Here is a 952,500-nt window from a genome sequence, read left to right on the forward strand (position 1 = left end):
TGAAGGATAGAGGTGGGAATTGAACCTTCAACCCTCTGTACTGGTCTCATCAAAATATCACATTATTTAATAAATCATAAACAGTATTACTCTGCAATCCTGACTAGAGTAAGTGACTAGACGATGGATGATGTTTGAACAGTATCATTATTATGACACATTAGACTAAGATGTAAATGAAGCTCAGTTTGCCCATCAAAACATGACGTCAATTTCAGTTGATCTTACTGCTGGATTTTTCACCCAGGGAGATTCAGGTAAGGTACCGGAGTGTGACTCCTAACAGCAGAAATTCACTAGGGTTCTGTGGAGGCCTCAAACCCCCACCCCAGCACTGCATACACACTGCTGATTTAGGAGGCAGGAAAGGCAGTGTGGGTTTGCCCAGATCCAAAGAGTGTGCAGCTTTTGACACACTGGGACTGGTCCAAACATTGCAGCTGCCACGCATGACAACACTGGTACTCTGACTCAGCGAATTCAAGGCCTGGTAGGGGACTCGCCAAGCACAGGTGGGGGGACAGTCACCCTGTGGTGTTTGTAAATGAGCAGGGATTATCCCTGTGCAAAAAGATGGAGAAAAGTGCACTGCATACTGTGTGAGTTTGTTATATAAGGTAATATTTAAACACTCTGTTTGTCTGTTAATATTTAATAAATTCACACATAAAATCCAGTTTTATTAGACATCTGAATTTTGGCTTCCTCCCCTGCTTATTTAATCCTGCACACTGAGAAGCATATTGATCCACCTAGAAGGATCTTCCTATCTGAATATTTTACAGTGGACAACCTTGTAAGCCTCTTGAATTCAGTATACTTCCACAAATCTTTCCTGCCAAAAAGACCCTTACCAATGATGTCCAGTTTTTACCTGTTCTGACCTGTTTTGACTAATTCTGAGCAGTGTTGACCATGACAACCAGATCTTACTGGTTGCTACTAGCTCTGAGCAGTTCTGACCAACATGGACAAGTTCTGACTAGTTTGGACCGGTTTCTGCTAGTACCGAACAGTGTTGGCCAGCAGTGAACAGTTGTCATAGGCTGAACAAGCCTGTTCCTCAGGTGTCAGGATGAATCCTGTACCCTGAGGAACAATATTTCTTGCGTAGATACTTTACAAGACCAAAGAGAAACAAGGTTGGCATCAGGAGGGTGGGCCAAGAGCTCCCTAATCGCAATTTTGTAAGGACAAGAGATTTAATACTTGTAATCCATAACTGATGTGGAACCAAGGGTGATATGTTAACACCATAGTAAAAAACAGGAGAATGGTTTATCTGCCAGAAAGGGTCATATTATTATCATTAGCCAATGATGTGAGTGACGATATATGGGAGCCAATCAGCTTTCAGCTACCCCTGTTGCCCCACCCCTGCATATACCCTTGCTAAAGACACCCTGTCAAATAACTGCCCCAGGCTGCCTGTGGCATAACCTTCTTGCTCTGCCGACACGTTGCAGAACTTCAATTAATGTCTGCCGCACTAATTGTATCCCTGATAAAAAAAGGCAGACTGATTGGAAAAATAAAGGCAAAAATTTTATTTATGTGTGCATATGAAGGTGGGGGGGGGCACTTGCAGTCACAGTCAGACATGGGAGCCCATCTGTGACAATCTCTTCCAGTGTCCTACAGCCTCAACAGTGCCCCCTATTATCCCTTTACTCCATTTTAGCTTAAAAAATCTACCATCAGTAAAGTAATCTTATGCTGGTTCTGAAACCAATGCCAACAGAGTTTTAATTCCTCCTCTGAAAAGTGTTATTCCAGGCAGCCAAAAAACAGCAGCTCTTTCCCTTCCTCTGAGTCTGCTTTCTGCGGATTTATTTCTGCCCAAACCAGGCCCAGAAACCTCCTCCTCCCGAGGGAGCGGCGGGAATAGAGAGCACTACATTCGGTGGAGGGAGACAAGAGAGAAGGAAGGATTTGAAGATCTCTGCATTGTCTGACTCTGACTGCTTCTGACATCACTCATGATAAGTGATCTTGGGGAGGTTCACATAAGGCTTAGCTGGATCTAAATAATACTTCTCTGCAGAGTACCGGGCAAATCCTGTTATCTTCTCTCCAATTATCCGAGAAAATACCAATGACAACAGGCCTTCGGACCCACAGCTTCCCTATATCCTAACCCTGCAATCTGAATTATTCCACACGTCACTCACCAATATTAGATTTCTTAATCTATTTTGAAATTTTCTCACAGAATCTAATTATTTGTACAGCCGAAACTAGGGACACACAGTCAATCAATTTAGACATCTGGGCTACTTTCCTGGTTTTTAAGTGACTTGCCCAGTGTTTCTCTTTATAAATATTACCTACAGCTTTGAACAACAAAACATTTTAAGAGGCCAAAGAGGGACAGCAACACATTGTATGAGCAGACCATTATTCAATATATTTCACAATGCCACACCATATTAAATAAATGACTTGAAAATAGATGATGCCATATTTCTGTAAATCTGATTTACAGTCTTCAAATTGTATTACCCAGCTGAGATGAAAATTGTGCTTTACTCCAAGGACGAGCAACGGGCGACTGGCTAGCTAGGTAGTTAGGGTCTTTTCACACAGCAGACACCTCTAGAGCAATGTTTATCAACTGAGTCCCGGGCGACTCCCCAGATGCTCCACATTTTTGCTTCCATTCAGTTCCAAGCAACCCTGTACCAGGTAATCAGTGTTGTTGAGCTGGGAGAGAGCAAAAATGTGGACCGCCTGGGGGTTCCCAAGGACCGGGTTGAGAAACATTGCTGAAGAGAACTACTGATGACAATAAACTCTGCTTGGGCAGATCTTTGGCTCCACAGCCTGTAAGATGTACAGCTTGTAGTGCATTAATCAGAGGCACTGATTCTCCTCAAGAGTGGGTGGGGAGAACCCAGGATACTCAGAGAAAATTAGGGGGGGTTATGAGGGGTTGGGGTAGGGAAAGCTTTACACCTGGGTTCAAATCCATAACCTATAGGCAATTAAGTGTCGCCCCCCCCCTGTTCACTGTGCTTCAAAGCAACCATAGACACACTTAGCAACCAAGACACACTTTGTTGAAACATGACAATCAGTCTGGATAAACGTAACAGGGTGCTAAAAACGGCGCTGGTTAAAAGCCAATGTCAGCGCTTCCTAAAGCTATTCCGCCCTAGCAGAGATTATTTAATTAAGTTAAATAACTGAGCGTACACTCAATCGATAGTTAGACTGTGGCTCCCTCACCTTTTGTGCGTATGGGGACTGCGGTCTACAGTGTTGATATTTATAGTTATTTGCTTATTGTCTGCTGCTATTTATTGCTGTTCTTATCGACTTGTGGCATTAGCTTGAATGGTAAAGTAATAAAGTAAGAATTTTATTGTATTATGTACCCATGACAATGAATCTTCCTTTGAATAGATCCGACCCCAGAAAACTGACTGCACTTTTTGAGGAGTTCAGTTCAACCCAGAATCCCACGCATCTCCCTGCCACCTTGTGTTTCTATATCCCGGTCACATAAGGGTTAAGTGGATGTCTGGGGGGGGGGGTGATACTGACATACTGACCTGCTCTGTAATGGAGTCCCATCATAGACTTTTCCTGTTGTAAGCTATAGGAAAGCAGGGGCCACTGTGGATGGATGGATGACGGATGTATGGACAGAGGAATGCATGGGACATTGCTCCAAGGAGCCAGATGTTGCCGAAATGCTCCACACAGTTTTGCAGATAGGCATCACGGACAGGAGCGGGAAGGCTGGACCTCTGAGGAAGGCTGGGGGCCCTCAGGCTTTGCAGATGCTGTAACCACAATGAGCACAGATGGGGGGGAGGACAGCACCACACTGAGCATCTACCTGCAGGAGGATCCCTGTGCCTCTTGCCCGTCCAGTAAAATATAAGGCACCTTTTGCGTTTCATATTCTGTTCAGTTTATTTTTATATAGCGCCTTTCACAGCACAGTCGCCGTAAGGCATCTGAGATAAGAGTGTGTGACGAGCCATCACTACATCACTTGTACTAAATGGTTATGAAAGAGGGACAAAGGGAAGGAAAGGATGCCAGAAGACAGCGGAGGAGTGGAACCAGACTCCCAAGTGAGGATAAAAAAACCTCTGGGGGTTCAAGGTCAACTGGCTACCCCCCCCCCCCCCCACCAAGACATGCTAACATTATAGAAATCAGAGTGAACAGAATAGACCTGCATTAATAACAGCAAGGTGTAAACTGTGGTTATAGGCAGAGCCCGTGAGTGAGCCAGTACAGCAGGCAGGTCCGTTTGGGCCGGCAGATCGTAGGCTGTGCACATAATGTCACAGTCCGTAAGCCACGCCCACAATGTCACGCTTTCATATATAAGACGACTCCCGACAAGGTCAGTTCGGCTCGCTTGTGTCCCCGAATCTGGGAGTCTTTATTTATGCTGGCGTTAGAAGCCTGATCAATCTGCCTCCTTGTCCATCTCTCCATCTCTGACACAGCCTGAGCTGAGAAGCAGTACCAGGAAATCATGTCTGTTACACTCTGGACGCGCAAACCCCAGTGGCTGTGCACAGTCCCCAGTCCCGGCTCATCCCAGTGCTAAAAACTCGCCCGCTGCAGGCTCCTCGTACCCAAAACAGTGATTAGCATGGCCGTGTGTTGTTTACAATGCCATCAGACTTTCCTCAGTTTACTAGTATTTTCTATAATTGCTCATTCTCTTAGGATCCATTAATACCATATAATTATCCTCGGAAGGTGCCCTTTAGCGACAGCAGATCTTTACTTAAACATTAGCGAGAGCATTGTATATCCCGAGGGCATTCAACAACAAAGGGCCCGGCGCTTCCCTCGCCTCCTCTGTGCTGGAAGTGGCAATTACAGTTCAGACGGAAGATTGTGCCTCCTCAGCCGAACAGTGGAAAGGTAGGATAAGGCTGCACAGGGAGTGGAATGTGCCAGAAGAGCACTGTATATCACTGCACAGATCAACAAGAGCACTGAATATCACAGCACATATTAACAAGAGCACTGTATATCACTGCACAGATCAATAACAGCACTGAATATTACAGCACAGGTCAATTAGAGCACTGAATATCACAGCACAGATTAACAAGAGCACTGTACATTACTGCACAGATGAACAACAGCACTGAATATTACAGCACAGATTAACAAGAGCACTGTATATCATGGCACAGATCAATAAGAGAACTGAATATCCCAGCAGAAATTAACAAGAGCACTGTATATTACTGTAGAGATCAACAACAGCACTGTATATCACTCTACAGTTCAAGAAGGGCACTGTATATCACTGAACAGGTCAATACAAGCACTGCATATGACAGCACTTTATACAATAGCACAGATCAATAAGAGCACTATATATCACAGCACAGAGCAATAAGAGCACTGTATATCACTGCACAGATCAATAAGAGCACTGTATATCACTGCACAAATCAATAAGAACACTGTATATCGCTGCACAGATCAACAAGAGTATAGCGTGTCATTGTGCAGACCTACAAGAACATAGTATTTCACTGAACAGTGGTCAACTTACGAACTACCTGTCTGCAGCAGTAGTTTTTAGCACTGTGGTATCAAAACTAACAAAGAAATGCGGGAAAATGGAGGTTGTCTAAGTCCCGGTTAGTGATAGGTCACAGCCCATGCCAGAGTCTGCCAGCGATTGGCACTGTGCTCAGCATTGCCATCAGCATCTCTGTCAGGTGGGCGGGCATTGAAGGGAAACCCGCTGACAGCCACAAAATAAAGCAAGGTTCAATGTAAGGTTCTTCCAGAATGACATACCACAAAACAATCTCACAGCTGACCTGTAAACTATTCATCAATTTTTTCATCATTTTCCAGCCAAGTGTTTTAAATAGACCTTTATGAAGTGTATATTTATATCAACTTGTCTCTTATGATGTTTCAGCAAAGTCTGTGAGCTTCGGGCCATGTTTACCGCTGAGAAATTTGAGAACAGAGAATAGAGAACAGAGGTTGTAATTCTCCCTGATGGCCACAGGGGGTGAATTTCCCCCTAATCAGCACATGGATGCATAATGCCTGACCACCAAATAGGGCAAAGTTCCTTCTAACCACCACAAGTGTCGTAATTCCCTCTGACCACCACAAGGGGTGTAATTCCATTTAAAGAGTATACTTTAACTCCATCATGTAATATTTAGTCAAAAACCAACCACAATAACAATACCCTCCGTGTCTCCCCCCCCCCCCCCCCCAAAAAAAAAAAAAACATGCAATCATGTACTGCCAGGAGAACTTCCTGTTGACCCCTACAGGAATACTTCCTACTTATCGCCAAATTCAGGGAGAAACAGCCGAAGGAGAGACGACTGGAAACACAATAGAATAATCAATCTGAATATGTCAACCGCAAAGCCAGCTTCAATGTGACAGTTTCTGCTGCCTTCATGTCCCCTTGGGGTGTTTCCCAACTTTCAACCCTGTAAAACAGGAAACGACTTCATTTCACCTGAAAAAAAATTAGGCTCGCTTTTCCATCATCGCTGTGGTTATGATTCAGGAAGCAACGGGCACCGACCTAAACTTCCACTGGATGTGACGTAACAGTGGAGATCTGTTTGCGTCTAAGGATTAGCTTGCAGCCCAAATCTGACACAGAACTGAGTAATGCATCAAACAGTAAATACTGGTTTAGAAATTAATTAATATAACATAATGAACAGATAAAGATATCGAGTGTGAAACAACCTTAAATAAAAACAAAAAGGAAAATCTGTGGCGAAAAGCTGTAAAAATCTGGATGCGGGAGTGTAATGAGCATGTATACTTGTCAAGTTGAATTTTTCGTATTAGCTTTGTCCCCAGTAAAGTTGGGAACTGAGGAGCACTTGGGATTAGGGAACTTGGTCACTGTCGCTGGATCACTTGAGCTTAAGGGCCAAAAGTGGCATGAATACTCATATGGCCATTGGACTCAAACCCACAGCCTCCTGGCTGCTGGCACAGATCCCTAACCTACTGTGCTATGTACATGCAGCTTTTCTTTCTCACACCATACAAACAGTACCAAACCTGCTGCTAGATCCCACCCAGAGCTTCTCCTGAACCAATAAGATCAGATAATGAATCTTAGAGAACACAGCTGATTGGACAAAGGTCACATGGGAACTGGATGAGCAGCTGAGTGTTGTGGAGACTCACAGTCTGTGGGAAGCCCCTTTGCACCCGGACCAGGACAATGAATTGCATAAACTGCTGGCATTCACAAGTCACTTTCACTGTTCTGTGAGGATCAGTAACATTTATTAACTGCAGGGCTATCCTACGAGAACAGGAGCGGCAGCGACTATTTCTCCAGTCAGTTGAACAACTCTGTGTTCATAAAAACACTCAAATAAACTTCACGTCCCCTCCTCACGGGATTACGGTAAATTAAATCAAAGCGTAAATCCTGGAGTGAGTTAATCACGGCTGAACACGCATTCGAATCCCGCAGGAGCGTCGGGAACTGTGTCGCTCGAGGCGTTCAGCTGACGGGAGCTGCGCACCTGCGGAGAAACGGCTGCATCTGTGTGGGGGCGGGAGGGGAGGAGGTCAAAACCCAATCTCATGCAGCACTTTGAATAAAGGAACGATGAAAAGCATCGCAAACCCGGATAATAACGGAATAACGGCGTCTCTTTGTTTACGGATGTAAACCCTGCTTTAAAAAGTGCTAGGAATGTTAAATACTCCGTCCACCACTATTATTTATTAATCACTGCCACTTTAAATCTCAGCACCTTGTCCTCCTGCTTGTATGTACCTTGTATATCACATTCATACTGTAGCGCCATAATAAATGTATACTGTATATAGCCTACTGTATTGCACGTAAGCCTGTGCTATTGTTCTTAGCCCACTATTCTGTTATTATCTATTGATTGTTCTTCATTGTTATATAGGCCTATTGTTTAAGTCTGCTGGGAGATACGCAAACAAGCATTTCATTGTATTTTTACTTGGACAATAAAGCTTTTGAATCCTTCTAGGTGTATAAGCGCAGGGTGGCCAACTCACGTATCTGGCGTGACGCTTTCAGACTTTCACACTCACGACAAATCTTACGACAATCTATATCATTCCATTATAAACGTAAAATTAGCTACATCAGCAGCGTTGGGGTCGTTAGCAAACCCAACAGACTATTTAGAAGGTAATAAAACTGCTTTATACATGTAAATACATATGCAATTGTGTGCAGACTTGTCTCGCCAGCCAGCTGTCAAAGTTGGCAACCCCAATAAGGGAAGGTTTTTGTGTGGCGTAAATATACAGGCAATCAGACGGCCGTAGTAATCGGGATCGTGAGACTCACGAGGAAGCTAGTGGCGCAGAAATCCTGTTCTATCGGTGTCACTCGAAAACCTGTCTGAGTGTGAGATCGTAAGGTGTGAGACTCTCAAAGCCTGTCAAGCCTCTAACTGGATGACGGAAGACGCACACAGCGCCCCCTCCTGGGCAGGACATTGTAACGTGGCTTGTGCTTGCTGCTGGTGTTTGAATGCGCTTACGCTGTCAGTGCAGAACATTAACTTAGAAGATACCAGGCGCATGAGGACATGATGTGCGTGTTTGTTCACAGCATCAACACGCAAAAAAAATCACCAGGGGATTGAACGAGCACAGGACAAACCAAGTACAGAGAATATAAATGGCAGGGGGGATTTTAGGATTTGTTATGGTGGAGAGCATGAAGTAACCTTATTATTAGCCAATGACATGTTTTGAATCAGTGAATGACAGGAGACTGGAGAGGGGGCACTTTGGGAGCCAATCAGCTTTCAGCCCTGGCCCTGTATAGCCTCTGACACAAGGGGAAATTACACACACACACACACACACACACACACACACACACACACACACACACACACACACACACACACACACACACACACACACACACACAGATGTATACCTAACCGAAAGGGAAATAGAAAGGCACAGGAGAATTTCTAGCTATTGACAAAAAATTAAAGGCTAAGTCAAATTTAAACGGAGGTTAACTTTTTTTTATTGCCATCAGGGGTAAAACAGGATTAAAATACTCTGGTCATACAAACACAGATGATATAACAGAAAAAAAAGATATTAAATAAACTTAAAACATACAATGTCACTGCTACTGCACACCGTGAACCATAAAGATGAGTTAAAGGCTTAGTTTCATGGCAGAATTCTGAAATATTTTGTTGAAACCTCACATTTTTGGGATATTAGAAGCGGTAATGACCCAAGACCTACATATAAATGAAGTGACTGAATTTCATAGCTATTTCTTACATGCTTACTAGGCTTAGGGTTTATTATTACGAGACTCAGGTCAATGACCAGATTCACAGAGAGGTAAGGAGCATATACTGATTACAGTGCATTACTGCACTGCCTACATGACAAACCACCTCAGGGATGAGAACCTAAGTGCAGCTATGGGGCAGGTGACACGTCAGCACCACACCAGTCCAAATAGACCAGTGGGAGGTTTTTTTCCCGGTGGCCAGAGTGACAGTCCTGCCACCAACCCCCCAGTTTTTCCCTGTAAGTTGGAGGACCTCCTTGTAGGACTGGATGTAGATTAACATCATATCCAGGATGAAACGATTGCAGGTTAAGGGCCTTGCTCAAGGACCCAATGGAGTAAAATCACTCTGGGCATTCACGGGATTTGAACCCGCAACCGTCCAGTTCCTGGCATAAAGCCCTAGCCTCAGAGTCACCCCTCCACCCCACTATGATTCACACAACTGACATTTTATTTATTTTGGCAAACACTTTGACGTAAAGGTGACGTAGATTTTGGAAAAATCAGGGTCAGCCAGTCCCTGGAACAGCTGGGCTTAAGAGTGTCGCTCAAGGGCACAATGATGACATCACACTGTTAACAATGGGATCTGAACCAACGACCTTTGCGATCACAGGAACAGCATCCTAACCTACTGTTTACTCAAGCTGGAGCTCCTGATCACACAGCTGCCCGTTTCGCATGTTACATCAGCATAATTAGTCACATGACCAAACTTTCACGTATGCACAGGTCCGCCAGCTGTCAGCAAACGCTCAGGCGTGATGCGACTAGCCTGGCGAAAGCGCTTCGATTCCCATGATGGCAAACAGCTGTTTGTATCCAGTAAAGCTCCTGAATCCACGCGTGGCATATTTCTTTGCTTTCTTGGTCTTGCTGCATGACTAATTGCCATCTGGCTCAGTAATTAATCTCTGGTTACCTCCTATACAGTTTCTTCTAGGGGCAGGAACAAAGGCAGTGACTGTGATTTTTTTGTGCTGTGAGCCCAGATGAGGCTCCTCGGGCTTCACGCGAGTGTGTTACTGCCATGATGCGACAGTCGCCTTTATTTCCATCTCCTTCCAAGGTGACACCTGGGAAATTTCCGTGGACGGCTGTCTGTCTTCTTTTTCCGGGTGTTTCTGAGAATGCTGGCACACAAATGGCCCTGACTGGGTAAGTTAGGGAGGTGTGTGGCTCAGTGGGTTAGCACACTGTGGCTGAGAATAGAAGGTTGTTGGGTCAAATCCCATGAAGAACGTGACCACCTGATAATACCAGTGTCTGTGGTGACCAAGGGAGGGCTGGTACTGTAAATCAGCAGATCTGCTGGAAACTGTCACAGAAGGTTCTGAAGAAACATTCTGAAGCATGCCCAACCAACAAATTACGTGAGTTTTACTAAATATCTCCATCTAATAGAATAATGTTAATAATTATGCCATAACCTTTAGTTCAAGATTCTGGAAGGATCTACAGCAGCACTAATTATTATTTTTGAAAGCAGGTCTTTCCTCTGATGGAGAACCCAGGGCTGGCCTAACCCTTTGTGGGGACCTAATCAAAATTTGATTTGGGCCACGTACCCCAACTTACACACACCAGACAGCCAGACAGCCAATCAGATGGGGCCCCCTGGTGGCTGCTGGTGGCTTCGGGACCAGCAGCCACTTAGTTTGCCTTTGCCTTGGGCCAACCCTGGGTGGACTGATTGAGTCAAAGGGTGGGTTCAAAATGCTGGACCGATTAATAGAAATGTAAATGAGAAGAAGTCACTGTTCCCTAAACCAGACAATCACACATGAACACATGAAGGAAAAGCCCTATTTGATGGAGAGGTCCTTCTAGTTATGTGCCGCTCTAAGACGTGAGACATTCTCCAGGATTGATTGGGTAGGCTAATCACATGACCACATAATGTGAACCAATCATCGAAGCCAACATAAGCATGGGCAACCTGGAAGAGAATCCACATGACAGATGTAAACCAGGTAACAGAATAATCAGATAAAAAGGGTTTGAGGGATAAATTTGCTTCTTCTTAATGAAGTAATTCTTGCTGTGAAATGTCTGAAACGCAGGATGTGTCCTGGCATCATGTCAGCAACCGAACCAGCCAGTGGCCTTTTATAAGTGACTCCCGGTGGGCTGAGGAGAGAGCTGTCAGTCAGCTCTTGTGTAAAGGGCAAACAGAGACGTCATATGTGCTGTTTTCTTCGTGTTTTTAATCTACACGGTTTATATTTACATGACAACTTATCTCTGAAATCTCTGCAACAATCTAAAGAAGAAATACCTTGGAAAGACTGATACATTTTCTAAAGACAAATATCATTCTTAAAAAAATGTTCCTGTCAATAAAATAAGATCACCTGAACAATGTCCCCGACACATTTTCAAAGATTACAAAAAAGCAATGAAAAACCTCTTTGGGTTTTACTCTTTGGGTGATTTTGATTTAACAAGCCAAACATCCTGTAATAAACCAAACCAAAAAAAATATCTTGCAACCATAAGACAGTCATACTAAAAAGTTTAGTGAGACATTTTACAGAGAACTTAATGCTAGAAAATGCCTCACAGGTGATGCTCAATGTGATACGATGGGGGTCACTATAGCCTCACACACTCAGGGTTGTGGGTTCAAGGCCCCAGCTCTGGGTGTGGGGATTGCATGTTGTGTGGCCAAAGACGGTTTATGTAAATCAGAGTCTGTCAATGTCTCTTATTGCATGTCTGTCCTGTGATAGACTGACCTGCTGTTTTTATATTTGTGCTACCTGTGGCTTGTTGGGTTTGTAAATATATATTATTACTTTTTGTTTTTTAATTTAAATAAAATACAAATTAATTATAAATAATAATAATAATAATAATAATAATTATTATTATTATTATTATTATTATTATTATTATTATTATACAGTTGGAGGAGCACATTAAGTTCCACTTCCTGGCTCGGTCCCATTGTCTCCTGCTCCTTCATTACATCCCCGTTGACTCCTTCATTACATCCCCGTTACAGCGAAACCGGAAAAACCCGGAGCTCAGCCTCCGGAGGCCGATCTGAAATTCTTCCGTCACTTAGGCCGTTCAGGCAAATGACCTGCAATGCAAACGTATGGGACCTGGGGAGACCGAATTCGCCGAAGCGGCAATATACTTCGCCTATGCGAGCGGCAGTCAAAGGTATTTATAGCACGTGTGTTACTAGCAAAAGCCGTACAATACGGCTACGTTAAGAAAATCACTTACACGCCTAAACTGTTACCACATATAATTAAAGGTTATATGTATTTTTGAACGTGTTTCCTTATTTTACATTAACCTGAAAATGTACTTTGATGGATGAAAGATGTAAAACACAGACAGAGTTTAAGTAAATGCATAGTTGCAAGTGCGCCCCCTACCGCCATTATGTTAATACCCGCACAAAGGTGTCAAAATGTGTGAAGGCCTGAACTTTGTGTACCATGAATTTGAATGATTTATTAATTTATTATTATTATTATTATTATTATCAGAAGAAGCCTAGCTCTTTTCATTAAGATTATTAACCTGTCCAGTGAATGTTGTGTTGGTTATATAGCGAGTCCTCTGGTATGAATATTAGCGCCCTATCGAGTTACTGTAAAATTAACCACGTTATTTTGAATTTGAACAGAACCTTAATGTCATCAGAATTAAAATCAGCAAATGCCTTATTGTAAGTTGTATTTGTAATGTAAATTTTATTCTATATTTAGTTGCATTTTGAGCTCATCCTTATAATTGACATAAACCACAACAAAACAACCATTATAACTCGTTTAAGATGCAAAATGCTCAATATGACTGAAATTATAAGATCAGGAGGTTTGGGGGAAAATGAACTTGCAACGTTTTAGTAATTCCGACACACATCTGCCCAAAAAGCCCTGTGAATACGCTTCCAATCGATCTAACTATAAATAAAATTAAATACAGTTTATACAACCTGATCGTATAAAACCACGTCCAGCCTTTAACATACCAGGTAACCCTTAAAATTTAGTGATCACGCTTAAAAATCCGCATGTGTGTCAGATCATTAAATCTATTAAATATGAATCGATTTCAAATTGCATTTTTAAAAGCAAAAGACAACTTTCCCATCTGCATAATAATAATAATAATAATGTCATGAAACATTGTCATGCAACAATGTATTCAGGTATTCGAGTTTTATTCCTAAATCCCATTTTTTTTTTCTTTCACACACCAGTGGATTTGAGATTTACTCATATTTCTGCCGTCTGAAGGACTTTTCAGATGTCATTCGAAATAAAAAAAAAAGTGAGACCAGAAAGTTGCCGCGCGACGGACGAACGCGAGTAAAAATAGCGGGACTGAGCCACAGGACGCTACACGCCACATAAATAAAGACAGTCAATAATAAATAAATGTAAATAAAACAAATCGGGCTTTTCCAGGGCAGAGCATACTATTGTTGCAACAAATAGGTCACCTAATTAAACACTTTGTCCCGGTTTTTTTTCCTGCTATTTTTTTTTTTTGCTTTTTTCACCCCAGAGTCTCCCAGCCAGAAAGTCCCACATAATAAAGAAATTACCTCCAGATCTGACCCAGCTGCAGGATGTGGATGATGGACTGAAGAAGCCAAATGCAGAAGGAGCAGGACCTCTTCTTGCTGGCCGCATGGTCGCTGATGCTCGCGGTGGTGCTGGACGCCTGAGGTGCGGATGGGTGGGAGTCCATGTCTCCGTGCGAGGCGGAGGCGCTCAGCACCTTACCGTCCGTGTGAGGGCGGTCGGCGGCGGCACCGGCGCTGCGGTCCGAGCCGAAGTCGTGCACGAACCATCGGAAACTGAAGAGCTGGACCGAGAAGGAACCGAGCACCGCGAAGAAGAGCGTGAGCCCGAACCACCAGTAATCACGACGGAGGTAATAGTCCACCGACAGCCACACGTCGGTGCCCACGTCGGCCAGATACACCGCGGCGGCGGCAAGGATCCATAGGCAGTCCCACACCGAGTAGTCCCGCTGCTGCCTCCCCAAGCGCAGGCACGCCGAGGACGATCCACAGCAGCGCGGCTCCCCGCTCACCAAGTCGCCCTCTGGTGCTCCGGAGCCCGGTTGCGAGCCCTGGACCATCCCCTGCGACTGATCGCAATCCTGGAGGGGCGTGAACGCCACATCGCCCCTTCTCATCTTCAGCACCCCGTCCGACTTCGCGGCCATTACAGCAGCCCTCCCGTTATCTAAGCCGCACCGTCTCCTTCCTCCTCCTCCTCTTCCTCCTCCTCCCCCCTTTCTCTCCGCCTCCTTTCTCTCTCTGTCCCCGGGAACCGGCGATCGGAGCCTGGGCTGGGCGACCTCCTCTTCCTCCAGCTCATAACAAAGCGGCGCTTCCTCCCGGCAGCAGGTACTCACCGGAGGCTCTCCCATGGCACACATTTAGGCTATGACATCATCTCTTTCTGCAACTGCTCTCCAGTCACTCATCACACTTCTCCCCTCCAGGCTGCTGCAGTGTGGCCAGGACACATGGGGGGAGGGGGATGTGGCTTTAATCAAACTTAGAATAAAATCACATAGTGCGTTTTATCAGCCTTATCGCTGATTACCCTAAAGCCTAAAGTGAACCTGTTTCACAGACATTCGGGGATATGCCTGCACAGATACGAGGCGAAGCCTCATTTACATTTAAATGTAATTCACGGTTTAACCTACACATGCATTTAGCACGATGGGGGTAAAGTGGGCGCTGGATTTAAATTACAATCGGAATTTAAATAACACAGTGTTGTCCTTTTAAAATGCACGTCTGTATATAAAGGCTGAATTATTTCCTTAAATGGGACGGGATTTTACGGGCGTGCTCCTGTATATCGCGGGCTGGGCACCTTTCAGCACCATGGAAAGCTCCCGTATGGGAATCGTCTGCCTCGGCCACGCGGTCCTTAGACAGAAGGTGCGCCCTGGGTGACACTTTGAACATCATTCATCTCCAGGGAGACGCAACCCATGTGCCATCAGACTTCGGGTTTCAATGTTTGCTTAGATCATTCGGACCCGGAGTCCACATTCACGGGAATTTGTACTGACGGCATGTGTACATCTCAGACTCTAATGCCAAACAGAAAATTTCTAAGACAGCAGTACACAAGAAAAGGGTGAAGCAGGAGTCACTGACCAAAAACCAGTCAGGTAGAGGGCAGAAGCAACTTTATAATGCCAGATATGACTGCTGACTTATACGGCAGAGCCTGAAAAATCGGTGGATGACCTCAAATGACCTTCAAAAACAATGAAAAATGTAAGAGATTTAGCCTGTTTCATGTAAACATAAAAAAAATCCTTATTGCAAAACCAGGAATCCTTTCAGTGTGATTAAGAGTTAAACCACATATATGTTTCTGAAATGATCCTTCATTTGCCTTTTGTACAAGAATAAGAACAGTTACGTTGGAACATGCTAGTTTTCATGTATCACATTCAGCTCTCCTTCTTTTGGAGAAAAAACACCACATATAAAAGTGAGAGTGAAGCCTGGAGTCTGAGTGCAGAGTCAGCCGTCCATCCTGCCCCCCTGGGGCATTTACATGGGGTTAAGGGCTCAAGACCCCAAAAAGATGTGGCCACACTCCTGACCACAGGGATCAAACTGACAGCTTTCCAGTTACGAAGACGGAGGCCTGAGCTGCTGGGCCACACACTGACATCAGACACATCCTGTCATTTACTGATATCCCATAAAACACAGATCTGAAAATCAGGAAATCGGCAAAGTCAAACTCTAGGTCTGGTCGCACTGAAACATGAACACACTTGCATAACCTGAATACAAGCACTCACAATCTCCAGACCCCCCATTCAAGTTCTGTAGCAGAAATAACCACCTTTTCACAGGTATAATTCAGCTGCACTGTTCTTCAGCTGTTCGTGTTACAAACTGCAAGCTGCAGTCACCTCTCAAGCACAGGAAGGTTAGAGTCTGATCTCAGCTCAGGCTCACAGACGTAAAGCACTGAAACTTGCATAGTATAATTGCTTACAATGGAAGCTTGTATCTTTCAGTGTGATCTGTCTTTTAGCGTTACTGGTCTTCCCTTCTCCTTCGGTTGAGTGTAGAGTTATTAAGAGATCTCTGGTCGGGGCCCAAACTTATGATAATTAAATCTGCATGAAAGCAGGCCCTTTCATAAACCTCCCCGTTCGGATGGCTCTGTTTTAATTAAGGCTCGTTCATTTCAGGAGACTCCTTATTTCGCTACATTCTTCTGGGAGCTTGTCAACAGCTAAGCCACGGTAAATGGCTCTTGACTGCCATCTGCTGGCCGCTTTTCTCATGGCGTCTTCGGTCACATCCCGCCTTAAAGATGAGCAAATGACCGTTTCAGGGGCTATTTGATCAAATAAACAGTTGACTGTTTCTACATGAAGCATGTATCATAGTTATTTACATGCCAAGCTGACACTATTATCCGGAGCGACTTAGATAACACAGTAACACGGAAACTCTATCCACTTACATGCAGGGAATAATGTCTTGCTTATAGACAGCCCGGCGCCAAAATGATTTTGCCAGGTGAATTAAACCATTTAGGCCAAAATTGCACATTTCACTTGCACATACGTATACGTTAAGCACATGCACATACATGCATACTGTCATGCATATACTTGAACACTTTACTTGCACATACATATATACTGGTTCTAAGCACTTGCATACACATACATACACACACATGCACGTTCAAAGATACACGCATTCACATACATACGTATAAAGTTTGTATGCATGTGTGAGCAAAAGTATGCATGTATGTGTGAAAAAAAGTATGTATGTATGTGAGAGTGCACTAAAGTACGCATGCTGGAAGGCAGGTACACTTCGGGTGGCTCACTAACCACTAACAAACACAAAAGAAGCAGGAGCTGAGGTACAGGAGTGGAGGGATGCAATTTAGGTCACACCGTACCGCCTACAGGATGCAAAGACCGTCATCTGCCATGTTGGTGCATTTCTCATCTGGTCGAGTCTGTGTGTGTAGTCTCCGCTCATTTTTCGCTGTTTTTTGGCTGCAGCAACAAGAGTGTCCATGAGTGTTCATAAACCCCGCATTTAGGTGGCGGTACTCTGTGAGGTACGCAGGCCGGGAAGTGGCCAGATCTCTGTAGGTGGGTATAGCTACTTCGTTCAGTGTTTGAAGGGCGCCCACGAGGTGACACTCCTGTGGTCATGGGTGACCTCAGTGTGACCACTAGCACTGACAGGGCTGGCTATGAGGATTGTATTGGTCCCCATGGCTCTGGAGACTGGGGTGAAAGTGGCTCCATGTTCCTTGACTCTGCGAAAGGTCAGGGGCTGCGGGTCACTGGATCCTGGTTCCTGCGCCCTGAGTCGCATCATTGGACTTGGTACTGCAATACAGTTGCTAGAGGAGTTCCGATTGAGGCTTGTTACCTGCATTGTTCAGACGTTTATTAAGCAATGTAGAAGGGCAGGTTGAAACAGTGACATGACCACACAGATCACCAAAGCCAACCTCAATTCCTCCCACACACACACACACACACGAAAAATAAAAGTCAATTAGGCCATTAAAATGAACATAAACACCAAGGAGCAGCACTGGGCTTCACGGCGGCTAGCAGGAGAGAAGGCACTAAACACCACACTCCACTCGTGAACACACCTCTAGTGGACACAATTGCAACGCCAAGCAAACCCCCCCCCCCACAGCTCTGCCTGCTGCCAACTTCAACCCCGCTGGTCTTGTACAATAAAACAAGAATAAACAAAAAACTAAAGAAACTGCCCCACCGCCGACACCAGACCCCGACAGAAGGGGCGACATAAATGCGATCGCGATCCTCCCAATTACACCTTTGGAAGGGCCGCCAAGTGAAGAAGCTAAACTTCAATGTAGGCAAAGCAGCAGCATCGCCAGGGATTGCAAAATGTAAACTAATGCAGCACCAATCACTCCTGCGGCCACATGCAGCCAAACATACCACAACGAAAGAACAACATTACACACCAGAGTCTGCAATAAATGGCAGAATACACTCGCACATACCCACCAACACGCTGAAACCACTGCCCTGAAAGCAGAGGGAAGGGACACTGCAAGCTCCACAGGTTTGCTTACTAGGAGGAAAACTGCAGACCAGAGACCAGGATTAAATTAGGACTTTAACCCAGCCAGGGCTTGCGGGATGCAATAAGCGACCTGCCTCAGAAAACACCGTTACCACAGAATGGAGGCACACAGCGACCAATATACTCCCAGTGTGGCACAATCTGGAGGTGCTAAATGACGGACAAGTTGCCTTTACCCACGATACCTGAAGCAGCTGCAGAACCCTGCCACCAGTATAGAAGCTGAACTTCCCGGTACGATTTACACGTCAGCGAAACGTGTCGTTGAACTAATCCTCCCACGCTCTTATATGGCATCACCTGGCTCCGCCTCCCCCAATCTGAACGCCGTCTGACCAATAAACCCTAATTGAAATACTTAGGTTTGCACCTTCACTTGAAAAGCAAGACCCACTACTTTGACCTGTCACACCTGTTTGAATCCCTTGCAGTTCTTTTTGTTTTCTGTTAGTGTCTCTTCAGTAAAACCCCTTTTGTTTCAGTCCTCGCCTGCTCCCTCTTCCTCTGTTCCCTCAGATACAGCAGCACGTCTATAAGATGAGCCTGTTACTAAGAAAAACAAAGAAATCCTTCAAAAACTATATATTACAGTATGACAGCTTGCAGGAATAGCTTATAAATACATATAATTTTATCTGAAATATTTCTTTGTCCAGAGATTCTTTGTCTTAAAATATGACTGGTTCAAATCCCATGAATGCCTGAAGTGATTCTCCTCCATTGGGCCTTTGAGCAGGGCCCTTAACCTGCAATTGCTTCATCCTGAGTATGTATACATCCACATTTATAACCTTTAAGGAGGTCCTCTAATTTACAGGGGAAAAACTTTGGGGCTGGTGGCAGGACTGGCACTCCAGCCACCAGAAAAAACCTCACACTGGTCCACTTGGACTAGTGTGGTGCTGAGGTGTCACCTGCCACATGTCTGCACTCAGGTTCCCATCCCTGAAGTGATTTGTCGTGTGGTGGGTATGGCAATGCACTGTAATCAGTGCACGCTCCTTAACTGTCTGTACTGTACTGTTATACTACTGGCAGTGTAGGTGCTTTGTTTACTCCAGGTACTCATGGTGCATTGTGGGTATTATAAGTTAGACAGACTATGCACTGTACCATTACATGGCTGGCAGTGTAGGTGCTTTGTTTACTCCAGGTACTCATGGTGCATTGTGGGTATTATAAGTTAGATAGACTATGCACTGTACCATTACATGGCTGGCAGTGTAGGTGCTTTGTTTACACCAGCAACAGCTACTTGTGGTACATTGTGGTTATGATGAGTTAGATAGACTATGTACTGTATGTATTTTAAGCTTATGGGACCCAGCGCATACAGCACATATGCAGTCAGACGTTGTGCGGCAGGACGTTAACTGATGTATAAATGTATATAGTTATTAATACTATTATAAACTGGGTATTACAGTGTTATATGTAATTCCTAAACCAGTTGCAATAATACACCCAAAAAAATTACATTAAAATTAAGTATGTTTTTTTCCCTTTGCATCGCTAATCTGCTAAATTTTGTCTATATTTGACGTTTTTTTTTTCTTCATTTGAAAAAAATAAATAATAATAAAAAAATATTTGCACGAAACAAAATTTTGTAAAAACCCACCATCTGTGTATTCGGATTGGGCTCCACCCTGTCAGGGTCGGTTCCCTCACATCCCTGTCCTATGCGTTCGGTCCCCATATTGCCAGCAGGTGTCGCTGTCCATCCTGTTCCCTCTGTCACTGTTCTAGCCCCTAGTGTGTCGTCCTTATTCCCCAGCTTAGTGGGTTGAGTGTGCAGTACTAAGGTTGTAACCCTGTAGTCATGGATTTGAGGCCAGCTTCACTTTTTTGTTTATTGGTTTTGTTTTTTCTAGTGTTTTAGTTCTTTATCCTATTTGTATCCGGTTTTATTCTGTTCTGCTTGTGTTGTGGTCCTCGTCTCTCTTACTGTTCGCCCTCAGTTGTGTGTTAGTATTCAGTGTTTATTTCCTGGTATGTAGTTAATGTTTCCTAGTTTTTTGTAGCAAGTTCCATAGTTTGTCCTTCTTAACTGATGGTCAAGTTTCTCCACCTGTGGCCTGTTTCCCTGCACTGTGCTCATTGGTTAATTGTCTTGATGAGTCACACCTGCCTTTTGTTAGTCTTTGGTCATGTCATTCTTTGTGTATCTATATGTCTGCCTTTGTCCCGCCCCTCAGTCTGTCATTATGAATGTTACTGTGTGTTTGGTCCTCTGGTTTACTGCCGTGTTCCTTAGATGTATTTTATTTTATAGTTTTGATTAATTCAGTAATTTTCCTTGTTTTCTGACCTCTTGTTGTGCTTTTGTTTTGTAGTTTTACTCTATTTGCTCTGTTTATTTAATAAACCATTTTTGACTGGGAGCCATTAGTGGATCGTCACCTTTTTCCCCGCCTGCGTCATGCCGCACTGTAACACCCCTAGTGCGCATGTGTATGAGTGCGTGTATATCTGTGTGTCAGTGCGTGTGTGACTGCGGTTCTGTGGTTTGGTTTTCCAGATATTTTTACCGCGAATTTTAATTCACGTTTGAATGCTCACATGCGCACTTCCTATTCACACACAGTCACTGGTGCCCTGAGTGTCCATTCATGGTACAAAGTTTAAGGTGCTTTTGGAGGAGCTGTCCGCGGAATATGGAGACCTGTTGCTACATACAGAGATCCGATGGCTCAGCAGAGGGTGGATTTTAAAACATTTTTTGGCACTTTTGGGTGAAATAAAGGAATTCATGCAGAGCAGAGAAGAGGAGACCTCCCTATTGGACGACCTTGAGTGGTTGCTTGATCTTGCCTTTTTAACGGACATCACAGAAAAACTAAACAATTTGAACTGTGAGCTGCAAGGCACAGGTACGACACAACATAAGTGCTGTGTTAGGATGATTTGAGGGGGATATAGGGCTCTCTAAGGAACGAACAGGCACACTTAGGTTCGCTTCTAAGCAATACAAAATAACCTTGCATTAAAATCAATACCAAGACGTTGGATCAAAGGCAATGCAAAATAGTCCCGTATCACAAGTGATATCTGATAATTATAGTTATATACATATATCATTAAGAAGAGTAAAACTGCCAATACAAGAGATTATAGGTATATATATAAAAAGTGTTACTATAAAAAAACATGCATACATAGAAAGTGCAAATTGATAGTATGGTTATTGTGATATCCTCACTCTTAGACTGGGGAGCCCCTTTCAGTCCTGGCAAGAGACCAACACGTATGTCACAAGAAAGTGCCGGGCGATGCGCGCTCCATCCCACGGCTGAGCTCCAACTAACACTGAGATCTCCCCCTTCTTTTATACTAAATTTTGGCCATTACATGTGGGCAGGGGATGAGCTGATCAGAGAGGGAAAAAACATGCTTATGCAGTTTAACCTTAATACAAGAATATTGTAGGTGAATCATGGACGATGTATCTGAATCTCAGGATAATCAGTCCATACACGATCAGAATCAATCCACACCTCAATCACCTCATATGTATGAAAGTAACAGGAGGACAATGATTAATTCTAGGCAACGTAGTCGTCCACAAATTCATCCTAATACAAGTGCTGTAAAAGCTTTAAAAGCTAAAATGAATATTGTCGTGCACTTTTCCTCTGTGCAAAAAGTTCTAAGTGAAAATGCTTCTGCATCTGTGGCTTTTGATGAAGCTGTAGAAAAATACTGCCAAGTGATTAACAGACTGATGCAAGAGTTTGAGAATAGATTTTGTGATTTTGATCAAATTGAGCCATGTGTGTCATTCATTTCAAATCCTTTTATGTAAGTGGACATTATAGGCACAACTGAGAACCTAAGTACAACCTTCACCTTGGATGCAGGGCAGGTAGAAATGGAAATAATAACTTTGCAAAATGATCTGCACCTCAAAGCACACCTGAGCAGCCCAAACTTTTGGAACCTAGTGGACACAGAAAAGTATAAAGCTGTCTGCACAACAGCTATGAAGGTTTCTTGTCTTCTCGGATCCACCCATCTCTGTGAATCAGCCTTTTCGAATATGAACTTCATAAAAAATAAACACAGAACACGACTAACTGATACACATCTGCAGGAGTCACTGAGAGTGGCAGCGTCAAACTATACAGCAGAATACAGCAAACTAGTGGACAACATGGAATGCCAGGTTTCTCACTAAATGGCAGACAAAACAGCATGTACCTGGTCAATTGATCATTGTTCTTTGATTAAGTCAGATTAAAAGTTGGAGGTGACGCAATCTCATGTATTGGGGAAAAACACAGTTGACCTCTGTTTTTTGTTGAATGAAATTGTGAGATTTGCACAAAATAAATGTCACTTTGACAAAGAAACATAAATATTCTCATTTACAAATAATTGTCAAAAAATTATGAATGCAGTTCGTTGTAAAAAATGTGAGTAATATTGTACACTTTTTGGATTAAAAAAAAGCATATATATCCATCCATTTTCCAAACCGCTTATCCTACTGGGTCGCAGGGCATCTAGAGCCTATCCCGGAAGCAATGGGCACGAGGCAGGGAACAACCCAGGATGGGGGGGCCAGCCCATCACAGGGCACACACACACACACACCATTCACTCACAAATGCACTCCTATGGGCAATTTAGCAACTCCATTTAGCCTCAGCATGTCTTTGGACTGTGTGGGGAAACCGGAGTACCCCCACGACGACATGGGGAGAACATGCAAACTCCACACACATGTGACCCAGGCGGAGACTCGAACCCTGGTCCCAGAGGTGTGAGGTAACAGTGCTAACCACTGCACCACCATGCCGACCCTACATACAAAGATATAGTGTGTGTGTGTGTGTGTGTGTGTGTGTGTGTGTGTGTGTGTGTGTGTGTGTGTGTGTGTGTGTGTGTGTGTGTGTGTGTGTGTGTGTGTGTGTGTGTGTGTGTGTGTGTGTGTGTGTGTGTGTGTGTGTGTGTGTGTGTGTGTGTGTGTGTGTGTGTGTGTGTGTGTCAGGGAGCAAGTTGGTGACCCCTGGTCCACTGTTCTAATCACACTTTGAAGAACATGTCGGTCTCGAAAGATAGAGGGATCTGTCTAAAGCAGCGGTAGCGCAGCGACAAATGTGAAAAGTGGACCGTGAGTAAGATTGTGTGATAATGATTTATGTGTGTTATTGATTTAAGTATCACTGCAGAACCGCGTTTTATATGTATAAGTACAACGCAAAATGTGCGTCATGACAGAATTAGGTGGCGACGGGAGCTTGTCCCCTTTCTCTTATTGTTACTTGTTACTAAGTGACATGGATAATATCTCCAAAAATCCTACGCCGGGCCACTGAGTCCGTGTCCATTTCTGCTTTGACCGCTTCCGCGTTTGATATGCAGCATTTCCTGTTTGTAAATTAAAGTGAAAGTATTTTAATGCTGGACTCTCCATTTTGTTAAGAAACGCGGATAAGATTCTGTATTGCGAGGTAAGAGTTTAGTCAACAGATACAACTTAAAATAAAATAAGGTATATTTGGGAGTATGCATGTATGTATGTATATCCCATATATAGCTTATTTTATAACAGAAACAGCTGTTTCTCAAATCAGTCCTGGGAGACCCCAGACATACATATATCTGTGTGTGTGTGTGTGTATACATGTAAAAACACACCTATATATAGCGGCCGCACCCGTTGCATGAAGTAGCTACTAGATACAGTCGAACCTCGTTACCCCGGATACAACGTTTTCACCTTTTCAACGTACAGATTTCTAATTCCCGTTTTTAGCCTATGTATTATTCCATAATTCCTTAAGCATCGTTACAACGTACAGCGCTGTCCCAGCCCTTGTGTCGCTACATCTACCTGTATCTACCTGATCTTCGCCCGACAATGCACATTTGTCTATTGCGTTGCTTGGCGTTAAATGAGTTGCCTTGACCGATCGTTACTGGACTGCGTTGTAATGGCTTGTTAAGTGTTGTGTGCGTATTCTTTGTTTATGAAATATTTATGAAATATTTCACTTTGTTTGTGAAATACCGGTCATGCCGGTAATTGTGAATTCAGAATAATAATGGAAGAAAGGGTTTTATGATTTAATTTGACCACTGTTTCATTAATATTTTCAGGCCAAATGCCGATTTGGATGCGAATGTTTATTTTAAAAATCTATTTTGACCAGCCGTTGTGTATTTTCGTTGCCGTTTTTCGCCGGCCGGCACTAAGTAATCGTGAGTAATTTAAGGAAACTTTCAAGGATCCAAATGAGCTTTGTCGAATTATTTAACAAGTAATAATGTGTTCGTTTGTTTTGTAGTCAATTTAAGGGTCTGTTCTATTAAAGTTTTATCATTTACATAGATATTTCGTGAGTTCTTTCATCCATCTTGCACTAAGTGGTTACAACGTTCTATGCTTATAACGTACATGTTTTTGATATCCCGTCTTGTACGTAGTAACGAGGTTCGACTGTATTATGCATGTACGTCACTATTTACGCTTCGTGTTCATAGAGGCCCCAGCAGGAGTCATCTGGTCTAGATTGGCACAAAAATGGGGGGAGCTGCTTCTGAAATGACCCCCCCTGCGGACTGTAAAACAAAGAGAACTGAGAGGTAAGACAGAACCCGTGTGTTTGTACTGCTTTACACACGGTCATAAAAAATAAACATTCCAGCATTTTCGAAAGAGAGAGTAATCTGTCTTAACTTAATTCACTTCCTCGAGACTTAACTGATCCTGGTCCGTGGGGTAGATGATTTATGTTTATCATTTACTAAGTTTATGAAATTTAATTTCCTTCAAAAATTTGCATTTAATTGTACTCCCCGTTTGCGGTCCTCTGCTGCCACCTAGCGCTGATTCTTCAATTTCTCACACCTTTATTGCGCGAGGTGATTTCCTGAATATGCGCTAAAATAAAGTTTATATTTTCGGTCTCCGCACAGCCCCCTCCCCCCATTCAGAACATGTTATCGGTATTCAGTTCAGTAGCCGGTCAGCAACTTTTTTATTGATAACCTGGCGAAATTTATTGTGAGAAATCCCATTTAAGGCTAAATTTATATAATATCAAGCAAGAACAGGCAAGCCTAGTAACGGAGGCTGTAACAATGATACTAAACCTTTCTATTGGGATTTTCATTTTAGGTGGTACTTTATTTCACATTAAAGCTAAATGTAAACAAGCATGTTTGCGTCAAGAGCTTCACAGCATAACAAAGTACATGAAGACAGAGCAGGAGGTTAAACAGCTGAAGGTTTAATGTGACCCTGTCCACAGTATATGAATTATATTTATATAATGAGGATCTTTCCTCTCACTGTCCACAGTGTCCTGATGGAGAGAGCAGACTCACCTGTACCCAGCTCTGTTTCCATGAAGAGTGACAGGTCAATGAGACAACCAATCAGCTTCAGTGAGGGACCTTTTCCTACAAATCAAAGGTAAATATGCATTTAAACATTGTTTAAAACACTCAGACAATCAGTCAATACACATAGAGGCAAACACAAGCTACAAGAAAAAATTACTTCAACTTTCAATTTTTTTAAACTTTTGTACAGAGCGACATGGGAGGAAAAAAATCCCATTGTCTTTGAAAATTTAAACAGAAGTTTTGTCTGTCTTCTGTATAAATCACGTCTGAGGTTAAAGTCTGAGGATCACTGTAAAGACTGACTTCTTGTGAGCAGGAATTAGAAGGTAGATTGAAAAGTGCATTTTAAATGTCAATCCTCAGCATGCAGCTGGAAAAGAGCTACTGCTCTATATTGATTAAGCATGACTGGACAATAGATTGTCTTCTTCTGGGACGGATGTTTCTGCTTTGATAATAAATAGATTCTCATGGGCTCTTTAGCTCTGATCAGACTGAGGCTTCAGTTTGAACATGTTTAATGGAACAGAACCTGTTACTAATTAGCTAGTTATCATGGGATCGGGGGATGGTGCAGGTGAGGAAAGGATGACGATCCACAGTGCGGCTCCAACATGACAGGGGTTTATTTATAACAACACAGAGCAGAAAATAAAGGAACCACGAGGGGTCAAAAGGCCATGACAACAAAACACAGGGAACACTAGTAAAGAGCAGGGGGGTGTTTTCTGTACATGGATTACTCGTTTAGCGGGATGTAATTGTTGAAGGTTTGGTATGATCCTGGATCTGTCAGTTTTTCGAAACCCTTGCTGGATGTGTTGTCATAGCAGCACATCCAAATCCTCAAACCTACTCGGAGCAGTGGCCTGTACTAGGAAGCAGGGTTACTAACTTGTCGGATTTAAGGTACCACTGTTTAAATGGACTTCATATTCGTTCACTTACATTTTGCCCAGACTACCTTAAACCTGACAAGTTACCCTGATAAGCCAGTAACCCCGCTTCAGAGTACAGGCCCCAGATTTGTTCTACGTAAACAAGTATTAGCTCACACACTTAATCAGTGCCCGTGCATAGAAATACGTTCCTTCATGGCCTCGCCATTCATGGATGAGCGACCAACTGCAATCGGTGCACAAATAATAAGAAGGGAATTTTAGATTGAGAGGCTTTTGCAAGATCGGCAAAATGCTTTATTGTTGCCGGATGATATTCTTTTCGAAAGATACAGCTTCAGCCGAGATGGAATATTATATCTTACAGTTTTATTAGCTCCGTATAATAGAAGTCCAAATAGGTGAAATCAGGCTCTCACAGCCACACAGACAGTGTGCTTTGCCTTGAGATATTTTTTGTACACTGTAGGCGATACGGAAAATATAAAGAGTACAGTTTGCCAGGCAATTCGCAAAATCAGTTTGGGCCTGAAATATTTCCTTCGGATTTTCATTGTTTTTCCTGGACACCTGAGAGTGCAGGCAGTTAAAGAGGCGTTTTATGCCATTACAGGTGATGTATACACAATAAAATTACAGTTCTATAAAGAATTTAAAAATCACACTAATATTCTCATTACCCAGAATTTCCAAAGGTTTTATCTGCCTTCTTCTAATTAGCTTCAAAAGGGATGTTTTATAAATATTCAAGATTTCCAACATTTCATAAAATTAACACACACACACACACACACACACACACTGGTTTGGGTCGCTTTCCTTTAGTACATATTAAATCTCTGAATTCATCATACCTCTGTAATAAAAGGTCCTGCTCAGATTGCATGAAAAATTGCGCCCCACTTTCTGACATTTTGAGGAAACCAATGAGCGACTTGTCGATCAAGGTTTCTAGTCTTAATGTATATGGGCTTTTTAGGCAGCCTGGGTGCATGTGATCATCTCGGGTGAATGGATCCAGCTAGACTAATCTACTCCACAGCTGCGTTTGAAAAACCAACTTATCCCGGATGAGTTTCACCAGCATTAACTCATCCAAGATGAGGCATCTGATGTCGGATGATTTAAGCGATGTACGGGAAAAAAACCCTCAGGGTAACCAAGGGAGCTGAAATAAGGGAAGAATAACTACAGTGGAATTTAATACACACAAAAACAAAGCACAGGATCATCAGCATGTGACTCAATGACCAACTGAGGGAACTGACCACAGGCAGGAACTAAAATACACAGATCATGGGGACTAACAAAAGGCAGGTGTGAGGACTCAAAACAATCAGCCAATCAGAGCAGACACTGGAAACAGCACACAGGTGGAATTAACTAACAATTAACAAACAGAACTAAGTAGCTGAACTTGGGACCATGTACAACATTGTGAGAGAGAAACTGACTAGAGGATTAACTCTTAATTATCTTAACCCTGGAAACAAAGGACAGAATACAACCCTTTGGGGTTAAGTGAGCTGCTTTGGAGCCAAAAGAGAAACAATAGTGCTGTTGGGGGGACATCATGTGAAATTTGTATATTGCTGTACTGTTATACATTTTATTGTAATCAAAATTATTATATAAATGGTTTGGTGTGAATATTTGATCTATGTATTTTTTTTTAAAAGCTGGGGGGCCCTAAATTGCAGAAGCCAGGGTTGTCCCCCCAAAAAAAATTTCACTCCCGGATAGTTATGGTAATTAAGTTGAAATCTGTTTGAAATCATATTAAACAGTTTACAAGAAGTAACCAGTGACTGTCATTGAGTGACTGGGAGCTACATGCCAAACCGTCTCTCCAGGCTGCTACCTGCTGTCTCTCTGTGCTGCCACTAGGTGTCACTGCTTCTCTTATGCTGTCATAAGCAGGCTGATGTCAGGAAGCCGCCCTAATGAAATAAGCTCTGAATGTAGATGGCAGTTACATCTGTTTCAATAAAAATATAATGGTTGGATATTTGTGTTTTATTCACAGGGACCGAGTGAATAGATGTAATTCACATCCACATAAAGGAGACTTATCCATCTTCAAGGTGCATTTATTACTGAAGTATATTTTCTTAAATTTTATCTAAATTTACATATATCTTCTACAGATGTACAATAAGTACTTCATCCTATCAAACAGATGATATTTACAACTAATGCTGCGTTCCATTTACCTCAGATGTCAGAAGTCGTAGCTGGGAATGACATCACACCCAAGTTAACCTCTTTCCAGTACAGCAGGTCGGAAAGTCATTTAGCAAAACCAGGGACCTGTTTCAAAAAACAAAGGTTTCTTGCTTAGCCAGGTAACTTGCTGTATTTAATGTGCCCCAGTTTAAATGGCCTTCATCTACATTCACTTGTTTTTAGCCCAGATTACTTTAAATCTGACAAGTTATCCGGCTAAGCAAGAAATCCTGATTTTTGAAACAGGCCCCAGTTCTAGCTGGTTAATTGTTAGTCATTGTTAGCAATACTAGTTAAAACACATTACGTGATGTGTTGCACAAAAAAACACCATAGCAACACGTCCACAGAAAGCGGTGTGTACAATCAATTTAATGAGTAACAAATATTACATAACTGCTACTAAACAGTGTAAAACTACAGCATTAACTGCAGTTGATAAAAGGTGCAACCATTTTGAATTCTAAGGTCGAAGTTGTGTAGATTCCTCCGAACTTCATGAGTTGGAATTCCAACTTCAGGGTTCCAGCTGAAATTTCCTACTAGAAACTCTGAATTTCCAAGTTACAAGTTGAAATGGAATGCAGCATAATTCACAAATGAAGTTATAAACAGATACGGTGCCAGGAGTGATAATAATTAAACTGTAACTTTTCATTTCAGTTACTGGAGAAAAAAGCTCAAACATTTCTGAAGGATGAGCTGATGAAATTCAAAAGGTACCTGGATCAGAATGACCCAGAATGCTCTGAACCTCAGCTGGAGGAGGACAATGACATGGACAGTGATGGTCAGATGCGGAAGATCTCTGGTAGAGAGGGAGCTCTGATGATCACACTGTACATCCTGAGGACCATGGAGCAAAATGATCTCGCTGATAAACTGGAGAAGAGTAAGAGCTGTACCTCATTCAGTGTGTGTTTTATTTGCCACACAGTTTGTGAAAAAAATGTGCATTACATTTCAGTTCATCATTTATTTTAATTTCATTCAAGAAGATTATAGGAATAAAAATTGCATGTTTACTGAATTGTTGTGCATTTTTCCTTCATTTAATTTCAGGGAATCTTCTGTCACAATGTCAGCGCGGAATCAAATGTAAACTGAAGCAGAAATTTGAGTGTGTATTTGAAGGGAAAGCTAAGGAAGGACAGCCAACACTTCTCAAAGAGATTTACACAGAACTCTACATAACTGAAGGGGGAGCTGGAGGAGTCAATGATGAACATGAAGTGAGACAGATTGAAACAACATCTAAGAAAAGGGTAACAGAAGATACTACAGTCAAGTGCAATGATATATTTAAACCCTTACATGGACGTGCGACATCTATCAGAACTGTACTTACAAAAGGGGTCGCAGGTATCGGGAAAACAGTCTCTGTGCAGAAAGTTATTCTTGACTGGGCAGAAGGAAAAGCAAACCAGGACATTCACTTCATATTTGCTCTTTCTTTCCGGGACCTGAATTTGATTAAGGATGAATACAGTCTGATTGATCTGCTTCACCACTTTGTCCCAGAACTGAAATTGCTTGAATCCACTGAGCTGTGTAGGTACAAAGTTTTGTTGATCTTTGATGGTCTGGATGAGTGTCGCCTTCCTCTAGATTTTCAGAACAATGAGAGCTGGTTTGATGTAACAAAGAAAACATCACTGGATGTGCTGTTGACTAACCTCATTAAGGGAAATCTGCTTCCATCCGCTCTCCTCTGGATAACCTCCCGGCCAGCAGCAGCCAATCAGATACCTCCTGAGTGTGTCCACCAGATGACAGAGATACGAGGTTTCAATGATGCCCAGAAGGAGGAGTATTTCAGGAAGAGATTTAGTGATTAGAGCCTGGCCAGCAGGATTATCACACATGTGAAATCATCAAGGAGCCTCTTCATCATGTGCCACATACCTGTGTTCTGCTGGATTTCAGCCAAAGTTCTTGAAAGGCTTGTTAGTGAGATGGACAGTGGAGAAATTCCAAGGACTCTGACTGAAATGTACACACACTTCCTGATCTTTCAGGCAAGTTTAAAAAATGAGAAGTATATGGAAAAACATAAAATCAAGCTTAAGGAATACACTCAATTTGGGAAGAAATTCCTTTTGAAACTTGGTAAACTGGCTTTTGACAACCTTGAGAAAGGCAATCTCATATTTTATAAGCAAGACCTTACAGAGAATGGCATTGATGTCACAGAGGCTTCAGTTTACTCTGGAGTGTGTACAGAAGTCTTTAAAGAGGAGTATGGGTTGTACCAGGAGAAGGTGTACTGCTTTGTGCATCTGAGCATCCAGGAGTATCTTGCTGCTTTATATGTGTTTCTGTCAGACTCATCAGCTGACCTGCTGAAGACTGCAGTGGATCAGGCATTAAAGAGCAAGAATGGACACTTGGACCTCTACCTCCGCTTCCTCCTTGGCCTCTCAACAGACTCCAGTAAGAGTCTGTTACAAAGGCTACTGGGAGAGACAAGAACCAGTTTACATAACAGTAAGAAAACAACAGCTCAATATATCAAGGAGAAAATACAGGAGAATTTATCTGCAGAAAGGACCATCAACCTGTTCCACTGTCTGAATGAACTGGGTGACAGTTCTCTAACAGAGGAAGTTCAAAGATACCTGGGTTCAGGAAGCCTTTCAGCAGCAGACCTCTCACCTGCACAGTGGTCAGCTCTGGCCTTTGTGTTACTGATGTCAGATAAGGAGCTGGATGTGTTTGATCTGAAGAAATACATCAGATCAGATGAAGGTCTTCAGAGGCTGCTGCCTGTGATCAAGAAATCTAGGACAGCTCTGTAAGTGATCTTACATACGTCTGTTGCTAAAGAAATACAGATGTTATTCATGATACTTCTTTTATATCTCATCAGAACAATTAGAGTGTATTTATACGGACACCCAGAAATTCTTTTAAATTCTGGATACTGCAGGATAAATATATATATATATATATTTTTTTTTTATAACATTCTTGGTGTGGTTCAGTGAGTTTGGACTCTGTGCCTGTGGTCGGAAGGTCACCAGTTTAAATACCTGGCCGGCTGAGTGAATTTAACAGCTTCTCAGGTACGGCAAAACAGAAAATAAGGATTTCAGTCATGGTGTCAGCAATTCAAAAGTCATATAAAAAATTGAATTAAGAAAACTTAAGCTCTTCTTGACATTCTAATCCCCCATAAACTCGCACACGCACACATATCCCAGGCAGGAACTGAACCCAAAACCCTAGAACCCCTGGGTCGGCTGTAGTGCTGATCACTGAGCCCCAGCGCTGCTCAGATCTTTATAAAAATACTTATGCGTATATTACAGAGTCTCAGGGTAACTCACCCTGTAAGGTCATTAAACAGCAGGTTCGTCTCGGCTGGGGAGTGTCAAGTAAAAACTATTTGTGTTCCTGACTAGGACAAGGAAACAACAAACTAACTGATATTTCAGCTATATGCTGCATGTCTTATTGTACTAAAAATGTTTATTTTGATGTTTTATTTTATATACCTGTTTGTGTGATGTATGCAATTTTATCTTAACACGTTTCCTTTTCCAGGCTGGACAGCTGTAGACTCACAGAGACATGCTGTGAAGTGTTGGCTTCAGCTCTCAGATCAAACTCCTCTCAGCTGAGAGAGCTGGACCTGAGTGACAATGACCTGCAGGATTCAGGGGTGAAGCTGCTCTCTGCTGGACTGGGTGATTCACACTGTAACCTGAAGATACTGAGGTCGGTATTACTGGGTATTCCACAGTATCAACTGTAATTATTGAAATCTTTATTGAAGTCGTCACATTTACTTTAAACTACTACTCTTAGTGCTGAGGTGTTTTTATTTATTGGAGAGTTTTTGTCTGTCTCTCTGCAGGCTGCCATTCTGTCGAGTCACAGAAGAAGGCTGTTCTTCCCTGGCTTCAGCTCTGAGGTCAAACCCCTCACACCTGAGAGAGCTGGACCTGAGCTACAATCACCCAGGAGACTCAGGAGTGAAGCTGTTCTCTGCTCTACTGGAGGATTCCAGCTGTAAACTGGAGAAACTGAAGTGAGTACAGAATGTGTGTCTGTCCTGCTATAGACTCGTGTATGTGGAGAAAATGCAACAATTAAATAAATGGATACAGCAGTACTATGTCATTCTGCTTCTGCTATAGTGTGGACCACAGTGGAGAGTGCAGGACCAGACCAGGGATCCAGAAATGTAAGTTTGTTTGCATGTGTTTATTTTTAATATCATTAATACTACTTTATGATAACATTCACATAATTATTGTAATGTGTGTGTGATTTTTTTCCCCTTTTTTTAATAAAAAAAAAGACTGGTTTAGGTCTTTGGAACTTCTGTAGAAATACATTATATCTTCTTTGTGTTTGTGTGAGAGTGTAACAGGGTATAATACATTCTGGTACAGCTGTGCATCCCCCAAACTGGCTGTGACACTGAACGTCTCCTCAGTCTGCACTAGTGATGGGAATTTCGGCTCTTTTTAGTGAGTCGGATCATTTGGCTCAGCTCACCAAGAAGAGTCGGCTCTTCCGGCTCCCAAATGACTCTTCATTTTATTACTTCTGCCTCAGTCAGATTCAGCTCTGTTTTGACCCATGATTGATATGTGTACTAAACGTTATGATTTCCTCAATGCCATAATTTTACATTATGTTTGGTACAAAAAGATTAAATATAAAAACCTCAAACATGCGTACTGAACATCATATATGTGGAAAATCTATTTTTGTCTTTGATCTATTAACAACAGTCAAATAACATAAATAAGAAATCATAATAATAAAAAAATGAATTACAACGTGCAAAACACCAGTATCCAACAGTTTTAGGTTCTATCCACTATAACAACTATGTATCACCTTTCTAACAGTGTAACATTTTGACAGTGCCTCAACTTAGATGGGCTGATCCGGCTTCTGAACTGTTGGATGCGCAGTTCTTAAGTGTCTGTGAATGTTGTTTGTGGATCCTCCTCGAAATGACAGATTCATCTTGCAAATTTTGCATTCTGCCTTTGAGTTATCATAGCTATTAAATGCATCAAAGTGCCACTTCGTTTCCAACTGTCACTCATCTTGCCTACTATTCGCGCACCACACTCCCTCTTTCTCTCCTCCTCTCCCTCCCTCGTGTTCTGTACCTGTACACCGTCAGCACGCGTTGTCTGGCAGAAAATATGTAACGCAATTGATAACAGTTTTATATTGGACACGTGAGGAAGGATTACGGAAAACACGCAGAATGCAAATACGACGTAATCACGTAATCAATATGCAAATATACGCATGACGTCATCTAGCGACATTTGGCGACTTTTCGAGCAGACTTTAGCTACTTTCCATTGAAAATAGTTGGCAACACTGCCAGTAACACAAACTTCAGTGACAGTCAGAGCAGCATGGAGCGCTGAGGCGTTTTGCTTTATAAAAATGTCTCTCAGTCCGGATCCGGATCTTTTGAGCGGCTCGTTCGCGACCGGTGTTGTTTGAAGGATGTTCTTATTTTGAAATAAAGATAAATTAACTTCTAGTGCTACTCTTTGGTGTACAATTTATGGTTAACGTGTTTGATGAATGCTATTTGTAATTGTATTTGCCTGTATTATTTTAACACGCGCAGCATTTCGGCGCGTCTTCCCGCCTGCGTCGCGCGGCGTCCGACATTTCCTGAGGTATTTCACATACTTGAATTCCTGCTTCGTTTTTATATTTTATGTATCGTACAGAATAATAGCTTTCAGGCTAAAGTGCAGTTGGGTCCCCAGCGAGTCTCTCAGCGCGGCGTGTCTCACAGCGCAGGGGGCAGCCGGAGCGCCGCAGACTCGGGCGGCTACATGAGTATATTGGGAATAAAATGTGTGTATTGGAGCGAGTTCTGTGTTAGTGAGTGTGTGAGGTGTGACAGTGATAATGATGGAGATGCTGGGCTTCGTCATGTATACTGTGTTACAATCACCGCGTTCAGCGGGAGCGATTTTCTCCATGTAGCCTGCTGACGAGGTTGGGTCTTGCCTATGAGTGTCTTCGAGAAAGCGCGCTTTCTATTAGTTGTTTGAGGTGGATTTCCCAAGGAATCCCCGCTATGGCATAGAGGAAATGCCCATCTACAACATCGTTGTTTAGTTTTTCACATCTGTCAGCAATTTCCATTGATTCGCACATACTGAAAATTTGTCTCGCATTCGGCCGGTTCTAACTCTGGAACGGTGTTTATGACACTATCCTAAGGTAAGTTGACATTTTTAACTATGTTTAAAATATACACTGACAACGTTTCATGAAAAATCCATGTCCAGAAGGTACTTTTTTAGGAACCGAAAGGACTGGTGGTCCGATCAGAATCCATCATGGTGGACGAAAAACCTGGAAACAGGCCAACCATCCCGGCATTAATAAAGCACCCAAGGACATTTAATATTAGTTTAATCACAACATTATTTACCTCACCCAGAATCATAGTTTAGATCTCAATCAAATGTCTAAAATGTGATTTCTTTCCACTCATTAACAAGGTTAATGAGTACTTTTCAAGCTTTAATTATTCTCTTTTCCAGCTTAGAAATGAGATATAACTCTTACATTAACAAAGAAGCATGAAATTTCATGGATATAGAGTAGTATCCTTGTGTGGTAACCATTCGCTCAATGCCTCATCAACCTTGAATATTCTCTCAAATCATACTTTCATTAGAAAGGAAGGGGTTAATTTGGGTTAATACATTGTGAAAATACTCTATTTATCTTGTCCTGTTCATAAGCTGCCCAATGGTACCTCAGTTGTGCAATTTGGATAAGAATTAAGCAAGTTAGAGCATTTTGAAGTGAAGCGTCCAAGAATCAGATCACAAAGTCAAGTATTAGTTCCTATTGTTTTTCAATGACCGAATCAATGGCTATTTTTCACTAATTAAAACTTCATAAAATTATTAATATTTGGCCTAGAAAAATATTTTTTACTGTTGGAAAGCTCTAAGACTGTTCCACTGAAGGTAGTACCATAAAAATCTATAAAAGTTGATTTTTTTTTTTTTTGTAACATAGCTACGTCATGGGATTAATCGCTCTTCCTCTTGCCTACAGATTCCTGCCAGCTGACGCTGGACCCCAACACAACATACAGATACCTGTGTCTGTCAGAGGGGAACAGGAAGGTGACACGGGGGGCAGAGCAGCCATATCCTGATCATCCAGAGAGATTTGACTACTTGCCCCAAGTTCTGTGCAGAGAGAGTCTAACTGGTCGCTGTTACTGGGAGGCTGACTGGAGTGGAGATGGAGCCTGGATAGGAGTGACTTATAAAGGAATCGGGAGGAAAGGATGGAGTGATGACTGTCGGCTTGGATTCAATGACAAGTCATGGATACTGCTCTGCTTTCCTCACAGTTACTCTGTCTGGCACAATAAGAAAGAGACTGACATCCTCATAGAGCCCTCAGACTCCCGCAGAGTAGGAGTGTATCTGGACCGGGCGGCTGGTACTCTGTCCTTCTACAGAGTCTCCTCTGATGGACTGACCCTCCTGTACAGCTTCACCTCCTCATTCACTGAACCCCTCTATCCAGGGTTTTGTGTTTATTATAAATCCTCTGTGTCGCTGTGCATGCTGGGATAGCTCACTGTGTGCTGGAGGAATCATTTTTACCTTATCAGAGTGTCACATGTCGCTGCTTCTCCGGCAAAAAGGTAAAATCTCTGCTTTTTAACCTGTATAACCCTTTTTACTCTGTCTGACGTGTGACGTATGTTAGGCAAGAATAAGTGACTGGGTTCAGCAAACAGAACAAACATGCAAAATGACTGTTTTTCTATCTGATTAAAATGTAATGAAATGTAATTCTGATGTGTGATGGGGTGGGGTTCCCCTCACGTTGTATGTACATTTTCTATATTTCTGTCTATGTATTGTATTTGCTACCTTTACACTGACAATAAAGGCTTCCTATTCTATCCTTTTAATGTCCTGGTTCCGCTCTGCTCAAAGCGTAAGTGAGGTAACTGAGGAACGTGAAATATAATATAATTAAACAAATACACTTTACTGTAATTTCACTGACACGATTAGATTAAATCAGAATATATAATAACCATGTAAAAGGAGACATGAGACATAACTGCGAAAGCAAAAAATGTCCGTAGAGTTACCTCTAGATAAAATAGATAAATCACATTAGTAAGACACGTTTGATTAAATGATCAAAATACAACAAGCATGAATAAAAATTTCGTAACTAAACCTGTGAACTGCTATACCTGACAATCGACAAGCTAATTAGCAAACGGCGTCTCTCTGACCCCCATTAAAACACGGGAAAAGAATCATTAAAAGCCGAACTAAGTCCTTACTACCTAAGTAAATAATTACACAAGTAATTAAAAATAAAGCGTAACAAATTTTTATTTTACAAAAAAAAAAAAACGGTTTAATTAACTTCAGACGGCTGAACCTCACGCCCGCCCCCTACTGCCGTCCTGAGGTAACTGCGGGTTTCCCATCGGTCGCAGCACGTGAGACGCTGCGGTCCCTCAGTTACAGTAACATCCCCATCACAACACGCAATATTTGGTTAACGGGTACACTCATTATTTAACGTACAATAAAACATAAACTAAATGCCTGATCATCTATAATGTACTGTATGTGATTCCAAATGACCAAAAAAGCATACAATCTCTTTTTTAGGAATCCTAATTTACTTTACACAACACAAACAAAAACAATGCATGGCTAATGGTTTGCATTTTGTTTGATAGTGCAACGAGCGTTGAACTTTCAAGCCAAATGTTAACTAGTCTAAGTTTCTTATTTTTAAGCCGCACAATTTTGGAATAAGATTATCAGATGCAATGTGTCCCACAAAACACTCACAGTGGCACTGCAGTAATACAGATATACCCCTGAACACAGAGGAAAGGTGGATTCTTACTCTGACGTCCTTCTTCTTCCTCTGGTGATGACCTATTGGCCTCTTGCAAAATGATATCAGTTACATCACTGCTACACTTAGCATCTAAATAATTAATTTTGTTTCCAAACTTTTTACTCACCCTACAAAGATATTTCAAGTCATTCTCAAACAAATGCATATGTACATCTGTAAATAAATAATAAGTAAACATTTAAATAGCATCCAATAATTTATTTTAAAGTATTTGATCATATAGGCTTGATTAATTTTGATATTAATATTGAATTGTGAATATGTTTATTCTGGTCTTTAAGTTTAGGGAGTGGCTGTGTCTAGACTGAGAGTGGGGAGGGCAGATTTCACTCTGGGGAGGGGGGGTTAAATCTCAGAAGGGGTGAGTGTGGTCAGGCAATTTTTAGGCTACTTTATTTCATTTTGCATGAGTATTTTAGCAATGTTTTAATTTATTTCAAGGTCAATTGAATTTGCATAGTTGATTCATTCATTAACTTTGCTTGGAATAATAAAACACAGTAGTTTAATACGAATCTCATTTGGCGGAAGTGTGTTCAAAATGTTGCTATAGTATCCATCTGGCAAGACTACAAGGCACGCCCACGATATGTCTACGTCACGCTAAGATGCACGCCCGCTTGACGCCAACGTCAGTACAAGTAACGCCTACTATATGGCACGCCCACTTAATAGGTCGACTGAAGGCTTCTTCCAGAAGTGACGGCGGCAGCATTTATACGTCTACAGGCGTTGTAGTCCATCCTTACGTGTTGAAGACGAAGGACGCTCACGAGCGTAGGAAAAACAACACGTGACTAATGGTTTGCATTTAGTTTGATATTACAACGAGCGTTGAACTTTCAAGCCAAATGTTAACGATTTCATAATAATTAAAAATGCAGCAGTAAGACTGAACATGATGCAATCGAACTAAATATATATTAACAATCTAATACAATGTTGGTTGTACTATCACGTTAACGTAAATGACTTCTTAAGAACGTCGGATGCAGTGGTGTAAATATGGAGTTAATTTTGTGCCAAAAGTATCAACCAAAATTTTGAAAACCGCAAGCAAATCTTTAATTTGTTTTGCTTATAGAATGTTTTTCTTTGCTTTTGGATTTTTTTTTTTTTTTTTTGCATTTGAAATGCTATTTTTGCTTCCGATTTTTGGCACTGTTTTATAGGGTGGGCGGGCCTTAGCAGCTTACATGTCTATTGGTCAGCTGGAATTTGGAGTGAACACACCTTTAACCATCTGAGCGCGGCCGCTCCATGACGCTTCAGAACATCACAACATGGCAGGCAGCTCTGGAGCCAGTTTACAGCATGGAATTGCATCTTTGCAGTTCTATAATAGTGAACTTTTATTAGGAATCGGTGTATGCAACACATATTTCGTGTCCATAAAATGACACTAACCCATCCAGTTCAGTAACTTTCGCTATTCCACCAACGCGCTGACCGGGGAAGTTTCTAGCTGTTGAAAGGATGAGGGGCTAAGTCAAGTTTACCTGGGGCACCGCGGTTAAGTTAGCCTCATATTCGATATTCAGTTTTCTGGCTTTAATAACATTTCAATTTTCTCCTCGTATTTCAGACCCTGTAAACATGTGGTCAGCCGATTGGGATCTCTAAGCTGCCCTTAGTGTGTGATTATGTGTGTGAGTGTGTGCTCTGCTATAAACTAGTATCCTACCCATTGTGTCCCCCGCCCTGTGCCACTTGGGACAGGCTCCAGGCTCCCCACCCCTCTGTACAGGATAAGCAGTAATGGAGGACGGCTCCACACTGTTCCAAAGAAAGGGCGCTCCAGCTCCCTTCAGGACTTCAGACCAGCTGCTCTCACTTCACGCCTCCAGGCTTGTGGGTGTGGTTCCCACTCCTGGTTCTGCATGTACAGCTTGCATGTTCTCCCTGTGTTCCTGTGGGTTTCCTCAGGTTTCCTTCTACTGTCCAAGATCGTGCAGTTTGTTAATTAGTGTCTCTTGATTGTCCTCAGCATGTGAGTGAGTGTTTGCCCTGTGATGGACTGGCATCCCATCCAGGGTGTCTCTGCCTTGTGCCCTGTGCTTCCTGGGATGTGTGTGTCCCATAACCCTGTACAGTATAAGCGGTTATTGGAGTTTCTTAGATACTCCTGATATTTCATCTTTCTGTTCCCGCAGATGGCTGAAGCTGGTCCATTAACTTTTGGCTTAAATGTGAGACTTTAACTTAATAATGTTCAATGAATTTCTAGGATAAATTTACATTATTAGATTATGGAAAAAATTTGGGTGGGAAAAAGTATCACTATGAACCTGGTCACCTGACTCTCCTTCCTGACACAAATACACTCCCAGCACAAACACACAGAAAGAAAATGAAGAAACGACATTTATGTGCTACACCTGTTATTTTCATGAGTATTATATATAGAATAATGTAAAAAAACAAATCTGTGGATTGACAGCACTTGTCAAAGCTTGTTCTGTCTAATCCTGACACAGTCTGTCTATAATTGCACATCCCTGCATGTTTCACCTGAAACCACATGATCCCAAACATGTTTCTAAACAGACACAGAAATTCATTCTCAGTAGATCTGCGCTCTCATACCTTTATACCTAATTTCTATCTACTGTACAAAATCAAACAGTTTTAGGACAGGATTACAGGTTTGTTTACAGAAAAACAATGTCAGTAACTGTTATTCTCATAAAAGATACATAAATGTTCACTTTGGGTACAGTTTGTATAATGTACTATTTTGTTCATAAACTGCAGATCCAGTATTTGCCTAGTCTGCTCTTCTCAGTCTGGTCTCTGTCCAAAACCACACCTACTGCAGCCTGAGAAGCAAGAAGTTCCTCCCACTGTCACACACAGACGACTATCAGAGAAAACAAAACTGAATCCTATCAGTGTTCGTGGTAAAATGGCAGAAGCCAGTGTTGCAGTGGATCTGAACCAGTTCCACTGTCCAGTCTGTCTGGATCTACTGAAGGATCCAGTGACTATTCCCCGTGGACACAGTTACTGTATGAGCTGCATTAAGAGCTGCTGGGATCAGGAGGATCGTCTTGGAGTTTACAGCTGCCCTCAGTGCAGACAGACCTTCAGACCCAGACCTGTTCTGGGCAGAAACACCATACTGGTTGAAGTGGTGGAGAACCTGTAGAAGACTGGACTACAAGCAGCTACTCCTGCTGACCATTACGCTGGACCTGGAGATGTGGAGTGTGACGTCTGTACTGGGAGAAAACACAAAGCTGTCAATCCTGCCTGGTGTGTCTGGCCTCTTACTGTGAAACTCACCTTCAGCCTCACTATGAGTCTCCAGCTTTTAAGAAGCACAAGCTGACTGATGCCACTGGACATCTGCAGGACAAGGTCTGTTTCCACCATGACAAACCCCTGGAGGTCTACTGCCGTACCGACCAGCAGTGTATCTGTTATCTCTGTATGCTGGATGAACACAGAGGCCATGATACAGTCTCAGCTGCTGCTGGAAGGACGGAGATACAGGTCAGGAGACTTTATATAAATTATTCACTTTTATATAATGAATGCTTACAAATATAATGTTTTTTGTATTTTGTTTGAGAGTATATCTGCTTTTAAGTCAGAGAGATGAAAACTGTTTAAGTAAAGTGAAAGGAAAATGCACATATAATTTCCAATAACTTATTGAGAAATTTTAGCACATTCACTTTCATCAGTAACTGTTCTCAAGGGGGCAGAACCATGTCAAGTTACTTTAAAGTGAAAAAAAAAATCGAATTTCTATTAAAAGCTCCTTGAAATTGCAAACCATGTGGCCGCAGCTGAATACAAACGGCAAGCAAACAGGGTCAAGAGGTTCACTTACTGTTTAGATGAGCATCTGAATGGCTGAGATGTATGAACTAAGAGGGTTTATATATCGTCTGATTGCTGGTGTGTAGAGTGTGTAGAATCAAAGGAAATTGAAATTTATTTTATCCTGCCTACAGTCATAAATCATTTGATAATATCCATCCATCCATCTATCCATCGATCCATCTCCAAACTGCTTATCTGGGTCAGGGTCATGGGGAGAACCTGGATCCTTTCCCAGGCAGCACAGGGCCCAAGGCTGGGATCCACCCTGGACAGGATGATTAATGAATATGATCTCAGCTAATGAAACAAACTTGTGTTTATGTCTTGTTTCCTATCTGTAAAAGAAATGGGTGAAACGCAGAGGGAATTTCAGCAGAGTATTCAGATGAGAGAGAAGGAGCTGCAGGAGCTGAGAGAGGCTGTGGCCTCATTCACAGTGAGTATGAACCTGAGGAGAAGATAACAGCTGGCTTGTGATCATATTAAATCTTCTCTCAGATTCAACAGATTGCAGATTTACAGACTTGTGGGGATTAATCAAATTACTGTGGCTGTGGGTTACTCTGGGTCAGAGGTTTGATGGGATAAAGATGCCAGATAGCAGGGTTTAACTTACCTGGCATTGCAGCAGTAATACAGTAACTTACGTATTGAGAAAAACACACATCAGAGATCAGGAGAAGGCTATAGTGAGTCAGGCTGAAGGAGACATGAAGAGACTGAAGCAGGATATTGATGAACTGAAGAGGAGACACTCTGAGCTGGAGCAGCTTTTACACACAGAGGATCACATCCATTTCCTCCAGGTAACAGAACAGCTACTTTGACAATATGAAAGCCAGAGTTAGGTTTGGTTTAGTCAGGTTGGGTTAAAATATGTATTTGTTTTGATGAAGCTTGTATTAGGATGAATTCACGGACGATTACGTCACCCACGTATATGGAATTAATCCTTTTACTGTAATATTGTGGGAGATCGTAATTGTGGATTAATTCTGATCGTGTGGAGACTGATCGTCCTGAAGATCAATCGTCCTGGATTCACCCGGAATGTCATTGAACATGTTATTCTTTGCCGATCCCCCGTAAACCCTGTCCTGTCATAAAAAACTTGGGCTCATAAAAGAAGCCAGGATGTTTATCTGAGCCATTAGATCGGCATGCAGAATGCTTATCTTGGTTTCGGGAGACAGGGGGGGTCATTATCTAGCACCCTATGTTGTCTGTAGGGGGGACAGGGAGGCGTTGCGCAGACACCCGGCACCAGGACGCCTATTGTGTTTTATTATCTCAAGCAGCATCACTCGGACAAAAGGGGGAATTGGATAACACCTTGCCCTGGGGGGAAGGGATGAGTCTGGCCAGCTCGCCCCCTGCCCACAGGTAGCGCCCAATTTAGTATAAAGGACGGGGAAAACTCAGTACTGACCGGAGCTCAGCCGTGGGATAGAGCGCGCATCGCCCGGCATTTCTCGGGACTCACGTGTTGGTCTCCTGCCAGGACTGAAAAGGGCTCCCCAGTCCGTGTGTGAAGGTGGGTGATGAGGGCACGTCCGAGTGTAAATAGTTTAGCAGCTGCTTTTGCGTTCGATTGATTAAGGGGAGGGGCAGCATGGTGGTGCAATGGTTAGCACTGTTGCCTCACACCTCTGGGACCCAGGTTCGAGTCTCCGCCTGGGTCACATGTGTGTGGAGTTTGTATGTTCTCCTCATGTCGTCGTGGGGTTTCCCCCCACAGTCCAAAAACATGCTGAGGCTAATTGGAGTTGCTAAATTGCCCGTAGGTGTGCGTGTGAGAGTGAATGGTGTGTGAGTGTGCCTTGCAATGGGCTGGCCCCCCATCCAGGGTTGTTCCCTGCCTCGTGCCCATTGCTTCCGAGATAGGCTCCAGACCCCCCGCGACCGATTTGGATAGGCGGTTTGGAAGATGGATGGATGGATGGATGATTAAGGGGATTAATTATCACCGCTTGTGATAATAGTTCGCCTTACCTATATTTTTATTGTTGCTTCCTATATATATTCGTATGATTTATACTATTCTATATCTCTGGTGGTATAAGGTTATCTTGCATTGTTTTTAATTGATTTTATTTGATTGATTTTAATGCGAGGTTGTCTTGTATCACTTGTATTAAAGTGTTTTCATTTTGATTGAACCTAAGCGTGCCTGTTTGTTCCTTCGAGAGCCCTATATCCCTCTCTCATCCATTTTAAGACAAAGCTGTTTAATCAGACTATGTGTCTGTAGAGGTACCAGGGTCTTCCTGTCACCCCTGAAGATGGATTTGGACCCAGAATCTCTGTCAGTCCACACTGCTATTTTGAGAACATGAGGAAGGTGGTTTCTGAGCTGAAGAATCAATTGGAGAATGTTTGTGAGGTGACAACAGCAGAGATCCATCACACAGGTTAATACATAAATACGTTTTCCAGTCTGTTGATGATACTATAGACCATACAGTGAAGGTATGCTGTACAGTCAGCCTGTTCCTGTCTCCAGTCTGTTACAGTCCTGTCAACAAGCCTATGTCCAATCCAGTCTCGTACTACATTCCCAGTGTGCCGGCCCAGTCTCCAGACCAGTCCTGCCAGTGCCCTGTTTCTGTCTCCTACCAGTGATCAGTATGTTTAACTTTCATCCATAAATAAAGAGAAAAATTATTCAGATTTTTAAAAAATTGTTTTAAAAAATATTTTTTAAGTAATTTTTATTTTAAAAGATTATTCAAAATTGTGCTTAAATTGAAATCCATTTCATTTTTGGCTAAATTCAGTATTATTTAAAAGTTATTTAACTGTCAGGCATGTGGCCACCATGCAGCAAAGGAATAGACAGGGGTCACGGCTGACAGTAATTAATGTCTGTTTTAGTTCATGTTATGTTTGGTATATAAACTCCATTATTTAAAAACACCAAAACTCGTATTTTAAAAGCAGCACAGAAGAACCTGGGAATGATATTCATACTGGTGGTGAAATGAATGCAGAAGCTTCGCAACAGTGAATTAAAGATGAGAGCATGTCCACTGCTGATGAAATAAAAATTAACTAACAATTAACTTAATTAATTTCTCATTTTTTAGCGCCTTTTCAGTGCAGGACACACACAGCACATTTTCCAGGACCCAGTTGTACCACTTCTGAGACTTTGCCTGGAAAGAAGAATTCGGGTTCCTAGGCTTCCAAGTGCAACACAGAATGCAGTGAAGGTCTGAGGTGCAGTGAAGGAGAAACCAACTATAAGAGCTGGACCAACCACAAAGCGCAGAAGATGCGGCATGTGCCCGTCCTCACTGGACTGCTGTAATGTGTCAGGAGCCATGGTGCAGAGACCAGTGTCACTGTGGTTTGTGATTATTGTGTTGAGTGACACATTAGCAGACTTAAATTTGCTACTGTTACGATATAGATGCACAGATATAACGTGTAGATACAGATGTTGGCAGTCTTTTGTCCATCGTCTTACCCTGTTTCCGAGCCCTGCCTGTTTGCCTCGTGTTCTCTCCTTATCTCTCTCCCGTTCCAGACCCGTTCCCGTACCTGACCCGACTGCCCTGCCTGTCCCGGCTCGTCTTGTTCCCGCTACCCTGTGTGTTCCTGTCTCGTCCCTCCTCGTAGGATTGACTCCCCGGCTAATGAACCCCTTGCCTGTTTTTCGACCTTGTCTCTTGCCTATCTCTTCTGGTGCCTCTGTTTGGTTTTTCAGAATAAAGCGCTTAGCGGCTTGCATATTGGGATCCCGGTCTTTCTGCCCCGTTTACCGTGACACATAGCAGTTGAAACTTAAGACTATTCATCTCTCATCAGATCAGCTATTGAAATTCTGAACAGTCACCGTGTTACTTTTAGATAAACAGGCTGCTCCTCTTTTAAATTCAGCCAGCGACTGAGACAGACCCATCTGTTAACATTATCAGAGGTCAGAGCAGCTCACTTTTTTGCATAATGTGTCCAGAGAGAGAACAACTTTTCACAGGACACTGTGGTTGCAGGTATTGAGAGATACTTGCATGCAATCATTTCCTGGCCTGCAGGTGGCGCTTTTCTTTTGGACCATCACTGCAGTGGACACTCAACTATGTCAATCTTGGAGTCTGATTTATATCGATCCAAACCTTTGTTTATGGATTCTACTTCTGTACCTGAATCAGAGGATGAAACCAAAATTATGGACATCTCTTTTTGGCAATCTTGAGCCATGCAAGGTTAACATTTTCCTTCCTCTGAGCTACATCTTCAGTGAATGTCTTTTTGAAGCTCACAATGTAAACTGGATCATCTGATGGCTCCATGACTCTTGACAAGTGACATAATGCAGGCAACACTAGTGAACATGAGATATATTTCTCGCCTCCCAGGAGTTCAGTAACATGTCTGTAATGAAATATTGCTTTAATGATCATAAATTTTTTATGTTTTACCCAATATTTATGGGGTAGGAAATTTTACCCAAAATGGCAGCAGCTTGAATTCAAAGATGGGCAATCATTCTCTCTGCTTATGATTATCCCATTGAATACTGTGCCTCAGAAAAACACAGCAATGCAGATGGACTTTCGAGAGTTCCCTTGCCTGACGTGAGTGATGCAGGAACCACAGCTGTATCAGAGAGCGTTCATACGCTATTAACTGAACACCTTGGGCAAGTTCCTGTGAAGGCTGAACAAGTTGCATGTGCTACGCACACAGATAGAGTGCTATACAAAGTTTTGAAGTACATTATGGATGGGTGGCCTGACAGAGTGGACGAAAGTCTGAAAGCCTTTCACACTCGCAGATGTGAACTGTCAGTGGAGTGTGGATGTGTCCTTTGGAGCACTAGGGTAGTGTTGCCCGAGAAATTGGGAAATTCAGTGTTAACTGAGGTACATTCCTGTCATCTGGGTGTTGTTAAAATGAAAGCTCTTGCCCGCAAGTATGTTTGGTGGCCTAAGATTGATGCAGACGTGGAGCGGGTCTGCAAAATTTGTGAACATTGCCAGATGGAACAACGAATGCCCCAGCAGGTACCCTTGCATCCTTGGGAATTTCCAGGCCAGAATTGGAAAAGGCTACACATAGATTTTGCCGGTCCGTTTTTAGGACACGCCTTTATGATAGTTGTGGACACATACTCAAAGTGGCTAGAGGTGTTCAGGATGCCTAACAGCACCTCCCGAGCCACCATAACAAGATTAAGGAGACTGTTTGCGGCATATGGTCTTCCAGAGCATGTTGTTACAGACAATGGAACACAGTTCACCTCTGATCAATTCAAAAATGGGGTTCTTCATTCAACGAGTTCCCCGGACCATCCGGCCACCAACGGTCTTGCCAAAAGGTATGTGCAGACATTCAAGAATAGACTAAAAACGCTTGCATGATCCACACTGGATATAGAAGACAAGATTTCCCTGTTCCTAATGCAGTACCGTTGTGCTCCAAATTGTACTACTATTCCTGCAGACATGTTTTTGAACAGACACATGCATACTCGCCTGGACCTGATCCATCCTGACGCAACTGCCTCTGTTCGCAAGAAACACTACATGCAAAAGTTTTATCATGACCAGCGAGCAGTAGACAGGTCTTTTTCGCAGGATGACTCCATGAATGTACAGAATACTGGGGGGGGGAGAAATGAATTCCAGGAGTGATAGTGGAGCAGACAAGACCTGTGTCCTACAGAGTTCAAGAGACAGGCACAGACATCACATATAGGAGACGTGGTGACCAGTTGAGACCTCGTGTCATAACAGAGGGACTGAATCTGAATACCAATGGTGCAACTGCAGGCACATCAACCCAACCCAGTGAGATTGAAGACAACATGTCAGCCAATGCTGACACTGTGGACAGGACCAAAACGGTGCCAGAAGCATATCTTAGAGTCTGCGCCGCTTAGCCAGAAATAGGAAGCCGCCTGAGCGTCATGACCCTTAAAACATTTAGATTAGTGTTTTCATTGTACAGAACTTTCAGTAAGCAGGCGAAAAACGTTCACAAAAATATTGTTTTTTGTTTGATACTGTTCTTTGGTTTACCCGTCAACCATTGTAAAAAAAACACTTATTGGAATCTGAAGTTAGAGTAACAGAAGAGTAGTTTCATTTAAAAAGAGTGGTAATGTGATACATTGATCATTTGAGTTTTGTTATTGGAACCTTGGTCTTGCCGTAGTTGTTGGAGTTTGACTAGGGAATGCTGGGATATTGGTAGGCTGCCTTATTTTTGCAGAGTTAATAAAAGAGCAGCGTGCGATAATGGTGGCTGTCTTGTGCGTGTCCTTGTGAAATACACCACACTTGGACAACAGGGAGGGCAAGATGGCCAGGAACATCTGCTTGCCAAACAGGGAGGAGACATGAGAGGCTGCTGCAGACGGGTGACACTGCCTTCAATTCAATTCCATTTTATTTGTATAACATATTTTCCTGACATTTCTGTTATGGCGGGCATGACAAAGGGAAGGATGATCCTCGTAGCGTCTCTCAAACAAATGTTTATTTAATGAAACAGAACTTAAAGGGAGAACCAGAAAATATGGGGACCATGAGAGGTGAAAATATAACAGGTAAAACAAGAACTAACTAAAAGTAACCACAAGGTAAAACAACTGAAAACATTGAAAGCACTAAACACTAAAAATACTTAAAAGGTAATGTGGGGACTGAACAAGGAAGAGAACACTAACAACACAGGAACTAACACACAAGAAACAACCACAATGACCACCTGAACAAACAAGGCAAGGACAGGTACATATATACAGTCCCCAAGATAAGAACCAGTTCCATTCTGAGAGTGGGTTCGCAAGTCCAACAAAATTGGACCCTGGCAGCCTAGGGGTCCGGCTGATGACACTCCAACCCCAAACTCCAATGGAAAACATGTACACATAAACATGTTTCATTATCTAATCATGATTCTTGTGCGACAGCTTAAAAAAGGTTTGCTGGACCCATGAAGGAAGTGCGCTTTCATCCTCACAGGGCCTATTGTTTCTACAGACCTGAATGGAGGGTAGGAAGTGTCTACAAATAATACAAATGTAGGGGAGTCTAGAGGCAGGACTAATGGTTAGATGAATGCAATATGAGGTTCACCATGACAAAGCATCCACTTTAAGTATGTGGTTTTCGTAGTACTGTCTGTCAATGCTGTAGGAAGTACACACCAATTATTGCTTCCAGCTTTATTTTATCTAGGGGCTCTCAACGTTCTGCTATTGGGTCAATCTTATTGTCACCTCCAGTGAGTTTAGACCGTAACCATAGTAATTTTGTATTTGTAAAAATTCACATATCAGACTGGTCAGAATGAGCTTCTCTGGACCTATTTATATGGTGAAGTTTTTTTTATTATTCACGTTTGACAATAAAAAGGCAAAGTATAATTGTCAGAGTCACGGGTTAGCGACGGGCAGGCTGGCAGAAAGGATCAGGCAGGCAGACAGAAAACGGGGGAAACGGGGGATTTATTAGGGAAAGAAGGCTACGGGCAGGATAGATCAACGATACAGACATCAATGACGAACAAGGCAGGGAAAGACGTGGACTCAAAGACTGGGCGAAAATAATCAAATACAACTGGGCAAGATTGGGGAAGCACACATGGATAATCAGGGGGCATGGCACACACGAGGATCGGACGAGCCGGGCATGACAGAACCCCCCCAAAGGCGTGATCTCGGGGCGCGCCTCAGGGGAGGCGACGGACGAGACGAGGGATACGGGACCTGGAAAACAAGAACAAAACCATTAGCGGGGCACAGGAAACAGAACGGAAAGACAAAACAGGCATAGTGGCAAAAGCCTGACAAAGGATAGGGAACACGGACAGACAGATGAGGAAAGGGGACACTGAGGGAACAGGTGGAACGAAAGGGCCGAGAGTGAACAAGGGAGCCACAGAGGGATGAGGAACAGAGACGGGAGGAATAGAGACGGGAGAAACAAAGATGGGAGGCCAGAGGGGAAAGGTCGGGGGACAGAGGGGAGCCCGAGGGAGCCACAGCAGGCGACGGGCAACAGCTGGAGGGGCCGCAGGGGCAAGAGAAGGGAAGACACAAGGAAGGTTCCCGAGGGGTCCCACTGAAACTTCTCTACCTCCAAGGAGGGAGGAGCGGTGGTGGGGTTGTCTAGGACCTCCTCGGGGACTGGAGCTGGAGGGACTGGAGAAGGGTCAGGGACTGGGACAGGAGTCACAGGGGTTGAAGTTGCAGATGCGGACGGAGCCGCGGGCGGAGGCAGAGGGGCCTCGGGCATAGCTGCAGCAGGTGGCGGAGGCAAAGGGGCCTCGGGCGTAGCTGCAGCAGGCGGCAGGACAGACAGAGGGGCCTTGAGTGGAGGCGGAGGTAGCGCCTCGGGCGGAGGCAGAGGGAGTGCCTTGGGCGTAGTGGCTGCAGCAGGCAGAGGCAGAGGATCCTCGGGTGAAGCGGCTGCAGCAGGCGGAGGAAGCGCCTCGGGTGTAGCGGCTGCAGCAGGCAGAGGCGGCTGCTCGGGCGGTGCTACAGGCAGAGGTGGAGCTTTCCTTAACTGGAGCAGCCTCCTCAGATCCTCCGCTAACCTCTCCAAGTCACCCCGAGGAGAGGCAGGAGTGAATGCGGCGAAGCCACGCCACAGCTGTGCGGCGAGCTGGTCCACCTCCAGGGAGCCCTGTGTGGCTGGTTTTTCCATCACCCTCCAGTAAAGTCCCTGGCGGGTGAAGAACTGATCGGCGACGGCAGCAAGCATAGCATCCTGGGAACGTGCCTGGCTGCCACAGAGCTACCGCCACCCCTCGAGCGGTATTTCTACCGGCCAGCGCAGGTGGCTAACAAGGGGGCCAGCGCGATTAGAGATTCCATCCCACGTGTTCCCTGGACTTTTAAAGGGGCCACGTCTGCACCTGCGCAGATTCTGCCAGTCCCACCGCCTGCTGCAGCCACTCTGCCCGAGGCGCTGCCTCCTCTGCCTCTGCCTGCTGCAGCCGCTCTGCCGGAGGCGCTGCCTCCTCCGCCCGAGGCGCTGCTTCCTCCACTTCCGCCTGAGGCGCTTCTGCCTGCACCAGTGACTATGACCCCTATGACTCCTGTCCCGGTCCCTGACCCCACTCCAGCTCCTGTCCCTCCAGCTCCAGTCCCTCCATCTCCAGTCCCCAATGAGGTCCCGGACAATCCGACCACTGCTCCTCCCTCCTTGGAGGTGGAGGAGCTTGAATGGGACCCCTCGGGGACCTTCCTAGTGACTCCTCTTCCCTCGCCCTGGCGAAGTCGACCCAAGCCTGACCCCTACATGTGAGTGTCCTGTAAGGGGAGAGAACACAGACACAGGGCTGGGGTCCCACCCGCCCTGCCCCCTGGTTCGCCCTCGCTCGCCTTGGCTGCAGCTTCGCCTCCTTCCTTAATTTCGCCGGTGTCCCCTTCAGCTCCCTCTTCGCCTTCCCTGGTGCCCCCTCCGACTTCCTCCTCGTCCCCTTCACCTGTCCTTCGCCCTGCCTCCTCAGCCCCTCCGAGGTCCCCTCCTGCTCCGACCTCCCGGTCACCTGTGGCCCCACTGGCTGCTCCCCGTCACCCACTGGGGCTCCCTCTGTCTCCCCTTTCTTCCCCGGCCTTTCCTTTCTCTGTTCCTATGTTTCCTGCTCATCCTTCAGCTCCTCCTGTCTCTGCTCCTCATCCCCTTATGTTCCATCTGTTCACTCCTGACCCTTTTGTTCCACCAGTTTTCCCCGTATTCCACCTCCCTGCTTCGTCCTTCCCTGCATCCTTCCTGCCTGCCTGCTCGTCTGCAACCCGCGACCCTGACAACTACTGCATTCTTAATTATTATTAAATCATTAACATTTGGCTTTAAAGTTCAATGCTCTTTGTACTATCAAACTAAATGCAAACCATTAGCCATGTTTTGTTTTTCCTATGCTTGTGAGCGTTCTTCGTCTCCAACATGTAATTGTGTGGATTAAAAAGAAGAAACTTAGACCAAAATATAAAATAAATCAGGATTCATACAAAAGAGATTGTATGCTTTTTGGGTCTTTTGGAATCACATACAGTGCATAATAGACGATCAGCCATGAAGTGAAATCAGAATGCTGTCCACATTGGTCTTAAGGAAAAATAGAAAGGCTGCAGTCAGAATAACAAATTAATTTAACTCTCCATCCTCGTTGTTGCTAAATATGCATGTTTTTTTAGACTTCACAAAATATTAAGACTTTTATTTTAGAATATTTTTATCAGGTTTATGTTTTATTGTACGTTAAATAATTACTGTACCCGTTAACCATATCTGACGTGTTGTGATGGGAACGTTAACTGAGAGACCGCATCGTCTCATATGCTGCGACCAACGGGAAACCCGCAGTTACCTCAGGGCGGCAGTAGGGGGCGGACGTGAGGGTCAGCCGTCTGAAGTTAAACCGTATTTTTTGTGTTAAGTAAAAAATTTGTTACGCTTTATTTTTAATTTCTTGTGTAATTATTTACTTAGGTAGTAAGGACTTAGTTCGGCTTTTGATTATTCTTTTCCCATTGTTAATAGAGGTCAGAGAGACGCCGTTTGCTAATTAGCTTGTCGATTGTCAGGTATAGCAGTTCACAAGTTTAGTTACAAAATTTTTATTCGTGCTTGTTGTATTTTGATCATTTAATCAAACGTGTGTTACTAATGATATATATGACTTTTGTTTTTAACTCTACGGACATTTTTTGCTTTCGCTGTTATGTCTCCCGACTCCTTTTATATGGTTGTTATATATGCTGATTTAATCTAATCGTGTTTGTGAAATTACAGTAAAGTGTATTTGTTTAATTATATGTTTTACGTTACTCAGTCACCTCACTTACGCTTTGAGCAGAGTGGAACCAGGACAATAATATGATAGAATATGAAGCCTTTATTGTCAGTGTACAGGCAGCAAATACAATATATGGACATATACATATAAGGTGAGGGTGAAAAGCCCCCCCCCCCCCCAATCATCAGGCTTACATTTCATTACACTTTAAATCAGACAGAAAAAGTCATTTTGCATGTTTGTTCTGTTTGCTGAACCCAGTCACTTATTCTTGTCTAACATACGTCACAATTCAGAGTAAAAAGGGTTATACTAGTTAAAAAGTAGAGATTTTACCTTTTTGCAACGGAGAAGCAGCGACATGCGACACTCCGATAAGGTAAAAATGATTCCTCCAGCACACAGTGAGCTATCCCAGCATACACAGCGACACGGAGGTGTTTGGATAATAAGCATAAAGCCCTGGATAGAGGGGTTCAGTGAATGAGGAGGTGAGGCTGTACAGGAGGATCAGTCCATCAGAGGAGACTCTGTAGAAGGACAGAGTACCAGCCGCCCAGTCCAGATACACTCCTACTCTGCGGGAGCCTAAGGGCTTTATGAGTATGACAGTCGGTTTATTATTGTGCCAGACAGAGTAACTGTCAGGAGAGCAGAGCAGCATCCATGACTTATCATTGAATCCAAGCAGACAGTCAACATTGTCTCCTTTCCTCCTGATTCCTTTATAAGTCACTCCTATCCAGGTTCCATCTCCACTCCACTCAGCCTCCCAGTAACAACGACGAGTCAGACTCTCTCTGCACAGAACCTGTGGCCAGCAGTCAAATCTCTCTGGATGATCAGGATATGGTTGCTTTGTCCCCCATGTCACCTTCCTGTTCCCCTCTGACATAGACAGGTATCTGTTTGCTGTGTTGGGGTCCAGCGTCAGCTGGCAGGAGTCTGTAGGCAAGAGGAAGAGCGATTAATCCCATGACGAAGCCCAGCATCTCCATCATTATCACTGTCACACCTCACACACTCACTAACACAGAACTCGCTCCAATACACACATTTTATTCCCAATATACTCATGTAGCCGCCCGAGTCTGCGGCGCTCCGGCTGCCCCCTGCGCTGTGAGACACGCCGCGCTGAGAGACTCGCTGGGGACCCAACTGCACTTTAGCCTGCGCTCTATTATTCTGTACGATACATAAAATATAAAAAGTAAAATATGTGAAATAATTTACAAAATGTTGGACGCCCGCGAGACGCCGGCGGAAAGACGCGCCGAAATTATACGCGTGTTAAAATTCATCCATTCTCCAAAATGCTTATCCTACTGGGTCGCGGGGGGTCCAGAGCCTATCCCGGAAGCAATGGGCACGAGGCTGGGAACAACCCAGGATGGGGGGCCAGCCCATCGCAGGGCACACTCACACACCATTGCGTGTTAAAATAATACTTAATTACAGGTAAAAAAAAAAAAAATACAAACAGCATTAATCAAACATGTTAACCATAAAATTGTACACCAACGAGTACCACTAGAAGTTAATTTATCTTTATTTCAAAATAAAACCTTCCTTCAAAATTACGGTAAAAATAACTTCATAAAATGAAGGGGTAAAATTATCGTACGTTATGGGATTTTTGGAATCATTGATCGTACAGAGGGTAAAATTATCGATAATCATCGTACGTCTGGCAACACTGGTGCGAGCCGCGCGACCGATCACGTGACGAGTCAGACAAGGTTCATACCATCAGGTTAAACGGAGGGAGGTGCGGGGCTGCGCGTGCTGACGGTGAACCGGTACACCAGGAGCGAGGGAGAGGAGGAGGAAAGAAAGAGAGGGGTGGTGGTGCGTGAATAGTAGGCAAGGTAAGTGACAGTTGGAAACGAAGTGGCACTTTGATGAATTTTAATAGCTATGATAACTCAGTCACAGAATGCAAAATTTGCAAGAAGAATCTGTCATTTCGAGCAGGATCCACAAACAACTTTCACAGACACTTAAGAACTGCGCATCCAAAAGTTCAGAAGCCGGATCAGCCCATCTAAGCTGAGGCACTGTCAAAATGTTATACTGTTAGAAAGGTGATACATAGTTGTTATAATTGATAGAACCTAAAACTGTTGGATACTGGTGTTTTGCACGTTGTAATTCATTTTTTGTTTTTTTATTATGATTTGTTATTTATGTTATTTGACTGTTAATAGATTAAAGACAAAAACAGATTTTCCACATATACGATGTTCAATACACGTGTAGTAGTGTTTAAGGTTTTTACATTTAATCTTTTTATACCAAACATAATGTAAAATTATGTTATTGAGGAAATTATAAGGTTTAGTACACATATCAGTCATGGGTCAAAACAGGGCTGAATCTGACTGAGGCAGAAGTAATAAAATGAAGAGTCATTTGGGAGCCGGAAGAGCCGACTCTTCTTGGTGAGCTGAGCCAAATGATCCGACTCACTAAAAAGAGCCGAAATTCCCATCACTAGTGCAGACTGAGGAGACGTTCGGTGTCACAGCCAGTTTGGGGAGATTACGGGTGCTGACTTAGGACAATACTAACAAATCTCAAAACACTCATCGTATGTGCAAAAGGAACACATTTGAAGGATTTCTTTAAAGATGTATAACTGTACTAGAATGTATTAAACCGTGTTAAACTCTCACACAAACACAAAGAAGATATAATGTATTTGTTCAGAAGTTACAAAAACCTAAACCATCCATTTTCCAAACCACTTATCCTATTGGGTCCGGAGCCTATCTCGGAAGCAATGGGCACGAGGCAGGGAACAACCCAGGATGGGGGGCCAGCCCATCGCAGGGCACACTCACACACCATTCACTCACACATGCACACCTATGGGAAATTTAGCAACTCCAATTAGCCTCAGCATGTCTTTGGACTGTGGGGGAAAACCGGAGTACCCGGAGGAAACCCCACAACGACATATGGAGAACATGCAAACTCCACACACATATGACCCAGGAGGAGACTCAAACCCAGGTCCCAGAGGTGTGAGGCAACAGTGCTAACCACTGCACCACCATGCCGCCCCTAACCTAAACCAGTCTTTTTTAGAAATAAAAAAGGAAAAAAAAATCACACACACACATTACAATAATTGTGTGAATGCTATCATAAAGTAGTATTAATAATATTAAAAATAAACACATGCAAACAAACTTACATTTCTGGACCCCTGGTCTGGTCCTGCACTCTCCACTGTGGTCCACACTATAGCAGAAGCAGAATGACATAGTACTGCTGTATCCGTTTATTTAATTGTTGCATTTTCTCCACATACACGAGTCTATAGCAGGACAGACACACATTCTGTACTCACTTCAGTTTCTTCAATTTACAGCTGGGATCCTCCAGTAGACCAAAGAGCAGCTTCACTCCTGAGTCTCCTGGGTGATTGTAGCTCAGGTCCAGCTCTCTCAGGTGTGAGGGGTTTGACCTCAGAGCTGAAGCCAGGGAAGAACAGCCTTCTTCTGTGACTCTACAGCCTGACAGCCTGCAGAGAGACAGACAATATCTCTCAAATAAATAAAAACACCTCACCAGTATGAGTATTACTTTAAAGTAAATGTAATGACTCCAATAAAGATTTCAATATTTACAGATTACTATGTGAAATACCCAGTAATACTGACCTCAGTATCTCCAGTTTACAGTGTGAATCCCTCAGTCCAGCAGAGAGCAGCTTCACCCCTGAATCCTGCAGGTCATTGTCACTCAGGTCCAGCTGTCTTAGCTGAGAGGAGTTTGATCTGAGAGCTGAAGCCAAAACTTCACAGCATGTCTCTGTGAGTCTACAGCTGTCCAGCCTGGAAAAGGAAACGTGTTAAGATAAAATTGCATACATCACACAAGCAGGTATATAAAATAAAACATCAAAATAAACATTTTTGAGGGCGGCATGGTGGTGCAGTGGTTAGCACTGTCGCCTCACACATCTGGGACCCGGGTTCGAGTCTCCGCCTGGGTCACATGTGTGCGGAGTTTGCATGTTCTCCCCATGTCGTCGTGGGGTTTCCTCCGGGTACTCCGGTTTCCCCCCACAGTCCAAAAACATGCTGAGGCTAATTGGAGTTGCTGAATTGCCCATAGATGTGCATGTGTGAGTGAATGGTGTGTGAGTGTGCCCTGCGATGGGCTGGCCCCCCATCCTGGGTTGTTCCCTGCCTCGTGCCCATTGATTCCGGGATAGGCTCCGGACCCCCCGCGACCCAATAGGATAAGCGGTTTGGAAAATGGATGGATGGATGGATGGATAAACATTTTTAGTACAATAAGACATGCAGCATATAGCTGAGATATCAGTTATTTTGTTGTTTCCCTGTTCTAGTGAGAAACAGAAATAGTTTTTACTTGATACTCCCCAGCCGAGACAAACCTGCTGTTTAATGACCTTACAGGGTGAGTTACCCTGAGACTCTGTAATATATGCATAAGTAATTTTATAAAGCTCTGAGCAGCGCTGGGGCTCAGTGATCAGCACTACAGCCGACCCAGGGGTTCTAGGGTTTTGGGTTCAGTTCCTGCCTCTGATATGTGTGTGTGTGAGAGTTTATGTGGGATTTCTATGTCAAGAACAGCTTAAGTATTTTTTATTATTTTTTTTATACGACTTTTGGATTTCTGAAACCATGACTGAAATACTTATTTTCTATTTTGAAGTAACTGAGAAGCTGTTAAATTTCCAAAACACTAATCAGACAATTATCAATCCAGTCAGACACTGTGATGCTTTATTCATCCCCCTGTTAAAATAGTGTTGTCGCACTTCTGAACTTGTTCTCTCTGACACACACATACAGGTCAGAGTGCAGAGGTAAGGGCCTTACTCAAGGGCCCAAAACCAGCATCACTCTGCTGGTGAGAGATAAAAACCGGTGACCTTCCTACCATAGGCACAGTCCAAACCCACTGAACCACACCAAGAATGTTAAAAAAAATATACATATCCAGCAGTATCCAGAATTAAATAGAATTTCTGGGTGTCTATTCTCTAATTGTTCTGATGAGATATAAAAGCAGTATCATGAATAACATCTGTACTTCTTTAGCAACAGACGTACGTAAGATCACTTACAGAGCTGTCCTAGATTTCTTGATCACAGGCAGCAGCCTCTGAAGACCTTCATCTGATCTGATGTATTTCTTCAGATCAAACACATCCAGCTCCTTATCTGACATCAGTAACACAAAGGCCAGAGCTGACCACTGTGCAGGTGAGAGGTCTGCTGCTGAAAGGCTTCCTGAACTCAGGTATCTTTGTACTTCCACTATTAGAGAATTGTCACCCAGTTCATTCAGACAGTGGAACAGGTTTATGGTCTTTTCTGCAGATAAATTCTCCTGAATTTTCTCCTTGATGTGCTGGGTTATTTCCTTAATGTTATGTGAGTTGGGTCTTGTCTCTCCCAGTAGTTTTTGTAGCAGAGTTTTACTAGAATCTGTTGAGAGGCCAAGGAGGAAGCGGAGGTAGAGGTCCAAGTGTCCATTCTTGCTCTTTAATGCTTCATCCACTGCAGTCTTCAGCAAGTCAGCTGATGAGTTTGATAGAAACATGTATAAAGCAGCGAGATACTCCTGGATGCTCAGATGCACAAAGCAGTACACCTTCTCCTGGTACAACCCATACTCCTCTTTAAAGACTTCTGTGCACAGTCCAGAGTAAACTGAAGCCTCTGTGACATCAATGCCATTCTCTGTCAGATCTTGCTTATAAAATATGAGATTGCCTTTCTCAAGGTTATGAAAAGCCAGTTTACCAAGTTTTAAAAGGAAATCCTTGCCAGATTTAGAGCATTTATTAAGCTTGGTTTCATCATTTTCCATATACTTGTCATTTTTTAAACTTGCCTGAAAGATCAGGAAGTGTGTGTACATTTCAGTCAGGGTCCTTGGAATTTCTTCACTGTCAGACTCACTAAAAAGACTCTCAAGAACAGTGGCTGAAATCCAGCAGAACACAGGTATGTGGCACATGATGAAGAGGCTCCTTGATGATTTCACATGTGTGATAATCCTGCTGGTCAGGCTCTGATCACTAAATCTCTTTCGGAAATACTCATCCTTCTGGGCATCACTGAACCCTCGTATCTCTGTCACCTGGTGGACACACTCAGGAGGTATCTGATTGGCTGCTGCTGGTCGGGAGGTTATCCAGAGGAGAGCGGATGGAAGCAGATTCCCTTTAATGAGGTTAGTTAAAAGCACATCCAGTGATGTTTTCTTTGTTACATCAAACCAGCTCTCATTGTTCTGAAAACCTAGAGGAAGGTGACACTCATCCAGACCATCAAAGATCAACAAAACCTTGTACCTATACAGCTCAGTTGATTCAAGTGATTTCAGTTCTGGGACAAAGTGGTGAAGCAGATCAATCAGACTGTATTCATCCTTAATCAAATTTAGGTCCCGGAAAGGAAGAGCAAATATGAAGTGAATGTCCTGGTTTGCTTTTCCTTCTGCCCAGTCAAGAATAACTTTCTGCACAGAGACTGTTTTCCCGATACCTGCGACCCCTTTTGTAAGTACAGTTCTGATAGGTGTCACATGCCCATGTAAGGGTTTAAATATATCATTGCACTTGACTGTAGTATCTTCTGTTACCCTTTTCTTGGATGCTGTTTCAATCTGTCTCACTTCATGTTCATCATTGACTCCTCCAGCTCCCCCTTCAGTTATGTAGAGTTCTGTGTAAATCTCTTTGAGAAGTGTTGGCTGTCCTTCCTTAGCTTTCCCTTCAAATACACACTCAAATTTCTGCTTCAGGTTACATTTGATTCTACGCTGACATTGCCACAGAAGATGCCCTGAAATGAGAGAAAAATGCTTTTTAAAACTCATACATGTCAAATTAAATCATATTACATTAAATGATAAACTGAAATGCAATACACATTTCTTTCATAAACTCTTTTTCTGCTGTAAATCAAACACACACTGAATGAGGTACAGCTCTTACTCTTCTCCAGCATGTCAGCAAGATCATTTTGCTCCATGTTCCTCAGGATGTACACTGTGATCTTCAGAGCTCCCTCTCTACCACAGATCTTCTGCATCTGATCATCACTGTCCATTTCATTGTCCTCCTCCAGCTGAGGCTCAGAGCATTCTGGGTCATTCTGATCCAGGTACCTTTTGAATTTCATCAGCTCATCTTTTAGATACATTTGAGGTTTTTCCTCCAGTAACTGAAATGAACAGATACAAGTTAATTATTATCACTCCTGGTAGGATTTCATTTCATAATTTCACTAGTGAATTAGTTATAAATATCATTCCTTTGACAGAACAACTTATTGTACATCTACAGAAGATGTATGTCAATTTAGATTAAATTTTAGATAATATACTTTAGTAATAAATGCACCTTGAAGATGGATGATAAGTCTCCTTTATGTGGATGTGAATTACATCTTATCACTCGGTCCCTGTAAATAAAACACAAATACCCATCCATTAATCCATCCATCCTCCGGCCATTTATCCCATTTTGGGGGTGGGACAGGGTGGGGGGGTCTATTTCAGATAGCAGAAGGCCTAGGATACGGGTTCACCCTGGGGGGGATTCTAGTCCATCACAGGGCACAGACACACAGAGGCTGTCATGTGTCATGGGGAATTTAGAAAGTAGCTCCCACCACAGATGAATGGGTTGAGAAACATCCTCTGTGTGAAACATGGTTTAATATTGTAGGGGGCACAAGTGATTTTGTCAGTTTGACAAGCTTAATGTAGGTTATGCTGAGTATCAATTACTTAAAGGAGGGACAGCTGGTAAAATAATATAGTCTGGTGGCTTTAGGCAAGATTTTATATATATCACAAATTTTTATTTCTATTCATTTTTTTATTTCAGTTAATTATAGATTTTGTTCTTTTAATTCCAGTTTAGGTTTTTTGTCTCACATTTTGATTTTGGATCCACAGTTTCCCTTGCCCGGATGCGGGTCACTGGGCCCCCCCCCCCCCCTGGAGCCAGGCACAGCCCGAACAAGGCATATGGGTCCCCTCACCAATGGGCTCACCACCTATAGAAAGGGCCATAGGGGTCGGGTGCGATGTGAATTGGGCAGTGGCCAAAGGCGGGGACCTTGGCGGTCCGATCCTCAGCTGCAGAAGCTAGCTCTAGGGACATGAAATGTCACCTCTCTGATGTGGAAGGAGCCTGAGCTGGTGCGCGAGGTTGTGAAGTTCCGGCTAGATATAGTCGGGCTCACCTCGACGCATGGCTTGGGCTTTAGAGCCAATCTCCTTGAGGGGGGTTGGACCCTTTTCCACTCTGGAGTTGTCCACGAGGAGAGGCGCCGAGCGGGGGTCCGCTGGGAACATCTGGCGGAATCCCCTGTCAGGAGGAGTTTCAACTCCTACCTCCGACAGTACTTCTCCCATATCGCGGGACAGGCAGGGGACATTGAGTCTGAATGGGCCATGTTCCGCGCCTCCATTGGGGAGGCAGCTGACCAGAGCTGCAGCTGTAAGGTCCCTGTTGCAGCGGCAATCCCTGAACCCGCTGGTGGGATGCCGTCAAGCTGAAGAAGGAGTTCTATTGGGCATTTCTGGCCTGTGGGACTCCAGAGGCATCTGACAGCTACCGGCAGGCCAAGCAGGATGTGGCTTCGGCGGTTGCTGAGGCAAAAACTCAGCAAGGAGGAGTTTGGCGAAGCCATGGAAAACGACTTTCGGACGACTTTGAGGAGATTCTGGTCCACCATCCGGCAGCTCAGGATGGGAAAGCGGTGCAACATCAACACTGTTTATGGTGGGGATGGTGCGCTGCTGACCTCAACTCGGGACGTTGTGGGTCAGTGGAAGGAATACTTCAAAGTAGTCGAACCTCGGATTCAGGAGGAGCAGTGTGGTTTTCGCCCTGGCCGTGGAACAGTGGACCAGCTCTATACTCTCCGCAGGATTTTGGAGGGTTCATGGTAGTTTGCCCGACCGGTCAACATGTGTTTTGTGGACTTGGAGAAGGCATTCGACCGTGTCCCTCGGGGACTCCTGTGGGGAGGCCAAGGTGGCCTATCTGATCCGTTGCCTACGCAGCCGCTCCCTCTGCCTGCTGCTGTTCCCGAGCAGGCGCTCCCTCTGCCGCCTGCAGCTCCCGCGCCCTCGCCCTTCTATCCCTATGACTCCTTTGCCCTCGCCCCGGCGAGCTCGACCCTGGACAAGGGCCATAATGTCTGTGTCCTGTAAGGGGAGGGGACACAGACGCAGGGCTGGGGTCCCACCCGCCCTGCCCCCTGGCTCGCCCTCCCTCGCCTGCGCTACAGCTTGGTCGGTGCCTGCGGGTCCTGGCCCTCCAGGTCGCCTGCCAGTCCCCCTCCACAGCCTCGTCGCCCTGCCTCACTCCCTCCTCCGGCATCTCGTCGGTCGCCTGCGGGCTCCCCGACAACGGCTCCTCAGTCGCCTGCTGGTCCCCCAACTCCAGCGCGTCGGAGGACTTCGCCGCCTATTGCAGCACCCCCCCTCTCCTTGCCCTCGCCTAGGTCCCCTCTAGCTCCCTTGTCCCCTTCCCTGGGTCTCCCTCCACCTCCCTCCTCGACCCCTCCGGTGGTCCGAGATCCCCTCCTGCTCCGGCCTCCCAGCCGCCTGCAGCCCCTCCGGCTGCCACCCGTCGCCCGCTTGGGGCACCCTCGGACTCCCCTTAGTTCCCCCTCCTTATCTCCCTACGCTCCAGTCTTTGTCCCGCAGTCATTTGCTCCTCGTCCTTCTGTTCTGCCCTTCTCTGCTCCATGTTCCCCGATATTCCCTCCGTTGACTCCTCCTTTTGTCCCGCATGTTCCCTCTGTTTCTCCCTTTCTTGTCTGTCTCTCTGCATTCCCAGGCCTTTGTCAGCTCCTGTCCTACGTTCTGTCTCTTGCTATGTTTTGTACCTCGGTCCTGTTCCCTGTGCCTCGTTAACTGTTTTGTTCCTCTTTTCCAGGTCGCGTTTCCCTCGTCCCGTCCGACTCCTCCTCCTAGGCGCGCCCAGAGAAGCGCGCCTTTGAGGGGGGTTCTGTCATGCCCGGCTCGTCCGCTCCTCGTGTGTGCCACGCCCCCTGATTACCCACGCGTGCTTCCCTGATCGTCTCCAGCTTTGTCCACTTACTTTGATTAGTCCCATCCTATTTAAGACCTGGTCTTACCTGTTCCCCTCGCCCGTTATTGTGATTTGGTGATGGTACTCATGGTTTTGATGTTCCCCGTTCCTGCTACCTACAATAAACCCTGAGTTTTGCCCTGATTTTGGTTTGCCAGCCTGTTCCTTACCTGCCTACCCGCACGATCGCCTTTCCGTTCACCGGTGATCGTGACAATAGGGTGCCGAGCTTCCTTTTAAGGGCGGTTTTTTTCCCTCTATGACCAGTGCCAGAGCCTGGTCCGCATAGGCAGCAATAAGTTGGACTCATTTCCGGTGAGGGTTGGTCACAGTGATGTATCTTGTGTTTGTTTACATGTATATTTACCTTTGATCTGTAGGAAAAGGTTCCTCTCTGAAGTTGATCATGGGGTCCATTGACTTGTCACTCTTCATGGAAACACAGCTGGGTACAGGTGAGCCTGCTCTCTCCATCAGGACACTGTGGACAGCCAGAGGAAAGATCCTCATTATATAAATATAATGAATAATAATATATTATTATTCCCTAATAAATCCCTCGTTTCCTGATCCTGCGGCTCCTCATCCTTATTCCCTGATCTATGTTTCCCCCCCGAATTGTTGCAGGTTTAGTATTATTGTTACAATCTCAGTTGCTAGACTTGGTTTTTGTTGATTTTTATTCCTGTTTGTTTATTTATTTATTTATGTATATATTTATTATTTTTGTATCTATTGCTTTGTTTACACTCTACTTCATTATTTGTGACCATTTCTGATGGGATGGAAGATCTATTTGTTCCCTCTAATGTAAAAGAACTGGCTGACTCCTATAATCACTGCTATTCATAATTAATTAGACTGAAATACTCAATGCCACATTTTTGAGAATATGTATTTTTGAGAAATACTGTCATTTCAGCTGGGAAATGCAAACGTAGATGCTGTAAGACTACAGTGTATCCGTAAGTGGGAACACCATAAAATTAACCTCAAATAGGATTCCCCACAATAAATTTCACAGGGTTCCCCATGATAAGTTTTTCTGACCGATTACCAGACTCCTACTGGAAACCTTTGTATAAAAATATAAACTCCTATTTTAGATTATCCAGAAGATGCCACCAAAGAATGTCTTGAAAAATTGAAGCAGCAGCTGTAGGTGGCAGTAGAGCACAATGTCCAGGGAATACAATTAAATGCAGATTTTTAAAGGAAACTAAATTTAATGAATGATAATCATGAATCATCTACTCTACAGACCTGAATCATGACTCTCAAGGAAATTTATTAAGTTAAAACTGATTACTCCCTCTTTCAAAAATGCTGGAAATATGTTTTAATTTATGCCTGTAAAGCAGTTCAAACACACAGGTTCTGTCTTACCTCTCAGTTCTCTTTGTTTTACACTCCACAGGGGGGGTCATTTCAGAAGCAGCTCCCTCCATTTCTGTGCCGATCCAGACCAGATGACTCCTGCTGGGGCTTCTGTGGAAATGAAATTGCTGCCCTGAAATTGCACCAAACTGTGAACCCAAAACTGAGGTTTGTACCGAACCATAAGTTCTGTGTACCGTTACACGGCTGTTAAATACACAGTGGAAATACACTTAATGTAAATCCTGTCTTAGACATATGATCACATAGCTTAGGCTAATGTAACCTGCATGGCACATTACTGCTTTGCACTGGCTAGTCAAGAAAGATCTCACTGTAGATTGTCAGCGATTGGTTAGTTATTATTTTGCATTATAATTGGTTCATGGGTCAATTACAGTTTGGCCCACTGGGTCTGGGCACAGGGGCCCCAGGGCCTTTGGGGGGCCCCGAGTGAAGTCCCCCGCCTTATACTGTACAGGCAGTCCATGGCCATTTTTAGATGAAGATGTCCAGCAAAGAGACAGTTTTCCATCGTAAAGTATGTGAGCTGTATCTGACCTAAACCCCTGCTGAAATGGCCCTGCTTACTAGCACAGTCAAAAAACTGACCAAACCTATCTGGTTACGTCATCAGTATCTGATTGGTGGAAATGTACAGAGACAAGAAAGAACCAGTGATCTACAGTGACATGCATGGCTTATCTGAAGGAATAAATGGTATATTCTATATATCCATCCATCCATCCATCCATCATCTCCCGCTTAATCCGGGGTCGGGTCGCGGGGGCAGCAGCCTCAGCAGGGAGCCCCGGACTTCCCTCTCCCCAGCCACTTCGTCCAGCTCCTCTGGGAGGATCCTGAGGCGTTCCCAGGCCAGCCGAGAGACATAGTCTCTCCAGCGTGTCCTGGGTCATCCCCGGGGCCTCCTCCCAGTGGGACATGCCCGGAATACCTCCCCAGGGAGGCGTCCCGGAGGCATCCTGATCAGATGCCCGAGCCACCTCATCTGGCTCCTCTCGATGCGGAGGAGCAGCGGCTCTACTCTAAGTTCCTCCCGAATGACTGAACTCCTCACCCTATCTCTAAGGGAGAGCCCAGCCACCCTGCGGAGGAAACTCATTTCAGCCGCTTGTACCCGCGATCTCGTTCTTACGTTCACTACCCAAAGTTCATGACCATAGGTGAGGGTAGGAACGTAGATCGACTGGTAAATCGAGAGCTTCGCCTTTTGGCTCAGCTCTCTCTTCACCATGACAGACCGATGCAGCGCCCGCATGACTGCTGACGCCACACCGATCCGCCTGTCGATCTCCCGCTCCATCATTCCCCCACTCGTGAACAAGATCCCGAGATACTTAAACTCCTCCACTTAGGGGAGGACCCCATCCCCAACCCGGAGAGAGCATTCTACCCTTTTCCGGCTGAGAACCATGGTCTCGGATTTGGAGGTGCTGATTCTCATCCCAGCCGCTTCGCACTCGGCTGCGAACTGCTCCAGTGAGAGCTGAAGGTCACGGCTTGATGAGGCCAACAGAACCACATCATCTGCAAAAAGCAGAGACCTAATCCTGAGGTCACCGAACCGGACGCCCTCAATGCCCTGGCTGCGCCTAGAAATTCTGTCCATAAAAACTATGAACAGAATCGGTGACAAAGGGCAGCCCTGACAGAGTCCAACCCTCACCGGAAACGAGTCCGACTTATTGCCGCCCATGCGGACCAAACTCTGGCACCGGTCATACAGGGACCGAACCGCCCTTAAAAGGGAGCCCGGTACCCCATACTCCCGGAGCACTCCCCACAGGACCCCCCGAGGGACACGGTCGAATGCCTTCTCCAAGTCCACAAAACACATGTAGACTGGTCGGGCAAACTCCCATGAACCCTCCAGAACCCTGCTGAGAGTATAGAGCTGGTCCAGTGTTCCACGGCCAGGGCGAAAACCACACTGCTCCTCCTGAATCCGAGGTTCGACAATCCGGCGGACCCTCCTTTCCAGGACCCCCGAATAGACCTTGCCAGGGAGGCTGAGGAGTGTGATCCCCCTGTAGTTGGAGCACACTCTCCGGTCCCCCTTCTTAAAGAGGGGGACCACCACCCCGGTCTGCCAATCCAGAGGCACTGCCCCTGATGTCCACGCGATGCTCCAGATGCGTGTCAGCCAGGACAGCCCCGCAGCATCCAGAGCCTTGAGGAACTCTGGGCGAATCTCGTCCACCCCCGGGGCCCGGCCACCGAGGAGCTTTTTGACCACCTCAGCGACCTCCACCCCCGAGATAGGCGAGTCCACCCCCAAGTCCCCACACTCTACTTCCATATCGGAAGGCGTGTCGGTGGGATTGAGGAGGTCTTCGAAGTACTCCCTCCACCGACCCAAAACGTCCCGAGCTGAGGTCAGCAGCGCACCATCCCCACCATAAATAGTGTCGATGCTGCACCGCTTTCCCGCCCGGAGCCGCCGGATGGTGGACCAGAATCTCCTCGAAGCCGTCCGGAAGTCGTTCTCCATGGCCTCACCAAACTCCTCCCACACCCGAGTTTTTGCCTCAGCGACCACCAAAGCCGCATCTCGCTTGGCCTGCCTGTAGCCGTCAGCTGCGTCTGGAGTCCCACAGGCCAGAAAGGCCCGATAAGACTCCTTCTTCAGCTTGACGGCATCCCTTACCACCGGTGTCCACCAGCGGGTTCGGGGATTGCCGCCGCGACAGGCACCGACCACCTTACGGCCGCAGCTCCGGTCAGCCGCCTCCACAATGGAGGCACGGAACATGGCCCATTCGGACTCAATGTCCCCCGCCTCCCCCGGGATATGGGAGAAGTTCTACTGGAGGTAGGAGTTGAAACTCTCCCTGACAGGGAATTCCACCAGACGTTCCCAGCAGACCATCACTATACGCTTGGCCGGCTTCCTCCCCCACCAGCGGAGCCAACCCACCACCAGGTAGTGATCGGTTGACAGCTCTGCCCCTCTCTTCACCCGAGTGTCCAAAACATGCGGCCGCAAGTCCGACGACACGACTACGATCATCGAACTGCGGCCTAGGGTGTCCTGGTGCCAAGTGCACATATGGACACCCTTATGCTTGAACATGGTGTTCATTATGGACAGTCCGTGACGAGCACAGAAGTCCAATAACAAAACACCGCTCGGGTTCAGATCGGGGGGGCCGTTCCTCCCAATCAAGCCCCTCCAGGTCTCACTGTCGCTGCCCACGTGAGCATTGAAGTCCCCCAGCAGAACAAGGGAGTCCCCAGGAGGAGCGCTCTCCAACACCCCTTCCAAGGACTCCAAAAAGGATGGGTATTCTGAACTGTTGTTTGGCGCATAAGCGCAAACAACAGTCAGGACCCGTCCCCCCACCCGAAGGCGGAGGGAGGCTACCCTCTCGTCCACTGCGGTAAACCCCAATGTACAGGCGCCCAGCCTGGGGGCAATAAGTATGCCCACGCCTGCTCGGCGCCTCTCCCCGCGGGCAACTCCAGAGTGGAAAAGGGTCCAACCCCCCTCAAGGAGACTGGTTCCAGAGCCCAAGCCGTGCGTCGAGGTGAGTCCGACTATATCTAGCCGGAACTTCACAACCTCGCGCACCAGCTCAGGCTCTTTTCCCATCAGAGAGGTGACATTCCATGTCCCTAGAGCTAGCTTCTGCAGCCGAGGATCGGACCGCCAAGGTCCCCGCCTTTGGCCGCCGCCCAGATCACCTCGCACCCGACCCCTATGGCCCCTCCTATGGGTGGTGAGCCCATTGGAGGGGGGACCCACGTGCCTTGTTCGGGCTGCACCCGACCAGGCCCCATGGGTGTAGGCCTGGCCACCAGGCGCTCGCCATCGAGCCCCACCCCCAGGCCTGGCTCCAGGGGGGGGCCCCAGTGACCCGCGTCCGGGCAAGGGAAAACGTGGTTCCAAAATTTTCTTCATCATAAGGGGTCGTTTATATTCTATATATATTTCATTATTAGAAGTATCGCACATCGCGATGTATATATGCATTCCTGAAAATTCGGAATTTCCAACCTCTTATTTAAAAAAGTAATATAGAAGAACTGAATGCAATGGATTCATAATGGAAATCTATGCAAGCTAATGCTAATTCTTCTAGCATTTGCTGCTAACATAACACAGTAATTCTCACAGGGCGCTTTCACACCACAGGAATGGTTATTTTTTTTAGGAACCAGGACTTTTTTCTGGAACCAGAAACTTTACTCATGTTCACAACACAGAAACTCCACCAGACTGTAATTCCTTGGAGTCGGTTCTGGAACCTATTTTAAGTTTCATTCTGAAGTTCCGCTACCCTGAACAGGAAAAACGGTTACAGATTGATGGATGGATGGATTAATGGATGGTCGGATGGATGGGTATTCTAGAGTAGGTACTTTTCATTGGAACACTGGGTTGGGCTCATAGCAAAAACTTGCTGATTGTTTGACCACAAGCTCTGGAACTGAATTGGAAGTTATGCGGAAGTGCTGGGAAAAGAGATAAAAGCACTGGAGCAAAAACTGAGCCGAGGAATTATTTTTGTACCTTAAATTACATTTAATCCATCAATGAAAACCTTTTTGCTTGTGCATATTTTTGCATTGGAAAGTAGATCAATAATGAACATACTTTTGTGAAATATCTTTGGTGCCATTTTTAATTCTGTGGATAACGAAAGATCAATCTGCCGGCCAGATTTAGTCAAATAACGCGGCCATATAAATAAAAGAATGTGTCCCATTTTGATTGTGATCAATCCCCCAGTAACTAACAAATAACAAGATGTTCATTCTCCCTTGTTTTGGGGAGGTGTTGTAGTTTTGTATAAAATTATGAAGTTTAACCTACAACGTTTCTGTGTCTCCCATGTTTATTTAGCATAAAGGTGCCAGTTCCTGTTGTGTGGTGTGAAAGTGGCCACGAGCTCCAAAAGTCCCTGGTAGAGACAACCTGGGAACTTGTAACCAGGAACCATGTTGCAGAACTCTGGTGTGAAAGTTCCCACAGACAGAGGAGGGTAAGTTAGCACAAAGTAAATCATGATGGACACTGTGTGAACAGCAGACAAGTGTCACTTTGCTCTCCAAACCTGGCAATGCCTTTACCGAGCCAGTGGAAAATTAAAGCGAGCTGGAACCGCATAGTATTAATGTTCTCTATGTAGAATGAGTCGGTATGGTGTGGTTCCTGTATGGAATTGTAAATGCACCTTTAGATCCTACACAGTTTTGGCCAGCTGTGGTTTTGGGGCCGTAAGGCCCCTTCAGTTACCTAGGGGGGCCTCGACCCTCTCCCCCATGGCGACCATCAACATCCAGTTTTGAATGAAATCCTCCAGTAACTATGCAGTGCTTTTTGTTTGCGTCTTAGCACACTGGTTAATGGAAACTGTGGGTTTTGGGGTCCAGTTAATTAACATGAGACTCCAAAGCTCTGTTCCCTGTTTGTAAAGGCAGTCAGCAATCATTTTCAGATAAAATCTTCTGGTTCTCTGGACAGTCCAGGCGGAACAAGTGGCAGAACGTATATGACGGAGGGACGGGAGGGAGTTTGAAAGGTTTGTGCCAATCTGCCAATGTACTGGTTAAAGTTAGTAGCACCACAGCTAAAGAAACAACTACTACCAACCTATGACATGTTTATAATTCAGCAGTAAATCTGGCCTGTAGGTCGACATTTCATGTTCCACACAATAATAAATGATGTAACATCATTTCAATAATCTGCACCGACAAGTTAAGCAAGTTTGTCAGGAAGCTAACATGCTGGGTTTGCTGGAAGGAACATTCACCATGACATGAAAAATGACAACAAGGAAGAGCTACAAGAATTTCATACAACAGAGAGTCAGAGATTCAACTACAAGTACATGGGGGATGGGGGGGTGTCCTGCCATTTAGCCTGAATGACTGAATTTAAAGTGCCTCCCTTCTGAGGTCCTGACTGCTCCTTTCCAATCACCCAATTAAAAATCACCCACACATTGAATTTTGTTGATTGCATGAAGTGAAGTTTAACATCAAAGCCATTATTTCATTTCAGATCCAGTCTGAGTGTATTTTTAATGCTGCTTCTATTAATTTATATACAGGTATAAAAATAAAGGTGTGAGACCTGGAATTTCTACTGTATTGTCTGTCTTGATCATTTACTCTCACACATAAGCCCACATGTTATCAAAACCTGCCTTACAATAAATTTTATTTTCAGATTAGACAAAGACCTCTGCTGAACAAATCTGTTGTTTTAACTGTCTTGCTGAGAGAAAAAAACACAAAATAATATTTTGAATCGTATCTGATTTGATCTGAATCGTACTTTTTTGTCCAAAATACACAGTGATCTGCGTGAGCTACAAGTTAGAATTTATTTATATAATTATCCTACATAGCTGATAGGTACATTCTATAGTCAGCCACGTAGCTATAATACAGGCTTGAACACCCGTACCTGCCGAGGAATTTGTTTGAGAAATTTGCCGATCAGACACCAGTGTTGTCAAATCTCACAAGACAAAAAAGTAACTTCACCCCTGAAAATAAGCCCAAAATAAGCCAACTGTCAAAGTAAGACGGAAAAATCAAGCCCAAAACACATGACCACATGGATCACAGTCAGTCCTGTTTGCCATATTATGCGTACATATAACATACAGACAACAGTAACTCCAGTAACCGCAATACTGCAGACCTGCTTCTAAACTCTTAATTTATCATTGTCTTTAGTTAGTGTGACAGTAAATGACTCCTTATGGCCATGAACATAATATGGCTCTTTGTAGCACATTTTGCATATTATTGGACACTGAACTCATTAATATCCCAACACAAAGAATATATCTGAGAGATGCAAAATCCGTCGAAAGTGGCTGAGTGCAGTGCTTTTCAAACCAGTCATGGGGACAGACCGCGTTTCTGCTCCCTCTCAGATCCCGATCACACCTGTACCAGGTAATAATCCAGCTTCCCCATAGTACCTGTAACATTACATCACCGGCGCCGCCACTGTATATAAGTGTGTCATACATGCTTATTTTATTATTAATTGTATCTGTTAAAAATAATCTTACCTTGCAATACAAACTTTATATTATTCCAGAATCTTATCCGTGTTTCTTGACAAAACGGAGACTCCAGTTTTAAAATGCTTTCACTTATATTTACACGCAGCAGGAAATAATCACCTTCATACCAAACGTGCCAGCGGTCTGAACAGAAATGGACACGTACTCAACCGACCAGTCTGATTTGTGAATTTTTGAATGTTCTGCCAAAAACAGCATGGAAATTGTGATCTATGTGGGTATTGTAAGAGAGGATCACTTTTCCCCCAATGATGCAGGTTTGTGACTGACCCAAGGGTAGGCCCACCAATCCCTCCAGTCATTGGTCACTTCTGGCCTCTCGACCTCCGTTTCCCCCGCTATGGTGGTTGGATCCGGCTCTTCAAACCTACAGGGACTCAGATTTCGGTGCAACACCCGTTCTTCTCCATTACCAGAAGATCTCACCACATACACTGGCAATTCCACATTAGGCTGTGACACAGTAACATAGGCTTTATCCTCCCACCTATTCCTCAATTTCCCTGGTCCCCGAGCCCACCTGTTCAAAACCAGTACTCTCTGTCCCGGTACCAAAGGTTCTGCTTTTACCTTTCGGTCAAAACCCCTTTTCTGCATTGCACTTGATTTTTTAATCTGATGTTGAGCATGTGTATAAGCAGCCACTAACCTCTTATGGTGCTGATACACCCAGCTGTTCACCGTCCCTGAAAAACCGTCTCCACCACCTACCAACATGTCAGAAGGTAATTTAGCATGACGTCCAAACATTAAGAAATAGGGGCTGTAGCCTGTAGAGGAATGAGGTGTGTTATTATAAGCCTGCACCATCTCCGGCACATACTCATCCCATTCCTCTTTTTGGCCTTCTGCAAGTGTCCCCAACATGTCCAATAATGTCCGATTAAACCGCTCACATTGTCCATTCCCTGAAGGGTGATATGGGGTCGTGTGCGTCTTCTTAATTCCATATAACTGTAGGATCACACATGCACATATCACAAAGCTTAAATTCCAGGTGAACTGAGACAAGGCCTACCCTGGTACGAGAAGGCACACATCGACCTAGGCCCCAAAGGGGGGTTTGTGACCCCACACACACAGATAACAAGGGAGGCCAGCACTCCAACTTTTATTGCTCAAAGTTTTAACGACCTACAGACAGCAGAGTGGACCCCAAGGACAGGGGTCCCTCGACTTGGCCCACAACCCCATCCCCCGACATCCTGCCTTACATACCACTCACCCAGCACCCCACAGAAAGTTTCTTTTAAGTTTGGCTTTTGTATATCTGTATATGTATTTACTCTTGACTACTAGTCTTAATATACAGATATGTGCAGGTTATGTTCGAATGTGTCTTAACTTTTGGAGATTCTTTTTCTTTGTTTGACAAACCTTCTCCCCCCCCTTTTCTTTGCCACATTCCTCGGCAACCCTTATCTGATCTTTGTATTCTACCATGCCTATCTAAGGGTAAGATGTGCTTATGACATGAGAATATGTCATATAATGTCTGTATAAAGGGTAATATCTGTTGAGGTACAACCTAAACCACCTGTACCATATACTGGTGTGAGTAAGGGAACATAACATAATAGCATAATATAAGTAATCATTAATTAATCATCACAGATGGTATTTGGTGTAAACCGCTAGGCTGGTGCGGCATGTTTGGTATCAAACCGAAGGAAAATCACTCCAGTTTCCAAATCTGGTCAGTGGTTACCACAAAAGTGGACATATCAAAAGTTACACCAGCCTAATGAAAATCACCATTACCAGAGAAGTCAGTCTGGTCATAAATCCCAAAAAGACTGATACTGATCCCCTTCCGAAGCCCGCCAAATGGATGGTCAGCCATTGGTCCAGGACTCAAATTCCTGGTCACTCCTAATCACGAACCTTATGCTATAAAACCTGGCACCTCAGAACAAAAGGGGGAGAAAAGCAGGTGAAAAAGGGAAGAAAACGGAGAAACAAGCAGCGTTCTTAAAGCTCGTCGGTGAAGACCCAAAGAACTGCAACTCAGCCCAAGCTTCACCAGAAGAAAGAACCGGAGGGACTCCACTCCAACAACCGCTGCAAACACCGCGCCTCCCTGAGAGCCATCACCCATCAGCTCATCAGCCACTGCAACCAACTGCAAAGACCTCCCTCTTTCCTGCATCCAAGTAAACCAACTTCCTTTCCTTTCTAACAACCTAAACTGTCCTATTCACCTGCTATATTCCTTTAGGTTTATATTCCTACAAACTGCTTGCTTTGCAGAACAGTTTTTCCCTTTTCAGGTTAATCATTTTAAATCTGGTCACTGCATTTTCATGATTACATCGTTTGTGTCTTTTCCGTTATTTCATGTTTATTGTTTGTTAGGTATAATGTCTGTCTTATGTTAGTTGTAGGAATAAATGCATGTCTTTTTACACAACTTCAGCCTCCGTCATTGAGTGCTCACAATAGTCCCTGCCTCTGTGCGATCTGGCTACTACGCTCTGAAACCTCTAAACTCGCCTGAAATATCGCGAGACTCTCTCTCATCGGCCGTGAGGGGAGCTTCGCTACCGGTCGTTTACATTACCTGGTGACGCAGCTCGCTGGACGAGCCTACTAACCCAGGTTATTAAGCGATACTGGTTATTAATGAATCCCATTTAAGTCTCACATTAACAGATATCGGGGATTCGCAATTGAGTTTGGAGGAGCCGACCATTCGGCATAACAATTGGTTAATAATCAGCATTAAATAATAATTAATTAAAAGTTAATTAATTTCAAAACATATTGGTGGAGATATTAAAATTTACCTGAGCTAATAATTCCTACACAACTCACAGAGTTCTCGAATAACCCCTGCTTCAAAGGACCCTGGTCGGAGTGCAATTGATAAAACCCCCCAAATGGCTGAATAAAATGGGTCCATAAAGCCTGTGCCGTTGTCACCGCTGTCTGGTCCAGAGTGGCCACTGTGACCGCATACCGTGTAAAATGGTCCACTATGACCAGCACATTACACATTCCACTTCTTGATGCCTCCAGGCTCAGAAAGTCCACCGACACCATCTGAAGGGGATACATTGATTTAATTGGGACCAACGGGGCACATACTTTAGTGGTTGGCGTCTTCCTTAAGCCACACCGTTCGCACTTTTGGCAATACTCCTTCAATTGCTTGTACATCTCCGGCCAAAAAAATAACCTCCATGTGACTCCACCAACCTTCTCCACAGCCAAATGGCCTGCTCGATCATGCACCCACTCCATCACTCGCTTCCGCAAAGAGGAGGGCACAAAAAGTACTCCCTAAAATTTTCAACAATAGCCAATTTTAATGCCAGCAACTCCAACTTGAATGAACTGTAATTCCTATCGCTCCTCTCCGCTGGTCGCAGACTCCGGCTGGCATAGGCGATCACACGCTCCTTCCCTTCTTGCACTTGAGCCAACACTGCACCCAATGCAGCCACACTGGCATCTGTATAAACCCTAAAGGGGACTGAGAATCAGCATAAGCCAACACTGCACCCAATGCAGCCAAACTGGCATCTGTATAAACCCTAAAGGGGACTGAGAATCAGCATAAGCCAACACTGCACCCAGTCCAGCCAAACTGGCATCTGTATAAACCCTAAAGGGGACTGAGAATCAGCATAAGCCAACACTGCACCCAATGCAGCCAAACTGGCATCTGTATAAACCCTAAAGGGGACTGAGAATCAGCATAAGCCAACACTGCACCCAGTCCAGCCAAACTGGCATCTGTATAAACCCTAAAGGGGACTGAGAATCAGCATAAGCCAACACTGCACCCAGTCCAGCCAAACTGGCATCTGTATAAACCCTAAAGGGGACTGAGAATCAGCATAAGCCAACACTGGTGCTTGCAGCAGGCACTTCAGCCTCTGAGAAGCCATTTCCTGTGCTTCCCCCCACGTCCACGACTGTAGATCACCTGATGTCTGACGAGAATATTTCTTCGATGTTCCCCTCAAAAGTTCATTCAAGGGAGCAGCAATCTTTGCAGAGTCCTTAATAAACCGTCGATAGTACCCAGTAAAGCCCAAAAATGCTCGAAGCTGGAGGCTATTGTCACGGGAACGCTCGCGATTGCTGGGTGAGCAGGCAAGCAGGAATGCAGTATACGGGGCAAAACGGGAGTTTAATTGGGAAGACGGGGACCGGGAAACAACTCACGTGTACAAACATCAGGTAACATCAATGACGGACAAGGGAAACCGGGGAGACCAGGACTTAAATACACAGGACTAATCAAAGTAACTAGACAAAGCTGGAGACGATCAGGGAAATACACGTGGGTAATCAGGGGGCGTGGCACACACGAGGAGCGGACGAGCCGGGCATGACAGCTATTGATTGGGGCTCGCCATGCTTCCACCGCCAGCAACTTCTCTGGGTCTGGAGAGACTCCTCCTTCAGAAACCACATGTCCTAGATATCTAACTCGATCCTGAAATAAAGAACACTTTGATGGTTTCACTTTAAGTCCATAACCCGCCAAGCAAGTAAATACCAAATCCAGATGAGCAAGATGTGCATCAAATGTTGGAGAAAACACTATGATGTCGTCCAAATACAACAGCAGCATTTCAAAATTTTGATCCCCCAAACAACTCTCCACTAACCTCTGTAACGTCCCGGGTGAGTTACACAGCCCCATCGGCATCCGATTAAATTGGAATTAACCCATAGGGCTAATAAAAGCAGTTCTCTTTATCAGCTGGGTGAACACCAACCTGCCAATACCCATGCGCAAGATCTAATGTTGAACTTTTTTTTTTTTTTTTCAATGAGGCCGGAAGTGGATATGCATCCTTATGAGTAACCATATTAAGCTTTCTGTAATCCACACAAAATCAAAGTGTACCATCCTTTTTCTTTACCAACATGATTGGCGCTGCCCAGGGACTACAGCTTTCACTTATTACTCCCCCCTCCAATAATTTTTTCAAAAGACTTTTCACTTCCTGGTAGAGCTTAGGAGGAATCCACCTATATGGCTCCCTAATAGGAGCTGTTGTACCTGTTGGGATCACATGCAATACTTTATCTGTATACCCATAATCCTCCTCATGCTGTGAAAACACCCCATAATGTTTAACCAACAGGTCCTTAATCTTTCCCTGCTGGTCTACTGAGAACTGACCTGGATCAAGGGGCACTCCCCCAGGCACGCAGTCCCTTCTCTCTCTTCCCTTTCCACTGTACATTGTCTAACACCCACCTCTACAGTCGCCTCATCCACTGGCCGCACTTCCAACTCTCCTTGTCCCCTTTTTTTACAGACTTCCACCTCATGAATCACTCCCAATGTAACTCGCCCAACCAATTTAACCGACTGTAGAGCCAAATTTACGACTAACCTTTACACGTCCCTTTACCACCGTACTTAAGGAACGGGCCAATAATAACTGTCCCGGCAACCCCATTCCTGCAGCTGGTTCAACTAACCCCACAGAATCCTTCCCATCAGGCCGTGGAGAAGTACAAGCCTCCAAAACCACTTCCGACATGGCCGGCACGTTAATGCACCCGCCCTTTGGCCAATAAACTGCTCCTAAAATCCCAGTTTCCCTTGAAAGTTCTCAGATTATCACACATAACAAAGGTTTGTTGCCACACTCTTGCTTCTGGGGCCTCACTAACTCCCTCTACATACTTCGACCCAAATGTGGTAACAAATCATGACTCTGTTCTATAACATTCATACCAATTAGCCCTGGACAGGACTGAAACCCTGTATCTTTCACAATCAAATCTCCTTTATTATGTATGACTTGGCCACAGATAGAAAGATTTACCTCAATATATCCTATATAGGGGATCCTTAATCCATTAGCTGCAATTAAATTAAGCTTTTGAATGGGCTGCTGCACCTGTGGACCTTCCTACCTCAATGTTCTTTAAAATAACTTTCTGTCAATGTAGTAACTTGTGACCCCGTATCAAACGCTGCGTTTTAATACCATTTATTAACACTTCAGCCACTGGACATTTACCCACTATATTATTGAATGAATGAATGATACTTTATTGATCCCACAGTGGGGAAACTGAGTGTTAACGCAGCTCCAGCTGAGCTGGGAGCTAAGGTAACTGGCTGCCTACCGTGGCGCCATTCGGAAAAACCGACCATACATATACACAAACATCACAGTAGGGGGTAGACCGGTCGGGAGACAGGGGAAGAGAGAAGAAGAGAAACAGGATAACATGAGGAGAGAGGAGGAGAATAAAAAAAAAAACAGCCCCCAGATTGTACTCCAGTGGGGAGTACATTGTGAGAACCTTTGCTATGAATCTCCTGGCCACTAACCCCATTCCTCACTGTTTGGGCCTTAACAGAGGGCGGTTCTAGTTTAAAGGCTCCTCCATGGATCCTACTGCCCGGCATCTTCTCTCAATATGTCCCACCCTTTTACACCGGCGACAGATTGGTCTCCCCGAGTCATCAAACACATTTACCCTTTGTCTACCACTCTCTCTTACTCTTGTGCCGCTTGTGGAACCTTCACGCTGTCTTCCCTCTACTTGCAAACCCTCTCTAATTTCCTGTATTAGTCAGGATACCATATCTTTCATTTCCCCTCTCACCTGAATAAGTACATCCTGTTTAATCTCTTCCTGTAATTTAGCAAAATCCCACATAGAGTTTACATTACTTACTTGGACTGCTGCTACTCCGGCCTGTGCAGAACCTTCCCTCCCTTCGGCCCATATAACCACTTCCTGCTTTATTTCTGAAGAGATATTTGGTTCCAATCTTACCCTTCCTCTAAGATCCCTACCTGAATCCAGAAACCCTCCAGTGAAATGATCTCGCGACACATGTCCCGTATTAGTGGAATCTTCTCTCCTTGACAGGCGATTGCCCAGCTCCCGTAGTGCCAAAGCAAACTGCCTCACACTTCCTCCTGGTTTCTGCTTACGAGAGAAAAACTCAGAGCGCATTACAGCAACAGGCACACTGTCCCCATAAACACCTTCCAAAAAGGTTAAAATCTGCCCTGCAGTTCCCCACTTTCTAAAGCCAATACCTCACGTTTTGCCTCCACTTCTAAGTTACTTATAATAACAGCCACTTTCTGATTTTCTGATAGGGGTTGCATATCCAACATTTTTTGATTTCTCACCCACTCCTGAAAGCCTATCCCCTGGTTTGCAGGTTCTCCTGCAAATTTTGGGCTCCATGGTGCCCCCAGCATGAAAGGAAACATAACCACGTTAGGATTTGACATTTGTCTGTCCTCTGAACTAGAGATTAAAGGCTGTTCTTGAGACATTTCCTAAACCCGTGCCCAGAAGCCAAGACTGCCGCTCACATCAACACAAGGGTCATGAACACCAGAATAACATGTGGTTCCTCCTAAATAACACATAAATCCAAAATAACTCATATCAAACAATATTATTTAAATTAACTAGTCGGAGGAAGACAACACAATCCCATGAAAACAAAACCCACAACACAAATAATGATCCAGCTCCTAGAAGGAACCACAAACCTTTCCTGTGGCGCCTGGAATCCACGCCGCTGCCACCGATCACGGAACTGCGTCGTTAGCTTCCCAACTCTGCGCACCCCAATAACTCGCCGTATGTCCCACAACGCAATAATTTTCCCCCAGAGTACGCGCTGTCGCATATGGCAGCTGCAGCATGGATTCCAAGCACCACCAAGCACAGGCCCCCCCCTCCTTACTCCTTCGCTGACAATTTATGTTGTTCAGACTTCCACCTCACAGGTGTTTCCTATTAACCCTTATCACCCTAAAAATCCCCGCGTACAGTATGTTCATTATTAGTAAGCTTCATGTGTAAAAACAGTGCTCTTTCCCACCAGCTGCCTAATACATACACTGACCTATGACTGACTGACCACATTTGATTTGTGAAGAAATTCACAAATCAGACTGATCAATTTGAGTCTAGTTCGGTCCTTCTGGGCCACTTTGGATGTTTTGGCCACTAGGATGTGATGTAGCACATATATTCCTATGGCATGTGGCATTTGTTTTTAATCCCTTCTGTCTCAGCGCTTATCAGTCACTGGCAGACGAACTGGGGACTGTGAAAAAAATTCACAAATCAGACTGGTCAGAATGAGCCTGACTGGAGCTGTTTATATGGTGAAGTTTTTTTATTTTTCGCGTTTGAGAATAAAAAGGCAAAGTATAATATCGGCAGATTTCGGGGTGGGGAATGACGTCATCCGAATTCACAAATCACGAATAACAAAATGCCACTGTGTTTACTAGTGTACCTCACTGCACTGGTGAGATAAACTCAAAGGAATCCCGAATCGCAAACTGCAAATTATCTTTACCGCGGTCACCATGGCCAGAGCGAAGAGTATTAAAAGGGAAAACCACGCAAAAAAGCTGCACATGCAAGCCTTAGTTTATGTATTTGAAGATTTTTTAATTTATTTTGATTTGGTATTTAGGTATTTTACTCAGTTTCAATTGAGTAAACTCTGCAACACCTCTTGTGGTTCCTGCAGCACTGCCACGCTGCGGGGTCCCAGTCCCGGCGGCTGAAGTGCGCCTCCTGCTCCGCCTGAGGTTCCCGCTCCACCTGATCGCAGTCCTTGTCCCCGAGGAGGTCCCAGACTGCTTTTTTTTTTTTATTGTCGCCCACCACCACCCCCCTTCAGAGGACAACTTTATTTTACATTAAATTAAACAACACTCGCCCACTCTCACCCTGGCTGGAGCTCGGAGGGGGGGTGCCTACGGGTCTGTTGGCTCTGGCTCGGCAGTCACCTGCGGGTCCCCCAGCGAGGGCTTGTTGACCACCTTCGGTCCTGCCTCCGCCGCCTTTTTGGTCGCCTCCCGGTCCCCCACCTCGGGTCGTCGGCCGCCTGCAGCTCTGCCCAGTAAGGCTCATCGGTCGGCTACGTCTGTTCCGGCCATCCTCGATGTCTCTGCCTCCTTCCTTCGTCCCTCGGTGTCTCCTCTGTACACTCCTGGTCCTTTTGTTCCTCTGTTCCCTGTTTCCTGTTTCCCCTATGTCTCCTTTCCTGGTCTGCCAGTCGGCGTTTCCTGTTCTGTGTCAGATTTTGTCTTGGTTTTTGCCCATGTGCCTGTTTTTATGTATCCGTCCTGTTCCCGGTCCCTCGTTAATGGTCCTATGAGGTTCCCGGTTTCGTCTCTTCCTTCGCCTCCCCTGACTGCGCGCCTAGAGTGTGCGCCTTTGGGAGGGGAGGGGGGGTTCTGTTATGACCTACTCTTACAATCCTCCTGTTTGCCACGCCCCCCTCGTTAACCTCCTGTGAAACCCTGATTATCATCAGCTGTTCCGCGTTTCCTGCCTTCAGTCCTGTGTATTTAGTCTGTTTCCCCAGTAATGTCATTGAAGTCTCTCATGTAGAAGTACCAGTTTGTTGTTTATGACTCTCTGTTTAGCTATTAAAATCTTTCCCCGTTCCTACGGCTCTGTAGCCCACTTCCCTGGTCTGTATCCTATTCGACGTCACACAAACAAAGCTATTTCAACATTGCTTCCATTTTCTGTAACATTTTCACAGAGCCTATCCCGGAAGCAATGGGCACGAGGCAGGGAACAACCCAGGATGGGGGGCCAGCCCATCGCAGGGCACACTCACACACCATTCACTCACACATGCACACCTATGGGCAATTTAGCAACTCCAATTAGCTTCAGCATGTTTTTGGACTGTGGGAGGAAACCGGAGTACCCGGAGGAAACCCCACGACGACATGGGGAGAACATGCAAACTCCACACACAAGTGACCCAGGCGGAGACTCGAACCCGGGTCCCAGAAGTGTAAGGCAACAGTGCTAACCACTGCACCACCATGCCGCCCCACCTGACTCATACTTTATGAAAACTAAAAAGAGAGAGAGACTGAGAGCTGTTGAGGAAGAGCTTTGTGTGTCTGTCTTCAATTCCTGCTAGGAAATCAGCTTTGTGTTCATCCAAACAGGCTCAGGTTACACACTGAGTGAGTATTAATAAATTGAGACGGTTTTGCCATTACTAGTAAAAATGTTTGTAACATATTTGGTTGGTGGTGGCCGTGGGATTTTTTCAGCGTAAAAAATGTGCCTTGGCTCAAAAAAAGGTTGAAATACACTGACCTGTACACACCATAATCAGCAAAATGTATCAAAAATATCTGTTTCAACATGTCAGCATACGGTAATAGAACCAAATACTTACAGATGTTGCTTTAACAAACAGAAATTACCAAGGATAAAGCTAAGTGCAACTAACATCACCTGTCCGCAACTGATTCTTATGCAGTGATCAATTTCCTGTCTAATAGTTTATATGTTATAATAATTTTAGGAATGAGTGTGACGCTGTTTGTTCCGGACTGACCCATGATCCAATGATTATTCAGGAGGAAAGAGTGATCACTATACTGCAAAAGGTTAATCCTCACACAGCCCCGGGTCCAGATGGGCTCAAAGGGAGGGTCCAGCTGGCACCATCTATCCCGGAAATGTTTCAGCTGTTTCTGGACTCTAACTTTTATCCTCGGGCCTGGAAGACAGCGATCATTATACCTGTACCAAAAACTCAGTACGCAAAAACAAAAGATGACTTTAGACCCATCGCTCTCACACCCCTCCTCAGCCCATCCTTGGCGAGTGCTCGGCATGACGCATGCGCTCTTTGCACTCCACTCGCTCTCATTCCATTTTTACACATACAATCACTTTTAAACATGTGTCGATTTACATTCGCTTCGAAACAACTACTTAACACATACATAAACACATTCGTTCTTATACATATACATTAACAATCAATCATCCCACAATTTACTTCTCTCAATACGCACACTGATAATGTTTGGGCGGGCTCGTACGACTGTATGGACTAAGTAGCTACAGGTTTTCCCTTACTGATATTCATTTATATTTCTGTAGTACTCATCCGTAACTGCTCTGATGTCTGGGATTACTTTGATTTAATATCCATGGATGAGGTGAAGTGTAGAGAGTGCAGTATAGTGTTAAAATACTACAACACCACCACTTCTACGTTTAGATACCTGCGGTCTAAACATTCTGTGGATCCGAGTACACAGAGAGGTGAAGACCCAACTGCATACTGGGAGCAGAACTCCAGGGTCTTCCCCCACCCATCCAAGCTGGCACGGGTGGTCCTGGCTATTCCAGCAACATCTGCACCATGTGAAAGAGTGTTTTCAGAAGCTGGCCAGGTAATGAAATTATTAGTTTTTCCATTATTTGCAAAGTGTTTTTTAAACAGGATATGGAGAAAATTCTTTGAATGAAAACCTTTAAAACTGTTGTCTGAAACTGTGTTTTTGCACTGTTCTATTCTATACAAATTAATTACAACTAAACCATTCCCATAACCTACTCAACATACACAAACCTAGATGGGATTAGTACCTCGGTAGCTAATTAATTACTATACACACTCAATACTCGGATGGTATGTAAATACAGAAATTATGTTTTAACAATACACAACCATGGGAACTAATAATCTCCATAAATGATACAAGACCCAGTTTAGGTTTTGAATGACTGTATTGACTGGAGGAAATTCTGGTGCATACAAACATGCAGATAATGCAGATAATGGCAAACAGACAAGGTACAAAGACTGTACACATGGTGCGAGCAAAGTTAACATACTGCAGCGGATTTAAAAAGCACATAGTACACAAATGGATATAAAATCTCGAGGAGCAGAATGTGAGACCAAATGTGAATATTTAAAGGTGAGAATAATAATCATCTGCAAATAAATTGTGTGCAGTTAGAACACAAGGCACCGGATTGTATTATAACAAGAGAGGATACTTTCTGATGTATTACGGCTATGGATGGGGAGAGTAAGGTCTGGAGAAAGTGTGATGTCATTCACCAGTTGTCCAAGGGGCGGAGCCAAAGGGGTGGCAGGGGTGGCAAGTGCCACCCCCAAAAGAGCCCTTGCCACTCCCAGTGCCACCCCACTGGAAATGGTAAACATTAAAATAAAGAGGAGATCATTATTATTATTATTATTATCCCTCTATGCCCTTCTGCCCGTGATGCCTTCCCTGTTTCTCCTTCTGCCAGTGATGTCTTCCCTGTACGCCCTTCTGCCAGTGATACCTTCCCTCTATGCCCTTCTGCCCGTGATGCCTTCCCTGTATGCCCTTTTGCCAGTGATACCTTACCCGTATGCCCTTCTGCCAGTGATGCCTTCCCTGTATGCCCTTCTGCCTGTGATGCCTTCCCTCTATGCCCTGCTGCTGTACCTCTCTTCTCTTTGCCATCTGAAGCAGCTCCAGCACTTGCCTGTCATCACCTCCCTGCCCCCTGCTTTGTGTCTCAAATGTTAAGACTGGGACAATATGAATTGGGACTTTGACTTTCCCTGCCAGCCGCAGGCGGTTGGGCTCCCCCTTTGAGTCTGGTTCCTCCCAAGGTTTCTTCCTTCTTGGGAGTTTTTCCTTGCCACTGTCGCCTCTGGTTTGTTCACTGGGGGCTTTAGGTGTGGATGCTGTGAAGCGTTTTGAGACGATGTAATGTTGTGAGAATCTGCTATACAAATAAATTGAATTGAAATGAAAATAGAAACAACAGAATCCAACACTAGGAAAATAACAAAGGCAGGTGAAATACAACCAAGGGCACAAAGCAAACAAACAAAACAGAATGTAAATGACAAAGCACAGGAATTAGAAAAACTGATACAAATGAAACACTAGGGAACAAAATCTACAAAATACCAAAACAGAGGTGGGGGGATTTGAACACACAACTAAAGGGGTGAACAGTCACACACTCAGCTCAATGAGCCATGAAGTAGTCTGGCAAATAGATGTAACACACTAAATACTTGGACAACAGGGAGGGCAAGATGGCTAACAACATCTGCTTGCCAAACGGGGAGGAGACATGAGAGGCTGCGACAGACGGGACCGAACAAGAAAGAGAAGACTAACAACACAGGAACTAACACGCAAGTAACAAGCACAGTGACCGACTGAACAAACAAGGCAAGGACAGGTACATATATACGGTAAGTCCCCAAGATGAGAACCTGTTTCATTCCGAGAGTGGGATGTGATTGCTATGGTATGTGGCCCTTCTGTCTCAGCACTTATCAGTCACTGGCAGACGAACTGAGGAATGTGAAAAAAATCACATATCAGACTAGTCAGAATGAGCCTGACTGGAGCTGTTTATATGGTGAAGTGGTTTTATTTTTCGCGTTTGACAATAAAAAGGCAAAGTAGAATATCGGCAGATTTCTGGATGGGGAATGACGTCATTTGAATTCACAAATCACGAATAACAAAATGCCATTGTGTTTACTAGTGTACCTCACGGCTGACACGTTTGGTATGAAGGAGATTATTTCCTGCTGTGTGTTAATAAAAGTGAAAGTATTTTAAAACTGGAGTCTTCAATTTGTCAAGAAACGGATAAGATCCTGGAATAATATAAAGACATTTTGTATTGCAAGGTAAGATTATATTTAACAGATACAATTAATAATAAAATAAGCATGTATGACACACTTATATATAGTGGCGGTGCCGGTGATTTAATGTTACAGGTACTATGGGGAAGCTAGATTATTACCTGGTACAGGTGTGATCGGGAGCTGAGAGGGAGCAGAAACGCGGTCTGTCCCCATGACTGGTTTGAAAAGCACTGCACTCAGCCACTGCACTCAGCCACTTTCGACGGATTTTGCATCTCTCTGATATTTTCTTTGTGTTGGGATATTAATGAATTCAGTGTCCAATAATTTACAAAATGTGCTACAAAGAGCCATATTATGTTCATGGCCATAAGGAGTCATTTACTGTCACACTAACTAAAGACAATGATAAATTAAGACTTTAGAAGCAGGTCTGCAGTATTGTAGTTACTGGAGTTACTGTTGTATGTATGTTATATGTACACATAATATGGCAAACAGGGCTGACTGTGATCCATGTGGTCGTGTGTATTGGGCTTGATTTCTCCATCTTACTTTGACAGTGAGCTTATTTTGGGCTTGTTTTCAGGGGTGAAGTTCCTTGTTTGTTTCGTGAGATTTGACAACACTGGTGTTTGATCGGCAAATTTCTCAAACAAATTTCTCAGCAGGTACGGGTGTTCAAGCCTGTATTTTGACTGCTTAGCTACGTGCCTGACTATAAAATGTATAACTATCAGCTATGTAGGATAATTAGATAAATAAATTCTAACTTGTAGCTCACGCAGATCCCAGTGTATTTTGGACAAAAAAGTACGATTCACTTAGGCCAATAAAAACAGCGAACCTCAACCCCAAAGCCCAAAATATTATTTTGTGTTTTTCTCTCTCAGCAAGACAGTTCAAATAACATAGATTTGTTCAGCAGATGTCTTTGTCTAATCTAAAAATAAAATTTATTGTAAGGCAGGTTTTGATAATGTGTGTGCTTATGTGTGAGTAAAAGATCAAGGCAGACAATACAGTTGAAATTCCAGGTGTCACGCTTCGCTCACGATCGCGGGTGAGCGTGCAGGCAGGCGAGCGGGCAAGGAGCAGCCAATGTAGGCAAGGTACGGGGTAAACGGGGATTTATTGGAAGGGTAGGGCAGGAAGAAACACTGGCGTTGACAAACATCAATGACAGACGAAGGATTCAGGCAAGACATGGACTTAAAAAGACAGGACTGGTTGAAAATAATCAGACACAGCTGGATACGATCATGGAAGCACACGTGGATAATCAGGGGGGCGTGGCACACACGAGGATTGTACGAGCTGGACGTGACACCAGGTCTCATAACTTTATTTTTATAGCTGTATATAAATTAAGAGAAGCAGAATTAAAAATACACTCACAATGGATCTGAAATGAAATAATGGCTTTGATGTTATGGTATAAAATGTTAACTTTACTTATTCAATGCAATCAACAAAATTCAATGGGTGGATGATTTTAATTGGGTGATTGGAAAGGAGCAGTCAGGACCTCAAATGGGAGGCACTTTAAATTCAGTCATTCAGGCTAAATGGCAGGACACCCCCCATCCCCCATATACCTATTGACTACCTACTTGTAGTTGAATCTCTGACTCTCTGTTGTATGAAACTCCTGCAGCACTTCCTTACTGTCAGTTGTGATGTCATGGTGAATGTTCCTTCCAGCAAACCCAGGGCGTCGGCTGCCTGACAAACTTGCTTAACTTGTCGGTGCAGATTATTGGAATGATGTTACATCATTTATTATTGTGTGGAACATGAAAGGTCGACCTACAGGCCAGATTTACTACTGAATTAATAATAATCAATACAATAATCAATACTTTATTGATCCCCGTGGGGAAATAGTCCTTACGCCTCCCTCAACTTGCTCTTTTGTAGAGTCCGGTCAGGGCAGCCACCCATAGTAGCGCCCAGGGAGCTGGGGTTTAAGGGCCTTACTCAAAGACCTGCAGATGTGCTGAGGCTGGGTTTGAACCGGTGACCTTATGATTACAGGCACACAGGCTTAGCCCACTTGTTTGGTGCCTCTTCTAATTGGTGAATGGGCTGACAAAGTCCTTAGTTTTTCACTATGTAAAATTGCTGATCATCCAATCCAATCATCTCCATTATTTTAGTAGTTGTTTCTTTAGCTCTGGTGTTGCTAACTTTGAATACTGATAAAGCTTTAATATCAACCAGCAGTATTGGTAACCAGCACATTGGTGGATTAAGAAATCACAGGCCTCTGGGCACAAACCTTCCGACCCCCCCCCCCCCCCCCCACCATATATGTTATGCCCTGAGTACCAGAGGATTTTATCTGAAAATGATTGCTGACTGCCTTCTCAAACAGAGAACAGAGCTTCGGAACCTCATGGTAATGAACTGGGCCCTTAGGCCCCAAAAGCAACTGTAAGGGACCAAGCAGTAAGGAAACAAACATAGGAGCTTAATTAAAGAAATAGGGCTTTATTGACCCCCAAAACGCAGACAATAACAAACTCAAACCTTAATAACTGGGCCCATAAAAGAGGTCAACAAAAACAAACAAACAAAGCAAAGTAGTAACTGAAACAAACTGACCTTCTTCTACAGTATAAGGAAACGAGGGAACATATACGTGGTTTGGCCAAACCAATTAACACACAAAAGGGGTAAACCAAATAAGTGCTACATATAACTAAACAAAGCAAAACACAGCCAAACCCCAACTCCCCCCTCTTGCCATGGCAGCACATGGCTCAATCCTGCTCCAGGGGTTGTCCTTTGAGACACCTCCGTCCTCAGCCACACCTTTATGCTGGATAGAAAAGACCATCCCCCACAACCAAAGTAACTACAAACGAAAAGATTAATTTAAACAATCACTGCACACAACCCTATAATATCAAAATATGTACACTACACCTAACACAAAAGGCAAAACATCAACTAAGACAATTAAATTATTACTGTAAATAAAGCAGTTTAATTAGAAAAAGCATACAAATAATGAACTAAGAATGTGAGAATTTAAGGTCTTACCGTGTGGCTGTAGCCATCACACCACACTAACCAGTGAGCTAAGATGCTAACAACAAGCACTGCATAGTTACTGGAGGATTTAATCCAAAAATAGGTGCTCATGGTCGCCATGGGGGACAGAGCTCCAGCCCCCCCAAGGTAATCGAAGGGCCCAAAAACCACAGCTGGCCAAAACTGTAGGATCTAAAGGTGTATTTCCACTTCCATACAGGAACCACGCCATACCCAACACATTCTACATAAAGAAAATGAATACTGTGTGGTTCCAGCTCGCTTTAATTTTCCACTGCACAAGGGTCGGCTCGGTAAAGGTGTTGCCGGGTTTGCAGAGCAAAGTGACTGTTCTTTGCTGTTCACACAGTGTCCATCATGATTTACTTTGCGCTAATTTCCCCTCCTCTGACTGTGGGCACTTCCACACCAAAGTTCTGCAACATGGTTCCTGGTTCAGGTTGCTGGCCCGTCTCTACCAGGGACATTTGTAGCTCATGGCCACTTTCATGTGTCACTTTCACATCGCACAGCAGGAACTGGAACCTTTATGCTCAATAAACATGGGAGACACAAAAAACGCTGTAGGCTAAACTACATAATTTCATACAAAACTACACCCCCTCCCCAAAACAATGGAGAATGAACATTTTGTTATTTGTTAGTTATTGGGGGATTGATCGCAATCAAAATGGGACACATTCTTTTATTTATATGTCCCGCGTTATTTGACTAAATCTGGCCAGCAGATTGATCTTCTGTTATCCACAGAATGAAAAATGGCACCGGAGATATTTGACAAAAGTATGTTCATTATTGATCCACTTTTCCAATGTAGAAATATGCAGACACAAGCAAAAAGGTTGTTGCATTAAATGTAATTGAGGTACAAACAGGGATGGATTATGGGTTGTGTGGGCCCCTGGGCAAAACGTTCGCCCCGACCAGCCGACCAGCCCCCCTATATAATGGAATTGGTCAGAGTGGATCAGAGAGAATCCAGTTCACCTAATTGTTTATTTCGGAAGGGAGCAGATATTCCATATCTAATTTAATTGCATATTCTGGGATATGACAATTAAACCATATTGATAGTGTGGAATTAAAATTGGACATTGGTAGGCCCGGGAGGTTGGCATATTGGGACTGTGTGTGTCTTTAGGCCTTAGGCAAGAAGAGATTGTTTTGAATACTGTGTGACCTCGCTTCGAGATAGCTGCCTGCAGTAAGTTCCGCAGACCCTGAGGAAAGCTCGGGCCTTGGAGAGGCAGACAGCGGAACAAAGGGGGGGGAGAAACCACTTGCAGGGAGAGATTCGAAGCTGCCCCAACTGGTGCACAGCGAGTTATAGCTTTATAGAATAGTTGTGGCAAACAATATATAGCAAGCTATGCGGTAGTGCAAATGTATAAGTAATCATGTTAATCATATTAATCATATGTTAACCATGTATTGGCAGTGATTGAATGATAATACGTCAATACGTTAATCATTAATCAAAGGACAACCAAGTATTTACAGTGATTCAATGTCATGTAATCAATATCTATATTCATATCTCCAGTAGGAGCCTAGCAGTCGAGACATGTTCTGGTAGACTGAGTAGAATGGGTGGACTTTACCTTGCCACCAAGGTGAACCAATAGAATTCGAGAATTGTGTTTGTTATACGTTTAAGCTTGGTTCATTGGTGTGTTGTGACCAATCAGGATTTAGACACCCTTGCTGTGAAGTGGGAGTTATGGTATATCAACTGGTTGCTCGGAGAGCTAAAAAAGAGATTTGGTACCGAATGCCAGAGTGTGATGAGAGCGCTTTGCTGAGTTGAAGAAATAAAAGAGATTTTCCTTTACCTCATCAAACTGAGAGGTCCGACTTTTATTCTAAGTGTTATATTCAAAATTTTTCTACCACAATAGATCTTCGGGGGTGGCATGGTGGTGCAGTGGTTAGCACTGTTACCTCACACCTCTGGGACCCAGGTTTGAGTCTCCGCCTGGGTTACATGTGTGTGGAGTTTGCATGTTCCCCATGTTCTCCCCATGTCGTCGTGGGGTTTCCTCCAGGTACTCCGGTTTCCCCGCACAGTCCAAAAACATGATGAGGCTAATTGGAGTTGCTAAATTGCCCGTAGGTGTTCATGTGTGAGTGAATGGTGTGTGAGTGTGCCCTGTGATGGGCTATCCCCCATCCTGGGTTGTTCCCTGCCTCGTGCACATTGATTCCGGGTTAGGCTCTGGACCCCCCACGACCCAGTAGGATAAGCGGTTTGGAAAATGGATGGATAATAATCGATACTTTATTGATCCCCGTAGGGAAATTGTCTTTACGCCTCCCACAACTTGTTCTTTTTTCATAGAGGAAGTTGTCTGCGAAGGGCTACCACCCGTAGTGGCGCCCAGGGAGCTGGGGGTTAAGGGCCTCGCTCAAGGACCCACAGGCTGAGGCTGGGAATCCCATTTGAGGTTAATTTTATGGTGTTCCTACTTACGGAATACACTGTTGTCTTACAGCATCTAGGTTTGCATTTCCCAGCTGAAATGACAAAAAATACATATTCTAAAAAATGTGGCATTGAGCATTTAAGTCTAATCAATTATAAACAGCAGTGATCATAGGAGTAACAGCCGAACAAGACAGGAACACTGTCAGGGTCGAGTTGTGAAGAACATTGTGATTTATGGTAAAATGACTGTTACAGCCCACTAGCATGCATGTCTCTTTGGGTCTATAGTCAGGCCATAATATAAAAGCAGAAAGGGCTCCTAGCCAGGGCTGGATCAGTGTGGAACATGTTAATACGTGTAGATTAATAAAAAGATCTCGACATCTTCTCCTCCTTTTTCTGCCACAGTCAGCCAGTTCTTTTACACTAGAGACAACAAGTAGATCATCCATCCTATCAAAAATGGTCACAAATAGTGAAGTAGAGTGGAAACAAATAAAATAATATACAAACAAATACATCAATAAACAAGAAAAGTGTAACAGGTAAGTCTAGCAACAGAAGTTGCAACACTGGCACTAAACATTTCTAATTGTAATCTTAATTTTAGATGAGAATATTTCACATTAAAGCTAACAGTAAACAAACATGTTTCTATCAAGAGCTTCACAGTGTGGCGTTACTGAGGGAGGAAGTAGCGAGGGAATACGGAAATGGACAACCCGACTACGCCACTCTGGGAATTGCACCCAGAGAATTAGAATACCGGAGTTCAAAACTCACTCCAATATAAAAGGACACAGATTCGTGATCACCATAGGGGAGACGCGAAGACCATAAACACTCCCTTTATTAGGCTGCTGGTAATTCACACTCCAAATAAAAACACAAAGAAACCAAACAGCAAATTACTAAACCAAAATCACAGCACAAATAATACAAATCAAATCATGTTTAAAACACTCCAATCACACGACAAAAGAGGAAACCCAAACCAGGCAGCTGTTATCGGGAGGGGAATGGGAGGCGTACAGTCAGACAACACTCTAAGGGGTCCCACAGTACAGGACGCACGTACATCCACCCAAGGGGTGGGCTAAAAGAAAGCAACGCGACCACGCAGCGCGGTATCGCCCGACACGGATCCTCACCGCCCAGCACCAAGCCTTCCCAACGACACCCCCCCAATTTACATCCAATCAATGAAACACATTAATACTTAAAACCAATTAAAACATGAAACATAAAACATCCGGGCAAAACAGCAGCAATTGTAGTGACTTAGTATCCCGTCGATGGTCTGGCTCACGTCGGTCCGGGACACTCCAAGTCGCGATCCACTACAAATACAAACACAGTATTAGGTATGCCCCTACTACCCAAACGTTGGTAAAAGGAGACGAGACATACCTGGCAGATTACACGCGGTAAAAGTTGGAAAACCTTAAAAGCGGAAGCAACCGCAAGCTGCTAGATTTACCAAGCCCTTGCAACTGTAAGGAAGATACCAAAGCACATTACAACCACCCATACAGCAAGCAAACGACCCCGTCCACTGATGCCCTACCTGCAGTGTTGGATATAGCCACAACTTCCGGAAAAGGAGATACTGGCGCACGGAGAGTCACATCACCGCTTACAAATCAGTCACACACGCAACCACAACCGGGTCCTATATACACGCGCTGGCTGCAACAATTAAGCAATCAGGTTAATGAAATTACCGTGCCCCAACCAGATCGCACCCTCCAGCTCCACCTTATTACAACAGCATAACAAAGTACATGAAGACAGAGCAGGAGGCTAAACAACTGAAGATTTAATGTGATGCTGGTCCTCATATGAATTATATTTATATAATGAGGATCTTTCCTCTCACTGTCCACAGTGTCCTGATGGAGAGAGCAGGCTCACCTGTACCCAGCTGGGTTTCCATGAAGAGTGACAGGTCAATGGACCGACCAATCGGCTTCAGAGAGGGACCTTTTCCTACAGATCAAAGGTAAAGATACATTTAATAAAGATACCTCTGCATCTACTTTCTTCTTTTTCTGCTACAATCAGACAGTTCTTTGATAATAGATGCAAACAGTAGATCATCTCTCCTATCAAAAATGGATTCTAATAGTGAAGGAGTGTAAGTTGCTCTGGCTAAGGGCGTCTGCCAAAAATACTGTAAATGTAAATGTAATGTAAATGAGTGCAAATTAATGAATCAATATATAAACAAATTAATCATTAAACAAGAAAAAGAAACAGCAGCCTAGTCTAGTGAAAGGGGCTTTAACAATGACACTAAACCTTCAATATTGGAATCTTAACTTTGAGTGAGACAATTTATTTCACACTAACACTAAAAGTAAACAAGTCTGTTCGCATCAAGAGCTTCATGGGATATAAAAGTACATGAAGACAGAGCAGAAGGTTAAACAGCTGAAGGTTTAATGTGACCCTGTCCACAGTATATGAATTATATTTATATAATGAGGATCTTTCCTCTCACTGTCCACAGTGTCCTGATGGAGAGAGCAGGCTCACCTGTACCCAGCTCTGTTTCCATGAAGAGTGACAGGTCAATGGACCGACCAATCGGCTTCAGAGAGGGACCTTTTCTTACAGATCAAAGGTAAAGATACATGTGTGATTGCATATTTTATGTATTTAAAAGTAGACATAAATCACAAAGCCTCTTTGACCGGTTATTCTATTTCACTGTAAATTGTACCTTGTTTCCAGTTGAGTGATGATGGATGGATGGAAGGTCAAGCAGGGAAGGCAGGTGGATGAGTGGACAAGCAACAGATACAAACTCATATAATTCAGAAAGAAATCACAATAAAGTTAAATAACCATAAAGAACTATATGCCTATTATGTCTTCCAAACTCCATTGTTCTCTACTCCTGGGGTGAAAGGTGGATGGCGGCCATTTTAACTTCAAGGCCCTCTCATACCCTATCAGACAGAGAGTCCTACACAAAATGAAAGTAACAACTAAAGAATATTGGTGCTTCTGTCTCACATTTAATTCACTTTTATTAAGTAGTGGTAGATACCGTGGCTTAATAGCTAGGGAAGCACACTTGTAGTTGAAATATTGCAGGTTCGAATCTCTGACCAGCGCCACTGAGGTACTCTGAGCAAGGTACCACCCCCAAACACTGCTCCCCGGGGGCTGAATTAGCTGCCCCCTGTTATGTCACATTGGCATATATGGATTAATTGAAGAGGACACATTTCGTTGTGTGTCAACAAGGACAATTAATCACTAAGTTCTAAATTATTTAAACTTTAAAAATGGCTCCTACATATGTAAACAAACACAAGACACCCCCCTGCAGACACCCTTCTGTCACACATCACTCCTATCACTCTTCTCCACCCACTCCACCCTGCCTGTACTGTCAATTTCCTGCTGCAGAGAAATAAGATCCTGCAATAATAAAAAGATATTTTATATTAAAAGGTGAAATTTTACGGTAACACTTCACTTGAGGGGATACTCACCTCAGTTGCTACTGAAGTATAAATCATTAACAGATATAGTGACTGCTTAAGAAATGTGTCATGATTCATTAATTATCGACAAAAATGACGTCAATATTTCACTTTTGTTATCCATTACATGTTCCTTCAGTAGGTCCTTGAGTAGTTCACTAAGATTTACAGAATTAACATAGATATTACCAGGTACAATATAACTGCTTAAATGATGCGTCACAATTCACTAACGATGAACGGACATGAGATCAGTATTTCACATCTGTTATTCATTATTTTTTCCTGCAGTACTTCCTTTAGTGGTTTCTTCAGTATTTCATAAAGGTTTATAGAATTAGCAGATACAGTTACAAATGCTGTACTTTATTGAGAGAAAATATATATGACAATTCATTTTGGATTAACAAACATATCAGTTTAATAATCTAATACTACAGTATTTGTGTCCCCTCACGTAAAGTGTTACCAATTTTAGTTAATGAATAGAACCAATAATAAAACCAGCATGTATGACACACTTACATGCAGTGGCGGTGCCAGTGATTTAATGTTGCAGTTGTTATATGGGAGCTGGATTATGTATTGTGGATGTTATACACTGTTACTCAAACCAGTGCAGGGGGAGGGGGGGGGGGGGGGGGATCCCTAAGCAGCGGCCAAATATTATAAATAAATAAGATATACATAGACATATACCCTTCGTGTTCACAGAGGCTCCAGCAGGAGTCATCTGGTCTTGGTCGGTACAAGAATGGAGGGATATGCTTCTGAAATGACCCCCCCTGCAGAGTGTAAAACAAAGGGAATTGTAAGGTAAGACAGAAGCTGTGTGTTTATACTGCTTCACGAACAGATATTAAAACACCTTTGCAGTATTTTAAAAGACAGACTAATCAGTTTTAACTTAATATGCTTCCTGGCGGCTTTGTAGACTATGGGGAACTCAGTGAAATATACTGTATTGTGGAGTTCCCCATGTAAGGCTAAATTTATGGATCCCCACCAAGGGAATAAACTGTCATTGTTGCGATGACATCTATGTTTGTATTGACTGAGGTGACAGTATTTTCCGAAAATAGGTATTCTCAAAAATGTGGCATTGAGTGTTTTTGATTCTAATTAGTATCAGTTATGCAAAATGACAGTGATCACAGGAGTAAAATGAACAGGAATAAGACAGGAACACTGTCAGGGTCGTGTTGTGAAGAACATTGTGATTTATGGTAAAACGACTGTTACAGCCCACTAGCATGCATGTCTCTTTGGGTCTATAGTCAGGCCATAATATAAAAGCAGAAAGGGCTCCTAACCAGAGCTGGCTTAGTATGGAACATGTTAATACGTGTAGATTAATAAAAAGACCTCGACATCTTCTATTCCTTTTTCTTCCACAGTCAGCCAGTTCTTTTACACTAGAGACAACAAATAGATCATCCATCTTATCAAAAATGGTCACAAATAGTGAAGTAGAGTGCAAACAAACAAATTTATATATTAAGGCTAAACAGCTGAAGATTTAATGTGATGCTGGTCCTCATATGAATTATGTAAGGAATAATTGACGACGGGCCGTTCAATTATTAGAAAATAATGCACACCCGAGGTGGTAATGCGGCCATGACGCGAAGCGGGTGTGCATTATTTTCTAATAATTCAACGGTCCGGAGTCAATTATTCCGCTTATACTATGGTTGCCACACCTCAAGACATCGATCAGATGATATATTTCAAGGGATTCGTCCGGTTTTTCTACTTAAATCGCTATTGTGAGTAGGATTATTTCTTCCGCATCTCATCCAACGACTCTTTTGCTAGTTCCAAAACATCATTTTAAAGCTGGCAATGGAGGCTTCAGCCGTTGATAGCAGACTAATGCAGTTAATAATGAAGTTATTAGAAAGAGAGCGAGAGAGACAGACACAGAGAAAGAGAAACAGAGAGAGAGAGAGAGAGAGCTTGTATGCATTAGGCTACCTCTGTGTGTCCCTCAACAGTGTTCTGAAGCACCGTGTAAGTCTGCTTTAAGATGCAGCGCTGTTATTACCTCGCTAGTGAGAAATGTCATGTGTAGCCTTTAAGTTGGTACACTAGGCTAACTAATACTGCTGCAGCCCAGTTGTTGAAAGTTTCATATTCACCGTAAATATTAAAATTTACTTTCGGAAAATCGTCTGTCATGTTGTTGTTTTTGTTAGTCCTGTGTGCTGTATAGGTACTGTATGCTAATTTCCGTTATTACAGTTAACTATGCGAAGTGATATGGAACTGTAATGCGGTCAAGAGAGCTACCTGGAACTACGTTCGCCGTGCGTTTATCTGAAAATAATTGCACACCTCAGAACGTTCGTCAGCTAATCAGATTCAAGCATTCAACGGTCCCGTAGTATAAATTTATATAATGAGAATCTTTCCTCTCACTGTCCACAGAGTCCTGTTGGAGAGAGCAGGCTCACGTGTACCCAGCTGTGTTTCCATGAAGAGTGACAGGTCAATGTCGGAACCAATCAGCTTCAGTGAGGGACCTTTTCCATCAAATCACAGGTAAATGTGCATTTAAACAATCACTGTTTATAACAGTAAGATTCTCAGGCAAAAGGCACACAGAAGCTATGAAGAAAAAAAACTTATTGAATGCATAATGAATACATCATTTTTTTTTTCAAATCCCATTGAATTTAAACAGAAGTTCTGAGTGTATATCAGGGACTAGCTAAATACTCCTTACTATAGGTAGGTACTAAAATCCCAAACCACAGAACATTAAATTGCAGCTTATTTATTGAATCCCAAAGGAATAAAAAACTAGGAGACATATAAGATAAGATTGCCTTTATTAGTCCCACGGGTGGGAAATTTGTGTTTTACAGCAGCAAAGTGGACAGTGCAGCAGAAATAAGCAGAATGTAGAAAAAAAAAAATCAAGTATCAAACAATAGAAATAAGAAATATAAATAAAATACAATACAATATATACAATACAATACAATACAAGATGGTATGTGCCTTAGTGTTTGTTGTGAAGTCTGATGGCAGATGGAAGAAAAGACCTGCGGTATCTTTCTGTCGCACACTTTGGATGCACCAGTCTGTCGCTGATGGAGCTGCTCAGTACTGATAGTGTGTCCTGTAAGGGGTGGGAGATGTCCTCCAACAGGGAATGTAGCTTAGCCAACGTTCTCCTGTCGCTCACCACCTCCACTGAGTCAACGGGACCTCCTAAGACAGAACTGGCTTTTTTAATCAGCCTGTTCAGTTTTCTCCTCTCCCCAGTAGAGATGCTGCTGCCCCAGCAGACCACAGCATAGAAGATGACTGACGCCACCACAGAATCATAAAAGGTCTTCAGGAGTGGCCCTTGCACTCCAAAGGACCTCAGTCTGCATAGCAGATACAATCTGCTCTGACCTTTACTGTAAATAGCATTAGTATTGTGGGTCCAGTCCAGTTTGTTGTTCAGATGAACACCCAGATACTTGTAGGAGTCAACAATCTGAATGTCCATCCCCTGGATGTTGATTGGTGTGGATGGAAGACGTTTGTGCCTACGAAAATCCACTACCAGTTCTTTGGTCTTTCCAGCATTGATATGGAGGTTGTTCAGTTGGCACCATTCCACAAAGTCTTGGGTCATTTCTCTGTACTCCTTGTCATCCTCATTAGCAATGAGGCCAACAATTGCGGAGTCATCAGAGAATTTTTGCAGAAAACAGTTGGTCGAGTTGTGTGAGAAGTCCGCAGTGTATATAGTGAAGAGAAATGGGGCCAGGACTGTTCCCTGTGGGGCCCCTGTACTGCACACGACTGTGTCAGACACACAGTCCTGTATCTTCACATATTGCGGTCGATTCGTTAGATAGTCCAGAATCCAGGAGGTGAGGTGGGGGCCCACTCCTTTGTACAGTAACTTGTCCCTCAGTCTTGTGGGTATGATGGTGTTGAAAGCACTGGAGAAATCAAAAAACATGATTCTCACAGTGCTCCCAGGCTTTTCCAGGTGAGAGAGGGATCTGTGTAGGAGATGAATAATCGCATCATCTACCCCAATGCCAGGCTAGTAGGCAAACTGAAGTGGGTCCAGTGAAGTGCTCACTAGGGGTCGAAGGTGGACCAGGACCAACCGCTCCAGGGTCTTCATCAGCTGAGATGTGAGCGCCACCGGCCTATAGCTGTTGAGGTCTTTAGGCTGTGGTGTCTTAGGTACTGGTATCACACAAGATGTTTTCCATAGCTGTGGTACCTTCCCTAGCTTCAAGCTCAGGTTGAATATATACGCAACTATCCCACACAATTGGTCTGCACAGGATTTGAGAACTCCTGAGCTAATACCACCTGGACCCATCGCCTTCCTTACTTTGATCCTTCTGAGTTCACACCTTACCTTGTCTTTACTGAGATACAAGTCGGGGCAAAGTTGCTGAGTATTGGGGGTAGTAGCTTGAGGTGAGAGACAGTATGCAGGGAATGTGGTAAAGGTGTGAAGTGGTGATAAGGCGGGGGAGGGGGGGCAGTAGCTAGAAGGCTCGGATGAAGGTGACTGAGGAACAAAGGGCAGGACATGGTGAGGGGCAGATGATGAATCAAACCTGTTAAAGAAGTGATTCAGTTCATTCGCCCACTTACTGTCCCTTACTGGCTGGGACCTGCGCTCTTTGTGGCCTGAGATTGTTTTCAGGCTCCTCCAGATTCCACGTACATTATTTAGCTGCAGCTGATCCTCCATCTTCCTTTTGTAGATGACTTTCCCTCCTCTGATCGCCCTCCTCAGCTCTCTCTGAACACTCTTCAGCTCATCCTTGTCTCCTGACCTAAAGGCTCTCTTTTTCTTTTTAAGGAGAGTCTTAATGTTTGGAGTGATCCATGGTTTGTTGTTAGAGAAACACCTAACAGTCCTGGAGGGAACAGCAATATCTACACAAAAGTTGATATAGTCCGTTATACGGTGCACCAGACTGTCAATGTCCTCCTCCTCGTCCTCACAGAGCACATCCCACATAGTAGAGCCAAAACAGTCTCTTAGAGCCTCCTCAGCCTCAACAGACCATCTTTTCACTATGCAGGGGGCTGTTGGTTCCCTGCGCACTAAAGGTTTGTACACTGGGAAAACATGCACTAAGTTGTGATCCGATCTTCCCAGGGGAGGGAGAGGTGATGAGTTATATGCCCCCTCTGTGTTGGCATATAGTTGGTCCAGTGTTTTATTGCCTCTTGTGAAGCATGTAACATATTGAGTGAATAAGGGTAAAGTGCAATCTAGAGAGACATGATTAAAGTCACCGGAGATGAGAAGGAGAGCATTAGGGTGCTGTGTCTGCAGTTTGCTGATCGTAGAATGAATGACCTCACAAGCAGCATCCGCGTTAGCAGAGGGGGGAATGTACGCAGCTATAAGGATAACATGCAAGAATTCCCTCGGAAGGTAGTACGGTCTCATGCTAATAGCTAGCAGCTCGATATCTCTGCTGCAGAGTTTCTCCTTACTAGTGATATGTCCAGTATTACACCATTTCTCGTTAACGAAAACTGCTAGTCCCCCACCTTTCCTCTTGCCGCTCTCACTTGTCCTGTCCGCCCGTAATAAGTGAAATCCATGTAGTGCAGCGTTGGTGTCTGGTGTTAGTGCAGTTAGCCATGTCTCCGTTAGCACCATGATGCTACTCTCCCGGTATTCCCTCTGATGCCGGGTTAGCACCGCCAGCTCATCCATCTTGTTGGGAAGAGATCTTACATTTCCCATAATAATGGAGGGGAGAACAGGAGTATATTGTCTCTTTCTGGCATGACGCTCCCTCCCAGCATGGCATCCACGTCTCTTCCTTCTCAGTTCGCGGGGAGTCACAGGTCTCTCTCGGTGCAGCGTAGCTGTGCTACGCAGTGCCAGTAGCTGATCACGCGTGTAAACAATGGAGTTGCGGCTGCTCTCTGAGTCTCCAAACACATAATAAATAATTAAATAGAAAAGCGGCTAGTGCAAACACCAAAGTATTGTAAATATCCATGATCAAAATGGAGTTAAATTAAAAAGTTAAGAATTAAGTAAAGGAAAGAAAAGAAAAACGCTCAACAATGAGTTGGAGCTACTGTAAAAGGCAGCCACTCGTGCGGCGCCGGAAGTCGGATATATATTCAAAATCTCGCAAACCCACAGCAACCAAATGAGTAGGCAAACTAACACAATCCAACCACACTGCTGTCCGTAAGAAAACAAATCAAAACGGAAAAGAGAAAAGTTATTTGCATGGGTCCATGATAAAACATATAAAGTGTGTCGTATAATGTCCACAGTTCACCGACTGCCACTGCGATGCCTCCAGTCTTCTTCCAGGCGGATCAATCGGACGACTCCTCGATGTGAGCCGCTCGTCAGGCACTTAAAAAAATAACCAGTAAAGAAAGTAGGACAGGGCAATAAATAGCCAGACCAGCTGCCACTTATACCCAGCAGCACACAACAGAGAACACAAACATTCTATTAAAGTGTCACAACTACGTCACGTGGGCCAACGCCTCACTTAAGGCAACAGGGGCAATTAGCACTGTTCTAACCCAATGGTTAACCTAACCATAAAGCCCCCCAATAAACCTTATAAGCCCCGACTACGCCACCTGATGTTACCATAGGGCACCAGGACCCTCCAATTTGGTTCAGACTGGTTGTGCTGGTATGAGTTGCTCCACAGACACCCAAACACCCGATGGTTTGTATTTTACCAATTTATTTTACAAAGAATAAAAACACACTTTAAAATGCCAAGGCTAGCCGATGGCATACAAAAACGTCATAAAATTTAGTCCGTTCAGGGCCCACTATCAGATCAGCGGGGTCAGGCGATGTCCGTGCAAAAGATGATCCCCACAAGCCCGGTTCCGTCCGCCCCAGCCTATAAGGGCGACACAAAAACAAGGCGAGCAAACAGATTCTACCGAAGCACGACCCGCAATCGCCGTATAGGGATACCGAGAGTATCGCGGCAAAGGCACACTACCGCACACTTATCACCCCCACAGGGCACCGCAATAATCACACACACACACACACACACACACACACTACAAACGACACCATATCCCGGTATCCACTACAGGGAGGATTGATATCCCGATTTCGAACACCCGCCACTACATCAGCCTAAAACAGGATCCCAGATCAGACGCCGACCCGATATTTGGCTCTGTCCAAGTGAACAGAGTTTTCACTTAACTCGCTGCGGGGGGGAATGCCCAGTTACTCTCCCCCGCTCTGGCGTCCCAGCGACTCCTTCCCCGACAGAGCGTCTCGAGACGCGATCGCCACTCGGGGTGTTCCGCTCTCCAGTGTCGGCTCCCCTGTCCACTCCCTGGTGCGCCTTTTTCCGGTGTCTCCTCCGGTTCCCCCGTTTCCTTTCTTCCAGGGTGCCTTTTCTCAAATGCGATCCTCCCCCTTCACTTTCCCAACCAATCCCAACCATTGTTCCAACGCCGCAATTGTCAAGGCAATTAATTAGTCCCGCGATCCCGGCTGACATACCAAAGGCACCAGGATATAAACAAAACCCAGCATGCCCATAATACCCACGTGACAAAAGCACCGTGAAATTAATCCACATCGAGTGCCGATAAGGATCGTCTGTCCTGGATCCCAAATCACTCCGTCCGTCTCCCAGTCGTCTTTCATACGCTTCCCAATATACTTTAACCAATAAATCAATTAATTAATCACAGGTGCCATTAATCAGCAATTTCAAAAAAGCCACAAAATAACCCAAGACACAGCACACAAAATACAATAAAAATATAAATAAAACACAAACTAATCAAAGAAGAAAAAAACAAACACATTAAATACCCCCTTCCCTCCCATTGCCTGACTGTACTCTATATAAATTACACCTGAGGTAAAAGGATGAGGATCACTGTAAAGACTGACTTCCTGCAAGCTGGAATTGGAAGTTAATCAATTAAAAAGTACATTTTAAATTTCGATCTTCAGCATAAAGCTGGAGAAAAGCAGACTCACTTGCACACTGCTGTATATCGAATAAGGAGGACTGGACAATAGATTGTCCTCTTCTGGGACGGACATTCCTGCTTTGATAATAAATAAATGCATTATCATGGACTCATTGTATCTGCTCAGATTGACGCTTCAGTTTCAACACGTTTGATGGACCAGGCTTCTTCTTCTCCTTCTTCTTCTGGCTGCTCCCGTTAGGCGTCACCACAGTGGATCATCTGTCTCCATCTCACTCTGTCCTCTGCATCTTCTTCTGTCTCTCCAACCACCAGCATACCCTCCCTCCCCACATCCATTTGTTTTCGCTATGATCTTCCTCTTCTCACCATGCCTGGTGTCTCAAAACTTTTCTCCCGTTAAGCCCCGCCTCCCTCCTCTGCACATGCCCAAACCACCATAATCTCACCTCTCTTACTTTGTCTCCAAACTGTCCTGTCTGTGCTGACCCTTTAATATACTAATTTCTAATCCTGTACATCCTCATCACTCCCAATGAAAATCGCAGCATCTTCAGCTCTCCACCTCTAGCTCCGCCACCTGTCATCGTGTCATCACCACCGCCTCCAAACCACACAACATAGCTGGTCTTTCAACCGTGCTGTGAACTTTCCTTTTCACTCCTGCAGACACCCTTCTGTCATACATCCTGCTGCTCTTCTCTACCTACTCCACCCTGCCTGTACCCACTTCTTCACTTCTGTACTGCATTCTCCATTACTGTGGATGGTTGGTCCCAAGTAACTAATCTCATTCACCTTCACTCCATTCCACCACCCTCCCTCTCATTTATGCACATGTACTCCGTATTGCTCCTAGTGCATCCCTCCACCTCTCCAGGCTCGTCTCAGTCTGCTCCCTCCTCTCACTACAGATCACAATGTCATCTGTGAACATCATAGTCCTTGGGGAGTCTTGTCTGATCGCAATCCTCAGCCTGTCCATCACCATTACAAAAAAAAGGGCTAAGAGCCAATGTCACGTCCAGAGCAGGGAAGCAGGCGAAGGGATTTATTACGAATAAATGGGATTTATTACGAGCTGACACACTCAAAACACGCAGTAACATTAATGACCGGACTGGGGAAAACATACCTAACACAGAATTACAGTAAATACATTGGACTAATGATAGCAACATGAAACAGCTGGTAAACATGGGGATTCCACACGAGGTAGATGAGGGGACAAGCCACACGAAAGATGCGGACGATCAGACATGACAGCCGATCCTTGTTGCAATCCCACCTCCACCTTGGACCAGTCCATCATTCCTACCTCACACCTCACTGCTGTCACCCTGTCTGCATTCAAATCCTGCACCACCCTCACATTAACGCTGCCTGTAAATCATTATATTATATTTACTATATCTTAAGTCATTTGACAAAAAAACAAGCAATTTCTTTTATTACCAAAGGTGATATTTAAATTGCTGCTGATCCAGATCAGAATAAATGTGATATTTATGTGAAGCACACTGAAACTAAAATAACAACAAAAGCATTTCGTTAATCACTATTAAAATAAAACCGAAAACGTGAGACACAAAACCTAAATTAAATTTAAAAAACAAAAATTGGTGATTAACTGAGATAAAATGTGACCCATCACCACGAAATGAGTCTTATGGGTGAAATTTACAAAAGGAGCGCAAAAATGCACTCCCGTGGACAATTTAGCAACTCCAATTAGCCTCAGCATGTTTTTGGACTGTGGGGAGAAATTGGGGTACCCGGAGGAAACCCCACGACAACATGGGGAGAACATGCAAACTCCACACACATGTGACCCAGATGGAGACTCGAACCCGGGTCCCAGAGGAGTGAGGCAACAGTGCTAACCACTGCACCACCATGCCGCCCCCATATCATGATAATACTTTCGTAAATATAAATAATTTATTTATGGGTTAATATTATTATTTCTCATTTAGGTATTTCTTTCGGTCCGTCGCACTCTTCTGTGATGTCTTAATTGCTTAATTTACATCTTCCTCAAAGTCATTCTGTATGAGAGTATATCTCAGGTCAAATGGCCTGCATTTCAGAGTTTTCTTCAGTGTCCGAGATTGGATGTAGGCTTATTAAGTTTATTGGGATTTATAATTCTTTCATAAACTTTTCGTATTAAATCGTCACCACGCTTTCCCAGGTCTTCGTTAAATTATTGTATTTTCTCCGATTGACATACTGTATTATATTATAGCCAACAACAACAACATATAGTTCAACAACAACAACAATTTTATTTTTATATAGCACATTACCACAACATTACATTGTCTCAAAGCGCTTTACAGCATCCTCACCCAAAGCCCCCAGTGAGTAAGCCATAGGCGACAGTGGCAAGGAAAAACTCCCAAGAAGGAAGAAACTTTGGGAGGGACCAGACTCAAAGGGGGAGCCCATCCTCCAGGGGCCGGCAGGGATAGTCAAATAGAGAGATGGTTAAGTGCCAGAGATGGGGAAGCGCCAAGTCACATTGTCCCAATCATAAGATTTGGGAAATAACTGGAGAGCAAGGAAGATGACAAGCCAATGCCGATGCCGAGTCTTCTTCCAATCGCCAGGCAACCAGAGGTAAGGCAGCGGGTCATACATGGAAGATCAGAACGGCGAGCTGGATGCAGGGACGTCACTGGTGGTGGCGACGTCACATGTAGCCGGGTGTGCTGGATATCTTGATAGATTGAGGTCTCCAGGCATCACCCCCCAGGAGGAGTAGGGGAAATAAAATGTACAATTAGGCAAATTAGAGGAGGCTATTGGCAGTGCTAAAAGCTAGGTGAGTGCAATATGAAGTGCAGTGTACAAGCTCCGGCAGATATGGCTATGGCAGCATCAGTAGGAGGGAGAGGCAAGTGGGAACGCAGGCATGGGGAGTCCCTGACATGTCAGCCCTCCAATTCCACAAGGGATTGTGAAGCCAGAGTGACAGCACTGACAGTCCAGTTTAACCAAAGCCAATGGCACCGATCCCCACCCAGCTCTACACCTCACACTATAGGTCTGACTGGGAGTGAGGAGTTAGCTGGAGCTAGAACTAGTGTCCCTATACGCTAAACTAAACAGGTGGGTTTTTAGTCTAGACTTGAATATTGAGAGTGAACCTGAAACCCGCACATCCAGTGGAAGACCATTCCGCAGCTGAGGAGCTCTGTAGGAGAAAGCTCTGCAGCCTGCCGTAGCTCTTTCTACCCTAGGCACTAACAGATATCCCATGGCTTGAGAGCGAAGCAAGCGTGGAGGGTTGTATGTGGTCAGCAGATCACTAAGGTATTCTGGTGCAAGGCCATTTAGTGCTTTATAAGTTAATAGCAGTATTTTATAGTCAATTCGAGACTTAACTGGCAGCCAATGAAGAGAGGATAAGACCGGTGTAATATGATCAAATTTTTTTGTGTTTGTTAGAACTCTGGCTGCAGAATTCTGTACCAACTGAAGTTTATGCAAGGATCCAGACGGGCAACCCGATAGGAGGGCATTACAGTAATCCAGTCTGGAACTTACGAAGGCATGTATTAGTTTTTCTGCATCATTAAGTGAGAGCATCTTACGAAGCTTGGCTATGTTCCGCAGATAATAAAATGCAGTTCTAGTAATACTTCTTATGTGAGCATCAAAGCATAGATCTGAATCGACAAGAACGCCAAGATTTCTAACCACCATGTTAGGTTGTGTAGGAAGGCTACCAACGTTGAGGTGGTGAAACTTATTTCTTGCAGCCTTGGGACCAATTACCAAAACTTCTGTTTCTTCTGCGTTTAACATAAGGAAATTTTTTGCCATCCAGCACCGGATATCTAATAGACAGTCTTCTAACCAAGATAGCAGTGATGTATCATCAGGCTTAACAGATATGTACAACTGTGTATCATCTGCATAACAATGAAACCCAATACCATGATTACTAATAATGTTACCAAGAGGTAGCATGTATAGGGTAAACAGTAGCGGGCCCAGGACTGATCCCTGTGGGACACCATATTCAACTTTTGTGGCCTTGGATGATTCATTGTTCACATGGCCATACTGATAGCGATCGGATAAATATGAGCGGAACCAAGAAAGTGCTGTCCCTGTAAGGCCAACTACACCTTCTAACCGGTCCAAGAGGATATTATGGTCCACAGTATCAAACGCTGCAGTTAAATCTAGCAATACCAACAGAGATACACAGCCATGGTCAGAAGCCACAACTAAATCATTCATTACTTAGACTAGAGCAGTTTCTTTGCTATGGTTTGGTCTAAAGCCAGACTGATATAATTCATTGGCATTATTTTTTTGTAGGAAAGAGGACAACTACAACCTTTTCCATGATCTTTGAAATGAAAGGAAGATTTGAGATAGGTCTATAGTTTCCTAAAACACTGGGTTCAAGATTTGGTTTCTTTAGGACGGGTCTGATAACAGCCATTTTAAAAGGTTTTGGAACATATCCAAGCCTAAGAGAAGAGTTTAACACATTTAACACGGTAGTGCCAATCTGTGGTGCAATTTCCTTGAAGAATTTTGTAGGAATTGGGTCTACAAGGCTAGTAGAAAATTAAGCTCAAAAGTTCTGAGTGTGTAATAGGAATGAATAATTCAAAGGTCTCATTATTGGTAGGCATAAGACTAGCAGGAGGCAGGCAGCCGTAAATAGGTAAAGGTGTGCACTGGATAGTCTGTCTAATTGTAGTTATCTTACCATTAAAAAATGTAAGAAAGTCATCACTCTTAAGAGCTTGCGGGATTTGCAAGTTTAATGAGGAATTCTGTGTTATCCTAGCCACGGATTCAAATAGGAATTTAGGATTGGTTTTGTTCATGTCTATTAATCTGGAGAGATAGACAGACCGAGCAGTTACTAGTGCTTGTCTGTATTTAGAGAGGCTCTCTTTCCAGGCAGATTTGAAAACTTCCAGTTTAGTTGAGCGCCATTTTCGCTCTAGCTTGCGTGATGCCTGTTTGAGTTCACGTGTACCAGGGGGCAGGTTTGTTATTGCTATGCTTTATCCTCTTAAGTGGAGCCACAAGATCTAGAGTGCTGTGAAGGGATTTTTCCATGTTTGAAGTTGCCCGTTCAAGTTCATTTACAACAACAAACAACAACAAATTTATTTTTATATAGCGCATTATCACAACATTACATTGTCTCAAAGCGCTTTACAGTATCCTCACCCAAAGCCCCCAGTGAGTAAGCCATAGGCGACAGTGGCAAGGAAAAACTCCCTAGAAGGAAGAAACCTTGAGAGGGACCAGACTCAAAGGGGAAGCCCATCCTCCAGGGGCCGGCAGGGATAGTCAAATAGAGAGAGGAGAGCAAGGAAGATAAGCCAATGCCGAAGCCGAGTCTTCTTCCAATTGCCAGGCAACCAGAGGTAAGGCAGCGGGTCATACATGGAAGATCAGAACGGCGAGCTGGATGCAGGGACGTCACTGGTGGTGGTCGGGTGTGCTGGATATCTTGATAGATTGAGGTCTCCAGGCATCACCCCCAGGAGGAGTAGGGGAAATAAAATGTACAATTAGGCATAGTAGAGGAGGCTATTGGCAGTGCTAAAAGCTAGGTGAGTACAATATGAAGTGCAATCTGCAAGCTCCGGCAGATATGGCTATGGCAGCATCAGTAGGAGGGAGAGGCAAGTGGGAATGCCGGCATGGGGAGTCCCTGAAATGTCAGCACTCCAGTTCCACAAGAGATTGGAAAGCTAGAGTGACAGCACTGACAATCCAGTTCATCCAAAGCCAATGGCACCGATCCCCACCCAGCTCTACACCTCACACTACAGGTCTGACTGGGAGTGAAGAGTTAGCTAGGGCTAGAACTAGTGTCCCTATACGCTAAACTAAACAGGTGTGTTTTTAGTCTGGACTTGAATATTGAGAGTGAACCTGAAACCCGCACATCCGGTGGAAGACCATTCCACAGCAGTGGAGCTTTGTAGGAGAAAGCTCTGCAGCCTGCCGTAGCTCTTTCTACCCTAGGCACTAACAGATATCCCATGGCTTGAGAGCGAAGCAAGCGTGGAGGGTTGTATGTGGTCAGCAGTTCACTAAGGTATTCTGGTGCAAGGCCATTTAGTGCTTTATAAGTTAATAGCAGTATTTTATAGTCAATTCGAGACTTAACTGGCAGCCAATGAAGAGAGGATAAGACCGGTGTAATATGATCAAATTTTTTAGTGTTTGTTAGAACTCTGGCTGCAGCATTCTGTACCATCTGAAGTTTATGCAAGGATCCAGACGGGCAACCCGATAGGAGGGCATTACAGTAATCCAGTCTGGAACTTACGAAGGCATGTATTAGTTTTTCTGCATCATTAAGTGAGAGCATCTTACGAAGCTTGGCTATGTTCCGTAGATGATAAAATGCAGTTCTAGTAATACTTCTTATGTGGGCATCAAAGCATAGATCTGAATCGACAAGAACGCCAAGATTTCTAACTACCATGTTAGGTTGTGTAGGAAGGTTACCAACGTTGAGGTGGTGGAACTTATTTCTAGCAGCCTTGGGACCAATTACCAGAACTTCTGTTTTTTCTGTGTTTAACATAAGGAAATTTTTTGCCATCCAGCACTGGATATCTAATAGACAGTCTTCTAACCGAGATAGCAGTGATATATCATCAGGGTTAACAGATATGTACAACTGTGTATCATCTGCATAACAATGAAACCCAATACCATGATTTCTAATAATGTTACCAAGAGGTAGCATGTATAGGGTAAACAGTAGCGGGCCCAGGACTGATCCCTGTGGGACACCATATTCAACTTTAGTGGCCTTGGATGATTCATTGTTTACATGGGCATACTGATAGCGATCAGACAAATATGAGCGGAACCAAGAGAGCGCTGTCCCTGTAATGCCAACTACACCTTCTAACCGGTCCAAGAGGATATTATGGTCCACAGTATCGAACGCTGCAGTTAAATCTAGCAATACCAACAGAGATACACAGCCACGGTCAGAAGCCACAAGTAGATCATTCATTACTTTGACTAGAGCAGTTTCTGTGCTATGGTTTGGTCTAAAGCCAGACTGATATAATTCATTGGCATTAGTTTTTTGTAGGAAAGAGGACAACTGACGAACTACAACCTTTTCCATGATCTTTGAAATGAAAGGAAGATTTGAGATAGGTCTATAGTTTCCTAAAACACTGGGTTCAAGATTTGGTTTCTTTAGGACGGGTCTGATAACAGCCATTTTAAAAGGTTTTGGAACATATCCAAGCCTAAGAGAAGAGTTTAACACATTTAACACGGTAGTGCCAATCTGTGGTGCAATTTCCTTGAAGAATTTTGTAGGAATTGGGTCTACAAGGCTAGTAGAGGATTTACAGGAGAAAATTAAGCTCAAAAGTTCTGAGTGTGTAATAGGAATGAATGATTCAAAGGTCTCATTATTGGTAGGCATAAGACTAGCAGGAGGCAGGCAGCCGTAAGTAGGTAAAGGTGTGCACTGTATAGTCTGTCTAATTGTAGTTATCTTACCATTAAAAAATGTAAGAAAGTCATCACTCTTAAGAGCTTGTGGGATTTGCAAGTTTAATGAGGAATTCTGTGTTATCCTAGCCACGGATTCAAATAGGAATTTAGGATTGGTTTTGTTCATGTCTATTAATCTGGAGAGATACACAGACCGAGCAGTTACTAGTGCTTGTCTGTATTTAGAGAGGCTCTCTTTCCAGGCAGATTTGAAAACTTCCAGTTTAGTTGAGCGCCATTTTCGCTCTAGCTTGCGTGATGCCTGTTTGAGTTCACGTGTATTATCAGAGTACCAGGGGGCAGGTTTGTTATTGCTATGCTTTATACTCCTAAGTGGAGCCACAAGATCTAGAGTGCTGCGAAGGGATTTTTCCATGTTTGAAGTTGCCTGTTCAAGTTCATTTACACACGATGCTTCAGATGTAAGGCTAAAGGACTGTGGAAGTTGTTTCATAAATGTTGTTGTAGTTAGTGCCTTAATAGAACGTCTGATTCTATACTTTGGAGTGGTGGTCAACAGGAGGCTATACTGGATTTCAAATGTTAACAAGTAATGATCTGAGAGCAGAGGACTCTGTGGCATAATAGACACATGTTCTACCAGGATGCCATGACTAATGATCAAATCAAGGGTATGGTTACAGACATGAGTAGGCCCGACTACATTCTGACATACACCTACAGAGTCAAGAATAGCTGCAAACGCTGTTTTTAAAGGATCATTATCCTTCTCCATATGAATGTTAAAATCACCCACAATAACGGCTTTGTCAGTACTGACCACCAGGTTTGTTAAAAAATCAGCAAATTCCTTAAGAAAATCACTGTACGGCCCAGGCGGTCTATACACAATAACCATGGTGATTTGGGGTGATGAACTAGAAAGAGATGAGCCAGCAAGGCTAAGAACAAGAGTTTCAAATGTGCTGAAACTCACACCACATTTCTCAGACACTCCTAAGTTGGACTGAAAAATTGCAGCAACACCACCACCTTTGCGATTTGGTCGCGGGTTATGCTTATAACTGTATTCCGCTGGAGTAGATTCATTTAGTGCCATGAATTCATCTGGTTTAAGCCAGGTCTCAGTAAGGCACAGGGCACCAAGACTAAAATCAGTAATTATTTCATTTATTAATAGTGCTTTAGGGGCCAGTGATCTTATATTCAGAAGTCCAAGTTTAAGTTTAAATATTGCATCACAACTGTTTTCTAGTAACGGATTCATTGTGATTTTAATTAAGTTATTATGGCACACTCCACGGTGGAATAGTCCTCCATGATTAAAGACGCGGGGAGCAGACACAGTCTCAATGAAATGAACCCTAGGCGACGACTCTAAGCGACTAGCAGGCGGTCGGTTATGCCGGTTTGCCTGCCGCCTGGACTTGGCTCTAGTTAGTCAGCGATTTGCCTGTAGACTACGAGCTATGCTTTTAGACAGGAGGTCGGCACCAGCCCGCGAGGGGTGAATACCGTCCCTCTTCAAAAGCCCAGGCCTACCCCAGAACATCCTCCAGTTGTCTATATAACCTACACCATTTATCGGGCACCATTCCGACAGCCAGCGATGTAGCGACGATAATCTGCTGTACATTTCATCGCCACGTCTAGCAGGGATGGGGCCAGAGCACGTTACTGACACACACATCTTCTTCGCAATGTTGCACACCTCTTTAAAATTTGCCTTTGTGATCTCCGATTGCCTCAATCGGACATCATTAGTGCCGACATGGATAACTATCTGAGAGTATTTACGTTTACTTTTAGCCAGCACTTTTAAATTTGCCGAGATGTCGGTCGCTCTGGCACCCGGGAGACAATTTACAATGGTCGCTGGAGTCGCTACTCTCACGTTTCTTAGAATAGAATCACCAATTATTAGAGCACTTTCAACAGGCGTCTCAGTGGGAGTTTCACTGAGTGGGGAGAACCTGTTGGAAACGCGGATAGGCGAATGGTGCCGGTGTAAGTTTGGTTTGGATTTGCGACTATGCCGCCGGGTCGTCACCCACTCGCCTTGCTGCGAAGGCTCTGCTGCCGGAGCAGGGGGAGACTTACTGGCTATCGCGGACATATCCGGAGCCGCTAATACTGAGTCAATAAAACTCTCATTCTCCTGAATGTTATGTAACGTCCGGATACGTCCCTCTAACACTACAATCTTCTCCGTCAGTCTAGCGACTAACTGACACTTCTCACATGTATAAATACCGCTAATGACTGGAGAAGAATAGCTAAACATATTACACTCAGAACACGGAACAGTAGACATGGCGTTGTACTTACGTAAACTGAGGCTGTAAGGCTGGAAGCACCTTCTTAATTGAACGAAGATCGTGGGTCGGTACTTGCGTAGGTGATTAATCCGTCGGGGTCTGGGAAATTTTATTTATTTATTTTGGAGGATTATTAATCTTGCGAAGCTTTTTCCCAATGACTTAACTCGAATTATTATTTAGGTGATATCTATGGTTTCAAAGTTCGCGCGCTAGCAGTCAGTATCACTCTCGCAGGAAACCAATCATTTACACATGATTCTGAGTTCAGAGTGGTAAGGATAATTTGCACTGCTCGGACAGCAGTTACAAGTAGTGTTGCTGTCTCTTTGCTTTAAAAAGGTTGCCGACTTCTGTTCTATACTTACTAATATGACTAAGTAATATGTAATATTTAGCAGGCCAACATACCAATCTGTTGTCGGTCTTGAGTTTTTCTAGAGTGATGAAGGGATTCTGATGACCGTTGGACAATCTTTGTTGTTTATTTTTGGCAATTGATTTTCAATAATAAATGCATGCATTTGCATAAAGCAATCATGCCTTGCCAATTCATCATTCATGATTTAATTTGTGATTAATTTCTGATTAACTATGGACAGTTGTGCGATTAATCACAATTAAATATTTTAATCTATTGACGGCCCTAATTTTTATAGATCATACTGTTTTATCCAAAACTGTTATGTAGATGGTTTGGAGTGGATGTTTGACCTCTCTGCTTTGTTACTAAAAAACAAAAAAGAAAGTGGGGATCAGCTGGGGGGCCCTAGATTACAGTGCTCAGGGTTGTCAACCCCCCCACCAAAAAAAACAAAAAATCTGACTCTGGATTGTTATGCTAATTAAGTTGAAATCTGTTTCAAATCATGCTAATCACTTTACAAGCAGAACCCCCTGACTATTACTAAGTAACTGGGAGCTACATGCCAAACCGTCTCTCCTGGCTGCTACCTGCTGTCTCTCTGTGCTGCCACTAGATGTCACTGCTTCTCTTATACTGTCATAAGCAAGCCGATGTCAGGTAGCCGCCCTAATGAAATAAGCTCAGAATGTGGATGGCAGTTACATCTATTTAAATACAAATGTAGGTTATTATTCCCCCAAGCAGCAGCAGTGGTGGTCATAATATTTTTCGTTGACACGCCGCTGTCTTTCACAGCTAAGGTCGTTGTTGTTGCTATCAGTTCCTTCAGTGGAGTTGGTGCTGACAGAAATAATGACATCATCCTGCCGACCAGCTGGAGGAGGCCTAGATGAACCTCCAGCACTTAGCCACGTTCTTATATCCATTAATTTTCAGTCACAAATAACCATAACCGTTGAATAAATCGCTCTCTTGAATTACACACACTTATGAAAAAAGGCTGTTCAGTTGAACGACTCGCTACCCTAATATGACCGCTGGTGGTAGAAAATTCTATTTTATCATATTTTCCACGCAAGAGTCAAATACCGCACCAAAGCAACAACCAATCAGCACCAACTAGCCTACATTCTTTCAAGTGAATTTATAATGTGACAAAAAAATTTGAAAACGCTCTTTATTAATTTTGTGAATGTTTACATGTTTAAAATCTGAAAAATAATTATATATAAAAATGAATATATTGGATCCTGTGGTGGTGGGTGCTGGAGCGTATGTAGCGGGGGTGTGACGCCTCGCTAGGGGGGCGCAATGCCTTCGAATGCCCCACCTTGACGCTGGCACTGACCCTGCCCCACCCCCAAAACCAGGATCAGTGGCTGGAGGATGGAAGGATTAATGGATGGATATTTGTGTTTTATTCACAGGGACCAAGTGATAAGATGTAATTCACACCCACATAAAGGAGACTTATCATCCATCTTCAAGGTGCATTTATTATATAAGTATATTATCTAAAATTTAATCTAAATTGACATACATCTTCTGCAGATGAACAATAAGTAGGACAACCTGTCAAAGGGATGATATTTATAACTAATTTACAAGTGAAATTATGAAATGATATCATGCCAGGAGTGATAATAATTAAACAGTAACTGTTCATTTCAGTTACTGGAGGAAAAAGCTCAAATGTTTCTGAAGGATGAGCTGATGAAATTCAAAAGGTACCTGGATCAGAATGACCCAGAATGCTCTGAGCCTCAGCTGGAGGAGGACAATGACCTGGACAGTGGTGGTCAGATGCAGAAGACCTGTGGTAGAGAGGGAGCTCTGAAGATCACACTGTACATCCTGAGGACCATGGAGCAAAATGATCTCGCTGACATGCTGGAGAAGAGTAAGAGCTGTACCTCATTCAGTGTGTGTTTGATTTGCCACAGAGAAACAGTTTATGTAAAAATGTGTATTAAGTTTCAGTTTCTCATTTAATGTAATATGATTTAATTTGACATGTATGAGTTTAAAAAAGCATTTTTGTCTCATTGCATTTCAGGGAATCTTCTGTTGCAATGTCAGCATAGAATCAAATGTAACCTGAAGAAGAAATTTGAGTGTGTATTTGAAGGGAAAGCTAAGGAAGGACAGCCAACACTTCTCAAAGAGATTTACACAGAACTCTACATAACTGAAGGGGGAGCTGGAGGAGTCAGTGATGAACATGAAGTGAGACAGATTGAAACAGCATCCAAGAAAAGGGTAACAGAAGATACTACAGTCAAATGCAATGATATATTTAAACCCTTAAATGGGCGTGTGACACCTATCAGAACTGTACTCACTAAAGGGGTCGCAGGTATCGGGAAAACAGTCTCTGTGCAGAAATTTATTATTGACTGGGCAGAAGAAGAAGCAAACCAGGACATTCACTTCATATTTGCTCTTCCTTTCCGAGACCTGAATTTGATTAAGGATGAATACAGTCTGACTGATCTGCTTCACCACTTTGTCCCAGAATTGAAATCGGTTGTAGCCACTGAGCTGTTAAGGTACAAAGTTTTGTTGATCTTTGATGGTCTGGATGAGTGTCGCCTTCCTCTAGATTTTCAGAACAATGAGAGCTGGTTTGATGTAACAAAGAAAACATCACTGGATGTGCTGTTGACTAACCTCATCAAGGGGAATCTGCTTCCATGCGCTCTCCTCTGGATAACCTCCCGGCCAGCAGCAGCCAATCAGATACCTCCTGAATGTGTCCACCAGGTGACAGAGATACGAGGGTTCAGTGATGCCCAGAAGGAAGAGTATTTCAGGAAGAGATTTAGTGATCAGAGCCTGGCCAGCAGGATTATCACACATGTGAAATCATCAAGGAGCCTCTTCATCATGTGCCACATACCTGTGTTCTGCTGGATTTCAGCCACTGTTCTTGAGAGTCTGTTTAGTGAGTCTGACAGTGGAGAAATTCCAAGGACTCTGACTGAAATGTACACACACTTCCTGATCTTTCAGGCAAGTGTAAAAAATAACAAGTATATGGAAAAACATAAAATCAAGGTTAGTAAACAGTCTAAATCTTGCAAGGAATTCCTTTTAAAACTTGGGAAACTGGCTTTTCACAACCTTGAGAAAGGCAGCCTCATATTTTATAAGCAAGATCTGACAAAGAATGGCATTGATGTCACAGAGGCTTCAGTTTACTCTGGACTGTGCACAGAAGTCTTTAAAGAGGAGCATGGGTTGTACCAGGAGAAGATGTACTGCTTTGTACATCTGAGCATCCAGGAGTATCTCGCTGCTTTATACAAGTTTCTGTCAAACTCATCAGCTGACCTGCTGAAGACTGCAGTGGATGAAGCATTAAAGAGCAAGAATGGACACTTGGACCTCTACCTCCGCTTCCTTCTTGGCCTCTCAACAGACTCCAGTAAGAGTCTGTTAAAAAGGCTACTGGGCCAGACAAGAACCAGCTCATATAACAGTAAGAAAACAGCTCAATATATCAAGGAGAAAATCCAGGAGAATTTATCTGCAGAAAGGACCATCAACCTGTTCCACTGTCTAAATGAACTGGGTGACAATTCTCTAATAGAGGAAGTACAAAGATCCCTGAGTTCAGGAAGCCTTTCAGCAGCAGACCTCTCACCTGCACAGTGGTCAGCTCTGGCCTTTGTGTTACTGATGTCAGATGAGGAGCTGGATGTGTTTGATCTGAAGAAATACATCAGATCAGATGAAGGTCTTCAGAGGCTGCTGCCTGTGATCAAGAAATCTAGGACAGCTCTGTAAGTGATCTTACATACGTCTGTTACTAAAGAAGTACAGATGTTATTCATGATACTGCTTTTATATCTCATCAGAACAATTAGAGTGTATTTATATGGACACCCAGAAATTCTTTTTAATTCTGCAGGATATGTATATATTTGTAACATTCTTGCTGTGGTTCAGCGGGTTTGGACTCTGTGCCTGTGGTTAGAAGGTCACCAGTTTAAGTACCTGGCTGGCAGAGTGATGCTGGTTTTGGGCCCTTGAGCAAGGCCCTTACCCCCCAGCTTCTGGGGGCTGGATGCTGGCCAACCCTGCACTCTGACCTGTATGTGTGTGTCAGAGAGAGCAAGATCAGAGAGGCAACAGCACTATTTTATCAGGGGGATGAATAAAGCATCACTATTTCATCCCTATATGACAGGATTGATAATTGTCTGATTAGTGTTTTGGAAATTTAACAGGTTCTCAGGTAGAGCAACACAGAAAATAAGGATTTCAGTCATGGTGTCAGCAATTCAAGAGACACGTACAAAAAAACTATTAAACTCAAACTACTTGAGCCATTCTTGACATTCAAACCCACATAAACTCGCACACCCACACATATCCCAGGCAAGAACTAAACCCAAAACCATAGAACCCCTGGGTCGGCTGTAGCTGATCACTGAGCCCCAGCGCTGCTCAGAGCTTTATAAAAATACTTATGCATATATTACAGAGTCTCAGGGTAACTCACTCTGTAAGGTCATTAAACAGCAGGTTCGTCTTGGCTGGGGAGTGTCAAGTAAAAACTATTTGTCTTTCTGACTAGGACAAGGAAACAACAAAATCACTGATATATTTAAATATCCCAGTTAATGAATGGATTTTAAAGCATGTTCACTCTCATGCCCTTATTCAAACTGTCTCTCTAAGGAAATACAGAACAGGATTTGGGAATGTATGACTTCTGAAAATGTACAGCAGATAGTGAAAATATACAGTAAACTCACCAGAGAAACTGTATTATACCAATATCTGCTCATCTGTTCATGGTATTTTTGTTTTGAATTGAAAGTATTCACTGTATTCTTCATGACAGGGAACATGAGGAATATCAGAGGATTGTCTAGTTCCTTTTGAAGTATATGCTGCCTCACTTATTGTATTTAAAAACAATAATGTTTATTTTGATATTTTATTTGATATACCTGTGTGTGGTGTATGTATTTATATCTTAACACGTTTCCTTTTCCAGGCTGGACAGCTGTAGACTCACAGAGACATGCTGTGAAGTGTTGGCTTCAGCTCTCAGATCAAACTCCTCACACCTGAGAGAGCTGGACCTGAGTGACAATAACTTGTGGGATTCAGGGGTGAAGCTGCTCTCTGCTGGACTGGGGGATTCACACTGTACACTGGAGATACTGAGGTCAGTATTACTGGGTATTCCACAGTATCAACTGTAATTATTGAAATCTTTATTGGAGTCATTACATTTACTTTAAAGTAATACTCTTAGTTTTGAGGTGTTTTTATTTATTGGAGAGATATTGTCTGTCTCTCTGCAGGCTATCATTCTGTAGAGTCACAGAAGAAGGCTGTTCTTCCCTGGCTTCAGCTCTGAGGTCAAACCCCTCACACCTGAGAGAGCTGGACCTGAGCTACAATCACCCAGGACACTCAGGAGTGAAGCTGCTCTCTGCTCTACTGGAGGATCCCAGCTGTAAATTGGAGAAACTGAAGTGAGTACAGAATGTCTGTCTGTCCTGCTATAGACTCGTGTATGTGGAGAAAATGCAATAATTAAATAAATGGATACAGCAGCACTATGTCATTCTGCTTCTGCTATAGTGTGGACCACAGTGGAGAGTGCAGGACCAGACCAGGGGTCCAGAAATGTAAGTTTGTTTGCATGTGTTTATTTTTAATATCTTTAATACTACTTTATGATAACATTCACACAGTTATTGTAATGTGTGTGTGTGTGTGTGTGTGTGATTTTTCCCCCTTTTTATAAAAAAAAAAGACTGGTTTAGGTTTTTGTAACTTCTGTAGAAATACATTATATCTTTGTGTTTGTGTGAGAGTGTAACAGGGTATAATACATTCTGGTACAGCTGTGCATCCCCCAAACAGGCTGTGACACTGAACGTCTCCTCAGTCTACGCTAGTGATGGGAATTCCGGCTCTTTTTAGTGAGTCGGATCATTTGGCTCAGCTCACCAAGAAGAGTCGGCTCTTCCGGCTCCCAAATGACTCTTCATTTTATTACTTCTGCCTCAGTCAGATCCAGCGCTGTTTTGACCCATGACTGATATGTGTACTAAACGTTATTATTTCCTCAATACCATAATTTGACATTATGTTTGGTATAAAAAGATTAAATGTAAAAACCTTAAACAATACACTACACGTGTATTGAACATCGTATATGTGGAAAATCTGTTTTTGTTTTTGATCTATTAACACTCAAATAACATAAATAACAAATTATGATAAAAAATAAAAAATTAATTACAACGTGCAAAACACCAGTATCCAACAGTTTTAGGTTCTATCCACTATAACAACTATGTATTAATTATGTATTATGTAATTAAGTGTCTGTGAAGGTTGTTTGTGGATCCTGCTCGAAATCACAGCTTCATCTAGCAAATTTTGCATTCCGCCTTTGAGTTATCATAGCTATTAAAATGCATCAAAGTGCCACTTCGTTTCCAACTGTCACTCATCTTGCCTACTATTCACGCACCACACTCCCTCTTTCTCTCCTCCTCTCCCTCCCTCGTGTTCTGTACCTCTACACCGTCAGCACGCGCAGCCCCGCCCCTCCCTCCGTTTAACCTGATGGTATGAACCATGTCTGACTCGTCACGTGATCAGTCGCGCAGTTCGCACGCCATTAACACTAGTGATGGGATTTCCGGCTCTGTTAAGAGAGCCGGCTCTTATGGCTCCGAAGTGGCTCTTCAGATTAATGAACATTATTAGTGAAATGAATTACTATGGTTGGAAATCACGTGCAATCATTTTAGCCAGTTCTGTTCTGTTTGCGCAAACTGTCTCATAGAGCTCTAGGTTGTAGGTCTAGGTGGTTGTGGTGCTGTACTGGATGACGGTGTAGACATTGACAAACTGGCACTTTAAACAGTTGCAGTAGACAAACTGACAGATTCATTAGTAGCAGGTTCACTTGCTTGCCTTTTTTCTTCCCGCTGCGCTGATGGATGTACAGTTCTCATGTGCCGATGCAGGTTGTTTGTAGGGCCTGTTCGATATGAGATTTTAACCTTGCACGCTCTACACTCTGCCTTTGTATTATCAATACAATTGAAATGTATCCAAATTTTACTCCGTTTCCTGCAGTCACTCATTTTGTCGTGCGCGTCTCCTTCCCTCCTGTTTCTCTGTCTGTTCCTGCGATTGCTGTATTTGTCTATGGGTGCGTTCAACTTCACGCAGCCATTTCCAGCGCTGGCTTAAAGCAGTGCATTCTGGTCCCAACGCAATGCATCATGGTTAGATTTTTTTTGTCCGACTTCAGCCGGCGCTGCAAAACGTCACCACCATCCGTGACCATGTCACATGGTACAAAAACCTCACGAGAGCAAGACGAGTTATGACTTAAAGCCTAAGTCGAACACACCCAGTAGACCGCCCCTTCCCCTCCTGCTCAGTGCAGACATGCATCGTGTAATTGACCAATCCGTGCGGATGGAAAAAAAAGCGGCTCTGTCTCCGGCTCACAGGCAGGAGCCGGCTCCGATCGTTCTCTTCAAAGAGCTCCGAGAGCCGTTTCGTTCGCGACCTACACATCACTAATTAACACAAACTTCAGTCGCAGTCAGAGCAGCATGGAGCGCTGAGCCGTTTTGCTTTATAAAAATGTCTCTTGGTCCGGATCCGGATCTTTTGAGCGGCTCGTTCGCGACCGACACATCACTAGTCGGCGCTGCACGCTGCTGGATGGGGGTATGTGTCCGAAGCGGTTTGAAGGAAGTTCTTATTTTGAAGTAAAGACAAATTAACTCATAGTGGTACTCTATGGGGTACAATTTCATGTTTAATGAAACTGCCCATTCTCCTCTGACCTCTCTCATTAACATGTTTGATTAATGCTGTTTGTAATTTTATTCACCTGTAATTAAGGCTATAAATTGAGCGCGCGCATCATTTCGGCGCGTCTTCTCGCTGGCGTCGCGCGGCGTCCGACATTTCCTGAGGTATTTCACATACTTGAATTCCTGCTTCGTTTTTATATTTTATGTATCGTACAGAATAATAGAGCACAGGCTAAAGTGCAGTTGGGTCCCCAGCGAGTCTCTCAGCGCGGCGTGTCTCACAGCGCAGGGGGCAGCCGGAGCGCCGCAGACTCGGGCGGCTACATGAGTATATTGGGAATAAAATGTGTGTATTGGAGTGAGTTCTGTGTTAGTGAGTGTGTGAGGTGTGACAGTGATAATGATGGAGATGCTGGGCTTCGTCATGGGATTAATCGCTCTTCCTCTTGCCTACAGACTCCTGCCAGCTGACGCTGGACCCCAACACAGCATACAGCCTCCTGTCTCTGTCAGAGGAGAACAGGAAGGTGACACCGGGGGCAGAGCAGCCATATCCTGATCATCCAGAGAGATTTGACTGCTGGCCCCAGGTTCTGTGCAGAGAGAGTCTGACTGGTCGCTGTTACTGGGAGGTTGAGTGCATTGGAGATGGAGCCTGGATAGGAGTGACTTATAAAGGAATAAGGAGGAAAGGACGCAGTGTTGACTGTCTGCTTGGATTCAATGACAAGTCATGGAGTCTGTTCAGCTCTCCTTACAGTTACTCTGTCCATCACAATAATAAACAGACTTTCCTACCCATAAAGCCCTCAGGCTCCCGCAGAGTAGGAGTGTATCTAGACTGGGCGGCTGGTACTCTGTCCTTTTACAGAGTCTCCTCTGATGGACTGACCCTCCTGTACAGCTTCACCTCCTCATTCATTGAACCCCTCTATCCAGGGTTTTGGGTTTATACAAACTCCTCCGTGTCGCTGTGCATGCTGGGATAGCTCACTGTGTGCTGGAGGAATCATTTTTGCCGTATCAGAGTGTCACATGTCGCTGCTTCGCCGTGGCAAAAAGGTAAAATCTCTGCTTTTTAACCAGTATAACCCTTTTTACTCTGTCTGACGTGTGACGTATGTCTGACAAAATAAGTGACTGGGTTCAGCAAACAGAATAAACATGCAAAATGACTTTTTCTGTCTGATTTAAGTGTAATGAAATGTAAGCCTGACGACTGAGGAGGGGGGAGGCTTTCACCTCACCTTATACATATATTTTATATATTTCTGTCTGTATATTGTATTTGCTGTCTGTACAAAAAACCTGTATCTCATATACATATACATATACACTTTTTCCTTCGGGATTCCCCATGCACGAAACATGTCGCTAAATGCACCAACAAGAGCGTCCGCGGTATGTGACCCTGAAAACTCTTGAGAATGAAGAACCACTTTTTGTAATTCGAAGTTTTGATTAATGAACTGCGCAGTGAGGCTCAACATGGACATGGGACATACCTGTACACTCGCACTCCAAATGTCACTTGTAAAACTAACTGATGTTATGTTGTCCTTCATAAGGCGGTCGAAATTTGTAAACACTGTTTAGTATAACTGCGGCAGGTGTACATCTGTGAAATATTTTCGCCCTGGCATAGTGTAACGTGAATCCATGTAGGACATGAGTCGCTGGAACCCTTCGTCTTCCACAATAGACTGATGATCTAGGCATATGAATTCTATTATTTTATCTGATATTTCTTTATGCTTCTTACTGTCCTTGCAGTAGGGTTGCTATCTTTGAAACGTCTCTGTTACCGACGGCTGAGTGAGTGGCGCTCGAGGTGCTGAACTCTCCCGCTCTCTCTTAGCGCTAGCCAACTTTTGAAAACTGCTCATGTTCCTTTATGTGACTAACCTTCAAATGTCTGATGAGGTTCGTGGTGTTAAAATGCTTTGGGTGCTTCCCGCCTCGTGGAATTGGCTTTTTACACAGGTTGCAGATTGCTAATGTCTTTTTCACACAACACGTAGAATTGCCAGACCGGTGAAGCCATTTTAGCAGCGCGCAAAAAAATTGTCTCGCGAATTTTGCGTCATCTGATCGGTTTTTCTATATCAGCCATTATAGAGACCTCCAATCAAATTTCCCAAAGCAATTATCGGCCGATTGTGATCGGCAACCGATCAATCGGAGCACCCCTAATAGTAACCATGTAAAAGGAGACGGGAAACATAACTGCGGAAGGAAAAAATATCCGTAGTGTTAAAAAAAAAGTCATCAATCACATTAGTAACACACGTTTGATTAAATGATCAAAATACAACAAGCACGAATAAAACTTTCCTAACTAAACCTGTGAACTGCTATACCTGACAATCGACAAGTCAATTAGCAAACGGCGTCTCTCTGACCCTCATTAAAACATGGGAAAAGAATCATTTAAAGCCGAACTAAGTCCTTACTACCTAAGTAAATAATTACACAAATAATTAAAAATAAAGCGTAATAAATTTTCATTTTACAAAAAATACGGTTTAACTTAAAACTTTAACCTCACGTCCGCTCCCTATTGCCGCCCTGAGGTAACTGCGGGTTTCTCGTCGGTCGCAGCACGTGAGACGCTGCGGTCCCTCAGTTAACGTCTCCATCACAACACGTTAGATATGGTTAATGGGTAAAGTCATTATTTAACGTACAATAAGACATAAACATGTTCGTGGTTAAGTTAATTTGTTATTCTGACTGCAGCCTTTCTATTTTTTCTTAAGACCAATGTGGACAGCATTCTGATTTCACTACATACCTGATCATCTTTGATGCACTGTATATGATTCCAAATGACCAAAGGAGCATAAAATCTCCTTTTTATTAATCCTGATTTACTTTGTATTTTAGTCTAAGTTTCTTATTTTTAATCCACACAATTTAGGAATAAGATTATCAGATGCAATGTGACCCACAAAACACTCACAGTGGCATTGCAGTAATACAGATATACCCCTGAACACAGTGGAAAGGTGGATTCTTACTCTGACCTCCCTCTCCTTCCTCTGGTGACCAGCTATTGGCCTCTTGCAAAATTACATCAGTTACATCACTGCTACACTGAGTATTTAAATTAAAATATGTTTTGTTTCCAAACTCACCCTACAAAGATATTTCTAGTCATTCTGAAACTAATGCATATGTACATATGTAAATAAATAATTTTGATATTAATATTGAATTGTGAATGTGTTTATTCTAGTCTTTAAGTTTAGGGAGGGGCTGTGTCTAGACTGAGAGTGGGGGGGGGGGCAGATTTCACTTTGGGGAGGGGGGGAGTAAATCTCGGAAGGGGTGAGTGTGGTCTGGCAATTTTTAGGCCACTTTATTTCACTCTGCGAGACTGTTTTTGTAATATTTTAATTTATTTCAAGGTCAACTGAATTTGCATAGTTGATTCATTCATTAACTTTGCTTGGAATAATAAAACACAGTAGTTTAATACGAATCTCGTTTGGTGGAAGTGTGTTCAAAATGATGCTATAGTGTCCATCTGGCAAGACTACAAGGCACGCCACGTTCTGTCGACGACACGCTAAGATGCACGCCAGCTTGACGCCAGCGTCAGTACAAGTAATGCCTACTATAAGGCATGCCCACTTAATAGGTCGACTGAAGGCTTCTTCTAGAATGATGGACCACAACGCCTGTAGGCGTATAAATGCTGCCACCGTCACTTCTAGACGAAGCCTTCAGTCGACCTATTAAGTGGGCGTGCCTAACCAGCTGGCTCAGTAGGCACCCCAGCCCCCCACCGCCGAGCAGGAAGGAGTGGACCCGGGGCCTCCAGCGACCACACCCCAGGGCAGCGCCAAAAGCCACCCGGAAGGGCAGTCCGCACTCAGACAGTCACTCACTGGATGACAAAAATGTGGCAGACTTGCCCAGGCCCGAGACACGCCACCTCCAACACTGTGCAGACCGGACGCCCTAACATGGACCAACCCCCCCGGCAGCACCCCGGGGGGAGCACAAGCCACCCCGGCGCAGGGAGGCACCCACCAAGAAGATGGCTAGGCCCCGGGCGCCAGAGCCCCGGACCCAGGCCCGCACCAAAGAGGCCAACCGCCCATCCCAGGACCGGCCCCCGCCACCACCAGCACTCCAGACTCCACGCCACTCCAGTTCTCTGCCAGAACTTCTGCACCGGTGTGCAGGACCACATGGCATGCATGTAGTTCTCCACAAAGTTACCTGAGCAGCGGGAACATAAGTTTGAGTATTTAAGGCCCATTTGGAACATCCTTTGTCCTGTGTAGTGTATTCTATGGAGAGTTTTGTATTGTATAAGTTGCAAGTTGGGACTTTTAGTCATTTTGAAAGTGTTTAAACATACTTGATTCCAAAGGTTTTGCTCTGGATCAATGGATAGATCTTGCTCCCATTTTGAGGTTGGGAGGGAAATTGAGTCATCTATTTTTGACAATGACTTATACAATTTTGATAATAATTTGGGGCAAGAGAGATTTAAAAATTCAAGTACCCATGGAGGTATTTCTAAATGAAGCTGATTAGGGTTGAACCTCGCCTGAATAATGGACTTCACTTGCTGATGCTCAAAAAATTCCATATTTTGAAACAAGTTCTTTGAATGGGATAACTTTCCTGTTTTGAATAACATGTTCTAGATTTATAATCCCTTTATCGCACCATACAGGGAAGTTCAATGCTTTCTTTTTCTGGCAAATATCTGGATTGTTCCAAATGAGTGTTAGACTGCAGGGGGTAAGTGCAGACCTGCTTATATTTAAAAATTCCCACCAGGCTGTCAATGAGGTGTTAATACTAAGGCTTTTAAAACAGTTATAACCCCCAGCCCCCTGACAGAAGAATGTTACAGCAGACACCCCTATCAGACATTCACATCACCGTATTATTAACAAATCAGAGAAGCACTGACATATTCCGCTAATTACACACAGGGTCAGTGTGAGGCTGTTATTCGCTTAATTCTCCCAATAAGACAGCAGGGAGACAGTGACCAAGGCAGAGGAGGAGCAGAAGACAGAACATCATCCTGCAGTTAGAGAAGATCGAGATGACAGAGGTCAGGATTCACACGTATGAAGGATGGGAATAAATATACAAACTAAGAAAAGAAAAACCCCTCTGGTTAGTCGATTACATCCGTTAACTAACCCAGCCAGCCAGTGGCAGTGCCAGAGATTTTATTTCGTTGGTGCAATGGGGTTGCTTGACTTTTCAGCGAGGCTGCGCTGAAATTTAGGGTTTCCCTGAATGTGCCGGCCACCAAAATTTAACACCTACTGCACCCTTAAAATAACAGTGAAATACTGCTCCGTTGATTTTAGACCAGGTTCTTTTGGGAAGACAGCATGTGGCTCAGGGGGCTAATCCTCCAGATCTGCGACTAGAAGGTTACTGGTTCATGCCTGGTGTCAGCAGAACCATTACTATGGGTCCTTGAGCAAAGCCCAAAACTCCCAGTAGGATGGGAAACTGCATCAGGCTCATTCTGGCAAAGACACAGCCTGGTATCACTTTAAACCAGACACCAAATAGCGCTGTTTATCTCATGGGGCATTGTTTTCGGTAAACTTGGGTTTACTTTACTCATAAAAAAAGAAAGATTCACCAAAAACTGAGTACAGTTGCCTTAATCAATTTGTGTAAATCCTATGGGTAATACTGTAAGTAGACTTAAGTAGCTTAATTTCATATATTTTATTGCCTAAAATTGGGTATACTTTACTTAAAAAAAAAACATCAGTTGAAATTTACTCAAAAAAAGTGAGTGCAAATTGTTACCTCAGTTAATTTGAGTGAATTCTATAGGTTACTATTGTTAGTCTGCAATACTCCCAACACACATACAAACATGCACACACATACGCAGTACCTGCTTCATGACAGTTACAACGGCATTAAGTGTAGGGTGAAAGTGCATGTGTCTACATCAATATTTTAAAATCAATATATAGTTTTTGAAAAATTATTTTAATGAAATTACCATTTTTATAATTTCATTATATCACTATGTGATTATGGGAGGAGTTCAAATTATCACAAACCAAAAAGGTGGTTTTACAACTGTGCAAAGTTTCGGCCCCAGTGCTACGCAGGAGCACCTGAAGAGGAAACACACAGGCGCTATTCTGGATGATGGACCACCAGAAAAGGCAAAACCACCTTAAATGTTGTTTAGTCATGTTTATTAAATTACCATTAGTATGGTGCGCTTTTTAAGATCCTTTAGCTGCGAAATACACTCATTATTAAAGCCATGACGTTGTCTGCCTGCTACCTTAGAATCTCCACTGAATAAGTGTTTGTGAAATTAAATAAAAATAAAAACTATTTTTCAAAAAACACATCGGACGTTAAACTGCAAAAAGTATCGCTACACTACCCATGTCTTTTTATCTTATCCAAAATATATCCTCTTTTAAAAGACGTGGTTAGTGAGCTGTCCCTTTCTTCACTGCCACTTCCGTGCTTATCGCTTCCATGATTTACCAAAACAGTAGCATGTGCCGTGCGTCACTAACCGAATTCAATAAACATAAGGTTACACCAAATTTACAGTATACAGATGACTACATTTTGGGCGTTACTGTGTGCATCTCATTAATATAACTACTAATATGCTTATCGTATCGTGGGGGTAAAATATCCATATAGCACCAAAAAACCAGCGTCCGTTATGTAAAGCGCATTGTTCATTTTCACACGCACGCACCTTGTCAAAATACCAAATGATTTTGCACCTGGTTCGTGCTCATAGGAGATAGCTGCTCATACTGCAGGTGTTTTTTTAACTAAGGACTGACCGGAAGCATTGTCAGTGTGTTGACACAAGTATGCACACAGGCATGAATGAGCTCATTATAAGAATTAAGCACATAATGTTAATTGAAAGGAGATCTATATTGTTGAAAATGCATTTCAGATATTTTAATAAATCAGGTGGAACATTACAATACAGCACTCAGAAGCAGCATTCCTGGTGGCATGATGATGGCAACATTGGAATGTACGGCAGCAGTGCGAACAAGGAGGGATCGATTCCTTCCCACATGTCCGGATGGGTAAAGCTGGAGTCCTGGTTCAGTCCCACGGAAGGGTGACATAGTGGATCTGACCTATGAACCGTAACATCATGGGTGCAGACTTCACTCTTCAATCTGAATCCTCTTCATTTATACTGTATGTGCTAATTCAGCGTCCGGGTACCTCAGTGGTCTCTCAGTGATTCGAACCTGTAATTTCTCAATTACAGTGCGCTTCCCTAACCATTAAGCCACTTCTGCCACATGCAAAGTGAACAGTACAGTACTGTTTGTTTAGAACTTGGTCATAAATTAACTTTTATGTTATCGCTCAGGCTAGCAGACTGTTTTGGGTTGAAGTTGGGGGGGGGGGGGAGGGGTATTATTCGCGAATTTTCACACTCGTGGGGAATACGCTCGCAAATGTGAAACTGAAAGAAACGGCCCTTTCAAATATTCGACAAAACCTCTCTGTATTATCGAAATAAAAAGGGAAAGCAATAAAAAAAATATGTCTGAAATACTATATATTACATCGTATAAGAGCTTTAAAGACCAAAAAGCCCAAACCGCAGCACGGAGTGGAGTCACTCACGCATGTCAGGTAAGGGCGGATCCTCGGGTTCAGCAGCTTCGCCGGTCAGTGGCTTCCAGGCAGATCTGATTACATTCGGACTACTTATTCTGTAGCTTTTAATTCCACATAATAATGACAAAGGAACTGGTTAAATGCCAAATAAGTGATTTTCAGAGTGGACAGCTCCAAGCAGTTAGATGGCTATGCCCCGCCTTCTTCTTCCTCGCTGGATTTATTGATTGGCCTGTTCTGTCGGATTGTGCCATCTACTGGATTGAGGTTGGATCAGCTGGCAGGAGTATTTGTGTCCATAGACCGAACACACTAACGCACTGAAAGACGCACTGTACACCAGCGGTGTCAATCTCCAGTGCTGGGGGGCCGGAGTCCTGTGTAGCTTAGTTCTTTTGCTGTTCCATCACAAATGATTCAGCTCAAGAGCTGTGTGGTAAATAGCACAAGGATTTGAATCAGGTGCCTTAAAAGTGGACAAACTGCATTACCCAAAGCACACAACAGCAATCTACAGTATACTAAGAGGTAAAATTATTTTTGCAAAACATCACTTGGTATCATTTGTAAACAGTGTTGGGGAAGATACTCACAAAAGTAATCCATTACTGACAGACGTGGAAAGCTCAGGTCTAGAAAGTACAAATCCAGACCAAGGTTTTGTTTCAACCAACCATGGAGTACTCTGTCACTGTGACTCTATACACTCAAATGAAAAAAGGATTCAACTGGCTTCTTGGTTTTATTTAAATTAATTATACAGTACTGACACAATGTAAATGTGTTAGTTTTCATGTGTAATGTTTAGAATTAACTAGAATTAACTGCATCATGGACAGTGTTTTCACTGAACTAGAATGAGTATTCTGAAAATTAAACATTTTTTTTAAGTTGATGCATTGACTTTGTGTTCTGAGAACAGAACATAGTTGAGTGAATCTCCCTCATTTTCTCATGTCTAATTAAACATCTGAATCACCTAAATTCACTTTAGATTAGGTATATAATCTAACAGATGCTATGGTTTATTTCACCCATTGTCATGCAGAAGACTCTGCCAAACACTGACTGTACAGGATGATCTATATTTATACTAAAAAATGACCAGCTGTGGTTGTTCATGAAACACCCCACTGGGGTATATTTCAGATCAAATCAAATCACTTCTTTAATGTCACACAGTTTGTCACCAGAACACAGGTACTACTGTATACGCTCATACATGTGAGTGTGAAATACTTGTGTGCAAAGCCTCTTGAAGCAGCCGTAGTAAGACACACATTAACAAAAAATATATAAGTATAAATATATAAAACATGTGACAAATTTATATAAGCACATTTTTTTGTGATTATATTTGTATTGTCATTCCGTCAATTTGTCAGAAAGCACATACAGGACAGAGATACCACAAGAATAAATGACAATAAAGAGAAAAAAAGCAGTAAAAGAAATGAGGAAAATAGAAAAGGAAACACAGAACAACTTTTCACACTTGACATGTTGGCAGCAAACTCATATAAACTAGACTATTCAAAGAAGCTCTTTAAGAGCAGCAGCCATATTCCTCCAGGTATTTACAGTGATTGCTTTGCCTTGTTAATCTTTGCAGTTGTATACTCTAAACAGACAATGTAATGGAATGAGACAATCCAGCATTGCTTCAGGTTTGTGTCTGGGTGTATCCATCACTGTAATGTGGTTTTCTTAGCAGCTGTAAAGCCTGCCATTAACAGTTTTTTATCACGTAATGAGAACTGGTACATCAAGTCATCGTTAAGCAATAGTAAGCAAGGCTCCATGTCAAAGTATAGTCCAGTAAGATCACATTACATACGAGTGACAAGCTTCCATAAATTTTGGGTCACTGGACAGTCCCAGAACATGTAGAAATGTACCGGTAGTGTCAGTGTTGCAAATGCTGCAGTATGGATGGGGAGCAGGTTTGATGAGATACCGTTTGTAGGGTTACAATAGAAAGGATGGATAGTTTTAAAGTGAATACGTACATGACTAAGGTTTTTGGAAGTAAGGCAAAGATTCGACCGCACTGTTTCCCAAACCGGGTGGAATCCTAACCTAGAAAGTTCTAAATCCCATTTTGACAGAATCTTCAAAGGCTTATGAACGTTAAGGAGTAAATTGTTGTAAATGTTTGTGACTGTGCCTTTAGATGCCTCGACAGGATCGATTCAGCTAAACACTGGGTGATCATCTAAGACAGAATTCCATGGCACAGCATAGGCCATCATTGTGGATCGTAGCCTGAGGTTGAAGAAAAATGAGAAGACAGGCAGACTGTATTCTTTTTGAATGTCCTGGAATATGCGCACACCATTCGCATCAAACGTATTGGAAAATGTGAAAACTCCCCTGTAGGCCAGCGGTGCTGGTTGTATATTTGTATAGCATTATATAGTCCCGCATTTTATGTGCAGGAGTGTAAAAGCCCCAGATACAGGAAAGTTCAATGTTGATTGTAACCATAGAAATAGACCTTACTGAGGTCTTATGTGTCAGACAGTGGTTGGGTGCCCTATGCATGTATGTACTCCTGCTGCCACTAAGGGAGCTCTCACCTTCTTTCAGCCCTGATAAATAATATTATGCAGCCTAGCAACAAGAAAATCTTCTGGGAAAGATTTACGAGATTAACCCAACTATGTTCCATTTTCAGAACAGAAACTGAATGCATCAGCTTAAAAAGAATGTTTCACTTTCAAAATACTAGTTGTGTGGAACCACTGTACAGGATTCCATTGAGCTCATTCAAAGTTACCTTTTTTCAGTGTAGTTGGTTGAAACAAAACCTTTGTACTTTCTGAATCTGAACTTTCCACCTCTGTCTGTAATGGATTACTTTTGTGAGTAACTTCCCCAACACTGCCCATATGAGCATTTTGCGTAAACTGCGTACCACAATCTATTATCAACATTACTCAGACCCGATGAAAAACTTTATTTTGAGTACCAATGGAATTCAGTACCTATGCTAAAAATAACATTTAACTAAAGCATAGCTCATAATAGCATGAACAAGACATTTTAGCATACATTTTTGCTAACTGGTACAGTTTGGCATAGCAAAAACAAGAAAAAAAAACACCAATCCAAATACAGCCAACTCTGATACGAAATCAAGATTTATGAGAAAAGGGTGTGAAATACTCCAAGTTTCAAAAACAACATTCAACTTTCATTGATGTAACTTAAAATTCAGGGACCATAATAGTGGCTGAAATATCAATTGCATTCGTATTAGAAATTAGATACAGAGCCCTCTAGTTCAAGAGTGATTAGCATTGTGACAACAAAGTCATGTGACAATCGTACCCAGCCTCCTGCATCTGAAGTAGCTCAGGCTCCCAAGGTCAGTTAGTAAAGATCCTGCTTCCCTCTTCTTAGGCTTTAGAGTCACAAGAGCATACAGATAAACTTTTATTGGCTTTTATGGACAAATTCCGTGACCGAACACCTCAACCTGAGCTGCCCATCCAAAAACCCAAAAACCTAGAACCCCTGAGTCGGCTGTAGTGCTGAAAATACTTATGCATATACACTGCCGGCACTTGAATTAAAATCAGCAAGCAATGATTGGATCATTATTACAGCTCAGTAATATTATGCAGCAATAAAGCGAAGTTAGCTGAGCACCTGAATCTCCTGAATGGCCACGTTATCCCATCAATGGATTTTTTAATTTCCTAACAGCATGGCCATATTCCGGGACGATAATGTCAAGATTCAAAGGGCTCAAATTGTCAAAGAGTAGTTCAGGGAGCAGGAGGAATTGGCCACCACAGAGTCTTGACCTTAACCCACTGAAAATCTTGGAGATGTCCTGAAGAAGACTTTATGGAGTGGTTCAACTCACCTATTATTGATACAAGATCTCACCAAGAAATTAATTCAAATCTCGATGAAAAAAAATGTTGAGATGTTGCATAAGCATGTGGAAACGAAGCATTGACGAATGTGCACCATAATCATAAATGCGGTCCAACGAAATATTAAAGTGTGTAACTTTTTTTTGACCAGCCAGTGTATTACAGAATCTCAGGATAACTCACCCTGTAAGGTCATTAAACAGCAGTTTGGTCTCAGCGCAGAGTCTCAAATAAAATTACTCGTGTTTCTGACTAGGACAAGGAAACAACAAAATTACTGATATATTTAAATATCCCAGTTAATGAATGTATTTTAGAGCATGTTCACTCTCATACCCTTATTCAAACTGGTTCTGTAAGACAATACAGAAAAGGATTTGAGAATGTATGAGGATAAATGTATAGAATTTGCAGGATAAATTTATAGAAGTCACGGATAAGCTTAGAAACAGAACATCCACTGTGGTATTCTCTGGAATACTTTCCGTGCCACGTGCAAGCCAGGCTAAGTTAGCTGAGATAAGAGGATTAAATGCGTGGCTAAAATGGTGGTGTAAGAAAGAGGGGTTTAGGTTTATGGGCATTGGAAGACCTTCTGGAAGAGGTGGGACCTATTCAAGCCAGACGGGTTGCATCTGAACCAGAGGAGAACCAGTGTGTTGGGAGGCATATGTGTAGAGTAGTTGAGGAATGTTTAAACTAGGGACTGGGGGGGCAGGGAGGTTAGTTAAGAATATAGGTTTGGAGAGGCAGAAAGCCCCAATTAATATTAAAAGTGGGCACTGTGAAAGGCCTACCCTTTGTGGTCTGTACTTAAACGCTCAAAATTCATGATTTAGAGGCTTTAATTTCATCAGACTCTTACTAAATTATAGGAATAACTGAAACATGGATGAGTGACAATGATGGAGAGAAATATAATATGGATGGTTATACGTTGTTCCATAGAGACCGGATAGGCATGAATGGAGGTGGTGTTGCAGTATATGTAAAAGAAAACTTACAGGTAAGGGAGCTCACTGATAAAAATAAAAGTACAGAAGCTGTATGGAAAAAATAAATGCTAAAAACTCAAATGGCCTAATTGTCGGTGTTTGTTATAGACACCTAATGTAGCTGTAAAGGAAAGCAGAATGTTTTATGACAATATCAGGATTATGAGTAACAAAAAATGATATGATGGTTATGGCTGATTTTAATTTACCTGGGATACAGTGGGACACAGTCTCTGGCTCTTCTATAAATGAACTTGAGATGGTGGAATTAGTACAGGATTGTTCTTTTTCTCAGTTTGTTAATACCCCTACCAGGGGAGAAGCCCTTCTTGATCTTGTTTTCTCTAATAACTAGGATAGGATTGGAAAATTAGAAGCTTTAGAACCATTGGACAGTAGTGATCATAAAAGGGTTAAATTCGAGGTTAATTTTAGTGTCCGAAGACCAAAGTCCAAAACAAAAGTATACAATGTTAGGAAGGCTAACTTTAATGGTATGAGACTGAAAGTAGAAACTGTAAACTGGATGGAATTAAATAGCAAAACTGTTGAAGAGGCATGAGAATTTTTTAAAAGCACATTGTTGCAAGTGCAAGAGGACTTCATACCTGTTTCCAGCAAAACTAAATCTAGGAAACTGCAGCCAAGGTGGTTTACTACAGAAATTAAGCATAAAATTGGGAGGAAAAGTGCTCTGTTCCACAAATGGAAATTAACTAATGATTTCAAAACTAAACAGGAGTCTACAGGTCGAGTTAAAAATATTCGACTCTCTAAGAAGAAGGTAGACAGGAAGATTGCACTGGAGGCTAAGGATGACAATAAAAGTTTCTTCCAATACTTTAACTCCAAAAGAGCTCTAAGAGCTGAAATCAATAATCTGCAGGATGGTAAGGGAAATGAAATTGATATAGTAAATGAGTTTAATGATTATTTTACACGGGTGTTCACAGTACAGAACATGAGTAATTTGCCACCTTTTAGTACGAATACAGGATCGGACAAGCGGGGCATGACACCTTTAACTTTAATATTCCAGAAATCGTTATCTGCCGGTGTAGTACCTTCTGATTGGAAGCAAAAACTGAAGGCTGGATCCATGGTGTTCCTTCCTTTCCTAAAACCACTTTGGTATTTAGCCAGATATCCTTTAGCTTCCATATAACATGTTAACCTGTTATTCACCATTCTCTCCATTACTTTCCAAACGTTAGATGTTAACACAATAGGTTTGTACTGTAAGTACCTGGGTTAGTACAGTCTTTTCCCGGGTTGCATATCAGGACTGTTATGGCTTCTTTCCAGCATAGTGGCAGTTCCGCTTTTCTCCCACACTTTGTTGTACAGCTCAAGCAGTATGTTTTTAGACGTATCACTAAGATGATGTATCATTGCATAGCAGATCTGCTCCTTTCCTGGTGCTGACTCCTTAGGTCTATTTAGTGCCCGATTCAATTCCGTCCTTGTAAATGCAATGTTTAGTAAGTCTGGAACATCTTCATGTTGCAATAACAATTGCTCATTTTCCACTAATGTAACTCCCCTCCTTCTTTGCCCCTCTTCGCTAATGTTCTCTGAGCTGTGAAGTTTACTAAAGGTCATCGCTGAACCTCTTGGTCCTGTTTGCTGGCTGTATGCATTCAGCTGCAGCCACATAATATGCTGTTTAAGTCAGTTTTCAGTAGGAATTCGATCAGAACTTTTTTACATTTTATAATAACATCTTGACACAGGTTTGTCCCATTGACAACACAGTTCCTGATAAATAATAATAATAATCAATACTTTATTGATCCCCGTAGGGAAATTGTAAGTAAGTTGTTTTTGTGAAGGGCTGCCACCTGTAGCAGCGCCCAGGGAACTGGGGGTTAAGGGTCTTACTGAAGGAGGCTTATCGGTTATAGGACACTCATTTTCTGTGCATTTTCCTTTCATAAACTAATCAGGCTTAATCTCTTAAAAACAAATTTATTCACATGCGACAAAATTTTTTACTTTATATAATATTCATAAGTTATATAAGAATTGTCAGGGGAACGAGCTGAACGGGAGGATCGCACCGATAGCACGAGCAAACAGGAACAGGCAGGCAGGCGAAAGTTAGGGCAAACGAAGGTTTAATTGGGATATGAAGCACAAACATCCACTAACATCAATGACAGACAATGGACTCAGGTAAGACACGGACTGAAATACACAGGACTGAGCAAATTAACTAGACACAGCTGGGTACAATCGGGAGAAAACACGTGGGTAATCAGGGGGCGTGGCACACAGGAGGAGCGGACGAGCCGGGCATGACCAGAATTGTCCCCACGTGTGCTTCCCTGATCGTCTCCTGCTTTGTCTGCTTACTTTGATTAGTCTCTGTGTATTTAAGTCCTGGTCTGACCTGTTCCCCTTGTCCGTCATTGATGTTGGTCGATGTTCGTGCTCCGTATCCTAATAAACCTCTTGTTAGCCCTGAATTCGGCTTGTCTGCCCGTTCCTGCCTGCCGACCCGCACGATCGCCGCTTCGCCCGACCGCGATCGTGACAAGAATATTTCTGACCTCCATCTCTGCCCTTCCTGTAGCAGCTGAGACTGTATCATGGCCTCTGTGTTCATCCATCGTACAGAGATAACAGATACACTGCTGGTCGGTACGGCAGTAGATCTCCAGGGGTTTGTCATGGTGGGAACAGACCTTGTCCTGCAGATGTCCAGTGGCATCAGTCAGCTTGTGCTTCTTAAAAGCTGATTGTTCAGCATAATCCATGTTATAATGAAGGATCTGGCACATACTGTAAATGTAAGATTACGTCATTTGTTTCTATGTCTTTGCTGGGAGTGTATCTGTGTCAGGAAGGAGAGTCAGGTGACCAGGTTCACAGTGATTATTAATTTGGCACCAGAAAGTTAAAATATCGAATCTTGGCTGAAAGCAAAGGGGCAGCTTCAGCCAAACCCAGGAAGAGAAGCATAAAACACTGGAAAGGTGCCCAGCTGGCTGCTCTGGAAGTGCTGCTGGGGAACAGAGGAGGTGGCTGTGAGCCGCCCTGCCAGCCTGTGCTGTATGAGGTCCAGGATGACGGGTGTCTCTGTGGGAGGCGAGGGGGGCCTCCAGAGTCTCCCCCAGGGGGTCCCGCTGCCTCTCCATACGGTCAGGGACGCTTTCCACACACAGCAGCTAAAGGGATCAGCCATCAATCTTCTTTCCTTTACAATTTTTCATGTATTTCTGCGTCCAGTAAGTTTCTCCCTCAAACACACACACAGAAAACAAAAACACAAAATATAAAAAATGACGTAAAATTATATCTAAGGCTCTAAGTGTCCTACAGTAGCCTCAATAATTTAGAAATGGAAGAAGCACGACACGATCCGGAGCCTTCTGGTCAAATTGAGCATCAGGGCGGCAAGGAGAAGGGAAAGGGTCAACCACTCAGTATGACCTATGAGGGAGAACATCCATCCATCCATCCATTTTCCAAACCGCTTATCCTATTGGGTCGCGGGGGGTCCGGAGCCTATCCCGGAAGCAATGGGCACGAGGCAGGGAACAACCCAGGATGGGGTTCAATACTATAGAAAACTTAATAGCATTAAAGTTTTATAATAGTATGTCTGTAATGTGACTTAATGTTGGTGGTGGGGCTGCCCTTTTATTTAGCCTGTATTTTGGCTAAATAGTGTCTGCTCTTTTAGTGAGAGCTTTTTTTCCGTATGCAGATGGGACATGCGCTGTGTGCGTTATAGCCAGTTAGCGACTTATGCGCAGTCGGGTAATGTGGGGTGGGGGGTCATCAGGTCCGCGGGCACAAGCAAGACATACGGCGCCCTGCACATTACTGCCCCTTCAGTGATACACACTGATGTCACTGGTCCTGCATATAACAGGAGAGGGTGAGGCAGCCCTGGATTACTGCATTTGGCAGAATGTACTAAGCGTGAGAGATATTCAGTTTTTCGTCGATGTTGCTTTAGGATATTAAGCCACTTTACGCTTCCGGCGAGTTTTAGATTATTATTTTATTATTATTAGATTATTGAAATCATTCTGCACTGAATTTAAAACCACCCGTAATCCTGCACAAACAAAAAAAGTAATGGACATAGAAAGAGGGATCAGCGTAAAGCAGCCGTTGGACGGCTACGAATGTGGATATTGCATCGTGATTAAGATCGTGTGTTAATGATTTAAATATGCTAATGATTTAAATGTCACTGCAGTACAGCGTTTTATATGTAGAAATACAAAGTATAATATGCGTATGACTGAATAAGGTGGTGGCGGGAGCTTGTCCCCTATCCCTTATTGTTACTTAATATTTATTCACAAAAATAATATCCCCCAAAATCCCACGTCGGGCCACTGAGTTCGTTTCTGCTTAGACCGCTCCCGGCTGTGGTATGAAGGTGATTATTTCCTGCTGTGTGTAAATAAAAGTGAAAGTATTTTAAAGCTGGAGTCTCCGTTTTGTCAAGAAACACGGATAAGACTCTGGAATAATATAAATGCATTTTGTATTGCAAGGTAAGATTATATTTAAAAGACACAATTAATAATAAAATAAGCATGTATGACACACTTATATTCAGTGGCGGCGCCGGTGATTTAATGTTACAGGTACTATGGGGAAGCTAGATTATTACCTGGTACAGGTGTGATCGGGAGCTGAGAGGGAGCAGAAACGCGGTCTGTGCCCATGACTGGTTTGAAAAGCACTGCACTCAGCCACTTTCGACGGATTTTGCGTCTTTCTCAGATATTTTGTTTGTGTTGGGATATTAATGAGTTCAGTGTCCAATAATTTGCAAAATGTGCTACAAAAAGCCATATTATGTTCATGGCCATAAGGAATCATTTACTGTCACACTAACTAAAGACAATGATAAATTAAGACTTTAGAAGCAGGTCTGCAGTATTGTAGTTACTGGAGTTACTGTTGTATGTATGTTATATGTACACATAATATGGCAAACAGGACTGACTGTGATCCATGTGGTCTTGTGTATTGGGCTTGTTTTTGGGCTTGATTTCCCTATCTTTGACAGTTGGCTTATTTTAGGCTTATTTTCAGGGGTAAAGTTGCTTGTTTGTCTCGTGAGATTTGACAACACTGGTGTCTGATCGGGAAAATTTTCAAACAAATTTCTCAGCAGGTACAGGTGTTCAAGCCTGTATTATAGCTACGTGCCTGACTATAGAATGTACCTAGCAGCTATGTAGGATAATTATATAAATAAATTATAACTTGTAGCTCACGCAGATCCCTGTGAATTTTGGACAAAGTACGATTCAGATAGGCCAATAAAAACTGCGAACCTCAACCCCAAAGCCTAAAATATCATTTTGTGTTTTTTTTTTCTCTCAGCAAGACGGTTAAAACAACATAGATTCGTTCAGCAGAGGTCTTTGTCTAATCTAAAAATAAAACTTATTGTAAGGCAGGTTTTGATAACATGTGGGCTTATGTGTGAGAGTAAATGATAAAGACAGACAATACAGTAGAAATTCCAGGTCTCACACCTTTATTTTTTATACCTGTATATAAATTAATAGAAGCAGCATTAAAAATACACTCACAGTCGATCTGAAGTGAGATAATGGCTTTGATGTTAAAGTATCAAATGTTAACTTTACTTCAGGCAATCAACAAAATTCAATATGTGGGTGATTTTTAATTGGGTGATTGGAAAGGAGCAGTCAGGACCTCAGAAGGGAAGCACTTTAAATTCAGTCATTCAGGCTAAATGGCAGGACACCCCCCATCCCCCATGTACCTGTAGTTGAATCTCTGACTCTCGGTTGAATGAAATTCCTGTAGCTCTTCCTTACTGTCAGTTTTGATGTCATGTTGAATGTTCATTACAGCAAACCCAGGGTGTCGGCTGTCTGAGAGACTTGCTGAGCTTGTCTGTGCAGATTATTGGGATGATGTTACATAATTTATTATTATGTGGGACATGAAAGGTCGACCTACAGGCCAGATTTACTGCTGAATAATATATGCATAATAACATGTCATGGGTTGGTACCTCTTCCTCCACTATGGAAAACTGATGATCATCCAATCCAATCTTCTCCATTATTTTAATAGTTGTTTCTTTAGCTCTGGTGCTGTTAACTTTGAATACTGATAAAGCTTAAATATCGGCCAGCAGTATTGGTAATTTAACCAGTACATTAGCGGATTAAGAAATCACAGGCCCCTGGGCACAAGCCTTTACAACCCCCCCACCCTTTACGTTATGCCACTTGTTTCCTCTGGGCTGTCCTGAGGATTTTATCTGAAAATGATTGCTGACTGCCTTTACAAACAGGGAACAGAGCTTCGGAGTCTCATGGTAATTAACAGGGCCCTTAGACCCCAAAACCCACAGTTTCCATTAACCAGTGTGCTAAGATGCTAACAACAAGCACTGCATAGTTACTGGAGGATTTCATTCAAAACTGGATGCTGATGGTCGCCATGGGGGACAGGATCGAGGCCCCCCTAGGTAACTGAAGGGGCCTTATGGCCCCAAAACCACAGCTGGCCAAGACTGTGTAGGATCTAAAGGTGCATTTCCACTTCCATACAGGAACCACGCCATACCAACTCATTCTACATAGAGAAAATTAATACTGTGCGGTTCCAGCTCGCTTTAATTTTCCACTGGCTCGGTAAAGGCATTGCCAGGTTTGGAGAGCAAAGTGACACTTGTCTGCTGTTCCCACAGTGTCCATCATGATTTACTTTGTGCTAATTTACCCTCCTCTGTCTGTGGGAACTTTCACACCAGAGTTCTGCAACATGGTTCCTGGTTACAAGTTCCCAGGTTGTCTCTACCAGGGACTTTTGTAGCTCGTGGCCACTTTCACACCACACAACAGGAACTGGCACCTTTATGCTAAATGAACATGGGAGACACAGAAACGTTGTAGGTTAAACTTCATAATTTTATACAAAACTACACCACCTCCCCAAAACAAGGGAGAATGAGCATCTTGTTATTTGTTAATTACTGGGGGATTGATCACAATCAAAATGGGACACATTCTTTTATTTATATGTCCCGCGTTATTTGACTAAATCTGGCCAGCAGATTGAGCTTTTGTCATTTGACAAATAACAAAGTTATTTGACAAAAGTATGTTCATTATTGATCTACTTTCCAATGCAGAAATACGCACAAGCAAAATGGTTTTCATTGATGGATTAAATGTAATTTAAGGTACAAAAATATTCCATCTGCTCAGTTTTTGCTCCAGTGCTTTTATCTCTTTTCCCAGCACTTCAGCATAACTTCCAATTCAGTTCCAGAGCTTGTGGTCAAACAATCAGCAAATTATTGCTATGAGCCCAACCCCAGTGTTCCAATGAAAAGTACCTACTGCAGAATATCCATCCAACCATCCATCCATCCATCCATCCATCCATTCATCCATCCATCTGTAACCGCTTTTCCTGTTCAGGGTCACGGAACTTCAGAATGAGACTTAAAAGAGGTTCCAGAACCGACTCCAAGGAATTACAGTCTGATGGAGTTTCTGTGTTGTGAACATGAGTAAAGTTTGCTTCGGTACAACCCTCAGTTTTGGGTTCACAGTTTGGTGCAATTTCATTTCCACAGAAGCCCCAGCAGGAGTCATCTGGTCTGGATCGGTACAAAAATGGAGGGAGCTGCTTCTGAAATGACCCCCCCGGTGGAGTGTAAAACAAAGAGACCTGAGAGGTAAGACAGAACCTGTGTGTTTGAACTGCTTTACAGACATAAATTAAAACATATTTGCAGCATTTCTGAAAGAATCAGTTTCAACTTAATAAATTTCCTTGAGAGTCGTGATTCAGGTCTGTAGAGTAGAAGATTCATGATTATCATTCATTAAATTTAGTTTCCTTTAAAAATCCGCATTTAATTGTATTGCCTGGACATTGTGCTCTACTGCCACCTAGAGCTGCTGCATCAATTTTTCAAGACATCTTTGGTGGCATCTTCTGGATAATCTAAAATAGGAGTTTATATTTTTACACGAAGGTTTCCAGTAGGAGTGTGGTAATCGGTCAGAAAAACTTATCATGGGCAGCCCTGTGAAATTTATCGTGGGGAATCCCATTTGAGGTTAATTTTATGGTGTTCCCACTTACGGATACACTGTTGTCTTACAGCATCTAGGTTTGCATTTCCCAGCTGAAATGACAGTATATTTCAATAATACTTATTCTCAAAAATGTGGTATTGAGTATTTAAGTCTAATCAATTATAAATAGCAGTGATCATAGGAGTAACAGCCGAATAAGACAGGAACACTGTCAGGGTCATGTTGTGAAGAACATTGTGATTTATGGTAAAACGATTGTTACAGCCCACTAGCATGCATGTCTCTTTGGGTCTATAGTCAGGCCATAATATAATAGCAGAAAGGGATCCTAACCAGGGCTGGCTCAGTGTGGAACATGTTAATACGTGTAGATTAATAAAAAGACCTCGACATCTTCTCCTCCTTTTTCTTCCACAGTCAGCCAGTTCTTTTACACTAGAGACAACAAATAGATCATCCATCCTATCAGAAATGGTCACAAATAATGAAGTAGAGCATAAACAAACCAATAAATATATAAACAAATAAATCGATAAACAGGAATAAAAAGCAACATAAACCAAGTCTAGCAACTGAGATTGTAACAATAATACTAAACCTGCAACACTTCTGGGGGGGAAACACGGATCAGGGAATAAGGATGAGGAGCCGCAGGATCAGGAAATGAGGGATTTATTAGGGAATAATAAAAACTGGATTAACATATTCTGCGATGGGCTGGCCCCCCATCCTGGGTTGTTCCCTGCCTCGTGCCCATTGCTTCCGGGATAGGCTCCGGACCCCTCGCGACCCAATAGGATAAGCGGTTTGGAAAATGGATGGATGGATGGATGGATTATATTTATATAATGAGGATTTTTCCTCTCACTGTCCACAGTGTCCTGATGGAGAGAACAGGCTCACCTGTACCCAGCTGTGTTTCCATGAAAAGTGACAAGTCAATGGACCCACCACTCCGCTTCAGAGAGAAACCTTTTCCTACAGATCAAAAGTAAATATACATGTAAACAAATACAAGACACCCCCCTGCAGATTCTGTCACACATCACTCCTGTCACTCTTCCCCACCCACTCCTCCCTGCCTGTATCCTCTTCTTCACATTTTTTTCCCACTCTCCGTTACTTTGGACAGTTGACCCCAAGTATCTAATCTCATCCACCTTCAATGTGACCCTGTCCATATTATATGGATTATATTTATATAATGAGGATATTTCCTCTCACTGTCCACAGTGTCCTGATGGAGAGAGCAGGCTCACCTGTACCCAGCTGTGTTTCCATGAAGAGTGACAGGTCAAAGGACGCCATGATCAACTTCAGAGAGAAACCTTTTCCTACAGATCAAAGGTAAATATACATGCAAACAAACACAAGACACCCCCCTGCAAACACTTTTCTGTCACACATCACTCCTATCACTCTTCCCCACCCACTCCTCCCTACCTGTATCCTCCTCTTCACTTTTTTATTACACTCTCCATTACTTTGGACAGTTCACCCCAAGTAACTAATCTCATCCACCTTCACTGCTTCTATTTCTTGCCACCGCTCCATTCCTCCACCCTCCCTCTCATTTACGCACATGTGCTCCATCTTGCTCCTACTGACTTTCATTCCCCTTCCCTCATGTGCATCCCTCCACCTCTCCAGGCTCGTCTCAATCTGCTCCCATCTCTCACTACAGATCACACTGTCATCTGTGAACATCATAGTCCATGGGGTCTCCTGTCTGATCGCAATCCTCAGCCTGTCCATCACCATTGCACACCACCCTCACATTAACAGTTCCTCTAAATAACTAATTACTATCCTGTTAAGTCATCCGACCAAAAAAAAAAAAAAAACAAGCAATTGCTTTCTTTACCACAGGTGACATTTAAATTGTTGCTGATCCAGATCAGAATAAATGTGATATTTATGTGGTACAAACTGAAACAAAAACGACAATAAAAGCATTTTGTTAATCACAAATGAACCCAAAAGCGTCAAAGACACAAAACCTAAACTTAAATTAAACTGAACGAACTGAAATAAAATAAAAATGAGTAGAAGCGAACATTTGTGGCTTATCCTATATGCAGGATATTGCATATCCTATATATCAGATATCCTATATATCAGCTTATATTGTTTTACCAGATGTCCCTCCTCTAAATAACCGATGGTCAGCGTTACATTAAGCATGTCAAACTGACAAAATCACTTGTGCCCCCTACAATATTAAACCATGTTTCACACAGAGGATGTTTCTCAACCCATTCATCTGTGGTGGGAGCAAAATTTGTGGATTGTCAGGGGTCCCCAGGACTGGGCTGAGAAACACTGGTTTAGGTGAAATATGGACGTGCAGTGAGCTGGATGCAAACACTCACTGGCAGCTGGGACAGACTTTTTGCTGCTGTTCACTGCCTTGAATGGTGGAGTTTCATGGCCGACACTCTGGATGTTTGGTCACTGTGCCTGGTAGCAACTGGAAAAGGGGAAAGTGACATTCATGTGATTCAACTGATCTTAGTGAAAACAAACATTTTAATTGAGAAGATAAATGACCAGTTTATATATAAAGTAACAAAATACCTTTAACCTGCAGTCTGATAAGACAATGAGAGCTTGGCTGCTTATTGTTAATGGTTCAGATTTTTTTGTCCCAGCTAATGGCGTTAAAGAGGAGCTGGTCGTGCCAACTTTTTTTAACATGTCAGGTATGGAGTTAATTTTGTGCCAGAAGAATTAATCAAAATTTTGAAAACTGCATGTAATTTATTAAGTATCAGAATGTAAATATCCATCCATCCTTCTTGTGAAACCACTTAATCCCAACTGGGGTCATGGGGGGGACCGGAGCCTATCCCAGGAACAAGGCAGGCAGGAGCCCCCCCTGGGCAGTTGCCAACACAGCACAGGGTGCATTTAGACTCACCAATCAACCTGCCCTGCACGCTTTTGTACTGTGGGAGGAAACCGGATCCCCGGCGAAAACCCATGTGAACACAGGGAGAGCATGAGAACTCCACACAGAAAGGACCCGGGACCGAATCCAGGACCTTCCTACTGCAAGGCAGCAGCGCTAACCACTGCACCACTATGCCACCCAGAATGTAAATATACATTACAAATATCTCCTTCGCTTTTTTGCTTTGCTTCTGGATTTTTTAAGGGGTGGGTGGGTCTTAGAAGGGGGTGTACATCTTACACATCTATTGGTCAACTGTAATTTGGAGTGAGAACTCCTATAACCATCTGAGCACGCCCTCTCCATGACGTGGCGGAAAGGGCTGGAGCCAGTTTTCAGCTGGTAATGCTGTCATGGAATTGCAGCTTAAAGAGAACAAACTGTCAGTGGATGAGACGAGGCCTTCAGCAGTGCTGAGGCGACATGCAGTGGTGTTCAAGGATGAACCAAGAAGCATGAAGGGGAAGAAGGTCAAGCTGCAGGTGAAGCCTGGCACCACACCGTGCTTCATGAAGGCCAGCAAGGTCCCCTAGGCACTGAAACATAAAGTCAATGCAGAGAAACAGAGACTGGTTGAGATTGGGGTTATTGTACTGGTACCACATGGCCAGTGAACAACATCATTGGTGCTGGATTATATACATAGATGGTCACCTATATACACAGATGGTCACCTATATACATAGATGGTCATTATATACATAGATGGCCTTTCATGTGACTTTCAACCCTGCGCTAACTGAGGAATAGTACCTACTTCCTGTTATTGAGGAGCTGTTCTCTGGATTGGATGGTGGAAAGAAGTTACTGGTGGCTCTTACATTGTTCCAGAAAGACATGGATAAAATCTTGAGTGTGATTTCTACGGGTCTGCAAAGGTTCTGGTCCCCAAGAATATGAGCCAGCTGAGGTCTATTCTCACTCTTCTAAACTACTGTGGGAAATTCATTCCACAGCTGGATAGATGGCTGAACCCTGAGATGGCTTGGCTCTCCATCCTGAGTTGTTCCCCGCCTTGCGCCCATGGTCTCCAGGACAGGACCACCCTGCGACCCTGAATAGGATAAGCTGTTTTAGAAAATGGATGGATGGATGAACTGATGGATGGATAGACCGTTAAAGCCTCTGCAGGAGCAACTGAAGGAGAGAAAATGGTGGTCATGGTCAGATGAGTGTGAGGCTGTGACCAAACGGACAAATATGGTGCTAATGAGCTAAAGGGTGTTGGCACATTATGACCCATCTTTGCCACTCCGACTCGCCTGCATTGACGCCCCATATGAATTAGCAGCCATGGTGTCCTGCACCATCAGGAGAAGAGAAACCAAGAGCTTTTGCTTCAAGAATGCTGAGAATAACAGAGATGAAATATCCGTAAATTGAGAAAGAGGCTCTGGCCAGTATTGGAATTAAAAAGTTCCACACTTACCCTTCCGGATGAAGGTTCACCTGATGGACCGTCAACCCCTGAGAAAGTAGCACTAGACGCTACTCCTGGGTGCCCACTGTAGGTTCCCCACAGCCTGAATAAAGGCGGCCCCACCTTTATCAATACCCCTCCCCTACTGTCTGACTGACCTGTACTGGCCAGCTGGAATAGCACCCGGACCCGCAATATAAAGTTCAGGGTGGAGACTCTGAATTCTTATCACTGATCATGAGAATAGACTGGCAGATAACAGGAAGACAACCACGTAATTCCTGTTGCAGTTCTCTGAGAAGAGCCTGTAAGTCTGGCCTCATGCACCCCTGGGATTGGCCAGCATGTCCCTGGCAAAGCATCCGTTTGGATCTCGCAGGACCAGTCGAAGGGGCCAAACTACTGGTGGCTGTGGAGACACATTCAACGTGGCCAGAGGTTGCTGTTATGTCCACTGTCACCTCTGAAGAGATTATACAGATGTTAAGGGGGATGTTTTGATGCTTAATATAAATATAAAAACAAATTTAAAATAATGCAACTAAAATGAGCTTTATTCTCAAAATGTGTAGAAAAATCTGAGAAATACAAATACTCAGCTTCTTATAACAAACCATTAAGAATGCACAGGCTATTTAATCAGTTTTTATTTAATTTATTTATTTTTAACTGAACAGGGGATGGCAAATAAATTGTGCTGAATTACAAGGTAGCTGCTGCAGAGCGGATTAACTTCTCTGGGGGCCCGAGGCTGACATGGGTAGGGGGCCCGAATGTGGGTGATTCCAGCTCTTTTTGGAGGTGAAACTGAACAAGAGGGAATTTAAAACAATGGAACATCAATAATATGCTAATCAAAGTGCAGGATGCCAGCAATAGGGGGGGAAACAATGCATCATGACAAGATGTTTTGTGATTGATAAGTATGATGATACACATTGAAGGTGTGTAACAGTGCACTGTGGCACACAGCCATTTATTAATGTTAACACAAGAGGGCGCAATAGGCATAAGACTGTAATTTGCTTTTAGATTTTATTTTTGCATTTTGCGTTGGAGTCTGCAGAATAAAAAAAGCACTGCAAGAAAAATAGAAATGTTTGAAATGTAAATGCCTAACAAGGAAAAAACACAGTGAGATATTAGTCTGTTTGCAGAATTAATTTGCCAGCAATTTGTCCCTCCCCCCCCCCCCCCCCAAAAAAAAAAAAAGAAAAACTTGAAATGTTTGTAAGCATGATAATCACTTTATAAGAAGTGTCCTGTTAATGTTATTGAGTCACTGGGGAGCTACATGCCAAACCGTCTCACCTGTCTACTACCTGCTGTCTCTCTGTGCTGCCACTAGATGTCACTGCTTCTCTTATACTTTGAATAGCAAGCTGATGTCAGGAAGCCGCCCTAATGAAATAAGCTCAGAATATGGATGGCAGTTACATCTATTTAAATACAAATGTAGGTTATTATTCCCCCAAGCAGCAGCAGTGGTGGTCAGTCTCAGTGCAGGACCTTTGACTTTCCATAAAATGCCTATTTTAGCGGCGGCACAGAGGGCAGCGCTGTGGCTTCACCCCCCCAGTGCTGGAGGCTGAGCCCCCTGTCTGTCTGCAGCTGCTCGCTCTCCCTCTATCACATGGGTTTCCTCCTGCCGTCCAAAAACACGTGTTTAGGCTACTTTCTAAGTTCCCCATGACATATGACAGCATACATCTGTGCCCCCCCCCCAGGGTGAACCTGTATCCTAGGCCTTCTGCTATCTGAAATAGACCCCCCCACCCTGTCCCACCCCAAAAATGGGATAAATGGCCAGAGGATGGATGGATTAATGGATGGATATTTGTGTTTTATTCACAGGGACCAAGTGAAAAGATGTAATTCACACCCACATAAAGGAGACTTATCGTTCATCTTCAAGGTGCATTTATTACTGAAGTATATTTTCTTACATTTTTATCTAAATTGTGATACATCTTCTACAGAAGTACAATAAGTACTTCATCCTGTCAAAAGGATGATACTTAAAACTAATTCACAAGTGAAATTATTACAAGACAGGGTGCCAGGAGTGATAATAATTAAACTGTAACTGTTCATTTCAGTTACTGGAGGAAAAAGCTCAAATGTTTCTGAAGGATGAGCTGATGATATTCAAAAGGTACCTTGATCAGAATGACCCAGAATGCTCTGAGCCTCAGCTGGAGGAGGACAATGACCTGGACAGTGATGGTCAGATGCAGAAGACCTGTGGTAGAGAGGGAGCTCTGAAGATCACACTGTACATCCTGAGGACCATGGAGCAAAATGATCTCGCTGACATACTGGAGAAGAGTAAGAGCTGTACCTCATTCAGTGTGTGTTTGATTTGCCTCAGAAACATAGTTTATGAAAAAATGTGCATTACATTTCAGTTTATCACTTATTTTAATTTCATTCAAGAAGATTATAGGAATAAAAATTACATTTTACTGAAAGCTTGTGCATTTTTCCTTCATTTCATTTCAGGAAATCTTCTGTCACAATGTCAGCACAGAATCAAATGTAACCTGAAGCAGAAATTTGAGTGTGTATTTGAAGGGAAAGCTAAGGAAGGACAGCCAACACTTCTCAAAGAGATTTACACAGAACTCTACATAACTGAAGGGGGAGCTGGAGGAGTCAATGATGAACATGAAGTGAGACAGATTGAAACGGCATCCAAGAAAAGGGTAATAGAAGATACTACAGTCAAGTGCAATGATATATTTAAACCCTTATATGGGCATGTGACACCTATCAGAACTGTACTCACTAAAGGGGTCGCAGGTATCGGGAAAACAGTCTCTGTGCAGAAAGTTATTCTTGACTGGGCAGAAGGAAAAGCAAACCAGGACATTCACTTCATATTTGCTCTTCCTTTCCGGGACCTGAATTTGATTAAGGATGAATACAGTCTGATTGATCTGCTTCACCACTTTGTTCCAGAACTGAAATTGCTTGAATCCACTGAGCTGTATAGGTACAAAGTTTTGTTGATCTTTGATGGTCTGGATGAGTGTCGCCTTCCTCTAGATTTTGAGAACAATGAGAGCTGGTTTGATGTAACAAAGAAAACATCACTGGATGTGCTGATGACTAACATCATTAAGGGGAATCTGCTTCCATCCGCTCTCCTCTGGATAACCTCCCGGCCAGCAGCAGCCAATCAGATACCTCCTGAATGTGTCCTCCAGGTGACAGAGATACGAGGGTTCAGTGATGTCCAGAAGGAGGAGTATTTCAGGAAGAGGTTTAGTGATCAGAGCCTGGCTAACAGGATTATCACACATGTGAAATCATCAAGGAGCCTCTTCATCATGTGCCACATACCTGTGTTCTGCTGGATTTCAGCCACTGTCCTTGAAAGGCTTTTTAGTGAGACTGAGAAGGGAGAAATTCCAAGGACCCTGACTGAAATGTACACACACTTCCTGATCTTCCAGGCGAGTTTAAAAAATGAAAAGTACATGGAAAAATATAAAATCAAACTTAATAAATGCACTAAATCTGGGAAGAAATTCCTTTTGAAACTTGGTAAACTGGCTTTTCATAACCTTGAGAAAGGCAATCTCATATTTTATAAGCAAGATCTGACAGAGAATGGCATTGATGTCACAGAGGCTTCAGTTTACTCTGGAGTGTGTACAGAAGTCTTTAAAGAGGAGTATGGGTTGTACCAGGAGAAGGTGTACTGCTTTGTGCATCTGAGCATTCAGGAGTATCTCGCTGCTTTATACATGTTTCTGTCAAACTCATCAGCTGACCTGCTGAAGACTGCAGTGGATGAAGCATTAAAGAGCAAGAATGGACACTTGGACCTCTACCTCCGCTTCCTCCTTGGCCTCTCAACAGACTCCAGTAAGAGTCTGTTAAAAAGGCTTCTGGGCCAGACAAGAACCAGGTCCCATAACATTAAGGAAACAGTCCAGAACATCAAGAAGAAAATACAGGAGAATTTATCTGCAGAAAGGACCATCAACCTGTTCCACTGTCTGAATGAACTGGGTGACAATTCTCTAATAGAGGAAGTACAAAGATACCTGAGTTCAGGAAGCCTTTCAGCAACAGACCTCTCACCTGCACAGTGGTCAGCTCTGGCCTTTGTGTTACTGATGTCAGATAAGGAGCTGGATGTGTTTGATCTGAAGAAATACATCAGATCAGATGAAGGTCTTCAGAGGCTGCTGCCTGTGATCAAGAAATCTAGGACAGCTCTGTAAGTGATCTTACATACGTCTGTCGCTAAAGAAGTACAGATGTTATTCATTATACTGCTTTTATATCTCATCAGAACAATTAGAGTGTATTTATATGGACACCCAGAAATTCTTTTTAATTCTGCAGGATATGCATATTTTTCTATCATTCTTGCTGTGGTTCAATGGGTTTGGACTCTGTGGGCTTGTGGTCAGAAGTTCACCAGTTTAAATACCTGACTGGCAGAGTGATGCTTGTTTTGGGCCCTTGAGCAAGGCCCTTACCCCCCAGCTTCAGGGGGCTGGATGCTGGCCAACCCTGCACTCTGACCTGTATGTGTGTGTCAGAGAGAGCAAGATCAGAGAGGCGACAGCACTATTTTATCAGGGGGATGAATAAAGCATCACTATTTCATCCCTGTCTGACAGGATTGATAATTGTCTGATTAGTGTTTAGGAAATTTAACAGCTTCTCAGGTACAGCAACACAGAAAATAAGGATTTCAGTCATGGTGTCAGCAATTCAAAAGTCATATAAAATATATTATTTAAAAAAACTTAAGCTCTACTTCACATTCAAATCCCCATCAACATGCACAGAGATTTATAAAAATACTTATGCGTATATTACAGAGTCTCAGGGTAACTCACCCTGTAAGGTCATTAAACAGCAGTTTGGTATCAAGTACAAACTATTTGTGTTTCTGACTATGACAGGGAAACAACAAAATCGCTGAAATATTTAAATATCCCAGTTAATGAATGTATTTTAGAGCATATTAACTTTCATACCCTTATTCAACCTGGCTCTGTAAGACAATACAGAAAAGTATTTTGGGAATGTATAACTTATGAAAATGCACAGAAAATTGTGAAAATACACAGCAAACTCACAGAACCTGTATTGTACCAAAATCTGCTCATCTGTGCACATTGATCCAATCCAGACACATTGCACTTTTCATGGTATTTGTGTTTTGAATTGAAAGTATTCACTGTATTCTTCATACCGAGAAACATGAGGAACATCAGAGGATTGTCTAGTTCCTTTTGAAGTATATGCTGCCTCACTTACTGTATTGAAAAATTAAAATGTTTATTTTGATATTTTATTTTATATACCTGTTTGTGTGATATATGTATTTATATCTTAACATGTTTCCTTTTCCAGCCTGAACAGCTGTAGACTCACAGAGACATGCTGTGAAGTGTTGGCTTCAGCTCTCAGGTCAAACTCCTCTCAGCTGAGAGAGCTGGACCTGAGTAACAATGATCTGCAGGATTCAGGGGTGAAGCTGCTCTCTACTGGACTGGGGGATTCACACTGTAAACTGGAGATACTGAGGTCAATATTACTGCATATTCCACACTGTAATCAGTAATTACTGAAATATTTATTGGAGTCTCACATTTACTTAAAAGTAATATTCATAGTGATGAGGTGTTTTTAATTATTGGAGAGTTTTTGTCTGTCTCTCTGCAGGCTGTCAGGCTGTAGAGTCACAGAAGAAGGCTGTTCTTCCCTGGCTTCAGCTCTGAGGTCAAACCCCTCACACCTGAGAGAGCTGGACCTGAGCTACAATCACCCAGGAGACTCAGGAGTGAAGCTGCTCTCTGCTCTACTGGAGGATCCCAGCTGTAAACTGGAGAAACTGAAGTGAGTACAAAATGTGTGTCTGTCCTGCTATAGACTCGTGTATGTGGAGAAAATGCAACAATTAAATAAATGGATACAGCAGTACTATGTCATTTTGCTTCTGCTATAGCGTGGAACACAGTGGGGAGTGCAGGACCAGACCAGGGATCCATAAATGTAAGTTTGTTTGCATGTTTTTATTCTTAATACATTATTACTACATTATGATAGCATTCGCATAATTATTGTGATTGTGTGTGTGTGTGTGTGTGTGTGTGTGTGTGTGTGTTTCAAAAGAGGCTGGTTTGGGTTTAAAGATGACTACTTCCTTAAATAAAAATGAAAGTCTGGGAACTTCTGTGGAAATACATTAAATTTTCTTTGTGTTTGTTTGAGATTGTAAGAGGGTTTAATACATTCTGGTACAGTTGTGCATCTTTAAAGAAATCCTTCAAATGTGTTCTTTTTGCACATACGATGAGTGTTTTGAGATTTGTTAGTATTGTCCTAAGTCATCACCCGTAATCTCCCCAAACTGGCTGTGACACTGAACGTCTCCTCAGTCTGCACTAGTGATGGGAATTTCGGCTCTTTTTAGTGAGTCGGATCATTTGGCTCAGCTCACCAAGAAGAGTCGGCTCTTCTGGCTCCCAAATGACTCTTCATTTTATTACTTCTGCCTCAGTCAGATTCAGCTCTGTTTTGACCCATGACTGATATGTGTACTAAACCTTATAATTTCCTTAATACTGTATAAATACCATGATTTTACATTATGTTTGGTATAAAAAGATTAAATGTAAAAACATCAAACACTATTACACGTGAATTGAACATTTTATATGTGGAAAATCTGTTTTTGTCTTTGATCTATGAATAACAATCAAATAACATAAATAACAAATAATGAAAAATATAAATTGAAAAATTACTATGTGCAAAACAGCAGCATCCAACAGTTTTTGTTGTATCTATCCACTATAACAACTATCTATCACCTTTCTAACAGTGTAGCATTTTAAAATTTCCTTTGGGGCAGAAAGGCTAAGTGCCTCAGCTAAGACAGGCTGATCCGTCTTCTGGCAGTAGCAGGCACGCTAGCCTGTCTTTTTCCTTCCATCTGAACTGTTGGATGTGCAGTTTCCCGGTTAAGTGTCTGTGAAGGTTGCTTGTCGATCCTGCTGGAAATAACAGCTTCATTGTGCAAATTTTGCATTCTATTTTTAAGTTATCATAGCTATTAAAATGTATCCAAATGCCTTTTGCGACTATTACTCATCTTGCCTAGTATTCGCGCACCACACTCCCTCTCTTTCTCTCCTCCTCTCCCTCCCTCATGCTGTACCTGTACACCGTCAGCACGCGCACCCCCGTCCCTCACTCCGTTTAACCTGATGGTATGAACCTTGTCTGACTCGTCACGTGATCGGCTGCGCGACTCGTGCGCCATTAACACAAACTTCAGTCGCAGTCAGAGCAGCATGGAGCGTGAGTAGTGATGGGAAGTTTGACTTAATTAAGTTATTCGATTCTTTCCAACTGTCCGTTGTAATGAATCGATTCTAAAATCGATTATATGATTCGCTTCGATGTCTCAAGGTTATGTTATTTGACTGAAAGATGGCGCTGGTGTCCAACAAAAATTGTTCAGGTTGACTATTAACAATAAAAAAAACAATATATAAAAAGCAGAAAGGGTGTCGATACTGAATAAACACGCGTGTATATATAGTTCTTATTTTCTTTACTTAGGCCAAATTCATGTGCATGACTATCAAGGACTACATCACAGTTAACAACAACTGCAATATTACCAATACAAGCACACATACACATACGTTTATGAGCATGAGTAAACTTGCATACGTTGTTATGTAAACGTCAAAATTAATAAATATTTTTGTTTTTTTATGAAAGACATATAGTTTTATTATACAGAAATTAAATCATTTGCTGTTTTTATATTTTATGTATCGTACAGAATAATAGAGCGCAGGCTAAAGTGCAGTTCGGCCCCAGCGAGTCTCTCAGCGCGGCGTGTCTCACAGCGCAGGGGGCAGCCGGAGCGCCGCAGACTCGGGCGGCTACATGAGTATATTGGGAATAAAATGTGTGTATTGGAGCGAGTTCTGTGTTAGTGAGTGTGTGAGGTGTGACAGTGATAATGATGGAGATGCTGGGCTTCGGCATGGGATTAATCGCTCTTCCTCTTGCCTACAGACTCCTGCCAACTGACGCTGGACCCCAACACAGCTTACAGCCGCCTGTCTCTGTCAGAGGGAAACAGGAAGGTGACATGGGGGGCAAAGCAGCCATATCCTGATCATCCAGAGAGATTTGACTGGTGGGACCAAGTTCTGTGCAGAGAGAGTCTGACTGGTCGCTGTTACTGGGAGGCTGAGTGGAGTGGAAATGGAGCCCGGATAGGGGTGACTTATAAAGGAATCAGGAGGAAAGGAGCGACTGCTGACTGTGGACTTGGAGTCAATGACAAGTCATGGATTCTGCGCTGCTCTCCTTGCCGTTACTCTGTCCAGTACAATAATAAATCGACTGTCATACCCATAGAGCCCTCAGGCTCCCGCAGAGTAGGAGTGTATCTGGACCAGGCGGCTGGTACTCTGTCCTTCTACAGAGTCTCCTCTGATGGACTGACCCTCCTGTACAGCTTCACCTACTCATTCACTGAAGCCCTCTGCCCAGGATTTATGGTTTTTCTAGAGTCCTCTGTGTCCCTGTGCATGCTGGGATAGCTCACCGTGTGCTGGAGGAATCATTTTTACCTTATCAAAGTGTCACATGTCGCTGCTTCTCCACGGCAAAAGGTAAAATCTCTGCTTTTTAACCAGTATAACCAGGGAGATACATAACTGGTACACAAGTATTCACCTTTTAAAGCGATATGTGCGGCAATCGATTAATGTAACAGAGCAAATATGTACATATTTAATGTTCATAAATTTGTGCTGATATGAGGAAACTACAATGCATTTTAACCTCTACACCGCAAATGAAATATGAATTAGCATATAAAGATTAAATGCACGAGAATTTCTTGTCATATCGGCGCAAATGCACATAAAATAGGTACATAATCACGTTGTTATAACAACCGATTGCCGCACGTATCAATTTTAAAAGTGAAAACGTGCTTCCAATTATGTCAATGCCTTAGTATAATCCTTTCTCTCTGTCGGAAGTGTGACTATTGTGATGTCGGGTGGACTGAGGCATCGCAGGAGCAGAGAAAGAGACATGGAGACTCGCTCATCTAAAACGCTTTTTACTGGTAGTCCTGAAAAGGATTATATCAGGCACCCAACGAACTCCGAACCACAGATGCACTGGGAAAGACAAGGTTGTCAGACATTGAACTGTAAGATGCACACATGGTGGGAGATTTCCGTAAGCTAAACGCACACGTGGATCGGACAGGGTACACACAAGACACGGGCAAACATACGCGCGACAATAAGGAAATGTGACCATTAACATGAACAACAACACAACAAGGGCTAATTGCAACTGCACATGGGGCATGCTGGGACATGCGCCCCGCCAGTGTTACAATATGTTAGGCAAAAATAAATGACTGGGTTTGGCCAGCTGAACAAACATGTAAAATAACTGTCATTTTTTCTGATTAAAATGTAATGAAATGTAATCTTGATGATTAGGGGGGCTATTCCCTCCCCTTATATGTACATTTTGTATATTTCTGTCTATATTTTGTATTTGCTACATGTATACTGGCAATTAAAGCTTCCTGTTCTGCCCAGTTAATGTCCTGGTGCAGTGCTGCTCAAAGCATAAATCTATCCATCCATCCATTTTCCAAACCGCTCATCCTACTGGGTCGCCAGGGGTCCGGACCCTATCCCGGAAGCAACTGGCACGAGGCAGGGAACAACCCAGGATGGGGGGGGCCAGCCCATCGCAGGGCACACTCATACACCATTCATGCACACATTCACACCTACAGGCAATTTAGCAACTCCAATTAACCTCAGCATGTTTTTGGACTGTGGGGAGAAACCGGAGTACCCGGAGGAAACCCCACGATGACATGGAGAGAACAAGCAAACTCCGCACACATGTCACCCAGGCGGAGACTCAAACCCGGGTCCCAGAGGCGTAAGGCAACAGTGCTAACCACTGCACCACCATGCCACCCTAAAGCCTAAGTCATATAATGCAAATAAATGAATACAGTTTAGCGAACAGCCTCTCAAGAGGCAACATGGTGATGCAGTGGTTAGCGCTGCTGCCTCACAGCAAGAAGGTCCTGGATTCGGTCCCGGGTCCTTTCTGTGTGGAGTTCTCATGCTCTCCCTGTGTTCACATGGGTTTCTACCGGGGCTCCGGTTTCCTCCCACAGTACAAAAGCGAGCAGGATAGGCTGATTGTCTAGTCTAACTTGGCCATGTGGCTGTGTGTGTGTGCACCCTGCAGTGTGTTGGTGACTGCCTAGAGTTGGTTCTCACCTGTGCCCGTTGTTCCTGGGATAGGCTCCGCAACCCCAGTTGGGATTAAGCTGTTAAGGTGATGGATGGATGGATTTAGGAACAGCAAGAATGGACACTGAAGTTGATTTGTTATTCTGACCAATGTGTTCTTAAGACCAATGTGGACAGCATTCTGATTTCACTACATGCCTGATCATCAATGATGCAGTACATGTGATTCCAAAACACCAAAAAAGCATAAAATCTCTTTTTAGGAATCCCGATTTACTTTATATTTTAGTTTAAATTTCTTCCTTTTAATCCACACAAAATTTAGGAATGAGACTGTCAGCTGAAATGTGACCCACAAAACACTCACAGTGGCACTGCAGTAATACAGATATACCCCTGAACACAGAGGAAAGGTGGATTCTTACTCTGCCCTCCCTCTCCTTCCATTGGTGACGAGCTCCACATTCTGTGCTGCTGCCTCTGCTGGTGGCTTGTTTGGTACAAACAGTGACACACATGCAAAGTATCACAAGCACAGAAATGTTCCCGCTTCCTCTGTTCCTTCACATATCACAAAATGTTACTAAGAAGAACAAAGAAATCCTTCAAAAACTATTTATGATGACAACTTGCAGGAATGGCTTTTAAATATATGTTATTTTATCTTAAATATGGGGCCTACAGGTGTTTTGTACAGTGCATGATAACGTCGCAGACGTGAACCTGGCATTGGAGCTGTGCAAGCAGTCCCCAGAAGACATAGGGTGTACTGGGCACATTCTACAGCTGGCAATAAAGACAGGTTTAATCCTACCAGAAATCACCAAGGCCATCGATGCAGCAAGAAGCGTGGTTGGTCATTTTCGCCACTCGTCTGTGGCGACTTGCGTTCTGAAGGAAAAGCAGTTCCAGTTGCGCATAAACCCAAGAAACTACAAAATGACTGTGCAGTCCAGTGGAATTCCACTTTCGATATGCTGGAGTGGCTACATGAGCAGAGGATCCCCATGCAGTCTGTCCTGGCGGATGAAACACTCACGAAGCTCAGTATAAAAACGTCACTTGAGATACGCGCGTCACACTGGGAGCTGATAGAACAGCTGATTGCTGTGTTATCTTCCCCGGCAAAAGCTATAAAAGTGATGTGTAGCGAGTTGCATGTGGATCTGTCTTTCATGTACCCAGTGATTTGCAACGTGATCAACACCGCCCTCTGTATCCAAGAATCAGACGTGGGTGTGATCCGCTCCTTCAAGAAGGTGGTGCGACAACAGCTGGTCACATGCTTCAATCTAGAGTCTGATGGCCTCCAGAGTCAATCCCCGTAGTCACTTGTCTGTTAGATCCCCGCTTCAGACATCTCTAGATCCTTAAAGAAAGCATAAGAGATCATGACCATGACCACCTGCATCAGCTGCTGCAGGATGAGACCAGATCCCGACCCCAGAAGCCTGCTACAGCTACTGCTATAGGTAATGTTAGGTCAAGGCCAGACCAGACGATTAATTCATTTGTCATTCATTTGAAAATATTGTTGTTTTGTCATGAGAGCTTACAGTATTTCGTTAGGTTACAGCTTGAGTTGATATTGAAATCATATTTGAAAGAACTTGGCTGTAATTTGGCTGTGTGAAACTAAGCGTTATTAATTTTCCATGCAGTTGAAAATGTTGAGGATGATGTCCAAGCTGCTGACGATGAAGTGGAGGCGGTGATGAAGAAATTCAGACTGGAAAGTGACTCTGAGCAGCTTTTTGGACCCCAGTTTGAGAGCGGGTGCAAAGAGGCTCACTCCACTTCAGCTGCCGAACTCCGTGCGTATTGCAGAACACCTCAAATTCCCACGATGGAGAATTCACTGCAGTGGTGGGCTCGCAACCAGAACGATGTTCCTCGTTTAGCTAAACTGGCTTATCGCTACCTGGCTGTTCCAGCCACCAGCACCCTCAGCGAAAGGGTGTTCTCTCTGGCCGGGAATACCGCCACCCGACAGCACTCAAGTCTTCACCCAGCACATGGGGATACGCTCATCTTTCTACATGAAAACCTGGAACGCAAGACCAAGACTGTGAAAGCGGAATACGAGGGCGACTCGGAATAAAATTACTTCGCCGTGAAATATGAAGATTACAGCAAGGAAGATCACCTGATTAATTTACCTGCTGGGGAGTTTCGAATTTTATTTAATTTTTATTGCAAGCTGAAGTTGTTTTTTTAGCGTGTTTTGTGAAGGCTTGAATTTTCGGTTATTTTGGTCTAAACTAAACGAGATACATAACGATGATTGATATTTCTTTAATGAACATTCAGAAATCGTTTGCTAACCCTGCACACTGGAAGCTCCCAGCCCAGACCTGCACACATCTACGTGTCTAAAGTTCACGGGGAGAGAAGCCTGGACGGCTGTTCATACTGACTTGCTCTATGGCAGACAGCAGAGGGCGCTGTGCTGCCATTTATTCCTGTTTGTTAAATAACATGATGGCTTGTTATAAGTTTTCCAAAGACACTGAGTTGATTCATTTTCGTTTTGGTCACAGTTCTCTTTCGTGAAAGTGGGAGGACCTTGCTGCTTCTCAGGCTGCAGTAGGTGTGGTTTTGGACTGAGGCCAGACTGAGAAGAGCAGACTGAGCAAACAGTGGAGTTAGAGTTTATAACTAAAATAGTACATTATACAAACTATACACACAACAGACATTTATTTAGCGTTAATGAGTATAAAAGTTACTGAAAATGTTTAATACTAATGGTTAGTACAAGAATTAAGGATGCTTTGTAGTGCATTATGAAGCTATTTTTAGCGCATTATAGATGAGATCTTCATAGAGCATTCATGATGCATAATAAACCTGGCTACAATTTGTTATGCCTTTTTATAAATAGTGATGGCTGTGCTTATAGTACTTTATGAATGCATTATAATGCATTATGAAGGTATCTATAATGCAGTATAATGACTACTTTAAGTAAAGTCTTCCACTGCGTCAGGAACTTCCTGCTGAAGAACAACTACACTGACACCTCAGTGCATAAGGGGGGGGGGGGGGGGGGGCTCCAGGGATGCCAGGCTGCCTCAAACACACAGGTATAGTCACCCGGTTTATCAGGGAGGCACACAAGGGGAAAGGAGATTTACTTGTGCTGTGGTTGGACCTGGCTAATGCATACGAGTCTGTAGCACACAAGTTGGTAGAGTCTGCACTAAACTGGCACCATGTTACCAGTAAGATCTTGGATTATTATAACAGTTTCAGATTGACAGTCACTTCTGGCTTAGTGACATCAAGTTGGCACCGACTGGAGAACAGGCATTATCATGGGGTGCCCTGTATCAGTCATCCTCTTTGCCCTGGACATGAACATGGTAGCAATAGCTGCAGAGGTGGAGTGCAGAGGCCCATCAACCAAATCCTCTGCAGGGATTAACCGGTTTGACCATTAACCACGGTGTGAAACATTGCGGTTAATCCACCGTTAAGACTTCCCCAACACCGGCAAAAAAATAATAATAAATCCACCATAACCAAAGACATATAATAACGTGACCCACATGGACGAAAACAATACAAAGCGAAGCAAATACAAAACACCCCAAGTGGATCATGGCAGAAGGAGAACGAGAGACAACCAACAGCGGGACTCCTCTATATCCAGCTAGGAAGCGCTGGAAGTCTCCTGTGTGGGAAAACTTTGGATACCCAATGATGCTAAAGGAGAAATCTAGGACGATGGATCCCCCATTTGCAGAACTTGCAGGAAAAAAGCTGCGGCCAAAGGATCCAACACCTCCAACTTGTTGCAGCATCTCCGAGATCATCATGCGGACATATACGCGCAATTGAAGGTAGGCTAATACAAAACATCCGAGTCAAATTACATTAGTGACTGAAGTTATTTCAAAGTAATATTAGAACCATCCGGTGAACGAGGGTTCATTTAGCCGTGTAGCGTTGTAGGCTACTGATTGAGGTTTGTTTCCTATTTGTCTATAACAAGCGTTATGTTTTCTTCTCTGTCAGTCTCATAAAAAGGAATTTCAAACGTAGCCTGTTTGCATACGTCCTTGTCCTCGGTAGTTAATAGCGCAGTGGTTATGAAAGAAAAAAAGTTAAACGTAGCTCCCATAAAACGTTTGTTTGCAGATACCATTTTACACTGTGGAAAAGCCTGGATTTCTCCATCTGAAAGAAGGCAGTGCCACAATACAAAGTGCCAAGCAGAACCTACTTTTCCACAAACAAAATCTCAACAATGTATCACCATACAGGAGGAAATTTGGAGGAACAGCTGGCAGAAGGTGTGTGGTTTGGTGCTACGGCAGACCTATGGACAAGCAATAATGGTGGTGGAGAACCCTTCATGAGCTTCACAGTCTAATTCACACGCTCTCTCTGCTGATTGGAAGCTTAAGTGTCACTGTCTAGAAACAATGTTTTTTCCCAGAGGACCATACAGCGGAGCACATTTTGTTTTTCTAACTATGCAGTATCTTAAAAAAAGCAGCATTTTTAACTTCATTTTTAAGTTAAACAGTGCAATTTATGTTCAAGTCATCAGGTAGGTCTGATGACATGCAAACTGAAATATAAAAAATGTGTAGCTCATCAAAGGAGATGGATGTGTTTACAGAGTGTCACGACTGACGCGGTGCGGAGCGGTGCGAGGCGGGGCACCAGGCATGGGGAACAGGACTGGGGTAAAACGAAGGGTTTTAATAGGAAACGGCGCAAGACAGACATATAGACTTCCATTACTGGACTGGGGAAAATATACCTAACGCGGACTAAATACATTGCACTAATGACAGTAATAGGAAACAGCTGGTGAACACGGGGAATCCACACGGTGTTAACGAGGGGGCGTGGCACACAGCAGGATCGGATGATCGGGGCATGACACAGAGTTCACTTGAATTTAAATACAAATTCTCTGTTCCATGAGTGTGTTAAATACAGCTCTGTTTGCCCAGAGATTACTTGATTTTTTTTTTACTTTAACTTTTTTGACTGGTGTATTCAAAAGGTAGCAAAGCATTTTTTCAGCCTTACAGATGGTTACAGAGATTACTTTTACAAATTAATTTTTCTAACTATGCAGTATCTTTGAAAAGCAGCAATAAATAGCTTCTGAATTTCAAAACCTTTATAGAATGTGTTTGTGTGATTTATATATGTTAATACAGTTGTGAAATCAATTCACGTAAAATAACCGTGATAATCGTGCAACTGTGATTATTTCTCAGACTATAATCGTACCACCGAAATTTCTAATCGTTGCAACCCTAACCCTGATAGAACTGATTGTGTCCTGGGAAGATCTTTCTGAGAGGAAGCTGACCAAGCACCAGGGGATTCTGAACAGGGCTGGACTGGGACAAAAAAAGGGCCCTGGCATTTTCGCTTATAGACCGGCCCACCACAATCGGTCGGACACAACCAACAAGTACACAATCGTTGCGGTCCCTGTAGATATGCATATCTACTGTTCCATTCCCAAAAATTGACTATACATAAGGACAGAGAAATGATTGAATAATTAAAATAATCAAATAGCATCATCTAAGTTTTTATAGAGAAGGGCTGTCGACGGCCGTTATGTGTTTTAAAGGGTTACCATTAGAATAGTCAGCAGAAGTTGCAATTGAATAAGTTAACTCTGCTAACCTAGCTACAAAAACAATGCAAAATAGCTTATGCTGTGTAATTTGACATTAGCTGACTGAGTCGCTAGTGCAGTAACAGACTGATAATATGACAGACTTTATAATAGTGACAACGATTAGTTTGTTTTATTATAATTAGGGGTGGGCATGGATTATTTTTTTTTACCTAGATTAATTTAGAAATTAATCATTTGAATTCTGCCAAAGACATTCAGAATATCTGTGCTACCTAAATAATGATTAAAAGTAACTAGTGTTTCAGGGGGTCGTTAGAGAATGTTTTGTTTCACAGACGTACTTGGTGATTTTAATCCCTTCCGAATCTGCTATGTCTGTGTTTTTCTCTCACAACCTCTGTGATAATTTCCGAATGCGATGTCTTTGATATACTTTTTCATTCTTTCATCATAGCTTGCATAGTATAAGACCCAGCTCCCAACTTTGTGAATAGATTAACGGCAATATTTTTTTTATCGCGGAATAAGAGTCTCAGCACATTAACGCCGATAACGGCCCACCATTAATTATAATATTCATTAATTTAGGTAAATCATCATCTTCCTCGTGGCCCAGCCAGGTCCACACACGCTATCCTGCTGCATCCGCCCTGTTTAACACTCCCTCCCTGTTAAATCATGTAGCTACCATGCTTACCGTTTCAACTACACTCTCCTCCTGCTCACTCTGTCTCTGTCCCTCCTTGAATTCACTGTCAGACACCTGCTCCTCTCCCTGGGTGCCGCCATGACTAGTCACCTCTCCTCCATGTGCTATGTTCACCTGTTTAGTGTCGTCAGGTAACGTTACTGTTGGCTTGGAAACCGAAGCTACAGCACTAAACATGTCGGTTATTTTTGCACATGTTGAGGCAACAACCTCTAGATTTTATTTTTTTTTTGGCCCGCAACTTCTCTGCACCCCCCTTGCGCTTTTGCTTCTCCATCCTAAATCCACTGATTTCTGGCTCTGGCCACTGACTGCATCTGACACAAGAAGCAGAGGGGGAGGGGTGGAGCCTGTTAAGAGATGATTAGATCAGCCCAGTGTCAGTATAGAAAATGAACCAATGGGCCGATGTCCCTGCTTTATGGGCCGGTCGTTGGACAATTAAAAAAAAAATTCATATTAAATCGACCAGCCCCCAAGTGCGTCGGCCCACCGGGCATTTGCCCGGTATGCCAGATTACCAGTCCAGCCCTGATTCTGAAGAATTGCCGGAGACAGGGGCGGTGAGCACACTGCCCTCTAGTGGAAGTCGGCTGCAGAGGCTTCACCGGCCGCCTCTCTACAGAATCTACACCCTGCTGGGCATGAGCGGGCTGCTCAGAAGGGCAGGCATCAGGACTGCAGTGGAGGCACAAGCCGCACAGCCCCCCTCCCCCTGCGCCTGCTCTCTCTCTGTCGGCTTCAGGAGTCCTTTTTGATATGTAGACTCTCCAGACTCTTTTAAAGGAGAACGACACCTAAGTGTTTAAGCACCAATTTTGCGATGCAGTTTTTGAAAGGTTATGACGTGCAATTTTCAAATCTCAGCTGCCATCCATCACAATCTCACAGGGCTGTCCAGCAAACAGCTGCTCCATCACATTCTGGAAAACTTTACTGACTATACAAATGTCACATGGCATTCCGAGGAACCTGTAGCGGCCATAGGGAGAAATTCATCCATCCATCACAGTAACCGCTTAATCCCAACTGGGGTCACAGGGGGGACTGGAATCTATCTTGGGAACAACAGGCACAGGCAGGAACCAACCCTAGGCAGGTACCAACACACCACAGGGCACACACCCTCACCTAATTACAGGGCCAATTGAGACTTGCCAATCAATCTGCCCTGCACGGTCTAGGACCGTGGGAGGAAACCGGAGCCTCGGCAGAAACCCATGTGAACACAGGGAGAGCGTGCGAACTCCACACAGAAAGGACCCGGGACCCTCTTGCTGTGAGGCAGCAGCGCTAACCACTGCACCACCATGCCGCCCTCAAAGGGAGAAATGAAAGTGGTTATCTTGGATGAAGCTTCCGACATCCTTGCCTTACATACCACTCACCGAACAGACCAACACCCCAAAGAAAGTTTCTTTTAAGTTTGGTTTTTGTATACCCAGTATAGTACGTTGCTTATGATCGCCAGTCTCAATATACAGGTCATGTTTGTGTGTGTGTCCTTAGACAGTCTCAGTTTTGTGTGCCACCCTTATAACCATGTTCACAGAGTATCAATTATTTTACCCCTCACACCTAAACACTTGTATAAATTTTTAATAAATAAATAGGTATAGCTGCCACTGCATGTATGTTATACCAGAATAATCTTGGAAATTGAACAGTCTTAGCAGGGATCTTAGTGTGCCCTAACTTTCAAAGATTCTTATTCTCTGTCTGACAAACTGTCAACAATTGATTAATAATTAGCATTAAATAATAATTAAAGTTAATTAATTCCAAAACATATTGGTGGAGATATTAAATTCCTACAACAGTATCCTAGCAGATGTCAGATGTCATATTTTTACCAGACTTGTTAGTGTCTTTGCTTTGTTTGTAGTGTGTTTGCCTCTTGAAAAAAAAATATCGCTATGAATGTACTAAAATATATAGCCAATTTGAAGAGCAGAGCAGCTCGAGAAACCTCCAGCATCACTTAAATCTCATGTGTGGGAGCACTTTGGCTTCCCCGTTAAATATACTGATGGGAAAAGTGTGGTGGAAAAAAACACCACAGTCTGCCGACAGTGTGGCACGAGGAAGCCGTATGAGACTGGCGGCCGCTCATCTGAAATGACATCACCCTGTTGTGACAGGAGCTAAGACGAAGGCTGCGCAACAACACTAGTCCTGCCATTTTACCACGAGCGCTGATAGGATTCAGTTCCGTTTTTTTCCTGAGCTGCAGTAGTTGTGGTTTTGGGCTGAGGCCAGACTGAGAAGATTAGATGCAGATTCAGCAGCTGACAGACTAGTCCAGCAATCTGTCTCTAAAGGTGGATAAAAATAATGAGAGAGTTGTTGACTTCAGACAGACCCATGCTGTCCACCCCCTGCTGCACATTGTGGGCTCTGCAGTGGAGTCGCTCAGGAGAACAGGATTGCTTGGGCTGCACCTGCCAGCTGACCTCACCTGGTCCCTCAGCACCTCCTCCTCTGCCAAGAAGGCAGAACAGCATCTTCACTTCCTACTGTAGCTAAGGAGGGCAAGTCTACCTCCCCCCATCCTCACCATGTTCTAAAGGGGCACCATCCAGAGTGTCCTTACCAGCTGTATCACTGTCTGGTTTGGGACCCCTCTGCCCTCTGCTGATGACATCTTCATGACCTGTTGTACCCATAAGGCCTCCAGCATCATGGAGGATGTCTGCCACCCTTCTCAGAGACTTTTTGCCCCCCTTTTGTCTGGCAGAAGGTTCAGGAGCATGCAAGCCAGTTCTGCCAGACTCGGTAACGGCTTCTTCCCCACGGTCATCTATGCCAGAAGGTCACTAGTTCAAATCCTGTGAATGCCAGCAGTGATCTTACTCCGTTGGGCCGTTGAGCAAGGCCCTTAACCTGCAATTGCTTCATCCTGGGTATGACGTTAATCTACATCCAGCCCTATAAGGAGGTCCATTTTGGGGACACAGCATCACCTGCTGACCAAAGAGGGAGCAGACATTATGAAAGGGCAGGACAGGGACCGACCCAGACAGTACCCACCCCACAGAACTACACATGGAAACCAACAAAACCCAGGAACAGGACAGACTGGACCAGGATCATACAAAAAAGGGGAACCGTTTTTGGGGGAAGAAAGAAACTTATGGTCACTCTAAAGCATCTGCAGAAGGCAGCCAGCTGGGGGTTTGCTAGATGGCACTTAAAGGACCCTGACAAAAAATGGAAGAAGATTCTCTTGTTCGATGAGACAAAAATTGAACAGCAAACAGTTTGTCTAACAAAACAACAGGCACTGCACATCACCTGACTGTAACCATCCCTACAGTGAAACATGGGGTGGCAGCATCAGTCTATAGGCGGCTTCTCAGCAGCAGGGACAGGAAAACTGCTAAAAACTGAGGGACACATTAATGCAGCCAAATACAGTTAATAGACACTCACCATCCATTCTGATGGCGCTGGACAGGATCTGCTGAGAAGCTTGGGATCCACTGGCACAGTCCAGATGTGCAAAGCTTTGCAGGTGTCATTGCTGACAAAAGGGTTTCTGTGAAGAATTAAAGAGTCTGAATACTTTCGTAAATAAGAGATGTCAGCTTTTCATTTTTAATATATTTTCAAAAATATCTACAAAAATTTTGACTTTTTGCCATGTGTTACTGAGTATAGAGTGAGGGGTAAAATGACAATTATATCCATTCAAAATTCTATCCACAGCACAGTAAAGTGCGTAAAAAGCAAAGGGGTCTGAATGCTTTCTGAATCCACTGTATGTCATATTTGTATCCACTGAATGTCGGAACAGTTATGAACTTGGGGGGAAAACTCCGTTCCATATGCCTGCGTATCCTCCATTAATTCTCTATAACGGGACACCTTCGAGGGCGTTATCTCTTGCTTCTCAGCGTAAGACACACAAGATGTGGCGAGTGAGCGTGTGAACTGGTTGAAATGCCAATGCGTGACTCTTGAGAGCCCTGTTTACGTATGATAATGATTTAAGTGTCACTGCGGTTTAATACGCACAAATGCAATGCAGAATGTGCGTTATGACAGAATTAGGTGGCGGTGGAGCTTGTCCCCTTTCTGTTATTGTTATTTGTAATTAATTCACATAATATCTCAGAAAATTGTGACCATTTCTGCTCAGACTACTTCCGCGTTTGATGTGAAACTGATCGTTCTTGGCAAAAAGAGGAAGTATATTAAAGCTGGAGTCTCCATTTCATAAGAAACACGAACAAGATCCTGGAGAAACATAAAGAGATTTTTCTTCGAAAGGTAAGAATATACAGTAGTGAACAGATATAACTTATAATAAAACACGCGTGTGTAACACACTTACACTGAGTGGTGGCAGCAGTGATTTAATGTTACTGTGGGGGAGCTACATTACTTAGCGGGGGTGCCGTTTTCTTGAGATAATATAATTATGAAACTGCTAAATAATCTCATTATCTTAAGAAAATTAGATTTGTTATCTCGAGACAAGTCAGCTATGTGCTGTCTGGACCGAGAGAGAGACATGCACACTTTGCAGTCAATAGTTAAAAAAGGTGCAAAACAAGATTTATGTTTTGTTTTACTTGAAGATAATTACTCTTGTTAAATGTGCACATGTGTATGTAATCCTGGCCACTCATAAATGTGTATTTACTAACGTTCCTGAGAGGAAAATTGAGTAATCACTATATGTTGCTGTCCTATATTTTTAGTTTTTGATTAATGTAATATTTTGTGATTTTCGTTTGTATCCATAGACTAAATCCTGCAAAGCAGTTTGTCATTATTTTTCTTAAGTGCTAATTTTGTTTTCCTCGCTTCCCCTTTGCGGAAAAGTGGGATATGTATTTCCCTCCATGATAATAATAATAATAATAATAATAATAATAATAATAATAATAATAATAATAATAATAATAATAATACATTTTATTTATAAGCGCCTTTCAAAACACTCAAGGTCGCTGTACAATGCAAAAAATACATAGATTCAATAAAACAAGAAAAAACCTAATGATTAAAAGAAACATGTGTGATTAAGAAAGATAAGACAATCTAAACAGGTAGGTTTTGAGTCTGGATTTAAAAAGCGGAAGAGAATCTAAATTACGGCGATCAGGAGGAAGAGAATTCCAAAGCTGGTGGGCAGAGTAACTGAATGCCCTGTTCCCCATTGTCTTTAAATGACCAGAGGGTACAGTGAGAAGGAAAGAGGAAGAGGAGCGAAGAGTGCGGGCAGGAGCAGCAGAGTGGATGAGGTCAGATATGTATGGAGGAGCGAGGTTATGTAGTGCTTTAAAAGTGGTAATCAATATTTTTAAATTAATTCTATGTTTTATGGGAAGCCAGTGGAGTTGTTGTAAGACAGGAGTGATGTGGTGAAAAATAGGAGTCCGTGTTATGACCCGGGCTGCAGAGTTCTGAAGGAGCTGCAATTTCTGGAGGGATTTATTAGGGAGACCAAAGAGAAGAGAATTACAGTAATCGATACGGGAGGTTACAAGGCTGTGAACTAAAATAGCCGTGGTGTGGGGAGTGAGAGAGGGGCGAAGACGAGAAATATTACGTAAGTGGAAGTATGCGGACCGAGTAACATTATTGATGTGTGAGTGAAAGGAAAGTGTACTGTCGAGGACGACACCCAAACTCTTAACCTGAGGGGATGGATGGACAATTGAATTGTTGATATTAATTGAGAAGCTGCTAGATTTGGAGATTGCGGATGGGGTGCCTACTAAGAGGACTTCTGTTTTGGAACTGTTAAGCATGAGAAAGTTGGTGGAAAATCATACATTGAGTTCCTGTAGACAGAGAGTAAGTGAGGATGGAGGAAGTGATGATGAGGGGCTAGAGGAAAGGTAGAGCTGGGTGTCATCCGCGTAACAATGAAAATGAATGTTGTGCTTACGAAAGATAAAACCAAGAGGGAGGATGTAGATAATGAAAAGGAGGGGCCCCAGGACAGAGCCCTGGGGAACCCCAGAGGACAGAGGGAAGGTGTTAGATGTGTGTGATTTTAAGTGTATGTACTGTGTACGGTTGGTGAGGTATGAGGTGAACCAAGTAAGTGGAATGTCCGTGATACCGATAGAAGATAGTCTATGGAGGAGAAGGCTGTGGGAAATAGTGTCAAAGGCAGCGGTTAGATCGAGAAAGATGAGAATGGAAAGCAAACCGGTATCAGCAGCTATAAGAAGATCATTAGTGATTTTTATAAGTGCTGTTTCTGTACTGTGGAGGGGATGGAAGCCGGATTGAAACTGATCATAAAGATTATTATTATTAAGGTGGGCATGTAATTGAGAAGCAACGATTTTTTCAAGAATTTTAGAGATGAATGGCAAATTAGAAATGGGACTAAAGAAATTTAGAAATGATCTAAACCAGGTTTTTTAAGAATCGGAGTCACAGTAGCAGTTTTGAGTAGTAAGGGAACCGTTCCAGAAGTGAGAGATGAGTGAATAATGTTGGTGATGAGGGGAGCTAGTACTGGAAGGCAAGTTTTTACAAGGACAGTAGGTAGAGGGTCAAGGGGACATGTGGAGGGTTTAGATTTTTTAACCAGTTCAATAATGTCCGTAATAGAGGGGAGTGTAAAGCTGGAAAAAGTGGTACCTGGGTACGAAGGAGACGCACAGATATCCACTCCAAGGACTGCAGCGCCGGAAGATGGGAGGTGCTGGTGAATGTTGCTGATCGTGAAAAATGACATCAGTGAATTAGCGAAGTCGGTGGATTGGAGGTGGTCAAAGAGTGAACCAGGGGGTTTGGTGATGCTGTTAAGAAGAGAAAAGAGAGTCCTAGAGTTATGTTGGTTTGACAAGATTAAACCAGAGTAATAATTAGATTTAGCAAGGCAAAGAGTGTCCTTGTACAATTTAATGTGATTATTGTACATTTCTTTATGAATAGTGAGTCCAGTTTTATTGTATAATTGTTCTAACTGCCGTCCTGTTGCTTTAAGTTGTCTGTGTGTGGAAGTGAACCAGGGTGCAGAGCGGGAAAAGGAAACAGATCTGGATTTCAGGGGAGCATGGGTGTTCAGGAGGGTATGAAGATTATTATTGTAGTGGGAGACTAAGTCTTCTGCAGATGTAATAGTGGTTGTACTGGGGAAATTGTTAATGTCAAATGAAAAAGTGTCAATATTAATGTCCTTGATGTTGCGGAATGTAATGTTGCGGGGAAAAGTGAGTTTGGAAAGTGAAAGATTAATGTTGAAGGTGATTAACATATGGTCAGTGAATGGCATTGCATATGAAGTACAGTCCAAAGGGGTGACACCAGAGCAACAAACCAAGTCCAAAATATGTCCTTTACTGTGGGTTGGAAAATTAATATATTGCTGTAAACCCAAGCTTTCAAGGCAGGATGAAAAGTCTTTGGTAAGTGCATTGTTGCTATTGTCCATATGAATATTGAAGTCGCCAATGATGATTAAATTTGAAGACAGAGAGGAAAGATGGATGAGGAGCTGAGAAAAGTCATTCAAAAAGTCCTTATTATATTTCGGAGGGCGATAAACAGTGGCGATAATGGTGGGTATATGTCCAGGCAACAGAGATACAGAGCTTTCGAAAGAGAAGAATTCTGGTATAGGCACCTGTTGGACTTTCCAAGTCTCACGGTGAAGCATCGTGAGACCTCCACCTGGGCCGGCTGTTCTGGATTTATAGTTGTAAATAAACCCCGGCGGCGTTGAGTCATTTAGGGGACCACAGTCGTGGAGCCGTTGCCATGTCTCCGTGAGGCAGAGAAAGTCGAGTTGTTGGTCGGTGATGAGGTCCTGAATCAGCGGGCCCTTGGTGTTGAGCGAGCGTGTGTTCAGGAGACCGACACGAACAGAGGCGGAACTGTGTTTAACCGAAGAGCTGGCCAGCCTAGGCAGGCTAGCCAGCACATTACGGTCAACTTTCCGACCGGTGGTACGCGGAGGACGTCACGTTGTGGTCCAGGATTTCATAAAATGTGAATCGTTAAATTGCAACTTACGGCGAGATCCGCGGTGGACATACCTCCTGCGGGGCAGGTAGACTATGTCCGTAGGCAGGCTTGGTCCAGGCGGTGGCCATAGTGCGGATACGTGGTGCCGGAGTTTTAAAAGTTCGTCCATAGAGTAGCGGAGGATTGTCTCTCGCATGAAAGCTCAGCAAGGACACCAGGAACCAGCCGACAGCAATCCAGCGGACTATTTTGTTATTCCACATAGTTTCCAGGTGAGTGAGTCGGAAGGACAGGAGCCAGATAATGTAGAGAGGCGAGACTCAAATAAAAAAGTTAAATTTCCCCGGCAAGCAGCGGCAGCACAACCGCGCCAGCGTTCACTCAACCAGAAGTTAATCTGGTTGTAAACCGTGGCCTGAAACGGACGGAAGATTGATCGTTTTATGTCATGAAAGAATTGAAAAGAAACTAAGGGGCTTCTTACACTCGGGGTATTGAAAAAGAACTGCTACATTTATCCTTGTAATTATTCAGAGAAAATGATCTCATCATCTAGAGAAAACAAGATAATTATTGGCATTTTTAACGGCATTAAAAAAATAACTGAAAGAATGGCCACTCTCGGCTTTCTTAGGGGGACCTCCAGAGAGTCAAAATATTTCTCCCTCTGTGGTCCTAGTCAGTCACAAACACCAAATACCTGGTACAGGTATGATTGGGAGCTGGCAGGGAGAAAAACGGTGGACGGGTCTCCCCCTTAGATCATTTTGCTGATTAGGGAGGGGAATTGCATAACTGGCATAGAGTGTCTGATTTCCTCAAACAAATTTCTCGGCAGGTAGGGGCATTTAGACCCATATTTTAACAATGTGATTGCAAGCCTGACTGCAAGATGTATAAAAGCAAAAGCAATGACAAGATATGTAGGATTGTCACAGAGTGCTGTGCTTCATGGACTCGGAAATGGGGTTTATGTGGCAATTGGAAATGTGCATCTGCTGGTCAGTTTGCAACTCCTGGACATAGGCCACCCTCAGGGGCAGCAGACGTCCCTCCGCCCAGAGAAGGAGCTGCCGTGTCGGGGCCAGGAACTGCCTGGACCTCATGCTCCCTTGGCGACTCCACAGAGGTGTTGCAGCACATCCCTCCCCATCAGGACAGACTCGAAGTGCTGAAGTGTGAGCAAAACAGGCATCAGTCCCAGCCGATGTATGTGCTGTCCTGCATACATCAGTGGTTCCAGACCCCTCCCCCCCCCATCCTGAAAGTGACGCATCCATTGTCACCACTTCCATTCACGCTGGCGGGGGTCCCAAGGGCACTTCCAGCCGCCGGAGACCTTGGTGATGCCATGGCAGCAGCGTCCTGATGCAGCTGTGAAAAATCCGGACAGGGGTGTTCCTGTATGGAACTGGAGACAACCGCATGCGCCTCATCCATCATTGGCAGAGACTCAGATAGAAGAAGCTGGGCAAGTAATGTTGCGGCAGCCAGCTACCCCACCAGGCGGAGTCAGGCAGATAAGGCAAGTGGCAGCCCCTGTGGAATCAAGCCAGGGTTGTCCTGAGCACAAGCTACCTAGCTGGAGTAAGAGAGCCCAGCATCCGCTTGGAGTCCAGGCCCATGCCAATAAACTCTACCATATGGGAGGGATAAAGGGAGCTCTTCTCCCAGTTGACGATATAAAGTAGAGCTGTCACATACGTGAGAGGATTTAAATTAATTATGTTTCCAATATAGATTTAGTATCTTGTGTGCATGTGAAAGCAAGTCATGTGTACGCGAAAAACGTGCACACCCAACAGTGCCGGCGTCAAGGTGGGGCATTCGAAGGCATTGCCCCCCCTAGCTAGTCGCCGCGTCTCCCCCCACCCCCCCCCCCACACACACACACACACACACACACATATGTTCCAGCACCCACCACCACAGGCTCCACAATATTCATTTTTATATCTGATTATTTATCAGATATTAAACGTGTAAACATTCACGAAATTAATAAAGAGCGGTTTCAAATATTTTTTGTCATATTATAAATTCACAGGCTAGTTGGTGCTGATTGGTTGTTGCTTTGATGCGGCATTTGACTTTCGTGCGGAAAATATGATAAAATAGAATTTTCAACGGCCAGCGGTCACGTGACATTAGGGTAGCGATTCATTCAACTGAGCCGCGTCTTTTCATAAGGGTGTGTAATTCAAGAGAGCGATTCATTCAACGGTATAGGTTATTTGTGACTGAAAATTAATGGACATAAGCATAGATTTGTTTGTTGAAAATCTATTATTTATATGTTGAAAATATATTATTACATTATACATTTGTAAACGCATTATGCAGGTCATTTTCACTTTCACCAGAAAGCGTGGTGGCGCTACTGTACTAAACCAAACTCCACTCTTCGTTTGCAAATTTTACTCGGATCAGAAGAAATTGAGAACAGGCCTATGTCTCGCAGTCTGATAACACGTGGTGAAATCCTCAGCAACTGATATATAGTCTCATAAAGTCTAATGCAGATGGGAAATTGGTGAATAAGTTGCAGTCTTGGGAATTATAAAAAAATAAATATCAAAGTTGAGACCCTGATGGAGTTTGAGCTGTGTCACTCATGGGAAGCCTAATCGACAGTAAGCTGTTCCTGCCTTCAGTCTGAACGAATCATTGCGTTGCGTTTGCGCTTCATGCATCACAAGGGATGCATATGAAAGGCGCTCGTTTACCTTTCATTAGTCCTGTGATCTTAGGGTTTGCATGACAGTGACGGGGGCAGTTATGATGACTGACCGCCTGTCTGGGTCTTTTTTTGTTATTGATGGCAGCTAACGTTAACATCACTGGGAATCCCGTGACCCACAGGAGTCACGAAAAATTGTCAACCTCTAGTGTCGCTCATATGAATATAGTTCACGATTGATAGTGCCCCCCCATAGTCAGTTAGATGCCAGCCCGGTAGATCCACTCTGACGCCGGCCCTGGTACCCAAAAGTATCTCCTGGACAGGGGAAAACATCAATTTATTTTTTTGCACAGGTCCCTTCAGGGGCCCCATAATAATGACAGGTCTGAGTACTGAATATTATGCATGTATGTGCATGTATGGGGCAGCGTGTGGCTCTGTGGGCTAAGCCTGTGTGCCTGTAATCCGGAGGTCGCAGGTTCAAACCCAGCCTCAGCCTGCGGGTCCTTGAGCAAGCCCCTTAACCCCCAGCTTAACCCAACGTCCTCTATGAAAAAGGAGCAAGTTGTGGGAGGCGTAAAGACAATTTCCCTACGGGGATCAATAAAGTATCGATTATTATATCTACCTTTACCTTCATGCTCACAGAGGCCCCAGAACGAGTCATCTGGTCTGAATCGGCACAAAAATGGGGGAAGCTCCTTCTAAAATGAACCCCTCTGTGGAGTGTATAATGAAGAGAACTGAAAGGTAAGTCTGATCCTGTGTATGTTTGTGTGTATCCCTGTCCCGCCTTCTTCTGTATGTCATTTCCCTCTTTGGCCAGCAGGTGCCGCTGGCCATCACGTTTGTTCTTGTTTTGTACTGTGTTCTCTTGTTCCCTGGGCTGCCATGTGGCTTAATGGGCAAATCGGACAACTGTGTCACGTTTTTTTTGTTGGAATGTCACCTGTCTTTTGTTGTGTTTAACATTTATGATTTCTTGTAAAACCTGTGTTAGTATTTGATGTGTTTCTGTACAGTCCCTTGTTTTGTTCCCTGTATGTAGTAATGTTCAGTTACCCTGTTGTTCTAGTTTCACTTTGTGTTTTATCCTTTGTGTATCTGTCAAAAGCCCTCAGCTATGCTTCAATAGTCATAGTCCTTAGTGATTAACTGCCCATACCTGTCTTTCGTTACTCCTTGTCATGTGTCTATTTTAAATTCCTCCTCTTATATTGTATTGTTTTATTGTATTTTTATAACTTGTAATATGCTGGTGTACTGCTGCTGGAAACTAGAATTTCCCAGAGGAACCTTCCCGAGGGATTAATAAAGTTCTATCTATCTATCTATCTATCTATCTATCTATCTATCTATCTATCTATCTATCTATCTATCTATCTATCTATCTATCTATCTATCTATCTATCTATCTATCTCTATTTAAGTATCTGTCCGTGCTGTAGTCTTCAGTCAGTCATTGCATTTGAGCTGGTATGGGTTCTGTTAGTTGTTGTTTTGCTACTGCTCCTGGTTCCCAAGTGTATTGTTACCTTTGTTTCATGGCTGGGGGGGTATTCCATGAATTAAGGGAAAGTCTGATTTATTTCGACAAGTCTGGCTCATTTAAGTGGGAGTGTCTTAAATGAATCCCCGCTGAGTTACCATGGTAACTTACGCGAGTGAACAAGTCTGCTCTGGACCGGGTTCACTGTCTCGCTTAGCTAAGCCGTGTCTCAAAGAACGTCCAACGTGTGGGAACAGATTCCCAAACGATTGTTCCGCCAGACGAAATTCCGCAATTTCACTACTCATGTCATGTAATAAACATAAATGAAATTTATTGTATATATTTTTTGGTCTCCACATCTTCCTGCTCAGAAAATCCTATTGGTAGTGGTCAGGGCGAACTTTTAGGGAATAAAATTGTCATTTTTCCGAAAGCATCTAGGTTTATTTTACTTATATGATGTTACATTTTGTTCCATTTTTTTCCAAGGACCCACTTTTAATATTCAGTTTTAAAGCCCTACATGGGTTAGTTCCTCCTTATATCACCGATTTTTTATGTCCATATACTGCATCAACGTCACTGAGGTCCTCTGACCGGCTTCTTTTGTCCACTCCAAACAAAGGGTGACCATACATTCGCAGTAGTAGCACCAAAATTTGGGAATAGCTTACCACTGCATATTAGCTATTCTTCAGTCTTAGTCTTTAAAACTCATTTATTTTCATTAGCATTTGATGAGACTTAAATGCACTACAAAGCAGATAGTGTATCTGTGTTTTATGTTGGTCTTATACCTTGATATCATGTTGTGATTTTATGACCTTTGTTAAACACCTGGTTCAGCAAGAACTGTTCTTAAAGTGCTATATAAATAAAGTTGACTTGACTTTGTCCAGGAAAACATGTTTGGGTCCCCCTGCACAGACTATATTGTTTCTGAGGTGTGCATTGTGCAATGAGGACAATTGCTAATAGTTATTAATAAAAATGTTTTAATGTGGTTACACTGCAAATGAAACAAGGTTTCATTCCATTATGTCCACCAACTTTCTTTTTTCTATTTATGATATTGCTCCTAAAAGAGGTGAATGTTTATGAACAAAAAAACAAAGTCTAAACCCTATATAGCAAATGGCACCAGAAGCCTGAGAACCATTAGACACATGCTTAACCTTAAAAAAAAATAAAACAAATATTGCAAATTACAAAGTTTTTAACAATGTTTGATGTTTTAAGAAGAAACAAGTAACAATGTTTCCTTACCTTTCCCCTCCATCAGCTTTCATGTAAAACACTAAGTGAATGGATTGATTTTTACTGCAAATTCAGAGATCCTGTGGAATGTCACGAACAAAGCTCTCGCCCTCTTTACGACCAGAATGGAATCCTATTGGTTTCTATTTAAAAACCTTTAATGAATCCCCAATTATAACGTATAATACATGTATTTCAATAGAAACGGCATTGTCATAATTTTTTCTCAGACCTCACTGAGGCCCTTAGTGGGCCACCCCCCCCTACATTGTGAACCAGATTATAAAGAGCTCGGCATCTTCATTCTTCTCCTTTTTCTTCCATAACCAGTCAGTTCTTTTACACTGCAGGCAACAAACAGATCATCTGGCCTATCAAAAATGGTCACATGTGATGAAGTAGACCACAAACAAACAAATATATAGACAATTAAATCAATAAACAGGAAATAAAAGCAACAACAGCCATATCTAGTGACAGAGGCTGTAACAATAATACTAAGAAAAAGCAAGAAACCCTGTATTCACTTTGTCTTCTCTAAATTCTGCTCAGTACCAGGTATAAAGTAAATTTGTTTGACAGAACTTGAGTAAGATGAAATTTCTTTATTAAGAAGGCGTCCTGGAGTTGACGGCAGGAAAACAGAGTATCCCCATTCCAAAGAAGTGAACCGCTGAAAAAAGAAAATGCTCAAGTTTTATACATTTCTGTAATTCCCCATAAAGGCACTTTTTTGCCCCATTGATTAAGACAGGATCTCTGGTCCACATACAGAGTGTGTGATGACCTGAGAGATGATGGCATTGTGCACCTCTGCATTCCTTTAGGCCCACTGACCAGTCAACCAGTCACCACCAGTTGCACCCCACCCTCGCTAGCCCCTTACACATCCCCATGTTAATCAATACCATGCAATCAAGCAAATGAAACCACGTCTTATATATTTCGTCCATGGGGATTCATTCAATTCATGACAACATTCACTAGAGCTCATTCAACCATATGATTCTTGAAATAGATAAATACAGCACGCATGAACCTGTTGCTGCACTAAGATATTTATTACTGCTTTCTTGTTAACTTCCTCTGCAATATGAGCTGCCAGTGCAGTACGTCTCATTCTTTCAGAAGAGATTACCTTCTGATTATCTTGGCAAACAGGTAGTTTCAGCTCAAGTCCAGCACAAGACACACACACATACACATTCTTCTTGCCTTCTAGCCTAAGACACAGGCAACATTCCCACTATGCATCTCTCCCCAGCCCTACTGGAACTTTTCTTCCACACTGTAAAACAAGCCTGTTTGCATCAAGAGCTTCACAGCATGTCAAAGTACATGAAGGCAGAGCAGAAGGCTAAACAGCTGAAGGTTTACTGTGACACTGTTCTCATATGAATTATATTTACATAATGAGGCTCTTTCTTGCGTAGCATGGTGGCGCAGTGGTTAGCGCTGCTGCCTCACAGCAAGAAGGTCCTGGGTTTAATTCTGGGGTTGGGCGTAGGTCCTTTCTGTGTGGAGTTCACATGCTCCTCCTGTGTTCGCATGGGTTTCCACTGGGGAAACCCGTTTCCTCTCACAGTCCAAAACCATGTAGAGCAGGTTGAGTCGCGAGTCTGAATTGTGTGTGCGCACTGTGGTGTGTTGGTGACTGCCCAGGGTTGGTTCCTGCCTGTGCCCCTTGTTCCAGAAATAGGCTCTGCCCCCCCAACCCCGTGACCTCAGTTGGGATTAAGCAGTTACAGTGATGGATTTTTCCTCTGGCTGTCCACAGTGTCCTGATGGAGAGAGCAGGCTCACCTGTACCCAGCTGTGTTTCCATGAGTGTCGAGTCAATGGAGGAACCAATCAACTTCAGAGAGAAACCTTTTCCTACAGATCAAAGGTAAATATACATGTAAACAAACACAAGACACCCCTCTGCAGACACCCTTCTGTCACACATCACTCCTATCACTCTTCCCCACCCACTCCTCCCTGCCTGTATCCTCTTCTTCACATTTTTTTCCCACTCTCCATTACTTTGGACAGTTGACCCCAAGTATCTAATCTCATCCACCTTCAAGGTGACCCTGTCCATATTATATGAATTATATTTATATAATGAGGATCTTTCCTCTCACTGTCCACAGTGTCCTGATGGAGAGAGCAGGCTCACCTGTACCCAGCTGTGTTTCCATGAAGAGTGACAGGTCAAAGGACCGCATAATCTACTTCAAAGAGGAACCTTATCCATCAGATCAAAGGTAAATGTGCATTTAAACGAATGACACTCAGACTCTCAGTCAAAATACAGGCAGACACAAGCTATGAGGAAGCACTTCATAATGAACGCATAATTTTTTACCTTTGGCAAATCCCATTGTCTTTGAGAATTTAAACAGAAATTTTGTCTGTATTCTATTTAAATCATGTCTGAGGTAAAAGAATGAGGATTGCTGTAAAGACTAACCTCCTGCAAGCTGAAATTGGAAGTTAGTTAACTGAAAACTGCATTTTAAATTTCAATGCTTAGCATAAAGCTGGAGAAAAGCAGGCTCACTTGCACACTGCTGCATATCGATTAAGAAAGACTGGACAATAGATTGTCCTCTTCTGGGATGGATGTCTCTGTTTTGATAATAAATAAATGCATTATCAAAGGCACTCATTGTATCTGCTCAGATTGACACTTCAGTTTGAACATTTTTAATGAAACTGTGCCTATTTATAATGTATGTCCTGGTAAGTCATCTGACAAGAAATCTAAGAATTGAATTCTTGCCCAAAGATGATATTTAAATTGTTGCTGAACCAGATCATAGTAAATGTAATATTTATGCGATGAAAACTGAAAGTTAAATGATGAGAAACAGATTTTATTGACAAAACTAAAAGCATAAATGAGAAACAAAATCTACACAGAAGCTAAGTTGGGGAAGGACCCCCTCCCCGACCTGGAGAGAGCGCTCCACCCTTTTCCGAATGAGGACCATGGTCTCAGATTTGGAGGTGCTGATTGTCATCCCAGCTGCTTCACACTCGGCTGCGAACTGTCCCAGTGAGAGCTGAAGGTCATGGTCTGATGAGGCCAACAGAACCACATCATCTGCAAAAGATCTAATCCTGAGGTCACCAAACCGGACACCCTCAACGGATAGAAATTCCGCCCATAAAAGTTATGAACAGAATCAGTGACAAAGGGCAGCACTGGTGGAGTTCAACCCTCACTGGAAACAAGTCCGACTTACTGCCGACAGTGCAGACCAAGCTCTGACACCGGTTGTACAGGGACCGAACAGCCCATTAAAAGGAAGCCTGGCACCCCATACTCCCAGAGCACTTCCCACAGGACTCCCCAAGGGACGCGGTCGAATGCCTTCTCCAGATCCACAAAGTACATGTAGGCTTGGTTATGCAAACTCCCACAGACCCTCCAGGACCCTGCTGAGAGTACAGAGCTGGTCCACTGTTCCACGGCCAGGGCGAAAGTCACACTGCTCCGCCTGAATCCGAGGTTCGACGATCCGATAGACCCTCTTCTCCAGCACCCCCGAATAGACCTTACCAGGGAAGCTGAGGAGTGTGATCCCCCTATAGTTGGAGCACACCCTCCAGTCCAGAGGCACCGCCCCCGATGTCCACGTGATGCTGCAGATTCGTGTCAACCAGAGACTTAAGGAACTCCAGGTGGAACTCATCCACCCCCGGGGTCCGGCCACCGAGGAGCTTTTTAACCACCTCAGCAACCTCCACCCCAGAAATAGGTGAGTCCACCCCCAAGTCCCCAAACTCTGCTTTCTCATTGGAAGGTGTGTTGGTGGGATTGAGGAGGTCTTTGAAGTATTCCTTCCACCAACCCAAAACGTCCCGAGTTGAGGTCAGCAGTGCCACATCCCTACTATAAACAGTACTGATGTTGCGCCGCTTTCCCGCCCTGAGCCGCCGGATGGTGGACCAAAATCTCCTCAAAGCCGTCCGGAAGTCATTCTCCATGGCCTCGCCAAACTCCTCCCACACCCGAGTTTTTGCATCCCGCATGGCCTGCCGGTAGCCGTCAGCTGCCTCTGGAGTCCCACAGGCCAAAAAGGCCCGATAGGTCTCCTTCTTCAGCTGTACGGCATCCCTCACCACTGGTGTCCACCAGCGGGTTCGGGGATTGCCAACATGACAGGTGTCGACCACCTTACGGCCACAGCTCCAGTCAGCCGCCTCCACAATGGAGGTGCAGAACACAGCCCTTTTGGACTCAATGTCCCCCACCTCCCCCAGGACATGGGCGAAGTTCTGCCAGAGGTAGGAGTTGAAGCTCCTTCTGACAGGGGATTCTGCCAGACATTCCCAGCAGACCCACACTATACACTTGGGTGTGCCAGGTCTGACCAGCTTCCTCCCCCACCAGCAGAGCCAACCCACCACCAGATGGTGATCGGTTGACAGCTCCGTCCCTCTCCTCACCCGAATGTCCAATACAGGCGGCCGCAAGTCCGATGACACGACCACAATAAGTATACCCACCCCTGCTCAGCACCTCTCCCCGCGAGCAACTCCTGAGTGGAAGAGGGTCCGAGGTGAGCCCGACTATATCTAGTCGGAACCTCAAAAACTTGTGCACCAGCTCAGGCTCCTGGCCCCAGGCAACTTAGCTCCTGGGATCATTGGAACATTCAAACCCCTCCACCATGATAAGGTGTTGGCTCCTGGTGAGGTAAAACAAAATACATAATTTATAATAAAGCCTGCCTGTCAACTATCAGACTATATTGTTTTACCAGATGTCCCTCCTCTAGATAATTGATGGTCAGAATAACTTACACTAAGCGTGTCAAATTGACACAATCACTTAAGCCCCGAAGATATTAAACCATGTTTTACACAAAGGGTTTCTCAACCCATTCATCTGGGACCCCCAGACAGTCCACATTTGCTCCCCTTTCTAGCACACAGCCAATCAAGAACACTGAGTACCTGGTACAGGTGTGTTGGGAGCTGGGTGGGAGCAGGACTGGGTTGAGAAACACTGTTTTAGGTGAAATATGCATATGCAGTGAGCAGGATGTGTTGCTGCCCTTGAAATCGATAATAAAGTAAGAGTCTCCAAACGGGTACAATGAATTTATTGCCGCTCTGCAAGCACCATGAAACTAAAGAATATATAAATACATATATATTTAGGTCAGGAATATAAATAAACAGTGAGTTTGCACGTTGTTAAAAAAAATGTTAACCTCAATAATAATTTGTACATACAAAGTCAATACAACAAAATATTCGGGAGTTACACAAACCTAAGTAATTTAAATAAAGAATAATGTTGGGGAAAGCGCCCGGCGTTTCCACCCCAACTCCACATTTATGAGACACACACAGGTTACAGTTTTACTTGCAAGGGTACCCACACTCTCTGCAATGCAAACTACAGCAGAATGTGTTACAAAGGGTGGTTCCCCTTGACTCCTTTATTTATAGTCAGTGGGAGGCGCAAGAGTCATGCAGAATAGGGAGGTGAGAGAAAGTTCTGGTTTTGCTACGGTGGGAATGCTATTATTAATATAATCTAAAGTATGAGGCTAGGGGAAAACAAAATAATGTATATACATATTTACATTCATTGCTGATCATACAGGAGTGATAACAAAATGATTAATAACAGTTTCTTCAACCTAACAAATAACATTACAAAACAATGAAGAATATTACTTTACAGTGCCTACTTAAAAATATCATAACTCGCTCCACTTCCTGAGGGCACAAACTTTAACTTCTCAGCAATCAATCAAGCTTCTTAAGCGATTCACGTTACATGCTGCTCCTGCAAAGATGCATGAGAAGTGCAGTGGAGGTCTGTGCGTGAGCCTAATGGCGTGAGCCATTTTTCCCATAAACACTCAGCATTGTGCGATACTCTCGTGCCACCTCATGAATTTCAAAATAAAGCTCCCTGATGATTATGTGACCACTTACATAATCACTTACAAACACTCACTGATGACGAGGACAGGGTTTTTCTGCTGTTCACTCCTGCAAACGTTCGAGTTTGACATTGGAAGTTGTGGATGTTTTGTCGCTGCTCCTGGTACCATTTGGAAGAGGGCAGAGTATGTGCTAATTGAGAAGATAATGATCAGTTTATAACAAAAGAAACAAAAAAACATTTGACTGGAGCGTTCCAGCAGTCTGATGAAACAATGGAGAGCTGGGTCACTTATTGTGAACGGTTCAATTTACAACTAATGGCAATAAACTATAAAGGGGAGCTGGTTGTGCCAAATTTTGAGCATGATAGAGGCTAAAACTTCTGGATTACTGAGAGATCTGCTTCAGCCAAATTAACCAGATGGTTATACACTGAAATTGTAGAAACTTTACAGGATATTTATGTCCTAAGCAGCCAGTAATAGCAAAGTGGTTTAGGTTTCACAAAAAGAAACAGGAAGCAGGAGATTTCATTATTCAGTATGTGGCTGAATGACCTGCTATGTGATAGATTAGTGAGAGCGATACAGAGTGAGGCAATCCAACAGCACCTGCTTACAGAAGACCCCACTCACCTTTCAAAAAGCCATAGAAAATGCTGTATCCATGGAGCTGTTAGAGAGGGAAGCACAGCAGCTCACTGTAGCATCTAGGTGCAGGCAGCAGCAGCCGCCTCTGACAGTGCAAAGAGGTGGCAGCAAGGAATGTCACCCCTGTGGAAGCAGAGTCACCACCCAGCATAGTGCTGGACTGAAGAGCTCACAGGCCACGGCTGTGGTAAGGAAGGGCTCACTGAGCGGGTTTGTAAGGCAAAGGGGGAGAAATGGAAGGAATTATACAGGGACAAGGAAAAGACACGGAAAGAGAAAACAGACAAGTGACATTCAAATAAGAAACTGCAGGCTGTAAAGCAGGACCAGACCGACAGCAGTGATTGACTCAGAAGAGGAGCTACTGGTCAAAGTGCTGAGAGTAAAAGGCGGCACAGCAGCCTATGGTGTCACACCACTGGCGGAGGGACATCCAATCAAGATGGAGACTGACACTGGTGTCACGGTGTCATTCATGGCAGAGAAAATATTCATGGAAAAGCTGAGTTACATTCTGCTACACGTACAAGGCTCATGATGAAGACCTACACCGGCGAGACTGTCCCCATGACCAGAAAGGCAGAGGTCCTGGGGGAACTGAACAGACAGAGGGCCAGACTTCCCAATTATGTGGCTAAAAGGGATTACCCAGCATTGATGGGTCGGCCATGGTTAGAGACCATTTGCCTGCACTGGATTAAAGTGAACAAAGTGTCAGTGGATGAGACGAGGCCTTCAGCAGTGCTGAGGCGACATGCAGTGGTGTTCAAGGATGAACCAAGAAGCATGAAGGGGAAGAAGGTCAAGCTGCAAGTGAAGCCTGGCACCACACCATGCTTCATGAAGGCCAGCAAGGTCCCCTAGGCACTGAAACATAAAGTCAACACAGAGTGGTTGAGAATGAGGTTATTGTACCGGTACCACACAGCTGATGGACAACACCAGTGGTGCTGGATGATATAAAGGAAGACTATCTAGACATTGAGGCAGATGTTTTGCAGCTTTGACCTGCCTGAGCAAATTGTCACTGACGATGGGCCATGATGTAAGACAAGGAGCAGCCCAAGTTGGGGCACTAACCCATCACAGAACAGTCACACACCACTGACATCTACAGGCAACTTGGTAACTCCATTGACCCTCAACATGGTTTTCGATTGGAAACTAGAGTACCCACAGGAAACCCCATGACAACATGGAGAGAACATGCAAACTCCATACACATGGTGCCATGCTGGAGACTTCAACTTTGGCCCCAGAAAGGTGAGGCAACAGGTCTAACCACTGTACTAGCATACCATCCTACACACCTTTCAACGAAGTTTAAAATGTGCTACTGTCTTGTTATATTACATAGATCCTTTCCTTCTGAAGCATAATAACAGTCCACATGAAACTACAGGCACATCCCCAGCGTATATCTTGATACAAAGAGGAGTCTGGACACGTGTTTACCTGCTGAGGCTTACATTTATAACAGGAACTGTGCCAAATGAGCCAAAAGCAGGCAATTCTCCACCAGAGACCCAGTTCTGGCATGAAACTACACTACAAAAGAAACATGGACCACTGCTACGATTCTAAGATGGAGCCTATTTCGTACCATGTGCAGACCAGAGACAATCTAATATGGCACAGGCATGTAGACTAATAGCTACCTCTGAAGGCTGCATCTGCCATGCCGACCGCCAACATACCAGACCTGACACCCAGGAGCGAGTGACTTACTTACGAGGGAATGTCAGCACCCACACCCACACTGCCATGGGAGCCAGTGGCTGAGCCAGATCCTACGGAGCTGCCAGAGGTCACACCAGAACCAGGACCTGCTGGGAACCTGAGGTGCAGCCCAGCGAGAGACAGGAAGCCCCTGAGTATTACAGGCAGTCTAGTGTTAACCCTGGAAACAAGGGACAGAATAAATCCCTTTGGGGTTACGCGAGATATTTTTTGGAGGCAAAATAGAAACAGGAGTGCTGCCAATCGGGGGGAGGGGAGATTGGTCAAATTTGTATGTTTGTATATTGTAATACATTTCATTTTAACCAAAATTGTTATAAATCGTTTGGCATAAACATGTTTTCATGCCCAGCTCATCAGTTCCTCGTATGTGCCACGCCCCCTGATTATCCACGTGTGCTTCCCCAATCATACCCGGCTGTGCCTTGTTATTTTGCCCTGTCTTTGTCTATATCAGTCCATGTCTTGCCCTGTTCGATGTCCGTCATTGATGTTTAGTACTGTTGTGATGTCCTGGTTTTCCCGTAGCTGTCTCGCCCCTAATAAATCCCCAGTTTTCCCCGCCTTTTGCTGCCTGCTTCGTCCTTCCTGCCTCCTTCCTGCCAACCCGCTAAACCTCACAAATTTCATCTTGATTATTTTCTTAAAAAAAAATAAAAAATCAGCTGGGGGCCCATAGATTGCGGGGCCCAGGGTTGGTCTCTTCCCTCCCCATTCCGCCCCTGGATAGTTATGGTAATTAAGTTGATATCTGTCTCTCTGTGCTGCCACTAGATGTCACTGCTTCTCTTTTACTATCATAAGCAAGCTGATGTCAGGTAGATGAAATAAGCTCAGAATGTGGATGGCAGTTACATCTGTTTAAATAACAATATAATGGTTGGATATTTGTGTTTTATTCACAGGGACCGAGTGAATAAATGTAATTCACATCCACATAATGGAGACTTATCATCCTTCTTCAAGGTGTGTATTTAATTTAATCTAAATTGACATACATCTTGCACAGATGTACAATAAGTAGTTCATCCTATCAAACAGATGATATTTACAACTAATGCTGTGTTCCATTTACCTCGGAGGTCAGAAGTTGGTGCTGGGAATGACACCCAAGTTAACCTCATTCCAGTACAGCAAGTCAGAAAGCCATTTAGCAAAACCAAGGACATGTTTCAAAAAGCAAGATTTCCTGGTTAGCCAGATAACTTAAGGTATACTTAAGTTATACTTAAGGTACTCCAGTTTAAATTAACTTTATCTTTGTTCACTCATATTTAACCCAGACTACCTTAAATCTGACACTTTTTCCAGCTAAACATGAAAATCTGCTCTCTGAAACAGGCTCTAGGTCTACCCAGGTTAATTGTGAGCTATTGTTAGCAATACCAGTTAATAAAAACACATTATTTTGTATTTTGCATATAAAAACACTGTATCACCATGATAGCGGTTGGACAGTACTGTGTGTATGACCGATTTAATGAGCCACAAATAAGACTTAACTGCTAATAAACACTATAAAACTACAGCTTTAACTTCCGTTGATAAATTCTGAATTCTGAGGTCAGGCTTGTGTAGATTCCTCCGACTTCACGAGTTGGAATTCCGACTTCAGGGAGCATTCCAGTTGAAGTTTACGACTAGGAATTTCCAAGTTACGGATTCAAATGGAGCATAGCATAATTCACAAATGAAGTTATAAAAGGATATGGTGCCTGGAGTGATAATAATTAAACTGTAACTGTTCATTTCAGTTACTGGAGGAAAAAGCTCAAATATTTCTGAAGGATGAGCTGGTGAAATTGAAAAGGTACCTGGATCAGAATGACCCAGAATGCTGTGAGCCTCAGCTGGAGGAGGACAATGACCTGGACAGTCATGGTCAGATGCAGAAGACCTGTGGTAGAGAGGGAGCTCTGAAGATCACACTGTACATCCTGAGGACCATGGAGCAAAATGATCTCGCTGACATACTGGAGAAGAGTAAGAGCTGTACCTCATTCAGTGTGTGTTTGATTTACTGCAGAAAAAGAGTTTATGAAAGAAATGTGTATTGCATTTCAGTTTATCATTTAATGTAATATGATTTAATTTGACATGTATGAGTTTAAAAAAGCATTTTTCTCTCATTTCAGGGCATCTTCTGTGGCAATGTCAGCGTAGAATCAAATGTAACCTGAAGCAGAAATTTGAGTGTGTATTTGAAGGGAAAGCTAAGGAAGGACAGCCAACACTTCTCAAAGAGATTTACACAGAACTCTACATAACTGAAGGGGGAGCTGGAGGAGTCAATGATGAACATGAAGTGAGACAGATTGAAACAGCATCCAGGAAAATGGTAACAGAAGATACTACAGTAAAGTGCAATGATATATTTAAACCCTTAAATGGGCGTGTGACACCTATCAGAACTGTACTCACAAAAGGGGTCGCAGGTATCGGGAAAACAGTCTCTGTGCAGAAAGTTATTATTGACTGGGCAGAAGGAAAAGCAAACCAGGACATTCACTTCATATTTGCTCTTCCTTTCCGTGATCTGAATTTGATTAAGGATCAATACAGTTTGATTGATCTGCTTCACCACTTTGTCCCAGAACTGAAATCGCTTGAATCCACTGAGCTGTATAGGTACAAACTTCTGTTGATCTTTGATGGTCTGGATGAATGTCACCTTCCTCTAGATTTTCAGAAGAATGAGAGCTGGTTTGATGTAACAAAGAAAACATCACTGGATGTGCTGTTGACTAACCTCATCAAGGGGAATCTGCTTCCATCCGCTCTCCTCTGGATAACCTCCCGGCCAGCAGCAGCCAGTCAGATACCTCCTGAGTATGTCCACCAGGTGACAGAGATACGAGGGTTTAGTGATGCCCAGAAGGAGGAGTATTTCAGGAAGAGATTTAGTGATCAGAGCCTGGCTAGCAGGATTATCACACATGTCAAATCATCAAGGAGCCTCTTCATCATGTGCCACATACCTGTGTTCTGCTGGATTTCAGCCACTGTTCTTGAGAATCTTTTTAGTGAGGCTGACAGTGGAGAAATTCCAAGGACTCTGACTGAAATGTACACACACTTCCTGATCTTTCAGGCAAGTTTAAAAAATGACAAGTATATGGAAGAACATAAAATCAAGCTTAAGGAATGTACTAAATCTGGGAAGACATTCCTTTTAAAACTTGGTAAACTGGCTTTTCATAACCTTCAGAAAGGCAATCTCATATTTTATAAGGAAGATCTGACAGAGAATGGCATTGATGTCACTGAAGCTTTAGTTTACTCTGGAATGTGCACAGAAGTCTTTAAAGAGGAGTATGGGTTGTACCAGGAGAAGGTGTACTGCTTTGTGCATCTGAGCATCCAGGAGTATCTCGCTGCTTTATATGTGTTTCTGTCAAACTCATCAACTGACCTGCTGAAGACTGCAGTGGATGAAGCATTAAAAAGCAAGAATGGACACTTGGACCTCTACCTCCGCTTCCTCCTTGGCCTCTCAACAGATTCCAGTAAGAGTCTGTTAAAAAGGCTACTTGGCCAGACAAAAACCAGCTCACATAACAGTAAGAAAACAGCTCAATATATCAAGAAGAAAATTCAGGAGAATTTATCTGCAGAAAGAACCATCAACCTGTTCCACTGTCTGAACGAACTGGGTGACAATTCTCTAATACAGGAAGTACAAAGATACCTGAGTTCAGGAAGCCTTTCAGCAGCAGACCTCTCACCTGCACAGTGGTCAGCTCTGGCCTTTGTGTTACTGATGTCAGATAAGGAGCTGGATGTGTTTGATCTGAAGAAATACATCAGATCAGATGAAGGTCTTCAGAGGCTGCTGCCTGTGATCAAGAAATCTAGGACAGCTCTGTAAGTGATCTTACATACGTCTGTTGCCAAAGAAGTACAGATGTTATTCATGAAACTGCTTTGATATCTTATGAAAACAATTAGACTGTATTTACATTGACACCCAGAAATTCTTTTTAATTCTGGTTACTGCAGGATATGTATATATTTGTAACATTCTTGGTGTGGTGTGTGGTTCACTGGGTTTGGACTCTGTGTCTGTGGTCAGAAGGTCATTGGTTTATATGTCCGGCTGGCAGAGTGATGCTGGTTTTGGGCCCTTGAGCAAGGCCCTTACCCCCCAGCTTCAGGGGCCTGGTTGCTGGCCAACCCTGCGCTCTGACTGTATGTGTGTGTCAGAGAGAGCAAGATCAGAGAGGCGACAGCACTATTTTACCAGGGGGATGAATAAAGCATCACTATTTCATCCCTATCTGACAGGATTGATAATTGTCTGATTAGTGTTTTGGAAATACAGGTTCTCAGGTACAGCAACACAGAAAATAAGGATTTCAGTCATGGTGTCAGGAATTCAAAAGTCATATAAAAAATGTAAGAAAAAAAACTTAAGCTCTTCTTGACATCGTTCAAATCCCACATAAACTCTCACACACACATATCCCAGGCAGGGACTGAACCCAAAACCCTAGAACCCCTGGGTCAGCTGTAGTGCTGATCACTGAGCCCCAGCCCTGCTCAGAGCTTTATAAAAATATTTATGCAGATATTACAGAGTCTCAGGGTAACTCACCCTGTAAGGTCATTAAACAGCAGTTTCCTCTCAGCTGGGGAGTGTCAAGTAAAAACTATTTGTGTTTCTGACTAGGACAAGGAAACAACTAAATTGCTGAAATATTTAAAATTCCCAGTTAATTAATGTATTTTAGAGCATGTTCACTCTCATGCCCTTATTCAAACTGGTTGCTTAAGACAATACAGAAAAGTATTTTAGGAATATATGACATGGAAATGTACAGCAAATAGTGAAAATGCACAGTAAATTCACAGGAGAAGCTCTATTGTACCAAAATCTGCTCATCTGTGCACATTGATCCAGTCCTGAGCCACTAACGTTTTCTTGGTATTTGTGCTTTGAATCGAAAGTATTCACTGTATTCTTCATACCAGGAAACATGAGGAACATCAGAGGTTTGTCTAGTTCCTTTTGAAGTATATGCTGCCTCACGTATTGTATTTAAAAATAATAATGTTTATTTTGATATTTTATTTGATATACCTGTTCGAGTGATGTATGCATTTTTATCTTAACACATTTCCTTTTCCAGGCTGGACAGCTGTAGACTCACAGAGACATGCTGTGAAGTGTTGGCTTCAGCTCTCAGATCAAACTCCTCTCAGCTGAGAGAGCTGGACCTGAGTGACAATGACCTGCAGGATTCAGGGGTGAAGCTGCTCTCTGCTGGACTGGGGGATTCACACTGTACGCTGGAGATACTGAGGTCAGTATTACTGTGTATTCCACAGCGTAATGTGTAATTACTGAAAGCTTTATTGAAGTTGTCACATTTACATAAAAGTAATACTCATAGTGGTGAGGTGTTTTTATTTATTTGAGAGATATTGTCTGTCTCTCTGCAGGCTGTCAGGCTGTAGAGTCACAGAAGGAGGCTGTTCTTCCCTGGCTTCAGCTCTGAGGTCAAACCCCTCACACCTGAGAGAGCTGGACCTGAGCTACAATCACCCAGGAGACTCGGGAGTGAAGCTGCTCTCTGCTCTACTGGAGGATCCCAGCTGTAAACTGGAGAAACTGAAGTGAGTACAGAATGTGTGTCTGTCCTGCTATAGACTCGTGTGAATGGAGAAAATACAACAATTAAATAAATGATAGATACAGCAGTACTATGTCATTCTGCTTCTGCTATAGTGTGGACCACAGTGGAGAGTGCAGGACCAGACCAGGGGTCCAGAAATGTAAGTTTGCTTGCATGTTTTTTTAAATTTATTATTTCATTAATACTACTTTATGATAATATTCACACAATTATTTTGATCTGTGTGTGTGTTTTTTTTTCTTTTTTTAAAAAAAGGCTAGTTTAGGCTTAAAGATTACTTAATTTCTAAATAATAATGGTAGTCTGACAACTTCTGTAGAAATACATTATATCTTCGTGTGCGAGTGTAAGAGGGTTTAATACATTCTGTTATAGATGTGCATCTTTAAAAAACTCCTTCAAATGTGAAAATGCCCTAGCCCGTGTAAAATGTTAGAAATTAAGCCTGAACTTGACCGAACCCGTCAGGTCCCATCGGGTTCGGACAAAGATCTTCAGCTCTACTCCTCAGTCTGCACTAGTGATGGGAATTTTGGCTCTTTTTAGTGAGTCGGCTCTTCCGGCTCCCAAATGACTCTTCATTTTATTACTTCTGTCAGATTCAGCTCTGTTTTGACCCACAATTGATATGTGTACTAAACCTTATTATTTCGCTAATGCCTTATAAATTCCTTAATTTTACATTATATTTGTTATAGAAAGATTAAAAATTTTAAAACATCAAACACTACTACACCTGTATTGAACATTTTATAGGTGGAAAATGAGTTTTTGTCTTTGATCTACCAATAACAATCAAATAACATATATAACAAATAATAGAAAATAAAAATACAAAAACGTGCAAAACAGCAGCATCCAAAAGTTTTTTGTTGTATCTATCCTCTATATCAACTATTAGCTTTCTAACAGTGTAACATTTTATCATTTCCTTTGAGGCAATGGCTCACCTTAGACGAGCTGATCCGAGGCCACAGTGGCCTGTACTACGAAGGGGGTTTAACCAAATGAGATTTAACCTGGAGTTAATTTGCAAACGTTGGGTTGACAAAATCTGGTTGTCTCAGTCGGTGCTAATCTGTACTACGACGCCAGTTAAGAAGTTGATTTGTTAAATCGGTGTTAACTGCATTGGAGTTTGTGCACGTTCACATAACTGGAGCACGTTCGACAGCGCAAGTCACCGTTTGGGTCATGGTGCGATCTCCATATTTCACGGATGAAGACTGCATGCTAATTATGCAGGGATATGAGGAGTTTAAATCAACGCTGCAAAGAAGGTCCAACACCACTGTAGCCAACAAAAGCAGGCAGGCTTGTTGGCAAGGTATTGCCGACCGAGTAAATGCATACGTACATTTTCATGGTCATAAAACGTGGTCTAAAATATCTCACAACCAAGTATTAAACTATAAAGTATTGTCTGAAAAGAATGCAAATACTGTTCAATACAGAGCGTCACACATGCGACACAATTCAGAACTTACCTATTATTATTTGCTGTTAAGTAATGCAATGCTCCTTAAAGTTCCATTACTGTGATGTTACTCATAATGTAAACCTAATATTAACAATAACTTAACTGATACGATTTCAAATGCAATAGCAGTGGAAAGCATACATGGCAGCAAGTCAAGATGAGATTTATATTTCTACTCATTACGAAAGATTTGTTATGTCTAGCCTCCACTTAATAGCATGTTCCTATGTTTTACAGCTAATAAGAAAAAGGTGTCTGTTAATATTACACTTAATGGAAGGTGAGCCATTGTTTAACAAACAAATGATTTACAACAGGACAAAACAGAAGCATATGTGTAGTGAGAAAACGGCTAGGAGTCTGTCACCACGGATAAGTTAGCCTCATATACCATATTCAGTTTTCTGGCTTTAATAACATTTAACGGAAGTAAGGTGGGGCGTTTTTACTTACAGAATTGTGATGTCCAGTACACAGACAACGATATACACCGATTATTTTTGCGCTTCAAACCATTTCGTGATTTGTGCAAAATCGTATTTATAGATAATATAATAGGTCCTGTCAGCTGTAATGACATGGTGGTTTAGCATTTTGGGCTCATGGCGACTGTTGCACACCCCTTTGTTTCCCAGATTGCTTTACGTATGAATTTTAATTAATTCGTTTATGTTCGATGGTATCCATATAATGTGCAATGGGACAATACATGAATGGGTTAATAACTTTAAAACTTGACAAGACAGGCACATATAGTGAAGTGTGCTTTAATCCGTGGACTACAGGGAACAATGCACACCCCTTGGGTTTCAGAATAACTTTCTCTCTAACAGTTATTAATTAATACATTGTATGCATATTATATGCCATTGCTCCATTTCATACATATTGACAGAGAGTTCCTCACGATTCGTGCGCTAATGTAGTGGGAGGGGCGGTGCTCATAAAGGGCTGACTTACGCAGAAACATCCACTTAACCAAGAACAAAAACTGCTCGGAGCACGTTTGAGACGCAGCGTAAATTGCCTTAGTAGCATGCCTCGAGTAAAACCTTTAACTTTCGTTGTACGGGTTAATCGCGAAGTTACACCACACGTCAAGTTACTCACAAAGTTACCCCGATAAGCCAGTATCCCCGCTTCGTAGTACAGGCCACCGGCTTCTTGCAGTAGCAAGCATGCGATGTAACTGCCATCAGGGTCAGATGTGCTGCTTTAAGTTTATTTAATTTAAAAATAAGAATAATTTAAACATAACTGAAATCCCAGCATTATTTGATTTAAACAAAGAACTTATTAATTAACATAATTATAATTTAAGGAATATGTTTCTAAGAACCTTTGTCGTATTTCTATAGCGGAACTAATCTTGTGTTTGAAATCAGAGAAATTCATTTGTGTGGTTTACAATAATTTTTCAAAAAACATATTGAATTGCTGTAAACTCGTGGTTGAATATTTGACAGAAATTCCACATGTAGTAAGTCAGACATCACCTCTGGCAACTACTACTACCTTTGAAATCAGAGAAATTCATTTGTGTGGTTTACAGTATTTTTTCAAAAAACGTATTGAATTAATGTACAGTTATTTGATATTTCTGTAAAATTCCACTTGTAGTAAGTCAGTCATCACATCTGGCAACTACTACAACCTTTGAAGTGGGAGAAATTCATTTATGTGGTTTACAGTAATTTTAAAAAATGTCATAAATTGCTTTACTATGTATGTGAAATTATCTCTTTTAGGATTTAATTATTTATACTTTAAAAGGCAACTGAAGTAGTTTGTTCTTCTTCCAAGTGTCTTTCTGAAAGATCTTAACAAATTTTTGTTAGAAAATGTTAGAGGAAATGATCCAATCGCAATTCTTGGTTACCCTGAATGCACTTTGCACTTTGTAGACGGTCCCTAACAAAAAAAGGCTACGCTTCCAACGCTGCTTATTTGTTTGAAAATGTCTGGTCACTACGATAATTAATGAACATGACAGTCACTATACAATGTTGCAGGACAATCTGTATTTTCTCCTGAAGCAGAAAGTGTGACTTTTGTGAATTTTGGTGGTGTCGTTTCAAGGGTACAGGGGAGACAAATCCGAATATCAAGCAAATATCCAGTATAAAACCAACTTTACCACGCGATTACAGCATATTGGGAATAAAATGTGTGTATTGGAGCGAGTTCTGTGTTAGTGAGTGTGTGAGGTGTGACAGTGATAATGATGGAGATGCTGGGCTTCGTCATGGGATTAATCGCTCTTCCTCTTGCCTACAGACTCCTGCCAGCTGATGCTGGACCCCAACACAGCACACAGATTCCTGTCTCTGTCAGAGGGGAACAGGAAGGTGACACGGGGGGCAGAGCAGCCATATCCTGATCATCCAGAGAGATTTGATGACTGGTCCCAAGTTCTGTGCAGAGAGAGTCTGACTGGTCGTTGTTACTGGGAGGCTGAGTGGAGTGGAGATGGAGCCTGGATAGCAGTGACTTATAAAGGAATCGGGAGGAAAGGATGCAGTGATGACTGTCTGCTTGGAGCCAATGACAAGTCATGGATGCTGCTCTGCTCTCCTGACAGTTACTCTGTCTGGCACAATAATAAACAGACTGTCATACCCATAAAGCCCTCAGGCTCCTGCAGAGTAGGAGTGTATCTGGACTGGGCGGCTGGTACTCTGTCCTTCTACAGAGTCTCCTCCGATGGACTGACCCTCCTGTATAGCTTCACCTCCTCATTCACTGAACCCCTCTATCCAGGGTTTTATGTTTATCTAAACTCTTACATGTCCCTGTGCATGCTGGGATAGCTCACTGTGTGCTGGAGGAATCATTTTTACCGTATCAGAGTGTCACATGTCGCTGCTTCTCCGTGGTAAAAAGGTAAAATCTCTGCTTTATAACCAGTATAACCCTTTTTACTCTGTATGAAGTGTGACGTATGTTAGCTTAATATAAATGACTGGGTTCGGCAAGCTGAACAAACATGCAAAATAACTGATTAAAATGTAATGAAATGCAATCCTGATGATGGGGGGGGGGGGGGGGGGGGGCAGAGGGATTTCCCCTCCCCCTATATGTACATTAGTAACATGTCAGATCAATTGATCAAAATACAATAAGCAATTATAAAAGTTTCCTAACTAAAATGGCAAACTGCTAAACCTGACAATCGACAAGCTAATTAGGAAACAGCGTCTCTCACCCCAATTAAAAACACGGGAAAAGAATCATTAAACTAAGTCCTTACTATGTAAATTATTAATTACACAATTCAAGATAAAGTTTTATACATTTTCACACAAAAAAAATGGCTTAATATGAGAGCAGAACCTACCCCTACTGCCATCCTGAGGAAACTGCAGGTTTCCCCAACAGTTGCAGCATGAGACCCTACATTCCCTCAATTAATGTCCCCACCACAACATGCCAGATATGGTTAACAGGTGCAGTCATTATTTAATGTACAATAGAACATTAAGCTGATGCAAAAAATATTCTAAGACGGAAGTCCTAACATTCGGTGAAGGTAAAGAAAATGAGCATACAGTATTTTGGAAGAACGAGGATGGACAGTTAAGTTGATTTGTTATTCTGACTGCAGCCTTTCTGTTAAGACCAATGTGAACAGCATTCTGATTTCACTACATGCCTGATCATCAATGATGTACTGTATGTGATTCCAAATGACCAAAACAAAGAGCATAAATTCTCTTTTTAGGAATCCCGATTTACTTTAAATTTTAAAGTTTTTTCTTTTTAATCTACACAATTTACGAATGAGACTGTCAGCTGCAATGTGACCCACAAAACACTCACAGTGGCACTGCAGTAATACAGACATACCCCTGAACACAGAGGAAAGGTGGATTCTTACTCTGACCTCCCTCTCCTTCCTCTGGTGACGAGCTCCACATTCTGTGCTGCTGCCTCTGCTGGCGGCTTGTTTGGTACAAACAGTGACAGAAATTTTTACCTCTTAGGAAACACAAGGACAAACGTTTTCTTTTTTCAAAAGCCCACAATTACCTCAGTTCTGTCCTGTCACTGTGACACACACATTTCATTTCACTAAGGAAGACAAATACAAAGACATTTCTGTTCCTTCACATACACTTGTCATGGATCCGAACGGGTTTTGTGCAAAGACGAGGCATCATGCAGGCGGAACAGAAAATGTGGACGACCCACTTGGGGCTCAAAGGACAAACCGGGTTTATTAACTGAACTAAAAAACACAGAAAACCCACTAACAAAACAAAGGACCACGAGGGGTCAAAAGTAAACAGGGATAAACAGGACTAATTACAAACAGGCAGGTAAGCAGAACATGCATCTAACACCCACAATCGGAATCATAACAATCGGAATCATAACAATCGGAATCATAACAATCGGAATCATAACAATCGGAATCATAACAATCGGAATCATAACAATCAACAAAATAAGAAGAATCATAGCAATCAATGAACCACTGAGGAACTGGCCAGAAGCAGGGGCTGAAATACTAAAGGGTAACGAGACTAACAAGGGACAGGTGAGGCTAATTAACAGGCTGGGAAACAGGGCACAGATGAAACTAATTAACTCAAAGGAACTAAAACAGGGAAACTAAAAACTAAGGAACAGGGAAACAGAATCTAACACTGAGGAATTAGACAGGTAACAACACAAGCAGAATCACAAGGAATGAAACCAAATACAAAATCACCAGACAGAAGAACTAGAAAAACTCATACAAATGAAACACTAGGGAGTAAAATATAAAAACAGAGGAAGTGGGATCCAAACACAGGACAGAAGGGTTTACAGACAACCACATGCTTAACAAGTCGCTATGCAGTCAACTGGGAGCAGAGAAAACACAAAGACTGACAACACGAGGGACGGGATGACCAGCAACGCCTGCTGGCCAAACGGGGAAGGGATAGAGTGGGACAGGGGCTGACCCTGACATATACATATATACTCCTGTTTCTTCAGTAATATACAGATATTACTAGTAATTCATGCACACACACACTCACATGCAACTTCCATCTGCATGCAAAGTGATATTAATCCTATTGTCCTTTGACAGTCACAGGACTGTCACTGTTTAACAGTGGTGTTCACACATACCTCACTCACACACCTATCGGTCTCTTGCAAAATGATATCAGTTACATCACTGGCAAACTTTTCACTCACCCTGTAGAAATATTTCTAGTCATTCCCAAACAGATACATAAATAAATAAATAATAAGTAAACATGTAAATGGCATCCAGTAGTTTATTTGATAATATAGGCTTGATTCATTTTAATATGAATGTTGAATTATGAATATGTTTATTCTGGTCTTTAAGCTTATGAAAGGGCTGTGTCTAGACTGAGAGGGAGGGGGCAGATTTCAGTTTGGGGGGGTAAATATCGGAAGGGGCGAGTGTGGTCAGACAATTTTTAGGCCATTTTATTTTACTTTTTGTGACTGTTATTGGAGTGTTTTCATTTATTTCAAGGTCAATTTAATTTGCATAGTTGTTTCATTCACTAACTTTGCTTGGAATAATAAAACACAGTAGTTTAGTATGAATCTTGTGTTCAAAATGGCCACAGTCTTATTCGCATAAGACAAGGGCGTAGATTTGCTCTGGACATTGGTGGGGACCTATGACTCCACCCCCCCCCCCCCCATCCCATCCCCTGCCCCACCCACCAACCCCGCCACCCCAACTCTGTCCACGGAACGCATGTTTTTTTTTTATATACTGCAAAATGCTTCGATTGATATTAATCCACTCGAAATGCAATTCATTAAGTTAAATTAAGGAATAGTGTAATGTCAAAGGAATGTTTAATAACTGACAAAAAGATAGTCTTTATTAAACTATTCTTTATTGAGCCATAGTGCAAATGAAACATCTCAAACATCTGTATATATAAAAGTAGATTACATCTAAACATGAACTACTGTTAGGTACCACACAACAGCTCAATGCCTATTGCTCCTATATGAAGGAGCCAAAAACATGCCTTCGCCGCTCGTTAACAGAAATAAACTGCTGGCATATTTGTTTGACATCAATATTGTCCAGACTGTTCTGGTGGACATGGCATACAGCAGCATTGTTCAGTCTCATTTGTGTCATTGTTGATCTGAGCCAGGTTTTTAGTCTCCTGAGAGAACTGAAACTCCTTTCAGCTTCAGCTGATGATACCGGGGTAACTAAAAGCCGTCTGACAAGGGTTTCAATGTGATCAAATAGCCCCCTCACCTCCACTGGCATTCCTCTCATGATAGTAGCCACTTCTGTACTAGATTTGAAATTGTATTTGGACTTGAACATGGCTAGCTGAACTTTTAGAGTCTCCCTGTTAAGTTCTGGATACTGATCAACAATATCATCCACCTCTCCTGTGAGAAGAATGTCTTCCAGCCTGTTCAAGACACCTAGATCTGGTTGGTTAAACCTCTCCTGAAACTGGACATCAACACAATCCAACAATTTGTAAAACTCTGCTCTGTAATACTCTTCAGGTGACTTGTGAGTGTGCTGGCTAGCCCCACCGGTATATCTCCTTGATGCTTGTCTTTGGTGAGGCATCTGAATGGGTTCAATGCCAAGAGAGTCCACCATTTTCACTGCATTCTTAAAAATCTCCTGAAATCTTTCTTCATTCCTTTTGAACTGGAGAGTTGATTTAACACACTCTATTGTATTGTATTCCTGCAATAGTTGCAATCCATTTCTGCAGAGACTTGTTCAGACATTCTAGCTCCTCAATAACTTCTAATGCCAAAAGAAGCCCCAGCACAGTTTTACCTTTTTCAAACCTTTCACGCAGTCCATTCGCCCTGGCACCTGTGCTAGATCCAGTTGCTGCCATCTCCTCTAAGCTTGTCAAGACACTTTCATAGTGAGACAGCACTGCTTTGATAGCAGTTCCCCTTACTGTCCACCTGGTTGGACAGAGAGGTCTGAGTGATGCTGATGGTACATCTGAATCTGCTGCCACAGCTGCAAACATAGCTTTGAATTTTCCAGACTGTTTGCTAAAGAACCCTAGATCATGTACCCACTCTAAAGCATCTCGAATTAAAGGACTAGCTTGGCATGCAGCCTGTGTGATTAGGTTAAGGCAGTGAGTTCCACAGTGTACATATAAAGCCAATGGCTGATATTTCTGCAGTACTGCCTGAGCACCTGAATATGCTCCAGACATGTTGGCAGCACCATCATATGTCTGACCTCTTAAACATGTCATCGGAATATTCAACCTCAAAAGCACATCCACAGCCATCTTGGCAATCTCCACTCCTGTAGTTCCTGAGACCTCATATAAGCCAATAAAAACCTCATGTGGAACCAGGTCCTCATCCACATATCTTAAACATATAGACTCTTGCTCTGCACCTGAGATATCTTGAGTACCATCTATAATGATTGAGAACTGCAGGACAGATAGAGACTGGATAGTCTGTGCAATATTTCTGACAATGCTGTTTCCTACATTTTTTTTTTTTTTTTACATTTTGAAGAATGCTGAAAACCTGTAACCATTGATTTACATAGTATTTGTTTTTCCTGCTACGGAAGTCAATGTTTAACGGTTTTCCGCTTTTTTTCCACAATATCTTATTTTGTATTCAACAAAATAAAGAAAATCATAAAAGTTTGGAACCACTTAAGGAGTAAATAGTGAGTAAAGTTTTTTTGGGGGCTGGACAATGCCTTTAACAGGCCTCACCTTTGAGCCTAACTCTTCCCCTCTGACTGCACTAGTACCTGACAGGATTGCCACCTGATGAAATAGCGTGACAAAAAAAGTGAAACATGTCAGTTCAAAACTTTTGCCAAAAACACTAATGAATCACTTACATCCTCAGCCTATCACTCCTCATAATGTTAAATATTAGTATAATCAACATGTATAATACACACACACATATTATATGTTATACATAATCAACATTCAGATTCACCTCCTGTAACCTTGCCTCTTCACCTGAACTACAACATGGCTGATCTGCTTCTGTTCCCTAATAAAAAAAACATTGAGGGATTCCTTATGAGCATTGACAGAGAATGCCTCAGCCTATTATTGGTAACAATGTTAAATCTCAGGACAACTAGGTATAATGATATCAAGTCATCGTTCAACATCACCTGTGACCCCTTCTCTCCATCACTGTCTGATACACAGCACAGTTGTTTAGGTTTCTGTCACTTGACAAAACAGGATAAACACATGCCATTTAAACAGCAATCATTTTATTTCACTTTTTCTGAGTCTTAGTGTGCAAATCTCGAATCAAATCATTAATGTTTGCCAAGTCAGTGAATGCATTTTAAAAACTATTTGTGCGAAGTGGATTGTCTATTGGTGAACTGTCAATAAAATTCTAGCCATGGCAATATTAGTATGTAGCATATCAATTTCTTTCACAAGACTTCTTTCTGACAAATAGTCGTCATTAGATTAGGAGAACTGACAGGGATCATATTTATACTTTTACATTTAGCTGTTTAATCTGCTGTTAGTTTTAAGTCCGTATTCACAGACTATAGCCTGCCCTGCTATAATGAATGTGCGTCAAAGCGGTAAAAAAACACACCCCACTAGCATTAACGTTAACTGTTGTCGTTACTTTGATGGACTTTGATGGATTCACTAGCGAACTTGAAGTGACTTACACTTTTCTTTGAAAAAAAGCTCCTTATGTCCAGCTTCTTAATTTTGCTGCCGCCATCCTCACATGTGTCACCACAACCAACACACCTTCTTGCACGGGGAAAAAAATCCACTGCATTTGGCGCTGCTTATATCAGAATGCAGCCACAGCCTCTCACATGATAGCAGGGAAATGCACAGCCAATCAAACTGTTCATATATGTTTTGGGGGCGGGAGGACTCAAGGAGAGAACGTGATTTATCCCTTTCTGCGTGTCTAGGTTAATGTTGACAGCACGATTGTTTTTATTGTTTTTTTTTAAGTGGATTAAATTATTGGTGGGGACATTTCAATGGTCGGAGGATATTGGTGGGGACACATCCCCTCCGTCCACCCTAAATCTACGCCCCTGGCATAAGAGTCCAATACGCATGGAGCACTTTGAGCAGAGGGAGGACGCCGCCATTTAGGAGATATCAAAGAACAAACTCCCCTGGCTCAGAAAAAGGAGGGAAAACAGGGGAAGCTGATGATTCTCCCTCAGCATCGCAAGGTGGAGAAACGAGGATGCAGGAGAGGATTCCCATCCTGGGCAGCAGGTTGCAGGGTGGGGTGATGACTCCCCAGCTCCTCATGCGGCGGCAGACTGGGGGGCCCCACAGAGGGACAGGAGAATCTAAACGGGGCCGTTTAGACTTTATCCACAGGCCATGAAGAGCACAGCGATGGAGGGATGCAGGAAGAGGGGGCTGGAGCTCCTCATGGCGAAGTGCTTCAACCGTGCCGAGCCTCCTGGCATCAGCCTCGAGGGGAAAGTGAATCAGGGACACAGCAAAAAACAGGACTGACAGGGGGGGCAGAAAGAGTCCCTAAGTTATACGTACAGAGGAGAGAGGGTTAGATAATGAATGTGTCTTCACATGCTGGGGGGTCACACCAAGGGAGGGGGGGGGGGGGGGGTAAGAATGAGGGAATCAATAGCTGTTTTCACACATAAACTCCATACTTTGCAGTAGTATCAGGATCAGACATTTTGCGGAGTTGTCCTTTCACACATGTAACACACAACTGCATGTTGTCCATGTCAGACGTGTTCACATCTATTATAGACGAGGGGTGGTGCTTGGATAGAGCATGCAGGAGGCAGGACATGATGCAAAAAGTACGCTGCGGAAATCACAGTATTTTGTCTACAGCACATCGAAGATGGCAATAGAAGTTACTGACAGAAATTCCCAAATGTCATCGTCTCTCTCGTTTGCTGTATTCGTTGGGGTCTTCTTTGCCATTGAATGTTTGTACTGTTCCGGTTTTCTGTCTGTGGCATAATAGAAACGTCATTAACACAAACATTATGGACAATTTCCTGCTCCAATCACACATGGGGGTCAATCAGAAATTACCCCGACTTTGTACTAAGGACCTAGCAGGGTGAATTCCGTTTAATGTCCAGTATGACTGATTCAGATATTTGCGTTCACATATACGGTCATCACAGGGAACGTCGAGAGAACTTTTGGGTGACAGTGCATGTCTGAAAGGGGCTAAAGTGACAGAAACACAAAGTCATAGATAAATCAGTCTAAACTAAACGAGCTTCACAAGGATGATTGATATTTCTTTAGTGAACATTCAGAAATCGTTTGCTAACCCTGCACACTGGAAGATCCCAGCCCAGACCTGCACACATCTACGTGACTTGCTCTATGGCAGACAGCAGAGGGCGATGTGCTGCTATTTATTCCAGTCCATTGAATAATCCAAGTGGCGGCATGGTGGTGCAGTGGTTAGCACTGTTGCCTCACACCTCTGGGACCCAGGTTTGAGTCTCCACCTGGGTCACATGTGTGTGGAGTTTGCATGTTCTCCCCATGTCGTCGTGGGGTTTCCTCCGGGTACTCCAGTTTTCCCCCACTGTCCAAAACATGCTGAGGCTAATTGGAATTGCTAAATTGCCCATAGGAGTGCATGTGTGTGTGTGTGTGAGTGGTGTGTGAGTATGCCCTGCGATGGGCTGGACCCCCATCCTGGGTTGTTCCCTGCCTCGTGCCCATTGCTTCCGGGATAGGCTCCGGACCCCCCCGCGACCCAATAGGATAAGCGGTTTGGAAAAGGGATGGATGGATGAATAATACGATGGCTTGTCATCTCTCTGTCTGACACAGTTCTGCCAATCAAAGGCAGGCTTTCCTAGAGACTGACCGAGAGAACGACTCCAGCAGTGAAGGCTGAGCTGACCCTGTTATCTGGCCTGATTGACAACCTGAGAAAGACTGATGAGGTTTGACTGTAAGAGAGATTTACCAGCATATGATATTAAGGTGAGAACAGATCCAATAAGTGAGCAGAGTTAAATCTCTTTTACTAACATTAAACCTCATGAGCCTGTGTGGAAGGTGCAGGAGCTGTTGGGCCATTTTAAACACAAGGTCAGCATGTTGGGGGAATGACATGCAGGCGTCCATAACTGTGCCCAGGTATTTAAATGCCTCAGCCTGCTCTTCCTACTGGCCGCCCAGACTAAAGGCTGATTTATACTTCTGTGTACAACCTACACCATCGGTACCTTTTCCAAAAAAACACAGAGTTGATTAATTTCCGTTTTGTTGACAGTACTTTTTTCCTGCTTCTCGGACTGCAGTAGGTGTGGTTTTGGACTGAGGCCAGACTGAGAAGAGCAGACTGAGCAAACAGTGGATTTGCAGTTTATGAAGAAAATAGTACATTGCAGACTGCTTACGAACTTACTTACGCTGCTCTACTTACGAACTTTCAATTTACGAACTTTCAGACATACAAATGAAGAGGACTGTAAGTCCAAATTGTGTTCACTGGGCTCCTGTCTGTAACATCAGTCTTTTCTTTCTGCACACCAGTTCCGCCTAGCATGACTTCTGGCTGCTGCTCCCCCCGTGCAGCAGTGTAGCCTGTGTGCTCCCAGCATCCTAGCTCTTTGTACTTGCATATACCCTTAAAATGATGTTGAATAACGACTTATGAACATTTCAAGTTACAATGGGCTGTTCTTATAATTTTGTGTTGTATGTTTTATAATGATCAGTACGAATATTTAGGACGCTTTGTACTGCATTATGAAGCTATTATAGTGCATTATAGATGAAAACTTCATAGAGCATTCATGTGTTATGCCGCTTTATAAATAGTGATAGTGATAGCTATGCTTATAGTACTTTATGAATGCATTATAATGCATTATGAAGGTATCTATAATGCAGTATAATGACAGCTTTAAGTAAAGTCTTACCAAGTCTTCTTTACATCCTCTACATATCTAACTCCAAAGCCTTCATCACCTTTGAGAAGCTCACAACAAATACAGTGTCTGACATTAATATATGACATTTACAATGTGGTGTCCAATCACTCTCCATTATATTTACTGTCTGCAATGGCAGAATAATGCTGATTCTATTGCATCTAAACAATGACATTATTTTGATATTATTTTGCAGTTAAAGGTTCAGTCAGTAACTTTTATAAAAGTAACTTTGTCACATTTGCTGAATCTGTCACAGTGTCCTGACAGAAGGACAGGAAAAGGTTCCTCTGGATCCTCTTAAGGCTCCTGATGCTATTTGCCAGAATCCACTGTGACAGGATGAAAACAACCAATCAGAGCCAGGATGGGGCTCTGATGCAGTGTCAAGCACAACTGTACATAAACTGCGCAGCCCCCCTCCCCTGTGCATGTTCTCATTCTGTCGGCTTAAGGAATCCCTTCTGATATATGAAAATGTAAACCCTCCAAACTATTGTAAGAGAGAAAATCATTTAAGTGTTCAAGCATCAATGTTGTGACGCACGTCTAATTTTGAAGTTACCAGATCATATGGTATATTAATCACCCTATTCTCTGCAATATGGGAAAATGAGGAATAATTTATGCACGATTAATCTTATTTGCCTGTGAAAATCTGTCTTCACAGCTATATGCATTAAATTTCTGTGCAACTAAATTTGAAATTTCTAGATGCTGGTACTGTTATGGTGGGGCATGCTGGAAAGCCAGATGATCCCCAATGCGGCTTTCCAGAAGAGGAGTTTTATTTGTAAGACTGAAACAAACAAGAACAATAAAAGACCATAAGAGGTCTAAACCCCTCATGAAGAATACAATTTTGGATTCACGGTTTCCCTTGCCCGGACGTGGGTCACCGGGGCCCCCCCCTGGAGCCAGGCCTGGGGGTGGGGCTCGATGGCGAGTGCCTGGTGGCCAGGCCTACACCCATGGGGCCTGGTCGGGCATAGCCCAAACATGGCACATGGATCCCCCCTCCAATGGGCTCACCACCCATGGGAGGGGCCATAGGGGTCGGGTGCAATGTGATCTGGGCGGCGGCTAAAGGCAGGGACTTTGGCGGTCCGATCCTCGGTTACAGAAGCTAGCTCTAGGGACATCGAATGTCACCTCTCTGATGGGGAAGGAGCCTGAGCAGGTGCGCGAGGTTGTGAAGTTCCGGCTAGATATAGTCGGACTCACCTCGACGCACGGCTTGGGCTCTGGAACCAGTCTCCTTGAAGGGGGTTGGACCCTTTTCCACTCTGGAGTTGCCCACGGGGAGAGGTGCCAAGCGGGCGTGGGCATACTTATTGCCGTGTCGTCGGACTTGCGGCTGTCAACCGATCACTACCTGGTGGTGGGTTGGCTCCACTGGTGGGGGAGGAAGCCGGCCAGGCCTGGCAGGCCCAAGCGTATAGTCTGGCGGAATCCCCTGTCAGGGAGAGTTTCAACTCCTACCTCCGGCAGAACTTCTCCCATATCCCGGGGGAGGCGGGGGACATTGAGTCCGAATGGGCCATGTTCCGTGCCTCCATTGTGGAGGCAGCTGACCGGAGCTGCGGCCGTAAGGTGGTCGGTGCCTGTCGCGGCGGCAATCCCCGAACCCACTGGTGGACACTGGTGGTAAGGGATGTCGTCAAGCTGAAGAAGGAGGCCTATCGAGCCTTTTTGGCCTCTGGGGCTCCAGATGCAGCTGACAGCTACCGGCAGGCCAACCGGCTTTGGCGGTTGCTGAGGCAAAAACTCGGGTGTGGGAGGAGTTTGGTGAGGCCATGGAGAACGACTTCCGGACGGCTTCGAGGAGATTCTGGTCCACCATCCGGCGGCTCAGGGCGGGAAAGCGGTGCAGCATCAACACTATTTATGGTGGGGATGGTGCACTGCTGACCTCAACTCGGGACGTTTTGGGTCGGTGGAAGGAATACTTTGAAGACCTCCTCAATCCCACCGACCCACCTTCCGATAAGGAAGCAGAGTGTGGGGACTTGGGGGTGGACTCGCCTATCTCTGGGGTGGAAGTCGCTGAGGTGGTCAAAAAGTTCCTCGGTGGCCGGGCCCCAGGGGTGGATGAGATTCGCCCGGAGTTCCTCAAGGCTCTGGATGTTGCGGGGCTGTCCTGGTTGACACGCATCTGCAGCATCACGTGGACATCGGGGGCAGTGCCTTTGGACTGGCAGACCGGGGTGGTGGTCCCCCTCTTTAAGAAGGGGGACCGGAGGGTGTGCTCCAACTACAGGGGGATCACACTCCTCAGCCTCCCTTGTAAGGTCTATTCGGGGGTCCTGGAGAGGAGGGTCCGCCGGATTGTCGAACCTCGGATTCAGGAGGAGCAGTGTGGTTTTCGCCCTGGCCGTGGAACAGTGGACCAGCTCTATACTCTCGGCAGGGTTTTGGAGGGTTCATGGGAGTTTGCCCGACCAGTCTACATGTGTTTTGTGGACTTGGAGAAGGCATTCGACCGTGTCCCTCGGGGAGTCCTGTGGGGAGTGTAATGAGTGATGAGTACTACAATTCCCAGGATGCTTTGTAAGGGTCTGGGGGTTTGGCAGAAATAAAATGGTTACCTGCATGTTGGCAGTATAGGGTCTCTGGTCTCATCTATGCCTAACATTACATGGTGTCAGAAGTGGGATTTTTTTTTTTTTGCTGAAATACAGTGCAAGCGTTAATGTAACTCGCGCTTCATTTCTATAGGAAAAACAAAACGCATAGTAGCGGCGCGAGTTACAAAAAGTTTCCGTTTCTCCATTTTTCTCCCCCACCGGTTGGAAAAAAAAAAAAAAAAAAAAAAAAAAAAAAATGGCTTTAGCAGCAGTGCAAATGGCTCTTCCGGAGCCTTTCGATTTTTCCAAACCGGCTGAATGGCCACGTTGGATTCGACGATTTGAACGATTTCGTCTGGCTTCGGGTCTGAGTGTGAAAGAAGAAGACTATCAAGTGAATTCTCTCCTCTATACTATGGGCGATGACGCAGACGATGTACTGGGAGTGCTGCCGCTGCAGGACGCCGAGAAGCGCAAGTATGACAAAGTAGTGGAAGCATTCAGTAACTATTGTGTGGGGAGGCACAACATCATATTCGAGAGAGCCCAGTTTAATAGGAGATGCCAGGAAGAAGGGGAAACTGCAGAGGCATTTATCACTGCCGTACATAAACTAGCTGAGCACTGTAACTTCGGGGAATTAAAAGAAGAACTGATCAGAGACCGTATAGTGGTAGGAATTAAGGATAAGAGACTGTCGGAGCGCCTGCAATTAGATCCGGATTTAACGCTGGCCACGGCAATCCATAAAATACGACAAAACGAGACAGTTAAAAAACAGCAGGTAGTACTACACGGACCGGACACAAGATGGGGGGCTAACACAAATGTAGATGCAATTAAAGGAAAACTAGTACAGAAGAAATCCTCCCAGTCTTATAATTACAACAGAAATGACAAGAAAATGACTAATAGACACAAGCCAACGATTCAAAAGGATTGTGGCAGATGTGGCACAGGGCGGAAACATGCTTGGAAGGACTGTCCAGCAAGAGAGGCCGAATGCCGGAAGTGTCATAAAATAGGTCATTTTGCTGTGGTATGTCGCACATTTAAGGTGGACACAGTAACACAGGAACAGTGTGATTTCCCGTCTGAAGACTATGTATTTTTAGGGGAAATGTCTTCAGTCACAGTTCAGGAATGGATAGAATCTGTGGGGGTGAATGGTGATGTTATCCATTTTAAATTGGACACTGGAGCAGCGGTAACAGCCATTCCAGAGTACAGTTTTCATGAAAAAAGACATGGAACCCTTGGTACAGCACATAAGATATTGTATGGGCCTGGACAAAATGTACTGGAAGTAAAAGGGTGTTTTCAGGCTGAACTGACAGCAAAGGGATGCAGCTCCACCCAAGAAATATATGTGGTGTCAGGACTTTCTAAGCCACTGCTTGGGTTACCAGCCATTACAGCCCTGAACCTGGTGCAGAGGATTGAGTCCATCACACAGCCAATAAGTGACTTCATAGCTGCCTATCCTTCAGTGTTTACTGGACTGGGGCTGTTACGAGAGCCGTACCGTATTGAGCTGGTGAGTGGTGCTACACCATATGCGCTGTCCACGCCCCGACGGGTACCTCTCCCTCTCCGAACAAAAGTGAAAGAAGAGCTTAACAGGATGGAGAGAATGGGCGTCATTTCTAAGGTGAACAGGCCTACCGAATGGTGTGCAGGGATGGTAGTGGTCCCAAAACCAAGTGGTGCAATACGTATTTGTGTTGACCTCACAAATTTAAACAAGTGGGTTAAGAGGGAACGACACATTCTTCCAGCTATAGACCAGTCATTGGCTCTGCTTTCAGATGCACATGTCTTCTCTAAATTGGATGCAAAGGCAGGCTTTTGGCAGATCCCTCTCACAGAAGACTCGAAGCCTCTCACCACCTTCATCACTCCATTTGGGAGATACTTTTTCAACCGTCTCCCATTTGGAATAGCGTCCGCACCAGAACACTTCCAAAGGCGCATGACCCAATTACTGGAAGGTCTGGAAGGGGTGATTTGCCATGCGGACGACATTCTAGTCTTTGGACAGGACAAGGAGGAACACGATTTGCGTGTACACGGAGTTCTACAGAAGCTCCAGTCTGAGGGGTTAACTCTCAATGAAAAGTGTGAGTTTGGTAAGTCAGCATTGCACTTCGTGGGTCACAAAATCACCCACAGTGGCATAGAAGCCGATCCATCCAAAGTCAAGGCCATTCTTCAGATGCCAGATCCAACATGTATTGCGGACGTACGCAGACTGCTGGGCATGGCTAACTTCTTGGCCAAATTCCTCCCAGAGTTATCCACTGTCACTGCACCTTTAAAACAGTTACTTAAACAGGAAAATGAGTGGTGTTGGGACGTGCCACAACAGCAGTCCTTTCACAGACTTAAGGAACACTTGAGTTCTCCCAAGATTCTGGCCCGATACTCACCTGAAAAAGACACTAGAGTTGAAGCTGATGCTTCTTCATATGGCTTAGGTGCAGTGCTTACACAGAAACAGCAGGATTGTACATGGAAGCCTGTTACGTACATATCAAGAAGTCTGAGCGATGCAGAAAAGCGCTATGCTCAAATTGAGAAGGAGGCTTTGGCGGTCACGTGGGCCTGCGAAAGACTGTCAACATACATAATGGGCCTACACTTTACTATACTCACGGATCACAAGCCTCTCATTCCTCTTCTCAGTTCCAGAGGCCTTGATGACTTACCACCGAGAATCCTTAGATTCCGCCTTCGTCTCCTGAGATTCAGCTATGATATACAGCATGTTCCAGGAAAAAACCTCATCACAGCTGATACGCTCTCCCGAGCCCCCACCAGAGAGGGGCTGACGCATGCTGAAGAACAGCTGGAAAAAGAGGCTCAGGTCTTTGTGGACACAATGGTGTCTTCCCTGCCAGCAACAGAGACTCGTCTGACACAAATAGCCAAGTCTCAGGAAGCAGATGAAATCTGCAGGTCACTGAAGATATTCTGTTTATCGGGCTGGCCTGACAAACATGCAGTGAGGAAGGATCTCCTGCCCTTCTGGCATGTCCGAGGAGAATTGACAGTGGCTAATGACCTCCTCTTAAAAGGAGACAGGATTTTGATTCCAGGAGCATTGCAAAATGAGATGCTCAAAAAGATTCACGAGGGCCACCAGGGCATTTCTAAATGCCGCACCCGAGCCCAGCATTCCATATGGTGGCCGGGCCTCTCATCACAGATCCGCCAGATGGTTGATCAGTGCACAACTTGTCAGGAACACAGGGTGCCCCACTATGAACCACTGCTGCCCACCGTAGTCCCCAAAAGACCATGGGAAAAGGTTGGAATAGATCTTTTTGAGTGGGAAAAGAAAAATTACTTGCTCATTATCGATTATTTCTCCAGATTTATTGAGGTGGCACACCTTAGAACAACTTCATCAGAGGTCACAATCAGCGCCCTCAAAGACGTTTTTGCACGTCATGGTATTCCTAAGGAAGTTGTCTCGGACAATGGTCCTCAATTCCTGTCAGAGGTCTTTCGTCAGTTTGCCAGGGCTTTGGACTTCAGACACACTACAGCAAGCCCGCATTATCCTCAGGCAAATGGGGAGGCTGAGAGGGGGGTGCGTACAGTCAAAGAACTGTGGGCTAAAGAGAAAGACCATAGCAAAGCACTGCTTGTCTACAGGTCCACACCACTACAGCACGGCTTCTCTCCCTCACAATTGCTTATGGGCAGACGATTACGCACAACCCTTCCCCAGACGTCTGGTAACTTGGACCCTCTGTGGCCAGACATTCAGGAGTTCCGGCAAAAAGATCGTCAGGTACGGCAGAAACAAGCACAGCACTACAACTCTCGCCATGGATGTCGTCCACTTTCCAAGCTCCACTCTGGGCAGACGGTCTGGCTGGCGGCAGAGAAACTGCATGGATCTGTTGTGGGTCCAGCTCACACTCCAAGGTCCTACTTGGTGGAAACTGAAAGTGGGGGATTGTTTAGAAGGAACCGTAGGCATTTACGGCCATCGGGTTTTGTTACTAGATCAGGGCGGCATAGTAAGGCTCCTGAAAGACTGAACTTGTGAAAAAAAAAAAAAAAAAAAAAAAAAAAGAAACAGAAATAGGAGAAGTGTGTTAAATGATTATTTCACTGGATGTTATTGATGACTATTCCTGAGGGGGTAGGATGTTTTATTGGTTCTTTTCCAGTTACTTAGTTACAGGTTCTTCTCAAGTAATTCACATTTTTAGATACAAAGGAGAATGTGGGATATATATTCTTTGGGAAGAATCACTTGGCTAAAAGGGGGAGGTGTAATGAGTGATGAGTACTACAATTCCCAGGATGCTTTGTAAGGGTCTGGGGGTTTGGCAGAAATAAAATGGTTACCTGCATGTTGGCAGTATAGGGTCTCTGGTCTCATCTATGCCTAACATTACAGGGAGTGCTCCAGGAGTATGGGGTACCGGGCTTCCTTTTAAGGACGGTTCAGTCCCTGTATAACTGGTGCCAGAGTTTGGTCCGCATGGGCGGCAATAAGTCAGACTCGTTTCCGGTGAGGGTTGGACTCCGTCAGGGCTGCCCTTTGTTACCGATTCTGTTCATAGCTTTTATGGACAGAATTTCTAGGCGCAGCCAGGGCGTTGAGGGTGTCCGGTTCGGTGACCTCAGGATTAGGTCTCTGCTTTTTGCAGATGATGTGGTTCTGTTGGCCTCATCGGGCCATGACCTTCAGCTCTCACTGGAGCAGTTCGCAACCGAGTGTGAAGCGGCTGGGATAAGAATCAGCACCTCCAAATCCGAGACCATGGTTCTCAGCCGGAAAAGGGTAGAATGCTCTCTCCGGGTTGGGGATGGGGTCCTCCCCCAGGTGGAGGAGTTTAAGTATCTCGGGATCTTGTTCACGAGTGGGGGAACGATGGAACGGGAGATCGACAGGTCGGAGCTGGATGAAGTGGCCTGGGAGAGGGAAGTCTAGGCCTCCCTGCTGAGACTGCTGCCCCCGCGACCCGACCCCAGATTAATCAGAAGATGATGGAGGGATGGATGGAAGAGGTCTAAACACGGACAGGTAGACAACAAGAACTAAAACAGGAAGCAGGACAGGAACTAAAACTAGTGTATACATCTAAACAGGAGCAAACACACTAATGACACCGGATGGGCAGCGACATCTTTTGGCCAGACAGGGAACTGATATAGGACCAGGACTGCTCCTGACAGGTATGGAGGATGGGCACAATCCAGAGAGACTTTTGAGGTGGTGCCACGTGATTTTTTTATGGAATTGACCAATCAACATATTTTAAGACATCTTGTTCATCCAATGAGATCACACAGCAGCTTCTAGGTGACAAGATGGAAAAGAATTATTTTGTTAGTGGTGTTCTACCTGGAGCTCTAACATACATATTAAAATTTACAGATACATAATTCGGAAGGCAAGTGCTCTTTCCTCTCACTTTTAATTCATAAATAAATATTTTTTATTTTTATTAATTTACTTTATACATGCAATACACAAACTTAATCATTTCTGCATTTAGACAAAGTAAGCTAAAATGTTTAATATTTTGAAGAACCTTTACATGCAGTGTTGGAAAATAATGGTGATTCTGGCATCAGAAATTAAGTAGCTGTCCAGACCATGGAAAGCTAGTTCTGCACCACTATCCAGTGTGGGTCTTCCTCAGCTATGCAGCAGTGTAGGCGGCTGTTAAACCTGGAGGGTCTTAGGATTTTTCCACATAGATACCAGCTTCCCCAGACTTCAAAATAGTGGTAGATCTTCATAAACAGATTCTATTTTATTAAACTTGCGTAAACATCCTTAATCTACATCACTTAACTCCATCCTGTGTTCCCCTATATTCTGTCCACATACAATCAACATCAAACATATTATAAAATAGAAGCTCCCCATCGTAACACTTTTATTTGATCTGCAAGAATAAACAACCCATGTGTGAAGAAACCGCAGTACCCAGTACACACAAAGACAGGAAGGACATGTGAACTACCTGCACAAGAGACAAACTGAAACTACAACATCACAGATATTTTCTTTGAAAGAGGTGCTGCTTGGTCCCATGGTGCAATCGGTAGCCCTCTGGACTTTAACTCCGGTGATTTGATTTGAAATCTCAGCCGCACCTTTAGAGGTTGTGAGACTGAAAGATTCCTTTCTCTGATCCCATGATGAACAGAGGGATCCTAACACAGTTGGACCCTCATATTGTGGGTGTTGTGCATCTCAATAGGTTAGGATGCTTATCTTTAGACCATTGGTTCGAATCCTTGGGTCAGCAGTGTTACTGGAACCATGACCCGTAACTCCCAATTTTTCAAGTGACTGGCTGATCTCTCTCAAAAACATGCTGTGCTGGCAGAGAATGCTCTCACCAGCAGGGGGTGCTGTTGTGCTTCGTAAATTCAGTTTTGTGCGTAATAGACAGAAATTAGGTACTACATGCCACATGTTTAGCTTTAACCATCAGAGATAGAAGTCAGATCTCTCTAGACTTAATTTACATCCATCCTACTTTGTTCTTCCTCGGAAAGCATTGCCTGTGAGTACTTTGATTATTAATATGTTCTAAAAGTATTACGGGTGACAATTTGTGCGAAGTAAGTGTTTTAGTGAATTGTATTTAATAATGGTTTGTGTTGGTGATATATCTGCATGGTGACTTTGTATATATATTATTTTGGATGTATGTTCTTTACTATTCCTGTTACGTATCTTACGGTATTCATGGGAAAGCATGAAGCTGTATTTGTGTAAATTATATTATTTGTAAAACATCATTTCAGTGTTTATTTCTACTGTCAGTTAAACAACTCTGTGTTCATAAAAACACTCAAATAAACTTCATTCTTCATCGTTATATAGCCCCATTGTTTAAGTCTGCTGCATTTCAAGCATTTCATTGTATTTTTACTTGTACAATAAAGCTTTCGAATCCTTCTGTTGGCAACCCCAATAAGGGAAGCTTTTTGTGTGGCGTAAATATACAGACAGACGGCCGTAGTAACCGGGATCATGAGACTCACGAGGAAGCTAGTGGCGCAGAAATCCTGTTCTATCGGTGTCACTCGAAAACCTGTCTGAGTGTGAGATCGTCAGGTGTGAGATCCTCAAAGCCTGTCAAGCCTCTAACTGGATGACGGTAGACGCACACAGCGCCCCCTCCTGGGCAGGGCATTATAACATGGCTTGTGATTGCTGCTGATGATTGAATGCGCTTACGCTGTCCGTGCAGAACATTAACTTAGAAGATACCAGGCGCATGAGGACATGATGTGCGTGTTTGTTCACAGCGTCAACATGCAAAAAAAAAATCACCAGGGGATTGAACAAGCACAGGACAAACCAAGTACAGAGAATATAAATGGCAGGGGGGATTTTAGGATTTGTTAAGGTGGAGGGCATAAAGTAACCTTATTATTAGCCAATGACATGTTTTGAATCAGTGAATGACAGGAGACTGGAGAGGGGGCACTTTGGGAGCAAATCAGCTTTCAGCCCTGGCCCTGTATAGCCTCTGACACAAGGGGAAATTACACACACACACACACACACACACACACACACACACACACGTATACCTAACCGAAAGGGAAATAGAAAGGCACAGGAGAGTTTCTAGCTATTGACAAAAAATTAAAGGCCAAGTCAAATTTAAACGGAGGTTGACTTTTTTTATTGTCATCAGGGGTAAAACAGACTTAAAATACTCTGGTCATACAAACACACATGATATAACAGAAAAAAAAGATATTAAATAAACTTAAAACATACAATGTCACTGCTACTGCACACCGTGAACCATAAAGATGAGTTAAAGGCTTAGTTTCATGGCAGAATTCTGTAATATTTTGTTGAAACCTCACTATTTCGGGATATTAGAAGCGGTAATGACCCAAGACCTACATATAAATGAAGTGATTGAATTTCATAGCTATTTACTTACTTGCTTACTAGACTTAGAGTTTATCATTACGAGACTCAGGACAATGACCAGATTCACAGAGAGGTAAGGAGCATATACTGATTACAGTGCATTTCTGCACCCCCTACATGACAAACCACCTCAGGGATGAGAACCTAAGTGCAGCCATGGGGCAGGTGACACCTCAGCACCACACTAGTGCAAATGGACCAGTGTGAGTTTTTTTCCCGGTGGCTGGAGTGCCAGTCCTGCCACCAACCCCCCAGTTTTTCCCTGTAAGTTGGAGGACCTCCTTATAGGGCTGGATGTAGATTAACATCATATCCAGGATGAAGCAATTGCAGGTTAATAGAGGGGAGTCAGGTGGTTGGTGAAACTCAATTTGGTAATTGCAGTCCTTTGTTGTATGTGAGCTTTGGTTCTTTGCATCTAATAATTTGGTAATCATCTTACAGAGAATAAACTGCCTATGTGTTCAATTTACCCTATCCTGGTGTACAGTGGTTACCCTGCTTCTATTATTTAGGCTCTCTCCGGAGTAGGGGCGTCTCACCTGCTACTGCTGGGTACTTCGGGGGTACAGTGTGGGTACTTAAATATCACGCTATCCACAACAGTACTACACTCCAGGTTGGCACCGTGACGCTGATAGGGAAGTCCTGGAGCCTTAGCCGATCTGCTCACGTAGTGCATGTAGCAGACTAGGGAGGCGATTGGTGAGGGTACAGGGACCTAGATCCTGCTGTACCTTCTCCGTCTGGAGGATTGGGCAGCCTAGACCCCTACTATGCAGGCTGTGGCCCAGTCTGTTACACTTGCATAACCTGAATACAAGCACTCACAGTCTCCAGACCCCCCATTCAAGTCCTGTAGCAGAAATAACCATCTTTTCACAGGTATAATTCAGCTGCACTGTTCTTCAGCTGTTCGTGTTACAAACTGCAAGCTGCAGTCACCTCTCAAGCACAGGAAGGTTAGACCCCTGAATCTGATCTCAGCTCAGGCTCACAGACATAAAGCATTGAAACATGCATAGTATAATTGCTTACAATGGAAGCTTGTATCTTTCAGTGTGATCTGTCTTTTAACGTTACTGGTCTTCCCTTCTCCTTCAGTTGAGTGTAGAGTTATTAAGAGATCTCTGGTCGGGGCCCAAACTTATGATAATTAAATCTGCATGAAAGCAGGACCTTTCATAAACCTCTCCGTTCGGATGGCTCTGTTTTAATTAAGGCTCGTTCATTTCAGGAGACTCCTTATTTCGCTACATTCTTCTGGGAGCTTGTCAACAGCTAAGCCACGGTAAATGGCTCTTGACTGCTGACCGCTTTTCTCATGGCGTCTTCGGTCACATCCCGGCTTAAAGATGAGCAAATGACCGTTTAAGGGGCTATTTGATCAAATAAAGTTGATTGTTTCTACATGAAGTATGTATCATAGTTATTTACATGCCAAGCTGACACTATTATCCGGAGCGACTTAGATAACACAGTAACACGGAAACTTTATCCACTTACATGCAGGGAATAATGTCTTGCTTATGGACAGTCCGGCGCCAAAATGATTTTGCCAGGTGGACTAAACCATTTAGGCCAAAATTGCATATTTCACTTGCACATACGTATACGTCAAGCACGTGCACATACATACCATGGGTGACTTCAGTGTGACCACTAGCACTGACAGGGCTGGCTATGAGGATTGTATTGGTCCCCATGGCTCTGGAGACCTGGGTGAAAGTGGCTCCATGTTCCTTGACTCTGCGAAAGATCAGGGGCTGCCGGTTACTGGATCCTGGTTCCTACACCCTGAGTCGCATCATTGGACTTGGTACTGCAGTACAGTTTCTAGAGGAGTTCCGATTGAGGCTTGTTACCTGCATTGTTCCCCAGGTACCTTTCATAAAGGAAACCTTGGAAGACCATGCAAATTCGTTACACTAGAGACATGATTTCCCCTCATAAAAATGCAGTCGTTTATTAAGCAATGTAGAAGGGCAGGTTGAAACAGTGACATGACCACACTGATCAGCAAAGCCAACCTCAATTCCTCCCACACACACACATGAAAAATAAAAGTCAATTAGGCCATTAAAATGAACATAAACACCAAGGAGCAGCACTGGGCTTCACGGCGGCTGGCTGGACAGAAGGCACCAAACACCACACGCCACTCATGAACACACCTCTAGCGGAAACCAGTGCAACGCCAAGCCCCCCCCCCTCCTACAGCTCTGCCTGCTGCCCACTTCAACCCCGCCGCTCTTGTACAATAAAACAAGAATAAACAAAAAAGGAAAGAAACTGCCCCACCGCCGACACCAGACCCAGATGGAAGGGGCGATATAAATGAGATCGCGATCCTCCCAATTACGCCGTCAGAAGGGCCGCCAAGTGAAGAAGCTAAACTTCAATGTAGGCAAAGCAGCAGCATCGCTAGGGATTGCAAGATGTAAACTAATGCAGCACCAATCACTCCCGCGGTCATATGTAGCCAAACAAACCAAAACGAAAAGAACGACATTACACACCAGAGTCTGCAATAAATGGCAGAATACACTTGCACATACCTACCAACACACTGATATAATAAGCGACCTACCTCAGTAAACACTGTTACCACAGAATGGAGGCACACAGCGACAGATATACTCCCAGTGTGGCACAATCTGGAAGTGCTAAATGACGGACAAGTTGCCTTTGCCCAAGCTACCTGAAGCAGCTGCACAACCCTGCCACCAGTATAGAAGCTGAACTTCCCGGTACCATGTACACGTCAGCGAAACGTGTCGATTGAACTAATCCTCCCACGCTCTTATATGGCATCACCTGGCTCCGCCTCCCCCAATCTGAAAGCCATCCGACCAATAAACCCTAATTGAAGTACTTAGGTTTGCACCTTCACATGAAAAGCAAGACCCACTACTTTGACCTGTCATACCTGTTTGAATCCCTTGCAGTTCTTTTTGTTTTCTGTTAGTGTCTCTTCAGTAAAACCCCTTTTGTTTCAGTCCTCGCCTGCTCCCTCTTCCTCTGTTCCCTCAGATACAGCAGCACGTCTATAAGATGAGCCTGTTAATAAGAAAAACAAAGAAATCCTTCAAAAACTATATATTACAGTATGACAGCTTGCAGGAATAGCTTATAAATACATATAATTTTTATCAAATTTTATCAAATTTTATCAAATATTTAAGACAGAGATTCTTTGTCTTAAAACATGACTGGTTCAAATCCCATGAATGCCTGAAGTGATTCTCCTCCATTGGGCCTTTGAGCAAGGCCCTTAACCTGCAATTGCTTCATCCTGAGTATGTATACATCCACATTTATAACCTTTAAGGAGGTCCTCTGATTTACAGGGGAAAAATTGGGGGCTGGTGGCAGGATTGGCACTCCAGCCACCGGAAAAAACCTCACACTGGTCCATTTGGACTAGTGTGGTGCTGAGGTGTCACCTGCCACATGGCTGCACTCAGGTTCCCATCCCTGAAGTGATTTGTCGTGTGGTGGGTGTGGCAATGCACTGTAATCAGTGCACGCTCCTTAACTCTCTGTACCGTACTATTACAGGGCTGGCAGTGCAGGTGCTTTGTTTACTCTAGGTACTCATGGTGCATTGTGGGTATTATATGTTAGATAGACTATGCACTGTACCATTACATGGCTGGCAGTGCAGATGCTTTGTTTACTCCAGGTACTCATGGTGCATTGTGGGTATTATACGTTAGACTATGCACTGTACCATTACAGGGCTGGCAGTGTAGGTGCTTTGCTTATTCCAGGTACTCATGGTGCATTGTGGGTATTATCAGTTAGATAGACTATGCACTGTACATGGCTGGCAGTGTAGGTGGACTGGACTGCGTAGTAATGGCTTAAGTGTTGTGTGCGTATTCTTTGTTTATTAAACCTTGTGAAATACCAGTCATGCCGGTAATTGTGAATTCAGAATAATAATGGAAGTAAAGGATTTTATAATTTAATTTGACCAATATTTCATTAATATTTTCAGGCCAAATGTCAATTTGGATGCGAATGTTTATTTTAAAAATCCATTTTGACCAGCGGTTGTGTATTTTCGTTGCCGTTTATCGCCGGCTGGCACTAAGTAATCGTGAGTAATTTAAGGAAAATTTCAAGGATCCTGTCGTGGTTTTTTCTCCTTCCCCGCCAAATCAGAAGTCAGAGGGCCGCTTGTGCAGTATCCAGAATTCAGTCTTTATTGCAACAATGAAGTTACAACCAAGGCTGGACACGTAAAAGTGTGCCCTGTACTGTTTTACACCAATTTTTATATAAGTTCTTATCATTTAACAATATCTCATCACTTACTTATCATCACCTACCCTCACTCTTAGACTGGGGAGCCCCTTTGAGCCCTGGCAGGAGACCAACATGTAAGTCCCGAGAAAGTGCCGGTTGATGCGGTGCTCCATCCCACAGCTGAGCTTCAACCAACACTGAGATCTCCCCTTTACTTTATACTAAATTTTGGGCATTACATGTGGGCAGGGGACAAGCTAGCCAGGCTCACCCCCCCTTACCCCCCCCCCCCCCCCCCCAGGCAATGTGTTCTCAATTTTTCATTTTTTTCCGAGCAATGCCGCCTGCAGTTTCAATTATATAAAGTTATATAAGTGATCAGAGAGGGAAAAAACATGCTCATGCAGTTCAAGAATATTATAGGTGAATCATGGACGATGAATCTGAATCTCAGGATGATCAGTCCATATACGATCAGAATCAATCCACACCTCAATTACCTCAATTACAATTACCTGTCACAGGAGGACAATGATTAATTCTAGGCAACGTAGTTTTATGTGTGTTATTGATTTAAGTGTCACTGCAGAACCGCGTTTTACATGTACAAGTATAACGCAAAATGTGCGTCATGACAGAATTAGGTGGCGGCGGGAGCTTGTCCCCTTTCTCTTATTGTTACTTGTTATTAAGTCATATGGATAATATCCCCAAAATTCCTACGCTGTGTCACTGAGTCCGTATTCATTTCTGCTTAAACCGCTCCCGCGTTTGATATGCAGCATTTCCAGTTTGTAAATGAAAGTGAAAGTATTTTAATGCTGGACTTTCCATTTAGTCAGATTCTGTATTGCAAGGTAAGATTTTAGTCAACTGATACAACTTAAAATAAAATAAGGTATATTTGGGAGTATGTATGTATGTGTATATATAAGCACTTATATATAAGTACATGCCGGTGGTTCAGCATCCAGCGCGACGAGTCTGTGGACGGCAGCAGTACTGCTCAACTAATCGTGTTTATTCGGATGGTATTTGAAGATTTTTCTACTAAAGAAGAGGTCCTCACGCTGATACCACTGAGGACATCTACAACGCGGTAAAAACTTTCTTTGTGGATAAAAAAGTGCCGCTGGTGAAGCTTGTGTCGGTAACTACCGATCGCGCACCGGCAATGGTGGAATGCCGTGCGGGCTTCATTGCGCATTGAAAGAATGATGCAGACTTCCCACCTTTCTTACACTACCACTGTATCATTCACCAGCAGGCGATATGCGCGAAAGTGACCCGGTATGACCATGTAATGGCGCCCGTTGTAAAAATCATCAGCATTCGCGCCAAAGCCAAGCAACATCTCAAATATAACTTTTTTATAGTGGAAACAGCTGTTTCTCAAACCAGTCCTGGGAGACCCCAGACATACATATTTGTGTGTGTGCATGTATGTATGATGTATGTATGTATACATGTAAAAACACATCTATATATTGCGGCCGCACCCGTTGCATGAAGTAGCTACTAGATATTATCCATGTATGTCACTATTTACCCTTCGTGTTCATAGAGGCCCCAGGATCAGTCATCTGCTCTAGATCGGCACAAAAATGGGGGGAGCTGCTTCTGAAATGACCCACCCTGTGGAGTGTAAAACAAAGAGACCTGAGAGGTAAGACGGAACCTGTGTGTTTGTACTGTTTTACACACGGTCATAAAAAATAAACGTTCTAGCATTCTCGAAAGAGAGAGTAACCTGTCTTAACTTAATTCACTTCCTCGAGACTTAACTGATTCAGGTCCGTGGGATAGATGCTTTATGATTATCATTTATTAAGTTTATGAAATTTAATTTCCTTCAAAAATTTGCATTTAATTGTACTCCCCTTTTGCGGTCCTCTGCTGCCACCTAGCGCTGATTCTTCAATTTCTCACATCTTTATTGCGCGAGGTGATTTCCTGAATATGCGCTAAAATAAAGTTTATATTTTCGGTCTCCGCACAGCCCCCTCCCCCCATTCACAACATGTTATCGGTATTCAGTTCAGTAGCCGGTCAGCAACTTTTTTTTATTGATAGCTTGGTGAAATTTATTGTGAGAAATCCCATTTAAGGCTAAATTCATATAATATCAAGCAAGAACAGGCAAGCCTAGTAATGGAGGCTGTAACAATAATACTAAACCTTTCATATTGGGATATTCATTATAGGTGAGACTTTATTTCACATTAAAGCTAAATGTAAACAAGCATGTTTGCATCGAACTTCACAGCATATCAAAGTACACGAAGACAGAACAGAAAGTTAAACAGCTGAAGATTTAATGTGACCCTGTCCACAGTATATGAATTATATTTATATAATGAGGATCTTTCCTCTCACTGTCCACAGTGTCCTGATGGAGAGAGCAGGCTCACCTGCACCCAGCTGTGTTTCCATGAAGAGTGACCAGTCAATGGACCCACCACTCCGCTTCAGAGAGGGACCTTTTCCTACAGATCAAAGGTAAATATACATTTAAACATTGTTTAAAACACTTATAAGCAAACACAAGCTACAAGAAAAAATAACTTCAACTTCTAATTTTATTAACTTTTGTACAGAGCCTGGGAGGGACATGGGAGGAAAAAAACATTTAAACATTTGCCAGATCTAACAAAACATTAGTAACTGTGCTGTGTCCGTTTGAAATACAAGAGATGGAATTTTGGCCTATTTCTTGAATAATAGGTATAAACGTAAATGATACAAATTCTCCGGCTCCAGACTCTCCGGCTGCTAGCTCTCCGGCTCTCCGGCTGCTAGCTCTCCGGCTCTCCGGCTGCTAGCTCTCCGGCTGCTAGCTCTCCGGCTCTCCGGCTGCTAGCTCTCCGGCTCTCCGGCTGCTAACTCTCCGGTTCTCCGGCTGCTAGCTCTCCGGCTCTCCGGCTGCTTGCTCTCCGGCTCTCCGGCTGCTAGCTCTCTGGCTCTCCGGCTGCTAGCTCTCTGGCTCTCCGGCTGCTAGCTCTCTGGCTCTCCGGCTGCTAGCTCTCTAGCTCTCCGGCTCTCCGGCTCTGTACCTTTCGCAAATCCCATTGTCTTTGAAAATGTAAACAGAAGTTTTGTCTGTCTTCTGTATAAATCATGTCTAAGGTTAAAGTCTGAGGATCACTGTAAAAACTGACTTCTTACGAGCTGGAATTAGAAGGTAGATTGAAAAGTGCATTTTAAATGTCAATCCTCAGCATGCAGCTGGAAAACAGCTACTGCTCTATATTGATTAATCATGACTGGACAGTAGATTGTCTTCTTCTGGGACGGATGTTTCTGCTTTGATAATAAATAAATTCTCATGGGCTCTTTAGCTCTGATCAGACTGAGGCTTCAGTTTGAACATGTTTAATGGAACAGATCCTGTTACTAATTAGCTAGTTATCATGGGATGGGGGGATGGTGCAGGTGAGGAAAGGATGACGATCCACAGTGCGGCTCCAACATGACAGGGGTTTATAACAACACAGCAGAAAATAAGGGAACCACGAGGGGTCAAAAGGCCATCCATCCATCCATCATCTTCCGCTTAATCCGAGGTCGGGTCACGGGGGCAACAGTCTCAGCAGGGAGGCCCAGACTTCCCTCTCCCCGGCAACTTCATCCAGCTTCTCTGGGGGGATCCCGAGGCGTTCCCAGGCCAGCCGAGAGACATAGTCGCTCCAGCTTGTCCTGGGTCTTCCCCGGGGCCTCCTCCCAGTGGGAAATGCCCAGAACACCCCACCAGGGAGGCGTCCAGGAGGCATCCTAATTAGATGCCCGAGCCACCTCATCTGGCTCCTCTCAATGCGGAGGAGCAGCGGGTCTACTCTGAGTCCCTCCCGAATGACTGAGCTCCTCACCCTATCTCTAAGGGAGAAACCACCCTGCGGAGGAAACTCATTTCGGCTGCTTGCAATCGCTACCTTGTTCTTTCGGCCACTACCCATAGCTCGTGTGATCATAGGTGAGGGTAGGAACGTAGATCGACTGGTAAATCGAGAGCTTTGCCTTTTGGCTCAGCTCTCTCTTCACCATGACAGACCGATGCAGCGCCCGCATGACTGCTGACACCGCACCGATTCGCCTGTCGTTCCCTTACTTGTGAACAAGTCCTCCACTTGGGAGAGGACCCCATCCCCAACCCGGAGAGAGCATTCTACCCTTTTCTGGTTGAGGACCATGGTCTCGGATTTGGAGGTGCTGATTCTCATCCCAGCCGCTTCACACTCGGCTGCGAACTGTCCCAGGGAGAGCCGAAGGTCATGGTCCGATGAAGCCAACAGAACCACATCATCTGCGAAAAGCAGAGACCTAATCCTGAGGTCACCAAACCGGACACCCTCAATGCCCTGGCTGCGCCTAGAAATTCTGTCCATAAAAACTATGAACAGAATCGGTGACAAAGGGCAGCCCTGACGGAGTCCAACCCTCACCGGAAACGAGTCCGACTTATTGCCGCCCATGCGGACCAGGCTCTGGCACTGGTCATACTGGGACCGAACTGCCCTTAAAAGGAAGCCCGGCACCCCATACTCCTGGAACACCCCCCACAGGACTCCCCGAGGGACACGGTCGAATGCCTTCTCCAAGTCCACAAAACACATGTAGACTTGTTGGGCAAACTCCCATGAACCCTCAAAGACCCTGCTGAGAGTATAGAGCTGGTCCACTGTTCCACGGCCAGGGCGAAAACCACACTGCTCCTCCTGAATCCGAGGTTCGACAATCCGGCGGACCCTCCTCTCCAGGACCCCCGAATAGACCTTACCAGGGAGGCTGAGGAGTGTGATCCCCCTATAGTTGGAGCACACCCTCCGGTCCCCTTTCTTAAAGAGGGGGACCACCACCCCAGTCTGCCAGTCCAGCGATCTCTGCCCCAAAGATAGGTGAGTCCGCCCCCAAGGCCTCAGACTCTGCTTCCTCATTGGAAGGCGTGTCGGTGGGATTGAGGAGGTCTTTTTGAAGTATTCACTCCACCGACCCAGAACGTCCTGAGTTGAGGTCAGCAGCGCACCATTCCCACCATAAACAGTGTTGATGTTGCACCGCTTTCCTGCCCTGAGCTGCCGGATGGTGGACCAGAATCACCTCGAAGCCGTCCGGAAGCCGTTTTCCATGGCCTCGCCAAACTCCTCCCATGGTCAAAAGGCCATGACAACAAAACACAGGGGAACACTAGTAAAGAGCAGGGGGGTATTTTCTGTACATGGATTACTCGTTTAGCCAGATGTAATTAAAGATTTGATATGATCCTGGATCTGTCGGTTTTTCGAAACCCTTGCTGGATGTGTTGTCATAACAGCATATCCGAATCCTCAAACCTGCTAGGAGAAGTGGGCTGTACTCCGAAGCGGGGTTACTGACTTATCGGATTTAAGGTGCCACAGTAAACAAGGATTAGCTCACACACGTAATCAGTGTTCGTGCGACCGTTCAGTCATGGCCTCGCCATTCATGGATGAGCGACCAACTGCAGTCGGTGCTCAAATAATAAGGGAATTTCAGACTGAGAGGGTTTTGCATGATCGGCAAGATACTTTGTTGCCGGATGATATTCTTTTCGAAAGATACCACTTCAGCCGAGATGGAATATTATATTTTACAGATTTAATAGCTCCGTATAGTAGACGTCCAACTAGGTGAAATCGGGCTCTCACAGCCACACTGACAGTGTACATTGCCATGAGATATTTTTTGTATACTGTAGGCGATGCGGAAAATATCAGAGTACAGTTTGCCAGGCAATTCGCAAAGTCTGTTTGGGTCTGAAATATTTCCTTCGGGTTTTCATTGTTTTTCATGAACACCTGCGATTGCAAGCAATTAAAGAGGCGTTTTATGCCGTTACAGGTGATGTATACACAATAAAATTACAGTTCTATAAAGAATTTAAAAATCACACTAATATTCTCATTATACAGAATTTCCAATGGTTTTATCTGCCTCCTTCTAATTAGCTTCAAAGGGGACGTTTTATAAATATTAAAGATTTACAACATTTCATATACATAAAATTAACACACACACACATACATATATATATATATATATATGTTTTTTGATGTGTCTCCTTTAGTACATGTTAAATCTCTGAATTCATCATACCCCTGTAATAAAAGGTCCTGCTCGGTTTGCGTGAAAAATTGTGCCCCGTTTTCTGACATTTTGTGGAAGCCAATGAAAGACTTACCGATCCAGGGTTCTTGTCTTAACATATATGGGCTTTTCAGGCAGCACAGGTGCGTGTGATCATCTTGGATAAATGGATCCAGCTAGACTAATCTACTCCACAGCTGTGTTTGAAAAACATCCAGCTGTGGATGAGTTTCACCAGCATTAACTCATCCAAGATGAGGCCTCTGATCTCAGATGGTTTAAGCGACGTACGGAATGTACCCCCCAGGGCAACCCAGGGAGTAGAACTAAGGGGAAAATAACTACACAGGAATCCAGAGTAATATGTAATACATACGTGTGTGTGAGAGAGAGAGAGAGAGAGAGAGAGAGAGAGAGAGAGAGAGAGAGAGAGAGAGGAGAGAGAGAGAGAGAGAGAGAGAGAGAGAGAGAGAGAGGGAGGGAGGGAGGGAGGGAGGGAGGGAGGGAGGGAGAGGGCAGGAGAGGGAGAGGGAGGGAGATGCAACTCAATGACCAACTGAGGGAACTGAGCACAGGCAAGAACTAAAATACACAGATCATGGGGACTAACAAAAGGCAGGTGTGAGGACTCAGAACAATCAACCAATCAGAGCAGACACTGGAAACAGGACACAGGTGGAATTAACTAACAATTAACAAACAGAACTAAGGAGCTATGAACCTGGGACCAGGGTCAACACTTGTGAGAGAGAAACTGACTAGAGGGTTAACCCTGGAAACAAGGGACAGAATAAATCCGTTTGGGGTTAAGCGAGCTACTTTGGAGCCAAAAGAGAAACAGGAGTTCTGTTGGGGGGGGGGATATCACCCAAAATGTGTATATTGGTGTATTGTTATACATTTTATTTTAATCAAAATTATTATATAAATGTGTGTGCCACGCCCCCTGATTACCCACGTGTGCTTCCCTGATCGTACCCAGCTGTGTCCACTTATTTTCGCCCAGTCTTGTCTACTTCAGTCCATGTCTTGCCTTAGTTGCTGGTCCGTCATTGATGTTAATAATGTTTGTTAATGTCAGTGCCTGTGATCCGTCCCGTTTACCCGAATCCCAGCTTTTCCCCGTACTTCGCCCACCTTGCCTGCTTTCTGCCCGCATCGCCAGCATGTACGCTTTACCTGCGTAACCACGGATCCTGACAGGTTTGGTGTGAATATTTGATTTATGTATTTTTTTTTAAAGCTGGGGGGGCCCTAAATTGCAGGAGCCAGGGTTGCCCCCTCAAAAAAAAAATCCACTCCCGGATTGTTATGGTAATTAAGTTTAAATCTGTTTGAAATCATATTAAACAGTTTACAAGAAGTAACCAGTGAATGTCATTGAGTGACTGGGAGCTACATGCCAAACATACATGCCGCTACCTGCTGTCTCTCTCTGTTGCCCCTGATTCTCTTATACTGTCATAAGCAAGCTGATGTCAGGAAGCCAGTCTAATGAAATAAGCTCAGAATGTGGATGGCAGTTACATCTGTTTAAATAAGAATATAATGGTGGGATATTTGTGTTTTATTGACAGGGACCGAGTGAATAGATGTAATTCACATCCATATAAAAGAGACTTATCATACATCTTCAAGGTGAGCATTTATTACTGAAGTATATTTTCTTAAATTTAATCTAAATTGACACATATCTTCTACAGATGTACGTTAAGTAGTTCATCCTGTCAAAGAGATGATATTTACAAGTAATGCTGCGTTCCATTTACCTCAGATGTCAGAAGTCAGAGCTGTGCATGACATCACACCCAAGTTAACCTCATTCCAGTACAACAAGTCGGAAAGCCATTTAGCAAAACCAGGGACCTGTTTCAAAAAACTAAGGTTTCTTGCTTAGCCAGATAACTTCTTGTATTTAATGTGCCCCAGTTTAAATGGCCTTCATCTACATTCACTTATGTTTAGCCCAGATTACTTTAAATCTGACAAGTTGTCCGGCTAAGCAAGAAATCCTGATTTTTGAAACAGGCCCCAGTTCTAGCTGGTTAATTGTTAGTCATTGTTAGCAATACCAGTTGATAACAACACATTACGTGATGTTTTGCACATAAAAAGACCATAGCAACACGTCCACAGAAAGCGGTGTGTTCAACCAATTAAATGAGTAACAAATATTACATAACTACTAATAAACACTGTAAAACTACAGCAGTAACTTCTGTTGATAAAGGGCACAGTCATTTTGAATTCTAAGGTCGAAGTTGTGTAGATTCCTCCGACTTCATGAGTTGGAATTCCAACTTCAGGATTCCAGTTGAAATTTCCTACTAAAAACTCCAAGTTACAAGTTGAAATGGAATGCAGCATGATTCACAAATGAAGTTATAAAAAGATACGGTGCCAGGAGTGATAATGATTAAACTCTGTTCACCGAGTGAATAGATGTAATTCACATCCACATAAAGGAGAATTATAATCCATCTTCAAGGTGCATTTATTACTGAAGTACATTTTCTAAAATTGTATCTAAATCGACATACATCTTCAGATGTACAATAAGTAGTTCATCTTGTCCAAGGAATGACATTTACAACTAATTCACCAGTGAAATTATGAAATATTATGCCAGGAGTGATAATAATTAAACTGTAATTGTTCATTTCAGTCACTGGAGAAAAAAGCTCAAACGTTTCTGAAGGATGAGCTGATGAAATTCAAAAGGTACCTGGATCAGAATGACCCAGAATGCTCTGAGCCTCAGCTGGAGGAGGACAATGACCTGGACAGTGATGGTCAGATGCAGAAGACCTGTGGTAGAGAGGGAGCTCTGAAGATCACACTGTACATCCTGAGGACCATGGAGCAAAATGATCTCGCTGACATGCTGGAGAAGAGTAAGAGCTGTACCTTATTCAGTGTGTGTTTGATTTACTACAGAAAAAGAGTTTAGGAAAAAAATGTGTTTACATTTCAGTTTATCATTTATTAAAGTTGATTTAATTTGGCTTAAATGAGTAAAAAATGTTTTTGAAAGACTCTCATTTAATTTCAGGGCATCTTCTGTCGCAGTGTCAGCGCACAATCAAATGTAACCTAAAGCAGAAATTTGAGTGTGTATTTGAAGGGAAAGCTAAGGAAGGACAGCCAACACTTCTCAAAGAGATTTACACAGAACTCTACATAACTGAAGGGGGAACTGGAGGAGTCAATGATGAACATGAAGTGAGACAGATTGAAACAGCATTCAAGAAAAGGGTAACAGAAGATACTACAGTCAAGTGCAATGATATATTTAAACCCTTATATGGGCGTGTGACACCTATCAGAACTGTACTCACAAAAGGGGTTGCAGGTATCGGGAAAACAGTCTCTGTGCAGAAAGTTATTCTTGACTGGACAGAAGGAAAAGCAAACCAGGACATTCACTTCATATTTGCTCTTCCTTTCCGGGACCTGAATTTGATTAAGGATGAATACAGTCTGATTGATCTGCTTCACCACTTTGTCCCAGAACTGAAATCGCTTGAATCCACGGAGCTGTGGAGGTACAAAGTTTTGTTGATCTTTGATGGTCTGGATGAGTGTCGCCTTCCTCTAGATTTTCAGAACAATGAGAGCTGGTTTGATGTAACAAAGAAAATGTCACTGGATGTGCTGTTGACTAACCTCATTAAGGGGAACCTGCTTCCATCCGCTCTCCTCTGGATAACCTCCCGGCCAGCAGCAGCCAATCAGATACCTCCTGAATGTGTCCACCAGGTGACAGAGATACGAGGGTTCAGTGATGCTCAGAAGGAGGAGTATTTCAGGAAGAGATTTAGTGATCAGAGCCTGGCTAACAGGATTATCACACATGTGAAATCATCAAGGAGCCTCTTCATCATGTGCCACATACCTGTGTTCTGCTGGATTTCAGCTACTGTTCTTGAGAGTCTTTTTAGTGAGTCTGACAGTGGAGAAATTCCAAGAACTCTGACTGAAATGTACACACACTTCCTGATCTTTCAGGTGAGTTTAAAAAATGACAAGTATATGGAAGAACATAAAATCAAGCTTGATAAATGCACAAAATCTGAGAAGAAATTCCTTTTAAAACTTGGTAAACTGGCTTTTCATAACCTCGAGAAAGGCAATCTCATATTTTATAAGCAAGATCTGACAAAGAATGGCATTGATGTCACAGAGGCTTCAGTTTACTCTGGAGTGTGTACAGAAGTCTTTAAAGAGGAGTATGGGTTGTACCAGGAGAAGGTGTACTGCTTTGTGCATCTGAGCATCCAGGAGTATCTCGCTGCTTTATACGTGTTTCTGTCAAACTCATCAACTGACCTGCTGAAGACTGCAGTGGATAAAGCATTAAAGAGCAAGAATGGACACTTGGACCTCTACCTCCGCTTCCTCCTTGGCCTCTCAACAGACTCCAGTAAGAGTCTGTTAAAAAGGCTACTGGGCCAGACAAGAACCACCTCATATAACAGTAAGAAAACAGCTCAATATATCAAGGAGAAAATACAGGAGAATGTGTCTGCAGAAAGGACCATCAACCTGTTCCACTGTCTGAATGAACTGGGTGACAATTCTCTAATAGAGGAAGTACAAAGATACCTGAGTTCAGGAAGCCTTTCAGCAGCAGACCTCTCACCTGCACAGTGGTCAGCTCTGGCCTTTGTGTTACTGATGTCAGATAAGGAGCTGGATGTGTTTGATCTGAAGAAATACATCAGATCAGATGAAGGTCTTCAGAGGCTGCTGCCTGTGATCAAGAAATCTAGGACAGCTCTGTAAGTGATCTTACAAACGTCTGTTGCTAAAGAAGTACAGATGTTTTCATAATACTGCTTTTATATCTCATCAAAACAATTACAGTGTATTTATATGGACACCCAGAAATTCTTTTTCATTCTGGATACTGCAGGATATGTATATATTTTTTAACATTCTTGCTGTGGTTCAGTGGGTTTGGACTCGGTGCCTGTGGTAGGAAGGTCAAGGTTTAAATACCTGGCCGGCAGAGTGATGCTGGTTTTGGGCCCTTGAGCAAGGCCCTTACCCCCCAGCTTCAGGGGGCTGGATGCTGGCCAACCCTGCGCTCTGACCTGTATGTGTGTGTCAGAGAGAGCAAGATCAGAGAGGCGACAGCACTATTTTACCAGGGGGATGAATAAAGCATCACTATTTCATCCCTGTCTGACTGGATTGATAATTGTCTGATTAGTATTTTGGAAATTTAACAGGTTCTCAGGTACAGCAAACAGAAAATAAGGATTTCAGTCATAGTGTCAGCAATTCAAAAGTCGTATAAAAAAATTTAATAAAAAAAACTTAAGCTATTCTTGACATCATTCAAATCCCATATAAACTCGCACACACACACATATCCCAGGCAGGAACTGAACCCAAAACCCTAGAACCCCTGGGTCGGCTGTAGTGCTGATCACTGAGCCCCAGCGCTGCTCAGAGCTTTATAAAATTACTTATGCATATATTACAGAGTCTCAGGGTAACTCACCTTGTAAGGTCATTAAACAGCAGGTTCGTCTTGGCTGGGGAGTGTCAAGTAAACACTATTTGCGTTTCTGACTAGGACAAGGAAACAACAAAATCACTGATATATTTAAATATCCCAGTTAATGAATGTATTTCAAAGCATGTTCACTCTCATGCCCTTATTCAAACTGTCTCTCTAAGGAAATACAGAACAGGATTTGGGAATGTATGACTTCTGAAAATGTACAGCAGATAGTGTAAATAGACAGTAAACTCACCAGAGAAGCTGTATTGTATCAATATTTGCTCATCTGTTCATGGTATTTTTGTTTTGAATTGAAAGTATTCACTGTATTCTTCATGACGGGGAACATGAGGAACATCAGAGGATTGTCTAGTTCCTTTTGAAGTACATGCTGCCTCACTTATTGTATTTAAAAATAATAATGTTTATTTTGATATATTATTCGATATACCTGTGTGCGGTGTATGTATTTATATCTTATTCCTATTCCAGGCTGGACAGCTGTAGACTCACAGACACATGCTGTGAAGTGTTGGCTTCAGCTCTCAGGTCAAACTCCTCTCAGCTGAGAGAGCTGGACCTGAGTGACAATGACCTGCAGGATTCAGGGGTGAAGCTGCTCTCTGCTGGACTGGTGGATTCACACTGTGAACTGGAGATACTGAGGTCAGTATTACTGGGTATTTCACATAGTAATCTGTAAATATTGAAATCTTTATTGGAGTCATTACATTTACTTTAAAGTAATACTCTTAGTAGTGAGGTGTTTTTATTTATTTGAGAGATATTATCTGTCTCTCTGCAGGCTGTCAGGTTGTAGAATCACAGAAGAAGGCTGTTCTTCTCTGGATTCAGCTCTGAGGTCAAACCCCTCACACCTGAGAGAGCTGGACCTGAGCTACAATCACCCAGGAGACTCAGGAGTGAAGCTGCTCTCTGCTCTACTGGAGGATCCCAGCTATAAACTGGAGAAACTGAAGTGAGTACAGAATGTGTGTCTGTCCTGCTATAGACTCGTGTATGTGGAGAAAATGCAACAATTAAATAAATGGATACAGCAGCACTATGTCATTCTGCTTCTGCTATAGTGTGGACCACAGTGGAGAGTGCAGGACCAGACCAGGGATCCAGAAATGTAAGTTTGTTTGCATGTGTTTATTTTTAATATCATTAATACTACTTTATGATACCATTCACACAATTATTGTAATGTGTGTGTGTGTTTTTTTTTCTTTCCTTTTTTTAATAAAAAAAAAAGACTGGTTTAGGTTTTTGGAACTTCTGTATAAATACATTATATCTTCTTTGTGTTTGTGTGAGAGTGTAACAGGGTATAATACATTCTGGTACAGCCAGGGACGGATTATGGGTTGTGTGGGCCCCTGGGCAAAACGTTCGCGAGGGCCCCCCCCCCCCACCACCACCACCACCACCACAATGACAACCACCACTATTCAAGGGCCCTTGGCAGCCAAACGCCCTCCCTATAGGGTCAAGGGCCCTTGTAGGCAGAGGATCAAAGAATGTAGGCCCTCTAAAATATCCATCCATCCATCCATCCATTTTCCTCCGCTTATCCGGGGTCGGGTCGCGGGGGCAGCAGTCTCAGCAGGGAAGCCCAGACTTCCCTCTCCCCGGCCACTTCTTCTAGCTCCTCTGGGGGGACCCCGAGGCGTTCCCAGGCCAGCCGAGAGACATAGTCTCTCCAGCGTGTCCTGGGTCTTCCCCGGGGCCTCCTCCCAGTGGGACATGCCCGGAACACCTCCCCAGGGAGGCGTCCCGGAGGCATCCGGATCAGATGCCCGAGCCACCTCATCTGGCTCCTCTCGATGCGGAGGAGCAGCGGCTCTACTCTGAGTCCCTCCCGAATGACTGAACTCCTCACCCTATCTCTAAGGGAGAGTCCAGCCACCCTGCGGAGGAAACTCATTTCGGCCGCTTGCACCCGCGATCTCGTTCTTTCGGTCACTACCCATAGCTCATGACCATAGGTGAGGGTAGGAACGTAGATCGACTGGTAAATTGAGAGCTTCGCCTTTTGGCTCAGCTCTCTCTTCACCATGACAGACCGATGCAGCGCCCGCATGACTGCTGACGCCGCACCGATCCGCCTGTCGACCTCCCGCTCCATCGTTCCCCCACTCGTGAACAAGATCCCGAGATACTTAAACTCCTCCACTTGGGAGAGGACCCCATCTCCAACCCGGAGAGAGCATTCTACCCTTTTCCGGCTGAGAACCATGGTCTCGGATTTAGAGGTGCTGATTCTCATCCCAACCGTTTCACACTCGGCTGCGAACTGCCCCAGTGAGAGCTGAAGGTCATGGTCCGATGAGGCCAACAGAACCACATCATCCGCAAAAAGCAGAGACCTAATCCTGAGGTCACCGAACCGGACACCCTCAACGCCCTGGCTGCGCCTAGAAATTCTGTCCATTAAAACTATGAACAGAATCGGTGACAAAGGGCAGCCCTGACGGAGTCCAACCCTCACCGGAAACAAGTCCGACTTATTGCCGCCCATGCGGACCAGGCTCTGGCACCGGTCATACAGGGACCGAACCGCCCTTAAAAGGGAGCCCGGAACCCCATACTCCCGGAGCACTCCCCACAGGACTCCCCAAGGGACACGGTCGAATGCCCTCTCCAAGTCCACAAAACACATGTAGACTGGTTGGGCAAACTCCCATGAACCCTCCAAAACCCTGCTGAGAGTATAGAGCTGGTCCACTGTTCCACGGCTAGGGCGAAAACCACACTGCTCCTCCTGAATCCGAGGCTCGACAATCCGGCGGACCCTCCTCTCCAGCACCCCCGAATAGACCTTACCAGGGAGGGTGAGGAGTGTGATCCCCCTATAGTTGGAGCACACCCTCCGGTCCCCCTTCTTAAAGAGGGGGACCACCACCCCGGTCTGCCAGTCCTGAGGCACTGCCCCCGATGTCCACGCGATGCCGCAGATGCGTGTCAGCCAGGACAGCCCCACAGCATCCAGAGCCTTAAGGAACTCCGGGCGAATCTCATCCACCCCCGGGGCTCGGCCACCGAGGAGCTGTTTGACCACCTCAGTGACCTCCGCCCCAGAAATAGGCGAGTCCACCCCCAAGTCCCCACACTTCCATATCGGAAGGCGTGTCGGTGGGATTGAGGAGGTCTTCGAAGTATTCCTTCCACCGACCCAAGACTTCCCGAGTTGAGGTCAGCAGCGCACCATCCCCACCATAAATTGTGTTGATGCTGCACCGCTTTCCCGCCCGGAGCCGCCGGATGGTGGACCAGAATCTCCTCGAAGCCGTCCGGAAGTCGTTCTCCATGGCCTCGCCAAACTCCTCCCACGCCCGAGTTTTTGCCTCAGCAACCGCCAAAGCCGCATCCCGCTTGGCCTGCCGGTAGCCGTCAGCTGCCTCTGGACTCCCACAGGCCAAAAAGGCCCGATAGCTTGACGGCATCCCTTACCACCGCTGTCGACCAGCGGGTTCGGGGATTGCCGCTGCGGCAGGCACCGACCACCTTACGGCCGCAGCTCCGGTCAGCCGCCTCCACAATGGAGGCACGGAACATGGCCCATTCGGACTCAATGTCCCCCGCCTCCCCCGGGATATGGGAGAAGTTCTGCCTCTAAAACAGACAAACGAAAATACATTGTTGATAAGCATTGCAAATTGTTTTGGGCTAGGGGTCCCACGGGCCCCCTGCACCCCAAGGGCCCCTGGGCAGCGGCCCCGCTGGCCCGGTCCGTAATCCGTCCCTGGGTACAGCTGTGCATCCCCCAAACTGGCTGTGACACCGAACGTCTCCTCAGTCTGCGCTAGTGATGGGAATTTCGGCTCTTTTTAGTGAGTCGGATCATTTGGCTCAACTCACCAAGAAGAGTCGGCTCTTCTGGCTCCCAAATGACTCTTCATTTTATTACTTCTGCCTCCGTCAGATTCAGCGCTGTTTTGACCCATGATTGATATGTGTACTAAACGTTATTATTTCCTCAATACCTTAATTTTACATTATGTTTGGTATAAAAAGATTAAATGTAAAAACCTTGAACACTACTACACGTGTATTGAACATCGTATATGTGGAAAATCTGTTTTTATCTTTGATCTATTAACACTCAAATAACATAAATAACAAATCATAATAAAAAATAAAAAATGAATTACAACGTAAAAAAAAACCAGTATCCAACAGTTTTAGGTTTTATCCACTATAACAACTATCTATCACCGTATTAAGTGTCTGTGAAGGTTGTTTGTGGATCCTGCTCGAAATGACAGCCTCATCTTGCAAATTTTGCATTTCGCCTTTTGCCTTTGAGTTATCATTAGTGATGTGTCGGTCGCGAACGAAACGGCTCTCGGAGCCGGCTCTTTGAAGTGAACGATCAGAGCCGGCTGCCTCCTGTGAGCCGGAGTCAGAGCCGCTTTTTTTCTTTCTCTATTTTTTTTTTTCCACCCGCACGGATTGGTCAACCACACTATGCATGTCTGCTCTGAGCAGTAGTGATGGGAATTCCGGCTCTTTTAAGAGAGCCGGTTCTTATGGCTCGGCTCACTTAAAAGAGCCGGCTCTTTCGGCTCCCAAGTGGCTCTTCAGATTTTTTTTGGTGCTTAAATGAATTTATTACCAGAAATAATGTAAAATTATTAGTGAAATGAATTACTATGGTTGGAAATCACTTTAGCTAATTCCTCATCAATTGTTTTCTGTTTTACTGGAGTCATAGCTTTTTGCACAATCTGTCTCATAGAGCTCTAGGTTGTAGGTCTATGTGGTTGTGGTGCTGTACTGGATGACGGTGTAGACATTGACAAACTGCAGTCGACAAACTGTCTCTTTCATTAGTAGCAGGTTCATTTGCTTGTCTTTTTTCTTCCCACTGCACTGATGGATGTACAGTTCTCATGTGCTAATGCAGGGTATTTGTAGAGCCTGTTCGATATGAGATTTTAACCTTGCAAGCTCGACACTCTGCCTTTGTATTATCTATGCAATTGAAACGTTTCCAAATTTTACTCCGTTTCCTGCAGTCACTCATTTTGTCGCGTGCCTCCTTCCCTCCTGTTTCTCTGTCTGTGCCCGCGATTGCTGTATTTGTCTATGGGTGCGTTCGACTTCACGCTGCCGCTTGCAGCGCTGGCTTAAAGCAGTGCATTCTGGTCCCAACGCAATGCATCATGGTTAGATTTTTTGTCAGACTTAAGCCGGCGCTGCAAAAACGTCACCTTCCGTGACCATGTCATATGGTACAAAAACATCAGAAGAACAAGACGACTTAAAGCCCAAATCGAACGCACCCTGTGGCAGCGCCCCTCCCTCTCCTGCTCAGAGCAGACATGCATAGTGTGGTTGACCAATCCGTGCGGGTGGAACAAAAAGAGAAAGAAAAAAAGCGGCTCTGACTCCGGCTCACAGGCGGGAGCCGGCTCTGATCGTTCACTTCAAAGAGCCGGCTCCGAGAGCCGTTTCGTTCGCGACTGACACATCACTAACAGTCAGAGCAGCATGGAGCGCTGAGTCGCAGAGGCGTTTTGCTTTATAGAAATGTCGGTCCAGATCCAGATCTTTTGAGCGGCTCTTTCGCGACCGACACATCACTAGTCGGTGCTGCACGCTGCTGGAGGGGGGTATGTGTCCGAAGCGGTTTAAAGGAAGTTCTTATTTTGAAGTAAAGACAAATTAACTCATAGTGGTACTCTATGGGGTACAATTTCATGTTTAACATGTTTGATTTAATGCTGTTTGTAATTTTATTTACCTGTAATTAAGGCTATTAATTGAGCGCGCGCAGCATTTTGCTCAGTCTTCCCGCCGGCGGCGTCCGACATTTCCTGAGGTATTTCACATACTTGAATTCCTGCTTCGTTTTCATATTTTATGCATCGTACAGAATAATAGAGCGCAGGCTAAAGTGCAGTTCGGTCCCCAGCGAGTCTCTCAGCGCGGCATGTCTCACAGCGCAGGGGGCAGCCGGAGCGCCGCAGACTACATGAGTATATTGGGAATAAAATGTGTGTATTGGAGCGAGTTCTGTGTTAGTGAGTGTGTGAGGTGTGACAGTGATAATGATGGAGATGCTGGGCTTCGTCATGGGATTAATCGCTCTTCCTCTTGCCTACAGACTCCTGCCAGCTGACGCTGGACCCCAACACAGCAAAGAGAAACCTGTCTCTGTCAGGGGGGAACAGGAAGGTGACATGGGGGGCAGAGCAGCCATATCCTGATCATCCAGAGAGATTTGATTTCTGTCCCCAAGTTCTGTGCAGAGAGAGTCTGACTGGTCGCTGTTACTGGGAGGCTGAGTGGAGTGGAAATGGAGCCTGGATAGGAGTGACTTATAAAGGAATCAGGAGGAAAGGAGACAATGTTGACTGTCGTCTTGGATTCAATGACAAGTCATGGATGCTGTTCTGCTCTCCTGACAGTTACTCTCTCCGGCACAATAATAAACAGATTGACATACCCATAAAGCCCTCAGGCTCCCGCAGAGTAGGAGTGTATCTGGACCGGGCGGCTGGTACTCTGTCCTTCTACAGAGTCTCCTCTGATGGACTGACCCTCCTGTGCTGCTTCACCTCCTCATTCACTGAACCCCTCTATCCAGGGTTTTGTGTTCATTACAACTCCTCTGTGTCGCTGTGCATGCTGGGATAGCTCACTGTGTGAATGTTTGTTCAGTTTCCCAAACTCATGCAAAATTACTGTTTTTCTCTGACTTTTGTTCTATGTTGTCTGTTAATGCACCAAAACTGCCAAAACAAATTCATAGTAAATGCAGTCGTACCAATAGAGTGAATTTAAAATGTAATGAAATGTAAGCCTGATGAGTGGGGGGGCTTTTCCCCTCCCTTGTATATGTACATTTTATATATTTCTGTCTGTATATTGTATTTGCTACCTTTACATTGACAATAAAGGCTTTCTATTCCATCCTATTAATGTCCTGGTTCCGCTCTGCTCAAATCGTGAGGTAACTGAGTAACATAAAACATATAATATAATTAAATAAATTCACTTTACTGTAATTGAACACAAGTATCACGATAGATTAAATCAGCATATATAATAACCATGGGGGCGGCATGGTGGTGCAGTGGTTAGCACTGTCGCCTCACACCTCTGGGACCCGGGTTCGAGTCTCCGCCTGGGTCACATGTGTGCGGAGTTTGCATGTTCTCCCCGTGTCATCGTGGGGTTTCCTCCGGGTACTCCGGTTTCCCCCCACAGTCCAAAAACATGCTGAGGCTAATTGGAGTTGCTGAATTGCCCGTAGGTGTGCATGTGTGAGTGAATGGTGTGTGAGTGTGCCCTGCAATGGGCTGGCCCCCCATCCTGGGTTGTTCCCTGCCTCGTGCCCATTGATTCCGGGATAGGCTCCGGACCCCCCGCGACCCAATAGGATAAGCGGTTTGGAAAATGGATGGATGGATGGATAATAACCATGTAAAAGGAGACGGGAGGTATAATAGCGAAAGCAAAAAATATCTGAGTTAAAAACAAAAGGCATAAATCACATTCACGTTAGATTAAAATATCAAAATACAAAAAGCAAGAATAAAAACTTAACTAATGTGAACTGTTAAACCTGACAATCGACAAGCTAATTAGCAAACGGCGTCTCTCTGACTCCCATTAAACACGGGAAAAGAATCATTAAAAGCCGAACTAAGTCCTTACTACCTTAGAGAATAATTGCACAAATGATTAATAATAAAGCATTTTTATTCACATTTTTATTTCTCCCAAAATATACGGTTTAACTTCAGACGGCTGAACCTCACGTCCGCCCCCTACTGCCGTCCTGAGGTAACTGCGGGTTTCCCGTCGGTCGCAGCACGTGAGACGCTGCGATCCCTCAGTTAACGTCTCCATCACAACACGTTAGATATGGTTAACGGGTACAGTCATTATTTAACATTATCGAGATAAATATTCTAAAATAAAATTCTTAATATTTTATGAAGTCTAAAAAAACATGCATATTTAGGAACAACGAGAATGGACAGTTAAGCTGATTTGTTATTCAAACTGCAGCTTTTCAATTTTTTTATTTAAACCAATGTGGATAGCATTCTGATTTCACTACATACCTGATCATCTATGATACATGTATGTGATTCCAAATGACCATTGTGGCAGTATGACTATTTTAAGTACCTGTGCCTTTAAATGTGCGGGCCGATTTGTATTGTAATTCGTGGTAGCGCCCTATAAAAATGGCAGTGGTTGGCTGGGGGTCGAACGCTGGCAAGGTTCTTCCGGTTACCTGACTTCGTGGTAAAGATCTGCATACGACGGATTTATTGGAGGCGGCTGTTTGGTAGGTGGCAGCGGGTACGTTTTATTCCATTCTGTTTCGGCTCACTTGTACTCAACCGGTGGGTGCACGTTGCTGCGGGTAAATGGTGGGGCTGGCGACTTGTAATGGGCTTGTGTAAAATCGCCCGTAAGTTCGATCTAGGTTCGTGATTGTGGGTTTTAATTAACTTGTTTTGCCTGGCGCCATCCTTTGCAGGCAACGTGGATGGAGTTTATCCGGCTGGTTGGAGATCACTACGCCATTAAGCATTGCTGCTCTGCCTGCTTTTACAGCTGCGGTCTGGATTGCCTGTCCTGCAGTTGCTGCTGCTTTGCCTCTTTGCCTCTGCTCTTGTTTTCTCTCCTTTTTTGTATTCTGAATGTGGGGATTGGTAGTCTTTTTTATTCCTTGCTTAACTGCGAGGATTAATTGTTTAAAGTGAGGGATTTTATTTTGTGTGTTTTAAGATTCTTTGGGGTTGGGATGCCATAAGGGAGGAAGGGAACTTTGTGGTGGCATGTTGTATTGCGTGTATGCATGGGAATTGTAGTGTTTTGTTTCAGGATGCCATCTGTTGTTTAACTGTTTAACCTCCTACCCTGTGTGGACCAGCCCCGAGGTTTTATCTTATCGTGTGGATGGTGTTTTATTAATTTCTGTGTAATAAAAGATTGTAAGTGGAGTCACGTCTCCTGCTGCCGTGTATAACGGACCTGAGTACCTTTCTCTTGGAGTTTCATTTAGCTTAGGAACTATTTCCCTGGGTGCAATTCCCAGGGTGGCGTAGTCGGTGTCTTAAGGGGTGGTTCCCCTGAACTCTGAGCCCAGCGCTGCGACACCATAAAAAGAACAAAATCTCTTTTTAGGAATCCTGATTTACTTTATATTTTATATCGGGGACAGCGTGTGGTGCAGTGCGCTAAGCCTGTGTGCCTGTAAGCAGGCGGTCACAGGTTCAAACCCAGCCACAGCATGTCTGTGGGTCCTTGAGCAAGGCCCTTAACCCCCAGCTCCCTGGGCGCCATTGCGGGTGGCAGCCCTTCGCAGACAGCTTACTCTACATGGAGCAAGCTGAGGGAGGCGTAAAGACAATTTCCCCACAGAGGGATCAATAAAGTATCAATAAAGTACCAATTTTAGTCTAAGTATCTTTTTAATCCAGTCAATTTAGGAATAAGATTATCAGATGCAATGTGACCCACAAAACGCTCACAGTGGCATTGCAGTAATACAGATATACCCCTGAACACAGAGGAAAGGTGGATTCTTACTCTGACGTCCTTCTCCTTCCTCTGGTGACGAGCTCCACATTCTGTGCAGCTGCCTCTGCTGGCGGCGTGTTTGTTTCTCTCCCCCCTGTCTAATTTAGACGTGGTGCACTTGTTCCCCTGGGGGTGGGTGTATAAGGTGGGTCCCCGGCTAAGGGGGGAGGAATCGATCCTGTGGCAGCCACCACGCCGGCTTCGGCTCTGCATCAGTGTTTCATTCTCCTTTTCTGTTCTGTTCTCTCCTGTTTGTGCTCTTTGTTAATAAATCACCCCTGATAATCCAGCATCCCGGCTCCCGGAGTCCGTTCATGCTGCACCTGACAGCAGCCGCAAAGTGACACTTACACTTACTGAGCTGCCCCTAAAATGCATGAGCATGAGGGTTTACAGCCTATATGCAGAAGCATTTCTCACATCTGTGATACACTTACAGACAGTGACACACATGCAAACAGGGATATTTATCCCTCTGGTGACACAAACACAGACATTTGTGTCTTCAAAACCATACAACTTATCATTTGAATGAATGAACTAACTAATGAATGAATGGATGAATGAATGAACAGATGAATAGATGTGCTGTACAAAATAGTGCAAATTACAACTAGGACTGTGCAATGGGTTTGACCGCAAACAACTTACAATGGAACAACAGCAGTAGTGAGAGTCCTGTACAGTAGAACAGTGTGTGTGTGTGTGTGTGTGTGTGTACGGGAGTGCATGTATGTTTGTCTCTGCTGCTTTCAAAAAATTTTCCCCCCGAGATCAATACATTTAATCTAATTCTTAATCAATGCAATTCATAAGCAAAACATCGACTGAATATTTTCATGAAAAAGAAGCGTATTGATCAATTACAAAAATTTCTGATTCAGATATAAAGTCAAAGTAATTAAAAATCTGGGGCCGAGTGCCTGAAAGACTACAAGTCCTGCTACAGGTTATTGTGTTTGTGTCACAGTCAAGTCTCCAGTAAATCCAAGTAACTCTGGTTTAATGCCATAAACCACAGGCATCACCCTAACGGTAAGAAGTGTGATCCGCTTACGACTGACAGGCAGTAGAAACAGGATCCCATCCAACACGGGACCCACTATAGGCTCACACAGAAATAAAGGAGAAAAACACCAGCTGCCTTTTCCAAGCTGTTTACATTCCTGCGCTTCCTCATGGTGACAGTAACAGCCCGTGTCACATGACCACTGTCATGTCCTACCCATCACACCTGCCTGACCCTCCTGTCTCCTCACTAGCGTGACCCTGATGATTCATGCCTGTTGCTTGTTGCCCCTCGTTAGTCTTTGCATTTAAGTATCTATTTGTCTCGTCAGCCCCAGTCTGGTCATTGATGTTAAACCTTCCTGTTGCCTGTGACCTTCCCGGTTGCCAGTCCTCCCATTTGTGATCCCTCACGATCCTCTTCGCTTCCAATCTCAGCCCATCTAGTTCAGCAAACCCCCTTTTTGTTTCACTACCAAGGATGCAGAGATTAGAGTCTTTTACCAAGCATACAGTGTCCAGAGCGGATTAGCATGACCACAGTGAGAAGAGGATCTGATGGATGGAGGACCTAAGTACCGTAATCTTAGTGACGCAGGAGCAGAATTGGACCATAAGAGGAACTGGCCGGCTCCATCTCACACATGGTACTTGGGTGTAGAAGTTACTCAAAACCATATGGCTGAAATCCTCCACATGTGCATTTTGAATGTATTGGGCATCATGTCCTGTTTTAACCATGAGAATCCAGTGAGGGGCGGCTCAGTGGGTAACAGGGCTGCCTTGCAGCTGCAGTGTTGAATGTTTCCATCCTTCTCCTACGCTGTCTGTGTGGCGTTTGTTTGCTCTCTTTATCCCACATGGGATTCTTCCTGTAGCTACTGTGACAGGCATCTGTAAATTGTCCAGAGTCTATGACTGTGAGTCTGTCTTGTGATTAAATGGCATTCTATCCATGGTGGACCCCAGCTTTTTACCCTGTGATTCCTGTATCCTGGGATACCCTTGTGATAAGTGTTTGGAAGATGGATGCATCACATCTTAGTACTTGTGACGATCTGTCCCGTCTCCTCCCGATTGGGCCAGCAGAGGTCACTGCTCATGCATATACTGGTTTTAGCACAGCTTCATTGTAAAGCATATCAGATGGCCTCAGAATCCTGCTCCCTGCTTAATACAAAGGGAATAGGGAGTAGGAACTAGGGGACCAAGGAGTAGTGGACTATGGGGTTAGGGGCCACAGGACTAGGAGACTATGGGACTAAGGGAATAGGGGACCAGGGGAAACGGGGCTACAGTGTTGGGGACTATGGGACTAAGAAACAAGGAGACTAGGGACTTGTGGATCATGGAAGTGGGGCAAAGGGGAAATTGGGCACTAGAGACTATGAGACTAAGGTATAGAGGCACCACAAGACTACAGCACTTAAGACTAGAGCACTGTGGGACTGCGGTGCATCATCTCTGGAAGCCTGTTTACTCCTGCTGGGCAGCTTTCATGTGGCACCCCCTGCTGGACAGTGGAGACATTACAGAGGCTGTGCGTTGTGTTCAGTCACCTTTCATTGTAAATCACACATGGGTTCGTGATCATTTGTGTCTTCTCTGAATCCCCATGAGCCGAGGTGAAAACTCCATACACTTTAGCTAATTCAGGGGCCTCTTGCCAAGTTATGTGAGCTTCGTGTTTGATTCTATGGGCTTCAGTACTGGATGCAGTCCAGGGTAATTCTGGGAAAGTATGGAGCTTAAACAAAACCAAACTACATCGTAACATGCTGCCAAGGGGGGATTTTTAGATTTGGGAATATTGTGTAGACATACTTCTATTCTTTTTGGAAAGAAGAACATTTATTTATGTATGTAATTATGTAGTTTTTTTTAATACACGTATAGCGCACTATTGTATACGAAGTGACATTCTAGGCTTGCAGTTTTGCAGTGTTCATGTGCTGCCACCTTCTGGGTAAACGATGAACTGACCTACAGATTATGATCCAGAAAACTACACATTTACATTTAACCCCACGTGACACTAGGCTTTTCTCCCAGGGGCGTAAGGTTAGAGAGACCTACCAGAGAAAGAACTATCAGGATTTGTTTTTCATAGTTACTGCTGTGTATACATTTAAATCAGACGTTTTATCAAAACGACATACAAATGAAGAAGCAAATTGATACGGTGCTGGGCGTCGCCCCGGTACCCGAAGTGCTTGGAAAGATTAAAGACGGCAAAACATTGAATCAAAGATCGAGTCCAAGCGCAACAATTATTAAATATAATACTTAAGAATATCAGTAACAGAGCTCAGCAGCAGCATTTTTGGGCCCTCATGACCTGTGATGACGAACAGAAAAACACCCACGCAAATCCCCAAACTGCACAATATTGTGATTTGAGTCAAACCACAATGAGTCTTTAGTTTCATGACACTGTAATAATATCCAGGAACTCTGGCGCTACATGCAATTCCCAAAGCGCACCACTAGATGGCAGCTTCCTGCCGTGAGCTGAACCAGTCACCGGAGGGTTGATGTGCGGCAAGTTTCCCCAGCCGCCAAGCAGCATGTATCAGGGCTGCGTCTCGGTCAGGCTTTTGCCTGCTGCTTTCCTCCAGCTTATTTTCTTGTGTAACTTGGCGCTGTGCTCCTCGCCGTATAAACAAACTCATCCTCGCAGACATTAAAAAACCTGGATGCTATGAAAGGATTGTCTCCCATACTCCAATATTCCATTCTGCTTTCATCCGATTGTCTTTGGTTTGTGCTGCTGGGAGCCATTATCACTGTCCTTTTATTTTACTGCAAACGTAATTGCATGATTACATTATATCGCGACAGGGACGGATTATGGGTTGTGTGGGCCCCTGGGCAAAACGTTCGTGAGGCCCCCCCCACCACCACCACAATTCATGGGCCCTTGGCAGCCAAACGCCCTCCCTATAGGGTCAGGGACCCTTGTAGGCAGAGGATCAAAGAATGTAGGCGCTCTAAAATAGACAAACGAAAATATATTGTTGATAAGCGTTGCAAATTGTTTTGGGCTAGGGGCCCCATGGGCCCCCTGCACCCCAAGGGCCCCTGGGCAGTGGCCCCGCTGGCCCGGTCCGTAATCCGTACCTGTATCGCGACGGGACATTGATGGCCATACCATATGAGGTACTCCAACTTCCTGAAGTCGAGCTGTGACAATTCTGCCACGATGTGGCGGGGCATTATCATCCATGAACAGAAAGTTGGGGGTGTGCTGGCGGAATTGGGGGATGATGATGGGTTCAATGATGTCTCTGAGGTAAGAACGTGCAGTGACCGAGCCATGGACAATAACAAAATCTGTTTTGCGCTGACCGGTGATGCCTGCCCAGACTGTTGCACCTCCTCCACCAAAGCAAACCCTGGGGACCATGTTGACATCAGCGTATCGCTCACCTCGTCGTCTCCAGCAACGCTGACGGCCATTATTTCTGTGCAAGGTGACCCGACACTCATCAGTGAACAGGACGGTAGACCACTGCTGCATTGTCCAGGTCACATGGTCTTGTGCCCACTGCAAACGTTCACGACGGTGTCTTGGTGTCAGTCGAGTCACCTGCAACGATCGTCTGGCATTCAAGCCAAAGTGGTGGAGTCGGTTGCGAATGGTTTGTCTGGAAACCGTAGTACCCCGCGCATCTCGTAAACGGGCCTGCAGCTGTGTGGCAGTTACATAACGATGTCTGAGTGCAGTGGTCCTTAGGTACTGGTCATCGTTGCGGTCTGTCACTCGTGGGGCTCCACTCCTGGGTGTGTCCTGAACTCTGCCAGTAGTTCTGTGTCTTGATCCAAGTCTGCTGATGACACTTTGAGACACACCAAGCTCACGAGCAACATCTGACTGCCTGCCACCGACCTGAAGGCGTGCCATGGCCAGGTGGCGCTGGTCGTCCGTTAAGTGACGTTGTGTGTTCATGGCTGTTTGACTGATGAACTTGGAATGACTTGCTGACAATACCAGCTTTTTATCCCCACAGACTGTTGAAATTGATGCCACATTGAAAAAGGTTGTGTTGTGGCATTTACTCCAATAAGGCACACCAGTACACAATGAGACCATTACATGGAAAACACAAAATGAGGTGTGTCTATCACCCCAATACAATTGCCTCCCTATCCCAAAAATGTCTGAAGTGTAACAAACACCATATGTATGACATCCACTGAGTCTCTCACAATATCCCTAACTTATTGTGAGTAGTGTACAGTATGTGTTGATCATTTTTTTCTCCTGCAAAAAAGAAGCATTTACTTTTATTTTCGAGATTTTTTTTGGAAAGCGATTTACAATTGAGAAAGGATCGAGTTGAGCAACAAACTTAGGGCAGTGTAACTAAGCAGGTATGGACTCACAAAGCTCAAATCCCACGATCAGCAGAATGATGTCACCATTGGGCCCTGGGGCAAGACCCTTAACCCCCCAATTTCTCCAGAGACTGTCTGACCTGCTTTTTCAATCTTATGTCACTTTGGATAAAAGCATCTGTTAAAAATAACTTAATCACAATAAGTGTGATTGCTAAAGTTTATCAGTATTAAAGAAGTGGTTGCTCATCACATTCCAGGTTCAGGTATGACCCAGATCGAGGCCACGCCTCCCCTGGCTAAACAGAACCATGAAATATGATGGCAGCCCTGATCCCAGAGGGAGGGGCTCAGAATGTATGTCAGTTCCTCGCCATTCCGACAAGATGTGGGTTTTTAGGGCGACTGCGGTAATTTCCAGCCTCCTCCCCGGTCAGTTTCTGGAACACCGTCATGGGAATCGCACGTCTATGTCCTGTTCACCTTTCTGCCACACCCCCCTCGTTACCTCGTGTGAAACCCCGATTGTTATCAGCTGTTTCATGTTATTCCTGATTAGTCCTGTGTATTTCAGTCCGCGTTCTAGTCCGTTTCCCTCGGTCTGTCATTGAAGTCTCTCGTGCTGGTTTGCCGGCCTTCTTTTGTTTTATGTGTCCCGGACAATAAAGCCCGCGTTTCCCCGACTACCTGGACTTCTCCTCTTCTGTTCCTGCTCCGTCCCGCATGGCGTGGCACTGTGTGAGTGCAGAAGGGTAACAGTGGGGACCACACTCCCGGATGCTTTTGACAACTGTATTGTTTAATGAAAATGAAACATGTATTACTTTAAACTGTAGCAAAGTCCCTTTTGAAACAAATTTAGGTCAAATATCACTGAAAATAATAACAAATAATTCCCCTTTTGACACATTTGGCAGGTTGACTATCAGTATAAACATAAAAAGCATTTAACACTGTAAAAAGCAAAAAAAACAGCAAAAAAATCCCCCCCTTTGACATATTTGGAATGACAATTAACACCGTAAATAGTAAACAGAACCTGCCTTTTTCAAACCTGTATTACTGTAAATAGGTTAAAAAAAACTGGACGGACAGTTATCTTTAACGCTGTTAACAGTAAAAAAAAATAATCTCCCCTTTTGTGATATTTATCTATGTAAATGGAGAAAAAAATCCTGGGAGGTCAACTATTATTGTAAATATATGTCATCTTTGAGCACGTTGGATAAGGTGCACACATGCTTTCTGAGTTTAGTTGATGACAAGGTCTTGGGGTATTTTGCTCTGCAGTCACTGGTAAATGTTCGAATGGCATCTGACCCTCTGAAGTGCTTGTCGGCTCCAGGCCTTACAAACATGAACTGATCTTCATCAGGTTCTCCACATGTTCTGTGCTGTTTCACCTGCAGCTCCATGGATGCAAGCATATCTGGGGTGAGAAGAACCGATACCTTCCTATCTTCCTATTTCCTCTGATTTCTATGAGCTGGAAATGCCGGCATGATTTCTGCTCCACTTCAGATAAGGCATCTGCAACCTCAGTATGCAAATCTGATGTGTCTCTTAGAATGCAGGACCTTAGTCTCATTTTGGACACTTCCCCCAATCTCCAAAGATTAAAAAGTATTACCTCACATAGAGTAACTCGAGCAAGTTTTGATCAGCACTTTGAGTTTTTCTCCATGTTGAGTTTGCTTTGGTACTCTATTCATCTTGATTCAAGGTGTAAATGTAAACTTCTTCAGCAAATGGGAGAAGTTGTGGATTGTTCCATTTTGATTCAGGAAGAGTCTTTAAAGCACTAACCGTCACACACATTTTGTTGGTTAAAGGTGCTCAAACCTTTTTGCATTCTGTACAACTTCATCTTGACCTGCAATCATTGCTTCACATTCCACAATGTCGGCTGTTTTTTTATGGTTGTGGCCCAACTTCAGGGCCAAGGAAGGAATCCTGAAACAATCATTATCATCCTCGAATCCACAGGTATTTTTCACAGCCTCGATCGCATGATTGCTTCATTCCTGCAAACTTCAATCTTCTATCTTTTGGAGCTTGCCTAATTTTCAAGCGTGAAACGCTGGGCTTGATTCCATCCATGCTGTTAGTGTCTGACACATGTTCAGATGACAGAGTACTGGAGTGGGTGGCAGTTTTCCTTTTTTTGGATGGAATGATCTTGTCGTTCTCCTCTGAACTCTTGGGTGATTCAGGTATATATTCATCTTTGCTGCTTTCGACGCTGCTAATCAAGTCATCTGAAGTGCAGCCCAGTGATTTTTTTGGTCAACTAGACGAGGAGACACATTTGTGTCAGCATTAGTTTATAACTCGCATATAAAAGAGTAGCCAGCTAGTTTGTAGCTACAGCTGAATGGTGATGGCATGACAATACTTTCATTATGAGAATTTGGTCATTTCCTGCTGAAGAACATCAGAATGTAGGGAATTCAAATGAGAAAAATTGTATGTAACAGACATATGTAAAGATGTACAAATATGCCCTCAGTTCTCTTTAGTTCTGGAACCGAGTGATCAGAACTTGTGGGAGAGTTCAAGATAACTCTGTCAGGATCACTCTCAGGACACCCTGCATCATGGTAAATTAAAAATAATTCACTAAGTACCAGGTAATTAGTACAGTGATTTAATAGCATATTATATAGAGCATTATAATATGAAGATCATAGTCAGTCATAATTTTGTAGTATTATAATGTAACTTTTAAATAAATCCTAACAGTATGTGTGATTGTGGGGGGGGGGGGGGTGTGGGGTCTCGGGGTGTAACCTCTGTCTCTGGGCTTGTTTCCTGTCCTTCCTGCTGTATGTGTGAAGTTTGCATGTTCTTCCAATGTGGGCTTTCTCCTCCTATTTTGGAGAACATGAAACTGCGATCAGCCGATTGGGATCTCTAAGCTGCCCTTAGTGTGAGTCTGTATGTGTGGGTTTGTGCTCTGCTATAAACTAGTATCCCATCCATTGTGTCCCCCGCCCTGTGCCACCTGGGACAGGCTAGAGGCTCCCCACCCCCCTGTACAGGATAAGCAGTAATGGAGGACGGCTCCACACTGTTCCAAAGAAAGGGCGCTCCAGCTCCCTTCAGGACTTCAGACCAGCTGCTCTCACTTCACGCCTCCAGGCTTGTGGGTGTGGTTCCCACTCCTGGTTCTGCATGTACAGCTTGCATGTTCTCCCCGTGTTCCTGTGGGTTTCCTCAGGTTTCCTCCTGCTGTCTAAGATCATGCAGTTTGGTGAATTAGTGGTTCAGAGCTTGTCAAAGCTTGTTCTGTCTAATCCTGACACAGTCTGTCTGTAATTGCACATCAGTGCATGTTTCACCTGAAACCACATGATCCCAAAAATGTTTCTAAACAGACACAGAAATTCATTCTCGGTAGATCTGCTCTCTTCTACCTTTACACCTAATTTCTATCTACTGTGCAAAATCAAAGAGTAGGATTATAGTTTGTTTACAGAAAAACAATGTCAGTAACTGTTATTCTCATAAAAGAAAAATAAATGTTCGCTTTGGGTACCGTTTGTATAATGTACTATTTTGTTTAGAAACTCCAACTCCAGTGTTTGCTCAGTCTGCTCTTCTCAGTCTGGCCTCAGTCCAAAGCCACACCTACTGCAGCCTGAGAAGCAGGAAGTTCCTCCCACTCTCACACACAGACGACTGTGAGAAAAAGAAAGTGAATCCTATCAGTGTTCGTGGTAAAATGGCAGAAGCCAGTTTCAGCTGCCCAATTTGTCTGGATCTACTGAAGGATCCAGTGACTATTCCCTGTGGACACAGTTACTGTATGAGCTGCATTAAGAGCTGCTGGGATCAGGAGGATCGTCTTGGAGTTTACAGCTGCCCCCAGTGCAGACAGACCTTCATACCCAGACCAGTTCTGGGCAGAAACACCATACTGGCTGAAATGGTGGAGAACCTGAAGAAGACTGGACTGCAAGCACCTACTCCCACTGAACATTATGCTGGACCTGGAGATATGCAGTGTGATTTCTTTTTTTCCCCCTTGTCCTGTACAGCAGCTTTAGCAGAATCATGGTCTGAATGCACTGCTGTGCCAAACATGTTTGCTTTACCATGAGGGGCTCTATAAACTTTATGTTGATTGATTTCTTTTTTTTTACATTTCATTTTATATATTTATTTCATTTTAAAATAAATAAATTTATTCATTTAGGAGGGACAGATTAGGAGGGGAAAAAGATAAAAGGAGTAAGTGAGAAACATGTGTTAACGAGTGGATAAATTCAGAAATGTGAATTTATCCAGAAATGGATACATTCAGGAACAAACAAAATTAAAGAGTGAAGAAAGTAACACAACTATACAAGCATATAAAATCTTAGTGTGTGCTTGGAGGGGTGCGTGTAAGTATACGTATGTGTGCTCAATTGTGTAGGTGAGATGCAGGCTAGTGTGCTTGTGTTGTGTGCGTGTGTTGTGTGCGTGCATTTTCAACATGGAATGTACTAAATAGCAAGGGTGGGAGGCCGCAACCACACCCCACAAGAGCCACAGGTCGGCAGAGACAGGCTCGGGAGGACCAGGACGTCCGCAGCCCACAAAGAGCACGGAAGAGCTGGGGCCCCACATCCCAATTACGGCTGCACCCCTGATCCAGCTGGGGGAGGAGGGAGGTCCCAGACGCAGCCCCCACAGCCAAAAGGGCATGAGCCCCAAAGAACCAGAGGCAACACGCCACTGACCCCACGAGGGCGCGGCTGCTCCTGCACGAGCCAAGGCCAGGGCCCTTAGGACCCAATTCATAAGGGGGCCAATTCATAAGGTCAGGGGGTAGATTATTCACCCCCTGGCAAAAGAGAGCCAGCTAACCAGCTGGTTCAGTAGCCTCCCCAGCCCCCCACAACCGAGCGGGAAGGAGTGGACACTGGGCCCCCGGCGACCACACCCCAGGGCACCGTTAGCACCAAAAGCCACCCAGCAGGGCAGTCCGTACTCAGACAGTCACTCACTGGATGACAAAAATGTGGCAGACTTGCCCAGACCCGAGACACGCCACCTCCAACACTGCGCAGACCGGACGCCCTAACATGGACCGACGCCCGGCGCAGGGAGGCACCCACCAAGAAGATGGCCAGGCCCCGGGTGTCAGAGCCCCGGACCCCGTACCCAGGCCCGCACCAAAGAGGCCAACCGCTCATCCCAGGACCGGCCCCCGCCACCACCAGCACTCCAGACCCCACGCCCCATGACCACCAGGCAGCACCCGCCCAAACTCCCCCCCACCACCCCCAGCCAGGGCAAACACCCAGACATCACAAGATGGCAGCCACAGCCCCCCAGCCCCAAGAAGCCCATAGCTTGAGGGCCCAACCCCACCACCCGCCAGGATCCCAAGGAGATGAGACCACAGCCGACCAGCCCCCCTATATAATGGAATTGGTCAGAGTGGATCAGAGAGAATCCAGTTCACCTAATTGTTTATTTCGGAAGGGAGCAGATATTCCATATCTAATTCAATTGCATATCCTGGGATATGACAATTAAACCATATTGATAGATCTTCGGGGGCGGCATGGTGGTGCAGTGGTTAGCACTGTTACCTCACACCTCTGGGACCCAGGTTTGAGTCTCCGCCTGGGTTACATGTGTGTGGTGTTTGCATGTTCTCCCCATGTCGTCGTGGGGTTTCCTCCGGGTACTCCGGTTTCCCCCCACAGTCCAAAAACATGCTAAGGCTAATTGGAGTTACTAAATTGCCCGTAGGAGTGCATGTGTGAGTGCATGGTGTGTGAATGTGCCCTGCGATGGGCTGGCCCCCCATCCTGGGTTGTTCCCTGCCTTGTGCCCATTGCTTCCAGGATAGGCTCCGGACCCCCTGCAACCCAGTAGGATAAGCGGTTTGGAAAATGGATGGATGGATGGATGGATGGATGGATGATAGATCTTCACATAACCTCTGCCAGAACTTCTGCACCGGTGTACAAGACCATATTGCATGCATGTAGTTCTCCACAAAGTTACCTGAGCAGCGGGAACATAAGTTTGAGTGTTTAAGGCCCATTTGGAACATCCTTTGTCCTGTGTAGTGTATTCTATGGAGAGTTTTGTATTGTATAAGTTGCAAGTTGGGACTTTTAGTCATTTTGAAAGTGTTTAAACATATTTGATTCCAAACGTTTTGCTCTGGATCAATGGATAGATCTTGCTCCCATTTTGAGGTTGGGAGAGAGATTGAATCATCTATTTTTGACAATAACTTATACAATTTTGATAATAATTTGGAGCAAGAGAGATGTAAAGATTCAAGTACCCATGGAGGTATTTCTAAATGAAGCTGATTAGGGTTGAACCTCGCCTGAATAATGGACTTCACTTGCTGATGCTCAAGAAATTTACTGTTGCTAATTCCATATTTTGAGACAAGTTCCTTGAATGCGACAACTTTCCTGTTTTGAATAACATGTTCTAGATTTATAATCCCTTTATCGCGCCATACAGGAAAGTTCAATGCTTTCTTTTTTTGGCAAAAATCTGGATTGTTCCAAATGGGTGTTAGATTGCAGGGGATAAGTGCAGACCTGCTTATTTTTAAAAATTCCCACCAGGCTGTCAATGAGGTGTTAATACTAAGGCTTTTAAAACAGTTATAACCCCTACCCCCCCGACAGAAGAATGTTACAGCAGACACCCCCATCAGACATTCACATCACCGTATTTTTAACAAATCAGAGAAGCACTGACATATTCCGCTAATTACACACAGGGTCAGTCTGAGGCTGTTATTCACTTAATTCTCCCAATAAGAGAGCAGGGAGACAGTGACCAAGGCAGAGGAGCAGCAGAAGTCAGAACATCATCCTGCAGTTAGAGAAGATCGAGATGACAGAGGTCAGGATTCACACGTATGAAGGATGGGAATAAAAATACAAACTCAACCCGTCTGTCTGCAGTCTGCATCCTTAGGGTCAGACGCGCTAATATTTAAACTTTAAAATAACATCGTGACCATCTGTAATATCAGTCATACAGGTTAAGAAAAACCCCTCTGGTTAGTCGATCACCTCAGAGATTTTATTTCGTTGGTGCAATGGGGTTGCTTGACTTTCCAGCGAGGCTGCGCTGAAATTTAGGGTTTCCCTGAATGTGCCAGTCACCAAAATTTAACACCTACTGCACCCTTAAAATAACAGTGAAATACTGCACCGTTGACTTTAGACCAGGTTCTTTTGGGAAGACAGCATGTGGCTCAGGGGGCTAATCCTCTAGGTCTGCGACTAGAAGGTTACTGGTTCATGCCTGGTGTCAGCAGAACCATTACTATGGGTTCTTGAGCAAAGCCCATAACTCCCAGTAGGATGGAAAATTGCATCAGGCTCATTCTGGCAAAGACACAGCCTGGTATCACTTTAAACCAGAGACCAAATAGCGCTGTTTATCTCATGGGGCATTGTTTTCGGTAAACTAGGGTTTACTTTACTCATAAAAAAAAAGAAAGATTCACCAAAAACTGAGTACAAATATGTTGCCTGTCACGATCGCCTTGATCGCTGGGTGAGGGAGCGGGCGATCGTCGGGCAGGCGAGCGAACAGGAAACAGGCAGGCAGGCAGGGGACGGGAAAACGGGAATTTATTTGACGTACGAGGACTGGGGAACATCTCACGCTGACTGACATCAATGACGGACAAAGGACTCAGGTAAGACACGGACTGAAATACACAGGACTGATTGAAAATAAGCAAACACAGCTGGGTACAATCCGGGAAACACACGTGGGTAAGCAGGGGGCGTGGCACACAGGAGGAGCCGACGAGCAGGTCATGACATTGCCTTAATCAATTTCTGTAAATCCTATGGGTAACACTGTAAGTAGACTTAAGTAGCTTAATTTCATATAATATATTTTATTGCCTAAAATTGGGTATACTTTACTTAAAAAAAAACATCAGTTGAAATTTACTTAAAAAAATGAGTGCAAAGTGTTACCTCAGTTAATTTGAGTAAATTCTATAGGTTACTATTGTCAGTGTGCAATACTCCCAACACACATATACAAACATGCACACACATACGCAGTACCTGCTTCATGACAGTTACAACGGCATTCAGTGTAGGGCGATAGTGCATGTGTCCACATCAATATTTTAAAATCGATATATAGTTTTTGAAAAATTATTTTAATGAAATTACCATTTTGATTTCTAAAATGCTTTCATCATATCACTATGTGATTATGGGAGGAGTTCAAATTATCACAAACCAAAAAGGTGGTTTTACACTGTGCAAAGTTTCGGCCCTAGTGCTACGCATGAGCACCTGAAGAGGAAACACACTGGCGCTATTCTGGTTGATGGACCACCAGAAAAGGCAAAACCACCTTAAATGTTATTTAGTCATGTTTATTAAATTACCATTAGTATGGTGCGCTTTTTAAGATCCTTTAGCTGCGAAATACACTCATCATTAAAGCCATGACATTGTCTGCCTGCTACCTTAGAATCTCCACTGAATAAGTGTTTGTGAAATTAAATAAAAATGAAAACTATTCATCAAAAAACACATCGGACGTCAAACTGCAAAAAGTATCGCTACACTACCCATGTCTTTTTATCTTATCCAAAATATATCCTCTTTTAAAAGACGTGGTTAGTGAGCTGTCCCTTTCTTCACTGCCACTTCAGTGTTTATCGCTTCCATGATTCACCAAAATAGTAGCATGTGCCGTGCGCATTAGAGGACTTCAGAAGGCATGACGCTGAACTTCATGTGTTGATGCCAACAAAGGAATGTACACCGGCAGCAGTGCGAACAAGGAGGGATCGATTCCTTCCCACATGTCCGGATGGGTAAAGCTGGAGTCCTGGTTCAGTCCCACAGAAGGGTGACATAGTGGATCTGATCTATGAACCGTAACATCATGGGTGCAGACTTCAATCTTCAAACTTATGAATTTTGAACTTGATTACAGTTTAGACTGTGCTCTTACCAAGTAAACCCACTCTTGTTCCTATAATGTTAGCATGTCCAGGGGGGGTTGAGCAGCCAGTTGACCTTCGACCCCCAGAGGTTTTTTTTCTCCCTACTTGGGAGTTTTTGGTTTCTCTCCTCTGTTGTAATATGTCTTTCTTTCTTTCTTTCTTTCTTTGTCTTTCCTTTTCCCTGTTTTTGTTCTTTTTTTATTCTGTCTTGAGGATGTTGTAATTCATCACAACACACCCCCGTAAATCACCTTGGGGTGACTGTTGTGAAAGGCGCTATATAAAAATGAATAGAATTGAATGTAATAATCTGTGAAGGAACAAATATAAGAAATGAAGTGCAGATGATGTCTAGCCCATATCCTGGCTGTTTACACTGAATAAAACACGTAAAGTTGAACAATATCCAACCCAATATCAACATGAAGGAAAAAAAAGAGAAAATATCAAGTGAACATTGAATCAGGGAAGCACTTTCATGTATTTCAACACATGCATTCTGATGAAGTTATTACAATCCATCACAGCTGGGCTCATTGCGGTGTAATACTTGTTTTACTGGCTCTGATATTTGAAAAAATTTAAATATTGTTCATCAAATACAAATTTTATGGTGATTTCAAATTTAATTACAAACTTGAAAATTAAAAACTTTGTATTTATGTACATGATCTCTCACGGCCCACAAATGGGAAACGCTGTTGTAGAGAGTTTAGAATTAGAATTCAGCGATCAGTGTTGACCACAGCAAACAACAACAAAATGTACTGTATCCTCTCCATTTAACCCATATGTGCTAATTCCGCGTCGGGGTACCTCAGTGGTGTCTTGCTGGTGGGGGATTCGAACCTGCAATATCTCGCTTCCCTAACCATTAAGCCACTTCTGCCACATGCAATGTGAACAGTACAGTACTGTTTGTTTAGAACTAGGTCATAAATTTAGGTCATAAATTAACTTTTATGTTATCGCTCAGGCTAGCAGACTGTTTTGGGTTGAAGTGGGGGGGGGGGGGGGTATTATTCGCAAATTTTCACATTCATGGGAAATACGCTAGTAAATGTGAAACTGAAAGAAACGGCGCTTTCAAATACTCGGCAAAACCTCTCTGTTTTATCGAAATAAAATAGGAGGACAATAAAAAAATGTCTGAAATACTGTATATTACATCGTATAGCTATAAGAGCTTTAAAAACCAAAAGACCAAAAAGCCTGAACAGCAGCATGGAGTGGAGTCATTCACGCTTGTCGGTAAGGGCGGATCCTCGGGTTCAGTAACTTCGCCGGTCAGTGGCGCCCAGGCAGATCTGATTACATTCGAACTGCTTATGCTGTAGGTTTTAATTCCACATAATAAACTGGTTAAATACTAAATAAGTGATTTTCAGAGTGGACAGCTCCAAGCAGTTAGATGGCTACGCCCCGCCTTCTTCTTCCTCGCTGGATTTATTGATTGGCTTGATCTGTCGGATTGTGCCATCTACTGGACTGATGTTGGATCAGCTGGCAGGAGTATATGTGTCTATTGACTGAACACACTAACGCACTGAAAGACGCACTGTACACCAGCGGTGTCAATCTCCAGTCCTGGGGGGGCCGAAGTCCTGTGTAGCTTAGTTCTTTAGAGCTGTGTGGTAATTAGCACAAGGATTTGAATCAGGTGCATTAAAAGTGGACAAACTGCAGTACCCAAAGCTCACAACAGCAATCTTTATACTAAGAGGTAAAATTAGTTTTACAAAACATTGCTTGCCGGTATCATTTGTAAACAGTGTTGGGGAAGATACTCACAAAAGTAATCCATTACTGACAGACCTATAAAGTTCAAGTCCAGAAAGTACAAATCCAGACCAAGGTTTTGTTTCAACTGACCATGGAGTACTCTGTCACTGTGACTATAGGAGAATCAGTGGATACCTCTGCAGGTGTGTCGGCTTACCATATAGTCTGAGTAGTACAGCTCTGTACGGGAAAAATAACATTCTACAGCTTCCTTTCAACTGTGTCACGAAAGATTTTAAGATCTCCCATACTAGAGAAACATTGCAGTACAGAGACTCCAAGGATCCCAAAGTCTCAGTAGCAGGCATTGAGATCCGGACCAGCAGGAAGTAGAGTGCAGTTAGGGAGCTGGAGATGGCAGAAGAGAGGCTGAGGCACAAGGCTGAAGTGGGAACAGTGGCAATGGGAAGATCAGGATTGGGCAGCTCTCCAATGCCTCAGTACAACAAGGTCCAGGGCAAGGAGAGGCGGCTGCTTCTGCAGGAAGTGGTGAGGGCAGTAATGGACGAGGAAAGAACCAGCAGGATTGCAGGCATGAGGCAGCAGGAAGCTTGGATGAGATGGGAGAAGGCAATGGAATGAAGGCTCACTTGGACAGACCGAGCAGAACACCAACGCACAAAATTCCTAATCCAGGCTGTGAGACTACAGCTCAGCATTCAGTACCATAGTCCACCTCAAACTATTCACCAAGCTGAGGGATCTAGGACTGAGTGACCAGCTGAGAAGATGGATTCTGGATTTTCTTACAGGAAGATCTCAGGTGGTGAGAGTAGGCAACTGTGTATCCAGCGTAATCATCCTCAACATGGGAGCTCCGCAAGGCTGTGTCCCACTGCTGTACACCCTCTACAGCTATGACTGTGTAGCCACACTCAGCTCAAATTCCTATGGGAGAGGCCATTCGGCCCATCAAGCTCGTTTGGGGAGAACTTAACTAATACCTCAGAGTTGTTAAAATCTTATCTAGCTCTGATTTAAAGGAACCCAGGGTTTTAACTTGTGCTACACTAGCAGGAAGACTATTCCATACTCTATTGAAATAGCCATTTGTCTGAACAGCATCCAGACCTGTTAGAATCTTATATACCTGGATCATGTCCTCCCTTAGTCTCCTTTGCTCGAGGCTAAACAGATTCAGCTCAGCTAACCTCTCATCATAAGACATTCCTCTAAGACCAGAAATCATTCTCGTAGCCCTACATTGCACCTTTTCCGAGGCAGCAATGTCCTTCTTAAGGTATGGTGACCAAACCTGTACACAATATTCTAAGTGGGGTCTTACCAAGGCATTATATAATCGTAGCATCACTTCCCTTGTCTTAAACTCCACACACCTAGAGATGTAACCCAACATCCTATTGGCCTTTTTTTTATTGCTTTCCCACACTGGTGAGAGTGGGACATCGAAGCATCAACATACAAACCGAGATCTTTCTGAGTACTCATGCTCTCTACTGTGAACACCATCCATCCATTTTCCAAACCACTTATCCTGCTGGGTCCGGAGCCTATCCCGGAAGCAAAGGGCTCAAGGCAGGGAACAACCCAGGATGGGGGGCCAGCCCATCGCAGGGCACACTCACACACCATTCACTCACACATGCAGACCTATGGGCAATTTAGCAACTCCAATTAGCCTCAGTGGGGGGTGGGGGGAGGAATTGGAGTACCCGGAGGAAACCCCACGACGACATGGGGAGAACATGCAAATTCCACACACATGTAACCCAGGCAGAGACTCGAACCCGGGTCCCAGAGGTGTGAGGCAACAGTGCTAACCACTGCACCACCATGCCGCCCCTGTAAAATAATCATTAAACTTATTAACTATATCAATTTCATTTTCAATTTTAAGGCCCTTACTATCCTGCAGATTAGTGATTTCAGCTTTTAGAGCTATTTTGGAGTTAAAATATTGGAAGAAACTTTTATTGTCATCCTTAGCCTCCAATGCAATTTTTCTTTCCTCTTTCTATCTTTTCCTCTTACAGAGTCTAATGCTGTTTTTTAACTCAACCTGTAATAAATATAAAATTAAACAATTAAACAAAATAATATTAAACATCAGCAGCCACAATGCAAACAGATTCAGAGGCTCTTGACAAAAACAGCTCATGTAAATGTGAAAGACCAGGAGGCAGCAGGAGAGAGAAAGAGAAGCTCCACTAGCAGAGAAAAATGAAACACAATAAAACACAATAAAACACAATAAAACACACTCCACCTCATACAGGGAGAGAGAAGCGTGTGTGTGAACAGACTAACAGTGTAAGAATTCTGATCTGGTCGTGGGCACTAATACTAGGTAACTAGGTAAATACTAGGTAATTGGTAACTAGAAGGAGACAGAGAGAAACAGGGATGTGAGTAAAAGGAATTTACTTGTGGGAGATGGACGTCACTCACTGTGGAGACACCAGCAGTACAGTATTATCATTATGAGGGACAATAACAGGCATTTTAACACTCCATTAATCATTCTGAGTAAAGCTATACTGTACAAAGTTCAAGGTTTCTGGATTGTATAATTTCTAAGAAGCATCATTCCTGTGATCTGAGTTTTTCCGCCTGTAGAATGTGAAGCTCTTTCAAAGGTGTTCAAAAAGAATTGTTTTTATTGGAAACAGAAAGTGACTTGGTCACACCAATATGAAGCTGACTGTACTGCATGGTGTATATTAACATGAACAGACTGGATGGAGGTTCAGCAAGTGACAGACTGGTGTCCAACAATTAATCTCTAAATGTGGATAAAAAGAATGAGATGGTTGTTGACTTCAGACAGACCCATGTTGTCCACCCCCTGCTGCACATCGTGGACTCTGCAGTGGAGTCGCTCAGGAGCACCGGATTCCTTGGGCTGCACCTGCCAGCTGACCTCACCTGGTCACTCAGCACCTCCTCCTCTGCCAAGAAGGCAGAGCAGCGTTTTCATTTCCTACTGTAGCTAAGGAGGGCAAGTCTGCCTCCCCCCATCCTCACCATGTTCTATAGGGGCACCATCCAGAGTGTCCTGACCAGCTGTATCGCTGTCTGGTTTTGGAACTGCAACATCTTCGACCACAAGACCTTACAATGGACTGTACATGCAGCTGAGAAGATCACTGGGACCCCTCTGCCCTCTGCTGATCAGATCTTTATGACACGTTGCACTTGTAAGGCCTCCAGCATCATGCAGGATGTCTCCCACACTTCCTATGGTCTTTTCACCCCCTTTTTGTCTGGCAGAAGGTTCTGGAGCATCCAAGCCGCTTCTGCCAAACTCTGTAACAGCTTCTTTCCCAAGGCCATCCGGACTCTGAACTCTTTGCTGCTCCCCTCCGCACAGATTTGGACTTTACACCAACTCTGCCATCCAGCAACACTTTTTGTTACTTTATTGCCATTTGCAGCATTATTGCACTGTTTCCTGTATTTATCTTCAGTGTTTTTTGTTATTTATTTACTCTTACTTACCACCCTGCTGCTCCATCATTGCCCATTTCAAACATTCCATCTGTGTTTACATCAACATTGTGTCAATGTTGTTAATGTGTCCCTCACCCCTGCACTTGTCCTGTCTATGCACTTTATGTATATATGCACCTCGCACTGCAATCCAGGAAATTGTATTTCACATCACTGTATGCAGTGTGCTGTATATGGTTGGTGTGACAATAAAGTCCCACTTGAAGGAAAAGATTAACTTAATTTTCATGAGTATAACAGATACTGACATTGTTTTCCCCCAAATCAGTTATAATCCTACAATTTTATGATGTAGACAGAAACTGGGTAGAAAGCAGAAAGGTAGGAGAGAGCAGTTACACTGAGAATTAATCTTTTTGTCCATTTAGACTTTTGTTAGTCTTTTGTTTGCTTTTTCTCCAGATGTAACATATTTACAGCAAAAATCTGATGGGATTTGCAGCTATCAGGTAGTATCAGATATAACATGCAGGTATGTGCAGTTACAGAAAGACTGTCAGGTTTAGACAGAACATGCTTTCAGATTTGATTTCTATATTGTTCCACATAATCCACATGATAATGAAGGATCTGGCACATAAATGTAAAATTACTTCATTTGTTTCTGCGTGTTTGCTGGGAGTGTATCTGTGTCAGGAAGGACCATCGGGTGACCAGGTTCACAGTGATTATTAATTTGGCACCAGAAAGTTAAAATATCGAATCTTGGCTGAAAGCAAAGGGGCAGCTTCAGCCAAACCCAGGAACAGAAGCATAAAACACTGGAAAGGTGCCCAGCTGGCTGCTCTGCTCTGGAAGTGCTGCTGGGGGACAGAGGAGGAGGTGGCTGTGAGCCGCCCTGCCAGTCTGTGCTGTATGAGGCCCGGGATGGCGGGTGTCTGTGTGGGTAAATAAAAGTGAAAGTATTTTAAAGCTGGAGTCTCCACTTGGTCAAGAAACACGGATAAGATCCTGGAATAATATAAAGACATTCTGTATTGCAAGGTAAGATTATATTTAAAAGATACAATAAATAATAAAGTATATGACACACTTATATACAGTGGGGGCGCCGGTGATGTAATGTTACAGGTACTGTGGGGAAGCTGGATTATTACCTGGTACAGGTGTGATCGGGAGCTGAGAGGGAGCAGAAACGCGGTCTGTCCCCATGACTGGTTTGAAAAGCACTGCACTCAGCCACTGCACTCAGCCACTTTCGACGGATTCTGCATCTCTCAGATATTTTCTATGTGTTGGTGTCAGTGTCCAATAATTTGCAAAATGTGGTACAAAGAGCCATATTATGTTCATGGCCATAAGGAGTCATTTACTGTCACACTAACTAAAGACAATGATAAATTAAGACTTTAGAAGCAGGTCTGCAGTATTGCAGTTACTGGAGTTACTGTTGTATGTATGGTATATGTACACATAATATGGCAAACAGGGCTGACTGTGATCCATGTGGTCGTGTGTATTGGGCTTGATTTTAGGCTTGATTTCTTACTTTGACAGTCGGCTTATTTTGGGCTTATTTTCAGGGGTGAAGTTCCTTGTTTGTTTCGTGAGATTTGACAACACTGGTGTCTGATCGCCAAATTTCTCAAACAAATTTCTCAGCAGGTACAGGTGTTCAAGCTCATATTTTGACTACATAGCTACGTGCCTGACTATAAAATGTACCTATAAGCTTTGTAGGATAATTACATAAATTATAACTTGTAGCTCATGCAGCCCCCTGTGTATTTTGGACATAAAAAGTACGATTCAGGTAGGCCAATAAAAACAGCGACCCTCAACCCCCAAAGACAAAAATATTATTTTGTATTTTTTCTCCCGGCCAGACAGTTAAAACAACATAGATTTGTTCAGCTGAGCATCGGTGACCTAAAGCCAAAGTGACACTTTTGCTGTTCACACAGTGTACAACATGATTTAGTCTATGCTAATTTCCCCTTTCTGGGTTGTGGGGGGTCTGGAGCCTATCCTGGAAACTATGGACACAACCCAGGATGGGGGGCCAGCCCGTCACAGGGCACACTCACACACCATTCACTCTCACATGCACAGCTATGGGCAATTCAGCAACTTCAATTAGCCTCAGCATGTCTTTGGACTGTGGGGGGAAAGTCCTGGTCTTTTAGGAGTACCCGGAGGAAACCCCACAACGACATGGAGAGAACATGCGAACTCCACACATATGTAACCCAGGCAGAGACTCGAACCCAGGTTTGGTGTGAGGCAACAGTGCTAACCACTGCACCACCATGCCACCCCTAGAATGGGGGCCCCAGCTGAGGCCAACATAAACCAAGTATTACAAACCATAGTGCTGCTACTGCTTGGTCATTGTGACGTAGATGTAACTATAATGAAGAATAATAACTAACCAGCCGCTGACATTCTACAGTGTGACCTTTCTAGTCCAGCCAGTGCAAAGCAGTAATGTGCCATGCAGGTTACATTAGCCTAAGTTATGTGATCATATGTCTAAGACAGGATTTACATTAAGTGTATTTCTAGTGTATATTTAACAGCCGCGTAACGGTACACAGAACTTATGGTTCGGTACAAACCTCAGTTTCAGGTTCACAGTTTGGTGCAATTTCAAGGCAGCAATTTCATTTCCACAGAAGCCCCAGCAGGAGTCATCTGGTCTGGATCAGCACAAAAATGGAGGGAGCTGCTTCTGAAATGACCCCCCCTGTGGAGTGTAAAACAAAGAGACCTGAGAGGTAAGACAGAACCTGTGTGTTTGTACTGCTTTTAAAACTGACATAAAAAAAATCTTCCCAGCAGTTTTGAAAGAGAGAGTAATCAGTTGTAACTTAATAAATTTCCTTGAGAGTCCTGATTCAGGTCTGTAGAGTAGATGATTCATGATTATCATTCATTAAATTTAGTTTCCTTTAAAAATCTGCATTATTTGTATTCCCTGGACATTGTGCTCTGCTGCCATCTAGAGCTGCTGCATCAATTTTTCAAGACATCTTTGGTGGCATCTTCTGGATAATCTAAAATAGGAGTTTATATTTTTATACAAAGGTTTCCAGTAGGAGACTGGTAATCGGTCAGAAAAACTTATCATGGGGAACCCTGTGAAATTTATTGTGGGGAATCCCATTTGAGGTAAATTTTATGGTGTTCCCACTTATGGATACACTGTTGTCTTACAGCATCTAGGTTTGCATTTCCCAGCTGAAATGACAGTATTTTTCAAAAATACATTGTCTCTATTTTTTTAAATCTAATCAATTATAAATAGCAGTGATCATAGGAGTAACAGCCGAATAAGACAGGAACACTGTCAGGGTCGTGTTGTGAAGAACATTGTGATTTATGGTAAAACGATTGTTACAGCCCACTAGCATGCATGTCTCTTTGGGTCTATAGTCATGCCATAATATAAAAGCAGAAAGATATCCTAGCCAGGGCTGGCTCAGTGTGGAACATGTTAATACGTGTAGATTAATAAAAAGACCTCGACATCTTCTCCTCCTTTTTCTTCCACAGTCAGCCAGTTCTTTTATACTAGAGACAAAAAATAGATCATCCATCCCATCAAAAATGGTCACAAATAGTGAAGTAGAGCATAATCAATCAAATAAACATATAAACAAATAAATCAATAAACAGGAATAAAAAGCAACAACAGTCAAGTCTAGCAACTGAGATTGAAAAAAATAATACTAAACTTTTCATGCTGGAATCTTATTTTTAGGTCCGACTATTTCATATTAAAGCTCGCTGTAAGCAAGTCTGTTTGCATCAAGAGCTTCATGGGGTATAAAAGTACATGAAGGTAGAGTAGAAAACTAAACAGCTGAAGGTTTAATGTGACCCTGTCCACAGTATATGAATTATATTTATATAATGGGGATCTTTCCTGTCACTGTCCACAGTGTCCTGATGGAGAGAGCAGGCTCACCTGTACACAGCTGTGTTTCCATGAAGAGCGAGAAGTCAATGGACCGACCAATCGGCTTCAGAGAGGGACGTTTTCTTACTGATCAAAGGTAAATGGACATTTAATAAAAATACCTCGGCATCTACTTTCTTCTTTTTCTGCTACAATCAGACAGTTCTTTGATAATAGATGCAAACAGTAGATCATCTATCCTATCAAAAATGGATTCTAATAGTGAAGGTGTCACGCCCAGGTCGTCCGATCCTCGTGTGTGCCACGCCCCCCTGATTATCCACGTGTGCTTCCCCGATTGTACCCAGCTTTGTCTTGTTATTTTGCTCTGTCTTGTGTATTTCAGTCCGTGTCTTGCCCTGGTTCCTGGTCTGTCATTGAAGTTAGTCGATGTTCGTGCTCCTGTTCTGTCCTGCCCGTCCCACTCCTTTAAATAAACCACAGTATTCTCCCAATATTTCATTTGCTCGTCTGCTTTCTGCCCGCTTGCCTGCCCGTATGCCTTACCCGTATCCACGGATCGTGACAGAAGGAATGCAAATTAATGAATTAATATATAAACAAATTAATCGATAAGGAAGAAAAAGCAACAGCAGCCTAGTCTAGTGAAAGGGGCTGTAACAATGATACTAAACCTTCAATATTGGAATCTTAATTTTGAGTGAGACAATTTATTTCACACTAACACTAAAAGTAAAAAAGTCTGTTTGCATCAAGAGCTTCGTGGGGTATAAAAGTACATGAAGGTAGAGCAGAAGGCTAAACAACTGAAGGTTTAATGTGACCCTGTCCACAGTATCCATCCATCCATCCATTATCTACCGCTGAATTCGGGGTCGGGTCGCGGGGGCAGCAGTCTCAGCAGGGAGACCCAGACTTCCCTCTCCCCGGCCACTTCATCCAGCTCCTCTGGGGGGACCCCGAGGCGTTCCCAGGCCAGCCGAGAGACATAGTCTCTCCAGCGTGTCCTGGGTCTTCCCCGGGGCCTCCTCCCAGTGGGACATGCCCGGAATACCTCCCCAGGGAGGCGTCCCGTAGGCATCCTAATTAGATGCCCGAGCCACCTCATCTGGCTCCTCTCGATGCGGAGGAGCAGCGGCTCTACTCTGAGTCCCTCCCGAATGACTGAGCTCCTCACCCTATCTCTAAGGGAGAGCCCAGCCACCCTGCGAAGGAAACTCATTTCGGCCGCTTGTACCCGCGATCTCGTTCTTTCGGTCACTACCCATAGCTCATGACCATAGGTGAGGGTAGGAACGTAGATCGACTGGTAAATTGAGAGCTTCGCCTTTTGGCTCAGCTCTCTCTTCACCATGACAGACCGATGCAGCGCCCGCATCACTGCTGACGCCGCACCGATCCGCCTCTCGATCTCCCGCTCCATTGTTCCCCCACTCGTGAACAAGACCCCGAGATACTTAAACTCCTCCACTTGGGGGAGGACCCCATCCCCAACCCGGAGAGAGCATTCTACCCTTTTCCGGCTGAGAACCATGGTCTCGGATTTGGAGGTGCTGATCCTCATCCCAGCCGCTTCACACTCGGCTGCGAACCGTCCCAATCGGAGTCGAAGGTCACGGTCCGATGAGGCCAACAGAACCACATCATCTGCAAAAAGCAGAGACCCAATCCTGAGGTCACCGAACCGGACACCCTCAAAGCCCTGGCTGCGCCTAGAAATTCTGTCCATAAAAACTATGAACAGAATTGGTGACAAAGGGCAGCCCTGACGGAGTCCAACCCTCACTGGAAACGAGTCCGACTTATTGCCGCCCATGCGGACCAGGCTCTGGCACCGGTCATACAGGGACCGAACCGCCCTTAAAAGGAAGCCCGGTACCCCATACTCCCGGAGCACTCCCCACAGGACTCCCCGAGGGACATGGTCGAATGCCTTCTCCAAGTCCACAAAACACATGTAGACTGGTCGAGCAAACCCCATGAGCCCTCCAAAACCCTGCTAAGAGTATAGAGCTGGTCCACTGTTCCACGGCCAGGGCGAAAACCACACTGCTCCTCCTGAATCCGAGGTTCAACAATCCGGCGGACCCTCCTCTCCAGGACCCCCGAATAGATCTTACCTGGGAGGCTGAGGAGTGTGATCCCCCTATAGTTGGAGCACACCCTCCGGTCCCCCTTCTTAAAGAGGGGGACCACCACCCCGGTCTGCCAGTCCTTAGGCACTGCCCCCGATGTCCACGCGATGCTGCAAATGCGTGTCAGCCAGGACAGCCCCACAACATCCAGAGCCTTGAGGAACTCCGGGCGGATCTCATCCACCCCCGGGGCCTGGCCACCGAGGAGCTTTTTAGCCACCTCAGCAACCTCCGCCCCAGAGATAGGCGAGTCCACCCGCAAGTCCCCACACCCTGCTTCCATATCGGAAGGCGTGTTGGTGGGATTGAGAAGGTCTTCGAAGTATTCCCTCCACGACCCAGAACGTCCCGAGTTGAGGTCAGCAGCGCACCATCCCCACCATAAACAGTGTTGATGTTGCACTGCTTCCCCGCCCTGAGCCGCCGGATGGTGGACCAGAACCTCCTCGAAGCCGTCCGGAAGTCGTTTTCCATGGCCTCGCCAAACTCCTCCCACACACGAGTTTTTGCTTCAGCAACCGCCAAAGCCGCATCCCGCTTGGCCTGCTGGTAGCCGTCAGTTGCGTCTGGAGTCCCACAGGCCAAAAAGGCCCGATAGGACTCCTTCTTCAGCTTGACGGCATCCCTCACCACTGGTGTCCACCAGCGGGTTCGAGGATTGCCGCCGCGACAGGCACCGACCACCTTACGGCCGCAGCTCCAGTCAGCCGCCTCCACAATAGAGGCGCGGAACATGGCCCATTCGGACTCAATGTCCCCCGCCTCCCCCGGGATATGGGAGAAGTTCTGCCGGAGGTAGGAGTTAAAACTCCTCCTGACAGGGGGTTCCGCCAGACGTTCCCAGCAGACCCTCACTATACGCTTGGGCCTGCCAGTCCTGGCCGGCTTCCACCGCCACCAGCGGAGCCAACCCACCACCAGGTAGTGATCGGTTGACAGCTCCGCCCCTCTCTTCACCCGAGTGTCCAAAACATGCGGCCGCAAGTCCGACGACACGACTACAAAGTCGATCATTGAACTGCGGCCTAGGGTGTCCTGGTGCCATATGCACATGTGGACACCCTTATGTTTGAACATGGTGTTCATTATGGACAATCCATGACGAGCACAGAAGTCCAATAAAAAAGCACCGCTCGGGTTCAGGTCGGGGGGGGGCGTTCCTCCCAATCACGCCCCTCCAGGTCTCACTGTCATTGCCCACGTGAGCATTGAAGTCCCCCAGCAGAACAAGAGAGTCCCCAGGAGGAGCGTTCTCCAACACCCCTTCCAAGGACTCCAAAAAGGGTGGGTATTCTGAACTGCCGTTTGGCGCATAAGCGCAAACAACAGTCAGGACCTGTCACCCCACCCAAAGGCGAAGGGAGGCTACCCTCTCGTCCACTGCGGTAAACCCCAACGTACAGGCACCCAGCTAGGGGGCAATAAGTATGCCCACCCCCGCTCGGCGCCTGTCCACAGTATATGGATTATATTTATATAACGAGGATCTTTCCTCTCACTGTCCACAGTGTCCTGATGGAGAGAGCAGACTCACCTGTACCCAGCTGTGTTTCCATGAAGAGCGAGAAGTCAATGGACCGACCAATCGGCTTCAGAGAGGGACGTTTTCTTACAGATCAAAGGTAAATGGACATTTAATAAAAATACCTCGGCATCTACTTTCTTCTTTTTCTGCTACAATCAGACAGTTCTTTGATAATAGATGGGCATCTTCTTTCTTCTCCCTTTTCTACCACAATCAGCCAGTCCTGTCGTACTAGAGGCAACCAGCAGATTATCCCTCCTATAAAAAATGGTCACATTGTTGTTGAATTAAATGTCCTGCAGATACGCTTCTGTCACACATCACTCCTATCACTCTTCCCCACCCACTCCTCCCTGCCTGTACCCACTCTCCATTACTTTGGACAGTTGACCCCCAAGTAACCAAACTCATCCACCTTCACTGGTCCTACTCCTGGCCACTGCTCCATTCCTCCACCCTCCCTCTCATTTATGCACATGAGCTCCATCTTGCTCCTACTGACTTTCATTCCCCTTCCCTCCAGTGCATCCCTCCACCTCTCCAGGCTCGTCTCAATCTGCTCCCTCCTCTCACTACAGATCACAATGTTATTTGTGAACATCATAGTCCATGGGGTCTCCTGTCTGATCGCAATCCTCAGCCTGTCCATCAGCATGACAAACAAGACAGGGCTAAGAGCAGATCCTTGTTGTAATCCCACCTCCACCTTGAACCAGTCCATCATTCCTACCGTACACCTCTCTTCTGTCACACTGTCCTCATACAAACCCTGCACCACCCTCACATTAACGCTGCCTGTAAATAATTACTATCCTGTTAAGACATCAAACAAAGTCGAATAAAAAAAACAAGCAATTCATTTCTTTAGCAAAGGTGATATGAATAGAAATGAGTACAAACAAAAATTTGTGGCTTATGTATAAAATCTTGCCTAAAGCCTATCAACCTATATTGTTTTACCAGATGTACCTCCTATAAATAACCGATGGTCAGCGTGATATTAAGCTTGTAAAACTGACGCAATCACTTGTGCCCCCTACAATATTAAACCATGTTTCACACAGAGGATGTTTCTCAACCCATTCATCTGTGGTGGGAGCAAAATATCTGGATTGTCAGGGGGTCCCCAGGACTGGGCTGAGAAACACTGGTTTAGGTGAAATATGGACATGCAGTGAGCTGGATGCAAACACTCACTGGCAGCTGGGACAGATTATTTGCTGCTGTTCACTGCCTTGAATGGTGGAGTTTCATGGCCGACACTGTGGATGTTTTGCCACTGTGCCTGGTAGCATTTGGAAAAGGGGAAAGTGACATTCAACTGATCTTAGTGAAAACAAACATATATATATATATATATTAACCAGTTTATATATAAAGTAACAAAATGCCTTTAACCTGCAGTCTGATAAAACAATGAGAGCTGGGCTGCTTATTGTGAACGGTTCGGATTTTTTTGTCCCAGCTGATGGCGTTAAAGAGGAGCTGGTCGTGCCAACTTTTTTTAACATGACAGGTATGGAGTTAATTTTGTGCCAGAAGAATTCGTCTAAATTTGAAAACCACATGAAAATGATTAGGTATCACAATGAAAAATTACAAATTCATTACAAATATCAATTAAAAATTAAAATAAAATCTTCTTTGTTCTCCTTCTTCACATTTTTGTTTTGCTTCTGGATTTTTTAAGGGGTGGGCGGGTCTTAGAAGGGGGTGTACATCTTACACATCTATTGGTCAACTGTAATTTGGAGTGAGACCTCCTATAACCATCTGAGCACGCCCTCTCCATGACGTGGCGGAAAGGGCCGGAGCCAGTTTTCAGCTGGTAATGCTGTCATGGAATTGCAGTTTAAAGAGAACAAAGTGTCAGTGGATGAGACGAGGCCTTCAGCAGTGCTGAGGCGACATGCAGTGGTGTTTAAGGATGAACCAAGAAGCATGAAGGGGAAGAAGGTCAAGTTGCAGGTGAAGCCTGGCACCACACCGTGCTTCATGAAGGCCAGCAAGGTCCCCTAGGCACTGAAGCATAAAGTCAATGCAGGGAAACAGAGACTGGTTGAGATTGGGGTTGTTGTACCGGTATCACACAGCCAATGGGCAATATCATTAGTTAAAAATAGATGGGCCAGCTTGCTTGTGAGGGGCCTTTAATGTGACTTTAAACCCTGTACTAAATGTGGAATAGTACCTACTTCTTGTTACTGAGTAGCTGGTTTCTCGATTTTACGGTGGAAAGAAGTTTAGCAAAACTGATCTCAAACAGGCCTTCCTACAGATGCATGTAGAGGAAGAGTCACAAGGATTTCTCACCATCAGCACACACAGAGGGCTTTACACACATTGATACCTTCCATTTGGTGTTCCTTGTTGCCCTTGCATTGTTCCAGAAAAACATGGATCAAATCTTGAGTGGTCTCTCTGTGGTGAATCTGTCACAGGCCAAAAACAATGGAGGCAGGGCTAAAAGTAGAGAGCACAGGAGCACACACATTGGGGTGACATTAATGACCAGAATGAGGAACACAGGACTAGAAGGCACACAACTAACGAAGGAGCAGACGAGAGGCAGTTGGAGTGACCCATATGAGGGCTGAAACGAAAGGCAGGACAAATGAGCAACATGTGTGGCTCTGATGAGAGAGAACGTGAGGGGCAGGGATATAGAGCGTGACAGTATGCTCCCCCCAATGATTGCATTCCGGGCACGCATGGGAGACCAAGGAGGGGACCTACAGGAAGACAAGAAACAAAAGGGACACTGGACAGGACAAAGGCCGTCAGGACACTGGATGACCAGACACAACAGGACGAAACATCAAACGAGTACCCCAACAAGGGGACCAAATGAGCAGGGACTAACAAGAGAGACAAAAGATGAAACTGGGAACCAGGAAACACAGAAACTATGTTACACAACATGGACCAGAATAGGGTGGACAAATGAAGGGTCACCAGGGTGAAGACCAGGTAACCAGGCTGGAAGCACACACCACAGAGCAGGAAAGGAGGGACAGGTCATTGGGGCAAAAAATGATATGGGGATGGAGAGAACAAGGTTGAGCTAGGGGGTCCTCTGGACACTGGGAAGCGGGGTGTTGACCCCAGAACACGAGCGCCCCCCGGGCTTCGGAAGGCCAGCAGGACCAGATAGAGCCAAGGAGTCTGACAAGGAAGAACAGTGACTGAGGCCAGAACTAAGATGCACACAGGACCGATCCCCTCTGGTGGCATGCCCCCGCTTCCTTTTCTGGGTGGCATATACCCAGCTCAGTTTCTTCTTACTCCTCCCTCTATATCAGGAGTGTCTCCGGATCCTAGGGTCTTAGAAGGGGGTTTACATCTTACACATCTATTGGTCAAATGCAGTTTGGAATGAAGATTCACCCAAACTGATGGACCGTCAGCCTCTGACATCCATTTTCAGTCCATATTCAGGGACAGCAGCCCTGGCTGCAAACTGCATGCAGTGCTGGACACTGCTCCTGGGTGCCCAGTGTAGGTTCCCCACAGCCTGAATAAAGGCGGCCCCACCTTTATCAATACCCCTCCCCTACTGTCTGACTGACCTGTACTGACCTGTACTGGCCAGCTGGAAAACATGTAGCATCTGGACCCACAATATAAAATTCAGGGTGAAGACTCCGAATTCTTATCACTGATAATGAGAATAGACCACAGATAACAGGACGACAGTCACACAATTCACACTGTAGTTCTTTGAGAAGAGCCTGTAAGTCTGGCCTCATGCACCCCTGGAATTGGCCAGCATGTCCCCAGCAAAGCATCCATTTAGATCTCGCAGGACCAGTCGAAGGTTGTCACTTGCCAATTGTTTACACTTCAAACGCAGTCGTTGTAAAATAGTGAAATTAAAATCACATTAATGGTTATACATGCCCCAACTGAAGACATATTTTCTATATTTTACAACTTTTATAACGTGTACCTCATTCTCAAAATGCATATAAAATTCTGTGAAATGCTAATACTCAGCTTCTTATAACAGACCATTAAGAATACACAGGCTACTTAATCATTGTTTATTTTATTTTATTTTTTTTACTAAACAGGGGATGGCAAATAAATTGTGCTGAATTACAAGGTAGCTGCTGCAGAGTGGATTAACTTCTCTGGGGCACGAGGCTGACATGGGTAGGGAGCCCGAATGTGGGAGATTCCAGCTATTTTTTGTAGCTGAAAGCAGAATGAGATGGAATTAAAAACAATGGAACATCAATAATATGCTAATCAAAGTGCAGGATGTCAGTGGTATCGTATTTTCAATCATAAGTTGTTGAATACATTGGAAGCATATTGAGCCGTGAGCCCTGAGTCTTACATCGAACCAAATTATGTAATAGACTGTATCATTACTCCCATAGCCAGCAATAAAACTTACCGATTAGGGTGCCGGCAGGAGCGCACTGGTACAATTTTGAAGGGGGTGTCACGCCTGGGGATCGATAGGCCAAATTTAAGATATATCATTACAGAATATACTGTTTTATCCAAAACTGTTATGTAGGTAGTTTGGAGTGGATGTTTGATCTATATGCTTCACCCCCCCCCCCCCAGTGTTGGAGGCTGAGCCCCCTGTCTGTCTGTAGCTGCTCGCTCTCCCTCTATCACATGGGTTTCCTCCTGCCATCCAAAAACACGTGTTTAGGCGACTTTCTAAATTCCCCATGACCTCTGTGTGTCTGTGCCCTGTGATGGATTAGAATCCCCCCCCCCCCAGGGTGAACCTGTATCCTAGGCCTTCTGCTGTCTGACACAGATCCCCCCCACCCCCCATCCTGCCCCACCCCCAAAATGGGATAAATGGCTAGAGGATGGATGGATTAATGGATGGATATTTGTGTTTTATTCACAGGGACCGAGTGAAAAGATGTAATTCACATCCACATAAAGGAGACGTATCATCCATCTTCAAGGTGCATTTATTACTGAAGTATATTTTCTAAAATTTCATCTAAATTGACATACATCTTCTACAATAAGTATTTCATTCTATCAAAGGGTTGATATTTACAGGTGAAATTCTAAAATGATATTGTACCAGCTGTAGGTTTTTATCTTCCTATTGAAGCTTAGCTTGACCCTTTGAAGATCCTCTCGTCCAAATCCACTTGATAAATATTCCAGGAAACAGCTTCTGACATTTTTAACTGTTTACTTACAAACATAATACAGTTTATCCACAAAACATATAGAGAATTCGAGAGCTTTCTTACCAGGAGGTCAAAAAACTATTTTGCTCCAATCTAATCTCTCTCTCTCTCCTACTACCTATCCTCTCACCAATTATCATAATAAAAGCACCCCAATAGTGTCCATCAGAACTACATTAAAAGTCCCGGTTTTAAAGATTAAAAGGTAGATCAAATAAATCTTAACATTTTAAATCTTGTTTGTCAAACGAATGAACTTAATTCAATATTATTTTACTATTAATTTCTCAAACTCATATGAACTGCATTTAGGCTCCTACACCAGGAGTGATAATAATTAAACTGTAACTGTTCATTTCAGTTATTGGAGGAAAAAGCTCAAATATTTCTGACGGATGAGCTGATGAAATTCAAAAGGTACCTGGATCAGAATGACCCAGAATGCTCTGAGCCTCAGCTGGAGGAGGACAATGACCTGGACAGTGATGGTCAGATGCAGAAGACCTGTGGTAGAGAGGGAGCTCTGAAGATCACACTGTACATCCTGAGGACCATGGAGCAAAATGATCTCGCTGACATGCTGGAGAAGAGTAAGAGCTGTACCTCATTCAGTGTATGTTTCATTTGCCATATGCAGAGACATGCTTTATAAAAAATGTGTATTGCATCTCAATTTATCATTCATTTAATTTGATTTAGTTTGACATATATGAGTTTTAAAAAAAACATTTTTCTCTCATTTCATTTCAGGGCATATTCTCTCGCAATGTCAGCGTAGAATCAAATGTAACCTGAAGCAGAAATTTGAGTGTGTATTTGAAGGGAAAGCTAAGGAAGGACAGCCAACACTTCTCAAAGAGATTTACACAGAACTTTACATAACTGAAGGGGGAGCTGGAGGAGTCAATGATGAACATGAAGTGAGACAGATTGAAACAGCATCCAAGAAAAGGGGAACAGAAGATACTACAGTCAAGTGCAATGATATATTTAAACCCTTACATGGGCGTGTGACACCTATCAGAACTGTACTCACAAAAGGGGTCGCAGGTATCGGGAAAACAGTCTCTGTGCAGAAAGTTATTCTTGACTGGGCAGAAGGAGAAGCAAACCAGGACATTCACTTCATATTTGCTCTTAATTTCCGGGACCTGAATTTGATTAAGGATGAATACAGTTTGATTGATCTGCTTCACCACTTTGTCCCAGAACTGAAATTGCTTGAATCCACTGAGCTGTGTAGGTACAAAGTTTTGTTGATCTTTGATGGTCTGGATGAGTGTCGCTTTTCTCTAGATTTTCAGAGCAATGAGAGCTGGTTTGATGTAACAAAGAAAACATCACTGGATGTGCTGTTGACTAACGTCATTAAGGGGAATCTGCTTCCATCTGCTCTCCTCTGGATAACCTCCCGGCCAGCAGCAGCCAATCAGATACCTCCTGAGTGTGTCCACCAGGTGACAGAGATACGAGGGTTCAGTGATGCCCAGAAGGAGGAGTATTTCAGGAAGAGATTTAATGATCAGAGCCTGGCTAACAGGATTATCACACATGTGAAATCATCAAGGAGCCTCTTCATCATGTGTCACATACCTGTGTTCTGCTGGATTTCAGCCACTGTTCTTGAGAGTCTTTTTAGTGAGTCTGACAGTGGAGAAATTCCAAGGACTCTGACAGAAATGTACACACACTTCCTGATCTTTCAGGCTAGTTTAAAAAATGACAAGTATATGGAAAAACATAAAATCATGCTTAAGGAATGCACTGGGAAGAAATTCCTTTTGAAACTTGGTAAACTGGCTTTTCATAACCTCGAGAAAGGCAATCTCATATTTTATAAGCAAGATCTGACAGAGAATGGCATTGATGTCACAGAGGCTTCAGTTTACTCCGGAGTGTGTACAGAAGTCTTTAAAGAGGAGTATGGGTTGTACCAGGAGAAGATGTACTGCTTTGTGCATCTGAGCATCCAGGAGTATCTCGCTGCTTTATACCTGTTTCTGTCAAACTCATCAGCTGACCTGTTGAAGACTGCAGTGGATGAAGCATTAAAGAGCAAGAATGGACACTTGGACCTCTACCTCCGCTTCCTCCTTGGCCTCTCAAAAGACTCCAGTAAGAGTCTGTTACAAAGGCTACTGGGCCAGACAAGAACCAGCTCATATAACAGTGAGAAAACAGCTCAATATATCAAGGAGAAAATACAGGAGAATGTATCTCCAGAAAGGGCCATCAACCTGTTCCACTGTCTGAATGAACTAGGTGACAATTCTCTAATAAAGGAAGTACAAAGATACCTGAGTTCAGGAAGCCTTTCAGCAGCAGACCTCTCACCTGCACAGTGGTCAGCTCTGGCCTTTGTGTTACTGATGTCAGATAAGGAGCTGGATGTGTTTGATCTGAAGAAATACATCAGATCAGATGACGGTCTTCAGAGGCTGCTGCCTGTGATCAAGAAATCTAGGACAGCTCTGTAAGTGATCTTACGTACGTCTGTTGCTAAAGGAATACAGATGTTATTCATGATACTGCTTTTATATCTCATCAGAACAATTAGAGTGTATTTATATGGACACCCAGAAATTCTTTTTAATTCTGGTTACTGCAGGATATGTATATTTTTTAACATTCTCGGTGTGGTGTGTGGTTCCATGGGTTTGGACTCTGTGCCAAGGTCACCGGTTTAAATACCTGGCCGGCAGAGTGATGCTGGTTTTGGGCCCTTGAGCAAGGCCCTTACCCCCCAGCTTCAGGGGGCTGGATGCTGGCCAACCCTGCACTCTGACTGTATGTGTGTGTCAGAGAGAGCAAGATCAGCACTATTTTACCAGGGGGATGAATAAAGCATCACTATTTCATCCCTGTCTGACTGGATTGATAATTGTCTGATTGTTTTTTTTTTGTATAACTTTTGAAAATGTACAGCAAATAGTGAAAATACTCAGTAAACTCACAAGAGAAGCTGTATTGTACCAAAATCTGCTCATCTGAGTACATTGATCCAGTCCTGAGCCACTAAAGTTTTCTTTGTATTTGTGCTTTAAATTGAAAGTATTCACTGTATTCTTCATGACGGGGAGCATGAGGAACATCAGAGGATTGTCTATTTCCTTTTGAAGTATATGCTGCCTCACTTATTGTATTTAAAAATAAAAATGTTTATTTTTGTCTTTTATTTGATATGCCTGCCTGTGGTGTATGTATTTTTATCTTAACATGTTTCTTTTTCCAGGCTGGACAGCTGTAGACTCACAGAGACATGCTGTGAAGTGTTGGCTTCAGCTCTCAGATCAAACTCCTCTCAGCTGAGAGAGCTGGACCTGAGTGACAATGACCTGCAGGATTCAGGGGTGAAACTGCTCTCTGCTGGACTGGGGGATTCACACTGTACACTGGAGATACTGAGGTTAATATTATTGGGTATTCCACAGTGAAATGTGTAGTTACTGAAATCTTTTTTGAAGACGTCACAATTACTTAAAAGTAATATTCATCGTGGAAGGCATGTTTTTATTTATTGGAGCGATTTTGTCTGTCTCTCTGCAGGCTGTCAGGCTGTAGAGTCACAGAAGAAGGCTGTTCTTCCCTGGCTTCAGCTCTGAGTTCAAACCCCTCACACCTGAGAGAGCTGGACCTGAGCTACAATCACCCAGGAGACTCAGGAGTGAAGCTGCTCTCTGCTCTATTGGAGGATCCCAGCTGTAAACTGGAGAAACTGAAGTGAGTACAGAATGTGTGTCTGTCCTGCTATAGACTCGTGTATGTGGAGAAAATGCAACAATTAAATAAATGGATACAGCAGTACTATGTCATTCTGCTTCTGCTATAGTGTGGACCATAGTGGAGAGTGCAGGACCAGACCAGGGATCCAGAAATGTAAGTTTATTTGCATGTGTTTATTTTTAGTATTATTAATACTACTTTATGATAACATTCACACAATTATTGTAATATTCAAGTCGCCGCCTGGGTCGCATGTGTGTGGAGTTTGCATGTTTTCCCCCTGTCGTAGTGGGGTTTCTTCCGGGTACTCTGGTTTCCCCCCATGGTCTAAATTGGAGTTGCTAAATTAATCATAGGTGTGAATGGTGTGTGAGTGTGCCTTGCGATGGGCTGGCCCCCCATCCTGGGTTGTTCCTGCCTTGTGCCCATTGCTTCTGGGATAGGCTCCGGACCCCCGCGACCCAGTAAGATGGATGGAATTACAACGTGTAAAACACCAGTATCCAACAATTTTAGGTTCTATGAACTATCTATCACCTTTCTAACAGTGTAACATTTTGACAGTGCTTCAGCTTAGATGGGCTGATCCGGCTTCTGAACTGTTGGATGCGCAGTTCTTAAGTGTCTGTTAAGGTTGTTTGTGGATCCTGCTCGAAATGACAGATTCATCTTGCAAATTTTGCATTCCGCCTTTGAATTATAATAGCTATAAAAATGCATCAAAGTGCCACTTCGTTTCCAACTGTTACTCATCTTGCCTAGAATTCGCACACCACATTCCCTCTCTTTCTCTCCTCTTCCTCCTCTCTCTCCCACTGTGCCTGTACACCGTCAGCACGCGCACCCCCGCCCCTCCCTCCGTGTAACCTGATGGTATGAACCTTGTCTGATTCGTCACGTGATCGGTCGCACGGCTCGCACGCCATTAACACAAACTTCAGTCACAAGCAGAGCTGCATGGAACGCTGAGCCGCGGAGGCGTTTTGCTTTATAAAAATGTCTCTCAGTCCGGATCCGGATTTTTTGAGCGGCTCGTTCATAACTGACACATCATGTTGGAGTTAGACTCCACCGAGTCCGTTGATGAGGAAAAGATGCATTCGTGAGGCAAAGGATGGTTGTAAGTCAGCTCTCTTTATTTGTTCTACAGATCGATCCGGGAGCCACTCTCAGATGCACAAAAGTACACACCAAGGGAAGCTCAGCTCCCTGTTGTCTGTGTCTAGCTTTTATACCCCGTTTAGGGCGTCTACTGTTCTTGTTGGTATCTTTCCAGTTGACGTAACATACAACTATTGTTTTGACATTGCTGGCGTTAGTCCCCACACCCGTTCCCTTTTACCTTATCTTGTTATGTTGCAATTAAGCAGTGTCAGCGACCCCCTCCCTTGTTATGTCCCCGCAGGTCAAGCGTAAGCTTAATGTCACCACGACCCTGTCCATGTACCTTTTGCTTTTTTACTTGCACTACGAGGAGGGCTGGAGCCCCCCTTCTCTTCCTGCCTGCGTTCCAGTTTGTTCCCCTTTCTCAGTGTGACAAAGTTCCACGAGTGTCTGGCTGCAGCCTAGCCCCCCTTCAATCAATAGTCGGCGCTGAACGCTGCTGGAGGGGGGTATGTGTCCGAAACGGTTTGAAGGAAGGTCTTATTTTGAAATAAAGAGATATTATTTTCTAGTGGTGCTCTTTGGTATACAATTTTACGGTTAACATGTCTGATGAATGCTGTTTGTATTTTTTTTTTACCTGTAATTAAGACTTAATTTAGCACGCGCAGCTTTTCGGCGCTTCTTCCCGCCGGCGTCGCGCGGCGTCCGACATTTTCTGAGGTATTTCACATACTTGAATTCCTGCTTCGTTTTTATATTTTATGTATCGTACAGAATAATAGAGCGCAGGCTAAAATGCAGTTGGGTCCCCAGCGAGTCTCTCAGCTCGGCGTGTCTCACAACGCAGGGGGCAGCCGGAGCGCCGCAGACTCGGGCGGCTACATGAGTATATTGGGAATAAAATGTGTGTATTGGAGCGAGTTCTGTGTTACTGAGTGTGTGAGGTGTGACAGTGATAATGATGGACATGCTGGGCTTCGTCATGGGATTAATCGCTCTTCCTCTTGCCTACAGACTCCTGCCAGCTGACGCTGGACCCCAACACAGCAAACAGATACCTGTCTCTGTCAGAGGGGAACAGGAAGGTGACATGGGGGACAAAGCAGCCATATCTTGATCATCCAGAGAGATTTGACTGCTGGCCCCAAGTTCTGTGCAGAGAGAGTCTGACTGGTCGCTGTTACTGGGAGGCTGAGTGGAGTGGAGATGGAGCTTGGATAGCAGTGACTTATAAAGGAATCGGGAGGAAAGGATGGAGTGATGACTGTGCCCTTGGATTCAATGACAAGTCATGGATGCTGTTCTGCTGTCATTACGGTTACTCTGTCTGTCACAATAATAAACAAACTGTCATACCCATAAAGCCCTCAGACTCCCGCAGAGTAGGAGTGTATCTGGACCGGGCGGCTGGTACTCTGTCCTTCTACAGAGTCTCCTCTGATGGACTGACCCTCCTGTACAGCTTCACCTCCTCATTCACTGAACCCCTCTATCCAGGGTTTGGGGTTAATTATACAAACTCCCCCGTGTCGCTGTGCATGCTGGGATAGCTCACTGTGTGCTGGAGGAATCATTTTTACCGTATCAGAGTGTCACATGTCGCTGCTTCTCCGTGGCAAAAAGGTAAAATCTCTGCTTTTTAACCAGTATAACCATTTTTACTCTGAATTGTGACGTATGTTAGACAGAAATAAGTGACTGGGTTCAGCAAACAGAGCAAACATGCAAAATGACTGTTTTTCTGTCTGATTAAAGTGTCATGAAATGTAAGGCTGACGGTTGCGGGGGGCTTTTCCCCTCACCTTAAATGAACATTTTATATATTTCTGTCTATATATTGTATTTCCTACTATTACACTGACAATAGACGCTTCCTATTCTATCCTATTAATGTCCTGGTTCCGCTCGGCTGAATGCGTAAGTGAGGTAACTGAGTAACATAAATCGTATAATTAAACTAATACACTTTACTGTATTTTCACAAGCACGATTAGATTAAATCAGCATATATAATAACCATGTAAAACGAGGCGGGAAACATAACTGCGAAAGCAAAAAATACCCGTAGAGTTAAACACAAAAGTCATAAAACACATTAGTAACACACGGTTGATTAAATGATCAAAATACAACAAGCACCAATAAAAATTCCCAAACTAAACCTGTGAACAGCTATATCTGACCATCGACAAGCTAATTAGCAAACGGCGTTTCTCTGACCCCCATTAAAATACGGGAAAAGAATCATTAAAAGCCGGACTAAGTCCTGACTACCTAAGTAAATAATTACACAAGTAATTAAAAATAAGGCGTAGCAAATTTTTATTTTACAGAAAAAATACGGTTTAACTTCAGACGGCTGAACCTCACGTCCGCCACCTACTGCCGTCCTGAGGTAACTGCGGGTTTCCCGTCGGTCGCAGCACGTGAGACGCTGCAGTCCCTTAACATTTAACGGAAGTAAGGTGAGGCGTTTCTAATGACACTTGTGATGTTCGGTACGCAGACGACGATGCACACCGATTATTTTTGCGCCATTGGGGGGACTAATAAAGGATTAACCCATAAATAAGTTGTAAAGTGTGATTTAGGCAGTGCACCGTGGGTACACCGTGGCAAGTGTACCGCAGCTGAATTGTTTGAGTACGTGTTTCGTCACATTTAAGCATTAAGCTTTAGTGTGTTGCCCTAATGGCATGTAACATGCATAAAAATATATTAATTAATAACTGTTAGAAAGTTATTCTGAAAATTAAAAGGGTGTATATTGTCCTCCAAAGTCCACTGATGAAGTCACACTCCATAGGACATGGCTGTCTCATGTCTTTAGTTTCAGAGCTGTTAACATTATATGACATATTCTCATTCCAACAGCACACCTTACCCTTAGATAGGCATGGCCGTTAGTCTGTGGTAATACCAATTTACATTGTAAATCTGGGAACAACATATTTGGCTTGATGTGGCTTATCCCAGTTGATCTTCTGACAAGAATGGATAATATATTCTTTAATTCAAATCTCTTAATGTAGCATGGTAGAACACAAAGAGCTTACTAACAGCTACAAAGATCGGATAAGGGCTGCCGAGGAATGTGGAAAAGAAAAGGGGGGGGGAAGGTTTGTCAGACAAAGAAAAAGAATCTTTGAAAGTTAGGGCACACTAAGATCCCTGGTTAGACTATTCAATTTCCAAGATTATTCTGGTATAACATATATGCAGGGGTAGCTATACCTATTTATTTATTCAAATTTATACAAGTGTTTAAGTGTGAGGGGTAAAATAATTGACACTCTGTGAACATGGTTATAAGGGTGGCACACAAAACTAAGACTGTCTAAGGACACACACACAAACATGACCTGTATATTGAGACTGGCGATCATAAGCAACGTACTATACAGGGTATAGATAAACCAAACTTAAAAGAAACTTTCTGCACAATTCAAGGGCCCTTGGCAGCCAAACGCCCTCCCTATTGGGTCTGGGGCTCTTGTAGGCAGAGGATCAAAGAATGTAGGCCCTCTAAAATAGACAAACGAAAATACATTGTTGATAAGCGTTGCAAATTATTTTGGGCTAGGGGCCCCATGGGCCGCCTGCACCCCAAGGGCCCCTGGGCAGCGGCCCCGCTGGCCTGGTCCGTAATCCGTCCCTTCTGTATGTCCTTGTGCCAGTGATGCCTTCCCTGTATGCCCTTCTGCCTGTGATGCCTTCCCTGTATGTCCTTCTGCCTGTGATGCCTTCCCTGTATGTCCTTCTGCCTGTGATGCCTTCCCTGTATGTCCTTCTGCCTGTGATGCCTTCCCTGTATGCCCTTCTGCCTGTGATACCTTCCCTGTATGTCCTTCTGCCTGTGATACCTTCCCTGTATCTCCTTCTGCCTGTGATGCCTTCCCTGTATGCCCTTCTGCCTGTGATACTTTCCCTGTATGTCCTTCTGCCTGTGATGCCTTCCCTGTATGTCCTTCTGCCAGTGATCCCTTCCCTGTATGCCCTTCTGCATGTGATACCTTCCCTGTATCTCCTTCTGCCTGTGATACCTTCCCTGTATGTCCTTCTGCCCGTTATCCCTTCCCTGTATGCCCTTCTGCATGTGATACCTTCCCTGTATCTCCTTCTGCCTGTGATACCTTCCCTGTATGTCCTTCTGCCCGTTATGCCTTCCCTGTATGCCTTTCAGCCTGTGACGCCTTCCCTGTATGTCCTTCTGCCTGTGATGCCTTCCCTGTATGTCCTTCTGCCTGTGATACCTTCCCTGTATGCCCTTCTGCCTGTGATACCTTCCCTGTATGCCTTTCAGCCTGTGACGCCTTCCCTGTATGTCCTTCTGCCTGTGATGCCTTCCCTGTATGTCCTTCTGCCTGTGATACCTTCCCTGTATGCCCTTCTGCCTGTGATGCCTTCCCTGTATGCCCTTCTGCCTGTGATGCCTTCCCTCTATGCCCTTCTGCCTGTGATACCTTCCCTCTATGCCCTCCTGTTGTACCACTGTTCTCCTTGCCATCTGAAGCAGCTCCAGCACTTGCCTGTCATCACCTCCCTGCCCCCTGCTTTGTGTCTCAAATGTTAAGACTGGGACAATGTGAACTGGGACTTTGACTTTCCCTGCCAGCCCCAGGCAGTTGGGCTTCCTCCTAAGGTTCCTTCCTTCTAGGGAGTTTTTCCTTTGCTACTGTCACCATTGGCTTACTCACTGGGGGCTTTGGGTGTGGATGCTGTAAAGCACTTTCAGACAATGTAATGTTGTGAGAATGTGCTATACAAATAAATTGAATTGAAATGAAAATAGAAACAACAGAATCCAACCCTAGGAAAATAACAAAGGCAGGTAAAACAATACCAAGGGCACAAAGCAAACAAACAAAACAGAATGTAAATGACAAAACACAGGAACTAGAAAGACTGATACAAATGAAACACTACGAAACAATATCTACAAAATACCTAACCAGAGGTGGGGGCATTTGAACACACAACCACAGGGGTGAACAGCCACACACTCAGCACATTGAGCCATGCATCAGTCCAGAGAGCAATGGAAACACACTAAAGACAACAGGGAGGGCAAGATGGCCAACAATATCTGCTTGCCAAACGGGGAGGAGACATGAGAGGCTGCGACAGATGGGTGCAGAACCTGACTCTGCCTCCCATTCAATTCCATTTTATTTGTATAACATATTTTTCTGACATTTCTGTCATGGCGGGCATGACAAAGGGAAGGATGATCCACGTAGCGTCTCAAACAAATGTGTTTATTTAATGAAACAGAACATAAAGGGAGAATCAGAAAATAAAGGGACCATGAGGGGTCAAAATATAACAAGTAAAACAAGAACTAACTAAAACTAACCACAAAGTAAAACAACTGAAAACACTGAAAGCACTAAACACTAAAAATACAACAGAAAGGTAATGTGGGGACCGAACAAGGAAGAGAAGACTAACAACACAGGAACTAACATGCAAGTAACAATCACAGTGACCGACTGAACAAACAAGGCAAGGACAGGTACATATATACGGTTAGTCCCCAAGATGAGAACCTGTTCCATTCCGAGAGTGGGATGTGATTGCTATGGTATGTGGCCCTTCTGTCTCGGCACTTATCAGTCACTGGCAGGCGAACTGAGGACTGAAAAAAATCACATATCAGACTGGTCAGAATGAGCCTGACTGGAGCTGTTTATATGGTGAAGTTTTTTATTTTTCGTGTTTGACAATAAAAAGGCAAAGTATAATATCGGCAGATTTCGGGGTGAGGAATGACGTCATTTGAATTCACAAATCACGAATAACAAAATGCCACTGTGTTTACTAGTGTACCTCACCACACTGTTGAGATAAACTCAAAGGAATCCCGAATCATTACCGCCATTGAGTCCATGTCCATTTCTGTTTTGACCGCTGGCATGTTTGGTATGAAGGTGATTATTTCCTGCTGTGTGTAAATAAAAGTGAAAGTATTTTAAAACTGGAGTCTCCGTTTTGTCAAGAAACACGGATAAGATTCTGGAATAATATAAAGGCATTTTGTATTGCAAGGTAAGATTATATTTAAAAGATATAATTAATAACAAAATAAGCATGTATGACACACTTATATACAGTGGCTGCGCCGATGATGTAATGTTACAGGTACTATGGGGAAGCTGGATTATTACCTGGTACAGGTGTGATCGGGAGCTGAGAGGGAGCAGAAACGCGGTCTGTCCCCATGACTGGTTTGAAAAGCACTGCACTCAGCCACTGCACTCAGCCACTTTCAACGGATTTTGCATCTCTCTCAGATATATTCTTTGTGTTGGGATATTAATGAGTTCAGTGTCCAATAATTTGCAAAATGTGCTACAAAGAGCCATATTATGTTCATGGCCATAAGGAGTCATGTACTGTCACACTAACTAAAGACGATGATAAATTAAGACTTTAGAAGCAGGTCTGCAGTATTGCAGTTACTGGAGTTACTGTTGTATGTATGTTATATGTACACATAATATGGCAAACAGGACTGACTGTGATCCATGTGATTGTGTGTATTGGGCTTGATTTCTCCATCTGACTTTGACAGTTGGCTTATTTTGGGCTTATTTTCAGGGGTGAGGTTCCTTGTTTGTCTCGTGAGATTTGACAGAACTGGTGTCTGATCGGCAAATTTCTCAAACAAATTCCTGGGCAGGTACGGGTGTTCAAGCCTGTATTATAGCTACGTGCCCGACTATAAAATGTATAACTATCAGCTATGTAGGATAATTATATAAATAAATTCTAACTTGTAGCTCACGCAGATCCCTGTGAATTTTGGACAAAAAAAGTACGATTCAGGTAGGCCAATAAAAACAACGAACCTCAACCCCAAAGCCCAAAATATTATTTTGTGTTTTTTTCTCTCAGCAATTCAGTTAAAACAACATAGATTTGTTCAGCAGAGGTCTTTGTCTAATCTAAAAATAAAATTTATTGTAAGGCAGATTTTGATAACGTGTGGGCTTATGTGTGAGAGTGAAAGATCAAGACAGACAATACAGTAGAAATGGCAGGTCTCACACCTTTATTTTATACCTCTATTTAAATTAATAGAAGCAGCATTAAAAATACACTCACAGTGGATCTGAAGTGAAATAATGGCTTTGATGTTAAAGTATCAAATGTTAACTTTACTTCATGCAATCAACAAAATTCAGTGGGTGGGTGATTTTTAATTAGGTGATTGGAAAGGAGCAGTCAGGACCTCAGAAGGGAGGCACTTTAAATTCAGTCATTCAGGCTAAATGGCAGGACACCCCCCCCCCCCATCCCCCATGTACTTGTTGGCTACCTACTTGTAGTTGAATCTCTGACTCTCTGTTGTATGAAACTCCTGTAGCTCTTCCTTATTGTCATTTTTCGTGTCATGTTGAATGTTCATTACAGCAAGTCCAGTGCGTCGGCTGCCTGACAAACTTGCTTAACTTGTCGGTGCAGATTACTGGAATGATGTTACATCATTTATTATCGTGTGGGACATGAAATGTCGACCTACAGGCCAGATTTACTACTGAATTATAAACATGTCATGTGTTGGTGCCTCAGTGCAATTATCTCCATTATTTTAGTACTTGTTTCTTTGTCTGTGGTGCTGCTAACTTTAGCCAGTACATTGGCAGATTAAGAAATTATGGGCCCCTGGGCACAAACCTTTCGGGCCCCCCTACCCCTCACCATATACGTTATGCCACTTGTTCCCTTTGGGCTGTGCAGAGAACCAGAGGATTTTATCTGAAAATGATTGCTGACTGCCTTCACAAGCAGGGAACAGAGCTTCGGAGTCTCATGGTAATGAGCTGGGCCTTTAGACCCCAAAACCCACAGTTTCCATTAACCTGTGTGCTAGAACACTAACTACAAGCACTGCATATTTATTGGAGGATTTCATTCAAAACTGGATGCTGATGGTCGCCATGGGGGACAGGGTCGAGGCCCCCTTAGGTAATTGAAGGGGCCTTATGGCCCCAAAATCTAAAGGTGCATTTCCACTTCCATACAGGAACCACGCCATACCAACTCATTCTACATAGAGAAAATTAATACTGTGTGGTTCTTGCCCACTTTAATTTTCCACTGGCTCAGTAAAGGCATTGCCAGGTTTGGAGAGCAAAGTGACACTTGTCTGCTGTTCACACAGTGTCCATCATGATTTACTTTGTGCTAATTTACCCTCCTCTGTCTGTGGGAACTTTCACACCAGAGTTCTGCACCATGGTTCCTGGTTACAAGTTCCCAGGTTGTCTCTTCCAGGGACTTTTGGAGCTCTTGTCCTCTTTCACACCTCACAACAGGAACTAGAACCTTTATGCTAAATAAACATGGGAGACACAGAAATGTTGTAGGTTAAACTTCATAATTTTATACAAAACTACACCACCTCCCCAAAACAATGGAGAATAAACGTCTTGTTATTTGTTAGTTATTGGGGGATTGATCGCAATCAAAATGGGACACATTCTTTTATATGGCCACGTTATTTGACTAAATCTGGCTGACAGATTGATCTTCTGTTATCCAAAGAATGAAAAATGGCACCGGAGATATCTGACAAAAGTATGTTTATTAATGATCTACTTTCCAATGCAGAAATATGCACAAGCAAATAGGTTTTCTTTGATGGATTAAATGTAATTTAAGGTGCAAAAATAATTCCATCTGCTCAGTTTTTGCTCCAGTGCTTTTATCTCTTTTCCCCGCAATTCCACATAACTTCCAATTCAGTTCCAGAGCTTGTGGTCAAACAATCAGCAAGTTATTGCTATGAGCCCAACCCCAGTGTTCCAATGAAAAGTACCTACTGCAGAATATCCATCCATCCATCATCCATCCATCCATCCATCCATCCATCCATCTGTAACCGCTTTTCCTGTTCAGGGTCACGGATCTCCAGAACGAGACTTAAAAGGTTCCAGAACCGACTCCAAGGAATTACAGTCTGGTGGAGTTTCTGTGTTGTGAACATGACTAAAGTTTCTGGTTCCGGAAAAAAAGTCCTGGTTCCTAAAAAATAAACCATTCCTGTGGTGTGAAAGCGCCCTGTGAGAATTACTGTGTTATGTTAGCATCAAATGCTAGCAGAATTAACATCAGCTTGCATGGATTTCCATTATGAATCCATTGCATTCAGTTCTTCTATATTACTTTTCTAAGTAAGAGGTTGGAAATTAAGTTCCGAATTTTCAGGAATGCATATATACATTGCGATGTGCGATACTTCTAATAATGAAATATATATAGAATATACCCTTTATTCCTTCATATAATCCATGCATGTCACTGCAGATCACTGGTTCTTTCTTGTCTCTGTGCATTTCCACCAATCAGATACTGATGACGTAACCAGATAGGTTTGGTCAGTTTTTTGGCTGTGCTAGTAAGCAGGGCCAAGTCAGCAGGGATATAGGTCAGATACAGCTCACATACTTTACAATGGAAAACCGTCTCTTTGCTGGACATCTTCATCTAAAAATGGCCATGGACTGCCTTCATAAGACGGAGGACTTCACTCGGGGCCCCCCAAAGGCCCTGGGGCCCCTGTGCCCAGACCCAGTGGGCCAAACTGTAATTGACCCATGAACCAATTATAATGCAAAAAAATAACTAACCGATCGCTGACAATCTACAGTGTGACCTTTCTAGACTAACCAGTGCAAAGCAGTAATGTGGCCATGCAGGTTATATTAGCCTAAGTTATGTGATCATATGTCTAAGACAGGATTTACATTAAGTGTATTTCCACTGTATATTTAACAGCCGCGTAACGGTACACAGAACTTATGGTTCGGTACAAACCTCAGTTTTGGGTTCACAGTTTGGTGCAATTTCAGGGCAGCAATTTCATTTTCACAGAAGCCCCAGCAGGAGTCATCTGGTGTGGATCAGCACAAAAATGGAGGGAGCTGCTTCTGAAATGACCCCCCCTGTGGAGTGTAAAACAAAGACAACAGAGAGGTAAGACAGAACCTGTGTGTTTGAACTGCTTTACAGAGATAAATTAAAACATATTTCCAACATTTTTGAAAGAGGGAGTAATAGTTTTAACTTAATAAATTTCCTTGAGAGTCGTGATTCAGGTCTGTAGAGTAGATGATTCATGATTATCATTCATAAAATTTAGTTTCCTTTAAAAATATGCATTAATTTGTATTCCCTGGACATTGTCCTCTGCTGTTTATATTTTTACATAAAGGTTTCCAGTACAAGTCTGGTAGTCGCTCAGCAAAACTTATCATGGGGAACCCTGTGAAATTTATTGTGTGGAATCCCATTTGAGCTTAATTTTATGGTGTTCCCACTTACGGATACACTGTTGTCTTACAGAATCTAGGGCTGCATTTCCCAGCTGAAATGACAGTATTTTTCAAAAATACTTATTCTCAAAAATGTGGCATTGAGTATTTTAGTCTAATCAATTATAAATATCAGTGATCATAGGAGTAACAGCCGAATAAGACAGGAACACTGTCAGGGTCGTGTTGTGAAGAGCATTGTGATTTATGGTAAAACGACTGTTACAGCCCACTAGCATGCATGTCTCTTTGGGTCTATAGTCAGGCCATAATATAAAAGCAGAAAGGGATCCTAGCCAGGGCTGGATCAGTGTGGAACATGTTAATACGTGTAGATTAATAAAAAGACCTCGACATCTTCTCCTCCTTTTTCTTCCACAGTCAGCCAGTTCTTTTACATTAGAGACAACAAACAGATCATCCATCCTATCAGAAATGGTCACAAATAGTGAAGTAGAGCATAAACAAACCAACAAATATATAAACAAATAAATCAATAAATAGGAATGAAAAGCAACAAAAACCAAGTCTAGCAACTGAGATTGTAACAATAATACTAAACCTGCCACACTGCGGGGGGGAAAACATGGATCAGGGATTAAGGATGAGGAGCCGCAGGATCAGGAAACGAGGGATTTCCATCCATCCATCCATTTTCCAAACCGCTTATCCTACTGGGTCGCGGGGGGTCCGGAGCCTATCCCGGAATCAATGGGCATGAGGCAGGGAATAACCCAGGATGGGGGGCCAGCCCATCGCAGGGCACACTCACACATGCACACCTATGGGCAATTTAGCAAGTCCAATTAGCCGCAGCATGTTTTTGGACTGTGGGGGGAAACCGGAGTACCCGGAGGAAACCCCATGACGACATGGGGAGAACATGCAAACTCCACACACATGTGACCCAGGCAGAGATTCGAACCCGGGTCCCAGAGGTGTGAGGCAACAGTGCTAACCACTGCACCACCATGCCGCCCCCAACGAGGGATTTATTAGGGAATAATAAAAACTGCATTAACATATTATATGGATTATATTTATATAATGAGGATCTTTCCTCTCACTGTCCACAGTGTCCTGATGGAGAGAGCAGGCTCACCTGCACCCAGCTGTGTTTCCATGAAGAGTGACAGGTCAATGGTCCCACCAATCCTCTTCAGAGAGAAACCTTTTCCTACAGATCAAAGGTAAATATACATGTAAACAAACACAAGACACCCCCTGCAGACACCTTTCTGTCACACATCACTCCTATCACTCTTCCCCACCCACTCCTCCCTACCTGTATCCTCCTCTTCACTTTTTTATTGCACTCTCCATTACTTTGGGCAGTTCACCCCAAGTAACTAATCTCATCCACCTTCACTGCTCCTATTTCTGGCCACCGCTCCATTCCTCCACCCTCCCTCTCATTTACGCACATGTGCTCCATCTTGCTCCTACTGACTTTCATTCCCCTTCCCTCCAGTGCATCCCTCCACCTCTCCAGGCTCGTCTCAATCTGCTCCCTCCTCTCACTACAGATCACACTGTCATCTGTGAACATCATAGTCCATGGGGTCTCCTGTCTGATCGCAATCCTCAGCCTGTCCATCACTATTGCACACCATGCTCACATTAACAGTTCCTCTACATAACTAATTACTATCCTGTTAAGTCATCCGACCAAAAGGTGATATTTACATTGTTCTTATCCAGATCAGAATAAATGTGATATTTATGTGGTGCAAACTGAAACAGAAACGATGATAAAAGCATTTTGTTAATCACAAATGAACCCAAAAGCATGAGACACAAAACCTAAACTTCAATTAAACTGAATGAACTGAAATAAAATAAAAATGAGTAGAAACGAACATTTGTGGCTAGTCTTATACGCTGGATTTTATATATATATCAGCGTATATTGTTTTACCAGATGTCCCTCCTCTAAATAATTGATGGTCAGCGTTACATTAAGCTTGTCAAACTGACAAAATCACTTGTGCGCCCTACAATATTAAACCATGTTTCACACAGAGGATGTTTCTCAACCCATTCATCTGTGTTGGGAGCAAAATTTGTGGATTGTCAGGGGTCCCCAGGACTGGGCTGAGAAACACTGGTTTAGGTGAAATATGGACGTGCAGTGAGCTGGATGCAAACACTCACTGGCAACTGGGACAGACTTTTTGCTGCTGTTCACTGCCTTGAATGGTGGAGTTTCATGGCCGACACTGTGGATGTTTGGTCACTGTGCCTGGTAGCAACTGGAAAAGGGGAAAGTGACATTTGTGTGATTCAACTTATCTTAGTGAAAACAAACATTTTAACTGAGAAGATAAATGACCATCTTATATATAAAGTAACAAAATGCCTTTAACCTGCAGTCTGATAAAACAATGAGAGCTGGGCTGCTTATTGTGAACGGTTCAGATTTTTTTTTCCAAGCTAATGGCGTTAAAGAGGAGCTGATCATGCCAACTTTTTTCAATGTGACAGGTATGGAGTTAATTTTGTGCCAGAAGAATTCATCAAAATTTTTAAAACTACATGCAATTTTTTAAGTATCAGAATTTAAATATCCATCCTTCCTTTTTCTGAAACCACTTAATCCAAACTGGGGTCGTGGGGGTGGACCGGAGCCTATCCTAGGAACAATGGGTGCAGGCAGGAGCCCCCCCTGGGCAGTCGCCAACACAGCACAGGGTGCATTTAGACTCACTAATGAACCTGCCCTGCATGCTTTTGTACTGAGGGAGGAAACCGGAGCCCCCGCAAAAACCCATGCGAACACAGGGAGAGCATGAGACCTCCACACAGAAAGGACCCGGGACCGAATCCAGGACTGTCATGACCTGTTCGTCGGCTCCTCATGTGTGCCACGCCCCCTGCTTACCCACGTGTGTTTCCCGGATCGTACCCAGCTGTGTCCATTTACTTTCAATCAGTCCTGTGTATTTAAGTCCTGGTCTCCCCAGTTTTCCTTGTCTGTCATTGATGTTTGTACGCGTGAGCTGTTTCCCGGTCCCCGTCTTCCTTATTAAACTCTCGTTTGATCCCGTATTCTGCCTGCCTGCCTGCTTCCTGCTTGCCCGCACGATCGCCCGTGTACTTCGCAGAGATCGTGACAGAATGACAGACCAACGTAACAAAGCATCTTCCGTCGCTGAGGAGGACTTCATCAGCTACGTTGAACAGCTGCTCTTTTGGGTAGCCCGATCCGGCATCCGCGATGATGTCCCTGCCTGGAGCCTCATTAGTCGATGCAGGGACATCCTGGATGAGCTATCCCTTGAGGAGGACGCGCACACGACAACCTCCGCCTTGTGACCGAGCTCCGGAATGAGCGCTATGTCGCTCCTCGAGAGCCGGGACCCATACTATCACCGTCCGTGTTTGCGGACATAGCGCCGCCTCCCGCCACCGCCATGTGCCGGAGGAAGGAAAAGAGGAGACCCACGGTCGCCCCGACGATCGCCCAGGGGGTGTGCACCCTCGTCCCTGAGTGTCCTCTTCCACAGGAGGATCGGGAGGACTTCCCAATCATCCTGATGGTCCCCAGTGGTGCTCAGCTGCCTCCCTTTGCAGCTTCCCCCTTCCGGAGATCACACCGGTCCACTGAGCAGCTTAAGCAGCCGCCTCCGCTGCTAGCTGTGACCACCGGGCCTGAGGAGCTCCCTCCGATCCTGCCGTCCGCGGACCCCGCTCCCGTGCAGCCGCCGCCACCTTCGCTGCCCGCAGCCCCGGAGCCCGAGCCAACGCCTTAGGTGCCCGCGGCCCCGGAGCCCGAGCCGCCGCCTTCGCTGCCCGCGGCCCCGGAGCCCGAGCCGCCGCCTTCGCTGTCCGCGACCCTGGAGCCCGAGCCGCCTCCTGCAGCTCCCGCGCCCATGCTTGGGGCGCACTTCCCGTCTGCAGCTCCCGCGCCCATGCTTGGGGCGCACTTCCCACCTGCAGCAGCTCCCGAGGCGCCCCCTCCGCCTGCAGCAGCTCCCGAGGCGCCCCCTCCGCCTGCAGCAGCTCCCGAGGCGCCCCCTCCGCCTGCAGCAGCTCCCGAGGCGCCCCCTCCGCCTGCAGCAGCTCCCGAGGCGCCCCCTCCGCCTGCAGCAGCTCCCGAGGCGCCCCCTCCGCCTGCAGCAGCTCCTGAGGCGCCCCCTCCGCTTGCAACAGCTCCCGAGGCGCCCCCTCCTCCTGCAGCAGCTCCCGAGGCGCCCCCTCCGCCTGCAGCTCCAGTCCCTTCTGCCCTAGTCCCTGAGGAGGTCCCAGAAGACTCCATCTTAGCTCCTCCCTCTCCGGAGGTGGAGGAGCTTGAATGGGACCTCTCGGGGACCTTACTTGTGACTTCTTCATCCTCACCCCGGCGACATCGACCCCGACCAGGGGTCGGTATGTCTGTGTCCCGCAAGGGGAGGGGGCACAGACGCAGGTGGGAAGTGCCTGCCTGCTTCCTGCTTGCCCGCTTGCCCGCACGATCGCCCGCGTACTTCGCAGCGATCGTGACAAGGACCTTCCTGCTTCAAGGCAGCAGCGCTAAGCACTGCACCACTATGACACCCAGAATGTAAATATATATTTAAAATATCTCCTTCACTTTTTTGTTTAGCTTCTGGATTTTTTAAGGGGTGGGCAGTTCTTAGATGGCGGTGTACATCTTACACATCTATTGGTCAACTGTAATTTGGAGTGAGACCTCCTATAACCATCTGAGCACGCCCTCTCCATGACGTGGCGGAAAGGGCTGGAGCCAGTTTTCAGCTGGTAATGCTGTCATGGAATTGCAGCTTAAAGAGAACAAAGTGTCAGTGGATGAGACGAGGCCTTCAGCAGTGCTGAGGTGACATGCAGTGGTGTTCAAGGATGAACCAAGAAGCATGAAGGGGAAGAAGGTCAAGCTGCAGGTGAAGCCTGGCACCACACCATGCTTCATGAAGGCCAGCAAGGTCCCCTAGGCACTGAAACATAAAGTCAATGCAGAGAAACAGAGACTGGTTGGGATTGGGGTTATTGTACCGGTACCACATGGCCAGTGGACAACATCATTGGTGCTGGATTATATACAGTAAATAGATGGTCACCTTGCTTGTGAGGGGCCTTTAATGTGACTTTAAACCCTGCGCTAACTGAGGAATAGTACCTACTTCCTGTTATTGAGGAGCTGCTTTCTGGATTGGATGGTGGAAAGAAGTTACTGGTGGCTCTTACATTGTTCCAGAAAGACATGGATAAAATCTTGAGTGTGATTTCTACGGGTCTGCAAAGGTCCCAAGAATATGAGCCAGCTGAGGTCTATTCTTACTCTTCTAAACTACTGCGGGAAATTCATTCCACAGCTGGATAGACTGCTAAAGCCTGAGATGGGTTGGTGCCCCATCCTGGGTTGTTCCTCGCCTTGCATCCATGGTCTCTGGGATAGGAACACCCTGCGACACTGAATAGGATAAGCTTTTTCAGAAAATAGATGGATGGATGGATGAATAGACCGTTAAGGCCTCTGCATGAGCAACTGAAGGAGAGAAAATGGTGGTCGTGGTCAGATAAGTGTGAGGCTGCTACAAAACAGGCAAAAATGGTGCTAATGAGCTAAAGGGTGTTGGCACATTATGACCCATCTTTACCACTCCGACTCGCCTGCATTGACTCCCCTTATGAATTAGCAGCCATGCTGTCCTGCATCATCATGAGAAGAGGAACCAAGAGCTTTTGCTTCAAGAATGCTGAGAAATGCAGAAATGAAATATCCTCAAATTCAGAAAGAGACTCTGGCCAGTATTGGAATAAAAAAGTTCCACACTCACCCTTCTGGATGAAGGTTCACCTGATGGATCTGATGGACTGTCAACCCCTGAGAAAGTAGCGCTAGACGCTACTCCTGGGTGCCCAGTGTAGGTTCCCCACAGCCTGAATAAAGGCGGCCCCACCTTTATCAATACCCCTCCCCTACTGTCTGACTGACCTGCACTGGCCAGCTGGAAAACACGTAGCACGCAATATAAAGTTCAGGGTGGAGACTCTCAACGATCAGACTCTTATGAATATTATCCAATGGATAATGGATCCAATGGAATATTATCCAATGGACTGTCATGCCCGGCTCGTCCGCTCCTCGTGTGTGCCACGCCCCCTGCCTTCCCACGTGTATTTCCCTGATTGTACCCCGCTGTATCTGATTACTTTGATTAGTCTTGTCTGGTTTTAAGTCCTGGTCTTACCTGTTAGCGGTGTCCGTCATTGATGTCCGTCAGCGTGTGATGTATCCCGAGTCCTTGTGGTCCTAATAAATCCCCGTTTGCCCTAAGTCTGCCTGCTCGCTTGCCTCTCCGCTCATCACCTTACCCGTGCACCTCTACCGCCAACGTATCGCGTCTCAAGGACGACAACTACACAATTCACACTGCAGTTCTCTGAGAAGAGCCTGTAAGTCTGGCCTCATGCACCCCTGGGATTGGCCAGCATGTCCCTGGCAAAGCATCCGTTTGGATCTCGCAGGACCAGTCGAAGGGGCCAAACTACTGGTGGCTGTAGAGACACATTCAACGTGGCCAGAGGTTGCTGTTATATCCACAGTCACCTCTGAAGAGATTATACAGATGTTGAGGGGGATGTTTGATGCTTAATATAAATATAAAAACAAATTTTATATAATGCAACTAAAATCAGCTTAATTCTCAAAATGTGTAGAAAAATCGGAGAAATACAAATACTCAGCTTCTTATAACAAACCATTAAAAATGCACAGGCTATTTAATCGGTTTTTATTTCATTTATTTATCTTTAACTGAACAGGGGAAGGCAAATAAATTGTGCTGAATTACAAGGTAGCTGCTGCAGAGCGGATTAACTTCTCTGGGGGCCCGAGGCTGACATGGGTAGGGGGCCCGAATGTGGGTGATTCCAGCAATTTTTTGGAGGTGAAACTGAACAAGAGGGAATTTAAAACAATGGGTCGTCAATAATATGCTAATTAAAGTGTGGGATGCCAGCAGTAGGGGGGGGGGGGGGGAACAATGCACCGTGTCAAGATATTTTGCGATTGATAAATATGATGATGCACATTGAAGGTGTGTAACAGTGCACCGGGGCACACAGCCATTTATTAATGTTAACACAAGAGGGCGCAATAGGCATAGTTCTGTAGTTTGCTTTTAGATTTTATTGTTGCATTTTGCGTTGGAGTCTGCAGAATAAAAAAAGCACTGCAAGAAAAACAGAAATGTTTTGAAAACAACTTTTTTTGAAAATGTAAATGTCTAACAAGGAAAAACACTGTGAGATCTTAGTCTGTTTGCAGTATTAATTTGCCAGCAATTAATAGCCAGCAATTAATCTTACCGATTAAGGTGGGGGCAGGAGTACATTGGTAAGATTTAGGAGGGGGTGTCACGCCAAATTGAAGATACATTTTTTATAGATCTTACTATTTTATCCAAAACTGTTATGTAGATGGTTTGGAGTGGACAATTGATCTATGTGCTTTGTTGCTAAAAAAGTAAAATGAAAGTGGAGATCAGCTGGGGGACCCGTACATTGCGGGGCACAGGGTTGTCCCCGCCACAAAAACAAAACTTGAAATGTTTGAAATCATGATAATCACTTGATAAGAAGTGTCCTGTTAATGTTATTGAGTAACTGGGTACTGAGAGCTACACGCCAAACCGTCTCTCCTGGCTGCTACCTGCTGTCTCTCTGTGCTGCCACTAGATGTCACTGCTTCTCTTATACTGTCATAATCAAGCTGATGTCAGGAAGCCGCCCTAATGAAATAAGCTCAGAATATGGATGGCAGTTACATCTATTTAAATACAAATGTAGGTTATTATTCCCCCAAGCAGCAGCAGTGGTGGTCAGTGTCAGTGCAGGACCTTTGTCTTTCCATAAAATGCCTATTTTAGCGGCGGCACAGAGGGCAGCGCTGTGGCTTCACCCCCCCAGTGCAGGACGCTGAGCCCCCTGTCTGTCTGCAGCTGCATGCTCTCCCTCTATCACATGGGTTTCCTCCAGCCGTCCAAAAACACGTATTTAGGCTACTTTCTAAATTCCCCATGACATATGACAGTCTCTGTGTGCCTGTGCCCTGTGATGGACTAGAATCCCCCCCAGGGTGAACCCGTATCCTAGGCCTTCTGCTGTCTGAAATAGACCCCCCCACCCTGTCCAGCCCCAAAATGGGATAAATGGCTGGAGGATGGATGGATTAATGGATGTATATTTGTGTTTTATTCACAGGGACCAAATGAAAAGATGTAATTCACATCCACAAAAAGGAGACTTATCATCTATCTTCAAGGTGCATTTATTAGTGAAGTTTCTAAATCGACATACATATTCTACAGAAGTACAATAAGTAGTTCATCTTGTCAAAGGAAGGATATTTACAACTAATTCACCAGTGAAATTATAAAATGATATGCCAGGAGTGATAATAATTATACTGTAACTGTTCATTTCAGTTACTGGAGAGAAAAGCTCAAATGTTTCTGAAAGATGAGCTGATGAAATTCAAAAGGTACCTGGATCAGAATGACCCAGAATGCTCTGAGCCTCAGCTGGAGGAGGACAATGACCTGGACAGTGATGGTCAGATGCAGAAGACCTGTGGGAGAGAGGGAGCTCTGAAGATCACACTGTACATCCTGAAGACCATGGAGCAAAATGATCTCGCGGACATGCTGGAGAAGAGTAAGAGCTGTACCTCATTCAGTGTGTGTTTGATTTGCCTCAGAAACATAGTTTATGGAAAAATGTGTATTACATTTCAGTTTATAATGTAATGTAATATGATTTAATTTGTCATCTATGAGTTTAAAAAAGCATTTATCTCTCATTTAATTTCAGGGCATCTTCTGTGGCAATGTCAGCGTAGAATAAAATGTAACCTGAAGCAGAAATGTGAGTGTGTATTTGAAGGGAAAGCTAAGGAAGGACAGCCAACACTTCTCAAAGAGATTTACACAGAACTCTACATAACTGAAGGGGGAGCTGGAGGAGTCAATGATGAACATGAAGTGAGACAGATTGAAACAGCATCTAAGAAAAGGCTGACAGAAGATACTACAGTCAAGTGCAATGATATATTTAAACCCTTATATGGACGTGTGACACCTATCAGAACTGTACTCACTAAAGGGGTCGCAGGTATTGGGAAAAGTTGGTCTCTGTGCAGAAAGTTATTCTTGACTGGGCAGAAGGAGAAGCAAACCAGGACATCCACTTCATATTTGCTCTTCCTTTCCGGGACCTGAATTTGATTAAGGATGAATACAGTCTGATTGATCTGCTTCACCACTTTGTCCCAGAACTGAAATCGCTTAAATCCACTGAGCTGTGTAGGTACAAAGTTTTATTGATTTTTGATGGTCTGGATGAGTGTCGCCTTCCTCTAGATTTTCATAACAATGAGAGCTGGTTTGATGTTACAAAGAAAACGTCACTGGATGTGCTGTTGACTAACCTCATTAAGGGGAACCTGCTTCCATCCGCTCTCCTCTGGATAACCTCCCGGCTGGCAGCAGCCAATCAGATACCTCCTGAATGTTTCCACCAGGTGACAGAGATACGAGGGTTCAGTGATGCCCAGAAGGAGGAGTATTTCAGGAAGAGATTTAGTGATCAGAGCTTGGCCAGCAGGATTATCACACATGTGAAATCATCAAGGAGCCTCTTCATCATGTGTCACATACCTGTGTTCTGCTGGATTTCAGCCACTGTTCTTGAGAATATTTTTAGTGAGTCTGACAGTGGAGAAATTCCAAGGACTCTGACTGAAATGTACACACACTTCCTGATCTTTCAGGCGAGTTTAAAAAATGACAAATATATGAGAAACTATGAAACAAAGCTTAAGGAATACAGCAAGGAATTTCTTTTGAAACTTGGTAAACTGGCTTTTGACAACCTCGAGAAAGGCAATCTCATATTTTATAAGCAAGATCTGACAGAGAATGGCATTGATGTCACAGAGGCTTCAGTTTACTCTGGAATGTGCACAGAAGTCTTTAAAGAGGAGTATGGGTTGTACCAGGAGAAGGTGTACTGCTTTGTGCATCTGAGCATCCAGGAGTATCTCGCTGCTTTATATGTGTTTCTGTCAAGCTCATCAGCTGACCTACTGAAGACTGCAGTGGATGAAGCATTAAAGAGCAAGAATGGACACTTGGACCTCTACCTCCGCTTCCTCCTTGGCCTCTCAAAAGACTCCAGTAAGAGTCTGTTACAAAGGCTACTGGGCCAGACAAGAACCAGCTCATATAACAGTGAGAAAACAGCTCAATATATCAAGGAGAAAATACAGGAGAATGTATCTCCAGAAAGGGCCATCAACCTGTTCCACTGTCTGAATGAACTAAGTGACAATTCTCTAATAAAGGAAGTACAAAGATACCTGAGTTCAGGAAGCCTTTCAGCAGCAGACCTCTCACCTGCACAGTGGTCAGCTTTGGCCTTTGTGTTACTGATGTCAGATAAGGAGCTGGATGTGTTTGATCTGAAGAAATACATCAGATCACATGAAGGTCTTCAGAGACTGCTGCCTGTGATCAAGAAATCTAGGACAGCTCTGTAAGTGATCTTACATACGTCTGTTGCTGAAGAAGTACAGATGTTATTCATGAAACTGCTTTTATATCTTTTATATCAAAATAATTAGGGTATTTTGATATATATCACCCAGAATTTTTTTTATTTTGGTTACTACAGGATATGTATATTTTTTTTTACATTCTCGGTGTGGTTCAGTGGGTTTGGACTCTATGTCTGTGGTACTGTAGGAAGGTCACCGGTTTAAATACCTGGCCGGCAGAGTGATGCTTGTTTTGGGCCCTTGAACAAGGCCCTTACCCCCCAGCTTCAGGGGGCTGGATGCTGGCCAACCCTGCAGTCTGACCTGTATGTGTGTGTCAGAGAGAGCAAGATCAGAGAGGCGACAGCACTATTTTACCAGGGGGATGAATAAAGCATCACTATTTCATCCCTATATGACAGGATTGATAATTGTCTGATTAGTGTTTTGGAAATTTAACAGCTTCTCAGGTACAGCAACACAGAAAATAAGGATTTCAGTCATGGTGTCAGCAATTCAAAGTAGTTGGGGAAAGTGCCCGACGTTTCCACCCCAACTCCACACTACACTTTGAATTATGAGACAACACACTTTAAAGTGTTACTTGCCCAAGGGTACCCACACTCTCAGCAGAGTGTGCTACAAAGGGTGGTTCCACTTGGCTCCATTATTTATAGTCAGTGGGAGGCGCAAGAGAGGGAAGTGAGAATCTTATCTAAGTAGGCAGCTGTTAACCACATACTTAGGGTACAATAGCTAAAAGTATGTGGCTAGAAAATAACGAAATAACGTATATATGTATTTACACTCATTGCTGATCATACAGAAATGATGACAAGATGATGAATAACTGTTTCTTCAACCTAACAAAAGTCATATAAAAAATATAATTAAAATAACTTAAGCTCTTCTTGACATTGAACTCCCACATAAACATGTACACTTACACATATCCCGGGCAGGAACTGAACCCAAAACCCTAGAACCCCTGGGTCGGCTGTAGTGCTGATCACTGAGCCCCAGCGCTGCTCAGAGCTTTATAAAAATACTTATGCATATATTACAGAGTCTCAGGGTAACTCACCTTGTAAGGTCATTAAACAGCAGGTTCGTCTCGGCTGGGGCGTGTCAAGTAAAAACTTTGTGTTTCTGACTATAGGACAAGGAAACAGCAAAATCACTGATATGTCAGCTATATGCTGCATGCCTTATTGTACTAAAATGTCTATTTTGATATTTTATTTGATATACCTCTTTGTGTGATGTATGCATTTTAATCTTAACACGTTTCCTTTTCCAGGCTGGACAGCTGTAGACTCACAGAGACATGCTGTGAAGTGTTGGCTTTAGCTCTCAGATCAAACTTCTCTCAGCTGAGAAAGCTGGACCTGAGTGACAATGACCTGCAGGATTCAGGGGTGAAGCTGCTCTCTGCTGGACTGGGGGATTCACACTGTACACTGGAGATACTGAAGTCAGTATTGTTGTACAGTGTAATGTGTAATTACTGAAATCTTTATTGAATTCGTCACATTTACTTAAAAGTAATACTGTTTATTTATTGGAGAGATATTGTCTGTCTCTCTGCAGGCTGTCAGGCTGTAGAGTCACAGAAGAAGGCTGTTCTTCCTTGGCTTCAGCTCTGAGGTCAAACCCCTCACACCTGAGAGAGCTGGACCTGAGCTACAATCACCCAGGACACTCAGGAGTGAAGCTGCTCTCTGCTCTACTGGAGGATCCCAGCTGTAAACTGGAGAAACTGAAGTGAGTACAAAATGTGTGTCTGTCCTGCTATAGACTCGTGTATGTGGAGAAAATACAACAATTAAATAAATGGATACAGCAGTACTATGTCATTCTGCTTCTGCTATAGTGTGGACCACAGTGGAGAGTGCAGGACCAGACCAGGGGTCCAGAAATGTAAGTCTGTTTGCATTTGTTTATTTTCAATATCATTAATACTACTTTATGATAACATTCACACAATTATTGTAATGTGTGTGTGTGTTTTTCCTTTTTTATTTAAAAAAAGACTGGTTTAGGTTTTTGTAACTTCTGTATAAATACATTATATCTTCTTTGTGTTTGTGTGAGAGTGTAACAGGGTATAATATATTCTGGTACAGTTATGCATCCCCCAAACTGGCTGTGACACCGAACGTCTCCTCAGTCTGCACTAGTGATGGGAATTCCGGCTCTTTTTAGTGAGTCGGATCATTTGGCTCAGCTCACCAAGAAGAGTCGGCTCTTCCGGCTCCCAAATGCCTCAGTCAGATTCAGCGCTGTTTTGACCCATGACTGATATGTGTACTAAACCTTATGATTTCCTCAATACCATAATTTTACATTATGTTTGTATAAAAAGATTAAATGTAAAAACCTCAAACACTACTACACGTGTATTGAACATTGTATATGTGGAAAATCAGTTTTTGTCTTTGATCTATTAACAGTCAAATAACATAAATGACAAATCATACTAAAAAAAATTAATTACAACGTGCAAAACACCAGTATCCAACAGTTTTAGGTTCTATCCACTATAACAACTATCTATCACCTTTCTAACAGTGTAACATTTTGACAGTGCCTCAGCTTAGATGGGCTGATCCGGCTTCTGAACTGTTGGATGCGCAGTGTCTGTGAAGGTTGTTTGTGGATCCTGCTCGAAATGACAGCTTCATCTTGCAAACTGTGCATCTGCCTTTGAGTTATCATAGCCATTAAAATGCATCAAAGTGCCACTTCGTTTTCGACTGTCACTCATCTTGCCTACTATTCGCGCACCACACTCCCTCTCTTTCTCTCCTCCTCTCCCTCCTTCCTGCTGTACCTGTACACCGTCAGCAAGTGCACCCTATTTATATATTCCTGTACAGAATAATAGAGCGCAGGCTAAAGTGCAGTTGGGTCCCCAGCAAGTCTCTCAGCGCGGCGTGTCTCACAGCGCAGGGGGCAGCCGGAGAGCCACAGACTCGGGCGGCTACATGAGTATATTGGGAATAAAATGTGTGTATTGGAGCGAGTTTTGTGTTAGTGAGTGTGTGAGGTGTGACAGTGATAATGATGGAGATGCTGGGCTTCGTCATGGGTTTAATCGCTCTTCCTCTTGCCTACAGACTCCTGCCAGCTGACGCTGGACCCAAACACAGCAAACAGATACTTGTGTCTGTCAGGGGGGAACAGGAAGGTGACACGGGGGGCAGAGCAGCAATATCCTGATCATCCAGATAAATTTGACTTCTGGCCCCAAGTTCTGTGCAGAGAGAGTCTGACTGGTCGCTGTTACTGGGAGGCTGAGTGGAGTGGAGATGTAGCCTGGATAGGAGTGACTTATAAAGGAATCGGGAGGAAAGGAGGGAGTGATGACTGTCTGCTTGGATTCAATGACAAGTCATGGATGCTGTGCTGCTCTCTTGACAGTTTCTCTGTCTATCTCAATAATAAACAGACTGTCATACCCATAAAGCCCTCAGGCTCCCGCAGAGTAGGAGTGTATCTGGACCAGGCGGCTGGTACTCTGTCCTTCTACAGAGTCTCCTCTGATGGACTGACCCTCCTGTACAGCTTCACCTCCTCATTCACTGAACCCCTCTATCCAGGGTTTAGGGTTTATTCAGGGTTATTTTTTAATCCAAACTCCTCTGTGTCCCTGTGCATGCTGGGATAGCTCACTGTGTGCTGGAGGAATCATTTTTACCATATCAGAGTGTCACATGTCGCTGCTTCTCCGTGGCAAAAAGGTAAAATCTCTTTTTAACCAGTATAACCCTTTTTACTCTGAAGTGTGACGTATGTCAGACAGAAATAAGTGACTGGGTTCAGCAAACATAACAAACATGCAGAATGTTTTTCTGTCTGATTAAAGTGTAATGAAATGTAAGCCTGTTGATTGGGGGGCTTTTCCCCTCCCCTTATATGTATATTTTATATATTTCTGTCTATATATTGTATTTGCTAGCTTTACACTGACAATAAAGGCTTCCTATTCTATCCTATTAATGTCCTGGTTCAGCGCTGCTCAGAGCGTAAGTGAGGTAACTGAGTAACGTAAAACACTTAAATAAAACACAATTAAATAAATTCTCTTTACTGTAATTGAACATCGCTAACACGATTAGATTAAATCAGCATTTATAATAACCATGTAAAAGGAGGCTGGAGACATAACTGCGAAAGCAAAAAAATGTCCGTAGAGTAAAAAACAAAACACATAAATCACATCAGTGACACATTCATTAAATGATCAAAATACAACAAGCACGAATAAAAATTTCGTAACTAAACATGTGAACTGCTATAACTAACAATCGACAAGCTAATTAGCAAACGGCGTCTCTCTGACCCCCATTAAAACACGGGAAAAGAATCATTAAATGCCGAACTAAGTCCTTACTAACTAAGTAAATAATTACACAAGTAATTAAAAATAAAGCGTAACAAATTTTTATTTTACACAAAAATACCATTTAACATCAGACGGCTGAACCTCACGTCCGCCCCCTACTGCCGTCTTGAGGTAACTGCGGGTTTCCCGTCGGTCGCAGCACGTGAGACGCTGCGGTTCCACAGTTAACGTCTCCATCACAACACGTCAGATATGGTTAACGGGTACAGTCAGTATTTAACGTACAATAAAACATAAACCTGATAAAAAATATTCTGTGAAGTCTAAAGTCTAAAGTCTAAGTCTAAAGTCACAAATTATTTTGTGAAGTCTAAAAATGTGCATATTTAGAAACAATGAGAAAGAAAAGTGGGACGGTGGTTAGCACTGTTGTTGTTGTGTCTTCACATGCTGGGGGGTCACACCAAGGGAGGGGGTGGGGGGGGGGGGTAAGAGTGAGGGAATCAATAGCTGTTTTCACACATAAACTCCATACTTTGCAGTAGTACCAGAATCAGACATTTTGCGGAGTTGTCCTTTCACACATGTAACACACAACTGCATGTTGTCCATGTCAGACGTGTTCACATCTATTATAGACGAGGGGTGGTGCTTGGGTAGAGCATGCAGGAGGCAGGACATGATGCAAAAAGTACGCTGCGGAAATCACAGTATTTTGTTTACAGCACATCGAAGATGGCAATAGAAGTTACTGACAGAAATTCCCAAATCTCATCGTCTCTCCAGTTAGCTGTATTCCTTGGGGTCTTCTTTGCCGTTGAATGTTTGTACTGATCCGTTTTTGTGCCCGTGGCATAATAGAAACGTCATTAACACAAATATTATGGACAATTTCCTGCTCCAATCACACATGGGGGTCAATCAGAAATTACCCCAAATTTATACTAAGTAGCTAGCAGGATAAACTCCTTTTACCATCCGGTACGTCTGATTCAGACATTTGTGTTCACATGTACAGCCCCTCTGGGGAATGTGAAGAACAGTCTGGGTGACAGTGCATGTCTGAACGGGGCGAAAGTGACAGAAACACAAAGTCATAGATAAATCAGTCTAAACTAAATGAGCTTCACAAGGATGACTGATATTTCTTTAGTGAACATTCAGAAATCGTTTGCTAACCCTGCACACTGGGAGCTCCCAGCCCAGACCTGCACACATCTACTTGTCTAATGTTCACAGGGAGAGAAGCCTGGACGGCTGTTCATACTGACTTGCTCTATGGCAGACTGCAGAGGGCGCTGTGCTGCCATTTATTCCAGTTCATTGAATAATATGCCCATTGCTTCCGGGATAGGCTCCGGACCCCCCGCGACCCAGTAGGAAAAGCGGTTTGGAAAATGGATGGAAGGATGGATGGATGAATAATACGGTGGCTTGTCATCTCTCTGTCTGACACAGGTTTTTTTCCTTAACCTTATGTTTCTGGAAGTTATGTTTTGTGTACTTTGAACTTTTTAAATTTGTCTGCATTGCGATTGCTTGTCTGCACCATGTGTCTTTGCACGTTTGCACTTCACTGTCTTTTGCGGTCTATGTTTGCTTATGGGCAATTTATTTAGAATCTCGCCCTGGGGTTGATTGAGTTTTATCTTATCTTATGAGCAGCAGTTGCCCATCAGCGTGAAATCACACAGCCCTCCACACAGAGCCAGCTAAGCAAAACTTTTTAAGTTTGGTTTTTATATAATTGTGCGTGTGCTGAGCCATGGCTGGTGAGTCAGATTGTGGCGAACGCGTGACGTCCGTACGTCCAGTAGGCGTTTGTCCGGCCCGGGAACCTGTGTTCTGCCATTTTTTGCTGCCTTGCCAGAATTTCCTACCGCAGCAGATATTTTCAGTTACATCTGTCAGTTTTTGCCATGTTGCCAAAATTTCCTACCTATACTCCTGAATGGACATCTGTATAAGGATTTATGCTATCAAAATAACTTTCCTGTGCTTTAGAGGGGGTAGCAGTTTTTACACATAGTTTTATGCTGCCAGAAACTGCTGCCTATAGTTTCTAGAGGGGTAGCAGTTTTTATAAGGAAAATTAATGCCATAAGAATGTAATGTCATAAAATAATCACCGTTGATGAAGTAGTTATTAGCTTCTTATGCCCCATGCAGTTCTGCTGGTTTTAACCACATTGTGGGCATCTTATGTGATAAAAAAAAAGCTTTCCTCAGTTTTATAACAATCTGTGAATGTTTTAAATAAAAAACAAGCAAGCAGGTTTAAGGAAAAACTGAACAAAGTTTATTTTTCTGAACATTTGTCACAAACATAAGTGGACGAGTGTTTCTTGTGTTTGGCACGTTTGAAGTGTGCCAACCTACTGCAGAGTCACACTACACCTAAAAGACAGTGAAATGAATACGTCATCTGAAACAATGAAACAAACCTTTATGACAGATCTTTGGAAAAACGCAATATACTCAATCTATATTAAAATATGTGAGGTTAGGAGAAGCATTTTATGACTTCATAATTGTGTCTTAACCTTTTGCGCCATTAAAATATCTTCATTACAAGGATCAGGTATATTTCTAGGAGTTCTCCTTTTGTGAATTCAGTCAATGCTGTACTGGTTGGAAATGTTTCTTTGACGAGTTGAGATGTTAAAGTAGAAACTGAATAATTTGTATGGGAGTATGACTTCTTACCATTTCAATCATACTTTCATCAGCATTTCCTTCCAACATAGAGCAAACCACACAGTAGTCCTCTACATTTCCTAGGAGCATACAATTTGAAATAATCTATTCAAAATGAACTGAAAAATCCAACTACAATTCAGCAAATTATAGTCCACAACATTTAAAGTTGGGTTAAAAGAACATGATTTGGAATAACCCTGAATTACTACACTGTTACTGCACAATATACTGTAGTTATTACTGTAATTCTATTGCATTGTTGACCATGTAACACAGTATACAACTGACCACAGACTAGGCTACAAATGACACGCTTTGTAATGTAAATGATTACCAATACAGATCATATTACCAAATAATTCACAAAACATACATTTAAGATTATTTCACAATAGTTGATACTAGAACAGGATTTGCACATCCAGTGTAGTTACCATGTGAATATTTTGTGCCTGTGTACTGTCACCATCCCACAAGACCTCTCTCTGAGGGTGCTTCATCTGCTACATCCAGATTCTTAATCTTCTTTTCATCTGTAATTGCCAAAATATTACCAATAGTCCTAAACATACCTCGACATTTCAGCAGTGCACATGCAATTTCCATTCGAGATGCGCTCACTGCACTTCGGCTCGTCTTCACATCATTGATGTGACCCCTTGAAAGGTGATGTTCTGCAAACTGCAAAATTCAGTTGTATTAATATTAATTCAAAGTAATAACTGCCCAGTATAACTCAGCAAACAGGTACCTTCAGAATAAGAACTGCTGCAATCTTGCTGTAGCTCGGGTTTGCACTTGCCACACTGCATTGTGCTCGGCACAGTCTCTCATCTTCAGAAAATTTCTAGATATTGTAAAAGACATTAAAAAAAGGGTATTCAAATCTGGGAACATAAAGAATCATGCTAAGAATTAAAGCCTGTGTTTTCTCTCCAATGGTCATTACTGAAATGCATGTAATAACTCTTAACATGTTTTCAATTAAATTACATCGGAGTGACTTGTTTAATAAGAAATATTCCCACATGACATCATATGCAGTTACCTCCAATTTCATATGCATCTTCCTTTCCCAATGGGTCTACAATTGTAATGGTCTTCTTGGACATGCAGACAATCTTTTAAAAGGCAAATAATGTATAATGATTTCATAAGGACACAAATTACATCTAAAACATAGCGTAAGCAAACTGGATGAGAAACATTCCAAAGCTCTGCTCATAACTTGTGACCAATAGGTTAGTACAGCAGGTGGGTAACAAACTTGCCAATCCACCTTTATGTAAAGAACGAATTGGCGGAGTAGGCCGAGGTTGTTACAAGTAACCAGCAGGTCAGAAGTAGAAATCTGAGCATGCAACCTTGTTCTCCACAGCTTCTCTTTTGACTGGATGGCATTTCCGGTGCAGGTTCTACAGCTTCTGCGGCTGCTGTTACCTCTTTTGAGTCTTCTGTATGTTCTTCATATTTTGTGGTATATGCAATAACAGATGGTCTTCTTGGGGTTGTACTGTCATGAGGCTGTTGATCATTCTCTTCAGCCAAAGGTTGGTGACTCACAGTGTACTGGGCATGAGGCGTGCTGAAACTTTCATTACTTTTAGCTGGCAGATGTGTTGAACTTTCTGATCTGTCATTATCCGTGCTTCTTCTGTATGGCTCAAGGTGACTTGTGTTGTATTTTATTTTTAGCGTAGACCCTTCTTGGTTTTTTTAATGTAACCAAGTTGCCACACACCGTTTCAATTACATATGGACTGGAGAAATCTGGCTCAATTCTCCCTCCTTTTCGTCCACACTTCCTCATATTCAACAGGAGAACCTCATCACCGACACCATACACGATATGTTGGTACTTCTTCTGAACCCTTTTGGCATTTGCTGCTTTCTGTTTATCCTCTGACTTTTTAATATTTTGTTCTGTTGTCTGTTTAAAAGCCTTAATTGTCTTGTCTTTGGTTTGTACAAAGTCTGTATACACAGACTCTCCAGGGAGAATGATAGTGGAAAGCTAGAATTTCAATTAATTAGCAAAGGAATGCCATCAAAATGTAAATGCACAGTAAGATATTTTTGACATATTACAGTGAAATGTCAAAGTTAGGATTTAAAAGTGTCTTCTAAAATAGCAAGTGATATGGATGGACTCACCGGCATGTCAGCAGGAACCTCTGCAGGGAACACTGCCTCTCTGCCATACATTAAAAGAAAGGGAGAGTGTTTTGTGGTTGTGTGCATCTCCGGTCTCAAGGAGAACAGTGTGTCATCCAGATAGGTATCCCAGTCATTCTGCTGATTGTTGACGAGTTTCTTGAGGGCTCTAAAATAAAAATACTATCATTATAATCACATTTTTATGAAATATAAAAATCTAGGCAAAATAACATTAAGCATTACCGTTTTATGTTATCATTGGTCTTTTCATCGAGGCCATTAGTTTGGGGGTGGTAGGCTGCTCCTTTTAATGCACAGCAGTTCACAAAGGGAATGGTTGATCTTGAAGAATGAAGAAACAAAATTTTAGAGACTGCAGAATAATCACAAAACTTTAAATTACTGGTTGTTATTTATTTAATGGTACCTACTTCATTAACAAATTCTCTTCCCTGGTTGGAAAGAATTCTTTTGGGACAGCCATGCCTGTATATAATTTAACACGACTGTTTTGCAACTTCTGATGCTGTTTTTGTTTTTAAGGGGAAGGCCTCAACCCACTTTGAGAAGTAGTCAGTGGCTGTCAAAATGTACTGAAGGCCATCAGTGGTTTTTGGGAAAGGCCCTGTTAGATCAATTCCGATAAGCTCCCAGACATCACTGACCTACTAAGTGAAAGATCCTTTTTAATATGTGCAATACTAAATGCTACATACATAATATGTACAGTGGTCACTGCTACGATGGTCAAAGCGGCCCGAGGTGACATGTGGTTTGTGTTTTACTGTAGAATGGCCAGAAAAAGCACAGGGCAGCTGTGGCACCTACACAAGGCACAAATAAGGAGCCACTACTCACCAGACTGACTTCAAGTTACTACCACTTAACAGCCATAATTAAATCACATAAATTTGCATAATGACTGCAGGACAGACTTGGGAGGATTCAGCTGCAGGAAGCTGTATTTACTGGCAACTTTAGGCATGAAATGAAAAGACATGACGTTTACCTGAATACATTCTAGTGTCTGAACAGCAACCAAAGGCTTACCAACCTTTTGGCACTTGTCACATTCCAAGATCTGTAAGATATTTACAGTTAATATCAGCACAGATTACACCATTATTTGAAGAACTTCGTCATCTACAATTAAACATACCCAGTTTTCAATGTCAACTGACAGGCCAAAGCAGTAAAACCTTGAAGATATAGCATGTCTTGTTTTTCTTATGCCCGAGTGCCCTCCAGTTGGAGATGAATGAAATGCTATGAAGAGAGTCTTTGCTTCCTCTCTGGTTTTCACCACTCTTCTCTTCCCAAACCAGAGTTCTCCATCTATATTGCAATTAAAAAAATGTTTAATACATACATTCATAATATACCAGAATCTTTTTTTCCCTTAAGAATTACTAACCTTTCAGTATGAACTTGGAGGCAAATCTCCTCATATTTTGCTTCTGTGCCTTACTATACCCTGCAGGGTATGCTTGTGAAGAGACAAAATGATAAACATCATCCCACTTCTTTTCCATAGCTCTACAAATAGACAGATTTTAAAAAGCAATATTAGTAGCAGTAGTGTTTTCTCTGACGAGAGTTTATTGCATCTATGTTTTAATGGTGTAACAGTCAATCGATTCTGAACTATGTGTTGATTGTTAAAGCCGACATGCGATTTAATCGACTCTAACAAATATCAATGCATATGACTATATGACGATACAACAAAACGCTGCAGAAAAAAATCTGCGAAAAAATCTCAGGGCAATCTAGAGACTCACCTTAGTACAGACCAATACCTTACAATACACTTTATGTAGTTCAGTATACCTGTTCCTACATTTTCAGAGTAAGCTATACATATCCAGAAACTGTTTTTGTTGTTAAAGTACAAATACAAGACAGTGTTTCCTGTGCTGACATGTGGTTTTGACACTTTTTTAAAGAAAATTGTAAAGCACTTTTTTGCAGCTTCCCCCCAAAACATTCAGTTTTTAAATGAACAATTAAACATTTAATTAGTCCTTTTAAATTTAAATAAATTCCACTCAAATTAGCTTATGTTCCACTGAATTGAAAATATTGATAAAGCAGGCTGATGCTGAATAGAAATGTATTGCATTGCAGTAACAGTTCAAACATCGCTAGACATCGAATCGCTGCCTTGCAAAATCGAAATCAATCCAATCCAATCGTACTGTAGTAGTACAAGTGCGGAATAATGACTTTCTTTCACCAACAAAAACAACTCTGCCTTTCTTGACTCATAAACGACGTGGGCACGAAAACCTCGCTCTCACAAAATATTATAATGCTTTTGTATCGAATAAATGTAGTTCTAGATTAAACAACAACTAATAAGACTTACTTTTCTATGTATATGTAATATTTCCACTCTAACTAAAGCAAAACCCACAGATTATAGTAGTTCCAAGGAGCAAATGAAATACACGTGTACAGCCGAGTTTAATGGTAGAATTTGATCCCATACGTACAGAATTCGGGGGAGTAGGAATGTAAACAGTATAATAACAATCACCTCGATGTGGCTAAGGCACGAAATAAACACAAATATTAATAATGTTTAAGATAAGACACGTTAAAACTAACATACAAACCTCCGCTTATGGCAAACAAACAAGAGAGGCAAAAACTTTCTGCGTTTGGAGATTTACGGCGTAATGATGACGTACGCATGCGCTGTAGCGCTTAGAAGCAGTTTTTGGCAGGTAGCAGAAAAGGGCAGAACAATTGCATGTGGCATTTGTTTTTAATCCCTTCTGTCTCAGCGCTAATCAATCACTGGCAGACGAACTGAGGACTGTGGGAAAAAAATCACAAATCAGACTGGTCAGAATGAGCCTGACTGGAGCTGTTTATATGGTGAAGTTTTTTTATTTTTCGCGTTTGAGAATAAAAAGGCAAAGTATAATATCGGCAGATTTCGGGGTGGGGAATGACGTCATCCGAATTCACAAATCACGAATAACAAAATGCCATTGTGTTTACTAGTGTGACGCTCTTTTCTTGACTGGGGTTCGTTAGGCTTCGAGGTTTATTTAGGAATGAGGCCGGAGACTGTATATGGATGTATATATATATATATTTACTCCCCTGATCTAAAATAACAAGAACATATATAGCTCCGCTCAGCGCTACGCATTTCCCGCTGCTTTTCTTCTCCCCTCTCCCGCGCCAACTCTCTCCTTTTATTTCCTCCGTCACCTCATCTCACCCCCGCGCTCCATCCGCGAGCCCCAACAAAGCAGACCCTCTTCCCCCTCAACACCAAATTACTCTTACACTAGTATACCTCACCGGTGACACGTTTGGTATGAAGGAGATTATTTCCTGCTGTGTGTAAATAAAAGTGAAACTAATTTAAAACTGGAGTCTCCATTTTGTCAAGAAACACGGATAAGATTCTGGAATAATATAAAGGCATTTTGTATTGAAAGGTAAGATTATATTTAAAAGATATAATAAATAATAAAATAAGCATGTATGACACACTTATATACAGTGGCGGCGCCGGTGATTTAATGTTACAGGTACTATGCGGAAGATAGATTATTACCTGGTACAGGTGTGATCGGGAGCTGAGAGGGAGCAGAAACGCGGTCTGTCCCCATGACTGGTTTGAAAAGCACCCTTACGGCAGATTTTGCATCTTTCTATTTTCTTTGTGTTGGGATATTAATGAATTCAGTGTCCAATAATTTGCAAAATATGCTACAAAGAGCCATATTATGTTCATGACCATAAGGAGTCATTTACTGTCACACTAACTAAAGACGATGATAAATTAAGACTTTAGAAGCAGGTCTGCAGTATTGCGGTTACTGGAGTTACTGTTGTATGTATGTTATATGTACACATAATATGGCAAACAGGACTGACTGTGATCCATGTGGTCGTGTGTATTGAGCTTATTTTGGGCTTGATTTCTCCATCTCACTTTGACAGTTGGCTTATTTTGGGCTTATTTTCAAGGGTGAATTTGCTTGATTGTCTCATGAGATGATAAAACTGGTGTCTGATCGGCAAATTTCTCAAACAAATTCCTCGGCAAGTGCGGGTGTTCAAGCCTGTATTATAGCTACGTGCCTGACTATAGAATGTACCTAGCAGCTATGTAGGATAATTATATAAATGTATTCTAACTTGTAGCTCACGCAGATCACTGTGTATTTTGGTCAAAAATGTGCGATTCAGATAGGCCAATAAAAACAGCGAACCTCAAGCCCAAAATATTATTTTGTGTTTTTTCTTCCAGCAAGACAGTTAAAACAACATAGATTTGAGTAAAAGATCAAGACAGACAATACAGTAGAAATTCCAGGTCTCATACCTTTATTTTTATACCTGCATATAAATTAATAGAAGCAGCATTAAAAATACACTCACAATGGATCTGAAGTGAAATAATGGCTTTGATGTGAAAGTATCAAATGTTAACTTTTGGGTGATTGGAAAGGAGCAGTCAGGACCTCAAAAGGGAGGCACTTTAAATTCAGTCATTCAGGCTAAATGGCAGGACACCCCCCCCCATCCCCCATGTACCTGTTGGCAACTACCTTGTAGTTGAACCTCTGACTCTCGGTTGTATGAAACTCTTGTAGCTCTTCCTTGTTGTCGGTTTTGACGTCATGTTCAATGTTCATTACAGCAAGTCCAGCGTGTCGGCTGCCTGACAAACTTGCTTAACTTGTCGGTGCAGATTATTGGAATGATGTTACATCATTTATTATTGTGCGGAACATGAAAGGTCGACCTACAGGCCAGATTTACTACTGAATTATAAACATGTCATGAGCTGGTACTTTGTGATCTTTTCTAACTGGTGAATGGCCTGACAAAGTCCTTCATCCTCCACTACTACTATTACGTTGCTGACTGCGAAACTTGTCAGCGCTTATTAGTAGAATAGAGAAACTGTAACATTATTTTTTTTTCTGGGGAAATCGAAGGATTGATCTGCTGTCCAGATTTAATAATGAATTGTAAACATGTCAAAGGTCATAAAAATAAAATATAATAAGAATAGAAGTCTGTGTCCAGTAACAAACTCACATTTTTCGAGCTGTGTGATTAATTCCCCCCAAAAACTAACAAATAATGAACAAGATTAATAGTTCATCGAGCTTTGATTTGGGCGGGCAGAACACGTAATATTTTGTACTGATTGTTATGAGAAGTTAAATCAATGATATTTTTACATCTCCCACACCAACATGAACCAAGTATTATAAACCATAGTGCTGCTACAGCTTGGTCATTGTGACGTAGATGTAACTATAATGAAGAATAATAACTAACCAGCCGCTGACAATCTACAATGTGACCTTTCTAAACCAGCCAGTGCAAAGCAGTAATGTGGCCATGCAGGTTACATTAGCCTAAGCTATGTGATCATATGTCTAAGAGAGGATTTACATTAAGTGTATTTCCACTGTATATTTAACAGCCGTGTAACGGTACACAGAACTTATGGTTCGGTACAAACCTCAGTTTTGGGTTCACAGTTTGGTGCAATTTCAGGGCAGCAATTTCATTTCCACAGAAGCCCCAGCAGGAGTCATCTGGTCTGGATCAGCACAGAAATGGAGGGAGCTGCTTCTGAAATGACCCCCCCTGTGGAGTGTAAAACAAAGAGAACTGAGAGGTAAGACAGAAGCTGTGTCTGTTTGTACTGCTTTTGAAACCAACATAAAAAAATCTTCCCAGCATTTTTGAAAGAGAGAGTAATCAAGGGTTCAGTAATTCGGGTCTGTGGGGTAGATGATTTATGTTTATCCATGTATAAAATTTAATTTCCTTCAAAACTTCCTTTAATTGTATTCCAGCGACACCATCCTAGCACTGCTGCATCAATTTTTCAATAGATCTTTGGGGCACAAGACATTCCTAGAAGTAACAGCCAAATAAGACAGGAACACTGTCAGGGTCGTGTTGTGAAGAACATTGTGATTTATGGTAAAACGACTGTTACAGCCCACTAGCATGCATGTCTCTTTGGGTCTATAGTCAGGCCGTAATATAAAAGCAGAAAGGGATCCTAGCCAGGGCTGGATCAGTGTGGAACATGTTAATACGTGTAGATTAATAAAAAGACCTCGGCATCTTCTCCTCCTTTTTCTTCCACAGTCAGCCTGTTCTTTTACACGAGAGACAACAAATAGATCATCCATCCTATCAGAAATGCTTACAAATAATGAAGTAGAGTGTAAACAAACAAATACATATATAAACAAATAAGCCAATTAGGAAAAAAAGCAACAACAACCAAATTTAGTGACGGAGGATGTAACAATGATACTAAAACTTTCATACAGAAATCTAATTTTTAGGTGAGACAATTTATTTGATATTAAAGCGAACTGTAAGCAAGCCTGTTTGCATCAAGAGCTTCACAGGAAACAACTGAAAATTTAATGTGACCCTGTGTACATTATATGGATTATATTTATATAATGAGGATCTTTCCTCTCACTGTCCACAGTGACCTGATGGAGAGAGCAGGCTCACCTGCACCCAGCTGTGTTTCCATGAAGAGTGACAAGTCAAAGGACCTCATAATCAACATCAGAGAGGGGCCTTTTCCTACAGATCAAAAGTAAATGTGCATTTAATAATAATAAAAAAAACTTGTCCTTTTTCTTCCACAATCAACCTGTTTTTATAACAGAGGCAAATAACAGATAATCCCTCCAATTAAAAATGAATTTTTCCTCTCGCTGTCCACAGTGTCCTGATGGAGAGAGCAGGCTCACCTGCACCCAGCTGTGTTTCCATGAAAAGTGACAGGTCAATGGTGGAATCAACTGGACTCTGCGAGGGACCTTTTCTTATTGATCAAAGGTAAATGTGCAGATACCCTTTTTCCCTGCAGATACGCTTCTGTCACACATCACTCCTGCCACTTTCCTCCACCCACTCCTTCCTGCCTGTATCCTCTTCTTCGCTTCTCTACTGCATTCTCCAATACTTTGGACAGTTGGCCCCAAGTATCTAATCTCATCCACCTTCACTGCTCCTATTTCTGGCCACCGCTCCATTCCTCCACCCTCCCTCTCATTTACACACATGAGCTCCATCTTGCTCCTACTGACTTTCATTCCCCTTCCCTCCAGTGCATCCCTCCACCTCTCCAGGCTCGTCTCAATCTGCTCCCTCCTCTCACTACAGATCACACTGTCATCTGTGAACATCATAGTCTATGGGGTCTCCTGTCTGATGCATTCTTCACCATTGCAAACAGGAAAGGCCTAAGAGCCGATCCTTGGTACAATCCCACCTCCACCTTAAACTAGTCCATCATTCCTACTGCACACCTCTCTGCTGTCATACTGTCCTCCTTCAAACCCTGCACCACCCTCACATTAACGCTGCCTGTAAATAATTCATTACTATCCTGTTAAGTCAAAGGAAACAAAAAACAAGCTATTTCTTTCTTTACCAAAGGTGATATTTAAATTGTTGCTGATCCGGATGAGAATAAATGTTATATTTATGTGATGTACAATGAAACTAAAAGAATAACAAAAGCATTTTGTTAATCAAAATTAAAATGAAAACAAAAGTGTCAGACATGAACTCTAAACTGAAATTAAAACATCAAAATTCATAATTAACTGAAATGAAATAAAACCGAGTAGAAACAAAAATTAGGGGTTTCTACATAAAATCCTGCCTATTGAGCCTATCAGACTATATTGTTTTATGAGATGTTCCTCCTCTAAATAACTGCCGTCTTGATATTAAACCATGTTTCACACAGAGCGTTTAGATCCATGTTTCTCAACCCATTGCTCTGCGACCCCCAGACAATCCACATTTTTGCATCCTCCCAGCACACGGTCAATCAAGAACACCGAGTACCTGGTACAGGTGGATTGAGAGCTGGGTGGGTGCAAAAAATGTGAACTGTCTGGAGGTCTCCAGGACTGGGTTGAGAAATACTGGTTTAGGTGAAATATGGACATGCAGTGAACTGGATGCAAACACTCACTGGCATGGGATGCCAGCAGAAGGGGGGGAAACAATGCATCATGGCAAGATGTTTTGTGATTGATAAGTATGATGATACACATTGAAGATGTGTAACAGTGTACCATGGCACACAGCCATTTATTAATGTTAACACAAGAGGGCGCAATAGGCATAAGACTGTAATTTGCTTTTAGATTTTATTTTTGCATTTTGCGTTGGAGTCTGCAGAATAAAAAAAGCACTGCAAGAAAAACAGAAATGTTTGAAATGTAAATGCCTAACAAGGAAAAAAAGATATTAGTCTGTTTGCAGTATTAATTTGCCAGCAATTTGTCCCTCCCCCCCCCCCCCCCCTCCAAAAAAAAATAAAAATTTGAAATGTTTGAAAGAATGATAATCACTTTATAAGAAGTGTCCTGTTAATGTTATTGAGTCACAGGGGAGCTACATGCCAAACCGTCTCACCTGTCTACTACCTGCTGTCTCTCTGTGCTGCCACTAGATGTCACTGCTTCTCTTATACTGTGAATAGCAAGTTGATGTCAGGAAGCCGCCCTAATGAAATAAGCTCAGAATGTGGATGCCAGTTACATCTATTTAAATACAAATGTAGGTTATTACTCCCCCAAGCAGCAGCAGTGGTGGTCAGTGTCAGTGCAGGACCTTGGTCTTTTCATAAAATGCCTATTTTAGCGGCGGCACAGAGGGCAGCGCTGTGGCTTCACCCCCCCAGTGTTGGAGGCTGAGCCCCCTGTTTGTCTACAGCTGCTCGCTCTCCCTTTATCACATGGGTTTCCTCCTGCCGTCCAAAAACATGTGTTTAGGCTACTTTCTAAATTGCCCATGATATATGGTAACCTCTGTGTTTCTGTGCCCTGTGATGGAATAGAATCCCCCCCCCAGAGTAAACCTGTATCCTAAGCCTTCTGCTGTCTGAAATAGACCCCCCCTACCCTGCCCCACCTCCAAACTAGAATAAGTGGCTGAAGGATGGATGGATTAATGGATGAATATTTGTCTTTTATTCACAGGAACCGAGTAAAAAGATGTAATTCACACCCACATAAAGGAGACTTATCATCCATCTTCAAGGTGCATTTACTACTGAAGTATATTTTCTAAAATTGTATCTAAATTGACATACATCTTCTATAGATGTACAATAAGTAGTTCATCCCATCAAAGGGATGTTAAATAAAACTAATTCACAAGTGAAATTATTACAAGACAGGGTGCCAGGAGTGATAATAATTAAACTGTAACTGTTCATTTCAGTTATTGGAGGAAAAAGCTCAAATGTTTCTGAAGGATGAGCTGATGAAATTCAAAAGGTACCTGGATCAGAATGACCCAGAATGCTCTGAGCCTCAGCTGGAGGAGGACAATGACCTGGACAGTGATGGTCAGATGCAGAAGACCTGTAGTAGAGAGGGAGCTCTGAAGATCACACTGTACATCCTGAGGACCATGGAGCAAAATGATCTCGCTGACATGCTGGAGAAGAGTAAGAGCTGTACCTCATTCAGTGTGTGTTTGATTTACTGCAGAAACATAGTTTATGGAAAAATGTGCATTATTGTCACGGGAACGCTCGCGATCGCGGGCAGAGCGGCGATCGTGCGAGGCGAACGGGCAGAAAGCAGGCGGAAGTCGGGGTAAACTGGGGTTTATTAAACAGACTGGGAGCCGGAGACATGTAACGCCAACTAACATCAATGACAGACAAGGCAAACAGGTAAGACCAGGACTTAAATACACAAGACTGATTGAAAGCAAACGGACACAGCTGGGTACAATCCGGGAAACACACGTGGGTAATCAGGGGGCGTGGCACACACGAGGAGCGGACGAGCCGGGCATGACACATTATATTTCAGTTTATCATTTATTTTAATTTCATTGAAGAAGATTGTAGGAATAAAAATTGCATGTTTACTGAAAGCTTGTGCATTTTTCCTTCATTTCATTTCAGGGAATCTTCTGTCGCAATGTCAGCGCAGAATCAAATGTAACCTGAAGCAGAAATTTGAGTGTGTATTTGAAGGGAAAGCTAAGGAAGGACAGCCAACACTTCTCAAAGAGATTTACACAGAACTCTACGTAACTGAAGGGGGAGCTGGAGGAGTCAATGATGAACATGAAGTGAGACAGATTGAAACAGCATCCAAGAAAAGGGGAACAGAAGATACTACAGTCAAGTGCAATGATATATTTAAACCCTTATATGGGCGTGAGACACCTATCAGAACTGTACTCACTAAAGGGGTCGCAGGTATCGGGAAAACAGTCTCTGTGCAGAAAGTTATTCTTGACTGGGCAGAAGGAAAAGCAAACCAGGACATTCACTTCATATTTGCTCTTCCTTTCCGGGAACTGAATATGATTAAGGCTGAATACAGTCTGATTGATCTGCTTCACCACTTTGTCCCAGAACTGAAATTGCTTGAATCCACTGAGCTGTGTAGGTACAAAGTTTTGTTGATCTTTGATGGTCTGGATGAGTGTCACCTTCCTCTAGATTTTCAGAACAATGAGAGCTGGTTTGATGTAACAAAGAAAACATCACTAGATGTGCTGATGACTAACCTCATTAAGGGGAATCTGCTTCCATCCGCTCTCCTCTGGATAACCTCCCGGCCAGCAGCAGCCAATCAGATACCTCCTGAGTGTGTCCACCAGGTGACAGAGATACGAGGGTTCAGTGATGCCCAGAAGGAGGAGTATTTCAGGAAGAGGTTTAGTGATCAGAGCCTGGCCAGCAGGATTATCACACATGTGAAATCATCAAGGAGCCTCTTCATCATGTGCCACATACCTGTGTTCTGCTGGATTTCAGCCACTGTCCTTGAAAGGCTTTTTAGTGAGACTGACAATGGAGAAATTCCAAGGACTCTGACTGAAATGTACACACACTTCCTGATCTTTCAATTGAGTTTAAAAAATGAAAAGTATATGGAAAAATATAAAATCAAACTTAATAAATGCACTAAATCTGGGAAGAAATTCCTTTTGAAACTTGGTAAACTGGCTTTTCATAACCTTGAGAAAGGCAATCTCATATTTTATAAGCAAGATCTGACAGAGAATGGGATTGATGTCACAGAGGCTTCAGTTTACTCTGGAGTGTGTACAGAAGTCTTTAAAGAGGAGTATGGGTTGTACCAGGAGAAGGTGTACTGCTTTGTGCATCTGAGCATCCAGGAGTATCTCGCTGCTTTATATGTGTTTCTGTCAAACTCATCAGCTGACCTGCTGAAGACTGCAGTGGATGAAGCATTAAAGAGCAAGAATGGACACTTGGACCTCTACCTCCGCTTCCTCCTTGGCCTCTCAACAGACTCTAGTAAGAGTCTGTTACAAAGGCTACTGGGCCAGAAAAGAAACAGGTCCCATAACATTAAGGAAACAGTCCAGAACATCAAGAAGAAAATACAAGAGAATTTATCTGCAGAAAGGACCATCAACCTGTTCCACTGTCTGAATGAACTGGGTGACAATTCTCTAATAGAGGAAGTACAAAGATACCTGAGTTCAGGAAGCCTTTCAGCAGCAGACCTCTCACCTGCACAGTGGTCAGCTCTGGCCTTTGTGTTACTGATGTCAGATAAGGAGCTGGATGTGTTTGATCTGAAGAAATACATCAGATCAGATGAAGGTCTTCAGAGGCTGCTGCCTGTGATCAAGAAATCTAGGACAGCTCTGTAAGTGATCTTACATACGTCTGTTGCTAAAGAATTACAGATGTTATTCATTATAATGCTTTTATATCTTATCAGAACAATTAGAGTGTATTTATATGGACACCCAGAAATTCTTCTTCATTCAGGATACTATAGGATATGTATATTTTTTTACATTCTCGGTGAGGTGTGTGGGTCAGTGGGTTTGTGCCTGTGGTCAGAAGGTCACTGGTTTAAATACCTGGCCGGCAGAGTGATGCTGGTTTTGGGCCCTTGAGCAAGGCCCTTACCCCCCAGCTTCAGGGGGCTGGATGCTGGACAACCCTGCACTCTGAGCTGTATGTGTGTGTCAGAGAGAGCAAGATCAGAGAGGCGACAGCACTATTTTAGCAGGGGGATGAATAAAGTATCACTATTTCATCCCTATCTGACAGGATTGATAATTGTCTGATTAGTGTTTTGGAAATTTAACAGGTTCTCAGGTACAGCAACACAGAAAATAAGGATTTCAGTCATGGTGTCAGTAATTCAAAGCCCTATAAAAAAATAATAATTAAAAAAACTTAGGCTCTTCTTGACATTCAAATCCCACATAAACTCGCACACACACACATATCCCAGGCAGGAACTGAACCCAAAACCCTAGAACCTCTCAGTCGGCTGCATGTCTTGTACTTAAAAATGTTTATTTTTATATTTTATTTGATATACCTGTCTGTGGTGTATGTATTTATATCTTACCATGTTTCCTTTTCCAGGCTGGACAGCTGTAGACTCACAGAGACATGCTGTGAAGTTTTGGCTTCAGCTCTCAGATCAAACTCCTCTCAGCTGAGAGAGCTGGACCTGAGTGACAATGACCTGCAGGATTCAGGGGTGAAGCTGCTCTCTGCTGGACTGGGAGATTCACACTGTACACTGGAGATACTGAGGTCAATATTACTGGGTATTCCACACTGTAATCTGCAGTTACTGAAATCTTTATTGGAGTCATTACATTTACATAAAAGTAATACTCATAGTGGTGAGGTGTTTTATTTATTGGAGAGATATTGTCTGTCTCTCTGCAGGCTGTCAGGCTGTAGAGTCACAGAAGAAGGCTGTTCTTCCCTGGCTTCAGCTCTGAGGTCAAACCCCTCACACCTGAGAGAGCTGGACCTGAGCTACAATCACCCAGGAAATTCAGGAGTGAAGCTGCTCTCTGCTCTACTGGAGGATCCCAGCTGTAAACTGGAGAAACTGAAGTGAGTACAGAATGTGTGTCTGTCCTGCTATAGACTCGTGTATGTGGAGAAAATGCAACAATTAAATAAATGGATACAGCAGCACTATGTCATTCTGCTTCTGCTATAGTGTGGACCACAGAGGAGAGTGCAGGACCAGACCAGGGGTCCAGAAATGTAAGTTTGTTTGCATGTTTTTATTCTTAATACCATTAATACTAGTTTATGATTCCATTTGCATAATTATTGTGATGTGTGTGTGTGTGTGTGTGTGTGGGTGTTTTAAAGAAGGGGCTGGTTTGGGTTTAAAGATGACGACTTTCTTAAATAACAATGGGAGTCTGGGAACTTCTGTAGTAGTACTGTTTTTGTTTACTGTTATTTTTGATTTGTTAGTATTGTTCTAAGTCAGCACCCGTAATCTTCCCCAAACTGGCTGTGACACTGAACGTCTCCTCAGTCTGCACTAGTGATGGGAATTTCGGCTCTTTTTAGTGAGTCGGATCATTTGGCTCAGCTCACCAAGAAGAGTCGGCTCTTCCGGCTCCCAAATGACTCTTCATTTTATTACTTCTGCCTCAGTCAGATTCAGCGCTGTTTTGACCCATGACTGATATGTGTACTAAACCATATAATTTCCTTAATACCGTAATTTATATTATGTTTGATGCAAAGACTAAATGTAAAAACATAAAACACTACTACACGTGTATTGAACATATTACAAGTGGAAAATTTGTTTTTGTGGTTGATCTAACAAAAACAGTCAAATAACATAAATAACTAATAAAAATAAAAATACATAAATTACAACGTGCATAACAGCAGTTTTAGTTGTATCTATCCATTATAACAACTATCACCTTTCTAATAGTGTAACATTTTAAAATTTCCTTTGGGGCAGAAAAGCTAAGTGCCTCAGCTTAGACGGGCTGATCCGGCTTCTGGCAGTAGCAGGCACGCTAGTCTGTCTTTTTCCTTCCATCTGAACTGCTGGATGTGCAGTTCCTAAGCGTCTGTGAAGGTTGTTTGTGGATCCTCCTCGAAATGACAGCTTCATCTAGCAAATTTTGCATTCCGCCTTTGAGTTATCATAGTTATTAAAATGCATCCAAATGCTGTTTCGTTTCCTGATCTTTCCTACTATTCACGCACCACACTCCCTCTCTTTCTCTCCTCCTCTCCCTCCCTCGTGTTCTGTACCTCTACACCGTCAGCACGTGCACCCCCGCCCCTCCCACGGTTTAACCTGATGGTATGAACCTTGTCTGACTCGTCACGCGATCGGTCACGCGCAGGGACGGATTACGGACCGGGCCAGCAGGGCCGCTGCCCAGGGGCCCTTGGGGTGCAGGGGGCCCGTGGGGCCCCTAGCCCAAAACAATTTGCAACGCTTATCAACAATGTATTTTCGTTTGTCTATTTTAGAGGGCTTACATTCATTGATCCTCTGCCTACAAGGGCCCCTGACCCTATAGGGAGGGCGTTTGGCTTCCAAGGGCCCTTGAATTGTGGTGGTTGTGGTGGTGGTGTTGGTGGTGCTGGTGCTGGTGGGGGGCCTCGCGAACGTTTTGCTCAGGGGCCCACACAACCCATAATCCGTCCCTGGTCGCGCAGCTCGCACACCATTAACACAAACTTCAGTCATGGAGCTCTAAGCCACGGAGGCATTTTGCTTTATAAAAATGTCTCTTGGTCAGGAGCCGCATCTTTTGAACTGTTTGTTAGCGACCGACACATCACTAGTTTGTGTGATTGATGAAACCCTTTATTGCTGTTGCAATACACCATGTCACTAGTCACAAGTACCAGTGAAAAAACTGGCTTTGAACCCGACCATACATATACACAAACATCACAGTAGGGGTTAGACAGGTCAGGAAGACAGGGGCAAACAGAGAGAAGAAAAAGAAACAGAATAACGTGAGGAGAGAGGAGGAGAATAATAAAACAGCCCCCAGACTGTACTCCATGTGGGAGGACATTGTAGGAACCGAAAAAAACACCTCAGCAACATAAGCACATGGTCACTACACCTTACAACATAAAATGACACGACTTGCAATGGGTGAGGGAAATGGGGAGGTGGAGGTAGTCCAGCACAGACAAACAGCCATCCGGTCCTGCAGCCACGAGGGCGCTGGTCACAGACCCGCCTGTTCACGCTGAGGGTATGAAGCGGCGAAGGCGTGGGATGGGGGGAGGGTGCGGTGAGTCCTTGGGATTGGGGGAGAAGAATGCAAGAGAGTCTCACTGCCTTGTTCTTCAGGGGGAGTTGTTAGTTCAGCAGCGGCCTTGGCCGAGGCCAGTGCTGATTAGGGCGGAGCCAAAACCAGATAGGATGGGGTTGTTTGGGTTTCCGGGCAAGAAGCTGTAATTTCACAGCTCTTCTAATGTCCACGCTGGTCTCCGCCATCCAATAACCTTTGCAGAGCCGTGAGCTTCTCCGTGATGTTATCCAGTTTGCGATCAATAGTCACAGTCTGAGTGCTAACAGCTCTGCCCACTCCATCAATCATTCCGGCCAGCCTAGTGGGGCTTTGAGCGGCTGTCACCGTTTTCTTCAATCTTCGATAAACCAGGGCAATGCCTAATCCAATCAGCATAATACCTGTAATCATGGTTCCGAATAGGTAGATGTCTTCAATGTCCTCCATGGAAAGAGCTGCCAGGCACACGACCCTCCACTTCCCCCATCCGTCCATCATGTAGCCAGCTGCGTAGGTTCCTGCAGGACAGTCAGGTTCCCCCGAACCTAGGCTTCTCGGCGAGAAGATGGTGTCAATTGCGTTGAGAGACCAGTTGATCAAATCCATGATTTTACTTAGTTTGGAGAGCAGGGCTGAGAGAGTCTCTCAAAGTATAATACAGTAGACGAGATGAGACGAGAGGAGCAAAGCAGGGAAGATAAGGGGAGGGAGAGGGAGAGAAGTGCGTCCGCCTCCGCTGAGAGCCAAGAAGTACTAGTCGGCGGTGAATGCTGCTGGAGGGGGAAATGTGTCCGACATGCTTTGAAGGAAGTTCTTATTTTGAACTAAAGACAAATTAACATCTAGTGATACTCTTCGGGTACAATTTCATGTTTAACAAGTTCGAATGCTGTTTATAATTTTATTTATCTGTCATTAAACCTGTTGATTTAGCATGCGCAGCATTTCTGCGCATCTTCCCGCCGGCGTCTATGGCAAGTCGTTTTAATATTTAATCCCTAGTCTGTATATGTATTGCAGATATCTCTAATTCAATTCTTCCTAGACAAAAATAGCATTTCAAATATCCAAATAGTCATTCTTCCTAGGAGAAATTACGTCACTTTTGCTATTCATGTCTATTGGGCTTTTAATTTCAGATATCCGCAATTATATGTCATTCAATTATATAGAATTCTTACTAGGAAAAACTCCCATTTCAGATATCTACAATCCAGTTGTTATTAGTCACAATTTTAATTTCAGATATCCGAAAGGGTGCCACCATTTTGGTTAGCACTGTTGCCTCACACCTCTGGAACCCAGGTTTGAGTCTCCTCCTGGGTCACATGTGTATGGAGTTCGCATGTTCTCCCCAATTTGGAGTTGCCAAATTGCCCATAGGAGTGCATGTGTGAGTGAATGGTGTGTGAGTGTGCCCTGCCATGGGCTGGCCCCCCATCCTGGGTTGTTCCCTGCCTCGTGCCCATAGCTTCCGGGATAGGATCCGGACCCCCCACGACCCGGAGGGATAAGTGGTTTGGAAAATGTATGGATGAGATACCACCATTTTAGATATCCATAATGTAATTTTGAATATCCGAAATACATTGTGACTAGCAAAAATGTCTTTACAGATAACCACAATTCATATTATGACTTGTAAAAATGCAATTGCAGATATTTACAAATGTATTGTGGATATCTGTTGAAGAGTAGATAAGGTGCCATTTTAACATAAAAATGATCCATTGACTATCCAAAATTGCATTTCAGATATATATATCTTTTTCCCTAGTCAAAATTATATTCTTACTAGTCAGAATGGCAGTTACAGATATCCACAATTGCATTCTTACTAGTAGAAAATGTATTTCAAGATATATAAAGCTTTATTTCTCTGTAGTAGATGGTGGAGTGTTATATCAAGAATCAGCCCAGACTGTAGGGGGCGATATTAATATATTGATAGAAAGGTAAACACGGTGGAGTTAATCTATGGCTGTTAAAAAAGTGTATTCATGTTCAGTGACAACGTGGTCTTGATATAAAGTTGGATTATACCTCCATACTCTGGGGTCCGTATTATCCTTAAATGAAAGAATATTACATCTCCTAGTCACAATTCTATTTAAGATATCTTTAAATCTTTACAAAGTATAAGTGGCCATTTTGACATTTAATAGCTAGTCTGGATATGTATTGCAGATGAACATTCTGAATATCTGCAATTAAATTCTTACTAGGAAAAACTCCCATTTCAGATATCTGCAATCTAATTGTCAGGTGATCTATATTGCCGTTTTTTATTATCTTTTTTGATATCCAGAATTACATTCTTACAAGTAAAAATGACATGTCTTCCGCCAGTATGTTTCCCTATCGTCATCATTTCAGGTATCTACAATGGCGGTGCGATGTACAGTGAGGGAAATAAGTATTTGACCCCCTGCTGAATTCTTAAGTTGACCCATTAATAAAGAACAGAGAAGTCTGTAATTTCACTGGTATTTTTATTTAAACAGCAAAAGATAGATTATTAGCAAAACAAGCAAGTAAAAATCATTATGTAACAGTTGCAAACCAATTTCTCATTTATCTAGGGAAATAAGTATTTGATCCCCTACAAACCAGCAAGAAATTAGGTGAAGTACATGTGCACTAACACAACACAAGTAGTTCTTAATTAAGTATTAACAGATAACAAGCCATCATTGTCATTTAATGGCACTAATTTGTTAAATAGTACTCTTGGGTCACTAACCTGTCTATGTCTTCAACCTTATCACTCTGGGAAATAACAAAGAGACGTCTAAGGACACCAGAGAAAAGATTGTTGACCTTCACAAAGGTGGAATTGGCTGCATTACCATCAGCAAACAACCTGGTGAGAAGGTAACAACTGTTGGTGGAATTATTGGCAAATCAAAGAAAGACAAAATAACTGTAAATCTCCCTCAGTCTGGGGCCCCAAGGAAGATTTTATCTTATGCAGCATCACTGATCTTAAGAATGGTGAGGGCTAACCCCAGATATACATGGGAGGAGCTCGCCAATGATACCAAAGCAGCAGGGACCACAGTCACCAAGAAAACCATCGGTAACACATCCTGCCGGTACGGTTTGAAATCCTGCAGTGTTAGCAAAGTACCCCTGCTCAAGAGGGCCCATGTTCAGGCCCGTCTGAAATATGCCAGTGGACACCTGAATAATTCCAATGAGGCATGGAACAATGTTATGTGGTCAGATGAGACCAAAATTGGCATCAACTCTACTCGCTGTCTTTGGAGGAAAAAGAATACTGACTAGGAACACCATGCCTACTGTCAAACACGGAGGTGGAAGCATTATTCTTTGGGGGTGTTTTTCTGCCAAGGGCACAGGACGGCTGCACCACATCGAAGGAAAGATGGACGGGGCCATGTATCGTAAAATCTTGGATGAGAACCTCCTCCCTTCAGCCACCCCTTCAGCGGGTGGGTCTTCCAGTAAGACAACCACCCTAGGCATACGGATAAGGCAGCAAAGAAGTGATTCAAGAAGAAGCACATTATGGTCATGGGGGGCCCTAGCCAGTCTCCGGACTTTAATCCCATAGAAACCTATGGAGGGAACTCAAGCTTCGTCTATCCAAGTGACAGCCTAAAAACCTTAGATATTTGAAGGAGGTCTGCAAAGAGGAGTGGATGAAAATTCCTGATGATCTGCACACAATCCTGGTGACCAACTATAAGAAACATCAGACAGCTGTGCTTGCAAATAATGGATTTACCAGTTTTGCTCCAGTTTCATTTTTGATTTGGTCACTCGGAGGCCTCTGCTGACAGACAGACAGGTAGCGCAAGTGGCGTGTTGAGGGGCTGTCAGCTGTTTGCAGTAAGTGCATGGGACGGTCATTCATTCACAAAATGCATAATTTTCACCAGGGCATGTAAGTGGAGCTCATCGCTCACGGAGCTGTACGCTGCTCCAGCTCCCCCCACTCCCTGCCGCTTCGCTCATTATCGCCCCCCCGGGTCAATTTTAATCCCGCTCCAAGGAAATCGCTCACCACTGTCTCCAGCAACGAAAACAATCTGCATATTTTAATTTTAGCTTAAACATCAGCCTGGCATCAAAATAAATGAGCAGTCAAATCTACATTCAAGTAGAAATGGTTTATTTCTGGGTCAGTCATGCTTCAGACACTGGGTGTGAGCTGGTCTGATACAGCAGATGGAGCAAGTGATGAGGTAACGCTAATTGTGGATAGTCAGTGGACACATTTTATATTAAAACGGCCTCCTATCTACTGGTCAACAGATACCCACAATACAACTGTAGATATCTGCAATTGCATTGTTTCTAGTCATAATTCTAGCTGTTGATATCTGCAATTGCATTTTTACTAGTCATAATATGAATTGTGTATCTCTCTAATGACATTTTTACTATTAACAGTGTATTTTTGGATATTCAAAATTACATTATATATATCTGGAATGTTTTTTTTTCCTTTCGCATGTCTGAAATTAAAATTATGACTAGTAACAATTGGATTGCAGATATCTGAAATGGGAGTTTTGCTTAGTAAGAATTCAATTGCAGATATCCAGAATGAACATTCTAGATATCTGAAATATAATTGTGAATATGTGAAATTAAAAGCCCAATAGACAGGAATGACAAAAGTGATGTAATTTCTCTTAGGAAGAATGTCATTGTGGATATTTGAAATACTCTTTTTGAATAAGAGGAATTGAATTAGAGATATCTGCAGTACATGTACACACTAGGGATTAAATGTTAAATGTTTAAATGTAAAGATTTAAAGATATCTTAAATAGAATTGTGACTAGGAGAAATAAAGCTTTATATATCTTGAAATACATTTTCTACTAGTAAAAATGTAATTGTGGATATCTGTAACTGCCATTCTGACTAGTAAGAATATAATTTTAATTAGGAGAAATGATATTATGTATATCTGAAATGTAATTACGGATAGGAGTGTGACTTGATTAAATATTAAAATGGATTGCCATAGGCGTCTGACATTTCCTGATGTATTTCACATACTTGAATTCCTGCTTCGTTAGGGGACTCTGTGCTTTTTTAATATTTTATGTATCGTACAGAATAATAGAAGGCAGGCTAAAGTGCAGTTCGGCCCCAGCGAGTCTCTCAGCGCGGCGTGTCTCACAGCGCAGGGGGCAGCCAGAGAGCCGCAGACTCGGGCGGCTACATGAGTATATTGGGAATAAAATGTGTGTATTGGAGCGAGTTCTGTGTTAGTGAGTGTGTGAGGTGTGACAGTGATAATGATGGAGATGCTGGGCTTCGTAATGGGATTAATCGCTCTTCCTCTTGCCTACAGACTCCTGCCAGCTGACGCTGGACCCCAACACAGCAAACAGAGAACTGTCTCTGTCAGATGGGAACAGGAAGGTGACACGGGGGGCAGAGCAGCTATATCCTGATCATCCAGAGAGATTTGACTGCTGGTACCAGGTTCTGTGCAGAGAGAGTCTGACTGGTCGCTGTTACTGGGAGGCTGACTGGAGTGGAGGTGGAGCCTGGATAGGAGTGACTTATAAAGGAATCGGGAGGAAAGGAGTGAGTGCTGACTGTCAGCTTGGACGCAATGACAAATCATGGATGCTGCTCTGCTCTTCTGACAGTTACTCTGTCCGACACAATAATAAAGAGACTGTCATGCCCATAAAGCCCTCAGGCTCCCGCAGAGTAGGAGTGTATCTGGACTGGGCGGCTGGTACTCTGTCCTTCTACAGAGTCTCCTCTGATGGACTGACCCTCCTGTGCAGCTTCACCTCCTCATTCACTGAACGACTCTGTCCAGGGTTTCTGGTGAATATAAACTCCTCTGTGTCCCTTTGCATGCTGGGATAGTTCACTGTCGCTGCTTCTCCATGGTAAAAAGGTAAAATCTCTGCTTTTTAACCAGCATAACCCTTTTTACTCTGTCTGACGTGTGACGTATGTTAGACAAAAATAAACGACTGGGTTTGGCAAGCTAACAAACATGTAAAATAAGTGTATTTGTTTCTGATTAAAATGTAATCCTGATGAGTGGGGGGGCTTTTCCCTTCCCATATATGTACATTTTATATATTTCTGTATTTGATACCTGTATACTGACAATAAAAGCTTCCTATTCTACATAATTAATGTCCTGGTTCCGCTGTGCTCAAAGCATAGTTGAGGTAACTGAGAAACATAAATCATATAATACAATTAAATAAATACATTTTAATGCAAATGAACACAACTAACACGATTAGATTAAAAATCTATCTATCAAATCATGCGAAAAGAATCATGATGTGTTGCTCCCCCTGCTGGCTGCTTGTTTGGTGCAAACAGTAACACACATGCAAACCAATTTTTACCCCTTAGGCAGGGACGGATTACGGACCGGGCCAGCGGGGCCGCTGCCTAGGGGCCCTTGGGGTGCAGGAGGCCCATGGGGCCCCAAGCCCAAAACAATTTGCAATGCTTATCAACAATGTATTTTCGTTTGTCTATTTTAGAGGGCCTACATTCTTTGATCCTCTGCCTACAAGGGCCCCTGACCCTATAGGGAGGGCGTTTGGCTGCCAAGGGCCCTTGAATTGTGTGCAAACATTTTGCCCAGGGGCCCACACAACCCATAATCCGTCCCTGCCCTTAGGTAACCCAGACACAGACGTTTCTATTTTCAAAAGCCCACAATTGCCTCAGTTCTGTCCTGTTACTGTGACAAACACATATTTCTTTTCACTGAGGAAGACAAACACACACAGACATTTCTGTTCCTTCAGTAATATACAGATATTACTATTCCTTCATGGACACACTCACACACAACTTCCGTCCTCATGCAGAGTGATATTAATCCTATTGTCCTTTGACAGTCACAGGACTGTCACTGTTTGACAGGGGTGTTCACACATAACTCACTCACACACCTATCGGTCTCTTGCAAAATGATATCAGTTACATCACTGGCAAACTTTTCACTCACCCTTTAGGGATTTTTCTAGTCATTCTCAAACAAACGCATATGTACACATGTAAATAAATAATAAGTAAACATGTAAATGGCATCCAATGATTTATTTCAAAGGATTTGATAATATAGGATTGATTCATTTTGAAATAAATGTTTAATTATGAATATTTTATTCTGGTCTTTAAGCTTAGGGAGGGGCTGTGGCTAGTCTGAGAGTGGGGGGGCAGATTTCAGTTTGGGGGGGTAAATGTCAGAAGGGGTGAGTGTGGTCAGACAATTTTTAGGCCACTTTATTTCATCAATCTCGAGGCAAAAGCGAATCAGGGACACAGCAATAAGCAAACAGGACTGAGGGGAAAATGGGGTGGGGGGGCAGAAAGGGTCCCTATGTTACACATACAGAGGAAAGGGGGTTAAATGATGAATGTGTATTTACAGGCTGGGGGGTCAGACCACCACATGCACGCCGAGGGAGGGGGTGGGGGAGTAAGAGTGAGGGAATCAGTAGCTGTTTTTACACATACGGACATTGTCAGTAGAATCAGACATTTTGTGGAGCTGCTCTTTCACACATGTAGCACACGACTGGATGTTGTCCGTGTTGGACGTGTTCACACCTACTATAAATACTCTGACTGGTTTAGATGAGGGGTGGTGCTCAGATAGAGCATGCAGGAGGCAGGACATGATGCAAAAAGTAGGCTGTATTTCTGCAGTGGTCAGCACTGTTTCCTTGTACCTCTGGGACTGGGGTTCGAGTCTCCACCCCGGCTCAGTGTGTGTGGAGTTTGCATGTTCCTCCCATGTTGTTGTAGGGTTTCCTCAAGGTACTCCAGTTTTCCTCCCCTGATGAAAATGGGTGGTTTGAAGTCACCATACTGTCTATAGGTGTGAGTGTAAGTGTGCTTTGCAATGGGTCAGTACCCCATCACGGGCGTCTTGTACAAGCTAGAGACCTCGTTCAACAAAATGGATGAGTCTGGATTGCCTGGGAAATTCCGAGATACTTACATTCCTCCACTCCTCCCCTCCCCGACCCGGAGAGAGCGCTCCACCCTTTTCTGGTTGACGACCATGGTCTCGGATTTGGAGGTGCTGATTTTCATCCCAGCCGCTTCACACTCGGCTGCGAACTGCTCCAGTGAGAGCCGAAGGTCACGGTCCAATGAAGCCAACAGAACCACATCATCTGCAAAAAGCATATTTGTGCAAATTATTATTATTATTTAAAGAATGATTTGTACAAACAGAAATGACTTATATCACCAGCAAACAACACAGAGTGCAGCAGTTTGTCTTACGACTTCACCTGCAAATCCGCATGGGACTGAACCCTGTAGCCCCTGTATATACTTAAAACATGCTGTCAATCAAAAAGGGGTTCCGCCCTTTAGACAGCTCCTCCAATCATCATGCAGCAGCCCAGCGTTCCAGCCCACTCACTGCTCCATTCACTCCCAGAGACATTGAGCTTCCCTGCAAGTGACGATTTTGGTGCAACCTTCCAGCTTTTCTGCTGTGATAAAAGCTCTTCTGTGCCGGACAATAGAGGTCCAGTGAAGCTGCGCTTCAGGAGCTTTTAATGCTCTATGCTGCACAGAAATGTATGAGAAGAAAATCACGTCAAACAATCAACAATATTGATTTTGAATGTGTTTTAGGGCATTTTTATTAAAACCAATATAAATATCACAGTGCATATATGAGCATTTATTTTCTGACATATTAGAGAAAGTGGAGCTTAGAACAGTCGCCACTGCTGTGCTTCCATATGCAGACCTGTCATTAATTGATAATAGATTAATTTTTACTCTAAAACCTGTATCTATGGATCCTCTTCCCAGCTATGGGGTAGCCTCGGCCATCACTGTCCTGAGCTCTGCATCCCGGCCTGGCCACGGCCACTTGGGTAAACACCAGCCCCCTGTTTCTGTGTCCCCTACATCTCCTGCCCTAACATGGGGGGCGTCTCGGATCAACAGAGACCCCCCAGCACCAAATAAACCAGCTTACCACATTGGTAACCCAGATACTGGATGGGCAAGCTTCCCAAACCACCCTGCTGGCTTCCCCTCCATGAGCTTCTGCATCTCTTCCTGTCACTGTCCCAGAGAAGTATAACGGTAATCGGAATCACTGTCACTCATTTTTAATGCAGTGCGGTCTCTTCACAGAAGATCGCTTTCTGGATTATTCCACGCAAATGTGCTTTGTTATTTCCCTGCTTACCAGATGGACACAGGAATGGGCCACCACACTGTGGGCTGAAGACAGTGCGCTGCTTGATTCTGCGCACGAGTTTCCGCGCGCATTCTGCAAAGTCTTTGATCACCCACCTGTAGGGCACAGTTTGAGTGAATGGCTCTGTGATCTAAAACAGGGCACAAAATCAGGCTTGGGGTTTCTTTTTGGAATTCTACGCGATCGCAGCCAGCTTGTAGTAGGCGGCTGACTGTTTGAAAATCTTTTAGCACCATACCCTGAACCCCCGATCTCCAGGACAAGCTCGCCTTGCGAGGAGAGACCCACTGCTTCAAGGACTATGTCAGATTGTCTATTTCCCTTGATAACACAGGGCAGGATTGCCGTCACCACCGAGCTAAGTCCGAGGCTCAGCAAGCTACTTCCTCTGCTCCCACTGAAAGGTCCAAACGCTTGCACTCGGTCGCTCTCTGCTGAACTTTGATCAGTTGACTACAGGGAACAATGTACACTCCTTGGATTTTCAGATTATTTTTGTTTGCCATAGTTATTTTTATATTGCGTCCATTTAAAGTGCAATGGGCAATACACTAAGGGGTTAACAGCTCTGAAACCGAATGAGACAGCCTTGTCATATGGAATGTCCCTCCATCAGTGGACTCTGGAGGACAATGCAAACCCCTTAGATTTTCAGAATAACTTTCAAACAGTTATTAATACATTGTATCCATATTACATGCTGTGATGATCCGTGCGCAATCGGGGAGCGGGGAAGCAAATCCGGGAGACGGGAATAACAAAACGGGATTTTATTCAGGAAGCGGAGAGCAACACAGCACACACGTTAATGACGGATATGGGGAAAACAGACTCTGATACACAGAACATATCAGATCGATGGAAAACAGCTGGGCGCAATGGGGGAAGCAAACGTGGTGGATCAGGGGGGCGTGGCGCACACGAGGACTGGACGCGCAGGTCATGACACACACTGTACAACATTTATTGTCAAATTTACAGTAACTTACTGGCAACAATAGCCCAGTAGTTGCTGTACTTAATAACACAGTAAAATTACCGTAAACCCAAGTACAGTAGTTTTTAAGCATGCTGTATTTTACACAGTATTTTACTGTTTTTTGGAGTACAGCATTATATCGTTACTGTAATTCATTTTACAGTACTACTGCACAACCCATAGCATGTACCGTATATTATAATAGTTATTTAGTAAAATAATGCAAATGACAATCTGCACAGAAAGCTGAAAGTTTATTGTGAAATTTGAACAATAACACAGTAGTGCTGACACAGAACAACAAAATTGCAGCATTAGAGATGAGGTGCAGGGTGAAAGTGCATGATGAGGGGCAGATGTGGAGGATGGTGGTAGGTGGTGGCATCATGTGGAGCAGAGACCCCAAGACATATGATGGTCCTGCAAGAAAAAATATGAAAAATTCAGCTAAAATCCCCAACTCACATTATCAAGTCACATTTGAGTGAATAGAATAGTGAATATATATATATATATATATATATATATATATATATATATATATATATATATATTAAAAAATACTCTTACCTTAATGATTTTTCCAATCATAGTCTGTGAAGTCCCTGATAAATGAGGCGACGTGCGGATTCAGGGCCATTGTCTTCCTCTGCACAGTCTTGCCACTCCTCTTGCTCACATGAAACCTGGATGTGCACTTTGAATTCTCAGGGTTTATCCGTACGAGAAACCTGTAAATATAAAAATATATATTCCAGCTACAACACAAAGAATTGTGTGCGTGAGAACTGAAGCCCATACAAATAAACAGCGGCGGAGCCAAGTACATGTGATGAACAGTATTTTACCTCTGGATGAATTCCAGTGTTGTTGCTGCCTCTCCTTCATACTCCATGTTAAATACATAATATGCTGCAAATAGGACAGCCAGGGCACAGGTGAAGTCCAGCTGTAGATGAGTGGCTTCTATGACCAACTTTCCCTCCATGGCCAGCATCCATTTTCTTGATGCCAGAATGGAATCTCCTAGAAAGACATAATCTGTCACAATTGTTTCCAAAACGTGAAACAAAATGTCTAGTCCAGTGATTGTGTAAGTCAGGTATAGCAGTTTCACCCAGTAGGATTATCCTTGGTGTGTTGGGCAGGGACAGCTGGGTCCCCACATCTGCCTGGGGGGTAGTGACCTATATGAAGAAAAGTAAATAAAATGAAAAATTATTTGCTCTGAGGTTATGCATACTGGAAAGGCAAATATTAAGAATTAGGATAAAGAGGCCTTCACACATTCAGCAGGAATTGCACGTTTGCCATGCATCCTTCACCCTAAAAAGTAAATGATTTGTTATTCCCAAACCTACAAAAATCTATAGACTGTCTGGACTGTGCCCTAATCTCTCTACAATGAAATACTAAAGTCAAACTTGTCCTGCAAGATAACATATATTCAGGTTAATATAATAAAACAGCTTCCTACATCAGCCAGAAGGAAAATGGAATCTTCTCTGTCCTTGAAGAAGGCCATCATCACCAAGATGAGAGCAAGGCTGAGGTCCACATCTTCAGGTTGCCTTTCAAGGTCAGCGAGGACTGTCCTCACCTCTTTCTTCCAGCGCAGGAGCTGACCCTTGAAAAACTGGAGTACCCTTCTTCCTTTCCCAGCAATGGACTCCTCAAGTCTTGATTCCAGTTCAATTCCTGTAAGCGTACTAAAATGCTGCATCAGGAACCTCTTCATAAACAGGAACGGCCACTCAGTCTTTAGTTGTTGCATGTTAAGTGCATGCCATAGGACCAATGCACTAAAGGGTTAATAGCTCTGAAACCAAATGAGACAGCCGTGTCCTATGAAATGTGCATTGAACAGGGGAATTTGGGGGACAATGCACGCTAATCGCTCTGTGTCATAAAGCTGTCAAAGTCCTAGGCTCATTGCGAAGTATTGTTGCCATTGTTCTAATGTGCCATACCGAGCAATTTTCTGTCTCTTGTTTTCCCCGATCGCCCTGCCTGCTGTATCCTGCCCTGCTGTTCCGCCTGCCCTGCCTGTCTCGCCTGTTCCATCCACCCACCTTCTTCTGCCTGCCCTACCTGCCTGCTCCATCCTTCCCTGCTCCTCCATCTGTTTCGTGTCCCCCTTCCAATCCTCTTGTCCCGTCACTCCACGTAGGACTGTCATTCCTGGACACCAACCATTGCCTGCCCTACAACCATGACTTTGGATCCTCAGTTTAACCCTGTTTGTTTCTGGTTCGATCATTAAACCAGCTGGACACTGCATTACGGGGTCTGTCCCCTCTGTCGTGGCCGTACACCACAGTATCCATATTACATGGCATAGGGGCAATGCACTAAAGAGTTAATAGCTCAGAAACCAAATGAGACAGTCATGGTTGAAGGAATGATGATGCTTAAATGACGAGATATTGTTAAACGATAAGAAAATGTATAAAAATTGGTGTAGAACAATACTGGACACACTTTAAGTGTGCAGCCTTGGTTGTAACTTCATTATTCCAATAAAGACTGAATTTAGATCTACATGAGCGGCTTCTGACTTATAGAGAAAACCACAACGGTTTCTGCCCAGAATAGGTCTGGGTGTGCAGGTCTGTCTGCATTGGGGACAGCTATAAACTGGAAAATCCTCCTGATCCCAACAGCTATCGGGAATAATAGTATGCCTATAATATGACTGAATTTTGGTGGTGGGGCTGCCCTTTAATTAGCTTGTACTTTGATTACTTTGATTACTTTTGATGTGTGCTGTTTTAGTGAGAGACTCTTTGCCATGTGCAGATGGGACATGCGCTGTGTGCGTTAAAACACGTTAGCGACCTGTGCGCAGTCGGGAAATGGGGGGGGGGGGGGGGGGGAACACACGCATCGCCCTGCATATTACTGCCCCTTCAGTGATACACACAGATGGCACTGGACCTCCATATAACAAGAGAGGGTGAGGGAGCCCTGGATTACTGTCCCGTGCATTTGGAAACAGGATGTACTTGAGACCAGTTAAGCGTGAGAGATATTTAGTTTTCCGTCGATTTTTCTTTAGGATATTAAGCAACTTTACGCTTCCTGCGATTTTCAGCTTCTAATGTATTAAAATCATTCAGCACTGATTCGCAATAGAAAATGTAATAATTTAAAACCGCCCGTAATCCTGCACAAACAAAAAAAGTATTGGAAATAGAAAGAGGGACCTGTGTAAAGCAGCTCTAAGACGGCTACGGTGAATAATGAATCGTTATTAAAATAATGCATTTTATATTTTAAGTATGTTAATGATTTAAGTGTCACTGCAGTATCGCGATTTATATGTACAAATATAACGCAAAATGTGCGTCATGACAGAATCAGGTGGCGGCGGGAGCTTGTCCCCTTTCTCTTATTGTTACTTGTTACTAAGTGACATGGATCGCTCCCGCGTTTGGCATGAAGGTGATTATTTACTGCTGTGTGTAAATGAAAGTGAAAGTATTTTAATACTGTCTCCATTTTGTCAAGAAACACGGATACGATTCTGGAATAATAAAAAGACATTTTGTAATGCAAGGTAAGATTATAGTTAACAGGTAAAGTTATTAAAATAATCATGTAAAACACTTACAGTATATACAGTGGCGGCGCCAGTGATTTAATGTTACAGGTACTATGGGGAAGCTGGATTATTACCTGGTGCAGGTGTGAGAGGGAGCAGAAACGTGAACTGTCTGGTTTGACAAGCACTGTACTTGGTCCTTTTCCACAGTATTCGAAAACCTGTGGGGTGTTCCGTTCGGATCATTTCGCCGATCGGGGGCCAAATTTTCGTACTTGAATATGAGTGTCTGATGCTGTTGCCAAGTTATAATAATTCGACGGAAATAATAATAAGACGCTTATAATAATCCACTCACGGGTCGCGTTATTTTGAAGTTGTTCATATTTTGTCTCCATTTTGCCCAGAAACACGAATAATATTCTGGAATAATACAAGGATATTCTATATTGCAAGGTAAGATTTTACGGTAACACTTAACTATGAGGGGATACTCGCCTCAGTTCCTACTGAAGTACAAATCATGAATAAATTATAAACAAACGCGATTCATTAATAATGGACATATATGACGTCAGTATTTCACTTGTGCTATCCATTACGTGTTCCCTCAGTAGGTCCTTGAGTAGTTCACTAAGATTTACAGAATTCATAGATAGTACCAGGTACAGTATAAATGCTTAAATGATGCGTCACAATTCGCTAACGATGAACGAACATGAGATCAGTATTTCACATCTGTTATCCATTATTTTTTTCCTACAGTACTTCCTTTAGTGGTTTCTTCAGTATTTCATAAAGGTTTACAGAATTAGCAGATATAGTGACAAATGTAGTACTTTATTGAGAGAAAAGATATATGACAGTTCATTTTGGATTAACAAACATATTGTCACGATCGCTGGCGGACAAAGCTGCGATCGCGGGGAAGGGCGTGAAAGGAGCAGGCAGGCAAGCGGGATACGGGGAAAACGGGGGTTTAATAAAGTGACGGGGAGCAGGAGACATGTAACGCCAACTAACATCAATGACAGACAATGCTAACAGGTAAGACCAGGACTTAAAACCAGACAAGACTAATCAAAGTAATCAGATACAGCTGGGTACAATCAAGGAAATACACGTGGGAAGGCAGGGGGCGTGGCACACACGAGGAGCGGACGAGCCGGGCATGACACATATCAGTTTAATAATCCAATACCACATTATTTTTGTCCCCTCACGTAAAGTGTTACTAATTTTAGTGAAATTTAGTGTTACTAATGAATAGACCCAATAGTAACATAAGCATGTACAGTATGACACACTTACATGCAGTGACGGTGCCAGTGATTTAATGTTGCAGGTGTTATATAGGAGCTGGATTAAGTATTGTGGGTGTCATACACTGCTACTCAAACCAGTGCGGGGTGGCTAAACAGCTGACAAATATTATAAATAAATAAGATATACATAGAACATAGACATATACCCTTCGTGTTCACACAGGCTCCAGCAGGAGTCATCTGGTCTTGATCGGTACAAGAATGGAGGGAGATGCTTCTGAAATGACCCCCCCTGCGGAGTGTAAAACAAAGGGAATTGTAAGGTAAGACAGAACCTGTGTGTTTGTACTGCTTTACGAACAGAAACTAAACCATATTTCCAGCATTTTCAAAGACAGAGTAATCAGTTTCAACTTAATATACTTCCTTGCGGCTTTGCAGATTATGGGGAACTCAGCAAAATATACTGTATTGTGGGGTTCTCCATTTAAGGCTAAATTTATGGACCCCCACCAAGGGAATAAATTGTCATTGTTGCGATGACATCTATGTTTGTATTGACTATCTGAGGGGACAGTATTTTTCGAAAATAGGTATTCTCAAAAATGTGGCATTGAGTGTTTTTAATTCTAATCAGTATCAGTTATGCAAAATGACAGTGATCACAGGAGTAAAATGAACAGGAATAAGACAGGAACACTGTCAGGGTCATGTTGTGAAGAACATTGTGATTTATGGTAAAATGACTGTTACAGCCCACTAGCATGCATGTCTCTTTGGGTCTATAGTCAGGCCGTAATATAAAAGCAGAAAGGGCTCCTAACCAGGGCTGGCTCAGTGTGGAACACGTTAATACGTGTAGATTAATAAAAAGACCTCGACATCTTCTTATTCTTTGTACAATCAGCCAGTTCTTTTACGAATTGAAATTAAGAATAATATTGTAAGTCTGGCTATCATTATTTAATTAAAATTATGCACTGGCCGGCTGTTTAAGCCGCTATAGGTATAGAGGCGGGCATTAGGACCACGGCGGAAGCTACACGTCGCTGCTTCTTAGCGAGTAGCAACGTTTATCCAAAGTTCAACAGAAAGAAGCGGCCAGATAATTTAATTATCGGAGACTGTGAGTAGGTATCAATAACTGTTAATTGCTTAACTTTACTTATATTTCCTTATTAAGACTGGTTAAGGGAAATGACGTTGTTGGCTATTTTAAGACTAATTTAGACTAACTTGGCCGCATAATGCTGCTGTTATAATTGGTTATTGTGATCAAAAACTGTACAACAACAAAAACAGGGACACTTACCATTAAGTGGATATATTTGTATGACAGCAAAATCAGGGACACTGAAGTTCAGCTTATATACCAGATGGACATACGAAAGTATTCTGAAAGATTGAGGGAGAAGCAGGGGGGTGGCAGGGGAGCTGATGCTGAGGGAGCATGCGTGATTAAGACTGGTGGAGGTTTACAATTAAAGAGATTATTTGTTTAGTTGTTGTCGTTTCTTCAACTTAATTTTCTGCATTTACTGGCTATTGGCTAATAAACAAACAAGGATGTTGCCTAAATGTAAGACTGAGTACATAAGCATATAGACGAAAATATATTTTAACAACAGTCATACATAATGCACATATAAAAAAGGTAAACATCCAAAGGACTTAGGAAACCAAAGGCAGGGAATCTTCCAGAGAGGCCAGTGAAATAAAGTGAGCCAGATAACAGCATAATTGCTGTACATGAGATAGTAAAATAAAGAAGCCTTTTTAGGTTTGGTGAAAAATTTTCAGCCCTCTACACGCACTAATTCCTTCCTACAACCCTGGGGGCTAAAGTGTAGATTGAAGCAGATTGAAGTAGATTGCAAAGAAATAAATTAATATTTAACAAATACATCAATAAACAAGTAAAAGGCAACAACAGGCAAATCTAGCAACAGAGGTTGCAACGGTGATACTAAGCGTTTTGTTTTGGAATCTTAATTTTAGGTGAGACAATGTATTTCACATTAAAGCTAACTGTAAACAAGTATGTTTGCATCAAGAGCTTCACAGCATATGAAAGTACAGGAAGGCAGAGCAGGAGGTTAAACAGCTGAAGGTCTAATGTGACCCTGTCCACATTATATGAATTATATTTATATAATGAGGATCTTTCCTCTCACTGTCCACAGTGTCCTGTTGGAGAGAGCAGGCTCACCTGTACACAGCTGTGTTTCCATGAAGAGTGACAGGTCAATGGGGAAACCAATCCACTTCAGAGAGGGACCATTTCCTACAGATCAAAGGTAAACATGCATTTAAACCAACACTGTAACACTAAGATTCTCTGTCAAAAGGCACACAGGCAGACACACGCAATGAGGAAAAAAATTTGTAATGAATGCATAATTGTTTTACTTTTTCAAATCCCATTGTCTCTGAGAATTTAGACAGAAGTTCTGACATGTATTCTATATAAATTACACCTGAGGTAAAAGGCTGAGGATCACTGTAAAGACTGACTTCCAGGGAGCTGGAATTGGAAGTTAATTAAAAGTACATTTTAAATTTCAATCTTCAGCATAAAGCTGGAGAAAAGCAGGCCCACTTGCACACTGTTGTATATCGATTAAGAAAGACTGGACAATAGATTGTCCTCTTCTGGGATGGACGTTTCTGCTTTGATAAAACATAAATTCATTCTTATGGACTCATTAGATTTGCTCAGATTGAGGTTTCAGTTTCAACACGTTTAATGGACCAGGCTTCTTCTTCTTCTTCTTCTCCTTCGGCTTCCATCTGCTCCCGTTGTGCATCACCACAGATCATCCGTCTCCATCTCACTCTGTCCTCTGCATCTTCTTCTGTCTCTCCAACCACATCCCTCCCTCCCCACATCCACATACTTCCTCTTCCCTCTCATTTATGCTCCATCTTGCTCCTACTGACTTTCATTCCCCTTCTCATCATTGGATCCTTCCACCTCTCCAGGCTCGTCTCAATCTGCTCCCTCCTCTCACTACAGATCACACTGTCATCTGTGAACATCATAGTCCATGGGGTCTCCTGTCTGATCACATTCCTCAGCCTGTCAGCAAATAATTAATTACTATACCTTAAGTCGTCCGACAAAAAAAAGCAATTGCTTTCTCTACCAAAGGTGATATATACATTGGTGCTGACTCGAGGTGCGAATAAATGTGACATTTATGTGATGCTCAATGAAACTGTCTTGACGTGAGGGGATGGAGCAGGAACAGAAGAGGAGAAGGCCGGGGAGTCGGGGAAATGAGGGCTTTATTGTCGGGGACACATAAAACAAAAGATGGACGGCAAACCAGCATGAAAGAGCAGGAACAGACAGGCCGGGCAGATCAGGAACAAGAATGGAACAGGCAGGAACATCTAATACAGGTACTGTATAGGCAGGTCAGGAACATACAGTAAGGCACGGGCTGGTCAGGAACATGAAGTCCTGGCTCGTTCGTATGTCTGAAAGTTCGGAAGTAGAGAAGCATCGGTATATGAATAAAAAGACAAAATAAATTAAATATTCTTGTGTATTGGTCAAATATTATAAGAATTATTAATTACAGAAGGAAAAAATAACAAATGAAAAGAAATAGATCACATCTATAGGTGTCCTCAAATTCCTTCCAAAGAAAAGGAAAAAGAAAAATGTAAATGAAATAAATGAAAGTGCATGCTCACCCCCCCCCCCCCCACCCCCCACCCCACAATAAGTCCTTAGCTTAGCAGTAAATCTGTTACGTCCTTTACGTAAATCATAAAGGGTCCCCATATTTTTTCAAACACTTTCTTTCCTTATAGTATTTTTCCTTATATTATTTTTTCTTATGGAAAATTGCATATTCAATTGCAACATGTACCTAATCCCAGTTGCAATGGAAGGGTGTTCCTTTGGCTTCAGCACATTTAGTACATTTGTCTGGTATGTTTTATTTGTATTGATTTAACTTTACAGGTGTTACATACAGTATGTCCTCATTAACTAATTATTCTGTATCAAATCCTCCTAGGTTACAGGGCCCAGGGTTGTCCCCCCATCCCAGTTCTGCCCCTTGATAGTTATGGTAATTAAGTTGAAATTTGTTTGAAATCATGTTAAACAGTTTACAAAAAATAACTTGTTACTGAGTAACTGAGAGCTACATGCCAAACCGTCTCTCCTGGCTGCTACCTGCTGTCTCTCTGTGCTGCCACTAGATGTCACTGCTTCTCTTATACTGTCATAAGCAAGCTGATGTCAGGAAGCCGCCCTAATGAAATAAGCTCAGAATGTGGATGGCAGTTACATCTATTTAAATACAAATGTAGGTTATTATTCCCCAAGCAGCAGCAGTGGTGGTCAGTGTCAGTGCAGGACCTTTGTCTTTCCATAAAATGCCTATTTTAGCGGCGGCACAGAGGGCAGCGCTGTGGCTTCACCCCCCCAGTGTTGGAGGCTGAGCCCCCTGTCTGTCTGCAGCTGCACGCTCTCCCTCTATCACATGGGTTTCCTCCTGCCGTCCAAAAACACGTGTTTAGGCTACTTTCTAAATTCCTCATGACATATGACAGCCTCTGTGTGTCTGTGCCCTGTGATGGACTAGAATCCCCCCCCCCCCCAGGGTGAATCTGTATCCTAAGCCTTCTGCTGTCTAAAATAGACCCCCCACCCTGCCCCACCCCCAAAACCGGGATAAGTCGCCGGAGGATGGATGGATTAATGGATGGATATGTGTGTTTTATTCACAGGGCCAGAGTGAATAGATGTAATTCACACCCACATAAAGGAGACTTATCATCCATCTTCAAGGTGCATTTATTACTTAAGTATCTTTTCTAAAATTTCATTTAAATTGACATACATCTTCTATAGATGTACAGTAGGCAGTTCATTCTGTCAAAGAGATGATATTTACAGCTAATTCTGCGTTCCATTTACCTTGGAGGTGGGAAGTCGGAGCTGGGAATGACGTCACATTCAAGCTAACCTCAAATTCAAATGGCTATTCATTTTGCAATTGGCAATTCAGTATTCAATCAGAGCATGCGTTTGTCATTTCAGTACTTAACCTGAGCATGTAATTTGTGCAATTCAATGTGCAAAGTGCTTATGCAGTCCATAATTCATTTCACCAATGGCAATTCACTTTAAGGATTGCATAAGCACTTTGCAAAATGTATTTTCAAATTACAGTAAAACCTCGGATTGCGAGCATAATTCGTCCCGGAAACGTGCACGTAATCCAAAGCACTCATATATCAAAGCGAATTTTCCCTTTATAAATAATGGAAACTCAGATGATTCGTCCAATAACCGAAAAAAATTAATATAAAATGATTAATCCAAAATATAAAGTATGACTTTCACTATAACGGAATCACTACTATCTGTTGGTTCACTGGAATATTTTTGTTTTTGTGTGACTTTAACAAAGAACCTATCCAATGACAGCCGCTTTTGCCTCCTTTTCGATTTCGCGGAAATGTGGATACTACATTGTCGTGAAACAGATTCATCGCTTGCACTGCTACGCCCTTATTTGGGTGGTGCTTTAAATTTCTACTAAAATGACTACGAGTGAGGCATGCCGACTGAGACAGAGCATGGGAGACGATTACCAACAATCCCGCAGCGAGGGAGGGAGGGAGAGAGAGAGAGAGAGACCATCGGCTCAGTTGTGATCATGTGATGGTCGGTAGACAAAGCGTATACGTAATACTCGTTTTGCAAACCTTGCTCGTTTATCAAATTAAAATTTAAAAACAAAAAAACAATTTAAAATATTTTGCTCGTCTTGAAAAAAACCTCGCCAACCAAGTAACTCAATATCCGAGGTTTCACTGTACATGTTCAGATTAAATATTGAAATGACAAACGCATACTCTGATTGAATATTGAATTGCCAATTGCACTGTACGCAGCAAGTCGGAAAGCCATTTAACTAAACCAGGGACCTTTTTCAAAAAGCAAGTTTTCTTGCTTAGCCGAATAACTTGTCAGATTTAATGTGCCTCAATTTAAAAGGCCTTTATCTTTGTTCACTTGCATTTAGCCCAGACTACCTTACATCTGACAAGTTATCTGGCATAAACAAGAAATTTTGCTTTTTGAATCAGGTCCCAGTTCTATCCAGATTAATTCTAAATCATTGTTAGCAATAACAGTTGATAAATTATGTGTTATTTTGCTCATAAAAGAATCATAGCAACACATCAACAGATAGCGGTTAAACAGTACTGTGTGTACAACCAATTTTATGAGCCACAAATAAGTAACTGCTAATAAACATTATAAAACTACAACTTAAACTTCTGTTGATAAAGGCTGCAGCCATGTTGAATTCTGAGGTCGGGGTTTTGTAGTTTCCCCCGACTTCACGAAATTCTGACTTCAGCGGGCGTTCCAGGTGGGCGTTTCCCATTAGCAGCATCTGAAGACCTGAAGATCTCATCTGATGAATTTCTTCAGATCAAACACATCCAGCTCTTTATCTGACACCAAGTTACAATTTCAAATGAAACACAGCTTAATTCACAAGTGAAATTATAAAAAGATGCCAGGAGTGATAATAATGGTGCTGTAACTTCATTTCAGTTACTGGAGAAAAAAGCTCAAACGTTTCTGAAGGATGAGCTGATGAAATTCAAAAGGTACCTGGATCAGAATGACCCAGAATGCTCTGAGCCTCAGCTGGAGGAGGACAATGACCTGGACAGTGATGGTCAGATGCAGAAGACCTGTGGTAGAGAGGGAGCTCTGAAGATCACACTGTACATCCTGAGGACCATGGAGCAAAATGATCTCGCTGACATTCTGGAGAAGAGTAAGAGCTGTACCTTATTCAGTGTGTGTTTGGTTTGCCACAGAAACATAGTTTATGGAAAAATGTGTATTAAATTTAACTTTATCATTTAATATAATTGGATTTAATTTGATATGCTGTATATGAGTTTAAAAAACATTTTTGTCTCATTGCATTTCAGGGCATCTTCTGTTGCAATGTCAGCAAAGAATCAAATGTAACCTGAAGCAGAAATTTGAGTGTGTATTTGAGGGGAAAGCTAAGGAAGGACAGCCAACACTTCTCAAAGAGATTTACACAGAACTCTACATAACTGAAGGGGGAGCTGGAGGAGTCAATGATGAACATGAAGTGAGACAGATTGAAACAGCATCCAAGAAAAGTGTAACAGAAGATACTACAGTGAAGTGCAATGATATATTTAAACCCTTATATGGGCGTGTGACACCTATCAGAACTGTACTCACTAAAGGGGTCGCAGGTATCGGGAAAACAGTCACTGTGCAGAAAGTTATTCTTGACTGGGCAGAAGGAAAAGCAAACCAGGACATTCACTTCATATTTGCTCTTCCTTTCCGGGAACTGAATATGATTAAGGATGAATACAGTCTGATTGATCTGCTTCACCACTTTGTCCCAGAACTGAAATCACTTGAATCCACTGAGCTGTATAGGTACAAAGTTTTGCTGATCTTTGATGGTCTGGATGAGTGTCACCTTCCTCTAGATTTTCAGAACAATGAGAGCTGGTTTGATGTAACAAAGAAAACATCACTGGATGTGCTGTTGACTAACCTCATCAAGGAGAATCTGCTTCCATCCGCTCTCCTCTGGATAACCTCCCGGCCAGCAGCAGCCAATCAGATACCTCCTGAGTGTGTCCACCAGGTGACAGAGATACGAGGGTTCAGTGATGCCCAGAAGGAAGAGTATTTCAGGAAGAGATTTAGTGATCAGAGCCTGGCTAGCAGGATTATCACACATGTGAAATCATCAAGGAGCCTCTTCATCATGTGCCACATACCTGTGTTCTGCTGGATTTCAGCCACTGTTCTTCAGAGTCTGTTTAGTGAGTCTGACAGTGGAGAAATTCCAAGGACTCTGACTGAAATGTACACACACTTCCTGATCTTTCAGGCAAGTTTAAAAAATGACAAGTATATTGAAAAACATAAAATCAAGCTTAAGGAATGCACTAAATCTGGGAAGGAATTCCTTTTAAAACTTGGTAAACTAGCTTTTCATAACCTCGAGAAAGGCAATCTCATATTTTATAAGCAAGATCTGACAAAGAATGGCATTGATATCACAGAGGCTTCAGTTTACTCTGGAATGTGCACAGAAGTCTTTAAAGAGGAGTATGGGTTGTACCAGGAGAAGGTGTACTGCTTTGTGCATCTGAGCATCCAGGAGTATCTCGCTGCTTTATACATGTTTCTGTCAAACTCATCAGCTGACCTGCTGAAGACTGCAGTGGATGAAGCATTAAAGAGCAAGAATGGGCACTTGGACCTCTACCTCCGCTTCCTCCTTGGCCTCTCAACAGACTCCAGTAAGAGTCTGTTAAAAAGGCTACTTAGCCAGACAAGAACCAGCTCATATAACAGTAATAAAACAGCTCAATATATCAAGGAGAAAATCCAGGAGAATTTATCTCCAGAAAGGACAATTAACTTGTTCCACTGTCTGAATGAACTGCGTGACAATTCTCTAATAGAGGAAGTACAAAGATACCTGAGTTCAGGAAGCCTTTCAGCAGCAGACCTCTCACCTGCACAGTGGTCAGCTCTGGCCTTTGTGTTACTGATGTCAGATAAGGAGCTGGATGTGTTTGATCTGAAGAAATACATCAGATCAGATGAAGGTCTTCAGAGGCTGCTGCCTGTCGTCAAGAAATCTAGGACAGCTCTGTAAGTGATCTTACATACGCCTGTTGCTAAAGAAGTACAGATGTTATTCATGATACTGCTTTTATATCTTATCAGAACAATTAGAGTGTATTTAAATAGACACCCAGAAATTCTTTTTCATTATGGATACTACAGGATATGTATATTTTTTTAACATTCTTGCTGTTGTTCAGTGGGTTTGGACTCTGTGTCTGTGGTCAGAAGGTCACCGGTTTAAATACCTGGCTGGCAGAGTGATGCTGGTTTTGGGCCCTTGAGCAAGGCCCTTACCCCCCAGCTTCAGGGGGCTGGATGCTGGCCAACCCTGCACTCTGACCTGTATGTGTGTGTCAGAGAGAGCAAGATCAGAGAGGCGACAGCACTATTTTACCAGGGGGATGAATAAAGCATCACTATTTCATCCCTGTCTGACTGGATTGATAGTTGTCTGATTGTTTTTTTTTTTGTATAACTTTTGAAAATGTACAGCAAATAGTGAAAATACTCAGTAAACTCACAAAAGAAGCTGTATTGTACCAAAATCTGCTCATCTGAGTACATTGATCCAGTCCTGAGCCACTAAAGTTTTCTTTGTATTTGTGCTTTAAATTGAAAGTATTCACTGTATTCTTCATGACGTGGAGCATGAGGAACATCAGAGGATTGTCTAGTTCCTTTTGAAGTATATACTGCTTTACTTGCTTTATTTTAAAATAAATATGTTTATTTTTGTCTTTTATTTGATATGCCTGTCTGTGGTGTATGTATTTATATCTTGACACATTTCCTTTTCCAGGCTGGACAGCTGTAGACTCACAGAGACATGCTGTGAAGTGTTGGCTTCAGCTCTCAGATCAAACACCTCTCAGCTGAGAGAGCTGGACCTGAGTGACAATGACCTGCAGGATTCAGGGGTGAAGCTGCTCTCTGCTGGACTGGGGGATTCACACTGTAAACTGGAGATACTGAGGTCAGTGTCACCGATTACTCCACTGTGTACACTAATTATTGAAATTTTTATTGAAGTTGTCACATTTGCTTGAAAGTAATACTGTGGTGAGGCATTTTCTTCCATTGGAGAGATATTGTCTGTCTCTCTGCAGGCTGTCCGGCTGTAGAGTCACAGAAGAAGGCTGTTCTTCCCTGGCTTTAGCTCTCAGATCAAACTCCTCTCAGCTGAGAGAGCTGGACCTGAGTGACAATGACCTGCAGGATTCAGGGGTGAAGCTGCTCTCTGCTGGACTGGGTGATTCACACTGTAAACTGGAGATACTGAGGTCAGTATTACTGGGTATTCCACAGTATCAACTGTAATTATTGAAATCTTTATTGAAGTCGTCACATTTACTTTAAAGTAATACTCATAGTGATGAGGTGTTTTTATTTATTGGAGAGATATTGTCTGTCTCTCTGTAGGCTGTCAGGCTGTAGAATCACAGAAGAAGGCTGTTCTTCCCTGGCTTCAGCTCTGAGGTCAAACCCCTCACACCTGAGAGAGCTGGACCTGAGCTACAATCACCCAGGAGACTCAGGAGTGAAGCTGCTCTCTGCTCTACTGGAGGATCCCAGCTGTAAGTTGGAAAAACTGAAGTGAGTACAGAATGTGTGTCTGTCCTGCTATAGACTCGTGTATGTGGAGAAAATGCAACAATTAAATAAATGGACACAGCAGTACTATGTCATTCTGCTTCTGCTATAGTGTGGACCACAGTGGAGAGTGCAGGACCAGATCAGGGATCCAGAAATGTAAGTTTGTTTGCATGATTTTATTCTTAATACTATTATTTCTACTTTATGATAACATTCACACAATTATTGTAATGTGTGTGTGTGTGCGTGTTTTTTTTCTTTCCTTTTTTTAATTAAGAAAAAATACTGGTTTAGGTTTTTGGAACTTCTGTAGAAATACAGAAGTCTTCTTTGTGTTTGTGTGAGAGTGTAACAGGGTATAATATATTCTGGTACAGCTGTGCATCCCCCAAACTGGCTGTGACACTGAACGTCTCCTCAGTTTGCACTAGTGATGGGAATTTCGGCTCTTTTTAGTGAGTCGGATCATTTGGCTCAGCTCACCAAATAGAGTCAGCTCTTCCGGCTCCCAAATTACTCTTCATTTTATTACTTCTGCTTCAGCCAGATTCAGCTCTGTTTTGACCCATGACTGATATGTGTACTAAACCTTATAATTTCCTCAATACCATAATTTTACATTATGTTTGGTATAAAAAGATTAAATGTAAAAACATCAAACACGACTACATGTGTATTGAATATTTTATAAGTGGAAAATCTGTCTTTGTCTTTGATCTATCATCCATCTATCCATCTATCTTGTACGGCTTTTCCGGGTTGGGTCGCAGGGGCAGCAGTCTAAGCAGCAGGGAAACCCAGACTTCCCTCTCCCCGGCCACTTTATCCAGCTCCACTGGGAGAATCCCGAGGCATTCTGAGGCCAGCCGAGAGACATAATCTCTCCAGTGTGTCCTTGGTCTTCCCCGCGGCGTCCTCCCAGTGGGACATGCCCGGAACACCTCACGAGGGAGGCTTCCAGGAGGCATCCTGACCAGATGTCCGAGCCACCTCATCTGGCTCCTCTCGATGTGGAGGAGCAGCGGCTCTACTCTGAGCCCCTCCCGAATGACCAAGCTTCTCACCCTATCTCTAAGGGAGAGCTCAGCCACCCTGAGGACGAAACTCATTTCGGCCACTTGTATTCGTGACCTCGTTCTTTCGGTTACTTCCCACAGCTTATGACCATAGGTGAGGGTAGGAATGTAAATCGACAGGTAAATCAAGAGCTTTGCCTTTTGGCTCAGCTCCTTCTTCACCATGACAGACCGATGCAGCGCTCGCATCACTGCTTACACCTGACTGATCTAACTGACGATCTTCTGCTCCCTCCTTCCATTGCTCGTGAACAAAACACTTAGATACTTAAACTCCTCCACTTAGGTAAGGACCCCCTCCCCGATCTGGATAGAGCACTCCACCCTGTTCCGGCTGAGTACCATCGTCTTGGATTTGGAGGTGCTGATTCTCATCCCAGCCACTTCACACTTGGCTGCGAACTTCTCTAGTGAGAGCCGAAAGTCACAGTCCAATGAAGCCAACAAAACCACATCATCTGCAAAAACAGAGACCTAATCTTGCGGTCTCCAAACCGGAAACCCTCAATGCCCTGGCTGCATTTGGAAATTCTTTCCATAAAAGTTATGAACAGAATCCGTGACAAAGGGCAGCCCTGGTGGAGTCCAACCCGCACCGGAAACTAGTCCGCCTTACTGCCAACAATGCAGACCAAGCTCTGACACCGGTCGTACAGGGTTCGAACAGCACTCATAAGGAAGCGCGGCACCCTATATTCCCGTAGCAGTCTCCAGAGGACTCCCCGAGGGACACGGTCAAATGCCTTCTCCAAGTCCACAAAGCACATGTAGACTGGTTGGAGAAACTCCCATATCCCCTCCAGGACCCTGCTGAGAGTATAGAGCTGGTCTACTGTTCCACAGCCAGGACGAAAACCACACTGTTCCTCCTGAATCCGAGGTTCGACTATCCAGCGGACCCTCCTCTATAGGACCCTTGAATAGACCTTACCAGGGAGGCTGAGGAGTGTGATCCCCCTATAGTTGGAGCACACCCTCCGGTCCCTTTTCTTAAAGAGGGGGACCACCAACCTAGTCTTCCAATCTAGAGGCACTGCCCCCGATGTCCACATGATGCTGCAGATGCATGTCAACCAGGACAGCCCTACAACATCCAGAGAATTGAAGAACTCCAGGCGGATCTCATCCACCCCCGGAGCCTGTCCATCGAGGAGCTTTTTAAGCACCTCAACGACCTCCACCTCAGAGATATGGGAGTCCACGCCCAAGTCCTCATTGGATGGTGTGTCAGTGGGATTGAGGAGGTCTTCGAAGTATTCCCTTCACTGACCCACAACGTCCTGAGTTGAGGTCAGCAGCACCTCATCCCCACCATAAACAGTGTTGATGCTACAACGCTTTCGTGCCCTGAGCCGCCAGATGGTGGACCAGAATCTCCTTGAAGCCATCCGGAAGTTGTTCTCCATGGCCTAGCCAAACTCCTCCCACACATGAGATTTTACCTCAGCAACCGCCGTGTTCGCTTGGCCCATCGGTACTCATCAGCTGTCTCTGGAGTCCAACAGGTCAAAAAAGTCCGATAGTACTCCTCCTTCAGCTTGACGGCATCCTTCACCGCTGGTGTCCACCAGCGAGTTCGGGGATTGCCGCCGCAACAAGCACCGACCACCTTATGGACACAGCTCCAATCAGCTGCTTCCACGATGAAGGCCGGAACATGGCCCATGTCCCCCACCTTCCCCAGGACATGGGCAAAGTACTGCCGGAGGTAGGAGTTGAAACTCTTTCTGACAGGGGATTCCGCCAGATGTTCCCAGTAGACCCTCACTATACGCCTGGGCCTGCCAGGCCTGATCGGCTTCCTTCCCCACCAGCGAAGCAAACCCCCCACCAGGTGGTGATTGGTTGACAGCTCCGCCCCTCTCGTCATCCGAGTGTCCAATACATGTGGCCGCAAGTCCGATGACACGACCACCAAGTCGATCATTAAACTGTGGCCTAGGGTGTCCTGGTGCCAAGTGCTTAAACATGGTCTTCAGAAATCCAATAACAAAACACTACTCGGGTTCAGATCGGGGGCCCGTATCTCCCAATCACGCAACTCCAGGTCTCACTGTCATTACCCACACGAGCATTGAAGTCCCCCAGTAGAAGATGACAGTCTCCAGGAGGAGCGCTTCCCAACAACCCTTCCAAGGTCTCCAAGAAGGGTGGGTATTCTGAACTGCCATTTGGCGCATAAGCACAAACAACAGTCAGGAGCCGCCCCCCCACCTGAAGACAAAGGGAAGCTACCCTCTCGTCCACCATGGTAAACTGCAATGTACAGGTGCCCAGCCAATAAGTATGCCCACCCCTGCTCGGCGCCTCTCCCCGTGAGCAACTCCAGAGTGGAAGAGGGTTCAGCCCCCCTCAAGGAGACTGGTTTCAATGCCCAAGTTGTGCATCAAGGTGAGCCCGACTATATCTAATCGGAACCTCACAACCTCGCACACCAGCTCATGCTCCTTTCCCACCAGAAAGGTTAGATTCAATGTCCCTAGAGCTAACTTCTGCAGCCGAGGGTCAGACTGCCAAGGTCTGCCGACCACCCCCCACCTCACACTGCACCCAACCCCCATGGCCCCTCCTGCAGGTGGTGAGTCCATTGGAGGGGGGACCCATGTCCTTCTTCAGGCTGTGCCCAGCCAGGCCTGGTCCCGGGGGGGGGGGGGTCAGTGGTGGTGGTCACCTGCGTTCGGGCAAGGGAAAACCTGAATCTACGTTGTTTTTCATCATTAGGGTTCTAATGAGCCTCACTTCGTCTAGTTCCTCACCTAGGCATAAAGCCCTAGGCAACTACTTAGCTCCTGGGATCATTGGAACATGCTAACCCCTCCGCCACGATAAGGTGTTGGCTCCAGGAGAGGTTTCATCTATCAATAACAGTCAAATAAGATAAATAACGAATGATGAAAAATATAAATACAAAAATTACAACGTGAAAAACAGCAGCAGCCAACAGTTTTTTTTTTTTTATCCGTCCACTATCGATCGTCTATGGACGGAGTGGTGGCTCTGAGGCTCGGGATCTGTGCCAGCCACTGGAAGGTTGCTGGTTCAAATCCTGTGAATGCGCAGAGTGATTCTACTCTATTGTGCCCTTGAGCAAAGCCCTTGACCTGCAGTTGCTTCATCCTGGATATGGTGTTAATCTATTTCCAGCCCTATAAGGAGGTCCTCCAATTTACAGGGAATAACTTAGTGGTTGGTGGCAGGACTGGCACTCCAGCCACTTTAAAAAACCTCACACTGGTCCATTCAGACTAGTGTGGTGCTGAGGCATCACCTGCTACATGGCTGCAGTCAGGTTCTCATCCCTGAGGTGGTTTGTCTTGTGGTGGGTATGGTGATGCACTGTAATCAGTACATTTTCCTTACCTCTCTCTCTCTATCCACTATAACAACTATCTATCACCTTTCTAACAGTGTAGCATTTTAAAATTTCCTTTGGGGCAGAAAGGCTAAGTGCCTCAGCTTAGACGGGCTGATCCGCCTTCTGGCAGTAGCAGGAACGCTAGCCTGTCTTTTTCCTTCCATCTGAACTGTTGGATGCGCAGTTCCTAAGTGTCTGTGAAGGTTGTTTGTGGATCCTGCTCGAAATGACAGCTTCGTCTTGCAAATTTTGCATTCTGCCTTTGAGTTATCATAGCTATAAAAATGCATCAAGGTGCCACTTCGTTTCCAACTGTCATTCATCTTTCCTACTATTCGCGCACCACACTCCCTCTCTCTCTCTCCTCCTCCTCTCCCTCCTTCCTACTGTATCTGTACACCGTCAGCACGCGCAGCCCCGTCCCTCCCTCGGTTTAACCTGATGGTATAAACCTTGTCTGACTCGTCACGTGATCGGTCGCGCGGCTCACACGCCATTAACACAAACTTCAGTCACAGTCAGAGCAGCATGGAGCGCTGAGTCGCGGAGGCATTTTGCTTTATAAAAATGTCTCTCGGTCCGGATCCGGATCTTTTGAGCGGCTCGTTCGCGACCGACACATCACTAGTTGGCGCTGAACGCTGCTGGAGGGGGGTATGTGTCCGAAGCGGTTTGAAGGAATGTCTTATTTTGAAATAAAGACAGATTAAATTTTAGTGGTACTGTTTGGGGTACAATTTCACGTTTAACATGTTCGATGAATGTTGTTTATAGTTTAATTTACCTGTAATTAAGCTTGTTAGTATAGCATGTGCATTTTGATGCATACTTGAATTCCTCCTTCATTAGGGGACGCTGTGCTGTTTTTATATTTTATGTATCGTACAGAATAATAGAGTGCAGGCTAAAGTGCAGTTCAGTCCCCAGCGAGTCTCTCAGCGCGGCGTGTCTCACAGCGCAGGGGGCAGCCGGAGTGCCGCAGACTCCGGCAGCTACATCAGTATATTGGGAATAAAATGTGTGTATTGGAGCGAGTTCTGTGTTAGTGAGTGTGTGAGGTATGACGGTGATAATGATGGAGATGCTGGGCTTCGTCATGGGATTAATCGCTCTTCCTCTTGCCTACAGACTCCTGCCAGCTGACGCTGGACCCCAACACAGCAAACAGACTCCTGTCTCTGTCAGAGGGAAACAGGAAGGTGACATGGGGGGCAAAGCAGCCATATCCTGATCATCCAGAGAGATTTGACAGTTGGTACCAGGTTCTGTGCAGAGAGAGTCTGACTGGTCGCTGTTACTGGGAGGCTGAGTGGAGAGGAGATGGAGCTGAAATAGGAGTAACTTATAAAGGAATCGGGAGGAAAGGAGAGAGTGATGACTGTCTGCTTGGAGCCAATGACAAGTCATGGATGCTGCGCTGCTCTACTCACAGATATTCTGTCCGTCACAATAATAAACGGACTATCATACCCATAGAGGCCTCAAACTCCCGCAGAGTAGGAGTGTATCTGGACCGGGCGGCTGGTACTCTGTCCTTCTACAGAGTCTCCTTTGATGGACTGACCCTCCTGTACAGCTTCACCTCCTCATTCACTGAACCCCTCTGCCCAGGGTTTTGGGTTTATACAAACTCCTCCGTGTCGCTGTGCATGCTGGGATAGCTCACTGTGTGCTGGAGGAATCATTTTTACCTTAGAGTGTCACATGTCACTGCTTCTCCGTGGTAAAAAGGTAAAATCTCTGCTTTTTAACCAGTATAACCCTTTTTATGCAGGTGTTTCTGAAGTGTGACGTATGTTAGACAAAAATAAATGACTGGGTTCAGCAAGCTTTTCCCCTCCATTTATATGACCATATAAATGTTTCTGTCTATATATTGTATCTGATACCTGTATACTGATAATAAAGGCTTTCTGTTCTACCTAATTTCAGTGGTACCTCGACCCAGGAACAGTCCTGTTCACGGACAAATTTTTTTGTACCTGTTCGTGAACCGTGTTTCAGGCTCAGACTATTACTCAGTCTTTTACTGTTAATTGTGTAGTTTTTTTGGGAGGATGTTCTGTGGTTCGTTTCCGTGTTTTTGGCGTCTGTCAAGCGACCAGCCCTCCAACAAGCGAATGCTCAGTTGTGTATTGGTCCGCCTTCCGTAAACGTATGTTCTCTCTTTTCTAGTGTAATTACATAGTTTTTGGCTCCGCGCCTAGCATACAGTAAATCATGTTTGTTTGAGTGCTGTGTTCATGAACGTTAATTCTGTGTTCTAGTGTAATTACACGTACTTTCTTTTTTGCTGTAGTGTCAGTACAGGTAAACCATCATTATGGCTTCTAAGAAGTCTTAGCGTATCACTGTAGAATTAAAGGAAGAAATAAGAAAGAAACACGAGGATGGTGTTCGTGTTACCGACATCATCAGGCAGTATGACATGGAAAAATCTGCGATTTGTAAGATCTCGAAGAATAAAGAGGTAATGAAGAATTCTGATGTGGTTAAAGGTGTGACTGTTAAAGCAATGGACTGATGTGATAGAGGAAACGGAAAAACTGTTGTTAAATTGGATTCATGAAAAGCAGCTGGCTGGAGATAGCTGTCACGATTAAGTAGCGATCGCGCTGGTTAAGCGGGTGATCGCTCAAGCGGGAGAGCGGGCAAAGGAGCAGGCAGGCAAAGCACGGGGTAAACTGGGGATTTATTCAGACGTCGACGAACATCAATGACAGACAAAGGACTCAGGTAAGACACGGACTGAAATACACAGGACTGATTATTTTCAATCAGACATAGCTGGGTACAATCAGGAAAGAACACGTGGGTAATCAGGGGGGCGTGGCACACACGAGGATCGTACGAGCTGGGCGTGACAGAACCCCCCCCCCAAAGGCGCGCACTCTGGGCGCGCCCCAGGGGAGGCGACGGATGAGACGAGGGAACCGGGACCTGAAAAACAAGAAAAACCATCAACGAGGCACAGGGAACAGGACGGACAGACAGAACTGGCACAGGGGCAGAAGCCAAGACAGGACGTGACAAAGGACGGGGAAGGCAGACAGACAGACAAGGAATGGGGACACAGAGGGAACATGCGGAACAAACGGGCCAGGAGTGAATGGAGGGAACACTGGGGAACGAGGAGCAGACACAGGAGGAACAAAGCAAGGGACAGAGAAAGAAGGAGCAAAGGGACCAGGGACGGGAACAGGAGGAACAAAGGGACGAGGGACCGAGAAAGGGGCCAAGGAAGGAGGGAAAGAGGCAGGGGAGCAGGGAGAGAAGGCGGGGGAATAGGGGGAAGCCCGAGGGAGCCACAGCAGGCGACGGGAGGCGGCTGGAGGGGCCGCAGCCGGCCGGGAGGCTGGAGCCGGAGGGGACCCCGGCGGGGCCGAGGAGACCGGGCGAGGGACCGATGAAGGGGCCGAGGAGGGAGCAGGAGGGGCCACCGGGGAAGGGGACGAGGAAGCAGGAGGGGACCTCGGCGCAGGCAAGGAGTGGGGGGGAGCCGCCGCAGGCGGCGACGTCCTCCGACGAGCCGGAGGTAGGGGCCCCGCAAGCGCCCGAGGAACTGCCGTCGGGGGACCCGCAGGAGCCCGACGAGATGCCAGAGGAGGGAGAGAGGCAGGGGGACGAGGCTTCGGAGGGGGACGCGCAGGTGACTGCCGACCCGGCGGGCAAGTACCCGCAGGCGCTGAGCGAGCCACAGCGCAGGCAAGGGAGGGCAAGCCAGGGGGCCGGGCGGGAGGGACCCTAGTCCAGTGTCTGTGTCCTCTCCCTTAAAGGAACACACACATAAAGACCCGCGGCTGGGGTCGGGCTCGCCGGGGCGAGGACAGAGGAGTCACAAGTAGGGTCCCCAAGGGGTCCCATTCCAGCTCCTCCACCTCCATGGAGGGAGGAGCGGTGGTCGGACTGTCCGGGACCTCCTCGGGGACTAGGGCAGGAGAGACTGGAGCTGGGTGATGGACAGGAGCGGGGTCAGGAACTGGAGCTGCAGGCAAGGGGGGCGCCTCTGGCGTGGGCGTGGTAGCTGCAGGCAGGGGGGGCGCCTCGGGCGTGGGCGCGGGAGCTGCTGCAGGCAGGGGGGGGCGCCTCGGGCGTGGGCACGGGAGCTGCTGCAGGCTGGGGGGGGCGCCTCGGGCGTGGGCGCGGGAGCTGCAGGCAGGAGGAGCGCCTGCTCGAGAGCTGCAGGCGTAGGGCCTGCAGGGACTGTAGCAGGTGACGGAGGCGAAAAGAGTGCCTCAGGAGGCACTGTAGCCGCTGCTGAGAAAGCCTGCCCCTTCCTCCATTGGAGCAATCTCCTCAGGCTCTCCTCTGCGACGGCCAAGCTCTGGAGCAGAGACTCTGGGGTAACGGCAGCGAACTCCTTCTGCAGCTATTCCAGGAGCTCAGCCGCCTCTGGGGAGTCTCTGAAGGCTGGTTCCCCCCTCACGTGCCAGAACAGATCCTGGAGGGCAAAAAAACGCTTGGCCAGGATCATGGCCGTGGACTGAGTAGGAGCAGGGAGCGTACTGGCTATAGCAGGTGCCGGAGGCAGCGCCTGAGGCGGAGACAACGCCTCGGGTGTAGTTGCTGGCAGGTCGTCCACTGGCGGGACAGGCAGGTCCCACGCAGACAAGACGGGCGTGGCCCCTTTAAGGATCTGGGGAACCCGTGGTATAGCGTCCCTAACCGAGCTGGTCCCTTTGTTGGCTAGTCGCTCCGGCCAGTAGGAGTACCGCTCGAGGGGAGGCGGTAACTCCTCGGCGACGGGTTGCGTCCTCAGGAAGTAAGGGGCAGCCCGTACAGGCAGTTTAGCTGCGGCGGTGATCCCAGAACTGCCCGGAGAGTCCTCCTGATCACCGGCAGGGAGACAAGCGGGGACGAGAGCACACGCCCCCAGGATGATCGTTGAAGCGATCGCCGGCTTGCTCTTCCTTTTCTTTCGCCGGTTCCTGATGACGGCGGGAGGCTGCACGTTGTCAGCAAAGGCGGATGGAGGGAGAATAGTCCCCGGCTCGCGCGGCTTGACGTACCGCTCCTTCCGGAGCTCGTCCAGCCGCTGAAAGTTCTCGCGCACCTCCTCCGCGAGGTGCGCGTCCTCCTCCAGGGACATCCGGTCCAGGATATCCCAGCTCCGGTCAACGAGGTCCCATGCCGGGGAATCTTCCCAGATACCAGGCTGGGCAATCCAAAATAGCAGCTGGTCCACGTAACTGCGGTAGTCCTCTTCAGCTACGGAAGCTGCCTTTTCTTTCAGGTCTGTCATTCTGTCACGATTAAGTAGCGATCGCGCTGGTTAAGCGGGTGATCGCTCAAGCGGGAGAGCGGGCAAAGGAGCAGGCAGGCAAAGCACGGGGTAAACTGGGGATTTATTCAGACGTCGACGAACATCAATGATAGACAAAGGACTCAGGTAAGATACGGACTGAAATACACAGGACTGATTGAAAATAATCAGACACAGCTGGGTACGATCGGGAAAGAACACGTGGGTAATCAGGGGGGCGTGGCACACACGAGGATTGTACGAGCTGGGCGTGACAATAGCATTAGCGAAGCAATAATTTGTGAAAAACCTAGAAATTTGTACACTGATTTGTTTACGAAAACACCGAGTACAAGTCCTGAGGCTAAAGATTTTAAAGCCAGCAGAGGGTGGATTGAGAGGTGGAACTCATTGCGTTGTAATACATGGGAAGGTTTCAAGTTCGAACCAAGAAAGTGCGAACGAATGTGTAAACTTTGTGGAACGCGAAGTCTATGTCTCTCAAACCACTAGCTCCTCCTCTCCTCTCCTCATCTGCCATCCACCTGTGCCAGCAACTATTCATAACCAAAGTACAGTTACAAGTAATCCATCCATCCATCCATCCATCCATTTTCCAAACCGCTTATCCTACTGGGTCGCGGGGACCTAAATAATTTATTACAAAATAAACCGTAACACATTTTTATCACAAAAAGCAGGGTTTAACTTGAGAGAGCAGAACCTCACATGCACTGTATGTGCTTCCAGATGACCAAAAAAAAAGCATAAATTCTCTTTTTTAGGAATCCTGATTTACTTTATATTTTAGTTTAAGTTTCTTCTTTTCACTCCACACAAAATTTTGGAATAAGATTATCAGATGCAATGTGACCCACAAACACTCACAGTGGCATTGCAGTAATACAGATATACCCATTTACATTTACATTTACAGGATTTGGCAGACGCCCTTAGCCAGAGCGACTTACATAAGTGCTTTGAGACTCTGCAATGAATTTCCGATGCTAGCTCAATAAGGACCCAAGCTATGAATACTATCTCTGAGAACTCCATTGAGTAGTGCAGAATTTTTTTTTATTTATTTATTTATTTATTTTTAAACACACACCAGAATAAGAGTCGAGAAAGAATATAGAAGTTCTACGTCAGGTATTTCTGAAAAAGAAAAGTTTTGAGTCGTCGCTTGAAGACAGTCAAGGATTCAGCTGTTCGGACATCTAGGGGGAGTTCATTCCACCAATTAGGTGCCAGGACAGAGAAGAGCCGAGATGCGTGTCTTCCTTGTGCCTTGAGGGGAGGAGGGACCAGTCGAGCAGTGCTGGAGGATCGGAGAGATCGTGGTGCAGAGCGGGGTGTGATGAGGTCCTTTAGGTAGGATGGTGCCAGAGAATTTTTGGCTTTGTATGCGAGCATCAGTGTTTTGAATCTGATGCGTGCAGCTACAGGAAGCCAGTGGAGGGAGCGCAGCAAAGGAGTGGTGTGGGAGAACTTGGGAAGGTTGAAAACAAGACGAGCAGCTGCATTCTGAATCAGTTGGAGGGGACGGTTGGCGCTCAGTGGTAAACCCGCTAGAAGCGAGTTACAGTAGTCAAGGCGTGAGATGACGAGGGACTGGACGAGTATCTGGGTAGCCTGAGTGGAAAGAAATGGACGTATCCTCCTGATGTTAAAGAGGAGAAACCGACAAGAGCGACCGACAAGAGCGACCGACAAGACCGACAATACCCCTGAACATAGAGGAAAGGTGGATTCTTACTTTGACGTCCTTCTCCTTCCTCTGGTGACGAGCTCCACATTCTGTGCTGCTGCCTCTGCTGGTGGCGTGTTTGGTACAAACAGTGACACACATGCAAAGAGAAATTGTTTTCTGGTCTGATTAACAACCTCAGACAGTTTGCTGAGGGTTTAACAGTAAGAGAACTCTACCATCATATGAGATTAAGGTGAGAACAGATCCAATAAGTGAGCAGAGTTAAATCTCTCTTACTAAGAGGGGGGGGGGCATGTTGTTGCAGTGATCAGCACTGTTTCCTCGTACCTCTGGGACTGGGGTTCGAGTCTCCACCCCGGCTCAGTGAGTGTGGAGTTCGCATGTTCTTCCCATCTTGTTGTGCGGTTTCCTCAAGGTTCTCCAGTTACTCTCCATAGTTGAAAATGGGTGATTTGGAGTCACCACACAGTAAGTGTGAGTGTGACTGTGAGTGTGAGTGTGAGTGTGTGAGTGTGAGTGTGCCTTGCAATGTGTTTGCACCCCATCCTGGGCATCTTCTACAAGAGGCTCCAGTCTCCCAGAACCTTGAATGGATGGAAAGAGAAATTATGTCTTAGAGGTACGGAAATCGCCAACCATTTAAGACAATGTCAGCCTCTGATTATTCGGGTCCCTCGACCTATATAATTACCCAAAGGCTCAGTATCCGCCAATCACTGAGCTTGTCGGTGCCTCGGAAATTAAGCCGACGTTTACCCAAACCACACGTACGTCCACCTCAGAGGCTCAGCCGGGGGCAGCTCATATCATAACATGTGTCAACCTCAGCGGCAGTGAAGACGCACGTTTAGTAATGGTAGTGTAACCGGTGATCGCTAGGGATGACGTCATCCGCGGATCCCGTATCCGCCGGTATGTATGAGACGCTGATTAAGTAAATGGGGGCGGTTCATGATGGCGTCTTAATTGGGATCAGCGTGGATAAAAGCGGTGGGAAGCTGCTAGGGGGGGAGGTTCAATTGCTGCCGCGATACTTCTGCGAGCGACGGAAATGGTGGTGAGCGGTTGGTTCCGTGTCCCGGCTGCGGCATAAGGTAATGAGTAATAGGGGTTGGATAGGGTGGCTGAGTGCATTTCTGTTCTCTTCCGGGTATGTAAGGGCTGTTGATCTTCTTCCTAGGCTGGGTTCGGGGTGACAAGTGTGTCCGGGTCCATGCTGATGCTCAGGAGCTGGTCACTGCTGTTTTGCCTGTTTTTGATTTCGTTTTGTAAGATTATGTGCGTTGTACCGGCATTGTTGTGAATAAGGGGGGCGTGGTTATCGGGGCTAACTGGGTGCTGGCTGGTATAGTAGGAGGTCTGGAGGGTAGTTTAGTCTCTTCCCCATTTACAGCGGAGAGCCAGTGAATGTGGTGCTGGAGTTTGGGGGTTGGAGGTTGTATTCTTGCACTGCATGGAGTGAATGTGGGGTGAGTGAGAAGTATTAACTCCAGGATGTGGTTTGCTGTGATTTTGATATTAACTCCCACTTGGATGTGTGTGCCCTTGGGGGGTATGTGTGTGGTGTCTCCCCTTCCTTCTTTTTCTTCTTCCAGGTAAGCACCTTCCCTGGCTGGCTAAGGGGTTAAGGCGTGATTATAGTATTGGACCACCAGCACCTGAGTTTTGCTCTCAACCCCGTTTTTGTGTTTTAGTGGTGTCATACGCTGGTAATTGTTTACTGACTGGGAGGGTTCAGTTTTAAATTATTGTTAATAAATTGTTTTAATTCTGGGATATGCGTCTCTGTGTGTTCATGCAAAGGGAAGTCGTGGGGTTAATTTGAAGTCCTGAGGGGCAGGGCCTCTGGTGGCGTAGTCGGGGTTACGTAACCTTGCAGCCCAAGGTTACAATCTGGCGTACTTGTCTTCTTACCAGAGACAAGTATTCCAGTTTTGGTGGGTTATTAGTGGATTGATTTGAGGCAAAACAGCAGTGGCCCATCGAGGGACATTACCTGTACCAGCTGGGGCTGGAATTGTGTTACATCCTGCAGTGTGGGGAGGAGCCATGTCTGAAGAGGTTCAAGGACTTAAGGACTTGGTGCAACAGCTGCAGGCCGAGAATGAACATCTTCGGCGGGAGCATACCACCGTACAGCCAAGCACCAGCGGGTCATCGGCGAGGACTGACGGGCAGTTGGTTAACACTGGGATGGAACGGTTGTATATTCCCAGGGAGCGGAGGTGCCCGGTGTTTCGGGGAACTTTTGGGATTGGGGTGGATGAATGGTTGGAGGAGGTAAAGGCTAGCGTGAGGGCCCGACATCTGAATGGATTGGAGGAAGCTTATTTTATGTATGATCATCTAGATGGGGAGGCTAAGGCTGAAATTCGGTACCGGAGTAGGGCTGAAAGGGAGGACCCTGCTGTGATCGCTGCCATCTTGAAGGACTTGTATGGTTGTGTTAAGTCCTATGTTGAGTTACAGGAGGGTTTCTTTTCACGTAAACAACATGAGGGGGAATCATTGCAGGAATATTCTCATGCTCTTTGTTCATTGATGGATAAAGTGTTACAACGTGCTCCTGATTCTGTCCCTAATTCAGATATGTTGTTGCGTGATCAGTTTGTGGAGTATGTGTATGATCCAGCTCTGCGTAGGGAGTTGAAGCGTTTTGTCCGCCAGGCCCCCCAGTTGTCCATGCTTGATGTTCGGGCCGAAGCCATCCGATGGGAGCGGGAGGGGAGGCCCAGTGAATGTGGGAGGGGTAGGAGTCATTCTGTGCCCTCACTGTGTGCTATGCATTACACTCGACCCCCACCTAAGGTTGAGTCTTTACCTCCTGCACCTACTGGTGTAGAGTTAGCAGAGCTAAAGAGAATGTTGCTAAAACACCAGGAGCAATTGAATTTCCTGACCAAAAGTGTTTCGGCCCTATCAGGTTCGCAGCAGCTGAGGGGCCCGAGTCGCTCCGGTACTGTTATTTGTCGTAGGTGTCAGCAGCCGGGCCACTATGCACGGGAGTGTGATAATGAACGGGTTGAGTTGTCAGGTTTCCGGGTTTCTGCTGGCCAGGCCGGTGTTGCGTCCCAGCCTCCGGAAAACTAGGCCCCTCCAATGTGCTGAGCCACTCATTGGAAGGGGGCAACATTGGCTCCTGTCGGCCTACCCCGGTAAGTCAGGCCATCTCCTCATTGGTAGGCCAGTGCCCTGCAGTAACTGTTAAAGTAGGGGGGGTAGGGGTGAAGTGTTTGTTAGATACAGGGTCAATGGTGTCAACACTACCGGAGAGTCTCTTCCGGGAGCATATGCAGGGCCAATTGAAGGAGTGTAATTGGTTGCATTTACAGGCGGCAAATGGTCTTGAAATACCTTATGTGGGTTATGTTGAGTTGGCAGTTGAGGTTTTGGGTAAACATCTACCAAAGAGGGGCTGGTTGGTGGTTAGGGATCCTCCCGGGTCAGGTGGCTCTAGTACACCAGGGGTGCTGGGGATGAATGTGATCAGGGAATGTTATACTGAATTATTTGTCCAGCATGGTTCAGCCCTCTTTGATGGTTCCACCATTGGCCTGGAGGCTCAACGGTGGAAGGAGGCGTTCCAGTTTTGCCAGCAAGCTCCTGTTAATGATCCTCCCTCCAGGGGATTGGTAAAAGTAAGAGGACGAAAGGCTATTTATATACCTGGGGGAACAGTTAAATTTGTGGCAGCCACCTGTGCTGAAAAGCTGGGTGGGGCTTTAGGGGAAGTTGTATTTGAGCCCACCAGTGCCGCTCGGCAGCTTCCAAGTAGTTTGTTGCCCCTTCCGGCTTTCCTCAGAGTAACCAAGGGGACTGTGTATGTTCCCATTTTGAATGTCAACAAAACTATGGCCACTCTTTATCCGCGCTGTCCAGTGGGTATAGTGACACAGGCCCAAGTAGTAAGTCTGCCTCCCGGGGTGACAGAGAAGGTGGGGCCGGTAGATCAGCCCCTCGGGGAGGGGAGTACCTTGGGTGGGGTAACCCTTTCTGTGAATGCCCAGATGGGTGCTTACCATTCAGTGTTGGAGCAAATTCAGGGACTTGACCTGTCAGTATTGCCCTCAGTAGAGCAGGAACGTGTTAGGGGTGTGTTGAGGCAATATGCTGGAGTGTTTTCGTCATCGGAGGGTGACTTGGGATGTACTACGCTCCTGTCACATGATATTCCCCTTATGGATGATAAGCCGGTCAGACAAAGGTTTAGACGTATCCCCCCGTCGGATTATGAGGCTGTGAGGGCTCATATTCATCAATTGTTAGATAGTCAAGTTATTCGGGAAAGTTGCAGCCCCTTTGCCTCTCCCATTGTGCTGGTGAAAAAGAAGGATGGCCGCTTGAGGATGTGTGTGGATTATCGGCAGTTGAACAGCAAAACCCGTAGGGATGCATTTCCCCTGCCTCGCATCGAGGAGACATTAGACTCTCTATCCGGGGCTCAGTGGTTTTCCACTATTGACTTGTCGAGTGGATACCATCAAATCCCTGTAACCGAGAGTGATCGTCCGAAGACAGCTTTTTGTACCCCCTTTGGGCTATTCGAGTTTAATAGAATGCCCTTTGGGTTGTGTAATGCGCCTAGTACATTCCAGCGATTGATGGAACGGATTTTTGGGGATCAGAATGGGCAGTCTTTATGGTTGTACTTGGATGATATTATCATCTTTTCCTCTGATGCAGGTGAACATCTGAAGCGTCTGGAGTTGGTGTTGGGACGACTACAGAGGGAGGGAGTGAAGGCTAATCTGGAGAAGTGTTGCTTTTTTGGGAAGGAGGTGCGCTACCTTGGCCATCGGATCTCCCGGGATGGCGTCTCTACCGACCCGGAGAAGGTGTCTGCAGTAGCAAATTGGCCTAGGCCGAGGAACATCCAGGAATTGCGGTCTTTCCTGGGTTTCGCCAGTTATTATCGCCGTTTTGTAGAGGGATTTGCCAGACTGGCGGGCCCCCTACATCGCCTGGTAGCAGAACAAGGGGGGGGTAGGGGTCGTAGGGGCCAGAAATTGAGGTTGGCGGAGGTGTGGCCAGACGGATGCGAGGAGAGCTTCCAGCAGCTGAAGGTACGACTGATTAATGCTCCGACTCTGGCTTTTGCAAACTTTTCTCTGCCTTTCATTTTGGAGGTGGATGCTAGTCATCATGGACTAGGGGCTGTGCTTTCACAGGAGCAGGAGGGAAAGGTGCGTCCTGTGGCCTATGCTAGCCGGAGCCTCAATCCAGCTGAGAGGAAGTACAGTTCTATGAAGCTGGAATTTTTGGGGTTGAAGTGGGCAATGACCGACAAATTCCGGGAATATTTATGGGGCCAGCAGTGTGTAGTGTGGACCGATAATAATCCTTTAAGCCATCTGAGCACTGCCAAGTTGGGGGCCACTGAACAGAGGTGGGTGGCTGAGCTGGCAGCGTTTAATTTTTCGGTTCGCTATAGGCCTGGCAGGACGAATAGAAATGCTGATGCGCTGTCGCGGCAACAACTAGAGCTTAATTCTGAGAGTTTGGTATCCCTGTTCCCGGAAGGTGTGTTGCCATCCCCTCTACAGGAGGCCATTTCGGGAAGGGTGCCACCGGTGACGCAATCAGCTATGACAGTGCTCCCGCAGCGTTCCTCGGTTGAGTTGAGGAAGCTTCAGGAGATGGATCCTATCATTAGTGCTGTTCTTCCTTTTTGGGAGGCAGGACGTAAGCCGAGTCAAGCAGAACGAGAGGGTTTGTTGCCTGCCGCACGACTGTTGTTGCGGGAGTGGGACCGCCTCACAGTGGCAGATGGTCTCCTGCACCGTAGGGTCTTTAGGCCGGATGGGGGAGAGGGGTGGTTGCAATTCCTACTCCCGGCATCTTTAATGAGAGAGGTGTTGTACCAGTTGCATGATGCCCAGGGACATCAGGGCAACGAGCGGACAGCGGCTTTGGTCCGCCAGAGGTGTTTTTGGCCAGGGATGGCCAAGGACATTAGGGAATGGTGTGAGCAGTGTGAGCGTTGTATGCTCGCTAAGTCTTCTCAGACACAGGGACGAGCGCCGATGGGCCATTTGCTAGCAAATAGGCCAAATGAAGTGTTAGCCATAGACTTCTCATTTTTGGAGCCCTCTAGGGATGGGTTGGAACAAGTGTTGGTATTAACTGATGTATTTTCCAAGTTCACGCAGGTTATACCCACTCGGGACCAGCGAGCTTCTACGGTGGCTGGTGTTCTCCTCAGGGAATGGTTCTATCGTTTTGGAGTTCCAGCAAGGCTCCATTCTGATCAGGGTCGGTGTTTTGAGAGTGCGATTGTTCATCAGTTGTGTGATCTGTATAACATCCAGAAGACTCGCACTACCCCTTATCATCCACAAGGGAATGGTCAGTGCGAGCGCTTCAATCGCACAATGCATAACTTATTACGCACCCTGTCGACAGAACAGAAGAGCCACTGGCCACAGTATCTTCCACAGTTGGTGTTTAGTTATAACACGACCCTACATCAGACTACTGGTGAGTCTCCACACTTCCTGATGTTTGGTCAGGAACCTCAGTTACCTGTGGATTTTCTCTTGGGTCGGAGGTCGGACCCGTGGAGGGGTATGATGTGTGAGTGGGTGCAAGAACATCAGAGGCGCCTGGAGGTGGCATTTAGTAGCGTCCAGGGGAAGTTGAAACGTGCAGCCGACCATCGGAAAGCAAGGCATGATTCAAGGGCCCTGTGTGCACCTTTGGAGGTGGGTCAATTGGTGCATTTGCGTAACCATTCAGTGCGGGGCCGGAATAAAATCCAGGATGTTTGGTCCCCAGTGGTGTACCAAGTGTTGCGAGCGCCTGCGCCTGGGGGAGTAGTGTATACTGTGGCACCCCTTCAGGATTTGGAACAAGTACAGCAGGTACACCGGATCATGATGAAGTGTGTTCTGCAGAGCAGGCATCCGCCCCCGGGGCCCAGGGAGGAACCCAGGGGACCGGGGCTTGGGGATCCTTGCCGGCTAGACATGGCCGATTATGATGAAGGGTCAGTTTCGGGGGTGATCGTGACGGTGCCAGGGGTGTCTGAGGGGGAGTCGACAAGGGCATTGCCTAGGCCCTGTTCCACTGGGGTACAGGAAGTTGACCTTGGGGTTGAGGACCCTAGCTCGGTTGCAGGAGGAGGTGGTTGGCCCCTGGATAGTCCATCTGCCAGGGTTGAGGCTGGAGCCCTGCGCCGGAGCACTCGGGTAACGGCGGGGCAACATTCTAATCCACATCGCCTTCCAGCTTCTGTGGTGACCACTAGCATTGGGGCTGTAACCTCGGGGGCACTGGGTTTGGTGGGGGAACCCTCGGAGGGGAGTCTTGGGGCTTCTAGGGATTGACTTGTCTGTCTCCCGAGGTGGTTACGGGAGTGGGAACGACGGGACGTCGATTCAAATGGAGGGGGTAGAATGTAACCGGTGATCGCTAGGGATGACGTCATCCGCGGATCCCGTATCCGCCGGTATGTATGAGACGCTGATTAAGTAAATGGGGGCGGTTCATGATGGCGTCTTAATTGGGATCAGCGTGGATAAAAGCGGTGGGAAGCTGCTAGTGGGGGAGGTTCGATTGCTGCCGCGATACTTCTGCGAGCGACGGAAATGGTGGTGAGCGGTTGGTTCCGTGTCCCGGCTGCGGCATAAGGTAATGAGTAATAGGGGTTGGATAGGGTGGCTGAGTGCATTTCTGTTCTCTTCCGGGTATGTAAGGGCTGTTGATCTTCTTCCTAGGCTGGGTTCGGGGTGACAAGTGTGTCCGGGTCCATGCTGATGCTCAGGAGCTGGTCACTGCTGTTTTGCCTGTTTTTGATGTCGTTTTGTAAGATTATGTGCGTTGTACCGGCATTGTTGTGAATAAGGGGGGCGTGGTTATCGGGGCTAACTGGGTGCTGGCTGGTATAGTAAGAGGTCTGGAGGGTAGTTTAGTCTCTTCCCCATTTACAGCGGAGAGCCAGTGAATGTGGTGCTGGAGTTTGGGGGTTGGAGGTTGTATTCTTGCACTGCATGGAGTGAATGTGGGGTGAGTGAGAAGTATTAACTCCAGGATGTGGTTTGCTGTGATTTTGATATTAACTCCCACTTGGATGTGTGTGCCCTTGGGGGGTATGTGTGTGGTGTCTCCCCTTCCTTCTTTTTCTTCTTCCAGGTAAGCACCTTCCCTGGCTGGCTAAGGGGTTAAGGCGTGATTATAGTATTGGACCACCAGCACCTGAGTTTTGCTCTCAACCCCGTTTGTGTGTTTTAGTGGCGTCATATGCTGGTAATTGTTTACTGACTGGGAGGGTTCAGTTTTAAATTATTGTTAATAAATTGTTTTAATTCTGGGATATGTGTCTCTGTGTGTTCATGCAAAGGGAAGTCGTGGGGTTAATTTGAAGTCCTGAGGGGCAGGGCCTCTGGTGGCGTAGTCGGGGTTACGTAACCTTGCAGCCCAAGGTTACAATCTGGCGTAGTCGGCAGGATTCTGCATCTTCTTACCAGAGACAAGTATTCCAGTTTTTGGTTTGTTATTAGTGGATTGATTTGAGATTGGTAGGCAAAACAGCAGTGGCCCATCGAGGGACATTACCTGTACCAGCTGGGGCTGGAATTGTGTTACATCCTGCAGTGTGGGGAGGAGCCATGTCTGAAGAGGTTCAAGGACTTAAGGACTTGGTGCAACAGCTGCAGGCCGAGAATGAACATCTTCGGCGGGAGCATACCACCGTACAGCCAAGCACCAGCGGGTCATCGGCGAGGACTGACGGGCAGTTGGTTAACACTGGGATGGAACGGTTGTATATTCCCAGGGAGCGGAGGTGCCCGGTGTTTCGGGGAACTTTTGGGATTGGGGTGGATGAATGGTTGGAGGAGGTAAAGGCTAGTGTGAGGGCCCGACATCTGAATGGATTGGAGGAAGCTTATTTTATGTATGATCATCTAGATGGGGAGGCTAAGGCTGAAATTCGGTATCGGAGTAGGGCTGAAAGGGAGGACCCTGCTGTGATCGCTGCCATTTTGAAGGACTTGTATGGTTGTGCTAAGTCCTATGTTGAGTTACAGGAGGGTTTCTTTTCACGTAAACAACATGAGGGGGAATCATTGCAGGAATATTCTCATGCTCTTTGTTCATTGATGGATAAAGTGTTACAACGTGCTCCGGATTCTGTCCCTAATTCAGATATGTTGTTGCGTGATCAGTTTGTGGAGTATGTGTATGATCCAGCTCTGCGTAGGGAGTTGAAGCGTTTTGTCCGCCAGGCCCCCCAGTTGTCCATGCTTGATGTTCGGGCCGAAGCCATCCGATGGGAGCGGGAGGGGAGGCCCAGTGAATGTGGGAGGGGTAGGAGTCATTCTGTGCCCTCACTGTGTGCTATGCATTACACTCGACCCCCACCTAAGGTTGAGTCTTTACCCCCTGCACCTACTGGTGTAGAGTTAGCAGAGCTAAAGAGAATGTTGCTAAAACACCAGGAGCAATTGAATTTCCTGACCAAAAGTGTTTCGGCCCTATCAGGTTCGCAGCAGCCGAGGGGCCCGAGTCGCTCCGGTACTGTTATTTGTCGTAGGTGTCAGCAGCCGGGCCACTATGCACGGGAGTGTGATAATGAACGGGTTGAGTTGTCAGGTTTCCGGGTTTCTGCTGGCCAGGCCGGTGTTGCGTCCCAGCTTCCGGAAAACTAGGCCCCTCCAATGTGCTGAGCCACTCATTGGAAGGGGGCAACATTGGCTCCTGTCGGCCTACCCCGGTAAGTCAGGCCATCTCCTCATTGGTAGGCCAGTGCCCTACAGTAACTGTCAAAGTAGGGGGGGTAGGGGTGAAGTGTTTGTTAGATACAGGGTCAATGGTGTCAACACTACCGGAGAGTCTCTTCCGGGAGCATATGCAGGGCCAATTGAAGGAGTGTAATTGGTTGCATTTACAGGCGGCAAATGGTCTTGAAATACCTTATGTGGGCTATGTTGAGTTGGCAGTTGAGGTTTTGGGTAAACATCTACCAAAGAGGGGCTGGTTGGTGGTTAGGGATCCTCCTGGGTCAGGTGGCTCTAGTACACCAGGGGTGCTGGGGATGAATGTGATCAGGGAATGTTATACTGAATTATTTGTCCAGCATGGTTCAGCCCTCTTTGATGGTTCCACCATTGGCCTAGAGGCTCAACGGTGGAAGGAGGCGTTCCAGTTTTGCCAGCAAGCTCCGGTTAATGATCCTCCCTCCAGGGGATTGGTAAGAGTAAGAGGACGAAAGGCTATTTATATACCTGGGGGAACAGTTAAATTTGTGGCAGCAACCTGTGCCGAAAAGCTGGGTGGGGCTTTAGGGGAAGTTGTATTTGAGCCCACCAGTGCCGCTCGGCAGCTTCCAAGTAGTTTGTTGCCCCTTCCGGCTTTCCTCAGAGTAACCAAGGGGACTGTGTATGTTCCCATTTTGAATGTCAACAAAACTATGGCCACTCTTTATCCGCGCTGTCCAGTGGGTATAGTGACACAGGCCCAAGTAGTAAGTCTGCCTCCCGGGGTGACAGAGAAGGTGGGGCCGGTAGATCAGCCCCTTGGGGAGGGGAGTACCTTGGGTGGGGTAACCCTTTCTGTGAATGCCCATATGGGTGCTTACCATTCAGTGTTGGAGCAAATTCAGGGACTTGACCTGTCAGTATTGCCCTCAGTAGAGCAGGAACGTGTTAGGGGTGTGTTGAGGCAATATGCTGGAGTGTTTTCGTCATCGGAGGGTGACTTGGGATGTACTACGCTCCTGTCACATGATATTCCCCTTATGGATGATAAGCCGGTCAGACAAAGGTTTAGACGTATCCCCCCGTCGGATTATGAGGCTGTGAGGGCTCATATTCATCAATTGTTAGATAGTCAAGTTATTCGGGAAAGTTGCAGCCCCTTTGCCTCTCCCATTGTGCTGGTGAAAAAGAAGGATGGCCGCTTGAGGATGTGTGTGGATTATCGGCAGTTGAACAGCAAAACCCGTAGGGATGCATTTCCCCTGCCTCGCATCGAGGAGACATTAGACTCTCTATCCGGGGCTCAGTGGTTTTCCACTATTGACTTGTCGAGTGGATACCATCAAATCCCTGTAACCGAGAGTGATCGTCCGAAGACAGCTTTTTGTACCCCCTTTGGGCTATTCGAGTTTAATAGAATGCCCTTTGGGTTGTGTAATGCGCCTAGTACATTCCAGCGATTGATGGAACGGATTTTTGGGGATCAGAATGGGCAGTCTTTATGGTTGTACTTGGATGATATTATCATCTTTTCCTCTGATGCAGGTGAACATCTGAAGCGTCTGGAGTTGGTGTTGGGACGACTACAGAGGGAGGGAGTGAAGGCTAATCTGGAGGAGTGTTGCTTTTTTGGGAAGGAGGTGCGCTACCTTGGCCATCGAATCTCCCGGGATGGCGTCTCTACCGACCCGGAGAAGGTGTCTGCAGTAGCAAATTGGCCTAGGCCGAGGAACATCCAGGAATTGCGGTCTTTCCTGGGTTTCGCCAGTTATTATCGCCGCTTTGTAGAGGGATTTGCCAGACTGGCGGGCCCCCTACATCGCCTGGTAGCAGAACAAGGGGGGGGTAGGGGTCGTAGGGGCCAGAAATTGAGGTTGGCGGAGGTGTGGCCAGACGGATGCGAGGAGAGCTTCCAGCAGCTGAAGGTACGACTGATTAATGCTCCGACTCTGGCTTTTGCAAACTTTTCTCTGCCTTTCATTTTGGAGGTGGATGCTAGTCATCATGGACTAGGGGCTGTGCTTTCACAGGAGCAGGAGGGAAAGGTGCGTCCTGTGGCCTATGCTAGCCGGAGCCTCAATCCAGCTGAGAGGAAGTACAGTTCTATGAAGCTGGAATTTTTGGGGTTGAAGTGGGCAATGACCGACAAATTCCGGGAATATTTATGGGGCCAGCAGTGTGTAGTGTGGACCGATAATAATCCTTTAAGCCATCTGAGCACTGCCAAGTTGGGGGCCACTGAACAGAGGTGGGTGGCTGAGCTGGCAGCGTTTAATTTTTCGGTTCGCTATAGGCCTGGCAGGACGAATAGAAATGCTGATGCGCTGTCGCGGCAACAACTAGAGCTTAATTCTGAGAGGTTGGTATCCCTGTTCCCGGAAGGTGTGTTGCCATCCCCTCTACAGGAGGCCATTTCGGGAAGGGTGCCACCGGTGACGCAATCAGCTATGACAGTGCTCCCGCAGCGTTCCTCGGCTGAGTTGAGGAAGCTTCAGGAGATGGATCCTACCATTAGTGCTGTTCTTCCTTTTTGGGAGGCAGGACGTAAGCCGAGTCAAGCAGAACGAGAGGGTTTGTTGCCTGCCGCACGACTGTTGTTGCGGGAGTGGGACCGCCTCACAGTGGCAGATGGTCTCCTGCACCGTAGGGTCTTTAGGCCGGATGGGGGAGAGGGGTGGTTGCAATTCCTACTCCCGGCATCTTTAATGAGAGAGGTGTTGTACCAGTTGCATGATGCCCAGGGACATCAGGGCAACGAGCGGACAGCGGCTTTGGTCCGCCAGAGGTGTTTTTGGCCAGGGATGGCCAAGGACATTAGGGAATGGTGTGAGCAGTGTGAGCGTTGTATGCTCGCTAAGTCTTCTCAGACACAGGGACGAGCGCCGATGGGCCATTTGCTAGCAAATAGGCCAAATGAAGTGTTAGCCATAGACTTCTCATTTTTGGAGCCCTCTAGGGATGGGTTGGAACAAGTGTTGGTGTTAACTGATGTATTTTCCAAGTTCACGCAGGTTATACCCACTCGGGACCAGCGAGCTTCTACGGTGGCTGGTGTTCTCCTCAGGGAATGGTTCTATCGTTTTGGAGTTCCAGCAAGGCTCCATTCTGATCAGGGTCGGTGTTTTGAGAGTGCGATTGTTCATCAGTTGTGTGATCTGTATAACATCCAGAAGACTCGCACTACCCCTTATCATCCACAAGGGAATGGTCAGTGCGAGCGCTTCAATCGCACAATGCATAACTTATTACGCACCCTGTCGACAGAACAGAAGAGCCACTGGCCACAGTATCTTCCACAGTTGGTGTTTAGTTATAACACGACCCTACATCAGACTACTGGTGAGTCTCCACACTTCCTGATGTTTGGTCAGGAACCTCAGTTACCTGTGGATTTTCTCTTGGGTCGGAGGTCGGACCCGTGGAGGGGTATGATGTGTGAGTGGGTGCAAGAACATCAGAGGCGCCTGGAGGTGGCATTTAGTAGCGTCCAGGGGAAGTTGAAACGTGCAGCCGACCATCGGAAAGCAAGGCATGATTCAAGGGCCCTGTGTGCACCTTTGGAGGTGGGTCAATTGGTGCATTTGCGTAACCATTCAGTGCGGGGCCGGAATAAAATCCAGGATGTTTGGTCCCCAGTGGTGTACCAAGTGTTGCGAGCGCCTGCGCCTGGGGGAGTAGTGTATACTGTGGCACCCCTTCAGGATTTGGAACAAGTACAGCAGGTACACCGGATCATGATGAAGTGTGTTCTGCAGAGCAGGCATCCGCCCCCGGGGCCCAGGGAGGAACCCAGGGGACCGGGGCTTGGGGATCCTTGCCGGCTAGACATGGCCGATTATGATGAAGGGTCAGTTTCGGGGGTGATCGTGACGGTGCCAGGGGTGTCTGAGGGGGAGTCGACAAGGGCATTGCCTAGGCCCTGTTCCACTGGGGTACAGGAAGTTGACCTTGGGGTTGAGGACCCTAGCTCGGTTGCAGGAGGAGGTGGTTGGCCCCTGGATAGTCCATCTGCCAGGGTTGAGGCTGGAGCCCTGCGCCGGAGCACTCGGGTAACGGCGGGGCAACATTCTAATCCACATCGCCTTCCAGCTTCTGTGGTGACCACTAGCATTGGGGCTGTAACCTCGGGGGCACTGGGTTTGGTGGGGGAACCCTCGGAGGGGAGTCTTGGGGCTTCTAGGGATTGACTTGTCTGTCTCCCGAGGTGGTTACGGGAGTGGGAACGACGGGACGTCGATTCAAATGGAGGGGGTAGAATGTAACCGGTGATCGCTAGGGATGACGTCATCCGCGGATCCCGTATCCGCCGGTATGTATGAGACGCTGATTAAGTAAATGGGGGCGGTTCATGATGGCGTCTTAATTGGGATCAGCGTGGATAAAAGCGGTGGGAAGCTGCTAGTGGGGGAGGTTCGATTGCTGCCGCGATACTTCTGCGAGCGACGGAAATGGTGGTGAGCGGTTGGTTCCGTGTCCCGGCTGCGGCATAAGGTAATGAGTAATAGGGGTTGGATAGGGTGGCTGAGTGCATTTCTGTTCTCTTCCGGGTATGTAAGGGCTGTTGATCTTCTTCCTAGGCTGGGTTCGGGGTGACAAGTGTGTCCGGGTCCATGCTGATGCTCAGGAGCTGGTCACTGCTGTTTTGCCTGTTTTTGATGTCGTTTTGTAAGATTATGTGCGTTGTACCGGCATTGTTGTGAATAAGGGGGGCGTGGTTATCGGGGCTAACTGGGTGCTGGCTGGTATAGTAAGAGGTCTGGAGGGTAGTTTAGTCTCTTCCCCATTTACAGCGGAGAGCCAGTGAATGTGGTGCTGGAGTTTGGGGGTTGGAGGTTGTATTCTTGCACTGCATGGAGTGAATGTGGGGTGAGTGAGAAGTATTAACTCCAGGATGTGGTTTGCTGTGATTTTGATATTAACTCCCACTTGGATGTGTGTGCCCTTGGGGGGTATGTGTGTGGTGTCTCCCCTTCCTTCTTTTTCTTCTTCCAGGTAAGCACCTTCCCTGGCTGGCTAAGGGGTTAAGGCGTGATTATAGTATTGGACCACCAGCACCTGAGTTTTGCTCTCAACCCCGTTTGTGTGTTTTAGTGGCGTCATATGCTGGTAATTGTTTACTGACTGGGAGGGTTCAGTTTTAAATTATTGTTAATAAATTGTTTTAATTCTGGGATATGTGTCTCTGTGTGTTCATGCAAAGGGAAGTCGTGGGGTTAATTTGAAGTCCTGAGGGGCAGGGCCTCTGGTGGCGTAGTCGGGGTTACGTAACCTTGCAGCCCAAGGTTACAATCTGGCGTAGTCGGCAGGATTCTGCATCTTCTTACCAGAGACAAGTATTCCAGTTTTTGGTTTGTTATTAGTGGATTGATTTGAGATTGGTAGGCAAAACAGCAGTGGCCCATCGAGGGACATTACCTGTACCAGCTGGGGCTGGAATTGTGTTACATCCTGCAGTGTGGGGAGGAGCCATGTCTGAAGAGGTTCAAGGACTTAAGGACTTGGTGCAACAGCTGCAGGCCGAGAATGAACATCTTCGGCGGGAGCATACCACCGTACAGCCAAGCACCAGCGGGTCATCGGCGAGGACTGACGGGCAGTTGGTTAACACTGGGATGGAACGGTTGTATATTCCCAGGGAGCGGAGGTGCCCGGTGTTTCGGGGAACTTTTGGGATTGGGGTGGATGAATGGTTGGAGGAGGTAAAGGCTAGTGTGAGGGCCCGACATCTGAATGGATTGGAGGAAGCTTATTTTATGTATGATCATCTAGATGGGGAGGCTAAGGCTGAAATTCGGTATCGGAGTAGGGCTGAAAGGGAGGACCCTGCTGTGATCGCTGCCATTTTGAAGGACTTGTATGGTTGTGCTAAGTCCTATGTTGAGTTACAGGAGGGTTTCTTTTCACGTAAACAACATGAGGGGGAATCATTGCAGGAATATTCTCATGCTCTTTGTTCATTGATGGATAAAGTGTTACAACGTGCTCCGGATTCTGTCCCTAATTCAGATATGTTGTTGCGTGATCAGTTTGTGGAGTATGTGTATGATCCAGCTCTGCGTAGGGAGTTGAAGCGTTTTGTCCGCCAGGCCCCCCAGTTGTCCATGCTTGATGTTCGGGCCGAAGCCATCCGATGGGAGCGGGAGGGGAGGCCCAGTGAATGTGGGAGGGGTAGGAGTCATTCTGTGCCCTCACTGTGTGCTATGCATTACACTTGACCCCCACCTAAGGTTGAGTCTTTACCCCCTGCACCTACTGGTGTAGAGTTAGCAGAGCTAAAGAGAATGTTGCTAAAACACCAGGAGCAATTGAATTTCCTGACCAAAAGTGTTTCGGCCCTATCAGGTTCGCAGCAGCCGAGGGGCCCGAGTCGCTCCGGTACTGTTATTTGTCGTAGGTGTCAGCAGCCGGGCCACTATGCACGGGAGTGTGATAATGAACGGGTTGAGTTGTCAGGTTTCCGGGTTTCTGCTGGCCAGGCCGGTGTTGCGTCCCAGCTTCCGGAAAACTAGGCCCCTCCAATGTGCTGAGCCACTCATTGGAAGGGGGCAACATTGGCTCCTGTCGGCCTACCCCGGTAAGTCAGGCCATCTCCTCATTGGTAGGCCAGTGCCCTACAGTAACTGTCAAAGTAGGGGGGGTAGGGGTGAAGTGTTTGTTAGATACAGGGTCAATGGTGTCAACACTACCGGAGAGTCTCTTCCGGGAGCATATGCAGGGCCAATTGAAGGAGTGTAATTGGTTGCATTTACAGGCGGCAAATGGTCTTGAAATACCTTATGTGGGCTATGTTGAGTTGGCAGTTGAGGTTTTGGGTAAACATCTACCAAAGAGGGGCTGGTTGGTGGTTAGGGATCCTCCTGGGTCAGGTGGCTCTAGTACACCAGGGGTGCTGGGGATGAATGTGATCAGGGAATGTTATACTGAATTATTTGTCCAGCATGGTTCAGCCCTCTTTGATGGTTCCACCATTGGCCTAGAGGCTCAACGGTGGAAGGAGGCGTTCCAGTTTTGCCAGCAAGCTCCGGTTAATGATCCTCCCTCCAGGGGATTGGTAAGAGTAAGAGGACGAAAGGCTATTTATATACCTGGGGGAACAGTTAAATTTGTGGCAGCAACCTGTGCCGAAAAGCTGGGTGGGGCTTTAGGGGAAGTTGTATTTGAGCCCACCAGTGCCGCTCGGCAGCTTCCAAGTAGTTTGTTGCCCCTTCCGGCTTTCCTCAGAGTAACCAAGGGGACTGTGTATGTTCCCATTTTGAATGTCAACAAAACTATGGCCACTCTTTATCCGCGCTGTCCAGTGGGTATAGTGACACAGGCCCAAGTAGTAAGTCTGCCTCCCGGGGTGACAGAGAAGGTGGGGCCGGTAGATCAGCCCCTTGGGGAGGGGAGTACCTTGGGTGGGGTAACCCTTTCTGTGAATGCCCATATGGGTGCTTACCATTCAGTGTTGGAGCAAATTCAGGGACTTGACCTGTCAGTATTGCCCTCAGTAGAGCAGGAACGTGTTAGGGGTGTGTTGAGGCAATATGCTGGAGTGTTTTCGTCATCGGAGGGTGACTTGGGATGTACTACGCTCCTGTCACATGATATTCCCCTTATGGATGATAAGCCGGTCAGACAAAGGTTTAGACGTATCCCCCCGTCGGATTATGAGGCTGTGAGGGCTCATATTCATCAATTGTTAGATAGTCAAGTTATTCGGGAAAGTTGCAGCCCCTTTGCCTCTCCCATTGTGCTGGTGAAAAAGAAGGATGGCCGCTTGAGGATGTGTGTGGATTATCGGCAGTTGAACAGCAAAACCCGTAGGGATGCATTTCCCCTGCCTCGCATCGAGGAGACATTAGACTCTCTATCCGGGGCTCAGTGGTTTTCCACTATTGACTTGTCGAGTGGATACCATCAAATCCCTGTAACCGAGAGTGATCGTCCGAAGACAGCTTTTTGTACCCCCTTTGGGCTATTCGAGTTTAATAGAATGCCCTTTGGGTTGTGTAATGCGCCTAGTACATTCCAGCGATTGATGGAACGGATTTTTGTGGATCAGAATGGGCAGTCTTTATGGTTGTACTTGGATGATATTATCATCTTTTCCTCTGATGCAGGTGAACATCTGAAGCGTCTGGAGTTGGTGTTGGGACGACTACAGAGGGAGGGAGTGAAGGCTAATCTGGAGGAGTGTTGCTTTTTTGGGAAGGAGGTGCGCTACCTTGGCCATCGAATCTCCCGGGATGGCGTCTCTACCGACCCGGAGAAGGTGTCTGCAGTAGCAAATTGGCCTAGGCCGAGGAACATCCAGGAATTGCGGTCTTTCCTGGGTTTCGCCAGTTATTATCGCCGCTTTGTAGAGGGATTTGCCAGACTGGCGGGCCCCCTACATCGCCTGGTAGCAGAACAAGGGGGGGGTAGGGGTCGTAGGGGCCAGAAATTGAGGTTGGCGGAGGTGTGGCCAGACGGATGCGAGGAGAGCTTCCAGCAGCTGAAGGTACGACTGATTAATGCTCCGACTCTGGCTTTTGCAAACTTTTCTCTGCCTTTCATTTTGGAGGTGGATGCTAGTCATCATGGACTAGGGGCTGTGCTTTCACAGGAGCAGGAGGGAAAGGTGCGTCCTGTGGCCTATGCTAGCCGGAGCCTCAATCCAGCTGAGAGGAAGTACAGTTCTATGAAGCTGGAATTTTTGGGGTTGAAGTGGGCAATGACCGACAAATTCCGGGAATATTTATGGGGCCAGCAGTGTGTAGTGTGGACCGATAATAATCCTTTAAGCCATCTGAGCACTGCCAAGTTGGGGGCCACTGAACAGAGGTGGGTGGCTGAGCTGGCAGCGTTTAATTTTTCGGTTCGCTATAGGCCTGGCAGGACGAATAGAAATGCTGATGCGCTGTCGCGGCAACAACTAGAGCTTAATTCTGAGAGGTTGGTATCCCTGTTCCCGGAAGGTGTGTTGCCATCCCCTCTACAGGAGGCCATTTCGGGAAGGGTGCCACCGGTGACGCAATCAGCTATGACAGTGCTCCCGCAGCGTTCCTCGGCTGAGTTGAGGAAGCTTCAGGAGATGGATCCTACCATTAGTGCTGTTCTTCCTTTTTGGGAGGCAGGACGTAAGCCGAGTCAAGCAGAACGAGAGGGTTTGTTGCCTGCCGCACGACTGTTGTTGCGGGAGTGGGACCGCCTCACAGTGGCAGATGGTCTCCTGCACCGTAGGGTCTTTAGGCCGGATGGGGGAGAGGGGTGGTTGCAATTCCTACTCCCGGCATCTTTAATGAGAGAGGTGTTGTACCAGTTGCATGATGCCCAGGGACATCAGGGCAACGAGCGGACAGCGGCTTTGGTCCGCCAGAGGTGTTTTTGGCCAGGGATGGCCAAGGACATTAGGGAATGGTGTGAGCAGTGTGAGCGTTGTATGCTCGCTAAGTCTTCTCAGACACAGGGACGAGCGCCGATGGGCCATTTGCTAGCAAATAGGCCAAATGAAGTGTTAGCCATAGACTTCTCATTTTTGGAGCCCTCTAGGGATGGGTTGGAACAAGTGTTGGTGTTAACTGATGTATTTTCCAAGTTCACGCAGGTTATACCCACTCGGGACCAGCGAGCTTCTACGGTGGCTGGTGTTCTCCTCAGGGAATGGTTCTATCGTTTTGGAGTTCCAGCAAGGCTCCATTCTGATCAGGGTCGGTGTTTTGAGAGTGCGATTGTTCATCAGTTGTGTGATCTGTATAACATCCAGAAGACTCGCACTACCCCTTATCATCCACAAGGGAATGGTCAGTGCGAGCGCTTCAATCGCACAATGCATAACTTATTACGCACCCTGTCGACAGAACAGAAGAGCCACTGGCCACAGTATCTTCCACAGTTGGTGTTTAGTTATAACACGACCCTACATCAGACTACTGGTGAGTCTCCACACTTCCTGATGTTTGGTCAGGAACCTCAGTTACCTGTGGATTTTCTCTTGGGTCGGAGGTCGGACCCGTGGAGGGGTATGATGTGTGAGTGGGTGCAAGAACATCAGAGGCGCCTGGAGGTGGCATTTAGTAGCGTCCAGGGGAAGTTGAAACGTGCAGCCGACCATCGGAAAGCAAGGCATGATTCAAGGGCCCTGTGTGCACCTTTGGAGGTGGGTCAATTGGTGCATTTGCGTAACCATTCAGTGCGGGGCCGGAATAAAATCCAGGATGTTTGGTCCCCAGTGGTGTACCAAGTGTTGCGAGCGCCTGCGCCTGGGGGAGTAGTGTATACTGTGGCACCCCTTCAGGATTTGGAACAAGTACAGCAGGTACACCGGATCATGATGAAGTGTGTTCTGCAGAGCAGGCATCCGCCCCCGGGGCCCAGGGAGGAACCCAGGGGACCGGGGCTTGGGGATCCTTGCCGGCTAGACATGGCCGATTATGATGAAGGGTCAGTTTCGGGGGTGATCGTGACGGTGCCAGGGGTGTCTGAGGGGGAGTCGACAAGGGCATTGCCTAGGCCCTGTTCCACTGGGGTACAGGAAGTTGACCTTGGGGTTGAGGACCCTAGCTCGGTTGCAGGAGGAGGTGGTTGGCCCCTGGATAGTCCATCTGCCAGGGTTGAGGCTGGAGCCCTGCGCCGGAGCACTCGGGTAACGGCGGGGCAACATTCTAATCCACATCGCCTTCCAGCTTCTGTGGTGACCACTAGCATTGGGGCTGTAACCTCGGGGGCACTGGGTTTGGTGGGGGAACCCTCGGAGGGGAGTCTTGGGGCTTCTAGGGATTGACTTGTCTGTCTCCCGAGGTGGTTACGGGAGTGGGAACGACGGGACGTCGATTCAAATGGAGGGGGTAGAATGTAACCGGTGATCGCTAGGGATGACGTCATCCGCGGATCCCGTATCCGCCGGTATGTATGAGACGCTGATTAAGTAAATGGGGGCGGTTCATGATGGCGTCTTAATTGGGATCAGCGTGGATAAAAGCGGTGGGAAGCTGCTAGTGGGGGAGGTTCGATTGCTGCCGCGATACTTCTGCGAGCGACGGAAATGGTGGTGAGCGGTTGGTTCCGTGTCCCGGCTGCGGCATAAGGTAATGAGTAATAGGGGTTGGATAGGGTGGCTGAGTGCATTTCTGTTCTCTTCCGGGTATGTAAGGGCTGTTGATCTTCTTCCTAGGCTGGGTTCGGGGTGACAAGTGTGTCCGGGTCCATGCTGATGCTCAGGAGCTGGTCACTGCTGTTTTGCCTGTTTTTGATGTCGTTTTGTAAGATTATGTGCGTTGTACCGGCATTGTTGTGAATAAGGGGGGCGTGGTTATCGGGGCTAACTGGGTGCTGGCTGGTATAGTAAGAGGTCTGGAGGGTAGTTTAGTCTCTTCCCCATTTACAGCGGAGAGCCAGTGAATGTGGTGCTGGAGTTTGGGGGTTGGAGGTTGTATTCTTGCACTGCATGGAGTGAATGTGGGGTGAGTGAGAAGTATTAACTCCAGGATGTGGTTTGCTGTGATTTTGATATTAACTCCCACTTGGATGTGTGTGCCCTTGGGGGGTATGTGTGTGGTGTCTCCCCTTCCTTCTTTTTCTTCTTCCAGGTAAGCACCTTCCCTGGCTGGCTAAGGGGTTAAGGCGTGATTATAGTATTGGACCACCAGCACCTGAGTTTTGCTCTCAACCCCGTTTGTGTGTTTTAGTGGCGTCATATGCTGGTAATTGTTTACTGACTGGGAGGGTTCAGTTTTAAATTATTGTTAATAAATTGTTTTAATTCTGGGATATGTGTCTCTGTGTGTTCATGCAAAGGGAAGTCGTGGGGTTAATTTGAAGTCCTGAGGGGCAGGGCCTCTGGTGGCGTAGTCGGGGTTACGTAACCTTGCAGCCCAAGGTTACAATCTGGCGTAGTCGGCAGGATTCTGCATCTTCTTACCAGAGACAAGTATTCCAGTTTTTGGTTTGTTATTAGTGGATTGATTTGAGATTGGTAGGCAAAACAGCAGTGGCCCATCGAGGGACATTACCTGTACCAGCTGGGGCTGGAATTGTGTTACATCCTGCAGTGTGGGGAGGAGCCATGTCTGAAGAGGTTCAAGGACTTAAGGACTTGGTGCAACAGCTGCAGGCCGAGAATGAACATCTTCGGCGGGAGCATACCACCGTACAGCCAAGCACCAGCGGGTCATCGGCGAGGACTGACGGGCAGTTGGTTAACACTGGGATGGAACGGTTGTATATTCCCAGGGAGCGGAGGTGCCCGGTGTTTCGGGGAACTTTTGGGATTGGGGTGGATGAATGGTTGGAGGAGGTAAAGGCTAGTGTGAGGGCCCGACATCTGAATGGATTGGAGGAAGCTTATTTTATGTATGATCATCTAGATGGGGAGGCTAAGGCTGAAATTCGGTATCGGAGTAGGGCTGAAAGGGAGGACCCTGCTGTGATCGCTGCCATTTTGAAGGACTTGTATGGTTGTGCTAAGTCCTATGTTGAGTTACAGGAGGGTTTCTTTTCACGTAAACAACATGAGGGGGAATCATTGCAGGAATATTCTCATGCTCTTTGTTCATTGATGGATAAAGTGTTACAACGTGCTCCGGATTCTGTCCCTAATTCAGATATGTTGTTGCGTGATCAGTTTGTGGAGTATGTGTATGATCCAGCTCTGCGTAGGGAGTTGAAGCGTTTTGTCCGCCAGGCCCCCCAGTTGTCCATGCTTGATGTTCGGGCCGAAGCCATCCGATGGGAGCGGGAGGGGAGGCCCAGTGAATGTGGGAGGGGTAGGAGTCATTCTGTGCCCTCACTGTGTGCTATGCATTACACTCGACCCCCACCTAAGGTTGAGTCTTTACCCCCTGCACCTACTGGTGTAGAGTTAGCAGAGCTAAAGAGAATGTTGCTAAAACACCAGGAGCAATTGAATTTCCTGACCAAAAGTGTTTCGGCCCTATCAGGTTCGCAGCAGCCGAGGGGCCCGAGTCGCTCCGGTACTGTTATTTGTCGTAGGTGTCAGCAGCCGGGCCACTATGCACGGGAGTGTGATAATGAACGGGTTGAGTTGTCAGGTTTCCGGGTTTCTGCTGGCCAGGCCGGTGTTGCGTCCCAGCTTCCGGAAAACTAGGCCCCTCCAATGTGCTGAGCCACTCATTGGAAGGGGGCAACATTGGCTCCTGTCGGCCTACCCCGGTAAGTCAGGCCATCTCCTCATTGGTAGGCCAGTGCCCTACAGTAACTGTTAAAGTAGGGGGGGTAGGGGTGAAGTGTTTGTTAGATACAGGGTCAATGGTGTCAACACTACCGGAGAGTCTCTTCCGGGAGCATATGCAGGGCCAATTGAAGGAGTGTAATTGGTTGCATTTACAGGCGGCAAATGGTCTTGAAATACCTTATGTGGGTTATGTTGAGTTGGCAGTTGAGGTTTTGGGTAAACATCTACCAAAGAGGGGCTGGTTGGTGGTTAGGGATCCTCCCGGGTCAGGTGGCTCTAGTACACCAGGGGTGCTGGGGATGAATGTGATCAGGGAATGTTATACTGAATTATTTGTCCAGCATGGTTCAGCCCTCTTTGATGGTTCCACCATTGGCCTGGAGGCTCAACGGTGGAAGGAGGCGTTCCAGTTTTGCCAGCAAGCTCCTGTTAATGATCCTCCCTCCAGGGGATTGGTAAAAGTAAGAGGACGAAAGGCTATTTATATACCTGGGGGAACAGTTAAATTTGTGGCAGCCACCTGTGCTGAAAAGCTGGGTGGGGCTTTAGGGGAAGTTGTATTTGAGCCCACCAGTGCCGCTCGGCAGCTTCCAAGTAGTTTGTTGCCCCTTCCGGCTTTCCTCAGAGTAACCAAGGGGACTGTGTATGTTCCCATTTTGAATGTCAACAAAACTATGGCCACTCTTTATCCGCGCTGTCCAGTGGGTATAGTGACACAGGCCCAAGTAGTAAGTCTGCCTCCCGGGGTGACAGAGAAGGTGGGGCCGGTAGATCAGCCCCTCGGGGAGGGGAGTACCTTGGGTGGGGTAACCCTTTCTGTGAATGCCCAGATGGGTGCTTACCATTCAGTGTTGGAGCAAATTCAGGGACTTGACCTGTCAGTATTGCCCTCAGTAGAGCAGGAACGTGTTAGGGGTGTGTTGAGGCAATATGCTGGAGTGTTTTCGTCATCGGAGGGTGACTTGGGATGTACTACGCTCCTGTCACATGATATTCCCCTTATGGATGATAAGCCGGTCAGACAAAGGTTTAGACGTATCCCCCCGTCGGATTATGAGGCTGTGAGGGCTCATATTCATCAATTGTTAGATAGTCAAGTTATTCGGGAAAGTTGCAGCCCCTTTGCCTCTCCCATTGTGCTGGTGAAAAAGAAGGATGGCCGCTTGAGGATGTGTGTGGATTATCGGCAGTTGAACAGCAAAACCCGTAGGGATGCATTTCCCCTGCCTCGCATCGAGGAGACATTAGACTCTCTATCCGGGGCTCAGTGGTTTTCCACTATTGACTTGTCGAGTGGATACCATCAAATCCCTGTAACCGAGAGTGATCGTCCGAAGACAGCTTTTTGTACCCCCTTTGGGCTATTCGAGTTTAATAGAATGCCCTTTGGGTTGTGTAATGCGCCTAGTACATTCCAGCGATTGATGGAACGGATTTTTGGGGATCAGAATGGGCAGTCTTTATGGTTGTACTTGGATGATATTATCATCTTTTCCTCTGATGCAGGTGAACATCTGAAGCGTCTGGAGTTGGTGTTGGGACGACTACAGAGGGAGGGAGTGAAGGCTAATCTGGAGAAGTGTTGCTTTTTTGGGAAGGAGGTGCGCTACCTTGGCCATCGGATCTCCCGGGATGGCGTCTCTACCGACCCGGAGAAGGTGTCTGCAGTAGCAAATTGGCCTAGGCCGAGGAACATCCAGGAATTGCGGTCTTTCCTGGGTTTCGCCAGTTATTATCGCCGTTTTGTAGAGGGATTTGCCAGACTGGCGGGCCCCCTACATCGCCTGGTAGCAGAACAAGGGGGGGGTAGGGGTCGTAGGGGCCAGAAATTGAGGTTGGCGGAGGTGTGGCCAGACGGATGCGAGGAGAGCTTCCAGCAGCTGAAGGTACGACTGATTAATGCTCCGACTCTGGCTTTTGCAAACTTTTCTCTGCCTTTCATTTTGGAGGTGGATGCTAGTCATCATGGACTAGGGGCTGTGCTTTCACAGGAGCAGGAGGGAAAGGTGCGTCCTGTGGCCTATGCTAGCCGGAGCCTCAATCCAGCTGAGAGGAAGTACAGTTCTATGAAGCTGGAATTTTTGGGGTTGAAGTGGGCAATGACCGACAAATTCCGGGAATATTTATGGGGCCAGCAGTGTGTAGTGTGGACCGATAATAATCCTTTAAGCCATCTGAGCACTGCCAAGTTGGGGGCCACTGAACAGAGGTGGGTGGCTGAGCTGGCAGCGTTTAATTTTTCGGTTCGCTATAGGCCTGGCAGGACGAATAGAAATGCTGATGCGCTGTCGCGGCAACAACTAGAGCTTAATTCTGAGAGTTTGGTATCCCTGTTCCCGGAAGGTGTGTTGCCATCCCCTCTACAGGAGGCCATTTCGGGAAGGGTGCCACCGGTGACGCAATCAGCTATGACAGTGCTCCCGCAGCGTTCCTCGGTTGAGTTGAGGAAGCTTCAGGAGATGGATCCTATCATTAGTGCTGTTCTTCCTTTTTGGGAGGCAGGACGTAAGCCGAGTCAAGCAGAACGAGAGGGTTTGTTGCCTGCCGCACGACTGTTGTTGCGGGAGTGGGACCGCCTCACAGTGGCAGATGGTCTCCTGCACCGTAGGGTCTTTAGGCCGGATGGGGGAGAGGGGTGGTTGCAATTCCTACTCCCGGCATCTTTAATGAGAGAGGTGTTGTACCAGTTGCATGATGCCCAGGGACATCAGGGCAACGAGCGGACAGCGGCTTTGGTCCGCCAGAGGTGTTTTTGGCCAGGGATGGCCAAGGACATTAGGGAATGGTGTGAGCAGTGTGAGCGTTGTATGCTCGCTAAGTCTTCTCAGACACAGGGACGAGCGCCGATGGGCCATTTGCTAGCAAATAGGCCAAATGAAGTGTTAGCCATAGACTTCTCATTTTTGGAGCCCTCTAGGGATGGGTTGGAACAAGTGTTGGTATTAACTGATGTATTTTCCAAGTTCACGCAGGTTATACCCACTCGGGACCAGCGAGCTTCTACGGTGGCTGGTGTTCTCCTCAGGGAATGGTTCTATCGTTTTGGAGTTCCAGCAAGGCTCCATTCTGATCAGGGTCGGTGTTTTGAGAGTGCGATTGTTCATCAGTTGTGTGATCTGTATAACATCCAGAAGACTCGCACTACCCCTTATCATCCACAAGGGAATGGTCAGTGCGAGCGCTTCAATCGCACAATGCATAACTTATTACGCACCCTGTCGACAGAACAGAAGAGCCACTGGCCACAGTATCTTCCACAGTTGGTGTTTAGTTATAACACGACCCTACATCAGACTACTGGTGAGTCTCCACACTTCCTGATGTTTGGTCAGGAACCTCAGTTACCTGTGGATTTTCTCTTGGGTCGGAGGTCGGACCCGTGGAGGGGTATGATGTGTGAGTGGGTGCAAGAACATCAGAGGCGCCTGGAGGTGGCATTTAGTAGCGTCCAGGGGAAGTTGAAACGTGCAGCCGACCATCGGAAAGCAAGGCATGATTCAAGGGCCCTGTGTGCACCTTTGGAGGTGGGTCAATTGGTGCATTTGCGTAACCATTCAGTGCGGGGCCGGAATAAAATCCAGGATGTTTGGTCCCCAGTGGTGTACCAAGTGTTGCGAGCGCCTGCGCCTGGGGGAGTAGTGTATACTGTGGCACCCCTTCAGGATTTGGAACAAGTACAGCAGGTACACCGGATCATGATGAAGTGTGTTCTGCAGAGCAGGCATCCGCCCCCGGGGCCCAGGGAGGAACCCAGGGGACCGGGGCTTGGGGATCCTTGCCGGCTAGACATGGCCGATTATGATGAAGGGTCAGTTTCGGGGGTGATCGTGACGGTGCCAGGGGTGTCTGAGGGGGAGTCGACAAGGGCATTGCCTAGGCCCTGTTCCACTGGGGTACAGGAAGTTGACCTTGGGGTTGAGGACCCTAGCTCGGTTGCAGGAGGAGGTGGTTGGCCCCTGGATAGTCCATCTGCCAGGGTTGAGGCTGGAGCCCTGCGCCGGAGCACTCGGGTAACGGCGGGGCAACATTCTAATCCACATCGCCTTCCAGCTTCTGTGGTGACCACTAGCATTGGGGCTGTAACCTCGGGGGCACTGGGTTTGGCGGGGGAACCCTCGGAGGGGAGTCTTGGGGCTTCTAGGGATTGACTTGTCTGTCTCCCGAGGTGGTTACGGGAGTGGGAACGACGGGACGTCGATTCAAATGGAGGGGGTAGAATGTAACCAGTGATCGCTAGGGATGACGTCATCCGCGGATCCCGTATCCGCCGGTATGTATGAGACGCTGATTAAGTAAATGGGGGCGGTTCATGATGGCGTCTTAATTGGGATCAGCGTGGATAAAAGCGGTGGGAAGCTGCTAGTGGGGGAGGTTCGATTGCTGCCGCGATACTTCTGCGAGCGACGGAAATGGTGGTGAGCGGTTGGTTCCGTGTCCCGGGCTGCGGCATAAGGCTGGGTTCGGGGTGACAAGTGTGTCCGGGTCCATGCTGATGCTCAGGAGCTGGTCACTGCTGTTTTGCCTGTTTTTGATTTCGTTTTGTAAGATTATGTGCGTTGTACCGGCATTGTTGTGAATAAGGGGGGCGTGGTTATCGGGGCTAACTGGGTGCTGGCTGGTATAGTAGGAGGTCTGGAGGGTAGTTTAGTCTCTTCCCCATTTACAGCGGAGAGCCAGTGAATGTGGTGCTGGAGTTTGGGGGTTGGAGGTTGTATTCTTGCACTGCATGGAGTGAATGTGGGGTGAGTGAGAAGTATTAACTCCAGGATGTGGTTTGCTGTGATTTTGATATTAACTCCCACTTGGATGTGTGTGCCCTTGGGGGGTATGTGTGTGGTGTCTCCCCTTCCTTCTTTTTCTTCTTCCAGGTAAGCACCTTCCCTGGCTGGCTAAGGGGTTAAGGCGTGATTATAGTATTGGACCACCAGCACCTGAGTTTTGCTCTCAACCCCGTTTGTGTGTTTTAGTGGTGTCATAGGCTGGTAATTGTTTACTGACTGGGAGGGTTCAGTTTTAAATTATTGTTAATAAATTGTTTTAATTCTGGGATATGCGTCTCTGTGTGTTCATGCAAAGGGAAGTCGTGGGGTTAATTTGAAGTCCTGAGGGGCAGGGCCTCTGGTGGCGTAGTCGGGGTTACGTAACCTTGCAGCCCAAGGTTACAATCTGGCGTAGTCGGCAGGATTCTGCATCTTCTTACCAGAGACAAGTATTCCAGTTTTTGGTTTGTTATTAGTGGATTGATTTGAGATTGGTAGGCAAAACAGCAGTGGCCCATCGAGGGACATTACCTGTACCAGCTGGGGCTGGAATTGTGTTACATCCTGCAGTGTGGGGAGGAGCCATGTCTGAAGAGGTTCAAGGACTTAAGGACTTGGTGCAACAGCTGCAGGCCGAGAATGAACATCTTCGGCGGGAGCATACCACCGTACAGCCAAGCACCAGCGGGTCATCGGCGAGGACTGACGGGCAGTTGGTTAACACTGGGATGGAACGGTTGTATATTCCCAGGGAGCGGAGGTGCCCGGTGTTTCGGGGAACTTTTGGGATTGGGGTGGATGAATGGTTGGAGGAGGTAAAGGCTAGTGTGAGGGCCCGACATCTGAATGGATTGGAGGAAGCTTATTTTATGTATGATCATCTAGATGGGGAGGCTAAGGCTGAAATTCGGTATCGGAGTAGGGCTGAAAGGGAGGACCCTGCTGTGATCGCTGCCATTTTGAAGGACTTGTATGGTTGTGCTAAGTCCTATGTTGAGTTACAGGAGGGTTTCTTTTCACGTAAACAACATGAGGGGGAATCATTGCAGGAATATTCTCATGCTCTTTGTTCATTGATGGATAAAGTGTTACAACGTGCTCCGGATTCTGTCCCTAATTCAGATATGTTGTTGCGTGATCAGTTTGTGGAGTATGTGTATGATCCAGCTCTGCGTAGGGAGTTGAAGCGTTTTGTCCGCCAGGCCCCCCAGTTGTCCATGCTTGATGTTCGGGCCGAAGCCATCCGATGGGAGCGGGAGGGGAGGCCCAGTGAATGTGGGAGGGGTAGGAGTCATTCTGTGCCCTCACTGTGTGCTATGCATTACACTCGACCCCCACCTAAGGTTGAGTCTTTACCCCCTGCACCTACTGGTGTAGAGTTAGCAGAGCTAAAGAGAATGTTGCTAAAACACCAGGAGCAATTGAATTTCCTGACCAAAAGTGTTTCGGCCCTATCAGGTTCGCAGCAGCCGAGGGGCCCGAGTCGCTCCGGTACTGTTATTTGTCGTAGGTGTCAGCAGCCGGGCCACTATGCACGGGAGTGTGATAATGAACGGGTTGAGTTGTCAGGTTTCCGGGTTTCTGCTGGCCAGGCCGGTGTTGCGTCCCAGCTTCCGGAAAACTAGGCCCCTCCAATGTGCTGAGCCACTCATTGGAAGGGGGCAACATTGGCTCCTGTCGGCCTACCCCGGTAAGTCAGGCCATCTCCTCATTGGTAGGCCAGTGCCCTACAGTAACTGTCAAAGTAGGGGGGGTAGGGGTGAAGTGTTTGTTAGATACAGGGTCAATGGTGTCAACACTACCGGAGAGTCTCTTCCGGGAGCATATGCAGGGCCAATTGAAGGAGTGTAATTGGTTGCATTTACAGGCGGCAAATGGTCTTGAAATACCTTATGTGGGCTATGTTGAGTTGGCAGTTGAGGTTTTGGGTAAACATCTACCAAAGAGGGGCTGGTTGGTGGTTAGGGATCCTCCTGGGTCAGGTGGCTCTAGTACACCAGGGGTGCTGGGGATGAATGTGATCAGGGAATGTTATACTGAATTATTTGTCCAGCATGGTTCAGCCCTCTTTGATGGTTCCACCATTGGCCTAGAGGCTCAACGGTGGAAGGAGGCGTTCCAGTTTTGCCAGCAAGCTCCGGTTAATGATCCTCCCTCCAGGGGATTGGTAAGAGTAAGAGGACGAAAGGCTATTTATATACCTGGGGGAACAGTTAAATTTGTGGCAGCAACCTGTGCCGAAAAGCTGGGTGGGGCTTTAGGGGAAGTTGTATTTGAGCCCACCAGTGCCGCTCGGCAGCTTCCAAGTAGTTTGTTGCCCCTTCCGGCTTTCCTCAGAGTAACCAAGGGGACTGTGTATGTTCCCATTTTGAATGTCAACAAAACTATGGCCACTCTTTATCCGCGCTGTCCAGTGGGTATAGTGACACAGGCCCAAGTAGTAAGTCTGCCTCCCGGGGTGACAGAGAAGGTGGGGCCGGTAGATCAGCCCCTTGGGGAGGGGAGTACCTTGGGTGGGGTAACCCTTTCTGTGAATGCCCATATGGGTGCTTACCATTCAGTGTTGGAGCAAATTCAGGGACTTGACCTGTCAGTATTGCCCTCAGTAGAGCAGGAACGTGTTAGGGGTGTGTTGAGGCAATATGCTGGAGTGTTTTCGTCATCGGAGGGTGACTTGGGATGTACTACGCTCCTGTCACATGATATTCCCCTTATGGATGATAAGCCGGTCAGACAAAGGTTTAGACGTATCCCCCCGTCGGATTATGAGGCTGTGAGGGCTCATATTCATCAATTGTTAGATAGTCAAGTTATTCGGGAAAGTTGCAGCCCCTTTGCCTCTCCCATTGTGCTGGTGAAAAAGAAGGATGGCCGCTTGAGGATGTGTGTGGATTATCGGCAGTTGAACAGCAAAACCCGTAGGGATGCATTTCCCCTGCCTCGCATCGAGGAGACATTAGACTCTCTATCCGGGGCTCAGTGGTTTTCCACTATTGACTTGTCGAGTGGATACCATCAAATCCCTGTAACCGAGAGTGATCGTCCGAAGACAGCTTTTTGTACCCCCTTTGGGCTATTCGAGTTTAATAGAATGCCCTTTGGGTTGTGTAATGCGCCTAGTACATTCCAGCGATTGATGGAACGGATTTTTGGGGATCAGAATGGGCAGTCTTTATGGTTGTACTTGGATGATATTATCATCTTTTCCTCTGATGCAGGTGAACATCTGAAGCGTCTGGAGTTGGTGTTGGGACGACTACAGAGGGAGGGAGTGAAGGCTAATCTGGAGAAGTGTTGCTTTTTTGGGAAGGAGGTGCGCTACCTTGGCCATCGAATCTCCCGGGATGGCGTCTCTACCGACCCGGAGAAGGTGTCTGCAGTAGCAAATTGGCCTAGGCCGAGGAACATCCAGGAATTGCGGTCTTTCCTGGGTTTCGCCAGTTATTATCGCCGCTTTGTAGAGGGATTTGCCAGACTGGCGGGCCCCCTACATCGCCTGGTAGCAGAACAAGGGGGGGGTAGGGGTCGTAGGGGCCAGAAATTGAGGTTGGCGGAGGTGTGGCCAGACGGATGCGAGGAGAGCTTCCAGCAGCTGAAGGTACGACTGATTAATGCTCCGACTCTGGCTTTTGCAAACTTTTCTCTGCCTTTCATTTTGGAGGTGGATGCTAGTCATCATGGACTAGGGGCTGTGCTTTCACAGGAGCAGGAGGGAAAGGTGCGTCCTGTGGCCTATGCTAGCCGGAGCCTCAATCCAGCTGAGAGGAAGTACAGTTCTATGAAGCTGGAATTTTTGGGGTTGAAGTGGGCAATGACCGACAAATTCCGGGAATATTTATGGGGCCAGCAGTGTGTAGTGTGGACCGATAATAATCCTTTAAGCCATCTGAGCACTGCCAAGTTGGGGGCCACTGAACAGAGGTGGGTGGCTGAGCTGGCAGCGTTTAATTTTTCGGTTCGCTATAGGCCTGGCAGGACGAATAGAAATGCTGATGCGCTGTCGCGGCAACAACTAGAGCTTAATTCTGAGAGTTTGGTATCCCTGTTCCCGGAAGGTGTGTTGCCATCCCCTCTACAGGAGGCCATTTCGGGAAGGGTGCCACCGGTGACGCAATCAGCTATGACAGTGCTCCCGCAGCGTTCCTCGGTTGAGTTGAGGAAGCTTCAGGAGATGGATCCTACCATTAGTGCTGTTCTTCCTTTTTGGGAGGCAGGACGTAAGCCGAGTCAAGCAGAACGAGAGGGTTTGTTGCCTGCCGCACGACTGTTGTTGCGGGAGTGGGACCGCCTCACAGTGGCAGATGGTCTCCTGCACCGTAGGGTCTTTAGGCCGGATGGGGGAGAGGGGTGGTTGCAATTCCTACTCCCGGCATCTTTAATGAGAGAGGTGTTGTACCAGTTGCATGATGCCCAGGGACATCAGGGCAACGAGCGGACAGCGGCTTTGGTCCGCCAGAGGTGTTTTTGGCCAGGGATGGCCAAGGACATTAGGGAATGGTGTGAGCAGTGTGAGCGTTGTATGCTCGCTAAGTCTTCTCAGACACAGGGACGAGCGCCGATGGGCCATTTGCTAGCAAATAGGCCAAATGAAGTGTTAGCCATAGACTTCTCATTTTTGGAGCCCTCTAGGGATGGGTTGGAACAAGTGTTGGTATTAACTGATGTATTTTCCAAGTTCACGCAGGTTATACCCACTCGGGACCAGCGAGCTTCTACGGTGGCTGGTGTTCTCCTCAGGGAATGGTTCTATCGTTTTGGAGTTCCAGCAAGGCTCCATTCTGATCAGGGTCGGTGTTTTGAGAGTGCGATTGTTCATCAGTTGTGTGATCTGTATAACATCCAGAAGACTCGCACTACCCCTTATCATCCACAAGGGAATGGTCAGTGCGAGCGCTTCAATCGCACAATGCATAACTTATTACGCACCCTGTCGACAGAACAGAAGAGCCACTGGCCACAGTATCTTCCACAGTTGGTGTTTAGTTATAACACGACCCTACATCAGACTACTGGTGAGTCTCCACACTTCCTGATGTTTGGTCAGGAACCTCAGTTACCTGTGGATTTTCTCTTGGGTCGGAGGTCGGACCCGTGGAGGGGTATGATGTGTGAGTGGGTGCAAGAACATCAGAGGCGCCTGGAGGTGGCATTTAGTAGCGTCCAGGGGAAGTTGAAACGTGCAGCCGACCATCGGAAAGCAAGGCATGATTCAAGGGCCCTGTGTGCACCTTTGGAGGTGGGTCAATTGGTGCATTTGCGTAACCATTCAGTGCGGGGCCGGAATAAAATCCAGGATGTTTGGTCCCCAGTGGTGTACCAAGTGTTGCGAGCGCCTGCGCCTGGGGGAGTAGTGTATACTGTGGCACCCCTTCAGGATTTGGAACAAGTACAGCAGGTACACCGGATCATGATGAAGTGTGTTCTGCAGAGCAGGCATCCGCCCCCGGGGCCCAGGGAGGAACCCAGGGGACCGGGGCTTGGGGATCCTTGCCGGCTAGACATGGCCGATTATGATGAAGGGTCAGTTTCGGGGGTGATCGTGACGGTGCCAGGGGTGTCTGAGGGGGAGTCGACAAGGGCATTGCCTAGGCCCTGTTCCACTGGGGTACAGGAAGTTGACCTTGGGGTTGAGGACCCTAGCTCGGTTGCAGGAGGAGGTGGTTGGCCCCTGGATAGTCCATCTGCCAGGGTTGAGGCTGGAGCCCTGCGCCGGAGCACTCGGGTAACGGCGGGGCAACATTCTAATCCACATCGCCTTCCAGCTTCTGTGGTGACCACTAGCATTGGGGCTGTAACCTCGGGGGCACTGGGTTTGGCGGGGGAACCCTCGGAGGGGAGTCTTGGGGCTTCTAGGGATTGACTTGTCTGTCTCCCGAGGTGGTTACGGGAGTGGGAACGACGGGACGTCGATTCAAATGGAGGGGGTAGAATGTAACCAGTGATCGCTAGGGATGACGTCATCCGCGGATCCCGTATCCGCCGGTATGTATGAGACGCTGATTAAGTAAATGGGGGCGGTTCATGATGGCGTCTTAATTGGGATCAGCGTGGATAAAAGCGGTGGGAAGCTGCTAGTGGGGGAGGTTCGATTGCTGCCGCGATACTTCTGCGAGCGACGGAAATGGTGGTGAGCGGTTGGTTCCGTGTCCCGGGCTGCGGCATAAGGCTGGGTTCGGGGTGACAAGTGTGTCCGGGTCCATGCTGATGCTCAGGAGCTGGTCACTGCTGTTTTGCCTGTTTTTGATTTCGTTTTGTAAGATTATGTGCGTTGTACCGGCATTGTTGTGAATAAGGGGGGCGTGGTTATCGGGGCTAACTGGGTGCTGGCTGGTATAGTAGGAGGTCTGGAGGGTAGTTTAGTCTCTTCCCCATTTACAGCGGAGAGCCAGTGAATGTGGTGCTGGAGTTTGGGGGTTGGAGGTTGTATTCTTGCACTGCATGGAGTGAATGTGGGGTGAGTGAGAAGTATTAACTCCAGGATGTGGTTTGCTGTGATTTTGATATTAACTCCCACTTGGATGTGTGTGCCCTTGGGGGGTATGTGTGTGGTGTCTCCCCTTCCTTCTTTTTCTTCTTCCAGGTAAGCACCTTCCCTGGCTGGCTAAGGGGTTAAGGCGTGATTATAGTATTGGACCACCAGCACCTGAGTTTTGCTCTCAACCCCGTTTGTGTGTTTTAGTGGTGTCATAGGCTGGTAATTGTTTACTGACTGGGAGGGTTCAGTTTTAAATTATTGTTAATAAATTGTTTTAATTCTGGGATATGCGTCTCTGTGTGTTCATGCAAAGGGAAGTCGTGGGGTTAATTTGAAGTCCTGAGGGGCAGGGCCTCTGGTGGCGTAGTCGGGGTTACGTAACCTTGCAGCCCAAGGTTACAATCTGGCGTAGTCGGCAGGATTCTGCATCTTCTTACCAGAGACAAGTATTCCAGTTTTTGGTTTGTTATTAGTGGATTGATTTGAGATTGGTAGGCAAAACAGCAGTGGCCCATCGAGGGACATTACCTGTACCAGCTGGGGCTGGAATTGTGTTACATCCTGCAGTGTGGGGAGGAGCCATGTCTGAAGAGGTTCAAGGACTTAAGGACTTGGTGCAACAGCTGCAGGCCGAGAATGAACATCTTCGGCGGGAGCATACCACCGTACAGCCAAGCACCAGCGGGTCATCGGCGAGGACTGACGGGCAGTTGGTTAACACTGGGATGGAACGGTTGTATATTCCCAGGGAGCGGAGGTGCCCGGTGTTTCGGGGAACTTTTGGGATTGGGGTGGATGAATGGTTGGAGGAGGTAAAGGCTAGTGTGAGGGCCCGACATCTGAATGGATTGGAGGAAGCTTATTTTATGTATGATCATCTAGATGGGGAGGCTAAGGCTGAAATTCGGTATCGGAGTAGGGCTGAAAGGGAGGACCCTGCTGTGATCGCTGCCATTTTGAAGGACTTGTATGGTTGTGCTAAGTCCTATGTTGAGTTACAGGAGGGTTTCTTTTCACGTAAACAACATGAGGGGGAATCATTGCAGGAATATTCTCATGCTCTTTGTTCATTGATGGATAAAGTGTTACAACGTGCTCCGGATTCTGTCCCTAATTCAGATATGTTGTTGCGTGATCAGTTTGTGGAGTATGTGTATGATCCAGCTCTGCGTAGGGAGTTGAAGCGTTTTGTCCGCCAGGCCCCCCAGTTGTCCATGCTTGATGTTCGGGCCGAAGCCATCCGATGGGAGCGGGAGGGGAGGCCCAGTGAATGTGGGAGGGGTAGGAGTCATTCTGTGCCCTCACTGTGTGCTATGCATTACACTCGACCCCCACCTAAGGTTGAGTCTTTACCCCCTGCACCTACTGGTGTAGAGTTAGCAGAGCTAAAGAGAATGTTGCTAAAACACCAGGAGCAATTGAATTTCCTGACCAAAAGTGTTTCGGCCCTATCAGGTTCGCAGCAGCCGAGGGGCCCGAGTCGCTCCGGTACTGTTATTTGTCGTAGGTGTCAGCAGCCGGGCCACTATGCACGGGAGTGTGATAATGAACGGGTTGAGTTGTCAGGTTTCCGGGTTTCTGCTGGCCAGGCCGGTGTTGCGTCCCAGCTTCCGGAAAACTAGGCCCCTCCAATGTGCTGAGCCACTCATTGGAAGGGGGCAACATTGGCTCCTGTCGGCCTACCCCGGTAAGTCAGGCCATCTCCTCATTGGTAGGCCAGTGCCCTACAGTAACTGTCAAAGTAGGGGGGGTAGGGGTGAAGTGTTTGTTAGATACAGGGTCAATGGTGTCAACACTACCGGAGAGTCTCTTCCGGGAGCATATGCAGGGCCAATTGAAGGAGTGTAATTGGTTGCATTTACAGGCGGCAAATGGTCTTGAAATACCTTATGTGGGCTATGTTGAGTTGGCAGTTGAGGTTTTGGGTAAACATCTACCAAAGAGGGGCTGGTTGGTGGTTAGGGATCCTCCTGGGTCAGGTGGCTCTAGTACACCAGGGGTGCTGGGGATGAATGTGATCAGGGAATGTTATACTGAATTATTTGTCCAGCATGGTTCAGCCCTCTTTGATGGTTCCACCATTGGCCTAGAGGCTCAACGGTGGAAGGAGGCGTTCCAGTTTTGCCAGCAAGCTCCGGTTAATGATCCTCCCTCCAGGGGATTGGTAAGAGTAAGAGGACGAAAGGCTATTTATATACCTGGGGGAACAGTTAAATTTGTGGCAGCAACCTGTGCCGAAAAGCTGGGTGGGGCTTTAGGGGAAGTTGTATTTGAGCCCACCAGTGCCGCTCGGCAGCTTCCAAGTAGTTTGTTGCCCCTTCCGGCTTTCCTCAGAGTAACCAAGGGGACTGTGTATGTTCCCATTTTGAATGTCAACAAAACTATGGCCACTCTTTATCCGCGCTGTCCAGTGGGTATAGTGACACAGGCCCAAGTAGTAAGTCTGCCTCCCGGGGTGACAGAGAAGGTGGGGCCGGTAGATCAGCCCCTTGGGGAGGGGAGTACCTTGGGTGGGGTAACCCTTTCTGTGAATGCCCATATGGGTGCTTACCATTCAGTGTTGGAGCAAATTCAGGGACTTGACCTGTCAGTATTGCCCTCAGTAGAGCAGGAACGTGTTAGGGGTGTGTTGAGGCAATATGCTGGAGTGTTTTCGTCATCGGAGGGTGACTTGGGATGTACTACGCTCCTGTCACATGATATTCCCCTTATGGATGATAAGCCGGTCAGACAAAGGTTTAGACGTATCCCCCCGTCGGATTATGAGGCTGTGAGGGCTCATATTCATCAATTGTTAGATAGTCAAGTTATTCGGGAAAGTTGCAGCCCCTTTGCCTCTCCCATTGTGCTGGTGAAAAAGAAGGATGGCCGCTTGAGGATGTGTGTGGATTATCGGCAGTTGAACAGCAAAACCCGTAGGGATGCATTTCCCCTGCCTCGCATCGAGGAGACATTAGACTCTCTATCCGGGGCTCAGTGGTTTTCCACTATTGACTTGTCGAGTGGATACCATCAAATCCCTGTAACCGAGAGTGATCGTCCGAAGACAGCTTTTTGTACCCCCTTTGGGCTATTCGAGTTTAATAGAATGCCCTTTGGGTTGTGTAATGCGCCTAGTACATTCCAGCGATTGATGGAACGGATTTTTGGGGATCAGAATGGGCAGTCTTTATGGTTGTACTTGGATGATATTATCATCTTTTCCTCTGATGCAGGTGAACATCTGAAGCGTCTGGAGTTGGTGTTGGGACGACTACAGAGGGAGGGAGTGAAGGCTAATCTGGAGAAGTGTTGCTTTTTTGGGAAGGAGGTGCGCTACCTTGGCCATCGAATCTCCCGGGATGGCGTCTCTACCGACCCGGAGAAGGTGTCTGCAGTAGCAAATTGGCCTAGGCCGAGGAACATCCAGGAATTGCGGTCTTTCCTGGGTTTCGCCAGTTATTATCGCCGCTTTGTAGAGGGATTTGCCAGACTGGCGGGCCCCCTACATCGCCTGGTAGCAGAACAAGGGGGGGGTAGGGGTCGTAGGGGCCAGAAATTGAGGTTGGCGGAGGTGTGGCCAGACGGATGCGAGGAGAGCTTCCAGCAGCTGAAGGTACGACTGATTAATGCTCCGACTCTGGCTTTTGCAAACTTTTCTCTGCCTTTCATTTTGGAGGTGGATGCTAGTCATCATGGACTAGGGGCTGTGCTTTCACAGGAGCAGGAGGGAAAGGTGCGTCCTGTGGCCTATGCTAGCCGGAGCCTCAATCCAGCTGAGAGGAAGTACAGTTCTATGAAGCTGGAATTTTTGGGGTTGAAGTGGGCAATGACCGACAAATTCCGGGAATATTTATGGGGCCAGCAGTGTGTAGTGTGGACCGATAATAATCCTTTAAGCCATCTGAGCACTGCCAAGTTGGGGGCCACTGAACAGAGGTGGGTGGCTGAGCTGGCAGCGTTTAATTTTTCGGTTCGCTATAGGCCTGGCAGGACGAATAGAAATGCTGATGCGCTGTCGCGGCAACAACTAGAGCTTAATTCTGAGAGTTTGGTATCCCTGTTCCCGGAAGGTGTGTTGCCATCCCCTCTACAGGAGGCCATTTCGGGAAGGGTGCCACCGGTGACGCAATCAGCTATGACAGTGCTCCCGCAGCGTTCCTCGGTTGAGTTGAGGAAGCTTCAGGAGATGGATCCTACCATTAGTGCTGTTCTTCCTTTTTGGGAGGCAGGACGTAAGCCGAGTCAAGCAGAACGAGAGGGTTTGTTGCCTGCCGCACGACTGTTGTTGCGGGAGTGGGACCGCCTCACAGTGGCAGATGGTCTCCTGCACCGTAGGGTCTTTAGGCCGGATGGGGGAGAGGGGTGGTTGCAATTCCTACTCCCGGCATCTTTAATGAGAGAGGTGTTGTACCAGTTGCATGATGCCCAGGGACATCAGGGCAACGAGCGGACAGCGGCTTTGGTCCGCCAGAGGTGTTTTTGGCCAGGGATGGCCAAGGACATTAGGGAATGGTGTGAGCAGTGTGAGCGTTGTATGCTCGCTAAGTCTTCTCAGACACAGGGACGAGCGCCGATGGGCCATTTGCTAGCAAATAGGCCAAATGAAGTGTTAGCCATAGACTTCTCATTTTTGGAGCCCTCTAGGGATGGGTTGGAACAAGTGTTGGTATTAACTGATGTATTTTCCAAGTTCACGCAGGTTATACCCACTCGGGACCAGCGAGCTTCTACGGTGGCTGGTGTTCTCCTCAGGGAATGGTTCTATCGTTTTGGAGTTCCAGCAAGGCTCCATTCTGATCAGGGTCGGTGTTTTGAGAGTGCGATTGTTCATCAGTTGTGTGATCTGTATAACATCCAGAAGACTCGCACTACCCCTTATCATCCACAAGGGAATGGTCAGTGCGAGCGCTTCAATCGCACAATGCATAACTTATTACGCACCCTGTCGACAGAACAGAAGAGCCACTGGCCACAGTATCTTCCACAGTTGGTGTTTAGTTATAACACGACCCTACATCAGACTACTGGTGAGTCTCCACACTTCCTGATGTTTGGTCAGGAACCTCAGTTACCTGTGGATTTTCTCTTGGGTCGGAGGTCAGACCCGTGGAGGGGTATGATGTGTGAGTGGGTGCAAGAACATCAGAGGCGCCTGGAGGTGGCATTTAGTAGCGTCCAGGGGAAGTTGAAACGTGCAGCCGACCATCGGAAAGCAAGGCATGATTCAAGGGCCCTGTGTGCACCTTTGGAGGTGGGTCAATTGGTGCATTTGCGTAACCATTCAGTGCGGGGCCGGAATAAAATCCAGGATGTTTGGTCCCCAGTGGTGTACCAAGTGTTGCGAGCGCCTGCGCCTGGGGGAGTAGTGTATACTGTGGCACCCCTTCAGGATTTGGAACAAGTACAGCAGGTACACCGGATCATGATGAAGTGTGTTCTGCAGAGCAGGCATCCGCCCCCGGGGCCCAGGGAGGAACCCAGGGGACCGGGGCTTGGGGATCCTTGCCGGCTAGACATGGCCGATTATGATGAAGGGTCAGTTTCGGGGGTGATCGTGACGGTGCCAGGGGTGTCTGAGGGGGAGTCGACAAGGGCATTGCCTAGGCCCTGTTCCACTGGGGTACAGGAAGTTGACCTTGGGGTTGAGGACCCTAGCTCGGTTGCAGGAGGAGGTGGTTGGCCCCTGGATAGTCCATCTGCCAGGGTTGAGGCTGGAGCCCTGCGCCGGAGCACTCGGGTAACGGCGGGGCAACATTCTAATCCACATCGCCTTCCAGCTTCTGTGGTGACCACTAGCATTGGGGCTGTAACCTTGGGGGCACTGGGTTTGGCGGGGGAACCCTCGGAGGGGAGTCTTGGGGCTTCTAGGGATTGACTTGTCTGTCTCCCGAGGTGGTTACGGGAGTGGGAACGACGGGACGTCGATTCAAATGGAGGGGGTAGAATGTAACCGGTGATCGCTAGGGATGACGTCATCCGCGGATCCCGTATCCGCCGGTATGTATGAGACGCTGATTAAGTAAATGGGGGCGGTTCATGATGGCGTCTTAATTGGGATCAGCGTGGATAAAAGCGGTGGGAAGCTGCTAGGGGGGGAGGTTCAATTGCTGCCGCGATACTTCTGCGAGCGACGGAAATGGTGGTGAGCGGTTGGTTCCGTGTCCCGGCTGCGGCATAAGGTAATGAGTAATAGGGGTTGGATAGGGTGGCTGAGTGCATTTCTGTTCTCTTCCGGGTATGTAAGGGCTGTTGATCTTCTTCCTAGGCTGGGTTCGGGGTGACAAGTGTGTCCGGGTCCATGCTGATGCTCAGGAGCTGGTCACTGCTGTTTTGCCTGTTTTTGATTTCGTTTTGTAAGATTATGTGCGTTGTACCGGCATTGTTGTGAATAAGGGGGGCGTGGTTATCGGGGCTAACTGGGTGCTGGCTGGTATAGTAGGAGGTCTGGAGGGTAGTTTAGTCTCTTCCCCATTTACAGCGGAGAGCCAGTGAATGTGGTGCTGGAGTTTGGGGGTTGGAGGTTGTATTCTTGCACTGCATGGAGTGAATGTGGGGTGAGTGAGAAGTATTAACTCCAGGATGTGGTTTGCTGTGATTTTGATATTAACTCCCACTTGGATGTGTGTGCCCTTGGGGGGTATGTGTGTGGTGTCTCCCCTTCCTTCTTTTTCTTCTTCCAGGTAAGCACCTTCCCTGGCTGGCTAAGGGGTTAAGGCGTGATTATAGTATTGGACCACCAGCACCTGAGTTTTGCTCTCAACCCCGTTTTTGTGTTTTAGTGGTGTCATACGCTGGTAATTGTTTACTGACTGGGAGGGTTCAGTTTTAAATTATTGTTAATAAATTGTTTTAATTCTGGGATATGCGTCTCTGTGTGTTCATGCAAAGGGAAGTCGTGGGGTTAATTTGAAGTCCTGAGGGGCAGGGCCTCTGGTGGCGTAGTCGGGGTTACGTAACCTTGCAGCCCAAGGTTACAGTAGTTTGTACGAGGCTCACTTTGGGCTCGTCTCAGGGACTCTGCCGATGCAGCCCGGTATCTACCTTGTGAACGTGTCAGGGACTATGCCTGGTGCCTAGGAACATAGTGTGTACATAGTGTGTACATAGTGTGTACCTTTCATCAGCTTGTGTTGACCTTAGAGGTTACATCGGCCCGTAACTAAGCGTGTGCGAACTCCAGAGGTGTGGTTCTGGTATCCACCGTAACTAAACTTCGGCAGTCGAGTTTAGGACCCGGATAAAGGGGATTTAACCCAGAGGCTGCAAGATAGTATTTACCACTTTAGTCCTAATCAGGACAGAAATTCAATCTGCAAAGTTTATAAAGAAGTTGGCAAATCAGACAGTCATAAAGTAACCAAAACAGCATTTATTAAACATACTACAGCTTCAGATTGACAGTCACAACTGGCTTAGTGACATCAAGTTGGCACCGACAGGAGAACAGGCATTATCATGGGGTGCCCTGTATCAGTCATCCTCTTTGCCCTGGACATGAACATGGTAGCAAAAGCTGCAGAGGTGGAGTGCAGAGGCCCATCAACCAAGTCCAGCGTGCGACAGCCCCCCATCAGGACCGATATGGATGACATCACAGTCACCACATCCTCTGTACCAGGGAGCAGATGGAAACTCCACGGGCTGGAGAGACTCATTGAGTGGGCAAGGATGAGCTTTAAACCTGCTAAGTCAAGCTCACTTGTTTTGAAGAGAGGCAGAGTTTCAGACAAGTTCCATTTTCCCCCAGATGGCACCAAGATTTCATCTATCAAGGAGAAGCCAGTCAAACATTCTGACCACAGCCATCAGAGATGTGGCAGCCATCCAGACATTCATCAAGGAGCTAGAGACCTGGCTCAGCAAAGTGGATGAGTTTAGTCTGCCTGGGAAATGCAAGTCCTGTGTATATCAGTATGTCTGATACAATCCTCTGCAGGGATTAACCGGTTTGACCATTAACCACGGTGTGAAACGGTGTTAATCCACCGTTAAGACTTCCCCAACACCGGCAAAAAAAAATTAATAAATCCACCATAACCAAAGACATATAATAACGTGACCCACATGGACGAAAACAATACAAAGCGAAGCAAACACAAAACACCCCAAGAGGATCATGGCAGAAGGAGAACGAGAGACAACCAACAGCGGGACTCCTCTATATCCAGCTAGGAAGCGCTGGAAGTCTCCTGTGTGGGAACATTTTGGATACCCAATGATGCTAAAGGAGAAATCCAGGACGATGGGTCCCCCATTTGCAGAGCTTGCAGGAAAAAAGCTGCGGCCAAAGGATCCAACACCTCCACCTTGTTGCAGCATCTCTGAGATCATCATGCGGACATATACGTGCAATTGAAGGTAGGCTAATACAAAACAACCGAGTCAAATTACATTAGTGACTGAAGTTATTTCAAAGTAATATTAGAACCATCCGGTGAATGAGGGTTCATTTAGCCGTGTAGTGTTGTAGGCTACTGATTGAGGTTCGTTTCCTATTTGTCTATAACAAGCGTTATGTTTTCTTCTCTGTCAGTCTCATAAAAAGGAATTTCAAACGTAGCCTGTTTGCATACGTCCTTGTCCTCGGTAGTTAATAGCGCAGTGGTTATGAAAGAAAAAAAGTAAAACGTAGCTCCCATAAAACGTTTGTTTGCAGATACCATTTTACACTGTGGAAAAGCCTGGATTTCTCCATCTGAAAGAAGGCAGTGCCACAATACAAAGTGCCAAGCAGAACCTACTTTTCCACAAACAAAATCTCAACAATGTATCACCATACAGGAGGAAATTTGGAGGAACAGCTGGCAGAAGGTGTGTGGTTTGGTGCTACGACAGACCTATGGACAAGCAATAATGGTGGTGGAGAACCCTTCATGAGCTTCACAGTCTAATTCACACTCTCTCTCTGCTGATTGGAAGCTTAAGTGTCACTGTCTAGAAACAATGTTTTTTCCCAGAGGACCATACAGCGGAGCACGTTTTATTTTTCTAACTATGCAGTATCTTAAAAAAGCAGCATTTTTAACTTCATTTTTAAGTTAAACAGTGCAATTTATGTTCAAGTCATCAGGTAGGTCTGATGAGATGCAAACTGAAATATAAAAAATGTGTAGTTCATCAAAGGAGATGGATGTGTTTACAGAGTGTCACGACTGACGCGGTGCGGAGCGGTGCGAGGCGGGGCACCAGGCATGGGGAACAGGACTGGGGTAAAACGAAGGGTTTTAATAGGAAACGGCGCAAGACAGACATATAGACTTCCATTACTGGACTGGGGAAACTATACCTAACGCGGACTAAATACATTGCACTAATGACAGTAATAGGAAACAGCTGGTGAACACGGAGAATCCACACGGTGTTAACGAGGGGGCGTGGCACACAGCAGGATCGGATGATCGGGGCATGACACAGAGTTCACTTGAATTTAAATACAAATTCTCTGTTCCATGAGTGTGTAAAAATACAGCTCTGTTTGCTCAGAGATTACTTGATTTTTTTTTACTTCTTTTTTGACTGTGGTGCATTCAAAAGGTAGCAAAAACCTCAGATTTTTTCAGCCTTACAGATGGTCACAGAGATTACTTTTACAAATTAATCTTTCTAACTATGCAGTATCTCTGAAAAGCAGCAATAAACAGCTTCTGAATTTCAAAACCTTTATAGAATGTGTTTGTGTGATTTATATATGTTAATACAGTTGTGAAATCAATTCACGTAAAATAACCGTGTTAATCGTGCAACTGTGATTATTCCTCAGACTATAATCGTACCACCGAAATTTCTAATCGTTGCAACCCTAACCCTGATAGAACTGATTGTGTCCTGGGAAGATCTTTCTGAGAGGAAGCTGACCAAGCACCAGCGGCTTCTGAAGGATTGCCGGAGACAGGGGCGGTGAGCACACTGCCCTCTAGTGGAAGTCGGCCTCAGAGGCTTCACCGGAAGCCTCTCTACAGAATCTACACCCTGCTGGGCATGAGCGGGCTGCTCAGAAGGGCAGGCATCAGGACTGCAGTGCAGGCACAAGCCGCACAGCCCCCCTCCCCCTGCGCCTGCTCTCTCTCTGTCGGGTTCAGGAGTCCTTTTTGATATGTAGACTCTCCAGACTCTTTTAAAGGAGAACGACACCTAAGGGTTTAAGCACCAAATTTGCGATGCAGTTTTTGAAAGGTTATGACGTGCAATTTTCAAATCTCAGCTGCCATCCATCACAATCTCTCAGGGCTGTCCAGCAAACAGCTGCTCCATCACATTCTGGAAAACTTTACTGACTATACAAATGTCACATGGCATTCCGAGGAACCTGTAGCGGCCATAGGGAGAAATTCATCCATCCATCCATCAATCCATCACAGTAACTGCTTAATCCCAACTGGGGTCACAGGAATCTATCCTGGGAACAACAGGCACAGGCAGGAACCAACCCTAGGCAGGTACCAACACACCACAGGGCACACACACTCACCTAATTACAGGGCCAATTTAGACTTGCCAATCAATCTGCCCTGCACGGTCTAGGACCATTGGAGGAAACCGGAGCCTCGGCAGAAACCCATGTGAACACGGGGAGAGCGTGCGAAATCCACACAGAAAGGACCCGGGACCCTCTTGCTGTGAGGCGGCAGCGCTAACCACTGTACCACCATGCCGCCCTCAAAGGGAGAAATGAAAGTGGTTATCTTGGATGACGCTTCATCCAGGGGAATTTACCAAAATCCACATTCAGCATCTAAAATGCGGAACACTTTAGCGCCGGGAATGTCTGTGATGTTTTGGTCAATAAATTTCAGTGGGGGGTAGTGGTGCAATGGTTCACTGTTGATCCGTGATCTGAACCGACGGATCTCCACGGTTCGTTACCCTCGTGATCCGAAGATTCGAACAAAAAAAAAAAAAAGTTCCACTGTATGGTGCATGTGATCAGTCTGTAAAGCTATGTGGTGCGTTCGATTATTTCTCTCCAAGTTAGAACTCGGATGAAAACGTCAATTTCCGAGTTCCGAGAGATTAACAAATGCATCATATTAGTCCTGGCCAGCGGTAGTGGTCCAAGTGGAGGAGCAGAGCAGCTCGAGAAACCTCCAGCATCACTTAAATCTCATGTGTGGGAGCATTTTGGTTTCCCCGTTAAATATATTGATGGGAAAAAGATGGTGAAAAAAAAACACCACAGTTTGTTAACAGTGTGGCACGAGGAAGCCGTATGAGACTGGCGACACGTCGGGCTCCGCCGCTCATCTGAAATGACAACACCCTGGTGTGACAGGAGCTAAGACGAAGGCTGCGCAACAACACTAGTCCTGCCATTTTACCACGAGCGCTGATAGGATTCAGTTCCGTTTTCTCAGAGCTACAGTAGTTGTGGTTTTGGGCTGAGGCCAGACTGAGAAGATAAGATGGAGATGCAGTTGTCATTGCAGCTGTCATTGCTGCCAAAAGGGTTTCTGTTAAGTATTAAAGAATATTTCCGTGAATATGAGATGTCAGATTTTCATTTTTAATATATTTTCAAAAATATCTACAAAAATTTTGACTTCATTTTGCCAACATGTGTTACTGAGTATAGAGTGAGGGGTAAAATGACAACTATATCCATTCAAAATTCTATCCACAGCACAGTAAAGTGTGTAAAAAGCAAAGGGGTCTGAATGCTTTCTGAATCCACTGTATGTCATATTTGTATCCACTGAATGTCGGAACAGTTATGAACTCAGGGGAAAACTCCGTTCCGTATTCCTGCGTATCCTCCATTAATTCTATATATTAGAATTCTATATATAACACCTTCGAGGGCGTTATCTCTTGCTTCTCAGCGTGAGACACACAAGATGTGGCGAGTGAGCGTGTGAACTGGTTGAAATGTCAATGCGTGACTCTTGAGAGCCCTGTTTACGTATGATAATGATTTAAGTGTCACTGCGGTTTAATACGCACAAATGCAATGCAGAATGTGCGTTATGACAGAATTAGGTGGCGGTGGAGCTTGTCCCCTTTCTGTTATTGTTATTTGCAATTAATTCACATAATATCTCAGAAAATTCTATGCAAGTGACCATTTCTGCTCAGACCACTTCCGCGTTTGATGTGAAACTGATAAAAAGTGGAAGTATTTTAAAGCTGGAGTCTCCAGAAACACGAACAAGATTCTGGAGAAACATAAAGACATTTTTCCTCGGAAGGTAAGAATATACAGTAGTGAACAGATATAACTTATAATAAAACACGCGTGTGTAACACACTTACACTGAGTGGTGGCACCAGTGATTTAATGTTACTGTGGGGGAGCTAGATTACTTAGCGGGGGTGCCATACACTGAGTGTTACTCAGACCGGTCCTGGGGGACACGAGAATGCTTGTGTTTGTAATTTCTTTTTTAAATGCCCTTTTCTCGAGATAATATAATTATGAAACTGCTAAATAATCTCATTATCTAAAGAAAATGAGATTTGTTATCTCGAGATAAGTAAGCTACGTGCTTTAAAAGGACTTGCAGCTTATATACAGTTAATTTTACATTGAGGTCTAAGAGTTGCTCTGTAAATGGAACAGTATCAAGCATAACACACGTTGCTAGTGGAATTACCCACAAGGATTCGGACAATATCTTTAGATTTGAGCGTGGATGTGAATGTTTGTTTATACTGAATGTCAGCCAGTGTTTTTAATCATCATATCTATTACGCCACAGCATGGCACAAACAGGAAAAAGATGGTGATGATTCACTGGCGGCTCTGAGATAATAAAAGGATTTCTTGAAAGAACTGAAAACTGGGGAAATCCACAAACTGAGCAACAAAGGAAGTAGGACTAGGAACTTAAAGTGAATTGCATCTTCTTTGGGGAAGATGGTGGCGCAGGAGGTATTGCTATCGTTCAGCAACTGGAGGGTTGCAGGTCGAGCCCTGGTTCCTCCTGACCCCATCAAAGTGTTCTTGAGCAGGACACTGAACCCCAAATTGCTCCTGGTGAGCAGGTTGGCACCTTGCATGACAGCCTCCGCTACCGGTGTGTGTATGAGTGTGTGGATGGGTGAATGTGAGGCATGAAATGTAAAGCGCTTTGAGTACTCGTAGGAGTAGAAAAGCGCTATATTAATGCAGTCCATTTACCATTTACATGACACAATGACTGACTGTGGAAAGGCATGCATTTAAATACACAAATAATGAGGACTAACAAAAGGAAGGTGTGACTCATGAATGAAAATTAACCAATGAGCACAGTGCAGGGAAATAGGCAGCAGGTGGAGAAATTTTAACAATTAAGGACAGACACTAGGGGAAGTTTAACAAATACCAAAACTAGGGAACATTACCGACATACCAGGAAATAAACACTGAATACTGACACACAACTGAGGGCAAGCACTAGGAACACAAACAGAACAGAATTGAACCGGGAACAAACAGGACAAACAAAACTAAAGTACTAGGGGAAAACAAAACAGAAACCCAGTAAACACAATAGGTGAGTCAAGCCCATGACTGCAGAGTTACACCTGCTGCATTGGTGCCACGTGCTCGACCCACTGAGCTATGCAGTGGCTTGGGGAGCAAGGAAAACACACTAAGGACTAGTATGAAGACAGAGGGAACAGGATGGCTAGCGACACCTGCTGGCCAAAATGCCAAACACACAGAACAGGGATGGACGGGCACCAACCCTGACACATATCACCCTCACTCATTCTGTAAGGTGATATGATTTGGCATTTTCCCAGTACCCTGGTGAAAATTATAGACAGGACATGACACGCTCCTCGCGGTAAAATACTACACAGGTACCACACTTAATATCTTAACGCTGAATGCACGGATGCGCAGATTAAGTGATAGTTACATATATGAACAGCGCTGCGCATGATGGCTCGAGGCATCACTACATGTTTCTGTGGCGTGATTTCTTGTAAGAGAATCCTATCAACTCTGACTCTTCAGTTTAGCAGTTTTCTTTTGTATAATTTTCCCGGTAAGGTTAGGAGTCACTTTGGGAAATGGGGAATGCTTTCTTTATCATTTTATTTCATGCTGTTTTTTTGTTAAGTGAACATTTTTAGTATCAACATATTTAAAGTAGGTTTTATCAGAGGGAAGCGTAAACTGAGGTGACTACATCCATCCATCCATTTTCCAAACCGCTTATCCTACTGGGTCGCGGGGGGTCTGGAGCCTATCCCGGAAGCAATGGGCACGAGGCAGGGAGCAACTCAGGATGGGGGGCCAGCCCATCACAAGGCACACTCACACACCATTCACACACACACGCACTCCTACGGGCAATTTAGTAAGTCCAATAAGCTTCAGCATATTTTTGGACTGTGGGGGGGAAACCGGAGTACCCGGAGGAAACTCCACGACGACATGGGGAGAACATGCAAACTCCACACACATGTAACCCAGGTGGAGACTCGAACCCGGGTCCCAGAGGTGTGAGGCAACAGTGCTAACCACTGCACCACCATGCCACCTAATTTTGGACTCTTCTTCCCTAAATTCTTCGGTAGTGTTCTGCCTTTCTCCAGTCTGTCTGGACCGAGAGAGAGACATGCACACTTTGCAGTCAATAGTTAAAAAAGGTGCAAAACAAGATTTATGTTTTGTTTTACTTGAGGATAATTACTCTTATTAAAAGTGCACATGTGTATGTAATCCTGGCCACTCATAAATGTGTATTTCCTTCCATTCCTGAGAGGAAAATTGAGTAATCATTATATGTTGCTGTTCTATATTTTTAGTTTTTGATTAATGTAATATTGTGTGATTTTCATTTGTATCCATAGACTAAATCCTGCAAAGCAGTTTGTCATTATTTTTCTTAAGTGCTAATTTTGTTTTCCTCGCTTCCCCTTTGCGGAAAAGTGGGATATGTATTTCCCGCCTGAAACGGACGGAAGATTGATCGTATTATGTCATGAAAGGATTGAAAAGAAACTAAGGGGCTTCTTACACTCGGGGTATTGAAAGAGAACTGCTACATTTATCCTTGTAATTATTCAGAGAAAATGATCTCATTATCTAGAGAAAACAAGATAATTATTGGCATTTTTAACGGCGGTAAAAAAATAACTGAAAGAATGGCCACTCTCGACTTTCTTAGGGGGACCTCCAGACAGTCAAAATTTTTCTCCCTCTGAGGTCCTAGTCAGTCACAAACACCAAATACCTGGTACAGGTATGATTGGGAGCTGGCAGGGAGCAAAACAGTGGACGGGTCTCCCCCTTGGATCATTTTGCCGATTAGGGAGGGGAATTGCCTAACTGGCATAGAGTGTCTGATTTCCTCAAACAAATTTCTCGGCAGGTAGGGGCATTTAGACCTATATTTTAACTATGTGGTTGCAAGCCTGACTGCAAGATGTATAGAAGCACAAGCAATGACAAGATATGTAGGATTGTCACAGAGTTCTGTGCTTCATGGACTCGGAAATGGGGTTTATGTGGCAATCGGAAATGTGCATCTGCTGGTCAGTTTGCAACTCCTGGACATAGGCCACCCTCAGGGGCAGCAGACGTCCCTCCGCCCAGAGAAGGAGCCACCGTGTCAGGGCCAGGAACCGCCTGGACCTCATGCTCCCTTGGCGACTCCACAGAGGTGTTGCAGCACATCCCTCCCCATCAGCACAGACTCGAAGTGCTGAAGTGTGAGCAAAACAGGCATCAGTTCCAGCCGATTCATGTGCTGTCCTGCATACATCAGTGATTCCAGACCCCTCCCCTCCATCCTGAAAGTGACACATCCATTGTCACCACTTCCCTTCACGCTGGCGGGGGTCCCAAGGGCACTTCCAGCCGCCGGAGACCTTGGTGATGCCATGGCAGCAGTGTCCTGATGCAGCTGTGAAAAATCTGGACAGGGGTGTTCCTGTATGGTACTGGAGACAACCGCATGCGCCTCATCCATCATTGGTAGAGACTCAGATAGAAGAAGTTGGGCAAGTAATGTTGCGGCAGCCAGCTACCCCACCAGGCGGAGTCAGGCAGATAAGGCAAGTGGCAGCCCCTGCGGAATCAAGCCAGAGTTGTCCTGAGCACAAGCTACCTAGCTGGAGTAAGAGAGCCCAGCATCCGCTTGGAGTCCAGGCCCATGCCAATAAACTCTACCATATGGGAGGGATAAAGGGAGCTCTTCTCCCAGTTGACGATATAAAGTAGAGCTGTCACACACGTGAGAGGATTTAAATTAATTATGTTTCCAACATACATTTAGTATCGTGTGCGCATGCGAAAGCAAGTCATGCGTACGCGAAAAACGTGCACACCCAACAGTGCCGGCGTCAAGGTGGGGCATTCGAAGGCATTGCCCCCCCTAGCTAGTCGCCGCGCCCCCCCCCCCCCCCCCCCCCCCACACACACACACACGTTCCAGCACCCACCACCACAGGCTCCAAAATATTCATTTTTATATCTGATTATTTTTCAGATATTAAACGTGTAAACATTCACAAAATTAATAAAGAGCGGTTTCAAATATTTCCTGTCATATTATAAATTCACTTGAAAGAATGTAGGCTAGTTGGTGCTGATTGGTTGTTGCTTTGGTGCAGCATTTGACTTTCGTGCGGAAAATATGATAAAATAGAATTTTCAACGGCCAGCGGTCACGTGACATTAGGGTAGCGATTCATTCAACTGAGCCGCGTCTTTTCATAAGAGTGTGTAATTCAAGAGAACGATTCATTCAACAGTAATGGATATTTGTGACTGAAAATTAACTGCATTGATTTTGTTTGTTGAAAATCTATTATTTGTAGTTGAAAATATATTATTACATTATACATTTGTAAACGCATTATGCACGTCATTTTCACTTTCACCAGAAAGCGTGGCGGCACTACTGTACTAAACCTGTCATGCCCTGCTCGTCGGCTCCTCCTGTGTGCCACGCCCCCTGCCTACCCACGTGTTTTCTCCCGATTGTACCCAGCTGTATCTAGTTCATTTGCTCAGTCCTGTGTATATCAGTCCGTGTCTTACCCGAGTCCAGTGTCCGTCATTGATGTCTGTTGCCGTCCTGTGTTCCCTGCCCCGGATTGCTCCTAATAAACCCCGTTTTCCCGTATCCTGCTTGCCTGCCTGCTCCTTGCTCGCTCTGCCCGCTTCGCCCGACCGTATCCCGTGACAGAATGACGGACCTCAAAAAGAAGCGGAGAGGGAGGAGGAGAGTCCCGCAGGAGACGATCCGTCTCGGCGCCTGCTCGCTCTCCAGGCTTTGGCTCCCGACAGGGGACGAGAGGGAAGTACCCGCCCTACCTCCAGCCCGGAGGCTGACCACACGCGACCCCGATCCCGTGTGGAAGTACTGGTTCTCCAGTGAGGACGAGGACGAGGAGCCCTTCCTCTACCCTTACCCGGAGCCGGAGGCCTTTCTTCCGCCGTCCGTTTTTACGGACGTCGCGCCGCCTCCCGCCACCGCTAGGCGCCAGCGAAGGAGAAGGAAACCGGCGATCGCCGGTACAGAGGACCTCCCTCCGTTGCTGCCGGCGGACCCCGCTCCCGTGCGGCCGCCGCTGCCGGCGGACCCCGCTCCCGTGCGGCCGCCGCTGCCGGCGGACCCCGCTCCCGTGCGGCCGCCATTGCCGGCGGACCCCGCTCCCGTGCAGCCGCCATTGCCGCCGCCTGCGCAGCCGCCTTCGCTGCCGCCGCCGCCTGCGCAGCCGCCTTCGCTGCCTGCTGCAGCTCCCGGGCAGGCGCCCCCCCACTGCAGCAACCTGCAGCTCCCGGGCAGGCGCCCCCACTGCAGCCACCTGCAGCTCCCGGGCAGGCGCCCCCACTGCAGCAACCTGCAGCTCCCGGGCAGGCGCCCCCACTGCAGCAACCTGCAGCTCCCGGGCAGGCGCCCCCACTGCAGCAACCTGCAGCTCCCGGGCAGGCGCCCCCACTGCAGCAACCTGCAGCTCCCGGGCAGGCGCCCCCACTGCAGCCAGCTCCAGTTCCTGACCGCGCTCCAGTTCCTGACCGCGCTCCAGTGCCTGACCGCGCTCCTGTCCCTGACCGCGCTCCTGTCCCTGACCGCCCTGCTGCAGCTGCTCCTGAGGTGCCCCCGCTGCAGTCCCCTGCAGTTCCCGGGCGAGCGCCCCCACAGCAATTGCCTGCAGCCCCAGTTCCTGATCTCGCCGCAGCCGCTTCCGAGACGCTCCTGTCCCCGCCTGCTACAGCCGCTTCCGAGGCGCCCCCACTGCAGTCACCTGCAGTTCCAGGGCGAGCGCCCCCACGACGGCGGCTTGCAGCGCCTGGGCCGGCGCCCCCACTGCAGTGTCTTGCAGTTCCAGGGCGAGCGCCCCCACGACGGCGGCTTGCAGCGCCTGGGCCGGCGCCCCCACTGCAGTGTCCTGCAGTTCCAGGGCGAGCGCCCCCACGACGGTGGCTTGTAGCGCCTGGGCCGGCGCCCCCACTGCAGCGTCCTGCAGTTCCCGGGCGGGCGCCCCCACGACAGCGGCTTGCAACGCCCGTGCCGGTGCCCCCTCTGCAGCGTCCTGCAGTTCCCGGACGGGCGCCCCCACGGCAGCGGCTTGCAGCACCTGGGCCGAGGTCCCCACTGCAGCGTCCTGCAGTTCCCGGGCGGGCGCCCCCCACGACAGCGGCTTGCAACGCCCGTGCCGGTGCCCCCTCTGCAGCGTCCTGCAGTTCCCGGACGGGCGCCCCCACAGCAGCGGCTTGCAGCACCTGGGCCGAGGTCCCCACTGCAGCGTCCTGCAGTTTCCGGGCTGATGCCCCGGCAGCCTGACCGTGTTCCTGTCCCGGCGCCCCGGCAGCCTGACCGTGTTCCTGTCCCGGCGCCCCGGCAGCCTGACCGTGTTCCTGTCCCGGCGCCCCCTCCGCCTGCAGCAGCTCCAGAGGCGCCCCCTCCGCCTGCAGCAGCTCCAGAGGCGCCCCCTCCGCCTGCAGCAGCTCCAGAGGCGCCCCCTCCGCCTGCAGCAGCTCCAGTCCCTGTCCTAGTCCCCGAGGTGGTCCCGGACAACTCCATCTTGGCTCCTCCCTCTTCGGAGGTGGAGGAGCTGGAATGGGACCCCTCGGGGACAGAACTTGTAACCCCTTGTCCCTCGCCCCGGCGACATCGACCCCGAACTAGGGTCGGCCTGTCTGTGTCCCGCAGGGGAAGGGGACACAGACGCAGGGCTGGGGTCCCGCCCGCCCTGCCCCCTGGCTCGCCCTCCCTCGCCTGCGCTCTGGCTCGGCTGGCGCCTGCGGGTCCTGGCCCTCCGGGTCGGGCGTCGCCTGCGGGTCCCCCTCCGAGGCTTCGTCGCCCCGCCTCACTCCCCTCTCCAGAGCCTGGTCGGTCGCCTGCGGGCTCCCCGACGGCGGCTCCTCGGTTGCCTGCGGGGCCCCTACCTCCGGCCCTCCCCCAGACGTCGCCGCCTGCTGCAGCTCCCCCCTCCTCCGGGCCTTCCCCGGTGCTCCCTCCTGCTCCCTCCCTGGCCCCTCCGCGGGTCCCTCGCCCTGCCTCCTCGGCCCCTCCGAGGTCCCCTCCGGCTCCGGCCTCCCGGCCGCCTGCGGCCCCTCTGGCTGCCTCCCGTCACCCGCTTGGGCTCCCTCGGGCTCCCCTTTGTTCCCCCTCCTTGTCTCCCTACGCCCCTGTCTTTGTCCCGCCTGTCTCTGCCCCTTCGTTTTCTGCTCGCCCTTTCGTTCCGCCCGTCTCTGTTCCTTGTGCCCCGGTGTACCCGCCTTGCACTCCTGGCCCCTTTGTTCCTCCTGTTCCCGCTGTGTCTCCCTTCCTGGTCTGTCTCTCTGCTTTCCCGACCCTCTGTCAGGTTTTGTCCTTTGTCTTGTCCCTGGCTGTGTTTTGTGCCTCGGTCCTGTTTCCTGTCTCTCGTTGATGGTTGTTTTTTTGCTCCAGGTCCCGGTTCCCGTGTCCCGTCTGTCGCCTCCTCCCTGGCGCGCCCGGTGAAGCGCGCCTTTGGGGGGGGGTTCTGTCATGCCCTGCTCGTCGGCTCCTCCTGTGTGCCACGCCCCCTGCCTACCCACGTGTTTTCTCCCAATTGTACCCAGCTGTATCTAGTTCATTTGCTCAGTCCTGTGTATATCAGTCCGTGTCTTACCCGAGTCCAGTGTCCGTCATTGATGTCTGTTGCCGTCCTGTGTTCCCTGCCCCGGATTGCTCCTAATAAACCCCGTTTTCCCGTATCCTGCTTGCCTGCCTGCTCCTTGCTCGCTCTGCCCGCTTCGCCCGACCGTATCCCGTGACAAAACCAAACTCCACTCTTCGTTTACAAATTTTACTCGGATCCGAAGAAATTGAGAACAGGCCTATGTCTCACAGTCTGACAGCTTGTGGTGAAATCCTCAGCAACTGATATATAGTCTCATAAAGTCTAATACAGAGGGGAAATTGGTGAATAAGTTGCAGTCTTGGGAATTACAGAAATATATATATCGAAGTTGAGAAGCTGATGGAGTTTGAGCTGTGTCACTCATGGGAAGCCTAATCAACGGTAAGCTGTTCCTGCCTTCAATCTGAACGAAACATTGCGCTGTGTCTGCGTTTTATGCATCACTAGAGATGCATATGAAAGGCGCTCGTTTACTTTTCATTAGTCCTGTGATCTTAGGGTTTGCATGACATTGACGGGGGCAGTTATGATGACTGACTGCTTGTCTGGGTCTTTTTTTGTTGTTGCAGCTAACGTTAACATCACTGGGAATCCCGAGACCCACGGTGTTGGAGAAAGCGCTGACGCTTTACACCCCAACTCTGGTACTTATATGTTAGAGAAAGCGCTGACGCTTTACACCCCAACTCTGGTACTTATATGTTAGAGAAAGCGCTGACGCTTTACACCCCAACTCTGGTACTTATATGTGAGAGAAAGCGCTGACGCTTTACACCCCAACGTTGGAGAAAGCGCTGACGCTTTACACTCCAACTCTGAACACACTATGAATCATGAGACAACACACTTTAATGTTTTACTTGCGCAAGGGTGCCCACACTCTGTGCCACAACAAACTGAGCTACAGCCAACAGATTGTGTCACACAGAGTGTTTCCCTTGGCTCCTTTATTTATAGTCAGTGGGAGGCGCAAGAGTCATACAAGATAAGGAAGTAAGAAGTGAGAGACAGTTATGTTTGTCTTTTAGGTATTTAGGCGTTGAACACATACCCGAGGTATGTGCAAGCTGATTACAATATGTGGTTAGCCGTTACCGATCATACAAAAAGATAATAACAGTTTTCTTCAACCTAACACACGGGAGTCATGAAAAATTGTCAAACTCTAGTGTCGCTCATATGAATATAGTTCACGATTGATAGTGCCCCCCATAGTCAGTTAGATGCCAGCCCAGTAGATCCACTCTGATGCCGGCCCTGGTACCCAAAAGTATCTCCTATTTTTTTGCACAGGTCCCTTCAGGGGCTCCATAATAATGACAGGTCTGAGTACTGAATATTATGCATGTATGTGCATATCTACCTTCATATCTACCTTTACCTTCATGTTCACAGAGGCCCCAGAACGAGTCATCTGGTCTGAATCGGCACAAAAATGGGGGGAGCTCTTTCTAAAATGAACCCCTCTGTGGAGTGTATAACGAAGACAACTGAAAGGTAAGACTGATCCTGTGTATGTTTGTGTGTATCCCTGTCCCGCCTCTTCCTGTATGTCATTTCCCTCTTTGGCCAGCAGGTGCCGCTGGCCATCACGTTTGTTCTTAGTTTGTACTGTGTTCTCTTGTTCCCTGGGCTGCCATGTGGCTTAATGGGCAAATCGGACAACTGTGTCACGTTTTTTTTTTTTTTGTTGTTGGAATGTCACCTCTCTTTTGTTGTGTTTAACATTTATGATTTCTTGTAAAACCTGTGTTAGTATTTGATGTATTTCTGTACAGTCCCTTGTTTTGTTCCCTCTATGTAGTAATATATAGTAATGTTCAGTTACCCTGTTGTTCTAAATTTCACCTTGTGTTTTATCCTTTGGATATCTGTCAAAAGCCCTCAGCTATGCTTCAATAGTCATAGTCCTTAGTGATTAACTGTCCATACCTGTCTTTCGTTACTCCTTGTCACGTGTCTATTTAAGTATCTGTCCGTGCTGTAGTCTTCAGTCAGTCATTGCATTTGAGCTGGTATGGGTTCTGTTAGTTGTTGTTTTGCTACTGCTCCTGGTTCCCAAGTGTATTGTTATCTTTGTTTCATGCCTGGGGGGTATTCCATGAATTAAGGGAAAGTCTGATTTATTTCGACAAGTCTGGCTCATTTAAGTGGGAGTGTCTTAAATGAATCCCCGCTGAGTTACCATGGTAACTTACGCGAGTGAACAAGTCTGCTCTGGACCGGGTTCACTGTCTCGCTTAGCTAAGCCGTGTCTCAAAGAACATCCAATGTATGGGAACAGATTCCCAAACGATTCCCAAAAGACGAAATTCCGTCATACATGTCATGTAATAAATATAAATGAAGTTTATTGTATATATTTTTTGGTCTCCGCATCTTCCCACTCAGAAAATCCTATTGGTAGTGGTCAGGGCGAACTTTTAGGGAATAAATTGTTATTTTTCCGAAAGCATCTAGGTTTATTTTACTTATATGATGTTACATTTTGTTCCATTTTTTTCCAAGGATCCACTTTTAATATTCAGTTTTAAAGCCCTACATGGGTTAGTTCCTCCTTATATTTCCACCGATTTGTTATGTCCATATACTGCATCAACGTCACTGAGGTCCTCTGACCGGCGTCTTTTGTCCACTCCAAACAAAGGGTGACCATACATTCGCAGTAGTAGCACCAAAATTTGGGAATAGCTTACCACTGCATATTAGCTATTCTTCAGTCTTAGTCTTTAAAACTCATTTATTTTCATTAGCATTTGATGAGACTTAAATGCACTACAGAGCAGATAGTGTATCTGTGTTTTATGTAGGTCTTATACCTTGATATCATGTTGTGATTTTATGACCTTTGTAAAACACCTGGTTCAGCAAGAACTGTTCTTACAGTGCTATATAAATAAAGTTGACTTGACTTTGTCCAGAAAAACATGTTTGGGTCCCCCTGCACAGACTATATTGTTTCTGACGTGTGCATTGTGCAATGAGGACAATTGCTAATCGTTATTAATAAAAATGTTTTAATGTGGTTACACTGCAAATGAAACAAGGTTTCATTCCATTATGTCCACCAACATCCTTTTTTTCTATTTATGATATTGTTCTTAAAAGAGGTGAATGTTTATGAACAAAAAGTCTAAAACCTATTTAGCAAATGGATCATAGTGACAGAGGCTGTAACAATAATACTAAGAAAAATCAAGAAACCCTGTATTCACTTTGTCTTCTCGAAATTCTGCTCAGCACCAAGTATAAAGTAAATTTGTTTGACAGGACTTGAGTAAGATGAAATTTCTTTATTAAGGATCGGCATCCTGGAGTTGACAGCAGGAAAACAGAGTACGCCCATTCCAAAGAAGTGAACTGCTGAAAAAAGAAAATGCTCAAGTTTTATGCATTTCTGTAACTCCCCATAAAGGCACTTTTTTGCTTTCTAGCCTAAGACACGGGCAACATTCCCACAATGCATCTCTCCCCAGCTCTACTGGAACTTTTCTTCCACACCGTAAAACAAGCCTGTTTGCATCAAGAGCTTCACAGCATGTCAAAGTACATGAAGGCAGAGCAGAAGGCTAAACAGCTGAAGGTTTACTGTGACACTGTTCTCATATGAATTATATTTACATAATGAGGCTCTTTCTTGCATAGCATGGTGGCACAGTGGTTAGCGCTGCCTCACAGCAAGAAGGTCCTGGGTTTAATTCTGGGGTTGGGCGTAGGTCCTTTCTGTGTGGAGTTCACATGCTCCTCCTGTGTTCGCATGGGTTTCCACTGGGGGCTCCGGTTTCCTCTCACAGTCCAAAACCATGTAGAACAGGTTGAGTCGCGAGTCTGAATTGTGTGTGTGCACTGTGGTGTGTTGGTGACTGCCCAGGGTTGGTTCCTGCCTGTGCCCCTTTTCCAGAAATAGGCTCTGCCCCCCCAACCCCGTGACCTCAGTTGGGATTAAGCCGTTACAGTGATGGATTTTTCCTCTGGCTGTCCACAGTGTCCTGATGGAGAGAGCAGGCTCACCTGTACCCAGCTGTGTTTCCATAAAGAGTGACAGGTCAATGGACCTACCAATCTACTTCAAAGAGGAACCTTTTCCATCAGATCAAAGGTAAATGTGCATTTAAACAAATGACCCTCAGACTCAAAATACAGAGGCAGACACAAGCTATGAGGAAACACGTCATAATGAATGCATGATTTTTTTACCTTTGGCAAATCCCATTGTTTTTGACAATTAAAAAAGTTTTGTCTGTATTCTATTTAAATCATGTCTGAGGTAAAAGAATGGGGATTTCTGTGAAGACTAACTGCCTGCAAGCTGAAATTGGAAGTTAACTAAAAACTGCATTTTAAATTTCAATCTTCTGCATACAGCTAGAAAAAAGCAGGCTCACTTGCACACTGCTGTATATCGATTAAGTTTGTTTTCTTCTGGGATGGATGTTCCTGCTTTGATAATAAATAAATGCATTATCATGGACTCATTATATCTGCTCAGATTGAGGCTTCAGTCTGAACATTTTTAATGAGACTGTGCCTATTTATAATGTATGTCCTGGTAAGTCATCTGACAAGAAATCTAAGAATTGAATTCTTGCCCAAGGATGATATTTAAATTGTTGCTGAACCAGATCATAATAAATGTAATATTTATGCGATGAAAACTGAAAGTAAAATTATGATAAACAGATTTTATTAATTATAATGAAAAAAAATCAAAAGCATAAATGAGAAACGAAATCTACACAGAAGCTAAGTTGGGGAAGGACCCCCTCCTTGACCTGGAGAGAGCGCTCCACCCTTTTCCGAATGAGGACCATGGTCTCAGATTTGGAGGTGCTGATTGTCATCCCAGCTGCTTCACACTCGGCTGCGAACTGTCCCAGTGAAAGCTGAAGGTCATGGTCTGATGAGGCCAACAGAACCACATCATCCGCAAAAGGCAGAGACCTAATCCTGAGGTCACCGAACCGGACACCCTCAATGCCCTGGCTGCGCCTAGAAATTCTGTCCATAAAAGCTATGAACAGTATCGGTGACAAAGGGCAGCCCTGGTGGAGTTCAACCCTCACTGGAAACGAGTCCGACTTACTGCCGACAGTGCAGACCAAGCTCTGACACCGGTCGTACAGGGACCAAACAGCCCTTAAAAGGAAGCCTGGCACCCCATACTCCCAGAGCACTTCCCATCGTCAAATGCCTTCTCCAGGTCCACAAAGTACATGTAGGCTTGGTTATGCAAACTCCCACAGACCCTCCAGGACCCTGCTGAGAGTATAGAGCTGGTCCACTGTTCCATGGCCAAGGCGAAAATCACACTGCTCCTCCTGAATCCGAGGTTCGACAATCCGGCGGACCCTCTTCTCCAGCACCCCCGAATAGTCCTTACCAGGGAGGCTGAGGAGTGTGATCCCCCTATATTCGGAGCACACCCTCCAGTCCCCTTTCTTAAAGAGGGGGACCACCACCCCAGTCTGCCAGTCCAGAGGCACCGTCCCCAATGTCCACACGATGCTGCAGATGCATGTCAACCAGGACAGCCCCGCAACATCCAGAGCCTTGAGGAACGCACTTCTCTCCCTCTCCCTCCCCTTATCTTCCCTGCTTTGCTCCTCTCATCTTGTCTAGTCTACTGTCTTATGCTTTGAGAGACTCTCTCAGCCCTGCTCTCCAAACTAACCTCCACCTCCCCATTTCCCTCACCTGTTGCAAGTTGTGTCATTTTATGTGTAAGGTGTAGTGACCATGTGCTTATGTTGCTGAGGTGTTTTTTTCGGTTCCTACAATGCCCTCCACACTGGAGTACAGTCTGGGGGCTGTTTTTTTATTCTCCTCCTCTCTCCTCATGTTATTCTGTTTCTTTTCTTCTCTCTGTTTGCCCCTGTCTTCCCGACCTATCTACCCCCTACTGTGATGTCTGTGTATATGTATGGTCGGGTTGATGGCCAGTTTTTTCGCTGGTACTTATGACTAGTGACATGGTGTATTGCAACAGCAATAAAGGGTTCTCATCTCATCTCAACTCCGGGCAGATCTCATCCACCCCTGGGGCCCGGCCACCGAGGAGCTTTTTAACCACCTCAGCAACCTCCGCCCTAGAGATAGGGGAGTCCACCCCCAAGTCCCAGACTCTGCTTCCTCATTGGAAGGCGTGTCGGTGGGATTGAGGAGCTCTTCAAAGTATTCCTTCCACTGACTCACAACGTCCCGAGTTGAGGTCAGCAGCGTCCCATCCCCACCATAAACAGTGTTGATGTTGCACCACTTTCCCACCCTGAGCTGCCAGATGGTGCACCAGATTCTCCTCAAAGCCATCATTCTCTATGGCTTTTCCAAACTCCTCCCATACCCGAGTTTTTGCCTTCTTCTTCAACTTGACGGCATCCCTCACCGCCAGTGTCCACCAGCGGGTTCGGGGATTGCCGACATGACAGGTGTCGACCACCTTACGGCCACAACTCCGGTCAGCCGCCTCCACAATGGAGGTGCCCTTTTGAGCCCTTTTGGACTCAATGTCCCCCACCTCCCCCGAGACATGGACGAAGTTCTGCCAGAGGTAGGAGTTGAAGCTCCTTCTGACAGGGGATTCTGCCAGACGTTCCCAGCAGACCCACACTATACGCTTGGGTCTGCCAGGTCTGACCAGCTTCCTCCCCCACCAGCAGAGCCAACCCACCACCAGGTGGTGATCGGTTGACAGCTCCGTCCCTCTTCTCACCCGAGTGTCCAATACATGCAGCCGCAAGTCCGACGACACGACCACAAAGTTGATCATTGAACTGCTGCCTAGGGTGTCTTGGTGCCAAGTGCACATATGGACACCCTTATGCTTGAACATGGTGTTCATTATGGTGAATCTGTGACGATCACTGAACAAAACACCATTTGGGTTCAGATCAAGGGGGCCTTTCCTCCCAATCACGCTCCTCCAGGTCTCACTGTCATTGCCCACGTGAGCATTGAAGTCCCCCAGCAGAACAAGAGAGTCCCCAGGAGGAGCGCTCTCCAACTCCCCTTCCATCATAAGGGGTGTAATGCGCCGCACGTCATCTGGTTCCTCACCCAGGACCTGTTTGCCTTGGGTGACCCTACCAGGGGGATGAAGCCCCAGGCAACTTAGCTCCTGGGATCATTGGAACATTCAAACATCCACCGCGATAAGGTGTCGGCTCTTGGGGAGGTAAAACAAAATCCATAATTTATAATAAAGCCTGCCTGTCAACTATCAGACTATTTTCTTTTACCAGATGTCCCTCCTCTAGATAATTGATGGTCAGAATAACTTACACTAAGCATGTCAAATTGACACAATCAGCCCCGGATATTAAACCATGTTTCACACAAAGGGTTTCTCAACCCATTCCTCTAGGACCCCCAGACAGTCCACATTTGTTCCCCTTTCTAGCACACAGCCAATCAAGAACACTGAATACCTGGTACAGGTGTGTTGGGAGCTGGGTGGGAGCAGGACTGGGTTGAGAAACACTGTTTTAGGTGAAATATGAACATGCAGTGAGCAGGATGTGTTGCTGCCCTCGAAATCGATAATAAAGTAGAGTCTCCAAACGGGTACAATGAATTTATTGCCGCTCTGCAAGCACCATGAAACTAAAGAATATATTAATAAATATATATTTAGGTAAAGAATATAAATAAACAGTGAGTTTGCACATACAATAATGTATGTACAAATAATAATTTGTACATACAAAGTCAATACAACAAAATATTCGGGAGTCACACAAATCTAAGTAATAAATAAAGAACAACATTACAAAACAATGAAGAGTGTTACTTTACAGTGCCTACTTAAAGATATCATACCTCGCTCCACTTCCCGAGGGGACAAACTTTAACTTCTCAGCAATCAATCAGGCTTCTTAAGCGATTCACTTTACATGCTGCTCCTGCAAAGATGCATGAGAAGTGCAGTGGAGGTCTGTGCGTGATGTGGAAGAAATTTCTCGAAGTCCGATGTTTAAGTGTTTGACAAACTTTATTATCCAATGAGCTCAAAGGGACCAGACACTCAGCAATCATGCGTCTCGTGTTCTGCTCTCCGAACAACAAGTGCATACATCTCTTATAGCCAAAAATGGGCCAGTCATCAGACTGTTCAAGGAAAATGATCAGATGTCTGTAGACACCAGGCACTTCTGCTTATTGAGGCTTGCTTATCAGCACAGAGCAGGGCAACCTGAACAGAATTTTCCTTTGCAGTTTAATACTGAGTAAAGTTACATTTATCCAATTACCCAATTACTTTTCTCACTTCCAGGTCATGCTGACCCAGACCCTTGCTGAGCAAGCTTTAGTGTGGCAAACGTTAGTTCCTTCACAGAAAATAGAAATCTCTTTACTTACAGTAAGCAAGCTTGCATTAGTACATTGTGTTTGATATATCAGACTGATTCAAGTGAGGTTATATTGTTTCAGTTATTACAAGTAAATCAACAGCACCATTATAAGTTCTATTATTAATTATTGATTAGATATGTATATACATTTGCATAATCATGAATTTTATATCACAGTGAGCCTAAGGTTTGCCGTTTTTCCCATAAACACTCACTATTGTGCGCTACTCTCACGCCGTCTCATGAATTTCAAAATAAAGCTCCCTGATGATTATGTGATCACTTACATAATCACTTACAAACACTCAGTGATGACGAGGACAGACTTTTTTCTGCTGTTCACTCCCGCAAACGTTCGAGTTTGACATCCGGAGTTGTGGATGTTTTGTCGCTGCTCCTGGTACCATTTGGAAGAGGGCAGAGTATGTGCTAATTGAGAAGATAATGACCAGTTTATAACAAAAGAAACAAAAAAACATTTGACTGGAGCGTCCCAGCAGTCTGATGAAACAATGGAGAGCTGGGTCACTTATTGTGAACGGTTCTATTTACAACTAATGGCAATAAAGGGGAGCTGGTTGTGCCAAATTTTGAGCATGATAGAGGCTAAAACTTCTGGATTACTGAGAGATCTGCTTCAGCCAAATTAACCAGATGGTTATACACTGAAATTGTAGAAACTTTACAGGATGTTTTTGTCCTATGCAACTAGTAGTAGGAAAGCGGTTTAGGTTTCACAAAAAGAAACAGGAAGCAGGAGATTTAATTATTCAGTATGTGGCTGAATGACCTGCTATATGATAGATTAGTGAGAGGGTTACAGAGTGAGGCAATCCAACAGCACCAGCTTACAGAAGACCCCCCTCACCTTTCAAAAAGCCATAGAAAATGCTGTATCCATGGAGCTGTTAGAGAGGGAAGCACAGCAGCTCACTGTGGCATCTAGGTGCAGGCAGCAGCAGCCGCCTCTGACAGTGCAGAGAGGTGGCAGCAAGGAATGTCACCCCTGTGGAAGCAGAGTCACCACCCAGCATAGTGCTGGACTGAAGAGCTCACAGGCCACGGCTGTGGTAAGGAAGGGCTCACTGAGCGGGTTTGTAAGGCAAAGGGGGAGAAATGGAAGGAATTATACAGGGACAAGGAAAAGACACGGAAAGAGAAAACAGACAAGTGACATTCAAATAAAAAACTGCAGGCTGTAAAGCAGGACCAGACTGACAGCAGTGATTGACTCAGAAGAGGAGCTACTGGTCAAAGTGCTGAGAGTAAAAGGCGGCACAGCAGCCTATGGTGTCACACCACTGGTGGAGGGACATCCAATCAAGATGGAGACTAACACTGGTGTCACGGTGTCATTCATGGCAGAGAAAATATTCAGGGAAAAGCTGAGTTACATTCTGCTAGACGTACAAGGCTCATGATGAAGACCTACACCGGCGAGACTGTCCCCATGACCAGAAAGGCAGAGGTCCTGGGGGAACTGAACAGACAGAGGGCCAGACTTCCCAATTATGTGGCTAAAAGGGATTACCCAGCATTGATGGGCTGGCCATGGTTAGAGACCGTTTTCCTGGACTGGATTGAAGAGAACAAAGTGTCAGTGGATGAGACGAGGCCTTCAGCAGTGCTGAGGCGACATGCAGTGGTGTTCAAGGATGAACCAAGAAGCATGAAGGGGAAGAAGGTCAAGCTGCAGGTGAAGCCTGGCACCACACCATGCTTCATGAAGGCCAGCAAGGTCCCCTAGGCACTGAAACATAAAGTCAACACAGAGTGGTTGAGATTGAGGTTATTGTACTGGTACCACACAGCTGATGGACAACACCAGTGGTGCTGGATGATATAAAGGAAGACTATCTAGACATTGAGGCAGATGTTTTGCAGCTTTGACCTGCCTGAGCAAATTGTCACTGACGATGGGCCATGATGTAAGACAAGGAGCAGCCCAAGTTGGGGCACTAACCCATCACAGGACAATCACACACCACTGACATCTACAGGCAACTTGGTAACTCCATTGACCCTCAACATGGTTTTCGATTGGAAACTAGAGTACCCACAGGAAACCCCATGACAACATGGAGAGAACATGCAAACTCCATACATATGGTGCCATGTTGGAGACTTCAACTTTGGCCCCAGAAAGGTGAGGCAACAGGTCTAACCACTGTACTAGCATACCATCCTACACACCTTTCAACGAAGTTTAAAATGTGCTACTGTCTTGTTATATTACATAGATCCTTTCCTTCTGAAGCATAATAACAGTCCACATGAAACTACAGGCACATCCCCAGCGTATATCTTGATAAAAAGAGGAGTCTGGACACGTGTTTACCTGCTGAGGCTTACATTTATAGCAGGAACTGTGCCAAATGAGCCAAAAGCAGGCAATTCTCCACCAGAGACCCAGTTCTGGCATGAAACTACACTACAAAAGAAACATGGACCACTGCTACGATTCTAAGATGGAGCCTATTTCGTACCATGTGCAGACCAGAGACAATCTAATATGGCACAGGCATGTAGACTAATAGCTACCTCTGAAGGCTGCATCTGCCATGCCGACCGCCAACATACCAGACCTGACACCCAGGAGCGAGTGACTTACTTACGAGGGAATGTCAGCACCCACACCCACACTGCCATGGGAGCCAGTGGCTGAGCCAGATCCTACGGAGCTGCCAGAGGTCACACCAGAACCAGGACCTGCTGGGAACCTGAGGTGCAGCCCAGCGAGAGACAGGAAGCCCCTGAGTATTACAGGCAGTCTAGTGTTAACCCTGGAAACAAGGGACAGAATAAATCCCTTTGGGGTTACGCGAGATATTTTTTGGAGGCAAAATAGAAACAGGAGTGCTGCCGATCGGGGGGAGGGGAGATTGGTCAGACAAATTTGTATGTTTGTATATTTCATTTTAACCAAAATTGTTATAAATCGTTTGGCATAAACATTTTTTCATGCCCGGCTCGTCCGATCCTCGTGTGTGCCACGCCCCCTGATTATCCATGTGTGCTTCCCCAATCATACCCGGCTGTGCCTTGTTATTTTGCCCTGTCTTTGTCTATATCAGTCCATGTCTTGCCCTGTTCGATGTCCGTCATTGATGTTTAGTACTGTTGTGATGTCCTGGTTTTCCCGTAGCTGTCTCGCCCCTAATAAATCCCCAGTTTTCCCCGCCTTTTGCTGTCTGCTTCGTCCTTCCTGCCTCCTTCCTGCCTCCTTCCTGCCAACCCGCTAAACCTCACAAATTTCATCTTGATTGTTTTCTTAAAAAAAAAAAAATCAGCTGGGGGCCCATAGATTGCGGGGCCCAGGGTTGGTCTCTTCCCTCCCCATTCCTCCCCTGGATAGTTATGGTAATTAAGTTGATATCTGTCTCTCTATGCTGCCACTAGATGTCACTGCTTCTCTTTTACTGTCATAAGCAAGCTGATGTCAGGAAGCCACCATAATGAAATAAGCTCAGAATGTGGATGGCAGTTATATCTGTTTAAATAACAATATAATGGTTGGATATCTGTGTTTTATTCACAGGGACCGAGTGAATAGATGTAATTCACATCCACATAATGGAGACTTATCATCCTTCTTCAAGGTGTGTATTTAATTTAATCTAAATTTACATATATCTTCTACAGATGTACAATAAGTAGTTCATCTTATCAAACAAATTATATTTACTAATGTTGCGTTCCATTTACCTCGGAGGTCAGAAGTTGGTGCTGGGAATGACATCACACCCAAGTTAACCTCATTCCAGTACAGCAAGTCAGAAAGCCATTTAGCCAAACCAAGGACCTGTTTCAAAAAGCAAGATTTCTTGGTTAGCCAGATAACTTGTTATACTTAAGGTACTCCAGTTTAAATGAACTTTATCTTTGTTCACTCATATTTAACCCAGACTACCTTAAATCTGACACTTTTTCCAGCTAAACATGAAAATCTGCTCTCTGAAACAGGCTCTAGGTCTAGCCAGGTTAATTGTGAGCTATTGTTAGCAATACCAGTTGATAAAAACACATTATGTTGTATTTTGCAAATAAAAACACTGTAGCAACACGATAGCGGTTGGACAGTACTGTGTGTATGACCGATTTAATGAGTCACAAATAAGACACAAATAACTGCTAATAAACACTATAAAACTACAGCTTTAACTTCTGTTGATGAATTCTGAATTCTGAGGTCAGGCTTGTGTAGATTCCTCCGACTTCACGAGTTGGAATTCCGACTTCAGGGAGCATACCAGTTGAAGTTTACAACTAGAAATTTCAAAATTATGGATTCAAATGGAACGTAGCATAATTCACAAATGAAGTGATAAACAGATACGGTGCCTGGAGTGATAATAATTAAACTGTAATTGTCCATTTCAGTTATTGGAGGAAAAAGCTCAAATGTTTCTGAAGGAAGAGCTGATGAAATTCAAAAGGTACCTGGATCAGAATGACCCAGAATGCTCTGAGCCTCAGCTGGAGGAGGACAATGACCTGGACAGTGATGATCAGATGCAGAAGACCTGTGGTAGAGAGGGAGCTCTGAAGATCACACTGTACATCCTGAGGACCATGGAGCAAAATGATCTTGCTGACATGCTGGAGAGGAGTAAGAGCTGTACCTCATTCAATGTGTGTTTGATTTGCCACAGAAACATAGTTTATGGAAAAATGTGCATTACATTTCAGTTTATCACTTATTTTAATTTCATTCAAGATTATAGGAATAAAAATTGCATGTTTACTGAAAGCTTGTGCATTTTTCCTTCATTTCATTTCAGGAAATCTTCTGTCACAATGTCAGCACAGAATCAAATGTAACCTGAAGCAGAAATTTGAGTGTGTATTTGAAGGGAAAGCTAAGGAAGGACAGCCAACACTTCTCAAAGAGATTTACACAGAACTCTACATAACTGAAGGGGGAGCTGGAGGAGTCAATGATGAACATGAAGTGAGACAGATTGAAACAGCATCAAAGAAAAGGGGAACAGAAGATACTACAGTCAAGTGCAATGATATATTTAAACCCTTACATGGGCGTGTGACACCTATCAGAACTGTACTCACTAAAGGGGTCGCAGGTATCGGGAAAACAGTCTCTGTGCAGAAAGTTATTCTTGACTGGACAGAAGGTAAAGCAAACCAGGACATTCACTTCATATTTGCTCTTCCTTTCCGGGACCTGAATTTGATTAAGGATGAATACAGTCTGACTGATCTGCTTCACCACTTTGTCCCAGAACTGAAATCGCTTGAATCCACTGAGCTGTGTAGGTACAAAGTTTTGTTGATCTTTGATGGTCTGGATGAATGTCGCTTTCCTCTAGATTTTCAGAACAATGAGAGCTGGTTTGATGTAACAAAGAAAACGTCACTGGATGTGCTGTTGACTAACCTCATTAAGGGGAATCTGCTTCCATACGCTCTCCTCTGGATAACCTCCCGGCCAGCAGCAGCCAATCAGATTCCTTCTGAGTGTGTCCACCAGGTGACAGAGATACGAGGGTTCAGTGATGCCCAGAAGGAGGAGTATTTCAGGAAGAGATTTACTGATCAGACCCTGGCTAACAGGATCATCATACATGTGAAATCATCAAGGAGCCTCTTCATCATGTGCCACATACCTGTGTTCTGCTGGATTTCAGCCACTGTTCTTGAGAGTCTTTTTAGTGAGTCTGACAGTGGAGAAATTCCAAGGACTCTGACTGAAATGTACACACACTTCCTGATCTTCCAGGCGAGTTTAAAAAATGACAAATATATGGAAAATAAAATAAAGCTTAATAAATTTACTGAATCTGGCAAGGAATTCCTTTTAAAACTTGGTAAACTAGCCTTTGACAACCTTGAGAAAGGCAATCTCATATTTTATAAACAAGATCTGACAGAGAATGACATTGATGTCACAGAGGCTTCAGTTTACTCTGGAGTGTGTACAGAAGTCTTTAAAGAGGAGTATGGGTTGTACCAGGAGAAGGTGTACTGCTTTGTGCATCTGAGCATCCAGGAGTATCTCGCTGCTTTATATGTGTTTCTGTCAAACTCATCAGCTGAGCTGCTGAAGACTGCAGTGGATGAAGCATTAAAGAGCAAGAATGGACACTTGGACCTCTACCTCCGCTTCCTCCTTGGCCTCTCAACAGACTCCAGTAAGAGTCTGTTACAAAGGCTACTGGGCCAGACAAGAACCAGCTCATATAACATTAAGGAAACAGCCCAGTACATCAAGGAGAAAATTCAGGAGAATTTATCTCTAGAAAGGACCATCAACCTTTTCCACTGTCTGAATGAACTGGGTGACAATTCTCTAATAGAGGAAGTACAAAGATCCCTGAGTTCAGGAAGCCTTTCAGCAGCAGACCTCTCACCTGCACAGTGGTCAGCTCTGGCCTTTGTGTTACTGATGTCAGATAAGGAGCTGGATGTGTTTGATCTGAAGAAATACATCAGATCAGATGAAGGTCTTCAGAGGTTCCTGCCTGTGATCAAGAAATCTAGGACAGCTCTGTAAGTGATCTTACATACGTCTGTTGCTAAAGAAGTACAGATGTTATTCATGATACTGCTTTTATATCTTATCAGAACAATTAGAGTGTATTTAAATAGACACCCAGAAATTATTTTTAATTCTGGTTACTGCAGGATATGTATATATTTGTAACATTCTCGGTGTGGTTCAGTGGGTTTGGACTTTGTGCCTGTGGTCAGATGGTCACTGGTTTAAATACCTGGCTGGCAGAGTGATGCTGGCTTTGGGCCCTTAAGCTTCAGGGGGCTGGATGCTGGCCAACCCTGCACTCTGACCTCCATATTTACTCTCACCTGTATGCATGTGTCAGAGAGAGTTTAGTATTTTTGTATTTTGGAAATTTAACAGGTTTGCAGGTATAACTAAACAGAAAATAAGGATTTCAGTCATGGTGTCAGCAATTCAGAAGTCATATAAAAATGCAATTTAAAAAACTTAAGCTCTTCTTGACATCGTTCAAATCCCACATAAACTCGCACATACACACATATCAGAGGCAGGAACTGAACCCAAAACCCTAGAACCCCTGGGTCAGCTGTAGTGCTGATCCCTGAGCCCCAGCACTGCTCAGAGCTTTATAAAGATACTTATGCATATTATCATCAGACATCAGTTCCGTTTGAGAGAACGTTGTGCGCGTTTTGGCTGCCACTTCTCACCAGTGTTTTTTATTCTTGTCCGCGTTTGTCAATCTAAATTTTGGATTTTAACTTCTGGATTGCCAGTTTCCCAGCTTCAGAACTGGCACCGTTTGGGCGTATTTTCCATTCCAACTCTCTCTCGCACCCTGATTACTTCACATAATCCACGAGCTCGCTCCCTTTGGTTTCCCCATGATACTATCTGTCTGACCTTCTTCCATACACCCCTGCTCACTCACTAAGGTCACTGGGCTCCAACCTTCTTACCTAAATTCAGATGATCTTCTGTGTGTGGCAGGGCGTTCTGTGTGACACCACCTGCATTATGGAACACACTTCCTCATAGTCTGCGTGAGATACAGTCACTTACCATTTTCAATCTTCAGTTAAAAACTTATTCAAGGAATGCTGTAATGTAACTGGTACTACGTAACACTGCCGTTATTGTTTTGTTGTTATTGTTGCTGTTGCGTCTGCATTGTTTTCTGTATCATTGTTTGCACTGTAAAGCATCCTTGAGTGTGAGAAAGGCGTTATAAAATAAAACTTATTATTATTATTATTATTATTACATTATCAGGGTAACTCACCCTGTAAAATCATTAAACAGCGGTTTGGTCTCAGCTCAGAGTCTCAAGTAGAAAATATTTGTGTTTCTGACTAGGACAAGGAAACAACAAAATTACTGATATACTTAAATAGATTAAACATTTAGAGAATGTTCAGTATCATGTCCTTATTTATAGTGGCTCTGTAAGATAATACAGAATAGGATTTTGGAATTTATGACTTACGAAAATGTACAACAAATAGCCAAATACACAATGAATTCACAGGAGAAGCTCTATTGTACCAAAATCAGCTTGTTTGAGTACATTGATCCAGTCCTGATCCACTAAAAGTTTCATGGTATTTGTGTTTTGAATTGAAAGTATTCACTGTATTTTTCATGCCGGGAAACATGAGGAACATCAGAGGATTGTCTAGTTCCTTTAGAAGTATATGCTGCCTCACTTATTGTATTCAAAAATTAAAATGTTTATTTTGATATTTATTCGATACACCTGTGTGTACAGTGTATGTATTTATATCTTATTCCTATTCCAGACTGGACAGCTGTAGACTCTCAGAGACATGCTGTGAAGTGTTGGCTTCAGCTCTCAGATCAAACTCCTCTCAACTGAAAGAGCTGGACCTGAGTGACAATGACCTGCAGGATTCAGGGGTGAAGCTGCTCTCTGCTGGACTGGGGGATTCACACTGTACACTGGAGATACTGAGGTCAGTATTACTGGCTATTCCACAGTGTAATCTGTAATTACTGAAACCTTTTATTGAACTCACATTTACTAAAAAGCAATGCTTCTAGTGCTGAAGTGTTTTTATTTATTTGAGCATTTTTGTCTGTCTCTCTGCAGGCTGTCATTGTGTAGAGTCACAGAAGAAGGCTGTTCTTCCCTGGCTTTAGCTCTGAGGTCAAACCCCTCACACCTGAGAGAGCTGGACCTGAGCTACAATCACCCAGGAGACTCAGGAGTGAAGCTGCTGTCTGCTCTACTGGAGGATCCCAGCTGTAAACTGGAGAAACTGAAGTGAGTACAGAATGTGTGTCTGTCCTGCTATAGACTTGTGTATGTGGAGAAAATGCAACAATTAAATAAATGGATACAGCAGTACTATGACATTCTGCTTCTGCTATAGTGTGGACCACAGTGCAGAGTGCAGGACCAGACCAGGGGTCCAGAAATGTAAGTTTGTTTGCATGTTTTTATTCTTAATACCATTATTGCTACTTTATGATAGCATTCACACAATTATTGTGGTGTGTGTGTGTGTGTGTGTGTGTGTGTGTGTGTGTGTGTGTGTGTGTGTGTGTGTGTTTTAAAAAAGGGCTGGTTTGGGTCTTTTAAATAGAAATGGTACTCTGGGAACTTCTGTATGAATACATTAAATCTTTTTGAGATTTGTTAGAATTGTCCTAAGACAGCACCTATAATCTCCCCAAACCGGCTGTGACACTGAACGTCTCCTCAGTCTGCACTAGTGATGGGAATTTTGGCTCTTTTTAGTGAGTCGGATCATTTGGCTCAGCTCACCAAGAAGAGTCGGCTCTTCTGGCTCCCAAATGACTCTTCATTTTATTACAACTTCAGCGCAGTTTTGACCCATGACTGATATGTGTACTAAACCTTATTATTTCCTCAGTACCATAATTTTACATTATGTTTGGTATAAAAAGATTAAACGTAAAAACCTCAAACACTACTACTCGTGTATTGAACATCATATATGTGGAAAATCTGTTCTTGTCTTTGATCTATTAACAGTCAAATAACATAAATAACAAATTATACAAAAAAAAATAATAAATGAATTACAACGTGCAAAACACCAGTATCCAACAGTTTTAGGTTCTACCCACTATAACAACTATCTATCACCTTTCTAACAGTGTAACATTTTGACAGTGCCTCAGCTTAGATGGCTAATCCGGCTTCTGAACTGTTGGATGCGCAGTTCTTAAGTGTCTGTGAAGGTTGTTTGTGGATCCTGCTCGAAATGACAGATTCATCTTGCAAACTGTGCATCTGCCTTTGAGTTATCATAGCTATTAAAATGCATCCAAATTCCACTTCATTTCCAACTGTCACTCATCTTGCCTACTATTCACGCACCACACTCCCTCTTTCTCTCCTCCTCTCCCTCCCTAGTGTTCTGTACCTCTACACCGTCAGCACGCGCAGCCCCGCCCCTCCCTCCGTTTATCCTGATGGTATGAACCTTGTCTGACTCGTCACGTGATCGGTCGCGTGGCTCGTACGCCAGTAACACAAACTTCAATGTCCGGATCCGGATCTTTTAAATGGCTCGTTTGCAACAAACACATCACTAGTCATCTGGATGCTAGAGGGGGGTACTGTATGTGTCCCAAGTAGTTTGAACAAAGTTTTATTTTATTATGTCCTGGGTATTACGTTAACGCCCTGCAGGTGGTCCTCCAAATTGTTGAGAAGTCATTTTTTTGGGGTTGGTGCCAGGATTGGCACTCCAGCCACTATTAAATAACTTACAACAGCTTGATACAAACAGCTAGATACTCTTCTGTTGTCCGCAGGAGTAGCCTGGAGGAAGACTGCATGCACCATGAAGGGGATGGGGGAAAACCTTCAGGAGCCCCATCCTCAATGAGTCAAAACCGTCGGAGAGCTAATAGGGTCAGGCCTGTTGGTGATTGGGGCTGATGTGGTGCTGCTGCATGGCAGATCTTGGGTCCCAGTGTGAGGCGACCCATCCAAGTAGACGCGAGGAACATCTTGTCTTTGCAGCAAGATGACCATTTTCCACTGTTGTCGGGGGAGCTTTGTAAACTCCGTGTTTCAGTGGCAGCACTCTGTGAGTGACGCAGACCAGGGAGTGGTCAGATCTCTGTAGGTGGGTATTCCTACTTTTAGTCTGGCCGGTCTGATGGCTGTCATACTCAGGCACTAGCTATTGCCGTAGTGGATCAGCTCCTTCCGATGGTGTCTGATGTCACTCCTTTCAACGAGTGTATTATGAGGCTCAGGCTAAGGGACTCATAGGGTGTCTTCTCTGTTGTTTCAGTGTATGCTCCGACTGCAGTGAGTGATCTCTCGTTGAGAGAGACATTTTACTCACAACTTCACTCGGTGGTTGAAGTTTGCCCACGAGGTGACACTCCTCTGGTCATGGGTGACTTCAATGTGACCGAGCTGGCTATGAAGATTGTGTCGGTCCGTATGGCTCTGGAGACCAGGGTGAAAGTGGTTCCTTGACTTTGCGAAAGTGATGTGATGTGGGAGACCTTCCCTGATAAGACCCTGAAGGTTGCCGAGGGTTGTGTCGGTGTTGCCAGTGTTCCCAGAAGGAGGTGTTTCATCTCGCAGGGCATCCTAGATATCAAGAGGAGTCGCAGCGCACGACTTGGTGGCAAGTCCAGTCTGTACTGGGAACTGAGGAACGGCTGTGAGGCTCCGAGGGCAGATGAGGAGGCGTTTGTTAGATGAATCTGCGAGCAGGTGACACTCCATCTGTGGCCTAGTGACCCATGTCCTGCTTACAAAGGAATCGAAGCATTGCGCACATCTGAATCTGTTCCTCGGAGGCTTGCAGTCAGGGTGGGTGACGGAACAGTCCTTACGGGTGACACTGCAGTTGTGACCCGCTGGACTAGCTACTTTGAGTAGTTGTTTAAAACTGACCATTCAGCTAGGATGTTGGATATTTCAGGGTCCACGGTTCTCGAGGCTGACCTTCCAATCAGCTGTGAACCATCCAATCTCACTGAGATTGCATGGGTGGTGAATCAGCTGGGATCAGGGAAGGCCGCAGGGATCTGTGGTATCCGGGGTGAACTTCTCCAGGCTGATGGTAAGGCTGTCCTCCTGGTATTACAGGCAATCTTTGCTTCCATTTGGGAGTCATGTGTCATCCCAACTGACTGGAAAATGGGACTTGTAGTCCTTATCTGGAAAGGGAAGTGTGATCGCCTGGATTGTGGCAACCACAGGGGGATAACACTGCTTTCAGTGCCGGGTAAGGTCCTTGCTAGGGTCATCCTTAACAGGATGATCACTTGCTTGCCTGTCAGCGACTGGAGCAGTCTGGTTTTATGCCTAAGAAGGCTACCATTGACCGTATCCTTGCACTGAGGGTTCTTATTGAGCGCAAGCACAAATATCATCAGAGGTTCTTTGCAGCCTTTGTCGATTTTCGGAAAGCGTTTGATTGAGTTGCCCTGTAGGACATCCTGAGACTTTGCAGGGTCCCCCTGAGGTTGCGGGACATCATGGCTGGCCTATACACTGGTACTGTGAGTGCTGTGCAGAGTGGAGGGAGAACCTCTGCTTCTTGCTGCTACTCTGTTCAATCCTTGTATGGACAGGGTGTTGGGCAGGGTCGTGGGATCCAGCAGCTGTGGGGCATCTGTTGGTGGAGAAAGATTTACTGATCTTGACTTTGCCGATGATGCTGTGATCTTAGTGGAGTCAATGGAGGCTCGGATCGGGGCTCTTGAGAGACTAAGCGAGGGGTCTGAGTGTCTGGGATTGCGGGTGTCCTGGATAAAGACCAAGATCCAGGCATTTAATGACTTTTTGGGTACAGCCATCAGCAGTGTGTCTGTTTGTGGGGAGAATGTTGACCTTATCGAGAGATTTACTTACCTTGGCAGCGACATTCATGTCTCTGGTGACTCTTCCTATGAAGTCAACAGACAGATTGGAAGAGCATGGGGGGTCATGAGTTCGCTGGAAAGGGGTGTGTGGCGCTCCTGATATCTTTGCAAGAATCTTTGAATCCTCTGACTTTGTGTCGAATGAGCAGTTGCTAGAGGAGTCCCGAATGAGGCACATTATCTGCATTGTGAGGGAGCATCAGTTACGGCACTATGGCCATGTGGCGCATTTCCGTGAGGGTTTTCTGGGACGCAGGATCCTCATTGCTGAGGACCGAAGTGGCTGGACCAGGCCAAAGGGAGAATTTCGTAGACTTTCTCTTTCGGAGAATTGAGTGTCTGGATCGTTTTAAGCGGCTGCTTCATTGTTGGGCTTCCTGCGTGTTTCGAGCAGCAGGAGTGTCTGAGCTTGGGCTTTATAGCTCTCATCTCCTCCATCGCTGAAAACCTGGTTCTGACCATTGGTTACTAAAAGTATAAACAATGGACATTTGATTGTTTTTCTTCTGGTGAATGAAGGCTATCTTCAGTTTCACTCTGAGGCAAGTTTCCTGTAGCGATTGTTGGAGGCGGGGCCGGTTTTCACCTGGTGTGTAAGTCATCAAACCTCCCCTTCAAGTTCACCGCTGTTGCCTTTGTTAGATGCTACTGTTTTCTTGTGGTGGTTTTGTTTAGGTTATTTTACCAATTAGTTATTGTGATTTTCTTTTTACTTTTTTATTATTGTGTTTTCTTTAATGGTTGTTTTATTGGTGTTTTGGTTATTGTTTCTTTTCTTGTTTGTGAATTGTTTCTTTAGGCCCGGAGCAGTTTGAGGGGCTAAGTTGGGGACTGGTGTTTTGGGTAGCGCACCCCATTGGCTTGTTAGCAGAGAACACTTGGAGAGGTGTGGAGTGTGTTGTGGTCATGTGATCCTCCTTCTCTCCCCCCCCCCACTTTTTGCCATTTTCTGTCCCTGTGGTAAACCAACCTGTGTTCCCTGCCTTGGTTTGTATTTGGGTTTAAGGTTGCTTATTTTAGGACCAATAGGATTAAGAAAAAGTATTTGTTGGAATCATGTCTTTGCCTTTTCCGTGTGACCAAACCTGTGGGCCTTGGTTTTAAGTGGGTTATCAACACGAGATTCCTTAGGGTGAAAGTCTCTTAGGTGGTATAGTAGAACATTTTCCTCTCCCTGCTCGTTTGATGAATGCTGTTTATAATTTTATTTACCTGTAATTAAGCCTGTTGTTTTAGCACGCGCAGCATTTCGCCCTGTCTTCCAGCCGGCGTCTGACATTTCCTGAGGTATTTCACATACTTGAATTCCTGCTTCGTTTTTATATTTTATGTATCGTACAGAATTATAGATCGCAGGCTAAAGTGCAGCGCGGCGTGTCTCACAGCGCAGGGGGCAGCCGGAGCGCCGCAGACTCGGGCGGCTACATGAGTATATTGGGAATAAAATGTGTGTATTGGAGCGAGTTCTGTGTTAGTGAGTTTGTGAGGTGTGACAGTGATAATGATGGAGATGCTGGGCTTCGTCATGGGATTAATCGCTCTTCCTCTTGCCTACAGACTCCTGCCAGCTGACGCTGGACCCCAACACAGCAAACAAATTCCTGTCTCTGTCAGAGGGGAACAGGAAGGTGACACGGGGGGCAGAGCAGCCATATCCTGATCATCCAGAGAGATTTGATGACTGGTCCCAAGTTCTGTGCAGAGAGTGTTTGACTGGTCGCTGTTACTGGGAGGCTGAGTGGAGTGGAGATGAAGCCTGGATAGCAGTGACTTATAAAGGAATTGGGAGGAAAGGAGGGAGTGATGACTGTGGGCTTGGAACCAATGACAAGTCATGGGTGCTGTGCTGCTCTCCTCACAGTTACTCTGTCCGGCACAATAATAAACACACTGTCATACCCATAAAGTCCTCAGACTCCCGCAGAGTAGGAGTGTATCTGGACCGGGCGGCTGGTACTCTGTCCTTCTACAGAGTCTCCTCTGATGGACTGACCTTCCTGTACAGCTTCACCTCCTCATTCACTGAACCCCTCTACCCAGGGTTCTGGGTTTATACAAACTCCTCAGTGTCCCTGTGCATGCTGGGATAGCTCACTGTGTGCTGGAGGAATCATTTTTACCTTATCAGAGTGTCAAATATTGCTGCTTCTCCAAGGTAAAAAGGTAAAATCTCTGCTTTTTAACCAGTATAACCCTTTTCACTCTTAAGTGTGATGTATGTAAAATAAATGGCTGGGTTCGGCAAGCTGAACAAACATGTAAAATAACTGTATTTGTTTCTAAAATGTAATCCTGGTGATTGGGGAGGGTTTCCGCCTCACCTTATGTACATTTTATATGTTACTGTCTATATATTTTATTTGCTCCTGTTGTGTCACCTGTGACGGGAAGGGGGAATTATGATTTACGGGTTTATGGTTTGGTTATGGCTTTCCCCCCCCCCTTTTTCCTTCTCCTTTAGGCAGTGCCACGAAAGCTTTGGGGCGTTAGCGCCGTCCGCCGGTGGTAATTGAGGGGCGGGATTTGCTAGATTGGGCGGTGGGAGGGAGAGACTTGATCGGGTTTTAAAGATGGCCACGTGAAAGGTTCAGGAGCGCGGTCCGGGGACGGAAGGCGATTACTACGGTTGTTTTTAAAGACGCGTCAGCGGGGCGATGCGGGCTTTCCCAAGCGGAGCGCGGACTTGAGTGAGCTGAGGTACCAGGCTACAAGTTAAGGGTCTGCGGTATCGATAGAGGGACGGCGAGCGCGCAGCCATAGCATCTGGGGAGGTAGGAGCAGTGGGAAGGCGACGCAGATGACGGCTGGGGGGGATATTGTGCTTAGGCCCCGGAAGTTCCTAACTGGTGGGGCGTAGGACGCTAGCAGTTCGGGTTACGGCAAGGACGGTGTTGTTCCGGGGTTGTTTGGCTTTATTTCCCCCGCAGGTCTAAGATCGCCGCCGTGGGTCGGCTGGCTTGGGAGGCACCGGGCTGGTGCCTATTGCAGCCAACGGATTAAGGCGGTGAGCGGCATACGAGCTACCAGGCTAAGAGGAGGACGACGGGAAGAGCGTTGCTTATCTCCGCGGGACCGAGAGAGCTCCGGAAGGAGACCGACGCGGCCGGAGTATGGCGGCCCTGCTGGAAAGGGATAGAGAAGTTTTTCTTTTTGTGTGTTTTGTTATTTTTGTGGGCCGGATGAGGGGAGTTCTTTAGTTTCTTTTTTTTTTGTTTTTGTTTTGTTTCTTTATTATTGTATTTTGGTTATTTTGTTTTGGGGTTAGGTTTATATAGGGGGAACCTTTGAATGTTACCCTTTTTGGTTTTGTCCTCTCCTACGTGACCTGATTTCCTCTCTCCGCTGCATAAGTGTGCTGTACATAAGGGTGCTGTGCCACTGTATAACTAGTTGTAGTGGAGATTGGGGGGAGGTGTGAGTGTTGTGGGTTCTGTATAGTGTAGTGCTGGGCAATGAGAAATAACACTTGTAGTGGTGGTGTGATTTACCTGTTGGTGGGAGGGAGGTGGTTGTTGCCTGGGAGTCTGGAGTATCTGTAACCGAACCCCAAATAAACCTGTGCCAAGCTCACCCTGTCTGTGTTTGCCCCGTTGTGTCGTTGCCCCAGTAGATCCTAAAGGGTGTGTGGTAGTATTTTGCTGTGTGAAGGAGTAACTAAAGACCCAGTAAAAAAATAATTATTAGGCGGTGGGGGTCCTACACCCTGGGCCACCACACTACCTGAACTGACAATATAAGCTTCTTGTTCTGCCCAATTACTGCCCTGGTTCAGCACTGCTCAAAATATAACTGAGTAACATAATTTATGTAATAAAATAAATGCACTTTAATGTAAATCATAACTAACACGGTTAGATTGAATCAGCATATATAATAACCATGTAAAAGTAGACGGGAGACATAACAGCGAAAGCAAAAAATATCCGTAGAGCTGAAAACAAAAAACGTGACGAATCACATTAGTATCACACGTATTTTGATAAATTTGATAAATAGGAATAAAAATTTCCTAACTAAAACGGTGAAGTGAGAGTCGACAAGCTAATGTGCTTAGATCCCTAACAGCGTCTCTAACACAGGAAAATAATAATTAAAAGCCAAACTAATTGCTTACTACCTAAGTAAATAATTACAGAAATAATAAAAAAATGATGCGTGACCCGGCTCGTCGGCTCCTCGTGTGTGCCACGCCCCCTGATTACCCACGTGTGCTTCCCTGATCATCTCCAGCTTTGTCCATTTACTTTGATTGGTCGTGTCTTATTTAAGTCCTGGGGCCTCATGTATAACGACGTGCATAGAATTCACACTAAAACATGGTGTACGGACAAAACTACTAATGTGCGTAAGTGTAACCCCTACTTCTATTACACCAAATTAAATGTACACAACATAAACAGGGGTCGGGTGCAGGGTCCTTTCCCTTATTTATATATATTTTCTTAGTCCAATCACTGAGGGTTTTAGAAAGAAAATATGATGTGGACACGAAATGCCTTACTTCAAAACCATCTTTTTAATATATGAATTAACATAGCCAGTTAGGTTAACATAAATTCCCAGTATATAAATCAAAACCAAATCGTATATTATTTCAATAAACAAAAATTATATAGTACGATAACCAGAACACAAACATATATATTTATAATTTTCAATGGGTATCCAAATGTTAATTATAAAAGAAAATTTGGCCAGCTCCTCACTGTCCCGTCCAAAAAAAAAATATGGCGACTGGCACTCTTGCTGTCTTTCGGCGGGAAAGGAGAGACGAAATGGCGACGGAGTCGTTTTCCTCAGCCACTCGTCCTGACAAGGGAGGCTGGCGAAGAAGACTGGCAAAGAAGGCAGATTTTGGTAGCGAAATAGTAGCTTAGGCGCCACAGTTGTCGGCAGCAACGCTCAGCTAAAACCCCGCTCGCTCATGGCGGCTTATATTCGCCAACTGACGCAGATCGTAATCACACACAATTAAAAGAATCTTATTACACCATACTATCTGATGTACATATATACTTAAAACAAAGGAAACCCAATTCTGACATAGCACCAGCTTACCTGGCAAAGAAGGCAGATTTTGGTAGCGAAATAGTAGCTTAGGCGCCACAGTTGTCGGCAGCAACGCTCAGCTAAAACCCCGCTCGCTCATGGCGGCTTATATTCGCCAACTGACGCAGAGCGAAATGACACAGAGCGTAATGACGTAGAGCGTACCTTACATTACTCTGAGCTACCGCAACAACACCTACAATATGCCTCCTTCACTTAAAACAAGTGCAAATTCCAGGTAAGCTTAAATATATATATATAATTACACACAAAAATTTGCTTATAGAAATTAAGGTAGACACAACCACATATACACATCCCTTTACAGACAAAACAACAAAAACAAACAAAGAAAAATAAGAAAATAAATTACCAATATACCATGTGGGTTACATCTTTCCCCGCTTAACAAAAATATGACGTCCCCGTCATATTATCCTACCCAAAACTGCAATAATCCCAAAATTTGCTTATGCAAAGAAATTAAGCACTCATGAATTACCATGCTATTAACTGGCAAGTTAACAACCTGAGGTCTACAACCTATGTGAGAGCCCACTTGGTAATCACTTAGGTAAGCTGGTGGGTTTCGCCTCCTTTGAGGCCTACCTTGTGTTGGGGTAGAATTCCTATTAATTTCTCCATCTGACTCATAACTAGATAGAAATTCAGGAGCTTCTGGATTTAAGGATGTTTCCCTAAATGACTCACTCCCTCCAAGTGATCTCAACTTGTCCTGCATCACAGACTGTCTTTCTGCATCTGACATGAATGTACATTCTAACCCAGACTCATCATTGCCTCTTGCGGAACTCGGAGAAATCGGAACTTGTCCCGTGTCTGCACCGTCCCCCAATCCTAAATCCACAGGCAAAAATCCACAGGGGAGCAGCATATCTCTGTGGAGAACTCGCTCTCTACCCTCACCCCCCTCAGACTTAACCACATACACAGGAATGTCTTGGTCTGGCTGTTTCAAAATTACATGAACAGCAGATTCCCACCTATCTGAAATTTTATGTTTCTTTCGAAGGCCCAAGTTCCTAACAAGAACCCTATCGCCAACATCTAAGGGCATAGCCGTTACTTTAGAATCCCACTTTTTTTTTGTTCAGATTCTGACGTCTTTCTGCATTCTTTGAGGCTAAGTTATACGCATACTTAAGTCTGCTTTTAAGGTCACGCACATAGTGCGAGTGTGTTTTAGAATCATGACCACGGGGACTAATCCCGAAGCATAAATCAATTGGCAATCGAGGCTGTCGTCCAAACATTAGAAGGAACGGCGCCTCCCCCGTGACATCATTCTTTGTGCAATTATATGCATGCACCAACGGCCTTACATATTTCCTCCATTCTTCTTTTTTCTTTTCCTCCAAAGTCCCTAATAAATCGAGTAGAGTCCGGTTAAACCTTTCTACTGGGTTGCCCCTGGGATGATAAGGTGTAGTGCGTGATTTAACAATGCCTGCTAACTTACACAATTCTGCTATCACCTCTGCCTCAAAACATGCCCCCTGATCACTATGTAGACGACGTGGAAATCCATAATGGCAAATAAAATTCACCCACAATACTGCAGCCACTGTTCTAGCGGTTTGATCTCTGGTTGGGTATGCTTGGGCATACTTGGTGAAATGATCAGTTATGACTAAGATATGCCTAGTGTCTTTTGTATCAGGTTCCAACGACAAGAAATCCATACACAGGAGTTCAAGAGGGCCTTTGACCTTGATATTCACAAGTTCAGCTGCCCTTTGAACTCTGCTTTTGCGTCTCACACATCGCTCACACGTCCGACACTTTGCTTCTATGTACCGCATCATTTTAGGCCAATAAAATCTTGCCCTTGCCAACTCCACAGTCCTCTCAACACCCATATGACCCACTTCATCATGTACACCCCTAAATGCTCTCTCTCTTTGACTCTGAGGCACGACCAGTTGATGAGAATCTTCACCCATATGATTGCGCACCCTGCGATATAACACTCCGTCTATGAGTTCTAACCTGGATCTCTCCCTCAGTAACAAAAGTACCTCTGGTTGCTCACACGTTTTATCCAATACATGGGAATCCAGAGTCAAAAGCTGTATGACGCGTGACAAACTCGCGTCTTCTCCCTGCAACTTCTGCCAATCATCACTGGAAAAACCAGGCAATGTAGGCTGACCAGGCCATAACATTGGCTCTTCCAGGTCCTCTGGAACCGCACTGTCGTCACAGAGCAGGGTCTCTACAGCCGGGATGAAGTTCTCTGCTATTGTTTCATCTCCACTTTCAGACACCACAAGAGCCCTCACCAGGTGATTTGCACATAAAGTGCTCACTGCATTGTTATCCAAAACATTACACTCATCAGGTGCTAGCTTAACACGATCAAGCATGCTGGCAATTCTCTTATCCATCTCATCCACCTCCTCTAAAGATGGTGCATGAGGCCGCCTTGAGAGACCATCGGCATCCCCATTGCGCGTGCCCGATTTATAGTGGATGTCAAAATTATATGCAGATAGAGCAGCGAGCCATCTATGACTGGTGGCATCCAATTTGGCACTGGTCAGTACATAAGTTAACGGATTATTATCCGTCAACACTTTGAAGGTGGCACCATACAAGTAATCGTGGAATTTTTCGCTGACCGCCCACTTAAGTGCGAGAAATTCCAACTTTGAGCTGCATAATTTCTTTCTGCCTTAGAAAGTCCACGGCTAGCATACGCCACTACTCTGGTCTGGCCATCTTGTATTTGATAAAGCACCGCACCCAAACCTGTGGTGCTGGCATCAGTGTGCAGAATATAAGGGAGCTGCCAATCTGCGAAACCCAGAATGGGGGCTGCTGTGAGCTTCTCAATAACAAGCTCAAAAGCCCTCTGACACTCCTCAGTCCAACAATCACCTAACAATTGTGACTTAGAGCGGGGCGCATACTTACTGCCACTCCTACGGGTGGAGAATTCTCCTTTCAACAACTCGTTCAAAGGCCTGACAATGTGAGAGTAGTTATGTACAAATCTACGGTAATAACCTGAAAACCCCAGAAAAGACCTAAGGTCTCTGACTGTCCGTGGCCGAGGCCACTCCCTGATGGCAGATACTTTATCGGGATCAGGTTGAATACCGTGCTCTGAAATAACATGACCAAGGTATTTTACCGAAGTCTGGAAAAATTTACATTTTGATGGAGATAATTTGAGACCAAAATCTGAGATACGTTTTAGAACTCTCATTAACCTCTCCTCATGCTCCTCCAATGTACTTGAAAAAATTATCAAATCATCCAGAAACGCAATTACTTCTTGGAGATTGATGCCTGCCATTACTTTCTCCATAGTCCTCTGAAAAGACGCTGGAGAATTTGTTAGCCCTTGAGGTAACTTACGAAATTGCCAGTTTCCAAAAGGGGTGGTGAATGCAGTTTTATGTCTGTCTGAAGGTTCCACATCTAGTTGGTAATACCCACTTTTGAGGTCCAAGACACTAAACCATTTAGACCCTGCCAACAAAGTAAATGTTTCCTCAATACGAGGTAGTGGGTATGCATCTTTCTTGGTGAAACCATTCAGCTTCCGGTAATCTACCACCATTCTAAGATCTCCATTCTTTTTGCGGACTAACACTACAGGTGAGGCGTAAGGGCTAGTAGATTCTTCTATCACTCCTGCCACTAATAGGTCATGCAAATGTTTCCGTAAGTCATTAAAATCAGCAGGGGAAACACGTCTAGTTCGTTCCTTAAAGGGAAAATGTGGTTCTACCTCAATGCGATGAGTGACACCAGTCATGTGTCCAATATCTAGATCATGTCTAGCAAATGCGTTTGACACCTCCTTTCGAATTTTGTTCTCTATGTGGCCTCTCAATTCAACTGGTATAGGACTATCTCCAAAATCCAAATTCAGCACATCAGTTTTTGAGCTGAGGTCCTCCTGAGAGGAGACCATATGCAAATGCGCACCTTGTAGCGCCACAGTTCGTGATTCCGCACCAGTAATGGATTGTACAGGTACCACCCAGTCAAGCAGAGAACATTCCGCAATGACAGTCTTTGGCCGTAAAGTTATATCATGTTGGGACACATTTTTAACCACTAGTTTAAGTGCATTACAAGACCTATCGTTCACATCTACTATCTGATCATACACCACAAAGCCGCCTGGAATTGAGCTTTCCTCCAAACCACTCACAAGGGCCCGACATGCAACTACCCCCTGCTTCATATGACACATGCCTTTTAGGACCTTCGACTCCCCATTCTTTACACATACTGGAAGCTTTCCACTCAATGTCACCCTCAAAACATAATTTTTCTTAGCCTGCTCTTTAGACTTGGACTGTCTATTATACTCCGAATAGACCATGGCCCAGTTAGTATGAATGGGCAAAGACATTAAGAAGCGCTGGCCTCCCTTCTTCCTACAATCCTGAATCAACTGACGCAAAATATTTGTGCCTACAAGAAAGGGTACCTTCTCACTATAAGTCTGATCAGGACTCACTAACACTAAGGCACTAAACCGTCGGCCTGTTCCACATGCGGTCTGAGAGAAGTTCACTTCCACCTCAATATAACCTAAGTATGGCACACTTTGCCCAGCTGCTCCCTCAATGTGTAGTAAGTCGTCAATAGAGAACAGCTCTCTATGAGATAAATACTGACAGTAAAACGAATGGCTCAAAATGCTCACTTGTGATCCAGTGTCCATTAAACAAGGACACTGTATACCATCCAACCAAGCTACTCCTTCACACGACTCCCCCACAAGGCCGTCGGGAATCCTTGCAATATCCCCTCTGCCGGGAGGATGATTGCGTGGGCAATGATCTGACAGAGTGGAACTGGCTAAGGTATGGGCTCCTGCCTGTTCCATGGCAAGAGCCCTTGATAGTTTAAAGGCGGCTTTGAGACTAAATTTGACTGTTCTTGAGTACTTTGGTGACGTTCACACAACCTCACTTGCACCAACTCTGCATTAGTTGGGTTAGAGCATTTAGGCAGGGTATGGGAATCTTCCCCGCAATTGTAACAGAAACTCCTTGGTCTACTCTTAATTGTTTCAATCGCTGCTCTGACAGGGGTAGTTCCAATAACTCGAGTGGGCTTCGGCCCAACCTCCCTTTTCTTTTCATTCCGATGCTCTATTGTAGCAGTAGCCCTCCTAAGCTCTGCCTCTAAATACTGGATCTTTGCCTCTAGCTTCTCTTTAATTGAATTTTCTGTATCAGTCAAGTCACTGTTGACCACTTCGGACTTAATCGCTGCCTGGGTTTTAACATGCGCCCTAACAGAGCCGTTACCTAAATGACGCCTCTTCCTCATCTCTTTCAGACGAACTTCCTCCTCATATGCCCTGATTCTATACAACAACTCTGAGAATGAGGGAGGCTCCTGAAAGGGATTTTCACTACTTTCTTTCAAACGCAAGGTAGCCAATAACTGATCCTCCCAGCAACCCCGTATAAATTGCTTCATTAACTGCGTCTCAACATCCTGCTTGGCTACTCCCCTTCTTTCTACAACCTCCTGCAAAATAGCTTGGAGGCGGCGCAAATAGTCTGATGCTTTTTCACCATGGTTCTGGTGAGTTTCAATAAACTGAATATATAATTCATCTCCTCGTGTAACACTACCATATGCTCTATCTAACTCCTGGACATAAGCGCTAGGAGTCTCACTGGGTCCAATTCTAGAAGCTACCTCCAATGCTGGGGAGAGCAGACTATCCAAGATCGTCCTACGTTGCATTGCTTCAGAGATACTACTGTCATTCAACACCTGATAAGCACGTAGTCTCCATGTATTAAAATCTGCTTCAGACTGGGGTTTTGGATAGTTTCCAGAGAAGACGCAGCTCGCGCATTGGGGGACCACATGCACGTGCTTCACTTTTCACTATATGCTCAACCACAACCCTATGGGCTTCTGCAGATATGGGTATGGTCAGTAAACCATCATTTAGGGTGGGCTCAACAGGGCCATCCACTTTACCACTAACGCCCCCTGGTAACTGGGGGCTGAGGGGCGATTTAGCTTTGACCCCAAGGACTGGCGTGGATGCCATGAGAACTGGGTTATTAGGCTTTTCCCCATAGATACAACTTAAAGCTCCCTGCTCTACTGAGGCAGTGCTGATACCATAAGTAGTAGCTAATTCCGAAATCTGTCCCTTAAAAGCAATTGTCATGTCATTGATAGCATGTGCAAGGGGCACTATTTCCTTACCAAGTGGGCTCCCACTTACCAATTCCTGTTGATATTTGTCTATCTGAGCTACTTCCCAGCGAGATCCATCCTCCGCAAAATGCTCCTCATCTAGTAGCATTGGAGTCACCCCAAACCCAAACTGGCAAAGAACAGTATTAGATTCTTTTTCAAGTAAAACAATTTTCTCAACATCATCAAGGGATGCAAAAGCCTCCTGCACCCTTGCAAGGGTGATACATTCATTAGGTCCCTTAAGCACTACTGTCCGTTCAGGATCATACCCATATGCCTTACAGACATCCATGGCTATCTACAATAATAGAATGAATTAGATGTAATGAAGTAAGACACTTCTAGTCCCTGTTCGGGCGCCACTTTCTGTAACCCCTACTTCTATTACACCAAATTAAATGTACACAACATAAACAGGGGTCGGGTGCAGGGTCCTTTCCCTTATTTATATATATTTTCTTAGTCCAATCACTGAGGGTTTTAGAAAGAAAATATGATGTGGACACGAAATGCCTTACTTCAAAACCATCTTTTTAATATATGAATTAACATAGCCAGTTAGGTTAACATAAATTCCCAGTATATAAATCAAAACCAAATCGTATATTATTTCAATAAACAAAAATTATATAGTTCGATAACCAGAACACAAACATATATATTTATAATTTTCAATGGGTATCCAAATGTTAATTATAAAAGAAAATTTGGCCAGCTCCTCACTGTCCCGTCCAAAAAAAAAATATGGCGACTGGCACTCTTGCTGTCTTTCGGCGGGAAAGGAGAGACGAAATGGCGACGGAGTCGTTTTCCTCAGCCACTCGTCCTGACAAGGGAGGCTGGCGAAGAAGACTGGCAAAGAAGGCAGATTTTGGTAGCGAAATAGTAGCTTAGGCGCCACAGTTGTCGGCAGCAACGCTCAGCTAAAACCCCGCTCGCTCATGGCGGCTTATATTCGCCAACTGACGCAGATCGTAATCACACACAATTAAAAGAATCTTATTACACCATACTATCTGATGTACATATATACTTAAAACAAAGGAAACCCAATTCTGACATAGCACCAGCTTACCTGGCAAAGAAGGCAGATTTTGGTAGCGAAATAGTAGCTTAGGCGCCACAGTTGTCGGCAGCAACGCTCAGCTAAAACCCCGCTCGCTCATGGCGGCTTATTTTCGCCAACTGACGCAGAGCGAAATGACACAGAGCGTAATGACGTAGAGCGTACCTTACATTACTCTGAGCTACCGCAACAACACCTACAATATGCCTCCTTCACTTAAAACAAGTGCAAATTCCAGGTAAGCTTAAATATATATATAATTACACACAAAAATTTGCTTATAGAAATTAAGGTAGACACAACCACATATACACATCCCTTTACAGACAAAACAACAAAAACAAACAAAGAAAAATAAGAAAATAAATTACCAATATACCATGTGGGTTACATAAGCAAGAAAAAATCCAGATGCATAAAACTTTGCGTAAGCACAGATCGACGCACATTCCCTTTATAAATGCCAATGAGCGCGAAATTTTACGTACGTGAACGAGCCCACAGCCACCCCCCCCCCCCCCCCCCCCCCCGACCCGCCCATGATTATGAATATTTGCATATGTAAATCTGTATCAATACCCGCTTTGTTCTGTTTTTCTTAAACAACAATGGATAAACCACGCGGGAAAAATAAGTATTTTAGTGAGTTTGAAGTGGAGGTCTTGTTAACAGAAATCGAGAAAAGAAAAGTGATATTATTTGGTGGTTTAATTAGTGGCATCAGCACTAAAGTTGACGGAGCGGCAGAACGTGGTGGAGTCAGTTAAAAGTGTTTTTATCTATTCGCACGGTGGCCGAAATTAAAAAGAAGTGGTCGGACATTAAAGTCGACGTGGAGTCTAAAGAGTCTTAACAGCACCGCTGGCTGCACACATTCCCGTGCCTCGGAAACCGGGGGGCGACCGCCAGGCCGTGTACTGACTGAAGCTGTGCTGCAGTCACAAAATGCAATAGCACACGCTGTAAGAGATGTTGCCAATGAATTAAAACATCTAAATGATACGATATGTGATATTAACAACACATTAAAAGAATTAGTTAAAAAATAAATGCGGTGTTCGTTCTCTGAAGGTTCTTTTATAGCAATGTGAGTGCAGTCGATGGCTCCGATTACATTGGGAAAACCGGACATCGCTGCAAATTACACTTTAATGTTTGCCTGTTCGACCACAGTGTAAGAAAATTTAACATATCTTGGTGACAAGCGGGTTATGCCGTCGCATACAGCAGGCATGGCGCGACTTAGTGTTGATTAAATCACCTGACTATGATCCCTGAATCCGCACTCTCTTCCAATTCTTCCATAAGCTACGTCTTCCAATAACGCAAGAGCTGCCACCGCAGTTGTAATAGTTCGGTCATTTTCTGCACCGTTTTATTGTTACAAATTGAATAAAAATCAGGTTCCGTACATTTGTAAACAACATACAATTAATGTCGGTGTATTGGATAAAGTCAGCGTCATGATTGTGAGTTTAAAAAAGGTAAACCACAGTAGCAATGATTTACCACTGAGAGCCGTCCGTGTACAAAACCGAGTAGAAACGTGCGTACGCCATGTGTGGAGCTGCCGTGAGAATGTGCATAGCGGTACGTCAAGTTTCGTTTTTATACATCTCGACGTGAGCGTGGAAACGGACGTACGCAACATTTTCGGACGTACACACCGTTTATACATGAGGCCCCTGGTCTTACCTGTTCCCCTTGTCCGTCATTGTGGTTTGGTGATGGTGTGTCGGACGTGTTCTGTTTCTAGCCCTTGTCACGTAATAAACCCCAAGTTTTGCCCCGATTTTGGCTTGACTGCCTGCTTCATACCCGCCTACCCGCACGCTCGCCGCTCCGCTTGACAGTGAGTGTGACACGTAACACATTTTTAATTTTCACAGTTACGGTTTAACTTCAGATGGCTGAACCTCACGTCCACCCCTTACTGCCGTCCTGAGGTAAGTGCGGGTTTCCCGTCGGCAGTGTTGCCAACTATTTTCAATGGAAAGTAGCTAAAGTCTGCTCAAAAAGTCGCCAAATGTCGCTAGATTACGTCATGCGTATATTTGCATATTGATGACGTAATTACGTCGTATTTGCATTCTGCGTGTTTTCCATAATCCTTCCTCATGTGTCCAATATAAAACTGTTATCAATTACTCACTGGTCAGAGCAGACACAGGGGGATGAGTAACTGTACCGGTAAAGCAAGACCTCACGCTTACAGGACAGTAATGGACATTTGGAAAGTTGCTAAGGTTTGTCCAAAAGTCGCTAGATTTGTCGCTAGGCGCTTTTTTGAAAAAAAGTCGTCAAGGGGGTCTGAAAAGTCGCTAAATCTAGCGACAAAGTCGCCAAGTTGGCAACACTGCCCGTCGGTCGCCATGACTCTCCGCTCGCCAGTATCTCCTTTTTCAAAGCTGTGGATATTTCCAACGCTGCAGGTAGGGTACCAGTGGACGGTGTCGTTTGCTGGTTGTATGGGTGGTTGTAATGTGCTTTTCGATATATCTTTACGGTTTGCGAGGGCTTGGTATATCTAGCCGCTTGCGGTTGCTCCCGTTTTAAGATTCTCTTTTAATACCGCTTGTAATCCGTCAGGTATGTCTCCCCTCTTTTTTCTTTTTTTTTTAACAAAAATGTTTGGGTAATAAGGGCATGCCTAATGTTTTTGTATTTTGTAGTGGATCGTGATTTGGTGGAGTGTTCCTGGACCGACGTGAGCCAGGCAACCGGCGGGATACTAAGCCACTACAATTGCTGCTGTTTTGTCCTGCTGTGTTGTGCTTTTGTTTCGTTTATTTTGTTTTTGGGTTCCCTGTTTTAGTATTAGGTATTTGTTTTGTACGTAAACCTTGGGGCGCCGCTGGAGAGATTCGGTGTTGGGTGGTGAGGATCTGTTTTGGGGGGGGGGTAGGTCGTGGCGATATAGCGCTGCGTGGTCGCTGTGCCTTTTTAGCCCACTCCCCGGGTGTGTGTGTATGCCATGTGATGTGGTGACCCCTTGGAGTACCTTCTGACAGTTCGCCCCCATCACCCCCATGGTAATAGCTGCCGGGTTTGGGTTTCTTTTTCGTGTGATTGGAGTGTTTTGACATGATTTGATTTGCACCATTTGTGATTGATTTTTCAAGTAATTTTGTTTGCTGTTTTGGTTTTTCCTTTTGGAGTGTGAACTGAACGCAGAATAAAAGGAGTGTTCATGGTCTTCACGTCTCCCCGGCGGTGATTACGAATCTGTGTCCTTTTATATCGGAGTGGGTAGCCAACTCCTGTACTTAATTCTCTGGGTGCAATTCCCAGAGTGGCGTAGTCAGGTTCTCCATTTCTGTATCCCTTGCTGCTTCCTCCCTAAACACCACACACATTTAGCAACAATGAGAATGGACAGTTAAGGTGATTTGTTATTCTGACTGCAGCCTTTCTATGTTGTAAGACCAATGTAGATAGCATTCTGATTTCACTACATGCCTGATGTATGTGATTCAAAATGACCAAAAAGCATAACGCGTCTTTTTTAGGAATCCTGATTTACTTTTATATTTGAGTTTGTGTTAAAATGATGTGAGGGGGATATAGGGCTATTGAAGGAACAGACATGCACACACATCTCTTAACAAATACAAACCATTGCATATGAATTATGAACAATAATTATACCTAATACTTTTTTTGGACCATCAAACTATAACTCATCCCGATAATCAAAAAGCTGCAAGCTATTCACACTCGGACGTGCCGTCATCACCCACCTTCACTCTTAGTCTCTTAAACCCCTCAGAAAAACAAAGTAAGCATCTTTGAACATAGTGAGCATCCCTTAAATCAGAAATAACGAGACAAGCATCCTTGAACAGAATAAGTATCCCAGGACAAGAATTTTTAGGACAAGATAAGCATCTTGGCTCCTTTCATGAGAACCAAGTTATATAAATAATCATTGAAAACCAAGTTTATGCAGTTTAACCTTAATACAATAATGTTAAAGGTGAATCATGGACGATGGTCCTGAATCTCAGGATGGTCAGTCCGTATACGATCAGAATCAATCCACACCTCAATCACCTCATATGTATCACAGTAACAGGAGGACAATGATTAATTCTAGGCGAAGTAATTGGCCGTAAGCTTCTTTTTAATCCAGACAATTTAGGAATGAGACTGTCAGCTGCAATGTGACCCACAAAATACTCACAGTGGCATTGCAGTAATACAGATATACCCCTGAACACAGAGGAAAGGTGGATTCTTACTCTGACGTCCTTCTCCTTCCTCTGGTGACGAGCTCCACATTCTGTGCTGCTGCTTCTGTTGACGGCTTGTTTGGTACAAACAGTGACACACATGCAAACAGAACTTTTTATCCTTTATGTAACACAAGCACAGACGTGTCTTTTTTCAAAAGCCCACAATTACCTCAGTTCTGTCCTGTTACCGTGACACATTTCTTTTCACTGAGGAAGACAAACACACACAGATATTTCTGTTCCTTCACAGTCGCATATACATACATTCCTGGTACTTCAGTAATATACACATATTATGAGTCCTTCATGCACACACAGTGACAGAAGAATCCAAACAGGGCCGTTATCCAGAGGGCATGAAGAGCACATGCCAGGCACAGCGATGGAGGGATGCAGGAAGAGGGAGCTGGAGCTCCTCATGGCAAAGCACTTCAACTGTGCCAAGCCTCCTGGCATCAGCCTCGAAGTGAAGGACACAGGGACACAGCAAAAAACAGGACTGACAGGGGAAAATGGGGGGGGGGTTAATTATACATACAGAGGAGAGAGGGTTAGATAATGAATGTGTATTTACAGGCTGCGGGGGTCAGACCACCACATGTACATTAGTACATTATACAAACTGTACCCACGGCGAACATTTATTTAGCTTTTTTCAGAATAAATATTACTGACGTTGCTTTTTTCCCCAACCATAATGTTACAATCTGATACTGTAGAGAGAAGTTTGGGGGGCATGTTGTTGCAGTGGTCAGCACTCTTTCCTCGTACCTCTGGGTCTGGGGTTCGAGTCTCCACCCCGGCTCAGTGAGTGTGGAGTTCACATGTTCTTCCCATGTTGTTGTAGGATGTGAGAGAGACATTGAGCAGTGGGATATTTTTGTGTACAGCATTGGAATGTGTTTAATTTTTTATATCAATGCAATGATACCTGTGTGTGTGTTAGACACCCAAGAACAAGCTAAAGAGAATTACGTCATAACTTCAGTATTATAAACATGTGCATTGAAATTTGTGCTCATTATATTAAGCAGAAATGCAGGCTACAGAACAGAAATGTAAGTTTAGAGTGCTTGATAGACAGGATAGGAAAACCACAAAAGGCTACAGTGAGTGGGGGCTGCATGCAGCTGGCCAGACCCATGAGATTGTACATCCTCTAAGTGCATATGCTCCTGATATAAACTGCATAAAGTATATACATGCTTGCAAGATGCGTGCCCTACCCTAACTGGTTTGATCTGGTTCTGAGGAGAGGGCACAGACTCTTTATGTACCCCTAAAAAAGTTATGTTAAAGTTCTTTGAGCATTACCACGGAGACATCATCAAAGTGGTTGGTCCCTGAGCTCAGCAATAAAATCACGTCATACTCTAAAGCACCGACTAAGTGTCATAAATTTCTATGACAGGGGTTTCCTCAAGGTACTCCAGTTTCCCTCCACAGTTGAAAATCGGTGATTTGAAGTCAGCAGACTGTCTGTGAGTGTACGTGTGAGTGTGAGTGTGCCTTTCAATTGGTCGACACCTCATCCTTGGCGTCTTACACAAGAGGCTCCAGTCTCCCACAACTTTGAATGGATGAGAAGAGAAATGATGTGTATGACAGACTGATAGGAGAGAGCAGTTATACTGAGAATTAATCTCTGTGTCCATTTAGACTTTTGTTAGTCTTTTGCTTACTTTTTTCCACAGATGAAGCATATTTGCAGCAAAAAGCTGATGGGGTTTGAAGCTGCCATGTGGCATCAGGTGTATGTGCAGTTATAGACAGACTGTGTCAGCTTTAGACAGAGAGTGTTTATGATCACTGTCAGCCCACAGATTTTTTTTATGTTTTTCAACATAATCCACATGATAATGAGGGGTCTGGCACATAAATGTTGGATTCCTTCATTTTCTTTCAGTTACTGTGCTGGGAGTGTATCTGTCTTAGGAAGGAGAGTCAGGTGACCAGGTTCAGTGTGATCATTGTTTGCCATCAGGATGTTTTCCAGGAGGTAGCAATGAAAACGTATCCATGATATTCACTAAAAATACTAGCAGCACAGGTGTAGGAGCCTTCATCACCTTTGAGAAGCTCACAACAAATACAGTGTCTGACATGAATATATGACATTTACAATGTGGTGTCCAATCACTCTCCATTATATTTACTCTCTGCAATGGCACAATAATCTTGATTCTATTGCATCTAAACAATGGCATTATTTTGACAATATTTTGCAGCTAACGGTTCAGTTCGTAATGCATAAAGGTTTACAAGAGGGCGATCAGAGCAGGGAACGACATCTACAAAAAAAAGATGGAGAACCAGCTGCAGCTAAATAACGTAAGTGGATTCTGGAAGGGACTCCGAACAATCTCAGGCTACAAAGAGCACAGCTCCCAGCCAGTAAGGGGCAGCAAGTGGCCGTGTATGGGAGCGAGACTGAAGGCATGTGGAATATAGGGGGATTGGAACAAAAATCCCTTTTTTAAAAAAAAATCACAAAAATAAAGCAACTTAAAAGATTAAACTTGGGCCCATAAGAAGTCAACTTAAGAAAAACACAGCTAACCACATAGCAACCCAAACAAACTGACCTTCAAGGGCTGTATACTGTATAGTGGGTGATTCATTGTCTGCCCCTCTCCATGTCCTGCCCTCCCTTCCTCGGCCACCTTCATCTGATCCCTCTAGCCACAACGCCTCCCCCACCTTATCATCACTTCACACCTCTACCACATCACTTGTGTACTGTCTCTCACTCCTAGCCACTACCCCCAACGCACAGCAACACAGCTTGGACTTGTCGCTCACTAAAAACAAGGTAAGATGTGAACTCAGAAGGATCAAAGCAAGGAAGGCGACGGGTTCAGATGGCATTAGCTCAGGAGTTCTCAAATCCTGTGCAGATCCATTGTGTGGGATAGTTGAGGATATCTTGAGCTTGAAGCTAGGGAAGGTACCACAGCTATGGAAAACATCTTGTGTGATACCAGTACTGAAGACGCCGCAGCTTAAGGACCTCAACAGCTCCAGGCTGGTGGCTAACATCTGATCTGATGGAGACCCTGGAGCAGTTGGTCCTGGTTCACCTTCGACCTCTATAGTGAGCCCTTCACTGGACCCACTTCAGTTTGCCTACCAACCTGGCATTAGGGTAGATGATGCTGTTATTCATCTCCTACACAAATCCCTCTGTCACCTGGATAAGCCTGGGACCACTGTGAGAATCATGTTGTTTGATTTCTCCAGTGCCTTCAACACCATCATACCCACAAGACTGAGGGACAAGTTACTGTACACAGGAGTGGGCCCCCACCTCACCTCCTGGATTCTGGACTATCTAACGAACCGACCGCAATATGTGAAGATACAGGACTGTATGTCTGACACAGTTGTGTGCAGTACAGGGGCCCCACAAGGAACAGTCCTGGCCCCATTTCTCTTCACCATGTACACTGCGGACTTCTCACACAACTCAACCAACTGTTTCCTGCAAAAATTCTCTGATGACTTCATGATAGTTGGCCTCATTGCTAACGGGGGTGACAGGGAGTACAGAGGAATGACCCAGGACTTTGTGGAATGATGCCAGCTGAAGTACCTCTAGATTAACGTTGGAAAGACCAAAGAACTGGTAGTGGACTTCCTCAGGCACAAACATCCTCCACCCATGCAGACTGAGGTCCTTTGGAGTGCAGGGCCACTCCCGAAGTCCTTTCATAATTCTATGGTGACATCAGCCATTTTCTATGGTTCGGTCTGTTGGGGCAGCATCATCTCTACTGGAGAGAGATAAAAACTAAACAGGCCGATCGAAAAAGCCAGCTCTGTCTTGGGGTGTCCCCATTCTAACATTCTGCAGCTTACTTTCAGCTGTGTCACGGAAGAGTTTAAGGCTTCCTGTACTAGAGAAGCATGGCAGTACAGAGACTCCAAGGACCCCAAAGTCTCAGCAGCAGGCATTGAGATCCGGACGGGCAGGAAATGTAGTGCAGTTAGGGAGCTGGAGATGGCAGAAGAGAGGCTGAGGCACAAGGCTGTGGTGGGAGCAGTGGCAATGGGAAGATCAGGATTGGGCAGCTCTCCAATACCTCAGTACAACAAGGTCCAGGGCAAGGAGAGGCGACTGCTTGTGCAGTAAGAGTTGAGGGCAGTAATGGATGAGGGAAGAACCAGCAGGATTGCAGGCATGAGGCAGCAGGAAGCTTGGATGAGATGGGAGAAGGCAATGGAATGAAGGCTCACTTGGACAGACCGAGCAGAGCTCCAGCGCATAAAATTCCTAATCCAGGCTGTGAGACTACAGCTCAGCATTCAGTACCATAGTCCACCTCAAACTATTCACCAAGCTGAGGGATCTAGGACTGAGTGACCAGCTGAGAAGATGGATTCTGAATTTTCTTACAGGAAGACCCAAAGTGGTGAGTAGGCAACTGTGTATCCAGCGTAATCATCCTCAACACGGGAGCTCCGCAAGGCTATGTCCCTCCTGCTGTCCTTAAGGCCTTCTACTCGGCTGCCATAGAGAGCATCCTGACCATGACCTGACCAGAACGGAAATGTTAAGGAGGAGCTTTTTCCCTCAGATCATAAGGCTCCTAAACCAGGACAATACTCAGTGCCTCTAGGTACTGCTTCATATTGTCCAAATCCCTGGCACACCTCAGGCTTCTCGTACATTGCACTTAAATTGCACAGCAAAATACCTCTTACCTGTCACTTATGTATAGATTATGTACAGCTGAACATTTCATATATATTTAATTTTATTTTTTCGTTATTTGTTCTCTATATTTTGCACAACTGCTCAGAGTGACAATGGTTACATTCCACTACATAAGAACATAAAAAATTTACAAACGAGAGGAGGCCATTCGGCCCATCAAGCTTGTTTGGGGAGAACTTAACTAATACCTTAGAGTTGTTAAAATCTTATCTAGCTCTGATTTAAAGGGACCCAGGGTTTTAGCTTGTGCTACATTAGCAGGAAGACTATTCCATACTCTATTGAAATAGCCATTTGTCTGAACAGCATCCAGATCTGTTAGAATCTTATATACCTGGATCATGTCCCCCCTTAGTCTCCTTTGCTCGAGGCTAAACAGATTCAGCTCAGCTAACTTTTCATCATAAGACATTCCTCTAAGACCAGGAATCATTCTCGTAGCCCTACATTGCACCTTTTCCGAGGCAGCAATGTCCTTCTTAAGGTATGGTGACCAAACCTGCACACAATATTCTAGGTGGGGTCTTACCAAGGAATTATACAATCGTAGCATCACTTCCCTTGTCTTAAACTCAACACACCTAAAGATGTAATCCAACATCCTATTGGCCTTTTTTTATTGCTTTCCCACACTGGCGAGAGTGGGACATCGAAGCATCAACATACAAACCGAGATTTTTCTGAGTACTCATGCTCTCTACTGTGAACACCCATGTAAAATAATCCATCCATTTTCCAAACCGCTTATCCTACTGGGTTGCGGGGGTCCGGAGTCTATCCCGGAAGCAATGGGCACGAGGCAGGGAATAACCCAGGATGGGGGGGGCAGCCCATCACAGGGCACACTCACACACCATTCACTCACACATGCACACCTATGGGCAATTTAGCAACTCCAATTAGCCTCAGTGGGGGGTGGGGGGGGAAACCGGAGTACCCGGAGGAAACCCCACGACGACATGGGGAGAACATGCAAATTCCACACACATGTAACCCAGGCGGAGACTCGAACCCGGGTCCCAGAGGTGTGAGGCAACAGTGCTAACCACTGCACCACCATGCCACCCCTGTAAAATAATCATTAAACTCATTTACTATATCAATTTCATTTTCAATTTTAAGGCCCTTAGTATCCTGCATATTATTGATTTCAGCTTTTAGAGCTATTTTGGAGTTAAAATATTGGAAGAAACTTTTATTGTCATCCTTAGCCTCCAATGCAATTTTTCCTTTACTCTTTCTATCTTTTCCTCTTACAGAGTCTAATGCTGTTTTTTAACTCAACCTGTAATAAATATAAAATTAAACAATTAAACAAAATAATATTAAACATCAGCAGCCACGTTGCAAACAGATTCAGAGGCTCCTGACATAAACAGCTCATGTAAATGTGAAAGACCAGGAGGCAGCGGGAGAGAGAAAGAGAAGCTCCACTAGCAGAAGAAAATGAAACACAATAAAACACAATAAAACACAATAAAACACTACAGCTCATACAGGGAGAGAGAAGTGTGTGTGTGAACAGACTCTCAGTGTAAGAATTCTGCTCTGGTCCTGGGCACTAAAACTGGTAGGACGGTGTCTTTGGTAACTAGAAGGAGACAGAGAGAAACAGGGATGTGAGTAAAAGGAATTTACTTGTGGGAGATGGACTTCACTCACTGTGGAGATAACAGCAGTACAGTATTATCATTATGAGGGACAATAACAGGCATTTTAACACTCCATTAATCATTCTGAGTAAAGCTATACTGTACAAAGTTCAAGGTTTCTGGATTGTATAATTTCTAAGAAGCATCATTCCTGTGATCTGAGTTTTTCAGCCTGTAGAATGTGAAGCTCTTTCAAAGGTGTTCAAAAAGAATTGTTTTTATTGGAACGAGAAAGTGACTTCATTAACATAAACAGACTGGATGGAGGTTCAGCAAGTGGCAGACTAGTGTCCAACAATTAATCTCTAAATGTGGATAAAAAGAATGAGATGGTTGTTGACTTCAGACAGACCCATGTTGTCCACCCCCTGCTGCACATTGTGGACTCTGCAGTGGAGTCGCTCAGGAGCACCGGATTCCTTGGGCTGCACCTGCCAGCTGACCTCACCTGGTCCCTCAGCACCTCCTCTGCCAAGAAGGCAGAGCAGCGTCTTCACTTCCTACTGTAGCTAAGGAGGGCAAGTCTGCCTCCCCCCATCCTCACCATGTTCTACAGGGGCACCATCCAGAGTGTCCTGACCAGCTGCATCACTGTCTGGTTTGGGAACTGCAACATCTCCGATCGCAAGACCTTACAATGGACTATACATGCAGCTGAGAAGATCACTGGGACCCCTCTGCCCTCTGCTGATCAGATCTTTATGACACGTTGCACTTGTAAGGCCTCCAGAATCATGCAGGATGTCTCCCACACTTCCTATGGTCTTTTCACCCCCTGTTTGTCTGGCAGAAGGTTCTGGATCATCCAGGCCGGTTCTGCCAAACTCTGTAACAGCTTCTTTCCCAAGGCCATCTGGACTCTGAACTCTTTGCTGCTCCCCTCCGTACAGATTTGGACTTTACACCAACTCTGTCATCCAGCAGTACTTTCTGTTACTTTATTATTTTTTTTTTTCTGTATTTATCTTCAGTGTTTTTTGTTATTTATTTACTCTTACTTACCACCCTGCTGCTCCATCATTGCCCATTTCAAACATTCCATCTGTGTTTATATCAACACCCCTGCACTTGTCCTGTCTATGCACTTTATTTATATATGCACCTCGCACTGCAATCCAGGAAATTGTATTTCACATCACTGTATGCAGTGTACTGTATATGGTTGGTGTGACAATAAAGTCCCACTTGAAGGAAAACATTAACTTAATTTTCATGAGTATAACAGATACTGACATTGTTTTCCCCCAAATCAGTTATAATCCTACAATTTTATGATGTAGACAGAAACTGGGTAGAAAGCAGAAAGGTAGGAGAGAGCAGTTACACTGAGAATTAATCTTTTTGTCCATTTAGACTTTTGTTAGTCTTTTGTTTGCTTTTTCTCCAGATGTAACATATTTACAGCAAAAATCTGATGGGATTTGCAGCTATCAGGTGGTATCAGATATAACATGCAGGTATGTACAGTTACAGACAGACTGTCAGGTTCAGACAGAAAATGCTTTCATATTTCATTTCTATATTGTTCCACATAACCCACATGATAATGAAGGATCTGGCACGTAAATGTAAGATTACTTTATTTATTTCTGTGTGTCTGCTGGGAGTGTATCTGTCTCAGGAAGGAGAGTCAGGTGACCAGGTTCACAGTGATTATTAATTTGCCACCAGAAAGTTAAAATATTATATCTAAGCTGAAAGCAAAGGGGCAGCTTCAGCCAAACCCAGGAACAGAAGGATAAAACACTGGAAAGGTGCCCAGCTGGCTGCTCTGCTCTGGAAGTGCTGCTGGGGGACAGTGGAGGAGGTGGTTGTGAGCCGCCCAGCCAGTCTGTGCTGTATGAGGCCCGGGATGGTGGGTGTCTCTGTGGGTAAATAAAAGTGAAAGTATTTTAAAGCTGGAGTCTCCACTTGGTCAAGAAACACGGATAAGATCCTGGAATAATATAAAGACATTTTGTATTGCAAGGTAAGATTATATTTACCAGATACAATTAATAATAGAATAAGCATGTATGACACACTTATATACTGTACAGTGGCGGCGCCGGTGATTTAAATTAATGTTACAGGTACTATGGGGAAGCTGGATTATTACCTGGTACAGGTGTGATCGGGAGCTGAGAGGGAGCAGAAACGCGGTCTGTCCCCATGACTGGTTTGAAAAGCACTGCACTCAGCCACTGCACTCAGCCACTTTCGACGGATTCTGCATCTCTCAGATATTTTCTATGTGTTGGGATATTAATGAGTTCAGTGTCCAATAATTTGCAAAATGTACTACAAAGAGCCATATTATGTTCATGACCATAAGGAGTCATTTACTGTCACACTAACTAAAGACAATGATAAATTAAGACTTTAGAAGCAGGTCTGCAGTATTGCGGTTACTGGAGTTACTGTTGTATGGATGGTATATGTACACATAATATGGCAAACAGGACTGACTGTGATCCATGTGGTCGTGTGTATTGGGCTTCATTTCTCCATCTTACTTTGACAGTTGGCTTATTTTGGGCTCATTTTCAGGGGTGAACCCCATGTTGGATACTAGCAGGCCCGTCTCTGGGGGGGGGGGGGCAGGGTAAAGCAACTTATTTAGGGCCCCAGCTGAGGCCAACATAAACCAAGTATTACAAACCATAGTGCTGCTACTGCTTGGTCATTGTGACGTAGATGTAACTATAATGAAGAATAATAACTAACCAGCCAACAATCTACAGTGTGACCTTTCTAGACCAGCCAGTGCAAAGCAGTAATGTGGCCATGCAGGTTACATTAGCCTAAGCTATGTGATCATATGTCTAAGATAGGATTTACATTAAGTGTATTTCCACTGTATATTTAACAGCCGTGTAATGTTACACAGAACTTATGGTTCAGTACAAACCTGTTTTGGGTTCAAAGTTTGGTGCAATTTCAGGGCAGCAATTTCATTTTCACAGAAGCCCAGCAGGAGTCATCTGGTCTGGATCAGCACAGAAATGGAGGGAGCTGCTTCTGAAATGACCCCCCCTGTGGAGTGTAAAACAAAGAGACCTGAGAGGTAAGACAGAACCTGTGTGTTTGTACTGCTTTACAGACATAAATTAAAACATATTTCCAGCATCTTTGAAAGAGGGAGTAATCAGTTTTAACTTAATAAATTTCCTTGAGACTTCAGTGATTTGGGTCAGTGGGGTAGATCATTCATGATAATTACACCTTAAATTTAGTTTCCTTTAAAAATCTGCATTTACTTATATTCCCTGGACATTGTCCTCTGCTGCCACCTACAGCTGCTATATCAATTTTTGGGGACATCTTTGATTTTTTGAATATTCTAAAATTGGAGCTTATATTTTCACAAAAAGGTTTCCGGTAGGAGTCCAGTAGTTGGGGAACTTATATTTATTTGAAATTTCTCATATTTGTGAAATTTATTTGAGGTTAATTTAATGGTGTTCCCACTTACAGAATGATGAAGTGACAGTATTTTCCAAAAAACATTTTCTCAAAAATGTGGCATTGAGTATTTAAGTCTAATCAATTATAAATAGCAGTGATCATAGGAGTAACAGCCGAATAATACAGGAACACTGTCAGGGTCGTGTTGTGAAGAACATTGTGATTTATGGTAAAACGATTGTTACAGCCCACTAGCAGGCATGTCTCTTTGGGTCTATAGTCAGGCCATAATATAAAAGCAGAAAGGGATCCTAGCCAGGGCTCAGTGTGGAACATGTTAATATGTGTAGATTAATAAAAAGACCTCGACATCTTCTCCTCCTTTTTCTTAAACAGTCAGCCAGTTCTTTTACAGTAGAGACAACAAATAGATCATCCATCCTATCAGAAATGCTCACAAATAATGAAGTAGAGCATAAACAAACCAATAAACATATAAACAAATACATCAATAAACAGGAATAAAAAGCAACAACAGGCAAGTCTAGCAACTGAGATTGTGACAATGATACTAAACCTTTCATACTGGAATCTTATTTTTAGGTCAGACTATTTCATATTAAAGCTAAATGTAAACAAGCATGTTTGCATCATGAGTTATATGACATATAAAATTCCATGAAGGTAGAACAGATGGTTAAACAGCTGAAGTTTTAATGTGACCCTGTCCATATTATATGGATTATATTTATATAATGAGGATCTTTCCTCTCACTGTCCACAGTGTCCTGAGGGAGAGAGCAGGCTCAACTGTACCCAGCTGTGTTTCCATGAAGAGTGACAGGTCAATGGACCGACCAATCGGCTTCAGAGAGGGACGTTTTCCTACAGATCGAAGGTAAATGGACATTTAATAAAAATACCTCTGCATCTACTTTCTTCATTTTCTGCTACAATCAGACAGTTCTTTGATAATAGATGAGCAGTCGATCATCTCTCCTATCAAAAATGGATTCTAATAGTGAAGGAGTGCAAATTAATGAATTAATATATAAACAAATTAATCGATAAACAAGAAAAAGCAACAGCAGCCTAGTCTAGTGAAGGAGGCTGTAACAATGATACTAAACCTTCAAAATCTTAACTTTGAGTGAGACAATTTATTTCACACTAACACAAAAAGTAAACAAGCCTGTTTGCATCAAGACCTTCATAAGATATAAATGTACATGAATGTAGAGCAGAAAACTAAACAGCTGAAGATTTAATGTGATGCTGTCCTCATATGAATTATATTTATATAATGAGGATTTTTCCTCTCACTGCCCACAGTGTCCTGATGGAGAGAGCAGGCTCAACTGTACCCAGCTGTGTTTCCATGAAGAGTGACAGGTCAATGGACCGACCAATCGGCTTCAGAGAGGGACGTTTTCCTACAGATCGAAGGTAAATGGACATTTAATAAAAATACCTCTGCATCTACTTTCTTCATTTTCTGCTACAATCAGACAGTTCTTTGATAATAGATGAGCAGTCGATCATCTCTCCTATCAAAAATGGATTCTAATAGTGAAGGAGTGCAAATTAATGAATTAATATATAAACAAATTAATAGATAAACAAGAAAAAGCAACAGCAGCCTAGTCTAGTGAAGGAGGCTGTAACAATGATACTAAACCTTCAAAATCTTAACTTTGAGTGAGACAATTTATTTCACACTAGCACAAAAAGTAAACAAGCCTGTTTGCATCAAGAGCTTCATAAGATATAAATGTACATGAATGTAGAGCAGAAAACTAAACAGCTGAAGATTTAATGTGATGCTGTCCTCATATGAATTATATTTAAATAATGAGGATTTTTCCTCTCACTGCCCACAGTGTCCTGATGGAGAGAGCAGGCTCACCTGTACCCAGCTGTGTTTCCATGAAGAGTGACAGGTCAATGGACAGACCAATCGGCTTCAGAGAGGGACGTTTTCCTACAGATCGAAGGTAAATGGACATTTAATAAAAATACCTCTGCATCTACTTTCTTCATTTTCTGCTACAATCAAACAGTTCTTTGATAATAGATGAGCAGTCGATCATCTCTCCTATCAAAAATGGATTCTAATAGTGAAGGAGTGCAAATTAATGAATTAATATATTAACAAATTAATCGATAAACAAGAAAAAGCAACAGCAGCCTAGTCTAGTGAAGGAGGCTGTAACAATGATACTAAACCTTCAAAATCTTAACTTTGAGTGAGACAATTTATTTCACACTAACACAAAAAGTAAACAAGCCTGTTTGCATCAAGAGCTTCATAAGATATAAATGTACATGAATGTAGAGCAGAAAACTAAACAGCTGAAGATTTAATGTGATGCTGTCCTCATATGAATTATATTTAAATAATGAGGATTTTTCCTCTCACTGCCCACAGTGTCCTGATGGAGAGAGCAGGCTCACCTGTACCCAGCTGTGTTTCCATGAAGAGTGACAGGTCAATGGACCGACCAATCGGCTTCAGAGAGGGACGTTTTCCTACAGATCGAAGGTAAATGGACATTTAATAAAAATACCTCTGCATCTACTTTCTTCATTTTCTGCTACAATCAGACAGTTCTTTGATAATAGATGAGCAGTCGATCATCTCTCCTATCAAAAATGGATTCTAATAATGAAGGAGTGCAAATTAATGAATTAATATATAAACAAATTAATCGATAAACAAGAAAAAGCAACAACAGCCTAGTCTAGTGAAGGAGGCTGTAACAATGATACTAAACCTTCAAAATCTTAACTTTGAGTGAGACAATTCATTTCACACTAACACAAAAAGGAAACAAGCCTGTTTGCATCAAGAGCTTCATAAGATATAAATGTACATGAATGTAGAGCAGAAAACTAAACAGCTGAAGATGTAATGTGATGCTGTCCTCATATGAATTATATTTATATAATGAGGATCTTTCCTCTCACTGCCCACAGTGTCCTGATGGAGAGAGCAGGCTCACCTGTACCCAGCTGTGTTTCCATGAAGAGTGACTGGTCAATGAGGGAACCAATCAGCTTCAGAGAGGGACCTTTTCCTACAGATCTAAGGTAAACGTGCATTTATTACAAAGGCATCTTCTTTCTTCTCCCTTTTCTACCACAATCAGCCAGTCCTGTCGTACTAGAGGCAACCAGCAGATTATCCTTCCTATAAAAAATGGTCACATTGTTGTTGAATTAAATATTCTGCAGATACGCTTCTGTCACACATCACTCCTGTCACTCTTCCCCACCCACTCCTCCCTGCCTGTTCCCTCTTCTTCACATTTTTATTACACTCTCCATTACTTTGGACAGTTGACCCCCATGTAACTAATCTCATCCACCTTCACTGCTCCTATTTCTGGTCACTGCTCCATTCCTCCACCCTCCCTCTGCTTCACGCACATGAGCTCCATCTTGCTCCTACTGACTTTCATTCCCCTTCCCTCCAGTGCATCCCTCCACCTCTCCAGGCTCGTCTCAATCTGCTCCCTCCTCTCACTACAGATCACACTGTCATCTGTGAACATTATAGTCCATGGGGTCTCCTGTCTGATCTCAATCCTCAGCCTGTCCATCACCATTGCAAACAAGACAGGGCTAAGAGCCGATCCTTGTTGTAATCCCCCCTCCACCTTCAACCAGTCCATCATTCATACCTCACACCTCTCTGCTGTCACACTGTCCTCATAAAAATCATGCACCACCCTCACATTAACGCTGCCTGTAAATAATTAATTACTATCCTGTTAAGACATCAAACAAAGTCAATAAAAAACAAGCAATTCATTTCTTTAGCAAAGGTGATATGAATAGAAATGAGTAAAAACAAAATTTGTGGCTTATGTATAAAATCTTGTGTAAAGCCTATCAGCCTATATTGTTTTACCAGATGTCCCTCCTATAAATAACCGATGGTCAGCGTGACATTAAGCTTGTCAAACTGACGCAATCACTTGTGCCCCCTACAATATTAAACCATGTTTCACACAGAGGATGTTTCTCAACCCATTCATCTGTGTTGGGAGCTGGGTGGGAGTAAAATATGTGGATTGTCAGGGGTCCCCAGGACTGGGCTCAAAAACACTGGTTTAGGTTAAATATCGACGTGCAGTGACCTGGATGCAAACACTCACTGGCAGCTGGGACAGACTTTTTGCTGCTGTTCACTGCCTTGAATGGTGGAGTTTCATGGCCGACACTGTGGATGTTTTGCCACTGTGCCTGGTAGCAACTGGAAAAGGGGAAAGTGACATTCATGTGATTCAACTGATCTTAGTGAAAACAAACATTTTAACTGAGAAGATAAATGACCAGTTTATATATAAAAGTAACAAAATGCCTTTAACCTGCAGTCTGATAAAACAATGAGAGCTGGGCTGCTTATTGTGAACGGTTCGGATTTTTTTGTCCCAGCTAATGGCGTTAAAGAGGAGCTGGTCGTGCCAACTTTTTTTAACGTGACAGGTATGGAGTTAATTTTGTGCCAGAAGAATTCATCAAAATTTGAAAACCGCATGAAAATGATTAGGTATCACAATGAAAGTATTCATTACAAATATCAATTAAAAATTTAAATAAAATCTTCTTTGTTCTCCTTCTTCACATTTTTGTTTTGCTTCTGGATTTTCTAAGGGGTGGGCGGGTCTTAGAAGGGGGTGTACATCTTATACATCTATTGGTCAACTGTAATTTGGAGTGAGAACTCCTATAACCATCTGAGCACGCCCTCTCCATGATGTGGCGGAAAGGGCCGGAGCCAGTTTTCAGCTGGTAATGCTGTCATGGAATTGCAGCTTAAAGAGAACAAAGTGTCAGTGGATGAGACGAGGCCTTCAGCAGTGCTGAGGCGACATGCAGTGGTGTTCAGGGATGAACCAAGAGGCATGAAGGGGAAGAAGGTCAAGCTGCAGGTGAAGCCTGGCACCACACCATGCTTCATGAAGGCCAGCAAGGTCCCCTAGGCACTGAAACATAAAGTCAACGCAGAGAAACAGGGACTGGTTGAGATTGGGGTTATTGTACCGGTACCACATGGCCAGTGGACAACGTCATTGGTGCTGGATTATATACATAGATGGTCACCTTGCTTGTGAGGGGCCTTTAATGTTACTTTAAACCCTGTACTAAATGTGGAATAGTACCTACTTCCTGTTACTGAGTAGCTGGTTTCTCGATTTGACGGTGGAAAGAAGTTTAGCAAAACAGATCTCAACCAGGCCTTCCTACAGATGCATGTAGAGGAAGAGTCACAAGGATTTCTCACCATCAGCACACACAGAGGCCTTTACACACATTGATACCTTCCATTTGGTGTTACTTGTTGCTCTTGCATTGTTCCAGAAAAACATGGATCAAATCTTGAGTGGTCTCTCTGGGGTGAAGCTGTCACAGGCCAAAAACAATGGAGGCAGGAGCAGGCATAAAAGCAAACAATAAGGGGTTTATTAAAGAAACTGAACAGGACTAACAGAGAGCACAGGAGCACACATATTGGGGTGACATTAATGACCAGAATGAGGAACACAGGACTAGGAGGCACTGTTATATACAACTAACGAAGGAGCAGACAAGAGGCAGTTGGAGTGACCCATATGAGGGCTGAAACGAAAGGCAGGACAAATGAGCAACATGTGTGGCTCTGACGAGAGAGAACGTGAGGGGCAGGGATATAGAGCGTGACAGTATGCTCCCCCCAATGATTGCATTCCGGGCACGCATGGGAGACCAAGGAGGGGACCTACAGGAACCAAACAGTAAGACAAGAAACAAAAGGGACACTGGACAGGACAAAGGCCGTCAGGACACTGGATGACCAGACACAACAGGCCGAAATATCAAACGAGTACCCCAACAAGGGGACCAAATCAGCAGGGACTAACAAGAGAGATAAAAGATGAAACTGGGAACCAGGAAACACAGAAACTATGTTACACAACATGGACCAGAATAGGGTGGACAAATGAAGGGTCACCAGGGTGAAGACCAGGTAACCAGGGTGGAAGCACACACCACAGAGCAGGAAAGGAGGGACAGGTCATTGGGGCAAAAACTGATATGGGGATGGAGAGAACAGGGTTGAGCTAGGGGGTCCTCTGGACACTGGGAAGCGGGGTGTTGACCCCAGAACACGAGCGCCCCCCAGGCTTCGGAAGGCCAGCAGGACCAGATAGAGCCAAGGAATCTGACAAGGAAGAACAGTGACTGAGGCCAGAACTAAGATGCACACAGGACCGATCCCCTCTGGTGGCATGCCCCCGCTTCCTTTTCTGGGTGGCATATACCCGGCTGAGTCTCTTCTTACACCTCCCTCTATATCAGGAGCGTCTCCGGATCCTAGGGTCTTAGAAGGGGGTGTACATCTTACACATCTATTGGTCAAATGCAGTTTGGAATGAAGATTCACCCAAACTGATGGACCATCAGCCCCTGACATCCATTTTCAGTCCATATTCAGGGACAGCAGCCCAGGCTGCAAACTGCATGCAGAACTGGACGCTGCTCCTGGGTGCCCAGTGTAGGTTCCCCACAGCCTGAATAAAGGCGGCCCCACCTTTATCAATGATAAGAAGATATACTATTTCATCCAAAACTGTTATGTAGGTGGTTTGGAGTGGATGTTTGATCTATGTGCTTCACCCCCCCAGTGCTGGTGGCTGAGCCCCCTGTCTGTCTGCTGTCCAAAAACACGTGTTTAGGCTACTTTTTAAATTCCCCATGACATATGACTGCCTGAAATAGACCCCACCACCCTGTTTCCCCTCCCCCCCACCCAAAATGGGATAAATGGCCGGAGGATGGATGGATTAATGGATGGATATTTGTGTTTTATTCACAGGGACCGAATGAATAGATGTAATTCACACCCACATAAAGGAGACTTATCGTCCATCTTCAAGGTGTGTGTTTATTACTGAAGTATATTTTCTAAAATTTCATCTAAATTGACATACATCTTCTACAATAAGTAGTTCATCCTATCAAAGGGTTGATGTTTACAAGTGAAATTCTAAAATGATATTGTACCAGCTGTAGGTTCTTATCTTCCTATTGAAGCTTAGCTTGACTCTCTGAAGATTCTCTCGTCCAAATCCACTTGATAAATATTCCAGGAAACAGCTTCTTAAATTTTTAACTGTTTACTTACAAACATAATACAGTTTATCCACAAAAAGTATAGAGAATCAGAGAGCTAACTTACCAGGAGGTCAAAAAACTATTTCGCTCCAATCTAATCACTCTCTCTCCTACTACCTATCCTCTCACCACATATCATAATAAAAGCACCCCAATAGTGTCCATCAGAACTACATTAATATCCCGGTTTTAAACATTAAAAGGTAGATCAAATAAATCTTAACATTTTAAATCATGTTTGTCAAACTAATGAACTTAAGCCAATATTATTTTACTATTAATTACTCAAACTCATGTGAACTGCATTTAGGCTCCTACACCAGGAGTGATAATAATTAAACTGTAACTGTTCATTCCAGTTACTGGAGGAAAAAGCTCAAAAGTTTCTGACGGATGAGCTGATGAAATTCAAAAGGTACCTGGATCAGAATGACCCAGAATGCTCTGAGCCTCAGCAGGAGGTGGACAATGACCTGGACAGTGATGGTCAGATGCAGAAGACCTGTGGTAGAGAGGGAGCTCTGAAGATCACACTGTACATCCTGAGGACCATGGAGCAAAATGATCTCGCTGACATGCTGGAGAAGAGTAAGAGCTGTACCTCATTCAGTGTGTGTTTGATTTGCCACAAAAACATAGTTTATGGAAAAATGTGTATTACATTTCAGTTAATCAATTAATGTAATATGATTTAATTTGACATGTATGAGTTTAAAAAAGCATTTTTCTCTCATTTGATTTCAGGGCATCTTCTGTTGCAATGTCAGTGCAGAATCAAATGTAACCTGAAGAAGAAATTTGAGTGTGTATTTGAAGGGAAAGCTAAGGAAGGACAGCCAACACTTCTCAAAGGGATTTACACAGAACTCTACATAACTGAAGGGGGAGCTGGAGGAGTCAATGATGAACATGAAGTGAGACAGATTGAAACAGCATCCAAGAAAAGGCTAACAGAAGATACTACAGTCAAGTGCAATGATATATTTAAACCCTTATATGGGCGTGTGACACCTATCAGAACTGTACTCACTAAAGGGGTCGCAGGTATCGGGAAAACAGTCTCTGTGCAGAAAGTTATTCTTGACTGGGCAGAAGGAAAAGCAAACCAGGACATTCACTTCATATTTGCTCTTCCTTTCCGGGACCTGAATTTGATTAAGGATGAATACAGTCTGACTGAACTGCTTCACCACTTTGTCCCAGAACTGAAATCATTTAAATCCACTGACCTGTGTAGGTACAAAGTTTTGTTGATCTTTGATGGTCTGGATGAGTGTCGCCTTCCTCTAGATTTTCAGAACAATGAGAGCTGGTTTGATGTAACAAAGAAAACATCACTGGATGTGCTGTTGACTAACCTCATCAAGGGGAATCTGCTTCCATCTACTCTCCTCTGGATAACCTCCCGGCCAGCAGCAGCCAATCAGATACCTCCTGAGTTTGTCCACCAGGTGACAGAGATACGAGGGTTCAGTGATGCCCAGAAGGAGGAGTATTTCAGGAAGAGATTTAGTCATCAGAGCCTGGCTAGCAGGATTATCACACATGTGAAATCATCAAGGAGCCTCTTCATCATGTGCCACATACCTGTGTTCTGCTGGATTTCAGCCACAGTTCTTAAGAGTCTTTTTAGTGAGTCTGACAGTGGAGAAATTCCAAGGACTCTGACTGAAATGTACACACACTTCCTGATCTTTCAGGTGAGTTTAAAAAATGACAAGTATATGGAAAAACATAAAATCATGCTTAAGAAATGCACTGGGAAGAAATTCCTTTCAAAACTTGGTAAACTGGCTTTTAATAACCTCGAGAAAGGCAATATCATATTTTATAAGCAAGATCTGACAGAGAATGGCATTGATGTCACAGAGGCTTCAGTTTACTCTGGAATGTGCACAGAAGTCTTTAAAGAGGAGTATGGGTTGTACCAGGAAAAGATGTACTGCTTTGTGCATCTGAGCATCCAGGAGTATCTCGCTGCTTTATACGTGTTTCTGTCAAACTCATCAGCTGACCTGCTGAAGACTGCAGTGGATGAAGCATTAAGGAGCAAGAATGGACACTTGGACCTCTACCTCCGCTTCCTCCTTGGCCTCTCAAAAGACTCCAGTAAGAGTCTGTTAAAAAGGCTACTGGGCCAGACAAGAACCAAGTCACATAACAGTAAGAAAACAGCTCAATATATCAAGGAGAAAATTCAGGAGAATTTATCTGCAGAAAGGACCATCAACCTGTTCCACTGTCTGAATGAACTGAGTGACAATTCTCTAATAGTGGAAGTACAAAGATACCTGGGTTCAGGAAGCCTTTCAGCAGCTGACCTCTCACCTGCACAGTGGTCAGCTCTGGCCTTTGTGTTACTGATGTCAGATAAGGATCTGGATGTGTTTGATCTGAAGAAATACATCAGATCAGATGAAGGTCTTCAGAGGCTGCTGCCTGTGATCAAGAAATCTAGGACAGCTCTGTAAGTGATCTTACATATGTCTGTTGCTAAAGAAGTACAGATGTTATTCAAGATACTGCTTTTATATCTTATGAAAACAATTAGAGTGTATTTATATGGACACCCAGAAATTAATTATCACTATTTCATCCCTACCTGACAGGATTGATAATTGTCTGATTAGTGTTTTGGAAATTTAACAGCTTCACAGGTACAGCAACACAGAAAATAAGGATTTCAGTCATCCATCCATTCATCCATTTTCCAAACCGCTTATCCTATTGGGTCGCGGGGGGTCCGGAGCCTATCCCGGAAGCAATGGGCACGAGGCTGGGAACAACCCAGGATGGGGGGCCAGCCCATCACAGGGCACACTCACACACCATTCACTCACACATACACACCTATGGACAATTTAGCGACTCCAATTAGCCTCAGCATGTTTTTGGACTGTGGGGGGAAACCGGAGTACCCGGAGGAAACCCCATGACGACATGGGGAGAACATGCAAACTCCACACACATGTGACCCAGGCGGAGACTCGAACCCGGGTCCCAGAGGTGTGAGGCAACAGTGCTAACCACTGCACCACCATGCCGCCCCCGGATTTCAGTCATGGTGTCAGCAATTCAAAAGTCATATAAAAAAATAATTTTAAAAAACTTTAGAAAACTACTTACATTTACATTTAACATTTACATTTAACATTTATATATAGACATACCATTCATATTTGCATATGATAAACAATTTTGAACATAATCTACACAACAAAAAAATCTGATGATCCAAAACACCCCTGACTTCTAGCTAAATGTCAGATAATTGCATTAAATGTTGAAAAAGTGGCAAGTACAAAAATGTTTGCTACCTTTACAAATGGCGCCCCATATATATATATCTGTGTGTGTGGTGTATGTATATATATTTTAACACGTTTCCTTTTCCAGGCTGGACAGCTGTAGACTTACAGAGACATGCTGTGAAGTGTTGGCTTCAGCTCTCAGATCAAACTCCTCTCAGCTGACAGAGCTGGTCCTGAGTGACAATGACCTGCAGGATTCAGGGGTGAAGCTGCTCTCTGCTGGACTGGGGGATTCACACTGTACACTGGAGATACTGAGGTCAATATTACTGCGTATTCCACACTGTAATGTGTAATTGCTGAAAGCTTTATTGAAGTTGTCACATTTACTTAAAAGTAGTACTCATAGTGGTGAGGTGTTTTTATTTATTAGAGAGATAATGTCTGTCTCTCTGCAGGCTGTCATTCTGTAGAATCACAGAAGAAGGCTGTTCTTCCCTGGCTTCAGCTCTGAGGTCAAACCCCTCACATCTGAGAGAGCTGGACCTGAGTGACAATGATCTGCAGGATTCAGGGGTGAAGCTGCTCTCTGCTGGACTGGGGGATTCACACTGTAAACTGGAGATACTGAGGTGAATATTATTTGGTATTACATAGTATAAAATGGTATTATTGAAATCTTTATTGGAGTCGTCACATTTACTTAAAAGTAATACTCATAGTGGTCAGGTGTTTTTATTTATTGGAGAGATATTGTCTGTCTCTCTGCAGGCTGTCAGGCTGTAGAGTCACAGAAGAAGGCTGTTCTTCCCTGGCTTCAGCTCTGAGGTCAAACCCCTCACACCTGAGAGAGCTGGACCTGAGCTACAATCACCCAGGAGACTCAGGAGTGAAGCTGCTCTCTGCTCTACTGGAGGATCCCAGCTGTAAACTAGAGAAACTGAAGTGAGTACAGAATGTGTGTCTGTCCTGCTATAGACTCGTGTATGTGGAGAAAATACAACAATTAAATAAATGGATACAGCAGTACTATGTCATTCTGCTTCTGCTATAGTGTGGACCACAGTGGAGAATGCAGGACCAGACCAGGTATCCAGAAATGTAAGTTTTTTTGCAAATTTTTATTTTTAATATCATTATCACTTCATGATAACATTCACACAATTATTCCGATATATTTTTAACCGGTGATCGCTAGGGATGACATCATCTGCGGATCCCGTATCCGGCGGTATGTATGAGACGCTGATTAGGTAAATGGGGGGCGGTTCATGATGGCATCTTAATTGGGTCAAAACGGCGGTACACCCAATGAATTGGGATCAGCGTGGATAAAAGCGGGGGGAAGCCGCTAGTGGGGGAGGTTCGATTGCTGCCGCGATACTTCTGCGAGCGACGGAAATGGTGGTGAGCGGTTGGTTCCGTGTCCCGGCTGCGGCATAAGGTAATGAGTAATAGGGGTTGGACGGGGTGGCTGAGTGCATTTCTGTTCTCTTCCGGGTATGTAAGGACTGTTGATCTTCTTCCTAGGCTGGGTTTGGGGTGACAAGTGTGTCCGGGTCTATGCTGATGCTCAGGAGCTGGTCACTGCTGTTTTGCCTGTTGTTGATTTCGTTTTGTAAGATTTTGTGCGTTGTACTGGCATTGTTGTGAATAAGGGGGGGGGGGCGTGGTTACCGGGGCTAACTGGGTGCTGGCTGGTATAGTAGGAGGTCTGGAGGGTAGGTTAGTCTCTTCCCCATTTACAGCGGAGAGCCAGTGAATGTGGTGCTGGAGTTTGGGGGTTGGAGGTTGTATTCTTGCACTGCATGGAGTGAATGTGGGGTGAGTGAGAAGTATTAACTCCAGGATGTGGTTTGCTGTGATTTTGATATTAACTCCCACTTGGATATGTGTGCCCTTGGGGTGTATGTGTGTGGTGTTTCCCCTTTCTTCTTTTTCTTCTGCCAGGTAAGCACCTTCCCTGGCTGGCTAAGGGGTTAAGGCGTGATTATAGTATTGGACCACCAGCACCTGTGTTTTGCTCTCAACCCCGTTTGTGTGTTTTAGTGGTGTCATATGCTGGTAATTGTTTACTGACTGGGAGGGTTAATTTTTAAATTATTGTTAATAAACTGTTTTAATTCTGGGATATGCGTCTCTGTGTGTTCATGCAAAGGGAAGTCGTGGGGTTAATTTGAAGTCCTGAGGGGCAGGGCCTCTGGTGGCGTAGTCAGGGTTACGTAACCTTGCAGCCCAAGGTTACAATCTGGCGTAGTCGGCAGGATTCTGCATCTTCTTACCAGAGACAAGTATTCCAGTTTTTGGTGGGTTATTAGTGGATTGATTTGAGGCAAAACAGCAGTGGCCCATCGAGGGACATTACCTGTACCAGCTGGGGCTGGAATTGTGTTATATCCTGCAGTGTGGGGAGGAGCCATGTCTGAAGAGGTTCAAGGACTTAAGGACTTGGTGCAACAGCTGCAGGCCGAGAATGAACACCTTCGGCGGGAGCATACCACCGTACAGCCAAGCACCAGCGGGTCATCGGCGAGGACTGACGGGCATTTGGTTAATACTGGGATGGAACGGTTGTATATTCCCAGGGAGCGGAGGTGCCCGGTGTTTCGGGGAACTTTTGGGATTGGGGTGGATGAATGGTTGGAGGAGGTAAAGGCTAGCGTGAGGGCCCGACATCTGAATGGATTGGAGGAAGCTTATTTTATGTATGATCATCTAGATGGGGAGGCTAAGGCTGAAATTCGGTATCGGAGTAGGGCTGAAAGGGAGGACCCTGCTGTGATAGTTGCCATTTTGAAGGACTTGTATGGTTGTGCTAAGTCCTATGTTGAGTTACAGGAGGGTTTCTTTTCACGTAAACAACATGAAGGGGAATCATTGCAGGAATATTCTCATGCTCTTTGTTCATTGATGGATAAAGTGTTACAACGTGCTCCTGATTCTGTCCCTAATTCAGATATGTTGTTGCGTGATCAGTTTGTGGAGTATGTGTATGATCCAGCTCTGCGTAGGGAGTTGAAGCGTTTTGTCCGCCAGGCCCCCCAGTTGTCCATGCTTGATGTTCGGGCCGAAGCCATCCGATGGGAGCGGGAGGGGAGGCCCAGTGAATGTGGGAGGGGTAGGAGTCATTCTGTGCCCTCACTGTGTGCTATGCATTACACTCGACCCCCACCTAAGGTTGAGTCTTTACCTCCTGCACCTACTGGTGTAGAATTAGCAGAGCTAAAGAGAATGTTGCTAAAACACCAGGAGCAATTGAATTTCCTGACCAAAAGTGTTTCGGCTCTATCAGGTTCGCAGCAGCCGAGGGGCCCGAGTCGCTCCGGTACTGTTATTTGTCGTAGATGTCAGCAGCCAGGCCACTATGCACGGGAGTGTGATAATGAACGGGTTGAGTTGTCAGGTTTCCGGGTTTCTGCTGGCCAGGCCGGTGTTGCGTCCCAGCCTCCGGAAAACTAGGCCCCTCCAATGTGCTGAGCCACTCATTGGAAGGGGGCAACATTGGCTCCTGTCGGCCTACCCCGGTAAGTCAGGCCATCTCCTCATTGGTAGGCCAGTGCCCTACAGTAACTGTTAAAGTAGGGGGGGTAGGGGTGAAGTGTTTGTTAGATACAGGGTCAATGGTGTCAACACTACCGGAGAGTCTCTTCCGGGAGCATATGCAGGGCCAATTGAAGGAGTGTAATTGGTTGCATTTACAGGCGGCAAATGGTCTTGAAATACCTTATGTGGGTTATGTTGAGTTGGCAGTTGAGGTTTTGGGTAAACATCTACCAAAGAGGGGCTGGTTGGTGGTTAGGGATCCTCCCGGGTCAGGTGGCTCTAGTACACCAGGGGTGCTGGGGATGAATGTGATCAGGGAATGTTATACTGAATTATTTGTCCAGCATGGTTCAGCTCTCTTTGATGGTTCCACCATTGGCCTAGAGGCTCAACAGTGGAAGGAGGCGTTCCAGTTTTGCCAGCAAGCTCCTGTTAATGATCCTCCCTCCAGGGGATTGGTAAAAGTAAGAGGACGAAAGGCTATTTATATACCTGGGGGAACAGTTAAATTTGTGGCAGCAACCTGTGCCGAAAAGCTGGGTGGGGCTTTAGGGGAAGTTTTATTTGAGCCCACCAGTGCCGCTCGGCAGCTTCCAAGTAGTTTGTTGCCCCTTCCGGCTTTCCTCAGAGTAACCAAGAGGACTGTGTATGTTCCCATTTTGAATGTCCACAAAACTATGGCCACTCTTCATCCACGCTGTCCAGTGGGTATAGTGACACAGGCCCAAGTAGTAAGTCTGCCTCCCGGGGTGACAGAGAAGGTGGGGCCGGTAGATCAGCCCCTTGGGGAGGAGAGTACCTTGGGTGGGGTAACCCTTTCTGTGAATGCCCATATGGGTACTTACCATTCAGTGTTGGAGCAAATTCAGGGACTTGACCTGTCAGTATTGCCCTCGGTAGAGCAGGAACGTGTTAGGGGTGTGTTGAGGCAATATGCTGGAGTGTTTTCGTCATCGGAGGGTGACTTGGGATGTACTACGCTCCTGTCACATGATATTCCCCTTATGGATGATAAGCCGGTCAGACAAAGGTTTAGACGTATCCCCCCGTCGGATTATGAGGCTGTGAGGGCTCATATTCATCAATTGTTAGATAGTCAAGTTATTCGGGAAAGTTGCAGCCCCTTTGCCTCTCCCATTGTGCTGGTGAAAAAGAAGGATGGCCGCTTGAGGATGTGTGTGGATTATCGGCAGTTGAACAGCAAAACCCGTAGGGATGCATTTCCCCTGCCTCGCATCGAGGAGACATTAGACTCTCTATCCGGGGCTCAGTGGTTTTCCACTATTGACTTGTCGAGTGGATACCATCAAATCCCTGTAACCGAGAGTGATCGTCCGAAGACAGCTTTTTGTACCCCCTTTGGGCTATTCGAGTTTAATAGAATGCCCTTTGGGTTGTGTAATGCGCCTAGTACATTCCAGCGATTGATGGAACGGATTTTTGGGGATCAGAATGGGCAGTCTTTATGGTTGTACTTGGATGATATTATCATCTTTTCCTCTGATGCAGGTGAACATCTGAAGCGTCTGGAGTTGGTGTTGGGACAACTACAGAGGGAGGGAGTGAAGGCTAATTTAGAGAAGTGTTGCTTTTTTGGGAAGGAGGTGCGCTACCTTGGCCATCGGATCTCCCGTGATGGCGTCTCTACTGACCCGGAGAAGGTGTCTGCAGTAGCAAATTGGCCTAGGCCAAGGAACATCCAGGAATTGCGGTCTTTCCTGGGTTTCGCCAGTTATTATCGCCGTTTTGTAGAGGGATTTGCAAGACTGGCGGGCCCCCTACATCGCCTGGTAGCAGAACAAGGGGGGGTAGGGGTCGTAGGGGCCAGAAATTGAGGTTGGCGGAGGTGTGGCCAGACGGATGCGAGGAGAGCTTCCAGCAGCTGAAGGTACAACTGATTAATGCTCCGACTCTGGCTTTTGCAAACTTTTCTCTGCCTTTCATCTTGGAGGTGGATGCTAGTCATCATGGACTAGGGGCTGTGCTTTCACAGGAGCAGGAGGGAAAGGTGCGTCCTGTGGCCTATGCTAGCCGGAGCCTCAATCCAGCTGAGAGGAAGTACAGTTCTATGAAGCTGGAATTTTTGGGGTTGAAGTGGGCAATGACCGACAAATTCCGGGAATATTTATGGGGCCAGCAGTGTGTAGTGTGGACCGATAATAATCCTTTAAGCCATCTGAGCACTGCCAAGTTGGGGGCCACTGAACAGAGGTGGGTGGCTGAGCTGGCAGCGTTTAATTTTTCGGTTCGCTATAGGCCTGGCAGGACGAATAGAAATGCTGATGCGCTGTCACGGCAACAACTAGAGCTTAATTCTGAGAGTTTGGTATCCCTGTTCCCGGAAGGTGTGTTGCCATCCCCTCTACAGGAGGCCATTTCAGGAAGGGTGCCACCGGTGACGCAATCAGCTATGACAGTGCTCCCGCAGCGTTCCTCGGCTGAGTTGAGGAAGCTTCAGGAGATGGATCCTACCATTAGTGCTGTTCTTCCTTTTTGGGAGACAGGACGTAAGCCGAGTCAAGCGGAACGAGAGGGTTTGTTGCCTGCCGCACGACTGTTGTTGCGGGAGTGGGACCGCCTCACAGTGGCAGATGGTCTCCTGCACCGTAGGGTCTTTAGGCCGGATGGGGGAGAGGGGTGGTTGCAATTCCTACTCCCGGCATCTTTAATGAGAGAGGTGTTGTACCAGTTGCATGATGCCCAGGGACATCAGGGCAACGAGCGGACAGCGGCTTTGGTCCGCCAGAGGTGTTTTTGGCCAGGGATGGCCAAGGACATTAGGGAATGGTGTGAGCAGTGTGAGCGTTGTATGCTCGCTAAGTCTTCTCAGACACAGGGACGAGCACCGATGGGCCATTTGCTAGCAAATAGGCCAAATGAAGTGTTAGCCATAGACTTCTCATTTTTGGAGCCCTCTAGGGATGGGTTGGAACAAGTGTTGGTATTAACTGATGTATTTTCCAAGTTCACGCAGGTTATACCCACTCGGGATCAGTGAGCTTCTACGGTGGCTGGTGTTCTCCTCAGGGAATGGTTCTATCGTTTTGGAGTTCCAGCAAGGCTCCATTCTGATCAGGGTCGGTGTTTTGAGAGTGCGATTGTTCATCAATTGTGTGATCTGTATAACATCCAGAAGACTCGCACTACCCCTTATCATCCACAAGGGAATGGTCAGTGCGAGCGCTTCAATCGCACAATGCATAACTTATTACGCACCCTGTCGACAGAACAGAAGAGCCACTGGCCACAGTATCTTCCACAGTTGGTGTTTAGTTATAACACAACCCTACATCAGACTACTGGTGAGTCTCCACACTTCCTGATGTTTGGTCAGGAACCTCAGTTACCAGTGGATTTTCTCTTGGGTAGGAGGTCGGACCCGTGGAGGGGTATGATGTGTGAGTGGGTGCAAGAACATCAGAGGCGCCTGGAGGTGGCATTTAGTAGCGTCCAGGGGAAGTTGAAACGTGCCGCCGACCATCGGAAAGCAAGGCATGATTCAAGGGCCCTGTGTGCACCTTTGGAGGTGGGTCAATTGGTGCATTTGCGTAACCATTCAGTGCGGGGCCGGAATAAAATCCAGGATGTTTGGTCCCCAGTGGTGTACCAAGTGTTGCGAGCGCCTGCGCCTGGGGGAGTAGTGTATACTGTGGCACCCCTTCAGGATTTGGAACAGGTACAGCAGGTACACCGGATCATGATGAAGTGTGTTCTGCAGAGCAGGCATCCGTCCCCGGGGCCCAGGGAGGAACCCAGGGGACTGGGGCTTGGGGATCCTTGCCGGCTAGACATGGCCGATTATGATGAAGGGTCAGTTTCGGGGGTGATCGTGACTGTGCCAGGGGGGTCTGAGGGGGAGTCGACAAGGGCACTGCCTAGGCCCTGTTCCACTGGGGTACAGGAAGTTGACCTTGGGGTTGAGGACCCTAGCTCGGGTGCAGGAGGAGGTGGTTGGTCCCTGGATAGTCCATCTGCCAGGGTTGAGGCTGGAGCCCTGCGCCGGAGCACTCGGGTAACGGCGGGGCAACATTCTAATCCACATCGCCTTCCAGCTTCTGTGGTGAGCACTAGCATTGGGGCTGTAACCTCGGGGGCACTGGGTTTGGCATGGGAACCCTCAGAGGGGAGTCTTAGGGCTTCGAGGGATTGACTTGTCTGTCTCCCGGGGTGGCTACGGGAGTGGGATCGACGGGACGTCGATTCAAATGGAGGGGGTAGAATGTAACCGGTGATCGCTAGGGATGACATCATCTGCGGATCCCGTATCCGGCGGTATGTATGAGACGCTGATTAGGTAAATGGGGGGCGGTTCATGATGGCGTCTTAATTGGGTCAAAACGGCGGTACACCCAATGAATTGGGATCAGCGTGGATAAAAGCGGGGGGAAGCCGCTAGTGGGGGAGGTTCGATTGCTGCCGCGATACTTCTGCGAGCGACGGAAATGGTGGTGAGCGGTTGGTTCCGTGTCCCGGCTGCGGCATAAGGTAATGAGTAATAGGGGTTGGACGGGGTGGCTGAGTGCATTTCTGTTCTCTTCCGGGTATGTAAGGACTGTTGATCTTCTTCCTAGGCTGGGTTTGGGGTGACAAGTGTGTCCGGGTCTATGCTGATGCTCAGGAGCTGGTCACTGCTGTTTTGCCTGTTGTTGATTTCGTTTTGTAAGATTTTGTGCGTTGTACTGGCATTGTTGTGAATAAGGGGGGGGGGCGTGGTTACCGGGGCTAACTGGGTGCTGGCTGGTATAGTAGGAGGTCTGGAGGGTAGGTTAGTCTCTTCCCCATTTACAGCGGAGAGCCAGTGAATGTGGTGCTGGAGTTTGGGGGTTGGAGGTTGTATTCTTGCACTGCATGGAGTGAATGTGGGGTGAGTGAGAAGTATTAACTCCAGGATGTGGTTTGCTGTGATTTTGATATTAACTCCCACTTGGATATGTGTGCCCTTGGGGTGTATGTGTGTGGTGTTTCCCCTTTCTTCTTTTTCTTCTTCCAGGTAAGCACCTTCCCTGGCTGGCTAAGGGGTTAAGGCGTGATTATAGTATTGGACCACCAGCACCTGTGTTTTGCTCTCAACCCCGTTTGTGTGTTTTAGTGGTGTCATATGCTGGTAATTGTTTACTGACTGGGAGGGTTAATTTTTAAATTATTGTTAATAAACTGTTTTAATTCTGGGATATGCGTCTCTGTGTGTTCATGCAAAGGGAAGTCGTGGGGTTAATTTGAAGTCCTGAGGGGCAGGGCCTCTGGTGGCGTAGTCGGGGTTACGTAACCTTGCAGCCCAAGGTTACATATGCTTTTGTTCTTTTTTTAAAAGGCTGATTTGGGTTTAAAGATGACTACTTTCTTAAATAAAAACAGTAGTCTGGCAACTTCTGTAGAAATACATTATATATCCTTTGTGTTTGTGTGAGTGTAACAGGGTATAATACATTCTGGTACAGCTGTGCATCTTTAAAGAAATCCTTCAAATGTGTTCTTTTTGCACATACGATGAGTGTTTTGAGATTTGTTAGTATTGTCCTAAGTCAGCACCCGTAATCTTCCCCAAACTGGCTGTGACACTGAATGTCTGCTCAGTCTGCACTAGTGATGAGAATTTCCGACTATCATTCATCTTGCCTACTATTCGCGCACCACACTCCCTCTCTTTCTCTCCTCCTCCTCCTCTCCCTCCCTCCTGCTGTACTTGTACACCGTCAGCACGCGCACCCCAAGCCCCTCCCTCCGTTTAACCTGATTGTATGAACCTTGTCTGACTCGTCACGTGAGCTGTCGCGCGGCTCGCCCGCCTTTAACACAAACTTCAGTCACAGTCAGAGCAGCATGGAGCGCTGAGCTGCGGAGACGTTTTACTTCATGAAATGTCTCTCGGTCCGGATCCAGATCTTTTGAGCGGCTTGTTCGCGACCGACACATCACTGGAGGGAGGGATGTGTCTCAAGTGGTTCGAAGGAAAGACAAATTAACTTTTAGTGGTAGTCTTTGGGGTACAATTTCATGTTTAACTTGTTTGATGAATGTTTGATGAATGCTGTTTATAATTTTATTTACCTGTAATTCCATCCATCCATTTTCCAAACCGCTTATCCTATTGGGTCGCGGGGGGTCCGGAGCCTATCCCGGAAGCAATGGGCACGAGGCAGGGAACAACCCAGGATGGGGGGCCAGCCCATCGCAGTTACCTGTAATTAAGCCTGTTATTTTAGCACGCGCAGCATTTCGCCCCGTCTTCCCGCCGGCGCCGCGCGTTCATCCGACATTTCCTGCCGTATTTTACATACTTGAATTCCTGCTTCGTTTTTATATTTTATGTATCGTACAGAATAATAGCTTTCAGGCTAACATGCATTTGGGTCCCCAGCGAGTCTCTCAGCGCGGCGTGTCTCACAGCGCAGGGGGCAGCCGGAGCGCCGCAGACTCGGGCGGCTACATGAGTATATTGGGAATAAAATGTGTGTATTGGAGCGAGTTCTGTGTTAGTGAGTGTATGAGGTGTGACGGTGATAATGATGGAGATGCTGGGCTTCGTCATGGGATTAATCGCTCTTTCTCTTGCCTACAGACTCCTGCCAGCTAACGCTGGACCCCAACACAGCACACAGATACCTGTCTCTGTCAGAGGGGAACAGGAAGGTGACATGGGGGGCAGAGCAGCCATATCCTGATCATCCAGACAGATTTGACAGATGGTACCAAGTTCTGTGCAGAGAGAGTCTGACTGGTCGCTGTTACTGGGAGACTAAGTGGAGTGGAGAAGGAGCTGAAATAGGAGTAACTTATAAAGGATTCGATAGGAAAGGACGCAGTGCTCACTGTAAGCTTGGATACAATGACAAATCATGGATGCTGTTCTGCTCTCCTGACAGTTACTCTGTCTGGCACAATAAGAAAGAGACTGACATACCCATAAAGCCCTCAGACTCCCGCAAAGTAGGAGTGTATCTGGACTGGGCGGCTGGTACTCTGTCCTTCTACAGAGTCTCCTCTGATGGACTGACTCTCCTATACAGCTTCACCTCCTCATTTACTGAACCCCTCTGTGCAGGGTTTTGGGTTTATCCAAACTCCTCCATGTCGCTGTGCATGCTGGGATAGCTCACTGTGTGCTGGAGGAATCATTTTTACCTTATCAGAGTGTCACATGTCGCTGCTTCTCCGTGGCAAAAAGGTAAAATCTCTGCTTTTTAACCTGTATAATCCTTTTTACTCGGAAGTGTGACGTATGTTAGACAAAAATAAATGACTGGGTTCGGAAAATTGAACAAACATGCAAAATGTTTGTTTTCTCTCTGATTAAAATGTAATGAAATGTAATTCTGATGATTTGGGGGGCTTTTCCCCTCCCCTTATATGTACATTTTATATTTTTCTGTCTATATTTTGTATTTGCTACCTGTAGACTGACAATGAAGGCTTCCTATTATATCCTATTAATGTCCTGGTTCAGCGCTGCTCAAATAATAACTTGGTAACATAAGTCATATAATACAATTAAATGCACTTTAATACAAATGAACATAACTAACACGATTAGATTAAATCAGCATAAATAATAGCCATGTAAAAGGAGATGGGAGACATAACTGAGAAAGAAAGGAATACAGATGCTCCTCTACTTATGAATGAGATGCGTTTCGAACGGCCATTCTTGACCTGAAATGTTCGTGACTCGTTGTTCAACATCATATGCATGTACAAAGAACTAGGATGCTGGGAGTACGCACGCTACGCTACTGCACGGCGGGAGTAGCGGCCAGAAATCGTACTAGGCGGAATTAGCGCGCAGAAAAAAAATTGATGTTGCGGACAGGAAACGGGATCCCAATGAACACAATTTGGACTTACGGTCCTCTTCGTTCGTTTGTCTGAAAATTCATAAGTTGAACGTTCGTAAGTAGAGGAGCGTCTGTATTCGTAGAGTTAAAAACAAAAAACATAATAAATCACTTTAGTAACATACGTTAGATTAAATGATCAAAATGCAAGCAAGAATAAAAATTTCTTTTCATTAATTTACTAAAACTGAACTGCTATACCTGAAAATCGGCAAGCTAATTAGCAAACGGTGTCTCTCTTACCCCTGTTAAAACAAAGCAGAAGAATCATTAAGAGCCAAACTAAGTCTTTATTACCTAAATAAATAATTACACAAGTAGTGAAAAATAAAGGAGGATGGATGGTGGCACGACACGCTGAGTGACCGTGCCTGTGATCGAGGAGGTCGCTGGTTCAAGCCTCAGGCAGAGTGGTATCTGTTAAGGGGCGGCATGGTGGTGCAGTTGTTAGCACTGTTGCCTCACACCTCTGGGACCCGGGTTCAAGTCTCCGCCTGGGTCACATGTGTGTGGCGTTTGCATGTTCTCCCCATGTGACCGTGGGGTTTCCTCTGGGTACTCCGGAATCTTGATTTACTTTAGTTTAAGTTTCTTCCTTTTAATCCACACAATTTAGGAATAAGATTATCAGCCACAATGTGACCCACAAAACACTCACAGTGGCATTGCAGTAATACAGATATACCCCTGAACACAGTGGAAAGGTGGATTCTTACTCTGACCTCCCTCTTCTTCCTCTGGTAATGAGCTATTGGCCTCTTGCAAAATTATGTCAGTTATATCACTGATACACTGAGCATCTAAATAATAATTTTTTTTGTTTCCAAACTTTTCACTCACACTGCAAAGATATTTATAGTCATTCTGAAATAGACGCACATGTACATATGTAAAAAAAGTAAACATGTAAATAGCATCCAAAGGTTTATTTCAAAGGATTTAATAATATAGGATTGATTCATTTTGATAGGAATGTTGAATTATGAATATGTTTATTATTGTCTTTACGCTTAAGGAGGGGCTGTGTCTAGTCAAAGTAAAGGGGCAGATTTCACTTTGGGGGGTAAATGTCAGAATGGGTGAGTGTAGTCAGGCAGTTTTTAGGCTATTTCGTTACTGTTTTTATAATGTTTCATTTCAAGGTCAATTGAACTTGCATAGTTGTTTCATTAATTAACTTTGCTTGGAATAATAAAACACAGTAGTTTAGTGTGAATCTCGTGTTCAAAATGGCCACCGTCTTGTTTGGATAAGAGTCCAATAGGCATGGAGCACTTTGAGCAGAGGAAGGACGCCGCCATTTAGGAGATATCAAAGAACAAACTCCCCTGGCTCAGAAAAAGGAGGGAAAACAGGGGAAGCTGATGATTCTCCCAGAGCATCGAAAGGTGGAGTAACGAGGATGCAGGAGAGGATTGCCATCCTAGGCAGCATATTGCAGGGTGGGGTACACTGCGGAAATCACAGTATTTTGTTTACAGCACATCGAAGACGGCAATAGAAGTTACTGACAGAAATTCCCAAATCTCATCGTCTCTCCAGTTACCTCTATTCGTTGGGGTCTTCTTTGCCATTCAATGTTTGTACTGTTCCAATTTTGTGCCTGTGGCAGAACAGAAACATCATTAACACAAACGCTATGGACAATTTCCTGCTCCATTCACACATGGGGGTCAATCAGAAATTAGAATGACTTTGTACTAAGGGAGCTAGCAGGGTAAACTCTTTAACGTCCTGCCTGGGAAATTCAATTCTTGGGTATATCAATATGTCTGATGCAATCCTCTGGCCTTTGCTGGTGTATGATGTGCCCATTACATAAGTCGATACCTCCGCAGGTGTGTTGGCTTACCATATAGTCTGAGTAGTACAGCTCTGTACGAAAAAAATAACATTGTACAGCTTCCTTTCAACTGTGTCACGGAAGAGTTTAAAGCACCAGTTTTGGATGCAGTTTTTAAAAGGTTATGACGAAATCCAAAGTGACAACTTTTTTTTAGAAAGCAGGGTGAGACAGTCCCTTGGAACCTTGTCCCAACCTGGCATGCACTAGCGCCCCCTACATACCCAGCTGTCCATGCACCTAAACCAAAAACCACATAGTTTTTAAATTAGCATGAAAATTTCTCCTTCTGCAGAATACTATTGTTTTCACTTAAATATTTATAATATTCCAGTTCTTTCAAAGCTTCTACAAAACAAAGGGAACACATAAACACCTAGATATTACATTCATGATCTTCTGGATCATATTTAATTACATTTCCTGAACAGGACACAGACAGACACATACTTGTAATGTGGGTCTGTTTCTACTGCACAAAAGGTTACATGATAATATCCTGAAATTTTTATATAATTTTACCCTCTTATAAGTAGAATAGCCCCGTGTGAGTGATGTCCAAATTCAATACTGGATGCCCAGTGTCACCCGAGACGATAGACCAGGCCTTACTGTCCAATCAGCTGCTTCTTCATCTGAACCTTTACCTGCCGTTTTACAAATATGAGAACAAATACACAGGAATGTGTTAGATCCCATAATGTAATGTTATAATGTTAGATCCCATAGTATACAGACTGCAATCTATCCCAGGAGGCAGAGAGCAGGGGGACACCCTGGACGGGATGCCAGTCCATCACAGGGCACGAGGCAGGGGGACACCCTGGACGGGATGCCAGTCCATTGCAGGACACACAAACACCCACATATGGAATAAAGGATCTGACATTAAGTCATGAAGTCATGTTAAATGACCACACTGCCAATATGCAGAGAATTCACTTAGACTCTCCGAATGCTTGCTGGGACGTCCGGTCACCTCTGCTGTTTAGGTTCCTCTATGAGAAAATCCTCAGCTGATGGTTTAACCCTGACAGGGTTATTCAGTACCTTTGTTGACATGAGTAAGTCAAAAATTGACATTTTACTGGTTTATGTGGCATCACTGAGCTTGTATGAAATGTACTAGACATAACTGACACTGCCAGCTGAGAGCTGACTTTCACAGCACCTGTGTCTGTCACGCCCGCATTGGACCAACCACACCTGTGCCAAGCCGCACCGGCACGGTCCCACCTACACCGATCACCATCCCCAGGATTCTAAGGATTTGGTCACCTCACTGATTGCCTTCCCATTAACGACCTTTTGTACCTGCATTTCTGGTTTGTGTCAGTTTCATTATACCCATCTCTGCACTGCGATCCTCTCTCTGTAATCACTATATATATATAGAATATATGATAATATTCTCAACATGAATGTCTCAGAGGAATGACATAACAAAATTATATTAAACGTCAGCAGTTACTTTGCAAATGCATTCAAAGATACCTGATGTAAACAGCTCATGTAAATGTAAAAGACCAGGAGGCAGCGAAAGAGAGAAAGAGAAGCTCCACTCGCAGAAGAAAATTAAATACAGTAAAACACAATAAAACACACTCCACCTCATACAGGGAGAGAGAAGCGTCCTGGGCACTAATACTGGTAGGACGGTGTCTTTGGTAACTAGAAGGAGACAGAGAGAAACAGGGATGTGAGTAAATGGAATTTACTTGTGGGAGATGGACTTCACTCACTGTGTATTATCATTATGAGGGACAATATAAGGCATTTTAACAAACTGCAAATCATGGTAAGTTACACATAATACAGATTTTTTTGGATTCTGTAATGTAGAAGAAAATCATGTGATCTGGGTTTTGCAGCCTGTAGAATTTAGAGCTCACAGGTTTTCATAAAGATTTAGTCTTATTGGAAACAGAAACTGACTTGGTCACACCAACGTGAGGCTGACTGTACTGCACACTCTCTCTGCATGGTGTATAATAACAAGAACAGACTGAGAAATGTTTGTATTTATCAACCTGTATGATGGATCTCTGCCATTTTCTTTTTGCAAACATTCTCCAGTTGATCCTTCAGCTCAGAAACCACCTTCCTCATGTTCTCAAAAGAGCAGCGTGGACTGACGGAGATTCTGGGTTCAAATCCAGCCTCAGGGGTGACAGGAAGACCCTGGAACCTCTACAGACACACAGTCTGATTAAACAGCTTCATCAAAACAAATGTGTATGGCATCTAATTAATAGGACCATTAACATCTGACCAATGACAGACTAGCTGAAATACAAATGAGAACATGCATCCATTTGAATGCTCTGGTTTTCTTATTGCCAAAGTAGCTGTTCTGTTACCTGGAGGAAATGGATGTGATCCTCTGTGTGTGAAAGCTGCTCCAGCTCAGAGTGTCTCCTCTTCAGTTCATCAATATCCTGCTTCAATCTCTTCATGTCTCCTTCAGCCTGACTCACTACAACCTTCTCCTGATCTCTGATCAGCTTTGTCAACTCAGAGCGTCTTCTCTCAATGGAGCGGATCACTTTACTGCCCCTTCAGTGATACACACTGATGTCACTGGTCCTCCATATAACAGGAGAGGGTTAGCTAGCCCCAGGGACGGATTATGGGTTGTGTGGGCCCCTGGGCAAAACGTTCGCGAGCCCCCACCACCAGCACCACCACCACAACCACCACAATTCAAGGGCCCTTGGCAGCCAAACGCCCTCCCTATAGGGTCAGGGGCCCTTGTAGGCAGAGGATCAAAGAATGTAGGCCCTCTAAAATAGACAAACAACAAAAATACATTGTTGATAAGCGTTGCAAATTGTTTTCGGCTAGGGGCCCCACGGGCCCCCTGCACCCCAAGGGCCCCTGGGCAGCGGAACCCGCTGGCCCGGTCTGTAATCCGTCCCTGACTAGCCCTGGATTACTGTCCCATGCATTTGGTAACAGAATGTACTTGAGACCAGCTAAGCGTGAGAGATATTTAGTTTTCAGTGGATGTTGTTGTAGGATATTAAGCCACTTTACGCTTCCCGCGAGTTTCAGCGTCTAATGTATTAAAATCATTCAGCACTGATTCGCAATAGAAAATGTAATAATTTAAAACCGCCCGTAATCCTGCACAAACAAAACAAGTAATGGAAATAGAAAGAGGGACCTGTGTAAAGCAGCTCTAAGACGGCGACGGTGAATAATGAATCGTGATTAAGATAATGCATTTTATGAGTATGTTAATGATTTAAGTGTCACTGCAGTATCGCGACATATATGTACAAATATAACGCAAAATGTGCGTATGACAGAATTAGGTGGCGGAGGGAGTTTGTCCCCTTTCTCTTATTGTTACTTGTGACACGGATAATATCCCCAAAAATCCTACGCCGTGTCACGAGTCCGTGTCTATTTCTGGTTAAACCACTCCCACGTTTAGTATGAAGGTGATTATTTCCTGCTGTCAGTAAATAAAAGTGAAAGTATTATAAAACTGGAGTCTCCGTTTTGTCAAGAAACACGGATAAGATTCTGGAATAATATAAAGACATTTTCTATCGCAAGGTAAGATTATATTTAAAAGATACAATTAATAATAAAATAAGCATGTATGACACACTTATATACAGTGGCGGCGCCGGTGATGTAATGTTACAGGTACTATGGGGAAGCTGGATTATTACCTGGTACAGGTGTGATCGAGAGCTGAGAGGGAGCAGAAACGCGCTCTGTCCCCATGACTGGTTTGAAAAGCACTGCACTCAGCCACTGCACTCAGCCCCTTTCAGCAGATTTTGCATCTCTCAGATATTTTCTTTGTGTTGGGATATTAATGAGTTCAGTTTCCAATAATTTGCAAAATGTGCTACAAAGAGCCATATTGTGTTCATGGCCATAAGGAATCATTTACTGTCACACTAACAAAAGACATTGATGAATTAAGACTTTAGAACCAGGTCTGCAGTATTGCAGTTACTGGAGTTACTGTTGTATGTATGTTATATGTACACATAATATGGCAAACAGGACTGACTGTGATCCATGTGGTCGTGTGTATTGGGCTTGATTTCTCTATCTCACTTTGACAGTTGGCTTATTTTCGGCTTATTTTCAGGGGTGAGGTTCCTTGATTGTCTCGTGAGATTTGACAGAACTGGTGTCTGATCGGCAAATTTCTCAAACAAATTTCTCAGCAGGTACGGGTGTTCAAGCCTGTATTATAGCTACGTGCCTGACTATAAAATGTATAACTATCAGCTATGTAGGATAATTATATAAATAAATTCTAACTTGTAGCTCACGCAGATCCCTGTGTAATTTGGACAAAAAAAAGTACGACTCAGATAGGCCAATAAAAACAGCGAACCTCAACCCCAAAGCCCAAAATATTATTTTGTGTTTTTTTCTCTCAGCAATTCAGTTAAAACAACATAGATTTGTTCAGCAGAGGTCTTTGTCTAATCTAAAAATAAAATTTATTGTAAGGCAGGTTTTGATAATGTGTGGACTTATGTGTGAGAGTGAAAGGTCAAAACAGAAAATACAGTAGAAATGGCAGGTCTCACACCTTTATTTTTATACCTGTATATAAATTAAAAGAAGCAGCATTAAAAATACACTCACGGTGGATCTCAAGTGAAATAATGGCTTTGATGGTAAAGTATCAAATGTTAACTTTACTTCATGCAATCAACAAAATTCAATGGGTGGGTGATTTTTAATTGAGTGATTGGAAAGGAGCAGTCAGGACCTCAAAAGGGAGGCACTTTAAATTCAGTCATTCAGGCTAAATGGCAGGACACCCCCCATCCCCCATGTACCTGTTTACTACCTACTTGTAGTTGAATCTCTGACTCTCGGTTGTATGAAACTCTTGTAGCTCTTCCTTGTTATCAGTTTTCATGTCATGGTGAATGTTCCTTCCAGCAAGTCCAGCGTGTCGGCTGCCTGGCAAACTTGCTTAACTTGTCAGTGCAGATTATTGGAACGATGTTACATAATTTATTATTATGCGGAACATGAAAGGTCGACCTACAGGCCAGATTTACTACTGAATACACACACACACACATATATATATATATATATATAATAACATGTCATGTCATGTCTTCCTCCACTAAAAGAAAATTACTGATCATTCAATCCAATCATCTCCATTATTTCAGTAGTTGTTTTTTTAGCACTAGTGCTTTGAATACTGACAAAGCTTAAATATCAGCCAGCAATATTGGCAAGTACACTGGCGGATTAAGAAATCACAGGCCCCTGGGCACAAACCTTTGACCCCGCCCCCCCACCCCGCTGTATTTTATCTGAAAATAAAATGATTGCTGACTGTCTTCACAAACAGGGAACAGAGCTTTGGAACCTCATGGTAATTAACTGGACCCTGAGACCCCAAAACACACAGTTTCCATTAACCAGTGTGCTAAGATGCTAACAACAAGCACTACATAGTTATTGGAGGATTTTGTCCAAAAACGGGTGCTGATGGTTGCCATGGGGGACAGGGTCGAGGCCCCCCTAGGTAATTGAAGGGCCCCAAAACCACAGCTGGCCAAAACTGCGTAGGATCTAAAGGTCTTTTTCCCCTTGCATACAGGAACCATGCTGTATCCGACCCGTTACACATACAGATAATAATTACTGTGTGCTTCCAGCTCGCTTTAATGTTCCCCTGCACAAAGGTTGGCTCGGTATACGCCACCAGTATTTCTGTGTGTGTTGGTACATTATCATCCTGATACATGGCACCACCTTCAGGGTACAATGATTGAACCATTGGGTGAACATTTTCCTCCAGAATGGTTTGGTCATCCTTGGCAGTGACACACACATCTAGATAAAACAAGTCCTGGACTTAGAAAATGCCATGATATTGCAGTCCAGATCATCATTGATCCACCCCCATGCTGCACTCTGGGTATTCAACAGTCCGGATGGTGAACCTCTTTGTGGCTTTTCCACACAATAACTGTAGGAAAGACAGTGGCATTGAGTGTTTTTAATTCTAATCAGTATCAGTTATGCAAAATGACAGTGATCACAGGAGTAAAATGAACAGGAATAAGACAGGAACACTGTCAGGGTCGTGTTGTGAAGAACATTGTGATTTATGGTAAAACGATTGTTACAGCCCACTAGCATGCATGTCTCTTTGGGTCTATAGTCAGGCCATAATATAAAAGCAGAAAGGGATCCTAGCCAGGGCTGGCTCAGTGTGGAACATGTTAATACGTGTAGATTAAGAAAAAGACCTCGACATCTTCTCCTCCTTTTTCTTCTAGTCAGCCAGTTCTTTTACACGAGAGACAACAAATAGATCATCCATCCTATCAGAAATGGTCACAAATAATGAAGTAGAGTGTAAACAAACCAATAAATATATAAACAAATACATCAATAAACAGGAATAAAAAGCAACAACAGGCAAGTCTAGCAACTGAGATTGTGACAATGATACTAAACCTTTCATACTGGAATCTTATTTTTAGGTTGGACTATTTCATAGTAAAATTAACTGTAAGTAAGTCTGTTTGCATCATGAGTTTTTTGACATATAAAAGTACATAAAGGCAGAGCAGAAGGCTAAACAACTGAAGATTTAATGTGAATTATATGAATTATGTTTAAATAATGAGGATTTTCCCTCTGACTGTCCACAGTGTCCTGATGGAGAGAGCAGGCTCACCTGTACCCAGCTGTGTTTCCATGAAGAGTGACAGGTCAATGGACCCCAAAATCTACTTCAGAGAGAAACCTTTTCCTACAGATCAAAGGTAAATATACATGCAAACAGACACAAGACACCCCCCTGCAGATACGCTTCTGTCACACATCACTCCTGTCACTCTTCCCCACTCACTCCTCCCTGCCTGTATCCTCTTCACTTTTTTATTGCACTTTCCATTACTTTGGGCAGTTGACCCCAAGTATCTAATCTCATCCACCTTCAAAGTGACCCTGTCCACATTATATGGAATATATTTATACAATGAGGTTTTTTCCTCTCACTGTCCACAGTGTCCTGATGGAGAGAGCAGGCTCACCTGTACCCAGCTGTGTTTCCATGAAGAGTGACAGGTCAATGGACCCCAAAATCTACTTCAGAAAGAGACGTTTTCCTACAGATCAAAGGTAAATATACATGTAAACAAACACAAGACACCCCCCTGCAGATACGCTTCTGTCACACATCACTCCTATCACTCTTCCCCACCCACTCCTCCCTGCCTGTATCCTCTTCTTCACATTTTTATTACACTCTCCATTACTTTGGACAGTTCACCCCAAGTAACTAATCTCATCTACCTTCACTGCTCCTATTTCTGGCCACCGCTCCATTCCTCCACCCTCCCTCTCATTTACACACATGCGCTTCATCTTGCTCCTATTGACTCTCATTCCCCTTCCCTCCAGTGCATCCCTCTACCTCTCCAGGCTCGTCTCAATCTGCTCCCTCCTCTCACTACAGATCACAATGTTATTTGTGAACATCATAGTCATGAGCTACGGGTAAGGACAGGCAGACTGGCAGGCAGGAGACAGGGAAGGATGAAGCAGGCAGGTAAAAGGCAGGGAAAACTGGGGATTTATTGGGGAGACCGGGTACACAGGACATCACAACGCTACTAACATCAATGACGGACATCAGACTGGGCAAGACATGGACTGATATAGAAAAGACAGGGCAAAACAACAGGGCACAGCTGGGCATGATTGGGGAAGCACACGTGGATAATCAGGGGGCGTGGCACACACGAGGATCGGACGAGCCTGGCATGACAATCATAGTCAATGGGGTCTCCTGTCTCATCGCATTCCTCAGCCTGTCCATCACCATTACAAACAAGACAGGGCTAAGAGCCGATCTTTGGTGTAATCCCACCTGTCTGCAGCTGCATGCTCTCCCTCTATCACATGGGTTTCCTCCTGCCGTCCAAAAACACATGTTTAGGCTACTTTCTAAATTCCCCATGACATATGACAACCTCTGTGTGTCTGTGCCCTGTGATGGACTAAAATCCCCCCCCCAGGGTGAACCCTTATCCTAGGCCTTCTGCTGTCTGAAATAGACCTCCCCATCCCACCCGCAAATTTGGATAAGTGGCTGGAGGATGGATGGATTAATGGATGGATATTTGTGTTTTATTCACAGGGACCGAGTGAATAGATGTAATTCACATCCACATAAAGCAGACTTATCATCCATCTTCAAGGTGCATTTATTACTGAAGTATATTTTCTAAAATTTCATTTAAATTGACATACATCTTCTACAGAAGTACAATAAGTAGTTCATCCTGTCAAAGGGATGATATTTACAACTAATTCACAAGTGAAATTATGAAATGATATGGTGCCAGGAGTGATAATAATTAAACTGTAACTGTTCATTTCAGTTACTGGAGGAAAAAGCTCAAATGTTTCTGAAGGATGAGCTGATGAAGCTGAAAAGGTACCTGGATCAGAATGACCCAGAATGCTCTGAGCCTCAGCTGGAGGAGGACAATGACCTGGACAGTGATGGTCAGATGCAGAAGACCTGTGGTAGAGAGGGAGCTCTGAAGATCACACAGTACATCCTGAGGACCATGGAGCAAAATGATCTTGCTCACATGCTGGAGAAGAGTAAGAGCTGTACCTCATTCAGTGTGTGCTTGATTTGCTACAGGGAAATAGTTTATGAAAAAATGTGTATTACATTTCAGTTTATCATTTATTTAATTTGATTTATATTGGCTTATATGAGTAAAAAATGCATGTTTTTTGAAAAACTTGTGCATTTCTCTCATTTCGTTTCAGGGCATCTTCTGTTGCAGTGTCAGCACACAATCAAATGTAATCTAAAGAAGAAATTTCAGTGTGTATTTGAAGGGAAAGCTAAGGAAGGACAGTCAACACTTCTCAAAGAGATTTACACAGAACTCTACATAACTGAAGGAGGAGCTGGAGGAGTTAATGATGAACATGAAGTGAGACAGATTGAAACAGCATCCAAGAAAAGGGGAACAGAAGATACTACAGTCAAGTGCAATGATATATTTAAACCCTTATATGGGCGTGAGACACCTATCAGAACTATACTCACAAAAGGGGTCGCAGGTATCGGGAAAACAGTCTCTGTGCAGAAAGTTATTCTTGACTGGGCAGAAGGAAAAGCAAACCAGGACATTCACTTCATATTTGCTCTTCCTTTCCGGGACCTGAATTTGATTAAGGATGAATACAGTCTGATTGAGCTGCTTCACCACTTTGTCCCAGAACTGAAATCTCTTAAATCCACGGAGCTGTGTAGGTACAAAGTTTTGTTGATCTTTGATGGTCTGGATGAGTGTCGCCTTCCTCTAGATTTTCAGAACAATGAGAGCTGGTTTGATGTAACAAAGAAAACATCACTGGATATGCTGTTGACTAACCTCATTAAGGGGAACCTGCTACCATCCGCTCTCCTCTGGATAACCTCCCGGCCAGCAGCAGCCAATCAGATACCTCCTGAGTGTGTCCACCAGGTGACAGAGATACGAGGGTTCAGTGATGCCCAGAAGGAGGAGTATTTCAGGAAGAGATTTAGTGATCAGAGCCTGGTTAGCAGGATTATCACACATGTGAAATCATCAAGGAGCCTCTTCATCATGTGCCACATACCTGTGTTCTGCTGGATTTCAGCCACTGTTCTTCAGAGTCTGTTTAGTGAGTCTGACAGTGGAGAAATTCCAAGGACTCTGACTGAAATGTACACACACTTCCTGATCTTCCAGGCGAGTTTAAAAAATGACAAGTATATGAGAAAACATGAGGTTCAGCTTAATAAATGCTCCAATTGTGACAAGGAATTCCTTTTAAAACTTGGTAAACTGGCTTTTCATAACCTTGAGAAAGGCAATCTCATATTTTATGAGCAAGATCTGACAGAGAATGGCATTGATGTCACAGAGGCTTCAGTTTACTCTGGAGTGTGTACAGAAGTCTTTAAAGAGGAGTATGGGTTGTACCAGGAGAAGGTGTACTGCTTTGTGCATCTGAGCATCCAGGAGTATCTCGCTGCTTTATACGTGTTTCTGTCAAACTCATCAGCTAATCTGCTGAAGACTGCAGTGGATCAGGCATTAAAGAGCAAGAATGGACACTTGGACCTCTACCTCCGCTTCCTCCTTGGCCTCTCAACAGACTCCAGTAAGAGTCTGTTAAATAGGCTACTGGGCCAGACAAGAACCAGCTTACATAATATTGAAGAAACAGCCCAGTACATCAAGGAGAAAATACAGGAGAATTTATCTGCAGAAAGGACCATCAACCTGTTCCACTGTCTGAATGAACTGGGTGACAATTCTCTAATAGAGGAAGTACAAAGATACCTGAGTTCAGGAAGCCTTTCAGCAGCAGACCTCTCACCTGCACAGTGGTCAGCTCTGGCCTTTGTGTTACTGATGTCAGATAAGGAGCTGGATGTGTTTGATCTGAAGAAATACATCAGATCAGATGAAGGTCTTCAGAGGCTGCTGCCTGTGATCAAGAAATCTAGGACAGCTCTGTAAGTGATCCTACATACGTCTGTCGCTAAAAAAGTACAGATGTTATTCATGATACTGCTTGTATATCTTATCAGAACAATTAGAGTGTATTTATATGGACACCCAGAAATTCTTTTTAATTTTGCAGGATATGTATATTTTTTTAACATTCTTGCTGTGGCTCAGTGGGTTTGGACTCTGTGGGCTTGTGGTCAGAAGTTCACCAGTTTAAATACCTGACTGGCAGAGTGATGCTGGTTTTGGGCCCTTGAGCAAGGCCCTTACCCCCCAGCTTCAGGGGGCTGGATGCTGGCCAACCCTGCACTCTGACCTGTATGTGTGTGTCAGAGAGAGCAAGGTCAGAGAGGAAACAGCACTATTTTATCAGGGGGATGGATAAAGCATCACTATTTAATCCCTATCTGAGAGGATTGATAATTGCCTGATTAGTGTTTAGGAAATTTAACAGCTTCTCAGGTACAGCAACACAGAAAATAAGGATTTCAGTCATGGCGTCAGCAATTCAAAAGTCATAGAAAAAATAAAATTTAAAAAAACTTAAGCTCTACTTCACATTCAAACCCCCATCAACATGCACAGAGATTTATAAAAATACTTATGCGTATATTACAGAGTCTCAGGGTAACTCACCCTGTAAGGTCATTAAACAGCAGTTTGGTATCAAGTACAAACTATTTGTGTTTCTGACTATGACAGGGAAACAACAACATCGCTGAAATATTTAAATATCCCAGTTAATGAATGTATTTTAGAGCATATTAACTCTCATACCCTTATTCAAACTGGCTCTGTAAGACAATACAGAAAAGTGTTTTGGGAATGTATAACTTATGAAAATGCACAAAAAATTGTGAAAATACACAGTAAACTCACAGAACCTGTATTGTACCAAAATCTGCTCATCTGTGCACATTGATCCAGTCCAGACCCATTGCACTTTTCATGGTATTTGTGTTTTGAATTGAAAGTATTCACAGTATTCTTCATACCGAGAAACATGAGGAACATCAGAGGATTGTCTAGTTCCTTTTGAAGTATATGCTGCCTCACTTACTGTATTGAAAAATTAAAATGTTTATTTTGATATTTTATTTTATATACCTTTGTTTGTTTATATACCTTTGTTGTTTGTGTGATATATGTATTTATATCTTAACATGTTTCCTTTTCCAGCCTGAACAGCTGTAGACTCACAGAGACATGCTGTGAAGTGTTGGCTTCAGCTCTCAGGTCGAACTCCTCTCAGCTGAGAGAGCTGGACCTGAGTAACAATGATCTGCAGGATTCAGGGGTGAAGCTGCTCTCTACTGGACTGGGGGATTCACACTGTAAACTGGAGATACTGAGGTCAATATTACTGCATATTCCACACTGTAATCAGTAATTACTGAAATATTTATTGGAGTCTCACATTTACTTAAAAGTAATATTCATAGTGATGAGGTGTGTTTAGGGCGGCATGGTGGTGCAGTGGTTAGCACTGTTGCCTCACACCTCTGGGACCCGGGTTCGAGTCTCCGCCTGGGTCACATGTGTGTGGAGTTTGCATGTTCTCCCCATGTCGTCGTGGGGTTTCCTCCCACAGTCCAAAAACATGCTGAGGCTAATTGGACTTGCTAAATTGCCCATAGGTGTGCATGTGAGAGTGAATGGTGTGTGAGTGTGCCCTGCGATGGGCTGGCCCCCCATCTTGGGTTGTTCCCTGCCTCATGCCCATTGCTTCTGGGACAGGCTCCGGACCCCCCGTGACCCAGTAGGATAAGCGGTTTGGAAAATGGATGGATGAGGTGTTTTTAATTATTGGAGAGTTTTTGTCTGTCTCTCTGCAGGCTGTCATTCTGTAGAGTCACAGAAGAAGGCTGTTCTTCCCTGGCTTCAGCTCTGAGGTCAAACCCCTCACACCTGAGAGAGCTGGACCTGAGCTACAATCACCCAGGAGACTCAGGAGTGAAGCTGCTCTCTGCTCTACTGGAGGATCCCAGCTGTAAACTGGAGAAACTGAAGTGAGTACAGAATGTGTGTCTGTCCTGCTATAGACTCGTGTATGTGGAGAAAATACAACAATTAAATAAATGGATACAGCAGTACTATGTCATTCTGCTTCTGCTATAGTGTGGACCACAGTGGAGAGTGCAGGACCAGACCAGGGATCCAGAAATGTAAGTTTGTTTGCATGTTTTTATTCTTAATATCATTAATACTACATTATGATAACATTCACATAATTATTGTGATTGTGTGTGTGTGTGTGTGTGTTTCAAAAGAGGCTGGTTTTGGTTTAAATATGACTACTTCCTTAAATAAAAATGAAAGTCTGGGAACTTCTGTGGAAATACATAAAATTTTCTTTGTGTTTGTGTGAGAGTGTAACAGGGTATAATACATTCTGGTACAGCTGTGCATCTTTAAAGAAATCCTTCAAATGTGTTCTTTTTGCACATACGATGAGTGTTTTGAGATTTGTTAGTATTGTCCTAAGACAGCACCCGTAATCTCCCCAAACTGGCTGTGACACTGAACGTCTCCTCAGTCTGCACTAGTGATGGGAATTTCGGCTCTTTTTAGTGAGTCGGATCATTTAGCTCAGCTCACCAAGAAGAGTCGGCTCTTCCGGCTCCCAAATGACTCTTCATTTTATTACTTCTGCCTCAGTCAGATTCAGCGCTGTTTTGATGCATGACTGATATGTGTACTAAACCTTATTATTTCCTTAATACTGTATAAATACCATGAAATGTAAAAACATCAAACACTATTACACGTGAATTGAACATTTTATATGTGGAAAATCTGTTTTTGTCTTTGATCTATGAATAACAATCAAATAACATGAATAACAAATAATGAAAAATATAAATTGAAAAATGATTACGTGCAAAACAGCAGCATCCTACAGTTTTAGGGTCTATCCACTATAACAACTATCTATCACCTTTCTAACAGTGTAACATTTTAACGTTTCCTTTGGCGCAGAAAGGCTAAGTGCCTCAGCTTAGACGGGCTGATCCAGCTTCTGGCAGTAGCAGGCACGCTAGCCTGTCTTTTTCCTTCCATCTGAACTGTTGGATGCGCAGTTCCTAAGTGTCTGTGAAGGTTGTTTGTGGATCCTGCTCGAAATGACAGCTTCGTCTTGCAAATTTTGCATTCCGCCTTTGAGTTATCATAGCTATAAAAATGCATCAAAGTGCCACTTCGTTTCCAACTGTCATTCATCTTGCCTACTATTCGCGCACCACACTCCCTCTCTCTCTCCTCCTCTCCCTCCCTCATGCTGTACCTGTACACCGTCAGCACGCGCACCCCCGTCCCTCCCTCGGTTTAACCTGATGGTATGAACCTTGTCTGACTCGTCACGTGATCGGTCGCGCGGCTCGTGCGCCATTAACACAAACTTCATTCGCAGTCAGAGCAGCGTGGAGCACTGAGTAGTGATGGGAAGTTCGACTTAATTAAGTTATTCGTTTCTTTCCAACTGTCCGTTGCAATGAATCGATTCTAAAATCGATTATATGATTCGCTTCGATGTCTCAAGGTTATGTTATTTGACTGAAAGATGGCGCTGGTGTCCAACAAAAATTGTTCAGGTTGACTATTAACAATAAAAAAACAATATATAAAAAGCAGAAAGGGTGTTGATGCTGAATAAACACGCGTGTATATATAGATCTTATTTTCTTTACTTAGGCCAAATTCATGTGCATGACTATCAAGGACTACATCACAGTTAACAACAACTGCAATATTACCAATACAAGCACACATACACATACGTTTATGAGCATGAGCAAACTTGCATACATTGTTATGTAAACGTCAAAATTAATAAATATCTTTGTTTTTTATGAAAGACATATAGTTTTATTATACAGAAATGAAATCATTTGCTGTTTTTATATTTTATGTATCGTACAGAATAATAGAGCGCAGGCTAAAGTGCAGTTGGGTCCCCAGCGAGTCTCTCAGCGCGGCGTGTCTCACAGCGCAGGGGGCAGCCGGAGCGCCGCAGACTCGGGCGGCTACATGAGTATATTGGGAATAAAATGTGTGTATTGGAGCGAGTTCTGTGTTAGTGAGTGTGTGAGGTGTGACAGTGATAATGATGGAGATGTTGGGCTTCGTCATGGGATTAATCGCTCTTCCTCTTGCCTACAGACTCCTGCCAGCTGACGCTGGACCCCAACACAGCAAACAGATTCCTGTCTCTGTTAGAGGGGAACAGGAAGGTGACATTGGAGGCAAAGCAGCCATATCCTGATCATCCAGAGAGATTTGACTGCTGGTACCAGGTTCTGTGCAGAGAGAGTGTGACTGGTCGCTGTTACTGGGAGGCTGAGTGGAGTGGAGATGGAGCCCGGATAGGAGTGACTTATAAAGGAATCGGGAGGAAAGGACGCAGTGCTGATTGTGGACTTGGAGTCAATGACAAGTCATGGATTCTGCGCTGCTCTCCTTGCCGTTACTCTGTCCAGTATAATAATAAATTGACTGACATACCCATAGAGCCCTCAGACTCCCGCAGAGTAGGAGTGTATCTGGACCAGGCGGCTGGTACTCTGTCCTTCTACAGAGTCTCCTCTGATGGACTGACCCTCCTGTACAGCTTCACTTCCTCATTCACTGAACCCCTCTGCCCAGGATTTATGGTTTTTCTAGAGTCCTCTGTGTCCCTGTGCATGCTGGGATAGCTCACTGTGTGCTGGAGGAATCATTTTTACCTTATCAGTGTCACATGTCGCTGCTTCTCCATGGCAAAAGGTAAAATCTCTGCCTTTTAACCAGTATAACCAGGGAGATACATAACTGGTACACAAGTATTCACCTTTTAAAGCGATATGTGCGGCAATCAATTAATGTAACAGAGCAAATATGTATATATTTAATGCTCATAAATTTGCGCTGATATGAGGAAACTACAATGCATTTTAACCTCTACACCGCAAATGAAATATGAATTAGCATATAAAGATTAAATGCACGAGAATTTCTTGTCATATCGGCGCAAATGCACATAAAATAGGTACATAATCACGTTGTTATAACAACCGATTGCCGCACGTATCAATTTTAAAAGTGAAAACGTGCTTCCAATTATGTCAATGCCTGAGTATAATCCTTTCTCTCTGTCGGAAGTGTGACTATTGTGATGTCGGGTGGACTGAGGCATCGCAGGAGCAGAGAAAGAGACATGGAGACTCGCTCATCTAAAACGCTTTTTACTGGTAGTCCTAAAAAGGATTATATATACCCAACGAACTCCGAACCACAGATGCACTGGGAAAGACAAGGTTGTCAGACATTGAACTGTAAGATGCACACATGGTGGGAGATTTCCGTAAGCTAAACGCACACGTGGATCGGACAGGGTATACACAAGACACGGGCAAACATACGCGCGACAATAAGGAAATGTGACCATTAACATGAACAACAACACAACAAGGGCTAATTGCAACTGCACATGGGGCAAGCCAGTGCTACAATATGTTAGGCAAAAATAAATGACTGGGTTTGGCCAGCTGAACAAACATGTAAAATAACTGTCATTTTTTCTGATTAAAATGTAATGAAATGTAATCTTGATGATTAGGGGGGGCTATTCCCTCCCCTTATATGTACATTTTGTATATTTCTGTCTATATTTTGTATTTGCTACATGTATACTGGCAATTAAAGCTTCCTGTTCTGCCCAGTTAATGTCCTGGTGCAGTGCTGCTCAAAGCATAAATCTATCCATCCATCCATTTTCCAAACCGCTTATCCTACTGGGTCGCCGAGGGTCCGGAGCCTATACCGGAAGCAACGGGCACGAGGCAGGGAACAACCCAGGATGGGGGGGGGGGGGGCAGCCCATCGCAGGGCACACTCACACACCATTCACTCACGCATGCACACCTACAGGCAATTTAGCAACTCCAAATAACCTCAGCATGTTTTTGGACTGTGGGGGGAAACCAGAGTACCTGGAGGAAACCCCACGACGACATGGGGAGGACATGCAAACTCCACACACATGTGACCCAGGCGGAGACTCAAACCCGGGTCCCAGAGGTGTAAGGCAACAGTGCTAACCACTGCACCACCATGCCGCCCTAAAGCATAAGTCATATAATGCAAATAAATGAATGCAGTTTAGCGAACAGCCTCTCAAGAGGCAACATGGTGATGCAGTGGTTAGCGCTGCTGCCTCACAGTAAGAAGGTCCTGGATTCGGTCCCGGGTCCTTTCTGTGTGGAGTTCTCATGCTCTCCCTGTGTTCACATGGGTTTCTACCAGGGCTCCGGTTTCCTCCCACAGTACAAAAGCGAGCAGGATAGGCTGATTGTCTAGTCTAAATTGGTCATGTGGCTGTGTGTGTGCACCCTGCAGTGTGTTGGTGACTGCCCAGAGTTGGTTCTCACCTGTGCCCGTTGTTCCTGGGATAGGCGCCGCGACCCCAGTTGGGATTAAGTTGTTACGGTGATGGATGGATGGATTTAGGAACAACAAGAATGGATACTGAAGTTGATTTGTTATTCTGACCAATGTGTTATTAAGACCAATGTGGATAGCATTCTGATTTCATTACATGCCTGATCATCAATGATGCACTACATGTGATTCCAAAACACCAAAAAAGCATAAAATCTCTTTTTAGGAATCCCAATTTACTTTATATTTTAGTATTAATTTCTTCCTTTTAATCCACACAAAATTTAGGAATGAGACTCTCAGCTGAAATGTGACCCACAAAACACTCAGTGTGGCACTGCAGTAATACAGATATACCCCTGAACACAGAGGAAAGGTGGATTCTTACTCTGACCTCCCTCTCCTTCCATTGGTGACGAGCTCCACATTCTGTGCTGCTGCCTCTGCTGGCGGCTTGTTTGGTACAAACAGTGACACACATGCAAAGCATCACAAGCACAGAAATGTTCCCGCTTCCTCTGTTCCTTGGGATATCACAAAATGTTACTAAGAAGAACAAAGAAATCCTTCAAAAACTATTTATGATGACAACTTGCAGGAATGGCTTTTAAATATATGTTATTTTATCTTAAATATTCCATAGTTCAGAGAACATCCATGGGAAATCTGTCATGCAGCAAGATGCACAAAGAAACCCCAAAGGCAGCTTTGGAGATGGTCAAACCTCAAGGGTCTGCTGACTCTGCCATAGCTGTAGGTAATTGTGCCTCACAGTCCATTTCTGTATATTAAAAAGTACAATTACCTACAGCTATAGGGTACAATTGGCAGACTCCTGAGGGTACAGCCTCAGTGACAAGCAAAGGTACAAATTAGTACTCTTCTTCCTGACGGTGTACATGGTATTCTGCACCTGTACTGTACCTCTCCTCCCTAAAAAGAGCCTTTATAAAAGAGAGAATACACCAAATAATTATAAAATTACAAAAAAGTAAATAAATGCACTAAATACATGTTTATTATCACTATGAATTATTATTGGTATTATAAGTTAGATAGGTTATGTTCTAGGGCATTAACAGGAAAGCCGATTTGTCGAAGCTGTTTGTCGAAGATGTTTTTTTCCTCTCTGTGTGCGTGCTTGTGTACACAATGCAATCTCTGCCTCTGATTGGCTTACGATGACATGCGTTCCTTTACTTAACCAAATATTATAGTCACTTCATAAAAAGGGCGGTAACATTGGTGCGTGGAGGGGAATTTAAACACATGACCACAACAAGACGAGGGACATGGCAGCAGAGGCAGTAGGTGACAGACACACATCACATGTATGGAATTACTTCACTCTAGACCAAATAGCACGGTGACCTGCACAATCTTCAAGTCGGTGTTGAAGTACAATAAAAGTACTAGTGTTATGCACGGCCATCTGAAACGGAATCTGCTAGCTAACATGGCTAACATGCTAGCACTGCAGGGAGTCATCCAGCCCAGAGGATGCTGAGTAACTTACAGTAAAGCCTTTGACTGATAAGAAAAAACAACAGATTGCAGATCTGCTTGTTAATTTCATCATTAAAGATGTGAGACCTTTGGCTGCAGTACAAGGCGAAGGCTTCAAAGAAATCCTAATTTTCATTAGCAAAACTACACAGTCCCAAGCCACACCACACTCTGGACTATGATCGACCGCCAATGTGACGCTCTGCGCGAGAGCATCAAGAAGGAGATGCAAGGCAGGAGCGTGTCGCTAACAACCAACCGGTGGACATCTTCAACCATGGAACCTTACATTACAGTAACTGCTCATTACATCACAAACGAGTGGGACCTGAAAGCCAGAGTGCTGACTACCTCTGCCATGACAGAGTGACACACGTTTGCCAACAGTGCCAATGACTGACGATGAAGTTGAGGCGGTGATGAAGAAATCCAGACTGGAAAGTGACTCAGCAGCTTTTTGGACCCCAGTTTGAGAGCGGGCACAAAGAGCCTCACTCCACTTCAGCTGCCGAACTCCGTGCGTATTGCAGAACACCTCAAATTCCTACGATGGAGAATTCACTGCAGTGGTGGGCCTCTTTTAGCCAAGAGAACAGGATAAAGTGCTTTCCTCGTTTAGCCAAACTGGCTTATCGCTACCTGGCTATTCCAGCCACCAGCACCCCAAGCAAAAGGGTGTTCTCTCTGGCCGGGAATACCGTCACCCGACAGCACTCAAGTCTTCACCCAGCACATGCTCATGTTTCTACATGAAAACCTGGAACGCAAGACCAAGACTGTGAAAGAGGAATATGAGGGCAACTCGGAATAAAATGACTTCGCCGTGAAATAAGAATATTACAGCAAGAAAGATCACCTGATTAATTTACCTGCTGGGGAGTTTCGAATTTTATTTAATTTTTATTGCAAGCTGAAGTTGTTTTCTTAGCGTGTTTTGCTATTGTGAAGGCTTGAATTTTCGGTTATTTTGGTCTAAACTAAACGAGATACATAATGATGATTGATTTTTCTTTAAGGAACATTCAGAAATCGTTTGCTACCCGTGCACACTGGAAGCTCCCAGCCCAGACATACAAGCATCTACGTGTCTAAAGTTCACGGGGAGAGAAGCCTGGAGGGCTGCTCATACTGACTTGCTCTACGGCAGACAGCAGAGGGCGCTGTGCTGCCATTTATTCCTGTTTGTTGAGTAATATGGTGGCTTGTGATACCTTTTCGAAAAAATAAGATGATTCATTTTCATTTTGGTCACAGTTCTCTTTTGTGAAAGTGGGAGGAACGTCCTGCTTCTCAGGCTGCAGTAGGTGTGGTTTTAGACCGAGGCCAGACTGAGAAGAGCAGACTGGGCAAACACTGGATATGCAGGTTATAAACAAAACAGTACATTATACAAACTGTACCCACAGCGAACATTTATTAAGCGTTAATGAGGTATAAATCTTACTGAAATTGTTTTTAATACTAATGGTTAGTACAAGAATTAAGGATGCTTTGTAGTTCATTGTGAAGCTATTTTTAGCGCATTATAGATGAGATCTTCATAGAGCATTCATGATGCATAATAAATATGGCTATAATTTGTTATGCCGTTTTATAAATAGTGATGGCTGTGCTTATAGTACTTTATGAATGCATTATAATGCATTATGAAGGTATCTATAATGCAGTATAATGACTGCTTTAAGTAAAGTCTTACCAAGTTTTCTATACATTCTCTCTATATCTAACTCCAAAGATAAAATAGATCCCCAGTAGGGCACCGACTCCCACTGAGATGTCATCAGTTCAATATGAAAGTTCACATTCGGCACTGAAGGGGTTCCCACGCACCAGCAGCACAGGTATAGGAGCCTTCATCACCTTTGAGAAGCTCACAACAAATACAGTATCTGACATGAATATATGACATTTACAATGTGGTGTCCAAGCACTGCATTCCATTATATTTACTGTCTGCAATGACAGAATAATGCTGATTGCCTGCTGCTTGCCCACTTGCCTGCCCGTTCGCCTCACCCGTTAACCACGGATCCTGACAATTTATATTTAAGTTTTATATTTAACATTTACCCTGCCTCGTGCCCAATGATTCCGAGATAGGCTCCGGATCCCCCGCGACCCAATAGGATAAGCGGTTTGGAAAATGGATGGATGGATTTACATTTAACATTTATATTTCACATTTACATTTAATATTTATATATAGACAAACCATTTATATTTACATATGATGAACAATTTTGAACATAATCTACACAGCAAAAAAAACTGATGATCCACAACACCATTAACTTCTAGCTAAATGTCAGAAAATTGCACTAAATGTTGAAAAAGTGGCAAGTACAAAAATGTTTGCTACCTTTACAAAAGGCGCCCCATATGGGGCTGCCCTTTTATTTAGCCTGTATTTTGACTAAATAGTGTCTGCTCTTTTAATGAGAGCTTTTTTGCCGTGTGCAGATGGGACATGCGCTGTGTGCGTTATAGCCAGTTAGCGACCTGTGCACAGTCAGGCAATGTGGGGTGGGGGGGTCATCATGTCCGCGAGCACGAGCAAGACACGCGGCGCCCTGCACATTACTGCCCCTTCAGTGATATACACAGATGTCACTGGTCCTCCATATAACAGGAGAGGGTGAGGGAGCCCTGGATTACTGTCCCATGCATTTGGCAACAGAATGTTTTTAAGACCAGACAAGCGGAGATATTCAGTTTTCCGTCGATGTTGATTTAGGATATTAAGCTATTTTACGCTTTCCTCCAGTTTTAGCGTCTAATGTGTTAAAATCATTCTGTACTGATTCGTAACACAGAATTTAAGAATTTAAAACCGCCCGTAATCCTGCACAAACAAAAAAGTAATGGAAATAGAAAGTGGGATCTGTGTAATGCAGCCCTAGGATGGTGACAAATGTGAATAGTAAATTGTGATTAAGAACGTGTATTACTAATTTAAGTATGTTAATGATTTAAGTGTCACTGCAGTACAGCGTTTTATACGTACAAATATAACGCAAATTGTGCGTATGACAGAATTAGGTGGCGGCGGGAGCTTGTCCCCTTTCTCTTATTGTTAATTATTGTTAATTCACATGGATAATATCCCCCATTTCTGCTTAGACCGATCCCGCGTTTGGTATGAAGGTGATTATTTCCTGCTGTGTGTAAATAAAAGTGAAAGTATTTTAAAGCTGGAATCTCCATTTTGTCAAGAAACACGCATAAGATTCTGGAATAATAAAGACATTTTGTACTGCAAGGTAAGATTGTTTTTAACAGATACAATTAATAATAAAATAAGCATGTATGACACACTTATATACAGTGGCGGCGCCGGTGATTTAATGTTACAGGTACTATGGGGAAGCTGGATTATTACCTGGTACAGGTGTGATCGGAAGCTGAGAGGGAGCAGAAACGCAGTCTGTCCCCATGACTGGTTTGAAAAGCACTGCACTCAGCCTCTTTCGACGGATTTTGCATCTCTCTCAGATATTTTTTTTGTGTTGGGATATTAATGTGTTCAATATCCAATAAGGGGGCGGCATGGTGGTGCAGTGGTTAGCACTGTCGCCTCACACCTCTGGGTCCCGGGTTCGAGTCTCCGCCTGGGTCACATGTGTGCAGAGTTTGCATGTTCTCCCCGTGTCGTCGTGGGGTTTCCTCTGGGTACTCCGGTTTCCCCCCACAGTCCAAAAACATGCTGAGGCTAATTGGAGTTGCTGAATTGCCCGTAGGTGTGCATGTGTGAGTGAATGGTGTGTGAGTGTGCCCTGCGATGGGCTGGCCCCCCATCCTGGGTTGTTCCCTGCCTCGTGCCCATTGATTCCAGGATAGGCTCCGGACCCCCCGCGACCCAATAGGATAAGCGGTTTGGAAAATGGATGGATGGAATATCCAATAATCGGTGCAAAATATGCTAGAAAGAGCCATATTATGTTCATGGCCATAAGGAGTCATTTACTGTCATACCAAGTAAAGACAATGATAACTTACGACTTTAGAAGCAGGTCTGCAGTATTGCGGTTACTGGAGTTACTGTTGTCTGTATGTTATATGTACACATAATATGGCAAACAGGACTGACTGTGATCAATGTGGTCATGTGTATTGGGCTTCATTTTGGGCTTAATTTCTCCATCTTACTTTGACAGTTGGCTTATTTTCAGGGGTGAAGTTGCTTGATTGTCTTGTGAGATTTAACGTTGGTGTGATCGGCAAATTTCTCAAATAAATTTCTTGGCAGGTACGGGCATTAAAGCCCATATTTTGACTACTTAGCTACGTGCCTGACTATAAAATGTATATACCTGATATACCTATCAGCTATGTAGGATAATTATATAAATAAATTCTATCTTGTAGCTCACGCAGATCCCTGTGAATTTTGGACAAAAAAGTACGATTCAGATAGGCCAATAAAAACAGCGAACCTCAACCCCAAAGCCCAAAATATTATTTTGTGTTTTTTTTCTCTCAGCAAGACAGTTAAAAAACCATAGATTCGTTCAGCAGAGGTCTTTGTTTAATCTAAAAATAAAATTTATCGTAAGGCAGGTTGTGATAATGTGTGGGCTTATGCGTGAGAGTGAAAGATCAAGACAGAAAATACAGTAGAAATTCCAGGTCTCACACCTTTATTTTTATACCTGTATATAAATTAATAGAAGCAGCATTAAAAATACACTCATAATGGATCTGAAGTGAAATAATGGCTTTGATGTTAAAGTATCAAATGTTAACTTTACTTCCTGCAATCACCAAAATTCAATAGCTGGGTGATTTTTAATTGGGTGATTTGAAAGGAGCAGTCAGGACCTCAGAAGTGAGGCACTTTAAATTCAGGCTAAATGGTAGGACATCCCCCCCCCCCCCATGTACCTGTTGGCTACCTACTTGTAGTTGAATCTCTGATGACACTCGGTTGTATGAAACTCTTGTTTGTTGCTCTTCCTTGCTGTCAGTTTTGATGTCATGGTGAATGTTCCTTCCAGCAAACTCAGGGTGTCGGCTGCCTGACAAACTTGCTTAACTTGTCGGTGCAGATTATTGGAATGATGTTACATGATTTATTATTGTGTGGTACATGAAAGGTCGACCTACAGGCCAGATTTACTACTGAATGATAAACATGTCATGGGTTGATACCTCTTCTAATCGGTGAATGGACTGACAAATAGTAGAAAAATGCAACAGTGCAATCATCTCCATTATTTTAGTAGTTGTTTCTTTAGCTGTGGTGCTGCTAACTTTAACCAGTACATTGGCAGATTAAGAAACAATGGGCCCCTGGGCACAAACCATTCATTGATGGATTAAATGTAATTTAAGGTACAAAAATAATTCCATCTGCTCAGTTTTTGCTCCAGTGCTTTTATCTCTTTTCCCAGCACTTCTGCATAACTTCCAATTCAGTTCCAGAGCTTGTGGTCAAACATTCAGCAGGTTATTGCTATGAGCCCAACCCAGTGTTCCAGTGAAAAGTACCTACTGCAGAATATCCATCCATCCATCCATCATCTGTAACCGTTCATCCCATTCAGGGTCACAGATCTCCAGAATGAGACTTAAAAGGTTCCAGACCTGACTCCAAGAAAGTACAGTCTGCTGGTGTTACGTGCCGTAAGCTTCAGGGGGAGGAATTTCTATGCAGATCCTGATCGTCGCCCGTTGCTCCCTTCGACTCCGCCTCCCGGACCTGGCCACGCCCCAACCTTGCTGCTTCCGCATCTAGTGTTGAAAAATCCGTGGCGGGAAATTAGCGGGAGCTCTGCTCTTGGTTGGTTTTGTTGTTGGTTTGCTCGCATTCTTTTGATTGATTGTGTATGACAGTTTTGGTTTTCCGGTTTTCGTCTCTTGCGTTATCCCTCTGTACCTTTGCCTTCGGTTTTGACTGCTTTCTGGTTGTGATCTCTTGCCTTCCTCCTCTCTTTGCCTCGCCCCTCTTATACTGTGTTTCGGCTTTGGTGTTCTGTATGTTCGTGTCTGATAAGTGTGTAAGGAGTGACTGGCCATTTGTTTATGCGTGTGGTTTACTGTACTGTTTGGTGAGGGAGTCAGAGTTAGGTTTGTCATTTTGTTTTCCCGTTTTAGTTTCGTTTAGAATTAGCTTAGTTTGGGACGTGTTCGGTAGTGCTGTGTATTGTTTTGGCTGTGTCACTCCCGAAGTCTGTTACCCTATTGTTTGTGAAAGTCTTTGTGAATAAACATAAAAAAATACAAAAAAGGATCCCTTTGTTTCCCGTGTTCCCTTTTCCCATACCCTGGTTGTCTCGTTTTCCCCTCTCCTTTCCCTTTACCTTTCTGACGATCCTCAACCCTAGACTGAGGATCGTAACAGCTGGGGTTTCTGTGGTCTGAGCACAACAAAAGTTTCCTGCAGTGTGAAAGCGCCCTGTGAGAATCGCTGTGTTATATTAGCATCAAATGCTAGCAGAATTAGCATTAGTTTGAGTAAATTCGCTTTACAAATCCATTCCATTCAGTTTTTCTATATCACAAGAGATTAGAAATTTTAAGTTCCGAGTTTTTGGGAATGCAGAAATACATCACGATGTGTGATACTACTATTGTTCTGCCCTCTGCGTCAAACGCCTTGCTTGACTCGGCAGTCAGATAACGTTTCCCAAAAGACAACAGACTCAGACGGTAATGTTTATCCTTTACTGTTGCTTATGGAATGACGTAAAACTGCAAAATATACAAAATACAGAATGGTAAGTATACAAAAATAATGATATGTACACATACAAGCACAACTGGGACCTGCTTCCCTAAATCATAAAGGTAATACAATCATTTAAATAAAGAATAAAGTTATATATCCAACATGTAAATTAACATGGATATAACGTATATATATGTAGACATAAGTAAAATAACAATTGTACAATGTATACACACCGAATGTGCCTTCAAATCAACTTAAATCAGGGAGCGATAACAGCCATGACCATGTGCTCTTTGGTATTACTGCTAGACTCACATTTTTAACGTCATCAAACAAGGACACTAACGCTAAGTGTAGTACCAATCTTTGTCCAGAAGGTGGCACTAAACTGCAACTCTATACAAGGTTAAATGTGACTATCTCAATAGAACAGCACAACTATTAATAATAGAATATACCCTTTATTCCTTCATATAATCCATGCATGTCACTGTAGATCACTGGTTCTTTCTTGTCGCTGTACATTTCCACCAATCAGATACTGATGACGTAACTAGACAGGTTTGGTCAGTTTCTTGGCTGGGCTAGTAAGCAGGGCCAAGTCAGCAGGGGTATAGGTCAGATACAGCTCACATACTTTACAATGGAAAACCGTCTCTTTGCTGGACATCCTCATCTAAAAATGGCCATGGACTGCCTTCATAAGACGGGGGACTTCACTCGGGGCCCCCCAAAGGCCCTGGGGCCCCTGTGTCCAGACCCAGTGGGGCAAACTGTAACTGACCCATCAACCAAATTTCCTTGAGAGTTCAGTAATTCAGGTCTGTAGATGACTCATGCTTATCATTCATTAAATGTAGTTTCCTTTAAAAATCTACATTAATTTGTATTCCCTGGACATTGTCCTCTGCTGTTTATATTTTTACACTAAAGTTTCCAGTAGGAGTCTGGTAGTCGCTCAGCAAAACTTATCATGGGGAACCCTGTGAAATTTATTGTGGGGAATCCCATTTGAGGTTAATTTTATAGTGTTCCCACTTACGGATACACTGTTGTCTTACAGCATCTAGGGTTGCATTTCCCAGCTGAAATGACAGTATTTTTCAAAAATACTTATTCTCAAAAATGTGGCATTAATTATTTATGTTACATGTTAATACATGTTAATACGTGTAGATTAATAAAAAGACCTCGACATCTTCTTTTTCTTCCACAGCCAGCCAGTTCTTTTACACTAGAGATAAACAGATCATCCATCCTATCAGATATGGTTACTAATAGTCAAGTAGAGCATAAACAAACCAACAAATATATAAACAAATACATGATTTAATGTGACGCTGTCCTCCTATGAATTATATTTTTATAACGACCTTTCCTCTCACTGTCCACAGTGTCCTGATGGAGAGAGCAGTACCTGTACCCAGCTGTGTTTCCATGAAGAGTGACCAGTCAATGGAATTACCAATCAGCTTCAGAGAGAAACCTTTTCCATCAGATCAGAGGTAAATATACATGTGTGATTGAATATTTTGTGTATTTAAAAGTAGACATAAATCACAAAGCCTCTTTGACCGGTTATTCTATTTCACTGTAAATTGTACCTTGTTTCCAGTTGAGTGATGATGGATGGATGCAAGGTCAAGCAGGGCAGGCAGGTGGATGAGTGGACAAGCAACAGATACAAACTCATATAATCCAGAAAGAAATCACAATAAACTTAAATAACCATAAAGAACTATATGCCTATTATGTCTTCCAAACTCCATTGTTCTCTGCTCCTGGGGTGAAAGGTGGATGGCGGCCATTTTAACTTCAAGGCCCTCTCACACCCTATCAAACAGAGAGTCCTACACAAAATGAAAGTAACAACTAAAGAATATTGGTGCTCACATTTCATTTATTTTTATTTAAACTCAAAAATGGCTCCTACATATGTAAACAAACACAAGACACCCCCCTGCAGATACCCTTCTGTCACAGATATCACTCCTGCCACTTTTCTCCACCCACTCCACCCTGTCCTCTCTTCTTCAATTTCCTGCTGCAGAGAAATAAGATTCCGGAATAGTATAAAGATATTTTTAAGGTTATATGTTTATGTTTAAGGTTATTTTTAAAGTCGAAAGGTAAGATTTTACGGTAACACTTGAGGGGATATTGACCTCATTTGCTACTGAAGTACAAATCATTAACAAATATAGTCACTACTTAAGAAATGTGTCGCGATTCATTAATAATGGACATATATGACATCAATATTTCACTTGTGTTAGCCATTACGTGCTCCTTCAGTAGGTCCTTGAGTAGTTCACTAAGATTTCCAGAATTAACATACATAGTAACAAATATAGTAGCTGCTTAAATGATGCATCACAATTCAGTAACAATGAACGATCAGTGTTTCACATGCATTATTCATTATTTTTTCCTACAGTACTTCCTTCAGCGGTTTCTTTAATATTTCACAAAGGTTTACAGAATTAACAGATATAGCAAGAAATATTGTACTTGCTTGAGAGAAAAGATATGTGACAATTCAGTAAGGATGAACAAACATATCAGTTTGTAACTAACACTTAGTTTGTGGTTAATTAACACATAAGTAATAGCATAATACTACATTGTTTGTGTCCCCTCATGTAAAGTGTTACCAGTTTTAGGTAATAAATAGAACCAATAATAAAATCAACATGTATGACACACTTGCATGCAGTGGCGGTGCCAGTGATTTAATGTTGCAGTTGTTAAATGGGAGCTGGATTATGTATTGCGGATGTCATACACTGTTACTCAAACCAGTGCGGGGGGCGGGGGTGGATCCCTAAGCAGCGGCCAAATATTATAAATAAATAAGATATACATACACATATTGTCATGACCTGCTCGTCGGCTCCTCATGTGTGCCACGCCCCCTGCTTACCCACGTGTTCTTTCCCTATAGTACCCAGCTGTGTCTATTTTCAATCAGTCCTGTGTATTTCAGTCCGTGTCTGACCTGAGTCCTTGGTCTGTCATTGTAGTTAGTTGTGGTCTGGTGATGTGCTTTCCCGTCTGCTGTTTCCTGATCCCTGTTCCAATTAAAACCCGTAGTTTACCCCGATCTTGCCTGTCTCGCTTCCTCTGTGCACGCCTGCCCGCATGATCGCCGCTCTCCCTGCGTCTGATCGTAACACATATACCCTTCGTGTTCACAGAGGCTCCAGCAGAAGTCATCTGGTCTGGGTCAGTACAAGAATGGAGGGAGATGCTTCTGAAATGACCTGCCCTGCGGAGTGTAAAACAAAGGGAATTGTAAGGTAAGACAGAACCTGTGTGTTTGTACTGCTTTACGAACAGAAATTAAAACATCTTTCCAGCATTTTCAAAGACAGAGTAATCAGTTTTAACTTAATTTGCTTCCTTGCGGCTTTGTAGATTATGGGGAACTCAGCAAAATATACTGTATTGTGGGGTTCCCCATTTAAGGCTAAATTTATGGACAATAAATGACAATAAATTGTCATTGTTGCGATGACATCTATGTTTGTATTGATTATCTGAGGAGATACTATTTTCCAAAAATATATTCTCAAAAATGTGGCATTAATTATTTAAGTCTAATCAATTATAAATATCAGTGATCATAGAAGTAACAGCCGAATAAGACAGGAACACTGTCAGGGTCGTGTTGTGATGTACATTGTGATTTACGGTAAAACGATTGTTACAGCCTACTAGCATGCATGTCTCTTTGGGTCTATAGTCAGGCCATAATATAAAAGCAGAAAGGGATCCTAGCCAGGGGAGGCTCAGTGTGGAACATGTTAATACGTGTAGATTAATAAAAAGACCTCAGCATCTTCTCCTCCTTTTTCTTCCATAGTCAGCCAGTTCTTTTACACTATAGACAACAAATAGATCATCCATCCTATCAGATATGGTCACAAATAATGATGAAGTAGAGTGCAAACAAACAAATTTATATATTAAGGCTAAACAGCTGAAGATTTAACGTGATGCTGGTCCTCATATGAATTATGTAAGGAATAATTGACGACGGGCCGTTGAATTATCAAAAAATAATGCACACCCGAGGTTGGGAGGCCGTTACACCTCGGGTGTGCATTATTTTTTAATAATTCAACGGTCCGGAGTCAATTATTCCGCTTATACTACGGTTGCCACACCTCAAGACATCGATCAGATGATATATTTCAAGGGATTCGTCCGGTTTTTCTACTTAAATCGCTATTGTGAGTAGGATTATTTCTTCCGCATCTCATCCAATGACTCTTTTGCTAGTTCCAAAACGTCATTTTAAAGCTGGCAATGGAGGCTTCAGCCGTTGATAGCAGACTAATGCAGTTAATGATGAAGTTATTAGAAAGAGAGCGAGAGAGACAGACACAGAGAAAGAGAAACAGAGAGCTTGTATGAATTAGGCTACCTTTGTGTGTCCCTCAACAGTGTTCTGAAGCACCGTCTCTAAACTGTAAGTCTGCTTTAAGATGCAGCGCTGTTATTACCTCGCTAGTGAGAAATGTCATGTGTAGCCTTTAAGTTGCTACACTAGGATAACTGATAAAATCGTCAGGGCAGCGCTGACAACACGTTTTTGTGTGAGTGTGTAACCGTAGTGTGCGTGTGCAAGGACGTGTGATTGCAGTAATGAGACAGAAAAGCTTGTGCATGTATATTTATTCATTTAATTATTCGTTCGTTGCATTTTTCTATTTATTGCAATATTATTACAGTTAACTATGCGAAGTGATATGGAACTGTAATGCGGTCAAGAGAGCTGCCTGGAACTACGTTCGCCGTGCATTTCCCTGAAAATAATTGGACACCTCAGAACGTTCGTCAGCCAATCAGATTCAAGCATTCAACGGTCCCGTAGTATAAATATTTATTTGTGTGTTATTTTTAATTACGTTTTTAAGGAATAATAAAACATATAGCAGGATGAATGCAAGCTAGCGCATACATGTCTAGTGGGGGTCCCGTCCGGCCGTAGCCACGTGTTGTAAGTAGGCACAAGCGCCGTGGCATATTTTAAAAACTTTAGCGTAATTGTAAAAGAAAGAAAAACAGGTGGAATTTAAACAAGCACAAACATGCCCGAAAGAAACAGAACAGTAAATGCTGAGTTTAAACAAGCACAAGCGAAACCAATTAATAAAGGACGTCGTTTTAAAAGAAGGCAGCACTTAAACTCATTTCATTTAACCAACATGTTAAAAGAAAGACTTTAGCGGAATTTACCAGTGTTAGGTTAAAGAAAGCATTTAAACAGCAAACCTTTAGAAGAAATAGGACGAATGGCGAAATGAGCAAGTCCCAGGGCTCGCACATATGCGGCTGGTCTGTTTGAACAATGCGATCGAAATGATAGACTGAAGTGGCCAGCATTTGGCGCATGCGCACTCACGCAAACGCACATTTCAAAATGGCCACACCACCAGAGCGCCTGTTATTTCAAATAAACCCCTATAACCATAACGTTTATTAAGTAATGAAGCACTTTTCTGCCAATGTGAATAATAAAGTAAAGCGCTCTAAGCATTTCGACAGCAAGAAACAAGGAATAACGCAGTTAATTCTTGTTTAAATGAGCGCATGCGCTCTCTCTCTCTGGCTCGTGGGCTGTCAAATTGGAAAAAAATTGGCTACGAGCGGAAATTGTTGTTGTGATGCTAACCGATGACGCCGGACTGTGAGAAGCACGCCACCATCCTGGCAAAATGCACATTAACTCTAAGGTAATCTGGTTTATTTGTAAATAGTATAAAATAATCTATTTGTAATTTAAATAAAAGTCGATCTCTTATACGACAGCCCCGGATTGTTTAGCTACATTTAGCAAAATTTATATACGTCAGGTTAATCAAAAGGAATAAAGCACTATAACTTGAAAAGATGTATGACACATCAGAACAAATTTTTAAACAATAACATTTAAGGAATAAAAACAATTTAGTTGTACTTCATTACTTCATTATTAATTTAATACCTGTAGGAACTAGTGAACGATATTTAGTGACATACATCAAAAACATTTTTAGAACTTGATAGGCAGTGGGGGTTTTCTTATCGCACTAGCAGCGGGTGGGTGGTGTAGAAACGGTCAAGAATTTAGGACACATTTAGCTCATTTGTTACAGAAAACCCCTTATGATGAGAGAAATTTTCGAACCACGTTTTCCCTAGCCCGGACGCGGGTCACCGGGGCCCCCCCCTGGAGCCAGGCCTGGGGGTGGGGCTCGATGGCGAGCGCCTAGCGGCCAGGCCTACACCCATGGGGCCTGGTCGGGCGCAGCCCGAACAAGGCACATGGGTCCCCCCTCCAATGGGCTCACCACCCATGGGAGGGGCCATAGGGGTCGGGTGCGAGGTGATCTGGGCGGCGGCCAAAGGCGGGGACCTTGGCGGTCCGATCCTCGGCTGCAGAAGCTAGCTCTAGGGACATGGAATGTCACCTCTCTGATGGGGAAAGAGCCTGAGCTGGTGCGCGAGGTTGTGAAGTTCCGGCTAGATATAGTCGGACTCACCTCGACGCACGGCTTGGGCTCTGGAACCAGTCTCCTTGAGGGGGGGTTGGACCCTTTTCCACTCTGGAGTTGCCCGCGGGGAGAGGCGCCGAGCGGGCGTGGGCATACTTATTGCCCCCAGGTTGGGCGCCTGTACATTGGGGTTTACCGCAGTGGACGAGAGGGTAGCCTTCCTCCGCCTTCGGGTGGGGGGACGGGTCCTGACTGTTGTTTGCGCTTATGCGCCAAACAGCAGTTCGGAATACCCACCCTTTTTGGAGTCCTTGGAGGGGGTGTTGGAGAGCGCTCCTCCTGGGGACTCCCTTGTTCTGCTGGGGGACTTCAATGTTCATGTGGGCAGCGACAGTGAGACCTGGAGGGGCGTGATTGGGAGGAACGGCCCCCCCGATCTGAACCCGAGCGGTGTTTTGTTATTGGACTTCTGTGCTCGTCACGGACTGTCCATAATGAACACCATGTTCAAGCATAAGGGTGTCCATATGTGCACTTGGCACCAGGACACCCTAGGCCGCAGTTCGATGATCGACTTTGTAGTCGTGTCGTCGGACTTGCGGCCGCATGTTTTGGACACTCGGGTGAAGAGAGGGGCGGAGCTGTCAACCGATCACTACCTGGTGGTGGGTTGGCTCCGCTGGTGGGGTAGGAAGCCGGCCAGGCCTGGCAGGCCCAAGCGTATAGTGAGGGTCTACTGGGAACGTCTGGCGGAATCCCCGGTCAGGGAGAGTTTCAACTCCTACCTCCAGCAGAACTTCTCCCATATCCCGGGGGAGGCGGGGGACATTGAGTCCGAATGGGCCATGTTCCGTGCCTCCATTGTGGAGGCGGCTGACCGGAGCTGCGGCCGTAAGGTGGTCGGTGCCTGTCGCGGCGGTAATCCCCGAACCCGCTGGTGGACACCGGTGGTAAGGGATGCCGTCAAGCTGAAGAAGGAGTCTTATCGGGCCTTTCTGGCCTGTGGGACTCCAGACGCAGCTGACGGCTACCGGCAGGCCAAGCGGAATGCGGCTTTGGCGGTCGCTGAGGCAAAAACTCGGGTGTGGGAGGAGTTTGTTGAGGCCATGGAGAACGACTTCTGGACGGCTTCGAGGAAATTCTGGTCCGCCATCCGGCGGCTCCGGGCGGGAAAGCGGTGCAGCATCAACACTATTTATGGTGGGGATGGTGCGCTGCTGACCTCAGCTCGGGACGTTTTGGGTCGGTGGAGGGAGTACTTCGAAGACCTCCTCAATCCCACCGACACGCCTTCCAATATGGAAGCAGAGTGTGGGGACTTGGGGGTGGACTTGCCTATCTCGGGGGTGGAGGTCGCTGAGGTGGTCAAAAAGCTCCTCGGTGGCCGGGCCCCGGGGGTGGACGAGATTCGCCCAGAGTTCCTCAAGGCTCTGGATGCTGCGGGGCTGTCCTGGCTGACACGCATCTGCAGCATCGCGTGGACATCGGGGGCAGTGCCTCTGGATTGGCAGACCGGGGTGGTGGTCCCCCTCTTTAAGAAGGGGGACCGGAGGGTGTGCTCCAACTACAGGGGGATCACACTCCTCAGTCTCCCTGGTAAGGTATATTCGGGGGTCCTGGAAAGGAGGGTCCGCCGGATTGTCGAACCTCGGATTCAGGAGGAGCAGTGTGGTTTTCGCCCTGGCCGTGGAACAGTGGACCAGCTCTATACTCTCAGCAGGGTTCTGGAGGGTTCATGGGAGTTTGCCCGACCAGTCTACATGTGTTTTGTGGACTTGGAAAAGGCATTCGACCGTGTCCCTCGTGGGGTCCTGTGGGGAGTGCTCCGGGAGTATGGGGTACCGGGCTCCCTTTTAAGGGCGGTTCGGTCCCTGTATGACCGGTGCCAGAGTTTGGTCCGCATGGGCGGCAATAAGTCGGACTCGTTTCCGGTGAGGGTTGGACTCCGTCAGGGCTGCCTTTTGTCACCGATTCTGTTCATAGTTTTTATGGACAGAATTTCTAGGCGCAGCCAGGGCGTTGAGGGCGTCCGGTTCGGTGACCTCAGGATTAGGTCTCTGCTTTTTGCGGATGATGTGGTTCTGTTGGCCTCATCGAGCCGTGACCTTCAGCTCTCACTGGAGCAGTTCGCAGCTGAGTGCAAAGCGGCTGGGATGAGAATCAGCACCTCCAAATCCGAGACCATGGTTCTCAGCCGGAAAAGGGTAAAGCGCTCTCTCCGGGTTGGGGATGGGGTCCTCCCCCAAGTGAAGGAGTTTAAGTATCTCGGGATCTTGTTCACGAGTGGGGGAACGATGGAGCGGGAGATCAACAGGCGGATCGGTGCGGCGTCAGCAGTCATGCGGGCGCTGCATCGGTCTGTCATGGTGAAGAGAGAGCTGAGCCAAAAGGCGAAGCTCTCGATTTACCAGTCGATCTACGTTCCTACCCTCACCTATGGTCATGAGCTTTGGGTAGTGACCGAAAGAACGAGATCGCGGGTACAAGCGGCCGAAATGAGTTTCCTCCGCAGGGTGGCTGGGCTCTCCCTTAGAGATAGGGTGAGGAGCTCAGTCATTCGGGAGGGACTCAGAGTAGAGCCGCTGCTCCTCCGCATCGAGAGGAGCCAGATGAGGTGGCTCGGGCATCTGATCAGGATACCTCCGGGACGCCTCCCTGGGGAGGTATTCCGGGCATGTCCCACTGGGGGGAGACCCCGGGGAAGACCCAGGACACGCTGGAGAGACTATGTCTCTCGGCTGGCCTGGGAACGCCTCGGGATCCCCCCAGAGGAGCTGGACGAAGTGGCCGGGGAGAGGGAAGTCTGGGTCTCCCTGCTGAGGCTGCTGCCCCCGCGACCCGACTCCGGATTAAGCGGGAGATGATGGATGGATGGATGGGTTATAGAGCTATTTTTAATTAGTATGAATGTGATGTAAATCATTTATCCAATAAGAAATGAGGAAGAACCTACACAACCGTGTATCAGCCTCAGTAATGGTTCGACAAACAGCGCAGCTCTGGTACGTGTGACCAGCCTGTTTGAACAACGCGGCTGAAATGACTGCCTGAGACTGCACCAATCTTGCGCATGCGCACTCACGCAGACACACATTTCAAAATGGCGACAACGGGGACACATGTTGCCCTTTTATTTGACCCTTTAACCACATAGTTTATTAAGTAATGAAACTCTTTGGCTAATGTGCTATTTAAAATAAAACATACTAAGCATTTCGACAACAAGAATCTAGGAATAACGTGGGCGATCCTTGTTAAAATAACTCGCGCTCTCTCTCCATGTCGCACTTGTGCGTAGAGCTATGATCCCCACACAACACTATCTTTCATTGAAAACAACTGAGGCAAGTAGTTTTTGGAATGTTAAGGTGTGTATTAAATAAGTAAACGTGTGTAAAATAAGTATAAAATGTGTTATAAAGCATATAGCCAACGATAATTAATAAAGAATTTAAGCATAATATCCCAGACATACCACGGCCTATAGTTGGTAGAAATATCGCTATCCTGGGGCCTACAAGATAAAAGAATATGGCACCAAATTGGAATCAATAGTCTTTAAAAGAATAAAATACATTACATGGATTTATCAATGCGATATTTTAAATATGTTTTAAGGCATAATACAATTTTTAACAATTTTAACAGGGTCACCAGACACGTCGAGCTTTTATGGCTAGAGAGGAAAGAGGGTCTGGCAGTTTTGAATGGTAAAAACAGTAGTTGTGTATTGTTAACGGGTTATTTTTTTAACAAAATGCCCTATTTTATATTGGTAAAAACACAGCCATCCTGTTCTTAGGGGGATTTAATGCATACTGCATGTCAAATCATGTCTGTCAGCTAATGTCCGCGGTCGTGGGTAACTGGGCGTCGCCACAAGAGCTTTTGGAGTTGTGAGCGATAAGCCTATGAGAAAGAAGTGTCAATGAAACAAAATGGCCAAATTGACAAATTGTTGCATGGTGCCTGCAGAGTGACTGTAACATCTCGTTTAACTGCTGGTCCTGAGTGTGAAAAGCAGATAGCCAGCAGTCCAATCCTGGCAGAAAGCACATTACCTCTATTTGTTAATCTGTTTTATTCATGAATAGTATAAAATAATATATTTCTAATTTAAATAAAAGTCAATCTCTAACACCGCAGCTCTGGGGCTCTGGCATAGCCCCGGACACCCCACTGCGGGCCTGTGGGGTTGGATGAAGTATCCAACTACAATTGTTTAATCAGCGGGATAAAGTACCGTAGCTTGTCATAGTTTTATGACAAATTAGTATAAATTAAGATTTAAGGAATAAAACAATTTAGTTGTATTTTGTTAGTTAAATTTTAAATAAGATACACCCAGTTTATTATTAATTTACAACATACATCAAAAACATCTTCAAGATTCCAATACGGAAGGTCAAGCATATTTCACAAAACAAGACATCGCAAGGAGAGCGTTCGATTAGAGATGGCGCCGTCCATAATCCTGGATAGGAACTATATGAGTGGTATTTAGCTACGTACTTCAAAAACATTGTTAAAACTTTGTTAGACTAATACCTTAGTTATTTTAATAATTTAAGGGATAAAAAAACATTTGTTGTGTTTGTCAATGTGTTATTTTAAGTAAATGCATTATTTTCTAACGGCAAAAGCCCTGTCATGTTTTAGGTGCAAAATTATATGGACTAGCAACTGTCTCTGGGGGAGCAGCCCCGGATAGGAACTATTAAGCAGCATTTAGTGACAAGCATCAAAAACACATTTTTAAAAACTTTAGCAGAATAAAGCCTTAGTTATTTTAATAAACAAGTTATTTTTCACGAGGTAGATGAGATCAAGCAGGGGCACCAAGGAGGGGATGCACAGAACCAAACACCAAGGAAAGGGAGAATGGAGGGACACCAGGGGGGAGACCAGGGGGCATACCAAAGGACGGAGGACAGAGACCAGAAGGGAACAAAGGCACAGAGGGATTGGGAGCAAACACAGGGGGCACAAATCGAGGGGGCAAGGAGGAAAAGGGTGGGGGGAAACGGGGAGCCGGAGGGAACCCCGGCAAGTGGAAAGCGGGTGCCGCAGGGGCAGCAGGCGACCACGAGGCCGGAGCTGAAGGGACCCTCGGTGACCACAAGGCAAGAGCTGGAGGGGACACTGAAAAGGGTGAGGAGGAAGGTGGAGGGGACAATGGAGAAGGCAAGGAGGGAGGAGAAGCTGCTGCAGGTGAAGGCGCAGCCACAGCCGGCAAAGGCGCAGGCGACTGACGAGTTGGAGCCGGGGAAACTGCAGGCGACTGGTGAGACATCAGATGAAGGACAGCAGCCAGCCGAAGAAGCACCGTAGGGGGACCCGCAGGCGACCACTGAGCCGGAGCTGGAGGAATCTGAGGCGACCGCTGAGCTGCAGCCAGGGGGACCAAATGCAAGTCAGGGGGCAGGGCGGGTGGGACTCGACACCAGAGCAGGTGTCCTCTTCCTCTCCAGGAGACTGAGAGATGAAGTTCCTGGCAGGGGATCTACCATGCTAGGGTGGTGGCTGGGGCAACCCACTGGAGGGGTGCAGTGGGGCAATCACGGAAATCCCCAAGGGGTTCCACTCGAGCTCCTCCTCTACCAAGGGGGAAGGAGCAGTGGTCCAGCAGTCCGGGACCTCCTCAGGGACAGGGACTGGGGCCATGGGAGCCGGGGGCACGGGAGCAGGGTCTGGGAAATCAGGGACCTCCTCTGGGATGGGGGCCGGGGGCATGGGAGCAGGGTCCAGGGGTTAGGGGAAGGGACTGGAGCAGGAACCACAGGGGACAGAGCAGGAATCTTGGAATCTTGGAGGGCTGAGCAAGAACCTCGGAGGGCGGCACAGGAACCACTGGCACAGGAACCACGGGAGGGCAGAAATGGAACCGCTGGCACAGGAAACACAAGGGGCAGAGCAGGAATGGGCAGCGCAGGAACCACGGGGGGAGGCAGAGCAGGAACCGTTGGAGCAGGAACCACGGAGGGCGGCAGAGCAGGAAATGCTGGAACAGGAACCACGGGATGGGAACCTCGGGGGGTGGAGCAGAAACCACGGGAGCATGAACAGGAACCACGAGAGCACAAACTGAAACCTCGGGCTTGGGTGTGGGCGCCACCTCAGGGGAAGGGGCAACAGGGACCTCAAGTGCAGTGGTATATCCTGCTGAGGAAGCTTGTTCCTTATTCCAGAGGCAGAACATCTTCCTCAGCATTTCCTCTGCTCTCTCCAGATCCTCCAGCAGGGAAGCTGGAATTATTTTATTGAACTCCCCCCAAAGCTGTTCTAGGAGCAGGGCAGCCTCAGCAGAGTCCTGCACCACCAGATCATGTTTTGCCGGCCAGTACAGTCCCCGAAGGGCAAAGAATCACTTGGCCAGGGTCTCGGGCACAAATGGCAGTAAAGCTGCGGGCAGACGAGCTTTGGGCATAGAAAGAGTGTTGGGGAGATGAGCCACAGAAACCACGAGTGCCAGGAGATGCTCCTCTAAGACTGGCACGAAGAGGAGGGGCACCACAGGAGCCAGTTCTGCAGAGGTGGGGGCTGGCGACCCGGGCATCTGGAACATCGCTGGTTCGAGTACCGTAAGTTACGTCCCATTAACAGCCATGGAGAAGCAAGCAGGATCCACATCCTCCCCTCCGTGATTCTTCTGCTTCTTCTTTTTTGTGGCTGCCTTAGTCGGAGCCAGGGCTGGCTCTGTCTGTTCTGCCGGAGAGGCAGGAGGCAGTCCACCATCCAGAGCCACCTGTCTAAACATTGCCTCATCCACTCAGAACATCTCTTCCAGGAGATCCCTCGTCTGAATGGTATGAGCTTGCGCTGCGGGGTCCTCCTGTATATCTGGCTGGTTGAGCAAGTATAACATCTCAGTCACCAGATCGAAATACTCAGCCTCGGTTACGCCTGGAGCCAGTTTTCAGCTGGTAAAGCTGTCATGGAATCTTAACGTGAAGAAAATGTCACTGGATGAGATGAGGCGACATGCAGTGGTGTTCAAGGATGCATGAATGGGAAGAAGGTCAAGCTGCAGGTGAAGCCTGGCACCACACTGTGCTTCATGAAGGCCAGCAAGGTCCCCTAGGCACTGAAACATAAAGTCAATGCAGAGAAACAGAAACTGCTTCTGATTGGGGTTATTGTACCGGTACCACACAGCCAATGGACAGCATTATTGGTGCTGGATTATCATAATAGATGGTCAGCTTGTTAGGGGCCTTTAATGTGACTTTAAACCTTGTACAAACTGAGGAATAGTACCTACTTCCTGAGGAACTGGTTTCTGGATTGGACAGTGGAAAGAAGTTTAGCAAAACTGATGTCAGGCAAGCCTTTCACCAGATGCATTTAGAGGAAGTGTCACAAGAACTTCTCACCATAAACACCCACAGAGTGCTTTACACACACATCAACACCTTTTGGTGTTAGTTGTATCCCTTGCATTGTTCCAGAAAAACATGGATCAAATCTTGAGTGGTCTCTCTGAGGTGAAGATGTCATGGGCTAAAAACAATGGAAGCAGGAGCAGGCATAAAGGCAAACAAAAAGGAGTTTATTAGTGAAACTGAACAGGGTTCATGTCCAGAGATATCTGAGCTCCGCCCATATCCAGAGATCCCAGCCGAGCTCCGCCCATCTCCTGAGGTGTCCAAGCTCCACCTATTCCCTAAAGTACTCCACCCATCTTCTGAGGTGTCCACCAAGCTCCACCCATCTTTCGAGGCGTCCGAGCTCCACCCAGCTCCGAAGATCTCCACTGAGATCAAACCGACCCCCATGGTGTCCGCTTTGCTCTATCACAAGTGTGACCTCTACTGACCTATACAGGCCAGCTGGAAAACATGTAGTATCTGGACTCACAATATAAGGTTCAGGATTGAGACTTCAGAATTCTTATTACTGATTGGACTCTTCTGTAGGAGAATAGACTAGCAGCTGTCTTTCTGAAAATTGTCCAGTGGATAACAGGATGACCACCATGGAATTTACGTTGTAGTTCTCTGAGAAGAGCCTTTAACCCTGGCCCCACTGCACCCCTGGGATTGGCCCGCATGTGCCAGTCAAATCATCCATTTGGATTCCGCAGGACCAGTCAAAGGGGCCAAACTACTGGTGGTTGTGGACACACATTTAACGTGGTCAGAGGTTGCTGTTATGTCAGCTGTCACCTCTGAACAGACACGAGGGAGATGTTTTGCTGCTTAATATTAATAGAAAAGTTCATTTTAAAAAGTCTGCTAAAATCAGTTTGATTTATATATGAGAAGTTGCCTATTGTTGAAATTTCAAAAGCAATGGGTGTAAAACAGTGAAATTAAAATCACATTAATGGATGTAAATTACATGTTCTGTCAGAAGATATATTTTCTATATTTCACATCTGTTATAGCTGCCCACGAAACCAAGGCTAGTGTGTACCTCATTCTCAAAATGTGTTTAAAAATCTGAGAAATACTTATACTCAGCTTCTTATAACAGACCGTTATGAATGCACAGGCTACTTAATAATTTTTTATTTAATTTTTTTTTACTAAACAGGGGATGGCAAATATAATGTGCTGAATTAAATGGTAGTTACTGCAGGGGTGGATTACCTTTTCTGGGAGCTCTAGGCTGACATGGGTCGGGGGCCCCTATGTGGACAATTCCAGCTATTTTTTGGAGTCAGAAATGAAAAGGAGAGAGAATTTAAAACGATGAAACATCAATAATATGCTAATCAAAGTCTAGGATTGCAGCGGTGGGGGCAATATGTAATATTTAGCAGGTCAACGTGCCAATTTGTTGTTGGGCTTGAGTTTATCATAAGTGATGACGGATTTCTGATGACCTTTGGACAATCTTTGTTGTTGTTTATTTTTGGTAATTGATTTCCAGTAATAAATGCATATATTTGCATAAAGCAATCATGCCTTGCCAACTCTAATATTGATAAGAAAATTAACACCTAAAAAAACCCTTAATGGTAAATGTTGAATGTTGAATACCCCCCCCCCCCCAAAGGAAAAAAAAATCTGGACCTGGATTGTTACGCTAATTAAGTCGATATCTGTGTGAAATAATGTTAATCACTTTACAAGAAGTAACCCCTGAATGTTACTGGGAGTAACTGGGAGCTACATGCCAAACCGTCTCTCCTGGCTGCTACCTGCTGTCTCTCTGTGCTGCCACTAGGTGTCACTGCTTCTCTTATACTGTCATAAGCAAGCTGATGTCAGGAAGCCGCCCTAATGAAATAAGCTCAGAATGTGGATGGCAGTTAGATCTATTTAAATACAAATGTAGGTTATTATTCCCCCAAGCAGCAGCAGTGGTAGTCATAATATTTCTCGTTGACATGCGGCTGTCTTTCACAGCTAAGGGCGTTGTTGTTGCTATCAGTTCCTTCAGTGGAGTTGGTGCTGACAGAAATAATGACATCATCCTGTCGACCTGCTGGAGGAGGCCTAGATGGACCTCCACCACTTAGCCACGTTCTTATATCCATTAGTTTTCAGTCACAAATAACTAATACCGTTGAATGAATAGCTCTCTTGAATTACACACCCTTATGAAAAGAGGCTGTTCAGTTGAATGAATCGGTACCTTAATGTCACGTGACCGCTGGCGGCTGAAAATTCTATTTTATCACATTTTCCGAGCAAAAGTCAAATGCCGCACCAAAGAAACAACCAATCAGCACCAACTAGCCTACATTCTTTCAAGTGAATTTATAATATGACAAAAAATATTTGAAAATGCTCATTATTAATTTTGCGAATGTTTACGTGTTCAATACCTTAAAAATACTTAGATGTAAAAATAAATATTTTGGAGCCTGTGGTGGTGGGTGCTGGAGTGTGTGTAGGTGGGGTGTGGCGACTTGCTGGGGGGGGGGGGGGGGGGGGCGGGGGGCAATGCCTTCGAATGCCCCAGCTTTACGCTGGCACTAACCCTGCCCCACCCCCAAAACCGGGATCAGTGGCTAGAGGATGGAAGGATTAATGGATGGATATTTGTGTTTTATTCACAGGGACCAAGTGATAAGATGTAATTCACAACAACATAAAGTAGAATTATCATCCATCTTCAAGGTGCATTTATTACTCAAGTATATTATCTAAAGTTTAATCTAAACTGACATACATCTTCTGCAGATGTACAATAAGTAGTTCATCCTGTCAAAGGAATGATATTTACAACTAATTCACAAGTGAAATTATGAAATGATATGGTGCCAGGAGTGATAATAATTAAACTGTAACTGTTCATTTCAGTTACTGGAGAAAAAAGCTCAAATGTTTCTGAAGGATGAGCTGATGAAATTCAAAAGGTACCTGGATCAGAATGACCCAGAATGCTCTGAGCCTCAGCTGGAGGAGGACAATGACCTGGACAGTGATGGTCAGATGCAGAAGACCTGTGGTAGAGAGGGAGCTCTGAAGATCACACAGTACATCCTGAGGACCATGGAGCAAAATGATCTCGCTGACATGCTGGAGAAGAGTAAGAGCTGTACCTCATTCACTGTGTGTTTGATTTGCCACAGAGAAATAGTTTATGGAAAAATGTGTATTATATTTCAGTTTATCATTGAATGTAATTTAATTTAGTTTTACATATATGAGTTTAAAAAAACACATTTTTCTCTAATGTCTTTTCAGGGCATCTTCTGTCGCAGTGTCAGCGTAGAATCAAATGTAACCTGAAGCAGAAATTTGAGTGTGTATTTGAAGGGAAAGCTAAGGAAGGACAGCCAGCACTTCTCAAAGAGATTTACACAGAACTCTACATAACTGAAGGGGGAGCTGGAGGAGTCAATGATGAACATGAAGTGAGACAGATTGAAACAGCATCTAAGAAAAGGCTAACAGAAGATACTACAGTCAAGTGCAATGATATATTTAAACCCTTATGTGGGCGTGTGACACCTATCAGAACTGTACTCACTAAAGGGGTCGCAGGTATCGGGAAAACAGTCTCTGTGCAGAAAGTTATTCTTGACTGGGCAGAAGGAAAAGCAAACCAGGACATTCACTTCATATTTGCTCTTCCTTTCCGGGACCTGAATTTGATTAAGCATGAATACAGTCTGATTGATCTGCTTCACCACTTTGTCCCAGAACTGAAATCACTTGAATCCACTGAGCTGTATAGGTACAAAGTTTTGTTGATCTTTGATGGTCTGGATGAGTGTCGCCTTCCTCTAGGTTTTCAGAACAAAGAGAGCCGGTTTGATGTAACAAAGAAAACATCACTGGATGTGCTGTTGACTAACCTCATTAAGGGGAATCTGCTTCCATCCGCTCTCCTCTGGATAACCTCCCGGCCAGCAGCAGCCAATCAGATACCTCCTGAGTGTGTCCACCAGGTGACAGAGATACGAGGGTTCAGTGATGCCCAGAAAGAGGAGTATTTCAGGAAGAGAGTTAGAGATCAGAGCCTAACTAACAGGATTATCACACATGTGAAATCATCAAGGAGCCTCTTCATCATGTGCCACATACCTGTGTTCTGCTGGATTTCAGCCACTGTTCTTAAGAGTCTGTTTAGTGAGTCTGACAGTGGAGAAATTCCAAGGACTCTGACTGAAATGTACACACACTTCCTGATCTTTCAGACAAGTGTAAAAAATGACAAATATATAGAAAAACATAAAATCAAGTTTAAGGAATGCACTAAATCTGGGAAGGAATTCCTTTTAAAACTTGGGAAACTGGCTTTTCATAACCTTGAGAAAGGCAATCTCATATTTTATAAGCAAGATCTGACAGAGAATGGCATTGATGTCACAGAGGCTTCAGTTTACTCTGGAGTGTGTACAGAAGTCTTTAAAGAGGAGTATGGGTTGTACCAGGAGAAGATGTACTGCTTTGTACATCTGAGCATCCAGGAGTATCTCGCTGCTTTATACGTGTTTCTGTCAAACTCATCAGCTGACCTGCTGAAGACTGCAGTGGATCAGGCATTAAAGAGCAAGAATGGACACTTGGACCTCTACCTCCGCTTCCTCCTTGGCCTCTCTACAAACTCCAGTAAGAGTCTGTTAAAAAGGCTACTGGGCCAGACAAGAATCAGCTCATATAACAGTAAGAAAACAGCTCAATATATCAAGGAGAAAATACAGAAGAATTTATCTGCAGAAAGGACCATCAACCTGTTCCACTGTCTGAATGAACTAGGTGACAATTCTCTAATAGAGGAAGTACAAAAATACCTGAGTTCAGGAAGCCTTTCAGCAGCAGACCTCTCACCTGCACAGTGGTCAGCTCTGGCCTTTGTGCTACTGATGTCAGATAAGGAGCTGGATGTATTTGATCTGAAGAAATACATCAGATCAGATGAAGGTCTTCAGAGGCTGCTGCCGGTGATCAAGAAATCTAGGACAGCTCTGTAAGTGATCTTACATACGTCTGTTGCTAAAGAAGTACAGATGTTACTCATGATACTGCTTTTATATCTTTTGAAAACAATTAGAATGTATTTATATAAACCACCTAGGAATTGATTATTACTATTTCATCCCTATCTGACGGGATTGATAATTGTCTGATTAGTGTTTTGGAAATTTAACAACTTCACAGCTACAGCAACACAGAAAATAAGGATTTCAGTCATGGTGTCAGCAATTCAAAAGTCATATAAAAATAATTTTAAAAAACTTTAGAAAACAATTTTGAACATAATCTACACAACAAAAAAACTGATGATGCAAAACACCACTGACTTCTATCTAAATGTCAGATAATTGCACTAAATGTTGAAAAAGTGGCAAGTACAAAAATGTTTGCTACCTTTACAAATGTCGCCCCATAGATATACCTGTGTGTGTGGTGCATGTATATATATTTTAACACATTTCCTTTTCCAGGCTGGACAGCTGTAGACTCACAGAGACATGCTGTGAAGTGTTGGCTTCAGCTCTCAGATCAAACTCCTCTCAGCTGACAGAGCTGGACCTGAGTGACAATGACCTGCAGGATTCAGGGGTGAAGCTGCTCTCTGCTGGACTGGGGGATTCACACTGTACACTGGAGATACTGAGGTCAATATTACTGCGTATTCCACACTGTAATGTGTAATTGCTGAAAGCTTTATTGAAGTTGTCACATTTACTTAAAAGTAGTACTCATAGTGGTGAGGTGTTTTTATTTATTGGAGAGATATTGTCTGTCTCTCTGCAGGCTGTCAGGCTGTAGAGTCACAGAAGGAGGCTGTTCTTCCCTGGCTTCAGCTCTGAGGTCAAACTCCTCTCAGCTGAGAGAGCTGGACCTGAGTGACAATGATCTGCAGGATTCAGGGGTGAAGCTGCTCTCTGCTGGACTGGGTGATTCACACTGTAAACTGGAGATACTGAGGTGAATATTATTTGGTATTACATAGTATCAACTGTAATTATTGAAATCTTTATTGGAGTTGTCACATTTACTTAAAAGTAATACTCATAGTGGTCAGGTGTTTTTATTTATTGGAGAGATATTGTCTGTCTCTCTGCAGGCTGTCAGGCTGTAGAGTCACAGAAGAAGGCTGTTCTTCCCTGACTTCAGCTCTGAGGTCAAACCCCTCACACCTGAGAGAGCTGGACCTGAGCTACAATCACCCAGGAGACTCAGGAGTGAAGCTGCTCTCTGCTCTACTGGAGGATCCCAGCTGTAAACTGGAGAAACTGAAGTGAGTACAGAATGTGTGTCTGTCCTGCTATAGACTCGTGTATGTGGAGAAAATACAACAATTAAATAAATGGATACAGCAGTACTATGTCATTCTGCTTCTGCTATAGTGTGGACCACAGTGGAGAATGCAGGACCAGACCAGGTATCCAGAAATGTAAGTTTTTTTGCAAATTTTTATTTTTAATATCATTATCACTTCATGATAACATTCACACAATTATTCCGATATATGCTTTTGTTCTTTTTTTAAAAGGCTGATTTGGGTTTAAAGATGACTACTTTCTTAAATAAAAACAGTAGTCTGGCAACTTCTGTAGAAATACATTATATATCCTTTGTGTTTGTGTGAGAGTGTAACAGGGTATAATACATTCTGGTACAGCTGTGCATCTTTAAAGAAATCCTTCAAATGTGTTCTTTTTGCACATACGATGAGTGTTTTGAGATTTGTTAGTATTGTCCTAAGTCAGCACCCGTAATCTTCCCCAAACTGGCTGTGACACTGAATGTCTCCTCAGTCTGCACTAGTGATGAGAATTTCCGACTATCATTCATCTTGCCTACTATTCGCGCACCACACTCCCTCTCTTTCTCTCCTCCTCCTCCTCTCCCTCCCTCCTGCTGTACTTGTACACCGTCAGCACGCGCACCCCAAGCCCCTCCCTCCGTTTAACCTGATTGTATGAACCTTGTCTGACTCGTCACGTGAGCTGTCGCGCGGCTCGCCCGCCTTTAACACAAACTTCAGTCACAGTCAGAGCAGCATGGAGCGCTGAGCTGCGGAGACGTTTTACTTTATAAAATGTCTCTCGGTCCGGATCCAGATCTTTTGAGCGGCTTGTTCGCGACCGACACATCACTGGAGGGAGGGATGTGTCTCAAGTGGTTCGAAGGAAAGACAAATTAACTTTTAGTGGTAGTCTTTGGGGTACAATTTCATGTTTAACTTGTTTGATGAATGTTTGATGAATGCTGTTTATAATTTTATTTACCTGTAATTAAGCCTGTTATTTTAGCACGCGCAGCATTTCGCCCCGTCTTCCCGCCGGCGCCGCGCGTTCATCCGACATTTCCTGCCGTATTTTACATACTTGAATTCCTGCTTCGTTTTTATATTTTATGTATCGTACAGAATAATAGCTTTCAGGCTAACATGCATTTGGGTCCCCAGCGAGTCTCTCAGCGCGGCGTGTCTCACAGCGCAGGGGGCAGCCGGAGCGCCGCAGACTCGGGCGGCTACATGAGTATATTGGGAATAAAATGTGTGTACTGTGTTAGTGAGTGTATGAGGTGTGACGGTGATAATGATGGAGATGCTGGGCTTCGTCATGGGATTAATCGCTCTTCCTCTTGCCTACAGACTCCTGCCAGCTAACGCTGGACCCCAACACAGCACACAGATACCTGTCTCTGTCAGAGGGGAACAGGAAGGTGACACTGGGGGCAGAGCAGCCATATCCTGATCATCCAGAGAGATTTGACAGATGGTACCAAGTTCTGTGCAGAGAGAGTCTGACTGGTCGCTGTTACTGGGAGACTAAGTGGAGTGGAGAAGGAGCTGAAATAGGAGTAACTTATAAAGGATTCGATAGGAAAGGACGCAGTGCTCACTGTAAGCTTGGATACAATGACAAATCATGGATGCTGTTCTGCTCTCCTCACAGTTACTCTGTCTGGCACAATAAGAAAGAGACTGACATATTCATAGAGCCCTCAGAATCCCGCAAAGTAGGAGTGTATCTGGACCGGGCGGCTGGTACTCTGTCCTTCTACAGAGTCTCCTCTGATGGACTGACTCTCCTATACAGCTTCACCTCCTCATTTACTGAACCCCTCTGTGCAGGGTTTTGGGTTTATCCAAACTCCTCCATGTCGCTGTGCATGCTGGGATAGCTCACTGTGTGCTGGAGGAATCATTTTTACCTTATCAGAGTGTCACATGTCGCTGCTTCTCCGTGGCAAAAAGGTAAAATCTCTGCTTTATAACCAGTATAATCCTTTTTACTCGGAAGTGTGACGTATGTTAGGCAAAAATAAATGACTGGGTTCGGAAAATTGAACAAACATGCAAAATGTTTGTTTTCTCTCTGATTAAAATGTAATGAAATGTAATTCTGATGATTGGGGGGGCTTTTCCCCTCCCCTTATATGTACATTTTATATTTTTCTGTCTATATTTTGTATTTGCTACCTGTAGACTGACAATGAAGGCTTCCTATTATATCCTATTAATGTCCTGGTTCAGCGCTGCTCAAATAATAACTTGGTAACATAAGTCATATAATACAATTAAATGCACTTTAATACAAATGAACATAACTAACACGATTAGATTAAATCAGCATAAATAATAGCCATGTAAAAGGAGATGGGAGACATAACTGAGAAAGAAAGGAATACAGATGCTCCTCTACTTATGAATGAGATGCGTTTCGAACGGCCATTCTTAACCTGAAATGTTCGTGACTCGTTGTTCAACATCATATGCATGTACAAAGAACTAGGATGCTGGGAGTTCGCACGCTACGCTACTGCACGGTGGGAGTAGCGGCCAGAAATCATACTAGGCGGAATTAGCGCGCAGAAAAAAAATTGATGTTGCGGACAGGAAACGGGAGCCCAATGAACACAATTTGGACTTACGGTCCTCTTCGTTCGTTTGTCTGAAAATTCGTAAGTTGAACGTTCGTAAGTAGAGGAGCGTCTGTATTCGTAGAGTTAAAAACAAAAAACATAATAAATCACTTTAGTAACATACGTTAGATTAAATGATCAAAATGCAAGCAAGAATAAAAATTTCTTTTCATTAATTTACTAAAACTGAACTGCTATACCTGAAAATCGGCAAGCTAATTAGCAAACGGTGTCTCTCTTACCCCTGTTAAAACAAAGCAGAACAATCATTAAGAGCCAAACTAAGTCTTTATTACCTAAATAAATAATTACACAAGTAGTGAAAAATAAAGGAGGATGGATGGTGGCACGACACGCTGAGTGACCGTGCCTGTGATCGAGGAGGTCGCTGGTTCAAGCCTCAGGCAGAGTGGTATCTGTTAAGGGGCGGCATGGTGGTGCAGTTGTTAGCACTGTTGCCTCACACCTCTGGGACCCGGGTTCAAGTCTCCGCCTGGGTCACATGTGTGTGGCGTTTGCATGTTCTCCCCATGTGACCGTGGGGTTTCCTCTGGGTACTCCGGAATCTTGATTTACTTTAGTTTAAGTTTCTTCCTTTTAATCCACACAATTTAGGAATAAGATTATCAGCCACAATATGACCCACAAAACACTCACAGTGGCATTGCAGTAATACAGATATACCCCTGAACACAGTGGAAAGGTGGATTCTTACTCTGACCTCCCTCTTCTTCCTCTGGTAATGAGCTATTGGCCTCTTGCAAAATTATATCAGTTATATCACTGATACACTGAGCATCTAAATAATTATTTTTTTTGTTTCCAAACTTTTCACTCACACTGCAAAGATATTTATAGTCATTCTGAAATAGACGCACATGTACATATGTAAATAAAGTAAACATGTAAATAGCATCCAAAGGTTTATTTCAAAGGATTTAATAATATAGGATTGATTCATTTTGATAGGAATGTTGAATTATGAATATGTTTATTATTGTCTTTACGCTTAAGGAGGGGCTGTGTCTAGTCAAAGTAAAGGGGCAGATTTCACTTTGGGGGGTAAATGTCGGAATGGGTGAGTGTAGTCAGGCAGTTTTTAGGCTATTTCGTTACTGTTTTTATAATGTTTCATTTCAAGGTCAATTGAACTTGCATAGTTGTTTCATTAATTAACTTTGCTTGGAATAATAAAACACAGTAGTTTAGTGTGAATCTTGTGTTCAAAATGGCCACAGTCTTGTTTGGATAAGAGTCCAATAGGCATGGAGCACTTTGAGCAGAGGGAGGACACCGCCATTTAGGAGATATCAAAGAACAAACTGCCCTGGCTCAGAAAAAGGAGGGAAAACAGGGGAAGCTGATGATTCTCCCAGAGCATCGAAAGGTGGAGTAACAAGGATGCAGGAGAGGATTGCCATCCTAGGCAGCATATTGCAGGGTGGGGTACACTGCGGAAATCACAGTATTTTGTTTACAGCACATCGAAGACGGCAATAGAAGTTACTGACAGAAATTCCCAAATCTCATCGTCTCTCCAGTTACCTCTATTCGTTGGGGTCTTCTTTGCCATTCAATGTTTGTACTGTTCCGATTTTGTGCCTGTGGCAGAACAGAAACATCATTAACACAAACGCTATGGACAATTTCCTGCTCCATTCACACATGGGGGTCAATCAGAAATTACAATGACTTTGTACTAAGGGAGCTAGCAGGGTAAACTCTTTAACGTCCTGCCTGGGAAATTCAATTCTTGGGTATATCAATATGTCTGATGCAATCCTCTGGCCTTTGCTGGTGTATGATGTGCCCATTACATAAGTCGATACCTCCGCAGGTGTGTTGGCTTACCATATAGTCTGAGTAGTACAGCTCTGTACGAAAAAAATAACATTGTACAGCTTCCTTTCAACTGTGTCACGGAAGAGTTTAAGGTCTCCCGTAACAGAGAAGCATCGCAGTACAGAGACTCCAAGGACCCCAAAGTCTCAGTGGCAGGCATTGAGATCCGGACCAGCAGGAAGTAGAGTGCAGTTAGGGAGCTGGAGATGGCAGAAGTGAGGCTGAGGCACAAGGCTGTGGTGGGAGCAGTGGCAATGGGAAGATCAGGATTGGGCAGCTCTCCAATGCCTCAGTACAACAAGGTCCAGGGCAAGGAGAGGCGACTGCTTGTGCAGGAAGAGGTGAGTGCAGTAATGCATGAGGGAAGAACCAGCAGGATTGCAGGCATGAGGCAGCAGGAAGCTTGGATGAGATGGGAGAACGCAATGGAATGAAGGCTCACTTGGACGGACTGAGCAGAGCTCCAGTGCATAAAATTCCTAATCCAAGCTGTATATGATCTTACTGAGCCCTGCAAACCTCCAGCTATGGGTCAGGCTGATACACCTTCCTGCCCACTCTGCTGTGGGAGAGGGACCCTCAAGACACAAGCTGCACAGCCCCCCTCCCCTGCGCCTGCTCTCACTCTGTCGGCTTCAGGAGTCATTTTTGATATGTAGACTCTCCAGACTCTTTTAAAGGAGAACGACACCTAAGTGTTCAAGCACCAGTTTTGAATGCAGTTTTTAAAAGGTTATGACGTGCAATTTTCAAATCTCGGCTCAGGTGAGAAGTGGTAAGTACAAACTTACCTGTGGGGTTTATGCTGCATACAGACCATCAGGCTCTGACTACATTATGCACCACGAAAGGAGCCAACAGCAGGAATGCGCTTTGTAAGATGGTCCTCCTGACTGCTGTGCTTTAATTATGATGCTGTCTGTCATCCTGGGTCCCAGAGCGACACGGCTGACTGCCTCTCCTGACTGCCAGACTGGTTAAAAGACAAGCATACGTGCTCAAGATACTGTTGTCTTGACCATGTCCTGTGAAAAAAGCAACGTCAGTAACAGTTATACTCCAAACTACTGCTGTGTGTCCATTGAAATGCAGGTACTTAAGTATTAGGGCAGCGTCATTGAGGTTGTTAATTTCATTGTTGTATTTGAGTGGCCTTGTGGGTTCTGGCTGTTATGAATTTAGTTATGGTATTTTACTTGATTATGTTTACAGTGCCCTCATACTGTAATGGAAGAGAAATTGTATGTAGTGCGGGGATGTGTCCAGCTCAGACCGCTTATGGAAAACATGCATATGCTGTATTTCTGTCACTAGAGGGCAGTATTGTTCTGGGAAGAAAGAAGAGGAGAGATATCAATGTGCATGGCGCTTACTGTTGATGTACTGTTTTATGCCAGTAATCTGTATCAAGAATCAGATTATCAAAATGGCTGCGTTTTTCAGATTTCATGACACCACAAACTAGCGACGAGACAAGCCCGCTGGCGAAGATGTTTGCTGTTGGCTCTTTCTATCGTTCAAGATTATGTTTCTGCTGCATTTCTGTTACGCCACTAGATGGCAGTATTGTTTCTTGAAGAAGAAAGAAAAGGAGCAGAGACAGGGATGTGCGTGGTGCCGCTAATGTAAACCAGTAAACCAGTAAAGAATCATCTTCCGTCCTACTGTGGCTGCGTTTTTCAGATTTCACAACACCAAAATGTTCAACGAGGGACCCTAAGATAAACAAATCATTACTTTAGCTAAATAGCATTTAGAAACGGTAATGGGCAGTATTTGACTTTTTTTTTTATCTCTGTCGGTTTGGGAACTAATAGCTATATTTTAATTATTTTATTTTATTATTGTATTAGTCTATGGATATGTTTCGTTAATTATAACGAAAGTACATTATCCATGGTTAGTTGTATTAAAATTCTTATTTTTTTCTTGTAACAACCATACTACACTTAATAAACGTGATTTTTAAGCTTTGCCGGGAATGTTGGCGCTAGAAGTATGAACATTCAGAGTCGCGGATGGTCCGGCATAGCGTCACATGCTCTGGGGCGCGCGTGCTTTCACGTGAAATAAAAATCAGCCCTGAGCATTGGGGTGGGCGATATGGCAAAAATATAATTTCATGATTTTTTTTTTACAGTTAAATCACGATTTCGATTTTATAACAGTATTTATACTGATTTGAATGATATAGAATTTTTTACTATTTTGCAAGTTATTACAGACACTGTCATGCCCTGCACTTGGGCCTGTCGACCACCAGGGGGTGTATGAGCATGAGAGAAATGTCTGTGTTTAGAATGGAAGTGGGAGTTTGAAGTGGGAGTCCTTAACACTGCCTCAGAGAGTCAGGCGGCGAAGTGGCCGAAATGTCACTTATCCAAAGTGACATCCTTTTTTTAGAAAGCAGGGTGAGACAGTCCCTTGGAACCTTGTCCCAACCTGGCATGCACTAGCGCCCCCTACATACCCAGCTGTCCATGCACCTAAGCCAAAATCCACATAAGTTTTTAAATTATCATAAAAATTTCTCCCTCTGCAGAAAACTATTGTTTTCACTTAAACATTTAGAATATTCCGGTTCTTTCAAAGCTCCTACAAAACAAAGGGAACACATAAACACCTAGATGTTACAGTCATGATCTTCTGGATCATATTTAATCACATTTCCTGAACAGGAAACAGACAGACACATACTTGTAATGTGGGTCTGTTTCTACTGTACAAAAGGTTACATGATTATATCCTGAAATTTTCATTTAATTTTACCCTCTTATGAGCAAAATAGTCCTGTGTGAGTGATGCCCGAATTCAATACTGGATGCCCAGTGTCACCTGAGACGCTAGACGAGGCCTTACTGTCCAATCAGCTGCTTCTTCATCTAAAGCCATTTTATGAATATGAGAACAAATACACAGGAATGTGTTAGATTGCATCATGTTCGCCTTTAAGGCCCAGAGACATACAGAGTCGAGAGTGAAGCTTGGGGTCAGAACACTCAGCTGTACATCCAGCACCTTTGGGGCACTTTTCAGGGGGATTAAGGGACCTGCTCAAGGGCCCAGTGGAGTCAGAGAAGATGTTTTCAGAGTGTATCTCTGAGAGAATGAACTCCACACGATCACCTAAAAGCATTTCCAGAGAAGCATTATGTGATACATTATAAATCCATCTATCCTTTTTCCATATACACTTACCCAGTACTGGGTCATGTTGAGCCTGCAGTCTATCCCAGGAGGTAGAGGGCAGAGGGACACCCTGGACGGGATGCCAGTCCATCACAGGGCACGAGGCAGGGGAACACCATGGATGGGATGCCAGTCCATCACAGGGCACGAGGCAGGGGAACACCATGGATGGGATGCCAGTCCATTACAGGACACACAAACACCCACATACAGACTAAAGTATCTGACATTAAGTCATGAAGTCATGTTAAATGGCCACACTGCCAATATGCAGAGAATTCACTTAGACTCTCCGAATGCTTGCTGGGTCGTCCAGCCACCTCTGCTGTTTAGGTTCCTCTATGAGAAAATCCTCAGGTGATAGTTTAACCCTGACAAGGTTATTCAGTACCTTTGTTGACATGAGTAAGTCAAAAATTGACATTTTACTGGTTTATGTGGCATCACTGAGCTTGTATGAAATGTACTAGACATAACTGACACTGTCGGCTGAGAGCTGACTTTCACAGCACCTGTGTCTGTCACGCCCGCATTGGACCAACCACCCTGTGCCAAGCCGCACCGGCACGGTCCCGCCTACATGATCATCATCCCCGGGATTCTAACCCGCTGCAGTTCAATTCCCATGATTGGCACTTAGTGTTTATACAGCCCAGTTACTCCACTTGCCCACTGTGAAGTACTGAGGTACTGAGTATCTGCTCTGTACCCAGAGTGTCTTATCATATCCATTGCTGTTCTGTGTGTGACCCATGTTTTCTGTTCCTTGGACCTATGATTCTTGCCGGTTTGATTCTCAGGATTTGGTCGCCTCACTGACTGCCTTCCCATTAACGACCTTTTTTACCTGCCTTTTGTCTCATGGATCCTGTTCTGCTTGTGTCAGTTTCATTATACCCATCTCTGCACTTCGATCCTCTCTGTGTAATCATTACAGCGTCATTTTAATTTTTAAACCGTTTAACGTCTTGTGATATCTTGGTCCAAGGTCCACAGTCCACTGATACAGAGGGAGATACACTTATCACATGTTGAGTATAAACCCCCATCCATGTTTGATAACCACTGACATTTATATACAAACCATAAATTCATAAAGCCATAAAAATAAATAACCATATTCATAAATTAATGATGCAACAACTCCAGCATGATCCCCATTAATGCAATTATTGTTAATTATTCTTTCATGACAAAAGCATGACAGCTGATTAATTTATACTGCTTTTAGTATCTAATAAGCATTAATAAGCTGAGAAAAGAAATTATTTTTAACAATATGCTAACTAAGCCCATTATTATTATTTAAAGCAACAAACATAGAGGGAGAGTCAGCTTGGGGTCTTGCAGAGCTTGTTTTAATTTTGATCTGTTAATGGCCAAAAGGCATCATTTATAAGAAATCTGTACAGCTGTGTTTTTAATTGTATTTATTTTTATATCCATTATTTCCACTTTTCACATAAAATGGGTAACTGGAGGGGTAGCAGTACAAACACCAAGACTTGTCATTGTATCCCAGCCAGCTGTCGTTACCCCCCTCCTTTCCTGCTGATCCCTTTATATGTGACGGCTATACTGGTCCCAGTCCCACTCCACTCAACCTCCCAGTAGCAGCGCCCAGTCAGACCCTCTGTACACAGCACTTGGAGGTGTGAGTCAAACCTCTCCTGGTGATCAGTATACAGTATGACTGCATCTCTGTCTTCCATGTCACTACTCTGTTCCCCTCAGACAGATGAAGGTTTCTGTTTGCTGTTTTGGGGTCCAGAGTGAGCTGACAGGAATCTGATGGAGAAGAAGATCAGAACACCTTGGTGGTTTGGTCTTATTCACTCCTTATATTGAACACAAGTTTTCACTTTTGTGTTATGTTTTAATCCCTTGAAATTTATTGTTAATTTATTCTTTTTCATTTTATGTGGTAGAATTTATTGTATAAATGGAATTTAGGGGAATTATATGATCACTGAAATATCCTTTAGTATATGATTAGTTATTTTATATATGATAATATTCTCAACATTGATGTCTCCGAGGAATGACATAACAAAATTATATTAAACATCAGCAGCTGCTTTGAATTATACTAAACATCAGCAGTTACTTTGCAAACAGATTCAAAGACACCTGATGTAAACAGCTCATGTAAATGTGAAAGACCAGGAGGCAGCGGGAGAGAAAGAGAAGCTCCACTAGCAGTAGAAAATGAAACACAATAAAACACAATAAAACACAATAAAACACAGTAAAACACAATAAAACACACTCCACCTCATACAGGGAGAGAGAAGCGTGTGTGTGAACAGACTCACATTGTAAGAATTCTGATCTGGTCCTGGGCACTGTGGAGACACCAGCAGAAGGAATTTATCATTACGAAGGACAATAACAGTTGAACAACCTTCTAATCATTGTAAATTCCATGTGATACAGATTTTTCGGTTCCATAATATAGAATAAACATGATTCCTGTGATCTGGGTTTTGTAGCCAGTAGAATGTGGAGCTCTTTCACTGGTTTTCACAAAGACTTGGTTATATTGGAAAGAGAAACCGACTTGGTCACACAAACGTGAGGCTGACTGTACTGCATATTCTCTCAGCATGGTCTATATTAACATGAACAGATTGGAAAATGTATTTATTTACTGACCTGTGTGATGGATCTCTGCCGTTACACATAATACAGATTTTTTGGATTCTGTAATTCAGAAGAAACATGATTCGCGCGACCTGGGTTTTACAGCCTGTAGAATGTGAAGCTCTTTCATCAGTTTTCACAAAGATTTAGTCTTACTGGAAACAGAAACTGACTTGGTCACAATAATCTGATTCTGACTGTACTGCACACTCTCTCTGCATGGTTTACATGAACATGAACAGACTGGAAAATGTATTTATTTATTAACCTGTATGATGGATCTCTGCCATTTTCTTTTCACAAACATTCTCCAGTTGATCCTTCAGTTCAAAAACCACCTTCCTCACATTCCCAAAATACCAATGTGGATCGACAGAGATTCTGGGTCCAAATCCAGCTTCAGGAGTGACAGGAAGACCCTGGTACCTCTACAGACACACAGTCTGATTAAACAGCTTCATCAAAACAAATGTGTATGGAAATCTAATTAACAGGACCATTAATATCTGACCAATGACAGACTAGCTGAAATACAAATGAGAACATGCATCCATTTGAATACTCTGGTTTTCTTATTGTCAAAGTAGCTGTTCTGTTACCTGGAGGAAATGGATGTGATCCTCTGTGTGTGAAAGCTGCTCCAGCTCAGAGTGTCTCCTCTTCAGTTCATCAATATCCTGCTTCAGTCTCTCCATGTCTCCTTCAGCCTGACTCACTGCAGCCTTCTCCTGATCTCTGATCAGCTTTGTCACCTCAGAGCGTCTTTTCTCAATGGAGCGGATCATCTCAGTGAAGATCCTCTCACTCTCCTCCACTGCTGACTGTGCTGAGCTCTGTTGGTGACACAGGGAGCAGAGGACGGTAAATTACAATTGGCCCCTTTTGAGACTCCAGAGAGCCTCATTGTACAATAGAGATGTGAGCTGACAGGAGGTATAAAAACAGCACAGGGCTGGGGTTTGGAGCGTCACGATGCTGGATGCCTCAGGTACTGAAACCCAGTCAGCACTGATTGGAAATGATCCCTCATTAAGCTCATACACTGTCAGCTGTAGGGATTTGGCAGAGACTGGTGGCTGTATGGGGCAGGTTGGTTGTCACCATTGGGTCTTAATTTAAGAGGTGACATTTCTTGTTTATTTGCATTATACTGGATTGTGAAAAGCTGAGTTTTCTTAAATGGCTGTACATGGTATTTTTCTAAATAAATAAGTTATAATTGCTGTAATGCCCTGTTATCTGACTCCTTTGTCCCATCAAACCTCTGACCCAGAATAACCCACAGCGACAGTAATTTGATGAATCCCCACAAGTCTGTAAATCTGCAATCTGTTGAATCTTAGAGATCACAAGCCAGCTGTTATCTTCTCCTCAGGTTCATACTCACTGTGACTGAGCCCACAGCCTCTCTCAGCTCCTGCAGCTCCTTCTCTCTCATCTGAATTCTCTGCTGAAATTCCCTCTGTGTTTCACTCATTTGTTTCTACAGATAGGAAACAAGATGACAAAAACAAGTTTGTTTCATTAGCTGAGATCATATTCATTAATCATCCTGTCCAGGATGGATCCCAGCCTTATAGAAACATCCTGACATGGTTCTGCCCCCTTGAGAACACAGCCACTGATATAAGTGAATGTGCTAAAAATTCTCCTTAAGATATAGAACATTTTATGTGCATTTTCCTCTCAAGTTACCTAAACAGCTTTCATCTCTCTATATTCAAAGCAGATACACCCACAGACAAAAAAAAACATATTTTTAAGCATTTGTTATATAAAAACTAATACTTTATATAAAAAGTCTCCTTACCTGTTTCTCCGCCCGTCCTGCAGCAGCTGAGACTGTATCATGGCCTCTGTGTTCATCCATCGTACAGAGATAACAGATACACTGCTGGTCGGTACGGCAGTAGACCTCCAGGAGTTTGTCATGCTGGGAACAGACCTTGTCCTGCAGGTGTCCAGTGGCATCAGTCAGCTTGTGCTTCTTAAAAGCTGGAGACTCATAGTGAGGCTGGAGGTGAGATTCACAGTAAGAGGCCAGACACACCAGGCAGGACTTGACAGCTTTGTGTTTTCTCCCAGTACAGACGTCACACTCCACATCTCCAGGTCCAGCATATTGGTCAGCAGGAGTAGGTGCTTGTAGTCCAGTCTTCTTCATTTTTTCCACTAATTCAGCCAGTATGGTGATTCTGCCCAAAACAGATCTGGGGCCGAAAGTTTGTTTGCACTGGGGGCAGAATGGAGGTTCAGCAGCTGACAGACTTGTGTAAGTCCAACAACCTGTCTCAAAATGTGGATGAAAATAATGAGATAGTTGTTGACTTCAGACAGACCCATGCTGTCCACCCCCTGCTGCACATTGTGGGCTCTGCAGTGGAGTCGCTCAGGAGCACCGGATTCCTTGGGCTGCACCTGCCAGCTGACCTCACCTGGTCCCTCAGCACCTCCTCCTCTGCCAAGAAGGCAGAGCAGCGTCTTCACTTCCTACTGTAGCTAAGGAGGGCAGGTCTACCTCCCCCCATCCTCACCATGTTCTATAGGGGCACCATCCAGAGTGTCCTGACCAGCTGCATCACTGTCTGGTTTGGGAACTGCAACATCTCCGACTACAAGACCTCACAATGGACTGTACATGCAGCTGACCAGATCACTGGGACCCCTCTGCCCTCTGCTGATCAGATCTTTATGACACGTTGCACTTGTAAGGCCTCCAGCATCATGCAGGATGTCTCCCACCCTTCCCATGGTCTTTTCACCCCTTTTTTTTCTAGCAGAAGGTTCTGGATCATCCAGGCCGGTTCTGCCAAACTCTGTAACAACTTCTTCCAATTGGCCATCCGGACTCTGAACTCTTCGCTGCCCCCCTCCCCACAGATTAGGACATTACAGTAACTCTGTCATCCAGTAGTACTTTTTGTTACTTTATTGTTACTTTACTTTATATATTACATCATTTGTTTCTATGTCTTTGCTGGGAGTGTATCTGTGTCAGGAAGGACCATCGGGTGACCAGGTTCACAGTGATTATTAATTCACCAACAGAAAGTTAAAATATCGAATCTAGGCTGAAAGCAATGGGGCAGCTTCAGCCAAACCCAGGAACAGAAGGATAAAACATTGGAAAGGTGCCCAGCTGGCTGGCTGCTCTGGAAGTGCTGCTGGGGGACAGAGGAGGAGGTGGCTGTGAGCTGCCCTGCCAGTCTGTGCTGTATGAGGTCCAGGATGGCGGGTGTCTCTATGGGAGGGGGGGCCTCCAGCGTCTCCCCCAGGGGGTCCCGCTGCCTCTCCATACGGTCAGGGATGCTTTCCACACACAGCAGCTAGAGGGATCAGCCATCAATCTCCTTTCCTTTACAATTTTCCATGTATTTCTGCGTCCAGTAAGTTTCTCCCTCAAACACACACAGAAAACAAAAACACAAAATATAAAAAATGACAGAAAATGATGTCTAAGGCTCTAAGTGTCCTACAGCGGCCTCAATAATTTAGACATGGAAGAAGCACGACACGATCCGGAGCCTTCCGGCCATATTGAGCATCAGAGCGAAATGAGGTGAGGTAAGGTAAAGGTCAACCAGTCAGTATGGCTAATGGAGGAGAACACAGCTTCACACTGAGTGTGAGGGTGAAGAGGGTTTAAAGTGGACCGAACAGGTGAAAGCACTGACTGCAGTGTAATTGGTTTGCTCCTCCCTGTGGAACATGACACTTTCTGAACCCACTGAATGTTATAATTCCATTCAGGTTGTTTATGTGAATGTCTGGGCTGTTCAGTGTCCAAGTATGTATTTTTCCCCATGTGAATCTGACATAGAGATCATTAATTAATGTGCTTCTTATAAAATTTGCCAATAGACAACTTCATACATTAAAGTTGGCCATATAGTATGTCTGTAATATGACTGAATTTTGGTGGTGGGGCTGCCCTGTAATTAACCTGTACTTTGGTTAAATAGTGTGTGCTGTTTTAGTGAGAGCTTTTTTGCCGTGTGTAGATGGGACATGATGTCCGTGGGTACGAGCAAGACAGACAACATATTACTGCCCCTTCAGTGATACACACTGATGTCACTGGTCCTGCATATAACAGGAGAGGGTGAGGCAGCTCTGGATTACTGTCAAATGCATTTGGCAACAGAATGTATGTAAGACCAGCTAAGCGTGAGAGATATTTAGTTTTCCAAGGATGTTACTTCAGGATATTAAGCAACTTTATGCTTCCCGCGACTTCTAGCGTCTACTGTGTTAAAACCCTTCTGCACTGATTCGCAATAGAAAATGTAATAATTTAAAACCGCCTGTAATCCTGCACAAACAAAAAAGTAATGGAAACCGAAGTAGGGATCTGTTTAAAGCAGCCGTATGACGACGATAAATGTGAATAAGTGAATCGTTATTAAGATAATGCCCTTTATGATTTAAGTATGTTAATGATTTAAGTGTCACTGCAGTACCGCGTTTTATACGTACAAATAGAACGTATAATGTGCGTCATGACAGAATTAGCTGGCGGCAGGAGCTTGTCCCCTTTCTCTTATTGTTACTTGTTATTATGTGACGTGTGTTATTAAGTGCGGATAATATCCTCAAAAATCCATACGCCGGGCCACTGAGTCAGTGTCTATTTCTGGTTAAACCGCTCCCGCGTTTGGCATGAAGGTGATTATTTACTGCTGTGTGTAAATAAAAGTGAAAGTATTTTAAAACAATTGCATATATACTGGAGTCTCCGTTTTGTCAAGAAACACGGATAAGATTCTGGAATAATAAAGACATTTTGTATTTCAAGGTAAGATTATATTTAAAAGATACAATAAATAATAAAATACGCATGTATGACACACTTATATACAGTGGCGGCGCCGGTGATTTAATGTTACAGGTACTATGGGGAAGCTAGATTATTACCTGGTACAGGTGTGATGGGGAGCTGAGAGGGAGCAGAAACGCAGTCTGTCCCCATGACTGGTTTGAAAAGCACTGCACTCAGCCCCTTACGGCAGATTTTGCATCTCTCAAATATTTTCTTTGTGTTGGGATATTAATGAATTCAGTGTCCAATAATTTGTGCAAAATGTGCTACAAAGAGCCATATTATGTTCATGGCCATAAGGAGTCATTTACTGTCACACTAACTAAAGACGATGATAAATTAAGACTTTAGAAGCAGGTCTGCAGTATTGCGGTTACTGGAGTTACTGTTGTATGTATGTTATATGTACACATAATATGGCAAACAGGGCTGACTGTGATCCATGTGGTCGTGTGTATTGGGCTTGATTTCTCCATCTTACTTTGACAGCTGGCTTATGTTGGGCTTATTTTCAGGGGTGAGGTTCCTTGTTTGTCTCGTGACATTTGACAAAACTGGTGTCTGATCGGCATATTTCTCAAACAAATTCCTCGGCAGGTACGGATGTTCAAGCCTGTATTACAGCTACGTGCCTGACTATAAAATGTATAACTATCAGCTATGTAGGATAATTAGATAAATAAATTCTATCTTGTAGCTCACACAGATCACTGTGTATTTTTGCCAAAAAAAAGTACGATTCAGGTAGGCCAATAAAAACAACGAACCTCAACCCCAAAGCGCAAAATATTATTTTGTGTTTTTTTTCTCTCAGCAAGACAGTTAAAACAACATAGATTGGTTCAGCAGATGTCTTTGTCTAATCTAAAAATAAAACTTATTGTAAAGCAGGTTTTGATAATGTGTGGGCTTATGTGTGAGAGTAAAAGATCAAGGCAGAAAATACAGTAGAAATTCCAGGTCTCATACCTTAATTTTTATACCTGTATATAAATTAATAGAAGCAGCATTAAAAATACACTCATGGTGGATCTGAAGTGAAATAATGTCTTTAATGTTAAAGTATCAAATGTTAACTTTACTTATTCAATGCAATCAACAAAATTCAATGGGTGGGTGATTTTTTTATTTGATGATTGGAAAGGAGCAGTCAGGACCTCAGAAGGGAGGCACTTTCAGTTCAATCATTCAGGCTAAATGGCAGGACACCCCCCATCCCCCATGTACCTGTTTACTACCTACTTGTAGTTGAATCTCTGAGTCTCGGTTGAATGAAATTTTTGTACTGTTTCCTTGCTGTCAGTTGTGATGTCATGGTGAATGTTCCTTCCAGTAAACCCAGGGCGTCGGATGGCTGAGAATCTTGCTTAACTTGTCGGTGCAGATTATTGGAATAATGTTACATCATTTATTATTGTGTGGAACATGAAAGGTCGACCTACAGGCCAGATTTACTACTGAATTATAAACATGTCAATAGGTTTGTACCACTTCCTCCACCTCTTCCTCCAAATTACTGATCATCCAATTCAATCATCTGAATTATTTTAGTAATTGTTTCTTTAGCTCTAGTACTGCTGCTAACTGTGAATACTGATAAAGCTTAAATATCAGTATATCACTGGCGGATTAAGAAATCACAGGCCCCTGGGCACAAGCCTTTCAACCCCCCCGCTGTATTTTATCTGAAAATAAAATGATTGCTGACTGCCTTTACAAACAGGGAACAGAGCTTCGGAACATCATGGTAATTAACAGGGCCCTGAGACCCCAAAACCCACAGTTACCATTAACCTGTGTACTAAGATGCTAACAAAAAGCACTACACAGTTATTGGAGGATTTCGTACAAAAACGGGTGCTGATGGTTGCCATGGGGGACAGCGTCGAGGCCCCCCTAGGTAATTGAAGGGCCCCAAAACCACAGCTGGCCAAAACTGCGTAGGATCTAAAGGTACATTTCCACTTCCATACAGGAACCATGCCATACCGAGTCATTCTACATAGAGAACATTAATACTGTGCGGTTCCAGCTCGCTTTAATTTTCCACTGGCTCGGTAAAGGCATTGCCAGGTTTGGAGAACAAAGTGACACTTGTCTGCTGTTCACACTGTGTCCATCATGATTTACTTTGTGCTAATTTACCCTCCTCTGTCCGTGGGCATTTTCACACCAGAGTTCTGCAACATGGTTCCTGGTTAGAATGGTCCCGGGCTATCTCTACCAGGGACTTTTGTAGCTTGGGGCCACTTCCGGGTGTCACTTTCACACTGCACAACAGGACCTGGGACCTTCATGTTAAATAAGCATAGTAGATGCAAAAAAAGTTGTAGGCTAATAATTTCATACAAAACTACACCACCACCCCAGAACAATGGAGAATAAACACCTTGTTATTTGTTAGTTATTGGGGGATTGATGACGATCAAAATGGGACACAATGTCCAGCAGATTTCACCAAGTCTGGCCAGCAGATTGATCTTTTGTTTTCCAAAGAATGGCACCGGAGACAAAAGTATGTTCATTATTGATCTACCTTCCAATGCAGAAATATGCAAAAGCAAAATGGTTTTCATTCATGGATTAAATGTAATTTAAGGTACAAAAATAATTCCATCTGCTCAGTTTTTGCTCCAGTGCTTTTATCTCTTTTCCCAGCATTTCTGCATAACTTCCAGTTCAGTTCCAGAGCTTGTGGTCAAACAATCAGCAAGTTATTGCTATGAGCTCAACCCAGTGTTCCAATGAAAAGTACCTACTGCAGAATATCCATCCATCCATCCATCCATCCATCCATCCATCCATCTGTAATCACTTTTCCTATTCAGGGTCATGGAACTTCAGAATGAGACTTAAAAGAGGTTCCAGAACCGACTCCAATGAATTACAATCTGGTGGAGTTTCTGTGTTGTGAACATGACTAAAGTTTCTGGTTCCTAAAAAATAAACCATTCCTGTGGTGTGAAAGCGCCCTGTGAGAATTACTGTTTTATGTTAGCATCAAATGCTAGCAGAATTAGCATTAGCTTGCATAGATTTCCATTATGAATCCATTACATTCAGTTCTTCTATATTACTTTTCTAAGTAAGAGGTTAGAAATTAAGTTCCAAATTTTCAGGAATGTATATATACATCGTGATGTGCGATACTTCTAATAATGAAATATATATAGAATATACCCTTTATTCCTTCAGATAATCCATGCATGTCACTGTAGATCACTGGTTCTTTCTTGTCTCTGTACATTTCCACCAATCAGATACTGATGACGTAACCAGACAGGTTTGGTCAGTTTTTAGGCTGTGCTAGTAAGCAGGGCCAAGTCAGCAGGGGTATAGGTCAGATACAGCTCACATACTTTACAATGGAAAATGCCAGACATCTTCAACTGAAAATGGCCATGAGCTGCCTTCACAAGGTGGGAGTCTTCACACGAGGTCCCCCTAAGGCCCAGGGGCCCCTGTGGTCAGACCCTGTGGGCCAAGCCATAATCGACCTATGAACCGATATATCGTGTATCTCTACATTTTGTGAACTTTCCCACCACAGGGTCTTCTTTCCGGAACCAGGAACCAGGCGATTATCTTGCTGATTGGTTGTCCACAAGCACCGGTAATAACTTTGAAGTTGCATAGAAATGTGGGGGAAATTAATAGAGTAAAAATTGTGCAATGGAATAAAATTTCAGTGCAAACCTCGGTTTGGGTTCACGGTTTGGTGCAATTTTGGTAGAGCAGGGAAAACAGAATTGTTTTTTTTTTTTTTATTGTTTTATTATTAAAACTCCAAACACAAACACAGGAACAGTTGCAATCCAAAGGCAATGTGTCTGTCCATTTGTCTGAATAACAAAATCTAAGACCACAATAATATATTAGCATGGTGTAGGACCTCATTTTGCAGCCAGTACAGCATCAGTTCGTCTTGGGAAAGACAAATACAAGCCCTGCACTTTTTGGGATTTTGAGCCATTTGTCTTGCAGAACAGTGGCCACGTAATGCTGGTGGAGGAAAACATTTCTGGTAACTGCACAGCCCATGGGAGATGTTCAGCTTCATTTTCATGTTCATCAAAGCACTCTGTCACCAGTATTTCTGTGTGTGTTGGTACATTATCATCCTGATACATGGCACCACCTTCAGGGTACAATGATTCAACCATTGGGTGAGCATTTTCCTCCAGAATGGTTTGGTCATCCTTTGCAGTGACACACACATCTAGCTAAAACAAGTCCTGGGCTTAGGAAATGCCATGATATTGCAGTCCAGATCATCACTGATCCACCCCCATGCTGCACTCTGGGTACACAACAGTCCGGGTGCTGAACCTCTTTGGGGCTTTTCCACACCTTAACTGTAGCAAAGACAGGGAAGGTGAACTCATCAGAAAACAACACATGTTTCACATTGTCCACAGCCCAAGATTTGCTGGCGCCATTGAAACGGACGTTTGGCATTGGCACGAGTGACCAAAGGTTTGGCTACAACAGCCTGACCATGAATATTGATTATGTGGAGCTCCCGATGAACAGTTTTGGTGGAAACAGGAGAGTTGAGGTTCACATTTAATTCTGCAGTGAGTTGGGCAGCTGTGGTTTCATGTTTTATGGAGACAATCTGGGTTAGTGCTTGGACCGCCCTATCAGACAGCTTCCACTTGCGTCTATAGTTACACCTGTTGGATGTGGTCCATCCTTCATGGTGGTATGCTTACATTACCCTGGATACCGTGGCTCTTAATACACCACAAAAACTCGCTGTTCTGGTCACTGGTGCACCAGCAGGACTCACACTAACAATATGCTCTCTGGAAGCTACAGGAACAAGGCAGGGAATAACCCAGGATGAGGCACCAACTCATCACGGAGTTCTCATGATTATTCTTGTATAAGATAACCACTATTGTTCCTAATTTACATAAATGATATGGATTCCAATATATACAGTAAACTGGTGAAATTTGCAGATGACACCAAGGTGGGTGGTGTAGCAGATACTGAATTAGCGGCTCAGCAGCTACAGCGGGATCTTGATTTAATTAGTGACTGGGCCGATACCTGGCAGATGAAATTTAACGTCAGTAAATGTAAGGTACTCCATCTAGGGAGCAGAAATATAAAGTACAGGTCTTTTATGAGTCCCACTGAAATAAAGGTAGCCATTCATGAGAAAGACCTTGGTGTGTATGTTGATGCTTCCATGTCCCATTCTCGCCAGTGTGGGGAAGCAATAAAAAAGACCAATAGGATGTTGGGGTATATCTCCAGGTGTGTGGAGTTTAAGTCAAGGGAGGTAATGCTAAGATTATACAATTCCTTGGTGAAACCTCACCTAGAATATTGTGTGCAGGTTTGGTCACCATATCTTAAAAAGGACATTGTGGCCTTAGAAAAGGTGCAGCGTAGGGCCACAAAGATGATTCCTGGTCTTAGAGGAATGTCATACGAGGAACGGTTACTTGAGCTAAATCTGTTCAGTCTCAAGCAAAGGAGACTGAGGGGGGACATGATCCAGGTATATAAGATTCTAACAGGTTTGGATGCTGTTCAACCAAATAGTTACTTCAGCATTAGTTTAAATACACGAACTCGTGGCCAAAGGTGGAAATTAGCGGGAGAACATTTCAAGCTGGATTTAAGGAAGCACTTCTTTACACAGCGTGTAGTCAGAGTATGGAATAGCCTTCCTGATAATGTAGTGCAAGCTGAATCCTTGGGTTCCTTTAAATCAGAGCTAGATAAGATTTTAATGACTCTGAGCTATTAGTTTAGTTCTCCCCAAGCGAGCTTGATGGGCTGAATGGCCTCCTCTCGTTTGTATAGTTCTTATGTTCTTAATCACCTATGTCACAAAATCCCTGAAATTCAGCCCTCAATTACTTTAGTAAGTGTAATACTACATATGAAACATGTCAGAGTAACAGAATGGAGACCCCATGTGCAAATTCACTGCAAAGTGTTGAATACTAGCAGGTGCGTCTCTGGGGGGGGGGGGGGGGCAGGATGACCCAACTTATTCGGGGCCCCAGCTGAGGCCAACATAAACCAAGTATTACAAACCATAGTGCTGCTACTGCTTGGTCATTGTGATGTAGATGTAACTATAATGAAGAATAATAACTAACCAGCCGCTGACAATCTACAGTGTGACCTTCCTAGACCAGCCAGTGCAAAGCAGTAATGTGGCCATGCAGGTTACATTAGCCTAAGCTATGTGATCATATGTCCAATACAGGATTTACATTAAGTATATTTACACTGTATATTTAACAGCCGTGTAACGGTACACAGAACTTATGGTTCGGTACAAACCTCAGTTTTGGGTTCACAGTTTGGTGCAATTTCAGGGCAGCAATTTCATTTCCACAGAAGCCCAGCAGGAGTCATCTGGTCTGGATCGGCACAAAAATGGAGGGAGCTGCTTCTGAAATGACCCCCCCTGTGGAGTGTAAAACAAAGAGACCTGAGAGGTAAGACAGAACCTGTGTGTTTGTACTGCTTTACAGATATAAATTAAAACATATTTCCAGCATTTTTGAAAGAATCAGTTTTAACTTAATAAATTTCCTTGAGAGTCGTGATTCAGGTCTGTAGAGTAGATGATTCATGATTATCATTCATTAAATGTAGTTTCCTTTAAAAACTTGCATTTAATTGTATTCCCTGTACATTGTGCTCTACTGCCACCTAGAGCTGCTGCATCAATCTTTCAAGACATCTTGCGGGTGCAAGATGATTTTATGAATATTATAAAATGGGGGGTTATATTTTTACAAAGTAGGAGTGTTTTTTTACAGTAGGAGTCTGGTGGTCGTTTCACAAAACTTATCATGGGCAGCCCTGTGAAATTTATTGTGGGGAATCCCATTTGAGCTTAATTTTATGGTGTTCCCACTTATGGATACACTGTTGTCGTTCTTACAGCATCTAGGTTTGCATTTCCCAGCTGAAATGACAGTATTTTTCAAAAATACATATTCTCAAAAATGTGGCATTGAGTATTTAAGTCTAATCAATTATAAATAGCAGTGATCATAGGAGTAACAGCCGAATAAGACAGGAACACTGTCAGGGTCGTGTTGTGAAGAACATGTGATTTATGGTAAAACGATTGTTACAGCCCACTAGCATGAATGTCTCTTTGGGTCTATAGTCAGGCCATAATATAAAAGCAGAAAGGGATCCTAGCCAGGGCTGGATCAGTGTGGAACATGTTAATACGTGTAGATTAATAAAAAGACCTCAACACCTTCTCCTCCTTTTTCTTCTAGTCAGCCAGTTCTTTTACACGAGAGACAACAAATAGATCATCCATCCTATCAGAAATGGTCACAAATAATGAAGTAAAAAAATATATAAACAAATACATCGATAAACAGGAATTAAAAGCAACAACAGCCAAGTCCAGCAACTGAGATTGTGACAATGATACTATACCTTTCATATTGGAATCTTATTTTTAGGTCAGACTATTTCATATTAAAGCTCGCTGTAAGCAAGCCTGTTTGCATCGTGAGTTATATGACATATAAAAGTACACAAAGGCAGAGCAGAAGGTTAAACAACTGAAAATTTAATGTGAATTATATGAATTATGTTTAAATAATGAGGATTGTTCTTCTGAATGTCCACAGTGTCCTGATGGAGAGAGCAGGCTCACCTGTACCCAGCTGTGTTTCCATGAAGAGTGACTGGTCAATGGACCCCAAAATCTACTTCAGAGAGAAACCTTTTCCTACAAATCAAAGGTAAATATACACGTATGTAAACAAACACAAGACACCCCCCTGCAGATTCTGTCACACATCACTCCTATCACCCTTCCCCACCCACTCCCCCCTGCCTGTATCCTCTTCACTTTTTTATTGCACTCTCCATTACTTTGGACAGTTGACCCCAAGTATCTAATCTCATCCACCTTCAATGTGACCCTGTCCACATTATATGGATTATATTTATATAATGAGGTTTTTTCCACGCACTGCCCACAGTGTCCTGATGGAGAGAGCAGGCTCACCTGCACCCAGCTGTGTTTCCACGAAGAGTGACAGGTCAATGGACCCCAAAGTCTACTTCAGAGAGAAACCTTTTCCTACAGATCAAAGGTAAATATACATGTAAACAAACACAAGACACCCCCCTGCAGATACGCTTCTGTCACACATCACTCCTATCACTCTTCCCCACCCACTCCTCCCTGCCTGTATCCTCTTCACTTTTTTATTGCACTCTCCATTACTTTGGACCGTTCACCCCAAGTAACTAATCTCATCCACCTTCACTGCTCCTGGCCACCGCTCCATTCCTCCACCCTCCCTCTCATTTATGCACATGCGCTTCATCTTGCTCCTATTGACTCTCATTCCCCTTCTCATCATTGCATCCCTCCACCTCTCCAGGCTCCTCTCAATCTGCTCCCTCCTCTCACTACAGATCACAATGTTATTTGTGAACATCATAGTCATGAGCTGTGGGTAAGAATGGGCAGACTGGCAGGCAGGAGACAGGGGAGGATGAAGCAGGCAGGTAAAAGGTAGGGAAAACTGGGGATTTATTGGGGAGACCGGGTACACGAGACATCTCAACGCTACTAACATCAATGACGGACATCAGACAGGGCAAGACGTGGACTGATATAGAAAAAACAGGGCAAAACAACAAGGCACAGCTGGGCATGATTGGGGAAGCACAGACAGGAACAAGATCAGTACCGGGGCACAGGGAACAGAACCGGCACAGGAAGTAGGACAGGACCTGACAAAGGACAGGAAACACCGACAGACAGATCAAGAAAGGAGACACGGAGGGAACAGGCAGAATGAAAGGGCCAGGAGTGAACAGAGGGAACACAGGGGGATGAGGAGCAGAGACTGGAGGAACAGAGGGACAAGGAGGACACAGGAGGAACAGAGAGACTGGAAAGGCCTGGGCTGAAAGGGGAGCCCGAGGAAGCCATAGTGGGCGACAGGCAGCAGCCAGAGGGGTTGCAGGCGACCGGGAGGCTGGAGCAGGAGGGGACCTCGGAGGGGCTGAGGAGGCAGGGCGAGGGACAGGCGAAGGGGACGAGGAGGGAGTCAGAGGGGGCACCAGGGGAGGTGACAAGGAAGCTGGCGGGGACACCGGCAAAGGCAAGGAGGGAGGGGGAGCCGCAGCAGGCGATAGTAAAGCCGCAGCCAGCCAAGGCCACGTCCGCTGACGCGCCGGAGTGGGGGGACCCGCAGGCGACCGACGTGGCATTGGAGGCTAGGCGACGATGTGTCAGAGGGGGACCTGCAGGTGACCGCTGACCCGGAGCCTTAGGATCAGTAGGCCGCCCCCGAGCCCTAGCCAAGGGGAGCAAGGGCGAGCCAGGGGGCAGGGCTGGTGGGACCCTAACCCTGCGCCTGTGTCCTCTCCCCTTCCGGGACACAGACATATGAGGGTTAGGTTGGGATTGACATCATTGGGGCGAGGGAAGCGGAGTTACTAGGGAGGTCCCCGAGGGGTCCCATTCAAGCTCCTCCTCCTCCAAGGAGGGAGGAGCAATAGTCGGATTGTCCAGGACCTCCTCAGGGACTGGAGCCACAGGGGTTGCAATCACAGACACGGGCAGAGACTGAGGGATCTCGGATGTAGCAGCAGGGGCTGCAGGCGGCGGAGGCAGAGGGGCCTCGGGTGTAGCTGCGAGCGGAGGCAGAGGTGGAGGCAGCGCCTCGGGCGAAGCTGAAGACAGGCAGGTCATGCGCAGGTGGGACAGGCGCCGGCGGGAAAGGAGGAACAGGCACCGTAGGGACAGGCGCTGCCCCTTTAAAAGACCTGGGGATACGCAGAATAGCGTCCCTTATAGCGCTGATCCCTTTGTTAGCCAGCCGCGCCACCCGGAAGTGGTACCGCTTAAAGGGCGGCGGTAGCTCCGCGGCTGCTAGATGCGTTCCAAGGAAATGGCGGTGGTGACTTCCAGATTGATCGGGGAGTCTTTCCGATCACTGGCAGGGAGAGAAGTGGGGACGAGTGCGCATGCCCCCAAGAAGTTCGTCGGGGCGATCGCCGGCTTTCTCCTCCTCTTCCTTCGGTTCACGGTGGTGGTGGGCTGCGCCATGTCCGACGGGACCTCTGCAATGCACGGTGTGACCAGCTAGAACCTCCGTTCTGTTATCCGCTGGATCAGCCCCTGGAGGTTCGTGCGCACCTCTCCTAGTCAGTGCATGCCCTCAGGTGGGGACATCTCTACAAAGAGATCGCCCCTCTTGCTGGCCAAATCCAGTGCTACCGAGATGCTGGTCCTCGGTCTGCTGCAGGGTTTCTTATATATGGTCCGTCATTCTGTCATGAGCTACGGGTAAGGACGGGCAGGCTGGTAGGAAGGAGGCAGGGAAGGACGAAGCAGGCAGGCAAAAGGCGGAGAAAACTGGGGATTTATTGGGGAGACCGGGTACACAGGACATCACAACATGACTAACATCAATGACGGACATCAGACAGGGCAAGACATGGATTGATATAGAAAAGACAGGGCAAAACAACAGGGCACAGCTGGGCATGATTGGGGAAGCACACGTGGATAATCAGGGGGCGTGGCACACACGAGGATCAGACGAACCGGGCACGACAATCATAGTCCATGGGGTCTCCTGTCTGATCACATTCCTCAGCCTGTCCATCACCATTACAAACAAGACAGGGCTAAGAGCCGATCTTTGGTGTAATCCCACCTGTCTGCAGCTGCATGCTCTCCCTCTACCACATGGGTTTCCTCCTGCCGTCCAAAAACACATGTTTAGGCTACTTTCTAAATTCCCCATGACATATGACAACCTGGGGGTGGCATGGTGGTGCAGTGGTTAGCACTGTTACCTCACACCTCTGGGACCCGGGTTCAAGTCTCCGCCTGGGTTACATGTTTGTGGAGTTTGCATGTTCTCCCCATGTCGTCGTGGGGTTTCCTCCAGGGTACTCCGGTTTCCCCCCACAGTCCAAAAACATGCTGCGGCTAATTGGAGTTACTAAATTGCCCGTAGGTGTGCATGTGTGAGTGAATGTTGTGTGAGTGTGCCCTGTGATGGGCTGGCCCCCAATCCTGGGTTGTTCCCTGCCTCGTGCCCATTGCTTCCGGGATAGGCTCCGGATCCCCCGCGACCCAGGAGGATAAGCGGTTTGGAAAATGGATGGATGTATGGATATGACAACCTCTGTGTGTCTCTGCCCTGTGATGGACTAGAATCCCCCCCCCCTAGGGTGAACCCGTATCCTAGGCCTTCTGCTGTCTAAAATAGACCTCCCCATCCCACCCCCAAACTGGGATAAGTGGCTGGAGGATGGATGGATTAATGGATGGATATTTGTGTTTTATTCACAGGGACCGCGTGAATAGATGTAATTCACATCCGCATAAAGGAGACTTATCATCCATCTTCAAGGTGCATTTATTACTGAAGTATATTTTCTAAAATTTTATCTAGATTGACAAGCATCTACTACAGACGTATAATAAGTAGTTCATCCTGTCAAAGGAATGATATTTACAATTAATTCACTAGTGAAATTATAAAAGTTTACGGTGCCAGGAGTGATAATAATTAAACTGTACCTGTTCATATCAGTTACTGGAGAAAAAAGCTCAAACGTTTCTGAAGGATGAGCTGATGAAATTCAAAAGGTACCTGGATGAGAATGACCCAGAATGCTCTGAGCCTCAGCAGGAGGAGGACAATGACCTGGAGAGTGATGGTAAGATGCAGAAGACCTGTGGTAGAGAGGGAGCTCTGAAGATCACACTGTACATCCTGAGGACCATGGAAGAAAATGATCTCGCTGAGATACTGGAGAAGAGTAAGAGCTGTACCTCATTCAGTGTCTGTTTGATTTGCCACAGAGAAACAGTTTATGAAAAAATGTGCATTATATTTCAGTTTATCATTTATTTAAGTTGATTTAATTTGGCTTAAATGAGTAAAAAAAGTTTTTTGAAAAGCTCTCATTTAATTTCAGGGCATCTTCTGTCGCAGTATCAGCGCAGAAACAAATATAATCTGAAGAAGAAATTTGAGTGTGTATTTGAAGGGAAAGCTAAGGAAGGACAGCCAACACTTCTCAAAGAGATTTACACAGAACTCTACATAACTGAAGGGGGAGCTGGAGGAGTCAATGATGAACATGAAGTGAGGCAGATTGAAACAGCATCCAAGAAAAGGGGAACAGAAGATACTACAGTCAAGTGCAATGATATATTTAAACCCTTACAAGGGCGTGTGACACCTATCAGAACTGTACTCACTAAAGGGGTCGCAGGTATCGGGAAAACAGTCTCTGTGCAGAAAGTTATTCTTGACTGGGCAGAAGGAGAAGCAAACCAGGACATTCACTTCATATTTACTCTTCCTTTCCGGGACCTGAATTTGATTAAGGATGAATACAGTCTGAATGATCTGCTTCACCACTTTGTCCCAGAACTGAAATCACTTGAATCCACTGAGCTGTATAGGTACAAAGTTTTGTTGATCTTTGATGGTCTGGATGAGTGTCGCCTTCCTCTAGATTTTCAGAACAATGAGAGCTGGTTTGATGTAACAAAGAAAACATCACTGGATGTGCTGTTGACTAACCTCATTAAGGGGAATCTGCTTCCATCCGCTCTCCTCTGGATAACCTCCCGGCCAGCAGCAGGCAATCAGATACCTTCTGAGTGTGTCCACCAGGTAACAGAGATACGAGGGTTCAGTGATGCCCAGAAGGAGGAGTATTTCAGGAAGAGATTTAGTGATCAGAACCTGGCTAGCAGGATTATCACACATGTGAAATCATCAAGGAGCCTCTTCATCATGTGCCACATACCTGTGTTCTGCTGGATTTCAGCCACTGTTCTTGAGAATCTTTTTAGTGAGTCTGACAATGGAGAAATTCCAAGGACTCTGACTGAAATGTACACACACTTCCTGATCTTTCAGGCAAGCTTAAAAAATGACAAGTATATGGAAAAACATAAAATCAAGCTTAAGGAAAGCACCAAATTTGCGAAGAAATTCCTTTTAAAACTTGGTAAACTGGCTTTTCATAACCTTGAGAAAGGCAATCTCACATTTTATAAGCAAGATCTGACAGAGAATGGCATTGATGTCACAGAGGCTTCAGTTTACTCTGGATTGTGCACAGAAGTCTTTAAAGAGGAGTATGGGTTGTACCAGGAGAAGGTGTACTGCTTTGTGCATCTGAGCATCCAGGAGTATCTCGCTGCTTTATACATGTTTCTGTCAAACTCATCAGCTGACCTGCTGAAGACTGCAGTGGATAAGGCATTAAAGAGCAAGAATGGACACTTGGACCTCTACCTCCGCTTCCTCCTTGGCCTCTCAACAGACTCCAGTAAGAATCTGTTACAAAGGCTACTGGCACAGACAAGAACCAGCTCACCTAACAGTAAGAAAACAGCTCAATATATCAAGAAGAAAATACAAGAGGATTTATCTCCAGAAAGGGCCATCAACCTGTTCCACTGTCTGAATGAACTGGGTGACAATTCTCTAATAGAGGAAGTACAAAGATACCTGAGTTCAGGAAGCCTTTCAGCAGCAGACCTCTCACCTGCACAGTGGTCAGCTCTGGCCTTTGTGTTACTGATGTCAGATAAGGAGCTGGATGTGTTTGATCTGAAGAAATACATCAGATCAGATGAAGGTCTTCAGAGGCTGCTGCCTGTGATCATGAAATCTAGGGCAGCTCTGTAAGTGATCTTATATTTCTTGCAAAAGAAGCATGGATGTTATTCACGATACTTCTTTAATCTCTTGTGAAAATAATTTCAATGTATTTCAATGCAGGATAAACGTGTTTGTGTATGTATATATGTATGTATATATATATATATATATGTATGTAGTTTCACCAGTTTAAATACCTCACTGGCAGAGTGATGCTGGTTTTGGGCCCTTGAGCAAGGCCCTTACCCCCCAGCTTCAGGGGGCTGGATGCTGGCCAACCCTGCACTCTGACCTGTATGTGTGTGTCAGATAGAGCAAGATCAGAGAGGCCACAGCACTATTTTACCAGGGGGGGTGAATAAAGCATCACTATTTCATCCCTGTCTGACAGGATTGATAATTGTCTGATTAGTGTTTTAGAAATTTAACAGGTTCTCAGGTACAGCAACACAGAAAATAAGGATTTCAGTCATGGTGTCAGCAATTAAAAAGTCATATAAAAATATATAATTATAAAAACTTAAGCTCTTCTTGACATTCAAATCCCACATAAACATGTATACTTACACATATCAGAGGCAGGAATTGAACCCAAAACCCTAGAACCCCTGGGTCGGCTGTAGTGCTGATCACTGAGCCCCAGCGCTGCTCAGAGCTTTATAAAAATACTTATGCAGATATTACAGAGTCTCAGGGTAACTCACCCTGTAAGGTCATTAAACAGCAGGTTCGTCTCGGCTGGGGAGTGTCAAGTAAAAACTATTTCTGTTTCTGACTAGGACAAGGAAACAACAAAATTACTGATATATTTAAATATCCCAGTTAATGAATGGATTTTAGAGCATGTTCACTGTAGGTTCTTTGTAGCTTCCTATTGAAGCTTAGCTTGAATCTCTGAAGATTCTCTCGTCCAAATCCACTTCAAAAATATTCCAGAAAACAGCTTCGGAAAATTTTAAATGTTTACTTAGAGTCTTCGAAACAATATTACAAATGTAAAAGAGTTTATCCATGAAAAATATATTGAAAATTCTACAGCAAATCTTACCCGAAGGTCAAAAAAACTATTTTGCTCCAATCCCATCTCATCCTACTCCCTATCCCCGCACACCTTATCATAATCAAAGTACCCCAATAGTGTCCATCACAACTACATTAAAAGTCCCAGTTTTAAACCTTAGAAGGTAGGTCAAATAAATCTTAACATTTTTAAATCATGTTTGTTAATTGCTCCAACTTGTATAAACTATATTTAGGCTCCTACATTCACTCTCATGCCCTTATTCAAACTGGCTCTATAAGACAATACAGAACCGGATTTGGGAAAGTATGACTTCTGAAAATGTACAACAAATAGTGAAAATACACAGTAAACTCACAGGAGACGCTTTGTTGTACCAAAATCTGCTCATCTGAGTACATTGATCCAGTCCCGAACCAATAAACTGGTATTTTTTCTTTGAATTGAAAGTATTCACTGTATTCTTCATACCAGGAAACATGAGGAACATCAGAGGATTGTCTAGTTCCTTTTGAAGTATATGCTGCCTCACTTATTATATTTAAAATTAAAAATGTTTATTTTGATATTTTATATTATATATCGGTGTGTGGTGTAAACATTTTTATCTTAACATGTTTCCTTTTCCAGGCTGGATAGCTGTAGACTCACAGAGACATGCTGTGAAGTGTTGGCTTCAGCTCTCAGATCAAACTCCTCTCAGCTGAGAGAGCTGGACTTGAGTGACAATGACCTGCAGGATTCAGGGGTGAAGCTGCTCTCTGCTGGACTGGCGGATTCACACTGTAAACTGGAGATACTGAGGTCAATATTACTGGGTATTCCACACTGTAATGTGTAAATACTAAAATCTTTATTGAAGTCGTCACATTTACTTAAAAGTAATACTCATAGTGATGAGGTGTTTTTATTTATTGGAGAGATATTATCTGTCTCTCTGCAGGCTGTCAGGCTGTAGAGTCACAGAAGAAGGCTGTTCTTCCCTGGCTTCAGCTCTCAGATTAAACTCCTCTCAGCTGAGAGAGCTGGACCTGAGTGACAATGACCTGCAGGATTCAGGGGTGAAGCTGCTCTCTCCTGGACTGGGGGATTCACACTGTAAACTGGAGATACTGAGGTCAATATTATTGGGTATTCCACACTGTAATCTATAATTACTTAAATCTTTATTGAAGTCGTCACATTTGCTTAAAAGTAATACTCATAATGGTGAGGTGTTATTTATTGGAGAGATATTGTCTGTCTCTCTGTAGGCTGTCAGGCTGTAGAATCACAGAAGAAGGCTGTTCTTCCCTGGCTTCAGCTCTGAGGTCAAACCCCTCACACCTGAGAGAGCTGGACCTGAGCTACAATCACCCAGGACACTCAGGAGTGAAGCTGCTCTCTGCTCTACTGGAGGATCCCAGCTGTAAACTGGAGAAACTGAAGTGAGTACAGAATGTGTGTCTGTCCTGCTATAGACTCATGTATGTGGAGAAAATGCAACAATTAAATAAATGGATACAGCAGTACAATGTCATTCTGCTTCTGCTATAGTGTGGACCACAGTGGAGAGTGCAGGACCAGACCAGGGGTCCAGAAATGTAAGTCTGTTTGCATATTTTTATTCTTAATACCATTAATACTAGTTTATGATACCATTTGCATAATTATTATGGTGTGTGTGTGTGTGTGGATGTTTTAAAAAAGGGGCTGGTTTGGGTTTAACGATGACTACTTTCTCATATAAAAATAGTCTGGAAAAATACATGAAATATTTTTTGAGATTTGATAGGACAATACTAAGACAGCACCTGTAATCTCCCCAAACTGGCTGTGACACCGAACATCTCCTCAGTCTGCACTATTTTGGAATTTTGGCTTTTTTTAGTGAGTCGGCTCTTCCGTCTCCCAAATGACTCTTTATTTTATCACTTCAGATTCAGTGCTGTTTTCACCCATAATTGATGTGTGTACTAAACCTTATAATTTACTTAATACTGTATAAATACCATGATTTTACATTATGGTTGGTATAAAAAGATTAAATGTAAAAACATGAAACACTATTACACGTGAATTGAACATTTTATAAGTGGAAAATCTGTTATTATCTTTGATCTATGAATAACAATCAAATAACATAAATAACAAATAATGAAAAATATAAATTGAAAAATTACTACGTGCAAAACAGCAGCATCCTACAGTTTTTGTTGTATCTATCCACTATAACAACTACCTATCACCTTTCTAACAGTGTAACATTTTGACAGTGCCTCAGCTTAGATGGCTGATCCGGCTTCTGAACTGTTGGATGCGCAGTTCCTAAGTGTCTGTGAAGGTTGTTTGTGGATCCTGCTCGAAATGACAGATTCATCTAGCAAATTTTGCATTCTGCCTTTGAGTTATCATAGCTATTAAAATGCATCAAAGTGCCACTTCGTTTCCAACTGTCACTCATCTTGTCCACTATTCGCGCACCACATTCCCTCTCTTTTTCTCCTCCTCTCCCTCCCTCCTGCTGTAGTGATGTGTCGGTCGCGAACGAAACGGCTCTCGGAGCCGACTCTTTGAAGTGAACGATCGCAGCCGGCTCCTGCCTGTGAGCCGGAGTCAGAGCCGCTTTTTTTCTTTCATTATTTTTTTTTCAATCCGCACGGATTGGTCAACCGCACGATGCGTGCCTGCTCTGAGCAAGAAGGGGAGGGGCGGTACTACAGGATGCATTCGATTTTTGCTTAAGTCTTAAGTCGTCTTGCTGTCGTGAAGTTTTTGTACCATGTGATATGGTGACGTTTTGCAGCGCCGGCCGAAGTTGGACAAAAAGAAATCTAACCATGATGTATTGCTTTAAGCCAGTGCCGTAAATAGCTGCGTGAAGTCGAACGCACCCATAGACAAATACAGCAATCACACGCACAAGACAGAGAAACAGGAGGGAAGGAGACGCGTGCGACAAAATGAATGACTGCAGGAAACGCAGTAAAATTTGGATACATTTCAATTACATTGATAATACAAAGGCAGGGTGTAGAGCGTGCAAGGTTAAAATCTCATATCGAACAGGCTCTACAAATAACCTGCATTGGCACATGAGAACTGTACATCCATCAGTGCAGTGGGAAGAAAAAAGACAAGCAAGTGAACCTGCTACTAATGAAAGTGACAGTTTGTCTACTGCAACTGTTGAAAGTGCCAGTTTGTCAATGTCTACACCGTCATCCAGTACAGCACCACAACCACATAGACCTACAACCTAGAGCTCTATGAGACAGTTTGTGCAAAAAGCTATGACTCCAGTAAAAAAGAAAACAATTGATGAGGAATTGGCTAAAATGATTGCATGCGATTTCCAACCATAGTAATTCCATCCATCCATCCATTTTCCAAACCACTTATCCTACTGGGTCGCAGGGGGTCCGGAGTCTCTTCTGGAAACAATGGACACGAGGCAGGGAACAACATAGGATGGGGGGCCAGCAGGGACCGATTATGGGTTGTGTGGGCCCCGGGGCAAAACGTTCGCGAGGGCCCCCCCCCACCACCACCAGCACCACCACCACAACCACCACAATTCAAGGGCCCTTGGCAGCCAAACGCCCTCCCTATAGGGTCTGGGGCCTTTGTAGGCAGAGGATCAAAGAATATAGGCCCTCTAAAATAGAGAAACGAAAATACATTGTTGATAAGCGTTGCAAATTGTTTTGGGCTAGGGGCCCCACGGGCCCCCTGCACCCCAAGGGCCCCTGGGCAGCGGCCCCACTGGCCCGGTCCGTAATCCGTCCCTGGGGGCCAGCCCATCGCAGCGCACACTCACACACCATTCACACACACATGCACAGCTATGGACAATTTAGCAACTCCAATTAGCCTCAGCATGTTTTTGGACTGTGGGGGGAAACCGGAGTACAGTTTAGTGATAATGACGGAGTACAGTGATAATGATGGAGATGCTGGGCTTCGTCATGGGATTAATCGCTCTTCCTCTTGCCTACAGACTCCTGCCAGCTGACGCTGGATCCCAACACAGCAAACAGACACCTGTCTCTGTCAGAGGGGAACAGGAAGGTGACAAGGGGGGCAGAGCAGCCATATCCTAATCATCCAGAGAGATTTGACCGCTGGAGCTACGTTCTATGCAGAGAGAGTCTGACTGGTCGCTGTTACTGGGAGGCTGAGTGGAATGGAGATGAAGCCTGGATAGGAGTGACTTATAAAGGAATCGGGAGGAAAGGATGGAGTGATGACTGTGGGCTTGGAGCCAATGACAAGTCATGGATGCTGTTTTGCTCTCCTGACAGTTACTCTGTCCGGCACAATAATAACCAGACTGACATACCCATAAAGCCCTCAGGCTCCCGCAGAGTAGGAGTGTATCTGGACTGGGCGGCTGGTACTCTGTCCTTCTACAGAGTCTCCTCTGATGGACTGACCCTCCTGTACAGCTTCACCACCTCATTCACTGAACCCCTCTATCCAGGGTTTAGGGTTTATTATACAAACTCCTCCGTGTCGCTGTGCATGCTGGGATAGCTCACTGTGTGCTGGAGGAATCATTTTTACCTTATCAGAGTGTCACATGTCGCTGCTTCTCCGTGGCAAAAGGTAAAATCTCTGCTTTATAACCAGTATAACCCTTTTTACTCTGTCTGAAGTGTGACGTTTATTAGACAAAAATAAATGACTGGGTTCGCCAAGCTGAACAAACATGTAAAATAACAGTTTCTGATTAAAATGTAATCAAATGTAATGTTGGTGATTGGGGGGGGGGGGGCTTTCCTCATCTTATATGTACATTTTAACAAATCACATTACTGCCGTCCTGAGGTAACTGCGTGTTTCCCCTCGGTCGCAACATGTGAGGTCCTGCATTCCTTCAATTAACGTTCCCACCACAACATGCCAGATATGGTTAACGTGTATAATCATTATTTAATGTACAATGAAACATTCACCTGATAAAATACTCTAAAATAAAATCATTTTGTGAAGTTAAAATATGAGCATATAATTTAGGAAGAACGAGAATGGACAGTGAAGTTGATTTGTTATTCTGACTGCAGCCTTTCTATGTTTCCCTAAGACCAATGTGGACAGCATTCTAATTTCACTGCATGCCTGATCAGCTATGATGCACTGATGTATGTGATTTCAAATGACCAAAAACCATAACTTCTCTTTTTTACGAATCCAGATTTACTTCATATTTAAGGGTCCAAAGCACGTAGTGCAATGGACCCTTGTTGTTTTCCTTAGGATTTGTTATTATCTTCCCTAAAACTGAATGGGCAGCCTAAACCGTAAGAGCTAGACTGACCAGACTTGGTAGGAAGATGTGCATTCAGGATTATCCATTACTCAGACTGTCAGACCCAAGTCTGTCAGATGCTAGCTACAGCGCCCCCAGCACATTTTGGTCGATATCTCCTGACTCGTTAGTCCTACAGTAGTCATTTTTCCCCTGATGCAGGTGGCCCTGCCCTACCAACTTGCTATTTGGACTATTAAGCTCCACCTACTTAGTTTTTTTGCTAATTTGCATAATTTGCAAATCCTACTTCTGCCTTAAAGTCCTACCCCATATGACCAAATCAGACAAATGAGGTGTCAAATCAATAATTCCTCTGAGGTAATCAAGAGTTATTGAAAAATGTCTGACATTTGTCTATCCTACGGCCATTAGCCATGCCCAGACCATGCCCAAATTTGGCCCGTTTTAGTGTGACTTATAACTTGGCCATGCCTTGGCCTACCTTAACCAAATTTGAAATCCTACTTCCTTCCACCATTCTGGGGACACTGTACAAAGCACGCCACATTTCATCAATAGGGGGCACTACAACTAAAAACTGCCAATATCTCCTGACTGCCTTGGCCTATCCAAGTGAAATTTGTCAGATGTGTACAAGGACCCAGCCTGAGGTCAGACAATGGTAGTCATAGGTCCTAAAACTTTGGCCGCCATTAGCCAATCAAAATCAAGCAGGCATTTCACAGGCTTAACAATGACCAATTCAAAACAAATCTGGAAGGTACATTTGTCCTCCTACCCTCAGCCCACCCTGCTAAGGACACCCCCAGTCTGCCAGATGGGGGCAGACTGGGGCCTATTCCTCCAGAACTGTTAAGCCTACAATTGAATTTTTTTACAGGGCATTTCAGTAGGTTATGCCAAATCAAACAACATATAAAACTTGGTTCTCCATCTTTCCGTTGTTGCCTATTTCACATAAGTCTGAAATCAGGGATTTCCCATCCCATCCTAGGATTTTCACACAACCTGCGTAAATCTGGTATCATTCAAATCAGGAGACTATCAGGAGAAATCAGCCCTTATAAATAGTTATAAAAGACCTCTTAAACTTTCAGAAAGGTATGGCCACCAGCCACACCCTGACCGTACTAGTGCCACACCCATTTCATCAGACAGCTATATCTCAGGCATGCTTTGGCCAATCATCACCAAATTTGAGCCACTAATGTAAGACTGGACCCCAGACATACCCTCCAATTTTCGTGTAGATCGGTCAAACAGGGGTGCTATGGCCACTATCCATGTATGTCTAAGACCCACCTTGGACAATTCAGCTGAAATGACTTACCACATCAGGTAGGAAGGTGCCTATTTCTACCAACTACTCAGACCATCAGACCCAAACCAGAATGGCTCAGCCACTGCACCAGAGGGTTCTACATTTTGTCATCTACTGACATCTACTGACCTGTTAGGCCTATACTCAACAATCTCCAACCTGATTTCTACCTACTACTCAGACCATCTCACCAATTTCACTTGGAGCAGTGTGTGGCTTAGTGGGCTGCACCTGTGTATTTGCAATGTCAAAGTCACTCGTTTGAACCCAGCTTCAGTGGGTACTTGAACTAGGTGCTATACCCCCACCTTCCTGGGCACCCCAACAGGTGGCTGCCCTTTGCAGACAGCTTACTCTACATAGAGCAAGTTGAGGGAGGTGTAAAGGTGATTTCCCCACAGAGGTCAATAAAATATCTATCCATCCATCCATCCATCCATTTTCCAAACTGCTTATCCTACTGGGTCGTGGGGGGTCCGGAGACTATCCCAGAAGCAATGGGCACGAGGCAGGGAACAACCCAGGATGGGGGGCCAGCCCATCGCAGGGCACACTCGCACACCATTCACACACACATGCATTCCTACGGGCAATTTAGCAAGTCCAATCAGCTGGATTTGGACTGTAGGGGGAAACCGGAGTACCCGGAGGAAACCCCACGACGACATGGGGAGAACATGCAAACTCCACACACATGTGACCCAGGCTTAGACTCAAACCCGGGTCCCAGTAGTGTAAGGCAACAGTGCTAACCACTGCACCACCATGCCGCCCCATGTATATATGTAAATAAATAATAAGTAAACATGTAAATGGAATCCAATAACATTTAAAAGTATTTGATAATATATGCTTCATTCATTTTGATATAAATGTTGAATTATGAATATGTTTCTTCTGGTCTTTAAGCTTAGGGAGGGGCTGTGGCTAGTCTGAGAGTGGGGGGGCAGATTTCAGTTTGGGGGGGGGGTAAATGTCAGAAGGGGTGAGTGAGGTCAGACAAGTTTTAGGCCATTTTATTTCATCAGTCTCGAGGCGAAAGAGAATCAGGGACACAGCAATAAGCAAACAGGACTGACTGGGGAAAATGGGGGGGGGGGCAGAAAGGGTCCCTAGGTTACACATACAGAGGAGTGTGGATTAGATAATGAATGTGTATTCACAGGCTGGGGGGTCAGACCACCACATGCATGCTGAAGGAGTGGGTGGGGTGTAAGAGTGAGGGAATCAATAGCCATTTTCACACATGAACTCCAGACATTATCAGTAGAATCATGATCAGACATTTTGTGGAGTTGTCCTTTCACACATGTAACATACAACTGGATGTTGTCCATTTCAGACGTGTTCACATCTATTATAGATGAGGGGCGGTGCTTGGGTAGAGCATGCAGGAGGCAGGACATGATGCAAAAAGTACGCTGCGGAAATCATAGTATTTTGTTTACAGCACATCGAAGACGGTGACAGAAGTTACTGACAGAAGTTCCTTAATCGCGTCGTCTCTGCAGTTAGCTGTGTTTTTTGAGATGTTTTTCTTCGTGAAAATGATCCTTCTTCTTCACCCTCTGTAATGTTTGTATTCTTCCATTTTTTTGCCTGTTGCATGATAGAAATGTCATCAACGCTCCCACTGACTCACAGTAAATTCTCTGGACAACTTCCTGCTCCATTCACACATGGGGGTCAATCAGAAATTACAACGACTTTGTACTAAGGGAGCCAGCAGGGTAAACTCCATTAAATGTCCAGTATCACAGATTCTGACATTTGCATTCACATGTGCAGCCCCCCCTCCTGGGGAATTTCAAGAAAAGTTTGGGTGCCCATGCATGTCTGAAAAGGATTAACGTCACAGAAACACAAACGCATAGCTTTCATGAGCCGAAACCCAACCCCCTAATTCACCTAGAAGGGCCCAGAGCGTCCTAATATTCCCCGGAACGCCCACCAGGGCCCCACCATGGCGCAGCAGAACCAAAGACCACCCGGCCCGCAGCCCCTGACAGGAGGCCGCCCACACTGGCCAGGGCTGCTTGCATCCCCCCCATGATGGATCTTCCACATGGTGGGCTTCCCACGCATGCAGGGCCAGAGACAGAGAGTTAGGGGAGGTCCCTTAGTCCCTATTGCATTCCCGTTTTAGTGTAAAGTGTGTATGTATATGTGTGAGATAGTTGTGTTTATATCTACAATGCATTAAAATTTGTGGGTGCAGTTAGGGTATGAGGGCCCCACTGCTGGCAGACGGCGGAGTCCCCATCCCCCTCCCCACACCCGTAATATGGACTGTGTGTATGACTAAAGTGCAAAAAAAATAAAAAAACAGTGATTAATCGAGGAACGGGCACCCCACCGCTGGCAGATGGCAGAGCACCTCCTGCCTCAACCCACCTCCTCAGCCCTAGTGTCATGTCAAATGCATACGTAGTTATCACATTAGTCATGCATTAACCAAGTATTTACAATAAATCAATATCCATATTCATATCTCAAGTAGAAGTCTAGCAATCAAGACATGTTTTGGGAAACTCAGCAAAATGGGTGGATGTACCCTGCTACCAAGGTGAACCAATAGAGCAGGAGAATTGTGTTATATGTTTGAGCTCGGTTTGTTGGTGTTTTGTGACCAATCAGGTCTTACAAGTCCTTTTGGGGAATTGGGTGTTGTGGTTTATCAACTGGTTGCTCTTTGTGCTTAGGGTACTGAGTGTGACAGGAGCACTTTGCTGGATTGCTTGAATAAAATATATAACTTCGCTCACCAACTGAGAGGTCCAGCGATTTATTCTAAGTGGCTTAACTAGAGATATCAGAGAGGTTTATTTATAATTTTTCTACCACAATTTGGCACTCAATGTGGGGCAGCTGAGTTCTCTGCTTGTTTTGGACGAAGGGATCCTGCAAGAGAAGTTGGTACGATGTAGCATAGTGTGGAGCCAGATGGGACTACTTCCGGACGAGATTGAGGACGTGCTCGGTCTCTCATCGAGGAACAACGGACCTGAATATTCCTGAAACTAAATTAGCCGGACTTGCCAATTCTTGCTGCTGCTTTTGCTTCTTGCTGAAAGTTACGAATTTGTGTAGCATTTGAATGTGGAGTTGAGTGCATGTGGGAGTACCCCCTGGCTGAGGGATCCAAGCACTAGTTGAGAAAGTGCTGACAGTTGAGAGCTGTTGGGCGAGCACCGTGTCGGGGAGAGGAGAACGGGTTGAGACCAACATCCCTGTCGCCAGACAGGGATCCACCTGTGATAGGGAAAGGGTACATTCTGAGTAACTTCACTCTGGACGAGACCTGAGTGACCTATCAAGTGGATGGTGGAGGCCCGAGACCTTGGGAAAGCCCGTGATTGTGAGTGGCGCCTCTGTAAACCAGACTTGGGGACTCGAGTCTGAGACTCGGACTCGAGTTGCACAAACAAAGACTTGTGATTTGACTTTAGACTTGCCCTCAACGACTTGAGACATGACTTGGACTTGGGTGTTGTGACTCATGCACAATGTTCATTTGTTTCAGTTTTTCCAATGTGTTATGGGAAAGTCGGAGCCAGACGTATAATTTCCCTCCCTTGATATTATGTGCAACGTAACGCATGCGTGCAGTCATAGAAAAAGGATAAAATAAAATAATGAAAAGGGAGTCCATCTTTTTCAGACTGCTTGTAATTGTTGATGAAAAAGAGGCCATGTGCTGCAGTGGTTAGTGCTGCTGCTTCACAGCAAGAAGGTCCTGGGTTCAACTCCGGGTCCTTTCTGTGTGGAGTTCGCATGTTCTCCCTGTGTTTGTGTGGGATTTTGTCGGAGGGTCCGGTTTCCTCTCACAGTCCAAAACCCTGCGGGGTGGGCCGAGTCTAAATTGGCCCTGTAGTTGTGTGAGTGTGTGTGCCCTGCGCCCAGGGTTGGTTCCTGCCTGTGCCCGTTGTTCCCGGGATAGGCTCCCCGTGACTCCGATTGGGATTAAGCGGTTACAGTAATGGATGAATGGAGGCCATGTGCATTAATATAAAAAACTGAGTATGTAATGCATCATGGAATAGAATCACTGACATGATCATTGTAATCGAATCAAATCATGAGACGAGTGAAGATGCCAAGCCCTAACATCAAACCATCTGACGGCACAGGAAATAGGAGGAACATAAGCAGCTAACACCAAATGAGATGGCCAGCGACACCTGTCCGCCAAACGGAGAATTGACATACAGAAGGGGGCAAGACAGATACCAATTTCGACACTAGCCTATTAAGATCATTTGACACTTATTCTTAATACAGAATTTAAGAATTTATAACGGCCCAGTAATTTTGCACACACACATACACGCACACAAGATACATAAATAACTGAAACAGAGGGATATGTTTAACGCAGCTGTGGCACGGCGGTAGGTGTGAATAATGATTCTTGTTTAAGATCGTGGACCAATGACTTAAGTGTGTTAATAATTTAACTGTCACTGCAGCACAGCGTTTTATATTTACAAGTATAACGCATAATATGCGTAATAACAGAATTCGGTGGCGGCGGGAGCTTGTCCCCCTTCTCTTATTGTTACTTGTTATTAAGTGACATGGATAATATCCCCAAAAATCCAACGCCGTGTCACTGAGTCCGTGTCCATTTCTGCTTAGACCGCTTCCGTGTTTGATTGAAAGCGAAAGTGAAAGTATACTAAAGCTAGAGTGTCCATTTTGTCGAGAAACACGAACAAGATTCTGGAATAACATAAACACATTTTGTACCACAAGGTAAGGATTTTGGTTAACAAAATAAAACTACTAGTAACATATTCATGTGTAACACATTTATAGTAATTTAATGATTGCCGGGGGGGGGGGGGCATCCTATGGGGGAGCTAGATTAGTTAGTGCGGGTGCTGTAAACTGTTTCTCAATCAGGATGGGCACCCAAAATGGAGGGTATGTTACGGCTGGGCGATATGGACCAAAAATCATATATCAATATTTTTTAGCTGAACAGCGATGAATCTGACTATATTTTTCCCCATACTGTAATTACAAATAGACAGTTACAAGTCCGTGCCAAATAACCCCAATGTCACACAGGTACTTTTATCAACCGACAGCTGTACATGTACATGAAGAAACGGTTAAAAATAAGCTTCCGATGTTCTGTCGATTTATCCTACCTTGTCGCGTTGTGCTCCCTTGTTGCGTTGTCCTACCTTAGCGGGTTTCGACAAAAATATCTATCGACTGGTGCTACCCTACCGAAATAGATATGGTCACTTTTATGGGCTGAAACCGAAAGCAGGATAGTCCAAAAAATAAATAATAAAAGTAGCATTTTTAAAAAACATGAACTAATGGATTTTAAGTAGGCATAGCTACAGTCTGAAATACCCTGTCAGATTAAGTGTTAAAACTACAGACAGCACATCTCCATAATACTCTATCAGAGCCTTCATCCTTCCGTTATGAAATCCTTGCGTAACCAATTTCGATAGACTAGAATACTTTACAAGGATATAAATATTTGAGCAATACTGGCACATTATATAGCCTACAGAACATATATCAGATAATTCGCTGTACGACATACAACACATTGATAGTAAATGAGTGTGATGCTGATAGTAAAGTGTGATCAATGTACATACATAAGATTAATTACGCAAGACTCAGCTGTCCAACACAACTTTCGTATGAGGTGGGCAATGGCAGGGCCGATTTTCTTTTGTCTCAGTCCGTCCATTGCCATGGGGTAGGTGATTTATGTTTATCGTTTATTACATTTAATTGTACTCCCTAGACGCCATCCTCTGCTGCCACCTAGCGGTGACGCTTCAATCTTTCGCATCTTCGGGGCGCGAGGTGATTTTCTGAATGCTGTAAAGTTTATATCAGGGTTGGGGCCATTCCGGAATGAATTCAGCTATTCCACTCCAAATCAGGAAATGGAACTGGAGTTGGGGTTGGAAAAAAATATGGGGAATTGGAATTGAATTTCTGGGAGGTTTAAATTCCAACTCCAGTTCCATTTCCTGTTTTGGTTTGGAGTTGATGCATGCTTTCCAGAATGGTCCAAACCCTGGTTTATATTTTTTGGTATCTGCATCCCCCCCCATTCAGAAAATGTTACTGGTAGCAGTCCAGTAGGCAGTTCGTAAAAAATTATAATTGGGAACTCGATCAGATGTATTGTGGGGATCCCCATTTAAGGCTAAATCTATGTAATATCAATGAACAGAAAAAAGCAACAACAGGCAAGTGTAGCAACGGCGGTAACAATGATATTAATCTTCATTAGAATCTTAATTTTAGATCAGACAATTTATTTCACTTTAGAGCTAACTGTAAACAGGCCTTTTTGCATCAACAGCTTCGTGGCACATAAAAGTTCATGAAGGCAGAACAGAAGGCTAAACAGCTAAAGATTTAATGTGGCGCTGCCCACAGTATTAAAAATGGTCTTAATTGTGAAGTACAGTGCAAACAAACAAATAAACATGAAAAAATGAAAAGTCACAGCCAAGTCTACTGAAGGAGGTTGTAACGATGATACTAAACCTTTCATAGTCTTTGAATTATATTTATATAATGAGTATTTTTCCTCTCACTGTCCACAGTGTCCTGATGGAGAGAGCAGGCTCACCTGTACCCAGCTGTGTTTCCATGAAGAGTGACAAGTCAATGGGGGAACCAATCAACTTCAGAGAGGGACCTTTTCCTACAGATCAAAGGTAAATATACATTTAAACATTGTTTAAAACACTCAGACTCTCAGTCAAAAGTTATACAGGCACACAGAAGCTATGAGGGAAAAACTTTGTATTGAATGCATAATTTTTTAACTTTACAAATCCAATTGTCTTTGAAAATTTAAACAGAGGTTTTGTCTGTCTTCTGTATAAATCACGTCTGAGGTTAAAGTCTGAGGATCACTGTAAAGACTGACTTCTTGCGAGCTGGAATTAGAAGGTAGATTGAAAAGTGCATTTTAAATGTCAATCCTCAGCATGCAGCTGGAAAAGAGCTACTGCTCTATATTGATTAAGCACGACTGGACAATAGATTGTCTTCTTCTGGGACGGATGTTTCTGCTTTGATAATAAATAGATTCTCATGGGCTCTTTAGCTCTGATCAGACTGAGGCTTCAGTTTGAACATGTTTAATGGAATGGAGCCTGTTACTAATTAATCAGCATATCATGTTAAGTCATCAGACAAAAAAATCAAACAGTTCCTTTCTTTCTCAAATGTGGTATTTTAATTTTTGCTGATGCAGAGCAGAATAAATGTGATATTTATAGGAGGAATACTGAAAATAACATAAGAAAAGTATTTTGTCAGTCAAATTGAAAATAAAATCAAAAGCGGAAGTGAGACAAACTGAAATTAAAACAACTAAATCCATAGCTGACTGAATATAAAACAAAAATGAGTAGAAACAAAAATTTGTGGTTTTTAGTTTTTTCTTTCTTGAGTTTTAAAGCCTGCCTGTAGTCTATCAGACTAAATAACCGATAGTCAACGTAACCTACGCTAAGCATGTCAAAATGACAAAATCACTTAAGTCCACATGATATTAATTAATTAAGTCCACATGCTTCACGCAAAAGGTATAGATTTGGTTCTCAACCCATTCCTCTGGGACCCCCAGACAGTCCACATGTGTTCCCCCTTCTAGCACACAGCCAATAATGAACACTGAATACCTGGCACAGGTGTGTTGGGAGGTGGGTGGAAGCAAAAATATGGATTGTCAGGGGGTCCCCAGGACTGGGCTGAGAAACACTGGTTTAGGTGAAATATGGACATGCAGTGAGCTGGATGCAAACACTCACTGGCGACTAGGACAGACTTCTTGCTGCTGTTCACTCCCGCAAATGATGGAGTTTTATTGGCTGATGTTGTGGATGTTTTGCCCCCATGCCTGGTAGTGCTTGGAAGAGGGGAAAGTGACACACAAGTGATGTAACTGACGTTAGTGAAAACACACGTGCTAATCGAGAATATAAATGATTTCATATAAAATAGGGCAAAAGCACCTTTGACCGGAGCTTTTCAGCAGGCTGAGGAAACAATGGAGAGTCGGGGTGCTTATTGTGAATGTTCCTGATTTTTTGCCAAGACTAATAGCATTAAAGACAAGCTGGTCGTGTCAGATTTTCTGAGCATGGTAGGGGCTACAACTGCTCCAGCCAAATAAACTAGCTGCTTATAGATTCACTGAAATTGTAGAAGCTTTACAGGGATATTTTTGCCCCAAGTAGTTAGTAATAACAGAGCGATTTAGGCTTCACAAAAGGAAGCACCTTTGCTTGTCACTGGAGCTGTTCCCTCAAGGGTTTGCCAATTATACCCTAGATGTAGGTAAATGTGTTACAGTGCATGAATAGAGAACCCAAATGCAGATCAAATTCAGGAAGGAAATGTTTATTGTAGCTGGCGATAATCGTAGTTGACAGTCCAGGTATAAACATCCCCAAGGTACAAACAACATTAATGTACCCCCAAAGGTACAAAAGTGTGCCCCATAGTCCTTCTCTGTATCTGAAAAGGTTAAATTATCTACAGCTAGGATACAATTCGCAGACCCATAAGGGTACAGTGCCAGCGACAAGCAAAGATACAAATTGGAAATTGTTTTCTGACAGTGCAGAGAAGTGGCAGCAAGGAATGTCACCACTGTGGAAGCAGAGTCACCACCCAGCATAGTGCTGGACTGAAGAGCTCACAGGCCACGGCTGTGGTAAGGAAGGGCTCACTGAGCGGGTTTGTAAGGCAAAGGGGGAGAAATGGAAGGAATTATACAGGGACAAGGAAAAGACACGGAAAGAGAAAACAGACAAGTGACATTCAAATAAAAAACTGCAGGCTGTAAAGCAGGAGCAGACCGACAGCAGTGATACTGACTCAGAAGAGGAGCTACTGGTCAAAGTGCTGAGAGTAAAAGGCGGCACAGCAGCCTATGGTGTCACACCACTGGTGGAGGGACATCCAATCAAGATGGAGACTGACACTGGTGTCACGGTGTCATTCATGGCAGAGAAAATATTCAGGGAAAAGAGTTACATTCTGCTAGACGTACAAGGCTCATGATGAAGACCTACACCGGCGAGACTGTCCCCAAGACCAGAAAGGCAGAGGTCCTGGGGGAACTGAACAGACAGAGGGCCAGACTTCCCAATTATGTGGCTAAAAGGGATTACCCAGCATTGATGGGCCGGCCATGGTTAGAGACCATTTGCCTGCACTGGATTAAAGATAACAAAGTGTCAGCGGATGAGACGAGGCCTTCAGCAGTGCTGAGGCGACATGCAGTGGTGTTCAAGGATGAACCAAGAAGCATGAAGGGGAAGAAGGTCAAGCTGCAGGTGAAGCCTGGCACCACACCATGCTTCATGAAGGCCAGCAAGGTCCCCTAGGCACTGAAACATAAAGTCAATGCAGAGAAACAGAGACTGGTTGAGATTGAGGTTATTGTACCGGTACCACACAGTCAATGGGCAATACCAGTTGTGCCGGATGATAAAATGGGAGACTGTCCAAAGACTGAGGGAGATGTTTCGCAGCTTTGACCTGCATGATCAAATTGTAACTTTATGATGGATTGTCATTTGTATCCAATAAGATGTAGGATTTCCTGAAAGGCAGTGAAAATCGAACGCATGCTCTCGAGTCCATACCACCCCCCCCCCAGCAATCTGTTAGCCAAGTGAATGGTTCACACCACCAAACATGCTCTCAAAGCATCCAAAATGGATGCTTCAGAGAGGGAGAGAGGCGGGGCAAGGCACAGTTTTGTAAGAGACAGACAGGGTGAGGAGAAATAAGCGAAGTGAATGTAATTTGAAAGCAACAAACTATTTCGATATAAACGATATTGTCTCATCATATGTTTTGTATGAAAATATATCAATATATCGTAAAAACCCGATATATCACCCAGTCCTACCACCACGCTTATCCTACAGTGAAGGCTGAATGTGCTTCTCTGTCGAAACATTGCACCGACGCTTTCCTTCTGAAACACTGCAACAGTTTGCATGCATCTCTTGATGAAAAGACAACTCAAAACACATCATGCGCTGCTGAGGCTTACATCTACCAAAGCAACTGTGCAGGAGAGCCAAGTTGAAGGACAAAGACAGGCTGAATAACACGCCAAATGAACCAAAGACAGGCAGTTCTCCACCAGAGACCTTGTGCTGGCATGAAGAGACGTGGAGCCCTGCTGCGATTCTAAGACAGACGGGGCCTGTTTCCATGTGCAGACCAGCAACAACTTCACACAGCACAGGCCTCTCGAGCAATTACTGCCTCGAGAGGCTCCGACATGCCAGACCTGACACCCAGGAGCGAGTGACTTACTTACGAGGGAATGTCAGCACCCACACCCACCATGCCATGGGAGCCAGTGGCTGAGCCAGATCCTACGGAGCTGCCAGAGGTCACAAAAGAACCAGGAACTGCTGGGAACCTGAGGTGCAGCCCAGCAAGAGACAGGAAGCCCCTGAGTATTACAGGCAGTCTAGTGTTAACCCTGGAAACAAGGGAGAGAATAAATCCCTTTAGGGTTAAGTGAGCTAAGGGAGCCAAAAGGGAAACAGGAGCGCTGTCTGTAAAATCTGCCGATTGAGGGGAAGAGGGGATCGCGCTGGTGGATCGATTGGACACGTTTGTATATTTGTATAGCTATACATTTTATTTTAAACCAAAATTGTCATATAAATGGTTTGGCATGAACATTTGATCTATGTTTACTTAAACAAAAAAAGTAAATCAGCTGGGGGCCCATAGATTGCAGGGCCCGGGATTGGTCTCTTCCCTCCCCATTCCGCCCCTGGATAGTTATGGTAATTAAGTCGATATCTGTGTGAAATCCTGTTAATCACTTTACGAGAAGTAACCAGTGAATGTCATTGAGTGACTGGGAACTACATGCCAAACCGTCTCTCCCGGCTGCTACCTGCTGTCTCTCTATGCTACCACTAGATGTCACTGCTTCTCTTATACTGTCATAAGCAAGCTGATGTCAGGAAGCCGCCCTAATGAGCTCAGAATGTGGATGGCAGTTACAGCTATTTAAATACAAATGTAGGTTATTATTCCCCCAAGCAGCAGCAGTGGTGGTCAGTGTCAGTGCAGGACCTTTGTCTTTCCATAAAATGCCTATTTTAGCGGCGGCACAGAGGGCAGCGCTGTGGCTTCACCCCCCCCAGTGTTGGAGGCTGAGCCCCCTGTCTGTCTGCAGCTGCTCGCTCTCCCTCTATCACATGGGTTTCCTCCTGCCGTCCAAAAACACGTGTTTAGGCTACTTTCTAAATTCCCCATGACATATGACAGCCTCTGTGTGTCTGTGCCCTGTGATGGACTGAACCCGGGGTGAACCTGTATCCTAGGCCTTCTGCTGTCTGAAATAGACCCCCCCACCCCACCCTCAAACTGGGATAAGTGGCTGGAGTGTGGATGGATGGATTAATGGATGGATATTTGTGTTTTATTTACAGGGACCGAGTGAATAGATGTAATTCAATTCCACATAGAGGAGACTTATCATCCATCTTCAAGGTGTGTGTTTATTGCTGAAATGTATTTTCTTAATTTTTATCTGAATTGACATGCATCTTCTACAGACATACAATAAGTAGTTCATCCTGTCAAAAGTATGATATTTACAACAAGTGTTGCATTCCATTTACCTTGGAGGTCGGTGCTGGGAATGACGTCACACCCCAAGTTCCAGTACAGCAAATCAGAAAGCCATTTAGCAAATCCAGGGACCTGTTTCAAAAAGCAAGACTTCTTGCATAGCCAGAGAACTTGTATTTAAGGTACCCCAGTTTAAATTGACTTTATCTTTGTTCATTTACTGTATATTTAACCCAGACTACCTTCAATCTGACAAGTTATCCAGCTAAGCATGAAAATCTGCTCTCTGAAACAGGCGCCAGTTCTAGCCAGGTTAATTGTGAGCTATTGGTAGCAATACCAGTTGATAACGACACATTATGTTGTATTTTGCATATAAAAACACTGTAGCAACACGATAGTGGTACGACAGTAATGTGTGTATGACCGATTTAATGAGCCACAAATAAGACATAACTGCTAATAAACGCTATAAAACTACAGCTTTAACCTCTGTTGATAAAGGGCGCAATCATTTTCAATTCTGAGGTTGCATTGTGTAGATTCCCGCATTTTCACGAATTAGAATTCCAACTTCTGGGAGTATTCCGGTTGAAAATTACCAATATGAACTCAGAATTTCCAACCTATGAGTTGAAAGGGAACACAGCATGATTCACAAATGAAATCATAAAAGGATATGGTGCCAGGAGTGATGATAATTAAACTGTAACTGTTCATTTCAGTTACTGGAGGGAAAAGCTCAAATGTTTCTGAAGGATGAGCTGATGAAGCTGAAAAGGTACCTGGATCAGAATGACCCAGAATGCTCTGAGCCTCAGCTGGAGGAGGACAATGACCTGGACAGTGATGGTCAGATGCAGAAGACCTGTGGTAGAGAGGGAGCTCTGAAGATCACACAGTACATCCTGAGGACCATGGAGCAAAATGATCTTGCTCACATGCTGGAGAAGAGTAAGAGCTGTACCTCATTCAGTGTGTGTTTGATTTGCTACAGGGAAATAGTTTATGAAAAAATGTGTATTACATTTCAGTTTATCATTTATTTAATTTGATTTATATTGGCTTATATGAGTAAAAAATGCATGTTTTTTGAAAAACTTGTGCATTTTTCTCATTTCGTTTCAGGGCATCTTCTGTTGCAGTGTCAGCACACAATCAAATGTAATCTAAAGAAGAAATTTCAGTGTGTATTTGAAGGGAAAGCTAAGGAAGGACAGCCAACACTTCTCAAAGAGATTTACACAGAACTCTACATAACTGAAGGAGGAGCTGGAGGAGTCAATGATGAACATGAAGTGAGACAGATTGAAACAGCATCCAAGAAAAGGGGAACAGAAGATACTACAGTCAAGTGCAATGATATATTTAAACCCTTATATGGGCATGTGACACCTATCAGAACTGTACTCACAAAAGGGGTCGCAGGTATCGGGAAAACAGTCTCTGTGCAGAAAGTTATTCTTGACTGGGCAGAAGGAAAAGCAAACCAGGACATTCACTTCATATTTACTCTTCCTTTCCGGGACCTGAATTTGATTAAGGATGAATACAGTCTGATTGATCTGCTTAAACACTTTGTTCCAGAACTGAAATTACTTGAATCCACTGAGCTGTGTAGGTACAAAGTTTTGTTGATCTTTGATGGTCTGGATGAATGTCGCCTTCCTCTAGATTTTCATAACAATGAGAGCTGGTTTGATGTAACAAAGAAAACGTCACTGGATGTGCTGTTGACTAACTGCATTAAGGGGAATCTGCTTCCATCCGCTCTCCTCTGGATAACCTCCCGGCCAGCAGCAGCCAATCAGATACCTCCTGAGTGTGTCCACCAGGTGACAGAGATACGAGGGTTCAGTGATGCCCAGAAGGAGGAGTATTTCAGGAAGAGATTTAGTGATCAGAGCCTGGTTAGCAGGATTATCACACATGTGAAATCATCAAGGAGCCTCTTCATCATGTGCCACATACCTGTGTTCTGCTGGATTTCAGCCACTGTTCTTCAGAGTCTGTTTAGTGAGTCTGACAGTGGAGAAATTCCAAGGACTCTGACTGAAATGTACACACACTTCCTGATCTTCCAGGCGAGTTTAAAAAATGACAAGTATATGAGAAAACATGAGGTTCAGCTTAATAAATGCTCCAATTGTGACAAGGAATTCCTTTTAAAACTTGGTAAACTGGCTTTTCATAACCTTGAGAAAGGCAATCTCATATTTTATGAGCAAGATCTGACAGAGAATGGCATTGATGTCACAGAGGCTTCAGTTTACTCTGGAGTGTGTACAGAAGTCTTTAAAGAGGAGTATGGGTTGTACCAGGAGAAGGTGTACTGCTTTGTGCATCTGAGCATCCAGGAGTATCTTGCTGCTTTATACGTGCTTCTGTCAAACTCATCAGCTGACCTGCTGAAGACTGCAGTGGATCAGGCATTAAAGAGCAAGAATGGACACTTGGACCTCTACCTCCGCTTCCTCCTTGGCCTCTCAACAGACTCCAGTAAGAGTCTGTTAAATAGGCTACTGGGCCAGACAAGAACCAGCTTACATAATATTGAAGAAACAGCCCAGTACATCAAGGAGAAAATACAGGAGAATTTATCTGCAGAAAGGACCATCAACCTGTTCCACTGTCTGAATGAACTGGGTGACAATTCTCTAATAGAGGAAGTACAAAGATACCTGAGTTCAGGAAGCCTTTCAGCAGCAGACCTCTCACCTGCACAGTGGTCAGCTCTGGCCTTTGTGTTACTGATGTCAGATAAGGAGCTGGATGTGTTTGATCTGAAGAAATACATCAGATCAGATGAAGGTCTTCAGAGGCTGCTGCCTGTGGTCAAGAAATCTAGGACAGCTCTGTAAGTGATCCTACATACGTCTGTCGCTAAAAAAGTACAGATGTTATTCATGATACTGCTTGTATATCTTATCAGAACAATCAGAGTGTATTTATATGGACACCCAGAAATTCTTTTTAATTCTGCAGGATATGTATATTTTTTTAACATTCTTGCTGTGGCTCAGTGGGTTTGGACTCTGTGGGCTTGTGGTCAGAAGTTCACCAGTTTAAATACCTGACTGGCAGAGTGATGCTGGTTTTGGGCCCTTGAGCAAGGCCCTTACCCCCAGCTTCAGGGGGCTGGATGCTGGCCAACCCTGCACTCTGACCTGTATGTGTGTGTCAGAGAGAGCAAGATCAGAGAGGCGACAGCACTATTTTACCAGGGGGATGAATAAAGCATCACTATTTCATCCCTATCTGACAGGATTGATAATTGTCTGATTAGTGTTTAGGAAATTTAACAGCTTCTCAGGTACAGCAACACAGAAAATAAGGATTTCAGTCATGGCGTCAGCAATTCAAAAGTCATAGAAAAAATAAAATTTAAAAAAACTTAAGCTCTACTTCACATTCAAACCCCCATCAACATGCACAGAGATTTATAAAAATACTTATGCGTATATTACAGAGTCTCAGGGTAACTCACCCTGTAAGGTCATTAAACAGCAGTTTGGTATCAAGTACAAACTATTTGTGTTTCTGACTATGACAGGGAAACAACAACATCGCTGAAATATTTAAATATCCCAGTTAATGAATGTATTTTAGAGCATATTAACTCTCATACCCTTATTCAAACTGGCTCTGTAAGACAATACAGAAAAGTATTTTGGGAATGTATAACTTATGAAAATGCACAAAAAATTGTGAAAATACACAGTAAACTCACAGAACCTGTATTGTACCAAAATCTGCTCATCTGTGCACATTGATCCAGTCCAGACCCATTGCACTTTTCATGGTATTTGTGTTTTGAATTGAAAGTATTCACTGTATTCTTCATACCGAGAAACATGAGGAACATCAGAGGATTGTCTAGTTCCTTTTGAAGTATATGCTGCCTCACATACTGTATTGAAAAATTAAAATTTTTATTTTGATATTTTATTTTATATACCTTTGTTTGTTTATATACCTTTGTTGTTTGTGTGATATATGTATTTATATCTTAACATGTTTCCTTTTCCAGCCTGAACAGCTGTAGACTCACAGAGACATGCTGTGAAGTGTTGGCTTCAGCTCTCAGGTCGAACTCCTCTCAGCTGAGAGAGCTGGACCTGAGTAACAATGATCTGCAGGATTCAGGGGTGAAGCTGCTCTCTACTGGACTGGGGGATTCACACTGTAAACTGGAGATACTGAGGTCAATATTACTGCATATTCCACACTGTAATCAGTAATTACTGAAATATTTATTGGAGTCTCACATTTACTTAAAAGTAATATTCATAGTGATGAGGTGTGTTTAGGGCGGCATGGTGGTGCAGTGGTTAGCACTGTTGCCTCACACCTCTGGGACCCGGGTTCGAGTCTCCGCCTGGGTCACATGTGTGTGGAGTTTGCATGTTCTCCCCATGTCGTCGTGGGGTTTCCTCCCACAGTCCAAAAACATGCTGAGGCTAATTGGACTTGCTAAATTGCCCATAGGTGTGCATGTGAGAGTGAATGGTGTGTGAGTGTGCCCTGCGATGGGCTGGCCCCCCATCTTGGGTTGTTCCCTGCCTCATGCCCATTGCTTCTGGGACAGGCTCCGGACCCCCCGTGACCCAGTAGGATAAGCGGTTTGGAAAATGGATGGATGGATGGATGGATGAGGTGTTTTTAATTATTGTAGAGTTTTTGTCTGTCTCTCTGCAGGCTGTCATTCTGTAGAGTCACAGAAGAAGGCTGTTCTTCCCTGGCTTCAGCTCTGAGGTCAAACCCCTCACACCTGAGAGAGCTGGACCTGAGCTACAATCACCCAGGAGACTCAGGAGTGAAGCTGCTCTCTGCTCTACTGGAGGATCCCAGCTGTGAACTGGAGAAACTGAAGTGAGTACAGAATGTGTCTCTGTCCTGCTATAGACTCGTGTGTGTGGAGAAAATACAACAATTAAATAAATGGATACAGCAGTACTATGTCATTCTGCTTCTGCTATAGTGTGGACCACAGTGGAGAGTGCAGGACCAGACCAGGGATCCAGAAATGTAAGTTTGTTTGCATGTTTTTATTCTTAATATCATTAATACTACATTATGATAACATTCACATAATTATTGTGATTGTGTGTGTGTGTGTGTGTGTTTCAAAAGAGGCTGGTTTTGGTTTAAATATGACTACTTCCTTAAATAAAAATGAAAGTCTGGGAACTTCTGTGGAAATACATAAAATTTTCTTTGTGTTTGTGTGAGAGTGTAACAGGGTATAATACATTCTGGTACAGCTGTGCATCTTTAAAGAAATCCTTCAAATGTGTTCTTTTTGCACATACGATGAGTGTTTTGAGATTTGTTAGTATTGTCCTAAGACAGCACCCGTAATCTCCCCAAACTGGCTGTGACACTGAACGTCTCCTCAGTCTGCACTAGTGATGGGAATTTCGGCTCTTTTTAGTGAGTCGGATCATTTAGCTCAGCTCACCAAGAAGAGTCGGCTCTTCCGGCTCCCAAATGACTCTTCATTTTATTACTTCTGCCTCAGTCAGATTCAGCGCTGTTTTGATGCATGACTGATATGTGTACTAAACCTTATTATTTCCTTAATACTGTATAAATACCATGAAATGTAAAAACATCAAACACTATTACACGTGAATTGAACATTTTATATGTGGAAAATCTGTTTTTGTCTTTGATCTATGAATAACAATCAAATAACATGAATAACAAATAATGAAAAATATAAATTGAAAAATGATTACGTGCAAAACAGCAGCATCCTACAGTTTTAGGGTCTATCCACTATAACAACTATCTATCACCTTTCTAACAGTGTAACATTTTAACGTTTCCTTTGGCGCAGAAAGGCTAAGTGCCTCAGCTTAGACGGGCTGATCCAGCTTCTGGCAGTAGCAGGCACGCTAGCCTGTCTTTTTCCTTCCATCTGAACTGTTGGATGCGCAGTTCCTAAGTGTCTGTGAAGGTTGTTTGTGGATCCTGCTCGAAATGACAGCTTCGTCTTGCAAATTTTGCATTCCGCCTTTGAGTTATCATAGCTATAAAAATGCATCAAAGTGCCACTTCGTTTCCAACTGTCATTCATCTTGCCTACTATTCGCGCACCACACTCCCTCTCTCTCTCCTCCTCTCCCTCCCTCATGCTGTACCTGTACACCGTCAGCACGCGCACCCCCGTCCCTCCCTCGGTTTAACCTGATGGTATGAACCTTGTCTGACTCGTCACGTGATCGGTCGCGCGGCTCGTGCGCCATTAACACAAACTTCATTCGCAGTCAGAGCAGCGTGGAGCACTGAGTAGTGATGGGAAGTTCGACTTAATTAAGTTATTCGTTTCTTTCCAACTGTCCGTTGCAATGAATCGATTCTAAAATCGATTATATGATTCGCTTCGATGTCTCAAGGTTATGTTATTTGACTGAAAGATGGCGCTGGTGTCCAACAAAAATTGTTCAGGTTGACTATTAACAATAAAAAAACAATATATAAAAAGCAGAAAGGGTGTTGATGCTGAATAAACACGCGTGTATATATAGATCTTATTTTCTTTACTTAGGCCAAATTCATGTGCATGACTATCAAGGACTACATCACAGTTAACAACAACTGCAATATTACCAATACAATCACACATACACATACACATACATTTATGAGCATGAGTAAACTTGCATACATTGTTATGTAAACGTCAAAATTTATAAATATCTTTGTTCTTTATGAAAGACATATAGTTTTATTATACAGAAATGAAATCATTTGCTGTTTTTATATTTTATGTATCGTACAGAATAATAGAGCGCAGGCTAAAGTGCAGTTGGGTCCCCAGCGAGTCTCTCAGCGCGGCGTGTCTCACAGCGCAGGGGGCAGCCGGAGCGCCGCAGACTCGGGCGGCTACATGAGTATATTGGGAATAAAATGTGTGTATTGGAGCGAGTTCTGTGTTAGTGAGTGTGTGAGGTGTGACAGTGATAATGATGGAGATGTTGGGCTTCGTCATGGGATTAATCGCTCTTCCTCTTGCCTACAGACTCCTGCCAGCTGACGCTGGACCCCAACACAGCAAACAGATTCCTGTCTCTGTTAGAGGGGAACAGGAAGGCGACATTGGAGGCAAAGCAGCCATATCCTGATCATCCAGAGAGATTTGACTGCTGGTACCAGGTTCTGTGCAGAGAGAGTGTGACTGGTCGCTGTTACTGGGAGGCTGAGTGGAGTGGAAATGTAGCCCGGATAGGAGTGACTTATAAAGGAATCAGGAGGAAAGGACGCAGTGCTGATTGTGGACTTGGAGTCAATGACAAGTCATGGATTCTGCGCTGCTCTCCTTGCCGTTACTCTGTCCAGTATAATAATAAATTGACTGACATACCCATAGAGCCCTCAGACTCCCGCAGAGTAGGAGTGTATCTGGACCAGGCGGCTGGTACTCTGTCCTTCTACAGAGTCTCCTCTGATGGACTGACCCTCCTGTACAGCTTCACCTCCTCATTCACTGAACCCCTCTATCCAGGGTTTTATGTTTATACAGACTCCTCCGTGTCGCTATGCATGCTGGGATAGCTCACTGTGTGCTGGAGGAATCATTTTTACCGTATCAGAGTGTCACATGTCGCTGCTTCTCCATGGCAAAAGGTAAAATCTCTGCTTTTTAACCAGTATAACCAGGGAGATACATAACTGGTACACATGTATTCACCTTTTAAAGCGATATGTGCGGCAATCAATTAATGTAACAGAGCAAATATGTATATATTTAATGCTCATAAATTTGCGCTGATATGAGGAAACTACAATGCATTTTAACCTCTACACCGCAAATGAAATATGAATTAGCATATAAAGATTAAATGCACGAGAATTTCTTGTTATATCGGCGCAAATGCACATAAAATAGGTACATAATCACGTTGTTATAACAACCGATTGCCGCACGTATCAATTTTAAAAGTGAAAACGTACTTCCAATTATGTCAATGCCTTAGTATAATCCTTTCTCTCTGTCGGAAGTGTGACTATTGTGATGTCGGGTGGACTGAGGCATCGCAGGAGCAGAGAAAGAGACATGGAGACTCGCTCATCTAAAATGCTTTTTACTGGTAGTCCTAAAAAGGATTATATCAGGCACCCAACGAACTCCGAACCACAGATGCACTGGGAAAGACAAGGTTGTCAGACATTGAACTGTAAGATGCACACATGGTGGGAGATTTCCGTAAGCTAAACGCACACGTGGATCGGACAGGGTACACACAAGACACGGGCAAACATACGCGCGACAATAAGGAAATGTGACCATTAACATGAACAACAACACAACAAGGGCTAATTGCAACTGCACATGGGGCATGCTGGGACATGCGCCCCGCCAGTGTTACAATATGTTAGGCAAAAATAAATGACTGGGTTTGGCCAGCTGAACAAACATGTAAAATAACTGTCATTTTTTCTGATTAAAATGTAATGAAATGTAATCTTGATGATTAGGGGGGCTATTCCCTCCCCTTATATGTACATTTTGTATATTTCTGTCTATATTTTGTATTTGCTACATGTATACTGGCAATTAAAGCTTCCTGTTCTGCCCAGTTAATGTCCTGGTGCAGTGCTGCTCAAAGCATAAATCTATCCATCCATCCATTTTCCAAACCGCTCATCCTACTGGGTCGCCAGGGGTCCGGACCCTATCCCGGAAGCAACTGGCACGAGGCAGGGAACAACCCAGGATGGGGGGGGCCAGCCCATCGCAGGGCACACTCATACACCATTCATGCACACATTCACACCTACAGGCAATTTAGCAACTCCAATTAACCTCAGCATGTTTTTGGACTGTGGGGGGAAACCGGAGTACCCGGAGGAAACCCCACGATGACATGGAGAGAACAAGCAAACTCCGCACACATGTCACCCAGGCGGAGACTCAAACCCGGGTCCCAGAGGCGTAAGGCAACAGTGCTAACCACTGCACCACCATGCCACCCTAAAGCCTAAGTCATATAATGCAAATAAATGAATACAGTTTAGCGAACAGCCTCTCAAGAGGCAACATGGTGATGCAGTGGTTAGCGCTGCTGCCTCACAGCAAGAAGGTCCTGGATTCGGTCCCGGGTCCTTTCTGTGTGGAGTTCTCATGCTCTCCCTGTGTTCACATGGGTTTCTACCGGGGCTCCGGTTTCCTCCCACAGTACAAAAGCGAGCAGGATAGGCTGATTGTCTAGTCTAACTTGGCCATGTGGCTGTGTGTGTGTGCACCCTGCAGTGTGTTGGTGACTGCCTAGAGTTGGTTCTCACCTGTGCCCGTTGTTCCTGGGATAGGCTCCGCAACCCCAGTTGGGATTAAACTGTTAAGGTGATGGATGGATGGATTTAGGAACAGCAAGAATGGACACTGAAGTTGATTTGTTATTCTGACCAATGTGTTCTTAAGACCAATGTGGACAGCATTCTGATTTCACTACATGCCTGATCATCAATGATGCAGTACATGTGATTCCAAAACACCAAAAAAGCATAAAATCTCTTTTTAGGAATCCCGATTTACTTTATATTTTAGTTTAAATTTCTTCCTTTTAATCCACACAAAATTTAGGAATGAGACTGTCAGCTGAAATGTGACCCACAAAACACTCACAGTGGCACTGCAGTAATACAGATATACCCCTGAACACAGAGGAAAGGTGGATTCTTACTCTGACCTCCCTCTCCTTCCATTGGTGACGAGCTCCACATTCTGTGCTGCTGCCTCTGCTGGTGGCTTGTTTGGTACAAACAGTGACACACATGCAAAGTATCACAAGCACAGAAATGTTCCCGCTTCCTCTGTTCCTTCACATATCACAAAATGTTACTAAGAAGAACAAAGAAATCCTTCAAAAGCTATTTATGATGACAACTTGCAGGAATGGCTTTTAAATATATGTTATTTTATCTTAAATATGGGGCCTACAGGTGTTTTGTACAGTGCATGATAACGCCGCAGACGTGAACCTGGCGTTGGAGCTGTGCAAGCAGTACCCAGAAGACATAGAGTGTACTGGGCACATTCTACAGCTGGCAATAAAGACAGGTTTAATCCTACCAGAAATCACCAAGGCCATCGATGCAGCAAGAAGCGTGGTTGGTCATTTTCGCCACTCGTCTGTGGCGACTTGCGTTCTGAAGGAAAAGCAGTTCCAGTTGCGCATAAACCCAAGAAACTACAAAATGACTGTGCAGTCCAGTGGAATTCCACTTTCGATATGCTGGAGTGGCTACATGAGCAGATCCCCATGCAGTCTGTCCTGGCGGATGAAACACTCACGAAGCTGAGTATAAAAACGTCACTTGAGATACGCGCGTCACACTGGGAGCTGATAGAACAGCTGATTGCTGTGTTATCTTCCCCGGCAAAAGCTATAAAAGTGATGTGTAGCGAGTTGCATGTGGATCTGTCTTTCATGTACCCAGTGATTTGCAACGTGATCAACACCACCCTCTGTATCCAAGAATCAGACATGGGTGTGATCCGCTCCTTCAAGAAGGTGGTGCGACAACAGCTGGTCACATGCTTCAATCTAGAGTCTGATGGCCTCCAGAGTCAATCCCCGTAGTCACTTGTCTGTTAGATCCCCGCTTCAGACATCTCTAGATCCTTAAAGAAAGCATAAGAGATCATGACCATTACCACCTGCATCAGCTGCTGCAGGATGAGACCAGATCCCGACCCCAGAAGCCTGCTACAGCTACTGCTATAGGTAATGTTAGGTCAAGGCCAGACCAGACTATTAATTCATTTGTCATTCATTTGAAAATATTGTTGTTTTGTCATGAGAGCTTACAGTATTTCGTTAGGTTACAGCTTGAGTTGATATTGAAATCATATTTGAAAGAACTTGCCTGTAATTTGGCTGTGTGAAACTAAGCGTTATTAATTTTCCATGCAGTTGAAAATGTTGAGGATGATGTCCAAGCTGCTGACGATGAAGTGGAGGCGGTGATGAAGAAATTCAGACTGGAAAGTGACTCTGAGCAGCTTTTTGGACCCCAGTTTGAGAGCGAGCGCAAAGAGGCTCACTCCACTTCAGCTGCCGAACTCCGTGCGTATTGCAGAACACCTCAAATTCCCACGATGGAGAATTCACTGCAGTGGTGGGCTCGCAACCAGAACGATGTTCCTCGTTTAGCTAAACTGGCTTATCGCTACCTGGCTGTTCCAGCCACCAGCACCCTCAGCGAAAGGGTGTTCTCTCTGGCCGGGAATACCGCCACCCGACAGCACTCAAGTCTTCACCCAGCACATGGGGATACGCTCATCTTTCTACATGAAAACCTGGAACGCAAGACCAAGACTGTGAAAGCGGAATACGAGGGCGACTCGGAATAAAATTACTTCGCCGTGAAATATGAAGATTACAGCAAGGAAGATCACCTGATTAATTTACCTGCTGGGGAGTTTCGAATTTTATTTAATTTTTATTGCAAGCTGAAGTTGTTTTTTTAGCGTGTTTTGTGAAGGCTTGAATTTTCGGTTATTTTGGTCTAAACTAAACGAGATACATAACGATGATTGATATTTCTTTAATGAACATTCAGAAATCGTTTGCTAACCCTGCACACTGGAAGCTCCCAGCCCAGACCTGCACACATCTACGTGTCTAAAGTTCACGGGGAGAGAAGCCTGGACGGCTGTTCATACTGACTTGCTCTATGGCAGACAGCAGAGGGCGCTGTGCTGCCATTTATTCCTGTTTGTTAAATAACATGATGGCTTGTTATAAGTTTTCCAAAGACACTGAGTTGATTCATTTTCGTTTTGGTCACAGTTCTCTTTCGTGAAAGTGGGAGGATCTTGCTGCTTCTCAGGCTGCAGTAGGTGTGGTTTTGGACTGAGGCCAGACTGAGAAGAGCAGACTGAGCAAACAGTGGAGTTAGAGTTTATAACTAAAATAGTACATTATACAAACTATACACACAACAGACATTTATTTAGCGTTAATGAGTATAAAAGTTACTGAAAATTTTTAATACTAATGGTTAGTACAAGAATTAAGGATGCTTTGTAGTGCATTATGAAGCTATTTTTAGCGCATTATAGACGAGATCTTCATAGAGCATTCATGATGCATAATAAACCTGGCTACAATTTGTTATGCCTTTTTATAAATAGTGATGGCTGTGCTTATAGTACTTTATGAATGCATTATAATGCATTATGAAGGTATCTATAATGCAGTATAATGACTACTTTAAGTAAAGTCTTACCAAGTTTTCTATACATTCTCTGCATATCTAACTCCAAAGATAAAATAGATCCCCAGCAGGGCACCGACTCCCACTGAGATGTCATCAGGCTTCACAATGGTAACTCCATCCATACAAAGAGAAAGTTCACATTCGGCACTGAAGGGGTTCCCACGCACCCGCAGCACAGGTGTAGGAGCCTTCATCACCTTTGTGAAGCTCACAACAAATACAGTGTCTGACATTAATATATGACATTTACAATGTGGTGTCCAATCACTCTCCATTATATTTATTGTCTGCAATAGCAGAATAATGCTGATTCTGTTGCATCTAAACAATGACATTATTTTGATATTATTTTGCAGTTAAAGGTTCAGTCAGTAACTTTTATAAAAGTAACTTTGTCACATTTGCTGAATCTGTCACTGTGTCCTGACAGGAGGACAGGAAAAGGTTCCTCTGGCTCCTCTTAAGGTTCCTCATGCTATTTGCCAGAATCCACTGCGTCAGGAACTTCCTGCTGAAGAACAACTACACTGACACTTCAGTGCATAAGGGGGGGGAGGGGGGGGGGGGGGACTCCAGGGATGCCAGGCTGCCTCAAACACACAGGTATAGTCACCCGGTTTATCAGGGAGGCACACAAGGGGAAAGGAGATTTACTAGTGCTGTGGTTGGACCTGGCTAATGCATACGAGTCTGTAGCACACAAGTTGGTAGAGTCTGCACTGAACTGGCACCATGTTACCAGTAAGATCTTGGATTATTATAACAGCTTCAGATTGACAGTCACTTCTGGCTTAGTGACATCAAGTTGGCACCAACAGGAGAACAGGCATTATCATGGGGTGCCCTGTATCAGTCATCCTCTTTGTCCTGGACATGAACATGGTAGCAAAAGCTGCAGAGGTGGAGTGCAGAGGCCCATCAACCAAGTCCAGCGTGCGACAGCCCCCCATCAGGACCGATATGGATGACATCACAGTCACCACATCCTCTGTACCAGGGAGCAGATGGAAACTCCACGGGCTGGAGAGACTCATTGAGTGGGCAAGGATGAGCTTTAAACCTGCTAAATCAAGCTCACTTGTTTTGAAGAGAGGCAGAGTTTCAGACAAGTTCCATTTTTCCTCAGATGGCACCAAGATTTCATCTATCAAGGAGAAGCCAGTCAAACATTCTGACCACAGCCTCAGAGATGTGGCAGCCATCCGGACATCCATCAAGGAGCTGGAGACCTGGCTCAGCAAAGTGGATGAGTTTAGTCTGCCTGGGAAATGCAAGTCCTGTGTATATCAGTATGTCTAATACAGTCCTCTGGCCTTTGTTGGTGTATGATGTGCCCATTACATCAGTGGAGACAATGGAGAGGAGAATCAGTGGATACCTCCACATGTGTGTCGGCTTACCATACAGTCTGAGCAGTACAGCTCTGTATATGTAGTAGGTCGAAATGGGGTGCAGGTCCCTTTAAGGATGAGCCGCTGCATTTGCGCTACACCTGAGGCAAATTTAGTCACGATACTCAGTGATTGGTCTGGGGGCGATTTTATAACGTCGGCTGGGAAGTTGAGGTGAGTGGCAAGATTAAGGGCCGTGTGTTTGCACCTTCTCCCTCTGGATTTGGTTCCTGCTGGTTTCGTTTTGGTGGTGTGGTCTAGCTGGTGAGCACGGAGTGCCGCTCCGTTGTAGGGCGCCGCTGTTTAAGTTGCGTTAGAAGTACCTCGAGACTGTCCGGAACTGGAACGTTCTCGTGGTGAACAGCGAGGGCTGTGTGGCCTCATTGGGATTTTCTGGTATGTGGCTCTTTAATCAATGTGATGTTTGTATTAACTGGGTCCTAGTTGATGTCAGTATTGCATATTTTACTAGGCTATATGCTGATCTAGTTTGATCATTCCCCATATGAGCAGTGGAATTATTTCTTCCGGACTGCGGTCGGTGGCTACCTTAATTCCTCCTTTATTGGTAGCTAATTTTTTATAGCGTTTATGTGTCTCTTGCACTTTATATTTTTCTGCAGGTTACAGGCTGCCTGTGATTGATTGGATCAGCTTCCAGGGCGCCAGCTGATGCTGTGCTGCTGTTTTGTTTCACGTATTCTGACGTATTCTCGTTGTTTCCATGTGCACCGGCTCGGTGTGTGCGGCCAGGTTATCAGAGCGGAATCAGTTTTGTGTGTTTTTGTGTTTGTTTGAATTATTGGTTTGTTTTATTTTTCTTTCATGGTTATTGTATTTTTCTTTTGTAACTCGCACCGGTGGCTAGTTTGCCGCCATGCCTGTAACTTTAACGTCTGTTGTGTATCACTGGAGTGCTTTGTGGTGTTTTATGGTGTGTGTGTGTGTGTAGTGGGATGTTGCTGTGCCTGGTGTGATTATTATATTGCTGGATCTGTGTGACTTGTCTGCGCTGAATTACAAGTTGGGGTCTAGATGGTATAGGGGACCCCTTCTGTTACACACCACTCTGGTTAATTATCTCAGGGAGGTGCCTCACCCCCTTAAGAGTGGGAACAGAGGGTGGGTTTGTGTTGACCTTGACAATTGAAGGAGCTGTCTAGTTAGCGTCTTGGTCCCCTGTCCTTGTTATCCTTGTGGGTGCGGTGTAACAAAATGTTTTATAGAATCCTGTCTCTGCTTTGTTGCAGTAACGAACCTGTGAGCTCTATCTGTAGAAGGTCTGTAGATAGTGCACTTAATTCCTAGGTGGTGTAGTCGACAAATTTCAAGCCTTACCTTCGTGGCCCCACATATAGGAAAAATAACATTGTACAGCTTCTTTTCAACAGTGTCACGGAAGAGTTTAAGGCTTCCTGTACTAGACAAGCATTGCTATGCAGAGACTCCAAGGACCCCGAACTCTCAGCAGCAGGCATTGAGATCCAGACCGGCAGGAAATGTAGTGCAGTTAGGGAGCGGGAGATGGCAGAAGTGAGGCTGAGGCACAAGGCTGTGGTGGGAGCAGTGGCAAAGGGAAGATCAGGATTGGGCAGCTCTCCAATGCCTCAGTACAACAAGGTCCAGGGCAAGGAGAGGCGACTGCTTGTGCAGGAAGAGGTGAGGGCAGTAATGGATGAGGGAAGAACCAGCAGGATTGCAGGCATGAGGCAGCAGGAAGCTTGGATGAGATGAGAGAAGGCAATGGAATGAAGGCTCACTTGGACGGACTGAGCAGAGCCCCAGCGCACAAAATTCCTAATCCAAGCTGTATATGATCTTACTGAGTCCTGCAAACCTCCAGCTTCCAGCTGTGGGTCAGGCTGATGCACCTTCCTGCCCATTCTGCTCTGGGAGAGGGACACTCGAGGCACAAGCCACACAGCCCCCCTCCCCTGCACCTGCTCTCACACAGTTTTAGAAGTTCCTTTTGATATGTGGACTCTCAGGGCTAGAACTACTGAGCTTTTTATTTTCTGGTGAAAAATGCCTGGAACTACTTGGCCTATGCAGATTTTCACAGAGCCATGAGCTCCATTGTCCTCCTGCTTTTGTTGTGCCAACACACTAATTACCTGTGAACCCTGGCACATTTGTATTGATTTACTCAGACTCCTAACTGAAATCCATGGCAGCCCAGACCGATATGTGTGACATGGAAACCTTCACAAAAGCCTGCCATATCTATACCAAATATCCCACACACTGACTGACCTACAAATATGAAAGACACACATTCACAAAATACAAAGAAACATGAGTTGGAGCTCCTGATGGAGCGATTTCTGGACGACGGGAGAAATGTCACATCGGACATTGAACTATGTAGTCAGCTATAAACTCCTTGGTCTTCACGTTGCTGTTTGTTCAGTGATGTTCTTTAGCAAAGTCCAAGGCATTCATGAAATAGGTGTATTTATACTGAGTTTGCATGATGCTTAATTGTACACAGGTGAACTCTATTCAACTAATTATGTGTTTTCTGAAGGCAAATGATTGCACAAGACTTTAATTATGGTTTTCATGACAAAGGGGGTGAATACATATGCACTGAGCTGTTTTTAGGTTTTTTTTTATTTCTAAAAAGATTTGAACACTTTGTGGACCCTCCAGCCCCCGAACAGTACAAAACTAGGGACAATGTTGTGTTGGTCCTATACATAAAATCCCAATAAAGTCTATTTTTATCCGAGGCTGTAGGGAACTTCTTAAGGAGGGTGAATACTTATGCAAGACACTGTAATAACACCATGCCCTGCACTTGGGCCTGTCGGCCACCAGGGGGCGTAAGAGGATGAGAGAAATGTGTGTGTTTGGAATGGAAGTGGAAGTTTGGAGTGGGAGTCCTTAACACTGCCTCAGAGAGTCAGACGGCGAAGTGGCCGAAATGTCACTTATCCAAAGTGACATCTTTTTATTTAGAAAGCAGGGTGAGACAGTCCCTTGGAACCTTGTCCCAACCTGGCATGCACTAGCGCCCCCTACATACCCAGCTGTCCATGCACCTATGCCAAAACCCACATAGTTTTTAAATTAACATGAAAGTGTCTCCCTCTGCAGAATACTATTGTTTTCACTTAAATATTTACAATATTCTGGTTCTTTCAAAGCTTCTACAAAAAGGAAACACATAAACACCTAGATATTACATTCATGATCTTCTGGATCATATTTAATCACATTTCCGGAACAGGAAACAGACAGACACATAGTTGTAATGTGGGTCTGTTTCTATTGTACAAAAGATTACATGATTATATCCTGAAATTTTTATATAATTTTACCCTCTTATAAGCAGAATAGCCCCGTGTGACTGATGCCCGAATTCAATACTGGATGCCCAGTGTCACCCGAGACGATAGACCAGGCCTTACTGTCCAATCAGCTGCTTCTTCATCTGAATCTTTACCTGCCATTTTACAAATATGAGAACAAATACACAGGAATGTCTTAGATCCCATAATGTTCACCTTTAAAGCCCAGAGACATACAGAGTCGAGAGTGAAGCTCGGGGTCAGAACATTCAGCTGTACATCCAGCACCTCTGGGGCACTTTTCGGGGGGATTAATTGACCTGCTCAAGGGCCCAGTGGAGTCACAGAAGATGTTTTCAGAGTGTATCTCTGACAGGATGAACTCCACACAATCATCTAAAAACATTTCCAGTGAAGTATTATGTGATACATTATAAATCCATCTGTCCTTTTTCCATATACACTTACCCAGTACTGGGTCATGTTGAGCCTGCAGTCTATCCCAGGAGGTAGAGGGCAGAGGGACAACCTGGACGGGATGCCAGTCCATCACAGGGCACGAGGCAGGGGGACACCCTGGACGGGATGCCAGTCCATCACAGGGCACGAGGCAGGGGGACACCCTGGACAGAATGCCAGTCCATTACAGGACACACAAACACCCACATACGGACTAAAGGATCTGACATTAAGTCATGAAGTTATGTTAAATGACCACACTGCCAATATGCAGAGAATTCACTCTCCGAATGCTTGCTGGGACGTCCGGCCACCTCTGCTGTTTAGGTTCCTCTATGAGAAAATCCTCAGCTGATGGTTTAACCTTGACAAGATTATTCAGTACCTTTGTTGACATGAGTAAGTCAAAAACTGACATTTTACTGGTTTATGTGGCATCACTGAGCTTGTATGAAATGTACTAGACATAACTGACACTGTCAGCTGAGAGCTGACTTTCACAGCACCTGTGTCTGTCACGCCCGCATTGGACCAACCACACCTGTGCCAAGCCGCACCGGCACAGTCCCGCCTACATGATCATCATCCCCGGGATTCTAATCCGCTGCAGTTCATTTCCCATGATTGGCACTTAGTCTTCACATACAGCCCGGTCACTCCACTAGCCCACTGTGAAGTACTGAGGTACTGAGTATCTGCTCTGTACCCAGAGTGTCTTATCATACCCATTGCTGTTCTGTGTGTGACCCATGTTTTCTGTTCCTTGGACCTGCAATTCTTGCCGGTTTGATTCTCAGGATTTGGTCGCCTCACTGACTGCCTCCCTGTTAATGACCTTTTATACCTGCGTTTAGTCTCCTGGATCCTGTTCTGCTTGTATCGGTTTCATTATACCCATCTCTGCACTTCGATCCTCTCTCTGTAATCATTACAGCGTCATTTTAATTTTTAAACCGTTTAACGTCTTGTGATATCTTGGTCCAAGGTCCACAGATCACTGATCCAGAGGGAGATACACTTATCACATGTTGAGTATAAACCCCCATCAATGTTTGATAACCACCTTATACAGTTCAAGGAGCCGATTCCAGGAAGCACAGGGCACTGGATTATATTTACTGATATAACTGCAATATGGAGAATGATAGTCAGAGTAAGAAAACACCACATGCTGCCATATTTTATTTATTGATTTGTTTTTCAAATTCTCACTCAGTAAAATACATTAATGATGTAACAACTCCAGGATGATCCCCATTAATGCAATTATTGTTAATTATTCTGTCATGACAAAAGCAAGACAGCTGATTAATTTATACTGCTTTGGTATCTAATAAGCATTAATCAGCTGACCGGAGGAATAATTTTGAACAATATGCTAACTAAACCCATTATTATTATTTAAAGCAACAAACATAGAGGGAGAGTCAGCTTGGGATCTCGCAGAGCTTGTTTTTATTTTGACCTGTTAATGGCCAAAAGGCATAATTTATGAGAAATCTGCAAAGCTGTGTTTTTAATTGTATTTATTTTTATATCCATTATTTCCACTTTTCACATAAAATGAGTAACTGCAGGGGTAGCAGTACAAACACCAGGACTTGTCATTGTATCCAAGCCAGCTGTCATCACCCCCTCCTTTCCTGCTGATCCCTTTATATGTGACGGCTATACTGGCCAAACCCCCGCTCCACTCAACCTCCCAGTAGCAGCACCCATTCAGACCCTCTGTACACAGCACTTGGGGGGGTCTCTCCTGGGGCCTCATGTATAATGATGTGCATAGAATTCACACTAAAACCTGGCGTACGGACAAAACTAGGAATGTGCGTATGCAAGAAAAAATCCAGATGCACAAAACCTACGCGCATTCCCTTTATAGATCCCAATGAGCGTGAAATTTTACGTACATGAACGAGACCACAGCCAGCCCCCCAACCCACCCATTATTATGTATATTTGCATATGTAAATCTGTGTAAATACCTGCTTTGTTCTACGTTTTTCTTAAACAACAATGGACAGAAGCTGTGCTGCAAAAATGCAAAAGTCAATGCTGTAAGAGATGTTGCCAATGAATTAAAACATCAAAATGATACGCTGTGTGACTAACTTAAGTTGTAACGCTCTTCCATTTGGCGGAAAATTTGGTGGCTCAGGTTCATCTTGCCAAAGCTCTTCAGATACTTGCAAGCCACAATTTTATGGCAGATTATGCAGCACGCTACATGCGTGTACATTGCGACACTTTTTGCGGACTGTATAGCAGCACCCCACTGGTCTTGTCCAGGCAGCTCTGACAGTCTTTAAGCTGACCTACAGTGCGCTCTGCCAGCGCCCGAGCCCGAGAATGGGGGGCATCATTATAACGCCGTTCCTGTTAATTCTGTGGGTCTGCGAGCGGCGTGAGAAGCCATGACATCAATGGATACCCACTGTCCCCTAAGGGACTGTCAAATGGTTAAATCAAACAAAGCTTACAATACTGGACCAAATTATAAAATAGGGAAAATCTTCTTACCAATCAGCCTGCCATCATGTACCACCCCATTTTGAAGTGTGTTTCCATCACTACTGTTTCTGAGAATGAACAAACCATGGGTTGAGCCAGGCCATCTAGTCACAATATTAATGCAGGGGCATTATAAGCATTTTGAATGTGTGTGTGTGGGAGGGGGACACACTGGCATAAAACTAATATTTGATGTTAAATGTGGAATAATTATGAAATGTGAGGGGGACACGTTCCCCTCACATTTAATGGAGGTGACTCCCATGCATTAATGAGACGCATGTTCGAATTGCACATAATTTGTACATTAATAGAGTGAAAGTGTTTTCTATGTACATAAGCAAATTTGCTTTCTGAAGGTGCCTTTAGCAATGTGAGTGCAGTCGACGGCTCCGATTACATTGGGAAAACTGGACATCGCTGCAAATTGCGCTTTAATGTTTGCCTGTTCAGCCACAACGTAAGGAAATTTTATATATCTGGGTGACAAGTGGATTATGCCGTCCCATACAGCTGGCAAGGCAGGACTTAGTGTTGACTGAGAAATACCCAATTGGTCTGCAAGTTCTTGCTGAAAAGCACCTGTGGCTAAGAACCCGAGAGTGGACAGAACTTGTAAAGGAACAGGTATGGCGCAATTCCTCATTGTCTGCCTTTGTAATGCTGGCCCCAGTTCAGCACACAGCTCCAAAAGGATTGCTCTTGGAAATCTGAATCGACTTAGAAGCCAGTCATCATCATGGGCCAAGAAATCATAATCCTTAAATACGTGCTCTCTTCTAATTCTTCCATAAGCTATGTCTTCCAATAATGCAAGAGCTGCCATGGCAGTTGTAATAGTTCGGTCATTTTCTGCACTGTTTTATTGTTACAAATTGATAAAAAATCAGGTGCTGTACATTTGTAAACAACATACAATTAATGTTGGTGTTTTGGATAAAGTCAACGTCATGATTGTGAGTTTAAAAAGGGAAACCACAGTAGCAATGACTTGCCACTGGGTGCCATCCGTTTACAAAACCATGCAGAAACGTGCGTATGCCATATCTGGAGCTGCCGTGAGAATGCGTGTAGCGGTACGACAAATTTCATTTTTATACATCTCAACGTGAGCATGGAAATGCACATACGCAACATTTTTGTGCGTACGCACCGTTTATGCATGAGGCGCCTGGTGATCAGGATATGACTGTATCTCTCTCTTCTACGTCACCACTCTGTTCCCCTCAGACAGGTGAAGGTGTCTGTTTGCTGTATTAGTGTCCAGAGTGAGCTGACAGGAATCTGATGGAGGAGAAGATTAGGAGGTGATGTTTTGGTCTTATACACTACTAATACTGCATTATCCGTCCATCCATCCATCATCTCCCGCTTGATCTGAGGTCGGTTCACGTCTCAGCATGGAGGCCCAGACTTCCCTCTCCCTGGCCACTTCATCCAGCTCCTCTGGGGGGATCCCGAGGCATTCCCAGGCCAGCCAAGAGACGTACTCCCTCCAGCGTGTCCTGGGTCTTCCCCGGGGCCTCCTCCCAGTGGGACATGCCTGGAACTCCTCACCAGGGAGGCATCCAGGAGGCATCCTAATTAGATGCCCAAGCCACCTCATCTGGCTCCTCTCAATGCGGAGGAGCAGCGGCTCTACTCTGAGTCCCTCCCGAATGACTGAGCTCCTCACCCTATCTCCAAGGAAGAGCCCAGCTACCCTGTGGAGGAAACCCATTTCGGCCGCTTGCACTCACGATCTCGTTCTTTCGGTCACTACCCATAGCTCGTGACCATAGGTGAGGGTAGGAACATAGATCGACTGGTAAATGGAGAGCTTTGCCTTTTAGCTCAGCTCTTTCTTCACCATGACAGACCGATGCAGCGCCCGCATCACTGCTGATGCCGTACCGATCTGCCTGTCGATCTCCCGTTCCATCGTTCCCTCACTCGTGAACAAAACCCCGAGATACTTAAACTCCTCCACTTGGGAGAGGACCCCATCCCCAACCCGGAGAGAGCATTCTACCCTTTTCCGGCTGAGAACCATGGTCTCGGATTTGGAGGTGCTGATTCTCATCCCAGCCGCTTCACACTCGGCTGCAAACTGTCCCAGTGAGAGCTGAAGGTCACGGTCGGATGAAGCCAACAGAACCACATCATCTGCAAAAAGCAGAGACCTAATCCTGAGGTCACCAAACTGGACACCCTCAACGCCCTGGCTGCGCCTAGAAATTCTGTCCATAAAAACTATGAACAGAATCGGTGACAAAGGGCAGCCCTGATGGAGTCCAACCCTCACCGGAAACGAGTCCGACTTATTGCCGCCCATGTGGACCAGGCTCTGGCACCAGTCATACAGGGATCAAACTGCCCTTAAAAGGAAGCCTGGCACCCCATACTCCCGGAGCACTCCCCACAGGACTCCCCGAGGGACACGGTCGAATGCCTTTTCCAAGTCCACAAAACACATGTAGACTGGTCAGGCAAACTCCCATGAACCCTCCAGGACCCTGCTGAGAGTATAGAGCTGGTCCACTGTTCCACGGCCAGGGCGAAAACCGCACTGATCCTCCTGAATCTGAGGTTCAACAATCCGGCGGACCCTCCTCTCCAGAACTCCAGAACCTTACCAGGGAGGCTGAGGAGTGTGTCCACGCGATGGCGCAGATGCGTGTCAACCAAGACAGCCCCGCAACATCCAGAGCCTTGAGGAACTCCGGGTGAATCTCATCCACCCCCGGGGCCCGGCCACCGAGGAGCTTTTTAACCACCTCAGCGACCTCCGCCCCAGAGATAGGCGAGTCCACCCCCAAGTCCCTACACTCTGCTTCCATTGAGGAGGTCTTTGAAGTATTCCTTCCACCGACCCAAAACATCCCGAGTTGAGGTCAGCAGCGCACCATCCCCACCATAAACAGTGTTGATGTTGCACCGCTTTCTTGCCCTGAGTCGCTGGATGGTGGACCAGAATCTCCTTGAAGTCGTCCAGAAGTCGTTTTCCATGGCCTTGCCAAACTCCTCCCACACCCGAGTTTTTGCCTCAGCAACTGTTGAAGCCACATCCCGCTTGGCCCACTGGTACCTATCAGCTGCCTCCGGAGTCCCACAGGTCAGAAAGGCCGATAGGACTCCTTCTTCAGCTTGACGGCATCCCTCACCACCGGTGTCCACCAGCAGTTCGGGGATTGCCGCCATGACAGGCACCAACCACCTTTCGGCCACAGCTCTGGTCAGCTGCCATCCATTTTGTATACTTTAATTTGGGGTTTCATTACAAAGGGAGTGAATACATATGCACTCAAATACATATGCACTTTGTATATCTAAATTATTTCAGTAACTTGTTGATATGAGTAAGTAAAAAATTGACATTTTACTGGTTTATGTGGCATTACTGAGCTTGTATGAAATGTACTAGACATAACTGACACTGTCAGCTGAGAGCTGACTTTCACAGCACCTGTGTCTGTCACGCCCGCATTGGACCAATCACACCTGTGCCAAGCCGCACCGGCACAGTCCCGCCTACATGATCATCATCCCCGGGATTCTAACCCGCTGCACTTCATTTCCCATGATTGGCACTTAGTCTTCATACAACCCAGTTACTCCACTAGCCCACTGTGAAGTTATATTAGGAGGAACTCGCAGACAATTACGTTGCCCACATAACATAGAATAAAAGTTGTTCACTGTCCTCCTGTTACTGTAATATTCTGGATAGTTGTGATTGTTGTGACTCCACTACTCACAGTTTGGGGCATCTCCAGCTCCACCTAGCAGACATACATATGAGGTGATTGAGGAATGGATTGATTCTGTACATATATGGCCAAGGTTGAACTGCACAAACATGGTTTTCTAGGATCACTTATATAACTTGTTTTCCTACGAATAACTTCTTTCTCATAAAAAGAGCCAGGACACCTGTCTTGTCTTTCTTTGGGGAAAGGGATGCTTATCTTGCCTCTCTCAGGGGAAAAGATAAAGCGTTGCCCAAAAGCCCGCAAGCGCGAGCAGCCTTACCTGGGAAGGAGTTGGAGAACAAAGAGCGCACCACCTGAGGGGGTTTAGCCTGGCCAGCTCGTCCCCTGCCCGATTTAGTATAAAGGAAGGGGGAGAATTCAGCACTGACCGGAGCTCAGCCATGGGATAGAGTACTGTTCTTGGGAAACACGTGTTGGTCTCTGGCCAGGACTAAAAAGGGCTCCCCAGTCCATGTGCGAAGGTGGGTGATGATGGCACGCCCGAGTGTAAATAGCTTACAGCTTCTTATGAATTTTATTAATCAAAGAGATTACCTATCATTGCTTCTGAAATATCATAATGCTGTGTATATTTTAATAAATATTTCTGAATGGACTGAAGTGTGCGTGTTTGTTCCTTCGAAAGTTCATTATCCCCATCTCATATTAAAACATTTTAGTGTAGTTGGCAGGATCTGATGGGAAAAAGATATAGGACTAAGGAACAAACATGTTTAGGAGAAAGAAAGCAGCACCCAAGCCAGAAGTGGGATGAGACGCAGTATGCAGCGTTAGCCCAGGAGATAAAAAAAGGTGCAGGGCCTGTTGATTCCTGGACTGTTGTGATAAAGGAAGCCGAGCCTGAGCAGGTGTTGACATGCCTTAAAAAGGTTCCGGTGATTGCTACAGTAGGGATCCTGTACGTGCTTTACAGAGACGCCTGTGGATCGTGTTGGCTGCATACAGAATGCTGCATGAACACACAGAACAAGTTGAAAGTGAGAAAGAGAGACAAATGAAAGAGTTGGTAGAAACATTAGGTTGGATGACCCTGGCACAGAGCCAAGTGGATGTTTTGCATCAATGCCTGCAACAAGTAGTGGGGGTTGCAGAGCGGGCTGCGATGCATGTGGCAAAAACCGATGCAAAAAAAAAAAGCGGACTCAGTATCCGCGAAAGTTAAAAGCGTTTGTAGCCACTGCGAATGATGCGAATTGGGTCCCTGAACGGTGGGATGGAAATATCTGGGACTCAGATGATAATGATGGTGATTACATCTGGGACCCAAGAGGTGGACAATTTAAATTTGGAGGTACGGTGACAACGCGACCGGTATTGGTGGGGAAGGTGAAGAAGCAACCTTTCCCCATACCACTCACAAACAAGGTAGTGGAATTGAAGCAATCGGCCTACCGAATTTCCAGAGGTCAGCAGGACATATAAGAAATGAAATACTCCTTTTGAAAAACAACTTTTGGCATGTAATTGGGCTTTATTAGAAACGGAACAGCTGACAATGGGATACAGTGTCCAACTACAACTTAGGATTCCTATTATGATGTTGGTGAACAGTAATCCTAAAACCTACCGGATTGGCAAAGCGCAAGAGGCAAGTGTTTTAAAATGGTGTGCAGCTGACAGGGCTAAGCCAGGCCCCTCTGGGGTATCGGCTTTACATGAGCAAGTGGCGGATGTTCCAGAGAAAGGAGAAGAGGTGCCGCTATTGACACCGTTGGTGGAGTTCCCTGTATCGTGGGGAATGTAATATGATGGATTAAGTGAAGAACAGAAATATCATGCGTTGTTTCCCGCGAGTTTTAGCGTTTAATGTATTAAAACTCTGCACTGATTTGTAATAGAGAATTTAAGAATTTAAAACCGCCCATAATCCTGATCAACCAAAAAAAGTAATGGAAATATAAAGAGGGACCTGTGTAAAGCAGCTCTAACACGGCGACGGTGAATAATGAATCGTGATTGTGATCGTGTGTTAATGATTTTAGTATGTTAATGATTTAAGTGTCACTGCCAAACCGCGTTTTATATGTATAACTATAACGCATAATGTGCGTATGACAGAATCAGGTGGCGGCGGGAGCTTGTCCCCTTTCTCTTATTGTTACTCGTTATTAAGTGACATAGATAATATTCCCAAAAATCCTACGCTGGGCCACTGAGTCTGTGTCCATTTCTGGTTAGACCGCTCCCATCTTTGGTATGAAGGTGATTATTTCCTACTGTGTGTAAATAAAAGTGAAAGTATTTTAAAGCTGGAGTCTCCGTTTTGCCAAGAAACACGGATAAGAGTCTAGAATAATAAAGACATTTTGTATTGCAAGGTAAGATTGACATGCTTATATACAGTGGCGGCGCCGGTGATGTAATGTTACAGGTACTATGGGGAAGCTGGATTATTACCTGGTACAGGTGTGATCGGGAGCTGAGATGGAGCAGAAACGCGGTCTGTCCCCATGACTGGTTTGAAAAGCACTGCACTCAGCCACTGCACTCAGCCACTGCACTCAGCCACTTTCCACAGATTTAGCGTCTTTCTCAGATATTTTGTTTGTGTTGGGATATTAATGAGTTCAGTGTCCAATAATTTGCAAAATGTGCTACAAAGAGCCATATTATGTTCATGGCCATAAGGAGTCATTTACTGTCACACTAACTAAAGACAATGATAAATTAAGACTTTAGAAGCAGGTCTGCAGTATTGCAGTTACTGGAGTTACTGTTATATGTATGTTATATGTACACATAATATGGCAAACAGGGCTGACTGTGATCCATGTGGTCGTGTGTATTTGGCTTGATTTCTCCATCTTACTTTGACAGTTTGCATATTTTGGGCTTATTTTCAGGGGTGAAGTTCCTTGTTTGTCTCGTGAGATTTGACAGAACTGGTGTCTGATCGGCATATTTCTCAAACAAATTCCTCAGCAGGTACGGGTGTTCAAGCCCGTATTACAGCTACGTGCCTGACTATAGAATGTATAACTATCAGCTATGTAGGATTATTATATAAATAAATTCTAACTTGTAGCTCATGCAACCCCCTGTTTATTTTGGACAAAAAAAGTATGATTCAGATAGGCCAATAACAACAGCGAACCTCAACCCCAAAGCCCAAAATATTATTTTGTGTTTTTTTTCTCTCAGCAAGACAGTTAAAACAACAGATTTGTTCAGCAGAGGTCTTTGTCTAATCTAAAAATAAAATTTATTGTAAGGCAGGTTTTGATAACGTGTGGGCTTATGTGTGAGAGTAAATGATCAAGACAGAAAATACAGTAGAAATTTCAGGTGTCACGATCGCTGTGCAGTACGCAGGCGATCGTGCGGCAAGCAGGAAGCAGGCAGACAGGATACGGGACGAACGGGGTTTATTAGAGAAGACGGGGATCTCACGCGTACAAACATCAATGACGGACACAGGACTCGGGTAAGACACTGACTGAAATACACAGGACTGATTGAAAATAAACGGAAACAGCTGGGTACGATTTGGGAAACACACGTGGGTAAGCAGGGGGCGTGGCACACAGGAGGAGCCGACGAGCTGGGCGTGACATCAGGTCTCACACCTTTATTTTTAAACCTGTATATAAATTAATAGAAGCAGCATTAAAAATACACTCACAGTGGATCTGAAGTGAAATAATGGTTTTGATGTTAAAGTATCAAATGTTAACTTTACATGCAATCAACAAAATTCAGTGTGTGGGTGATTTTTAATTGGGTGATTGGAAAGGAGCAGTCAGGACCTCAGAAGGGAGGCACTTTAAATTCAGTCATTCAGGCTAAATGGCAGGACACCCCCCATCCCCCATGTACCTGTTGGCTACCTACTTGTAGCTGAATCTCTGACTCTCGGTTGAATGAAATTCTTGTAGCTCTTACTTGTTATCAGTTTTCATGTCATGTTGAAAGTTCATTACAGCAAGTCCAGCATGTCGGCTGTCTGAGAAACTTGCTTAACTTGTCTGTACAGATTATTGGAATGATGTTATATCATTTATTATTGTGTGGAACATGAAAGGTCGACCTACAGGCCAGATTTACTGCTGAATTATATATATATATATATACACACACATATGTCATGGGTTGGTACCTCTTCTCCTACTATGGAAAATTACTGATCATCCAATCCAATCATCTCCATTATTTTAGTAGTTGTTTCTTTAGCTCTGGTGCTGCTAACTTTGAATACTGATAAAGCTTAAATATCAGTCAGCAGTATTGGAAATTTAACCAGTACATTAGCGAATTAAGAAATCAAAGGCCCTGGGCACAAACTATTCAATCTGCTCAGTTTTTGCTCCAGTGCTTTTATCTCTTTTCCCAGCAATTCTGCATAACTTCCAATTCAGTTCCAGGGCTTGTGGGCAAACAATCAGCAAGTTATTGCTACAGTATGAGCCAAACCCCAGTGCTTCAATGAAGAGTACCTACTCCAGAATACCCATCCACCCGACCATCCATTAATCCATCCATCCATCATCTGTAACTGTTCATCCCATTCAGGGTCACAGATCTCCAGAATGAGACTTAAAAGGTTCCATACTTGACTCCTAGAAATTACACTCTGCTGGGGTTTCTGTGGTCTGAGCACAACAAAAGCTTCCTGCAGTGTGAAAGCGCCCTGTGAGAATCACTGTGTTACATTAGCATCAAATGCTAGCAGAATTAGCATTAGCTTGAGTAAATTTGCTTTACAAATCCATTCCACTCAGTTTATCTATATCACTTTTTCTACATCATTTCAATCAATCAGATAGTGGTGATCCAACCACTGTCACAAAATCCCTGAAATTCAGCCCTCGATTACTTTAGTAAGTGTAAGACTACATATGAAACATGTCAGAGTGACAGAGTGGAGACCCCATGTGGAAATTCAGTGTAAAGTGTTCAGCACTAACAGACCCGTCTCTGAGGGGGGAACAGCGCCGAGGGCAAAGCAACTTATTTAGGGCCCCAGCGGAGGCCAACATAAACCAAGTATTACAAACCATAGTGCTGCTACTGCTTGGTCATTGTGATGTAGATGTAACTATAATGCCGCTGATAATCTACAGTGTGACCTTTCTAGACCAGCCAGTGCAAAGCAGTAATGTGGCCATGCAGGTTACATTAGCCTAAGCTATGTGATCATATGTCTAAGACAGGATTAAGTGTATTTCCACTGTATATTTAACAGCCGCGTAACGGTACACAGAACTTATGGTTCGGTACAAACCTCAGTTTTGGGTTCACAGTTTGGTGCAATTTCAGGGCAGCAATTTCATTTCCACAGAAGCCCCAGCAGGAGTCATCTGGTCTGGATCAGCACAAAAATGGAGGGAGCTGCTTCTGAAATGACCCCCCCTGTGGAGTGTAAAACAAATACAGCTGAGAGGTAAGACAGAACCTGTGTGTTTGTACTGCTTTTAAAACTGACATAAAAAAAATCTTCCCAGCAGTTTTGAAAGAGAGAGTAATCAGTTGTAACTTAATAAATTTCCTTGAGAGTCCTGATTCAGGTCTGTAGAGTAGATGATTCATGATTATCATTCATTAAATTTAGTTTCCTTTAAAAATCTGCATTATTTGTATTCCCTGGACATTGTCCTCTGCGTTTATATTTTTACACAAAGGTTTCCTGTAAGAGTCTGGTGGTCGCTTCACAAAACTTGGGGAACCTTGTGAAATTTATTGTATAAATTAATACATTGTTGTCGTTCCGACAGCATCTAGGTTTGCATTTCCCAGCTGAAGTATTTGCCAAAAATCCATATTCTCAAAAATGTGGCATTGAGTATTTAAGTCTAATCAATTATAAATAGCAGTGATCATAGGAGTAACAGCCGAATAAGACAGGAACACTGTCAGGGTCATGTTGTGAAGAACATTGTGATTTAAGGTAAAATGACTGTTACAGCCCACTAGCATGCATGTCTCTTTGGGTATATTTTATATATATGTATTCCCACGTGGCATGCTTACAGTCGTCGGGTGTGCATTCCCACGTGGCATGCTTACAGTCGTCGGGTGTGCATTCCCACGTGGCATGCTTATAGTAGTCGGGTGTGCATTCCCACGTGGCATGCTTATAGTAGTCGGGTGTGCATTCCCACGTGGCATGCTTACAGTCGTCAGGTGTGCATTCCCACGTGGCAGGCTTTCAGTCGTCGGGTGTGCATTCCCACGTGGCATGCTTATAGTAGTCGGGTGTGCATTCCCACGTGGCATGCTTATAGTAGTCGGGTGTGCATTCCCACGTGGCATGCTTACAGTCGTCGGGTGTGCATTCCCACGTGGCAGGCTTACAGTCGTCGGGTGTGCATTCCCACGTGGCATGCTTATAGTCGTCGGGTGTGCATTCCCACGTGGCATGCTTATAGTCGTCGGGTGTGCATTCCCACGTGGCATGCTTATAGTAGTCGGGTGTGCATTCCCACATGGCATGCTTATAGTCGTCGGGTGGGCATTCCCACATGGCATGCTTATAGTCGTCGGGTGTGCATTCCCACATGGCATGCTTATAGTCGTCGGGTGTGCATTCCCACGTGGCATGCTTATAGTAGTCGGGTGTGCATTCCCACGTGGCATGCTTATAGTAGTTGGGTGTGCAGAAATCGCTGAGAATGCTTCTGTGACTGAGTTTGTGTGAGATAGAGATGATTGGGAGTTCTGAAGAAAAAGGAGAATATCATCTGCATAAAGACAAATCTAGTGAAACATTTCACCAATTTGAATACCTTTAATATTATTGGTTTGTCTGATAGTGGCTGCTAGTGGTTCAATGAAAATGCCAAAAAGTGAGGGGGAAAGTGGGCAGTCTTGCCTGGTGCCCCTCCGGAGACGAAAGCTTGGTGAAGTGTGATCATCTGTCCTGACCGATGCGATAGGAGAACTGTATAATATTTTGATCCAGTTAATGAATGATGATCCAAAGCCAAATTTGCTTAATGTTCCAAAAATAAATTTCCAATTCACCCTGTCGAATGCCTTTTCTGTGTCTAATGAGATCATTTTGCCTTCCAATTTATTGATAGAGTAATCTATTAGGTTAATTACCCGGCATGTATTGTTGGCTGAAAGTCTACCGTTGATGAAGTCAGTTTCATCTGGATGTATTATACTGTAAAAGGGGTAATTTTTTTACAGTCTTCTTGCTAAAGCTTTACATATTATTTTGAGATCTGTATTTATTAATATATAATGTAATATAATATAAATATATAATATATTATAATATAATTATTATAAGTATTATAATTCCACAGTGTCCTGATGGAAAGAGCAGGCTCACCTGCACCCAGCTGTGTTTCAATGAAGAGTGACTGGTCAATGGGTCTACCAATCACCTTCAGAAAGGGACCTATTCCATCAGATCAAAGGTAAATGTGCATTTATGAAAAATACCTCGGCATCTTTCTTCTCCTTTTTCTGCCTCAATTAACCAATTCTTTCATAATAGAGGAAAGCAACAGATCATCTCTCACATCAAAAACGATCAAAAAGAATGGAGTGCAAACAGTAACGTTGCAATAATGATACTAAACATTTAATACTGGAATCTTAATTTTGAGTGAGACCATTTATTTCACATTAAAACTAACTGGAAACAAACCTGTTTGCATCAAGAGCTTCATGGGGTATAAAAGTACACGAAGGCAGAACAGAAGGCTAAACAGCTGAAGGTTTAACGTGATGCTGTCCTCATATGAATCATATTTATATACAGTCAGCCCTCATGCATTCACGCTTCGTGATTCGCGAATTCACAGATCTGTGTAAAATTCATTCCACTGTTTTATATTAAATATTTTTAATGCGTGTATGTATTTTTGTTCTCTCTCTTTTTCGTGGTTAGCTTACACATAGTATTTTTACACCTTATTATTTCTGTACGTCTTTACGTAATTAATTGATTGAATACCTGTACCTTATACGTACAGTACATGTTCTTGTATTTTATTGAATTGTACCTTGGTTACATATATGACTTCTGTCAATAAGTTTACATTCCCGTTCGTTTTCTCATTTTACCTTACTGTGAATGCAAAAGAATTAAATGGCAGCCAATGCCGTGTTGAATTAGTACAGGTAAGATTAGTTACCCTACAGGGCCCAAACAGCAAGGCAAGGAACAAAAGGGACATCGGATTGGACAAGGGCCAATATGACACTGGATGACCAGACACAACAGGCTGAAGCATCAAATGAATACCCCAACAGGGGCAACAAATGAGCAGGGACTAGCAAGAGAGACATGAGATGAGACAGGGGCAACACAGCAACATGGAGCACAACATGGATCAGAACAGGGTGGACAAGTGAAGGGTCACCGGGGTGAGGACCAGGCAACCAGAGAACCACACACCAGGGAGTAGAAAGGGCGGGACCCAAAAACTGAGATGGGGAATGAGGGAACAGGGCTGAGCCAGGAGGTCCTCTGGACCCCGAGAAGTGGGGTGTCAACCCCGGAACACAAGTCCTCTGGGCTTTGGGAGGCCAGCAGGACCAGGTGGAACCAAGGGGACAGTAATGCTGGGGCTGAGAGGTGCCGCCAGGGCTGCAGGGCTGGAACCAGTGGAGTCTGCCAGGCAGGAACAAAGACTGAGGCCGAAACTAAGATGCACTCGGGACTGACCCCCCCCCCCCCCCGGTGGTGTCCCCCCACTTCCATCTCTGGGAGGTGGAGACCCTCTGTATCAGTAGCCTCTCCAGACCCTAGAGTGTTATGGCAGACTCGTTCCACACTATAACATAACTTGACAACTAAAGTTCAAGTTTTAAAGCAAAACTGCAGTTTATTGAAATTAGACCAACAATAAACAATAATGTCTAGGAGAACGCAAATGTATTTAGTGGATGCAATGGAAGAGTCAGTATGTTAGATATAGAGATAGAGAGACAAAAATTTCTCAAAAAGGCCTACGATGTGATCTACTTAGATTTGCAGAAGGCCTTTGATGTTGTCCTCCACAAACGGTTCTTGCTTAAGTTCAAGGCTGTAGGGATTTTAGGAACTGTAGCAGCTTGAATCGAAAACTGGTTAACAGACAGGAAGCAGTGAGTAGTTATTAGAGGCACAATGTCACAGTTGGTCTTTGTTCATAGTGGGGTACCGCAGGGTTCAATTGTAGGACCACTATTATTCCTAATTTACATTAATGATATTGACACTAATATGTACAGTAAACTGGTTATATTTGTAGACGAGACCAAGGTGGATGGTGTAGCAGATACTGATCTAGCAGCGGAGAGGCTACAACAGGATCTGGATTTAATTAGTGACTGGGCTGATACCTGGCACATGAAATTTAACATAGATAAATGTAAGGTAATCCATGCAGGGAGCAGGAATATAAAGTACAGATATTTTATGGGTTCCACGGAAATAAAGGTAGCTGATTATGAGAAAGACCTCAATGTGTATGTTGATGCTTCCATGTCCCACTCTCACCAGAGCTAGATAAGATTTGAATAACTCTGAGCTATTAGTTAAGTTCTCCCCAAATGAACTTGATGGGCCGAATGGCCTCCTCTCTTTTGCAAATTTCTTATGTTCTTAAAAGATAAAGACATAAGGGAAGAGAGAAAAAGAAATATGCCAGTGCAAGGAGGAAAGTCAAAAATGTGCGAATAAAGAAAAGTGTCTCCTGAGAGAGAGATGGGACCCCCTTTTGTAATGCCAGCCTCCCTACAGGTGCACTCAATAAATAATGGTATAAACTAAGCAGGCCCCGCCTTGCCCGTACACTGACAGGCCAAGACCTGAAGGGGCACAGTGGGTTGTCACAAGGGTAGGAGAGGCATGGATTCTGGACTGGGGCTCGTGGAGTGGAACTCATGGCCAAACCAGAGGAGTCTTATTCCTGTCATCTAGTAGGGAGTCTTATCTGTCACAGTGGGCGACAGCCTGCATCCCCACTCCGGTTTATGCGGAACTATTCATCCAGCAGACTGGATACCCTGAGTGCCCTGGAGACTGATACTGGAGACTTGGAAGAGTGGGAGGCTGTGTCCAAGCGGGCTAAAATAGTGCTAATGAGCAAGAAGGTGTTGGCACATTTTGACCCATCTTTGCTACTCGAACTCACCTGCTATGACTCCCCAAGTGAACTGGCAACCATGATGTCCCACACCATTAGGAGAAGAGAAATCAATAGATTTTGCTTCAAAAAAATGCTGAAGAATGGAGAAATTGAAAAAGAAACCCTGGGCATTTTCAGAATTAAAAAGTTTCACACTTACCCTTCCGGATGAAGATTCACCCAAATGATGGACCTGATGGACCGTCAACCCCTGACATCCTTTTCCAATCTATATTCAGGGACAGCAGCCCTGGCTACAAACTGCATGTAGTGCTGGACGCTACTCCTGGGTGCCCAGTGTAGGTTCCCCACAGCCTGAATAAAGGCGGCCCCACCTTTATCAATACCCCTCCCCTACTGTCTGACTGACCTGTACTGGCCAGCTGATAAACACATAGCATCTGGACCCACAATATAAAGTTCAGGACTGAAACTCCAAAATTCAGAATTCTTATCACTGATCAGACTCTTCCGTGGAAGAATAGACAAGCAGATGTCTTTCTGAAAATTATCCAGCAGCTAACAGGACAACACGCTGCAGTGTGCTGAGAAGAGCCTGACCTCACTGCACCCCTGGGATTGGCCGGCACGTCCCTGGCAAAGCATCTGTTTGGATCTCGTAGGACCAAACTACTGGTGGCTGTGGACACACATTCAACGTGGCCAGAGGTGGCTGTTATGTGTTACGAGCCCCAGTATAGGGTTGGGGCGTAGCAGAGTGAAAGGGTAAGGGGATGTGGAGTAAGGGATCAACAGGGTGTGGTGGACAAGGGAACACACGTGGACAAAGGGGTATTTTTTATATTTTCTGTTTTTTATTTACACACCACAGAACAAATGAACCCGGTGCAAAGGACTCAGGAGTGATTATAGCGAAAACAATAAACAAAACCCCAGATACTGAACGCAAACCAAATTTAACTTATCTAAGTGCAAAACAAAACAAGAATGACAAATTCTATGCCTAACTTCCTAACCAAACAACAACAAAAATTCACAAACAAAAATGGCAACCAATCCCTACGCACCTAACATACTGTACACACAGAACGTACACACAGCAAAGCGGCAAAGTCTGCAGGGTGCACAAAAACATAAACCAAGAACCAGGCGAGAGATCGAAACCAAAAAGCTAATAAACCAAAGCAAAAGTTCAGGGACAAAGCAAAGAATCAGAAAACCAATAATAATAATAAATCCATAAAATTCTCTCTCTCTTCACTCTGACATTTAACAAATGCAAAAAATATGTTAATATTTATTGATCTAAAACAGAAAAAGTTTACACTCATGTAATGTTTGACAGTAAAGAAAATTTTTTTGTGTATTTTTTTTCTGAAGTGTATGTAAATATCTGGTTTCAGCTGTATATATCAATATATATGGATATAAGTTAGTCAATCAGAAGATATATTTTCTATATTTTACACCTATTATAGCTGCCCATGAAACCAAGGCAAGTGTGTACCTCATTCTCAAAATCCGTATAAAAATCTGATAAATACTAAATACTCAGTTTTTCTAACAGACCGTTACGAATGCACAGGCTACTTAATCATTTTTCCTTTTATTTTATTATTACTATTATTTTTACTAAACAGGGGATGGCAAATAAAATGTGCTGAATTACAAGGTAGCTACTGCAGAGTCGATTATTTCTCTGGGGGCCCGAGGCTGACATGGGTAGGGGGTCACTATGCGGGCAATTCTAGTCAGACAAATAGTCTGTTTTCATTCATAATTCGTTGAATATATTGGGAGCGTATTCAGCCGTGAGCCCTGAATCTAATATCGAACCAAATCGTGAATAGACTGTATCATTACACCCATAGCCAACAAAAAAACTTACCAATCAGAGTGGGGGGTCGATTGGGCAAATTTAAGATGTATTATTGTAGAATATACTATTTTATCTAAAACTTTTATATAAATGGCTTGGAGTAGACATTTGATTCACGTGATTTGTTACAAAAAAAAAGTCGAGATCAGCTGAGGGCCCCCAAATTCTGTCTCTAAATAGTTATAGTAATTAAGTCGATATATGTGTGAAATCATGTTAATCACTTTACAAGAAGTAACCAGTGAATGTTACTGAGTAATTGGGAGCTACACGCCAAACCGTCTCTCCTGGCTGCTACCTGCTGTCTCTCTGTGCTGCCACTAGATGTCACTGCTTCTCTTATACTGTCATAAGCAAGCTGATGTCAGGAAGCCGCCCTAATGAAATAAATGCAAATGTAGGTTATTATTCCCCCAAGCAGCAGCAGTGGTGGTCAGTGTCAGTGCAGGACTTTTGTCTTTTCATAAAATGCCTATTTTAGCTGCGGCACAGAGGGCAGCGCTGTGGCTTCACCCCCCCCAGTGTTGGAGGCTGAGCCCCCTGTCTGTCTAGAATCCCCCGCCCCCCCCCCCCCGCCCCCCCGGCCAGGGTCAACCTGTATCCTAGGCCTTCTGCTGTCTGAAATTGACCCCCCTTCACCCTAACCCACCCCCAAACCAGGGTAAGTGGCTGGACGATGGAAGGTTTAATGGATGGATATTTGTCTTTTATTCACAGGGACCAAGTGAAAATATGTAATTCACACCCACATAAAGGAGACTTATCATCCATCTTCAAGGTGCATTTATTACTGAAGTATATTTTCTAAAATTTCATCTAAATTGACATACATCTTCTACAGAAGTACAATAAGTAGTTAATCTTGTCAAAGGGTTGATAATTACAACTAATTCACTAATGAAGTTATAAAAAGATACGGTGCCAGGAGTGATAATAATTAAACTGTAACTGTTCATTTCAGTTACTGGAGAAAAAAGCTCAAATGTTTCTGAAGGATGAGCTAATGAAGTTGAAAAGGTACCTGGATCAGAATGACCCAGAATGCTCTGAGCCTCAGCTGGAGGAGGACAATGACCTGGACAGTGATGGTCAGATGCAGAAGACCTGTGGTAGAGAGGGAGCTCTGAAGATCACACAGTACATCCTGAGGACCATGGAGCAAAATGATCTCGCTGACATGCTGGAGAAGAGTAAGAGCTGTACCTCATTCAATATGTGTTTGATTTGCCACAGAGAAAGAGTTTATTAAATTTCAGTTTATTATTTGATGTAATAAAATTTTATTTCACATAAAATCCTGGGTTTAGTCCCAGGTCTTTTCTGTGTGGAGTTTGCATGCTGTTCACATCGGTTTTCGACAGGGGCTCCAGTTTCCTCCCACAGTCCAAAAGAATACAGGATAGGTTGATTTGTGTGTCTAAATTAGCCCTGTAGTTGTGTGCACCCTGTGGTGTGTTGGGGACTATGAAGGGTTGTTTCCCAGGATGGGCTCTGCTCCCCACTCCCCCCCCCCCCCCCCCCCATGACCCTAGTTGGGATTAAGCGGTTTCAGAAAATGGATGGATAGAGTTTTAAAAAATCATCTTTTTCTCATTTCAGGGCATCGTTTGTTGCAATGTCAACGTAGAGTCAAATGTAACCTGAAGCAAAAATTTGACTGTGTATTTGAAGGGAAAGCTAAGGAAGGACAGCCAACACTTCTCAAAGAGATTTACACAGAACTCTACATAACTGAAGGGGGAGCTGGAGGAGTCAATGATGAACATGAAGTGAGACAGATTGAAACATCATCCAAGAAAAGGGTAACAGAAGATACTACAGTCAAGTGCAATGATGTATTTAAACCCTTACATGGGCGTGTGACACCTATCAGAACTGTACTCACTAAAGGGGTCGCAGGTATCGGGAAAACAGTCTCTGTGCAGAAAGTTATTATTGACTGGACAGAAGGAGAAGCAAACCAGGACATTCACTTCATATGTGCTCTTCCTTTCCGGGATCTGAATTTGATTAAGGATGAATACAGTCTGATTGAGCTGCTTCACCACTTTGTCCCAGAACTGAAATCGCTTGAATCCACTGAGCTGTATAGGTACAAAGTCTTGTTGATCTTTGATGGTCTGGATGAGTGTCGCTTTCCTCTAGATTTTCAGAACAATGAGAGCTGGTTTGATGTAACAAAGAAAACATCACTGGATGTGCTGTTGACTAACCTCATTAAGGGGAATCTCCTTCCATCTGCTCTCCTCTGGATAACCTCCCGGCCAGCAGCAGCCAATCAGATACCTCCTCAGTGTGTCCACCAGGTGACAGAGATACGAGGATTCAGTGATGCCCAGAAGGAGGAGTATTTCAGGAAGAGATTTAGTGATCAGAGCCTGGCTAGCAGGATTATCACACATGTGAAATCATCAAGGAGCCTCTTCATCATGTGCCACATACCTGTGTTCTGCTGGATTTCAGCTACTGTTCTTGAGAGTCTTTTTAGTGAGTCTGACAGTGGAGAAATTCCAAAGACCCTGACTGAAATGTACACACACTTCCTGATCTTTCAGGCAAATTTAAAAAATGACAAGTATGTGGAAAAACATAAACTCAAGCTTAAGGAATGCACAAAATCTGGGAAGAAATTCCTTTTAAAACTTGGTAAACTGGCTTTTCATAACCTTGAGAAAGGCAACCTCATATTTTATAAGCAAGACCTTACAGAGAATGGCATTGATGTCACAGAGGCTTCAGTTTACTCTGGAGTGTGTACAGAAGTCTTTAAAGAGGAGTATGGGTTGTACCAGGAGAAGGTGTACTGCTTTGTGCATCTGAGCATCCAGGAGTATCTCGCTGCTTTATACGTGTTTCTGTCAAACTCTTCAGCTGACCTGCTGAAGACTGCAGTGGATGAAGCATTAAGGAGCAAGAATGGACACTTGGACCTCTACCTCCGCTTCCTCCTTGGCCTCTCAACAGACTCCAGTAAGAGTCTGTTAAAAAGGCTACTGGGCCAGACAAAAAACAGTTCACATAACAGTAAGAAAACAGCTCAATATATCAAGGAGAAAATTCAGGAGAATTTATCTCCAGAAAGGACCATCAACCTGTTCCACTGTCTGAATGAACTGGGTGACAATTCTCTAATAGAGGAAGTACAAAGATACCTGAGTTCAGGAAGCCTTTCAGCAGCAGACCTTTCACCTGCACAGTGGTCAGCTCTGGCCTTTGTGTTACTGATGTCAGATAAGGAGCTGGATGTGTTTGATCTGAAAAAATACATCAGATCAGATGAAGGTCTTCAGAGGCTGCTGCCTGTGATCAAGAAATCTAGGACAGCTCTGTAAGTGATCTTACATGCGTTTGTTGCTAAAGAAGTACAGATGTTATTCATGAAACTGCTTTTATATCTTAGTTACAACAATTAGAGTGTAGATTTATATGGACACCCAGAAATTCTTTTTCATTTTGGATACTGCAGGATATGAATATTTTTTTAATTCTTGGTGTGGTGTGTGGTTCAGTGGATTTGGACTCTGTGCCTGTGGTCAGAAGGTCACTGGTTTAAATACCTGGCTGGCAGAGTGATGCTGGTTTTGGGCCCTTGAGCAAGGCCCTTACCCACCAGCTTCAGGGGGCTGGATGCTGGCCAACCCTGTGCTCTGACCTGTATGTGTGTGTCAGAGAGAGCAAGATCAGAGAGGCGACAGCACTATTTTACCAGAAGGATGAATAAAGCATCACTATTTCATCCCTATCTGACAGGATTGATAATTGTCTGATTAGTGTTTTGGAAATTTAACAGGTTCTCAGGTACAGCAAAACGGAAAATAAGGATTTCAGTCATGGTGTCAGTAATTCAAAGCCCTATAAAAAAATAATAATTTAAAAAACTTAAGCTCTTCTTGACGTTCAAATCCCACATAAACTCGCACATACACACATATCCCAGGCAGGAACTGAACCCAAAACCCTAGAACCCCTGGGTCGGCTGTAGTGCTTATCACTGAGCCCCAGCGCTGCTCAAAGCTTTATAAAAATATGTATGCATATATTACAGAGTCTCAGGGTAACTCACCCTGTAAGGTCATTACACAGCAGGTTTTTCTCGGCTGGGGAGTCTCAAGAAAAACCTATTTGTGTTTCTCACTAGGACAGGGAAACAAATTAACTGATATATTTAAATTTCCCAGTTAATGAATGGATTTTAGAGCATGTTCACTGTCATGTCCTTATTCCTGTAGGACAATACAGAATGGGATTTGGAATGTATGACTTGTGAAAATGAAAAAGAAATAGCCAAACTGATAGTAAACTCACAGGAGAATCTGTATTGTAGCAAAATCTCCTCATCTGTGCACATTGATCCAGTCCTGATCCACTAGACTTTTCATGGTATTTGTGCTTTGAATAGACAGTATTCACCACATTTTTCATGCCGGGAAACATGAGGAACATCAGAGGATTGTCTAGTTCCTTTTGAAGTATATGCTGCCTCACTTATTGTATTTAAAAATAAAAATGTCTATTTTGATATTTTATTCGATATACCTGTGTGTAATATATGCTTTTATATCTTATCACATTTCTTTTTCCAGCCTGAACAGCTGTAGACTCACAGAGACATGCTGTAAAGTGTTGGCTTCAGCTCTCAGATCAAACTCCTCTCAGCTGAGAGAGCTGGACCTGAGTGACAATGAACTGCAGGATTCAGGGGTGAAACTGCTCTCTGCTGGACTGGGGAATTCACACTGTAAACTGGAGATACTGAGGTCAGTATTACTGCGTATTCCACACTGTAATCTGTAATTAATGAAATTTTTATTGGAGTCATCACATTTACTGAAAAGTAATACTCATACTGGTGAGGTGTTTTTATTTATTGGAGAGATATTGTCTGTCTCTCTGCAGGCTGTCAGGCTGTAGAGTTACAGAAGAAGGCTGTTCTTCCCTGGCTTCAGCTCTGAGGTCAAACCCCTCACACCTGAGAGAGCTGGACCTGAGCTACAATCACCCAGAAGACTCAGGAGTGAAGCTGCTCTCTGCTCTACTGGAGGATCCCAGCTGTAAACTGGAGAAACTGAAGTGAGTACAGAATGTGTGTCTGTCCTGCTATATACTTGTGTATGTGGAGAAAATACAACAATTAAATAAATGGATACAGCAGTACTATGTCATTCTGCTTCTGCTATAGTGTGGACCAGAGTGGAGAGTGCAGGACCAGACCAGGGATCCAGAAATGTAAGTTTGTTTTTATTCTTAATAGCATTATTACTATTTTGTGATACTATTCACACAATTATTGTGATGTGTGTTTTAAAAGGGGGCTGGTTTGGATTTCCATCCATCCATTTTCCAAACTGCTCATCCTACTGGGTCACAGGGGGTCCGGAGTCTATCCCGGAAGCAATGGGCACGAGGCAGGGAACAACCCAGGACAGGGGGCCAGCCCATCACAGGGCACACTCACACACCTACGGGCACAGATTGACTTGCACCTCCAAGACCGTGCTTTCCAATGAATGTAAAATACCTAATTTATTTGAATTATAACTATTCTATAGATATTGTATCCATTAATAGATAAACTGGAATTGTTCCACTGTAATCTTTACATTTCGATATCAACATCACTAAAATTACTTACCATATAGCATAGAACGAATGCTTGCTCAACACAATGCCCATAGACAGATGCTATATAAAATCAATGATGATTTATTATGTCAAATAACACCACTGTAATAGTTAAACAATGTATCCACACAGCAGTCTCCGTCAAGGTGGTTCGACAAAATCGGCATACAGCAGAATGTTTCTTTTTCTAGAACGTTTTGCAAATATACTCTTTGTGCTCTGTAAAGCCAAAGTTAATTACTGCCGACTTCGCGGACATTTTCGGACATTTCTTTGCCGACTTTGCTATATGATGCGATGTACATGATGTGTGTGGACTGTGAAGCGCTGGCAGTGTCCGTTGAGAAAATCTATACAATGCAACTTTTTAAAAAAATAGATGCATCTGACTGGTTGCATTTGAATTGAGGCACATAATAAATGATGATACTAGGTAGCACAGCTGTTCTGTGACGATACTCCGTTTTCTCTTTTTTTCCCCATCCCATTGAGACCGCTATGTCCGAGACCATGACCAGACCGAGACCAAATAGAGTCGAGACCAAGAAAAGACCGAAACTACAAAAAAATTAGTCTCGAGACCAAGACCGGTCTCGAGAACTACAGCACTAGAAGCCGGATCTTTTGAACGGCTCGTTCGCGACCGACACATCACTAGTCAGCGCTAAACTCTGCTGGAGGGAGCCCAGCAAAAATGGAGACAAAAGTGGTTTGAAGGAACTTCTTATTGTGAAGTAAAGACAAATTACCATTTACTGGTACTCTTTGGGGTACAATTTCATATTTAACATGTCTGATGAATGCTGTTTATAATTTTATTTACCTGTAATTAAGCCTGTTGTTTTAGCACGCGCAGCATTTCACCCTGTCTTCCCGCCGGCGTTGCGCGGGCGTCCGACATTTCCTGAGGTATTTCACATACTTGAATTCCTGCTTCGTTAGGGGACGCTGTGCTGTTTTATATTTTATGTATCATACAGAATAATAGAACGCAGGCTAAAGTGCAGTTCGATCCCCAACGAGTCTCTCAGCGCGGCGTGTCTCACAGCACAGGGGGTAGCCGGAGCGCCGCAGACTCGGGCGGCTACATGAGTATATTGGGCAGAAAATGTGTGTATTGCAGTGAGTTCTGTGTTAGTGAGTGTGTGAGGTGTGACAGTGATAATGATGGAGATGCTGGGCTTCATCATGGGATTAATCGCTCATCCTTTTGCCTACAGACTCCTGCCAGCTGACGCTGGACCCCAACACAGCAAACAGACGCCTGTCTCTGTCAGAGGGGAACAGGAAGGTGACACGGGGGGCAGAGCAGCAGCAATATCCTGATCATCCAGACAGATTTCACGGCTGGTCTCAAGTTCTGTGCAGAGAGAGTCTGACTGGTCGCTGCTACTGTGAGGCTGAGTGGAGTGGAGATGGAGCCTGGATAGGAATGACTTATATAGGAATCGGGAGGAAAGGACGCAGTGCTGACTGTTTGCTTGGAGCCAATGACAAGTCATGGATGCTGTTCTGCCTTCCTGACAGATACTCTGTCTGGCACAATAATAAACAGACTGTCATACCCATAAAGCCCTCAGGCTTCCGCAGATTGGGAGTGTATCTGGACCGGTCGGCTGGTACTCTGTCCTTCTACAGAGTCTCCTCTGATGGACTGATCCTCCTGTACAGCTTCACCTCTTCATTCACTGAACCCCTCTATTCAGGGTTTCGGGTTTATCCAGACTCTTCCGTGTCGCTGTGCATGCTGGGATAGCTCACTGTGTGCTGGAGGAATCGTTTTTACCGTATCAGAGTGTCACATGTCGCTGCTTCTCCGTGCCAAAAAGGTAAAATCTCTGCTTTTTAACCAGAATAAGCCTTTTCACTCTGAAGTGTGACGTATGTAAAATAAATGACTGCATGGGTTCGGCAAGTTGAACAAACATGTAAAATAACTGTATTTATTTCTGATTAAAATGTAATCCTGGTGATTGGGGAGGCTTTCCCCCTCACCTTATATGTACGTTTTATACTTTTCTGCCTATATATTGTATTTGCTACCTGTAGACGTACAGGCGCTGCTCAAATAATAACTGAGTAACATAAATCATATAATACAATTAATACACTTTAATACAAATGTACATAGTTAACACGATTAGATTAAATCAGCATATATAATAGCCATGTAAAAGGAGATGGGAGACATAACTGAGAAAGAAAGATGCTCCTCTACTTATGAATGAGATACGTTTCGAACGACCGTTCGTAACCTGAAATGTTCGTGACTCGTTATTCAACATACGCATGTACAAAGAACTAGGATGCAGGGAGTACGCACGCTACGCTACTGCGCGTACTAGGCGGAATTAGCGCGCAGAAAAAAATGATGTTGCGGACAGGAAACGGGAGCCTAGTGAACACAATTTGGACTTACAGTGCTCTTCTTTCGTATGTCTGAAAGTTCGTAAGTTGAACGTTCGTAAGTAGAGGACCGTCTGTATTCGTAGAGTTAAAAGAAGAATCATTAAAAGCCGAACGAAGTCCTTACTAGCCAAATAAATAATTACACAAGTAATGAAAAATAAAGCGCAACACATTTGTACGTATCACAAAAAAACAGGGTTTAACAGGACCTGCTATCCTGAGATAACTGCGGGTTTCCTGTCGGTCGCGGCATGTGAGACCCTTAGTTACCTCAATTAACGTCCCCACCACAACACATCAGATATGGTTAACGGGTACACTCATTATTTAACGTACAATAAAACATTAACCTGATAAAAAACATATATATTCTAAAATAAGTCCTAACTGTTATGTATGAAACTGAATATATGTTCTAAAGGGGTTCTACCAATAGAGGGCGCCAGGTAGTATGCGTGTGTAAGTTGTAGCGTATTATTTTTTTGAATAAAGAAGCGCTGGATGAAGCGTGTAAAAAGTTGGCTCCAACCGTCCTCTGTGTAGCTCTGTGTGTGTAATGCAAGTGTGCATATTGACACCAAAAAGGGAGCAACATAATACTAACATTTGGTAAAAACATGCATATATGGGAACATCGGGAATGGACGGTTAATAAGTTGATTTGTTATTCTGATTGCAGCCTTTCTATTTTTTCCTAAGACCAATGTGAACAGCATTCTGATTTCACTACATGCTTAATCAATGATCACTGTATGATTCCAAATAACCAAAAAAAATAGCATAAAATCTCTTATTAGGAATCCTGATTTACTTTATATTTAGTCTAAGTATCTTCTTTTTAATCCACACAATTTAGGAATAAGATTATCAGATGCAATGTGTCCCACAAACACTCACAGTGGCACTGCAGTAATACAGATATACCCCTGAACACAGAGGAAAGGTGGATTCTTACTCTGACGTCCTTCTCCTTCCTCTAGTGACAAGCTCCACATTCTGTGCTGCTGCCTCTGCTGGTGGCGTGTTTGGTACAAACAGTGACACGCTTGGAAACAGAAAATTTTATCCCTCAAGTAACACAAACACAGACATATCTTTTTTCAAAAGCACACAACTGTGGAATTCTGTCATTGTGACACGCATATTTATTTTCTCAGAGGAAGACATAAACACAGACATTTCTGTTCCTTCAGTAATATACAGATATTACTATTCCTTCATGGACACACACAACTTCCATCCTCATGCAGAGTGATATTAATCCTATTGTCCTTTGACAGTCACAGGACTGTCACTGTTTGACAGTGGTGTTCACACATACCTCACTCACACACCTATCGGTCTCTTGCAAAATGATATCAGTTACGTCACTGGCAAACTTTTCACTCACCCTTTAGGGATTTTTCTAGTCATTCTCAAACAAACGCATATGTACACATGTAAATAAATAATAAGTAAACATGTAAATGGCATCCAAAGATTTATTTCAAAGGATTTGTTAATATAGGCTTCATTCATTTTGATAGGAATGTTGAATTATGAATATGTTTAATCTTGTCTTTAAGCTTAGGGAGGGGCTGTGTCTAGTCAGAGTGGAGGGGCAGATTTCACTTTGGGGGGGTAAATGTCGGAATGGGTGTGTGTGGTCAGACAATTTTTAGGCCACTTCGTGATTTCGTGACTGTTTTTGTAATGTTTTATTTCAAGGTCAATTGAACTTGCACAGTTGTTTCAATAATTAACTTTGCTTGGAATAATAAAACACAGTAGTTTACTACGAATCTCATTTGGCGGAAGTGTGTTCAAAATGGCCACAGTCTTGTTTGGATAAGAGTCCAATACGCATGGAGCACTTTGAGCAGAGCAAGAATTATAGAGAGAATTATATAAATTTAGGAGATATTTTGGCTCAGAAGAAGGAGGGAAAACAGGGGAAGCTGATGATTCTCCCAGAGCATCGCAAGGTGGAGAATCGAGGATGCAGGATAAGATTGGCATCATGGACAGCAGGTTGCAGGGCGGGGCGACGACCCCCCAGCTCCTCAGGCAGCGGCAGACTGGGGGGCCCCACAGAGGGATGGGAGAATCTAAATGGGGCCGTTTAGACTTTATCCACAGGCCATGAAGAGCACAGCGATGGAGGGATGCAGGAAGAGGGAGCTGGAGCTCCTCATGGCGAAGCGCTTCAACCGTGCCGAGCCTCCTGGCATCAGCCTCGAGGGGAAAGTGAATCAGGGACACAGCAAAAAACAGCACTGACAGGGGGGGCAGAAAGAGTCCCTAAGTTATACATACAGAGGAGAGAGGGTTAGATAATGAATGTGTATACACAGGCAAAGGGGTCAGACCACCACTTGCTTGCCAAGGAAAGCGGGGGGGGGGGGGGGGGGGGGGGGTGGCCGTTTACACACATGAACTCCGGACATTATCAGTAGAATCAGGATCAGACAGTTTGCAGAGTTTCCCTTTCACAATGTAACATACAACTGGATGTTGTTCATATTAGGCACATTCACACCTACTATAAATACTCTGGCTGGTTTAGACGAGGGGTAGCACTTGGGTAGAGCATGCAGAAGTTCACGGGGAGAGAAGCCTGGACTTCATGCTGACTTGCATGGCTGCTGGACTTCATGGGGTTCATGCTGACTTGCTCTTCGGCAGGCTGCAGAGGGCGCTGTGCTGCCATTTATTCCTGTTATAACTTTTCCAAAGACATTGAGTTGATTCATTTTCGTTTTGGTCACAGTTCTCCTTCGTGAAAGTGGGAGGAACTTGCTGCTTCTCAGGCTGCAGTAGGTGTGGTTTTGGACTGAGGCCAGACTGAGAAGAGCAGACTGAGCAAATACTGGATCTGCAGTTTATGAACAAAACAGTACATTATACAAACTGTACCCACAGCAAACATTTATTTAGCTTTAATGAGTATAAAAGTTATTGATAATGTTTTTTCCCCAAACCAGCAATAATACTACAATCTAATATCATAAAGCGGAATGAGGAGGAGGCGTCTTGCTGCAGTGGTTAGTACTTTTGCTTCACACTTCAGGGACTGGGGTTTAAGTCTCCGCCCCTGGACTGTGTGTGTGTGGGGTTGTCGTGGGGTTTCCTCCAAATACTCTTGTTTCTCCCCCACAGTCCAAGGTTTGCATTATGTATTATAATGGTCAGTACAAGAATTAAGGATGCTTTGTACTGCATTATGAAGCTATTTTTAGCGCATTATACAGTAGATGAGAGCTTCATAGAGCATTCATGATGCATAATAAACATGGCTGTAATGTCTTATGCCTTTTAATAAATTGTGATAGCTGTGCTTATAATACTTTATGAATGCATTATAATGCATTATGAAGGTATCTACAATGCAGTATAATGACTGCCTTTGTCCTGTGTTACTTTTTTGTCCATATCGCTTATGTTGGACGGGTTGGTGTCGGCCTGTGTATTAAATCAGCCGTAAAATACCTGCAAAACAATAATTTATCATCCAATTTGTTCCTTACCTCTTGGTTACCTTGTTAGGCTTCCTTATCCATGAAAAGATTGGTTTTACTATTTTTGGTGTAGCTTTCTGGACCTTTCTTTTGACAGTTTACCTCTCATTTTCAGTAAAAAATAATGGTAAAATAAACCTCAAGAGAATTATATAAATAAACTGAATCTGTCTTATATTGCCATTCAAGTCTGGGCATGCCTTACCTAATGGAAATAATTCTGTATTTATTTTGTTTAAATAGAGGTTCCTGATGCAGTACACAAATTTATGTGGTGCCTTTATGCATTGTAAACGGGTCAGTGCAGACCCTAACACCATAGGAAGGTTAATTAAAGTGTTACCGAGTCTTCTTTACATTCTCTGTATATCTAACTCCAAAGATAAAATAGATCCCCAGCAGGGCACCGACTCCCACTGAGATGTCATCAGGCTTCACAATGGTAACTCCATCCATACAAAGAGAAAGTTCACATTCAGCACTGAAGGGGTTCCCACGCACCAGCAGCACAGGTGTAGGAGCCTTCATCACCTTTGAGAAGCTCACAGCAAATACAGTGTCTGACATTAATATATGACATTTACAATGTGGTGTCCAATCACTCTCCATTATATTTACTGTCTGTAATGGCAGAATAATGCTGATTCTATTGCATCTAAACAATGACATTATTTTGATATTATTTTGCAGTTAAAGGTTCAGGCAGTAACTTTATAAAAGTAACTTTGTCACATTTGCTGAATCTGTCACTGTGTCCTGACAGGAGGACAGGAAAAGGTTCCTCTGGCTCCTCTTAAGGCTCCTAATGCTATTTGACAGAATCCACTGTGACAGAATGAAAACAACCAATCAGAGCCAGGATGGGGCTCTGATGCAGTGTCAAGCACCACTGTGCATGAACTGCACAGCCCCCCTCCCCAGTGCATGTTCTCATTCTGTCGGCTTAAGGAATCCCTTCTTATATATGAAAATGTAAACCCTCCAAACTATTGTAAGAGCAAAAATCATTTAAGTGTTCAAGCACTGATTTTGTGATGCACGTCTGCTTTTGAAGTTAGCTGATCATAAGTTATATTATTTGCCCTATTATATGCAACAAAAGAAAATGAGGAATAATTTATTTGCAAAACTGTTATAAGCATAATAAAATCCCACAATTCCCACTAGGCATGATGAGAGTGGGACTGGTGCATTTCTGTATTCCCTTATATGAAATAACCTCACCAAAGGAGTAATACACTCCAGGGGTATGTATGATTAACCTTATTTGTCTGTGAAAATCTGACTTCACGTCTAGATGCATTAAATTTCTGTGAAATGAAATAGAAATTTCTGGCTGCTAGTACTGATATGGTGGGGCATGCTGGAAAGCCAGATGATCCACATTGCAACTTGGCAGAACAGGGGTTTGATTAGTAAGACTGAAACAAACAAGAAAAAAAAAGACGACAAGGGGTCAAAACATGGACAGGTAGAAAACAAGAACTAAAGCAGGGAGCAAGACAGGGACATACGCAGCAGCACAGGAACACATATCATATATCTAAACAGGAGCAAACACACAAGGACACTATGGACACTGGGTGGCCAGCGACTCCTGCTGGCCAAACAGGGAACCGATATAGGACAAGAACCAATCCTGACAGGTATGGAGGATGGGCACAGTCCAGAGACATTTTTGACGTGGTGCCACAGGATTTTTTTTATGGAATTGACTAATCAACATATTTTAAGACATCTTGTTTATCCAATGAGATCACACAGCAGCTTCTAGGTAACAAGATAGAAAAGAATAATTTTGTTGGTGGTGTACTATCCAGGGCTGTATAACATACATATTAAAATTTACAGAGACATAATTCAGAAGGTAAGTGCTCTTTCCTCTCACATTTAATACATAACTAATAAAAAGTAAAGCGTATCAAATCAGAGAGAGGTTTATCAGACATGGTTTGATTACTGTCCTGTTCCCATGGTTACCTTACCACATGACATGTCGATTCCGTGACTCCAGACAGTCTGTTTGCCTTTCACATGAGAGGTAGGGCAGGAGGGTGGGGGACAGAGGGCAGAAATCACATCGCACCTGAAAGTGCCCTAAAACATGCTAATGTGATTATAATGAAAAATGTACCTTCCAGTGAATCTAGGGAAGTGTTTTCTGTTTAAATTAGTAAGTCATTTGATGAATTTCAGTTGTGTCTTGATGATGGGAAATAATTTCAATGTCAAATATTTCTCTCACACAGAGAAAGGAGGATCTCACCATCAAATAGATGCTCTGAAAATGACAAAGCAAAACCTTTATACATGCAATATGCAACATTTATAATTGCTACATTTAGACAAGGTTTAAGCTGAAATATTCAAAGAATATTTATATGCAGTGTTGGAGAATAATGGTGAGTCTGGCATCAGAAATGAAGTAGCTGTCCAGACCATGGAAAGCTAGTTCTTCACTGGGCAGCACCACTATCCAGTGTGGGTCTTCCTCAGCTATGCAGCAGTGTAGGTGGCTGTTAAAGCAGGAGGGTCTTAGGATTTTTCCACAAAGATACCAGCAGCCCAAGACCCCAGATCTGTGGTAGATCTTCATAAACAGATTAGAATGTTTTAACCTTGCGCAAACATCCTTAATCTACATCACTTAACTCCATCTTGTGTTCCCCTATATTCGGTCCACATACAATCAACCCCAAACATTATATTATAAAATAGAAGCTCCCCATTGTAACACTTTTATTTGATCTGCAAGAATAAACAACCCATGTGTGAAGAAACCGCAGTACCCAGTACACACAAAGACAGGAAGGACATGTGAGCTACCTGCACAAGAGACAAACTGAAACTACAACATCACAGATATTTTCTTTGAAAGGAGGGCTTTCTGTGAGATCCCATGGTCTTCCCTGTAGTCAGACTCATGGCTGTCCATGATGAGACCGATCACTGTGGTGTCATCTGCAAACTTGATGATGGAGTTGTGTCCATACATAAGCCTGAAGTCATAGGTGAAATTATGTTGCGGCTAGTGCACAATCAACAGGTTAGGATGCTGTATCTTTCGCCAGAAGGTCATCAGTTCATCCTTGGTATGATTTCTGTATTGGATCCATGAGCAAGACCCTTAACTCCCAATTGTTCCAGGGACAGGCTGACCTCTCTCTCTCTCTCTCTCTCTCTCTCTCTCTCTCTCTCTCTCTCTCTCAAAAACATGCATTGCTTTGGATAAAATCTCTGTGTTAGCATAACAATAATGAAGCAGAATAATAGTCAACGCCTAGGCAACACTACGACACATAGATCTGATTTACTGAATCATGCACAGACCATTTTTAAAGTCATGTTCCATAGATTGTCAGTGATCAGGGTCATGTGAAGAGGGAGGCCGCTGCAGCGTTTCAGTCAGGTGCAGGAGGTTTTTATTAAACAGAGAGTAATCCAAGGGAAAAAACAGAAAGGTGATTCCAGGCTCGTGGTCGATAGACAGGCGCTGGTCGGTGCGATCTTCATAGGAATCCAGGGGACAGAGCAGGCTCAGGGACAGCCGGGTAATCTGGCGATCGGCATCGGCACTTAGAGATGCACGCTGGAATCTGGGAAAACAGATCAGAGTCAGGGTACAAGCAGGCAGGCAGAGGTCTAGACAGGTGCAGGGGATACGGAACAGAACTGCTGAAACTTGCAAATAAAGCGGAAAATCTCGCGTCTGGCTGGTGCACCAGAAGCAAATGAGAAAGATTATCCATTAACCCCAAACAACTTCAGCTGTCGGAGGGCGGCGTTTTGTAATCGGTTCTCCCGGTTCCCGGAGCTGGCGGGGAGTGAGCAGTTTGGTCACTGTGACACTGTCCTCATAAAACCCCGAGGGTGCGAAAGGGAATCCCCACGTGATGTCAACAGCGCTTCCTCGGAGCGGTCCGTGACATAGATAGGATTTGAACTATCTTGTGAGTTGTCAGCATACATAGTAAGTGGATTCTCCACATGACAGAGGATTAAGTAGGGTAAGCCATTTATGCAGAGGCCCTGCGTGTTCAAGCCTGCCCCCCTGTCATTTTCCTGTCAATTATAGTGGCCCGCCCATCTCTGCACTGATTGGACAGTGGGAGCAATGAGGCGGGCTGTCGATTTGCTAACACTCTAATATGCTAACACACTAATGTGCTAACACGCTAAACCTGGCGTGTTTCACCACAAAGCTGAATATCCGTCAGGACAGAGCATACACCTACACAGAACGCCCCTCCCCCCCCCCCCCCCCCCCCCCCCCCAATGGGTATTACGCAGAGGAGAGTAAGGAAAGTCCTCACCTCACCACTTGAACATGTCACTTGTTTTATTTCTTCCATTCACTAGAGATTCATGTTCTGTCTCCTAGACGACAAATTTCGACCTTTAATATCAAACCGTTTTTCAGTTTTTACTGCTATTTAGCAAAACAAGAAAAACCAAAACAGGTCCTGAGTTCTGTCTTTTTAATTTATCTTTTAAAAAGTCACACTAAAATCCCTTTATGAAAACCAGTGATTTGATTATTTAGACTGTGTTCAGTAAAACTTATGTAGAAATTAATGTTAAAATACTACTAGTTTCATGCTATTTAATGACCTCAGAGAGAGACAGAATCAAACAAGAATTATGAAGTGTCACTGAACTGGATCTCCTTTCTCAACATAATTAAAGATTTTTCACTCGGGGCGCAATAAACAATAGTTCCTTTGTAAAGAAATCACCCAGAAAATAAAGACACCAGATTAATATTTCGCATCTGCCTTTTGCAGACAGGCATCCATGGGTGCATCAGAGGGGGACCAGCTCCACCATGTGGCCAGATCGGAGCATTGCTTGGAGGAGACACCTTTATATGGATAGCAGATTTCTAAGCCTGGGACATTTGGCACAGTTTGTCCTCTGGAAGACATTTTACAATCACCTGGGCAGCCGGAGCAAAATTGGCCACCGTTTATCACAGGAACAAAGCATCCAGATTCCCAGGCTGATCTCATGAACTTGTGCCGATATAAACCACAGCGAAGTCAGAAATCTTACCCTGGGTGGGCTGGCAGAAAATCAGGTTGGCCAGTCCCATAATTCACCTGGTAATAAAATCATACTACAAATTCAAATACATATCTTTGTATCACTTTTTAAATTAACATTGGCATTACTAAGACCAAATGAACAAAGACAAAGAAAAAAAAACACTTTTGACTTTCAACTGCAGTTTTTCTCAGATTGATCTAACCACACACACACACACACACACACACACACACACACATACCTGTCAGACACAATCGTCTATCTTACTGTATCTCTTACTGTGACACCGAATTGCTGGGCTGGGGGTGGGACCATCTGTTCCATCTGGGTGGGACCAGGACTACCCAGGCCCAACCATGCCACCACAGCAGGAGTAAACTAGCAGTAAATACATTAAAATAGGCATGCTGCTGAATCTGATATTTATCTTATTCAATCCTTTATGCAGCAGATTAGAAATAATTTTTGATTCCTAAGTTAAGACGACCTTCAACCTTTCAATAATGGCAAAGGAGAGGATTTCTGTTGTGGATGGTACTTGTTTATTTTTAGCAATATAACTATTGTTTGCTGTTGCTTTGTGCTTGTTGCTGATGGAGTACTGTCTGTGTATATATTAAACAAAAAAATAAAATGAGGTCTGCTAAAATAAGCGGCCAGTTTGTACTTCTGGGCGGAGAGTGTGTCGAATCCCTCTCCCCCCCCTCAAAATAATCCAAACTGATGTGTTTTGCACAAACAACAAACGAAAGGTTATTTGGGGGCTTTTTTATCCCTTTTCGGGGACGGACAAGGACAGGGTGGGAACAGGACGACGCAAACGAAAACACAACAATAACAGAGGCGGCCAGACAAGTGGACAAACAAACCAGGCTTCTGTTGTGTGTGTCTGGGATGAAAGGAAAACAAAACAGGTCTGGGGATGGACGCCAGTGCTTTTTGAAGGCACAGAATAGGACGTGCCTAACCAAACGAGTCATGCGTACAAAGCCGGGTCGGCAGTAATTATGATCGAAGAGCTCCCTCTAGAGGCCGTCACACTCCTCACTATATCTCCTTAGCTCATTTTTCCAGCTGTATCTGGGCATCCGTCTAGTTCCTCTGGGAGTTCACCATCACAGAGAGTGATTCGCCTTTCGCCAAATGTTATCCGCTTTATTAGGGAGTTAATGTTGCACTAAATCTGAAGTGACCTTAACGTTTACCTTTTAAGTTCTACTCTGTCAATAATTAATAATAGAGTAATGATAGAGTAAATTTTACTCAAAAGCCTGTATCTATGGATCCTCTTCCCAGCTATGGGGTATCTGTGCAAAAACATGGTGCTGGAGGCGTCCTGACTTAGAGTTGTTAGGATTCCGTGCCCTCAGTCAGCAGGTTGCTGGTTCAAATCCCAGAGTCAGTAGCGTGACTTCACTCTTGGTTCTTTCAGGAAAGGCCCTTAAGCCCCCTGGGAATGCCTGACCCCACTCTCCAAAGGGCACATTTCTTTGGATAAAAAGAATGATTCATGGTCGTCTTAGTCAATCACCCAATTTAGCTCTTTTTAATACATTTCCTGGTGTGCATAGATTAGCTGAACAAGCTGCTAATGTTGTACTGTCAGGGCACCTTAAGCTACAGGTTACAGCAGGTTTCTGTGTGTATTTTCAGGCCTCAGAATCAGTCGACTTTCACCCTGCTGATACTCCGTGACGATGACGGCGGCCTCATCCGCAGCGTCCTCCCACTCAGAGGCTTCCACTGCTTCTTCAGCGCCCAGATTCATGTCAATGTCTCCATCAGTGAGGACCAGGTGCCACCTCACAACAGACGAATGTGTTCTACAGCTGAACATTGTACTTTTATACCACATTTAAGACAAATTTAGCAGTTTTTTTGCGCAATAGTCTTCAGGAGCTGATGTGTTATTAAAACTTCTCTAGTTTTCTCTATCAGACTTAACCTCATCTCATGGAAGGAGGGAGCAGTAACTGAAGCTAAGTCTTCCACACCAATCTGCATTTTTATCTATTCTTTTGACTCTGGGATTTGAACCAGCAATCTTCTGATGCCAAGCGCACACTCCTAACCCACCAAGCCACACCCCATTCCCCAATGTATGTGGGTGTGTCAAACCCATGGTGCCCCCTGCTTTAACCCTCTGCTTCCCAGGTTCAGAAACACAGAGGGTCTCCTTGCTCTTCATACTGGAGCCGGTCGGTGTGGAACGCGACATCTCATGACCCCTGACAAGGTGCCTCTGAGGTTCAACACATACACTGTGGCTGTTGTGTGGTCTGTGGGGAATATGACCTTTGCAAGGTGCCCTTTCACATGCAACAATAACAGAAACAACATATAAAATTCATTTATCTACAAAAAACCAAAGACTTGGCTTAATATTACAATTTATCCAACAGTAAAGTAAAATTTAAAAAATGGTGGTGAATTCTAGCTGGCAAAAGTCTATGCATGTCAATGTAACACAGTATCATCAAATCCAGTGCTACAGTGATCTTTCTGCAGAGAACCAAGCCTGATGTATGTGGTGATGTTCTGCTGTGGCGAATATCACCTTACACATATTTAGAAGACATTAATGTCCAAAAGCCTGAGAAAAGCTTAGGGTCTGAGAGCAGGGTCAGCCAATAGGTTTAAACTCTGCCAACTATGGGATGTGAACCCACAACCTTCCAGACACAGGAGCTACACGCCAGCCCATATAACAGAATATATCTGATAATGGTTTGTTTTCAAATTTCCAAGAAAGAGGTATGTTTATATATGAAAAATCACACCCAAATCCAAAAATCCAATAATGAATAAATGATAATTACTTTAAAATTCACCAAAACTGACCATACAAGAACTAGGTAAGTTAGCATCATATTAATGTACAGTATGTTTCAAAATTCTCAAACCACCAACAACAAAAACATACTTAGTTTTTCCTGAACAAAATATACATTTTGTCAAAGGGAAAGCTGGTTTCTGAGTGAAAATGGAAAACCGATAAACAATTGTTTTTATTGCTCACATTTATATAAACCCTTACATAAAATGCTATGCAAATATTTTCAGATCTGGCAAAGCCTGCATAAATAAACAAATAAATAAATAAGTAAAGCAAATCAATTCATATAAAAAGCACATATTTCTAGATATTTAACAATTTCAGGTTTCTATTTCCAGTGAATTCATGCACAAATGAAGTTTACTGGTCAGGCACCAAATATCCGCAGGACTTCTTAGTGCTCAGTGACATGGATTCGCTCCATTTAGCATTCAGCAAACAGGTGACTCACTCTCAGTCTTAGCTGTCAGGCTCTTTCTGAACGAGTAGCTGCCACCGTTGCACAATCAGATTACAGAATCGGGCAGTGCTGTCCACATGTGAAGTGTAGCATCTCCAAGGTGTCCTGCTCGCGAATCGGCCTGTTTAAGTCACTCCTGGGTGTCTGTAAGACGACAGCTTGGGCCACCGTTAACGCGGGTGCAGGACGCACTTTGTTGTCTGGCATTCTGAACACTGCCGGGGGCTGGGGGAGGAAGCCATTTCGCCCCCCCCACATTTTTGGCTCCCCATCTGCCGGCTTGGGATCCTGCCTCTTTGGTGCCGTGTCATCAGTTCTCCCCCCATTTTGGCTCTTGCCGCTCAGGTCGTCCTGAAAGGGGTCAGAGTCTCTGCCGTGCGGTAGGTTGAAATAGGTGCACTTTGCAATCTCTGGCTCTATAAGCTCCTCAATGTCTGAGGACGATATGACAGCCAAGGCTGATTGCTGGTTTCCGAAATGGGAATACGGTACCTTGTCATCCCCATTCTGCAGCCTGCTTTCATTGGCTCTCGCTTCCTTACTTCTCTCTGTCCCCAGCATCTCTGTGGCGGTTTTTCTGCTGAGCTGATTACCCAGAAGGCCCCATTCATTGAGGACATCAGCACTCCTTTCCACCTGCCCATTTAGGGCAATGCATTGTGGGTTATCGTTAGAAACATCAGAGCTGTTGGTTGCATTGAAGTAGGACAGGTCAGTCGTTATTTTAGTCTTTGTTTCATGGGATGCAGACATTTCACTGCCCACGATGTTATTTCCTGGGCTCTCTCTACGTTTGCCTTTCTTCCCAACAGCTTCTTCGACACGAGCTTCGCTCTTCCCGTAGAGTCTCTCGATTGTCCTTCTCACATAGCCTTTCGCGATAGACCTCCTACCACAGTCATCCTCGCCACTTTCCGCGGACACATTAGTGGATGTCTGTGTGTTGCTTCCCCCGCTGTCTGACGTCTCTGGCACAACGTCGGATGAATCTGATGTGTTAGGACTTGGAAGCTGGTTGTGATCATAGTGGATTTTAGTGTTGCTTTTAGCTAAAAACATTTCTTTTATTGACTTGACTCTGGCTCCTTCGTGATCCTTCCTTAAGGTACCTTTGGAGTCGTAGCTAAAAGCTAAGGAGGATGATAGTGAGCTTGTGTCTGACAAGGACTGGAGTGTCTTCACAGACTGAGATACCCTGACGCTCCCGGGCTTCTGATTGGGTTTCTCCTCTTCACTATTCTTCATGACACAATGGATCTCATTCACACTCTTATCGACACACTTCAGGTAAACCTCAGTGGTTTCTCTCATGAACTCCTTGATCTTAGCTTGATCAGTGGAAATGTTAGAAACATTAGATAGATGATCAGCTATTGACGTTTTAGGCACATCTCTCTGGACAGAGTGATGAACGCTATTGCTGTGTTCAGTAGAGCTCTGTTCGTTTATCGGTATTTTCACATACATAATCTGCTTTTCGCTACAGCTAATCTGACTTTTTTCATGGCTCCGCCAAAACTTGCCATGGTGTGTTGCCTCTCTTATGTTACTATCCTGATTTTTTACCATGATAATCTGGTCTAATGCATTACCGACATGTGAAGGTTTTTTAAAACAAACACTGTTAGTCTGCTCTGCAAAGTTATCAAGCTCTTGCTCAGAACTAGTTGATGTCTCACGGTATCTTACAGTGTTTGACTTCTGCGTTTTTCTCCTCAGTTCTCTGTAAGCTTTATGTTCCTCACTGTTCATCTGCTCATTCTCATATGTAGCATCTTCAGTTGATACCAAGGTTCCTTCTGTACAGGTAGCCTCCTCTTCTGTGCGACTGATCGAACTTGTGAATTTCTCTGCATCGCAAGGCTCTTTGTCACACTTGTCCTTTATTTCTACATCACTGTCCCTCTCTCCCCCAGGACCAGCCTGCTTATCTTCAGAGTCTGTCTGCACTTCTCCAGCTCCGGTTTGCTGTCCATAGCTAATCTTCTCTCCTTCAAAACTTGCCTGCTTTTCCACACTCTTCTGTCCAAAAGAGCTGTCCTCCTCCCCATCGCCCTCCTCATCCTCCAGCCAGCTGACTTGCTTTTCTCCCCGACCATCCTGCCATTCTGCAGAACCAACTTCATTTTCTGCAGAAATATTGTTCTGTTCTTCTTCTTGCCCCAAGCAGTTAGATTCTCCCTCATCAAATCCATCTTGCTCTTCTACAGAAGTTGACTGGATTTCCAAACATCTATCATGTTCTTCTCTGCAAAGAGCTTCCTCTTTGCTGGAGCTATATTTTTCCTCTGGACTTTTTGCTTCCTTGTTGAAATCGCATGTCCGTTCCTCAATGTGAACGTCATCTTCTGCATAGCTGTCCTGTGCTTCAGGACAAACTGCCTCCTCCTGTAGACAGGAAGCCAGTTCTTTGGTATCAAGTGGTTCCTTTCTGTGTCTTATCTTCTGATCCACTGTCTTATTGTGTCTTGTGTGTGTGTTACTGTGGTTTTTCAGTTCTGAAACCACAGAAGTATCTTTCTTGGAAATCATCTGAACACCAAGACCAGAGGTTTTGTGGCCATAAAGGCCTTTTAGCAAGTCATCTTTAAGGGTGAATTCTGTAGAACTGATGCTGTCTTCTTCTGTGGCTGGTTCAGAAGTGTGATTTACTATATCATCGATAAATGGGACAGTATATTCTGCCGACTCTTCATCAAGATTTTCACAGGCAGCCACCGCATTAGCAAAGGCAGACAATGTATCTTGATATTTTTCCGATATCTTGACCAGTGCTACTAACTCGTGATTATCTAAAGTTTGTCCTACCTGGTAATCATGGCCTTCCGGACATGGAATAAATAAACATTTAAGATCAGAATCATCCATGAGATTTTCTACCTTGTCACTGAATTCCTGAAAAGCTCTCCAACTCTGCACCAGTTGCAAAGATGTGGACTTTTGTAGTTCTGATAGACCGGCCTTCAGCTCTTCTGCATGTTCAGAGCTGGCTATTTTCTTCAAAGCTTCCATCGCTTTCAGAGCTTCAGTACAGCTTGCATTTCTTGCAACGGTCTCATCAGTGACAAAGTCAGAAACACCTTCTTTGGCAGCCATAATAGACAAAAATGCCAGGAGTATCTTGGACGAAGAGTCAATAGTAGATGTCACATGAGAAGAAAAGTCTGGCAAACTTTGTGACTTTTCTAAACAGGATGGCTGCTTTTGGGTCAAGCTTTGCCTAATCGCTCGAAGTGACTGATACAGCTGCTGTAAGATATTCCTCACATCTGATGGCCCTGTCATCCTGGACAGAAAGGTGTCCTCATCCTTAGCTGGTATCCTGATGGTCGTGCTATGACATCTCATTCTGGCTGCACCCTCGCTGGGTTTGATGCCCCCGCTTTGATTGATGGCACACAAGTAGTCCACCTTGTGGCCATGGCCGCCTGACAGCTCCGCAAAGCTCTCAGATACTGGGATGTGTGATGAAGACTCTTTAGCAGAGTTTCCTTCAGAAGATAGCACGTCTGCAATGACAGGTTTGATGACCTTGTCGTTTACTTCTGACATCTCTGGAGAAATTTCATCTTCACTTTCTACCTGGAAAACAACCTTAGGTCTTTTATTTACCTGAACATTGCTTGCCATAGCCACATGTGGGTTTGCGTCTGGCTGGCTGTTCCCTACACAGTCGGCCACATCTTTTCTGACAGCTGAGTGGGATCTGCGGAGAGACAACACTGAGATACGTCCATTTAATTCGCCAGCTTCATCCACATCTCTCCTCTCCTCCTGCTTTGATTTTTCTTTCGTCAGTATCATTCTGCTGTGCCCTGAATCAAGTGAGGACAAGACATTCGATACATTTTCCCGCTTATTTAAACTAGACGGTCCTCCATGGGCAGTTTTTTCTGCATGCATGTTAAGCTCCTTCTCTGAGTATAGAGAACTCTCAATATTAACTTCACAGATGTTCTCAGACAAAAATCTATGAGTTGTACCTTTCAGATTAGCATGCAACTTTGCTACCTTCTGTTTTTTAATTGGTCGGTGGCCATTTTTTCTGCTTAACTGTTCCGCCCATTTTCCCGAAGGTGATTGAGCCACAGGACCAACTTTCACCATCTTATTCTTCTTTACATCCACACTCTCCTTTTGCTTTTTATCCGAACCCGTGCTCTGAGGGACATTACTTGCTTTTGCTCTCACTGATTTATTCTTTATTCTTCGATAAAGTAACGTTGAGTCATCTTTAGCTTTTCCTGAGTGGTACTTATTGTCATTGATTAACATTCCTGAAGAATTCGTATGCAGCTTATCCGATTTACATTTGCTAATGGAGGATAAGCCATGACGTTGTGTGAGAATCGGAGAGGTGAGATCTGACAACAGGGGAAATTTGTCTTTCTTCTTCCCAATCATGGCTTCTGAGTGTGTGTAAGGCCTCTGCAGTTCCATCTCATAGTCATTGCTTGAGGAACAAGTTGCTGTTTCTGCAAAGGACTGTTGTCTGCACAATGACCCACACATGGACTGACTCCATGGCATGTTCTCAAAGAAGCTCTCACAGTAGCTCGGTTGTTCATATAATTTCAGCATCGTCTCTGTTATCTCCTCTCCACTGTTATGTATCTGGAGAACTTCAGCCACACTAGAGGACTTTTCATTGGTTCCTGGGCTATTGTTGTTCACGTCCATAGACCCATTTTTTCTAGGTTTGGAGATGGGCCAGCTGCTACATTCCCTCACCATGTGGTACTTTTCTGTGACTTCATAACTGCCAGTTTCCTCCAAGTAAGTACATGTTCCAACCATATTATCTTGGTCGTCTATTGCGGACACATCTCTCATGCCTTCCACTGAAGCCAGCCGCTTCTGAATGCCTCGAGCTCCAGGAGTTGGTTGTCTCCTCAAAGACGGTCGGCCCAAGTTCGCGGTCACACTGCTAATATCATTTACCACCTCATCACAGAACCTTCCGTTTCCATAAGATGAGAGATCGGTCTGTTTGTTGGACATGTATTCGTTTTTGTCCACTTTGTCATTAGGTCCTTTGGTTGAGATGGCATTAGAGTCTGGCGTGCTGCAGCTAGGCTTATTCTGAGGGATGCAGCCTGCTTTCAGCTGATTGGCCACACTGGATCTGCTCAGGGTGGTGGTCCAATGAACTATTTCCTCCTCCTTTACCGTCAGCCGTACCTTCATTTGCACAGTCATGCTCCCATCTGAGTTGACACGGAAGGACTTCTCGATGTCATCATCAGGGGGCAAGATGGGGTCGCCCTTCATGTAGCTGCAGGTGTCGCCTGCCAAGGATTGCAGCACATCGTCGGCTCCCGTCTCTGCTGACCCCACAGTGTTGCTGGGGAGTTCAAACAAGCTCCCAGTGACTGAGCTGCTGATCTGGTTTGCAATGTATCTCTCAGATGCCGGCGAGAATTTCCGTGCTTTTGAACTTCTGGACAAGAGCTTGTTCTTCCCTTCACACAGACAAATTCAGAGTGCCATTCCATGGATGGAGGTGATGGAGAATGGGCAGGAGGTTTTGGGGGGGGGGGGGGGGTAATGACGATATTCCAAATGCAGCAAGGAAAGAAAAAAAACATATTATTACTGCCCACATAATTAATGACCATTGTTTGTTTCTTCATAATAATTATCATTATTCTAATAATAATAGAGTTTATCTATCTATCTATCTATCTATCTATCTATCTATCTATCTATCTATCTATCTATCTATTCATTCCCCAGTGCATCCTAATAAGGGAGGGAAGTATCTGGGTCAAGCATGGGTTTACTGGGATTATATACAACATATCTATTTGCTTCTTCTAATCTCCAGGACACAGACTGCAAAGTCGACACAATCGGCTGGACAACACTCTCTGTCTCATAGCTATCAGACCTCCTAAAGGAAATCATTTCTCTATCAAGTAGTAGAGGCACATTTATATTACGTATAGTTATTCAAACTACTGTTCACTAGCCAGGGGTAAAAGTCGAATTTCTGGGCCCCCCTGACAAAATGTTACCTTGCCTCACCTCCCACCACCCATTATCATAATTTTTTTTTATTCAAGGGCCCTTGTAAAGTGGCAGGCTCTGTGAATCTGCCAGGATTTCCATGCCTGTACTGTGCATTAGACACTAGCTAAGCTAATTATGTCAGAAAATAAACAGCACTGAACAATGTCAAATTTTAGCCTCTAAATGAGACTTAAATTCTGTTTTAGATAGAAGGTTCGACTCTCCCCAGCTCCTGCAAAACGCAAACGTACGGGTCAGGAGCTGCACTCTGTGCTGCTGCATTCGGTGGTTGACCAGGCGTCTGCGCGTGCGAGGGGCTGGTCTCTGGATGCTGTAGCTTCCCGCCTTGAAATTCTCGCGTCCTGCAGCCACCACAATCCCGGAGCTCATGATCAGCGCCGGCAGGCTGTTGACCTGCGAAACACATAAAGGATGTAAGAACACATGTGAAAGGTTCAGCCATACTGTACAACCTCTGCCTGATACTCAGGGTAAGGTAGGCAGGCGACGCTTTTATCCAAAGCCACACACCCTTTGAGAAAGAAGGGTCAGACATTGCAGGCTGCAATTGGGTGACCCCTTGTTCAAGGGCCCAACTGTGAAAACACTTCCAAAGTATTTCTGACTGTGGGATTTAAACCATCAGTCTTCCAATCACAAGCACAACATCCTAACCTGCTGGGCCACAGATCACCTCCATTACCCACATCCTGAACATGGCCCTCGCTGCAACCTTGTTATGCATAAGCGGTTATGGAAGATAGATTAACAGCTGAATGCCGTTATTTTAATTAGAGTTTCTTCGTTTTTATTAATTTTCTAAAACTGAGACATATCCATTACAGTGCATACAGCAGATACGGTAATTAATATAATGCATCTCTTGCTACTCTGACCAGGAAACAATGAATGGATGGATGGATGGATGGATGGATGGATGGATGGATGGAAGACAGACAGCATTACAGCATTGTCAGTTGAATGAATTGGAACGACACAGCGCCCCCCAGCTGCGTGAACAGGAATTACACGCCAACCTCTTTTGAATAAATGTGAATGACACCCCCTCTCACACACATATTAGTTACTGGTCCAGCTCAATGCTTTGCTAAAGCATTTCAGCTTCCATGTCATATTCAGGGCTCCAAGATTATGGTACTGGGTTGAGGTACAGTGTTAGGGTCCAAGGTTTGGGTTTTACGGTTAGGGTCCAAGATTAGGGTTAGTGTACTGGGATGAGTATAGGATACAAGGTAAGGGTGCAAGATTGGGGTACCTGCTTAGGATACAGGGTTATCATTAACGTACAGGATTAGGGTTATGGAACTGGGTTAGGGTTAGTGTATAATGTTATGATACAACATTAGGGTTATTAGGTTTAATAATAATAATAATAGGTTTACAGAGTTAAGGTTGTTAGGGTTAGTGTACAGGGTTGGGAATATTTGGGTTCAGGTCTCCCCTGGGACAAGTGTGGCGCCTCCTGCCTCCCACCCCACGGAGGCGGTAAGAGGACGGCGGCGCTCTCAGCGGGGGGGGCCGTCACATAACACGGACACGATCTGACCAACTTCCTCAGCCATCTGTGCACAGATGGATTCACACTCACTCAGACGAGCCGAGTCAAGCGTCGAGTCCATATGGCTGCGACTTCCCTCACACACACACACACACACAGTCACGCACACACAGTCACACAGAAGCAGGTTATTGTGGTCTCAGCGCATCTGCGCGTTTCTGCAGCCGCGTTCGGCGTCGACGGCGATGAGGTATGCTGGTGGAGTGAGGAGCACCTCCAGGTGACTCTTTAAGAGCAGATCATGCCAGTTCAGGGCCGATCGCGCTGCATTTTTACCATGGATGTATACCTCACGTACCGCGCTCGCCCGCATCACTATTGTTCCCTCCCCGCGCCATCTGGACAATCTGTTTACAGCGTTTTGTTATCAGTAACTCCTTTTGTAATTTTAGTTGTTTGGGTCTTTCTGCTTCCTCTCACATTCCTTTTGAAGCCTGAATGTAAATTAAGCAAAAAGGAAAATTTTGCACTGAATATAGCGGATAACCTACAAAGCAATCCGTGAATTTAAAAAAATCCTAAAAAGCAGTAGTGGGTATGTCAGTTACAGCAGAGGTATACAAACTGTGTGTGTGCGTGAGGGTCTGGGGAGGGGGGACATTGTGAAGGAAATCATATGAGGGATACAACCTTTAGAAATATGATTTATGCCTGTACACTTTATATGACACTAACAAATGAAAATAATTATAAAATTGTAAAATGTAACATATACAGACACCAGGTTAGTGTGTATGCGGGGGGGGGGGGGGGGGGGGGGTGAAGACAGACATATCAGGCCTAGGGGGGACCCTGTCAAAAAAACTTTACTACTGAATTAAAGAAATTAAATGATAGGAAATGGGGAAAAAAGGCTACCCCAGCCAGTCAGAGAGCACCGTGATGATGTCACAATGGAGCGCCTGGTCTGGGGCTCTCCCCCTTATGCCAGTGGTACATGGATGATGTTTTTCTATCATAGGTCATGCACTGGGTTGTATGGCTCATTTTAACATAGTACTAACATGTAGTTCCAGCAACGTGAAGCTTATTATAGGAACATCCACCAGATAAAATCATTTAAAGTACATTTACAGATGCTATGATGTAACGATTCATATAGTCATAGTCATTCAATACTGTATTATATCATTAGAATGTTACTTACTTAAGGGATACATGTTCTTACATATTGCAATTATTAATAGGTGCAAATGTTACAATCTTTCTGTATGTGTTCTGTGAAGAACTGGTATCCCATCTAGATTAAAGCCCTTCTGGATGGATGGATGGATCTTTGTTCTAATATTAAAATTCGCCATAACTTTCCTAAATATCTAAAAGAACTTGTCCATATTCCCTGAATCACTGACAAATGCCTTGTTAAACAATATGTTGGAACTGGTTTGTTTTATATATATATCACAAAAGGAGTGTGTTCTCTCTACACTACTTAAGACTTTCGGAGTTTTCATACAAACTATTCCTTTTAAATAAATATTAATTTTAAAGCTCATAATGGTGTTCCATTCTTCTCATCCAGCATAGGGACATGATGAGTCTGGAGTCTATTCCGGTAGGGGCAGGACACAAGGCAGAGGGACACCCTGGACGGGATGCCAGTCCATCACAGGACACAAGGCAGAGGGACACCCTGGATGGGATGCCAGTCCATCACAGGACACAAGGCAGGGGGACACCCTGGATGGGATTCCAGTCCATAACCAGGTACATACACATATTGACACCCTCAGTGATGCATTATGGGAGACTGAGAGAAGCCACTTCACCTAACTGCAAGCTATCGGACTGTGGAAAGAAACTGGAGTGCTCAATATTTCTGGGGAAACCCGTGGAATATAGGGAATATGCAAGCGTGCTACATGCAGAGTGGGGAGTGAATAGTGTGGAGGGGGCCTCACCCACCCCCCATAGATACTGTCACAGACACGCAACATGGCTGCCTACCCTGCGGCCATCTGAGGTGTAGAGCTTCACCACGTGAAAGCGCAGAACCTCAGACATGTGGTCCAGCAGGGAGTTGAACGTGGGCGCAGTCTTCCTCGCCAGGATCACTGAGTGTCTGTGCCTGGGATCCCCGTTCCGGAAGACTGTGAGCCTCTTGGGTGTCCACAGCAATGCCAGGCCATCCCTCATGAGGAAGCGCCCATCTTTCGGATTGGTCATCTGTAGCGTCCTGCTTCGTGCACTAATGGGACGGGCGTGATACCAGGGAGGAAGCTTCCGGCTGGCCATCTCCAGGTTGAAAGACTTGACCTTCTTCTGGTCTGAGCAGATATAGGCCTTCCCATCCTCAAGCTCCTCCAGAGTCCGGACAGGATGCACCCCGTGGGGCGTGGTTATGTTCCTCACCCCGAATGGTAGAGGAACCTTCTTGGAGAGGCTGTCTAGTAGAGCGTCAAAGGTCTTGAAGGTGCGGTTGTTGATGACCATGCGGAGGGCACTGAACTGCGGGTCGCCACTCTTATAGAAGCTGACGCGCTTGGAGGTTATGGGCTCCTTGAAGTAGGGGTGTCGGAACCCCATGCTGAGTGTGCTTCCGGAAGACTGGTCCTGCTGAATGGGGATCTGGGGACTGGTCATGCTTACTGGTCACCTGGAAGATAAAAGGACTGCATTTGTACAGTGTTGGTGCAATAAGATCTATGTAGCACTGTAGTAGAGGTCACCCATTAAGTTATGGGTTTGAATCCCATTCCAGACCCTTTGTATGTGGAGTTTACATTGCCTTTCATTTGTGGGGGTTTCTTCCGACCAATAACTCATGGTTAGGGGGTGTCGCTAATTAGCATAATGCGTGAGTATTTGCCCCATGATGGTCAGGAGTCCCACACTGGGGGTCCCCTGCCTCCAGGCTCACAATGACTCTGCATTGCGCGTTTATGAATGCATTGGTTTTTCTGCATTTGTTGTGTGTAATCAGGGTTAATCTCAGATCGTAACTGCTGCAGGTCTGTCTGGAGTTCAGTGCTTAAAAAGTTATAAAGTGCATTGAGACTTTTTTTAAGGAGGATAAACATCACTGGGATTAGGTTAGTTTAAATATTCTATATCATACGTTTGTCTGGTCAGATCCAAGCTTCTTCACAACATTTCAGTATTTATCAGACAATTCTTAAGCATTTGGGTGCTAATAGTCCTGCTCAAGGGCCCAATGGTGATATTACTCTTCTGACCGTGACATGTGAACCAGCAGCCTTCACAGGGCCTAGACCACAGAACCATTCACTACCAACCTCCGTCGTGTGAAGTACAAATAAAATCCGGCTTTGTTCTTTATCAGATATTTAACTACGGTCCCCTAGGTGTGACCTCCTGCTGCTGCTGAGTCTCAGATAATGTGCTGGTCTGTACGCTTTCGGATCACCTCGGAACAAAGCCCGCTTGGATCTCAGACGCCGTTACCTATCCGAGCCTCTTTGATTCTGTGCTGGATTTATGAGACAATGGGCTGGAAATTGGCCAGGATGCTAATATATTCTGCCGCCTAATTAGTGACACAGAGGCCATGGACATTGTCATTGTACAGCCCGACTTCAGATGCACAGGAAATGGCAGGAAACAGCCGTGGGTGATGTATGAGGGGAAATTATTGTTTAATATTTCACTCGTAAGTGATTTGCTTTTGAAGAAGTTTTAATGTTTATTCTCCAAATTAACAGGAACCGCAATTATGCTCCCAGTCAGTCGCACACAAGTGTCATAAATATAACACAGATTCTGCTAGTATTATGTGTCATTTTATAACTTTATAGTTTATATTTCAGAACTATATTTCTGATTTTGTGCACAGTATATTTATTTGAATATTTCTATACTTTCAATACGTATTTGAAGAGATAATTTTACATAGTAATTCCTCACCTTTACTTTTTATTAGTAATGTTTACTTAATTCATGCACACTCCTCTCATTATCAGTTTGAATATAATTTTGATATAACAAGGATGGTCGATTCAGCAGTGAAATTGTTTTAAAAATCCAGAATATCACAAAATTCTGTTTCTGTGGTTCTCAGAAACTTTTGTAGTTACCAGTATAGTGGTGGTAGTAGTAATAATAGTAATGATATAATACTAGCACTAATGCTACTACTACTACTACTACTACTAACAATAATAATAATAATAATAATAATAATAATAATAATAATAATGACCCTTTAGTTCCAGTCTCGTTTTAAAGGCAAACCACTTACCTAAATTCATCCGGAATGTGCTTTCTCACCAGTTGCAGGTTCTGACAAACAGCTCGTCCTGCCTTTGGCATCGAGGCCAATCTGCCTAATCTGCGCTCAGAGATAATCGCCGCCTCTGCCACAGTCCCGGGGGAAGTGTGTCAAAACCAGGGAGTTTTAACTGAATTCACTGAGAATCCACTGCATTCCCCCAGTTCGCAGTCCTGACAGGTCAGCTGAAGCCCAGTGCGTCAGAGGAGAGCATTTGTGCAGAAATGATAGAGACAGCTTGATTCCCGAGGCCATAGGCGGCGAGTGCAGCTTCACTCTGTCCATGAGGGCCCTATAATCTGATTTGAGAGGTCTTTAGGTAATAAGGATCAAGGCCTGCTTTTTCTATGCCGTCACCATGAGAAACATTTATTCACAGTGTTGGATTCAAACCCTTTCTGACATTCAGAATGCATCCATTTTTTCACCCAACCTCTCCTCAAACACTGAATATAATACCATGACTTTTGGCCAGAGGTTCGAACCAGAAATGGTAGGAGATCTGTCCAAAAAATCTCACCAGACTAGTTTACTCAGCCTGACAAATGTTTTTGCTATTTTGGAAGACAACAAATTATGTAAAAAAAAAAATTCCCCAAAGACTCTTACTAACTGTCCAACTCCAGTTTGTGCTCTCACAGCTTACAGAGATATTTTTGTTTCCTGTTCTGGGTGATCTACACATATTTCCAACAAAAGAAAAAGTGAAATTTAACTAGAACACATTCATTCATCAAAGATATGGGTAAAACATGGAAGGACTGGAGAAAACACAGGACCGGATTTCATGTTACATTATCTTTTTTTCAAAACTAATTCAGATGCAATTCTGATAAATGATTTAATAATGGACAACAGGAATTAGTGTTGAGTGGCTCTGCGGGTTAAGACTCGTGCTTGTAATCGGAAGGTCATTGCTTCAAGTCTCATGGTCAAGAGAGTGATGTCATTTTTGGGCACCTTGAGGAAGACCCTTAACCCTAATTGCTCCATGGATTGTGTGACCCCACCGTCCTGATCGTTTAAAAACGGACTTTTCACCTATCCCATCTTGTTCTCCATGAGACACGCAAGGACTTTTACAAGTGAGAGGCAGCTTGGGCTCAGCCAGGGCTCCTGCAGGTTAAGGGCCTCGCTCAGGGGCCGAACAGCAGCATCAATCTGCCAGCCCAGTGATCCCCGGTGACCATTAGATCACAGGCATGAGCTCTAACCGACAGAGTCACGCTCCACCCCTCAAAAACAATACGTCACTTTCGACAAATGGGACCGACTGATAAACTAACATGCAGTACCATACAATAACTTGAACTTTTATGATTCTTTTCATATTAATTTCAGTTTAAGTGCCACATGGCAGCAGAATGATAGGAGTTTTAGGATAGCGCCCCCACGTATCAGCTCCTTATTCCTTCATTGACAGAAACGGAGCACAAATGCACGCCCTGTTACACAACTGCAGCAAAGATTAAATTAATCTCGGTGCTATTTTTAGAAGATGGGGATGAGTTTGGTCGAGAATTCTTCCAACTTCAGTAAGACCTTAAAATAATACCTCCATCGCAGAAGGCTGTATGTGTGTGTGTGTGTGGGGGCAGGGTGGGGGGGAGTGATGAAGTGTTTCAAGCCAAAAAAATGGATCTCAATTCAATTAGGCCATATATGATGGGCTGACAGTGATGAACTTATTTTTTATAACCCCTTACCTCCCAAAATATCCACAGGCATCCGTGGTTTATTTGACTCATTTAATCAAAACGACTGCGACTTGATTTGATAGGGTGAAATCAGCATTTGGAGTCTTACAAAGGCATTCAAAATATTACATTGTAGTGTGCGAAGAGTTACCATGACAACGGCGACTCGCGAAAGGCGCTACCTTATGTAACGTAACACTTGGATGGAGAATGGTGAACCGAAATTTAGTTGGAGATGTTCAAGCGTCACGGGTCAGCTGTGCAATGAAATGTTATGCATTCCACGCCCCCTGCCCGACCTCAACCAATAGGTTTGTGAGTTTAACATGACATCACGGGTCAGGGGTCACAAGGTCTAGTGAGATACACGACTGCTGTTGGTGCTAACAGAAAGGCTGGCTAGATTAATGCTGTCTTTAATAGCATAGAAAAATCATAACATTACAAAAAAAAATTAGCTAGAAGAGAATCTGATTCAGTACGTAATGTATTAAATGTCCCAGTTCCAAATACTTATACATTTACATGCGTTCAAACATTTTCATTTTCATAATAGAGAAATGCTGAATATTTACAATATTTATGAGTAATATGTAAATTAAATTACAAGTCATAATAGGTGAAGAAATATACAATAAATTTTATCCCCAAAGGCACCCAAAAGGATTTTTTTTGGTTGTGACCCTGCTCACCCTGGCTGTGATTAGTGCTCAAAAGATGGATGGATGTGTTTTATTTTCTGGTTTATGGCCAAATCCCAGACTTTTCTGCAGAGCCGTTGACACTCTCCGCATTGTTCAATTAAATGGGAATTCTGGGACTGGCGCTGAGGGGGCAGCCCAGATGACTGTACGGTGGACCCTGACCTTCCGAACACTCAGAATGAGCCACATGAAGGAAGTGCCCAACCCAAGCGAGCGGTCAGGCAGACTGCGGACCAGCGTGGGTGGGACTGTAGCCCCTTTCTGACCTGAGCCTCACAGTTTATTGGGTGCCCCCTGTTGCCCACAAACAGTCACTACACTAAATTTTTAAAGCACTCAATCCATATTTAAGAAACGATGAAAGAGCATATTCTGCTAACCACCTGGCTACAATCTTCTGACTACTCACTAGCTAACTTTGCCGGGGGGGTTTGTGAGGACAAGCCTGGTATACAACGGTAATTCTGAGCACCATGAAACCATCGTGAGAAGATGGTGCTTTCTGATGTCTAATGTTTACTCTACTCATTGTGATTCCACAATTGATGCTCTTAGTCTGACTTAATGCGGCAGTGGTGTTTTCAATCTCTGAAAGTCTTCATTTTGATTCTTCAAAACAGGGAAGTGGGCCAGGGCAATCAAAATAGAGAAGCAAATACTATCATCCAATCAAAATAGAGAAGCAAATACTATCATCCAATCAAAATAGAGAAGCAAATACTATCATCCAATCAAAAGAGAGAAGGAAATGCAATCAACCAGTCATGTTTGAGGTTAGGTGCCATTTTCCATCTCCTATGTTTATTGTGCATTGCTCAGTGAGTCTATCCCAGAAAGCACAAGGCTGGGGAACACCCTGGATAAGATGCCAGTCCATCACAGGGCACACACTCTCACACAAACAATCATACACTCCAGGCAAATTAGAGACATTACTTCATCTAACTTTGGATTGTGGGAGGAAGCCAGAGTTCCCAGAGGCGCCTTGCATAAATACAGGGAGAAGTCCATGCGAATTGCACCCACACATACTGGAAGGGGGGTGTTTAAACCCCAAGCCTGGGGGTGTGAGGTCTCAGAACTTCTCCCCGAGCCACTGTGGTTCTATATTTACGTATTTCTACCTCTATAGATAATCTGGAAATGTCATGATGTGGTAGCTGGGATGTCTGGCCGAGATAACAGGAAGCCTGGCTTGAAGTGGGCGGCCGTGGCGGGCAGCCGAGATAACTCAACCTCTCGGTATGATCGGTGCGGGATCCCGGACGCCCAGACGCACCAATCAGGAGCTGACCCACCTCTCCGGACAGGGGGCTGCAGATACCGCAACAACGGTAACTCTCTCTGTGGCTTTGCTTCTGGGTTTGCTGGTTTAATTCTCTCCACCTGAACTGAGCTTCTTTTAATCCTGGACTATTCCTGCTCTTGAGACCATGACTGTCGCCCTAAGGGGAGCCAAAACAAAGAAGATTCTGCAATTTGAGAGGATGGGTTTGGCTGAGAAAAACATTCAAGCCTCAAACCTGGAAACCATTTACATATGAAAAGTATCACAATGACTGAAATATACTACCCTGAAATTCGGCTTTATAATCCTTCATAATGCTTGATAATTTATTTAATAATGCTCAAGAGCTACCTGTGTTCCCTTGGTAACACGCAGGGAGGAAGGCATTTTAAACTATGGAGAAAATTGGAGAAAGGCCGTAATTTATACGGAATTCCCATTAATTCTGCAACAACTAGAAAAAAGACATCGCTATGTAATAATTTGTTCATCTGGTTTGATTCCATCGTAGTGTCATATTACGATTATATTTCTGTTGACCTAGTTCTTTTTTAAAAAAAAATTCAAGGTATGACACATCTTCTCAGAATTCCCAGTTATTTTAATCCAGATCAAACTACAGCAGATCGGTGCCAAGTTTATTTCAAAGCAGCGCAGCTAATGGAAAGAGCAAACGTTTGATACGTGTACACCGGCCCGTCCCTATATCGGGCTCAATCTGCTGGATGCAGCTGTTGTGAAATATCCCAAGCAGTCAGAGATGCGCTCACCTGCTGTACATCGCAGGGACCCCCCCCCCCCCCCTTTAAAACCCAAAACCCCCATCGCTGCGGATTGGCAGCTATTAAACCGCAATTTGTTGGTATTTTAGGGGGTATTTAAGACAACCTTATTTCTCCGGCAGTTGTAGATAAGAGAGGCGTAATGTGAGCTGTGCCTTTAATTCCAGATTCGATCAAATTGCGTGTGGAGTCAGTAATACGACATTGGCCCCCGAAGCAGTTCGCCTCGGGTTTAATTAACGATATCAGTAATAAAAACCTCCTGCCAGACAATCGCATTGTCAACTAGGCTAAACATTAATCTTTCAGATCGGCTGACATGCGCTCCTGTAACTGCTACGGCCGCTGGACATTATCGCAAATATGTCTGGCATTGCAAATTCCTTCCAGACACCTCATGTTTGGGGCACAACCTTTATTTTTCCACTGGACGTTGCAACTTTTGAATGGAGGCTGTTTCAGCGGCCCGGCCAAAGGCTACAGGAGCGGCCCCCGCCCGCTCCATTTTCGGTACATTGTAGGCTATCGTCCGCGGCCGTGCCTTTCCGCACCAGGGCAGGGGGGAGATAAGCGTACGAAGAGCGGTTATAAATCACTTGCCACGCTGCTCGCATTCACTCACTCGGACATGATTCGATTACCCGACTGGCCTGGCCGCAGGGAGCGGGGGGGGGGGACTCTTACCCAAGCAAGCGGTACCGCAGCGGCGCTCCGGGTCACCAGTCACGGGCGGGTATGGTGCGTATTTACCATAAACAGGCAGACCAGTTCTTATCCTTATTGCTATAATAATAATAATAATAATAATAATAATAATAATAGATAGATAGATAGATAGATAGATAGATAGATAGATAGATAGATAGATAGATAGATAGATAGATAGATAGATAGATAGATAGATACTTGACATCTGCCTTTGGTTGAAATGAAATTATTTGAAATGTGTGTATTTCATCCTAAATACTATACTACATTACTGTATTATAAATTCTGCGAAATGTGGGTGCTTTTAAAGCGTGTGAGATATGTCCCACGTTAGGGTTAGGATTAGTGCACGTCTAACTTCGCCTGTCTTTTATCTGATTTGCCCAGATGAGCAGCGTCCCTTTGGGGCGCCCTGATCGTTTATAAATAGCGCCTCCACACCGTCTCCGCTCCGTGCCCTGGGGACCTGGCTGATACCAGGAACCGCGGCTTTGGAGAGACCGGGTGGGAAGAGAGCGCGGTGCCCGGAGCTCAGGGGCGGCGAGCGTGAAGAGTGATTTATCCGTTTCTGCTCGGGACGCCGGGATTTTTTTTCTTTTTTTTATGATTGTGATTAATAATTAGAGGGACTGTGGCCCCAGGACGTGACACCGGCTATCCTGCATGGGGCTCCGGGCAGCATTGAGTCTGCGAGCCAAAATTCATCTCTATTGAATAGACTGACCCCTTTCAGCTCCACAGATCTGCAGGATGCTGTTCATTTCTGACACTCAGGGTGCCCCCTATAGACCACCGTCTGCCGTAGATTTGAACTTTTCGATGGTATTCATAAACTTTGTAAGCACTTTGATATTTCGAATTTTATCAGCAGTAGCTATTATATACTTGGAAACATTGAAGATTAATATTACATTTTAAGGGATTTTCTGACAATGACAATACAGTTATGTCAAACTATAAATAATCTAAAATATAGGATTTTCCCTTGCATTTCGTGAGTCTTAATGCAATTCATCGTGTTTGCAGTTGCGTAGTTGTCAGTAATGGGTATTTTTTCGGGGGGAAACGCTTGAAATATGCTTATATTTATTATTTGGGTCGATCCTGTAAGTTCAGGCACGTTGTCAATAACTAAAATAAATGATTTTTCTTCTGAAAACACAATGTTGCGGGGAACTGGTCTAAACTGGTGGTTTGAATCGGGTGAAGTTTCCCATAAAGTGAAAGTGACCCATGTTATTTAGTCAGCTCTCTGTTCAAAAGCAGTGCCCTCAGATCAGTTCCCCCAGTGCAGTGCCCTCAAATCAGTTCCCCCAGTGCAGTGCCCTCAGATCAGTTCCTCCAGTGCAGTGCCATCAGATCAGTTCCCCCAGAGCCATTGCTCTCAGGTCCATAGAGAAACATCATCGTGCCTGTTGCCGTCTATGTTCTTATGCGGTTGTTTAAGTGCGATGCAGCTCGTTGTTCTGCAGTTGTTCCAGCCAGGAAACTAGGTCCGGACACATGTGAATCCTGGGCGAAACTTTACTTCTAAACAGAAAATAGTTAAATCGGTATTTGAACATCTATACTCTACAAATGTGTGAAGATAACAATAATGTCTTTAATATCTGTGCTGAACGTTTTTGTTCTTAAACTTAAAAGAAAGAACTGAATGTAGGAAGTAAACAACATCAAAGTTTAGGCTGCATCAAAGTTCACGATCCTGCAAAAATTAGCTGTGTAATGTATTCACGGCTTTGAGGTGAATTTTTATAAAAACCGAAACCTACTTTCTCTTCCCAATAATAATTTACATGCAACGCTTTATTACGTAGGCCTATTAGTTTTGTCGAATTTCATAATTATACATGAATTTGAACATGTACGCTAAAATGTTTCTCACGTATATTTTATCTGATTATGCCATCTCTATCAGCCGATTAGGGAGTTCAGGAATCTATCTTATTGCTATACAAAGTTTCATAGCAAGCGGAATTTGCTGGTTTAAACTGCACTTTAAAACCAGGAGTGTTTGAGAAGAAAATTAATTCATTTAAACAGCATTGTTTTTGTTTCCAGTTAGCAAATAGCAAGTTTAAGAAAATGTACAATATATCGATATCAGTTATGTTTCAGTTATAAACTGTGTATATGAAAATTCGTAGGCAATAAATGTTACAATGCATGCAACGCAACATACATATGGACATGCATGTGTTTGTGCATTATATTGCATGTATTATAATATTCATTGCCATGATTACATGTGAGATTTACATTGAAATTCCGGTGCACTCGAACGACATTATTCATTACTGTGTAGAATATGCATTAGCCTACGTTTAAACGCATGAGTAGAAACGAAAAGAAAGCTATTTAAGGGAGAACTTTTAATGAGAAGCTTGATAGATCCGATGTGCGATCCGACTATTTAACAAGCTTTATATGAAGCTCTTGTTTCTATAATACGCTCGTGCACTTTTGAAGCTTTACCGATAACACGTGATCGTTATTTGGTGAGTAAACCTGTGAAATGTAACCCGACGACATTTCACGCGTGATTCCCTTTAGATATTCCATTTCCTTACTAAAAGTAAAGATTTTGTTTGAAAGATTTAAGACTGCTTACCAGAACGTGGCAAACGGTACCAATAAATTAATTTGGTAAGTAAAATAAATATGCGAGGAATAAATTTTAAGCTGGCGTTTATTTTCACATTATGCTGCATAAAAGTTGGATCACTGTGTAAATCTTGGCATAAAAAATGAAACGCGATCCAAACTGCGCATAGGCGCCCTCTGGCGGTCATCCGTACACCCCGCTCAAAGCGGCGCCTCCGCAGACGTTATGTCCTCAAAACAATGTTAATTAAGGCATCATTTCTCCATGCTGTCAATTCGACACCACAAGCAACTTATTTATGCGCTTCATTTTTCTTTCATATATTAAAACATTTTTAAAACAGCTCACACGAAATTAAACATTTCAGTTCCATCATTCCATTGTTGCACTTGATAGTATTGCTACTATTAATATCTATCTATCTATCTATCTATCTATCTATCTATCTATCTATCTATCTATCTATCTATCTATCTATCTATCTATCTATCTATCTATCATCATCATCATCAACTACCACATGTTACTTATATGCAAAAATCCGCGATCATTTATGCTCAGCGATATGTAACCTGCAGACGTTCGTTTCCCCCGACCCCGTCGCACCGTGTGGGGACCATCTGATAGAAGTAGAAGGTTATTGTTTGCTATTTTAATGACACATATTGTGTTTAGATATTGTTTGTTCGATGTTCAAACTCCCGCTTTTTTTTCCCATTTTAGATGTGAACTCGGCGAACTTGATCCTTTAATAAACACCCGGAATTACTTTCCGCTGATAAAAGATTTATCTTACTTCAGTTTATACTGCGCGCAGTTTCTTTACATTATCTTTCATGGCTAAACAATCGTTCTGCTGGAAGCCATTGTATGATGCGTTTCCAGTGTGTAGAAAATACAAACAGCCGTATGCCTTTTATTCAATAACAAAATCTCATAAAAATCTTGCAAAATGAGTGCGGGTGTTTTATGCCAATTATACTATATAAAAATCATTCACAAAGATAACGTTTTTTTTAAAAAAATTAAAGCCTTGTCCAAAATGAGCCCTGGTGATTAAACCACAGTAATTGGTCTGTTTTATTAAACACGTCTGGGACGATGAGATTTACATGCTGGAAGACTGAAGCGAAAGACTAAAACGGCGCATTTTGGAACAATCGGATGTAGGAACTGATCTTCGAGTAACCTTCGCCTTTCCCGCGTTTCCTCTGCTGGATGTTCCCAGCGCTCCGACCGACAGCGGTATTCCTGTTTGTCTCAGAAGCTTCTGTGCAGCACCTGACCAGCTGGGTGTTGGGTCTGACCCTCACCCTGACCTCCTGCCCTGCTCCACTTTATTTAGAAAACCCTTTTTTTCCAGTTTTATGTATATATTTAAACATTTTTTGGAAGTCCCGAAATTAGAAACCGTGGTGTGAAATTTACAAAATGCCGCTTCCTCTCTCGATAGAGGATGTTTTCTGATGGTCCTGGATGTCCAGGGAGACAGAGGCAGGTGTCCTCTGAACCCTGCCTCGTTCACTAATGTGCACGGTGGTGGGATACAATAGCTCTGATTCATCAGATAACCATCCATTTCTCTTAATATTGATATTTATTTACTTACAAGACATTTTTGTCCACAGCAATGTACATTTGTACATAGGTGGTCATAGGTCCAGCATGAAAATATAACTGTTCCCAGTCCAGTTAAACCCTATTTAATTTTGTACCCCTCTCACATCCTTTTAATTGTGGGAGCCCCATATTTCTTCATGATCCAAAGCCCCGAAGGAAGAATCCTTTCTGCATTTCAGAAAGTCAGATCACCCAGTCCCTGGAGTAACTGGCCGCTAAGGCCTTACTGGCCAATGGTGACACCACTCAGCCAACCCAGGCATTAGAAGCAGCAGCCTTCCCACACGCCCAGCATTCTAACCCACTGAGCCACTTCTCAGACATGAGGATCTCGACAAAGGCATTGTCTGCAGACTGGGAAAGTGACCCATTTCCACTCTATAAGGCCAAATGTCCCCTCGTGGTGTTAGAGAGCGACTTCGCAGTAACGTTATAAATCCATATCCATGCCTACGTATTTTAACCAGTCACAGGGCAATCTGGGTGGATAGTCTGCATGAAATAAATTCAAATATGGGTGCATCTGTGCTCTGGGAGTAAACAGAACCTTCTAGAAAATTGTGAAATCTAACGTCCGGGACGTAACTCGTGTGACGAAATCGCCCGGCTTCACAAACAGGAGGCGGGGAATGGAACCCGACCGCTGTGCGCTAATCACAGAGCCCGGCTTTCGCTGAGGTTTCTCTCTGCCTCTTAAATGGTTGTTTTTTTATGAAATATCTGGAGTTTGGCTGGCAGGCCTGCACCACGCGACCACGACGGCGCGACCTCAGGCGGGAACGCGGTCGCCGTTCCTGTCCCCAGCCCTGGCGCCGGCTGTCCCTCCAGAAACTCTGAGAGGCTTCCTGGTCGTCTTTCACACGTAGCCTCAGACGGTCCAAAATGCGTTGTCGGCTGGAGAGGATGCATCGGCGTACGCTACACCCACAGACCAATGTTTTTTTTTTTTCGGTGGGAATTGTTAGGATCTGACACCTTGGATGGGAAAAAAAAAAATCAGAGGACAGATGGCTCGGTTTGTCTTCTACATAACGGCGCCTAAAAAACAGCCCATGAAAGGCGATTCTGTCTCTTCCTGATCTGAAAAGCAGTTTTTAATATGCAGGGGGGACCCGTTCTTCAGACTCTCCATTACGGACGAATCTTTAGAGAAAAAGGTGGCTGGATGTCGTGACTCACTGAGAGTCAGGCGTAGTTACTGGTAAGGGGTTTAGTCAGTGGTGACGGTGGGGTGGGAAGGCGATAGGGTCATGTGCATGATGACAAATGCCCCCCACCCAACCCCGAAAGCAGTGTCGCCAGGGGGGGAACGATTTCCTGGTGGTCCTCCTTAAGTAGCAAGGCCTCCACACCGGAGATCAGCGGAGGAGGGGGCGGGTTGTGGACACCCCCCCCCCCACCTCCACTGGTGGTCAACGTCCAGGCTTGGCTGGAGCCTCAGCTCCTTTGTCTACTCAGGATTTTCAAAGAAAAACATGTTGGACAGGAAACCCAGCTCAGAAGCAGACAGTCAGGCCCTAAAAATGTCACTGCAGGCACCATGAAGCCCCCCACCCAGAGAGGGTACCCAGTCCATCAGATGGATTTGGGGATCATTTATAGTCCCCCCCCCCCATAACAAAAAAACAAACTCTTGCCTTCTTCCAGTTAGCATGTATGATCTAAAACGTAAACTGTACAACAACAAACGAGCAAACGCACACGTGCCGAAATCCCAGTGTTTACAGTGTGTCACAGTCATGCCTGCAGTGAGCCGTATTACCCATCATGCTTTGCACGGAACCATTTTGCGCCAATAGCTACCTCTGATCACATGTTTGCACCACCTTTCACTTTCACTCAGTATATCATAAGCAGCTTTTATTGCTTTATACGGTGTAATATCTCAAAGGAGGGATGTTGGTCACTGTTGCACGGTTCATTAAACCTTCTCTGGACTTCCTGTCCCTGTCCACACTGCCCCCTACTGGATGTCGACAGTTGTCGTGTCACTGTCGGACACTGCGGGCCATCCTCGACGGACGGCACCTCTGAGTCTTGGTGGTGTGTCAGACTTTTCCGTGCGACCCGTGTGTGTTGGGGGGGGGCAGCAGGCGAGGGTGGGTGGGGGGAGTCAGCGTTATCGGCGCGCACACGCCCTCCTGCGCGAGCTCTATTTATACCCGGGAGACAAAATGCTGGCACCCCGCGAGGAATAAACCATTGAGTCACTGTACTCGGCAGAGATATTCTATTAATAGGCCGAACTGATTCCTACGAGAATCCGTACAGCCACTGGCAATGAAGTGACTGCTGAAGTAATTTCTGACACCGTGGCACGCTGAGGGGGCGGGACCACAGCTCACTGGGCCGTGTTACTCTCCGTGTTTCTGGGGTCTGGTCCCCAGGTGCATTACGTCACATTTACGTTTCGTTTATTTAGCTGTTGCTTTTCTTTTACCTACATTTATTTGCAGAGACAGTCCCTGGAGAAAATGGAGAGTAAGGGTCTTGCTTAAAGGCCCCAACACTGGCATCACTCTGCTGATCATGGGATTTGAACCAACAGCCTTCTGATCACAGAGACCTGAGCCGCACGCAGCCCCTGCAGTGGTCGCCCAGATTATTATTGTCACTTGAATGTGTAAATGTTCAGATCTTTGCAGGTAAATAAGTGTCTAAATGAGTGTGTGTGTATCTGACCTTAAACTGCACACTTTCACCACAGCTTTCCCTCATTTTAACCAGATAACACCAGCCACTCTATACTGCAACAAATTTTGAACATTTTCAAAAAGACAATAGTTTTTCTTATTTTTTGTGGAGATGAAACATAGTCCTTATGTGTATTTTACTGATCACATTACAGAGCTTAAGTAACCATACAACAGTCTTCATGGATTTCTTTTTCAAAAAGCCATATAATATCCTTCAATCCCGTGTTCCTTAAGGACCACACAGTTAAACGCTGAACCATCTTTCGCGGACGGTGACGTAAAGCTGCGTCTCCATCCACGGCGCGTATTTGTGTAAGGCAAATGGGTGCTTTTCTAATTTCCTGTCTTTGTTCGTCAGGTGGCTGGCTGAGGAAGCCATATAACCCCCCCCCCTCCCCCGCCCCCCTCCGTTCCCAGATCCGATCCCTGTTTGCCATCTTCTGTCGTCTATCCGTCCAATGTTTACGTGCTTGCACTGGCGTCGCCACGGCAACCATCGCTAAACTCTCGCCGGTGTTAAACACCCCATGGAGTATCTCCTCTAGGCAGCTCCGGCGTCCCAGCGCCCGTGCGTGGCGGAGAGTCCGTCCCCCTGAATTCCAGGGATCGATTTAGATTAAGTAGCTACCAAGAATCTCCACACAAAATTTGCCTCCATGGATACGGCTACAATATTGGGTTTGGTCCCCAACATCGAGCCACATTTAGGTGTCAACCCTCTGCAGAAATTGAACTGTCTGATGGAGAGGCAGCCATTAAGGTGCCCAGGCAGCACCGAAACATGTTAATCGTGGCTGTTTTGGGAGTGATTAATCTGCCCTAGAGTGATTAGGTGAGACCGGTTTTAAGCCCTGGAGTCTGCTGCTGGTAATCCCTCTCAGCACCCCCTAGCCTCCAGGGCACCTTGCTGAACAGGATCCCTGCGGGTTTGCGGGTGGGCTGGGCCCACAGGTGGCGCTGCCCCTCAACATGCGTCAACACGTAAAGTTATCCCGGCGTTCCCCCTCCCAGAAGTCAGATTCCACACTTCTTTGGCTCTCACACCTGCTGGACACCCCCTGGACACAATTAACCACCCCGCCCCCCCCCTACTCTTTTGCTAAGACTTGCAAATTTGCTCCCAGGTGATTTCCTCAGGCCAATTAGCTTAGGACAGATAAGATCGCCGTCGTGCCCTGATAAAATGCTCGTCCACCGGGGCCCTTCCTGACCCCCACCCGCAGGATTTGCCAGCCCCTCCCCTGATCAGTCAGCATTAGCTGATCCCAGTGGCCGGCCCAGGATTTCAGCTGCTTATCCACCCGTTTACTGTCCCAACAGAATCTATCCAAATCCCCCAGATTCCTCCAGAATGAGCCCCTTTCCGGGCCCCTGAGGTGGGAGCAAGTTTACCTGCCAGGTGTGTGTCTCAGGGATTATCTTCCCAGCCTCCAGATAGCATTCTGACTTGGTCGACCTCGAAGGTTGGGGATTTTGGAAGATACATTTTAGATATTGGGCCTCTACACTGGTAGGATACAACCGAAGTCACCTTCTCGGTGAACTTTTTTTGAAGATTTTATTTATTTGTATCCATCCATCCATGCAGGCATCCATCCATCCATCCTGCAGAGTCAGGGTTGCAGAAGGGCCTACGGCTAATCCCAGGCAGCACAGGGCACAAGGCTTGGTTACTGTTGGGGACTGTTGAGGACTGTTTGGATGTTATTAGAGGAGTATCAGTAAATTTTTTAAATTAAGTAAATTAAGAAATGAAAACTGAATGCCTTTAAAAAATATATATTTATGAGTTATACAACCCCACTACCATCCGAAAATCCTGTCCTAATGGGTTCGGTTGACTAGGGGTCTGATTTTTATTTTTTTTGCAAGGTTGATCCACTTGGTGACGGTGTCATAAGAATGGGAGCCCAGGTCAGCGATGACGGCGGGAAGGATCATCCTGTGAGGATCCTGAGCGTTACACATTGTAGGGGGGGGGACGCAGACAAAGATGTTTCTGGAACATTTCCTCTGAAGAACTAAAAAAAGGAGTGGGAGGGGGTCGAGGTCAAGATCCTGACAGAAATGGGTCCCTCCAGCTTCCTCTCGGAGGAATAAGCCCACAGGCTAAAATGGGCCTGAGACGCCTGATCTATATTTGTGTGCCGGTTCGTCCTGAAACTTATTTTCGGCCGTTTATGATTGATTATGACGAGTCTTAGCGGAGGGATCATCTTCATCGACGGTGGGCGCGCATTTGACGCTCACAGATGTTTCCTCCCATGGGGCGGGGGTGGGGTGGGGGGCTGGTCTCTCGCTGTGTGTATCATGGCCTGACCCCGGAGATTTCTGAGCGGCGATGGGGGTCCCGGGGTCTTGGCAGCCTGTGAGGATGAAGCTGTACATCACAGTGCTTATTTTTTTTGACAAAGATTTCAGTTTCTGAACCTCATTTTCCGTTATAACATGTAAACATTCAAATGTACATTTTCTACATAACGATAAATCCTTCATTTGCCGTTTGCACAAGTGCACATTGGAATTCTCCTCTTCAAACCCATCTAGCGCTCCATAGCTTGGGGGCACAGTGGAGGGTACAGCTCAGGACCGACTCGCATGCTTTACAACGGAGAACCGTCAGTCCATGATACGGGTCGGTTCCTGGTGCCAGTGGAAAAGTGCCGCTAGCCCACAGAGCCCTTAGTTTTCAAAGATAAATTATTGTGACATTTGAAGTGTTATTTCACCTTTTCCAAAATCTTTGCTCCCATAGCTTCCGGGATACACCCCTATGAGCCTGTATAGGACAAGCAGTATGGATGGATGGATCAATAGATTGATGAGTGGATGGACTAATAGACTGATGGATGGATGGATGGATGAATGGATGGATGGATGGATGGATGGATGGACGGATGGATGGACGGATGGATGGATAGCAGTGGCGGCTGGTGAAAAAATTTCTTGGTGGGGTTGATGTATGAATAGATTTCCTTTCCTAGTCCAGTATAAGTATTCAGATGAACAGTCAGAAAATTACAGCAATTTCACAATCATAATTTAATTTCCTTAGTTGGCTGGGTGATATTTATTTCGGGCTTGTCGGGTTCCAGTTCCTTAATGTGGATTTTTTCCACCATCGTCCTTCTCGCAAAAGGGTAATTCAATAACGATCACACCGAACTTGCTGGAAGCTGCCCCTCAACTGTCGTCGTCGTCATCATCTCTCTCTGACTGACTGACCTGAGAGCGATCCAAAACTTTAACCGCATTTTCTGTAGCGGGGTGAAATTTCCAGCGCCCCAAAACCATTTAATTCGGCGATGCTGATAGGTGAAATCTTTATTATATTCGCCTAGCGACCATACACGATTGGCTATTTCGCTGCACTTCAGGGGCGCTTTGTTGAGCGCCCAAGGAGAGAAATGATTGGTGGAAATCTGTCGGTGGAAATTCACTGTAGAATGAGAGTCAGTTGGTGGAAATGTTGTTTAAATAATTCAAATTGCATGTAGGCACACACTATTAAGTAAATCTGACATTGATAAAAAAATATATATATTTTTTTACTTTTATATATTTTTTATTCCCCCCCCCCACATCTGGGAGGGCGGCGCCCGAGCGCCCCCTATGGGCCAGCCGCCACTGATTGATAGATTGATGGAAGTAGATTGTGCTGTTTATTGAGTCATGTGTTATTTATTGTTTCCATAACCGTCCTTTGGCATCTGTCTTTGTGCCTGTTGTTGTTCTACTTCTCCATTATTGTTCATCATTCTCTCTTTCCTTTTTTCCCTGTTTCATACACCATTTCGTATAAACGACGTAGTATAAGGTTGTCACCCAGCTTCAAGCGTCTCCAGCCGACTGTTGTCAAAGGCGCTATATGAAATTAACCGAGTCGAATCGAATTGAATCTTTTCGTACCGGTGCTGCTTTAGGAATGAGCCAAACGGTTTTCCGCCATATGCAGAGTGACACAGTGACAATAGAGAATTCCGCTTTCTGAATTCGCAGAGGTTATGTGCAGGGAAAAGCCTGGGATTTTTTTTTTTTACAGTAAGTCAAACTACGGATCTGCCTAAAAAGCCGTCCCAGAGAGACTGCAGGGCTTTGGACGGTCAGTGGGGAGACGGAGTAGGGAACAGAAATGGCAGGTGAGTGGGTTTTGTCTCATCGCTCAATTGTGATAAAGAGACGAAAACTAGTGGAAGCCAGAACACCACCCTACCCAATCAGTGCAGGTGGAACCAGCCTAGGGCTGGCTGATGTTCAGAAGCCCAGCTGGCCGGAAGCCTCCCAAATCCTCTGCTGGATATGCGGGTTTTGGTGCCCTTACATTCACATGTCGAGGAGACAGAAGACCATTGCTCTCAGCAAACTGGCTGTGACTTTCTACTAGGGAATAGCGGCTGTCTCATAGATGATTGTAACATCTATTTATCTATTTTATGTTCATTTTTGAGAACGCGGGGTCAGCCAGTCTCTGGAGCAATCGGGGGTGAAGAGCATTGCTGAGGCAGCCCGCTGAGCCGGGCTGTGCAGGGACCTTGGAGGGGCAGGTGTTCAAAGGGTTAAAAAGGGGGCACAGAGCACCTTTCAGGCTCACGCACACGTTCACATTAAATAGCCTGGTGATCAGGCCTAACCCTAACCCTCAAACACGTCATTTCAATGGCGAAATCACTCCGCCGACCACAGGATTCGAACTAACAACCTTCTGACCACAGGATCCCACTGAACCGCATTCTATCCAATACACTCCTTATACAGGGATTGAAGATCTCCTGTTCCTATTCAGTCATAAACATTTCTGCATCTGCATTGTGCAGATGCAGATAAATGCCTCAAATTTCATCTGTGCTTTTCTGAACAAAGTAGACACGTGCATACATTTAATTATTTAAATTACTTTAATAGACCTAAAATATCTGACAAGCAGTAGACTACTTTTACAATTTACAAAACTAACTTAAATATATTGATTGTACTATAAATGTATTATTTTATAGTTGTTTGCTATTTTCTACAAATAAAATAATTCACATTATTATATTAAATGATCTACGACGAGGTTTTCCTTACCAGGAATATTTACGCCTAACTATTATTTATCCAATATGAAACAGAAGTGTCTCAAATTCACAGCTGTAGGTGCCAAATCATCGAAATAGTGTAAAATTAAACATTTTAGAGAGAAAAAAAAAGAATAAAAGAACTTTAATAAATTCAAAGAAACTTTTGAGAGTTAGATTGAGACATATTTCATTTAGGTTTATTTTTTTTTCCAAAAAAGTGCAAAAGTATAAAAACAGCTATACATACACTTTAAAATATTAAACTGTACAAGTTGTTTTTCTCCGCATAAGCTATTTACAATTTGAAGACATTTCAGAATAAAGACAGTTAAAAAGGAAATATGCAGCCTGTTTGGCTATTAAACGTTATTGCTCTTAATTCCAGTATCATAAGGCTTGTACAGTCAGAACGAGGGACACTACATCATCCTTCATCCCTTGGCATAAAGAAAAAGAATCATCTTATAAACATCGTCACTTTGCGAAGTTCGATTGATTGTCCTGGGCAAGCCCCCGACTCTCCTCCCCCCCTTTCCCCCCGTTTCCCCTCCGTGGGAGATGCGTTGTGGCCAGGGCGTTACACACTGTTGTAATTGCAATAATAGACCGCGGTGCTGGCGTCGGAGAGCACGGAGGAGATGAGGTTGTCTGAGGCGGCCATATTGGTGTCATGGCCCATAAACGGCAAGCCAGACAGCTCCTGCCGGGCGGAGGAGTTCAGGTACTGTTCGAACTCGCTCCGGTCCACATCTCCGAGGAGTTCCTGCTGCCCAATGGGCTCCATGGCCTCAGGGGGGTGCCCGTCGGGGGGCGGGGACAACTGTCCGGCCTGCTGGCCCAGGGGCCTCTTGGCATGAACAGGGCTGCAGTGAGAGTAGTAGAGCGCCAGAGGGTTTGGGCAGCCCGGGAAGCCAGATAAGGAGGCCCCCGGAGTCGCCATGGACGCCTGCTCCACAGGGGGGAGGTGTCTGTGGAGAAGAGCGCCGCCATGTGGATCCTGGGGAGGGTATTCAGGGGCTTGTGGGTGGTATGGGTATACGGAATGGCAGTCTTCCTGGGAATTCTGGGAAAAAAAGATGGAGTCGCCCTCCACAGCATCCAGGGGTGAGGTGTCGGGCGTGGGTAGGTTGTACGGCTCGTAGTGCCCCCCCATGGCGGGGACCTCGTGGTGGTAGTGCCCCCCTGGTGGAACCTGGTAGCCGCCGTGCTTGTGGAAGTTGATGCCAGGGATGGCGTCGCTGCAGACTCGGCCGTCGGCGCCACCGCGGTCTGCATGGTCCGGGACGCCGTGCACCAGGAAGCCCGAGTCCAGCCGTTTGACCCGCTTGACCTGCTTCCTCCGACGGGGCCGGTACTTGTAGTTGGGGTGGTCCTGCATGTGCTGCACCCTCAGCCGCTCGGCCTCCTCCACGAAGGGGCGCTTCTCTAATACGGGTAAAGCTTTCCAGGATTTCCCTTCAGGGGGGGGGAGAGGGATTCCTCGTTAGAACAGGAATAAATCTCTACAACCAGAGTTACCCCAAAAAAATTTCGTTACAAACATCACTTTCTATTTTACAGAAATTACAGACATTATTTTTGTTTTCATATATTAAACATCGTTATAAAAAATTATTCCCAACAACCGTGTGCATAATTTTGCATTTTTAACCAAATCCCGTTTCCTACAAAGCGTCCACCCAGCGCTTTTTTAAGTTTAGAGAATTCCCTTAAACTCGTCCATATCAGAGTTCATTGATCAATTTTCAAAGTGGTTCTAATTTATTTTCACCGTCGTCGCTAGGCACCGGGCTGGCTTACGTTACTCCGGAGGTATTCATTTAATAATTGCTTAGCTTCTAGGTAAAATTAATCTCCAGGTCAGGCAGAATTTTATTTAACGAATGCCAAAAGCTTACATAACAGCTCCAAAAATATATTTGTGCCGTTTTTTGATTTACATGATTTATGATTTAATTGCGGCGCCTTGGATTAGTATTTAATTAATCATTTAATGTAAGAATCGTATTTGAGAGATGGCTCACCCAGCATTTTGCTGAGTTCCGCGTTGTGTAGGTCCGGGTTCTGCTGCGCCAGCCTCTTGCGCTCGTCCTTCGCCCAAACCATGAAGGCGTTCATGGGGCGCCGGATGCGCGGCTCGCCCTTACCGCGGCTCTGGCTGCCGGAGCCCGGCTCGCTCTTAATCTTCCCCTCGGTCATGGGACTCAGGGGCTCCGTCCACTGACGGTGTCCGATGATCATGGACATGGCGCACCGTGCCTGCGTCTGGTCGTCGCTCGCATACCCAGCATCGGGGCTGCTCATCTCTGTTCACCCCGCCAAACCCTCCTTTCCAAAACTTTCCAAGTGCCAAAAAATACTATAACGGCATGGAAAACACAATATTGTAAAGTAATGAAAACGACTGATTTAATACAACAGATAGACGAGACTGTGATCTAAATTAAATTAGATCATGCCTGTAGTAATAAAAATGTTTTTAAAAAAATCAGTGTATAGTAGTACAAAGCGAGGTTTGGGACACACGCTTCCCTTTTCCTTACTGTCAGATTGAAAGAGTCGAGGTGCTTTAAGCAAACGGGCGACCAATAGCAGTCGGGGTAGGAGGGTCTCTTTCGGCAAAGGTGCTAAAAAGTTTGCGGATACCCCGCCCGATCACCATGTTTGGGAGCTTTCTGCCCCCCCGGGCGGGGGGAGGAGACACCCTTATGGGCATCGCCGGGCAGAGAAGGAATCCGACCGGCGACTCCGCTACAGATTTACGAAGGCTGCCCATTATATTCATGCAATTACGTCCCTATATTCCCTCCCTTACTATCCTGTCTTCTATATTAATTTTGATTTAAATTTATTTTACTCCTTATTCGCTTCATCACGGATTAATAGGAGAAATAAATGTCGTGGGGGGAGGGGGATCAATCACACGGCATGCGCCTTTTTAAATGCGTGATAAATATAAGCATTAATCAAAATGGCGAAATGCATTATGAAGATGGATGGGGAGATTATAGCCGTTGTTTAATTTGGTATTATTGAAGAGGCGCCTCGCCCCCTCCCCGTCCCACGCAGGTCTCCCCTGTCCCCGGCGGCGCACCTGTTGGTCTCCGCTTGCCAGGAGCCGCGTTGCTACCTTATTATTCATTATTAATGCGGCTGCATGTATGGCAGAGAACAATATTCTCTGTATTACATTTAATTTCCTTCGGCATCAATAAAGTCTATCTATCTATCTATCTATCTATCTATCTATCTATCTATCTATCTGTCTGTCTGTCTGTCTGTCTGTCTGACTGACTGTCTGTCTGACTATCTGTCTGTCTGCCTATTCTAATTTATACTCTTCTTTATTCATACCGAATGGGACTGCCTCGCCCTCCCTCAACCGAAAGCAAAGATTAAACGCCGCGTTAATTAAAGATTAAAGGAGTATTTTTATCTGAAGACCCGCGAAGGTGATACATTTGCAAACAGTCCCGAGAGATTAAATAGGCATTCACCTCTGTGGTGTGTAAATGGAGTGGCATCTTCGAAACAGCGGTTGGAAAAAATGACAGAGAGAGTTTTGGGAGGTTAGGTTTTCTAAACAGCTCGCAAAGAAATCGACGGTAAATCAGTTTTTTAAATAAGTACATTTAATGTAAAATAACGCTGCGGATTAAGGCATGCAATTGGAGTAAAAATATTTAATAAACAGAAAATTATCTTATAGAATCTAGTGGCAGGTTATTTATAAATCTGGGTAAATTGCAACTCTGGTCGTTTAAATTTCTGTGTATTACTACTAAAATTTGTTAGGACATCCGAAGATGGGGACGCACGCCGTATGACGTTTTCGGTTGCATGTAGCCCCCCTGCCCCAAAATGGACCCCCTGCTCCCACGCAGCCCGTTTTACGGAGTTACTATCCTCTGAGACGGTCGTGTGTACACATCACCACCTCCGCCTCCCGATTCACGCACACACGCACCTCTTGGCTGGGGGGACAATCCAAAACAAACAGAGGTAACAATGGCATTGGGGGGGCACACGGGGGTGGGCACTTCAAAGGCTCCTGATCTGAAGGGTTAAGGCACAGGTGAGGAACCTGCTGAACATCACAGGGCGATCCCTGTGGACCACACCATCTCTAGTCAACAAACAGGGGGTGGGGGGGGGGGGGGGGCATTTTCCCAATCGAAATCCCCACCATAAACAGAAAAAAAATCCATTTCATAAAAAAAGTATAGTTAAAAGTATTCCAGTGCAAAGTCCAAACAGAAGCTTCTCACAAAGATCTACGTCAGGAGACAGACCTGCACATCAAATGAATCATTTTTGGCTTCCTGGGTATTGTTATCAAACTGTTTGGAAAGGAAAAAAAGTGAGAAAACAGAGGACTTTTGGTCGCTTGGCAGGACAAATTGTCTTAATTAAATATATATTTGTGTTTATATCACTTTACACTTCTGTTTAATTTTTTCTCCCTCCCCAGGATTTGACAAATAAAATCAGCTGGAGAGTTCGGTTTAACAGGCGGGGGAGGCATTGGCCTGTAGGGGGCACTCCCCTCTGGCCGGGCCATGTTTCGCTTGCGGTTGGCCCACACCGAAACGGGGATACGTGTGACCTGAGCAGGTCTCTGGTCAGGGGGGGGGATTTTGCGCCGCTGTAAAATGCAGAAGGAATATCTTTAGAAAACGAAAGAAAATTCACACCCTGGCCTGAGTGTGGCTTTCACCTGAGTGTCACAGGATTGAGTGACCGGGGGGGGGGTGGGGGTTATTCCGGAGAGACCTCCTATTCAACCACAGGTTCATCTGTCTGTGAGTTTCATGGGTTCGCGATAAGACACACAAAAAAAATGACAATTTGTTTGCGTGTTTACAAAGTTCCGTTCCATCTCTTCCTAGACGATCTAATCATTAATTGGCCAACTGGTACCAAGATGAAACTCATATGGAGAGGCTGGTAAACTGTCCCCCCCACCCATGAAATCCTAATCGCTGTGAAGACCTTATCAGAGCTAATCTGAGAAGGCGAGTCGGAGTGCCCATGAACGTTTACTGATACAGGAAGTGCTCACATGCCTCAAATATCACTTCTGCCTTTGTGGTATTTTATACAGATTGAAATGTTCCATACGCAGACTCCTGGTTAAAACAGGTTTGCTTTAGGCCTGGAAATGTCACGGCCAGAGGCGTGCAAATCCCGGTCACAGCTTTGTTTAGTCCTATACTAAGACAAAACCTGGGTCCCGTATCAACCGGATAACGTGTCAGATTTGCAGTTTATATGGACTTTATCTTTGTTCAGCTACATTTAGCCCAGACTTCCTTAAATCCGACAAGTCAGTCGGCTAAGCAAGAAATCCTGCTAGGTACTGCAGGCCCTCAGCCTGCCAGGAAAGCCAAGGCAATAGGCCCAGATCAGCTGAAAAGTAGACAGGGAAGGTTGTTTTTGGGTTGTTTTGCCTTAACTAGTGTGCTGACAGGCTCATTGAGGGTAGGATGATAGAGAACAAGCTTTGATAAGGCGGGAGAATGGAAGGTGAGAGTAGGATTGATGTAATCAGTGTCAGATAGGGGTTCAGCAGCATTGGGCTTGACAGAACATGAATACAGTGACACTGTGTTATAATACGGGGCTGGGGGAACACAGGGGGGTCCCCTTGGGCCGGCTCTTATCAGTCACAGCAGAACTCAGCCAGTACTCCACACTTGTCCTCGGACAGTTCCTGTCACACGATGTAAACACTGTCAACACCATCCATCCAGTTGGACGCCTTTAACTGCTTAGTTTGTGGGGAGGGGGGGGGGGGTGATGAAAATATGATCACACCCCCCAGCTAAGGGTAGGGAGGGGGCATATGGTGGGGGAATTTATCAGACTTGGGGGAGGGGGCGTGGAGGGCAGCACCAGGCTGGAGAAAAGGGACACAGGATCTGCACAATAATGCTGTCATTGTCCACTTTGTGTGCTGTACCTTTAAATAGCCCTTTGCCTCATCTCATGTGTGCATGCGTTCGGACCCATGGGGCGAACCATTGCTGGGGGCTGGGGGAGGGGAGGTGGGTTGAATGCCGCATGGGGGTGGAGGTGGCAGAACCGGGGAGGGGGGTGTACTTTTGAAGGAGAAGTCATAAAGTCTGGAGCCCTAGCCAGATTTCCTCTGCGAGGTGAGGTGTGGCGTGTTGGGAGGGGGGGGGGGGGGGGGGGGGGGGGGAAGCAGACGCCAGGCGCTGCTGGGGCCCGAGCGCAGGGAGAGGTCAGCCGGCTGGCTCGTACAATGCCATTATCTCAGTTCCAGCCTGAGCTACTGCGCTGACCGGGGCTTCCTGACACAGCCCAGGCGTCCCAGACGGGAGCCTGACACACTTGACTGCAGCCGCTCTCTCAACGCCTTTATATATACACACACATATATATAAAAGCCTTGGGGCAACAGCCCTGGGAGCCACACAACCCCCCCCGGGGATATGTCGCTCCTAATTAGTCACAGGGAAGCCGCAGAAGTGTTACCGCTCCCAGGGGGGTGTCGTGTGCCTTTCGGTCCCTGGTCAAAAGTCAAAGGTGCGTGTGGGGGGGTATTGCTAGGGACCAAAAACTTAGAGGTGTGAAACATTCACGCGTGGGTGTGTAAGGTGCCCGACGCGGGAAGTCTGCGCAGCAAAATGGCAGAGTGTATTTAAACTCGCCGTATAGTTCACGTTTTTGTGTTTTTCGATTTTAGGGGGGGACACGGAGGCATTTTATTTGTGTTGACGGTCCCTGTGCAAAGGCTGCACTTATCATTCCTCTGGATATCGGGTCACTTTCCACTGTCAGTCGACCACTGCGCTACCTGCCGGTGATTCGGCATTAACAGCAGCTGCAGGGGAATGTACGCACATCTGGCCCACTGTGAAATTATCGGTGTCGCCCCCCCCCCCCCCCCAATCCTTACTTAGCCTACTTATCTCGCAATATCACACGTTCACGTGTAGGAGAAACATCGCGAGGAAATATCTGTTACTTCAGAAAAATCAGAGATAACAGTTTGTTGGCAGAATACTTTGAATTCAGGCCCATCAGAAGTACTGTTTCAAACATGAGGAGCAAAGACCCAAGTGGCCTGTATTTATATAGGCTTTTCAATCTAAAAGCGCCCTGCCTTCTGAGACAAGCGTAATAACAATACTATTTATAATGATCAAAGTGTTATAAATAACAATCTTTATATATAGGTTATGTAAAACTCTCTTCATGCAGAAACAGACTGCCTACTTAACCTCGGGGTGCATGAAGTTACTCCACCATTTTACTGCAGTGGTTTTAAATATGTCGTTTTCGTGGATTTACCCTAACAGCAGCGCGTACAGAATCACAAATTGACACACTCAAAGTGCGCTGTACTCTCCTAAAAAAAATCAACGACACAACATAATATTAATTTATCTTGAACACAAGCAAGTGGCTGTTTTACATACTCTAGCAGAGGGATTCCGATTTCTAACAACCTTTTCTTTCGTTAAAATCTCCGCTTCTGGTTCACAGGCTTGCAAAGAACCTCGTGTTATTGAATTTGTTGAAGTGAAAAGGCTTTTTTTTTTTCGAAGGGCTCCGGAATCTGAGCTCTCATTCCCATCACGTCGTCTGCCGGGGGGTTCCGACCTCAGCCCGTAGCGGCTCCGTCGGCTGAAAGGAGGAAGCAAAAACAGTGCGAATAACTGCCGCTCCCTACCTCTTCCCTCTGCCTCCCCCCAGACTGATTTCCCCGGGAACTCAGCGGCTTACCTCAGTCTAATCGCAGAGTCATTTCTTTCCGCACTGATTTGAGAGCTGATGCTGTGTCTCCTTCGTTAGCTGTTGCCGAACTTGTACGATGTCACAGGTCAGCAGTGCACAGAAGACGTCTTTTTTTTCTCTCGGCAGTGCAATAGTAAAGTTACTGATGGCATTTGATCTAACAGCCTTAATCACTACGCCCCCTGCAGGCATGGTCTTGTACTCCGGCTTGCAAGGGATTATTGTTTTGGCGGGCTGAGAGAGATCTGTGGTTTGGCAAGAGGGTAGCATTGCATGTTGGGACATGGACCCCACCACCACCCTGGAGTCCTCATCAAAATTTTACCTCCCAGCGTAGATCTATCTTAATTTGAACAATATGTACAGGCTTATACCTGAAAATATTGCGGGACACATGACAGAGCACACGCCTGTACATACAGGTATCTCGATGTGACCTGCCGATTCTCATCCTTGCAGGTTAAGCTTCACAGTTCATTGTATCATCCAGCTACCGGTACCTACCGGTTCTGATGCGTACTTTCCCCTTCTTATACACGTGACACAACGTGCAGTGGAGGATAATCGAGCCCCGAGCCATTTGGTTTGATCACGTAGTCTTAAATCCCTGAATTATAATACGTGTGACGGAGACAATAAATTTAGCTCCTCCGATCAAGGCTTTTGCAAATGTGTAAATTTCGCGGAAACTCTGAACCAGATGTTCTATACCGACGCCGGAGAAACTGGCCATGGAAACCGGCGTCAGGAAATATGCAGGAGTATAAAAGTGTAAACTTTATTTTGGAGCGGCGTTATCACCGCGCAGATGCCTGATGTAAGGCATGTAAAGGAAACGTCAGAAGAATGTTTCAGGCGCAACAAGACACGGGCACGTCCTGTGGGCGACTTAGGTCCCCGGGGGCTGCCCTAGGGATCTATCCACGCGCGTGCGCGCGCGCTCACATACCCACACACAGAACGGCGGCAGGAGCGTGTAGCAGTAACTTCTGATCGTCGGTGACCCCTTAGCTGAACCCCAGAGCCCGATGATCGAATAATAATAGAATAAGTTAATAATTATTTCCCTGTAGCCCATAATAATAATAATTATTATTATATGCATCATTATTATTATTCTTATTAGTAGTAGTAGTAGTAGTAGTGGTATTGAAGTATGATGTTATATATCTTTTGAATATTCGATCTCATTTATGAACTTTATCATTATGAGCTTCAAAATTGATAACTATAATTAAAATGCGTTCATCTATGCCGCTTTATTTCTGTAAAAACTTCATTTAAGTGCTAAGCTATAAGATAAATATACCCAGATTGACTGTTATAAGGGATCCGTAAAATACCTCTATAGGCTACTCGATCGCAATGTTTTAACGGGTATTGCTTAAAAACCTGTTTTCCAAATTCCCCGATTCTCTCTGAGTCGCAGTAAATCAAATGTCGAACGCAGTTTCGTGTGATGGGAAAATAACTGGCTTGGGGCAGCGAGCTGAACTGCATGCAAGGTCAGAAGGTTACCTGCAGTTTGTTTAAGGTCGTGTTCCCCGCTAATCTGCTGGTATACAATATTACGCACGCTTTTTTCTTTCTTTCTTTCTTTTTTTCCAAGCACTTTATAATTCAGTTTGAGCAGACTTTTCAGGATTTATTGCCGATTCTGTCATCGGTCAGTAATCAAATTCTATAAATAGTAAAACCCTATTGACCGCTGAAATCACCACGGTAGGCAGAACTTTACGGTGAAAAGGAAGCTCGCTGCTTCCTTATTAAAATGGACTTGTGTGGGGGGGGCAGATCCCGAGCTGAATATATCCTTTTAATGTTTCACTTTTACTAGGCTGACCTTAGCACTCACTGCTCGGATAGCACTGTTTTGTTTTCCTGCGCTAATTGTGCGACGTGTTTATCATTTTTATGGCTTTATCCGCGAAGACAGAAGGGTCCGTGGCTTCCCGTCACCCAGTCGTTGTTTTAAGACTTATCACACTATTGGGGTCATCTGAAGGATCCTGTCTGAGACTCGCATTGTTGTTGGGGATCCACTGAACTTTTACCCCGCGAATAACACACATATCAGACATATCAGGGGCGAGACCGGGACATGAGATGGTTCTGCACCAAATTAGTCTCAGCAGGGGAGCTGGAAATGGGTGGAGCTGCGTTTCAGACAGGGGTTTGTGTGGGCACTGTGGGATAGAACCCTAGGTCTGTGATCAGAAGGTTGTGGGTTTGGATCCTGTGGCTGGAAGAGTCATCTCGCTAGTGGTCACTTGACCAAAGCTCTTAGCCTCAAGGAACCCTAGGCTCTGGCTGTCCCTAACCTGTGACTTCCAAGCTCGCTGTCACCGTGTGTCTCATAGAGAGCGAGATGGGATATAGGTAAACAGACTGAAATCGCTCTTTTATGGGAAAGCATGTTAAGGTGTAGCATTGTCTCTGTTTCAGTATGGCTGTCCATTTAAAGTTTTTAATGCACGGTCGCCATGGTCAAGTTCCCTAGAACTGCATCAATGATGATGTAACATCAACAACAACGAATTCCAGTCAGAAGCTGGGATGTATTGGGGGAGAGGACTCATTTGACATGTGTGTGTGTGTGTGTGTGCGAGAGCGGGTATACCTATCCTTATGGGGACACAATGTCTTCATAACGTGATAAATATCCATTTTTTTCCCTTATGGGGATCGGTTTCCTTGTCCCCATAAGGGAAAACTCTATTTTATAAAAATCAGTGGCTGCTATGAAAAAACTAAAAATGCAAAAACTCTTGCATTTTGCTTGGTTACTTATGGTTATGGTTAGGGCAGGGTGGGGGTTAAGGTTGTCATAGTTAGCGTTAGCATTTTTCCCATAGAGGTGAATGAGCGGGCTCCATAAGGATAGGTATTCCCTACATGTGTGTGTGTCTGTCTGTGTCTGTGTGTGTGTGTGTGTGTGTGTGTGTGTGTGTGTGTGTGTGTGGATTAGGTTTATATTCCATTGTGGGGACCAATCGACCCATCATAGTTTACCTGCAGACCCATGTCATGCCCTGTGCGCTCTGCTTATGTGTTCGTGACACTATCAGGTATAGATCACCCCTCCACCCTCGCTCCTGCCCCCCCCTTCCCAGGCAGAGTGAGTTAATCGCTAAACCAGCTCACACCTTCCCCGGGTACAGGCAGATAATGGGCCTTTTGTAACTGCCTGTCTGCTTGGTGATCGATCCCCGGGGTGGGGGGAGGTTGAGCTTTTGCTGTGTCAGGCAGCACCTATAAGCCAGCCTCTGGGTCGATGGTGCCGGATCTGTCGCACCTGCCTCTGATTGATCAGGAGAGCCGGCTCTGGGTGGTTTGGTTTTTGGGGTTAGTCTGTGTAGGTACTGGCTTGGTGGGTTGGGGTAGCTTGAGGTTCATGGTCCATGCCTGGCATTTGGCCTTGGCCACGTACTGTGTTGGGGCCACATGATCCCAGGTGGCCATCATTCCACAGCCGGGGTGCTGCTGTTCACTGCTCAGACTCAATCTCCTGATTAAGCAGAGGCAGGTGTGACAGATCCAACACCCACTCCGGGGCAAAACCCTGGACAGGATGCCATTCCATCACAAGGCACCAGGTAGGGGACACCCTGGACAGGGTGCTGGTCCATCGCAGGGCACCAGGTAGGGGACACCCTGGACAGGGTGCCGGTCCATCACAGGGCACCAGGTAGGGGACACCCTGGACAGGGTGCCGGTCCATCGCAGGGCACCAGGTAGGGGACACCCTGGACAGGGTGCCGGTCCATCACAAGGCACCAGGTAGGGGACACCCTGGACAGGGTGCCGGTCCATCACAAGGCACCAGGTAGGGGACACCCTGGACAGGGTGCCGGTCCATCGCAGGGCACCAGGTAGGGGACACCCTGGACAGGGTGCCGGTCCATCACAAGGCACCAGGTAGGGGACACCCTGGACAGGGTGCCGGTCCATCACAAGGCACCAGGTAGGGGACACCCTGGACAGGGTGCCGGTCCATCGCAGGGCACCAGGTAGGGGACACCCTGGACAGGGTGCCGGTCCATCACAAGGCACCAGGTAGGGGACACCCTGGACAGAGTGCCAGTCCATCACAAGGCACCAGGTAGGGGACACCCTGGACAGGGTGCCGGTCCATCACAAGGCACCAGGTAGGGGACACCCTGGACAGGGTGCCGGTCCATCACAAGGCACCAGGTAGGGGACACCCTGGACAGGGTGCCGGTCCATCACAGGGCACCAGGTAGGGGACACCCTGGACAGGGTGCCGGTCCATCGCAGGGCACCAGGTAGGGGACACCCTGGACAGGGTGCCGGTCCATCGCAGGGCACCAGGTAGGGGACACCCTGGACAGGGTGCCGGTCCATCACAGGGCACCAGGTAGGGGACACCCTGGACAGGGTGCCGGTCCATCACAGGGCACATAGGTAATTTAGAGAGCCTGGAGTAACCAGAGGAAGGTCACATACACGAGGGGCGCAAGATACTATTACTACTACTACTAATACTGGTATTAATAATAATAACAATAATGATAATATACTGGTACTGCTGGTACTACTACTACTAATAATAATAGTTATATAATATATAATATAATCATTATAAATGCAATTACCTTATCCATTGATAGATGCTCACGTTATATGCAGTGTATTGCAGTGCATTGATCCAGGCTGTTATTTTTAAACTGTTCCCGATCTGCCATTATTCCATTTTTCTGTCAGAGTGGTGTGATATACCCCAAAGACCGCACGTTTGGGGGGGGTGGGGGGTGACGTCAGTTTTGCCCTACCCCCCAGCTCATTGGAGGAAATAGCCGTGCTTCTTCTCTTCCTCTGCGGTCAGTTCCGGGTTTTAACGGGAAACCTGCGGCAGCGTGGGAAAAGGGCCGCGCTGTCCGCTCTGGTCACATGACGCTTCAGAGACAGTTCTGTCTGGCCTTAACCCCGCATGGTGACATTATATTTATATTTGCTTATAGTTTGTTTTCATGCCTGTGACCTGACTCATACCTGTAATACGTGCATTTCATTTCACGCAAACATCCACAGTCCCTGTCCCCTGAGCTGAACCCCACGCTCTCCGCTCTCTGTTCTGGTGCTGCAGTGAATGAGGGGTGTGGCTAGAAATCATGGGCTGCCTTTAAAAAAAAGCCGCCCCCCCACCACCAATTTCACATATAATTTTACAAATTTACATTTTCTTTCTTAGTAACAACTACTCCTTTTCACAATATACCTGTAATCTTAAAGATCCCGATCTCATCCATCTGTGCTGTTATTCCATCTCATTCAAACAATCAAATATTACATCCAGGAAACGTTTTTATCCAGAAAGAGATGCAATTGGCGAACTGCTTCTGCACTAAACACTGTTAAAAGCCCAATCGGAATTTGAACCAACAACCTTCTGACCATTGGCTCCGAGTCCTAACCTGCAGAGCCACACATCATCCCTGGGTGCATTTACATTTATCTATTTAGCATGCTGTTGTGCTGGCAAGATGGCTTTGTGCAACTCCATGCCTCCTTGTCTTTATCTGCCGTTCTGGTGGTACCTCTGTCCACCCAGCACTCCAGTACGCTTTTATCCAAAGTACCATATAATTAAAACATTAAGGTCAGGCCGTCCTTGAAGCTCTTGAGAGTTTAGCGCCTTTGCTCGAGGGCCCAGCAGCAAAATCTTTCTGCTGACCGCAGGATTCGACCTGGCAGCCTTCCAATCAGAGGCAGCGCATCCTAACCCGCTGAGCCGCCCTCTTAATGACAGAGCCTGTCACCTTCTCAAACCACTGCTGTGCCTTCACACTTGAGGGTTTTAGGTGTACGGCGTGGTACTTCTGCATCAGAGGCGTGCGTGTTTCAGGAAGAGCCTGGCTCAGTAATCGCCATCTGGTCACTGCCTTTGGAGAAGCCACTTCAGAAGAAAGTGTGACTTTCTCTCCCTCCCAGTTTGGCCACACGCATTGAGGGAGATGTTTCGTGCTCCATATCCCCTGCTTTGCATCCTCTGCTATGGTTTCTATTCGATTTCTGAATGGAGGAACTCGGTTTTCCCCAGCACAGAATGTTTTAAGATTCTTTCATATTGATCGCACATTTCCTCCAATCAGCACCGGACAATTTAGGAAAAACTGGACCATCTAGATCTTTGATATTTACCACACCCCTGTGCTAGCAGACATGTACGCCAAATGCTTGCTGTAAATGAGATTCAGGACTTAACTGCAACCCATGTTCCGCCTCTCTCCTCTCATGAAACGATCCTTTATTTGTAAGAGCACAGGTACCCTGGAATGCTTCTCGTTTTCACATATCCCATCATTATCATTCTCGCTATTAAGATTTACTCACATATACAGGCAACATTGAAGCTTGATGTCAGGGCATATGGCTGTCTGGTGCTTCTGGGGGTAAGGGCCTTGCTCAAGGGCCCAAAACGAGATGCAATTATTTTACCAAAGGTGGGAATTGAACTCACAGCTTTCTGATGAGAGGAACAGAGGCCAAACCAAACAAGTCACACATACCAGCCACCTAGTTACCTCTCATACATGGAGAATCTCTAATCCTGTAGCCACTCCAATCCAGAAACCAAAGTTCCATCAATGTGCATTTGATCCATTTTCAAAGCATCACCCTACAAATATATTCAATTCATTTTTGATGTCACATGAATCCTGATAAATGCTACGCATCTCTAATATGCAAACCAATAAATGAACTTTGAAGGTTTCTCTATATACCATCCAAGAGATTACATTAAAATATGTGCAAACTGACTCATTGGTGCAAAACTAGTCTATGCTTCGAGGCATTTTGTTTTCCAATATGACTCTATATGTCACATCCACAATGCTGGAATCACCAGGGTGTACGTGAAAAGACCCCAGACTGCAAAGCAGATTTTATTTGCTGAAATGACTGGCATTCTATGAAAGATGCCCACTGCCATGTGTCCTGGTGCAGGCTGGGGGCCCACCATGACAGCTGGGTAAGTGTTTGGAAGCTGGAGGCATTGATGGATGGATGTATGTATGGAGGGATTGATTTAAGATTTCTGTGAACATGAATTGTGTAACTACAATAAAACAAAGATAATATTTCACTATCGTTCCCGTCTGGAATCTCAGGTTTAATCCTGACACGCCATCGCATCTCCATCCTTTTTTTCCGGGCCAGGAGAGCTGGTTCCTCCTCGACTCTCTTCCACCCTTGTGTGGCTCGTGTTGTTCTGTGTACTTAAAACATCACTCATCCATTTAAAAAAGCGCACTGGAATAAATCCTGAATCGCAGGTCCGGCGATGCCAAAACACTTGTTCGATAGAACAAAGCTGGCAGAGTCTCCTCCGTCTGAAAAGACGGCACCCTTATCGTCCAAAGTAAGAGATTCACCTTTCTCCGTACAGAGCCCTGTGGCACTGTCTGCTCACAGTCAGGTCCCCCTGTCATCTACAGGATTAACCGTATATACTGAAGTATGGCTTTGCTCTGCCCACCCAGGGATTTGAGCCGGCAAAATTCCAACCACAGATAGAGCGTCTGAATCCACAGAGGGAGACTCTGAACCCAGTGGGGGAACTTTTGTCCACAACATGAACGAAACTCTGTCATGTTAAAGGATGACATCATGCATTAATAATAGTAAAAAAGTGAAATGAATCACACACTTTTCACCAGCTTATACGCGGCTGACCTAGGCCTTCAGCGTGGTGACTCAGGTCAGCCGGATGGATTCCCATCCTGCAAACAGACACACACACACCACCATTCCAAGCACACAGGCAGATACATCCCGCTACACTCCAGCACCCTCCTGCTTACGATCTTGGGACGTGATACTGGACGGTCAGTGGTGGTTGCAGAGGGACAGGACCTGGATCTTGAGCTATTGTTGTTACCGTGGAGGGTGGGGGGGGGGGTCTACTTGGCGTCTATGTTGCTCTGGCTCCCTCCCATGTAAAACAGGCGCTTATCACAGGATCCTGTGCTCTGCTTGCCCTTATCTGATGGCCCCCCTACCCTTTCAATAACAGAGCTCCTATCAGGGACCGGCAGGCCGCTGAGCCCCGCCCACCACGACAAAGAGGGCATCCAAAGGAGGCCCTTCAGGGACCCCCCTACCCCACATACCGGATGGGGGTCCATCTAAAGATGGGACTGTCAGTCTTTTGATTATGTGGCAGTCATTGCATCTTACTTATACAGCAGACACATTAACCCAGTGGTTCTCAAAGTCAGTCCTCTGGACCCACTGCCCTGCTTGTTTTCCTGATATCCCTGCCCCACACACACAAGTCCCAGCTGTCTTTCAGCTTTTGATTGACTGAACACACCTGATCCAGGTAATCAGCAGTGTGTAGGGCAGGGATAGCTGGAAAACAAGCAGGGCAGTGGGTCCCGCGGACCGAGTTTGAGAACCACTGCATTAACCCAAGGCAATGAATGCTTGAGAAAGCAGGGTTAGCTGGTCCCTGGGATAGCTGGCCAGATTATTCAGCAAATTGTGGGATTTGAACCAACAACCATCATGCACCATACCGTGATTTCATATACCGTATCCTAACTCACAGAGCCACACAAAGCTTATCCAATGGTTATGTATGTTTTGTGTCCATCCCCCATAACTGCAGTGAGCCTGGAGCCTGTCCCAGGAAGCACAGGGCAGAGGACACCCTGGATGAGATTGCTGGTCCATCACCATCGGTTAGTGATGATTTTCACACAGTTACTGCACAGCTATACTTTTCACATTTTGGAGTGTCTATAAAAAGGGATTTTTATTGCCTGGTAACAGCTTTTAATAATGAGATCTAAGTTATCTTTTTGATTGTTGTTGATTAGAGGGACATGATTGGCCAGAGTTCTTTTTTCCCCAGAAATATAATTTAGTATTAAACTCATATTTAAGCACCCCCCCTCCACTGCCACCCCAGTCAGAATCCCTCACCCCTCTTGCTGGCAGCATGGATAGTGAGGCATCATCAGAAGTGTCTTTCAACTCTTGGCTGTTTGGTTTTTTTAAAATGCCGAAGTTCCTGCCTCGACTGATGAGAACATTTTTAAAAAGCGGAAAGCCCCCTCACTCCCCCCCCCCCCCCCCCCCCCACACACACACACAGCAACCAGGCCAATGATCCTCCGGAGTGTAAGGCATAAAACAGTTAAGCATACCCAACTCTCAAATGCTTTCTTCCTCTTTGGCTTGTAAAATAGGAACCATATTGTTTATGATAAATAACTGCATTGCCTAGGCCTCACAGGTGACGAGTGTCCCCCAGACCCGATCCCCCAGGCTCGAACGCTTCCTTTTAAGGAGCTTGGGGCCATGGGGGGGGGGGGGGGCAAGGCCCCTGTATCGTGTTTTCGATGGTGATAAGCCTGGGAGCAGGAAGTCAAGGGTGGTCAGGAAGGAAGAGCTATCAAGCTTGGGTCGAGAGCGGCTGCAGGTGGGGTGCAGGGGGGGGGCGCAGGAAAACCTCTGTCAGTTCACGCTCGCCAACACTTATACTTTGTTTTCATTGGACGGCAATTGGTTTGATTAGACCTGACTTAATGGTGGGCTTGATCATGTTCACCTTCTCGAGGCCCTCGGCCTACCTCAGTGCTGGGGTGAAATGCATGCTGGTAAACCCCCCCAGTTGCAACAGGAAGCCCCGAGATGACTATATTTGGTCCGATATAGCTATACGTGTTTGTTATGGCTTGGATCCAACGGACACCTGTTTCCCATGCCAGCGAGGCCACGCTAATCTTCCGGCCTTACTTACTCTCCATGTTCAGGTAGCCTGACTGCTGTTCGGCACACTCAATGAGCGGGAAGATTAATCACATGGAAACGCGGTGCGATCTTGGCAGCAGGTTTTTCCGGGTTATGAATATTAGCGTCAGGCAATAAACATGGCCCGGATGATAAAGACGCAGGCATTAAGTCGGACACCTAAATTAGCTCAGTCGTTTCTCTGTCCAGCACTGAGTGTCCCACTGTCTGACAAATACGGGTGTGAAAGTCATATTTCTGTTATGTTTTAATTCCCGGATCTTGCCTCCTTAATCTGCATTTTAATCTGGAAAGAATTCTCCGCTCTGAGAATTTAATCTGCGGTTTGCCTTAATCTCTGGAATCGGGTTTGGAGATCTGACCACAATTCCGGTACGACTCATCGCGCGGAAAATGAAAGGCAAGCCGGGTCCCCGTGACATTATTTTGGGGGTGTCCTCATGCAGGTAGAACACCAGAAAGATTTCTATATTTTTTACTTGAATTGCAGCTGCATTCTGGAGTTATTGATGAACATGACATTGTATCATAGGGATCACATGATTACACGACACATTAGCTATTCATCTTCTAAGCACGTATTCAGTAAGAGAAGATGACAGGGGGAGGGAGGGGATGGAGCCTATCCCAGGAAGCACAGGCCAAAAAAGCGAGGGAGCGCACTCTCCAGTAGGCAGGTATGTCTTTAGACTTTCTGTATGTAAATATGTGTAATACGGATTCCTTTAATGGGTCATGTGATCTCTCACATGACAGCCTAAGCCTCAGACCTGGATCCAGGCTGAATAGTTTGGTACTTTGGGGTTTGGATATGTCTGCTCCTCTTACACTCATATGTACACCTGTCTCTTCATACCTCTGGGGATGTGGGATGGAATCTCACTTTCTCTGTGAGTGAGGTTTGTGTGTTGTCTTGTGTACCCACTACTCTGGTTTCCATCTTCAGTGCAGTAGGTTAATTGATTTCTCCGGATTGCCCATAGTGTGTGCCCTGTGATGGAATTCCGTCCAGGGTGTCTCCTGCCTATCCTGATAAGTGCTGAAGAGCAGGTCTACCTCTGGGACTTTTATTGTGACATATCACAGCCACGACCTTAAGGGATTCCCACAGCATGTGACTCTCTGCAGAGAAGCCCATGGCTGTTATGGCAAACATCCTTCCTCTACCACTGGGGCGTTTCTCCTCCCCAATTAAGATCACCCAAAATGTAACGCGCCATGAGCAACTGCAGATCTCGCCACCATGGCAACATTTCATCTGAATTATTTATTTATCTTTTTTTCATCAAATAATGCGTGAGGATCTCAACTGAGCCGCAGTAGAATGTAAGCAGTTTGGAATTTAAAGAGCTCCCTCTTCTGGTGACTTTGGGAAGATGCAGAATCCTTTAATTCTAGTCATTAAGCTTCTATAACTCGTGCTTCTATCCATGATTATATTTAGCCACCCGAATCAACTATAATGCTGGGTGCCACACTTGGAGCGTTGGGGGTGGATGGATGGATCCATCCACCCATCACACCTTCAGCGTTGGGGGTCTGAATGCCCCCCCCCCCTTGGCTTTGGGTGTGTGGAGTTTCCATGTCCTCCACAAGATCACACTGACTTTTCACTGGGAGCTCTGGCTTCCTCCCACTGTCCAAAAACACACTGTCTATAAAATGCCCAGTATAAGTGCATGGAACTGGAGGGACTGTCTAAGGTGCACCCCCACCTCATGTCCAGTGCATTCTGGGAAAGATTCTAACCTCCAGTAACCCTGTACTGGATAAGCAGCTATGAAAGATGAATGAACTATGATTCTTATAATTCTTCCAGCTAAATGTCGAGGTGTAAGGTAACTAAAGGAAGCATAATATTAAATTTAATAAGACATTAAAAATGTGAAAATATTTTAGGGGAATAAACGGACAGCATATTTTTTTCACCCATGATGGCCAAAGGCCAGGTGACCAGCAGCTCTGATAACAATTTGTGCTTTAGAGGTGTCCGAGAACCTGCCTGTTTTTTTGGCAGGCGAGTGAGGTGGACACCCTGGAGTTTTACGCCAGGTGGGTTTGTGCAGGACAGGACCCCGATCATCCCTTAAGCTGTGCTCCGCTATCAGCTTCAAGAGACCCTCCCTGCTAGACACTAAGCAATAAATAAATATGAGCCCATTGTATTCCTGTGGAGGGGGCTTACTGTCCTTGTTCTCACGTGCAATGTAAACTGAGGCATACAATGGGAGGCTGGCCCGTTATGTCATTCCCAATCCCGCCGGACCGCTCCTAAAAAACCCCTTTTTCATGGGAAAGGGAGCATGGAGAGATTGAGAGATTGAGAGAACAGAGGCTCCCCTGGTGTGCCCAGTCTTTTGCTGACACACGGGCCAGTCACATGACCTGCATTCCTTAACAGTGTCGTGGTTTGCAGGGTCGTGACAGTGAGGAGCCAGTGGCCTGGTGCTGAAGGAGCCTCCGGTGGTCGTTAGTGCCTGGTCTTGAGGTGCAGTGTGTCCAGAAGAGCTCTATAGGAACCAGACGTGAGATACAGTGTAGGAAACATGAGCTATAGGGTGTGAAACGTGAGATACAGTGTAGGAAACATGAGCTATAGGGTGTGTAACATGAGATACAGAGTATGAAACATGAGCTATAGGGTGTGAAATGTGAGATACAGTGTAGGAAACATGAGCTATAGGGTGTGTAACGTGGGATACAGTGTATGAAACATGAGCTATAGGGTGTGTAACGTGAGATACAGTGTATGAAACATGAGCTATAGGGTGTGTAACATGAGATACAGTGTATGAAACATGAGCTATAGGGTGTGAAACGTGAGGTACAGTGTATGAAACATGAGCTATAGGGTGTGAAACGTGAGATACAGTGTATGAAACATGAGCTATAGGGTGTGTAACATGAGATACAGTGTATGAAACATGAGCTATAGGGTGTGAAACGTGAGATACAGTGTATGAAACATGAGCTATAGGGTGTGAAATGTGAGATACAGTGTAGGAAACATGAGCTATAGGGTGTGTAACGTGGGATACAGTGTATGAAACATGAGCTATAGGGTGTGTAACGTGAGATACAGTGTATGAAACATGAGCTATAGGGTGTGAAACGTGAGGTACAGTGTATGAAACATGAGCTATAGGGTGTGAAACGTGAGGTACAGTGTATGAAACATGAGCTATAGGGTGTGAAACGTGAGATACAGTGTATGAAACATGAGCTATAGGGTGTGTAACATGAGATACAGTGTATGAAACATGAGCTATAGGGTGTGAAACGTGAGATACAGTGTATGAAACATGAGCTATAGGGTGTGAAACGTGAGATACAGTGTATGAAACATGAGCTATAGGGTGTGTAACGTGGGATACAGTGTATGAAACATGAGCTATAGGGTGTGTAACATGAGATACAGTGTATGAAACATGAGCTATAGGGTGTGTAACATGAGATACAGTGTATGAAACATGAGCTATAGGGTGTGAAACGTGAGATACAGTGTATGAAACATGAGCTATAGGGTGTGTAACATGAGATACAGTGTATGAAACATGAGCTATAGGGTGTGAAACGTGAGATACAGTGTATGAAACATGAGCTATAGGGTGTGTAACATGAGATACAGTGTATCTCAGTGCTGGATCATGAACAAGGAAAACAGGAGATACATTGTGTCTAATTGGATTATATCACCCATTCTTCAGAACTGGGCCAAATGACATCCTGCCAAAAAATGATTACATATCAACATACAAATTCTGTTTTTTAGGGGGGGGGTGAAATTATTATAGATAAATTATATTTAGAATATTTACTTGTATGAAATCAATAAGATATACATATCTATTGGTCAATTTCCATTTTGTTAACTTCTAAACTTGGCTTGTCCCAGACAAGTATTCACTACCCAAGCCATTTAAAAATCTGTCAAATGCCTTCAAAACCTTCAAAAACTAATAATACCTACTGATAATATAGGTGTACTTTTTTACTGTTATAATCATCTTTGATTTTAAATATATACTTTTATGAAAATGTTGCCCGTTTAAAGTTGAGCCCCAGATTTTTATGAACTCCATCAGATTTCTATAAAAATATAATTTAATCAGGGACAAAAGAATCAGCTGTATCCGAAGGATCCCTGTCTCACTTCCTGCTTTCCGAGGGAGAATACTGCTCAAGCACTGAAAATCTCTCTATTTTATTTTTAATTCATGAAATAATATTGAATCGGGAGTGTCTGAACCTTACAGGTCAACTCCACAGTCTTTCTAAATTAAAACTAAATAAAAATAATTAAATGCATATATTGATTGGCAATAGCAGGATTCTTAGCAACCTTAAAAAAGTAAATGGCTACTCACTGAAACTATGCTGTGAAATGAAAAGCTGTAACAATTATGTCAACTCTGTAAGACATTTTAAAGGTTTCAGTGTGAGTTCGGTTAAAATCTGAAATAACCAAAAATAGGAGATTCGTGTTTGAAATGGCATTCTGTAAACTTCCAGGTTTTTTAAATGCTTGTGTACTATTTTGTGTTTTGTGTGTCTGATCCGTTACTGAGGAGTCACCTTCAACAGACGGATTTTTTTCTGTCATTAAAAGTTCAGAATAGTTTACAAAAATTAACTTACTGTGTTTACCTGCTGTGCGTTATTTGTGTTACAAATGTGTCTTATTTTATAATACTATGAATTTTTGTGTGACTGACGGAGTCCTCAGCTGCAAAAAATACTGTTTAGGATAAAAGGAAAACACTGGGAGTCTGGCCCATTAAAGAGTTAATAGCCAAGTCTTTGATCTTTTAAAATATATTTTCCTAGCATGACTGAAAAGTAAAAATAAAAATCCCTCCAAAATAAGATTTTGTCCCTATTCTCAAGAATGCGTGATATAGAGACAAGGCATGGATACATTGTGTCAAACTGGATTATATAGAAAGAGAACATGAGATACATTGTGTCCAGCTGATTTACACTGAACAAAAATATAAACGCAACACTTTTGTTTTTGCTCCCATTTTTCATGAGATGGACTTAAAGATCTACAATTCATTCCAGATACACAATATTACCATTTCTCTCAAACATTTCTCACAAATCAGTCTAAATGTGTGATAGTGAGCACTTCTGCTTTGCTGAGATAATCCATCCCACCTCACAGGTGTGCCACATCAAGATGCTGATCTGACATCATGGGTAGTGCACAGGTGTACCTTATACTGCCCACAATAAAAGGCCACCCTGGAATGTGCAGTTTTGTCTCACAGCAAAATGCCACAGATGCCACAAGCATTGAGGGAGCGTGCAATTGGCATGCGGACAGCAGGAATGTCAACCAGATCTGTTGCTCGTGCATTGAATGTTCATTTCTCAACCATAAGCCGTCTCCAAAGGCGTTTCAGAGAATATGGCAGTACATCCAACCGGCCTCACAACCGCAGACCACGTGTAACCACACCAGCCCAGGACCTCCACATCCAGCAGGTTCACCTCCAAGATCGTCTGAGACCAGCCACTCAGACAGATAATGCACGGCCCCATGTTGCAAGGATCTGTACACAGTTCTTGGAAGCTGAAAATGTCCCAGTTCTTGCATGGCCAGCATACTCACCGGACATGTCACCCGTTGAGCATGTTTGGGATGTGCTTGACCGGCGTATACGACAGCGTGTACCAGTTCCCACTAATATCCAACAACTTCGCACAGCCATTGAAGAGGAGTGGACCAACATTCCACAGGCCACAATTGACAATCTGATAAACTCTATGCGAAGAAGATGTGTTGCATTGCATGAGGCAAATGGTGGTCACACCAGATACTGACCGGTTCTGAGTCCCCAGACCCCCAATAAAGCAAAAAACTGCACATTCCAGGGTGGCCTTTTATTGTGGGCAGTATAAGGTACACCTGTGCACTACCCATGATGTCAGATCAGCATCTTGATGTGGCACACCTGTGAGGTGGGATGGATTATCTCAGCAAAGCAGAAGTGCTCACTATCACACATTTAGACTGATTTGTGAGAAATGTTTGAGAGAAATGGTAATATTGTGTATCTGGAATGAATTGTAGGTCTTTAAGTCCATCTCATGAAAAATGGGAGCAGAAACAAGAGTGTTGCGTTTATATTTTTGTTCAGTATATATAGAAACCACAAGATAAATGGTGTGCAAGAGAATCATATACAAAAACAAACCTGTGATGTGTGTCCAACTTTATTACATAGAAACAACAGGAGACACAGTGTGTCCTTCAGAACATGCTGAGGTTGGTGGGAAATCAGCTGTTATGAGAGTGGTCTGTGCATGTCTCAAATCAGATCTCTACACAAAACGTAGGATACACTGTATCCAACTGGTTTACACAGAAACAAAATATGAGGCACAATGTGTCCAACAGGATGATATAGAAAAAAATGTGTCCATCAGAACTGGCTTAGGTTCATGGGATATTGGCTGCAGTGAGAGAGGTCTGTGCATTTCTATCTCCTACACTTAATTTGCTCGGTAAGTGTTCGCAAAATGGGGTGGGGTTTTAAAGGATATAGAAAAACTCAGGGCGCACCCCCCCCCCCCACCCCCCCACCGTTAAATAAGAATTATCATCGTGACTCACAGCTGCTCGTTTTCTGATGGCTTGCTGGGAAAACAAGGGCCACAACGGATCACACGTCCCCTCCCTGCTCCCCCAGCGGTCGCCACCTATGGGCGGATCACTTCCTCATGTGTTTATCCACAGGAAGGAGGCAGACGGAGGGTCTCGGACACTCTGGGGCCCCCGTGGCCTGAAGAATGGGCCCGAGGCCTTGAGCGGAGCCCACTGAGTGATCCCCTGGGGTGCAGGCCGGCTGCCTGACACTCACCCAGCCCTGCCAGGCATGCCCGCCAGAGAGGGCTGGCCCCCTCTGGGCACCGCCGGTGAAACAGCCCTCCGATGACACACGGGGACCACTTTTCCAGATTGGCCTTCCTGTCTTTCTGCGAGGGATGAAAAAAACGAGAAAAAGATCACAGCAATAATAAACTACAGCTGTGGGCCGACAAACACGGCAGGAAGAATAACAAGCGTTGCCAGGCCCTGATAGAGTGTGCCGGTTATAAACAGTTCACAAATAAAGGCCGAAAGGCGGGCCGTCCCTGCAGGCTGGGAAGCCAGAGTCAGGCCCCTGGGCGACTCTGCCCGAGTGGTACGGCACAGCCGAAGCTGACACGGTGACCCTCCCCCCATGCAGGTAGCTTATTACCAGCTGCTGTGTGTTTCGACCGGCTTCCGCTACATGGGGAGCGATAGTAGCAATGCTGGGGTGAGAGGGCTCGTTGTTTATCGGAAGGTTGTGAGTTTAAATCCCATGGACAACAGTTGGACCCCTCAGCAATTCCCTAAACCCCAAATTGCTCCAGGGACGGACCTTGCTTTCGGTAAAAGCATCTGCTAAATAAGTTGTAATTGTAATTGTAAAATTAATTTAAATGGGGTTCAAGAGCTGGATAACAGGGTTTCAAAAGGCTGTAGGCTTCAGCCTTGGGAGGGGCCTTGGCGTTGTACCTTTAAGAAAAAGCCTGGCCTCGTTTGAGCCAGCAGGTAAGGGGCATTCTCATGTCGAGGCAGACCTCTTAGCCAAGACACCTTCTGGAAGTTTCTGTGTGCAGAAAGGTCACGACTGGGTGTAGCGTAGGACTGAAGCCGTATTTCTTTCAAGCTTAGAGTCGAAACAATTGGGGTAAGTTTATTTAAAGGGACAGTCCACTATGAAATGGATTTCTGTCACTTTGAGGTTATTTCATCAAGAGTGGGACAGTGGGGGGGGGGGGGGAGTGACGGTATTAAAGGCTTTGATTTAGCTTAGCATCTTAGTGCAGGTGTTAAGCCCTGCAACTGTAAACAAATGGGGTGGGGGCACAAGAAGGATGCTGTGAGGGTGTCGGGGGGGGGGGGGGGGGCTCTCTTCACAGGGATGCAGCAGCGGTGGCAGCTACTGAATGCCACATTGTATGGAAACATAGGGAAGAGGTCGTGGCATGGAGGTCCGAGCTGATGAGGGCCACCCGCTGTTTACAGGACAGGATCAAAGGCGAGGGGAAATCCTGTGACATCACTGGAATGCGTCTCTGTGTGTCCGGATGGAGGATGGATGAAACAGACACCGGGGGATGCCTCCGAAAAACGTGCAAATGTGCAAGACAGCATGCCTGCGCGAGAGTCACCCGGAAATTTCTGGAAGGTTCTGGCGCAGCGGGCAGAGGAAGCGAGCCATCCCCTTCACTGGCCACTGGGATGGATGGAATATGACTCGAGTTGGGTTTCGTGTTGGTGGGGTACATCCAAATTAGTCATCTGTAGCCCTTCTGCAAAACCACCCCCCCATTCGACACTTTCCTTCAAAGCAGGAAAACCCGCCTGCTATAATCATTAAGCCCCCGTCCGACCCCCTTGGCCACCACCCCCTTGGTCGGGCAGCACTGACTCACGCTCCCTTGTCGGACGTACAGGATGGGGCTTGATGCTTTTTCCACTCGAGATTGCGCACGCCATACAGGAAACAAACATGAGCTCAGAGGACAGTCCTCCTCTCGCCCGCCGGGGGTAGTCAGCATCCCGTTCTGTTTACTCCTCAAACCAGTGAGTCAGCGCATCTATGCGAAATATAAATAAAAGGCAAACTAACACTGAACATAGTAACATTTGCTGAGCTAAGGGCCCTGCTCAGAGACCCAATGGTAAAATCACTCTGCCAATTAAGGGATTTGAACCAACAACCTCCTGATCATAGGTCATAACCCACAGAAGCACACACTTCTGATCCAGGGGAAGGTCACCTGGAAAGTATGCCACGCAGCGTAGGACAGTAGGCAGAGGGTGTACCTGGACGGGATGCCAGTCACACACTGTACACACACACACAGACACACACACACACACATTATGGGGAATTTAGAGATGGCTAATCGCCTAACTGCATTGTTCTGGGTTGTGGGAGGTATCTCCACACACACACACACACACACAGTAGAGGAAAAGTTTGAACTTCTGGAGAGAAGAGGGAACAGCCCTGATCATAGAGTTATATAGGAAAGTAATTTTTTCCTGAATATATATAAAATGTGACTGTGACGTATTGTTGCATAAGCATGGTCATTTTAAGCCACTATTTATTGCTGGTTTAACGTTGCACAAGGCCGGGGACACCCTGCATGGAATGTATAATCCAGGCCCTTCAGTGTATTTTTCTCTATTTTACTTTCATTTCTCTTTTTCATCAAAGTAGCATAATTTGTGATCTAACCTTAGTTTATGATGAATATTAAAAATGAGTTCAGACCGAATAATTTTAAATGCAGGACCAAATGTTCAGGACATCATGATGCTTAACATGGATCAGCTTCAGTGATGATGAGTTCATACAGCATCCCAACAGATCCCGTGCAGAACCACACCGGCCAGAGTCCAGGTCGGACCCGGGGAGTCCGCTGCAGAGTCAGAACCACCCCGGCCAGAGTCCAGGTCGGACCCGGGGAGTCTGGCTGCAGAGTCAGAACCACGCCAGCCAGAGTCCAGGTCGGACCCGGGGAGTCTGGCTGGGGAGTTAGAAACACACTGGCCAGAGTCCAGGTCGTACCCGAAGAGTCCGGCTGCAGAGTCAGAACCACACCGGCCAGAGTCCAGGTCGGACCCGAGGAGTCCGGCTGCAGAGTCAGAACCACACCGGCCAGAGTCCAGGTCGTACCCGGGGAGTCTGGCTGGGGAGTCAGAACCACGCCAGCCAGAGTCCAGGTCAGACCTGGGGAGCCCGGCTGTGGAATCAGAACCACCCCAGCCAGAGTCCAGGTCGGACCCGAAGAGTCCGGCTGCAGAGTCAGAACCACCCCGGCCAGAGTCCAGGTTGTACCCGGGGAGTCTGGCTGCAGAGTCAGAACCACACTGGCCAGAGTCCAGGTTGTACCCGGGGAGTCTGGCTGGGGAGTCAATCTCCCAAAATATGAGGTAATATCAGCTGCTCGGTTTTGGGTGGTGTACGAGCCAGGAGGGAGGTAGGAGACTCACTGAAGAGATAAGGTGAAGGTTTCCAAGCACACCCCACCCCCCAGTGATGAGGTCATGATAATCTGTTCTGGCTAATTAGACCCCAACCTTTCAGGCCTCTGTCGAAAAGCTGTGATTAAACGCGGCCGTCTGATCTTATCAGAAACACACTCTCAGCTGCTTCCGGAAACTATCAATGATTAATGGATTTTAAAGCTTTCAAGAAGACTGTCTGAAAACAGCACTGACCAATGCATTCACCAATAATACATGCAGTAAGAAATTATTTCCAAATTAATGACAATATGTAAGTTATAATGCATGAACGAGCTTCATTTAAATGTAAAACATCACAAATCTAATTCTCAAGATTGAAAGATTATTTGAATAAATTAATTATATTCCAAGTGTTCATAATAAGAATAATAATGATAATAATAATAATAATAAATAGTGTTGGTATGTTACTCATGTCCTCTACAGTGAACACCTGAGTAAAATAATCATTAAACTTATTAACTATATCAATTTCATTTTCATTTATAAGACCCTTACTATCCTGCAGATTAGTGATTTCAGCTTTTAGAGCTATTTTGGAGTTAAAGTATTGGAAGAAACTTTTGATGTCATCCTTAGCCTCCAATGTAATCTTCCTTTTGACATTCCTCTTAGTGGATCTCAACCTGTAGACTTAGATACTCCTGCTTTATTCTGACATCATTAGTTAATTTCCATTTGTGGAATTGAGCCCTTTTCCTCCTGACTTTATTCTTAATTTCTGTAGTAAACCACCTTGGTTTCAGTTTCCTACGTTTAGTTTTGCTGGAAACAGGTATGAAGTCCCCTTGAGTTTGCAGTGTTGTGCTTTTAATAAATTCCTCTTCAAAATGTCTCTTCCACCGTTTTGCTATTTAACTCCATTCAGTTTACAGTTTATAGTTTCAGTCTCATACCATTAAAGTTAGACTTCCTAACATTGTATACTTTTGTTTTGGACTTTGCTTTTCGGACACTAAAATTAACCTTGAATTTAACCCTTTTATGATCACTACTCAGGAGAATTTTTCAATCCTATCCTAGTTATTAGAGAAAACAAGATCAAGAAGGGCTTCTCCCCTGGTAGGTATATTAACAAACTGAGTAAATAAACAATCCTGTACTAATTCCACCATCTCAAGTTCATTTACAGAAGAGCCACAGACTGTGTCCCACTGCATCCCAGGTAAATTAAAATCACCCATAACCACCACATCATTTTTCTTACTCATAATCCTGATATCGTCATATAACATTCTGCTTCCTCTGCAGCTACATTAGGTGTCTATAACAAACACCGGCAATTAGGCCATTTGAGTTTTTAGCATCTAGTTTTACCCATACAGCTTCTATACTTTTATTTTTATCAGTGAGCTCCCTTGCCTGCAAGTTTTCTTTTACGTTTACTGCAACACCCCCTCCCTTCTTGCCTATTCAGTCCCTATTACTATTATTATTATTATTATTATTATTATTTATTATTATGTACTGCATTATTATTTTTACTTACCTTCAAATTCAAATTCAAATTCAACAGACATAGGAGATGGATTTCTTTGGTAACCTGGATACTGCCTGTATTTTAAGAATTTGTTCTGGATTATTGCCCATACAGGCCCACCACACCTATATACTTACAATAAAATTTGTTAAATTTTGCCAGCCCACAACCCCATTGGCCCAGCGGGGAAATTCCCAGCTTGCCAGATGGCCAGTCCAGCCGTGCTCGCTCAGACAGACATACAGACAGACAGACTGACTGACAATAGAAGTGGGGATGAACAACATTACCTACTGAGCCTTTCAAAAGACATCACCCAAAAGCAGAATCCACGGGTTACATACGCTTTTCTTTTAAACCCAAAATTCAGAGGATAATTGACAGTCAAATATTATCATAAGACATAGCTGTGGATTACCCAGAATGCACAGCAACAGAAACAGGAAATTATTCATGACATAGACATTCAAGTTTAAAGCACAAAACAACTATGAATAGATGAAAATATTGAAAGAATGTTGAACACAAACAAATAGGGTCCTAGTTATGGATAAAAAAACCAGAGATATCTCAGAGTTATAAAAAAAAAATCAATATTCCACATTCCATATTTTAATATCTTCAATAAAAATTGATTTAATTTCTAACAAGGAATTTGATTTATTTATAAGTCAAAGTCCACATTTTTCTTAGGGTGAAACGGAAATATTTCTTTGGGAAATCCAAGGAATTTCAAACTTCAGTTGAATGAAGAGTGGAATTCAGTCAGTCAGGTTTAATCAATGAACTTCAACAGTAATTGATCACAGCACCTAAATGTCAATGCTAGATATTAATGACTAACCAAAACATGAGTGGAATCAGATGCCAGAAGTGAGTCATGACTTTTTCCAGGAACCTCTGTACTGGCTTCACCACTGCATGTTCCTGAATAGCTGTCTTATTGGTTCTCACTTTGTTTAGAAGACATTGTGTATCTCCTGATCCAGTGCTGCTTACACTTGTACCTGGACATTCATCAGAAGGTCCCAAAGCATCAAGGGAATCTCATTGTTGAAAGGGTACAAAAAACAAATCCACAGCATTAGATATACCATGAAAGACAGTGACGTCAGTTATCAAGAAGTGGAGGAAATGTGGGACAACAGTGATGTTACGGAGAACTGATGAAAAGACAAGACGAAAGCTGCCAAGAGGCCTACAGCCGCACTGCGGGAACTGCAGGAATTTCTGGCATGTACTGGTTGTGTGGTTGTGTACTACATGTGACAACAATCTCTCATATTTTCCTTATTTTCCATACGTCTGGACTATGGGGTTAGGATCGTAAGCCTTTTCTTATGAAGAACAGCATCCAGGCCCGGCTAAAACTGGCAAAAAACCCCATCAAGTCTCCCGAAAGCATGTGGGAAGATGTGTTATGGTCTGATTAAACCAAGGTTGAACTTTCTGGCCACAATTCCAGAAGGTATGTTTGGCGCAGAACCAACACTGTGCATCACCAGACATACACCAAAGCCACGGTGAAGCATGGTGGTGGCAACAACACACCTTAGGGTTGTTTTTCTTCAGGTGGACCACAGTCTGACAGATTTAGAGAGATTTTGCAAGGATGGATGGGTAAATATTGATGTCAAGATGTGGCAGGCTGGTAGACTCCTACCCCAAAAGACTGAATGCTTTGGTGAGATGCATAGTGCATAAAAGTCACTAACGCTCCGACTCAATAACTGCTGAGTTCCAAACTTCCTCTGGTATTAACCCCAGAACAACTGTGTACTGGGAGCTTCATGGAATCGGCTTCCATGGCAGCTGCATCCAAGCCTCATGTCACTAAGCGCAATGCCAAGCGTCGGATGGAGTGACTGACTGGGGAAGGCCCAACTCTGTTCCAGCATGTCTTTGCCCCATTCCACAGAATCAGCTCCATAAAAAAACATGATTGGGTGAGTTTGGTGTGGAAGAACTTGACTGGTCCACACAAAGCCCTAACCTCAACCCCATGCAACACCTTTGGAATAATCTAAAATAAAAAGATTGTGAGCCAGGCCTTCACCTCCAACATCAGTGCCTGACCTCTTCTGGATGAAAGGGGCAAAAATTCCCTCAGACATACTCCAAAATTTCGTAGAAAGCCTTCCCAGAAGAGTGGCAGCTGTTACAGTTACAAAGCTGTGGACCAACTCCAGGTCTCCTCATACATTTGTCCATCTTGTGCATTTTTAGGGTCCAAGCAGCATAGGTACTAGATCCCTGTTGATTTGTTTTTACGTTTTTTGTTGCTCGTGAGCATGTGCTACTATGGAGACAATAGTCCTGTGAGGGAATAATAATGTCCTGTTAGAATGATATTGCTGGCCATAAAAGCACCTTGGAGGAGTCACATGATACATCACATGATACGTCACATGATATGTCACATGCAAATGTGGATGCCAGTATGTGTATGTATGTGATGGAGAAGGTATGTGTGTGTGTGTGTGTGTGTGTGTGTGTGTATGTGATCTAATTGTTGACACATCCCCCCAATCACGGACCATCCTGAGGAACAGTACTCCAGTCCAAGTCACGCCTCCCACAATTAACCCGCCACAACCTCGTTACTCCATTATTTTCCGACCAACTTTTCATTAACAGGCTCTAGAGAGAGCACTCAGATGGGCTCGTGGATGAGTGACGGCCCCCTGTTTGGGCTGTCTGTTGATGTATAAATACCCCGGCTGTAATTTGTTTAATGTGAGCCGTCGTCACCTGGCCCAGTAAAGCAGTCCTGTATCCGCTGGGCTCGCTGCAGCCCTCGATATAGTGAGACCGGGAGCAACCACAACAGGAAAATAATATTTCATTGGGAGGCCGGGACTCCACCCCAAGATTGCAAGGTGGGCAGATACTTCAATTTTTGTCGTATTTTTAGAGAATTTGCAGGACGTTTCAACCGAAACAGGAAGTGGAGGAAAGTTTGGCCCGAGAGAGAGACAGTTCCCGCTCGAACAGAACAATATCCCAAGCACAGCCGAATAGGTGGGAAATTATGTCAACAACGCTCCAACCCCCCCCCCCCACAGATCGTAAATGTTGCCAATAAACATTTGCATTCATTCGAAAGCACTGAGTGATCCTGAAAATCCCACGGGAGAGGAACTCGAAAGGTCTGTTCATGTGTCTCTGAAGAACAAACTGTACCAATTACCCGCAAATTACTTATTTGCAAAACTTCAACTATGATACCAATGCAAGAGCGCTAGGAAAACCTCAAATGGCCAAATTAAACGCAGCAGACTAACAGAGAAAACTGTAGATATAGTTAGCTGACAAATATAGTAATCAGCTTCATAAAAACCCATCGAATATCCAGAATAGGGTCACAATGCTATTTATGAAAATGTAACACAGAATTAACGAATTAAAAAGACAACCGGAAAGACAGAAATGGCATTTGTTAGGTTTATTTATTTTTTCTGGCATTTTTGGTAACTCCAATAAATTAAATAAATAACAAAGCTATGTGTTAAAAAAAGGAATTAATCATTTCAGATTTCATTATGACAACAGGCCAAACTCTCGAAGACTGTTCTGGGTGTAATAACTTGCATCCATTGGTTCAGGTCCACATGCAGCCGGACTGAGGTACTGTTCAAATTCGCTGGCGTCCAGATCCTGGAGCAGGTCCACCCGGACCTGCTCGAGGTAGAACTCCAGAGAGGGGGTGCCTGTGCACAGGTGACAGCCACAGGACTGCCACTCACCCTGCTCGCCACAAGGGGGCGCTGCAGGGGCAGAAGGGTAAGGCGGGGGAGGGGAGGAGAGCTGCGTGACAGGGCTGTAGGGCAGTTGGGCCTCCCTGGAGTAGTTTGGTGCACACTGGGCCATCCGCTGATGGTACTGAGTCTGGATCAGGTAGCTGAGGTCACATGGTCCCGAGATGAAGCCGTCGCAGTGCAGGGAGGCTGGCTGGGAACCTTCAGGTGGTGCTGCCCTGCTGCCCTTCTTGGCCTGCTTCCTCCGCCGGGGGCGGTATTTGTAGTTGGGGTGGTCGATGGTGTGTTGGACCCGGAGCCGCTCTGCCTCCTGCATGTACGGCCTCTTCTCCGCCAGAGACATACCCTTCCAGGTTCGGCCTACAGAGGGGGGGACACGGAAACACAGGCCTAAACTCCAGCTCCTTGCTCAATCCCCCGAATTCAATAGTATTTAAAGCATAATAATAAACTACATTATTATCAACAATTTCCCCACATCTCTGATTCACCATAAAAAAACAACTCAGTATTTATAGGCTTAATTGCGGATTACATATCATTAAATTAATGCTAAACTTTATTTTAATCACGCAACTTACCGAGAATTTTGCTTAGGTCGGTGTTTTCCAGGTCTGGGTTCAGCTGTGCCAAACGTCTCCGCTCTTCCTTGGTCCAAATGATGAAGGCGTTCAAGGGGCGCCGAACCCGCGGTTCCGGTTCGGGTTTGCCGTCCGGGCTGGAGCAGTTGGACTCGGAGTCCATTGAGATGGGGCTGCAGGACCCGTTGCTGGGAGACTTTGTCTCCATCCTAAATTCCAAACATTGCCCGCGATCGCTTGATAAATTCGGATTAGACGCGCTGATGTCAAAGTTTGGCAGAACTCTATCAAAGTACATGGCTGAGGAAGGGGTGCCGGTCGACCTTTAATTCCTTGGGGATCAGTAGCAAGCCGGTACAGAAGAAGTCTGATTTTAAGCACCACGTTAACCAATGGGAAACAAGTAGGAGTGGATTTAAAGGTGTGAAAATTAAGCGTTGTCCCACCGCTGTGGTAATTATTATCCCCCCCCCCCCCCCCCCCGCCCCGCCATCCATCCATGTTACGTGTGTCTTTAATCCACTGTGCACTGCGCGTCCATTTACTCTCAATACGTCCCGCAATAAAATCAATGCATCTTGAATAACACACGTTTTGTTCCTGTGATTAAATCACCGGTTTTACTAAGCCCGAACTGTTGTACTTCATCTTTCCCAATGATGAAGTTGATGGTATACCATAAATATTTATTATCTGAACTGCGGCGTTGAATTTTACGTTTTTTTTTTTTTAAACAACAACGTGTTTAAAAGACAAGAGTTTCTGCTGTTGTACCCTTTGGCGGTCAAATTACAATGGTTGCTTACATAACACTCTTGAAAAGGTTAAGTTGACATTTCCCATGTATAATACAAATATGTCATTTTTGGTTTTCCGTTTGGGTCTCAAAATCTGTGCCTCGATATGCTTTGTGTGCTAGGCTAGCCTACTAATGAACGGTAATATACGCGCAATACTTCTTTATAATTAATGATGCCCAACGGGTATACGATTTTGCAGACTGTCAGATCTTGGACCACCCTGTATTGTTGCCCGTATAAGATTTTCTCAATATATTTTAAAATGTATGTTTTTAAAAGTTCATTCAGCTGCCAGACACAAACAGTACGGGTGTTTTAAATTAGTGCAGGACAGGGTGCTTTCAGGGCACTGCTCCAGGAAATCATTAATGTAGGCTAAATAAAACAGTGACCGTGTTACTGAGATAAAAGTGGCATTGCATAAAATTATGTACAATACGAAAAAGATTAATCCTGTTTCGTTTTCGTCTCAAGAAGGAGCATGTTGAACTTTCCGCACAATTATTACATTAAAATGAAACACTCAAATTGAGAATAATTTATTATAAATGCCTTAGATCTCACTTCAAGTTCTTATGTTAAATAACAGTGATCGAAATAATTCACTTTTCATATCACTGTACCAAGATGAAAAATTGTAATAAATTGGCTGTAATATTAAGAGTAAATTAAAGCAATTCAGTCGCAATCATTATATTTCCTTCTTTCCCATTTCGGCAACGAGGTTGTACTTTTGATTTAACCACTTTGTATGTATTATTATTCACACCATGTACGCCTTTAGGTCAAAATGTTTATCCGCAAGGTCCATTCTGCGGTGAAGCTATCTCTGTTTCGATCTCCCCGAAATCACATCGGGAACATAAGCGACCCGCTCAGTACAAATAACGGAAATCAATAGAAACAAAGAGGACTCCAGCGTCTCCGGAGATCAAAGCACCTGGTAGAACTGGTTATTCATTAATATAAAAAAAAAAAACAGGTCACAAGTCAGGTGTTGTCGGATTTTATCAAGCTTCGCTCAATCTGTTAAAACACATCTCGGCAAACATGATGAAGAGAGTTATTTTCTTCCTGTTTTTTTCTTTTACTGCGCCATTCCAACAGTGGATTTACAAATATTTATTTGGTACAAAAAGTATATCTCAAGGCGTCAGAAGTTACCTTTTTAAGAAAATATCGTTTCAGCGCCAGATATATATTACATGATAAGTACGCAGCATTCTACATTAGAGTAAAATTACTGGAATAGCCACAGAATAGAGTAAATAGACACATGTACGTCTATATTAATTTAAACCATTTCGTCATTTTTTTCGGAGATATCATACGGCCGACCTCCTCCCCTCCTCTTCCCCTAGTTTTAATTTTTTAAAAACAAACCCTTTAGACATTGTGACCGAAGCCGTGTAAGGTTTTTCGGAGTGATAAGATTCCTGCAGGAACTCCAAAAGGTCAGGAAGGAAACCCTTTGGCTCTTAGGGGATTCCGCTAGTGCGAATTAACCGCGCGCTATTGCCAGGTTAAATGTGTATTCTTAAAACCACGTTGTTTCCATCGCTCTGGCAGGTCGGCCATGGGTTTATAAATTTGCGCAAAGGTTTTGACGTCCGTGAAGCGCAATTGTATTTTCGACACTGGTGTTTGTTAAAAAAATAATAATAAATAAATAATAAAAAACAGTGGCAGGAAACAGCAATCTGAACAACCGAATTAAAGTTAACCCCAGGTCCTCCTCTGCTACCCGAGCTCATCTAAATTACTGTATATGTACGGGAATATGCTAATCTCAGCAGAATTATACACGGCCTAACAAAAATCTTAACATAGCCTATTCACAGAATTAACGACTTTCTAAATATTTTGTCCATTATTATTGCAGAATGACGTCCACAAATTGCCAGGAAAAATACAAATGCAGTCCGGAAAAGCATTAATAAAAATAATTAAATCATTTAAAATGTCAAATATATTACGCCTAATTATAATAATAGGCTGGTGTGTTTTCAGACGGTACGTTTACCATAGCTGCATACTGCATTTCCTTTGGTTTAAAGTTACTTTCAAGTGCTCAAACTACAGATATTGATTAACAATATTTTACGGACAGATAGATTTCCTTCTGGTGGTTTTGAAAATACACAATCAAGTATCGGCTTAAATGTTTAAATGTCTGCTATACGGAAAATGTAAATGTTATTATGCTTTATTGTCCCGTGTGTTAACTTTGTCATGGTGTCTGTAAAGCCGTTTTTAAAACCTCGGATAATAGCTATTTCTTTTCTGTTGTTTCTGTTCTTCTCTGTATTTTGAAATGCGGCACAGTTTTTATTTGTCTTGAGTTTAGCGGAGAGTTCAGCGACGATATGAAGACCGCAAAACCGGCCTCAATACACACGCCCTGGAGGGGGGCATCTCGGTGCATATTAGCCTGCACCTGCTTCGTGGCAGACGATCCCTTTCCAAGTATGACTTTAGGGCCTCACTATTCACAAAATTCATTGAGCAAATCGTTCACACCCGCCCCCAAACAGACAGATCACTTCAAAATCGGACTCCGGTTAATTAAATAACGGAGTGATCAGAGGAGGTTTTTACCTCCTTTTTGAAAGTTATCCTTCATCAAAGCATGCGAAACGGGTCCAAGCGTCTCCTACGGGGAGGAAACATGCGCAAAACGTCCCGCAAGACGTGTCATAGTATAGGCCTAATTAATCAATGGGATTACGCATGTTTATTTGACATCCTAATGATGTGAAACTAAGATAATCGAATTGAATGATCTTGTTTTATACAAAAATCACAAAGGGAAAAAGAAAATGGCGATTGCATTCTTGCATGAACTTATACTCTGAGGAAGTTTGTTTTGTAGTTTAAAGCGAATAAGACGGTGAAACGGTATTTTGTCGAAAACGTTGAATGATGTATAAGTCCATTAAGCACTAAGCATATTTAGTTACAGCAATGAGATCACAGACACTTTCCTCAGAACATATCAATTCGAATTTTGGTTTAGAATTAACATGATTTTTCGGATTTTCATACTTTTTATTTGGCCTGTTTTATGTCACCTCGATTGAAAATAAAACAAGATCACATTGAGCTTATTATAGAGCAATTAGATGAAATGGCATTGCGTGTGATTATATATCGTTTATAATGTAATTAAGCCTCGAAAACCCATTACCGCTGTTTTGTTTCGAATCATATCAAACCAGCTTCTTATTAAATACGGAGTGAGTGGTGATTGACTATGAGGATCGTGATAAAAACTCTCCGGATTTTAATGGCTCTATGAGAAGATGGCCTGTCATTTGTTTTTTTGACACAGACACATTAAAGCGATATTCATCATATAAATTGAGTTCTAAATGAATAGCTTCACATGCTGTTAGAATTAAGGCCTGGAATCCACATCAATACGTTAAACACACGCGAAATTTGCAGCCACGTTAAACGTGTTAATGGGGTTAATTAATTAGCTTGAACAACACAGCATGAATACAATAATGTTAGTTTCGGTTGACTTTTTTTGTGAATTAACAAACCATCGAATACGTATCATTCTGCTATTGCGTATTCATACTGTGTGGTTTGTATTAGACAGGACATAAAATAACCCACTAGGCCTATGTAAATTAAAGAATAAATCCATCGATTCATTCGGAATTTAGTATGATTCAATTTGTCCATGCGCGCATTTTGCACAGACGATTTATTTAAAATAATTCGTTTTAAAAATGTCATTTAATTTAACGGTTTGATCGTCGTTAGGCAGTTTACGTAGAAAAAAAGTCGCCTAATCTGTGAGATGTTTAAGTATTGGTTTGTATTGTTCAGTGACGCAAGCATTTCAATGAAAGTCCAAACGGAGAGCATATCCCTCTTCTCAATGCCCATTATGTTTCCTAAATAGGGATTGTTTTCAGAAGTCTTCAAGTCACAATGTGCCATTGTATTGGACTGGGGATATATTAGATGGCTCTCTTGTTCTCCATGTCGTACCTGCAGTCTGTGGGACACCACAGGACCAAAGGGACCAAGAGACTTCACTTGCCAGGGGATGGATATTATTGCTGGGTTGGATATACCGGACTGCTCCCCTCTCTGGATGAAATGATGCCTGGAAGTTTCTGTGATGCACAAAAGTAGGATCCAACAGGATAAAGTCTGTAATCTGCAGATCTGCTGGAAAATAACTGGCCATTTTTTCTTTGGACTTTTTTGGGGAAAAAAAAAAGTAAATACTGATGGATTAGATTCACATGGACTCCTTAGAAAAAGGGCTGTGTCCAAATGTCTCATTTCTACCAGGTAATTGTTACTAACGGCGGAAATCAGAATCTGAATCACCTTTATTTGTCACGTACAGCCTGTGTACTAGAAATATTTTCAGGTGTAATTGGTCACATAAAAGTAAAACGAAGTGAATGTCCAAAAACTGCCATACGTGTTACCGTAGAGCAATAAGCATCCAGCAACACAAGTAAGCAAGAACTTGTGATGTCAAGTTTGAAAACTGAACCACCACAAAGTTTCATTATTCATACTCCTACACATTTTGCGTGGAGTGTAACCTGTCTGCGGAGATGAAGGTCAGCTGATCAAGCTTTGCTCCTCACTGTGTGCAAAATAGCGTTTACTATGTAGATCCCACATGTGAGTTTATCTGACGTCCACACAGTGGTTCGTCAGTATTTTTTTTTTCTTTTGGTCAGGCGGTAATCCAGACAGCTGCATTGTCCTCCGGGCTTGACGTGTGAACACATTCAGGGCCTCTCCTGCTCGCCAGAAATGGTGTGATTGTATTGGCCCAGCAGGCCATGGACGACATCTCAGTCTCTAACCAGACTCCATTCAATTCGACATCCCTCCCTAATCAGGTGTGTGTGTGTGTGGGGAGGGGGGGCTCACCCAGCCCTCCCTTTTCCCGCTCCCCCTACAGGTGTGGTCTCCTAGGGCTCTGATCGGCGGCTGAGAGGATTACAAGCCCCCCAGCATGGGCCCTGCTTAATGGGGGCTCATTAGCGGAACACAATGAAGCCCCCACCTCCTTGTGTAGGAGGCTGTCAGCCTGGTTGTGCCCTGCCCACTCCTGGGCCTTCACAGCATGAGCCGGGACAGAAAACGACAGACACCTGACAGGCACATAACCTACGCCCTTAACCAACAGACTCAGGACCCCAGACGGAACCTCCGAACTCCTCCAGGGTGGACTGCACCCCGCCCCTCCATTTCCAAGTTTACTTCTAACACCCCTTATACCCCAGTGTTGAGGATTTAAAGCACTCACTTCTCTTTAAACACTTACTTTGTTTAGAGAATTAATGTGCCCCCCTCACCAATGAAGGGATTAATCAAACCAGAGGCATATCAACATTCAGTTCCATTATTTGCAAATAGTAGCTTGTATTCTGCTCTTGGGTCATAATGGAGCTCTAATCTGTATTTGGTGTTCAGCTTTGATGAGGTACTGTATTGACACAGCAGGTAGCCCCCGCCAACCCCCCCCCCCCCCCCCCCCCACACACACACACACACACACACACTCCATTCTATTCCAATCCACCTGAAACCCCGGTTTATCTTTCAGCTGAGGAGGACACCCAGGAAGCACTGACAGCCCAAGATTCTCTCTCTTTTTGTTTGTCGCTTTCCTTAGACGGGGGCACTGTCCCGTAATTACGTTTTAATTATTAACTGGAATCAGTCTGCAGCATTCAAAACCTGCGAGACACCGCGGAATTGCTGCCATCGTCTGAAAGGGAATCACGCAAAAATGATTCAATCTGGCCTATCCGGCATCATTCTATATTAGATTAGATAGTGTGAAGTGTCCAGACAAATACATCAAATTATTCCGAACACATTGTGTTTGTTGTGAGGCTTATACAGTCTTTCAGATCTTTGCTGCAGGCCACTGCTGACGAAATAAGACAGTCTGTCACCCTGACCTAGGCTGGATTATATAATTAAACTTCCCCACTCATTCGAAGAAAAATGTTCTCTTTTATAGTCTTTTCTTTTCTGGGGAAGAAATTAATTCCACACTCTTCTGAAAACATCTAAATGCATATATTCCTTCTTCATCTCTGTCCCAACAGTTCAAGACCTTATCCAGATACAAAAGGGTCCCTGTTTCTTTGTAGATAAGAACACACACTCTCCCATAAACAATAATCCAGTAGTTTCTTTCCTGTGGTGTGATTTATTTAAAGCGTAAACGCTAAAAGGTTTCGAGCTGGTTATCCTGCCAAGGGCTGGCATGTAAATAAATAGCAGCTACCAGCGTGCAGGTTCACAGCGGTGCACGAGACACTCGATCTTACGGGGTCACGCAGAACTGCTGTTTTAACCTCTGAACCTCCATAAATAACTTGGTGAAAACAATTGGTTCTAGAGACCGACCAAACACACAGTAACAGGCTGACACTCCGGAGCAGATGCAGAAGTAACGGGTGAGTCTGGAAAACCCCAGCTTTGAAGGATATATTTGAGGCATCTCCCCAAGTTTGGGGGAGATTTATGACCAGGGGGATGCAAAGATCCGAAAAAATTTGCAATGCATGGTCTTAAGGGGGCGTATGTCAACTAAGTATTAATAATAACCATTTACTGTTTTTGAAGTTTTTTTTATTTCATTTAGTTTAACAGTTATGCATTTTTATAACTATTTAAAAGTAAAATTAATTCTGTTGAGTAAACTCATTTAAAGGTCAAAATATATACATTATAATAATACCCTGGTCATTATAATAATGCATGGTTATTTTGATTATTATTTTTCTGTTTATTGATATTCAAGACAATGTTTGTATCATTTTTTTAGCTGTTGTATTACTCTGTGTTTACATACAGTACCAGGCAAAAGTCGGAACACACGTCTTTTAATGCATTTGTCTCTGTTTTAGCTGTTATTCACCTTATAGTAACGGGGCACTAGGTAATGAAATAATACATATCTAATACTGCAACAACCGAGAGAAGTGTTCAATATCTCAACCTGGAACGCTTCTCCAATAGTTCTGAAGGAGTTTCCACAAGTTCTATACCCAAGTTGGCTGCCTTGCTCTTACTCTCCAATGCAACTCATGCCAAAGCAGCTCTATGGGGTTTCGGTTGGTGGGGAGGATTGTGGGGGCCAGGTCATCTGTCACAGCACTCCACCTCTTTCCTTGTTCAGGAGATAATACAGTACTTATATCACCTCAAAGGCCATTATCTTGTTGGAAAAACAAATGATTTTCAGTAGGTATGGCCAGGTACTGTACATAATGCACTATGTATATTAACCCCTGTGTCCAGCCCCGGTTTTGCACTGTCCTGTGTTTTGTAGACTTTAAGTGCTGTGCAAACCCTCCCCGTCACTTGCTGCTGGTCTGTTACTCCATGGTCCTGGGGGGGGGGGGGGGGGCTCCCTTTCATGCCACTCTAAACCAGTGAAAGGATGGCATGAAAATAAAGCCCACTTGAATTGACCAGCATTTATGACGGTAAATGAAATTAGTTCCTTATTTTGGCATTTGCACTGACTCTCCTGCAGGGGTCGCTGTGAGTGAAATCACTGCAGAATCAGGAAGACGGTGGCAGTGAGAACTACGTGTACCAGTTCACACAATGACTGCAGCTAGCGCGCACACCAACATATGCTTCCTTTGATAAAGGCCCCCGACGTACCAACTTCATTTCTACGGCCACATCTCTGTAAACAATAGTTGTTAAATACTGCTCTATTAATAGCAAGTGTGCCAAGTATAAGCATACCCCATTTCTTATATATATATATATATATATATATATATATATATATATATATATATAAATCTCATAAAAAACAGCACAGGAGAAGCATACAATTCATTTTCCGAGTGCTTAATTATATCCTTAAATACGGGTTTGCATGTATTGCATTACTCTGTGTAAGTTTCAATGAAATAACATTTCAACACTTCCATTTTATTGGGAGCAGGCTGTCCTGTAGTGCAGCTCAAACATATTATCCATTTAACATTTAAGGAAAACTCTTGAGAAAAATCAATACAATAGAAATAATCTACGCCCTGCGCAATTAATACCATGCAGGATCTAATAAATGGCAAGCTATTGTTTGGAATAACAGCCAATATCAGATAATCGCTACCTTAATCACCCACCCGGGTTTAAGGCAATCCGCAAATACCTATTTGTCTATCTCTTTGTTTATAATGGCTGACATTCACGTATTTAGGGAAGTCCTCCTGGTCTCCTGAGATGCTTTTAATCTGGCCTGAACACACAGAAACGTAGACATGGCGGTTTTAAGTTCTTTAATTTTCCACTTGCCCCACAACAAAGTTGCAGGTTAAATGGTGGCTGACAGGCAAACATGTCCACAGGATTAGGTAAACACTGTTTTCAAAAGAGAGTTAAGGGGAGCATGTAGCCCTGAGAATAAAAAAGTAAGAGACAGGTCAGTCTAGAGTTTCGGCCCACTCAAAAAATTTACGGCATTTATCCAACGTCAGACCTTATCCAGTCGGGATGCAGTATGAAATTCCAAGAATGGTCTGACAATCTCAAAAAAACAGGTATGGCTCTTCTCCCGCCTCTCCCAGTGCCAACACTAAAACATTCCTAGCATTCTTTTATCATTGTGCTCAGAGAAATAAAAAATGCCTGGTATCTGATCCGGATTTCACGGGGTAATCTGGTAGGCTGACGTTCCTGGGCCCCTTACTGAACCCGAGGCCCCAGCCAGGATGCAGCTGCTAATGACTAATCCCACGTTCGCCCCCCCGATGGCTCAGACACGTGGAGCCCCCCATAAGGCATCTGTTTCCTGTTTTCAGTCGGGATCACTCGCCTTGTCTCACTTCCCTTTCACCTGCGGTGAGTCCTGTTCCTTCCGTCTCTGTGCCGACCAAAGTTGTCATTGGCTAAGATGCTCAATAGCACAGCCAGAGCCAATGGGAAATATCTAACACATGATACGACCAAATCAAAGACAAGCAACACATGTCCGTCTCCCCACTACCCGTACCAAAAACTCACCTCCCATGAAAAAATGCTGCAAATCACATCAAACCTACCACTTATTATTGTTACTTTAAGCAATTTAATTGTATAATTTATTCATTCTGGATAACGGCTACACCAACAAAGCATTCCCTCCACCTGGCGATGTCAGTTCAATGCAGTAGCTGAAATGCGATTCCAGGACATGTGGCTTACAGTGCTTTAATTACACCCTACAATCATCCTCATCAACGTCTCCAGTTCCACTACGAGCCGTAATACTGGAGCAGCTTCTCGTCGGTCGGCTTGAGGATCTTCCGTTCGGCCATGTTGACAACCCAACCGGGAGCGAGTCCAAAGAAGATCTGCCGACGGTCCTTCCTCATCGAGAGCATCTGGAAAAGCTCATCTTTGGAGATGTCTGGCAGAATGTAGCCATACTTCCGGGCCAGTTCTTGCCTGGCCCGCTCCACCTCCTCCGGATCGGCCAGGTAGCCACGGTTTTCCGCACTGGTGTAGTATCGGACCATGTCTTCGCCAGGAAGCATCCTCTTGGGAATTGGTTGGCCGGACTGGAAAAACGGCACAGGCTTGCACAGGATCGCTGTAATATAGAAATGATGAACATACACCAAGTTCAATGGCAGTTAGCATCGAGGCTTCAACATTAGCTTGGGAATTCGTGCTGCTTCAGGCCCCCAGTGGACACTCACTGAGACTCCTGAAATCGTAAAATCCTGTCGTAATGACTCCCCCGTTCCGCTCTACAGCTGCTACCGCTCCCTCAGTAGCTCTCTGGACCTCGATGTTGATCTTTGCCGAAAAGATGTCAGCACCCTGAAACCACATGCAAAAATTATAAAGAGTCCATTTTCTGAAGAAGGCTTCACATGACAACGCAATGTCAGAGCCATTTGAGGTAGTGAAGAGGAATGGAAGAAAAGGGCCAAGCAGACCACGTAGGGGTTGGTATTGTTGAAGAATGATTAAATACTGCCACCTAGAGGACATCCTTATTATTACTAATAATCCATCCATCCATCCATCCATCCATCCATCAATGCAGCATTCAGGCCCAATCCCAAACCATACCCTCGACACTCTGCATTCATTTCCAGTTCCACTCCCACTGAGTCACCCTCACAACACGCCCTATGGACTTAAACTGAAGGAAATTGTCGCAAGAAAGATTTGAAACAGAAGTAAAAAATAGCTGCCTTCCTAATTTTTTTTCTGTAGCGATGGACTTTCTATGTGTATTTCACAGTGCTACTAGAATCCAATTATTTTTTTTTTTTTTTTTTTTTTTTTTTTTTTTTTACGTTTTAAAGAACTTTATTTAGAGCAAAACAATTACAAACTCAAACAAACAGTTACTTATAAAAGTCTACATAACAATATATCACACCTCCTGTGGTTTTACATCGAAAACAAAAGCATGTTATTGCAATGATATAATCAGCATGTTACAATCAAATAAGGAAAAGTGCAACTAGTTATTATTATTAAAAATTATAAAAATAATAAATAACAATAATAAAAAATAATAAAGAAGATAAGGGGGGTCATGATGGCAATCAAAGGTAAGGTTCTATAAGCAAGATATATAACTTAATTAAACAAGTAAGAAAGATCAAGCTCCACAGAGTGAAAGCAATTTAGTTGCCTGGGGCTTATCAATTAGCTTAAGGGATTTAAGCAGCAGGGAGAGTTCGTTTTTAAAAACATGCCATGAAGGGGGGGATTTAGCATATCGGCATTTATGAATGTAGTATTTTGTTATAATAATAAGATTGTTAATTAAAAATTCACTATTTTTATCATTAAGAATTACACCATTTTGAATATTATGAAAAGACCAGAAATCAACATTTCTAGACCAGGACGATATTAAGTCATGGAGAGATTTCCATAAATGTTGGACAGTCGCGCAGCCATAAAACAAATGTTCTGTTGTTTCCAAGGCTGTTTTACAAATGTAACAGTTGTCTGACACAAATTTAAATCTTTCTCTCATAAATTCATTAGAGGGGTAAATATTTTTCATAGTCTTAAAATGAACTTCTTTAAATTTTGGGGGGATCGGAAATTTTAGATATTTTGTTCTGATCCATGAGATTTCCAATTTATTATAATCCTTAAGAATAAATGAATGTTTTGTCCTACCTGGATATAAAGTTTTAACCAAATACTTCCTCAAAAACTGATTATTGCATTTCTCATTAATAAGGTCAAGGCCATCTAATTTAATTTTATGTAAATTTGGAGTTGGTAAAATTAGGATATTATTCTTTATTGCATTAATAAAAACCAGCGGGATGTTCTCTATAACTTTATTATAGAGCTCAATTGAGCAGCTTAAGCCATATTTATCGTTAAACCTGTTTAATTCAAGTATATCGCCATTTTCATCCGTTATGTGTAAGACAGACCAAATTTGTTTTGTCCTCCATTCTTCCACAAACAGGGATTTACCCCGATTCAATATCACCCTATTGTTCCATAATGGAACGTTATGGGGGCTAAAATTATGTTTGTACATTAATTTCCAGTTTAACAAGACTTGTTGATGAAATTTAGAGAGTTTTATGGGCAGTTTAGAAATTTCAAAGTCGCATACTAAAAGGAATTGGATTCCTCCAACTCTATTGAAAATGAGAGATGGTATCAAGAACCAAATCTTATCATCATTTCTTAAGAAGGAACGGAGCCAATTAACCTTCAGCATTCCATTCATTATTTCAAAATCAATTGCTTTAATACCCCCCTCTTCATAGTCTTTTATCAAGTCCCTATTACTGATATAGTGATGTTTGTTTCTCCATATGAAATTAAAATTCATCTTATTGATTTCTTTTATGATCCTTGGTGGGATAGCTAGGGAATACGCTGGATAGATTAACCTAGACAAGGATTCGACCTTGGTTAACAATGTCCTACCGAACAACGTTAAATCTCTCTGTAGCCAATTGTTTAAAATAGTTTTGCACTTGTCAATTGTGTTCTGAATATTCTTTTTTTCACTATCAGCCACGCATTTGGTTATCCAGATTCCAAGATATTTGATTTCATTTTTGACAGGAATACTATACAGGGAAGAATGAGAGCATTTATGGATACTCATGAGTTCACATTTATCCAGGTTCAGGCGTAGGCCAGAAGCACCAGAAAAAATCTTCACTGTATCTAAAGCCAGTGGGATTTGTTCTTTATCCTTTAGAAAGATTGTTGTATCATCAGCAAGCTGACTTATAATTAATTTGTGGTTATTTATGTCTAATCCTTTAATGTTCGAGGTTGTAACAGTAATAGCAAGTAATTCAGTGGCTACAATGAATAAAAGAGGTGAGATGCTACAGCCCTGCCTGATGCCTCTTCCCACCCTGAACCTGGGACATGTGCCTTCAGAAAGAGAAACACAACTATTGATATCAGTGTATAACATAGTGATCATATCCAGAAAAGCGGTGCCAAAACCAAAATGTTTAAATGTCTTAATAATAAAATTATGTTCTATAGAATCAAATGCTTTATAGAAATCCAAGAACAGCATAAAACCATCATCTTTAATTAGGTAATTATAGTCAAGAAGGTCCAAAACCAAGCGGATATTATTTTGGATCAACCGTCCTTTGAGAAATCCTGATTGCGTTGGGCTAATTATTTTAGAAATACCTGTTTTTAGTCTTGTTGCTAAAACTTTTGTGAAGATTTTGTAGTCCGTATTTAAGAGTGTAATAGGTCTTAGATTACTTATATATTTCTTATCTTTTCCAGGTTTAGGAATCAATTTTATTACTCCTTGTTTCATTGTTGTTATGAGCTCCTTTTGAGTAACACATTCATTTAATGCACTGAATAATAGAAATTTTAAATTTTCCCAGAAGTGCTTATAAAAGTTAGTTGTAATTCCATCAGGTCCTGGTGAGCGATCAGATGACATGTTCTTAATAGCAAAATCAAATTCTTCTAAAATTAGGTCGTCATCACAAATTTCTTTAAAATTATCATCAATTACCGGAATCCAATTACTTATTTTGTCAAAGAAGGAATTGACATTTTGTTCTGAGTATGATGACTTGTAGAGGTTGCTATAAAATTTAAATACTTCACTTGAAATACGTTTAGGGTCTGTATATTCCACTCCATCAATAACTAAATTACAAATTGAATTGTATTCTTGTCTACGTTTTTCTAGGTTGCAAAAATAGGCAGTGTTCTTCTCGCCCTCTTCTATCCACTTGGCTTTGGATCGCAAATAAGCACCCTTGGCTCTGTAAAAGTACAATTCGTCCAATTTCGATTGTGAGTTATTAATTTCTTCTTTTTCATCTTCAGTCCAATCCAATTTACTGTAAAGAATCATAAGTTCTCTTACTACATTTGTTACCTCTTCTTTCCTTTGTTTGTTTAATTTTTTACTAAATGCGATTGAGGATTTTCTGATACTGAATTTAAGATATTCCCACTTGGATATCGCTGTACTTATGGCATCATCATTCTGGATATCTAAGATTAATTTTTTAATTGAATTACAATACTCCTCATTTCTTAGCAGCTGAGAATTAAATTTCCAATAATCCTTAAACTTGTTGTGTTGGTCTTTACTTTGTAATCTTAGAATAATGGAACAGTGGTCACTTAAGGGACCATTAGAGATCTTTGTTTCCTTAACATACTGTAAAATTGAATTGGATACCAACCAATAATCAATACGTGATCTGCTTTGACCATTAGGTTTGTGCCATGTGAATTGTTTAACATCTTTGTTTAACAATCTCCATATATCTATCAATTTATTATCATTTGCAAAATTTCCAATTATCGGGTTTTTATGTTCTTCTGAATATTTCGAAGGCCATCTATCCATCCATTCGTCAGGAGTCACATTGAAATCACCGCCAACTACTATGTAATCAGTGGGAAATATAGTATTAAGTTCCTTTATAACAGTAGATATTTGATGCAGCAGGTTCTTATTCTTTTGCTCATTGTTGTATCCATAAACATTAATTAAAATAATCAGAATATCATCAATATTCAACACACAAGCAACCCAATGTCCATCTCTGTCCGCTCTGTTGCACAAAATTCTACCAGGACACCTGTTGAAACAAATAGCAACCCCAGCCGACCTGTTTGTACCATGACTAAAGAAAATTTTATCACCCCATTGTTGTGACCAAAACTTCACATCAGACTCATCAGAGTGAGTTTCCTGGAGAAAAAAACAGTTTGCCTGTTGCCCCTTGAAAAACAAAAAAACAGCTTTCCGCTTAATAGAGTCTTTAAGTCCCCTTGTGTTAAAGGAAAAGAAAGAAATCTTAGTTTTTAACTGGAACACAGAACACATGAACAATTTTAGAGAATAAGTTTAGGAGGTGGAGTAGAAAAGTCTTGAGGTTAAAGTCCCATTATCTGAAATGATCCACTGTATATTCCTTTCATATTCAAATGTCAGTACGTACCTGGGGTCTCATCCCTAATGCGTTTGCCCTCAATGAACCCAAACGGGCCCCTAAAGCCTGCAGCCTTGCCTTCCTTCCGAGCCTTGTCGATTTTTGGCCACAATGCTTGTCTGGATCTCCAGTCCTCCGGGGTCAGGTCTTCAGCAAAGCGGATCCCTTCTTCTTTGCAAACGGGAGAAGCCTTCGTTCGCCTCCAGATGTCATCTCTCACAGTACGTCTCACAAACATAATAATGATTTGTCGCTGTTTATTCATTGCCGCTCTCCCCACTCTGTGGACAACGTCAACATCTTCTTCTATATTTATTTTTAGATCCGGGGCAATCCTTCCGAGAAGTTCCACCACTTCTTCTCTGATATTTTCATTTATTTTCTCCTTTTTCCCTTTGATACGGAGACACCATCGTCTTTTGTATCTTTCTTGGTTCAGTACCCGGCTTTTAATGTCATCATTATCTCTTTTGAGTAATTCTCTCTCTCTTTCCAGGTGTTGTATTTTCGTTTTGCATTCTTGTATCTCCTCTGAATTAAACTGCACCGATTTAGCTATGGAAGCTAGCATGGCACTATGTTGTTGCATCTGTTTGCTAACTTCGTCCATGCGGTCATCAACACGTTTTCCAAGAGACTCGATAGCTTTTAAAACAGTATCCATGGATGTGTTGGAGTCACTATCTGTAGGCGTACCTTTTGTTTTCTTCTCTGAATGCGTTTTTTCTGGAGTATTTCCGGGGGTTGTTAGCAATCTGTCCCTTTTGTAGCTGCTAGGATTAGCCGTTTCCATCAGGGTTGAGTAGTCATGCTCACTGTTCCTCTGGGTTGTAAACGAGAGGTTCTTCACTGCCTGAGGTTTCGTGTTGTTGTTTTTCTTCATGTTCGGCTTGAAGCCTTATCAATATACTTCAAAGAAGTGGAATATACAACTTCAAAATTAAAACATCGGGACTTAGGTTAGGAGCTCCGACACGTGCGACTGCTTAGTCCGCCATCTTGTCCGGAACTCAGAATCCAATTATTACATAATCAATTATTACATTTATATGGCGATGCACTATCCTCCATGTCTATTTCCATGCTGTTCTGTTTCCCGTGCGCTAGGGATTATGGGATACGGAAGTGGTAGTGGAATCGCGCGAGCCACCATCGCTGCTGACTCGTTTCAGGAGACCACAATCGCCCACTCCCCCTTAGCCCTTGCTGCTATAAGACGCACTTCAACATGGCGACGGGTCTCGGGAACACGCAAACGAAAGCGGAGTGGTGAGGCGGAGTGTATAGGGACTAGTTTGGGATTAGGCCTCAGAGTCTATATTAAAATAGCAGAATAACTGCAAATTAGCCTATTTTAGTCTTTGCAGCCATTACCATACATTACCTGTGATACATATCCATTATGAACAGTACCGTATATCTGAAAATACATAGAGAGTTCCTCACCTCCTCCACCAGCTGGACTCCATAGTCCCTCTTCAGAGGCTGCACGGTCACACCCCTGCCATTTACCAACTGCGTGAGGTCGATGGGCTGGGAGGTGTCCACTCTACCCAGATCTATCAAGTACTGAAGTCTTCTGAGGCTCAATGGCTGGTACTGTGGTCTCCGACTAGAAAATAAAATTAAGCAGGATGTGAGGCTTTACCTGCTAATAACTAATAAATTAAAAGTAACAGTAAAATAAACTCATAGATTATTAACGTCCTAGAAAGAAGCTTTTGCTCAGGTACCTGTGGCCTTCGTTGTATCCATATTTGGGGATAGCGAGGTAAAAGGGCGTCTGTCCCCCCTCGAAGCCCAGGCGCGGTCGATTTCCGCGCTGGCGCTCCCCCTTGTGGCCGCGACCGCTTTTGTTTCCTCCGTGCGCGCCTCTTCCACGCCGTCTTTCCTACAAAATGTGCTTTTATCGAACGCTACACTTTTATGTTCACTGTAAATAAACTTAACATGTTACAATTTCCGGCTTATGCACAGCACCAGCTGGAAGCATGCGTTTTCACAATGCCAAAAAGAGATGCGGTGCTTATTGAAGGCAATCGATCTGCCTGATTTAGCCCTAATTAATGAAAGATTAATAAATCTATTTTCATTAAATGTATACTCGGGGATAGGCCCAAGTAAAACATGACCCAAATGGACATCTGAATAGAATGCGTTAAAAAATAACAAAATATATTGTTTCAATATATAGTTGACATCGTACAGCTATGGCAATACACACCGTCTAAAACAATGTAATAAAATATAAACCTAGATTACAAAACCAGGCATTGCAAGACAAAAATCCTCTGCCTGCGCCTTTATTAAACAAATTATCTTTCATAGAATATTTACTTATTAAAGGGCAGCAAAATCTCTCAGCAAGACATTGAAAAGTACAGAAGCCAGTTCACGTTATATCAACAATGAAAGAGAGTCATGCACAACAAATTAATGTAACGATCTAAACATCTGAATGCCCTTTTATTCTAATCAGTCCCCAAAAAGCAGTAGCTCCAAGCATCTGAAGAACCTTTACGAGGTCAGCAGGTAGCAGACTCCCCCAGACTTACGGTTTTTCTGGCTCCGGGGTTTGGCCTGAGATTTGCTAGACTTATTCGAGGGAGATTCCTTAAAATGTCAATTGCCTTTCCTCCCGTTGTCTTTGACGTAGACATAGCTGAGGATACAGCAGTTTATTTCGTAGTATTATGCTACTGTAATAACCAAGGGCAAATGTCGTAAAAACGCCGTGCAGCCATGCGGCATCGACCGGAAGTTTCACTTTACGGCAGTGACGACACGGAAACCGTATGTACAGTATATGCAGTACTGTTAGTTCACGATTAATTCTGGGAAGGTCTTTATTTTACACTGTATTATTCTGAACTCGCAATTACCACATCATTTATAGCGCACACAAAAAGTAAGCGACATTACATTAAATTACATGCGTTTGTCTGCTGGACAAATTTAGTTATTCAGTCAATTTCCAAGAAGACACCCGTAAAACATAATACATAATGAAACAGCTGCTGTCCGTCGTTGCTGCTTCAATCATTGTGAAAAGCTACATTTCAGCATACTCAGAGACTTAACGGTTAGCTACGCAATTAAATAATTAACGATTATTCCAGTATAATTTATTGATAGCTAAGTTTCCGTAGTAGTTGGATTTTAACTTAATAATGTATCTGGAAATTGTAATATCCAGAGACATTAACACATCCAGAGGGACTTTGTACAGTAGGGACGTGTTTTACAGTTTCGCTCCTGATTGGGTCGAGTCCGCAGTGGCCTCTTCCCTTCACAGCCGTGATGTATAGACCCAATTAATTAGATTTAATTAGCTCACAGCAGTTCCTGGGGACGTGCGGTATATTCCCATTGCAGCACGCATACATAGTATGAGGCAGTCCAGAAACCCAGTAGTGCAATCTGAGTCTTTCTGAATTTGACCTACACAATTCAAGGTCTAAAACAGTTCACACATGTACTGTATTTAAAGACCGGTTACAAACTAACTGAGAGTATTTGGTTGGGATTTGATTGATAATCCCATTCACCAAACGATAGCCCGGATTTCCACAGAGGGAAATCAGTTATCCAATCGAAGCGCGGTGGAGGCGGGATTTCCTAAAAACCGTGTCAGTGGCCGAAAGCAGCTCACGTCTGGCTTGTTACGGACGCCTCATCTTTTATCTTAAACCTGACAGCACGATACGGACAACACGGACGGGCAGTCGTCTGTCTGATCCTTGCACATTAAGCGACAAACCAGGCGTCGACATATGAAGGAATCTGTCGATCGATGTAAAGTAACAGAGATCGGACGTAAAAGGAAAGAGGAATAAGGTGCCCAGGTTCCCTTCATCAACTGTCATATATCGGTATTTCTCTTGTTGGATGTCAGCCTCCAGCGTGTTGCATGTGCGGTAACAACATGTCAGCGCCGCTTCCTGCCATCGTACCGGCCGCTCGGAAAGCCACCGCGGCGGTAAGTCGGTGCACCATGCGTCGGTGATGGTTTGCGCAGGACGGGGGTGGAGGGGGGTGGATATTAACTTGCACGAAATATTGACTCGCTGATCCGTCCTAGCTTTCGGCGCTCCGATCCATCAGAAGCATAGAGAGTTCCTCGTTTTTGTTTCAAATGATGTTGTAATGTTTCTCACAATAATGTTACGATTTAAAAAATATATATATATATATCAAAGGTTACATTGGATTACGAAACTAAAATGCGGTTAAAAATGGCCATTGGATACAGCCAGATGCTGTATTAAAGTAGTTAAGTGTTGGTGGTTTTGCGGCATCAAGTTTATGATGAACGGTCTGCTTGGAAAGTTGCAGCTGTAATATTGCATCCGGTTTATTGGTTCTTTGTTCATTGCCAGCAAGCTTTTGCATCATCTGCTGCTAGATGTATAAACAGACGCCAAATTCCTGTTCTTATTAAATGAAGAACATACAGATTCAAATATGGATGCGTTATTTTTTGTTAATTTTTTTTCTGCAGGTAATATTTCTCCATGGACTTGGAGATACTGGGTAGGTGTATCACCTCTCTATCTAGACCTGTCTCTATTCATAGTGTCTTTACTGAATTTGAATTTTAGCACCTATTACAGGAAGAATGTTCGTTTTCTGTGATCATGTTTCTCCCAAACCCAATTCTCATCCGTCAGGCATGGATGGGCGGAGGCTTTTGCTGGAATCAGGACCCCCCACGTTAAATACATTTGCCCCCATGCGTAAGTCCTGTTTTAAATTGGTGACACCCAGATGATATCAGTATATACGGCAAATCCAGAAAGCACCCTGGGACAGAGATAAAACCCTTACAGTCAATATGCGTTACTCAGAACCACTATAGTTAATGGCACTTCTGATTGAAATCTGAGTGTGAGGTTCTTCGCTGCCTGGGAAGCAAGTTAAGGTGATTCAGGAGATATCTCTTAGACTTGATGGATCATTTGAGATGTACGAACATCTAGGAAGTCTTTAACGTGAATGACGTGATCTCTGTTTCACCGTACTCTGCTATGTTTTAATGATATTGTTATTTTGTTATGAAAATTGCTGTAGGCCACTTATGCCAGTCACGTTGAACATGAAGATGACGATGCCTTCTTGGTAAGCTCATCCCTTAGTATCTTCTTGAATACAGACCCTTTCGGCGAGCCTGTGGTTGATCTGCCTACTTCCAAGTGACATTAACAAGTGATTAATTTCTTAAAAGTTACATTATTTTTTTCTGTTATCCTGACGCTTTTATCCAATAAACTTGCAGTAGAGGGAAAGGTTACAATTTATGTGTGTTACCTTAGATATGGACCTGCCACCTTTGCGTTGTGTGCAAAATGCTCTGCTTGTTGAACTGTAGATACTGGCCAGTTTATAGGGCGTCACATTTGGTCATCAATTGCATATTGAAGGGACGGGTAGCAAATATTGGGTTTTACTTTTATCTCTGAAGTCTGTCACTATCTAAGGTTACGAAAATTGGGTATTTTGCTTAAAGTACCCTTCCAACACTGCATTGTGTACTCTGTGCATAAACAGTGCCTTCTTTTTTATTTGAAGGTTCGATATAATTGGTCTTAGTCCAGATGCCGAAGAAGATGAATCAGGCATTAAACAAGCAGCAGAAAACAGTAGGTTTAACCCATGCTCCATGTGTGTGACGTAAGTGTAAGTCATGTGATCCTTGGAGCTCTGATCTGATTGGCTGCATGTTGTTTACGCACATATGTAACAAAACCTGACTGTGACACACTGAACAGTTCAAATTAGTCTAATAAGGAATTATTTTATTAATTTCGCCCAATTACAGATAATAGATTTAAAAAAAAAAAAACAATGCTCATACATTGGTGGTGGAAATTCATATGCTGAAAATGCATTATGATGACAAATGAAGATCTGGTCACATTTTGGGGGGCAGTAATGCTGAAATCCTATTTCCAAGGGGGTTCAAAAACTTGTTCTCAAAACCATAGAATTGAATGAAATCGCCAGTTTATGATCGATCCTTTTGAGGCAATGTCAGTAGGATGGTTTAAGTTTAAATTAAAGCATATTTGTTTGCCTGACTTTTTATCAGACATTCAACCTAGAACAGAGTTTCTCAACGCAGCCCTGGGGGACCCCCAGAGAGTCCACATCTCTGCTCCTGCCAAGTTCCCAACCAATCAGGAACTCTGAATACCAGGTACAAGTGTGCTGGGACCTGAGAGGGAGCAAAAATGTGAATTATCTGGGGGTCCCCAAGGGCGGGCTTGAGAAACACTGCCCTAGAATATATCCTCACTGCGATCTGTGTGCTTTTGCAGTAAAATCGCTGATAGACCAGGAAGTTAAGAACGGCATCCCTGCCCACCGGATAATCCTGGGCGGATTCTCGCAGGTACCGTGAATCTCAGAGCTGGGCTTCCTTGTCCGCTAGCTCCCCTGCCTCATCAAGAGGAAGGAGAAGCTGGGCATGCTGTCAGCTCGTATATAACATCTGAGGTCTGAGAATTTATGCCAAGCTGAATGCCTCACCCACAAATAAAAGCCTCAGGCATTATTCACTGATGGGGGAAGTATTAAATATTAAACCACACTGTACGACTCAACTTGGATGCATTCAACAATAACAGGATGATGTGTCTTCCGGCTCTATCCAAGACAAACACAGGGTTATAAACCCTGTTTTGTACAGGGTTTATATTAGTAGTGCATCAAATAACAGTATGGATACTACAAGTTTTGTGTTGAATGGCCATTTATATCCAATGGTTTTAAAATCAAGCAATTATCTTAGGTTGAAAAGTATGAGTTTTTAGAACGAGATTCATTTTGCTTGTGAATTTCCTGTGTAACATGTCCGGCTGCCTGATTGCTTAAGGGGGATCAATTACGCAAAGTCTGATAGCTACATGTTTTGTGGTTGGAGGAGGGTGAGGGTGATGAGGCAGAATCATTGAAGTGTCTGGGTGCACAGCAGGGATGAGTGACTCATATCAGGGCTGATAAGTGACAGTGTGTAAAGTACTAATGCATACTGTGTAAAAGCTGGCTAGGGAGAGTGCTTGCGGGATTCTGGAAAATTCCAGTAGATTCCGGGACGGACCTTCTAATGGTTTATTCGTGTGCTGTGATACTCCATTAATTTTAGGTTGAAATATATTAGCAAAATTTCTGTTTTGGGAATAATTACCATTTTTGGACACATCTGGAGAATTGTTCCGACAGCACGCGTATGCTAGCTAATTAGCAATGCACCGAAGAGAGATGGCGTTATTTACAAGTGCGCCGCCTTTTGTTCTGTGTGTTTCTGTGTGCGGGCAGGGGGGGGCGCTGTCCCTCTACACGGCTCTGACGTCCCAGCAGAAGCTGGCTGGCGTGGTGGCGCTCAGCTGCTGGCTTCCTCTGCGCGGCTCCTTCCCGCAGGTATTCCGCTCGTGCTCAGTGACGGCCCCATGGCCTGGCCCCGCCCACATGCATGTCATCATCAGCCGTCCCCGTTCAGGTGGCCTGTGTGGGCTCGGGCTTCAGTCTTGAGGGGAACCATGGATCAGGATGACTTCGCTGAATAATCATTACTGTTTCACTGTATATAAATTTGTTGCATCGTTGTATCTGAAATGATGTTTAAAAACCTGTGAAAGATTGGAGCCCCTCCAAGCTGACACCCCCCCCCCCATTACATGCAGACTGTCACAGCTGCTGGGAATGAATGCAAGGCAAAGACTGTTAGTGTGCTTTTCCCCTGGCATACTTGATCTGACGCGAACACGAGCCGTACTGTGAAGAGTGACTAGTTACCGGCGGGTGCCGGGTTTGGAGACCAACAGTGACGTAAAACCGAAGAGGAACTTATTTCCTGTGTACACCATGATTTGCTGCGTGCTAATTTCTGCTAGCACATCCGTGAGAATCGTCATGTTATGTTAGCATTAAATGCTAACTGAATTAACATTCATTTGTGTGAATTTGCATTATGAATCCATTCCCTTGAGCTGTTCTATAGTACTTGTTTAAGGAGGAGGTTGGAAATTTTCAGTTTCCGAGTTATCAAGAATGCATTAATACATCGCAGTACTATATAGAATATGCCCATTGTCTTTCAGATAATTCATGAGCTGAACATCAATATCTCCGTTCATTTATTTCAGAGAAGCATGATTCTCCGCTCAAAAACATTTACACTTTTGTTTGTTTATCAGACTTGTTTATCCAAAGCGACGCACAGTTGGGTCAGCCAGTCCCTGCAGCAAATGGGGTTAAACGTCTTGCCCAAGGGCCCAATTATAAAATCACTCGGCCGACTCTGGGATTTGAATCGGCAACCTTACGGTCACAGGCAAAAAGTGCTAACCCGCTTCTAACCTCATGCAGGGTGCAACGGGCAGCGCCAACAAGGACACGCAGATCCTACAGTGCCACGGAGAGGCTGACATGCTGGTGCCCCTCGTCTTTGGCTGTCTGACCGTGGAGAAGCTGAAGAGCTTTCTCAACCCGGCCAACGTGCACTTTAGAACCTACCCAGGAATGCAGCACGGGTCCTGCCCGCAGGTCAGTGAGCTCTGGAAGCAGGTGGTCGCAGATCAGTTAGATTCACATTTATTTAGCAGTCGTTTTAATCAAATTAAATTAATTTGTTAATTAAAGCAGAGCTGAGAAAGCAGCGTCAGCCAGTATCTAGAGCAACTGGGATTATGGATCTTGCTGAAGAACCCAAGCTGGGTGAACAAGCAACCGTCTGATCTCAGGATCAGAGTCCTAACCCATAGAGTCCCTTCACTGGAACTAAGGGGCCTAGCTGAACCCCTGAAAAACAACCCCATACCATTATCCCTCCTTCACCAAACTTTACATCTGGCACAATGCAGTCAGGCAGGTAACGTTCTCCTGGCATCTACCAAGCTCGTCCATCAGACTGCCAGACAGAGAAGTGAGATTCATCACTCCACAGAACACGTTTCCTGTATTTCAGAGTCCGGTGGCAGCGTGCTTTACACCAGTGGTCTGCAAACTTTTTGCCACCACGGACCGGTTTTATTCCGTTAACAGTCCCACAGATCGGGGCAGGGGAGGGCGTGTTAAGAGACGTGCAGGGAGGTGGAACGGTCCCCAACGTTTTTGTGGCATGAACCAATTTCATGTAAAACAATATTTTCACGGACCAGTATAGAAACGACTAAAAACAATTCAGTGTGTAAAAATACGCCTCACCATCCCGCAGAATTAGCGGGAGCCTTGTGCTCGTTTCCCTCTTACGAGCCGGTCTCATCTGGGGGTAATGGGAGACAATGTCACCCCAAGTGTGGTACTTATGTCCAGTCTACGCCATAATTTGGCTTTGGCGGCTGTTACTGCAGGAAATCCCGCTTCACAAAGATAGTGCTTTTTTACCGATCGCTGGATATTCTGCCTTGATCTTAATCCAGAACACTGGCAGAGTTGTTGTTTGAAACATACTTTTAATGAGGTGCACAATATATAACTAATCACCAAGTGCGTTGCCTCATCGCCACCTATGAGCCACAGATGGAAGCGTTTTCCAAAATAAAACAGCCTCTGTTATCCGCTCACTGCGGCCTGGCACGAAATGCTCCACGGCCCGGTACCAGTCCACACCCCGGTGTTTGGGGACCCCTGCTTTACACCCCTCCATCCGACGCTTGGCATTGCGCTTGGTGATGTGAGGCTTGCTTGCAGTTGATCTGCCATGGAAGCCGATTCCATGAAGCTCCTGGTGCACAGTTTTTATTCTGGGGTTAATGTCAGAGGAAGTTTGGAGCTCTGCAGTTACTGAGTCAGAGTGTTGGCGACCTTACACACTATGCACCTCAGTGCTGAGACCCCGCTCTGTTACTTTATGTAGTCTGCCATTTTGAATGTGGAATATCTAGCAGGAAACAAATTCCACAAACTGACTTATTACAAGGTGGTATACTATGACAGAATCACACTTGAATTCACTGAGCTCTTCAGAACGACCCATTCTTTCACAAATGTTGGTAAACCTGACTGCATGACTAGATGCTTGATTCTATACACATGTAGGAATAGATCTGGATGAAACACCTGAATTCAATGATTGAGGTTTGTCCGAATACTTTTGTCCACATAGTATACATGTACATTTATTTAGCATTTAGTTTTATTTACCGCAGCTTAAAATTGAGAATGCAGGGTCAGACAGCAAACCAGAGCAATTGGGGCTTAAGTGCCTTGGACAAGGGCTGAACTGGGATTTGAACCGACAACCTTCCAGTGATGGTCCCAGAATCTCAACTCTCTGAGCAACGCACAATCCTGCTGGTTTTCCAGGATTGTCTGTATCTTTATCTCACCACGACACCCTTCTTACAGGAGATGATGGACATCAAGCAGTTCATCGAGAAACAGCTCCCTCCGATCAGCTGATCTCACGACGTCGGCCTTCGAACGCACACCAGCACAAACTCGGGCTGAAAGCTGAGTCCTCTGTAAGCTCTTAGGTCCGTCGCGTCGCTAAGACAAGCTAACGTCGCTGAACGGTAGACACACCACCAACCCCACAACAGAGTCTTAGCCCAGGAGACGCTGTGGGATTGAGCATCCAGCTTAGTCCTTTATGAAACTTCCACGGTTACAGCGAGAGCGACGGGGACCCAGAACTTCAGCACCTACATGGCTAGTGTTGTGTTCTAACTCTTGTGGAAATAGCTGTTTATCACGAAAAAGCCATTTCCTCTTGGTAAAGATGCGTTTGGATGTGTAATGAAATCCATTGTGGAAATGCTACTTATTTGAATTAAATGGATTTACAATAAATTATGCTATAAGACCTTGTGTTTGCAATGTCATTAAATGCTGATCGGCACAGCGTATAGCAAAATTCATTTTAAATGGGCCGGGGGCTGTTTAAATTTAAATTGTATTAAGGATGTCATTGTAGGCTCTCTCGCTCCTTATTGAGCTTCGTATTTCATGTTCCGGTTACGGGTCTGGTAACAAGTTCGTAGAACCTGCATTAATCTATATTAAACTAGCACAGGAAGCCTGAATCGACTGTTAAATATAGGTATAAACGTTTAGCTTCTGTGTCGATTATTTCCCCATATACGTTGTCATATTACCTTGCGTAGACGTCATACTCTTGCTTGTATTTATTTTTACCAAGTCCGTATTGTTTACTTTCCGTCTTATATCGGAGCTAATCTGTAAAGCATCTCAATCAACAGGCGGGGGCGTTGTCTTGAGTTGTGATTTGCAACATGCTGTGACTTTCTAATTTTATCACGGCTTTCACCAGGAGCCCGAAATCTACACCCTTAGCTTCCACTTTGACGGCAATTGGGTCGATTGAAAAATATTTGCATGGCGGTGGCACTTTAAGATATACTGGTAAAGCCAAAGACCATGCATGTTGAAGGAATGAGGGGTTTCCACACTTGGCCTACGTCGGAAACAACGGGCGCAAGGCCATTGCAGGACACTAACAAACAGTTAGCAAGTTGTACTACTCGTAGTGCTTGAAGTATGGAAAAACAGATAGGGGTTACCCCCCTTGTTACTCAGTACTAGAGGTTCCAGGGTACTCTAATGAGAAAAGCAGAGAGGTGTTGTAACGGGGTACCGGTGAGTACCGGACCACTTCAAGCACTGGTCGTACTCAAAACCGTACTTCATTCTCGATGACAGGTAGCGGAAGGGGGACCCCAGCCGTGCAGTTTCATGTGAGCAGTGACCCCCTTAAAAATTAGCGGGCAGCGACATGCCGCACCTCTTTCCCACCGAACAGCTTCTGCAGATGTAACCGAAACCAAGTGACCAAGCCAGTCATCAGACCGATAGCGGCAAAACCATTAACAAACGCCGAGTATTCCGATCTAGCGATCGGGCAGGCGCGCGGAGATTAAATGCTCATTAATACTTCTACAGAAGCACGTTTCCCGGATTTGCATCATTGTAGGAACGAATCTAATAAATACTAATAATCAACAGATTGGCATGTATTTTGTCAGTCAGTCTCTATGCATTCATTTATCGCAGTCTGGCATTTTCAGCACTTAAGTAAGAGTAGGCTAAATTTAACTATACAATTTGGCAGCTTTTTCACCAAGTGAGACCAGGAAATGAGCATATTTCTCCATTACCATATTACGATTATAGGTAGGCTCTTAAACATAATAGGAACATATATTTATGGTATGTTTATGAGATCATCCCGTTAGGAAATATATTCCAATCACACATAAACCGAGGTGTCTCAACTGAACTGGCAGTGCGCATGCGTGGCATGGAAGCAGCGCAAATTTCAACTAAATTATTTCGCAAATTGTGTCAGTAAATCTTGGCACACAATTAATTCCAATAAAAAAGCTAGAACTGACCGAATTTTGTGTCTTTTAATGCAAAGCAAGTAAATCTGATGCAGATTTATACATTTAAAATGAATGAATTTTCGGTCCTTTTCTGTCTGTTTTCCCACCAAGGTGCCAAAAAGAGGGAAAGGTTTATAGGAAAAGCAAAGTGGCCGCAGGTAGAAGGCGGAGAGGAGCGCGATCGTGCGCAGACGCAGCGGCAATCAGTGCATCGGCCATCGGCCCCCTCGCCGAGTCGCTGATCCTTCCCTCCCCGGGCCAGCTGCGCCCGCCCAGCGTACTGATGCGCCTGTGCACTGTCGCCGAGCTGCTGGCCTGACCCTTTTCGTTTTGTTTTTTTTATTTTTTAACTATTTGTACATTTAATTTTTTATTGAATAAGACTTGTGGCGCAAGGCAGCGAGCGATGGGCAAGAGAGAAGAGGAGGAAATCATCCGGATCGCCAAGAAAATGGATAAGATGGCGCAGAAGAAAAACGGGGTGAGAGATGAGAAGGGGGATCATGCCTGTGTCGGGAAGCCGCTCACAGGAGACTAGATCACCGAATAAATATTCATGATCGGGGACTGTTTCATACTTTTGTGCTGTATGTTAAATTAAAGTGACTAAGTATTTAAAGAGGGCTTCCTTATTCACGGTGTATGGTGCCCGGCGGGTTGCCTTTATTTCGGCTCTCCCGGCATGCCCCGTGTGTATATAAAGGGTGTCTTCAGCCGGCTTTATCTGACCTTATACCCGGCTCGCCTGGGTGCGTTTGCATGAAAGCGCGCTGTTTTTTTAAATAAAAAAATCTTCACGAGTTTTTAAAATGTGACTTTACGGATCCGAGGCCTCCGCGGTCCTCCCGCTGGTAGTTAGACATAATGCCGCGGCGGCGCGCCTCCCTCGGCGCCAGGATGCCGGGGAACATGCGGGCGCACGGAGGATCGCGGCGGCGGCGGCGGCGATGGCCGGTCGCGATCGCGCCCCCCAACCGAAACGGTGTTTTTCGCCATGCGTCTGTCGGCCTTGGGATGCATTTGCCGGGAATCATCTGGAATACCCAGCTGGGACAGTGTGCAATTGCAAAAATACAACACAGTACCTGTTTTGCTGCCTTAGCTAGCAATTGAGTAATTAAAATTAAGCAAATGACTGAAGTACTTACAATCTGAAGCTCTGAACCTGCTCAGCGAGTTTGCAGGTGCAATAATGCACTACAATATTTATACTACTACCTTAACATGTAATTAAAATGCAGCGTGTGAGTCAGTGGGTTAGCTCTCTGTGCCCGTGACCCCAAAATACTCCAGAGACTGAGCCTGCTCCCTCAATTTTACCTCTTTGTGGATTAAAAGCATCAGCTCAATAAATGTAACGGCTATGTAACGTTTAGCTGCTATTGTCTGAACAATCCAGAATATATTGCTGGGACTGTGTGGTCGCAGTAATGCATTACAATTGTTGTTTTTGCCGCTGTGGACTGTAATTTCGGAAACAAAATTAAGTAATTGTTGAAATTGCACTCACAGTCCGGAGCTCTGGACCTGCTCAGAGAGCTGAAGAACATTCCAATGACACTCGAACTGCTACAGGTGAGAGGCCGCCGGATATGGGGTGCCAAATCTCAAGTTCTCCTTTTGCGTACAAAATACATACATTCTGTGCCACATAAAGCAGCATTCAGTGATGAAATCAAGAAATACCTTGCTGCATTCTGTCCACAAAAGCAACAAAAACTCCACTTTCGTGCACAGAAATCAAAAGGAATGTTTCATTTTGTGTGCTGAATTGGTAGCAGGATTTTGTGGACAGGAGAAAGTCATTTTGTGGTCAAAATGCATTTCATGAATGATGCACATTTAATTTGTGGACGAAATGCATTTTGTGAATTAAAGAAAGTCATTTTGTGGGCGAAATTAATCTTTTGCTGAGTCACGAAAGGTATCACAAAGGTATGAAACGCCTTTAATCTTTCACTGAAGAAGGAGAGGTACGTAGCAGGTGCCTTGGGGGGAGGGGGTGGTACCTTGCAATGACCAGAACTTGGATTGCGGCTTTGATTTTGCAAACACATGTCATGGCATTTAACTTGCGTTTAAATGTAGTAAAAATACAAATAACTCCGGGGCTCATACTTTTAGTAACTAATCACTAATTAGGCACATAACAAGAGCCCTCCTTACGATAGGCAGTTGGCCAGTGACTGTCCAGTCCCTGGTCGTCCCCCTGAACATTCAGTGCACCTGATCAAGTCACTAACTCCATCAGTAGTTTGCGACGCCAGCGATTCTACGAGGGTCCGCAGACAGTCTGTGACTCCTTGTGTTAATCCATTAATAATCGCCATTTTATTGTTGCTTATGAGGTGCAGGTTCCCCGGTGTGCTTGATGTGAACTGTAGGGTACAGTGTTACTCGGCGGAAGATGGGACAGTACAATTGGAGAGAATCAGCTCCGAGATTTTTCACTGGCTTGGCTTAAAAATATCGAAAGTGTAATGAAAAAATATTGACACCAATGAGTGCATACAACAGTAAAAGTATGAGTCCAGGAGTCATTTGTATTTTTTCATCAGTCCATTTTCTGAAACCGCCTAATCCCAACTGGGGTCTGGGGGGGGGCAAGAGCGTGCAAACTCCACACAGAAAGGACCTGGGATAAAACCCAGGACCTTCTTGCTGCGAGGCAGCAGCGCTAATCACTGCGCCACCCTGTTTGTATTTTCATCACACGTAAATGCGAGTTAAACATAATTGCACACGTCTGCAGAATCAAAGTCACCGGTCCACCTTGACTATCATTCACGAAATGTTACACAACGTGACTTTTTTTAATTCACAAAATGCATTTCGTCCACTAAATTCTGTGCACAAAATGAAACATTTCTTTTTGATTTCTGTGCATGAAAGACAGTGAAGTCTTTTTGCTTTTGTGGACAGAAGGCAGCGAGGAATTACTTGATTCCGTCATCAAAAATGCTTTTTTTGTGGCACAGAATGTATTTTGTAAACGAAAACACTTGGCTCCCCATAGCCGGACACCGCCGCCTTTATATGTATGGGATACTGATGAGGAGTGATTATAAAGAAATAACATCGCCTTCTCCATTAGTCCACCCGCATCGGGATGTCGGTGAACGCCATCCGTAAGCAGAGCACTGATGAGGAGGTCACAACGCTGGCCAAGTCACTTATTAAGTCGTGGAAGAAGCTTCTAGGTAAATGTTCCAGTGTTCTCTTGCTACTCTTAACTCTTAAAATACTAGCATGTTTGTTTTTAGTGACAATCATATTTCCAGTGTAGTACCACCAGAGGGCAGCACTGGCTTGAAGATTTGTTTTCCTGAAGATTTTTGTTTTACTGTCTCTCACTTTAGCTGTATGGAGATGACTGAATGAGGGATATATTTGTACTCAAAGCGGTGGAGTGTTTTATTACGCGACATGCCGCTTTGCGTACGTATCAGACCGCGTCTGAAGATGTTATGATTGACAGATGAACCGGGAGGGGGAGAGAAGCTGGCAGAGGAGAAGAGGAAGGAGCCCACCACGCAGGCCGTATCATCCTCACAGAACAGCCCAGAACCTCGCGAGGAAAGGTGACTCTGGACCATGCCGCGAGGTCCTTACCACCCCCTCTCTGAATGCCGGTCTGATGGCGCCGTTCCCCTCCCAGTAGCTCCAGCAGCAATTCCAGCAGCGAACCTGGCGCTGTGGCCCCAGACACACTGATCACCACGTTCCCTAGAGCCCCCAGCACCTCGGACTCCGTCCGGAACAAATGCAGGCAGATGCTTGCCAGTGCCTTGCGAGCTGGTGGTAAGCCCCGCCCCCTGTCCCCTATTGCCTTTCTCGCAACATGGCCGACTCAAATTCAGCTGTTTTGTGCACTCGACCCAGCTGTTTGTACATCACTCTTCATCTCTGTCTCTCACTCCCAGATGATTACATTGCTATTGGTGCTGACTGCGACGAGCTCGGGGCCCAGATCGAGGACTATATCCTTCACCGGCCCAGGAGATAATAAATAGATCAATTCCTCTGTCTCCTGATCTGGGCAAGGTTTTAAATCTCTGGGTACGTCGGAAATGGCTAAATGATCAGATGCCCTCAAATCAAAGGGCAGGCCTGGATGCTGTGCCCATGATCGGAAGGTTGCCGGTTCAAATCCTAGAGTCAGCAGACCCTTGGAATCCTGAACAAGACTCTTCTCCAGTTGCTCAAGGGACTGTCTGGCCCTGCTCTGTTGCACATCACTTTGGAAATTAGAAAATTAAGAAATTGTAAATCGTAAATGAGCGAATGTAAAGATTATTGCGTCTTGTGCTGCATTATTGTGTAGCTGTTGGCAGTAGCTGTGTAGTAACTGATTTGTTTGTGTGAGACCTCACAGTGCCGTTAATTAGGCTATAGGTCTAGGATGAGGGTGCAGTCTTCTGTATGTGGGTTGCCTCCCCCATCTGAGGTTCGAACGCGCCCCTTAACTCTGCAGCACGCATCTTCCAGGAGCTCAAAAACACGGACACGAAGTACAAGAACCGCGTGCGCAGTCGGATCGCCAACCTTAGGGACCTGAAGAACCCCAACCTCCGCAAGAACGTTCTCTGCGGCAATGTACCGCCCGACCGCATGGCCCGTATGACAGCGGAGGTGAGCCCCTACCCCCATTTGGGGCCTTCGCAGGTCCTGACACCATTATAGGGATCTTCACCTGGTTCCTCCGATATAGCTGTGAAGTTCTTGTGTTTTAAGGATTTTGTCATGCTTCTTAGAAGAATCTATGATGGGGTGGTGGTCAGGAGAAGTTAGTGCCACAGCCTTAAAACTGTATGGTTATGGGTTCGAGTCCCACCCTCACACATCCTTAAGTACACACTAATAAGGTATAACCCCCCAGCTACGGATCAAACTGCTCCGTTCCTGAAAGCCTTTGCGAGCACGCCACTCATCTCACACAGGTTTGGTTGCATCTCGTTCCCTGCAACAGGAGATGGCCAGTGATGAACTGAAGGAGATGCGCAAGAACCTGACCAAAGAGGCCATTCGAGAGCACCAAATGGCCAAGACGGGCGGCACGCAAACCGACCTGTTCACCTGTGGGAAGTGCAAAAAGAAGAACTGTACCTACACCCAGGTCTGTGCTGTTTTGTCTGTACTTGTTCCTGTTTGCTTGCTTGGTTTTGTTTTTGTTTCTGTCTGCTTGTTTGTTTGCTTGGTTTTGTTTTTGTTTCTGTCTGCTTGTTTGCTTGCTTGGTTTTGTTTCTGTCTGTTTGCTTGGCTTCAGTTCTTTTTATTTATTAGTATTTGCATAATTTTTCACAAATTTACTGTTACAGTATAACAATATATTTTAAGGCCTGTTTGCTTGCCTATTCGTTTGTAAATGTACTATGATTGTATAGATCATTATAAGTAATCATGGATGTTTAGTGTATTTTGATCTCTTCCATTGTGAGCCAGATTACGAGGCACATTTGACCTCCCTTTTCCATCTGACTCCTGCAGGTTCAGACCCGGAGTGCCGATGAACCGATGACCACATTTGTAGTCTGCAATGAGTGTGGAAACCGGTGGAAGGTGACCTCCCCGCACTTGACCACGTTGGCCGTGTTCTTGTAAAGAGTCTCAATTTAATTTGTGTCTGTGCTGTGATGGTGCCAGTTGGATGGTTGTGTTGACGCTGGGAAACACAAGGGCTGTTGGGTGAAGTTATGTAATTTTGTATCAAAGGTGGTCAGGATACTAAAAGAAACACTGACTTGTAAATCTACAGATATCGTTCATTTATTGGCATGTAGCTCAATCAGGAGGTTAAGGATCCGTTTTCATGCCTGGAAAGTTATGGGCTCAAATCCTACGTGCAGCAGATAAACCTAATTGTAGGGGCTCTTGAGCAATGCCCATAAAAAGTGGTATTTGAAAGCTGCCCAATTTCTGCAGATGGATGAATTAAGTACCTCTTCTGTTCTAATACTGTTTCATTTTGTTTTGTATTTCATTTGCAGTTCTGCTAGTCCCAGGTCAAGATTTCATCTAGATGTACGACGGCAGATTCCCCGAACCAGATCTCTAGTTTGTCCCAGCTTCCGTGGAAAATGGGCGGGGGGGCGGCCGAACGTTTCTGCTTCCAGTCGACCCTGGCGCTCGGTGAAAGCGGCAAGGCCGGACGCAGGTGGGGTCTCTCCCCCCAGTCCACTCCTGCCCTGCCGTTTTTACAGCCAGGTTAAAGGGCCACAAACGAAAAACATGCCCACATACCTGTGTTTGTAACAGAACCATCATGTCCAAAAGCTTCTCATCTTTTAAGTCCTCATTAGATTTAACTGTCAGACTACAACTGATGTTAATGTTTTTTTTCTTTTTTTATATGTAGTTTGACATTAAATTTTTGATCAATGCTAACCTCAGTTTGCTTTGTTTTGGGATGGGGGTGATTTAGCATATGTTTTAGTGGATTTGGATGGTGTGCCTGTGATTGGAAGGCTGGTGGTTCAAATCGCAGGGTCATCAGAGTGATTTCATTATGCTCTTGTTTAAGACCCTTAACTCTCAGTGGCTCCAGGGACTGGCAGACCATGCTCTCTCAAAAAATACAAAATGCGTGTCACTTTGAGTAAACGTATATGCTACATAAATAAAAAGTAATGTACAACATGGGTGAAGGTACCCATTTATAATGCCTCTGGTTTAACTATGGAGGTGAGGAACACGCACCACTGTGAGTGTTTTCCTGGGGGCTGGAGGGCCAATCCTGCCACCAACCCCCAAGTTATTCCCTGTAATTCAGAGGGCCTCCTTATAGGGCTGGATGTAGGTGAACGTCATACTCAGGACGAAGCGATTGCAGGTTAGGGGCCTTGCTCAGGCGAATCACTGTGGGCATTCACGGGATTTGAACCTGCAGCCTTCCAGTTTCTGGCACAGAGCCCGATCCTCCAAGCCACCACTCCGTCAGTAACTATGGGCCCTAGGATAAAATAGCATGGCTTCAGACTTGCATTATTTTTTTCTCATAAAAATTAAATATCTGCAGTCCACTAATCTATGAAACAGTCTATGCAGATCACTGAAATGAAAAATTGGAAAATGAAAGATTTAATGACTTAAAAACGTCTAGTCTGTGAACCAGTAGACCACTGCCCTAATTATAATACTAATTTGACCAGTTAGCTGTTTGGTTTTAACTATTAGTTAAAAAATATTAAGAAAATATAAATGCTCTAAAACCCTTTTGAGATCATACTACATAGTATAATAGTCTAGTTTCCAATTCATCAACATTTTTACATATGTGGATGAGCATAAAATCATAATTCTACCCTCAAAATAAGAATATTTCCCATGACAAACCTATTGTCATACTTAATACGCCACATGATAAAAACAGCGGATTGTGGGATATTATATTTCCCACCGTGCATGTTAACAGCTCGCGGAGTATGCAAAACCCCATTTAAAACAGAATTTCGAGGGCTATGCATTTTAATTGATACATGATAGTGAGGAGGAGCACGGCGCCCCCAATAGATGCTTTTGTCCTGATCGCAGGTGCATGTGCTTCAGCTCGTCGTGATCTTCTGTGGTAAAAGAACCGTGCGGTCTACGGGGAAGATTATTATTAAACAAATACTGTCATTAGTTTATTTACAGAGCTATTTTCATCAAAGACGTCTTCCCATGAAAATAGCGGACGTCTATAAAAAAAACCTCAGCATCACGTGATGTATGAGCATAATATTTCTCAAGATACACATCAGGCGTACCTAATATTGCGGGTTGTTTAACTCTTTTTTTTTCATTTAAATTAGACATATGTTTGCGATCCACGGTTGGCGTGATGTGCTCCTTAAAGGTAATCCCTAGTGATCCGTTGCACAAATTGGAGCGGACCCCGAAAGAAGCGCGCCTCGGGTGCCTGCTTGGAAATGCAATTTTAACGTGGGATATTTAACTTTACGCTAATTGTCAGTTTTATTTGCGTATTAGAATCGTCATTTAATTTATCATCAAACACTCGATGCGGCTTGCAAGACAATTGGGAAGAAATAAAACTGGATAAAATTGTTGTGCTTTATTATACTTTAAGAACAGAATTGTCTACAGTATTTCAGTTCTATGTAAAATATAAATTAAATATTATAAACACATACAGCTTCAATACAAATGATAAATTCATTTTGATTTTAAATACATTTATATCAATAACAATGAAACTCTCTTCCCCCTATATTTCCGATTGCACATGTTAAGAAGAATGTAAGCACCGGAGGACCACCTCGGTTTTCTTGTTGCAAGAAAAAAAAAACACATTCAAAGGCCGTGTAGATGCAGACGGTTCATAGCGAATAAAAAGGCACGTGCCCGGTGTAGCTCTCCGTGGGGAAAAAAGTCAGAATAAAGGAAAGGGCCGCCCAGCAGAGTAATTCATAGCTAGGTAAAGGGTAACTAAAATATATGGCCTTTCTCTTTTCATTGATACAAACACATTCATTTAAGTGTCAACTGCGCCCAGAAACAACGCTTCGAGATAGGACGAATTTGCTCTGAATCATGAAGGAATATATGCAATTATCATATAATATAATATACAGTAAAATCCCGTTATAGAGGAAACTTCAAATAACGGAATTTCGCTTATAACGGACAAACAATTTGGTCCTCAGAGCTGCTTTTTAGCTGTAGTTTTATTCGGGTATAACGGTGATATCCAGCGCAGATACGTAGTCAGGATTATTAATAGTCACGCATCTGCTCAGGTAAAGATGGATTACTACATGTACAATATAATAATATGTACCACACGTGTGTCTGCTGGGGTGTGGCGTGAGTAAATGGCGTCCTGTAGTTGTGTTCTGGCCATACAGCAACTCTGGATATAACGGACTTTGGATATAATAGACTGTTTTGCCAGGTCCCTTGAAGTCCGTTATAACGGGATTTTACTATAATAAAATACAATATAATATTTCTTTATTATTATTATTATTATTATTATTATTATGCTTGATCCCTGAACTGAACGGACAATAAGTGGAATGGTTCATAGTCAAATGTAATATAAATGGGCATTCAAAGTCCACTATTCTTTTAAAAATATAAATATTTGGAAAAAATGGAAATCACTTCATTCTGGGTGGTGTTGTCACATCTATCATGGAGTCAAGGAGAAATGCAAGTCACACAAGAAAGATCTGATATCTTATAAATATGCCTTTCGGGCCACATTCCGGTATCTTCCGAGAGCGTTGCCTTGTTGGACTGATTCTTCCCATTCGGCTCACAGACATTAAAGACCATGTCAAAATTCCCTTTTCTAAACACCGTAAGAACAAAAGCACCGAAGACACAACCTACAAGTTCACTTTTCACAATTATAAGAACCCCTTTCTCACTTCGATCCATAACAAAAAATTACGTAACGTGGAACAAAAACAGATTAAAAAAGAGGTTTGTTTTTGTCCGGATCATCTTTCCGTGTAAATCCAAAACAGCTCGTACTTGGGATGCAACGCAGCCTGTGGTCATGGTGCAGGAATATCCAGGTCGGGAATCACCCTTTCAACTCAAGCCAATGTTTTGGCGGGAAAATTTCCCTGCATGGACACATGGGCCCTTTCTGTCATTCTACTCCGAGAGAGTTAGGGAGAACAGCCAGTGAGAGAAGGCGGGGCCTACGATTTGGGCTCCTTCTCCACAAGCCTCTGAAGGAGGTCAGCGTAGGCCGGTGAGGCCATGTAGCGTGGGTACGAGTCCCGTTGCATCAGGGTGTAGATCTGAAACTGGGCGTCGTCGAATGTGCAGGACGAGGGCTCCAGCATGTTCCGGTTGATCACTTCTCGGACCCGGGAGTCCAGGCTGACCTACGTTCCGGGGAGAGGAGGAATTCACATGTCACTGTTGGGCCCCTCAGCAAGGTCCTTAACCCTGTCTCAAAAAGGTGTTTGTCACTTTACATGAAACCCTCTGCTAAATAAATAAAGAAATAACATACAGAAGTGTTGGTACTTGCTCACTGGCCTTAGCAGATGTGGGGTTATTCTGCCAAGTATGAGATTCAAACTAGCAACCTTCCGATTACAGATACCTAAACCACTGAGCTGCACATCATTTTCCAAATTACAGAACAGACATTGACTTGAACCAGAGACTATGAGTGCATAGTCTGATTTATACTCCTGCGTCGACTCCACACTGTAAGTAAATCGTAGGCGTGGACCCTACACCGTAGCCTGATGTGCAGCTCCGCAGGAAAGTAACTACACCTGACAGCAAGGCACACCGCGGGAAATGTGATTGGTCTGCTTGGTAGCAGTCATTTTTTCATGGTAGTGAAGACAGTGTACATGCTGGGTGTACGTACAGACGCTCCTCGGGTTACAAAGGGGTTACGTGCAGATAAACCTCTCGTAAGGTGAAAATATCATAAGGTAAAAATGCAACCTAACCTAGCATACCTCAAACATACTTACATTAGCCCACAGCTAGGCTGTCTGTTATTGGTTTTGCCCATTTCTTTAATAAAGTGTTGAATGTCTTGTGTATTTTTTAGAGTAATGTACTGAAAGTGAGATACATTCGCCCGTCGTAAACTTCAAATATCCGAACACAGATCATCGTAACACAGGGAGCACCTGTACATTTCTAATTGAAACTGAAGTGTTATTTATATTCAGCATTAAATATCCCAACTTAGGCGTCATAGAAACAGGCCGACAAAACGCTGATGGTGACAGTGCCAGTTTCACTTCCCTCCCTTAAGTTTATTCATACTTTTAAAAAGTAAGGAGTAGTACAGACACTAGATTTAGAAGGGAAAAGCGTACAAAGGGACCTTGTTTCAGCGCAACATTTTTTTCCAAATTTGTACAGGAAGTTTGGAGCAGCACAAATATAACCAGGCTTCGATAAAATGCATCCCACTGACCTCTTTGGGTGAAAGAATAGAGATGTAGTCTTCATATATGGTCCGGACTTTCTCCTTGATGGCACCCTCCCTAGTCTCCTTCTTGAGGTCCTCACAGGCCAGCCAGAAGAGCATGTTCTCCTCACTGAACTCCGTCCTGAGGAAGCTGCGGAAGGCCTCCCTCCCAGTGGGGCAGCTCATCATCCGGTCAAAGGACTGCCCCCAGGAACACACCTCCTCCACGGTGAGATCAGTGCTGGGGAGTAGGTGGGGGGACAGGCAGCAGGACACCTTGGACACGGTGCACACAGTCCGGCCAACACGGGATATCATATTAGCGGTAACAGTGAGATATCGCCCATGGGATTCGAACCCACAACCATCCAGATATGGGCAGAGATCCCTAACCTACTGAGTGGACATGCAGTGAAGCAGAATCTGAGAGAAAAAACATTGTAAGTGGGATCTCTATGAGGTATTCTCAGTATTTTAAGTCCCCAACTTGACAGTGGTTTGAAAACCAGCTTCATTCAAGTTTTTCACAAATGAAACTTATTCTGCCGCAGAAAGCTGTAGTAGAGCTGTGCTACTGGGGTTGGACACAGGAGGCGTTGTCAAACTGACCTGTCTTCGCAGTTTCCTGCCCCCTCTATCTTGATGTTGCTGGGCTCTCCCTCTCCACCATCTCCATTCCGCACAGTGAGACTGCAAGGCAACAGACGGTTGATTGGATGGAGAACGCTGTGTGTTTGGTAGGCCATTTCCCCCGCAACAGCCCCTCCTGGAAGCACTCCCACAGTGCATGTATTACACCAAAAATACAACGCACAGCCAGTAGGGGGCACCAGAGCACTCATGGTCACAGACACATAGGCTGACGTTTACTGGTTCAAGTCCCCCATATGGTATGCCACTGATCTACACATTAAAGGATTTGAACCGCCTTTTCACCAGCCTTGTTAATGCAGTGTTGCCATGGTAACAGATGTATACATTTATTCATGGTCCATAGCTCCATGTCTTACCCCCTATTTAGTGCAATGTTTGATCATGCAAACATCCCTCCCCATGTGCAGTGATATTTAGACTGGGAGCGCAGGTGCTTTTCCTCCAGAACCTGCAAACACCTATTCCTGCAAGGGCGGAGGCTGCAAGTGAAGCCCCCCCACTCACCAGCCTGGGTAATTAATCCAGCCAGCTTTGCAGCAGCTGGGGAGTCCGCTTGAGTGTAATGAGATTACGACCCCGGGTGGGATTTCATTCTGAGCCCCCGCCTCGCCACAATGAAGTGTTAACAGGCTTTAATGAGGATGCATCCATCTGTTGCTGCACCACCCACCCAGAGGGAGAGAATTATGCAGCTCATTCCTCCAGCCTGTAGCTGTGCACCCCTCATTCTGCTGGCCCACACCTAACGAGGACGGCCAGGGGGTGGAGCAAGAGGCCTCCACGCACTCTCACCAGGAGCAGCTGCAGCAGCAGCACCAGCAGAAGCAGCAGGCGTTGGGGGCGCGCTCTCTCGCGGCGGGTCGCGACCATGCCGCCTCCTCTGCCTCTGGCTGCCGATGCTCCGTCTCCTTCCGCTCCGATCCCATCGGCCTGCAGGGGGCGACAGAGTACTGGGAAGGATGAGATACAGAATGGCAGAAAATCCAACTGAAAGATACTGCTCGATCTATCTGTCTGTCTGTCTCATTTTTAATCACTCAGAGTAACCTAGCATGTTGTTCTGCAGGTTGCTGGTTCAAATCCCAAGGTCAGCTGAGTGATGTCACTATTGGGCCCTTGAGCACGGCCCTTAACCCTCAGTTGCTTCCAGGACTGTCCGACTCTACTTTTTTCTCAGCCGCATACTTTGATTTGAATGAAGGTGTCTGCTAAGTCTATGTAATCGTTAGAATAGGCGGTCACAGCTTGATATAAAAGATGTGTCACGATTCATTCATGAACAAACATGAGATCAGTATCTCACATGTGTTATTCATTACTTGTCCCTTCTGTAATTCCTTCAATAGTTCACAAAGGTTTACAGAATTAACATAAATAGTAAGAAATATAGTAAGTGATGAAACAATGTGAGACCAGTATGTAACTAAGACGTAGTTTGTGGGTGATTAATACATCAGTGATAGTGAAATTCTGTATTATTTGTGCCCAATGAAGTAAAGTGTTGCCTTTATATGTAATTCTAAGACTTGATGCTATCAGTGCTAAGAATATATTATATAAAGTTGTTTTATTTATTGGGGTAAACGTAAGAGATTATGCCAAGTAGTATGTGTACAAAACTGTCTTTCTTTTTTTAATTAAATCTTCATTTAATCTTATTTGCTGTTGTACAAGTATGAGTACAGGTATGATTCTCTTTGCTCTCCATGAGACATATGTAAAGTCGAAAGGTCTTGGAGGTAAGAGTGTGGGTGGGGGGGGGGGGGGGGGAGGCTGGAACCGGTGGTTAAGGGCCTCACTCAAGAGCCCACAAACATGTGACTATTCTGCTGAGGCCAGGGCTTGGGCTGGTGATCTTCTGATCAAAGGTACAGGGACTTAGTCTGCTGAGAAACTCAGGAATATTTATGTATTTAATGGCGAGAAGTCAGACATGTTACTAGTCACGTAGCATGAAAACATTTCGGCTGCAAGCGTATTCCGGTCTTGCCCTCCATGAAATAATTAACCTCAGGTGATTAGTCATCATCTGTCTTGGGAATTGAACACCACTACAGCAGGCCAGAGGCCCAATCAAAGAAGTCCCCTGAGAAACGCAAATATCATAATATCATAGCCAATAAATAAACCTGAGCCACTCTGACTGGTACTAGTGTCTTGGACGGAGATTGATTGTTACTGTTTGCATGTGCCCACACTACACTAAAGGTGCATACGATCTTGGAAGCCCCCACGAAGCGGACTGAAGTGAGCACAGGATCCAAGTCAGGTGACCAGCGTCCCATTGGACTGTTTGAAGACCCAGAAACCATAGAGGAGAGACATTCAATCTCTGTAGAAGCATCGCTAAAAGCAGCACACCCCCAAGATGAGAGGCTGTGCAGATACGTCACGCAAGCTGGGTCACTTCACACACTCATCTTCAGATGCTCATCCAATAGGGAGGCAAAAGCGATAACGATGCGATTCGATGAAGCACGGGATTCAAGGGGGGGGGGCACACCCTGGAGGGAACGCCAGTCCATCGCAGGACACACGTTCACACGCTATGCAGGAAAACATCGCAAACGTCCGGAGGATAAGCAGCCTCATATAGGAGGCAGAATTTTTAAGCCCTGCCTTGAGGAGGCGTGAGGTGACAGTGAGGTCACCTGTTATGCAGCTTTGAATCTCATACTGTACTGTTTGTGCCTCGCTTGTACGGGGCTTTCGGCAAAAGTGTCTGCCAAATAAATACATGTAAATGCAATGCAAATGTAATTATATAACACAATGTGCAATGTAGCACATTATATGGCAATAATTAGAAAGACAGATGTTCTTACATATTTAAAACATAAAAAAACACATTTAAATATATTCCAAAACATACATACAGCATATTCCCCAAACCACCATTACATGTAGATATGGCACCAATGAGAATTCAGATGTATCTCTGGCCACGATAAAACGTATGCAGACTTCAGACTTTTTTTTAAAGTTTGCTTAATGACCACTTAAAGGTTTTTTCTGCGCTCCATTGTATATTTTGTGCTAGAGACGCATGTGGACTTTTTGAGAAAATATCGTGAAATACAGTGATATTTTTACGGCTGATTTCTTTATTGCATTTAATTTGGAAACAGTGCACAATTTGCGCTTTAAGAAATACTCTACATATTTCTGTTCATTTCTGTGAAAATTGTACCTGAATATAACAAAGAAGCAGGTTTGTGTGAATGATGTTGGTCGGGGATTCATTCCTGTGGCGTAGTGGCATAGCTTCACTTTCAGCAACATGACCATTACGTTCCCCTGTTAGCATACTCGCACAATGCTGCTACAACACTAAATGTAGATAGTTTGCCATGTATTTTAAGTGTACTGAGACAAATACCTCATTTAAAGCTTAGTAGTTGATAAATATATATTGCATTTGTACCACAATTAGCAGATACTCAAAATGTTAATGTTGAGATTAAAATGGAAAAAAACCTTACATGCCATGTATTCTGATTTTTTTTCTCTGCTAAAATCTACCAGATTTATACATTGTGTAAATGAAGAGCTTTAAGCTATACATCATCAGCTATACATCTCCCAGCAGTGTTATAGGCTTCTGTTCCTGTGATCGGAAGGTTGCTGGTTCAAATCCCAGGGTCAGCACAGTGATGTCACTATTGGGCCCTTCAGCACGGCCCTAAACCTGAATTGCTCCAGGGACCGTCTGACCCTGCTTTATAAAAAATGTGTCACTTCTTGAAAAAGCATCCGCCAAGTAATGGTAAAAACAACCAAATAAAGATGAATAACAGCAATGACGCATAACAGAGTCTAAGAACGACTCAAACCTGCGAAAACAATCGGGACTCCCCGTGACTGAAAGGTTTTGTGGATGTACTTTTCTGCCACAATTTATTAAATATGACATGCAACACAACAAATTGTTTACGAGTCATACTTTCCTCCTTCTGGGAAAAAAGTGATTTCTACCAAATTGATACCCTGTATATCCTGTTTCACATTAACCATATGGTAATTCCCAAGGCGACATTCCTGGGGAATGGATACAACAAAACAAAGAGAATAGCGGTCACGTGACTGCCCGGAGAGATTAATTAGCCACGTGTTCGAGCAGCTGGGAGCTCATCAGATAAACAAGGAGCAGGGGAACGGTTTGCAATAATGCGAGCGCCACATTCACGCGCAGTTTGCATCAGCCATACGCGCCTTATACGCCCTGAAAAAAAACCCTCCAAATATAGTCTTTGCAAGCAGCCTCATAACTATACGGTATGGTAATGTTCACTAACTTCTAATAATTAGCAAATTGCGAAATTAAAGATAATAATTGGCAGATACATTTATCCGCAACAGAGGTTACTTTGAGTTACTGTTCATAGCAGAAGACATCTACACCACGGTTCCAATCTGTATAAATGATCCCTTTCCATGTTAATTCAAACTGAATTTTACTGTATGCCCCCGTTAACCGGTATCTCCACCCCTCATGTAATGTTGGCAAACACCAGCAGCGCCCCCTACCTATTACATACATAAAATGTAGCGCGAATGTCAGCAGCTGAATATCTACAAATCTGAACGTCCATCCATCTTCCATAATGGTTTATGACTGTCACGTGAGCCTGGAGTCTGTCCCAGGCAGGACAGGGCACAAGGTAGATATAAACACTGTGGGCAGGATTCCAGTCCATCAAAGGGCACACACATGCAGAACCAGACAGTAAAGGCGATTTATAGATGCCTGTCTGTTTTATGTATCACTAGATATAGTTGGATGAAGACCAACATATAACAAACTAACAAAGCAGACCCCAAATAGGCTGGAGTAGACGGGCATAAAAATCATTTTGCCGTAATGAACTTTTAACTTCATACACTTAAATTTCAGCATGTAAACGAGCAGCTCTATATGTTTTGTATCAAGACTAAAACGCTTTTTTTTAGAATTCATGTAGTGTTACAGACTGCGTATCCTAACGACAAATTATGTGTTTTGATTATGGGTATTTACGTAACAAACAGAAATGCCATATAATTTATTAAATTGTCCCCATGATCATGTCTTGGATAAGCGGTTGGAAGATGGATGGATAGATAATTAGAGCTGTAGGTTAATGATGCAGGAAAATTTTCGATATAGGTACAGACTTACTTTCAACTTACAAACTTTCGGGCATACGAACGAAGAGGACTGTAAGTCCAAATTGGGTTTATTGGGCTACCAGAACAGTAGCGTGCGTACTCCCAGCATCCTAGTTCATTGTACTTGCGTAACGGTAAAACGTGCTTTCTTGAGATTATGTTTGTTTTATGTATCATTATTAATGTGTTTTATGATAAGACAACATGTATTGACATTATATCATACTTATTTATGCATGCAGATTTGAGTATACCCTTAAATGATGCTGAATAACAACTTACGAACATTTCAAGTCACGAACGGCCGTTCGGAACGTATCTCTTTCGTGAGTAGAGGAGCGTCTGTATACCTTTCAAAATACGGTGTAAAACGCTGCCCTGCGGGACATCCCCAAGACAGCGCCAAAGGGCACCCCCAGTGGACAGAGGAACAGACGCGTCATCATCTGTACTGGATTAGATTATGGGTGCAGTTTCTTTATATTTGCTGCCTGTCTCATACATGCGGCCTGACAGTTTGTAAATAAGTACATCGGCCAGCACTGCTCAGCACTGGCCACATGATCCAAGGATTCCTTAATTCATAATTTACAGCTAATTAGACAGGCCTACATATATCTATCCAGCAACTTTCTAACCGCAGATCAAGTAAAGGGTCACTACTGCTAAGTACTGCTAATATTTTATTGCACAGTTACACTAAAAATTTCCATTACAGTAAAATTTAATACAATATATCATCTGGGCGTCGACATTTTGTTAGTAAATTACACAAATTTAAACAGATAGCACTGAAAACGTCCTTAGCACGAACAAGACATGCATATTTAAGATGAACTACATCGATTAGTGTTAAGCATGGTATTGTATTCCTCTACTGGGACGCGAATACGCCACCTTCCGGCCGCAGGGGCGTGCAGCAGCTCGGCAGCGCCTGTACGCGAACGGTTTAGAATGCTGATCAACGTGAGGGGAGCCGCACAACCAAAAAGAGCGCTTTCTTTACAGATACGTCAAAACTAATAAAAAACAATCTATAATATTTTAAACGAGTTATAAGAATCTATAAGGCATGTTACAGGTGGACATATTCGAAAGCTACCTGACCTATCAATATAGAACGGATAAATAATAATAAATTATTAATAAATATAATTCTGCCTTAATCTTAATTACACAATTCAGAATAATAGTTACACGTATGCGTTTATTTGAGACGTTATAAAATGCGTTCATTCTACAAAACACCAATTTACGCCGTTACGACGGGGAAAGTCCGCATCTTACCTTGATAAAATCACCAGCGGAACAACTTATAAAAGTCGAACCATTAGACGTGATAACATATTTTCCCTGTTTTTACTTTAGTCTACGTGTATAAGATAAAACATTTAAAGGCGGTTAATATTGCAAATAGATGCCCAGAGTTCTGAAGGAGCTGTAATGAGTTTTAGCAAATACACAGCAGCGACATATGTTTTTTGTTTGTTTGTTTTTTGCGCAAGCACGTGCATGCTCATTTATTCACCTTTTCCTAATGATATAATACGTGTAGTTTATAGGAAAGGCAAACTGTGCCCAGCAGTGACAGCAGGCGTCCCCCATCTATCCAAAGTATAGTGGCAGAAGCTGCGATAACGGTAGCAGGCTTTACTCTCAAATGCGACCGTACCCAAAAAAACCAGCAGCCCACCAAAACTCAGAGGCGACGTATCTAAACCCTAAAACAGGCGTGAACATCGACAGCGGAATCAAGAGCGAAATGCTCCTGGTGATTTCATTATTATCGAGAATACTAACGCAAAAGCGCATCAAACCATGTTGTGCAACAGACACTTCCGATCGCCGCAAATGCATTTTCAAGATGCATGGTTTTTGTCACTCATCAGATCATCGAAAAAGACTGTTTCGGCAGACTGTGGTTTAAATTATGCAGGACAGTCACTAGAAACAAAATCGTCATTTATATCAACTTGCATTGATTGCCACATTGGAGTATGTCTACAATTATTCCTCATACAATCACAGAGTCTGCAGACACATTCCTACGTGCCGGTACTTACAATTTCACCATGTATGCTAGATAAGAGGTAAATCTTTGCTTTGATTACATCCGTTTGCTGTGGGCTTTCCAGACCGACTGCTTTCGGTCCAAGCGCATGCGTCCCAACGACCTACAACGCCCCCCACGCCCCCGCCACCCGTACCGGAGCCTTCTGGATGTATACCTACACCCGCTCAGTTTAGGGATGCCGGCGTTTTAATGTCCGAAATTTCAGTGGCGAAAATCAAACTCGCCAGTTTCAGCCGCACCGATTAAATCGACGATGGGATTATCCTTCCTCCGCACACATTGAGCGGTTCTGTTAGATTGCATTTCCTAAAACTGTTTTCTAATTTCAGGGACACCTCTAACCTTATTTTTATAAGCCGCAAAAACATTCATTTTAATATAAGTTATTCTTAGTGTTTTATTAAGACAATTTCAATATTCTATTCATATTTCTTGGTTCAGGGTCATCCCAAAGCGTACATGAGACTGTACGTTTAATGTTGAAACTACAGGGATTTTTACTTATCATCAAATTCAGCTCAGTCATTCCGCTTTCTCGGTTTTGACAGCATGACTGGGTTTTCCCCCGTCAATATAGCATCCTCTCACCGATAATGGTGTAGCCACTCGATCATAATTCACAGCATCACGCATAGATCATGTCGCCATTGACTGATCTGCTTTCAGTTGCATGTAACATTTACTGTCCATTTCCTTGCCATAGCCATGCTGAAACCAGAAATTTAAGAAAAAAAAGATTAATATTATAGCCACTGCTCAGTAAATATTGTTTGTACCCACATGCAATCGATTGTTGGTTTATTCCCAAATAAGGTTCACTTTCATTCAGTGGAGATCAAATTTGGCTCCCTTTTCGATTCCATCCATCCATCCATCCATCCATTCAGACTCGCGTTGGGCCTACAGCTTATTCTAGGGTACACGGCTGGGGTAGACGCTCAGTAGAATGCCAGTCGGATTCTTCACTTTGAACCTACGGTTATGCGGTGTATGCATGGGAAATAATTCCCGTCTTCGACACTGACTCTGGCGCTTCATCTGAAACAGCGCCACCCACAGGACCGTGGGGCATCTTTTCCGCAGGTTTATTCTCGGATAAATAGAGAAATTTTACGTCCTTTCTACTACATTTCCAATGGGTATTACAACTATACGGTAACTTCTACAGTAACTGTTGTTAGATATTTTTGTGCAAATAATCACACATTTGCCAATAAAACGCTTTTTTTGCCTATTAATAATTTATTGTTATTTTATAGACTGGCTTTGCGAAATGCACGGCATTTATAGTAAGTAGTGCTACTAAAAACTCACTTATACTAGTAAGCAATACTGATAGGCCTATGCCATAAACAACAGCAGATAAATTCTCTGACATTCTACTGACAACGTTGCACATAGTTATATCCGGTTTAATTATTTTATATATGAAGAGTATTTATTCAGCATTATCGGGTCAAGCAAAGAATATTGCGGGTAATATTTAAAAGTAATCGCGCTTTTGAGTCGTTAATTTAAAGACATGTACACTAATGACCACTAGATGGCAGTAAGAATCCGCATTTTTGGCATACAGTCCAGGTACATTTGATATTATATTAATAATTACGATTATTTATATTGCCGATTATAGTAAATTAAAATGTATTTTATATGTTGATAAATTTCTATAAGTTTCCCTTCCAGATAACGGTCAGAACAAATACGAGGTTAGGCGCGTTTGACTAAAGTAGTTAATGGCTCTGAGGAAATTCATGATTCAGGTGAAATTAAAAATTAAAATTCCATATATATGCATATATAGTTGCAGTATGACCGAAGACGAGGGAGGGAATGAATGGGAATGCTATTGCTAAACAGACGAATCAATTGTTCACCTTCTTTTGAAGTGAAGTATATATTTTTGCATAAGTGTAGCGAATGGAAGTAGATGAAGTCTTAGAAAACGGACGTTTTATTTTAAAACGGTTTTAAAATAATTGATGCATTTAAGATCTATCGCTATAGCGTTTTCCGAGGACTTGCCTTTGAACCCATCAATACCTTCACAGTATTGCAGATTGAGATGAAATGAACTGTCATTATAAAATTTTATTGGAGGGCAGTTTTTCGTTCGTATTTATCAAACGCAGGATTAACAAATCACACTTGACTATATAACGCTAAATTCATTCCATTTTTTGAAGGTGCAGAAGGTAGTGTATGATGAATAAGATAATTAATTAGCAGTTCAAAATCTTCTATAAATACTGGCCTTGAGTCTTTAACATTCATCACAGTCTGTGATATAAGTTCAACCGCATACACATCAAATTATATTTAAACCGGCTAGGAAGGGCTTGGAATTAATCTTGTGTTTTGTCGGCTATTTGCAACGTCTATGGCGTAATGGTTAGTACCATAGACTTTGAACTCGGCGATCAGAGTTGTTGGAATCTCGGTGGGACTTCATACATTTAAGGTTGTGCTTTGCTTAGGTCTGCGCATGGAAGGTTACTCATCGAAATACCATGGCTGGCAGAGTGACTACATCATTGCTGGGTCCTTGAACATGGTGCATAACCCTGAAGGCTGCTGTACAGATAGCTGTCGCTGCTCTGTTCCCAGGTCCTGTCCTCTCCGGTGGGTGTGTCATACCAGAGCAAGCCCTAAATCAGGGCTGCCCAACCCTGTTCCCGGAGGTCGAGCACCCTGCCGAGCTTAGGTGTGTAATGAGATAATCAGAGCCTTCAGTAGCATGTCATTATTAGAGCCAGCTATGTTGAAGCTAAGCTGACTAATACTGAGATATATCTGAAGGGCCTGATTATCTGTATCAGGTGTGTTAAATTAGTGCTGCACCTAAGCCATGCAGGGTGGGAGATCTCCAGCAGCAGGGTTGGACAGCCCTGCCCTAAATAACCCCACGTAGTTGTCTTGCACAATAGCCCAGGTGTAATAGAGATCTATTTGCAGAAAGAGCTGAATCAGTAGAAGTTAATTTGCCTTGAGTTGAAATTAAATGTTATATAGATCCTTTTGTCGCTATGTAATATCCTACAGAAGCTACTGCAACAACCCCAACCATTTACATGCAATTTTATTTGCCATATTGACAGGCAGTTGTAAATATTTATGACCTGAACTCTTACTGATCTGGTACATATCACTCAGAGAAAATGGTCTTAAGGGGGGGTGGCATGATGGCGCAGTGGTTAGCACTGTTGTAGCACTAAAGGTTATCCAAATACACACTTGGCCTTATGCGGGATTGTTAGTGGGCAATGGGGGGGGGATGACAAGTGCGGAATGACTGACAGGTTCCAGGAGTTGAACGGCCCTGGGAACAAAGGTCACTCTCCTCTTCTGCGACCCTGCAGCCGGGACAGTGAAGCTGTCGTCCTGAGGGGAGCCACTCAGACTCTGGGAACAGAGCATGGGAGGGGATGCAGAATCCTACATGCTGTTGTCACAGTTTGCTGCTCACTCAGGGATGAAAATGCTCTGACCGGGAGTCCGGTGATCATAGAGCAGACTTTCACTGTGTTGGGCAGGTGGGTCCTGTGCTGCAGGCTGGTGGAGTGATACCAGCAGGTGATGGAAAAGCAAGGTAAGATTGGCCACCTCAGGTTAAACGATTTACTTTATTTGTATAGGCTTATATAACTTTGTAGTGATTTTCCCTGTGGCATTCACTAATGCGTGCAATTTTATTTTAATTTAGTTTGTATCTCTGCAGGTAAATTAATTACTCTCCAGGATCTGGAGAGCTTAAACACTCTTACATGCCTGTGATTCTTTATTACCTGATTAATAACTATTGTTTATGAAATCGACCTTTAAAAATGCCACCGATGACTTATCTGTCATGAGTGAGGTGATGTACATTAACTTGGATGACTTTTTCACTTCAGGAAAGAATTTGAATAACTCTGTTTTAATTTTCCAATCCCATAACATTTACAAGTGACACACCGTGTGTTAGAAGGTGATAGCAGCTTCGTTTTCATAAGGATCTCAGAAACTTACACTGAAAGGTCAGCATCACAAAGAGAAAAGGCTGCCTTTTCAGTTTTAATTGGATAGTGTCAACTTCTCCAGTTTCACAGCCCAAGAAAGGTTGTGGAGTCACATGTAAGAGAAAAGCGTGACTGTCTAAAGTGTCATGGAAACAACTAAGTGAAAATATAGTTATAATTTATATAAAAGCTTTGCAAAGGAAGACTAATCTGCACCCAATCTTTGTAATCAGTGGTCTCCTTTTGTTTTTTTTTTTCTCGTTCTTTTGTGCCACACTTCAGGTGGAAATTTCCTCTACAAAATTTACCCTTGGGATCAGATCAAATCAACCAATTAATCAACCAATCAATCAATAATTATTTAATAAGAAGTGAAGCAATAAATATATAATAGGAAGTCTAATCAATCAATCAATCAATCAATCAATATATTAATAAGGAAACATAATAGGTGGTCCAATCTGCCAATCAACCGATCAATTAGCCAATCAATCAAGCAAAACAACTATTCAATAAATAGGTGGCCCTGCTATCTATCTATCTATCTATCTATCTATCTATCTATCTATCTATCTATCTATCTATCTATCTATCTATCTATCTATCTATGTGTGTGGTTCTGGAGGTTGGAACAATCTTCCTAGCTATCTAACAAGCTATTCTTGTTAACATCAGCATGTTAGGAAAATGTCATGACCTGCTCGTCCGGTCCTCTTGTGTACCACACACCCTCATTAACCTGACGTGCAATCCCGATTGTTATCAGCTGTTACTTGTTTTTCCCATTAAGTCCTGTGTATTTCAGTTCGTGTTCGAGTACGTTTCCCCAGTCCTGTCACTGAAGTCTACACCGTGTTGTGCCTTGTCTGCCTGAAATAAACCCTGTCTTTTGGATTTCTGTCTGCTTGACCCTGATTCTCCACTCGGTGCTTGGTGGCCCTGCACGTGGTGTGACAGAATGACAGGACTCACAAAAAAGGTACCCCCCTGACTAAGGATCGCTATCTATCATTACCTCGGTCTAGTAGAAGCGGTACTATACTGGCTCACACAGTCTGAAGTCCGGGAGGACCCTCGAGGGGATGTCCCTAGACACTGACGCGCATCTTGTGGAAGAGGTGCGCAAGAAGCTCCAGCAATTGTTCAGGAGGGTGACCGAGGTTAGGACCCAGCTTATACCGCTTAACAGCGAGCTGTGCCCGTATTCACCGTCAGTCCTCTCTGAAGAACCCCTACCCCCGCCAATAACAGCTCGCCGGCAAAAGAAGAAGAAGAAAAATCAGAGGCCAGAAGACAGACCGACAATTTTCTTAGGGACCATCTCCGTCTTCGCTTCTTCACCCGCCGTACATCGAGAGGAGCCCTTCCAAATGTTAAATCCGGTGGTGTTCGCTCTGGATGACACCATTACTTCGCCCATGGGGGTGCATGACAACGACACCGCCGTTTCACAGCTGCCGCCTGCTGTTTTACTGCCTGGATCGGCAGCTTGCCCCTTTTCAGGGACTGGCCAGGTCCGTTTGGGATGCCATACCGCGGGTCCCCAAGACTCCAAAGCAGGTGATGCCCACAGCAGGGGTGCAGTCCCCTGCTTTGCCGGTCCCTGCCCCACCTGTTCCTGGATGGCTCTCTGAGGTCCTTAAAGGGGCAACGCCTGCTCCTAAGGCGCCAACCCTGGCAGCGCCTGAGGTTCCCGCTGCACCCACTGAGGTTCCTGTACCGGCGGTCCCTGCTCCACTGCCGCCCCAGGTTTCTGCGCTTCCGCCGCCGCCCCAGGTTCCTGTACCTCCGCTGCCGCCCAAGGTTCCGGCTGTGCCTTCAGAGGTTCCTGCGCCGCTTGTTCCATCTGCGCCCCCGGAGGTTCCTGTTCCAGCGGACGATGCTCCACTCCCCCACGATTCCTGACCTGCCCGTACTTGATGTGCCTGACCTGTCTGTACCTGATGTCCCAGCTCCGCCCACAGCAGCTCCTGCTCTGCTCCTCCCTGCCCTGCCCACAGAGACTCCAGATCCAGTCCCCCTGGTTCCTATCCCTTCGGCTTCAGTCCCCCCGGTTCCTGACTGAGATTCCGCCACACCAGCCCCCGTGACACCAGTCCCTGTAACTGAGGAGGTCAATTGCCAGACCATCACTCAAATGGGACCCCTTGTGGATTTCCCTGATGGCCGCAGTGGACCCCTCCAGGGAAGTAACTCCTCCGCCACCAAAACAGGACAGATCCTGGCCAGTTCTCCACCTCTCAGTCTCCTGGAAAGGGAGGGGACACCTGCGCTGGGGTCGAGTCCCGCCCATGCTGCCCCCTGGCTTGCCCTCGGTCTCCTTGGCGGTGGCTCGAGGGGCACCTATGGGTCCTCCGGCTCTTGCTCAGCAGATGCTTGTGGTCCCCCAGGCTTCTGCTCGGCGGTCGCCTGCGTGTCCCCCTCCGGTGCCTCGTCGGCCATCTTTGACCCCCGCCCCCAGCATCATCATCGGTTGCCTGTGGGTTCCTTTGCTTTGGCTCCTCAGTCGGCTGCGGGTCCCCCCACTCCGACTTGTCAGTTGGCTACACCTTTGCCAGCTGTGGCTACGCCATCACCTGCCGTGGCTTTGCCTGCCTCTTCACCTGCGCTGAGGTCCCCTCCGACTTCCTCCTCGCCTCCCATGGTACCCGCTCCAACTTCCACCTCGCCTCCTCCTTCTGTCCCTCCGCCTGCCTCCTCACCCCCTTCGAGGTCCCCTCCTACTCCTGCTTCGCATTCGCTGAGGGTCCCTCCGGCTCCGGCCTCACAGTCACCTGCAGCCCCTGCGACTGCTGCCTCTTTCCCCGCTTGGGTTCCTTCGGGCTCCCCAATCCTTTCCTTTCCGGCCTCCTGTGTCTGCTTCTCGTCCCTCTGTGTCTCCATTGTCCACTCCTGGTCCCTCTGTTCCTCCTGTTGGTGTTCCCACTGTGTCTCCTTTTTTGGTGCCCCTCTGCCTGTCTGCATTCCCTGTGGTATGTCAGTGGTTATCCTGTTTCTTGTCCCTGTGCCTGTTCTGTGTGTCCATCCTGTTTCTGGTACCCTGTTAATGGTCTTGTTTTATTTTCCAGGTTTCTGTCATTGAGGTCTACATGTTGTGCCTTGTCTGCCTGCAATGAACCCTGTGTTTTGGATTTCCGTCTGTCTGACCCTGATTCCCCACTCACCCTGCACGCGGCGTGACAGAAAAGGAGCTTCTGCTAAACTGAATGTATGTAATTACTGAGAGGTTTACAGGGTAGGTCTGGAGGGCAAGCCTACACTGGTTTTCTTCTGGTGGCATCCCATACATGGCATGAGCCCCCAGCCCCCCCCCCCATCTGAAAGAAGCTCCAAGACTCATTTTGGTCAAGTTTCTTGTGCACCATGGAGTCACACTTCTCCACCCATTAGCACATTCGGTTCAACCCAAGGGCTTTTAGTAGATACAAACAAACAGATTACTGGCAAACACAAAGACCAGGAAAGGGGACACTGGCGATACCTGCTGGTCAGGCAGAAAAATGAGAGGGCAAGGACTGATCTATCTATCTATCTATCTATCTATCTATCTATCTATCTATCTATCTATCTATCTATCTATCTATCTATCTATCTATCTATCTATCTATCTATCTATCTATCTATCTATCTATCTATCTATCTATCTATCTATCTATCTATCTATCTATCTATCTATCTATCTGTGTGGGTCGCTTTTAAGTTTTTTAATCTCCTACACTATCCTGCCCTTTGGTTATTAGAGATTTTATTTGACATAAAACCAAATTTACATAGATAATTCTGCAAAACAGGATAAAGTAAAAAACTTCTGTATACTAAGTTCTTTAATAATGCAAATAATAAAAACCCAGTAGCTTTATGTCTGTATCTTGGATGCTCCCAACATCTAAAAGAAAAAATCAATCTGTTGTTCGTTCCTGTTCTATCAGTTTCAGTAGCCTGGCTGAAACCGCTTGAGTGGCTCTGGGCATATGAGGAATGTCAGCAATGAAATAGTGGAAAGCCATCTTCTCATGCCGGCCACTCTCAGTGACCTATGAGGCTGAGAAATTATTTAAACGGCTCATTAATGCAATGTTCACCAGAGCCTAACTGCTGTCTTTGTAATTTGGCAGTAGGGTTGATCTGTGGTATTCTAGGATGGAGATGGTCTATCAGAGACTGCAGGAAAAAATCGCATTGGACCGTAATGTTTGGGGAATTAAGGAACGTCTCTGTATCTACAGTTCAGAGCTGCAGAGAATCTAAGGTAAATAAACAGAAATTACAGGCAAAGCATCACAAAGTAATGAAATTTTAAATGTAAAAAAATGGCAAAATTTACATATAAAAAAAGTATTCTTTCCCATATGACAAGGTTCATATGTCCATAGTTTTAAAGCAAGTCTTGTATTTTGAATAATATGTTCACCCACACCACAATAAGAGGACCGTAACTGAAAGTGACCTAGCTAATTCCCATCAACAGGCTCAACACCCAAGACCTCAAAGGACATGGAAAACAAACAATGGTTTGAAAGTGACTTCACTCCACATTTGGTACATTAGTCTATTTAATCAGCGCATCAAACAAGTATAAGCGTACATCAAATCACAATGTATCTTTGGGAAAATGAAAAATCTAGTCCTTTTTTGGCCTTTTGTAATGTTATCAAGAAGTGATATCGTTTCATCAGTTCAGGTGTGTTGAATGCCATGAAACAGTTTAATAAATTGACTTTTTTAAATTGGATTTTTAATGGAATGTAACTCTCCTGATTTCCAGGCGAATGTGGGGTCGTTATTTTTTTTTTATTTCTGAGAAGAAACCCATGGCTTTGATGACCGGAATAGAAAATAAAGATGATTAGAGCTAATTATGACAATTACAATAATTTCGGTAGATAATGATCAGTACCTAAGGGAAGAATGCATTTGGATTAATTAAAATTGAACCATTTTGGGTGGCTGATGTACTGGTCTAACTCTTTTTAACATTTCAATATCTATCTATCTATCTATCTATCTATCTATCTATCTATCTATCTATCTATCTATCTATCTATCTATCTATCTATCTATCTATCTATCTATCTATCTATCTATCTATATCTATCTATCTATCTATCTATCTATCTATCTATCTATCTATCTATCATTTACTGTATCTGTCTGCATTTTAATTATCCACTCATCCATAATTCAAATGTTTATCCTGCCCAGGGTCATGGGGGGGGGATTCAGGGCGGAGGTATTATTTTCCTTATTATTATCATAATTATTATTATTTTGTTTAGTCTGTGGGTGATAAGGGGCTCCGTGGGTATGATTGTGGACCGTAATTCTGTGTGTGTGGACTTTGCGTCTTGGTTTGTGTACTTATTTACATATTTTCCTTTCTCCCTGTGTTCTATTCTATGACCTTTATTATCGTGGACCGTAATTCTGTGTGTGGACTCTTCTCCCCAGGTTGTATGGCCGCCTCCTGGCTACTACCCTTCCCTCTGCAGTAGTCATTAGGTTTTGCCAAACTGCCCGTAGATCATGTGTAGGCTGTGGTGGCCTGACATCCCACCCAAGGTGACCCTTACCTTGAGTCCTCTGCAAAATCTGCTGGATGATTTTGCTGGGTTACTTTCAGACCAGCGACCCAGTCCTGACCAGGGAGTGGGGATACATTTTGGACCCAGCACTTGAGTAAATGTAGCCCTGTTGTTGTGGGAACTATGGGCGTCGCTGGACCCCTTTTACTGGGCTCAGTTTTTCTGTCCTGTGCCCCAGTAAAATCTCAGGTTTAGCTTAAGGTTGCACGTTCAGGTAATGATGAGTGGGGGGGGGACATGCTTTATGTCCAGCAACGCCCCGGGTGGATACCCATGTCATTCAGATACCCATGTCAGTCAGATACCCATGTCATTCAGATACCCATGTCATTCAGATACCCATGTCATTCAGATACCCATGTCAGTCAGATACCCATGTCATTCAGATACCCATGTCATTCAGATACCCATGTCAGTCAGATACCCATGTCATTCAGATACCCATGTCATTCAGATACCCATGTCATTCAGATACCCATGTCAGTCAGATACCCATGTCATTCAGATACCCATGTCATTCAGATACCCATGTCATTCAGATACCCATGTCATTCAGATACCCATGTCATTCAGATACCCATGTCAGTCAGATACCCATGTCATTCAGATACCCATGTCATTCAGATACCCATGTCAGTCAGATACCCATGTCATTCAGATACCCATGTCATTCAGATACCCATGTCATTCAGATACCCATGTCATTCAGATACCCATGTCATTCAGATACCCATGTCATTCAGATACCCATGTCATTCAAAGTCTTCGTCCAAACCACTGGAGAAGAGGAACACAAACATGGTCTATGTGACACAGACGTAACTATTAACTGACAGTGTGATGGTAATATTCGTAATAAAATATTGTGAAAAAACGCTAACAGTCAGCAGGCTAGTTAAGGGTTAAAGGTTTAAGTAAAGGATAATGTCAGTTGGTGATCTGGCATTATATCTGGGAATAAACCTCGACAGACCGACACTAAAGTGCAGCCAAGTTTGCCGCTTCATTAGATATTCATGATCTGAAAATAATTTTTTTCAAGCGCAATAAACATTTGCAATAACATTTAACTGTTCGGTATTTGTCAGGTGTATATTTTCAAGATATATTTTTTATATTGTAGTGTTTTTATGTATTTAATAATTGACATGAATAAATAACCCAGTACCAATGGTAAATTTAACGCAGCGTTGGGTTGATGTAACATCCTAGTTAAATGTAATGTTCCAGTTATCCAGTGAGGTCGTTGATATTTAGGATTATTGTAACATTTTAGGTTTCGTTGTTACTTGGGGACCAGAACTTCAATGGTAAGATAATGTTCAGTCAAACTGAATAAATTGCATTTTACTTAAGTTAATTTCATCTATATATATTCTTCCGATTCTCACATCTGATGACAGATGGCTTGTAAATCTCGAAAAAAAATTATGGACATTTGTTTTAATTTCAGAGATCAGCTGTGCTATTTTACAAAGTTACACACTATATGAACATTATTGGCTCCCGGTCTTTGAACAGGAATTATCTTGGGTGTGATAATTCCAACCGTATTGTTCTATATACCTACATTCATCTTTGCCCCGCTGTACTATTTTATTACTTTTTCATTGTGGATTGGTTTGCCAATGCCTCCAATGAAAATAAAAAAAAATTATGATAATTTGTCATTTGCCCTGCGATGGACCGGCATCCCCTCCAGGGTGTCCCCCTGCCTCGTGCCCTGCGATGGACCGGCATCCCGTCCAGGGTGTCCCCCTGCCTCGTGCCCTGCGATGGACCGGCATCCCCTCCAGGGTGTCCCCCTGCCTCGTGCCCTGCGATGGACCGGCATCCCCTCCAGGGTGTCCCCCTGCCTCGTGCCCTGCGATGGACCGGCATCCCGTCCAGGGTGTCCCCCTGCCTCGTGCCCTGCGATGGACCGGCATCCCCTCCAGGGTGTCCCCCTGCCTCGTGCCCTGTGATGGACCGGCATCCCCTCCAGGGTGTCCCCCTGCCTGGTGCCCTGCGATGGACCGGCATCCCCTCCAGGGTGTCCCCTGCCTCGTGCCCTGTGATGGACCGGCATCCCCTCCAGGGTGTCCCCCTGCCTCGTGCCCTGTGATGGACCGGCATCCCCTCCAGGGTGTCCCCCTGCCTCGTGCCCTGTGATGGACCGGCATCCCCTCCAGGGTGTCCCCCTGCCTCGTGCCCTATGATGGACCGGCATCCCCTCCAGGGTGTCCCCCTGCTTTGTTCTCTTTGTTTCCTAGGATAAGCTGCTCATCCCCTTGTACTACATGAATGGTTATAGAAGACAGATGTATTTTTAAAACAGCGTGTGAATTTCATGCATTAGAAGTGAAACCTAGACTGAAAATCATCCCATTTTAGTGCATCAATCCACGTTAAGTACCTGTCTGTAGAAGCATAACAGCATTTCTCAGGCATATTCCAGAGCAGGGAGTGGCTTTAATGTCCTGTAAGCCCAGAGAGAGATTCCTACACCGCTCAGCCCTACTCAAACTCCATAAAACATCCTGCAAATTGGTTTGGATAAAATTGCTGACCAAGTACACAATTAATAATATTAATTATAATAATAATCAAGTATGAAGTACAGACACAGCAGATTCAGGATTATGAGAGCAGTATGGTTTTGAAGCAATTATATACTGTCCCATTAAACACTGGGGAAATGAATTTATCTGTGACCGCCCATGCATATCTGCGACATGAATCTGGCTTAAATGTTTATCAGCACTGATTTAACAACTTTCTGCGCAAATGCTAAAATGCCTGAGATCAGCCTTTCGGCGAAGAAAAAGTAAAGTGTGCAATACTCAGATCTAAGTGAAAAGAAAACAAAGGCTGGTATCCTACGCTTAAGGTCGGTAAAGTTTCTCTTCTAGTAAATCAGCCTCATAATGCCTTTTCTGTTGGAAAAAAAATACATAGGCCTAAGTTTATATACTTCATTTAATACTCCCACAGTGAATACCGCTTCTACTAACAGTGACAGTGTCACTTCTGAACAGTTTTCTGTTCTGGTCCTTCAGAGGGCTGTGGTGGGATTGTACAACAATAACTGGAAAGGCAGGAAACTCCTAAAGTTGAGTGACATGACGCTCGGGGAATTTCCCGTATGGCGCAGATCCCCTGCTTAGCTGAGAGTGCGCTGGGGCTGCAGTTCTGCATGGGTCACTGCGCACGCTGAAATGCAGATTTCGCATCCTAGACTGCATACCCCACGCTCAGCCGAGAGTAAATAAGCAAGAGCTATTTTTGTTTGACTTCCCCTGACAAGAATTAAGCTCAGCAGAAGCTATGAAATGCCGTATGAGATCAGCAACCTTTTTGAGCGACTTTTCCTGACAACAATTAAGCTCAGCAAAAGGTAGAAAATTCCATAAGAGAAATTAGCAGCCTCAAGTAGGGAATTCAGTGGTAGGGCAGGACTTCTGCCGCATTCCTGCACTATGGTTTGTCACACTACCCTCCTACTCCATTGAGCAAATGTTCATTCCCTAGTATTTATTACTACTAATTACCTTTACATTTACATACTTCCCATACTTTATATTTTATAATACTCATGCATGAAACATTTACACTTTTTGCCCTTCCTTGGACTGCCTTCCACAATTTACACAAACTTACATTTCATCGTACACCTGCTTTGGCACTGTATAATAATAATAATAATAATAATAATAATAATAATAATAAAGATTAATTGAATGTACTGTGAGAGTAAGAGTTCTCCCAGGACTGATCCTTGAGGAACACCTTTGGGGAAGGGAGGGGCTGGGGTGTATGTATACATAACAATGTAGAACAAGCGGGAGTCCTAAGTGAAAAAGAGAGGATTCTGATGTGTTAAAAGCAGCACAGAAGGCTCCACAGCTTCACTGTAACAGCCCACCCTTCTGAAGTAAGGTCTGCAGACATTATGCACTTTATTTAGATAGATTTTGTAATATTTATATAATTATGCATCATCGGTGGTCAAGTCATTTTGAATGGTTGGTCTCCCTCACTAATGCTGATAAAAAATCACCCTAAATAAACCTGACCCGACATTGTGGGAGTATTAGTAAATTGTAACAGGATTCGCATTAAGGCAGTTACACTTGATATGGCAGCACACACATGTATAAGAGATAGAAATGCATATAAAAAATGACTGGAGTAAATGGACTGCATTTATATAGCATTTGTCTACTGCTACGAGTACTCAAAGTGCTTTACATTTTATGCCTCACATTCACCCATCCACACACATCCATTCATACTCCGGTGACAGAGGCTGCCATGCAAGGCACCAACCTGCTCACCGGGAGCAATTTGGGGTTCAGTGTCTTGCTCAAGGACACGTTGATGGGGCCAGGAGAAACCAGAGCTTGAACTGACAACCCTCAGGTTACCAAACGACAACAGTACTTCCTGCACCACCATCTTCCACCTGGAGTGAAGTGTGTTTAATAGACTATTATTTTTCCCAGGGCTAAAACTAAATGGAGATTTTCAAAAACTGATATTTGTCATGACATTTGGAGAGCAGAGTTTCAGCGTATTGCTGAGAAGACCGACAGCCCGCTGTCAGAGACCTCGCACCGTTATTCATAAAAAGACTCAGAGCTATGTGAGAAAACTCCAGCAAAATAGCAGCTCATTCAAAGGCAATAGAATTCATACCCATTCTTCCAGAAACTTCCCTTTATCAAAAGATGGAACTACTGTAAACCTTAGCTGGCTTTTATGAACCCTGTATCTTTCAAATTTCTCTCTTTTATAACCTGCTAATGAGGGTGAAGCAAGGGGACTGTAAGCATTTACCATGTTAAAATTATGAATTACATTATGTATTATGTTAACCCATCAGATACCAAATAATAGGACATCATCATTATTTTTACTATTTTGGGTCATTAACACTAAAAACTATTTAGAACTATTTTAAGAAACCTTCAATTTCGCGATTATATAATAATGCTAGCTAAAGAAACTGAGTATCACTGTTAACACACTAACTTCCTACACCAGGGTAGGGAAAACTACGGCTTGTAGGCCGGGTTATACCTGCCAATCACCTTTAACTGGCCCTTTATGCAAAAAATGTATCAAGCTATATTCATTTATTGTTTTTACTTACTGTATTATGTGATATAGTGAGAGTGTGTAAGAATATCCTATTTTAGGTGAGTATTTCCTAATCAAATTTGTGAGATTTTGTGATATATAGCTCTGGAAAAAAATCAGAGATTATGCTATATTTTTAAATATTTCTGACTTTTCAAATCCTGGTTTAATCCTGGTTCTGGTGGCAGAAGGCCACACTGCATGACAGGCTGCTTCCAGGCTTAAAGGTTCTAAGACAGCAGTATACAAGAATAAGGTGAAGCAGGAGACACTGGCAATAACGAAAAACCAGCCAGGTAGAGGACAGAAGCAAATTTCTAATGGCAGAGATGATCGTCAACTTAACTCACAGTGACTCATATATCGGAGGATGACCTCAAGTGACCTTCAAAAAGAATGGGAAACATTAAGTGGTATGAAGTGCACTGCTAAGAAAATTTGTATCAAGCTCCTAATGGCAGAACTGAAGTCCCATGGAAGGAAGAAGCCCTTCATCAATGAGAAGCAGGGAAAAGCCAGGCTAGAGTTTGCAAAAAAAAAAATGTATGTTTTATGTAGGTGTTACATCATGGAATGGAAGGAGGTGAGGGACGTATCGGGCAGGACACAGGAACAGGGAGAACAATCAAGCGCAAGTGGGGAGTGATATTAATGACAGGTAAACTGTCACAATAGATATACTGGAAATAATTTAAATTATGTTTAGAAATAATCATTTAAATGTTCATTTAAATTCTAATTTAAATAAACTTTTAAATTACATTTATTGAATATCGTCACGAAACACCCTCCATATGTAATTATCCTTGGTTTTCTAAACACAAGCTCCTAGCTAGCTGCTTATCAGAACAGCTGCTTCAGTAAACCTTAAATAAGGAATGCGTATATTTAATATTTAGTGTAGTGACTGTTTGTGGCCAACAGGGGGCCCACACAAATGCATGGTTCCTGTATCCTAGGAATCACATGGTAAGAGATGGTTTGGATGTGATGTGATTACAGGATGCATCCATTATGAACAAATTAATGACATCATTTTTCATAACAGCACATCATTTGCAAGGTGGGAGGAAACCAAAGTTCCCAGGGGGTGGGATTCGAACCCACAACCCATAACTTTCATGACTGCAAAGCTGTCCAGTTGTCAGAGAGCCTTTTTCATTGGACACTTAAGCAGAAATTTTCCTGAGTGCTTATGCTAATGAAAGGTCAAGGAACAGCGAAGATTAGCTCTAAACGATGCCATTTAAGCTCTATATCGGCTCCATTAGTGTGGAAACACGGCCCCGCCTGGCCACTCTCCTGCCCGTTGAGTCATTAATTAAGGCTGCCTGTTCGTGGATATACGAAAAAAAACACAGCCTAGTAGCAGCTAGTGAAGGTAGCCTTCCTGCCAGGGGCAAATTAACGTGTCTAAGAGCCACGTCGGGGTTGGCTGGGTGCCTGACAAATACACGAAGCTTCTCTGGGTGGCTGTCGGACTCTCTCCTGAATTGGCCTGTCTTCATTAATGCTTAGTCGCGCCCGGGGAGGCCAGAGAGGTGGGGGCACGACTGCTGGAGCCTGAGTGCCACCAAACTGGAAACAGGACCCCCGTTCCATAATAACCCCCCAACCATGTGTGTATCTTTATTAGTTTCTTTGCCTTATCTACATATGCTTGGTCAGATGACATCGCAGGGCCTTCAGATCCCGAAGGAGGCAGTATGCAGAGCGAGTGATAGACGGAATACGGTGGAGAGAGGAGAAGGAGAGAGCGCACATTTGCATTTAGATGAGCCCTCCGGTCTCTGGAAACAAAAACGGCGCAAACGAAAGACTCCAGCAACACCGTTGAAAGTGTCTTGTATTTTTTTTTGAGGATGAGACGATGAAGGAATGTAGTTGTTGCCGGTATAAGGCTGATAACAGGTGTGAATATCCTAGCATCCTTCACTTTATTCTCTCTCTGTCAAACTGATAGCGAGTGACCCAAACGGCAAATTGAACCTGATTTTATTTGTATTATTATTTTGTGGTTATTATTTATAATGTTCTTTGGTGATTAAGTTATGGTTATTTTATAGCATATTTACAAATGCTGTTTTTTATATGGAGGCTCAGTAGCGGGGGGGGGGTGGATGGTATTGTGTCCTTAAACATCCAGGATTGTGGGTTATATGGCCCCCCTCCCCCAGTGAACTATTTTTTTTGCGAAAAGGCTCAAACAGTTAAGACCCCCCTCCTCACTGGGTTAGGTGGCTTGATGTCTCTGAACCCCCCTTAATGTGTGATGGGTGTGTGGTGTGTACCCTGTGATTGGCTGGCATGGATGTACCACCCCCCACCCATGCCCTCTGTGCCCTGGGATAGGCTCAGTGCTCACTCTGACCCTATACTAGATAAGCAGTTTTCTGACGGATGGATGTGGGGATGGATATATTTTTCATAGAATCACCATCTCTCATCAGGTTGTCCATTACAACTTGTTCATAATTAAAAATTGATTTTTCAAGTAGGAAAATTGGAAAGGGGGCTGTTGTGCATGATGTACACTGTAAACCATACCGAAATGATCACACGCCTGTTTTTTTATAAGCATTTTTTGTCCTTGACAATTTTATTCATGTTATCTCAGAGTCATCAGGGTCAGTGGGATTCCACTTCAGAGTTGACACTGAAGTCTTCTGTCCTGTCGATAGGCAGTTTTACTGGGGGTGCAATTCCTCCCGCTACTGGTCAGATGAAAAATGTTATTTAAATATAGTTAAAAAAAAATTTGTTTTGGCACATGTCTTTGGACACCCTAACCTCAGGTGACATCGGTAAGAAACATATTTTAGCCTGCATCACATCCCGGCAGACAGGCATTTCCTGAGCAAAGTCCATCGATCTCAGGGGAGTACTCTGACGGAGAGAGACTCACAGAAGCAGCAGTTACTGGAGAGGCTGGTGGTGAAGCGGGGCAGGTTTCAGATTTGGAATGGGACACTTATAGCTTGAGCATATTCACATGGTACACATGAGAGTTTCTTCTCCTGTCAGGGGTCTTCACAGAATAAGCTGTTTCACTCAGCTTTGAATCAATGACATAAGGACCTTAGCCTGTAGAGCTGAACCAGGTAACAGCAGTAAAACAACAGAAGTTGAAATTAATTTTGTACTGACTTCTGTTCAGAGCCAGACTTCATGTGAGATGGGGAGGAAGCTAGAGAGCTAGAGAGCTCTTACTGTAGTTAACTCACAAACAGTATGCAAGCCTAAACGAAAGCTGCTAACAGAGTCTAAAATATTTGTTGAGGAGACCTGGGACTGATCTGAGGACTGAACCTGTTCCTGCAGCACTCTGAAAGGACCACGGGCAGAATGTCCAAATACTAGTTTGGCAGGACTACGGAAATGCAAGAGACTCTCGAAGGGTGTAACGGATGGCGAGTAGGAGAAGGGGGATCCCCTCATCTCAATCCCTGCCCTGGGCTAAACAATATGTTCTAAGCATGGTTTTCAATGTCGGGTGAAATCTCTCCAAAGCTCCTTGCGATTCTGAATGGCATGCAGTGGAAACGTGATGTTGGATACTCAGCTTCCTAATAGCTTCAGGGTACCTGCATGCTGCAACACCAAAGTCAGGAGGTACTGAAAACCAGACTTTGTTTTGGGCAGTGGACCAACATAATGAATTAGAATTCTCTCAATAGGCTCACCCATAACATAAACAATCACGAGACTCCGATGAGAAAACAGAGGACTTAGCAGTTCTGGACGGGAGCCCTTTACTTACGACGTTCATCGATATCATGGCGGGGAGTAGAAAAGATCCTTTTGTGGGCGAGCAGAACCTCATTTGCTAAAACGGCAGCACCAGAGAGTGAAGGGACCTTTTGTTCATTAAAATAAACTACGATTTAGTCCGGCAGGCAATTCTTACATTTCTCTAACAAACTCAGTTCCTTTAGGTGTTCAAAAGTTGTGACTTTCGTTGATGTACCACCACTTACCAAAGAGAGCAGTCTTCTCTCGAGCGAACTCAACAAAGGTTTGGCTGGCAGTTTTGACGTTTCCGGAACTTTTGCCGGTAGGCTTCAGGAGCAAGTTCATAAGCGCGCGTAGCCGGTAAGTGACGTGGACTATGTGTTCGGCTATGTCACACTGGTAAACGGTTTAGATGGTTACCATGGCAGCGTTGCGTTTTCCTGCGCTGTCTGCTCCCGGATGGGTACGCCCTGTCGTCACGTAACATACTTTGTTACCGGTGCCCCTCCCCCCCGGCTGTTCATTAGGAAGGATGACATTTTAACATATCCTATGATCCTATGGTACGTGCACTACCATCACCAGCTAATCAGGATACGGTTTTACACGGTTTGTTCATAATTTGAGCATCCTCTGCTTCTGCATAAATAACATTATTCTGTTTTAATTACAGGGATTTTGACGTGAAGACTGGCACCTGCTGCTTTGTTTCCGTGCGTTATCCTCCTCCGTGATTGCTGCCAATTTTCTTTTTTTGGTTGTTTGCTTAACGTTTATGTTTCATGATACACACACACACACACACACACACACGTGCACACACACATGTCGGGTAAACATATCTTTATGGGGACCGCTCATTTATTTCTATGGGGAAAATGCTAACGCTAACTATGACAACCTTAACCCCCACCCTGCCCCAACCATAACCATAAGTAACCAAGCAAAATACAAGAGTTTTTGCATTTTTAGTTTTTTCATTGCAGTCACAGATTTTTATTTTGCATTTTTAATTGAGTTTTCCCTTATGGGGACCAGAAACTGTAAATTGTAAATATTGCACAGATTTAACTCAGTAGGGTATTGCACAGGTTTGTGATAGAGAGCATACCCTCCCGGTGTTCATTTATTAATGCAACAGTCCTAGGATATGTGCTGTGTTTTACATAGTTCATTGTTGTTGCCAAGTTTGGACCCTCTTTGGGCTAAGTTTCTCACTGTTCACATTAATTAAAATTTACCTCTTGCGCAAGGGATGTCTTCAGCATAATGTTATTTTTGAGAAAGTATTAGTTTTAAAATCTACATTAGAAAAGTGCTTAGCTTCTTACAAAAATTTTATTGCCTCAGTGCCATCTGAAATGGCAATTACTTCGAAAACGTATATAAGCCTAAGGAACTATGAGACAAGCAGTGTTTGAATGTTCAATTGTTGATTCCCATTTAATCACCTCAGTTACTAATAGAACAAAACAAATAGGCGGTTATATTTTTGATAAACAGTCGTGTCAAATCAGAACCACAATGGAGACTTCAAACTTGACTCGGACTCTAATTTTGTGACTCGTGAACATCTCTGGCTCAAGGGCAAAAATCCAGTCAGAAGCTGCACCGGCAGAACAATATAAGCACCAATACACGCAAACCAAGCCTGCTTGGAAGCACTAGAAGCAATGTTGTACAGCAGAATGAAATATATATGTGGTTTAGCATATACGGTATAACAGACCAAGATCGGCACGGATGCAATAACCTGGTTAAGTCAGAACGAACAGCGGTACTCCCCACTGACAGACAACATGCACAACAGTCAAAAATGGATCAATTCAAATGCAATAATCCTACTAAGGCTCAATGAAGTCACTTACTCAGTGCTGCTGCCACAACCCTTATAGTATGTGTGCGTAGCTCTGACGTAGTTGGCCATGGCGTGTCATGTTGATGTCATGGGCATCAAGGACACATCCCCTGTCGCCCAGTTGACTTTGTCGCTATTCACTTCTTGACCTACGTGATGAAGCGCAGATGTTACCTGATCTTCATACCGCCGGTGGCGCTGAATGAAATAGAACTGTATACCGGATGAGTCCTTCGAACTTGGATGTTTTGAACCACATATGACGAATATCCACTAGACTTGTAGTGCTGTTAATCTGAGCTTAGTCCGTGTTTTAACCAATTATGTGCCCAGGGGGGTGTTCCACAAAGCAGGATTTCTTGCTTGGCCAGATAACTTTAAGATTTAAGGTAGTCTGAGCCAAATATAAATTAACAAAGTTAATGAAGAAGTTGATTTAGCCCAGACTATCTTAAATCCCATAAGTTATCCGGCTAAGTAACAAATCCTGCTTCGTGGAACACCCCCCCCCCCCCCCCGCCCCCCACCTCTGATTAGCTAAGCCTTAGTGGCTGGAGTCTTATCCCTAACTTTATCTGTTGCCAGGAGTCTGCAAGTTGGGCTGCTGGGGCCAAGTTTCACAAGCTTTTGTTTTTCTTTACGGAAATCGGTTTCTATTAAACTGTTATACTTGTGGTGGGAAACACCTCTCTGTCTGTCCTCGTATAACGAACCTGTGTGACCTATTGGGTCAGGTTAATGGTGGGTATTCCCTGGGTGGGAGGTCCTGAGTTAGCGTAGTCGACCTAGTTGCACTGCTCTCACCACAACTGCATCAACAAAATAGCCAGTTTCCTCATGCTGTTTGGTAAGATATTGAAAGGAGTGGCCACGAGATAATGATGTCATGGCTACGAGTGACCAATCATGTTCCCATGCATTACTAACTTATGGGCTCGCAATAATATGTCACTGGGGGGACTCCACACATTTCTAAAATGACAATTATCACCTGCAGAACAGCGAGGGCAATCACAACACCATCATGTCGCTTGTGTGCAGCAGAACAGCATTTCACTCTCATAACTGTAAGAGCATTTCTGAGAACAATTAATACGTACAGCACAAAGGTAAGGTTAGGCTGCAAAAGACCATAACTCACCCAAAACAAATAACTCATGTCTCAAAAGCATATGATTCTTTCAATCACCAATTAGTCAGTGCTACTAAAATGAGAGGTACAGTCAGTATCGTTTTAACCATGACTAGCTTGCTGCTAGTGTGTGTACCAGTGAGCTATGTCTCTGTGCCTGTGATTGGAAGGTTGTTGGTTCAAATCCCAGGTCCTTAATCCTCAGCTTCCTGCGTGCTCCTATGGGTGGCTGCCCTTTGCGGCCAGCTTGCTCTCACCTACAGAGAGCTAGCTGGGGGAGGCGTAAGGAGATTTTCCACACGAGGAGGTACCTATTATTGTCACTATGTCAGTGTAAGTATGCTCCCGAGCTCCACAAATCTGAATGATAGTCGTTTCCCACTTCCTCACTGCCACTGATTGATCATTTTTCTTTAGTAGACTAATTGTTATTCATGTCAAAGACAAGAGGTTCAACGCTGTAAGGTTCGATATTACAGTATGTAAAGGTCACTGGCGAGAGAAAGCACTTGCATTTGCATGTAACTGTACTTCAAATCTCAAGACCGTTCAATTGCAAAGTCACAGGACTAAAGTAACAAGAAAATTATGTAAAGAAAATTATGGTGGATTATACTGGACCATTTGCATACATGTAATAAAATATTTGCAATTTCGTGTGAAGCGATGAGAAATATTTTTCTGCTGTGCACAGTTGACATTATGGTGTGGGGATTACTGGTAGTGTTTGTTTCTTAACACTTAACAGTAGTATATTTAGACAATAAAAAAGATGTTTCAAGAAAAATATATAGTAGCAATAAATAGTAAACTACAATAAACCGTAACAGTGCAAATATCAGAGAAAGTATAAAATGAAAGAGACTGGACTGGTGAACTGATGTCATTCTGGGTGCCATACTACCCTATGCAGGCTAGGGCAGCTTTCAGGCCCTTTGTAACCATGCGCTGGAACAGATATGATGGAAGACTGGAAGATGAGTGGATAATAGAGATGGGTGAGAGAAATTGTAAAAATAATCAGAAAAGAAAAAAATGGTTACTGTGTGTTTAAAGGGTGACATAAATTAGATGTTGCGAACAGCTGTCTGCAGCCTTGCCTGCTCTGGCTTATATAACGACCTGCTTTAATTGCATTACATTTGTCTTATCTTGCTCTGCATTTTTGTTCAAACACACTCTGCGGCGTGTTGTACTAAGCTGTAACTGAACTAAGCTGAATTAAAAGTGTCACTTTAGGTTGCTGTTTAGCCTTAACCCTGTAGAGGTTTTGAGCTTCCAAATGCAAATTGCAAGAGAGGCTTATATGCAAAGGGAACCATTGTCTCGTTCGGGAAGGCAAACGGGACCATGTGACTCGAGAATGAGAGCTTGGAGCTGGGATTTATTTTGGCGTCACAAATTACAAGAGAGGAATAAACAGAAAAGGCTGCTGTTTCGCTTTTGGAAAAAGGCAGGGAAAAGACGACCTTGTCGGGTCCTCAAATAGAGTTACGTGATTTGGTTCTGTGGTATCGCTGGGGGTAAGGGACAAACAGAGCTTTTTATCATTAGCAAATGGAAATAAGTGAAAGAAAGGTCTTTTTACCTGCCTTTGGCTGCTATCTGACAGTGACAGACACAAACTGGGGATTGTCCACCGGAAAGGATGTCTATCCTAAGTCAGGAAGAGAGGTTTGCATAACCCAAATACAAAACTGTTAGATTTAAAGATGTTTGAAGAGGGAGAAACATTTAGACATTAACATTTCACCCTGTGTGCTCCATGTCAGCAATAAAAATAAAAAATGTGGCCATGAAGCCATTAGGTTCGGTAATACAGAAAACAAATTCTGCTGACCACAGCATTTGAAACAGTAACCTCATGATCAAAAGCACAGGGTCCCAACCCACTGAATCACACACCGATTTTTACCTTCACTGTGCTGGAAATCTGCAGTATTATCACTCGGGGCTGGGAATGGCTGTTAATCTGGCTGTCATTTTTTTTTGCTTTGTTTTTTTTGAATTTGTACCAGTCATGACCATTGATCTGAAAGGTGTGTTCCTTCATCTCTAAAGAGGCCCAACTGTACCTTGTCTCAGAGTGGCAGGGTAAAACAGAAGGGGGAGAGAGGAGCTGGACCCCTACGCCTGCTCTAATCCTTTACATGGCATTTCTGTTACTGTGTCAATCGTTTCACTAGTTCTGTTCCCTTTGGGTGGCAGAGTGTACCAATTATGACTTGTAAATCCCGGAAGGGAGAATTTATACTGTAACTGTTGCGTCCTGCCCGCCATGTCCATCTGATCCTCCTGTCTCCTCCCTAGTGAAACCCTAATGGACGTTTGTCTTTACTTTTGTGTTAATCATTCTCAGCTGCCTCTTGTTAGCTCCTTCGTTAGTCTGGTATATGTGCTTCCCAGTCCTGTGTTCCCCAATCCAGTCACTGATACTGAACCTTCTTGTTGCCTGTGCCCTAGCTATCGTCCCTCCTGTTTTGATCCCTTGCGGTCCAGTTTGTTTCAAGTCTCTGTTTCTTTAGCTCAAATAAACCGCTTTTGTTTCATTACAACGCCTCCCCTTGAGTCCTTTGTTCCTCAAGTCATGACAGTTACACCCCTGAGGAGACTATTTAACTGAATTTCTGTAGCCAAGAAATAGGTGGAAAAAGTCACTTATTAAAAACCATGCCCTAAGTGTTTTTTTTTTGTAAATGTTTATATGTAAAATACCTAAATTTTATGATGCATTTTCATGATATATGTAAAATGTTGATGGTTAATGTATTGATTTGTCTCCTTGACATTTCTAAGTAACATAAAATTCTGATCTTCTACAACCAGCAGCAGTGTTTACCATCAATCAAACCATGTCTTTGAAAGGGACCCTCAAGGTTTGGGGTCCCCTGTTGGCCGCAAACAGTCCCTACACTAAATATTAAACAAACATTAGTTATTTAGTTTGTGAAACATCTGAGAAACAATAAACCCAAGCCTGCCTACACCACGCTGGTTCCTGAAGCCTCAGGCCATGATGGATGGCATGTGGGACCAGGAAAATCACGGCCCTTAAAGTAACACTCCTCAGGCTGACCTGTTACATCACTCTCTCATGTGTGCTCTTTAAACATTCATGTCCTCCCAGTGAAAATCTGCCTTGAAGCTGGCAATTAGGGGCATCTAGCATTGTGTACATCTGGATTGGACGTCCTTTGGAGAAAGTATAAATAATAGATATTACTGTAAAAACAAAGCAGTGTTACAGACTCAGATTGGTCAAATAAATGTTAAATCAGAAGCAGAGCCAGAATGTTGAGCCATGCTTGTGTTGCACTAGTCGTCTCACTTGTATATATATCAGAAGTGTCCGCTAGAAAAATAAATGCAAATGTAACTCGGCAGAGGGACAGAGCTTGGGCTTGGTTATGAGGAACTCTGATGTCGGGGGGAGGGGGGATGCAATCTGGTATTTCCCATCATCCTCTGTAAGATACTGCCTGGTTGATGTTGCCAGCTTACACAGACCAGCCTGCTGTACTGGCTCACTCATGGACTCCGACTATGACGCAGTTTCCACCTTGCTTTTACCGAAACAGCTCTATTTTCCATCACGTTAGCATGGCCGGGGAGACTGGGCGGCCAGTTGACCTTGGACCTCCAGTGGTTTTTGGTTCCTCTTCCCTGCTGTCTTCTGGCATTCCTTCTTTACCTTTATCCCTGTTTTACGCACCGTTCTGTATAGAAGTGTATGTAGTGATGGATTAGCCACACACTCTTGTCTCAAGTGTCTTGGAACTGACCGGGCTGTGGAAGGCGCTATATAAAAATAAATTGAATTAGTTACCAGCTGTGAGTCGCTGACATGCGAGACCAAGCTCAGAATCCTCTCCCTCAATGGAGACCTGCATTGTTTACACTTGGGAGACTTTGGTTTCATAGGGAACAATTGTTTTGGATAGTAATGCTGAGCTACTGGGCAGTATGCCAGCCAGGACCAAAGAGGTGTCCTACCCATAATCCTGTCTGCCTTTGTTTGGATACAATGGTATTCATAAACAAAACTAGCAGCTTCCAGGGTACAGAGGAGACTTAATTTGGTCTCCTACACAGCTGACAGAAAGAAATCTAGGTACTGCCTTGAAATATATTACTCACCATCAATCAATACAATTCCCATTTAAAAATCCTGATGGATTCATTTGTATAAAGAGAAAATTCAGTGCCATATTTATTGAGTCCTAATTTAATTGTCATTCCACATGGTGTAGACGTCATGGAAAACCCTCCAAATCCCAACACTGTTCTTAAATAACAAGCCCCAGAAGGACTTTTTACTCTCATACCGAATTAATTGATTGATTGGGATCTTAAAATCAAGTAATCCTCCACATCTGGGCTCCTTGTTAAAATGCAAAACAGAACTCTATCTCTCACATTTATACTTTGAGATCAAAGGTCCTGGCTTTTTCCACAGCCTCCTAGACTGTCCTAGATATTGTATCAATCTGTTTTCAGAATGTGAACAGTGAGAAACTTCTTATGCATTATTGAGCTTAAATGTTTTGGAAGTCAATGGAAAAGAGCAGAAGACATAGAGACTGCAGGATAGTGGTTGAATTTTACAGGACCAGACTGCAGCGTTACCCAGTTTCGGGAAGGTCTTCCACAGTCGTCATACTGTATGAGCATGAGCTGGGTTTACAGTACATCATTCCCTGTGGGGCTCTCAGTCACCTCCTTACAGGGCAGGTTCTGTTATCCTGAACAGACACCAGGCCTTTGCAGTGACTAATAAACTCCCAGCAGTGGCTCTGCTGTGGTCCAGTCTGTCAAAAGCACAGAAAAAAAACACCAAAGGGGTGGTCCTGAAAGAAGAAGATCTCTGCCAGTGCCCACTTAACTTTTGTTCTTTGAATAATCATGTTTCTGTTAAAATTTTGTGCAGATTATGAGCATATTTTCTATGTTGACATCGTTGAATTGCAAATGGGGTGTGTTTCCATTAATGGGTATATTACCTTCCATTTATCATCCTGTGACACCAAGATCCATGTCTTGTGCTTCAAAATGAAGCTTAGGGTGTGTCCAAAATCACATACTCATTTGCTATGTAGTAGGCCAAATAGAGCATGCAGTGAGCAATATGTCTGAATCCTCAGTATGAAGATAACAGTCCTGTAGGTAGGTGATACCCGGATGACATACTACATTCCATGAAATTCTGTAGTGTGTAACCAATGGACACTGCAACGTCCCACAAGGACACTGGAGCTGCAACCGGAGATGAGGAATGTTGCTCACTCATTTTTGTCAAGACAGCAAAAGTAGTGACATCACTGTACAAATTTAAGTATGAATCAATATCCAGTCACATAACTTGACTCAAATGCAATTTTTTTTTCAATGATTGCAATGAAGTTTTAAGAGTTTTGAACTTTTGCAGGGGTTGAGTCACACCATTGGTAAACATCTGTGTTCATGTAATATGCAAGATGGCGAATGCAGTGTGTCCGAATGCATGCATATTGTTCTCATGTAGACATACAGTACATACTACATTAACAGCTGAGTAGTAGGCTTCCAACGAAATTCAGTACATACTGTATAAGAATTTGAATGTACCATTAGCATCTGTAGAAGGACACATTATGTCCTACTTAGCTGCTAATTTGCCAGTTCTTTCTCTGTCATATTTGTGCGAATTACGTCTTTTTCAACTCACTACAAAAACCAACTCAAATTAATGTAAAAATGTTTTTGTCATATTTGAGGGTCTATTAATTTCTATTAATATTTTTTCAATTTGTGTCTTCAAAATGTACGAAAGTCTATGCTAGTGGAAACACCATTAGTGACTGACTGAAATTAACAAAATGCATAAATAATGAATAAATTGCTATTTGCAGTTTCCAAAGAACCGAAAGCCTTCATTCAGATAAGATTTGTTAAATCGTAGCCTTTACAGGAAGTGGCTTGCTGTCCATTTGCCTACTTAATATATTAAAATGATGACAGTATCAGACAGAATATTTAAAAGGGACCTTTTCTGTTCTCACAGGACTGGAGATTAATCAAGCAGAGGCACAACTGAATTAGTTTGGTTGAACTGCTGGATCTTTGCTTATGAAACATGCGCTTGTGATTTATTGCTGAGTCTGAATAATATAAATACAATCAGTTAAAGCCTGATTCCTTGAGGTGATCCTGAGTAATTTAAGCCCTCTTCTGGCGTTGATTTCTTTGGTCTGTGGCTATAACACTGTACGCTTTGGCTCAAATGTAGTTTTATATTGTGAGTGCAAGTCCTTTAATTCTGTTGATGCCAATCGGCAAATAAAACCATATTAAAACTTCCTCACAACTCAGTGGAATGAATGGCAGTCTTGGCCAAGTTAATTATTTTACCTTGTTTTCCTGTCAGACTACACAGTCACGCTTTGAATGGCCATTATGCACACACACACACACACGCACACACACGTAGGGTATACCTATCCTTATGGGGCCCACTCATTCACCTCTATGGGAAAAATGCTAACGCTAACTATGACAACCTTAACCCCCACCCTGCCCTAACCATAACCATAAGTAACCAAGCAAAATAAAGCAAGAGTTTTTGCATTTTTAGTTTTTTCATTGGTGTCCCCATAAGGATAGGCTCGCGCGCACACACACACGCACACACACACATATATGTATATATATATATATATATATATATATATATATATATATATATATATATATATATATATATATATATATATATAAAAGGACCCATAAGGTAACTTAATATGAATGAATTTTTCAATAAATACATATTGCTTTGCAATGGGTGAATTGCTCCATATTTAATACATTTAGAATAAGAATGTCTTCTAATAGATAAAATCCGTGTTATAATAAGCCATAAGCCGTAAGTTTGTCCTTCAGACAGCCACTTATTCAATTCATTGTGGCAGGAGGACTTTATGATATTTTTTTAAGTTTTGATTCGGAATCACTTTGTTGAAATCTGGAACCATTTCCTTAAAACACAGGCCTGATAAAAGCTTAATAGAAAAGGTCTGGTCATTCATCTGCTCTGTCTCTGTTCTTAGTTATTCCAGTGGTGTGTGTCTCTGTGGGTTAGGATTCTGCGCCTGTGGTTCGAACGTTGCTGGTTTAAAACCGGTGGTTGGTAGCGTGATGTCACCACTAGGGACACCCCCGAGCAAGGTCTCTAACCCCCCAGCGCTGCAGAGGCTGGCTCACCCTACTTTCTCAATTGAGTGTTGCTTTGGATAAAACTGTCTGCTATATAAATAAATAGTATCCTTTCCATTTATGGCTCAAACTCAGCAAGCATGTGTTGTTCCATATTCTTTGGGGGGTGTAGCATGCATTTCAGATGACGCGCAAGGTCCAGAGGGGGGGCATGGTCCTCTTCTAGCTCTGTTCGGTCATGCCGAGTTTGATTTAATGTCCAAAGTTGATGCAGGCTGCCTTAAAATCGGAGCCCGCTGTGGTGTGGAGTCACTAGAAGCTTTTAATGGACAAAATGCGTCCATTGGTTCATTGAAGACGCTCTGACGGGTCTCAGTCTCACAGCTCCGCACTTTACTGCCGGTTCCCCTGCTTTTCCTCCTTTTTCACCTTGGCATCGTCATCGTGGAGACGGCCTGTGTCTATTTCCGCATGTCATTTGGTGTTTTTTTCCCCGTTTGCTTTATTCCAGCTAATAAATTAAAATAAGATAAACTGCAACAACAGGAACAGAGTAGTTTTCATTATAAGATTTTAATGCACAGAATTACCCCTATTGATAATTCTGCAATAATAACCAAAGGGAGTGATTCATTACTGTAATTTGTAACCTAATGATGTTTTTTAAATAGAGATCTAATTACAGAACTTAGCTGCAGGGTCTTTCCACAATGTACATATTTTTTAACCCACCATGCAGCAAATCATCTAACCAGTATACAGTTAATCAGTAGACTGTTAGGCGTAAAAGGACATAAATCAAAATGAATTCTTAGCTGGAGGTTTCCTTAAGAATTTATACACATTTTGTACATATTCTGATGCATAGGAGGTTCTTACTGGACCCTTACATTCAATCCGGAGCAGCGGGGGATTAAAAGCCCACAGGTGATATCAATCTGCAAACGATGGGATCTGAATGCAGTAGCTTTCGGTTCATCGACACAGGCTCATAACCCACTGAGCCACATCACATGGGGCAGCAGGAATACATTTGCTTTGTGATTCTTGAAACAGGGACATGACTGGAAAACAGCGGCTGTTTACTGAAATGCAGCAGATCTGAGAAATGTAGAGAAATGATGCCCGTGTTTCGAGTCTCTTTGGGTGGAACATTTGAAGAAGAAAGGAGATCCTGGAATTCCCCCCACAAAAGTGAGAGGAGTGACAGGAGTGAGAGGCGGGATCCTCTGTAGATGATCTGACGTATCTGCACAGACCACAAACCTGGTGGACAGAGGGGTTTCTGCATCCCCCAACCTGCTCCCTTAATCCCTTAAAAACTGCCGGAAGCAGCTACATCTCATGTCTGGAGAGGCATAAGCTGCTTCTAAGCCAGTGTTTCTCAACCCAGTCCCTGGGGACCCCCAGCAGTCCACATTTTTGTTCCCTCCCAGCTCCTAACACAGCTGCATCAGGCATTCCGGTGTTCTTCATTGGTTGGTTTGTTAATCATTGTTCGGTTCAGGCATACCCTGGACGGGGTGCTAGTCCATACAAGGCACAGGGCAGTGGTCACCCTGGACAGGGTGCCAGTCCCTTGAGGGGGGCAGAACGCCTGGTCCTGAACACCTGAGTCACTAAGTGCTGAGCCATCACATAACCCCCCAAATCAATCACTCAACCAAAAGTATTAAACCACTTTGTTCTGCAATCCCCAGCTACTCTTCTGATTGAACTAAATCCAATAGCCCTGCAAGCCTGTTCATAACATCACCTCATAGGTATTGGCGTTCTGGAGTTCAGCAAAAGGAATTGGCAACTCTGTACTTTTTATTACAATCTGGCCTGTTTCCATATTCTAGGCCCTCTTACCTTTTCCCTCTGCTATTCGGCTCTTACTCCAAAAGGTACACCATCTGATGCGGTTGCCATGCTTTCCTGAGAGATCTCCCTGTTATGCTGTTATACCTAAAGGCATAGCCTCTGGTTCGGTTGCCATGTTGTCCTCAGAGATCCCCCTATCACCATATTCTCACTGCATTGCAGCATGGTTTTGGGAAGCCTTTCAAGATTTGGCCCGTTCTTTCATAGAACATGCTAAAACTATTCAATTCTGACAACAGCCGCCCATCTAAATCTGTTTCAAATAAAAGATAATTAACAAACGATCCAAGCCCCCCCCCCCCCCCCCCCCCCGACTAGGACAAGCGGTTTGAAGATGGATGAATGGATTGACAGATGGATAATTAACACATGCCTTGTGCCCTGTGCTTCCTCTGATAGCCTCCAGACTAGTCCGGGAAAACAGGTGGATATAAGGAATAATCTCTCCTTCAAAGCACAGATCTTTAACATGAACAGCGCTACACTGTGGACATGACAGGGGCTGCATAATTAAAATGTGCAGTAGGTCAGCGTGGTACAGTAGTGAGGATAATCCCAGCTGTCTTGTTAGGGGTCTCTCTCCTCAGACCCAAAGGTAATTCAGAGCCTTTTCAGACAATGTGGCTGTATGGCTCAGCCAGCAAACAAAGATTCAATTTACCGCCAAATCAGGCAGATGGGCATGAGCTCATGGGCCAGAGAAGGCACCTATTCCTGGATTCCATAAAAGCTAAGAGGGATTCCATCCTAGCGAACTGCAGGCAATTTGGAAAAAGGTCAAAAAAGGGTGCCAGATTGGGAATTTGTTAAGGTGGGAGGGGGGCGCAGAAGAGGAACTATAATTCACAGGGAGGAGCCAACCTTATCATTAGTCATATGGTTTGAATCGTTGAATGACAGGAGAGCTTTTAACTGGGGTCAGTTCCCCTGTGACCCCCCCACCCCTGCATACACCCCAGGGAAGAGGGCGTCAGTCATAGCTGGGAATAACGAGGGGGAGGTGAAGTAGAGGCGCAAACATGATGAAGAACAGTGATGACTGATAGATCCAGCTGCAGGATGGGAGCTGCACTGTGTCAATACGTCGTTGAGCGATCGCATGGTCTGCTGAGTGTCTTATTCATTTGCCTCTACAATAATTCTAACTTAAAGAAGATTGGCATTAGTAAGAGCAATTGACAGCAGGGGCAGCTTGTAATGTCACTTTTAGAGCATGAAATAGAACCCATTATCTCATATAGTATTCCTGCAAAAGGCTTACATATGTATACTGTATATTGAATTCTATTATATACTGAACTATGGCTCATACTGTGTCTATGATGAATGTAAAGGCTTCTGATTGGTTAATTAAGGTGACTGATTTTTATCTGTGTTCAGGTGACGTAACGACTTTGTGTCCTCAGCGGATGTCGTCCATCAGCACCTAGCCCTCCTCGCTCTACCTCACGCTTACTGATCACCAATTACCACTCTGGCATTTTTCCCCCAGAGCTCCCGGCACACCTGTTGCTCACTGGGCAGTGATGAATGGCAGAGGCAGAATCTTTGCCTGTCCTCCACTGCATGTTAAATTGTGTGTGGGCTGGTGTGATTGGGTGGGCAGAACCATGTGACATGGGACGTATTATGGGATTTGAGAAGCGGGTGGTGTCAATGCAGAAACAATGAGCCATGTATGGTCAATAATAAATAATACCAGGACAGGTTTACTGGAGTTGGGAGGGAGGTCAATGAGAATCATGTAGAATATGAGCACAACCACTCTCACTGTCAGCCATCTTTAATAGGTTATAACAATTTAATGACAGTAATAATAAATAATTAATTTAATTTAAATTTATTTAAAATTGAATCATTTCCATCCAGTGAGATTGTACTAGATGAAGTGTGAAGTTGTGCTTTGCCTCACTTCACAGCATGGTGGCGAAGCTGAGCAGTAATCTTCGCCATATGCTACCGGCAGTGCTGTCCTGCCAAGGATAAAGTTAGGTGTGTTGGGGGGGGGAGGGGGGGGGTCTACCATCTGTCTCAGGAGGGAAAACCAGGTGTTTGGGGTTATCTATATTAATCTGCTCCACCTGTTCCCTGGGTTGGCAGTTGCTGTGTTCTGGTTTTGTTTCACCCTGCAGTGGCAGTGATATCAAGCTGAGCGATCACTGTATCCTTGGGCCAGATGAGGTTTCCGGATTTGCTGGTTTTACTGAGATCAGCCGCTCTTGTCACCAACAGCCGCTAACATCCTGTTTGGCTAACGAGCAGAATAGCTGAATCCTTCCAAGCTTCTGACCACGTGCTTATGCATCTACACTCTACGTGACCTAAACTCCTCCGCCCTTTTCCCCACTGCTGCTCTTCTTCGCCTTACGCAGTTTTACCTTTCCTGATGTACAGAGAGAGGCTGCCTCGTTACTGATAACTGCCAATGATGCTAACGACACAAACCTGCGTCATTCAGCTGAATGTCCTAAAGATTTCGACCACATGCTTATGCGTTTTCCATTTATATATCACAGCAGGCAGGTAAATATAAGCAGAACAGGTTCAACTGGGATGGAAGAGGAATAATATTTCAAGGTCAAAACGCTTGTCTGCACAGTTCCTGCAAGATTCTCAACTTTGGTCGGCTGGCTGGCGTGAGATTCTCAATTCGAGGCAAGTCTGCACACGAAATTCATGCAAAAGCTTTATTGCTTTGTAAATAGTCTGTAGGGTTTGCAAACTACCCAGCACTTTTGATGCAGTTAATTTCAGGTTTATAATGGAATAATATAGATTTTGCATGAGATCTCTTGGGTAAGCATGAGAGTCACAAAGCGTGAGGGTCTCGCCGGATGCGTGAGAGCTGGCAACCCTGCCTCTGCACACTGTCAGCTAATACCACGATGCAAACAATGAATAACGCAAAACAATACATAACACCGAACAAAAAAATAACACAATCGAATCTATCACAAAAACAAATGGCAGACGAGAGTGCCGATGATAATTGGTTTCCATGAAGTTATGTAAAGGTCTGTGTTTTTGACGAACCGCGTCTGAAGCACCCACATGTGGCCTGGTTATTTATTTCATTAATATTAAATATTAATAGCCACAGCAAGACGGCGACTCAGCAATGTTTCCTTACACTCACAAGGTTGGGGGTTCGGATCCGGCACCTGCTCTGTGCGTGTGGGATTTGCATGTTCTCCCTGTGACGTATGGGGGCTCCTCCTGCTGTCCAAAAGCACACAGTTAGGCTAAATGGCGTCTATTAATTGCTCTTAGTGTAGAGTGTGCATGTGTGTGCCAAGAGGTGCATTCTGGGATAGATTCCATGTGACCCTGGGCTGGATAAGCCATTTGAAGATGAATAGATGGAGGAAAATTGTGATGGTAATTGCAAAGCGAAACCAGAGAAAATTCCTGTGGACTTTGAGTGAGTTGTGAAAATGTAACAAAAGTCCTTCTTACATGGATTACATGAGGACTGGGTGAGTTTTGCTTCCCAGCACTGTAATATATGAGGATTTCAGAAAACAACAAGAAATGGGCTGAGAGAGTTTCGAAAATTGTCTTCAGTCGACATGAAATACAACATTATAACAGTGAAACGTTATAATAGTATCTTTCTGCTACCATAGGAAGGTTTAGATATGCCTGCAAATTATTTCAGCAAGCCTGGGACTAATCACCTTAGGCAGAACACCAGTCTCTCACAAGGCTCATGCCAGGACCATCTTAGACACACAAATCCACAGGTCTCCCAGCTGTGAGAGGTCCCAAACCACACACACACAGAGCAGGACCTAAACCAACACGGTGAGAACCCCCGTGGTCTGACAGATAATTATACGGTTGGAACGCACCCATCAATTTTCTGTAATCGCTTAGTCAACCTGGCTCTGCTGTGATCTGCAGTCTGTCCTGGGAGCAGCTGAAGGACCGGTGACTCGAAAACCCATGTCACGTACATGCATATATTTAAACGTACCCTAATCCATTTACAATCCATTTAAAATGAACACGTGCTCTTTTAAAAAGCCATTGCCAACTGACAACTGGGGCTGTGTTTGTCAAATTGCGCTATAATGCGATAAGTCTCTGGCACAAACTTTCCAAATTGACCCCCCCCCCCACACACACACACAAACACATTGAATTATTCATTATTGTGCTGCTGGGGGGTGGGGGGGAGCGATTAGTGGAATGTGCATTTCCTTCTGACTCAAACCCCTGATCTAATGCATAATTTATGAGCGGTTGGTGACACTCACTGCAACTCACAAGGCTACTCTCCAGTTCAGATAAACAGATTGCGCTCATCACTGTTTATTTATCTTTTATGATTTTATGATAAAAACAAGCTGCCAGCAGAAGCGTCCATGTAGCTCTGATCGCTCCATTTGGCACCAGGAGCCGCTGTCCGCGCCCTTCGAAAGCTCTCCCGGGATTCCTCTTAACTGAACGCTTCCGTGCCTTTGCTGATTTGTCAGATGACACCCTGCCCCCTCACTCACGTGGAAAAAAAATGACATCGACATTTACCAAGAGCCACAGCTCATGTGTCATTCCCTTCCCCTCCCTGCAAGGTGGTGCCACCTGTCCCCTTTGACTCTACTTCAGCGACAAAACGGGAGTCCTTCAATTAATCACCTACAATCCCACATCCCTGAAAATTAAAATCTGGTCCTTTTTTGATGGGACAGTCCCAAGACAGTGAGGAAATGTAGGAAAAAATAAATAAAGATGATTTTGTAGAATGTGGGGGAACTAGGGTCAAAGAACTGACGAGTTTTGTATAATGATAATGCATTTTATACAGCTTAGAGGGAACTTCTGTACCCTCAGAGGAGAATGCTCAGCAGGACGCATATCAGCATGTATCCAGCTGCAAAGGCGGGTATTTACACAGTATAACCGTAAGCTGTGCCATGAAAAGCGTCTGCTAATCAGACAGACAAGCTGTGTAAGTGACAGGCCACAAATGCAGAATGCAAAAATATCGGCTCAGTACAACAGTGGTGTGCAGAATGGCTCCTCTGAACATATAACTAATCAACTCTTGAAGTGGTTCCAGGGGCAAAAGTGGGCCCTCCCCAGTGCTAGCTGGGTATACCTAATAAAGTGTGTTCTACCAAATAGCAGCTAGGTGCAACATTCCGGATTATAGAGATACTCTCATTGAACGGCGACAGATCTGCCGCTAGGCCTTTGAAAACAAACTGACAGGCAGCATTTGCAGTAACAGAATCTCCTGTAAGTGCCAGATTAGCGGCGACGTGGCCTCCGGGGCTCCTGTCATCAGCCGTTTACTCAAACAGTCATTTTACCCGCAGCCACAAATCTTTTAGAGCAGCTGTGAAGAATGCAGCGCTGGTTTATGTCTCGGAGTCCCTAGTAACACACTTAAAGGAACTTATCTGTTCGCTGGAGCTGCCTCGTTTAAAGATGAAGTGCGTTCAAGACATTATGAGATCAGGGGAGTCGATTATATTTGATTGTGTTTCGAAAGCTGCGTGGTTTGGCTTTGTAAATGTTTCTGGGGGAATGCCACCGTTGTATGGTGACATTTATGTTCCAAAGACCCCTTTTTAAAAGACAGGGTCTATGTTACATTCACCCATTTTCTGTAACTGCTTGTCCTATTCAGAGTCACGGGGGGTCCAGAGCCTATGGTTGCAAGGCAGGGAACAACCCAGGACGAGGTGCCAGCCCAAAGCAAGGCACACTCACGAACCATGGCAGAAACTCAAACCTGGGTCTCAGAGGTGTGAGGCAACAGTGCTAAGCACTGCACCATCATGCCATGCCCATATTTATGGATGCAAAGGATTTTTCTGAGAACAAGGTCAAGTCTGCAGCAACTGGGGGGTTGAGGGCCTTGCACATGGACCTGAAGGTGAAATCACAGGACAGGCCAATGGGAACTGGACTGACAGCTGCCGCCTCATTATTCAACCCAGCTGATCCACCTCTGATGAGCCTCACATGTGGATTGGACTGCATTTAAGCAAATTGCTCCAGCTAGGTAGGAGAGAGAAGGACCCAGACTGGAGAGAGACTGTGACATGAGCCTGTTTTGGGTTGTTTTCTTCAACATTGAACTGCTTATATGGATCAAAATGCATGGGACAGAATCATTTCTGTACAAATAATCTTTAAATAATTCACTTATAGTAATCAAGCAGTCCCCATACAGTGATCATTTTGGGTCTTTTTAAATGTGACAACATATGAAAAAGAACAGACCTGCGGTATTTTTATATATATTTTTTTACTTTACTTTGATAAGTCTGCTTTGACTTGCGGTAACCCGTTGAATATTATGTACAGTACTGTACTGTATTATAGCATATTTGAATTACACACAGTTCAGTAATTTAGTTTGTACAGTACTGTAATTTGAAAAGCATTTGAAACAGCTGTACTGTATTTTGGACTCGTCAATAAAATTCAGTAGAGACGCTGTCTGTTTTATTCATAAAATAAATTTACAAATGTCAATTAGATGGTAATCTCCCTCAGACATAAAGTACAACAAAAAAATCGTCAGAACGATCATCCACTTATAGTGATCACACAGACAGACGTGATCACTATAAGCAGTTTCCACCGTATGTAAATAAACACCTGTTGTGCACCCGCTCTTGTGCCCGCGTGAGGGTTCCTGAGTTCCTGTTAGGCATTCCAGCCAGAGTGGGGAGGGCCTGTGCCCGAGCCGCTGCCACAACATGCATACTGTATGCGACAAAAGGTGTCTCTAAATTGCCGGTAGTGTGTGTGCTGTGATGGACTGGCATCCCATTCATCTCATCCTGCCTCCTGCCTGGTGCTGTCTGGGACAGACTTCTGACCCCCTGTGACTCTCTACGGAATAGATGGATGGCAAGCTACCTACTTTCTCTTCTTTCTGGTCCATTAATTCTTCCACATTTCTTCCCTATACAGCCATCCATTTTCCAAACCGCTTATCCTACTGGGTCGGGGGGGGGGGGGGGGGGCTATCTTACAATTTAATGCAATACATGAGCTTCATGAGACATAAGAAGATCTAATTTTATTTACGCTGAGAGAAATTGTTGTGCCAAGACATTGCTCACATTGTGCTTAAATATACCAAAGATAAAGAATACACTCTAATACATACAAGAATACAATAAAATAAGAAATCCTAGTATAATATAAGAGGGGAAAAAAAACAAAATGGTAAAATACAAAAAAGCAAAACCTAAGTATACACAATAAGGGGCGAAGCAATGAGGTGCATAAAGGATATAGAGATTACTATTATGATGACTCGTAGTATTAGAATTCTTACATTTCCTTAGGTTTCAACCAGTAAGGGGCAGTACGAAGACTGAACCTGCTCCACCGCTCTTGATCACTATATGATGTTCAGTTTTCAAGGGCCAGCAGGACATTAAACTACCGATGTGTGTCTGTGACTGCGTTCTTTCATTATCTAGGCATGTTAAAGGCTTGTAATTTGAATGCGTAATGAGTTTGTGGTCTTAGGGGAATTGAGAGTTGACAGCCCGTGTCATTGGCTCGACATGGTGTTGGGTAAACATCGACAAAGTAGTAATTGGTTACAGTGATGGGAAGTCCCGCCCCCCAGGCAGCCGATGGAGCCATGGTATGCAAAACCGCACTCTCTCTTTCGACACAAACTACATAAAGCTGCCCTTTGAAATTTCTTCTTTGCCTTTTAAATATGCTTCTGAAAAAAGACTCGACTCTCCACAAACATGTAAATCCTCACTCACATAACACATATTTTAGACCCATAAATAAAAATAAAATTTATCCCGGCCACCTTTAAACGTTGAATATCTTTCTTGTATTTGTTTTTCTTTGGAGTAAAAATGTGATTGAGACTTGAATAATCGATTTGATAAACACAGCCTCAGTTGTCAGATTTCATTTTCATCCATCCATCCATTTTCCAAACCGCTTATCCTATTGGGTCGCAGGGGGTCCGGACCCTATCCCGGAAGCAATGGGCATGAGGCAGGGAACAACCCAGGATGGGGGGCCAGCCCATCACAGGGCACACTCACACACCATTCACTCACACAAACACACCCATGGGCAATTTAGCGACTCCAATTAGCCTCAGCATGTTTTTAGACTGTGGGGGGAAACCGGAGTACCCGGAGGAAACCCCACGACGACATGGGGAGAACATGCAAACTCCACACACATGTGACCCAGGCGGAGACTTGAACCCGGGTCCCAAAGATGTGAGGCAACAGTGCTAACCACTGCACCACCATGCCGCCCCCAGATTTCATTTTGTCCCTGCAAAATATGTTAAACCTTGTCAAATGACACCCAGCAGTACAGAGCATAGTGCGGAACCTGCTAAAAATGACTACTGGTTTCAAAGATTCTTACTAAAAATGTATTAATTTCCATTTTATATGCTTTTCTAGACCTGAATCTGATTGTTATATCAATATTTGAGCCAGTGAATCTTTGCTGGCAAAATATGAATGAGTGAAAACATAAATAACAAATGCGAATGTAGCTGTCTGTCATGACCTGCGCGTCCAGTCCTCGTGTGTGCCACGCCCCCTGATCATCCACGTGTGCTTCCCTGATTGTGCCCGGCTGTTTTCTGTAAGTCTGTGTATTTAGTCCGCGTCTGAGTCCGTCTGAGTCAGATCCGTCATTGATGTTCATTGATGTATCGTCGTGATGTTTGCCCTGTCTACCCCGATCTCTCCCCTTCATCCTTCTTCATCCTTCATGCTTCTTGCCTGCCCATTCACAGCGATCGTCACACTATCGCAATGTAACGTTTAATAAACCTGTAATATACAATGTCAGTGGAAACCATAAGGGGTTACTGTTCTTTCCTTGATATGGGCTAACCAGATGAATCAGCTCCCATATTCATCTCAAACATTCACACATGTGGAGCCCTCTAGGAATGTATTTTTTTCTGCATGCTAAGTCACATTGCAATGAATTCTGTTTGATGCCGTTACTTGTCCAATACACTGATATCAGTCCAGCTGAAGATCTGAGGGATGGGTTGGGACAAACTGTTTGGTGTGGAGATCCAATACCAGTCAAGTCAAAGCAACGGTGGAGCTTCCAACCCTGAGGAACACCTTCAAAGTTCTGTCAGATCCATCCATACCCAAGTGTTTTGAAGCCATTCTGAATGCCACGCTTTTTATATATTCAGTGTAAGAGAAATTTAATACATTGTATTTGATATAAATTTCTTGATCTTTCAGTGTTGCGTAGTTCTTCAAACCAGATCCAGTAATGGCTATCCATAACTGGTGGTCAAGACTTTTAAAGTATATTTACATTGCATTTATATTGAATTATTTAGCAAACGCTGTTGCCCACAGCAAAGGACATGCAAGACATATAGTACATCACAAGCATACAGCTGTCAAGTAACCGACAAACTCAGCTAGGCTGAGCTTCCAGTGAGCCACCAGTAACAAATGCAAGTTGGTATAGGAGCAAGAGCTACACAAGACTTAATTTGAATCTGAAATCAAGAGGAGCTTAATTACCGCCAGCACTGATGCTAACTTTGTAAAATGACATCTGCGTGGACAAGGACAGGGTTTGGAAGAAACTTTCATGTCCTCCTGCCAATGTGCTTATAGACTTTCTGTGAAGAAACAAACAACCCTTGAGAAAATACAATTTTAGTGGTTTTTATAATCAAACTGAGAATTAAATTTTAGAAAATAAGGATGACATGTTCCTCGAAAATAGCGGTATGTGCTTATTAAATGAACTATATACAGCAGTGTTCTGTAGTTGCTTTGATGTTTAATTATCATTCGAAAACACAAATTAGCATTTTAGCTAATTATATAGTCAATGAGAAAGCACTAGGCTTATTCTGGCAGAAGATATGATCTTTTGCCGATTACTATTAAGGTCATAATTGTGCTCCTACTTGGTAAATCCTAGGATCAATCCTGGATGGCTGTCATCAGGGCTGAGTCTGCTGTCACTTCAGCCCCCCCCAGATATTTCAAAAGCTAAATAAATAGCGTAGTGACTGTTTATGGCCAATAGGGGGCAAATCTTGGGGGCCCCATGGAAGTTCATGGTGTGAGTGGCGGTAAACCCCGCTGCTGGCTGTGATCTATCAAAGAAGATCAGACGGAGGAGAAAATGAAAATTAAAGTTCCTTAAAGACCATTAAGCAGAAAACACCATTAAGCCATTAAGCAGAAAACACAGACTGCCCACACAGACACGGGTTCGATGGACCATGCGGTATTAGTTTCATGAGTCAAAGACACTTATTTTGGTACCTGAAGCTGAAGTATCTGAAAATAACTACTGGAGCTGTTTTTCTGGATTCTTTGCCAGGTCTGTTAGAGCTATTGTGAAGAGGAAGGGTTTGTGTATGTAGCTGGGGTACAGTCAGGGGTCTCATGTTTAGAAGAGCTTTTATTCAAAGCAATGCAAAACTTTGAAAGCAGGGTCAGCGATTGCCTGTAGCAGCTGGGGGTTAAGGGCTTTAATCAAGCAATGAAATCACTCTGTCAAGCAGGGATCTGACCCCATAACCTACCAACCTCTGGCATAAGGTCCTAACCCACTGAGCACACATTGCCACAAAACAAGGGGTTTGGTTTAAGTTTCAACATTGATAGGGATCAAATCTGCCCTGAGCCCCCCGCCCTCCTAAACATGCATGGTACTCCTACAATATTGGTAGGTACATATCTCTGCTGTCCAAACCCCAATCCACAACCTTGCTGACAGAGCTGGTATAGCTTCTTTGTTCTTGATGAAATATACATTGATTCTGTTTCCTTTGGGCCCAGCTGAAAGATTGATATCTGATACAACAGCATCAATAGCGCAGTCTGGTTTTGATCCCTCACCTTATATATATTAATATATAAATTTTTTTAAAATGCCCAACCAAAATATTAATCTTATCAACTCTATCCTAATTTTTGAAATCTCTTTCAGATGTGGGGACTTACTCAAAAGACCTGTTTTTGAATACTGGGGAAAGCTGGTTTCATCCCTACAAGTAATTATCGTGATTCATCCCTACAATAATTACCAGACGTCGATTTGATTTTTTACACATTGATCCTTTCTTCCCGTGGCAGCAGAATTTCATCTAGTATTGTTTGATTTTGGCTTTGAGGTCGTTGTGAATAGATCAATCGCCTGCCGTTTTCTGTGGCACCTCTAATGTGCTAATGTTCTGAAGTTATGTCAATGTGCTAATGTTCTGTTGCAGTGCTAATATGCTAATGGTGATGGCAATTTGTTAATTAATGTTCTGCAGCTATGGTATTGTGCTCATGTTCTGCATATGTTCAATGCTAATATTGTAGCATTAGCTACAGTAGTACTAATGGTGACGCTAATATACTTATGTTCTGCAGCTATGCTAATATGCTAATCTTCTATGGCACTGCTAATGCACTACTGTTCCACAGCTAATGTTCCATGTTAATGTGCTAATGTTCTGTTGCAATGGTGCTGTGCTAATGGAAATGGAATTTTGTTAATGTTCAGCAACTATGCTATTGTGCTAAGTTTCTGCTACTTTTCTGCTAATGTTCTATTACATTGCTAATGTAGTAATATTTTGCAGCTGTGCTAATATGGTAATGTTCTGTGGAAATGTTAATGTGACAGTGGCAATGCTAATGTTCTGCTTGATGCAAGTGTGCTAATGTTCTATGGTTATGCTAATGTGCTAATGCTCTGCAGCTATGCTAATGTTTCAGGACCATTTTGAGTAGTAGGTTGATCAGGTATGTTGACCAGCCTGGTCATACTGCACGATGGTGCAAGGTAGAGAACCTGTAAGGGCAGAACCTTTGATTTAAAGAACGAGGTCTGTGCCTTGTAACTGATAAGAATTGATGGAGGCACACAATTAATAATGCAGTAATGTTTTTCCAAGTGGAGAACCAGTGATGCTGGGGGTAGGGAAGGCTCCAGGGACCTGTGGTATCCTGGGTGACCTTATCCAGGCTGCTGGTAAGGCTGTCCTCCTGGCATTGCAAGCAATCTTTGGTTCTATTTGGGAGATGGACATCATCCCAAGTGACTGGGAAACAGTACTCATCTCTATCTGGACAGGGAAGGGTGATCACCTGAATTGTAGCAACTGCAGAGGGATAATACTGCTGTCAGTGATGGATTTGGTCTGTGCTAGGGTCATCCTCAACAGAATCCATGATCACTCTCTTACCAGCAGCCAGAGCAATCTTGTTTTATACCTAAGAAGACTGCCATCGACTGTATCCTTGCACTGAGGGTTTTCATCGAGCGTAAACACGAATATCCACAGAGTTTCTTTGCAGCCTCTGTCAATTTTCGTAGAGTGTTTGACTCAGTTGATTGAGTTGAATCAACTGAGATTTTGCAGGACCCCCCCCTCCCCCTCAAGTTACTGGATGTCATGGCCGGCCTGTACACTGGTACTGTAGGTCATGTGGAAAGTAGAGGCAGAACCTCCAGTTGATTCTGGGGTTAGTCAGGGGAGTGTTCTTGCCTCTACTCTGTTCATTGGTTGCATGAAGTGGGAGTTGGGCAGGGTGTTAGTGCTCAGTGGCTGTGGGGCATGTGTAAGTAAGTAAGCAAGTAAGTAAGACACTGATCTTGACTTTGCTGACAATGCTGTGATCTTCCTACAGTCAGTGGAGGCTCTGATCAGGGATCTTGGCTTGCGAGTGTCCTGGATAAAAAACAAGTTCCACACCTTTATTCACCTCTGAGGCATGGCTTTCAGCAGTGTCTATCCGCAGAAAGAATGTTGACTGCATGGGACTGTACTTACCTCAGCAGCAACATTCATGTCTCTGGTGACTCTTCCTATGAAGTCAGTAGATGGAATGGGAGAGCATGGGGGGTCATGTGGTCGCTGGAAAGGGATGTGTGGCTCCCGATATCGTTGTAAGGGGATGAACGTCCAAGTCTTTAGAGTCCTGGTTCTCCCTGTTTTGCTGTATGGCTGTGAGACATGGATGCTGTCCAGTAAGCTGAGATGAAGACTGGACTCCTTTGGTACTGGCTCCCTTTGCAGAATCCTTGGGTACCGCTGGTCTGACTTTTTGCGGTTGTTCAGGGAGTCCCGAATGAGTTACATTACCTGCATCGCGAGGGAGCGTCAGTTACGGCACTACGGCCATCTGTCACGATTCCCTGAGGGTTTTCCATCTCGTAGGATCCCCAATGCTGAAGATCTGAGTGGCTGGACCAGACCAAGGGGACGCCCAGGTAACACCTGGCCGTGGCAGATAGATGGCAATTTCCGGAGGATGGGACTGGACCATGTGTTGGCCTGTGGGGTCGTCGACCAGGATCCCGAGGCGTTTCGTTATGTGGTGGGTGTGGCAACGTCCTGCACCAGTGCATGCTACCTAGCCTGACCTGACTGGGAATGTTTCTACACATGCTACTTAATCCAGCAAAAGTAACATTTTATTTAATGTATTTATCTGGAATTTGATAACCAGACAAAATCCCTGCTATTTTAAGTTACATTTGCTTTGCAGGTGCTTTTTCCGCGCTGATGTACAATTGATAAAACAAGGTCAGATAATCCCCGCAGTAAATAGCAGTGAAAGGTTTTGCTTAAGCGCCCAATGGTGAAATCACTCAGCATGTCGTGGGATTCGGATCAGCGACCTTCTGATCAAGGACAAAGAGTCCTAACCCACAGAGCCACACACTGCCCCAGTAATTGTGCCTTTCTAGAACAGAATGGAGAGAAGCTGAACAAGAGCACAGCCCCATTTGTTTTCTTGGAAAGTGGAGGACGCACTGACTATCTGGTAATTGAACAACCCTGAGATGTGCCCCTGTTATCCAGCCTTGATGACTGAAATAATCAGAAAGTGTCCTGTGAATGGAAGCCATTGGTTATAACAGCTGCTGCCATCGGCCATCTTGTCATTTTCCAAAGCCATTTGAGAGAGTATTAACACTATGTATTAACAGTATTAACACTGTTTAAAACTGCTGTGTAACATCACTAAATATTGTGTATGTAATCAGTGTTTTTGCTAAATGCTTTAACCAGACTACAAAACCCTTAAGCAGATAAACTAACTGGGGATGAGGTTTAGAAATGTTTACATATCCAGGGATTATTCAAGTCTCAATAAAGACTTAAAAAGGAGATTATTTTATATATACTTCAAATGGAAGTAGCTCCCCTAGGAATTTGAGTTCATGCATATTTATTTTACAGAGCTGATCTTTTTAAAGGAATCTTCTCCTACAGTTCAGGAGTAACGTCTGACCACTTCTGTACACAAATAGGAAAATCTCTGGAGGTAATGCAAATAAAATTTAAGACTGGAGGAATTTTCTGTGGTTGATCCATAACTTCCAATGCAGATCACAGAGTCTAAACAGGTTTGATTTGCTGTAATATTACGACTAAGCATGGTGAATGACTTTAGTAATTTATTGTGACAGCTAAGGTTGCCACCTGTCCCTTATAATGCGGAATCACCTGTATAATATGGGATGCGACCATTCTTCCAATACGGGACGATCCCATATTATGAAGGATGGTGGGCAACCCTAGTGACAACCCACCAATGGGAAACATCCATTCATCCATCTTCCAATAGCCAATCCTGGCCATGGTTATGAACTGTCACGGAAGCATGCGAGAGTTACCGTCTGTAGGAGGGTATGGCCGAAAACTCCGAGTCAGAGTCAGGGTTCCAAAGGACTGAGTATTTATTAAGGCTTGAAATACATCTTGCAAACCATAAGTCTGATACAAAAAAAAAAGAACCCACATAAAACATGTGCAAAATTCTATCAACTAAGGAAAAGCGAAATTAGGAAAAAGCAAAAATTAACAACGAATCCAGCAAAAATGCAAAATATACCCAAAACCTGCTAGGCCTCTATATAAAGCAGAGGACAATGGTCGGCATTTTCTAAGGTCTCAAGATCTCACCCCTGCTCACATGCACTTGACAAACAATCCCACCCCCCCACGACTGGACTGACAAATATATAAACTGGTGACTAGCACCTTTCACAACAAGAGGGAGGCACACAAACATCAGTTACCACATATATAACAGACAGACCCTAAAACAAAAATAAAATATTCCTTATAAAATAAACAGTTGATCAAAAAAAAAATGAAATAGCTATTCACTCAACAAGGCATACAAAGGGATACCAGCACAGAGAAGGTTTGGTCAAGACCATCTCCAGTATCCCCACAGCCATGACAGTAATTCACCTTGCTAATTATGCTAGGAACCAAATAAATGCTCTCCATTTGCAACAGCACCTCTTTGCTGTCGGACTGTTCCACCCAGACAAGGAGAGCATAACTAGACATGGCAAACTGGAAACAATTTATGCTAACAACACTCATCTAAGACAAAGTTGGCATGCCAAATCAGTCAAAAATAAATTTTTGTCAGTATTGTTTGTCAGTAATTTCTAGTCAGTAATGATATGTACGTTGCTCGTGTACACGTCTGCCAGTCCGTGTGTCTTATTTGGTCCGTTCGTGTGCGGACCAAACCACAACCACCAGAAAACAGCAAAGTGAAAATACACTTCCTGTTTTTGTGTAGAGCAGATCACTTTTCTCAGATCCACCTCCAGAAAGGCAGGTTTGAAACCTTGGATCTGAAATATCATGTCAGTCTCGTATTCTGCAGACTTTACACAGATTTTCTCTGTTATCGTTATTCAGCATGTTTATATGGTATTATCAGAAAAGTCACCGTTTACATTTATTTTTGGCACCAAATGTTTTTGTCCAAAGCAATCGCAAAGAAAATAACTAATTACAAACATCCAGATGTTAACTTAGGTCAGGGTTGGCCAATCTTATCCTCAAAGGGCCAGTGTGTACGCAGGATTTTGGGATAACCTGTAGGTCAGCTGTTCCATCTCAGGTGTGAGGACTCTTCAGCCAATCGGTCCTAAGATTAGTAATCTAATTAGGGAGCTGCAGTGAAAAGCCGCATACGCACCGGTCCTTTGCGGATAAGATTGGCCACCCCTGACTTAGGTATATGCCTATAACTAAGTGTGGCCAGGCTGACCTTCCAATGATCTTCCAGGTACAAGTGTAAGCAGTGCTGGAACAAGAGATACACAGCGTCTTCCAAACAAAGCATGAGTCCATAAGGCAGCTATTCAAATCAGCAGAAAGTGCTACATTAAGAGCATTCAGGGAACATGCAGTGGTGTGGGCTAGTCGAGGTCTTCCTGGAACAGATGGGTCTTGAGGCGTTTCTTGAAGAAGGAGACAAAATATGACTATTTTTTTTTTTGCTGTCCAAAGCTGAGTTTTCTGTTGCTACTGATACAAAAGCTATGAGCCCGACTTGCCTGTGGACCCACTTAGTCCGTGAAGAATGGAGCCAGGTACCCATGGTTTACAGGACTGTCCTCATCCGTCAGCTTTCCCAGGGCATAACTTCAGCTTCTTTTTTACGTGCTTGACACAGTCTATTAGCCTTCACCGAGAAGCCTTATAAATTTGCAAATCAGATGGTGCCTTAGAAGACCGTGCAGAAGCACGCCCTATGGCATGTCAGTGACTCTGCTCTATATATATATATATATTCTGCCTTGCAGCCACACTCTTCACAAATTGACATGCATCGCTGGGCACGCCCGTAGCAGGTGATTCAGGCAATTCATCTTGGCATGACATCAAAGACAATCTGTCCAATCAGCTGTGGCGGTGTTCCTCGGTCAGCCGTCAATGGGAAAAGCCGATACTTATAGGTTTATTCATTTAGGAGGCAATTTTATCCAACGCGGCATGTAGTATTCTGGCAGTCCATAAGTAAAAGCTTTGTTCAAGGGCCCACAGTGAAATCGGTCAGCTAACTGGCAAAGTTCCCACGGTGGGCAATAGGCTGAGCCACATACACCACCCCCAAAACATTTGATCAGAGATACTTCTCTATTCCAGGGTTTCTCAACCCTGTTCCCTGGCAATTGGGAGAGAGCAAAAATGTGGACCGTCTGGTGGTCCCTGAGGACTGGGTTGAGAAACCCTGTTCTACTCAGCACCCAAGAGCAACTGTCAGGGTTAAGCACTTTGCTCAAGGACCCAAAAGTGATATAATTACCCAACAGAGGGATTCAAACCAACAGCCATTCCACACACAGAGTCTTTACCCATAGGGGTACCCTGAAATTATTAGGTCCCACCAAGATTTCAATTCAGATACTTGGATTCAAAGCGCAGAGTGCAAACCCTTGCATGATGGGACCAAGGACAATGCTTATTGGTTCTGCCACCCTTGCGAGTTCAGTTTGCATAGAAACAAACTCACTCACTGTAACAGACCATGTTCTGGACAGACTCTGATAAATATGCAGCTGACTTTTATAAGCAGACTTCTGTTGTGATGACAGCAAATGTAAGCAAGCGGACTGTACAGCATTGTACAGCAAGTGGACTGGCATCCCATTTGGGGTGTCCCAAGCCTTGTGCCCTGTGCTGCCTGGCATGAGCTCCAGGCTCACAGCAACCTGGTTGCGAATAAGTGCTTAGATTACGGATGAATAGGTAATCACTATGTTATGTCACAGTTACGCAGCAAAATAGCTTACCTAACCTCTTTACAGTATCTACCTACATTACATCTCGCAAGCAGTTGTCACCTACTGATTTTTAAGATTTTTTAAAAAAATCTTTTTGTTCATATAGTCCTGGGCTGTATCACTGCAGACTCAGAGTAAATGAAGACTAAGGATCAACGTCATCAATCAGTGGTTCAAGGTTGGGGCTGCATGTTCATGCGCCCCCTAGAGGGCTGGTGGTTACCCTCACCCTGAGCATCATTTGCATTCTGACTTCTACTTATTTTTCATGTAGATTTTGTTCTATTTTATTTAATTATTAATTTGTTTATTATTTGAATATCTTCCCTCCCCAATATTTCACAGTATGCAGATTTTTTTTGTCTAGCCATGATTTTTTTTCCTTCAGGAAATACATGATAGATGCAATTATTTTTAATGATCTCAGCAACGTTGGCCACCCCAGCTGGAGGTGAAGGCAATTCTGGGTAAGGCCACGCTCTCTCTCTCCAGCTGCTCCAGGCATCAGACTCCCCTGGATTCTTCTAGACGCTGGGGAATTGGCTCAGTGCCGCAGTGGACCTCAAAGCTGTGGAGTAGGCAGGCTTGGGCATGGACCGTCAAGCAGGGCTGAGAGCCCAGACTGCGGCAGCGGGAGGGGTGGGGGGGTCACAGGCACAGCTGGGCCTTTAATTCCACACCCCCCCATGAGCCCAACGGGGATTGCACTGAGTCTGTGTTGGAGAAACTTCCAGAAGGAACTTCATTTGCAGCAGACCCTGTTTTTCTCTCCCGGCAAGTGTAAAATTTGGGTTTGTGAAACGTCAAGTTTTTTTAGTGCTGTTATCAGTCCCCAGGCAGGAGGAACCCCGACCAAGGAAATCGATGATAATTTCACTCCCTTGGGGGTTCTATCATTTTTTTTTGTCTGGATCCCCTCGTGCTGGAGGAGCCCTAAGCGGCTGCCTGGTTCATCTAGGTCTGGATCAGACCCTGGCTGTAATGCCCACCCCTCTTCTGAAACTGCTTATACTATTCAGAGGGTTGTGGAGGGTCAGGAGCCTATCTCAGAGACTAAGGGAACAAGGCAGGAGCAACCCAGGATGGGGCACGAACCCATCACAGGGCACTCAGACACACACACACGCACACACATGTAGGGTATACCTATCCTTATGGGGCCCGCTCATTCACTTCTATGGGAAAAATGCTAACGCTGACTATGACAACCTTAACCCCCACCCTGCCCTAACCATAAACATAAGTAAGCAAGCAAAATACAAAAGTTTTTCATAGCCGTCACTGATTTTTATAAAATACAGTTTTCCCTTATGGGGACCAGGAAACCGGTCACGTTATGGAGACATTGTGTCCCCATAAGGATAGGTATACCCGCTCACACACACACACACACACACGCACACACCTGTAGGCAACTTGGTAACTCCAATTAGCCTCAGCATGTGTGTGGACTGTGGTGGAAACCAGAGCATCCCGAGAGGTCACCACAGTGACATGCGGAGAACATACTAACGCCACACACTCTCTGCAGCTCCCAGAAATGTTAAGCAACAGTGCTAACCACTGCACCACCGTGCCATCCTGAGAGCCTGATACATTATTTTTAAAGAACCTAAAGCATATGAACGGATTGAATTATAAAATTTACTTTTGTGCCGTTTTTGTGATTCAATGTTTAATTGTGTCAAAAATATACATTTCCAGAGGCATAATATGATATACTTAGTGAAATTTCATTTGATACTATGGTATTTCAGTTGACGGGCTGGTGTGTAGCTCCGCAGGTTATAACACTGTGGCCTGGGAATGTCAGTGGTATAAATCCTAGGGTTGGCGGAGCGACGTCACCATTGGGCCCTTGAGCGAGGCCTTTAACCCTCAGAAGCTCCAGGGATTGTCTCACCCCGCTTCTTCAAAGATGCATAAAGCTTTTCATAAAGGCATCCGCTAAATAAACGAGAGTGTTTATATGTTGCTCAGGATGAATCACGGCTCTGCGTTTTGTCGCCAGGAGCATCTCCTACATCGCTGAGAGTTTACAACCCTGAAAGATAAATGCGAAATAAAAATAATGATAAAGCAGGATTGATACTAGTTTCCGGACACTGCGTGTATACACAGCCATAACAAAGACACATGGAAATGACGATACAAAATAACGTTACCTCTGAAAATAAAAGGGTCACATATTACTTTCCTAGGAACAAAATACAGGTATAACGAAGAGATGTAACACTGCAATATAAACTGGAAATTGTAATCTGAAACTTCGCATAAGCAGTATGCTGAAGCCAATTTTCAGTTGAAAAACAAAAAACACATTCTTATAAAATGTATTTTTATTCTATAGTTTTTACTGCAGAGGGCCAATCTTGGCATGAAGCATAATTTGCCAAAGCAAACCGAAAAAAGCGAAATGGGTGTTGCTAGACATGAAAAGAGAATTTTGAGACGAGTCCCTGGCTTTTCCCAGAGGGGTCTAAGGTTTCACAGCCGAGTGCCGAGCTGCTACTTAGAAGATGCACATAGATGCATGTGCAAACTGGGAGTCATAATATAAAATAATTCCAATTAAATTTGAACTAATACATGAAAACTCTTGGTTGGGGTGGTTAATATATATTAAAAGCCAACAATGACTGTTCAGTCATTACTGTTCCCCCACCCTACCATATATTTATACGGAAATTATTTTAGTTATTGATATCTGCTTAAGTTGGTTCCTTGACTGTTCCTGCTTGTGCTGCCCCATCTATTTACATGTAAATACACATAAATGTAATTGAAGTGATTAGACCGTTTCTGCTTCTATGAAACATTTATGAAAATGAAGTTCAAGACCAGGAGTCGCCTACCTGTCCAAATGTGCGGAAGGGCAATCAAGAGGCTCGCAAATGAAACAATAACGCTGAAAAGAAACTCGTATCAAAGAGGGCGGCTTTATTAACCTGCGTCAGGGCTCAGCTTCTAACGAGCCTTGCTGACATCAAAGGGACAGAGCTGCCCACCTTTGGCTTATTTCTTACGGTTGTTGAAAGAAGTCGCTTTGCGTTTTGCACTGAATTACCCTATAAACAAAGCAGGAGCTAAACGAAGCTGATTAACCATCCCATGAAACACCCCCCTCTCTAGATGGCTTATGACAGGACTTTTCACATCTGGCCATCGATTCCAGTAATTACTGATTCTGATTGGCTGGAGGTTTCACACCTGGCTTACAGGTAAAGGGAGGCTGGAAAACCAGCAGTGCTCTGACCTCGAAGAGCGTGATTTGAATGGCGCTGGTACAGGGGGTGTGTTTATCATACATTTTGTGGATGAAATATCATTCAGGGAAACAGGATCGCAATGAACATGATGTGGTCGGTGTGATTTGTGGTCTCAGGGTGATTTCCTATGGTTCGGGGCCCCAAGCTCGCCCCCGCACTCCATGTGTGTGTGAAGATCGCATGCCCTGCCAGTGACGCGGGGCTTTTCACAATCCAAAGACACATCGTAATGTGACCTGAGCTTGCAGAATTGTCCATTACTTCTGAGTGTGCCTTACAATTATAATTACTGTTGTCCAACCTCAATCAACCGATCAGCTTTCCATCTGCAAGCATTGAATCAACGGGTGTATTTAATAGCGGGGAAACCGCCTGCCATTGTATAGTGGAAAGAAGTATTTCATGATCTCGAAAAACCGCCTGTTATCATGCAGTAGCCTTGGGAGGTTATAGGATCGGCAGACAGCATTCAAAGGCTTCTGCTTGGCTTTGCTTTTGGGAGACCACAATAACGTGGCTAAGAGTCCTTTAGAGTCTCCTGCGTTTGGCTGTATCCCCTCATTGTACTGAAGGCTATTGGTCCTTCCCTCGGAATCTCTGGTATAATAACCTTACACCTACTACGGTACAGGAGAATTCTCCAATCTGATTGGTCAGAAGGGTGTTGATTAATTTTCTATATCCACACAGATACTGCCTGCCAGGCAAATCACAGTAGAAAAATCAATGCATGATTATAATACTTAATCATAACTGACGTTACTTAAAATTCCAGATGTAGGACACAGTTTAAAATTTATCGAAACTATAAAAGCAAAGAAATTACTACAAAGAACACACTAAACGGAGGATTTTCCGGGTTCTTTTAACAGTTATTTGAAGGGTGGACAAAGCCCAGCATAGACAGTCTTTGCCTCCACTGTAGTTATGTATTTTATAATGTATACTTCACAGCCTTTTGTGTATTAACCCTAAGATGGTCCACAGCCTGGGACCTCTACGTTTGCCAGAAAATGACTTGGAAAAAGTACGACCTGCTGTCTATGCTGTCCTTAACGTTGCTAAGATACGGTGGTAAGATTGTGGATAAATAAACACCCCCCCCATAGATAAAGGGGGACGTTAGTGCAAATGATTGTACAGTTATGTGGGATGCTTCAGTTGTTATGGTCAGCCAATAGCAACGATTGGACTCCTATGTCGGTCACCTTGCGTTGAAAGGCGCGGAGGAGCTGAAGGACGCCTTTATTCCGCCCTGCGGAAGTTAACAAAATGACGGAGACAACAACAACTTTGTGAAGGTGACCTTGGCGCGCAAACAATGATTGACAACGTGGGTTTAGCATTGTTGGAGTTTCATATTAGTCCCCTCGTCTCTCACCCTCTGTTTCCTCTCAGGTGAATTCAGGATGACATGAAAATGCTGATTTGCTGCCTCTGAACCCCAACTGTTGACAGTTCATCGTGTCACCGTTTCCTGGCTTTCTCTTTGTACCTCTGCTCCTTGAGAGACTAGGAGGGACTTTGGCAACTGGGCTGGGTTAATGGTAGATAAGGGAAACCGTGACTCTTCACATTCTGAGCTTCCTACAAAGTCCACGAGTAGGTGTTAGATCAGGGGTTCACAATCATATCCGCAACCCACATACAGTACATAAAGGCCCTTTCTGGAGAGGATGCAGTTATGGGGGGGTGGTCTTTTTTCAAAAGAGCCACAAATGAGGTAACTCGGCAAGAAGATAGGAAAGCACAGATACCCACTGCTATGAATCATGGCTTTGTCAGGGTCAGCTCCTTTTGTTCCACTCTGTGTCCTTTTCCTTCTAGTTCCTTTGCCCCATTTCAGTCCCGGTCTCATGTCCCTGGTCCGTTCCCTCACCCTGCTCCTGTTCTTCCTTTCCCTTCTGGTTCCTATTCACAATTTCGTTTTCCACCTCATGCACCCAGGTCCTGTCCTTCAGTCTCCACATCCGTTCTCCACATTCCTGGTGCCCAAGTTCTGCCCCCTGCCGCGTTCCCTCATCTAGGTTTCTTGTCCCAGCTCCTGGCATCTTGTCCGAATTTCGTTCTGTTCTTCCTGGAGTCATTGATGTTTGTTGGATGTCAGTTAGGTTTGAATATTCTGGTTTTTTTTTGTATTCTATGTATTCCTGCCCCATTTGTATTAGTCTTTTATTGTACTTGGTCCCCTTCTGGTTTGATTTTGTTTTGTAGTGTTCACCAGTGTTTTCTGTTTTTGTTTATTAACCCCTGACTTGTGAGTCACCAGTGGGTCGTCTACCTTCCTGCCTGCACCATGCCTCATCCCCGTGCCGGAAACCCTCGTATCCGTAGCAGGCTTAGCTTCGTTAAATGACATTGAAAGATAATGCCGGCCAATTACAAAGAGGGTGAAAAAGATTGATTGGATAAAATGAGCATTTATCACCATTATGCCAGTCACATTACACTGCCTTCTGGCTGTGTGTCAGTAGTTTTATCTTCCTCTTTGTTTGTGTGGGTTTCCTCTGGTTTCCACTCCTTTCCTTAGATGAATTGGTGTCTCCCTTCCCCGTGTCCTGTGATGGACTGGCATCCCGTCCAGGGTGTCCCTCTGCCTCGTGCCCTGTGATGGACTGGCATCCCGTCCAGGGTGTCCTCCTGCCTCGTGCCCTGTGATGGACTGGCATCCCGTCCAGGGTGTCCTCCTGCCTCGTGCCCTGTGATGGACTGGCATCCCGTCCAGGGTGTCCCCCTGCCTCGTGCCCTGTGATGGACTGGCATCCCGTCCAGGGTGTCCCCCTGCCTCATGCCCTGTGATGGACTGGCATCCCGTCCAGGGTGTCCCCTGCCTCGTGCCCTGTGATGGACTGGCATCCCGTCCAGGGTGTCCTCCTGCCTCATGCCCTGTGATGGACTGGCATCCCGTCCAGGGTGTCCCTCTGCCTCGTGCCCTGTGATGGACTGGCATCCCGTCCAGGGTGTCCCCTGCCTCATCCCAAGTGCTTCCTGGGACTCACTCCAAGCTTACAGTATCTGTTTGCTCGATAAGCAGTTATGGATGAATGGGCAGGTGAAATGATAAAGCTGGTAATGTGACCTTTTACAGTACATGTACATATACACTCCTTACCAACATTTTACCAATTCTAATAGGTTTGCAAATCGTACCTATTACACATACATATTAGGTACCTCTGATTGTTAACGCAAACAGCCAGTCATGTGGCCGAATACATACAGCACACAGACAGGGTCAGGAGGTTCAGTTACTGTTTAGTTTAGCGTTAGAATGACTAAGACCCTGCTTAGAATGGCTAAGCGATTTCAAACATGGGGTGATTTTTGCTGCGATTGGCGGTTCCAGCATCTCAGAAACCGCCTGCGCCCTGGGATTTTCACATATTATAGAGTGTAGAGTTTACTGAGAATGGTGAATTAAACATAAAACACCAAGACTGTGGGAGTTCTGTGGGCGAAAACACCTTGTTAATGTGAGAGGTCAGAGGCCAGTGGCCACACTTGTTAAAGCTAACAGGAAGGTCACAAGTGCAATAATAACTGCTCAGTATATCAGTGGCGTGCAGAAACGCTTCTCTGCTCAGGCCTCGTAAGCCCTTTAAGTAATTCTGGACACAAAATGGGTCCTACCCGGTGCTACCTTAGTGCACCTAATAAAGTGGCCCGTTAAGGTTCAAAATTTAGTCTTTCAATAAAAATCAACCTCACTGCATGTAAAGTAGAAGAGACCACTGTAGCGAAGCGAGAAATGCAGCAGTGCGAATCTTACATAAAAAAACATGCCGCATTCTCTTTTGGAGAAAATTCCTCTCGGGTGCAATTAGAAGAGAACATCTTGTCCCCTAGGGGGCGCTGTCGTTTTTATCCCATGTTTGTTTGCATGACATTTGAACAGCATGAGCAGCCGGCGGGTCCTCAGGCAGCGGCTCCACAGCTAAGGCAGTATCCTTCCTTTTGTTTTGCCGGCTTGTTTGCACCACATACGAGTGACTTGAACACCTCATGATGAAATGAATCTTCTTCAGTTTCTTTTCACACATGTCCTGAACGTTTGTCCGAAAGCCGCAGACAGCGCCATCCAGGGGCGGGTTTGTTATTTCTGGCGCCCCACTCAAGTGACTTTGGAGGCCCCTGTCCCCACCCTACAATGCTAACTATATGGTAGACAGAAGATCTTCACTAGCTAGCTGGTTCGTTTAATAATTAGCGTAGTGACTGTTGGTGCCCAACAGCGGACTCCTTGTGCAGTTAGTGCAGTGGTCACCATCATGATGCCAACATGATGCCTGTTCTAAAAACAGCACAACTCACCAGTGAGCAGCATCTAATATGTAATTTTATCCCTGTTGCTATTCTTCCTTAATCATATTTGCATTTATATAGATTTAAAAATGACAATATCTAAAAAACATTTAAAACATGTTTATTATACATGACGTTTAGATAAGTTTAAGAGGGCGTTTCAAACTGGTAGCCCTTCGCATGGCTCAGTACCCATGAAGTAGCTCTCAATTTCATATAGGTTGGTGACCCCTGAGTTAGTCACTCTTAAACTCTCATGGAGGAAAAGACCAGATTTTGCTTGTTTTTGTCCTGGAGGTGTGAAGGACCGGGGACACTGTGATGCCATAAGTCTTCTTCCCCATATTCCAGGATGCCATTCTTGGAATGATGGACACCATCGATGTGAGAATGTGGGACCCCCCCCGCCTCCTACGCCTTGTGATTTGGGCCATCTCTAAGATCTACAGCCCGCAGAGTGCTGTTCCTCTGGGGCCACGTGATTGGACGGTTTTCCCAGCCCCCAGTGACTTGCTCGCTGTTAATTTCAGTCTATAAAGTCTGGTCGAATAGAGCCAGTGGGTCGAAAGTTATGACCTGGCCTGCTGCGGGGAGCCGATAAAGGCAGTGGGGGGGGGGAGGGGAGGTGGAATCATAGTGTTCCTTCATGCCGGGGGGGTTCAACATTTCGAATTAAAGATGGACGATAAAACCACAATGTACTTGAGGCTCTCTGGCTGTCTCTGCTTAGTCAGCGATTTCAGTCTCACTCAGCAGGGGTCCAGCACGCTGTATCCTGAATAGATAAACATTACCCCATCCCAAATGCACTCAAAAACATACACCCCTTTTGTATATACATTTTTTTTTTAATTATTAAAACATCTACCTAATTTTACTGAAGTATAAGAAACTGCTGAGTTTAAGGATGCACAGCTCAGGAAAAAAATAAGAGATAACTATATTTTAAAAAAATATCTACATTTTTAAATCCTGGTTTAATCCTGGTTCTGGTGGCAGAAGGCCACACTGCATGACAGGCTGCTTCCAGGCTTAAAGGTTCTAAGACAGCAGAACGTGAGAACAAGGTGAAGCAGGAGACACTGGAACGACCAGAAACCAGCCAGGTGGAGGGCAGAAGCAACTTTCTGATGCCAGAGATGACCGTTAACTTATCTGACAGTTTCTCATGAATCGTAGGGTGACATCAAGTGACCTTCAAAATGAATGAGAAACATTAAGTGAAGGTATGAAGTGCACTGCTAGGACAGTTCGTATCAGGCTCCTAGAAGCCGGACTGAAGTCCCACAAAGCAAGGAAGAAGCCCTTCATTAATGAGAAACAGAGAATAACCAGGCTGCAGTTTATATAAAAAAAATATATATTATTCACAGGCGCATACCCACAAACTGAGAAATAAGTAAAATTAAAATCTGTGCCGTCAAATTTTTTCCAGAGCTGTATAATTCATTATTGGATTACATTGCATTTTTCATTTATTTCCAACTGAAATATTGGTAATATACGTAAATACGTACCGTATTTTTATGCCACGTGACTTACTCCAAATCCTGGTCTGTTTTTTTCTGTTATTTTAGTGTTGTACATTTTCCTGAAAGCTGCTTGGTTCCTTTTCCCCAAGAGGGCTGTGTGTCCATCACCCTCAGCCAATCGTGAGCATGCATTTGTATTCATTACCGGATGCAGGGTGAATATTCCGGGATGCCGCTGTTTAATCACGCACGCGGGACGCTCAGAGTCTCAGAATCCGTCTCCCTCTCACCTCTCTCCGTCCTTCTGTGCTCAAACAAGGACTCTGGGCATGACGTTTTTGTCTTTTTACCTCGCTTATGTTTAATCATTTAGCTAGCGCTTTTATTCGCTGATACGGACAAGTAAGGAAAGGTCTGGGAGTCAGAGAGCAGGGTCTGTCATCATCCAACACCTCTGTAGCATATGCGGTTAAGGACCATTGCTCAACAGTGGTATGGTTATTCTACCATGGGATTCGAACCCACGTCCTTCCGGACACAGCTGCCTCACCCCTGCACACTGCCCCCTTGATGTTCTTCTTATCGAATAGCTATTATTTTCCAAAAGGAAATAGAATCCAGTGCCTTTCAAAGGGTCCATGAGTGCCATATCTGATCTATTTCCCTCTTAAAGCCATGTCTTCCGAGCTACTCAGAACAATGCTGTTTTCCTCCACAACCTTCCTCCACCAGTTAAGAATCCTCAGCGCACAGGGCACATGGCAAAGGTCTGAGAAAATACCTGTCATTGATCGGCTCCTTTTTATATCTTTCCTGCGTCCCGACCAGTTCACCTTGATTTGCTTCCCCCCCCAACCAGCTGCTTTGGTCTAAGCCAAAGGATACTTATTACTCATCATTTTCTTTATCGAATCTGCTCATTGGATCTGCTAAATGACTCATATGACTGACGTGGTTTATAATCGTATTAAATGCTTCTTTTCTCCTGCATGATGCTGTAAGATATCCTTGGAATGTTTCCTCCATTTCTCCAGCCCCAAATGTCGCTCATTAGCTGGAGAGATTTGCTCCTTGGCCATTAGCTTCCAGCCAGAGAGGTTGGTGTTTCCAAGCTAATTCCCTTCTTTCCCAGATCCTGCTCACTTCCAGGGTTCCACCCTCCTGCTATGATTGCGGGGCAAATTCGATGTTTCTGGGGTCCCACTCAGTCATTGCAGTGGCTTTTTGTGGCCAACAGGGGGCCCCACACAAATGCATGATTTGAGTGATGCTGTCTGCTGTCTGTGATAGCTTCCGGCACAAATGTCCTAGAAAAATGAGCTTCAAGAAAAGATAAATTACCAACGTTGTGAAAGGAAAATATGATAAAGAGCACGCAAAAGCAAGAATATTTTACACCAGAGTAAAGAATGCGACCGTCTTTTACCGTATAAATACCTGATAAATCTTCTCAGTGGTTTTGATGTAAATCTATTAAGATCCTTTTGCTGTTTGAAACCTGAAAAGAACATTTTAAATCATTTCAACTATAGATGCAGTGCCCATTAAAGAATGTGCATCTCAAAAGAAATATTTTCATAAATTGCCTCTAGTTTTATCATAACAAAAACATAACAGGATAATTGTAATCTGGTTTTACTCTAGCAACCAACCAACAACAAATTGATGAAGTGGTGTGTGAAGCTGTCTGAATGGACTGTTTATAAATAATGAAGACTGAAAAATGGACACTTCCTGTCAGTCAGAGCCAACACCAAACAGACTCATCTCTAAATTATTGAACACCAACAAGTCTTAAGAAACACCATCTCAACAACACAAAAAAAAGTTATTGGCCAAAAAAAGTACAACATATCAAAATATGTCCTTTCTGCTGTCCATCCAACGCATATTTGCTTCCCCAAAGCAGGAACCTTTTTCAGGAACCAGAACATTTTGCAGAACTTCTGTCATGTTCTTCTGCAGGAACTCAGTCCAATTTTAGATCCTCAAAGATAATTCCTGAACCTTTTTTTAGTCCCTACTAAAATTGCTTGACCAAGTACTACTGGGTTTGATTTATAGCTGTAATCTTTGCTGACTGGTTGACCAGAAGCACTGGTACTAACTTGGAAGTCACTCGGAAGTGAAGTTACTTTTCTATCTCAATTACATTAAATACTTTATTAAATACTTTTTTGCATGTCTCCATATTTGTGCATCATTTAATTCATTTGATAACTTCTGTCTAATATCAAAGGTGTCAGCGGTGAAACTTGCCAGTACTTATTAACAGAATAACATTTTTTATTATGTAGATATCGAAAGATCTATATGCTGGCTAGATTTATATTGAATTATAAACATGTTATGGACTGTATAAATGCAGTGCGGCGTCCCATTTAGAACCAAAACGTTTGTTGACATTAAAAACGTTTGTAAGTGCTAAAATTGCACATATTTCTTCCAGTCGTTTGTAAGCATGTCTGCAGTCTCCCTGGCACAGTGTTGGCTGACTACTTGTAAACACAAGATGTGAATAGTCAATACTTGTTAAATTTAAGGCAAATGGACTTCATCTTCATTCACTTACATTTAGCCCAGATTTCCTTAAACACAACATGTTATCCAGCTAAGCAAGAAATCCTGCTTCGGCCCTTGATTCAGCTTCCTTTGTTTTCCCAATTCTGATTTGAAGGTACTATTGAACAATAAAGGCCTGAGACCCTCCTTCCTAGTTCAGGTAAACAGCACCATGTTTGTTGTCCCCAGACAGCTTCACTGAGGGGAAAATGTCAGCATGAGCCAGTTGCGGAATAGGATTGTTCCAACAAAAACTCTTATACGTCGCAAATGAAATATCGTTGTAAGTTGAAGTATCGTTGTTTATTCCATAGATTCTACAGAATCTGATGATCACCAATTGGTTAAGACCTAAATATCCCCAGGTAATCACTCCAGCCCTGCACAACTAAATTACTAAACAGGTTAGAATTTCAGCCTCTAGGTACAGTATGTTCTTAAAGGTTTCGGAGTCAAAAACCAAACCAAAGCTACTTGTAAATTCTGTATAATAAAAGCTAGCAGTTATCATTAGCTTCTGCTAACTTTTTAGTGGTTTATCGGTTTAGTGTTATTAAATTAAACTATGAAGTCAGCAGGTTAGTGGATATGAAAGCTAACTTTTTGGTAGCTTCACCCACCAGTACCTCCTATGCTTATGCAGTTTAAAGGTCACAATTCCAAGACAGCCCAGGAACTCAACCAGGAACTAAGTTCCTGAAATTCAGTGGGAAAGCACCCCTGGACCCTACCTTGCAAATACTTACTCTCGTCATGGTCACAGGGGACCCGGAGCCTATCCGGGCACAAGACTGTGGGATATCTGATATGAGATGCCAGTCCATCGCATGTCACAAGCAGTCACACTGCAGATTATTTAAAGATGCCAGTTAGCCAAACTGCAGGAGAAGTACCCAGAGACAAACCCCACACACTCACATGTGAGAAGGGGGTAGGATCTAAATTCCCATTGCTGGAGATACTATACCTCCATAACTTTGTGAGATGGCAGAGGTGTAACTATACTTCATATATGTGTTCTAGAACATCCCATAAAGGAATGGAGTCATTTAGATCTGGTGATTGGGCAGGTCATGGAAGGTGTTTGACTTCATCCTGGTGCTCAGGAAACTACACTTGAGCTTGTTTAGCGGTGTGGATAGATGATCATTTTGGGACATGGGAACCTCATGAGTGTTTACACCATAGGGCCACCTGGTCTAATGGTCCTTGGCCATTCTGAAACCACACAGAACAATCATCGGACCTAATGAGTTCTTTGTGATGACCACCCCATTACATTACAGACCCCCACAGTTATGAACAGCTAACAACAAACACAGTTTTGTTTTTCAGATGTAGGAAACATTGGGAACACTGACTCATCGGGCCGCGCTGCGTTTTTTCCTTCACTCAGAGATCCAGGCCCTGTGCTCCTCTCCCGAGGCTACGCGTATTTGGGCGTCGGCCTTGAATATTAGCCGTTTCTGGATTCCAGCTTGGTGATGCCCACAGACTGCATGTTTGCAGACCCTGGATCAGTGGAGCTGATTCATCCATTCCAGAGGTAACTTGTACTACAATGTTTGGCTATGCTTTCAGGAGCCTGTTTATCCCTGTTGGTGAACATCAGTTCGCTGCCATTGTATATCTTTGCCCATACAGTGTGACCTTGACTAGCACAGAATTATAATAATAATTACTGAATTAAATAACTTTGCAGCTTTTACGACTCCATAAGAATTAGGTGATCACTGCTCATCACTGACACACCACAGCACACAGTGCACAACAACGACATGTGTTCCCTGCATTTAACCCATAAGTGACAGAGCAGGGGGCAGCTAATTCAGCACCCGGGGAACCGTGCTTGGGGGCGGTACCTTACTCAGGGTACCTCATTGGTGTCAGGCTGGTCAGAGATTCAAAGCAGCAATCTTTCAATTACAAGTGCACTTCCCTAATCATTAAGTCACCATTGCCCACAATAATAATAATTGATCCCCATGGGGAAATTGTCTTTACACCTCCCCCAACTTGCTCTTTTTTGTAGAGCAAGCTGGCCAGGAAAGGCAGCCACCTGTTGTAGCACCCAGGGAGCTGGGGCTTAAGGGGCTAGATGTGTAGATGCTCAAGGACCTGGAGATGTGCCAATAGTGGGTGTGAATTGGTGACCTTCTGATTACAGACACACAGGCTTAACCTACTGAACCCCATGCTGCCTCTAAGCGTTTGTTAGTTGCCTCCCGTGTATTTGAAATTATGTTTGTCAGGGATCATTTATAACTGAGAATAATTACTGCTAATTGACATTCAACCTAATTTAACACAGCCCCGTTGTTCTGTTTGGGATTGTGATTTAGTAGCTTCAGAGAAACTCCTTTTTCATTCAACGTTTTGATGGTTTTTTCTATAACCTTTATTTTTTTCTTTGAGTTGTTTTATTTAAATACAATATGTTTTTTGTGGATAGCTTCCACATATTTGAGATAAATAAAATAGCCTGAAAATTTTGAAACTTTGAATCTACTGCCAACTTTGTGATCACAGGCACAGAGGTCTAACCCACTGACCCACACACTGTTCCCTATTAAACCATTGTGGGTGTCATGAAGCGGAAACCAGATATACAAAAAAACTAATGGGGATGAGGTTCAACTGTGGGATGGCATGGATACGCGGGTCTGGGATTGTTTTCTGATGGAGGGAAGAGATACAGCAATTTATACACTTTGGGACAGCGGGGTTCTCATGGGAAGGAAAAAGGAAAATCTCAAAAGTGCGTCTAGCCAAACAGAGGCAGTGTTTACTACCACTCAAACTACACATTTGCATGCCCCGCCCCCAGGTTTGGAGGCCCCCTGTTGGCCAAATAAAATCATTACACTTTATATTAAATGAACCGCTTCCTTATTTAGACAACGCTAAAGCAGCATGTTCTGTTATCCCGCTAACTAGGTGTGATCTTCTGACACTACAAGTACTGAAGCTTACTTAGCTATTTATTTCGTTTTTGATATATCTGGGGCGGGGGGGGGGGGGGTGACTTTATGAGTGGGACCTGAATCTCTGATTCTAGTGACTTCATCTTTCCAGACAATACAAATCCATGCATCCCTTTCGGCACATTTTAATAGGACAATTTACCTCAACTGCTCCAGAAAAGGAGCCTCATCGTTCCACAAACCCACTGTTTCCACTGGAAACAAATACCTTACCTGAGGAATAAAAAAACATTTAAAAACTGAGAAACCCCCCCAGTAACAGTTAATTAAAATTAAGGGGCATTTTTTGAAATAAAAGTGCATTTCATTCATTCATTATTGCCCCCCCCCCCCCCCCCCCCCCCCCCCCAAAGAAACATTGAAATGAACAGAACGAGACAGATTTTAATTTAGATAAAGGTTATTGTGTAAACCAAATAAGTAGAGCTGCCTTGATTGTTTTTTGAAGTTCTCATATGATTACAAGACTATATGTAATAGAATGTGGTCATTCATGATTTCTGGCTGTTAAAACAGCTATATTGCTTACTATTGGTATCGTGGTTTTCGTTCGTCAATCAATCGCTTGCCATTCTCGGCCTCTTGAGAAGAAATGCAGTAGGAGAAATGCAATGGTAGCTAAGTGTGCCCTGTGCAAATATACCTGCCATTAACTTTGCAGTCTGTTACAGGCCTGACCTCATTATGAATAAGTGTGTTTGATTGATCTATCATTTAATGGCTATTAACAACAATAACCGGCACACATGGCAGCTCTTAATTAAGGGTAAATTCAGCCTTGGGAGTTTTTAGGAACCATCTGGTTTTGCGGGGCTCTTTCCATGCCGAAAGCTTCTTGCCTCTAGTAAATAATCTCCTTTCCCTCTCCCCCCCCTTAGAAGGAGAACAAATCTCCCACATCCCCCTTGGTATTAGGACACTTCAATGTGTCCAAGTAATTACTATATTTTTACACTGTAATTATTTCACAGACGCATTTGTGCAAAGGGACGCACATTTTTCAGAAATCAGGGTCCGTCCGTATAGATGGAGTCTGAATCCCCCACCACAGCTGAATCCCCTCACCTGCTCCATCTTTCCAGAATACTGACAGCTCCAGAGGATTGTTGGTTAATTTCAGGGCTTACTGACAGCCGCAGCTGATGGCCAGTTAATCGCAGGTTTACTTCCCCAGTACTTCATTGTGAGGTATTAGTGACTGATGTGTACTTGCCAAAGCGTTCGTTCTCCTGCTTTTCCTGCAGTGATTGATTACCCTCCTGTGTGGCTTTGCCTGAGTTCCTCTTCAGATTTTCAGCCCAGTAAGCGTGTGTGATCCCCCCCCCCCCCCCCCCCCACCCCCCCCCTTCGAGCGAGCTTGTACCATGCTTTCCCCACATCTGCCCATGTGGTTATCTAACCCTGCACCCCCCGGCATCCACCTACCAGCTTCTTGATCCCTGGTTTTGTACCCAGCTACAACTCCCATCTTTTGCATTTGACAGCTATTTGCTCAGTGTCTGGATCCTCTGTTCCCAAGCAGTTATTACGCAAACGGTCCCTGGTGCAATGGAGAGGGCTAAGGGCCTCGCTCAGCGGTCTGAGCATGACATCGCTCTCCTGACCCTGCAAACTGAACCCAACTCTGGGTCACTGTCCAAGTCAGGTTTTCAAGTTATTTAATGCACATCGCTTAGCGTTTGGCCTTGGTGGTTTCTAAGCAGGTAAAATTGAAAGCGAATCACCATTACCCTGATTGCACTGATAATGTGTGGTATTACAATAAACAACTTGAACAGATGAGCTTCTGCTTGTGATTAACTTTCATTTTAATCACATGAGACGTGTCACCCTTCACTCCTCAAAAGGAACAGCCGCTTGCCGTTGATTATAAAGGGTATCGTCTAATCCAAAAGGTACCTGCAGCCCCCAAGAGCTTATCTCTTATTTAATTGACTGCCAGTTTAATCAAACACTCTCTACAGCTTTTAACATACATATAATCAGTCTGTTTATCAAACACTGTCTACATAAACTGATTATACTTGTGTTAAAAGCTCTTTTGATTTGGTTTTATTTATTTGCCGGCTTGTGTGCAGTGCGGATTTCTTTTTCATGTTGGTTGGTAGGTGGTAAAGTTGCTAGCACAGTTGCCACACACTTCATGAGTCTGCAAGGGCTTTGTGTGTGTGTGTGTGTGTGTGTGTGTGTGTGTGTGTGTGTGTGTGTGTGTGTGTGTGTGCGGAAGGGGGTTGCATGCTATCAGGGTGCAATGGGGTAACCTATGATGGCTAATGAGCTATCTACAGCATGCTATGTTCCAAAAACATGTTCGAATGGACTTGGTGTGTGTGTCCTGCAATGGATTAGCATCCCGTCCTGTGTTGTTCCCTGTCTTGCACATGTAGCTTCCAGAACAAGCCCTGGACTCTGCATAGGACAATCAAGTTGGGAAACCAATGAAGGCCAATACTGGCTTATGTGTGCTTTGCCAGCCATGCTAATCATTATCTAGTATCAATATTAACATTCGCTGCCTCTCCTGGTCTCATTTTCCTCTCTTCTTCTCAGCTGGGTCACTGAGACGGGGACTGTCGATCAACAGGTGACCTTCCAATTATGGGGGACCGATATCCCAACCCGCTGAGTCACACACCAAAACACACAGGTTGCTGTTAATGTTGTTGGTGTGGGGGCCAAGACTCAAGTCTGGGTTAATGAGGCAAAGACCAACAGCACAATCACCTCATGTGGTGCAGCCACAAATTATCCCTGAAAAACTTCAATTGCTCAGCTTTCCCTCTAATCCACCTGCTGCTGAGGACAGAGAATCACAAATCTTTCCCTCTCTTTATGTCCCAGCTCTGGTCTGTACTGTGCAATTTCACACTTGACTGCTCCGGTCATAGGCAATAGCAGGCAAATGGCTTAATATGTAAGATGGGACTTAAGAACAATGAAACGCTAGTTGGGGTGGCAAGGCAATTAGGGAGAAGATAGGCAGTGGTCAGGACAGATTATTCAGGGGGACATTCTCTGCTGTCAAGGAACACTTTTGTATCTTTGAAAAAAACAGTTGTATCATCAGCTGCCCCTCAACACCATTTAAACCAAGGAGCCTAACAGACTTCAGAAAATCTCAGAAGAACCAGCCTGCTGCCCTCCACAAAGATGGAGAAGAGGTGTAAGGGTGGAAAGTTTCAAGTTCCTTGAAGTTTGCATCACAGAAGACCTGATTTGGTCCTAGAACACACTGAATCTCATGAAAGCCCAATGGAGATAGTATAGTGTAGTGCAGTATGCAATAGAATAAAACTGAATAGAATAGCACTGGCGAGTGTAGTATAGTGTGGTGTCACATATTGTGCCATGGTATGGTGTAGTATACTGCAATGTAGTGTAATATAGTCAGGGATTGACATAATTGCTACTGAAGTACCCATCACTGTATATAGAGTGAAATATGCGGCAATTTCTTGTCATAACAGCAAAAATGTGCATAAAATAAGCACACATTTTGGTGAGCCTGGAGCCTATCCCAGGAAGCACAAGACATGAGGTAGGGGGATGGAATACCTCTGATTGGATGGCAGTTCATCACAGGCAAAAGACATCCAGCAGCACTTGGGTGTGTGGATCAGCTGGTTGAGTCTTTGAATCTGTAATCAGAAGCTTGCTGGTTTGAATCCCATTTTAGGCAGAAAAGTCACATCACCATTGGGCCCTTGAGCATGGCCCTGTTGATGGAAAAATAGCAATGAAATATAATCCATTAAACTTTTGGTTTAATGAATAATGGTGGCCTGGGGAAAGAAGAAACATTTTGTTGAAATCAGACTACTGTATTTTAACAAGCCTGCCGCAAACACACGTTTGAAAAATAGCGTCTGTGCTCTGCTGATTATATATTAACTTTCAGGGAATCTTATTACTGTCATGCAGGTTGTCAGACGTGCGATTTGGGGACTGGTCTCCGAGGAGACGGGCTTTGGCAATTTCTTAGCAATATTATGCGTTTAGGAGTTTGAGGTAACTATTCTAGAACAAAGACTGAATCTGCTTGGTGTTCAGTTCTGACAAGGATAATTATGGGGTGTCAGCTGTCTGTATAACAAGTTGGAAGCTCCGTGGAGATCATTGAATACTGTGTGGACGGGATTTTTCTTTTATGGCGATTTTTTTTTACATTTTTCCGGAAGTGTTTGAGAGAAGGTCCACAAGGAACACGATAGTTCTGAGGTTCGGCAATAGTATCAGACTCATACTTCCCTTGGGTGGGATTCCAGTCTACAACAGGACTCATCTGCCATCTGCCAACTCTTTCCATCTGAATGGGTTTCCTTGGGTGGAATGGGTTGAATGAAGCACTGAACAGAACAGGCAACAGGTGGCATAGTTGTCAAGGAGCCGTTATGAAGCCTGAAGCTTATGGCTCCATATCTGAGAACAGGCTGCAAGAGGAGAGCTCAAAACAAAGGACTTTTTTTGCTGTGAAAATCTGCTTAAAACAGTTAAACCAGTCAAGTTCCCTTTGTAAAAAATAGAGAAGCAAGATATAAGGACCAGGGGCCTCGTATAAACAGTGCATACGCACAAAAATGTTGCGTACGTCCGTTTCCACGCTCACGTCGAGATGTACAAAAACGAAACTTAGCGCACCGCTACGCACATTCTCACGGCAGCTCCACACATGGCGTTTCTGCTCAGTTTTGTACATGGACGGCACGCAGTGGTAAATCATTGCTACTGTGGTTTCCCTTTTTTAACTAACAATCATGACGCTGACTTTATCCAAATACACCGACATTAATTGTATGTTGTATACAAATGTACGGAACCTGATTTTTATTCAATTTGTATGAATAGAATGGTGCAGAAAATGACCGAGCTATTACAACTACCATGGCAGCTCTTCCGTTATTGGAAGACATAGCTTATGGAAGAATTAGAAGAGAGCACGTATTCAGGGACCATAGTAATTTCTTGGCCCATGATGATGACTGGATTCTAATTCGATTCAGATTTCCAAGAGCAATCCTTTTGGAGCTGTGTGCTGAACTGGGGCCAGCATTACAAAGGCAGACGATGAGGAATTGAGCCATATCTCTTCCTTTACAAGTTCTGTCCACTCTCGGGGTTTTAACCACAGGTGCTTTTCAGCGAGAACTTCTCAGCCAACACCAAGTCGCGCCATGCCTGCTGTATGGGACGGCATAATCCGCTTGTCACCTAGATATATAAAATATTCTTACACTGTGGTTGAACAGGCAAACATTAAAGCATAATTTGCAGCGATGTCCGGTTTTCCCAATGTAATCGGAGCCGTCGACTGCACTCACATTGCTAAAGGCACCATTATTGAACGAACTTGCTTATGTAAATAGAAAATACGTTCACTCTATTAATGTACAGATTATGTGGAATTCGAACATGCGTCTCATTAATGCATGGGAGTCACCGCCATTAAATCTGAGGGGAACGTGTCCCCCTCACATTTCATAATTATTCCACATTTAACATCAAATATTAGTTTTATGCCAATTTCCCCCCCCCCCCCATGTTCAAAATGCTTATAACGCCCCTGCATTAATATTGTGACTAGATGGCCTGGCTCAACCCATGGTTTGTTCATTCTCAGAAACAGTAGTGATGGAAACAAACGTGAAAATGGGGTGGTACGTGATGGCAGGCTGATCGGTAAGAAGATTTTCCCCATTTTATAATTTGGTCCAGTATTGTAAGCTTTGTTTGATTTAACCATTTGACAGTTCCTTAGGGGACAGTGGGTATCCATTGACGTCATGGCTTCTCACGCCGCCCACAAATTAACGAGAATTAACAGGAACGGCGTTATAATCATACCCCCCATTCTCGGGCTCGGGCGCTGGCAGAGCGCACTATAGGTCAGCGTAAAGACTGTCAGCGCTGCCTGGACAAGACCGGCGGGGTGCCGCTATACAGTCCGCAGAAAGTGTCGCATTGTACATGCATGTAGCGTGCTGCATAATCTGGTACAAAATCGTGGCTTGTCGGTATCTGAAGAGCTTAGGGAAGATGAACATGAGCCTGAGCCACCAAATTTTCTGGCAAATGGAAACATCTTCACAACGTCATTTCAATGTAATAGCAAGAATGTAAAACAGACAACCAAACACCGCATTTATTTTTTAACTAATTCTTTTAATGTGTTGTTAATATCACACAGCGTATCATTTAGATGTTTTACATCTCTTACAGCATGTGCTATTGCATTTTGTGACTGCAGCACAGCTTCAGTCAGCACACGGCCGGACGGTCGCTCCCCGGTTTCTGAGGCACGGGAATGTGTGCAGCCAGCGCCCAAAGATGTGCTCGGCACAGCAGCACCATCGCCGCCTGCGTCGTCCTTGGCACTGGGGGCACCTCTTGTACTATTGTCTGTAAGAATAAACAAACAATAAATAAAAGTAACACCGCATCTGCGCCCTACTTGTTATTCATAAACATGCAAGTAATTCAAACAAGTATCCTACGAGAAAAACTCACCCATGCTGACATCAGCGTCCCCAATCATTGCAGCAACTCGTTGTTCAAAGGCTGTGAGCCCGGGGATTCCGCTCCCTCCACCTCTGCTGTCTTACGATGAGCTCGTTTTTTCACATCGACTTTAATGTCCGGCCACTTCTTTTTCATTTCAGTCACCGTGCGAATAAATAAAAACACTTCTAACTGACTCCGCCACACTGTGCCACTCCGTCTACTTTCGTTTATTGCTGATGCCACTACTTAAACCACCAAATATCACTTTTCTTTTCTCAATTTCTGTTAATTTGATTTTTTCTTGCTTACGCACATTCCTAGTTTTGTCCGTACGCCATGTTTTAGCGTGAATTCTACGCACATCGTTATACATGAGGCCCTGGACTTCTGTTTTGGGTGGTGAAGATTTAGATGCTGGGTGGAATGCCACCATTGTGCCAGTGGTTCCTGATTGGTTGAAGTGAAGTTGGGGTGGGGTCTGTACGAGTTACTGTAGATAAAGACTTTGACAGCTATGCAAGTGGAGGGTGTTTAAAATGTCACGCGTCCACAGGCAGAATCCCCAGCCTGTCTGAGTGGTACCCCCAGTGTTAAGCCCTTTCAAGCCCTTCACACATTTTTCCCCAAACATTGTGCGGCTGATATCAGTAAAGGGGGGCAGTATGTACCTCATCAGGTTAGGATGCCAAATCTGAAATCTGAAGGTTGTTAGTTCAAATACTGTGAACGGAAGAATGATGTCACCATCGGGCCCTCGACAAAGCTCCTTAAAGTGGAACGAAAACGAATGCAAAATGGGAGTTCTTAGGTTCAAGCTGTTTGTTGTATCACCTATTATCAGGGTGATGGTGACCTCTTCGTCTAATTTACCGCTGCAGAACCGCTGAGACCAACAGCTAAACACTGTGCATTAGATAACTTTGAAAGCTTTGATAACTTTGACAGTGACCCAAAGCGGGTTCAACTGGGAAGGTCAGGAGAACGATGACACCATTGGGGGTCTGCGCTCTCTGTCTCCCACTTCTCTCAGTTCCTGCTGAACCCTCCGAGCCACTTTAAATCCACATTCTCCACAATCGCTGTATCGGGAAAAATAAACAGCAAATACTGTGAACAGCTCCTCCTCTGTCCTGAGCAAAAGCTCACTCCGATGGAGGAATGGAACTGTGTGTTTTGCTTCACTTTTTCATTTTATTTTCATTCCGTTTCTTCCCACGAGTCATTTATATTCGTAAATCATATTATCCATTTAAGACCCCTCTAAGCTGGGTCTCGAACCTATCCCCTCTCATACATACCCGCTCTGTCTCCCTCTCAATGGCTTGGTCACAAGTCAGTTGTCTTCATTCATTCTTTGTGACTAAATATTAATATTTGTCATTCATACACCTATAAGCTTCATAGTCTATTGAAAATCTATCTGCGTTGTGGGGGCAGCTTTATTCCCCCCCCGCTCCGGTACACAGTTTTACCTCCTAGTGCCATGGTCCACTGGTGGTACACTGGTAATTCTGGTAACTGAGTTATTGCCATCCTGTGTCTGCTCTTTAATCAGACAGAGCTCGCTGTCATGGAAACCACGCAATGTAAAGTCCTTTGAATGGGAACGCTCACAAAGCTGCATTTTGATTGTGTGTTATGACAAATAAATATCTATTTATCTTGATAGCCCGTGTGACTATCCAATGAACCGGCCTTTTTTTGTCATAGCTGGTGGTTCCTTTGAGGGAGGTGCTGTCAGTTTAGTGTCCTGCCGGGGGCTGTAAAATGCTTCTGTGACTGGAATACTGACTTTCTGTTTGAGGAAAGAGGTGGATGTTTGCTCTCTTATGCGTTGTCATAGTATCCAGTTCCATAATGTCATTCTATTTGATCTACACCGTTCTATGTCTTGGGGCGTTGGGGGGGGGGGGGGGGTTATTACCGTTGCCATGTGCCTTTGAGTGTTTGCGTGGATGATTTTTTCTTTTTTTATCCACTCCTTTAGTTTTAATGACTCAGCGTGCTATCATGGCTTAGGAGTTTAGCTATGCGTTTACAAACACTGACGGATTCACATTCTGGAATGAATCCCTTCATTTGAGTCAGGAACCAATAGAAAAAATAGCATTAGTGGAATAAGCATGAAATGTCTTTCTTACCCCCATTTCCCTGAGCCTAATGGATTTTTGTTGTATTATTATTGTTTAACTGCCAGAAATTTGGAAATTGCCCGTTTGACCTGTTTCCATTCAGTTTTACTTTGTTACTTCACACTGCTGTTATTTTGATTTCAGCTCCCACGTTTACGGTTGCTAAGAAATCGAGACACATACAAAGGGGAAGAGGCAGCTGTCATGCCTCTTTGTACATTATCAAGTGCAGTCTGGGAGTTTTTAGAGACACCGTTACTCCTCATGTTGCAGATTAGTTTGGATTAATCTATTCGTATCTATTTAGAAGCTATAGGAGCTGGACAAGTCAGGAGTTTAACTGTACTGTACAGCAAATGGAGTAATGGGATTCCACTGTTTTTCAGTCACAGAACTCAGCAAGAATGATGTTTCCTTTCCAGCACACAGAGGTTAGTGTAATTAGTTCTATTTTTCAAAAAAAATGTAGGAACACCTTTAAAAAGTACTACGCTTTCAGTCACGCAACAAGGTACATTTCTCCAACCATTCACTGACAGAGTAAATTGCTCCCTGGTATGACTAATTGGTAGCAAATCTGGCTTCCTGAAGTTTGCGTGACATTGTCAAAATTTCCTAGCGTCCTCTCATTTTATAAATAGTCAGGCCCGACATGGCAGAGGCGGGAAAATGAAGGTGGATGATCCACTTGTGGCTTATTACCTGTAGCCGGTGGAACCAGGTAGTCAAAGGTTTCTCTCTTTTTTTTTTCTTTCTCTAGTGGATGTAACATTATTAATTAGTTGGGGAACGGGCATATAAGGAGCATGCTGGGGTCCTAGGAGCAGGCAAATATATGGACACCCGGGGTCCTGAGATGGGTGGTGTTCTTCGCTGTTAGCTGCATGTAGGGTTTGATGCTGGCAGTGTGGATGAGGTGTTAACTGCCTATTGCCATTTTTATATTATCCAGATAGGTTTATTGTTTTTTTGGGCTGGAAATGTACTTTTGGGTATTTTTCATTTGTATTATGGAAGTCTAGTGTTTGTCTCTGATACAGCTGGAGAGCTGGATGCTGCCCACTCCCTTTATATCTGTCAAGAAGGTTTTACTCCTTGTGCAGGTGCTGCTCTTAATTATTTGGTTGTTTCCTTCTAGCCAAGTGGAGATAAGCTGTATCTTTTTTCCTCCCCCTTTTGTTTTATTAGGGTTGGCCTCAGTTGCAGGCGGGCCTAAGACAGCCTGGAGACCAACGAGTAGCAGGGTTTTGAAAAGCATGTTCACTAGTGTAATGAGGTTGTTGTGTAGTGATTTATGTATTTGAATTGAGCCCTTAGTCCCTGTCGACTTGTTGGTACTCTCTTTGGTAGCTCGAGTAACCTAAAATACTAATCGTATCCCATTTTTATCTATGCACGTGTATATCGACCAACCAAAAACAGCATAACTTCCAAAGTTTAGTATCGATTGAGTATTTATGTTCTTGTCCAGGTTTCCGCTAGCTCGGTTAATTAACCTTAGGGGCGGCGTAGTGAGCAAACGCCCGGGGAAGAGAGGATGCTGCCTATCAGAACCAGAACACAAGCGGTAAAAACCAAACCAAGTAATAAAGGAGACTAACTAAATTAACCCCAAAGAAAATGACCCATAATTAGAGAATTGGAGCAAAAACTAGGAGCAGAATAGGAAACCAGTCAGACCGATAAACAGAAAGTAACAACACAGCGGTATGAACAAAGCAAAATACCCAACTACAGAACAAAGCGGGACAGGCACTTAAATACAGCCAAGAACCAGGCTAACAAGAGGACAGGTGGAGAACATAAGGCAATTATCCAATCGGTGAGGTTTCAGCACAATGAGCAACAGATGGAACAATCAACAAGCACAGTACTAGGAATTCTAACAAACACTTAAACTCCAAACCACAAACCGAGATAATTACACTGAGTTAACAAGGAATCAAAAATACAGAAATGGAATTAACCAGATACAAGCATGGAAAACCCAAGACAGGCAAAATAACCACCAGGGAAACAGAAAATCAATAAATACGAAACCTGTGTCTAGTGTGTTAACGGTCTGAACCACACACTCAACCCACTGAGCTATGCAGTGGTCCAGGTAAAAAGGCACAACCCACTAGGGACTAGTACGGAACAAAGGAATGAACAGGACGGCCAGTAACACTGGCCAAACGGGGACAAGGCACCTGGGACGGTCACGGACCCTGACAGTGAGACGGTAATCTTCAGACACGTGTTCCATGTGACCTGCTGATATCCAGGCCCTGCATACTGACTGTACCAGCAATCCCCAACATGCAAAAACAGATTTAAGGAGTGAGGTGTTTTCCTTATGCCCACACTGGAGATCTTTCTTATATTGGGCAGTATCTCTGAGCGATTGGTACACAAGTAAATAACTTGGGGGGGGGGGGAATGGTCCATCTTATTCAGAAATCCCATTCTTTTAGTTTTCAAAGAGCAGTGACATTTTTCACTGTCCTTGAAGCTACTCTTTGGCCCTTCACTAAACCTTGGCCTCAGAAAATCTATCTAAGGCCGAATTCCCAGAGGGACCTTCTGTTTACACTGTTATACTGTTAAGAAGCAAAAGGGAAGGTTGCTTTTTGCACATAAATTCTTCTCAGTCTTGGAAAGTGTAGTAAGCATAAAAATCACGCAGTCTAGCCACCGGTTTATACCTCTGATTGAAAGCAGAGGCGCATCCTTGCAGAAAAGCCCTTAGCGTGAAGATAATTCATAACATTCCGACTTCTCTGTGGCACTCCACAGAATTATATTTATCCCGTGGTCCAGAAACTCCACCTGGAAATGATTCTGTCTGTATTTTGGAGATACTGATGGGGTGGTAATTAATCCTACAATATATGTGACCTCTAAACGTCTGCATCTCTTCACTGCATCTTTGCTGGAGGACGTCTACAATGAAAGGTTGTACTGTTCGATTTAAACCAAACTCTAGGTTCCATGGAAAGTTAGTAACAGTAACTTGTGAAGTTTTGGGAGAGGCCTGGTCTTATTCCCTTCAGTCACCCATACTTGGTCTCCAGAGGGTTTGAATTTATTGAGCCATGTTGGCCTACCTGCTCTTAAATGAAATTGTCCCAAAAGATATTGATATTTATGAGTGGCTTGCCATCGCTGAGTGGTCAATCACTTTGACAGGCCAATAAGCCAAGGTCCTCCAGTGGGAGAAATAGCAGGGGCAGTTTTGGCCCAATGCACCGAATTCGGCAATTCTGGATTCATTACTTGAAGACCCTTCAGAGTCTCCTCTGTATCAGACCTCGCCAAATATCTCGGTGACACAAGAGCTGCTCCCACATTATATCCCCGTGTGGATAAAATCCAGCCCCCTAATCCATCAGGTCGAGGATGCTGCTCACTCTCTCCTGCTGCACACGTTTGATGAGCCATTTGTGTATCGGTAGACGTTTCTTCTCCTGTTCATGGTGATCCAGCACCTTCTTGACCCCAGAAAAGTTTATGTCATTTTCTCGGTCAAGATTATACACCTTGGTGCCCAGGGCGGCACGGGAGATAAATGCCATTTGATAATCAAAGGTCTGTCTGGTTGTTCCTCCACCCTTTCCTATCGTTATTATTTTTTAGCTGCCTGCAAAAAGAGTACAATGTGTCATTTTTCATGTTTAGCCCAATTAAACATCCTGATCTTCTTCATAAGACACACAGCTGCATAGCTACACTGTCCTCATTTCCATGTAGCATTTTCACTAACAGATCCTTCAGTGTTGTGCCCAGCCTGTGTACAATAATTGCTTTAAGCTACAAAATGCAAAGATGAACATACCGTTGTTGTTGAAAATCCAAGCAGGAGGTGTACAGCTCAGCAGGTTAAACATCTGTGCCCATGCGCAAAAGTTTGTGGGTTCATGTCTCACTATTGGGTCCTTGCTGCAGGGTACTGACTGTTCTTGTGCTCTGGCTCGAAAATCTGTCTCTCTCGTGGAGAGCAAGAAGGAGTGTTTGAGAACTGCCTGAACTCCCCTATGGGGATGAACAATGTATCCCTGTTCTATTCTATGTCTCCCAGAGGTAAGACATTGAACATTTACTCTCAGTATTGACTGCAGAAAGGTTAAATGGCTGTAAATTTAGCACGGTCTGGATGGCCCTGTAATTCTGTTGATTCATTGTGTTCCCAGTACAATAAGTAATTGCCCACAACTTGAGAACTGATAACAAACTTGGCACAAATTTTGATAAATGCGGCATGGGTTCTCTTTTCAGGGACACACACAGTTTTTATATCTTCCATAACTACTTATCTGGTACTGGGTCACAGGGATGTTGGGGCCTGTTTCTGAAAACTCACCTTGGGTGGGATTCTAGTCCACAGCAGGAGACACACACACACACACACTGAGCCGAGAGTAGGATTTTAAGCCTGTCACCTGCAGCTGTCTGACTTAACTACAGTTCACTGAATTACTTCCTGTCCAGAAATGCGGGATCGATTCTCTTTGGAGCTGGCTAATTGTAAAGCACAGACTGTGTGTGGTACAGCAGGGCACCGGGCATCCTACGTGAATCAGTTGCCTCAATAATAAGTAGGTTCAGGAGGTCATTAGTGGGTTTTCATCTTTGTATGGTGCGTTTGTCACACTGGATGTTTGCGCTCCTCTATTAAAGATATCAAGGGCGCCGTCTTAGAGCACTGAGGGCAACGGAGGGGGTGGTTTGGAACAGGTTTAAAAGTAGTTTAGATCCAAACAATTCATCACAAGATGAATCACTGACTCTTATAGTTGCAGAAAGTCAGCCAAACAACCCTGGGATGTTAAATGCGAGGACAATGGATAATTACTCCTTGACTCCATCATTGAAGGTAAATGCAAGCAGCTTCTGGAAAATGTCTGCAGCATTTTAGCAAATGTGCAAGTTCTTTCAGTTTGTTGCTGTAAAAAAAATAAATAAATAAAAAAATAATAATAAAAAAAAATATATATATATATATATATATATATATATATATATATATATATATATATTATATATAACAAACAGTAAGTCCTAAACAGATTTCTGGTGGTCTGTGAGACATTATTATGCCTTTAAATTCCTCACAGAGTACGAAATCAAGCTGTGGGTAAATATAATATTGTTATATTATCACTCATAATTCTGAGGCAGCATGTGGCTTAGTGTGTTTGAATGCTGTGGTCCGGAAGGTTGTCAGTTCTTATCCTGTTGTTGGCAGAGTGCTTTCATCATTGGGCTCTTGAACAAGGAACTTAACCCCAATTGCTCTAGACTAGCTGGCCCTCTGCTCTCAACTAAAAGTAAAAGTACAATCATTTTGGTGTGAATCTGTACTTTGTGTTCTGCTGAGGATGTCATACCAAAGTTTGTGAGCTTGGTTTATGTGTCAGGGAGGTTCTGTCTGGTTTGGACGGGGTGTTTCTCAGATATATTCAATGTGTTTCCATGGGAACCTACGGCAGATTCTTTGCTCTTTAAAATATAATACAGGTCATCGTCGACTGAGAACCTATGCAACTTCGACGTTACGCCCGTTCTGAGACTACAAATATGTGACTATGACTGCACCGCGTCTGGCAGCGTAAGTATACGACAGTTTTTGAGTCAACTCAATGAACTAAGAAGCTGGGAATAAAAAGGTTAAAACACCAAACAATTTGACTTAAAGATGACATAATTCTACTATGGTGCAGTGGTTAGCACTGTATGGGGGTGGCATGGTGGTGCAGTGGTTAGCACTGTCGCCTCACACCTCTGGGACCCGGGTTTTGAGTCTCCGCCTGGGTCACATGTGTGCGGAGTTTGCATGTTCTCCCCATGTCGTCGTGGGATTTCCTCCGGGTACTCCGGTTTCCCCCCACAGTCCAAAAATTAGCTGAGGCTAATTGGAGTTGCTAAATTGCCCATAGGTGTGCGTGTGAAAGTGAATGGTGTGTGAGTGTGCCCTGCGATGGGCTGGCCCCCCGTTCCTGGGTTGTTCCCTGCCTCGTGCCCATTGCTTCCGGGTTTGGAAGATGGATGGATGGATGAATAATTCTACTATACAGTATACTATACATATGATCAGGGATGCACATAACTGGTACGTGAGTAAGCATTCACCGTAAAAAGCGCTATGCATGGCAATTTCCCGTCATAGCAGCACAAATGCGTACATATTTTATGTGCATTCACAGTGTTATTCACAGTGCATTCACACCCCATACAGTGCTAACCACTGCACCATAGTAGAATTATGTCACCTTATGACAAATTATCGTGCACTGTAACCTTTATGTAGCTAATTTCTATTTCCTTCGCAGTATAAAGGCTAAAATGTACAGTGATTTCTTGTTATAAAAGCGCAAATGGACATAAAATAAATGCACATTTGCTGCACGTATCTCTTTATACAGTGAATGCGTACTTGCATACCAGTTCTGTGCACCCTGCATATGATACTTGTCGCCTATAGAATAAAAGAGACAACTTGTGATCAAATTGACCAGTCAGTTGGATCCGATCATGGTTACAAGTAGACAACCTGTATTTTTACACAAGAGCAGGATAATTTTCTGGCAATATTTTCTTTTCTAAAAAAAAACACCTTTTCTTCTGGTTCCATTACTAGCATTAACAGTGGTTGGTATAACTGCACAGGGCTCTTCCATGGCTGAGTGCTGGAATTACGTACACCAAGGTGCTGGAATCCTTGCTGAGATGTTTCACTGCTTCTGTGAGCAAGTCTGCAAAACCCAACACCAGCTAGAAGAGTCACTTATGCCCAATATCAGTGTGATGGAGCGAGTGAGGTTCAACACCAATGTGGAGAGTGTTTCTATGTTCCCTTTAGACCCATTTAAACAGGCTTTTATTTATAGAGGATGGAATAATAGGAATGAGCCTTTCACCAAGTCATTGATGGCGTCAAGCCATGAACAGTATGTGGGCTGTTCAACAATAATCCATTCAATAAAAGAGTTTACATACACAGTGTTTATGTAGCTTTTGAACAGTTATAGCTAGTATCATGTGACTTTGGGAGTCATGTGACCCTTGAGCTGTAAACACTGGATGGTCCCTTGTTAGCTCACTGTTCACCATGGCAACTGGAAATGCAACATCCATGTTCCTATTTATCTGAAGTGGTGATATTTTTGTTCAATACTCCAGCGAGCGCCTAGTCTGCTTAACATTTTATTGGACGCTGTGTCATATGCACCTATTAAGTCCATCGACCCGTGGAAAGACTTTTGGCTGCTGGCTGTTAACAGGCCTGCTGAGGACTTGGGCTAATAGCTGCATTCATTTACAGTTTACTTAGCGGACATGTTTTATCCAAAGTTCAGTTGAGAAGGCAAGTCCCTGGAGGAACTGGGATTAAAGGCCTTGCCTAAGAGCCCAATGGTGAGATCACTGTCTTGACCATGGAATTCAAACCAGTGACCTTCCAATCACCAGCACAGCATCCAACCCAACACCGCATTCATTAAGCCATCCCAGGGTCCTTCTCTCACTGGGTTAACTAGGAGGAGAGGTTTCCTACAGCACACATTTTAATAGTAATGCTAATTAAATTGCACCAGGGAGCAAATTCAATTACTAAGACAGCACACCGTGCCCTCCGTCTCAAAGTGGATACGTCTTTATGGTTGTTGCCCAGCAGAAAGTATTACTCGGCTGAGATTCTTCTCTCTCTCGCCCTGGTGGCATCTGCATGTCCCAGCATGCTTTGCTCTTGTGTTATTGTTGCTTATTGTATGGTCCTTATAAGGAATGTGATTAAAGAGCGACTTTGTATGAATCTGTCTCTCCTCATCTTTATTTGCTGCTTTCTGCGATGCCTCCGTTTCCCTGGCACCGTAATATTTACCGTAATATCGTACATTTTTTCCACAGTTCTTATCCATTTCTTTTTAAACGTTTTCCCTTACATATTTATGTTCTACTTATGGTATTTTTTTGTCGTTCTTACAGTTTTTCTAAATTGCTAAAATACATTTCCTAAAATCTCCTCTCCTTTTCTCAAAACACTAAGCACAAACCTTAAAATTCAAGCTTTCTTAAGTTTAACGGTTTACGTTTTTTCAAATACAACCATAACGTATTATGAACCTTACCTTACAGGACCAGGGGCCTGTACTACGAAGCGGGCTAGCTGGCTTATCGGGGTAACTTACCGGATTTAAGGTAGTCTGGGCAAAATGTAAGTGGACGAATATGAAGTGCATTTAAATTGTGGTACCTTAAATCCGATAAGTTACCCCGATAAGCCACTAACCCCGCTTCGTAGTACAGGCATCATTCAGGAAGTATGTTGCGGGACCTAAGCTGTCCGGTCTGGTGCTTGTGCCCCATTTCCTTCCTGTTGCATTTTATCCCTGCTTGACCTCCTGTACGCTTGAAGAAGCTAATGCATCAGGGGAGGATCTTTCAGCTGTTTGAGCCCAACTTTAGTTTTAATACAAATCTTGGATTTTTTCCACATTCCTGTGATCCATGGTCAGTCCCGGAATATTACAGTACAGAGACCGCTGGGTTATTTCGATGTTTCTGTGTTTTTGACGTCACTTTTCATAACTGTTCATTTTTTTTGCTTTTGTTGTGTTGCCATAAGCAAAGGCAGAGTTTGAAGCCTTTTGCTTGGATTTAATGCGGGACGGTTGTAGCCCATGGATCATGTAAATGTCGATGGCCTCCATCACCTGACCCACAAAGGGGCAGGTCAAAGTGTCAAAGTATCTCGTCTATCAAAGCTATGACACTGCATGCCGATGATTTTATACATATGGTTGAAAATTTTAGATAATTCCATTCGTATCCCATGACAGCTTTTATCCGAAACGCTGAAGTGATCCACGCCTGACTTCCTTCATCGATACTACTATTATGCTCACTGATTTTCCCGAACACCCTTATTGGGTTACAGTGCCAGCCCGGAGCCTATCCCAGGAAGCAGGGGACACATGGTAGAGGATTCCCAGGAACTGGATACCTTGGGCGATTAAAGGACACAGTGATTCAGGGAGGACAGGAAGATGCCAACCTTCATTTGAGGGGGCTGGAATCAAAGACCCATGTCTATAGGGGTGAATCTGCAAGACTAAATACAGAGCCCCCTTAAAGATAACTATTATTAAATACAGTCTCTGCCCGGGTTACGTTCCAACAGACCTGTCATAAGGCGAAAATATCACAAGTTGAAAATGCATTTTAATACAGTACACCGAACTTAACAAACATCATAGCCTAACCTAGCCTACCTTAAACATGTTTAGAACACTTACATTAGCCTAGAGGTGGGCAAAATCATTAACACAAAGCCTAATTTATTTAAAATGTGTTGAATATCTCATGTAATTTATAAAATAATGAACTGAAAGTGAAAAACATTTACACATCGTAAAGTCAAATTATCGTAACATGGACCATCGTAACCCAGGGAGCATCTGTAATTGTTTAATTATTTCCTTTGCTGATAAACAGTTTTATTCAAAGCAACTTTTATTCAAATCAAATTTTAAGCAGCTTTGAATAAGCTTCATCGCTGAATGTCCAGCTAAAGATCTTTCCCTCCTAAGGTCAAGGGTGCATGACGTCCTTAATCACCATGCCACTCAACCTTAGGACGTATAGTAAATCTCTGAGATCATTGAGCTCGTTCCTCTCACATCTATTGTTTTATGGCTGCCTGTTTCTGAGTTTGGAAACTCAAACAGGCCAGCGGAGGGGGTTTGGTGCCTGTCTACGTGTGAGAGTGCAAGTGCTACTCACCTGTTAGCGTGTTTACACGTGTTACATTCTGGTAACTGTAGAATGTGCCCTGCTAATTTTATAGTTGGTTCTCACCTGTTACTGTGTTTGCTTCTCTACAGTTCTGTCAAAAATCCTGCTTTGTATAGTTAGCCATCATTTAGGAAAAGGTATGACTCTAATGTTTTTTTGGGTAGGATTTCAGCATCATATTTCATGTCAAAATCAGATGAAAAGCAAGGAATGCACAAGCATAAATATATATTTCTAAGAGTATATTGTTAAACATGTGTTTGCTGTGCGGTCGTGCACGCATCTGCTTGTTATATGCATGTGGTTTGATGTTGTCGTCCCTTTGAGGACTTCCTCATTCCCTGCTTTCCCCGGAGAGTTGCCAGGGAAGCATGTCTGTGTCTGTCAGCACATATCCTGTGGCAGCTACACAGACAAAGAGAATATCAGACCAGATCATGCCTTAAAAATGCTCTTCATGTCGAGTGATGCTTCTCACAAGAACCACCCTCACACTAACCAAAGGCTCGCCCAGGGGGGAATGGGAGGCTGAAAGCTGATTGGCCACTGGAGTGACCTCTTCCCTGTCACTCATCGATTCAAAGCATATCCCTTGCTAACGATAAAGTTGACCCTTCTGTGTGAATTACGGTCCCTCGTATGCCCTTCATCGTAAAGAATCCCAGAATCACTCCTGAACTCATCACTTGATTTTGACATTCATTAAATCCAGACCATTTGACTCTCAGGATTGTGACCTTGTGGATGACCTCTGACATTAACCCAAAGGCTCATGGGCAAATTTGGTCCGTAGGAGTTATTGCTAACCCTTCAGCTGTTTTCAGATACATCAATCTAAAGGCTGCTAAACAGACAAAAGAGTGACGTCAGACAGCTAGGAAGGAAGTCTGTCCTGTTCATAATTCATCAGAAATTAATATGTTCAGTGTTGCCCATGTGGCATCGTCACCAGCCCCTGCTTTCTAAAATCAATGATCTCACCCCCCCCCTCCCCCCCAGTGTAATTCCTTTAGATATTTTTGTTTGATGCATCGAAAGGAAATTAGAACCAATTTGTAAAATCCCTGAGCAGACGCTTGGTATTTATTGTTTCAGCACTTAAGGTACGACGAGCATATTATTAATTTTGTTTTGTTGGGGGGGTTGGTTCAGCAAGTTAGGACCCTGTGCCTCTGACTGTCAAGTCCTGTTGTTAGCAAGTGATGGTACTATAGGGCACCTAAGCGAGGTCCGTAACCCCCAAGTGCTGAAGGCACTGACCCTGTTTTCTCAGTTCCACTAGAGTTCTGGTTCAGACCAGGATACTGTTGGTTTGAATCCCAACTGTTTCTGTTACAAACTTACTTTTTAGGCCTATGCTGCCTTCAGAAGACGTCTCATCCCACCCTCAAATGTCACAAATCATGTTTAGGACATTTTTAGAAAAGGACAGCCGGGAGTTCTGACTTCAACACTGAAACTGTCCACTTTTTCCTGAGGTTTGGACCGCAGATGCTCCCTATGACTAAATAATGTTTCTCACAGGAACTGTATTGATGTATGACACAGTCTCGGGTAATTCTGTCACTTGTTTTTTCCCTGTTGAAAAAGAACATCCATCTGTTCTAGGGACGTACATCTTTCAGAATCAAGGAGATGACTTCAGTCAGTATACTGATGTCATGGTGTAAGACAAAATCCTGGTTGGGTGACAGTCTCATGTGAAACATTTGGGCTTTTTGGTAGGATTTTAATTTTTCCATCCATTCCTTGTCCTCCTTATATGTTTTCCAGCCATTTTCAGTTTGAAATTACAACCCTAATATTTCACCTTTGTCATGGCATTGTCTAAAAGAGTCTGTATGACTCACCTTTCTGAAACAGCTGTTGCTGTATCATTCTTTTACCGAGTAAAAAGACACATTTATCTCATTACTGTAAGACGACTACCTTGGCCAGTAAAAGTGTGTCTCTGCAGGCCGCTGTTTTCCCACCAGGGCCAATACATACAGAGAGACCAACCTTATTATCAGCCAGTGGGCCAATCAGCTTTCATCTGGGCTCAGCGTCACTTTAGCTCCACCCCTATTTACACCCCTGTTTCCTGGGAGCTAAATCTGAAGTTTCTACATGCAGTGAATCTCCCGTTTATTTTACAGTGACTTCAATGGGGCAAAACATTCCTCTAGAGGACTGATCACACTCGAAGCACACATGACGTGAATACTATTCCCCACCGGCCGGAAAAAAAAACCCTCAAAGTCTAATTTGGATTGTCACACAAGTTCCTGATGGTCACCAAGTCACTGAGATCACTCTGAGCTACTGACAGTTTGCTCATATGGTTTTTTCCAGTCCTCTGCACTTTTGCTCCTCCAGTCAGGAGGCCCATGTCCCACTGGTTTCCAGTTTCCTGCAGTGACTAGTCTTAAGGTCTCGGGGACTTGTGGGTGGAAGGCCCAGTTTGCAGTGTTGAAAAAGCCAATAACTGCGTTTTTATCTGAATGCTCAGAGTCCAAGTCGTGACACGGAAACAAGAAGCCCGTCCATGCCTCACCTGCCTTCCTGGCACTTGACTCATTCATAAAGTACTTTCTTACACATTCTGGCATTTCCTAAGAAGCTTTCATTTATGTGAAGCTATTTCCTGTAACATTCACCGAGGCTGTCCATTCAGGCGGAGTATAATGTTTTGCATTGTGTTAAATTGATAATAAAAATGATGACTGATGCTTCCTTGTCCATTTGAATTCTTTTTGGATGTGAGGGGTAGTCGAGAATCATTCCGGGATAGTCTGGAATCACTGAGGGACTTTTGATGTCGCTTTTGATGATCCTCACTCCACAACGCAGAACAGCATCCCCTGCATGGCTAGTTCCCAGATAGGGTCCAATCTATCTGATACAGCTCGGTGCAGGATCATGCCCCCCCCCCGCTTCTCCATCCTCTCTGCTTCAGATCACAGCATCAGGCTCTCCTCTGTCAGAGCGTATAGAGCTCATATCGGCCACAGGCATCTCCTATCGATCCAGCTCAGCCTGCTCTCTGCTGGGAAAAGACTGGCTTGTCTCCATCCACTCTCCCTTTCCTACACCCTTGATTAACAGTCTCTGTTGTGGAATAAAGTCACATCTATTCTAAAGAGTGAATTAATGGGGTAATTCACCCCCCTTCCTCCCCCCCCAGCCTTTTCCAGCCTCTCTGGCCTATAGTACCATCTGTCCGCCTGGCCTATATTTCCAGGCGATAAAAGCTCAGAATGGCCGGCATGATGTATGTTGAGGTCACGTTTATGAGTTTCCCACGTCCTGGAAAGAACTACGCCATCTGTCCTTAACTTTTAATAAGTCCAACTTTGATGCTGATCACTACAGGCTGTCAGTTTGCTCCAAACCCAACTGTAGTTATAGACACAAGAAGTCCTGCCCTCAGCAGATAGTTCCACCTCCATCAGAAGAGTCCCATCCCCATGTTCAATCACTGTGCTTGGCCCAGACTGTGAAGAACGTCTGGGCTGTTAGTCTTCTCCAACCCAACACTGGTGAAAGGGTCGTAAACTGGAAATTCCACCCCTTAATGGGCACCCTGCCCCCATATTGAAACCACGCCCCCACACTGAAGCCCCACCCCCTTATGGAAGCTCCGCCCACCTGCCATCATCACGTGGAATTCTGAATGCCGAAAGCCAGTGGAACATGTGTCAGGAACCCTTGGGTCATCTGAGTGGCATCTTGCATTAGCCATGTTCATGGCATGGCACCTACATATCCTTGACTACAGTGAGGTGAACAGAGGACACGGGGGAATACCGAGGACAAGATCACAGCCTCTCCAGAAGATCGCCCTTCCTAAATGTGCTTCCCTTTCTTAAGAAGTGCTGAAATTCACAATTAAGATGGCAGTCTGGTCTTGATCTTACCAGCTGAGTTGTGGGTCAAAACCCAGTCACTCATTTAGCCAAATGTCAGTGGTCCTTGTCTTGAGAATGTTCAAGCATGTCTTCATGGAGAGAATTGTGGCAAATAAAACCTTCCAGTGTTTAAGCTTCTCAGCACTGCAATAGACTTCTGAGTCAGCATGACCCTACTGGATAGGTAGTTAAGCAAGATGGATGGCTGGATAGCTGTTGGTTGTGACCAGTGGAAAATGACTGTGATCTGCTGTGAATCAGAAGAATCATTCAGTAAAACAGTGACATCAGGCATTAAATTCACTGCGTTTATTTCAGTCATAACAAACATATGTCATAAACGACAAAGCTGTTGGATGGCATGGATTAGCTGACAATCTACCAATCTGTCACATGCAATATCCCATTAAGACAGGAATAGTATTGCCCCCTTTAAAGTTTCAGTTCATGTAAAATTTAAAGTGAAATTTATTATTAGTGTACCTTAAAAATCTTAGTCTTATATTCTGTCATTTGATATTAAACAGGAAGAAGTGATTAAAGAGCATCAGATGTTGAAAAAAATAAAGCATAAATAAAAATTGCATTAGTTGTAAGTGCGTGCAGGAGTGTCCTATTTATTTGAATGTTTGTCCGCATGTTTTGCTGTTTTGTTGTTCGGTCATGATTAGGCCCTGGAATGAGACCAGCTAACATGGGGTTTGTTTTCACATCTAGCAGAAACCATTACTGTGCAGATTGCATTTAATGGAGCGAATTATAGTGTGCTTAGTGGAAGGCGGACTCAGACGTGACCTTAACGCTTAGCGCTTCGCTCTGATGCTAACTGCTATTATTAATCCACCGTTCTCCTCTCACTCAACCCACTCCTCAATTTCTTGTGTTTTACTCTGTGTTTTCTGTGTCCCTGTCTGAGTTCTCTTTGGAATAGGTTATTTAAAACTTTTATTTTGAAAAAATATTGAAATGATTGAACATTACATCTATCTAACTGTTTATCCTGACCAGGGTCACCTGGAGTCTATTCCATAAAGTATAGGAAACAAGACAGAGGGACGCCCTGGATAGGATGCCAGTCCATCACAGGGCACGTGGCAGGGGGACACCCTGGACGGGATGCCAGTCCATCACAGGGCACGAGGCAGGGGACACCCTGGATGGGATGCCAGTCCATCACAGGGCACGAGGCAGGGGACACCCTGGATGGGATGCCAGTCCATCACAGGGCACGAGGCAGGGGAGACCCTAGACGGGATGCCAGTCCATCACAGGGCACGAGGCAGGGGACACCCTGGATGGGATGCCAGTCCATCACAGGGCACGAGGCAGGGGAGACCCTAGACGGGTTGCCAGTCCATCAGAGGGCACGTGGCAGGGGGACACCCTGAATGGGATGCCAGTCCATCACAGGGCACGAGGCAGGGGAGACCCTAGACGGGATGCCAGTCTATCACAGGGCACGTGGCAGGGGGACACCCTGAACGGGATGCCAGTCCATCACAGGGCACGAGGCAGGGGACACCCTGGATGGGATGCCAGTCCATCACAGGGCACGAGGCAGGGGAGACCCTAGACGGGATGCCAGTCTATCACAGGGCACGTGGCAGGGGGACACCCTGGACGGGTTGCCAGTCCATCAGAGGGCACAAACTCACACATATTGCAATTTACAATCACCAAGTGCATGTCTTTGGACTACAGGAGGAAATCATAGAGCCCAGAGGCATCCCCTGCAATTAAAATGACAGCTACACCTGACAGGGTAGGGTAAGGGGCTTGACATCCATCACTCCAGAAATGAGAACGAGTCTTAGATTCTCCTCTGTTCAGTCCCCATATTGTGAACAAACCAAACCCTCATACTTTATGAGCATCAAACTCAGATGAGCAGGGAGTCTATAAAACAGACATATCTGTAGTGTTTGTTTTGTACAGGTCCAAGTAGTTTCCATCTTCTTCCATTCTACCCTTGAATATGAAAGTAGGAGGCAAATAAACACAGGCATCCAAAGAATAATGAGGTTCAAAATAGTTTTGTTTTATGCAACATCACTCGACTCCATAAAAATGCATAATGCAAGTCCTTTATCTAGGATAGTTTATGTGCGCCGCGCTTCCTGGGATAGACCCCAGGCTGAAAGGTGACCCTGAACTGTGATTTAAAATGTGTGGAAACATCCAGCAAAACCTTTTTCTATCTTTAAATACATCGAACGTGGGACTCCTGGATCAGAACACAATTTGCTATGAAATAATATCCAGGGTACCTGTAACTCGGCCCGGTCAGTGCTTGGGTCCCTGATGGTTTCTGCTGAACCAGCAACCTCCCGGCATATCGCTGCCCGACACAAGATACCAGATGGGATCCGGCTCCGTGTAAGTTAAGAAAAAAGTACGTTCAGCAGATTTTGTGCACTCACCCCATCCCCCCCCCCCCCCGCCCCTCCCCACCAACGCCTTTGCGCCGAATGACCAAAAGTCACTGATGACTTAAAAAAATTAGGCTGCCATCTGTCTCCCTGTCTAAAAATGACCCACACTCTATAATTCATCGTATTGTTTTTCCAGCCATTCTTTATTTTTGCATTTAAATATAAGGTAAAAGTGTCTCACGTCAATGATGTTAGTCTACTTCTGTTCTAGATTTTTGTTTTTTTTTAGTAGAGGACGAAGCATTAAAGAGTAGGGCTCAGTAGGTTGCATGGTAGGTTCGGTGGTTTATATATAACACACGATTCGAGAGTTTATAGTCATACAGTGTGCCCTGAGAACGATCAGTTACACTGCACAATGAAGTGTGCATATCCTTCTGGCCACCGCTAAACACAAATATGGCAGAAGCTTTTATCCAAAGGGATGTGTTTTGTCTTCAGAAAGCAGGATCTGACAGTCCCAGGAGAAACTGGAGTCAAAGTCCTTGCTCAAGGGCCCGACAGTGAAATTATTCTGCTAACCAGGGGATTTGAAGCGACAACCTTTGCAATCACGGGCACAGAGTCCTGACCCACTGAGCCACAAACCTCCCCTATGATTGATACCAACATGAAGTACAACAGTTTCCAGCTGACACAGGTCAGGACATCGAATTCCCCTCGTCTCCATTAGTCTGTTTCCTTTTTTCAGTTTAATTTTCTCTTTGGTTCAGCCTCTCTGTCTGATCTGACCTCTTGTCTCGAATCGTATCCATTCAGAGAATAGTTTGATTGCAAGGGCGGAAGGGGCTTCGGTGGAGGGGGTGGTTGCGTAGAGACGTAAATTGATTTTGGGTGAAGTTTAAGTACTGTTCCAGATTTTGAAGATGGGGGTAACTGGAAACTGTCATCACCTTTCCAGGAGCAGCTTACAGACGGAAAATGGCTCTTGACGATAATAATTGTTAGCGTCACTTGTGAGCTAAATCACATTGCCAGAACACACGTCTGTACGATGCCTGTGACCATTGACCGTGATATAGATCAGAACCAGAATTTAAACAATAACTGCTGGTGTTCCAGCACCAAACATTTTGGAAAGAATGGTGGAATTTTCCAGAAGGGCAGCTGTTTACAGTCTGCGAGCCAGTGATTCACGGATCAAGGCTAAGAGGGTTGGCCTGGCAAATGTTTTCCCAAAATCCATTTTTGCCTCTAGTTCTGTTGAATTATCTCAGTCTCTTGTTGATTTTCATTCTCTGCTGATGACAGAATCGGCACCTTTGTTTCCGGACCTCTGCTCCCTCTGTTTGTTCTGTCCTTTTAGGGTTAATTTTGTATGTGTCAGATTTTCTAACTTGTTATAATCACCATCGTAGCACATAAAATGAATCCTTGTTCATCTGCCAATTGCTGCATTTATTAGTGTTCTCTGCTACATAATTTATTACCATCATTGACAGTGTAAATATAGTCTTATGTCCAGCCCCCATCTTGCAATATGTTGTTTTTTTTTTTTGCTTATTTTTATAATTATTCCGTGCCCTTGGTATGAAATTAAGTTTATTTGCCTTAATTTGATGCAACTTGATTTGATTTCACTAGACTTCACTCAACTTGACTTGATTTCAATTCACTCAGCTTGACTTGATATCACTTGGCTTAACTTGATTTAATTTCATCTGGTGTCACTGCACTTGATCCGATTTCCCTTCCATTCAGTTTACTTGATTTTACTTGATTTCACTGCAGCTCACATTATTCGCTCTGACTTGATTTCATTTCACTTTATTCAACTTGACCTGATTTCTCTTCTATGGGTTCAGTTAATGATATGAATGGATGAAAACAAGATGCTAACTGCATTTTCATCTACGTTGCCACAGCACACTGACCATCCTGTACATCTGCTCTGGACAATCCTGATTTCATTCAAAAAATCATTATAAATTAATTTATTCTGTGCAGCCTTGACTTCAATCGAATGCCAGCTCTGTACATACAGAGTTAGTCCTTTATACTGTCAAGAGAGACAGTGTCACAAGGGCTAACGGTCTCTCTGAATACACTGTGCTGAAAGGTCAATAGTTGTGTCTGTATGGGTACAAATGTAGGTATAAGTTAAGTAAGGCTTATATCCAGGTAGAGGAAATGAAATTATGGGAATATTTTCTAAAAAAAGCAGGTGGAAACTGACTTTCAATAAGACATCAGGAGACCATTTTAGTGATTGGGAGAGCCAGCATGCATGTGTGTGCCCTGTGATGAACTGGCATCCCATCCAGGGTGTCTTGTTCCATGTGATTTCTGGAAAAGGCTCCATACTTGGAATGTCCATCACAGGCCATGAGGCAGGGGACACCCTGGATGGGATGCCTGTCCATCACTGGGCACAAGGCAGGATATACCCTGGATGGGATGCCTGTCCATCACTGGGCACAAGGCAGGATATACCCTGGATGGGATGCCAGTCCATCACCGGGCATGAAGCAAGGAGACACTCTGGACCTGATGCCAGTCTATCACAGGGCATAAGGCAGGGGGAAACACTGATTGGGAAACAGCGAAAAACATGCAAACTCCATACACATGGAGTCAGGGGCAGGATTCGGACCTGAATTCCTGGAAGCATGAAGCTACAGTGGTAGCCCTGCGTTAATGTTATTTTTCTAAGCATGAGTCATTTGGAGCTGCAGTTTCTCCCATGCTGTTGGTACAACTGCCAGCCATTGTTTATCCTCATAATTCTTCTATATAGAAGCTTCTGCCTCAGTTTGTCTCCTTTAATGTGAATGTGTGTGAGGTCTGAACTCATCTGAATAACCAGGTGTGCTTTGAGTTCAGTTTTATGTAATGTTCAGTCTCCAAACAGCCAGAGTTCTGTCCAGGTTCAAACCCACACTCTATTACTGTTACACATATTACGTTTCATATTACGTAACACACACATTTTGTGAAATTCTGTTAGCTAAAATGGCATTAATTAAAATCCAGTTCTACTTTAATTATTCTTTGAATATTTCGCCCCCTCCATGAATCGCCACCTTTTCATGGTGTAGCGATTTGTGTGTCTCCATGAACCTAGGAGCTATATCCAAAAAATAAAACTAAGCAATAATTGATACAGTGCAATAAAATGTGTTGTCCTAGCTTGTTTGTGTAAAAATTTTGGGCTCACGTGTTACATTTTGGTGTTGAATATGAAAACCTTCTGTGAATGAAGAAAGCTATGTAACGAATATTTCTTCGTCTGCGCATGCGCCAGAGCATTTTCCGTTACCAAATTCTGGCAACTTTTCTGTCCCCCGTTTTTGGCAGCGGTTGTGCATGAGCTGCTCGGACACTTTATAGGTCCAGATGTGTTAAAAAGGAAATACACGGTTGCCGGTAAGTGTAGTTTAATGGTGAAGCATCGGCGGGGCGCATGTCCCAGCATGCCCCGCGTGCAGATGTAATTAGCCCTTGTGTTGTTGTTCATGTTAATGGTTGCGTTTCCCTATTGTTGCGTGTGTGTTTGCCCGAGTCTTGTGATTATCCTGTCCGATCTTCGCCTGTATTTAGCTTTCGGAAATCTCCCACCGTGTGCGCATCTTACAGTTCGGCGTCTGACAACTCTGTGTTTCCTATGTGTAATAAGTTTGGTGCTCATTGGGTGTCTGTTCTAGTCTGTTTTAGGACCCTTAATAAAGAGTGTGTCTCCCTGTTATCGCGGTGCTTCGGTTCTCCCGACGCTACATTATTAATTTTGCATAAGATCACTAGAGAATAAATATAGTAACTTTAACATGAGCAGTTTCTTAAGTAAAGTGTAGGGTTAGACTTACGGAAAATCAAGTTTAAAAAAATCCAATATTCAAAATGGTTCTGGAACAGGTCTTTAAATTAAAGTTACGAAATTGTTAATGTGGGTTTTAATGAATGCTGTTTTTGCACCCTATGCCTGGCAGTGAAACCTTATCCGTCTGTATTGCTCAAAGTGTTGCAATATGCTCGTACGGTTAACATCATTTTTGGATTTTTATTATCAGAATTATCTCCGAATTAACAATAGTGGTCACTGCCTAGTCCGTAACAGCATTAAAACCGCGCCAAGGCCAAAAAGAAAAAAAAAAAAACAAAGCATGGAAGATTTAGTAAGATTTATCTGTAACTTAAATAGCAATGGTTAATTGCTGGCTTATCAGGGGGCTTGCATTTTGTTGTTTACACACACATACACACACGTGTTGTGGATTTTATTTGTCTCTATAATAGGTATTCATAGAAATACATCCAATTACACAACCTCACCTGAAAGACACTTTACTGACAGCCCTGATCAAGATTTTCAGAGCAAAAGGTGGCAAGCTTACACAGGGATTGAAGACTGTTCTGGAATATACAGGTACAGGTTGATCAATCAAGATTAATTTGATGGTACCCCAGACTGTGTTTAGTATTGGTTGATTTGAACATTGGTGTTGAAATTTAGCCTCATTTTCAGGCCATTGTGATTTTTGTAGCTTTAAGTTCTTAAAATGATGAACAAGCCTGCAGTCTTTCTTACTGTGGTCTGTATTGCAAAATGAATTTAAATAAGGAAAATGTCACCTTATTTTACTGCTAAGACTTGTATTGAACTTTTATACCACAGACGTTGCTGTACCCAGGAGAGAAACAGCTCTGCGAGGACAGCCTCTCTATTTAGGAGGATATGAGCCACTATCAAGAACATGTCTCAAAGTATTACTTTAAATAAAGAAATATGTGGTTTATTCAAAACTTAAATATAAAATCTTTCATGATACACAGACATATGGTACTTTACAGTGGGTTTGCCCATCTTGAGGTCCTACTTCCCTGTATCATTTCATGTATTCCCTCCCCAGTCCAGCTCATGAAGGGCTTGATAATGACCTGGATCAGGTGTGTTGTGCATGGAAGATGTGGATGTGGAGCCCATAGACTAGATATCGGAACAGGTGGTTTAGAACGTTGTTCAAGCTGTAACTATTGAAGTGTAACAAATTGTATCAGCATGCTAATGTTGTTATGAAACCGGGGTGTGTGACTCAGTAATGACTTTTCACACTCAATGTGCACATACTGTAATAACTGTTGGATTATTTTTGTTCGGTTTTCTGATTTGTCTGCATTCCATTGTTTTAGGACACGGATTCATTCGAAAATGGAACATGAACATGGGGGTAAAAAAATCATGAGACTCCATGTCTGTACCAGACCAGCACCAGTGAATGTAGCTGTGGTGTTAGAAGGATCGGTCACGATTGAAGAGCTTGCTGACCTTGTCAGTACATTTGCGATTCTTGTTGGACTTCTTTACAATCTAAACATCCAGTACCAGGAGGGACTGAAATAAACCTTTGGAACAGTCCAGAAGGTGCTCTTGCATCTGGGAGACTCATACTCATATAGAGTGTTGTCACTGAAGAGTGTAATCCTGAAATGTGAAAGACTGTAAACGTGAAATTGTTTGTGGATGAGGTTTCTCCCCCGGAAGGGGGTTTCTCTTTGATATATCCCAAGATATTTATTTTAGTATTGTTTCATCTGTTTGTTTGATTTTTTTATGCCTGGGAGACTCCAAGTTGAAAAGACATCAATGTGAAATGTCAGTGGACGAAGTCGTTCTCCCCCCAAGGGAAAAGGGTTTTTCTCTTTAATGTAAACCCCAGATAACTCACAGTTAAATAGGATATGCTGCACTGTTATAGTGTGAAGCTTTTTGTTTGCTTGCATGTGGGAGACTCAAACATGCTAATGTCACCGAAGTGCATTGTATGCTTGTAATTCCTGTTACTGTTTTGATAAGTCATGTAGCACATTATGGTGTGGAGTTTTTAGTTTTTTGATTGTGACCCAACAATTTTTTCATGTTTCCATGCACTTAATGATATTTTTTTAATGGGTGTTTTGTTCAGTTTAACAGTCATTCCACAATGTCAGGGTAGCAAACTTGATTTTTGTAACGCCAATATTGACACATTATTTGTGACATTCCAACACTGGCATTAAAATGTCTTTTCAGTTACAAAAAAAATGGTTTTGATAACTAAATGGGATTTTTGCCACACATATAAAAGTTACTTAACTGATTGCTTTGTCCCTTTTGTGTTTGCTTAATAATAATAATAATAAGCTTTTAATGCAGCCAATATATCCATCAATTGCTGAAATTAGTTATATATTTCCAGAATAGTTCTTTAGCTATGACAAATACACAAGATGTTGAAATAACTTATTTATATTACAATTAATTGCTGTTGGCAATATTAATTCATTTTATTTATGCCAATGTGAATTTATTTGTTAGTCCAAAATTATAGCATTTCTGTCTAATTAAGATAATGTGATTACAACTGAAGTGTTGGACTAACTTAAACGTGCTGTTGTAATCAGTTACTTAATTCTTAATTGGGAGGATGATTGTTTTCTTTTTTTTTTTTTTTTTTTACAGTTTTCATTGTCTGGGGCATTTGCCCCTGGTAGGGTTTCCTACGGCAAATTGGTCCTAGGAGAGAGACCAGACTAAGTGCGATTCGGAAAACCCCCATGAGAAATTAAACGTGGGCCCATGTTACCCTGCCTGGACTGGGGAGGTTGAGCATAGCCTGAAGAAGTAACATGGGTCTTCCCTCCTGTGGGCCCACTACCTGCAGATAGAACTGTGGGGGTCGGGTGCAATGGCGATCAGGTGCAGTTGAAGGCGGGGACCTCTGCATACTGATCACCGGCTACCAATTCTGGCTTTAGGTACATGGAATGTAACCTCTATGGTAGGAAAGGAGCTCAGGAGGCCTGAGCTGGTGTGGGAGGTAAAGAGATACCGACTAGATATAGTCGGGCTCATCTCTATACACAGCTCAGACTCTGGAATCAGTCTCCTGTAGAGGGACTCTGTTCCACTCCAGAGTTGCCCATGATGAGAGGTACCAGGCAGGGGTAGGGCAACTTATACCTCCCCGGTTTGGTGCCTGTGTGTTGGAGTTTACCCCGGTGGATGAGAGGGTCACCTCCCTTTGGGGGACGGAGTCTGACAGTTGTTTGTGTGCATGCGCTGAACACCAGTTCGAAGTATTCGGCCTACTTGGGGCCCTTGGAGGGGGTTGCTGGACGGCCCTCCTTCTGGGGACTCCATTATCATATCGTCGGATCTGTGTCCATATGTTTCGGACACTCGAGTAAAAAGAGCTAAACTGTCAACTGATCACCACTTGGTGGTGAGTTGGATCTGATGATGGTAGAAGATGCCGGATAGACCTGGCAAACCCAAATGCATAGTGAGGGGGTGCTGGGAGCATCTGGCAGAGGCCCCTGTCCAGGAGATCTTCAACTCGCACCTCTGACAGAACTTCTCTCTCCTAAGGGAGTCAGGGGATATGGAGCCTGAATAGGCCATGTTCCAGGACTCCATTGCTGAGGCGGTGGTGCGGAGCTGTGGCCACGGGGTAGTTAGTGCTATAGTCGTGGCGGCAATCCCCAAACCCAGTGGCGGACACCAAGGTGGCCTTCAGGGCTTAATTAGCTTAATTAGTGTGAGGCGGCTTGGATGAGGATCAGCACCTCCAAGTCTGAGGCCATGGTTCTCGACTGTAAAAAGGTGGATTGGCCTCTCCTGGTGGGGGATGAGGTACTGCCTCCAGCAGAAGAGTTTAAGTATCTCGAGGTCTTGTTCACAAAAGAGGGAAAAGGGGAGTGGGAGATCGACAGATGGATTGGTGCAGCATTGGCAATAATGTGGAGGTTCTACTATTCTGTTTTAGTTAAGAGAGAACTGAGCCAAAAGGCAAAGCTCTCAATTTACTGGTTGATCTACGTTCCTACCCTTATCTTTGGCCGTGAGCTCTGGGTAGTAACCAAAAGACAGATTGAGGATATGAGCGGGCAAAATGAGATTCCTCCACAGGGTGACTGGGCTCAGCCTTAGAGATAGGGTGAGGAGCTGGGATATTTGGGAGGGACTCAGAGTAGAGCCGCTGCTCCTCCGCATCGAAAGGACCCAGTTGAGGTGGTTCGGGCATCTATCTAGGACGCCTCTTGGATGCCTCCCTGAAGAGGTGTTTCAAGCATGTGCAACCAGGAGGAGACTCCAGGGCAGACCCAGGACACGCTGGAAAGATTATATCTCTCAGCTGGCCTGGGAACGCCTTGGTATTCCCTTGGTGGAGCTGGAGGAGGTCGCGGGTAAGAGAGAGGTCTGAGCATCCCTATTTAGACTGCCGCTCCCGCACCCCTTGGTTGAAGTTATATATGCTTTTTTGAAACAAGTTTAAACATCAAGCCCTGCATTTCAAAAACATCAGTGTCCTTTTCAATATCTCATATCCACCGATTAAAACAGAAAACCATAGAAATTCCACTGATGTTTTTTATTTTTTTGCACTCTAAGACCACTTAGGAACATTTTAGCTGGTAAAAGGTGCCACTTTCTGAGGTAAATGAGGTGGAGATAAAATGGGCAAGGCTCGATGATGCTGATTACAGTCAGTTCCCAGCAGAGAGCGGTTACACCGAAGAAGCGAGACAGCAGGAAGTCAGTGTATTTAATCGCCAAGGAAGAGTTTCCCTGCAGAGATGTCTGGCTTTTCTCAGAAGTCCTGCTACCCGTGCAGGATTCAGCGGTTTTTATACACAGAGAGTGAGTTGACGCCCTGCTCAAGGTCGTTTGGAGAGCTAATGGGTTTTATTGTGTATGTTAAGGGCTGTTGGCGAGAGCGTCTACCTGGCCAAAGTCACGTAGTGTGATGCGGAGTGCAGGAGAACTTGGCAGGCTGAAGGGACCATCGATGTGAGAAGGGGTACAGCGAGTGCGTCACAACTGCTGACCGGGTCCAGATGCATAGGAAAGTGGACATTCGAAATGGCTGTGAGCGCTGAATATTAAAATATAGGTTGTCACATAGAACGTCCCCTGTGTTTGCGTCACGTCCTGTTCTGCTAGTCATAAATGGGTTTTTCTGTTCCTTTTTTGTTGCCGCCTATCAGAGATTCAGTGTTACAGAGTACATTTTTTTAGCAGATGTTTTTATTCAAATGGTCTTTTTTGGGAAACCAGAGTTAGACAGTCCCTTGATCAATTGGGGGGGTGTTAAGAGTCCTAACTCACTGAGGCACACATTGTCCCCAGCTGGAAGTATTCCAAAAACACCAGATAATGCGAATTACTGTAAAAATAATTACTTCTTTTTGATACTTTTGAATTATTACCCTCGGGGGAAGTGCAGGTTGAGGGGATGTACGTGTGAAAGGAGGACATGTGGGGACTGCAGCTTCCGCTGCTTCCTGGTCATACTCATTACATAAGAATGAGTTTTCTTTCCTCACAGCCAAAGTAAACACAGTTCGACTCAGACACCCAATCCAGCTAACATCTGTGGCTCATCCATTACCCATCACCCTCTGGAGTTTCCGTACATACCCTTATCCATAGCCAAATAGCTGTCTCTAGTTTTCCATGAAATAAATAATGACTGTGTGTATCCCAAAGGGGGGTAGTGTGTGGCTCAGCAGTGGCCTCTACAGGGATAATTATATGATTCATTGAGGTGGGAGACATAAGATGGGCCACACAGAGGGGCCAACCTTATCATTAGCCAATGATATGTTTTGAATCGGTGAGTGACAGGGGAGGAGCACTTCGGGAACCAATTAGCTATCAGCTGGGGCCAGTGCCCCTGTTGCCCCACCCCTTTATAGGTCACCTTCCTGAACCTCTTTGCGCCTTAAAGAATGATCTGATCCCATGCTCAAGAGAGTAGCCATATCTCACTTGGGCCCTTGGGCAAGGCCCCTAACCCCTTGAAAAATGGTCCTGGCCTGTTGGATGAATGGCTGATTTCTCGCAGATCCCAAACCTTATTCTCACCTGTATACTGTATTTCTGAAAGGAGAGAAAGTATGAAATATATGAAGAACAAGAGCAATCCAAGAAGAACAAAGGTATTGGGACACACCTCTTAATCACTGAATTCAGGCGTTTCACTCAAACCCATCGCCACAGGTGTATAATCAAGGTGTATAAATTAAGCACCTAGCTATGCAGTCAAGTTTACAAACATTTGTGAAACAACGGGTCATTATGAAGAGCTGTCATTCGATGCCACCTTTGAAATAAGCAATTTCTTTGAATTTCCTTTCTGCTAAATATTCCATAGTTGACTGTAAGTGGTATTATTGTAAATTGGAAGCGTTTAAGAACAAGAGAAATTCAGCCACAAAGTGGCAAAACCCATAAAGTAGCAGAGTGGGGTCGCCGAGTGCTGCAAGTGCGAAGAAGCAGCGTCGTGTTGCATCAGAGAACAAATTCATCTCTGTAAACATTTATTAAAAAAACAAAAGCCAGAAAACTATGATCATTTTAGTAGAAACTTAACAATTTATTGACATATTGTCATGCCCGGCTCGTCCGCTCCTCCTGTGTGCCACGCCCCCTGATTACCCACGTGTTTTCTCCCGATTGTACCCAGCTGTGTCTAGTTAATTTGCTCAGTCCTGTGTATTTCAGTCCGTGTCTTGCCTGAGTCCATGGTCTGTCATTGATGTTACCTAGTGTTCGTAGCGTGAGATGTTTCCTAGTCCCCGTACATCTAATAAATCCCCGTTTGCCTTGATCTTGCCGGCTAGCCTGCCTTCTTGCTCGTCGCCCCGGTCTCGCGCCTTGCCCGCACCTCACAGTCGTGACACATATATTATCTTTTTGTCAAAATATTTTGTTCAGAATCTGCTATTTCAAATTTATGTATAAGTTTTGAAAATATTTGGACAAAAGGCTAACAGGAAGTCAGAAATTTATTTTTTTTCCCCAAAACCCATGTGGGATGTTGAATGTATGGTCGAGGAATGAATCTGCCTCCATCCATTGTGAACTGAAGAGAACATTCCAAAACTCACTAATTGCAAAAATGTTCTCGGAAACACATCCCAGAAATTTGCTCTTCAATATAATAAGCCCTATCAATTTGATTTTCAATATGATAAGCCTATAGAAGTATAACAGATTCATTTCTTACTGGAAATATGGCCACAGTAGCAGGAAATATGAGTAGCAGAGATGGATAGAGGGTGTGCCTCGATGTACTCAGAATCCTGATAATGAGTCAGACGCATTGTGGTGAAATCCAGCCTCCTCATTGAAACCCTCTCATCAGTAGAAGAGCTGGACCACATCTGAAGGTGAAGAGCATCTCTTAACCATGTATAAGAACCATGAAAGGGTACTCTGGCTGGAAAGTGACACTCCAACTCTTCTGTTGGCTACTAAATCTTTTGTGATTGAATGTGGATTTTTGTTTGGGTTGTTCCAATCATGTGACATCATTATATTTTTTATGACATGTATGACAATAGATTTATTGGATTTTTTTTTCATAATACAAACACTGGTTTGTGTAGCCACTTACCCAGTGCTTGGTCATACTGAATCAGGAGTAGATCCCAGAATGCATAGGGTATGAGTCGGGGGACAACCTGGAGAGGATGCCTGGCCATCACAGGGCACATCTTCATCTTCACACACTCTGGGCAGTTTGAATGCACTAATCTGCATCAGTAAGATACCCATGAAGATAAGGAGAATGTACAAGCCCTCAGTCACATGTAGGAATCCAACCCACATATCTGGATATGTGCAATTACAGTCCTACCCTCCAAGTCACCAGAAGGCCAAAGATTGCTGCGAGAAGGTCTAAAACAGGAACAGGTACTGCATGTGATCAGATCCGGTGATCTGAAGAGCCAGAAGGATGTGTCATGATCGAATTCCAGGGAGGCCTGATCTCCCAGGCCACTGTACCTACTGATGATGATTTGTGGGACCTGTCAAAGGTCAGACTTTCTTTACAGGCAAGTCTGTGTTTAGTTGGCCACGCCCAGATACAGGAAAAAACACAACAGCCATTATGCATGAGTCCATAAATGAATGTCCAAAGATTAAAGTATCTGTACTGCCGAGGACACTTACCCGGCATCGTTTGCTCCTCGACTGTGCTGCCAATTTAGCCTCTTCAATAGTGACGCACTTTCCAGAAAATGAGGATGACCCTTTGACAGGAAAAAGAAATCAAATCTGAGCGCAGTCTGAAGGGGAGAGCCAAGCGACGCTGTCTTACCCACTGAAGTTCACCTTTGTGCTTTTCACACCACCTCTAAGGAAGGATTTTGATTCCTTCCACATTTTCATTGCCAAGACAAGTGACTTCAGGGATGATGTCTTAACTACGTTGGGCTGAGGTCTTCATAATGTTGTTCACTATGTCCAAGTAATGTCATCAGGGACGGATTATGGGTTGTGTGGGCCCCTGGGCAAAACGTTCGCGAGGGCCCCCCACCACCACCACCACCACCACCACCAGCAGCACAACCACCACAATTCAAGGGCCCTTGGCAGCCAAACGCCCTCCCTATAGGGTCAGGGGCAGAATATAGGCCCTCTAAAATAGACAAACGAAAATACATTGTTGATAAGCGTTGCAAATTGTTTTGGGCTAGGGGCCCCACGGGCCCCCTGCACCCCAAGGGCCCTTGGGCAGCGGCCCCGCTGGCCCAGTCTGTAATCCGTCCCTGAATGTCATAAATCTGCTCCTTCACCTAGTTATGAAAGCCTCTACTCATTTTTCAGCTATTCTTTAAGACCCTGAGATACATATTGGGCCATATATAGCACATTACATATTTTACATACGTATTAATAACAGTCAAAATGACAATAATATTAGCAATGGTTGCAATGATCACGTGTAACATTTTACATTTAATTCACAGACACTTTTATCCTAAGTATTCAGTTCAATCAATATTATTTGTATAGTGCATTTTCACAACATTACATTGTCTCAAAACACTTTACAGCATCCCTGCCCAAAGCCCCCAGTGAGCAAGCCAATGTGCAGTGATGTGCACCTTTTTTTTGCTTTTCAGAAAGCATTGTCCGTCAGTCCCTGGAGCCACTAAGCAATTGAAATCACTCACTTAAACCAGCAACCTTCCAGTCACAGACACAGCATCCTAACTTTCTGACAGTTTTCAGGTGTGGAAACTATAGTAAGTCACCAAATAATTTACAAAGTACTCGTCACAGAAAATCAGGAACATTTGCCTCAATACAGTGTATATTTATCATTTTTCCTGGGCTTTTAACCTACAGTCCAATAGCTACAGAGCCTCCAGAACAATGCACTGCCTCTGCATGAGAATAAACACCACAAGGGATTCACGTAATTGCGTAATTGCTGCGTTTTAGCGTCCTGTGGTGAATTTTTCTCTCCTAGCGCTCGATTCGAGCTCCCAGTGGCTAAACCAACCATACGTTAATTTCATCGCTTATAAAGCATGGTTAATGTCCGCACACTCGATATGCGACCCTTAGCGAAGCCGGACGGGTAATCGTGCTTAATGTGAGCAGAGAATGAAACTCAGACATGATGAATGCAAAAGTACCCAAACCACATGGCGTCTTCCCGCTTAATGGGTCTTGCTCGTCCATATATGGCGCGTTCTACGTTCAATGTCCCCCTGGCACCATTACGGTAACACGCTTACAGCAAATCTATTTATAACTGAGCACTAAGGAAATGGAATCATGGGATGGCAAGCTGGCCATGGCATGTGATTCACCGATCCAAGGTCTCTTCACGGCCAGGGGGTACATATCTATGCTTCTTGGGGGGGGGGGGGGGGGGGGGGTAATTCTAGTGAAGTGATTCTAGGCCTTATTTAGGGTAACTTCCGCCACCCTACTTTTTGTCACAGTCCCCCTGATGAATTATTAATCCATCCGATACAAATGTCCAATCCATTTAGTAATTTCATCCTGTATTTCTTTGACACCCCCAAGGGCCATAGCCTAAAATCACTCCTGGGGAGGGGGGGTTACAATCAGCAGAGGATGTGATACAGGCAATAAAGAGCCAGATCAATAAGAAGAGAGCACATTTTTACCAGTCATGACCTCCTGTTGAGGAAGAAGCCATAAGCCTTTTATATTTCCCTTGGTTCACAATGTAGAATAATTACAATTATATGTAAAACCCATTGCTAAGCAACATATGGCATTGTGTCATAACTGGTAATGATTATGTCATAATTGTTCAACATAAGTGAAGCCACTTATGAGTGTCATAAGTGTCACTGTGTGGTAATAATCACAGAGATACATAAACACCCATTAATAATTGCTATGAATATGTCACTGGGACTCTCTATGAAGAATGTAAAATCGCACTGTTCTGCAGATGGTGTGGTTAAATCAGCTGGGGTATTCTGACTGTCCTGTAGAAGTGACGTATTGCAAGAATGAGCTGCATCATCGAGGCACAAATCCCAGCACTATTACACTAAACCGGCTGAGCACCACTGACCTACTGTCTTTATGACTCGGTCAAGGCCTGGAGTCTTCGTCCCGGCTCTACGTGTCTGGGGTTTGCATGTTCTCCCCATGACATTTTGGGGTTTCAAAACATGCTACGGAGAACTGGAGTTGCCAAATTGTCTGTATTTGTGAGTGAATGGCGTGTCAGTGAGCCTTGTGATGGGAGTGAATGGCGTGTCAGTGAGCCTTGTGATGGGAGTGAATGGCGTGTCAGTGAGCCTTGTGATGGGAGTGAATGGCGTGTCAGTGAGCCTTGTGATGGGAGTGAATGGCGTGTCAGTGAGCCTTGTGATGGGAGTGAATGGCGTGTCAGTGAGCCTTGTGATGGGAGTGAATGGCGTGTCAGTGAGCCTTGTGATGGGAGTGAATGGCGTGTCAGTGAGCCTTGTGATGGGAGTGAATGGCGTGTCAGTGAGCCTTGTGATGGGAGTGAATGGCGTGTCAGTGAGCCTTGTGATGGGTTGGATCCCATCCTGGATTATTCTTTGCCTTGCACCCATCTTCTCGGATAGGCTCCTGGACCCCACAACTCTGCACAGGACAAGCTGGTATAGAAAAAGGATTGATGGATGGATGGATGGATGGATGGATAGATGGATGGATGGATCCATGCATAGTTCTAATTTGTAGTTAGAAGGCATAATTCAGCCAGGGCTCTTTCATATGAGGCTTCTGGAGAGTTTATTTGAATTAAATCACTTAATCTACTAACAAGAGCAAGGAGATGGACGTCAGTGCAGCTCTGATGTTTCTCCGTCACCGTCCTGAACCTCCACTGGGTCATTTCCAACCAGAAAATGAAGAACAGCCATACCTGGGGAACCATGAAATGGATCACTGTACAATGAGCTCATTAAGTGGTATGCAGTCTCAGTGTTTTGGACTTATTAAGAATGATTACTTAGTTACGCAATCATGGGTATGAACATGGCAGAAATTGCTGTCATGTTCTTTGGGGTTCTGGGTTTAGCTGATATAATATCAAATGTCAAATTGGGACCTTAGATAGATGAATCGTCAGAGGTGGAGCAGGGGCTTTCAGAGCAGGGGTTGGTGACAGGAGGGCAGGGGGGGTCTAAATTAAATTACCCGGGGAGGGGGGGGGGGGGGTCTCCATAAACGCTTGCGATTTTTGCATGGTCGTCTGTTATGAAAAGGGGCACAATAACATTTGCTGGGGGTTGGGTGGGAATGGGATCCCTTGGTAAATTCTGCAGTCATTCATTTTTTTGCAAAATGGCATAATTAGCAGACAGAACATTAACAAAGATATTCATCAACTTATTATTGGTCACTTGTGTCACAGATGCAAGATGCAACTCCCATGAATGTAACACTTCAGTCAGAGTAAATTTACTGTTAACATTCCCGGCAGTAACTTGGCGGATTATTCTACAACATTGTTTATACTAGGGGCTTTTATTATTGCACAAATAGTATGATTGGTATACTGTGTATGTTTTATCTATCTATCTATCTATCTATCTATCTATCTATCTATCTATCTATTGATCGATCACTGCATTGCTTTGTTGTTCATGAGAGCTCCTGTATGGTGGCAGTGGGGGAACTTTGCTGCACCTCAGGCTGTTCTATTCAGGGGCCTTTGTTCTGTCGGTTCTGGTGTCTTTGTCCCTCGTGTTTTATGTTCTTTCATGTTTGTTTTTGTTGACTTGCTGCAAAACCAATTGCCCACTGCAGACAATAAATTTGAAAGCTGAAGTTGAGTTGGGTTGATTATTCATCAACATATCATTGGTCACTATTGGCACAGTTATGCGGCAACATCCATGAATGTAACACCAGTGAGATTTCGATTAAAGCGGAATATATTTTTTAAATAGATGCCTCATGGGGGTAAGGTGACCTTGTGCAACTATTTAGAATCAATTATACAAAAAGATTTGTGGATTTTATTTTGACAAAAATTACCCAGCCCTTATGGTATTTAACACCAGTGATGTGCAGAAGTTATTGCTGCCTGAAAAACAAAATCAATAAATAAATTAATTAAATTAGCAAGTATGGACCCACCTTCTCATTCCTTGAGATGTTTCCTCTATGATGATTCTTGACCCAAGGGAGCAGTTTGCTAGACCCAGAATCACTATGTTCTAGCTTCTCAGATGTTGACGTTTGGTTGTGTGACGAGCTGTTATCTTACAGATATAGAGTGACTCTGAATCATGATATATTAGAAAAATGAAACAAATCATGAGGGAAATGTGTTATATAAACATACATCAGCTGTATGAATTTACGTGTTTTTAACCTATGCATCCTCTGGGGCTCGTTTCTCCCTCCAAACGGAGAATGAGCCACACAGTGTATACAGCACTGTGCAAAAGTCTTAAGCAGTCAAAGAAAATGCTTGTATCTGGGGAAAAGTGTATAATTTCTCAGAAAAACAACAGTTTTGAACACTGGGATCTATGTAAATGAACAATGATGCAATATAACTAACAAGGCTTTCTTCCTTCCTGTTGGAGGTTCCCAAACCTCCCTTAGGGAGAGCAGCCATTCCAAGCACTTGTTAAATTTCACCACCAGTTCAGTTAATTAACTTTGTTAGCAAAACAATTTGATGAGGCATTGATTAAGCCAAGCTGGGTTTTCTAACGGTCAGGCCAACAAACACTTTTGTATATTGGATGGTTTCTGCAAATACCGGTGTGACTTTAGGAGAGGCTTTGTAGCGGCTAAGCTAACACACTTTTACAGACATAATATCATTTTTGATCGGTTTTATTTCAGTGACAGTCAAATAAATATTTTTTTTACTTTTTTGCTACCTAAGACTTTTGCACAGAACTGTATTTTATATATATCAGGAGAGCAGCATTCCTGTGTTACATGTATAAATAGGAAATGGGCTGTGTAGGACCTCTGTAGCTCCCTTTGGTTTACACACCCTTCATATTTGTCCAATTTCTTTTCCTTCCCAGTTTAGCAAGCTACACCATCACAACCGTTCCTGGGATATATGTAGGAGATTTACAAAAGCATGTAAATTTAATTAAGCTTGTGAGACTTTTAGTTTAGGGCCTCAATGTACTGTTTTTTAAATGAGGTGGGCGACATTATGCAGATGAAGGACATGATTTCTGAGATTCTTTAACTACCCAGTTGCTCTTACCTGGTCCGGTTGTCCTTTTTTAAAATCTGCCATTATACTCTGTAGTTCATGGTCACTTGTCCTGGTGAGCACAGATCAGCACGGCATTACGGGCTGTTCAGATGAGAAGCTCTTGCACACTGTCACAGCTCCTATCTGCTGAGCGGTGGCTGTTTGCAGGGAGGCGATTCAGTTTCCACAATCGGGCGATGGAGCTGTCTGTCAGATGCTGCAGGTTTCCCACCTAACAAAGAGGTGAATCATGGAGAACTGAGTCAGTCTCCAAAAGGTGGCCTTTCAGTTTGTTCCAGACAGCGATGTAGTTATGTGTGTGTGTGTGTGTGTGTGTGTGTGTGCATAGATAGATAGATAGATAGACCGATGCTTTACTAATCACAAAGGAAACTGCAGAGTTACACTTCAAGACATCTTCAGCACTTCGAAATTTGTGCAAAATTGAGCGTTATTAAATGTATAGAAGTCATAACCAGCATTACAGTGGCACACACAGCCATTTTATGGATGTAGATTTTGTTATTTGTTTTTTTGTTTTTCCCCGTGAGGTTTAAATTTCTTTTGGTCAATCTCATCTGCATTACAGAAATAACCAGCCTGATGCGATGCCACAGCGTCATTCTGCAAACCAAATTCGTGAGTCTGCGCCATTTCAAATCCACACGCAAGACACAGACAATACAACTGCACAGATATTAAAGATACTGAAACTATGTAACCATTATACATAACTGCCGCTACTTATCTAGTGTCAGCCATTTCATCTGCATCCGATCTAAGCAGAAAATAGTTTGCTAGTTGTGTTCAACGTGACACGGAAAAGGGTTTATTGGAATTCGTGGCTATCTAGCAAATGCTGAAGGACAGTGCAATTTGCACAAGAAAAACTACAAAGTGAGTTGGTCTGCCATCTGTGCTACCAAAGTACATAATGCAGCTTCACAGCATGTCTGTGCCAGCACATAGATTACACAGCTACCAGGCAGGTGTGTGTGATATATTCTGACAGTTTTAGGCTGATGCAGCATACGTGTTTGGGGCAACAATACAGAAACAATTCAGTTGCCTTCTTATAGCTGTAGTAGCCCATTTACTTGGTTAGCAAATGTAAACAGCTAAAGATAGCTAACCATGTTTACAGTGGCTGAGATGTAAGTTGTAAATATCGTGACGTGACAACTCGTACAAGACAGGAACGGTGAGGGATGGGGGAGGGGAATTAAGTGATGTGATCTGATGAAGGAAGCTCGCTCGTAGGCCTGGTTACCCTGCCTGCGAGTTTCCCGCAATAACATACCAATGTAGGTATGTTATTGGCTGACTGAATAATTAATGTATACGTTACATTTTTGGAAAATATTGGGTAGGCGCATACCCATCTAAATCGATTGATGCAACACCAATGCCACGCCATTACATGTTTCGTTGCTAGGAGACACTGGCTCTCCCAAACATATTCCAATTTTTCCGTCAGTCCTTAAATCAATTGAGTCAATGCAATTATTGGACATCAATAGACCTAACAGCTTAGGGTAAGACATGGCGTCCCTGGTACCAAAGGAGTAATCATCTACTGGAATTCCGACGCAGCGTTCCAATTATGATCAGTGGGTTTCTTTTTAAAATATCACATAGTGCATCAAGAATCGCTTCAAGATGTGCTGCGTGAAAACGTCAACAAAATAATCTTTTCTGCTCGATTTGCAGACTCTTGGACAAATCAAACATTCATTTTAGAATTGAAATGGTTGCCGGTATTGAAGTTAATATGACTGTATGAGGACATATTTTAAGCACTAAACGAGATCTCCTAATAGCTAACCGTACACTGTTCCTTACATTCATTTAACGTTATCCTGATCAATGGGTTATGCAAATACAGTTGCTGACAGAGGTGATTCTAGGGACAGGGGAAAACATAAAAACTCCCTCCAACTCACCATCCTCCAACATGGCAGAATTTATGTCTAAATTAATAATATCAACAAAGATAATTTAATTAGCAAAAGTCCTTTGTTTTCACTTTTGTGAAATACAGAATACACGAATAGGGCACATTTGTCGCTGCAATGTGTTACATAATTGACTGCCCTCAGGGGCCCCCTCTCAGCTTGGGGCCCCAGATAACTGCGACCTTGCCTGTCCTGTCACTACACCTCTGGTTACTGATGAAATTCTTTTTATTTTTATTGTCATGTTTTACTGTTTCATTTTACTTTAATTTTATTTCTATATCGTTATCACTTTTTTTTAACTATTTGTATTTGTATTACATATTTTTCTTTTGAATACAATCCAGGATCAGGTGTAAAAGGCATTTCACTACACACTTGTATGTTGAATGCTTGTTTATATGATAAATAAGGCTTGTATCTTATCCTGGCGCGGGTCTGGAACCTACCCTGAATATGGGTGTAGGACATGATTCTAGGGTACCTATGCGACGCTGTTTCAAGTTCAAAGGAGGGAATAAAAAAACAGCCTGACATGAAATACAGGACCAATGTGTCATGACCTGCTCGTCGGCTCCTCCTGTGTGCCACGCCCCCTGATTACCCACGTGTTCTTCCCCGATTGTATCCATCTGTGTCTAGTTATTTTGATCAGTCCTGTGTATTTCAGTCCGTGTCTTACCTGAGTCCTTTGTCTGTCATTGATGTTAGTAGATGTCCGTGATCCTGTTCTGTCCTGCCTGTCCCGCTCCTTTGAATAAATCCCTGGTTTACCCCGACTTCCGCCTGTCCGCCTGCTTCCTGCCCATTCGCCTCCCCCGTTATCACGAATCGTGACACAATGGCCTTCACATGTCTCAGCAGGAAAAAAGATTTGTTCCAAATATCATTTTAGAAGGAAAAATAAGTTGAATTTTTCATCTGGTTGGTGAATAAAAACCTCCTTTCACTGTACATATATGTATGCAATGCATTAATAAACACTAGAATCGGCTTCTTTCTCCACCAGTTAAGCCACCCTGTAGCAAAAGCTCTTCACGGTTAAAGTGGTAATTCTTAGAGTGCCTCACATACATGCATTACGGTAATGCAGTCACTCCTGAGGCAGAAAAAGCAGGAAATCCACTAAACCTGGGGAAGCTGCTGATGCTGCTCTAAAGAAATAATACGAACACAAAGAAAAGGTGTGTTGTTAGATTTTATGCTCAGACCTTTCCTACAATTTTGCTTTAACTTCTAGATGTTTTTTCTTTAAATTTGCTTTTGCGCACTGCATACATCTGTTTAGCAAACACTTTTATACAAAACAACATACAGTTGAGGAAACAAGGTCAGTCAGTTCCTGGAGCAACTGGGGATTAAGGGTCTTGCACAAGGGACCAAATGTTGAAATGAATCTGCCAACTACTTCCAATCACAGACACAATGTCTTAACCCAGCAAGCCAAACACTGCTTGTCAATATGTATAACAATAAGAGCCATTTAGTGTGTGTGAGATAATACTGTGAGAGTAAAAACGCCAATTTAATCCATATGAAGCATAGATATTGTATCTCAGCCTTACCTAATGTAGGTATCAAACTCTAACTTTAACCATAAGTAACCAAACAAAATACAAGACATTTGGCATTTTTAGTTTTTTTATCACAGTCATCGATTTTTATAAAATTGAGTTTATCCTTATGGGGACTGGAAAAATGTTCCCCATAATGTCAAAATAACAGGTTTTTATCATATTGTGGAGACATTTTGTAAGGTATACCTGGACCCACACAAAAGAATCAAATTCACAACCCTGGAATTTTGAAGTCACAGCAAAACATTAGCATTAACAACAAATCTTTACACTGATCAAATCATAGCTAACGTGTTGATGTAATTGCAAGTAGGCTAATAGCAGGAAGGCATTTGATTAGTGACACGGTCCGTCTTCTGGTCTTTATGGGGTGACACAGAGAATTCAATCCAGGTTTCTAACCAGAAGCTTGCTGACAAACGTGGGGTCTGGTTTATGGGCGCTGACCCCCCTAACCTCACCACAGATCTTCTGGATTGGCTCTCTGTCCCTTCAAAGCCCTCCTGATTATGATGTCTCTGGCCGATGTGCATTGTGTCAATCATAGGAAAGACCTTCTATTAGTACTAGGTCCTTCTAGGGGAACCTGGAGATTAATAACCCCCACAACACACACAAACATATGTCAGAAAGCTTTGATTTCATACAGCTTACATGTGCTCCTAGCCCTGGGCTCAAACTAGTGCAAGACCAGAAGCGAAGGACAGAAAGGATCTCATGGGGTTGTGGTGATGCCAGACTTCCACACCTGGATCTTGAAGCCCATAGCAGGAATTAAATCCCAACTGCAATGAAGGAGGTGTGACCTTGACAGACATGTCATATTTCCAATCCATAGAAATGCTTTTGACATGAGCTCACGCCATGACCTTTCCTCTTAGTGATTACATATTACAGTTTTTGGTGGTGTCCTGCTTCAGTTTATGCATTTCAGCACCATCATTATTTTCCTGATAATTTCTCAGTCAGCCTTTGAGTTAATCACGTGGACATTCAGACTGCATTTTTGATATTTCTCATAAAACATTTAGTTTTTCGCATTACTTTGGCACATTTCATGAAACACGTTTAACATTCTGAAGACTATAAGAGCATTTCTCAACACAGTTGCATACAGCATAAACTATGGTTAACTGAAAAAGCCTGTAACTTATGCAAAACAATTAACTCATGTCTCAAAAGCAAATAATTCCACCAAAGAATTACTCAGTGCCACTAAAATGAAAAGTACAATCAGCATCGTTTTAACCATGAGCATAAAGATGCTTAGATATTATGTCAGTCTGTCATGCTCCTGAGCTCCACAATGCTGAATGATAGTCAGTTCCCACTTTCTCATTGTCACTGACTGATGATTTTTCTTTAGCTGTTTAGCTGTTACTTATTCATACATTTTTGAGTGTAAAATTATTACAATGGAAAACTACATCATACATTTTGACCAACAAGACTAAAGCAACTGAAAAATGATGAAGATTGCACAAAACCATTTGCATATATTTACCGAAACATTTGGCAATTTGTGTGGAGCAATGAGAAATGACATTCTGCCGCGCAGAAGCGACATTACGGTGCGGGGATTACACTCGTTGTTTTGCAAATGTTAATTGTCATTTGAGAAATGCTCCAAAGCAATCGAGCCCGCACTGGTTCTCCCACTGCCAGTTCCTTCTGTGCAGTTGCAAGCAACAGAGACATCATTAGTTTTGTGATTCATCGGTGACAGGAAATCATGTCGCACATATCATTGGACAGTAGGGGGCAGTGTGATGGGCATTGTGATTGGAGTCGTCCATTTATTCAGTGGTCCTGGAAACCTTCTTTTCACAGGCATAGAGAGCTAATCCACAGGCCTCTGGGCCTTCAGGTGTGTCTGGCACTCATATTACTTCAGGTTTATGCTCAGTTAATTAATCGACTGTTATATGTTACAAAATTATACTTCCAGATCTGTTCCATAAACTGAACCCCACTTGTTGGTTGCCCAATGTACACTATTAGATGAGAACTTCCAGATTCCAGAGAGGATGAAGGCCAACCACAAAAGATTACAGCCAATGCCTGTGCTGCACGAACTACGACCAACAGAGTCCGGAGTGGTGTGACACCTCCATGCAGTCCGGGAGGGATCTGGTCATTCTCACAGGGAACAAAAGCCGATACAATCTGCAATCTGCTTCCCTTGCTGCTTGTATCATCTAGAGGAGAAGTTTCCTTGGCTACAGCTATAGTCACATGCTCTTCATGAGGGGACAACGAATGAAAAAGGGTTCAGATTCCATCCAATCAGACCTGGGATACTAAAGCATGTGACTGAGTACAAAAAAATCCCCCAGGCAACTGCTAGCCACACAAAATCACGAATGCTTTACATCTGACCTCAAACCTACACAATATAGGATTTCCGAAATAATAAAATGTTTAGAGGTCCAGGCTTTCAGTCCGTTGTCTTAGGAGACAGACTGTCATCAATTAATTTTATTCACAAGATGCTTTAGGACATGAATAAAATGCAGTTCAAATGCCCTTAAATTAGGTATATCAGGTAATATGTCTGCTGCTGTCACCAGACTGGTTCTGAAAGCACAGCATGAATCAGACCATCTGTCTGTGGGTTTACAATGTTACAGAACAACACGAAGTAAACATTTTCCTAAACATCATTAAATTTATTATTGCATTTATCGTTTCATGCTCTTGAGATCCACCTCTGTTGTCTGTGCACTGAGCAGCAGACAAGAACATTTCAAACACGGATTTCTGATTGCTGTCCCAGTTCTTTGCCATTCATTTTGTCTCTGTGCACAGAAAAGAATGAATATATAAAACGATGTTTAAAACATGAAAATACCACCAGAATTGTGGAATTATTTGAATTTTTAAATAGACTTTTTTAATCGTGATACAGATTGACTAGAAACATGAAGTACATTACATGAAATGCATATACTTACAGTTACTTTATAATTATTTTATTTCATTAAATTAATTTATTATTTTTATTATTTTTTAGTTAAGGGGAACTTACTGTGGTTTAATTTATCCATCTGCTGGTTACCATCTGGACAGGAAACAGTTCGATGTATAAATTCAACAAGCCAGTCCTAGCTGGTCCAAACCTAACTAGTTATAAAAATGCTATGACCATCTGGCATCAAAAAAAAGTCTGCATCTTATCAATCTTGCCCAGTTATATAAAATTTCCCAGACACCTTGAATTATTACAATCATCTGAATTCAGCCAATCTAGATCGTTGCTATATATCTATCATATCACGTGTTAGATTATAGGCTGGCCGTTTTTCTTCATGGGAAGAGTCAATTTGAACGTCTTCTCTCAACTCTCCAGTCCCCAGTAGGTCTTGAAGAAACAAGGAAACACCCTCAGAAAAGCTAATAAGAACCGTGAGGGTGTAAATAACCAGCTTCCGTCAACCCGGATTGACCAATCAACATCTAGGTGCTAATGGACACACGCCCCTTGACCTCGGATGCTTATGTTTTAAATCGATAATGAGTTCAGGGCAATTATCTAAGGCAACACGCTAAACTGGGAGGTGTACATGATAGGGTTTCGTAAAACTGGCGATGAATTTAGATAATGTTTAGGGATGATAATTGCATTTCATAAAAATGGTAGCAATATTTAATGAAGCTGTAGGGAGTGTTTCTACAATGGAACAGGCAATGTGAGGCTACACACTATATGAATAACCACAATGCCCAACAAAGTGCAGAGCAGATTACGTAAAATGTACAGTATAGAAGTGATGCTTCGTTTACCATATGCACGAGTTGAAGTGTATTTGAATGCTTCAGTTTTTACACACACACAGACATGAGAATGAAGCTTGGGGTCTGAGCACAGGGTCAGCTGGATGGTCTTTTTTTGTGGGGGTGGGGGGGAAGAGTATTGAGATATGAGTATTCTGCAGGAATGGCAGCGGGTTGGTGTGACGGGACAGTGCCAGGCTCCAGCCCCAGTCACTCGAGGGACTCCAGGTCTCACCCTGCATTCTCTGTCACTTAAAAGCATCTGCTAAATAAGTAAAATGGGAATTTGAAGTGGCGACCTTCCTTTTACTAGCAGAGAGGCCTGAGCCACACAGATGATTATGTAGCATGGGAAGCTCATAACTGCCTTCACACAGGAACCTTTTATTGTACTGGGTGCAGTAAGTAATTTCCTTTGTTACTCTACTGATAAGTGCCGCTGTCGTTTTGTGAAACTTGCTTCACCTGCGTCAGTCCAGTAATTGTGTCTGTTTTTTTGTCTGAGAAACGAAATGAATGTTAATGACGTTTAGTCCCTGCAGCCGACACAGAAAATCCCCAGCGATCTCTTCACGGATGAATGAGCTTGCCGTCAGATTACCTTACATTTAAATTTAGTTAAACTCCAGTCACTTGCTGTCATATTTCCAACTATATTGCAGCAATTTGGACAATCAAAACACATAAAGCAACTGTATATTGCTGGTGCATTTCATTTGTACTGGAACCTTCTAGAAATACTTGAAAACCATAGTAGGTACATATACAGGGGACTGGGTTTGTTGTTTCTGGGACCGTACCCAAAAAAGCAGTCCCCCCCCCCCCATTGTAGTGACTGTTTGTGGACAACAGGAGGCCCCAAACTTACAGACCCCCACTCAAATACATTGTTTGAATAGTGGTAAACACTGTATATATACTAGAGCTGTATATATACTAGGGCTGTTCGATTATGGCAAAAATCATATTCACGATTATTTTGGTCAAAATTGAAATAACAGTTATTTTACTCAATAACTAACTTTTTGCAATTGTTTTTTGCACGTCTTTTAAAGAATGGATTTACTTGAACCTGGAAGCAAAATTTAATTTAAATGAGAATTAAAGAGGTGCTGAAAAGGGGTGCACTGGATTTGTAACGAGCCAAAACTGGTGCATCATCGCAAAACGAAATGCGACACAATAATCGTTTAATCTCGATTATTTTGTTTTGATAATCACCCGAAGCCAAAATCTTACTTGAAATTAAAACACAATTAATTGTCCAGCCCTAAAACATACTGAATGCAGACTTTCTCCACATGCACGTCTGTCAGTCCTCCAAACAGTACTCTTGGCTACATGCAGTACCTCTCCACTTTTCTTTACCTGTTTTACTTTCAGCTTGCCTTAGGGTGAAAGTGTACTACGCACCTCCAACAGATGCGATCATGTACTGTGAAGTCTAACACCCACCTACAAGTGGATGTAATTAAAAACAGCGGAGTCCAGCATCTAGCGGACTATTTTGACAGAAAACCGCTGGACCAATAAATCCACCCACCCCAACTTCCAGTACTCCAGCAATCTGCTATGCTCAAAGCGCTCTAATTCCACCTTTGCATTGTAAACCAGTCAGGGCACGTCCTGCTTTCTCTTCCTATGTGTTTAACGCATGAAAAGACGCTGAGATTGAAATAAGCCTGTGACTGAACTTTTACTTTCCAAAACCTGCTGACTCATTACAGGTAACACGTAATCATATTGTCAGGGTGCGCGGGTAGTGACGGGCAGGTAGGCGGGTAGGGATGAAGCAGGTAGCCGAAAGTCGGGACAAACGGGGATTTATTATGGGGAATTCGGCTACGGGCAGGACAGAACATCAGCTAACATGAGAACTAACATTTAACATCACTGACGGACCACAGGCAAGGCAAGACGTGGACTCAAATAGACAAGACTGGGCGAAAATCATAGGACACAGCTGGGCAAGATCGGGGAAGCAGAAGTGGATAATCAGGGGGCGCGGCACACACGAGGATCGGACGAGCCGGCCATGAAAACATATCACTGGCACATTAAAAAAAAAAAAAAAAAAAACATTTATTCAATAAATGCAGCATACAGCATGTTCAGGTCATAAAGCTGATTCCTCCTGGATTCATACTAGATCAGTCTGTTTGTGCTGTTGATTGCTGAAACACTCAGATATTATTAACTTTTTAAATAAGTGGATTTGCCAGGCTAACATCTTGAAATGTGTATATCTGACTGGCAAGCTACCTTCTACTCTAACTTATGATGGATGAGATAATTTGACTCAGTCTTAAAGTTCAAAGGCTATAGGGGATAAAAGTGATGTTGAAATCCGTGATTTTGAATTCAGTTTATTTTTTATGCACTTCTCTTCCTAACACCGAAGGCTGTATCATTGCTCTTAACAGAGATTTAAGTGACACATGCTAACGGCTGAATTGTGGCAAATTAGCGCCGACCACAGATAAGAATAACAGTGATTAATCATATGCTGCATTAGAAATCAACACAGGAATCAAAAGCAGATGATCAATTTATATGATAAAAATAGTGTTGGTCCAAGTCCAACAAACTGTGTGAGTGTGGAATATGTAATATATTTTTATATTACATTGTGGAGACCAGGGACGGATTATGGGTTGTGTGGGCCCCTGGGCAAAACGTTCACGAGGGCCCCCCCCCCCCACCACCACCACCACCACCACCACAATTCAAGAGCCCTTGGAAGCCAAACGCCCTCCCTATAGAGTCAGGGGCTCTTGTAGGCAGAGGATCAAAGAATGTAGGCCCTCTAAATTAGACAAACGAAAATACATTATTGATAAGCGTTGCAAATTGTTTTGGGCTAGGGGCCCCACAGGCCCCCTGCACCCCAAGGGCCCCTGGGCAGCGGCCCTGCTGGCCTGGTCCGTAATCCGTCCCTGGTGGAGACCAAATATTTCCCACAGTGTGATAAAAACCTGTTATTCTGACGTTGTAGAAACCATTTTTTCAGGTCCCCACAAGGATCTGTGAATGCAATCAAAAAAGTAAAAATGCCAAAAGTCTTGTATTTTGTTTGGTTTCTTATGGGTAAGGTTAGGGCTGGGTGGGGGTTAGGGTGTCATGTTGGGATGAGAGTTTTCCCTGTAGAAATGAATGGACGGTCCACAGAAAGATATCATTACAAACCTGTGCATGTGTGTGTATGTGTGTGTGTATATGCGTGCATGTGTGTGCATGCATGTGTGTGTATATGTGTGGAAAGTTTTTCACAAGATTATACAGTGAGTCTGTGGGAAGTTTTGCCCATTCATCCCGAAGAGCATTTGTGAGCTCAGGCCCTGATGTTGGACCATGTCGTTATGGAAGATGCTTTACGGACTGGGGCACAGTCATGCTGGAACAGAAAAGGATCTTCTCCAAACTGTTCCCACAGAGACGTAAGCGTACAATTATCCAATAAGAGTTCCCTTTACTGGAACTAAGGGGCCTAGCCCAACCCCTGAAAAACAAGCCCATACCATTATCCCTCCTCCACCAAACTTTACAGTTGGCACAATGCATCTATCTGACGGCATTGCGTTTGCTATTGTGAGGGTTGCACGCAGTTGCTCGGCTTTGGAAGCCGATTCCATGAAGCTCCCAGTGCACAGTTTTTGTTCTGGGGTTAATGCCAGAGGAAGTCTGGAACTCTGTAATTACTGAGTCAACAGAGCTTTGGTGACTTTGACGCACTATGTACGTCGGCACTCGGCGACCCCGCTCTGTGACTTTACATGGTCTGGCACTTCATGGCTGAGTTTCTGTTGCTCCTACATGCTTCCACTTTCGTTTTCCTGGGGAAGAGATGCCAAGCCGGCAGAGGCAGTGTGATGCCCTGGCCAAAGTTCTGCTGGGAAACCTTGACATTCATGTGGATGTTAATTTGACACATGCCACCTACCCTAAACATTTTTGCAGACCAAGTACACCCCTTCATGGCAACAGTATTCCACAATGGCAGTGGCCTCTTTCAGATGGATAATGCACCCTGCCACGCTTCAAAAATTGTTCCAGAATAGTTTGGGGAACATGAAAAAGAGTTCAAAGTGTTGACTTGGCTTCCAAATTCCCCAGATCTCAATCTGATCAAGCATCTGTGGGATCTGCTGGACAAACAAGTCTGATCCATGGAGACCCCACCCACAACTTGCAAGACTTAAAGGATCTGCTGCTAACATCCTGGTGCCAGATACCACAGGACACCTTCAGCAATCATCTGAAGTCCAGGCCTTGATGGGTCAGAGATGTTTTGGCAGCACGAGGGGGACCTACAGAATATTAGACAGGTGGTTTTAATGTTATGGCTGATTGGTGTAAGACCACCTATTGCACATAATATTTCCCTGTCACATTGGACTGGGGGGTCATTCTTCACCAAAAACCCAATGGAGAGGAGAATTTTCCCCTAATTCACATTTTTTGTCAGACCTGAATGAGGCATGTATAGCTTCTAAGGTGTCAAAATTTATGGAAGGAAAAAAAATTCCATGATACCATAAACGTGCTGTCATGCATCATACTGCTCAACTGGCTTGCAAGACTGCGGTCTATTCGTAGGTGATTCCTAATTTCTACCAGCCTTACACAGTTTCATACAACTGGCAGGAATCTCCCCTATAGCATGCAATTAATAACATTCTACATTTTTTTATTATGTGAGCGGCTATTGATTACATTTAGCCCCCCGCTGGAATTCAGTATATTGTCCATTAATCTCAGAGGGTAAATGGTGTAATCTTAAATTACCTGAAACTGCTTGACAGGCAACATAAATTCTAACAGACAGGCAGAAATTTTGTTGACCCTTCTTCAAATTATAGGCTTATGTGCCAGTTTGATTATGAAGTAATACTACCTCGACATTTAAGCTACTCCTTTTCAAACCTCCATTAAAAGAACACTTGTGTATTTATTTATTAGGCCTAACTGTAATTAGGCCTGTTGATTGGGAATTACTGGCTTGCGTTTAACGACAATTATTGTTTGCGGATATCGTTTTTTATATTGATCTTTTATTTACCTAAGTATCCTAAAACTGGGAGACATATGTACCGTACCGCATCCTACCCGCATTGCATGCACCGCATCATTTTATTTGAAATCCATATTCGCTTCGACTGCATGTCATATTAATGGCAATATATGGATGCAGTACCCGTCCCGGGTCTCGTATAAATGCCTAAGAGCTTATTGTCACGTCTCTGATGTCATTTTTTGCCGGAGCTAGCAGGGGGGTGTGTGCGCGCGGTGCACACCCCGGTCCTGTGCGTTCAATCCTGCAGCCTCGCGAGTTGCGCTGACCAGCCTCTCAGCCCGGAGTGCATCGTCAAAGTTTGCGACGCCTTCCTGTGCGTGTTTTTCCCCCCTCGAGTAAAAGACGATTATATAAATTGGTTATTTCTCCAAGTATTGCTTTCACAACTGAAAGGGAAGACGGAGAAGTGCAGCGGAGTGAGATACTAAATACTCAGGTATTTTGTGCATTTGCCTACATTTCCTTTAGTGCATGAGGTAGTTAAACTTAATTTTATGTGCCGCGCAATCTTTATTAATGACTATCACGATGGAGCAATTACATAACGGTGTAATTGCGCCGCTAACTTTTTCCCCCAGAAAATAGTAGGACTGATGCATTTCTGCCTATTTTGTACGCAGTTTTCCAAAGAAGTCAAGGAATAATGGACAGCAATTTGGTGGAAATATTTAAGGAAGACAAGTGCCTGTCCGTGATGTCGGAAGACTGTTTCATTAACTCCACATGGCTGCCTGTTTATTCTGACACGGACAATTTGACGACCCCAGGCACCTGGGAGACTGAGTCCATGCCGCCGATCATACCTCTTATCACGGCAGTTTACTCCGTGGTGTTCGTGGTCGGCTTGGTGGGTAACTGCCTTGTCATGTATGGCATCATCAGGTAAGCCGTACAGTTTAATACAGTATAATTTTATACTACAAAGCCGGATCGGGTCTAAAATCTCATATATTAACTGTAAATATCTTATCGCCGCGCATTTCGGATTTACTCTCGATCCAAACATCTGTGTAAAAGAATAAGAAGAATCAGTATATGTTTTGAAAGAGTTTGAAAATAATCTCATTTTCCAGTGTGTGAGGGCCACCCAGTGGTTGGTGTGTATAGGAAACCGCTACGTTATTTGCATGATCGAAGGCTGACCGCGGGTTAAGTTCTCACAACGTTCCTGGGCTCAGTTGTTTATACGCTGAACAGTATTAACCCTGCAATAAAGCCCCGTACCGGTTTATTGTTTTTTCCACTTTCTGCGTAATAGTGTTGAACTTGAAGACAAATGACCCCGCTAATATTTTTTTTTGTTCTAGGAACGTTTACCGAACGTCACTGTTGCAGTTTCTCGATTTCTTTAATACATTTCATGATACATACTTAACATTCTCTAGACTATAAAAGCATTTCTCCAAACAGCACATGCATATAGCACAACGCTATTGTTTAGCTGCAAAAGTCTGTAACTTAAACGAAACGATTAACTCTGTTCTCAAAAGCAAATAATTCCACCAATGAAATAGTCAGAGCCACTAAAATGAAAAGTACAATCACATCGTTTTAGCCATGAGTATAAAATGATTACATATATTGTCCACGTGTCAGTGTAAGTATGCTCCTGAGCGCCACAATGCTGAATGATAGTCAGTTCCCACTTTCTCATTGTCACTGACTGATGATTTTTCATTAGCAAACCGATACTTATATCAAAGACACCAGTTTCACAATTGCAAGGTTCTACATTACAGTTTGTAAAGTTCACTGTCAGGAAAAACGCACTCACATGCACATTTAATTTCTTCAGATCTCAAGACACAGTACAATAGCAAAGGAAAAAGTCACACAACACAAAACCATCAAAATGGCAATGTAAGAACAACACAGTTGTGTACTGAAACACAATAATGTCGTATCGGTGTAGTTTATTGAATATGTTTTTAAATCATTTTAACAGCTGTGGTGGCTGACACAATGATCACATACATATACATTTTGGTGTAAAATTATTACTTTGGGAAACTACACAATCTATTTTGACCAACAAGACTAAAACACCCGAAAATTGTGCCAAATAATGACTATTGTACAAAACCATTTGCATATATGTAGTAAAACATTTGGAAATTTGTGTGACGCACTCAGAAATGATTCTCTGTGCAGGAGTGACATTATTGTGTGGGGATTGCAATTGTTGATTCCAAAATATTATCATTTGAGAAATGCTCAAAAGCAATCGAGAAAAACGGTAAAAGCATGTTCAGGTAATAATGTTATCGTGCTGATGTTGACTGAGCCTTTCTTAAAATGTAAAAGGTAGACATTAAAGAGCCTTCTCTGCCAGCTTTGAGAAGACGTTCGCAAAATGCTGGCTAAAGTTCTGATACCATTTCCTGTTAACTGGGTAAGAGATTCCTGTAGATGATGATGCGTCTTTCTTTTCGTTTTAGAGGACCGTTTCTGAGAATACAGGGTGTGTTCATTCATTCTTCACCCTGTTGCTTCACAAGTCATTTCTGCTCTTGAGTGATGAACTGCAGGCCAGAACGTACGAGATGCAACAGGTGTCCAGGCATAGCACGATCACAAGAGCAATACACCAGGATCCTTCACAGAGGTGGACTGTTGATAACTTCCCCATCTATTGGGTCAGTGCTGGGCAGTGAAAGCATATTAACTTATCACTTATAGACAGACAATGACCAGTGCAAACTGGTTAGCTGGCCAGATACCAAGCAATGAGTATATTCTTTCAGATGCTTCTTTTTAGACACAAACAATTTCTTAGTTTTAAATGGGCATATTATTATGGTATTTATAATTTGGCAATCTGTAATTCTCTTATATGACTTCTGATACTGGGCGGCATGGTGGTGCAGTGGTTAGCACTGTTGCCTCACACCTCTGGGACCCAGGTTTGAGTCTCCGCCTGGGTCACATGTGTGTGGAGTTTGCATGTTCTCCCCATGTCATCGTGGGGTTTCCTCCGGGTACTCCGGTTTCTCCCCACAATCCAAAGACATGCTGAGGCTAAGTGGACTTGCTAAATTGCCCGTAGGAGTGAATGATGTATGAGTGTGCCCTGCGATGGGCTGGCCCCCCATCCTGGGTTGTTCCCAGCCTCGTGCCCATTGCTTCTGGGATAGGCTCCGGACCCCCCGCGACCCAGTAGGATAAGCGGTTTGGAAAATGGATTGATGGATGGATTTGAAAGCTTTGCTTACAGTCCATAGGTTGATAGATATGAATTTTCTGGGTAATTGCTGATGTCATTCATTGTATTTTCCTGCCTGTTGCAATCCATTTATATGCAGTAATCACATATATCGATTACTGTCTTGTTATAACTTCATATTTGCAGTCTCTCACTTCATCAACCTGTGCTGCTTGATTTAAGATGCTGCTTACTACCATATCTGTTGACTCTTCAATTGCTGTGGGTAGAATATAATGTCTAATATTTCTGCGTGTTGATGGAGTATGTTGTAAATCGACTTGTTTCACAAATGCAGGGTAAAACATGCTTCAAATGTACATGAGCATTAAGAAAAGTAAGTGTGTTTTCATGGGTTGAGCAATGAGGAGGGATTTCAGTGGCTGTAGTGTTTGCTGCATGAGTTACTAATCCTGCATCACATGACTTGCTGGTTTGCATAAAGCATGCATGCGATGTGATGCGAATAAAGCAGTATAATTAAAGCATTTTGGTTTTCCTTCCTTCTCCTGCAGCACTAACATGAGTCCCATATCTTGTGAAATGCATTAATATTTATGTAAATATCTTACCAAATACATTTTTCACATCTATTCCCCATCAAGTCCATTTCTGGTTAAATGTATGTGCATGAATTGTACCCGTTGCCAGTTGTCAATCCTTGAATGCAGATCCACAGCCATTCCATGGCCAGGTGGTGATGGAGTTGATCTTAGCTTTAGCATCTGATGAAACATTTACCACCACCCCCAGTGTGTGATGCGGTTGGTCTGAGCTTGGGGATTGAAGCTGTGCGATTAAGGCTTCTGACACACACGGGGGAAACCTCACTCAAGTGTGAAATGTTCTGAAGCTTTGCCTTGGAGCAGGATTGATCTTCTTGGCTATGGCAGATTTCATAGCAACATCTAAGGACGTCGTCCAATTGTCCTTTTATATCAGCTGGTATCTAAATTGCCCGTAGTGTGTGAATATGGGTGTGAGTGTGTTTCCTGAAAGGGGCCGGCAACTCAGATTCACGTCCTGTCTTTCCTGGGATAGATTTCAGACTCATTGCAGTCTTGTGGATTGAAGATGGGTGGGCGAGTGAATGGATGGGTCTTATATCCATGAGCATGTAAAGGGGGGGGGGGGGGGGGGCAGTGGTAGCCTATGGTTAAGGAAGGGCACTCGTAATTGAAAAGCTGCTGGTTTGAATCCCTGACCAGCAGGGTACAAACAATCGTTTTTGCCATCACAAAAACAATATGCTGAATTCATTGTTCATTCACAACAGTGCAACCTGAAGCCTCCTGTGGTCACAACAAGTTCCCTTGTTTTGAGGTCCCTCATCTTATTAGCACCAACTGAAGATAAAAATGCTGCCAGACTCAGTTCTGTGTAATGAAGGGCCTGGCTTTTTTATGGAAAATCCAGAAGGAGCAATGGAACTTTATCAGCTTAGCAGCACAAAATGACATTTCCCTTATCTCCTTATAGCAGTGTTTCCCAACCCGGTCCTCGAGGACCTACAGCCGGTCCACGTTTTTGTTCCCTCCGAGCTCCCTGAAAGAGATTCCACATTTCTGCTCCCTGCCAGGGGCTGGAACAGAGCAACAACATGGACTGTCCGTGGGTCCCTGAGGGCCGGATTAGGAAACACTGCCTTACAGGGACGACAAGCATTTCTCTGCTCTCCTGCTCTACCAATCCAGCCAGAATGATTTCATATCTGTATTATTGCAGCCTGAGCATAACACAGGAGATAGATAGAAGACAGAACCTGCTTTACGGGTTAAGTTACCCTGAGCAAACAGCACATTGGCAGATGTAATGCGTACCACGTGACCAATAAAGCCTAATGAACCCAGAGATGTCAATTCATTTCCCCACAATAATCAAAGAAAGATTTTGCCGTGAGCTTTTTTCCCTGGACACCGGCCTCATTACGGCCAGTCTGATTGCTGCATCGTGCGTCCAAATTACCCAGAAGCCAACACCCGGCGCTGACTGCGATGGCAGCCTAATAATGCATGTCTCCGGCACATTAATTGCCTTCCGTCTGTAAAGCACCCCGGTGGCAATAACTGCAGATTGAACCGGCACATTGTTCAAACGGATTCCTGTGCCGACGCAACCGAAACAACCGGCCAAAATCGTGAGGGTGTCAGTAGGCTGTTGGAGCGTGACACGTCCCGTTACTTAGCTCCTCTTCCGGGTAGCGTTCAGTGATAACCGGACGATTTATCTCCGGCTCGGTGTAGCCAGATGGCGGTGATGAATGTGCCTGTTAGGCATCTGGGCCGGACTTTATCCGGCAAGACGGGTGGCTTTTTTAGTGTCTTTCGTTTCCTTTAGGCATCCATCCTCCTTTCAGCTTCAGTCCGTGATGGAATTTTGAACTGGGATCTTAAAAAACTACTGCAACCCTGGACGTTGTGGACCTTCCGAGTGTTTTTGACACTCTAGCATGCAAATTGCTGCACTCCATTACTGAAAATGAAACACTATCTTACAGTGATGTCATCCGATCTGCATGCTTATCATCCGATGGATCCAGGGGAGTATACAGGGGTCTGGCAACAGGGGCCTTGGCTAAATCTAAAAGCTGATTGGCCCCCACAGTGCCCTTTTCCCTGTCACTCACTGATTCAGAACATATCATTGGCTAATGATAAGATTGGATCCTCTGTATGAATTATGGCTCCTCCAATGCCCCCCACCTGGATTGGTCTGTTAAGCTGTAAACAAATAAAAATGTACGTCAATACGTGTCCAAGATCATTAACTTGGAATCATTAAAAATATATAAACATCTTAGACCATAAAATACCGGCTGAACACAGCACAAGAGATTAAAATGTGAAAATGGCTGTTAATATGCTCGTAACTGCCAGCATGTTTTCTGTATTCATGCTTTATCGCCTTGTCTGACTTCCTTTAATGACAGATGTCTCTATCTAATGGGCTAAATTGCTATAAATCACAGACGCTCCTCTCAGATGCATGGAGTCGTTCGTGGTCATTTTCCTCCTGTTATCTGTGGCGTTGGGGTACAGTCAAAATAAATTAATCTGCAAACTGCCGATTCCTACTTGGAAAAAAACGTCCAAATCTTTTTTTTTCCCTTAAAGAAAAAAAAAAACAGAGAAAGTAGGAAAGCTTATTATTATAAACCCTGCCAGTCAGACTGTTCATTTTCCCAGTTCTTTCTTTGAACTAAATATAACCGGACCCAAATACAGGTCAAGAGAGTATGAACATCTCGGAATGCCTTCTCCGTTGGACTGTATGTTTCTGCTGAAATACGGGTGTCCGCGCCGTGCCTGATAAAAAGTCTCCAAGGGCAGGTGACCAAAGCAGACGGGCATCTCACCAACTGCCAGCCCGCTAGAGGTCCTGCTGTGATCTTGCACAGCACATCCAGATGGAGTTTTCGGCCACTTAACAGTCCCAAAACTGTTTACAGCCATTACCATTCATTACCAACTAAAGTAATGCTTTGCCGGAATGATCCACCATCAAAATACAGGTGTTAACAACAGGCAGGCCATTGACGGCCCGTCTAAAAGCATAATGAAGATGGTTTTTCTCCACACAAGGGCAAAACATCAGGCATCACCATGACTTCAATGCATTGGGGCTTTGCAAAACACAGAAAACGATGTTTACACTCAAACGCTGCAGAGGTCTGGGCATACGTGCCCCGCGTCGTTCATCATGCTTCTGGCTGGTGGCCAAAGAATCCATGTCACCACAGAATCCTTGATGGTCGCCGTGAAGTTTGCCAACATCTGATGCCAGGGCTTTGGAAGCAAAAGGCATGGCGTAGCAAAGTTGGGCACATTGAGAAACCAGCGAAGCTGTAGCCTCCGCCATACGCGTGTTTCAAAAATAAAATGAATAGCTAGCAACCAACTGAATAAGATCCTAGCTAACTAGTTCGTTAGCAGAACATGCTGTTTCAGCATCTCCCAAATAAGGAATGCATTTATTTAATATTTAGCATAGTGACACTTTGTGGCCAAAAGAGGGCACCCGAACCTCAGGGGCCCCATTCACGGTCGTGGTTTGAGAGATGGTGAATGCTGCTGACTTAGGTGGGCAGGACTTGATGGTTTGAGCGTTTCATAGGCTGTGACACGCTCATCTCTTAGCCCAGGATGTACGCTTTTTTTATCAAGTCAGCCTACTCTGTCGGCAGCCTTATTTACCCATTATGAAAGCTGAAGGCAAGATTTATTAAGCTTGACGCAATAGCCGCGGGTGAGAGTTTTAGCCTCAGGTGCTGGGCACTGCCTGGGTAACGCCTTTCTAGAGCGATTATCACTGATGGCTGTCTGGTAGCAGCTGTGAATCTGCCCCAGATGGAAAATGGCTTTTGGTTACCCCAGGTTAAAATGACTGTCTGGACCCAGTCGGATACGTGGTCCTCTAGGACAGGCCAACTTCAAATCCAATTTTATGCTCCATTTTCAAAGACAAATATATACAGTTATCCGCTCAGACCTGCCATATTTAACTCTTGCAGTCAATGGACATTTGTAAAGCATGTTACCTGATATCCGGCTGCTGTCTACCAAGAAAAACTGCCATTCACAAAGTTCCCAACTCCCGAATCTCAAGGTGTCTCTCACCCACCCGCTTCCTCTCCTTTCAGATATACGAAGATGAAGACGGCCACCAACATCTACATCTTCAACCTGGCGCTGGCTGACGCCCTGGTCACCACCACCATGCCCTTCCAGAGCACCTACTACCTGCTCAACTCGTGGCCCTTCGGTGAGGTGGTCTGCAAGGTGTTCATCTCCATCGACTACTACAACCTCTTCACGAGTACCTTCACACTCACCATGATGAGCGTGGATCGCTACATCGCCGTCTGTCACCCCGTCAAAGCCCTTGACTTTCGCACGCCCGTCAAGGCCAAGATGGTCAACGTATGCATCTGGATCCTATCTTCGGCGGCTGGGATTCCTGCTATGGTCCTTGGAAGCACTCAGACTAACAACGGTGAGTACCACAAAGGGACGATTCTCAGATTTTTTTAATTAAGGCAGGGGACATAAGATGGGGGCGGCATGGTGGTGCAGTGGTTAGCACTGTTGCCTCACACCTCTGGGACCCGGGTTCGAGTCTCCGCCTGGGTCACATGTGTGTGGAGTTTGCATGTTCTCCCCATGTCGTCGTGGGGTTTCCTCCGGGAACTCCGGTTTCCCCCCACAGTCTAAAGACATGCTGAGGCTAATTGGAGTTGCTAAATTGCCCGTAGGTGTGCATGTGTGGGTGAATGGTGTGTGTGTGCCCTGCGATGGGCTGGCCCCCCATCCTTGTCCGAGCCCAAGCACAAATGAAGAACCTAATTATAAACATAACTTTAGAGGCATTAAGTGAAGCCGTGAAGCTTTATCAAGGGTATTGCAAGGAATTCCTGGGTCTTTCACAACCGTTTGGTCCAAGCCAAGTCAGTATACTATCTTCATTGTCAAGACTTGCTAGTTGCTTTGTTAATCATTTATTGATATGAATAACGGCCCGCTCACCATCACAGGAACCACGGAGTGTGCCCTTCAATTCCCTGAGCCATACGTCTACTGGGACACGCTGATGAAGATCTGCGTGTTCATCTTCGCCTTCATCGTGCCAGTGCTCATCATCACAGTGTGCTACTCATTAATGATTCTGAGGTTGAAGAGCGTTCGGCTGCTATCTGGTTCCCGGGAGAAGGATCGCAACCTGCGACGGATCACCAAGCTGGTCCTGGTGGTGGTGGCCGTCTTCGTGGTCTGTTGGACACCCATCCACATCTTCATCCTGGTCAAGGTGCTTGCCACCGTGCCCTCCACCACTGCTGTCAATGCTGCCTACTTCTTCTGCGTGGCCCTAGGCTACATTAATAGCTGCCTCAACCCCATCCTCTACGCCTTCCTGGATGAAAACTTCAAACGTTGCTTCAAGGACTTCTGTCTGCCCTCTAAACTGAAGGCAGACCGGACCAGCAACACCCGGGCCAGGAGCACTCTCCGAGAACCCTCTCAGCCTCGGGAGAACCTGGACAGAACCGGCAAGCCCGTATGACTAGCCGTGGAACTTTCCTCCTTTACACCACATGGAAGAGAAGATTCAAATGACCTTGGCTTAACCCAGATCACATCGGCTGTCTGAACCCATGACACAACATCTTCTGCTGCAGAATCTACTGATATTCATCTGCTTTGAGGAAGACTGCCGCAAACCCAACACATTCATGCACCCCATTTCTCAAAGAAACTACAGAAATAACCATTCGCCGGTAAAAAATCTAATCATGTTGGACAGATTTGTTTAGTTAATGATGGCGGACTATACAACATGAAACATCCATCAGCAAATGATCGCGTATCCAAGTCCCATATGTAGGAAAAATATTTAATGATGTGTCTGTCGGAGAAAAGTTCCTGCAGGATTTGATCAAGGATGGAATATGTGTCGCGTTCATGTTCATAGTTTCAGTATTCATTTAGAACTATAGAATGTTCCAGAAAGGACACTGATTTGTATTCCACCTTTGATGTACATGCAAGTGGAGGATTTAAGTAATGTGAGAATATTGTACATATAACGTATTTGTATAGTGCGTTGTTAATAGCTATTTATAGAGGCAGGAAGAGGTCCTCCAGATCCATGAAATTCTTAGCGCTCACATTCTCGGATCTACCTCGGTACCTCTTGGCATCTCTCTGTGCTGTAGTCAGGTGGCCTCGGGTGTGAATGTCTTGAAGTTATCGAAAATAATCTCTCTTCACATAAGTGTGCTTTTTCCGTTAGCTGTTATGCCTGAGAAGCTCCATGGAATCAGCTACATGGAATGAGAATCAGCCAAAGCTATTGGCTCTGCAGGCTGTGCAGCTTTCTTTGGTGCGTGAAACATTTAAATAATGCTCTCGTACTTATTTTAAATAGTCATATAGGGGTTTCCCATCATCGCCGAATGTTTTGCACACTGAGTTTTTCCATATCTTTTCTCTGGATGCCTGTATTATATTTGGTACAGGTAAGTCGGCCCTCAGTAGAGCAGAGCTCGTATCCATGCTCATTTTATTTATGTAACAAATCCCTTTGTCCAAAGTGATATGCATGTAAGGAAAGCTTTAACACAGGAGAGCAGGGCCAGTCAGCATCTGTGGAACTGTTGGAATTAGGGTCTTGTTCAAGGCGATTATTCTGCCCACTACAGAATTTGAACCCACGATCTCCAGGATAGAGGCACAGGTGCCAAACCCACAGCCACACACCACCTCTCCATCACAAGCCACCAACCAACACTGATATTCCCTGAAGTTGCTATTCCTTGTAGATCCCAAAGGGAACTACAGATCAAAGCCTAACGATCCCACATACACCAAGTACACAAGTGCGGGATTTTAGTGTTTAATGACATTCAGGAAGATCTTTCATATTATCTCGTTAAGAGCTTTTTACTTTTTAACTTTCCTTCTTGCATCCCAAGTTGCTTGGCCAAGGCCGTAAGCATTTTAATCATTTTTAAGAGGTATCCCAGAAGGCCCCCTACCAGGATTTCAACCTTTTGCCCAATAGCTGCAGCATTTACACAAGTTGCTCCTGGTTTAGAAGCAATTCTAGTATCTTTGTATATTAATAATGCTAAGAGCTGATTCTTGAAGACATCACAGGCCTGTTTTCTTTTTATTTGTATTTTCGACATGCCTTACACATGTAGATAATCCATTTCTGAGAGGCTCTTTTGAGAATTGCCATTTCACTCAATGTTATGAGTATTAATATTGTGTAAAAAAAAACTATTTTAGTTGGCGTTAAAAAAGAAATCAGCGTGACGTGTGTCAGAGGTCAAGAAGAGTAGTTGGGAACATATATTCAAGGACAATGATCTGATGGTAGGAAAACACTTAGTGTTTATAGCCTAGTTTTACTGACAGCCACTTGGTTTTAAACTTTTCCTGACACGTCAAGGGGAGAATAGCAATTTTCATTGTGCCATTTTTTTAATGTACAGTCTTTTATGGAAAGAATAGTATTGTTTTATTTATCACAAGTGACCTTGAACATCCAGGATCCATGTGTCAGAGTTTGCCAGTTGGACTCTCTGTGCCACGGAACGTTTGCACTGTAAGTCACACACTCTGAAATTCCCAGAGCTGAATGATGCACTTGGAGCCTAGCCTTGAATTTGACAGCCCGTGGGATTATATCCATAATCCATTGCTGCTGTGGGTATAAAAGGATATTCCAGCTCAGAATGGCGTCCTTTATTCAAGTTGAACTTGAACTTCCTGTTAGAAGATGGTGGGATCAGGAATCCTGGAGTTGAATGTTCATTTGAAATTTGACAGAGGGCTTTACACTTTGACCTTTGCAGGTCAAGTTGTAATTATTATAATATAGTTAATATTTACATCTGTGATATGTGTTTCACTTTTGGATGCATTGATGTATATAGTAACATCTCACTTACACAAGCTTACCCACAAACACATTTCAAAACTGAAATTAAGGTTGCTAGATTAATTGCATGTTGACCAGCTTTAAGGTAGATATTATAAACTGCACATGGCCAAACTAACACATTCACATTGGCAGGTCATTGTATTTAACCAAAAATATAAAACATATACTTATCAAGTTACTTATTAGGAAAGGATCATTACATTCACTGACCTTGACATGAAATTACTGTTAAGCTTGTGTGTGTGTGCGTGCGTGTATGTGTGTGTGTGTGCGTGTATGTTTACCCGACTTATATGTGCGTCTGTGTGTGTTTTATTCCTGATCATTCACCTTGTGTTTTTCCCACTGTGTACATAAAAGGGGATTTTAATATGAATTTGTATAGGTTATATAATAATGTATTATGGTTATACTGCAGTATTGGAACAATATATGCTTGTTTTTGTAACAAATTTGAAGAGATGGTTCAGCAACATGACCTTAGAACAATATTCCATTCCCTGTTATTGCATAAGTGCGAATGTTGTATAAAGCTTTATTTTGCTGTTAAATGGACAAATGCCATGCTAAGAAAATGTCTCCCTGCTTTGTTATTGAAGCACCCGGAAGATTTCCGCCTTAGACAACCTGTTTCCATTATGTTGAAATTGTATAGCCTCGAACTGTTTGATTAAATGAAATACTGAATAAAGAATAAAGACAAGATGACTGTCGATTTTAGCGCATTACTTGAGAAAACCTCCCGCCTCATCTCCAACCTTGAACTCGATGCAAAGTGTGATCAATTTTCACCAGAAAGTTGGGCTTCTCATTAGAAAAACAAGCCTTTCACTCCTTTTTCACTCATCATCACATGGTTAGTACTTTTTGGGTCCTTTTATGCTGCTACATGACTCACTGGAACATTTACATGCTCTCCAGAGTACAAAGGCAGTATCCTTGGGTGAGGTTCCACTTTGTGGACTCCTTTATAAGCTACTCTGCAGATGTTCCACGTAGAACCTGGCAGGGATGTTCTCGTGAACTGAAAGTGAAGTACATGTAGAACCAGGGGCATGGAGGAAACCGATCATCCGCCCAGACAAACAGATCTTCTGAAAGGATTCCTACCTCCCCAGGTTAACAACTTTTACCAACCTTCCAAAGACCTGTGATACGACTGAAACACTAGTGCCCACTCAACTCCCCTCATCAGGATCTTGGTCACACCATTGCTTAGAACACCATTGCTTAGGAACACACCGCCCCCCCCCCCCACCAGCACCATGGCATAAAAATGCCAGTTGCATCCCATATGGGAAGTGTATCTTTACTGCATGTTCCTCCTGGGCTGAGGGACCACATGGGAATTGTTGCCATGGCTTTTGGTGTCGAGTTTGTTGTTTTCAAGAAAGATGAGAAGGTTGCCATGACAATGGGGACACTTTCTGCACCCCCAACCCCCGTTATCCAGGCGCTCATTAAGACCTAGAAACCCGTGACAGTGAAGTGGGTTTGTGGGTCACGTCTCAATCTGGCTCATACAGGGCGACTGGCTCAACTCAATCGCATGGCAGAGAGAAGCAGGAGAAACCTGAGCAAAGACCTTCAAGTGTGATAAGACCGCCGTATTGCACGTGTTGGTTCAGGTAGGTGGTGCTTTATTGAATGATTATTTTCCTCTGGCAAACCGTTGTTGTGTTTTATAACAGAACAACAGAAGCCGACGCAGGAGGGAAAGAGGAAGTCTGATATTCCTTATTCTAAATAATGTCATAAATAATGACTTTCAGCCTGAACTATGAATCACAATCTTGTACTAGAAAACAAAAGTATAAACCACAGCCATTGTGTTCACATGGGGGAGGCTAATTTGGGGGTGCTAGTTCAATATTCATTCTTGGCAGCTCCTTCGTGCAGTATCAGAGACGAGGCTATTAAACATGACCTTTAATCCAATCGTCACAAAACACTGGCATAATTAAATTATTATAGTCCAGTTACGGTAATTGAGTCTCAAGAGCCATTGTTGATACATAATTCTGGTTTTCCACAAATGAGACGTTTCACTCTCGTCATGTATCACTTACTACTTTCCAATTATTTTATAGTGTGACCAATGACTGTGTGTATTGTGATGGTGGGGGGGTGTGATTATATATAAATATATATAAAAAAAAAAACATAATAGACAATTACTATTTATGTTAATATTGGTGACTAGTTTTTTTATGTCACTGTTCTGGATCCTATCTGTGGTGTCTACTACCTAGGCTCCAGACTCATCTCGATTCTTTACTGAATAAGCAGTTATGGATGGATGGATGGATGGATGGATGGATGGATGGATGGATGGATGGATGGATCGATGGATCGATGGATGCAGGGATCAATGGATCGAGGGATGGATGGATGGATGGGTGTTCTGAGTTATGTCTCAGAAACGTGGTCTGTTCAGCCACTTCTTCACACTTTACTACGGGCTACACATTCAGTGCTGGGTCTTTAAATGCTGCTGTAGCCATGGTAACCATTAAAACTCTCGCAGAAGGGCATATACGTCTAAGGCCGGCAATTGTGTAGAACATTAATGATGAGGCTGGGTAAATGAGCACTTTTGGACATGCCTGCTCTCACACCTATAGTAGCTTCAATATCGAGAGCTTCATCAGTTCCAGGTGAAACTCATACAGTGTATTTAATGTCAGGCATCTCACCTATAACTGGTCTATAACTGATTTTATGGGGATTGTTCTGGGTGAGCTGAACCAGGAAATTGCAGGAAAAGAAACAAATGAGAACTCATGTGGCAGCCAAGGATAGTGTCCTTCTGTTCATAGGCAGAGGTGCACTGGGAAAAAAATACTGTCTGAGACTGTACTCTCAGACCTGAGGCGGTTTGTACCACAACTCAAACCACAGATGCATGGGGCTCCCAAGCCTCAAATTCCTCTGTCTGGTGGCAGGAAGTTTGCTCAGAGCTCAGAGAGTAGCTGTGGCTAGACTTTTGACTGGTACTCTAACACTGTATGTATTTACAAACAGGCTTTACCTGTGAGACTGACCAGAAAACACAGCTAGATGGCCAATGGATGGATGTAGGTGTTTGCCTTCTAAATACTTACAATCAATTAAATATTAATTTATATTTTATTCATTCTGCAGACACTTTTACCCAGAGCGACACAGAGTTGTCAAGAAAGCAGCGTCAGATGTTCTCTGAGTTGGGGGGCTAAGGGTCTTGTGCTAGGGTGCAGCAGTGACATTACTCTACTGACCTCGGGATTCAAACTCACAGCCTTTTGATGACAGCTACAGGGTGCCAACACTGAGCCACACGCAATCCCCAAAATACACGGAGTGCAGTCAGCTATCTATGCAGTGCACCAGAACAGGTTTTTAGGGTTATGAAACTTGCTCAAGCACCCAACAGTGATAGCATTACTTTGTGGGATTAAAGCGGCAATCTTACATCTCAGATTCTGCAGAACCTGCGGAGGGTGCTAAAAGAATGAGGCTCACAAAGTCCAGAGTGCTACCCAGAACACCACATGCCACAGTGTGTTACAGGCAAAGCAGTTATGGAAGATGTAAATGAAGCTTAAATGATACATTACCCTCAATTTTTGTAGCGCTGGTCTGAGGAAACACGACAATTAGGACAAAGCCATTAGTGTGTGAAGTGTGAGTTTTCATGTTTAAAATCAGCAAAAGGTTTCCTGGGCGCCTTGGCCCACACACAGAGACAGGAGCTGCCAGGGATCTGCCATCAGCCTGCGGTGAGGCGTAGGTCTGTCCCCCGCAGGCCCCGCAGGCCTCCTCGTCACTGAGCCGGACATTTCCTTAGTTCTCTTCCGCATGGAGTTACTCACAAAGTGCATCATTATTTCTACACCGATATTATTCCTATTTTATAGTGCTATGATAAAATATGGATGAATGTTTGATTTATTCTCCACTGCTATTTGTTATTATAGGTGGATTACACTCCACGTAATTTATAAAAGCTACATATAGGACAACTGGACAAATTATGCTGTGTTGTCAAGCTACTTACAGTAAATAATGTGGTGGACTAAGCTAATATTCTACAAAATATAGCAGAGCTACATGAATGCTCTACCTACTGCTGCAAGTTACAGTACAAGCAGCATAGCTTAACTATATTGTTGTTACATTTTTCGTATATAGTGCTTTACAGAACCATCGGGGGGGCCACTGGATGCACCACCACTGTGTAGCCCCCACCTGGATGATGCGACGGCAGCCATTCTGTGCCAGTACGCTCGCCACACAGTTTGCAAAGGCGGTGAAGGGGCAGGAGAGAATTCACCATACAGGGGATGATTAGGAGGCCAGATTTGATAGGGCCACAGTGGGCGATTTTAGCCTGGGCCATAAGGTACCAGCCCTGGTCTTTAAAGAGATTCCCAGGGGTCTTTTATGACCTCAGAGAGTCAGGACCTCAGCTTTACATCTCCTCTGAAGGACAGCACTATTTCTACAGCACAGGGTCCCCATCACTGGACTGGGGCACTGGGATCCACACAGACCACAGGATGTGCTAACCTGCTGGCCACACCAGCACCTCTTCCAGCAGCAACTCAGCTTTCTTAGTTGATCTCCCATCAAAGTACTGACCAACCTCAGATTACCTAGTCTGAACCGCAGGTGGTATGGCTGCCAGCATTGAAGCTACTTTGAAATGCATTCTTCTGGACTAATTAAAATATAGTATTCACCTCCCAAACTTTTCAAATAATTATTTATTACAACGGTAATCTGTGCAGCATTTGTCATCATCTTCAATTGTCTTGACTGGAATGGAAAACAGAAAGAACGCTGCAATAGGACTATCAGCTTCAAACAGTACAAACATATATGAATGAGTTTGTATAACAATAGGCACAAACAGCACCTCCAAAAGAGGCTCCCCATTGGTTATAGTCTAAATGCAGAGGTAACTTTATTGTAAATGAAGCATAGCATTTTAATCACCCAAACTATAGATCTGTATTCGGTATCAGTGACTGACATATATGTAATACTTATCTGTGGTAGGAATTAAACTATTTTTTAAAGAACATAAAACTTAATAATGACAGTCACCCCATCCAAGCTGTTCCCTGTGCTTCCTGAAATGAAAAGGCTCTACGTCGCAACCCCCCACCCCCACACTGCCCAAAACAATACCCTCACCTTCATCCCTTTCCTATGAAGCTGGTACCCCCAATGTAGCCCTCATCCAAGCACGATAGCTGTGATTCTTGCTTTCGACAGTCTTTGCACAGGTAAAGTGCTGGAATGGCTTTGAATGTCAATCGGGGGTCTTTGCAAGATAAAAAAAAATCCTTGATTGCTTGGCTTTGATGTGCAGGTTCAGAAAAAAAATCACATTTTAAATTATAATAGTGCATCCAGATTTTTAGCTTCATCCATTCACCTTCTAGCCACTTATCCAGCACACAGTCATACTGGGGGACTGGGAACCGTCCCAGGCTGCATAACATACATCTCTCTAAATGCAATGCAAAAGATCAGTTCCCTTTTCTACTGGGCTGCTGTTCGGGCCGCTCTCTAAGGAAATGAGCCAAAGCCGCAGAGCATGATTGGTGGAAGTGATGGCCGTCCATCACAGGGCGCACACATGATTAAGAGATGCCATTCATCTGACTAATGTCTGCAGGAGGGAGGAAGCCAGAGCTCCACTCACAGAGAACAAGAATAGGATTCATTCCACCAACCTACAGAAACGCGCCATCCATCCATCCATCCATCCATCTCCCAACCCCTTACCCAGGTCAGGGTCACGGAGACCGGCAGCGTATCCCAGGAACCACAGGGTACAAGGCTGGGTATCTGTAGGATGGGGTGCCAGCCTATCACAGGGGCACATCCGTATAACGAGGTAATAGGGGAAATTAAGAGATGCCAGTTAACCCAGCCGTGGCACATGCCATCTCCACATCCTCTGAGAGGAGGCAGGACTGGAACCCCCACCTCTGAAAATGTGAGGCGAAAGTACTATCCAAAAACCCGCACTGCAGATTCTTCATTATTGCAGGTTTACACTAGCACAACACACACATTCAGACAATAATAGGCAGTAATAATGAATAATAAACAACAATAAACAGGAACAGTGGAAATAATGTCGGGGAAAGTGTTGTACAGAATTCTGTAATAACAAATTACTATTGAACAGTGGGATGTACAGTGAGTATTACACAGTGAATTATTGAATGTTCTGTCAATGTGCCTAAGTGGTTAAAGTCCATTCAGACAGTTGGTTGCCCTACCTCCCCAACCCCCACCACAACTTAGGGTGACTCATTGTACCATCTCAAAATGGTTCTAATAAGGTTTCTCCCACCCTGCCAGGGCTGTGCTCCGAGCTTTGAAGAGCTTGACTCCTCATACAGGCGATGGTCCAGCAGGACCCAGGGCTTGAGCACCAGTGCCGCAGTGTGGGTGAATGCAGAAAGCGAGATTAGAGGAAAATAAAAATGAAAAAGAGACAAGACTGTATTCGAAGATTCATAGGAAGTCAGGCAGCATCCTGACTGATCACTGCGGCAAACGACAGGATAAACAGGAGTACACTGTGGACAGAATTTTATGTTAATATGGAACAGACAATACTGAAAGTCAGGTCTGTCCGCGAAGAATCGAAGGAAATGAACGTTCCTTTAGGTAGCAAATCAAAATAAAATTGCTCAGGCTTTCTTTGTTAAAACAACAGACAACAACTGCTTCACAACATTAAAACAGAGCACTACCATCCAACCAGCAGCATTCAGAGATGCCATTATATTACAATAAACTGAAAAGAAAATCAAAATAGAGTATAGTCCTTAGAAAAATTATATATATATATATATATATATATATATATATATATATATATATATATATATATATATATATATATATATATATATATATATATTGTTACCACAAAACTCTTTTCCTATAAATGATATTTTGTTGCAAGGCTGCCCTTTGCGCATATTTCACAGGAGAGACGGAAGATGAAATGAAATGCTTTGCATGAAACTGTTGTTATTAGCTAATGCATTCATTCCAGAAAAAGCTCTCTCCTTTTGATTTATTCCGCCATCTGCATTTATAAAAGGTTGCGTGTAATGAAAAATGACACTTTCCCTGCAGAAAACAAACCGAAAAAATCTGCTGTTGATTTGATTCAACTTTAATCTGAGGATAGGTGGGTCACACTGTTGACTCACAACTCCAGGGCTGGGAGTTTAAATCCCACCTATAAAATACCAGAAGGGATATTCCAATAGAATCCTAATAGATCCTAAGTTATAGTAAGTGATCAATTTATAGGAAATATATTATCTTCAAAAGAACTTTCTGGAAGCACTGCAGGGGAACACCCAGCTCATTGCAGGGCACACATACACAGGCACACACCATGGGGAATTTAGGGACGCTAATCCATGTAACTGTGTGTCTTTGGATCGCAGGAGAAAACTGGAGGACCCAGAGTAAATTATGATGTTTAGTAGATGTTATCAAATCATCCTGGGTGTTTGTATGTTGTGGGGATGTGTGTATGGTGTATCTGTATAGATGGTGTGTCTGTGTAGATGGTGGGGGCCTGGGTCCGGGGCTTGCTGCTCCGTCCTGGCCGCGGTTGGCCTCCTGGGCCCAGGGGGGGCTCAGGCCTATCCGGCATGGGTGGGGCTCTCTACCGGGGGCTGGTCGCACCTGGCCGCCTGGGGTCCCAGGGGATCGTACGGGAGCGGCCACATCCTCGCGGGGTCGACTACCTGTTGTCTCAGGTTCTCTGGGGCTCATGCCCTATTGGCTGCGGGGGCTGCGTCTGGAACCTCCCTCCTCCCCCGGCTGGGGCGGGGGCGCGGCTATCATTGGGACGTGGGGCCCCGGCTCTTCCGTGCTCTTTGGGGGCTGCGGACATCCTGAGCCTCCCGAGCCTGTCTCCACCGACCTCTGGCTCTTGTGTGGTTGCGGCCTTCCACCATTGCTATTTAGTACATTCCATGTTGACAACGCACGCACACAACACACACACGCAACACAAGCACACAGTACACTAGCCCGCACATCTCGCTTATACAATTGAGCACACGTACATATACTTGCACGCACCCATCCAAGCACACACTAAGATTTTATATGCTTGTATAGTTGTGTTACTTTCTTCACTCTTTAATTTTGTTTGTTCCTGAATTTATCCATTTCTGAATAAATTCACATCTCTGAATTTATCCACTCGACATGTTTCTCACTTACTCATTTTTATTTTTTCTTCCTATTTTTTTTTTTTTCTCCTTTTCTTTCTTTTTCCTTCTTTTTTTCCCCTCCTAATCTGTCCCTCCTCTATGGCCAGCTCACCCACTGCAATGTTTTTACATGTGTGAAAAATGAAATAAATAAATTAAAATAAAATAAAAAGAAATCGATCAACATAAGGGGCCCATACAGAGTTTATAGAGCCCCTCATGGTAAAGCAAACATGTTTGGCACAGCAGAGCATTCAGACCATGATTTTGATTGCTAAAGCTGCTGGACAGGACAAAGGGGAAAAAAATAAACTCATCCAGGGTGCAACCCCAGCCTTGTTCCCTATAGTGCCTGGGATAATCTTCATGCCTTCCATAACTCTGACCAGGAGTAAATTGAATGGATGGATGGATGGATATCCGGCGAGTGGACGGACAGACGGACAAAATATTGCGCGCCCCATTCTTTCCTTCCATTACCGGATGGGGCAGTAGAGAGTTCCGCAACTCTGGCCACGTGACCGCCGTCGTTCCCGTCATCACACGTCACCTAGAAGCTTCTTCCGGGTGTTTTCATTCCTGTGTCCGCCCTGAACAGTTATTGTATTACTGTTATTTTCTTGCTCTAGGCAGATAGTTAAGCATCATCAAAGATGAATCGTATTTTCGGTCGGGGAAAGGCGAAAGGGCCTCCACCGAACCTCACCGACTGTATAGGAAACGTAAGTACGACTAAAACCCCGTTAAAGACTAATCGGTTAAGCAAAACAAAACAGATGAAAACATATTGTCCACCATATGAATTTTGTTTACGGATTACAAATAAATACGGTGTGTTTTTGAGAGTCCCGTGTGTTGCACCGGTATGCTTCGATGGGATTAACAGGGTAGCTGTTAAACATAATGTTTTTATACACCGCATTTCAGCGATAAGCAAAAATGCATGCTAGATTTTGGGAATTGAAGTTCCTGGGGTATGCAGAATGGCATTTACTTCTTTCTTGGATCCGTGAGCCGGCCCCTCTATGTGGCACCCATGCCAGGTGGACTCCAGGGCGGAGTCGATCGACAAGAAGATCACCCGGCTGGACGCGGAGCTGGTCAAGTACAAGGATCAGATGAAGAAGATGAGGGAGGGTCCGTCCAAGGTAAAGACGCCCCCGTGAGGCTTTAAGGCGATGGAGCAAGGGGGCTTATGACATAAACACAATACTTGACTTCTGCACTGATGGAAATTTCTGGAATCGTTTAATTTATTCCAGAACCAGCCGTTTTGCTGTATAGATTTGATTGCTGTCTTGAACCGTCGTGCCCTGTACTGCACTGCTGTTTATCTTAGGGACACCATACATCTGAGTTAAATTTAGGATTATTCCAAGGCCCCCTGACTAATAGGGGCCTTAAAGAATTTGGCCTGGGTTGGGGGCCCAATATGATATGCTTTCATGGGGCCCAAAGTCTCTAGTGGTGCGCCCTGCCCCCAAAGGCCTAGGGAATTAGAATTTAACAGTCTTCCTCTAAACACATGTAGCAGTAAAAAGTTAAACTAGACTTAGTCATTTTAAAACATCTAGTCCTTCATGACTTTCCAGCAAATTCAGAATTTAATCTGAATTCTCTTTTACGCTTTTAAGGTTTATACACCCATTGGCTGCAGGACTGATTAACTTAATGTCTTGGTAGATCCATTGTCCTCAAAGACTCAGTGTGTTTAATGACGAAATGTCTGTCTTTGGTAGAACATGGTCAAGCAGAAGGCATTGAGGGTCCTGAAACAGAAGAGAATGTGAGTCGCCTTTAGTTCATCTCTGTTGTTATTGGTGTAAAAATTAAGAATTTCCTGGTGGAACGAGATGAAGCTTTCATACTTCAGCATTAATCCATGCTAAATAGTCTTTTCTAAGAATTAAAACAAAACAAATAGTTTTTATAAACCTCTAAATGACAACATTTCTGCTATGGATTAACATTTTAAGTTCCGTTTCTTTTTTTATTTTATTTTGTGACTGAAGCTCCAGTGACTGTATATGTTCATGCTTTTAGGGAATAAAAATATTATCATTAAATTTGCTAGTGAGTGAAACTTAAAGGGAATGGCGAAGTAATTAAAAATCGGGCTGAACAGTATCACATTGCAATATCACATTGCGATATTTAAAATATCTTTGGTTACTATTGCAATATTTATAAAAGCGAAAAACAATGATGAAATTTACCCAAAATAACCTACAGCCAATTAGAACTTATCTACCAATACCGTGTGTCAAGTAAGGTGTTGGTGTTCATGCAAGTTGGGGCAACAGATGCAAAGCAGTGCTTTGTGGGAAAGGATGAGGAGGAAAGGAGGAAAAGTAAAGTGGAACCGCAGAAGAGCCCTGGACCTCTTGTTGTTTTCTGTGCGCAGGTATGAAGGCCAGAGAGACAACTTGACCCAGCAGTCGTTTAACATGGAGCAGGCGAATTATACGATCCAGACGCTGAAGGACACGAAAACAACCGTAAGTACATCTGTCAGAGAACAGATTCCTTTCAGCATTGCTATTTTAAACTGGGATTCTGTATAAGGTTGCTTAATACCTCCCACCACTATGTGGCGCACTTCTTTGTAGGTGGAAGCCATGAAGATCGGTGCCAAGGAAATGAAGAAGGCGTACAAGAATGTCAAAATTGACCAGATCGAGGTGTGCCTCTGGTGTTTCTTGTTCCATAAGTTTGCTTGTTAGTCTTTAATCGAGATTTTTTCCTCGATTAAGTGCAAGTGGTTTACACAACAAAAGTATAAACATGCTTGTTTATGTGGATATTCACTCAGAATATTATCAATAAATAAGCTCTGTAACAGAAGTTGGATGTAAGTGAACAGGTAAATATACTAGAGCTGTCACAGTTACGTGATTTAACTCGATTGCTAAAAAGCAGCAGGTATTTAGCCTCTCGGAGTAGCTAGCCTGTCCTTGTCATCTTGTTGACTTAAATTATTTTGCTTAATTAACTTCCTACGATTCCTGTATGTCGAAATAATCGCTTTTAAAATGAAGGTTAGCCCTGTCGCTTAGCTTCATCATCTTACACAATACCGGGTTGCCAACTTTGGTCAGCTGGCTGGCGTGATATTTTCAATTTGAGACAAGTCTGCACGCACATTTACATGTATGTAAGAGTTTTATTACCTGGTAAATATTCTGTAGGGCTTGTAAACTACCTCAGTGCTTTAATTGTAACTAATGTTAGGTTTATAATGGAATAATATAGATTTGCTGTAAGAATTCTTTAGTGAGTGTGAGAGTCTGAAAGCGTGAGTGTCACGCCAGATGAGTGAGATTTGGCAACCCTGTGATACATAATGTGCATGCAGAACTCATGCAAAAACAGCGGCGGTAAATTATTTGTTTTTACGTATACTAGATAATTTTGAAAAGGACCCATCATTAAAATAAAATAAAGCTTACTAAGTTTCATTTCCAGTGACTGAGTAATAATAATAATAATAAAAGACCTATTAAGTGCAACCTATTGAAGCTTGAAGCTTGAAAACTATTGTGTTCCATGAGATGCGACAGCTGCATGTGCATGAAATGCTGTGTTGATATTAACATCACACATCGCGCAGGCCTCTCAGGGAGGCGGAGTTGCATGGTGGGTCACGGTGATCGCGCAGGCCTCTTAGGGAGGCGGAGTAGCATGGTAGGTCACGGTGCTGCCGCACAGCGCCGCTTCGTGCGTGTGGAGTTTGCATGTTTACCATGTTTACCATGGCTGGCGGCTTTTCTGCGGATCCTCTGGTTTCCTTCCACCGTCCAAAAAACATGCAACTTAAATGAGCTACTGCACCTTAACTGACCGTATGTATCACTCAGTGTGCACTCTGCAGTGCTTGGATGATTCCTGCCTCATGCTAATTGTATTATATGTATTATATATAAATTATATTACTTGATGATTTGTCAGAGTAGTCGGTAGATTACTTGATTTTTGATATAATCGATACTGTCAGCCGTAAAATATATATGGTGTCTATAGGTATATGAAAGTGTTACACCGGTGTTTATAGATACACTATTGCTACTGCATTGAGTTTAAGATGATTAATCAAAGCAGTATTTAATGTTTAACGGGCGGATGGATGAGGTAGTGTGCCATCAATAGTCTTATTTGTTGTTATTTGTGGTGTTGGTTGTATAATGTTTTATTGTTGGATGTGCAACAAATGTCAGGTCATGGTTTTGGGTCATCGTGACCGACCATGGTGGTTGTCTGGTGACAGGATCTGCAGGATCAGCTGGAGGATATGATGGAGGATGCCAGCGAGGTCCAGGAGGCTTTGAGCCGCAGCTATGGGATGCCGGAGATCGACGAGGACGATCTGGAGGCGGGTGAGTGTCGGTGTTGGTGGTCTAGTGGTTAGGACGCTTGCCTGTGGACTAAGAGATCGCAGGTACGAGTCCCACCTCTGGCACTACCATCCTTAACCCCAACTTGCACCAGGGGGGGGGACTGTCCCTGAATTTAGAAAAATGGAAGTCGCTCTGGAGAAATGCTTCTAATGAGTGCGAGCTCATCATCTTTGGGTATGAACATGGTTGTAATTCCATGCTCAGAACTGGATGCCCTGGGAGATGAACTCCTGCTGGATGAAGACACCTCATACCTGGATGAGGCTGCCTCAGCCCCCGCCATCCCCGAGGGGATCCCCAGCGACAGCAGGACGAACAAGGTAAAGGTCCCGTTTGCTTTTGGGTTTTAATGTTTCAAAGTCAGCAAATCTTTATCGTCGACTTAAGACACATGATGCATGATTCATACACTCTCGCTCTCATTGGCCATAATGCAAATGAGAAGTAATAGAATATAAATACTGAGACATACAAACATGGCATTTAAAAAAAAAAAGAACATTAAACTAAACAAAGGAAAACGTTAATCTCCTGATCGTGGACAAATTGTGCAAATTTGGCCTGGAATTGGATGAGGAGAGTTATGCAAGAAATAAATACATTTTAGTTTCTGAGTTTTGACTCTGGGGATATTAGTCCTTTTAGGAGATCCAGTTTTAGACTGTGAGGGCCCAGACTGCTCAGTAGTCAAATAGACTGCGGGCCGAGGATAAAAAAAGCCGTTGAGCCTCACTGTCCTGGATTTGAGGCTGTAGAACCTCCTGCCAAATGGCAGTGGAGTCTGGGGTGGGATTTGAACCCATAACCCTGGAGGTGTGAAGTTACGGTGCGATTATAGGTTAACTGCTTTCCTCCAGAGCTCCGCTGTGGGTTTTCTCCAATGACCTGGCCTTCTCAGCTTGACATCCACTGTGATGTTTGCTGTGATTTTCCTGTCAATTCCAGTCATAATCTGTGCACAGGGTCCTTTTATGCTTTTTTTTGAGCCTTAGAGTAATATATTAGTTCTCTCCTCTCTTTCAGGATGGTGTCCTCGTGGATGAATTTGGGCTACCACAGATACCTGCCACCTAAGGAAAAAAAATCATTTTTATATGTAAAATACGACTTTATAATTGACTCATAATAACTGCTATTGATTCTGAATCTGAGTTGGCACCCTTTTCCAATCTTTTCTTTTAAAGCGAAATTTCTTTATACTGTTCCAATGTAACTTGGCTGTTTGCAATTGAATGCTAATAAACCCACATTTTCAAATCAACTTCTTTCAGCTGATGTCAAGTTAGAAGGTGTAATTTATCTGTCATGCATAACGTTTTTTTTTTTTGTATCTTTGGAAGAATTATTTATAGCAGGCTGCCGTAACACTGTAGATAACACTATGGCTTGTATGAAAATCAATAAATTATGTTTTAAAGAAATGTTTGGGGGTAATTCAGATTCAGTCCTCTCTTGGTCTTAAAATAACCTGAGTTCAATTTTCCTTTTTTAGCAATGTAGTATGAAATGTTGACAATTTCATTTTTTTAATCAGATGTTTAACTTTTAAAATTTTTATTTTAAAACTACCTTCTACAATCTAGATGATATATAGTATTGAATATCATGAAAGATATAACCTACACTTATCAAATGTGTATATAAAATCTAGAATACAGTGCTAATAATTAAACTGACTAGCTATAATATGTAGATGCAACCATTACAAAGGAAAATACTTAAGCACTGGAATATTGTATGTCATTGTTTGTCACCTGGTCGGCCCAACTTAAAAAGTAGGTTGTTAGACTATTTTTAGTGAGTCATGAAGTGTGTGTGTGTGTGTGTGTATGTGTGTGTGTGTGGATTAGGTTTATTTAGCTCTTTAATGGCACCACCTCCCTGGTTGACAACCTTGGCTCATGATTTATTGAACCAGCAATAATCTGGCTCCTCAACATAAACCAGTTGAAAACCGCTGTTCTAGATGAATAAATGATGGTAATTGGTGCGGTGAAATTTTCATCATACGCCTCTATTATGTTGTACTTTAATGGCAGATATGACATGCTGCCGAATACAAATTAAATTTTATATTGTAATTAATGTTACATAATACTCGTGGTAGAGTCATACAGTAGATATTATACCACCTTCAAAATTATCCTCCGGCAATGGATTGGGGTCACGTGATTCTGAGTGACATGCGTGCCTGTAGGATTATGGTTATTGTAGTGTTTGATGGTGGTTTCTGAGTAAATTGCGATAGCTTTAGAAAAATACAATTATTACATCTTAAGTCACATTGCACATTAATTATGGTATACATGCACATGAAACAGTAATCGAACGCGGCTCTTTTCATTCTTAAAAACATTAAAATTGAATATATCTATTAATTACAGCAGAACAAAAGTTTTGACTTCACACTGATAACACATTACTAATATAATGACTGAATAATATCTTATTGTGGGGTTAAGTAACAACAACATAATTGTCAGCAGTGAGCAGGACACCCTGAATTTAAATCCACTCTTCAGGTGACAAATGAGGATATTCCTAAATAATGCCTTCAAGCAGAAAGACTTACAAAACAAATTACTCGTTAAAAAATAATGTTCATGTGGTATAGTGAAATTTCAATTTAAAAAACAATCATTTATAGACCCCGTGTAAGGGTCTGAGTGTAAGTGGATAAGATGTTTAAAATTTAACATGTTTCAATTTGCCAACACAAATAAGAAAAATGGCTGTCATCGTATACACATTGTTCTGCGATATTTTTGTCACTTGTTTGTTATTCAGCTACCCTTTTGTGCCTATATATAACTACATCCAATAATACGTATCATTTATGTGAGTATTGTAAAGCTGGCGTGAGCGGCATTTAAAGTTATCAATATTTTGACTGTGGGAGGGTGATTTCCTGTTTAACCAGGAAGCATCTCTAACTAGTCCTCCTGCAGACGGAATACAGACATGGCTGAACCCACGCTTACGGTCACCGTGGCATACGGTAATACCCTCTTCTGCTTCGCGCCTCTGCACTGGAAATGAATGTGTCCGATTGCAAATATATGTATATGTTTTGAAGGGAGTTGGTAAAGTCACCAAAGCTGACATATGCGCCCTTCCAGCCAGCGTCAAGCACAGCGTCGCCCTGCCGGCGCCGGCCGGAGCAGAGCCGCTGCTGCGGGACCTGGCCGAGGAAGTGGCCCGTATGACCGGTGTGCCGGTCTCTTCCCAAAAGCTCATCTTCAAAGGTGCTCCGCCGGCAACTGTCGGGAAAACTATTTCCCATTTACCGGAGTAAAGTTAGCAGTGGGTTCGATATTCGCCAGACATTCACACATCTTCTCTGTATTTACTCCATTAAAATATTACAAAAACAAGGAAACTCCACATTCACAAATCAGTGTGTTTGTGAAATTACATGCACACCTTGATTTTTCAATTACTTCATCCAATAAATTGTGAAAATGAAAAATAATGCAGCTCCTGTTGTGAATTAACGCGTTCGCTTGGCTTTTGACAGTCCGCAACGTTTCAAAATAGAGGTCTCAAATGGAAAAACAAAGAATTTCTTAAGCGGTTATGACTGAAGACATTCAACACTTTAAAACTCCATTCTAATGTGTTACATACTTAAACGGAATCACAAGCACATACTCAGCCCAGTAACATGTAAATAATGGTTTAAGCTAACGGCCATTTTTTTTCTATGCAGGTGGAACATAGAGCATACTAATGTTCAAAAGCCAAAGAAACCAATTACATTATGGTAGAAAATAATGGATATGATTTAATACGATTTCATTTCACAAATCACCTAAAGGTTTACGTGCCAATGTACAGAATATGTGTAAGTTCTGAAATTTAAGATGCCCTATGTCCACCTGCATAGAAAAATAATAGATGTTAGCTTAAACCATTATTTATAGTTTCGCAAGTGTTAGTGGGCCCTGTATGAGATTGTGATTTTGTGTAAGTATGCAACACATTGGAATCGAGTTTTAACGTGTTGAATGTCTTCGGTTATAACCGCTTAAGAAATTGCTTGTTTTTCCATTTGGGACTTTTATTTTGAAATGCTGCAGACAGTCAAAAGCCAAGCGAATGTGTTAATTCATAAGGAGCTGCATTATTTTGAATTTTCGAAATTTATTAGCTGTAGTAATCGAATAACCAATGTGTGCATGTAATTTCACAAACACACAAATTTGAGAATGTGGAGTTTCCTTGTTTTTGTAATACTTTAATAGAGGAAATACAGAGGAGATCTGTGAAAGTCTGGCGAATATCGAATCCACTACTAACTTTACTGTGGTTTTCCACGATCCATCTTTACGGAACTGATATTTCCCGTGCTGCTATCTTTATGATACTCGAAATATTGTTTAGAAAATTAGAATTTGGATCCATAGTGAATTACTGATTTTAATATCCATAAATGCATTACACTGCCGGGAATATACACCAGATGAATGGTCTTTGATGACGTTTTTTCCTGGTATCAAAGATCTTATCTTTGTTGCTATTTCACTATTTTACTCGAGCATATTACGTAAACATTCAGCGTGTCCCAAAATACGTACATATGTACAGCATTTAGGAAGAGTCGATTTTAAAAAGCATTGTCTGTTACGCAGGGAAGTCATTAAAGGAAATGGACCAAACCCTGGCCAGCTTTGGGGTAAAAGAAGGTGCTAAGATCATGATGATAGGAAAGAGGGTAAGTGCATTTATATTTCGTGTAATTACGCGGAATGTGGAAAACAACCCAGCCGTTTGCGGTGAACTGTCCATTAGCTAATATCAATTTGGAGAGACTGCGAGTAGTGATAAAGGAAATGGCATGGACATTTTGCATGCCAATTAAAAGATTTGTCTGTGTAAAACAAGTAGTCTTCAGTTTCGAATACTGTGATATTTTTAACATCATTGTCTTCCCGTAGAATAGTCCGGAGGAAGAAGCAGAACTGAAGAAGCTGAAAGATATCGAGAAGTCTGTTGAGCAAACGGCTAAGAAGCTGGACAAAGTGGACGGGGAATTGACGGGTTTGAAAAATGTAGCAACCATTTTGTGACTTCAAAGACTGACCTATCAGATGTCATATTCTGCCAATCAGTTCTTAGACATTACCCACAGTGAACTTGGTTGTAAAAATTAATAAAAAGGAACAGCAGTTTGAATATTTTGTGAGACTTGGGGGCCCATCATCATCATCATCATCACTTCTTTCCGTTTTCCCTTCCACTGTGTCTTTAAGAACTTGATGACTGTATATGTACATGATTCTCCCTGACCTTTCGTGATGGCGATTAATCATACAGGGTTTCTTAGCAAAGGACCTACAGGCAGAAGCGTTGAACAAATTGGATCAGAGGGTGAAGGGGGCAGCCGAACAGTTCATGAAGATCCTGGAGCAGATGGACGCCATGGTACGCGTGAGCTTGGGCTCCTTCCATATGTCGTATATCTTTCTATGGCTCAGTAAGTTTGGGATGTGTTCCTGACTCATGGATTCATGTCCCATGGTTGACAAAGTAATCATTGGGCACTTGAGCAAGGCTCTTAACTCTAACTGCCTTTCCATACCTGTATGTTGTTTTGAACCAAAGTGCTAATGAATGCTAATGTTGCTTGTATGTGTTCTTGTGCTACCAGACAGAGCCATATTTGTGACCCATCACCACAAAATGAGTCTTGTGGGTGTATTTCTACCAGTGCGACTTAAGACTCATTTCGTGGTGATGGGTCACATTTATGCGCACATATTTATGTCCTCTCAGTATCAAAAAAAAAAAAATCTTGTTTTTCAGAGCTTGCCTGAGAATTTCAGCGATAGCAGGATGAAGAAAAAAGGCTTGATTAAAACCGTCCAGGTAATCCGGCACCAGTAGACAGTTTGTGTGACCTGGTTTTACTGGGAAAGCCGTCCGATTTAAGCATTAAAGTCATGGATGCTGGAGACATAGTGGGTTGACGTGTGTTTCGGTGCTTCCTGTCTCCTTTCAGACCTGTCTCGCCCAGTGCGACAGAATCGAAGCTGGAATTTCTGAACATCTTGCAAAAATCCAGTCCAAGAACCTGGCACTGGCAGACTAGGCTGGAAGGGGCTTTCTGTGTAAATAGCACACCGCTCTGTGAGCGGCTCGTAGACCTGCACTGTGCTCCGCCTCTGGAGCAACGTATTTATCTGTCATGAATTAAACTGGACTTGTTACCACAACAACAAACATCAGGAACTGCCATGATATCGCAGTTTGATTTAGTCTAAATCAGGGATTTGTTTCTTTGAAGTGTGTTCCTTGTTGGATACTCTACGGCACTTCTGTCGTCATCCACCTTGGTGCTGTCTACTCCTTCTCCCATCTTCAGGTGCCAGCAGGTCTTAAGGAGCTTTGTAATCATTTTCTGTGTACTCCTAAGCTCAGTAATCCCTGTGTTACACCTTAATTTTCAGTCGGCGAGGTCCTACTCTGTCCTCATAGATTTTGTTTTTTATGTAACCTATACAAGAAGTACTGTAGCTAAGTTTCTGTATAAGGAAGAACGTTCCCACTATAAAATGATTTGGTTCACTTATGCACCTCAGGTGAAGACACAGACTGGCTTTCAAATTCATCAAGTTGTCTACTTGTTCACGATCCATTTTACAATCCAAGTGAATTTTTAATACTGCCTCTGTATGGTTATTTTAAGGGCAAATTAGCAAACATTTACCTTCCTGTTAGTGCAAACTGATTATTTCCTGTAAGCCTAATTTGGAGAAAATGGATAAACGTGTTTGTCACTGGGAACCAGGATGAGAACCACTGTCACAAGGTTCTGAACCAAAACCCGGTGGGAAAGTGAGGTCGAGACTCGACGCCTTCGTGGATTTTTAAGCAACTTGTTTCTATACCATTTTATTCCTCCTCCTTTGGTAGACATTTTAATTTTCATAAAAGCAGAAACAGCATTCAAGTGTTCAATCTTACTAACAGTGCAACTCGGTAAAAACATCTATTCATGTCTGCCATCTTCAAGATGGCGTGTCCCTGTGTAGTTTTTGAAATAAACTCATTAGGTATGACTGTACTCCTTGTCTTCATATCCGGACCATACTAGGGGAATTCCCCTAGAACAAGGTAGAGTTTTTTTTTTTTTTTTTTTTACATCCAGAGGTGGATCGTTTTTGAAAGATTTTGTTTCAACCAACCGAGTTGAGTATACAGTCACAAAGTACTTGGTCGGTTGGTTAAAACAAAATCTTGGCCTGGATTTTTACTTTCTGGAAATTATACATCTCTGCTAAGATCTCACAAATACAATCAATCGGGTGAATCACACTGGTAATATATGACAGACAATCATATACTGAACAAAAATATAAACGCAACACTCTTGTTTCTGCTCCCATTTTTCATGAGATGGACTTAAAGACCTACAATTCATTCCAGATACACAATATTACCATTTCTCTCAAACATTTCTCACAAATCAGTCTAAATGTGTGATAGTGAGCACTTCTGCTTTGCTGAGATAATCCATCCCACCTCACAGGTGTGCCACATCAAGATGCTGATCTGACATCATGGGTAGTGCACAGGTGTACCTTATACTGCCCACAATAAAAGGCCACCCTGGAATGTGCAGTTTTTTGCTTTATTGGGGGTCTGGGGACTCAGAACCGGTCAGTATCTGGTGTGACCACCATTTGCCTCATACAATGCAACACATCTTCTTCGCATAGAGTTTATCAGATTGTCAATTGTGGCCTGTGGAATGTTGGTCCACTCCTCTTCAATGGCTGTGCGAAGTTGTTGGATATTAGTGGGAACTGGTACACGCTTTCGTATACGCCGGTCAAGCACATCCCAAACATGCTCAACGGGTGACATGTCCGGTGAGTATGCTGGCCATGCAAGAACTGGGACATTTTCAGCTTCCAAGAACTGTGTACAGATCCTTGCAACATGGGGCCGTGCATCATCTGTCTGAGTGGCTGGTCTCAGACGATCTTGGAGGTGAACCTGCTGGATGTGGAGGTCCTGGGCTGGTGTGGTTACACGTGGTCTGCGGTTGTGAGGCCGGTTGGATGTACTGCCATATTCTCTGAAACGCCTTTGGAGACGGCTTATGGTTGCGAAATGAACATTCAATGCACGAGCAACAGATCTGGTTGACATTCCTGCTGTCAGCATGCCAATTGCACGCTCCCTCAATGCTTGTGGCATCTGTGGCATTTTGCTGTGAGACAAAACTGCACATTCCAGGGTGGCCTTTTATTGTGGGCAGTATAAGGTACACCTGTGCACTACCCATGATGTCAGATCAGCATCTTGATGTGGCACACCTGTGAGGTGGGATGGATTATCTCAGCAAAGCAGAAGTGCTCACTATCACACATTTAGACTGATTTGTGAGAAATGTTTGAGAGAAATGGTAATATTGTGTATCTGGAATGAATTGTAGATCTTTAAGTCCATCTCATGAAAAATGGGAGCAAAAACAAAAGTGTTGCGTTTATATTTTTGTTCAGTGTACCTCTAAATATAATGTGATTAAAATTCTAACTGAAACCACCTTAAGTGCTTCGCTGTTTACAAAGACAGTCGATGTTGAGTGTTTCTCAGCCCATCCTCAAGGACCCACAGACCGTTCGCTCTGGCGGGGTAAAGCTGCCCCTCAGCTTCCCGTAACCTGCCCAAGCTGAGTGCATACTGTAACCAGTGATGACACGCTGGACGCTCATCCTCTTTCACTTCTATTTGGGGTAGTTATCCCCCGTTCACTCCCCATCACCAGTCCGTCACCAGTTCAGCCTGTAGCTGTGGGGGAAGATTCTTTTATGCAGGTATTCCACCACCTCTGCCTTGCTGGTCAGCTTCTCAAACTCATAGAATGGAACCTGCAAACAAAGGCCCACAAAAATATCTCGGTTTACATAAATACTAAAGCCTGCATACAAAACCTAATGCGTCGACCGGCATTCAGACAGAGCGGCGACGTTGCATGATTTCCCTGGCTAGGAGACATAGCTATCAGGCTCCACAGCATGCAGTAACAATAAAATTTCAACACATGCATTTAGAACCAATGGCATCTGATCATTTAAGCCTCAGAACCAGACTGGCACCTTAATAATTCTGCATTCTCCTGAAGGGCCCACTGCCTACCTGTACAACTTCATATCCCAGAAGCCTCAGGTGCCTCTGTTTAATGGCCTCTTTGCCAAGCAGCCTCCTCGTGTTTGTGGTGAAACGCTTCGGACCATCAATGCACACAGCTATCCTGCAGATCAACACCGAGAACATACAACTCTGAATATCTCCTAGGAATCATGAATTTGACTCAAAATATTCATCCGAAAAATCATCAGCTAATGATATTCTAAAGAGCTATATGAAATGCAAAATATCTTAGAATTTTCTTTAGAAAAACAAACCCATAACAGTAGAGTTAAAATAAAGTTTTAACAAGACGATTCAACAATTCACAAGAGAAACCGCAAAGGTTCATACTTCTTAAAGACGTCCTCAAAATTGCTGGCTGGTAAGACGTATCCTTCCTCATCGAGCTTTATCTCCACATCTGTACCAAGGAAAACACCCATTCATTCATACCACAGTCATCTTCATACATACATCAAATAGCTGGAGGAAAGTATAAACAATGTAGCACTTCTCTATCCAGAAATGTCACATTTAAACAGAGTTGGAAATATAAGGTCCAGAATTTAAAAATCCAGACCAAGATTTTGTTTCAACCAACCAGGTGAGTACTCTGTGACTGTGAGTCTTCATGCTCAAGTGTTTGGTTGAAACAAAATCTTGGTCTGGATTTTTACTTTCTGGACCTGAAATTTCCGCCTCTGCATTTAAATAGTTTCTTTTCACAAAATAAAGGACATTTCTTACTCTTTTTACAAACCTATGCCTTGTTATTTCTTCCAAAAAGTACCCTGAAATTATCTGTTGAAGTGCAACACTTTTTCAGCATTATTCATATAAAATACTGATCAACTTCACCCTCAATTTCCTCATAGCAGCTTACAAAAACTCCCCAAAAACCCGGTACCAAAGCCAAGCTTGGTTTAATTCTGAGATCTGGGCTATCGTTCGGTAATCTATGCAGAGGACTTCAAAGTCTGAGAGTGGAGCATCTCACCTAATGTGTAGCAGTATGGCGTCAGGACACGGGACGCAAAGTAGGCCCGAGCCCCGAGCAGGTCGATCAGGCCAGATTTGATCGAGTTGTAGAGGTGTCCTTCCACGGGAGTCTCCAGGGACCGGCCGGGCATGAGGAAGGACTTCACACGGTACTTCCGATGAAGGCTTGGTCCCTACGATTCAACAGTCAGGTGCATCGGCAAAGTAATGAGAATCCCAGCAGGGAAGATGCCCAGTAAGAGTGGAAACAGATCATAACGGCGAGAAAACGGGCTTCTGACGAACAAGGTGCTTACCTCATAGAAGGGACACTCTAGCTTAACGGTCATGTAGAGCTGCGTCAGCTGTGAAAGTATGATCCTATCTATTCCCGTGCCTTGTTCTGAAACAGATTGAAACAAATGGGCAAGCAAAACGCTGAGGTTACCCTCAGACTTTGTACCAATTGGTAGGCATGTAAGTGCACTGACTGGAGGGAAGCGTAAAAACCCGCACAAAACACTTCAGACTCAACTTACCATTTCTCTGTACAGAAATATCACATTTAAATAATTTATTCACAAAAATAAAATATGATTCTTGCTCTTTTTATTATTCCAGTTAAAGATGCATAAAAACCCCAGTAACTAGATACCAAAATAAAAGCTTTAAAAAGATTCAGGGGACACCAAAACCTGGGAAACGAAAGTATGATCCCTACTCTTGAGATCAGGGGGCAGCCCAATAGTCATTTCTCAAAAATTGTTAAAGATAATGACTGGACCAAAAACAGTTTATGATTATCATTTGAAAGTCTTTGTGTTTTTTGGTATCAAAATAAAACATTCTGACTTATCAAATCTACCTTAATTTCTCCCTGCCTGTAAGTAACAGCACCCAGCCAACAGAACCTTCCATGAACCCCTGAGGAAGACTTTACCTTGAAGCTGTTGGAGGAAATAGGGGTTGAAAACCTTTGCCACGAAGTTGAGGGGGAACCTCTCAACCAAGGTGCACGAGTGCAGGAGGTTGAGCACCGTGCGGGGCTGGAACTGTGAGAAGCGTGAGTGCAAGATGGCCTCCACCTTCCGGAAGAGGATGCCCGCATTGGGTGGGAGGTACGCCAACTTCCCGAAGGGCATGATCTGCCGGGCAACCTGGCTGGTGCTGTAGCTATCCGCCCGGTACACGAAGCTCTCAGCCACCACGTCAAAAATGGCCGGTGAGAGGATGTTCCGGCGGGCGAGGTACTGCATCACCTTGGAGATGGTCTCCGGATGTGACTCAAAGGCTGTTGCCGTGACACGTCTCTCCAGCGCCTCCACAAAGAAGCGGTCGCTATGGCCAAAGTGCGTAAGGGCCGCCAGCACCGCTGCCAGCTCGCTGTTCGAGAAGTTGGCCATGTGCCTCACCGAGTGCTTGCTAAGGCTAATCACCAGTGGCATGGCCTGTGTCTGGTCCAGGGCCACCAGGGCGATCAAGACCCGGCTGATGGCAGCCGGGCCAAGCTGACTAGCGATAGACACGGCGTGGGTGTTCATGGCGTTCAAGAGTTCCTGGTAGCGGCCACCTTCTCCTGCTCCGGCCTGGAGCAAGCCATAGACGGCAGCTAGCTCATCCAGGCTCCAGTTCGCTGGGGATCCAAGTCGCACCTGATCCATCACCTGCTGTAACATCCCACATCCAGGCCCTTCCAGGGCCAATAGTGCTTCTCCGAGGCTACACAGCTGTGCCACAGAGAACCTGTCCCGGTCTAGCCGCTCCTGGCACTCGGACACCAGTCGCACCACCAACGTGCTCCAGGGATCCACGCAAAGGCGTGTGCAGGCCAGCAAGGCGGACGCCAGCCCAGCTTCGGTAAGCCGCCGGGACTCGTGCTCCAGCTGGAAGCAGAGAGCCCGGACCACGTCATTTTGAAGTACCTCCGCGTCCCTTAGGCCGCCCTCCCCCAGCTCAAGGTCCGCGATGCGGTGCAATGCCGCAGCCGCCATGGTGTCTGACATCACCTCCGCTGACTGCAGAAGACGCAGGACGTGCTTTGAGGAGCTGCAGTCCCGGAGCCTGTCTGAAAAAACCCGCTCGTCTTCCGCAGCGGGCCGGTGCAGCTGCGTGAGTAGGAACCGAGGCGTGGAGTCGCCATGGAGACACACGGATCCGAAGCTGAACGTCACTGGGTCCCTGACCACGGTGGAAAGGTGTGCTCTCCCACTGTCAAAAGGGAGAGGGTGGCAGACCCTCCTCTTCCAGACAGTCTGGGGACAGGCGAAGCATGCGGTTTGCACACAGGGCTCGATGGGACTCCAGGAGAACGATGCTGCCCCGTGAAAAGCATGAAGACCTTGGCTCCTCGGCACCAGACTCCTCGTCACAGCCTGAATCAACTTTAAAGCCATGATGCAGCTGAGAAGCTCACCTGGACTGGGAGCCTACAAAACAGAAGACAGCATGGACCCTCTAAAGTACATGTTTTCAAAATTTCACGTCTTTCAGGCTTCAAAATAATTCGAAAAATCTGGTTCAGTCACGTCATGTTTATTGTGCTTCTTGGGTTTCGGATGCGAACCGGATTTCTCTTTTAGAGACAGATAAGAAGCAAACCTTAAAAGTTTTACGGGTGGATAAAAACAAACCGGTCCGATTTGCCCTTGGAAAATTAATGCCACTGCTAGGTATCTGAGTAGTATGTTAATTACAGACTGGCTGAAACAGCCGACTATTTTGCTTAGTGCCTTTTTCGTACAGGTCTAATATACTTATTCAGACAACATGTCCACAGTTCAAGTAAAAATCTTTACACCACCTTTCCGAAAGCCCACTAGCATGTTACGGATCCGGCATGGCTCCACAACGATGACAACCACGGTTTCACTTCCGGGAGCGTGTTGACGCACAGGGGGCGTGGTTGCGTAATGAGGGGAGTATTTACAGCGGTATCCAGTTATAGGTCTTACGTAGAATAGATATATTCTAAAACGTATCAATAGTTCCAATCCATCTGCATGAAATGATTTTCCATAGACGAGGCAGCGTGATTAACAGTTTTACGTAGATAGGGTGACCGTACGTATTTTGCATTGCAAACAAGAGGATACAGGGGGCAGTACGCGGAGAGGCTTAAAAGCAACAAAAATATGCACACAGAAAATATTCTGACTGTAGGGAGCAAATGTCAGCGTGACAAAGCGAAATCCCTCATATTTCGGCGTTTTTAAGTCCCCAAAAATGAGGACAAGTCCTGCAAAAATGACACGTGGTCACTCTAATGGCATTTGGGAAGAGTGCCCCATAATTAAGTGTCCTTTTTTGGACTGTCTAGAGAGAATGGAGACGTAGTCCGCATGTTTTGCCCCACTGTTGCGCTGGAATGATTTTATACGAAAATATTGATGCAGATATCGTTTAATTTTCCACACCATAATTGCACACACACAGGTTACTTCTCTATTACATGGACACACAAAAAAAAAAAATTATTGACGCCAAAGTTTAAGCTTAAACTCATTACCAAAAATACAGAAGTTAGGGATTTTCCTTTTTACAACTTGATAATACATGTTGATAGTCACAAAGGAGGTCTTCATAACTGCATTTCACGGGGGTTTGAAGAACAATACCATCGGTTTGGGCCAGTTCTCTAGCAAAGCTTACCTGCAGGGCTGTTATCTCCCTACATCACAACAGATGTTCAGACAAAAACACAAAAAACAAGTTGATAGAGAACTTTATTTCAAAAGTATCAGCTTACAAAATGTAAAAATCCAGCTAAGTCAGACCTTTAAATTAACAAGGGTGTTTCGTGGATGAATTTCCTGTTGCTTTTACATTTTTTAACAGCGATTTTTCACGCCACAGGGATACACACGACCTTCTGCGGGGTCAAAAACGGATATTTATGACAGACGAGCACATCTGCTACGACTGATTTCTGAGGTTCAGATATCTGGTAAAAATTAAAAAAAAAAGGTTGTGCCTTCTGGTATATGCAGTCTGGCTTTATTGCTAAGGCAGTCAACAGAATGAACCTAACTGGTTAAAAGGACAGGACACGGTGCACAAGTTGAGCGAGGAGGTCTCCAGGTATCCGGGGAAGGTGGGTGGGCGGTGGTCGGCCATCTAGTCATCCTTGTCTTTGGCCCCGTGCTTAAGGATGCGAGTGAACTCCACGTAGTTGAAGTTGCTCTTCTTGTCGATCGGCGCCTCGCGGAAGAGCTCGTCCACCTCCTCATCCGTGAACCGATCTCCCATGGTCGTGAGAAGCTCCCTCAGGTAATCCTCCTGGATGAAACCTACGGAATAAAAGACTCTTGACGTCACCGGCTGATCAAACCCACCCCCCTTCAGGGGAAGTTTTTGAGACATTTCGATCTAAAATGTAGCTACAAGCAAACATCCCCTCAATTTCCTCCAAAAACTTTTTGTACTTTGTTCTTTATTTGCATTCATTGTCTTAATTGTTCATTGTCTTGCACATACACAATCCTCTTTTTTTTGGAAATTCTACACCCTTTTTAGACCATTTGCACACACACACTCCCACTTTAGTTATATACCTCATCTCTGTATCCTTTTGTCATTATACTAGTACTTCATTACAGAATAATACACTAGTATTCTTTATTTTGCATTTCTTGTAATATCTTTATTTTTCGTATTTTCAAGCTGTTGTCTCATCTACACAATAAGAATTATGCCTTGGCATAAACTCCCTCGGAATGAATAAAGTTTTATCTAGTCTCATCAGCACAGACCTCTCACAATATGCTTGCACACTGTAAATGCACTCTGCGTGTGATGTTTGTCATGTACTATATGTATACATGCATGATGTCCATATTGTGCCTTTTAACTTTCTGCTTCGCACCACTTGAATCTGCACAAACCATCACATACCATGCATTTACTCTTTCCCGTCGTGTACTTTGCGCCTGGCATTTTTTTCTTTTTGTGTTACACCCTAACTGTTAACTGTCTATTGTCATGGTGTTTTCAACAGTTGCAAGCTGCACCAACATGCGTTTCCACTGGCCTTAGTCAGATCATCACTGATTCTGAAACACTGCCAGTTTCTCAATGAACTTCATTTTAAAAGTGACCAAGGGCAAAATACTCATGCCAATGAAAACAGAACTTAAGGAACATTTATAAGCTACGACGGGAGCTTCTCTCCTTCTTACATGTTGTTCTGGTCAAATGTCAGTCTGTAATGTGTCACTCAGAACCAGGATTATGTGCCTTTCTTCCTTAGGAAGTACCTTAATGTTGTATCTTTTCAGATTTTGACAATTTCCTTAATGTTTTATAATCCGTTTGTGTACTGTGCACTTTTAATTTGTTAGCAGAATGTGTAGAGTCTGGACTGCCCGTTTTGATCTATATTTATGTTTGTCCATGCACTACGTTCTTGCTGCTATGCACCACAATGTTCCCCAGGCATCAATAAAGCCCATGTATTCTAATGTAAATAACTTCAAAATAGAATCAAACACACTGTATTTTGCTACAAATTGCTCAATACTGCAGGTATGGGTTTAAGGCCGCATGTTCTGGGGTGCTCACCCGTCCCCTCCTCGTCGAAGCAAGCAAATGCGTTCCTGATGACGTCCTCGGGGTCAGTGCCGTTGAGCTTCTCGCCAAACATGGTGAGGAACATTGTGAAGTTAATGGGGCCAGGGGCCTCATTCATCATGGCCTCCAGGTACTCATCTGTAGGGTTCTTTCCTGGAAGATGATTTCAAAATCTGTTATTCAAATGTATCCAAAGGACTCTCCAAGGGACTAGTTACAGACGACACAAATGGCTTCTTCCAGCTCTTCTCACACATGAGTCTTACAGAAACTGTGCAACTGGTTAATGCAAATTTATCCATTAATGGAAATTGAACATAAACAAATAGGGAGAATCACAACATGTCCCCTGCATGACCCAATACACCCAGTCTACAAATTCCTCAGAGGGACCAATCCAAAGTCCACCAGCTATCTGCACTCTGGAGAGGCAAACCATCTTCATCAGGCTGAAACCAGAAAAGCTGGTTCACAAAGCCATCACCTAACCTACAGGGAGTGGGAAGCATATGGATGGAACCCAGCTTCGACATTTATTAGAGTTTTGTACTTGGAAGTGCTTGGGTTATGTGAAGTCGCCTTTCACAATGGGGGGTGGGGGGGGGCTAGGACTGCCCCGTGACATTAAAGGTCTCAAGATTTATGGTTCTTCTCCAGGTCACATGCAAAGAAAACACCTCTAGGGCACAAATAGGTCCTCGGTTCTTTGAACTGATAATGAGTTTTGAATGCTGACCAGCACATGCCGACCTCAAAATCTCAATCAGTCACATGGACCTACCCAATGAAGCCAACATGTCATGCAAGTCCTCCTTGTCAACGAAACCATCCCGGTTCTGGTCGATCATGTTGAAGGCCTCCTTGAACTCCTGGATCTGGGACTGGTCGAACATGGCGAAGACATTGGAGGTGGCGCGCTGGGGCCTCTTCTTGGTGGTCTTCCCCTTGGCTTTTTTGCTCGACATTTTGGCTGTTTTTTTTGTTTTACCTTAATGAGCACAGTAAACAAACCATTAAGATTGTGAGGGACGACATCTGTTTCACTGTACCTTTGATTCTCATAAGAAAAATTACTGTTGCATGTAAAAGCTCTGAAGAATGTTTGGAGCTAGAGCACCATATGGCTAATGGGTAGCATGTCTCCACACGCCAACAACAAGGGGCGGGTAACTTTAACTGAGGGTTCCTGGTGTCAAATTAACATTTGTTCATTGGACGGGATAATCGCAACCCTGACTTCGGAACATCAGGCGGAATCACACTCCTTCCTTCCAAACAGACCATCAACAACCTCTCTCCTGCAGCCAAAATCGTTAATCCAGATAGACTGGGTCATGCGACAATCAAAAATAGTGCGTGAGCAGCAAGACTCAGCTAGTCCTGGCAAGCAGGGCTTTGATCACGCTGCAGGAAGACCTCCAAAAGCGTGTCTCTCGCGGCGCTATTAAAGGCACCGGTGCTGCCCTAGATTCTTGCTACATCCTCTGTAGGCAGTTAGAGAAATGGGAAGATCACTACAGATGATAAAATGGGCTAAACCGAGAGCTGAGGATTCACGCTGCGGGATTTTACGTAAACAGCCGATCGGCCGTGTTTATGGCCGACACGATACGACCAGAAACGCGGCTACGAAATAACGACAGCATCCTTCATGTGCGACTCCAGAATCTCTTTTCTATTCGTCACCAGTAATACTGCTGCGTGCAGCTGGCCATCTCCTGTAGTCAGGGAGACAACCGTAACCATGACGCATAGCATCTGGTTTTATTGAGAGCCATAAATAAAATTAGAGTCAGTGTAGGGTGGATCGACGTAAACCAGAGGCTCGGAACCCAGTCACAGCACAGTAATAGCTGACTGACTTACCAAATGATTGCCATTCCAGCAAAAACTCACCAAAAAACTCAAGACAAATAAATACACGAAAGCCTTCGACACAGGACAGGAAAAGTGATCAATAGACAAGAAGCAGATAGCCTATCTATGGCATTTCATCACTACACTGACACCACCTCAAGAAAACAGTAGACGCTGCTCTTTTTTAAACCTAGTAATGCATTATTGACTGGTTTAATTTTAACTAATAACCCCATTTTCCCCCCACATTAGTATCAGACAAAGACTTCTACTGTGTGATCCAGACTCTTACTATCACTGATGGTCAGCAAATGATTAAAGGTTCCCCACAACCTTGACTGGTGTATTATTCTGTATATTTGACCTAGCAATGTATTACAACACACCCATGGAAAGCGCCTTGGGACGACTCTGTTGTGAAAGGCGCTATATAACAAAATGTAATTGAACCCTGACGAGGATAAGTGGATAGGAAATCGGTGGGTGGATGCATTCCTGCATGCAAAAAAATGACAGTTTTGATTTCATTTGCAGCCAAAAAAAGTTTAAAAGATGTTGAATTTAACGTTAAAATGTCAGACCAAATCGACCGTGAAACAACGGAATGTGACCATCAAAAAAACCTGTTCAGTTCAGTAGCAAATACAGGATAATGCGAACTGCCCAGCCTATAGCAACAACAAAAACAATTCCAAGATACATAAAAGAATACCGACCTTTACAAATAACAATTCCATGTACGTCAGTGTCACGCCTACCGACAACGACGAGAAGCCTAGTTACTGCAGGGTTAACTCGCAGGCCAAGATTTCAGTGCAATATCACTGGCCAGCTTTTCTGATCAAGAGAAAACCTACCATCTGAGCGAGAGGACTTGTTAAAACGGATGGTTTTGTAACCATGACTGGAACCCCCCTACACTGCCCCTGGGCCCATTTGGCCCAAATGACTACGGATCGCCCGTCGCTCCATAACCGCAGGGCACAGCACGGAAACGCAGCTCCAGTACTCAACCCAAAGCGATCGCGCACCAAAACCCACTACCTACCTTCATATTTAATTAAAAAAAAGAACGAGGAACGGCAAAACATACCTGATGAACACGAGAATAAAGTGAGAGGAACTCCGCGCTGCTTGTACACCACCGCCCTAACTTCCTGATAGTCAGAGCAGTTCCGCACAGGAAACCAAGACCGAACCACCCTCTGGATTGAGGGGGGCGTGAAAAATATTAAATATAATTATACATGTCAAGCTTTAGTTTACACGCCAAATACGCTTTAATTTTTTTCGTATAATACTTGTAGTGTTTCAAGTTTCGCGATTTTAAAATTTAGCTCAAGTTTTAGTAAAACTATTTTCCCGACTTGGTATGTTCCGGCACATTCCACATTGGCAACGTTGACAGTGTAGAAATGTCCTTTTAGGGAAGAGAGGCGACGACTTCCTGTCTGAGTGGGGTTAGTTTTGCGCATACTGAATTCATTAGTAACACCAATAATATTGTGATTCCGCTGTACTAGGAACACGGCTGACACGGTTGTAGTTATTAACTAATTATGCTGACAAGTTAGTGTTAAAAACTAGTGGGGAAACTACTAATTTTGTTTGTTTTTAATACGAAATGTGCCACATGAGGAGTGATTGAACGTAGACTGGGTGTAAAATTAGACGGTGTACATGGGAACAAAACTCTGGGGGTCAGAAAAACAGTTGGTAACCTTTGGAAGAAGATGGAGTGTTGCCCTCAAAGTCTGAAAGAAGGGGCCAGAGCGGAACGCATGACTCACGCCCTAAACCGGTCTGCTGCAGCCCCCCTGTGTGTTACCACTTCCAGGGATGTTTGTATGGAAGGCGAGTTTGAGTATCCTCCTAAGCCCTGCGGGGAATATTCGGCATATCTATGGCGGCAGTCACTTACCGCTCGTGGGACGTTTATTCAAACTGTCCTGGTTTTTGGAAAGTGATACGTGCGGTTTTATTTCAAATAGAGCTGCACCTGTGGGGTTTTGTCTACACAGTAATTCGTGTTTGGAGAAATAGCTGGGACTTATTTAGTGTATTCCTGAATTCATGAGTCAAATAAGTTATTATTAACAATTAGACTGCTTATTCTGTTGAGACAACACATGTAAATGTCAGTCGAAGAGGACTTCGTTTGATTTTTTTTACCATCTGTTTTGAAATGGTTGTTAGTGCAAATGATATGAGAACGCTATTAAAATTCCAACGATGTTGGCCTAAACATGGATGCACGAGGGAGCATTGCTAACCATTAAACCATCACGTGACCCTTGAGGTATTCAGTGGTAATATGGTCGTTAGGGCTACTTGTGCTGACAGAAGAATAGGGATATAAGGGGCAATGGATGGAGAGAGAGATGAGGTAGGCAAAAAAGAATTTCCCCACTGGGATAAAGTATGATCATTCCATTTTTGTTGTAGTACATTAATCCAATTTGTATAGCACATTTCCCAACATTACATTGCTCAAGGCACTTTATATTTTCCCTGCCCATAGTATGTTTGGTATGGCTGGGGGGTGGGGATCTGTATGATGCAATAGTAACAAAATATAATACTAATATGTAATATAATAATGTGTCGGTATAATGTGTGCCATAATAAACACCGTTGTCTACAGTGTAATGCTGTTCTAGTATGGCATACTAATGTCTAGTATGGTAAACACGCACCCTTCGTCTCATTCCTCACTGGTTCATCCCTATTAATATCTCCAGCATCAGAAATCATTCAGCCACATCTGTGGGAGAAACACACCATCACCACTTACTGTTTCCCAATAACATTTAATTGAATCCCAGGGAACCAGTTGGGGGTAATGGATGAGGATAGGATCATCCTGTATTCAGGACAAAAAGACATGAATAATCAAGTTTGCACTTCTATATTGGTGAGGTGAACTGTCATAGCCTTGGGCCAACTTCAGTAAATATCTAAATATATAAAAAGCAGATTTCATAAAACATGTAAGTAACTTTGGGTAAAACCAGTGGCTGAGGGATCAGGGGCAGAACAAAAACATCATAATAATTTGCACCACCCCAGAAATGAAAGATAATGGTATCATCCCCATAAAATTATCTGTGGATGAGGTCTGGTTGAAAACTGGGATAATTGTACAACGCACACAAAATCTGTGGTAGCACATATAAAATATAATAAATAGAGAATAATATGCAGCATAGTGTGAAATTAACCTCTTCAATGCTCCTTTTAAACCTAAACACATCTTGTTGTTATTGTTGAATTTTGTTTAATACTTGTATTTCTAGTTAGCTCCATTTACTGTACCAGATCAACCTGCAGATCCCTAATTAGCCTGTAGAGGGCACAAAGGTTTATATTCATTCTGAAAGAACAGTCATGGTCTTCACGGACCAGAGTCCAGCGGGTCTTAGACAACATATTCTAGATAACACATCCCATCAAGGGTGACCCCTGCCATGTGTCCAGGGCTGCCTGGGATGGGCCCCACCCCCAACACGCAGTCCTGTCTGTTTCTTTTCTTTTACCATCAACTGACTAGCATTAGCTGTAGTGACTTGACTTTTTTTTGGGGGAGGGGGGGTTGTACACTGCTGCATTCTAAAAGCAGTTGGGATCACTATATCTGCTGGGTTTTCATACCTATTAGTGTAAAGCTGGGGACTTGATCTTCCTGTCACCATGCACTTAATCCAGAACGTTCCGCAACCATTCACAAGAAATTGCTCACCAAAGATCGGTTAACTCATGTTATTTGAAACCAGGCCTTTGTGATTACCATGTTGAATATGGAGTTTTATTGTTGTGGCATAATCAGCATGTCGGTCTGCGCTGGTGGCGATCTTTGTCTCTGTAGCCACTAGAGGGCAGGCAAATGACGTAGAAACTACTCATAAATGCGTCCTCATTGCATTTCAATGGCGTTTATTAAGGAACGCCATTCTCATTATTAACTGAACAAAATGTAGAGTCAAAAGTAATGTCAACCATATATTTTACAGAATAAGTCGTAAGCTATCTATCATAATTTACCGTTTGGCCAGTAAAAACTTTATGAAACACAAACGTCCAGATTCCTTAATTTTGAACATGATATGAAACTATGAAGCTCAGCATAACTCAACATAACTAAAATGCCACACACCGTCAACACTGATCAAGGTATTTAAAAAGGAAAACTTAGGTAAAGGAAAGATACTTGCATTGTTACTATAATAAGACCTCTGCCTCGATAGTCTTCCCCATACTTAGGATTCCATCCATCGTGCCCCTAGCCCCCCATGAATATACAAACACACGATCTATCTTGTTTCCACACACTAAAGACGAAGTGAAGCTCAGACGGGCGCCAGTGATGTTGCGCACTCCTATGACGTCCAAACCCCAAGCTAAATCATGTTAGTTCACCAAATTCATCCTGCCTCCCTGCGCCACACTTTACGCAAATAAGAAACCGCGAATCAGAAGTGTTCGAAATATTCCGCTGTATCTCTAATTTTTAGGGATAATAAATTGCACGTATTTTGTGTACATTTCGTTTGCTTTTTTCAAAAGGCAGATAGTCTTTGAAAATTTGGCAAGTTAGAGTAAACGTCAGTAGACCATAAAGCTATTTTTCCCTTCCTGCTGGGGAGTTTTTGGTTTCTGTCCCCTACTGTCTTCCGGCATTCTTTCTTTCTTTCCTTTTCCCCTGTTTCACGTACACTATTTTGTATAAACATTGTGATAATGGATTAGCCCCGCGCTTGCCAAGTGCCTTGGGATACTGCATAAAAATAAATTAGTTTGAAAATTTCCAAAGCTTGGAAATCGCCTTCAATCTCTAAAGATAAAGGCTGGACCATCACTATTAATTAGAAGGCAGCTGATGCGGTCTTTGTCACAAGTGCAAAGCCTGATGGTCACTCCAATTTCAGTCAGCATTGAAACCTCCTATTTTGGAATAAATGTTGCCATGGTGACATCCAGGCCAAGCCCCACCCTATTGGTGAGCTGCTGTCTTTCCTGCTTCTGGTTCCTCAAAAGCCTTTGCTAATGCCAGAAACAGAGGCGGCTTGACAATGATTTAGTGGATGTGCAGGTGAACGGGGGGGGTGACAGGTGGGTTAAGCTCCCAGAGACATATGGGTGGCCACGATACAGGTTAAAATAGAAATCAGTGACATCTGACGGTGACTCGAATTTATCACACGGTCTGATGAGATGAAGTCATTACCCCATCGTGTTGTCACATTCCTTCTCGACTGGCATCATGGGTCCTTGTTCTGTAACCAGTCCCTTTTCACAGAAAATGCACTTCACAGACAGACTGATTGGCAGCTAGGTACCCAGGGGGAGAGGGGTGTTATCGCCGGCTTAACAAGATTGCAGGACCAGATTAAATCTTCTGATTGACAAAATAATTTGCTTTGAAGTTCAGTGTCACACATCTCAACAGCCTTCCAGTGTGAGCTTGCATGTAATCCTGTAAACCTTAAAAAGCATTTTTCCAACTAACAGTTCACGTTACCTTAAAGTGACACTCTGCGGATGACACTACTGCGACCTACCCTACCCCCTTTGAGCATAAATAATACTATTGTGAAAAGGGTGAGCAGCACGAAATTCTTAGGGGTGCACATCACATGGGACTTCTCCTGGTCAAGGAACACCACATCACTGGCAAAGAAAGCCCTACAATGCCTCTACTTCCTCTGCAAATTAAAGAGAGCTAGTGCCCTGGTACCAATCGTGGCCTCCTTCTTTCTAGGTGCCACTGAAAGTGTCCTGACAAACTGCATCACTGTGTTTTTCAGAAGCTGCACTGCCAACAATCGAAAAACCCTGCAGGGCATAGTGAACACAGAAGGAAAGATCATTGGGGCCCCACTCCCCTCCCTCCTGGACATCTACAACAACCGCCTAGTCCACAGAGCAGTCAGCACTGCAGGAGACCCCACCCACCTACCCTGCAAGCAGTCAGCGTTGCGGGAGACCCCACCCGGCCCTATTACACCTGCCCAGCCCGCAAAGCAGTCAGTGTTGCGGGAGACCCCACCCAGTTACAGCCTCTTCAGTATCCTGCCATCTGGGAGAAGGTAAAGGAGCCTCTGCGCCTGCTCCACCAAACTGAGGAATAGTTTCATCCAGCAAGTTGTCAGGAAGTTGAACACTCTCCTCTCTCTCCCCTCCCCCCACCATCCCCACTGCTGCCAAAAAATCTGGGCTATAACTCCCACCCACCCATATCTAGCACTAGCCACTTTACTTAAAGCCGCAAAAAAAAATTAAGAGACTGCTCTGCTTTTTCAAACAATTTTTTTTTAACATTTTAAAATCCTGGTTTAATCGTGATCCTTCTAGCAGAAAGGTACGCTGAGCAGTAGGATGCTTCCAGGTACAGAATATCAAAGACTGCAGCACACAAAAGTAAAGTGAAGCAGCAAACACTGCGAATGACCAGAAACCAGCCAGGTAAAGGCCGGAAGTGATTTTCTAATGGAAGAGATGACCGTCAACTCATCCAAGTTTCTCATGAATTGGAGGATGTCATCAAGTGACCTTCAAAAGGAATGGGGAAACATTGAGTGCAGGTGTAAAGTGCCCTGCTAGGACAGTTTGTATCAAGTCACATTAAGCAAGGAAGAAACCCTTAATAAGGGTTAATAAGAAAGAGGGAAGAACCAGGTAACTTCATTTGCAAACACAAATTCTGTATTATTCACAGACACACACCCATAAATTGAGGGGAAAAAGTGACAAAAATTGTGCTGCGATTTCTTAATTTTTTCCGTGGCTGCACTTTGTTTACTTACCTACAACAAAAACTGTAAAACTAAACACGGCTGCTGTCTGCATTTGCACTGTGAATCCACTATATTTGCACTGCCTTATATCTTTTGCACAAAGAATTTAATTTTATTTTTGCATTTTCATACATGTATATATATATGAATACTTATTCCTGTTTTGCTTGTCTGTCTTGTCGTTGTAGTGCAGTCCCTGGGGAGTCTGAGAGTAACGTAATTTCAATCCTCCACCTATGGTGGAATTGACAATATTCAATTCAATTTATTTTTATATAGGGAGACACAGAATGGGAAAGAAGGAAGAAAATCAGAAGACAATGGAGGAGAGGAACCGTAAAATCCCAAGTAGGGAGGAAAAAAATCCAACTCCCCCGGGCAAACTAATATTACTGAGAACAGAAAAGAGTGGACATGCTTGCTAAAAGGTAGGTATAAGCTGTGATGAAGAATGAAGACAAAGTCCATCAATGACTCCGTCATCCATGTTGGCTTTTGAGGGGTGGCTGAAGCCTCTTCACCACGTTCAGCTGTGTCGGGTGGTACTGAAGGCTGCAGTTCGTATGACCCATTTGCGATGTCACCCCTCCAGGGGACTGAACCAGGACTCCAGCTCAGATGGTGCCCACCCTGGGCACCACCCAGACATATGGGAAGGCAGAGAGCATGGATGGTCAGAACATGCGTTGACACATAAACGGACAAGCATAGTAGATAAAAATGACATGTACAGCAGCACCAGCAGCCATAGTTACGGTGTGGTAGGTTGCGGGTAAGCTAAGCTGAAGTAATGGGTCTTTAGTCGAGATTTAAAGACCGAGATTGAATCGGCACCCCGAACATAGGCTGGTAATCCATTCCACAATATAGGGGCCCTGTAGCAGAATGCTTTGCCAGCGATTCTCACTTTATTGGTAAGTGGAACGACCAGAAAACCTGCATTCTGTGACCTGAGTTGACGACAAGGCTTGTAAACTTGAAGTAATTCTGTCATGTAGGCAGGAGCTAGACCTTTAACTGCCTTATATGTAAGTAGGAGAACTTTGAAGTCAGCTCTAACCCTAACAGGAAGCCAATGCAGGGAACTAAGAACAGGACTTATGTGTTCAAACTTCCTGCTCCTGGTGACAATTCGAGCTGCTGCATTTTGCATATGTGGCAAGGTATTTATTGTGCAGTGTGTGCTGCCAGATAACATAGCATTACAGTAGCCTAACCTACTGTATACAGAGGCATGTATCAATTTCCCTGTGTCTTGAAGAGTAAGAAATCGTCGCAGTTTGGCGTAAACACTTTAGACTTTGACTTTTTGACTTTGAAATTCCAGAATATCATAGTAAAACTGTATGGAATGACAAGTCACTGCAGGATTTTTGGTGGATTTCTGCAGATTCTTCATTTCAAGTTTAAATAAATTTTATATTATTATTATTACAGCCATATTCACGTACATAACAGCTCTCTATGACCATGTACTGGATAAGTAATTGGAACATGGATGGATAGATTTGCAATTCTACAGAGACTGGGGGCCCTATGCAAAAAACTCCATGGGGCCCTCCAGTGCACCACGCCCAACATGGTCAAATTTATGACCATTATTTTAGCATTTAGTCTAATATCAACAAAATGTAATAAACACAATTCCTTCATTTTCACACTTGTGTATATGATATCGTAATTAGGTTGGCCATGTTATGTTATCATGGCTAGGTTATGCTATCGCAGGTAGGCTAAGATATCGTAGTTAGGTTATTCTGTGGTAGCGGGCTATCGCACACCAGCTAAAAACACACAATAGTTTCCATCACACGGACTTCGGGCGCGGCTTCCTGCGTCACGGGGCAGCAATGCCGCGCGCAGAGGGACTGCGCTCTGTCGCGCGGCTAAACTTAGCAGGCGGGAGGGCCGCTAACACTAAGGACTATCGTTAGCTGGTCTCCATGGCTTCGCAGGTGCTGCCAATATCACCCTCAATTAGATAAAGCTTCCATTCCGTAATGGATGTCGCTAATTATGTGCCCACTTACGTGATGTCCTGCATAGGCATGACCTGGGTAGGCATTGTGCGCCAGTCATATTTTTAAACTATTTTTGACAATATCTTCTCTGTGTTCTGAGGAATGAGATTTCAGAGACCGCACCTTGTATCGGATGAGCGGGCTGTAGCATAAAATATATGGATATTTATATCCTGCAACTATAACACGCACGTGTTACGTAACCGAAACTACATTATTTCACTGTGTCATGATAAGTGTTGTTTCCCGACATATGGTCCTACAGTATTTGTACGTGGGACAGGTGAGGGGGCAGTAATGCTCGGCTCCAGTTACTGTGCATAGTATTCCCTACGAGAATGTCAGCCTGTCACCCCGACCGTGCGATCACTTACATTCTTCTTACACGGGTTAAAGACAATGTTACAAATCTATTGCATCTCTTCGGGTTATCCCCCCCCCCCAAAAAAAATAAATAATAAAAATGTGAAAGCATTAAAATCCTGCGGTGCGCTTTAAGTCACCGGCAGCGGACGCCCACCCCGCGGCGCCGTGATCGTCGTGCCCCGGGCCAGCCGCCCAGCTATATTTAACGGTCTCCGTGGCCATAAAAGGTCGGGAAGGCGGCATCCACATTCCGCCGAGAGCCAGCATTATTTTTGTTTCGCGGTCGGCATCCCCGTACGCCGATTTGGCAGGCTCTCACCGCCCGCTTTCCAGCTTTTGCAGTCGATCGTCTCTCTGACATCTTTCTACCCACGGGGAACACGTTGTCATAGGCAAGTAAAACTTATAAAAATGTTTTGCTATCGAGTTTAATGATCGCAGACCATGCGTATGATTGTAAGCGCATCGCTGCTGCAGTCTCATTAATTAGGCCTACACAACTTCTTAATTGCTTCATACAGTACTCATCAATTTACGTGTGTGCACAGCCGGGTCCTATAATTTACAAAATCCTTTCTGATTGTAATTTACTTTCATTACATTTTTACACAATGTGTCAATGAAATCGATGTTTATTTTTATTACTTAATTTAATGTTTTATATATTGCTGTACAGTACTTTATAATTTTTGCTAATGACATTTCTAACTAATAACTTAAGCTGTCCAACTACTCTCGCCTGCCATCCATGTACTGCATCACTTCGGGGTCCAAGTAAAAATAGTTTTTTAAAGTTTTTAAAAGTAGTATATATGTATCTTCCAGGCCACAGTTGTAAATAAGAAACATGTTCTTAATCTGTCTTGCCTGGTTAAATAAAGGTAAATGAAAAAAAAAAATGTCACTCTGACAAATACGTACAACACTCTGTTCCGCGCATTGTCATTAACAATGGGTGAGAACATGTATTTATTGCCGAAAGAAACCAAAACACCTGAAACGAAGGCGACAATTAGCTTCACCACTACTAAATCGTTAACAAGAGCCGACGAAAAGCATTTCGGAAGCCTTGATCATTAACGGAGACGTTAATGGATGCTGAATGGAAACGCACAGGGCTGCCGGAGACTCGGAACGGCGCAGGATGTCGGGATCCCTGCCTTTCTACCAGAAACATCACCGCCACTATGACCGCGCTTACCGCAGCAAGGAGCTGCAGTCCGCGGTTAGCCAGTACCGCCAGTCCAGCAGTTACGCGGCGCAGGGTAGCGCAAGCAGCATCAGCAGCAGAGGGTAAGGGGGCTGAGTACTTACGGTGCTGGCCTGTGCCGCTGCGTTTTTTACCCGACCCGTACTTACCTGAGAAACAGGCACAGGATGAGCCTAACTGAGCACCCACTTCCATTCTATCAAGCCCTCCTTCTTTCAACTAACCACCTGGATCTCTCCAAACCTCCCTCTCAATCCTTGACCTGAGCTCCTTCTTCTTCTCTCCTTGACTTACACCACTAAACTCTCCAAAGTTGCCATTCGTTCAGAAAATATGGTCTAATTAGAACATTTAACATGGGCCTTGATAATCCTTAAATCATCTCTAATACTTGTGCGCCCTTATAATAACGCATAATAGTCAAAAGAATGTATAAGGATTTGGAATAGGTATTTAAGTCCTCCGTTATAAATGCATGCTTACAGACTACACGGTCTTTGTACTGTTTGTGTCAGGTGGTTACCTCAGGTATAGGTCCCCCGACCTGGACGAGTCTGATTTCATAAGGCTATAGGCCAGAGTTCCCCAGTTCTGGCCCTGGAGATCCAGAATCCAACACCGTTTGCGGATTTCCCTGCTCAACAGACACCTTAATCCGCTAATTACCAGGTTTAATAGGTGTGACTGAACAGGGAAATTTGTAAACTGACACTCCAGGACCAGAGTTTTGGAACCCTTCTGTAGGCAGTGCTTGAAGTCGGCTGGTACTCGCTGTACTGGTACTCGCTGTACTGGTACTCGCTGTACTGGTACTCGCTGTACTGGTACTCACTGTACAGCACCTCTTTGTTTTTTCCTTCAGAGTACCAGCATCTCTCAATTTCTGCTGGTGCCAAATAACATTGGCAGTACTGGCATCTGGTACCGAATAACAAGGGCAGTACTGCCACCTGATTCTGAATAACAAGGAGAGTAACTGCACATGGTACTGAATAATGTTGGCAGTACGGGCACCCAGTACTGTATAACAAGGGGAGTACCTGCAGCCTTTTTTCCCCACTTCAAGCACTGGCTTTAAGACATACTTTGAGTTGAGTTATATGGTTGTGTTAGGGCAAGATATTTCGTACCTGCACTGCAACTGTACCCAGAGACGACGGATGAATTTCAGAAAACGTCAAATCCCACTGAAATGCCATCAGGGCCAGCATTGGTTGGTTTGAGGATCTGTGGATCTTCTGATGGTTTTGTAATAGTGCATGAAACAGCAGCTGGCACTAAGATGTTTTGGTGGCCAGTTCTGGTTTTGGGAAAGTTTGAATGATTTTCATAGCTTCCTCCAGCTTCATGGTGAATTGGGACTGAACCTGAAACTGTTGTATAGTAGTAATCAACCGCTCTTCTGCCTAGGAATAGTGTAGATTTTTAATTTTGACTTTTTTTCCATGACTGAATTGTTCAGTAATGTGTTAGCTGTGATATTCATTGAAAATATAAGAAAAGCAGTTTGGTTTTGGCTTGAACTGAGTGAACATGCAGCATGCCTGTTTTGTAATCCCTGTGTGAGCACAGTGACCTCTGTAAAGGTCATGTTTGAAAAGCCTGCTGAGACTATGTGACTTCAGCAGCTTCGGGTGACACAGAGCTACCAAAGATCAGCAGTTCAGGTCATACCACCAACAGCGATCAGTTTGGAGATGTAGCTGAAGCAAGCTGTCTCTCCATGAATGTGAAGCGGTGCTTAATTTGACTTAATTCCCTTGACATCATGATGATTCCTTGAATATTTTTGTCTTGAGAGAGGAGCGTGTTGACCCTTTTCAGGTTTTGGCCACGCCAGGAGAGAGGATCAGAGGATGTGTCAGGGTAGGATAGCTGTCTGTCTGTGCTCTTGTACATGGTTGGTGTTTATCATGGAATAAACCTCTAAATTCAGTCCGATCAAGGCTATTGGCTTTCTGGTGGTCCAGCCAGTAGGGTTACCTCACCTCTATGGTTTCCAGAAAAGCAAAACGGTAGCTCAGAACCAACAAGGTCACAAACAGACTTCAACATACAGTATAAGGAATCTCTTACAGCGACCGATAAACTACTAAAAATAACTATTTGATAGAATTGAAGTTTCAACTACGTTGTGTCTTATGGATACACAAATTGTGCTGTTAATCAGTCACTATATGTAATGAATTTTAATAGATATAATTTATTTTTGAGAGAGAACTTTCTTTTTGATAGAGTGGCATTATTGAGTTGTCTCATTGGGTTTGCCTTAGTATAAAGTAAAGTGGTTTGACCTTTCACAGAATAAAGTAGTGAAATATATCTGATCTGATCCCAGAGGGAAATTCATGAATATTCTCCTCCAGGATATTATTTCAGTGTTTGGTGGATTAGGTCCTGAGTTAATGCCATAGTTGATCCTCGGGTGGATTCCTGGTACAAGGACAGAAGCTCAGTCTATCTGAAGAGCCTCCCCACCCCCCTGGCCCAGGTGTCAAGGCCTTTGTTTTACAGCTGGCAGGAGACGCCAGTGACGTCAGGGGACAGCTGGTCTTCGCTCCAGTAAGCTGGCCGCTAACGGACTGATTGATGGGGGAGAATGTTGCAGCGTGAGCCTGTGAGCAGAACTGGGCCTGGGTTCAGGACTTCAGCACCTCTGGTGGCTGAGACGGGTTCGGATCATGCTGGTTAATGTTGGTCACCGGTCCGCCAGATTTCAGTTTATTTTTATACAGCCCATTACATTACAACATCATTGAGAGAGAACAATACAAAAAACTAGGAAAAAGAAAGATAGAGGAATGAAAGAAAGAGAGCCAGACGACAATGGAGGAGAGGAATGAAATGCTCCCAAGTAGGGAGCAAAAAAACCACTGGGGGTCCAAAGTCAACTAGCTGCCCAACCCTCTTAGGAGTGCTAACATTATTAAAGAAAGAGAGAACGAATGGCCTTGTGTGTTAAAAGCAAGGTGTAAGCTGTGGTCGGGGGCAAAGCCAAAGTCCATCAATGAGTCAGTTCTCCACTCTGGCCTGTGTAGGGTGGCAGATTGCAGTCTGCGCCCATGATGTCGCAGTTCATAGGTCACATCCACAATGTCACCCTTCCGTGGAACTGAACCAGGACTCCAGCTCAGATGACGCCCACCCTGGGTCATGTGGGAAGAAGGGCAGAGAGCGTGGATGGTCAGAACATGCACTGACACATTAATGGACAAGCATAGTAGATAAGTCACGCTAAGGAATTTGCTCAGTCTACGACATCGCACTCTCTGACTGACCAGCAGATAATTATCGTAATTCCTTTGTGGTGTTCAGCAGACTCGAGCGCGCAGGTTTGTGTTTCGTGAAAGGCCACGGCATTAGAACATGTTAGCTGCTATCTTTGGAGGCACGCCGCAGTTTTTATGGTTGTCAGCTTCTACGAAAGAGTGCAAGGCTTATTGTAAAAGCAGTAAAAGGAAAATGACTGACGAGTCCGTCTCGCTCGTTCATTGTTTTGTGCTCATTGTCTGAGAGATCCTGTAGTGCAGGGGTCTCCAACTCCGGTCCTGGAGAGCTACTATCCAGTAGGTTTTCTGTCCCACTTGGCTTCTGATGAGCCACACCTGTTCCTGGTATTTACCTTCAGGACCAGAGTTGGAGACCCCTGCTGTAGTGTCTCGTAATCCCTGCAGAGGGCAGCAGCTGATTCATCCCCAGAATATTACTTTACATAGCTTGGATACTTGGTATACTATTCTGTCTAAATTGACAAAATGGAAACGGAAAAAAAAGGAGAATTTGAGCTGAGTCTGAATTTTTGGCCATTAATCCTGCCCCTTAATGCTAGATGGGCGGTGCCAGGCATCCGGAGTGTTTCTGTGCCGAGATTTCATCAGCCTAGCCTGTGCCTGAGGCAGAGAGATCTGGAAGTGTGGCATGAATGATGTACAGAATCTCTCCCTCTGTCACCTTTACCAAGCTGACTTGAATTCCCAGAGTAATGCTGTCTGTTGCTCATAAATATGTGCCCCCTTGTGTCTAGCAGAGAGCCACATTCCCCTCTCCTTCCCCCGCAGCAGTGATGCGCAGACCTCGGTTATATCCATGGGAACCACGGTTTATCCACAGATTGGACAGGCCGTGTTGTAAAAATGAACATTCTCATTAATAGTGGATGGGTTGTGGGTGGGTGATATATATCATCCATCCATCCATCCATTTTCCAAACCGCTTATTCTACTGGGTCGCGGGGGGTCCAAAGCCTATCCCGGAAGCAATGGGCATGAGGCAGGGAACAACCCAGGACGGGGGGCCAGCCCATCGCAGGGCTGATATATATCATAAATGAGGGAAATATTAACTATATTGTCTAAAATGTGAACATATTTTAAGCTTAATTTTTATCAAGTACAAATTAGCAGGCCAGACTCTCTCCATTTGTGTTGAGAAAAAAAGATGCAGGTGAAAATCAAATGAGAATTAAGAACAAGAAAAAAAAGTTACGTGTGGGAATGATTAAATGAAATAGTTAATGACAAATCAAGTGCTGAATATGTCATATGTAACATAGTGTTAGAAGTGATAACCCTTTGGTGTGGGTGGCGGGTGGGTGATTTGCACATATATGACTCAGATGGCATCAGAGCCAATCCGCATGTCACTATCCTACAGGGCTTCTCTGCCCAGTCTTGCTTTACAGTGGCCAGGCGAAAATCCCCTGTTGAGGTAACACATGAATGCTAAGATGTGATACATTCCCATTCAGATTTAACTCTCATTTCCTCCCCACTTACTTATTGGCTGATGAGCGTGTATTGTTTATGCATTAAACTGACAAAAAGCACATTTATAGGAACTTTATTACTTACCTCTTTGCGTGGCTGTGAGACATCCCCTGTTCTCAGCACATCCCCCAGGGGGCGCTGGCTTTAGAGTGTTACAGTGCTAACTCCTGTTGCCATTGTCACAGACTGAGGGCTTCTGGGTACTCTGCGGTTGAGGAGGAGAGCAAATCGAGCCCCATAGTCAAGAGAGCCAAGCCCACGTACCTGGCCGTGGACAAAGAGAATCAGATCATCGGCTACGTCGTTCCCGTCTTTAGAGGCAGGTGGGTGGATTGACTCTTTAGCCAGGATGTCCTTTGGCGTATAGGCTGAGACATTCACCCTTTTGACCCTTTCTGACCAATGACAACTAACTTTATAGTCATAAACTCTTCTCTCTGGAGCCATCCCCCGGTACAGGCTGAGACTGCTGCCTCATTTCGACCAATCACAGATGACTTTATATTCATGGTAGCCTTAAATTTGTCTCTGATAGGTCATAGTGGGTCGCAATTGAAAATTGATTTACATATTAGAGATCTTCTTGCCTGCTGTTCGCAGCAGGCATACCTATAACAATAGGCAGTCCCTTTTCCACTTCTTCTGTCCTCCTGAGATGCCCTTTCAGAGTGGCCACTGTTAAAATGGCCACTGTTATCCTTAAGTGACCCAACGCCCTTGTTCCTTCACAGTCAGGAGTTCGCCAGCGGCTTGTCCGACACGGAGGAGGCACGGGTGAAGGAGAGCGCTGGCCACTTGGCTCGCAGGAGCCTGTTCGCCAGCAAAATGGAGGCTGAGAGGGTGGAGCAAACTTCCAGGCGCTATGCCATGAGGGAGTCTGCCGAACGCATCTCTTTGAGCAAGAAGGTGAGTGATTGGACGCCCCAGTCACATGACCTTGGCGGCCCTATTATATGATCAACAAGGTCCATATAGTAACGGTCCATAACAGGCCTGCTCTCCCACATCCTCAACCCTACACTTTTGGTAATAAAAAGATGCTAATGCTACCCAGTGATCCATCATCATGGGCATTTTTTTTCTTTTGTCTAATCCTGCATTATAGATGTTTTTTAACCGTTAAACAATCACAAATTCTTGTATGTGGACCTTAAAATGTATCTACAGTACAGTGTGTTGAGGTTTCAACAGACCTAAGATCCTGTTTATAAATAGCTGTTGGTAATAATGCACAAGCATGTCATGCACGTACCAGGTCAGGACTGGGTATCTGTCAGGTCCAGCCCCCATAGATTAGTGCTTCTAAATATTAAATCTGTCCCGTGTCCGCTTTCAGTTAGAGAGGATCTCCTAGATGCAGATAGAACTTCATGCATTCCCAATGGGATGGGCAATCCCCAGATTGAGAGCCTCTGCTATGATACATTAAGAACAGTGACATTTTGGCACTCTCCAGTGGGCCAGACCAATAAGGAGGCGGTCAGAATCCCACACTGCCGTGGTCAGAGGCCCCTGGGCTATTTGAGTCTTCAGAGGCCCCGTCACTGTTTTCTACAATGGTGAGGTTGTTAAACAGGAAAGTGGCAACAATAAAATTAGCAGACCAGGGTGGGGGTGCTTTTTGAGGTCCCTTTTTAGCAGAGCCCCCTGATGCACCGGCTTCAGTAGTGCACCCTGGCCTTAACGAAGGACAGTTTTTGTTCCGATGGAGCCCTCAGGTTACGGGTTAACTGCTGTCGCATGTTTATGATTCCTTCAGCTGTTCCGAAAAGGAAAACAATTCCTCACCGTAAACCAGCCACGACAATAGAGGCAAAATCAAAATGTTGAATTCTGGGATTCCCTGCTCTAAATAGTTAGCGGGGGGGTGGACTAGACACTCATCAGCACTCTCTGTCACCCCACCCAGATCTACGAGAACGAGGAACATCACCGGCGGATGAATGAGGACAGCCTGCAGCACGCTCCGGAGTTCGTGATCAAGCCGCGCTCCCACACGGTGTGGGAGAAGCAGTGCGTGAGGCTGCACTGCACCGTGACTGGCTGGCCGGAGCCTCGTGTCGTCTGGTGAGCGCCCCCTGTTGCTTTCGCTGGGGTAAAACATAACCTGGGTAAGAAGTGGGAAATTGTGAATACTCTATATATTATTTATGTGGTATATATACAGGGGCGGCATGGTGGTGCAGTGGTTAGCACTGTTGCCTTACACCTCTGGGACCCGGGTTCGAGTCTCCGCCTGGGTCACATGTGTGTTGAGTTTGCATGTTCTCCCCATGTCGTCGTGGGGTTTCCTCCAGGTACTCCGGTTTCCCCCCACAGTCCAAAAACATGCTAAGGCTAATTGGAGTCGCTAAATTGCCCATAGGTGTGCATGTGTGAGTGAATGGTGTGTGAGTGTGCCCTGCAATGGGCTGGCCCCCCATCCTGGGTTGTTCCCTGCCTCATGCCCATTGCTTCCAGGATAGGCTCCGGACCCCCCGCGACCCAATAGGATAAGCGATTTGGAAAATGGATGGATGGATGGATGGATGGATGGTATATATACTTCCATCCATACGTACAGCTTATCCACAAAAAGAAATTGAATCCACGATCCCAGAAGTGTGGGAATACGGGACTATCCACTGAGCCACTGTGACTCCTACGCTACAACCAACTCTTAGGCCCTGAATCCCACATCCTTATTAACCACTGCTCCCTCTGCTGGCCAGTTTAGGACTTCATGTTGTGGCGGAGACCACAATGCAATTCTTGGAAAGTGTGGGACACCTATGAGTAGCCTTTCAGGTCAGAAGCTGTGCTGGTGGACGTTGGTTCTCATAGGACGTAGCCGGGGTTTATTTCCCAGAAGGACGATAGCGTTCCTGGAGCCGCACGCAGACAGGCCGGGCTGCTACACTTGTGTGGCCTATTTTAGAGTTTGAGTGCTGTGTGCAACCAATGGGAAGGTTTATCTGTAGGAAGTGCTAATTGGCTGGCAACATTACAGATGGTTTCGTTGACCTGGATAATTACAAGCGACTTGACAGCTGTAGGGAACCCAACAAAGATCTTCATATTTTCAGGAGGTTACTTGTGCTTTTCTGTCTCCCAGCTACCTGAGATTCTCACATTTTCTCCTCTTTTCCAGCACTTGTTCTCCTCAGACTTTTGTTCACATCTGCTGATATTCTTCACCTCCATCGCTTGTGTTTTTTCCACTGATTTTCCTTCCTCCCTTTCTTCTGTCCCCTTATCCCTGAGCAGGTACAAAAACAATGTCACTATCGATCCGCTCGCACATGCGGGCAAGTATAAGATTGAGAGCAGCTACAACGTCCACTCGCTGGAGGTTAACAGGTAGGCGAGCGCTTCTGTCGGTGGCCTCAGTACCCTGCTGCATTTTTTCCGCTGCTCTCCAGCCGCGATTATAGCCACCAGTCCTCCTGATAGCGATACAGAGCCCTCCCGGGTTACATCTGCTGGCTGCGATAAGGAATTCTTTAGGAAACATTCTAATAGTGGTCACATGCCAGTCGTCACAGCAACACGATCACACTATCTCTCCAAACTTGTAGCTCTCGTGATAGGTGTGGCTCAGAGTTTTGTGGTAATGGTCGGAGTGAACCAGTACACCCCCCCCCCCCCCGACCTTTTACTTTTCTGACATTGCATTGATTGAACGAAATATTAGACCCTTCCGTACATGAGACTAATCATCAGCTTTAAAATGATTAATCTAACAGGCTATTCTTGCAAAGTTAGCTGTGTACTATGTGAAATATAAGCTTGCTGGCTTTTCTTCAAGGGAAATCTAGGGGACAAGTTAGTGGATCTAGTTCAAAGTATTTTATACTGTGACCACAGATAGTGTTCTGGTTCCAGTTCGCAAAGGAGAAACCAGAAGGTTTCTTTTCCTAACCCCCATCCATACCCCCGATAACAAAGAGGTCATCTAATTATACCACCATGACACCCCAAGAGGAATTCTGCCCCGATAAAGGGCAGTTGTAGTTTATTTTTGGCCCAGGCCAGAATAGAGTAGCTGATTCGTGGCCGGGTTTTTGAATATTACGGGGTAGTACAGTATGGAAAAATGAAAGCAGTCCTACAGGCCTCACATGCTCACGGTTACAGTGCGATGTGATGTTTATTTAACCTGCTTCTAGTTCTAAGTTGCTTTGTAAAATCAGTGATGATAGAGCGCAATTGATCTTTGGATGTTAAGATCAATTATACCTCCTAGATTTTCTGAACTGGGCTGAATTCCTTGCTTGTTACACCAGTTGTACCATTTGCAAATTATATATTAATTTACTACCGCAGTTCCTCTTCCGTAATTTAAAACTAAGTGTAGCCTTTTGGGATATCAGTCGCCCTGACCATCACAAAAATGGAGAAACGTGAAATATGTGGAGTTTTTTTTTCCATTTCCCACTAAGAATACCCGCACCCCCTGATCACCAGATAATTATCATGTGACATGCATTACATCATCCTTCTTACGCGTCAGTTTTCGCTACAGCCTGTGGTTATGAGATCCGTCACATGTCTGTCATCATTGGACATTCATGAGGCATGCCTCAGAGGGTCCTTGGCCCGAGCCCTAAGCTGTCACGCGTCTTCCTCTCCCCTTTCAGATGTGATTTCGATGACACCGCGCAGTATCGCGTATCTGCCATGAACTCCAAGGGGGAGCTCTCTGCCTTCGCCTCCATCGTGGTGAAAAGTAGGTCCTTGGAGCCCTCTGTCGCCCCCCCCGTTTTGTCACATGACATTGCACTTGACTTGGATTCCTGGTAGCCAGAAGCCACTGATTTGAAGTCCTTGTAGTGGCACAAGACATTGGATAAGGTCATGTGAGGACCACAGAGCCCTGGATCTCAGTGTAACCAACTGTGCACAGTCAGCTGTGAGTCACTAGTTAGTGTAGTGGTGTGTAGCTCAGTAGGTTGGGACGCTGCTCAGAAGGCCACTGGTTCAAATCTCAGTCAGTATTTTGATGTCACCATTGGGCCCTTGAATGTGGTCCTTAAACCCAAATTGCTGTAAGAACTGGCTGAATGGTATGTCACTTTGGATAAAAGCTTCTGCCAAATAAAATTAAATAAATATAAATTAACAAACAACTATGAAATGGCAGCAATCTCGAATTGACACCAGATGTTCACCAGACTCAGACATGCTGTTGTACCGTTGCGTCTTGCACTTAATTCGAATTGGTCATGTGAAATATAGTTATAGAAAGTGTAAGATGCTTTTGATAAAAATATCGGTTAAATGTTACAGGTTATTGTAACCTTAGTCATTCCAACTAAGTTTTGTTTAGGCTTCACCAGTTTATATGGCTGTACGTTGGTTAAAGTGGTCCAGTTTCAATATAGGTCATAGGAAGATTACGATTGACCTAAATGTATATCCTTCTTCTGAAATGGCCAGATCTTGACAGGTGAGCAGATTCTGAGGATTGTTATGGTACTACACATCCCTACTCTGTCCCAAAGCTTTGTTTGGCCGTTCTGGCCTTTGCCTTTGCCTAGTGCACAATCTAAAGAGCACAATGCATGTCTTGGTAATACTCACATGATCATCTCACTATTGCTGCATAATGTGTGCAGTTTAATGGTTTTGCTTTTGTTCTTAGGGTTCAAAGGAGAAATAGATGAGTCTCTCCCAGCTCCTAGACAGCGTGAGTATTTGTGTGAACTCTCCTGTTTGACATATGAATGAATGTTACATTATCGAATTAACATTAGCACCCTTAATGTTTAGTACAATTGGGTTCTGCTGCGGGGCGGCATGGTGGTGCAGTGGTTAGCACTGTTGCCTCACACCTCTGGGACCCGGGTTCGAGTCTCTGCCTGGGTCACATGTGTGTGGAGTTTGCATGTTCTCCTCATGTCGTCGTGGGGTTTCCTCCGGGTACTCCGGTTTCCCCCCACAGTCCAAAGACACGCTGAGGCTAATTGGAGTTGCTAAATTGCCCGTAGGTGTGTGAGTGTGCCCTGAGATGGGCTGGCCCCCCCATCCAAGGTTGTTCCCTGCCTCGTGCTCATTGCTTCCGGGATAGGCTCCGGACCCCCCGCGATCCAGTAGGATAAGCGGTTTGGAAAATGGGTTCTACCGAACGTTAAAAAAATGTGATTGGATGATACAATTTAAAGAAGCTTGATGCCCCTGTAACATCAATGGGACTGAGAGTATGCTGGGATTGCAGTCAGTGTTTTGTTTGCACACAGTGTGCTGTGTGGTGGGTCACATGAGCGGTGTCCAGTTATGAGGTCAGGGAAGCTGCAGTCAGTAAATGAGCTGATTTTGATTGGCGCTCTAGCTTTCCTAGCTGATAGGGTGACTGAATCTAGATGTAAATCTTCATTATGCTGATATACATCATATTCATTTAGACTTCTGTTTGATATGTATATGAACATAGTGATACTAAATTAACTCTTGCTTCACTATGCTTATATGTAAAACGTACTTTTAACAGCAGCTATGGTATAATAATCAATACTTATGTAAAAGGACATTTTTACATCAGCTTTTATTCCTTTGAAATCTTTATTCCCTTTCTCACATTTATTGAACATGCAATACTATATGAACATAGATATGTGAGCAGGTCAGGCCCTTGCAGTTTTAAGGACAGGATTGAAGGGCCCTGTTCCAGGAACCTTGACAAGGTAACCAGACAGATAAGAATGGAGCTAACGAGGAAGAAAGAGGCGAGCCGATGAGGAACATTCATGTAGGGATGTCACCCGCAGAAAAGGTATAAAAATGGATGCTGATTTGTGAAGGAGGGGGGGATCTTTTCCTTTGCATGCGGGGAATCCCTGTTCAAACAGACCTAATATACGGGAAAGTTCTCCTACCTTAAGGTGTCTGCAGTTTATTTAAGTCTGTCTCAATTTTCTGACTTCCACAGTCTTTCACGCTTCCGTGTTGGTGTGCCTGGGGGGGGGGGGGGGGGGGGGGGTGATGAGCTGGAATCATGACTTGCATGCTGACTGCACCAATCCGTCTCTGAGCCCCTCCCACATTGGCGTCCCTCAAGGGTAATGAATAATCTTATGGCTGTTGGGTTAAACTCCCCCAGTCAGCACCAAAACCCTTGTCCCTTTCTCCTTGATCCTCGATCGGCACCTCCCCCCCCGTCGCCCCACCCCAGCCGGCTTCTGCTCTGAGTACGGCGTCACCTTTGAGACGCACATCGTGGAGACGTTCGACGTGTCGTTTGGCCGTGAGGGCGAGACCATGAGCCTGGGCTGCACTGTCATCATCAATCCCACAATCCAGCGCTACCAGCCTGAAGTGCAGTGGTACCGGGATGGTAAGTGGAGAGGGGGCCATCTGGAGAGCCCATCAGGGCCCTTAAATCCACCCGCCTCCCGTGAAGACAAGCATGACGAATCAGAATGACGCAGCAGTAGAGATGTTGGAAGGACTGTTAATGAGTTCACATGGTCTTGGATTATTTTTACTTAGCACATGATAAAATATCATGCGGGCCTGTTAACACGTTTTTGTAAACCTACGTAAATGCTTGGTTTAACATCGGATGCAGTCCATTGTTTAAATAGTTTTTAACGCTATAGTTTTATGAAGTACTGAACGTTAGCACTAGTTATTTTTACAGATACGCCTCATCGCAGATTAGCATCAGTGCTGTCTTGCACTGGGGATGCCGGTTGATGTCTGCGCGTGCGGCCGGTTGACCGAGGTCGGTCTCTCTGTCACCCCCTTGTGGTCACAGGCGTCCTGCTGGAGCCGTCCAAGTGGGCGCACATGCACTGGAGTGGGAATCGCGCCACCCTCACCCTCACGCACCTGAACAAGGAGGACGAGGGCCTGTACACCCTGCGGGTCTCCACCAAGTCTGGCTACGAGACCCACTCAGCCTACGTGTTTGTCAGAGGTGAGGAGCCCCACCCACATGGTGCTAGCACAGGAAGTGAAGCTAATGGTTCACCCTGAAACTTCCTGTCGTTTGATGACGGCGACCAATGGAGAGTCAGCTAAACATGAGATAGCTGACAGTAATCCCGCCCATCACGGGGTTTCCATTGCCATTCTGTCCTAATACTGGTTTCATTAGTTGTGTTGTAATTAGTGAAGTATTGCTACTTAATCCATAGTTTTATATATAAAAAATAGTCACAAAATGTGGGAGTTTTCTGGATGGAAACAAAAAAATAGAGCTTCATTAATAGGAAACTTTGTATAAATTACAAAACATTGCTTTGAAGAGTGCAAAGGCATTTATGTGAATACAAGGCAAAGGACATCATAGACAGCATTATGTTGCATTATGGGCCATTTGCAGATGTCAACATGAAATGGTTTTAAACGGAGAGAGGAAAATAGGATAATTCTTGAGAAGAATAACAGCAGGCAGGGCAGGACCTGCACTGTCAACCCTGAGATTGTGAGATCACTCAGCTATCATTCCACCATATTAAAAAGAATTCTACTTATTTAAATTAAAGTACTTCTACTGTACAGAAAGTATCTATGTCATTTGTTGGCCTGTCACTTCGTCGTTTGTGTTACCAGCTGGTTAATAGCCTTTAATTAAACCTGGAATCCTTTGACTATTGCGGTCATTTCCGCTGTGGCTGGGCTGTAATGACACAAGATTCGGAACTTATTATTAATGTCAGAAATGGCAAAGCGTTCAGAAACAACAGTCTGGAATACTCCAAAAGCCACTGGGTGCCATCGTCATTTTTGGCGCGATCGAAGTGCTAAAGCAAACACTCCCAGCTGGGTTCATTACCCTATGTGTAAAGGTTAAAAATGGCTGTGAAGGCTGTGGTTTGGTCATGACACCTGATTGACACTTGGCTTGATTTCATCGTCGTCTGGCTGCCACGTCTTCGAGAGGTTGGGTTTCGCTCTGAGGCTGCGAGGCCGCTTCTAATTCTGTCTACAGAGGTCACTCGATGTTTAGCGTTACCGTAAAGCACTACGAGAACCTAACATCCTGTAGTGTAATACGGTGTGTGGTTACAGCTAGGATCTTAATTCCGCCCGTGTGTGTTTGTGTGTGTGTTAGACGCGGATGCCGAGCTCCAAGGAGCCCCCACAGCCCCCCTGGACGTGCTGTGTCAGGATGCCAACAAGGATTACGTCATAGTGACATGGAAACAGCCAGCTGTGGATGGGGGGAGCCCCATTCTCGGCTACTTCGTAGACAGGTCAGCCCCAGACGTCGCATCTGCCAGGTTCCAACCAGAAAGGAAACGGATTGAAGCCAGTAGAACAGCAGGTGGCGTGATGGTTAACGGTACAGTCTTGTTATAGCAAGACTACTGGATCTTCCCGAGGCTATATTTAATTGATGTGAGTAATAAATGATTTGCCACCCTGTGGCCAAATACAAAATTATAAAATACGATGACTGGCAAAAATGCAAGATCTTCCTCTTGGTTGGTATACGGTAAGAAGGAACAGGAATTGCCAATGTTACAAACAGATGAAAAGGTCTCCCACAAAGATCGTGAATGGAAGCCCTTCAAAGCAAACGTATGCTCTGTTCATTCGTCATAGATGTGAGGTGGGCACCACTCACTGGATCCAGTGTAATGACACTCCGGTAAAATTTGCCCGGTTCCCTGTGACGGGCCTGGTGGAGGGGCGCTCCTACGTCTTCCGGGTACGCGCCGTCAACAAGTCGGGCATGAGTCACCCGTCCCGGGCCTCGGAGCCCATTGCCGCCATGGATCCTGCCGACCGCGCCCGTATGAAGGGTCATACCACGGCTCCTTGGACTGGACAGATCATTGTCACAGAGGAAGAGCCTGTAGGTATGAAGTACAAGCCTGTTACTGCCAATCATATTTAATTTACCTCACAGGTTATATACTGTTGCTTTATATATCGAAGCATTGGCAACAAGGTGATCAAATCAATGACAGCATCACAGACAAACATAACTGCACTATAAAAGTTAAAATGGGGAAAAACCGCAAATGGTAAAAATTCTTAAAAATTCTAGTATGTATGGAACAAAATCCTTTGGGGGTTCAGTAGCAACCAGATACTTAATCCTACTGAGCATCATCACTTTCTACAATCCAAGAAATGGTGTGTAAGGAGTTTAACGCAAAAACATTGTGGAATCAGGAATAAAAATCCCATGCTGAAGGACTGTGAACCCAATATGAACGGTCCAACTTTATCCCTTCAGAGGGTGTGGTGCCAGGGAAACCCCAGGATTTGGTTGTAAATGAGGCTACTAAGAACTACGTGGTCTTGAGCTGGAAGCCTCCTGGACAGAGAGGGCATGAGGGCATAATGTACTATGTGGAAAAGGTAAGAGACCATCTGTTCTCATGTTCCCATTAATGAGTAACATCTCAAATGGAAATTCCGGGTAATGGTCAAGAGGAAAGAATAGGGGATAGGTGTTAAGCCTGTATGAGGAGGCAGAAATCCACTAATTCAGTTCTTTTGCTGAGCATTGTGGGTGTGGTCAGTCCCCTTGTCAAGCTTTGTGGGTGTGGCCTGTTCTCCTGTCAAGGTCTATGGGTGTGGTCAGTCCCCTTGTCAAGCTTTGTGGGTGTGGCCTGTTCTCCTGTCAAGGTCTGTCGGTGTGGTCAGTCCCCTTGTCAAGCTTTGTAGGAGTGGCCTGTTCTCCTGTCAAGGTCTGTGGGTGTGGTCAGTCCTCTTGTCAGGTTTTGTGAGTGTGGCCTGTTCTCCTGTCAAGGTCTGTGGGTGTGGTTAGTCCCCTTGTCAAGCTTTGTGGGTGTGGCCTGTTCTCCTGTCAAGGTCTGTGGGTGTGGCCAGTTTTCCTGTTGTGTGGTCATGACATATTCGCATTAGCTCACCATGGCCAAACGTGCTACGTGCTGGAACTGCTCCACTTCGTGTGTTTCAGTGTGTGGCTGGCACAGAAAGTTGGCAGAGGGTCAATACTGATATCCCGGTCAAGTCTCCCCGCTTCGCCCTCTTTGACCTCTCGGAGGGCAAGTCCTACCGCTTCCGTGTTCGCTGCTCCAACTCAGCCGGAGTCGGGGAGCCATCTGAACCCACCGAGGCCACCGTGGTTGGTGATAAGCTGGGTGAGTTCCTTCAAGTTTCATTAATAGTCTCACCTAGTTCCTGGGTGAGACTAGCTGAAAACTACCTGTTGTTTTGAATCTTGAACCAAGAAATGTATAGTTTAAGTCTATGTCCATCCCTCAGATGCTACCTTCTAACCAGTGGGACAGAGAGTGGTATAGGATCCTTAGGATTATGCAAAAATTGTGAGATTTCTAAGAATCACATTTATTCTTGTCATATGACACTATGACATGACAGAATACAGCTATTGCATTTGGGAGGAACAAACTGCTCCCTTCATCTCTAAGTTGTCAACCCATCTGTTCTGAGGCAGCAAGAGCATTTGACATTCCTGAATCCTCCAGACATCCCCTCATCTCCGGGTCGCGTGGTGCCCACAAGGAACACAGATACGTCGGTAGTGGTTTCCTGGGAGGCGTCCAAGGATGCCAAGGAGCTGGTGGGCTACTACATCGAGGCCACTGTGGCTGGCAAGGATGCTTGGGAGCCGTGCAACAACAAGCCAGTGAAAGGCACTAGGTATACTGAATGCTGTGGAGGGTGGGCTCGCTGCTGTTCTCACTCTGCCCTGTCTGGAGTGTGACTGGCTTAAGTATTTCTGAATGTTAACAAGTCCCCCTTTTTTAGCACATAAGAAATTTACAAACGAGACGAGGCCATTCCGCCCATCATGCTTATTTGGGGAGAACTCAACTAATAGCTCAGAGTTGTTAAAATATTATCTAGCTCTGATTTAAAGTACCCCAGGGTTTTAGCTTGCACTACACTAACAGGAAGACTATTCCATACTCTAACTATACGCTGTGTAAAGAAGTGCTTCCTCAAATTCATTTTAAAATGTTCTCCCGCTAATTTCCACCTATGGCCACGAGTTCTAGTATTTAAACTAATATTGAAGCAGTTAGCACAGTCCTCAGAGACCCCAGACAGTGCATACAGTGTTTCTGTTTCCTCTTAGAACATCGGATAACTGGTACAGGTGTGTTTGGAATTGGAACAAAGAAAAAATGTGGACTGTCTCGGGGACTCTGAGGACTGGATTGAGAAACACTGGGTTAACGTATAAAGGCCACGTCAGGAAACCAAGCAACTGTTTCCATAGCAAGGTTTTTGTGACAGGACAGCTGGGATTCCCATCTCGCTGACAGCTTTTCTGTGGGTCGCCCGCAGGTTCGTGTGCCATGGCCTCACCACGGGAGACAGCTATACATTCAGGGTGCGGGCTCTGAATGCCGCCGGGCTCAGCGGGTTCTCGCAGGAATCCGAAGCCATCGAAGTCAAAGCTGCCATCGGTGAGTGCAGGCGGCGTACAGAATTAGCGTGACAGCAGGTCGAGGGGTATGCTGCCATATGTATGGCTTCCAGTCCAGAAAGAGCTTTATGATTTGAAATGCAGATATTGTGTTGACTGTCGGCTATTTTCACTTCCATGTACTTCCCTTTGGGTTCCTTAACGGTACAAATAATTGAAAAAAAGACAAGCTAGACAATTGCTTTTTACTTCATGGGAGTCGAGATATTTTCAGTTGCAGGAAAAAAGGTCTAATGTTGTACTTAGTATTACCAAGTACTGTTGTATTTAACAAGTATTAATGAGTACTCAGTCAGTACTCAATGTGTATTATATGTTGTTGATTGGCCTCCATCTTGATGTTGCTTGTCCTTGAGTCACTCATACTCTGCTGCTGCTTGCCTTCTCTTCACCGACTTCCTGTTTGCCGCTCTGCGTGGCGTCAGTGTCCCCTTATCCATTCATTCTCTCACGAGTCCCACCCAAGTCATTCTGCGCCATAGTAACAAGTCCAAATCGCGTTCACCCACCTCACCCACCACTCCATCGCACAACGCGACACCCAGCGCTTCCAGCACTCGTTCGCCTTGCACTCCTTCACATCCGTGAAGACCTCGTACACTTCTGCTGCTTTGGACTCATGTGACCCAGCATGGTCACACACCCACCCTTACTGCACTACCACTCCTCGGAGCATATTTTCGTCCCACCTCTCAGTCTGAAAGGTACTCCGTCCTCCTTCCTTTATCTCTCTCTCACCCTTTCCTTGTTATTATGGGATGCTAATTCCTCATTAATATGGAATTGCTAACATGCATCCTTGTAGAAACAAGGACTTTAAAGTAATTCCTTACTACAGAAAGAACCCATCTAACAAATTACTGACTACTGAACCTGGCATGGTGTTTTAATCTAAGCCTTTAAGGCAAATGAATACATTTTAATCAATAAATAGTATTAATGTTATTTAAAACAGGTAGTGGGGCGGCATGGTGGTGCAGTGGTTAGCACTGTTGCCTCACACCTCTGGGACCCGGGTTCAAGTCTCTGCCTGGGTCACATGTGTGCGGAGTTTGCATGTTCTCCCCATGTCGTCGTGGGGTTTCCTCCGGGTACTCCGGTTTCCCCCCACAGTCCAAAAACATGCTGAGGCTAATTGGAGTCGCTAAATTGCCCATAGGTGTGAATGTGTGAGTGAATGGTGTGTGAGTGTGCCCTGCGATGGGCTGGCCCCCCATCCTGGGTTGTTCCCTGCCTCGTGCCCATTGCTTCTGGGATAGGCTCCGGACCCCCCGCGACCCAATAGGATAAGCGGTTTGGAAAATGGATGGATGGATGGATGGAAAACAGGTAGTTTTCAAGAGTGAACAATAGTATTGACTTGGAATTTGAACATACCAGTCTACTGTGAGACCCTCACCTCACACGACTGCCTCAAATGTAACATTTTTGAATATATTCTGCTTTTCAGGGGTTTAACTAATCTTTATTTATATAGTACTGTTTTAACCAGAGGGTTTACAAAGTGTGTTACAGCCATTAAAAAGAAAGGAATTAAAACAAGCATAACAATAAGCACAAAAAATGGAATCAGTTTTAAAACAAATAATAAAACAAAATAAAATAAAATGCAACCAAAAACTTGGGAATTTAACCACCCACATTCTCAGTAAGGTACTTTAGACTACCCTCTCTGGTCACTGTGGGAGACCACACTCTCTGGTTACTGTGGGAGACCACCCTCTCTGGTCACTGTGCGGGACCATCCTCACTGGTCATGGTCCTCATGCAAGGGGACATGAACCCCTGCCACAGTGGGCCCCAAATCTGGGGGAAGCTAGCCCCAGAGTATTAGGGGGACCAACCCCTGGTCAACATCGATGAGAGGTACCCAAACCCTCCTAATTGTGGTACTCAACACTCCAAATTTCACAATTTGCAGTACCACTATGCTACCATCTCTGGACTCTGTAGGGGACCACATTCTCCTTTCCTTATCCAAGGGGACACAAACCCTTGCCACATTGGGCATGCAAACCCAGTGTCCTCTTGGAAACTCTAGCCCCAGAGTATTCGGGGGAGCAACTCCCCATCAAAGTCAATAAAGAAGGATCTCGAAACCTCCTTCTGCTCTATCAAATGTAAATATTACTGCAGGGCATTGTGGGAAGCTGAGACACTTATTTTGGAGACAGCCAATACTCTCCCAGTACTTTGATTCCGGTCAATGATGCAGACTGACGTCATGTGTTCCTCTTCTAGTTGATGAATTGTTTCCATTTCAATCCTGTCGTTAGCACCTCGTTACCAGTGTACTGGCACTATCGCAGACCTAGGAGGTCCTCTGTCACTAAGCCGCTCGCATGCTGCTCCACCCAAGTGTTGCACGACCATCTTAATTTTTTCCATGCTGGCCAAAAATGAATAAATGAACATCAACTTATGTGTGCTGTAACCTCGACTCCTGTCTAAATGAGTTTACCTCTCTTTCTGCTGTTCCCTGCTAATTCCTGTAGGGGGCGGAGTACCTCGTGGGGGTAACACAGGTGGATTAACGGTGCACGCACCCCGCCAGGCTAGCCAGCATGCGGCCACCTGGCACCCCCCCGGCACGCTGCTAAAACAGCTCACTGAGTCTGCAGGCCTGGCCGGGACTCCTAGCTCTCAGTCAGTAGGGCCTGTAGTAAGTAAGGAGGCCCAAACCAGCAGTGCGCCCGCGGTCCTGGAGCTCAGTGGGCCGGCAGTGCCCCAGTGGACACGTAAGTCCTCTGTAGGCACTTCAGCCACGACCAGGGGAGAGCAATCAAGCAATGACCCAGCAGGTGAGATTTGTATAAACTGGATAATGTTTTTCAGTGATACGTTTTCCATTTTTTGCCATTTGTTCCTTTTTCATTTTTGTTTTTTCCTTTTCTCATCTTTTTTCCCCCCCCATCTTTTTTTTTCACCCCATCTTTTTTTTCTCCATTTTGATGATAATTGTCCTTTTTAAAAGTGGACAACAATATTTCTTGTCAGTCTCTCTTCCCAAAGCTAAATGCCAGCAGTGGATAGATTAGTTAGGTCTAGTCAGCCAACTGCTTGTGCAATATGAGTCTTTATGCAAGATCATGATCATTTGGTGAACCTCAGGGTGGGAGCGGAGTTCTGTGGCCAGGAACAGCCTCTGCTATGTCAAGCACTGGCTTAAACCACCCAGATTTAACTGCCATTTTAAAAGTTTGGAAAGACAGGAACTTACGCTTCTATGAGAAATAGTGAAGCTTGGGGTCTGAGCACAGGATCAGCCACTTTTCTGTCACCTCTGGGGCACCTTTTTGGGTTAAAGCTTTGCTTCAACAGTAATATCATTGCCCTGCCAAGTACAAAATTTAAACCGGAAAATTTTTGGACAGACGCCTAACCCACAGTCACACACCGGCCCAATGAAAACACCACTGGCCATTAAACACGTCGCAAGACACATAAATTCATTTCTTTGTTTCTAGCACTGTTTTCTCAGCACTTCATCTGAAGGACAGGCTCTTTCCAGATGTGTATTGGAGCGTTGTATGTACTGCGTAATGGAAGGCTGTGCACTTGCTGGTTACATTTTCATGGGACTTACGTCTTCCCATATTTTCCCTTGTTACCAAGACTTTATGACTGTTTGCCGGGGTTGGGGTGAAGACTGCCACCAGGGGCGGGTTTGTTGTATCTGGGGCCCCATTCACAAAGTCACTGCCCCCCCCCCCCCCCGAGTGTAGTGACTGTCTGTGGCCAACAGGGGGCTCTCAAACCTTGGGGGTTCCATGCAAACATAGCCACTGACTGCCGCTTTAGAGTGAATCAAAAGAGATGACCTTATGCCTCAATGTCCTGTTATATACCCCTGGCCAAGCTGTTGGACCAGCTAATCAAAGGCCACACTACTGTAATTCGTGTTAAATAGTGATACCTAAAAAATGACTATACACTTGGTGTCATGGTTCCCAAAGATCTGATGAGGAACCTGCTGAAATGCGGTGGCAACCATGCATGCAGCTTCAGGGCTTTACATTGACAGGTTTAGCCTGAAGATCCCAAAGGTCTAGAATGATTTATTTAAGGTAAGAAATATACAGTGTACTGACATGAAACTTAGAACATTCAACATTATTCCTGACAGCCCCAGATTGTCGTGCAGTGTTGTTTGCCAGCGTAGGTATTATAAATAAAGTTTCAGAAATTAACCTCTGAATACTGCAGGAGTGATTTATGATGTGATGTGCATACACAGGGTAATATTTAAAACCTAAAAAAGGATCCACAGAAAATTCAGTACAAGCTTTAGGCTGAAGTCATTGCGCCTCTGAATTTCGTTGATGGAGACAGGATGTCTGGATGAGCACCACCTACCAATGCTAACACCCCTTAACCCTGTAGTACACCCCACAGTAGGCCCTTTCCATCCCGCAAAAGCCCAGAACTGGCTCCACCCAGGGAGAAGATGGCGGGGTGCCAGATCTCCAGTGGCCAGCCGCCCAACATACGCAACTATCTGACGTTTCATTAGAGGTTCACCCAGAAGAGTTCCACACCCCGGTTAGCACTGTTCACACGCCCTGGGACAGAGCACTCGAGTGTGTGTGCATGTAGTCTCACACTGTGGACATCAGATACCCCTTACTGTTGCCTTTGCATTTAACAGAGATCCTCAGGGCCTGCCCCTGCAGTGAGAGCATTGGTGTTACCAGGCTGAAACAGAAGCCAGTAATTCAGGATAAGAGTACTACCAGATTACTTGTGTTTTGTTGGATGATTAGCTTTTGGTGTGGCAGCCCCTGTTTAGTAACTATTTCTCTAACCTGTCTCAAACTACCAGCTGCCCCAGATTCTCTCTTGGGTAGTCAAGAACCTCAAAGGTTACCTGTATGCCATTTCCATAAGGCAAAAACTGACTTTATTTGGGAAGGAAATTTGAATATTAGGCTCCAGGCTCATAGCATCGGACTCCTCATTGGATCAGCATTTGTGAGAAATGGACGGGAGTGGAGGGATGATGACTGTTCTTCCTACCGATGGTGAACCAGCGCTTCAGCTCCCTCAGCCAGTTGACTAGCTGGCTATATGCTAATTGGTATGTTTCCCTCATCCCAGCATCCCCGGCGCCCCCATATGGCATCTGCTTGCTGGAGAGCGTCCGCGACTCCATGGTACTTGGCTGGAAGCAGCCGACCTTCATCGGCGGGGCCGAAGTCTCCGGCTACTTTGTGGACTACCGGGAGGTGGTGGCAGGAGTGCCGGGCAGGTGGCACGAGGCGAACATCAAGGCCATCAGCGACAGAGCCTACAGGGTGACTCACCGCTCCACGTTCATCTTTATTCATTCTGCGTGCTCTTGTCAACGGGGAAACGCGAGAAACATTCCTGTGTCAAACAAAACCAAAAAAAAAGCCCCCAAACATTGGCAGCCCACATGCAAGGGTCTTGCTGTTGTACCTCTCAACAAGCTGTTGAACCTTTATCACTCCAGATGAAATGATAAATTGTATACCTTATTAGCTGTTTTGGCGCAATGGTATGCTATGCAGCTAAATGATTGGATTATAATTGATTAGTGATTAATTAGGAGGTATTTACAAAGGCTTGGCTTCATTATAGTGAAAATGCCCTAAATCTAAGTGTAGGACGATGGATTAAAAAATAAGTGATAATAAAAATTGCATGGGACAATTTGGCCTCTTTGTTGGTAAAGATTTTGCATGCATTGCTGTTATGTGCAGGGTCTGCCTAAGGCATAAGCAGCTGCTTAGGGCCCAGTGGCCACCAGGGGGCCCCCCATCTGATCGGCTTTTTACAATGGGAAGGAAGATGGCAAATGACAACCAAGTTAATCACAAAGTGGGTTGGGCCAGCCCTGGCTTCTGTGGTATCTTTTGGAGGGGAGGCTTTGATCTGAGGGCGAGATTTCCACGTTAGTGCCCGAATAACATCTTTGAGCTCCGTCTCGGTCTCCAGGTGACGGACCTGAAGGAGAACAAGCTGTACCAGTTCCAGGTGCGTGCAGCCAACATGGCGGGAGTGGGACACCCCTCTAAACCCAGCGAGACGTTCAGGTGTGAGGAGTGGACCATCGCCATTCCAGGTGTGATGAGCTCCCACCAATTGCTGAGCACAGATCATAGGGTGTATAGATAGATAGATAGATAGATAGATAGATAGATAGATAGGAATGCTCTGTATAGGGTGTGTACAGCAAAATAGCTGGCTGGTTACATGTGTGGTTACATGCCTTTAAAGACCAATTACCTCTATACAAGCTCTCTAGCATTACTAATGTGACTGGAGCTTGTTCGCCCATTTCTGTTCAACAATGATTGCTGATTGGCTCTTCCCCTGACCACAGGACCGCCCCATGACCTCCAGTTGTCGGAGGTGCGCAAGGACTCTCTGGTGTTGCAGTGGAGGCCGCCAGTGTACCAGGGTCGTGACCCCGTTAACGGCTTCTACATTGACATCAAGGAGACAGAGGCCCCCGAGGAGGCGTGGAGAGGCGTCAACGAGAAGGCCACTAACAAGACGTACATGAAGGTGCGCATGTCTACCAGCAGGGGGTGTAATGAGTTAGGGGGGTGTTTTTGTTTTTCTAAGAAAAGGTTTGCTACTGAAACTGGTTGGACTCCTGCATGTCCATTAAATTTAAATCTTGTAAAGTTAAAACGATCCCTTTTTGAATAAATAGTGTGAGATATCCATCAATGAGTGCCAGGGTGTTTCAGCAGGCTAACCAGGACCGTAGCTGCTTACGGAAGAGACTGACAGAAGAGCTTCGTTATGGAAACATGGAAACAATGTGGCTTATTATGGAAATTGACTGACCGACGAGATAGATGGGGACTGAGAAGGTGATGGACAGGAGTCAGGGTACCAGGCCTGACTCTCCTTCCATTGTTCACAGATCAAGGAGCTTAAGGACGGGGTGTCCTACGTGTTCCGGGTGCGTGCCCAGAACAAGGCTGGTGTGGGCAAGGCCTCCCAGGCCACGGAGCCAATCCTGGCCCAGACACGCCCAGGTAAACCTTCATAGCACAGAACCAGAACCCTTAAAGCTGACAGTAGCCCAGGCGAGCAAGGGAGGACAGCATGACTGTGATATTAGCAGGGGGCAGGCTGACCTTTAATTACCCCAGGGGTAGCGTGGAATGTGAGACACGAGCCGCTGCACAGACAAGAGGAGTGATGCTGCGAGGGATGTGGGGAGCGTAAGGTTACCATTGAAACTGTAATATACATTTAGGACACAGAGATATGCTCCCTATACATCCAGTGCTGGCCCAGCAGTAGACTGTCATCCCATCCAGGGTGTCTCCCTGCCATGTCCTGTGATGGACTGGCATCCTGTCCAGGGTGTCCCCCTGCCTCGTGCCCTGTGATGGACTTGATAAAAAGTTGAAAATATGGATGGATTTACTGTTGGCACAAATAATTTTTTAGCTAGTAACTGAGTGGGAACCTTGCAATCTTGGACTGGAAAAGTGCTGATGGACAGATGATGGAACAATTAGCTGTACTGTACATCTCAGTGCCAAGCTTATCATAAGTGTTTATGGATAGATAAGTGTTTATGGAGGTATGGATGAATGGATGGATGGATAAGTTTGTGGATGTATGAATTACCCAGAACAGGATGGCAGTGATATCCTTTTACCTACAGTAGCTGAACACTGCACTGACAGAAAGTTAGAGGTCCCCATAGGAATCACCAAAAAGTCATTATGGAAAAATTTTATTTTTTTTATTTATGTAATTTTTTCCACTGTAGGCACCCAGGAGATCGTTGTGGAAGTGGATGATGAAGGCATGATCTCGATGAATTTTGAGTGCTCTGAGATGACGAAGGACTCAAAGTTTGTGTGGTCCAAAGATTATGAGGAAATCAAAGATTTTGCTCGCCTAAACATGGAGACCAAGGGGGGAAGGTAAGTGTGTGTGTGTGTGTGTGTGTGTGTGTGTCGTCCATCCTTCTTTAAGGTAGTATTTCATTTTGCAGGTTGTAATATTCTGATGTGATATTCTAATATGTTATTATGAGGTTATAATGATTGTCAGAGTAAGAGAGATTTTTTTAAACAAATAAAAAATTCATTCTCAGAAGGATGGATTTTTCAGTAAGAACTCTATGTTGGTTTAATCACCTATTAAGGATTTTGCAGGTGATGAGGTGGCTAATTTTGAGTGCTTTGTGCCCCTTGCAGGTCAAAGGTCACCTTTAAGACCCCAGACCAGGAAGACCTGGGCATCTACTCCTGCATGGTAACACACACAGATGGTGTCTCTGCCAGCTACACCTTGACCGAGGAGGGTGAGTTGGGGGTGTTGCAGTTGTACCCTTGAGCATTGTGCCACTGGATCGTCTACTGTCCAATGACAATAAGGATGATAGTAATGACAGGTGACTCTGTTCCCTTCCCTCTCAGGCTTGAAGGAGCTCCTACATATTAGCCATGATCACAAGTTTCCCAGTGAGTGCAGCTTCTCATTCTCCATCCTGAACTCCCCTCTTCACCACCCCTCAAACTGTAATTGGCTGTCCATTGGCTCGGGGCTGGGGATGCTCATGACGGCTCCCTCCCCGCAGTTATCCCCCTGAAGTCGGACCTGGCCGTGGAGCTGCTGGAGAAGGGCAGGGTTCGCTTCTGGCTCCAGGCTGAGAAGATCTCCGCCAATGCGAAGGTGGACTACGTGTTCAACGACAACATCCTGAGTCAAGGAGAGGTGAGCTTCCCCGTCCACCTCGACCCAAAACAGACCCAAAACCCTAAACACACACCAAAACGTCAGCATAGACTGAAAACAGACCCAGAATGTAGATCCAAACAGTGCCAGAACCTTCCACATGGACGCAAACGGTCCCAGAACCTTCAACAATGACCGAAACAGTGTCACAGTTTTTAACATAGACTGACACTGTATCAATACCACCAGAAACAGACACAAGCAATTGTGTTTATGCCAGGACACATGGGTTAACACCCCCCCCCCCACAAAGAGAGAGAGAGAGACTCTCATTCACTCACATATCCACTCTAAGCCCGCAGGTGCATTGTGCACCTCTCAGAACTGTTGATCTCCAGGCCACCGCCCACCATCACACTTACTCAGTCATTCACTGAAACCCAGTCCTGTTAACTGAAAGGTAACGGGGGTGAGACATATGGCGCTTTGCCCCTTCAGTTCTGCGTCCATATGCAAGGATTACGTGAAGGGAAACAGGACACATTCTAAATGCATTATTCATTATTAGTAGTATTGCACATCGCAATGTATTCATGCATTCTTGATAATTCCGAATTTGTGAATTTCCAGCCTCCCACTTAAAAAAAAGTACCAAAGAAAGGTTGAACGGAATGGACCCGTAATGCAAATTTTCGCAAGATAATGCTAATTCAATGCTAACCTAACACACCGATTCTCACAGACGTCCCAGCAGAAATGAGCACATTATAAATCATGACGTACTTCTTGTGAACAGTTAACAAGTGTTTGTCGCTCTCCAGCCCTGCCAGACCGATACCGAGCCGACCCTTCTGGTTGGGTGCAGCTTGGTTCCTGTATGCCAATGGAAAAGCACCCATAGCCTTAATGGGATCATTTGTTTCATGTGAAATAGATGGAGCAAGACTAATTCTTTTCATCAATATGTCATTTAAAATTTTGGAAATTAGTCCAAGTTTGTCTTTTACCATTATTAACTAACTGATGTTTTGTCCCTTACTGAAAATGTAGTTGAAGTTCCCGAAAATGACTCAAGTCCTAACCTGGTAAGGTAAAGTTCCTTTAATAAGCGTAAGAGAAAGAGTATCCCAAACCTTTTTTTGGAACTGGGACTTTTTTCAGGTACTAGGAATTTCTGTCCCATTCCCACTGCAGGAACTCAGTCCAATTGTGGTTCCTCAGAGACAGTTCCAGAACCTTTTTTAGTCCCTACTCCTTACTCGAGGTGTTTCAAGTTTAGACCTTTTTTAAGTCATCGTCCATTGCTGATGACCAGTTCCAATACTAAGAATAGAAGCACAGAGGATTGTAAACATCCCCAGATGGCCTTCATGCCCCGCGCCAGATTTCAAGGATATATCGGTTGCATCCTCACCAAACGAGATCAATCCCACGATTCACTGTGCCCCAAGTTCGTTCTTGGAAGGCAAGTTAGCAAAACCGGTCTTGCCAAGACCATAAGTATGATCTTTGTGTTCTTGGCATTGAGAAACATCTCTCATTAGAGATATAACATTACATTGTTTTTTGTTCTGTGGAAAACAAAACCTCGATTTGATGGCCAGATTAAATAATTCATTATAAACATGTCGTTGGTTGCATAAATGAATTATAAGTAAAAGGCTATGTCCTGTCTTTCAGATCACTTGACCGATCCACCCAATAACTAACAAATAACTAATAAAATGACTTATTGTTTCGGCATAGTGATGTAGTTTCACACGAAATTGTGTGTTAGAGTCTATCTTACGCACTTTAGGAACTTTACGAATCTCCCATGCTTATTTAGCATAACGGTCCCAGTTCCTGTTATTTGGTGGGAAAGTGACACACAAAACTGGCTAGGAACTTCAAAAGTTCCCAATCAAGACAGCCCAGGAACTCAGAACTAGGAACTAGGTTCCTGAAGTTCAGTGGAAAAGCGCTAAAGTGGCAGTGTCTACACTGTGGGGGGCATGCTTCCCCTGACTAAGGTAAACTGAACTGAAACGTGACTTTGCTCTTGCCAGAAATACAAGATGAACTTCGACAAAAACACAGGAGTCATCGAGATGTTCATGGAATCGCTGGAGGCCAAGGATGAGGGGACATACACCTTCCAGATGAAGGATGGGAAGGCCACCAACCAGTCCAGCCTGGTGTTGATTGGCGATGGTACGCCGGGCAAGCTGTAGGGTTTCCTTTGTTCAGAGGTCCATGGATTCCAGGAATCAGTAATTCCACTCCACACTAAAGGAGAACAGCACAGGACCATCACTAGGCAATATGACTGCTTCTCCTGCTACAGTAGTTCTCAGAGTTTCTAATGTCGCATCCCACCAGACTATATTAAGTTCTCCAGGTGCCTTCATGACTGACAATTATACACAGAGATACCTCTGCCTACCATGAGAGGGAGCTTGTGTCCCTTAGTTTGAGAACCGCTTTCTTAAAACAATCTTCAAATCTTTGCCATCCCATAGAGACCTACACACATGCTCTTCAGTCCTACAGGCAGTGTAATATATCATGCATGTGCTTCCCTCTCAGTGAGAAATGCGTCTGAGAACATTTAGCACTTCTACATTTTTTCCATAGCTGTTTCACTGTGCTCTTACTGCAAGCCTTACAAATTCTTCACTTTGAAAGATGACCGTCTCTGTTGCCCCAATTTATCACTAAATAGTACGATATGTCTCCTTCGCAAAAGTTTCTATCCCAAAGGGTATTACAGACAGACAGGTGGATATTTAATCATTGTGTTCAGTTTCAGTACTCTAATCACCAAAAAAGTTATACAAAACCTTATCATACAAGATTAATGCAAAATTAGCTAGTTAAAACAGATGAACGTCACATTCTGCAAAAAAAACCACAAAATATCACAAAACGACTTGAATTTTATTTGCCTTTTTTTGCAGTATTTGATAACCTCCGAAAGGATTCCGAGTTCCAGAGGAAGGAGTGGACCAGGAAACAGGGTGAGCACATGATCCAAAATCTCCCGCCATCCTGGTGGGCTTCCAAACTTTTGTGTCGAGTTGCCCTCTTTCCTGTGAGCTTAGTTTTGTTTTTCTGTGTTGTTTTCTCACAGGCCCCCACTTTGTGGAGTACCTCAGTTATGAGGTCACCCCAAACTGTGTGGTGGTGTTGAAGTGTAAGGTGAGATGGTGTGGGACCTGCTCTCGTGCTTAGACGTAGGCCAGGACTCTCTAAACACAGGTCTTACACAGGGAAAATGACTGTCCTTCCCCCCCCCACCCCACCCCCCCAAAAAATCAACCCCTTATGACGGGAAAGTTGTCGGTACAGACCTGTATTTCAGCCTAAAAATGGCTGGCTTACCTAATGAATTTGATTCGTTCATAACGACATTCTTCCTACTGATAGTCTTACCCAGAACTCTGAATACAGCCAGAGAAACTGGCAGAACCCAGAACAGTATCTCCTGCAGATAGAGGTGTTTGTTAGCAGGATTTATATCTCCAATGCAGTGCATGTCGACTGGTGGGAGTGTTGGCAGAGGTATACAGAGGTACAGTCAGTCCCTCTACAACGCGACTAATGCGTCCCTGAAAAACCTTGCATTGACTAAAATCATGTATTAAAACACATATATCCAATGGAAAAAAATAAGGCCATGGAAATGTGACTCAAAAACTTAGTAACTTACGCCAAACAAAATGGATTCTATAATAAAAATGGTGAAACCAGTGGCCAATAATGTAATTATATGGATTTTAAATGAGAAATAATTATATATTCATAAATTTTATCATAAATATGTATGGGTCCTATGAGTCTCACAGGCATTGACTTGAAAATTCAACCAAACTGAACTCGCTATCTTGTCGATTGCCAACTGTCGGGAGTACTGAGTCACGGCCTCTGTGCAGCCAGGCGTGCACACTGCACCGACACAACAGATTACAGAAAGAGGAGGGGCAACGGGGCAAGGGGCAGTCTATGAAAAGCCAATGCAAGAGAATAAAAAAGGTTGCCTTTTTTAAGAAATCTGCCAAATATTTCAGATTTTTAGAATCTAAGTCTTTAACCTGTGCGATGTACAAAAGATTTGATTCTAGATTTTGAAAACCAGTTCGATCGATTCACTTACAATAAAAAAAAAGAATCATTAATTGGACATCGCTGTCGTTCAGGATAGCTGCTTTTGCGTGGAAGTAGTCTTTCTCGCGAAGACCATATCCGCCTTGTAGCTTTGTGTAGTGCTATACTCTCCAACTGAATGCAATTCTGCATTGTATTGGACCTGGGTACTGATACATCAATTGCGTTAGAACAGATTCCTGATGTGAGATCACGCGTTGTGTGAAGAGCCAAACCCCAGAGGTGGTGCTCACAGGCTTTGCTCTCTACCGCTCCCTGCAGGTGGGGAATATTAAGAAGGAAACTGTGGTCATTTGGCATAAGGACGATCGGGAGGTGAAGGTGGACGACAAACTTTCCTTCACCGAGGGTGTGCTGACCCTGGAGATCTCCCAGGTGAGCAGTCACAGGGAACACATCCCAAAACAGGTCGGCCTTCATGTATTGTAAGAGGTAACAGATTCCAAGAAAAAAATACATCTACTATGCTACAAACCTCCGTCAACCGCAACATGCGGAAAAAAAGTCTTTCCGGCAGACTGACTTGGAAAACTGACTTTCTGAGCATTTCTTCCTAAATAGAACATTTCTACGTTTAACAATGTGCGTACATAAGGCTTATATTAGTTATTTGAAGGATGTGAATGGTGTGTATTTTGTTTTCTACTTTAAAGAAATGATTTTTAGAACAGTAATGCGTAATGAGTGAAACGGTAATAATGAGTAAAATATTCCATCAACATCCATCCATCCATTTTCCAAACCGCTTATCCTACTGGGTCGCGGGGGGTCCGGAGCCTATCCCGGAAGCAATGGGCACGAGGCAGGGAACAACCCAGGATGGGGGGCCAGCCCATCGCAGGGCACACTCACACACCATTCACACACACACACGCACTCCTACAGGCAATTTCGCTACTCCAATTAGCCTCAGCATGTCTTTGGATTGTGGGGGGAAACCAGAGTACTCGGAGGAAACCCCACGACGACATGGGGAGAACATGCAAACTCCACACTCATGTGCCCCAGGCGGAGCCTCGAACCTGGGTCCCAGAGGTGTGAGGCAACAGTGCTAACCACTGCATCACCATGCCTCCCCCATTCTGTTAACATGTTCTTTACCAATATTTTGAATGTCTTCTGATTATACAGATTATTCTGGTCATATTGAATAACATGTGTGAACATATTTGGTCCATATCCCACTTGGGAGTGACACCAAAAGGGTGAGAGCCGTTAAATTCGAGTTTTTCACTGGGTTCACATCACCCCCAAGCCCCATACATGTCAGATCCTTCCCAGTATGTGACAGTTGTGTGAACCCGTAGATTTGTTGTTTCCCAGTTCCCAGCCCACCCCCACCACCAGTGTAGTGACTCTTTGTGGCCACTAGGGGTCCCTTGCAAATGCGTGGTGTGAATGGTGGTGAACACTGGGAGCGCATGTCTGAGAGTGGGCGAGATCTAACATAACGTCTGTGTCTTATTGCAGCTGAGTACCACTAAAGCCCCGGGCAAGGAGGGAACTGTAAGTCCCAGGAGCGAGGAGGATGTCTTTGGGGTTTTGTTTACACACTGTTACCATAACAACTTTCTGACTGCTTGCGAGTGCATTTTTTCCCTGCTTTTCCTGCAGCAACCAAAGCAGGAGCGAAAAGCTTGACTTTTCGGAAGCTTGACCCGAGGAATTCTCAGCTGGAATTCCGGTTTTCCTCTCTATTGAAACAAGGGTGATTCCCAACCCCCCCCCCCCCCCAATGAAAGCTGGGCACTAAATCCCACCCATCTCTCCCGCAGATTTCGAAGAAAGACGCCGGCATCTACCAAGTGACCGTGAAGGATGACCGAGGAAAAGACACGTCGGTGCTGAAACTTGTCGACCAAGGTCAGTGTCAGCAGAGCTGAAAACGAGTGGCTGATTGCCTCAGTGACTCGGGGAAGTTACTGCTTCTCAGAACGATGGCCACCTTTTGATCAATGAAATTGGGAGACACTGATGGGTATCAGGATGCGATTTTACGCAGTGGCTCATTACCATGGCTCTTTAAAATAATTAGATTGACTGTACGTCTGGCACACAGTGATCTGCCATAGTTTCCTCCTGCTGTCAGTACAGATGCAGCGATCAGCTTGAGTGGTTTTTTTTTTGGATGTTTCGAGCAGTTAAAGCAGTTTTGAGTATTAATGTACTTCCAATGGTTGATGTGTTTCAGGTTTCAAAGACTTGATGAACCAAGTATTCAGTGTTATCGGTAAGTCTCTTGATGCCATCGGAATCTTCGGCGATGAATTGACTGGTGGTTCGGCTGCCTGTCCAAAGTTAGTGTACTTGAGGTATCATCTCAGGGAAGATGCTGAAATAAAACCAAAACTAAATTTTAAAAAGCACCAAGCTTCATATTGGCTAGCCTGTGATAGCTCTTTGGGTGCTCACAAGTGGATCTATGATTAAGGATCTGTGGTTGACTAGGTTGTCAGCTTGTAAGTTGTCAAAATTACCAGTAGGGTTAAAATGGACCCACTTTATGCTTCTTCTTTGGTAGGATTTATAGCTATAGATGGCCGTGTTTATATCTCAATATCATTCATGAGTGTGGCAAGTTGGCTCTGTGGGTAGCAGTATTGCCTCATACTTCCAGGGTCAGGAGTTCAAATCCCATCTCAACCATGTGTGTATGGAGTGTGCATGTCCTTCTGTTGTCATATAGGTATTCTTTTAGGTACTCATAACTCCTATGCAGTTAATATGGAGTGTGCATGTCCTTCTGTTGTCATATAGGAATTCCTTTAGGTACTCATAACTCCTATGCAGTTAATATGGAGTGTGCATGTCCTTCTGTTGTCATATAGGTATTCCTTTAGGTACTCATAACTCCTATGCAGTTAATATGGAGTGTGCATGTCCTTCTGTTGTCATATAGGAATTCCTTTAGGTACTCATAACTCCTATGCAGTTAATATGGAGTGTGCATGTCCTTCTGTTGTCATATAGGTATTCCTTTAGGTACTCATAACTCCTATGCGGTTAAGGTAACCGGCATCTCTAAACTGTCCATTGTGTGTTTGTTCTCTGATGGACTGGCATTCCTTCGGGGGATAGACGCTGATGACCTGCGTTGTGCTCAGTCATCAGCGGGTCTTCATTAATAGCCCACGCAGTACATGCTCCCAGTGCGTAACCCCAGAGCACCATACCAGCCCACGGCCCTCAGCTTCTCTCTGTATCCTCATAGCCAACTCATCCACACCGCTGAAGATTCAGAGCACAGAGGAGGGAGTGCGACTCTACACCTTCGTCAACTACTACAACGACGAGCTTCACGTCACCTGGCACCACAAGTACGACGTTTCTGCCCGCGTGCGTTTATGTCTGTGCCTAAGGGTCCCTATATTTATGTTCTTTGGCTGAACAAGGAGGGTGCAGATAAATATCCCTTTCTGAGGCAAGGAATATTATACAAAAAGGGGGGCAGTCTGAAAGCCGTTAAGGCCGGCGGACCTCCGGGATTCTCCCTCCTAGAGAGCGTTGGCTTGCCCATTTGGGCTTCTTACCTAAGCAGGGTTTTAAGCTTTCCCAGTTTAGGAGACTACCTGTCACCTGTTGGCACTCCCTGAGGCTTACTGTCAGGAAGCCATGGTTACCATCAGCCTGCATGGGACTGATCGCCCCCTGCTGGTATGGGGTGAACTCCCAGAAAGCGTGTCAGTTCAACTGGGGTGTTTGTAGAACCATGTTTGCTAGTATGCATATGTGCATGTCCATGGGTGCATATCGCTCTGTGTGTGTGTGTGTGTGTGTGTGTGTGTTTGCATGGATCACATTTGGGGACCAAACACCTGAAACTTCCTTACTTTTGGGGACATTTCTTCAGGTCCCCATTTAGATAACAACCTCAATTTTATAAAAATCTGTAAATGCAATCAAAAAAGTAAAAGTGCCAAAAAGTCTTGTACTTTGGTTGGTTAGTTATAGTTAAGGTTAGGGCTGGGTGGGGGTTATGGGTGTCATGATTGGGACTAGGGTTTTTCCCATAGAAATGAATGGACGGTCCCCATTTAGATCGGAAGACCAACTTGTGTGTGTGTGTGTGTGTGTGTGTGTATCCTTCCCTGTTACGCAAACCCTGACTGTGACCTTAACTTGACCCCAGGGACTCCGCCATCACCTTCACAGACCGGATCAAGAGCGGCGTGGTGGGGGAGCAGCTCTGGCTGCAGATCAACGAGCCCACAGAGAAGGACAAGGGCAAGTACGCCATCGAGTTCTTCGATGGCAAAGGCGGCCTCCGCAGGAGCGTGGATCTGTCTGGCCAAGGTGAGGCCTGTCTGAGTCTGAGTGGCCCCATCCACTGTGGGCGTGCCAACCAATCGGGGTGCGTTCTACTCCATACCCACCCCTGCAGGGTCAAACAGTGGTTCAGATAATAGTACTTTAACAGATCACCTTTCACAGGGTAGTATATGGTTTCTTTTACAATGTAGAAACATGACCCATATCTTTACTCCAGGCTGTTTCACACGTTATGCATATACACATACGCCTATTTAAGATGACCCACCCCCAGTATGTGCATGATTCCTGGGTCATTGCAAGTCAGCAACCCCCCCTTATAAGTCTTTCCCTCCCTCTCCCCTGACTCAGGGTTTGATGACGCCTATGCGGAATTTCAGAGGCTGAAGTGAGTAACGTTATGTTAATATTGCTTGCTGGCTACCTTACAGTACATGTCCTTCAATCAGTTTAAAGGCCACTAAAGTTTACAATTCTCCCCTTTTCCTAATGTATATATGACAATATGAAGAATTTCAGGCTTATTCTCCATGAGGAGGTACAACTAACATCCCCAACTAATGTGAGACCTTGTCTCGTCTTTCACAAGCCTGATCCTTTACCGCTCTACCTGTTTTCCTCATTTTTTGTGGAGTTTCATTCAATGTTGTAGACAAATGCCGGTGTTTTTCTACCTGCCTTAATGACGTACCCCTCTTCTTGGTCAGCTAATCAAAACAGCATTTGGCCATTTGGAAAAACTGGGTAGCGTCTGGTTAAGTGGGTTAATATGGTATACCTGTGGTTGTAAGGTCAAAGGTTCAAACCCATGACAGGCAGAGTGGTTGCATCACTGGGCCCTTGATCAAAGCCCAAATTGCTCAAAGGACCGTCTGCTTCTCAAAAAATGTATGTCACTTTGGATAAACCATCTGCTACATAAATAAAATGGTCTATTGTAAAACCGCGCTTTATGCAACAGCACATCCTGAGTGCTGCATTTTCCAGCGCCAGGAAGGATGGATGAATCGCTTTCTTTCCTAGTTGAAATGGATCTTTTACAATGAGCGTTAAAAATAGCTCAGAGGAATCGTCAGCTCGGACGCATTTCCTGTTGTGCAACATGCCGCCCAAACCTTGCTTGCTCCGGCCATCCTGACATCTGCCCCTTTCTTCACAGGGCTGCCGCCATTGCAGAGAGAAGTGAGTTCATGTCCCTCCGGGTGTTAAAAAGGAGACGTTGAGAATGTGCCCTAGAGTCCTGCATGAGCCTGGGCTTTTATTTTGACAGCGTTTTCCCGGGGCATCATGCGCCTTTGGGTTTTTTCCATTGTTTGCTAGATTAAATCGACATTTTTTCTTTGAAGATAGATCAGGGCCGGTAGCTTCCACTCCCATCAGAAGCAACATGAACACATATTAATAAATATCTGCAAAAGGAAAATTGCAGAAATTAAGAGATTTAAAGGTTATTTCAGTTCTACTCCTTTAAGGAAATTCTTGGCGTGTTTTGATTCGAGATAATCCACAAAGTGTTTAATCTTGTTTCTGCAGTCATAGCCATAGGAGAAAGTGGCTCTAGAGTGTTTAATATACAGCAGTTAGTGTAGCTAGTTATAGTTGTTTGAAGCGGAGGACACAGTGAGGGGAACTGAGCCCTTAAACTCTCCTCCTTTACCCCTGGCGCCCCCATGAAGTTGTGCCCTTACTTTCAATGTGTGCCCTTTCTTCCAGACCGAGCCCGTGTGGCAGGAGGACTGCCCGATGTGGTCACTATCCAGGAGGGCAAGGTAATCGCCAGTGTCTAGGGTCATGTGACCAGGCCACTTCCCTGGGTTCCAATCTATGTTCCCATGATCCCAAGCTCTCACACCAAACCCCCAGAGGCTCCTAAATGGGTGCCAACAGAAATCTTAAAACTACCCTCATCTCTGTCAAGACTGTAGCAGTTAGTGGATCATCCACAAGTCTGGTCTTGAAATCATAATGAGACTGTTATACTGAAAAGTCTTGACAGCTCATTTGATGTATAGGAATCTATAAGAATCTGTGTTTTGTATAGTCTATATGTTCAAAGTCTCTGAGATTGTTTGAACCATTTTCCACCATCTAAAATATGCACTGAGAGCAGTAACAGTTAACCTACTGACCCGGGTGACCTCGTACATCCGGACGAGCTGCACCATGGGAGTTTCCGCCACTGCTGGGTCAGCTTTTCAGCCTTCTCACCACACAGGCCCTGAACCTGACCTGCAACATCTCCGGTGACCCTGTACCTGAGGTCACCTGGCTGAAGAACGAGCGCGAGCTGGTGTCGGATGACCACTACATCCTGAAGTTCGCGTCGGGCAAGTTCGCCAGCTTCACCATCACCACGGTGAACACGTCCGACTCGGGCAAGTACAGCATCCTGGTGAAGAACAAGTACGGCACGGAGAGCGGAGACTTCACCGTAAGTGTCTTCATCCCCGACAGTGAAGAGCAAGGCAAGGCCACCAGGAAGGAGAAGAAATAGACAAAAGAGCAGCTGCCGTATCTAGGAAAAATGAAAAAAAAACACTTGCGCAAAATGAATCGTGTATTGTGAATGGTTCTTGAGCTATATGCTGGGAAATGGAAACGGGATTTTGAAACACTGGAATTCCCTTGCCTTCCCCCGGAGCTTTGTCTTCTGTCTGGCTTCGGACTGACCGATCGATCGGTGTCCTCCATCAGTCACTTAGCTTTGTTTATTTTAAAGACCAGCGGGTGCATTTGTTTGAAGTAAAAAAAAATAAAAATCTAAGCTATGTAGACAAACTGAATTGCTGTTTTGCAGAAATGGGGCCTGTGTCCCATAGTCACATAAACAGTGATTGCGTGCTGTCAGATGATCCTGTATGCAGACCACATGCCCGTACCTGTTGATCCATTAGACCCACGCTAAATTTAACTTCTTGGAAATAATGCAAGCCAGCAGAGAAGAGAAATGGGAGAGCACAGGAATGTAGAGGTGTACAGCCCTCTGTAATCGAAGCAGCCCCCTATTGGGGGGCAAACCTGGGTTTTCTCCTGAGTAATGGGTGATTGACAGAAATATGCATGGGGAAACTGTGCATCGTTGTGTGTGTGTGTGTGTGTGTGTGTGTGTGTGTGTGCGCGTGTGTGTTCTCTCTACTACATTGACTGTTCCTGAATATCATCAGTATGTTGCCTCACACGGCACACTCTACTTCCACCCCTCACCTCATACCACTCCAGCGGACTAATAAAGTAAAGCGAAGTGCCCTCGCTTTGTCCTTGTGCTTTCATTGTGTCCTCTGGCTGCCCGTCACATGACTGGACACAGTGTCACATGATCACTGTCCTTGCTGTTCGCCCTTCACGTCCAGATCGCCATCATCTGGGTAACTGCTGTTGCTTAAATCGCCACCTGTGAATTCACTGTTTCTTTTGCCCCATCCTCTGCAGTGTGTTTTAATGCAAGGTGAGTACTAGGACGACCAGGAAACTCATCATGGACTATTTATTTAGATTAAAATTTTCACATTTTTGCGTGACATGGCATCAGAGGCATTCAGATGTTGGTTTAGTCTACCTGCTACCTGTGGATTCTGTCAAATGAAATCCTCATCCTTCTGAACTATCAAAGTCTCCCAGTATAAGAATCTCCCAGTGTAGGTTAATGGAAAGAGTGTTTAATCATGGGTGTAACTTTGATTTGAATATGGGGGGGGGGGGGGGGTGAGGTCTCATTTATATTCTTGTGGTGAGACATAATTATTGGGGTGTTGTGTTACCCAGTTTTGATTATTGGGGGGGTTTAGTCAAATGGAGTGAGGCTGACCCGGGGTGAGACTGGATCAGAGTGAACAGAATCTGAAGGGAACCAGAGCCAAACCTGAAACCCGACGCTGACACCAGTTTCAGTCAGAACGAAGTACACATTTCATTAAAAAGTGGTGGCCATGCTTGAGGATCGGCCATTCAGTAATCTAGCTGAGACCCAGATTGATTTATCTGTGCTAGACTCCCCTGACTTAAATGGTACATATTATATATGCAAAGAGTGATATGGATTGAACTTCTTTCAACTGCTATGCAACTTATCTGTTTATGTTAATAATAAGCTTATTATGTCTTCCAAGTAAGCAAGCTAGTATAGGGGCTCACTGTGTTTTCGTCATTACTTTGTGTACTGAGGATACTCACTAAGTTTGAGGAATAGATTTGAGTAATATTTAAGTAAAGGCACAGCTGACGTCATATGTCACGTCTCCAGGGTAGCATAAAGATCAAGTAAAGCGGACTTTGGTATTTTCTTCACCTAATGTGACCAAGATCTCTGTGACTAAATCTGGAATCTAGTGAATTAGAAGGCATCTACAACGCACCCAACGATCTCTAAACTATCAGTAAAATATTTTATTGCAATTTCATACAATATGAAAATACATAGGCCTATATGACATGAACTTGAATAGGATCACATTTTCATTTTTGATATCTTATTTACTTAAATTTCCAACGTAAGACAGACTGTATTCAATAACTATTATTTGCACAAAAAGAAATATGTTTGAAACGTAACAGCCTATTTACACCCAGATAACCCTGGAAGGCAGTGGGTCGCTGACGTATAATTGTCACGATGTTAAGCTGTTTCAGTACGATTAGACACTGCAGCCTTAAAGCAGTTAAACGTTTACAAAGAGTTGCATGAAACCAGTACGTGACGAGCGTGTGACATTCGCAACTCATTAACTCCGTCGTCATAACACCTTATTTCTTGCGATCTGCTTTTTTCTAAGTAAGTGAGATCATTGCTAAGCTACTCGGATTTTAAAGTTTTCCGTGAGAGCTGCACCTCAAGCGGCTAAACGCTGCTCGGGTGTTTGTGTCACTTTCGAGTTGGTCCCCGGTCACCTCCGACGGGGACAGAAAGTTAACGGGAAACATTTTTCATTTCTGAGATCCTGTTTACCCAAACTAATTTGTTCCTTCTTGCAAATATCAGAACATCTGAACAGTGAATTTTCATAGACACCCCTTTTTTTCTACGCTGCGTTTCCTGTATTGCTCCTACAATTTCGTTTTCTTTGTTTATTTGTTTATTTAGAAAACAGCAGCCATAAGGTCCACATCAGAGATCCTCGTCTCATGATGATATCGATTGCAAAATTGAACGCATAATTACGGGCAGTTAGAACAATTATCTTTGTTTTCTGGATTCAGAAATGATAGTTTTATTTCTGGCAGTAAACTCCACGTTGGTGAAGGTCTGAATTTTGCTTTTGGTAAGACTCCCTTCTTTTTAGGTCACGGACTGACCCATCTTTAAATAGTAAAGACTTTATGTCTCATGCAGTATACAAGAGCATTTGGGACCTCAGAAGTTTATTTAGTATCAGGCAAATCTACCCTTGCAGAATTAAAAATACAAAGAATGTACCGTTTACATATTAAAATACTGACATGTAAAAAAAAAAGGTTTTGCATTTTAAAAGTTCAAAAAATAAAGGTGATTATTTGATATATACTCTGATTATGAGAAATACAACAATCTGTATAACAGGAATTGTTTACCTGTGTTTTCTGCCTGGGGGAGGGGAAGGGTAGTGTTTAGTTTGGTGGGTTAGGACACTGAGCTTGTCATAGATGGCTGCTGGTTCAAATCCCAGAATCTGCAGAATGATGTCACCATTGAGCCTTTGAGCAATGCCCTTAGCACCCCAGTCACTCCAGGGACCGTCTGATCCTACTTTTTCCAATTATAATGTACGTCAGTTTGGATAAAAGTATCTGCAGGAGAACCGATCCATCCTCTGCACCCACTTATTCTATTCAGGGTTGTGGGGGCCTAGAACCTATGGGCATAAGGCAGGGAATAACCCAGGATGGGGTGCACAAACAGACAATTTGGTAAGTCCAAATTCATCTTAACATGCTTTTGGAGTGCGGGGAGAAGCCAGAGTGCCTGGGAGAAACCCCATGACAACATACAAATTCCACACACACACAGAGCCGGGGTGGAGATTTGAACCCTTGTTAGCAACACTGCTAACCACGATGACACCTTGCTAAACATATCCCAACTAGGGGTTGTATTGGCCAGTTTTGATTACTGGGAGGCTTACAACCCCCCTGTAATTTACACCCATGAGTTAGTGGTGACATTTATTAAGAGATCAGGTTTTATCTTAGGGGGAAATATAAATTACATTCTTCTGAATATCGCTGAAGGGAACGGAGTAAAATAGTCATGGTGTTCTATATCTTTGATGACAATTTAGTCTACATCTGGTCACATGACTCCTCTCGTCCTGCTGAATTCCATATGTGTAACAGGTTGTGGTATCTCTCTGCTAGTTACACCCAACTGAGGCCATACGGGTTCTGGGTGGCACAACGGTGTCCAACACTGCCAGAAACGCGAGGGAGGGCGCAAAGAAGATGTTTAAGAAAGCGGAGAGGAGAAAAGGTGAGGATATAACATTGCATTCAGAAGTGATAGTCTGTTTACGAGGAAGAAGATCGTAATTGTGCCTTATCACAATAAGACAACAATGAAGGTCAGAGAACTTCCCCTTACGTCCCCTTGCATTACAAGTTTTTCAACACCTTTGCGCAATATCGCTCTGTTCTGTGTGTCAGTATCACTGTCACTTATGTGACTGCAAATGACTGAATTGAAAAAGGTCCCTTTAAGGAATCTTACGCCAGATTTAAAGAAAGGCTAACATCCTTGTTGCAAAAAATACACTTTCCATTATGCTAAAAAGCAATGGACTGTGTAACATGTATCTATATATAATACACATGCTGTATTTTAGTACTATATAGCTGTATGTATTTGCATGCATGACTCTATATAGGCCAATATCTACAGTCATGCATGGCTTAACGATGGGGATACATCTGAGAAATGCGCGGCTAGGCGATTTCATCGTTGTGTGAACATCATAGTGTACTTACACAAAAGCCTAGATGGTGTAGCCTACACACCAGCGCCGTATGAAATAGCTTGAATAACGATAAAAAAGTACAGTATGGTAAACATATAAACCAGTAACACAGTTGTTTATTATCACAAGTACAATGGACTATACATGTTACAGCTAGTACTGTAGTTTTTTTACACCAGTGTTACCACAAACACGTGAGCAATGCATCACGCTGCGACATCACAACGTCACTAGCTGGTAGGAATTTTTCAGCTCTATTATAATCTTATGGGACCACAGTCGTTTATGTGGTCTTTCAGTGACCTATATATATATATATATAAAAAGTGGGTGGCAGATATACAAACTGCTGTAATTCCTACACCGTTCACCTGATTGGTATGTAAATACCCTCAAAATAAAGCTGAAAGTCTGCAGTTAAAGCACATCTTGTTCATTCCATTTCAAATCCATTGAGGTGGTGTATAGAGCCAAAAAGATTAGAATTGTGTCGATGTCCCAATATTTATGGACCTGACTGTATATATATAACACTTACTCAGGACACCAATTATCACACTATTATTTCATCTTATATAATGTGTGATGCTTGCACTAAGAGAGCCTACCACCTCATTTTATTGTGCTTGTGCACATGACAATACAGCTAATGTTGACTTGAAAGTATAACATGTTTAGTCTTTTACATACTATAATTAGGGCGGCATGGTGGTGCAGTGGTTAGCACTGTTGCCTCACACCTCTGGGACGTGGGTTTGAGTTTCTGTCAGGGTTCCATGTGTGGGGGACTTAGTTAGGATATTCTGGTTTCCCACCACGTTCTAAAAACATGCTGAGGTTAACTGGAGCTATCAAATTGCCCAGAGGTGTATGACTGTGCCCTGTGATGGGTTGGTGCCCCATCTTGAGTTATTCCCTGCCTTGTGCCCATAGCTGCAGGTATAGGGTCTGGATCCTCCACAATCCTGAATAGGACCATGTGGTTTCAGAAAAGGGATGGATGAATACTGTAAATAGCTAAGTGTACCTACTTGTAACTATTAAGTGTAGCTAACAGCTCTCCTAGCTTAACTGAAGCTAATGGTGTCTGACTCTGTCTTCCTACAGACTCTGTTCGGCTGAAGGCTGAGTCATTGGGCAAGGTTACCGAAGAAAGAGGGCAGTGCACTTTTACAGAGAACCAGGAGGCCCCGTGACGAACTGCTGAAGAAGCAAATGATCCTGTACGCAGCTCTAAAACAGAATGACGTTACAGGCATTTACAGGCAACACATTAACTGACCTGAGATGGTGTTGTTTTAAAGGGGTATTTCTCTGACATGTGAATACCTTGCAATCACAACCCATCATCTGGGTACCCCCCTCCCCCCTCAAATATGGCCAAATCATATTAAACAAAAGTTTAACTTCAAAAACATTTGGTTTCCCACCTATGCACAGCACAAACAACTGCAGCAACAACACCTGTTGAATTTCAACAAACCTGCAGAGTTTGAACATGGCAAATAATTTGGCCATATTTATTTGCATTTAGAAATGGTCCATGGAAGTAAGTATGTATTAAGTATTTGTTCTGCAATGTAATGATGTTTCTGTGTGGGATTCAGAAAAAAACAACATTAAATTTTAAGTGTCTTCGTCCATTTCACTGTTATTATAAACTTTGGTCGCGTATTTTTTTCTGCACAGGATTTTTGAATCTTGATACCACCGAAGGAATGACTGCTAAATAGCCATCTTCCAACCACCAGGCAGCGTCACAAAGAACCCATCGCGGCCATCGTTACACCCTGGATAGGATGCCAGTAAACACACATCAGACAGTTTGGAGATGCCAAATCAGCATAACTGAATGTCATCGGACTACAGTAGTAAACCCACGCAACATAGTGCAGGGTCGTTGAGAGCGTAATCAAGCCCCTGCAACTGTGAAGTTACAGCGCTTCCCTCTGAGCCACTGTACTGCCCAGCAATACACCAATTCCTGATTAAACACCAGCGCTGCAATGGTTCTGTCTGGGACTTAAATGGACTTTTTCAGTGGCGAACAATTCATACAAACACATTATACAAAACGATTCAATACAATTAATTGTTCTATGGGGAAAACGCTGTTTTCCAGCCCCAATACACTTTGTGTAATCGGTTAGGACTTGCATTTATATTCATGGACAGACATCCGCTGGCAAAGTTTTTGCCGTGCATTGGTGAAAATATAATGTAAAATGTCAAATTTAGGAGAACGGAGCCAAATCTGAGGTAGCACGACCTTAGGAAGAAAAAAAGATTTTAACCATTCGTCATTAAAATGATCCAGAAAATCCATCCATCCAACCATCTTCTAAACGCTCATTCTGGTTAGGGTAATCCAGAAAATGCCACTAAAATATTTATTTTGTTTCTCTGTAGCAACCATATGTACGGTCTTTTGAAATCTGTTATAATAACGAATCCCTCTTACATACATTGAATCTCTAGGATATCCTGGTTAATATCTAAATGCCTAAACATTGCTTTTTACACCATATATCAGATACAGACACAAATAACTGCACTCGAAAGCTGAAGGATGTCTTCTCGGTGAGTCTGTAATTCCATAAAAGGCATCGAATCTGGGTCACAATCATGGTGCTTTATTTGGATATCTTAACTTCGCTTTATAGGTAACATATTTTATAATGCTTTCAAACTGTGGATTATAAATTACATTTCACATGTTTTGCATTGACAAATGACGTGTTTATAAATATCACTACTTCTAAATGCTGTTTGTGTTGGAATGACAATTAAAACATCCCGGGGCGTATATTTCCTCTCCGCGTTTGCATTTTCTAACAGCTCTAGGGGGACTGATTAAGAGTAATTAGCGGCCGTGACGCAACCGGAACGCTAGTAACTGCCGGCTCGCGGTCACGTGGGACACGTGTGCAACGTCACGGCGCGCTCTGCCGGAGGCGCTTGCGGTCCGCGAGCCGGCGGCTTCGCCAGTCGGTGTCCGGCGTCAGTGGCTTTCAAGGCGCACGGGCGTGGTGAGGAGGCGCGGGGTCGCCGCGTGAAGACTCCTCGCCGCGCCGAGTCCAGGTAAACCGAGCCCGGAAACGGACCCGCGGGTTAATGTCTGTGTCTGACCCGCTCGTCGGCTAAGCGAGTCCCA

General features: G+C 44.2%; 22 protein-coding genes and 11 long non-coding RNA genes across 44 annotated transcripts in view; 19 read left to right on the top strand and 14 right to left on the bottom strand.

The window, feature by feature from the left end:
- Positions 1 to 13,708: 13,708 nt before the first annotated feature.
- On the bottom strand, positions 13,709 to 14,703 carry LOC125724106 (XK-related protein 4-like). The gene has a single exon (XM_049001044.1). The coding sequence runs from the start codon at positions 14,519 to 14,521 to the stop codon at positions 13,889 to 13,891; it is 633 nt and encodes a 210-aa protein (XP_048857001.1). The 5' UTR covers positions 14,522 to 14,703; the 3' UTR covers positions 13,709 to 13,888.
- Positions 14,704 to 23,837: 9,134 nt separating this feature from the next.
- Positions 23,838 to 617,508, top strand: LOC125724024 (NACHT, LRR and PYD domains-containing protein 12-like). Its single transcript, XM_049000874.1, has 27 exons — positions 23,838 to 23,908; positions 24,942 to 25,043; positions 91,814 to 91,927; positions 140,817 to 140,930; positions 141,173 to 141,286; positions 176,093 to 176,203; positions 218,800 to 218,913; positions 286,066 to 286,179; positions 311,479 to 311,592; positions 313,755 to 313,815; positions 313,999 to 314,227; positions 314,696 to 316,424; positions 317,162 to 317,335; positions 317,474 to 317,539; positions 344,390 to 344,497; positions 344,631 to 344,804; positions 344,944 to 345,031; positions 427,335 to 427,420; positions 468,529 to 468,702; positions 493,656 to 493,743; positions 525,828 to 525,913; positions 557,306 to 557,479; positions 578,593 to 578,649; positions 614,747 to 614,863; positions 615,003 to 615,176; positions 615,286 to 615,332; positions 616,949 to 617,508. Exons 2-27 carry the CDS (start codon positions 24,982 to 24,984, stop codon positions 617,482 to 617,484), a joined length of 5,025 nt encoding a protein of 1,674 aa, XP_048856831.1. The 5' UTR covers positions 23,838 to 23,908; positions 24,942 to 24,981; the 3' UTR covers positions 617,485 to 617,508.
- LOC125724097 (uncharacterized) lies at positions 42,364 to 45,298 on the top strand. The gene is made up of 4 exons (XR_007387144.1): positions 42,364 to 42,504; positions 43,950 to 44,109; positions 44,202 to 44,323; positions 44,785 to 45,298. It is a non-coding gene; the product is annotated as an uncharacterized LOC125724097 (long non-coding RNA).
- Positions 52,652 to 71,135, bottom strand: LOC125724028 (NACHT, LRR and PYD domains-containing protein 3-like). Its single transcript, XM_049000882.1, has 10 exons — positions 71,003 to 71,135; positions 63,954 to 64,055; positions 62,935 to 63,048; positions 59,856 to 59,916; positions 59,448 to 59,676; positions 57,567 to 59,295; positions 56,125 to 56,298; positions 55,812 to 55,985; positions 55,656 to 55,702; positions 52,652 to 53,401 (listed from the first exon to the last, which is right to left on the bottom strand). Exons 2-10 carry the CDS (start codon positions 64,013 to 64,015, stop codon positions 52,866 to 52,868), a joined length of 3,126 nt encoding a protein of 1,041 aa, XP_048856839.1. The 5' UTR covers positions 64,016 to 64,055; positions 71,003 to 71,135; the 3' UTR covers positions 52,652 to 52,865.
- Positions 226,068 to 424,843, bottom strand: LOC125724087 (uncharacterized). The gene is made up of 4 exons (XR_007387131.1): positions 424,815 to 424,843; positions 342,663 to 342,886; positions 315,310 to 315,538; positions 226,068 to 226,182 (listed from the first exon to the last, which is right to left on the bottom strand). It is a non-coding gene; the product is annotated as an uncharacterized LOC125724087 (long non-coding RNA).
- On the bottom strand, positions 301,981 to 307,469 carry LOC125724079 (uncharacterized). Of its 2 annotated transcripts, XM_049001035.1 has the most exons (10): positions 307,350 to 307,469; positions 306,146 to 306,267; positions 305,891 to 306,066; positions 305,786 to 305,812; positions 304,975 to 305,073; positions 304,729 to 304,897; positions 303,326 to 303,421; positions 303,147 to 303,255; positions 302,581 to 302,651; positions 301,981 to 302,271 (listed from the first exon to the last, which is right to left on the bottom strand). In XM_049001035.1, exons 3-10 carry the CDS (start codon positions 305,944 to 305,946, stop codon positions 302,266 to 302,268), a joined length of 633 nt encoding a protein of 210 aa, XP_048856992.1. In that variant the 5' UTR covers positions 305,947 to 306,066; positions 306,146 to 306,267; positions 307,350 to 307,469; the 3' UTR covers positions 301,981 to 302,265. The 2 variants fall into 2 exon arrangements, 1 of the variants encoding a protein (XP_048856992.1); XR_007387129.1 differs by having other exon boundaries at positions 303,009 to 303,421; positions 303,623 to 304,897; positions 305,741 to 305,812.
- LOC125724070 (uncharacterized) lies at positions 330,268 to 333,968 on the bottom strand. 3 transcript variants are annotated; one of them, XM_049001021.1, is made up of 6 exons: positions 333,705 to 333,968; positions 331,504 to 331,724; positions 331,144 to 331,213; positions 330,875 to 331,052; positions 330,597 to 330,757; positions 330,268 to 330,446 (listed from the first exon to the last, which is right to left on the bottom strand). In XM_049001021.1, the coding sequence occupies exons 1-5, from the start codon at positions 333,814 to 333,816 to the stop codon at positions 330,598 to 330,600; spliced, it is 741 nt and encodes a 246-aa protein (XP_048856978.1). In that variant the 5' UTR covers positions 333,817 to 333,968; the 3' UTR covers positions 330,268 to 330,446; position 330,597. The 3 variants fall into 3 exon arrangements, with proteins under 3 accessions (XP_048856978.1, XP_048856980.1, XP_048856979.1); XM_049001023.1 differs by having other exon boundaries at positions 331,504 to 331,845; XM_049001022.1 differs by lacking the exon at positions 333,705 to 333,968 and having other exon boundaries at positions 331,504 to 332,628.
- On the top strand, positions 346,675 to 351,474 carry LOC125724076 (stonustoxin subunit beta-like). Its single transcript, XM_049001030.1, has 2 exons — positions 346,675 to 348,584; positions 350,677 to 351,474. The coding sequence occupies exons 1-2, from the start codon at positions 348,455 to 348,457 to the stop codon at positions 351,207 to 351,209; spliced, it is 663 nt and encodes a 220-aa protein (XP_048856987.1). The 5' UTR covers positions 346,675 to 348,454; the 3' UTR covers positions 351,210 to 351,474.
- On the top strand, positions 402,701 to 491,829 carry LOC125724029 (NLR family CARD domain-containing protein 3-like). Its single transcript, XM_049000883.1, has 12 exons — positions 402,701 to 402,751; positions 411,191 to 411,265; positions 412,017 to 412,118; positions 414,607 to 414,720; positions 459,539 to 459,652; positions 460,087 to 460,200; positions 460,635 to 460,748; positions 487,957 to 488,070; positions 488,315 to 488,428; positions 489,450 to 489,510; positions 489,694 to 489,922; positions 490,097 to 491,829. Exons 3-12 carry the CDS (start codon positions 412,057 to 412,059, stop codon positions 491,827 to 491,829), a joined length of 2,769 nt encoding a protein of 922 aa, XP_048856840.1. The 5' UTR covers positions 402,701 to 402,751; positions 411,191 to 411,265; positions 412,017 to 412,056.
- LOC125724081 (stonustoxin subunit beta-like) lies at positions 432,706 to 434,469 on the top strand. Its single transcript, XM_049001037.1, has 2 exons — positions 432,706 to 432,780; positions 432,891 to 434,469. Exons 1-2 carry the CDS (start codon positions 432,759 to 432,761, stop codon positions 433,421 to 433,423), a joined length of 555 nt encoding a protein of 184 aa, XP_048856994.1. The 5' UTR covers positions 432,706 to 432,758; the 3' UTR covers positions 433,424 to 434,469.
- Positions 486,609 to 524,286, bottom strand: LOC125724088 (uncharacterized). Its single transcript, XR_007387132.1, has 5 exons — positions 524,147 to 524,286; positions 489,754 to 489,836; positions 489,180 to 489,223; positions 487,983 to 488,415; positions 486,609 to 487,623 (listed from the first exon to the last, which is right to left on the bottom strand). It is a non-coding gene; the product is annotated as an uncharacterized LOC125724088 (long non-coding RNA).
- On the top strand, positions 502,710 to 509,663 carry LOC125724104 (uncharacterized). Its single transcript, XR_007387153.1, has 3 exons — positions 502,710 to 503,000; positions 507,805 to 507,915; positions 509,608 to 509,663. It is a non-coding gene; the product is annotated as an uncharacterized LOC125724104 (long non-coding RNA).
- On the top strand, positions 527,295 to 528,653 carry LOC125724078 (tripartite motif-containing protein 16-like). The gene is made up of 2 exons (XM_049001033.1): positions 527,295 to 527,803; positions 527,902 to 528,653. Exons 1-2 carry the CDS (start codon positions 527,695 to 527,697, stop codon positions 528,432 to 528,434), a joined length of 642 nt encoding a protein of 213 aa, XP_048856990.1. The 5' UTR covers positions 527,295 to 527,694; the 3' UTR covers positions 528,435 to 528,653.
- Positions 541,559 to 549,408, top strand: LOC125724093 (uncharacterized). Its single transcript, XR_007387139.1, has 3 exons — positions 541,559 to 541,644; positions 548,038 to 548,138; positions 549,303 to 549,408. It is a non-coding gene; the product is annotated as an uncharacterized LOC125724093 (long non-coding RNA).
- A 41,676-nt stretch (positions 617,509 to 659,184) lies between the features above and the next one.
- LOC125724060 (transcription factor Sox-17-alpha-like) lies at positions 659,185 to 661,493 on the bottom strand. The gene is made up of 2 exons (XM_049001007.1): positions 660,980 to 661,493; positions 659,185 to 660,410 (listed from the first exon to the last, which is right to left on the bottom strand). Exons 1-2 carry the CDS (start codon positions 661,257 to 661,259, stop codon positions 659,533 to 659,535), a joined length of 1,158 nt encoding a protein of 385 aa, XP_048856964.1. The 5' UTR covers positions 661,260 to 661,493; the 3' UTR covers positions 659,185 to 659,532.
- A 30,003-nt stretch (positions 661,494 to 691,496) lies between these two features.
- Positions 691,497 to 692,735, bottom strand: LOC125724067 (transcription factor Sox-17-alpha-A-like). Its single transcript, XM_049001015.1, has 2 exons — positions 692,406 to 692,735; positions 691,497 to 692,184 (listed from the first exon to the last, which is right to left on the bottom strand). Exons 1-2 carry the CDS (start codon positions 692,701 to 692,703, stop codon positions 691,607 to 691,609), a joined length of 876 nt encoding a protein of 291 aa, XP_048856972.1. The 5' UTR covers positions 692,704 to 692,735; the 3' UTR covers positions 691,497 to 691,606.
- An 8,762-nt stretch (positions 692,736 to 701,497) lies between these two features.
- LOC125724066 (39S ribosomal protein L15, mitochondrial-like) lies at positions 701,498 to 710,670 on the bottom strand. Its single transcript, XM_049001014.1, has 5 exons — positions 710,214 to 710,670; positions 709,392 to 709,549; positions 709,105 to 709,270; positions 702,913 to 703,036; positions 701,498 to 702,803 (listed from the first exon to the last, which is right to left on the bottom strand). Exons 1-5 carry the CDS (start codon positions 710,316 to 710,318, stop codon positions 702,466 to 702,468), a joined length of 891 nt encoding a protein of 296 aa, XP_048856971.1. The 5' UTR covers positions 710,319 to 710,670; the 3' UTR covers positions 701,498 to 702,465.
- Positions 710,671 to 711,078: 408 nt separating this feature from the next.
- On the top strand, positions 711,079 to 718,462 carry LOC125724074 (acyl-protein thioesterase 1-like). The gene is made up of 9 exons (XM_049001028.1): positions 711,079 to 711,637; positions 712,160 to 712,191; positions 712,329 to 712,394; positions 712,729 to 712,776; positions 713,227 to 713,297; positions 713,976 to 714,049; positions 714,976 to 715,077; positions 716,026 to 716,202; positions 718,006 to 718,462. Exons 1-9 carry the CDS (start codon positions 711,569 to 711,571, stop codon positions 718,057 to 718,059), a joined length of 693 nt encoding a protein of 230 aa, XP_048856985.1. The 5' UTR covers positions 711,079 to 711,568; the 3' UTR covers positions 718,060 to 718,462.
- Positions 718,463 to 720,152: 1,690 nt separating this feature from the next.
- tcea1 (transcription elongation factor A (SII), 1) lies at positions 720,153 to 726,386 on the top strand. Of its 2 annotated transcripts, none has more exons than XM_049001013.1 (10): positions 720,153 to 720,483; positions 721,515 to 721,577; positions 723,097 to 723,202; positions 723,481 to 723,583; positions 723,664 to 723,803; positions 723,926 to 723,982; positions 724,480 to 724,634; positions 724,972 to 725,118; positions 725,490 to 725,561; positions 725,990 to 726,386. In XM_049001013.1, exons 1-10 carry the CDS (start codon positions 720,409 to 720,411, stop codon positions 725,996 to 725,998), a joined length of 927 nt encoding a protein of 308 aa, XP_048856970.1. In that variant the 5' UTR covers positions 720,153 to 720,408; the 3' UTR covers positions 725,999 to 726,386. The 2 variants fall into 2 exon arrangements, with proteins under 2 accessions (XP_048856970.1, XP_048856969.1); XM_049001012.1 differs by having other exon boundaries at positions 720,156 to 720,483; positions 723,661 to 723,803.
- A 1,756-nt stretch (positions 726,387 to 728,142) lies between these two features.
- LOC125724077 (regulator of G-protein signaling 20-like) lies at positions 728,143 to 738,879 on the bottom strand. 2 transcript variants are annotated; one of them, XM_049001031.1, is made up of 5 exons: positions 738,768 to 738,879; positions 732,349 to 732,486; positions 731,512 to 731,592; positions 730,909 to 731,143; positions 728,143 to 729,844 (listed from the first exon to the last, which is right to left on the bottom strand). In XM_049001031.1, exons 1-5 carry the CDS (start codon positions 738,776 to 738,778, stop codon positions 729,656 to 729,658), a joined length of 654 nt encoding a protein of 217 aa, XP_048856988.1. In that variant the 5' UTR covers positions 738,779 to 738,879; the 3' UTR covers positions 728,143 to 729,655. The 2 variants fall into 2 exon arrangements, with proteins under 2 accessions (XP_048856988.1, XP_048856989.1); XM_049001032.1 differs by having other exon boundaries at positions 732,349 to 732,506; positions 738,768 to 738,831.
- Positions 738,880 to 740,302: 1,423 nt separating this feature from the next.
- LOC125724105 (uncharacterized) lies at positions 740,303 to 742,367 on the top strand. Its single transcript, XR_007387154.1, has 3 exons — positions 740,303 to 740,359; positions 741,256 to 741,400; positions 742,312 to 742,367. It is a non-coding gene; the product is annotated as an uncharacterized LOC125724105 (long non-coding RNA).
- Positions 742,368 to 756,164: 13,797 nt separating this feature from the next.
- LOC125724099 (uncharacterized) lies at positions 756,165 to 757,576 on the bottom strand. 2 transcript variants are annotated; one of them, XR_007387146.1, is made up of 3 exons: positions 757,457 to 757,576; positions 757,240 to 757,336; positions 756,165 to 757,106 (listed from the first exon to the last, which is right to left on the bottom strand). It is a non-coding gene; the product is annotated as an uncharacterized LOC125724099 (long non-coding RNA). The 2 variants fall into 2 exon arrangements; XR_007387145.1 differs by having other exon boundaries at positions 756,165 to 757,336.
- Positions 757,577 to 829,379: 71,803 nt separating this feature from the next.
- LOC125724091 (uncharacterized) lies at positions 829,380 to 832,206 on the top strand. Of its 2 annotated transcripts, XR_007387137.1 has the most exons (5): positions 829,380 to 829,498; positions 830,366 to 830,495; positions 830,745 to 830,833; positions 830,980 to 831,072; positions 831,260 to 832,206. It is a non-coding gene; the product is annotated as an uncharacterized LOC125724091 (long non-coding RNA). The 2 variants fall into 2 exon arrangements; XR_007387136.1 differs by lacking the exon at positions 830,980 to 831,072.
- A 10,317-nt stretch (positions 832,207 to 842,523) lies between these two features.
- Positions 842,524 to 846,317, bottom strand: LOC125724102 (uncharacterized). The gene is made up of 3 exons (XR_007387150.1): positions 846,241 to 846,317; positions 843,613 to 843,835; positions 842,524 to 842,655 (listed from the first exon to the last, which is right to left on the bottom strand). It is a non-coding gene; the product is annotated as an uncharacterized LOC125724102 (long non-coding RNA).
- A 9,862-nt stretch (positions 846,318 to 856,179) lies between these two features.
- Positions 856,180 to 868,338, top strand: LOC125724062 (delta-type opioid receptor-like). Its single transcript, XM_049001009.1, has 4 exons — positions 856,180 to 856,419; positions 856,604 to 856,865; positions 863,825 to 864,177; positions 864,716 to 868,338. Exons 2-4 carry the CDS (start codon positions 856,627 to 856,629, stop codon positions 865,240 to 865,242), a joined length of 1,119 nt encoding a protein of 372 aa, XP_048856966.1. The 5' UTR covers positions 856,180 to 856,419; positions 856,604 to 856,626; the 3' UTR covers positions 865,243 to 868,338.
- An 8,079-nt stretch (positions 868,339 to 876,417) lies between these two features.
- On the top strand, positions 876,418 to 881,534 carry chmp5b (charged multivesicular body protein 5b). Its single transcript, XM_049001029.1, has 8 exons — positions 876,418 to 876,601; positions 876,923 to 877,027; positions 877,619 to 877,665; positions 878,284 to 878,377; positions 878,489 to 878,560; positions 880,144 to 880,252; positions 880,478 to 880,593; positions 881,297 to 881,534. The coding sequence occupies exons 1-8, from the start codon at positions 876,533 to 876,535 to the stop codon at positions 881,345 to 881,347; spliced, it is 663 nt and encodes a 220-aa protein (XP_048856986.1). The 5' UTR covers positions 876,418 to 876,532; the 3' UTR covers positions 881,348 to 881,534.
- Positions 881,535 to 883,172: 1,638 nt separating this feature from the next.
- bag1 (BCL2 associated athanogene 1) lies at positions 883,173 to 887,339 on the top strand. Its single transcript, XM_049001036.1, has 7 exons — positions 883,173 to 883,271; positions 883,393 to 883,518; positions 884,905 to 884,987; positions 885,211 to 885,324; positions 885,590 to 885,697; positions 886,079 to 886,141; positions 886,275 to 887,339. Exons 1-7 carry the CDS (start codon positions 883,235 to 883,237, stop codon positions 886,362 to 886,364), a joined length of 621 nt encoding a protein of 206 aa, XP_048856993.1. The 5' UTR covers positions 883,173 to 883,234; the 3' UTR covers positions 886,365 to 887,339.
- Positions 887,340 to 888,791: 1,452 nt separating this feature from the next.
- On the bottom strand, positions 888,792 to 893,470 carry fastkd3 (FAST kinase domains 3). The gene is made up of 7 exons (XM_049000954.1): positions 893,193 to 893,470; positions 891,333 to 892,818; positions 890,710 to 890,795; positions 890,412 to 890,586; positions 889,766 to 889,835; positions 889,421 to 889,535; positions 888,792 to 889,152 (listed from the first exon to the last, which is right to left on the bottom strand). Exons 2-7 carry the CDS (start codon positions 892,783 to 892,785, stop codon positions 889,054 to 889,056), a joined length of 1,998 nt encoding a protein of 665 aa, XP_048856911.1. The 5' UTR covers positions 892,786 to 892,818; positions 893,193 to 893,470; the 3' UTR covers positions 888,792 to 889,053.
- Positions 893,471 to 894,097: 627 nt separating this feature from the next.
- On the bottom strand, positions 894,098 to 899,013 carry LOC125724083 (myosin regulatory light chain 2, smooth muscle minor isoform-like). The gene is made up of 4 exons (XM_049001039.1): positions 898,908 to 899,013; positions 896,739 to 896,945; positions 895,949 to 896,110; positions 894,098 to 894,678 (listed from the first exon to the last, which is right to left on the bottom strand). Exons 2-4 carry the CDS (start codon positions 896,920 to 896,922, stop codon positions 894,506 to 894,508), a joined length of 519 nt encoding a protein of 172 aa, XP_048856996.1. The 5' UTR covers positions 896,923 to 896,945; positions 898,908 to 899,013; the 3' UTR covers positions 894,098 to 894,505.
- Positions 899,014 to 907,229: 8,216 nt separating this feature from the next.
- myom1b (myomesin 1b) lies at positions 907,230 to 945,669 on the top strand. Of its 3 annotated transcripts, XM_049000876.1 has the most exons (37): positions 907,230 to 907,387; positions 908,112 to 908,288; positions 913,157 to 913,294; positions 913,703 to 913,877; positions 914,881 to 915,038; positions 916,218 to 916,310; positions 917,591 to 917,679; positions 918,595 to 918,639; positions 920,122 to 920,283; positions 920,707 to 920,868; positions 922,009 to 922,150; positions 922,503 to 922,759; positions 923,143 to 923,267; positions 923,833 to 924,016; positions 924,365 to 924,539; positions 925,191 to 925,312; positions 930,430 to 930,626; positions 931,291 to 931,417; positions 931,679 to 931,863; positions 932,231 to 932,345; positions 933,095 to 933,251; positions 933,528 to 933,634; positions 933,750 to 933,794; positions 933,911 to 934,047; positions 936,057 to 936,201; positions 936,948 to 937,007; positions 937,121 to 937,188; positions 938,416 to 938,529; positions 939,625 to 939,660; positions 939,930 to 940,017; positions 940,346 to 940,384; positions 941,366 to 941,471; positions 942,284 to 942,447; positions 942,775 to 942,811; positions 943,583 to 943,605; positions 944,137 to 944,192; positions 944,639 to 945,669. In XM_049000876.1, the coding sequence occupies exons 2-37, from the start codon at positions 908,140 to 908,142 to the stop codon at positions 944,915 to 944,917; spliced, it is 4,461 nt and encodes a 1,486-aa protein (XP_048856833.1). In that variant the 5' UTR covers positions 907,230 to 907,387; positions 908,112 to 908,139; the 3' UTR covers positions 944,918 to 945,669. The 3 variants fall into 3 exon arrangements, with proteins under 3 accessions (XP_048856833.1, XP_048856834.1, XP_048856832.1); XM_049000877.1 differs by lacking the exon at positions 908,112 to 908,288 and having other exon boundaries at positions 907,236 to 907,387; XM_049000875.1 differs by lacking the exon at positions 939,625 to 939,660 and having other exon boundaries at positions 907,255 to 907,387.
- Positions 940,410 to 941,359, top strand: LOC125724086 (uncharacterized). The gene is made up of 3 exons (XR_007387130.1): positions 940,410 to 940,840; positions 940,912 to 940,994; positions 941,066 to 941,359. It is a non-coding gene; the product is annotated as an uncharacterized LOC125724086 (long non-coding RNA).
- Positions 945,670 to 946,150: 481 nt separating the features above from the next.
- LOC125724095 (uncharacterized) lies at positions 946,151 to 950,941 on the top strand. The gene is made up of 3 exons (XR_007387142.1): positions 946,151 to 947,678; positions 948,751 to 948,862; positions 950,454 to 950,941. It is a non-coding gene; the product is annotated as an uncharacterized LOC125724095 (long non-coding RNA).
- Positions 950,942 to 952,248: 1,307 nt separating this feature from the next.
- The window catches only part of LOC125724030 (phosphatidate phosphatase LPIN2-like), a 22,125-nt gene continuing 21,873 nt past the window's right edge, over positions 952,249 to 952,500 (top strand). For all 3 annotated transcript variants that reach the window (XM_049000884.1, XM_049000885.1, XM_049000887.1), the window contains exon 1: positions 952,249 to 952,427. The gene's annotated coding sequence lies outside the window, so the exon portion shown is untranslated. The remainder of the gene's footprint in view (positions 952,428 to 952,500) is intronic.

This window comes from Brienomyrus brachyistius, unplaced genomic scaffold (genome assembly GCF_023856365.1).
Source record: "Brienomyrus brachyistius isolate T26 unplaced genomic scaffold, BBRACH_0.4 scaffold54, whole genome shotgun sequence".
NCBI classification, from domain to species: Eukaryota; Metazoa; Chordata; class Actinopteri; order Osteoglossiformes; family Mormyridae; genus Brienomyrus; species Brienomyrus brachyistius.

Excerpts from the sequence above, each read along its gene's own strand:
- chmp5b (XM_049001029.1), top strand. The coding sequence starts at position 876,533 with ATGAATCGTATTTTCGGTCGGGGAAAGGCGAAAGGGCCTCCACCGAAC. Across the intron at positions 878,378-878,488 it reads TGAAGGACACGAAAACAACC|GTGGAAGCCATGAAGATCGG; the intron begins GTAAGTACATCT and ends ACTTCTTTGTAG. Across the intron at positions 880,594-881,296 it reads GCGACAGCAGGACGAACAAG|GATGGTGTCCTCGTGGATGA; the intron begins GTAAAGGTCCCG and ends CCTCTCTTTCAG.
- LOC125724106 (XM_049001044.1), bottom strand. The coding sequence starts at position 14,521 with ATGGCCGCGAAGTCGGACGGGGTGCTGAAGATGAGAAGGGGCGATGTG.
- LOC125724070 (XM_049001021.1), bottom strand. The coding sequence starts at position 333,816 with ATGATCCGAACGGAACACCCCACAGGTTTTCGAATACTGTGGAAAAGG. Across the intron at positions 331,214-331,503 it reads CCATTTTCCTTCTGGCTGAT|GTCACTACCCCCCAGGCAGA; the intron begins GTAGGAAGCTGT and ends TTCTTCATATAG. Across the intron at positions 330,758-330,874 it reads ACACTGGAATTCATCCAGAG|GTTTCTCGTACGGATAAACC; the intron begins GTAAAATACTGT and ends TTATATTTACAG.
- fastkd3 (XM_049000954.1), bottom strand. The coding sequence starts at position 892,785 with ATGGCTTTAAAGTTGATTCAGGCTGTGACGAGGAGTCTGGTGCCGAGG. Across the intron at positions 890,587-890,709 it reads TAGAGTGTCCCTTCTATGAG|GGACCAAGCCTTCATCGGAA; the intron begins GTAAGCACCTTG and ends GTTGAATCGTAG. Across the intron at positions 889,836-890,411 it reads GCCATACTGCTACACATTAG|ATGTGGAGATAAAGCTCGAT; the intron begins GTGAGATGCTCC and ends TCCTTGGTACAG.
- LOC125724028 (XM_049000882.1), bottom strand. The coding sequence starts at position 64,015 with ATGGAGGGAGCTGCTTCTGAAATGACCCCCCCTGTGGAGTGTAAAACA. Across the intron at positions 55,986-56,124 it reads TGTAAACTGGAGATACTGAG|GCTGTCAGGCTGTAGAGTCA; the intron begins GTCAGTATTACT and ends GTCTCTCTGCAG. Across the intron at positions 53,402-55,655 it reads CAGACCAGGGGTCCAGAAAT|ACTCCTGCCAGCTGACGCTG; the intron begins GTAAGTTTGTTT and ends TCTTGCCTACAG.
- tcea1 (XM_049001012.1), top strand. The coding sequence starts at position 720,409 with ATGGGCAAGAGAGAAGAGGAGGAAATCATCCGGATCGCCAAGAAAATG. Across the intron at positions 720,484-721,514 it reads TGGCGCAGAAGAAAAACGGG|TCCGGAGCTCTGGACCTGCT; the intron begins GTGAGAGATGAG and ends TTGCACTCACAG. Across the intron at positions 724,635-724,971 it reads TGGCCCGTATGACAGCGGAG|GAGATGGCCAGTGATGAACT; the intron begins GTGAGCCCCTAC and ends TCCCTGCAACAG.
- LOC125724077 (XM_049001031.1), bottom strand. Across the intron at positions 731,593-732,348 it reads TGCTGCTGCAGCTGCTCCTG|TCTCACTGTGCGGAATGGAG; the intron begins GTGAGAGTGCGT and ends GTTGCCTTGCAG. Across the intron at positions 731,144-731,511 it reads GCAGGAAACTGCGAAGACAG|CACTGATCTCACCGTGGAGG; the intron begins GTCAGTTTGACA and ends CCTACTCCCCAG.
- LOC125724062 (XM_049001009.1), top strand. The coding sequence starts at position 856,627 with ATGGACAGCAATTTGGTGGAAATATTTAAGGAAGACAAGTGCCTGTCC. Across the intron at positions 856,866-863,824 it reads GTCATGTATGGCATCATCAG|ATATACGAAGATGAAGACGG; the intron begins GTAAGCCGTACA and ends CTCTCCTTTCAG. Across the intron at positions 864,178-864,715 it reads AAGCACTCAGACTAACAACG|GAACCACGGAGTGTGCCCTT; the intron begins GTGAGTACCACA and ends TCACCATCACAG.
- LOC125724083 (XM_049001039.1), bottom strand. The coding sequence starts at position 896,922 with ATGTCGAGCAAAAAAGCCAAGGGGAAGACCACCAAGAAGAGGCCCCAG. Across the intron at positions 896,111-896,738 it reads TGACATGTTGGCTTCATTGG|GAAAGAACCCTACAGATGAG; the intron begins GTAGGTCCATGT and ends ATCATCTTCCAG. Across the intron at positions 894,679-895,948 it reads CTTCGACGAGGAGGGGACGG|GTTTCATCCAGGAGGATTAC; the intron begins GTGAGCACCCCA and ends TTTATTCCGTAG.
- LOC125724067 (XM_049001015.1), bottom strand. The coding sequence starts at position 692,703 with ATGTACTTTGATAGAGTTCTGCCAAACTTTGACATCAGCGCGTCTAAT. Across the intron at positions 692,185-692,405 it reads CGACCTAAGCAAAATTCTCG|GCCGAACCTGGAAGGGTATG; the intron begins GTAAGTTGCGTG and ends CCCCCTCTGTAG.
- LOC125724066 (XM_049001014.1), bottom strand. The coding sequence starts at position 710,318 with ATGTCTACGTCAAAGACAACGGGAGGAAAGGCAATTGACATTTTAAGG. Across the intron at positions 709,550-710,213 it reads ACCCCGGAGCCAGAAAAACC|GAAAGACGGCGTGGAAGAGG; the intron begins GTAAGTCTGGGG and ends CACATTTTGTAG. Across the intron at positions 709,271-709,391 it reads GGATACAACGAAGGCCACAG|TCGGAGACCACAGTACCAGC; the intron begins GTACCTGAGCAA and ends TTTATTTTCTAG.
- bag1 (XM_049001036.1), top strand. The coding sequence starts at position 883,235 with ATGGCTGAACCCACGCTTACGGTCACCGTGGCATACG. Across the intron at positions 885,698-886,078 it reads TGGAGCAGATGGACGCCATG|AGCTTGCCTGAGAATTTCAG; the intron begins GTACGCGTGAGC and ends CTTGTTTTTCAG. Across the intron at positions 886,142-886,274 it reads GCTTGATTAAAACCGTCCAG|ACCTGTCTCGCCCAGTGCGA; the intron begins GTAATCCGGCAC and ends GTCTCCTTTCAG.
- myom1b (XM_049000876.1), top strand. The coding sequence starts at position 908,140 with ATGTCGGGATCCCTGCCTTTCTACCAGAAACATCACCGCCACTATGAC. Across the intron at positions 917,680-918,594 it reads CGCCTCCATCGTGGTGAAAA|GGTTCAAAGGAGAAATAGAT; the intron begins GTAGGTCCTTGG and ends TTTTGTTCTTAG. Across the intron at positions 931,418-931,678 it reads GTGGACCATCGCCATTCCAG|GACCGCCCCATGACCTCCAG; the intron begins GTGTGATGAGCT and ends CCCTGACCACAG.
- LOC125724078 (XM_049001033.1), top strand. The coding sequence starts at position 527,695 with ATGCATTTGGGTCCCCAGCGAGTCTCTCAGCGCGGCGTGTCTCACAGC. Across the intron at positions 527,804-527,901 it reads GAGTATATTGGGAATAAAAT|ACTCCTGCCAGCTAACGCTG; the intron begins GTGTGTACTGTG and ends TCTTGCCTACAG.
- LOC125724074 (XM_049001028.1), top strand. The coding sequence starts at position 711,569 with ATGTGCGGTAACAACATGTCAGCGCCGCTTCCTGCCATCGTACCGGCC. Across the intron at positions 712,777-713,226 it reads AAGATGACGATGCCTTCTTG|GTTCGATATAATTGGTCTTA; the intron begins GTAAGCTCATCC and ends TTTTATTTGAAG. Across the intron at positions 714,050-714,975 it reads TCCTGGGCGGATTCTCGCAG|GGGGGGGCGCTGTCCCTCTA; the intron begins GTACCGTGAATC and ends GTGTGCGGGCAG.
- LOC125724029 (XM_049000883.1), top strand. The coding sequence starts at position 412,057 with ATGGGGGGAGCTCTTTCTAAAATGAACCCCTCTGTGGAGTGTATAACG. Across the intron at positions 414,721-459,538 it reads CCTTTTCCATCAGATCAAAG|TGTCCTGATGGAGAGAGCAG; the intron begins GTAAATGTGCAT and ends CACTGCCCACAG. Across the intron at positions 489,923-490,096 it reads TGCTCACATGCTGGAGAAGA|GGCATCTTCTGTTGCAGTGT; the intron begins GTAAGAGCTGTA and ends ATTTCGTTTCAG.
- LOC125724081 (XM_049001037.1), top strand. The coding sequence starts at position 432,759 with ATGAGTATATTGGGAATAAAAT. Across the intron at positions 432,781-432,890 it reads GAGTATATTGGGAATAAAAT|ACTCCTGCCAGCTGACGCTG; the intron begins GTGTGTATTGGA and ends TCTTGCCTACAG.
- LOC125724079 (XM_049001035.1), bottom strand. The coding sequence starts at position 305,946 with ATGCTATATCTTCAAGGTTTTACTGCTTTGGCCTGTCAGTTGACATTG. Across the intron at positions 305,813-305,890 it reads CAGTTGACATTGAAAACTGG|ATCTTGGAATGTGACAAGTG; the intron begins GTATGTTTAATT and ends AATATCTTACAG. Across the intron at positions 305,074-305,785 it reads AATGTGACAAGTGCCAAAAG|ATCAACCATTCCCTTTGTGA; the intron begins GTTGGTAAGCCT and ends TCATTCTTCAAG.
- LOC125724076 (XM_049001030.1), top strand. The coding sequence starts at position 348,455 with ATGTACAGGTGCCCAGCCAATAAGTATGCCCACCCCTGCTCGGCGCCT. Across the intron at positions 348,585-350,676 it reads TGCCCAAGTTGTGCATCAAG|ACTCCTGCCAGCTGACGCTG; the intron begins GTGAGCCCGACT and ends TCTTGCCTACAG.
- LOC125724060 (XM_049001007.1), bottom strand. The coding sequence starts at position 661,259 with ATGAGCAGCCCCGATGCTGGGTATGCGAGCGACGACCAGACGCAGGCA. Across the intron at positions 660,411-660,979 it reads GGAACTCAGCAAAATGCTGG|GGAAATCCTGGAAAGCTTTA; the intron begins GTGAGCCATCTC and ends CCCCCCCTGAAG.
- LOC125724024 (XM_049000874.1), top strand. The coding sequence starts at position 24,982 with ATGGGGGGAGCTGCTTCTGAAATGACCCCCCCTGCGGACTGTAAAACA. Across the intron at positions 176,204-218,799 it reads CCTTTTCCTACAGATCAAAG|TGTCCTGATGGAGAGAGCAG; the intron begins GTAAATATACAT and ends CACTGTCCACAG. Across the intron at positions 317,540-344,389 it reads TCAGCTCTGAGGTCAAACCC|CTCTCAGCTGAGAGAGCTGG; the intron begins CTCACACCTGAG and ends CAGATCAAACAC.